At 39.7% G+C, this 1,139,959-nt stretch overlaps 50 protein-coding genes, 4 long non-coding RNA genes, 2 other non-coding genes and 1 pseudogene across 109 annotated transcripts in view; 25 read left to right on the forward strand and 32 right to left on the reverse strand.

Moving 5' to 3' along the window:
• LOC102656409 overlaps window positions 1-2,601 on the forward strand; it is a 2,698-nt gene extending 97 nt beyond the window's left edge. Inside the window, exons 1-2 of the long non-coding RNA XR_001704287.2 lie at window positions 1-702; window positions 1,024-2,601. The exon at window positions 1-702 is cut by the window's left edge and continues 97 nt beyond it. This is a non-coding gene — a long non-coding RNA (uncharacterized LOC102656409). The remainder of the gene's footprint in view (window positions 703-1,023) is intronic.
• LOC726750 (fibroin heavy chain) lies at window positions 2,426-9,614 on the reverse strand. 5 transcript variants are annotated; one of them, XM_006561785.3, is made up of 7 exons: window positions 9,373-9,614; window positions 8,869-9,141; window positions 7,970-8,613; window positions 7,481-7,742; window positions 5,558-6,946; window positions 3,968-4,867; window positions 2,426-3,624 (listed from the first exon to the last, which is right to left on the reverse strand). In XM_006561785.3, the coding sequence occupies exons 1-7, from the start codon at window positions 9,440-9,442 to the stop codon at window positions 3,401-3,403; spliced, it is 3,762 nt and encodes a 1,253-aa protein (XP_006561848.2). In that variant the 5' UTR covers window positions 9,443-9,614; the 3' UTR covers window positions 2,426-3,400. The 5 variants fall into 5 exon arrangements, with proteins under 5 accessions (XP_006561848.2, XP_016769592.2, XP_006561846.2 ...); XM_016914103.2 differs by having other exon boundaries at window positions 3,968-4,201; window positions 4,268-6,946; XM_006561783.3 differs by having other exon boundaries at window positions 3,968-6,946; window positions 9,373-9,613.
• Window positions 9,615-14,261: 4,647 nt separating this feature from the next.
• LOC113218571 (hydrocephalus-inducing protein-like) lies at window positions 14,262-18,708 on the reverse strand. Its single transcript, XM_026442934.1, has 10 exons — window positions 18,018-18,708; window positions 17,741-17,876; window positions 16,375-16,665; window positions 16,050-16,277; window positions 15,848-15,958; window positions 15,537-15,764; window positions 15,240-15,464; window positions 14,976-15,121; window positions 14,670-14,853; window positions 14,262-14,577 (listed from the first exon to the last, which is right to left on the reverse strand). Exons 1-10 carry the CDS (start codon window positions 18,524-18,526, stop codon window positions 14,416-14,418), a joined length of 2,220 nt encoding a protein of 739 aa, XP_026298719.1. The 5' UTR covers window positions 18,527-18,708; the 3' UTR covers window positions 14,262-14,415.
• A 163-nt stretch (window positions 18,709-18,871) lies between these two features.
• On the reverse strand, window positions 18,872-28,884 carry LOC100578512 (hydrocephalus-inducing protein). The gene is made up of 27 exons (XM_026442854.1): window positions 28,565-28,884; window positions 28,345-28,462; window positions 28,187-28,282; window positions 27,681-28,114; window positions 27,523-27,623; window positions 27,034-27,154; window positions 26,855-26,965; window positions 26,379-26,621; window positions 25,496-25,719; window positions 25,276-25,396; window positions 25,021-25,157; window positions 24,688-24,927; window positions 24,307-24,610; window positions 23,905-24,165; window positions 23,513-23,837; window positions 23,153-23,440; window positions 22,777-23,024; window positions 22,316-22,600; window positions 21,954-22,224; window positions 21,557-21,779; window positions 21,120-21,347; window positions 20,665-20,969; window positions 20,327-20,486; window positions 20,038-20,233; window positions 19,593-19,826; window positions 19,334-19,503; window positions 18,872-19,208 (listed from the first exon to the last, which is right to left on the reverse strand). Exons 2-27 carry the CDS (start codon window positions 28,400-28,402, stop codon window positions 18,995-18,997), a joined length of 5,598 nt encoding a protein of 1,865 aa, XP_026298639.1. The 5' UTR covers window positions 28,403-28,462; window positions 28,565-28,884; the 3' UTR covers window positions 18,872-18,994.
• Window positions 28,885-29,197: 313 nt separating this feature from the next.
• LOC113219000 (hydrocephalus-inducing protein homolog) lies at window positions 29,198-32,076 on the reverse strand. Its single transcript, XM_026442856.1, has 7 exons — window positions 31,972-32,076; window positions 31,660-31,877; window positions 30,836-31,329; window positions 30,517-30,687; window positions 30,276-30,447; window positions 29,714-30,133; window positions 29,198-29,633 (listed from the first exon to the last, which is right to left on the reverse strand). Exons 2-7 carry the CDS (start codon window positions 31,839-31,841, stop codon window positions 29,279-29,281), a joined length of 1,794 nt encoding a protein of 597 aa, XP_026298641.1. The 5' UTR covers window positions 31,842-31,877; window positions 31,972-32,076; the 3' UTR covers window positions 29,198-29,278.
• A 1,353-nt stretch (window positions 32,077-33,429) lies between these two features.
• LOC726796 (hydrocephalus-inducing protein homolog) lies at window positions 33,430-40,415 on the reverse strand. Its single transcript, XM_026442855.1, has 16 exons — window positions 40,203-40,415; window positions 39,186-39,424; window positions 38,643-38,762; window positions 38,496-38,579; window positions 38,233-38,414; window positions 37,604-37,842; window positions 37,317-37,514; window positions 36,453-36,591; window positions 36,192-36,376; window positions 35,811-36,020; window positions 35,488-35,715; window positions 34,963-35,115; window positions 34,831-34,897; window positions 34,474-34,656; window positions 33,663-33,919; window positions 33,430-33,593 (listed from the first exon to the last, which is right to left on the reverse strand). Exons 1-16 carry the CDS (start codon window positions 40,383-40,385, stop codon window positions 33,450-33,452), a joined length of 2,811 nt encoding a protein of 936 aa, XP_026298640.1. The 5' UTR covers window positions 40,386-40,415; the 3' UTR covers window positions 33,430-33,449.
• Window positions 40,416-40,471: 56 nt separating this feature from the next.
• Window positions 40,472-41,615, reverse strand: LOC113219011 (hydrocephalus-inducing protein homolog). Its single transcript, XM_026442961.1, has 4 exons — window positions 41,525-41,615; window positions 41,141-41,355; window positions 40,821-41,060; window positions 40,472-40,604 (listed from the first exon to the last, which is right to left on the reverse strand). Exons 1-4 carry the CDS (start codon window positions 41,613-41,615, stop codon window positions 40,473-40,475), a joined length of 678 nt encoding a protein of 225 aa, XP_026298746.1. The 3' UTR covers window position 40,472.
• A 39-nt stretch (window positions 41,616-41,654) lies between these two features.
• LOC113219012 (hydrocephalus-inducing protein homolog) lies at window positions 41,655-43,828 on the reverse strand. The gene is made up of 9 exons (XM_026442962.1): window positions 43,652-43,828; window positions 43,374-43,572; window positions 43,131-43,254; window positions 42,934-43,061; window positions 42,671-42,872; window positions 42,404-42,590; window positions 42,186-42,310; window positions 42,011-42,104; window positions 41,655-41,897 (listed from the first exon to the last, which is right to left on the reverse strand). The coding sequence occupies exons 1-9, from the start codon at window positions 43,826-43,828 to the stop codon at window positions 41,655-41,657; spliced, it is 1,479 nt and encodes a 492-aa protein (XP_026298747.1).
• Window positions 43,829-45,100: 1,272 nt separating this feature from the next.
• LOC113218988 (keratin-associated protein 16-1-like) lies at window positions 45,101-45,866 on the reverse strand. The gene is made up of 2 exons (XM_026442758.1): window positions 45,747-45,866; window positions 45,101-45,644 (listed from the first exon to the last, which is right to left on the reverse strand). The coding sequence occupies exons 1-2, from the start codon at window positions 45,809-45,811 to the stop codon at window positions 45,275-45,277; spliced, it is 435 nt and encodes a 144-aa protein (XP_026298543.1). The 5' UTR covers window positions 45,812-45,866; the 3' UTR covers window positions 45,101-45,274.
• A 646-nt stretch (window positions 45,867-46,512) lies between these two features.
• On the reverse strand, window positions 46,513-51,777 carry LOC102653673 (putative uncharacterized protein DDB_G0271606). The gene is made up of 3 exons (XM_016913972.2): window positions 51,698-51,777; window positions 51,072-51,537; window positions 46,513-49,708 (listed from the first exon to the last, which is right to left on the reverse strand). The coding sequence occupies exons 1-3, from the start codon at window positions 51,706-51,708 to the stop codon at window positions 46,751-46,753; spliced, it is 3,435 nt and encodes a 1,144-aa protein (XP_016769461.1). The 5' UTR covers window positions 51,709-51,777; the 3' UTR covers window positions 46,513-46,750.
• A 326-nt stretch (window positions 51,778-52,103) lies between these two features.
• Window positions 52,104-54,593, reverse strand: LOC100577667 (WAS/WASL-interacting protein family member 3). Its single transcript, XM_016913974.2, has 3 exons — window positions 53,758-54,593; window positions 53,122-53,266; window positions 52,104-53,032 (listed from the first exon to the last, which is right to left on the reverse strand). The coding sequence occupies exons 1-3, from the start codon at window positions 53,932-53,934 to the stop codon at window positions 52,857-52,859; spliced, it is 498 nt and encodes a 165-aa protein (XP_016769463.1). The 5' UTR covers window positions 53,935-54,593; the 3' UTR covers window positions 52,104-52,856.
• A 115-nt stretch (window positions 54,594-54,708) lies between these two features.
• On the reverse strand, window positions 54,709-58,797 carry LOC726818 (beta-hexosaminidase subunit beta). The gene is made up of 7 exons (XM_006561800.3): window positions 58,440-58,797; window positions 57,578-57,803; window positions 56,769-56,887; window positions 56,293-56,665; window positions 55,863-56,152; window positions 55,320-55,579; window positions 54,709-55,130 (listed from the first exon to the last, which is right to left on the reverse strand). Exons 1-7 carry the CDS (start codon window positions 58,689-58,691, stop codon window positions 54,953-54,955), a joined length of 1,698 nt encoding a protein of 565 aa, XP_006561863.1. The 5' UTR covers window positions 58,692-58,797; the 3' UTR covers window positions 54,709-54,952.
• Window positions 58,798-62,547: 3,750 nt separating this feature from the next.
• On the forward strand, window positions 62,548-116,410 carry brp (bruchpilot). 4 transcript variants are annotated; one of them, XM_006561508.3, is made up of 20 exons: window positions 62,548-65,040; window positions 80,477-80,626; window positions 83,480-83,576; window positions 85,040-85,167; window positions 92,174-92,362; window positions 94,124-95,083; window positions 104,881-105,048; window positions 105,710-105,877; window positions 107,313-107,333; window positions 107,597-107,860; window positions 108,324-108,713; window positions 109,659-109,961; window positions 110,081-110,233; window positions 110,309-110,497; window positions 110,575-110,714; window positions 110,804-113,054; window positions 114,926-115,183; window positions 115,262-115,449; window positions 115,533-115,590; window positions 116,069-116,364. In XM_006561508.3, exons 1-20 carry the CDS (start codon window positions 64,255-64,257, stop codon window positions 116,102-116,104), a joined length of 6,897 nt encoding a protein of 2,298 aa, XP_006561571.2. In that variant the 5' UTR covers window positions 62,548-64,254; the 3' UTR covers window positions 116,105-116,364.
• Window positions 116,411-117,306: 896 nt separating this feature from the next.
• On the forward strand, window positions 117,307-128,014 carry LOC100859932 (uncharacterized). The gene is given in 6 exon segments (NM_001256040.1): window positions 117,307-118,099; window positions 118,223-118,767; window positions 118,860-119,020; window positions 119,112-119,259; window positions 119,324-119,508; window positions 119,771-128,014. Coding segments are annotated over 6 exon segments (1,920 nt in total). The 3' UTR covers window positions 119,859-128,014.
• Window positions 128,015-129,141: 1,127 nt separating this feature from the next.
• On the forward strand, window positions 129,142-137,447 carry LOC102653763 (adenylate cyclase type 10-like). The gene is given in 29 exon segments (XM_026442963.1): window positions 129,142-129,247; window positions 129,700-129,782; window positions 129,857-130,043; window positions 130,141-130,416; window positions 130,531-130,654; window positions 130,762-130,919; window positions 131,111-131,450; window positions 131,528-131,831; window positions 131,900-132,027; window positions 132,095-132,254; window positions 132,312-133,047; window positions 133,049-133,151; window positions 133,270-133,422; window positions 133,491-133,563; window positions 133,639-133,777; window positions 133,880-134,020; window positions 134,089-134,232; window positions 134,316-134,397; window positions 134,496-134,713; window positions 134,791-134,943; window positions 135,032-135,147; window positions 135,252-135,566; window positions 135,635-135,774; window positions 135,848-136,137; window positions 136,220-136,418; window positions 136,536-136,672; window positions 136,763-136,874; window positions 136,947-137,085; window positions 137,237-137,447. Coding segments are annotated over 29 exon segments (5,397 nt in total). The 3' UTR covers window positions 137,378-137,447.
• A 2,158-nt stretch (window positions 137,448-139,605) lies between these two features.
• On the reverse strand, window positions 139,606-140,388 carry LOC113219015. 2 transcript variants are annotated; one of them, XM_026442972.1, is made up of 2 exons: window positions 140,163-140,388; window positions 139,606-140,079 (listed from the first exon to the last, which is right to left on the reverse strand). In XM_026442972.1, exon 2 carries the CDS (start codon window positions 140,072-140,074, stop codon window positions 139,682-139,684), a length of 393 nt encoding a protein of 130 aa, XP_026298757.1. In that variant the 5' UTR covers window positions 140,075-140,079; window positions 140,163-140,388; the 3' UTR covers window positions 139,606-139,681. The 2 variants fall into 2 exon arrangements, with proteins under 2 accessions (XP_026298757.1, XP_026298758.1); XM_026442973.1 differs by having other exon boundaries at window positions 139,606-140,076; window positions 140,163-140,338.
• A 90-nt stretch (window positions 140,389-140,478) lies between these two features.
• LOC409011 (ATP-dependent Clp protease proteolytic subunit) lies at window positions 140,479-142,539 on the forward strand. Of its 4 annotated transcripts, none has more exons than XM_006561809.3 (5): window positions 140,479-140,614; window positions 140,981-141,064; window positions 141,211-141,345; window positions 141,459-141,849; window positions 141,909-142,539. In XM_006561809.3, exons 2-5 carry the CDS (start codon window positions 141,029-141,031, stop codon window positions 142,058-142,060), a joined length of 714 nt encoding a protein of 237 aa, XP_006561872.1. In that variant the 5' UTR covers window positions 140,479-140,614; window positions 140,981-141,028; the 3' UTR covers window positions 142,061-142,539. The 4 variants fall into 4 exon arrangements, with proteins under 4 accessions (XP_006561872.1, XP_006561871.1, XP_392540.2 ...); XM_006561808.3 differs by having other exon boundaries at window positions 140,524-140,614; window positions 140,969-141,064; XM_392540.7 differs by having other exon boundaries at window positions 140,579-140,722.
• On the reverse strand, window positions 142,142-144,276 carry LOC551265 (protein limb expression 1 homolog). 2 transcript variants are annotated; one of them, XM_006561807.3, is made up of 4 exons: window positions 144,135-144,276; window positions 143,631-143,818; window positions 143,205-143,551; window positions 142,142-143,137 (listed from the first exon to the last, which is right to left on the reverse strand). In XM_006561807.3, the coding sequence occupies exons 2-4, from the start codon at window positions 143,785-143,787 to the stop codon at window positions 142,733-142,735; spliced, it is 909 nt and encodes a 302-aa protein (XP_006561870.1). In that variant the 5' UTR covers window positions 143,788-143,818; window positions 144,135-144,276; the 3' UTR covers window positions 142,142-142,732. The 2 variants fall into 2 exon arrangements, with proteins under 2 accessions (XP_006561870.1, XP_623659.3); XM_623656.5 differs by having other exon boundaries at window positions 144,009-144,245.
• Window positions 144,277-146,593: 2,317 nt separating this feature from the next.
• On the forward strand, window positions 146,594-150,422 carry LOC411327 (G1/S-specific cyclin-E1). The gene is made up of 4 exons (XM_016914185.2): window positions 146,594-147,051; window positions 147,139-147,595; window positions 148,069-148,681; window positions 148,811-150,422. The coding sequence occupies exons 2-4, from the start codon at window positions 147,582-147,584 to the stop codon at window positions 149,555-149,557; spliced, it is 1,374 nt and encodes a 457-aa protein (XP_016769674.2). The 5' UTR covers window positions 146,594-147,051; window positions 147,139-147,581; the 3' UTR covers window positions 149,558-150,422.
• A 215-nt stretch (window positions 150,423-150,637) lies between these two features.
• Window positions 150,638-159,941, forward strand: LOC411326 (probable WRKY transcription factor protein 1). 2 transcript variants are annotated; one of them, XM_006561816.3, is made up of 6 exons: window positions 150,638-151,098; window positions 156,465-158,160; window positions 158,236-158,546; window positions 158,613-158,851; window positions 158,957-159,268; window positions 159,332-159,556. In XM_006561816.3, the coding sequence occupies exons 1-6, from the start codon at window positions 151,009-151,011 to the stop codon at window positions 159,525-159,527; spliced, it is 2,844 nt and encodes a 947-aa protein (XP_006561879.2). In that variant the 5' UTR covers window positions 150,638-151,008; the 3' UTR covers window positions 159,528-159,556. The 2 variants fall into 2 exon arrangements, with proteins under 2 accessions (XP_006561879.2, XP_006561878.2); XM_006561815.3 differs by lacking the exon at window positions 150,638-151,098 and adding an exon at window positions 155,833-156,035 and having other exon boundaries at window positions 159,332-159,941.
• Window positions 159,566-162,733, reverse strand: LOC409010. 2 transcript variants are annotated; one of them, XM_006561813.3, is made up of 5 exons: window positions 162,545-162,733; window positions 161,308-162,031; window positions 160,958-161,233; window positions 160,358-160,862; window positions 159,566-160,280 (listed from the first exon to the last, which is right to left on the reverse strand). In XM_006561813.3, exons 2-5 carry the CDS (start codon window positions 162,021-162,023, stop codon window positions 160,056-160,058), a joined length of 1,722 nt encoding a protein of 573 aa, XP_006561876.1. In that variant the 5' UTR covers window positions 162,024-162,031; window positions 162,545-162,733; the 3' UTR covers window positions 159,566-160,055. The 2 variants fall into 2 exon arrangements, with proteins under 2 accessions (XP_006561876.1, XP_016769550.1); XM_016914061.2 differs by having other exon boundaries at window positions 162,277-162,657.
• Window positions 162,734-162,959: 226 nt separating this feature from the next.
• On the forward strand, window positions 162,960-170,160 carry LOC726941 (ATP-binding cassette sub-family A member 2). 2 transcript variants are annotated; one of them, XM_006561817.3, is made up of 17 exons: window positions 162,960-163,082; window positions 163,402-164,321; window positions 164,395-164,794; window positions 164,930-165,097; window positions 165,183-165,370; window positions 165,469-165,633; window positions 165,728-165,836; window positions 165,906-166,060; window positions 166,140-167,646; window positions 167,717-167,842; window positions 167,923-168,141; window positions 168,369-168,503; window positions 168,593-168,897; window positions 168,977-169,124; window positions 169,206-169,416; window positions 169,522-169,735; window positions 169,815-170,160. In XM_006561817.3, the coding sequence occupies exons 2-17, from the start codon at window positions 163,710-163,712 to the stop codon at window positions 170,028-170,030; spliced, it is 4,878 nt and encodes a 1,625-aa protein (XP_006561880.2). In that variant the 5' UTR covers window positions 162,960-163,082; window positions 163,402-163,709; the 3' UTR covers window positions 170,031-170,160. The 2 variants fall into 2 exon arrangements, with proteins under 2 accessions (XP_006561880.2, XP_003249939.3); XM_003249891.4 differs by having other exon boundaries at window positions 168,231-168,503; window positions 169,815-170,159.
• A 201-nt stretch (window positions 170,161-170,361) lies between these two features.
• Window positions 170,362-174,283, reverse strand: LOC726950 (pupal cuticle protein 20). 2 transcript variants are annotated; one of them, XM_006561818.3, is made up of 5 exons: window positions 174,130-174,283; window positions 173,461-173,716; window positions 171,542-171,709; window positions 170,786-171,043; window positions 170,362-170,611 (listed from the first exon to the last, which is right to left on the reverse strand). In XM_006561818.3, the coding sequence occupies exons 1-5, from the start codon at window positions 174,136-174,138 to the stop codon at window positions 170,499-170,501; spliced, it is 804 nt and encodes a 267-aa protein (XP_006561881.1). In that variant the 5' UTR covers window positions 174,139-174,283; the 3' UTR covers window positions 170,362-170,498. The 2 variants fall into 2 exon arrangements, with proteins under 2 accessions (XP_006561881.1, XP_001122667.2); XM_001122667.5 differs by having other exon boundaries at window positions 170,362-170,614.
• A 179-nt stretch (window positions 174,284-174,462) lies between these two features.
• LOC102654316 lies at window positions 174,463-178,521 on the forward strand. 2 transcript variants are annotated; one of them, XR_003305356.1, is made up of 3 exons: window positions 174,463-175,858; window positions 175,956-176,134; window positions 176,242-178,521. It is a non-coding gene; the product is annotated as an uncharacterized LOC102654316 (long non-coding RNA). The 2 variants fall into 2 exon arrangements; XR_003305355.1 differs by having other exon boundaries at window positions 174,463-174,959.
• Window positions 178,522-179,720: 1,199 nt separating this feature from the next.
• LOC107965854 lies at window positions 179,721-183,569 on the forward strand. 2 transcript variants are annotated; one of them, XM_016917590.2, is made up of 3 exons: window positions 179,721-179,991; window positions 182,920-183,123; window positions 183,223-183,569. In XM_016917590.2, exons 1-3 carry the CDS (start codon window positions 179,903-179,905, stop codon window positions 183,488-183,490), a joined length of 561 nt encoding a protein of 186 aa, XP_016773079.2. In that variant the 5' UTR covers window positions 179,721-179,902; the 3' UTR covers window positions 183,491-183,569. The 2 variants fall into 2 exon arrangements, with proteins under 2 accessions (XP_016773079.2, XP_026298658.1); XM_026442873.1 differs by lacking the exon at window positions 179,721-179,991 and adding an exon at window positions 181,884-181,951.
• Mir92b-1 (microRNA 92b-1) lies at window positions 182,021-182,114 on the forward strand. The gene has a single exon (NR_034310.1). It is a non-coding gene; the product is annotated as a microRNA 92b-1 (primary transcript).
• Window positions 183,570-183,861: 292 nt separating the features above from the next.
• LOC113219013 lies at window positions 183,862-184,426 on the reverse strand (annotated as a pseudogene).
• A 154-nt stretch (window positions 184,427-184,580) lies between these two features.
• On the forward strand, window positions 184,581-275,869 carry LOC409007 (heterogeneous nuclear ribonucleoprotein K). 8 transcript variants are annotated; one of them, XM_006561820.3, is made up of 13 exons: window positions 184,581-184,725; window positions 207,302-207,362; window positions 217,261-217,310; window positions 230,693-230,808; window positions 232,628-232,684; window positions 236,759-236,802; window positions 243,651-243,774; window positions 244,653-244,763; window positions 268,949-269,077; window positions 269,220-269,631; window positions 270,150-270,301; window positions 270,452-270,621; window positions 272,477-275,869. In XM_006561820.3, exons 4-13 carry the CDS (start codon window positions 230,698-230,700, stop codon window positions 272,502-272,504), a joined length of 1,338 nt encoding a protein of 445 aa, XP_006561883.1. In that variant the 5' UTR covers window positions 184,581-184,725; window positions 207,302-207,362; window positions 217,261-217,310; window positions 230,693-230,697; the 3' UTR covers window positions 272,505-275,869. The 8 variants fall into 8 exon arrangements, with proteins under 8 accessions (XP_006561883.1, XP_006561888.1, XP_006561884.1 ...); XM_006561825.3 differs by having other exon boundaries at window positions 184,582-184,725; window positions 243,651-243,723; XM_006561821.3 differs by lacking the exon at window positions 184,581-184,725 and adding an exon at window positions 205,093-205,359.
• Window positions 186,350-193,057, reverse strand: LOC102654874. Its single transcript, XM_006561828.3, has 2 exons — window positions 191,701-193,057; window positions 186,350-186,639 (listed from the first exon to the last, which is right to left on the reverse strand). Exons 1-2 carry the CDS (start codon window positions 192,035-192,037, stop codon window positions 186,584-186,586), a joined length of 393 nt encoding a protein of 130 aa, XP_006561891.1. The 5' UTR covers window positions 192,038-193,057; the 3' UTR covers window positions 186,350-186,583.
• Window positions 257,382-260,986, reverse strand: LOC726860 (cytochrome b5). The gene is made up of 2 exons (XM_001120801.4): window positions 260,723-260,986; window positions 257,382-258,242 (listed from the first exon to the last, which is right to left on the reverse strand). Exon 2 carries the CDS (start codon window positions 258,204-258,206, stop codon window positions 257,814-257,816), a length of 393 nt encoding a protein of 130 aa, XP_001120801.1. The 5' UTR covers window positions 258,207-258,242; window positions 260,723-260,986; the 3' UTR covers window positions 257,382-257,813.
• LOC726850 (cytochrome b5) lies at window positions 264,515-266,523 on the reverse strand. 2 transcript variants are annotated; one of them, XM_006561819.3, is made up of 3 exons: window positions 266,307-266,523; window positions 264,915-265,218; window positions 264,515-264,714 (listed from the first exon to the last, which is right to left on the reverse strand). In XM_006561819.3, exons 2-3 carry the CDS (start codon window positions 265,174-265,176, stop codon window positions 264,569-264,571), a joined length of 408 nt encoding a protein of 135 aa, XP_006561882.1. In that variant the 5' UTR covers window positions 265,177-265,218; window positions 266,307-266,523; the 3' UTR covers window positions 264,515-264,568. The 2 variants fall into 2 exon arrangements, with proteins under 2 accessions (XP_006561882.1, XP_001120774.1); XM_001120774.5 differs by lacking the exon at window positions 266,307-266,523 and adding an exon at window positions 265,616-265,982.
• Window positions 271,678-271,764, forward strand: Mir7 (microRNA 7). Its single transcript, NR_031527.1, has one exon. It is a non-coding gene; the product is annotated as a microRNA 7 (primary transcript).
• Window positions 275,870-276,667: 798 nt separating the features above from the next.
• 5-HT2alpha (serotonin receptor) lies at window positions 276,668-307,692 on the reverse strand. 6 transcript variants are annotated; one of them, XM_006561560.3, is made up of 9 exons: window positions 307,530-307,692; window positions 306,193-306,489; window positions 296,367-297,158; window positions 295,993-296,293; window positions 280,577-280,801; window positions 279,476-279,794; window positions 278,660-278,929; window positions 277,986-278,282; window positions 276,668-277,372 (listed from the first exon to the last, which is right to left on the reverse strand). In XM_006561560.3, exons 3-9 carry the CDS (start codon window positions 296,673-296,675, stop codon window positions 277,132-277,134), a joined length of 1,962 nt encoding a protein of 653 aa, XP_006561623.1. In that variant the 5' UTR covers window positions 296,676-297,158; window positions 306,193-306,489; window positions 307,530-307,692; the 3' UTR covers window positions 276,668-277,131.
• A 5,463-nt stretch (window positions 307,693-313,155) lies between these two features.
• LOC409006 (arrestin red cell) lies at window positions 313,156-342,550 on the reverse strand. 5 transcript variants are annotated; one of them, XM_016913896.2, is made up of 9 exons: window positions 326,294-326,596; window positions 324,887-325,100; window positions 324,273-324,645; window positions 323,590-323,883; window positions 322,397-322,534; window positions 320,132-320,275; window positions 317,379-317,465; window positions 317,089-317,232; window positions 313,156-316,833 (listed from the first exon to the last, which is right to left on the reverse strand). In XM_016913896.2, the coding sequence occupies exons 1-9, from the start codon at window positions 326,300-326,302 to the stop codon at window positions 316,758-316,760; spliced, it is 1,479 nt and encodes a 492-aa protein (XP_016769385.1). In that variant the 5' UTR covers window positions 326,303-326,596; the 3' UTR covers window positions 313,156-316,757. The 5 variants fall into 5 exon arrangements, with proteins under 5 accessions (XP_016769385.1, XP_006561895.1, XP_006561894.1 ...); XM_006561832.3 differs by lacking the exons at window positions 322,397-322,534; window positions 326,294-326,596 and adding an exon at window positions 342,280-342,550; XM_006561831.3 differs by lacking the exon at window positions 322,397-322,534.
• A 578-nt stretch (window positions 342,551-343,128) lies between these two features.
• LOC409005 (protein FAM8A1) lies at window positions 343,129-345,091 on the forward strand. Its single transcript, XM_392534.7, has 5 exons — window positions 343,129-343,714; window positions 343,817-343,963; window positions 344,206-344,326; window positions 344,397-344,520; window positions 344,579-345,091. Exons 1-5 carry the CDS (start codon window positions 343,513-343,515, stop codon window positions 344,918-344,920), a joined length of 936 nt encoding a protein of 311 aa, XP_392534.3. The 5' UTR covers window positions 343,129-343,512; the 3' UTR covers window positions 344,921-345,091.
• Window positions 345,092-345,403: 312 nt separating this feature from the next.
• On the forward strand, window positions 345,404-354,051 carry LOC409004 (ras-related protein Rab6). 2 transcript variants are annotated; one of them, XM_006561834.3, is made up of 6 exons: window positions 345,404-345,642; window positions 346,279-346,337; window positions 346,937-347,096; window positions 347,175-347,380; window positions 347,479-347,545; window positions 349,948-354,051. In XM_006561834.3, the coding sequence occupies exons 1-6, from the start codon at window positions 345,573-345,575 to the stop codon at window positions 350,019-350,021; spliced, it is 636 nt and encodes a 211-aa protein (XP_006561897.1). In that variant the 5' UTR covers window positions 345,404-345,572; the 3' UTR covers window positions 350,022-354,051. The 2 variants fall into 2 exon arrangements, with proteins under 2 accessions (XP_006561897.1, XP_392533.1); XM_392533.7 differs by lacking the exon at window positions 349,948-354,051 and adding an exon at window positions 347,968-349,253.
• A 2,933-nt stretch (window positions 354,052-356,984) lies between these two features.
• On the reverse strand, window positions 356,985-606,355 carry NLG-3 (neuroligin 3). 2 transcript variants are annotated; one of them, NM_001145736.1, is given in 11 exon segments: window positions 358,821-359,402; window positions 359,485-359,615; window positions 361,170-361,282; window positions 361,369-361,520; window positions 372,091-372,229; window positions 372,624-372,836; window positions 377,415-377,647; window positions 381,378-381,493; window positions 393,931-394,128; window positions 402,611-402,769; window positions 604,341-604,728. In NM_001145736.1, coding segments are annotated over 11 exon segments (2,424 nt in total).
• On the forward strand, window positions 378,125-395,330 carry LOC100578354. Its single transcript, XR_001704168.2, has 3 exons — window positions 378,125-378,340; window positions 393,880-394,095; window positions 395,116-395,330. It is a non-coding gene; the product is annotated as an uncharacterized LOC100578354 (long non-coding RNA).
• Window positions 606,356-606,557: 202 nt separating the features above from the next.
• LOC724358 (neuroligin 1) lies at window positions 606,558-678,969 on the forward strand. Of its 4 annotated transcripts, none has more exons than XM_026442829.1 (14): window positions 615,422-616,019; window positions 617,314-618,403; window positions 620,649-620,891; window positions 661,546-661,695; window positions 663,720-663,914; window positions 664,881-664,966; window positions 665,694-665,890; window positions 666,577-666,694; window positions 666,937-667,176; window positions 668,988-669,133; window positions 672,889-673,013; window positions 673,089-673,293; window positions 674,536-675,021; window positions 675,515-678,969. In XM_026442829.1, exons 2-14 carry the CDS (start codon window positions 618,169-618,171, stop codon window positions 677,643-677,645), a joined length of 4,557 nt encoding a protein of 1,518 aa, XP_026298614.1. In that variant the 5' UTR covers window positions 615,422-616,019; window positions 617,314-618,168; the 3' UTR covers window positions 677,646-678,969. The 4 variants fall into 4 exon arrangements, with proteins under 4 accessions (XP_006561900.2, XP_026298614.1, XP_006561898.2 ...); XM_006561835.3 differs by having other exon boundaries at window positions 675,503-678,968; XM_016914181.2 differs by having other exon boundaries at window positions 615,422-615,603; window positions 675,503-678,968.
• An 11,553-nt stretch (window positions 678,970-690,522) lies between these two features.
• NLG-4 (neuroligin 4) lies at window positions 690,523-975,311 on the forward strand. Of its 4 annotated transcripts, none has more exons than XM_006561556.3 (14): window positions 690,523-691,270; window positions 753,968-754,387; window positions 756,357-756,810; window positions 758,137-758,312; window positions 868,372-868,728; window positions 871,853-872,162; window positions 872,850-873,057; window positions 874,390-874,644; window positions 907,430-907,578; window positions 931,419-931,546; window positions 970,456-970,789; window positions 971,062-971,325; window positions 971,801-971,963; window positions 973,104-975,311. In XM_006561556.3, the coding sequence occupies exons 3-14, from the start codon at window positions 756,563-756,565 to the stop codon at window positions 973,251-973,253; spliced, it is 2,742 nt and encodes a 913-aa protein (XP_006561619.1). In that variant the 5' UTR covers window positions 690,523-691,270; window positions 753,968-754,387; window positions 756,357-756,562; the 3' UTR covers window positions 973,254-975,311.
• LOC100578400 lies at window positions 880,866-883,759 on the reverse strand. The gene is made up of 8 exons (XM_026442780.1): window positions 883,233-883,759; window positions 882,660-882,774; window positions 882,311-882,575; window positions 882,122-882,238; window positions 881,941-882,031; window positions 881,711-881,853; window positions 881,502-881,634; window positions 880,866-881,311 (listed from the first exon to the last, which is right to left on the reverse strand). The coding sequence occupies exons 1-8, from the start codon at window positions 883,374-883,376 to the stop codon at window positions 881,258-881,260; spliced, it is 1,062 nt and encodes a 353-aa protein (XP_026298565.1). The 5' UTR covers window positions 883,377-883,759; the 3' UTR covers window positions 880,866-881,257.
• A 3,970-nt stretch (window positions 975,312-979,281) lies between the features above and the next one.
• On the forward strand, window positions 979,282-980,962 carry LOC551922 (NPC intracellular cholesterol transporter 2 homolog a). The gene is made up of 4 exons (XM_624307.6): window positions 979,282-979,537; window positions 980,368-980,478; window positions 980,559-980,740; window positions 980,813-980,962. The coding sequence occupies exons 1-4, from the start codon at window positions 979,456-979,458 to the stop codon at window positions 980,894-980,896; spliced, it is 459 nt and encodes a 152-aa protein (XP_624310.2). The 5' UTR covers window positions 979,282-979,455; the 3' UTR covers window positions 980,897-980,962.
• A 483-nt stretch (window positions 980,963-981,445) lies between these two features.
• On the reverse strand, window positions 981,446-982,929 carry LOC411320 (serine/threonine/tyrosine-interacting protein). 2 transcript variants are annotated; one of them, XM_016914183.2, is made up of 5 exons: window positions 982,798-982,929; window positions 982,322-982,420; window positions 982,096-982,247; window positions 981,825-982,013; window positions 981,446-981,734 (listed from the first exon to the last, which is right to left on the reverse strand). In XM_016914183.2, exons 2-5 carry the CDS (start codon window positions 982,367-982,369, stop codon window positions 981,524-981,526), a joined length of 600 nt encoding a protein of 199 aa, XP_016769672.1. In that variant the 5' UTR covers window positions 982,370-982,420; window positions 982,798-982,929; the 3' UTR covers window positions 981,446-981,523. The 2 variants fall into 2 exon arrangements, with proteins under 2 accessions (XP_016769672.1, XP_394795.1); XM_394795.6 differs by having other exon boundaries at window positions 982,757-982,929.
• Window positions 982,930-990,871: 7,942 nt separating this feature from the next.
• Window positions 990,872-993,786, forward strand: LOC724521. Its single transcript, XM_026442787.1, has 4 exons — window positions 990,872-991,033; window positions 991,252-991,311; window positions 991,918-992,043; window positions 992,790-993,786. The coding sequence occupies exons 1-4, from the start codon at window positions 990,887-990,889 to the stop codon at window positions 993,015-993,017; spliced, it is 561 nt and encodes a 186-aa protein (XP_026298572.1). The 5' UTR covers window positions 990,872-990,886; the 3' UTR covers window positions 993,018-993,786.
• Window positions 993,787-996,855: 3,069 nt separating this feature from the next.
• LOC724616 (neprilysin-1) lies at window positions 996,856-1,002,029 on the forward strand. 2 transcript variants are annotated; one of them, XM_016914179.2, is made up of 17 exons: window positions 996,856-997,188; window positions 997,611-997,683; window positions 997,852-997,949; window positions 998,099-998,152; window positions 998,254-998,311; window positions 998,480-998,670; window positions 998,840-999,077; window positions 999,160-999,406; window positions 999,495-999,771; window positions 999,832-999,987; window positions 1,000,108-1,000,343; window positions 1,000,422-1,000,531; window positions 1,000,614-1,000,672; window positions 1,000,756-1,000,804; window positions 1,000,873-1,001,059; window positions 1,001,196-1,001,375; window positions 1,001,742-1,002,029. In XM_016914179.2, exons 1-17 carry the CDS (start codon window positions 997,107-997,109, stop codon window positions 1,001,913-1,001,915), a joined length of 2,469 nt encoding a protein of 822 aa, XP_016769668.1. In that variant the 5' UTR covers window positions 996,856-997,106; the 3' UTR covers window positions 1,001,916-1,002,029. The 2 variants fall into 2 exon arrangements, with proteins under 2 accessions (XP_016769668.1, XP_001120510.2); XM_001120510.5 differs by having other exon boundaries at window positions 996,875-997,188; window positions 1,001,199-1,001,375; window positions 1,001,742-1,001,915.
• A 136-nt stretch (window positions 1,002,030-1,002,165) lies between these two features.
• LOC724664 (A-agglutinin anchorage subunit) lies at window positions 1,002,166-1,004,592 on the reverse strand. Of its 2 annotated transcripts, none has more exons than XM_001120555.5 (6): window positions 1,004,484-1,004,592; window positions 1,004,069-1,004,293; window positions 1,003,908-1,003,985; window positions 1,003,777-1,003,836; window positions 1,003,583-1,003,703; window positions 1,002,166-1,003,356 (listed from the first exon to the last, which is right to left on the reverse strand). In XM_001120555.5, exons 1-6 carry the CDS (start codon window positions 1,004,544-1,004,546, stop codon window positions 1,002,263-1,002,265), a joined length of 1,641 nt encoding a protein of 546 aa, XP_001120555.2. In that variant the 5' UTR covers window positions 1,004,547-1,004,592; the 3' UTR covers window positions 1,002,166-1,002,262. The 2 variants fall into 2 exon arrangements, with proteins under 2 accessions (XP_001120555.2, XP_006561909.1); XM_006561846.3 differs by having other exon boundaries at window positions 1,004,069-1,004,302; window positions 1,004,484-1,004,591.
• A 4,692-nt stretch (window positions 1,004,593-1,009,284) lies between these two features.
• Window positions 1,009,285-1,012,443, forward strand: LOC100578860 (zinc finger protein 512B-like). Its single transcript, XM_003249925.4, has 3 exons — window positions 1,009,285-1,009,384; window positions 1,009,921-1,010,106; window positions 1,011,221-1,012,443. Exons 1-3 carry the CDS (start codon window positions 1,009,367-1,009,369, stop codon window positions 1,011,641-1,011,643), a joined length of 627 nt encoding a protein of 208 aa, XP_003249973.1. The 5' UTR covers window positions 1,009,285-1,009,366; the 3' UTR covers window positions 1,011,644-1,012,443.
• A 747-nt stretch (window positions 1,012,444-1,013,190) lies between these two features.
• Window positions 1,013,191-1,015,143, reverse strand: LOC100578625 (tetra-peptide repeat homeobox protein 1). The gene is made up of 3 exons (XM_003249896.4): window positions 1,014,988-1,015,143; window positions 1,014,461-1,014,679; window positions 1,013,191-1,013,884 (listed from the first exon to the last, which is right to left on the reverse strand). Exons 1-3 carry the CDS (start codon window positions 1,014,997-1,014,999, stop codon window positions 1,013,615-1,013,617), a joined length of 501 nt encoding a protein of 166 aa, XP_003249944.1. The 5' UTR covers window positions 1,015,000-1,015,143; the 3' UTR covers window positions 1,013,191-1,013,614.
• A 6,391-nt stretch (window positions 1,015,144-1,021,534) lies between these two features.
• On the reverse strand, window positions 1,021,535-1,022,660 carry LOC409002 (cuticular protein). The gene is given in 4 exon segments (NM_001174140.1): window positions 1,021,535-1,021,678; window positions 1,021,847-1,022,008; window positions 1,022,127-1,022,351; window positions 1,022,593-1,022,660. Coding segments are annotated over 4 exon segments (525 nt in total). The 5' UTR covers window positions 1,022,605-1,022,660; the 3' UTR covers window positions 1,021,535-1,021,552.
• Window positions 1,022,661-1,037,891: 15,231 nt separating this feature from the next.
• On the reverse strand, window positions 1,037,892-1,041,117 carry LOC411317 (CG1567-like). The gene is given in 7 exon segments (NM_001242998.1): window positions 1,037,892-1,038,416; window positions 1,038,484-1,038,760; window positions 1,038,875-1,039,005; window positions 1,039,461-1,039,583; window positions 1,039,999-1,040,155; window positions 1,040,264-1,040,367; window positions 1,040,949-1,041,117. Coding segments are annotated over 7 exon segments (1,269 nt in total). The 5' UTR covers window positions 1,041,092-1,041,117; the 3' UTR covers window positions 1,037,892-1,038,082.
• Window positions 1,041,118-1,041,372: 255 nt separating this feature from the next.
• Window positions 1,041,373-1,047,539, reverse strand: LOC100642173 (uncharacterized). The gene is given in 3 exon segments (NM_001242999.1): window positions 1,041,373-1,043,533; window positions 1,044,351-1,044,428; window positions 1,047,116-1,047,539. Coding segments are annotated over 3 exon segments (1,173 nt in total). The 5' UTR covers window positions 1,047,296-1,047,539; the 3' UTR covers window positions 1,041,373-1,042,618.
• Window positions 1,047,540-1,059,771: 12,232 nt separating this feature from the next.
• On the reverse strand, window positions 1,059,772-1,069,517 carry LOC100578664 (organic solute transporter alpha-like protein). 2 transcript variants are annotated; one of them, XM_016914024.2, is made up of 9 exons: window positions 1,069,429-1,069,517; window positions 1,069,245-1,069,345; window positions 1,066,936-1,067,131; window positions 1,065,899-1,066,130; window positions 1,065,361-1,065,517; window positions 1,064,779-1,064,919; window positions 1,062,659-1,064,424; window positions 1,062,385-1,062,570; window positions 1,059,772-1,061,950 (listed from the first exon to the last, which is right to left on the reverse strand). In XM_016914024.2, exons 2-7 carry the CDS (start codon window positions 1,069,333-1,069,335, stop codon window positions 1,064,216-1,064,218), a joined length of 1,026 nt encoding a protein of 341 aa, XP_016769513.1. In that variant the 5' UTR covers window positions 1,069,336-1,069,345; window positions 1,069,429-1,069,517; the 3' UTR covers window positions 1,059,772-1,061,950; window positions 1,062,385-1,062,570; window positions 1,062,659-1,064,215. The 2 variants fall into 2 exon arrangements, with proteins under 2 accessions (XP_016769513.1, XP_016769512.1); XM_016914023.2 differs by having other exon boundaries at window positions 1,069,245-1,069,502.
• Window positions 1,069,518-1,071,083: 1,566 nt separating this feature from the next.
• Window positions 1,071,084-1,076,598, forward strand: LOC102655319 (inner centromere protein A). Its single transcript, XM_026442836.1, has 3 exons — window positions 1,071,084-1,071,239; window positions 1,072,987-1,075,051; window positions 1,075,878-1,076,598. Exons 1-3 carry the CDS (start codon window positions 1,071,237-1,071,239, stop codon window positions 1,076,198-1,076,200), a joined length of 2,391 nt encoding a protein of 796 aa, XP_026298621.1. The 5' UTR covers window positions 1,071,084-1,071,236; the 3' UTR covers window positions 1,076,201-1,076,598.
• A 272-nt stretch (window positions 1,076,599-1,076,870) lies between these two features.
• Window positions 1,076,871-1,085,107, forward strand: LOC100578699. The gene is made up of 16 exons (XM_003249898.4): window positions 1,076,871-1,077,255; window positions 1,077,331-1,077,826; window positions 1,077,958-1,078,253; window positions 1,078,326-1,078,630; window positions 1,078,700-1,079,377; window positions 1,079,452-1,079,709; window positions 1,079,790-1,080,105; window positions 1,080,177-1,080,998; window positions 1,082,010-1,082,525; window positions 1,082,598-1,082,809; window positions 1,082,946-1,083,084; window positions 1,083,194-1,083,471; window positions 1,083,537-1,083,905; window positions 1,083,990-1,084,331; window positions 1,084,418-1,084,571; window positions 1,084,661-1,085,107. Exons 1-16 carry the CDS (start codon window positions 1,077,090-1,077,092, stop codon window positions 1,084,846-1,084,848), a joined length of 5,535 nt encoding a protein of 1,844 aa, XP_003249946.2. The 5' UTR covers window positions 1,076,871-1,077,089; the 3' UTR covers window positions 1,084,849-1,085,107.
• LOC411316 (kinesin 9) lies at window positions 1,085,026-1,091,147 on the reverse strand. 4 transcript variants are annotated; one of them, XM_026442639.1, is made up of 13 exons: window positions 1,090,203-1,091,147; window positions 1,090,026-1,090,144; window positions 1,089,883-1,089,957; window positions 1,089,758-1,089,800; window positions 1,089,411-1,089,512; window positions 1,089,200-1,089,321; window positions 1,088,760-1,088,876; window positions 1,088,509-1,088,640; window positions 1,087,065-1,087,199; window positions 1,086,677-1,086,773; window positions 1,086,410-1,086,565; window positions 1,086,107-1,086,326; window positions 1,085,027-1,086,033 (listed from the first exon to the last, which is right to left on the reverse strand). In XM_026442639.1, exons 1-13 carry the CDS (start codon window positions 1,090,266-1,090,268, stop codon window positions 1,085,156-1,085,158), a joined length of 2,262 nt encoding a protein of 753 aa, XP_026298424.1. In that variant the 5' UTR covers window positions 1,090,269-1,091,147; the 3' UTR covers window positions 1,085,027-1,085,155. The 4 variants fall into 4 exon arrangements, with proteins under 4 accessions (XP_016769515.1, XP_026298424.1, XP_006561918.1 ...); XM_016914026.2 differs by lacking the exon at window positions 1,087,065-1,087,199 and having other exon boundaries at window positions 1,085,026-1,086,033; XM_016914027.2 differs by lacking the exon at window positions 1,090,203-1,091,147 and having other exon boundaries at window positions 1,085,028-1,086,033; window positions 1,089,200-1,089,527; window positions 1,090,026-1,090,044.
• A 287-nt stretch (window positions 1,091,148-1,091,434) lies between these two features.
• LOC409001 (disheveled-associated activator of morphogenesis 1) lies at window positions 1,091,435-1,138,892 on the forward strand. 4 transcript variants are annotated; one of them, XM_006561851.3, is made up of 12 exons: window positions 1,091,435-1,091,562; window positions 1,125,380-1,125,487; window positions 1,133,309-1,133,617; window positions 1,133,691-1,133,915; window positions 1,133,999-1,134,596; window positions 1,134,682-1,134,956; window positions 1,135,042-1,135,374; window positions 1,135,461-1,135,936; window positions 1,136,110-1,136,546; window positions 1,136,618-1,136,745; window positions 1,136,824-1,136,994; window positions 1,137,073-1,138,892. In XM_006561851.3, the coding sequence occupies exons 2-12, from the start codon at window positions 1,125,446-1,125,448 to the stop codon at window positions 1,137,337-1,137,339; spliced, it is 3,261 nt and encodes a 1,086-aa protein (XP_006561914.1). In that variant the 5' UTR covers window positions 1,091,435-1,091,562; window positions 1,125,380-1,125,445; the 3' UTR covers window positions 1,137,340-1,138,892. The 4 variants fall into 4 exon arrangements, with proteins under 4 accessions (XP_006561914.1, XP_006561915.1, XP_006561913.1 ...); XM_006561852.3 differs by lacking the exon at window positions 1,091,435-1,091,562 and adding an exon at window positions 1,103,076-1,103,094; XM_006561850.3 differs by lacking the exon at window positions 1,091,435-1,091,562 and adding an exon at window positions 1,115,532-1,116,244.
• Window positions 1,120,045-1,124,226, reverse strand: LOC102656114. The gene is made up of 2 exons (XR_003305280.1): window positions 1,123,061-1,124,226; window positions 1,120,045-1,122,973 (listed from the first exon to the last, which is right to left on the reverse strand). It is a non-coding gene; the product is annotated as an uncharacterized LOC102656114 (long non-coding RNA).
• Window positions 1,138,893-1,139,959: the final 1,067 nt, after the last annotated feature.

Consider the following 1,139,959-nt stretch of genomic DNA (forward strand, 5'->3'; position numbering starts at 1 on the left):
AACGATCTTTGGGAATTCTCGATTATATATTAAATCTCGTCGTTTTGATAATTAATCGATTAATTTCGCATTCTTCCATTCCAAGTTTCTTTTTTTCCTAGAATAATCTTACTTTTATTGCAACGATGTGTGTAATAAAACAAGGAGAGTGGAAGAGTGAGGAGGAAAAAAAAAAGAAATAAAATAAAATAAAAATAACAGAGAAAACAAGGTTTCATTATTTATATTTCTAAATAAATAACGAATTCGCGTCGAATTATAAAAAATAATTACAATTAGTCTTACATTAAATTCAGTCTTGTATCTCTCCATAAAATAAGTCTAAAATAATAATTACAATTTTTATCTTAACATTATTAATTAAATTATGTATAAATGGACATAATCGTGCTTTACTAAATATTATTTTTCTACCATTTTCTAATCAAAATCACATTCACAGAAAACTTATTCAAAGAATATAATTTATAGAAATATTAATACACAAGTACATTTAATTTCTACATTCTAGAACGAACATTTTGTCAATAATCTCTGAACAAGGCATGCTGTCTTCAAAGGGCAACTTGTACGAATTGACCTTCTCGTTCGATCCCGTGAACCTTTGTGGACGTGGATGATGGATGAGACTACAAAGTTACTAATCTTTTCTCTTGAGCCTTCTTTTTGCCGTCGAGTCTTCGAAAGTGGAAAAAATTCCTGGTAAGCGATTAAAATATTGATTATTTCTCAATTTTTCCTTTCAAAAAAAAAAAAAAATCGAATTCGTTAGAGAAAGAAATTCATTTACCTCGTAACTCTTCTTCTACTTCCTCCTCCATCTCCTTTAATCTCACTTTTTCTCTCTGAAAATATTTATCAAATTCTTTTTTTACATTATAATTATACGATAGATAAACTACATACTAATAAATAATACTAATCTCTAAATACTTTTAGGTACATTGATTTTAAAACAGGTAAAAGAGGTTGTACGAATATCAATTTTAATTATTCACGAAAAAATCACTCACTTTTCAACAGAAAATCGATATCCATGGTTTCAACGACGGCAAGGAATAGCAGGAAAATGGCCTCGTCCATGGTCAAGATCTATACCAGAACTGAACGCATCCGAATTTCGAAGCTTTCCTTTTAAAGGGATTTTCTCCCCCTTATTGGGGACGCTTTCGAGAACCTGAAAGTAAAATCTTTGACCTGCTACCCTACCTGGAATTTTAGGAAAGTAATTAAAGATAAAATTAAGAGACAGAATTAACAATAGCGGAACAATAGCTAATTCTTCTAAAGAATTTTTTTTCTTTCACAGTGAAAATTATTTGGGACAATTAATGGAAGATAAAAAAAAAAAAAACAAATAAATAGTTCCACGTCACGTTCTTAAGGAAATGTGAAATATGTATATATATATATATAAATAAGTGGAACAGGAATTTTTTTCGATTGTTAAGAAACTTTTGTCGATCAAAGTTACTCGATCTTTAAGGATGTCATTGCCACGTGTCGCCGTCGTTGAGGATTTCCACGTAATGATTATATCAGCCGCAAATTATGCCTACGCGTTCGATATATAATGAACACGATGGCGGAAAATGTAAAATGGAAAAATGAAGAAGTGACAGAGTCACCAATAATAGTTATTTACGATCATCGTTCAATGTCGCCGTTTGTCAATCTTTCATACATTGATTATGAACCGTGAAACAAGTGTATTCGCACATCGACCGATATAGCTTCTTGAGAGAAATTTGTAAAAATTATCGTACGCGAATTGATAAGAAAAGTAAAAAGTGCAACTCGTTTTACGCAAGAATCTCGACAAATTTGATGACTGAATAGCTTTCTTAGCAAAAGGCGTGTATTTAAAAAATGGATTGAAATAAATTAAACGAAAGATTTCGTAATTCCATTACTTAACGATTCCACGTTACGCTTATCTAATAGTTTTTTAATGAACTAAGGTCAAAGATATCCACCGATAGAAAAAAAAAAAAGAAAAGAAAAGAAAAGAAAAGAAAAGAAAAGAAAAGAGAGAATTTAAAATTTTATACGAGTTCTTATACGTTTTAATGACGGAAATAAAAATAAATATTCAATAATATTTATATTGCGTAAGAGCGTGAAGTATGATAAGCTAGGATAATAGATGGAAACTCCGTGGAAGTCGTAAAAATAAATAAATGATACTTAATGTAAAAACAATTGTCTGTAATTACGCGCAAATTATGAGAATTCGCGTGCACAGATATCAATAGGAGGAGACAAATATACCGGCATATTTTTTTTTGATTTTCACTTCGTTCCTTCGACTATGTTTATACGACAATATATCCGGTTCTTTACATTTACAACAGTTAATTATTCCTATACGTAAATTATACTTTAAAAAAGTTTGGAGAAGAATTGAATTGTTTTGAAAGAGAAATAAGTATAATTGAATTTATTGCAGATAGAGATTGTACGAAGATCATACGCCTTCGCATTTATTCGTATTCGCTTATAAATTAATAATATAAAAATGTCTTTCTTATTAGTCGATAATTAAAATACTATATCGCAAATTCGATTGGATGCTATGTATAAAGATAGAAAAAAAAAAAACAATATCTCGTTCGTTATTACTATCACTATTTAAGATTAAAATAACTACGGTCGTTACGTTAAATATAATTTTAACGTAACGTAATTACGTACAAAATTTTTTTTAATTACATGCTACATCGTTTTATAATACTAAGATAGCGTTAAATCTTAAATATCTATTATAAAATCGGAAAAAACGCTAATCATGTATCGAGTATTATTCACTTATACGATAAAACACGATGGAAGTCACATTGAAAAGTTTTTAAACGGGCTGACAAAGTGAACAAATTAACGAAAACAAATTTAATATCCGATATTAACGTTGGAAAAAAAGATAAAAAAGGATTTCGAGGATTTTCTCAAACGGAGAATGCTTCCTATGTTTCGTGTATTGGCAAGAATATTATCACAAATGATAATAAATTTATTTTTTGAATGCTCGACTCCGATGAAATTTCATTCAATATTCATTCACAGTAAAGTTTTCATTTTTAAAGATAAAGCGCAATAAAATTAGTTACATATCAACACATCGAGTTATAAAGCAATTACGATTTCGATATTACATTGCCATGATCCAGCATGGGTAATCGCGTTGCGTCGATCGATGGTCGAGTCGATAATCGTTTTAAATGTATCTTTGACTCTTAATTCCATTAACGTGTTTCAGATCCTACAAGCTAATCGGTAGAGTATCCTAAAAATCGAGTTTAGAGTGATGGCACGGTCCATGGCGTTCGTAACATTTTCACGATTAAATAATTCGAGAGAGCAAAATTAATTAAATAACGAGTATATCCAGATGTTTGGACGATTAATCTCTGAAGACGAGCAAACTCTTCGTGTCCACGTTGGCGGATGCAGAGCTGGAGGCGTAACTGTTGCCAGATCCCGAAGACGCTTTGCTGGATGCTTGTGCATTCGCATTGGCCAACCCACTTCCAAAACCTGACGAGTTGGCGGACGATTTGGCGGACGCATTGCTACCGGAAAATCCTTTGAACGAGTTCGAATTCGCGTTTGCAATCGCGTTTGAGCCTGAGGAATGGAGATGAAATCATTTAATTAGGACCACACCTAATTGGATTGCATCGGCCATGGATAACACACTAGCACCTATGAAAGCAATAGCAGATAATGAACGAACGAGTTTGGAAATGAAAGAATATGCGATGAAACAAAGTTAGATACTTGTTGCTTTTAGAATATATGTGACAGCTAAGCATTTTTCTGCATGTAAATTGCAATTGACTTCTTGCCAATTATAAATGGATGCTTTTCGATAAGGTGTTAAATAAATTTGTAACAATTGCAGCTCACATTGGATGAGATTCGAAGCGAAAGCAACAAGCTTAGCTTAATTATAAATATATAAACGTACTTCCTGATCCACCAGAAGCGGAAGCCTCAGCCTTGGCACTAGCACTGGCGGATGCATCTCCAAAAACGAAGTCACCACCGTAACCACCAGATCCAGCATTTGCACCTATTCCTAATTCGTCAGAACCAAAAATTAATCCAGATCCAGATCCAACAATTCCTCCAACAATTCCTCCAATATTTGCTCCAGCACTTGCTCCAGCACTTGCTATAGCATTAGCTTTGCTTCCAGCATTTGCTCCACCAGTATAACCAGCAGATCCGCTGCCACCAACGTTTAATCCTGCACTCGCTCCAGCATTTGCTCCTCCAGAATAACCACCAGATCCGCTGCCACCAACGTTTAATCCTGCACTCGCTCCAGCATTTGCTCCTCCAGAATAACCAGTAGATCCGCTGCCACCAACGTTTAATCCTGCACTCGCTCCAGCATTTGCTCCTGCAGAATAACCAGTAGATCCGCTGCCACCAACGTTTAGTCCTGCACTCGCTCCAGCATTTGCTCCTGCAGAATAACCAGCAGATCCGCTGCCACCAACGTTTAGTCCTGTACTCGCTCCAGCATTTGCTCCTCCAGTATAACCAATAGATCCGCTGCCACCAACGTTTAGTCCTGTACTTGCTCCAGTATTTGCTCCTCCAGTATAACCAGCAGATCCGCTGCCAACAATGTTTAGTCCTGTACTCGCTCCAGTATTTGCTCCTCCAGTATAACCAGCAGATCCGCTGCCATCAAAGTTTAGTCCTGTACTTGCTCCAGTATTTGCTCCTCCAGTATAACCAGCAGATCCGCTGCCACCAACGTTTAGTCCTGTACTTGCTCCAGCATTTGCTCCTCCAGAATAACCAGTAGATCCGCTGCCACCAACGTTTAGTCCTGCACTCGCTCCAGCATTTGCTCCTGCAGAATAACCAATAGATCCGCTGCCACCAACGTTTAGTCCTGTACTTGCTCCAGTATTTGCTCCTCCAGTATAACCAGCAGATCCGCTGCCAGCAATGTTTAGTCCTGTACTCGCTCCAGTATTTGCTCCTCCAGTATAACCAGCAGATCCGGTGCCATCAAAGTTTAGTCCTATACTTGCTCCAGTATTTGCTCCTCCAGTATAACCAGCAGATCCGCTGCCATCAAAGTTTAGTCCTGTACTTGCTCCAGTATTTGCTCCTCCAGTATAATCAGCAGATCCGCTGCCACCAACGTTTACTCCTGCATTCGCTCCAGCATTTGCTCCTCCAGTTCCAAAAGCTGGTTCAGATGTTCCAAAGACTGGAGCACTTTTTGTAGGTACATTATAAACGCCAGATCCGCTGATTCCTGCACTCGCTCCAGCACTTGCTCCAGCATTTGCTCCTCCAGTTCCAAAAGCTGGTGCAGATGTTCCAAAGACTGGAGCACTTTTTGTAGGTACATTATAACCGCCAGATCCGCTGATTCCTGCACTTGCTCCAGCACTTGCTCCAGCATTTGCTCCTCCATTTCCAAAAGTTGGTCCAGACGTTCCAAAAACTGGAGCACCTTTTGTAGGTACATTATAACCACCAGATCCGCTGATTCCTGCACTCGCCTCAGCACTTGCTCCAGCATTTGCTCCTCCAGAATAACCACCAGATCCGCTGCCACCAACGTTTACTCCTGCACTCGCTCCAGCATTTGCTCCTCCAGAATAACCAGCAGATCCGCTGCCACCAACGTTTACTCCTGCACTCGCTCCAGCATTTGCTCCTCCAGAATAACCACCAGATCCGCTGCCACCAACGTTTACTCCTGCACTCACCCCAGCACTTGCTCCAGCATTTGCTCCTCCATTTCCAAAAGTTGGTCCAGACGTTCCAAAGACTGGAGCAGTTTTTGTTGGTGCACCATAACCAGCAGATCCGCTACCTCCAACGTTTACTCCTGCATTCGCTCCAGCATTCGCTCCACTAGAAGCTAATCCAGTTTGATAAGTAGGAACACCATAGCCATTGTCACCGGATCCAGAATTTTCAAATGCGCTTCCCGTATTCGAAAATACGGTACCTGATCCAGCTCCGCCCTCGTAATTTGTACTTGGATTAACAGGAATAATTACAGGACTTTCTTTAACAGGCTGACCGTATCCACCTGCATTTGCACCAGCATTAGCGATAGCTCCTGCACTGGCTCCTGCATTTGCTCCTGATCCAACGTTCGTTCCATAAGTTCCTGGTGTGCTTCCTTGGCCAGGATAAGTAGTAGGAATAGGGCTACCTCCACTCTGTTTTCCAACAGTTTGTTCACCGTTAATTACGTATTCTCCAAGTCCGTGATGACTTCCAATAGGTTCGAATTCAGGATTGAGGAAAGGGTTTTGCGCTCCGATTTGTCCTTGAGAGATAACAGCAGCATTAGCAACAGCATTTGCACCAGCATTGGCGCCTGCATTTCCTTGACCTTGTCCAGTTAGGAATGGATTGCCCGATCCAGCTTGGTAATTACCCGCACCCTGACTTCCTGATGTTCCTGGATATGCGTTTCCAAGAACACCTGCGCTAGCTCCTGCGGTAGCTCCTGCGTTAGCTCCTATGTTACCGCCTGCGTTAGCTCCTGCCATAGCGCCTGCGTTAGCACCTGCCATAGCGCCTACGTTAGCTCCTGCCATAGCGCCTGCATTAGCGCCTGCCATAGCGCCTGCGTTAGCTCCTGCCATAGCGCCTGCGTTAGCCCCTCCGGTTCCAGTCAAGAAAGGATTGTTCGCTCCAATGGAACTAGTTGGAGCACTTCCAGGATAATATCCCGATTCCTGAGGATAGCCATTCGCACCAGAAATGGAATTAGCTCCCGCACTAGCTCCTGCATTAGCTCCTGCGTTGATTCCTGCGTTACCTCCTGCGTTTGCTTTGGCATTTGCGTTTGCAATTGCGATGGCATTAGCATTGGCGTTAGCTCCTCCATAACCATTCTGATAGCCTCCGACCGGATAGTCGATCGGTTGACCGTATTGACCATTTTTAACTCCCGCTGAAAGAAATAATATCTATGAATACCGAGGAAAATTTATGATAATACAAAAAGTAAATGTACATGCTGTTGAGTACACGTATCTGTGCTGTTGGGAACAAGAGATCTGCGTAAAAGGTGCCGTTGAAAAATAATTACAACAGTTAAGTATCATTATGATATTCTCCGTGTTAAATGTTAAACATGTTGAAAAGGGAACGGAACCTGTTCGATCTGTTTAAGATTAATAACAATTCACACAAATTGTACATGTATCTCGAGTATATTAGTATCGATCCGTATTGCATTTACACGAAGAAATAATATAATCCTCTCCTCGAAACGACAAATAATAGTTTCTCTCTGCAAGTGCAATCAATGTGATGTATCATCGTGCCCATTTTAAGCATCGTCCGCCGATTATTCAAACAACAGATATCTAAATCATGCGATGCGACCATAGCGATTGCAATCGACAATCCTCTTCAACGTGAAACAATGTTCTTTAGTCACATGTGCAAATCAGCAATCCAACATCCGTTCGAGGCAGCTCACCTTGGCTATGATATGCCGGCTCTTTGATCACGATCACTTTGATTGCCTCGGGGCCGTGATCACGTTGTGGATACCTCTCGAAAGATGGCCTGCCGAATGGTGGTGATGGCTTACCGAACGGTGGTAGCCTACCGAACGGCGGTGGATTACCGAATGGTGGTCGCTTACCAAATGCTGGCCTGCCCAATGCTGGCCTGTGGACTGGTGGCGGATCTACGATCACTACAACGGTTTCTTCATCGTCATGAGGACGATAAGGAATCTGTGTGAATTGAACCGGAGGCATCTCGTTATCAATTATTCCTTCGTTGATAATTATAATGATATATGAGGATGACGATGAGGATGACGATGTTGATGACAACGGCGACGAGGAGGAGCAAAGGACGTACTTTTTACTCGCCATCTCGATATGAGATATGAGGAATTGAATTGTCGAAATTATTTTAGAAAATCGATTTGATTTTGAGAAACGACGATGATTTATACCTTGCTACCGGTTACCGCGTTGCCTCGAGTTCCCGAAGAATAATATCCATTTGGTAATTCCACGCCACCGTTCAATTCGAATTGCCGGCCTACGCTGTCGCTTTTCGTGATTCCAGGTTTATAGCCACTCGTTACACCATCGATAACATTCGTCTTCGCGTTTGCATTCGCAATTGCGCCACCATTGCTCCACGATCCTCCAGGAGCGTGATAATTATCGGATGATCCTGTCCCAGAGATGACAGAATTCGCGTTCGCGCTTGCTGTTGCGGCCTCGTTGCTACCTCGAAAACTTTCAGGAGCCGTGTAATAGACGTTGAGCGTTCCCGCGCCATTGTTCGCATCGTTACTCTTAAGATTCGTATTTGCATTGGCACCGGTATCGGATAGATCGTATCCGGGAGAATAATAATTGGCCGGCGATGCACCGGTATAAGAAGAAACGGCGTTCGAATTCGCGTTGGCGTACACGTTCGAGTTCGCACCTCTGTTTGCATTATAGTTCGCGTTTGCATTAGCATTTGCAGCGGCGCTTGCAACGGTATTATAACCATCATTCGGATTCGAGTGAGAACCACCGGGGCCGCCGTATTGTTGCACGTCTATCGGCGCGTAGTAGTTGTGACCGATGTTAGAACTATAATCTGGAATGTAACGTGAAACCGATGTGACTTGCGTCCATGGAAAATTCGATTCGAAGAAAAGATCCGATTACTGATAATTTTATGGGATCTCTCTTTCTCTCTCTCTCTCTCTCTCTCTCTCTCTCTCTCTCTCTCTCTCTTTGTAAAATTTCAATCTAAAAGATCCGATCGAACACCGATCGTTGGACAAATATTCTAAAGGGGATCATCGAGAAGAAATGTTATAATATAATATATTTCCGAATGCGTGGATACCTTGAGCGTTGGCTATTGCGCTGGCGTCAGCTTTTACAGAGCCTTGGCCGAAGGCTTGAGAATTCGCCTTGGCAACGGAGGTAGCACCACTGCCTTCGGCCGTGGCCGAAGAGCTGGCCAAGCTGCCCGAAAAGGAAAGTGGTCCTATCTGCAGGTTGCCCCCGTACGAGTGCGACGAGCTCGAGCTCTGATCCTTCTTGTGGAACAATCCTAGAGGGTCCAGCAAACCTGCCACGCGCTTTTGATGATCCTTCGCCAGATCGAAGAGGACCCCTGTAAATGAAAAAAAGGAAATCGAACCAACTTGCTTAAAATAATTCTAGCGAAGTTAAAAGAAGAAGAAGAAGAAAAAAGAAAAACTCTGTTAAATATTAAGACACAAAATTGATCGATCTTAATTTCTGATGTTTCTTTATATCGAAGAGAATAAAGAGAATTGAACGAATGTGTCACCGGTGTCCATCTTTCGATCGGAAGTCATTCAAAAATAAGAAATAGACTCACCAGGTTCCGCGAACGAACTTGCGAGGCACGATAGTACCATTAACGGCACGAAACACTCAAGATACCGCATTTTTTCTCACACTGTGCGCAATTCGAAAATATATATATATATATGTGTGTGTGTGTATATATATTACACACGAATATCCATAAAACTATTCTTCTATCTGTCTCGCCGAAAACTCGCTGCCTCGGATCGATAATCGGTGTGGCCGAAGAGTCAAGAACGACTGAAGCTGTTGAACGAGACAACAACTTATATACGATGCATCGGTGGCTTTTACGTCGGTCAATAATTGATCGTCACTCATCGCGGATCATCGTTCCCCATCGTCGATTTTTCTCCCTTCCCCCATGCGAAACCTAGGTTTCCGCGATCCACGTTCCCGATCCCGAAATGCCCGTCTTCCCAAAATCGTAGACGTTTTCCACGAAAACGGGGATACGGGAGACTGGATCGACCGGTGATCTACGAGGCGGTGGACAAAACTTTCGCCGGGGACCCCGACACTGTCAAGGCCTTAATCGCTTCGAACTGTTTCGCATTTTTCCATGCGATGGGTTATTCCTCTTGGAATTCCGTCGCTAAATCAATGGATTTCCTTCGGCACGATCGTTTTTCAAAATTATAGGAAGAAAATCCACGCATTTATTCGTTTCGAGAGAATTGGTTGGATCTCGTCATTAATTAGAAGATAAATCAGTTTTGGAAGAGGAGTAGTTTCGAAGAGGAGGGTAACATTTTATTTTAATTTTAATTTTATCGGGAATGGATTTTGCTCGATGTAAAATTTGACCAAAGATTCGTAATTTAAGATCGATCATCTTTCGGAGGATAATAAAAAAAAAACATTTCGGTATATTTATGGTATATTGTTCGTTGGAATCGGTTTCGTAATTGAGCATAAATATCATCATATTCCAATATGCATAATAAGGAATATCATATTTGTCTTGTGAGTGGAGTTTCGTGTGTGTGTCATCTGTCGATGGTGGCTGAGAACGTGGAGATTGACATTATAATATAGTTATGTAACCAAATACCAGATTCGACTGGAAGTTAATTCGAAATAATAAAGATAACAAAAAATACGAATAATTAGTGGGAAATAAAACAGGGGGAAATAAATTTGATCTCGAGATAAATCAATTACTCGATATACACATATATATATATATATATATATATATATATATATATATATATATATATATATGTATATACATGACATTGATTAAAAATTGATCGAGATCGACAATTGGGAGCGAAATATCGTTTACAGCACAATTTATAATTTTAACTCGATGGTTTCATCGATCGATCAACGAAGCGATTAATATCTATGAGTAAGTTGCGTAGGAGAAGGTAGGAAGCTTGGAAAAAAAAGGAGATATAGAAGCAAACATCCGGTTCATCGAAGGCATCTTGTTGGACAAGTTTGTAATAGTTTGTAATCCGAGTGGTAAGTAAGCACAGGAATGATTGGAAGTTTCGGAATCGATGAGACGAAGAAATGGATTGCCACGTTTCCAAGAACCGTTGTTGCCGGCAGAAAAAGTTGGAGTTGTCAATTGTGAGACGATCGATAAATTATTCTAGACGCGATTTGTTTATTTCTCTCGATCGGTTATCGGTTATTAGATAATTGTGTAGAATTTTACGATCGGTAAATGATGCAAGCGTAAATGAACGGTTGATGTAATTACATTAACATAAAGGAAAAAAATTCTGATTAGCGGTATTTCTTTTGCGAGGAATGGGAAAGAACATTTGAGAATCTTTAAACGATCTTTTTCGACGATCGTAAATATTATCGTAAAAATAGGATACAAAGATACGAAAGATAGAATAAAGATTGAAAATTACGGAGGAAAATCCAGAGCGATAATCGGTTATTTTTGTTGTGAGCGATGCGATGATTGCAATTATGACGTCTCTTGCAATCTCTTGACCCCCATCCGTATCTATATAATTAGGTCAAGAAATTTCACGATCGTTAGATTTAGGAAGAAAGGAAAAGTAGTTGATTCTGAATTGATTTTAAAAATGCTTTAAACCCTATCTCATCTTTTTAATGGATAACATTCATTAAATTTTATTCTGTCCTTATTAATTATATGGAACTTGGAAGAAATTAAAAAAAATATCTCTTTTTCTTTGAAGTTTATCCCATCTATTTCTTTTTTTTACGCTATCTAAAAATTCGTGTCCAACGTTTTTATCTTCAACAACTCTAGTCTCTCTTTATCTCTCTTTCTCTCTCTCTCTTTCTCTCTCTCGAAAACCCGAAATGGTATTGACGTAATCAGAAATATTAAAGGCAAGGATACACGTACCAGTAGCAGATACATCGAAATCTTTTTGCGAAAGAATGACGGTATTACGTTTCCAAAACTCGGGCTCTTTCGTAAAAAGTTTGTTGTTCTCATTTTAGAACGAGGATTTATCATTCTCCTACGAATTTCTGACACGCGTTGACATTCATAGATCATTCGATCTATCATCGTATTCACACGTTGCTATCGATCGAGAACGTTTCTCTTTTTTCTATTCTATATTCCCTGAAAACCTCAAGGTTAAGTTCAACGACTGCTCATAGAGAATGTTTCTAAAAATATTCGTGAGTAAAAGAAGAAGAAGAAGAAGAAGAAGAAGAAGAAGAAGAAGAAAGAAACATTATTATCTTATCGATCATCGATTAATCTTTGAATTTTGCAGAAGAAGAAGAAGAAAAAAGATTCGGTCGAATCTCGTCGAGTTTCGGGGAAAAAATACGAAGACAACTTTTCTTGACATTTTTGAAGAAATAAAAATAGCGAGTAGCTAAGAATCGTCACGTGGATTTTTTTTCGTTGTTTTCGAGACTATGCAAATTATCGAAGAGGGAACCGGTTGATATTATTATTGAATCGAGGGGCAAAGAGAAAAAGAAAAAAAAAAAATAAACCTTCGAGATAATCTCACTCGATTTCGAGTTATACGCGAGATAATTCGATCGAACGGCACGATCCATCACCTCAATCCGAAAGATCGATATTCCGACCGATCAAGATTCCTATCGTCAGATGGACCGTGAAAACGTGTAATTTTCGTCGCCAAAGGTGTGACACGATACGAGCAACGGATTATCTCCTCGTGGTAAATTATTATCCTTTTTTTTTTTTTTTTTTAAAATAATGGCGCATATCGCGTTATTACGTACAATTATATTCATTGACTTAAGTTAAAATGAAAAAAAAGAAAAAAAAATTGAATAACACTCGATGTTTACTCGAGCGATTAATTAATTTTGCTCGTCGTCAACATTTTCAGGTATCGGCTCATCAAATTTCAAGAAGGAACTTTAAATGGAAATAAAAAGAAAAAAATTCATATCTCCGCTTTAACTTGAGGCGAAGAATCCGAGAACATATTATTTATTAAAAAATTCAACGTGCAATCCTATCCGTTTCCCAATAAAAATTAAATTAAAAGATAAGGTGGATAGATAAACGAGAAACAGCCTTCGGATCACGTATTGACAATAAAAGATCGCAAATAAGAAACATTCCAGTGAAATAATCGTTAGATCCTATTTTTTCTTTTTTTTTTTTTTTTTTTTCCATTGAATGATCCCGAGATTTCCACCTACGTCACGGCAATGACAAGCCGGAATATGGGCGCGTAGCGGAAATGACATGATTTTTAATAAATAGTCCGTTGTAAACATCGTTTCGATTATGTGATACAATGTACCTTGAACTATTAGTTAAAATCCCAGAATTCCACGGGGGGGGACTTCCAATTAGATTCGAGTTGGAAATCCCGTTCTCTGAATCACACACAAATATATCTCTATATTTGTGTGTGCCTTAAAAATATTTCGCCCATGTTTATATTTCATCTTTTATATATACATATGTATGATATACAATCGTTTCAATATCTTTTTATATTTTATTGAAAAAAAAAAAAGAAATTGAACGCTTCTTTTTTTAATTCGTATATAATATGAACGATCGAATCTTATCTTCCATCTTCAGAATTCCATCTAAGTATCTTGATATATGTGTATCTTTCTAGTTAGAACTTGGGAAAACTTGGGATTCTCGATAGAGAAGATTAAGAGAACGTACGTATGAAAATCGTGGAGAATACTCACAGAGATTGTTAAACTCGGATGAGAATCGATTCTCTGATTTTTAAAAGGTTAAACGAATCATAAAATTTTATAAACAGCTTGGCACTTTATGGATGGATTTGGAAAATCCGTTTCGATGAATTTCACACGATTCCCATCCCAAAAGAATTCCGAGTCAAGTGTGGGTCAAACGCCTCGAGAAAGAATCCGAGGGAAACGAGCTCGACACGCGTTGATAGACGGAGCTCGCGTTCTTACGAAATCGGAACATTTCATTCACTCTCTTCGTCTTGATGAGTCACTCAGTCTCGGTGAGCGAATCGCGCGTCGAAATTCGATAGCTGCCGAGAAAAACCCAATGCCACGCTTACGTGACGATCACGCACGCGTGATTGTTTGTTCGTAGATGGAAATCGAATGAGATAGTGAATCTGTGTGTGTGTGTGTGTTTCTTTCTTTCTTCCTTCCTTTTTTTTTATTTCTTTTCATCACAATATTTATACACCGTTGATGAAAAAGAAAAAAAGATCGATGGAAGAGAAGAGAGTTGATGGAAAATGTCAGCGAGCGAAGATGAGCGAGAAAGAAAAATTCTTTCTCCTTTTTTTTTATATTTATTTGTAATTATGATTAATGAGAAAGATTAGAACGAGGAAAAAAGTGAAATACCTGATTTTTTTTCTTTTTTCTTTAAATATTTATTCGATCCTAATTGATAGGAAGATCAAAGTCTTCTTTTTTAACGCGAAACGATCTTTTTTTAGATTTTTAGTATCGAGATGCATTCCTTTCGCCAAAGCTTTTATTACTAAATATGATCATTCAGAATTCTTCGTAATATCATATTTATTTGGATATATATATTTTTATTCTTATAATTAATATATATTAATAATATTTTTGGGGCGCAAAATGTACAAAATCATTCGAATATTCCTCTCAAATAATACACCCAATTAATGTGAGAAAATTCCGGGTCAGTGCAGTACACTATTAATTTTCCAGTAACAGGATACTTTTCTTCCTGAATTTTTTCCTCTTTGTATTGCTCGGTGTCCTTAATATTCACATTAACGACGATACTCTGGAAAAGCATATGGAATCGAATTGAAACATTTCAATTCGTTAATTTTTGGATTAAAAAAAAAACTTGTCCCGAGTTGATTTCAAAATTACCTGTTTTGAATTCAAAGTGATCGATGACGTGTTCACCGTGAAACTATCAGGCTCGTCGACGATAAAATTGAAGGTCTTTGCTTTCCTGAAGATATTTTTGAAAGAAATGGAAGCAGGAGAGATTCGAGTTATTATGTAAGGGCCCATTGGCTTTGGCAGGGAGCACGAACCGATCAACGGAAATCTGAAAGTTAAATGAGGGAACGATTTAATTTTTCAATATTTCCAATTCCGATATCGATTTCCTCGAATCATTCTCGCTTCTCGGAAGCTAACTTCGATGAGTAAATTAAAGCAGCCTCTTACATGAATTCTCCAGCAGTGATCGAGGACGCCGTCAACGTGGCGGACACATTTTCAACGTCGCAAGGCTCGAAAATTACCTTGAGCATATACACGTCTTCTCTGGCAACCTCGATAATCTCTGGACACGTGAAACAATTGTTATCCACCTAAAAAGAAAAAAAAAAAGTAAGGAAACCAACGAGATTTAAATTTACACTCCTAGATACACTATTAGAAGAATTATTTCAAAGATTATATTCATAATCGATGAACTATCTCGCGTACTTGTATTGCAAATTGGGCGTAGTCTGTGGTCAAGTTTTTCAGAATGAGAGAAAACTCGGTAATATTTCCCAAATAAGCGTTAACACGTGTGACCCTCTCAGGGGGCGCTGGAACACCTCTCAATTGCAATTCGTACGGGAACAGGCCCATATAAGTGGAATAGATGTCCACAATGACAGACTCGTCGCATGGCAGCAGAGGATGAAAATAAATGGAGATATACTCCTAGAAATTTAATACAAGTTCCCGTCAATATAGTTTGAACGATATAAAAAAAACGGGGCAACGATTACTTACGTACGATTGTGGCGGCATTAATCTCGGTACTTTGACGGTGATAAATGGATTGAGACAGTTTGCTTTAAGTTTAATTATATATTCCAAAGGATTTTCGAATTTCAAGGGGTAACAAATCTCGGATCGGACCGTCGTCGTCAATTTGATCGATTCGATCACTTCCGGCTCGGTTACCTCGTACTCTATCTCGTAGAATTGATATTCTTGCTCGTCGTTGGTAAACGTTACCTGTGCGTCAAGAAATTTTAACAAAAAGAAAGAAAAAGAAAAAAATCTCGTCGAGATATAAAATTTAAGAAGCGTGTTAATACCTTAAAATGAAAATTCCACTTGTCGTAGCAGTAAAACATCGCGTGATAGTCTCGTTGACTGTTCGCTGGAACGTCGAATTTCTCGTTCCCTACGAAACTGTATATAGGAACCTGGGAACAAGAAGAAAGGATATAAAAGTAAGATTTACATCGCGAAATACTTTTCCTACATCTATATCAAAAAATCAAAAAAAAATCAAACCTCTTTATGATCGTAATTATGATCGTCATAATCTTTCATCCATTCGATCTTACAATGAAATCGCTGCTGTCTGTCCAACCAGTTGTGGACGGGCAAAAGTTCGGTGTATTTCGTCTTGGCGGGGATCCGACGAACGATATTCTCCGTAACTCGGGGAGGCAAGCTTTTCCCACGAAGGAGATATATCAAATACACGTTCTCCTCCGGACATTTCAACACCAACGATCCCTGGCGGGGATATATACGACGATATATAAGGATAAAAAAAGTTTTCTGGCAGAGAGCAGTTTTTCAATTTCGTCAAACGAATTTATTATCTTCTCACCGTGTCCAGCGTCTCGTCGGTGTTCATGGAAACGGGCGCGTAAGTGACGACGCAAGGAGCCAATTGCAGCGGAGGGACTTGGAGGAGTTGGTCAGCGGAGAAATAATCGCCTTTCACTTCGATCTTGAGTCTCCAGGGGGCGTTCGAGTCGTTCATTATGATCACGGATCGGGTTTGCTTCTCTCGTACGAACGACTCGAAATCGATCGTGTCTGTAGGATCTGGCAATTTGCAACACGCTCCCGATATTTTAATGCCCAGAGACGCGTGCTTCTCGATTTCTAGATATGCCTGGCCAAGAAAAATGTATGAATATATATATATGTAACGAATTTCTTTGTCAATTTGTCGCGGCAATTTGTGTTCGCGGCACAATCTCTCTTTGCACGTGTAAATTTGCGCAAATATAATGCATTGTTCGGGCATCGTAAATGACAATTTATTGCGAAGGCCGACTGAGAGAATGAGTCATTAAATAAAAATCGTCGTAAAAATTAAATACACGACTCGGGAATAACATTCTTTCCCGTTTAAAGATTCGAGTTACAGTTATTTAATCGCGTAATCGATAGAACAATTGTGAAACAATTTTACATCCATCAAGCACCTTCTTCTTTATATTATTATTATTATTCTTTATACAACTTGAGAATTTCGCTCGAGATTTTTCTTCTTGCCACTCGTTAAAAGTTAAAAATAAATTCTTATTCGAGAAGATCGGATTAAATAGAGTGGATTGTTAAAAATAATCGAAGGGATCTAATCTCTCTCGAAATAATGTAATGATCGATAGAACAGTTGTGAAACAATTTTACATCCTCGCGAAACACCTTCTTCTTTATATTATCTTTACACAATTTGAGAGAGTTGAGATCAATTTTTTTTTCTTGCCACTCGTTAAAAGTTAAAAATAAATTCTTATTTGAGAAGATCGGATTAAATAGAGTGGATTGTTAAAAATAATCGAAGGGATCTAATCTCTCTCGAAATAATGTAATGATCGATAGAACAGTTGTGAAACAATTTTACATCCTCGCGAAACATCTTCTTCTTTATTATCTTTATTATTCTTATTCTATATTATAGGAGTATCTTATATTATCTTTACACAATTTGAGAGAGTTGAGATCAATTTTTTTTTCTTGCCACTCGTTGAAAGTTAAAAATAAATTCTTATTCAAGAAGATCGGATTGTTAAAAATGATCGAAGGATACGAATTGTTATCGGGCAATTTTTAGATTTAGAGCAATCTCGAAAATTAAAGCGGGAGGGGATGGAGGAGAGCGGGGCACGCAGCGTGCAGAGAATCTCATTAAGAGATTGTTCGACATATCTGTACGCAGGGAAATGGGGTCGTGAACTCACCTCACCCTCGATTATGTTTTTTTGCTCGAAAGGTTGGAACTTCACCACGAAAACGATATGAGTGTCGACCGAGCAGTAACCGGACATGGGGATGATTTGGAAATCTTTCGGCAATTTCGCTACGTTCCATTTGAATCTGTTTGTTCGTTAATATTTAATCAATAATAATCCAAAAATTACTTTGAAAAAATGAGAAAGAGAAAAGAAAGAAACGAGATCAAGTATCCATTAAGAAAGATTAAAGAAAGGAGAGCGAAATTATTTATTCTTTCTTAACCTTGATCCCAGATCCCCGGTGTTCATTAGAATCATCTTGGATTCCTCGATACAATCCTGGATTATCGTTCCGAAGAAAATATGGCTTCTGTTTAAGCGAAATTCCATCCCTATGCAACTTCCACGAAGCAAGAACAACGGTATGACGTTCGAATTCGTTTGAAGAGCGATTTTAACCGAGAACGGTCTCATCCTGGCCGTGGGTTTGAAGAAGATCATCACGTTTATCCTCTTATTCGGTTTCAGAATAACGTTGGTCGACGGCTTGATCTTCAAAATTTCATAAAGTTTCGGTTCTAAGGTCTCCAACATAGTGTCGAAAGTCCAGGAACGCTTGGTCTCCATGATGGACGCTTTAGCTAGAATAGGAGTATCTCGCTTTATGTTACAATAACCCAGATTTTCGTAGTAGGTGTCGTAGCCGCCCAGGTATTGCATCACCCCGAATTTCATTTTGACCGGTGCCAACCCCTTGTTCACCACCGGGATCTTCTTCACCACCACTTTCATCGGAGAAATGTTACCAAGATCGACCACTTTGTCCCGAGAATTAACCAAATAGATCTAGAAATATCGTAGATTAAAAATAAGTTTCGTCTCTTCAAAATAGAAAATCAAGTTTCTCGATAGAAGAATTTTGAAGAATGGATCCGTATTTTAGTTGCTTAACTATCTTAGTTGGCTTAACAATCGGAGATAATTCTAATTGGATAGTAAAAAATTAGATACATTTTTAGAATTTAATCGACAAAGGTTAAGAAACAAACTAATTATTGACAAATTTCTTTACATTTTTTTTTTTTATCGATCCAGATCTATTTTATTTCATTTCAAGATAAAGAGATATAAATCTTAGAAACTAAAATTAAGTTTTATTTCACAACTTTCGTTTCAATTAATCTTTCGTTTCATCGAGAAACTTGATTTATCACGAACACAGATTCGCCTTATCTCTACACGAAAAATTTTCATTCGGGACTAATTTACTTTATAAGGGATCCCCTCGCCTGTAATCGTTATTTTCCTCTCGTAAAGCGAATTGATCACAAACACCAAGCACTCGTGGTACTTTATCTCCTCAAACGGTTGAAAATTGATCGGTATGACGATCTTAGAATGGGCGGCCAACGCTTCGGACATGAAATTCAAATCGATGAAGAGATGGGGTTTCTTCTCGTACTTGCATTCGAGTCTACGAGTTAATAGTATACAATGATCAAAGTTTTCGTTTTGAAAAATTTCCGAAATATGGCAATTAATGTTAATCAATTAGAAAACGATTAAATTAGAATTTTTTTTTTTCATAAAGAAACCCACACGTATGATATGTCTTCGGTGTTTGTCACTGTAAGCTCCGTCTTGTACGGAATTGATTCGTTCTCGTGAATGTAACAATATCCAAAATCGTAACGATTGAAACTGAATTCGATAGCAGGCTTCTTGGAGAACGCTTTCAATATGAATTTATAAAAGGGACCGTTGGAAATCTGGAGAAATTTAAAAAAAAAATTATTGTTGACGTTTTTTTTTTTTTTTTTTTTTAAGAATTATCAATTGTCAATCATATATAACGTACTTTCAGCAAAACGCAATGATCTTTTATGTGAATTTTCTGAAATGTCGTCAAAGTCAAGTAACAGGTACATTGATTCTCGCTGGTTAGATGACCTTGTTTCTGAGACGTCGTTATGGTGTACGAATTTTTGAACGTAATTTCTGAGGTGATGCCGAGCTCCCAACAGTAATAGAACGCCACTTTGCAGGTATTCTTTAAGTCGAATTTCACGGTGTTCGGTATTTCGGGTATTATCTTCGAGCAAGGTTAAAAAAAAAAAGAAAATTAGATATTAAAAAAAAAGATATTACTTTCCATTAATCTATTAATCATCTTTTCATTTTTTTTTTTTTTTGAACGCTATGTTCGAAATAAAAATTATTTTCAGACAACGTCCACAGGTGAGCAACTCGTAATAGAATTAGATTTTTACTCTCAAATTAGAGATAATTTCCCTAATTTTCACCTTGCCAAAGTCGATAACGTTCTCCTTGTTCTTAATAGCCGTCGCTATTTCGCCGCTTGGCAAGCAATAGGTAACCGAGAGCGATATATCGTAAACGTAGGCGTTCACTAATATGGTAATCGGTTTTTTCATCAGGTTCACGGCGCATTGAATGTAAAATTTGAATTCACCGACCCGGGTTGGATGGTACTCGATCCTGCGAACGTGAGGAAAAAAAAAAACGAGTCTCATTCGTCCGCGGATTTCTTTCGTCCGAACTTCGATTAAGGGGAGGATATAAGACAATTACCAGAGATGCTGTTCGCACTTGGACACTAAGGTTCCTGTCATTGGGGTGATGTTGAGCTTTTGAAATTTACCCTCCGAATAAAGGGATTCTTCCACCACTCTGAACGGTATGTGGAAATTCTCGTTGTTCAGAAATTTTATCGATTCTCTCACGTTGAATCCTGCGAACGAAATCGATTATTTTTCCACCTTGTCTTTGCCTTTGCCTTTATAGAAATATAACTTCAGAGCAAAGGAGAAAAATAAGCAACTCTATCTCAACCTCTGTCTCGAATGAAATGAAAAGGGAAGGGAAGAAGGAAGAAAGCAGATTGGTAAGAAATGATTGGAGAGTCGAACCCAAGATTGTTGGCTTCAGTTTCACGTGTGCTATCATACAGTACACCGACGGTTCGGTCACGATGCCGACGACGAGAAAAAGGCATTCCAGATTGTATTTCTCGATGGAGAAGAGCCAGAACGATTCGAAGACTCCGATATCGCTTGCCAAAAACGTGAAAGACATGTCGGTACGTTTCCCGCGTTCGGCTATCCCCTCGGTCACCGTGCAGTGAAAATTCGATATCTCGATCCCGCTAAGAAGGCTTTGATTCTTCCACGAGAAATGGTAATCGTCCACGGTAGGGTTGACCAAGTGGAATTTTCTGAAATCGAGTCGATTTTAATTCACAACATTTCCATTATGATTTACATTTCGTATAGAATTTAACAGCTCTTCTAATCCTATTTAACGCTTAACTCGAGTTATCCAGTCTCTGGTCGAGCGTGAATTCGTAGTTCGCGATTCCACTCACCTCACGTGGGTTTCGCCAACGCCGATCACTTTAAACTCGATTACCCTGATGTTCCGCCATAGATCTGGATCGTCTATTTCGTATCCCACGGGGCCGGGTAGGTGCGCATTACGCCTCCCGCTCGATACATAGTCGCTCTCCTGCACGTCGAAGTGACAGTACGGTAACAAACTTCTTGCCACGACTGGTATCATCAAGATCGGCAGATGAGGATTCAGATTCTCTATCCTGTATTTTTAACATGTTTCTTTGATATCTTCGTATTTTTATTTTTTATTTTTCTTTTTTTTTTATTCGCATCGGTAAGTTTTATGGAAAGGAAAATAAATTACAAATAAAAATGATTTCTCTTCATTCTATATATATATATATATATATATATATATATATATATATATATATATATATATATGTATACGCTTTCATCGAATCCGTACTTGCACGTAAGGTATGCCTTGTAATAAAATACATCCTTGGGGGAGAATTTTAATGTACATTCCTCGGATTTTCCGGGCGGTATCGTCCCCATCTCAGGGTGGATTGCGAACGGCAAATCGTCGCCTTCCAGCCAACTGTCGGTGGTTCTTCCCGACAATCCGGCGGTGCTGCTGAACAGATCCGACGGCCTGGTCGTGCTCAACCCTTTTATATCCACGCTGTCTGTAATTATGAATAATTTTACCTTCGATTTATTTCCTTTGTTCACGTTCGTCATTATCCCTTACAGATATATCCAAATAAGTTAAACGTGAGATGAAAAATTCGAAGATGGACGATAGTTTTATTTTTATATATAATTGAAAAAACTCGAGATCCTCTCCTCTGAATAATTACCAGTAATGAACGAGGTGCATTGTTGTGAAAAAAACTTGGAGTCGTCGGCGCTCACGTCGTCCTCGTAATAGTTTCTTTGACTCATCGCGGACAACGTTCCCCTGAACGATTTCGAAACGTGGCTCGAGGATTCCGACATTTTCTGTCTTGAGTTCACGTTTGAATTCTCCCCCAGGTATCTCTTCGGATACTGCTCGTCCATGTTTATCTTCCATATATACATCGTGTTCACGACACCTGGATTTGTCAAGGTGAACGTATACTCCCTGGTCTGCGATGAAAAATTATTTCTCTTTCCTTTCTGTTCCTTTCGAAACTTATCAAGCGAGTAATGTAATTAATTATATAAATAATTATATAACCTGATACATCAAGGTATCTTTGAAAAATATTTCTTCAACGATGCACGAATATTCCGAATATGCAACGTTCGCGTTTAACAGGAGTTGGAGAATTTTCGTCGTTCCGGGGACGATGTTGTGACTCGACTCCATGGTCGGTTCCACGGTCTTCTTCAACAAATCGTCATTCATCGATAAGTCGCTATATACCTTGTTCCATTGCACCTCCGTTTGCCTGTCGTCCCATGCAATTTCGTCATCCGGATTCTCTACCAATATCTCGCATATCGAACACTCGATAGAAGTCTGGAGTAAAAATCATTGAAATTTTAAAGAAGGAATTAATTATATATTATTTATATATATTTAGAGAAAGAAAGAAAGAAATTTTCGAGAAAGATAATAATGCGATGGATGAAACGTTTTGGGATTATTTCGTTCACGATTCAGTGACAACAGGTTTCATTCGAGGAGGAACGTACGTTCTGGTGAGTTTTCGGCTCCGTTGCCAAGAAAGTAACGATGATCTCTTTGAACGTGAGATACTTTATATGTCCAGTAGATGGCTCGAACACAACGTGGTTATGCAAACCCCATTGGAAACGGAACCATCGGTCCGTCGTTTTGTTGATGATCTTAAATGTCTTTTTATACATTTTACTAACGAAACAAAGCCCGTAGTCGAGAATATAGGTGAGATAGGGCAAGTTCACCGACTGATTGTTCGACTCTGAAACGTGATTTTATCTTTACAATTTTATTATAAAATAGTAGAGCTAATTAAAGTAAATCGATTTGGAAATAAATTTTCCAAATTTCAATCGGATCAGATTTTCTTTTCTTTTTCGCTTTTGTTACCTGACAACAAGGAGGCCTGCCTGGACGTTAATTTCCGCCTGTAATTTTCTCGATTTCCCACATTCGAGATTCTAACTTTATTGTCATCGAGGGGTAGACCTTCCAACACGACCGCCTCCACGTAACAATCCCCCTCCAGATTGATCGTTAGATTCTCGTAAGGATTATCGATCACGTGCAAACGAATCTTCCCGTAGAACTTTCCAATTTTTTCGGGCGCAAACGTTGCTTTAAAACATGCTGTGTCTTTGAATCCCAAGCGTACCACGGTGCATCGATCGTACGGCTCTGTAAAAAAATTAAATCGAAGATATATATATATATATCAGATCGAGATGAACAAATAAATGATTAAACAACCGTTGCAATAGTCCTCCAAAATTTGCAACAAATGCTGCGTGTCCGGGCAAGGGAAGAAAGTGAACACGTTGTTCGGATCCTCCACTATTTCAACGATCACTTTCGCCTTGATGAATCCGACGTTCTTCAATACGAAATATTTGCAACTGCCTTCGTCGATCAACGTGCGTGGAAAGTTCAAGCAAGGTGTTTCCCTCGTTGCATGGATCGGCTCCGTGATCGCCACTTCCGGCACGCAAGACTCCCCTATCAGTTTCACTATCAGTTCGTCCGCTTCCAGATGCGAGGGCAAAACAACTTTTGCGTGAAATTGCGCGCGAAACGTCTGCATAAAACATTCGTTTATATTTATATGTATATATATACATACATATACGATTATTTATACAAACGTTTATGGTGCTCGGAGTGAAGGACACGGTGAACACTTTGTGGTTCATGGGAAGGATCTGTTCGTACATCGGCTCTATGACGAACACGGTGAACCTTGTCTTATTGGGTAAAAATGAGTCTTCTATGAGTTCGATAGATATGTTCACGGGGACTATGCCGTAATTGAACAATTTGAAACAAGCTGTGTGAGTACTCTGAACGCTGATGAACCGGAAGTAGAGACACTTCTCTTGGCGGGCAAACACGGTGTGCGGCCCGATCTGTAGGGGAGACGAGGAGGATAGATTCGAATCTGCTCGAATATCGTTGACAGTTGGATCAATTTTTGCAACAAATTCAAAATTGTAATACGATCATTTTTCTCAAACGATTAATATGGAGAAATATACGAAGATACGAACATCGTTGGAACAATCGAAGTCTTGAATTCTTTCGACCACGTAGTTTTCGTGAAACATCTCGTCGAAGTTTAGAAAATCGATGCAAGGGATGGACGAGGTCACCGATAAACTGATTATCTTCCCGTCTTTGTCCTCGGGTATGGTATCGGGAACGACGACCACGATCTGCTCCTCTTGGGAGCCCACGAATTCCGGGTAACAATTAATGGCGACGCTGTCCATTTGACCAACGTCCACATTACCCTCCAGCTTCGTTATCGTCATCGGCCCCAATATTATTTTTTCCGGTTCCGACAAAGCAGACCTATATATAATAAATATATATATATATATTTATTTATACATAATAAATAATTAAAAAAAAGAAAGAAAGAAGCGTACTTATCAGTTTTCATGCCTCTCCTTGTCTTTTTCGTCAGCGCCTCGGTTATAATCGGTTTTTTCTTTCCAATCTCTAGTGGCCACAACTTGGTCATGTAGATCACGGATGGATGTTCCACCAATTGAAGGAAATAATGCAATGGAAATTTTCCCGTGTTCTCGATGTTAATGTACATCGTTTTCTCCGTGCATATGGCCATTGTCCCAAAGCTCACCACTGGATACGGGTGAACTCGAAATCTATCGTGATTCCAGGGAGGGGATAATTGGATGAATCTCCACTTTTATTAACGCGAGGGCTGAACAAGTGAAAATTCTCTAAAGACAATATACCTCGTGTAAAACGAAACGAGGGAAACTTTCAAAGGGATCTCAGCGATTATCGTGAGTTTCTTCTGCATGTCGATCAAATTGCACATTAATATCGGAACTTCCTTAAGTACCAACTCCATCATCGGATGTAATGTCAGCTGTAAAACGAAGTCTGGCTAATGAAATTCAATTTCAACGTGGCAACTTTCTTCATCTCTACTTCAGAAGAGAAGGGAGAAGGAGGGAGAAGAGAAAAGAGAGAGAAAAACCACAAACCTCTACGATTTTCTCCGTATGAGGCGAAATGGTTCCACTGCACGGCTCCACTTTCACGCTCTTCTTGAAATTGCGAGGCAGATTTAATTCGTTCAGCTTCTCTTTCTCTTGCAACGTTATTCTACGCGCGAAAAAGAAAATACACGATCCAGTTTATTCGCGACGATGATATAAGAATAGAGGAGAGAGACACATGCACGAAGATGTATTACACTCTTACACGTATTTCACCTCATAGTTGCCGCGATTTCTCATGGTGAACGTAGCTTTCGCGGGGAATTCTGCTTTTATATTTTTGAAATCGATAGGATTCGCGTCGTTGATGTCAACCGTAACGTCGTAAGTCTCGCCCGACACTTGGATAATTTCCGTGAAAACGGGATCCGAATCTTCTTTGGCGAGGAACGCTTTGAACTTTACTATTTTTTTCTCGATCATGCCGATCTGTAGAAAATTTCTTCAAGAAATTTATCGTCGTTTTCAGGATTGTTACCCTTCAACCCTTTTGCTTTTCAGTTAGAAAAAAAACCCTTAGCTCGACGCGGCAATTTATTTATTTATGTTGGATCTCGTTATACCCGATTAATTTGTGAGAGCAGTATTGATTCGTGAACAGGATTTCCTTGCCTTTTTATTTCTTTATTAGGAAATAAAATGAAGATAAGATATTCCATCTTAAATTCTTTTAAAACTATGGTCTCGAAATTGGTTGGTTTTGTTCAGATTCGACGATCGTGATAAAATTATTATAGTGTCGTAGAAACCTTAAAAGAAAATTTCGAAAATAAAATTAACGAATTCGAAGATGAAATTGATTTCGAATTGTTGGGAAACGAGATCGATTTTATTTATCAAGTGTGACATTAGCAATTTAGAGAAAAGCAACAAGATTCTAACAATTCAGAATGGAAGAAATTTAATGATTTTACGTGATATCGTCGGCTAATTCTGAAAAACTCGTCAAGCTCAATTAATAATAATCATATGAATTATTTTTCTCCTAAAAGCTACGACTGCATTTTTGAGATGAAAAGACTTGGAGGCTCAACATGTTTGATTGCCTGGCGAAAGGGTTAATAAAGTTAAAAAAGGAGGCGCGTTACCATGTTAGCGTTGTACTGGAATTCCACTTCTTGCCTGCTGTGGGCATCGATCATTCCCTCGTAAGGTATGAACGATATCTGAGGATTGACTTGATCCTCAAGTTCCAAGAACCAGAAGAACGAGACCGGGGTATTGTTTATAATCGTCAAATATCTGTATTCTATTCGATAGAGTAGCGTGCGACCGAAGAGCATATTTTTCCCGTCCAATTCGATATCCAACTTGGTGCCCTCGTTTTGAAGCTGATTCCAAAGCGTGGATAAAATAAGGATAAAATAAAATAAAAAAATCGTTATCCAATCTCTGGATTGGAAGTTTCGATTTGGATTCATATATTTATTTAAATATTCTAACGCATTGCAATTCCAGGTGATGGATTATCTATGCGTAAGATCGAAATGTTCGAGTTGGAGTTGGATTTAATTGACAATTCGAAAGGGTTTATTTTAACATTGGGAAATTTCAAGATAATTACCATGAGGATTTCGACTTTCGGGTTGTTCGTGATGCAGAGTAACAGCTTCGTTTTGATGATCCCGAGTCTGGTCGCGAGGGATGTCACCATCAATGTCGCGCAATCGCCTTGCTGCGTGAATTAATTCGATCGATTAATTCGATGATTAAAGGAGAGAATACATCGTCGAACATACGTACGTCGATATAAAGCATCTGCGGCTCGATGGAAAAGCACTCGTTTTCGGAAAGGGAGAAGAAAACTTCCACAGGCACTTCGGAAATGTTGCAAAACTTGAGCCGGGCTTTTCGATAGTGCGGCCTGGGAATATGTAAGGCGATACAAGTTTCAACAGATTCGCAAACTTGGGGCGGAACGTTCGATTCCCTTCGATTTCGAATTCCCTTGGATGGAAATTGGGGCTGAATCGGTTCGTTCCACCGACAACTTGTTCCGATTTATTTCGCCTCGCTTGAATTGCGAGACGGGATAATTATATAATATAATATAAATATATAATATATAATATATAATATATAATATAAATATATAATATATAATATAAATTTCTTAGAAGAAAAACTGAACCGATAATTATTAACAATAATCTCTCCTCGTGAGAATCATTTGTGATACGATTGTTAGAAGATGATAAATAAAAAAAAGTGATAGAGAAAGTGTTAACAAACTTTTGGTCTTGATGGAAAAGCAGCTGGGATCCAAAGTCATACGTCTCCGTGTCGTAAAAGTATACGGAATTGTCTGTCGCGTGCAATTTAGTGGCCATCGTCTGGAAAAAACGCACGATATCAGATTTAGGAAGAATAATCAGATATGGTTTAATTACTTTCATGAAGATGGTGTCAGGATTCATGTCGAGCCTCGGCACGTCCGCGACACCGATAACGTTTATGTCGTAAGTGATGCAGTTCCCCTCAGCTATCGTCACGGCGTACGTTTCCTCGTAGCGGCCTGTCTCCTCCGGTTGAAATCGGATCTTGTACCTCTGACTTTCGCCCGGCAGCAATATCCATCTTGGTTTCAACGGCTCCTCCACCATCGTTTCCGGCGCCAAGCACAAATTCACATCCTTGCTTTCGATCATCAAAGATTGATTCTCTTTGCTCGTTGATTTTAGCGTCTCCACGTTCGACAAATTCTTCCTCCTTCTTCGATTTTTCTTAACGTTGCTCTCCTGCACGCTCAACTCGCTCGTGTTGTTCGACTCGAACGTGCAGGAAACCTCCACGGTCGGTGTTAGGGAAACCAAATTGTAAACTACTGTATAATAAATAATTCATTGTTATTGGTTTCGTATGATTCCAGAGAAGTATTGGAAAAAATATTTCGTACTGCTTGGAATCTTTTTCACCCGTTTCTCGATACACGTCCATCTGATAATGGAATATATTTTCGGTCGAAGATCTGGCTCGGGCACCACCTCGACAGCTACGTCAATCAAAGATACGTTAATTTTACTCAAAAGAGCTCGAATGGTTGACTCAACTTACGAATGGCGAGTTTCGCCGAGGTATTTTCGCCCATTTGAGAAACGACCACGTCGTACATCGTCTTCTCCCAAGGATCGTTGGATCTCACGTACCATATGTGGAAATTGTTAAGGGGCACCTAGTTTAAGAATCCTTTGTACGTGTCTTTAGACTTGTATATATATACATTTATGATATATATAGTTATTGCCGTAAAATATTGGAATCTGTCGTAAATTACCTCTTGGATCCCCGTCTCGAAAGGACCCACGTCTTTGGATCTAGCGCTTCGCGGTATTTTAGACTTGTTTGTAGGGGATGCTTCCTAAACAGGGGATAATAAATCGTGAACGAATTGTCGATAATCGAAATTAAGATATGGATAAAAATATAACAACTATCGTCTTTTTTATAGGGTCCCAATTATTAAGGACATTTTCGATCAACGAAAGTTCGGAATAATATTTATCCATGGCCATCATGACTTCTTTAATCTCGGGCGAGATTTCTTCTTTCCCTAAACGGGGAAATAAACAAGAGCGAGATCGTAATTCACGCCGTTAGGTTCAGATTCTATTAATTACTTCGTTTCGAACTGTCTCTACTTCTCGTCACTTTGCTCTCTTGTTTGCTCGAGGTTATCTTCGAGGTTTTGCTGACCTCTTTTATCGTCTTCGACGGTTTCGAGTTTCGTTTCGATACCCGTTTGGATATCTTTATTTTCGAAACTTCCTGAAAAAGAATCGAGCGGATTTAAATCACGAAAAAAAAAAACAGATTTTCTAAAATTATCCTATCGTCGTGACGTGATCGAGTCTATTCTCTTAATTTTTTCTCTCTCTTTTAAGGGATGAACGAAAATTAAGAACCTTCTTTTTTGTACGCTCTATCATTCGTTCCATAAGTCGAGTTCGCCTACGAGCCGCTTCCTCCTTTTTACGGGGTAGAACGGTGTTTATATACATCTTCTTATCCTCGTTCGAAAGTTGATCGTATTCGGACGCCGACATCTCGTCGATTTCTCGTATCCTTTGCTTCGGATCGGGCATTTCACTCTCTGGAAAGAGGGCGAGATTGCAAGAAATGGCGGGGTAAAGATAAAAGGGAACAACGTACCGATTTCTTTGGTACGTTGCTCGACTTTGTTGTCGTAGCAGTGCATCGAGTTAAGAAACGTGACGAATAAGAAATATTCTATGTAACCGATGATCCGTAATACAACGAGCAAAGCGTCCAATATGTTATTTTGGAAGAAATTGCTCTTCAAACTTTGCACGACGAAACCTCGCTTGAAATCATCCAAAGACAATCTGCGAATCGAATTTCATCACGAATATTAAGCAAATAATTAAACATTATATATAATAATTCTTCTCCAAATCGTAAGAACCTTTGTTGAAGAACTTCAGCTATTAATTCGGGGTCAATGTCACGGAACGAGAAAGAAACGGTTTCCTCCTTTTTCTTCGGGCTCTTCCCTTTCACTTTGGGCGATTCATGAATATCGAGGATTTTCTCGAGCAACAAAATAGTTTGAATCTTGTACTCGTATCTGGTCAAAGGGTCGAGCAACTCCAACTTGTCGCTGGGTGGAATTTTAGAAAACTCCGTCATGGGATCGGGATCCGGGAGAAGGCGAATGATCGCCTCTTGCATTATCGACGCTTCAATCTTGGGAAGTACAGAAGGCGACGCGATCTTTTTCGGCGGACTTTTCAATGGTTTCTCTTTCCGAGGAAACTTTTTTCTACTCGAAGTCTCTTTGGTCGACTCTGATTCGACCTCGGTGCTTTCCTGCTCCAAATATTGCCTAACAAATACGCAGTATATTGTTGTATTCCACGTTCGAAAGAACGAGAGAGAGAAAAAGGAGAAAGAGATAAGAATACTTCGCATTTCTAATTCGATCGATTTTGAATTTTGAGATTAATAAGATTGATTCTGGATCGTACTTCCATTTCTCAAAAGCCTCGATGTATTTTTGATAGATCTCGTCGATGATCTGTCGAAGCTGGATCGCGCACGTGCTCTTGTTGAACGCAATTATCTCGGTGATCCCTTTGTCGATATCGAGAACGGGAATTCCCAAGACTTTGGCGCTCCTGCACGCAGTCTCTTGATACTCTGAAACGGTATAAAATATGGAGAATGTAGTGAAATTTAAGAAAAGTTTCGTTAACGTTCATCAAATACCCGTGAAAGGTGCCCCATGGAAAATGATGCACACTCTCTTCTCGGGCATCCTCTTTTCCAAATCTGGAATATCGATTTCCGATTTTTTCTCCACGCTCTCGAAAACTTCCTTCATCGGATCTTTCATTTTCGACCGTAAATCTGGATTCTTATGGAGATTGTCGATGTAACCTTAAACGGGAGAAATTCTCTTATTATCTACTGAAACTTGCACGAGATTTATAAATTCGGTTAAAATTTAAGGAAACCTCGTTTCGTTACGAGGAAGAAGAAAAAGAAGAAGAAGAAGAAAAGGAGGAGGAATAATATAAAAATTTACAAAAGAGAAGACGTTGAATTTCCTCTGGATCGGTGGTGGGTAGGGGAACATCGTTCAGCAGAGTTTCATCAAAAATTGAAAAGGTAGGGCAGTTCCTCCTCTCGGAATCCGTGGTGGACAAATCGCTGGCAATCTCATTCTTCTTTCGACGACGACTAGATCCACGAACGCTCGTTTTCTTACCCTGCTGATTCATTCCTCTCCGTTTCTTTTTCTTCCTCGATAACTTGTACCCTCTCTTCTCGCTCTTCTTCGTCGTGTCCTTCTCGACACTCTCGAACGTGAAAAATTCCTCGCCAAATCGATCCTCCTCCTCCTCCTCCATCTTGTCCGTAATTAACGACTGGGCCATTTCGTTCAGTATCTCTTTGTAAAATTTCATCAGTTGCCACGGTATCATCGGATCGCCAGGCTTCTTTAGAGGCAGCAGTATTTCCTTCATATTGTAGTAGTGCAACAGAGTTTTCTTTATGTCTTCCTCCAACTGAAAATTTCTGGATAATACGTTGTTTATTGATAAACAAGGATACCAAGATTGGGGAGAGAGAGGAAAAAGGGGAGCAAAATGTATCAGAGTCTGGTCGCTTCGTTTATTTTTTCAAATATTTAATTATGTGATATTCGATATTTGAAAAACGCCTGTACGCAGGCAACCGTGGTAGCCGAGTTTTCGATCGGTCATGCAGCGAGAAAGAGTTTCAGTGCCGTATAGAAATACTCGTGTGCCCTGTGACTCAATATTTTTTTTTTTTTTTGTAAATTTTTTCATTTTGTCACAATACAATAAATACACGATGTATGACCAGATTATTACTCGTTCTTACTCGTCCAAATGATGCCAGAAGAACTCCACGGGATAATGGCACGTATTTTCAATCGTGAAATCGATTTCTTGGATTATCGTGAACGGAATAACTGGGTTGAAATGTATCTCGGATTTGATTATGTTTAAACTCTTCTCGATTCCACGCCCGGTCAGCGAGATGACGGGCATCTCGAGGCTCATGTCCACGATTATGTTCAATTTCGTTTCTATGTAACACTGTGGAACGATGAATTTTTTTAATGAAAAGGCAATTCCTTGCTAAAAAAAAAAAATTGCGTATCGTATTTTTTTCCTTTCTTTTTATTCCTACCGTCTTTCGAGGCTTGAAATACACGCGTACGATTTCAAAATGGCCCGGCGGGCTGTAATTCGAGTCATAGTCGACGTAAAATGGATAATATTCCTTCCGCTTCTTCCGAGGTGCGCCCACTAATCTCGCCTCCCATTTGCAGTCGATTAACCCCCTGGAAAAATATTTAAGGTCGGAGGAGGGGGATGAGATGAGTTTGACGAAAGGGAAATATGCAAAGATATGAAACGCAATTTGATTGAAATTAAATCGACAGTGTAAATGTTGGATCGTGGAATGTTCAAACGAGCCGCTGTGCGACCGTATTTGCACTTTCTTCCATCCGTTTCAATTCCACCGTGGTTCGTGGTAAATAATAAAGTGGGCGGATTCAAAATACCTCGGATAGAAATTATTTCGATTGAAATTGAATTTTAAAGAAAGGAACGAGAGCGATGGCCGATCTTTTCTCTTAAGAGAACAACAGCGTTACGAATTTATTCGTATGGAATAGCGTGGATCCCTTTTGGATGCATTCTGGGATAAAAAAAAAATTTCGCACAAGCACATGGAATCGCGTGTGTTTCAAAAGAATTCTTAGCCATTTGTTGTAAGTTCTACAATTCTGACGCAAAACAATAGATGGAAAGCAATTTTCTCGAAAGCATTCCGGCGAAATTAAATTCATAAACCGCTTTGTTGTTGAATATTACGCGATATAATTTCTTTGAGTGAAGTTCTTGTTATGATGAATATACGGAATGAATTAAAGAAAAAAAGTAAAATAAAATAAAATAAGAATAAAGGAGATAAAAATAAATTTAAAAAAAAAGAAAAAGAAAATAATGATTACGCTAATGTCATGTTACGAGAAAATTTAGAATAGTCGGTCAGTTACGCCAATGGCAAACTCTCGCAAACACCGAGGAACAAGACTTTTTTTGCCAATGGAGAAAAAACTGCCCACGTTCTCAGTGAGCTCGTGAGCACAGCTGAGTCAGCAGTTTTTTTCTCGCTTCTCTAGTACTCCTGTACGCATTTCCAGGAATTTATATAGGTCACTCGGCCCGAACTTCATTCATTTCGATATTTTCACACACGAGGATCTACACGTTTGGGATGTAAACCCAAATATTCTGTACACTCAGGATCTTCAATTCAGACAGAATAGAATGATCCAATCTTCCTGTCAAGATTATCAAATGCGATGATCAAATGTGACAAAGATTTCTTTCAATCTAAATTATTGCGAAATGCATATAATATGAAGATAAAGAAAGAAAGCACATTATAAATTGCAAGAAATGAAAAAAAAAAAATTAATTCACATTATTCGAATAAAATGATCGGCTCATTCAAGTACCATGTAAATATGGCTTGGAAATTCACTTATCTACATATACATATAAAAAAAGAAAAAAGAAATTAAAAAAAAGATATACTTAACACTTTGATAAATTTCTGTATAATAATCGTAAAATCGTGGAAAGTGAATCTTATTACTCGTTCTTGACCAGGATATTAAGGACCAAACATTCTCCCACGACGACGTCTTGGAAATCCAAAAATTTTGTATTGACCGTCACGTACGGATAAGTTACTATCCCCTTTATGGTCACAGGTATCGTGCATCCGTGCGACACCTGAAGATTAATTTTTAACTTTTACTTCTTATCGTTTAATTTATCATCGAATTCGAGACGAAATCTTACTTCAATGTAAATCGTGTGTTTCACGTTCGTGGCCTTCTCGGAGAATTTCTCTTGGGTCGGATACCAAGTCACTTGCAAAACGGCGTAATCACCGACCGAAACATTCGTGTTCTTCATCAATTGCACAACGATACCGCGTTTCCCGAGATGGTCTCTCTTTCCCACCGTTTTCATCCTTATGTTCACGATCCACGGCCCGTAATTAATTATATTGGCCGAATAATGAGCGATCCGTTCTATTATCACGTATTTCATATCTGGGAAAACGTGGGTAAACGTATTCACCAATACTTATCTTATTATTAAAGGAAGTCTCTAACGGATAATTGATCGCTGATATACGTATATACACTCTCGGCCAAAATGGCGTGCGCCGCGAGCGATTTATATTATAACGCGATTTTTATTTCCGAGAATTAATTCAGAATTAATTCAATTTTTCTATATAAACATGCGATCAACGATAAAAAATGTTTAATATGCTTTTGCGATTGAAAATGGACAAAATGGAAAAAGAAAGGTCTGTATACTCATTGCACGTTATTTTTAATTTTGTTTCCTCAACTTCGCAATGAATCTTTGCTTTTTTTTTTTTTTTTTTTAGATAGAAGTATTCCTAAAAATTTATCGAGAAATCCCCGGCAGTTGTCACTTTTTTTCTTTATTTTTTGTCTAAGAGTGTACGTTTAAAATTTTCCAATCGAGGTCGCATAATACGTATCGGATCGAATAATGTAAATGTGCGCAATTACGTTCGATAAAATAATAATAATAATAATAATAATAAAAGATTAAGAGGAGGAAAATGTACCGATAATATATTCGCATGAAAAAAGTTGGGGGATCGGCTCCTTCTTTTGAATCGTATTATGCTGCATTAAGATGTATGAATTTTCATCGATGAACTTCTTTGCGCACAATCTTTCCACAGCCATGTCGATGTCCATCGTTCGTGGAAACGTCTCCTCGTGCGAGATAACGCACCATTCCTCGGCTCGAATGAAACAGAAACAGATATCGAATATAAAAGAACGAAACGAGCGATATAAAAAAAAAAAAAAACACTCGAGAGTTGATTGATTAATTCTCTCGATTTTTTATTTGCGATAAAACGTTAACGATTCTTATTTGAACTCATCCTTTTCCTTGGATGATTGTTTAAATTTACCGGCTAAAATATCCATGTCTATTTCGAATAAATCGTTTTTCTTCTGGGCGGCCATTTTCTCCACTGTCTGTGCGACATGTAATTTGATTAATGTCTCTGCGAACGTTTTCGAGAAATTGTCAAATTTCTTACGTTATCCACGAAATCCGTCATTGATTGTATTGCCGAATATTCCAACTCGATGGAATGATGCTGGTGCAATTTTCCTTTAGGAATGCAAGGATAGACTTGGGGGAAAACTCCGTAAGCGACTATTTTGATCATGATGGGCATTAAGTGAGCAATCTGAATGGAAACAAGAATATAAATATTCAGAACCGTAAAAAGAAAAAAATTTCTTTTTTATTCAGAAAAATATATCAAATTAATAATAAAGTTGAAATTTTTGGCAACAAAATTTGGCAACAGAAGAATATGATTGAAAAGGAGATGAAATTTTTAAATTATTTATCAGGATATCGATCGAAATTTTCAACTATGATCGTTTTATACACTCTTAAACTTTCACATTTTCAATTGTAAAATTTATTTACACATTTCCTTTCAAGATATAATATTTTATAATAGAATAAAATGGAATATTTTACAGAAAATAATTGTATAATCTTTATAATCACCGTATCGCGGAAATTATTTAAATTGCGAAGAATTGTTTACCTCCAATTGGAAATGATGATCGATACGACCAAGCGTCATCGCTATATGATCCACTTGAAATTGCACGGACGATTCAGGATTCACGCAGCCGTTCACCGGTTCGATCTTCAGTGGACGTAAATTGAACTCGTCGTCCAAGAACTTTACACCATCTCTTATCTCGAAATCGAACGTTATCGTGCAGATGTTTTTCAAAGTGACACATTTACGTTGCCGTTGCAGAAACAGCTAGATACATGTATATATAAAAAAATATATTATCCATTCATAAGCCTATTTAATAATAAATATTATTTATATTCTCGAATATTAAGTTTAGATACTTGTTGGCCAAAATCGATGACATCGTTGTCGATATCGTATCGAACGTTATCCGCCCGAGCGAACATATGAACATTCTCGGTCGGGCCCCGTAAAATCTGGCAGACAGCGGTAGCTTTTATTTGAAGCCATTCGAAGCCATGAAATCCTACGTAAACTTGTTGCATGGAATACGGAAGCACTGTTCCCTCGTTTGGAATAATCTGCAAAACCTGAAAATAAATATATTTTTATATGGATTTTTCGTGGATGGCGATAAAACGAATGGTTATAATTTCTTTGTGAAATAATAAATCATATTCTCCTTTGAAAGAAAAATCTTTTAAAGGAGGGAAGGATTTTTCTTATTTTATATGTATATATCCATCTGATTTTTTTTTAACCTCGTTGATGTAATCGACTTGTGGAGGATCGTCATTCATGTTTTGTAACACTATCAGATCATCGTCCTTCTCGTAATATTGTTCGACAATCTCCAATAGAAATTGTCTAATTCCTTGTTTCAATTCCGGATGGTTATTTATGTCGGGATTCTCATCCATCGTTTCTTGTTTCTCTGAAACGGGGGCTGTGAAAAAAAAGAAAGAGTATTTCGCGATAATTTTTCCTGATTAACACGGGCAAGAAAGCGTTGATAATCGTACAATTTACTGGTGGCGCTTGTCCTTCGTTTCCACTTCCGTTTTGCCTGTCGCTTACACAAGGCTCCTCGCTCGTCTCGGTTACAGCTAAAATTTCCTTTTTCGACTCCAATTGTTCCTCCGACGGGCACCCAGGGCATTCCTTCGAACGATAAAGTAATATGTCTGATAAAAGAAATATTTTGATAAAATATTCATGTATATAAATTTATATACTGTTACTTATTCTCTTCATAAATGTTAAATACCATTGATTTATCATACTTCTAGCCACAATTTTTGCATTAATAATAAATTCGAATAACATCTTCGTTCAATGAATACTAATGGAATTTGGTACTATCATCAGGATTAGGAATTAATATTAAATCTACCAACAAAATTCCTAGACTATATAGTATCAGTAATCTCAAGAATTTTTCTATTTTTTATAATTATTGTATATTTATCCTCTATTAGATTTGTTAAATCTGATATTTTTAATTTTATATAGTCCAAATTTTATTTTTCTTAAAAATTGGAACTTTCCCTTTTCATTTTTGAATAATTTTCTCTTATGAAATAATAAATTGAAAACAAATTTTTTTAATGTCAACGTTAATTAAATTTATTCCAATTTATATGATAGTTTCAATAACTAAAATTAATTCAACTTTATTTTTTTTTTAATTGTAAATAGAATATATATTTCATTTTATGCAAATAAATTTTATACACTAAAAAAATTATTAGCATGCTCAACAATTTTTAATTCATTTTATTTCATTTTCATTTTGGATTTAGATAGGCATTTAGGTATCTTAAGAAGTTTCTTAAGGGAAGAAGAAAGACTCTCTAGATGGAAGATTAAACGATAGCAAGGCTCACCAGTTTCACGGGCCTTTCACGTTTTATTTCGATGGAATTTTCGAGCCACAGGAATTTGTACACAACCGATATCGGCCCGTTATTAGTTAACGTCAATATCTTCTCGCCGCTGCAACCCAACTCGCAGTTAATTATAAAATCGTTCGGCTCTATGAGAATGTTTGGATAATTCACGTAACCTTTGCATATTATTTTATCCTGAAATGATGGATATTTTTCCACGAATTGTTCTAATTAGGAATTGGGGATAGATGGGGATAAATTTTTTAAAATGAAGTAAAATTTACACGATTAGGATGTTCCCGATACTCGAACAGAAGCACCTCCTCGTAACTTCTCGAATAACAATTGTTGCCGTTTGTGTCGAAGGAGAAGAAAATGGTAATTTTCGTGGAAATTTTATCGACCAGAACAAGTTTCATCGTTTGAACGTGTTTTTTCTTAGGTGTTACCAAATAAAACGGATCTTTCGTCGAAAGAGTTACGTTCAGATCCAGATTCGATTGATTGGTCACGATTAATTCATCTAAGAGACACGAACAATCAAACAATGTTATAATAAAAATTCTGTAACGAGATTTGACAATTAAAATATACATGTTCTATTTGATTCTATATATCAGTTCCAATCTTGTCTTTCTTTCGATACTAATTCTTAGCATCATTGACAATAATCATGATTCTCGCAAAATATCAATGCTGCTCTTCGAATTGAGAACGGTATAATTTACTATTGTGTTATATACATTCTTTGTAATATCAGAGATTCATCATCATTATTAACAAAATTATTTAAATCTCCCTCAATCGGTTTAAAAATCGATTCAAAGTTGAACGAATCGATAATAATTTATTTACACGAATTATTCGATTATCAAACCTCGTCTCTCCCTCTTATATTATTTTAATTGAAAACCTGTTTGCTGCAGCTTATCTTCAGTGGGGCACCTGTCCACGCGAAATTCTAGCATCTTTTTATTGAACACAATATACGGTTCCGTCAATTTAATCGTGAAAGACGACGTGTCGATCAATTCCCTTTTCCCTGCGTCTTGTAACTGGCCGTACACGTACCATTTTTCCACCACATGCTCGTTCCTGATAAGACAACGCAAATTATCGAGACTCGATTAGAGAAAAAAAACTATTCCCATTGTAATTTCAACAAATTATACTCACACCTCCCAGAATAATCGGCAATTGATCTCTCTCGTTTCTCCGGCGGGTATCTGAACGATTTGAGGCTCCACTTTGAACTTGCTGCTACATTTTCAGAGGAATCTATTCAGAATAACTGTGAACGATTGAGAAACGGCTCGCTCTTACCTTTTCGTCGACACCAATTGGCCACGCCGGAAACGTACATCTGGCTCATTTATAAATATCATTTGATACTCCAGCGTGCCTCGATTCATCAGTGTTATCGTTCGATTTATATGCTGATGACTAACGTATTAATAATACAACGATTTGAATATGATATAATTAATATGAGAAGCTCGAGTATGAGCCTCTTCGCATTCTAAACTCGCATTAAAAATGGTGGAAAATCGTGAGATGTGAATCGAGTCAAATTGATTTCACTTTTAATTTTTAATTTAAATAATGGCGTAAGTTAAAGCCGAGAGTTAAATCGTGAGATATGAATCGAGTCAAATTGATTTCACTTTTAACTTTAATTTAAATAATGGCGTAATTTAAAAAGCCAATGTAAATACAAAGAAGGTTATTCCTTCCTTAAAGAATAATTTTCAAACACGAATTACGCCACTATCTATTCTCCACGATGTCTCGTGACTCTTTTACTATTAATTCAGATTATGAGAGGATCTGAGAATACGATGAAATGTATTAATGCACGTTTGAAACCTGAAAAGTAGGCCCCAGTCGAAGACGGGGAAGATCTGCGGCGTGAAAACCACGCTGCATCCGTAGCCGATCACTTTCACGTCCACGTGAATGGTCCTGCTGTCGATCACGGACAACATGATCTTGTCTTTGTACACGCCGCCGTTCACCAGGAACACTTTGATGGTAATGGTTTTCGACTCGTGAGGCAACAGATCACCAAACTCCGGCTCCATGATCCACGACGAATTATCCTGACTCTTTAAGGAAGAAAAAGAAGAAGAAGAAGAAGAGTCAATGATACTCCTCGAATTATATTAATGAATAACCCTTTGCGCTCTAGATCGATGAATTTCTTAGCTAAGTTAAAATGATTTCACACACGAATTAATCTGTAAAACTTTTATATTTTAATATTTTATGTATCTTTGCGTATAAAGAAAGAAAATTTGGCGGATATTAAAGTTTATATAAATATTCGTTGTTTTGTGTGATGTTTTAATAGTAAAATGATTGCTAAGATGCATCCTCAGTTTGTCAGGGCAAGTATCGCGATAAAATATCGTTTCAATAACAACGTGCTATAATTTTAATGCTACAAAAAAAATTATATAAATTTAGCTCTCTTATTTTTAAGATATTTAAAACTTTCAAAAAAATGTTAATAAATCCTCCCATTCCGATACAAAAGGTACAAAATTATAATTCTACTTTTTAATAAGGAAAATTATTTCGAAATTATTATTAATTTAACTAGAAATTTTTTCTAAACCTTTAAAAATACTATAATTTTAGACTTGAAAAAAAGAAGATTTAATATATTAATTTGATATTTAAAAAACCACAAACCACACAATATATTATTCTTATAAAATTATATATGGATATAGCTTATGCATGGAAATCTGTTCACGAAGCGATATTTCAAAACAATCGAACGTAAATAAATATTATCGCCGCGTCGAGCCGGCAGACAGTCACCGCATTGGAGCGCAAAGGGATAATCAAGTCGCGACTTAGATGACTGAGTAGAAATACCTCTCTAGCGAATTGAGTGGGGATAGGCGAATCGTTGATCAGCTCGAAATTCATCTTCTTCTCCTCGAGAACTTTCACCCTGCCGAAGTCCAGGATGCTTGGATCCGTCGAGACAACGGCCCCCTGCCCGGTGCACGTTATCCTCACGTACGATAGTGGAAACGTGCCTCCCATTACGAACATGCTGATCAAACAATATACACTCGTACATCGGTGTGTATATATAATTTTTAAAATAATACATGATCATTTCTTTTTTTTTTTTCCTCTTTACTTTAACGTTAATGTGTAAATGCCCAAATCCTTCATCATAATGGTGACATCGATTGGACTCGATTTATGAGATTTCACGTATCCTTGATACTTGGAGAACGAGCATATCATAGTTACGTCCTCCGTGACCTGAAAGAGAAAATCCAATTCTCGTACACTCGTCGATCTTTATAACGCGTTCGAGGCTCCAAATATCAAGACATTCCTATATAAACGTGGAGTGAATTTTACCATAAACGATAGAATCTTGAGAAGAGAGTCTCTTTTTTCTTTTTTCCATCATTTTATGGCCTCGAACAGCGAGTTAAGGATCGAAGACAGTTCAAATATTCGGATAATAGTTACTTGTTGCTGTATGAAGTAAAAGTATCCGTCAATGTCCGAATTGTTGGTAATGTCGATGGACCTCGAATACGGATAATTGAGGAAGCAGAATCGGACGGTGATGTCCTGGGGAACGATCGTCAATGGGGTCACTTTGCCGCAGAACGTGATCGGCAACAGGACGGGGTGCGAGCCGGAGTCCCACATGTCGACTTGGATCATCGTGTGACCGACGCGCGCGATATTGGCCGTGTAAATCACCTATGGTTTATTAATTTTCGAACGTGATTCGAAAAATTGTGAAGGAAGAGAGAAAGAAAGAGGGGAAAGATCATAGATACCTTGATCCTCATGGAATCGTTGGAAGCTACAACCCCTTCCTCGGGCGAGACCTCGAATTCTCGGGGATTGTTCGGGAAGGATGGTTTCGTGTGACTTCTCGCGAACTCCTCGTGAGTCAATGCCACTTCGTTCCCGTCGTTCAGCACGGTTAAGGTGAACGCGACCGGTATCAGGGCTAGGTTGTGCAAATACACGTCTTGCCTCGTACTGAAACCTGAGAATAATCGTTTCGATTATTCATTTTCTTTGAATTCGTAAATAATTAAATAATCGTATCAAATAACGAGATATTCAAGAGCTTCGCATTCGATCGTCCTCCGAGATTCTTGATCGAATGATCTTCTTCCAAAATTCGACTCTGACTCGAAGATGATGTCACGTACCGAGGGCCGTCGTCCCGAAATCGAGGCTCTCCTTGTCGAAGTGCAAAGTCGGGCATATGATGCAACCCCTGTTAATAAAGAGGTGACGCATCGTAAGAAGGGATGTCTCCTCCCCTCCCCTTTCCCTCCCCTATCCATCGATCTCGTACTTGATATGCAAGCTGAGCACCTCGAGGGTCTCTTTCACCACGAAATCGACCCTCTCCACGAAATCGCCCTTATGATTCGAGGAAAACGACAAATTGAAGGATTTCAGCTCGTCCGGTTTCAGCGTGAGGCTGGGGGGTGTCACGTTGATCGTGCCACCGAAATCGGTCCGCTTTTCCTTGTAAATCAGCGTCCCGTAAATGTGCCCTTTGTTCCCCGCTATTATCTGGAACAATGAAGAGGAAATTAATAAACAATATTTTGATTCGAGGTTTTTGGGGTGAAATTAATTATGGAAGAATCGTTACGAAATTTGTATGTAACTGGATAGATTCGTACCTCGTAATTGTGCACGGAACACATGTAGATGTTGTTCAAGTCGATCGTGAGAACGTTCAACTGTAAAATCGGCCCTTTTCCTATTCCATAAAGACTGGGAAAGGAATATTATTTGGCGTGAAATAATATTCGTTATAAGGAAGGAAGGAAGGAGGGATTTTATAATTTTTCTTACGTCAGTGGTATCCTTTCCTCGCGACCAGTTACCTCTAGATAAGCGGTGCTCGTTATTTCACCGAGCTCTATCGCGCGAAAATAGACTGTCACTTCGGCGGACGATTGCGGCCAAATTTCTGCCTCCTAAGAGGAGAGAAAAAAAAAAAAACTCTTTCCAATCCGTTCGAATCGAGCGATAAAGAATTAATTCGATTGTTGAAATGGAAATGTACTCACTATGGGTGAGAGAATGAAATACATGTTTTTATACTCGAACGTTTCTTTCACCAGCGACTCGAGCTGATCCGTGTAGATACGTTGATAAATCAGTTTATGGATATCAGGCTCGCACACGTTGTAATAATCGAGGTTGACGCAACGGGGGAGCTCGTTCTCGTAAATCAATTGGTACAATTTCTGGTAACTGCGGTTGTAAAAAAGCGATTATATTCTTTTTTATTCTTCGAGCAACGAAGAATCGTATGTACGTAGTCTCTCGCTCACTGTTCTTTCCTCTCGTTGTCCGCCTCGACGCTCTCGAAAAGCATCCACTTATACTTGACGATGTAATTGCTTCTGTTGTGGATCAACACTGTCTTGCTCCTCGACAAGCCCAAGAACGTCTCCTCCAATCTGACGGTGCCTCTGTCGATTCGAATGTGACAATTTTCGGCCGAACTCTGCAGATCGATACGCAACTTTTCACCTGGAGAACAGACACCACGTTATTTCTTCGATATCTTATCGATATCCCTATCGATATGTACCGGTGTCGTATTCGAGGAACATATTCGCCTCGAAATCTCCAGCCTTGTTCGATAGAAAGTGTACGATAAATTGAAGCGACTCCTCCTCTTCTATTCTTCCCTTCGACGGCTCGATCCAGAAGCAAGGGCTGCAATTTTATTTGCGATCGTTGTTGATATTGTATTTCTTTCTTTTCTTTTTTGTGAATAAAACTCACTTGTCGGTATAAAGGGTGAAAGCAGCTGCGACGTCCCCCACATTGCGCACAAATATCGTTTTCAAAGAGGGGATCTTGGTCGCTGTAGCCGGTACCTCGATACGATCGGGAAAATCCAAGATCCCTCTCGAATTGATCGCTAAATCGTTAATTTAATCTCCCCTGATCTTTCTAATTCTTTTCTTCTTAATATCTAATTCAAAATTTTCAATCGATCTCGTTTTATATATATATATATCTCACCTACGACCGGTACGATCACGTCTCCTACGTCTGTCGCGAATTTTAACTGATAATGATAATCCTCCTTTTTCTCGGGCATGAATTTCACTCTGTAAGTAACGGAGAGACCAGGGGCGAGCATCGTCGAGAAATTGCTACCGCAAAAGTCCACGGTGAAGAAAGGATTCATCTCGTAGATGTTTCTCACGTATCTCGATACCTTTTTATATTTGCGTGACTTTACAATTTTATTGGCGAGAAATGTTGCGTATCTCGATTTTGTGAAACGTTCGAATTACCGACGTCACGTTTCGAATCGTGACCATCACGCTGAAGAACACGCCAGGGGTGAATTGTTGAAATACGACGATGTTAGGGCTGATGTGGAAGTAGGGATTCTCGTTACTGATGCAGGAGGGTAATCTGAGCTTGTGCCTCCATTTTATGATGTATTCCGTCCTCTCCTCGGTCGTCATTAACATTTGTTTCACGTATTCCGATGGGCGGCCGATGATCTGCGATGGACAACGATCGGGATAATTACGAAATGATCGCGAAAAGGGAGGACAAAATTTTTTCCCAACCTCCTCTTTATCCTGCTCTTTCGTGTAATATTTACTCGAGTCGCGTAAAAAGCAATTAATTATCTGAGTCACGTTGAATTCATGGAGGTGATCCAATATTTTCTTCTTTATTTCCTCCTCCATTCTTTCTTTTTTCTTTTCCTCTATTTTGCCCGATATATAAAATCTTTCCCTCGTTCGATGATATTTTAAAAAATTCGCGATATATGCACGTATATATAGTTGCCTGCATACGAGCAATTAACTCTCCAACTTCACGCAGATATCGATTATCGAAATTGAAACATCATCCCCCTATCCTCGATTATCTTTCACGATGTTTAAAGACGAATTTCACAATTTTTAATTGAAGTTTAAACTCGATTAGGGGAAGCGGCAAATCACGCCACCACTTGATGCTCCAACCTAATATCGCTGATGATGTATATGATACTTTGGCTCTTTCGGATTTAATCCAAAATTAGTCAAAGTTTATCCAGTTTCGCGAGTTCTTGAACTTTGCTAATCGTCCCAAACTCTTGATCAAATTAGAAATTCACTTTGTATTCGTGTAGATGTAACGGGAAACGTGCTTGTAAATTCATGTAAATTCACGTGAAATATTTTTTTTTGTAAAGAACAATCTCGTCGTATCGTAATTTCATTCTTAATTGTTTATGAAAAAAATATATAATATTGGAATGTCGAATATTTGTTCTTATATTTGCAAATTATTATTGTATATTATCTGTTTAAAAAAAAAGTAAATATCTTTATCTTTCACAGTGAACGTAATTAATAATTTGATATATGTATATAATCTTTATAAGAACAATCTGTTGTATGATAATTTCACTTTTCAATTTTATGAAAAAGATATACAATACCACATTTCCTTGTATTTTCAAAAAAAAATTTATTTTTAACATGCAAATTATTACTATACATTTATCTCTTTAAAAAAGGTAAATATACAATCTTTATCTTCGACAATGAACATAATTAACAATTTGATTTTTATATGACAATTTTCCTCTATAAGATACAATCTCTTGTATCGTAATTTCACTCTTAACCCTTTACGAAAAAGATATACAACATTGAAATACACATTTCCTTATTATTTCCAAAAAAAAAAAAGCTTATTTATTTTTAACATGCAAATTATTATCATACATTTATCTCTTTAAAAAAGGTAAATATAAACATATAATCTTCATCTTTGACAATGAACGCAATTAACAATTTGAAATTTATATGACAATTTTCCTTCATTTTCATAAAAAAAAAAAAAAAAAAAAAAGAAAACAATTTTCAAAAAATTCTCAAGAATCGATGGAGATAATAATTAATAATCAATCAATAGCATGGATAGGGGCAGTTGGAGGTGAGGGGTGAGGAACAGGGTGACGGACAAATTGGCACGGTGGTACAGTATTGGGGACGACAGATATTTGCCAATATATCCATGCAATACTTGGAACGCAATCGGGCGCTGACCGGGGAGAGGGGAGATTCTGGAGGATAGCCGACCGCCCTGGCGTAATTTCTTAGACAGCACACGGGCGGTGCTCGACATCTGGGCGGCTGTGGTGACGGTGGATCACAGGGCATTTTCGACGTGGAGCAAGCATCGCACAAGCCTTGGTAGCAACATATTCCTGGACAAGGCCCTCGTGGACAGCCGAACGGTGGGCATCTTACGTTGCATATTTCCGGCTCTGGTTGTCTGCAAGAATTTTTTTTCTTTTTTTTTCTTTTCTCTTCGATTCGAGAATGATACATTATCGTCCAATTTGTTTCCCTTTGAAGGGAAAGCGGAACGACTTACCTGCATTCGATCTCGTTAAGTATCTGGAGCATCTCGTCCATGTAATTATGATACCCGCAATCCATGTTTTCTATTAATTTTTTCAATTGATCTTTTCCATACACGGCGAATTTTATATTAATAATATTATTATTAAAGAAGTTTTTTTTTTTTTCTTTTTTTTCCCTTGTAAATTTAGAACATCTTTACTGTCATGCGGAGGAAAGGAAACAAAAGCAGAACAGTGTGTATCGATCGAGTATATCAACATCGTAATTCCGTTTCCAACGGCGTTGCGTTTTAGGAATTAGGAATTATTAGGGGGGAGAAGGAAGGGGAGGAAGGGAGGGAAAGAGGGAAGGAGGGGATGAGAGACAAACGTACTTTTGTTGATGGAAGGTATTCCATTGGCAGACAGCAATCTCTCAGATGAGAGCGAAATTCCATGGAAACAGAGCGCGAGACAATGGCGCGCGAAGGAAGGAAGGAAGGAAGGAAGGAAGGAAGAAAGGAAGGAAGGAATGAAGAAAAGTAACGATTCTAGCAACGAGGATGTACTTGGCGTTGAAAGGGAACAACTATCCGAGATGAATAGGGCGAAATAGGACCTCGTGGACACGTTCGTTATCGTTCCGAGCTTCGCGATACTCTTCCCTGTTGTTATCTTTCTCAAGATATTTCATCGAGACAAAACAAAGATCGATGGTTTATAATAAAAAGGGGTTATTAAAAACATTTTATTCTCAAAAATTCATAAAAATCCAAACCACATCCCATTGAAATCAAGCAGAGTCACAGAATACGACTGGTTGATTCAAAGGAGCGGGTCTGCTACAAAATAATTAAAAAATCACATACAAAGACAATAAAAAGTTCTTCTAAAAAAATGCACAAAAGACGTGCCAATCAAAACAAAACTACAAAAAAATAAAAACGATGTAAAAAAAAAAAAAGAGTAAAAAAAAGAAGAAGAAGTTTGTCAATAAAATGACCCGTTAAAAATTTCCATTTTTCGGCATGATCCGCTACTGATTGGGCATGTAATCCTGTTTCCTGGCCAAATATCTCACACCCCCGATCGTTCTCGACTCGTGAATATCCGGTTGGCTGTAATATACCCTCTGATACGGTATCTTCCCATCCGTCATTTGTCCGTGCACTGCCCCGTTGTTCATATTTTCACTGGCGTCACCCCCCGCGTGATCGAAATTCCCCTTGTTCTGCTCTATTCTTTGAGTCGATCCCATATCCCCCTCCCCATGATTCCTTGCCAAATTTTTCGAATTTTGATAATATTGCTGCATCTGTTGATAATGTTGAGGATAACTCGCGTCGAATCTGTACGACGTCGAGTTGGTCCGTGGCAACAAATGATTCCTCTCGTTGTAAGACAATTTGCTCGAGTTCTGGGAAACGGGGAATTGTTGTTGGGGGAGGATCTGGTGTTGGAATTGTTGCAACTGTTGCTGCTGATCCATGGCCATCGAGCCATTCTCCCTTTCGGCCGGCACGCTGTAACACGTCCTCGGATTGTTCTGCTTCTGCCTTGGATACTCCCTCAGATACTCGTGTTCCATCTTCTTCAAGTTGGACAATCGTTGGATCGGCGGGTTGTTCGGATTCCTAGTGTTCTCCAAACCGTTTGCGGATATTCTTTGAACGGATTGGGGCAACGCGGACGTGATCAAACGTTGCTGGAACTGCGATTCCAACTCGTTGCTCTCTTGCATCCCGTTCAATCTAACCACCCGTTTCTTAGGTGCCAGATTGGCTATGTACTCCAACCCCTTCCTGATCTCAGCCGATATTCTAAACTCCTCCAGTTGCCTCTTCGCCATCTCCGGCTCCTGCAATCCGTTGTTTCGCCTCTGAGGCCGGATCTCGTTCCTGTATCGGCGTATCTTTAACAAACTGGACGGCTCCGTGGACGGCCTGTTTTGATCCTCGGCCACGTACATGGGCAATTGATCGGGCGGTTGAACGTGTTCGTGATTCTGTTGTTGGGCAGCAAGATAATACTGCTGATACTGTTGATACTGCTGGGGATTGTAATACTCCTGATGAGGCTGTTGACCGTGAAGATGCTGGTGAGCGTGTTGATAAGCTTGCTGATGGTGGGGTTGATGATACTGATGATACTGATGGGGCACGTTTTGTTGTTGATACTTCATCGTCTTTATCGATTCGTTCACGTTGCCGGGACCTGGAACGGCATAAGCTCGAGCACTGTTGTATTGCCGCGAACTTCTCTGTTGCTGTTGCCAATTAGCCGGTTGCCGATAATGCTGATAATTTTGCTGGTTGATGGCCTGTACCGGAACCTGTTGTCGCGACATTTCGTCCATCGCCTGATATTGCTGGAGTTGATGTTGTTGCTGTTGCTGATGCTGCTGATGTTGCTGATGCTGCTGGTGCTGTTGTTGTTGCTGCTGCTGTTGCATCAAATCCATTTCGCGAGATTCCCGCTCCTTCCTTCGTTGCTCTTGCATTCTCTCTATTTCCAGGTAAGATAATCTCGGGGGTGTTAAATGAATCATCCACTCGGGCTTCTCGTCTTGCTGCTTCCTCTTCCGAGTCACGACCATCGGCTTCATCTCCTCCAACATGTTGTCCTGCTGCTCCAGATACTCCAAATGCTTCCGTTGCTCGTTCAACAACGTTTCGAATTGCCTCTTCATTATGTCTATCGGCACCCTTTGCTGCTTCATCGTGGCCAGCAATTTTTCTTGGTCGCGTATCATTCCGTGAGTGAACTTCAAGCCCCCTCTTTTCCTCCCGTGTTGACCGTGAACTCTCTCCGGATTGTTCTCCAAATGTTGCTGCTGAACCGGAATGATCTGTTGCCCGGGATTCATCTGCTGGTTGTAGATCATCGCGTTCTGGTGTCCCTGCATCATAGGATTTCTGTACAACTGTTGTTGAAACGGTATCTGTTGCGCCTGCATTTGCTGCATCTGTTGAGGCTGTATTTGTTGTTGATACGCCATTGCATCCGGTTGATACTGGGCCATGAACTGTTGCTGCTGCTGCTGCTGTTGTTGCTGTTGCTGCTGATTCTGCGGCCTGTACAACGTCTGATTGCCGTTCACCACGTCGACGTTGTAAGATTTCAACTGAGCCTTCACGCTGGAATACTCGGCCAACTGATTATTATTGTTGTTGTTGCCATTACCATTGCTGTTGCTATTCCTGTACAATCCGTTGGCAGCGTTAACGATGCTGTGATCCTGTACGGGATAATTCAGTTGCATCGATCCCATCATTCTCATATTTCTCAACTGAGTCGCGTTCGCGTCCTGGGGCGAAGTCATCCCGCTGTAATTGGGAGGCGCCGTCTGGCATCTTTGATTCCTCATCATTTGCATCTGATAGTTCATCGCCCTTTGCTGCATCTGTTGCTGCTGCGCCATGTTCTGTTGCATCTGTTGATAAAGTTGCTGCGGATTCTGCACGCTCTGCGGATTCTGCGGAGAGCTCTGAGGACTTTGAATCGACGGAAGGTGATTGTTGTAACCATGAGGATTGTTAACGTTTGCCTGATTGGCGAACTGGTTCATCGCCGCCGAAGAGTCGCCAGGAAACTGGGGACTGAGCTGTTGTTGCCCCTGTTGTTGCCTGTTGTTCATCACCAGTTGCCTGTAAAGCGCCGCGTTTCGACCTCCCACAGGTTGTCTCTCGTACGGATCCTCCTCGGGGGTCGGCGAGCTCTTCTCGAGCTTCGCGTTCCCTTGCTCCCCCAATTGCTCGGAAGGGTTTCCACCGGCCGCCTGCTGGCACGTCGCCCCTCCACGATTTTCCGGATTCGCGGAAATCGATTGGCCGTTCTTCTGGGGAGAATATTCTCGGCCGTTGTGAGGCACGTGAGGACGATGGGACTGAAGGTTCGGGACTTGTTGCGACAGCATAGCGCTCTCCGAGTGCGGATTCACTATCTGCACTATCTGTCGAGGCGTGACCTGTTGCTGGCTCATTGTGTGCATGTTCTGAAACGATTAATTTTTTAACTTTAACTTTATTGTTCTCGAAAGTGTCTTCTACGAACCATGCTCTTTAATTCGATATTTTCGAAATAATAAGTAATAATAATAAGTAAATTGATCCTGGAATTTGACTCGTTTCGAGTCAACGTTTCGTCTCTTGTTAAGTAGATTATATTTGTTCAAAGAGTTAAAGAATTTTCGATAAATTATATTATATTATATGCAGTTTCTGAAAACTACGCAGTATAGAATCTTTAATTGGATTGAATATTATTAAATAAATTAATTCTCGGATATATATAAAGTTATAACGTTCGTTTCTTGTTTTAAGATGTTGCAAGTAAATTACATTTGTTCAACAAGTTGACCAGAATTTTCGAATTGTTTCAAATTACATTGTGTGTTTTGAAACGATTGATTTGTTAACTTTAATAGAGCTATTCACGAAAAAGCTGCTCTATGAATGATATTAGTAAATAGAATCTTTAGTTACGAATATTATTGAATAAATTAATTCTCGAATATAATCGTAAAACATTAGTCTTAAAATGTTGCAAGTAAATTACATTTGTTCAACAAGTTGACCAAAATTTTCGAATTGTTTCAAATTACATTATGTGTTTTGAAACGATTGATTTGTTAACTTTAATAGAGCGTTATTCACGAAAAAGCTGTTCTATGAACGATATTCGTAAATAGAATCTTTAGTTACGAATATTATTGAATAAATTAATTCTCGAATATAATCGTAAAATGTTGCAAGTAAATTACATTTGTTCAACAAGTTAATCAGAGTTTTCGATTGTTTCGAATTACATTATATGCACATTTTGAAACGATTGATTTGTTAACTTTAACATATTGTTGTCGAAAATATATTTTATGAATTACGATAATATTCGTAGCGTAGCGTACTATACAATCTTTAATTCAATCTATCTTTGCTAATATTGTTAAGTAAAGTAATGTGTATATAGAGAGAGAGAAAGAGAGATTATACGTTCGAATTTTCGATTGTCTCAAATTACTTCTTATAAACAGAAGTATCTTATATTTCTCGATAATAAACATTCCCACGTACGCGTATGTTTATATTTTGAAACTGGATTCCCCCTCTCGATTCTTTCGTTCCGCTCATTTCGGTTTCGATCGTAGCTCGAGACAAACGTTCCACGTCTACTTTAATTTTAATATTTCGTTCGAAACGAGGTGTGCGCGATATTTGGCCTCGAACGAGTGTTAAAAAGTGTAATAACGGTTAAAATTCTTTGCTTCTTCTTCGTCTTCCAAGCGACGGAAAAAGGGAGAAAGGAAGAAAGAAAGAGAGGAACGAAAAATAAAGAAAGAAGGAAAAAAATTGATTTACTTGCGGCTGATGTTGGTGATACTGATGCTGATGCAAATGCTGAGCGACAACCGTGGCGTCACCTTGGCCGCTGTCGCGATTTCTCTCCGGACTCTTGGACACGTACAAGATTCCAGATTCATTGGGATCTTGTTGAGCGATCAATGCGCCCATAGGCTCGGGACAGAACGACGGAGGTGTTTCCAACTTTTTGATTTTCTCTATGGGGAAGTATTTCAGCCTCGGGGAACATGACGATTTGACATCCTTGTTTCTATCCTGGGAACTGAATCGTGTCTTCGGTATGGAAACGTCCACGGATTTGTTGACCGGCGTATTAACAACCGGCTCGGCTAGATTGTGAGTAGACGACACTCTCTCGGCTCGTTGAACATTTTGCTGGCCGTCGTTCGCCTTCCCGTGTAGGTTGCCGGTGCTCGGTCGCCTGGACGTTCCTCTCTGCCTGCTTTTGTCCGCTGAGGTTTTCCTGCGCGAGAAAAAAACATCGCGTTACATCGGGCTAAACCCGTAAGGAAGGATAACCCCCCTTGATCGGGTCCAACTCTATCCAACTCCAGATCCATCGTGCATTCATCGTGGAGAATCGGAGGGAATAAGTGTTCAAGGAGTTAATAAAAATGTTGTACCTTTTGATCATTTTCGTTCGGAATTTTGTCCAGAGTTTTTTTAGGAATGTTTAGTGAAGCATCGTCTAGAATAGGCCGAATAAGCTTTCTAAGCTCACCGGATTTCACATCACCGCCAGAAGAAACAGAAAACTCTGACAGCTGGATTTTTCGTCAAGGTTTGAAGGTTTGGCCCCCCCGTTGCCATGGAAACACGTTTCGAATTTTAAAATTTCTATCTGCCTGTAATCGGCCAATTTCTTTTTTCGAAGAAGAGGAAGACTCGTTCCTCGCCTTGGTCTCGAAACGTTTTGGCCGAGTTGAAATCTATACGAAATTTATCGAAATGGAAGTGGATGGAATAAAAGGCGGGTGTGATAACGAAGGATAATATTGGAGGGGATCGGTAATAAATCGGACACAGGTATACTTTTGCTATTTTTATTACGTATCATGTACAAAAAGAAGCACACAGAATACGTGATAGTATATTTTTTTCCGTTTTATTTGAGGTTGATAAACTCTGAGAATAACTTCAAAATTTTCACCTCGAACGTGATACGACAAAATCAGTCATTCCGTTGTCGCAACCGTACCAAAACCTTGACAACGTGACTTGATTCATAAAAAAAAAAAATCACAGTAAAAAATGAATGGTACCTGTTTTCTATTGCGATCAACGTGATCAAATACTGAAGTACATCGTACTCACGTTCGTCCACTTAAGAATGATGATATGATGGGATATATATATATATATATAGATCGATAATATATTTATCGATAAGCATCGATTCTTTTCCACGTAGTTCTTTCACGTTGCATCACCGTTGCACTTATCTAGGGAGGAAAAATACATGCCGATGCAACGTAAACGTGGAACTCGCGTGGAAATAGCGGGGCATTCGATTAAAATTATCTGAAATTGAAAAAATAGCGATGACTTTCTTTCAATAAAATTCCTCGTCTATGATTTCTCCATTTTTGATTTCGCGTCGTTTTCGAACAAAAGCCGTCGTTTTTTTTTTCGATAATAAGACCGCGGTTGGTTGCGTTTAATCGATTAATTCTTTGGATTATTCGATGCGATTTTTTTTTTTTCTTTTTAATTCTCTTCTCTATGACGATTTCAGGGTAAAATCAGGTTTCTCTAATTGGAAAGCGATTTGAGTTAAAAAGTTCAATGAACGAAATTGGAATCATCGTGCTTCTTTCGCCGCAACATATTCGACATAGTCAGATGGACGTTTATAATGATGAGAGTTTCTCGTTGATCAAGAGTTTCTTCCATACGAATTATCTTCATTGTCTTATCTAGCGAGAGATTTTTCTTCGATAAATCTCGGATATATTTCCCTGAAAATAATTTAAAGAAAAAACTTGATATATCCGACAACTTCACCGCTATAATATACTATATTATCATTACAAATAAAATAATTCACCTTTTTTTTTTTCCTGTAATAAAAATTCGATCAGTATCACGCTTCTGTCGATGATTCTCGTTAGATTACACGAGTCTGGTCCTCGATTCCTTTCGAAAGAAACCAATTGAACTCCTTGCCCCTTGGTGTTAACAGGAATGCGACACTGTGCCAAAATGAAAATCGCATCGTTAATTATAAAAAAAGAAAAGTACACACATTTTTCTCTCGGAGGATATTTATGGGTAAACTGACTGCAAATCGTACGACAAGGAGAGCAGGGAGGTGGTGTTGGCGGTGGACACGGCATACAGGGGACTATCTTCTTGGTACAAACGAAAGCTACGCTTGGAGGCGGTGGTGGACAGGGGGGTGGGGGTGGCGCACACGCAACGACGACCTTTGGCGGGCAAGGAATGGCGCAACAGGGTGGACAGGGTGTACAAGGCCGTAGGTAAACCTAATTTCGAGATAAATTAATCAAGTTAACCCAGTGTTAACCAACTACTTCCGTTCCTCTCGGGGAAGAGGTAACAAATTTGCCGAGTATTTCAATGAAATTAAATAAATTGTAAATAACTCTATATAGTCCATTATAATATTTTTCGAATATATAACACTATATGCATGTATAATATATATATATTTGGAACTCACTGTTGTTTTAGTTGGTTGAGGGGGGCAACGAGGGGGGCAGGCTGGTCTGCATACGATAGTGGGTGGAGGACAGGGTGGTGGAGGACAGGGTGGCGGAGGACAGGATGGAGGACAGGATGGCGGAGGACAGGATGGTGGAGAGCAGCATGGGGAACAGCAAGAGCGATAACACGACATATCTCTGGAGTATTCTTTTTGCGCCAAACAAGAAATTGAGTTAAATCAATTTTACAGTCAATTATCGAATATCGGATTTCTAGCTGTTGGAAGAGTAAAAAAAAAAAAAAAAAAAAGAAAGAAAAGAGATGGATTAATTTTATTATTACGATATTATTCGATCGGTGTTTTCAGGAAAAAGATTGATATAAAATTCTTATTCTCTATTAAATTATCGCGAGCACGAATGAATTTATTGAAATGGGAAAAAAATTGTTTACTTTCTTCTATTGCGGAGTGTAATTATAGGGAATTATGCCAATATATCCATTCCATGTCCACGAATTTTAATGTCGTCGATCCCCTGATGTTGGACCAGGCCCAATCTAACGAGAAACGACGACATTAACACGCTTCGGAGTCTGTTTCCGGGGTCACTTGAAATTTTGACGGTGCGCGGATGAAAGGTGGTCACGAAGTGATGAATTTGCTTGTTTTGTTTGTTGGTTACCTGGACGATCCGATCTTCCTTTATTCAGCCACTCATTTCATTTGTTTTCTCTCTCTTTCAGGCGGGAGAACAATGTGGAAAAACATGGCCGTTTGTGATCTTCGCCCCTCGTAAGGATAAATTTCATATTTTTTTTTTTTTGCTTTTTTCTACACCCGAAGAGAGAAGATTAATTAATCAAATTAATTAGAACAATTGAGTAGAGCATTTCATCTCGATTGACCATTATCTCTACAATAAGATGTATCAAAAGTAAAATTTTGAAAAAAATCTCTCACGTCGAATCGAATTATCGAAAGAATTTATTTCATCGTACGAAGGATCTCTAGAAAGAAAATTTACAATTTCAATTACATTTCCCTTGTACAACAACCTTGCCATATTTCGATCGATTCTCGAAAATGGTATCATGCGCCAAGGTTGAAAATTGAAATTCGTGTATGATCGAAAAAAAAAAAAAATGTATATGATATGAAAAAAAAAAAAAGAAAAAGTGTGGCCAAAATTCTCCGGTTGATTGACTTTGCGTTACATCACGCAGAATCCGGGTCCATTCGGCGGTTGCGCCGGGATTCCTCGTCTGTTCATCCGACAAGCGTGCTCCTCGAGACGTTGGGCGGCCTTGTTGTCGTCTTGTTTCACAAAAGTCCAAAGACGTTCCGCGGTTGCGCTGGCATGAGGCCATATTTTCGGATGCACGTTGTTCCTGAAAAACGGAATCACGCGTTTATAATTCTATTTCTACTTCCATTTGAAAAAAAAAAGAAAAAGTTTTAATCTTCGCGTATCCTTGTTACACGAGAGAATCAATGGAAACGAAGTATCGATGATTTTACACAACTTTTACCCAACTTATTAACGACAAATTTACATTATATTAACAGGAAATTATTACTTGTCCACGAATTCTCCCCACATGCACGCTTCGCCACCCAGCATCAAGTGGGACGAGTTGACGGTTTTGTTGAACGCCAAAGGATCACACGCGTAGAATTTCTTCCAATCACGAGGGTTAACTATGTGATCGAGGTACCAACAGGCCGACAACAGCACCGGATGTCCGGCTTTCGTGGCCTCTTCCAACTTCTTCGCCCAGAGGCCAGTCCACACGTGCACCACCGTCGTATTCGGCATCACCACCCCGTTCTCGAACACCTGGGAACGCGATTTCGAATTCATTAATTAATTCCATTCCATTTCTCGTTCGTTCGTGGCGAATGGAATCGCGATGGAGTCGTTCCAGGAACTCTTTATTTAATCGCACGCGTGAAAGATACTATCGTTTGAAATAATGGAATAACATGTTCCACCCCTTTCGGGGTGAAAATATTTATCGATCGACGTAACAATGAAACAAGGATTCGTTATTCCGTTACTTTTATTGCTAATTTATAGTAAGACGGATAGTGATTAAAAAAAAAAAAAAAAGACAGTTCACCTCCTGCCAAACGATCGTGTTGGCCTCAAGCGAGTCCGTGATACGAAGAAGCCTGCCGATATATTCGCTCTCGAGAAGATTGTAACTGGACATGTTGCGCGACTTCATGTACGAATTGATCTCGGGATTGCTCTTCCAACAATCGAACGGCACCTCGTCTCCGCCCAGATGAACGTATTGATCCGGGAACACTTGCACGATCTCGGCGAATAAGTTGCGGAGGAACTCGTACAGAGCCGGATTCGTCGGATTCATCGGGCCCAATTTACCATTCGGCTTTCCCTTCACATCTAATCGATCATTTTTCGTGATAAATCTTATATTAGCTATCGTAAGATAAAAATTCTCTTCGTTGGATGAAACAAAATTGAAACGCGCAGAAATATTATTTCTTTTTACAGAGTATACATTATTTTCCTAAATTTATTACCGTAACAAGTGGTCAACAATTCGGGATAGGCTAAACCCCATGACCTGGTATGTCCAGGAGTATCGAATTCCGGCATCACCCGGATACCCCTCAGCCTTGCATAGTCGACGATCTGCTGGATATCATTGAGCGTGTACACCATCGAGGGATGGTATGCACCCTTGGCGGACAAATTCGGATAGCTGGAGCTTTGATAGGGGAAGCTATTGTCGTCCACGATGTGCCAGTGGAGAACGTTCATTTTGTTGTAAGACATGGCGTCCAGCGTGAGCAGTATGTCGTGAATGGGAAGGTAATGGCGAGACGTGTCCAACAGGAGTCCACGATGAGGAAGCCTCGCGAAATCTACGATACTTTGGCATCTTATCTTCAACTGAGGGAGAGAAGGGAGAGAGGAAGGGGATGGGATAAAAAGAAACGATATATATTTTTTTTATTTATTATATATTCATCCCGTGACGAAACATTATACTCACGTTCGATCCATCCCCGGTCGGGATCAAAAGCTGAGAAAACGTTTCCAATCCTCGAAGAATCCCCCATACAGTTTTCGCGTACAGATCCACCGTCGATGTTTCGTTTATGTTCAGCTTGTCTGCAAAATTGCAACGAGTTTAAATTTAAATTCGATCGGGTGCTCATTATAATCGATCGATCTTTTCGAATTCGAATAATCTGAATCATCGTGGAATAACATTTTTAGATTTTTAGATTTTTATGTCGACTATGTGTAGAGACCATAATCATGTTGTTTAAAAAGAAAGGAAAAGGAGGAGGAGAAAAGGGGGAGGAGGAACGCGCGGAAGAAAAAGTTAGATGAAAAAGATACGAAGGACGGCGGTATCGCGCGATAAGAAACGAGATAAGATAAAATAAAACGTTCGAATGTTAATTCCAATCGATCGATTTGATCTCGAATTATCGGCGAGCTCGATGGAAAAAAAAAGTTTCATAATAAACTGGCATCGCTCCAATTGCACCGTTAATTCTCTACTTTTATTATTTCTTTTTTTCGAGAAATAGATGTCCAATCGTATCTTGGAACTCGGTAATCTCGATTATTCGAAGACGAGATGTGTATAAAATCGGGAGATGATGGAAAAAGAATGATGATGATGTCATTTCGCGTGAACCCATTGACATTAATCCGTTTACCAGCTGCGCGAAAGCTGGCTCGGGCTAAAGAATCAGTCCGTCGTTCATCGAAAAACAAACGACGTCGTTCCGTCTGCGGGAATAATTCAGAAATAAGACCTTAATGCGATTTCTTTCTGAAACGACTCACATGATTCGTCCATCCCTAAATAGGGCCAATGGTTGCCATCCTTCTCGCATGGCTCCCTCAAATGGATATTCAAAGTGTTGAGAGTATCGGTGATGGTCGTGTTGTCCCTTATTTGGGATCTCGCGTGACCTTGAGAGGAAATTTTCGCTATCCGCGCCTCGGCCAGTATAATCGCCTTGTACCTCTCAACGGCATCGGCCACGATGTCGCACGTTTTCCCGACTACCTGTAAAAAAAAAGAAAAGAAAAAGAAAAAAAGGAATAATTAAAAATTATTCTCTTCCGATTATTTTATCATTCCATCATTAATAATAATAATAACAACAAGTTTTAATTGCGGAGGCAATTAAAGCATTAATCGATATAGGACTTCCCCGACTTGGCGTTCTTTTTTGCGCGTCACGCGCGCGTGAACACGTAATATCGTTAAGATAACGGGAAATAAAACATCTAATTGCAAATGCGGATATACGTCGGAGCAGCGTATAATTTGAGATAAAAAAAAAAGAAGAAGAAGAAGAAGAAGAAAGAGAGAAACGTCGGAGATAACAAAGCGGATCTAATCGAACGAAACAAGCATTTTTTGTTTTCTTTTTTCTACTCGTCAGGAATAATTATTGCGCGGAATCGAGTATACACATATATATATATATATTATCTCGGGTGATCCCCCATGCTCGTTTGAGGAAACCTGCGTCGAGAAAACGACTCGCTAATAAAACTTACTCGGAATTTGCACGCTCATTCTAATAATAATGACTTTGAGATCGAGGAAGCTCGAGGCAAAAATATGCCGCTCGTCGTCAATTATACACACGCACACACATAGTCTTCCCACGAGATTACCTCGTCGATTACTCACGTTCAACTGAAAGGTCGAGGCTCGCAGAAGATAGAACTTATCGGTCACGTGGCGGTGGTTGGGCATTGGCCAGGGCTCGCCGTGAGTGGGTTGGACCCAGGGGCCAGCGTCCGGGTTCAACGAGTCGGCCCCGTGTGCGAGGGCGATCAACAGGCACGAGAGAAGGCAGCCGGCCCTCATGTCGATCGACGCTTTTTCGAGGAACAGGTGTTGCACGGTGGAAGGAACGATGCGACGCCAGCGAGTGGTCATCGTCTACTGAACGCAGAGAACGACGCGTACGGTAACGAAAGTGGTAACGACCTTACACCGCGCCACTTAACTTTCATCACTTCGCCTGGCGGCGTGCTCACGGTCAAGTGGGAACAACCAGTCCACGCTTCGTCCTTAAACGAACTTTTTTCCCCCGTGCGGGCGAGACAGCATCTCCCGACCACGCACTCTTCGATCGAGTTGATGGAACGTTGACACCACGAACGTTGGAATTTTTATGGGCGGAAGAGGAGCGACGAGTTTCTCGAAAGAATCGAAATTTTTCGATTGATGTAGATTTTCTTCTTTTACGTAGATCTATTTCATTTTCCGTTCGAAAGAGTTTTAAGAGTTTAAGAAATTGAAGAGGAGGTTAAAAGTCTGTGACTCGAGTAGAACTTGTACACGGGGGGGGACCTACTCTTCCTCGGAAGATGGTTATGGATAATCTTGTTAACGAAATGAGAGGAAACCTCATACTTGCGACATTCCGCTTTTAACGGGATGCGACAAATTCGAGCAATTAGGAGTGGACGTAGGACACGTACAATTTTTTAATTCGTATCGAGGGAACGTGTTATTCCTAAATCGAACACGTGGAATATCAGATTGGTGAATCAATTGGATGGTGAAGATAGGTATTGATATTCGTATCATCGATCTCGTTTTCAGATTTGATCGTTCTAGAATTGTGTAACGTAACGATCCGTAATGCAAAATATAAATAACAAGATCGAACGATGGCCTTGATGAAGATATATAGAACGAAGATATCAAAGAGCGATATATATCGCCGTAAAAATAACGCGATCCAAGTTTGGCGAAGAATTGGCAAAGAATCGTTACTTAGATAGAATTTCAATCCAAGAAGTTATCTTGGATTCTCGATCTAATCTAATCTTCTTGTTGTTACAAAACAACGAGAGCTTAGAAATTCTCAATTTGTTCTGCAAAATCGTAATATCGGTTGTGTAGTTCAATCCAAAGTCTTAAATCCGTGATATTTAAGAATATGGAAATTAATTAAATTAAAATTAAGATGATAAAAACTGTTCGAGGTAAAACAAAGATATTGAAATACGTCTCCGTTAGAAATTAATCCCATCCGAATGGGAAGACGTAATTTATCGTACGTCTAAATTAATTGGGGAATGAAGTTTACCGAAGCGCGAATGCGTTATCTTTGGCCAATATCGAGGCGGCGAGGCATCGAAGTGCAAAGGTCGATGATCGCACCGAGAGTTCGCGATAACGGATACCGATAGATCATCGCGATATTATTAATCGAATGACACGAGACGTCATTTTCTTTTTTTCTTTTTCTTCTTTTCTTCACCTATCTCTTCGACGAGTAAACAAAATCTATATTACTCTATTCGCCAAGCTTCTCTTTGTGAATCTCAATCCGAACTAGGAGGAGGAAATTTTAATTTCACCGGTGACATCGGATCATCCGCATAATATAAAAAAAAAAACGTATGAATGGACAATAGTCTGACGATAGATTCTCACTCTTTGGATTTCCTTTCTATATTCCAAGTAAGCAGCCCCCTCTTGAGTCATCGAGTAAACACGAGTTCGAAGGAGGGAAACGTGAGATTCGGAGGTGGGTCCATCCTTAGGACGGAGATTAGGACGGAATGAAAAACGTGGAGAAGGTCCGTGTTGGTGAAAGAAGCCGGTGGCCCGATCGTAAAACGCGAGCATGCGCGTTTCCTTCTCTCCGTCGTGGCAACGATCTCTAACTTTTCTCCACCAACACGCGCGCTCTTTTCGCTCTAAATTCTTCGACCGAGAAACGTCACGATTTCCCAATTCTGCGTGGGATCGATACGAAACTCGCAACAACGTGGAAGGGGCGAGGAGAGAGAGAGAGAGATTATATACTCGTTCGATCTCGAATGAACGCTCTAGAGAGAAACGATTCTCTTTCTCAATTATAAGAGAATTCTCACGAGAGAAACAACGAACGATTCTTCTCTTCTTTTCTCATCGAGGTTTACAAGATGATTGTTATTTCTTTTTTTTTTTTTTTTTTTACGAAATTATCCTCGGGAGAATCAATGGTATTTCCGTATTTATTCCGCGAAAATGGGAACGTAAGAGGGAAGAGTGCGATACGGCACTGGTCGGTGAATCGTAGCTTCATTGATTGCGATGTCGTACGCCGGGTCGGCGGACGCTAGAGGGGTGAGACGAGGGACTGCGAAGTGGAACGTGCATCCAGGAACGTGTCACGAATCTCGGGCGCCACCTCGACACCTTTCCATCGAAAATTTTTGGCATCTCGAAAGAGATTTTTTACATTTTTATTTATCGAAAATTGTCCTTCGATATTCGAAAACTTTTCCGCGGCGCTAATCTCGATTTACACGCTCGCATTCGAGTTTTCCGCTTCGCGTGTTCCGCGCGATTTTCCATATTCTCCCGTTCGAGGATGAAAAATGAAAGAAAATGGCTACGAGATGGGGAAAAAATACGTAATGAAACGAAAATCGATACTCGTCGTTGGATAAGGGAGCCCAGCACGATTGGCCGCTACTCTCGATCCGGTGCTGCGTTTGTCAGCCTTTGACTCTTCATTCACGAACCATTGACAATCGCAACGAAACGAATTCCGTGCCGGTTCTCATCGTTCCTTCCTTTCTTTCTCATTTCTTTTCACCCACGGGGAAAACAAACTCCGCATCGGTCGACAATCGTCGATCGCACCGATAAATCTTCGACCCCCGTGAATTTTTCATTTCGCGCATTTCCTCGACAAAAGTCGAAATCGTTCGAATCGAATTCCCCCATCCGGCGACAAATTTCAAGCCTCTTTAAGAAAGGAAGAGCGAGAGAGAGAAGAAAAGCAGACGAAAGAAAGATCGAAAGCTCGGGGAGAAAAAAAGAAGAGTGGAGGGAGAGAGAAAGAGAGACGATCCCTGGGTGAAATTCCACATGGGGACAAAGTTTTCCCATTAGAGGCCGCTCCCCTTCTACCCACGGGGAGAGCGGATAGGCAAACAGAACGGTTGGAAAAGCGGTGGTCGAAAAATCATCCGAATCGACGCTGCATGGATCCGTGCGCGCGCTCTACGTCACCGATCTGCGCCGGAGGGGCGGCCGGGCGGTGGGGGGGGCGCGGTAGGGGCGGCAGGAGGGGCGGCGCGCGCGGGGTGGGGGTTGAGCGCGAGGAATCGAGCGAGGAGCGACGCGACGCGTGATGCTCGTGCTCGCGGTAGTAGTAGTCCGTCGTAACGACGTCGATGACGTCGACGCCGAGGGCGCTGCCGACGCGGTCCACTTAATCGGTGGTAGTAGTAGTAGAGCCGGTGGTAGAGGTGGTGGGAATCGTAGTGGCGTGCGTACACGAGGCCGGCGCGCTCGTGTGGCACGGGGGTAGGGGAGTGGACGGAGAGAGAGAGAGAGAGCGAGCTGAACGTCGCTCTCGAGCGGCTTGCCCTGGAGTGGAAGGAGAGAGAGAGAGAGAGAGAGGTAGGAAGGTGGAAAGGAGACGAGTGGAAGGAGAGAAGGAAAGAGGAACGAGGCAGCCGGCGAGACGACGGCTGAAACGAAAGGGTGGTTCGCTCGCGGTTACAGTTTAGTCCCGGTGAGTGCGTGGTGTTGCGGCGTGTCGACTCCATCGTTCGAGACTCGTACACACAGAGAGAGAGAGAGAAAGTTTGGAACGAGAAGGAGAACGGAAAGAATTGCCGGCTTCGCGGAAAAGCGGCAGCGTCCATCGAGCTCGCGCGTGTAGTACTCTCGCGCGCGGCGGCCACGCTCCCTCGCGCGTCTCGTAGAGGGGTGTGTGGCGATCGGTGGTGGTGGTGGCGGTGGTGTGTGTGCACGCGCGCGCGCGCGCGCTCGCGTGTGTATACGTGCGCGCGGAGGGAAAGAGGACGAGAGAGGCGAGGCGAGACGAGGGCGAGCCCGAGGGCGAAAGGGAAAGAGGGCATAATACATAGGTGTGCGCGCGAGGTGGTGGCTGGATCGGTGGCGGTAGCGAGTGGAGAGAGAGAGTGGTGCACGGAAGTGGTGTGGCGGTGTCGAGTCGTGGTGGATGGTGGATAGTGGCGGTTCGGGCGGTAGGTCGGTTCGGTCGGTTGTTGATCGTCGTCGTCGTCGTCGTCGTCGTCGTGGTGTTCGGTGACGAGAACAAGAAGAAGGGAACGAGGAGAAGGCAGATAGAACGATAGAGGAGGAGGAGGAGGAGGAGGAGGAACGATACAGAGAGAGAGAGAGAGAGAGGTGCGGAGGCGAGATACGATCAGGAGCGGACCGGAGAGAAGAGACGCGAGGATGAGATCGATAAGGAGGGAGTGGACGAGGTGGTGCGGGTTTGGCGAAACGGGAACGCCGCGGCGCGTGTAGACGCACGGGGTGGTAAACAGACGCGCGTAAAATACGCACGCACGCGCCCCGACCGGCCTGCTCGCCCGTGTCGGCAGAGAGAAGGGAGAGAGAGTGGTCGCGGAAAAGTCGTCGGTCCTCTCTGGTGGCCGGACACCGGGACGCGACGAGCACAGGGGGCACACCGGCTCACGGTTGAGATCGTCTCGTATCGGTGGAGGAGCCGCGAGACGGAGAGCGAGGGAGAGAGGAGAGAGAGAGAGAGAGAGAGAAAGAGGGATCGGAAGAGGCAAGAGGCGGAGGAGGAAGAGGGAAGAAGACAAAGGAGGATACTCGCCGGTACGGTGGAGCACGGATTCGTCGCGGAGACGGGATCGTCCTCCTCCTCCTCCCTTTCTCTCTCCCCCTCGATCTCTATCCATCTCCACTCGATGGGGTTCGCCGGTGAAAGAAGGTCAAAGATCGATCGTCGAGTACGAGGGTCGTGACCTCACGCATACACGGGACGAGCCACGCGTGCGGCACGGCTCTTCCAGCGGGAAGGTGGAGGAACCTTGGCTGGAAGAAACGGAAACGAAGGGAGGAGAGAAGGAGAGAGAGAGGGAGGGAGGGAGAGAGAAGGAGAGAGAAAGAGGGAGAGAGAGAGAGAGCCGGTTAAGGTGGATCTCGTCGGAGAACCGATGAAATTGATCGATCTCCGGACCCTTGGTCGATCGACGCGTTAGGCGTTGTCGTCAATGCTCGCCACTCGTCGACCAACGTTTCCGCGTAGAGTAGAAGAGGAATCGTACCACGTCGGGACCACGTCGCGTCGAAGATCGGTGGATCTACGCTCGATTGGACGGACACCGTGGTGGCATAGAAGAAAAATCGCGACGGATCTAGGAGGAGGATCACACGTGCCTCCGAAAACGAGAGACGCGAGAGACATGCTGGTCGCTGGTCGTCCGCGAGAAGCGACGTTACATCAACAACGCGAATCGCGTGGGACAAAAGAATCGTAGAGAAAGAGAAAGAGAGAGAGAAAGAGAAATAGTCGCGCGAAAGAAAAAAGAAAAAGGAAAAAGCGAGAACGATCCGTGCGATCCACAGCGAACCACATACACACAACATAGGCGCGCGCGCGCGCGCGAGAATCATCGGAGGAGAAGCGTGGAAGGAAGAGGAAAGAAAGTGATCGAAAGAGTGAAAATCGGTCGGGTCGGGGTGTAAAATCGGGATCGAAAGAATGTCGCGAGATCCGTACTCGAGCGGAAGCGGAGTGGTCGGGCCAGGAGGCGGTACTCGGTCGCCTCGAAGCGGTCGTCGCGTGGGCGAGCTACCCACGGTCGACCGTAGCCCGTCGAGGAGCTACGCGAGCGGTCGCGGCAGTCCTTTGGGTCGGAAGAGAGGCACTCGTAGCGGGAACAACTCGCCGGAGCACCTCGGATACGGGAGCTACCATCACCATCAGCTGGGCAGTCCGTACTACTCCCGCGACGAGGACCTCGCCAGTCCCGTGATGCTCGAGGAGAGGGGCAGGAGTATGTCAACCGGGGGCGGTGGGGGCGGACATCACAGATCCAGAAGCGCCTCGAGACCCGCCATGTCCAGCTCGGCGGGCATGTCGGCGAGGTACACCAGCCTCGATCGTGCATCCGCGGGTATCCTCGATCACGATCGCGAGTTCGTGCCGATACGCGATCCCCGTGAACGTAGCCGCGACCGTGGACTTTACCTGGAGGATGAGATTTACGGGTCGAGATCGGCCAGACAGAGCCCGAATCCGCACATGCTGCGCGACAGCGGTGGCTATATCGGTGAACTCCAACATCAGAACAACGATCTCCAACGAGAGCTCGGGAACCTCAAGAAGGAGCTCGAGCTGACGAACCAAAAGCTCGGCAGCTCGATGCACAGCATCAAGACCTTCTGGAGTCCCGAGCTCAAGAAGGAGAGAGCATTGAGAAAAGAGGAGAGTTCCAAGTACAGCCTGATCAACGAACAGCTGAAGCTGCTCAGCTCCGAGAATCAGGTCAGTCGACTGCGGATTTTTCTTTTCTCGCTTCTTAACCGCCATTCCTTCCTTCCTTCCTTCCTTTCTCCGTTCTTTCCACTCGGCCCTCCCCTTCGTCGCGAATAAAATCGCCCTTGTAACGAACCTTTTCCCTTCCCTGATTCAACGACGTTCGCCGCGCTCCATATCCGTGACCCGTTTTCCTTCCGCCACGCGAGTGCGATTTAGGTCGAAGCGATTAATAACGTTAATAATCGCCCTTTTCTCTCTTTGAGCGCCACCAAATTTTCCCCTTTTCTCTCCTCTCCTCCAAATTCCACCAATTATAAATAATCGAGATCTCGTGTCGCCGAGATCCCCATCGATCCCACAATTTCCAGAACCCGACTTCTTTCTTTTATCTTTTATCTTAAAACTTCTATCGATCCGCTTGCTTTCTTAATTTCTCCTTTTTTCTTTCTTCTCCACGCTTCGAAATAGACGCGCTTATCGATTGGCTAAAAATGCAACGCGATGGGGGAGCCACCGATGTAACAATTCATATTTTCAACGAGAAATTGTTCGATGATCAACCCACCCCCTCTCCCCTGTTACGTTCGATCAAACGAGAACTCGCGCGACGAAACGACGATCGCGTAAACGCGTCGAATCTCTCGGGATTTCGACCAACGGTCGCGTTGATTAACCATGACAATTGGCAATCGCGAGAGTCTCGACCCTCCTCTCTCTCTCTCTCGTGTCTCAATTTCCCCCCCAATTCTTCCGCTCGTCTCCTTTCCGAGCGAGACGTGTACGCATTACCTTCGAGGACGACGGATGGATCAATATGTTAGCTGTTCGCGAAGCCCGTCGCATATTTATATAATATCGCGGTGCCGAAGTATCACGAATAGAACGCCGCTCTCGTTCGCGAAACCCGATGTTTTTCCTCGAAATTCCAGCCTCTTACGGCGGAGGGAGGGAAAGGTTTATCGAACGGCTCTCTCCGAGTTGTTACGTCTCTCGCGAACACGTCACACGTTCTCGTTCGATTACGAGCGAGCGTCACGTGAGCACGGCTCTAATCGAGCCGTTTAATTCTTGGTCGTTGCGCTTCGGTCGTCGATCGTTGAAGAAGAATCGTGATAACTATGATTCCCTGGAGTATACATTTTTTTATAAAGAGCATTCGAAAGCAGCTGTTTCGACGAGGGACGACGCGGAGCAGGTTCAAAATTTTCAAAAGGGGTCGATCGAGTTTCGAATTTTTCCTCTCTTGCGTCGGACACGTAATTTTATACATTTTCTCCTTTTATTTTTAGTATGTTTACAGCCTGTCACACGATTATCGTCATGGCAGCGGAACGGAATGCACGCTCGCCTCACGTCTATATATATATATATATATTTTCACGATCTCTCTAAATAGAAAGGCAAAATAAAAAAGAGGCTCTTTGAAAATATCTTCGTCTCAATTGATCTCGATCTCGTCCCAATAATAAGGCTCTTCCTCGCCAACCTACTTTTTCTTCCGAGCCAATCGTCGTGGGCCTTGCTCGTCGATCGTTGCGTCCGTCACGGTTCGTCAGCGTGGCGACCGGAGGCATATTTTTGGCCTCGCGATGGCGATGCACATGAGTCATCCGGAATGAACGGAGAGCGGTGGAATCTCTGGGGAGAGGCCGAGAGATTCTCTGGCCGACTGCCCACGTTTATTCCTTTTTATCCAGCGTCTGGCATCGCGATAGTAGTAGACGCGCGATTCTTACGCGACAAAGGCACTGCGTGTGTGTGTTGACGCGTCGCCTCCCCCTCTCCTCCTCTATCATGTTCCATGGAACGATGGAAACGACGATCGACCGTGAAGTTGCGTAATTTCGGGCACACCCTGGGACCATGCTGGGATCGAGTTAGCTCGATTCCAAGTGGATGAAAAGGAATGAAATCGATGGATTAAGCCGGTTTCGACTTTTAATTCCGCGAGTTGGGGAGTTGACAGGTCGAAATAATAGAAGTTTGGAACTGGTGTAAAGAAAAAGTTTCGTAGAATGGGTTTATATATATAACGTTAGTCGTGTATTATATAGCGTTGTAAAGTCTGTACGAATTTCGAACAGGAGATTTCCGCTATTTGTGATTTTATTATATACAAAATCCCCCCCGTTCAAAGTTAATAATCCAAAAGTTAAAATTTGAAAATTTCTCCACCGAACTTTCTACGTTCAGTCTCGAAAACGAGTATCGATCCATTGATATTTCATTCCCCTGATGCAATTAATATCGGAAACTTTGGTTCAAAAGGTGTAAAGAAAAAAAAAAAAAAAAACGCATTAAAAAGGGTGAAAAGTAGTTTAAGTGGGTTGGAAAGGGGGGATTAATTTTTCTTCTCTGTCGGGTACGCGTATTGTCGACTCGCGCCATACCAGCGAAATTGGCGTACACCAGGAAGTGGGCCGTAAAAAAAATGGCGTGGAACTTTTGCAATGCTATCCGCCAACCGATCCTCTCCCTCTCTCTCTCTCCCCTCTCTCTCTTTCTCTCGCGACCCGCCAAAAACGCAGAGAACCACGGAAATTAAACTCCGTGTCTCGCGTCACGTTTACCGTTAACGAACGAATTTTTTTCTTTTCTCTTTCTCCCTCTCTCTCTCTCTCCCCTATTTTTACACCAAAAGAAACAAAAGAGCGATACGCGGTTCGTTCGATTCGTCGATAATTTTAACTTCTCCATTCGGCGCCCTCGATCCTCTTCCACTCCCCCTCCCCCTCCTCCGCCCGTGTCACACGGATCGTCGATCAATTCAAACGAATCGTCGATTCGGGGCGACGTTTGAAATATTAAAAAACGAATCCGTGCACGGTCGTGGAATACGCGGATCCGAGGAATGCATCGGTTGAAGGTTGATCCGTGACGTTAGCGGGATTCGTGGTATTAAAAATTCCGTTTGCACCACGCCGTTTTCTGCGTTTGTCGCGGCGAATAGCAGCGGGGGGGAGGGAAAGGCAGAGAAGGAGGGATGCTCGGATCTAATTGCTCACTTGACATGGTTCCCGGTGAATGAAAAATTAGTTGCTGATGGCCACGAGAGAACCGTGTCGCGCTTGTCGCTTGAAAGCTACGAAAAGAGAAGCTATGAAAGAAAACGGTGGTTCAATTCCAACCGGTCGAATATTCATTTTCGAGACTTTACTTAACTAGCGTGCACACGAGGCGATACAACCTGCCGAAACGACAATTGTGCTCTTTTCCTTAAAACGGTTCTTCGATCGAGAGAGAGATTATTCCGCGAGTCGATTCCAGATTACACGCGAGTTTCGTTTCGAGTTATATTAATCGATCAGAATGAAAATCGATTCTCTGATATCGTTAAGAATTCCATTCCATTTTTCGAATCGTTTTCTCGTTTTTTTTTTAATCAACGATCATCCTGTATCTCGGTTTCTCAACATTTTCTAGAACATTTTCCAAGATAAAAAAACTTTGAACAGAGAATTCCCATCTGTATTCGTACATTGGACACGGGAATATCTAATAAAAGGAATTTAATTATCCCCTTATAGTTAGGAGGCACGAAACTAATTGATTCCGACACGAAAGGAGGGAAATAAACCACGTACCACCGGTTGACCATGGGCTTCTGTTCATAATTTAATGTCGCTCAAGTGGCCTCTCTAATGGTCGCCGTTTCTCCCTTGCATACCGCCGCTTCAATTCATCTCGAACGCAGCTGTCGCGTTCCAGCGCCGTGTCTATCGAGAAGGGAACCCTGATCGAATCACAACTTTCGTTCTCGCCAAGTTTAGTCTAAGCAAGCCAAGTCTTTTCCGAAACTTTCTTCCGAAAGTTTCTCCCTTCCAAAGCTTTGAAAAAATTCCTGTATCGATTATTAATTCTGAAAAACTCTCTGGACGGAATCCAAGGAGAAACAACGTATTCCCACGATCCGACTGATTCGTTATCGCGAATCTTTCGTCGCGTCTAAAAATTTTCAAAAATTATTCTTAAAGGGAGAACTTCTTCCTGTCTTTCGTTTTTCCCTCTCTTTCTCTTTTTTATTCAGCGCAGACGCGAAGGCATCCGGCTGAAACATTGGATCGCTGCACGCATTAGGACGTGAAACGTAATCGTCGTAAGTCCTGTTTCGAAGAAGAAAAACGGATTCCGAATGTCCTCGTTAGCTTCCCTTTTACGAGCATACCCATCTGTCCTCGCCGCTTTCCAATTGAATACCGGAGGGATTTAGTGGCGTTTGCCGGGGTAAAACGCGATATACAATAATCGTCTGGAAATGGAGATTCATTCCATCCAGTGGAACATTATCATACCTATCCAATCGTTCTTGTCCTTTTTCCTATGCTAATTCCACTCTCCTCTCGCGTAATCTTCCCGATTATATATATTTTCTCCCGTCCTATTTCTTTATCTGTCTTTCTTCGACATTTATTCGAATCGATCGTTTCCGAGAATCGTGCAAAGGAAATTATTTCAATGATGCCGATAAACGAAGGAGAGGGAAAAGAGAGGAGGAAGTAATGAAGGTTGAAAAAAATAAATTATCGAGTATCGTAAAAATTATTCGACGGAACAAGATATTGCCCGGATCGGAACACAGTTCTCCTTCTTCCTTGGAATCGATAACCCAGAAACCCAAATTATTTTTGCGCCTAAGTCTGAATTAGGCGCTGTCATTGTGCCATTTTTACGCGAATCTTTCTTTCTTCTCCTCCGCCAAACTTGAACGATCCCTTTGAAATCTGCTTTGCCACCCATTTCCAAATCCCTCCATCGATCCCTCCTCTGGAAATTCCACTCAAAATCCTCTCAATTTCCGGACGAAATCGAAACATCATAATATCCCTCTTAATTACGAAGAATCGTAGAAGAAGGAGCGATAATAAAAGTGTGTTTGTCTGCGTGGAAAGGGGGTACGTTGGAAAGGGTGGGATCGCAAGTTTCCCCACGGGCGAAACAATCATCCGTCCGGCAAGAGGAGCCGAGTTGTTCGTGAAAGTGGCGTACAGGTCCGGCGTAAAGTGCGGCGCATACATATCCGTCTATATCGATCGGCCTAAATATATCGAGGCGGATTATTAGCGAGAACCTATGCCACGCGGTCTAACTATGGCACGACCGCATTGTTCCACGGGGTTACAGAGTAAACGTGTCTCTCGTGGAGTTCGAAAATGAATCGATCGATCCGGCCCAACACCCTCCCACCCCTACACAGTTTGTCCCTCGTCGATAACTCGCCCCGCATCGTTGAATTCGTAATTTCGTGAGGATTTCGTTTCTAATTGTGGAGGAAAAAAAATAAAAGAAAAGAGAAAGAGTAGAAGAGATGTCTTTAATTATGATGCAACAAAGGATTGAAAGGAAGGAAGGAAGGAAGAAGGATTTTGATTTCTCCAATGTTGGAAATGGAAATGTTACGTTACAAGGAGGTCAGAGGGTGTTCGATGTCGTCCATTTTTATCGCATCCTCGACAAACCGATGACGATATAACCTTGCAAACGAAATGTGACGTATTTCGCGCTTTTTACCTAGGAGCATTCCAACAACCGTGTTTCACCATCTGACGCCATTCAGTTTCCAGAGTATCCACGGTACACGTAATATCCCTTCTCCCTCCCCTGAACAAAGAAACTTTAATATCTCCGCTAAAGCTGACCTCGCCATTTCGACCGCCACTCGAAGAAAACTTTCCCGATGTACCTTTGCGCTAGTTATAATCGTTACGAGTTTCTGCTTCAATTTATAATAATACCTCTTTATTTCGCCTTTCATTTTTCCCTCGATCGAATATTCCTTCTTTTCTTTTTAACCAATTTTAGATGAACGAATCCTTGAAGAGAATTCGAAATTCGCTGTTCGAAAGTGCGGCCAATGTTATTAATTCGAAGTTTCTCCCTCCCCCTACCTTAATTTTAATCACTCGAATATATTCTGGAACGTAATGAAAATGCGCGTAACGATTTATGTTTCCTCGAAACGAGTACGTAGTTACGTCGGATTCACAACCGATTCTCCGTTGTGAATTTCATTTCGACGTGTATATAATCTTTGCCAGCGCTGGCTGCGCACGTTATCTCGCGTAACCCTCTATAAATCATGCTTTGAAGGCATGTGCGCGCTTGGCTGCGGCTTTAATGAGGAAGTGACTTCCAACGTGTCACTCTCCGTTATTTGTACACGGACAGGGCGTCACGATGGCTCGGCTTAGACGGTTCGTCCTCGCTCCAAGCATCGTGTTCCTCGGCCGAAATTATTATTACGACCAGTCGAGAGGCCTTTGAGTTTTGGAACTTGGTCGCAATGTAGATAAATTTAAAATAAATTCTTGGAAAGATATAAGCGGAGAAATATCTATCCATTTGAAATAACGTAACGTAATAAAGGAATCGCATAATCGTAGATTAAATTTAGAGAAAAAGAGTGTGGGATGGATATTTTTAGAAACGTCCATCTATTTTCGATCTTGAAATATATTTTCTTAGACGATGGCACGATGGGAGGATAGATAGGACTAAAACGGTGCTACGACGAGGCGAATTAATCTTCGATATCGATTCCGTAATCTATGTCAGATTACTTAATGGGATGACCCCCACGGCTATTTCCGTGTATGTCACCCATCGAAGTTCATCAGACATAAGCGCATACACACAGTTTAAAAATCGATCCCCTGTCGCGATCTAATGCAAGAACTCGGTAGTTTTAGAGTTTTCTCCTTTCTTTCTCTCTCTCTTTTCTTCTTTATTTCTATATATGTGTATATATATATATATATATATATCGCTTCGTGGTCGATTTAGAACCAATGCAAATGCATCGAGCTTAATGGTTGACGACATGCCAAAAACGTTCGATAACAAACGTTACCGTTCGTTTTTCTTTCCATTCAGTAAAAATTCCATACAACGACTCACGAAACTATCTTCGGCTTGAAAAGGACCGTTAGAATTTTTCTCTCTCTAAAAATAAATATACCATCGTAACAGATTCGCTGTTTTACCTTGAAACATCGATTTCGCGGCGTTTCGTTTCGTTTCAATTATTATTCCCTCTCTTTCTATTCTTTCTTTTTTTTTCCTTTGGCAAACGGAAAGGGCCAACATGTGGCGCGATAAGATAGACGGATGATCCCAGCTGACCTCCACTTTTTCCCTATTCGCATACGGCTTTTGCACGATTCACGTGTTTCGTTTCGTTTTCCCGATAACCGTTCAATTCCATCGACGAGGGAACGGGGTTATTTCGATTCATTTTTTAAATTCGCCGCCGGATCGACGGAGGGAGGACAAATGTTAACATTTGAGAATTTCAAAATTGACGAGAAGAATTATTCATTATCGATTAATAATTCTTGATAATAGTAGAAAAAGAAAACTTGCAATTTTTAAACGTAAACTCGTCGATTGTTATCCTTTGTATTCTTTGATCAAAGATTGCACTCGTTCGACCGAATGCGCACACATACATAGGGGACGTGGAGATGCGGTTGATAAGAAAGATCGCACGAACGCCGAGCGATTTTTGCTCGTAAAGAAACGATCCACGAGTTAGATACGATTCCGAGCCAGACCCATTTTCCAACGGGCAACATAATTACCATTGCCACGCGTGATGCATGACCACTATTTCTCTGGCCACGTAGCCACGGAACGACGATTCCTGGCCCCGCGCGACTCGCAGGATCGAAGATAAAACGGACCATCGATGCGTGTTTGCCCCTCGTTTATTTTCCCACCTGGACAATCAATTTTCTTTTTTATCTTTCTGTTCAAGTGCGTTCAAAAAAAAGGAGGAAGTCATCGAGAAGCGTACATTTTGCAACGATAATAGTAATAAAGAAGACTCTAATCGTTTTATTTTCCTTCCGCACAAATCTACGAATCTTGTTAATTATCGAACTCTGTCTTAAGTTAAATTAAGAGGTAATTGATTAATCGTTAATTTTAATCATTCTATTAAATATCAGATATATATATATATATATATATATATATATATATATATATATATATAGTGAAGGTAAAGAATTTAAAAGAACAAGGAAAGGACAGAAAGAGAGAAAAAGAAAGAGAGAGCTGATGACGGAGCAGAAGCAGAGGCGTTATCGAGCGACAGGGACTCACCCCTACCAGCCTCCATTCTCTCTCTCCCTCTCGCGCTCACCTTTGACTCTCTCCGTGCCTTTCTCACGCTTGCACTCTCTTTTGTTTTTTTCTTCTTCCGAACTTTCCGCCACAATCTTCCTCGTCTCCTTCTTCGCCCCTTCTTTCTCCCTCGTTCGTTTTCTTTCCGCCAAACCTGGAGAGTGTTCCCTCCTTCCTGCACTTTATCTCTCTTCCTATCTTCCTCCCTCTCACTTCCTCGTTTCTCTCACTTCTCGCACACAGCCTTCGTACACTTCATATTTGCCCATACTCTTTCCTTTTCCTCCTCCCTTCCAGTTCATCTTCTTCCCTCTCTTTCCACGTGACCCTATTTTCTTTCCTTCTCCTCCTCTCCTCCCAGCGACGAGCCCTCGTGAACTCGCTCACCCCCTCCCCCCTCCTGTCTCGTGAAACGCGTGTACTACGACCTGTACAGTTTCCAGAGGGGGTTGCATTTCGTTTCTTTTGAATCGACCTCCATCGACCACGGGATTTTCTCCCCGCAACTCTGGGGAGAAAAATCGAGCGCAGTCACGTCGGTCGGTTTTTTTTCGAGGTCGAGCTATCTCGGGGATGACCCGCTTCCTCCTCCTCCCCCTCCTGCCAAGAATTCATTCGAGATACCTCCTCCATTCCCGACCTCGTTAACCTTTGCCGCTCAGTCTTCGCCGATCCGAAATAATTTCCCGCCCTCCGGCCAATCTTGTAATTTGCTATGGTATTTACAACCATCCCTCCTTTCACCCGTCTCTTTCACGAAACGAAGAAAGAACGAGACGCTCTTCTCGCGAGACGAGGATCCCATTTCATGGGAAAATATTCCGTCCACGAGTCTATCTTATTTCTCAAAATTTGTTTAGATAAGAAAAGCAATTCTTTATTTATTTATTTCTTTTTTCCTATTTCAAGAAAAATGGCAGAAACTTTTTTAATTCGTTCGAAATAAATATATATCGTGAATATTATTTGTCGAGTTGCGTCCCCCAGGAATCGAGGCAGATCTTGGATGGAAAAATAAAGTCGAAGGGAAGATTGCCTTGTCTGAAAAAGAGGAGAAGGAGAGAGAGAGGAAGTGGGCGACTCGAGGGTGGAGTTAATCTTGCCGCCGATCTAATCTAACTAAACTAAATGGAATTAAACGAGAGGGAGGTTCGTTAAACACGAGCAACGCCGTTCTCGAAATAATTGTCTGTCGCGATTTACCGTTACAAGCCATGAAACGTGCCATCCTTTGCCATCTCTTCGCCAAGTTTCCAAGGAGAGAGGCGAGAACCGCCGATTTTTCCCTCGGATGGACAGATTTCCAGAAACTTGGAATCTCGAGGGAGCAAGATCGGCGAAACTGAAGTAAAGAAGAGGGGACGGTTTCCGCGCTAGGCTTTCGTTTCAAGGGACAAGGATTTGGAACCGTTTTAATTGCTCGAATTCCTGCGAGGAATAGCCCGCGTTTGTTGTTGCGTTTGTGAGAGAGAGGCGTTCTCTCCGTTCCTTCCACGAAACGAGCGGATTGGATTCGTTTGGAAAGCGAGCGAAACGGATTTCAGGATACGCGGACGACAAAGGGTCGTATCACGGTCGATCGATAACGCAGCCCCGTTGACTTCGACGAAGTGGGGTGAAGGGGGTGTTGGCGAGTTACAGAGGGAAGCGGACACTTTGATGGAAGACTTTTTCACGGTGGAACGGGCCACGATCGTCCAAGGCCTGCCCCGACGGATCGTTAAAAGCTCCGTTAGAAGAAGAAGAGGAAGAAGTTTCTGAAAGTTTCGTGTAACTCGAACCCTTACCTCCGTTTGATCTCTTTCATGAATGAATATCTCTCTCTCTCTCTCTTTCTCTCTTCGTCGATATCACACCATCATTTACTTTCTTTAGAATTCTTTCCAAGAATTGGAAATAGATCTATTGGCATCAATTTGTGTGTAATAATTGTTACTTCACTTTGAATAAAGATCGAAGGATTTTATTATTTTGGAAGTCATAAAATAAGACGGATAAGAATCATCCTATTTATTTATTACGAAGTTTACTTGTCGTAGAAAAAGAAACGGGGATAGAAATTTTCTCGAAACGGAGTTTTCCTTTAATTTCTGGCCGGCGAGGGATTGTCGGGGGGAGCGCGCAGAACCCGATATTACAACGCAAACGTAGAAACCACTCTCCGGTTTCTTGGGGTCGTCGTACCTTAGATCGATCTTCTGGCGAGGTTTGCCAGGCGAGGAGACCGGCGAGTAAAAGCAGTTTCGTCTGGCACGAAACGCTTGTCGTTTCTTTCGTAACGTGGTTATCTCGCGGTTCCTCGCGATCCCTCCTCCCTCCACTCCGTCCACAGACATCGAATAAAGCTGAGCTTTCACGGGAGTAGCGACGAGAAAGATCGGGGGAGGGGATCGCAGCCTCGAACGATATCCGTTCAACGGATTTAACGATCGTCGATTTTTTCTTTTTTTTTTTTGTGTAATGATCGATGAAAGAAGGCGAGGAGAAACGACGAGGACAAAGAGAGAGGATTATTTTTATCGGGAACGACACACAACCAACATGAATTATCCCCCTTCCGCGGGATGATATTTATGCATCGATTTTTGCCCCCCGATAAAAAAACCCCCATAAAAACTTTTCCCTCGAAGCATCGTTATTGGCCATTGTCTAAGAAAAGCGTGGAAACCGTCAAGGCCAATTTTCTATCCCTGCGCAAATTGACACTTTTCTTCTCGACCAATGGCTATTTTTTTTTTTTCTTTCAACATTTTTATTCACCTACTTTTCTCCCGATACAACAAACTTTGCCCCTCGAATAATTAAGTCGAGTGTCTGTCTAATTTAACAATAAAGTTGAGTAAAGAATACCGATCGTAAATCTCTCTTTCTCTCTCTCTCTCTCTGTCGAATCAGGAACGATCGCGTTGCTCGGTATCGGTGTTATGTTACAGTCAGTTTCAAATGTGGCAGGATGACCCACATACGCGAAATTCGGTCAGAGAAAATGGCGGGATTTAGGTCAGGGGAATTTAAATCGTCAGGATCCGATGGTGCGGTTTTACGTTGTCCTTCGCGCTTGACGTCATCGATTACGCGTCGCCCCCGTCGTTGCGGATCGTCGAGGATTTTATCGTTTACGAGGGACGAAAAAAAGGAAAGAAAGAAAGAAAGAAAGAAAGGGTGAACGCTTGGTTTGAGGACTAAAAAACACGACGGACTGGCTGCATAATTTAAAATGGCAGCGAAAGGGTAAAAGTAAACTTAGACGAAGGCCTCGTGATTCGATCTATCATTTATTTACCATCGAACGATCGATCTCTCTTCTTCTATTTTTATTCGATGCGAAACTTTTTTGCTCCTAGCGTTGAAAGCGTCGGCTCTTTTTCCAAGTTTCTCTCCAAAATTTTCCAATCCAACTTCGAAACAACACCAATGTTTTCGCGTTTTCCTCTTCCTCGGCTCGATATTTCCTCCTATAAAATTTTTATCGGGCCGCGTGTATTTGTACACGCGTATTGTGACGTATCGACCGTGTTTTATATCGTTACATTTTATGGCCACGAGGAAAATGGTTGGACGCTTGATGCCTTTGTCGCTTAACAATTACGATAACGTAAACATATTACGATATGGTGGCCGGCGAGCTCGTATATGCCACGTGCATATCTAATTCATAGTTATTTATGGTAGGACAGGGATATTATAAAAAAAAAATAATAAAAAAGAGAGAAGGGAGGATGAAAAATATTTAAGCGACATGCACGAGCAGCCACGGGGGAGGGAGATCGATCTATCGTGCAACGACCCTGGATAAAAAAAAAAAAAAAAATCAAAGAGTCGCCCGTACTTTGCTCTGTTTCTTGGTAAAACTACGTCACATTTTGCGACCCATTTCGTATTTTCTCTTTCTTTTTCCTCCTTGGAAAGCTCGTTATCGTCGCGTGCTGTTGGAACACTCTTCCGTTTCTACCTTCTCTCCTCCTCTCGTTTCTTCCTCTTCTTTCTTTCTTTTTTTTTTTTTTTACGACGAGGAAATTTATGATAAAATAACATCGAGGAAAAACACTTTAATTAAAGACGTAAACGGTTTATAGATCCCCCACCTTGAAATTTCTTTCTCATTTCGCTTTAGTGCTTACAACGATAAAACCGATCGGTCGAATCCAATCGCGTCTACAAATACGTCGATAAAATTTTTATTCAAAATCTATCCTCGACTTTCCTTAACGAAAGAAAAGAGATTCTCGAGCTATTCGTGATTCTAAATACAAGATTCTTTCCTTCGAATTCTTGCTTCGAAAATTACACATCTCAAAATAATATCACTTGTATGCAAGAATATCACAGAGATATCCAAACTACTTTCGAAATCCATCTCTCTCGACTCAGAGTTGTTTGCCAAACACAGACTAAACACACTTTTCATCCTATCATTAACCCTTCCATTAGTAGACTCTCCTCTCCTTGGAAAGAAAAATATCGATTCTCTCTTTCTCCATATTTTCATTCACTTCTTCTTCCATCGAATTAAACAAAAGAAACATCTCTCTCTCTCCACATTTCTCCCACATGGATTCCGTGTTCAAGCGTGAAACGTTAACGGATTCGTTTCAATCGACGAAACGGATCGGTCAGCGTCATCATTATCAATCGCCATCCCCAGGGAAGGAAGGCTGCGTAAGAAGGAGGAGAGGTTGTTTTCACAACGGGGGGGGGGAGGAGAGAGTTGTAGACGGCGGTGTAAGAAGAAACGCCATCGCGAGATAGGATTTACGCGATGGTTAATAGGATCTCGTCTTAAGAGGGGCTTCGTTTAAACTTTAAACCCCCGCCTCATCTTCCTCCTTCGCCCCCCTCCTTTCTCGCGTTCGATAGCCGGGGCCTTAGTCGTAAACTGTGTCGATGGACGATACCGATCGCGCCGACCCCCGAGAGCACCGTTATCGAGAAGGGAGAAAGGGAGAGATCGGATTCCCTCTCTCGAGGGGTTAATCGAGGGCTAATCGTTTCGAAAGCGGAACACGCGACACGTCGTCGTGTGTACACGTCGACACTCCCCTCCCTCCGTCATCATCTCGACAATCAAAGAGGAGGGGGATCGTTGCATCGTTTAATTTGTTCTCTCGTCGAAGAATCTCGTCGATTCGTCGAAATTCGATTCCATACTCGTGTCTTGTTCGACAGCAATTAGATGGAGACACCAGGCCTTGAGAATTTCTCCAAATTAAATTAGGAGAAAATAAAATAAAAATACTCTTAATTGGAGAGGGAGAGGTATAAAAATTTCATCAAACGAGGAATTTCGATATGTAATCATAAAGATTACAGTGGTTCGTTCAAATTGTTAATTTATTACAAGTTGATATTACAAGTTGGAAAATTGGGGGATGGGAAGGGAGGGTGGACTGTAGAGAAATCCGGGGCAGGTAACTGGGGTAGTAGGAGTGAAAAGGGGGAATTCGGCCATGGCTTGGCGGACTGATTTCGTTATGGGGGTGACTGACGTCACGGGCTGGTGGGAGTTGACTTGCTCCGCGTCCCTCGCGCCCGTGTCGTGCCCCGTGCGAGCGAAAATCAGGTCGATCGTATCGAGCTGCTCCGCCGCTTCCGGTCGTCATCGCGCGCCCTTTGGCGCACTTTGTCCATATGCGACGAGAAATGAAAAATTAAAAATTATAAAAAAGCTGAACGCTTCGAGTCGACGATTTTTCCGATCGCCTCGCGAATTCTGAGTTAATTTTTTCGACTAAAGAAACGATACGTTTTTATTTATAATTGTTATCTGACCGATGTCAAAGATTCAAAGATTCAAAGAACGGCACATATTTCCATATCTGTCGAAGTTATGCAAGAATCTCGATGGAAGAAAAGATTGTATTCGAAACGAAAATAGGCTTGCCTTGTGAAGAGTGGAACGCCGAAACATGCCTCTCTATAATCATCCGGGTTGCGAAAGCGTTTTTCCCTTTTTTCTTTTTTCTTCTTTTCTTTTTTTTCGTGTCTCCTTTGTCCGAATGGCGTCGCGTTGCCGTCATTAACGATGTCTAACGAGCTTGACGAACGCCCTGGAACAATATCCATGGAAGAATGGTTGAGTGGGAAATCCAGAAGAGGGAGTCGCCGAAAAATGGAATAGAGAAGGGATAAGAAGTAAGGAATAACAAAGAGAGAGAGAGAGAAAGGAGGAGATGATAGAAATATCGAAGTTGGGGAAAAGGAAACAAACCGATCGAGGAAAATCTTGAAACCTAAAGCTTGAAAGTGGGATGGAAAACTTCTTTATAAGAAGCTTATGAAGGAAGATACTACTCGAAGCGTTTTTAAGAAGAATCTTAACTCGGAGAAGGAGGAAAAAATTGTTAAAATTAAAAAACCGTTAAAGAGAAATGTACATACGTAGAAGAAAGGAGTTGCGTAAATAAAATAAAATTAAAAAAAGAACGAATGAAAAGAGGTCAAAGTGATTCAGTTAAAGTTCCAAGGGGAAGGGGGGCGGAAAAAAAGAAAAAAAGTATAAAGAAGATTGGAAAGGCAAGAAAAAGCTTTCTCGAGTCGCGGGTCCAAAGAGTATGACGAGCCAACTTCCGCCAAAAATATTGACTTTGCCCGTGAAAAAACCAGTCATCGATCCCTCTTCCAATTCTTGTAATCGGCTCCGATCTTCCACCATTCCTTTAGAACGAACGAGAGAGAATTTGTGTTAATCGCGTTTCTGAGATCATCAGATTTCCAACATCGTGGATATATATATATATATATCTATCGCGAAATGGGAATCGAAGAACACTCGAGATTTTTGACAACCGAGACAATTTAACAATCTTGACTTCGTTTTTCGATAGCGAAAAAAAAAAAAATTATAGAAAAAACAAAATTTCGTTCGTTAAAGTTTCACGATCGTTCATTTCGTTGTTCCAGTTTTTGTATTAATTTGTGGAGAGAGAGGAGAGATCGAGCGTTTATTTAAACAGAAATAATTAAACCTCTTTTCTCAAAAGGGTTAACGAGGCTTTCCCTCGTGACGAGTTTCTATCGATCCGCTTATCAGTTTCATGCTCCAAGTAGTTTCACGTAACTCGAATGTGCAATTAACCTCGTGTATATATATATGTGTCGAAACAACAAGTCTCTCGAAAACGTCCAACTTTTCCCAACCATCGCGATAAAACAATAAGAAAACAACGGATGGAGAAAACGAGTAGTTTCCTTGTTTTTTCAACTTTTCGTTTCGAAAATTGCGAAAACGAAAATTCTCCCTTCTTATTAAACGAATTTTTCTCAAACGCGTGTCTGTCCAATTTATTTGAAAATTTTCATCTCGTTTCTTCCGTTGCAGAAACAAAGTATGATGGTTCGCCAACTGGAGGAGGAGCTGAGGATGCGGATGAGGGGGCCGAGCGTCGAGATGCAGCAACAAATGGAAGTTTTGTACAACGAGAACGAGCATCTGACGCGAGAGATCGCCATACTTCGCGACACGATTAGGGTGAGTCTCTTTCCCTCCTCTCCTTCGCTTCGAGAAAAAAGAAGGAAGAGAAACTAACGGTGGCACGATCTCTCGAACTCGTATCTTTCGCATTCCACCGAGGAGGGGAACGTTATCAATCCTTCTCGCTCCAGTTACCTCGCTTATCGCGACGCGACGTAATAAAAAAAAAAAAAAAAAAAAAGAAGAAGAAGGGAAAAGAATGAAATATACCGGATCTATTTTTAACTCGGCCGTCTCCACGATCCGGGGAAACGTAACCCTGAACTTTTCTTCGACTATAGAATAGGTAGAAACACGTCGATTCACGTTGAGCCACGAGTCTGTCTCCTGTGTACGGAAAATAATGAATTTTCGGGGAAGAATGGAAGCGTGGCCGGCTTTCGTACAGATTGGAATTCTGGCGGAAGAATGGCGTCACACAGCAGATCATTATGATCGCGAATAATAGGGGGATAGAAAGCGCGAGAACGGGAGCAAAGGCGGATTCACAGAACCTTCGGCCATCTTTTACGCTCCTCGATCAACGGATACGCATAAAACCTTCTTTCTTTTTTTTTTTTATTATCTCGCGCTTCGCGATGGAACTTCGATCTTCTTTGAACAAATATCTAAGCTATAACTCAGCTATTAATGTAATCAAATAGTCTATTTTCGATCGAGGCCTTTGTCCGTTCATCATCTTTAACGAAACTGTATCGCAAAATTTCACGAATGAAAATTCAAAAATATCTTTTTCTATCGAAAACATGGAATAGGAAGGTAAATAAAATGGACTCGATTTGGAAAGTTTTTATTCAGAGACGTGCAGGATGTACGAAATGTAAATTGTGGAAAAGCTCCGGGGAACTATCCCGTTAATCTCCGTGCGATCTAATTTAACCAGGGCGCAACACGAGGCCCGTGTGTTCCACCGCCGAGTTTATTGATCCAGCGGCCGGTTTCGGAGAAACCGTTGGAGATCGCTTTCGGCGCCACCGGCCGGCAGACTTAACGGAGTTATTGCGGGAAGCTGATAGCCGCCGTTGCCAAGATTTCCGGAAGCATCGTTGGCAGACAATATCGGTCGTTTACCTCGAACAACACCCAAACCGTCTATTTCGGTTGTCGGTGTGACGCTTGGGTGCCCTCCTTCGAACCGCACCCGTTCACAGATTAGACGAACCCTGTCCACCGTTAAATCGCTCGTTTCCTGTCGAAACGTCGATTAAACTGCGACCACTCGTCATCACCTCCTCCCACGAGGCAAAATTACACTTTCGATCCTGCTTTAACTGGAATGATTCGTCGATCGTGACTCGTCGATTGAAACGCTTCAACGAATTCGAGAATAAAAATTCTATTTAATTTTCACGATCACTGGATATTAAAGATATTCCGAATTCTTTCGATTCGAGTCGAGAAAAAGTTGGGAAGAAAGAGTCGTGGAAGAGCAACGAGTCGTCATTGAAAATTCTGGGAAAATGAGTTAGCGTGATGGTGTCGTGAGCCAGGCGAAATGCTGGCGTACAGGCAGGTCAAACGTGCAACGCACTGGAAGCAACTGGTCGCCTTTGGCCACTGGCCAAATTATGCAGCCACTTTCTGGCTGCATGTCCCCGCAGTCAGATTTAATATCGCGCCCACCCGATATCGATACCAACAATCGCTCTTGTTTCTCGATCGAGTCATTCCTCAATCATCATCGAGTTTTTAACTCTCGATCTTTCGAATGTCCTTCCCTAAAAAAAGGGATTCTTTTGATGGAAGAGAAGAAAGGGGGAGAAAATTAGGGGAGCAAATCGTGGAGATGGAGACGATTGGCAAATTCAATTTGTTCGACGAAGGCGCGTAAAGGGAGGAGAATCTTTGCTCGGAGGAGAATTCGTCGTGGTGGATTCGTTGGGATATTTCGAGCGTAAACGAACGTGAAGCAAAAGGCTTCGTTTATTGAACTTAGAACGTTTAACATTGAGCCGGCCTTACCATTTATTTTCGGCCGCCATGCTTCGGGAAATAGGCGAAAAATTCATTCACCCTCCGGCAGCTGGTTTTTGGTAAAAAAATAGAGAAATAATCAACCTGCCCGAAGGTTTGTTTGATTGTTTCTCGAACCTCGAGAGAGAAACTGCCATATTGTTCCCCCGTTTCTTTCATCGATCATTCTTTTCTTCTCGCGAATAATAATTTCTATAAACGCGTCTTAAATTACCGCGTAAAGAATTGAACTTTTTGGGGAATAATAATAGCTCGTTGGCGTAGAATAAGGAAAATCTGGAAAAATCGGAAATGTTTTGGTGAGGAAAGCAGGAAAGGAAGGAAGAAGGTAGATGTAGACTCCAGTGGGCGTCTATAATTCCAGACTAATCGAGTTTCCGAGTCGTCAAACGCGGTCTAAATTCGTTATACGGGCGTCAAGCGCCGCCTCTATCTCCTCCAACCACGTAAACCAGCATTTCACTTGTGAAACAAAACCAAACTTTCCTCTTCGACTTTCCATCCTTCGATTTCGATACGTGGAACAATCCTCCAATCGCGATTCAGGGACATCGTGGACGAAAATTAATGAACCGCGTCGATTAAAAAAAAAGAAAGAAAGATCGTTGAAATTTAAAATCAGTCAATGCGTTAATTCTTCCCCAAAGACGAGAAGTGAATATTTTAAAATGTTAAAGGTCTTTTTAAAATGTTGGAACGATGTATTTTTTTTTTTTGACTCGATTTTTCATGGATTTGAAACGAGATGAGAGAAACGAATTCTCTTGTGAAGGTTGGATTTTTTCTCGATTATTTACCGACCGAGTTGAAATTTGCGCTCTCATCGCGCCCGCCTAAAATGCAATTCCAACGTTTCCTCTTTCTTTCCACTTACAGGAGCTGGAATTGAGAATAGAGACACAGAAGCAGACACTGCAAGCTAGAGATGAAAGCATCAAGAAGCTGCTCGAGATGCTCCAAAACAAAGGGATGGGTGAGGCATTCCATTCAAATTCTAGTTTCCTAAACGAACACCGCCATTTTTACTAATTAACATCTCATTCGTGCAACAATGGCATTCCAGGTAGTTTCAGACCGAGGCAAGGCTGAAGTGAAAAAAGACGATGCGGTTAAATTCTCCTTAAATTCGAATTAAAACTTGATTCGATAATTTTAATTCGAATAAAACGGATTGATTTGATTTCACAATCGATTGAAAAATATCACAACGATCATCTTCTCCACGAATTCACTTCAGTTTTGCTCGGGATCGTTTCGCTATGTCCTTTCTTAAATGTGTTTCATCTTTTAGCCAAGATTACATGTACGATCATTCTGCAGAGACTTTTATTATCCTCGTGCATCACGTACGACATTCTAACGATGCGAAGATTCGCTTCGTTTCGATTAGCAGCATCACGTGACTCTTTAGACAAATGTAAAAAAAGGGGGGCTCGAAAACGATATTCCTCGTTTCTTTGAAAAAAAAAGAATAATAATTGAAAGATTAAACAATAATATCCCACGAAGACTTCCTTCGTGCGCACAAAATAAAAATAAAAACACAAGAAATGATGGCGCGATTTGAAGCGAGCATGCGCTCGTTGCGTTCTCCAATTCCGAGAAAAATAATATAAAACGAAAGGACCGCGAGACGACGCGTTTTTCGACGGCCTCATCGAGATGATCGTAAAGAGGGTGCACAGAGTGGAACAGGAAAAAGGGATAGATTCGATAAATTCCAGACGAGTTTTGTCCGCGCGCGTTTACAGTTTCTGCCTGTCTAATTTTCGCCCTCGTCGAACTCGATTGATTTTCAATAATCGGGGATGGAAAAGATTGGTCGCAACCGCGTGGATCGCGTGGCGTGAACATTTGGGAAATTGAAGATGGCGAAGAGAGAGGCTAGGCGAGAGAACCCATCTATTTGCGTAACACGCAACGTTTCACGCACGAAAATAATATCGCTGAATAATTTCGCTGTGACCGAGATACTGAGCAAGGCTGGCCGACGTGGCGACAGTTTCATCTTCGGCTTTCGAGAAACTTTAGAGAAACTATGTAATGCGGCGTGTAATGCCCGTTTCGATTTCCGTTTCCAAGGATGTTTTAACTAAGCACGATCGTTTTTTTTTTTTTTCAATTTTAAAACAGAGACGAGAGATTAAATACTTTTGCACCTGGGATAAAACGCTCTTCGTGTTAATCGTGTAAACCGTGTAGCGTAACCGTGTTTTAATTATTATTATTAAAGGCGAACAATGCTGCGCAACCACGGAAGAGAATGTGTTTCATCTTTGCGACATTTTCATGAGAGAGGAAAACGAAAACAAAAACAAAAAAAGAAAATCACGCTCCCTTTCCCACATAAAAAAAAAAAAAAAAAAAAAAAAAATCTCGAAGAGAACCAATGCCAAGAAATGTTTAAAAATTGATGTTAAATCGTGTAAAACGCAGACAGCTACCGTCCGAAAATCTGGATTCCGAGCAGACATCCCAAGAGCTTCTCGTTGCTTTCTGCTGTTCCAGGAAAAGAGGAGGAAAGGATCATGTTCCAGCAGATGCAGTCGATGGCCCAGAAGCAGGTCCTTAAGCTATTTCTACCCATGTCGGCATATTCATTATACATATATATATATAATTATTATTCTCTCTCTACATTATATATATGTAATCACTATCACTCTTGATCGACGATATATTTTTTTTTTCTTTTTTTTTTTTCTTTTTTTTAATTGCCACGCAATCATCCAACGTTAATTATGTACATATCATGTTCAATTCGTTCGCTACGTATATGAATCCACGCGATATACCATTTGTACACACGCATCTCGCGATATTTTCTTTCTTTCCAGGGATGCGCGTGCACACTTTTCTTATATATATATATATTACTAATTACGCGATCGACATTTCTTCTTATATTATTTCTCTCTTTCTCATTCTTATTATCTTACTTTTTCTTTTCTCCCCCATTTTCTCTTCTCTCATTTTGATTTATCTCTTTCTTGAAGTCGCTGCCCACCCCGTTCTTCTATCTATCGTAGTGGTATCTTTACTGCTTGCAACTAGTAGAACTGTATTTTTATTATTGCGCTGCCAGTGGCTTTCTGTTCTCTCTCGCCTCCCCTCCTCCCTCTCCTTCCCTTTCTCCTCGTGTCATTTCACGCTTCGACCCTGCGCCGTCAACGTCACACGCCATCCCCTTCTCCCCCTCCTCCACTTACGCATATAATGATTCACCAATAATACCGTGCCGTTACGCATTCCGTCATCCGATGACAGAAAACGAACGATTCTCGAAGAATAGGGAGGAAAAATTAACCTGGAAAAGCAAACCTTTTATCCATCCTCCTCTCTCCTTCATTGTGTAGTCGAAAGTGAGCACACTCGAGCATAGCATTTTCGCGACCGTTTTCCTTCCTGAAAGAACGAATCCACCGGAGTGGAATCTTATTCGTAGACGAATCTTATTATTACGATCTGTTTGATGATAAGTGAAACCAGATTATAGTCGGACTGTAGTCGGAAATATTCGTGCGAGATCCACCAGATACCGAATGAAATACTACTGCTTCGAACTCGTTTGGAACACCGGTTGTTGTCGGATCGATACGAGGTTAAAGTCGGCAATCGTGCTCGAAGTGAATTGAAAGAAGGCGAAAGATTAATTAGATTTCGCGAATTTCTCTGACTGATCTCTTCCACTGATTGTTATATATATTACGAAGATATTACGATTCCGCGTGTATTCCTGTCTCGATTACGAAAGTAAAGAAAAGAAAAAAGAAAATCAAATATTGAAGCAAACTGAATTGAAACGAAGTTGCAATCAAGAAACACGCGTATCCTCGTCAGGAAGCTGTATTATCGTCACTTTCAGTTTTTTAATAGTAAAAAAAAAAAGAACAACTCGAGACAATCAATCAGTTAATACATTGAAATACATCCTCAACCCTACCCCTTCCTCTTTTTGTCGATTCGCTTTCCGATCTTTCGAGAAACAGTCACGTTCAAACACGAACAGAGTACACGCTCCAGAGTATGATACACGAATATTATTTACGGTCCAATATTTTAATCACGCGTATCGAACACGAAAAACGCACACGTTTACTTCCACTTTCACGCTTTCACGGCACCTGCGCGCTTGCGGACGCGCGTGTCCTTCTATTCCGGTCTATCTACATATCTAAAGAAATGTCCAAAAGCTTGGATTAATTCTCTAGCTTAAAGAGGAGGGAGACGAAAGATATTTTCAAGACGTTTCATTCTCTCTCGTGAATTTTTATTGTCTCCTGGAAATCATGAAAAGAACGAAACGAGAATGTGTATATATATGCGTCTTGTCTGTCCTGCTTGTCGATTCAATCGAGAAAATAAAGAAGGGAAATTCTTTTCTATTTCTCGTGAATAATAATTTGATCGATCGAGGGAAAAATTTTCAATTCTTTATCATCATAATTTCTCGAGAATATATGAGAAATTGATCTCTTTTTTTTTCCCCTTTTTTTAATTATTAATTTATAAGAGCAGACTACTTTTAAATGAGAACTTTTGGACGTTTCGGTCGCCGATATTGAGAGTAGCGCTTATTCTAGTAGCATTCTATATATATACATATATATGTATATATATATACCGTCGCTGTTTCGCAACCACCAGTCACCATAGCAAATATTTGTGTCATTGCTATTCCGCAAGCACCGCCGCCGCCGCCATGTTATCTCGCATACCTCATCCGTAAATTCATCCGTTAGACGAGTCGTAGCCGTTCTTACCGAAATGTCGTTCACGTCCCTAGCTCTATCTCTCATCCCAGTCTTGTATATAGCTTGATCATCGGATGCAAAGTCGCCGTGGATAGGAAAAAGGAAAAGGAATTTCTCCAAGATTTCTCGAGACTTCGAATCAGAATGAAATGATTCGAGAGAGAAGAACGAAAAGATTAGCATAAATATCCTGTTTAATATTCGTCCTTGGAAGAACACGGTGGAAGAACAGTTTCTCGAGACGCTTAACAGAGAAGGCGCGACAAATTGAAGTAGTTGAAGCACGCGTGGCTGGGCGCAATAAAAGGGAAGGGTTGGAAAAATATCTTGCTCTCTTTCTTAATTGAAAGAAAAAGTAATTGGGGGGAAGAAATAACAGCGTCTGAGAATCCACGGCGACGTCGCATCCGCCAATTCCGAATCTTTCCCCTGCATCCTCGTGTATGTGCCTGCGTTTAGATCTTAGGAATTAGGTGAAGTCTACGTGGCTTGAGTGGCAAAATTTACAGATATAACGAGAGGGGGAATTCGCACGAAAGTTGGACAGAGAACTCGGTTAACAACTCATTCCCGAGGAGGAGTGATCGTACGATGGACAGAGCATCGAAAAAAAAAAAAGAAAAAAGAAAAAAAAAGAAGTACCATTTATCCAATCGCGTTTATCATCACCACCAAATTTCTTTTATTCTTTCTTTCTCTCTTTTTTTCTTGCACCCCAATACGCGGCTACACCATACCCTCCATCATCGACCGATCCGGGGGTCGGGTATCGAGCGAGAGAATGTCACGAAAATGAACGTATGCACCCAGCACCAAGGCCTGTTGACCTCCGTGTCACCATTTCTCTTACTATCGTTTACCGCCGATTTAGTAGCACACCTTTTCATCACCTGGGCCTTGATTTATATATATATACGTGTATATACATCCCATCGATCCCCACTCGTTCATGACTGACATACTTCATCCCCCGGAGGGGAAAACGTAGAAGAAAGAGGACGGTTTTGAACTCGGTTCTTCGAAATTTCGATTTCTATGTATATATGCACACGACGTATGCAATATTTTCACGATGGCGTCGCATTATTGCCAGCAATGGACAGAAAAGTAAGATCGGAAAAAACGGAATGGACGAATTTCTAGATTTCCTAGGTTCCGTAGGTTTCGTTGGTTTTATTTATTCAGCTTGGTTTCGTTCGTGGATTTTGTTGGGCGATAATTGTTCTGTATTAATATCGATCGATCTCATCTATATGGTTTATTTTCGAAACACAACGCCATCCGCGTTTGATCGGCGTTGATTATCTCGGCTCGAGATTTCGATTCGAGAACACGAGGAAAATTGTTTCCAGGAGATGAAAAAAAAAAACAAAAATTGTATCAGAGATATATATATATATATGTTGAAGGAGATTTTATTTTGGACACGCATGCTTCTTTCTCAGTTGCGACAAGTAATAAATAGATAGGCTTTTCTTGGTTTTTCGATTTAATTTCCTTTGTGTGAAACTTGAAATTTAACAAGAGAACGGAATGTTGGACAGTAAGTCGTTGAAGAAGAGAATAGCTGTTTACCAAGGCGACGGAGAGATGTCGGTGAGCAACAATGAAGTATGTTAGCCGTGAGGCTGAAATCCTTGACAAAGCATGCAACAAGGAAACGATCTCTCCTAGAAAAAAGAAAAAAAAAAAAAAAAAAGAACGGGATAATATTCAAACGCATAGAATCTCTCTGATCCTTGTCCCACGATCGTTCTCTTTCTTCCTACCCTCTTTCTGTCTTTCTTTCTGTCTTCTGCCTTTTCTCTTCTTCTGTCTTTCTCTTTGCACCCTTTGCGGATCGAACGACGACTGTACGAGACTTCGACGACCAAGACTTTGGCAAAAAAAAAAAAAAAAATTGATCGGGGAAAGTACAGAGAAATAGAAAAAAAAAAAAAGAAAGAAACAAAGAAGTAAACTAATGCGATGATAAATCGTGGAGAAAAAAGAAATATATATATATAAATATATATTTATATATATTTATATATATCGTATATGAAAGAAAGAGAAAAAAAAAATGCTGCGATTGGAATGCGTGGAATGAGCTGCTTTGGATGTGTAGGTGATAAGACGTTTAGCAATTCCCAAATGGGGGGGATATTCACGCCCGCATTCGACCCTTCGTCACTCTCACCCCCCCTTTCTTAACAACTATTTACAACAACAACCACCACATATTATATATATATCGATCGTCATGGAAAAGCACCGCCATGAAAAAACAAAAAGATTGAGTACATCATCATAATCGTCATCATCAACACCACCATAACATCACCATCACCACCACCACCACCACCACCACCATCACTCATCATCACCACCACGGTCGTTAAAAGCCTCCTATGAAATTAGTGGCCGAAGACATGCACGTCAACCTGTTCCCCATTGATCCAGCCACTGGCCAGGGAGGACCCAACAGGTACACTTGATCACACGATCATGTTAATAGATTCGATAAGACAGGGAATATCGTGTACACTATTCGGATCAATTCCGACCGAAATCACCTTTCGATCAAAATTTCCCTCCGTTAATTAATCGCGTAAACTCGACTCGCAACTTTCCGTTCCGAAGCGAGGAACCGAACGTTCGTTGAACGTTTCAACTTGTTAACTGTGTTTCTTTGCGTCCGTCCCGCAGTGAACAGGAGTTTCGCGCGATCGGAACTCTGCTCGAGGGATTAGGAACAAAACTATTCGAGATAAATTGGAATGGGGAAGGGACGAGTTTCAATGGAAAAGGAATAATTATTTTCCCACGGATTATAAATATAAATTAAATTCTTTTTGCCATTTTTCAAATTCAAATTCTTTCCGATTTTTAAGAAAGAATTGGAGGGGAAATCGTTTTTCTTTTTTTTCCTTTTTGTAAAGATATTCGTGATATTGGATTATTTAGAGGATTATTTTAGTCAAAAAAAATAGGAAAATCTCGACGAGTTCGATCGCGCGGAATCTATAAATAGTCTCCATGTCACATTTCGTCACGCCTTCGATAATTTTCAAAGTACACGTATATATTACATACGCGTATCTAAACTTTTGTGTGTATACACCTGCTGGAGATCGTGCCTTCGGAAATGCAATGGTATGTATGCCACACAGAGCGCGGAACTCGAGTCAAAAGTCACGCCAACGCCTTAGACGCTAGTCTCGATCGCTTATTTTCCTGTGTTCGACTGAATCCCCAGAATATATATATATTCTAATCGAAAGTGATTTTAATTGAATCGACAGGACAAAATATATCGGATTAAAAGGTTGGGTGGAAATGAAAATTCGATGTGAACGTTTCACGTCGATATCGATAGAAACGAAATGAAATTTTAAATATACGCAGGGATCGATATGCAGGAAAATACTAGCGGTATCTTACGCTGTGTATCCAATATTACACATCGATGCACCGATGCACAAAGAGTGAACGAATCTGCCGAATCGAATTTCGAAAAGCTCGATCGACGCAAAATTAGTCCAATCTGATTTAGCGACGATGCACCTGAATATTGATGCACATTCACTGCTTTCGACGTGTACAGACCGTTCAGACCAGGCATACGTATATTGTCGGTGTAAGGCACATAAATAGAATCACGTAAGTCTCATTAACGAATGTGCCTCTTTGCAAAGAGCAGTGAATGTTCTTGCTGATTCTTGAAAAAGAAAAAAAAAAAAGAAAAGAGAAAGATTAAAAACATTTTTCTCGGAAATACACGAGTATTTTTTTAAATAAAAATTAAATAAAGGGGGAAAAATGATCGAAATGCTGTTTGCAAAGTGTCACGCTTCGACATTATTTTTCCTCGTCTTTCGGCAAAAATCTAGAAACTTTTACGGAATAAGATCACGCATAAGGGAGAGAGAGAGAGGGAGAGGGAGAGAGGGGGGTGAATCGTCGCATCGATAGCCTCGAACCGAAGGGAATTTTTGACGATCCGAAGATGCGGAAGGCAGGGGGATAGCATCGGGCCGTGCGAGACTTTTGATTCGTCCCGTAAGAGAAAACATTTTCATACGATCACTTTTTTTATTTAATGTGCGCTACTGTGTTCATTCTCACGTCACGTGTACACCGGTTGAGACGATCATCGGTAGAACTTGATGGAACGTTTCTTTAATCTATTTGCTTCCCCGATTTTTCGATTCTTCTCTCTGGTTTTTTTTTTTCTTCTGTTTTTTCTTTTTATATTTTGGATCGTCGTTCCAAAAAGTCGCGGACAAAAATATGATGATATTCGAGGGAATGAAATTGGATTGCTCGTAACAAGTTTCAGTTTCGACAGCGTGGCATGTTGCCATGGTGGAGGCAATATTTTACGAAATATTCCACGTTCTACCATCGAATAACTCATCTCGTGTATGTACACTCTCCAACATACACACGCGAATGAATGGCTATTCTTCTCTCTATATATATATATATATGTACATTTTTAAATAATACGATTATACGGAATGTTTGTCCTCCTCACGTAACATTCACATTCACTTTCTCTCTCTATATATATATATTTAAAAAAAAAAAAAAAGAAAAAAAAAGAAAGAAATGAGATATATATATAAACGCACCAAGTTTTTCTTTCTCTTATCTATATCTTCACAAAGATATATATATGTTTTATATTTATTTCTTGTTGATTTTTCTCGATCATCTCCGCTGTGAACTCGCTGAATGTTTTTTTTCTTTTTTTTTCTTTTTTCTTTTTTTTTTTTTTTACCACCCAGTATATATATACTATATACTCTCTTCTCGTTCTTGTACATCTCAGACACGTTCTTGCCCATCACGACATACCGCTATCATGGCCATTCGTCGTAATCGATGCACGAGCAGCGGGACGGTCCGAAAGTCGTCAAGTCGCGTCAAGACGAGCCGATCCCAGGCCCAAGGGAGGACTTTGCGACTGTTTGGCACCGACCTGATGCGACATGCGATAATACGACGTCGTTCTCCTCGCGTAATCTACTGTCTTATCCTCTACCGTTTAAACACCTCTGTTGTGTTTTGTCCACAGTGAGTGATGGCAAGCCGAGATTTTCTCTGCCAATTGTATACATCATGTATCTTTTGCCTCTTTGATCGATCGATTTAAATTGCTCTCTCCCTCTCTGACATCTTCGGAGAAAAGAGAATCTTTTCAAATGAAACGAGATCTAAATCTAAAGAATGAAAAGAAGAGAAAAATTTTTAATATCGGTTTGCAATCACTCGAGGGATATTCATCGTACTACATATCTATATATAGCCACGCACACTCGTCGAAATGCGTATCCACGAATCTCGATCACGTCTGCTCTCTCTTCAGCACGCTGTTTATCATGATAATCGTGAAAACACTTCCAGCACTGTTTTCTTTTCTTCTTCTTCTTTTCCACTATTATTTCACTATTTATTGCAAATTATCGTGGAATTTTCATTCGTTGCACTTGTACGAACTCGATATCCGTCTCGATCGACGAGTCGTGGATACGCATCTTGCTCTTACTCCATCTTGTCCATGCGACGTGGCCGCGTTTCGAATCGTTTATCCTCTTAGACAAAGAAATATATATCACATCTACGACATCGCTTTCGGCGATGGGAGATCTCTCGTTCCATCCTCCGGGACGAGCGTCGAACGATCTTTTCTCGATTTTCTCGTTGCACGAATTTGCCACAACGAGATAATAAGTAAACTACGCATGATCGGCTACGCGATAAGAGAGAGGATAGGAAGGGAAAGAAGGAAAGGGTTGTAACGAAGGGAGAGCCGTCGAAACGCCGCGCGCAGAAATATGGACAACGATGTCGGCCGTGCGTCGCGGTGGGCGAAAGAACTGCGGCGGCGCCCGGCGTCCGCAAGAGGATAATATATCTAGAGAGCAGGAGAAATTTTAATTCGCGTCCGATCGAGAGATCGAAGGCTCGGCAATGTATTGGAAAAAAGAAAGGAAAAGACAGAGAAAGACTAAGAGAAAAAAAAAAGAAAAGAAAAGAAAAGAAGCCTTCGGTTGGTAGAGTGACCTTGCGATCGTGGAAGGAAAAAAAATTTTCTTTTATCGAGAGATCGATGAGAAAGATGCGGTCCTTGATGGACGATGATGGATGTCGTCGGTGGTGCTCCTCGTAGCTCCATTGTAGAGCAAAGCGATAGAGAGATTAAATCGGATAATCGGAGAGAAATAATGCGGGAAAAAAAAAACGATAAAACAAGAGATATGGTCATTCACGGAAGGAGCGCGAAACGATCGGCTGGATCGATGTAACGGATGTAAGGATGAAGGAAGCTCGGCGAGACGTCGCTTTTCTTTCGTCAACCGGGACGCTGCCGGTGCCACTTCCGCTTCCCCGAGACTGTCCCGTGTGGGAACGAAACAGCGTGGAAAAAAAAATTCTATCCCATCTGTTGCAATTTCTCGGAAATGATCTCTGACCGTATACTATTATTATCATTCCCTATATCATCTATATCGTGGATCGTCACGATTCACGGGACAGATTTCGTGTGTTAGCGAAGCCGCACCCGACCACCGTAGTATCGAATCTTCTTCTACCGAACCACCGCATAACATCACACCAAGAAAAAAACAAAAAAAAAAACAAAAAAACTGTAGCAGTATAAGAAAAAAAAAAAAAAAAAAAACTGTCCCTCGCACGCTCGCTAGAGAGACACGAGAACGGCGTGGGAAACGAAATGGGCGAAACGTAACCGTGTGTCCCTATTGCTTGTGTTGTAAAGGAGCTCAAAGCGACGAACGAGAGCCTGAAGAGCCTGCAGACGCAGCTGGAGTTGGCGTACGCGTCGACCGCGTCATCCGGGGCAGCCGTGGCGGGCGGAAGCGCTGGTCTCGGGCTAGGTAGCGTATCAGGTGCAGGCGGTACCGTCCTTGGAGGTAGCGTGGCGGTTCCAGGCGGCGTGCCCGGTAGCACCACCCTGACGGCCATCTTGGAGACAAAAGACGCGCGCATACAAACCCTGGAGAAGGAGGTGGCTTTGCTCGAGGCCGAGTTGCAACGTATTAAGGAATGCGGCGGTAGATTAAGGGAGCAGCTGTTGAAAGCGACCGCTGTGCCGAGTAGTAGCGGGGGCGGTAGTGCGCAGCAGCAGCAAACGATAACGCAACAACAACAGACGCAACAACAGCAACAACAGCAACAACAGAATAAGGTTGCCGTGGGAGGTATCGAGTCGCAGATGCGGCAGGGGTTGGTGACGGCCATGGGTGGTCCGCAGCAGCCCGGCACGTTGGCCTTGGCCAGGGGACCGTCCGTGATGACCTCGCTGGTACCGTACGGTCACACGTCGACCTCGGCATTAACCAGTTCATTGCTTGCCGGTTCGACAGGTGGGACCACGAGCGGCGGAGGCGGTGGGGGCGGTTCCTCGTGCCTCGGCGGCATCTCGTCGGGCGCTACCACCGGCGTGGTCAATCCCTATACCGATCGTTACGCGGATCATCATCTCCATCAGCTTCATCATCACCCTCATCATCATCATCATCATCAGCCTCATCTCCATCAACACCACCACCAGCAGCAGCAGCAGCAGCAGCAGCAGCAACAACAGCAGCAGCAGCTGCAGTTGCAGCATCAGCAGCAAATGCAGCAACACTTGAAACAAATTGAGCCTGCGGCGCAGGGCGCACTGGCGCTCCACGCGCACACCTTCAACAAGCACGACATGAACTTCAAACGGCAAGTAAGTTTCTTCATCAACAACGTGCGGATCGAAAAGAACGACGCCGTCTAGGGAAAAAAAAAAAAAAAACCTCTCGAACTCTTGGATTTCTCTGCCCTTCTATGTTGCGTTCGCGCCGGACCTTGCGCGCCGCAGGTTCCTCTCTAAGTGAGTACCCGATCTACCCGATCTACCCCGATCTGTCGAAGGTATATCGAGAGAAAAGGCTCACGATACTACACGATATACTACCATTACTACTACTACTACTATTACTACTACTACTACTACTACTACTACTACTACTACTACTACTATTACTACTATTACTACTACTGCTACTACTACTGCTACTGCTACTACTATCTTGCGTCTCGTTTTGAATCAAAAAAAAAATAAAAATAAAAATAAAAAAATAAAAAAAAAGAAACTCACCGAGAGAAAGCGGAGACTGAGCGCCTGTGTCTCTCCACCCTCCTCGAAATCAAGGAAGGGAGGGGTGGTGCGTAACGATCCGTGTTAAGATGCCGATACCTAAACCGAGAGAAAATTTTAGATCCGGCTGTGTTATTTAACTCGATTAAATAGTCGAGACGTCGAGAAAAATCGTCCTCGATGCTCGCGTGAGTACGCGGAGAGTGAGAGAGAGGGAGAGAAAGCGAGAGAACGAACGCGATGAATGAAAGGGACGAAGCGTATGAGGTCGATCGAGCGAAGACGGCGTGTAATCGTGCGCGTGTATGTGCGTGTGCGTGAGTCTCTACGTATCTAGTCGTCTGCAGAGAGGAAAGGAAGCCGAAGAAAAAGATGCGGATTCGCCGAAGGAAGCTGCGTGACGTTCTGGTCGTTCGTCAGTCGAATCGTTCAGGTCGAAAAGTCCCGCGGATTTTTCCGATTCCTTTCGTCTTGTCTTCTCGAAAATAGCCGCGTCGTAATGTACGCACTACGTATATATACATATATACATATATGTACGTATATTTATATATATACATATATATACATATATGAGTCCGTGAGAGTTGAGATGGCAACGTTGATTACAATCGTCGAGATGTATGCATATTGCATACCGTATTATTCTGTCCGTGCGACGAACATTTTTCGACGAGAAATATACGACGGGAGAGGGGGGAAAAAACGCGCACAGAAAAGTAAAAAGAAAAAGAAAGAAAGAAGAAACGTTCGAGAATAAGATAAGTTTGAAAAGTTTCGAGAAGCACCCTCCACGTTTGGTCTAAGACACGATACGCTTACTTTTTCTACTTTTTATTCCGTATTTTTATTCCGTATTGTATTTCCACAGACAAGGGCGGGAACATTTATCGAAACTATTTTTTCCCCGCGCGGAAAGGAGAACGTTCCTTGAGCATCCTTTCGAACGATTCCATTCCGTTTCTTCTCGTATCGCGAGAAAGGATGGACGATCAAAGAACCCCATTTTTCTCACTTCTCATCGACTCGTATATATATATATATATATATATTATATATGTACATATATTTATGTATATATCGTACGTGTGCACCCGTGGCACATTAGCGTACCTGTTTTCTTTACCTCCCGACACATCCCTTTCTTATCGAAGCAGCAGAGTTTCTATTTTTTGACTCGATTGTACCTGTTTAAGAAGTCGTAGGTTTAGTCGAGAAGAACCGACGAAGAAACCCGAAAGAAATCACCTCGTGTCCCTGCGTTCGATCGTTCCCCTTATATATATATATACATCATATTATCAGATCACCGTGTCCACGCGGATGTTCGTCCACAGATCTTGGAGCATCGCATGCGCGAAAAAGGGGAGGGAAAAAAGGGGATGAGAATGAGGGATGGAAAAGAGCGTGGAAAAATATATAATCGAGAGTTTGGGTTTCGGCGAGAGAAAGTCAACGAGAAAGTGATTAATTCGGTAGCTTCTATGCGTATAGAGACCGAGAGCAACTGCGCGTACCTAATGTCTAGGGCCTTAGATGATCGTTATTAAGTCGTTGAATTCTGGAATGTCTATAGAACGTTGACGTTGTGTACAGTCTATGATTCTTTTTAATTAGAGAAGCGTCTTCTTAGGAGACACGCGATTACGTTTACTCTGTGTATATATATATATATATATATATATATATATATATATATATATATATTCGTAAGAGGTGTTGTATCTTCAGAGTTTACGATTTTGTCGTAAAACCCTAGATTCGTTCCCAGCCCCGTTTTGGGAAAAAGATTCTTCCAGATCCGGTTCGTCGGATGGACGGAATCTTCCATCTTGTGCGAGTTAAAGAAAAAACGCTATTTTTCGGAGAAGAGATATTTTTTAGGTAAATCGCGGAATTGAATCGTCTGCAAAAAAAAAAGAAAAAAAATTTAGCGGAGTACAAAGAAAGTGCACCTAACTGTTCCTACCTGTGTTAATGTGTAGAGAAGAGTAATATATGTAAATAATATATATTTGGAGAAGAATTAGATCCTATCTGAAAAATCGTATTGAAAGTACTTGTTACGTAGCCTCCCGTAGACGCGTAAGTTCTATATATATATATATATATAGACACACTGTTGAAAAAGATAAAAGATTAAGATTCGATAAATTTATATCACGGAGAAATCGTCCATCCCGAGAAATCCGATCGTCGATCTTTTTCGCCAAAACGTGATTCGAAAGAAAGAAAAGAAAGAAGAAATCTATACGTATCTCGTTTTCTTTAACGAGGAAATTTCGACCGAGACGAGATACAAATAGTAGCGTAGATTCGTGTTCGTGATTGCCACGTATGCGTGAGAAGGGGCGGCAGCACGAAGACGAAACGCGGAAAAAAGAGAAAAAGATGAACAGCGTGCATTGTAACGCGGTAGACGAGGAAGCGTGCGTAGAGGAGGAAATAAGTGGCATAAGAGGAGATGCTTCCAACCGGGGATATATTTTCGTAGCTGAGAAACGTTTCAAGACCGTCTCTGCTCGATTCTCGGGCTGATGTCGGTGCGCGACTCCCTCTCCCAGAAGACAGAGATCGCGCGCGTATCGTGTAGGGAGAGCCCCGAGGTGACAAGGAGGGAAAGATCTAAATCTAACCCGAGGTCGAGGGATCGTGGATTCTCTTTTAGAACCCCACTCGTTCGTGCGTGTCTCTATATATTTCCCTTCCTCGATCGGATTTGACTCGCGCGCCGTTCGAGAAACACGAAATCTCTCCAACCAATGCTCGAGGAAATCTTTTATTTTTCTACTCTGATCTCTAGCGCTGCTCAAGCGTTGTCCCTGTGTTTCTCAGCGAGCCAAGAAAAAGGAGCCAAGAGAGAAAGAAAAGGAAAAAAAAAAAACAAAAACTTGTTGCGATTTTTAAAAGCGGGAGAGAAACCGTTTTTTGGCAACGGAACGCGGCGAGCGTTCCCCACGAACGAAAAGAAAAGAAAAATCCCGAGCAAAGCTCGAAACGAGCGATAACTCGAGAATACAGGCTGCTATATTTCGAACCGCTCCTCGAAGAATCGCGGTGAGAATGCGAGCTGGCATCATCCACTACCACATCTCGGGATCGTTGAATCGTCCCCCGCAGGGATAACCCCCTTCTTTCCCCCCGGTGTTTCCTTCCCCCGAAGATGGGACCGGAAATCGACGCACGCATTTCTCAAGGACATCTCCCCGACATCTCCGGACATCACCCTTCCACCTCGACGATGTTCTCACGATACTTTGAGTTTTCAAGCCGTGTTGGGGGACGACTCTGCTACGTTCGCAAGGTCCTAATATTCACTGAGCCTATAATATATTCACACTGAACACACTTTCCACTCAGTGTGCAACTCTGCTAACCGAGATAGGCATATAGAAAGAGAATAGAAAAGAAAAAAAGAAAAAAGAGGAAGAAAAGGGGGAAAAGTATACGAGAAGAATCGATGAAACAAGACGATCTCGTTTCCACGTTCTACGACTGATACCTGCCATTTCTCTTTCTCTCTCTCTCTCTCTTTCTCTCTCTCTCACTCTCTCTCTGTCTGTCTCCATACTTCGTGCCTGCACGAAAAGATCCCCCTCGAGACGTTGACAGTTGACTCGAGAACAACGATGTTACGCAAGGATTGTTAAATCTAAGGAGTTAATTAAGAGAGAAAAAGAACAGATTGAAAGGAAGAAAAAGAAAACGGATGAAGATTAGAAATAGAAGTTGTTCGAAACTGTATGTATCACGAGTCTCGCTTTATCCGACCCTGATTCTATCCATGATCTCTTCCATCCCTTGATCCCGACATCGTGTTTCGGATGAAAAGAGGGGGAAGAAAAAAAAGAAGAGAAAATGAAAAGAAAGCATCGTCGCAAGATTTTGAGACAATATTTACATTTCGCAAATCTTCCCCTCGATTTAGACAGATCGTGCAAGTCAAGGGTGCAGCGTCGAGACACCGATTGTGTGGATTGAAAAAAAAGAAAAAGGAAAAGGAAAAGGAACAAAGAAAAGAAAGAAAGAAAGAAGGAAAAAGGAAATAATAATAATACAACAAGAGAGAAAGAAAGAATGAATTCTGTTCAATTCGTTCTCTGATCCAACTTCAATCCCATTCCTTCGGTCCCTTTCTTTTTTTTTTTTTTTTTTTCTACGTTCATCCACGAGAGACGTTCTCTCTAACGGCCAACTCTCTCGTCACGTCCCATCGAAAAAAAAAAAAAAAAAGAAAAAGAAAAAAAAGAAATTATTCGATCACCATCGATTCAATGCTTCATTCATTCAATTGCCACGAGAGCTCGCCATCAACCATCAAAACCCGTCATTCACTCAAAACGATCGATTCACGCCATGGTAGAGAGAGTCACGTTCATCCCCCATCAACCAAGGGATCGCCGGGATCGTTTCGACCCTTCACCGACCAATTTGCAGATCATCTCTGTCCGTTCTCGAAGCAACGACCTTGAGATCATTCACGAATAATTATCCATCGCTGTTCACGCATTATATTTGTCCCTCCTCGTTCATGTACGAGAGTAGAATTGCCACCGAATCGCCCGCCCCCCGCTCGCCCACCCATCACCGCCGATCATTGACTCGTTTCACTCGTTTCCTCCTGCAGCCACCACCACACCATCACTGAAACAGACATTAAGACCGACCTAAAGAAGGGATCGATCGGTCGATCAATCATCTCTCACGCCTCTATCACGCTTTACTCATCTCACCGATCTCTCAGTTAAATAGTATTACCGATTCGATCTTGTCGTTCATCTTGTCATCCCGATTTTTATCTTTCGGAGACGGGGATTTCGAAGAGGATTTCGAATCGATCGTTTCCTTTTTTTTTTTTCTTTTTTTTTCTAGAACGTCGAGTTTTTTGGAGAATCGTCAGGGGTTTGAACAGAGGGAAGGGGGGAGGGGGATAATTTATTTATACCTCGCGCCACGAAATAGTCATCGCATCTCTCATCACACGTTCATCGTCGCTCGCCATTCTCTCGTCGCGTAGAGTTCGAAATGTAGCTATTTAGGCATGATGCATGCGTGTAAGGAGTGTAAGTGTAATAAGGCGAAGTAGTCGATTGTTTGCCACTCGTAGCATCACCGTCACCGTTCTTTAGGTACGTCTCTCTTTTCCAAAGATGCAAGCTTTTCTTTTCTTTGACGTCAAAGTTGAAAAAAAAGAAGCCAAGATCAAGACCTCTCTTACTCTCTGCTACTTTTTTTCCTTTTTTTTTTTTTTCTAAATCTAAATCCAAATTTTCTTTCACAACTTCATTGATCGAACGATGACGACGAAAACGAAGCTTGCGCAACGATATCATCAATTGCCCGTTACGGTAGTCGTAAAAAAGTATCTCACAGCTCTAGTTCTCATCTCGCTCTGACTAAACTCTACTAAGGTAGTAAGTCGTTGTTCAATCGTCTCGACTCACAGGGATTCCTCGACGATTGAGAGATAATATCAAGTGTGTATGAGATGAAGCACGATTTGAAAAGTGAATCGAAGGAATCCCCGTGGGGAGGAAAAAATTGGCCGGCGAATCGACGCCTCGCGCCATTTCTCAACCCGCCATTCCGAATCTCGCTTGAGTTCGAACTTGAATCAATCGAACGAGATAAAAATTATCTCTATTAGAGCGCGGATCGCATTTGTTCGTGTTTGTCCGTGTCCGATCACCGCTTGACATGACCTGTCGTCCACCTATCCCGCGTCACGCGACTCGTTCGCCGATCAATCCTTTGACAACTTTGATTTAGAAGGGAAAAAAAAAAAAGAAAACGCATGCGAGTAAATCGATGCGATCCTTTGTACCCTGATGCATGCTGCATGCACGCAGGCAACGTGTATATGTATATAAATATAAATACAAATATATATATATATATACATATATCTTCGACGCATCTCTCGCCATCTAGCCAGTCGTCTCGTTGATCGATTTGCGATCAGGTAAAAAAACATCATCATCCTTCATAGATCGCCATCATCATCCCATCCACGACATGAGTGGAGATGAGCGCGTTGAAGCGATCGTTCGGTTTATCTCTCGATCCTTGCATCTTCCTTTTTTCAATGATTTTTCAAAGATTGTGAAAATATTTCACGATTTAATAACGAGAAAAATATATAATCGTGGTAATATTCGATTAAATTCGTGCGATGAATGAGGAACGAGGCTCGTTTAAAAAATTATTTGAGAGAATATTCAGAGAAGGATCGAAGGGATAATTTCGTTTTTTCGAAAATATTTCTGCGGATAAACCGAGCAACGCTCTTCGCCTATGTTTCTCATAGTCATAAGGGTAAAAAAAAAAAAAAGAAAAAAGAAAAGAAAATTAGCAATTAAGGTAGAGCTAAGTTAGCCATAAGTCAAGCAATGGATGGCGGTTCCCCAATTCCGCTCAACTCGTTCGACTCGTTCTCTCCTCCCCGATCCGCCCTTCGGTTCACGATCGAAGCAACGGTAAATCGTCCGGCGATCGTTAATAACGTTGCAAGCGTTTAACGATGGCCGGCGATATAAATTCCTACGTGGCCGGAATGGGAATGAATGGCAGTAAATCGGGCGGATAATCTGACGCGGAATCTGATCACGTATTTCTCGTGATGAGAGAAAAGTTTTTTCCCCTTTCTTCGGTCGAATGAACGATCCGAGGGAGAAGAAAAGAAGAAGGAAAAAAGAAATTGCAAGGATGATCGAGATCGAAACCGTTTCCGATTCGAAATTGAAAACGAAGAGATCCTCTTTCGGATCTCCCTCGAAACGCAAACTTTTTCGAAACAAACCTCAAGTTTTTCTTTCGATCGTCTAAGATCTCGATCGTGTCGTGGACATCTCGTAAGAGGATGCAAAGATTTGATCAATTACGTAGCGAAAGGGTTGGGGAGGACGAGCGGGAAAGGGGAAGGCGGAGTTGGGAGGCCTTCGTGGTGAGCGAAGCATTATTAAATGTGGTGCCCCAATATTCTAGCTTTCTGAGGAGGTAAGGATATTCTTCACCCGACAAAGAAGCACTTCCAAGCCATCACCTATCCTTCGTTTCCATCTACGTGATTACCGTATTATGTAACGGAGTGTTTCGATGTTCCGTAGTAACACTTTCTCTTACACGCATACACTCTATCTCTCTCTCTCTCTCTCTCTCTCTCTCTCTTTCTCTCTCTCAAATAACTTCTCCGTTCTCTCTATCTGTGGCGTGGGATGGCCAGTAAGTTTTCGATGAAAGCAACTTTTTAGAGTCGGCGTGAAATCCCATGAAATTATTTATTTATCCTAACAATCGCGTCTCCTAATTTCCCCGACTTGGAAATTAGAATTTCTCTTAACCGACGTTCGAATTGAAGAAAAAAAATTCCTCCCCCTCCCGTCCGTTTTCTTCGTTCCACGATATTTTTCCTCGAGGCGAGTCGGAGGAGGAAGAGAAGAAGGAAAAATCTTCCTCCTCGAGTCTTCCAATTCGTTCTTCCATTTTCGTTATTGAGATTCTATATTCGTTGGGATAGAGGAGGAAATATACATATTTCTTTTTTTGATCGAAATAGTTAAAAGAACGAAGAAACGAGAGGGGAGGAAAAATCGTCGTCGAGAAAGATCCGTTTCGAAAACTGACCAACCATCCCGAATACTCTCTTTCTCTCTCTCTCTATCTATCTATCTATCTCTCTCTCTGTCCCTTTCTCTGGTGTGATCCGACTGTTCGCAACAATTCACGTAACACGCGCGCGGAAACGATCCGCGTCTTGGATTCCTTCCTTCCTTCCTTCCTTCCGTTCGCTCAGACGAACGAGGGACGAAAGAGGAGGAGGTAAAAATTATTTATCCGTCAGAGTTTCCCCGCGTGCTCGTGCAGCCGAAACACGACGATCGTAGATAGACGTATACACGTATACGTGTACTATTTGAACATATAGTGAACGTAGAGAAGGCCGCCTCGCGGCGGCAATCGGGGAAAAATCCGAGAGGATATCCACGATCGCCCCCCTCTACGTAGACCTGTGTTGTTTCCACACATTTTTTTTGGCACGATATAGATAACGCTGGAGAGAGGGGGGATCGAGGCTCGATCGCGATCCAAGATCGAGATCGATTCTTCGATTGGATTCCGTCGATCGATCCCTCGATCCCTGGGTGCTTTATCTTTGGGCCGAGATACGCGCGTGCACGTCATCTGGTTTTCGAGCGAATTTCGACCCGCGATCGAGGTAATTCCGATTTCCCTTCGACGAGATTTGACAAGATTGGAGTGGAAAAGCGAAAATTTGTATAAATTTGGGCGATTTCGATTTCGTTCGACGATGATTGAGATAAGATTGAAGCGGAAAATTTGTATAAATTTGAGCGATACGATTTAAGAAAAAAAGAAGGGTTCGTTGGACTTTGTTGTGATTGATTATTTGCCTCGATCGGAGGATCGACGCCGCCAGAAGAGGGGAGCGCGATATCTCCTGGACGCTGCGTACTCTGCTAGTTGATTAGTTAGAAAACTATCTAGTTGTGTTGATTCTGCTTGCGATCACGCGGCGGGATCTTGTAACGGAGAAGATCTCGCCGTGGGATCCTCACGCGGCCTGCCGACACCAGAGTAGATCAGACGAGCGTAGTAGGTACGTACACGAAATAATAAAGAGAGAGACACAATATACATAATACGTTCCGCTCAACAACTCCGATCCCTCCCCCGATTATCCCCATTTACCTTGGATTATTCCCGTGAATTCTCGTTCCCCGAATACATTCGTTCGAACACGTAATGAGTATATATATCTCTCGTATATACACGCAGGACATACACTTTGTTTGTAACTTTGTATCGTTGGTTTCGATATCGCTGCATGCTAAGTATGAACTTAACTGTCCGAGTACGAAGACGATCATCGTTTCTTTCATCATTAACGAAATATATCCAATTCCAATTCTTTTTAAAAAAGAATTATATCTGCAAGATTTTCATTCTTCGTTTTTTACAACGAAATTTCTCCATTTTTCCATTCGATAAATGCGACGAATCGAATCCTCGATTCGGATCGATCTCGATGGAGTTCCATTTTCGAAAAAAAAAAGAGAGATCGAAGCCAATCCAGACTCCGGACTCTGGCTCTTCCCCCGTTCGACAAAGCGATTAGAGCAAGTCGAAAAGTTGGCGGATCGGAACGGAAGGAGAAAACGGGTGACCCCGATTTCACGGCCGATTTGCGTTTCGACCGAAGCGATCGAGGGGAAGTTGGCCGCTGATCGTCCTCGTACTCGGCCACGACGGAGAGCGGACAGGCGAGCCGCCTCCGTCGCTCGTTGTTTCGTCGTCGTTTCGTCGAATACGTAACCGAGGTCGCAACCACTGATCCTCTCGTGGACGACGGCTCTTTTTCGCAGCTGGACGAGCTACGGATGGAAGTGCAGCGTAGGGATCAGGAGCTGCTCGCCATGTCCGCGAAAATGAAAACCCTCGAGGAGCAGCACCAGGATTATCAGCGGCACATCACTGTGCTCAAAGAGTCGCTCGCCGCCAAGGAGGAACACTACAACATGCTGCAGGCTGACGTGAGTCGATTCCACCACAAATAAATCACCGCCCTTGCCTTCGTCTCCTCCTTTCCTTTCCAGATCCCTCAAACGAAATCGAGAGGAAAATCGGTTACAAGGGAGAGGGGAATTTATTTCCATAATTAATTTATTATATAAGATCGCGATAATTTTATCAAAAAAGGGGGAAAAAAACAAAAGGGGAGAAAGTCGAAAACTTTTCACCGTTGAATTACGAGCTTCCGCCATAATCCCCGAGAAGACTCGTCCCATTCGAATTTCCCAGCGAGCAATCCCGCACCTTGATAAATGCACCGGTAAATGCACCGGTAAACGCAGCAGCAGAGAAGGGGGGGGGGAGGAGGGGATCGTACGTACGGGGGTTGAAACTGGGGAAAATCGACTTTACGGGGAGGTGGTTATAGGGGAAAGGAAAGGCCAGGCTGGTGCGGGAAACTAGGTCGTGCAAAGCTTCTCCTCCTCCTCCGGTTCCCTCGTCCCTCTCCTTCGTCCGACTGGACTCGTCGCGGCAGAGTTTTCGCGTCGCGTGCAGAACGCCTCCCGTGCAATGCGGCGGATTGAATAGGTCCTGACCCACCCCCTACTCCCCACTCCACTCCACCTACGTTCACCTGACAAGGTACGATGACCCGGCTTGTGCGTGATTACGTGCGTGCAGGTGGAGGAAATGCGGCAGCGGCTCGAGGAGAAGAACCGGATGATCGAGAAAAAGACGCAGGCCGCGATGCAGGCGCAACAGGAGCGGAATCGTATGAACACCGAGCTCACCGAGCTCAAGGATCATATGGACATTAAGGACAGGAAGATCAACGTGCTTCAGCGCAAGGTGAGTGGCCTTCGATTCTTTTTTTTTTTCTTCGATATATATCTCGGTAACTTGAAAAAGATAATTGGAACGATTAGAAAGGATTTTCTTTTTTACGCGATTCATCACAGTTTTAAAAAGTTTTTCGTTCGTATCGGTGGTTGTAAGAATATTTGCAAGTTCTTTTTTAAGAAAATTATTGATGATAACGATAAATACTATGTAAATGTTTTTAAATGTAACGATTATATTTATATTTACGAGTTTGCAAAAAGTGATGATGCCAAATCGAAAAGGATGATTTCCATCTCGGATAGAGATAAAGATAATAACCACCGGTATGAATTAAAGTCGAATTATATAAATTCATTTCATTTTCATACCACTTTACCGATTCTATTATTTCTCGTTTCGCGGGGGATATAATTTATCCGTTATTCGAAAAGACGTTCATTACTTCACATTCCTCCTCTGTAATCGAAACGATTACGCGAGAGCAAAGACTTATTCTTAAAATTCTCAATCATCAACGATGAATAAAAAAAAGAAAATATATATATACATATAAAATATAATTAAATCTGGCTACTCTACGAACGATCGAAAGAAGCGATCCCGATCTCTCGATCGTCTAATCTGGCGGTAATTAGTTTCCGCCAGGTGGGGGAAAGGGATTTGGGGGCAGCCGATTAATCCGTCGGCCGGATCAAAGAGGAAGCGCACGCTTAGCGTTGAATATTCGTAGGATGCGACCGCGGGAGTGCGCATGAGTGTGAATCTTGCTGTCGATTGGAATGAGTGTGAGGCGTGCGCGCGACCGCGCGACATACTTTTTGTAATAATGTTTTCCTTAGTCTGTGCTGTGTAAAGGCTGTAGTACGTAAACCACCCCGAGATCCCGCGTTATCTTTAAGTTCGCACCGCCCCTTTTTTTCTTTTAAATCCGCCCGATTTCTTTTGTACGATTCATCTCCGTCGAATTTTCAATAAAACGAACCATTTGGAAATTTTATATATATTGGTTGCCTTCTTTTTCTTTTTTTTTTACGCTCTCCACCTACGCACCACCCATCCCTACATTTCGTTGCGCCTTTTCTTTTTTTTTTCTCGCGTGTGTATTGTTTTTTATCGGTGATCGACGACGAGCCAAGATCGAGAGAAGGAAGTTGGAAAAAAATAACGTTTCCTCGAACGGGGATCAAAGGCTGTCGTTGATTACCGACGCGTCTATATTAGGTAGAGGAAAATTAAGCTTGGCTGTATTGTATTTCTTTCCCGTGGAAAGCACCAAAGCTTATTAATTAATTTTCTTTCTTTCTTTTTTTTTTTCAATCCACGATTTATTTCCGTTCCGCGAATTAGACGCCGTATCATTATTGTTATTATTATATTGCTGCGTATCGCGAGTGCCTGGTCGAGTAAATGAGCTGTACACCTGTGAACAATGGCCGTGAAGATCGGTGACACGAGATGGCAGGTAAGTAAGGAATTAACGTTTAAAGAGTTGAACGTACAAGTAACACGAATAACACGAGATAATGGAGATAAAAATATATACTTTGCTAACTAACGACTAAAAAAAGATATTTACCCTTAATCTCGCGCTCACCAATTCCATCTCCTTCTCATAAAGTTCCCTCATCTCCAAGAATTTCCTTCTTCTCCTCAAACCCTTGGCTTTCCACTTCCATCACGGAGAAGTAAGAGAGATGGGTGAACCGTAACCGATTGTGAGTTCAGATCGAGAATCTGGAGGATCTGCTAAAAGAGAAGGACAACCAGGTCGACATGGCCAGGGCGCGTTTAACGGCAATGCAGGCGCACCACTGCAGCAGCGAAGGCGCGCTCAGTAGCCTGGAGGAGGCGATAGGAGATAAGGAGAAGCAAATGGCACAATTAAGGGAGCAGAGGGATCGGGCCGAGCAGGAGAAACAGGAGGAAAGGGAGTTGCACGAGAGGGAGATCGCCGAGTACAAAATGAAGATACATGCCCTCGAGTCGGAGGTGGGTTCCCTATTTCCTCTATCTAAATCTCGATGCATTCTTCCTTTTCCAAATTCTCCAAATCGAATCGAGTTTATTATTCGTTAACAAGATCGAGATAGACGTACCATTTTACACTTTAACGATGATAAAGTAAAAATTGGAAACGTTTTCCTTATGATTTATCGATTCAAACGAATACGAATGTATCGATATTAAGTATTCATCAAAGGTGCATCCAGTTCCAAGCACGCGTTCAAAGCGCACTCCTCCCCCTCCCCGTTTAACATTGTTTCAGTCGATACGATCGATAATTCCCAAGCGGAGCTTCCATGAAACTTTAACTCCTTCGGCTCCCGGTTAAAGGAGAGGAAAGAGAAAATCGGCTCGAGAAATTTCTCGAAATTTCTGTTTCCTTGCCTCCCCTGCCAAGGAGTCGATCAACCGTGTCCGACCCCGTTGAATTTTGCCCCGTTTGTTCAAGGTGGAGAAATTGGGCGCCCGGTTGGAGAGGGCGCAAGCGGAGAAAGATCGACTGGAGGCGAAGCTGGAAAGCTCGCAGTCGGAGCTCGGCAAGAGCAAAGCCGAGCTGGACAAAGCGGCGTCCGAGGTTGGGCGCAGCGGGGCCGACTGGGAGGCTGCCAAGCAGAGGTTGACCAGGCTCGAGCTCGAGAACGAGAGGCTGAGGCACGAGATCGAGAGGTCTCAGACCAGTTACGGGAGGAGCACCCTCAATTCCTCTCAGGAGATGGACAGGATCCAGGAGAGGGCCGAGAAGGCGGCCGCCGAGCTCAGGAGGGCCCAGGCCGAGCTCAGAGTCACGCAAGCAGACAACGAGAGAGCTAGGGCCGAGGCAGCTGCTCTCCAAGAAAAGGTAAAGTATTTATTTTCTTGTAGGTAGAAAAATAACACTCGACTCGTCTATTTTTATAAAAATTGTCGAGAGAGAAAGTATAAAGGGTAGAGGTGTATATAGTTTATTATAGAAAAGTATATAGGTTCTCTTCTAAAGAAACAGAATTGGAAAACATTCTATCTCGATGTATCTTTCGTAACGCGGAAATGGATATCCACGAGCGAATCTATCAACCGCGAAATTGACGGACGAAATCCCCAACGGAATTTTCGTCGAGTCGAATAATCAGGAAAGATCCGTTCTTCCAACCAATTAATCACCGAGGTATCCCAAACTATAGCTTTCTACTCCTGTAATCCGTGTAACCGTTAACGAACGGCCAAGTCGATCCGAATTCCACCGAGTCGAGGAACCAAGAACAATCACTTTTAATCGGAATCGATTCATTGGGGGCGAATTCGCGATCTCTGATCCATATTCGGGGAGAGGGAGGGAGGGATAGTCGGATCTAATTTCCAATCACGCTCTCGTTCTTCTCGGGCCACCGTCGATGGCGCGAAACGAACCGATAATGAAACTGGCGTCCAAGTGGGCGGAAAATTGCACGCAGCTTCGTACTCGAGTGCAATCCGAGACACCTGGCTAGAATTCTCCTAAAGATTGCTCGTTATTCCTCGTTCAGATCCGTTCCTCTTCGTTTCTCTCCTTTTCTTAATCTCGGGATGGCCAATTCATCGTCTAACGAAAATATTAACATAAGTTTGGGAACATAAGTATAAAAGAGAAATTAATTTTAATTGACGAAACGATTATTAAGAAAGATTTACGAGAATCGCGAAGACGAGTCGAGTCCAATGAAGAATTACGATTTACGAGATTTACGAGAATCGCTCGAGTTGTTCGACGAGTCGAGTTCAATGAAGAATTGGAGATTGGAAAAAATTTCTCGTTCGATTTTTCAAGGTGGAGAAGAGCCAGGGTGAGGTATACAGGCTGAAAGCCAGATTGGAAAACGCCCAGGGTGAACAGGAGAGTCTGCGGGATGAATACGATCGGGCACAGGCGTCGGTGGCTCGTCTGCACTCGGAACGGGACAAGGCGATCGCGGAGCTCGAGAAAACGCAAGAGGAACTGGAACGGACCCAAGCTACCCTAGGCAAGGCGCAACTTCAACAGGACAAATTGCAGAATCTATTGGACAAAACGCAGAGCGAGGTGGACAAGCTTCAGGAGAAACTGGACAAAACGCAAACGGAAATTCGCAGGGTGAGTCTGCTGAAAACTTTATTTTTTCGCAAGATGGCCTTAGAGCACTTTATAATTTGTATTTATAAGCATAATAAGGAAGTAAATGTGAAAACATGTTGAATTCGATTCTGAAACAGATGCAAATGGAGAGGGAAAAGCAGAACTACGATTTCGAAAACGTGCAAAGTCAATTGGACAAAGCGCTCGGCCAATCGACCAGGATGCAGAAAGAGAGGGAGACGATTCAATTGGAAGTGGACCGGTTGCAGGACAAATACGAGAAGGCTCAGGTATTTCGCAACGAGAATTTAACAACGATAATGCATCTCGCGCACTATCACATCTACTTCTTTTTGCACCGATAGATGATAATGCAGCGGCTGCAGAAGGAGAGAGATGGGTTCCAAGAGGAGACGGACAAACTGCACGAGAGGATAGAGTTCCAGCAGAATCAAATAGCGAAGATGCAACGGGATAAGGAGAACGTGTTGTCGGAGCTGGAATTGGTGAAAGAGAGATGGGAGAAGGCTCACAACTCCCATCAAAAGTTAACCGTAAGTAAGAGTCCAAGTAACTAATCGACGGTGATGAGCGGAACGACGTGATTTGATCTGTCGATTCTTTGCTACAGCTCGAACGAGACGACGCTCTCACCGAAATCGAGATCCTGAAGGAGAAGTTGGAGAAGGCCCAATACTCGATGAACAAGGCGCACGAGGAACGGGAGAACGCGAACAAGGAGTTCGAGAAGATGTTGGAGAAGTACGACAGGTGAGTGTTCGGAAGAAAAGAAAAGAAAAGAAAGAATGGGACGGGCGAGAGATGGAAAGTTGTGTTCATATATATGTTTGGACGGACAGAGCCCAGAGCGAGGTGTATCGGCTGCAGAATCGAATCGAGGTGATGGAGGCGGACAAAGATAGGCTGGAGCTGGAGGCCGAGAAGCAACAAATGTTGGCGACGAAGAGCCGCGACGAGGCGAGGAAAGCGCAGGAGGAGTTGGCTCGGGTGCAAGAGATGTACGACCGAGCCGCTCTTCAACTGGGCCGCACGAAGGAGCACGAGGAGAAGTCGAAGGAGGATCTGGACAGATTGACGGTCGATCTGGAGATGGTGCGGGAGCGTTACGAGAAGTCGCAGATCGAGTTGAGGAGGTTGCAAAACGAGAGGGAGAAATTGGTGGCGGACAACGAGAGGATCAGTTTCGAATTGGAGCGCGCCCACTCGCAGCTGACCAAGGCCCAGGCGGCCACCGACAAGACGCAGGAGGAGTTGGCGCGGATGCAACTGGAGATCGAGAAGATGTACGAGAAGCACGACAGGCAGCAGGCCGAAGTGAGAAAGGCGCAGGCGGAGACGGAACGGCTGCGAGTGGAGGCGGAGAGCGCGCGGGAGGAATGCGAGAGGTACGCGGCCAGGTTCGGCAAGTATCAGGAAAATCAGGAACGGCAGAAGGAGGAGCACGAGTGGGCGAAGCTGGAGGTGGAGCGGCTCCGCGATCGGCTGGAGAAGGCGTTGGCGGAGCTCGAGCGCGCGAGGAAGGCCGAGCAGGACGCCTCGAGGCTGCGCGCCGATCTGGAACGTGCGGAGGGAGCGCGAGGTAAATACCAGTACGAGCAAGAGAAGTGGCAGAGCGAGGGTAGTAGGCTGCAGCAGGAGGTGGAGAAGCTGCGGGAACGTCTGGAGGGCCGTGAGACGGAGCTGAAGAGGACGCAGTCGAGCAACGCCGAGCTCGAGGCGAAGCTGCACGAGACGCAGCTTCAGCTCGAGCGGGCGCGCGAGGAGACCAACAAGGCGACCGCGGCGCAGGAACGGAATCGCGGCGAGATCGAACGCGCTAGAATCGAAACCGAGAAGATACGCGATCGTCACGACAAGGTGAAGGCGAGAGCGGACGCCCTGGAGGCGGACAACGAGAAGCTCCGGGTGGAGATCGTACGGTTGGAGAGGTTGATGCAAACCGAGGGTAAGACCAGATCGGAGAGCGCGAGCATCGAGGTGGAGCGGCTGCGCGCGAGCCTGGACAAGGCGATCGTGGGACGCGACCAGGTGGAGCTCGAGGCGGGGAGATTGGCCAAGGAGCTGGAGAAGGCGCACATGCAGACGGCCAAGTATCAGGAGGCCGCCGAGGCGAACAAGAAAGAGTTGGAACGGCTCGCGGCCGAGACGCAGCTGCTCAGGGACGAGCGGGAGGCGCTGAGGCAAGAGTTGAGGCGGGTGCAACAGCAGCAGCAGCAGCAACAGCAGCAGCAACAGATGGCCGGGAGCGAGGAGATGGCGCACCTCCAGCACGAGTTGCAACTGGCTCAACGGGAGCGCGACAAGATGGCCGCGATCCTCGAGAATCGGGAGAAACACTCGGAGAAGATCGAGAAGGTGAAGGAGAAGCTGGAGGCGGAGGCGAAGCAGTTGCAAGTGGAACGGGATCAGCTGGTGATACAGTTGGAGAAGTCGCAGGAGATGCTGGTCAACTTCCAGCAAGAGTTGGAGACGAACGAGGCCGAGTTGAAGCGTCAGCGGGACGAGGTGCGCCGACTGCAACAGTTGCAGCAGCAGAGGGTGCACGCGCAGACGCCGGATAGGGCGGCGAAGGAGGCCCTCGAGGCGCAGATGCGAGAGGTCCATCGGTTGGGGCAGCAGGTGCAGAGCCTGACTCAGGCGCAGACGAAGGAACGACAGAGGGCCGAGCAGGCCGAGAAACGGGTGCAGGAACTTCAGAAGCAGATCGCGTCGAGGGATGCGAGCGTGGCGGCCGCCGGTGGCGCGAACGAGGCACAGCTCGAGCAATGGAGGAAGCTATGCGAGACGGAGAAACAGAGGGCGGACGCGGCCGAGAGGCAGGCCGCCGACTTGCAAAAGCGTATCCAGAACACCGAGAGGCAGTTGCACGCTCAACAACAGCAGATCCAGCAGATGCAGGTGACGATGCAGCAGCAACAACAGCAGCTACAGCAGCAACAACAGCATCCGCAACAGCAAAACGGCCAGGAGGTCGCCAGGCTGAGAAAGGAATTGGAACGCGCTCAAGAGAACGTTAAGCAGGCGGGCGTGGAGCGCGAGCGGTTCCAGGATCAGCTCGAAAAGCTGTGCCAGGAGCTGCAGAAATCTCAGGTTAGCAGCAGCACGGCCTGCACTCGCTCGCGCGCTAACCTACTACTACTACTGCTACTACTACTACTACTACTACTACTACTACTACTACTACTATTACTACTACTACTACTACTACTACTACTACTACTACTATTACTACTACTACTACTACTACTACTACTACTACTACTACACTACTACAGCCTACATCCGCACCATAATATGCCTGCACTATGTCTCTCTGCCTATGTATTACCGTTGGCTGATCGTTGTCGACTGGCTACCGACACATCATCGCGCCTCCTCGTCTCTCTATGTCTTCTCATTTCAACCGCAGCCTCTGCCTTCGTCGTCGACGAAGCAGAAACTCGCCCACAGCTCATTATACACGCCGCAAATAACAGACAAAAAAAAATAATAATAACGATCGAATCATATCAGATATTATATACGTATGTAACAGAACGATAACGATCGAACGATATATCGTGTATATATATATACATGTATAAAACATATATATATACGTATACAGATGAAATCGGAAAAAAAAAAAAAAACAAAAACCATGATGCACCCGCACAATCTTTCTCATCTTACGTTGCGTATATGTATATCTCGGGGCGTCCGTCACACTTCACAGCGAAGCGCAACATCGCCTTCACCATTTATCATCATCCTCCTCGAATTTTTTTTTTCAAATCCAATCCTCTATTTCCTATCCTTTCGTTTCCTCGTCCGAAAGAAAAAAAAAAAAAAAAAAGAAAAAACGTTTCCAACCTTACGAACCCATTGCGATTTCAGCTCTCAAGCACAGCCATTCGCGCTCATATTGCTCTTCCTTTACGTTTCTCGAGTATGTTCGATGGTTATGCCGTTTTTTATCTTGTTATGTTTATCTTGTCGTTATATCACCACGTTATATCGGCACGGGAGATGATCAGAGAGGCGATGAGATCACGAAAGAAAAAAAAAAAAAAAGAAAGAAAGAAAGAAAAAATGACACGGGTTCAACGTTTCGATGGAAACGGAATGGAATGGAGCGGAATAACGGAGATCGCGATGATCGTCTCTTTCGTCGATTCTTTCATCATCGACTGGTTATTGTTACTGCTGCAAATAATTTTGTTGCGCGTCCCTCGTCTCAGCGATGAGCAAATCTTATTACGATTATCGCATTACTTTTTCTTTTTTTTTCCCCTTACGTTCCCCCAATTCTTTTTTTTTTTTTTTACTTTCGTTTTTGAGAGCATGCCGTACCATGTATTCGAGATAGAAAATGGATAGAATCGGCATTATTGCGCAAGATATTGCGATGTACGATGCGATGTCACGATGTTTCGAGTTCTTGTCTGCGTACACGATCGAGCATAAAAGTTTTTTGGGAATGATTTTTTTTTTTCTCTTTTCACACATCGAATGCACAAAAGAATGCGTTTCCTTGCGCACCTACTTGGTATACCATACGAGTATATATATATATATATCACCCTCGGGACATTTTTTATCTCGACGCATACACGATTTTTATCTATTGTGTATTTTGTACATATTATTATTATTATACTTCGCTATGAACGTCACTTAGATTTTTACCAGGGAATTTTGCGAATTTCTTATTCGTCTAACTTGTTTTTTAATTGCGTTCCCATGCATCTCTCATTTACGAAAACCGTGGCCATCGCGATCGATTCGATTCGATTCGAAGAAAATCGAATCTCAAATTCGAAACGCGCGTGAAAATAATTATATAGAGAGTAAGAGAAAGAGAAAGATCGGACGTAATGGTCACGGGTCATGCAAGCGAAGCGGCTTTCATTTGCCTTAGCTTTAGCTATCTGGTGGATACGGGGAGTAACGAAAGATTGACGAGATTCGTTTCGACGCAGGTGGACTTGCACGAAGCGAACAAGAAACTGCAAGCTGGCGCCGCGAAGGCTGGTATCGATACTACTCAAGAGAGAAGACAATTGGAGGAGCAGAAACGCCAACTGGAAGAACAGAGAAGACAGACGGAAGAACGAGCGAAGTCCGTAGATCAGAAAGCTAGAACGATAGAGGAGAAGGAGAGGACGCTCCAAAGTCTCGACCAGGATTTGAAGAAACGGAAAGCGAAGATGGATCAGTTGGAGCAGCAGTTACAAAGGGTAAAAAATCGATAAATAATCGGGATAATTGAAAGGAGGATCGAACGATTTCTCTCGTTTTATTTTTCTGTTTTATAGAGCGGTGGCTCGCCGGACAAGAGATTGGCGGAAATGCAGAAGGCTCTGGAAACTGCCGAGAAGGAATTGGAAAAGGCGAAAGAGGAATCGACCAGAAGCTCTGCCGAGACCGAAAGGTTGCTGCAGCTGATGCAGATGACCCAGGAAGAGCAGAATGCCAAAGAAAGACAAATCAGAGAACTTCAAGAGTCAGTATCGTAAAAGTAATCCAAATAATCCTATCGAATGCTGAACAAACATCGTTAATCTTCCATCTAATTCTCTCTTCCAGTGCACTCAAAGCCGCACAAGCCAAGTTGAAACAAGCCGCAACTGCACAGCAACAAGAGGTCAGTATGTACAAAATTATTTTTATTACGCCCCCTCAAAAAATTTTGAGAACGCGATTAAATCAATCCTTCTTTTCTTTTCTTTTTGTATTGAAAGTAATTTGCAAATTCGAAATATTTTACATATACAATATATATATTTGATTCCCTTGCAACGATCGAAATCGTATCTCGAAATTAGCATCGATGGAAAAGCGACTAACCAATTGTCTTTCTCAATTTTCACGCTGACCCCCACCTCTGGATACGACACGTACACGTACGATATTTGTATTTGCTTGCTTCATCACCATTGTTTGCTTTTTCTCTATGTTTGTTCGCCCTATTGTATTCCAACTCCAATTATATATATACACGTAAATGGTACATTTCTCGATTTTGTCTCGTTCGCGAAAACGAAAACCGTGCGTTTCCGAGTGGAAAAAAAATTGTGGAAAAAAAAAAATATATATATATATTCACTCGATTTGAAAAACAGGCGGGTCCCACCGGATTCCTAAAAAGCTTGTTCTAAGGTCGATTTTCGTTGGGGACGCCTTCTCCGTTCTTTTTAGTACAATTTGCATATTAAGCGAACTTTACAAGTACACGAACTTAATTATACGAAAAATAAATAAAATACGAAAGGAGATCGTACTGAGATTCGCCATTGACGACTCACTTTGTCAAGATACATAATTATTTTACGTAACGCTGCGACCATTGTTAACATATTTAATAATATTGATAACGGGAAGATATTGACGATAATAACAATAATTACTGATACATATAAATATATATATATAAAAATATAAACACATATATATATGTATATATATATATATGTATATCAAAAAAAAAAATATATATATATATATAATATTAATGTAAAAATGATGAGAGAGAGAGATGAGTGAGAGAGAGAGAAAGGAGAATACGGCAAATACAATAATATTAATTAATTTATTAACGAAGCGATCGTGTATGTACATATATATATGAATAATATGAATATATGTATATACATATATCACGCATGAGAAATGGGACAAACGCATGTACTGTACATGTGTATATACACGTACACGACAGAGAGATATACGTATATATGTAGATATATAAATATAAATATATACATAAAGTAAAAGAGAGAAAGAAAGAAAAAGTGTCGAGAGATCACGTTGAAAATTGTGTAAGAGGACGAAGAGAAGAAAAGGAAAAGGGGGAAAAAAGAGTGAGAGAAATCTCTAAATTTTCACGTCGTCGTCGTCGATTGCTAGAGAGTTTATAACGGTTTCGTCGACGAAGAAACGTGAGAGAGACGAATGAACGAGGGAGACGACACGAGATCCGGAAGATTTCGATCGATGTGGGGCACGTAGCCCCAATAGCCATTCGGAGACGCACCCTTACGTCGTTCGCCACGAGACAATTCGATGTTCACGGGCCAAAAGAAAAGCATCAGTTGTTATTTTACATCACCATACTTTGTACCCACCACCCACCCTTTAACCCTGTCCACTTGTTCTTTCCGTTCGATTGTTTTTCTTCGAAACGTTGCTCACACCTGTTGCCTTCGCGCACGCACCCACCGATGCACGCACACAGCAGCCAGAAACCATCCTCGAAAGCAACAGGGGACACGAAGAGGCGAGAAGGATCGAGACGAGGGATCGAACGGAATTGTCCTCCTTGGAAACATCGAAGGAACAGTCCTCTTGTTCCCTGAAGAGGATGAAGGACGCCAAGAATTTTAGCTTGGAGGATGACGAGGGTTGGAAGAGGAAGTTGGAAACGAAGAACAGAAGGATAGCCGAATTGGAGGACCAATTAACGATCTGCAAGAGCGCGAAGAATAGCGACAACGAGAGCTTGATGGATGAGGAGAAAGAGTCGTGGAGGAAGGAGGTGAGAGCGAGGGACGATCGAATATCGCAGCTGGAAGGCGAGATGGGATCGTTGAGGCGTTTGATCAAGGAATATAAAAGATCGGAGGAGAAGGAAGCTAGAGTGAGAGATAACGATAACGAGAGTTGGAAGTTGGAAGTGGAGGCGAAGAATCGACGAATCGTCGAATTGGAGCAAGAGATGGAGTCGTTGGAGAATTTTCTCAGGGAACACGCTGACACGGAAAGCGTGCGAGACATGGAGATCGTGATCGAGAGGAAGGCGAGGAGGATAGAGGAGTTGGAGGATACAGTGGCTGAATTCGAGGATTTTCTCAAACAGAATCCCGATGTGAAAGAGCTGCACGATCTTCGTTGCCAGGTGACAGCTGGAAATAGACGGATTCAAGAATTGGAGAGGTGGATCCAGAAGAACGATGAGAGTAGAGAGTCTAGGATCGACAGGGAAAGAGTGATCGAGCTGGAGGAAATGGTCACGCAATTGGAGGAGTACGTGAGGGAGCACAACGTGGACGTGTTGAAGAGAAAGCTGGAGGACAGGGAGTGCAGAATCGATCAATTGCAAAATCGCGTTGGACACTTGGAGAAGGAATTGTTGAAGGTTGAAGAGGCTCATCGAGGTAAGATTGTTTCAAAATCTTCTATCATCGAATTAATCACCTTTGTTTTTTTTCAGTTTCTCGTTAAAAAAAAACAATTTAAGTTTCAAAGCAACGATTATGAGAAAAATTCCAATTTTCTAGGTAAAGAAACTCAGGGGAAGGGCAATCGAGAAAAAGAAACAAGGACCGAGGATTCTCTCTCTGGTCAAATGGTGGAAAAGAATTTCGAGAAGGAACAGAAGATGAAGAAGATGGAGCACGCTATATCCGAGAAAGACAACAAGATACAGGAGTACGAGCAGCAAATCCTCGAGAGCAAGGAAGAAATTACGAAGCTGAGAAAGGAGGTAGCAAACTTGAAGAAGGAATTGAGCGAGTACGACGACATCGGTGTTCTGAAGGAAGAAATCAGAGTGAGGGATGAGAAGATTCAACAACTCGAAGACGAAGTAGACTCGTTGGAACGAGCGTTCAGCGAGAGAATCGATCTGGAGCAAATCGAGGAGCTGGTGAACGTGATCAAGGAGAAGGAAGACAAGGAACGGCAATTGTCCAAAGATCTGACGGAGAAGAGATACAAGATCGAGGAGCTCGGCGAAGCTCTACGCGAGAGTGTCGTCATCACGAGCGAAAGTGAGAGGAAATTGAAGAACGAGGAGAAATTGAGGGAGGAAGCTCTTCAAAGGGTAAAGAAGAATGCGTTCGAATTTTGAAAAAAAAAAAAAAGAAATGGAAATTCTTATCATTTTCTTTTTTCTTTTCTTCCTTCTTCTTCCAGATAGCCAAATTGGAACAGAGAATTGCCTCGATGCAATCCGCTTCGGCATTAAAATGTATCACTTGTCAACCTCTTCTATCGAAAGTGCAGAAATACGAGAAGAAATTGAAACGTCTCACGGAAGAGAGAATCGTGCAGCTCGAAGACCTCCGTCAAATGAAGTGAGCAAACTAGTTATATTCGAATACTTTTTCTATTAATATCACTGTATTATTTTAAACTTATTCTTCTTTTTTTTTTCTTCTTCGATAGAAGAGAAGCTCTGAAAGCTGCAGTTTCCGAAAAAGACGCCCATCTAGCTCTATTGGAACTTTCCGGGATAAAAACTGCCGCCCAATCCGAGCAAGCCGATCAACTGAAGGCAGATAGGAAGAGGTTACTGGAGAAGCTGAAGAAAGAGGTAATTTTTAACTCTTAATTCTTAAAGCTTATATAACAACGTCGTCTTTTTCTACTTTGCTCAGGATGAGAGAAGCATCGAGTTATCGGTGGAATTATATCCAACGTGTTCAGAAGGAACGCCACAACTGCTCATCAAGGTTTTGGAAACATCCGACGACGACGATGAAGAGACAAAGAGAAACGATCGTCGCAGTGATTCGAGCTCTTCCAGACCGGCTACTACGAATGGCAACAGTTGTGCTGATTCGTGAGTATCTTAATAATAATCTTCGATCAATTCGCATTTGAGAGAAACAACAAGGAAAGAAAGGCACAATTTCATCAATTTCATCCAGTAGTAGCCAGAAATAGACTTTATCGCTTTTAAAAACAGTTGCCGCCGATGAATAGAACGTTTGAATGGAAAACTTTGTTCGTTTGTTCGTTGCAACTTTAACCCTTTGAGTGAATAACACATAGAGAAGATCACGATTCTCCACAAAGTTGTTCCCCGTTGTGTTTCCCCGCAGAGAGAAGACGTCGACGGAGTCGGGATCGAGAAACGATCGAGAAAACGGGCGACAAACAACAGAAGCGACAAACGAGGATAGCAGATAAGTAGACCAGGCCAGTCGTAACGAATCGTAGAGAAAGCGAGAAAAAAAAAAATAATAATATATATACATATACGCTATCGATCTTCTTCGTTTCTTCGATGTTGTTACGTGCACACACACACACGCAACTGTAGAAGCAATCTAGAGCATTTCTAGAGCATTTAGAGAGAAAGTAAAAAAAAAATAATAACAATAATAATAATAATAATAATAATAATAATAACAATAATAATAACCGACAAACAGGCAACAGTGATACCTCATCGACATCGACAGCGACAATACAAAGCAAAACAACAACAACAACATCCCCAACAGAACCATCGTTCATCACTTCGTCATTTTATAATCATCATTTTACGATCATCATTATTCGTCATTATCATCATCCATCCTCAGTCAGATCATCATCATCATCATCATCATCCACGTCGCCCCCTTCGCCACGAAAGATTCCAAAGAAGGGAATCGGCCAAGGAGGATTCAAGTGGGAGGGGGGGAGGGGGCAGTGGTAGCTTCGTATCAAATCGCGAGAAGAAGTCGCTATGCTTTCGCCTGGAAGTTTTTTTTTTTTTGAAGAATAGAGAAAGATCGATTCGAGTCGATCGTAGAATCTTTGAGATCTCGAGTCGAAGAATTTTTAATTTTGCGAAGAGAATTTTTCGTTTTTCGATCCGATCTCCTTCTTACCTTCTTGCGAACCAATCGTTTGAAATTACCGCTTTGCGAACCTCGACGGAAATATAAATATAAATCGCTCGGTAAAAAATGATCGAGAGACGCAGAGCGTCGACGGAAGATCGACTCACACTTGTTGTTATCATAGTATCTAGATAGTTTTTTCCTATAGTAGACGAGTTGATTGCATGTCTCAATGATCGTCCGGGGATGCTCTGTTTCACGGGGGATTAATCTGCATGGTTTCTTTTGCATCGGTTTTAGATTTTGATTTCCCATTCCTGCCACGTCGAGTTTCGTTCAAGCGTTCGATACTTTATTATCGCTGTATGTATAAATTCGACGAGAAAAATACGAGAGAGGGTGAAACGCGAAAACGTAAGGGTAGCAATTCGCAGTTCGTCGAAAATGTTTTCGGTCGAAAATGTAAATTGTGAAGTTCGAAGAAGAGAAGGAAAAAAAGAAAAGAGAAAAGAAACTCGAATTTCTTCTGAGGAGATTTGAGAAAGATTACAGAGAGGTCAAGTCGATCAATTCCGTGAATAATTCCCCGTCGTTATTTTCTTCCCATCGTCCGTGGAAATGACGTGCAAGATCCAAAATGGAAGGACGAGTATGTACGGACACAGTTTCACTCCTTTCCTTCTTTTTTTTTTTCTTTTTTTTTTTTTCTTTTTTGGATTTCTTGCCACGGGTCCAAAGATCGTCGTTTGTATAACGAGCGCATAGAAAACTCTAGTTGAAGGAGAAATAAGAAAAAGAATAATTGAAGGGAAAAAGGAGAAAACAAATAAGAAATTTAACGAGATGGCGAGAGATGTAGAGTTAGATAGTTAAGAGGGAAAAGAGGGATACGAAAGATGAGGGAGTATGAAACGCGTGAATTGCAATTTGGAACAATGGCTTGAGGCGAAAAGAAGCTAAAACGAGTTGTTTCGAGATTATTAACGAAGAAATGCACGAGGACGAAAAGGGTGAAAGAGAGAGATTCGAGTCAAGTGGTGCTGATTAGCTTTCAAGATGACAATAAACGAACATTTCGTGCACGCTCGATGATCTTGCGATGCAGGAACAAATTAAAAAAAAAAACAAAAAAAAAAGAAGAAGAAGAAGAAGAAGAAGAAGAGAGAGAAAGAAAAGAAGAGAAAATTCGGACGCACGAAAAAAACGCACTTTTCTCTCCCGCCGGGGGATTCGTCGATTTATCGTTCCGAATCTTTAAAATCGTTGCTTGATTCTTCTAGATAGAGGATCCATCCATCGTTCATTGGGGAAGTGAAGGGAAACGAGAGATTTTCTTCTAGGTTCGTAGAATCGAAAGAATTCGACTAAAGGGGAAAAAGGAAAAAAAAGGAAAAAAAAAAAAAGAACCTTCGTCGAATCGAGTCGCGTGTGTTTAATCCGTGTGATAGATGATTTATGAGATCGTTAAAGAGGGTGTGTTGTAAATATATAATCGTGAATTATATATGCTACGAACTGTACGAAATATACAGAAGAATTTGTAGAAATATTATCATAAATCGCGTTAATCGAGTATGTTAATCGAGCTACAATTACGATTACGAAGCGTCTAGAGAACTGTTAACGCATGAACGACTTCCATATAGTTTCTCAGTCCCAATTCACTTGGTAAAACGTGTCTATTTTACGTTGACAGCAGTTGCAGATATTTATGGAAATTGTTGGAGAGGGAGAGCCTTCGTTCGTCGATCGTTAGAAATCGATATTTATTGTTACACGAGATCTTTACATATGTGTAAATAGTCACGCATAGATACGTATATTTATAAATATCATACTTAGAACGTTTATGGATAATCGCGCGTGAAACATGGTGTGAAACATGGTTTCTTTCAATAGAGATCTTCGATTCTTCTTCGTTCACATTCTTCTTCTTCACACCGTTCTTATATATTCTTTGGATATTGTTGCAACTCTTCTTCTGAAAAATTTATCGATCGTTTATCGAGATAGAATTTCTTCCATCAATCCAACTTTCCTTCTCTTTCGAATATTTTCTTCTTCTTTTTTTTTTTTCCCCTTCCTTCGAGGAAATTAAACTATTCCATTCGGAGTCTAGTCTAATATAAGGATACAAGTTGCACCGATATCTAATCGAGCTTGAAAAAAATAGAAAGCCTAAAACGATGGGTTGATTGATTGAACGCGTGAATTTTACTCGATCTTCCATCGAGAAAAAATAGTTATCGAACAAATGAACCACTATTACGATTTATATATATATATATACTACTAGTTCCAAAACGAATCCTCGATCATAGTCTCGAAACCGAACCGAAATATATGTGTATATATATATGTGTATATATATATACATATATGTATAGATAACTCGTACACGTACGAAATCATCGAGCGTTTTCTTCGTGCGTCGAGAAAAACGCAATCCAGGATGTACAAGGCTACGATTGTCCTGGAACGAAGGAAGAGAGGGACAGGAGCGAGGAAATCACGAAGAATATCTCCTTTTGAAGAATGAACGCGTGTCTTAAGGGAGGATATAATTATCGACCATTTCTCGGTATCATCGATGATTATATATCAACGAGAGAAGTGAAATTGTGGGCTGGAAAAAAAAAACAATGTTCTCCACGCGTTATGATAATCGTTACGCTTTGGCAGAATCCGTTCTCGAGAGAAAGCGAGCGAGAGAGAGAGAGAGAGTGTGCGTATGTGTGTATGAGAGAGAAAGAGAGAATGAGAGAGAATATTTTTTTCTCAGAGTGCGATAAAGATTAAAATTTTGGCCGATTTATGTGGGACAGCAGGGAAGACAGCAGAGAAAAAAGAAAAACAGATAAGGAAATCCGAGGCACTAAAAATGGACGGAGAAACGACTCGTTTGTACATACGTTTGCGCGTCGATGTTTCTTCGTTAGCCCTGTGTTAAAGATGAGAAAAATTGCGCCCCACCAAATGGTCCCCAAGTGGTTCTGTATTCCCCGAATCATCAAGCTAGAGTCTAGAATTAATCTGTATTACGTGTAGCACAGTAGTTAAAAATTATCTCGGTAAAATCGAAGCATATAACAAAGCATACGAACCTATACGAAATCAGCGCCCGATTACCCACATATAGGATTTCTCGCGGGAAATTGGAGACGAAGTTGGAGACGAAGTTGAATCGAAAGAGAGAGATAAGATTTCGTTTCGATGAGCCGAGCGTGCGATTTCTTCCAATTCGAGTTCATCCCGCGAATCGAAGGGAAAATCTGCGAGCCAACAGGTGGATGAACGTTTTCGAGCTCTCGAGAAAACGCGGTTTCGAGGGAATTTCGATGCAGAGGTTAATAGGCAAACGAACGGCCCATTTATCGTCCAGTGTCCGCTCGCCGTCTTTACATATTAATAATAAATAAATGAAATATAAAATATAATATATCGTGGTGTCTGCCGTTAACGATGAGAAGTTAAGAAGTGAAGACATGTTGAAAGTGTAAAAATTTTATCGTTAATACCTTAAGAAGAGAAAAAGAAAAGAAAAAAAGAAAAAAAAAGGACGCTCTCTTTAATTCGTCGATAAAACGCTCTTACTCGTTGCTAGTTACACGACACACCTTTTTTTCCATTCGACCTCTGACGCGAAAATATTAAAAAAAAAGAAGAAACCTTTCCTTTCGAAAGATTGATACGATCAAATTCTACTGACCTAGAAGCTAGATCACGCTAATTGAATGGAAAGGGATCGTAGACGGGGCAGACGAAAGTGTGTATATTATAGGTGAACGCGGTTGGTAATATCTCGTCTCGAATTCGATTTCTCTGCCCTGTGAAAACGAACGAAGGAATTTCGTGTGATCGATTGTTGCGTTCATCATCAGGGATAAAAGTATATCCTTCTTTCGTCCCTCTCGACTCGAGCATTCCAAGCATTACGTGCGAATAGAGCACAGATACTTTCTTAATTAATTTCCTATGCGGCCATTCGAATCATCGACACGCTTAAACGCTGGATTTAAATCGAATTCTTTCGATGTACAATCGAGAGGAGGATAGATTCAACGAATCTTTCTCTTTTTGAAAATATGCCGAAGGAGGAACGAGGACTCTCCCCGCAAATTTCTTTGAGAATTTTTCGGGAGATCGGTCAAGAGACAATCGAACGAGGCTGATTAAATCAATAATAAATAAAACGACGATAATCAAAAATATCTAATTTTTACCTGATTTACTTCTGCGTCTCCGAAGAATCTTTATTATTCTCAGCGCAAAATCATTCTTATTCGAAACATTTGTGTGGAAGAGATTCGATAAAATCTTGGAGGGTTTTCGTTCCCCTGGCTGTAAAAAATATATACGTTTTTTTTTGAGAATTATCGAGTCGAGAAAAAGGGTATTAAGGAGGAAACGAGGGAAAAAGTGAAAGTGAGAAGAAAGGGAATAAAGGTAGTAAACGTGTGCCACCGTCATATCAAGCCTATATCATCGTGTTACATTATACATATTATATATATATATATACATATGTATAATATATTATATATTACACATATATATATATATATATATATATGTATATATAGCTAAACAGAAAAAAAAAATTAATATTATCGTTAATCGACACAATTGTTAACGTGGAGTGACTGTGTTTCGTGTGCGCGTGTGTATATTGATGAGCAAACGAATAATAATAATAAAGAAAAAAAAGTCTTTCTTTCGATCGCTCGAGAATTGAGAAGGCCTGAGAGCAAAGAGTTTTCGAATCTTAAATGATCTTCTTACTCCTTATTGTCCAAAATATTAAACTAACTCACTTCAATCAGTAATAAAGCAATCACTTTAAACATTTATCATCGTATCGTCTTTATTAGAGATTAAAGAGAAGAAAGTTGTAACCGTAGGATATAATCACTTTAATAATTGATTAATTATCTTCAATTTTAAGACTGTTCAATGGATAAACGAAAACAGGCGAACGAGAAATGCTTCGATATTGCGATTACTGTTCTATTTAAAGAAATATATATATATATATATTCTGTCCTCCGAGAATACGTTTGAATATTTATCGAAATGGAAGAAGGGAATGGTTGTTACGCGAAATATTTTCGGATCGGATAAATTCTTGTCTTGGGAATAGCCGCGAAACGAGGCGTAGAAAGAGATTAGAAAGACCAAGCGTTAATCAAGTAGTCGATATCAGAAATGGAGCGTACCCCCATTTATTTGAAAACGGCGGAACAGAAATTCTCCAGATTTCTTTCGCGGATCTCTATAATCTAGATACACGCAGTATGTTGTTACTTGTAAACGAAAAGTGGCCAAATTTCGAAATTCTACGACCCTACGAGTTTAGGCGATACGAATCTTTAAGAACGTCTGCGTTTCCATAAAAAAAAAAAAAAAAAGTAGGGAAATAGAAATTTAACCGTTTTTTTCTCGAAAACGAAACAAAGGATCGATCGATTGGCCGAAGCGAGGAATCTTTGTTAAGATGAGATGAGGGATTTGATGAAAAGTAAAAAGCTGTATCGTTCGCGCCGCACTCGAGTGATCCTAAGCTGAGACTGTTCCGTGGAACAAACACGAGCGAAAACGAGGAGAGCGAGTATCGCGAGAGCACGTGAACGAGGCCGTCTCGATATTATTTTTCGACTCGACTGTTTAGTATCTACGATGACGAGAAAAAAGAAAAAGAAAAAAAAAAGAAAAAAAAGAAAAGAGAAAAAAGAAAAAAACATTTTTATGTGAATATCGCGTAAGTGAAAATCGTCCCGGCGTGATCGATCTCGCGTTGGAATCGCAGCCGAATCGTCCAACCGAAAAAAATTCAATTTCAGAGACAAGAAAAATTCTCTTTTCCTCGTTCAACTTGATCGCTCGTCCGTTCACGTTACGCTTATGATTTCTTTTTATCCTTTATTCTTATCGATCGACGGTTAACCAATTGGCAATTGATCAATTTAAAGGGAAACAGATCCAGGCCGCGAATCTGATTTTGGAAACCACGCCGCGACGACATGGCTCCTCCCGCCCCCTTTTTTTATTCTCCAATTTCTACGTGTTTAATCGTTAATAAGCGGAAACAGCTGATGTAAGCGACAAAGAGGGATAATGCGAAAAGATGAAAAGTGAAATAACGAGGAGGACGAGGAGGAAAAGCGAAAAAATAGCGGGAAGGGAAATCGAGGAGTATCGTGCCCCGTGTTTGAGTGTTCGATCGTTGATTGAAACACGCAATACGATTTTTCAAAATGTGTGTACATACCTAAGAGTACGATATGATATAAATGAACGAGTGAGTGTGCAGTGGAGAAGAAGGAGAGAGTGAAAGAGAGAGAGAGAGAGAGAGAGCGAGAGAGGAGAAAAAGAAAGAGTGAAGAAAGGAAACGTGATTTAAGCTTAGTTCTAGTACGAGAGAATCGACGATCGACAAGGATCGAGGGATCCTTTCGAGGTGTGCCGTTTTCTTTCCGCCATTTTGTTTCTCCCAGGCACGAGAGACAGGAATCCTCGATCGAGACACACACACACGGAGATCGCCGTTGGATATAGGAATGAGACGACGAGGCTAGAAATAAGTATATCGATTAAGCTACTAAGATTAAGTTACTAAAAAAGAAAAAGAAGCAAAAAAAAAAAAAAAAAAAAAAAAAAGTAAACCGTTTATTGAAATACATTGTTGCAACTGCCATGCTGTGTGCCATTATATATAACGAGTCACGTTTGTCGTAAAAAGCAAAAAAGAACAAAAAAAGAAAAATGTAATATGTGAAATGAAAAAAAAAAACAAAAAAAAAAACAAAAAAAAAGGATTGTGCGCGTTCCCAATCTGTCTGAACTTCTTCGTTACACCGCTTTTTTCGAAAAGGTGTTCCAAGCCCGTGTACCATATCTTCGTTCTGCGCTCGAGACGTCGTTTTCACGCATTCTGAAACGTCATCGTTATGTATGTGAATTTCGAAAAGAAAAAAAAAAAAAAAGAACGGAGAATTAATTAATAATTGATCTTCGCGATTCTTCGCATAATTCCAAATAATAATAATAATAATAATTAACGTTATAACGATTTATAACAATTAACACACACACATATCTATATAGAGATAAAGATATGATCTCACATAGAAGAATGCGAGAAAACATATTTCTCAAGATAATTTTCCTCTTTGTAACAGGATTCTCGTATACCTGCCCGTGTGAACCAGCATGTACATTATAAACAAAGATCGGGGCCGCCGATATAATATAAATATGACGATTAATTTATACATATAACACGTATAATACGTTAACACGGATCAGCACGTATACGACGTTTCCGTTTCGAGTTTATCTCCATCCGGGGTCTCCATCGCAGGCGAAGAAGTTTTTTTCCGCCTGAAGAAAAAGAAGAAGAAGAAGAAAAAAAAAGAAATTGTTGAAAAAAGGAAGAAAAGGGGGGAAAAAAAGGAAAAAAAGGGCAAACGGCGTGAATGAATTTACGAGGATTCGTTCCTTTATTTAGGGAAACGTAAAAAAAAAAAAAAAAGACATTTTTTTTAATATATCCGCCGTCGATGTACAATTAATCGCATGCGCGTTTAATCGATGTAATCGCATTTTCAAACACGAGATAATACCGCGACACTCGATTATTTATCTTGTCTTTCTAAGACTAAGAAGTTTCGAGAAAAGCTATCACGTGCAAAAAAAAAAAAAAACGAAACGAAAAAATTTGACACATACACACACATATTTCGTCGGAAGATTGATATTAAACATTTTGCGATTGTTGCAGCGTTCAGTTTTTTCAATAATTCTTGTATCGTTTAGAAAGACATATCGATTAACCGGTAACTACACACACGTACGTGTATACATATATACATACATACATACATACATACATACACACACGTTCGCAGTGTAATAAAATTTTTTAATCATTGTCCCTTTCGATAGGCGACGATTACGAAGGAAATATATATATATATCTATATGTATATGTATATTTTCTTTTTTTTATTTTTCATAATTAATTAAGGAGTGTGTGTGGTTGCTGGTTAATGGTAAACTCGTTTACAAAACTATACATATACATATTGTAACAATATTGCTAATCTCGTTTTACGTATACGTATCACTTGTAAAAATTGATTAATACATAAATACATACATGCATATTTCCAGAGAAAAGAAAAGGAAAGAAACACTACGTCATACACACAGCATAAGACTAATGTGTTCATCGATCACGTTATATATATATATATATATATATATATATATATATAGACATCACAAATATTTGTTGCGTGAAAACGAAAAAAAGGAAAAGAGAAATGGGATAATAAAAATAATAACGAAGAGAAAAATAAGCAGATCGAGATGGAGAAGAAGTCGTTAATTTCTTAGAGAGATCCACGCAAAAGAAACAAAAAGAAGAAAAAAAAAAAAAAAGAAACGAATTCCTATATTCGCGAAACTCGGATTTCGTATGAACGATGTCTTGAAAGAAGTAGCGAGTATAATCGAATTTGTCGAAGTTGACAGCCGACGGTGTGAGGAATGAACGAGAGAGAGAGAGAGAGAGAGAGAGCGAGAGCGAGAGAGAGCGAGAGAGAGAGAGAGAGAAAGAGAAATAATTAAATAAACCAAAAATGACGTCGACCCATCATAGATTCAAGCACAATAAGGAACTAGTAGGGCCAGGCACAATAAAATTCGGCCGTCACGTTGTAGACAGCGATCTGTTAGAAACGACAAGTCATATTAAGTATCTATATAGCGAGACTATTAAATAAACACATATTGTCTATTGTCACGAAAAGTGTATTCATTGTTAAACGCTGACCCCTTTCTCCAAAAATTTTGATTATAGACCTGATACTGAATTGAATAAATACAATTTATGAAAGAACAAAATTATGGTGGTATTATTTCTTGAAACATGATAATAAATTTATCGCGAGAATTTTATATATATATGTAAATCTTGTCATTACTTGACGCATAAAAAATGAAACAGTAGCATTTGCAATATAAAATATTTGATGGTATATAATCTGATTGATTGATCATACTGAAGTTGCTTGACAATTTTTTTATATAAAAGAAAATCATTTGCATACATTGATAACATTATTTTCGTTTCGTATAACGAAAAATTGAAGTTTTGTTCAATTAATATAAAATTGAATCGGATTGCTTCAAAATAGATGTGGATAGAAAATGGCACGCGAAAGAGCTGAATATGCTAGAGCTATGCGAAGGAAAACTCGGAAATTCGAGATACGAATCAGTAAATTCGATATAACCTAAATTTCTGTTTATTAATTATTTTATCTTGATATTATCTTGATGTAATAAATATAATCGACAGATCAGGAAAGAAAAAAGAAAGACAGTATACCGTCGGACAAAAAATCACAAATCGCGCAGATGAGAATCGAATATCACACGAAAATATTTGCCTCGATGTGTCCGGATGAAATTTTGGATTATTACGACGATTATAAAACTCGAATGTATTACACGACTTTGATGCTTGGCGATGTGTCGGGTAATATAAAAAAATAACGATTTCGTAGAGAAAAATAAAAAAAAGAATTAAGAATCCGTAGAAAAAGATCGATAGAAAAAAGAATTTTTTCGTCAAGGTTTCACAGACCTCGCCGAGAAATATACGAAAATTGGGAAAGGCGGGCCATCGAAATTGTCGGAGACATTGAACTCTTATATCGGTGCTATGGTGCAAGAAATACTTTATCACGAGGGTGACGTGTTGAAATTTTCCGGGGACGCGTTCATAGTGATGTGGAAGCTTCACAAGGGGATGATGATGCGAGATTTGGCCGTGACAGCGATGCAAACTGCCTGCATCATTCAGAAACACTTTGGAACTTACGAAACTGAAATTGGAGTGACTCTTAAAGGTTTGTTCATTAGCTAAGAGAAAGAGAGAGAGAGAGGGACATATCTTTTAAGCGCAACAATCGAACGTAAATCGAGATATTTATTGAAATTACGATCGACATTGTTTCTTAAAGTAAAATTGGCAATTGCTTCTGGGAAAACATATTTCACGTCTATCGGAGATCCAGAGACCATGTCTCACTACATTATCACCGGAAAACCGGTGTGGGATGTGAAATTTGCTGAAGGCCTTTGTCGGTAATTAAAAAAAAAAAACAAAAAAGAGAGAGAAAGAAATCTCACGTTTAATTATCTCATCTCACGATAATTTAAGAAATCATCATCGTTCGCGTTAATTACATTAGAGGAGGCGATATCATAGTAGCTCCCAGTAGCTGGCAATGGGTGAATCCGCACGAATACATCCACGAAACACTTCCCGATGGTATACACACCCTTATTATAACTTGCACAGCCATGTGGTATCAAGTGGTACCAAGGGAGGATGAAATAACCGAGGAAGGTATTTTAACTAAAAAAAAAAAAAAATTTCAATTTCGATTTCTTCGTCCCGACTGCTTTATTAAAAAAAAAGCAAATTATTTTACTTTATTCAGAAGAGGAGAACGAGTATTTAATAGAAAAATATGATCCAACTATCATGGCCAGAATGCATATACAGGAAGAACCTGAATTGACCGAATTGCTGACCAGGCAACGATACGAGCACGAAAAGTTCGAGGAGGTCGATTACAGCTGTAAGAAAATCATCCTTATCCTGTCGTCGAGATAAAAGAAATTCTAAACGCTTAGGGAAACGCGTTTTTTTTTTAGTACGGCCTAAAGTTATAAAAGCGGCAGAAAGCCATCTGAAAGGAGCTTTGAAAAGTTACATGTTGAGACCTGTCATTCGTTCCGTGGAAATGGACGAGCCATTGGAATATCTAACCGAAATGAGGCAAGTGGTGATTCTGTTCATCAATGTGATCACCATCGATGCGTACAAACAAGAGTTAGTTAGTTTAGTGAATATCGTTTATAAATTTGTGTGCCAGTAAGTTGTTGTATCTCCTTTCCTTCGCGTCTCCCTTCATACGTTCCATTCTGATTCCCCTTTCTCCTTTCTCCAAGGATCGTAAGTGAAATGCACGGATGCGTGAACAAGACTTCCCTCTTCGACAAAGATTTGATGTTCCTCTGCGTGTTCGGTTTAAGAGGCGATAAGCACGAATTAGAGTCGCAGATCGGTTTGAAATGCGCGTATAAATTAAGATTGACGCTCATAGAGATGAAAAATATTAAATCTGTGACCATAGCTGTGACCACAGGGATGACGTATTGTGGTGTAGTTGGGCATATTTTGCGAAGGGAGTATACAGTGATTGGAACGTCGGTGAACAAAGCCGCGAGGCTTATGGTAGCTTATAAGGACAAGGTAAGAATTGGCGGATCTTTGAAATGTTATTTTGCAGAAGGCAAGGGAATATAATGAAGAATCGGTAGGTGATTTGTGATCGAGAAAGTTTCCTTCATTCCCATCTCGAGGCTAGTCATTTCATCTTACAAGAGCCAAAATACTTGAAGGGAATTTCGCATATTGGACCGATATACGAGTTCGAAGAGCATCCAAAGTAAATATATTTCTGATATATATAAAACTATTTACGTTTAATAATGATAATGATAATAATATTATAGGTTCGTCTCGTCGTACGTAATTTGGAATTCATATCCTTTACTCGATCGAATCAATGAAGTTAAAATATTTAAATCGATGTTAACAAAAATGATAGAGTATAACGTTATAGATAAAGAAGAGCGTGGTCCACGACCGGAATACAATACGCTTATTATAAAGTAATTATCGTTTTATCGTTTTTCTCATCTCGTTATCATTGAAATATTTTATCCCTGACATGATACGTTCCCATTCCAATCCATGTGGATTCAAAGGGGTGAACCACGAATAGGAAAGACAAGATTGCTAGATGAATTCACACGGAACATATCACCGAACATACGTTACAATTATATTAACTTGCATCCAGAAGATAGCCAGGTTCACACTTCATTCAATTATTATTATAAAATTTCACAATTCGATATTATATTCGATAATGTTTCCAAATGGTTGACATTACAATCAAACGTGATTTGTTTCTCAGTGCAGATCCCGTACACGATGATGAATTTAATATTTTCAAAAGCTCTTGATTTCACCGCAATGTCCACGCAAAAGGAACGCGAGGATAAATTACTTTTGCGCCTTGGAAAGGTGAAATACCCGTATTTCCTGTGCGTTTTCAACGAACCTTTCAACGTACAATTCCCAATCACTACTGATTACAACGATTTAAACGAGACACAGAAACGAAAGCTTTTAAGAAAGTTCTTATTAAAATTAATAAAAGGTAGTTTCAGAGAGTTGTGGGTGAATATCATAGACGATGCGGAATATAGCGATCCAAATTCCTTAGAGGTATTTGACGTTTTCACGAAAAAAGATATAATCTTCTTCGTGATTAGCATTGGGCGGAAAGTAGGAACGGATTTCCCAATATTCTTCAATATTCTTAGGAAAACACTAGTAACACTCGTTCAATTATTCTTTTATAAATGTAAATCGTATATACCAATGATAAGATAGAATCGTTTGTTAAAAGGTAATAGAATTGCTTGGAATAGACAAATGGTATCACGCTGCGTTAGCGTGTCAGATGCTTAACGTGAATGGTCTACCAGCGGAGCTTGAAAAGTAAATTTTGCCCAAATTTTTTTTATTCAAAATTATAAAATTTCACGACAATTCAAGTTTTATTATTATAACTCGACTATTTTCTTTCTTTCTTTCTTTTCTTTCTTTATCTTTCAAGAATAATACAGGAAAAAAGTCTCGGTAATCCTGGCTGGATCGAAAGTTATCTATTGAGTCTTCTCCAAGTTGGAGACATAGAAATACTGTATATAACGAGAAGGGAAGCGAATAATAAAGGTTACGTGTTGCCTCCTTCGTATATGTTAAAAAGGTGTATTTGAAAAAAATCAATGCTCAATGCGTAACGCATAAATACTAATTCGATGAAATTTTCATCAGACTTGTTTCGCACATAGATGAAATTAACGATGTTCGGGACGATAGATGGCAGATGTACATGGCGAGTTATAAGGTAACGTTCTTCAACGTTCTTGAAGAGAAGATTTATCCTATATAATAGAATAGAATAATGAGTGTTTCGTTTCAGGAAAGCAAGCCTTTGATAACAAGGCCAGAAAATATGCATAGACATTTGAGTATCGATCCCGAAGAGACTAAGATCGCCGTTTGCAACATTTCAAAACACTTCGTGTACGAGGAAGAAAATTCTGACATTACGATGGATGGTAGAAAAAAAAAATTAATTCATTTATTATATATATTGACATCATATATCGATAAATAATAGAAAAATATCAAGAATAACGGATTTAAAATATTTATATCAGTTATGATATTGAAGCTTTTCGATTCATTGACACCTCTTGATCAACTTATTTTGAAATGTGCTTCCGTGATCGGGGAAACTGTAAATAGGCACATGTTAGAAAGTTTAATGGCCATCACTTCTAAAAGAGACATCGGTCTTGGTAACGCATATATGTTTCTTATTTCTCAAATATAATTGATGATTTGAAGAAATGCATAAATTTATTAGCTCTTACGAAACTCTTCGAAATACAAATATTTGGCTGCGCAATCGGGGATTTTACCAAAACTAAAGGCCCTATAATATTTATCAGAAATATACGAAACAATGATTCGGATGTCTTTTGCAAGTGTATTGGCATTACTATTCCAGGTATGTATTAATTGCAACGTATATAATATAGAAATGAATAAATCGTATAAATAATTGATTAATGAAAAGATACGTTTCCTTAGATGAATTGAAAGATTTGCCAAAATATGCTTCTTGTGGATTGATAAGATTCAAAATGACGATGTTCCGTGAAACTACTTATCGGTATTAATTCTTTTTTTTTTTTTTTATAATACGAGCAAATTATTATTATGCCAAGAGAAATACGTTAAAAGAGTTTAAATTTATTAATAAAATTTTAGATTACTGACAGAAAATCAGAAAATAGAGTTGCACAATCAAGCATTGAAATATTTGCAATATCATACAAGGCGTTGTATTTCTTGCGGAGAAGGTCGATTCGTAAAATTATTAGGGGAGGTAAGGAAAATAGATCAAAGAAAGAAAACGATAATACAATTAAATGAGATATTCGAAGAAGAAATTTACGAAGAGGAAGATATTGAAGATGAGAAGAAAAGTAAGTTGTAAGAATATTTTAAAAATTCTTTTTAACTTTCGATCATTTTATATCATTAAGATTATGTTAAATGATAGAAGGGAAGATATTTCTTACTTGTATGAATATATTTCGAACTATCGAAAAAAAACCAACGCTCACATTTTCGGATTTGGATTTTTCCAATTGCCTGTGCGATCTGATATTGATGACTACGTATACTCAAATGCTTGAACATTGTCGCGGTATTGGTAAATATATTCTTTAAAATATAATTCACTTAATTGACAATTGACATAATATATATTGATATCAGGACATCAAAATGTTCTATTTTAGGAAAACTGGATGTAATACTAACTGCTCTTTTAGAGTTTGCAGAAATTTGTATAATTTCTTTTAACATACCGCAAGCTAGAAAGCTTTTAAAAGAAAGCGAAAATGTCCTCGAAAAGGTATTGAAATTTCTAAAATTTCTTCTCTAAAAATTGAATATCTATGAAATTTCGTTTTTTTTAAAATTAATCGAAATATTTGAAATCTCATCTCTTATCTAAAGCTACTTGAATTGGACGAAAACGAAATAGTTATTTCCCCCTTTTCTGCTGCAAAAATACAAATTCTTCAAGGCCAATGTCTTCTTGAAACCGGCTCCATTTTCGAAGCTGAAGAATTATTCGAAAAGGCAATGTTAAATTTAGGATATAAATTTCCAAAACTTGAAATGATGATCGATTTAAACTCGAAGATGCAGTTATTGAATCTGAAATTAAAATTCATTTTTATGAAAGATATTAAATATTTCGAAGAGGACTATCAGGATTATACTAAACAATTGGCAACATGTTTGATACAAATGTTTAAACTCTACAGAGTAGGTTGAGTATTGTTTAAAATTATTCTTATATAAGTTGGCACATTTACGCTCCTCATTGTATATAGATTAAAGGAATGAGGAAGCACGCTCGTTTAGCAGCAATTTGGAGTTTGAACGCAGCTTTGGATCTATCCAGTAAGGATGCATCTACACTCTGTATATCGCTCAGCAATATGTTAATCACTGCACATATGTATCAAGATAGGTGAGAATTTTTATAGCACGATTAGGATATACGATATTTTAACACACTAACACTATTTTTTACCCAATTCCAGATATATCATACCTTATTTAGAAGAGAAGGGTATTCTTATTTCTAGCGAGAAGACAAGAGCACTCGAAGCTCAAGAGCTGAAAGTGATCGCCCAGCTTTATGCGGCGATATTTTTTTCTCGATGGTTAAGAGGAGACTTTCCGAAAGCCATTAACATTGGTTTCATTACTAATAGAATAGCAACTACGATTGGATCCACATCTTTGAAAATATTGATTCTACCACGATTAATTCATTTGTTATTACTGTCTTGCCGACTCTCGGAAGTAATCACTCAATTAAGAGAATTAGGTGATGATTTATTTACGATGTCTAAATGCAGTGGTTGTATAATATAAAATCATTTTTCTAAATGTTTTCCACGATTTTGTAGAATTTGTGTCCCAAAATCATTTTGATAAATCTGGACGTACTTGGTACTATGCACTTTGCGCTGACATTTATTTAGATACTGGAATGTCAATTGTATCTTTCCAAGTTTGCGAACAATATTTTCTTCATGAGGGGGAACGAATGATAAGTTTATACAATCCAGAAGCAGAAAATCGATATTTCATATGCATGTGGCTATGGTATGTATATGGTACATAAATGATTGTTCTTGTTCTCTCTAAAAAAAACTGAAAAAAATATGATATTAATATTGATATTAATTGGTAAAAAAAAAATTGATTATATTTTTCTTAAAGGTGCATTAGAACTGAACAATGGGATGCTGCAAAAGTATGGAGGAATAGAATTATAGAAACCCCCATTATGGATGAACATATAGTAGCAGCAACAATAACTTTTTTAAAAAAACTCGAAGGACTATTAATTCTTTATGGTATAAATTTTTATTAAAAGGATTTATTGCAAAATTGTAAGATAATCTGATAAATTATATATTATTTATAATAAAATTTCATCGATATAGTGCATAAATTAAACACCAGAAATATAGCTGCAACTATTACTATAAGAGAAATAAAAAATATGTTTAAATATGGAAAAAAAATGACCAAGATTGTTATAATTACAATTCCCAGGTATATAAAACTGATAAAACTCTAATTGTAAAATAAAATTATGAAATCGAAAAAGAATGTTTGAAATTACAGATATATGTTATTAAAAGCATATTATTGGATGATAAAATCACAAAAAAGTAGAGCAATAAAGATGTTAAAGAAAGTAAAAAAACTATCCGAAAAAATGGAAAATAAATTGATTCTCATATGGGCACAACATTGTGAAAAGGTTTCGTTTAATATAAGAAATAATACTTGTGTTTTCAAAATAAAAATAATTTATTAAATAAGAGAGAATCATTTGATATATTTTTCATTTAGATATAAAGAAATAATATTGTAAATAATATATTGTAAAATATTTAAAAATATATTTTCAGGTTTGGTTAAGCGGAATTTCTCCTCTACATACAGAAATGTGGAAAGAAATCTCGAAAGTAGATAAATGGGATGAAATCAATGCAAATAATTCACATATAGTAGTCTTTACTTTTCCTCTGCCAAACTATCTTTTTTTGTAATTTTTTATTATAATTATAATTCTAATTAAAATAGTTATAATAATAAAATATATACAACAACGAAATTATTAAAAAGGAAATTTTTTTTATCTATATAAAGATAGCTTTTTTTTATATATTATATTGGAAGAATATATATATTATATATATTCTTTCAATTATATTTTATATATATAAATATGTTAAATAATGTTAAATTATAATTATAATAAATATTTCTGATTATGATTGTCAAAAAAATCTATTAATAAGCAAACATTTTCATCTTAATATAATAATCATATTAGAATTTCATTGGTAATGAAAAATCCTATAATATTCCACAACAAATAATAAAATTTATAATCCAATCTGTATAACCAAAATATTTAAAGAAAATCTTGCAAAGTCTGAATTAAATTTAATATGTGCAATTTTTAGCTTAACATTATTTTAAATAAACTTTTTAGTATTATAATATTTTAATAAAATTAATCATAGGCTATATTTTAGAAATCAGTTCCAATTATTAAGTCCCATTACGAGACGACTGATGAGATTAATTTGCAAAAAATATAAATTATTAAAATTAATTTTCAAAAAAAATTCAGAAAGATTTAAAACATAAGAAAGAAATTTAATATAAAAATTAAAAAAGTCTAAAAATAATATAATATAAATATCAATAATACAAATTAAAAATTTAACATAAATGAATATGATAAAAATTAAGATCTTTTATGATCTTTTATGAATGCCAAAAATATTTTTCTAAAAATACTTAAAACTATAAAAATTGAATGGAATAGATTCTATTAAAGTTTTTAATCAGTTAAATTGATAAAATAATAATGCAATAAAGTTAATTCGAAATCAATATTATTTTCATTAATAAAACATTTTAAATTAAAATAAAGTATAAATTAATTTATATTTTGAATTATATACAAAATCGAATACATATATCTTTGATATTGAAATTATTCATAATTTCAATAATTATTTGTACACTCAAACAAATAGTTTAAAATATAAAGTATTTAAATATAATTTTCAAAATTCTATTTATATTTTATTAATTTTATAATATTAAATTTTATTAATTTATTTCATCACAGATTTTTATTATAAATAACTGATATATAATATAATAATCATTTATTAGATTTAATTTTAACTGTATATTTTATTATTTTATTTTTATTAGTATATAAGTAATAGTATATTACTATTAGTATATACTATTATTATTAGTATATACTTTATTAATATATATTTTTAATTTATTGTTTTAAGAATATTTTTATTTATATTAATCTAATTTATAAATTTTTCTTATTCAATTTAATTGCTAAACGTATAACAACAATCATATATTTTAAGTATAACAATACATAAAATATATTGAATATTATTACATAAAAAAATTTGTAATATTATATATTGTATTATATATAATATACATATAATAATATATTATATATCTATATCTATATAAAACATTATTATATAAAAAATGAAATTCGAAACAAATGATAGTGGCAAAATTTCAATCTTTTTCTGAGTTTATTTTGAAATAATTAATAAAATTCTAGTATTAAAATAAATACAATATTATATAAATATATTATTAATTAAATATATGTATATGTGTATATATAAATATATATATATGTATATATAATTCTAACAAAAATAATTTATAAATGTATAAATAAATATTATTAATACATATATAAATAAATTTATATTAATTAAAAATGCAAGCTGCACCTTCATCCTCTTGTACATCGCCAGTATCTTCTGCATTATTTTTACAACCTTTGCCTCGTAATTCTAATATGGTATGTTTAAAAAATATATGTATAGTCTAAAATTTCTGTATAAATAAAATAATATTTTAACAGGTTTGTTATTCCACTATCCTTCCTTTTGTTCCCACAATGCCTAGAGGTTTTGCATGTTATTTTAATAAATATCGCCCATATACAACATTACGCAATGTTTGCACTTTTACTTGTCCTCCTTATAGTAAGTTTTTAATTAATAAACATAATGTAAAATAAAAAAAAATAATAATTTTTTTTTCAGCATCTAGTGTATACAGGTGCTAAATAGAATTCTATAAATAAATAAATATTTACAAATAATTTAAATGATATTAATTTTATGATATTATTATAAAATGCATAAAAAACTATATGTAAACTATATTAAATTCTGAAAAATATAAATGAAACAAATATAAATTTGTTTTAAACCATTTTATTTTAAATCATAATTTAAATATATCTATTAACATATATATTTATTTTACATAATGCTTTACCATTCTCTTATTTTACTTTGTGTAGCATGTGTTAATATCCATGTGCTTTTATCTTTTTTAATTCTTTCCATTTGATTATGTCTTGCTTTTGCTTTACATATTATATATTTCCTATCATTCTTCCACATTAATAAACAATGTTTACATCTTCGATGTAATATAGTTTTTGTTTTTAAACCACATGTGAAATTATGTATTGGTAGTAATGGTTGAAGTAATTTAGATGTAATTTTACTTACATGCATGCTTGAAAAATTTGAATATTGTTTATTATATATATGATGTATATTATTATTTATAATTCTTGCAAATGATTCCACAGATGACAGTTTTGGAGCAATAAATCCTATAGTTTGACAAGTAGTTCTAAATAATGTAAATATATTCATTGCTTCTAGAAAAATACATATTTATATAGACACATTAAAATTTTATAGATTTTTATACAATACATTACATAATTTGAAAAATTCTTACATCAAAATAAAAAAAAGATAACCTCAACTTTCAAACAAAATTTTATTAATTACTAAATACTAAAAACAAATAAGTTTACGATGATTTATAAATTATTATAAATTAAAATTTATAATAATTAATCTTTTCTATCAGATAAAACTTTCGTATGATAAAAATCTACGTTTTTTTCTCACTTATTCTATTTATTCTACTCTTTCTTTGTTATTTTACTATCTTCATTTATATTGTGATTACATAAAGCAAATTTACATGATTGCGAATAATAAAAACATTACAGATTATTCATATGTATTACATTAAATATATGTAGAAAATTATTTTAATTATATATTACAAGCATAATGTTTTTAATGTTACCAATAAATTTAGCTATGTAAAAAAAGCCATTATGTAAATAAATAAAACACATTGTATAAAGAAATAGCCTATTTACGTCGCACTTAGGACAAGTTAGTTTTGACTGCCATTTCATAAAAAATTCTTTGTAATTGGATTAACTGATTTGTTCGAATAGAAAGTTGAAGATGAAAAATGGAATATATTAAAAATTTCTTTGTGTAAAAAAAAATCTAATTAAAAGAAATAAAATATAACCTACAAGAGTTTAAAAAAATTGTACGATAAATTAAATATTTAGATCAATTTTTTCAATTATCATATAATTGATGTAACTATATTAACGAAAAATCTTTTTTTTGATATTATAATAAATTTATGATAATAAATTTTTATTTAGGTTATGTTTTATTCTTTAATTTCTTAACAAAGATTTATCAAACTACTCATTAGTTTATTATGTAAAGTATTATTTGCAGCAATATATATCCAAGTTTAATGATCACAATAAGCGTAAAATTATAAAAATGTTAAGAAAACTTAGTAATCTGTTACAAATTTTTGTAAGTATTTCAAAATATCAAATTATATGATTTAATATTATTAATTAGTTATTCACATAATTTGACACTATTATTTTTAAACTTTTAAACATTTAATTTATATTTATAATTTTATATTTCAATCATTAATATTATTAAATTTATAGGTTCCTGGTCAAAAAGTAAGCAAGCGATATCTAAATTTTATACCTGTTGTTGTAGAACAAAGTGGAAGAGGAGAACGTGCATATGACATTTACTCGCGTCTTTTAAAAGAAAGAATTATTTGTTTAATGGGCCCGGTACAGCTTAATATATTTTTTCTTTAATTTAGTATTATAATTAATTCTAAATTTAATTTTAAAATTCTTAATTTATCATTAATTTTCTAGTTAAAGAATCAAAAATTTTACAGATCACAGATAATGTATCTTCAGTAGTGATAGCTCAACTTCTATTTCTTCAATCAGAAAATAGTAAAAATCCAATTCATATGTATATTAACTCACCTGGTGGAAGTGTCACAGCTGGACTTGGTATATATGATACCATGCAATATGTTCTACCTCCTGTTGCAACATGGTGTGTAGGACAAGCATGCTCAATGGCAAGTTTATTATTGGCAGCAGGAACAAAGGGTATGCGCCATTCATTGCCTAATGCAAGAATTATGACACATCAGCCATCAGGAGGTGTATCTGGTCAAGCTACTGACATACAGATACAAGCTCTAGAAATATTAAAGCTTAAAAAGCAAATTAATAATTTATATGTAAAACATACAGGTTTAGATCTGGAAAAAATAGGTATGTTAATTTATAAAAACATATTACATAAATCTTTATAATATATTATAAATTTACAGAACGATGTATGGAAAGGGATAATTTCATGAGTCCTAAAGAAGCAAAGGAATTTGGAATTATAGACAAAGTACTATCACATCCAATGCAAGAAGATGAACCAGATAGCACAAAAATGCCTAAAGCTGTTCTTGAAATTTCCACTCAACCTTAATTAGGATTAAATAAAATATGCTTAAAATTATGAAATTTTATTAAAACATGTATTTATCAATATTTAAAAATAGTAATAAAATATTTTTAAAACAATTTATATCATGTATATAACTTTAAGTATAGCAAATGTGTCCATGTTTTGTAAATATTATGTAAATATATAACATAGAATAATGATTTCATATAAATGATGAACATAAATGTATTGATGAAAAATCAATCATATCACTTATATATTATTCATCAGGCAAGCAATATATCACCAAGCATTCTCGCAATATGCTAAAGATATATGATGCTATAATTATAGGAAAAACTACATGAAATTATGGAAGACAAGATTTTGTACCAAAATATACTTATATAATATACAATTAATAATTAATTTTGACTCAAATGATCTATTTTGTATGTATCGCAGTTTATAATGGCAGTCACGCGCTTAAAGCATTCTTAAAAATAAAATTTATAATTTTATTATTATTCTATTATCACCAAAAATACTTCATAAAAAGGACGGAATTAATTACGTATCTTACTGTTAAACAACAATAAAATATTTCACAATATAGTGACATTGTATGTCATTAAAAAATATATATTCCCCTAATACCAGTTTTTGTAAAACTGGTTTTTTTTGTGTATTAATTGCACAATTGTTATGTGAAAATCACTGAGGACATACTTGAGCATGTGCAAGCATTAATATATCTTTTTTTTCTTTAGGAAATCTAAGTTCTCTTCCAGCTAAACGTGCTGCTTCAAGTTCTCTTTCAGCCAATGCCAATTCCATAGCAACAACTCCACCACCGCTTTCATGTTCTCTTGCTACCCAATCTAATGCCATTTGGCTACGCATATCATCATCTAAAGCCCGATGACTATAATGAGCAACTACTTCTTGTCTGCTGCATTGCCTTTCTCTCATTGCTTTCAAAGATCCATTCCAATGAAGTAATTGAAAGACTGTCATTAATTCTTGAAATTCTAGCATCGTTCTTCCACGATTACATTCCAACATAAAACGAAATGCACCTATACCTGTATTTGGATCTTCTTTCTCATCTCCATTTCCCTAAAAATTAAATAATTTAATGCAATATTTTAATTCTCATGAATAATAAATATAATTCAGAACATACCTGTGCTTGATTACCAACACCATTAGAAGTTGTAGAAGGTTTAGCAAAGCTAGCTCTTGCTTCTGCAACTGCCTTTTCTATGAAATCATCAGTTATTTTACGAGCAGGATGTTCATTGAAAACAGAATTCATCAAAGCAATTTTTGCTGCTGATCTACGAGCCTCTGCTTTAGTTGGGCAATTTTGAAAACTACCAAAACAAGAACCTCCAGGAAGAGTTACATAACATACATAAGGTGGACTAGTACCAGGCACGGATTCATAAATAACTAATGCTCCATTTCTTAACTCTGTTCCTCTGCTTTGTTTCATTTGCCAAAATTCTTGCAAAGCTTCAACCACATTTACTATAATAAATACAGAATAAAATAATATATGTATATGTAAAATTTAATATTAATTAAAAAGAAATGTAGATATTTATACCTCTTCCATAGCCTTGAGTATGTTTAGCAAAACTATTAACAACTGCTTCCACTGCTTCTTTTAACACTTGTTTGTCTCTAGCATCTACCAATCCACCTGTGATACCCATATTTTCAGAAACACGAGATTTTGTTTTAACTGGCATTATGCCCTGCATCACCTTTCAAAAATTCACGTACATTTACGTCCTACAAATGTAATTATTATTATTTCTGATTGAATAATAAAATAAATTGATAATAAAAAAACTTCAGATTAAAAAAATAATTGCAAATAAAGTATCAGTGAAAATTTTAATTCAATATTGGAATTAAAAATTAAATAATTATAGAAAGAAAAAAAAATAAATTGATAATATAGAAAACTTTAATTACATACGTAGCTAAAGTCAACGAAATAATATTAGTAAATGACAGTCTTGAATATTATACAAGCAAAGAAACAGGAAAGCAATTGCTGCGACACTGAACACATCAGACGTGAAAAGAAACCCTGATGGCCCACCTGCAGAGACCCGGATGCCCAGGAATTCGCGTAAATTACTCTCCGATCGAGCGCTACGGGATCAAATTGCAATACACATATAACGCGTTTAATGGCCCCACTGACGACTTCCAGAAAACCAGGGCTGTCTACCTCGATCAAGTACCCCATGCTACAGTGATATTATCACCGAGGATTGCCAACTGATTATCAACATTCTCTATCAAGTACAGTATCGGATTTTAAGAATATGGAACCCATGATCAAATATATACATATATATTTGAAAAAAGAATAATATTAAAGAAAATATGTACTCAATAATAGAATATTATTTTAAATTGATCTGTCATTTTATCTTATTTTAAAAATATATAGTTATATCTATTAAAAATAATATATAGTAATGAAGTCATATGTTAATTATATAAATGATAAATATTAAAAAATATATTTATATAACTTTGAGTAGTAATATAAAATATACTTTAAATATATTAAATTTTAATATATTTAAAGGATATATATAATATAAAATATAAATAATAAATACATACATACAAAAAAAGTATAAAAACAGCATTACAAATGTTTAAGATAGATAGCTCACTAGTGTTTAAGTTATACAAGTGAATAAAGCGCCATATGTTATTATTAGGAAACTATAATGATCAGTTGATAAAAAAGAGCGACATAAAAAATGATAATCATAATTATCATTTTTTCATACTTATTATTTTTACAACAAAAATAAATTTATCATCTTACAAGACTTTGCATCTTATATTCTGAAATATCGATTGTACAAAAAATCAATAATTTTTTATTATTGTCTTCTATAAACTGCTTCAAAAAAATATTTAAATTTTTAAATATAAAATTGAAATCTAACAATTATACATACATTTGTACCTAATTTTAAAGTTTGTAACAATAAAAATTACAATATTAATTATTGAAAAATATTGAGCATGATCATAAATTCTTGAGTTTTTAATTCAAATTAATATTTGAATATTTGAATATTTAACTTATAACTACGAAAGATAAAGAATTAAAATTTGCAATTCATTAATAAATAATTCAAAATATTTATATAATTAATGATTGAATATAATTTAAATCTCTAAATATTGTTTGATTTTTCTGCTCCTCGAATTCTGCAACCCGCTCTACAGCATGTCTGTTTTAACGTATCAAGAATTCTATCTATAATCACTAAATATTACTTTACATTTTTATGTTTTATTTTTGAACGAATATAACTATAGAATTAAAATGATATTTTTATCATTTAACAAAGTTGTAAAATTTAGTGAAAAATTAAAAATATCTTCTGCTGCTAAATGTTGGTTATGTTAAAAATATGATTGTAATACAATTATGTTGCTAATATATTTTATAATCATACAAACTATATATATATATATATATATATATATATATATATATAAACATATAGAATGTAATATTCAATAATTTTTTTTTTTAATTTCAATTCTAATTTAATTTTATTTTTATATAAATTTAATATTAATCTCTAATAAACTGATAATATTGAAAATGACAAAAGAAACTAAAATGATAGAAAATAATTTTAGACTATTAAAAAAAAAATTATATTAGATGTTAAATCTATCCTGAATCTTGTTTATACTTTCAAATTATTAACTTTAAATTTTATCATTGGACAAATTTAGTTTTAAATTTATTATTTGTTAAAATTAATATGTGTTATGTAATATATATAATTTTAATATTAATGTTAAACTATAACTATAAAAAATAAGAATTTTTTGCATTTATTGATTTCTAAAACTTATACTGTATATAAAAATCATAAAATTTTTAATTTTTTGTATAATCGGTATATTAGAATATGAAACATGAAGTTTCATAGGGTGATAAATCTATCTTATACTTCATCTCTGGCAAAATATAGTGCCTAATATAGTCATTCTAAATTACAGAGGGCGCAAAACAACCATTGATTTTATAAAATCAGTTCATTTTAGTTCATATAATACTAAATTCTACAAAATGTTAAATCTACGTTATATTTTATCTGTGATTACATTAAAAGAATTAATTTTTTGTTAGTTTTTTCGACTCAGATTAATATTAATAATATGAATGATTATAGATATATTATTTAAACAAACAATATTTTATATTAAAATATAAATATTTTTAATATAATTAAATAAACAGTTTATATATTTAAAGAAACATTATTAATTGATAATATCTAAAGAACTATAATAAAAAATTTTGTCTTATTATTTTTATGTTTTACAATTATAACTTATGTTCAAAGAAGAAACAATTTACGCGCGTATATTTCCCGCGTGGTCAGGGCGTAAGTGGATGCATGCATTAATACATGTGTGTGTGTACGGTAGATCAGCTGAGCGCCAGCTGTGCTCTTCGCTGCGACCAATAGAAATCGCTTATATTAATGCACAGCAGCGCCACAAATACATGACCGGTGCCTGTAGGTTTGGCGTTCCCGCGAAAGTAATCGTAAACTTCAGTTCGCAATTTAAAAGTATTATTTTATATGTATATAATTGTTTTTACATGATTACAAAGTTATTGTAGTTTAATTATATACAATGTGTTTAAGTGTAATAATATTTTTTCATATTCTTTGAAAAAGTTGTGTTAAAATCGAGCGGGAAACGTAGTTGCGCAGAACGCGTGGGTGCTGTGATTCCTTGGATTTATGTATCAACTATATGTAATATTTAGTGTTTTAGTACGAATGTATCGCGTTATTCGAATAAAATATACTTCCCCCGGTTAATGAATAGTGATTTGTGCAATTTTTTATAATATTTTACTTCGTAAAAACATAATAAGAATAAGGCGTCTGTCAAAGGACGCCAACGTTGCACCACGATTGTGTAATGTTTAAATTCAATGTATATATATAAAAGTAATGATATTTATGTGTTGGAATTAAATGATAGAACTTCGAAGAAGCTATTCAGTTAAAAATTTAGAATTTTTTTGCCCCTTTGAGGTTATGTTATACATATAGAGGGCGTGACAGTGGCAGATTGCAAGCAGGGGTTGGTCATCGTTTCGCGCGCTGGTCTCCCGCGCTTCGAGTTCCACGTCCCGTATTTTTTTGAAGAATTACTGTTCTGTGATATCTCGAGGCTTGAAATTCTATCAGAAAAGACTTTAAAGACTTTTCGTATTACAAAACATTTTATAAATAAAAAGTTATGACATAAAATATTGAATCAAACGAAGTCAAGTATACGTGCATTATGGCGATCGGGTGCGTGTGAGCTTTGCGCGCTCTTTTACTTTTCGGCATTTTCTTAGCAAAATTACTCAGCATATATTAAAATAATTAAGTGAATACTTAAATAAAATATTGATCAATTTGTGTTCATATTAAAAAAGTCCATTCCCGTTCGAAATATTTTTTGAACACGTCGACAATTTCAGAGCAAAATGCCACAGACGAGGTGAGCGAATAACTTTCTATTTGGTCTTAAAATTTCATTCAATTCTTCCAATATTTCATCATAAACATATAAAATTTATTTAAAATAGATTTGATTAATCCAAGTAATTTTCTAGACTTTCTAATTAAAAAAAAAAATTGAGAATTATGTATGTATAACCTTCTTTACTTAGTACTTACCATTTAGAAGCTTTAATAATGTTATATGAATAATATATACATGAATTTTTATTTTATGATTTCCTATATTCTTTGTAAACATGTACAATAAATTATAATATATCTATGTAATGTACATAACTTTAAAAAAATATTAGACGTTAATTAAGACGTAATTCTGTTACCTTCCAAAAATATTTTCACTTGCTTTACAAAGATATGGAATTTTTTTTGTTTATTATAAAAAAGGATTTTAATATTATTATGATAATTTCAATATAAAATAATATTTTTTTTTTATTCAATTTTGTCCAGTTTACATGGGAAAAAATCACAGACTTATTTACAAGGTGGCAAACTAGTAACACAGTCTTCAAAGCGTAAAAGAAGAGCAACAGATATTTCTGAAGATTCAGAAAATGTATATCCACCAAGTAAAATACCTGCATTATCACATGTATCATATACAGAGTCTTGTCATACAGTACATCCTTTAGAAAATTCATGCACACAACATCAAGTATCTCCATTGAAAGAGCAACAAGAGCCAGCTACATGGTCTGAATTAAGAACTTCAACATGCTTTCTAACACCATCATCTTCTAATAATACATCAAATAGACCAAGTCCTTTACCATCATTTCCTTGGGCTGATGGTTCTCAAGTTTGGTCTCTTATGTGTTTGGGAGATCAAAAGACTATTACTCAAAGGAATCCACAAATGTTTCAAAGGCACCCAACATTACAACCAAGAATGCGAGCAATTTTGTTAGATTGGTTGATTGAAGTTTGTGAAGTATATAAGCTACATAGAGAGACTTATTATCTTGCAATGGATTACATAGACAGATATCTATCTATTCATCAAAATGTACCCAAAAACCAATTACAATTAATAGGCATTACATGTCTTTTCATAGCTGCCAAGGTTTGTATGTTTCAAATTCCAATGTTTATGATTTTATAAATAAATAAATGATAAAATTTATATTTTTATAAATAATAAATAAATAAATGATTTTTAAATTAATAATTAATAAAATTATTTTTTTTATAGGTTGAAGAAATTTATCCACCTAAAATAGCAGAATTTGCTTATGTTACTGATGGAGCATGCACAGAAGAAGAAATCTTGGGAAAAGAATTAGTGATTTTAAAAGGTCTTGGATGGAATTTATCTCCAGTAACTGCTCCTGGCTGGCTGAATATTTATATGCAAATTGAATCAGGCGATTGGTCAAGACCAAATGCATTTATTTATCCACAATATGGAGGTTTACAATATTCTCAGGCAGCTCAATTATTAGATTTAGCTACATTAGATGAAGGAAGTTTAAAATTCCCTTATAGTCACATAGCTGCAGCAGCTATTTATCATACACAAGGAAGAGAATGTGCTTTAAGAGTATCACGCATTCCATGGGAGCAGCTTGCATCTTGTGTCAAATGGCTTACTCCATTTGCAATGACAACTGCTGAAGAAGATTCTCAGTGCCTTTTAAGGTCTGCAATAACACCTGTAGAGTCTCATTCTGGATCTGGACTTAAAGCAACAGTGCCTAATATAGTAATGGATGAATCACATCGTATACAGACTCATGTTGTAGATTTAAACATGTTAGAAAAGGCACAACAACGATTAGTGGATGAAATACCTTCTACTGATACAAATGAATCTGATTCTAATGTTGAATCTGGTAGACAGAGTCCAAATGAAAGCGGTCTTTTAACTCCACCTTCTAGTAGTCAAAAAAATTCAACTACACCGTCACGTCCTCCACCACAGTTACATCCATATACGTAATCAAATATTTATAAATATTTCATAGTCTTTGATTAAGCATTTCATTTACTAACTGCTGGTGAATGATTTTAATTAAATATAGTAATGTATTATATATGTTTTTTGGGAAATATCATTAACTGCTTCAAACAGTTTTGCCTTTTGTAAAGATGCACAATGTATTATTAAGCTATGGGATTGCATAAGTGCACGGTAATAACAGAGTATACTGTATGTTATCGTAAATAATATGGTGCTTCCCAATATATCATCATGTAATAGTAAAACTTATAGTACAAGATGTTAATCACTTTCTATAATAATGTCCATAGTGATACTGAATTTATTTAATATTATTTGTTTTATTGTGAACATTTAAAAAAAGTGCCTTGCATAGAGGAATGTAAACTTACATGAAAGCCTATGGCTATCTTCTGTGATTATATTCATGCAGTGAAACTTGATAATACATTATATTAAAATTTTAGGATAATTAATAATTACCATTTTCATAAATCTAGACAATATTAATGTCTGCGAAAAGTGTCCTTAAAAATAATATTTTTATTAGTACTAAGATAAAAAAAAACATTGTGAATAGTATTCTTTTATATATTTTGCTTTATTTTAACGCAACGTATTATAACAATGCGTTATTAAGCTGGGTGAATGTATTTTTATGTATATGTATACTGTGAAGTACTAATAATTAAAAAAATAAAAAATACAGACGAAGGGATGAATGCATGAGTGAAGATATAAAACTATTAATTATTAAAATATGATTAAAAATTTCGTGATCAATTTACACTGCCTTGCATATAGAGACACGGCTGTTTATACATATTTGTATGAAAAATTTGACAATAAATATTTGTAAATCCGATCATTAATCATACAATTTTTATTATAAAACAAACAAAAAATATAAAATTTATTCATTATTTATTTATGATATAAATTATTAAACTTACGATGATCGAATGTTGAAATCGATATTATCGACCGTAAAAAAAAAAGTAACGTGGCGCCACAAGCGTTCCCTCTAGAAACACAATAATGCAATATGATTGGTTGATGCGTTTACATTCAAGTTGTCAAATGCCAGACGGCCGTTAAGAAAGCGGTTGCGTGTTTAACGTTGTAACAGTGAAGCTATTGTGGAATGTATGCGCGTAATTTCAACGAAACGTAGTCATTTTCTTGTTTTAATATTATATTAAATCCAAGTTTTACAAAGTTTATATTTATCGCGAGTATATGTTTGAAAAAATTCGTGTTTTTTCATAACATTGAACAAGATGCAATGTGAATACTAATATTAATTATTACTGTTCATTCATTTAACTTGTTTACAATACATTTTATTATTCAATTTAATTTTTATCGTATTTACTATTATCAAAAGCATAACGACGGATGTATTTAATAAAATTATTAAAGAATTTGTACTAAAATTGTGAAATATCAGGATGTCAAATCCAAGGAACATTAATGGTTCGGCTCGTGAAGGAACTCGAGTAGTACTCCGTGAAATCACTGCATCTCTTCATAATTGCAAGGTATTTATGTTTTTTTTTATAAATGATAACATTTTGCCAATGCGCATGGCAATGAACTTTAAGTCAACATATTCCGCGTTCTTATCAGTTATCTTTTTTACCCGGTTGCTTTTGCTCTTGTTTTTATTGCAAACAGTTGTATCAAAGCATCCCTATAAATAAACCTTGAATCTCCAGGAGCACCTTGAAACGAAAATAAGTTTTGCTTCCCCGTGTGGGAATATCTTTCTTTAACATGTAAAAAGAACGAACAAAGAATGCTTACTTACAATTTCATATATATAATATAATTTAAATATATTTGGCGGATATATAATTATGTATAACTTGCAGATATAATTTCTATCACGTGTACTGAATGGAAAAATTAAAAAAAATATAATTAATATTTAATATGTTAGGTTATTAATCTAAAGTTTTTATAATATTTTATATTCTTTCTTATACATGAATCAGAAACTGGTTTGTCATCAGTGATATAAAAATGAAACCGGTTATTATAATTATTATAAAAAAACAATATATGCTCTATTTACATTTTATATTATATAAATATATTAACAGATATATAATAATATATATTCATATTTTAGAATATTTCATGATTTTATATTATTATATTCTTTTATTCATATGATTTTATTAAGTTTTCTTTAAATATTTTCTTAATTTTAATTTAATACAAAATTTGATCATGATCATATCAGATTTAATGTAATATTTTCTGCAAAAACAATATTGATTATATTCAAGATTAATTAGTTTGTACATACATATTGCAAGCAATAATTACATTGATTTAGAAAAAATAACTAGAACTATTATAATATATTATATAACTATTCAAGAAAAAGTTTTTAGAATCATAAGAAAAAAAATGATATGTCATATCATTTAGTTTTCATAATATTTTTTCAATTTTATCATTTTTTTTTTTATTCTATTTTGATAATGTCTAATTCTTTGTTGTTGGTCATTTTCTTATTTTTTATCTACTTAGCATTGAACGTTTGATTAACGAGTATCTACATGTCACTCCAGATAGCGCCACACCATCGTACTATTCGATATCATGAATTGTGTCCCACCACTTCCATAGTTGGTGATCTTTGTAGCATAATGCCCGTGTGGCGTGTGCGCGGTTCGACGTTACGACAGCGGCCTACAAGCAGCAAGTGTTAGTTACGCGTATCATCGGCAAGATAGTGGCCATGACTCTCACATCGTTGATCATTCTTTATAATCTAGAAACAGTTCGCTCCATGCTGGACGCGATTTAGTAACGAAACGTTCCTGACGGATTAGCAGAATCGCATATCTCGAAAGGTGAGGCGCTTGTATTTTGGCAGCATCGTCGTGTTTCGTCATGGTGCTTTTACATTTACACACGCGTACAGACATGGTCGCGTGCCATCGCAAGAAATCTGTGGTAGTGGTGGATATCTAGAGTATCGACTGGAGAATGTAGTGTGCTAATATTAGAATTTCAACCAGAGATATCCTTCGTTGATCATTAGGCTTGGTGAGTGTCTTCTGATAAATCTTTCCTATAGAGACTAAGGATAAACAGAAGACGATGATCTATTGTCTCAGACCTAATTTCGCATTGCTTATTTTTAACGCTATTTTCTATCAAGTGAAGATTTATAGAGAAGTTTAATTTTTCTCTGGATTCAATTGGAATCGATGTTAAAGATAGCTTTTAAAGAAATAGAACGGAGATATAAGATTGAGAAAAAGAAAAAGAAAGAGACACACCCCTTGAAAAAGAAATGTCTCTGATTCTCTCTGTCATCATAACCAGATGGGAATGAGTCATAGGGATAATACGTGTTGCGGTTTCGATAATGTCAAGAATACTCCGAATAAGGAGACTACGAGCTTCTCGAGTTTCGAAGGAAATTATATTGGTTTGCTCGCTTGAACGCTTCGTATACGGTGAGCTCAAGCGAACACATTCACTTTATACTATAAGTTTAATAAGCAAGAGCACCATGATATAATAATTATCAATAACATGCTACGGTTTATGGAAATATTTTTATTATTTATCATGATTAAGAAATTAATTAATTAATGATTTTGATGTTTTCGAGCATACAAATTTTAAATTATCTAGATGATTATATTATTTCACAAAACAATCTATAAAAAACAAAATTATTTATATATATTTTTATATTTTTTATTAAAAAGACGAAGAAAATAAATATTAAATATATTGTGTATTTATGATATTTAAATATTTATATTTAATCATTTTATATATTCTTTAAAAAATTATGTATCTTTGTTTAATTGATAAAATGCATGACGTTCAAAATGTCATTCATTATCGACTTATCTGAATGATGTTTTTACTCTAGTATATTTCCACAATCATTTAATCAGCATTTTTCAATGTTTCTATATTTTTAAAATCGATTTCCCGTGAATCTATAATCGAAATTGTTCGCGTCACATTAAGAATAAGGACGTGCTCCAAATAAGCAAAAATTTTTAAATATTCTCAAGTTTTCAAAACTTTTTGAAAAAATAACTTTATTTTGAAAGTTTTACATATATATTAATAGAAATTCAATTATTTATATTATAAATTAGCATTCATTTTATTTTTCTGTATCAAGTGATTGATTTCACCAATCTATTTCCCAATAATCTTTAATTGAAGATGTTAAAAGTTAATTGTCATGTTGTGTGTAGCTTTCGATGTTACACATTGTTTTACAGAATTATCATCATATTCTAATTTTAAACAAGATTCATATTCTTTTTAATTTATATGAAAAAAAATATCACAATTATTATTTTCACGTATATGCTATATGTGGGTTACATCAATTTATAATATTACCTTTCATAAATATTTTTCAGTTCATGTGAAAATATAAGAAAATATAATTAAAATATAATGTAGTAATATAAAAACATATCATGTGATAAATAATAATATATATGATAATGAATTGTATATGATTATACACAATACATTCGGAATTAAATATATTCCGTTCAATTATCTCAAGTATTTATGATCGTATTGTTATTATATATTGTTTGTTATAATATACATAATTAAATAATAATGCATTGGAAAAAACATAATTCATAGCAGCGTAAACAATTATATAATTATAATGAAAGCAACATGGGAGATTAAAAAAAAAACAGCATTAATATTCATATAATTAATGACTTATTTCATTAAAAAAAAAAGTATATAATTTAAGCAATAAATGCATAATGGTTAGTGTGTTGGATTAATGCGCAGTTTATATATTCTACTTTCTAAATGCATCTGTTTTCCATGACAAGTTGATCCGATCATATTCTGTCCGCGATTTATTTCAAATATTTAACCAAATCAAAAGCAAACATTTATGCGATAACTTAGTTTTTTAATCAAACGAAGAAATTGTAATTAAACGTGATGACATAATAAAGTAAATTTATACCTCATCTTCATTTTCTCTCGTTTCGAATGAAATCACATAGTGAAAATTTTTCAGAATAATTTGGGCGACTCAATTTTATTAGATGTAAGAAACAAGTAGACTAGAGAGAGTGAAATCTTTTTACATCGAATAATTTGAAACGTTGAACGTTGGTTATATCTTAGAAAAATATCATTGAATTAGCAAATTCTTTGAAGTTAGTAAATCTTACGTTTAATAAATCCAAGAAAATATCTGATAGAAATTTTTTTAACTAAATGATCTCATTCGCTTTCTGATCAAATCAGAAGCTATATAATCAGAGACTATAAAAGGTGAAAATAATCCGTATTATCGAGAGTTTTCTTTCTTCTGTTGATGAAAGAAGGATCGGGCGGAAAGAAAATCGTCGGAGAGAAGGCCGAAGAAAAAATACACGGGATCGCGAAAAGGGTGAATGATAAACGAAAGATGCGTTGTATCGTCGGAAATAAACGTGTCAGGGGTGAGGATATATAGGCGGGGAGAAAGAAAGAAAGTTCACTACGTGGGGTTCTGTGAACCCGCGTGTAAATATGGCCTCATATCGGCCAGCAGTGACAGCCGAAAGTGGAGGTTATTTAGGAAGTCATGGGGAATTTCATCTTTAAGGTAATCTTCGTGAAACATCTATTTCTAATTACAGAATTACCAAAAATTCTATTCCATTAAGTTTAAAATAACAAATTTACTCACTTTTCATCAAATTTTTTAAAAAAATTTACCGCGATTTTAAATTTGGCCTAAGCAAATCAAACACGTCAGTCAATCTCTATTCTGCATTTAACTTCCTATTCGTGGCTAACTATACTATAGAAAAATCAGTAAATACAAATATCTAGACTTATTTCTTCTGGTTTTCTTCAGTAGTATGAAACTTCTCTTATTTTCTTTTATGAAAACTTTGAAAATCTTTAATCCAAGATTGTATATTTTTCTGAATCGAAAAGAATTTTATGCAAAAAACACTCTTGGAACTTAATTTGGAAACTAAATTTGAACCAAAATTGAAACGAACATTTTTTTCGATGATTCAACAATTCAACTTTTTACCGCGATCGCGCCATCAATGATACGATCAGATACGTTCTTTTTTGTCGCGGGACACGTCCACTCATAACTGTTCTTGGCATGGATTCGCATGCGAGACTGGCACAAGATCTGGTAAAACAAAATCTGGTCTCCTTCTCTTCGTGACGTAGCCCGCGTTATATTTTATAATTAGTTCGAGCAACGGAAGAAGTTGCGCAATTTCTGAAAGAAATCAAGCCTCGACACCAAAATCAGCTGATGCAAATTTTCTCAGTGAACGAAACGACTGTCCGTCGAACGCATATCTGTATTTTACATTTGTTTCGTAAAAATATGGAGTATATCAATAAGCTGCTTCATCGAGCTGTTGCGATCCCAGCAAGGACATCGATATCGCCATCACCATCACCATTGCCATCGCCCACGTCGCCGGTATTTTGCGTCTAACTAGTGAAAAGCTTGATTAATGCGCATCTCGTCGCGTTTGTGAATTGGCAAGGGTAGATGTAATTTCTTCAAGCGCGTTCAAGCATAAGCTTTGACGGAAAGCTTCGCGTTAATTAATGTGAATATGAGGCTTGAAGATCGAAAGATATTAGAATTGATTTAGAAAAATCAAATATTATCATTATTATGATTCGTTCGTATCTTTGAATCTTTTAAAAAACTATCTAATAATTTTTGCAAATTTTTAGTAACAAAAATCATTATAACCATTTATAGAATTAGCAATTATTTTTTGTTAAAAATGGTATATTATAATTTTTTTTAAGAAAGTGGTAATCGAAAAAAAAATGAATTATAAAATGAATATACCGTGTAATATTTATTTTAATAATGCATCTTTTCTGTTTTTTTTAGAGCGGTGCCGACAATTCCGTGTCGAAGAGTGCGGAGCATGAGGTGAAAGTTCGATTTGCTCGAGAGTTCGCTGATGTTGGATCGATCACCTACACGAATCCAGAAAGTCTATCCTCATCTAGCAGTTTTCAGAGTCTCAATAGTACTTTAAGCACAAAAAGTAGCAGCGGTATCTGTCCAGACTCTGTACCTTCGAGTCCTCAGAATAATTCTTATGTGAATTCAAATATATCTGGCTTGGACGATTTGATTACCGGTTGTGCGACAATACATTTGAACAGTGAGGACGAACATTCATTTAGTACACTTGAAAATTCTCAGGACTTCAGTCAGGATCAAACATTCGCATCTGCCACTGACGAATTAACAGCTAATGACACTAAAAATCTCGCAAATGAGATCTCGTTGACGGATGATTTTCAAAAGTCAGTTGAAATCGTCGAAAACAACTTAGAGACTCATGAATTTGTAGACTCACCGATTAATACTACACAGAATATCCAGGAACGATCTCTTTTAGGTACAGTTTGTATCAGAGAACCTCTTCCTGTAGCAATTGTATCAAATAGGAGAAATAGTTTTATACAAATAGATATAGAAAGATCTCCTAAAAACAATAATAATTTAAATAATCATCAAGCCAATAATACTTTTAATGGCGATGATGAGGCTTCATTGTCACAATGTCATAATACAGAGGAAGAATCTAATTTAAATTCGACGTTTGTATGTTTATCACCCAGTAAAGAAATCACAGATGTTACTAAAGAAGAAGAAGGATCTAGTATATTAAAGAATAACTCAAACGAAGATCATTCTTTGCCTGTGGATTTTGTACCTTATAACATTGTAAATTCTGTATGTAATTCAACTTCTGTGTTCGCGGAATATGGTGAAGAACCGTCATTACCTAGTATACCGACGTTTTCTTCCTTACTGACTAATTCAGAGTCCTCGAAATTGAATGTAAGCGATACTCAAGAAGTTGAAGATAATGTAAAAAATTCATCGACAAATAATTCTAACGTAACAATAAATATATCTTCGCATACTGAAGTGACAAATTCCATTCAAAAATTAGAAAATAAAAATAATAATTTGACAGAATCAAATTCACCGAATTTTTCTAATAATGTTGTAAGCGATGAGCAAATTTGTTTAGATAATATTTCTTTTGTTGAATCAAAAACGCCTGAAGTTGAGGAAAATTTAACTAAAGATATTTGTCAAGAAATTGAAAATAACGATATTGTTAAAAATATTAATCTTTCTTCGGCAAAAGAAGATAGCTTCGAGGTAAACGATATTGTTCTTCAAAAAAAAAAAGAAGGAACTATTATCTCGGATGATTGTTCTGATAAAAAAAATGTAAATGATTCGAATCAGACAAATGTAATAAATTTTTCTATAAAAGAAGAAAATCAGGAAATAGAAGAACACGGGTCTTCCGAAGAAAAGTTAGATACTACTATTATTCTACAGGATGTTTCTTTGTCTTTGGAAACTGTATCGGAAGTAGAACAATATACGGATTTTAAACCGCAACGACAGAGCACATCATTAGATACATTTAATATTGAGCAGCCAAATTTCGAAGAACTGAAATCTGCTGCTGAACAAGTCGCCAATGATATTTTTCAATCTTCATTGGAGTGTTCAGAAGATAACAACCCCTTCGTTAGTGCAACATCTGAAAGTAAGTATTTTTTTAATATGAAAATTTTTAAATATCAATGAATATATATTTATTAATAATGATTATATATCGTAGTCTTCCAAGATCCTACGAGTTTCGACTTTTTGACAAATTACGACAACAAGAAAACTATTAATCGCTTCAGAACCGATTCTTTGTATGTAAAATTTGATCCATTGGTAGCTGATACCAGTATGTTACCTCAAGGCAATACACAATCTATAAACGAGGAACAAAACGGCAAAAGTGAAAATATATCAGAAAATATTGATATATCTAAACGTAATCCTGCTATAGCAGCTATCGATAGATTACTTTTTTATAGTCCTGTTTCTACAAAAATGACGCAGAAAACGAATGAAATTCAAGAGAAAATAGCAATCAAAGTATGTATTTCATATATTTGCTAATAATATTACTAGATAAATATACATAAATATTTTTTATTACAGGAAGAATCTGTAGAAGAATCGAAATCCGATACTTCACTTATTATCGATATTAATATGAGTAAGGAATTAGAATTAGTACGGACAACTGTATTGCAATTAGAAAAAGAATTAGAAAAACAAAAGAAAGAATATGAAGCTGAGTTAGAAAAGCAAAAAAATGAGAATTTTTCTTTTCAAGAAAAAATTAATAAATTACAAGCACAAATAGCACAAGAAATAAAAAGTAAATCTCAAATGACGTAAGTTATATGTTGTTTATTTAAAATTCATAAAATATATAATATTAAAATAATAATATAATAATAATAATATATAATTAAATATATTATTTGGAATATTTTTAGAGTTGTAGTCGAAGAATATGAAAAATCGATTAGTCGACTGCTCACGGAAAAAGAAAGGGATCGTACGAATTTTGAACAAGAAAAAGCAAAACTTCAAGAGGAATTACAAGTTGCAAATGTTCATTTAAATAATACAGAGGCCGCTTTTAATGATGTTCATCAAAAGTATGAGAGGCTTAAAGGAGTAGTATCCACATGTAAAAGTAATGAAACATTATTAAAAGAAAGTATTCAGGAAAATATGGAAACGATAAAATGTTTGGAAACGCGATACGATCAATTGAAGAATCATGCTATGACCGAACTCGAAAAGTAAGTAATGAGAAAGAAAGAAAAAAAATTAAAATACTTTAATATATTTTTAAATTATTTCAGAGCTAATTTTGAATTAGATGCTATACGAAAACAACATGAAGATGAAACAGTAAAACTTCATGCAATGCTAAGGAAAGCAGAATTAAAAAGTAATTCATTGGCTGAATTGGTTGAACAGAAAACTAAAGAAAATAAAGAATTAACGCAAATATTGGATGAAGTGATTGCCAGGGTGGGTCATCAAAATGCGGAATAAAAAATCGAAGATTAAACAAGCATCGCGAATGCGATTAGTCTTTATTTTTTTACTCGCCCCTTAAACGTTTTAGATACAATCAATACTAATTATGATTGATGTATATGTACACATGTGTTGTTTTTAAAATTTATTAATTGCAAATTATGTTTTGTTTCAGAGAAGCACCTTTTATTAATTATTTATAAGTTGTGAAATATATATATATATATACTATTTTATCGCTAATAAAAAATAGGTATATTAAAAACAAACTCTTATGTTTATGTTTATGCAGTAAAAAATATCTTGATATTCCATAAACAATTCTAACATTCACACGTCACACATTAATGTTTTATGTGATTTGTTATAATACATTTTAATACAATATCTCACTATATTCAGATAAATAAAAATCATTGATTATATATATATTATCTCTACATATAAATACCAATGTATAATCATTGATATTTCTGTGATAAATAATATATTTTGCGCAAAGTTGTGTAAAAAATTTTTCATATGCTATATTAATGAGTATTGTCAATCAGTTGGTCTTGCATCAATTACAAACAAAACATGATATTTTGCTAATTTCAACATACGATCACTTGTACTTCCTGGTTTGCGAGGAATATTCTTATTTTCGAGATCAGGCATAAGTTTTTTAATAGTTCGCGCTAAATTCGTAGCATATTGTTTAAATTGTGGATGAGTCATACCTATTCCTTTATCTCGTAAAGCTTCTGCTACTGCCCAGAGTAATTTCTAAACATATGTATTTATATTATGCTATACCAAAGATAATTATTTAAAAATGTTTTAAAGTGTTTAAACAAAAATACCTTTCTATGAGTTTCACTAAGTTCGCATTTTCCTTCATGCAAAGATGATTTATTTCTTTCAATTATACTACTAGATGAATGTCTATCCCATGAAGATACTGTATTATTATGCAATTCATGAGAACAGTCAAAAGATAAACTTTTTGCCCATTTACATCGTGGTCCTTCTAATTCTTCTTCATTTTTCCTTTTTCTTGATTCCTCAGTATTTTGACTTTTATCAGAATCACTTTCTTTTGTATTTTGTGTAAATAGTGCGCGTTTAATTCTTATAGAATTTGAATCATTTGCGAGTAACTTGCTCGGACCAGGTAGATCTGAAGGAGGAGGACTTTGAAAAAGTGCGCGTTTAGATGTTTCAATCTTAGATTTTAATGGATTAGATCCATCTAAAATAAGTCGTCGAGCCACTTTTTTCTTTGTTGAACTTCTAGGAGTTCCCCTTGGACTTTTGCCTCGTGGACTTTTACCTCGCGGACTTTTGCCTTTTTTAATTGTAGGTTTTCTACACATAAAAAAAAAAAAAAATGAAATTTATATTTAATAAGTTTTAAATTAATAAAATCTTTTCAAAATATATTTCACAACTTTGATACGTACTTAATATTTAATACTAAGAGTTTTTTATTATTAAGAGCTAATCCTTGTAAATTCGCACTAGAGAATACTTTTCGTCTCTTTGTTAAATGACTTAATCTTTTTCCTGGACTTTGACCATTATTTCGATTAGCTAAAAGATTTCGTTTTTTAGCACTTCCTGGTGCTGGTTTAGAAAACCATACAGTACATGTAGATTGAGTTTCAGCTCCTATATACCTACTACATAATTTTGATGTAAGGCTTTCAAATTCTTCAACTGCTTTATTTCTGTTATAACTAAAACCACAAAAGTATTATTATGTATCTTTATACAGATATTATAAATTATATATATACATTAATATACTCACTGTATTCCATGAAATTTATGATAATATGCTTCAGGCCATGTCAAAGTATTAACATTTTTTTCATTAATAGTAAAATAAAGTAATGATTGTTGTGGTACAATTACAACTGATTCTTGTTTTACCTTGTTTACAGTTGTAGTTGCTTGTACTTGCTCATTGTTAGGAACTGCTTTCTTTATTCTAAAATTATCACTGCAAATATTTTTTAAATCTACTGTATCTATATTATTACTAATATTACTTTGATATTGTGGATCACAAGCATCAAAAGCTGTACTTAAATTTCTAGATGTGCTTTTGATATGACGATAATTATTTGTACTAATATTTTCTTTTTGTTGTTCTCTATTTAGATCTTGTTGTATATATTTTTCTGGTAATACACATGGTGTCCAAAATAAATGTTGATTCTCATAAATACGTAATAATAATTCTGAGCAATCTATTCTACAAATTGTAAGTTTAGGTGGTGGTGGTACACCACTCAGTAGTTTATTAATTTTTGCTAATATATCATTATCAGATTTTGCAATCAAGTCAGCTTGAGAAGGTTTTTCAAGTTTTTCACTAACTATTATTGGTATTTCATTTACAAATGATTCATTATCCTTTTTATCTTCTTCATCTCCACTATCGAACATCTCTGGACTAGAGATGTTTGGAAGCTCTTTTTGAGTTGTGGGATTTCCATTTTTGCTAGAATAACAGCAATCCATGGCATTGTCTATTAAAGAAAAAAAGAAAAAACATGCAAACATAAGAAATAATTAAAATTTTCTTAAAAATTTAGTAAAAAATAAAAATTTTAGATTAAATAATAACTTTTAATAAGTTTTAATAAAAATATTGCATAATTAAGTAATTGCTTAATTAAATTTAAGTAATTCATATATTTCTATATATATTTCTATATTTTTAATTAAATGCACAAATTTAAATAATGAGAAATGTTTTACTAAAAAGAATTACATTTCGTATGCTTATACGTAGTACAAAATGTTCGTTATAAGCGTTATTTAACCTTACAGAAAATTAAATGTTGATAGGCAAAATTACAATAAATATGTTTCGTAATCATTCAGATTTATATCTTATAGGTATATAATTTATCATTTAGATAAAAATCTACTTTAATAATCATTAGTCTACTATTACTATCGTGAAATTGTTTATTACTTCTCGAATTTTAAATTAAAATAACTATAAAAACTGAATAAAGAAATTTGAATATATTTACGTCTTGTGAAAATCCTTGTCGAAATGTTTCACATTCAATTTTACTGGCTAACAGCCAGATGTATCTGTTATGATTTCCCGATACCAGAAACACAGTTTGATATGCATAACAGTATTGTATACGTCATAATCTGACGACAGCATGTGTTATTCTTAAGGCTGCTTTTTCTCTCATATACTTTCATTAAACCTCACTATGTACATAGAATTTGCCTCAAGTACTTATTCGTTATTAGGTATCTTGAAAGATATTATTATCTCAAGTTTTTATCTGATAGGGGAAGTTCCAAACATAACTATAGTGACGTATAAATATAACATATAGTTGCATTTCGTAGATTGGCAATTGCAACGAAGCTTAGAAAACAATAATAATTACGCATATTATAACAATAAAATATCTAATGCTAAACATTAAATTTCTTTATTTATAAACATTAAATTAACATATTATATACATGATATGTAAAAATATGATAAAGTGATATCAATATTTTTATAAAATCTTTGCTACAAATTTAACAGAAGATACATGACAGGTATTTATCACATATGTAAATTCTATATAGAGTTTCTTATTTGATTTATCTTATTAATGTTTATTCAATTTAAAATTAAGATTTGATACAACACAATTAATAATTTTATTTTTTTAATAATTTTATCTTGATAATATTATTATTATTAAAAAGTTAAAAAATCAAATTTATTTAAAAATATAATTGTATGTATTATATGTATTTAAATTTTAAATATATTTATTATTTCTTTATATAAATATATTATTTTTATTTTATATTATTGCTTTATTATTAGATTTATATTATCACTTTATAATTCTAATAAAATTTTTTTTAGATTTAATTATTATGACAATTATAAAAATTAAAAATCAAATATGAAATTATACATGAAATAAATTTTTCAAACTTGTACTTAAAAAAAATATTTTATAACTGGATATCAAGGTTACAAGTTAAAGCATATTCTATCAGTATACATGCTGATTCATACATCAATCCTTATTATTAATTCATTGTACTTTTATGAACTTTCAATGGCATTGTATAACTTATCAGTTTATATATATATAACATATCTACTATGTTATTAATTTTATTAAATCTAAAAATTTTTAATAAAATATAATTATCTAAGACTTAAAAATGACAAAGGAATTAAGAACTTTTGGCTTGCTTTTATATAAAAATTTAATAGTTAGAAAAAAGCATTGGAAAACGACAATATTTTTACAATGTTTGATACCTATTAGCTTATTTATATTGATACAAGCTATAAGAGATTTCAGTGTGCAACCACCTCTTGTATTTAATGAAAGTACATATTATCCTATACAAACCAAACAAAAATTAACATTATTAAATAGAGAATTTACACAATTATATTATGTACCACAGAATGCGTATACAAAAAATATTTTAGAAGATGTTCGTATGTGTTTAAAATTATCACATGAAAATGTAGTTGGTTTTTTAACTGAGAATGATATGATTAATGCTTATACAATGTTGCAAGCCAAATCTCCTACTACAGATGTTTTAGCTCTTGTTTTTGAACAATATAATACAACTGACATAAGATATAAAATCAGACATTCTTTTAAAATTCCAAATATATTATTCCAAAATATGTTTGATCAACCTCATTATAATGCACATACCATATATTTAAATACCATTCCATTTGTGCAATTACAAATATGTGTTGATGAAACTTTTATACATCACATAGCATCACAACCTATGATGGATATAAAGGTATTATATATGCATATAGCTGTTATTATTAATGTCAATATCTTTTTTATATTATTTATTATATTCATTTTAGCTGTCAATACAAAGAATGCCTTATCCTCCACATGTCAAAATAGATGAATCTGATACAATGTTAAGATTGGTGATATGTATGTTTGCAGTTATTGCTTTTTTAATACCACTTTGTATAGAAACAAATTATGCAACAAAAGAAAAATATATTGGTGTAAATGTTTTAATGGCAATGAATGGAGTTAAACAGTATCAGAATTTATTAAGTTGGTTGATTGTTGGCATTATATTTAGTATTTTTTATACAGTACCAATAATAATATTATTTAAAAACACTTTTTCTGGAAATGTTGATCCATATTTATATTATAGTAATACTTTTATATTTTGGATAATACTCACAGCACATGTTGCTCATTTAATATCATTTGGTATGCATATTGCTGCATATTTTTCAAAACGTAAGTTTTTTAAAAAAAATCAAAATTAAAATATCCATAATAAATATATATAATATACATATGATATACATAATATAAATTAAATATACATATAATATATATAAATTAAAAAATAAAAATATATAATTCTTTTAGCACGTTTTGTGATAATAACACTATCAATTATTTATTCTGCTTCTTTTTCACTTCATGGACATTTAATAAGAGAAGAAATCTTTTCTATAATACCATATTTAGGAATATTATTTCCAAATATGTTGTTATATAAATTTTTTGAAGAAGTAAATGGATATGAATCTCACTGTATGTAAATTTTTTTAATATTATATTATAATTTTGAAACTTTTAAAATATTAATTATAATATTTAATATTTATAAAATTTATAGTAACTGGTATTCAATGGTCAAATATGTTTATTGTTGGAGATGTACAATATAATATTACAGGATGTATTGGATTTATATTTATTTTTTCAATTTTTGGTACTCTATTACATTTTTCATTATCTGTATATATTAATGCTGTATTCCCAGGAAAATATGGTATTCGTAAAGATCCATTTTATTTTTTGAAGGTAAATTTTTTTATTATATTGAAATATCTAAATATGACTTCAAAATATATCATTGTGTGCTTTATGTTTTTATTTACAATAAAAAGTATTTTTTATAGTATTTAAAAAAGAATAAAATAAATCTTGATGAAAATATAGAGGATTTTGATTATAATAACATAGATAATGAAAATTTTGAACCAATTGCAAAAGGAATACTTATTCCTGGAATACAAATCCGTAATCTTAAAAAAACATATAAAAGTACTTGTTTCCAAAAATCAGTAAGTTTTTTTAGCTTACTAAATTTAATTAATAAATTATTATTATTATCATATAATCATAATGATTATAATAATAATATTTATTCTATAATAGACAGTTCAAGCTTTAAAGGGAATTTCAATGGATTTATATAAAGGACAAATAACAGCTTTATTGGGACATAATGGGGCTGGGAAAACTACACTTATGTCTATCTTGACAGGTACAAGTTTTTTTCCTTTATAATAAATATATGCATTCAAGCTTTTTAAATGAAATATTTTCTATATAGGCGTAATAAGTCCAACTGAAGGAAAAGTTATTATAAATGGTAAAAACATAGCAAAACATTTACAATGTATTAGAAACAATTTGGGTTTATGCCCTCAAGAAAATATAGTTTTTCCTGATTTAAGTGTATTTGAACAATTAAAATTTTTTGGTCTAGTAAGTATCCATTTGAGATAAAATAACATTATATGTAAATAATAATTTAAAAAATTAGAAGATTTATATGATGTTTTAGCTAAAAGGTATAAATAAAACACAGAAAGAAATTCAACAAAATGTTAATATCCTATTGGATAAATTAAAGTTACACGAAAAAAGAAATGTTCTTCCAAATAAATTATCTGGAGGACAAAAGAGAAGATTATGTCTTGGAATGGCACTTGTTGGTGATGCTGATATTATAATTTTAGACGAACCAACTTCTGGAATGGATCCTGAAACTAGAAGAGATATATGGGATATTATTTTAAAAATAAGAGGAAAGAAAACAATTTTAATTAGTACACATAATATGGAAGAGGCTGATATACTTGGAGATCGAATTGCTATTGTACATGGAGGACGATTAAAATGTTATGGCACATCAATGTTTTTGAAAAAACAATATGGTTATGGTCATATTGAAGTCACTTTATCAACAAAATCATGGTGTAATGCAGAAAAAATTATAAATAAATTTGATCCAAGGACACAACAAATAAATGTTGATAGTGAGAAGATTGTTTTAAGTGTACCGAATACTGAAACTTTACCACAATCTTTAGATAATGTTGAAAATCAAAAAAAAAATCTGGGAGTTACTGGGATTAGTGTATCATTGATTACTTTAGAGGAAGTATTTTTAAAAGTAATTAAAAATGAAGATAATGGGAAGCATTTGAATGAATTATATTGTCCTCCATCACAAAAAATAGAAGGATGGAGTTTATGCATACAAACAATTTTAGCGCTGTATCATAAGAAATTGATATACACCAAGAAAAATTTAACTAACGTAATATTAACGTATCTTTTACCACTTTTTTCGGTCGTGTTAATAGGCTTAAGTTATGATACGCCTAGTGATTCAACGAATATATTTCCATTAGAACTTAATATGTATAAACATCCAAAAGCTCTATATTCTTTTAAAAACGAAAGTATTGGAACAGAAAATTCAATTCAAATAAAATATTTTGGTGGAATTACAGAAAACATAAAACAAAATACAAGCGTTACACAAGCTTTATTGGATCGTGCTATTCAAAATATAGCAGAATATCGTAATAATTATATTGTTTCTGCAGAATTTAATATTTCTGATGGAGTTTTATATGCTAATGGTTTTTATTCTGGGATTGCAATTCACAGTGTGCCATTAACTATAAATTTATTATCAAATGCATTAATTAAAAGTATAGCTGGTGATGAATATTCTATTCATGTTTCAAGCCAAAAATTACCAAATGCATTGTCTGCTACAATATTGTACATGCCAGAAAATGAATCTTTAACAAGAGTATTGATCTTTTGCTGTTTTTTCTTTCCTACTGTAGCACTCTTTGTAGTCCATCCTTTTCAAGAAACAGAGACTAAAATGAAACAACTCCAGAGAATGACAGGAGTTACCTCTTTTTCATATTGGTTTACTATGTTTACTTTTGATTTATTAGTTCTTACAGATATCATAGTTATTATTGTACTAGGATTTTATGCCATGGATATCATCTTGGATATACGCTTATATTATGTGATAGAAATATGTAATAATATAATATTAATAATTATTAAATGTGTTAAAAATAGATTTTTATATTTTTATTTTTTTTTCAGTTACAATGATATTACTGCTATTTCTTTTTGGTATAAATTCTTTAATCATATCATATATCTTCAGTTTCATTAATAAATCAAGAAACACAATAATAACTGTTTTAAGTCTTGTACCTGTTGGATTTGGTAAGTTATATTATATTACATATTGTAAAAATATGAAAAAAATAAAATAAGAAAACTAATATTTTTTTATTATATTTTAGTTTTATTTCAATATCTTTTACACGAAGTGATTCATAATTTTGATAATCTCAAAATTTTATATTCGATTCAGAAAAATCTATTTCGTTTGATACCTCATGTGAGCCTATTTCATGGTCAATTGTCTTTTTTCAATATAGCTATACAAAATGCAAGATGTCGTCAATTACCAAATAGATTGCAAGATGTAGTTTGTTTAGCTGTTTCAGATATATGTTGTGGTACGAATTATTAATTATATATTTTAATAATTTTTCTATGTTGGAAATATTAAACATAAATAAAACATTAAAATATAAATCTTCTTTAGGTTTGGATTGTGTGGATGGAGTATGCAAGAATCAACTTTCTTATTTTTCTAATTATGATAATGATATGAGTTTGAAAGAATGCATTATTTATCTATCCTTGACACCATTAATATATTTCACAATACTTATTATTTTAGAGGAACGTTTACCGCATAAATTCTATGCTAAAATATTGAATCAAAATTTAAAAAATCCATGTGATATAAAAGATGATCAAGTAAAAAAGGAGAAACATGCAGTAGCAGTAGAAATTAGAAAATTATTAAACCGTGGTATAGTATTTTATAAATATTTATTTTAACTATATTGAATAAAGAATTGGAGTGAAAATTTATTCGTTATTATTTACATTTATATTTAGGTGAAGCAAAAAAAATTAATAAGAAGAAAATTAAAACGGTTTCTACTACTGAAAATAATTTGTTAGAAAGTCCAGAAAATAATAAAGATAGTCTATTTTTAGTTTATGAATTGAGCAAATATTATGGGAAATTAATGGCAGTGCAGGAAATTAGTTTTAGAGTAAAACAACGAGAATGTTTTGGATTACTTGGAGTTAATGGTGCTGGAAAAAGCACCACATTTAGAATGTTAACTGGTGAAGAAATACCAAATAGTGGTATCATGTACTTAGGAAATTCAGAAATTAATATTAATCGAAAAGATGTAATATATTATTATTCTTTTTTTTTCTTTATTTTTTTCTGTATTATTTTTATTATATTTTTATAAATTTTTCATTTAGTATCTAGCTCAAATGGGATATTGTCCACAAACTGATGCATTGCTCAATTCCTTGAATGCATTTGATCATTTAAGATTATTTGCTTTACTTCGCGGTATTCCTAAATCAAAAGTGGATTTAGAAGTTAACAAATGGATTAATAGACTCGGTAAGTTTATTTTTTAAAAATTTAAAAATTTATTTTAAACAATTGCAATATAAATTTTTATGAATGTGTTTATTGTATCAGATTTAAATGCTTGTATGCATCAACCAAGTAATACATATAGCGGTGGTAATAAACGACGTTTGAATATTGCAATGGCACTTATTGGAAATCCGACTCTCGTTCTATTGGATGAACCAACGACGGGAGTTGATCCTGCGGCTAGAAGATTGCTTTGGAATATACTTAAATCTTGTCAAAAAATGGGACAAGCTATTATACTTACTTCTCATAGGTATTTTATTTGGTTCGATAATATATATTGTTACAATTGAAAATTGTTATAATTCTATTTAAAATATTATTATAAAAAATTATTATAAAAAAATATTCATAATAGCATGGAAGAATGCGAAGCTTTATGCAATAGATTAGTCATAATGGTAAAAGGTCAATTAGTTTGCATCGGTGCAAGTCAGGAATTGAAACAACGATTCGATGCTGGTTACGATATTCACATTAAATTAAATCCAAGTCGAACGGATGATGATGTTATCAATATAAAAAAGATTATAGAATCATCTCTACTTTGTGAAATTAGAGATGAGAATTTGGTAAACTATATTTATATGAAATATTTAAGTGTATTTTTATATAATATTTACTAATATAATTTTATTTTTTAATTTGCAGGGATTTATAGCGTATCACGTGAATGATATTGGAACCACATGGGAAAAGATGTATAATACAATGAACGATTTAAAAAGACAATACAGTTGTATCCAAGATTATGCTGTTTTATCTGCTACTTTAGAACAACTTTTTATTCAGTTTGCCAGAGGAACTGAATTAACAAAATCTAAAACATCTACAGTGGATTCCACTACACAAACAACAAATGTGTAAATAATTATATTTTAACATAAAAAAATTTCTTTATTAAATTATTTTTTTTGTAAATATAATTAAGATATTTCTTTCTGTTGTACGTATAATGTTATAGCAATTTTTAATTTATGTATAATTTTAAGTTATTTATTTGAATATATATATGTTTAAATTAAATAAAAATATTTTTTTTATTTAAAATTTGTAGTGTATAAAAATGTAATTTATGTAACTATATATAAAAATAAAAATTAAAAATGCATATGACTAAAATTCAATTATGCAACATTGTTAAAAAGGAAACAAAAATTTTAAATAATAATATAGGGGAAAAGAAACAAATCATAAATAAAGTTCTCATATTTTATATAAATAAGAAAGTTACATAAACGATATATTCTTATGTACATATGTTCGCCTTTAAATGATATTACTGTAATGGAATAAGATTGATTCTATAATATGTAATGACTTATGCGGTGTCGTCTAGTAATGGTATCCGCCTGAACTTGTTTGGTACGAGTTTGGACCCTGATAAGATCCACTGCCACCTCCTCCTCGACCACCGCCACTGCCACCTCCACCGCCTCCGCCGCCTCCTGCTAAGTTAATGAAATTATTTAATTAATTTGATAATTTATTAAAAATAAACAAAAAATGTATCGATCAAATTATTTTAATTATCAAAAAATATTTCTTTCCAATATTTTCTAGTTCAAACAATCCTATGATCTACGCAAATATTTTGCAAAAATATCATCTATGAAACTCACTATAACGATCTAAAGAATATCCATTTCCGCCACCATTACCACCGCCACCACCACCGGAAGTATCTTGATTTTCGCCTCTGGCTTCTGCTGCAAGGGCTAATTCAACACCTCGTTGAATTTCTGGTGGGATCGGAGGTGGAGTCGGTAAGTGCGCGCCTTGGGGGTGAAAACCTTCTTCGTCCGCGGTATAAGTGACGCTATACTGTACACCATCAGGCCCGGTATACGAGTATGATCCACTTACCGCTTCCCCGTTACCTAGAGAACCGAGATACATGAATACTTGATGCAACGGATGCTTGGCTAGATTGCACCATATATCGAGTATTTTTACGGTTTTCTAACTCGTTAATGTTTTTGGTCATTGTTTGGTAATCATTCATGATTGACAGAAATTGGGATATGTGATTGACTTGGTTAATTGTAACTAATTTCTGTGATCCCTAATCTTCTTCAAATTTTACAATATATATGTTAAATTTTGTAACATTTCTTTTAGATGCAGAAATCTCTTTTTTTAGAAGTAAAATATCAAAAAAGAATGGAAAGGAAAGTACTTGGTAGAAATTATATTTGAGAAGTTGTAGTGCTATTGCATTCATCAGTGCTGTTCCATTGTAAACGAAAAATGATTCGAGGTCGTGCACGATGATGGATAGGAATATTCATAACGGCAAGAAATGGTAGCGACGAACCGCGAAGAGAAGAAACGTAAGGAATACCGTCATTGGGAAACGAAAGTGGCCCTGATCTCACCTTGCAGGTGACCTGTTTCTTGCGCACTGATACCATTTCCTGTTTCGTAGCTGAATTGGTAGTTGCCGTCACCACTATTCTGATTGTTAAACGAGACGATAGATATCTCTTGACCTGCTCCGGGTCCTCCTCTTGGTCCACCGCCGCCGCCGCCACCACCGCCGCCAGCTGAAGCATAAATTCAGGCAAAATTTTCAAAATGTTAGGTAAAGTGATTTAACTCGGATAAAGTTTCGTTCATAAAAATAGCCGAGTTACCACAGACTTTGATTGACTCCAGTACCCTTTCTCTACAACTGACTTTTAAGCACTCACTGAGAAAGTTGATGATCGACTAGTCGCGGCGAAATCAAAAAAAACTAGCATTCAAGCCTAGCCAGAATTTCAAGCGATTCGAATAGAACGTACATCTCCCATTTTGTCGCATATAATCGACTTTTTATCGATCAACATATCTGTGCCATACACGAGATTACGACACACGAGGTGAAATCCGCGAACATACTCGAGATTAATCCATAAGTGAATAGAACCTAATTACTCGGTCGGTCGCGACGAGACCGTACAAAAGACACAGAGACGAAACGCTTTGATGTTATTTTCGCAATCCATCGAGAATTCTCACCGTCGTCGAATCATACGTAGATTCGAGAGTCTCGTTACTGGAATCGTGCCGGGTATCTTCATTAGAGAAGCGCCTCAAGGGATAAAGTGATTAAGTGTTTCGCGCTGAACCGCGATTTTCACTTTTCTTTCGTCTCCATGACACGAAATGAGCTCTGGTTTCACGGCATATTTTACATATTTTTATGCAATTCGACCGACGAAATGTCTTTCATCATTTTCTTTCTTTCTTCGCTTTTTCTATGTATTCAATGTGATACAACAGAATTTTATAATCATTCAAATAATTTTCTCTATGCACGTATTGTTGAAACGATGTATGATAAATATCTCGATTGAATAATTTGTTATATCGAATTTTTTTGTATGTATCAAGATTTCCTGCGCAAGTTTTACTAATGTGCAAAATATTGAGATTAATGATAAATAATATTTTTAGTCGGGAATTAACGAGAAAAAAGAATTAATAAATGATATCAAGGTGCTAATATTCTGTTTAAGTACACATTTTGTCTTAATTGCATAACAAATATGCAAGTAAAAAATTATATTCCTAGATTAGGATAACATCAAAGAAAAAAATAAGAAAGTTTGAAAACTTAAAAATTTTTGCTTGTTAATAATTTGTTATAACATTGAAATTTGATTAAAAAACGATTAAAAAATATTGATTTAATAATAGCAATTGCAATCTCATTTCATAAAAGACATGAAATTATTACATATTATTACCTTTCACTTAAGAGAATCTGCTATTAAGAGTAGTAATAAAAAAAGATAAACGATAAAACGAACTCGAAAAGTCTTCTGATGATACTTCTTATGATACTTTCAGTAAATCTTAATATCATCACATAAGAAGACATTAAATTCTAACATGGGATAATAACCATATTATTATACTATTATAAATTCTAGTTATGTTCGTGTTAAATAGTAATTTGTTGTAAGAGAAAATCAATAATCTTGTCTATTTTGTTGGAAATTACATTTGAAAAAAATATTTGACGAAGAAAATTGCAATAATTAGCAAATTTTAAATATAATAATTTAAAATATAATTTTAATATTTTTGAAAAATAATTCAAACTATTTTCGAATTTATTATTTCGATTATATCGAACGATCGATTTTCCGATAGAATCGATTTCATTTGATCATCGAATATATCGATTTATTATCGAATATTCTATTGAAGTCGAGGTAAAATATGCAACAAGTAAATATTTTATGAATGCATTATATTTATAATTTTTACATTTTAAATTGAAAACAAATTGAAAAACAATACTTACGACCTCCGTAGGCACCTCCGCCTCCACCACCACCGGTATATGCCGCATGTCCTCCGCCACCACCGCCAAATGGTCCAGGTCCACTTGGTCCACCTGGTCCACCAGGTCTACCAGGTCCTCCTGGAGCACCAGGACGATTGGGAGCTTGTATTAATCCTGCACCTCCTGCACTGCCTGCATTGCCCGGGGGAAGGTAAGTGTTGTCTAATCGGGCTGCGTAACACGTACCAACAACGGCCAATAACGCGATAGCGAGCTGTTAAAACAATTTTGTCAACATTGTCAATACTTTGACTACTGAAGACACAAGGCAATGAATCAATTTTTTGGAAAACTTAAAATGTTTTTAGATTATTGCAAAATTAAAATAGAACGTAATTTTTATCATAATATCACTAAAAAATTCTCGTGAACACACTATATCATATTTCACAGATTCTATTCAATATTAAGAAAAAATATAAAAATGTATTATTTTTACTAATTTTTTTTATAATATTATAATAATCTATGCTGAAAAATATAGATATAATAAAACGTTGATTCGCATTCGATATCACTAACATGCGATTCTTCGAGAAATCGATATCAAAGTCGGAAAGCAGTGATGAGATTCGTAAAGACACGCCATCTATCGCGGGAAAAAAACAGTCGTACTGTTACTCGTACCGATTTCATCTCGTTGACGAAATGCTCGATCTGTGTGAAAAACGAACCTCCCCGTTGATACTGGTCGCACAGTGGAACGTTCTATCGCCAAACGATGGCAATAATTGGTCTGTGCAGATTCAGGTCGGAGCAACCGTGCTTATATACCGATTCGTGGCCTCAGGATCGTCTTCCTCCCACCCAGGAGGAAGACTCTCAGAAACAGCATCGAGTCTGATGAACACCCGGTGCAGCGTCCCTCAACGAAGTTCGCGAACTCGGTTAACAAATGAGTGACAGAGAAAGAGTTTTAAGAGAAAGAAAAAGTAAAAGAAAATCGAGGGAGAAGGCTGAAGACGAGCTCTCGGTGAGAGATGTGGGATGAGAGGTTATTGCGCAAGCTAAGTGATATAGATCGGCGGGCATTTCTCTCGTTGGACCTGAAGGTCGGCTAATCGGGTCGACATGAAAGTGAACCGAGATTGTTATGTATAAAAAGCATAGACAGGCGAAGGTATGACAGCCATGTCTGAAGAAAAAGAGAGGTGCCATATTTTGTTTGGTAAAGAACAATCGTAAAAGAAAAAAAAAAAATAGAGAATAGCGTCTAATAGAGATGACCGCGGCAGTCTGATATTGAAGATTGCGATTCAACTACGATTTAAGTTGCGTGTGTTCCATCTTTATAATTATATCGGTTATTTCGTGTTCGATATCGCAACAGTAAACACGGGGTCATGCGACATCGTCATCAACATCCACGATAGATGAGATGGCTTATAGAGAGCAACGCACGCTCTGCAACCGCGCGCGATTATTGCGCAACCTGGTGCGTTGCGCATCAACCGATGGTACGTAATTTCACGTAGGTGTGCGAGCGTGTACATATATAAGAGGCCGCTCCAAATCGTTTCTAGTGTTACTGATCAGCACGTAACTTTCCGCTTAACGATTCCTCGGGTCACCGTACTCACGCTCTAAGGCAGACGCCTCGACGTGATCACTTCCCAATAACCATCTTTTACCTCTCTCGTCTAAGTTGCTTCGATTTTGCCTTGGAACGGATCGTCTCGAACTCTCGTAGTTCCTTATTCAGGCTTCAGACTTTTATCGAGTCGATTCGAAATGACGTGAACAAAGATCTCTTTAATCTTTGCCAGAGAAAAATTTTTGATTTCTTCACGAACGACATTGTGATTAACTCCTAACCTCTATGATTTATTGTACTCTATAGATGATGGATTTCATTATCTGAGTCATTTTTTTAATTCTTTTTGGATCTTTTTACGAACATAGATCAATGATATTTTATTAATCGCTTTTATATAAGTAATTCTTGAAGCTTATAATTAGAAAGCTTTCCATAGACGGTCTTCATTACTGCAGTATAGAAACGCTAATTGATGTTGCGTTATTAGTAAGAAACATGTATTAGTGAATATGATTGCCGTGAGAATGTGTTCATCTCTTTGGTTGCCGTGTAGAGCATGATAGCGAAGAAAATCATAAAAAAAAATCATAAAAATTATTCATTTATTCAAATTTACAGTGTAATTCCAATTGAGAGATTAATATCTATTTGAATCTTTCTAAATTGCATTCTTCCAAATACAATCGCTTTGACATCAAATCTAGTTATAATACACGTGTATTGCCTAAAGGGTGAGTGAAATGCTTTGCGTAATCGGTCATACTTTCTTTCTATGATGCTTATAATAAGTTTGTGGAAGAAAGTGCCTGAACTGATGAGGTAATCTATCTCACTCCCCCAACGAGTTATCTCGGTGTGCTGCTTGCAGTTATGTAAACTCTTTAATTTCTAAAATCGATTTATGTGCCTTTCGCAGACTCGCATTGATGGTTCGACATCTTGTATCGACTTGTACCAGCAGAAGTAAAATCATTCCATGGAAAACAATAAATCACATCGGTCTTTCCCATGCATTTCTCATCTTATTGGTAAACGTTCAGCCTTCGCTCCACTAGCTTTACAATCTTGAAGGATAAACGGATAAATATTTCTCAAGTAATTTCATGGAAAGGAGATTGTGATCCTATTTCTATTCCACATTGTTCCACATTTATTCAGATACTAAATTCTTTAAATTCGATTTCGATAAATGATTGTTACAGCTAACATTGAAAGAGTTAATACGCTTAGTTATCAACATCATAGTAACAAATTCAATCCGTGCTATATGGATATCGGATTCCTGGAATCGGATCGGATGAAGAAGATGTAGGAAATCAAGGAGATATTGACAACAGAAATCAACATGATTTGATGATCGATAGGATCATCGGTGAGTTGTGAATCGATTCGAATTAACTGGTGTAGGGGTGCGGCTCGCGCGCAAAAAAACGGGGCAATCGTGAGTCTCGATAATAGGATACTATGATCGTTCGAGACAATGTATATCTTAGCTTGAGAAGAATAGACTGAAAAGAATAGACTGGGATGCTTTCTAAACGGATCGAGTCTCCGAATACACCGATACGCTTTGAGAAGACCCAGCCCTTTGCCGCGCTATCCGTGCATTCATCTATCTTGCTGCTCGTGTTATGCCAGAGGTGAGGTTCATCGGTGAAACACTTCATCGAGAATTGTTCCGCCGCAGTCTCAACGCTCTCAACGAATCGCTCTAACGGTGGGCGCTGTCTCCAAAAAAGGATCGTGCATGAGAAGACAGGATCCTAGCCGAGAGTAATAAGCGATCTATGGTCTAATGTTTCATCGTTCTTCCAGTTGAGGCTCCTCGGTAAAAGCCGAATATGGTGTTACTGATAGTTTTATAAGAGAAGTAAAATTTTTTTTTTCCTTCTTATTGTTCCGCTAATGTATCTTTTTAGCAATAAATTCTATTATACTTTTGTTTTTCTTCCAGTGAGAATTCTTGAATTCTTTAGAAGATGGGATATTTTATTTCGTTAAAATATTTATCAAGATTATATAACCGAAATACACTGTGAAATAGAAATATCGTTATTTGTTCATCTGTTGCAGTTTAATGGATTAGGAAACATTAGTTATACGTTTGATAGGTTAGTTAATTGCAGTTGTGAACACAACATGGCATATGCATGTGTAAAGAGAAATAATTTCATACTCTATTGCCGCAAGGGTATTCCCGTAATCAGAATAATCAGACGACAATTCCAAATCAACTTTCTCCCCAGTAAGAATTCTAAGAGAATAAGACACGAACGAAAATTGCGGAAGCGGCTCACACGTCGTTATTGAATAATGATCTCGAACGGGAGGGACTGTACGCATAATGCCTCCCTACTATCGTCTCGACTCTTGCTTTGTTACAATCTTACTAGATAGATGATTGCACCATTTCGAAAGAACCACATAGAGGTCGACAAAGGAGGAAAATATTTTTGCGGTTTAGGTAGTTCTTGAATGCTTTGATGCAACCATGTGGACGCAATGATAACAGGGAGTATGACAAAGTAGATGAGTACGCGTTTCCCGCGACTAAACTATCTTCTCGCAATTCTATGCAACAACCTGATGCAATTGATGGAAAATTCTTGTGTATTGGAATTCTTAAAATACGTATTAGTATGTACTTTCATCCGGGATACCGAGCGTACTATCGTGATGATAATTGCTTCTCGTTCACAGTAATATATAAAATTTAAACATTTCTCCTTTTGCTTGGATACCTTTAGGCTATGACCAAGTTGAACGATGTAATTGACCAGGATAAAGATGGAAGAAGGATTAAAGAACAAAGGAACGTTAGTAAAATTATCTTTTGTTGTTAGAGATTACCACTGATGAATCCTCTTCGATGGAATTTGAAAACATATCGCAATTATTCGATCCGGGATCCTCCACGATCGACGCGATCGAGACTAACCGAGATGTCGTTTTCTCGATTTAAAAGGGTCATCTCCTGAGTGAGCGAGTGAATGGGTACTCACGGTAGCACACTGTGAGCCTTCTCTTCGTGAGCTGGCTCATGGTTACGGGGAAAGAAAATATAGTTCAGTCCGGTTGCATAATAGAGGTGCATCACATTGGTTCGACTGAGGTACTTTGAGAATCTATAGTAACAGCGAATATTTCTTCTTCTAGCGTCAATGGTGACCTTTGAAGCTGAAGGCATGAACACTTGTAACACCGTTGTTCGCTGAGGGTAGGGGTGCAGTCATGCTGTAACGAAGATGAAAACCATTAGCCCCGAGCTATAGAGTTAGATGATCTAATTTCTATATAGTTTGTATACCGACACCCGGACTCGACCTGTTCACCTTGGTTGCTGAGCAATATAAAAGCAAGCTCTTCGACTCATGAGCTTAAAACGATGCTCGACTGCATCGTCAAAGCATGAACTAATATAAAATTGAATTCAATAGGTTTGTATTATGTTTAGTTTTATGATAAATTTAAGATTAATTTAATTTTTATAATTTTTATAATTTTCATAATTCAATTTGAAAATATTTGAGAAATGAGAAATATTTTATAAAAAATAAAAGAAAATCAATTTTTTTTCTTATATTTATTTAGTGGAATATTTTTTCTTTAAATTTATAATAGTAATTCTATTCTCTCTTACATATTTAGTAGATATTTCACGAATACATGTTAATTAAAATCGATGTGATCTTAGATCTAATTAATAGTGATGCAGATTATTAGGAGTCACATTCGTGTTTAATTTAATTGGAACGTTAATTAGATAGTAAGTTATAGCGAAGCTCAGCACTACATTCTTTTCAGCAGTGTAACATACATTTTCAATTTTTTTCTCATTAACCATTTCTACTATTCACTTTGAATAAGATGTTCTTACATATTATTAATTTCCAAAAATTATGATTTCCTAGAATATTTCCTATAGAAAATATATATATTTTTTAATATTAATTTTTTATATATATATTTTAATAAAACAAAAAAATTGTATATGAAGTTATATTTTTTTTTTTAACTTTTTCATATCTTTTGTCTGTGTTAGATATCTTTTTTAAATTTAAATATAAAGATACATATATGAATATATGAATTTGAAATAAAATATTGATATGATAATATCATACACGAGGAACAGTATCTCTTCTGTATTTCTATGATATGAATGAGTGGAAAGTTGTTATTCCACTCTGTTTTACCTACGAATGATAAATCGCATGTTTTTTGCCACAAATGATTGATCTATTTTTTAAAATATATTTTAAATATACTTATAAAACTTAATAATAAATAATTTTTCAAACTTTTTCGAAACTATAAAAATATATAGAGACTAAAATTTCAAATACAATTATATAATAATTATAAATTATAAATTATAAATTATAATTATAAATTAATATTCAATATTGTAAATATAAAATTATTATTTTATTTTATAAAATTTCAAAATATGATATAAAAATCATTTTTTATGTTCATTTTCTAACAAAAATTATATATATTTATCTTAGATTTAATTGTATATTAAATTTTTATTGTAAAGAAAAACATTGTTAAAAATTGTAAATTAGAAATAAGAATCTAAAAATTGTTAGATTAGAATTTTGATAATTGAATCAAATATAATTCCTAAATTTATCATTTTAAATTATAGAGGGCATTGTAAAACATCTGATTTTTTGGACGATCGGTATTTCAGAACATGGGATACGAAGTTCCCTACAGCATGATATGTCTGTTCTATAGTTTGTCTGTGGTAAAAGTTCGCGTTCTGTAGAATGGAAAAACCGTTATATCTAGTTTTTGTGAAATATTCAATTATTGAAATTCAAGAATTTAGTAATTATATATTATTCAATCGAAATGGAAGAGGCTCGAGAGCATCCAAATAACATTTTTCTATTTCAACTTGGAATTTCAAATAGTTTTAAATGCATTGCAGAATCAGTGAGGTAATTAACATCATTTCAATATTTAAATTAAAAATATAATTCTTATTGTCTTATTGCGCAAATAAAAAAAATATTTATCGTAATTAAAATAAAATATATTATTTTTATATTAAAATATATTATTAGGAAATAACATTTAGAGGTTATGGAAGCTGTCAGCTTGGCGTTCCCGGTTTTTTAGATACATGTATAGGCGCATGCGCAATTAATTAATATTTAAATCTAAATTATATGTTTTTAATTATAAATATATTAAAAAAAATATAATTTATATAATTTATATAAATATAATTTATAATTATTATGAAATAAGAAGATTTTCAGTAAAGATTTTCAATTTTTATGATTTTTATATATGTTGTTTATAAAATCAATATTTTAAATAAGTTTTTTTTTTATTATCAGCTCAATTTTTAAAAAAAAATTGCTAGATTTTTTAAGAATATATACATTCACAGTTGCACATGCTTAAGTATACGATTTCATTTATTTTCTGTTAATATAAACACAGCAACAACAGATAACTAAGATATATAACAAATAAATTAATAAAAAATCTTAAACTAACTTTCTTGAATTATGATGAATTAAAATGTCTCGAATCCAACATCGAGCTTAAGCATCGTTAATATTTTACAGAATGCAAAAATAAAATATAAAATAATTTTTGAACGATCGAAATTACAATGATAAATACTGAAAATGGTATTCATTATAATTTTAATCGTTATAATTTCGATTGCTCAAAAAAATAAATTTTATATTTTATTTTTGCATTTCGCAGATCTAAAGAATGTTCAAATTTGAATTTGAAATATTAAATCCGTTATAATTCATAAGAAACTTTTTGATCGGTTATATATTTTGACATTTTAACACCGCTTATTGCAATGTATTTATAAAAACAATAAATAAGTGATTGTTTATTTATGTATGTACAACTATAAATATATATATATATATATATAATTCCATGAAATAATAACAATCTTTTTTTTGCAAATATTTCGAAAATTAAGGCTGATAACATATAAAAGAAAAAGTTATTTAAAATTTTATATTCTGCAACATTCCAAAAATTATTTGTTGAGGATTTTGTTATTCTAAATAATTACCAATATATTTATAATATTTTTCCAATATTAATATTAAAATATAAATTGTATTTTAAAAAATAAAATTATAATATATAGTAATCGAAAATTTAAAATAAATATGGAATGTAAATGATTTATAAGTACGAAAATCAAGCTTGGTTATATTATCGTTGAATTTCAGGTTATGTTTTCGCATATGTTTCGTACGATAACAGTACTAGCAAAGTATATAAGTATGTCAAGTACGAGCCGCGGTTAAGAATGTTGTTTTAATTAAGAAAGCCAAAGAGAATGCATAATCAGTGGGAACCAAGTAAGACGTGGTAGTAATATATTTTAGTGAGCATGATACTTCGTTTATCGGCGGTAAAAAGAGGAGGAAGAGGTGATGAAAGAGAAGGAGGGATCACCAATGACCCAAACGAACGATGGTGTTACTCGATGTCATTGGCCTCTCTGGAAGTCGTATGTTAATTTGTCGGTGTTCACGTGGCTGAACAATTGTCCATTGCTATTTGGTAGTTCTGTGGACACAAGTCGATTTTCAAAATTGGTTCCCTTCGATTCTGGCTTCCCAGAATTTGCCGCTCTTTGAAACCCAACACACTAGTTGACCTTCGAAGAATTCCACGAACTGTTCGAGGAAACAAAGGGTCCCTGGTGTGGTCACCATCGTTCGGCTCCATCATTCGTATAGTACGTGTCGTGGGGATCGTACGGGTGCTTCTGTTCGTCCGTTATTCTCACGTTAAAATAGCTTAGTGATGAACGTGTTTTACGACTGAAGTATTCATTATTTTCATTATTTACATGCTTTCTTTTTTTCGATTCTACAATTTTCTTTTCCGATGTGAAGATTTACGGTAAGAATTTTTTCATAATGATCTCATAAGAGTGGTCAAATTAAAATTTGGCGAAATGAAGAAACATATCACGAAGCGTATTCAATTAGGTCAGGACTAATGCAAATATGTAGTGTCGACATCAAATTGCACCCGTCCCGGCCTGATTGAGTGCGCGTAAATCAACGGAAGAAGAATCAAAGGTGTGGTCTTTATGTTCGTAATTTCCTGCACTTCCTACAAGATATGTAATATTGTACGTTTAAGTGTATCGTATATAAATCTATAAAATTATATGTAAATTACAAGTTTCTACGTAAATTTTCTTTATAAAAATATTTAATTTTTTTTAAAATTAAATTATATTAAATGAATTAAATAATCTAATCTTTTACATTTTTATAATTAAGGAATAGATTTTATGTTTATAATCATTCATGAAAAATTTATGGAAATTGTGTAATACGATTACGAATTGCTATTGTATGCTTGTAATACTACGAAACTGGATTGGCTTGTCCGAATACTGGTTCTTCCCCCATTCAATCGCGTGAGCCTTTATGGACGGTAAACAAAGAAAAATTTGATCTCGGCAATAGTAGAGCCACGTCATATAATGATTATTAAATACACAATTTATTTAGTATTATTTCATTTTATTTAAAAAATAATAAGCATTATTATTTTCTTCTAGCATTATTGTTTTATATATATATACAACAATCTATACGCATTTTTGTATTAATTAATTATATGTACTAATAAAATTAATAAATAAAATATAAACAAGATGTATTATTCTATATATCTGCATTATATATTTCTATATATGATATTTTTAATTAAAATTAACACTAAGTAACTTTAAATAGAAGATTAATTAATATTAATATTAATTAATTCATAAAATGTATAATTAATCTGTTGTAGAATTTAAAATTAATATTTTATTTGAATGGATATTTAAAAATTATTCAAAAATATTTCAGTGAAGATGCTTTTATCAAGATTCTTACAATTTTAAAATCAAAGCGGAATATTGGTCAAAAATTATATAAGGCAATGTGCAAGGAGCTTTTCGATAATATGAATGACGATTTGGAGGATATATTGAATGAAGGAAGTTTAAAAAATGGATTAGAAAGAATTGCGAAATTATCGGACGAAGATACTTCCATGGTCGAAGATGCTTGGTAAGTCACAATCGATACCTGATTATTAATTTATAATTGATAAATAATTTTGTTAATTATATATATATAATTATTAATTATATTTCATGTTTATTTCAGGAGACCACCTGGCAATGTATCTTCGCATTTACGTTCATTGGATGCACAGAAGATTAAAGAAGAAAGCGAGTTGTTGGAAAAGCGTGTAAATGAGATGGAAGAAGAAAATAAAATTTTAATGGAAAAAATTGCGGAAAAGAGATCAAATATTGTGACTATGAATGATACCATAACAGAATCTATAAATAAAACTCAAATTGCTATAAATTCATTAGAAGAAAGAATGGAAGTATTACAAAAATGTCTAATATTATTAGATAATGAATAAATGATAGAATTGAAAATATTAAATAGATAAAGAATATTATAAAAAGTAGGTAAATATTGTTAAAACTGTAAATAGAAGAAATGTTATTTTATATTTTTATATATGAAATGAATTATATAATATTAAATACGTAAATATATATATCAAATACTTAAATTATAGTTTTTTAGTTTATATTTTATAATTAGAATTTTTTATATTAATAAATCTAGAATCCATTAAAATCATATTTACTTTTTTTCTTAAATCTGGTGTAATATATACATTTTCTGTAATTCTTTTTAATTTTCGTATTAATGCCATATTTTTTTTCTAGAAATAAAAATATAAAAATTAGTTTAATTATATTGATTATATTGATGTATATATATCATATAATGAAATGTACCTCTTGAATTATAATCATATTTTTGATTTCTATCAATTTTTTATTATTTTCATCTGTTGCTTTCTTTAATTCATCTAATTTTTTTCTTAAATTATCTCTTTGTATTGTTAACGAATTGATTCTTTGTTGAATAGTGTTATTATCATTAACTTTCTCGATACATTTTACATAGTTACAATGAATTTGTTTTAACTCTTCATCTAAATTATTGTAATTTCTTTCTACATTATTTAATACATACATTCCTTTATCTTTCAATTGATTGACATTATGTATTTCTACCTCTGTATATTCATATTCTTTTTGACATTCGAGTAATTTTGATTTAACGTCATTTATTTCTCTATGCATTTGATATAATTCATCAGAATTCGAGTTTGCTTGAATCTTATCATATTGTAATTCCATTTCTATCATATTATTTATAATAATCATAATAACATCACATTAAAAAATATAAAGTTATAAATTATAAAAAATAAGAAATGAAATATAAATTTTATCTTACCAGATAATGATTGATCAAGATTATGAATATTAAAATTCATTTTTTTTGACGTTACAGTTCATCAACTTATAATTCGAATAAATTTACAATATGGCTGCCTAGCGCCAAAGCATTCCCGCGTAAATCGAAACCATATTTTGATTGGAGGAGACGGACCAATGGAAGATCTCCTTTTCGTCAATAATTTGGCGAAATGCTCGACAGATGGCGAGAGCATTAGCTCAGTCCCTGCTACGCACCCGCTGTTCGCCATTGTATCGTGATTGCTGTTAAGTTTCGTGTTTGTGAGTGAGAATTCATCCGGTTTATATCAAGTTCTGGAGTTCTTTTACGCATCGGGTAAGTCGAAATTCTTATTGTGCTTTAATACTTTTTCGTTAAGGTTTCTAAATTCTATATAATTCACGTATAATTACGGTAGTAAAGTGTGTTTCGTTTCGAAAGGACGACGTATACATTTTTTTGGGGGTTAGTTTCTGACCCTCGCGCGTCAGCCCTCTTCCGTACGCGTGGTCAAGCCGTAAATGATAGTTCGAACCATTTGTGACTCCAAATTTTATAAAATATTCAAAAATAAAATTTATAAGGTTTTTGGAACATTAATAAAGTTGTTGAGGTTATACGTCGAGTATAATAACGAACTCGATGTTTTTTCCAGTAGTGATTCTACGCCATGCGTTTTTAGACGCTTTGAATCGACAGTTAAGTCAATAATTTCGGCCATGCGACCAGGCATAATATGTCTGTAGAAATTTACGTATTTTGGAATAGCATGAACGTGCGAGCATACCGTATTTATATACCATTTTCATTTGATCAATTTCTTCACCATTCACTATCATATAATGACTAATTAATTGGATAAAACCGAACAATGAACATTATCTTACTTGATAAGAGTAGTAAGTTAATGAATTGTGCTTACTGTTTTATATCATACATATAATCCTACATTACTTATAATGCATGAGCGATTACATGCATTTTCTTTTCAGAATAATATTATCTATATGTGATTGTTTGTCACGTAATTTGAATCCGGAAGAATAACTTCGTATTATTCTTTCAACGAATCTTTGTTATCTAACTGGTTATTCAATGCAGGGCGTAGCATCGTATATAAAAGTATTCCATAGCCAATGACACAATAGTTTTTTTTTCGTATCACGTGTTTGCATAATTTTTTATACGATATTTTTTGCATTCATCATTAAGTAATCCCTAAATTGTGATTATTGTCTTAAGAATGCTTTTATGTATTGATAATTTTGATTCAAAGATGCACGATTAATTTATTGCGCGAAACTGTAGTGGAATTAGTTTTACACTGTTTTTTACAACGAAACATACTCCATCTGTGAATCGGAAACGATGTTATCCGATGGGAGCTGGGATTAACGTTTTTGCACATGACAAATGTAGTCCTCTTATGTTGTAATGATTCGATTAGCGTTTCGTTTCGATCGAGAATCTGTTCGATGGAAATTATTGAATCGATATTGAATTACGCGTATATACAGACTTTTATCTTAGAAATATTTACACGGCAATGTATTGCTTAACTCTAAAAGTAGATGGCGCCATATTAAATTAAAATTAACAGAAAGAAAAAAGTTACTATGCATATTTAATAATTTTTTTTAGAAATTTCATATTTTTTACGTTCTCATTATATAAATTAGTTTATTTCATAATTTTATTACCGATAAGAATACAAATTATTAAATTAATTATAAAAATCGATAGTTTATATTACAATATTCATGTTGAGTGATTATTACAAATTTCACAAATTAGAATTTTTATTTATTGTTTTATCAATTCAATTAATATAATCATTTTTATTTAAGGTATCGATTATTTTAATAATAATAACTTAATATATCTAGCTAATTTTTAATTGTAAATAATTTAAATTAAATTATTTTACATAAATATTTAATAATTTAATAATTAGATTTAACAATAAAAATTTGACGAATAACTTTATCGATTTTTGTATATCTTTATATTCGCTTCATCTGAATTGAACTTTTTCGGTTAATACGACAATCGTTGAAATAATTATCAAGTGTATAATCGACATATTTAATTTCCTTAATGCTGCTACCTCTTTATCGAATAATCCCACGTGTATTAACGATTTCCTTGTCTTTAGCTAGCGTATCTTCTGATCATTCCACCGTGAACTTCGATTCTAATTATTTCCTCGTAACGCTAACTGCTTCTGACAATGTTTGTCTGCCACAGACTCTGCAATTAATTCATCGATTATATTGTTGAATATTCGATCATACTATTGTAATCGTGATTCGTGCACATGTGTATCTTTCAATTAGCGAATTCTTTTTTGTGATTTTTTTGCTAGAAAATCCTCATAAATGAACCAAACATTCTGTCCTTTACATCTTCGTAAAAGAAACTTTATACATATATTATATTACATATATAATAGTATGTTACAAGTTCGTAACCAAAACTTTACGCTGCATTATCCATTAATAAATTCGCTCTTCCCATGTTACCATACTTTAAAGTAATACCAAGATTTTTGCTACTCTTCAATCTTGATGAAGATCTATCCTTAAAATCTTTATCAATTCCTCCATCGATAAGCGTCCTTATTACGTTCTGCTGATCCACTTTTTCCTTCAATCCTTTCATTCTTCTAACCCGTCGTCTCAAGTTTTTTCTTTCTTTCTCTATTTCTTCTTATTCCTCATTTAGGGTTTCTCCTAACCACGAATGATAACGATACAGTACATCATTCTTATATTCTTTGCTCTTACATTTATATATATATATATATTTAAAATTTTTTCTTTAATTATTAATATTTTAATAGACTAGACTGTCTTTATTCTCTTTGACCTTTAAACTCTTATCCCTTCTCTCTCTCTCTCATGTACAAATCGTGAGTCGTCGATAAGGCAGTCGATAAAGATATCGACGGGTCTCGCAATAATGGTATCGCATGGATATCATTCATAATCGCGGAATCGAATATGATATAGAGTTGTCTACGAGAGGAACGGTTCCAAGAGAAATTTAATCTTGCCGATTGGTTGTTGGTACTGTAACTAGTTTGGGCTAGGTCAAGCCGAGTTAGGTTGCGCTCAGGTAGGGGCATCGTAGTAGGGGTAGGTGGACGGGGTGAATTTCTGCCGGTGGGGTTGAACACAATGGCACAACAAACCGTTTCCCTGGCAACTGTTCGTTCGGGGTTGCCATCACAAAACTTTCCAACTTGTGACTGCAAACATTAATGCTGGCACACGCGTTATCAAGAGAGAAAAACGACGAGGCGCGGAGGTGGCCGCGTGAGTTCACACGCACGCCCATAGTCACGCGAGCGCGCGTGCTCGCGACACGCACCGGCGTGTGTCCCCGCGCGAAACAATGGGCCATCGGGGAGGAGGATGCCCGCGGACCACCCCTCCCTCCACGTTTCATTATTTTCGCTGGCTCGCGCCCTTTTTACTTTTTAACGCGCGCTTATTTTGCCAGCCCGTATGGTGTAATCGCGGCGTAAATTGCCTTACGCACCGCGCGTTATTGTGTAGGGGGATATATTGTTTCTGAGAGATTACCAACTTGTGGATCCTCTATCCCCTAAAAAGGGTCATTGCGGTTATTTTTAGTTAGGAATTATTTTTATCGAAAATTTCGTTGCAAGCCTGTTTTATCGTTCGGAGTTAATTAATTTAACGCGGTTGCACAATTTTCTGCAATCAATTAGGAACGTTAACGATAATTTTTATGTGAAGAAAACATTTTTATAATTTGATTATTGCCAAAAAAGAAGTCGTCGTGTGATTTATTATGCGTTTATTATCATTTGAAATTATTTCCGTAGAAGATTTTTATATTTTACTCGTTTAATTATTAATTATTTATTAGCTAATTTTCAAAAATTTTGAGAAAGCAGTTAAAAAAAAATGTAAAATATAGGAATTCATGAAAATGGGAAATTTTATCATTTTTTTTTTCGCTAAAAGTTTTCGCAAATAAAATTTTTGCATCTTTTTTTCCCACCTTGTTTTTTTACATTCTCGTTATTGACCTCGTACAACATTACGTAACGTCGCGCTAATGTAATTACAGGCAAATTAGCTGTGCCTTTTATTCATCGCAATTAATTGTGCAAATATTTTTGCGTTTCTTATCATCCGTATATAATAGATTGAAATACCTGCAAATTTTAATTATACATGAACGCCAATACGGTGCGATTTAATTTATCGATAGAACTCGTGCTCGATGTAAATTTACGGGGATTCACGCACGAAAAATAGGGCTTCCAATTTTCGATCAATTTATCTCATCGATACCGCGGATCCATAAAGGAAAACTTGATCGTAATTGAACGTACGAATCCCAAACGATTCCCAAATAATCGTACGAATACGGATGATCGACGCTTTTTCGCGAATTAATTATTTCGACTAATCGATTTCTACAAAAGCGCCAACTATTTTCGACCTCGATATACTTTTTCTCTCATTCGTTATTCTCGATGCTGGTCGTACATTTCGCAACGCGCGTCATTTATTTTTAATCACGATTTTTTTAAATTTTCACGCCGGTCGAAAATCACAAACGAATATGCGTAACGATTCGACAGGAAATGCATTAAACTTGTACATCGAACGATTACAACAAATACGTGATAATCTTCGCATGTGCGTGTGTCTCCTTCACAGAGTATCAGAATTTTTTAGGATTTAAGATTTATCTCGACGTAGGTAACGATGCTCCAGGGTGAAATGAAATAAATTCTCTCCCTCCCCTCTCTTTCTCTTTTGTTCCTGTTCGTTACATTGGACAATTTATATCTTTGTTTGCCTCTTTTTTTTTTCGTGGCCGCGTTTAAATGAAATATTTCAATTTGCCCTTGGCTCTCCGCGTTCGCGCACACGTCCCACGGTACGCTTCATCCCGTTTGATTAATGCCACTTCGATGTCGCTATACTTTTCCGCTTGTTACAAGGAGATCCCTAAAATATCCTTTTCATCCGTTTCATTCGTTGAATAATAGATTCGAGATCGTTTCTTTTTTCGTAAAACTCCAATTTTAAATTCATTCACATCGTCTCGTCAAACGTCATAGCTTCTCTGTAAACGCATAATGTAACATGACGTAATCGAACCGTGTTTGTCAAGCTAAGATTGAAAATGCAAAGGGCTCGAAGGGGGAAAGGATCGAGATGGAATTATATCGTCGAGAATGGAGATTTATCTGGTAGAAAAGTTTTCAAAGGTTTAGGTTTAGGTAGAGCAGCGCGAGGATTACGCGAGGGAACGAGGACTCGGTTCGCAAAAATGTGTCATCGATTCGCTGACTTTCGTCGCGTTCCAGTTAACCACGTGGTTCGAGGAAAATACACTCGGCCAGGTGAAGTGAAACTCGCGCGCGCGTCAAACCGTGTAAATGACACACATCCAACCTGTAATGGGAAAGATCGAGCTAGGTGTTCTTCCCTGATAAGGCGTGGAAACGATTAGTCGGCTGCATGTTCCTTTCTCGCCTTTCCTTTTCTCGTCCAATTCACATTTGTGGAGCAAGTATACAAATCTATTTTTTCGTTTTTCTTTTTCTTTTTTTTTTTTAAATTATATTTTCACAGAAATTTAAAATTATTATCGACGCGAACAGTTAATCCTATTTATCTATTTATTAAATTTATTTATTAATTGTAACGAGCCAACAAATTTTATTTATGAATTGTACGAATTCTCTTTTTATTTCGGATGCATCAATTCATATTTCAATCCTGGTTATCTATTTTTGTATTTTCCGTCCGTGCAAAGGGGGGAAAATTTTACAGGCAACCTGCTTAGTCGAATTGTATCGGTGCGTTGTGAATCGAATTGCGTCTCATCGATTCGCGGACAGCCAATTTGTTTGGCGCGTGAATTCGCGTCGATCGTTGTTTTGTAACCGGCTAAAAGCAATTGGGAGAGGATGCGCAAAGTGCTTGCCGAATGCTATCGTACACGATCGTATGCGTGCGCTTTTTTCAAATATCGATCGTAGAAATAGTAAACGTTACGTAATCGGATGTTCTTGCGGAATTACGTTGCTCGGCTTGCTTTGACGCCCGAAAGTGAAACGAATATTTAGATATAGGATTCATATAATAGGAATTTTGTGACTGGTCGGGCTAATAGTTTTCTCAGAAAGCCAAATATAAATTGGAAAACGTTGCTTCGTTTATTTCGATAAATTAGAAAATAGAAGTCGTTCTTGTTTATCGAATTAAAAAGGAAAAAGAAAATGCAATATTTTACAGCTCGAAATTTTGCTCGATCGATTCTCGCGCGCGCACAAAAAAAAAAGAAACTCCATTTGTCAGTGACAGAACTGGAAACTTCTCCCGGGGGAAAAAAGTTGTTTTGGAATCGCGCCAGAGACAACAAATCATAGATCTTATATTTAGACCCAGGAATCGACTCGAAAGAGAAAAGAAGAAAAAAGATGAAAGGGAATAAATAAATAAATAAATTTATCAAGAAAGCTAGGAAGTTTAAACGTTAGAGTAGGGGGGGGGGGTTTACATACATCAACGGTTGTGCATCATTTGGCCAGAAGCAAAAGGCTATTATCGAATGCCACGGGTACTTGTCGCACTCCATTAACAATGCGAATCCACAATCTAATTTAAACCATTCAGTAGCACGAGTCGTGTAAAACGTTATTGCTCTTGGAGAGGACGTACCGCCACTTATAACATCGGTAGCAATTAGTTTCATAAGTCAAGCGTGATAAGGGCGACACGGTTGTTCATTGGAGAGCGACAGAGAACCGATCGACTCGAAGTTTTTCTAAGAAATTCTATTCCTCGCCATCTTTCCCATTAACCAATGGTGACGATATAGAAGATATTCAGGGGATCGTGCATTAACTCTTAACCAGTGAACAACGAATCGTCAGAGAACGCATTCCTTAGATCTGTTTTATCTCTACACGTTTTACACATCTCACGAGAACGTTACACAGATCGTGAATTCCCGACTGATCCTCAATGAGATGGCGGAATAATCTCTGGAAAGTCGCCAATTTTTACTTTTTTCACTTTAATTATCCGTATTATAGAAAATTTTATTTAAAAATTTTTTTAAAATCGCGTTCCTAAATTCGATCGCAGAGAGAAATTTCTCTTCTCTCTTTCTCTCAAGCCTCGATCTTCCTTGATCGTTTCACGAGGATAAACAACCTTCTGTTTGTTTAATTCCCAGCCGGTGTGTCCGTGAATATTGAGCGTAAGGAATCGCGCGGTGGCGGTTGCTCAAGAAAATTGCGACACCGCATACCTCGGTCGTCCCTCTGCCGCGGCGGAGTTTCCCTTTTCGACTCTCGGCCACCACCTCTTCCCTCGCCACTCGTAGTCCTTGGAGGCAGCCGTTGTGCACTTTTACAACGATGGAATGCAGCGATTGGCAGCGGTGTCGGTGATCTAGTAGGCCTGTTGTGCGCCCGTGAGCCACGCGTGGAATTGAGCTTCGGCCCGCGCGAATGGAATCTCGTTAATACGTACGTTCTCCGTTGCAAATTGCGCTTGCCGCCTCGTGCTGTGCATCCACACGCCGTGCTCCTCGCTGTTCCTCCTTCGTGGGAATCGTGACACGTGGGGTGCTCGTGTTTGACCATACGTATCCGTGGCTTTCGTTTTATCCCCACTCCTTGTCTCTCGTTAATTCGATCAACGCGCCATTTTCCAAAGAATTAAGTTATTAGTAAAAAAAAAAAAAATTATACATTATTCGTAATATTAATTGAACAGAATAGAATCTTGATTTCTCGATATTTTGAGTCAATTTTATACAATTTTATTTCCTATTTTTCGGTAAGATTTTCATTCCAGATTTGAAGATGATAAAAGTATACCGAATTAATTGTTTTTTGATTACTCGCTAAGAGAAATTAGGAAATTTTCATCGTAGATTGTAATGTTTGTTGCGACAATGACAATGTTTGTTAATTAATTTTTCTATTCGAGACCGTAACAAAGACCGTGCGTTTGCTTTCTTGCGACTTCCGTTACGAATTATTATGATTATTTTCTCGTCTCGAGTGTTCGTTATCGTATCGTTCGATTGAATAGCGTTGTTTTCTCGGGTTGTTTATGACGGCCGAGTTGTGCGTTGCTTGCTTGATTAAATTTATCCTGTGTTTTTCCTCTTCGTATCGTGTTTCGCTATTGACCGCGCCGCTTTCCATCTTACATCCGAATTTTAATTTTCCTCAATTACCGCGAAAACCATCCTCGCCAACCATTCACGTTTTATATATATCTCGAGAGGTATAAAATATTATAGCGCCAAACGATTTAGTCGATCCAATGTGTCGACCCTTTTTGTCAGACGCGAGTAATTAAAACTAATTAGCGAACAGACAAGCTTTTTGCGGGAAAGACGCAAGAAATTGCGAGTCGGTTGAAACGCACCATGTTTTTTTTTTACCGTTCCTCGTCGACAAGCTCCAATTAAAGATTTCCGACAGTAATGACTGTCTGGGCATGTTTATCGAATCGATGAATGGGATGAAAAGGAACAGCCTTGAATGGCAACCGTGCATTTCATGATCTATTTCCTTCGATGCTCGTCTCGTTGAAACTATTCTGACCGATCTCGAATAAAATTTCCATCTTGTCTAACATCTTTCATCGAACAGCCCATACTTTTATTTATATATATATATATAAATATATATATCGTTTAGTGTAAAAAACACTTCTTTTCACATTTGGAATATTCTCGTTATATCAAAATCTTTCAAACCACCTTGATAAATATATAACGAGGTAAAAAAATTTAAGTATCCAAGAGTTCTTAAGAGTTTCCTCAAGGGTACGGACATTAATTTTCTTGTAATCGGCCTTTCGACTGGTATCGCTATAGTAGAACCTGAATCTCGTACGGAGAGGATAATTAAGAAATATTGTGGCGATGGTTTGTTCGCTTTCTCGATTCTCTCCGCTTCTCTTCCTTCCTTCGTTTTACTTCGCTCGTTTTCTTTCGTGCGTGTATCAAGAGAAGGACACGCGGGCAGGGGAACGCGATTGAAAGCGAAAGCGAAAGTTTCGTAGCCACGAAAGCGAGAGAATCCCTCCTTTGACAAGGTCGCGCAATGGCAGGTTCAAGGTCATCGGATAGACAGAGAAAACAATTGCGAAATGGGGACAGTTGCATTTATCCCCCACTCGCGATTACGATTTCAACGATTCGCATTCCTCCGCGATCGAGATTTCGAAATACGAGATACCACGTTCGAGCTCGGAGGTATGATAGTTTCAGAGAAGGAGGTTGATTAATTTTTTTTTATTTCTTTCTTTTTTTTCTCTCAGAAAATTCCATTCGATCAATTCTCAATTATATTTGAGAATTTTTAAATTGTATGATTGTTGACGTCGTTAAATATCTGATTCGGTTCTCCACGTTCGAATTCTAACACGTATGTAGAAATTTCGAATCGTTATCCTCATCGAATATCTCCTCGATTTCCAAATATATTCAGATACTCGGTATTCGATTTACATCCGAGTGTTCGAATACTTGCTCTCGAATGTCGGAATTCAACCGGTTCTCGAAACGGAATTCGTGTTACGACGAGTATTTCGATCCCTCGATCGCGATAAGTTCTCTATTTCTCTTATATATATATAAGATACTGCATGCTATATATACACGATTGAAGGAAATCCCGCATTTGAGGCACGGGGTTGCCAAGAAAGTCTTACTTATCGATTCCTGCTAGTTGGCCGAGAGACAAAACGTCTTCTCTCCTCTCCTTTCTTTTTCCCCCCCACTTTATCTCAACTTTTTATCCAACGTCTCATTTACAGCTCCATAATATAAATTCCAAACTAAGAAGGGATATTTTCAAACCCTTCTCTAATATTTCCAAGAGAGATCCAAGACTCGATCCATTCGCTTTTCTTGCAATAGTCGCGTCTCATAGTTGTGTGTAGATGACAATATGCATCTCGAAAACGAGTCTATTAACAATGGACGGCGTTAATAGTTTCGACGAGGCTGGTCGAAACTGTTGCAATCATCCTCTCCGCGTGTTGAATGAAAATATTTGATTCACAATGAGCTGGCATCGACCTTTACCTACCGCTACTTTCCCACCCGGTTCTAGATCCTCATCTTTGAAATGTTAATTCGGGATCATTATGCGTGTTCTTGGCACACTGACCATTTCAGACCCGCCGCCCGATGAAACGATCATTCTCATCTCCCCGCCCTCGAGCAGCCGAGGAATTTTTAAATTTCGAGCGAAACTTTACTGCGTGAAAGATTTCAAGATTTTGATTATTGCATCGGCAAAGTGCTTTCGAGATATTTATATATTCTGTTTCTATAATTCGAGATTAAACGGAATAATTGGGATTTAATTTTTAGTAATTGGCTAAAAGTGTACAAACTCAACTTAGTTTATCCACGATTTTTCACTCGTTCAGTCGAGCGGATAAATTATTGGGCAGATCGAGAGCAGCCACGAGTTGCCAAATGAAAATTCCCCAACGGAATTGTTCAAATTTTCTCTCTTTTCTACGGCTTCGCGGGAATAGTTGCTTGTTTGGAGCATTTCGACGAGAAGAGACTCGATAGTCTCGAGACGTCGAATATTTCCTTCCGATTTTTTCGCTCGTGTTTTAAAAATAAATAGAAATAGATCCACAATTTTAACCATCTCTCTACAACTTCTCCTTTGCGTTCCTTTGATTTGATCGTCCAAAAGTTTTCCTGTATTCAATCGACGCAAACGCGTATATATTATAAAAATACGTACCGCGTTAAAAAAAAAAAAAAAGACTCGAAATGCCAGGAAAAGGAAACATATTTGATTTCAGTCTGTGCGCGTTTCTCGTTATTCTATCAAAGAAGAAGCCTCGCTTTTCCCATGTTCGCGTAATTCGACATATTGCGTAGACACGAAACTCTCGAATGCTAAAGGATCCTCGATGCTTATATTGCATATATATATGTACATCCTGGGATTTCTATTTAAATGGCAGAGTCAATCGACGGGAATAAGGCCACGGATTCGCATGCGTGTTTCCAACCGGTTGATTTTAATTCCTTCTGCCCTTTTGCCCGACCCAACTCTCTCTCTCCATCGCAATTACACTCCTTTTTTTTCATCCTTTGTTTCGCAAATATACACACACAGACATCCTCGTGTCGAACTGCGAAATATCTAGATGAATTCTCTTCCGAACCGAGTTCTCTTTGAGAATTATCGCGCGAGATATATTCTCTCGATCTTGGCGATATCTTGGAATTAATCCTTCTTGACGCATCGCTATTCCTCTCTTTTCGTATTTTAATTAACGGAGATTAAGAATAGAATTTTTCTCTCGTCCCGTGGTGGGGACAAGGACGAGCAGCAGTTATCCGTATTATCCCTACCTTTAGAATTTAGGTCGGTTTTGTGCCGCGAGTGTGTCTGTCTTTTAAGCTGGTGTTCCGTGCCACTTTCGTTTCGTCGATCTCGCTCGAACGCCCGGAGGTGCATCCAACCGCACAAGTATCCTGACTTCGCAATAATTCCACCAACCCCCGCGTTATCGATCTCATACACATCCCTCCACGCATATTCCTCAATTTCGCTCCTTCTTCTTCTTCTTTTTTCCTTGGAAAATTTTCTCTCCTTCTTGGCCTTGCGTCTCATCGATACTCGGATCGTTTTCTCCTGACTTCGTTCTTTGTACGTACGATGCTTACGTATGCATGTATCGATTAAACCAAAGACTGAAGATACGATCCCATAAATCGGTAAGCCTGATTCAAGGCTCCCGTTTCTATCGTCGAGATCGTGGCTCCAACTTCGTTCGAGTAATCCTTTCGACTCATGGTGAACATTCATTTATCGTGTATATATATATCTCGTTGGCCACCTGACCCTGAGATACACCTCGTAAAAATCGTTCTTTTTCATACAGTTATCGATCGATTCGAAGGTGGTGTGCGAGTCTGTGTCGAACCTGAAAATAGATTTAATGCTGTTTCGAGTACTTATTAAAGCAATCCAATCGATAACCCCTGAACCCAACAGGTAATATATTACGTTTATCCTACAAGCAACGTCATTTTGGAAGCCCGGTCTTAACTTTGTAACTTCATGAACGAACGAGCAAAGAGACTGTTTATCGAAGAATATACCCGTCTAAATCTCTTCTCCCTTAAAAAGTAATCACAGTTATCCCAGAGGAAACTGGGAAACTTCCAGAACGGTATTATTACTTTACGAAACGATCCGATATTTCCTTTCGAATTTCAATTTTCCGTTCGATCGAAATCTCATCGTATCGGTTTCCCAATTCGAGATCCTCCTCCCCTCCTCCCCGTTATTTCCCCGTTGTGCATCCTCGACGATTTATCCGTTCGATTGTTCCCACCCCTTGGAACGATTCTCTTCAGAGCGCACATCTCTCGAAGAGAGGACACGGTAGGAATGAGAGCCGCCGTGAAAGATGGAAGGTTGGTTGAATTATTGAGGATGGCGTGCAGTTCGTTCCTGTCCTCGCAACAGAAACAGCCCTTTCCGTCCGTCTGCTTATTTCCAACGGGACTTAATGTTACATTAAACGATCAGTTTCCTTGCGAAACGAATCGAACCGTCACCGTTTGGCTCGCAACCGTTGCTTGCGTCGCTTTCTTCCTTTCACGCTTTTTTTTCAACCTTTTTAACATCCCTCGATACTTTCACCTTTATTTAGAAAGAAAGCCATCCGAAGAAAGGAAAAAATTAAATGGAAAACTCTTAGATTTCCTTCCTTTGGATGCGTGTAATAAGAATATCGTTTTCGAAATGAAAAAGAGAAATTTTTCTTTTATTTTTTAATCAGAGCTAGTCCTTGTTCTTCTTCGATCAAGGTTTGCAATACGATGCAACAGATCGTGGGCAAAGTGGACACGAAGAGCGTAGGAAGCGTGTTGTTGCTCGTCAAACCGAGCGAATCATAGCGGTTTCTTAGATCGTCGTTTATTATTGCGTATTAATTCGAATCGCTGTTTAAAACGGCCACTGCACGCTCCAATTTTTTGAATTCGGTCCTAATTATTCGTTGAAACTTGGCGAACGTACGAAATTGCGAAAATTCGCATCTTCACATTTCCCTTGCACCACGTTAATTCGGTTAATCCTGTTCTCGTACCTCTCACGTATCCCGACGTTTACTCTCGGATACTCTTAATTCCACCCTTAATCGCACAAGTTTGAAGGGATTTGTACGTCAATGAAATTGTTTACCTCCGACGAGATTCTTCGCGATTTAGCCTTCTTCGATTTCCTGACGACATTGCAAAATATTTTACATATATAAATAATAGTTTCGTCTTTCGAGACTCGTAATAATTTCTCTCGTTAATTGAAAACAAACTCGATGCAATATCAAAACGATCCTTCCCCTCGAATTCGATCTTAATGACTGATCAAAAATAATTCAATTCGCGGAGGAGTTAAATAAAGAGAGGCTAATTTTGAAACTGTCTGACCGTGAATTAGAATCCGCACTCGGAGAGAATTTATACATGGAATTTTCGAGGGGAAAAAGAAGAAGAAAGAAAATTGCAACATCGAATGATGCGGATGCACAGGCGGCGAAACGAAAAAAGAAAAAAATGGTCAGGGTCGCGTATTCTTCTTTCGAAGTCCATCTCGCAATCGGCCAATCCTCGATATTACGCTACACCGTACAGCTTAAGATGAAAATGGCGATACGTACGCCGTGAAGAATGTTTTTCTCTGTTGGCTAACGTTTCGTAACGGGGCGTGTGTGTATAATTGTGGCAGCGAATGAATCGTTTCACCGGAGAACGGGGCGATCTCTTGAGTAATAGCCTGTGCGTCGATACGCCTTTGATTTACCGCGTGTTTATTAGTAGATCGTTGATTATTAATGGCTCGATGCGTTCTCGAATAGGTGTAGACCTAATTACGAATCTTATTCCATCGTGTATCGATCGTAACTGTTTGCGGTTTCATGGATCATCTTTTTTTTCCAGACGGTTAATAAGATGTAATAACACCGTTTACATTTACAGAAACACTTTTCACAGAAGCACAGAGTGTACGCAAGTTTTGTTTCTCCTTTTTCATTTCTTTTCGATACGATTAATCTAGAATTTTATTATAGGAGATCGATAGGAAGGGGGTTAACGATAGACGGATTCGTTCGATTGGATATTCGCGTAATCAATGATAATGCGCCCAATTGCCATTCGATCATTGACACCCTCTTTGTTCCCGTTCCATCTCTCTAATTAACCAGAGAGGCGCTTATCGCGACTTGTTTCTCGTGATTGCGCGTCATCGTGTTGATAACAGGGGATGCTGTTCCCGTTTCACCTAATTTATCATTAATAGATCCAGTCGGACCGTTTCTACGCCACTTAGCGTAATTTCGACTATGGTGTATACTCGCAAGTATAATATATGCCGAGATATATATATATATATATATATATACATCCGATGTTATACAAACGCGTAAACCTGCCGTGTTATTACGCGGCATCCTCGCATTGTTCGCCCTCGTATCGATCGAGCCGCATCGCGAGCATTTAGCCGGCAATTGGAACCTGTGTAATCTTATTTCGCTCCTGTATTCCCCTAATTATTACCCGTCCCGTAATAGATCGTTTCCCACCCATTAACATCATCGAAACGAATATTTTCACGCGTTCCTCTCGTTCACCGATAAAATTAAAAAAGAGATAAGTTTCGATTTCGAAAAATTCGTAAAAGAATCCTTAAAATGAGTAAAAATGAAATATTTATATATATATATATGTAAAAGGAAGAAAGGTCCCGTTAAGAGACGCAATTTTTCGCTCGATTCGGTTCGATTTCCAACGGGGAAAAGAAAATTAAAGTCCAAGTTTCTTTCTATCGTTGAACCACCCCCTGCGCAGGACCTGTGCTTCGCTCACCCTCCCCTCTAAAATTACCCCCGATACATTTCTATAACTGCCGTTCTCCGCTTCGGGGAGTATTTCGCGACAGAGTGACGCGGACTTGAGACAGGTTGGGGATGATATCTATATATATACGTATATACGTACACATCGTGGATACTGGGAGAGAAAGGAGGAAGCTCGAGAGAGAGAAAGAGAGGGCAGGCGAGGGGTTGCATAGGCGGAGGGGAGCGGAGGAGGAAGAAGAGGCGGAGGAAAGTCGAAGGAGGAGAGGGTGGATATCAAATATGCTTGGACAGATGCATCGTCCCACAGTAGTTTGCCATTCTTACTCCCGTCTCTTTCTCTTTCTCCTTCACCTTGTTTCTATCATTTCCCCGTCTTTTATTCTCGGCGCCGGTTTTCCCTCTGTATTCATATCCCTCCCCTCCCCCGCCTCGTGCCTGCTCTACTCGGACCTGCTGGCTCTCTCTCCTTTTTTTCCCGCCGTGCAATTAGCTCGCAGCGTGTTGCACGCTCCGCAAGAGTTCACGTACTCTCTCTCGAGTCTGCCGGCCAGACTGGCGCACGGCACTCAACCGACACCTGCATTACCACCCCGAAAGGTGGTAATCTAACGTCACGGGGGCAACATCTCCTCCCTCTCTTTGTTTCTTCTAATTTAATATTGAAACCTTTCTCTCTCTCTCTCTTTTTCTCTCACCCTCCTTCTTCGATCAATTTCGTTTCGAGACCAATAATTGGTTCTCGACAGCGCCTTTACCCCTTTTTTTTTTGCGAAACGGTACACGTGACGTTTTCATTCCGCGAAAACGGAAGGATCAAATAGGAGGCACACAATGTATTAAATTTCATACGATTACGAAATTATTTGTGCAAATGAAACGTGTTAGAACCGAGGGGTGACACGGCGATGAATATGCAAATCGATAAATATATTATACGAGATATATCTCCTCCTATATTGTTGCGTTACGTACAATTTTGAATGTCGCGTAAATGGTAGCGATGATGGGTTTCGTCTCGAAAAAAAAAAGAAAAGAGAAAGGAAGAAAATGGGAAAAGGGGTTATTTGCAAGAGAAATCAACGTCATCGGCAGAAAATAGAATCGTTGTACTACTCGGATCGATCCGTGAACGCGGCCGAATCCTGGAACGATCGAAGCCTGGAATCCAATTTATTCATTGGTTTTCGTTCGGTGGCATCACTCCTTCAGAGGAAGACCTTTAGAGTCTGTGCATCCCCCTTTCGGGTTATCCGCGTTTAAATATTGAACTTGGGCTTGCGAAAACGCCTTCCCTACATCCTTTCGATCAGCACTTTCTTCCTGTGTCACGTTCCTCTATCGACTTACGACTTCCTTCCTAATTCTCTTCCTAAGCCCTTCGATCTCTTTTAATCCCGCTCCACTTCTTCCTTGTCGATCGTCAGATTCAAATTCCGCCCGATTTTTTAATTTATACATCCCAACAATGGGAAAATATTCTTACTTCTTCTCTTTTAACAAGAATTCACGAAATCGATAGAACTCGAGGAAAATTTAACTATAAATTCGTATAATCGGTGCCAACATGATCGTCAATTTTTGAATTAAATTTTTTTATTTCGAAAGGTCGGCTCTCCAAGCGAATCGCATTTATCCTAATTACACGAGCGTTAACAATGTCAAAGTTATACTTCGCGAAACTTTGAAGAAGAATCGGAAGAACTCGTTCCGATACACCACTCGAGTAAACTACCACCCCCCGACCAACGGGGTACCTTTACAAAGTTTATAATACTTTTAAACCGTTATCCCGATCGTGTACGCAAAAGGAATTTCCCACGGCCTCTCTATGCTTTGTGCATTTGCAATAACGCGAATTAAGTTGGCGATACAAAGGCGATTCTCTATATTCGAAAAAAAAAAGGAAGGAAGGAGAGAAGGGAAGAGAGAAAGAAACCACGTACTCGAGGAGGGGGGAGGGAGTGTTTAGAATCGATCGAAATCCATTTAACCCGCGGCGGAGGATTATTCGATTCGTAAGATTGGCCGCGGCGGCGAGGGAGAATAAAAGAAGCGGGGAGCAGGAGGGGAGAGAGAGGGAGAGAGGGTGGGTGGCACGAGCGAACGGATGAAGCGCGCGATTAATTATGCAGAGAAGCTGCGATCGATGGAGGAACGTGCTCCCGTAAAATATTGATACCACGAATAGACTCCGCTACCATAACCGCTCTCTATTTTCCACCTTCGATCCAATTGCAACTCGTACGTGTTGTTTCATCGTATTTTTTTGCACGACTGTTTTTCAAGATTTTCTATGCGCGAGAGAATAGAAAGAGTGAAAGAAAAAAAGAAAAGGAGCGCAAGATCGGATTGGAATATTTTGGAACGTATTTTGGAGGGGGAAGAGGTGGATCGAAGAGAAGAGAAGATAGATGAGGAAGGGAAGGGGAGGAAAAATCTGGGGTGATAAGAAAATTGCTTTGAAATCTGGGTGTAACTTTTGCCTCGAATTCTCGGACGATTAATGCCCTCTCTCGGGGAAGAGAATTAGGGGCGGCGAAGAAAATAGAGGTCGGAGATGGGGAGGATTCCAAGGGTGGCAAGGATCGGCGGAACGCGCCGAGGAAATTGACTTAAAACCTGTACAAAGTTCGGAGGGGGGAGTGCCGGTTGGTTAACTTTTCGGCCGCGACAGAAATGCGATTAATGAACGAGGCTCTTTCACGAAACGATTAGGGAGGATAAAGGAGAGCGAGAGTCGGGGGTGGATTGATTCGAACATCGAATATCGTTGTTAAGTAATCCTTTCAAATTTACGCGTCATTTAATTCATTTTGTGTGGGAAATTCTTTATTTTTTTACGGTGTAATGAATAAAGTTGAAGAATCGAAGACGAAGGAAGAATAGTACGAATGATAATCTCTGGTGATTCTCAAAAAAGTGCGTGTCCTTGACAACACGCATTTCCGTTGTTCATCGAAAGTTTCGCCCAACTGGCATCCTTAAAATATCCTTAAAATAACTCGGATGATTTTACAAGGATGTAAAAAATTTCTAGTACTACTGTCGAGAGGCGCGCAAAGCGAGAACGCAATAAGCAACAATAAAGAAACGGAACCAGTGGAATAGAAATAGCGGTCCTATCTCGTAATTCTCCCCCTCTCGCCAGCACGATTCTCCAATCGTACGATTCTGCGGTCGAAAGATGGGTTTGGGGCCGTGAGAGAGATCCTCTCCACGGTTTTCCTTGGATTGGCCACCACAGAGAGTTAACCGCGGCCACTATTTCTTCCCTGTCGATTCGTCCCCACCCCCGCGCGTAGCCAACATTTTTTTTCCAACTTCGAAGAGAACCGGCTCCGCGAGGACGACGATGGACTCTCCGCGCGGGACAATAGACCTGTTCGTCTTCTTCCCGTTCGTGTAACTTCACGAGCTCCATGCGAAAACACACGCGCTTCGTCTCTTCGTTCTTCTTCACCGATGTGCGTTGCTTTTGCGCACAGTCGTATCGCAATTGGATGCTGGCAATTTTCTTTTTCCTTCTTCTTTTTCTTTCCTTTTTTTCATTATTCTCGTAGATGGAAGATGGAATATCGCGACAACATTCGCGACGAGTTATGACGCTTGTACGGTTTAACGTAGCTTTTAATAGCGAAGGAGATGGAAAGATGTTTACCGAGAGATGGTTACAAGTTGGTGAAGAGAATGTTTGCAAGATTTGTTCAAATTTCAATTAAGAATCTCTCGGATCTTACTTTTAAAAACTTCTCTTCGACCCATCGTATATATATATATCGCACCACTTCGTCTCCTTTCCTTCCCTTCTTCTTCCTCTCCGTGTTTTACGCTTACGGCGCAAAGTGTGACCGAACTAACTATAAATTCTTCTTCTGAGCTCTTCCTTACTTCCCTCCTTTTTCGCGCTTTTTCGTGCTCTCTCTTTCTCAATCCTTGCCTCCCCCCCCTCGAACCCTTTCTCTCAGAAGTAACTTTAGCGATTTCCGTTCGTTCACCCTTTTCCGGTCATCAGCCTCTCTGCTCTGCCCGTTCTTCCATCGCATTGTTATCCCTTCGCGGTTCGCTTCCGCCATTTCTTCTCAGGATCGTTTCCTCCTCTCGGTTGAAAAACACGCCGCTGAAAAACCACGGGACGGGGCGTCGCTTTTACGATCGAAAACTCCGCTGGCATAATTAATTTGATAAATTTTCTGCGGATCTTCTCCAACGTGGAAACGCATTTAAAAAAATACGGAAAAACTTGTTGCCGAAGAGATGGAATTCGATAAAAAAAAAAATCCTCCCAGTTTATCCCAACTTTAAGCTATTTGTTTATCTTCTTTTTTTTTTTTTAGAAATTTAATTAACCCAATTTACGCGGTTGTTATTCCAATGGAATAATCACGGAATATCTTTTGTTGATCTACAGTTTTGTTCAGTTTCTCGATCGGGCAACAACGAAGAGAAACGTTGTCCGATCAAGGAAGACCCACTCCTCTTCGTTCTCAAATTTCTCTCTACCACAGTTATTGGAATCTTATTCTCTCCAATAATTAAGAATTCGATCGCTCGTTCGATTTTATACTCTATAAATCGAATCTGCGATACTGATTTGAATTTTTCCTTTCGAGTATGAAAAAAAAGATATTTCGGGGAATTGGAAATATCTCAGGAGGGATACATTTTTTGGAAAATTCGATACTTTCTTTCTAGAAATAATTTCGATCGAGGAATCGGTCGTACAGGAAAACGAAAGGAAACAGTCGCAGATCCCTGCTTAAACGCCCGAGTGGATTTTGACGAAGCCCAAAGCGAACGAATTTTTCTTTTTTTTCCGTGACAAATGGGCTTCCCTGGGGATTTTCAGCTCACGAATCGCGAAAAAATCGAGCCGATGGATCGGTCGGACGAAAATAGTCTGCGCCCGAATATAGAACGATATGGTTCATGGTCATGGATTCGACCGACTACTATCACGGGATAATTTATCACGCGAACACGGTCGAATTTCAATGTACTTATCCAACGTCTCCACGCGCATTTGCTTTTCCCCTACTTTTTGCATCCTCGTTTTCGGTGAAATTAAATTCACATAGAAACTTGGAATCACTTTCCATCATCCGTCGATCGATTGATCAATCTTCTTTTAAGAAACGATTTTTTGGAGATACTTAAGATTCTCGTATTCTTCTTCTCGTTCCCTTTTTCTTAAAAATAATTCCCCAATTGCCTTTCTCAAATTTCAAATTTTTCCAAAGGAGGGAAGGAATCGAAGTCGAATTCGATCGGCGAAAATGTTCTCCGACCCGCCCTCTGTCCCCCTCCTCCACAGGTCACAAAGGTCGCGACACCGGAGGGTTGTCGACGTGGTCTCTTACGTTCCCTTGGCGGGAGGAGGGGGAGGGTGACAGCGAGGAAAGAAGAAGCGGTTGCCCTCGAGGATTCTAGCCCGAGGTTATAGGCGCTAATCGCGGGCGGGTGCGTGAAAGGGGTAAAGGGGGCGAAGGAGGAGGAGGAGGGGAGGGGGCTGCGGGCGAGACGGCGTTATATAGCACGGAGTACGTAACGTAAACGTAAGGGAGAGAAAGGTAACGCGCGGCAGGCCAGGGTAGTCAAGGTGGTGATATCGACCGTAGATATTGTTGAGGCAAACGGTAACCATGGGTGACTCGGCCCGATTGACCAATTACAGTGTTCACGGTGGCCGTAGTCGACCAATCGGCGTACGGTGCGCTGCCGGTTTTTTGATTGGGCGATACCGGGGATAAGAGACCAGTTCGAGGCCGCTCGGACCCAGAAACAATCGCCGAGAAACATCGAGCGGACAGCATCGTCCGAGACAGTTCTGTAAACTGAGGAGGTGGAGGAGGAGGAAGAGGAAGAGGAAGAGGAAACAAGTTCTCTCTAGTTCGGGAGGGGGGGTTGCCGTTAATCCTCGTGCCGTCGATGCGATGCCTTCCTCCCCATCGTCATCGTCGTCCATCTAGCTACGTCGCCAACTTTTGGATTTGGATTCTTTCTTCTCGTCAGATCCCATCTTCTGGTCTCCGTCCTCTGTGTAAGCCTCATGCTTTCATGCTTTCCTCTCTTTATCTTGTGCACCTCAAGCAAACAACCAACGATCGCACCGTGTTCTCGTTCTCTAGATCTTGCACAAGTCTCTCTCTCTCTCTATCTCTTCTTTCTATTCCTCACAGATCTTTATATTACCAGCTTTTCCTCGTTGTTGGATACCATTCTTATTGTTGGTCGACCATTTTGGCCATGCTTAGCCGATAGATAGATAGATGGATAGATGGATGGATAGATAGATATCCCATCCCGTTTTCGATGGGAAGTCAATTTTTTCCCGCGGAACATTCCTTGTCAGGTTCCACTTCTTTGAGACTCGCGCAGCTTTGTCTAGGCGCCTTTGTTATCCTGCTCCCATTGTTCCATACGGTCCCCGCTATTTCCATGCCACGCTGGCGTACAACTCTCTCTGGATTGTTCTCCACCCGACGAATTTCAACGACGAGTCGTCCAATTTCGCGACTCGTAGACCAGTAACCCCGCGGGGGAGGAGGGAGGGAGGGAGGGAGGGAGGGAGAGAGGGGAACTCGCCTTCTTTGCTTATTATACTCGCTATTCGCTCGAGACCCTCTTACGCGTAGGAGATGCTCGTTTCGTTCGTGGAATCGTCACGGGACCTGCCTCCCTCCCTCTCTCTCTTTCTCTCTCATTCCTTCTCTCGTTCCTTGGATTTCGCGTTACTTAGGTTTATGCTCGTTTTCTAACGAGCGCTTCGAATTTTTTTTATTTTTTTCGCCTCGCGACAACTCATCGCTCTTCTTTCAAACGTGGAACCATAAAAAATTCGCGAACAATATCGTTTCCTCCTCCTATTATTTCGCCTCGTTCCTATTAGAAGAACCTATACCGCCGTTATTTACCGCCATATAGGAGTAACAGTAAAACTAGGATTATTATGCAGCCTCGACAAGTCTCCCGTGCCAAGTCGTTAAACCGAGCCAAGTATCGATGAAAGCGTAGAATTTCTTCCACAATTTATCGTGCGCGATTCAATACGATTCGCCGAAAAATATTATTATGTTAGCAATAATAATTTAAACAGAAATTAAAACCTGCACGGTTTCGACGATTCGTTTCGAATTAATAAATAATCGAATTTGCGAAACGAGTCTAGGAGCTGAGCTCCTAGAAATTTCTCTCATTTCGTCTCGGAAGGAAATCACGCGAGCTTTTGATGATCCGAGTCGAATCGAACTCCTCCCCTTCCTCGCGGAATTCGAGCGGAAAAAAAAGAAGAAGGAAAAGGAAAGAAAGGAGGAGCAGGATGATCGAAGAATGTTATGTAAATGAAGAGTCGGCCATCGACGTTTCGGGCGAGGCACGCGAGGTATCCTCCCAAGTTGGAAGGAACGTGCTCTCGTTGCCAGATCAGACTCGACTCGGCAAAGTGAATTACAAGCTTGCACCTACCTCCCCCTCCCCGCACCTTCAACACAGCTTTCAACGCTGCTCGGCCGCTGTATTTTACGCGCCGGACACAATCCTCTCTCTCCCCCCCTCCCTTCGTCGTTGATCTATGTGTTTGCTCGAGGAAAATTAAGTTATCTCATTATCGCGCCACCGCCGTAGACAGATCGCTATTTTGGCGCCAAGAAGTTTAGCCGAGTTCACCGTCGTTTTTCGCTATCTACCAGTTTTCCTCGAAACTGAAAAGTTTGTTCTCGTGGAAATTTATCGAACAGTTTTGAAAAGACGAAGAATTGGAAATAATGGGATCAGAAATATTAAATGTAATCGGAGAAGAGTTAATTCTTCTATTTCTGTCCTTTTTTGAGAAATTTGTATTATAATTTCGCGAATTCCAACAATTTTTGGTTTTAATTATCTTCCTTAGGAGAGTTGCAGTTTTGTTAGCTTAAAAAAATTAATAATAAGAATTGGATGATTCGATGATGTTTTAACCATGTACGATCCTCTTTCTGTTGCAGAGAGTTCAAGTTGCAAGGGAGAGACGTTGTGAGAGCGAAGCGCAGGCAGTAGCTCAAACAGGTGAGTAGGAAGGATCGATTCTTAACGTTTAAACAAGTTGAGGAGAGAATGATGGTGGCGTGAAGAGTGAGAAATCTTAATTAACGAATTCGTATTAAAGGGGAAATTCTTCTCTTTCTTCTCGTGTCGTTCGTCGAAAGATAAATTGAATTACGAGGAATCGCGTGTAATTGAAAAACGAGGACCCCGGCAATTTGCCTGCGCGATCGTTAATTAAATTCGCTCTTGAAACGATACGCGGAAAGGCTTGTCTCTCTCTCTCTTTCTCTCTCTATCTATCTCTCTGTCTCTCTCGGGTTCTCCCAAGATTGCAAACGAGTGCCAGTTGCAACGATGCCAGAGAGACACGTATCTCTTTAATTGTTAATTACGTACCGGTTTCGCACTCTTTCTCATTTATGGTGATCCCTCGATAAGAACGATTAACGTCTCCATTGTTTCCGAGAGGCAGAGGTTTTCAACTCCTTCCTCCATCCTCGCGAGCACTCCCACTCATCCTAACCCCTCGGAAGTTTTTTTTTTTCATTTATTTATGGAAAATATGGAGATAAACGAGATTCAGAAAATCTCAAGAAAATGATAAAAGTGATCGAAGAATCACTTTATCCAAGGCTTTCGAACCTTGTCCTATAATGAAATAATTGAATATAATATGGGATACAACGAATAGTGAGGTTAAAATTTTTTTTTTTCCTCTCTCGTCTATAATTACATCTTTCAATCGCTTCTTATTTTTATCTTCTTACATTTATATTCTTATATAGTCATATATAATTTGTAGAATCACTCGAAATCTGTCCATCACAATTGCAACGCGAACATTTCTCGTGTGAAATTCAAAAGGACTTTTAAAAAGATCCCGCGTTACTTTTCCAACAAATATTTTTACAATTCGTCCACATCACCTCGTGCTCGCGAATCGAATGATATCAGCGTCTCGATTAAAAAGAGAAAGAAAAAAGGAGGCCAAACCTCGTTCATCATGATCCCTCGATCGCGGGAACAAAGACCGACAGAAGAAGGATAATCTTCCTGCGGATAGGAATCACGGCCGCCTGTTAGGCGCGTTAAAAAATGCACAAGTTGCAAATGAACTTTCTAACCATTCCATTCATTGGTCGGTTGCCTGTTCGTGAGAATACGATATTGCACGTGAAAGAGGAAGAACGTTATCTCTCGACGCGGCTCTCATTTTTCCGTTCATTCGAATGCAGGTTGCGGGGCTTGGCTAACGGACACGTTATCTTTACGTGATCGGCAAACGAGCGTTTCGAAACGAGCGGCTCTCGGCTCTCGTGGAAATCGAGAAAGGAAAAGCGCGGAAATGCGCGCCAACATCCAGCTCGCGAAAAAATCCGCCCGATGGAGGAAACTCGAACCGTCTTCTTCGCCAATTTCCATTCCCTCCTTTTTTTCACCCCTGAAAAAAGAAAACTGACAACGTCAATCGCTCTTTAACCGATAATTCAAAAGGACTTTTTCAAAAGGAATTAATTATTTTCCGCATTTTAGATTCAGGGAAGGAAGAAAAGAAAATTTGGCCGATGCTTCGTTTCAAATATTATTACCTCCCCGTTCTTTTTTTTCTCACGATGATAAAATGGTTAATAAACGGTGGTGTATAGCTCGACGGGAAATCACGGGAATTGGAATTGGAAAGGGGAGCGCGTGTCGCATTGCGATCCAATTCGTTGGTAACGCGAAACGGGGCGAACCAGTTTCGGCCGTGAGAGTGAAACAATGCTTTCCGTTTCTTTCCCCGTGAATCAAGAGGCGAATCACGATGCGTGACTGTGAATCCTAGCGCGGGTTTCGACCATAAAATAACAACCGGCTCCTTTTTCGCCGCTTGTTTTACGAGTTTGTTTCGTTGCGCCTCTGCCTCTCTCTCCCCCTGCCGCGCCGTTCTTTTTTCGTTCGCCCCCGAACACCTTCTAACGATCCGCTATTCCACACGCGTCTCAACAAAATGATAGAGAACTCGCCGCGTTCTCCATTTCGTAAAGCCCTTTGATTCCCACCGAAAAGCTTTCCCGCTTTTTAGACACGTACGTACGATTCTCACTGATTTCCTTCTTCTTTTTTTTTTTTTTTTTTTTTTTACCTCTGGTATTCGTTACTTGAAAATTTCAAAATGCTTCGAATCTACTAGAAAACTTTCAGATTTTTCGAGTTCTACCAATTGCCATTCTCTTCTCTTCTTTTTAAACACGTATGTACGATTCTCATTGATTTCCTTCTTCTTCTTTTTTTTTTACCTCTCGTATTCGTTATTTGAAAATTTCAAAATGCTTCGAATCTACTAGAAAACTTTCAGATTTCTCGAGTTCTACCAATTGTCATTCTCTTTTCTTCTTTTTAGACACGATTCTCTCTGATTTCCTTCTTCTTCTTTTTTTTCGAATCTACTAGAAAACTTTCAGATTTTTAAAGTTCTACCAGTTGCCATTCTCTTCTCTTCTTTTTAGACACGTACGTACGATTCTCACTGATTTCCTTCTTCTTTTTTTTTTTTACCTCTCGTATTCGTTATTTGAAAATTTCAAAATACTTCGAATCTACTAGAAAACTTTCAGATTTCTCGAATTGTACCAATTGCCATTCTCTTCTCTTCTTTTTAAACACGTATGTACGATTCTCACTGATTTCCTTCTTCTTCTTCTTTTTTTTTTTACCTCTCGTATTCGTATTATTTGAAAATTTCAAAATGCTTCGAATCTACTAGAAAACTTGCAGATTTTTAGAGTTCTACGAGTTGCCATTCTCTTTTCTTTTTTTTAGATACGTACGTATGATTCTCTGATTTCCTTCTTCTTTTTTTTTTATCTCTCGTATTCGACGGGTTATTTGAAAATTTCAAAATACTTCGAATCTACTAGAAAACTTTCAGATTTTTAGAGTTCTACCAGTTGCCATTCTCTTCTCTTTTTTTTAGACACGTACGTACGATTCTTATTGATTTCCTTCTTCTTCTTTTTTTTTTACCTCTCGTATTCGTTATTTGAAAATTTCAAAATGCTTCGAATCTACTAGAAAACTTTCAGATTTCTCGAGTTCTACCAGTTGCCATTCTCTTCTCTTCGAGACAACAACGCATACGTTACGTGAAGTTAAATTATCGTGGTTTAATAAAAATATTACAAGTATCGAAATCGTCGAAATTTCGTCGAGAGTGGCGTCGTTCGTTCCTCTCGCAAATATTCTTCCCTCCCACGAACTTTGTAAAAGCTTTGCTTTCTTCGTTTTCGAAACTTTAGCAAATCGTTTTCGTTCCGTAGCGCATACGGCGCCATTCGCTTCTTTTCCGGGGACGACAATCGACGACTATTATTCGCCTGGCATATTCGTGCGGAGACGACGAAATGATTCAGGTAACGAAGCTTGGCCAGAGTAATTTGAATGTGAAAGGAAAACAGCGGATGGTTAACACAATTCCGATCCTCGAGCCCCGAATATTCAGCGGGGCCGGTGCCGGTGCACGTACGTTTGTCGTTAACGAGGCTCTTTGATCGTGGATTTGTGTCACAAGTTCGTTCGCCGAATATTTTCCGACAAATGAGACTCTCTTCCAACGGAGGAATCGACGATCTTTTTCTTCTTCTTTCTTTTTCTCTTTCTTTTTCTCTTTCTCTTTCTTTCTCGAGGATCATTGAACGCAGACACGCTTTCTTCTCCATCCTCGTTGAATATTTGACTTCGGAGCAGCGTGATATTTTCACCGTGAACGGCGATTATTTTTTTTTTTTTCCTCCTCTGAAATCGCGAAAGAAAAATTTCGTTGGAGGTTTATAATTAATTGTTTCCTATTTTTGGACACGCAATTGTTCGGACTTTTACTTTCCAATTATTTCGAAAATTTTCGCAATTGGCCCCACTCCACTCGTTTTCCATCCTTACGGTGTTGTAAAATTTAGAAATTTTCTATAATTTCACGGCATACAAATTTTTACGGCGATCCGCAATTTCCGGTGGCAATTTAAAACAATTTTCTTCAAATTAGGGAACGATCTTTGTTCGATTGTTATCATCGTCCGTCCTGTTCTTATTCGATGATCATCGCTCGAACTTGGAACAATATTGCCCGGTTAAATAGAAACGCGAAGTTATGCCGAAAGTAGGTTACGAACCCGCGCCGCTTCCAAGTTGCACTGGCTTCACGGGATAGAATTATCTTGTTAACCTTTCGGTTTGCCACCGGACTAAATAATTCCCTTATCGAATCTCGCCTGTGGAAATTCTTTGCGAACGGATGAAGCCGAAGTGCGGTTAATTCGCAAAAACTGGAAACCGAGAAAAATTCATCCGTTGATGAACGAAAATTCGCGTCAGGATCCATTCGTATTTTTCGAGGGAAAGTAAAAAAATTTCGGGAGAAAAAAACTTAGTAGTTTTTAAATTTTAAATTCATTCGTGTATCGTATTGATTGTCGTGGAAAATATTACAAAGTCGGGGAAATGAAATCGTTTCTTGAAGAATTGCCAAAATTTATATATAAAAATATTAGATTCTCGATCCAACATATAACTCCAAGAGACCAAATAAGATCAATATTCCTTTCGTTGGCGAGGATTAGAGAGATTAAAATGCAAATGTATATGTTTAAAAAAAATGATGAAGAATACGTAGCCGCAAGAAAGAGTAAACAAATTCATAATGCGATTCGCTTCGGTCGAGGTGAAACTAATGTTGTAATGGTATCGAAGAATACCGTCTAACGAAACGAAAAGTTTGTTTTCTACTTCTTACTCTGATTATTATCCTGAAGATCATCCACTTTATCGCCTCGATCCGATACTTTCGCGTTTTGGAAAAATATAGGAAAATCGAATCGGTCCTTTCCTTCGCCAAATTTTTTTTCCTTCGAGATCACTACGGAGTGTTTTCTATTTTTTTTTTTTTTTTTATGGGACGAGAGAGAGAAAAAACTCCTCGTTTTTCTCGGATAAGTTATTACGAGTCATTAGAGACGAGCGCCTAAAAGATTTTTATTGCATCGTAAGAACATGATTTCCTAAGCGGTTCCAAGCGGCATAAATATAGCTGGCACTTAAGCTTTCGCGGATTTAGAAAGCGTCATAGATATGACACGCACAATACTCGCGCCTTTCTCCGATAAATTCCTGTACATTCAAATTTCACATTTGCTAGTTTTACCAATCGATGGAAAATTTGTTGTTTTTCTTTTAGCTTCGAAACATCTTTAAAATCTTGAAAATCTTATATATAACTCGACAAAATTATTAAAACATCGTTTTAAAAAAAAAAAACTTAACAACAATAGCGATGAGTTTTATGGGAAATAAATATACGATACGATACGATCGGTTTCCTTCTTCGACTTGGCTTTTTGTAATCGCCCGGAAAATCCCGGAAATCGAAAGTTTTCAAAGTTGTCGTCGAGAGTACTTTCCCGATCCTTCGACCTCGTCCAATATTTTAAATCGACCCGAAAAAAAAAAGAATCAAAAATACTCGATCGAATAATAAGAAATAACAAACTCTCGATAATAATTCTAATGTTACTTTTCAATTCTCAATTACGTATTCTCACTCGTGTATCGTGAAATTAATAATCCACTCCTCGAATATATAACGCCTTTCAACCACGCTTCGCGGGTTAATACTTTCGCTGCTTTCGGGCAACGCACACTGGGGTGGTAACACGTCCTCTAGATTCGCAAAATTCGTCTCCTCAACCCCGTTACGGGGCAGCCCGTTGACCCTATCGCCGTCCTATTCCTTCTTCTCTCTCTCTCTCCCCCTCCCCCAGCCGAGACTTTTCCATTGAAAACGAGAAAAAGGCGAAGAAAGTGCGGCGTGCCATCACGGTCTGGCAAGGGTTGGCACGAGGAAGGGGGAGGGAGAGAGAGAGAGATAGAGGGAGGAGGCGAAAAGGGTGAAGCGAAGGGACGAAAGCGAGGGCTCGGCGCATGCGCGCTGACGCAACAATATGGTGAATTCTGCGAGGCAGCCCAGTATCCACCCGACCATCAGCTGATCAATATACTTCCGCACACACGCCACGTCATACGCGCGGCACACGCATGTCACGCATCGTGCGAACCGTTACGCGTGTAACACTGTGCGAACGTGTGAACGTGCACGAACCGCTGTGCACGCGGATATCGGGACGGATCCAGGGATCGGTCAACCTCACCTGGAACACGGGAACTCGCGGTGGAGCTGTTCACGCAAGAAGTACGTTTTCCCCCTCGATTTCTGCTCACTCTATCGCTCTTTCTCGTCCCCCAACTTTTCACCTTTCCTTGTCTCGTCCATATCCTATCGTGGAAAAGTTTTCGCCAATGGAAGAATTCGGTATAGCATCACAATTCCGCAACGGTTCTATTAAGATGTAATAATTCTTTTCCGAGTTTCATCGTTCGTCACGAGAAATTTGGACATATGTCGTGGATATACATATATATATATAGTTGAAAAGTTAAATAATTTTAAATAACGGTTAGTCGATTTTAAAAAGCTTCTTAAAGTATTCCTCCGTGTAGTTACAGGGAAAAGAATTTGTGTTTATCGATCGGTTTACTCGACTCTCTGTTCATCGGTTGTTCGATCGATCGAACAAAGGGAAGCGGATACGTTAGCCGATCACCCTGCTTATATCATTTTTCTTCCTCGCTCGGGCATATTCCAACTTGCAACTTCCAAGTCGAAGAAACATTTCCATCGCAGTGTCGATTGCTCGCAGTCGTTCAACCGCTAAAAGAAAAGAAGAAAAAAGAAAAACCCAGATTCGATGGAATCGATGGTCAAAGAGGACGTAAAATCCGTGACGAGCAGGATACACTCTCGTCCTATACGACGAGTCACGTCTCATATTCTATCCGGGACTGAGCGAGCATCGGTCGATCGCGAATTTCGCGGCGATCCCTCGGCAACAAGGTATCGCTTCCGCGGCCTACATTTTTCTATGCGGTCGTAGTCACCGCAATCGAGCCGCAGTTTTCCGCGTTGCCATCGGATATTCTCGCGTGTTCTCGGTCGATTCGCGTCGAGCCAACAACCGAGTCTAGCTTCTGGAAAAAGAAGATCGTCGAGAATTGCACGAAGAAGGAGGAGGAGGAGAAGAAAAGTGTCCCATTGTCTCGTGTATACGATGCACGTGTATACGAATGTTTCTCACATTCTCTCCCTCTCCCTTTTCTTATCCTGTTGGTGTTACAACAAGGTAGACGGTCGCGAAAGTAATTAGCTTGAAACGTTTAATGGGAGAAACAAGTTTTCGAGTGATTAATTTCGTTCAATTTGTTCGACCTGTAAAATACTTTTACAGGAGGAGGGGCAATCTTGCCTCTTCAATTTTCAAATGGGTTTCGGACGTGTTTATTACGTAAAGAGCATTTGCATAGGAACGTTTCGGTTATAATCCTTGGCCGTGGCCGAGGACCGATTTGTCCGAGCAACGTGTTTCACTTAATTTCGTAATTGATTCGGGGAATGAGATTTTTAGAAATAAAACCGGTTGTTTGGCCGGTTCATTAGCAGTGGGAGCACGGATTAAATTTGGAAAGGGAGGGCGGAATCGTTTCGAGGGAACGCGATTAAAAGTTGGCCCCCGATGGGTCGATATACCGCGGGCCGGATAAATTATTCACCGATCCTAAACACCAGGTTCCAGATAATTTCTGAACTCGTGTGCCCGCGAAAAGGCCGGCATTAACGTTGGTTTCCGAGTGGGCGAGGGAAGCGTATTTTCGGTGTGGCCGGTGTTGCAACATCCGCGACTCGCCGCTGTGAACGGCAAAGTTGAATGAGATTTAAATTTAATTCTGAAATTTCGACCGAGTTCATTCGGTAACGAGCTCCTCCTGTTTCTCGCCAACTCGCGAGAATCCTCCTCTCGATACGAACGTCGCGACTGTTAATGTTATTCGATATTATCGTGCATGCACAAGTCCCCTGCAATTGCCACAAAAGAATACTTCTATCTTCGTTTTCCTCTTCGTCTGAATGCACGCGAAACGAGATAAAACCGTGGTGGTAGACGTAGAACGATTTGTCAAACGATTTTCCAATGTAAGACATCGTACACGATTATTTTTTAATCGCTCCATATTTATCACATGTCGCAGTGAAAAATTATCCCTTATCCTGGATACATTCCTCTTTTTATAAATCGTTAAGAGAGGAAAAACGAATTGAATCGTCTTAAATCGTCGCGATTCTCGTAATATCACGAAAATAAAAAGAGGAGCAAGAAGAAATTTAAAGCGAAAAAGGAAAGGGTGGAAAGAAACGTCAGGTAGTCGTAAGAAGAAGAAGGAGACGAGAAAGAGAAAGAGAGAGAAGCCCGCAACCGTGAAATTCTCTCGCCGCGTGGCGGTTGTGGTGAACTCGTTCATTGACTTCGCTCCCCCTCGAGGCCCCCCACCCGCCCCTCCAGATGCATCCGGATTATTCGTTCACGTCGTAGCATCGCAACCGGAGTGCACTTACTTATATATATATGTATATACACGTACGACACATGTGCGTTTTCGTTCTTCGACAAACATCTCCCTCCTCTCCCCTCCCGCCTCTCTACGCGCTACATTCCGCCCCCTATCTCCCCCCCTATCTCGCTCCTCGATCCTCCCCCCCTTCCGTGATCCAAAGCCTCCTCACTAGAGACCCACTCTCTTTACACACGCGATAAAGAAAGAGAGGCCGAAGTGTTGGAGGGGGGGCGTGGAGGGCAGGGAGGGGGAGGAGGTTAGTAGACAACGACTACTCCGTTGGAAGAAGCGGGTTCACCATTTCGCGAAGTAACTCGTGTTCTGTGTTCTCTACCTTAGCGTCGATTGTTCTTCCGATCCTACGCGCATCCTCCTCTCTCTCTTTGTTTTTCTCTCGAATCCTTGATCGTGATACACGCGGATCGCAGCGGATCGAAGGATAATTCAAGGTACGGCCGACTCTGGCCATGACCTAGCTCGACCTCTCTCTCTTTCTCTATCTCTCTTTCTCTTCTTACTCATTCACTCACTCACTCGTTCGCTCGCTCGCTCGCTCACTCACTTTCAGTTCTTTTGCTTTCGCTCTGATTTCGCGGTATTTCGACCTTGACGGTGTGTTTCGGGCCTCGAAATCGGGCCGGGCCGGGCAGACAGACGCAGTTTGCTCGGCCTCTCCTCGGGGAGAGGATTAATTGGGCGGCGGTTGACGAGAGAGGAACGCGTTGAACCGCGGCGGCGACCTTGCTCGTTCACCATCTTGTCAGATTGGCCGGTTAATTAGCGGGCGTGCACGTGTTTGGTGACTCGTTGGTGGAGAATTTGTGAAACAGTGCGCGTTGATCAGTGCTCGATTACATATATATAGGTTTCTGATATTTTCGAAGGAGATCTTCTCGACCGCTATATACAAGTATTAATCGCGCGAAATATCTGGATGATTTTACTCGTACGTGTGATTTTATTTCGTTTGAACTGGAAACAATCGAACGTACATCGCAATTCCTATCCGTTATTGCAGATAGCGCGTGTATAATAGAAAAACGTGTTGATCGATAATCGATAGATAATTCGAATTATTATCCCGAATGGAGTGGCGGGTCAGCGTGTCAAGGATGAGCGAAGCGTTCGAAGAATGAGAATCGGTTGTCTCGATCGCGAGTGCACCGCGTGTGAAGATAAGAAGGGACGTGGCCAGTACGCGGTGGCAACTTTCACGGATGAAACGAGCGTAGTAGTATTACGTCAGTAGGCAACAAAGCGTGTTTCGATACAGAGGTCGGACAAGCGTGTCGTATGTGTGTGCGTGCGTGCGTGCGTGTGTGTGCAGTGTGCGGGAGAAGAGAGGAGAGGCTTGAAGAGAAGGAATTGATTTGGTTAGAGAGAGAGAGAGAGTACTATCGACGGATGGATTAATTGGACGCTTGTCCTTTTTTTCTCTGTGCAGGGTTTACTGCCGATCCATTCCGGAGGGAACCGCGGCGTACATCGTTATTGGTGAGTAACAGTTTTATTATTTCGACGCGGCAAGAATGCAACCGCGCTCTTTATTCCGCATTCGAAACACGCGGCCGCGTGGAATTCAGTGACGACACGCGGCCAATACCGGCCTCCTTGCTTCGTGTTTCGATTCCCTCGTTGGCTAACGTATGCGATTTACAATCCACACCCGTTCCGTATAAGGGTAGCCTGGAAAAGAATGAGGAATCGGTCGCGTTTCTTTTTAATTTGCTTATAAAACAGAGTGGAAAGGTATGTAGAGACATTGGTCTTTTTTTTTTTTTTTTTTCAACGACTTTTCTCGTGATAGGATAATAATAAAAATGAGGCGTGGTATGTAAACATTGTAAAATTTTAACGAGAAGATAATTTAGAAATATAGCGTGAGATAATTATGAAAATTTTATCTTAGAGATAGACAGTGGTATTTCGTATGAAAATGTACGTCTATTGTATACTTGTATCTTTGTCCTTCTTTTTTTCATTTTTGTTTGATTAAAGTTACGAAACTATGTGCTTGTATCTTTTTTTTATCGGCGAGAATAACCTAGAATTAGAATATTTACGAATCATCCTAGTTTAATTTCTACTTCTCTCTATAAATTTTTCTAAAATTTAGAATTTCATACGAAAAGAAAGAGAGAAGAACAAAATACAGATAGAAGAAAATTATATTATATTATACAAGGTTCCATGCACCATTATCCGGTCGTATAAGAAACAGTGCTAAAGAACAGTGCACAGTTCGCTTTATCACAGTTCTAAGTTTAGAAACTCAATTGTACGTTGCATCCTGTGTGTTATCTTGCCACTTTGATATCGCTATTCGTTATGTATTCGCGATACAGCACCATGTAGCCAATAATCGTGAAATCCCAGCGCCTGGGATCGGAAACGCGAAAGGATTCGTCCGATTGGACGTGACGATCTCGACCGAGATCCAAAGAGATCCGACTCGTTACTCGTGAACGGCCCTGTTGCGGCCATTTCTCGCGCCACGAGGACGCAAACAAACCGAGGGTCGTCGAGCTGAATGAAATTCAAATCGGCTCGACCTACTCGCTGCTATTTTTGCTCCAGTTTTCATTTCGACGCATCTATGGAGATACGTCGTTCCCCAACAACGTTCTTCTATATCCGATCTCGAAAATTCCTTCCAAGAAATGTCCAAGCAAAGTAGACACTTCTCGATATTTATCGAAATCGAAATCGATTTATCATCCGATTGTAGATCTCGATATTTCTTTATGCATTCGAAATTTTTATCTTTTTTTAATCAACGACAACGTATCGAGTCGACAATAATTCAATAGAAATACGATAAATTCGAAAGAGGGGGGACTCGATGTACGAAATTGTTTTCTGAAAATTTGGGTTAGAAAGTTTCGCGATACGAGGAGGAGAAGAGTGCCAGGCTCGTTCTAAGGAGGAACGAAACGAGGAAAGGCAAGGAAGGGAGAAGAGTGGTCAGACTGGTGTATCAGGACGTTACACCTTGGTAGCAAGGGCACGCTCCGTGTAGCAACGTTGCTCGCTCTTTCCTCTCCTCTTTCCCGATCCTCTTTCCATCCTCTGCCTCTCTAAGCACTGAGGAATGCCGCGGGTGGGGGAAGGGTTAGCGCACGGATAAAAGACCCTTCCCGGCGTGGACCCGCGCTCGAGGGTTCTTCTCGTCGCAGGGTCAAGGAACGCGAGTGATAACCGCGCGTTTCCCCGATCTTGTTGTTTATGCAAATCGATCGTACCGTTAAGGATAATCTCTCCGCTCCTCAACCTTCGTCCGGATAATTTATCGAGGCGGTTGGACTGGTTTTTCGATCGGGATGACCCCCTCGAAACCGTCCCTTCCTCGAGGACCGTTTTCATTGTGATTTCCAATTAATTGCTCGTTAATTCTTTCGTTTCGTTTCTTATTATTTTGAACTCGATTTTATAATAAGGACACTGGAAAAAAGGCGAATGAAAATCGATAACAGGTTATTGATCGTGTAAGAAGTTTTTCTCTCTTTTTTTCTTCTCTTTTTTGAAATGTTATTACGCCGTTTATTTTTTTTTGCTCTTCTCTGGTTAGATAGATCTTTTTTACACGTATCTTTTTACACGATACGAAACTGGGATACTATTACGCGACAAAACTCGGAGTCCTTGAGAGTCTCTTTCAACGAGATAAATCTTGCGATCTTTGACGTAACGATACGTTATTTTTTCCTTCTTTTTTTTTTTTTTCTTTTTCTTTTTCCTTATTCGAAGCCAGAAACACCTTGCGTTTAGGCGTTTTCACGGTCTACATAGGATTACGTAAAACTTCTTCTTTGTGTCACTTGTTTTATTTCTTTGGACTTCTTCCATGACATTGAAACGGATGTTGTCTGAAAGGAAATTGGAACGGCGTCGCTTTTAAAGATAAAATAAATGAAATCACGGGAGGAAAATGCAGAAATTACTGCGCCTATAATGACGTGTCCGAGGAGTCAGACGTCCACCGCAGTGCATCATGCTTTGACGCATCAACTGTGTGGATATTTAAAGATCCGTTTCAAAATCTTGACGATAAATACTTAATTCTTGTAATAATAATTGTTTTTTTTTTGTGGCCATGCCGTTTGAAACCACCGCGATATCAATTCTCGCGTTGTTCGAAGATAATTCCGATGTTGGATTAAAATTAAAAATAGCTATCACTATGGATATGGCACGTGCTCAACGATTCTTAGACCTCGGAAATCTCGCTGTTCGCTCAATTTCATTGGGAATTTACATTTGAATTTTTCGATGTCTCTATTGTCCACTGATTATTCTATTTAAATTATTTTATTTAGATATAGAAATATATGCAATGTAAAAAGGAAAAGTTTATTTCCATATCGCCTAGTAGGTCAAGGATTATCTGTCCTTATCTAAAAGTGATTAGGTTAGCCCGAGATTAAACGAATAGAGCAGAATAGTAGAATATAGAGCAGTTCTCACTGTATGAAAAATCAGATAATTTTTGCAAATCTGAATTGAAAAAAATTATCGAAACTTATATTTTTAGAGAATTTCAATTTCGAACAATTCCTGTATTTAGAAACAATCTTTTTTCTCTATGCTTCGAATAAAAAATATCTATCCAAAGCGTTTCTGTATAAATTCTAAGAACGAATTCTTCAAAATTTCAAACAAAAATGCGCTTCATTAAGATTCAATTTGCTAAAATAATTAATGATAACGAGATAAGTAGATGAACGTAGCTGCGACGATCTTCATTCTTGGAAACTCGTAATTGTGGCAAGCTTTATCTGGCCATTCCCCGTAGAATTTTCCATTTATCGAAGCTTCCACCCAATAGAACCGGTGAATGTTGAATTAGTCGTGCCTACATCATCGATCGTTCCCTTTTCCATGTTTCGTCATCGGCCAGAGATATACCTGTTTGCTTACGCCGTCCTTGTGCTCATACGATTAGAGCCGCGATAATATCGTTTGCGCTAGGTGACATTTCAACTTTGATAATTGTAATCAGAGTTTCTAACTCGTATAGACTCGATTCGAAAATTTCGAGAACGAAAAATCTTCCTCCTGCAACGCGCCCTCCATTTTTCACCAATATATCGAAATACGTAATCCAGAATTACAAGAATATCATCCTATTTTGAGGATCTTCTTGGAAGGAAAATTTTTCACGCACATTATTGAACCTATTAACTTGATCGAATTAAATTTATCGACTCGCGGATAATCGATCATCTATCACAGTTTTTAATCCCAATTTTATCCTGAAAAAATTTAAAAAAACTCGTCTCGACCCGAAAAGACAGAAGAAATCCGATTGGGCGTTGCTCGTTCCACGAAATTCTATTCGAGCATCGATCGATTCTAACTTTGGCGACAGGCCGGGGGGGAAAAGTGGGAAAGTACGAAATAATCTTGGCCAATCTCCTCAATTGGTAAACGAGAGAAAGAGGGGGCGAGGCAGAATATGAGAAGGAGCTCGAGAAGAATCGGCGTATTACTTGCTCGCTCGGCTGTAAATTGCTGGCTCGGTGAACAATCCCATTTACACGAATAATCCGCGCGAAGACGTGGAGCATCGGATATTCGTACGGTATGCTTGTGTCGACGATGTAAATGGAACCTCCTTTTACGAAGTGGCTCGGTATCAAAACCACCGGGGCGAGGTTGCGTTTTACGGCGCCCCTCTTTTCGTAGATCGAGTTATCCAAGGTAAGAAGATAACAAGATTCGAGGGAAGGATTTTTGACATTTTTTTCAATCGCGACAGCTGTTTAAATTGTCATCGATAAATCCGTGAGAGGTTAATAGGGGTTGTTTTATAGCTTAGAGATATAAAATCCTCTCTCTACTGTTTGTATCAAATTTTTGAATTCGATGGATAATCCAATTGGAATTCGATTCGAATATAGGTTAGGTTCGAACGAGTACGAATTTCCTCGATTTACGTTTTTCCGCGCAGTGTTCATCGACGCGTAGGAAATCGATAGGATATGTTATATAAATCGTCTATATATAATCAAATAGCAATGCCAATCAATGGCACGATGATTCTCACATTTATTTGCCAAATTTTATACAAGTTGGAATTCGCGATTGTCGCCAATCGTTATTGACCAAATATTTCATTTCTATTCTTCCGTGTGTAAAAATCGTATTGTATACTTCGTAAGAAGGTTTACAGAAGAGCTCTATGAATTACGAGTAATCCCTTTACTTGGCCCTATCCCTTCGAGTCGTAAACTGGTTGGCAACGATATATCGCGGATTTCGTTGTCGCAAAGTGGATTCCCAAACCGTACGAGATAAACTCGTACTCGTACTCGTGTTGCGTGGAAGGGTTGCGGAGGTCGTTTGAAAACGGATTTAATTAGCAAATTATCGAGCGGCGACACGTTTCAGCAAAACGGGGACGGGTGTTTCACAAATGCGCGTTGGTTAATTTGAGAAGCGAAGGAAACGAGCGATGGCTCGACGAGAAATACGTCTTTATACGTGACCACGACAAATGGATGAAAGCTCGGTCGCACGTATATATTCCTGTTGGAACGTAGAAATTAACGGTGGCCGCACAAAGCATAGTCGCTCGAGACTTCGTCTTGTAATCGTTCAGTGAACCAGAGCTCGTAAACACGTTGAATAGATTCCTTCTCTACACTCGCGTTTAACCAACATTTCCCCACCGATCTAACGTTATAATTGGCCAACGTACTCGTCCAAATTCTCTTCTTCTTCTCTCTCGTGGAAAATATATAGGAATAATCGTTGAAATTATTAAACGATAGTTTTAAAGGAATCGCGATTCGATAATTCTGACCGATTTTCTATTGAAACTTTGCGATGACTTCGCATTCTTCCTCGCCGCTTCCAAACCAAATATTCGTCATTCACACCTCCTATTCTTAACGTTCCGACGTGAAAAAAAAAGAATTCCTGTTCGTCGCAATCTTCGATACGAGATTATGGTCAGCGAAAAAAAGAAACGAGTTAATGAAATACAAAACTTTGCATAAATTTACGAAACGATAACATTGTGGAGAAAAACACGGGTGTAAATTTAAACGTGTGACAATTTCTTGTAATTTTTTCGTTCCCTTTTGTTTTTTCAATTCTCGCCTTCTTCTTTTTCATATTTTCGACGCGTTCCACCAAAAATTTCGTCCCCCGTTGGTGCCAATCTATTTTTACCAGCAAGTAGTAGTCGTCTCTCGTTGCGTTATCACCGATGCACCGACAACCGGTTCGCCTTTTATTGCCTCGCTGCATAAACGTTCTCAAACATTTAACAAGCATTAACGCGTCGGCCTGTTGACATAACTGTCGGTATTTGCTTGGAAAGTGCGAGTTCCCGATGATTCTCTACCCGTTTTCAACCATTCTCCTTGCTCGAAAAGTGGCCTGTCAACGAGAAATCCCGTTGATTTCATCTTTTATCGCGACTCTTCCCCTCTCTCTCTCTCTCTCACGGTTTTCCCTGTTTCCGGATCTTCGCTCGAACATCATTTCATCGAGATCGTCGAGAGATCTCTGTAAAATTTTTATCCGTCCCTTTCTTTCCTCCGTTCTTTTTTCTCTTCTTTTTATTTTTCTGGTATATTATTTCTTCTATAGTCGAGTGACGGATTCCGGATTCGAAGTTTCGAACGATTGAAATTGTCGCACTTATCGAGAGAGTTAAATCGAGGCAATATCGGGGCACAAGTTTATTTGTTTCTGACACGTCACCCGATAAATGGGAAGGAGGAAAACGACACAATTCAGCGAGATACCAGGCTGCGTGGTAATGCGCACTCTGTAATTTCTTATCGGGATTGGCGATTGAGTCTCTCTCTCTCTCTGCGAGCAGGCATCGAGGTGGATTTAAGTTTCTCGAAACGAATGAAATTCGACGTAGTTTTTATCGTTCGGTAAACTCGTTAAATTCCATTTGCATTTTCCCCGTTTTATTTTCATATATTTGTGCGTACAGGGATTAGCTTCGATAACAATGATGATAAAGGAACATACGATAATGACGAATACGTATTTACGATTGTTCGGTTAAAAATATTTTTCAGCAAATTTTAAGCCTTCTCGAGCTTGATTGTTGAAAACATCGTATCGTTAAAAAAAAACACTATTAATCGCGAGTATTGAAAATGCGATCATCGTTCAAGAAAGGAGATAAAAAGAAAAATATATATTCGCATTGATAATCGCGCGATGCATTTTCATACACACAGTTGGTCGACCGGTATTTGGGGCAAAGGCTCGGCCGTCCAATCAACGATATCATTGATCACTCTATTTAAAGAAGCCGATGGAAAGCGTGACGTCAAGCGTCGAATTTCTAAGCCAACTCCGTTTAGCCTCAACCGAACCCGGTAATCTCACCTGCCAGCATTTCTTTCCATCCTTCCATCTTCGAATATTGCACACGTCTCTTTCTACGTTCTTCGTTTGTCTTCCCTCTCTCTTTCTCTCGACTCTCGTATCGAAGACTCTGAGCTCACATTTTCCATAAAACAATCTTCTTGCGAAAATTTCGAGCTCAAGATTCGAATGAAAAAGGAAAAAGAGTTAGGTTAGGATATATGTGTTCGTTGCACGTTTTATTCCATTCAATGTAGTTGGAATAAAGACGATGTGAAATTAGCTCATTTAAGAATTAGATGGAGGCGTTAGACGTTAGAGGAATGATTTCATTGTTGGAGAAAATTTTATCAAGATTGCGGATCTTCGAGGCAAGGACGAATCAATTGCTAGATTAAATAAAGTGATTTACAAAAATTAGGAGGAAAATTCCGCGCGAGAATCATTTTTTCCTTCCTCCGGAGGGAAGAGACGAGCGAGGGCGAGACAGATGAGCGATCGTGGTAAACAACGGCCGTGTTTTTTTCGTCGTGGACGGACGAGTTGAATTTATAGCCTCTTCCTATCGTTCCGTGATTCTCCTCATCCTTCTTCGAACCGTTTTGTTTATTTGGCAATCGGCCTTCTTACCCAATTCTATAGTTTATTATCCGCTACAATGATGTCGTGCGGGGGAATTTTTGGCGAGGATAATTCGTGACAATTGTGAAAATCGCGAGGAAGGTAACAAATTTACTCGAGCGAGATAAAATTAATATGTTTATACGAAGAGGTGGAAATTTTCGACTTGGAGATTATCGACAATCGGATTATTGTATTTCGGAAGAAATTAAATTACGAGTAAAATCGAGAATTGAAGCGTAGAATTGAAGTACGGTATGCGTGTATCGGTATTTTCGTTCCGTTGGTTAATAGAAAAACCGGTTTTTCTCTGGTTACATGAATAACGTAACGAGTCGACGTAATCAATTAAGTTTTCTTCATTTAATTGGCATTAGAGCGATGCCGCCCGTTTGTTGTTCGTTGACCTAATTAACGTCTAGCGTCTAGCAATGGCGAAAACAGTCTATTCTCCGTTTCCTCGACCTCGAATTATCCTTACTTATTTTCTTCCAATGGGAAAACAATTGGACGATATTTATATACTTGTCGCATTTTTCGAAATTTGTCCACTCGAGAAAAGTCAATAACGCGGTAAAGATCGTCGTCCACTTGGGCGAACATTGTGCGAGCTTTATAACACGAGGTTTATTACACAATATTGCACGCATAATGCCAGTCGATAAAGTCAATGAACTTGTAGAATAAACGTCCGATACACGCGCATAAGCGTCGTTTTTCCTTCTTTCTAAAATAATCCTGAAAACGTTTCGTGAAGGTAAACCTTCTTCTAAGTTTTTGGTCCGATTCATTCAACACCGTACATCGTTTAAAGAAAATTTCAAGTAATAAGTCAATTGATCTTCGAGGTTGATCTATAATTAATCGAGAATTATTTATCGAGTTGCCATATGTTGGAACAAAGATACACGCACACACTGTCATTTCAAATTTCACGGTTAAAAATTAGAAGAAAAAAGCGTCGTTTACGAGGCCGTTGTCATCTGACAAGGGATAATACCAGGATAAACAAGGTTCACGCGAAAGATGTGGAAAGGGGAGAGGAAGGAGTCGCAAACATCATATTTTACCAGCAGCGAGCAATTTCGGGTATCATTGTCGCACTGGCTGCAATTATCCCGGATATCCGTCGTCTGCGCGACGTCGAAATAATTACTCGGGCCGCGTAACAACTAGGAGCGCAATTACCGCGATAAGAGGCTGTTCTCGATCCCCGCGTACCACGGATTCTCCTTCTCGTTAAGCCTCTTTCATCGAATTTCCGCGAAAATTGGAATATTTCGGTTCTTCCGGTTCGATGGTTCTTCCCCCTCTCCCTCCTCTTCCGTCTCTTTTCCTTTGACCGTCCATCCACTTGACTTCGTTTCTTCCCAGAGGCATGGATGAACCCCCGAGTCCCCCCGTTCTCTTCGTTTGACCCAAATAATCGCTTGCTCGATTATTCTTACGCGTATATAACAAATTTCTCGAATCGATAATTTTCGAATTACACTCCTTTATTTCGAACGTTCCTCTCTCTTTGAATTTTTTTTTTCCAGACGTTTAATTTTGTTGTCCATTACACGCGAAAACAGTTCTGTTGTTCGCGTGTTATTTTTTTCAGACGTTTAAATTTACGGACTTACGTCAATTTTGATCCATGCGTAAGTCGTTTCGATTCATTCTATAATAAATAAGTCTATTCTCGTATTCTTTTTATTTCTTCGTGACGATTTAATTCCAAGTTACTAGTTTTGGCTCACCTTGTATAAATTACAATCTTTCGATACATTTAAAATTCAAGATTGAGTTACTTTTTCGATTCATCTTAAAGTAAATCTATTCTCGTTTTCTTCTTACCTCTTCGAGACGTTTAAATCCAAAGTTGTATAAATTATAATCTTTCAACGCGTTTAAAAAGATTGCGCTTCATTTTATAATATACTTTTTCGATTCATTTTATAATACAATAAATTCTCGTTTTCTTTTTATTTCTTCGAGACGTCGAAATCCAAAATTATTTTTGGCCCACTCTGTATATATATAAATTACAATCTTTCTTCTTTTTTAAAATTCAAGGTTGCGCCACTTTTTTGACTCGTCCAGACAATGACAATAAATCTATTCTCGTTTTCCTCTTATTTACTCGTTTAAGTTCACGCCAGTTTTGGCCCACCCGGTATAAGGCTTACAAATAACACGGTACGCAAACAGTTGCGTTTCAGACGCGTGGAAAGTTCATCAAGTTCAAATTCCCGCGTCAGGTTTAGCGAGTTTAAGCTACTTTCAGCTCCTAATTGCGATCTCCCCTTCGACCCGGCTTTGATGCCCTCCATCCCGTGCCCCCATATATATCAGCCCGCCGACCCTTTCGAGTGGCGTGCGGACTGGTTATGGACTGGTTAGTCGATGCACCGCTGCCGCCACTGGACTCTTCGGCGCCTCACGCTACCCTCGTTCCAGACTCTGTGGCGCCCACTTTCATCCCTTTCTCTCCTCCATCTCCCCTCCCCCCTCTCTCCTTTCGCGTTAAAAACGGGTGGCGCGTCCACGAAACGCGACGAAGAAACCTTGCCGAATAATTGATACACGCGCCCTTTATACAACCGATAAGATCGATTTCCTCTTCAATTCCGCCTCCAATCGAAAGGTTCGATTACCACGGACGAAGATGGAGAAAGGAAAGAAAGAGAGAAAGATCGAGTTACGATACGTGACAAATCGCCTCATTTTTTAACGTGGAAGATACGCGGTTGATAAATTTCATACCCGCCAATATCGGAATATCGCCGCGTTACGCGGAAATTACCACCCCTCCCCTCCCCCCACGACCCGTTATTTTATCATTCGTGTCTCTTCTATAGAGCGATCGACTGATCCAATCCCCCCCCTAATGGTCGTGGACGGAAGGTGGAGGAGGTGGGTCTTTTCGAGCTCGTGTCACGACACGGTTTGGTCACGCACGCTTGCTTGCTTGCCTGCTTGCTTGTTTGCTCGCTCGCTTGTTGAAAACATCACGGTAAAAATAAATCTCGATGTTAAGGAGAGGAACGGCGGACGCGGTCCATGGCCGCGTATATTTCTTCCCGATTTTTTAAAACGGGTGAAAAAGGGGAGGAGGTGGAATTCGAAAACAAATTTGTTGACGAGATATGGCGAAACATTTTTCTTCTTCTTTTTTTTCCAAGACGAGCCAATGGCGCGTGGTATTTTATATTTAGATTCTTTTTATCTTGTTCCTTTTCTTCTTTTTTTTTTTATCATTTCCACGAGAGATTGAAATCGTTTGATCAAATGGTTTTGTCCGTGGATCCGAATGGATCGCGCTACACGGGGCGGGAATTGATCGAGTTATCGAGACGAGAATGTTTCCGGTTGTTCGACGGGGCAGGAAATTGCTTCCATGTTTTTTACGAAAAATTCACACCCGTCATCGACCGGGCCGAGGCGCGGGCAAACAACATTGTCAAAGGGAACAAATTTGTCTGGAAAGAGTCGGCCGCGTTAATATTCATCATTGATCGAATACCGCGAAAAAATACGAAGAAAAATATATAACGCGTTCCCCCGGAGGAATTGAATTATTAAAATCATCACGCGCCGATAAAATTTCGCGGAACAAATTTTCCCTTCGAGAGAAGCTTTGCGATTCCATTTTCCTTTATCCGTATTCTCCTAAATACGTAATCGTATTTGTCCACGAATTTTTTTTTCCGATCGAGAAGAAAACGTTTATCGAACACGATCGAAATTTTCCACCTTCGTCGCGCGTTCTCGATTTTTCGAATTTTCACATTTCCGCGTCGATGATTCTGTTCACCTTTCTACACCCGTTAAAAAATTCACGTTTTCCCGGGGAAATTGGAGATTCTGCCCGGGATTAAAAAGCGTGAATCGAACGTGGGCGAACGTTAGAAACTTTCGAAATTCGAATCTCGCGAGAACTCGTCTGGTAAAAAAAAAAAAAAAAAAAAAAAGATCGATCCGTTAACGAAGCGATCCCATATATTGGAGGATATTTCTCGTGACGCGAGTTTCGTGCCTCGTGATTCTTTAACGAGCCGCGAAACCAACCTCGCCTTCGCTACGCTTCCTCTTGCGCTTTTCCCTGCCGCCTCTTCCCTCGCCCCCCATCGCCGCAATCAAATCGAAACGACGAATCGCGCGCGCACGGGTCGCTGGTCACCCTTCGAATCGCCTCCCGGTAAATTATTTACGTCGCGTGCCGTCGACTATCGATTCGTCGTCCTGTCCGCTCGTTCCCCTCCCCTCCCTCCTTTTTTTCTTTCTTTCTCCCTCTTTCTCTCACAGACATTTCGTCGTCGTCGTCGTCGTCGTCGAAAAATCGATCGAGAATCCGATCGGTGGTGGAAAAGATCGTATACGTTATGTTACGTATCGTTTCTGTTACCATTTCGCAATAGAGTTTCGTCGTCTCTCCAATTTCCACGCTCGTCGGCGAAAAATTGATCGAGGATACGAGGGTCTGGAGGAGGTGGTCTCTGGAAAAGATTATATTATATATTGTTACATATCGTTTCGTTGCTATTTCGTAGTGGAGTTTTTATCGATATTTCGTCTGTCCAATTTCCACGCTCGTTGAAAAATTGATCGAGGATCTAATCGGAGGAGGTTTCTGGAAAATATACATACGTTAAATATCGTTTCTACTTTTTTTTATTTCGCGGTAGAGTTTCGAAAGTAGGGTAATTTCTCTTTTTCTCTCTCTCTTTTTAAAGAGGACGAATGAATTTTGTCATAAGTAATAAGTTTATCGGTCTCGCGAGATTGCCAGAATTGCAGAAAGATTTTTATGCGGTTTATAGCCGGTGATACGACGCTCTCGGCGGTCGGAAGGAAGCAATTTCGAGGCCCTAATTGCGCCATGAATCTTGACGACTCGGGGACCGGCGCGCCTCCAAAGATTCCATACCGAAGGAAATATCGTTTGCTCCGCTCTGAATTAATAGGCGAGGGTCGCGATATAAATGCTTCCGGGGGTGGAATAGATACGCGTTCTCGTCCGATCGTGAGAAAATTCCCAATCATCCCCTGACCCTGGTCCCCCAAACTCGCTTTCAATTCCTCGTCGAAAATATTTATTATTCTAGGAAAAACATCCTTATATATCCTTAAAAATCATTTACACCACGTTCCATTTCTAATTTTCTACGTCATTCCAAAAAGTTTCTCTCCTAATTCATTCTTCTTATTATAATTGGAAAATATTATCATGGAACAATATTCAGTACGTGCTTGACGTATAATTCAAGTCACAATTCATAAAATAATTGGAATCATCGTACACTTCTTCAACTTGGAAACGAAACGTGGAAGAAGAAATTCGCTCCTACTTGAAGGAGGAACGAAACCTGTTACATCAAAACGTTTCGAGATTGACGAACAAATGGAACAAATTCAGTGATAGATCGGATCGTTTAATCTGAAACGTGCCCGAGTTACATCGGTTTCCCATGCCGTCCACGTCATTAAACCGAGCGATTTAACGGACAATGAATTGCATAACGTTCAACCCTTTCTCCCCCCTCCCCTCCCCCGCAAACAAACGGTAACAGGAATACGAAGCATGTTTATAGGTTTATTACGAATTGCGGTCCGCGTCGTTGTTTCCGGGACGCGTGTTGAAAATCGAGGGGAAAACGTGGTTTCCCTCCCACAGGCGAACTCGAGCACGTGACGAACTCTGTCCTCGAATTACCGCTCCGTTGCTTTTTTTTTTTTTTTGCTTCCAATTAGCGCGATTTATTCGATTGACCCGAAAGTTTTTTTTTGTTATAGATAGACAGAGTTAGATAATGACACATTTTTCTTTCTTTTTTTTTTGGATTGACTTTGAATAATATAATAATAATAATAATAATAATAGTAATAATAATGGAAGGATAATTGAAGAGGATTGATGTTTTCTGTTGCAGAAATAATGAAGAGAGAAGCTGATGCAGGCGCTATGACAGGTTCTGGAGGACCGACGAGTCCTCACAAGCGTTACAGACAGGGTGACGATGAACTTCGTCTTCTGATCCCCAGCAAGGTAAGATTTTTATCGCCTATTCTCGTCGAGTCCCATGTTGCGAAACCAGTTTCGCGAAGTTAGAAGCGGCGAGTCGATCGATCGATCCCTCCCTCTTTCTTTTCAAATGAAATTTCACGATTCAAGCGTGTCCCATCCGCGAATCAAAACGAACGATTATATAAATCCTGCACGATTACGTAAACCGTCGAGCAGTGCTCTCCAATTTTCGAGGAAATGTAGTTTCCAGTATTTTTTAAATTTCGACGAACAGAGAGAATAATATCCTCCATCCCAACGGTTAGTTTTCTTACTTTCTATTCTCCGCTTGTTTCACTCGGAGTTTCGACCGAAACCGAGCAAAGTAGGCTATATACCACTCTCGATCATTCATCAAATATAACCACCGCGTATCAATTCTCTTTCCTTTCGAGCATTTTTCCATTCGAGTATCTCTCGTGAAAGAGCAAGTTCCAAATCTTGTTTGGAAAACTCGGACAAACGAGTTTTAAACAGCAACAAGGGGAACGTGAAAAAAGAAACTTTTTTTTTTTCAGTTTCACCTTTCGAAGCGTGTGCAATTTCCTTTCCTCCAACGTTCTTCTCTCAATTGTTAAATTTCCAAACGAGATTACGCAACAATCTTTCCAACCGTGTTTCCCTCGAGCAGATAAGGTTTGTCAAACGCCGCTTCTTGCACGTTCCCTTTCTCACGCGTGCCACATAACCATTTTCCACGATTTTTTTTTTTTTCTCGGCGCTGGTCGAGCAGAAGCCGCCCATAATTTCGTGGCGGAACGTTCGCGATCGCGGAACACGATGCTCTTCCGGTCATTGTCGCCGTGCTCGGCAAACCAATTTTCTTCCGCTTTCTTTCCGCCCGCCGGAATTTTTCGAAACCCGATTCCAATTCTTAAATAAATTCGACGAAGTAATTTTTCTTTCTTTCCAAGATGAAATTACTTGGAAAGTGTCCTCTTCGATGTAATCTCTATTTAAGTTTGAGGTTTTATTGCGTGTAAAAAACAGCCTTTCCGCGATCTCTTCATTCTCTCCTAAGAAGAAGAAGAAGAATCGTGCTCAAGAATTGAGAGAGCACGTACACCATATATACCGCGCGTATGAAAGAAGAGAAAAGGAGGGAGAGAAGGGAAAAAAAGAACCCATATCGAAATTCGTTCGCGTCTTAATAAAACGAGATTGCGTCGCGAATGGGAGGAAGGGAGGAAATCGATCGGGGGACGGGCGAAGGAAGGGCGCTCCTCCTCGGCTGGATGCTCGTGTTCTCTTCGATTTCGCGATTTTTATTGGAGAGATCGAGCACAATGTCGACGCGAGAAGCGTCGGTGTCAGGGTCGATCGATGGACGCCTCCTTCCCTTCCTAATGCAATCCTCGAAAGGGAAAACGCGATTAAACCCGTCGCGATCGGCGACTTATCGCGTGGAACGTGGCCAACGAACGAAAGGAACGGCCTTGCTCGATCACGAAAAATTGGAGCGCGAGTTAAAACGCATCCCCCGTGGCTGTGGGTCGAGGCCGGGAACTTGAGTCACGATTATATATTTTAAGATCGCGTATTTTAACGTTACTTTGCTCTGAAACGATTCGTATCGTTCTTTGAATATGGTGAATAGTTTGGAGAGACTTCTCTTTTCTTAATCGCTGAAAAAATTGAACAAAGGGTGTCTCATTTGTTTTTTGGAGAATGCATATTCGATCCACGCTCGTGGGATGCGAAGAATACGAAGAATATCGTTTCGAAAGAAAAGAATCATTATTTATTGTACTTTTCTCCTAGTATTTCGTATGTGAAAAATCTGGAAATTTTTGGATTGCAGGTAGCCGGTTCGATAATCGGCAAGGGTGGCCAGAATATCACCAAACTGAGGAGTCAGGTAAGCCGTTGCTTCTTCCGTTCCCGTCGTTACCGTATCCCTCGATCTTGTTTCCTCTGTCGTTCGTTCGTGTTCGTGGGACAAGCACGAGAGACAGAAGAAGTATAAACGATCGGAAAGAGAAAAAAAAAAGAAAAGAAAAGAAAAGAAAAGAAAAGAAAGATGATAGACAAGAAGAATCCAAGTGGCGAAGTGTATAAACTTGTCGAAAGTTTTTAACCTTTGGCCGGAACGATTGATTCTCACGAATCACGAATTTATCACGAGTGCTAATATTTATTCCGACTTCTTGCTACGTAATTATATAATAATCCGTCGCGCGAATTTCTAGAGACGACCACACGTGTTACGTATTGTACATTGTCTATCGATCGAGCTCCTCCGATTAGCTGGAATGTTTAGGAAAGGCTCCGATGAGTGTATTTCTGAAACGTGTGTGCAAACGTGAGAATCGTGTTTGCTGTGAGATTATTATACCGTTTTTCTCTCCCTCTTTTTCTCTCTGTCTCTCTTTCTCGAGTTGTAGTATGTAGCCCGTTTTTTCATTAGCCGATCTAGCAGAGTATTGTTATTATTATTATTATTATTGTTGTTGTTATTATTATTATTATTATCTTTTTTTTTCTAGAAAACTATAAAACCGTTCGTCCTTTTTACCTACATACAAATATAAATGCAATATATATATATATACATATATATAAGTATATGTATATATATATATATACATTTACATACACACACACGTACGAAATATCTTCATCATATTTTTCGTTCTCGAAGTTAGACGAAAGTTAACCTTAAACTCTTCGTCTATCCATCGCGTTCACTTTATCGACAGATCATACATACATACATACGTATATATATACGAATAAAATAAATATATGTATATATATATATATATAAGTATCTGCCCGCTCTCGACCGTCTCTGGAAATTGATCGAACGCCGCCGCCGCCGTTTCCGCGCGAGAGTAAAACTGCGTGGGCGTGAAACTGCAGCCGACCCTGAACGATTGATTAAAGATGCGGCTCGAGTAAAGCCTGTTGCACGCGCGTACACCCGATCGAACCTTTTTCTTTCTTTTTTTTTTTTCCCCGATTCCAGCTCGAAAGGATTAATTATCGATGGTAATGAGTCGGAACGAGCAACGTGTTGCAATATGCGATATAAATTACGACCGTGGGATATATCGAACTTAAACTCTCCGCTCGAACGAAGGGAGAGCCCGTGGAAAGGAAAAGGGGAGGGAAAAAATTATTTTTATGGATCGATTGTGCGAACGAGCACGCGTGTAAAGAATTCCGTTTTAAAGAATTCGCGCCAATTGTAAATGAGCGCTGCTGCGTTTTAAATTTTACTTTGAGTTCCGCAAGGAAGAGAAGAAATATATATATATTCATATCTTGATTACGATTTTATTCACACACGACGTTTTAATTATGATTCGGTTCGATTCGGTCGAGCACGTAACAGGCATTGCGCTTGCGAGTATCTCGATCGATGTCGTTGTTGCGCAACGTTCGATCGTTTGCCTCGGTTTCTTTCTTTCCACCGTCCTTGAGACGCCGAGAGCTCACCCCGCGGAAGACGAGCACAAAGGTTCGCGATAAAATTAAGAAGAAATTTAGCCTAGTGTGTCTCGATGTACACTCGGGGTTTAGGATTAGATTAAAACGAGTTTCTCCACTGTCGTGAGAGAATCAAACGCGAGTTTAAGGGTCGACGAGATTCGTTTAAGCTCGCGTTTCGATCGACCGACGGTCGGTGCATCGTCGAGTCGAGTCGATTCGACGCGCGTGTATTTCTTTTTTCTTTCTTTCTTTCTTTTTTTCTTTCCTTTTTTTTTTAAACGCGGAGCGGACGTTTTCAACCGTCTCTCACGACGAAACGCGTAAAAGAGCACGTGGATTCAGGGACAAAATAGAGTGGAATTCGACGCGGTGAACGCGTTGGGCTTTTAATCGTTGCTCTCGAGTGTCGTGCATCTTGTTGAGAACGGGCGGAGAGAATGAGAAAGAAACTCGTAGCCGATTCGTTATTTCCAGTCTATGAATTTTCTCGAGGAATGCTTCACGCCTGAATCTCTCGGATCCACGGAATTTTGTTTGCTCCCCAAGAGAAATGCGAATGTAATTCTTTTATCTACGAAAGATTCGATCAATCATCAGAGAAAAATCAAGTAAAATTTTCACGATCGAATTTAGTTATTGCTGAAAATTATTCTTTTAGATATTCAATCGTTTCTCTCGAATAACGAGCAATCTGTATATAAAACCAGCGAAAATTATTATAAACGCGTATTGAATTGACCGAATTGATCGTAAACGAGTCATTCCCACTCGATCTTGTCCCTGATCCTAAGTGTTATAACCGTCGAAGCCGGTTCGAAGTACGTATTTTTTGAGCGCTCGTGTATTCGCCGACGAGAAGGCAGCAAAGTATCGCATGCAGAGTGATCCACTCGCCGTCGAGTGATCTACGAAAGCAGTGTCGCTCCATCGCGATATCAGATCCTAATCTCTGTACGCATCTGTCGATGAAGAAGAGCGAAAAAAGAAAAAGAAAAGTCTCTATCCCGTCATGATCGACCGATGTTGATTTACAACACCGTTGTATATAACAACAATCGTGGGATTATTCAACGGCATGGCGCTACTACTTTCGAGTCGATCGGCAGAGAATCACCCTGTACAACAGATCCGAGGAGCGAGAGAAAGAAAAATCTCGAGGGATAATCGCGATATTTTCATCCTTTCTTTTTTTTTTTTTTTTTTCTTTCTTTCTTTTTTACTATCGTCCACTCGATACGTCGCGCGTCCGCCATTGGTTGCTGCGCCCCCCCTTTGCGGGCCAGCTCCCTGCAGCGCGTGTCCCTCGTTAAACGGGGGGAATTCTTTATGTTCGGACAGCGTCGCTCGTTTCGAGTTGGAAACAACATTTGGGGAAAAATTGTTGTCAAGTATTGCCGCGCGTACGGAGAAATATTTGCAAGGTAATAGACGATAACAAAAGTTGGATGGAGATTGAGATCGGTTTAACCGACGTAAGCTTGCGCGATGTGAGCTTGCGATCAAGTCTTTCATCCAAGTTTGACCAATATACAGCCACGAATTATACGATCGGAAGATATCCCGTTACTTGTGTCACTGGGTATTAAATAATGTTTCGTCGCGCAAAACAATTCATCTCAAAGGATCAAAGGACTTGGACACACGTCAGAATAAAGAGTATGATAAAATTATTATCGGGGAATGGCCGATTTTATTTTATTACATATAACTCGAGCCGGAAGTTGAAGAAAGGAAGCGAGAACGGGTCGGGAGATTGCGCGTTGATTATCGAATTCCTTCCTCTAATTAGCCGATTACGAACGCGGACGAGAAAGAAAAAAAGAAAATACAAAGCGAAAGAGGGAGAGTGGAGGGGGAGATTGGAGGAGAGCGAATGCCCGCTTTCGCATTTACTTGCAGCAATGTACACAAGTAGAAATATATATTGGATCGATAATTGGGCGAAATTTGCGGTTTCTCTCTCTTCCTCTCTTTCTCTCTTTCTTTTTCTCTTTTGGTATTTTTCATTTCGAAGGATGGAACCGCTTCCGAGTCGTTTCTCCGATTAATTTTTCAATATAAAATAAAAAGGAAAAGAAAAACGTGCCGCTCGTTCGCACGCAAATATTTCTCCGATCCGCGATGGCGAGGAAAGGGAGGTTGAAAACGGGACCTAGATGTAGCGCGGGAAGATGAAGGGGTGAGGGAGGGAGGAAGGGAGGGGGGTTAGAGGTATAAAAATACGGAAGGAGACAAGAGAAGGGGTTAGAAGATTAAGCCGCGAAAAATTAATCCAGCCGTGAGAGACGTGATGTCTAACTTGGTTGATGATTTGTGCCCTGGCCCCGCCCCAACCCCGGCGTTGCCCCCCTGGTGTTGCCCTGCCGTTGCCCTGCCGTTGCCCTGCCCGGAACGACGGACCCTGACTTGATCGGCAAATGGACCACCCTACCAACAATCGACAACAACCACCAACCAACCACCAATGAACCAACCACCAACCACCACGGCCCGACAGTACAAAGCCTCAATCATTGTACCCGATTGCCCCGGACCCGAACGGTAATGACCAACACCACTACTTAATGTCTTATTTTTCTTTGTCTCTAATTACAAGAAAATACCTTAAACGGCAGCGACCTCATCGATCGCTCAGCTGTTTTCTTATTTTTTTTTTTTTTTTTTTTTTTTTTAAAGTCGGAACGACAGCGACGTTCTCTCTCTTTCTCTCTCTCTCTTTCTCTCTCTCTCTCTCTCTCTCTCTCTCTATCGATAATTCTTTTTCTTTATGTCTGTCTATCTGTCTGTCTGTCTGTCTGTCTGTCAGTCTGTCTGCCTGTCTGTCTGTCTGTCCGTCCGTCCGTCTGTATATCTGTCTGTCTGTCTATCTTTTTTCACCTTTATTCTCCTCCTTCTACTCTCTCTCTCTCTCTCTCTATTTCTTTTTTTCCCTGTACTCTTTATCCTCCTACTCGCAATACCAGCCTCCCCTCCCTTTCTCTCTCTCTCTCTCTCTCTCTTTCCCTTCCACCCTTTTCTTAGTCTTTTTTGTCTATCCGTCGGCTTGTGCCTTCCTCAGCCTTGTACCTGTGTCCTCGACCAGCGTCTCCAACCTCATCGTTTCGCGATGATTCATCGCTCGCTTCGACGAACGAACGAATCGCGCTAGTGCGGGCCGAGTATAGGTATCGAAGGCGAGGAGGAACACGGCACGAACGATAGCACACTCCCAGGGCGCGCGTGACTGCACCTGCCGTCGCTCGCGGTTTTCCACGTCCCTTCTTCGTCCATCCTCCTCCCCCCCTCCCCCACCATTTCTCAGATCTCTTCGTTCGTCAACGTTCTCATTCTCATTCGGCTCCGTCTCTCCATCCGCCTCTCCGCCTCTCTTCTCCTCTCGAAACTTCTCGAGAGTAATCAACCGAGAGCGAATCGAAAACGTGGATCGAGAGGGGCGGGGTGGTAAAACCCTGTTCTCGCGCTTGTCGCTTCTTTGCTTCTTCCTTTCTCCCACTCCTCCCCTCCCCTCTCTCGTTTTCTCTCAGGAGGAAAACTCGTTCCATTCCAATGAGTTGGGATGGATGGATGGATGGATGGAAATTTTCACGATCGAGAATTGCAACTCGCGATCTCGAAGGAGAAACGAAATTTCTTCGGTCGTTGCAATTTCAAAATGGAAAAAATTATTCCAACGAGTTAGCGATAGCGAGAGGAGTATAATACGTCTTTTTTTCCAACTCGCGCGAAAAACACGGTCGATCATGCATCTCGACCGTGTTTCCAAACCTTTCTTCCACTCTCATCCTTAATCCACCCCTAATCCTGTTATTCTGGTGCAGTCTCTCTGTCTCTTTCTCTCTCTCTCTCTCTTTCTCTCTGTCTCTCTGTACACGTCTCTGATCCCTTTCTGTCTCTCTTTTTTGTTCGTGTTTGCTCGGATCGTCTCGCGGTGCGCGGAGACAAAACACGCCCGACATCACACATGGTCAGAAAAATGACAATACTTTGTGGCCGGGGAAAGTATAATGTGTACATCGTGCCTTGTGTCTCTTTCTCTCTTTCTCTCCTCTCTTCTTTCTCTTCTCTCTCTCTATCTCTCTTTCCTTCCTTCTTCTCTCTTTCATTTTCACATTCTCTTTATCTCTAATTTTTTTGTGGCTAACACGGATGCTAATCCGTGGAAATAGGCGGGAAATACTCTGCCGATTCCACGCTTAACGTCGATATGTCACGCTTACTCTTTTTAGGTACGCCCCATTGATCAGCGCACCATTGATCCACCATCATCGTCCTGGCAGAGATATTCTTTTTTTTTTTTTCTCTCTTTTTTTTGCCAACAAATTGTGCGATTATAAACCAAAATGTCCGCCGATCGCGAGTCATTACCGACCCGCTGTGCGATCCGCCTCTGTGTCTCTGCCACGTTTCGATCCTTTCGTTGCTGGCCTCGTTTCGGCCTCGTACATGCTCGTTCCAAATTCCTTGCGAGCCTAACCGCGTCTCCCCATTCGGTGATAAAATTCGCTCGCGATGGCTTCGATTCGTCGTGTCTTGAATTTCTTTTTTTTCCTTTTTTTTCTTTTTTTTTTTTTTTTTGATAGAAATTCAAAAGTTTTCAATTCGAGTCAGCAACGAAAGAGATTTTCACGCTTCTTAACGGACTCATTTAACGAACGTAGTTTTGATTTGAATTTTTTTTTTTTTTTATCACAAGAATGTGAATGTGGTACAATACGCGAAGTATTAGCGTTCAATACGAGAAGTATTAATTAAGCGGTCTTAGACTGTGTTGTAAAGATTTAAATTTAAGGATTGATTAATAATCGAGTTGTCATTTAGAAATTGATCGAGAACACATCTCATTTCGTGGAAACGGATTCTTTGTACAGTTCAATAAGCGATGAGGATTTATCGTCAGTCCAAAAAGATGCCACATTTTCGATTATAAATTATTTTTGTTTGCCGGTTATGGAAAACGGGATCCAACGGGATCGTTTCATAATCCATCGTTACATCGATTCGAATTTCGCATCTATAATTTCCACCGATGACGAGCAATTTATTTATGATAAACGAAATATTTAAATTACGTTTAAAAATGCACATTGATAGCCTACGTGGCTTCAACCGTAGATCGACGTAATTATTAATCGATTCGAAACTTGTGTTTTTGAGGATGCATACAGGATGCCCGAATATATTTTATCGTACAGGTTAATCGATATAATCTACGTAAAATTATCGACGCGAGCATCATAAAAATTTCACATTAACGTGAAACGTTTATAGCTTTTCGTGTCTTTAGAAAAATATTTTGTAATATGTATAACCGTTCCGTTTCATAAGCGTAAATAATAATCGAATATTCGTGAAAAGAATCGAAGATTCGAGATTCAATTAAACTCGATTGAAAGATTATCCACGACATCTGTGCGCGTTCGTTACAGATTAATCAAGAGAAAATATTCGATCTCAAACGATCGAAGACAGTTTCTCTTTTATCCCTTGCCGTTTTTAACAGAAGGAGATCCGTTAATTCAATTTTTCATCCCATCGATGTCTGGATCCTAGATGATACTCGTTGAAAAACCTCGCGATCGAAGCTTACCAGCAGATATAGTTTCTCCTCATTCTTTTTTTTTTGTCTCAGAAAAGCTTCTCAGTTTCATGGTGAATCCCGAGATCTGTGTATCCAGCTTTCATTTTCGAAGCTTTGTTGATGACTTTCGACCTTCGATACCTTTCCTTTCGAAAGGGACGAGTTAATGATAATAAACGCACGCTTTCGTTCTCCAAGGGAACGTCGAGTCCAAGTTCGTGATTGAAGCGAATCGGTTGAGAATCGGTTCTCAGGGAAGAGAAGTAGCACGGCGATGGCCGTTTTCACGGTTTTCAGGGAGTCAGTGGCCAACTGAAGAAACCAACCGTTCCCTCGCGACTCGCTATATCGAACGATCTCGTGTCTGGTGATCGCGAGACGACGACCGTTACGTAGGAGAAAAGCGCATGATTAACCCTCGACCAGTAGGGTGAACGTGGAGCTCTGTTCCCATAATTGGTAGGGTGGGATCGATTCAGAGGAAAGAGAAAAAAATACCAGCTGTTCGCGATAGTCAAGTCGAGTCACGCGACGGAGACAAGCCGTGCGTATATATATATATATATATAAAACCGTGGTTCGGTTGTGTCGATATGGAAACCGCTGACAAAGGAAAAGGTACGATGGCTCGATCATATTTACAACCCTGCTTGTAAAATACGTCATATGTTATAATATATTTTCGGATCCAACATGCTGCTTTTCCATCCCGCTGTTCAATTCAATTTATCGCGGGTTTTTGAGGTTACGGTGCGATGGCTCTTCCTATTTTCACCGCCAGGTGTCTCGTCGACTGTTTACTGTTTCTCAATTCGAAGGAAGTTTTTTTTTTTCTTTCTTTCTTTCTTTCTTTCTTTCTTTTTCTCCCCTGACTTTTCCTAGAATCATGTCTGAAACATCGTTCAATTATAATATAAGGGGGAAAAATTATAATTTTTTTTTTTTGAAATAGCAGGGTTAAATAGTTGCGATACAATAATGTCGATTTATTTTTTTTCTCGTTTCTTTATCTTTCTGGTGTATACGAATAGGGATTTCTTATTATTATTTATCTTGGATCGTTCTTGATTTATACCTCGAAGTTTTTTCGAGTCGTTCAAGTACGATTTTATCCCTGCTCGCATGATTCACCACTCTGCATCGTATTGTCTCACTTTCTCTCTCACCGAACGTGTGACTACTAGTACTAACACTGGATTAATTTTTTTTTTTATTTATTTATTTATTTATTTATCATTAAAATTACACGTCACTAAACAAAAACACCGAGGAATTCAGCTCATTCTGTCTGTGGAAGATGAGGATTAACGTGCATTCACATTTCAGCCATAGTGAAAAAAAAAAAAAAAAAAAAAAATAGATAAAAAGCTAGATTTCAGCTTCGCTGAGGAAGTATGTAATTGTTCGTTCCTAACTTCACCCTACCAGTCGAATGGTTAACATTTAAATAACAAAATAATCATCGCGACGATCGAAGGAACGCCATTCGTAAGGGAAAGCTCGCAGCTTTTTATCTTGCGACACGTAAAAGGCTTCGGCTCTGATAAAAGAGGGATCGATAAAAGTGCATTGCTAAAGAAGTAGCGATAGAACAATTTGTGAAATAAACCATTTAACGTATGTGTCAATAGAGTTTTTTTTATTTTCTTATTTTCTTTCAAACACACAACGATGGCCAGTAAATTCTCGATTACCTCGATCGATATATTTTTTACAAATATCTTTTTCTTTTTAATAAATTTAAAAAGATTAAATTTCTACTTGCGATAGAAATAAGAGTAAAAGTAACAGAGATGCTGAATTCCATTTTTTCTCAAATAAAAAAAAAAAAGGAAGATGGACGAATTTTTAATCTCTCAATAACTTTTTCTCGAATTTTCATTTTTCGAATCGAATCTCCATTTTCAATCTCTTTCCAGAATTTCGCTGGCCATCGTCGAATTCGATTTTTCCAAAACGAATAGAAATGGATTGATTTCGACGATACGTAGCTGGCTTCCGGCTTCGTTCAAGCACTATCTCGAAATTAGAATACATTATCGGTGTCTCGGTCGAAATCGAATCGTGTCGAACGAAACGTAATTTTCCTTCGCCAGCCAACCAAATGCGAAAACAAGTCGCGAGTGAAGCGCGCTATTCCCGACTTTCGGCAGCCTCTCGCCCCCTCTCGTCGCAATTGTTATCCGAATCGCGACCATCGATCGAGTGGATACAATGTGAAAAACTGGTGGAAAATCCGGTCTATGATCGGGAAATATGATCCCATTCTCCTCTCCCAACCCGTTCGGATATCTGAAAATTGCGCGGAAGATGAAAAATCTTCCTCGTTTTCTCCTCGCGTTGCCCCCTATGTTCCAAAAAAAAAAAAGAAAAAAAAAAAACATGGAAACGCCTCCAAATTGACAATTTATTCGTGCGTGAAAGTTAATAAACTGGAACTACCAAACCATGTCAAATTAATCAGTCTCGTATTTTTCTTTTTTGCAATAATTAAAAACGAATACAAGCGTTTATATTTTAAAAGTAGAATAAAATTTTTTCATTCGAACTTTTGCTTTTCGATTCACTAAATTTTCGATTACGGCTAAAAATAATTAATTTCTCATTAAATACGAATAAACTATCAATAAATTCACTCTAGAATGTGAAAATAAACAAAAAAAGAAAAAAGAAAAAATTGGAATGAATTTTTTTCATTCAAAAATTATTTTTCTTTGATACATTCATTTTAGATTTTTCAAAAAAAAAAAAAAAAATATGGAATGAATTTTTTTCAAAAATTATTTTTCTTTGATACATTCATTTCAGATTTTCTCAAAAAAAAAAAAAAAAAAAAAAAAGTCAAACTTAAAACGTAGATTTTATTTTACATTTTTTTGCATATTTTAACACGTAAAATAAGCATTTATCGGTAATATATTCGTATCTAATCAAAAAAATAACTAATTTTAACTGTACTTGAAAATTTATCGGAAATTTTACTTAAAAACAAAGCCACAAATGAAAATAGTTCATTTATTTTCGATTTATTTATTTTCCTCCACTCCTTATCCAATTACGGGATACTTAATTTTTAAGGATAATTCTTTGTTTTCTCCATCTACAATTTTACTTTCGATTATATCGATCGAAGTAAAGAGAAGGGAAGAGAAACGAGACGCGACTTCTTGGAATTTCAATCAACGAACTATTAGAAAAAAAAAAAAAAAAAGAACGGAGGAGGAGGTAGTCCTGGTGTTTAATTTGCGTTTCGAAAGTTCCGTGTTTATCGGAATTCCGTTTCGTATTTAGCGGTATTTCCTGTTATCCGTGTTTTTATTCAATAACCCATTTAACCAACGGTGATTCCACCCGCCATTCACTCGAAAAGAGACGAGAGGCAGCTGATCGTTCGTGAATCTCGTTCGTGATTAACCCGAATCAATTCGATCATCGCGTTTGCCGGCCGATTAAAATGTAAATTAAATAATTCGATAAAAAATTTTTTTCCCGAAAGCGGGAACAATGATACGAAGTACGAAACGTGAAATATTTTCGAACGGAGAAAAAGTGAAACGTTCAAAATTCGGATGTGAAGGAAAAGAAAAAAGAGATGGATACTTTTTTTTTTTGTAAATCGATCCGAAGGAATTCTCGCGTGTTTCTTCGCGATTAATTTTTCCGGGTGAGGGTGAGGGAGGGGGAGGGGGAGGGGTGAAAATTCGCCGACACGATTCGATGTAGAGAAAGGCAAACGTGTTGTTATAGCATATCGTAATATATCGCGTTAATGGCCGATCGGGAGTAATTGTTGGAGTGTTTTTGATTTTAGGGTGCTTACCATCAGCTCGGATCTGCCCACCGTACTCCAAGTGTTGAACGAGGTCGTACCTAATCTCGAGGAGGTGAGTGTTGCTACCAGAAGAGGATCACACGGGAAAAGAAATGACTCAATCGTGAGACTTTTCACATGTTTTTTTCTTATTTATTAGTAGAACATGTTAAAGACATAGAGATATAGAGAGGGATATGATTCGGAGAGGGGGAGGGAGGGAGGGGATTGGTTCGATAATTGGTTCGAGCGCCTTGATTCATCATTTGAATTATCATGCCGTGACTCATATTCTTGAGTCATCGATCGTAATGAACACTAGAAAGAGACACTTGCTTTATTTACATCGATAATCTCTCTACAATAAGGTTTAATTGGATACGAAATTATTATATTAAATATCTTGTTTGAACGAATAATCTAATTGACAATAGGGTGCTGACCAATATACCGTTCCATCTCACGGAAAGTCTTATGTATTAAAGGGGATCGCATTTTAGTTGCATGGAATGCATTCTAGAAATTTAGAGGGTTAATCTGAAATTTAAACGAAATTCAAAGGGGAATATTTCCTTTTTTTTTTTTTTTTTTACTTTAAATTCCTTTCATTTGCACGGAACACACGTAGTAACGTTTCCATAAGTAGAACGATCGATGCATCCGATTTAACGACAAACGTGGCGACAATGATATAGAATCACGTTCCAAAGAACACACGATCTTATGAATATTTATTATCCGTTCGAAGATCAGCAATTAACATAAACCTAGAATACAGAGCAACGCATTCAAACTATAAAACTGAGAACTAAAGATCGTTGGAAAAATTATAAAAAAATAAATGAACGAAAAGATAAGCGAAATTTAGCCGAGACGACAAGACAAGACACAAGTAGAGCCATTCGAAACGAACAGGGCAATGTTGCCAAAGTGTATATCGAACAACGTGTAAACAAGACAAGACGAGACGAGAGAAAATAAATGTTGGAAATGGATTTTCAGAACGGATCTCGACACGGGAGCGACGAGATCGACGTGCGCATGCTGGTGCATCAGAGCCAAGCCGGATGCATAATCGGCAAGGGAGGTTTAAAGATCAAGGAGCTTCGCGAGGTAAGTCGGAGAATATGATACACTCGTATACGCCGTTTAACACGCGTTATCCGCGCGGGACACGACATCGGTTTTACGATTGTCACGTTCGACTCCGTGCCAAGGCCTCCAGCGTGCTCATACGACGAATTTAAACCGTTCTCGAGGCCTTTTATACGATCCTCTTTATTAATGGACAACGGAGTCGGTTTCGCTCGCTCGCGACGTCTTCCAACCGAGATCCGAAACCGTTTCCGTTTCCGCTATTTTTGGACGCCCGCCTTTCGATCGATACTCCGCCGTTTCATTTTTACGTCGATTACGAAATATATTTATCGTGGATTTCATCAAGAGATTTAACATTCATTCTCGTAGTAATTGTTGTCTTTTTTAAGGAAAATATTTTTAAAATATCGCAAAATTTATTATTTATCTATTTATCTATTTTTCGTATACGTTTTAGGGTAGAGAGAGATAATTACTTGTCTCTGGAGTAGAAAAGTGAGAGCATTTAGAAAATTCAATTGGGAAGAGATTTCTTCTTCTTCTTTTTTTTAGAAAGTGGAAGAAATTGGAATTGCTTACTTGGGATAAATACCAGGATCGAGAAGGTTATTTTCCAGTAGGGAAAATTAGGTCTCGTAAATGGATTAGAATTGATTTTAGTGGCATTAAATCATTACCCTCGCGGCCGATTCGAATAGCCTATTGCACAAGCACCGCTAATAAATCTGGAATTCACCGTCCACGGTGATAATAAGGAAATTATCCGCGTTTCCTGTCGTTCTCCCACTTCTTGCCTCGCGAGAATCGTCTCTGCTTCTCCACTGAAATAAAGAATATCTTCCAAATGGATCCTTTTCTTTCTTCCTTCCTTTCTTTCTTTCTTTCTTTGTTTCCATCCGCAACGAGAAACGATTAATTCCCGTTCAATCGTGGAACAAAAAAAAAGTCACTCTTAGAAGAATCTAAGAAAATGGATCGAAGTTTTAGAAAGGAAGGAACAGTCTCGAAGTTGACAAATGGAGCTAGCAGGGTGGAATCGAGCTTGTTTTAATTAGGGAAATGGCGGATTTTACGTAACAAGCATGGACGAAATATAATGGACAATATATCCAGGCAGTGGAATATGCAACGTGGCCAAGTGGCTCGTTACGTTTTCGCGTTGTACGAGAGGTATAACCAACCGATATATAGACCTTTTGTTCCACCAGCCACTAGACTGGCTGCCGTAACTTTTCTTCTTTCGAGCTTCTTTGTCGGCTTCTTCCCTTCTTCTTCTTCCCCCTCCCCCCTTCCAGGATCCCGTCGATCTTGACACACTCTCCTGTTTACTCGATGACTGTTCGAGCTGTTTCGAGGGAAGCGACTGTTTCATTCAAGTTTTTTTTCCTACTTGAAATTTTTCCTCGGAAATTAATTTATCGAAGGACAATGTCTCTTTTTGAACGGTCGAAGCGAATTTAAGAATCGATTCAGAGAATAATTGAACCGACTCCGCCATATACATTCGAGACACATAAATGATATGGTGAAAAATGTTTCTTTAATATTTCTATAATTTTTCCCTAGATAGAATAGAAGAGAGATGACAATTGGCGACATCGCCAGAATTGTTTCATCGATCCAATTCAATTCTTGCTCCGTTCTCTTGTAATTGAGAGGAAAGGAAATTCGAATAATTTTCGAGGAATTCTTTCACCAAGAATTCGTTCTCTCTTCTTATTTTCGCGCGAGCTTGATCCAAAAGTTTAACGACCTCGCGGCTTTCTCCTCGTTTTCGCTCTATCTCTCAAACATTCGTCGACTTCCCCTTCTCTTCCTCTTCTCTGTCAACAGTGGCGATACTTGAGAGCACGCTGTTAACGCGGGCGCAATATTTCGACCCGAGATACGCTGCCACTCGTTCACTGCGCTTCCGCGATCTCCAATGTTCCAAACGTTCGAAGCGATAAAACCGGCTTATATCTCTTCCTTTGTGCTCACCCTAATTTCTAGATACGCTTCCTCGAACGCACAGGTGAACAGATTTGGGGGGGGAGGGATCTCCCATTTTCACACCACTCCTCTTGTCGTCTCCTCCAGAGTCGAAACAGAATTATTATCGTGGTTAATGAAGAATAATATGTATTATTCTCGAGGCAAAAATTTATTTATTTATTTTATTTTAAAACAGAAATATTTAAGGTTTTGTATTCATTTCGTATCTGAGAAATTTTTATTGCTCTCTATTCGTGAATAATTCGCGTTAATTTTTTTTATTCTTTGTTATCACCGTTTTTTAACATTTCCAACGTTATTTCCTTCGAAATGTTGAACACGGTTTCACAAAGTTTATTACTGGACACGGGTCGTCGTCCAGTTTCCTCGTCGCAAAAGCTCGAATCGGTTGCTGCCCGCACTCTCCGTAATTACACTCGTCCAACCCCTGTTTTGCCCTCTTCTCCTCGCTCAATTACCGTGACACGTTTTGAAAAAGTGTATTTCAACTGGTTTAACGTTCGTTATCCAGCCCGAGGGGGGGGAGGGGAGGAGGAGGGGGAGGCGAGTGGAAAGCCCCCGCCGATTCCGTGGTCGCATTAAAACTTTTCGTTCGCACCTATCTCCGCCAGATGTCTATTCCCTCCCTCCCTTAAACTCGATACGCTGTTGAATTTTCTTGGAGAACCAACTGGTCGAGAACGATATTACCGCTCACGCTTCTATTATCGAGCCGATGATTTCAATAAAGGAAATGGAGAGATAAGGGACCGTGGTAAAATTCCGTGACGCGAGTCGATGCGATGATTACGTGTAGATAACGCGTGACAATACGATAGAAATAGATGTTATAAAACAAAATTGTTTGTTAGATCCGAATAATAAAAAAAAATTAGGATGCAAGGATTGTAAAAAAAAAAATTCACTCGTTATTTTCACATTTTGTGAATCGATGAATAGAACGAAACGGAAGAAAAGTTTTTGAAACATCGTAGAGTATGGGTTTTAATACGTTTTTTTCACGTGATCATCGCTTAATCGATAATATCAATCGTCGAATGTAAATTTCTATTCGCTCGAAGCTGCCTCTAGATCCTTACGTAAGCGAGTTTTATGAATTATACGATCATCGCGTAACAGGTTTACATTTCGTTCGCGTAATTGTATCGATCAGTTTGATCGATTATCTCGTCTCTGCTTGCAAATGAATTGGACTGAGTTGAAAATTGTGCGATAAAATAAAATAGTCGAGCGCGTTGACGGAAAGCGATTTTAAAAAAAAAATTTATTACAACTATTCGATCGTATAACACATTTATCGATATTGTTTATTTAACGACAACTTTTAAGAATAGTTTAAAAAAAGTTTATTCATTTACACGATGAAATTTTTTTTTTTTTTTTTATCTTTTATTTACGCGCGATAAAGAAACGAATTTATAGATGTCAGTGAGAAATACGATCGATAGTAACTGCGCCATCTAACGTCCTCGGCTAAAACTTCATCGTGCGTCGAAAAACTTGAACGCATAAATCATTTTTACCTTTCTCCCTCTTTTTTTTTATCACGATCTTTGTCCACGTTAGGGAAAAAAAAAAGTAATAGAGAGAGAAAATAAATCAAAAATTACAACGAGATAAGAAATTTCGATCCTTTTCGATCTATATCTTTATAAATAAATATTATTTTTTATTGTACAACAGAATCGTTTAAATCATCGAAACTCTTCGAAATTCTTTCAAATTTCTAATTTTCGTTTCTTAATAAATGAATAAATAATCGTGCACCATCGATACTCTATTTCTTCGCGTATTTCTCATCCACGAGAGATTATCGATTCATCGAAATTCTTCTAAAACTTGCAAAAATTATTGCGTTTTGCGAACGCTTAATTTTGGGGGAAAATTGCAGCTTTAAAGAAGAAAGGGGAACGTGAAAAACACGGCGGGATTCCGGATCACGATGCGACGAGTCGTTTCTTTTTAAACTTTCTCTCTCTCCTCTCCCCTTTCGTCGAAGTTTCTCGTGCTTCCTAAATAACCGCGCGACACGGCAGGGGGTGGCAGAGGGCCGTCGAGGGTTAAAAAAAAAAAAAAGAAAAAAACCTGGCAAAGTATGAAATTAATTCCAAGAAAATACGCTAGATAATTACGCACACGCGATGCTTTTATTATTATCCATCGCTTGTATCTAAGCGTACATATATTATCCCCGTCGATTAGTCGATTTTTCTTCTTCTCGAAGAACGCGTCTCGAAAAGGTCGAAGGTGCAGCACGATCTTTTATAGAATTAGAGATAAAATTCGTTAATTCGTGTATGTTTCTCGTTTCGTCTCCCTTGCAATTTAAATTACTTCGAAAAGGAAAGAAAATCCCGCTATTTCACATGCACGTCAAAAGTATCTAAGGAAATGTAATATTATTAATAAATGTTACTTAAACATTTAATATCGTAAGTGAAATTAATTTTTTGCGAAAGGATCGCGTAACATTTTTTTTTAGATTTAAAAATTACTAATATTTACATTATTTGTTGGCTACTTATATTATTGTTAAATAATATAAACAATTATTTCCGACTCCGTTTATATTAGTGCTTGTAAACGCATTAACGATAATTTTTCGGTCGATTTCGTTATTGTTTTTTGTGGTAATTTCTTTTCATACTTCTTTTAAATATTTGTACACCATTTATCTTCCGAACCACGAATTATTCCATTGAGTATATTATTGCTCTTTCATTTACACATAAAGCATAATTTTCACGCGTAAAAATAAATTTTATTATACCATAACATTTTACTACGTTCACATTTACAAAAGAGAAAATAATGAAATAAATTCTTTTTTTTTTTTTTTTTACAAAACTCGAAAATAAAAAAGTATACTACATATTTTTGAACAATGATACAGATATTGTTTCATCCATGAAGGAAATTGAATTAATTCTGTGCGCAGATAGATCGACAAACTTTTTTTTTTCTTCGATGCTTTAAAAATTGTAATCTCCCCTCCGGCACGATATTCAACCGTTCCCCTTCCCTCACTCTCTCTTTCTCTCTCTCTCTCTCTCTCGGTAATCGCACAGCTGATCGATACAATAATTCATAATCGCGTCAAATACACAATCGCACACAGTCGCACCCTGTGTACGAGAGATACACGAAGGGAATATACGAAAATGAATAGTTAGTCGGGCTTCAAGTTTTCCCGTGTGTTCTCTGACCGCCATGTGTTGCTATGGGCAGTTCTCGAAGGTCCACGCGGCACGCAATCCAAACAGGTGCTGACGAACCAGGTAACGGACGGTTTCCAACAGCTGCCACGCCAGGTGCAGCTACCTTCCCCGGACACGGGGCAACAACAAGGAGCTTTTCACGTGCGGCCACCACCTTCTCTTTCCGATTTCCTCCGCTTCTCTTCCTACCCTGCTAAACCTATACCAAATATCTTTCCTTTTTCCCTTTTTCTTCCTCCTCCTCCTCCATTTTCTTTTCCTTCGTATCTTCCTCTTCGTCCACTGCGATTACTTGTCGAGATCCTTCCAATGTTTCACAAATTTAACATTTAGCTCTAAGAACGAGTGAATCATTGGGAAATTTCTTATTATCTTAATAGGTTGAAGGTTTAGCTCGATCGTTCTTGATCTAGATCATAGTTCAAGTTCCTCAAAGTTCCTCAAAGAATCGGGCAGGAATTTCAAATCGAATAAAAATACTGGAAAGTAAAAGGTATCTCAAATAGTAAAAATCGGAAGAAGTCAAAATTTTCTAGATTCGAGAATTTCGAGGAAAGATGACTTTTGAAGCTGGCCGGAAACGTGGTTCCTGCCCTCCCTCCCTCGAATCGCGCACCAACTCGAACAGCCCGCGCAACTTTCCCTTTTCCACGGTTCGGATGACGATCCAAAGCTGCACGTACATATATATATATATATATGTATATATATAAGATCCGTGGAATAATGAAAAGCAGCGGCTGGGTAATTCCGTTCGTGAATGAATGAAGGTGGGTGGAGTCTGTGAACAGCGGCCGAAACGGAATCAGGGGCGCATGACAGTCCTTCGAACCCTCTGCCTTTTCAGTTCCCGGTCGATCGTCCACGCGTGAGGATCCTCCACTTCGTCCTACGTGCCCCTACTACGTGTTCCTCCTCCTTCCTCCCTCCCCACAGTTTTTCCTCCCGGCGATCCAACGGATCGCTCGCTTCTTTCGCCGCGATCACTTTCGATCTTGGTGCTCCTCGAAAATGTTGTGCCGCCTCCAGGATTTTTCAATTTTATGGGATTTTTTTGAAGAGATAGAGAGAGAGAGAGAAAAAGAGAGGGAGAGAGAGATAGGTATGAATATTTTTTTTCTTTTTTTTCTTTTTAATAATTTCGTTTATCTTTTTTTTTTCTCCTCCAACTCCTTATGATGTTTCTTTTTTGCGATAGAAAAAGATTCTCTTGAGATTGATTTTTTTATTTTAGTTTCGAAAGGGAGAGTGACTTTGAGAAATTTCTTTTTTTTTTATTTCTGCAAAGAATACTTTCCATTTCCACGAAAGTTTCACGAGATAAAAGCGTTACAACCGACCTATTCTTTCCAATGGAAAGTTATTTTTTTTTTTTCCTTTTCCGTTTTCTTTCTCTTTTATCTCGACACTTTCGGATGATTTAAGCAATTCACGCGTAATAAATGCTTTGGCGGTTTTCCGTTCACTTTTGTTCTCAAAGCACGTTTTCCACGAGGTTTCCGTTTATCTCATCTTTCGAATTAGAGCATAGACGGATTTAATCGTATAATACCCCTCATTGTGTCCATCTCGGATGGACGTAGGTGTCGAATTCCACGTAGGAAACGGAGAATGGAAGTCGAAGAAGCGAGTTATAACCATGAATTCCTGCTATTTCCGGGCGGGCCGTCGAGAAAACGAACGAGATCGTTCCTTTAACGACCACCTTTTCGGGAGGGAGGGGAGGGGAGGATGATACTATCAGTTCGAAAGGAAATCCGTGTGCTTTTCCACGTATTCACACTTCCCACGCATTGCTACTTTTCCCAAACTCACTTTTCTTCGAACCTTATTCGCGGATCGCCAAATCTCTTTGCGATTTATTTGTCTCAATCTTTCCATACTTTATATCATATCTTTGCACTCGAAAAATATAAGCTTAATAATACAACAAGTGAATCATGTATTAAGTTGATCTAATCCATCTCGAGGAATTATTCTCGACGGAAACTTGTCACTTATCAACCATCGCGAAAACTCCAATTTAATTCTATTCGGGGAGGTAAATCAGATGAAATCGATGGAATCCGTTCAAGTTCACGATCTATAAAGAGTTATACACTCTCCATCTTACATAATCCCTTGGAATTTCCCGTGGAAATCCCGAATAAATCTCTCGCCTCTCCTTCTTTCTCGATCCAACCTTCGTTTCAACCTGGAAATTACGGATACGTGGAAGCGCCGTTTTCAATTATCCGTTCGTTCGCAATATACCCAGTCCGGGCCTCGCGGTTTCCAACCGCGAGAAACAACGCGAGAAATAACCCACGCCTCGAGGGTGAGCGTAATCGGCTTTCTTCGCTCGATGTTTCCTTCTTCTGAGGTAATTACGTAACACGCACACGCCTCTCTCGAGACGTAAGGTCGGCCGATGACGGACGTAAAAAAATGCTCGTGCGAGAGTGATCCTGGTCGTCGCCGCCCCTTCTCTCTCTTTCTCCTTCTTTTTCTCTTCCTGTTCCTCTTAGAAGGGTGGCGCGAAGTCGAGAGAGAGATAAGCGAACGAGATCTCGCGTGTCATTTCGCCATAATTCTCGAGCGTAATTTATGCTTTTCGTAGAAAAGCTGTTGGAAACGGGGGAGGAAGGGGGATGGTGAAACGGAGAAGACTAAAAAGGGAGAGGAGAGGGGAGGAGAGGGGAAGAGAGCGAGGAAGAAGGGAAAAAGAAAGTCGAAAACGCGAAAAGGGAATCACTTTGTCGGGATATCGTATGTTTTAGCTACTTCGTAAAATAAACAGCGACCGTTTTCCTCTCCGGTTTCCTCTTCCCCTTTCCCCTTCCTCTCCCCCGCCTGTCTTCTTGCAGCAGCTTGCATTTTCATACGATGTTCCCCCATCCCCGTCCATCCGAGCAAACCACCCTCTGTCGGTGATTGTTAAGCGAAAGATAAACTTTGGATTCGTACTTTCATTCCGATATTCTTTTCTCTCTCTCTCTCTCTCCTCATTTTGTCTTCTCTATTTTATTTACCGTCGCTGTTTTTATTTCCTTTTTTTTTTAGACCAACCGACATTCTCAACCGTTATTTTCCTTCCCCGTTTGTTGTTTCTCTTTGTTATCGTTTTTTTTTCTTTTTTGAAACCTCGCTCTCTTCTCTCGCCATTTAGTTTCAATTTCTGTGTCACTTAGACATTTCGAAAACCGTGATTCCCTCTTAATCCCATTTTCCTCGTTATCCCTCCCCCTTTCTCTTTACCTCTGTATTCCATTTTACGCACCCCATGCGTAAGTCTCGCCCATCAATTCATCTCGTTTCCTCCTATTTTATTTTTCTTCTCTCGTCGTTTACAATTTTCTTTCTTCCTCTCCTTTTCACGATTCCTCGATTTTCTCCTTTCCTTTTTTTTTTTTATTTTATTATCGGTTCAAATTCCTCTTCGACAGAGAGACACACCGGTTACAATACGCTCTCGCTTTAATCCTGCCCACGCTCTTTCTTTCGTCTCATTTCATTCTTGCCCTTTCTTTTCCTCGCGTGCTTCCACCGAATTCTTCCATGCCTATCTATCTATCCATCTTTCAGCACGCCATTGAATTCTCCTAGTGTCTTCGTCTCGTCATCCCAGAAGGAGAAACGCGAGGGAAAAGAGGGAGGGGAAGCAGCAACCCCCTACACGCGGCTGTATTCTTACGCAACCAACCAGCCGCACCAATGTGCTCAAAGACTGTTTATTAAAAAGCTTTTAGCGATATTAGACTGTCCACGAGAAAATTTCCTTCTTCGAGGAAACGAGGTGCCGCGAAATTTCGTCCTCTCCTCTCCATTCGTCATCGAATTACGGGAAGTGAAAAATTACGCGAGAAAATTCGCGAATTTAATTTGCGAAACTCCTATTCCTTTAAAGATACGATAATTTACGGACCAATGGTGTTAGAACGGAAAATTGTGATAAATAGAGGAAAAAGAAAGGGAAAGGAATTTCGTAAAATTTCGTAAATTGAACAAAATTGTATATTTTTTTATTTCAAAAGAATTGTCATCGAATTTATATTTTCGCCGCGTGAAAAGAAAAAAGAAAATTGGAAAAAATAATTCTCGAGTTGCGTTATATCGCGTTATATCCTGGGGAAAAAAAGTGGGGGAAAATAAGAGGAAACTGTAGGAAACTTGTTATTATACTGGCTCGGTTCGTCTTCTTTTACTCGTCGGCTTATTCTGTCGGCTTCATTGACCGATTGTCGTTGATATTCGTTTCAAGTCGCGTCCCCATTGAAATCAGAGCTCTAAAGTTAAATCTAAAAAGAGAATTTTAGATTAATTTAAAATGTACTCCGCCAAGTTTCCGTGACTCCGAAACTCGCCTCTGTTATTCCAAACTCCATTATTCGTGAAATAATGGGGAAAAAAAAAAAAGAAACTTTATCATAAAGAGCTTGAACTTGACTATGACTAACTTAATTATCGATCGATATTAAAAAAAGAAGGACGAAAATACATCCAGAACAACCCCCTCGACAATTATTATATTCCATTCGTTTATAATTTTGAAAACCTCCTCACCTCATCCAAGAAACGCCACCACTTAATCGATATCTCGATCGATTATCAAAATCCCGAGCACGACCCGCGAACACGCGACCCAATGAATTCCCGCAAACCTCGCAAAAGTCGCTCGATTTCCCTCGATTACCATAATCCTTGATCCGTAAATAACTCTTGGAACTCGTGGAAACTTCTCACCTGTTCGCGTTAATTGTCCTTAAATCGCCGCCGATGCTTCCCTTCCTTAAAGTGTCTCTTCGAGTCGTGTGACTTCCGGTTTCGAAGCGGTGGGGGTCTGTTCCTGGAGCGCGGTTTTGCGGCGAGCAGGCCTCGACGACCGACGGCCGACACATGTGGAAAACCGCACATCCTTCCTATCCAACCATCTGCCTCCCGCGCCACTTCGTCTCCTTCCACTTCTTCCTCCTCTTCTCTTCGTTTTCCCTCTTCTTTTTCGTCGATCGAATCGACGGATCAGATTGTTGCGTGACGAGTCCCCTCGATTCCCTCTCCTTCCGTCTCGAGACGAGTTGTTTGCGTTTGTTTAAAGGAAGGAAGATTAACAATTATAGAGATATTTTTCACCTTGTAGCTACTACTGCGCGTATGGAATAATGATCGACGAGTTGAATCGAAGCGTGTTGTAAACATTTTAATTATCTTACCAGCATGATTAGTTTGAAATGAACGTTGTCTCTTTCCTTTCCATCCTCGTGTTTTATTCGTTTTTATTTTGCAAAGAGAAGACGAGTGAAATATAATTAATTCGTGACGAAGGATATATCCGGAGCGAAAATCGGAAAATCGTATATCGATAAGTGATTAAATCTGCTCGAATATATATATATATATATTATTGGGTAGCCGATAGCGAGGATAACAGGAAATAGAGGAAGGAATCGGAAAGAAAAATAAGGATAATTGAGGAGGAACGATTGGGGGAGGGCTCGATACGAGTAAAATCGATCGGTGACCGCATCCCCTTACCGATTAAGTGGCTTTCCCCACTTGTATCGACGGAATATTTAATAATACCTTTTAACCCTTTGTGACTCGCGAAGAATTCCTCGAAAAGGGAAGGTAAAGATATACACTCTGTTATATTTCCTCGGTCTCGAACGCTTGACATCGATTCGAAAAACAAAGTGGCTTTTTATTCACTGCTTGAACCTCGTTTGCAAGTAAAAAGAATCCTATGGGAAACGATACGCTACCGGATATTGGTTTAATTTTTTTCCCCCTCCTTTTTTCTTTTCTTCTCTTTCTTCTTTTTTTCTTTTTTTTTTTTTAAACGGATACTCGAGACAGATTTATCGACTCGAGTTCGAGAAAGAGAAAGAGAGGATGATATCTTGAAGAAAAATGTTTTATTTCTTTTTCCTCTGATAAATCGAATATCGAATGATAATAATAATGAAGGAAAATTTGCAATTATTTTTTCTTTCTTTTATTTACACACGATACAAATAATATGCTAGGTACATGGCGATTAATTTTTCTAATTATCGAAACTAATAAATAAACGCAGTATCTCGTTGTAATAATCCGGTTCTGTTAATAATCTATTAATAAATGCCAATAACATAGAATTAATACGTCAGAGATATATTTCTTTCTTTTTTTTCGAGATCTATTACTTTTATTGCGTATCATATGGAATTATAATTGTAACGATAATAACATGTTATTTATTACCTAATCTTATCAACTTACGCTCTCCTCTTGTTCAACATCACAATTGTGAAATATCGCGATCACGCACTCGATCAATTTTCTTATTATAAAATATAATACAACGCGTAAAAGACTTGACAGCGTTCCTCGGACCCGGTTTCTGTCCACCCCTCGATGCCCCATCCCTTTTTCCACCTTCCTCCTCGTCGTTTGTTAAATTCTCCCGCTCCAGTTGACGCTGACAATCGGCCCCGCTTCGTTAATACCTTTGATATTCTCCTAATTAGTACCGAATTATTCATCGCAGCCTGTTTGTGCCGGTCGTTCCAGGGTTAATAAAGTTTAAACGATTCGAGCGGGAAATTGTGAAGGTAATAGTTTTTATCTTGTTTAGAAACAAAATTGTTGAACGATCTCGTTTAATCGGATTATGCAAATTGTTGAAGTTGCCGTGATATTTTGAATTAAAAAAAAAAAAAAATTACATGTATATTTCAAATCTTCAATTTAGAATCATGAAAGGACTGCTCTATTTTTTTTTTTTATTCCGATTTGTTTAATCACAGAATGTTCAAATCGTCGTTATTAAATCAATTGGTAAAATGAAAAGAAAAAAATTATTCTTAAACGCTTCGCGTTACGATTTCATTCTCAGCATTCTCTGTTGCGAATTAAAATTTGTTTATTCTCCGTTGAACGATTTACGATCGATTGTTGAATCGCGCGGAATTTCATTTGCTCTTAGTGTCACGTGATTCCCGAGCACCAATCATGCCCTCGTTTGCATACAGTCACGAGAATTTCGGGCGGAAAAAAGGAGAAGAAATTAATCTTTTCAAGATTCATTCGAATCGATCGAATCAGCTGTTTCTTTTCGTTGAAAACTTGTAACGAAATTTCTTTTCTGAATACCAACTATTCGAATGCGAATAACTGCTCGAATGGAGCTTCTTTTCCACTTCGATTAAGTTGGAAAATCTGCGGTTCGAACGCGAGTCGATCGTGACTCATCTTTGCACCTGTACGAAGATCGATTTATAATTTTTTTTCTTCGCAACGATAAATTTTCCGTGCTATCTATAACTGACTTATCAGAAGAAATATGTAAACGAGAAATCTGTGGAGGAGATTCGATGGGGGGAGGGAGGAATACGGTCGACCCGATTGAATCGAACGAGAGGCGTTGATAAAACTTTTGGATCGATCAATTAGAAGACTCGTGTAGAAAAAAAAACAAGATTTATTCGCTTAACATGTGTAGGAACAGAAAATTAATTTAAAAAAAACTTTGGAAAATGCGTGTTTCCGTTGATTAGACAACTACCACGTATTTCTTTCTATTCTATTTTACAAGTAAAAATTCGGAATCGCGCAGAATCTAGTCGAGTGATCGTAATTCTTCGTCACATGCATCGATTATAATCGGTTATTATAACCAACGACTAGCTAACAATTAGAGACATCGACAGAATTTCATTCGCTTCGTTAACTCCTTAATTCTTAAACAAAATTTTGTAATATTATTTCGAGAAGAGAATTGAAAGAAAAATTGAGAAAAGTCACGATTATTTTCATTCACACTTTAATCGCTTTAATCATCGATTTAATCTTCTCACACTGTCTCACAACGATAAAACGAACCGATCTGACTTAATTATAAGTACACGAAGTATACGATCGCCGCCAGGACCGCGAGAATGGAGACGACCATGGTTGTGGGCATTCCCTGGTTCTCCCCTTGATTCGTTTTGTTAGATTTGAAATGATCCTTAGCCCAGGTCTTCTTAGGCAGGTTGCCCGTCTTTTCCGACTCGACCAATTCGCCGACTTGATACTTCGTCATTAGGTCAAAAGCGTCTGTGGAGTGGCCTACGTCGTCGAAGTCCTCGGAGCCATCGATGCCCGAATGGTCCAACAGTACCTCTTCACCGCCTGGATGCTCGTTCAGGAAACTCGTGACATCGTACACTTTGTCATGTAGAATTATCAATGTCTTGTCCTTGTTGCTGAGTTTGGCAACTTCGCTCCTCGTGAATTGCTTGCTCATCGTTTCGCTCGGCTCTTCGATTCTGAAGGGGAAATTCTGAAATCATCGACACGTTGGGTTGTGATTCGTTCAATTTTGATGTATGACTTTTTTTTTTTCTTTTTTTTTCTACTTTTTAGCTGTAACAATTAACGATAACAGCATAATCATCATTATGCAACTGAGAAATTGCGTTTAATTATCATTATCTTACGAGATATAGTATCTCGTTAATTTACTTTTTAATTTACCATTCGAGATCTTTTTAGATAATGTAATTAAATGACTGGAAGATTTGATATTTGATAATAATGATAATTCACTTTGACACTTATCTTTTGTCATCTATTAAGATTGAGAAAATGTGTAGTTTCATATACATATAAATATTCAAATACTTTTTTCTCTTTGGACAATTTTACAACGTGCAAATGAATGATATGCAAATAAAGAATATAAGTACGCGATATATTTTTTTAAACGCAGCAAGAGATGATTTTTTTCCATTTAAAAAAAGTTTCTAGATTTTAAATTTACGTCATCTCCATTTATCGCTTCTGCTTCGAGATATATGAATTTATATGTTATGTTAATAATGTTATGTAATTTATTTCGTACATTTTGAGAAAATTGGGAGAGAAAAAAAGTATATATAAAAAAATCTAAATGTACATTTGTAATTTTATCAATGCACGAACACACTTACTAGACAAACTTAATTTTTTTTTACCGTATTAATCGTTCGATTATATATATGAACATAAATTAGAACAAATTAATAATATTTATATTTTTCATTTAAAATTGAAAATTTCAAAGTATACACATATTTTCAATTTACAATTAAAATACAAACATTGATTATCATAATAATAATTATTATGTATTTATGGTATAATAATCGGATGATAAGTTACGTCATTGCATGACTATTCGAATATGCGATTCATTTCTTAGAAACGTTCATTTTTTTCTTAGACAAACGAGGACACTGGAAGAAAAATGTTGATTTCGTGGAATGTACGATCGATGTAGCTACGATATTCTCATTTGTTTCATTACTCAGCGGAAAGTTCTTTTTCGACAGATAATCAATAACGATTTTATCGAAGTCTTTTCCCTATTCTCCTTGATGCTCGTTATTTATCGAGTTGATTGTTCTTGTACCCGTGACGCGATAAAAGTCTTCTCTCTTCAAATATTTCATTATGCGGCGAATCATTTGTCCGAAAAATAATTAACAATTTATGCATAGTTTTTTTTTTTAAATAGAATAATCAAAGTTAATTTATTTTAACGATAAAAAAATATTTTAAAAATATTAGGTATTAGATATAATTTATGTCTGTAACCATATATATATATATATACACGTGTGAAATTTCATTATTTTATCATAAAATTTTTAATTGTTTTGTTAAGTTGTTTTGTTAAATATCTCGATGTAATTTTCAAAGTTGTTTTCTACTTTACATTTTATCTCTGATATAATTGATTTAATTATTTTACATTACTTGTATCATTGTATTTAATTCTAAACTAAACAAAATTTAAGGAAATGTTATTGTGTAAAAAAAAAAAATATATAAGTTCAAGCGTTCAATTAAACGTTAATAAATTAATAGGATTCGTTGAAAGCGAAAAAGAAAGAGATATAAACACATTTTAACTATAAAATAAATTTCAATTTGTACGAGTAGCAAATTTTCTACGCCATCAAGCATGATTACGCGAAGGTCATTGAAGATTATTCAATCAGTTTGAGCTGAATGTTTGCTTTTTTAGTCTCAATATCGTAACTATTTTTCTACGAACCCGCAAATCGAAAATATTTTACGATTTTTAAAAAGAAATAATGAATAACGAGGACAAATATTCGAATAGTGGCGTGATCGATCGAACAATTTAATTAGTTATGATTAGTAATTAAATATCGAGTTTCTTTTACAGAACGGAAAGAAACGTAATAAAATGATTTCATAGTAGTATTACATTCGATGAAAAGAATGTTTGTACCAATGATTGAAGACCACGTATAGAGATTACGTCATTCTTCATTGGTCTATCTTAAACAATACCAAAATAGTTTTATAACATCGAATCGATTAGAAGTTATAATTCTCGAGGGAAAATTAAATTCGATTGTATAGAATTCCGTATGTATAATTTATATAATTTTATAATTTAAAAAAAATTATAAAGAAATATTGCCATTTTATCATTAAATATATATTAAAAAAAAAATAACGCGATATATCGTATGTAGACTTGATACACACACCTGTGTAAATTAGTCTTCAACGATAAAAAATATAGATACCTATTCGAAAGAAGTCTGCTTGGCATTCGAGCGAATCAGTAACCGAGAAGAACGCTCGATCGAAGCGCCTCTTTCTCGTGTCGGCCATGTTTTTGGCCTGAATGGCACGTTTCACGAGACACACGAATGTCACCATGTTTTCGTTCACTTCCTATGCCCTTGTTTGTTCGAAACTGCTTTCGGTGATGGTTAAAACCAGAATTCCTTGACCACGTACCTTCTCGTTTACGTTTCAATACGCGTTGGAAACACAGCTTCTGTTTTTCGTGGCTCGACTGCTCTCAATCCACGGATTCCTCGATCGATTCTCTCTCGTAGCGTGGCGTGACTGTGACGTGATTGTGTATTCTCTTTTTCTTTTTTTTTTTTTCTTCTCTTTCCTTTTTTTGAAGGAGAAACAATAATAATAAGAGAGAACGTGAACGAACGATCCACGAGTTTACTCACGAGGCTATACCGGCACAAACACTGCCACGAATCAGGTCAGTCCGTAGTAGCTTTATTCTTGCCCCCTCTAGATGCTGCCCCACCATGGGCCCCTTATCATCTTCGACTCCCACTCGTTCAACTTCTCTTTTCTCGATTCATCAGTGCGCAAAGAAACGACAGCCAACCAACAGACACGCATGTGATTCTAACGTTTCTTATTTGAATTGTTAGATAAATATATTTATTAGATGGAAATCCGGTTATTTCAACTTGCGTATACAATATAATTGGACTATGTTGAACGCTAATATATATCTAGTTATCTACAATATACGGTAGGATTTAAATTTAATTGAATTTAATGGAATTTTTAAATTTATTTTTTAATAATTGCCAGTTTTTAGAGAATTTTTATTTTTCTTCTAAAAATCTTATCTTGTTGAAAATAATCGAGGAATTATATTGCAATTTGTTGTACGATTTTTAAATATTGATATTTATTTTATATTGAATTTGAATGATTATTAAATAATATTATGAGAAATATTAATGAGATCAATTTTCTCAGTTCTTTTTTATTATATCATATATTAATATTTTATTTTATTCAAATTTTACACAGAGAAATAAAAAAAAATTCAGAGATAATAAAATTTGCTTCGACATGTTTTGCTATAACATTTTAATAAGCAAAAACTTCATTTTCTAATCATAATATATGAATATGATTATATTTGTTCTAAAAAATTATCATTTTTTCAATTCTGTTCGTTCGATTTCAGGTTTGTTTGGTTATTAATAATAAGATACGAAGTGTACATTTAAAGAAAAAAAAAAAAAGAAATATTACGATAACAGGATAATAATAACTTGTTTATCGTGACTCAAATTTCTAGAAAATTCGTAGAAAAATTCAATATTGTGATATGTCTTAAATTTGGTTTTCATAAAAATATAATTGAGCACAAGGTTCAAAGTATTATCTTCGATAAGACAACACGAAAAACATACATTATACATGATTATGTACAAAAAAAAAATAAAATCATTTTGGATTTTGCTTTAATAACATTCATGCGATTGTGAATTATTTTTAAATCGCATTATGAGTTTGATAATAAATACGTGAATTATATAAATTAAAAACATTTTCTTCTATTGATTACTAATAGAAATATTCGTTGTCGTTAATTTTCTATAAAAAAGATAAAAAGGAATAAAGTTAAAAAGCATTTTCAAGAAAAATGAAAATGATTTGTAATATTTACAGAGGCATACTCTTCTTCTAGTGGGTTTATTAAAATCCTACATATAGAATCCTATATGAAATAATGTGACATAAAACAAATCAAGAAATTTTGAGGTTATAAACTTCTTACGTTCATTTCTCTTCATCTAAAATTCTTCGTTGAACATAACCTATTTTTCGTATTGTTCGTATTTATTCATTTTCACATAATCATTGAAAATCAGTCTGAATTCGAACTCACTTTCGGTATTGATCGCATCATCGCATGCAGACCTGCATTAGCCGCATGCAACTGCATTCAACGAGAACTCTCTATGGACTGACCATATAGTGCAACCGCATCCATTGTGAATGCGACTTTATCGTGTACTCGATGCCTTAGTGCATTGACATTATTGTATGTACATTTTCATGAACATTATTCGATCATGAAATCATAATTCTCGTGATAAAGATCGGAAATGCATTTAAATATATGCATGTTGTACAAAATATCTATTTTTTACGATTTAATACACTCGATACATTTAAACGTATCAGATTTTTATCGAAAAGATTATAATTTATATTTGAATAAAATTTACAAGTAATAGAAAAAGATGGTTTTAAAATGATATATCGGGTTGGAAAGAGATTAAAATAATAATAAGCTGTTATGATGAAGTTACATTACAGTAATTAATTAAACGAAAATATCGATCTCATAGAATTCTCTAATTCTCTCTGTAATATTTACAAAAAAATTGATGATAACAATGGTAATTTGTAATTTTCGAAACATTTTTAAAATTTGTTTGTTTCATTTTGGTTTTTAAACGATCATTTGAAAATTTTAAATGGTTCATTTAACACGTGATGAATCTCATCACAGATAAGATGAATTTTTATTAATATAAAATATCAGTAAATTTTAAAATTATATAAATTTATTATTATTTTAACTCGTACATGTTAATGATAGTCTCAAATAATAATATATTGTTTAAATATTTATATTTCATTACAATGATCATTATGAACAATGTTATAAAAGGAACGTATTACGATTTATTTCAAATTTATAATTTTTATAGTATGACGTTTAAAACTTTATTTGAAATAAATATAATATTTTGCCGACGAGATATATTTATTTTTATCAATTATTTCGTATAAAAATCAATATATCGATTCAAAAATAAAATCTCATTTATCTTTCACATTTTACTGTATCATCTTATTATTGAATAAACCAAAGATAAATATTTACGTTAAAAAAGAAGAAATAATTATTATCTTAACTTATTTTTATATACGTATATAGTTTCGTAATATGGAAATTCCAATACATTGGAAATGAAATGGATTCTCAAACTTTAATTGCAGTCGATTGAAAACTGGCCAGTCACGATGGCGAAGGAACTCGTATTCGATCCGTTCATATTAATTAATAAAAATGCACAAACATTTTTGCATGTCATCTGATATAATATTGTATTATCGTATATCACATTAATATTATCGTATATAATATTAATATATATATATACATCATGCATGCATACGAGTTAATAAGACACAATAATTGATAAGAATATTTGATAAGATCCGTACTGGATCCGTTACATAAAATTTTTATACCGATTATACGTTTTCTAGAATGAACGACAATCGGTTTTAATCAATTTCTAACGTTGTTTGTTGACTTTGAATAATATGGCAATTATAGGGAATCGTAAAAATCATATTACATGCGATTTGAAATACGATTTCTATTCATAGAGTTCGCATGAACACGTTGTTACAATACGGAGAAGTGTATAGATGCGATATAGATATAAAAAAAAGGGAAGAAAAAAAAATAGTGTTTTATTGATCGCGTGCCTGGATAGGAGAGAGAGCACATCTTGCTCGGCTGAATTTTCGTGACACGAATTTTAATTTAAACGCGCGGTTGACGTGCCAGAATATCGAGAAACAGATTGAATCTAGTTTGACCAGATGTTGAAGGATAGAATTTCGTTTCATCTGTATTTCTTAAATATCGAGAAATTTATCGTGTATAAAAATATCTTGATCGACAGAATTTAAAAAAAAAAATAAATAAATAAAATTATTAAAATATTTAATATTCTTTAAGAAAGAAAGATTTAAATTAAATTTGATTTTAAGTATTCAAGCAAAATATTTAAATATTTAATATTTAAATATTCTTTCTCGATCTTTTGATAAAAATTAATCCATTCATTTTGTGTAAAATATTTTGATAGATAAAAAAAATATGATTTCAATTAATTAATTCGTCTGGTCACAATAGGAAGATTTAAACAAAGAAATGAAAAATCCACTCTCTTAAAAAATACAAGTATTTTTATTTATAACAATCTCCTTCTGATTTTATCCCCCTTATGAATACCAAAAATAGTAAAATATACAAGCGTAAATGACGACACCAATTGCGACAATCACTTTAAGCCACGGTGACGTTTCGTATTTCGGTGGTTCATATTCCCAATTATCGTCATCTATCGTCGTGTCTTGCACTTTTGACTCTTGAACAAACAAAGATCGTTATTTCGTGAATATTGTTTTGTAATTAATTCGTTGTGTGATTTATTTAAAGATCAAAAATGGTGCAAATATTTCTTCTTATTTCTTTTTATATTCTTTAAGTAAACAATGAATTGACAGTATTCGTAAGTGTTCGTATTCGGAGAAAAAAAAAAAAAAGAAAAAAATACAGGCAACGTACCACTGAATGATGTTGCAGAAACAGAGCCGACAACTGTTCCTATTTTGTAGGTTTCACGAAGCTGTATAGCCTCGCCCGAGTGTCCAATGTCGTTGAAACATTGTGTCGCGTCTTGTCCAGCTAGATTCAGCAACACTTCCTCCCCGCCTGGATGTTCGCTTAGAAACTTTGTAATATCGTACACACCTTTTTCATACACGATCCATAGATCTTTATCGTGATTGTGTTTCGCTACTTCTTCCGCTGTAAAAATTTTCGACATCTTGTTCTTCAATTTTTATTCACGGCAAAAAATTCTTGAAATCTAAATAATAAAAAAAAAAAAGAAATTTAATATCTTAATATACGTATAATATGATTAAAGCGGAAGAACAAAAATAAATATGATAAAGTGTCAAGAAATATCGAATGCTAGAAAGAGACGACTATTATACGATGCAAAATTCAAATTATAAATCTTCTTCTCAGTGACGATATGTTATCTTATATATTGCTGAGATTTTATTTTGAAGGAAAAAAACACTTTGTTATTAAGACTACAAATATACGTGTCACGATTACTATTAGATTTCACGTTTCGATACGTCATAACTCATATCCTGTAAATAATCATATATGTCGAATGCAACGATATATAAATCTTGAATAAGTCGCGTGATGTTACGTTAAAATAATAAAATCAATCGATTCTTCGAGCTTACCTGGTCGAGTCTCGAATCATTCCTCTAAGGATAGAAACGCGTTTCGAAGACAGGTTCGTAAAAGTGGGACAGTATCGATTAGGACATCGAATGAGACGAATTTCAACTTCGTCGAATCTATTGTTTTCCCGATAAAATTAAATTTTGGCACGGTTAAAAGTGGAGAAGAGAGCTCTCGGAAAGCTTCGCGAAACACGTCTGCCGTATGAAAAAGCGAACACGTTTTGCTACGTGGATCGTTCCAAGCAAAGTCAATGGAAGGCACTAACGTTCCTTTTTTGCCTCGAGAAAGGCGGTTTCTCGGTCATATCTTTTTATTTCACATAGTGATCATTATTACTGACGTTTCCTGCTCGAGGAATAAATTTTAATGAAAAAGTCTTGGAACTGTTTCAAATTTGATGGATCACATTTTTTATTATTATCGTTATTTTTATAGAAAAAGAATTTTGATATTTCTCTGATTTAATCGCATCATCCTATTCCCACGAGATTTTTAGAACAAATTTTATCATCGTCACGTGTCACGATTGTCTGTTCACACGCGATCGAAATTTTGTAACGATAGAAAAATTTCCACGAGTATAATACAAATAAAAATAGAAACGAAAAAATTGTTATATTATTAAAAAAAAAAGAAGAAAAAAAAATCCACGTACATACGTCAAAGTAAATAAAAATTGAAGCTTACCTTAAGGTTTCACCTTAAAATTTTCAACGAATCGACGAAGGTTGAATAGACAAGATATTTCAAATTTTTTTTCCAGTCAACGTATAAGATATTCTAAACGAGTATTATCGTTGCTTAAAACTAACTGAGTTAGCATTTCCTCTTTCCTCACAGTGTCGAAGTTCGCGGATCCACGCATAATGAATTCAATGAAAATGCATGGACTTGCGTGGTGGTCATTTACACAGAATAGAAGTGCGTTGTCGATCGATAAATTCTTGATGACACTATCGAGATTGTATTCGTTTCGTTAATACAGGTGGCCAACAGATATTGGTTTATTTCTCTGGGGTACGATGAATTAATAAATATATAAATTTGCACGTGGAAAACGTAACAAAAGTTGTGAATCATTCGGACGCAATGAATTTTTTCTTTCTTCTTTTTTTTCTTTTTTCTTTTTTTGACTGGTTTTCATGCAAGGTTTTCATTTTGTGATAGAATGTTCTGTTTATTACGCTATTATATATATATTTTTTTTCATATCGATCTCTTTAACTAAAGTAATTCTTTTTCATCCCCGTTGCTATATCTGTCGTATTGCAATGATTGTACGATAATCGTGTGGATTGAGGATTTTTTTCATCATTATCTTAGCAAATAGTTACACAACTGTTTACAATCTTAGTAATAGTTATCGGTCTAAAGTTTAAATTTGCAAAAGAAATACTAATCAAACAATAATTGAAAGATACGAAAGATCTTTATTTACAAATTCGTAATATATATCGAAGGAAAAAAGGAAAAAAAAAAAAAAAAGAAAATGTCTGAAAAAAATATATTTTTCCCACATTTCTTAAACATTTAGATAGATTGAAAAATTGAAATTCGATTGATTTTGTTAATCGATATCAAAATTTTAATTATTGATGAATATTTATACAGATGGAATTCTTTTTTTATAGCCTCGTTTAATTTATTCATTTCGATTATTTATACAAAACCCGATGCTATTTCCCAATTTTATTTCCATTTGACGAAATGCAAATCAGGGGGAATCAAGAATCAATGTTGAAACGAATCAATGTTGGTAGCCGAAGGCATCTAATATCTCGAAAGAAACAAAGTGGAAATTGGGAAGTTTGAGAGTGATCAGTAGTCGATCTCTCTCGTGCAAAAGCGATTCGTCGATTCTGCGTGACCGGATGTCTCTGCATTTGGAAACGGATGAATGGAGGCGAGGGAAGCGGACGATGCCGTCCGCTTTGATCTACGTAATTAAACGGTGCAATTTCCACACAATGTCGAATATCCATTGGCGAGAATGTAGAATCTGTAGAATTGAATTCCCATCACTCGATTTTTTCCCTGATAGAGAGCAACATGCGTTGAACGATAAATCTCACCGATTGTAATTAGCGTATTTGGAATCTATTTAGTTCTATTTATTTTTTTTTCTCTCTCTCTTTTTTTTCACTTAAGTTTCTTCTTCTTCTTCATTTTTCAATTTACGAGGGAAGTAATTTATATAATTTTCTCGACCAACAATCAATTTGCTTTTGCTTTTTTGATTTTCTTTTTTATATACAATATATTTACATTGCAAATACATAACGATGATATAAATGTATATATATACACACATACATACGTATATATATATATAAATATAAATGTATGGTTAAATATTTATATATGTTAAGTATATCTTACGTATGTACATATATTTACATAACACATGATAATAACAATAATTATGCAACGTGTAGAATAGGGAAAAAATATTGATTCGTCAAATATCTATAAAAAGATGTTAAATTTTTTTCGTAATCGTAAAAAAAAAATTCAATTGAAAATATCGTCGAGGATGGTCAAATATTTGTACGAGTACGGCAAAGTTAAACGTCTGACAATCAATACCTAATCACAGTCTCTGCTCTCATTACCTCCCCTCTGAATAATCACGGCGAATAAATCACGCTAATTCCATCTTTTTTCCTTTTTGTTTCGTACTCGTGAATGTATCCACTCTGTGTCTCTCTCTCTCTTTTTCTCTCAAATAAAAAGAGAGAGAGAAAGAGAGAGAGAAATAAAAAGGAAATCGTTTTTGATTCGTTCCACGACTTCGTGGGACGAGAAATCGAAACCGATTGCTAATTTTAATTATCCCCCTTGCTCGCGAGATATTCCTCTTCCTTTTACACCCTTTACGGAGAAACCAGAGATCCTGGCACGATAATTACGTTAAAGCGGTTCTAAAAAAAAAAAAAAAAAAAAAAAAAAAGAACATTGAAGGCGGAGGGAAAAAAAAGAGAGGGAAACAGATTAAAGGTGACCGAATGGGGTACGTTTACCGCTTTCAATCCCCGACCCTGTCTCTGAAAGCACAGTGTCGAGAAGCAACGGGGTTGGCTGTTAACCAGCTCGAAGCACGCGATCCGCCCATTGGCGCCTAAGAATCGCGCAACGTCGAGTTATCGAGCCGGAGAAACGCGACAGCCATGATCGGCCGCGATTAAGGTTTCACTTTCTTCGTTTGACGGTTCTTTATATCGCCTCTCGAATATAACATATATCTCCTTTTTGTGGAGATTGTTTGAATTATCCAATCGAAGAGATGTTTGCACATCCCTCGTTTTAATTACATTCGTTTGGTATTGCAGAAAACTGGGGCAAGGATCAAGATTTATTCTCACTGCTGTCCCCATAGCACTGACCGGCTGATCAGCATCTGCGGAAAACCGACCACTTGCATCGAGTGCATTCGCGAGCTGATCGCCACTATTAAAACCGTGAGTGTGTTAATTGGAATTAAAATTGTACGAAATTATCGTCAGATAATTTTATATATATAAGAAGAAAGATGAGGAGTACACATATATCATACAAGAAGAAACCTAATCCCTCCTAATATATTTTCTTAATTCGTTCCAGTCGCCTCTGAAGGGAGTGAACAACCCTTACGATCCGCACAACTTCGACGACTATTACGCGGACGACTACGGCGGCTATGGGACCGGCGACGGCGGCCAAGGGAAAGGGGGTGGCTTCGGGGGTCCTGGGGGGCGCGGCGGTGGCGGAGGCGGCGGCGGCGGCGGGGGTATGCCACCCCGACGCGACAACCGCGCTGGGCCGGGCGACATGAACCGCGGGTTCCCGCCGCCACCGAGAGGTGGGCCGCGCGGGGGAGGCGGCGGAGGCGGTGGCATGTCTGGCGGGCCGCCTGACCGTGGCTACGGGGGCAACTCTCGCGGAGGAGGCGGGGGTGGAGGGTACGAAGGCGGACGAGGCGGATACGGCGGCAATAGGGGTGGCCCGCCCCCGTACGCCGCTGGAAATTACAATGGTAAGAGGGATTCGTACGAGCAAATCCTCCGTTACGTGCGAAGATTTACGTTGATTAGAAAGATTACAAGGAAAAGAAAAAGAAAAAAATATTAATCTTTGCCGACTCGACTAATTTTAGAATAATTGTAATCAGGTGATTCCAATATCGAATATAAATATTGATTTGAATAAAATCAATGAATAATGTATATATGTAGTTATGTAATAAAAAAAAAGAGAGAGAGAGAAAGAAAAATGGATATTGAATATCCAGGTAGCGAAGTGTGATGGTGGAGAGTTAATTGTATGGTTAAAATATCCGATATCTTGATAGTTGAGAATTATTCGAGTCTTTAATGGAATGATCATTGTAATGAATCGCGATAAATAATTCGAATTTGTGGTTAATTTTAATATGGCATTCACGCGAATCTTCCTCTCGGAGATTAGAGAATGAATAGCGATGCGTTGAACGGCCTTCTTCGCACGTGGCTCGGAGAATATTTATCATCGTGCCGATCGTTGTGTTTCGCGCAGGTGATGGATGGGGTATGCAAGGAGGCGCGCCAAACGGTTTGGGTGGCGGTGCTAACTCGGGAATGAGCGGCCCACCTATGGGTGGCAATAATCAAGGAAATCAGGGCAACATGGGTGGAAAGACCACCACTCAAGTCACCATTCCTAAAGACGTAAGTAAATTTTCTTCGATAAACTTTCTCTTCTCGACTTTGAAACTTTCACTTTCGAAGAAAATGAAAGTGAATGAACGATAATAAGAGATAGTTAATAAGTCGAGAATGAATTAGCGGATAATTCTTAACGTTCGATCTGATCAACAGCTTGCTGGGGCAATTATCGGCAAGGGAGGCGCCAGAATTCGAAAAGTAAGATCAGACAGCGGTGCTGGAATCACTATAGACGAACCGTTGTCTGGAAGTAACGATCGCATTATCACTATAACCGGATTACCAAGTCAGATACAAATGGCTCAGTACCTGCTTCAGCAGAGGTAATTGTTTCGCTATATCTATAGTCGCGATATTTTATTATTATTATTATTATCCTTTTTAACATCCATATCATCTCCCATTTGCGCTCTATTGTGCAATCTCTCGAGAAGCATTTTAACATGTGACAAATGTATTAACGCCGATTAACAAATAATTAACATCATTCTTACAATGTATATTGCGTCTACTACTTGCTGGCATATTCGTACCATTGTTTGTAAACGAGTTCCCATTAATTCTGCGTCTCTGTTCAATCGCGAAATATGGAGTAATCCGCTTTGTAAAAGTAACTTTAGAAATGAATCCCTGGCGCGTAAACGTGTGCGTTTCCAAGTCTTTGCAAAGTGGGTAGGGAGCTTTTGTACAAACACGCTTCTATCTCGTCACAATGGATAGCTTATAATGCGCAAACACGCGTTCCATATCTACCGTAAGTATCGATTTTCCCACTTTTCCCCGATGAGACGCGATTCTCCATTCTTAACATTTGTGACGTGTCACTTTTCTCCAAATTAAAAAAAAAAAAAAAGAAAGAAAGAAAAAAGAAATATCGAGCCAAATTTCTCCGCATCTTGAAAAGATTCTCTGTTAAGCTTTCTTATTAAATATTAATAAATCGAGAATTATTTAGTGCTCACATGCTCACATTTACGCCACACGCCATCACGCATTAACATCCTTAGCTTATTATTACCTCGAAGCGATCACGGGTCCAGGAGCCGCCTGTAACAAGTAAACGCCATTGAACAGAGGGAAATTATTATTCCGCTTCTGAATCGCATCGAATCACACGATCCTGCACGAGGAACTAACTAAAAGACCCCCCGACTAACCAATGCGAGAAGAAATCGTGAGAAAAGTGAACAGGGGATATTAAAAAAAAAAAAAAAAAAAAAAAGAAAAGTAATAATAATAATAATAATCGTCGCGAAGGTGAAGGAAATCGAAGGTGGAGAACACGGCGTTGGAGAACACGTCTGCTACTGCTGCTACTACTACTACTACTACTACTACTACTACCACTTAAAGCTGAACGAGTTAAGCAAATGGGAAATCGAGCGCCGTTGCATGGAAGACTAGTGATTTTGTTGTTCTACTTTCGATATAACAAGGAATCACTAATCATCCTACAAAGGCGCTCGCGATCGTCGCCTTCTCTTCCCAAGAATATCCTGCTTTTATGGAACTAACATCAAATCCCGCTGCGGCCTCCATCGTTCGCGTGACGTTCTCTCACGGGTTGCGTAACTCGTAATTTTCTTTCGAGCTTCTCACATAATTTATTTTATCCGTGTAGATGTTACGAATATGTGTGTTTAAATTTAAATAAAAAAAAAAAAAATATCGATTCTAACTATGGTCGAGGTTATGTGTATTTGCTTGGAATGTTAAACAAGGAATAAATGTGCCCGATTCGTTCTTTGTTGTAAATTGTATTTGTCTTAGAATAACGTGGACGAGACCTGCGAGATGGATACAAGAAGGAAATGTAAAATCGAACATTTAGCGATCCGGCCGTCCAAGTTGTACCAATGATTCCTATCCTTTATTAATTTGCGAGCTTTTCCCTTCCATATTTTCCCATAATGATATTAACTGTACGATCGATTGGTAGAGTTATATAATGTAATTATGTTGAAATAAATACCTTTTGAAAATGTTGTCGATCCAATTTTTCGTAAAGATAGATTTTTCTTCAAAGCATGATAACACCCAGATTTTAGGATATCGCGGCCTCATTAAGAATCTAAAATCTCTGACCGATATCGACTAATCGTAATTAATAATTTATTTATTCACGAATTTATCCAATCATTCCTCTCTAATTAAATTATTTCTGATGATCTGTTGCAGCGTGCACGAGAATGCAGACCATTATTAGGACGTGGTGTAAAGAGGAAGCATTCGGGGGGAGCCAAAGATGCGTTTATAATTTTTTTAGGGATACTTCTTCGCGCGAAAAGTGGAGACCGATTAAAAGCGACGAGAACTTTTTCATCGAGAGAGAAAAAAAAAAAAAAGAAACAATATAATATCACACACTTGGCGTTTCTCCTTATGCGTTGCAAGACCAAAAAAAAAAAAAAAAAAAAAAAGAGAGAGGAAAAGAGGAAAAAAAAAAAATAAGGGAAAAAATTTCCTATTATATAAATATTAATCGGTCGAAGCAAAAAAAAGCAAGGAGAGACAGTCTACTCTACAGACTTTTTCCATTCGATTCTATGGATTTATGAGCAAGAAATGCTCACCTGCCTGCTTTCACGAGTCGAGAAACATGGAATTGGCATTCGAGGGGCAATACCTCCTCGTACAAGAAAGGCCAAAGAACAGCACTATTTCTACGCCTGAGATCGTTCTCGATCTTGCGCATTTTTTTCTCTTTTTTTAGTTGTTTTTTTTTTTTCCCCCAATCATTTTATATCACGTGCTTTTCTCCACAGCTCTGGACGAGCTTTGATATGATCATTTTTTTCTTCTTTTATTTCCCATTCGTTTTATTTCCTTTATTGTTTTAACTAATCCCCCCCCCCCCCCCAAAAAAAAAGAGTCCCTATCGAAACGCACATTGTTCTCTGTTCCCTCTTTTCTTCGCTGTTTTGCTGCGGAAACATTGCGAAATTTGTTCTTTTATTCGTGGCAAATCGTAAAAAAAAAAGGAAAAAAAAGAAAAAAAAAGAAAAAAAAAAGAAAAAAAAGAAAAGAAATTCATGAATTTTACATGTTCAAGTTTCTGACAGCTGAAGGTGAAAAGATCGAAAAGTTTAAATATCAATGGAAAAATGTAGCGATAAAATCGAAGGAAGGGAGAGATTATCGAGTGAATTGAAAAAGAGCAGAAACGACGAGAGAACTAAATCTATAAAAAAAAAAAAAAAAGAAAAAAAAAATATCGACTCATTATAATATGCGGTACTTTTTGTATATAACATATTACTTTACTAAAACAAAAAAAAAAAAAAAAAAAAAAAAAAAAAAAAAAAAAAAGAAAAAAAAAAGAAAAAAAAATAAGAGAAAAGAAATCGTTAACGATATCATTTCCCTTTCCTCAATCGCTGCCCGCCACCCGTCTATTGCTGCATTATCTTTAATTATGACTTAACTGTCGTACGATTAAGAAGAGTAATTTTGCATTGATCGTATACTTATCAATTTTACCGATCGAGCGCGTAAAAAGTGTTCGTAATCTCTTTTTCTGCGATGTAACTGTTAAGCGTGTAAGAATTCTAATAATAGAGAGTGATAAACTACTAAGCTATTATACAAGGCAACTCTGTTTTGGAAATATCGCTATATAGTACGAGATGTTGAATCAAAAAGAAAAACTTGCAACGAAGTCTGAGGATGTTTTTTTTTTTTTTTTTTTTTTTTTTTTTTTTTTTTTTTTCTCCCTAGAAAATAGGTAACGCGCGTTTAACCGGAAAAGGACGTAATTTGGTTTCTAAGTAATAAGAATGGCCAATGGTATTAGAAATTATATTGCGTATATATATACATCACTTCTAAGAACATAAATATATATATATATATAAAAGGAAAAAAAAAAGAAAGAAATCACACGTTATGATCATCTGCGAGAAGACAGAAGAAGAAGAAGACGAAGACGAAGAAGAAGAAGAAGAAGAAGAAAAAGCAGCTTAATGGGAAGAAAGTTTTATTACTTATATGTATGGATCGAAATATTTATAAATTAAACATTTAACAAACATCGAACATCAAGTTCGAACTTTCAAAAGTGAACACCGTAATGGTCTCTTCGCGCGGGTCGTTCGAAGCAGAGTCTTCTTACAAGAAAAAGCAAAGAAATTCGTTGGTAAATTAATACTAGCCCGAAGTCAATCCTGTTTGCATCTTCTCGAGCTCTGCAAATAATTCATCTTGTTTCCACTGAAACTTTTTTATATATACGGTTCGGTTCATCGGCGATAGGACGTAACAAGAGTGTTCTCTTTTTGGAGGTTGCAAACTTGAACAAGCGCGCGGGCGCCAATTTTAAATAATAGAGATTTATCGCAGATGAGGAAGAGAAAAAAAAAAAAAATAAGACAATGAAATAATAGAGAAGAATCGAAAAGCCGCCCTTAAAAGTTAGAGAGAACTCGTCCTCTTTCCCTTCCGATTCGAATAGAAACTCTCACCGCCCTTTTTACCCTCTCTCTCCTCCATACCCCGATACAATGTAATAACCGTAATCTCGTAACGAAACGGAAATAGAAGAAAAGATGCGAAATCGTAACCTTAAGGAAAAAAAAAAGGAAAAAAAAAAAGAAAAAAAAGAAAGAAAGAAAGAGAGAAAGAATGAAAAAAAAAAAAAAAGAAAGGATTTTGATGACGCTACGAAGGGCATTTTTTTTAACGCATCTCTATTAAACGACCGGCGCCGGTCGACACGGAGCCTTTTTTTTCTCTTAGGTTTAAATAAGGAAAACCAAGTCCCCTCTTTTCCATGATGATCCACACAACCCCCCCCCCACCCCCCCGTCCCCCCACAGCGTCGTGTTAAACGAAGATCAAAAAAAAAAAAAAAAAAAAAAAAAGGAAGAAAAAAAGGAAAAAAAAAAAATAAAGAGGAAAGAAATAAAAAGGGAATCTTTTACGTCCGCGTGATCTCGAACAGAGAATTCGCGCGTGCATTTTCGTTCGACTCACGATCGATTGTACCGTCTTTTTCGTGATGTCGGGGATGAGAAATGTTCTTGGCAAGCTTCTCCTCCAATTACAACGATGAATATGTTCTCGTTGATTTTAATCTACATTTCGGTCCATTTCTCTCTGCTATCGGTATTTATTTCACAATGTTGACGAAGGGAATTCGACGATGGAATTACAAATTATCCTTAAATTCTAAAGAGATTTTCATTTTGTGTATAGTTTTTTTTTTTTTTTTATATTTATTTCGAATTGGCATCAACGTGGATAATAAATTATTCGCTTTTTTTTCGTCAGTTCGTGTTCGAACAGTTCATATGGAAGCGGCACGGAACATTTTTTCATTATACTCCGAGATCGATTTATGTAATAAGAATAACACACGAGAAACAGGCAACAAAAAAAAACAGAGAAACATACATAAATACATATACATACATACATATACACACACGAAATGCGTGAGAGGGAGAGAAAATTGGTGTGTTTAGCGTGTGTATCTCTGTGTGTGTATGTGGAACGCGTGTCGAGGGAAGAAAGTTTCGTAATTGTGAATTGGTCGAGAATTGGTTGAGAAAAAAAAAAGAAAATCGAGACAGAGAAAGAGAGAGAGAGAAAGAGAGGGAGAAAGTGGTGTGCGTGTACAATTACGATGAGAAATGTATGCACGAGAGAATGGGTAAGAGAGAAAGAGAGAGAGAGAATCGTAATCTCGCTCGTATCACGATGTGTGTATTATATAAGATATACAGTTTACAATTATTTGTAATGGATACTTTTTATTTGTCAAATAAAAGTTAGTACAAATGAAGGTAAAGTAGGAATGACATTTTTTTTTTTTTTTTTTTTTTCTTCTTTCTTTCTTCCTGGCTGGAAAGTTATATTGGGAATTTCGTCGATCTCGAGAACGTATTGGATTTCTTTAAAATCGAGAAAATTCTATTAGGTAAATAAGATTCTATCTTTATTATTAATTCGTACTTCTTCTCGATTCTTCTAATCGTTTCGTTTGTCGAATCTCTCGCGAAGGAATAATCTCAACGTCCGCGGTGGGTCGAACAAAGAAATATTTTTTTTTTTCCATCGGTATATCACAGTGCATGATAGTGCGTTTTTGATAATCGACGCGTATCGGGGAAGAAAAAAGAAGGAGAAGAAAAAAAGAGAGATACAAGATCGATGAAAAATGATCGTTTGCACCGATCATTGCGATGTACGAATCGACGAGCTATTCTTTACTCCATGCAATTTTTTTTTACCTCTAATTTTACTTCTCGTTACAACGACCACACCTCTCTCTAAAAGGTAACGTTTCCACTTACGAATAATCTTTGGTTCGATGAAACACTTGGATCGTCCGGAAAATTTCCAGAAGAAAGTAAACGACAATACAAAATGTTTTATCACATTTACATATATATATATATTTCTTCTCGGGATTCTTTGCCGTTCTTCCTCTACCACGATTGAGCATGAAAAGACACGGAGGCAAAAATTGTGCGGCAGGTATTTTTAGATCAAACATTCCCTTCAGTTACTCCATTTCTCTCCATATATTCGTATTGCACATATCCACGTCCCAAGAATTGAAACTCTCGATTTCATTTCATCCCTTCTCTCGTAAACGTAACACGGGGAATAATTTCTAATTTGGTAAACTTTTGTACATACTTTCCCCGAATTTCTCGAATCAGAATTCTCACAACTCATAGAAAATTTCACAAAGATGGAGAAAAAAAAAAAAAGAAAAGGAAAAAAATTAAAAGAAATCCCCTCGATACGAGGAATCGTGGAGCGGCTGTGTCCACCCGCTGTGTGATCGATCCCGCATCCTCGAGGAGGATGATCCACTTTTGTTCTCCTCAACAATTCTGATCGTGCTCGTGTTGATGAAAAGTGTCACGGTAAAGGGAGGTTGGCGTGCGATGCATCATCGTCACGTAGGAGGTTGCCGAGGCCGGCGTGGCCGCCGTCGGATTCGGTGTTGGCGTCAACAACGGCGTACCCTGAAGACTAATGACCAATGGCAGCGCGGTCGGGGTGCACAGGCTCATCGCGTTTCGTCCACTCTCCGTCACTGAACGATGCCTCGGCCTTGCTGACCTAGAAAACGTTTCTTCCTTCAGGTACATGCATTAAAGAAGAGTAATAAGCCCGTGGAACGATCGGTCTATCGGGCTTTCATTGCCTACAATACGGGGGCCGGGAAACGTGCTATGGGATTTAATACCTCTTACTACCTATTCTTCTCCAATCTTCTTCCTCCTCTTCTTCTTCTTTCGAGGATATTTTTGCCGAGATTTGTCTTTCTTTCTTAGAGGGGAGCAAGTTTTTCGACAGATACAGGTTTTTTTTCATTATTCTTTTTCTAGTCGACGAGATACGTGAAAATTAAGGGAAATCGACGAGATCGTTAGTTGCGAGTACTAATTAATGGATAATTCCAATTATTTCATCTTGTCTAGAAACCGTCGTGTCGATTTTCGAAAGATAGAAAGATAAATTATTGGATTTAACGCGAACGTTGTCTTGTATATCGCCAATATTTCCGTCAAAAATCTACGTAACTCTCATAATAAAGCTAAGAAGAGATAATACGAAAATAAGAAAAAAAAAGATCCAAGTAAATTCGAATCGTCCCACGAATCTCTGAACGTGTTTGAAACTCGCGAGAAGCAGTTAGCACGATGAAAAAATGGTTATTGATCTCGCTCACCTGGAACACTTGCACTTCAACAATCTGATGAACGCAGCCCTGAACGTTCTATTGAAGATGGTGTAGATGACCGGATTGATCGTGGAGGACACGTATCCGAGCCACAGACACACGTTGACCACGTGTACCGGGACCGAGCATTCGGGGCACGCGGCGAAAAATATGTTTAGTAGAAAGAACGGGGCCCAGCAGAGCACGAACATGAAGAAAACCAGGCCCAACACCTTGCTGGCTTTCTGCTCCGTTGCAACGGCGTTCGCGGCCAACGATCTCCTCTTCGTTCTACCGGGGAGAAACCTGGGGAGAACACGGAACGTAGCGTTTGTGTTTGCCCTCTGGATTCGAAAGTCGGGCGCCATTTGCATGTGCAAATGGGTTTCCATGCTCGGGAAGGGTTAATCCCGAACGTAGACTCGTTCACGCACAATCCTGTGTGCCGGGGGATTTCGGGATACGAACAACCTCTCAATTTCGCGATTAAACTTTAGCCAACATGGCGGCAAACATCGAGGATAACCCGAGGATCGAATGGTTAATTTCGTTGTGAACGAGAAACGATCCAGAGATAAATACTTTCGATATACTTTTGCCAATAAACTACCGAATAACGGTGTTTTTAATAGCGCGAAAGCAAGGTGACGAGAGAGAGAGAGAAAAGAAAAAGGAATTCGAACCTGAGATTCAGGGTGTTGGGAGTGACGTTTAATTGGAGCTTCAAAGCCTTCAGAGTGAAATTCCTTGTTTCACGGCCGATATTCTCCGGCGTTTGCGTCGCCTGATCCACTTTCGTCGCCAGTCTCGTCGCCCCGGTTCCGCTTCCGGCCGGGTTACTCGCCCCGTTCACGGCGAAATTCAACTGCGGTTGAGACTTTGCGGCCGACCTTGCCCCCCTGCACCTGTTATGTTTGCGACGGCACAGAGCCTCCGCGTTTAATTTGGTTAAACTGGAAAATTAAACGGTTGTTGTTCCGTGGCGACAAGTTATCACGACGAATCGCAGCACACGAAATTTAATTCGAAATTTCTTCCTTCTTTTTTTTAATTCGAAATACGTAAGAGGGAAATTGACGTCGATTGCACGAAACTGCATCGTATTTACCGGACCAGAATAATTTCAGGACGAATTAATTAATTAATCGCGTTATTTGTAATTTTCACCGTGATCGAAACTTCATCGCTTCTTTTTATCTTTATTTTATTTTATTTTGCTTCGCTAATTTCCTTTCCAATTAGGAGGGGAAGTTGAGTGAAATAGGACGAGAAAAAGAGATTTTTTAATTCCATTAATGCGAATCGGTTAAAATATGTTCAACAGCGGGATCAACAGCGAAATTTACGTCGCGTTAGATTAATTGGATAAAAAGGTATTATCCCGAGATAATAAATTACGATTTCTAATTGCCACGATTTTCCCTCCCGTTATCGAGAAAATTTTAAACGAAGATTTACACGCACGACACATTTTTGTTTTACCGATTCGTTACGTTTACCTGTCGCTTCCGACACCGCCGGAAGTCCTCCACGTATACCGCGACGACGAAGGGGTGGCGGTTTCCACGGTCGAGGTGGCGGTGGAGGAAGCCCTCGTCGAGAAATATCTGCCTCCCAGCCTTCGGAATTGATCTCGTTCAGGATGTTCCGCGATGAAACGGGCTTTTTGCCTGAGCAGCTGCACCGTCAGAATGTAAGTGGCTACCATGACGATCATGGGTATGTAGAAGGCGATCAGAGAGCCGAACACGAAAAACGCTCTGTTGTTGATCACGCACGCTCCCGGCCGTGGCATGATGTTTAGAGGATTTATTATGCCTGGGGAAAAACATTGTCAATAGCAATAAAATTAATCCAGTGGATTAACTTGAGTATTTAGTAAATTATTTTCGACGCGAATCTGTGTATGTAGATCCGAAAGAACTAAATAAAAAATATCTAAATTCTCTATTTGGATCACCAAAATCAAAGTCACTGAAAGCATATATACAAGCGTTTTATTTAAAACCGCTACATGCATAGCTATTTCGAAGATAAAAAGAAAGAGATTTAATTGTCCAACGACTTTAAATTTTCTTTAGATCCAAAAATACAGTATTAATTAAATCGGTGCAAATGTGAAAAATTAGGATGAAAATTCGAGGATTAAGAGATAGTTCGGTAAAAAAAAAGGGGGGAGGCAAGATTGGAAAGGTGCAATGGAATTTTTCTCCCCTCCCCGGATCTCGCAACTCTCAAAAAAACGAGGCGCTCGTTGGGCAAAACCGTAATCGTTTATCGACCAGGTCCCTGTTCCACTGTATGCGAAACAGTTTCGAATATCGAGCAGCCTTCGCTTCGGATAGAATGACAAGAAGAAGAAGAAGAAGAAGAAGAAGAAGAAGAAGAGTTCGCGTACAAGTTTCCCATTTAACCTGCCGCTCCAAGGAAACGCTTTCGAATATCAGATCCAGTTTTACGATTTCTTTCTCTTTCTCCCAATTTTTCCCGATTATTGTTCTTGTTTGACGAACGAACGAACGAACGATTATTCGAACGAAGCGAATATCTAGATGCGCATCTAAGGGAGAAGAACGTTTTTTTAAAAATCCGATTTTTACCCAAAACCGTGATCGAGCTGGAGACCAACATGGCGAGCAACCACACAGCCGCTATCTTGAAGCCGACCATCCGTTTGGTGGACGTGTGCCTCGTCCGCAAAGGATTCCGGATGCCGAGATACCGGCCCAACGAGATGAAGCACATGTGCATTATGCTCGCGGAACAAGCCAGCACATCGCACGTCACGTACACGTTACACCACACCACTCCGAATGGCCAGTATCCTGCAACATTCAACGTTCGTCCTTTCATCGCAATTTTTACACACCGATTTCTTTTTTCTTTTTTTTTTTTGATTATGGATAAAAGAAAAAAAGGAGTAAAGACGATTTTATCAATTTTCTAGAAATCCCATTGAAACGAAAACAAGAATGAACGATTCCACAATCAAATTTTATCCACGTCCGATCCATTCATTCTCGATGCTCCTTGTTTCAATGCAAAAATCTATTATTAGCCGGGTGTATAAATAACCGAGGAACAGGTTCAATCGTGTTCCGAATTATCCAACTCGGCCAACCGTGTATAGTTTAATCTATCCTTGTGAATGATGTATCGCGAAAACAACTCTCTCTGAAGAGAGAGAAAAAAAGGAGCCTGTTTCTTACCATAACATCTCTCCTAGAATTTCTTATAATCCAATTTAATCGAGATGCGAAAACAACAGTTTATCAGACACGTATTAAGGGATTCAATTTCATTCCGTGATTCGTTCAACTCGTGACGCATTGGTTTTACACGAAAGCGAAAGATTGGTTATATCTTCTTTTTCATCTCGTGCTCCTTAATCAACTCCTTCTGCCCTGATACACTCGAAGGCCAACTCGTTTTCAATTATCGTTAATTAAATATGTATGAAATATATCTTTTTTTCTTTTTTTCACGCAAGGTCTTTCACGCAATTTTAGAGATGCATTCCGATCCATCCATTCCAAAACTCGAAAGCGCACAAAATGCCACGAATGTAAACCAGCTGTTAACATCGAGGTCCTTTGATGTTTTCGCGTGCATCTTACGAGTTAAAATTAACAGGCCCGCGCGTAAAATCGGGTAAATTCCAGTGATAGTTTAACAATTAGTTAAACTGAGAATAGACCGACGAAAACGAGCGTTTCCTCGAGATGAAATCAAATGCGAAATACTCGTTTCGAGCTTAAACAAATGATTTTTTTTTTCCAAGATTTCAGAATTGAAGAAAGTAAGATTCGAGATCGAGTCTTGAAATCGAAACGAGAATTTTATCTTAATTTCCGATCTTGGAAGAAGTTCAACAAAAAGCTGTGTTCTTCCCAAAGAACTTTTATTTCAATCTTTTCCATTGGAGAATAATTTTTCTTTTTTTGACCGCTAGAAATTCGAGTTAAAAAGCTTATTAAAAAAAAAAAAAAAAAATGTTGGATTCGAAAGGGGGAAGCAAAGTGGATGGAAAGAGAAGTGGCAATAACGCGAAAGAATCGAGAAGATGGTCTGGTGAAGGACATAGAATATCGGCTTTCCGGCCGGAGATCACGAATTCGTATTCCATCGAGGTCCTTTCATTTTTCATCGTCTCGATATACGATATCTGCCACGCTTCTTCTCCGCGTTATTCCCCATTTTCCCTATCACTAACTATGGGATAAAATCGGACGCGATACACTTGCTCGTATAATTTTGCATCTAATGAAATTCCTCGAGAGAGAGAGCGTGGAAATCGTCTCCCCGAAATTAACAATGGAATCGTAGATATTTGTTGACGGGGTGACGCGGGATTAATTGCGTTTTCCAGATGAACGAGCCGAAACGCGACAAATAAACGAGAACACGTTTTAACAGGTTTTAAGAGGAAGAAGGAGCGTACGTATAAACGAGGATAAAATTTAAAATTTCGCTCACCGTTATACGAATCTTCAATCTTTATCTGGAATGAAAATCTCGTCACTTTGAACTTTGAACCGGTATGCATTATACACCGGTATCATTTACATTTCATCTCTCGGTATTTACGAGGCCCTGGAAATCGGGGAAAGCTCCTTATGGAATGGAAAAATTTTTCCCCCTCCCAAGTATCGAATGGATAACTCTCCTCCTGGCTTCATATTAATGTTTACTCAGCGGAGCGGAAATCGAACTTTTGCCGATATATCCTTGAAAAACACTTAAAAACTTTCTCGACTATATATATATGTGAAATACCACGTACAAAAGTTAATATCGCTTTTTAATCTTTTTCTATACATCAACTTCGTATTCTTCTATCGTTACGCGCCATTTCTACGATTTCATTAATAAGGACAGGACAAGTTTTTTTCCATTTCATGGAAAAAAAAATTGATCAACCGCAAATCTTTCTACGAGTCGACAACTTTAACGAATTCCTCGCGTCGAAAAATATTTTCCACTTCGTCAAAGTTTGTCCAAATTGAAAGATTCGGGAAAAGAAAGAAAGAAAGAAATAGAATAAAGATTCTTAAGGCGGAGATAGGGAAAAATCCGATATGTTCTCGATACGTATATTCGTTCGCGCAGCGTGCATGCGTTGTTGCGGAGAAACAATTTCGTGGACGAGCACGATATGCATATTCGGGAGGGGATAGCCGCGATGGAAATGCAATTTTCGTCGCCTCCCTCGTTCGCTACGACGTTCACGTAGAGATTCCGCGTCCTTTGTTATTTCCTTTTCCATCTCTCGATAATAATCGCGATCCCGAAACGATGACACGTCCCGCGTGATAAACGTATCGAACACGATTTCCCCCATATTTATTTCACGACAATTCGACATTTGTCCTTCTATCGATATATATATCTCGCTTTTAAGATAAAAGAGTCGTGAAAAAGTTTCGAAACGATATAATCTATATTTGTAATTAGAAGAATTAATTAATTCGTCGAAAGGGGAAAAAAATAGTATCGAACCACTTGGAAATCGTGTTTTAAATGTATAATTAAACGACTGTATTTCGAGTTAATTAAATCTTTTGAAGTACTTCGATAACGATTCTCGCGTTATCGATAAACTTCCGCGAAAATAAATAAAGAAAATCGAGGTTCATAAGTAGATGACAGAGAGAGCTCTTATCTGTCAGCCGGATAATGGTTTCGTTCGACGTGTGGAACATAGATTAAAATTCCATCGCCCATTGCGAGATACATACAATTTCTCGATCGAGATAAAAATTTGGCGAAAATGGAAAGATCCCTCGAAATTAATATTTTACGGTGTAAGAAAGAAAAGGAGAAGAAAAACAAAGTTAATAAAGCTAGCTTGATCAATTTTAATCAATATCAACCAACTTAACACTGTTGATCATTTTATCAAGCTTTAAAATAACGGATCGACTAATTGTATTACGACTCGAGAATTAATTCGTCGTTGATTCGTGATCAATGATGATTGAACGACGTTCAAGCACGCGATTCCAAACCACGAGAAAGGGTGAATCGTCCCTCGTGAAATATCATCTTGAGGAGGCGCACGAGGGTATAGAGGATACATATATATATGAATGGATAATGAAACGTCTTCGAGATGTCTGGAAATGGAATCCCTTTTCTCCTTTCGGCTCATACGCGTTATTATATATTGAAAAATCTATGCATATCGAATGGTTATCGTCGAATGGCCGTCCATGCTATATTTACGATCATATATATATATATATATATATATGCGAATTTATCCGACAAAATATATTTTATATCTGTACTTGGCCAAGCAGTTGGATAAGCAGCATTTACTAAAATTGTACACGCTGATAAATGTCGGACGGGCGCGCCGTTATTTGCGTTGCTGCGAGTGGATTTTATACGATTCAAGCAAGGGATATTTCCTTTACATATTTGTATCGCTTGCGAAAATATAAATTCTTTTTTACGCGACCTCTAGTATATAACAAAATTTTCTGGAGCGAAAAGATTACACGAGGATTATTAAGAAAATTGTGAAACGATATAAATTTTGGAGATCTCTAGCGTTAAAGAGATCCGTATGAACGTATATCAATCATCATTTTTCGGCATACGATCGTCTTTCTGTAATTTCAAACAGAGTTGATCTTCGTATTTCCTCCACGTACTCGTAAATTAACGCGAAGAGTCAAAGCGCCTTTCGGGATGAGAATTTAATCAAACGACTGTATATATATATACGTACATCTCTCATCTTTTTTCCAATTCTCACAGCTCGAAAATCTCGTGGATGATTTCGTTTATTGGCCGGACGATCCTTTACGTAGTATCAAGAATCGTATATCGAGAATTTAACGAGATTCAGATGTTGCGATCGTAAAAAAATTTGTTTTTCAACTTCTTCGAGTTATATCGGGGAGAGGTTGTATCGCTGCGAGAAAATAAGGCAAGGGCCGAGCCAGTCTATCGGACTCGGATACAGAATAATATTTTGGAGGAAGAGATTGGTTTTAAGAAGGGGATGATTTTTACAGGGGAAATGCCATAACTCGTTGATGATCTTTTTTTTTACGATTATGACGGCTGGAAAGGAAAAATGAACAACGAATATTTTCGAAGAATAATTCGGATAAGTAGAATTGGCGCGAAATATAAAAATATAAATAACGTTTTTATATATAGATTTTCTTTTCTGTTCAAGTATTTTGTATAAACTTGAACAGAACTTTTTATTCTTTTTCTCCACTTTAATTTTTTTTTTTAGAAAAATCAAAGCTTTTTACACAAAGTTTGGCCATGGCCTTATCGTGATCGTAATTCAGGGGGGGGAAAAATTATGCGACCTTCGTTCGACCTCTCCTTCGATGAGAGCAATATTCAGCTTTGTTGTTCGAAACGAAGATAAAATTTTCGATGCAATAATTTCTCCACCTGAGAATTATCTTATCGCCGATTTCTGTTTTTTTGTCCGAGTCAGCGAATAATCTTTCAATCTCTCTCGACCCGTCCTCGAGATCCTCGAACAACACCCTCGAGTATAGAATTATATCAAAGGATTTTTTTATCGATCAAACAGAAATCCCTAGCGTGATACATTGAATATCGATTATTTAGAAATAGTCAAAATTTTTTTCTTCACGTAATATAAAGTTCAAGACGAATGCACGCTATTTTACATTTATTTATTATGGAAGGAATAATGATAAAATTCATTCCGTTATTATTTACTTATAATAATAAGTGGGGCAGGAAATTCCATTTCTGGTAAAGAAAATCCATTTATTACGTGACTTTTATATTTATTATTCCAAAAGAATAATAATTCTTCGACCCAATTACACGATCTAATCTAATATTTAATATTTATGCAACTCATCGATTTCGACGATAAAATATATTTTCAAAGATCGATCGAAAGAAGGAGCAAGAATTCTTCCCTCTTTTTTCCTTTACCCATTTTTCAAAATCCGTTTTTAAAGGGAATAATTCCGGGGAATGAAAGCCGCGGGTTGCTCGTTCCTCCGAAAGAAGAGAAAAAAATTCCTAAGCGTGATTTCGTTGATACGCGAAAGGAAAGAGGGGAATTTTCAACGTGAACGCGATACAACGCGAGTCGAAAGGGCGAGATTGATTAATTAAAAAAGCGCGCCCTTGTCCCCAATGGGACGAGAAGGAGGGCGGATGTATGACAAAGAAGCTGTTGGTCTTCCACCGACGAGAAAATATTTCATTCTCGGTCAGGAGGAAACCGTGACCACGGGCAACGGGTTGGGGCGATGGACAAATGAAAATTCCGTTGTTTCCCGCAGCAAGGTTTCTCGCACAGGGGTTGCAACAGACGCGATCCTCCGCGTCCTTTCGTTCGAACGGTGAAAATGTGTTATAATTTGAAACAGTGCGCGCGAAGAAAACTTAACAACGAAGTTAAGCAAACGCTAGAAACGAATTTTTGCAATTCTCTGCCGAAAAAATTGTTTCAGAGAATTTTTAAGAAAGGATGTAATTTCTAAAAGAAAGAGATTTTAGGAATTTTTAATCTTTTCAAAGGAGAAAAATTATCGTGTCACAGATTCCGCAATGATTATATCTTGATCTTTGGAAATATATTTTATCGTCGAAATCGATGAGTTGCATAAATGAGTTATTAAATATTACATTAGATCGTGTAATTCGAAGAATTATATCTAGGATATTATTCGTAATATCTTTTTTGAGATCTTCGTTTCGTCGAGATATAAATATATACTTTAAAACATGGCTATATCGGTCTTCAAAATTTATTCCACGTTCTTTAAAGAAAGAATCTCACGGTTGTGGACAATATTACGTTAAGGATGGTGCAGAGATAATAAGGTTAAATTATTTAAAATTCCTGCCTCGATTGTTTTAAATCCGAGAAAACTAATTTCGACATGTTTCGCGTTCCATCGATAATATTCGAGGGAAACGGCGTATAGAGGTTGGTCGAGCTCGGTCGCCGTTCCATTGCCGAGTCCTTATCGATAAACGGAAAAACACACTTAACCTCGATAACCGTTCCCGCGAACATCGAAACGGACGTTTTTCGTGGCTGTGGCGCTCGTTAGTAGTTAAAAATCGAGTGCCTGCTACAAAGAAGTCCACCACTTCGATCCGAGATTCGATCTTTTATTGGAAATCACGTTTTCCCAACGTTCCTGAACCTCGTCGTTGCAACAAGTAATAATTTCCACACCCTGATCCCACGATCCTACATTTGATGAGTATCAACAAAGGAGAAGAGGAGGATGTTCGAAGAGGAAGAGAGTGGAATCGAAAGTGGAAAATGAGAATTGTATACGGAGAGACGTATCTCGATTATTTTCCTTCCATTTTCTTCGAAAAAAGTGGATCGAAAAGGATGGATCGATTCGTATTTGAAGCGCAAGTTTGGAGTGGAGTATCTGCTTTGAAATTGCGGAGCCAGCGGCAATTAGTTCATCAACGCGAGTTCCTCGTTGGGGACATTTTTCGAATGGGGAAAGTTGGCGAAACCATCGTTTAACTCGGATCGAGGGGACGATCGCGGCCAATTATTTTATCCGAACTTTCGGGGGCGTAGGACAGCGCGAGAGCTCTTTTTTTGGTTCTTTTTTTGCGTGAATAATTAAGAATAATCGAGAGAGGAAAAAAGAAAAGAGCTCGAGTCGAAAGTGAATGGGACAGGAATTCTTTGAAATGGAGTAGTAGATTTGAAAAGATTTTTGAAGGGAAAATGAAAATAACGAAGATGAATTTTTAGCTTCTTGGTTCTTGTTTATGATATATAAAATACAAACGAGATGAAGGAAAAAGCGCTGTTTAATCAATTTCAAATTTCTTGGAAATTCGTAATATTCGTTATCGTCAAAATTATCATTTATAAATTTGTCTCTGGAAGAAATTCATTTTGATATTTTTCTAGAAATTGAAAATTTGAATAGAAATTCTTGCGACACGAAAAAACAAAAATTGCATGCCACGATGTCTGTCTTATCGTTTCAACAAGGAAACAAGCACGCTATTTCGATTCAAGGAACCATTGTCCATCTAAATTCTTCGAGTCCGAGTATGCGTCGACTTATTTCACTTAAAAATCCGTACAATCGTGAATTTCGCACATTTGTCGAAGTTCTTATGAATGTTTCGTATATAAGAAGACCAAAGATAATTTCACGATTAGTATCTTCAATGTTCAAATAGAGAAATGAAAAATAAAGAAAATATTTAAATAATGATGAAATATTTAAAAAATCAATGATCTAAATATAAAAATATTGTCTTCGATTATTTTCTTATTCAAAACGATTCGTTCTATTCTGAAATAATTAACAAGTATTCACGATACGATCGTCTCTGATATTCTTAGATATCTTAGGCCGTCTGATCTCGAAAGAATCGCTATCTTTCGTGGCGACATATCGAGAATCCCACCGGAACCAGAGCTCCTTTCATCGTGCAAACAGAATCGATTTGCCCCGCAGCTTTCCCGCGTTTCCTTTCGGGGGATTGAAACTCGTATTTTCTCCGAGTTACAAAGGGTTGATCGTAAATGGGTAAGATCAGAGCGCGTCTGTTCCTCGATCTTAGTGAAAAATTGATCGTCAGATTCAAAGGTTGGCCTATTTCGTTTCGCACACGCGATAGTTCGTGCGATAATTCGTTGCATTCTGCGATAAAATGATTAATAAAAATCGATCTTTTTAAGACAAGATATCTCTCAAAATCTTGGAAAGGACTATTTTTCTAAAAATCCAAAAATATTATTTTTCGCTTAAGATTAAAATATAGAGAATATTGTAATATTATTTCAAACTAATTCATCGTAAATATTAGATACCAGGAACAAAAATGTACAAGTGAATTATCAATTAGCAGTACGAAAATTCAAAGTTTCTTATAATAAAAATCGTGAGGTAAATTTAAACGATCGTCTAAACGAAATAATGGTAATAAAGTAGGCGTAGATTTCCGTTGCAAAATAGCCGAGACGATGGAAGAGATTCGGGAGATACATCGTACAGGCTTATTCGAGAACAAATCCTCGAATATTCGAGCTTTCAGCGTTCCTTTTTATGGACCCTTTTCAGTCTCCCTAGACGATGGCAAATTGTCTCCGCTCTTAATAGATCCAATTATGGTGAAACTCGGGAGATTTCGTCGGTACGCAGTACCCCTTTTCTCGAACGCAAACTTTCGTCAGCATTTTATCCCTCGCCATCTCCGCCGTTTAGATTTTCTTCGTGCCACTATTCGCCATTATATATTTACGCAACTAACGAATCGTGTTTCGTCGTTTAACCACACACACACACACACATATGCAGTAGACGCGAGGGTGTCATTCTAACAAACGCAAGAATAGTCCATTACGGGATAATACCGCAATTACACCGTCCTTGTATCATCGCCTAAATGGAGATTTCGTGTGGTCAGATTTTACCCGAAAAATTGAACAATGAAGGGACAACGGTGTAAGCGTGAAAAATAGCGGAAGAAATTTTTGTTCCGTAGATGAAAACGTTGTATAATAAAATAGTCAACAACTTTCAACCTCGAATTAGTGGATTCTGTTTTCACAAGATTTATCGAACGAGTTTTTCTAACGTGAGACAACAAAATTTCCATAGATATATTCGTTATATATTTGTACAAATATAAGTGAGAAAAAGCGAGCAATCGTTTAATAGGACGCACGACATGCTCGGCCATCTCGAACGTTTCGCTCAATTCGATCCCGTTTGCATTCTTTTCCCAGCTCTGGATTTCCAGCTACACCTGTATCACCGCGTGAGTTGCGTCACACGTTCGATCGGACAAACACCAGACGCTGCGGGCCTTTATTTCAACAAAGATGAACTTGAACCGTGTTTACTTAGATGCTTAAAAGCCAACCTCTTTTTTTCCTACTAAAAGTTCTATTTGCCTTTTTTTCTAAAAAATCCTCGAGGACCGATCCCGCAATTTAAATATCAAATTACGCGTGACTATTCCTCTGGAATAAGCTGGGGTTAAAATGTAATGTACAAAGAAAAGCCGAGTGTTTTATCGCGTTGAAAAATCACTCGCTTAATTTTAAAGCAACCAACGCTTTCGAAGGATATTGTGGGCAAGAATACGATAAATCTGTGGAGCCAATACCGAATCGGCGTGTAGATAGTTTGAGGTTGGAAACGATGCATAGGAAATTCACCGGTGAAAACTTTTTTCCTGAACTGGATCGTTTTAATCATACACAACGAACAGTGCTCTGTCTAACAGTAAAATCTATATATATACATATGCGGCATTTACATCGTATTCGATGAAACGTGTTTCCAAATTCCATTCCATCCCATGTATTTTAACGCTTGCCCAACAATTGTATTCGGTTATCCACCGGAGGATATATCGGCAAGCATTCGATGATATCGCTTTATCATCGATATTCGTGCAACAATATGTCGTTAATGGAAATAAATCGTCGGGGAAGGGCGATCATTCAAATTTCCATAACGCACATATATATATATGTATATATAAAACACGAAGATGAAAGAATAAAAAAAAAAACCGCGGGAGAATTTTTTCCACGATGATGGAATGGCCAGCCTCGAATGAAACTCGCCTAGAGAATTCTAATTACATTTGACCTGCTCGTCAAATACACGACGATGACAACAACCGATTTCAACATCTCCAACGAGATCCAAGTGACGTCTGTCCATGGTGAAATTTCATGCTAATACACCGGGAATTGCTCGCGTTCCATCGTCCAGGAAACCACCGCGATTATTTCGCTAGAATTTCCGCAAGAGATCGCTCTCTCCGTTCTCTTTTTCCTTCGTTTCACGTACAACACCTGTTCGATTCGCCTCCAACCGATTCATCTTTCGAAACAAAATATATAAAAAGAAAGAAGTTAAAGAAGTTAAAAGAAACACGTATCCTTCTTTAAGCGAATGACGGATAACAGGAATAATTTGGATCGATAATTTATCTGGAAAGAATGGTCGGAATAATAGAAACGATAGCGGAGGAGGATGTCGCGAATGAGCAATTAATCGAGTCGAATACTTGATTCAAGTGGCTCGAGTATTTGAGACCGTTTAACTCGGGATTAATAGAATGGTCAGCGAAATGGGTATGGTTCAAAGCGGGTAATATTCGGCATCAGGATTATTAATTAATTAGCAAAGTCAGAAATTACGTTGGTTGCCAACCAACGTGTTTCAATTTCTCTCTCTTCCTCTCCATCTTGTTTTTCGGTTATTAATTAAGAATCAGAGGTGAAACTTCTCTAAATCGATTTCACGCGAGAAAAATCGTATTGGATAAACTATACGCGCGTTTAAAGCTCTAGCTTATCCGGCCTATCTCCGGCCAGAAAAATGAAAGCAGCTTTTTCCAATCGTGTAATATAGCTATGGAATGCTTATCCACCACAATGGTCCAATGGCCATTTTACGGGCCAAAATGATTGGAAAGAAGAATCGAATCGTGGAAATACGTATATATATATATATATATATAAAACTCGTGTTCATTCGTGTATTCGCGAAACGAGATTTATCGAGGCGTAAAATATATTATCATCGCTCGTGAATGATTTCGCGATTGTAAATCGATCAACGTCGTTTACTTTTTTTTTAAAAAACAAAGAATTAATTTTGTTATTAATGATTCAACGGAGAAAAAGAGAGGAAGAGAGAGAGAGTTCTGAAAATATTATGTTTTACGAATTTTGGGGAATTGATTTATTAAAATTCTAAGAAAGCTTCGAAAATTACATTTACGGTGAGAAAAAATTTTGAAAGATTGATTTAAATAATTTTGCAACGAGGAATTTTTTTTTTAGTCCAAGAGGAGTTGTTTCACTTTCAATAAGACAATCCAATACTCGACTCGTTTCACGTGAGAGGATTTCATCGAATCATCTCGTGGACGAGTTTAATCAGCGAGAGCGTGCGTACATGAGAAAGAGGCGCAAAATTCCTACAAATTATCAGTCCATCCATGTCCAATTATGGATGGTTTTATAAATCTTTCGCCGAATGGCCACGCTGTGCATTATCCCGGGTGGACGTTGTTCTCCACGTTAGATTCCGTTTATTAACAAAAGCTCTAGTACTATCGATATAATAAATTTGAAGGGAGAGAGAGAGAGAAACTCGAATGTTGTTCCGACAAAATGTTCCTAGAATTGATATTTGTTGGACACTTTTTAGAAACATGCGGTAATAACCAGCAAACCAGTTTCTCGTTGTTTCAATGCGGACTATTAAATACGTCTAGGTTTATTAATTTAAAACTTGTTCCGAACCGATGATGCTACGCGACCGAAACTCGACTGCCAATTATTACTCGGACCAACTTAGTTTGAACACTGGATGAAAAATGATCGAAATATAATACAACATTTCGTTTCCACGTGTATTCAACTGTAACTGGAATATGGGCGGAGGCGTGGTCGCAATATTTTTAACAAAAAAAAAAAAATTCGATACCCCACTCGAATTTTCTCAAAACAAACAGGTCGAATCGAAACAGGAAGATCGTGTCCTAGGGAAATTTAATAACGATTCACGGATTCGCGGAAAATAGCCGAGCCATTAAGTTTTATTGCGAATTTTTAACAAACGTAGAAAAAAGGTATCCGCTTATATAAAAATATATCTCGATTGCGGGCTTTGTTTTGGCTTCGTTTCCATCGACGAAAATCGCTTACCCTTTTTCTCCTCTATCCATTTATCAAATCCTCGTCAACTTCGATAGAATAAATTCCACGCGGGGGAGGGGAAGGGGGATGCGTTATAATTAACCATCGTTGATAGCGCGCTGCCCGAATTCGTGTGGTGCGAACCGTGTGTGTGCCAAGGATCAATATCCTGGATCGAAATCTCTCCCCAGGTGAAACAGAACCTTCAGAGAAATTCAAACAGAGATCGAAGAAAACAAATTTCGCGAGATTCTAGCGGTGGTCTCGCGATGTTTGCACTTTCGAGCTTATCCGGTTACCGCAGTGTCTGCAAGGTATATTTATATAATGCACAGACAAGGAATGGAACGGTTGTGACGCTCTAATTTCCCAAGTTTCGAATCGAATACACGATATACATCCACGTTTCATATTTTCTCTCGGGCGGAGATGGTGAAAAATGGTTCGCTCGGCCAGGCGTCGTTTTAATCTCGTTTCTTCCGTTGTCAGTCACGGGTACGGGAACGGCCCTGTGGCGGCGTTAATTGCCATTTTGCTCGGCGATACGGCCACCTCGAAGCACGTGATTCGAATTTTCGAAGCAAAAACGTTCGTCCACGGGTTGGGTTTGTTGGTCGTTACGCCGTTTCGCATCGCGTATATATATATATATATATGTATTTTGTTACCAGCCAACTGGAAAACTTTATGGCCCTATCAACAGATGCTGGACGACAATGGATGGGGATTAATGTTCGAACCTAGCTTCCTCTCTCTTTGCTCAAAGAAACCAATGCCACCGAATAAACGATTTCAAATTTTTCCTCCCCTTCCTCTTCTTCCGCCGCGTCGTTTTTCCCATCCACGACGACGATAAAGCGGATTCGTTTCGTTTCGTTGGAAAGAAGTTGAAGGCGTAGGCTTGGCGAACCATCCACCTATTCATTCAGCCGTTTATCGCCCAAGGTTTTGCCCAAGTTTTCGTCGTTTCTCAAGTCTATACATAGCGGGAAGGAGTGTATAACCGACGCGATATCTCGTACCTCCCCCCCCCTTCTTCCTCCACTAAGTAAATTTCACCTTTCTGCGACAAACTATCTCGCGCGCATATCCTCCCAGATAAATCTTCCCCTTTCGGATGTTTCGGAAACTCTCGAACTTTGGAACAATTATCCGCTCGAGGAAGAGGGAGGGGAGAAAGGTGGTATGCATTTGATATTCGAAAATAATGATGATAACTCGACTTCAAAACTATCAGCGTGAATGTTGAACGTGTGACGCGTGTGGACATCTCCCGTTTCCGCGACTCTTCAACACAGGGAAGCCCGATTCCACAGGCTGTGGCTCGTGTTGCAAACGTAATCTGAGAGAACGCAGAGTCTCGGGCGAGGAAGCGGCGTACCGTGACGCGAGTTGCACCACTTCGTTTCCTTGAGGAGAGTGAATTTTCCTAGAGAGGGGGAGGGAGAGAGGGAACATAAGGTGGTTAAAGGTTTGGACGAGGTTCGAACAGAGGAGGAGGAACATTCCTTCGGGATGACACGTTTAAGTTTCTTCTAAACCGTCCTTTGTTCAATTTCATCCGATTCCATTCGTTGAGAGGGATGAATTTCTTTTTTTTTCCTTCCCTTTTTTGCGAGGTTTGACGCAAGAAGATGGAGATTGGATCGAAGTTTTAAAAGCTGGATGATGAAAAGATTTCGATATCGAGTTCTTTCTTTCTTTTTTTTCTTTCTTTCTTTCTTCTCTTTATTATCGTTTTTGGGGGGGAATCGTTTGTCAGCAGTTTGAAAAGATTTGAACGTTGCGCGGATGAATAATAGACGAGCTGTACGAAAATATTCCGGAGAGAGAAGGGAGATGATACGCGAGTACACGTAAGTAGAGTGGATGATTATTGAGAGAAATAAATTCGTGGAAAGGATATAGGAAAAGGGGAAATATCAAGGAGCAATGGCAAAAGTGAGGTTCACATTGAATTTCGTTAATCTCTGTCAATCGATTTTCCCATCGGCAGTTCAAGTTATCGGTTTTTAATTTTCCTCCCTCTCCTGCTGAAACTTCTTTCTTTCTTTCTTTCTTTCCTTCTTTCTCGTAACACGAAAAAGAAGTTTCGAGCGGCGTGGAAAACCCGTTAAAAAGCATCCTCGGGTTTTGCACGCCTCGTCAAGATGAACAATCTTCCCCGATTTTGTCCCTTGCTTGCTCTCCTTCTCGCATCGTAACACCAGGCGCAATTGCATTCAACACTCTTTCAACTTTCTTCAACTTCTTCTTTTTATTTTTTCTTTTTATTTTTTGCCCCAACGTTTGAATTCTTTATCGCGTCGGTTTTATTTCGTTTCGCCGCAATTTCGACACCGGCCAATAAATGTAATCCTCGAGAATGATCAGAGTCTCGAGGAATACGACGGAGTGATAAAACGAAAAAAAAAAAAAAAAAAGAAGTTGTTAGAATTCGTTGATACAATTTTCTCGTTCGATACGTCAAACGTATCCATCCAAACTTGTCCAAATCGTTTCGTATTTCAGATATCGAAAGAATCGACGGAGTAACGCCATTTTCCGGATAAAACGTACGCCTCTCGAGAAAAAAAAACGTTATTCGAAGTTCTCGGATCGCGTGGAAACTTGGGAGGAATTTTTTCAACTGCTAGTCGTCGCCCAACTCCTCGAGGAAATCTTCGAACCGCGACAGACTTTTCGTGAAGAAGTTTGAAGAACAAGATCCACGCTTAATAAAAAAATCTTCTTACATCGCTTAACTTTCTTTTTTTCCTCTCGCCAAGAATCTTATCCGTTCCGAGAGAGAAACGTTCCAGGTTCCCGCGAATTTGCTTGCTTCCGATTCGAGACATATTCCGTTCCGTATAATTGAAGAACGGGGAGAAATTTCGCGTCTAATGGATCAGTAGATTGTGGCAAAACTTTGCCAAGTCTCTCTAATTAGTTCGATTTAATCGACTACTGGTCTCTTTGTATTCGTTGCATTGGCTTTGTTCCAGACCACCAGCATCGTCCCCGCTATTTGTTTTCGATTACCAAAAGAGAGAGAGAAAGAGAAAGAGAGAGGAGAGAGAGAGAGAAGGGCACAGAAATAGCGAAATCGTGTACGATCCTGGGAATAAAAAGCGTGGCGAGCATCCTCTCGGCTATTCCAAGAGGAAATGCGGATCAAATGCTCGTTCAAATTCAAATTCTCACGTTAAAATATATATCGTAGAAGATAACAGGAAATGTCGCGATTCAATCGAAATCGAATTTTCGTTGGAAAAGAAAAAAAAGAGGTAGGTAGAAACGATAATATCTGAGGGGAGAAATTTCCACGCGATGTTTGGCAAAAACACTCACCCAAGAAGCCTGGGATCGCGCCCAGAGGCATGACGAACAGGCTGACGAGTAAATCGGCCACCGCGAGAGACAAAAGGAAGTAATTGGTGACGTTGTGCAGCCTTTTATCGAGCCCCACAGCGAGGCAGACGAGTATGTTCCCCAGGCCACCCGCCACGATAAATACAGCAACGAAGAGAAAGTTCCAGTCGAGACGTCGCCCTCTGCTCCCAGCCGTATTCAAGCCCTTCGCCCTGTGCGAGCAAGAGATGGTCAAGTCCTCCGTAGTCGCGTTCTCCGTAGTCGCCGTGCACTCCAATATCTGTGGAATAATAACAAGAAATAATAGCGAGAAAGGGACTCGACGAAACGTAGGAAATTACTTAGGTGTTCACCTGATCGGGAAAATCGGTCTCGTTGCACTCGAACCTCGGCAACCTGGACAGGAAAACGCCCTCCACGCTCTCCAGCCCGCTGAGGACCAAGGACACGTTCACGTCGCAGTTGGAGTAGTCGCAGGGCGCGCAGAGCAGAGTCATGGACGAGGCGAAGCTTCCCTTCTCGGCCGTGCACATGTGATCGAATCCCGACGAGGCGAGTCCACACTCCTCCGCGCATCCGTGGAGGAAGGTGTCGTTGCAGGGCAGGTGGTGCAACATCGCGGTCAGGTTGCCGGTCCAAGAGGCGATCAGATCCCCCTCCATGTCGTGGCGAAATCGTATCGACAGGGATCCGTCTGGCCAGTGCTCATCCGACAAATTAGATTATTTCTCCCCGAACTTTGGACCACGACTCGCGCAGACACCGAGCCATGCCTGGGGAACTAGGGCACCTTGTCCACGAAAGAGCAACGCCTCGTCACCCCATTCACTCGCGACGCCCCGCTCTGTCTTCTATTCCGCATAATTACCTTCCGTCGAAATTCGCGCTTGAAACTCGGAAAACTCGCTCGATCTCCTCGACACTTTCGCACATCCGTCACATTTGGGCGGGGAAAAATTGGGGATCGGGTTGATCGGCCGGCCAGTTTTCCAATAATCAACCGTCCCCTTCCTAAGTCTAATTAGGAAACGCGATCACGACGAGAGTGTCTTTTCGGCGACGACATTTTCCAACGTTCCCCGGTTTGTGGATTCTTTAAGATCTTCCGTTCTAACTTTTCCTCGATCTTTCTCCTCTTTTCTTACCTGCAACAAATGACAACAAAGTTTCAACCTCTCCCCGGAGGAATCGATTTATCGCGCCATTATTAGCCTCGATCTAACAACCCGTTCCCTTTCTCGAAACTGTAAAAAAAAATGTATATATATATATATTCGACGACGAAGAAAAATTGAATCGAGAGTCAGCTCGACGACGAAACCGAAATGGTTCCGTTCCCGACATTGATCCGGTGGGAATGCGGGGCCAACCTTTGTCGTATCGAATAGTGGAAATGTTTTTAAATCGAATGACCCTTCGTTTTATTTATTTTTTTTTCTTTTTATTATTTCCCCTCGATTATTTTCCCCAATGTTGTTGAGGGACGCGCGATATTTCTGACCATTTTATCGACTTTTTCGTAACCCTCTGTTTACCGCGTCAAAATAATCCGGCTAAAAATAAGGGAGGGCGATGCGTCAAATAATCGTTGTTTCTTAGGGAGACAGAGAGTTGTTCGAGGCAGAGAGAAAGAGAGAGAAGAGATACGATCAAAGATAGCGGCAGTAATCCATCGATCACGCTTTGTGATGGAAAGTGAAATATTATATCGGGAATGAGCAAGAAACAAATGTTCGAAAATCGATGGAAACGAAAAACCTGTGGACACGGCTTTTTCCCCTTCCTTTCTTTCGCACGAGGAAATTTTTATTCGAAAAATAATGGGTCGGACGTAACGGGATCGCATCAATCGGAGAACTAAGACTAAGAGATTAAGTACGCGATATCTGTCCAAACCCGACAGATAAATCACGTTCGCGAAGAGTTGCTGACAGACGGCAATAAGTCATCCCGTTTATGGATTTCGTTAAACCTTTGCAATCAAGAAAATCATCGTCCTTTTTTTTTTTTTTCTTTTACACGATTTCTCTTCGATGAACTTGCACCGATTGCCTCCCCCCTTTCTTTCTCTCTATTCGATCCTCTGCGAATCTTCGTTCAAAGCAAAAGCAAAGTCGTGGTTATTTCCTCTTCGATCAGAGCACAAATTGAAATACAAATATTATGTATATATTTTAGTTACATAAATAGAATGGCGATTAATATCTTTTTTTGAATACAGTATTGATTAAAGTTGTTTTGACAGAAAAGTATGAAAAAAGAGCGAGAGTGAATTATTTATCATAAACGTTTCCTAGCCTTGTATATAATATAACGATACCATCGAAATGTCGTATCTATGATCCAAGGATAAGAATGAAGAACAACGTATACGGATAAAGAGAGTTTAAACTTCGTGGAGAGTTTGCGGGAGAGGCGTTCTACTGTTTCCTTTGCGAACTTGGGAATATTATGTCAGCGACAAATCCAGCCTCTTAACAGCGACGCGGTTAAACAGTTTCTAATTAAACGCTCGTTGTAATACCCGCTTGAACCTTGCAATAATCGTTCGTTAGAGATGCTCGTTCTCGAGAGCGGCCTTCGAATAACACGTTTCCTTGCTAACTCGTTGGAAAAATTGAATTTTCATTTTCTCTCCCGAGGAGAGACATAGAAAATGGAAAATATAAAAGTTCTCGTGCGTGTGATACGTAAGGGAAGGTTCGATCAACAGCGAAATTGTCCTTCGAAATGGCAAATAACTCGCGGAATCGTTCGAATACTCTCTCGTATTCTTATAACGCGTAAAAAGTTTAAAACATCTCATGTATGAAGTTTAATAACGACAGATGCTTCCTGCACAAATAATCCCACTTTCTCGAAATCCATGCCGCTTTGCTGATGAATACGTAATTGGGAATGGCGCAAGGACTCATTACAAAAACTGCAATTGAATTCTACGAGAAGAATTCTACGAGAGCGTTTTCGCCCCTTTCCTAAATTTCAATTACGTTATTTTTTACGTCAACTTTTTTTTATCCCTCGCATACTTTACTCCCTTTATTTAAAAATATTTTTCTCACTGGAGAAAGATCGTAGATCGTGTAGATCCGCGGGGATCGTTTCATTCTCTCTGCATTCGGATACGCTTCTCCCCTACGTTTCTTAAATATCGCTTGCAATATTTTAAATCCGGTATTTGAATGGAAAACACTACTGCGTTTCGCGAGGAATACCACTTTTATTCTTTATCTTAATAGCTCGAGGAAAGACAACCTTCCACTTGATTGAATCAATCATTCCCTGGAAAAAGTTTCCTCTACGTTTATTGCTCGCCATTCTTCCGTCTTCCAACCGATCGAACACCCTCTAATCGAACGAATAATTTTCAAAATAGGCTCGATCGAGACTCAAAGATAGAAACTTTCTAGAAATTTTCTCCATCCAAGATTTCTACTTCCGCTTTTCCCCTTCGATGAAAAGGGGATCAGGCGGATAAGTTTTTTAACCCGATGAATCTCCTCGATCATCTCTACGAATACCACTAGAATTCCTCTAACAATAACATCTATTTCCCTTCGAAATCGAAAATCTCTTCGAACATCGATCTTTCATCCGCTGTTTATCTTATTCCCTCGCTACTTTTTCGTCAAGGACGACGCCTCGTTTCCGCAAAGGAAGGACACGGGAGCATAAATTACGCATCGATGTAATCCTACCCTTATTCATGCCTCGCCACGAGAACCTTTATGAAACGTTCCTTTGTTCGTTCACTCTTCCTTCCAGATTTATCGACAGAGACCTTTATTCCCGAATTTAACGCAACCCATTGTGTCTGAGAGAGAGAAGGAGAGAGAGAGATATTACAGGAAACAACAGAATGTTGTTTGTTCATGGTCAAAGAGTATGCTCTAAGGAGCAATTCCAATGGCGATAATTAAGAGATTTAAAGAATGCAAAGTATGATGAGATGGACTATATTTGACTTTTAATTAAGAAAATATCGCAATAATGTCGGGGGCAACAAGATGCATATTCTCATTGTCATTTATAGTTATCTCCTTGGAAACTTATCAAAGGTATTCCCCTCGTACTACTTTTCCTCCCCTCCCCCTTCCCGGCGGATGAAACATTCCTTGATTTTCTTTTTTCTTTTCTCTCTCTCATCGGTGCAAACAGCTGGGACGAGAACTGACCGTCTTTTCATTTCTTCGAATCCGTTCGAGTTCCAACTTTTCAGCCAGACCTTATTGCTGCTAATCAAGACGTTTAATTACGAATCTCTTGTCGCGAATCTCCTTGGATCAATAATCAGGGATCGTGCTGTATTCGCTCGTGAATCTTTCCTTTCCAAAAATATTTCGATATCTACTCTTTTTTTTGTTATATACTTTGTTATACTCGATAATACGATATAGGAATCATGATAAAAAAAATATCAATTATTACGAATCTCTTGTTACGAATCTCCTTGGATCAATAATCAGGAATCGTGCTGTATTCGCTCGCGAATCTTTCCTTTCCCCAAAAATATTTCGACATCTACTCTTTTTTTTGTTATATACTTTGTTATACTCGATAATACAATATAGGAATCGTGATAAAAAAAATATCAATTAAAATTCTTTTAAAAATTTCGCAAAATCCTCTAATCTCCACTCCCATCTCTCCTAACTGTATCTCGTTACACAAATTAGGATCTGTTGCATCCCCTGGCAATTAATGCGGCCAGCCAGCGAAAATCCGAAACTGCTTCACGGTTAAGCTGCGTTCCTAATTGTGAACAGTAGACGATCGACGATTCACTTGTAGCAGTGACACGTTGTATACAAACCGATCTCCCTCCGAACGAACATTTTTACCCCTTTATTCTCTTCATATTCAACACAATTTCATCCGTACGCCTAACGGACGAATGCATCTCCAATGATCGGCTACTTTCGTGAACAATGCGCGCAACCTGTATCTATCTCCTTCCTGAATGGCGCGAGAAACATGGAGCGAGATCGATGAAATTTCCACGCGGATGGAACGCAGGCCGGGTCGGTCGATCAATTATATTCTCGACGGAATAACGCGAGGAGGAGTGGAAACGCGTGATATTTCGCGACTCTTGCTTGCCGAAAAAGCGTCGCGTGAACGAAATGGACCGAATTCGGCGAAATTTTTCTGCGATTCTGCGCGATCGAGCGCGCTTTAAATCCGTCGAGCGTCGATAAAATCGTTGCGACATATCGACGCGTTCCCCCGTTAATTTGTACGGTCCATGGAAATCTAGTTGAGGATGGATGGGTGATGGCCGTGTACGGTGGTGATATCAATTAAACCAAGTTGTACGCCGGTGAGTTGGAAAATTTGAATGAAATATCGTTCGCGAACGGACAGAGTCCGGAATACGAAGAAGAAGAAGATACAAAGAGGAACGTGTTGGGAGAGAATCGTGTTTATGGAAATGTGGAGGAGAAGGATGTATAAATGATACGGTTGTGTTTTCGAGGAAACAGTTTTTTTGCGAAAGATAGAATAAAAATCAGATTTTTGATTAAGAGTCAAGAATCTTGATTCTTCGTCGTTCGATATGAATGTGATTTGGAACGCTGTTTCCAATAATACAAGAGAATCGAGGAAGATGTTATCTTCGATTGGCAGTTGGTGAAGAGCCTACTCGAACACTTCTTGAAGATTGAAGTCGCTGGGTTTAAATCTAACCGCAATTTCTCTCATAAAGAGCACATTGCTCTTGTGTACATACACGTGAGTACATAAACTCCGTTTATTGTTTGCAATGCACTTTTGCCTTCTCTGATAATTAAAAGCATCAAATATCACAAATGTATTTTTTTTTTTATAAATCGAATTTATCAAACGACGATTAATTAATTCAATAAATTAATTTCCTCGTCGATGAGTATATCGATGCTAGCCAAGACCGGGAAAAGAAATGGAGAACGATTTCAATTTTCGAGAGCATAATAATCCTTTATCTTAAAGAAGAAGAAATCCACCGACGAAAGAATCCACCGCCTTCTCCTTCCTTCATCCATTTCTCCATTCTACATTCGCACCATTTTTCACTTCCTAGACGTATACATACCAGTAAGACAAACGCCAGAAGAATTACAATCCGATAAATTTGTCCCGTAAGAAAAATATCTTTCCAAAATATGGAGAATTCTTGAAAAATTTATTCATACTTGCTGAAAAATCTCTAGACAAACAAACTTGATTTTTCCATTTAAGAAAATCGTGTATTATTCTATTTAAGAAAAAGAATCTCCATTGCGAGATTTGCAGGCAGATTAAAAAGAAAAAAATATTTCCGCTAAAAGAATCGGCGAGGTAAACGAACCAATTGCGGGATAGCAATTTCCCAGGCACGCAGCAGCCCTACTCGATTCGTTTAGGGAGCGTTCTTAAACGTTCTCATCTTGTAGATTTCTAATTAAGAAACGCGTTTCCGAGCGTTTCCCGTAAACATCCCCATAGCCGAGCACCCCGCGCACCCGTCGTGTTTAATTACCTTTGCAATTACCGTTGCAGGAAACGTTATTTTCCCCAATTGCAAATTGGGGTTGCAAAAACCCATTGGGGGCTGGCCAGTTTAGCTCGAGCCGATAGATAGAGGCGAGAACGTGCTACCAGCAATTTCGGGTATATCTCGGTTACGAGAATTCGTGATGTTATTACTTTCCTGTCAAGCGTTCCTCCACTCCTGGATGAGGCTGCGAATTTTGCCTCGACCAGTTCCGCGGGAATTATTGGAATTATATACGATTAATCCTGTAGCCTGTAGCGGGTAAAGGATGAAATTGGGAGGAGATGTGTCGAACGTGAGAATATGATTGATATTTGTTCGAAAAATTTATAAGTTTGGGGTGGAAAAGATATTTGATAAAAAAGGAGAGGGATATCGATTTGTATATATATGTTTAATTGCTCGATCCATCTCTTGAACATTGAGAAAAGAAACGAATTTAAATTTAATGAAATGAAAATTCTAATAGTTCGATGAAAAAATGGGGGACGTATTTATATAACAAATAAACGACTTTGCACGGCAGATTACGCGTAACGTTATCACGGGCAAAGTGCATCGGCCGTAGTGCAGTGTGTAGGGGGGCAAAGCTTGAATTTAGCTGGTTGGACATGGACCGATGGGAACGAGATACGGATGTAATTTGTTAACGGGGCTGCGTGGAAAATAATACGACTCGATAACGAGATATGATACACAGCGGAGCAGGTTAGTAAGGCCAATGACAGCGTTTCGTGTCACACTGGATTATTCTGTCGCACACCTTTCGTCTGTTTTCAATTGAATATTTGACGAAATCGACGACGAACGAAACGTGAGACGCGTTTTCGAGATGACGCGTTTGACGAATTAAGATAAAGAAATTGGCACGGAATTCAAAGAGTAAATGTCAATTATAAATGTCAATATTGCTTGGATATTTTAAACCGTTTACTTATTGCTTATTCTCTCTCTTGATACTCTTGATTGTTAACAAACGACGTTGGATTTTTTTCTCTTTCTTTAATTCTTCGATCTAATCGAAAGATTTATCCTTGGTAAAATGGAAAAATAATTTTCGATCGAGTCACGATAATGATTTTTGATAAAATAGAGAATGTTTAATTCTCTTTATTCGTCTTTTTTTCTGTTTTTTTTTTTTATTCTCGCCATAAGTACGGTTGAATGAAATACCAATGTTGATGAGCACACGTCCGGAACATTTATAAAATGTTCCCTGACGAATGAAAAGAGATGTTTCGAACAATCGATAATAAAGCAAAACGTTTGCAAGCGTTCTTGCTATCGTGACACACAAATCCATTCTTTCCTCGTGTGCTGCGTATCGTTTCAAACCTTTGATATTTACCCATTTGTATGAATGATTTCTAAACTTGTAAATATCGTAACGAGGAAGAATTGATGCAAATTATTTCATTCATCGTTAATAATTAACCAACTTCAAAAACAACTCGTGTACAAATTAATCACACGTTAAAATTCTTCGGTGATTTCTAGCTATGCTAGAATTTATCAAAATGGAACTTTGTTGAACTGTTGTTCGTACGATTAATCGATATGATAAATTTAAAAGATACTTCATATCGTTCACGATCGATGATAATCTGAAATTTTACGAGCGGCCCTTAAAAGAATCTCTCCTTAGCAAAAATTTTCTTCTTCGGAAGGGTGAAGAATCCTCGAAATATATTCCGTGAATATAAAATCACGAGGGAAAATAAATGGACGAAATCACAGTTTGCTCAATCTATTTCAAAGCGATATGAGAAAGAAGAATAATCGCAGATGCGATCTATTAAATCGTGGTGGTGTCGGTGAAAGGGGTATTCTTATTAATTTATATTAAAAAAAAAAAAGAAAAAAATTCCATTAAAAAAAACTCTACGTTTTATCATATTGAATGAAGCTCATTGAATGCGAGAGAAAAGAATCAGATTCCTCTTAACAAAGGATTCGAGACTATTTAAAAACCGACTAGAGAATGCAAATTGGTGAAACATGCAAAAGACGCAGTGTAATTTTATGAGGCACATGCTGTTTAATAAAATTTAACCAGTTACGTTGTTTCCCTATAGAGATCGTTACGCGAATGTCTTTTACGAGGAGGGACCAAAATTTCTCTAACAAAGACTATCGCGCTTCTAGAAAAATATTAAATTTGCAAGCTTTATGATCAAGCTTTTTCCATAAATTATTTTACCATGATTTCAAATTTTCCATAAGGAGAGAGGTTGAAGTTGAAACGACCAGTTTCCAGTTTCTGTATAAAATTAAAAAAAAAAAAATTCGAAGGAAATTTCAAGGAAAAAAATATTGCGCGGATCGGGAAGTCGATGTGAAATATCGGATTGAAAATCGTCGAAATGTCAATCTCGTAATTACGTTTCACGTGAAATCCGTCAGACCTTCGACACTGAACACTTTCGCGGTCGATACAACAATAACGTTATTGGAAACGAATAAAAATCCATTTCGTTTCCTGAATACGCATGGGGAATCCCTCTTTTCAAGGGTGATCAACCGTGTAACGTGTAAAGATGCGCGAGACAGAAGAGATTTATCGATAAGAAGCAAGAATTTAAATAAGTTTGTGTATCGAATGCTTCATCTTGCACGCGTACTATTTATTGCTAGTCTAATATTGGCAAAGAAAATATATATAACTTACTACGCGATCACTCATATCGAACGAAAGTAAAAGAACGAATTTAAAAACTCAGGGATTGAATTAACGTTTCTATTAAAAAAACGAATAGATACAAATTTTTTTTTGGAGATTTTATTTTAGTAACAAAAAAAGTACGTCGTCTGGAAGAACAATGATACGAATGTGAATTTTTAATAAAATATGTAATTGGTAATATAATGAATAATATTATATAATATGTTGATTACGATATTATATTACAGTTAGATATTTGGTAATTTTTTTGCAATTTCGTTACTTGAAACCGATATCGATGTTTCTATCGAAGAAATTTTTCAAAGATAAGGTTATTCACGAAGAAATTATTAATGAAATGTCATTCGTATCATAACCTGGAATCACGGTTTTCGAAAAATTATTAACCTAACGTACAAAATTTATCATTATATTTTCGATAACAAGAGCACGAAAAAGGAATAAACGACGGGATGGTATAAATTGCTTGTACTTCCGGGCCAGATTAGGTTATAAAGGGGCAACAGATTCATTTTCGTGGTATTGCACTTTGCTATGATAGAATCTGCATCCCATTACGACGAATAGAAAGATATTTTAGATTAAACGTGGATAATATCGAACTTCGATTGCGATTCGTATTAATTGAATTTTTTTCGAGCTTTAATTTGATAGATTGATACTACTTTCGATACTAGTTTCGATTTTAAAATAGAAATTTCAATAAAAATGACTTGATAAAATGAAAATTTCATTATAAAATGAGAAACGTTAGAACGGATGTAGAGGTTAATTTTTCGTAAAAATATTACTCGTTAAACATAATCGTTCAAAATTATAAAATTTGCATATACTTTCTATACAAAAAACAATGCGTATGAAGACAAGAAATATGAAGACAAAACGATATTATGAAGACAAAATATGGAAAGAATGATTATATTTATTCAACACACGTTGCATGCTTAACAGAAAATATTTTATAGAAAGGTTATATATTTACATTTTTTGGTAATTTCTTGAATTCCAGTTTCCAGTTGCAATCTTTTTTCTTCATTACACAATTCTTCGTTCATAATAACATTCTTCTTTTAGATTTTTTCACTGCACTAACAAAAATTCGAATGTCAATGTCACTCACGATATTCACAACACTGCAGCGAGATCACTGCGAGATTCTCTAGAGAAATCGAACTATTTCCGATAATCGATAGTTATGCGATCTGCGCGACAATTATGTCTCGTGGCTAACATCAGGTAGTAAACGGTGGGGACTCGAAGTGATACGGCATCGTGTTGTCTTAAATTTCAAATTGTGAAAAGAATCTAGTTAATAAAACCGACAATCGAATATCTTTATTCTTTCAACGACAAAACAAACTGTGATCGATTGAAATCTCAACCAAGATATGAATTCGCGAATAAAATCGTTGAATAGTTTCATTAAGAATCAAGTGGCTCATTGCGAGGATTCGAATGATTTTTACCGGTTTCATTTTACATCGATTCCATTAAATTTACGATTTTTTCGTGAATAGATCAATCGCGAGTGAAACATATATATATTCGAAACTATTGTATCATCGAATAATTGCATAAATGTAAAAATTCATTAGTGATAATTCGCGCGTAAAATTGTTCCGCGAGATGTCGTTACAATGCCTTTCGATCTGTTTAACGGTTTCGAATTACATGCTTCTTTTTCTCTCACGTGGATTTTGTGACCACATTGTTTTTACCAGTAATCTAGAATGATCAGTGAGGATGTGTAACCTTAGCTCGCTTCACTTGGAACTGGTTCTCACCAGTATGCAGGTAATTTTGAAAACGATTCCTCTTTATCTTGTGTAACGATGTTTTTAGATTAATCGTTACTCGTGCCTTCATTTATAACGACATAAGAGAAACTTTTCGCAAACGACAATTTCGAAATTAACGATCAAGTAGTTCGTGATACTAAATGCTTTTAGAATTATTCGAGATTATTCTCATCGACTTTTCGTTTCTCGAGAAAGCGAAAATGGTTTTTTGAATAGGATCATAGTTTCGAGACGAGCGTGAAACGGGAACGTAGGAATTCGTGATTAAAACTTTTGCGATTTAAATTTCGCTACTATAAATCCTTTTGAATTTCACACGTAATTTTATCGATGTTTTTTTTATGTAATAAATTTCACAATTTCAAAATCGTAAAAAAAAAAAAATGTTCTGTTGTTGTTTTATTGAAACGATAATTGTTACGTATTTTGCGTGCTATTAATTCACTTTGAAACATAATTTCTTTATGTAAATAAAAGAAATTTCCTGAAAAATTTTACGAAAACACCGAACAGTAATTACATATTATTTCTATACGATCACGAATTGAAAAACATTCTATATCGAGGGCAATTTCTTTCTCAACAACCGTCAAAATATATTTATCCCAAATACGCATCCTCGCGGTTTGGCCGCGTGGATCACACTGAAAGCGCGTCGGCTCGGTAGAGGTAGCATTGCCTTACATCTAGGAGTGGGAGAAAGATAGAGAGAGGGACTGCGATGCGCGCCAAAACTTATTCGTTAGAGCTTTAAAGGATTATCATTCTGCTTTTCGTCATCGAGGGTAAGTACTGAATATTATCAACTTTTGCATCGCATGCTTATTTGCTTTTGTAAATGAAACTTGAATGATTATGCATGATATCTCTTTTATAACGAATAATTCTTTTTAATTTTTATTTGAAACACATTATGATTAATATAAAACGATGCAGTACATGATTTATGACATTAATAATGCATAATGAATTGATTGAATATGTTGTATATGATATTAATATTAATAGCAATTACGATGAAGCTATTTGAAATCGATATTGCATTGTTTCGTAGTATGTACATATTATGGATGATAATTTTGATATTTCATGATTTAGAAAATAGCGAGTAATTGTTAATTAATTAATAAGTAATACTTCATTTTTTTTTGCTCGATTTGAAGCAAATCATTTTTATTTATACTCTTTATATACGATACTTCATTCATTTATTCAGATTTTATTTTTTCGCTTATTATTTATTTCATCTTTATTTTTACGCTTGTAATTTCTTTCTTTTTTTAAAAATCTTTATTCATTTTCCTTGTATCACATTTTCAACGAATTTCCTTCTTTTCAATTGTACTAATTTTAATTATCTTTAGCGTACTTCCATATCAGAATAAAATAACTTTTCTTTTTCTCGCTGAAATTAGTCAGAACTTTTTTATTTTCTTCTCCTCAAATACTCTCGTGGAAATTTCAACCACTTAACAGATGATGTTTCTCTCGTCGCAAATAATCTTTTCTCGTTAAAAATTTTAATTGCATCAAAGGTAGGGGGCCAGTGAAAAAAATATTGGGTTCGTTTTTTGTATTCGATTATATTTCAACATTTTTGAGAAAATAAAGTATTCTCATCCTCATTTTCATCGATCTTTTATATTAATCCTCTTAAGAAAGGAAAAAAAAAAGACATTGAAAAATGTTATCCTTTTGCATCGTCGATAATCCCGTGTCGAATTCGTGAATTGACATTCTTGACAGAATTACAGAATCTGATATAAAGTTGAAAAACGATATTCATCTCTGGATAAACCATTAAACTCGGATTATCAAGAAATTTCTTCACCAAATCACCAAACAATGGTAAATTTCGATCTTTCTCGACGAATTTTAGAATTATCGTGATACTCCGATGGAAATACGAGAAATTACAGGATGAAATACTGCGGATGAAATACACCCTGTTACCTTCAGATAAAAAAAGGATTACATTAGGAAAACGCCGCGGGTCGAATCGAAACTTGGCTGTTACGCGAGATTTTATCTGAAACTTTTTTACTTTCCTTCCCGAAACTCTTTCTTTTTCTTTAAATACAAGGAAGGGAAGGGAAAAAAGGACGTGGAAATTCATTTTTAGAATGAAAGATACGAGCCGAGGAAAAAATTCTTCCAATAAAATTTTATTGTAGAAATAATTTCAATTAAAAATAATGGTGATTCACAACTCGGGAATTTTAAAAAACGATTTCATTTAGTAATCGTTCTTTTTTCTTTTTTTCTCTTTCTTGTTCTTCTTTTTTTTTTTTTAAATATGCATGGCACACTTGTTAACAAATTTTTCTCGAACGAAGAATCTCCACTTTCTATTTAACCGTTTCTCTTTACCGATCTTTCTTTTCCTTGCAAATATTTCATCCTTTCTTTAACGTCTTTTCAAAATCGACTTTTTTGTTGAAAATGAAAAGAACGCAAAAACGTTGATGCACGATGTCGATTCAAAAATTTATTTTTCATTCGATTTTACATTAAATATCATTTCATATTAATATATTGTTTTTAAACGATGATGAAAAAAATACATCATCGAATAATTACAAATGATCCATCGATCTCTTTCGAATTTCTTGAAAATTGTAACAAGCAAAAAATTTCGCTTGTTCGAGCTTTATTAAACATGAAAATAAATTCATTTCTAGAATAAATAATAAAATATAATAAATAAATATAATAAATAAATAATGCGTTTCGATTGTAATTCATTATTCGCATCAATAATTTTTCATCTTTTCATCGACAATTATCTTATATATATGTTTTATATATATTTGCAAAATGTATGGTTGTAAAAGTTTCTGTCTTTATCTCTCTTTTTTTTTTAGGAAACGACCTTAGATGCTCGAAATTATTTTTTTTATTATTTCAATATAAATAATAAAAAAATTTTAACTAGTGCAATAAAATGAAACAGCAAATGGAAGAATAATGATTGTAATATTATTTTTGAATATGTTAATTCCAATATGATACATTCTTGTTTCGCTTACATTAAAATTTTACCACGAATTAAATATATTTTTAAAATTTAAAAAGATATTATATATATATATTTTTTCTCTTTAATCTCTTAAATAACAAAAAAATTGTGTAAGCATTCAGAAACTTTATATTTTTCATTATAAAAGAGGAAATTTTTATCTGTTATTTGAACAGTTTTAAAATATTTCGAATAAAAATCATGATGAATAAATAAACAAAACGAAAACGAGATATAATGTATACTATATGTATAAAAATTAATACATATTTTTATACGACAAACAACGATTCCAGAGATTTAAACTGAACTATGAAATTTTTTTTCCATATCCCAGTCTGTTAATCGAATTCGGGAACGCGTTCAATTTATAAATTGGAAAATTATATTGCGCAAGAAGGATGCATTTTTCCCGTGGTTCGTGTTTGTTTTTAAAAATACACGACACGAAAAACTGCGTGCGCCTGCGAACCACCACCACCACCACCAATTTCTCGAATTCCACGGGAACGTTGGAAACAAAACGGAATCGAATCTCGAATATAGGCGAATGAAAAAGGATCATTCTAATCCATCCACCGTGGAATTATCGTGCTCGTTTTCCGTCAAACTTGAAAACTTCCGTAGTTAATCTGAAACGAAACACGAACGTCCATCCCGCGCCTCGGTGTAATTGAAACTGTCCAAACTTCTGTGAGACAAGTTTCAAAGATTTCTTTCCTCCTCTTTCTTCCTTTTTTCTTTTTTTTATTTCAAGATTGAAAGTTCAAGCGGAAATACTCGAAAAGAAAAAGAAAAAAAAAAGAAAAGAAAAGAACGGGGAATCGAAACATGCTTTTTTATTCACGTATATATATAATTTATCGTAGCTTCGATTCATTTTTGTGGAAAAATAATGGAACACGGTGAAAGAAAAATTATCGCGGGAAAATTAAATGGAATTTTATTCTTAAGCTTTCATTCTTCTAAGCTTCTAAAGGAAATTTATCTTGCTCCTTCACTTGAATCACTTCTCGTTCGTGATCACTATTATCCTTCTAAATTTCCTTTCGAGCAGAAAATTGGAATGATTCTATTTTTTTATAAAAAAAAGAAAACAGAAGCTTCGTAATAAGGGAACATTTTTTTAATCGAAAAAAAATTTCTTTTTCTTTTTTTCGTACTAATAAATCTTTAGAATTTTACTCCCGAAAGCGTGGAATTGTTCTGCAATTAAAAAAAAAGAGAGGAAAAAGCTGTATAATCCATAAACTCTTTTTACCAGGTGAATTGTATAATTTTTTGCATCCCTGTCTTATTTACAGCCCATATAAATTCCATTCCATCCTTATTTCTTTTTTTTTCGTTCGTAGCGTATTTTTCCTTCTTACTCGAAATCCTCGCGAGAGATGAATCGAGCTCAGTTCAAACAGATGCATCGATTTCACCACTTCCAATTTAGACTTTCGAATCCGCAAATTTTCAAATATGCCGACCTTTGCACAGTTTTATTTGAACTTGGTCGAGATTTTAAGGGAGGTAAAATTCGGAGCAAGCTTAATTAACTCGGTAAATTAAAAAAGAAATTCGGTTTCATAATTCGGAAGAATTTCAAGATTTCAAGATTATCATATACTGTTTATCTTTCATCAAAATCAAAGTTTCAACTTCAAACATACCTTCTTTTCATCTTTTTCGAAAGCTCGACAACTCGAGCGACTTTGAAACGATTAAAGTTCGAGAAATATAACTAAAAAAAAAAAAAAAAAAAAAAGAAAAAAAAGCGATCGCTTGCGATATACAAGATTTATTAAATTATTACAGCTATTATTATATGAGAATACACAATTTTTACATGTACATTATAATATATTACGTATCTCGCTATTTACTCTCTTCTCCCATCTCCTCATCCCCCATTTCCTCTTGTTCCTCATCTTTATACATACATCTTTCGACACTTTTCCCCCCTCTCGCGTTTCATTTCTGAATATATAAAACGAATATATGATCAGGGAAATTTAGCGAGCGGTAACTCGCTCTTCTTTGATGAATAAGTTAAACGCAATTTACACGGTATTCCGCGGCACTGTAATCCGTGCCATGAAAAGGTTTGCAACCTTGATTTCCAATCATTACACGCACAAAATAGAATACTGCGATTACACATACACTTTTTTTTTTTTTTTAATTAATCGATAAACGTGGACGATTCTTTTTTGTTTCTTTTTCTTTTTATTAATATTATTATTATTGTTATCATTAATATTATCAATATTAATATTAATATTAATATTATTATTATTATTATTATTATTATTAATTTCTCTTACTTTAAATTGTTTCTAACTTAGCTAACTATATTATGCCCTGCGTAATTCTATAATCGTTACAATCGTCACTCTCCGCGATATACTCAATGTACAACAATTTTTACCTCGCGTCTTTCTTTCGTGTCTTAACATCGATGATTAAATATAACAACGTACAAGATCCATTTGAGAGTAAAATAATTTGTAAGAAATTGCTCTCGAAAACTGTGGGAACAGTTCACCCTTATAAAAAGTATCTTCGAGAGAGTTTTTACTTTCAAATGGAATCTCGTAATTTGTCCCAACCAACGTAGTTCGAGACGAAAAAAGGAGAGAGAAAGAAAAGAGCTACGAATTGCTCGATACGAATCGCGATCCGTGATTAATATAAGGCTTTTTTTTTTCAACGGGCTCTTTCGTTCCCCTTCAAAAAATACAAAATATCGAGTCGCAAACTTGATACACTCGTTAAAAAAAAAAAAAAAAAACGACGACACGACGACTCTCTTTAAAACAGCACCCATTATTGACTCTCTGAAGCAACTCTGTAACAATTTGTTGCAATTTGTTTTGTGCAGTATCGATATATTATCTATCGATCCCTCGTCTCATTCCTCGTTTCCAAACGATTATGTTATTATTATTATTATGTTATTAATTTACGTATCGAACTATCTCTCCATGATCGATCACCACATTCGATTTCTTTTTTTTTTTTCTTTTTTTCTCTTTGTCCCTTTAATATGTTACAAAAAATATTGGCGCGCACCAGCGCGTGCGAATATAAAATATACTCTCGCGCGTATTGTACAAGCCGTTTCTTCATCTTTTCTCTCTTTTTCTCTATACGCAGTGTACAAGTTTAATTGTTTGCGTGTGTGTATGCGTGTGTGCGTACGCGTAAGTTTGAGGTCCGAATCTTTATGAAATCACCATCACACGATTTCAAAGTGGGGCAAAGTGCAAGATGAATAACGAATCGTAGCGTAAGCACAGTTTATACAATTTCTTTTCTCTTTTTTTCCCCTAAAAAAAAAAAAAAATACACGATTAAGAAACACGAAGACCCCAAACTTACGGCCGTTTTCTTCCACTTATCTAAATAAGTTTAAACATTAACTCGACATTTACAGTATTAACTTATGCAATTGTTTTCGCTCGACTAATAACTATAGAATAATAATTATGTTCGTCTTGTTCCTCCCATTCTCCCTTGAAAGCTTCCTTGCTTACGAAAACATTGAAGTGAGAGAGATGCTTTGGTGTATGTATATATATATATACACATACATATATATATATATAATCGATAATCTCTCCTAAACACACTCCGTAAATGCTAAATTGATAAAAAATACTATTCCTCTCCTCAACTCCTCCTGCGTATATGTAATATATACATGTGCAACGATTTCGAAATCGGCCAACAGCACGATCAACGTTGCCCTGGCCCAAAAAATCGAAAACTTGTTTCGTTTAAAATCGAAGAGAATTCAGTTCGGTTTTCAACTCTGGTTTTTCGTTTCTTGTACAATTGACTTTTGTTACTCGTTATTTATTTATTTATTACAGCGGAAAAATGGCGATCGATCCTTCATCGAACGTATTTATTAACGAAGGATTGTCTTATACAAAAATTTCCCTCCCTTCCCCTCTTCTTCTTTTCATCTCATGGACGTCTATGAACAATAATGATAATAATAATAATAATAATAATAATAATAATAATTTGTTCGCTCGTTAATCTCGTTCTCTTCGATTTTAAACTACCACGATATTTCACTCCCTTCGAGACACGAGAATTATTAACATTATTAACTTGAAAAATTACACTCGTCGATACGCAGAAGTTGCCTCTTTAATCGAACGCGCGCTCGCTGTGCCCCTCGTGAAATTGTCATCGATGTTGATACTTGTAAAATAATAATTAATTGACAGCGGACGCATTGATGTTTTCTTTTTTTTTTTTTTTTTTTAAATCGTGCTAATACAACACACACACATATATATATAAGGTGTCTTCTAAATCGCAGATCGGCGAGATTGATCCAAAGGATTCTATCACGATCTGCCGTTTAGAAAATACTTAGAAAATACCTCGATACCTCGCTCTTAAAGGCATACCGTTTGATCACATACACCTGGAATGATCCCTATCTCTCAATTTACGCTTCGAATTACTCGATTGTACAATTACTTGCATTAATATTCAGACGGTTCAACTTTTAGAAATTTTCGTATCGAAAAGATGATGAAGAAATTACGAAACAAAAATTACAAACTTTGTAGGAAAAGAAAGAAAAATCGTAGGATGAAATATTTAAAAAAAATTTACAGAATAAGCCTATATTTTCTATATGCGATAAACGATACAATAAAATAAGACGTAGATAAAATAAGATCCAAATATTAATGTGACTAACTGTACTCTCTTCCATGACTCGTTTTGCCGTTTCATCACGTGAACGTAAGTCGTAAAAGGATGTAGAAGAAAAAAAAAAAACTCACTCGAATCGATATTCCATATCAAAGTGTTCGATTCAATTTTTGCAAACGGTCTTCGGTAAACGATGCAAGTAACGAATTGGATCGATTTCAAGTATGTTCGCAAAGAAACGAATTTTCGATAATCCGAAATGTGTATTCAAGATGGCGCTAGAATGTTTCATTCGGTAAAAAATGTGATACATAAAAAAGGAATAGAAAAATCGTACGATTGGTAACGTGTTGCAAAAAACCCAATACTTTCTTGATGTCGGTATAAACGTGTAAAAGCTAAACTGCTGAAATTTTACATAATTCTCTTTTCTTTTATTTTTTTTTATTTCTATTTTTTCTTTTCTTTTCTTTTTTTTTTTCTCTTTTTTTTCCCCTTTAATCATGTTTTATTGTTTAAGCGTGTGTGACGATAAAGTTTGCATAATTCGGTGTGTAATACAATACGTGTATTCGTGTGTATACATATTTATCTATATATAACGTATTCTTTGTTTTATGTATATATATATATATATATTTATATATATGTAACGTTTAATTAGGATTCGTTGAATTTTTCTTGCCTTTCCGGTAAGAAAATCCGAAAACGACTTTCACGACTTTCGATTATTTAATTCTTTGAAAAGAAACATTCTCATTGAATCTCATTCTGATCGCATTCTGTTAAACTGTCGAATACAAAGAGACAACACATTTTAGCGATCAACGTAACGCGTTATCTCACACAGAATATTGTTTAATTTTCAATTATCGTACAATTCTTTTATAAACTGTGATACGCTCGTTGTTGAAAAGTCACACGATTCGAGCAATACGTTAAAAACGAGAATTCATTTCGAGATCTTCGAAATTATTCGATGGTTCATGATCGAAACTATCTAATACATCTTCCAACGAAGCGAGATAATTTTTAAAGTTTGTCAAGAAATAGTAACTGATTGATTCATTTTCCATTGCAAAAAATTCGTTTGTACGATAAGAGGCTGCATGATATTCAATCCGATCTTGTATAGATTCTACAAGAAGAGAAAAGCTTATGGTTATTTCTCATAAACGTTATTCAACGCAAAATCTCAAAATTGAAAAGTTTCACGCAATAATGAAAAAGATATTCATAGGAAGGATGATAAAACTTTGACAAATTTAATATATCTCGATAAGGAGAAAGCGTGTAACTTATTATCAACGACTTAAAGGATTTTTACTAAACTAGTAATAGCACGAAACGAATAATAATCCTTTCTGCAACGAAATCGACCAGTCTCTTTTTCACATTTTTTTTTTTTTTTCGTACTCTCTTCGTGTAAAAACGCACACTTGAAAAACGTGACTAACAGGAAGAATTCCGCATACTGGCCATTTGATTAAAATAAGAAAAACACGTGTGCTGGTTCAAATCGCATCCCCAAAGATGCACTCCTCCATCCCGTTACTGGGTATAAATAATATCGTTTCATCCGACATCTTTTTCAACGATGCGTTCAGTCTTCGATGCTCCGAATCGTTTTCCATCCATAAACGAAAAAACGTCGTCAAAGCGTTAAACACATTGTTATCCCGCATCGTGATTTTAATCGATCCAAAATGTTTCTTCCTCCACTGACGAGTCGAACGAGGTGCGCTTTAATTACTCCCTGTGCGATTGATTATTAGTACCATTCCATAGGTGTCGTCCCATGTACAACTATCTAGATGAATTTGACCAATACGATTTTTCATCCAGCATCGAAGGAAAAGTCGAGATAGTTGTTCCAGCGATCGTCGAACGAAAGAGATCTTTCGATCCTTGCGGCGAAGAATCGACGTTCCATTTTGTCACCGATCACTCAATCATTTTCCCAACCGAGACAACGAATTAAAGGATCAGCTGGCTCGCGCCGTTCTGGAAGATCTTGCGTTTGGTTGCGTCGAACAGGTCGATCGAGTTGGATCCACGTAGTCAGGCATCCGTCTCGCCCTTCAACCTGAGACGGGCAAAGTCCTCGAAAATGATGTCGTCGTCGCCGTCAGCCTCCCTGAAATAGGGACAATTTGAAAAATTGATAAAAGATCTTTCGATATAGATTTTCTTTCGTGTAGAAATTAAATTGCGAATTAATTCCATCTTCTTGAAATTTTTTAAAATTACGATGATTTTAAACAAGTTTTTTTAAAATCGATTTTCGCATATAACACGAGAGGATAACGTAAGAGGAAGATCGATAGCAGCGACGATGATTTATCGAAACGTCTATCGAGAAATCGAATACTTAACACATCGATCAACGTACGTGTCCAATTGAATCAGATTTGTGTCGAGCGGTATCTCGCTATCCGTCTTTTGCGTCGGGCTGGGCCGAGCCGTGGGTGGCGCTGGTTCCTCTTCTTCCGGTTTCGGATGCATCAAGATGAACGGCAGTTCCGCCACTAATTCGCTGTTAACAACGTGAATTAAATTCCTCCTTCGTTTCCTGCTTCCTCGAGTATCGTAATTAAATTAATTCGATATAAATTGATATCAATTGCGAGTCGAAAAGAAATTTTTCGGTGTTCAAAAAGAGGTGTTCGAGTTTCAACTTACCCTCCTAAGGCTCCGAGGCAAAGCTTCACTTTCACTTTGTACTGGACGATTATCCCTAGATTCTCGCGTTGCGAGGGATCCACCACGCTGCGAAACCAGAAAAATTCGTAGATTTTTCCATCGTTTATCAGCTGCCCAAACATTCAAGCCCAGCATGCATAAATAAGCGGAACAATACGAATTGAAGAAGCGAGAAAAAGTAGAGCGTTGAAGCAGTACATTCAAAGGAACTAAGTGGCGAGAAATATCGTGGAAGGGTAGGAATATATAAGGGTTAAGTTGTTGATGATCGTAAAAAAAAAAAAAGGAAGGTTCGAAAAAACGGTATCAAGCAGTTTGCGGGAAGCAACAAGTGCAAAAGCGAGCATTCAAGACAAGAAAGAAGCAGGGGGGAACAGGGTTTTATCGATTTTGTTTAAGCATGGTTGCTTACACGTCTGGAGTTCGCACGATTCGAACAGTGCGGTTGAAGTGGAAATGCAGATACATCAGATACGTGTGAATTAAATTCGGTGTGCAGAAAAATAAAAAAAAAAAAATTCGAAACTATTTCCACGATATAGGAAGAATGTTTTAAACGAATGTTTCCATTATATTCGAAAAGCTTCCACCGCACCGATTTCGTTTTCGTTTCAATTTTGAGTCAAGTGTGTCAAGGGATTTGCAGCAGTGTCGACGAAGCAAAATCGATCCTCTAATGTGGACTATCTACCGTTTGGAAAATTGGAAATAATTCTCGTCGAATCGTCTGTATCTCGTGATCGATCCATAATCGATAATAACATTCTCTCCTTGATTTATATCGGACGAAATCTCTAGCTTCGCCCAGGAAATAAATACTAGCACTATAATGCTCTAATGAAGCAGCAGCACTAAAAAAACGCAACGCCTAAAAAAATCTCATTACCGCGTTCCGTGTGTGCGTTAAAGAGTACACAAGTCCGCTCTACATCGCCAATCAGCCAACTCATCATTCTCTTCTAGGAGAGGAGAGAAATCATCGAAAAAAAAAAAAAAAAAAAAAAAACACGATAAAGAGAAACGTGCACGTTGCTGTTCACGACTTCTCTCGCCCCTATATCGCCCCCCTTTTCAAATTATTTATAAGCGAATCGTTTGTGCAATCGCGCGTATAATTATCCTCGTCACCTCGCTTATCGAAAGTAACAACGTGATTACACCATTTTATTTCTCTCATACACACACGCACACACATACATACAATTCTCGAGTATCCTTTATCATTTATGAATTAGTATTTTAACGAAGAAATATTTTTTTAACAGAAAAAAAAAAAAAGAACACGAGAAGATTTAAAGTTGAATCGTTTTCGAAACGGAATTCCTTTCTTCAATTTTTCTACGGAAAACGTAATTTAGTTTCGAAAGTAATCGCATTTCTTCTTTTCTTATTATTATCCCGAGTCGAAAAGTTTCTCTCTGTGAAAAAGAAAAACGAAAAATTTCCAAACTCGCATGAAACGGAAGGAAGAAGGTAGGGATTGGCGAGTCGACAGTAACTTTTCGAAGGGATCGAATCAAGTCGAGGAAAGAAAAACGCGGTTGGCCTCTGAATGTACGCGACGCGAAAACGAGCAGGCAACGCTTCTTCTTCCTATTTTCGAACGAAAGTGAAATGTATGTGAATTGGAGGAAGATAATTGAAACTGGATCGAGCAAATAAAATTCGTGAAATTCGGTATGTGACTCATTCTTTAAGGATAAAAAAATTTCCAAACTTCGAATAAGTTTTCGCGAAACCTCGAGCGTTGTTTGGGATATTTTTATTTGAAATTATTTGAAAAAAAAAGAAAGGAAGGAAAAAAAGAGAGGAGTCAAAAATTGAAATGGAAATACGTTTAATTATATTCCATTTAGGAACACTGTGACGAGTTAATCGTCATCAGTGCCTCCCCAGACATTGGCGAGAAACCGTAGTGCTCAACGGAACACGAATAAGAGACACGGTTTACATTAAGAGCCACGAATGTCGGGCGAGCTTCAAAGGGAAAGGCGACAGTTTAAAACGCAGTCTGGCTGTTCAATTTGAGATTCTCATCGCGCGTGGGATACAAAAAAAAAAGAAAAGGGAAAGAGAAAAGGATGCATCAAACCCTTTCATGCCCGTCGCAGAAAGCGTCGATGATAATACGAACAAAAGGTGGATAGTAACTCTTCCACCGGTTTACAATTCACTTCGTCCCCTCCCTCGATGTATATAATTAAAAAATTAATTTCGAGAAACGAAGACGTCCTCGAACGGAGAAGTCGTGATCGCACGCGTGATCGAGCTGCTCTTTTGATACTCATAGAAACAGAGAGAAAGAGAGAAGAGAGAAGAGAGAGAGAAAGAGAGAGATAGAGAAACAGAGGCACGTACACTCAGCACCGATCAAAAGTTTGGGTATGGCAATGTCTGAGGATAGACAGATTCAAAACGTGAGCGTGAAAACGATGCCTATATAAAAATGTGTCGACAAACTGTGTGTGGAAAGAAAAAAAAAAACAACAAAAAGAGCAGAGAAAGCCGTTCAAAATGAAATGGAAATCGAACGAACGAACGAACGAAAAATGGATTCGAGTCGGAGTGTAACGAATGGAATCATCGATGAAAAAAGATGGGGGAGTAAATTCACGGAAATTTCCAATTATCTCGTCGCCCAAACTTTTGACCAGCCCTATATATATTATGTATATGTATGTACGAATATAATCAGGCGTGTGTTGTCCATCGACAAGCAGCGGTTTTCTTACAGGGTGCTGGACGCCAGATTGGTGTCCTCGTCTTTGATCTGGCCATCGAGGGCAAGCCCCCATTTATCTTTGTTGTCGGCGAGAAGCGGTTTCAGAGAGAACACTTTGCTCAGCGTGAAACCTGGCCCCACCGGGCACCCCTCCCTGATAAACATGTAGGCAGAAGAGTGAAGGTAAACGTGCCACCGGAGGCCTAATATATATCCGGATCAATCGGAATTTCCGGTATATATATATATATATGAAGGGGGGAAGAGGGGAGAAAGAGAGGGGGTCTTAACGCGTTGGGTCGCGTTTCGGTAAATCAAAATTAATTTTTCGCGAGGTACTTGGAGTTCTACGGGTTTTCTCGTTTCTCTTCCCATGTCAAAGACACTGACTTGCATTAAATGGCGCGGTTAACAACGACGTTATCATTATCGATTTTCTCGTCGAAGATCGTCGATTTATCAGTGATAAAAAAGCTTGATAAAACTCGTCTCGCGTTGGATTAGTTGTTACTTGCGGTTTCGATGGGATTATTATTATTATTAGTATTATTATTATTATCTAATCTATCAAATAATTGATCAAAGATTCCGTCGGAACCCGGGTGAGTCACGTTTCTTCCTGCTCGATTCGATTGGAATCGTGACGCGCGATAATTACATTTGAAATTTAAATTTGGAATAATTCGATTCCAAGGTGTGGGACATGAACCGCGAATCGTTTCAATTTTTGCGCAAAATGACGTTGAGATCGAGCTTCGAAAAATAATCCTGATCAAACGTATTGTTCCTATTTCTGCAAAAAGAAGAAGAAGAAGAAGAAAAAAGAAAAAAAGAAACAGACATCCAACAGATGTAAATGATCGACGGGAAAAAACGAGGAACTTTATATAAATTTATATATCACGATGTTAATCCATCGTAAATAGGGAATATTGGAAGAAGGGGAGGGAATAAAATCGGTGCTACGTGCGGGACACATCGAGGCGTACTTCAATATCGCAAAAAACGACTCTCGTGACTCTCTCCAGTGACGTGTAGCATCGTTGGAACGATATAGAGCTGCCACTCCGCGAGCACCGATATTATATGATCCCATAATACGAAAGCTCGGTCACGAGAGGCACGCATCGACTTCAACCTCGTCGAGGGGACAGGACAACGATAATAAGCTATGTGACACGCGCTCTGTGACGATATCCTGACGATATATATATACCCGCCGTATATATATATATATATATATATTTATATGTATATCCCCGTGTGTGTAAAAAACGCGAAAAACTTCAGCTTGTGCGTCACACTGCAATACAGACTACATGGAGAATACAGGGGGAGAAAAAAAAGAGCGATAAAGAAAGAAAGAAAGAAAGAAAGGAAGGAAGAAAGAAAGAAATAAAGAGTGAGAGAGAAATATATAGAGAGGGAATGAGGGTTCGATCGATCAGCATATCAATTGTGGAGAGACACAGACGTGGAGATAACGGAAAATAAAGTGAAAACGAAAGGTGGAGGGAGAGAGGGTTAGAGAAAGAGGGACGGTGTCCTCTGTACAGCAAAATAGACCACCACCGATGGAATACCAAATCCATATAAAAAAGTTCCCCAGCAAAAAAGGCGATGAAGAAAAATACTGGCATTCCACTTTGATATAGTGTTCCCATACAATATATTTCGATTCTCAACAACGCGATCGTCCGCAAAAGACTGCAAACAGGCTTCGATGCGAGAGTTAATATATTCCGATTGTTGTTAACAATCCTGCAACAGCGCATCCAGACTCTTTCGTTGCCACGACAGATATACATATTCCTTTTCCTTATTTATATCCGAAGATCGCAAGTATAAATCTTTCTTTTTTGAACTTTTAACGATACGAAAAGTAATTTCTTGCATAATAACGAAAGAGATCCAAACGCGCAATTATAGAATTAATGTGTTTTGTATGTTCGATGATTGATCGATCGAATAATAATAGAAAACGATTAAAAGTTGTAATCGAGAACTAATTGAAAAGAGATGTCTATTGCGAACGGGGACGCGAGAACGCCCCCGTTAATAAAGTGAGTATAAAGCAACGCGAAAAAAAAGGTGGAAAAAAAAAAGGAAAGGAGAATTTCTGTTACTTCTCCAACCGATAATCCTCGGAATCGAAATCTCGCGAAGAGATTTCTTCTTCAGAATCATTTGGCCCGTTTCCAGTCTTCGGTCGCGCGAACGTTCGCCTCATCGCCCAAGAAAAAATGATATAGCCGGCCAATGTTTGAGCACTCACATTGTGCTAGATGCGAGATTGGTGTCCTCGTGTTTAAGTTGGCCGTCTAGGGCAAGACCTCGCTTGTCTTTGTTGTCAGCAAGCGTTGGCCTTAGAGAAAAGACCTTGCTCAGTGTGAATCCTGGCGATACCCCTATACTGCCAGTGCAATCATTTTATTTTCTGTATCGTTGTGTTATCATTCCTTTCGCCGATTGATCGCATCTCACGCACCTAGCGTTAGTACTAATGGGGACAGATCTTCTTTCTTTCGTTTTTTTTAAACAGCTACCTCGAGTATTCTATTCAATCGTCACGTTAGAAGAAAAACCAAAAAAAAAAAAAAAAAAGAAAGAAAAGAAAAAAGAAAAAAAAGAAAGAGGCAAGCGTTCGAGTCAATTCTCCGATATAACACGATGTATCGAAGCGTGGAGATAATTACGCGATAAAACGTCGTAATAAAAAAATTCGACGAAAAGTGAAATTGGACTGGAATGCTCGCCAAATTCGGTAAATTTCTTCGGATAAGGAACGCGGAGATTAACGAGATTTCGAGATTGATACGAATTTATCAGATGAGGCGTAAATTCTCGCGTTGGATTGAAATTTATCGCGACGCGGTTTTAATTTATACCTTCCTGCGCCCGACCCGATTGATCTTGAGTACCTGGTGCCTGGTCACGTCGCAGAATGTGTTACTCGTAAATTTCTCGGTAATCTACCTCGGCCTATACACCGTGTATGCGTGTGTATAGGCCGGTCGGTTTCTATTTAAGGATATCGAACAACACGAAATATAGAACGTCTTCTATCAACGTCGATCAATCGATCGTGACCAAACACGAAATTCTGTTTCCCTCCTCGAAATACAAAAAATCGCGTCTCGAATTCGTTTGCGACGGAGTCTGGCAACGGATAAATCCATTATCAATTTAGTAATATAATTATTCGATGTAATGATACGACGATCTATAGAAATAGCACAATGGAGTTGGAAACAAATCTCAAACGGATTTTTAAAAATTTCTCCCATGCCCACGTGTCGCGATGGAAACGAGGCGACGTGTCGCAATATCGAGACACGTTATATTTCATCAACGCCAGCAACGCGTATGTTCGCTCGAACGCGTGGATCCATTCGTTGCCACGCTCTCGCACGCTCGTTTCGCGGCCAAGAACCGGGCGAAGCGCGCGGCGAACTGAACGATACTCACTCGCTCTCGGCCTCGGCCACCGTGCACTTGTACTGCGCCGTCGAGAAGAGGCAAATGTCCGCGAATTGCCTCACCGACACCTTGATCTTTTTCACCGTCCTGTTGCTGTTGTTCGCTATGTGCACGTTCACAGCAATGTTCTCCCCGTGATGGTACAGCTCCTTGTCCAACGACGCCTCCAGGTGAAGCTTGTTCGGCGACATGACGAATTCTTTGCTCACCTCGACGGAAGGCTGCTCGCCTTGCTTCGACGGCGCGTACATGATCTTCCGTATCGCGAGCCGCACCGAGTTTCTGCAACACGCGTGATTTATCGGTAGCTTGTCAACCGGATAAGCGAACCGTTAACCCACGCCGCGACATTCCATTTCGTATCGAGTGCGTAATGCGAAAAGATCGATCCTGTCCTACGTTTATTTCCGTCCAACCCTTTTCCTTCGATATATCGTATAAATATCGATTTGAATTGGTGGATATATCCGTTCATTATTGGAAATATTACAAGTTTAACTCGAGAGAGAGGTTGAAAATTTCTAAAATAATTCTTTGCGCCAGAAAAGGGTTAAAGGAAAGGAGCGTGTTGTTGCGTAAAAAATCGATCTTCTAGGGAGGCGGGGAGGTAGAGATCGCGTGATCGCGGAACGTTTCCCCTCCCCGGGGATCGCGATAATCGTGGCTCGTACCGTTTCTGCGGTTTGTCGTCCTGCGTCTCACCTACGAACGCTTTTAATTCGTAGTCGACGCCGCACGGTTTCCCGGTGTCGCCTGGCGCCGGCTGCAGCGTGACCGACGCAGGGCAATGAGGCGGTAACTCGAAATAGAAAGGGTACGCGTTGCTCCCCAATTTCTTGATCAGCTTCTCTTGCAACCGCGTCAGCTTCCTCTGCTGGGCGCCAGCCACCACGGGATAGATTTGCTCGGCCGCCAAGTAGAGATCCTTTCGAAAGGTCAGCCCGAGAACGTCCAGGTCCTCCCTCCCGTACTTGAACGCGGCCAGCACGTGGCCGAAAACCTTGCGATCCTTCGCGTAGTCCGGGTCGATCAGCACGACCCCGTCTGCAACCAATCAAACGATCAGACTCGAGATTGGCTTTGGATTAATCCTTCGAACGAATTTTCAAAATTTCGAACGATCGATAGTAATTGGATTGAGAGGAGGTAAAGTGTTTTAAAAACGTATATCTGAGTACGTTATACGTTCGTATAAAAAGGAGAGGAAAGGTTTTAGGTTGTAGATTCAACAGGTAGACACGTAACGATGGTGATGGAGCGCGACCAAGTAAGAGGGTCGTCTTACCGATAGGATCGACGTGAGTTATGTGATCGACGAAATCTCTTTTCCCGAGGTATACCGTGATCTTTCCATTAAGGCTGGATTTTTTGAAGACACGAGTAGCTTGCCGCTTGCTCGCACTGTCCACAGTGTCCATCGCGCAGATCTCGGGGCTTACGATGGCCCCTAACTCATTTGACTCCTCAGGCTCCGAATATTCAGATTCCGAACTGTCCCACTGAAAAGAAAAATCAAAATTTTAAGGATATACAAGCGTGAAAGTTGGACACTTCCTTTAATAAATCAGGGTGGAGATTACGTTTGGGGCAAATATAGGGTAAATTTTTTTCCATTTCGTTTGAAATTTGCGTTTGAATTTTTTTAAACGGAGAGCAAGGATGGAGGAGGTGCACGCCCTTTCCTTTGAATTAAACTTTCCATTCTGCTTGCCTAACTTTTGCGATCCAACGTTCCCCATTCGATTCACCGCTGAACGGAAGCCGTTTCCACGATCCATTTTATAATTCTGAAAAGATATTTTCAAAAACCCCTAACTTCCATTTCTGATATTACTCATTGTCCCCGACGAAGACTCGACGTCGGCGAATTTTCAGTAGAGATACATACATATATATGTGTGTGTGTTCACGTTTTTCGTGTCTCGCCACTCTCGCACGGCATTGGCATTCCCCCGCGCCCGAGCACGCAACTTGCACGTATTGTGAATCGACAAAGCCGATGCATACTGTAATGCACGCCAAAAAGGACGTTCGTCATCGTTCTTTGAGAACGGCGCACGTATGCGCGCGTAAAACGGCTCTTTGATCCATCGTCAAAGAAAATGCGCAGAGGTAGAGAGAGGAAGAGGAGAGGGAGGAGAGAATATCAAAAGAGAATCTAGACGATACACATTTATTTCTCTCTCGAGGAAGGAACGTTAGCTACTGATAAAAGTCACGCGTGCATATTTTCTTTCATCGTCGAACGAATCCCCGGCAAACTTTTGCCGCGATCTTTGGCGAAAGAAAAAAAAAAAGAAAAAATCAACCAAAGGAACTCGACGAGAGAGAGATTCGAATTCGTCGAAACATTCACGATCACGATCGATCACGATTCGAAACTTGGAGACTTTCGAGAGAGCTTTGTCTCGCCAGACTTGGCAAGCTTAACCAAAACTCGAATCCCTTCCTAAGAAGGATTTAAAGCCTGAAAAGTTTTGGGTATGGAAACACGCGTCGATCGGTAATCCGAAATACGTGATCGCGACTGTTAATGACGCGATATTTTCAGGTATAATACGCTCGATCGATAAGAAAGTTTGCAATCGACGCGATACATCACAATGAAATATCGAACTGTCGTCACGCTTATCGTTCCACGATTCATCACGCTAAATGATATTCAACCTCGTGAAAACGAGTGTCTTTTCACCTTTGCCATACTCGCCACGATGTTTTCACGCAGATGCTCTCACTATGTGTTCTTCCTTTATGGAGAGGAGTTGCCGATTAGATGAATAATCCGCTCCGCTCTTTTTTCGACCGATTTCACGAATTTCGCGATCGTTCAATCGCACGCAAGCATTGTCTTCTTTCTGATGTTGCACGTTTCCCGAGTCGAACCACTTGTTAAACGTTCGTCGAGGATAAACGATGATGAAACGAGGAGAGAAGGAAGATTTCGCAGAACCCTACGATCCTGGCGAGTGCCGGCCACCGACTAGACGGCTCTTGACAAATGGATGTCAATTTCAATCGACGCTCGTGTTACTCTTAACGCGATCCAAGGAACGATCTCTCTGGTTGGTGCCAACGGAGAGAGAAAGAGAACGGAGACGATTGGCGTAGATTGGCGAATATTCGTATTTCCGGGAAATTGAAATCACTTTTCCCGATATCTTGTAGATTAACATTCCACCTTTCTGTCGTAATATCGTACGTTTAATAATATCTCGCAAATCTCGATAAATAAATAAATTGATAACTTGGGGACTTGATAAATAATTTACACGTTCCATAAATCTTTAAGCTTTTTTCTTTTTTAATATCTCTTTAATATCTTTCACGGATCTATTTTTAACAATTGCAAATTTCAAATCTTCCCTCTCGAGATGTTTCGAGTCGGAGGAAAAATTACTTGGTATTATGAACGTTTACCCCGGGAAATTTCGTGGAAGCCGGGCGTGTTCCGGGCAGGCGCGTGGCGGATAAAATAGAAATAGATCGGAAGCGAGTGAGCGAATCGATACGGGGAATCGGCAATTGGCGATGAATACGCGAGTTCCAGCGTGTACGCGGTATCCATCGTCTGGACGGAAGATTATTACGGTACAATGGCACGATAGATTTAAGGCTGGCTAGGATTAAACGAGCGTTGATTCGAACACATTCTACAGCACGTGAGCAATATAAAGAGCCGTTGCAGGATTGGCCGCACAAGCGTTACGTGTTCTTCATGCAACGCACGTCGGAAAATGGAGCGTGGCTATTTAACGTCGATAGTCAAACGTTCGCGTAATTGTGCTTTGCGAGTGACGACTAAGCGCGATCACGTACGTAATATAGATAGAATGATTTCATTCGTGTAACTCGTTTTATTGTCTTAAGGATTGTTCGTGTCTGGACGCGAGGAGGACGATATTATTTATGCATTTACGAAATTCGAACAGTTAAAAAATAATTGCACAGACAAAGTATGTCTAAAGTATATAATTATGCATTGTTTGTTTAAGCTTTTTTTCTTCTTTTGCAAAAAAAATCCGCTTATATTACCAAATCTTTTGATTCTTCTCGTTCGTCTGAATGATATTAATTAATCTAATTAATCGTCGAAATTTATTAAAACGGGTTGTCAAGAGTTTTTGATTTTAAGACAGGCAAATCGTTGAACGAACAAAATTTTCCGTGGCGCGAAAGGGTTCGAAAATGTTAGGAACTCGATACTTTGGGATCGGGTCAAGAAGAGATCGGATTGCCGAAAGCAATCTCGTGACTCAAGAATGCCGGGATCCCAAAGAATTTCGAGAACTCGAACGATCCTCCAAGACTAGCTTTATTGAATACCGCTATGGTTTCGGATTCTCGATCTTTCAGACGTTTTAAGAATCCTGCATAATAAAATTCTCAACAAGTTCAACGTTCTCGAGTCACGAGCTCTTCTCTCTCCCCCCCCGTGGAATTCGACTCGATTCCAGCAGAAATTTTCGATTTGACTTAATTCGAAATCTCTGGATTCTCGCCCACCTCTGTTCCAATCGACGATTTTTCGCAAAATTTTCTCGATCATCGAACGGAAAAATTACGGAATTAGAATTTGATTCGATCGGATAGAATCACGATGAAAAATCTTCCTTAAGATCGACGCACGATTCAACAGCGGAGCGAGTGGGACAGAAACGAGATTAGCGCGAAGCGGAAAAACGTGAGCGAAGCTCGTCGCTGTTGCTGGGAAACGAAAAAAACCGATAAGCCGACAGTTTCACTCGATTAGGGGGAAAAATCAATTTTATCACGGCTCGGCCGTTTCATTTCCATTTTGAACAAAATGTTGTTCGAGCTTTTAATTCGCAGGATTCGCCTCTCGGAAAAAAAAAAAACGCTTGGATATAGAATTTTTGAAATATCTTTTCTGGGAAATAAAAGATGTTCGTTCGAGGATGATGGACGATTAAAATCGATGGAAGGATTACTGAGAAAGAAAGATGAGAATTCGTGCGAAACGATCATCGAGCAGCTAGCGACGAAATGGGTTTTCTATTCTTAATCGCGATTTTCACGAGAAATGTATTGCGACTCGAATTTAAAAATAGTTGCTTGCTTTCGAGCATATATCAAGTTAGAAAACTGATCGTGAACTTGGCGTTACTGCCTAGTAAACGTAGGTACGTATGGTTTCTTTTGAAATGGAATTATATAGCGAGATTTTACGATGTCGGTATGCACCTTCGAGGAAATATTACGTCCAAATATATTCTATCCTTCAAAATATCTTCCTTCCACATTTTTCATCCTTTGAATATCAAAAATTCGTTGCTTTTCTATAGTTACAGCTATATATGTTGAATTTCCCATTAATTTTTTTTTTTCACGTTAACGATTCTAAACTTTTGAAATTTTGATACGACGTATAAATAACTATAGGTCGTTCACGTCACTTAATTAACTTGGACTGATGTAATCATACAATTACATTGACTCGATTCGCATAAACGATGGGAATCTAACGGGTCGAGCGTCATTTTCGAACGACACTCTCGCGCGAGAGTTCGTAATTACGTCAACGGTATAATTTCATACCTGGAGCCAACTCACGACCACCGAATCACCGAACCAATCAACCACCGCGTCGCGTGGCAACATTCGAAATGTACTTCTATTAGCGTTCCGCCCCGACGAAATTAAACTCCGAATTTGAGTTTAATTCTGCAACATCTTTGCACAACATTAAAAATCCAATTGTTTCGACGATAAAATTGATTTTTCCAATTTTACTTCTTCTACCCTCTCAATTAAATACACTTTGTCATTTTTTCAGAGCAAAATAACCAGCTGATCCTCTCCTTATCGGTAATCCTATATTGATTGTACTCAAGGCACAAGATAAGATTGCACGCGCAAAGGCGTACGAGAATTAACAGAATCGAATTAACAGACTGATCTCTCCGAGGTGATCGGTAATCCTCTGGGATCTGTAATTATATTTCGCAGAAGTGAATTGAACTCTCTTCCCATATACGACTCGTCTGATCATTTCCACGGATCATAATCGATGGATCGTGTACGACACACTTTTCGATCCATTATTATTCTTCTAGAATTAAGAAACACGTACGAAAAGAATCGCAATTTTCTCCATAATTCAATACAATCATCGTGCTGTTGACGATTACAATTATTCTGATTCGAGCTGTTCAATTTGGCAAAGCGTCACGTCTCGAGAGAGAATGTGTTGAGAGATTTCGAGAGAGAGAGAGAGAGAGAAAAAGAGGAGAAGAAAATTGGAAAACCGGTGCACAGGTCTCAATTTTTCTCCCTCCCCTTCCCCGAAGGACAAGTTTTCCGCCTCTTTGACGCCGCCACTCCGCACAGAGACGATCACGACGATCACTTTGTGCACGTGCACGGAACGAGGGCGCAGAGCAGAGAGGTAATGGACGACCCAGCGTGGTAAATTGCACAATTTATTAGTTATTATGAGGAACATGCATGCGTATTTGCATGTATCGTTTATGAGCCGGGCGATCGTAAAGGGTGGGACGTGGCCGTTTAAACTGCAAACATCGGAACTTTCCGAACGTTGTAGGCAGACGGTAGCTAATAACTTGGTTAAAAAGTTTGATATACGAGTTTAAAAATTGTCGGGACTTGTTGTTGTTAGTTTGTCGCAAAATAAAATCGTGTTTTTTTTCTTTTCTTTTCTTAAACAAGTTTAATAATTCCAAGATTGATAAATACATACATTCGCTAAATTAATAACATCCAAGAGATGTTTACTTGACTCTCGTGGTACAACAGTTTTTCCCTTTTTAATTTAAAACGTTTAAGAAACTTTGATCGTCTCTTTCGTAATAAGTAAAAATACGAGGTCTAGTAAAGTTTTAGAGAGATACCAGTTAAAATTAAATCTCTTATTCGATAATGCAACGTGAACGGAATCTTCGTTATTCTTCGACAAAGAAGAGGCTTTAAAACGATAGCACGAACAAGTATATAATTGAATGAAAAATTGTACTGGCTCCCCGTAATAATCGTATTATTGTACTTCTAACGAGAAAATATTCGTTTGCAATTATTTAAAAAAAAAAAAAACTCTTTCGAAAAAATATCGAAGCAGATTATTTAACGCTTAATATTCATAACAGATGCATTTTTTTTTTTTTTCTTTTATTCCTGTTCTCGCGGAAATTTGAAATTGACGAGCAAAAGGCGGGAGAAGTGCGGATCGATAATGCGCCGATTGATCTGCAGTAATTAAATATCTAAAGGCAACGTCGTGAGCGTAACTTGCTTTACTCTGCGCCGGCACCACGGTAAATTTTGTTATTTTCACAGTATTTTAATTAATTTTCATACTGTCAATATTTAGTCGCGTAATTTCCACGCAATAGATCGTGCAAACACAACTGTTGTTTGCTTCGTCGATGAACAGCAAGTATGAGGGAAGAAAGAAAAAAAAAAAAGGAAAAAAGAAGAAGAGGAAGAGAGTGAAAGAAAACGATGAAAAATTTGCGCGAGAAAAATCAATCCCGAATTTTCGAGCGTGTTTATTAAAATAACGAATAATGCATTAATTAATTAAAATTCATGCTCTGAATTTTAGAAACGATTTATTTAGTCGCGTTTTCAATTGTATTCGCGGGTCAAGGTAAACGGGCGTGTTATTATTATTTATAAATGTTACTTTTTATGGATTGCTTGAACTTCAACTTGGTCTCTACACACTCGAAGGTATACTCGAAGGACGTTGCTTTCTTTCGGCATATGATTTATATTCCTTCGGCGAGAAGACGATAATTTGCATGTCTTCAATAATGCGTCGTATCGAGTTATTTTTGAAACTTTTGAAAAACAATAATTATAATAATAATTTGAGGTCAATATTTCTAACGTGTCTATTAATCACAATTACAATTTACAACGAAATATCTATCAATTATTATAGTTAATTATCCAAAGAAATGACGGAGTCGTAAAAGTAAAATATTCAACAGTGCATTACGAAACAATATTTCCGCGTAATAAAACACGCCGTATAAGAAAGATTATGTATATATATGTATATATATATATGTAAGTACATTGTTGTATGTAACCACTTAATACATTCATAAAGTTCAGTTGCCATTTTATCACGAACCATATTCGAGTTGTTTGTTATTCGTCTTTATCGTATTATACATTGTTGCATAAGAATTGTTTATTTTCTAATACTAAAGTGTTTATCCCGTTTGTTAATTTTTTCATTCTTCGCATTTCCGACTAATAGGACTAGAAGATTAGATTAAGAATAATTTTTTTTTTAAACTAAAAAATAAAGAATAATTTATCGACAAATTCTAATTCTAATTACGCTTTGAATATTTCAAAGATTGAAGACGAGATTGAATTGCTCTTAACGTTTCCACGTAACAGCCCTTCTAATTCTCGATAACACGTCCCAACAATGCCAACAAATTCCACGGAAGACCTTTCCTCCTTTTAAAGGTTAACAATTCACGTTTTACACAAGAGAAACATGGCGCATCCTTGCAATACTTGATTCGCCATAGAATGATCTTCGTTCCATTCTCAAGCCGAGCACTCTCCGTATTTCGACAAATACGAGAAACATTGTGGAAACGTTTTATCCGCGTTTTGAGAAGTTATTAATTAGATTCATCATCGTTTGAATCTCGCTTTCAAGGCTTTATCTTCAACAACAGATACAAATACCGAAGTCACGACGATAATTTTCCATTTTTCCTTGATGATTATCATTTCGAAAATGGATAAATAAACTTTTCCACTGGAAACATCGAAGAAACATTCAGCGAGGGCAATATATACAGCTTTAATCACTTTTTTTTTCCATGGTTATACGTGGAAAACACGATAATAAAAACTTTGTTGGAAATTTGCTCTCGCATACGCTTAATAAACAGCCCAAATTACTATACTTAACGGCGTCCGAGGTTACAAGCTATCACCGGATCGATTGACCGGCTAAAGTTGGAAACCCCTATTGGTCGGATATTTAGGGTGTGTAACACATTCGACCGGATTGAAAATATCTCCATGGAATTTCTCTTTCCATTCCATTTTAATTAGATAAAAAAAGGAAAAAGAAAATTATTTCTCTTTATTTTAATTTAACTCCCTTATATGGAACAAACGCGCACACACACACACGCTTAAATTCTCTGATAGATAAAAATGGTGACGAGCGTGTCACGTTTTCCCACGAAACGTTTGTCCGTGAAAAAGCACCACCACCCGTGAGGTGCACGAATTCGCTTTCACGGATATGCACGCGATCGTTGCAAAACCGATCAAGGACCTCTGGCTCGGTGCGAACCGACCGGCCTTGAATTAGTAGGTATTCGATGACTGACGAACATACCGTGCACGCGTATCCGGATTACTCGCGCTCGTGACACAGAAAATTCTGCTTCGAAACGAAAGCGGAATCGCCCACATACCCGCCTCCTACGTTTTTCCCACGGATATCGAAAGTGATCGACGTCGTCGATCCTCGTCCCGATTCGACACTTGTCGTTCGAGGTTTATACACACTTTTTCGCTTTTCGCCAAAGGGGAAAATATGCTGTGTTATATTTCAGAGCAGGGTACGCTTCCAGGAATCTTAATGGCGGATTTGAACGTTAAACACCGAGCTGGTTCGTTATGCACGGTTATTTTCGGTCGTCCATTAAAATTTCCACCGGTCGTGGCGAATAGATTTCAGAGCGGAGGGGTTTGTCTCTTTTCGTCAAGGAAATTTTCCCCCGATGGGCAGCGATAAAATTAAGCGAGCAAATCGTATCGCAAAATTTTGCAACAGGCTTCAACAAGCCAAAGTTCGAAACGGGGGATTTATTACGGTCAGACGTTTTTTTTTTTTTTGTTAATTACGAAGGAAAGTTCGCCAAGACACCGGTTGCGTCACGAGCTTGAGCTGTTCCAAATTTGTTCGACACCGAATGTTAATAACAGGGGACACTTCTCTCGCCGAGAATACGTCGATTAACCTGCATTTAAAGTTTCAACATCGACGAGTTTGATCCGTTGCCGGTATTTCGCGCAGAAGCGACGTCGTTTGCTCGCGTGAAAAAGAAACTGGGTTAATTGATGCGAGCTGGTGGCTCCCTGGCGGAGGGAAACAGGCGAATTCCACACGATCGAAAGTCACGATTCCGCCTGTGGAACGTGGCTCGTGTCAACGGGGAATCGCGTTTCACCTAATCCTTATGAAAAATCATCGTGTTTTTCATAACAAATATTCTCCTCTCACTCTTTTCGCAATTTCTCGTTCTTGCTGCTGCAATCGACGCATCGACGCACTTTACATTGCAAATAAGCAGACCGGCCACGGGAATGATTTTTCTTCGTCTTTCGTTCGTTGGAAAAAAGAAGAAGAAGAACGTATAGAATGAAACACGACGAAAAAACAGTTTGTTGCGCGTTATTAAAATTCAGGGCGATGCATTAACGATCGAGTAATATACAGAATAAGAAAACATCTCTCTAATATTAGTTTTAGTTTAACTTGGAAACGGATTCGTTTCCAGCAATAAAAATTTTCCAAGGATGGCAACAGCTGACACACTATGTTTCGCATTTTTGCCAGATTCCAGATTAAATTTTCGCGCGGTTGCCCCATGCGGCCACACTCGGTTGCGTACCGTTCATCATCCTCTGTCAGCCTACCACCTGTTTCCGTGGTTGGCCGTGCTTTATTCAAGAAGCCAGTAGACCGAAAGGCGATCGTCAATCTGACCGGAAGATTCATCGGTACCGGAAGGAGCCCGTGAAACCCGGCGCGATTAATTAAGATGGAATTATGCCGCCATTACAGTTCACGCCTGAAGAAGTAGAAAAGTCCGAAGGAACGATCGAAATCTACGATCGTTTCGCCTTTCGTTGCATGCACTTTCGAAACTCTCCAATTTCCTTTTCGGGCCGCCATTCTCTTTTCGATTCGTGAAATTTCTATCCTCAACGCTCCTTTTCTATATAGAAATCGAAATACGTATGAAAATCTTTGGAGAAGAGAAACGATAGGATATGCTTATAAAAAGCTCGCAAAGCTTGTACTTGTGCGAAACTTAGGCTCGAAAATTTAATAAACTCTCCGCCGAAAAGAACTTCACTCGTCTCCGTATAACTTACCTCCTTCAAAAGGCAAACTTGGCTCATTTCATTCCTCTTCTTATCTCTCTACTCTCTCTATTATTCTCCTATCTGCCCGATCGAGGTTTAATTAACGGCGGATAAAGGAGAAATGTTTGCACGATCACTTTCTTCTCGACGAACCACCGAAACTGCCCACCTTACGAATTTCCAACTCGAGTAATGAAGAAGAGCGCTCGTAAAACGAAACGATAGCGCGTGGGATCGTTCCTTTTCCTTTGGAATTCACGGCCTTACGGGGGGGTTACCTCACTCCGTCGAATTTCGTTGCTCGTCTCCATCGGAGTTTTCATTAAAATTTTACGACGTCAACCGAAAGAACAACGCGATATTTCTCACATATCCCTCCAAAGAATTTCGTCTTTGTCCTCACTCGTCTGTGCAAATCCCATTTATAGGATAAGTTGATATTCGTGGGGGATTTCATCAAATCGTGCCCGATTATTATTTTTCGTTATTAAAATTTTACTCGAGAGGAAATTTTTAGATATACGCATCGATTCGGTTGTATCGATTATACATTTATAATCACGTCCTCTTTTATTTGTCCAATCAAAGGGAATAAAATTGTTGGGAAAGATTTTAGAAATGGACGAGGAGACTGGTTGCGCGGAAACGGATAATGCAAATTGATTTAATTAATATTAATAAAGCGACCGAACCTTGGTTTCCTGCCGTGAACTACACATTTCGTTGTGTTAACGTGTGTTACAGCGTATCTTTTTTAATAAATTTCTGAGAAAACGAATACGAGGCGGAGCAAATAACGAAGCGTAACGCAAAGAATGAAAAACGGAATTATACCGTGGCTTGGTAGTATTTTCAATTAAGAAAATGGAATGATAACACGGTTACCAAAGTATCTTGTGGATACATTATCTCTGCATGGGAAACCGGCATTAGAGTGGATGAAAAAAATGTGGATGGGAATTTCCATAAATGCTACGGGCACGATACTCGTTACTGAATTAACGATAATTTAACAGCGTCGATAAATTTCGCAAAATTACAGTGTATCGTAGAAACCCGTTCATTCAATGGAGACAATTTTCCTCTCTTCGTCTTCGTCGTCTTTTCATTCGTCGCGATTTTTTTTATCTCTGAATCACGAAGAAAAAAAAAGAAACAGATAAATCGAATATTACGAACATCGATCGAGTATCTTTTTTCTTTTTTATTATCCTCCAAGGAATCTTTATCCGTTTTGAAAGAAAATTCTTCCAACGTAAATAAATATCGAGTCGATCTCGAAAACGATGGAATAACTCCAGGGGAAACTCGATCAATTTCCTATTCGGAACTCGAGTTGAATAAGCAATTCATAAATCGCGATAGATCGATCCCGATAGATCTCAACCACGGATTCACAGAGGCATCGAGGAACGCGAGGAGAAGCCAATGAATAAGCTTTATCTCGAGTTAGACGTCTTCGAATCGCGGCAACGATAACAAAGTTATCTGCCCTAGTTTACGATGTTCTTCACGCATGCGTGCTCCAACAGTGCAGAGCCATCATCATCCCCTACGAAGAATCCTTGAAAACAACCAGTGATTGGAACAGTTGTGCATACAGATTTTTATCCAACGATTCATTTACATCTGACGATCTTTATATTTTTTTATTCCACTTTACTTTCTTTTTTTTTTTAGAAAATTTTTTAAATTTAATAGTCGCCTCGAGTTGAACAACGATTGTTCGCGGTGGTTGCTTTTATACTTGGATTAATATTCATTCATTTACATCTGACGATCTTTATATTTCTTTTTTTTTTTTTAAATTTTTTAAATTTAACAGTCGCCCTGAGTTGAACAACGATTGTTCGCGGTGTTGCTTTTATTACTTTTTTATTACTGCTTTTATTATTTTTTTATATTTATATACTTGGATTAATATTCATTCATTTACATCTGACGATCTTTATATTTCTTTTTTTTTTTTTAAATTTTTTAAATTTAACAGTCGCCTCGAGTTGAACAACGATTGTTCGCGGTGGTTGCTTTTATACTTGGATTAATATTCGTTCATTTATCTGACAATCTTTATATTTCTTTTTTTTTTTTAGAAAATTTTTTAAATTTAATAACCGCCCTGAGTTGAACAACGATTGTTCGCGGTGGTTGCTTTTATTACTTTTTTGTTACTGCTTTTATTATTTTTTTATATTTATATTTGGATTAATATTCATTCATTTACATCTGACGATCTTTATATTTCTTTTTTTTTTTTTAAATTTTTTAAATTTAACAGTCGCCTCGAGTTGAACAACGATTGTTCGCGGTGGTTGCTTTCATACTTGGATTAATATTCATCTCTGTGCGACGTTATCATATGCCTCGGCCACCGCAGGTATCGCAACATCGAGTACGTGATTAAATACTTGAGACTGTTCCGGATATCGATCGGAATGGGTTAACCGGTGAAACAGCCTGCAAAGCGGAACTCTTTCCCAGAGAGTGTCTGTCCCTTCCTGTAATTAACCCCTCTTTGCCGGAACGTTAACTCGACAGACGAGTTCTCGAATCGCATCTCGTTCCTATCGTTCACAGCTCGGAGCGGAAAAAAAAAATCGTCTTTTGTCTCGATTTTTCTTAACTTCTCCCCATTATTATTATTTTTTTTCTTTTTCATCCCAACAGATAATTTTATTTTAAACAGCTACGATTCCTGCTTCGCTCCTCCTAATGATCGTTCCTCCCGGTCGACCGGATTTGACTTCGTCTGTGATCGATGACGAACCGAGGAAATCGCGATCGCACAATAGGATCGAGAGCCCATTGTATGCGTAATCGACGAGCCGTGCATCCTTCGAGATACACGTCGATTTCGAGATACGTTTCGCCGACACGTGAACGCCGATCCGTATCACGGCGTACATCGTGTGATTCATGTAGATCGGCGTTCCAGGAATGTCGGTCGCACGTAATAAGTCGCTAAGTTTTATTAATTATCCGATCGATTTTTTTTCCTTTTTTTTTTTTTTTAAAGAAAATTCCGTCCCGTTCGCGGATACATTTGAAAAAAAAAGAAAAAAGAATAAATAAATTTCGAAACGATCGATTGCGATTAAAAATTGGATTCTTAACGATTCACGATTCACGACGCCACCGGACCTTGAACTCTTGAAATTTTCTTTTCAGAATTTCGATCGAATAGCCACGATTACATCACGCTGTATAAGTGTGACTTATCGCGTTATGTAGTTTACGTAATGTTTAATGCGCTTCATTGATCGAGTTAATCGGGGTACGGGGAATTATTATTTTCATTTGATCACTGCGCATTTTAAGACGTTCTTTGTTATCGCTTGTTAATTATAGGCGTATATATAATTTGTTATATAATTTTATGGTAAAATTCTAAAATATCGTAAAAATTTGAATTTTTCTTAAGTATCGCATTTATTCGATCGATCGTGTTATGAAGATTTATTCATTTTTAAAACAAACAGGCGGAGGCTATGAAACGATGATATCACGGTATCACGCGTGCTAGGAAAAAAGTTAGAAATATTTCACAACATTTGTCCACGCGTATACGTTGAACAAATATTAGAGGATATCGGAAAATTCAGAAATTACGTATCTCGTACGAACGATATGAGAAAATATATTCCAACAATTCGTATGTGCAAGTTTGATTAAAATAGAAATTTTTTTCCCTTCGCGTAATTTAATTGATCGTAATCCAGAGAAAATATTCTTCGTGGAATAAAAAAGTCGGAATCTGTGTTTTTATTCTTAATTAAAACAAATATTAATCATCGATTTTATTTCCGTAATAATATATTTTATAATATATCTCGCTTGATTTATCGCGTATTTTTAAATCGTTGAAAAAGTCTATTCGCGTGTGAAACAATTCTAGAGAAGATAAATTCGAATGGTGGTAAACATCGAAACGGATAATTTATATTCTTTCCGTGAAGAGCAATCGAAATGAGAATTTTTCGCGAAAATATTTAAGCGAAAATTAGAGTGTCTCTCCAAGCATCGAAATAAGATTTCATCGGGCGCCATTTATGAAAAGCATGCAGCTCATCTACGCCGCGATTCACACGCGTGGAATTTCAATGGAATCCGTTCACGAAGTGATACCATTACTGGAATTACACTGGTCAGAATAGGCAGAAAAGCTTCACTCTCTATCGACGATTTAATAAACAAATGTCTCTTTCATATTTTTTTTTTCTTTTTCTCTCTCGCGATATTTCAATTCAGAAAACGGAACTTTCGATTCCGAATACATTTTACTTTTTACTGCTTAACCTACTACAATACAATTCTCCACCGTCATTCTAAATATTACGCATAATTTTCACCCGTTTCTGACCTTTACCACCAGTCAGTCGACGCCTACCAATTTAACGCTTTTGAAACGAATATCAAAGAAGGGAGAAACACGTTGGTATCTCACGTTTGTTCTTCAGAATTTCCCTTCAGACAGGATCTAATTAAGCTATTCACGAACCATACCGAAACTACCTTTTAGAATCAGAGCTACGTTTCCGCTAATTAACCAGTCATCGATCGTACAGTTCCATTCTCGAATAGCCAATTTCCAGGAAGCGAAATCTAATCCAAACTGGTCGTTAAAATTCGTCGCAGTGACAAAAAGGATATCTCTCTATTCGTCTCTCCACACGAGAGAGAGAGAGAGAGAGAGAGAGAGAGAGAGAGAACGTTTCGATTCGAGACCTATCACTGCCCATTGTAAATCGTGCGCGTTTTTCGTTTCAAGTCCACGGATTCGAAGCCCATTGTTCGAGTCTACAGCAGTCGTGTATCGATCACCGATTCACGATAGTTTGGCGAATCGAGATCGGTGTCGAAATCGGCGGGGGAATGCCAGGATTGAAAATCGAGGATGGAATCCATGGAATTTGGACGGGAGAAAAGAGCGTCTGTGATGTTGGTTCCTTTTGTCGAGCGGAACGAGGCGTAGTAGAAAGCGAGATGCGGTTGCAACGTGGTATGGGGGCGGCGGTAGAATTCCGCGAGAAGTGGAATTTATCGAGTGTTATGGAAACAATCGAACGTTCGTTAGATACCCTCCAATCTCTGATTTGTAGAGCGTATTATAAGTACAACCAGCCGAGTTGTACTCTCTCGACCTCGTTAATGCAGCAATCAAGATACTTTGAAAATGTAAAATACTTTCGGATATCTTTATTGCATTATCGTATTTCAAGTTATTAAACCTCTAATACGATCTTTTCGTCCATCTTTTCCATCGATATAACCGAATATAAGGTTAGATCTTGGATTACGTTTTCGTTTTTTATATCGATATCGAAAAAGGATTATTTAAATCGGTCGAAACAAACAAATAAAAATATTTTTCCATTCTAAAAATGGAAATTCGTGAAATTCCGTTGAAATTGGCGCGCAACGGGTTCGCAGAAATCCTGCTAGCCTCCCTTGAGAACATTTCCGCAATTTGTCGATTTCGATGCGAATAAATTATAATTACGAGCGCGCAGTTTAATATATCGGATTGGCGAGATGTCTGTTTGAACTGTGCGGAATCATGTAAATATTAATTTGCGATTCGATTGTGCGGAACAGAACGCGGAAATTATCAATGTTGGCCGATTATTAATAATCGATGATCACAAATAACTGCAATTTCATCTAGCGACCTGGTATTATTGTCATAACGTTTCGGGGAATTAAACTCGTGCGATTAAATTTGAAATTCCTAGATAGGAAAGATATTAATGCGAAATGAGCACGAAAATAAAAAGAATGGAATATTTTATCTCTCGAAACTTCGGTTGAATAAGCTTTATGACGCAGATAAGAGGTAAAATGATGCGAAACAATCGATGATAAAGTAGATATCTCTACACGTATAATTTTGAAGTCGGAATAACTTCTCTAACTATATCCTCTATTGTTTTTTATACGTTCGATAACGCATTTTTTAAATTTTATTTTCAATCATAAAATTTTCAATCGACCTATCGTGGTTATTTTGTTTCGTTATTTGCGTTTCCGCATATAGTGTATTACGAGAATTGTAATCTCGCATCATTGCGCCATTGAGTAGAGCAATTTATCGTTATCGTGGACTTCCTTTGTGATAAAGAACTCGATCAACGGAAACAATGATTATCGAGAAACGGTAGTTATCGGAACCATGAAAAACCATAGATTCTGATCGGTCGATTTAAAATTGTACGAAAGAATTTGAATTAAAAAATAAACGAAGGGTTTTTAAAATATAAAAAGATTTACCTCTTTGGAGGTTCAGTTCAGTTTTCAATGATGGTCACATAGCTGTCGAAACGTCGGCGGAACCGGAAACGTTTTGCGTGTAGAGGCACATTTAATTTGACCGGTCCGCCGCGAAATTAGTATGCGACGCGACATGCCGCGACGTTGTCCGCGTTCGACCGGTTCGAATTAAGGGAACGAACGATACCGGGCTGAGAAAAGCCACGCAACTTATACACACTCCCACGGTGCTTGGCCATTTTCCCATAAATTCGGTGCAACCGGTTCCAAAAACGTAAAGGTGCTTACGACGCGTGAATGGGACTCTGTATGACCTGCGGCCATTCACCTCATGCGCGATTTGGGGGAAAGCATTACCTTTTATTCGCACGCATTCTACCAAACCGACAAACGTTTTTCCATGTCGCTCTATATCTTTCTTTCCTTCGTCCGTTCCTTTCTCCTTTTTTTCTCTCTCTCTCTCTCTCTCTTTTCCTTTTTTGGGGCGCGGGATACTCCGTCACTTACGCGTTCCCATAATAGTTACACTGGAAGGTTTCTCACGAGATAGCCGTAGAATATGTACTAAAAACGGATTGATGAAAAATTGCGTTAACGAAAGGAGATTTAAGTGATCCATCGACACCTAGAATGTTTAACGCAATATCACACGATTGTCTGGGTTCGATATTTGTCGACCCCAATTTACGGTTTTTGTTTTCATTTCTCGCTGAAATATACAGAATTTTAACAACACGTGGATTACGAATCGCAATTTTGATAATCATATAATTTCATACGAATTTAAGCGTTTTAGCTATCTCCTTACTTTGTGTGCTCCGTTTTAGAACGCAGTGTATCTAATGTTAATATACTTGAGAAAATATACTTGATAGATTATTTTCAAATTTAACTTAACCTCTGTTTGAAACTGTAACTAATTCGAACTTCCAATCCACATGCATTGATTTAATTCGTCGATGTTTGTTGCTGATATATAAAATGCGATTGATGATGATATTCGTATATTCGTGATCATTGTGTTGCGTTTAAACAATTGTTTACAGCATCAGCGAAAGAGGAAGATTCGATTTTTTAATGCAATCATCGCTTGTATTCTCGGAATTCTACCGCGACATTCCATCGAATTGACGCGTGACTGAGGAATCGCCGCAGCCTGATTTTTCTGCATAAAAACACTGTATTTGTCACAAAATTGATAATTATCTTTTGTACGTATTATTTTCTGGTTAAATGTTCGATAATATAACTAACGAAAATGTTATTACACGATTAAATTTAATGTGATCTTACCTAAATGTTTCTTCTGGCGTCGTGGCCCACACCCTCTTCAAGACTAGACCAAATGTCACTCGTAACGCGTACGAACGCACACAGCTTTTCAGCACGACACACTGCTTTACGACACCTATTCGCTTTGCTTTTATTTATTTCGAAAATGTGAAATGTAGAAAGAGGCGAGTCGTCAGAAACGTCCTCTGACCGTGATTACTGCACGAATGCTTCGAATACGTCATGTCCTGAGAAGCTAGCGCCGCAATGCGAACTGCTGCACGCTGCCACCTGGTTTACAAAATATACTAGGGTTTTTCATTTCCACATCCCAGTTATGTTACTAAATAGTAATTTTTTATTCATATTTGGTATTTTATATTTTATCTTTCAGCTCTTCGATAATACGATGCCAATATTCTATTATTAAAATTAAAATTTATTATAAAATTTATTAAATTTATATTTTTTATTTTCTTTTCAAACAAAACTTATGTTTATTAAAATTTTATTATACGAATTTATGAATTCGTTACCTTGAGTTATTTACGTCTTAAAAATTATTTTTATATAAAATTTTATATAAAATTTTTTAACAATATTTATTATCGTATAATAATGTTTTATTTCTTAAATAAAATATTTTACTAATGTATTTATGCATTTTGCATTTTTATTTGATTGTAATACATTGATGAATTTAATTGGATGAGATAAATATTGGCCAATGATAAGTTTTAACAATTTTCTAAACGTTAAATTTAAGAAAAAATTTTATCAAAAAGAATATAATATTATTGTCATGAATATATTTGTATTATTATTTCGAAATTAAATCAATAAATAATTATTTATTATTGCATACATTATTTTAGAACGAGTAAAATTTTACATTGAAGTATTCCTGTCTAATATATGAAGACAAGGATTACGTGGATGTAAAACAGGCAGTACATGATTACTTCATTTATTTGTTATTGATATTGTGGTGTGACTTTCCAGTACTATTTTAGCTTGCTTTTTTCTATCGGAAGTTAAAATAATTGTTTTATGTGAATATAAGTTATTTTTTGTGATAGCAACGAAAGATCACTCTTTACTATTTTAAACAAATCGTCTTGAACACTGTACAATTTTAAAGCAGAATTATTGTTTCGATAAAATTTATAATATATATATATATATACATATATACATATATATATATATATATTGTAAATACATATATTCGATCAATTCTTACGAAACAAAAATATGGCAGATGATAAAAATGAAGATACAAAAGAGGATAAATGTAAAGAAAATAAAGACCAACTACAAATGATAGCTGCAGAAGAACGTTTAGAATATTTTAAAAAATTAGAAAAATGGTTACATGAAGCCTATGCTTGGCAAAGTATGGCTGCAATGTTTCCATATTATTTAATGTCTGGACAAATAATAAATTCATCATCTGGTAAGATTATAATTATATTGTTTTTATTTAATTAAAATCTAATTTACAAATTATTATACTATCATTGTAACAAAATTATTCTATAAAATAGAATAATTATAGGTGTACCATCACTCTCGTCACAAGTATCAAATGTAGCAAATACACATAGGTTAACTGTTGGCACAAATGGTCAAGAGAACGATCCGTTCCGACAAAGAAGGCCTCAAGATCATGTAGGACCTCCATTCCAACCTCCTGGAGCTGAAGGTAGAAGGTCATAACGATATCTCCTGTGTCCATCACATTCCAACAGAGGTTCAGCTAGTACTATATGTGCTTTTATTACAAAAGTACTGCATTTTATTTAATTATTTTTATAATGTTTAATTGACTTTTTTATCTTTGTAGTGATTTTATGATGCAGTATTTTTGAAACATACATTTTCATCTGTATCATTTAATATTATGGTTATCTTATTTATTTAAGTTTAAGAAAACAATCTTTTCAGGCTTTGAATATCGTATACCTCCAATATGGAAGAGATTTGCAGCAGAGTTTATAGATTCAACGATGTTGTTTCTTTTGAAATTTTCCATTACTTTTTTTGCTATTGATGTTTTTGATTTCATGTATGTAAGATAATTCTTCCCTTTATAATTTTATTTTTTCTTGATTTGTTATCATTATATTTTATTCTAGAGATATAGATGATCTAGACTTGGTACGGGCAAATTTGAGAATTGATTATAAAATGGCTTTAGAAATGACATATGGTATATTAGTATTAGAAATAATTCATCGTGTAATAGTGTGCATTTTTGAAGTGAGTATGTTATTAATAGAAATATTAAATGATGTTTCAACAACAATATTTTTTTCAGGCATTTTGGCTTCAACATGGTGTAAATGGTCGTATTGGTGGTGCAACACCTGGAAAATCCATGATGGGATTAAGAGTTGTTCAATGTCGTAGTGTTACACCTGTTGATAGACCTGATGATCCTGATGTTGTACTTGTTTCTCCAGGAACAGATTTAGGTTTACCATTAGCAATTGGAAGATCAATTGTAAAAAATATGATTTTAGCATTTTTATTTCCTATATGTTTTGCCTTATTTTTCTTCAGATTTAATAGAACTGTTTATGATTTACTTTGTAATTCTATTGTGGTTGAAGATCCTTACAGAAACATAAATAATAATAGACTTCATCATCAACAATAAAATATCAAAATATCATTTATATCTATATTGTATATATTGAATGTGTGTACGAGCGTATATAATATGTACATAACATTTAAAATTATTGACTATTGCAATATTATGAAATATTTTTCTAGATGTATTATGAAAGATCCTATAATTTCTGAATACATTTCTGAAACAAATCTACAGACTGTTCGAGAACAATATTTAATTATCTTGGAATCCATTATATTGTACAAATTTTATCTAATACAGTTATTAATAAAACATTTTATAATTTATTTTTATGCAGTTTGAATCTAACATAATTATTTTTTGAGCAATACGATTTAAATAATTTATTCATTTTTTGACAATTACAATTTTTCTTAATTATGTTAACAACTTAACGATATTTTTTATAATAAAAGATATTCCACTTCATACATTTAAAATTTTTCAACGCCATCTACAGGAATATGATTAGAATCTGACAAAACTAGTAACTAACCAATGACGTCACTTCCCAGTTAAACGTGGCTGCCTTGCAAGTGAAGGAAGGAGTGGCTTTTCGATCTGTCAAGTTAAATGATTTCTCGTGACAATTAATGACTCGTTGCATCAATTAAGTTATTCTTGTGTGTTTAACACTTTTAACTTATTGCGTAATAGTTCTATAATATAAAAAATGTCGTCTTCGGGTGATTTTGGAAACCCGTTGCGTAAATTTAAGCTTGTCTTTCTCGGTGAACAGAGCGGTACGTATTTTCCACTTATACTTCCGTTGATTTTGGATCAATATTAGCGATGTTCGTGTCGGTTTTGTCTTGTCACTGATTTCTCGCATATCAAATATGAAAATTTCTATCATATACATTAGTTCCAATGACCGTTCTAGGTTATAGATCAATATTTCTAGTCACTGTTCAACTTTATCGTTGCGATCGAATTTGGCGTCATTCTTATTATCACCATCCTAATATTATATTCTGTCCTAATAATATCAATAATTTTGTATATGATTTGTTGTAAAATCCTATCATTTTTTATAGAAATATCTACTAACCATAAAAATTCATGATTTAATCGTATCGTTATGTAGTACACTTCTTTCATTTTAAACAACTGCAAAATATATTGGTATATCGCGATCATAAAATCTAATCATAATGAAAATATACAAATAATTCTTACTTTATGTAAAAAAAAATAATAATTTCATTATAAATTTATATTTCTATAAATATCTATAATATGATTTGAAATTATATCAATAATTCATTTATCATCATATCTTTACATTCTGAAAAAATATTCTTTGTTTGGTATTTTGTTTTTTTTGTAAACAATAGGTAGTAAATTTTTTGCATTAATCGTGTGATTTGATGTTGCAGTTGGAAAAACTTCTCTTATCACACGGTTTATGTATGACAGCTTTGACAACACGTATCAGGTATGAAATATAATGGTTTTGTGATATACATATATATTTATGTATATGTACATATAACTTTACACATAACTTTGAATGAATATATAAAAGGAAATATAATATTATGTCACAAAGATTAAATCATTTTATTTAATAATATAAATTAAAATATAATATAAATATTAAATATAATAAATTCTCAGCTTTTTCTTTCATCATATAATATATACTTAAAATTTTTGAGATCATTTCATTGACATAGTTTTTAATGACCTTATGATAATGTCACAATCTTTGCTTTCATTTTACTCATTTCATTCATTTTAATCGTGATTTTGATGGCAAATATATATTTATTTTATAAAGTATTTAATATCAATTGTCAAGGATAAATGTTAGTAGGACAGATAGTAGGGAGTTCAAGATATTGACTTTTTCTTAACAAAGTTAAAAGAACACAATATAGGTTCATCATAAGATTATCATTTAAATTTTATTTTGTAAATTTATTAAAAAATAAAATTCTATTTTTTTTTTTTTAAATATGATGTTAGAAGAATGATTAAATAAAAATGTGTTCTATAGAAAGTACTAGAAAGACAATATATTATTTATTACAGGCTACAATAGGTATAGATTTTTTAAGCAAAACTATGTATCTGGAGGATAGAACTGTAAGATTACAATTATGGGATACTGCAGGTCAAGAACGGTTTAGATCTTTGATACCTAGTTATATCAGAGATTCTACTGTTGCAGTTGTGGTATATGATATTACTAGTAAGTTTAATTAGCAATGAAAACAAAGTGTTAACTATGATATGTTATTGCATCAGCTCAAGTGAATTATTTATACAGATGCAAATTCATTTCATCAAACATCAAAATGGATTGATGATGTACGGACTGAAAGAGGAAGTGATGTAATTATTATGTTAGTGGGTAATAAAACAGATTTGGGTGATAAAAGACAAGTATCAATGGAAGAAGGTGAAAGAAAAGCTAAGGAATTAAATGTAATGTTTATTGAAACTAGTGCTAAAGCTGGATATAATGTGAAACAAGTAAGTTTTTATTCTATTATAGATTTTTATTTTTTTAAATATTTTTTTATTATTAAATAAAATCATAATACCTTAATAATATTTTACTTATTGATCAGCTCTTTAGAAGAGTAGCAGCAGCTTTACCAGGCATGGATTCCACTGAAAATAAACCACCTGAAGACAGTATCCTTTGTGTAAGATACATAATATGCACATTTGCATGGTACATATACATATAATTATATTTCAGGGATTTTTCTTTCTTCAAATATAGCACTAAAAAACATGTCCTTCATCCTCAATTTTTTTTATTTTTTTAAATTTTTTTCATAGTTTAAATATTATTTATTTTAAAAGATGCTTAACTTTAATCTATTACTATAATCTTATATAAAGATTTTTTTGGTTATTTAATTTTCAAATATTTTATTGAATTCTCACAAGTTAAATGTTTCATGGAGCTTCAAAATTTTTCATAAATTTATTAATTTTCTAAGAATCATTTTGAATCATTACTTTTGATATCATTTTTTAACATTGTTAACTATTTCATTTTTTTTCTGTTATCTTTTTGTGTTTTCCTTAATGTGTTGCTAAACCTGTAGTGCAAGAAGTAGTTCTGAAGGACACACCAATTGAACTGAAATCATCGGAGAGCAGTTGTGCATGTTAAACCACCGATCAGCCTAATGGTAGACAAGACACTGATCTAAGTTAATTTATAAATTAATCTCTTTCAATGCTAGGACAGTGATGATCAGTCCGTGTCCTTTTTACAATTTATAATGTGGAAAGGAACAGTACTGTATCGAAGAGCTATAACGAGTTTTTCGTGAAAAAATAAATATCTCACGATAGCTTAAGCAGACTGCTTTTACACAATAACGTGTTTGTACTAGTAAATCATCAAATCATAAATCGATTAATTTAATTAATTTAAACTTTTGTATTTCATCAGAGACGCTTGCTTTTTTAACGTGTTGATAATAATAATAATCATTATTATAGATAGTGCTTTGATCATTTTCTTAAACGAGAAACAATTTTTCTAAAGATCATTTTATTTGCAACAAATAATTATAATTTTAAGTAATAAAATTTTTTTTATGTTTTGCATTTTGACAAGAAAGAAAAAAAAATTTGAATGAAATACTAGTCGTATGCATGATCAGTGCTGCAATTGCATGATATATGGTGCACTTATATATATACATATATATATATATTTATCGTCATGTATATATAAGTTGCAATATGCGATAAACTAAATAGTGTATAGACAAATGGAGTTACGTATTGCGTAAATGCAGTCAAAATAATAGTCAACAATTCGTTATCAGAATGATCTGATTGCAAACGCGAGCAATAAGTCTCTTATACACTTATGAATGCATTTGTGGTGGCATGGATCGATTTAGCATAAAAGAACTCGTACAATATGTACCTGCGAGCGTACTGTAAATGAACGGGAAAAGATTTCAGCGATGCAAAATTAGTAATTAATATTTTATCTTTTAAAAACTTTTTAATAATATTTTACGAATACATTGCTCATGTATAATAGTTTTCTTTAACTTGGAACGATCATTGCATAAATTAGCAAGTTGCATTTTCTTATTGAAGTATTATTTATAAACTGAATAATTCATTTATATATATATATACACAAAAAGAAAAAGAAAAAAAAAAAAAAAAAAAAAAGAAAAAAAAATTTAAATAGAGCAAATTTTCGAAACTATTGACAAAATTGGATTTGTATATATGAACTTAAAATTTAACTTAAAACTTTGGGATATGGATAGACAGAATGCTATTATACCTAATATTATGACATTTTTGTTAATACTTATATTGTAATATTTTAATTTATATAAAAAAACATTCAATAGCATTATTATTTTTTTTTATATTAGTTTTTTTTTATGAACCATAATTTTTTTTTCATCATACATTTTTCCTTTTTATACATGTTTCCTTGTTTTTTAATCATTGTAAACATATTTTTAATTTAATGTCTCAATTAGAATTTACATTACATTATACAATTTATATTTTATATCATATCGTGAAAATATAATAAGGATGGCACTCATATAATTTTTAATCAAGGTGCTTTGTAGCTGTAAAATTTCACTGTTATTAATATTAGGGAATGCTCCGTCCCGTTTTTAAAATACTTAAATTTTATATGCTTTTTGAGATTATAACTTATTCTCGCTTTGAAAAAGATAAATACATAACCAATGACTCAAACTTTAAATGGGACTAAATTCTCAATTAATATTAAGAGTCATAGATCATATATACATTTCAAAAATTTTTTGTAAAAAAAATTACCCGATATTATATAATGATTCACTATGCTGCCTAAAAACAATCAATCATTCGAATCCATCAATATCATTTTTTTAAGATATATACGTAACATTTTCTTAAAATTTACACACAATATCTATTTGTAAGATTATTATTATATATAATTAACATCGACATGCTGGTTCTTTTTTTTTAAACGAAATTTAAATAGTTGAATGTTAGCGACAATTGAATGGTTACTGTGATAACACCTTAACACACGAAAGCAGCTGTCGATTTGCAGAATCAATCACCGATGCAGAACGGATCCGAGTCCGAGGGGGAGAGTGGCTGCATTTGCTAGGGAGGTGGTTTATCAGTGTGCAGCTAAATAATGCTAACTCCTTGAGACATTCTGATATGAACCAAAAAAAATCATCACGTACTATTAACAAGATGCTGGCTTCTTCTGATGTCTACATCGTGGCCCATAAGTTAACGCGCGACGAAGGCACAAAAAAAAAAAAAAAACGTTTCATTGACACCGTTCTTACTATCGACTACTTCTGCCCCAATCAATCTCATTTAAGTCGTTTAACCGTAGCGTGAATTAACCGATCGTTTTTGCTATGATTCATGTTAAGAACAGCTTTGTGCGGTTATAGTGCGCGTTGTTACGTTGTTGTATCCGCCAGTTTATTCGACCAGGATCTAGCGATCTTTACATTTACATTTTACAGTATGAATCGGGAATTGACGTCGTTCAAGAAAAAGAAAAAAAAAAAAAAAAAAAAAAGAAGAAAAAAAAATGGAAAAAACAAGAAATATACTATCGAATTACATCGATGTAATGGCTACGAGTCACGATGATAGGATAGCTTTTCCACGCTCGTTAATAAAATATATATTGAACGTGTCGATTGAGCAATACGTAAAACAGCTTTTTTGTGAAATTGTACATATCACGAATCTTGATGTTGAGAAAGAAAGATCAAGAAGTCGAAGTATATACATCGACTTTGTTTCTTTTCTTTTCTTTTTTTTTTTTTTTTCTTTTTTTTACTTTGCCATTTGATATTTCTTCGAATCTCAACTTTTCGTTCGCGACTTTCGAACGGAAGTTGAAGTGGTACCAATTTTTTATATACGGAATAGCGTTTCTTTCTTAGCTTATCCTATCATCGTTTCCTGTGATCGCTGTTTCTCTTCGCGATGAAAATCTGAAATTCAACACGCACAAGATACCGACAAGCTTAGACAAGAGTGTTCTAGACACAAAAGATATTCTAGACCTTAACGAAAACGACTGAAAGTAAAAAAAAAACGTTTTAATAGCCCATCATCAGTTAGTCGAGGAAATCGAACGATCGAGCGGTCTATTCCTGGGGATATATCTGTTACGAAAAAAATTACTTACTTACACGTAGAATATGTTATTATGGCGAGTCTGTTCGATGGCGTATTGTTCAAGGTTTATAATATTGTAATCGTAATAACAATCTTTATAGACGTTTTTCGATATCTCTTGATAAATAAGCAAGCGACTCGATACGCGATCCGTTCATAAATTGAGGAAGAAGACGCACTGAATACGACGAGAATAATTTAGAAGAAGAAAAAAGAAAAAAGGATGAAAAGTGCTCAATCATTCACTCGCCATTTTATACGATTATTTCTTCAACCATTGAATCGTATATCATCGATGGTTGTTTAAACGCTTAATATTTACAAAATTGTCTTTTAACGAAATCATTGATTGATATTGATTACTCACCAACATGTAATCTTTCCAACGAGCAATTGAAACTTGTTGATTGTTTTAGCAAATATATATATATATATATCGTTTAATTCTATAAATAAAAGAAGGAAAGAGGATATACATGGAAATTGCGTCTTCTTTCTAACGAAACATACACGCAAAAAAAAAAGAAAAAAAATATATATACGCACGAATATGGAGGAATCGGTATAAGAAAAAGAAATGTTCGGATCAATTCATGAACCTGTCCCGTTCGTCGCGACATGTAACGAGCGTCGAGCAACGAAAAATATTGCTCGTGTTTCATCGAGGAGACTGAATCTGCTTCTAAGCTCGCCGCCCGATTTAATCGGAATCAGAAAATAGACGAAATATATACCGGAGAAAGTTGGAAATAGCGTATCGTGCCAGACAGTTAGAGCGTGGCGCTTTGACGAGAAAAATGTAGCGGCAACTCCTCGGAACAAGGGAGGTTTAGTTGTTCTTGAAAATTCGTGGGGATGAACTCGTGTCCCGTCAGCGATAATTGAGCGTGCCATGAGGGAGGGAGTGGGCCAATTTTACACACATCCTGCTAATTAGAATTTAGAAAAGGAAGAGACAAAAGGAAAAAAGATGGTAGACTCATCATAGGGGTGAGCGGAAGGGCGAGAAAGCTCCGCTCGCCGCGAGGAGGCGATATAATAAAGTCACGGGGCGAGCGCAGCTTTCCCTGGCGTCGTCGTTGCACGATTGTTCGATGTGATAAGGCTTTCGGATGTACGGATGAAAAGTGGAAAAGGAGGAGACGATGGAAGAGATATGTTGAGCGATATGTTGTAATTCATTAATCCGCCGTGCTTAACGCGAGCCTCTTAACGTGCACTCTAGCACTCCGTTTCTTCTGAACGTAAAAAGAAAAAAGAAAAAAAAAAAAAACTGTCTCTCTAGCGCAGCCCCAGTTTACAACGTGTAACAACGTGTAGCGTTGATTCGCACCGTGTCGTGTAACCGCATCGTGCGAGAATCGGGAAGTATTCTGATACGAATCCAAATAAAAACGAAACTGATTGTATGTCGAAGGCGCACCTCGTTGCGTTTCCATATACTTTCCTCGCGTTCGTGAGAGGAACACGCTGGTCGAACGAATGCTCCGCGTATCTCGCTTGATGGGAAATCGCTCGATCTTGGGGAAAAAAATGAATGAAAAGAAAGAAAATGGACGTTGTTGGTGGACGGATTCGTACCATTGAACATCTCGAGTGCACGCGAAGCGTATATTTTTCTTTCGTTCGGAGAAGACACTCGGCTGCAGCCTCCTCGACCGGAAACGCGGTCGTAGCTCGATTCGTAGATTAGATATTTCTTAGAACGTGTATGGGGGGGGGGATAAATCACGCTATATTCGTTTTAATCTTTATCGCCTAGCTCGCGATGCTCGCGCCTAAAGAGAAAAGGGAAAGGGCGGAGGAGGAGGAGGAGGAGGAGGCGTCAGAGGCGCGCTTCCGGTGTAATTGGAAGGGAAGCCCTCTCGACACTGGCTGCAGCGCGTGTCTACTCCACGAGGACGGCGAAGCGTACGGATCTAGAGATACGCCGATCTAGTCGGAACGACGATCATCGGGGATGTCGACGCGGCCGATGATCGTTCAGTGATCCGCGGTGCTTGTTTCTTTCGGGGCACAGTGAGATTCGGTATCATTTCGGTTGCGGTTCCACCCTTTCGCCACGCAAGAGTATTTCTTCGCTCCAACCAACAAAAATTTTGCGTCGTCCATTCGAGATTACGATTATCTGTGATCGACAATTGCGGATTTATATATCGCGAAACGATTGTGTAGGAGTATTGTATAAATTCTTTCGTTTCTTAAATTCGAGTTTCTTAAGGCGCAACGTAATTTTTCACGATGAAGGTGAAAAGGAAACTTAGTAGGCTCGAAATTGTTGGAATCAATTTTTATCGACTTCTTCAATATAGAAGCATAGAAAAAAATAAAGATACTCGGTTTCTAAGGTGATTGCTCCTCGTTGCGAAAGGGTCAATTTGAGATTCGATAATCTAGTAGAGAAAAAAATGATTTGTAGCGTCTCGGAGGATTCTTGTGAATGTAATTTGCAAGGCAGCCGCGTTCTGTGGTAATGTTATTGTAGCCGATGTTTCTTAGTTAAATAGAAGTATTCGCTGTATCGTCTTTTTGCAATTAAATTGTCAAACTTAACGTAGCAGTAGGGTGCGATATTAATTGTAAAGTTAACCCTTCCAGTCTTCGATGTTGTCGGAATTTAATTTTCATTCGAATTTCTTCTCTCGATGTAACGGATACGCGTGTAAATCGATTCCTTTCCAATTTTCCACGTGGAAAAAGAAAAAAAAACGGAATGAAAATTGCCATTTTCTCGTACACTCAATTCGATTTTATATTTTTCGAAGAATAACTCTTAGAATTACTCTTCATCGTACTTTCCTTTCTTTCTCGATTCCGCTTGGACTTCGAAAACGAATGACTTGGAAAAACCGAGGCTCGAAGGGTTAAACGTCTCAAGGCTTTAAGTTTCTCCGAATATATTTAATATAAAATAGAAACTAATGTACGCTTTTGTTTAACGTGATAAAACGAGATCTTGCAAAAATATAATTGAAAATAAAATACCATTAGAGATCCTTGATTCATTCGAGATCGACGATAAGGGAATTGATCGACGATCGAGAACCGCCCCCTCGCGTTTTGTACCTGTTATTATTACTCGCACACGTGATGAATGTCCCGACTAGACCGGAAAAGTTTAAACTTTGAAGTAGTGCATTTAATACGCGACTCGCGTGATCGATACACACAGCTTTACGATATAATTATTATCGAGGTTGGATTCGTTGGAGGAGGCGAGGGAAATGGAGTAATACCGTGAGATAAAAATTCGGATCTTTTTTATTGTTTTTCGTCCCCGTTTCATGTTAGCGCAATAACGAAGTATTAACCAACTACGCGTATCGTGGATACGTAATATTTCTCGTTTGGCTTGGAGGCTAAGAGTAGATGTAGCGATCGCCGCATACACATACACACGTACAAACACACCGATTGTATCGCATTTATTAATTATTAATGGGATGACGCGCGCTCGTAGTCATTTTTACGATCCACGCGTTTGCTCGTGGCTACACACAACGAACCGAGAGAAATGCGAATAAAAGAAGGATGCGTTTCGTTTCGCTCAATGTTCGATTCGGCTCAATATCGAAGATTATGTTACAACACTATGGCACGCTTCGCTTAAGAATTCGTTACACACTTTCTGTTCAATTATGAAAAAAAAAAAAAAAAATATGCCTTCTACTCATCATCGATTCTTATTTTTCTCGATAATACAACGATAATAATAATTAAAAAAAAAAAATCTCGTGTATCATCCCTTCCGAAATCGCACACCGTTTCGCTTTTTTTATTTCCATCGAACGCGTAACGTCTAATTATCTTCTATCCATTCTTTCGCTTTCATTCCTTTGTTATCGTATCGGGTTCAAATGTTTGTAAATTCGTACGAATTTCGAACGATATTCTGCCCGAGATATATATATATACATACATGTGTGTATACAATTCGTAGTGTAACAGCGTGATTTAATCACACAGGTACGGCAATCGGACGATTCCATCGTGGCGTTATAGCCGTGTTATCTTCCCAGTCCTATTACGAGGCTCCTCGAAAACAGACGGTTCCGTATCTGCAACGCGTTCGACTGTATATTCGTCGCACAATGGATCGTCGCGATAGATCCTCCCTTAGGAGGAGGGGACAGAGGACCAGTTTAATCCAATTACAATGGTGCCGTAACTCGATTGAGCCGCTAGTGTAAACGAATACTGCCGCGATACTTGTACTTAGTCATGTTATACTTCCCGATACGATGTTTGCCGGCCCGCATCCGGCCGACCTCGGGGCGCAGCAAGCGTGTGGATCCACACGCGCTATCGTCCCCATTGTGCGTCCATCGAAGGGCCATGGAATGCCATGGAAGCTCGATCCTCCAAGTTTCGAGAGATTCGAAAGAGTTCTCCGGCAATCGGAACTTTGAGAAGTTAAAAGCGGGCCGTTAGCGAAGTTTCGATTCAACCTAAGCTAATCGGAAAGTTGGGTAAAAAACGTGAGGAGCGATTGTTTAATTTCTCTCTTTCTCCTTTTTGTTCCTCGTTCCTTTCTCTCTTTCTCTTAAATTTAATTTCAATCGGAATGAGAATATAATCGGTCCGGACTTTTCGTTTCGTCGGAGAACTTTTTCCGTCAACGTGAACGTGTTGGTGAGCGAAGAGCGAATAATTAGGTAAGTCTGGCAAAAATATACCATTCGAAAGGAAGTTATAAGAAACCTTGAGAAAGAAAAGTTACGTTTTCAATTCGATCAATAAATGAAAATTTCAAACTGTGGAAATTTGGGTTGCAGAGGAGGGAATCGAAGGAAAGACGTAATGCGGATCCATTGAGAGGAAAAATCGATTTTTGAGTTGAAGTAGAATCGACGGAATTTTGATCGAAGTTTTATTTTCCAAGATAAAAGAAGAAAGAACGATTATTAATTTGAAGCAAAGCAAGAATATCGAGATGAGTATTTTGAATCGAATTTAATAAAAGCAATAATAACGATACTTAATTATCCGAAAATTTAAACGAGAGATTTTATCGATACTCATATATACAGTGATTACAGTAAAAAGAGGGAAGAAAGGGAGAAAAATTTACCATTTTTTCCAGACTTATTAATTCGTTCTCTCTCGTTCAATGTATTCAATATATTTATTGAATTTGTATTCGACGAGAAACGAACAATCAAGAACGTATCGCGAAAAGTCTTTTGTCTATATTGTGTACGTTATAAAGGCACGGTTTCGAAACGAGCTTTTACGAGATTTTTGCAAACGTGTCATAATTGTTGGTTTTCACAATTCAACTAGTGGAGCTTCAAACGAAACGAATCAATAAAGATTTGCGCTCACGAGCCCGATTTCATTTTCGATTCATTTCATAAAACGTATCGAGATTGAAATATTTTTTTCCCTTCCCCTCCATGCGCGTGCCGGATTATTTGTCAGCATCGGGGAAATAGTGGAAAAATGGAGGGGAAATCTCGTGTTCGCGTAATTGATCGGATATTCGTATCGATATTCGAGATTGATAATTACCGTCCAAACAGTTTTTCATTTGTTTGTTTTGATTACGCGACAGAGCCTCCCCTCCTCTCCAATTGAAATTCCCGGCCAAACTTTCTATGTTCTTTTAGCTATTTCAAATATGTCGCGCATTTCGCCTTTATCGGTTCGAATTTTATTAAACGGGTTTGATGAAATATTCGTTCGCGGTGAAATTCGTTCGTCGATTCATTTTCATCGCGGATTTGCTTTTTTTTTTTTCCTCCCCGAAAAACGTACCGATTCATTATCGCTCGTGTACACGATGAGCGATTATTCGTTAATTCTTTTGAACGTGCAGGGATTAATTTATATTTTTTTCATATCCATTCGCATGGAAGAAGAATATAATCGGAACGATTTATCATATCATAGAGGGGGGAGAAAAAAAAAGATAATCGAGTTGAAGGAAAACGTTCTGTAAATTTTGTAGCTAATAAGTAATTGTTTACACAGTTTATTGTAATGTCAATTATATACAAATTTAAAATTACGTCCACAGTGCTTCTACGCTGACCACACCATCTCGACCTTACTCGACACAAGTGCAATTACAATCGTACGATTTCTCGTTTTTTTTCGTCGTTTCAAACATCAGCAAAAAAAATTTTCGCCACAAACGACTCGATGAATCACTAAAAGTTTAATTATTCATTATTATTTACAGCTCTATAACCCATCCTGTTCTCATACAGTACGTCCACGTGCTTCTTAGAACGTTTCGCGTTCTAAAAAAAAAAAGGTAAGAAAAAAAGGAAAATGGAGTTGAAAAAAACGACACATTTCCTCATTTTATTTCTGTTCGAACCGCGACTACACACTTTTTTTTTCGAAACGATCAAAGCATTCGCATTTCGTATTGATTCGCGTCTCAATTTTCTTTTTTCTTTTTTTTTTTTGGCAGTATGCTGTTGCGTAATTTTAACGACGAATCGAGCGAGGTGATTTCCTCGATCTTTATTTTTTTTCCCATTTTCGGTTGGTAAAAAAAGAACTTTACGGCGCCGTACGTCAATTCGAGATCTCAGTTGCATCGTGTCATCGTGGCCCTTCGTCCTCGCTCCTTTTTGTTCTTTTTCTTAACTCTTGTATCCTTTATTGAGCTATCTAGGCCGATCGACACTACTTCCAGCTCCTTGATTTTCGCCACACGAGCTCATTTCCCGTGGCAGTGACAGAGCGTAGACAGATCGATTCGAAAGGCTCTGCTTCCTCCTCCCCTGAGAAGGCGACTCTCGACTAATTTAATAAGAAAATAAGAATGGAAGTCCGGTGGACAGTGCTGGAAGTGCCGTCGATGATGCAAGCGGATCTTACTCGAAGTTGGAACGCAAGTTGTAACGAGGAAACGAATCGAACGCACGAGTCGACGGCGAACGAGAAAGGCGAAGGCCTCGTCGAAGGAAATAGATCTATGAAACAACAACATTGGCCGGGACTCGTACGCGGATCCTTTCCATTCGAGGTGCAAATGGTTTGGAAACGGAATGCATATTTCATCGCATCGGTCGTAATTTGGTTGAACAGAATATAATTCGATGAAGTTCAATTCCTTGATCGGAAAGAAGGAACAAATTGTTCGGATCGTAAATAAGTTACAAAAAGTAGAGGCTGCGGATTCGAGAAACAATCGTTTCGAAAGGTTGGATGATCGGCGGGAAACGATTCTCGAATGTTCGCCCTCGAAAGATTTCTACTTAAGGTATCGTTATTACAATATCGAAGACTATGCGATTTTTCGGCAGTTGGTCGTACGTGTTTCTCTTCTCTGTTCGTTTCACGGAATAGAAGTAGAAAAGGATAACGGGTCAGTTAACGCTTTCACACGTGTCTCTCTATTTATACACTCGCGAGATTTTAGATTTAGTGTCGCGAACGATTCGATCGAAAGGATTCGGATTCGGCCAACCAACATCATCGAACGTCGTACCTTCCTGAAGATTCAAGAGGAATCTTGGAGAAGATACTTCGCGTATCCTGTTCCTCGTCGCGTAGAATCGTAGGAATGAAACCCCACGACGTATTTTCGATGTATTTATCCCTCTTTAACTCGAAGGCCTCGTCAGAACAGGCTTTCCTTCAAACGGCTGGCGATCACACTCAACCCCTTCGAATCCACGAGCAAACGGCGAATACCGTGAAAATCGAAGGAGCGGCTCGTTGGAAACCAATCCGAAGCTTCACGGGAATCGTGAATCGTTCGTAAGAGTTCAGCCGCACTCACGAGGTGCTCGTCGAGTCAAACCCTCAACTCGTCCATCACCTGCTGTTGATGATTGTGTCCCTTCTTCAACGTCCCCGTCCCACCGCCGCTCATCGCCATGCTCTCCTGTTGCAGTTGGTTAGGGCTTATGATGAGGTTTTGCCCCGGCTTCCCTGGTTTCGTGTTCTTGGGCGGCGGGGGTGGCATGGGCACGTGGCACGTGTTGTTCTGCAGATCGGCGAACTCGGGCGGCGGGATGTGCTGGATGTGGTGTCTCTCGGCCGTCTTCGTGTCGAGATCGCCGCAGATGTTGTTGGGCATCTGCCCGTTCTCTTGACGTTTCTTCGAGCAATTGTGCTGGTTGCTCTTGTCGCGTTGGTAATAGACGCCGGCGAAAATCAGCACGTTGAGAATGAGCAGGCTGCAACCGATCGCTATCGTCACGCTGAGGGCCGTCGAGTAAGCGGCGAAACCGTCCTCCGGCTGGACCGTCGAGTCCTCGAACGTCAATTCGCTGGGTGCCGCTGTCGAGAAGTTGTGAGCTCTTTCGGCCAGGGTCACCTCCGCCGTTGTCATCCTGGTCGTCGTTGGCACCCTCTGGATGAACCTGGGCGGCACCTTCAACGTGCGAATCCCCGAATTAGAAACTCTATATTTCGTCCATACGTAAGATAAAAAAGAGAGAGAATCGAGAGGATACCTGTTCGGTGTCGAGAAGATGATGCGATCTAGGAACGTCGTCGGAGCCAGGCTTGTGGAGATCGGGGACCAGGTTCAACCAAAACGAGAGTCTGTGCGCCCTGTAGTGGTTCTTCAGTTTCGACTTGAGCTCTGGAAACACGGATGAAGTCTCAGCCAGGTCAGAGTAGTATAGAGAGAGAGAAAGAGAGTGGCGCTTTTTTAGAGAGAACGACTCGTACTCGCGCGATAACCTCAAAAGACAGCCTTTCCACGGGAACCTTTTCATATTAACAGCAGGGTAATTAATTATTGTCGCGTGATAATCTCAGAGAGAGAGAGAGAGAGAGAGAGAGAAGCTTCGTTAGAGAGTACGGCTCAAAGTTGCAGCACTCGGTTGACGAGTGTGGAACGGTGTACGGAGTCAGACAGTTGCCCCCGAGGGCCGACTATGCGTCGACTTTTCTACTTGCGGCCACACGACGTGGCATAGTTTGAGCCGCGCTGCACTTCCGTGGCGAACATTCCACCGAGGCTGCGCCGATTCCCCACCGACTCTCTCTTCCTTTCGCTCTCTCGTTGCACCGCGCGTCGCAGGCAATCTCGCGCAGTCTAGACTTTTGTCTAGAGTCCGGACTTTAATCCGGGGAAAAAGGAGAATACGAAAAGAAGGGAAAAGATCCTTTTTTTCACGATCTTTCTCCTCAAAGGATAACTTTGAATTTTTCTACGGAGTATACACAGTGAGACTGTGCAACGAGCAACAACGGATATTCGAATTTACCTACTTTTTATCTTTATGAAAGAATTATGAAACGAAAAAACGAGGGAGTGTACGAAGAGAAGGGGAAACGGACGGGAAGAATCGAGCTAGTTAACAGGTCACTTGGCAAGGAATTTTCAAAGAAATGTTTTGAAAGAGAAGGGAAAAAGAAGAAGAAGAAGAAGAAGAAGAAGGAGAAAAAAGTGATTTATGTCCATTCCGGGGAGAATTCTTATTCTCGTCCAGCGATGAGAATGAGAATTATGCAAATAAATTTTCGCTAATCCTCTTAGTTACACGTACGAGATGCGTGGCGGCTCTGCAAGACTACGTTCATTATACACGTTTCACGAGTTAATCGGATTAAATAATAGTTTCCATTTCGAAACGAAACGCGGAGATTTCACCGAATGGAGGAAACGATCTACTCCAAAACTCCTTCCTCCCTCCACCCCCATCCCAGCCTCTTTCTTTTTTTTTTTTTTTTCATTCATTCCATTCGGCAGTTTTCCGGAGAGGATCGAATCTCCTTAACGAGAAACGTTTACTCCGCCTCTGAACGGTTAATGCCTCGAGATTCAAGCTGACGCGGAATCGTGAAAACTGAGGCTAATTGGAAACTCCAGCAAGCCGAGATTACGGGAGGAAATTAGAATGCATGGGAATCGAATATTTTTCTAAGGTAGCGAAATTCCCCTTGCTCAAAATTTCTCCAATTGTCTCGTGTAAAGTAACCACCAGTTATGTAACCATTTGTAATGGAAAAATCGAGGCGATTCTTGGATATCGAAAAATATGATATCTTCACTCGCAACAACTCGAAGAATCTTTCTTCTATGGAGACGAACGAACGAACGTCTCTTCGACCCTCTTAAAATATAATCGCGACTGAATGTCTGAAACCTGGAAAGCATAAGGGAAAACTCGATTTCGAGCAAACTCACCTATGCTCAGATACTTTTTGTGCACCGTCTCGTAAGCGATCCAATCGATGTTCTTCAACTTCGTTCTCTCGGGTCTCATCGGTCCGACGTCCGGCGTTCCCTCGTTCGGATTCCTGCACACACACATACACACGTGTGCATACTTATTGTCGATTTCTCGACGAGATCACGTACAGGCAAATTTCGTTCTACCACTCACCCTGTGCGCGCGAAATTCGTCAGGTAGAGTATCACGCTCTCCGATAGAGCCATCTCCGCCCTCGTGTAGTTCTTGGGCCAATGAGACAGGCCGCCTACCAACGGCGCCCCGAAAAAATATGGAAGATCCTCCCCGTGAATGCAACCTGGTTTCTGCAAATGAAAAATAATAAAGAAAAGATATATTTAATAAAGGGAATAGGAATAAATTATATAGTTATATAGAAGTGGATGCTTTTCTTCTGTTATATTCGACTCAATGTGTCAATCCAGTGACAATATATGTGACTCAACTCGTACATAAATATGTAAGAGTCTTCACATATACGTATATATATAAATTCAACGAAAAATGTCGATTAGAAATAAATTATATAGTTATATAGAAGTGGATGCTTTTCTTCTGCTATATTCGGCTCAATGTGTCAATCCAGTGACACTCAACTCGTACATAAATGTGCAAGAGTCTTCACATATATATATAAATTCAACGAAAAATGTCGATTAAGAATAAATTATATAGTTATATAAGTGGATGCTTTTCTTCTGCTATATTCGGTTCAATGTGTCAATCCAATGACAATACATGTGACTCAACTCGTACATAAATGTGTAAGAGTCTTCACATATACGTATATATATAAATTCAACGAAAAATGTCGATTAGGAATCAATTATATAGTTATATAGAAGTGGATGCTTTTCTTCTGCTATATTCGGCTCAATGTGTCAATCCAGTGACAATACACGTGACTCAATTCGTACATAAATATGTAAGAGTCTTCACATATACATATATATATAAATTCAACGAAAAATGTCGATTAGGAATAAATTATATAGTTATATAGAAGTGGATGCTTTTCTTCTGCTATATTCGGCTCAATGTGTCAATCCAGTGATGCTCAACTCGTACATAAATGTGCAAGAGTCTTCACATATACGTATATATATAAATTCAACGAAAAATGTCGATTTTAATACGATACGGGATTGTCAGTCGTATTTCAAACTGAACAGAAAGAATTTGAGAGCACGGAAAAATCGAGAGGAAGGAAACGAGCACGGTGTGTGCTCGACTAGCCTGGTTTTTCGAGATTACTCTGATTCCACAACTTGACCATGAAGGAAACTCGATCGCCTCTCTTTGGAAACGTTTCGTTTCGAGAACCGTCCCTCTTCGCGCACGATCGTTTCGAGATTTTCGAGACGAGAAGAAATTCGTTTCCTATTTTCCATTTTCCCTCCCCTTCTCCCAGCAACCATAATTCGCGATCCTCCTCCTTCGATCCTTTGGAAAATACAATTTTTCTCTTCGAACAATCCCAAGCTTTCTTTAGCATTATTTTTATCAAGGATAAAATAGTTTATTACGTATAAATCCATAAACGTAAGGAGTATTTAATTTTGATCGAAGAAGAGAGAAGACGAGGTGGTAAAATTAAAACGAATCGCGGAAACAGTATCGTTATAAAGTAGGAGCATCATGCTCGCGTGACAAATAGGGTGAGCTCGGGGCTAGATGAGAACATTAAAGAAAAAGTAGCCTGCGAGGACGCTGAAATATAGCTTAATTAAGGGGTTTTAATATCAGGTATTTATAATATTTATCTTTCAATCTGCTTCGACCAAATTCTCTTATGAAACTTAGTTAATTATGCAATCTCGAACCCTCGGACGAGATCGTGAATCAGGATAAAGTAACAACGAGGGAGAGAGAGAGAAAAAAAAAAAGAAAAGAAAAGAGCAAGGATAAAATGCAACGAGGGAAAATTCAAGTTAAAAGTTTGCTCGTGCAAAGGTGACGTACGAATATCTTTTAAAAACGTTCTCCCTCTTTTTCTTCGATTCAATTTTCGTGCATTGCACAAAGATATTAAACGATTTTCCGCTACATCGAATGCGAATATTTGTACTTCGTTCGAGAAAAACGACGATTGTCTCTGTATCCTCGATCCTGCTCGTTTTCCTTGATCAGATCCATTTTTTTTTTGGGTCAAGAGTTGTTTGGGGAAGGAGAAAATAAAGACGAGTCGAGTTCGGGTATCGAAAAGCGAAAAAGTTGCAGGCTCGAAAGTTCCCTTTGAGCTTGCCTCCAGTAATGGAGACCTTGTGCATCTTTTGTGGCGCCTCCGCTCCTAATATTTTCCTTATCGATTCCTTTGCGAGTCTTTGTCGCTCGTTGGAAATCATGTAGCTCGTTGCACTCCACCGGAACGGTTGCTTCTGCTTATTTTCAATTTTCTGACGAAACGACTCCCCGCGCCACGTTCGCGCACAAAAGGAATTGTCAAACGTTATTGAACACCGTCTTTGCAATCTGTGCGCAACGAAAGATTTCTCCTTTCAAACGTCTCCCCGGCTAGTATGATTCGTATACGATCGAGCCAATATTTGAGCCAACGAGGAGACAAGCGAGCGGTTAAAATATTTATATTACGTTGAAAATGGAGAGAATGAATTTTATCGATCGACTTCTAGTTCTAACGATCGAAATTCACGATTTTTCAGTTATCCGTCAACGTTTCGCTTTCGAACAAAGTGATTTTAAATTGATTCAACGTGCAGAGAAGATTACGATGCTGAAGACAGATCGAGTCACTCGAACGAGCACAATGTATAAGTAAGTATGTATTAATTCTAAAAAAATTTTAATCGACTTTTAACGATTTACAAATCTCTTCTTAAATGTAAATAGAATCGAGGATGAAACATCGTTACCGTGTATACCAATCACGAAATCTCTCGTCGTAATATCTACTTCAACTTTATACAACTTGTGGATGCCATCTTCCATCAAAACTATTGGATTCATCTTCACGGTGAAAAGATCTCGAGATGTTCTCGAGCGACAGTTTATCAAACACGTATGCTGATATTCTTCATCGGTCCACGAAGATACACGTAGATGAGTGATCTTCTTCAACGTTCTCCAATTCGTCCATTTTCTCCGTTCGTCCTCCTACGATTTTCGAAGGAAGTAGCAACATTTCTCAGCTACTTTTATTTATTCATCTCCTTTTGCAAAATCTTATCTTCCCTCGTAAACTCGTCATTACATAATTTCACGTCCCCTTTCTCCCCCTCGTTTCCACCCCTGCTTAATTATGACTCGAAACACCGGTTACCTTTATTTTCCCTGCTTTTCATCGTATTTTTTTCGTCCATTTTAATTAACGGATCGCCATTGTTTGTTGCCTCTCTCAACGAATTTCGCTCGGATTGAATTTTATCCTTTCCCTTTTCCTTTCCCTTCCCCAACGCGCAACCCTTCCTTCCCAATCTCGAATCTCGTATCTCCCCCGCCCCAGCCTCCTCCTTTCTTTCCATCTCTCGGCCAGGTGTAATCGATACGTCCGACTCCTCCGCGATGGACGCCGACCAACCCGCCACGAAAACGAACGAGGGGAAGCATTTGTATTGTCTATTCGAGAGGGAGCTCCCATGGAAGCCTCGGATAGATTCCCTCGCGCGGCAATTTTACAGCGGAATTTTTATAACGGACATATTTTCTCTCCTTTTCCTTTTCGTGCGATTTATTTCTCCTCTTCTTTTTTCGAGAACGGGGGGAGGGATCTCGAATTTCCTCCCTCCTCTCTTTGAATTCGATATTACAGGTTGCAGGAATCGATATCGGTTCTCTTGTAAATTCTCCGACCCTTAATACGCGGCTTTCTCATTTCCCCTCTACAACTTTTTCCGTCTTCTTTCTTCGCCCCCTCTCTCTTTCTCTCTCTCACGTTTTTTCATTTTGCATACGAACACACCCGGTCCACTCTGACAACAACCACGTTCTTGCCGAATTTGCAATTTTTATGCGAATATTCCTGTATATTCGTGGATACGTGAATTTTTCTTTTTTTTCCCCCTGAGATATTGGATTAATATTTCTCTCTCTTTCTCTGTCATTTTATAGCAAAAATGACGAGTATGTAGTACGTTTTCTCGTCTCTCTATCCACGATCAACAACCGATGCTTTTCCACGTATGCATATTTCGACGAATTTTCATTTTAAATTCTGAGAATTGTGGTGGTATTTAATAGCCAGGGAAAATATCTAACAAAGAAAGATATTTTTTTTCTATTCAGATTACATCAGGAGGCGTTAATGCTCCTCTCCACGATAGTTGTTGCACGAACAATGGAATGGTGCAACTGATCGATCGAATTAAATCAAACGATCAAGCCATCAAGCCTGAGCTTTTGATGTTCTTCTTTCTAGCAGGACAGGGCAAGACAGTTTTGTCGCGTTTCACGTCTTTCTCCTCTCTTCCCCTCTTTTTTTCTTGTCCTTGTGGAAAGTTCTTTCGAATAAAAGCAATTTCAGAAAGAATCATTAAAAAGAATTATCAATATCTGATAAAGCTTTACGGTTCAGCCGTAATATTTCGATCTCTTTTCCTTTCTCGCTGAAAGGATTTCACTCGTGCAAGTTTGGAAAATGTTGTTATCCCGATTATTGGATTCGTTTCAATTTTTGCGATCTTTAATTTAAAGAAACTTGAATAAACAACAATCGTTAACGACGATGGGATTAACGATGAAATTTTAAACTCGGGCAAAACGTCAAATTGCATTTTGCGCGAGTTTGGATCGAACGATTCGATTAAAATCAGGGATTTAATTTTTTCCCAATTCGCTTGTATTGCTCTCTATCCGGAAAATCTTGCGACGATAAGATTTATTGTTATCGTGTTGCTCTTCCGCGTATTTTCTCGCTTTCTTCCCTTTAATTTCTTTTTTTCCCGTATGTAATAATAATAATAATAATAATAATAATAATCTGGAAAGGTTTTTCCACTTTGTAAGTACGAACCGAATTCTTCGGCGGAAACACCGCCTTTTTTCAATTCGGAAACTTTTACATCCGCGCCCCGTAAAAATTTATTTTCTTGACGGAAGTTAATTTAAAAGTTCGTGGAAAAATCTTGAATTTCCTCCTCCTCCTCGATAAAACGAAATTTTTTCAATTTACCCGTCGATCCCGTTTCTAAAAAATAGCAAAATAAAATGGTCCGCTCGGTAGAATCCCACGGCTATTAATATTCACGAGTGAAATATTTAATGATGTTTGGCCGGCGATTCTAGAATCAATGGGGAGAAGAGCAGGGATGTTCTCGCGGCCTCCGGTTTTCACAATTTTCACCGATTACTCGAACGATAACTCGGTCGAATCGCGAATTATAAATGCAAATTGTCCGTCGTACCGGCGTCGAATTTATTAATTATTCGATATGGAAATCTATTAACGAATTATCGATCATTTCAAACATTCAATTTCAATATTAATGGTCAATTATTTTCTCTTTCTTTTTTCTTCTTTTTCTTCTTTTTCTCCTCCTGTTTCCCAACTTGCCGATGTTCGATTTTCATAGAGAAGAATAATCATCGAGGGGGAAAGCTTTCGGGGTGGGGGAGGGGAAAAAGGACAATTGTTGTTGAAATGTTTCGAGCGAAAAAATGATCGAGAGTTTCTTGAAAACTTTAAATTCATCCACTCGATCGATGAACGACTTTCCCCCTTCTTCCTGTTTCCCGATTCTCTTTCCTTCGTTCCTCGCTTCCCTTTCTTAAACTTTTTTTTTTTTAACCTTTTAAAATAATTTCTCCACGGAAGCAAAACTCCAAACTCTCTCTCTCTCTCTCTTCGATCAACATCCGTTTTCGATTCGGAAAATGACGAAGTCTTTAAAAAACTTTAACCGTGTTTCTCTGGGGGAGGGGAGGGAAATCTTTCCTTCAAGATCGAATAGCAATGATCGTGAAACATTGTCCACATAAAACGATAATACTTTTCTTTTTTTTTTTTTATTATGAATACTTATCTATCCAAGATTTATTTGATATTATTTGATCCATTCTTCTTTTTCATCAATTTTATCATTTCATCTAATCGAACGTGATGTTAAAAATATTTAGCACGATTATACGAGAAAGAAGAAAGTTTTAATTGGATCGAATCTTTGATATAAGATAATTAAGATGGGATTAACAAGCGGTTAACAACTGTATATATATATATTTTTTTTCACTCGCGTAACTTGGAATTTTTCAAACATATTTCTTCACACTCGCAGCGCCCTTTAAGCGGTTTGTATACACGCGCAATTGGCAAACGGAAGTTTAATCTCAATTCCGCTGCCACTCTGTCTTTGTCCGCGCTTTGACGGCGGACGCTTTGCACAGAGTTTTCCCCCTTTTACAAACTCGGCGTACCCACACCCACGGTATACACACGGAGCGTGTACGTAGTAACAGAAATTTTTCGCAGCGAAGGAACGTAATCCGCCTTTGCTACGCCGTTTTAAAAAGAAAAGAAGAAAAACCTTGGATCCACCTTACCGCGGGGAGGAGGGAAAATATAGATACGCTTTCAAAACGTTCTCTATTTGCGATTTAAAATTACGTTCTTTTTTTTCTTCCTTCCTTCTTTTTTTTTTTTTTTTTAAATTATTCAAACGACCCTCTCCCCTCAATGGAACGATCCTCCAGGGGGGGAGGGGTGTAACATCGGGATTGATGGATAGAATCGAATTGTAGGAGCTCTAATAACGGATGTAACGGATTTCGAGCCGATTTCGTTGAATATTAATCTTTTCCCGCTCGTAACTCTCTCTCTCCCCTCTCCCCCTCCATTTTTTCCCCTTTCGCGTTTACCAGAAACGAAACTCATGAGAGAGTATGGAGGGGGAGGGGGTGGAGGTGGAATCCGTCGTCGTAATGAATAACGGCCGCACGCTTCTATTGAATTTCGATTCCACTTTTTAAACGTTCTCTCGCGTTACATTCATATGAACACGTTTCGTTTAACAATTTCGACTCATCCGATCGTATGTCACGAATTTTTTCTTACGTATACCTCAATATTCGTAGCATTCGCGTCCGACCAGCGCGACCCTCTTCTACTCGCGACCCATTTTCATCGATCTACACTTATTCATTTTTCCCTATCCTTCTTCGAAGTCATATTTCACGAACGATTGTGATTTCACGTTTCTTTATCTACATTAATCCCTTTCCGATAATAATAATTCAGGGAAAGATTATTATTATTATTTCTTCCTTTAAGAATATTATCTTTTAAATGAAAGAAATTGCGCGACAAAAGATTCTATATAAATATATAATTTCCTTTATCTTTATCTAAAAACAATAAACCGAATCCACGCTCGATTAATCGATCCTTTATTTACGAAACTCGAGTTTCTTTTAAATCGATAAAAAAAGAAAAGAATTAATTTGATGCACCAATTGTATCGCGTAATCGCAAAACCAATGAGAACAGAGCTCGTACGATTTACATTGTAATAATTCACAATCTGTCTCAACAATAGACCGATGCACGCAAACCGATTTTCCATCCCCCCTCCTCTCCATTTTCCGGAAGTCATTTCTTCCCTCCTCTCGAAACTTCACCCGAGATTTCGGTGTTCGAAATTAATTTCATCGTCGCGCGGTTTCCCGCCGCGATTAACGCCGCCGATCTCGAACCGTGTCGTTTCCTTTTTTCCCCCCATCCCCGTTTAAATAAACCACGTCCCTCTCCTCCCTGCCTCTCCTCGTCCGTAATTGTCCAGGAAATTATCAGGTGTGGTGTTATCGGGCGGAGTTGGGAACGTTCGATGATAACCGGGTGTATCCGCGGCGCGCCGGGGACTCCGACCGGAAACGCCGCGAGTTCTAACGTGATGCACAACCCCGACCGATCTCGCGCGCCGCTGCATCTCCCTCCTCCTCCCCTCCACCGTAATTTTACAATTTCCCCTCGCGCGTATCCGCTTCCTGAACGGATGCGCGACGCGTCCAAGATACACCGCGTAATGTACACGTGCATGCGATAATAATAGTAATAATAATAATAATCGGGCTCGGGAAATTCATAGCCCCCGTAGCAGTTCGAAACTGCTACCCCTGTTGAACGGAAAGGAAAGCAAAAAGAGGGAGAGAGAGAAAGGAAGAATCGGGGAGAAAGATCGGATCGAGATTCGATTAGATGGATCGATGTTCGTTGATTTCTCGAAGAATTGAGATTTTGACGATTTTTTTAGGAAGGAATTTTTTTTTTTTTGGTACTTGTTGTATTCGAATGGAGGTTCGAAGGATATAGAAGTTAGGTATAGATGATGATGTCTGTGGAATTGATAGAATTATTCTATGGATTCTTAATTTTGTTTAGAACGAGGAATGGAGATTTCTTTGAAGTTGGTTTAGAAGAAATTTTTTAGAGGAAAGAAGAAATTTATTCCAGTTTCTTTTATGATATAGAAGTTAGTTATAGATGATGATAGAATTATTCTATGGATTTTTAATTTTGTTTAGAATGAGGGATAGAGATTTCTTTGAATTTAGTTTAGAAGAAATTTTGAAGAAAAAAATTATTCCAGTTTCTTTTATGATATAGAAGTTATAGAAGTTAGTTATAGATGATGATAGAATTATTCTATGGATTTTTAATTTTGTTTAGAATGAGGGATGGAGATTTCTTTGAAGTTGGTTTAGAAGAAATTTTGAAGAAAAAAATTATTCCAGTTTCTTTTATGATATAGAAGTTATAGAAGTTAGGTATAGATGGAATTGATAGAATTATTTTATGGATTCTTAATTTTGTTTAGAACGAGGGATGAAGATTTTTTTGAAGTTGGTTTAGAAGTTTCTTTTATTTTTCGAGCAGTGGTAAAAGGATGTAAAGTTTTAGTGGAAACATTGAGATGTGATATTGTCGTTCGAATTCGTGAAATCGATCGAGTTTTTTTGAGTTTTATCGTATCATATGGGAAATGAAAGAGAGTTACGAAAATAGTTGAGGAATTTCTTTTTGGATGGGAAATTTTCTAGTATCTCATTTTCGATGATATTTTTAAAAAGTTTAAACGTAGGACGACGAAATAAGGATGTTTTTTTTGGACGGAAAAAAGTCAAAATGGTATTAGAATGTTTCAAGAATTCGAGACAATTTTGCGGGAGCGTATATCGAGAAAAGTCAAAGTAGTATCAGAAAATTTCGAGAATTCGAGACAATTTTACAATACCACTATTATCCTCGTTCTCAACCAAAGAAAGTTTACGTGTTATTACATTTTTCTTCTCGAGAGTATAGTATTTCTCCTCTCTAATTTTTGAACTCTATTTTCCATCTCTATTTTTGTTAATTAAGGAAAAAATACCCAATATAATTCGTGTAATATAATATCACGAAATTTCTTCCTTTGTAATTATCACAATTATTTCAATTTCTCTCCGTTAAAATGAAAAATTTTTCCGTACTCGAATTTCTCTATGTTTCGAATACCTTATACGTGCAATTTTATTCTAAAAATTCATTTATTTTTCATCTGTTGTATTTTTTGAATTATATGTATTAAAAAACGATATATAAAAAAAGAAGTGCAAATTTGATCTCGTTAGAAGTTTTAATAATATAGATGATATAAATATTTTTAACGTTTTTTTAAAATATTTTGTAAATTTTACATGACAGCCAGGAGAGGATATAATAAACATTTTTTTATTTTTTCCTACGTAACGAATATTTTGTATGAAAACAATTTAAAGAGACAATTGCATATTCGTTTCTCATTAGTATAAGTATTACAATATCTCCTTTTCATTATCTTTCAGAATGATATGATAAAATACATTCGTTCGTTTTCATTCGAAAAAAAAAAAAAAGAAGAATTCATCTCTTTTATCGTGATTTTATGATATTTGCCAGTAATGGAAATGTGTATCAAAAAATTGCTCGAAATGATAAATTTTACCTCATTTACATTACGTCCGTCAGTCTTGTGCTTATGATAATAAACGAACTCTCTCTCTTTCTCTCTCTCTCTCTGGAAGAAACACGAAACCACCATTACAAAAGAAAAGTTGACGTTCTCCGTTTCAAAATAGGATGCAAAACCATGCAAATTTCTTTTAAACTTGTTTCTTCTTCCGTTTCTCAAATAAAAAAATTAAGTTAAGGAATCGCGTTATCTCACGATTTCTTTCTTGTTACCTTATCACGAACAACGTGAAACGTACAGAGTGCAAATTTACTGGTTAGAACGAGGGTCGAAGAAGAACAAGTCTTCATCAAACAAAAGAATTCTAACCGATTAATTAATTTTTCTTTACCGTCAAGTAATAAACTCGCCAAAATTATTTTTAACAACATTCCAATATCATCGTGCAACTCTTTGCCTTATAATAATTCCAAATTTAATATCTATTCGATTCTTCATCGAATAAGAATTAACGAGATTCACGTGACGAATTCGAAACTGGTTTCACATTGAGGAATCATCGATTTTACTTGTCTTACATTCACTGGCAATTTTTTCCAAGTTTCATACTCGATGCACCCACATATACGCATATATAGACACATACACACACACGCGCGCGCCTACAATGGAACTTTCATTTTGCATCCCTGAACTACGAAACGTCAGTGGCGAAAACGGATGCGCGGGCTGAAGAATGGGATTTAAATTTGAATGAACGAGGAGGGAACCGTGTGAAGAAATAGCGCGATGTATCATCGTTAGTAATAAAATATGCGAGATCTGGGTTAATGACCGACTCCCTGATTGCATTACGCTACCATTTTGCTATCCTATATCCTGCTCATCGTTGACTCTCCAATTTTTTCCTTTTTTCTTTTTTTTCTTTTTTTTTTCCTCCCCTCCCCTTTTCTCTCCATCACTCGAGGATGAGAAACTTGAGCGAACGTGAACGTACCTGAGGATAGTCGCCGAACTTCGACTGATAGTCGAATACGTACAAATACGAGTTTCGACGGGATTGGCTATGAAGATCTGCCGTTCTCGTAGCCGGTGCCACGGTGTTCGCATCCCCCAAGGCTTCCAAGGTCTCGTCCCTGAAAGAAATATCATTTCCAAATAGCGAATGTGCGTATTTGAAGAAATTATAATATTTGCAATATTAATAAAATCTAACGACGTTTCCTCTCCTTTTTTCTCTCTCATAGATTGGAAAAAGTAAAGACACACTGATCGTTCTTTTTGTTCATTTTTCCATTCAATTCTGCTCCTCCCATAAAAGTGGAATTTCGTGAAACACATGAAGATAGTAAATGGCAATTGGAACGGAATCTGAGATTAGCGCAACGGATTACTTTTATATTACTTAGTCCGCCCATTGTGAATCGAGAAGTGACACGAGAGATATTACGAGAGATTTAACGAGAAATCGTATCCGGGAAGAGGGGAGGGAGGAAAGAAAGCAAGCAGGAGCTTAATCTTTGCGCTCACTTTATGTTGACCGGATGTTGAACGGGCCGTTCCCAATCGGTGTACTCGTTGATTATCGTCGCCAAGATCTCCGCTTGATGATACGTGTACGTGTTACGCACGAATTCCCTCAGGATTTTCGTTCTTCTGTCAGCCTCGATCCCGTACTGCGCGTCATCCGCTGTTAAAGCGAAATACGCCTCCGACCGGACCACGCCAATCATCAAATCGTACCTGCGAAGTAAAATGGAAAATCTCTGTCGTCAAATTGTATCCAGAGAGATAGAATTCAAATTCTGGTTTGGATCTATTAGAGAGAATAAATAATAGAATTAGAGTATTCATCTTGGAGAAGGAATTTGTTTCTTCATCAGGATAGGTTAAATTTTTCGATGGATGCTTGTTTACTTGAAGGGATCGACGTTGAAGAAAGGAAGAGTGAGCGATTTGAAAAAAAATATCGAAAGGTATATATATATATTATTAAATTTGGACAAATACTTTTTCCTAAGAGAAGAATTAAACATTTTCAAAGTGAGAATAAATAATAGAATTAGAGTATTCATCTTGGAGAAGGAATTTGTTTCTTCATCAGGATAAGTTAAATTTTTCGATGGATGCTTGTTTACTTGAAGGGATCGACGTTGAAGAAAGGAAGAGTGAGCGATTTGAAAAAAAATATCGAAAGGTATATATATATATATTATTAAATTTGGACAAACACTTTTTTCTAAGAGAAGAATTAAACATTTTCAAAGCGAGAATAAATAATAAAATTAGAGTATTCATCTTGGAGAAGGAATTTGTTTCTTCATCAGGATAGGTTAAATTTTTCCATGGATTTTTCGATGGATGCTTGTTTACTTGAAGGGATCGACGTTGAAGAAAGGAAGAGTGAGCGATTTGAAAAAAAATATCGAAAGGTATATATTATTAAATTTGGACAAATACTTTTTCCTAAGAGAGGAATTAAACATTTTCGAAATGATTTCGATGATGTTGGTTCGTCAAGGAATAATTGATTAGTTTTTAATTCATACTTTTCAATTCAGAGAAAAGAAATTTAATTATCGAACTTTTTAAGTTTAAACTTAAAACTCGATAAACTTCAGTTTTTTCTCTCCCTCTCTCTCTCTAATTTGATTTCCCGACAACCTTGACAATATTCGCGCTTCGAACGATGTTTTTTCTTTTTTTTTGAAAGCTTTCATTCACAACACGGAAATATAACTTCGTTCGCTGTATTAATTTGCATACAATTTAATGGCATTTCACTATCATAATGGTGTAAACAATTTTGCCTCATTAAGCGGGATTATTCGTGTTTACGTATCATTTTGAACAGAAATGACGAGGCAAATATTTCACAATGGTAAATACGCGTGCAAATTCGAAAATCTCCCTCTCGCGCAAATTATCGAAGAGCCTTGGAAAATATAGCCGAGGGGACGTCTTGTAATGGCAACAGCTCTTCGTTCTTTAAAAAAAATTATTTCGTTCCGATATATATATATAATCTCTCATAATTTTGAATAATTTTATAAAAATCGGGGAGAAACGACGTTTACAAAATTATTAGCCTCGATTAATGAAACAACTACTTGTACACCGCCGCAACGAGGAAGAAGATCTTCGTTTTTATTTAATTCGTCGGTGTTCCCGTTATAGTCGTACGTTCCCTCACTTTTCCCTCTCGATCCCGCTCTTCATTAACTCGCAACATAATTACACGCATGCCTCTGCCCGCCCTTCCTTTCCACCACGTTCAACCATGAAGGAAGGAAGGAAATGAAGATGGAAATAAATAGACGGATAGACGGATAGGGAGAAAGAGAGAGGAGGAGGAGGAGGAGGAGGATGAGGGAGATTCTTTATTCGAGACAAATTAACTCGAAGCATTGAGAGCGTTTCCAGTGAACCAGGTATATTCAACTGCATTGAGAGGAGCGCAGGAGGCAAAGAAACGCGGCTACCAACGATTTTCCATTCCCTTTAAAGTCGTCGTTACGCGTCTGCCGGCGTAAAACACCCCACCCAACACCGTTTATTTATCGCGGGGGGCGGCGGGAGAGGGGCGGTTGAAGGAGCGAACGCTCGAACGAGGAAGGGCCACGCGGAATGAACGAGCACGGGTGAAAGAACGAAAGGCAGCGCGAACGCTCGAAAGAAATGCGACGACAAAGGCGGACAAAGAACGATCGCGGCAAAGGGGGAAAAACCGGAGGGGAGAACCGGTTGATGAGGGAAATTCGATGATGCTTTGGGATCTCCCTGTCACGGATTTTTTTTCCCTTTTTCTTCTTCTTCTTTTCTCTTTCTTTTTTTTTTTCGACCCGAGTTTCGAGATTAATCTCGCGACTTTTAAATTATTCCTCGATATTTATCAGTTTGTGAGTTATTTTTGAACGAGATCGGGATCGATTATATGTTATTTCGAATATATACTTTCTTGCTTTCCATTATGTAAATTATACACTTGTATCTCTTGCTTTAATTTCGAGCCAGCCTCGTAGGAGCGAGGATTAAATATTAGGACGAAGTCGCGTTTTGTAGTCGCGAACAAAATTTAATTTTAATTCCCAATTACAATGGATTGGTGATTTACTGAATATAAATTACGTTACGTGATATTCGATGTTTGATTTCAGGTTATATTAGACAAGATATGACTGCAGTCGAAACTGTAAATCAAAATTTCCTTCCTACTTTGAAGCTTTTGAAAGAAAAAAAAGGGAGAGAATATATTCCTTTCTTCCTTTTCCAAAATATCGTATTCCATTTAAAAAATATAAAACGATTCTATCCTCAAAAAAATAAAAGAGCCAACCAAACTTTTTTTTAATCAGAATCAGAAGAAGAAATAAAAAACGTCTTGCTTCAACACTTTTCTTTCGCGGGAATTTTTCATCGTTCCTTTCAATTTCTTCTTCCTTCCCCCCCCTTTTTTTTTCTTTTTTCACGAAAAGCAATCAGCCATCGTCGCCTTCCGTTTCTCGCGAACCAATATTCATGGAATTAAGCTTAGCTCCCCGCAGTTATTTCGTTATTCGCTGTCGTCGTGCGAGCCTTTGTGCGAAAAACATTTTTCCGTGGCGGCGAGTCCCCGCATAAACACCCTTGTTGGTGATGCAATTGTTAAATTACTTCAGCGTGGGCGGAATAACGTTTTGACTGGACGGAACGAAGGGGACAAAGGGAGAAAGAGAGAGAGAGAGAGGCTGGGAGAGTGAGTCTCGTGACAACGAGAACCTTAAAGAGGAAACTCGAGTAATTAAAAGTGCTGTACGTAAACGCGTTGCGTTGCGTACAGGGGCGAGGAAAGGAATCGCGGAATAGGGAGATCGTGGGGCGGAAGATGAATAGGAACGAATTTAAGCGGAAATTAGGAAACCGAATTCTTTTTTTTTTTTTTTTCACCAGGTGATCGAAGGTAAACGCGATGAGAAAGGGGATGAAGAATTAATGGAGAGAGGAATTCATTTAAGCCGTGTGAAATGAATATTGGAATGGACTTTCGATTCTAATCAATTGAAGAAAATTTGAAGAAAATTTATGACACATGTGTGGGTAACCACGAAAATGACTGACAACAAGAAAATATTGATTTTTTGAACGAGGGAGAATTAAAAAGTTGATGAAGTAGTTTAAAAAACTAACTTAAAAAACTCTAAAAACTAGAAAAGGATAATTGGAATATTTTTTTTCGATTATTCGAGTTACTTGAGCATGAATTTCAGTTAAAAATTTGCATCGTGCAAATTAACGAGATCAAAAGCGCAGCGAGTTTAAACTCGAAAAGATATTTCAAGGAAAAGGAGGTAAGATATTTGAAGGAGCGAGAGAGAGAGAGAGAGAGAGAGGGCAGAGGGTAGACAAGCCGGTGACAAGCAAATAAGAACGAGTAGATAGTTCAAAGTAGAGATAAAAAGAAGAGCGGAGCGAGAGAGTGATCAAGGGAAAGAGGGGAAATAAAAAGAGGCAGAGATTTGCCAAGACAGCGAGATGTCATGAGATAAAACGAGCGCAAACGAGAGAAAAAAAAAAGAAGAAGGAGAAGATGAGAAACGTGAAGCACGTGCGAAGAAGAACGCGGAGAAAGGAAAGAAAGACGGAGTCGTGCTTGTTGGCCACAATTCACGTGTCGAATAAGAGAAAGTCATTTTTACTTTTTCCAGCGAGAGTTTTCTCAATTAGCATACATTAGTTTAACCAACGTAACGAGACCACCACTGTTTTATCTCAATTCTATTTAACGATATAACAGGATTGTTATATCACATATTTGATAATAAATTTCGCGAACTCGTTAAAATTAATGCATACTTCGTTTAATGCCACCGCGAATACTTTATCTTCTGAACTGATATTCCCCTTTGTTCTATGCGTTATAACATCGAAGAAAAGTATTTCGATGACTTTTAACGACAATTTTGAAGAATACTTCACATAATTGTGGACGGATTGAAATTCGTAAAATATATAAAAAAAAGAAAAGGAATCTGCTCTATCTGAATTTCATCAACTGTATCAGAGAATCGTAAAAGGATTTTCATTAGCGTTTATCATGCGCTTTCATCGAGATTGAAATTCACATGCTGTAAAAATTTAACAATCTTCCTCTCTATTCCTAAAATATTTCACGATACTTCTTCCTTTCGATTTCAATTTTCTTGCAGTTTAAAGTATTCAAATATGAATAAGAAAGTAAAGAGGGGTAAAATTTCTCGTCCAAGGAGGAGAAGGAATTAAGGGTGAAAGTGTGCACGAGGAAGGAAACGGAATAAGATCATAAGGGAATCGTAAGAAGAGTACCTCGAGAGCTTCGCTACGACGTCCTTCCGCAGTAAAATGTTGTTCAACGTATTGATCGTGTCCACTTGCAGGGTGAAGTCTTGATCCTCTGGATCCCCTGGATCAATCACAACTCCGTCCACGCTTGGTCCGAAGGCGGGGGCGAATTCCAATCCTTTTACGGGTACGGAAACCAGCGCGTTCAATGGCACCTCTCTCAGACACCTGAGCAACGCTTGAGAATCACTTGCGGCCTGGACAAATAATCCACGTGAGTTTTTTCTTTTTTTTCTTTTCTTTTTTTTTTTTTTTGAATGGAACGAAACGGCTTGCGTGCACGAGCATATCGTTACGTGGACAAACAACGTGTGGAATATAGAGTGCATTTTTTTTATCATATACATCCAGGATAGAATAATGGAATGATTTATAAATTATTACGTATCGAAATAATACAGAAATTCTCTGTGTTCTTTTACTTTTGTTCATTTTTTTTATTGTTATTCGTTGATTATTATTTCGATTGAATTTGGACTGGCATTTAGAATATTTTAACAACTGTAACAATACCGAAAATTAACGTCGTGAATATTTAAATTCGCGTTTAATTTATAAATATATATATTATTACATTTGTATAATATATATCATCGCATTTATTGTTGTAACGAATCATTGCAATATATAAATTAAATTGAAAATTAGAAATATCGTCGTATTATCGTATATTATAAGTTATTCATCGTGTTATTGTACGTGTACGATCGACGAAGATCGCGCGTGTTTATATACGCATGTTTATATAAGTCGTATACATATCGTATACATATCGTATACTAAGTCGAAGTTCGTACGGCGACGACCTCTAATGTAAAGGCATTATTCCGTGTTGGACTTTCGACGCAGATACATCGGAGCGCGACGCAATACGATACGAAATTAATAAGGTAAGAGAAATAATTTATTCTTAATATTTATTACCAACCAACATTTGATATAATTAATTAAATAATAACAATCGCGTATCTCGTTCGTTTATTCGTTAAATATTCATATATTTATTCTTCGATATTATGCACGTGTATTACGATAAATATTCGTATTTTATAGTTCGTTTGCGGTAAAGAAAGAAGAATGTTCGCGAGTGTTGCTCAAGATTCGAGGGAAGCGTACGCAATGATTGAATCGTGTAATATTTCGTGTAGACAAAAGCGTGTAATGGTTCCGCGAGCAAACGCGCGTTACAAACACGTTACTCACGTTCACAGATGTACGTATTCCAATATAAGGTGAATCAGCGATTGGTAAACGCGAATTCTGTTAACCGTGAACCGTAATGACGATGCACCGATTCGCTTTAATTCGGCCACGCGCAAATGAATCGCTTTAGAGACTGTAGCAGGGCCCTGTAATCGCCTTTGGAAATTCTGCTCGAGGCAGACCTCGTGGTAGGCTAGCCGCAATCGAATGTCGATCGTAGCTGTGTGTCGAGGAAATTTCGAAGGGGGAGAGGGGAGGGAAGGGACGAACACCTACCTCCTCCCGCGCCGTTTCGTCAATCTTGTAGCATCGATTCGTCGCCTTTAACGAATTTAATCGACGCCCTAATATGGCGGAGTGCTGGCCGGAAACGTCGATTTCGCGGAGGAGTTTCCAATTTTCGGCGGCGAGAAGGAGGCCGAGGGCGAGGAGGGGGGCGGTTTGACAATCTCGCCGGGGAATTTTTGGGGGTCGAAGTTGTGTGTGCCACGGCCTCGTTTCTCGCTCCGTGATTGGTTTCCTCTCGCCTGCAGCCCTAGCACACATTCTCGCGCAGCTAAACCGTAAAATTAGACCGACAGAGAGAGAGAGAGAGATCCTCTCTTTTCCGCGTTCGTTTGATCCCGGCTCAAGCTCGAAACGCGAACGATCGAACGAGATTTCTTTCGAATTTAATAATATTCGGATTACACGACAAATTTACAGCGAGGGCGGTTTCTATCTTGGAATTCGCGCGTAAAACGGAACGGATCCTCGATTTTATTTTCGATTCAACGACGAACGTCGTCGAATTTCGAATACTTCTCGCGACGAAAAACGCCCCAAAGTTTCCCGCTCAAATATAATTCGAATATAATCGATGATTGCCTCTCTCCCACCCCTTTCTAATCCTTCGGCCCGCAAATCCGACCGATGAAATTAATTTCGTCATTTTTCTCCCGTAACAAATTCAATCAATTTCTGGTTCGCGGCTATCGGCTCGCGTAACATAATCCCGTATCCCGTTTTCCATTTCGATCGCTTTGCTTTTCTTTTCTCTCTTTCTTTTTTTCTCTCTTTCTCTCTCTCTCTCTCTCGTTTCCACCTCTTGACAAACGGAACAACGGGTATCCAGAGGGTGGAGAATTTGGTCCGGGAAACAATTGGGCCGCACTTAGCCCGATTCCGCGTTTAATCGTTATTCTCAATCGGTTGAAAATCGAGAGGCTGTTTAGGTAGCCCTATCTAGAACGTGTTTCAACGTAGGGGGGGAACGGAGAGAAGTGGATACGTACGAGTAGTCGCGGCGCTTTTCGTATTGCCTCTTGACATCCTACGATCGAATCGAGATTCTTCTTTTTTTTTTTTTTTTTACCTTTGCGCACAGATCCCACAATCCCGAGTTGAAAATTTTCCACGGAAACGGAAATTATATACCGATCGGAATTCGATTCGGATCTTCACTCAATCGTATCGTCATTTTTTATTCTCGTAAAGTTATATTTTCTACGAACCTTGTCTGATAATCTAATAATTTCTTCGTTAAATTAGCAACAAGTTTCGAGCGCAATTCTCATTCCTTGGATGCATATTCATTGGATAGTTTGGGGACGCGAAACGAAAGTCGGAAAGCGGGCATGAATTGATCTATCGAAGGAAAAAACGCGATGTTTTTACGTCGGTTAGTTACGCGTTGAAAATTATATATCAACGATGCGTTTCAATTAAGCTAATACGCGCTGGATAGACGACGTGTCCCCTTCTCTCGCGAGAACGTTGCACGCATCTCGATACGAAAAATATCCCGCCGCCGTCCGATACAATTAAACGATATTCGCGATACACGGACGAAAATAATGTCCGACGATGTCCCATTTTTCGACAAAATGTTTTCCTTCGTGTATCTCGATTGCCAGCGTGTACCAAGCGTTTCGCATTTCGATCCCCCTATTTTTTCGCGCTCCAACGTCCCTTGCGCGCTTTTGTTCTAATCACTGTTAGCGCGCGTCCGATACCATCCAATTGTGTGCTCGTGTGCTCTTCTTTGTGCTCTCTCTCTCTCCCCGCGGTGTCCTTTTATTTTTAGATTTCCCCTCTATTTTCCCTTTTTTTCCCTTTTTTTTCCTTTTTTTTTTTTTCGAACGGTTTTTCACAAACATCTCGAAATATAAATATCCCGAACGTATCGGGCATTTGTTGTAACATTATCTCGCGTAAATCCCTACACAGATGTTAACTTTTGAAGTTTAAATATTGATTTTCGTCAAAAAATTTCACGGAAATATAATACGTATAAAATTCATGCGCACGTCCGGTTATATAATAAAAAAAAAAAAAAATAAATAAAATAAAACGCAGGATTGACGTATTCGATAAATAGTTATTCAATCATCCGGAAAATATTTGCTGTCTCTCTTTCTCTCTCTCTCTCTCCCTCCCTCGCCTTTATCCCGTACCTACGCTCCTTTATCTCCTTTTGAAATAAAAATAATTTCTCCCGAAATAACCTATTTTCGTAACGGATTTTTTAAAAACCTCAAAAACAACGTGGTGGTTGCTGTAACACGTGTGCGCGCGTAGAAAGGGAGAACGCGATAGAGAGAGAAAGAGAGAGATAGAGAGGGGGGGAGGAGAAAGGGAGGGAGAATTGTTTCTCTCACGGGGAATGTCTGACGGGGGTTTATTTGCTTCGGAGTTGTCGTTGAACCGGGGACCTTAATGTAATGCACTCCGGGCAATACTCACCCACGAGCAATTTAGATGTTTGGCAACTTGCAGAGCGTAATTTGCGGCTCCTCTCACGAGCGCCCACGGTGAAAGCGCGCTGCCAGACATTAGAACGCTGCGATGAAACAACAGACCTGCAATTAAAAAAAAAACAATGACCGGATAGACCGATTACTCGTCTTTCGTGAATCGATATAAATTTCGATCGTAATTGTGTGATAATCGTGAAACGGGTTATATTTTTCGAAGAAAAATCGAAAGGAAATACGAAAAATAGGTTAAGAATAATAACTTTTTAATCGTTGGAAAAATAAAATTTTGAATATTTTGATTGTCTTTTAGAGATTTATATTAGAGAAATTTATCGGATAAAAGTTGCATAATATTGTATAGCTCGAGATTACGCGTTTTTTTAATATCTTTTAAATAAGGATTTTAAACTATTTCAACACGATTCTTCTTCTATTCTTCTACGAAACACGCGATATGCATTACGTAAAAGAATCCCAACAGAATATCCCGTATAACAATTTATTATCGCGAAAAAAAAAAAGAAACCGATCCAATCGACCCGACAAACTTCATCTTCGCGTTACCACGAATTGATTCGAGTTACTTGGCATGAAAGGAGCGCGTGTAGCAGTTTAAAGACAGGATTCTAAATGGGCGGAGAGGGAGAGAGAGAAAATGCTTAGCCCCAAATGTTTGCCAAACAGCTTTATCCGTTTCCATAAATCATCAGCGCGAAAATAAAAAGGGAGAGGTTCCAAAAAAAAAGGAAAAAAAAGAAAATTTCGAAATCCCGTTTCGACTCGGCCCGGAAAACTGTGCATCTAAGCGGAACGCGCGACGTGCACAGCTCTCCCCGTCGCATTTCCCCGAAGGCGGTGCCGCGATTTTATCAGCCTTGATATCCATAAAACAGGATTCCTCGCGGAACTTGCTTAAATCCTGGGGCGTCGTTAATCTTCGTATCGGCAAAGCCCCGAGCTTTCGTCGGGTTACTTTATCGCGACAGTTAGCGAGGGATACATCATTATCTCGGTATGGATCCAATGATGCTGCGTCGTTTCGAGTGAGAGAGAGAGTAAGAGAAAGAGAGAGGGAGGGAGAGAGAGAGAGAGAGAGAGAGAGAGAGAGAGAGAGAGAGAGAGAGAGAGAGAGAGAGAGAGAGCAAGGTTTCGATACGTGTTTTCAAGCAACCGCCGGTGTTATCACAGTTGCGGCTGGCTTCGTTAAAGGATCGAGATAACGTTGTTTCGCCGCGGTTAGACAAAAGCGGCTTTCTCCCTCCCTCGAAGATCGGCCGGCTGTGTTTAATCGGCAACTTGGGAGTCGTTAATCTTCATATCCAGGGGACCAAAGGGTTGGCCAGGACTTGAGAGATTTTGCTTGGACGGATAGTTTGATGAATTCGTGAGAATTCCTCCTTACGTAACCGGGTTTCTAACTGTGTTTCGTTCGAGGGAAGATCGATCGAGAGGAAAGAAGGAAAAGAGAAAAAGAAAAGGAGGATATAATTTAGAGGGATTGGAGTGGAACGTTAGGATGTTACATGGCCGACCCCTTGATACCCCCAAGTTAGATAATTCTTACTTTACTCGCTAATACGCCATTTTATCCGTAATTCCTACACATATAAATTCTAAATCATTCCGTGTTCCGGGCAGCCGAGCAGGTTGAATAGGATTCTGCGCGGCTGGAAACTGGATATGGAACTCGTGTTTCATCTCGTAAAACTTTGATGAAGTTGGACGAGCTTTATTCACCTAAAACCCTCCGTTTCATCTTCGTGTTGCGTCAACTGAAATTCTCACGAAGTTTTTCCCGGTTGTGAAAGAATGTTACGAGAAAGAAAAGGAAAGAAAAGGAAAAAAGAAAAATATATATATTTCAATCGAGTTAAAAGTCTTCGAAGAAGAATCGAGCGAATTTCAATCCCTTCGAACGAATGATTCGATGAAAATTTAACCCCCGGCTGTTTTGTCACGCTTCGGTGGTTACTCGGAGCTAAAATTGAAATGGCCTGATTGTGGAATGTAGGCGGAACGGGTATTTGCAAAGCTACGCTAGTTTAATCTCGATGAGCCGAAGATAAGAGGATAATCGTCAATGGCACACGTCTCTAAGAGAACGACTCCTGTTGGGATGAAGGCTGTCGATACACATACGAGACTCTTGCACGAATAGGACGATACTTATCATCTCTCCCCCAAGTGCGTCGATCCATTAGCAGAGACTGGCACAAACGTTCACATTCAGCCGATTTCAGTGTATCCCTTTACCTTGTCAGTATATGTCAGTCACACGAAATACTCGGTGAATGACAGTTTCCCCAATCAACAATAAGTGTATTTCTGTACACGCAACGTGATCCAAAGTTATCGAACGCGAACACATATATGTATATATATATATATATATATATATATATCTACGAGATGCTTCGTTATTAATCGATACGTTTAATCTTTCTAACCTCTTCTCTTCTTTTGTTCCAGATTCGAGATGAAATAAATGTTTCGAAGTTTTACGAGATGCGATGAAAAAGGAAAAAATTCACGTTCTTTTTTTTTTTTTTTTTTCTCGCACGATAAACGGGATACTTGATAATTTTTCATGAAAAAAGATGATCTTCCGCGTTGGCAATTTCTGTTTAACCACATGGGAGCGGAGATAACTCGGTGAAGTGTTATTATGCAACGTGATTGCTCGATATCCACTCACGGGAAAATTAATCTGTCAACTCGACCATTAATATGCATACTTCCGGTTCGACAGCAAGCAAGATGGCGCATCCTAACGTTCATCAAAGTCTGCCACACTTTGAGACATGCACCTCTCGAATTTAAAACTCGCCTCGGCTTCCCGTAACTCACCACCTATATTACGGTTAATAAACGAATCGTGGCCTCGCCAACCTGCTGCCTCTCTTGCACGGTAAACTTAACAAAATCGTTGTTAGAGGGCTAGAAGAGATTACAGCTTATAGTCTTAGGCTTGTTTGCCTCTCGAAATTTGAATATTTATCGGTGGAGGGTGTTACAGGAGGCGTCACTTTCGATCGAATCTTACGAAATTTGAATCACTTTTCTTTTATTCGAGCCCTGACGTATTATTATTCGTTGTTTCATCAGGCGCGGAAATCGATCTTGCGACATTTCTCTCGGAATATTTCGTTGTGGCAATACCGTTAAGCTCGACGTATAAATTGACGCATTGCTTTTATTCGAAAACGGCGCGTGGAATACGGGAGAAAAGATTGCCGCGACATTTCATAACCAATTTCTGTGTCGTACATTATCCTGATAACCTGACACGGGTCGGGGAAAAAGGCGAGGGTCGACGTGGTAACGCGTGCCATTATCACGCATACTTCAAATTGCTCCCCTTTCTTCGAAATCCTATTCCCCCTTTCCCCCAATAAAAATAGGAAACGTTAGAAAAAATAACGAAAAATCCCTCTCATCGATTCTGACCTTTCGTACAATTTTTCAATTAAAAATAATTTCTTTTTAATTTTTTTTTTTGGGGATCGCGAAAAAATATCTGTATCTCCGCGCACAAATATATTTTTCCTTTGTTCGAAATTCTATATTTATGTTAAATTAAATATAGAATTATAAAATATATATAAAAATCCGACAGGTATTAATTTCGTTCGAGGGACGATATCGTGGCAAATATTTGAGAAACCGTTCAACGCGGTTCCTTCCGTCTCGTTCGTTCGTTCCAAGCTCATTAACTTATCAACCGTGGCAGTTGTCAGCATCGTCGCGTTTCGAGAAGACGACAATGCCTTCCCCGCGGGAGGAGGAAAACAAGAAGTGGAGGATCAAAGAGAGAGGGATATAGGAGGGGAGCAGGAGGGAGTCGGAGCAAGTGGAAGCTTACGTTCCCTGGTAATATTCATAACTCGGAAGCGGCTTACTCTCCTCTTTGTCCCTCCCTCTATCTCCCCTACGAATCTTTGGTCGATATTTAAATTAACCGGCCACTCGAACAAGTTCTCCCTCTTTTCCCGCCATTATAAATACAATCTTGAGCGCGAATATTCGCGGTCTCGCATCCTATTAATCGTTTCGTCCCTCGTTCTTTTTTTTGTCCTCTCTGCGATGAAGGAAAACTTTGGAAGAAAAACTCGAAGGTTTCTCTCACTCTTTCTCTCACTCGATCATATCGCGCTCGATTTCGTTTTCCTCCTCCGATATCAATCGGACATGGAATAAGCATCGAAGGGATTCTCGTTTCGTTTCGATTTCATTTCCGTCCATCTTGCCGGAAAAGTGCATTTTCCAGTTGCATTTCCTATCGACTTCGCCCGCCTATTAACCGGTGCCGCGATTCACGGCCGCAGCGAGAAATCCTCGATAACCAATTTATTTTCCGGACGATGATGTAACATCGTGGGGAGGGAGAAGGTTCGAGAGAGGTTCGCGCGACACCGTTCATCAATTTGTGAATTTCGGAAAAAAAAAAAAAGGAAAGGAAAGGAAAGGGGAAAAAAAAATTGTTCGGTGGAAACGATTCTAAAATTACGTATCGACGAAGGAAGCACGATAATTGCAAGGCTTGTTGAATTAATCGATAGATAGCCGAGGAGTAACGAAATGGGGAGATTTATTAGTCACGGGCTAGAATATGCAAAACAGTTACAAACAGGCGTCGAGTTATTTGTGGTTGGCTAACGATGAAAAGTTTATTTTACTTGTAGAAAAAAGAGACAGAGAGAGAGAAAGGGGGGAAAAAAATGGCAAATCGGTGCCGCATGAATAAAGAGTGACCGGATAGAAAGCGATTTTAAATAATTCATATTCGTCTCGATATAACTCGGTATAATATATTCCAATTGTTCGAATATTCGTTCTTTTTTTTTTTAAATTTGTTTTCAAAACTCGACACTTTTCATTCGATGAAAACGCCGAAAGGATTAAATTTCCTCCCTCCGGCTCAGGAATCGAAACAGTATATTGGAGAGGAAACTCGGAGCTAGAAGAAGAAGAATCAATTAAATCGATACCGGTCTCCCTTCGATTCTCATTAGCGTGCCACCTTTGAAGACCCCGAGTTGCCTAGGTTGATGGTAATAGATGCAGCGTTGCACGCGTGCATAGGCTCGTGCACGGTTCACCGGCGATACCGTACATCATTCCACGGTATCATGGTAATGGGCAGTCGAACACCGATATCGATCCGTTCCTCCGCATCTTCCGTCCTCTCGCCTTTCGCCCTTTCGTACCGAAAAGTGGCCGCGGGCGTCGTCGGAACAACTTTTTCCAACGATGCGCCTCGTTAAGTCCGCGTTATCTCGTGTTCCATGCTCTCTCCTCCCCCTACGTCCTTTTATTCCACCTCCTCTTGCCGATAACGGTTCCCATTCTCGAACCAAGTTTTCCAACCTTTGCTTCGGCTATTTGATGCCTCTTGCGAAGATGCGTCATGCCGATTAGAAGAGAGGAACAGAACGAACAATTTAAACGGATTTTTCCTTTAATTATCCATGGAGGAGACGAGAATAAAATCGTGATTTCGTGCCATGTTCTACAAAATTTCTGTTGCAATTAATATTTAATAAGGCTTGTGGAACGAAGAAAGAACGTTTGGAATTAATATTATCGGTTTTAGAATGGATTATTCACAAAAATCTTGGATTTAATATAGATTTTCCTCATCTTTATGTGGAGCATAATGGTGATTCCATGCCATATTCTACAAAATTTCTTATAATTAATATTTATTTAATAGGTCTGAATGTCTTATGGAACAACGAAAGAACGTTTGGAATCGATATTGTCATCTAAATGGATTAGTCACAAAAATCTTGGATTTAATATAGATTTTCCTCATCTTTACATGGAGCGAAAATAATGGTAATTCCGTGCCATATTCTACAAAATTTCTTACAATTAATATTTATTTAATAGCTGAATCTCTTATGGAATGAAGAAAGACCGTTTGGAATCGATATTGTCATCTATAAAATGGATTATTCACAAAAATTTTGGATTTAATATAGATTTTCCTCATCTTTACATAGAGCGAGAATAATGGTGATTCCATGCCATATTCTACAAAATTTCTTGCAATTAATATTTATTTAATAAGACTGAATATCTTATGGAACGACGGAAGACTGTTTGGAATCGATATTATCATCTAGAAAATGGATTATTCCCAAAAATCTTAGATCTAATATAGATTTTTCTCGTCTTTACGTGGAGCGAGAATAATGGTGATTCCATGCCATATTCTACAAATTCTACATTTCTCTTACAATTAATATTTATTTAATAGGACTGAATGTCTTATGGAACAACGAAAGAACGTTTGGAATCGATATTGTCATCTAAATGGATTATTCACAAAAATCTTGGATTTAATATAGATTTTCTTCATCTTTACGTGGAGCGAGAATAATGGTGATTCCATGCCATATTCTATAAAATTTCTGTTACAATTAATATTATTTAATAATATTTATTTAATAAGGCTGAATGTCTTATGGAACGACGTTTGGAATCGATATTGTCATCTATAAAATGGATCATTGGCAAAAATTTTGGATTTAATATAGATTTTTCTGGTCTTTACGTGGATACTGTTAGAGACGAAAATAGATAGGTAAAGAAGATCGTCGATATCAATTGAGATTCAGGAGCGACGATTAGCTTGTGCAACGTGACAACCGATTTTCCAGGCTAAGGGTTAATCGAGGGAAACGAAACTGGGCCGATAACATCGATTGCGCTGCACTCATGTTTTATTGAATACGCTCGTTGGCCGCTCTCTCCTCTCGAGTCGGCACTCGACCAAGAAAGAAATCGTCTCGTTGCCGACGATGCGCCACAGATTCTTTCCCCTCTCACGGTCAGAAGCGCGCGAAACGCGAAACGACCTCGTTAGCCAACCGATTTCATCCGCGCTTTTATTCGCCGTTCTTCTCTTCCTACTATATATATATATATATATATCTTGGTCGTCGAGAAACATATGGAGATGGAGATTTGCCCATGTAAGCTGTCAAGATGGAGCGTTTAACGTTCACTGGACGAAATCTGGAAGAAGAGACGCGATGAGAATGGGTCAAATTAGTCAAAGAATTATTTTCTAAGGAGAAATAATTGAGAGAGCGATTCTCTGAAATTTTAAAATATATATATATATGTCTTATGGATGGAATAATAGTATCCAAAGAATAGAAAGATGAGAAGATATTTTTCAGATAAATAAATGATTTATTTATTTTTGTTTTGGATGGCAATACGTAGACACGTTCCACAACTAAGCGAAATATACAACTCGCTGTACCTGTACCTGTAGATTCAAACTGAAATGGCATCGCAGACAGTTTATTAGTAAGACGAATGGAGCCCAAAGGATTAATCAGGGCGGTTGGATGATTTAACGGATGATTTGTAGTGTCGAATTTTGCCTGACATCCGTGTATATTCCTAATTTGCCGATTATCCCGCTTCGAAGCGATAAACAACGAGCGATCATTTAAAGGATTTCCCTTTTTTCCCTTTCTCTCTCTCTCTCTCTCTCTGTTGAAATCGTGGAAACAAAGAGGATAAAACTGGAAATAACCTGGAAATAGTTATAAGAGAATTTCACAGAGATCGGCCCATTTTTCATCCCCCATTTCCACTAGCTGTTTGCTTCGAACACATAATATAGAACCGAAGTACAATATCCAACAATACAAACCGATATTTCTACCTTTCCCGCGATTAGCGGCAAAATTAATCGGACGACCAAATTAATTGATCCAACTTTGTTGATATCATACATTCCATAGACGCGAAACCGCGAAGGTTATTGGTCTGTTTTGAAAAATGTTCATCGATTTATCGCATCAATTTTTAAAACTCTCGATTAATTTCATCGAGGATGACCATTTCGAGTATATTTTCTTCTTCGATGCGTTATATTGTATATCAAAAAGAGAAGAGGTTAAATTATAAAATTGGCTTTTTAAGATAGCCTTCGTAAATATGATCTTAATATCTGCTCGTTACTTGCAACGTTGATCAAAAGAAGGAAAGATCAAACGAATTCTTAGCAAGTTTACGAATTACAAATTGATATATAATGATATCCTTTCGACAAGCGCAACTCAACGCAAGATGAGTTATAAAATTTAAAAAAATTTATAAAGATACGTTAGTTTGGTATTTTTTTGACAAGCAACATATTGGGTTGTTTGGAAAGTTTTTTTTCATGACCAAGTCTTTTCGCAATCACGAACAATCGAATTCAATCTCTCGAATTGTTATTCATCGATCAATTCTTTTATTTTGTCCTCAGCTTCGAGTGATCCTCCAGAACACATTTTTAATGTCGAACGAAATTTTATACTGGCATAAGAGTTAATACATCTTCTCCATAGACTTGGCGTAATTTTTTTCTTGAACAGCATTCTAATCTGAATAAAATATGCTCCTTTTGGTCTTGCATCTTTATCATCACGCACGAAAAACACAACTATGAAGAATCAAACGAATGTTTTTCTTACAAATAAACCATGAAATGCCAACTTTTAAAATATGTAATAACAACTTGTGTTACACTTTTTTCAAAAAAAAAATTACTTTCCAAACAACCTGATAAAAAGGAAATCTATAGATCACGAATCACGAAACGTTCGCAAAACTAGATTAGTTCGACATCCTTTAACACGATACATTATAAAGATAAGGAAAGAATCTTTAGCATAGGACCCCCTTTTCTCGAGTTTCGAATCGATGATCGCGCAATTTGAAATTCGTGGCGAAGCATTCTGGCACATTCCCAGGCAGGGTCGAGGTATTTATATAGAGGGTGCAATCTACCCTTTGGTGGATAACAGCTGATACCGATTCTGTTTGGTCTGCCACTTGATAGAGAGTTCCTAACCGCGGGCATTATCCATTTCGGTGCCGGTTCCCTGCATAGGTTAAACTGAATGGATTAGAACCCATCAGGGAATGACCGATTAAAGGAGGCAGCGATCCGATTTCCGAGTCGATCGCCCGTGATAATTTTAACGTTTCTCCTTGACATTTAACTTGTTACGCCCGAGTTCCTCCCGTGCTTTCTTCCAGTCGATCGCGGGCCGATCTTTCCACGAATTCTCACATCCGAACGAGGCGAAAGATTATTCAGTTTTAGTACAGCGGATTAGTACTCTAATATAATTTTATAATATTAATTTTTTATTCGTTACATTTCTCCATCTCTGGAAAAGTGACAATGATAAAAATTGAAATTAGGCGTTGCATGTCGGTCAACCATTTTTCTTAACACTTATTTACGAGACGTAGTTACGGATCGTTGAACAGGAACAATTGATTTACTAGAATCACGCGTGAGTTTTTTTAAGGTAACACTTCGGGGAGGGGGAGTTTTGTCGTGCGCCTATGACAGACGGCGTGTTAAGATTAAACACTCGTGTGCACTCGTTGTTGCAGCGTATAAATCACACAAGGAAAACGTAATAAAACCTAGCCAACCCCTGATAAGCTTCTGTTAGATTCGTTAGAGCACGCGTTCCAGACACATTCACCCCTCTCTCCGGGTAATTAAAAAAATAAAAAGAAAGAAAGAAATGCATAACCTTTCGCGATACCCACGGGTTACCCACCATTCTTTTTTTTTATTTTTTTTTTTATTAATTAAAACTAAATCAATTTTCACGTCCCTGTTTTCCGCGCAAGTTTAATTTCTCCCAGTGTAATAGAAACGTGGTAAAAAACATTACAATTCTCTGGAACGAATTCTTTCTGAAATCCATCCGCGAGTCGAAAAAAGATTTCGCAAGAAATTATTTCTTGCATATCTGTAATTACTTATCGCGTATGGAAAATTGCAAAAAACAAGTTTATAATCATCAACAATCGTAATACGATCAAATCAAAGAAAAAAAAATATTTTAACCACGAGAAGAAAGAGAGACAACGATCGGTTGATTATTACAAAAACAAATAGTGTTTCAAGCCTCGTCGAAGGGCCTAGCTTTACAATTCTTCATCGACAGATAAGGATTTCTAGTGCAAATTTGTGAACGGATCTGCGTGGCATTATTTTATAATCGGCAAGAGGAAATCTCGGGGGGAAGGAGGAGGAGGAGGGTACAGGCAGACACGAATCGAGGCCCCGATTTTTCCCCATTAGAGCGATTCCACCCTCCTGAACGGGATTGCCGTCATTCATCGTTCGGGCGGGGTAGAAAACGGGTGGTGGTGATGCCATCAGCGCAAATTACACGGCGCATTTTACGTCACAAATAACGGCGTTGCGTGGCATTTGCTGGTCGCGGACTCATTAAACGAGCCTTTCCCCTCTCGTAATGCCTCTCGACGACCACCGCCGTTGCTCCGACGAGCGGCCGCGCAACTTTTACCCTCTCCTTCCCGCCCTCTCCTCTCCGCTCGTTGCCTTCCTCCCTCTCTTTTTCGCGACCTCGCGAAAGGATTATCGCGAATGGGGTGAAATTCGTTGGATGACGCGTGTGAAATCCTGTTGATCGTTGGGAGGATGTGAAACATCTCGAAAGGAAGTTGACATTTCGTGAATAATAATAATGATTTTCGTGATAGGGGATGGAATTTTTTTGTTGTTCTGTTGATAAATCTCTTTCATGTAGAAATTTGTAAATGAAAAGTTCGTTTCGAGGAATTATTCGTTTGATTAAAGAATAATTAAGGATAGAAGATTTTTGTACTTCCTCGAATAAGTTCCGATAGAAGTTTCCTTTCTTCATCGCCACGCCATTTAATTTTCTTCATGGAGTATTCTGATTGTCGTGTATATATGCGCATATTAAAGTTAATTCCATCCGAAGTCGGCGACAAGCGTTGGGAGGGTAGTTCGCGAGACGTGATCAATTAGGGATAGAATCAGCTGGTTTAACCCCCCCCATTGGCAGTTTCCAACTGTAGGGAATTATCGTTAGGTCGGGTTGGCGATAAGCTCGGAACCCTCTGGCCAGATTACTTCGTTGTTTTTCCCCCACCCTTCAAGGATCGATTTGTCTTCCACGTTGAAACACCCCCGACCGACCAACCAAGACCAACCGAGGATGGACCAACCGAGAAATGATTTTCGAAAGGACTTTAATTTTTAATTAAAATCGAAGATTCCTTACCTATGGAATTGAAGTTACAATTGTCCAGATTTTGATATCTCGTTGGCAATTAACGAAGAATTTTTAGTTTCTTCTATTTTTCAATATTTGTCAGAAGGAAAGGTAAGATTATTAAGATTCGAGAATGTTAATAATTTTCATCGATTCATGTTTTCCAGCCTTGAGAAGAGAAATGGAAGGAAATTCGACTATAGGACAAAAGAGAGAGAAATTCTCTAGCAGAGCGAAGTTAAGAACAGAGTAGATACTTCGAATTGAGCTCGAATCGAAAGCAAGAGATTCAAACGTGTCGATTCGGATCGGCGTAATTGGAAAATGAATTTAAATCTTCCGATTGTGATCACTTTCCTCGCGGAAAGTCAAACTATCTTGCGATATAAAACTGAACTATAGGATTATCCGAGGATGACACGATCGTAATAACATTTTATAGCAACACCGTCCTTTCGCTTCGCGTAGAAAGGTTTCTTTCAAGAAAGAAGGCGATAAAAAACGCGAGAACGATCTCCAAAGCGATTTTCCCGGTTACAAAGTGTCGTTGGATATCGTAGGGGTGGGCCTTTATCGGCGAATTCGAGCAGACTGTAGGGCTCGACGAGCAGACTCGAGACAGGAAAGGGTTGGCTTGAAACGAAGCTTTCGCCGGAACCTGCCTTTCTCTTCCTTTTTTATTACACGGCTTGGCCCGTGCCCCATTCACCCATTCCTTTACGTCTAACTTTAGCTTTAATCTTGGATATTCCATCGGTTATTTCTAGACGTGGTTGTTAAAAGGGTTAGTCCGTGGTCCGACGCTAATTATTCCTAACGGTCGGGCGAATAAAACACGCGCGGCCCACCCCAGACACGCTCCGAGCGGGGTGAATTACCCCGTGATTCGATTAAAGGGGAGACGCGATTCCTCTGGCTGGCCGAAGAAACCTCTCTTTTGATCCCCCCCTCTACCTTTTCCACCGTGCATCTCGCTAACTCGTGCTTTTAATATTCAAATAAACCACCCTCGCCTTCTCGATATCTCTCGTTCGCCAAACACATCCCTTCTCTCCGCTCGTCTCTCTTTTACAACCGTGGCGTGATGGATCGAAACCTGGTCGGATATGTGTTTACTCTCCTTTCGAAAACGCGTGGATTCGGATGGAATACGTGTCGAGAAATTTAACCGATTTATAAACGGGATACGGATTCGTAAACGTTATTATGAATTGCGCATTTTGACGAAATGGCGTCGTTTTTTAAAATTTCTCCGAAATCGTCGGAATCCTCCCCGAGAAACGCGTGTTTCTCTTCGGATTTTAGGACACGTTTATTTCAGTTTCTTTTTTATTTTACACGACCATCGAACGAAAAGCTTGAGTAAAGCTCTTTATTTTTGTCTTGTTTTGCTCTTAATTGAAGAAGAAGAAGAAGGAAAAGGAGGAGGAGAAGGAGAAGAAGAAAAGTACTCACCGTCTGGCACCGCGTGGCTGGTCATCAAGAAATTAACGCAGGCTGCCCCTGTACCGTGTCCAATCAACGTCACGTTCCTAGGATCGCCGCCGAAGTTGCCGATGTTCTCCTGCACCCAATGGAGCGCCGCGATTTGATCCATCAGACCGTAATTCGCTGGCGAGCGTAAGTGCGAATCCGTGTTAGCGTTTAGAAAGCCTGTAATCGAGACAAGGCTGGTTATGTTTGTTTGCCTCGCGGTTTGCGTCACGATCACCAAGTACCGTGACTCCCTCCCTAATTAGATCCGATTCGAATCGTGTTAAAAAAACCAATACTTTTTCTCTTTTCTTTTCTTATTCTAATTTAAAAACATCCCTCACATTTCGTTCGAAATTTCCTCCAATTTCCTCCAATTTCTTGGAATTTCATCATCGATGGAAATAAAAATGGATTCAAACGAGTTTTCGAGAAAATGGCGAAGGTATCGGCTTCGAAACGACTATGTTCTTGACCCAGACTGGGACTCGGAATTCCTCATCCTCCGCTTAAATCCGCTTGCAAACGCGTGTAAACGAATATATAGGGGCTCGTTGAAAAGCCGGCAGAGGCGCGAGGAACGAGCGTGGCGGGCCGCTTCAAACGGGACGAAGCCACTTGAACCCCCTCCCCGTCTGCGAAAGACATTTTTGACCGAGCGCGAAAGCCACGGCTTTCCCGCTCCTTCTTACGATCCCGCTCCATCCGTAAATACTATTTTCAATGGGCCGGTATCGATTGATATCGATACCCTCCCCGCGATATGCAAAATAGAACAGCTCGCCGTAAGGGAATAAATCGTTCGATTATTTGATCAGCGGAAACGCGGCCGAATTCGGATTCATTGCCATTTAATTGGACCCCAGAATGGTTTCCCCAGAATTTCTCGCTCGATTTTTCTTTCCATTTTTTTTTTTGATATTTTTCTTCTTCTCTATACGGATTACGTCTGAAAAATATCGTCGCCGCTATTATTAACGAATGACGCGGGCAGAATATTTTTATTCCGTTTAAAAATATTCAGCCTGGATGCACGCGATTTTTGCGAATTTTTCTTTTTTTTTTTTTTTCGATTTGAAATTTTTATTTCCCCCGATACGGTGTGTATCGTTGTACGCCGATATATAAATACCGCCAATAAGGATTTATCCGATATTTTTTTTCCAGAGTTTGCGTATCGGGGAGGGGGAGGATGGGAGAGAGGAGGCCCGGTTGGAATAAAGGGAGAAGTTTCGAAATGGGATGGAGAGACGGAGTGGAACAGGAGGGGAGGGGAGGGTAACGATAATTCAACTGCGTACAGTAAGTCAAACTTCCGAATGATAACTTGGAACATCTGTTGCGATACTTAGCGAAGCAATAAAGAGTTTAATGAGTTTCGATGTTCGAGTTAAACTTTCCCACCGGCTACCAAGTTAAGAAGCTTTAACTTGAAAAGCTCGGTCTTATTGGAGTACAATGATTGGAACCGACGGTGAAAAGATGCGTGAAACAGCATCGGAAGAAAGGAGAAGAAAGAAGGAAAAGAACAGGTATTCTTACATTTCTCATTGTGTTATATAATATATCGACAATATTATATATATATATATCTCACACACGTTGCATTAATTCACTATTACTTTTCATTTAGCTTTTTTTTTTCTCAAATTGAAAGAAGAAATTCCTCTTTGGTTTCTTTTTTTTTGGGACGAATAAACAAATAAGAGTGAAAAACGAGGAAGGGTGGAGATTCCTTTCAAAAATTCGGACAATACACTCGACACGACTCGATTCGCACCCTTAACCATTTTATCCCCCTCCCTCCCCACAGCGATTGCTCGTTTGCGCGGCGATAAACGGAATGACTTCTCTCTTGGAAATTCCTTTCGACTAAACCCCCCCCCCCCCCCTCCTCCCAACCCCGCTTTGTCCCCTCGGCGCTCGCATTTTTCCACCACTGTCGACGAGCTAGCCGAATTATCGGTTTGGCACCGGTTCCGGGGAAACAGGCGATGGGATGACGTTGACCTATTTCGCTCATCCGTGAACGGAGATCCTTTTTGCGGAGAACTGATGCGATCCCAGGAACGTACGTCACGCGGACGGGTCTCTCAGCATCGTGGATTCGAAGGGAAAAGGTTTCTCGTTTGCTTCGGAATTGCGTCGAATAATTTCGAATCTTTGTAGAATTTTTGGGGAACGTGTCTCGTTCGAGATACGTTATACTTTCTTTTCTAATTTATTAAGTTGAGTAATAAAAATCGATTTATAAATTTGATAGAAAGAATCTATTTTTCGAAATTATTTGGACTTTTTTTTTTTCTTTTTCTTCAAAGAAAAATTTTAGAAAAGGATCTAGGAAGAGAAGAGTAACGAGAAGGAAGAGAAGAAGAGTTTTTAATTGGGGATAATTTTACAAAAATTTAATACACTTAATAAAAATTGCAATAACGATATTATTAAATTTCATTCGTTTGTTTCAGGGAACGATGATACGACGAAATTTCGTAAAATGTTAAAATTCATTGGTTATTTTGCTCGTTGATGAAGCTTCGTTGAAAGTAATTAACGCACACAATCGATCTTGAAACAATAGTGTAAATTATCTCGGTGTTCGTCGATCGTCTGCAACGATATCGGAAAATCGGTACTTCCAAAACTCTCTGTTCGGCTTGGAACGAAGTTGCGAATTAATTTCAATCTTTTCAACAACAGTCTTCCTATAAGATTGATACGTTTCGATATTCACGCTTTATGCTGACCTTGCGAGCCATGTCGGGAATTCTCTCGCAATCAATTTGGATGCGACGTCTCTCTGTCGTGTACAATTCGTAGAGAAATCGACAAGAATCGAAGGTATAATCCTTTTTAATTTAAATGGTAACCCAGTTTTTCAGAAGCAGGGTTTAGCGAGTTATTGGTTTCACTTGACGTGAAATATCACCGTTCTTTCGAAGAACACCGGTGCTGCCCCTCCCAATCGAGTTAGTTTCTCAAATTTCCAAAGTGCTCGAAAGTACGATGGAAATAACGGTGGAAATTATTTTCTTCATTTTTAGAACGAAGGAACGAAAATACTTAGGAATGATATAAAACATAATTATTTAATCTTGCACGGGCAAACTCTTGCAACGGGAATATAAAAATAATAAACTCAAAAATAATTCCATTACTACGTCTACTTTTACTTGCTGCGAATAAATCTCAAATCTCAAATGGCCGTTGTACAATTTCGCTCGAATAAAACATCGTGAGAAAGAGAGAGAGAGAGAGAGAGAGAGAGAGAGAGAGAGAGAAGGTTTAAAAATACGCAATTTCGCTCCAAATAAATATACCTCGTCTCGCCGCGTTGAACGTGAAAGTGTTATGAACAAAAGAATATCGCAAGAAAAAAAGTATCGATCACTGTTTCTCTCGCTCCTCGAATGTTCCTGTTCCAAGCCGCGTTGGAAAGGGTTGAGCAAAATTTCCAGGCGAAAATCCGGGATAAAGGGATATTCAGCCACGTCTCGCCACGTACGAAGTTGGCGAAATAATTCGATGAACGGGGCGACATTAAGCGAAATTGCCAAGAATAATATAGGAATTTACATTTAATTTCGAGAAATGGAACTGGGGAGGGAGGGGAGGGATGCCGCGAGGAAAAGGGATACGCGAGGTACGTGCAACGAATTTCTTTCGACCGGAACCCGAACAATTTTCCCGGCGCACGATCGCCGATAAATTAATTTCCCGTGGAACATGTCAATTAACCGGGTTGGACTCTCTCTTCAAATTAATTCTTTCGCTTCAGGTTCGACGAAAATGTACTCCTCCGTTTATCGAATGGAGGACAGGGGAGGGGGAGAGGATTCAAAGCTGAAATTCGTGGAGAGGATTTTTAATCCTCCATGGAATTTCAGGTATTTAACCCGAGACGCTTGTTTCGACTTGTGTTTATCAGCATCTTTTTCCTCAAACGTTGAAAATTCGTCGAATCGGTTGCTTGTCTCGGGAATTCGAAAGAATATTCTCTCCGTGTTAAAATAACGGGGGGGATTCTTGGAATCCTTGAGGCGGATTGGCGAAGCGAGTGGCTTTTGAAGAGCGTGAAGAACGAAACGTAAGGATGTTAAAATATTGAAATTAATCGGAACGTTCACAGACATGGGCGCTTTATACGAGTTAACTCGTGAATCAATCTTTTGCCAAGATGCTGTGCTCTCGAATGCGGATATCGTTTGGAAAATTTTACAAAAATTCCGTAACAAACGATTTCGATGGAAAATTAAACAGTTCGTGACAGTAATTTCTTCAAACTTGTTTGATATACAAAATTGACGATTATTTTAAACAATCTTGTACGTTTCGATCAATAGTTCGTTATATTATAGGCAAGTATTGCAAAAAAAAAAAAAAAAAGAAAAAAGAAGAAGGAAGAAAAAGAATCATCGATAGTTGAAAGGAAAATTAATATTTAAAAAAAGGGAAGAATCGATTTTATAATACGCATTATCGCTTTTAAAGAGCGGTAATGAAAAGAGATAAAATTCATTTACCCGATGGGATACCGAAAGTATCAATAAATTTCGGCCAATATTCATCGATATATATATATCGGTTCGTTGAACTCGTCACCCTCAATTTCGGTGACAATACTTTGAAATAATCGATGAAAACGAGATTTAAAACAACGCTTACGCTTCTAAACAATGCCCGTTCAATATGTATACCTGATTCACAATTTTTTTTTCGGATGATATACATATATATATCGCGACTGCAATTTTCTAGGATTTTCTTTCATCCTTCTCTCTCTTTCTCTCTCTCTCTCGTACTCTCCGCATCCGATACAACGTTTGATTGATGATGTTTCCAACTGTATTACCAAACACGCATTCGTTTTAAACCTTTGATCCCTGCACCCGACCCGAATAGACGCGATAAATGTTAAACACCGCCGGTTATCCACGCGGATCGAGGCGGACAACGAAATCGAATTGCGAAAAAAGAAAAAAAAGACGTGTATCGGGAAAGAAGCAGGATAGCAAGATGCGAAAACTGAATAAAAATTTGATAGAAGCTTCTTTATCTACGTCTCTCTATATATTATAGAATTAGAATTAGAATTTTCGTTTATGCGAAATCAAGGCGAGCGTCCAAGTGTTCGTAATTACGCTCTCGATACGAGACTGCACACATATAAATTGGTACAAAATATCAATGATACGAATCGTGCACGCCACGTTTTCAGTTGGTTCGTTGATGTACGATCGACAGTTGGGGACACGCGAGTAGTTTTCAAACGGTAAAAAAAAAAAGAGAGAAAAAGAAAAAAAAGACGAAAGATGAAATATAGGGGAGAAGGAAAAAAAATAATGAAAATAGAGAAAAAAGAAAGGAGGAAAAATGGGGAGAAATAAAAGGTCGAGTTTAAAAACTCGTTTCTCGATACCTGTTCGATTTTTTATCTATTTGAAAAGGAGAAAGGAAGATGGTGAGGGGAGGGGAGAAGGGATGGTAGTTAGAGAAAGCGATGAGACTCGTTGCAACCAGACGACTAGGGAGGGGGCGAGGAGGGTGCAAAACGCGCGAAACTGGAATAGAAATAAACCACCGGTCATATCCCATTTGATATTCAACCTCCGGCGTATCTGTCGTACTGCGCTTCCGTGTCTCCTATTCTTCTCGTTACAATGGAACTGCTGAACGTTACTCGTTGATTTAAATTTTCCGGTACATGGGCGCGCACAGCCGCGGCTGGATATCGCTCCCTCCCCCTCCCTTCACCTGCCAACCCCCTCAACCGCCGCCACTTTTCGTTCGACACAAAGCGCCCCGTCATTTTTACCAGTCGAAGAAGAAACGAGGGTAAAAAAAAAGGAAGAGAGAGAGAGAGAGAGAGAGAGAGAGAGAGAGAAGGATAATAAAAATAAAAAAAAAAGAAATACAAGAGAAGTTACAGGAAGAAAGTGCTTCCTGAAACCGAGACCCTTCCGTTTCGACGAACTAACGAACTATTTGCAATCAAATTTCGATATATTTTTTTTCTTTTTTTTTTTTTCTTCTCCCTCGTGCCTTCGCCACTTTCATGCCAGTGGTTTCCGACGCTCTCCGGTTTGAAAATCTTTTTTTCCCCCTTTTTTTTTTTTCCCTCCCCCTGTTGCCACATCTGCCCTCGTTGCCACAACAACCGCTAATTGGACTTTTATTGGGCTTCAATGGGCTTCCTTTCTTCCTCTGTAGAAGAGATTGGCTCTTTTCTTCTCGCGAGAGAATGCGAGAGGATTGTTAAATCGATGGATATTTATAAGGATCAGGATAATTAAGGAAAAATTGGAAAAGATAAAGGATTGATTCCCTCCTCCAGCTATATATAGCGTTATAAACTTCTTCGTAATCGTGCGAACTTTCGCTTCGAAAAATTATTTTCGTACGAAGAAATTCTCCGTTTTATAGAGATACTCGTTCGATATCGGTTGGAGGTTTCTTGATGCAAAATCCATCATCGTTCTTCATTCCATTCGATTTTTCTCCCCCTCTCGATGAAATGCTCGAGTTTCGGAATTTTCAAACGATAAACTCTACTTAAATATTTCCCAAAAATTAGGTTTTTTTTCACGCTCGCCGTTTAGAACGTTTCGTCGTGATTAATAATCCTCCTCCAAGAAATTTTATATTTCTTCATTTCGAATGATTAAAGATGATTAAAGAGGAAATTTAAAAATGCACGAAAAATGCCGCTGATGCGCAAAATGCCGTGGAACGTAATTCAAGAAAGAGATTCCCGTTACATCGTTCCGCGGAACGATGCGCCACCGTTGCGTCACTTTGCCGGATCTAAAAGGAGGGAAAACGGAGGGAGAAAAAAGGATGGAAGATCGTGACACCTGGATTATAATACGCCGTTCCATGGGAAATTAACGTCGGCCAGGTTTAAAAATTTTGGATTTTTACGTTGTTTGGAAGAAAGAAAATTAAACGTTTCGAGAATGAAAGTCGGCTCGCTTCAGAAGAAAGCTTTCAAATCTTTCTTAATTGTTCTTACCGCCGTATGCTTTTCTTCAAAGAATTATATTATATATGTATATAAAGCAAAAGTTTCGCAAAAGGAAATGCAAATTTGTCGAGGATAAATTAACTTCACAAACCAATTTATAAAATTTTTACGATCAACAGATGCGAGGAGAGTAGTTCTTGTGCTCGTGAAAAATTCCGTCTAAATATCTCAAGAATTATAACTTATATATATATATTCTCTCTGTTTGATCCCAAAAAATAAACAAAGAAAGAGATGTGGAGTTTCCCTATCTCGAAACTCTGTAAAGAAGACTTCCATTCCATCCTACGAACAGCGTCGATCCTTAATTAAAAGGAAATTAACTCGCCTCGCGCGTGAAATCTCGATTAATCCGGGCGACCTGCTGGTTTATTCGTGGCTGGAAATACGCGTCCGCGTTTCCGGGCCGCGACGTGGCCGACCGTTCCCTCGCGCTCCGTCAGAGACGTCGAAGAATCTCTGCTGACGTAACTGGAATATATCATAGCGCGCGAGGAAGCGAGGTATTATATCGCAGGCGAGGAGAGAGAGAGAGGGGAGGGGAACGATGTCCGCCACTGTCACGGAAGCGGAGGCAGAGTGAAGAATTTAGTTTGGCGGAGAAACGGAAGACACGGCCATAATGAGTTTCCTATTAGATTCGGTTCCCACGGTTGCCTTGGTAACCAAGCCTTCGACTTTCGATCCTCCCCCTCCACCCCCTCCACCACGTAAGCAAATACGCTGCACTTTGATTTTTCTTCCCTCCAACAGGTTTTTCTTGACGCGAGAGTCGAGAGTCGCTGCAAATTTAATGGCCGAGCGGCGTAAATCCGCGGTGATCGGTTTTGAAAAAAAGAGATTGGAAAGTGTAGGGGATTTTATTTATCAAAAATAGGACGGAAATTCGACGGAAACTCTCGAAGGGTTGATTGATAATAATTAATGGCCGTGGCGAGTCGCGCATCGAGGGAGAAAATCGTGCACGATTGTCTCTGAAACTGTTGGCGGATGTCTTCCTCCGTTCTTCGATAGCTGAAACAATAGGCGGAGAGAAGGACAGGTGCGATTAGTTGGACTGTTCGTGGATCGAGATGCACGGTATGCTATGCTAATGACTGCCGGCCGAGGGTCTCGTGCACGGGTCTTGTAAGCCACGGGTCCGCGCCCGGTCCTACAATTGCCAACTTCTACACGCACGTAATTAAGGGAGAGGTTCGAAGCGCTCTAACGATCGGCCTCGCCTCTGCGGCTGCTGAATTTCCAGAAACTGGGTGACGAAAGTTTAACTCGCTGACGCTCCGATCGAAGGGATCGAGATTAATTCGAGCGTCCGTCCCTTCTCGTGGCTGGCTCGCCTGTCGGAATTTTCTTCTCGAACGACTGGACCCTCGTCGTTCGATCCTCGATGACGAGGGTGCGGTTTCTGCCCGATATTCCGACGAAATTTCGCGAGGGCGACGAGTTTCGAAAGGTTGGAGAGACTTGGAAAGTGGGGGTTATGCGTTAATCGAGGAAGGAAGGAAGTTTACGAGCTCGCCGTCCAACATCGCGCCACGGACCGAAAGAATAATAATAACTGGGTGATAATTAAGGGAGAATTGCAACCCTGTGTGTCCCTGTGGGATGGATTAAAGTAAAGTGGAGCGCGTAATCACTCACCTAAAATGCCGAGCCTGTAATTTATAGTGACGACGACGACACCCCCGTAACTCGCCAATACGCTGCCGTCGTAAGGGTTGCCGCTGCTCCATTCATAGCTCTCTCCGTGCACGAACACGATCACCGGGTATCTCCTTCCTCCACCGTCCCTCGCGCCAGCTGTAATCAATAAAATTATCCGCTGATCGATCGGCATCCGCTGACACTTGATAGTTCGCGTCTCGCATCCTTAAACATCCATTTTTCAAAGGGGGGAGGGTAGGGGGAGACCCCTCTGCAAACAAACTTTTCACCGCGTTAAAAGGATTATCCGGGGCAAGTTTGTCCGGAGGATTCTAACTCGTGCGTCGTATCGTCGTGTACAACTCGTGATAACAAGTTGCGGAAAAGTTTAGCCGGGGTGGTAAGTGGTAGCGTGTTAAGGTTAGGTTAATTACGAATATATAAACTCGCCGGTGTTGGGGAAAGTCGAGTGGGGTGTGTGCAACAGCTCATCACCTTTGGTTAAATGAAAATGTTTCGCAGGGCAAAACCGAATCCCCTTGTTGGAGTATCCTACCTCGCCCGCGTAGATAAAAACGGGGACATTAGCCCTCCCCTCTCTTCCGAGATCGTTTCGATTTAATGGCCGAACCGTAGAAAATATTAAGGAAGGGACCAGCTGTGCCCCGTTGCCAACTCTCGTTAAAGCTCGCTCGTAAGTGGTCAAAATCGTGCGTTGCATCGTTGAAAATGGAAACGATCCCCCCATCATCATCATCATCGACCTTCCTCGTTTATTTACCGACGAACGTTGTTGAAAACCAGCTTCGAATAATTACCGACCATTATAACCGGAGAGGGAGGGAAGAATTTTGCGATCACGTCGCATCACTTCTTAACTTGTCCGATCACAACGCGTGAAGTAAATCGTCTTATATTCGCGTCCAATTATTTTAATTGTCGCAATTAAACAATCGAACGTTCTCGATTCTCGTCGTTGATTAAGTTGAAGTTGAAACGTTTAAACAATTAAGGTTTGGAAAACTTTGGCGGGCATTATCCACGGGCAATCGACACGCGACGTATCGCGTACGAGGTAATTAAAACGAGGGTTCACGGAACGCGAGCCGAGTACGTCAATCGGATTTAGTATGCTAATACGGGGTTGGAACACACGTGAGCATGATCGCTGTGGCGGACAACAGCCACGCGGTCATAATTCAACAAATCACGCGTTACCACACGCGCATCCTGTTTGAGCAATAGTGTTCGAATCGGGGCGATCTCCGATTTTCCCTCCCTCGTTTTTCATCGAGGAGAATCACAGGCTCCCGGAACCGAGGGGGGAAATATGAGCCGATAAACGGTGAAATCCACGAAACGATCATCGGGCCGCGTGTCTCGCGTTTTGATCATTTTGATTTCGAAAATCGCGCGTACGTGCGGAAGAATTTGAAAAAGATGATCGAGATGATTCTCTTTTCCCGTTGAGATAGATAGATAGATTTAATAGCGATCGTTAAAAAATCTTATTAAAATTCAATATTTGCGGCAAATATCTCGGCAATAGAAAGAAATTTTAATGGATGGTATTAAAAGCGATTAAATTCAAACGTCGGGGGTAGGGGGAGGGGGGACGGAAATTTTATACGCGTATAACCACTCTATCTCGATCCCGGGCTTGGCACCGATGAAATTACAAAAAACGGAGAAACAGAACTGATTAAATATTTAATTCACTTACTTCTTCTCGTGCTTTCTTCCTCTTTATTAATCGAGTCCGCGGTTCCATAAAGAGGAGAGACCGCAAAAAGGGGTGATTCGATCGAGTCTTTTTATCGCTTTTAATAAAGAAAAAAAAAAAAATGAAAGCGAACGTGGATTAAATGTACGAGCACGCGATGTGATCTTCGTCTCTCGCTCTTCACTTTTGCTCCCCCTTTTGTTTTTCGCTCGGACAAACAAAGTTTCGAAAGTGGTGAAGAGATCGTTGTGATATCTTTCTTCTCTCGTTTTTCCCGTAAATTTTTCCTTTTTTTTTTTATCAACGAGAATTATCTCGTCAATAGACGATAAATAAACGTATTACAAAACAAATCGTCGAAAAATTATCGATATAATATTATAATATGTCGTATTCTCAGAAACGAAGAGCAAAGAATCGTGCGAAAGGCAAAAAAGTTGATATAGCAAGAATGAAAATAAAAAAAAAAAAAAAAGGTTAATCTGAAGCAAATGAGAATTCTTAATGAAACGCAATCTCTCGCGATAATTCATTCATATTTGTACAATTGTTCGTTTTTTTTCGATACAACTTTTCCACATCGTTCCACTCAGAGACTTCCACTTTAACCGTCCCCTCTTTTTCCACCCTTTTCTTTGCTACGCTATATTTCCCTCTGATTACTTCTCCCGTTACTCGACCTCTCCTCTCCTTTGATCCCCTTCCTCCTATCTTATTCCCTTGAAATCGTCCTATGTACCCGTTTATCCCATCGTGTTTCTCCCGGTAACATTGTCCCGTGCTCCTGAAATATTTTTCCAGAACCGCGTTGCCTATCCCGAGATACATCCCCAATTTTATCTCGCGCTTTATTAAGCCGCCTTTTTTTACACGACCGTCACTTCGTATTTTGTCCAACGCCGAATCGAGGAAAATGTTTTTCCCCTTCTTTGAAACGAGCTCGTACCTTGTAATTCGCGTCGAAAACCGAGTAGAAATTTATTTTCCATTTGATATTCATTCCGTTTTTTTTTTTTTTTTTTAATAATTAATATCTAAGATCATCTTCAATACGGTATCCATCCGTGAAAAATACACTCGAGAGAGCTTTAGTTTCACACCCTCGTACAACATCGCTCGAATTCTGGAGGATTCTTCCTTCTTCACCAACCTGTGTAAGTACCCACTATGAGTCTTTAGGGGTGGAGAAAATAATTTACGACCACTTGACCACCGTTAAAAGCTCCGAAGGTAAGGATATTTGTCATCCAACTCTACGAGTACCCTCAGAAAAATAAGTTTCCGTAATTTTTAACAGTGATTTCCCTATTCACACCGTTTCTTTTTCAAATCTTTAAACGTTAGTAGAATAAAAATAGTTTACGAGCACCGACTTGATTGTCAAAAAAATTGTGAAGATGAGCTTTGAAATATCTTTGGAAAAATAAATTTCAATACTTTTCAACGGCGATTTCCCTACCATCGCGTTTCTTTCTCAAATCTTGAATGTTTGGGACGAAAATAGTTTAGGATCACTGTCAAAAAAGCTTTGAAAATGAGTTTTAAAAGTTTTCACAATTTTCAACGATGATTTCTCTATCATTGCGTTTCTTTTCGATCTCAAATCCTCAACGTTTGGGATGAAAATATCACTGACTTGATCGAAAAAGCTTTGAACATGAGCTTTAAATTTCAATAATTTTCAAAACCGTGATTTCCCTAGCGCTGCGTTTGTTTTCGCGCTCGATCAACGTTAGTCGGCCGCAAGATAGACGAAAAGCGACACGCTATTTTGCGAAACATTATCGGATACAGGGATCGAACGAGGCGAAGATGGATTTAATCGGTGTACAAATTTGCTGGATCGAAATTTTTGGCCGGAGAAGCCAGGCCGCCGATCCTCCGGATGATGCATCCATCGTGATGTTCCATCGTGTGTCAGGCCGGTGTTAAGGCGCGCGCGGGACATTCGATTTTATTGGGCGGCGCGCGATACATTATTTCAGCCGGTGAATAAATTTGCCAGAGCACTGTCAATATTTGATACGATGTGCAAACAGTTTCGTATGCTGGCAACGCCTCTAACGTACTTTACATATTCATAAAGCCGTGCGTTCCCCTGTTTTAACTGTCGAAGGGGGGATATTGGTGAACAGCGATGTTATCAATCGTCGACGACCACACTCGAATCGAATCGAATCGTTTTATCCTTCCTCGATTCTTCCTCGAACGCGACGACGTGTCTCGATTTTTTCTCTCTTCCTTTTCTTTCTCCTTCCCCCCCCTCCTCTTTCTCTTCTCTTTCTTTCTTCCATTCTCGAAATCACGAACGCCGTTAAAAGCGAGGTTGAAATTAATCTTGGTTAGTTTTTTTAACGAGAAACGGATAACGATTCATCGTGACACGTGATGATAGGTGTCGAGAGACAAAAGATTCGCTCCATCGGAAAGGACGATTTGACAGGGCACAAAAGGGAACTTTTTCCTCCCGTTTCGTCTCGCCGGCCTGTTCCTCGATAAAAATGGCAGCGTATCTCTAAAAAGATTTCCTTAAGAGGAGCCGGGCTCGGACAGAGAAGAAAGCAGAAAATGGAAGAGATACGATCTGGTGGTTCAACCTTCAGCCAGGGAAGCGAACTCAATTTCTAAATGCAACGCCGTCGCTTTTGCATCGCGCTTCCTCTCGAGTGTTACGAAACGGATTACGTTTGTTCGATAACCCATCCCGATAATGTTTCAACCACGTTGTCCGTCAGGGAAATGGAAAACATTTCCCTTCCGAGCGGAAATATTAAAATCCATTCCCTCGAAACGAGCAATTTCCCTCCCCACACCCGAGAAGAGAACTACCTTATTTCTCACGATGGATTACGCGGAGACAACTACCGCGTTTTCGTGGCTTTAAAATCCCTCCCCTCTCTAAAATCGTTTCATCCCCTATTTAGGGAAAGTTAGATCAGATAAGAGCGCGGACGAGGGAACGAAACTTTTTATTACTTTCGAATTGAATTCTATAAATCCTTGAATCGTCGTCGTCCTCGTCGTCGTCGTCGTGGAAGTGGCTTCGTCGCCACGATAATCGTTTCGCGATTTACATTCGTCCGTATTGGATTCGGAACTCGGAACGAGAAAAACAATTTCCCTTCACCGTGACAAACATTCGCCTCCTTCGTGCGTTACCATCGAGTTTGCAGACTCTAGACGCGCGTCTCCTTCTTATTATTTCTTATTACTCGACTCGTGTCTACATAGGACGAGCTCACAGGCTGAAACTCGTCAGCGGAGGGGATTTACTTACGTAACGATTCTGCCACAAACAGAATCTAAGCGCAACCGATGTCAAGAGAATTACCCGTGTTCAAGAATCGGTTGCCAGTCTCTTGAACAATGTCTTGACGTCGCCCGGAGCTCTTCGCCAGACACCGCCGCAATCCAACTTCCATCGTAGCTAAAGCTAAATTAATCGTAAGATATTCTCGCGTGTATTTCCAATTTCTTTCCTGTATCGAGGAGATACTTTCAAATTGATTTATCTTTTTTAGAAATCAAATGACGAGAAACAGATTTTCGAATGATAAATTTTCGTTGTAAAATAATAATATTTAGATCTCTAATATCGTTGCGAGGAACGGATCAAGAAAATAAATATTATCGAGAATAGAGAGCAATTGTTCCTCTGATGGCGAAGACAAGAATCATCGCACTTAGGTTTCCTTAAAACGATTGGTTGGTTCGTGGCGGTGACACATGCCAACATGCCCGAGACCTTTTCGTTTTCCCAATCCTCGCCCACCAATATCCACGAAAATCCCCTCGTACAAACCAAATATATATATATACTTTGCTAACTGACCAAATGGAAACTGTCGACCCCACATCACGATTCTAATATTTATACATAATTGCATCTCGGAAACGGTGTTCGTATTATCCAATCCTCGAAAACGAACACGAATCGTTTCGTCACTGTCGTCGATTCCTCGATAATGCCCCTCCTCTCGATTTCTTGAAACAGCATTAACAATTGCAGGTCGGAATATCCCTGGTTGGTCGCGAACTATCCGCCGTTCTGTAACAGCCACGGAACAATCGTATTTCGTATGCAACCGGCAAAGCCGGTGTTTTCATCGACGCGCCCTTTCCGCTGAACGGGCCCTGACAATGCAGCCCCGGGAATATTACGAGATATAAACTAGACTAACACGGTGTAATTCTGCTTAGCATGCTAACTGCGTGTTCGCCTGTAAGTCCGAGCGTAGGGTGGCCACCTTTATCCAAGCGAACAATCTGAAACTGTTGTATATATACACGCTATCTCGGCCGGCTTCTAATATCCTTTTTTCCCTCATTTTTTTTTCTCCCACACACACATATCTTAATAAACCTTAACTATTCGTTATTCCGTGGAAAAATTACGGCGGGATTAATGAAGTTGGAGGGGAAGGGTTGTTCCAGCGAATTCTTGGGTTGGGCTATTCGATCTTTCCTCCTGATTCGTTCGCTCGACTTTCTTAACCAGTTTCTCGAGGGGTGGCCACCCACGTGTTTCTTCCATGATACGTAAAGCGATTTTCTTCGTCGTAAAACGTTTATTTTATGACATTTCGCGATTTCGATTATATTTTTATTGTAAGAAATCGAGGAGTATTCGAAGAGATTATTCGAAATTATTTTAATCGATCGGTGATATCGACTTGAGCTACGTCGTATGTAAAAAATGATGGCGTATTAGAATTATTTAGGAAAAATTTCGTAGATAAGATTCGATGAAAACAATTTTTCAAACTCTGAAAACGATTCATCGCCTCTCTCTAAAACTCGAATCAAAAAGTTCAGCCGATTCCCGATTGCGTCCTATTCATCGATCGTCAACAGACGGAATATTCATGAACAGAGCCCTCGGTTATGGATGACTATGGGCGCTCGAAAGCTGGCCCATCCCAATTTTCTTCAATCGGAAGGGAAAAATCAGCGGTCGCGAAGTGGCGCCGATGGAATCACCGGCACAAGATCCGGCCGATTGTTTTTCCGGAATCCTCGGGGGGGATGTTGTTCTCCACGACCTACATTTTCCCCGACACGTCGAAATATAGAGACAGTTTTCGAACTGTCCCCTCTCCCGGACAAATATTCCGGCACATTCGATGGGCTGAAACGAATTTTAAAACGTTTCTTCTTTCCTCCCTTCAACTTAAACTATCCTCAGCGGTAACAGATCCATCCCCAGATTCTTCCCATTCGAGTCACGAACCACGAACCTTTCTTTCTTTCTTTCTTTTTGACCTCCTCCAAGGAGCTACTTTACAGGGAAAAACATTGGTTGAGTAGGGGCGCGGAAGGGATGGACGACAACCGTTTCCGTTCAACGTATTCGTATCGATGTCTTGTTTAGGGGAGGGTTGATTTTTGCTTCGATAGGGAGGCTACTAGGTAGGAAATTTTTTCGTTGGAGGAGAAGAAATGAAATGGATGTATGAGGGGGGAGGGGAAAAAAAAGAAAAACGTTGGAGGGAACGTTCCCCCATCCGTGAAACGAATTCCAACGCGATCGTTTGAAGTGAATTCGAATCGCTTTTGTAGGAGGTGGCCACCGCCTATGGGGAGGAAAATAAAAACGGAGGGTTGGTTATATGTTACCGCGGAGTTCGATGCTTGCCAAATAGACTTTTCACTAGTTCGTCGAGTTGGAAATGAGTCTCCTTCTCTCTCTCTCTCTCTCTTCTTTCGATCCGAGGGAAAAACGCTAGCCAACCGATTTGATGCTTTTTCTAGGGGCGATTTTTTTCGTTTCTGTATAAAGAAGTAACTGAACACCGTCTATACGTCGAGGCAATTCGTTGTTATTATTCGAACAATCGTGGAAAATGGCAAGGAGGATTAAGGGAATAGCTCCCCTCCCCATAATCAACGAACAGCTTGATCGAGAAACGCGATCGATCAAAACTCGTGTTTTCATGAGTGCTCGAAGATGGGAGAAGATGAAACGGGGTAACAGATGGTCGGCCATCGGGGTTAAATGGGCGGATCCACGGAGAGAATGGAATGGAAAGAACGACGGAGGCGAAACGTTGTTTATACGGGGATGATGCACGAGGGGTTGTTTAGCGGGTTCTGGTGGCAGAGGGTGGTAACGGAGCGACAAATACGCGAACACGGCGCGCATATACGGGAGGCGAATTCTCTTCTCCGTTGCTTTGCGTTCCCGGCGAAATAAGGGAAGAAGAAAAAGAAAAGCGAAAGGAAACCCGCAGGAAATGTCAAGTTTTTTATTAAATATCCCGCGCACCACCGCCCAAGGAAACTGGTTGGCGCGAAGCGAAACAAATTGGATACGGTCCTCCTCGCCCTCGTCAATTGAGTTTCGCGTCCCTCCCCTCGCCCTATGTCAGACAACTCTGTCCCAGTCGTCTGTCGCGACGCTCGGCCTTCGATTTAACGATACTCCGTTCGAACGGAGTGTCTTGGAGCTTTTTTCTTTTCTCTCTCTAAGAAATTTCTCCGACAATTTCTCTCGGTTAGAAATATATTTTTCGAGCGAATTTGCGCAGTCGTAGAAAATAGATTCATGTTGTAAATATATCGATATGCGTGCCGATGGATTAATTCGAGAGCCATTAATTTTAGAGTTTGCGGGGAACGTTAACGAGGAAATGAAGAGCGAAATAGAATAAAATATATGTGTGTATATGTATATATATATGTATAATACGGGAGAAACGAGAAGCAATTTTACAAATTGACGTCGTTCTTCGAATTTTATTAATTATTTCGAGGCGAGACGGTGGAACAGTAACAATGTTAAAACATCGAATGTTTACCTTCCCCGTTTAAAAGCGGTCGTGCAATCAACCCAGTTAACTACGGCCGTGCATCGAGTCTTCGTTATTTACACATAAATTTCATTATGAAAGTTTAATAAATCCCACTGCAATGGGAATCTAGTTGAGCCGTGGAAAATTATTTACATGAAAATTAATTAAACTTATCCGGCTACCTTGCGAAAACACGAGTTACAATTACCTTCGGATCACCAATTCAAATCGCCTTATTCACTTCCCACTCCCCCTCTTATATTATAAATATTCATTCACAAATTGCGCGAGTGTCGTAAGAACACGTTACTTGCCTCGCTAATTTTGAAGGGCACGAAGGATGTAGAAAGAGGGGTGGTAAACAGCCAAAGACACCCCGTGGAGAGAAGACTACTTGATGGTGATTCATCATCGATACGACGATTGCATCCGCGCGAATACGTGGTCAGATTTAGCGGAAAATGTGTAGTGCGTGCTTTGGACGAAGGGGAGACGAGGTAAGGGTTCTCTGCTCGAGAAGGAATAGTCTCGAGCAGAAAGTTTGATAGAATCGTTATTTTGTTATGTTGTTTTCGCGATTGAATTATTAAGAATAATTCGTGTCGTCTTATTTTACGTCCGCTATCCAAAGGAGAAGTTTCGTGATCGAAATCGAGAGAGCGAATAATAGACGGAGGAGAGAAAGATAAGAGGGAGAAGTTTATAATCCTTGGAAAGCAGATCGAGATTGCGGTTCATAAGGAAATCTGTTTACCGAATAATGGATCTGATGGTATTGATACGATATCCGAGGGACTGGGATACCGTTCCTGCAGATACGATCAACGATGACACTCGATTAAAAGTTTGCAACATTCCCATTGTTCTTCTCGATATTGCTCGTATCGTGGCCGCACTTGACATTTGATTTGTCGCTACCACGTCCATTCGCTTTACGGATTTATCGCTTACCCCGTATCCATTTCAATTCCTAGACTACTTCCATTTCAAACTAGACCACGTTTCGATCCTGCGATAATAAATGACGAAAAGCTCGAAAATATCGAGCATTTCCATTCTTCGACCCCCCAAGAAGAGGAATTCGAATTCTCGAGCATGCTCCACCCATTAATTAATCGTTGCATTATAAAATCCATTGGATTCATTTCAATTCCTGGAAACTACACTACATTTCAATTCTACGACAAAAAGCTCGAAAATATCGAGGATTTCCATTCTTCGACCCCCAAGAAGAGGAATTCGAATTCTCGAGAGTGCTCCACCCATTAATTAATCGTTACATTATAAAATCCATTGGATTCATTTCAATTGCTAGAAATTAGACTACGTTTTAATTCTAAGATAAAAAGCTCGAAAATATCGAGCATTTCCATTCTTCGACCCCCCAAGAAGAGGAATTCGAATTCTCGAGCGTGCTTCACCCATTAATTAATCGTTGAATTATAAAATCCATTGGATTCATTTCAATTCCTGGAAACTAGATTACGTTTCAATTCTACGACAAAAAGCTCGAAAATATCGAGGATTTCCATTCTTCGACCCCCCAAGAAGAGGAATTCGAATTCTCGAGCGTGCTCCACTCATTAATTAATCATTGCATTATAAAATTCATTGGATTCATTTCAATTCCTGGAAACTATACTACGTTTCAATTCTACGATAAAAAGCTCGAAAATATTGAAAATTTCCATTCTTCAACCCCCCAAGAAGAGGAATTCGAATTCTCGAGCGTGGTCCACCCATTAATTAATCGTTGAATTATAAAATCCATTGGATTCATTTCAATTGCTAGAAACTAGACTACATTTCAATTCTACGACAAAAAGCTCGAAAATATCGAGGATTTCCATTCTTCGACCGCAAGAAGAGAGATTCGAATTCTCGAGGAATTCTCGAGCATGCTTCTCCCATTAATTAATCGTCGCATTATAGAATCCGTTGAATTTACTGCTACCACTATCTATTTCAATTTCTAGAAATTAGATTCGATCCTACGATAATAAACGACGAAAAGCTCAAAAATATCGAGAATTTCTACTCTTCGATAGCAAGAAGAGGAATTCTATGCTCCATCCATTAATTAATCATTGCATTATAAAATGGATTTACCGCTACAACGTATTCATTTCAATTCCTAGAAACTAAACTACGTTTCAACTCAACGACAAAAAGCTCGAAAATATCGAGAATTTCCATTCTTCGACCCCAAGAAGAGGAATTCGAGCGTGCTCCACCCATTAATTAATCGTTGACTTATAAAATCCATTGGATTCCATTTCAATTTCTAGAAACTAGATTTCGATCCTACGATAATAAATGAAGAAAAGCTCAAAAATATCGAGAATTTCTACTCTTCGATAGCAAGAAGAGGAATTCTTGTCTGTGCTCCATCCATTAATTAATCGTTGCATTATAAAATGGATTTACCGCTACAACGTATTCATTTCAATTCCCAGAAACTAAGTTACGTTTCAATTGTACGATAAAAAGTTCAAAAATATCGAGAATTTCCATTGTTCGACCGCAAGAAGAGGGATTCGAATTCTCGAGGAATTCTTGAGTTGATCCTTGCTTCCATTAATTAACCGCCGCGTAATAAAATCCGTTGGAGGGCGACTCCCTTTCGCAGGGCGAAAGCCGTGGAGGAGGGTAGATTTAACCGGACAATGAACCGCGAAAGCAACAAGGCCGGTTGCTGCGGCTGGAGCGTAACGCTCGATGCCGCAGCCGGGCCAGTGACACGGCCAGGATTATGGCGTCCAGATAAGGACTATGATGGTGACCGCTTATCGTATCCTCCCGATCAACGCGCGTGCATGGGCCTCTGCGCGGCCAGATAATGCGGCCTACCCTCTTGTTGGGATGTCGTTACAGTTGTAAAAATAAGTGACGTTGCTTACACGACTCTCTCTATCTCTATCTCTCTGGTGAATAGAGATACGTTCCGAGATTATACTATTATACAAGCGACCGAGTTGGCGAATTGGTTCGACGATTTTTTTTGGAGATTTGGATTCGAGAGCTTGACATCGAGGAAATTAATTTTAAATTAATTTTAAATCAATTTTGTGAGAGAATCGGAATATATACGTATGTGTAAATCTATATGTATACTACTGTGGATAGAGAATTTATGTATTGCACGGGATCGAGAGGTAGAGATTGAAAGGAGAGATTCAGTTCGAATCGAGTCGGCGGCAATAATCGTGATGAAATAAATGAAGGTTAAGAGAATTGTAAAAAAAAAAAAAAAAAAAGAAAAAAAAAAGGGATATCACGGTGGACGTATAGGTGGGGGTTGGAAATTATACCGTGATATATCATGTTGAAATTCAGCCGGGCTGGGGTGAAATTCAAAAGGTCGTCGGGAATAAAGGAATCGATGGAGTTTGAAATTTGGATGGGAGCCAATTTACGACTGCGTGAAATATGGAACGGGAAGATTTACAATTGCATAACGTCGGTGACATCGACAAATCACCGTGTGTAACTGAATAAAAATTAAATAAACGCGTACGGGGAGGGGTAAAAAAAAAAAAAAAAAAAAAGGAAAAGATCGGCGATATATTTCACGATATATGATGGATACTTAAGCGAATACTGTTATCCCTCCCTCGAATGATGTATTCCCCTTTCGAATCGAGCCGAATTTCGATACCTCTCCTCCCTCCTTTATTCCTCGGTGTCGCCCATCCGTGGTCTTTCTCTTAAAAAAGATGAAAGAACACGAACGAGAAAGAGGGATTAAGGGACAAAAGGGGCACGAAGGTGCGCGTTTTCACGGCAATCGCGGTAATTTCCCCGAGGATAGAGCCGTGTCTTTCACGCTCGCCGCCGTCCAGACTTATGCTAATTAAATCGAGCGACCGCGTTGAAAGGGATAAACGGTGAAAAATGAAATAGCCGAAAGCACCGCCATCTAACGTCTCCTTAATGCTCTCCCCTTCTCTCCCTTACGAGAAGTTCCTTCTCGATTTTTCGAAACGAGAGGAACGGGAAGGGACGAGACGTTCTCTCCGTCCGATTAAACGGGTTTTCTAATTAAAATTACTCCCTTTTATTATTTATTAAGAATATTTCGAAAAGTTGGCGAGATAATTTCGAACGAAAAAGAAAAAAAAAATAAAACACGCACAGAGAGAACACACGAACGAGTTACGTCCGGCGAGAGCAATTAACGGGGATACGAGGATATAATGGCGAAGCAGCGGAGCAGCGATTAATCCCGAATTGATATACTGTGGATAGGCAAAAAGGGAGGGAAGGAGGGAAGGAGACCGGTTTGCGCACGGTCAATATTTTAGTCGGGTAGAAAAAGTGGAGGGCAAGCTCTCGTAATGAAATTAAATTTCAAAAGGCATGTGCATGTGCCCCTCCCCCCCACCCGGGTGAGAGAACGCATTACCAATTGCACCGCGTTACCATTTCCGTTTTTTCCTTCCTCTCTCTCTCTCTTTCTCTTCCTCCTTCCTCCTCCTCCTCCTTCCCCATTTATACGCGTATTTTAATTCCATGGTGAAGGGGAGAGGAGGAATGGCGAGGAATTAAATAGGAAGCCGTTGCCTACGGGATCGTGAAATTACATCGTCCCCTAACCTGGAAATTCTATACATTCCGATTTCGAGATATTCGTTTCGATAGCGATTTTGTTTCGCGAAGCCTTGTTGCTTCGTTGGATTAATCCTTAGAAATGGGCGCGACCCATTCGATTGCGGGGGCATATATCGATCGGGGAGGGAAATAGTGGAAATAACATTGCTGTTGTTGATGGGAAGTCAAATTTTCTTCCTTCGCCGCATTCACTCGGTTAAATAATTCGCCAAACTTTTGAAACGTCGTTGCCGCGTTACGTGGTGGTGCAAATATACTGGAACGAAAATTAATAAACTCGCTTTCCATTGGGAAATAATAATTTGGCAAGCTGGAAGAGACACAACGAGAAGTAAAGAAACGAGGAGTAATTTTTTTATTTAAATTTGTAGTCCTACGCCGACTGATTGACTTACTCTCCTCTTATTCTTACTCTTGTTGGAGGGAGAGAAATTTTTAAACGCGGGCCCGCGTATGTATCGAGGAACGAAACTGTGAAATATGAAACGCGACAGGAATACGCGGTTGTCTGACGCGATTCGTTTTTCCATCTCGACGAATAATTCACCGTTTAAATCTTTGTATTTCCGTAGCTCTTGGAATCGTTTCCGTTAAGACAACGATACCGGCGTTTCTCGACTTATATCCACGAGAATTAGAATTAGCGAAAGAGATAAAGCCGCGTGAGAAATCGAGAACGTACTCGCGAATACTTTTATTCGTCCTTTCGACACGAACAATTAAAAGCGTGTATCTATCTGGTAAAGTGGAATGGAGAAAGTAGGTCGAATGACCGGCGGATTCGTGGCTCGAACGTGTCTTCGTGCGTGGCTGCCATCGGCAACGTTGTCGTCCTACTTTCTTATCATAATTGTCCCGCCTTAGAGCCTTTTATGATCCGGTAATGCCATCCAATCTGGCGCGATTACTCTTGCAGCAGCCACGAAATTGAACGAATTAAGGCACACGTCTCCGGCAGGGGTTGAAGGAGCTCCACCCCTCCGCCCTTTATCCGTATCTCTCATTTACACACGAGCGCGCGGCGTGTGTGTGTGTGCGGCCCTCTTTAGCCCCTCAGGCCGTTCTCTTTCTCGCTCTTGTGCAGTCTGGAAAGCTGTACGAGTGGCATAAATTTAATACGGTACACGCCAAGGGAGGTGCCATACGTCCAACCCTGTTAACGTCGTCTCTCTCTCTCTCTCTCTCTCTCGAATCCGCGACGCATATACACTCTTCTCTCCTCGAAATGCCTCGTCCCTTCCTTTAATGTTAAATTAAATAATTTATCACGCGACCTAACCTAATCCGGCCAGTCAACCAACTATGATTTATGCCGAATCGGAAGAGAGCCCCGCTAACTTGAATTTATTTGATCGGATAAATGAAGTACGATTGACAGGGGACAAAGTAATTGAATGGGAGAGATTAAGGAAATGAAGGATCGATTTGGAAGAAGACGAGGAGAAATAGCAAATGGTTGGGCGAGAAACGAAATGGAATTTTTGTTTTTTTTTAATTCGTACGAAAGAAGAATTATTTCTTCTTCGCGAATAACTGTATTCAATTATTAATCCATTAATTTTTACTCTTTCGAATCGAATCTTCTCTCAAGTTCACAAGTCTGCGCGAGGACACGTACGATTTTATCTCGTCGCACTTTAAAAACAATTTTACTTTCAACGTTATTTTACTTTCAATTAACATTTAATAACATTTTCTTTGTTCATTTTCGCGTGTACATTGACCGTCGTGAAAGTTCGTTGAAACAAACGTTTTTATTTAATCAAATAGTTTTAATCGTACCTCTCTTAATTAAATATATTTCCACCCACATTTAGAAAAACCAAATTTAAAGGTTGAAAAAACCTTTTACGTTATACCTTTAAAAAAAAATATATTACATCACTCCTCGCATCTTTCATTTCCTGTATGAAATAAATAATCCAATAATTAACGTTCCAATCGTTTTCCACGCGTAATACAAAATCACTCGTCGTGAAAAAATCGAAAGTCGTTCAACTTTCTCCTTCCCTCCGAGCATCACGTAACATCTCTCGATTTTCACCCCTCGTTGTTTAGATTTCCGTATCATCGCGGCGTATCTGTTTGGGAACCGACGAGGTGTTCGAGGGAGGGGGGGGTTCGCGCGACAAATGGAGATTATTCCATGGCTGCGAACAAGGACGCGACGATTCCTTACGATTTTCCGAGTCGTTGCCGCCCTCCACCCTCGAGATAATCTTTCGCTCGATCTCGAGGATTACCGTTAACGCCACTACCGTTCCTTCCGTTTAAGCCGTCGACGAAATACTCCACCTCCCCTCCCCCTCTGGATGGCCAAGAAAAGAGATTGTCCAAAGGAGGAGAAAAGAGGAAGAGAGAGAGAGGACGGTGAACCCTTCACACGCAACCCTCCCTCTCATGCATTGAAATTTAGTTACGCGAGCGTTTCCCTCTGTAATTGGATTCGTACACACCCACGAAGGATCTCGCCTCATCTCGGAGGGCGAGAAATTTTATCGTCTCCTCCCTTCGCTCTCGCGTTGGATCATCTCCTCGAGATTTTTCGTTGTTAATACCGTTGATCGGCGAGGTGTATCGTTGGTGGAGAAAGCTCACCCCTCACCCCCGGAGGTGAGAAGATAAAAGTACGCGATAATTTGATGTATCGGGGGTGGAATGTGGGTGGAATTGGGAAATTTCTTGCTCGCTTGCTTTCGGCGATGGAAAATTTATCAGGTAGAGATACCTGCTCGCTTTCGGGGCGAACGTTATTTGTTCGTTTTTTTCTTGTTTCTTTTTTTCTTTTCTTCTTCTTCTTTGCTAGAGATAACGGTGGAGAAATATCACGCTATCCATTCGAAATTCGATCAATATTTTCCAACCTGTTTATTTTCTGTTATTCCGCTCCCTAATTGTATTAATCGACGCGTAATCTTTCGAAAAGTGAGATTTCCGCGAGAATATCCTTTCCTCGTTTTGATAAAGGACACGAAACGCAATTACGACGACGTTGATTCTCCTTTTTTTCTTTTCTTTTTTCTTTTTTCGACGATTTAACGCACAATTAAACGCGTAGACCGGTTAACCGCGGGAATTCACGGTCTAGTTGCATCGAGTCTCCGAGATTCCGAGGTGAAATTTGCTACCAGCTGGAAGGAAGGAAGGTGGAAGAGGTTGCGAGAGGTGATTCGCGGTCTCGTCAAGCGGCGCATCCTAAGATTTCATTCTAAGAATCGCGGTTCCTTATCTCGGACGCGAAGATTTCAATTTCATTCCTCCTCCCTTTCTTTTCCTTCTTTCTTCTTTTCTTTCTTTTTTCAAATTTATGGTTTCAAGAAAGAGAAGGCGAAATTCGGTTAAAAATTCATCGCGGGATCGCCCTTTTGAAAGGCGAAGCACATTTTCCAAGAAAATCTCGATGACAATGAGTTTGAACGAGTCTCTTCCACCGGCCATTAAATTTTCGACTGCGCGCCGCGCTTTTTCATCCCCGGCGCCGTCTCTCTGGGGCATCGCGAGAAATCGAATTAAGCCGTCGTCGTCGTCGTCGTCGTGGACAGGATTTTTCTGTAAGAAAAAGAGCCGGAACCAGGAGAGAATACTTGGCAAAGGGCGGTACGCCGCTAACTGTCTTTAAAGCTTCTCGTCCTCATCGCCGCCGCGGAAATGTTTCTGGAATAACGTTTGCGGTTTTCTTTCGCTGCTACTCTGCTTTCTTGCAATTTCCGAAACTGAAATTGCTCATTATTTTTTTAGACGCAACCTCGTATTTCGCGTATACGTTTCGTATATTCGTAGCAGAAAATCGTCATTTTTAGGGTAAAATTAATTTTTATTCAGTTTTACAGTTGAAAAATCTAAAGCTAACATCTTGTTGTATTTATAGATTCAAAAGTTGTTGCATATCATCGCGAAGAATATGATTCGTGGCCAAATTTAACTTTAAACCACAGAACTTTCGATGAAAATGATTGAAACTCGAATCGGATTGGTTAAATAAAAATTCAATTTATCTATTTTAAGCAGTATTAGTAGAAGTTTTTAATTCGTTATTTTCTCGGAAATAAACATATTCATTACGCAATTTACCTTCTTAACTCGATTAATCTCTGTTAAAATTATAGGAAAACTTTGAACCATTGTAACTTCCAAGATAATTACTTTCGATACAACGAATGAACGATCGGTAGAAGCGCAGAAATCTTTCCCTTTGAAATACTTTTTGATTTATTTCTGATCCCCGACAATTTATCGTCGCATCGTAAAGAAAAGAATAATTTTTAATCTCTCTATTCTTGTCTCTTATTCGCATTTCGTGACATATCCCAATAAGAAAAACACCATCCACGATTCTTCAAAAAAGTATACGATTCCTGGAAGATACGCATTTCCAGAAAGAAATTCCATTCATAATCATTATCCAATTGGAAAAGAAGGATTTATATCCGAACTTTGGATTCGTTCGAAAATTTCAACCTTCCTCCCAAATTCTCATCAATTCAATTTCTTTCCAATTATCAAAAGTATACTATTTTCTATTTTTTTTTTCTTTTCACCAGTTCTTCGATCAACTTTTCTCCTATTATAATTTATAGGACAACGATTCAAGTTCCTCCACGTTAACGCGTCGAGATTGAATACATAGAGTACGTGATCGATCGAAGGGGGGCGACGAAACGTTTCCCACCCCCTTCGAATCGTTGGACGGGGCGAGATTACCGATAAGCCTAACGAGGGCCGAGATAAGATCGAACGAATCGTTTCGCGCGTTGCTGGAAACTCGTGACGTTGGATTTCGGATGGGAAGATCGAACGACACCGGGCAATAAAGCGTGAACGGGGGCCGGATATTACCGGCTTAGAAGCTTTAAACAAAATTAGTCGGCCAGCTCCCGGCGGAGTGGAGGGGGTTGTAAGGGAGAAAATTCGGGAGGAGGAGGGGGGGGGGACGCGAGGAGAGATCAATTTCAGTGTAGTTTCAAAGTGAAGCCTATTAAATTCCGGGGCCGCGTCTCTGGAGAGGCTCAAAGGAGCCTAGCTACACCCTCGCTCTTACCCTTTCTCCCCTCCTCCCCTCCTCCAATCTCGGCCTCGCTCTCGCTCGCGCACCCACACCTCGTATAAACACGAGGCTAGCACCGCAACCGGGTGCAGGCAGAGGCGAAATTTCTAATCGGATAACACTTCGATATAATTGCCTATTGTCAGGGTATCGTTGCCGCTCAACAATCCTCGTTCAATGCACCCTCGTTCAATATTTAACATTTTTTCTCGATCCGCGAGTTGTTTATTCACTTTTTCAATATGTAACTTTCCCATTTATATAAATATATACTTGGATTTTTCTCATTTATTGTTATTATTATTCAATAATAATTTTGTCACGGATATTTAAAGTTGATCGAGATTTTATCTGTAATTTTATTATCGAGCGTCGCTTATTATTTCGTGTTTTTAAGTCGGTATATTTATTCGTTTTCTTTCGTAGCGCAACGTGTTTTTATTAAACGCGTATTCGATACGATTTTATTTATTTATATCGTTTCCACTGTCAATATATATGACATAACGAGAATTAGTAGAATATATTTCCATCGTATATGCGAGGAAGAATTGCGCGCAGAGTTTTTACCATTTATTTCACCGCCAACTTCTCGTTATCCACGCAATCGATAATGTAGTAATGAGGAGGAATCAATTTTTGAAGTTCGGGAAGGAATTTGTTTGATGCTACGTGGTCGGCGCATCGCTCGTCGACGATGCCAGACGAACAGAAGGGGGAGGGAGGACTAATAAAGAAGAACAGAGAAGGGAGTGAAAAAGCACGAGGCCGTTAAAAATAACGAGTTCGTTAGAGATAGCCATTCGGGAAGCTTATCCGAACATCCGCGGCCATCGAATCGAGTTCGGCTCGTGGTGCGGCCTGTAGTGATTTAAATCGAGTTACAACGTTGAAGTTTTATTAAAATAAAAGAGAGAGAGAGAGAGAGAGAGAAGGTACATATCACCAGAGAACGAATTTTCCCCCCCCCCAACGTCTGAAATAGCCGCTGGTTTCAAACTCACTTGATTCTCCCTTCGACCAATTCAATTATCTCGTTAATTTTCAGGATTCGAAAGAGTTGGATTAAGGGGTTGGAAAGTGAAGTAGAAATATTTTTTCGCGTATATATATATATATATATTTCCTGATCCTCAAATATCGAATTTAGGGTCGAAAGTAAAGTACAGTGGGGTAGAACAGAAGGGTTGAAACTTTTCCAAGCACAGGGTTCGAGTGTCTCGGGATCGGAGATTGGAGGAGGGTGAAATTTAATGCGGTCGTCGTTATTATATCCGAAGTATTGTTTGATCAAGGTGGATGATTTTAATCGGCCTCTTTTAATTGCCTTTGAGTGGCTCGTTGTGAATTTTGGACATGGGACGGATTGGGCGACGAGCGAATATTAAACATCGCGTGGAATTGCTTGTGTCGTGCTTAACTTTATCTTTCGTGAAATTCTTCTGAAATTGGGACATTAATTAACCCTCCCCCTCCCCCCCGTTTAAAAAACGAGCTCATCGTAACTTAGATTTACTTAGAACTTTACTTTTTTATTTCGAATCCGCTCGAAACTAATCAAAAAAAAAAAAGAAAAAAGAAAAGAAAAGAAAAAGAGGATGCTATTTCACGTAATTCGAGAGGAGAAGGAGAAATGTATAAAACAGTGGGGTAGGTTTTAGACGCACCCCGAGAAATGTGGAAACGCGTCGACTCCTCGGATCCCGACAGGATTGCAGACAAGTGGAAATTCAAGGAGGCAAGCAGCCGGAAAAATGTGAAGCCGGTCCGGTCGATCGACGCGCTCTTAAGAAGATTACGCTCTCCGCTTCCTCCATCTTCCGGAGGGTGGAGAGTGGATATCTAGGTAGCTACGAAGATGGCCTGGCCGCAGGAGTATCGTTCAGAGACTTACTGCCTTATGAAACTCACGGCTCGGCCGTGGTGTCTCGATTTCACGGTACACTCCTTTCACGATCTCTTCGATCGTTCTTTTTTTTTCTTCCCTTTTCCATCACGCGTATCCGCCGATTGCGATCCTTCATCCACGATAGGGGTATCCTCGAAAATTGTTTACAAAGGACGAAACAAAAGAGGAGAAGATCGGTCGATCGTGTTTGGAAATATATATTCTGAAAGAGAAAAAGTGTTTTTCAAAGGATGGAGATTCAAAAGTATCGATGATACGAATTGTTCGAGGTTCGAGGAGGAAAGAATGGAAAACAAGCTCGCTTATGTCATTTATTCTTCTCTTCCACGAGGAAGACGTTCAACCAACACGCGAATAAAGATGAGAAACAGAAAGGTGAGCCGAGAGAAAGAGGATGGGTGAGAAAGAAAAGAGGTTTGAAAAATGAAAGGGAACGCCGAAGAAACCGAGCGCTGATTGCGTCGGCCTTAATGTCGCCCTCCACCCTCTCTATCTCCCCCAGAGATAATTCGGTCCCTCCCTTTATCGTGGAGCGATCGCACGTTTCCGGCTGGCGCGTAATCCGAGCCGCATCTCGCTTCTTTTTTTAAAGTGACCACCACCACTAGCAGCATCGGCCAGCCTTTCATCCCCTAATGCACGCGTGCAACTTCCATTCGCTTCATAATTTCGCGAAAATAACGCAATATCGCCGAGTGGATCTCTCGAACGACCGACCGCGGCCCACAAACTTTCCGCCGGAATCTCCATTAACTTTTTACGAGCTACCTCCGCTCGTAGTGGCTCCTACTTAGAGAAAAGAGAGAGAGAGAGGGGGGGGAGGAGCGCCACGTAGCCGTAAACTTGGTGATAATCGTTTCCCGGACGAGGAGTTCGAGAGGCGTTCGATTTTAATCGCGATTTTCGACTCGACTCCGACCTCGACGTTTCTCTCTCTCTCTCTTTCTCTCTTCTCTTCTCTTGTCGAGTTTAACGCTTTGGAATCAGGGATAATCCTGCAAGTTGAAAGCTGTTCTTCAACCTCGGAATTAAAACTTGTAAAAGGGAATAAGGTAATTGGGTCGTATGTCGAGAAATGTTCGACCTCGAGAGAATTTTACATATACGTATATATATATATGCATGGATAGATGGAACGTTTATATTATCTTCGATCTCATCTTCTTTTTTTAATACCGTGAAAGTTTAACCGATTCTTTATTTGGCGATAAATACGCTTTGGTGGTGGATAACGAATACGTTTAAACGCTGGGTTGCCGACTTATTTTAATCCCAGAGGTTAATTCCGCCAGGAAAAATATGACGAGTTTGTTATAGGAAAAAGTGCGCTTTGCAAAAAGCTGGGCGATTTTTCAAGCAAGGAGGTAATTTTCGTGGAAGGGCAAAACAGGTATCCTTTAACGTAAGGTAATTTTGAGTACACATGGCTAGTAGAATTTCTCCCTTTTTCAACCATCCGGCCGAGCTTTAAGAAATGAGAAACAATTACGAGAGACACGGTAGGACCACGTTTTCTTAACCTCTCTGTGAGTTATAATTTATCATGCTTTTACGACGGCTCCTTTTAAATTCTCATACGGGATTCAGATACGTAGGAAACGAAGTCGAGAGAGAGAGAGAGAGAGAGAGAGAGAGAGGAGTGTCGTCGCCAGCGTGATGTTTTAAAATATTCAAGCCCAAATAGAATGGGATGGAATATACATCGCTTCGTGACATTTCGTACACGTGTTTCATGTTAGATAGAATATCCTTGTGCCTTTAAACATAATCTTTACGTTTCAAAAATTAGCACGTGATATAATTTGGACGAGAAGACGAATTATAAATTCTAAAATGATCGGTTCGTTCAAGCAGATAAAAATTTTATTCGATCAAATTGAAGTATTTCATTCTTTCTTTATTTCGAGACGAGTTTTCGAGAGATTGGAAAAGTATATACCTAATCATGTGTTGTGTTAAATATTCTTTTACGAGACTAACTCGAGTCCATCGAGACTCGTTAAGAAAACGAGATAATCGGATCAAAGAAGAAGCAAGAAGATCCGAATCTAAGTTAACTCTGAATCAATTTACGAATAAAAGAAAAAAAAAAGAAGAAAACACGGAAGAAGATCTCGTTTAAAGATTGTTCCATTTCTCCGTTCTCCTTGGATTACATTAAATATTTTTTCGCCCGAACGAATTTTTCCATCCCTCTGTTGATTTTCCCGGGCATAGTTAAATGCCGAGTGAACGAAAATCGCGAAAGATTTTCTTCTTTTGATTTCGCGATTTCGTTTAAAGGAGCGCGGCGAAAGTTAGAAACGAGAGCTCCTCCCCACGGTCTCCCCGTGGGGAGACTTGCGTTTCCAGCGTCGCCCTCCTAAGTTCCCCGACGCGAGCGTTGCTTCGTCCATGTGGGTCAACTCGGGTGTTTAAAGTTGCACAACGCTGTTACGCCGGCTCGTCGATGAAACGGCGAGACTTCATTAAAAGTCCGGATAATGAGGTTGGCTCGTCGGCCTCGGCCGTTACAGATTCTTTAAATTTTCGTTTTTCAATTATTTGTCGATCGTTTTCGATACTGTTCTCTTTTTGTTGGAAAAAGATCATCAAAATCACTTTCGATTTTATTGAACGAGGTTCGCAATTGAAACCACTGCTATTTTTCATAGAAATCGAGTTTTTACGGTCATTTCACAGAATACAGACACCAGTTAGAACCTGCAAATTCACAAATTATCAAGTTTGATCATTGAATCGATTAAGAAAATTTGCACTATTAAGATCATTACCAGATGCACAGTCTTTTTTTATTTTATATAGAATAAATGATTGGTCATATTAGACGAATTCATAGTATATAGCAATTGAAACTATTATTTTTCAAAAATAGAATCATTTAAAAATACAAATAGAATCTGCAAATTCAAAGAAATCAACCGTCAAAAAAATTTGATCGGTTAATAGGATATCGCGTTTACGATCATTAGCCAGGTATCTTTTTTTATTTTATATAAAACAAATGACAAGTTAAGTCAGATTGGATGAAATAGATGACACGGTGAAAAACCACTGCTATTACAAATCTACGAGTTCAGAAATATAGATATAAGATGCAAGAATAGATCGTACCATAAACTATTCTTCGCGCGTTTCGTTGGGAACAAGCTCTCTCCCTTTTCTTCTTTTCTTTTTTTCTTTATTTTACGTTTCGTAATGGCCTCTTTTGCACGGAGAGAGAAAAATTCGAGGGGGAGAATAACACGCGAATTCGATCGAAAACGGTATAGCAATGGCGGAGCAACGATCGTTGAAGGAACGTGTATCGTTCAATCGCACGCGTTGCAACGAAATGTTACTTTGACCCACGTACGATACCCGCCCCGGCATTAAATTGATAGCCGTAAAGTGGCGCAGCATTCGGCCCTGCGAATGTTTTATTTCATAGTTGTTCCGATGAAATACGATCCTTATCCCCTGTTTCAAGTGTTATTTCCTCTCCGCCGCTGCTACAGTTCACAATGCTCGAACGATACTGATAAATGGAATATCTCGTTATGGTCGCGAGGTGAACTCGAACAGAGATATTTCTCCAGAGCTGGACGCATAACCTATTAGCGTTATGATGTTTAGGATTATGGAGGACGATAGAGACGATAGAACGTTATTAATTTCAATTTACGATGGAATGCTGATAGAACTTCGTCATCGACTCCTCAGAATTTTGGTATCGCGAATATAGTCGTCGAAAGGACAATTTTTAACGACCAATGGAACGTGATTAACTTTTTCAAAGAATTTCGTTATAGAAACGAACATTTACTCGAACGATAAAATTGTCCATTTTTTTCCCCGATTGAGTTTGATTGCCGAGAAGACAGCAATTATTTTTCACGATTCCGCAACAACTTTATAGATATTCGATAGAATCAGCTCCCTCGATAAAATTTCCAAACTTCGTATAGAAGAAATACAAATTTTATTTGTAATAGAGCCACTTTCTCCACTTTGATTGTCGGAGAAAACGATCGTTTTTTCCTTTCCTTTCTTTTTTCCTTTTTTTCGTCACGAACATATTTTCGATACGGCAACGGGAAAAATCACCGTTTCGTCTGTCACGCAATAAAGCGAAATACAACCGACCAATATGAGCGTGGTACATCGTTGTCTCTCCTAATCCAGCAATTTCTCCCGAGCCCAATAACCCCCCCTCCTTTTGCTCCCCCGCATCTCGCCTCGAATCCCCTCTATCTGCCGATAAGTCGACGAAACGGCAGAATAAACAGCTTCTCTTTACTTCTTCCCCGAAGAATTATCTTTATTCAGAGGGGATGCTCCGTCCTCCACGTCTGTTCGATCGATTTTTTCCAAATCTTCGCCGTCGAATACCTGAGGAAGATGAGGAGGAGGAAGAGAAGGCGAGGATCATTGTCTAAAAATCCGAAAGTAGAGAAAGAATCTAGAATAAGGAACGAAGTGGTGGTCGAGGTAAAGAGAGAAAGGTGAGGGAAAAGGAGGAAGATGAGATCCGTTTTACGGACGGTCGTCTCGCCGACTCGGTTAGTCGAAGATTTCGAAGAATTCCTCCTACTCGGAGGAAACGGTGTAAAGTATATTTCGTTGCCTTTGCCGGCAGCGCACCGAGGATGTAATAAATTTCGACGAGTCGCCGAGGGTGTAATTTATTCGTGACGATGGCGGTGGCCAAAAGAGGAGAGGGGGAAAAAAAAGGAGAAGAAAGGAAGAAGGGGGTTGTTTTCGCGGGAAACAAGTTCAGTAAGATATTATCGCCCCTTAATCATTCTTAAATAACGTAACTTATTTTCGAAGGGATATTGTTAAGCGGCAGAGCTTACTTTATGGAAAGAGTCGCGTAACGTCGAGCTTGGAACAAGGCTCGAGAATATATATATATACACACACGAGGAGGATGTTTCTCGAGGAAAGAGGGGGGCGAGGGAAAAGGAGCGAGTAGTATTCGGCCGTCCAATGTTTAAAATTTATTAAACACGTAATGGAGTTTTGTCGCGGATAATGCTTTGAGTAAATGAAATTGGCAATTAAGAAAAGCTCTCGGTATCAATTTTCCCGGCAATTTCAACGCAACTTTCCCAGCAAATTACTTTCTTCCCCTATTAAAACCTTTATTCTTTTATCCCACTTTCGCCTCACTTTTTCAAAGATTCTTCTGTGCCGCTTTCAATCCTACGATGAGATGAAATCGATGATTTAAAACTAATATTCCTTTTTTATATATATATATATATATTTACTCTCCAACTTCATTTCTCCATAGCTTTCCGATACTTGCACAAACGAGGATGCGTATCGGAGGAAGGATTTATATTGCGATAAAAATTGGAGACAAGATCTCTAATATCTTTCTACAATCTCTCGAAACAATAATTCTTTCTAATCAATTCTTAAACTAAATCGCCTCCTTTTGCCGCAACATCGTCCTCAAGACCTCCTCTTCCTCCTCCTCCTCTTCCAAGAGGAGGAAGGAAAGAAGCAAAAATTCGAAAGTTGTGCCAAATAACTTGTCCGATTAATTGTCCCGCCGATTGAACATGGTCCGCGCCCCTCGTCCCCCCGGTTAACCCCCGGCTAATAACCCCTCTATCGGTTGTAAACGCCGGTCGGATCCGTGGGAAATCCGAGTGGCGAGGTAGGGGGGCCGGTCGATAAATCAAGGGCCTGGATAAATCAAATCGGCGGAAGGGTGGAGAGAAAATGGCGCTGGGTTCCGCGGCCGCATTTTTACACGTCGCCGGCCGGCCGAATAAAATTCAATCAGGCTTGGCTCTCTTGGGGGTGGCGCAGATTTTATAATGCCCTGTCGCGGATCCAGCCCGCGCGTTTCGCCGATATCCGCTCCGTTTCGACCGATTTACCGCCGCTCCATGAGCTTTTCCATAACTGATTCTCCCTTCCTACACTTCTCTATTTGCTAATCGAAAATATACCTGCGAGTTAATTATCGAAATTGGACACTTTCCAGCTCTTTTTTTCAGAGTATTTGCACGAGTCGTTGTTTCGAGAATATTATCTCGGATAAGATTAAACGATTAAAGGATTCCTTTTTCCAGGAGTGGAGCTGGGTAACGGGGAATCAATGCTTTCTATGATTTTGTATTATTTGTGGTATCCCTTGGACACTAAATCAAGCAAGACACGTTGAGAGAAGAATACAAACAAGGGAGAAATTCAAGGAACCATTTTAATTTTAAATGATTCTTAAACTTCTCGTCAAATTGCAAAAAAAAATAATAATAATAAAAAATCAAGAAAATCAACTTCTGAAAAACATGGATTGATTTGTTAATAATTATTTATCGATTGTCCAATTGTTTTAGGTTAATATCAAATCCGAAGAAAGAAGAAATTTGAAAAAAAGTTACACATTACCGATTTAAGAGCTGATTATAAGATTCGCTTCGATGGAACTACTTTGTTAAGGGACGGGGCGGAGGACAATCTCGAAAGTAGCGAATAACGAGAAGAAGGGATAGGATAAATCGGCGACAGAATTGCGTGGCGAGGGGCGGCCTCGCGTCGATTTGGTTCGATACTTTTCCTTTCAGAGAGACGAGGAGAAAGCGATCAACTGTGAATCGGGTAGGACGATGGGTCGCGTGAAAAGGTTGAATCGAATTCCCCGTTAATTGGCACAAGTAGCGCGCAAACTTCTATTTTCCAACGGATCCTCTCGAACTATGGAAAACTGCTAAATACAAACGCGTTCGTGTGAGCGAAATTCGGGGAAAAATATAAATATAGATATAATACTTCGAAACGATCGAAATCGATGATGCTTTTTCCCCCTTTCTTTCTCTTTCTTTCTTCTCCTCCTTTTCTTTTCCCTTCGTAATAATCTCGAGAAACATTGGCCGCAACTACTTTCCAGAGAAAAGGGGAAGGATCGGTTTAACGCGATTCGATTTAACGAGATAGCAGATCCTAAAAGGATTTCACGCGCGATACAAATTGTACAAACGTTTTGAAACGGGAACGTTCGATAACTTTCCTGTCGAGGAAAAGTGCTATTTTATTCACCCCACGCGTATACCCATTCAGTTATCACGAATGGGTGGATATAAATGACCGTTTGTCCGATCCAATGATTTATCCGTACCATTTGCCACCCGACTAAATAATTTGCCGTGTTATTCGGCAACGAATAGTTGGCAAATAATTGAGATATACTTGATCGCCCGACCCAAACGATCGAGAATGTGACCAATGCGATGATCAATGACGTGTATATTTGTGTACTTTTTTATTCTATTCGACCGTAATGCGAGTTTAATTTTCAAAGTAGACAGGTATTATATATATATATATATATATAATCACACGGACGTTGTTTGTCGAGTGCGTTTGTAACTAAGAGGGTTAAGGAATTACCGTATTTTCACGGTATAGGGATTCGCGTATTCGGATTTCCTCTCGAAAACGGTCAACGTTAATACGCGTAACATCATGACAAGTGGGAAAGTACCGTTTCATCGGGTTTCGAAAAATCCGATAAATATCGCGCGTGGAATTCCGGCAAATTAACGAAAGTCACGGCTTTTAGTCAAAAACGTCAACTTGTCAGCCGTTAATGACATTCAATAATAACGGAGGCGATTTAATCAGGATTTATCCGGTTGCTCATCTTTCAATAAAAACTCGCCGATTTACTCGCTCGAGATACAATGGAATTCCATTATTCGGCTCTTGGGGAAAATTGTAAAATATAATTATCCGGTTGATAATCGTCCGGGTCAACAAGCGACGCTTTAACGAACCGGCCGGCTAATTACCGCCGATCCCCGGCGATTAATGATTCGGCATAGGCGATATCGAGTATCGTTGCCCCGGGTTTCATTTTAAATATCCGCGTACGGACGGATGATTATTCCGATTCTTTCCACCGATGAACGGGATGGTAAAAATCGACGCGTCTTCGGGCCAAAAATCAACGAAACGTTTTTAACCCTCGAGGGGAGAATTATTTCCACATGGTATTCGTTATTTACTCGTCTCAACATGTTACAGGCAAACAACAATATCGTAACAACGTTTCTTTAACTGGTGGGATAACAAGGATTATCGATTGTCTCGAATTAACCAACGAAGATTTTTTTTTATGAGATATGATTGTGTTATTACACGATATTTTGATATTTGAGAAAAGAAAGAAAATCCTTTAACTATGATTCCTGAGATTCTGTCTCTATTAAATCTTCGAGCTTCTAGATTTAATTTTTAGAAAACAATATTGCTCTCTATTATAACTTATTATTTCATTGAAAATATAACTAAGTGTATAAAAAAAATTAACATTGCATTGAATTAGTATAGTAATATAAATAAAACAAACCAAAATTACATATTTTTTTAAATATGGATTATAACATCAAAAAATACTCACGATAAAAAATGTGCTAGTTTTATTCACTATTTGAATCTGAATTTTATGATTTGCGTAGGAACGATGAGATAGGATCGTTTGAGATAGGACAATTATAAACTGACAAGAGAGGCGATTAAAAAATTAAAACAGATGTTTTAAGATGTTACATATCCGTTATAAAATTGAAATTTAAATAATACATTTCTCAACTGTTGAAATATGATCGATCGGTTACCCGATTACTTATCTGCATTCTATTTACACGCGTATTATTTTGTTTAATCCGTAAACGTTTCAAGACGTTTATATGATCATTGCACATCATTGTTAAAACGATTCCTTTATTTTTCCTTCATAAATTTGTAAAACTCAATTTTGCCCGGTTAATAAAAACGTTATTCGATCCGATCTTCCGTCTTTCTCGAGTTTTCGCAATTTGAGTTTATTAAAAGTGAGAATAAAAGTGAACAACGGATATACAATTAATCCGGAACGTGGGTTAACAATTCTAACGTTTGTAGGAGGAATTCGCAATGACGTGATCGCGGGGGGTTAATTAATCGGAGGTCGATTAAATCGGGTTTTCTCCTCGCGAAGCGGAGCCACCCCTTCAGCGTCTTCAATTACGTAACAATTACGGCTGGCCGTATTTCACGGGGCGCCATTAGCCGATCCAGGATTCCAGGTTTACATACGAGGAAGGCGGACAGTCGTGGCCCGTCGTGCTCGAGAAAATAGTCATTTACCTTGGCGCGCTCGTATTAATTGATTCCGGCTGTTGCTCCCCCCGGGCGGTTAATTAATCGATCCACCCCGATAATCGCTGACGATTTTTCGCCCTGTTCGGAATTCAACCGCGCGCCACCGTGTCCCACCGGCCCTCAAGGGATAGATGGTTATTTGTTCGCAGCTCGGAGGATGGTTTTCATTCAACTAACCCGATATCCCGACCACCGAACTGGAAAATTAAGTAAAAATTTATTACGAAACGGCTTTAAATAACAATAACGATTATTAAATCATAGCTCTTGATCTTCTCTACGAATACTTCTGCTTGAATTTTTCTTTCTTCCAGTTTCGTTATTGATTGGACAGTAGAGCAATTAACGTGTAATATTTTAAGAAAAATGCCGTTAAGAAAAATATCTAATAATGATGCTCGATCTTGACGTGATTTTGTTTTTCGTTCCTTAACGTAATTCTGTGTTCCTTCTAATCGAATATTTAATTTTTTAGGCTTGAAACTGTACAAAGATTCTTCTAGAAGAACCAGTTGTTCGTATTTTTAATAAACGATGACGTTTCAAAGAGTATTGGCCAAGATAAAATCAATCTCAAAATCTTTAGTTTCTTTCTTACACGCTCGACGACAATTTTGGAAAGATTGCCGCATATTATTAATTTTCTTCTCCTCGAGAACAGGATAGCACTCGAACAGATAAATTGTCATCAATGGAATGGATTATCGCTTGGGAATGGAGGGAGGAACAACAATCGCACTTGACAGAGAGAGAGAGAAAGCACGCGATCAACAAGCGGTTCATCGAGAACTAGATTGGAGAACGAAGGAGGAATACACGGTATGATAATTTCCTAGTGATAATTTTTTGAAAAGGAGGGAAGAATTTAAAGTCGATTCGTCGCGCAATTTCCGTCGAAGGGAGAAGAAGCAAGGAGAAGAAGAAACGTTTCCTCGATGACGACAAATAACTCGAACTATCATCGAACAATCTGGAAATTTCCACAAAAATCGCGTCTATACGTAGATCCCTCGCAACGCGAGTATTTCCTTTCGACGCGCGCGCACAGGAAATTTATCTCTACTCTGGCCGATTAAACGGCGAAATGAAATTAACGAAAGTCGGGAAGCAACCGATCCGAAATTAGATTCTGTGTAGGAGAGAAACGGGAGTAGTCAGCGGAAACGGAGGATCCCGCGCGGTAGTCCCGAACCAGCTTGGGCAATCGAACTAATGCCCTAAAATACTCGGGGTGGGAGTGGTCGGGCTCCAGGAGGATTCGCTGCAATTAAGGACAATGGACGTTCGGAGAGGAGCGTTGGATGGTCAAGCACTGGCACGCTCGACCGGCCTTATCCAAAGATAAATACGTTATAATTCTCCGCGAAGAAGGGATATGGATGAAAATCCGAATTAGAGAGAAGAAAGGGGAAACTTGGAGTTGCAAAGTTCGACTGGAATACGGAAATGAGCGGGGGTTGGATGGAGGAGACCTCGTTTGGTGCCTCGTTGCCTATCTCGAAAGCCAGAGAGGGGAAGACGTTGGAATTTCACGTTGCGCTCGTGTGGAATATCTGGTGGCCAAGAACAACATTGGGTTGGCTCCTTGGGGACACCGATCCGTGGTTGTTCGTACAAACAGGAAATGGGGGATCGCGATTGCACGAATCCGATCACGGAAAGCCCAGAGATTTTTCTTCCGGATTTCAACCTTGGATTTAGAGAGGGGAAAAGAGAGGAGTAGAGAGAGAGACAGAGAGAGTATTCTCGTCCTTCTGAATCGACGTTGGAGGAAATTTTTTGGGACGAGCGTGAAATTGGGGTAATGGAATGAGAGGAAGGATGGGTGTCCCTCGTTTAAGTATCGCCGGGACGATCTTCGCGAGCGATAAAAGGTGATGAAAACGAGGCGTAACGAGTTGCGCCCTTGACACTGACGGTTCCGACCCAGATTCACGAGTGTCCTCCTTTTTTCCCTCCCCTCCTTCCCTCGCCATCTCTGTCGTCCCGGAATATTATCCAAATCCTACCAAACTTCGTCCCTCCTTCGATAATAAAGGCTTTTGAAATATATATAAAAATCGAGAAGATGGAGAAAACGATTCACGACGGAGGAGACGGCCTCGCAATTTCACAAAAACTGATGAGAGATAACCACGAATAGACGCGACGTCCAAATCCAAACGTTCGTTTAAAATGGTTTTTTCGAAAATGGGTGGATAAAATCGTTGAGGAGAGGGAGGAAGGGTGGCGTTGGCATTGCGGCAAAAATCGTCGAGGCGAGGGGAAAAGTGTCGGAAGAGGAGGCGAGGTCCGGTCGCGGGCAAGGATGTTCGGGCAATCTCCGAGGAGAGTGGATAAGTTCGAGCCTCGACGCGACGCGACCCACTTTTCATCGAGATACAGTAGAGGACAAAGAGGGGGAAGGAGGGAGAAGGAGTCCACGGGGAGAAGTGCCAGGTCGGCGCGTTAACTTGACGAATAAATTATCCAAGGAGGTCGCGATTATCGTGCCACGTCTCTGCCACGTGTCGCGAAATAACGGACAACTTGTGCACGTAGCGATCCCGAACCGACGATACCATCTCTTGACCGTTCTTTGAAACGTTCGATTGTTGGATTGACCAAGTGCTCGACGTATGTATAGTTCATCGTTTCTTACCTTTCTTTAAATCGTGGAAAAGTTGTATATGTTGAGAGAGATGTATCATCTTCTTTAATTTTGCGAAATCAACTTGTGCGATCTCGAACCAATAATACATTTCGATCGTTCTTTAAAATGTTCGATAGTTGGATTAATTCGTTGTCTCTTGGCTTTCTTTAAATCGTGGAAAAGTTGTATATACTGAAAGAGAAGTGTCATCTTCTTTAATTTTGCAAAATCACGATCAACTTGTGCGATCTCGAATCAATAATACATTTCGATTTTCTTCTTTGAAATGTTCGATAGTTGGATTAATTCGTTATCTCTTGGCTTTCTTTAAATCGTGGAAAAGTTGTATATATTGAGAGAGACGTGTCATCTTCTTTAATTTTGCAAAATCACGATCAATTTGTACGATCTCAAACCAATAATACATTTCGATCTTCTTCTTTGAAACGTTCGATAGTTGGATTAATTAATTCGTTGTCTCTTGGTTTTCTTTAAATCGTGGAAAAGTTGTATATGAAAGGGAGATGTCATCTCCTTTAATTTTGCAAAATGACGATCAACTTGTGCGATTTCAAATCGATGATACATTTCGATTGTTCTTTGAATTAGTTGCATTGAGATATGTATAGTTCGTTATCTCTCAGCTTTCTTTAAATCATGAGAAAGAGGTGTCATCCTCTTTAATTTTACGAAATTACGACCAATTCGTGCACGTAGCGACGATAGCATCTCTTGACCGTTCTTTGAAACGTTCGGTAGTTGGATCAATTCGTCGTCTCTCGGCTTTCTTTAAGCCGTAGAAAAGTTGTATATACTGGAAAGAGATGTCATCTCTTGTAATTTTAACGTCGATGTTTCCCTTCCATTCTTTTTCGGAAAGGATATTGAGAGAAACTTTACAATTATTTCGATCGCGTAACATTTATTTCGTGGACGCGCGGGAGATGGTAAGTAATATTTCGGCCAAATTGACATTTGGCCAAAATATCCCGCGGACGATCGATCATCAGCGCGGTTTCAACGTTTGATCGTTGAATATCTTCCCTATCGGCGGATATCCTTTGATATCCGTTAGATAATTCTCTCATCTTTAATTAGCCTATTGTGTGTATCCTCGCAGTTGATCGGGATCCTCCTAGAAATTCAAATAGTTCCCTTTGTCGCCGTGTCTCGAGTACGAATTCTCGATTCCAGCAACAAAGCTGGAATCTCCCCGTTCACTGCGATCAACGATCGTAATCCAATCCCCGGGGACAACGAATACACCATCATCCGGTTGTTACTCGATCGAGTGTAGACGGGGGGAGGAGAGGAGGCGCGATACGATTTAACGATTTAATTAGAAAAGATTAAAGGAAATCGAGATTGAAAAGATCTCTGATTTTCTCTTCTTCGAAGAGAGGAAAATCGAGAAGAGAGTCTATCTATCATTCCAATCAATCTCGCGCCTTTTATCAAAACAATTCGAAGGGCGCTGCTCTCGGAACGTTTAAACTCCGCGCGGACCAATGGAGATCGATCGAATCATCAATTTCCTACTCGCGAAACGTATGCAATCCACGATAGCTCTGGCTACGTAACGGCTCACGCTCTCGAAAAAAAAAAGAAAGAAAGAAAATAAAAATTGAGTTTATGCGTTCGCTTAGCGGGTATTCAATGAGGTGAAGTAATCGAGTGGATCTATTGATCGAACGATGCACGCTTGCCAATACCGAAGAGCCGAAATTAATCAAAGGTGATATAAGATCTGCTAAATACCAAAATCCTGGAACTTTCCTTTCGAATCATTTGCTTCTCTATTTGTCAATTGATCCAAGCACGAATAATTCGCTCCCCTTTTTTTAATTCGTTCAGAGGATAGGGAGCTCGAATCGGTGTCGAACCGATTCGAAAATTTAAATTTTGAATCGGGGGAAAAAATCGATTAGAAAAATTTTAGCGAAATTTCCATCTGTCCATCCACTAGGAGATATCAACTTTCATCCGTCGGGCCTGTTATAATTCATCCTAGGAGTAACTGCGGAGCAAAGTTGCGGGGAGAAGTTGAGCCGCAGAATGGAAACACTCTTCCCCGATCCATTTTTAACCTGACAAGCTTCAATTTTCTATGAATATTAATTTATTCATGGAATCTTGGAAACATTAGGATATTACCTTATGGGATAGAAATAAATGGATAAAGAAACCTTTTCACCTTTCCGCGCGAAGGTATTTATTTATTCGAAATTTATTATCGAAATCGATTTCTTCTATTCTTGGCAAAGTATATCTGGGCGTTATATAAACGTGTCGCGATTATTAGAGTCGTTTTCACAGATCCGGACAGAGGTTTTGCTCCTTTACACGAGGAGAGGTTGTATCGAAATGGCGAATCACCGGAACCGGTTGGGGCTTACGCGGTGATAAGCCAGCGTAAAAGCGGCCTATCATGGTCAATCATCGACGGATTACCGTTTAATTAATCCTTTGAATTCGTTTTTGCGGGATGATCGCACAGCACAATGGCGGTACACCGACCTCGTTTATCCGCGGGGAATTAGCGGCCTCGAAACGAAACCGCGCGCGCACTTATAATTGCGTTACGCCCGATCCACCGTGACACAGTTTTATGGCTTATTATGGGGTTCGACGGGCTTGATACCCCTGTAACAACCAGCGCATCTCCCTCTCTATCCTCGCGTTAAACGTTTATTCTCGTTACAAACACCATATTGTTCACTGGATACCAAATTTTTTTCCCAATTTATATCAAAAATTCGTTTTTTCGAAGAGAAAGAACGGAAATCTCTCTCTTTTTTTTTCTAAATTGAGAAGATCGAGTATAAATAATTGGCGCGTGCGCGAAAATGAATAGGAAGGATAGAAATAATATTTACCGCGGATGGAATAACCTAGATTTTTCTCAGACCCTCAACTTTTCCACTTAAACTCATTTTTCGTTTGGTGAAACGCGCGCAAAAAAACCGACGCGAGACGCGACAAATAAAGGGAAAGATCATTATTCAGAGTCGTCGGGCCGCGCGGGAAAGAGGAACCCGCTTGGGGAGAGGGGAGGGATTAAATGGACAAAGATATAAAAAAAATTCGCGGCTTTACCACGCTTTGAAAAGCTCAACGTTCGAGCCCTTCTCCGAGCGTAAATTTAACGTCGCGCCTCTCCTTTATTTTCCTTTCCACCCTCCGCACGCGGGGGACAAGACGCGGTCCCACCACGAATTCCCTCCTGGGTTTTCGACTAGGCGTCGACTAGGCGAACACGAATTCGGCCGTCTTCTTCTTATTTCTCCTCGCATCGTGTATATATTATATATATATATGTATACACACGCACACATCCCCCAGAAACAGGTTATTTTGATACCAGATTTTCCACACCGTAACTTCTCCGCTATCTATTTTCTCGTGCACGTCGTTCACCTGTTTGCATTTTTATTTTTACGTATGTAGCAGCTCGAGCCGAGCGTAGGGAAGGTGGTGTGTGTTTTTATAAATCGAGTTCAACCTCGAGGTGTACTCTTTTAAACACTTTTTCTTTCCTTCTTTTTCTACTTCCCCTCTTCGTCGGATAAATCGATTCAGTTCTACGATTATCTTTTTCGAGCCAATACGAGCCTTGTCACTTGTTTCCAACCGCCGCGGCCGCCGCTTGGAATAGAGAGAGAGAGAGAGAGAGAGAATGAAAGAAAGAACGTTCTTTTCTCCTGCTCCTCCTCCTCGTACGCAACCCTTATTGGAAAAATCGACTAGGACGATAGACTGTAAAACCCCCTCGAGGTGTATCGCGTGCATGCACGGGACGAAACGTAGCGCTGGGGCTAATTCGCGATGTCGTCGTAGCCGATAAAGTCAGCTTAAAACAGCTTTTAAAATCCTGAAATTCGAACCGATATCGGTGAATGCGAATATATATAACTCTCTCTTTCTCTTTCTCTCTGGAAATATCAAGGGAATAAAGAAAGAAGAGCGACATTTCATGGTGAAGAGAAAAAGAGAGAGAGAGAGAGAGAGAAGAGGTGGTTTCGGTTCTGCCTTCCTCCCCCTCTTTGGATTCGCCTTTATTTGCTCGAATCGAGCTCGCAAGTGGATAGCCGGCCGCTGGAACGAGAAACAAAAGAGAATGAACCGGAGAATATCCGAAAACAATACATTGTGCCCGCGATCGACCGACTACCACTACCACCCACCATCCCCCTTTTACCAACCGTCCCGGAACGAGCTACATAAATATCTGGCTACCGACGGTATTCGTAGTATGATGCAGCTCGAGCCTTTAACCGAGGCAAAAGATACCGGCTGCTTCTTGCCAAATATTGCCTTCGTTCGATTTATCTCGTCTCCTTCCCTACCTCCTCCCAGTCTTCCATCCCCTCTTTCTCCACGAATCGCAGATATTTTTATTGAGCGGAAAATTGTCTGTCGCCCGGCGTCGAGGAGGACGCGATCATTCGAGGAAATGAATTTTTCTTTTTTCCTTTTTTTTCTTTTTTTTTTTGACAAGTCGAATATTTACGCACGATGGGGAGAAGACAAAAACTTTAACTGTTCTCGACGTGTTGTTTCAAGTAATAACAAGAGATCAGTGGTAGTACAGTTTGCAGAAGATGTTGACGGAAGGGGAAACGCGTGGAAAATTAATACGACGCGTGTTAATTTCGAAGAAAAGAGAAGAGGTTGGTGAAACTTGCGATAATTTGGATCGGGACGATTTGCGGGAAAATCGGAAGATTGGCGGATCGCGTGGAGAAGACAAAAACTTCAACAAGAGATCAGTGATAGGACGAGTACAGGATAATATTTGCAGAAAGTGTTGACAGATGAGGAAATGCATGGAAAATTAATATAACGCGTGTTAATTTCGAAGAAAGGAAAAGAGGTTGGTGAAACTTGTGATAATTGGACGATAATTTGGATCGAGACGATTCGCGGGAAAATCGAAAGATTGGCGGATCGCGTGGAGAAGACAAAAATTTCAACTGTTCTCGACATGTTGGATGTTTTAAGTGATAATAAAAGATCAGTGATAGGACAAGTACAGGATAAGTTTGCAGAAGGTGCTGACGGAAGAGGAAACGCGTGGAAAATTAATACGACGCGTGTTAATTTCGAAGAAAGAAGAAAAGTTTGGTGAAACTTGCGACGATAATTTGGATCGGGACGATTCGCGAGAAAATCAAAAGATTGGCGGATCGCGTGGAGAAGACAAAAACTTCAATAAAAGATCAGTGATAGGACAAGTACAGGATAACGTTTGCAGAAGGTGTTGACGGAAGAGGAAACGCGTGGAAAATTAATACGACGCGTGTTAATTTCGAAGAAAGGAGAAGAGGTTGGTGAAACTTGTGATAATTGGACGATAATTTGGATTGGGACGATTCGCGGAAAAATCGGAAGATTGGCGGATCGCGTGGAGAAGACAAAAACTTCAATAAAAGATCAGTAATAGGACGAGTACAGGATAACGTTTGCAGAAGGTGTTGACGGAAGAGGAAACGCGTGGAAAATTAATACGACGCGTGTTAATTTCGAAGAAAGGAGAAGAGGTTGGTGAAACTTGTGATAATTGGACGATAATTTGAACGATTCGCGGGAAAATCGGAAGATTGGCGGATCGCGTGGAACAATGGGAATAATATTCGATTCGCCTCGAGCGATGATCCTCCATTCCCGGGAGGGGATAGAACCTGCTAGATTCGAAGTTGGGTGGTGTGCAACGACAGTCACTCGAGTTTCCATCTACTTTATCCCGGGTGGCGAGACCTCGACCGAGGTTTGAAAATCCTTTGGACGAAGCTGACTAAATAGTTAAGTCGGTTCAATCTCGGACATGAGATTAAAATGTCGTTGAAGGAAAAATGTAATTGAAAAACTTGGTGTCGGGCGTACAATCTTATTAATTACACTTTGAAAATCCCCTTTGACCACGGTTTAATCGTATTCCGTCCCTGGCTCTAATCTCTAACAGCGCCTTTACGGTGATTAAAATAGAATTAACAGGATTCCCGACAGCAGTCTCTCGCGATCGAAGACGTACTCCACGCCGTTTCCGAAATTAGTCGAATCGATTTCTACGTGCACACATATTATATCGTTTTTATAATACCGTTTAAAGATCCCTGAAGATCATCGAATTAGGTGTTCCTTTTCAAACTTCTTCAAACATCCTCGATTCGGATACATGATCGACCTGTACTACTTGTCCGACTAATTGCATTCCTATTGGAAAATGGAATAAATCAACGAATTATCCAATGCAGTTCAACTTGTCGAAAGCTACGTCGAAACTTCACCCTTTGTGAGATATATATATATATATATATATATATATATATATACGTCCAAGTACTCGAGAAAGTGCTCGATCTCTTGTGGTCACGGATTGTTTCCAGATCACAATTGAATTTCGCGTCCGATGAATCGGTTCCGTACAATCCGTACAACGAATTAGGAAGTTCGTCTTTGCGTCTCCACGCTCGAACGATCGAGGATAGGGGAAGAAGTGGAGACAATACAGTTCGATCGGCCAGAAACTATTCATACCTATCGTAACTATCTTGAACAAGATACTTACTTTTCGATTATGAGATTACGATAGAGGAGCACTTCGTCCTGTGTATTTATCTTCGCGTGATCGATACACGAATCGTACGATCTACTCTGCTCTGTGAAAAAATTAAGGTAACGTTTTTCCGTTTGACGTTTGAACGTTCAGGATCACAATGACCGATTGCAACAATGGGCAAAGAGTTGAGGGAATCTGGAGCTTAACGCGCTTTGCGGTTGACAGATTCGCCTCGTCCTTTTTCAACACGGTTCGGCCGTGTTCCACGAATTAGACGAAGTTAATGCGCGTCTCGTAACGAAGTGGAAGTTTTCGTTTGCTGATACACCGCCGGGGAAGAGCCATGTTTGCACTGCAAACGGCCCTTTGTTACGCCGTAAGTGAGGAAATATTAGTATTATGTCAGAGTTGTGGTTCTTAACTCGGTCTGTTTGCATTGTCGCTGCGATGTACAGACCGTTCAGGAAACATTGTGTAACTTTGATTAAAAAACAGGGTGACGAGTGTGCACGCGGTTTTTTAATTTATCGACTCCTCTTAATGAAAATGTCCTCCCCAAGCTACGATAATTAATCGATCAACTCGAAAGATTTACGGAGTTTCGCAACCTTTTAAGATCACGGACGAAAGCGTAAACGTTAGATAAACGCCAGCTGTTATTGAATTCAAAGCGAGAAGGGAGTTTCTCTTTTTTTTCTTTTTTTTCTGTTTTTTTTTTTTACATTTTTCGAACCGCGCGTACTCGCGGTAAACTCTCGAGTTGCGTGTCCCATAGCGTGAATAATACATGAAAGAAACTCCCCCCTCAACAACGAATTGTTTGCCAAAGTTGAACGCGAACGCGGGGCGAACGTTAATCTATACGACAAAGCGCGTAGAACTCGAAAAATAAATATATATGCAAACGAAGTAAAATTTGATTGGAACGGCAAACGGAAGAGCGGGGAACTCGATTCTTTTGTTCGACGGGGCGACGGTTTCCTTTAAAAAATTCACGCGCGGAACAAAACGCGCGGAATAAAAGTAGATAAAGTGTGTGTGTGTGTGTGTGTGTGTATGCGCGCGCGCGCGCACACATTCTCTCTCTCTCCCTAAGTAAATTAAATTTCTTTGAAACCAGGAGAAATAAAACGCGTCGTATAATTTCGCCCACGCGTTGCGATGCAGCGAGTTTAATTAAGGGAGCGCGGCAAGTAGAATCAAACCGGTGTGCGGCCAGACGGACTTCTTTCTTTTTTTTTAATTCTACGATACTTAACGTAATTATTTTAACTCGATGACTGAGCTGTAAACTGGGAGAGATAAAAGATAATATTTCTCGTTCAAATAGATCCAATGATATTTTAATTGGATAATTACGCAATTACAGAATGATAATTATTTTTAAGAGATCGATGATAATCCAATTGTTCATTAACAGGATAATATCTGCTTTATATCGATATAAAGGGGGGAATAATTATCCTGGAACAGTGGAAGGAACGGTGTAATTTTTTAAGAAGACACGGCGCCACGATCAAGGATAATTAAACGCATAACTCGTCCGGCATTTCGACATGGCGAGACGTGAATTTCGAAGCAGCCAGGGATAATAGATCTTGAATTATTAATTAGGGGCCGGTGAGGCAGAAATCGAGACGTTGTATTAGCGAATTATAGGGGGAAGGAGGGATACGCATGCGCGCGAATTGGAGCGTGAAAGGGTAGCCTGGCGGCCTCCCTCCGTATGACCGCATCGCCGTCGCCTGCGTCGAATAAATTAGTCGTGTTGTTCCTGGTCCAAACGTGGTTCCTACGACAAATCGCCCGCATGATTTGTGCGCCGCTGCAAAGAGAGACCGCGCGATACACCCGCGGTAAAAAGATTCGTTTGGTTTGCTTTGGTTCGGTTCGGTTTGGTTTGGTTTCGTATTGCGCAATGCAGTACAATTTCAATCGTTTCCAATAAATTTTCTCGAAATGACTTTTTCAATGAGTTTTGGAAGATTTAAACACTCTGATAGAGGGAGGAGATCTATCGTACGTAAATTTCTTCCTTTTTTTTTTTAATTTAAATCAAAAGAAAAAGGGGATCGGTTAAAAATATAAATTAAGGAATTGAATCGCCATCGTCGAAAGTGGCTCCTTTCGAACTGGCGTCGAAATAATTCTGTTCTACTTTTCGACAGCGCCAAGACACACTCTCGGAATATCGGGTCGAAGGCGACAGCTTCGTATTTTATGCGTGGCCCTCCTCCTGTTTCGTGACCGCGGAGAGGTTCGAGGCTCGCGCGTTATCGTCCAGATATTGAGTGGTTTCCGCGAAGGATCGTGGCTGGCAAAAGTGGCTTGCCAACTATACAAACTTGTCGGGTTTCCTTCGTAGGGCTGCCAATTAAGCCGGCGATCCCGATAATATTGTACGTCGTGGGGATCCATTAGAGCTTATTCCATAGGGAGCCGTTCATCCTTCATCCCTAAAAAGAAAGATATTTTGAAGGGAGGGAAGGGGGTTGAAGATTGAGGAAGTTCTTTGGCTATCGAGGCTGGGCGAGAGAACGATTTCAAAGGGGGTTAATCACTCTTAAAATAATAATTAAAGTGAAATTGTTTCGGGGAAGGGAGGAAAAATCGAGGAGGTGAAAAATTTTTTTACACAGCATCTTTCGTTTCGCGAAAGAATAATATCCATTGAGATTATTATTCTCCGAGTACTTTGTTATTATCGATTTGTACTACTTGCGTAGTTATTCATTGTTTCGTTCCACTTGTCTGACCGCATCGACCTTATCGACCCACGGTATTATCTGATTCGATAAATAAATCGAGCATTGCGAAGAAATGGATGGCAAAATTGATAGAAAATCATTGATCGGAACGCGGGGAAGGGGATTGGGGCAATGATCGGGTGGATATGAAGAAGGGAATTACGCAACGCGTACGTCACATCATTTATCGTTAAAACAATAATACTGGGCGACCAATGCCGATAAACTCAATTTCCACCGATGTCACGGAGAGTTGGTCCGCTCGCGGATGGGAGCGAGCTTGTCGAATAGCAGCGCACCAAACGGATTCCATCTCGAAATCTCGACCGCGTACGTTAACATAATTAAAAACGACGAGCGTCCAGAACTCGCCGGTATAATTAATACGATTTCACGGCTGCTAAGCGGTCAAATGAAATCTCTGGCCGCGGTGAAATGGTTCCAAAATGGAGAAACGAACGGTCTGCTGCACGAACTGCTGGACGACGTTCGTGGGGAGGGGATGAAGTGACGTTGCACGGAATGAGGGAGAGAGAGAGAGAGAGAGAGAGAGAGAGAGAGAGAGAGAGAGAGAGAGGAGAGAAATTTCAATTCCACCGGTTAATGAACGAAGGTGTTTTGATAATTAGCAATGATTTGGAGAACGATCGAGAAACAGAGCAGGAATGCTCGACGCACTCTGTTAATCCACCGCCGCTAGTAGGATCTGCGGTATCCGGGCATTAATGTCACTGGCGGCGTGCTAATTGATGACATCATAATTATTATGCACGATTACGTAGCAGGAACCGACCGTGCACGGCAGAGACATCAAGTTGCGGACTTTGGCGATATACTGCCCCCCTGTCGCCGGCCTCCACCTCGCGTGCGCCGCCTCGCCCTCTCTGCGAAATTCCAAAATCTCCAATTTCCACCCTTTCTTATCTTATTTTCTATTCAGGTCACAAGTCAATCTCGTTTCTTTTAAAATTTAATCGATATTTTTCCAGCCCCTTCGTGCAAAGATGTCATTATTATTTCTTCGAACGACAGTTTCGAAATTGCGTAGAAAGATTTACGATATATCCGTTAAATATGCGTATTTGCAGTACTTTTCGAGTATTTTTGAAAGAAGGATTGGCAAACCATAATGGCTATAATTGATGCATAGAAGAATGAAAGAGAGAGAGAGAGAAAGGGAGAGAGGAAACATCGAAAATTCACGGGTCGTCCGCACGCAATGATTGCGACGTGTATGCGGCGCACAGAAATGGTGCGCGTGGAACGTGAGCGTGACACATTGGGCAGACGTACGTGCGAGACGCATTACGCCTCGTGGTGACGATCCGAAATCGATCGCCTGTGACCTAGAAGGATGGTTAATCCCGAATCACGTATACCGGCCGCCATTAGGAGACCTTTGGAATGTCGTATCGCGCCCCCCTTTCCCACCACCCTATCGTGACAAATTATTCAGGGAACGAGTGTTAAGCCATTTCAACGTCCACACGTTTGCCTTCGAGTAATTTATAACCGAGTCCCCCGACGTTACGTTTCCATCGGCGACGCTAAGGCTAATTTAAAATAGGTCGCTTAAATAGTTAAAATCGGTGCCAAACTTGCTTGGCTTCGGGCAGGATTGCATAATTTTATATAGAGGGGAGGGGAGGGGGAGGAGGATCGCGAGGGAGTAAAGGTCAACCTTGTTTTTATGGAACGATGTCTTTTTTTTCTCTTTTCGTAGCGCAACATTTTTAAAACGAACGAGCGACCCGGTGGTGGTCGAAGGTCGGCGGGAAATGTCGTCCAAGGTTATTTAAAGTCAGCCGCTCGATGGGAAATTATCTGCCAAAGTAATTTTCTACAATTTTTTTTTCTCTTCTTCTTCTTTTTCTACCTCTCTCTCTCTCCTCCATTTCAATTTCCGATTGACATTTAAGCCTTTTATGAAAAAAGAGGGAACTTCCCTCTCGTAACTTTGTCGTAAAAATTAAAGCTTCAACTTCAACCTTGCAATTACCGATAAATTTGTTACGTTTATTATCCTATACCCTCGAAGAAAATAAAAAGGAGAGGCAGAGAGAGAGAGAGAGAGAGAGAATACAAAACGACTTATAAGTAACCATAAAGCATCAGCGAGGCGTGGGTATTGACTTCCTGGTGGAATGTGTTTCCAGTGAGGGAACAAGGGCCTGTAATTACTGTTACCTCGGCCGAGTGGTGGTCGCGCGAAGAACAAACCGTGCCGCAGGCCGTCACGGGTAACTGAAACTAAATGAATTTTGAAGCGTCGTTCAAAGGCAGCGGGCGGGTGGACGCGAGTGCGAGCGAGCGAGCGAGCGAGTGAGCTTTACTGCGAGGGCGCACGCGCGTGCACCAGAGAAGAAAGAGAGAGAGAGAGAGAGAGAGAGAGAGAGAGAGAGAGAGAGAGAGTCGATGGAGAGATAGAAAGTTTACTGACCGTAAGCGGACGTCGTGACTCGGCTGGACGACCTAATTCGTGGACGACACGGAAAATAACGAAACGCTGAGAATTCAATTAACGGCGAGTTACCGCTTCCACAATTCGCCCCCTCCAACTTTTCCACCCTCTTGTAAATTAATAATAAGCCGGAAATCACGCGGCTTTCCATCCGTTTAATTACCATTCGTACCACGCTTTCGGCAACAGAATGAAATGTTTGAATTTCCCTGATGCGTGGATATATATGTATATATGGATTGTGTTAGACACATTTTATCTCCAGAAGGATTGCAAGAAGAAAAGAAAAGTTTCGTGAAGTGTCGTAATCGCGAGAAATATTTTCTTAGGAGCAATTCTCTCTCTTTCTCTTTCTCGGGAGAAAGAGAGAAAGAGTTGGAATAATTCATTTCCAAGGTTTGAGCGGCGGGGAACGTAATTAAAGAGAGTGAGATTTCAAAGTTTAACTGGAAGGTATCCTTATCGGAGATAATACGGCGGGTGGAGTGGTGAAACGAGTGAGCTTCGGTCAATATTATCTTAGCGAGACGTCGAATAAATGGCAAACACGCTGTTTACATGCAAATTGCGATCGTAAAGTGTACGATCGGTCTGTGGAGGGATTGGAGGGAACGGTGAAAAGATTCCGAAGGGGATGACGCGTTCGTCGCGTCGACTTTGACTATTTTTCCCCTCTCCCTTCCTTTCCAACACAATCCTCCATCTCTTCTTTCGCCCTCGTATACCCCTTCTTCCTCTATATTGAAAATAGCGTACAAAAGGGATGAAAGAATGTTGAGGAACCGCGGTAATAAATAAAAAGAAAAGCGTAATGAAATTTGCCTCGGTCTCGAACGAAAAATCATCGACGCGATAAGAAAATCGCTTGCCACGATATTAAAAAAAAAAAAATAATAATCTATTCTTCTAGCCAGCGTTGAACGATGCAAATTAATACATTCTTCGGTCGGCTGCTCGACGCGAAACAATATTCACGGCACGCTGGAGGGTGGCGGGCGATTGCTACGCGTCTCGCGACGACGCTTTGTCGTCGGTAGGGAAAACAGGGCAGAGGGATGAAGCGAAAGGGAAAAGGGGGAGAGGAGAGAGGGGGAAAGAAAAAAGGAAAAAAGAAGGAAAAATGAGGAGAGAGAGAGAGAGATCTCGCGTAAAAAGAAAAGAAAGAATAGTAATGGCGGAAAGTGAAAAGGGATTAAAAAGAATGAAGAGAGAGAGAGAGAAAGAGAGAGAAAGAGAAATGAAACGCGAGGGTGTCGGTTTGAGAGAAGGTAAAAAAGAGCGAGAACAGGGCGAAGAGGTGAAATAAAAGCATTGTTCCGAATTATTATCGCGAAACAGCGTGAAGCTGGGTCTACACGCGTCTCCAGACGAGTGCTCGAAACAGCCGACGGTATATTACCTTCATTATTCAACACTGACCCACCCTCGTTATTGTTCCAAGTATTCTTTTCCCTTTGTCGGCTCGAGGATACTTTTCTCACAAGCTTCGAATTAACCGATTTTCGGTAACCTTGAACCGAACCACGTCCTTTGATACGTTCGATCGTTGATTCGGTTCGTACCGCATAAAAATGCACCCCGAGGCATTGCTCCGTTCCCTTATCCCCACCGTGTTTTTCTCATTTTTACGCGTCAATTTTTGATACGCGAATTTATGGAGGAAACCCCGGAATTTATGGACCGAGGCCATAGGAGAATTTCGATACGCGCCCGCTCTCTCTCTCTCTCTTTTTGTTTTTAACGTGCAAGGAGTTGGTATAAATGATCGGCAGAGTTGTATTATCCGAATAAAAAGCGGCAGTGTTCGGTCCGCTAATCCGCTTTTCATAAGAGCGTAAAACATTGGAGGGCAGAGAAACTTGCCAATATCGTCGTATAGCGACTCCCGGCTATAAAACAGTCTGGAACTCTCAGCCTATCTTTATCGCACAGCTTCTCCCTTTCCTTTCGCCTCTTTTTTCTCCCCCTACCTTTCCAATCTCCCTTTACCTAAATTTATTTTCCTCGACGATACCTCGCGTACACGTATCTCGCGCGCGAAAAACTTTGGAAAGTTACTTAGAAAAGAAAACTACTTCCAGAAGTAACGTATGTACACACGTACGAGTAGATATACAGATCTAAAAACTTATACGATTCCTGTATAATCGGTTAATTGGCACATTGGTAATCCGACCTCACGCGGGCTTTGATCAGGGGAGGAAGGATGTAGGCCTGTTCACCGGCGTGTAAAGCGAGTACGATCGGGATGGCCTTACTTTAGGGGGAGGAGGTCGAAGCATGCATCAGCGCACGTCATCGGGTGCTCGCATTTCGCCGAAATGAATATTAATCCCCCTGTGCCGGGTACGGCCGGTTATTCGCGGCAGAGTGTGTACGCATCCACGACAGTCGACACTCCCTGTCTGCCCTTTATTGCCACTGATACCAAGCGCGCAGCCACCGCCATCCAGCCAACGGCACGGCCATTCATTCGCTCGGACAAAGTACTGACGCCGCTCTAAATATACGGTCGCACAGTGCCGCGAGGCTTCGACGCGCGTCTGTAAATGGGCACACGGACGCGGGGCCGTGTTTGGCCGCAAGCACAGCTTCACTTGCATCCATTCGCGCGTGTGCGCTCGCAGAGAGAGAAAGAGAGAGGATAGACGGATAGAGAGTGAGCGTGTGTCCGTGTCCACGCGTTCGTGTGCGTGTGTAAGCTGGCTGCAACAACGGAGGGCGATAATTCCTTGGAGCTGGCGAAGGACGAGGTGGAGGAAGGCTGTTACCGAGGTTGTTGTCAGTGGAAAAGCAAGAGGTGAAGAAAGAGAGAGAGAGAGAGAGAGAGAGAGAAAACATAAGGAATGTTCTATCCCGTGTGTTCGCCATTAATTCTAACCCGACTTTCCGTGGCACCCTTCCACCCTTCCGCGTCTTCCCGCTGCCTTTGCGTAATCGTCAAGCTTCACGGTTCATTAACTGTTGTTTTCCACCGTCTTTCGCCTCCGGTAATCCGGCGTTTCGAATACTCGCACGAACGCAAGTAGACACTGTGCCTATGCTTTGTATTATTAGCGGGAATAATGGCGGGCTGGATATGAACGATACGCAACGCGCCGATTCAATGTACTTCGAGCACTCTCCGCGGAATCCCGAGATTTCCCTTTATCCCTCATATGACTCGAGCATTCGAGCATTAACACAACACCGCTAGTTTCTTCATTCTCCAAATATCAAGTTACTTCGACACGATTTTCTTCTCCATCCGGCAATAAACAGTTCGAAACAAATACGAAGTTAAGAAAAATCTAATCTAATTTGCTCACGATTTGTTCTAAAAAAAAAAGTAAGCGACACGAATATCTCTCTCTTCAATCGAACCATTGCGAGCTAGATTGTAGATAGAACAAACACCTCGAGATCTCCCCATTGGGAATACGTATCCATCTATATATATATGTTCCATCAAAGAAAGAAACTTGGCCGTAAGAAAGTTCAACTCGATTGCATTGAAAATTTCCACCTTTTAAAAATTAATCCACCCCTCTCCGTCGTCATCCGTCACGTTCTCTCGATTGAAAACGTTAGACTTCCTCCAAACTTCCTTTGGCCCTTCCCTTCCTCTTCTCCCTCCTTTTCCATGTCGAATTTCAATCGAAGAGATGGGGGGAGAAAAAAAAAAGAAAGAAAGGACACGGTCCGGGTTTTCGATAATCCAGGTCGTGAGGCCGTAATTCACTGCGGAGGAGGGAAGGTGGACGCGTCGCGAAGACGTTTCTCGCGCGAGAAATTCGGACGGAAGAGGGAAAGGCAGGAAAAATAGAGGAGAAGGAGGGAGAAGAGGCGAGCAAGTTTCTCGAGAAGGGGTAAAAGGAAGGTAATGGGAGTGGAGAAACAATGGGGAAGGTGGGCGGGTAGGGGGCGTCACTCGACCCGAAATAAAAATTAGACTTCATCAAACGACTCGACGGCTGGTGGCTGAAGCGTCGGATTAAACATTGTTCCTTTGAGCTCGGCCAGTTCCTTTCGGCCCCCTTTCACGGGGGAAGTGGCAGAAACGTGTAAAATCTCGAGGGAACGCCATTGTTTCTGAGGCCCGTGCCGGCGTTGGAGCTTTGGAATTACCGGCTCGCGTGTGGGCCGAAAGACTCGAACGGATTCTTGCCCCCCTTTTTTTTTTATCATTTTCATATTCCGGGATTATTAGTTTCGCGATGATTGCCAGCTCCCTTTTCGCTCCCTGTAATACGCGTTTCAAACGCAAACCTTCGCTTCGTTTGATCATCTCCTATGAGAAGAAAAAAAGAAAGAAAGAAAAAAAAGAATTGGATCGACAATAAACTTCCCGACTTCGATCGGGAAATTTAAACGCAACCTCGCAGAAATTGGCTTTGAATTCGTGGATTTTAATTTAAATTTTTTTTAATTCCATTTTAACTTCAACTCGAAGCCGTCGAGCCGCTTTCAATCACACATTATCTGGCAAAATTTTTACGTTTCTAACGTGGTGGAAAATTTCATTGTAGTTTCCAAATATCCAAAAAACGCTCGCGAAATACTTTATACTCACGTTGGAACATATTTCTTTCTCCTCGAAAATGAACATAATATAAACTCTTACGTGCTCAAGATTTCGCATTTCCACGTTACATCGTAGGTGGTCGAAGGTTAGAACGAAAAGGTAGAAGTAAAATTCTCGAGAATTTGAATTTCTAAAAGCGTGGTGGGCATTGATCGTCGGCGAGCCCGATCCTTACGTAAACGCGTATGTTGGCCACGCGGCCCGGATTCAGCTAATCCATTAAGTTTCGCGTACGCGATGGAAAAGGCGAGCAACGAGTCCGATTTCCTATTTCCTTGCCTGCTGCGCCAATAACGACTTGGCCGATATCGATTCGAACGCGAAAAAACGAAAGAAAAAAAAAAGAAAAAAAAAGACTCCACGGAAATTCTCCGCTGTTTTTCTTCTTCGAGTCTCGTACTCTTACTGTACTAGTTTTTTCGCGTCCATTTCCTTTCTTTTGCTTTCTTCCTAAACGGTACAACTTTTGTATAATTTGTATAATTATAAATTTATAAACGAAAGAGTATTCTAAACTTCATACAATATAATGTTTGTAGATACAGTTTGGGGATGGTCAATGAGGTACGATAAGACGACATCTTGTCATGGAATAAGTGACAAGGGGTCAAGGAGACCTCAATTGCCCGCGTTAACTAGCGCGTTAAACGTTCTCGCGTTCATGGCTAATAGCGTAAGTCTTAAGACGTGGAAATTACACGTAATTGCGGTAAATGCTCGAGCCTCCACCGACAACCCTTGCCACTGACCATTTCTTCCTCTCCTTGGTGGCTGTGTGCGATTCAAAAAACGCGCGATGAAGAGAAAAAAGGAAAAGCAAAAAAGAAAAAAGAAACAAATATATCAATATCGTCATTTTCAGTCAATGTTGCAAACGAAAAACGAAACGATGTGAAGGAACGAGTAATACGATTCTCAAAAATTCTCAAAAAAAAAGAAAAAAAAAATTACTAATCAACAATTCGATAAACTGAGAAGGCTCGACTTAAGGGTTGGACCGCGATCCAATTCCTGGGGAAGGAATTCCATTTCAATCAGTGGAAACGCGATAACAGGAATCCGGTGACATCGGCGTGAAAACTGCGGCGTCAATTTCGATATCGAAAAATCTTGGTGGACGTGGTGGCGAGGCTACGTGTGTCGCGATGCGCAAATCTGTGCACACAGATCTCTCGCTGGATCGTGGGGAGGGGGATAGCCTTTTGATTTCGATTGCGCAGCTGTCCGATTTCCGGCCGAGCCATCCCCCTCCCCCTCTCCTCCGTGAAATATAAAACTGCCCATCCCCTTGGAAATTTCGATCGGATTCTTGTTTATCGTAGCGATGCTTAGCCTCAATATAAAGATAACTCTCTCTCCTTTAATGGGGATCTTTAAATCTCTTTTCCGTTTTCTTCTTTATTCTCGATAGAATTTCGTTAATGATAGAATTTCTACGCGTTGAAATAAATTATGCAAAATTGCGCGAGCTGGTGAAAACTTGGGTACATTCAATGTCTGGAAAAAAAAATTATGTACGTGTTTTATTATCTTTTAATGAAACAGTTTTGTCATGTGTTCGTAGTATGAAATTTTTATAGTCATAGCAAAATACCAAATATGTCAATGGTAATATGTCAAATGGTGGAAAGTAGAAACACGTGTAATAATATTTTTTTTTTACTGCGTATAAATAAAATGGTTAATTTATCAAGGAATTAAATATTGTTCAACTTTTTAAAAAATTCATTTTTTAAAAAATAAAAATAATCATATCAAATTTTAAATATAATTGGACACGTACGCTTTGCTGTTAATATATATTTCAAACTCGCCATTTTCACTTTCACGCGTATAATTTACGAGAAAACGGTAAAAAAAAAAAAAAAGGAAAAAAAAATAGTTCGATATGCATTGAAATGGGAACCCGAAATTTTTTCGACACGCGATATTAAATAATGACTAATCCGCTCCTGACACGATCGTTAATAAATTTGTCTCGCGCCCACAAATCCCATTTTTTTTCTCTCCGCCAAAGGAAATTAGATGACGCGGAAAAAAGAAAAAAAAAGAGAAATATTGCAGCGACCGAGAGTAACCGGTGAATTTTTCAAAGCTGCAAATGAGCTCTCTTGCTTATCCACGTCGTTCCATGCCCCGAGGGAGGAAGTGTTTGGTCCCCATAATCAAGTATTTAACCACGCTTAATTCACAATGTGTGCATGAACTGTGCAGTTTCCCAGTGAATGTTTGTATTTACAAACGAGACAGGTTGCCTTGTTTCTAAATTGAATTTATTACTTTAAACGATAACATGTTTCGAGACTGTTCCCGATAAATTTTCACGCTTTTTACGCTCTTTTCTTGAAAACTCTCCGTCTCTTCACGCTTTTATCTTGGGCAAAAAAAAGAAAAAAAAGGATCGTATCAAAAAATATCAGTGGAATAACCGTGCGACGAATGTCTCTATTTATCGATCGCGAACAGTCCTCACCCGTGAATTAACGGACACTCGAATGAATTCCACGTTTCCAAGTAAACCAATTACATTTTTCGCTTGGAAATTGAAGTTAAATGGGACGGGTCCGCGTGCGACAAATTTTCCATTATTTTTCATGCTGTGAATTCGAATATCCGAGAGGAACAGGTCTAGATATTTATACGCGAAATTTCTTCTTTCAGGATCTAAAGAATCTTATTTCAGGAGCAAGTAAAAGTTAACGACAAAACATAATCAAACGAACTAGGAAGATTGGACAATTTTCTATTATAATAAATCGACTTTCCAAATATCTTTCCTTCGTCCTTTTCTCTTCGTTCCTCTCCTTTTCTTTCCAATCTCCAACAAATATTCGATAGTTGATGATTGATACACAGTTTTTGAAAGAGTTCTTTAGTAATCTTTGCTTAGAACATCTTAGGATTTGTATAATCTTTTTAGATCCTAGGACGGTTTCAACTCCTCAATAATAGGTTTCAATGAAAAATCAAACTGAAACAAAGTCTCGAATTGCGTTTTGGAATTTTACGTTCGAGAAATCAGATGTTCGAAGCACGATATTACTCGTATATCTTCGATAATCTTTTTATTTTGTCAATGTCTTTTTCATTTTTCTTTTTCCACTTTCTTTCAGCCGCTGGCGATCGTAAAACAAAATTTCTATTATCGAGAGTCTTTACTAAATATGATCAAACGACTTGGAATTCAAAGAGAGAACCATTTTTTGTTCTTTTTAATCGAAACTAAAAACGTGGAAAACTTATAGAATTTTATGCACGTGCGCAAGGAATACATAGAAGCAAAATAAGATAGGCAAAAAAGGCGGAGTTCTTCTTTTTTTCTTACAAAAAAAGAGGATATTAGTTAACTCGAGATATACGCTCGTCGACGATCTGTTAAATCGATCATGGTATCGCGTATCGACGCGAATATGGATCCGCAAACCATCCATCTGAGCGTTATTAAAAAAAAAACAAAAAACAAAAAAAGAGCGCTTGCTGGAGGATGGAAGATCGATCGATTTCGAATAGCCGGCCGGCATGAATGTATTAATTATCTTCCTTTTTTTTTCCTCCAATTTTTTTAAATTTTTTCTATTTTTTTTATTATTATTTTTTTTTTTTTTAACGTTTTCCGTCTACCACCTGGATATAAAAGATTTCTATAGGAGAAAGGAAAACTTTGATGAATGGATGAAATTTCCATCCTCGATCGGGGAAAAATTCTATTATTAAAATAAAATATATTAAATAGAGAAACTCTGGGATGTGTTAATTAAAAATTTTGTCCCGCGATACCATTGTTCCCAATTATCGATTCGACCGTGTCCACTTGAATTTCTCATCGCGTATATGTATATATATATATATATCATATATACGTTGATCAAAGTTCCTTCGACGACGAGAAACTCGGTAGCCGGTCCAATTATGCGCACGTCTGCCAACAATTTCGCGACACACCGCACGATCAGAGACATGCATCGTATTCGCTGTTGAACAAGAAACCCGGGTCGGAAAGGTTTTTCTCCCCGTTCCCTCCCCCTTCTCTCATTGCTTTCCATTCCACAGATAAGGGGGCTGCTTTAAATATAAAAGTAATCTTGTTTCTTCTCTTCGCTCTTCTCGTCGCTTTAAAGCCGAGGGAAAGGAATTTTCGTTTCGGATATAAGTTGGAGAAAAGAAAATGACGATAATTTCCAATAATTCCATAATTTCATTTTATCAATCCAGATTGATTTCGAATAATTTTTTTTTTTTACTCTACTCTGTATTTGTATCGAGAATAACGCGGTATACATATTCATCGCGTCGATCGAATTATGAGGACGGAAAGAGGAGGAGAAACGTTTTTTTAATAACTGATATAAATTCCAACCATCTCCATAATTTAATGCGCCGTAGTTACGATTTATTTAAACGATCGAAATTTATTTATGTAACGTCGATGTTACATACGTGTGCGGGTTTCATAGCGATTATTGTCGAAAATGAAACTGTGGCTGGCTGATTTACATTAACTGAACTGTCGAAATATAAAAATACGCGAGGCCGAGGAGGAATCAAATCGAACGAGGAATCAACCCTGCGAAAAGGGTGGGGCGAGGGGAAAAAATGACGCGTGCATTCGTTGGAAATTCCGTTTTTTAATTCACGCGCCGGTAACTCACCGTTGGAGGGGAAAGATCGAAGCTATTATCGAGGGATGGCTCGTGTTCGATGAATCGTTGACGAGGCGAGAACGAAAGAGATACGGAATCGATGAAACTTCTCCGTGCGTTCGACCGTGCGTTCAATTAAAAAATAAATGCCGGAAGTCGCGAGCACGTCTCTCACGAAAGAACGAATTTTCGATCCAATTTTTTTTCGCCCTTTTTACCTCACTTTCCCCTTACTATTTGTACGGTTTGTTTCTCTTTTGTTTTTGTTTTTTTCCTTCTCTTTCTTCTATTCTCTTCGAACAGTCGGATAGAGGAAGAGAGAATGTTTAAAAGTGAGATTAATTTTTGATTGGTTTAAATCGTTTTCAACGAAATATTCCCCTAAATTTCTCGTATCTTTGGTTTTTTTTATACTACGTGTAACATCATTTATCAAGATACAGAAGGAAAGAAAGAATGAATTTCTTTGTAAAATTATTTGATCATTTTCCTCTGAAAATAGTCTCTTGGATTGAATTAAATATATATATTAATTAAATACACCTTCTATCTCATGGAAAATTAATTATCAAATTAACCATTTTCTCGCTCTAATAATTTATCACAAAGAAAACAACTCGTTTCTTCTCGAACGTAATAAAGTTTCGTTGGAAAATAAAAATTATCCAAGGATTCATATAATATAATTTTTTTCGAGCAACGAATGATTAATTTTCTCTTCTCTTTCTAGACGATACATCTAGATTTTCGTTCGAAGAATCATCGATGATAACAATGAAACGAGCTAAAAATTTACGTCGCATCGATTATTCTAAAATCTAATCGGCAAGGAAACGGAGATCGAACGGTGGAATACCAATCTTTAACTGCGGAATACCGGTAATCCGGTTTCACGTGCAAGCATTTGGAAATTGCTTTCGAAGCCGTGTCCAGGAACTTTGAATTTGGTTTCGAACGCGAGCGGAAAACGTTGCCGCTTAAAACGCGTTGGAACGCGCCAACCTAACTTTTCAACTTTTTCTCCTCCCCCGCCTCCTTCCCCTCTCTTCCCTCTTAGTTTTTGTTCCTAGAGCGGGAGAAAAATGACGAACAGCCTTCAATCTACCAAGCAGTAGGTTAAAACGAGAAACGCGTGCACGAGCGGCCAAGTCCTTTTCCACTTTTTCCAACTCTTTATCCCCGACGAAGGTTCGTTAAATAGGGGCTATTTAGTTTGAAAGAAGTAGGGTAGGATGTTTAGAATTGAAAGGCTCTTCACGGTTCCCTACTCGGAATCATCGAATTTGAATCCACATGCTTCGCGTTAATTCGTTAAAAATTAAATTTTTTTCAACGCGAGATAAATCTTCCCTCTACCTTTTCGTCGGTGGTTACTGGAGATAATTTTAATTCGCATTGACCATCCATTTTTCCGCGATTTTAAATATCGAAATAACGGAATATTTCAACGTGAAAAAGAAAAAAGATACATTTTTTTCCATTCTCTTTTTCTACAGGGTACCAAGAATTTTAATCAATCGCGATCTTTAATCATTCTTTTCGTTACAATTATTTTCTATAATTGTAATAGGATAGTATAAGAGAATATATAGAGGAATCTTTCAATCTTTCACAAATTTTTTTCTATACTTTTCTATCATGCCAAGGCACGTGGTCGAAATTGATCAATAAATACCTCTCCCTCTTTTTTTAAATTTCATTTCAATGAATGTCAGTGACATTTTTCTTTTTTGTTTCGAGGAAACATCAGTCTCGAGTCCATCGATTTATTGCCTGCGCCGCTCAGCACCCTCGCCCTTCTATTCCTATCCCAGGTCAGTGACACTCCCATTCTATCTCCCCTGGAAGACAGAGTTCACAATTTTCCAATTCCTCAACCAATTCCAACACCCAGCGAAAGCTGTCTTTCTGTGTTACGTCTTTTGACACTTATTACATACCTCTCTGTACATATATATATATATTATTCAAATTAAAAATTGTCTTTTACTCGTTACAATAATAGATAGGATAGAATAAAGAAAATAGTTGTTACGAACTTTTATTGCATTGGCATTTATTATTTCTTCTAACTAGCTTATCGAGACGAAAAAAGATTCTCAAGTCGAAAAAATTACCAAGAACACGATCCAAAAAACCTATTCCCCAAAAAGTCACAATCTCATCGACGAAAGTTCGTAATTAACGAGAATTTATATACCCATCTATTCGTCCAATTTCGAGTTTCCACGAAAGAATTTCGACGGAATCTTTCTCCGTTCGAGTCCTTGATCAAGGATAACTCCCATCGTTTCCTCTTTTCAAGTGCTACTTACTCGAATCGATCGAACGCCGGTTTCCCGACGAAAGCTTTTTACCCCCAACGGGAAGGGTGGTCGCCGAAAAAATGGGCGAATTATCGAAATCGTCCACTTTTACCATGCTTTTATACTCATCCTCTCTTCCTCTCCTTCTCTCTCCTCTGTGCGAGTGTCTCGTCGATCCACCAAGCAAGATATTCGTTTCGCGGCGATCGACATTCCAGTTCCAACTTTTTACAGTTGCGAATTCGGGAACAGGTATCGAATAGACGACGGATTTTTCTCAGATCTGGAAAAAACTGGCAAGATCCTCGCCTCGAGACCTCGTCTTCCACGTGTCTGTCACGTTCGGGATGAGAATTTGCTCGACTATTTTCAAAGTATTCGGAACGCGAGCAACACCGGGTTCCGTAGCCCTGGCTATCGATTTTGCACAGCCTCCCCTAGGTCTGCGTCGGCCGAGGGAAGGGACGAGGGGTGGCGGCAAGATGCGACACCGAGTCTCTCTCGAGATCCGATTACAGATCTACTCTTCGCGCTCTACTCGTCGCTGAACGAAAATTAACCGGGCCATTTACAAACCCCGAGATAATTGACGGGGACGACCTCGTCGAGGATTTGTTCCCAGACGTTGATCATCTTAATCCCCTTTCGGAAAACGAATCTTTTCCGTTTGTATCCGTGGCCAATCAACCGATTAACTTCTTGAGCAATTTTCGAATTCGCGCACGTGCTCGAATATAATACTTTTCTCCATCGCAAGATTTATTTATCCTTAGTAGAATTCCTCTTTATACAGATTTTGGAGAAAATATTAGACTTTTTTTGATTCTCGATAGATCGAACATTCCAACGAGTTTCGTTAAAAATTTTATCATCGATAACTTCAACAATGGCGGCGGATAAACTCTGTTTCCTGACTCGATAACACTTGTCGAAAGATTAAAAAAAGGAATCCATTCTCAAAAACGGATCCCTCTTTCATTCCAAACAAGTTTATCCGCTCGCGGATCTTTCAAGCAAGCCGATCTCTCCCGTGCATTCCCATTCTTCGACGAGCGCGCGCGCGAGCCAATCCACACACGTGGATCCACGTCTTACCGTGGCCATTGTAGTCGAGGAGCACGGTCAGGTTGGCTGGAATACATTATAGAGTGGGAAAGCGAGTCGGAAATGAAGGCGAAACAAAAGTGTTTCAGTGACCGGAACGGGAAATAGTCGGTAAGCCGGGGATTGCAGGAACGGGGAGGAGGAGGAGGGGAGACTGGCTCGCGCAGATATTGTCCAGGGATCGAGGAAACGCGTTTTCCCTCGCGTGTATCGATAATGCGCTGTCTGAAACTCTTGGACAGAGGAAGGGAGGAAGAGGAGAGGGAGGTTGGGTCAAGGAACGCTAATGTCGCGATTCTTCTTCTTCTTCTTTTTCTTCGTTCGACGAGCTTTCGCTCGGAAATGGAAATCGACTTTCCAAGGATTTGTACACCGATTGCTTCTGTCGCACGAGATACAATTTACAGATGGATACGATGTTCGATTTCTCGTGATGCGCGTTTCACGTGGGTTAATGGGTCGGGAGAATGCGAGTTAATTCATGATACGAGGAATAAATTTGCCGATTTCAATCGTACGCTTCGCGACATTGTGAATACATTTCCGAGGCGAATACTCGAGCAACGATTTTTCTCGAACGAATAAGCTATTTCCAGTGTTATTAATTTATCCAGGTTGCAAATGTCCGCATTGGATTTCCTGTAATTTTCATCCGTCAAAGTATTCGCGCAAATTCCCGATGTCATTACGTTTCTGATGTTCGAACTCATTAAGCGCGATTCCGCAAAGTCCGAGAACTGAGGGAGGGGGAATTGCATACCCGGGGTTACACGTTTCACAGCTCTTTCCCTTTCACCTCGAATTCGAGTTCGCCGCCTCGACGTCGTTGAAACGAGAATAACTCCGGTTCAGAATACCCCCGAAAAGCCGTGGCAACGCGGGAATTTTATTCCATTACCTTAAACCACCGGCGTGCCCGCCACAGATTTTCTCGAAAAGGGCGTAAAATAAAACGCGTTTTATTTTATTTAAAAGAGAACCGCATTCGTGGTCTTCGTGGTTCGATGAAATTATCGAACGTCGTTTCCAATCGATGAATCGCGATTTGAAGAATATTCTTTTTTTAACGTCATTTTTAACGAATTCGAAAACAGAATTGGAAGAGGAAATGAGGGGAGCGTTGGAAGGGAAAGGAAGTACGAGTTCGTTTCGTGGAAGACGCAGGAAGCGTCGATGGAACGTGGGCCCCGGAAACGTCTAAAAGTTGGACGAAAGGCGCGAGATCCGGTGTCCAGGACGATTAAAAAATTTTTTAATTAAACTCGATGCCGACGTTTATCTTTTGCGGGTTTCCTCCATTTTTCTTTGCGAAAGTTGGCGGAAGCATTGCTTTTATCGGCGAACGCGTTTCGAGAATGTTTGCGGCCTTAATTAATCCGCCGCCCGCGAAATTCCCGCCCACGTTTCCACCAGATTTTCAGGATTCGACGGTGAAACGGATCAAAAAGTGCGACGCCATTTTGGAATTTCTTTAAGAGCGCATAAATTTGGCGAAGAATGTAGAAATGAAGAAACTGCGCGATGCAATGTTAGCATTATATCTATGAAATCATCGAAAGAGATTATCCCAGAAAATGTTCTATTCAATAATATAAAAAAATATAAAAATAAAGAAACTAATAGCGTTGGGATTAGCATTATCTCGGATCATGAATGAATCATCGAAATAAGGGAAACCAATGTTTTAAATTTGTTTCGATAATGTAAAGAAATTAATAGTGTTGAGATTATCCCAGAAAACCAATGTTCTAAGTTCAATAATATAAAAATAAAGAAACTAATAGTGTTGAGATTATCCCAGAAAACCAATGTTCTAAGTTCAATAATATAAAAATAAAAAAACTAATAGCGTTGGGATTAGCATTACCTCGGATCACGAATGAATCATCGAAATAAGGGAAACCAATTCTAAATTCGTTTCGATAATGTAAAAGTAAAGAAATTAATAGTGTTGAGATTATCCCAGAAATCCAATGTTCTAAGTTCAATAATATAAAAAATATAAAAATAAAGAAACTAATAGCGTTGGGATTAGCATTACCTCGGATCACGAATGAATCATCGAAATAAGGGAAACCAATGTTCCAAATTCGTTTCGATAATCGTGAATAACGAAGCTATTACGATTCTCTTCCTCCCTTTCCAACAGGGCTTATGTATTCCCTTCTTAAGGATTAAAATATTATTTCTTGCGCATCGTCAAAGAAGCTTGGCGATTAAATTTCCTCAATCTTACCTTTCAAACTCCGCTTTCGCATTATAATACTCGAACGGAAAGATCCAAGATCCCGACTCCGAATCTCATAATAAACCCAATCTCATCCCATGGTTCACCACCGGAACGCTCTCCATCCCGGGCTGACGAAATCCTTTATAAATCAAGCCGAATCCGTACAATTCGCAAACCTGTCTCCTTTCCAAGTCCTGTCTGTTTTTCATCCGCGCCATGGTTCGCGGGATTCGACGCAAAACAGAAGCCCACGGCTGCCCCTCCTGTTCATTTCTTCGCCGAGGAATTGCGGCGAGAAAATAAACGGCAAGTTTCCCACAGATAATAATCTCCGTTCCCCGGCTGTAGTCTAAGACTTTAATTAAAATTAACGACAATCCTTGTCCCGATTTAACTCGGGCCGAGTTAGGCGGACGCCTTATCACGATTCTCGCGAGCAAGCGGAATTGTCGTCGAATCGCGGCTGGATTTCTGCGATACGACTTTTTATTTTTTATCGGATAAACATAGTTGGATAAACGTGTTTCGCGTTGATAATTAATTATCAGCTTCCATATCACACAGATACGCGTACAATCTTAGATCGTAGTTGAGAAATGTTTGAGTTCTAGAATTATGAAAGTTTGAAAGTTGGCCGCATGAGTCGAGCGATGTCACGTCTCAGAATATTCTGCTATTCTGTTCCAATTTCAGCTGTCGCTCTGTCTACGAGACGTCGCGAGACTACGCTTCTCCCTCATCTCTCTTTCGAAAAATCAATCAAAGATTCACGATCGAAATATCATTCAACAATCGTGATGAAATTTCATCGAGAGGATTATTTATAGCGATCAGTTCAAAGATATATACTGTACTGATCTATTATTCGAAATAATTACCGTAAATCGAGCTCTAATTACTCGTAATTAACAAGAATCATTGATCAGAATTACGATAAATTGTACAATGGTTGGAACACGAAAAAAGAAGCGGTTTTTGTATCGTTTCCTCGAGGATTGTACAACATATTTCAACGTAGGCCCTCACTTTCCCTCTTGAATCGGCGTCAGGATAAATTGCGAATTCAAGGAACAATTACTCGCAACGATCGCGCGTATTGACGCGATACTTTTGCTCGAGCGAACAAAAAACTCTACGACAATGGACGAATGGATTGGGGGGCCGCAAACATAGGACGAAAGGAAAGAATGTATCCGTCGGGTGAATGGTAATTGCGAAAATAAAGGGTGGAAAGGTTTCTTCTCCCCTTCCCTCCTCGCGGAAAGATACAAAACGCGTAGCAGGTCCTCCTCTTCATTCTCGTCCATATCTCTTGTTTCTTGCCGGGGTGAAAGCTTGTCCCTTCCTCTTGTCCATTTCAGGAGCAGGATGATTCGAGACCCCTCCTCGTTTTTTTATTACGATATATTCACGAACCTCTGGAACTAGCAGTTACGCCGCTCTTTTGCGGCCGGATAACTCTCCGAGGGGGCGATTGATCGGCCCCGATTTCGAGCCGGAAGGATATATCGATTTTAAGAGAACACCAGGACAGATGGTACGGACACTTCTTTCTCAGCCGAAAGTTGGCCCAACTTTTGGATTTATTTCACGCCGGTCGGGTCGAGTCGAGTGGAAAGAAACGGAGCCAATCCGGGCGATGGCTCCGAATCTATGACCGATCTTTCCAACATCGGTTCGAATATGCGAACCAAGATTGATAGGGAAGATGCGAAAGAAATATCGCCGGCGAAAGGAAGCTCGACGATTTTTCATTATGGAACGAGTCCGGCTGAGAAAAGAGAAATTCCAATCCCGAATCAATCCCCCGGCTAATGGTCGAACGAAACGGATAGATCGGGCCAAACCTATCCGAACCTCGACTTTACAACTCGATGCGAGCGAAAGGACCGAAATGCTTTGGCCCGGAATCGGGCGGGTAATAACGTGACTGAATAGTAATCACGGACCGTTTTATCCAAGGCCACGTCTTTGAACAAGGCGAGCTGATATCCATCAACTGCTCTCACCCGATCAAACGTACGAATACTCTCCAATACTCCTCTTACATCTTCTACGATCGCGTAAAACATCTACTTGTTTTCGTATAATCTCTCGCTTCTCCTTCGCATCTCTTATCTCATCTTTTTACCCCGGTTTTTCTTTCTCATTCTTCGAGAGAACTTTGTCATCGAGATAAACAAACAGACAAACGCGTCGCGCCTTTCTTATCGAGAGATAGAAAATTTTCGCCTGCCCTGCGCACGTGCCGAATACAAAAGAAGATCCTCCCTCGGACCTGTCTCTCCCCCATTATCCGAGAGGACAGAAATTATTCAGAATTTCTTAGCCGTAAAGCCGAATTGGCGGGAGGGGAGGGGTTGATCCACGGGGGTCAGGGAAACGGAACACCCGTATTTTTCGGTGAAATATCATCGGGATCAAGTATTAATGCTAAGAGCCGGCATCCAGGAAAAGCCACGGATATCAAGTTTGCTCGGATCGTTTCCGACGAGGGCTCGGTTGCACGTGGAACGACGCGTCCAACATCCGAAACCGAGTATATCCGAAAACGAGCGGTCGTAAAAGGCGAGCCCAGATACCCACCTACAAGGTAACCGATCGATCTTAGCAAAAGTTTCTTTCCGATTCCGCCTCGATATCCGCGTATTAGTTAAACGAACCTGCATTTCCCGTGGAAAATTGCGACGAGGGTTTAATTTGAAAGCGTCTATTGGGCAAAGTTGGGGAATAGAAATTGTGAAGCAATTCGATGCAAAGGTGATGCCAAGAAAGAATGCATTTTCGTTGCGTTGAACCGTTTTCAAAACTCATATACACAAGATATGAGTCGCAACTTGTATAAACTCGACACGATTTTCGAGAGACAGGATCTTATCTCATCCACGAAAGGATAATTGAAATTCTTTTTTCGAGTAATTCTTTGTTTGAAATTGATTAAGCTTGGTATGATATTGTATGGCGAACAGTGTTCTTTCGATGAATGTTTAAGAATATTATTCGTATGGATGAGATTATATATCGTCGAGCTAGTTTCCAGCAATTATAAGTTTAAGTAAAAGATGATGAGTAACTTGTACGATTGAATAGAATCGTGTTGAAAATTATCCTGGATTCTCTAGATCGGAATTTTGTATCGACCCTTCTGATATTGCACACGCAATATGGCGTAAATTAACGTCATATCCGGAGAGGCTGTGTTGATGCGTGATTTATTAGTTTCATTAAAGGAGGTGGTTAACGTCGCAATTATTAAGGAGATGGTGACAAAGCGGAAGACAAAATGAATTTGATTTATGCTCGACGACGTAGACAAAAATCTAAACTATGATAGATGAAACACTCTAACGAATTTGCTGAAGCGATTATCCTCAGGTGATTCGACTTGGCTACCTTCTTCCACACTCGTTAGCCGTTAAATAGCTACTGTCGCGTCGTTTCGCAATATTAAATACCGACGTTTCCAATTAAAAATATCGGCGCAGCCTCGTGCACATCAAAGTTAATTAAAACGAACCGGACAAATGGAAAAATGTGTTCGAAGAAGCGGATCCTGACAAGCGAAATAAACTTTGAATCATCGTTAATTCGACTATTTTCGAGACGAAATGAGAAAAAAAATACGTGGCTCTTCTCTATGGATGAAACAATTCGCCTCTATTTTCCATGGAATAAACGGAAAAAAATTAATCCGCTGTTGCTTAATTCCAAACTTTTTAATTGAAATCAAATTCAAATGTTCGGAATATCACTTTTAAATATTTACATTTTCGAAATTTCCGAATCGAACGATAGAAACACTTTTCAAACTTCGGCTAATTTATCCAAGTTCAAACTTTGGCTGCTAATTTATCGAAAAATCAAATCGTCCCCGATTTAAAATTTGTACGAGAAATTTGTTTCGTTACTTATCGTAGGTTTGCGTTCGTTTGAGCGGAATAAAGTATAAATTCGAAATCGAAGAAACGCGGCACAATTTCCTCCTCGGTTCAATCCTCGCCTTTCTTCTCCAAGAAAGTTACTCCTCTCGAAGTAATAAAATTTAATAACCTCTTAACCACGATCGTAAAATTCTTCGCCGTTAATAACTTCCCGACGTCCATTATTATTAAATAGAAAACTATAACTCGTAGTACTAGATGTCGGGGACGAGAGACAGTTGGGACGAATGGATGGGACGAATCATCGGCCGCGACAATTGCTTCGAAGGTTTATCGCTACGTCACGATGAAGGTGGGGGGGAAAAAAAAGAGGGGCGAGGTCGTGGATGACTCGACAGGATTCACGTCACCCCTAATTGTTTTTCGGCTGATGGATGGCTTCCGGTGTAAAATGTTGATCGACGCTATCAAGACGTCACGGACTGCTTTTCCGGCCTGCGATTCGCCGAGGTATTCGCGACACACGGCCATTGTGGCGCCACAAATGAGAAAGGGTAGGGGTTCTTTTTATTCCCCGTTCAAAGCTTCCAATAATGGTCCAAGTTCCAAAGGATTGATTCAAAATAATTTTATAACTATTATGCGGCAATTTTCGTTCTATCGTATTTTCCATGGATTTTTACGTTTCCATGGAAAAGGATGAGAGGAACTATTTTATAAATAAATAAATAAATAAATAATAGAGGGATTGTCCGCATCTTGGATGAAGGGAACGTTGATTATAAAAAATAAAAAGCCTGAAAAGAGTTAATTGACCGAGGCCAACAACTTTATCTTTTCTATCCTGATTCGAAAAAATGTTACGTACAAAGGGATCACGCGGAGAGATTTCTTTCTTTCTTCTTTTTTTCAACGAAAAAAGAAAATATATATATATATATTCATACACCTCCCTCGCACGTAATACAGGCGGCCCCGGCTCAAATTTGAAAGAATTCAAATTATTTTAAAACTAACGAGGTTCCGCAATTAGCGCTGTGAAATTTACACTCGCTTACTTTGTCAAAGAGAAGAACGATTTACATAGATTATCATATATATTAGGTCACATATACGTATTTCAACTTTTTCTACGCTCCACGCTCTGTTCATTTTGAATTTTAATTACTTTTCAAGTTTTACTATTTCCAACGCGTTCAATTTTTATTAATTTTCCATCCGAATATTACAGAACGTATTCCTTTCTTTCTTTCTTTCTTTCTTTCTTTCTTTCTTCTTTTTTTATTCGACGATACGTTCGATCAAATCTCTCGCGTGTTTAAACATTATTTCAAACAACGAGTAGAGGAATTGTTGACTAAAATAATTGATAGTTCTCGATCGGTTTATCGGTCTTCGAATATCAAAAAAAGATATTATTTTTAGGGGAGGAGAAAAAAAGAAGAAGAAACACAGAGATCTTTGATAAAAACTCGCAGCATTTATCACGTGTGTGGCGTGCAAAAGCCAATAAATATCGACAAATATAATATCCAACCACCGCGTGCACACCCCTCTTTTCAGACGGAACAGCCGATGAAAAGAGGCCGCGAATAATTCTGGTTAAAATTTACGCTTCCCACTTCTAATTGAAATTCCTTCGCGGCATCGTGTATATTTACGTTGGCGCGAAACCGTTTGCGCTTCGCAATATTCGCACACGTGTACGCGGGGGGTTCGCGTGCGAGTTTCATTAAGGGGTAACAAATTTATCCATTCGAATAATTCGATATCCGAAGAAGGGCGAGGAGGAAGAGATAGATCGCGAGGAGAGAAAGGTCAACTTTGAGAAAGAGGAAGGGGAAGAAGAAAAAAAAAAAGAAAAAGAGAGGGGAAAGTGTCCGCATATGGCGAGACATACGACGCCTCGATAATTGAACGAGAATTTCCATCGAAAAAATGGTCCTCGTTTCGGACGATGCCGCGCGTACAAGAGCTCTTATTCCCTCCCTTCACGACAAATTTTTTGCCAAACGACTGGTGGGACCGTGTAGGAAAAAGGAAAAAGAAAGAAAAAAGAATTTCGTCGAATAACCACGCGATGACGAACAAGCTTTGGAAGGAAAATGATTACCATTTGTGAGAGGATCCTCCCCTTTTTTCCTTTTTCAAGAAAAACCCTCTTGACGATTCTCGACGATTAATTCGAACGAACGGCGAAAGCCAAGTCTAACCAAGTTTTTTCTCGTTTTACCAAAAATCCGCCTTATCGGCGCGCGTGCACGCCTCCTCGATCTGCCGATTAATCAAATTCGATATTAACGACGGCGTTAATTACGCGCACGAAACATATCCACTCCGTGATTAATATGCCTACTTCGTCGAGCATATCGATATATATTTAAATATTAACATAATTCTCTATATTTTATTTTTATCAATTCCTTTTTCTTATTTTTATCAATTCCTTCTCCTCCTTATATATAACAATTCCACCACTTTCATAATTTTATCAATTCCTCCTTCTCCTTATTTTTATTAATTCCTTCTCTTCCTTAATCTTATCAATTCCTTTTCCACTCCAAATTTATCAATTCTTCTCCCTTCTCTTCTTTATCATGAGAAACAAATATCAATATACTTCGAAGGAAAAATCGATCGACAGTGCAAATGTTCTCTTTGATCCAACGATCATCTTAAATCTAAAAACTATTTTATTAATCAAATTGTATATTAAATATTAACATTCTCTACATTTTAATTTTATCAATTATTTCCTTCACTTCCTTATTTTTACAATTCCTACACCTCCTTGTTTTTATCAATTCTTCCTCCTCCTTATTTTTACAATTCCTACTCCTCCTTATTTTTATCAATTCCTTTTCCTCCTCAGGAAATTTATCAGTTTTTTTCCTTCTTATTATGAGAAGCAAATATTAATATCTTTCGAAAGGAAAATCGATCGAAGGTGCAAATGTTCTCTTCGATCCAACAGTCATCTTAAATCTAAAACTACGTACTTAAACAAAACAATGTGGTGTTCTTCTCGATTTCTCCCTTTCCAAGGAACCGAAGTCACCAGAAGTCGCCTCCAACTTTATTATTATGGCCCTTGGCGACGTCTCGCCTTCCAAGATTTCATTATATATATATATAAAACGTTACGAACATTATTCGTTCCCCGTTTCTCGAGAGTAATTGGTATTTGGTCACATAGAAAAATTTAAAATTCAATTCGTAAAACAAACGGAGATATGGAAGATAACCTCTCCTCCAAGATTTATATAACGATTTATCATTGATTTTTATCTTTGAAATTATCAGAAGTTAAATTAGAAAATATCCCAAATACGCAGGATCCCCTATTAAATCAATTCTGAATTTCCGAACGCGTGAAGGTTAATCAAAAGGTAGAAAAGAACGAAAAACTTGCTAGAGAGAAAGATGCACGGATGCAATTTTCTTCGACTTTCTAAAAGAAAAGGAAAAAAAAAAAAGAAAAAAGAAAAAAGGAAAAAATTCGATACGAATCCATTCGATCCATTTTCTCGATTATTCTCTCGCGCGTCTTTCGTCGAAAATTAAGGCGGATCTTCATAGAATGATGATTTATTCTCAGGCCAACGTCACCCTCACGACTTCTTGTACCGGCAGCTTGTGCTGCTGACACGAGTTACTCCTGACAGTTACAGCTGACAGCTACGTATACATATGTCTGACTGTCGTGCGCCGCAGCTTGAGACGATGACTCGCCTAATGCGCCGTTCTTCATCGTCTCCGCGACCCTTGCAATATCAATGGACCTCCGGTTACCGGTTACTGGACACCGAAACACGACACAGGAAAACGCAATATCTCCCTCTCCCTCTCCCCGTTGTCGCTTGGAAATTGACCAGCTGCACGGTTAATTAGACTAATAATTCTCTTCGAATTTGAATCGAGGCACAGTGATTTATATTGTTCTCGATCCCCAATACGTTTGATTTATTTGATTTATTGGGAATGACCGCGTACGAGAATTGCCCGTGTCGAGAATTAAACGCGCGATAAATAATATTTCGAACGAAACACGTTTGTTATTAAAAATGTAACTTTTTATTAAGAAGAAGAAAAAAAAATTACTCGAAAGCGGTTATCGAGAAGGAAAGAATTGCATCGATTCGATTTGTTAATTTATTAACAAGCATTTTCCATTCTGCGAATGTAATAAAGAGTTGGGAATCCAAACGTAACGAATAGTGAAGCAATATCGGTGCTCGATATTCATTACCGATCCGCTTTTATATTCGAAAGAGGTGGAAAAGAAAAAGAAAAAGAAGAAGAAGAAGAAAAGAAACTCATTGAAATAATGAAAACATAAGTAATAAGTGTACGAGCGAAGTGTTCCTGTGAAACTTGTATTGGTGCGCAACAAGGGTTCGTTAACCCTCCGCGTCGCCACAGTCGAGTGAAAATAAAATACTTGAATATCAAGTAGCAAAGCAAGTGGCAGCCGATACAAATATAGGCTTCCCTATAAGGGAAGAGGAAGGGAAAAAAGGATCGATGAAAGATTAAATGAGGGGAAATTGATGAAAAAGATGGACGAGAAGCACGAAATTAAGCGCGTAAAAGCCGCTTGGTTAAGCTTGCATTAAATTAACAGCACTCGAGAGAGTTCAAAATGGTTTGTGTTTCGCGAAAACTCGGTTTCAAATCATAACCTCTGAGAGAATAGAAAGAGAAATTTCGTTGGGCGAAAATTGAAAAATTCTTCTTCGATCATATTTCGATGATACAACTCGAGGAATTATTCGTTAATTTTATCAAGTTGGAAAACTGCCATCTCCGTTATTATCGAGAATAATTTGCGAATTTATGCCCGTTTAACTCGCGAAAATCTCGAAAGACTTTGCCATACTTTGTAGGGAAAGTAAACAGCGGGTGACGAGCAATGGGCCAATCGAGTCGCACACGTTTAAATTAATAATTCAGGCGGTCGATAGCGTTAATGCACATTTCGGTCGCGTCGCAAACAGTGTCGATATCGCGGCCGCACGCGTAGAATAATTTACCGTTCGATAATTCAGCAGGAACGCGCGGTAAGGATGATTCGCCCGGCGGGGACACTTTATTTGTAATAGCCTCCTCCCCCCCCTCCCACCCTGTATCAACCGCCGACGATGGAACGCAATCCGGCAATTGCCTTTGCAACTCGAATTCGACGAGCGGTTTACACGCGTGCAAGCATACTGATGTTGTTAATCGCAATGGGCCTTGCGCCATTGTGTTATTATCTACTTTGCATCGTTCGGCAAGTGTTGTACCTTCAAAGTGATACAACGATCGGTTTGTAACGTTTATCGATCTTGAATTCCAACCGTGTAGCGGGAAAGTAGGGCGGGAACTCGGCACGGCTAATCGTGTAGCTAATCCGCTTCCGAGCCCAGCCTGCTAACTAATTCTATTCCAGGGGCGATAAATTCCAAGGAACGAAGATTGACTCGTTCGTGGGGGAGGGGGAAAAATTGATGAAGCTTTTATCGTCTCGAGAATGATACGAGAAATTTAAATTTTTCTATCCAATATTATTCGATTCGTACTATAGATACGAGAATAATTAGATGCCTAGAAATTCGAATTTTCCTTGAATTGAATTTTTTGAAAAGAACGACGATCGGAAAAACATACGAAATTTTTCTATATTGCAATATTGTTGCAATTCCTTGATGCAAGATAATTTGGAAATTGGTTCGATTTTCTTGAATTGAATTTTCAGAAATGCACGAAACTTGAAGAATGAAATAGTATCATTAGAAATAGTTTTGGTCCATGCCAGGAGGATAGGAAAAATGAGATCGAAATTAAATATTTCTACGCAATATTATTAGATTCCTTGGTACAAGATAATTGGAAATCGAAATTCGTCCCATTTTTCTGAATTGAATTTTTTGAAAGGAAAAGCGATTAAAAATGCACGAAGAAGAAATATTATTAAATCAGTTTTGGTGTCAGGAATCTTGGTAGGGAAAATGAAATGAGAAATTATCGTTTTATTAATATTCTTAGATTCCTTGAAGCGAGATTGGAAGCTCGAATTGATTCTGTTATTTTTAAAAATTCCTAATCGAACTTTTCAGAGAAGCATTGGAAACTCGAAAGGAATTGCATTATCGGAACATGAATAGTCCAAGTTTGCAGACGAATTAGAAGGCAGCATGATTTTCGCACGATTTCCGCTATTAACCGGAGGGGGAGGCTGCGGCCAAGTTCATGTTGGAGTCGGATTGCAAACTTTCCTCGGGATTTGCATGAGTATCGTCTCGATGCGGTTTGACGCCGGCAGACACCGATGGAGACAGTCATAATTGTGAGTCAAATCTTCGAATCGAATCGAGTCTTAATATCCGTAAAATTACTAGACGATCCTCCTATTAAATTGGATGGATAACGATAAAGATTGCGATGTTTTTCTATTTTCAATCTCAATTTCTTTCTTTTTTTCTTGAGATTTCGTTTAAGCAAAATCGAACGAAATCATTAATGGAAAATGTAAATGAAATCCATTTAAAAGAAAGTAAAGTTGAGCTTTGAAAGAGCTTCTTTATCTGCATTCACTTACGAAAAAATTAATAATATATGAGTATTACTTCTTTGAAACTATTCGTTACATTATTTGATATAACATGTGATGTCCAATATATTCTCGAAAAAAAAAAATGTCGAAAAAACGTCAGAATTTAAAAAAAAAATATAAGTAAATATTTCTAGAATTAAAAAAACTATTGAAAAAAATGATAGTCGCAGGTATGCAAAAATATGTATTTAATAGATAAGTAATAAAATTTCATAAAAAATTCTTGCTTTTAAAGCTATATTTTGAAATCGAGCTTCGAAAATATACAAATTTTCCAAACTTCCAAGAATTTGACGTCATTTCCAAGAATTCCTAAAATTCCAGGAATCTGATGTAATTTCCAAGAATTTTCTCGAGAATGAAAACAAATAATATAAAAAATGTAAATAAACAGACCAATGTTTACAAACAAAAGGAAATTTCAATTTTCCAGTCTGAAATTTTCGAAAATTTTTGTAAATAAACATTGAAAATGTAAATAAACAGACTTTTGTTTATAAACAAAGGAAAATTCCGATAATTTGACGTCATTTCCAAGAATTCCCAAAATTCCAGGAATCTGACGTCATTTCCAACAATTTTGAAAATTCCAGGAATCATTTCCAAGAATTCCCCAAATTTTTTAAATCTTTCAATCCGTCTAACTAATTTGCAAAATAATTTTCCGAGTTTCTCGTTTCGGAATCTATCGCGATATTTTTTTCTCTTTGAGTTCTAAGAGATTCAAAAGAATACCAGATGACTTCACATCTGAAATATATCTTGTTCGTTTTCCATTATATTGAAAAAATGCTTCGAGTAAAGCATTGAACGAAACATCACAATATTTGCTTTCAATATTAAATAATATCTTTTAAGAAAAATCAGATATTTTTAAAAATCGATAAAATTACATGAACATTCGATATTATAATTTCGATATTGCGTAAACGATACTTTCGATTTATTTTCGAATCGAAACGTCCTGGAACACGCACTTGTTACACTTCCTGTACACGATCGGTCAAAATATTCCACAAAATATTGATTGGTTACGTTAATGAGCAAATGTTAATATATTCTATTACAATTCAGCGTATATGCCATGCTTTCTGTTCGCGTCATAATTGACGATTATTTTCTCTCTCTTACACACATACACAGCAGATATTGTTTCTATCGTTATTACGAATAATAATGAAATTATTAAAATATCGTTGGATCGAAAATAATAACGATCGAAAACTAGATTAGTGAAAGCTTCGAATACTTAATCTACTTATTTTTCCCCATTAACGATCGATAAATTACAATTTACATACTTATTAGGACCTAATACCTCATCTTTGATAGCTAACTTGTTTCGTCGTGATATTTTCAGACATTAGCCGTCAAGAATAAGATCAAATTCTCGACATCGATCCTCGAAGAAAAACTTTTTCCGAGCCGAGGAGAGAAAGAGAAAGAGAGAGAGAAGAAGAAGATGACTAAAAAGAAGAGAAATGAAACGGGAGATAGCCGGGGCTAAGAGAAGAGAGAGAGTTAGATTAAACGGTAAGCCAAAAGGGAGGAAGGCGAGAGGAGTTGAATGAGCGGTTACAAAGAGAACAAAGGGAGGGAGAGGGAAGATAGAAGGAGCCGCGCAAGAAACGAGGAAAGGGAACCGTGTGTCACGGAAGGGAGAGGGAAGGAGAACCGAAAGACATCAGGAAATAGCGAAAAACTTTTCGAACGACAAAGAGTCTTTCTTTTTAGGAGAAACGAGATATAGCTTCAATCTGATTTCGAGGAAACGCATAATTAAAGATAAACCGTAATAAGTTCATTTCTTCTCTTAGGGGGGTGGAACGATGAAGAGATACGTTTCATTCGTTAATTTTCAGATTGCCAAGGGTCAACGTTCCGATCTAATTTCTCTTACGTATCATATGCAAACAAATTTAGATAACTCGACTCCGGATTTCATTCACTTGGTATTTTGCGGAATAACGATTGTTTAACTGTGCAGACGAGTGCAAAATTCGTGGAGAAGAAAAACTCTGAATATTTAATGGATAAAACTATCTCCGAATGTCTGAGAATTAATAATTCTAATAAGTGAAAGTTCACTTGGTGTGTGAAATTAAGAGATTCGTTGCGTTGGAAGGAGAATCAGGCCGATGATAAAATATCGGGACAGAGAAGAGGAAGAAGAGGAATGGAAGGGGTTGACAACACGAGCAGGTACCTACATAATTTGTCTAACTGAACTCCCACGCTCTGATGGTCAGCTGGATTGGCGTGGGTGTAATTCGGTAACAGCTTGTAGTGGTTCCGACTCCTATTGCCCGGTCGTGTACCACTGTCTGCATCCCTCTGCTAACCATCCCCCTGCTCACCCTCGTCCAATGTCTGCTCGTACTGCGGTATAGCTAATAATCGTTAGTGACAGAGACATCGTGGGCCGTGTGTCACGAAGATAGGCTAATTAATGACCGCGGTGGACGAGAGAATCGGAAAGATCGGGACGAGTATTGCGGTTTATCGTTGGTTTTCATCTCGAGATCGTGTAACTGGGATTGGATAGCTCGATAGAATTAAAATTTTTTCGAAAACAGTCGTTAGTTGCCGCAATTCCGTTCGAATCTGACGACGTTCAAAGGATTGAATCAAGCGAATTGAGGAATCAGAAATTAGACACGAGAAATTTACCGTCGAATCAACTCTTTTCGTTTCTTACTATTTTTAAATTGATTTGCAAATAATTTTCAACGCTTTATTTCATCTTGACAAATTTGTAGTAAACTCTTAAATTACATTGCATCGTAAAAAGAGGAGAGAAGGAATGTCATTAATGTCATCTGCTGTTAAAAAAAGAAATAAAAGAACAATTTTGCAAGGCAAATCGAAATGAAGCTGCGGTGATGGAAATTTATTAGCCAAATAGCATTGGATCGACGATAGTATCGGCAGCACGTGCACGGCCAGACAATATACGCGGTCTACCGCGCCGCTTCATTAATTAATAATTGCGTAATAAGCACTCCGAACTGCTTGATTACAAGTATTACCGGCAAGCTCAATCATCCAGCAATCATCTTAAATGCAGTTTAAATGCACCGGCGAATACGCTGGTATCGATTTTATCGCGTTACCCTCCTCCCCCCACCCTGTTCCACCGTTTCTCTTTCAGATGCAAATGAAAAGGTATTGCGATACTTCTATCATAACCGTTCGACACGATCTGTTGAAACTCAGCGGGAAGGAAAGCCGGTCATTAAAATCGTCCCAATGCGAAGATATCCCAAGACTCTTCGAAACTTTCTCCTCCAAGAGCACGCTATTAGGGATTTAAACGATCTTTTGAAATCCTTCTCTTATTAATAACGAGCGAATAATCTTATCGATCACGCGATATAGAAATAAAAAAAAAAATAAAAGTAAAACACCACCGGTTCGATAATTTTGACTCAAAAGAAATGGAGGATCGAGATCGAGGAAGGATCGTGGATCGACACACGGAATGCTGACACGGAAACTCTAATGGGAATAAAGCTCCTGTTTCTCGATCGCGTTCCCAAAGAACGAGGATGGGCCTCTTGAACGAAATTAAAGGGAATTGGGTGTGCCGCCCAACCGAGCAACTAGATCGCCGTTAAATTAAATCCTCTCCCCATCCACCCTTCCCTTCCTCCTCCTCCTCCTCCTCCTGCTCCTCCCTCCTCCCCCGGGTGAAAATTAGCAGAAACTTCACGGCCGGTTGGACAGCTCGGTTGACGTTTAATGATGGAGCTTGAAACTGGATGCTCGTGGCAAGCTTCGCGGTTCGTTTGTCGCGCTGTTTGTTGCACAACGCCCGTATATAAACTCGGCCATACGCGCCAGCTCCATGGAAAAAAACGTTCGAGCTTAACCAACAATCTATATACATATATACATATGTATAGTATATGCATCACTGTTCGTTAACACGTATCAAATATCGGGCTGGAAAATTTCACTTTTTCAGATTTTTATCCAGTTTGGAACGGTTTATTCCCTCCAGACGTTACCCCCCTCCTTTGTTTCGAACTGTTTCTTGCTCGAAGGAAGCGTAGCGACACGCGGCGGTTTCTTGGTGATGGTTTTTCGAGGGGGAGGGGGGGAAGGGGCGGTGGCGCGCATATTTCTCTCGACGACGCTCAATGTGCCGTGAAACGACGCGGCTACGCTTGCGACGACTCGGTTTTGCCGCCGAGAAAACTCTCGTCTCGGATACCGATACACCGGCGACCCATTGTCATGCAGGATGTCACGCTGAAAAATGAGGCTCCTATTTGGCTGGACCCATTTGGAGGAAAAGCGAAACCGATCTCCTTTCCACGACTTCACCATTCTAGATATCGAGATATCCGCCGATAAATCTGATAAACCGCGATTGACGAAATTTTTCTCAACTATCGAGGTTTGGGGAACGATCGAAACGATATAATTCTGAAAATTTGGAAAATTTGCGAGGGATAAGAAGAATTTATTGATAATATATTCTTTTGATTTCGTTTCGATAAACGATTGAGTTGATTCATTTACGCTCTCGCAATCTGTGCGTGTATTTTTCGTGACGTTTTTCGTTCGAAACGATCCTCGAAATATTTAGCCAAACAAAATTCGACTCCCCCGCGAAGCGTATTTTATTACAACAACAAACGACGGGTAATTTATGCTCGCAGAAATGCTCATAAGCTTTGAGAAAATAGCCGCATACAGGATGTCTGATGGAAAACTTGGCTAATATTTGAGTTCCACGTGAGAATGCTCGAGCAATATTCTAGCTTCAGCTTCCGTCCCTGGAAAAGGATAGCCGTCGACTGTTAAATGGGAGAAAGACAACGGGGTATATGGACACGTTCCAAGTTTCTCGCAAATAAACGTTACTTAGTAGCGCTCGGGGAACGGAAAATTCACCCCGTGGGAGTTCCTTTTTCCTTTGGTTATGCTTCGAAGAAGGGAGGCCGCTTTTATTCTCCTCCGCGTAGCTTATGTACGTAGAAGAAATTCAACTTCGCGCGATTTTTAAGCCGCGGGATTATAAATGTACGCACGAAGGAAATCTCTTGTCCCTTTTCCTCTACCCTCGTCGAAAAATCTCGAGAGAATTTTCATTCACCAAACACTTACGTCCTCTCTTTATCGCTCGATATCTCCGACCGACCTCGCGTCGACGACTTTCCTTCTTCTAGCGTAATTTGCTAATAAAATTTCGAAGCTGTGCCAGGCTATTCCTATCTACTGGGATGGGTCGAGAATTTTCGATACTTGGAAACATTAAGGCGGTGCAACAACCGAGTTGAAAAGTTCCGTTTGAAAAAGTTTAAATTAGCGAACTTGCGTACGAATTTGTTCGACGTGCTCTACGCTTAAAGGCGGTGATTTAGAATCAGACAACAATTTTTAATCGAAAGGAAATAAATGTGTAAATGGAATGTGAAGTCTGCGCGTTCGACGAGATATAATAACAGTGATAAATTCTTTTTCCCTTTCGATAATCGTTCGTTATAAACGGGGGAGGGGAGGAGGGAGAGGAAGGCGTGGAAATGGAAAAATGGTCGCGAATTTTGAACGATCGCGACGCTGCCAAATGAAAGCGCAAAAGTTGACTGAAATAATATTTACGGATCCTCCATCATCGATTTTCCAACGCCAAAACAATTTCGTCGAACGAGACACGTTCAAACATAATACGGCCGCAGACGGTTAATTTCAGCTAAGTAAATATCAACAGATGTCTGCCGCGTTATTTAACCATTGGCCGGAATTGCGCGGCCATTGAAGCTGCAGAAAATAGCGCAACCTATTTCTCTCGTTCCTCGTCATTTCGTCCAAGAATCGAATATGACTGATGAAACTTGCCTCGAGACACGATCGAGACTTACCCTCGATTAATAATTATCTTGAATTATTTTCCATACACGACCACCATTTTATTCCAAACTCGTGAAAAAAGAATCTTAATACATTATTGAAAAACAATTCTTGAAATTCGATCACACGTCACCCTCTCAAAAATGGAGAATCTTGTCAAGAAGGAAGACTCTACATGGAAAAGAATAATCCTGATATTCGAAGCGAAGGTAAATACAATTCTAATCGAGGTAATTATATTCCTATCTTGAAGACACGAGTTACGTATTCAGTTATGCCGAGGACGGGACTCTGCGACACACGACGATCGCTTATTCAACTGAACCCGTAAAAGAAAAAAGAAAAACCTTAATACCTTATCGAGAAACAATTTTTAAAATTCGATCGCACGTTCTCCTCCTCAAAAATGGATAATCTTGCTGAGAGTTCGCTCTACAAGGGAGGAAAAAGAAAAAAATAATCCTAATACTCGAAGCGAAGGTAAATACAATTCCGCGTAATCGAGGTAATTATATTCCTATCTTGAAGACACGAGTTACGCATTCAGCTTCGTGCCGAGGACGGGATTCCGCAATGCAGAATTACGAAAAGGTTTGGTTCCCCTCCCATTCGACTTGCACGGGCCATTGCTGGCCAAGATAAACAAGATAATTAAAAGATAATTAACGAACAGGGGCGACGTACGTGACCGGGTTGCCTTCGTCGAGATAATCTCGATTCTCTTTCGCGACTTGAGGGGAATGGGGGGAGGGGAGGGGATCGAATGGGACCGAGTGAACAAGATACGGAGACAAAGGATGCGGGGAGGTGGACAGGTAGCCGTTGGGGGTGGATCGAAGAGAGAGAATCGAGGGCGGAACAGGCGAGAAACAGATGGAGATTAAAAGGAGGGAAGGGGCGCGGCCGATAGGATTAAGCGTAGGGAGGGACGAGGGAAGTGGAGGAGGAACGTGGAAGAACGCGATGAGGACAGATAAAAGATAATTGAGGAGGGGCTTACGTGAAATTCGAACGGAGAGAGAAGGAAGGGTGTATTTAGAGAGAATAAGGGAAAAGAGAGAGAGAGAGAGGATTGGGAAACAGACGTGTTATATACGAGGAGAAAAAAGCTAGGGGGTGGAGGAAGGAAGGACAAAGAATGAGAAGAAGAGAGATCGATCGAGAGAAATAAATATGGAAAAGAAAAAGGAGGAATACGGGGAGGAGAAAAGGGGAAGAAATATTTAATAATAGGAAGGGATGAGATAGGGATAAAAAAGAGAAAAAAGTTCGACGAACGAGGCGTGGACGAAGGAAGAAAATAAGCGGAAAGACGGAGCAGAAAAAAAAAGAAAATAAGAGAAAAAGGATTGGGCCTCCGGCGATGCGTTTCATTTATCGTTCGCGATAAAACCGACGAGAGAGGTTGCTTCTCTTAAACATCGTGATCTAAAATAATCTAATATTATATGCGACGTTGACTTAGGATAATGAATAAAATTTTTTTGCGGATTTATCATACGGATTTTGCACCCTTAGGTTTGTCGTCGCTCGAATTGGAACGGAACGGAGAATTTAAAAAATTGCGGTGATCCGTCAATTCGAACGAAAACACCCTCTTCCGGGCGATCTCCTCGATTTCCTCTCCTGATTCTTGTGACGCGTTTTCGAAACAGTTCAATCGGTTGACGAGCACTGCGACGGGAGCCGAGAATCGGACGCGATTTTCTAGACCGTCACGTTTCATTGGGGTCGTGAATCAGGGTTTACAAGTTTACCGGCCACGATAAATCGTGTCGTTTCTCCGTCAGATTCAATGTCAATAAGATGACGCATGGGGACGAGGATATGGCGAAGGATGATGAATTTTGGCAATCAACCGCGTGGCGATACAGGGGACAGAGAAGGAAGGAAGGAATAGGGAACGAAGCGAGGGAATATCAGTCGTTCCTATTTTTTGGAGAACGCGCATGATCGAGTTGGAAGTGGCGAGGGTCGAACGTGAAATCTTGTCGAGTTGGAAATATTCGGAATAATCCATGCTTGGTTGAAAGAAGAGAAAGAGTAGATATTATACGGAAGAAATGTAAAAATTTAAGAACAATCGAACGGAATTGTTGCAACGCGCGAAATAATATTTCGTGTCGTGATTGTTTTTACCGAATATCATATCATCTGCGTATTTATGGGTATTATGGAAATGGATGTTTGGCGCAAAAAGTATTATCGCGAAAGCTCAATTGAAGTATTCAAAACATTTCAATCATATTTTCGCGAGTGTTTGAATACGGAGCGTTTCGATTAAAAAATATTACGTATATTTCGATATATGTACTCTTTTGATCCTTTCTCTTTCTCTCTCTCTGTATGTATACATATATATATACGTATTATATTTTTACACTTTTATTGACACGCGTTTTTATCCTCCCTAAAACTACGCGTCTAAATGGCACATCCATTTTTCGTTCACGACCCATGAACAATGTAAATAATATTATTGAAAGTTTCTCCTATCTTTTTAAATTGAATTTCACGAGAAGAATTTTTTTTTTTAATATTCGTGAAAAGTTTATTTAAAACTCGGTCCATAAAACGTAGATAAAATGGGTTGGTGAATGATGATGCTTCGAAAAATCGTGTCAGGAATACCAATTAAAACGCTCCCTCATACCACCGGTTCCCCTAATCCTCGACAAGGGTGGTCGGAGCGCGTACGTCGCACAGGGCAGCGGCACAACCGCAGCCCTCTATTTAAATTTAAACACAGTTTATTAACCTGTTTCACGGACGCAGAGCTCTCGACAATGGAAAGAGCTCGCCACTTGTTCCTCGGTTGTACGTCGGAGCAATCGATTAGAAGTCGATCGCTGACAATCAGCGACCCTTGTATTTTTCACCTGCGACCAACGTAAAAATTCACCTCGCCTCGAGATACACGATTGAGTTTCCTTTTTTTTTTTTTTTTTTTTTTAAATTTATCCCGAACGAATTCTAATTCGATTAAAATTTTAACTACATACACGGGTTATATTTCCTTTTAAGGAAAGCCTTAGAAGGAAAATTATTTTTTTGTTTCGATAAACGATAAACGACGGTGAAACGAAACGATCTCGAGCTTGACTTTCGACCATTTTTCCCTATTCCATCAATGTTAAAAAGGAAACGAGTCGAAAACGCTCCACGCTAATAATTCACGCTATGGAAGAGCGAGGAGATAAATTTTGGAAAGGGGAGGGGGATGGAATATAAATAAATCCGGGGAGAGACGAGTTTCTAAATAAGATTTCCCCGGGAAAATGGTCTCGTTTCAGCATTCTACGATCCTTTTCTTCCCGAGCGAAAATTGCCACTCAATGTCCAACAACGACTCGCCATCTCACCAATAGCTCGGTTCACGCTCGCACGAGAAGATAGAGATATAGAGATAGAGAGAAAGAGAGAAAGAGAGATAGAGAGATAGAGAGGAGGAGAAAAAAAAAGGCATCGAATCCTCTCCTTCTCCCTTCAACCCCTCGAGATCGTCGCGTTCCCAGGCGACTCGCCACGGAGACAGGTTCATTTTTCCTCCTAGCGTTTCTTCCGATTTCCTCGGAGCGGATTCACGGGGCCATCGATCCTGGTGGCGCGGAGGGAGGGAAAAAGTCGTGGAAGGGAGGAACGAGATCGCGGAAGATGGTTTTTTTTTTTCTGCGGATGTCGATCGAGGTTGGCTCCGGGTGTCATACGTGAAGCGAACACAAATGACGACTTTGCACGCTTGATTTCGCTGGGATGTTAGTGATTTATGGATTCGATCATGATCCCTTGTCGGGATCGGGCTGAATACTCGGGAAGGTTACTCGCCAAGTTTATGGAGATCTTTCGGAGGGAAGGGACGATCCCTCGGCAGAGGAATCCACGGACAACAGAAGCTGAATTCTAATTGGGAAATAACTGGAGCTGGATATTGTATACGTGGAAAATAATCTTCGACAATAATCTTTGGGAACGTAGTTTAGTTGGAAAAGATTAAATTTCAATTGGAACTTGTATACAATAAGTAATAAGCTTCGAATGAACGTGTCGAGAAAAACTTTTGTATAAAATTGATCGCATAAAACGAAGCTTGATATCAAAAATTAGGTAGTGGAAAGGTGACTGAACGTTGGTATCGCGATTGATAGGAACGAAACGAGGAATGAAGGGATATCAGGTAAATAAACTGTCGTCGAACGGTTGCTCGAACACACCGTTCCCCTTTCACGACGCTATTTGTCAGTGTATTTTTCCACAACAGAGGCTCTCGTGCAGGGATCGCGATAACATTCTTCTCCCGCTTAGACGGTCGATCAGGGGTGGAAAGGAAGAAAAAAGACGGGGATAGATAGGGGACGTGACAAATTCAGACGCTATATATTCTAGTCGGTTGTTTCAAATATTTCGAATCAACGTTGAGACTTCTCAAGCTCATATAATTACGCAATTAAACTCTCTCTCGAAACGTTATTCGTATCACACATACGCAAACACATATATACACGCACACACATCGTACGGAAAGAATAAAAGATGGCACGAAGGCGCGATCGTAATTCAAACGCGAGGAAACGTTCAAAATAAAAGGAATCCGAGCCACTTTTATACACGGGCAAGTGGCGCTATCCAGACTTATGAATAATTCACGATTCGCTTCCAGGGGCCGTTTAATCATCGGAGGACGAGAAAATTAAAAGTGAATCTCGCGAAATAAACGGCATTGGGCGATGGCCGTGTGCTTGTTACCACCACGGTTCAGATATATTTCACTTACACGACTCGCGCCTCCCCGAGCCTTGTACGCCTCGCGTAAATTCCACTGTGTAACTGTCTCACGCAGCGATAACATTGTTGCACGTCGTCGATTCGGATCCACGTCCAGCCACCCTCCCTCCCTCCATCCTATTCCACCGTGGACGTTATCGGTGTTCGGCGTGGAGAAAGACAAACGTCACGTTGAAAGTTGAAGATGTTGCTCTCGAATCCATTGTGCAAGTTTGCAAACCAGTTTCGGTGTGTGCAGCTCTCGTATCTTCGTACGAGAAGGAATTACGAACTCGCGGTTCTTAACTCGGAGTTCTTGATATTCTTGACGAGGGAGATTTTTTTTCGCCAACTTTCGTCTCTTCTCGTTAATTACAAGATCAATAAGCAAGATGAAGCAAGATTCCCTCCGAGGGATCGATCCTCTTTCCCGAGTTGCTCGAGTAGCTTGCGTGTGTGTACACTCCCTACGATCCATCAAGATCGTACTCGAGTAAATAAACGGTTCTCCAGGGATTCCTCTTCCGAAGATGGAATTTTCTCTAACCGAATTCTTCCGTGTGTACAGGATTTGAAAAATTCGTTATTGTTATCCATCGATTTCTTTCGGGAAGAAGGATCCATTCGGAAGTTGGGAGAATATCAGAAAATTTTCTCCTCGAGTTTCAAATCCAGAGATTCTCTCGTCTGATCTCAACGTATACGTGGATACGTTTACTGAGACGTTTCCCATGGAACCGATTACAAGTCTAAATCTAAATCTCATAATTTCAATATCCTCGAATTCGATGATTTCTCTTTCGACTGATCGATCATTTGTACAAATTTCAAGGGTGGAACAATAGGTATCGATTCTCTTAGGAACGATACTTAAGGGATGAAACCTTCTCGAGGTATCAAGGTACAAGTAGTTAACTAGAATCGCGAAGAAAGGTCGATTACTTTCTCCCGTAGATAAAGGTTACACAGAATCTCGCGGACCAATTTCACTCCGATCGCTCTTTCTTCCTCGCAAAACGATGAGAGAGAGAGAGAGAGATAATGGTGGCAACGTCGATCCGCGAAAAAGAGAGAATGAAATTCCCTTCCGACGTCCTGCACCGACCACTGGAACTTCAATATTATTCAATCGAATAATCCTTGCCGCTTATCGGATCCAGAGAGAGCTATATTCTGCTCGTTCTCAGCCACCTCCCCCTCCCTTCCCTGTGGCGAGAGAAGGAAAAGGAAGGGAATTTTATTGTCGACGCATAACAAGGAGCTCGATCCGTAGACTCAACGGATCGATCTCGACACCGAGACGAGTAAGAGCCTTCGAATTTCGATGCGCCTTCTCATTGTCCATTAAGCAGTCCTTGTTGAAACAATCCGTCGATCTGGACCGAGTGAAAAAGTTGCCCTTTGGATCGGTTAAATGATCAACGCGACGAGAGAGAGAGATGATATCCTCTTTTCTCTCGAAATCTCTCGATCAAGAGATCTTCTAATCCTTTTTTCTTTTCACCTTTGGCTCGAATTATTTTAAAAAATATATATATTTCGAAACGACGATCGAATTTCTTCATTGGAAAGAACTTAAATTCGAGTTGGATTCGAAGAAAAAGGAAAATTGTTCTCGACCTCTAACTCGATCCAAGAATTTCTTTTTTGAGCGAGGTTAATAATCAAACAACGAAGTCGAATGTAGAACGAAGTTGAAGGATAAATGGAGGAAGCGGATTTGGCCAGACTTCAACTAAACTCGGATCTCTCCCTCTCGAGATATCGGGGAATAATAAGTTGTTTATTAGCGTAAGAGTAGCAAAGTAGAAAATTATAACGAGAAATCTACTCCCTTTGGCCCGGCGGAAGCGAATGGGGAAACTTTTGATGAAGTTCGTTGGAGTAACGCTAACGCTAAACCCTGCCGAGTTGGTCTTCTTATACCTTCTTTGGATAATGCGCCGGGTATCAGAGTCGAATGGGTATCGTAATCGTCCTTGTGTAAACGACAGGATAACTGCGTATGCAATAAGGAATAATCGAATATCGTTTCTCGAATTCTCCATCTTGCCGGTCGAAACAATTGTAAGAATTGAGTAATCGCGAGAAAATGCTATCTGAAATGCTTTTGATCGACTCGTCAAGGCAAATTTGTAAAGCGAACGAAATAATACAAAACGGATTAGATAAAGAAAAATAAACTTTTCCTAATTGCAATTAAGTAAAAAGATACGTTCATATCACGGTTGAGATCCTCGCTTTAAATACGTTTCTTTTTTTCTTTTTCTTTCTTTTTTTTTTCCCTCCCCTAAGCCATGCCTCTCGATAATGGATTGGATGAAGCAGATACATGGATGGAAACGGTAAAACGCTAGTTTTAAAAGCGTTCGCACCTACGCGACGCTGCGAGACTAATGGAGTATTGAAATTGTTGAAGTTAGTTCGATTAGTTGCAGTGGAACGAGTCGGTCACGCAGCGCTCGTTACTCCCGCAACTTCTTACACGAGAGGAGATTCGTTAAATCGACTAAATATAGATATATATCGTGGAGCAATATCATAATAACGAAATATATTCGACGAGAAGTTTTTTGTTACACGAAACGAAATATATCAAAAGAAAGGAAAGAAAAGGGAAACGAATTTACATTTCAACGCGCATTGAAATCGTTTCACGTTACGTCCGATTGGAATCGTTTTCAATTACGAGGCTCGAGCAACTAATCGGGCCAGAGATGGAAGAGGGTCGTTGGCCCATACGAAGATGGCCCCGCATATGATCCGCAAAGTGGGCTGGAAACCGGTGGGCTGCGGCCAGATAACGTACGACCCGATATAATATTCTTAGACGGAATTTATCCCGCTTCGCTCGTAATGGATGGAAACGTTTCGAGGCGGGGGGCGACAGATGAATAACAATCGCGGCCCCGAAATTACGGATTCCATGACCGGTTTTCGGACCCGAGAGATAGAGCTCCGTGAGCGGAGCAACGAAAAACTCGATCGTAGTTGCGAATAGGTTATGGGGAGAGGGGAAGGGGGAGAGACCCGCAACTTCGTTTCGAACTGATTTTGCTTGGTCGGGACGTGCGATAGGTACACACGTGACAGTGAAACCACTTTGGGGATTCAATAAGAAAGTTAATATATCGTAATAGTTGCACAGCTGGGTGAAATTATAATAGAATCCGGGATTCTAGGCTGCACAAGAAATATCTATAGACGTATGGCAGGTGTTTGGAAATAGTTAGCGTAACAAGATATAAATCATGCTTCTTTTCTTCTAGTTTTTAGCTTTTAGTGTTTCTTAATCTTTTTCTTTTTTCTTTTTTGAATCACTCTCTTTTGAGACAGACTCTTTTTATAAGACCTATATTAAGTAACGAAATCACAGGAAATATCAAGAATTAATAAGATTGGGTATCACTGGCGAAATTTTACTCTCTAAAAAATATCGGTCAAATGTTAGCGACGATATTTCTTCTAAAAATATATCGTTGGGAAGGTAACGCTTTATGAAAAATCTTTCAAGCCCAGCTAACCAATTCAAAATCCATCGTTTCAGACTTTCATTCATCTTCCATCAACCATAACCGAGGCCATAACTCGGGGCCATACACTGCGTTCACGCGAACGTATCGTAGCAGAATAATTTTTGGATCGCGATAAACAAACCGTTTTCATACTCCCCTCCCATAAAGGGCACGGGGTCGCAAAAGGGGCGCTCGTTTGGAATGCAAACGACCGAGAGGGCTTCCTTCGAGTCGATTGTAAATCCTTCACAATCCTTGGCTAACCGACCACCCTTTTCGCCGCCGCGCGTCGTTCGCACGCGGACTCCTAAATTGCGCGATTCCGCCGCCTTCGAATTTTCCACTGGATTTATCCGCGCATTATGTTAAACCCGCGGCGGAAGTTTCGTGAGACTAACGAGTGCCCATTCTTCGCCTCGCGATTACGTCGCCCCTTCCTCGCCACCCTGATGGTGTCCCACGATTGCCCCCCTCGACGCTTTTCTCCCCCCCGCGCGTTATTCACGGCTGATTTGGCCGGCACACGCGCGCCTCGAAAACGCGAGAGAAGGAAGCAGAGCGGAGGAGGCCGATTTATCGCGCTCGAACGGCTCGGTTATTATCTTCGAACAGCTTTGCATGAATTCATCCTATCCTTGGCGTATAAGTTTGAAATTTGCAACACGTCGTCCAGATACTCGATGAGAGATAATTATAGTTTTGAAATGTTTGGCGGATTGTGGAAGAACCAGGTTTGAAAGTGACATCTTGCTAGGACACTAGGATGTGTTTTGGAAGAAGAATAGTTTCGTATATTTGATTTTTACAATGAATACCTATCTAAATCGGATACGAGGATTTCGACAATATTCCAAAAGTCTGGAAGCGAGCGGTGTTTGCTCATGTTCAACGTTTCCTTACGTGTCTCATTCGCCGTGAAACGACGTTCGAGGAATAGAAACCTCCGCGACTTATGTGGAAACTCGCACGAACCGGGATGCCAGCGGAATATTAAAGACGAGCTAAAGTGCAGCCTGGAAATCCGAGAAATGTACGAACGGCTCGTCTGAAAAATTAAATCCCGTCCGTAAATTTCACCGGTATAGAGAAACCGGGAGAGAAAACCGTAGATTTTTTTATCTCTCGATTTCTCGGCGTAGGATGAAACTCGAGATTTCAACGCGAATGTCGAAAGAGATGCTCGTTAGAGAGATGTTTCATTGTTTTAGTTGCAGTTCCATGATTCGTATATCAAGCTTGTAATTTAAATTGGAAATTAAATCAATTAGAGTCGTTGTCCTTCGATTCTTCGAAATTCCATAGCTATAGATCTATAATTTGGACATTCGATACATCTTGACTTTACGCTCGACTGATTTTTCAAACCGCAACTTTGATATTTGGTATACTTTTGACTTTTATGATTCTTCAAAGTTTCAGACCTCATCTTAAAATGTTAATTCTGATACTCGATACATCTTTGATTGATTTTTCAGACCACAATTCTGATATTTGATATTCAGATTTCAGATTTCAGTTTCAGACTTCATCTTAAAACGTTAATTCTGATTCTTGATACATTTTTGACTGATTTTTCAGACCACAACTCTGATATTTGATATACTTTTGACTTTTATGATCCTTCAAAGTTTCATACTTCATCTTAAAACGTTAACTTTCGATATTCGATACATCTTTGACAGACTTTTCAGACCACAACTCTGATATTTGGTACACCTTTGACTATTACTTTATCCTTCAAAGTTTCAAACCTCATCTTAAAATATTAACTCTCATACTCGATATATCTTTGACTGATTTTCCAAATTACAACACTTTGATACATCTTTGACTATTACTTTACTATCTTTCAAACTTCATCTTAAAATATTAGCTCTGAAATTCGATACATCTTTGATTGGCTTTTCAGACTACAACTTTGATATTTGGTACACCTTTGATACATCTTTGACTATTACTTTACGATCTTTCAAAGTTTCAGACCTCATCTTAAAACGTTAACTCGACACATTTTCGACTACCATGACTTTTCAACAAAGCTTACTACTTTATCCGTAGATCTATGATTCACGACTTCGATCTCGTGGGACCAGCCACAATTCTCGAATTGCAAACATTCGATTCGTTTTTGGAGGAAGATCGGCCCATGATGATCGGTTAATCCGGTTCCATCGGTATCCCCAGCGGGAGGGAACGATCGTTAGGCAAAAGTTTGTCTTTCGTCCAGCGAGCTCGTTACACGACCGACAACAACCGCCGCGTGTACAACGAATCGAGGATCGAGGAGGGGTGGAGGTGGCGATGGGCGGCGAGTTGGCGAGAGTGGCGCTCGGAAACGCGACGTTTTATCGCGTGTGGTTAGCCCCGACGACCCTAGGCCACCGATAAACCAAAATTCCGGAGGTAATCCTCGTACCGAGTTTAGCGCGGATACGCTCCGCGGGGAGGACACGGATTCCATCCCCTCGACGGGATTTTTAAAGGAAACGCGAGGTATTGGACAATTGGATGGATTTTTGTTGTTGTTCACTCGGGGGAAAAGTGAAAAGTTTGGAGAAAAAATTCTTTTCTCTTGCAAGTCATTTTGAAACAATGGATAAAATCGTTGATGAAAAATCACGCGAGGGAGGGAGGAAGGAAGGAAGGAAAACGTAAAAATTCCGACGATGAGGATTATTAAAGGAGAAATACTTGTTGGGGAGGGAGGAGGAAATGGGAAATTACCGAGTGATATTTTTATGAAAGGAACGTAGCAGAGTCTTGGGAAAACATGTTACGCGTTTCGCGATATGTAAATAGAATTCTCGTGTTTCGCAGAATTGATTGACAGGGGCGGGGGTGTAAGGAAAAGGGAGGGAAAGATGAAACAGCGGAGGGAAGAAATAAAGGGTGGAAAATTCAAAGAGTAATGTCAGCCGCGATGGAAAATAGCGGGCACGTGTATAAAGAAGGAGCTGGGGGAGGATAGGGGGTGGGATGGATAGGGTGGAGATACGAAGAGTCGGTGAACACGTAGATTATGGAGAGACAAAGGAACAGAGGAAACGAAAATACGCGCGTCACCTATAGAAAATAACGGTGCAAACAAGAAAGGGGAAGCGAAGGGGTGTACGCATTTGCTGGGAAAAATGTGGGAGGGGAGAGGGTCGATGTGGGGCGTGAACGAAAAGGAGAGGAGAAAAGGGAGGAGAAAGAGAGAGAGAGAGAGAGAGCGGAGAGGGTGGAGAATAGAGGTGCGCTTATAAATGGAGAATATAAAGGAAAAATAAGGCGAACGAGACAAGGAGGGAAACGGAGAAAAATCGGTCTGTGCATGAATTATGGGCCAGGACAAATAAGGCGGAGAGAAAGATTATATTCGCGGCAGGATAAAGACGCGAGATGACAAAGAGGTATAAAAGAAGAATGAAAGGGATCGAAATGGGGATATCTGTTTGCGACAATCCCAACCTTTGTGCAACTTTATACGGGGCGTTGAATGGGTTTCTCGAAGCGGAATTCGTAAAATAATCGAGGCAAACCAATTTCGCTTCATCGATGCGACAATATGCTAATTCGAGGGATAAAAATCCAGAGGATAAAAGTAAGATTACACCTTAGCTAATATCGTAAGAAAAAAAAAAGAAACTCCAACGTACCCTTTGTCGAGTTTCCATTCACCACGAATCATTCTATTCTGTTTATTTATTCAGATTCGAAATCAAAGATCGAAAAGGGAGGAATATCGAGTAACGATCCTTATCGCTCGATCATCGACGTATTCGACATATTCGTCGAATATCGCGTATCGCCGGAGAGTTAAGAGCACGTTTAGAGCAAGAAGCTTTCAACCAAGATTGTTGAAAGTTAGTTTGTCGGGGAGGGGAGTCGGGTTATTTAATCCAACGCGGCACACTCGGCCGATTTATCGGTTTCCTTTCATTTGCTTTTGAAGCGGTCAAGTGGCTGACGAAGAAACGCGTTTTCTGTTTCGAGTGGTTGTTACGAGTGGTTGTTAAAGCGGCGAGGAAAGGCGAAGGGTTTCCTCCATGGAAATTTTCTTCCTTCTTCTTCTTCTTCTCCTTCCTTTCTTTTCTTTCTTCTTCTTTCTTTTTTTTTGTACTCACGGCGCTTTGCCAACAGGAATAAGGGGAAGGGGTGCATTGTGACGTTTTTATTATCGCCACGGCGTAAAGGGTTCTCCGAGATCGCGTGTTTCTTGCGTACCAGTTCATGCACAAAAGAAACTTTAAACCGTTTATCAAGCTGGAGAGATATATTCCCATTGTGAAAGTAGAATTTTAATCGCGTATATCTTGTTAAACGTTGAATTCTTTATAAGATTAAGTGGGATCACTGTTAATACTATCCGGAATATTTCCACTGAATATTTCACTCCATTTCCTTTTTTCCCGCCTTTCGTACCCTTCGAACAATTTTTCTTTTTTCCGTTAATAAAAAAAAAGAAAACGATATAAAACGGCTCACCAGTATAGAAAGAGTAACTTCGACCTGATCCCAGGCTTAAATTCAATATCTTTAAAACGGAACACGTACGTCTTAATTCTGAAATATTGGAATGGTATAATTGTATAAATAGATTAATATTACAACGACGAATTTGATTTGATTCATTTTCATGTTATCTCTCTTCTCTCGATATTTTTACCAGTTTCATTTCCTTCTTCTTCTTTTTTTTTTTTTTTAATTTTTTTAATTTTACATTCCATTTCCACTACATTTCACAATTTTCGTTTCAATTTATACTCGGATTGTATCACGTTATTATCATTAATTCGCAGCAGTGACGTTAATAATATTTCGGTATACAAATTCCAAACAGCCGGAGTATCGGAAAAATTCGATACTCGCTCGATCGGGGCGAGAGTTCCGCGCCAGTTATGCTTCTTGACAAACAGGATTTCAGGTTCGCGGCATCGACAAATCGGATTCTACTTCTCGCGTGTTCACCGGCCGGAAGAGAAACATGTACACACGAGGAAACGCTCGAACAGTCTCCAGTCCACCAAGTGTGAAGTTTATAGTTTACTGATAACAGGGAAAGGTTAAACGCGCCCTCTCTATCGAAACCATCGTTGCATCTATCCCCACCACACCTTCTCTCTCATAGTTCTGATTTTATAATCTTCTCCATTTCATTTCTTTTCTTTTTCTTTTCTTTTCTTTTCTTTTCTTCTCTTTCTACTCCTTTCGTTCTATTGATTTCCTCTCGCCTTCTCATCCCCGACTCCTTGGCTCCATCCTCCTCGAAATGGTTGGTTCGTTCGAAATCATAAACGTTCTCGGTTTTCGCTCGTTTCACCTTCGTGTTCTTCGTATTTCCCAAACAATCATCCGGACTGTGTTTAATTATCGAGAGAAACCAGGTTAATGCTATTATACGGGAATACGTGATTACGATGGAACTCCATTTATATACGAATGGAATTTTAATAATGATGATGATTAATCGAGCTGAACTTTTATTACTGTTTGTAACAACAATCGGATTCAATCGTTCTTATAATATGTTCAAACATTTTGTTTTTGCAAAATGAATGGAGGATCTGAACGATTATGATTATTTAAAAATATCGAAAATCATCATTTTGTTGAAATTGGAACTTTGTTTCTTTCGCACAAAATTTCGAAACTTGTAACATCTACTTCGTTTTCATTCGCAACAAAACTCTTCATCATTCAATCTCGCATTAACGCACTTCAAACTTTATTATCCTCCCCTCCCGGGGAGCCTCTTCTACGGGAATATACACGCGGCTATTACGCGAAACCTTGTTCACGGACCGGAAATGGATGAGAAGGGAGCAAAGAGTGCGGCAACCGGTGTTAGCCCCCCCGGAACGCGTAGCCGCTTTATGTATTACAGAAAACAGGGATCTGAGTACTCTCCACTTTCGCGTTGTGTCTTTGTTCCAAGCATCGCGTTTTCGCCGTTCCATCTATAAAATGACAACAACAACAAAAAAAAAAAAAATTCCTTTTTATCATCTCATCCGGCTCGGTGAATCCTCGTCGACGATTACATTGATTAACTGCGTGGCGGACAAGTCCAAGATAAAATGTATCGTCACATATTCCTTTTGGATATCTTTTATTGTCATTTAGCCGATGATTGTACGGGGAATGGTCACTGATTCGTTGTGGATCAAGATCACGCACGATATTCGTTTTGGATATTCTTTTATTGTATCATTAGATTATATGAGAAATGATGAGTTACAATATTCCTTTTGGATTCTTTTTATTGTCATTTAATGATTATATAGATGGCGTCATCGATTCCTTGTCCATAGGTTACGTTTTGGACATTCTTCTATTGAATCATTAGATTATATGGAAAATGGCATCGTGATGAGTCACAATATTCCTTTTGGATACTTTTTATTGTCATTTAATGATTATATGGGCGGCGTCATCAATTCAATGGGTTACGTTTTAGACATTCTTCTATTGAATCATTAGATTATATGGGAAATGGCATCGTGACATTGTCATTTAATGACTATATGGGCGGCGTCATTCATTCATTGTCAGTTTTTTACGTTTTATTCTTCTATTAAATCATTAGGCATTTAGGTTAGACGAGAAATGGCGGCATTATGATGAGTCACAATATTCCTTTTGGATACTTTTTATTGTCATTTAATGATTATATAGGCGGTGTCATCGATTCCTTGTCAATGGATTACTTTTTGGATATTCTTCTATCGAATCATTAGATTATATGGAAAATGGCATCGTGATAAGTTACAATATTCCTTTTGGATTCTTTTTATTGTCATTTAATGACTATATAGGCAACGTCATTGATTCATTTTTTACGTTTTATTCTTCTATTAAATCATTAGGCGTTTAGATTAGACGGGAAATGGCGGCATTATGATGAGTCACAATATTCTTTTTGGATATTTTTTATTGTCATTTAATGACTATACGGGCAGCGTCATCGATTCGTTGTCAATGGATTACGTTTTGGACATTCTTCTATTGAATCATTAGATTATATGGGAAATGGCATGGTGATATTGTCATTTAATGATATATGCGCGGCATCATTGATTCGTTGTCAGTTTAGATTATGTACAATATTCGTTTTGGATATTTTTCTATTAAATCATTCGATATTTAGGCGATGATTACGTGGGAGATGGTGACGAGGCAAGCATAATGTATCTTTTGAATAATTTTATTCTCATTTAACCGATGATTATAGAGGAATAACGGCGCCACTGATTCGTTGTCACTGGATTACGCGCAACATCCGTTTTGGATAACTTCTATTATGTTATTTGGTATTTAGGTGACAATTATAGAGGGAATGGAAGCATCGTGGCTTCACGCTTGTTACGCGGAACGCTGCGTAATTTCGCCGGTAATGGGATCCCATACGATCGAATCGAATTATTTCCTCGGGAAGAATTTCTTTCGAGAAGTTTATAATATCGCGCGAAGATTGATAAGAAAGATAAAGATGATCAAAGTGAGTATTTCGAAGAAATTAAATAAATAATTCTTTCGTCGAGCTGCAATTAGAAATGTTGGAAATATTTGTAAAAGAAATTCGCGAAAGAAGTAAATTCTTAAAAGAATTTCCCTTCCCTCGAAGAGGGAAAGGTGTAAATTATTTTCGAAAATTTGCACAACCATTATAACCTCGATCCATTAACGACTCGAGGCACTCCTGTTGAGACAGGATGTCGAATAACTTTAAACGGATAAATAAGAAGCGCAAACACATCCCAATTAATCGAGTTAGGTGGGGCGGGTTAGAAGGATCGCGTGCGTTGCACCCTCCTCCTCCTCCTCCTTCCCCCCCGCCGCCCCGCTGTTGTAAATATTTGCATCGCGTTTCTCTCGACGGAGGGCGCGCAACCCCCTATCTTACGATCTTTCCACGGTCCAAAAGTGGCAAAGGATCCGGCGCACTATTACCCCACCCCGGCGTGGTGGGTAAATTCCAAACTTGGAATTCCATTGCTTCCCAATCTCGAGAGAGTCTGTTGCTTCCAAGCTGTAATAAATCCGAATGCAATCATCCTCGAACCAAGACCTTCGTGTTTGTCTCTTTCGCGTTTCAGTTGTTCCTCGCGAAATTCTTCCGCGTCCCCATTTCATTTCGAAGTGTCGAACACTGTACCGAGAATCGAAATTGTTTCTTTGTTTCATCGTCTTAACGCTGGATTCCGATGATACGAGATACTCGGGGAGGCGCGACAGAGAATTCGTAATAACTCTTAGAAACGGAAACTCAACATATCCGTACCAGATTTGTTTGTTACACGGCCAAAGAAAGAATAATAGAAAGAATCTGGAAATACTCAAGTTCAAGTATCTCGTTTTCTTTCGAAACGTTGGAAAAGCAAATTATCCTCGCCTCGTCGAGGAACCGTTGTCATCAATCCGTATTGTTATTTTATCGTTTCCCATCACGATGCGCGATGAAAATTCCCTTTATTTCCCACCTATTTCCTCGCGCTACGCGATAATCGAAAAGCAAGTTTGTGCTTCGTGATCGTAAGTGCACTCGATCCAAATCCAATTCGTACAACGCGTTTAAATATAGAACGTGTATAACACGTTCCGCCCGCGGCGATGATTGATAACCTAATAGACACCGCGTTGTTCGCGAGTTGAATACTGTCGAGCTAATGCCGTCGAATGTTCGATAAATCGTTCGATACCTTTCATCGTTTACAAACTATATACGTTATATATGTATGGAATAATACGGGCGCGATTTCATTATCGTCGCTGCGACGAAAAAGACAAATTAATTTCAATCGAGCCTGCCCAGGAGACGATTCGAGATCGATAATTAATATTTTCCGACGGGAGTAGGCCACGATCCCCCCTCCCCCGATATTAATGAGAATTATCGCCGCAGCGGTGACCGCCGTTTAACGTTTCGTTTGAATTATTGCCACGGTTAAAATCGTGTCGCTCGTCGCCGTCGGAGGAAACGTCCATTATCGCGCAACGGGTTTTCGAACGGGACAGAAGTTTGAAATTCATCGATGTCGAAGTCGAGGGACCGCTTCCATCGCCGCGCTTCCCTCAATCAACGGATCGACGTTTATTGTCAGTCGCATTCGTTCGCCTCCACGCTGTCGTGGAACTTAAATACACACCGTTTCGATATCGGGAACGAAAGACGCGGTTTACGCTGTGCAAAGTTTCCAAAGGAATGAAATTCGGTTGGGAGGGGAGATCGAGATCGTAGATCGATCGTGGATCGTCGATTGAGAAATTGACGCTCGAATTTTCGACATCAGAAATACGAATATTAATATTAATATCGAGTATAGATAAAAGGGAATGGAAATCGAGCGAAAATAACCAAGTCGATTAATAATTATTATTTTTGTCTTGTGATTTTGAGAATATTTGAAAAAACAGGGTAAATTTTTAAAGTGGGACGAATTATAATAAGTCGGAGGAGCATTGATTCGTTTGAAGATCAATCGTCATTGAGAGTGTGGATCATAGATTAGAAGAAATGGGACATCAGATTGTGCGATTATTAATATTATCGCGATTCAAATAATAAAGGAAAATGGAAATCGAACGAAAACAACTAAATTGATTAATAATTATTATTTTTACGTTATCTTGTGATTTGGAGAATATTTGAGAAAGGAGCAGGGCTGTGCAAATTTTTAAAGTGGGATTATAATAAGTCGGAGGATTCGTTTGAAGATCAATCGTCATTTAGAGATCTTGGATCGTGTGGATCATAGATTAGAAGAAACGGGTCAAAAGTGGGTCATCAGATTGTACGATTATTAATATTATCGCGATTCAAATAATAAAAGAGAATCGAGCGAAAACAATCAAGTTGATTAATAATTATTATTTTTGTCTTGTGATTTGGAGAATTTTTGAGAAAGCAGGGCTGTACAAATTTTTAAAATGGGACGAATTATAATAAATTGGAGGATTCGTTTGAAAATCAATCGTCATTTAGAGATCTTGGATCGTGTGGATCATAGATTTAGAAGAAAAGAGGTCATCAAAAGAGGTCATCAGATTGTGAGACTATTAATATTATCGCGTTTCAGATAATAAAGGAGAATGAGAATCGAAATTTTGTTCATCGGAGAATTCGAGCTAGTTAATTAAGCTAGTTAAAACCAAGTTAATTATTATTATAATTGCATTGGGAATAACGTTGTTTCATCAGTTAATATTGTTTTTAGGATTTTGCTGTTTGTTTCTCCGAGAATATCGTAAATATGTAAATTTTTTTGGAAAATTCGTAGAAGAGAATTGCAAGAGTTGCGAGAATTGGAAGAAACTGAATTTATTATTGACGAATATATATTACAATCTTTTATCAAATATTAAACGATACGTTAAAATTTTACTCAAACAGAGTAAAAATATGAATAGCGAGAAAAGATAGAATAATTACACTAATGAGACAATAATAGTATAGATCAATGATATCCAGACAAAAACAAGAGATTAATGTTACACGAGGACTTTAAAATTGTTGCAAGTAGTGAATAAAAGCAGCTAAACATTAAATAACCTTTTCTTCTCATCGTTTCAAAGAAATCTTAAAACGAAATATTCAAGACACACTTGAAGATAATGGTTCTTGAGAGAAGATATTGAACGAGAAGAAAAGCCAAGGCGGAGGGATCGATCAAGCACTAATTTCTCGCGTAACTTAATTATATATTCCACGTTTCGACTCTAGAATCCCTGATAATATTCCGCTTCCAATTAACATTCGTTTCCAGTGAAACCAATTAAAACGGTGGAACAATCGGAGCACGTGAGTGGGACCGTGATTCGAGGACGGAAGAAACGGCCACGGGAAAAAATAATGAACGAAAGGGAATCGAGGTGTTGTAAGGGGATGCGTGGGATGATGAATCGTGGCGAGATTATCGAACACTCTTTCTCCTCACGCTCGAGAGGCGGATAACGAAACATTTGTGAAAGGATTTTTTTTCTTTTTTTTTGTCCCGTTACACAATCAACTTGCGAGATAACAAGATTGATCGCATTCGTAAATTCGAACCGCGGATAAATGGATATAAGATCTTTCAATTCTCCAATTTGTAATCGACAAGTTGGGCATTAATCCATTTTGAGTAAGTAACCGATTAACAATTTCGAATAAAGATATTTTGATTACTTATTAAAATACTACAATAATTATATCATTATAATTCATTCATTCTTCGTATAATTTTAATATTATTTGGGATTATTGGATCTATCGAATAATAATAAATTATCGAGGTTCATTCTTAATTTCAACCATCCACTTGATTCAAAGACGTATCCCTTTAAGATTTTCAAGCTCATTCATAATCGTGCAATCTCAAAATGTTAAGAAAAGTCGCCTGTTCCGTTCACGTGTCCGAGAAAATCGAAATGAACACCGTTTAAAATCCTATCATCTTCTTATACCTGGTACAAATGAACCCATCAAAAACTGATCAAGAATCGCGAAGAGATAAAAAGAATTCCGAGGCTGCTCGTTAATGTTGCAAAAACTATTTCCCTCCCCCTAGAATTCTCGTCCATCTTTGGAAGCGGAAGACGAACAAGAAACGTCGATAGAAAAGGCGAGGAGGGAACAATTTCGTTCCCTCGCCGTTCGTTGAATCAAACAAAACGCGGGATTCGCGCTCGGTTAGGGGCGGAAGAAAATGGCGGGAAGGGGGAAGGAAAGGTGGTGGTGAACGTCTTTCGAATCGAGCTAGGATCGAGCGGACAGGTTTGTCTTGCGCGAGGTCGATCGCGTGAAATTAAGGCCGCGGAATTAATACGCATGCCATCATGCGGAAATTACGTTCCTCCTCCTTCTCCTCCTCTTCCCCACCCTCCGCGGTTAACTTTGGTTCCGTTGGTTGGGGATATATATTCATTGGATCGTTCCATCGGATGTACAACGTGGGGTGAAAAGTTTGAGACTTGCCTCGTTTCTTATCCCTCGAATTAATCGCATTCCCTTCTTAATATTACGGAATATTTCACATCGTTCTGACGTTGTTGCTAGTAAAGTATTCGTATAAAATTGTTTAACCTTATAGTATATATATATGATGATGATCCTATTTGGATCTTTGAGTAAATTTCCAAAGTTCAAACTCGGCCGAAAGCGAGGCAAACTCGTATAAGAGGAGGGAGAAAAATCGGGGTACGTTTCACGAAAAATGGGATCGTATAAAGTCGTAACGACTAAGAAGACGTTAGAAACTGCACAAAGATCACAGCGCTTCCACTTTTGCGGCTGGAAAAAACTTTCCCTACAACTTCACAGAGGAAACGAGAAGACCCTGGAAACGTCCTCATTTTCGTTCGTCGGTCCTTATTGCTGCCGAGAGAGAGAGAGAAAGAGAAAGAGAGAGAAAGAGAGAGAGAGAGAGAGAGAGAGAAAGAGAGAGAGAGAAGACAAGCCCAAAGAAGGAACGTATCAAAATCACGAAAGAAGCGCGAACATCGCGTCCTCGTTCCCTCGATCGCGATATAGCTGACACGACAAGAACGAGCAGAAAGGAGAAAAAAAGAAAAAAAGTTGGAAGCGACCTGGGGACCTGGATCGATCTTAAACGGTGTAATTGCCAAAACGTGGAAGATCCCACTTTGCCGTTGGACACGACGGGATGAAACGAGGTAAAAAAAACTCGACAGACCGCTTTCCATACGCAGTTGGATGGCCAAGAGTCACAGGAAGGTTGATGCGACGAATTTCTCTTCGAAGCGTCGAGTTAAAAAAGTAACCGTGATGCCGTCCAATGAAACAACAAGTACAAATGCTATTATTCAAGCGAGTGGAAAGGGAGAGAGGGTGGATTTGCAGATTTGGCTGGGAAGGGGTGATCAAAGTACTCGGAGAGACAAGGCCCTGTTTTAGCCAGTGTCGGTGACAAGAAACAAAAGCCCTACGGCAGTTCCTACGAGCTCAAGATAAAATGGAAATGTACGTTCTATCTAGTCTGTATATATACACCGTGTGTGTATATGTGTGTCTCGTGGCTGAAATCGTCTGGGATCGTCCGTGAGGTGACCTCCTCGAAGAGGAGAAGAGGTGGAGCAGTATATGATAATACTTTGTTCCCCGTCCTCTTCTGCGACCGGATCGACTCTGATCGATAGTTTGTCGTTTCCTTCTTGTCGCTCCACCTGGGGATCATCTTCGAGAAGCGGCGAAGGGCTTCGATCATTTTACATTTTATCGACACGCGAGCGAAGAATAATCACGTGTCCACTCCAAGATAATATATAAATATATATATATTTTTTAAATTTTTTAAAGAGAATGCAGAGAGAAAAATTTTTCGAGTCCCGATAACGATTTGGGTTTGCAATTCGGGCCGATTATCGATCCCCTGAGGGAATGTCATCGTTTCTTAGACTTCTAATTGGGGTGGCCAGGCCACTAATTGCTCCGGCTCGAACGGAAATAAGCCATTGAATTAGCGGGGGAGGAAGAACTGGAGGGAGGGGATGGCCGAGTGGCGCGAACTCGAGGGGTGGTCGGGGCGGTTGGCGTTCAAAGAGGCGAACTGGAGAACCAATCCGCCACGCTTCTGTTATTTCGGGTGAACACCGAAGGTAAGGGGGCTCGAAACTTTCGAATTATTACATCACGCGAGCCTAAACTTTGGGAAAACGAGGGTTCCGGGTTGACGGGTGTGTCGGAGCATTCGGAGTGGATGGTTGTACGGTTGATTTTATCGCTGCTCGCGAAATTGAAATCTGTCGGTACTTAGTCTAGAGTTAGCCAAGAGTTGGGCCCTTCTCCCTTTCGGAAGAGGAGGATTCCCGTTTTCGATCGGAAGAAGCCAACCTTCCTCGAGCTCCCTCCTCCTCTACTGTACGAGCTTCGCCTCGTAGTTCGCTTTTCTGGAGGAACTGGCCTGTTACTTAGTTCTCCGCGCTTCGAAAGTTGCGAGAAGTTCGCCTCGTTGATATTTAGCCTCGCGTAGTAACATCTCGCCAGGTAAGGAGAGGGGAAGGGATGCTTTTCGACGTTCGATCGTTCATCGCTTTCGCGTGTTTTCGGAAATGTCTATTCACATTTGCGTCCATGTTTTTCAATGTTCCAGAGTGCTTAATTAACGTCGAATAATTGCATAAAAATTAAATTATAATCGATCTCGATGTGGATGATATTTGATCGAGTTTGAATTGAGATGATCGAAAATATTAGATATTGTTGGTATTGTTGGAGTCAGTATTTATATATATATTTTAACATCGTGTCAATCAATCTTAATTAAAGATAAATGAAATTGGGACGATATTGAAAGTGTCAAATATCTGCTGGTATTACCAGAAATAGCAGAACCGGGGAAGAAATGATTTCTATCTTTAAAGATAGAGAGGAAGTCGCGCGCGAACATTTCAGTTCACGAATTCATGAAACATCGATGAGGAGACATTGAGATTCGAATCCGGAATGAAATTTCATAGTGGATGGACGTGGTTCTCCACTTCGTTTCCGAATCTTCATATTAAAAAAAGTTATTCTTGCCTCGAGAATTCAATGATCGCAACATTTATTTTTACATCTACGTTTTTTCCCCCCAGTTTATAAAGGAAAATAAATAATAATTTCGTCTCAAATTCCAAAGGCAATAGCAAAATTCGAAATGGAAAATCGATCATGCTCGAGCTCGAGCTGAAAATAGGAAAATGGTTTACTCGTCGTTAACGGTCGTAAATCGTTCGTAATAAAGTCATCAAGTCGGCGATAAATCTTATTAAACGTCATACACCACCACGAAACTGAGTGTTCCACTCGTATTACGTCCCACTCGAAACGAACCAGTTCCCTAACGCGAATTAATCTCGCCGTCTGATTAATTATTCGGTTATCACGCGACGACTATCCCTCGAGAGAGTTCATCGTTCGCATAACCGGTAGACGACAAACAGGTATACGCTCTCTCTGTCTCTCTCTCTTCCTGTTGTCAACCAGAGAGACGTTAAGTATGGTGACGAATGGTCGGTGATATATGAAACGAAACGGTTGATATTCGTATTCTAATTTCGATCTTCGAATTCGATCCGATGAAAAATAAGAATGAAATTTCTTATTTCGTCCTAGATTTTCTAATCGTTCATTGACTCGAATCCCAGAAACGATTTTACGTGAAAAATATATATATATATATATATTTTTTTGGAATTGATTTCTCGTTGATTCGTAATTTTATAGAGAAGCAAGACCGGTGGTGCTGAATTATTAGATTTTCAACAAGTGGGTCACGTGATCCCCCAAGGGTGCCATTATATTTACGTGGAAATTATTTTTATGAAAAATCTCATTGGAAAGATTTTTAATACGGTTACGTGGTACGACTCGCTGTAACGATGATTTATATGCAAATGCGAAAAGGGAAGGGGCTTACAGGTTCATTCAGCTATTACAAAAGTATGATGAAGTAGTACGATGCATAAAGTGTATTGAATGAGAACCAGTTGGGAATAGTTGATTTCACCCGACGAGACAGGGAGAGAAAGGAGAAAAAAAAAGAAAAAAGAAAGGAAGAAAATCGAAGAGGAAGATGACGAGAAGAAAAAGAAGATATCGATTCGTAGCGAAAAATGGCGTTCCACCTTGGAACGAGGCGAAACGTGTCTTTGGCTCTTAGAAATATTCAAATTCCCCTATTGTCGTTCCATAACGTAACGGTAAATGCACCATTTTCTGGACCTTCCTCTTTCTAAAATAAATAGCCCACGGTAAATGATCAACAGTTGTTCCCCAACTGTGTGTTGACGATAAACGTTGTTGACGCACAAACGTTCGCCATTTTTCACACGTGCAAATGCACGCGCATCCACCGTATATATCATTCTTTATCGCTACATTCACGGAATAGAAATCACGGAATGGGATGGCTCGATTCGAATGGTCGCCCGAGAATCGAGCGGAGAACCAACTTTCAGGGGCTGCGTCGTAGAAAGAGGACAGATGACAGCGGCTGCTATTGAAAATCGAATATATCGCGCCGATTTTATTCGATCGATTTACATCGACGCAACATTTCGAATTTTTTCCATTTCCATCCCAGCTCGTGTAATGATATTACTTGGAATAAATTCATCGAAATCGTTTCGTCTACAGTGATGAGAGCTTCCTCGCCAGGATCGAGTTTTCGAATCTCGTTTTATCGAGATCTCGGATCGGGACGACGACGCGTTTCCCACGCGGCCCACCACGCCGCGACAATTAACGATCGCCGTGTAATTAAAGTGGGACATTGTCCTTATTATAACGCGCGTGATATCAAATTCTGCGATCACCGTTCGGGGGCTAATTAGCGGCATAATTCCGGGCTGGATTGTTTCAGCTACGAGTAACGATCGAGGCAGAAATTTTTCTTCGAATAAATTATTACGCACGATCGAGTAATCGATCGACTCGAGTGTTTCCATTATACCAGATGATTAACCGAAGAAAATGATTATCCTTCGTTAAAGCGTTAATTCTATTTCCGAAGAAATATTGCCTGGCCAAATCTCTTTCGAGAGATGATTTCGCGTGAAGTTTCATCGCAATATTACATTCGTGTACGCTCATCCGCGTGTACAATTTCGATTACGATCACTTGTTACGGATCGAAAAACTCGTTTCGACAATCCTATCGAGAGTGGGGAGGGGAGAAAAGCGCATAAAGTCGTAAAAAATGGGGGGAGGAGGATCTCCAAGGGATTGGAAACTTTCACTCGATCGAACGATTCGGTTCCATTATCATTTGTCTCTAACGAGGGACACGTTCATTAGGATTCATGGGAGGGATTTTATATTCCAAGGGTTGGCAACTTTTTGCCCGGCGATCGAACAAGGTTACCGGGTCTTCCGGGGTTAATTCGTTCGAATCGCGAACCCCCCCCCCCCTCTCCGCCGAAAATACGATTCATCACCCGGGCTGAAAAATCGAAAAGGACGATTAATCAACGGCATAACCGCCCGCTCCGATGTAAATTACAGGCCATCCCCGCCATCGATCCTCCAATATTTTTATGAACCGTTGTTCGACTCGACTCGAAATACGTAAAATGAGATGGAAGAGAGGGAGAAGAAAAAAGCGAGAAAGAGGAAACAACAAGTGAGGAAAGTGGCGTAATTGGCCACCAAATACCGGATGGAAATGCAAGCGAACCTTGCTATAATTTGCGCGAATTCTCGTCAATTGGTCGCTGGAAAATTCTACCCGCTTGGAGAATGGATATCGGCCTCTGCGAGAAACTTCAACTTCGCTTTCGCTCCTTTTCGCGTTGCATCTCGCGTTTGATATTTATGAGCTGGGTAATTAAATTCAGGCGAATTTAAGGTTAACTGCGTAGCGCGCTTAAAGACGTTTAGCTCGAATTTAGCTTCTTTGAAGAATATGGGAGAAATATAAAATTTCTTTTGCATAGCTGGGGGAGAAATTGTCGATCGAAGAAACAATTTCATTATCGAAGGAGTATTTGCCAATTTTGAAACTTGAGCGATGCGTAACAATAATACAATTACGGTTCATCATTTCATAAGATGCTCGTAATATGATCTAAATTTCGGATAAACGAATCGAGCAACAGTTGAGTAGCAATTTTGGCAGAAAAACGAGCCAATTTATATTTATTATATAGCGGCGAGATCTGAATGATAATACAGCTCGGCGTGACGAAGGTAACGCCGTGGACATCGGAAATTCCATAGCGGACAAAGCGCTCCCATGCAGGAATCGCTAAACAATGGATCAGTTTTGTCGGCGTGAAAGCTTGCTGGCGTGTAGAGAGCATTCCGTTCAACTCGATTTCTTCTTTCTTCTTTGCCTTCTCCCCTTCTCTCTCTCTTTCTCTTCATTTTTTACTCTTATTCAACCAGAAAAAATCGTTCGATAATTCACTTGTTCCCCTTCGTTGTTCCCTTTTGTTAATTTTGCAAATTTTCTTTTATCGCGTTATCACTGTTTTTATTCGCGCTAGAGAAATCAGATTGCAGGAAGTAATCTGGGCAAAAACGACGAGAGGACAAACTATGGTGTCGAACTATATTCATAAATTATGAGAAATTATTATCGAACGAGCAGCGGTGACGAGCAGAAGAATTCGTACTTCGACTGTAATCGGTTCTGCTCGATAAACCGACAAGGAAATGCTTTCGATATCCGGTAGAATCGCGCGATACGTCCAAGATGCGCGGGTCACTTGGCAATTAGAACGAGTCGAGTTCCGCTTTTTCCCTTATCGACCGATCTCGCCCGATTTTAACCGATTTTCCGATCGATGGAGCACCCCGAAGAAGAGAGACGATCTCTTTATTCGCTTCCACCTCTTTGTTCGCCTTCATTCGATTCGTGACACGTGCCTCCCATCATTTTTAAAAATCAACGGCCAATATCCGCGCCTTCATCATCTGCCTCGAATTTCGCTCAAATATTTAAAATATTAAGTCGAATAGTTAAATCTGCATCGAGATACAAATAAATATTGAAATAAATATTAATCAAGGGTAGAAAAGTAGTAGTTAGTAGTAGTAGTGGTAGTAGTAGGTAGTAGTTAATTACTTCTTCTCTCGTTAAAATTAAATCCCTCGATTAAATTTCTCCATTCCCACCAAGAAGAATAGAATCGCGAATCGTAGAAAGTTGTTTCGCAGATTAGAAATCCAGGCGAAATTCGAATTAACTGTAATCGAATCCCTTCAAAGGGGAAAAGTTAGCAAAGATGTTAATTGAGCGTTTCACAAATCGAGGATGATCACGTACGCGATGATACTTTCGAGGAAACACGGTGTCTACTTTATAATCATACAGCTCGCAAGCAAAAGGACTCGCGACTATGGTAACGCGACTCGGAATCGCTTCGAATCCGTGGGGACTACACAGCGACGACAATCGTACAACCGAACGGCGATACATGCTCGCTTAAGTAACATCGGAGTTGACCCAATTACAGGCAAGCCGTAGCTGAGACGACGATATACCTGCTGTGTTTCCAGTTATCTGCGCCACCCTACACGCCAGCCCTTTAACCCGGCGTTAAACACGTCGTCATCGCCGTTGATCAACTATTTCTCAAACGGGTGACACCTTTATACTTGATATTTTTCATTCTCTGGTCGTCAATCGTTCAACCCATCATCCTTCATTATTCTATGTTGAATTTTGATCATCGAAAATTTTTCACGTAATAATTTGAGATTAAGAAAGTAATAATCTTGAGTGAACTGGACACCAAAAAGGAATATTGATGAATATTGATTTTTGACCAGCTGGAACAATCGAAATCGAAAATGCAATGAGAATGATTGAAGTTGAATTGAAAAATTGGAGAGGAAAAGGAAAGGATCGTGTTTGTCCTCCTTTAGAATTGGCTAATAATTCAAGAAATATCGTCATATAAAAATCAATAATCCTCGCAAAAGCGAAAAATGTTGAAAAAAATATATACCATACACATCAGATTCTAAAAGGACAGATCCTTTTTTCGAGAAATTCGATTGAATTTGAAGGAAGGAGCCCATTTATTTTCCTTTCTACCAGATCTACCTTGTTAAGCGCGGCGAAAATTCAAGAGATCTGAAATTCGAACACTAGCACTTGGATACTGGATACACGCACGCGCTTCTATGTACTTATCCACACACACATACACACACACATACAGAATCCGATGTAGACATTTTACCAAGCCTGCCACGATTCGACGCCGGTGGCTGATTACACGCGACGACCACCGAGCAGATCGGTCGGTTGCCTTTGTTTTATCGGACAGTGGCACAACTAGATCGGTCACAACGTAGTCTAACGACTGTTCGGGTCCAGTCCATCAGCGTGGATGGAATCACATCGACTCAATGGAATTTGTAAACAATCCCCTTCCAAAAGGGCCTCGGTTCGGGCAATGGACCCGGCGTGAGAACCTCGTTATCCACAGCTACGCTCAATACCTTCGAATTAACAGGCGAAATCCGCTTTTGCTTCTTCTTCTCGTTCGAGATTGAAACCGATGTGATAAGTTAATTTTTGAGGATGGTGGAGGAGATCTAACTTTCGAGAAAAAGAGAGAGAGAAAGAAGGGCTTTCAAGTTTTTCAACCGTTCCGAAAGTGATTGATCACATCCGCGTTTACCCACGTGTGTGCTCCTTTGTTAACGGCAAATAGACAGTGAGATAATGGGGATGAAGGAAGAGTTTTATAGATCCAATGATGAATTTAACTGTTATGGATGAGCCGTGCTCGATAATGGAAACTTCCAAGTCTTCCGTAATGTTTGACTTACGTTACGGCTCTACGTCGAAGAGGAAAAATTTTCAAAAGAAACAAACGATGAACAGAATTTTCGGGATAAAATTTTTTTTTTTCCAAAGCGAGCATTTTTCTTCTCAATTTTCATCCCAAGTGTTTTTTTACTTTTAAATAACGCGTGACCATACACAGGGTGATAAAATAAAGACGCAGCATCGTATAAATGGACTTTAGAAAAGAAGAGGTAAAGCAAGAAGTAAATACAAGTGGATCAAGCTCTCGCGCTCGATATTGGACTGTGGTCACGGAGAAAAAGGGTTTCTTTTTTTAAAACAAGTATCCAGATATTACGGTCCGCAAGGACGAGTCCCACTCTTCCTCGAGGATAATGCAACGATACAGACGAACGTCCACGTTCTACATTCTTTTCGGTTACGGTTGATGCGCGAAAAATCTCTCGGAATCGAACGTGATTTTCTTTTTCACGGAAGTTGGAAGTTGGAATTCGAATGAGAACAAACGCCGACGGAATTCGAAGACGGGGCGAAATATTCCAAATGCATTGGGAAAAACGCGCGGGGGAATTTTATGTTTGCGTGTATTAGCGACAACGTGGACGAAGGCAAGGGATCTCCGCGAAACAAACCGTATCGACGCGAGTTGTCGCTCGTGAAAAAATAATTGATCGCTGCGACTGCGGAAAAACTCACGACATCGATCTGAAATTTTCATCAGTTGCGGTTCGATCTTGGGGTAAAAAAAGATTCGCGTAGTAAAAGTGTATAAAACGTAAAAAAATGTAAGAGGGATAAAAAGAAGGATGGAGAAGCCGATTACCGAATTCGAGATCGAACGAGATGAATTAAGGTGGAGAGGATATATTCGCGACGAATCGTTGTAAAACGAAGCTGATTATCAGATGGAATTGCATCAAATTATATTCTCCATTCGCCCTTATCGTTGCCGCGATTCAATTATCGTGAAACTTTCACTTCGAATCCAATAATCGATTAAATTCGTCGATTTGAACTCTGCATGTTCTATGCATATATGTGAATTCTTAATTTCATTCTTAATCATTTCGATACTTTGTGTTGTTTAAATCTTATTCTGAGAATTTATATTCGTTTTCTTTTCGACAATTTTCTGAAATTGTTTACAAAGTTTAAATTGGGTACAAAAAAAAGAAAAGATTATATCAATATTCACTCTTGGAAACAAGTTCTCGAATGCAACTTTGATCGTGTCATAATCCCGTTCTAATTACAGACTCCGACACCTCATACGAGTGTGCATTGTAAATAGAATTTCAACGATATGGAATCGGATGAATTTTCGATAGAATGGAAAAGAAAAATAAAAAAAATTGATCAAGCACCCTCGATTATTTATAACGGCGGTTTACACATCCCTTTTGACCCAGTCCCCTTTTCGGCCGAATCAACTCAAGCCTCGATCCCGATTCTCCTTCTCTCTCTTTTTTTTTTTTTTTTAACATACAGATTTCGTTCGTCGAACAACAATCAAATCGCGTAACAATGGGAATGTAACCAGTTGAATTGTTAGTACAGTGGCAATTATTTCCCGTGTCGAGAGAAGGCAACTCGATACTTATTAGTTCATCGATTCGTTGTTTAACGAGGCCCTCGTCGCCCTCGTCCCCACTCTCGTCCCCCCAAAGAGTGTCACCGGAAGGGAAGGAGCGCGATTCCAAGGGGAAGAGGAAGAGGAGCGATTCGAGAAATTCGACAAAGCTCGCAATCGTGACGTTTTTTCGACGAATATCTTCGAAACAATCGGTGTACTCAAATTTACGTCTATTGATCTCTCGTCACGTTAAATCCAGAGACCAGAATCGACAAGTATCGATTAATAATAAAATATCGTATTTATACACGAATCGTCTTCCGTTCATTCTCCGTGAAAATTTAATTTTCGATGGAAATTTAAAGCGGGGGAAGAAAAAATATTTTTAAATTCGTCCACTTGTTCGAGATAAGATGAATAAATATTAATTTCGCCCGCGAGAAAAGGCGAAAAACTGAAGCGATTCATAATTCTCGCGGTCAATGCTTGTTAATAAACTCGCGTAATCTTTTGTGAAAGTTCTCTCTTGGTCGTTGAATAAGAATCGTGTCAGGAGGGTTTCGAGCGTGAGGCGAAGCTGGCGACAAAGCGGTTTTCCATCTCGGGTGTGGACAGTTTCTATGCAAATGCATACAAACACGTGGCCCCCTCCCTTCCCCCCCCTCGTTACGAGGAATTTGAATGCCTTCGTTGCAAGAAGAGAGAGAATTCTGAAATGTGTATAAGTTACGACGTTGTGCTAGAGTAAATAATTAATACATACAGGATATATATAAACTGGAAAACTGCTACTTAATTTAACGCGCGTTGGCAATTCACGTCGAATGTAAACGGATTTTTACATTTCCTTTATTTATCTTAATGAGTTTAAAAAAATTCTTAAATTCTTACATAATATTAAATACATCTTTCAAGATAATTTCTACGTTGCGATAATAAAATTTTGATCGATCCACCGCTAATTTAATCCACAAGAATTTATCCCGAATTTCATAAAAAAAAAATAATAATAATAATGATCCACCTGACCAACTGCAGTCCTGGCAAAAACGAATCCAATCTCGGCGGTGGTTGAAAGAAGAAGAACAAGAAGAAGAAGAGGAGGAAGAAGAGGAGGAGAAAAAATTCAATTCCCTCAAAACGAAAGTTATCGATCTCTCCACCCTCGCCCTCTCCCCATCCAGGGGATGGAGGAATCTGGTGGAGGGCACGGAGCTCGTTTGTTTTCACGGTGAAACGAGTGTCATTAGCGAGGACAGGAATTACATTCTTCGTTACCGCAATGCAGGCAACGGAGGCCGTAAAAGCGGCGCAAAAAAAAAAAGAAGAAAAAAAAAAAAGAAAAAAAGAGACGGCGAGAATAAAACACGGAACGACGTCGGGGCGGATAATCTCTCGCAGGGCGAGGACCCCCACGCGAGCGGGAGGGTGAGAGAGTGAACGCGAGAGGGGGGAGGCATCGAGGTTTAGAATGATGAGATTTTAATGGGATTAAAAGCGGCAGCAGGTAACAGTCACGCGGCCCCACGGCTAACCAATAGTAATAGCAATGGCGCGATCAGCCTTTAATCTGTCCAAAAATCCTCGCGCGTTCTTCATCCTTTTGCTCGGCCGGTAAATAACCGGAGGACCGACCGATAATTGATCTACGAACTATCCTGTCCTATCCCCCGCCTCGAATTCGACGAATTCGTTTTTCCCCGCGTTTCTCTCTTTTTTCTCGACATTTCATTCTTTTCCTTTCTTTTTTTTATATCGATATATCGTGAATCCTGGACGAGGAACAAAGTTGGAGGAAATTGATGTGTGCGTTACAATTTAATCCTTCGAGGTCGAGAGGCGAGTCTCGATCGTTACGGCGGTGTTTCGTTGCGGCGACGATTTATTAGATTTCGTTATGTCCAATCAATAAAAGAGGCAGTATTAATTTGTAAATGAATTTTTTATTCTTTTATCACATAAAATCATCGTTGTAAGACGATGTTGCATATCACGTTAAGATCGATTTTCGAGTTTCTATTTCGCCCGAGTGAAAAAGTCGTAAAGGGCAGTAAAGTGTTGATCGATTCCAAGTAGTTAGGGTTGTCTTTGAGAATTGTTAATAAAGTGGGGAGTAGCGAGATTCGCCTCGCAACCTCGAGGAACTTTTGCTCGCGCGACTCTGGCCAACTTCTTTAACTGGATTTGCTCCTGGAGACAGTTTTGGGGTTGCAGTTTCTTCCCTTCTGCCAAGTTATCGGACAAAGGAGAGTGTACGGGGTATAATATCCTTTACTTTGTACAGGAGGGGAGAGGGGGGGTGAAAGTTAACTCGATTCTCGACTCGACGAGGGGATTTTCGAAAATTTCGAGCAATCGCCGTTTCCCTTCTCGATCGTGATTCAGCGGCGATTTCAGATTTTGTCGCGCGAGATACGCGATACACGCGCGATGCGCCGTGCAAACAACGGGATCATCGGTAAGTCCAGCAAGTTTTATGGATGTGAAACGCGGCCTTCCGCCGCTTGCACAGATAGAATTTTATCGGGAACATGACCATCCCGAGGAAATCGAAAATTTCTGATCGAGCAGAAGCAGTCCCGACTCTGTGTATCTCGAACGTTCAGCGTTCATCGATCACCGAGGAGAAACGTGTAATATAAAACGGTATTTTCGACCGTTCGTGCTTCGCGTTATCGCGTTCCTCCGAATTTATTCCGAACGCGTATCGATACTTTGAGCAGTTGAGCAATCGAAGGAACGAGCAGCACGTTGGTCAAACTAATTAAAAGTTTTTCGAAAAATTCAAGCTGATCGAAATTGAAAAAAAATCCTAGTTATTCGATCTTTCGCGCAAATGATGCAAAAAGTCTTTACTCGCTTTCGTATCTTTTTTAATTTCAAAAATAATATGATTAATCTATCGAAAATTGGAATGATTGCACAACGATATTACGCGACAAATCCTCTTAAATTCGTGGCAATTTTATCAGGTGAAAAGGGACGAAGGATGTAGATGTTGTAAATGCATTTATGCGAACAAACATGGCGACGTTACATAATTGCTTGGAAATATATTCACCGGTGGTTGCAAGCCAAGATTGCGTAAGTTACGCGTTGCCACCTCGTACATGTTCCCACTTAAACTTTTCAACTCGGATTTTTCTTTCCATCGCGTTGGAAACGGATCCACGTTTTCGATGGAAATACGAAATAGCATTAATAACGAGGATACGTTAATTGTATCCAAGCGTGTCGTGATTGCGAACCAATTTTCTTCGCTACTCTCCCGAAGAAAAATCCGTAATTCGCATTTTGATAAACGAAAATCAATTTTGCCCGCGAAATTTCTTCGAAAAACTCCATCGATGCAGTGGAACTTTTTTTAAGAAATTAAAAAATACTTCGTTCATATCCATTAGATCTAACATTGACCATCCTGTGTGCATAATAATCTGGCTATCTTTTCGAAAAATCTCGCGATCCATCGTCGAATTAAATGCCACGAGGTGCGAAGAAAGGGATAACTCTGGAAAACTCTGATTTATCGGATCACGGTTGATCGTAATTCGTTGGCTCGGTTTGCGTTTAATTGCGAATAACGCTTTCCAATCGGTCGTCGAATTAGCTCGCACACGTTCCGTTTCAGGAATATCGGCTGGAGTGTCGGCCGCAGAATTCAGGTCGTATTGAAATTTTTCATCGCGAAACCGTTTTCCCAGCGCGCTGCGGTCGCGCCACCGATGGAAGAAGGGATGGGGAAGGGGAGAGGGGGAGACGGGGTGGGAAGAGGATAGGCGAGATGAAAAAAAAAAAAGGAAAAAAAATCGACACCAGTGATTTTCGTCGCTATTGTGCCGCGGCGCTCGGCTCAAAGCCTGTCAGGAGCCACCTCCCCCAAGTATAACGGATGTTGGCTCTGGTCAGCGTGGAAATGGAAATGTTACACCTGCCGCTGTTGTTCACGGCCGAAAGAGAAGTTTCGAGATAGGTAAATTCTATCATTTTTGCCGGGAAATGTTTAAATAAGAGTAGAGTACATTCGACTATATCGCGATAAAATATACTTTTTCACCCCTTCGAACCTATGCGAATCTATCTTTTACTTCTTTTTCTCGTTTTTCTCCCTTCTTCTTCTTTTTCTTCTTTTTTTCACTTTTTATTTTTTTCATCATTTTTGATTCGACTATTTTTTCCGACATATCAGATGACAAACAAACGACAAAAGGATTGGACAATTTTTATAGAATTGTTCGATTCCTTTTATTTGTTTACACGCGCGAACTATTTTAAATATTACACTGTGACAGGGGGTTCGTATCGTTGCACGACAATCTTGCGGAAAATTGTGTTACTATTTTTTTTTTCCTTCCCTCCCTCGATCGTATTTTTTCCTTCTTTTTCTTTTTTCCCCTCTCTTCCTCCTGTTCCGTTTTGTTTTACGACTCTGCGGCTCAAATGCGAGCTTTTATCGACGCTGCCTTGTTTCACGGATTGTTATATTGGTAAGCTATGCACGCGACTTATCGTATATGTACCCCTACGTATTATATTATCCGAGTGAACAGTCGAGATTTTATTCCGTTGGAGAATTGATTTCATAAAAAAAAAAAAAAAATCTTGCATAATTGTGTTCTCGAACACGTATCGTTGTAATTGTTACAACTCCACCTGTAATCCTGTAATAATCACACAAGTAATGCATCATTAACCATTGAATTATATTCTCATTTCACGAATTAACTCAATAATTCCTTCGACGTATGCAAAATTTTTAATATTTTAAAATAGAAACTCATTGACAATTTCCTTCCATTATTTTCTGTTGCAACAAAACTTTTAAATTAAACAAATATTTCCTTATTTTCCTGTCTGCTTTCTTTCCAATTAGAAAGAAAAATTTCCATATTTCTTCCTTTTCTTTTTCTTTCTTTTTCGAAAAATTACAAAGTTACGGAAGTTCTCGGCTCAACGTAGAAAAAGAAAAAGATACGACTTTGGTTACTTTGGTTCTCCTCGATCTGGAAGACGTTTAACGAGCTCGCGCGACATTAAAGCCGTAATTCTATCCCATAATTAATTTCGTCATAATTATCGAGCTCGCATTAAAGCCTGATTGAAGTTGCAAGCATACATGCACGGCTTTGACCCCCGCGTACGTATCGTACCCCATCGGTTATATTAAGTAACATTAGTCGCGTCAAAGTATGTTTCGCGAACAATAAGCTCGAGCCAAGTGCCACTTCAAACGAGTCCGTGGTCACGCTGTTATTCGATGACTCGAGGGGACAGGTTAATCCTCGATATCACTTCGAGTAGGAGTTAGAAGAACGAGAGGAGAAGAAGCAAAAGATGTAATTGTGAAGCCGGTGGCAGAAAAGTTATTCCGAACGAAAGGTCTTTTCCTTTCGGTGTTACGCTCGCTCCAGTCACTTTCCACTTTGTTCGCAACTTCGACGTTACAAAGTTTCTGTTTAAAATTCCGCGACATGCAATAGGGATGAATTTATCAGGCGAGGGAGAAAGTTCAGCCGTTTCCTTTATGCTGGGGCAGAGTGAGCAAAGAATTAACGATCGATCTTCTCGTTGTTCGTTCCGTGTTGGAAAATCGAAATTATCGAATTATATTTAGAATATAAATTGTTGTTTCAATTTAAGTTGTATCGTGTTGTGAGATGTGTGATCACTTTTTCATTTAAAATTCTATTTTTGGAAAACTTTGCGTTGCTTTTTCTTTTTTTTTTTTCAAAGAGGATTGTACGAAATACGGATGGATTTCTTTTAAAATTAGAAGAAGACACGCGTGTTTTATCCGGAGTCAGTTTCAGAAAGCGATAAACATCCAAATTTCCTTGTTGGCGATAGATTTAGATTAATTACTCGATAAATTGAAAGAGTTTTTGCTTCTATCGACAGAGTTGTTTTTATTGAAAACGTGTCACTGAGTTATTAAGTTTGATTAAATTTCCGTTCACGTAATTTGACGGGCATGAACACGATCTTAAACGTTGAAACGGTGCTCTACATTGACGCTAAAACGCGTTATCGATTTTTAATATAGTAAAATATAATAGAGGGCATAATAGAAATATAAGGGGATAATTATCGTACGTTTGCCCTCCTCCTCGTCGACGGGATAGATTTTTCGTAGAATAAATTATGAAAGAAGGATTTATAAAACGTCAACGAACGTTGCATACAAAGAGCATTAATTATACAAGGGGTTAATAAAAGCAGACACGTGACAAAAATCAAACGATATATGAAATGATAACATGATAAATAAAACAACGATATAAATATATTTCATATTACCCGAAAGACAAATTTTATTTCAATATTTCAAAATCGGTTTTAAAGTGCGTGGAAATTGCTCGATATTTCAAGCTTTATTAATTATCCCGATTAATCAACCGAGCAATTCCTATGTCCATCGTTGACGGAGCACGTAAAGCTTTTAAAAGAAACAAATATATTATATATAAACGAATATACAAAAAAAAATTGCAAATTGAAATTACCAAGGATTAAGAAGGGGAAATTGTTTCAGACATTTGTTCCATGTTCCAAACGCATCAATCTCACATCTGTCTAATTACCAAGTAAGAGGACGCAACGGTGGACTGCGCCGATACCGAGAACGTTCGAATAAAACTTCGATTTTCCTGTTTCAAACTTTCCCCCGGCTCCCAAGGCGAGCATTCCCTTTTCGCATAAACGCCGTCGAAGTTTGCTTATGAATAAATTTCGTCGTATCATCGTTCTTCCTCCAAGAACGTGTCCTTCTCCACGTCTCTCTCTCTTCCTCTTCCTCACTTATTACATTTTACTTGGTTTATTATCGCATTAATTTAGTCACCTCTCTTCTTTTTTTTTCCAGTTTGCAAACACTAGCGGCAACAAACTTATTTAGCGAGCGGATAACTCGGATCCACGGATATAACATCATCATCATCATCATCATCATCACCCTTCACCGTTTCACTCAACCGGCAATTTTTATTCTGGAAATTAGACGTCGGAGGAAATTACGTCTCGATAGAGATTCTTGATGGGAAATTTTAAATGGTTGTGACTGCTCTACGAAGCGCGATCGATACACAATTTCGCCAATGAATTTCTCGTCTTAAACGAGAAAATTTATCAAATTTCTTTAATAGATATATCAACTCGACGCTGGTTAAATTCATTTTTGATTTCGCGATACTATAAGATGCAAAAAAAAAAAGAAATCATAGATATCCTATAAATAGACAATTTCGGGCGCAAATCCGCCCAACATCGAAATCTTTGTCCAAGCACTTCCGCCTTTCACACGCCGTTTTTCCTTCCCCCCTCATTCATCACTGAGACCGTATTCTCCATCCATCCTCTTGCCAAACCCCTTTCCACGACTTTACGGGACTCGAGGGTTTGTCTCCGCGATCCTCCTACCGTCGCCCGATTAGCATACGCATCGATCCTCCGGACAGGGAGAGGGGAGGGGGGCGGGCGGTTTTTGCAGAGGCCAGGCGTCCGACATATTTTCGCCGGGGAACATTAGAGCGGCCGATCGGTGACGAAGCGTTTCTTGATAGAGCCATCTCGCTATCTCGCTCGATCCCTCGTTTTCTCCCTTTTTTTCTTTTTTAATTTAATTACCATCCATTCATTTTCTTTCTCCTAATTTTACTCGCAAAAGAGGAAGAAGAAGAAAAAGGAAATTATTCCTTCGAATTAATTAATTTGAACTTATATTTACAATTACTGTAATAAGCTAAATTATAAAGCAAGAAAGAAAGTATTCATGGTACGAAGAATTTGTATTGTGAATGAAAAAAAGAAAAATAATAAATTTCTTTCTTTTCTCTATATTATCGAATCACTGTTACGAGAGAACGATTTCTTGTAAATTTTTAGAAATTTTTAAACAAGAAAGTTGAATTGTCAGGAAGGAAAAAAATCTTCTCTCAAATTATCGATCGAAGATACGTTTGTTTACACGTACGATCGAGAAAAATAGTTTTGGCGGAGAACGAAAAGTTCTGGATCGTTCTGGATCGAGAGATAGGGTTGGATCGCGAGGAGTTTAATTGGCCGGCTCTTACGAATCGCGAACCGCCCTTATTCCCCGCTTTAAACCGCTTTGCGGCGATAGTTAATGAAGAAGCCGGGCAGCAAACGCTAGATTTCCCCCGGTGCCATCGGATTAAACGTCACAGTTGCCGGAAATGGATAGCGCCGTTTCCCACTCGACCGTATATATAATCCTTACGGAAATTTATTCGATTCGTTCACCCGGTCGCAACGTATCCAACTCCTCCATCTATCTATCGATCCACGGCACGAACCGATCGAAATAACGATCGAATCGTTCCTTCATCGCCTCTCGTGTTTATCATAGCCGATTTGTCGGCCATTTTCGAAGGGCGAAGATACAGGATTGCTGGACGGCTTCGCGTATGATTTATCGTTGGCTTTACCACGCGGATCGGATTGGACTACGTTCAAGTATACGTGCAATTTGATAATAAAACGGGCGAGACACGGGCTGGTTTAAATCGTTGCTTTCGTCAGTTTCGATGGCATCATTAATCTATAGTGAAACTTTTCTGGAAATGGAAAAAATTAATAGACACAATTTTGTTGCACAGGTGCAATTGTTGCAACAGAGAGATTGACGTGTTTTACGTTCAATACGGCAAATAGGTGGAAAAATGTTTGCCTGGTCCGATTCCCTCCCCGGGGGAATCGCTATATATACATATTTGGAAATCAATCATTTTCGAGGATTCTAGAATGTGAAATTTCCATTAGAAACGTGATAATATCGGATATAATTAATGTAATTTGAAATGTGTATCGAATACACGCACGGGTCAATTAAAATTCGAGCAATTATTATTCGCAACTCGAACTCGGTAAAATTCGCGGTCTATCGTAGATGAGGATGCGCCAGTCTTCACATTAATGGATCTAATCTCGTCAAAGGGATCAAAGGGTGATCCGATCCCTGGATCTGCCGTTGATAAAGTACTTAGTTCCTTACCTATCCTCGCGCGTCACCGTGATCAAAGTATCCTCTAAACCGAGAAATGACGTCCAATTTTCCACTTACGACGGAATCACTCGATCACTCGTTCGTTTCGTTCTTACCTGTAATCAAAAAGTAAACGAGAAATGTTGGAAACGCGGAATTTTAAACTTTTCGAGAGAAGGAGAGAAAAGAATGAGCAAATTTAATCACATATATTTCATTAACCTTTCATTATTATTATTCGAAATAATAGCGAGTCATAAAATGATTTTTATCCACGGATCCAAAAGTTCGAGATTTCTCCCGATATATTCACCTGCTTTAAAACTTTTTTATTTAAGAAACTCGGGATAACCAAGATCAGCCTTTCTCCAGGGAACCAGCCGACTCTGTCGTATCATCCCGTGTTTAACACCCGAACCTAATCTCCTTCTAATTTAATGACGAGACGTAGAAACTCTTTCTTCCTCTCTGTATTCTCCTCGAATCCCACGTATGAATTCCTCCCAAGAACGTAGCTACCCAATCGGCTAAAATTCTCTGTTTATAACCGAAACGAAATTTATGCCGCGCAATTAACTGGAGAAAGTTTCCAGCGTCCCAGTGTTCCCCGGAGAATTCATTTCGAAATACTACAGCTCGAGGCGCGTACGCTCTTTAACATACCACGGTTAGATCAAGGCAGAGGCTTGATCTCGTTCCAACTCGAAAGCCTCGTGGCCAGAAACTCTGGGATCGCAATTACCTGCCTCTCCTAGAATCCGCGAGATATTTATTAATTTTACAACGAAGATCGTCCTCTCGGATGTAATTCGAGCAACACGATCGATTTAAAATCGATTTGAATCTTCTGGGGACAGAAATTTCGCAACGGAGGATTTTAGGGAACAACGAGAAGCAAGGATTGTCGAGCAACATGGAGCATGCGGCGAGAGATCCTATATTTCATTCGCACGGACGATACTGGATGGAACCCGGGGTCCAGGTAATGGATCGCGAAGCAAGTTGTTTTCAATTTCTTAGCTGTGGAGAGACAGACACGTCGCGGCCATTCGAATGCTTTCAATGCCTGGCATCGTGCATTACGACACCTCTCTCGACGCAGGCTACGCAAGACTTTAACAAATGGATCGTCGGATGGCCCATTGTGATGGCCGCCGCGCATCGTTTCCGCACCACGCCTCGCCAACTTCCGCCCCCCTGCTATCACCTTCTCTTTTTCGCACAGATTTCTCGCTCGATTTCTCGCCGAGAAGAATTTTTCGATAACCGATACAGGATTTGAGATTTTTACCAATCAACAATTTTTTCAAAGTGACAATAAATTTTCATTTCGATAAAAAGAAATAATATCAGTCGAGAAACGAGTCCTCGAAACTAGGATGACACGAATTTTTCTTTTCCCTTGGATTGGATAGAAGGCGGGGAAAATATTAATCTTTGGACCAAGTCTTTATCTATAAATTCTCTCTCTATAATATCGTGGAACGTCTTTTCGCTCGAAAACTTGCTCGATAACACTCGAGAAAGAAAATAGAATCGTAAAGGATTCTTGACTAAACGTTTTATTTCCTCTCTTCGCTATTATTTTATCGTCTTCTTCCATGAAATTTTACACGTTTGTTCCTCGTATGCAAATTTATTTCCACGTATAGATTATTTTAGTTGAATTTGAGAATCGTATCAATTAGATGCAATATAAAAAGATGCATGAAAATCCACTTTTATCGTGATTGAAACTTTTGTTTCAACATTCGAGTAATTATAAAAGTATTGGAAAGTACACGATGCTAATAGAATAACTATTAATCGATGCTAATAAGCATGCGATTGATCATCAACGATGCTAATAAGCGTGTGATTGATCATCAACGATACAATTGTTTATTATAAACAATTTAATGATATGGAATATCGATTCTATCATATCTGCATAGACCAAGTTCAACGAAATTTTTACGTTAATAATCTATAATAATCTTTTTTTCGCGATTTCAGTCATCAAAGAAACTTTTCCACAGATAACTGATCTCTGACCGAATGAAATATTTCTGGATATTTTCGAAACCAGAACGATTTGTATTTCCTCCTCCGTTCAGAAATGGGAATATATTCCCCCTTGAATTACCGAATTATTCAAATCGAAAACCTCCCACGCGTCAAAGAGATCCGTCATTTTTAATAATGGAAACAAGAGTCGCGTGTACGACACGTGTATTCCCAAGTTTCCTCTTTCGAAAAAAAAAAAAAAAAAAGAAAGAAAGAAAGGAAGAAAAAAAAGCAATCACTTTGCTCCATTGTATCCCCGATAGTAAATCAAACTTGGGCAAAGTTTCAGCAAGGGGAGAGGGGGAGAAGAAAATCAGCGACCGCTCTTTAGAATCTTCGGTCTCGAATTTCAAACCGTGTTTCGTGTAACTTCTCAAAAAAAAAAGAGAGAGAGAGAGAAGAAAAAAAGAAAACAGGAAGTTTCCATGGTCGAAACGTTCGATACCGATGGCCGTGGAGGGAAAAACGAGTCCCAGTAAGTCGTTCACAACTTTTCGACATTCTTTACGATTGTTCAACTTCTTTTGTTCCTGTTCCTGCTCCCTTTATCCGAATAATTGCATATAGAAAAGTTTCTTATCGATATTTTGAAAATTTATAAGCAAAAAACACGATCTGCAAATATTCCTACCTTATTTCAAATTATTCGAAACAAAAAAGAAGAAGAAGAAGAAGAAAAGATAGACACACTTCGAAAATAACTAATGTACGGAAAAGATCTCGAAACACGGAGAGAGAGAAGAAAATTGTGCGAACAAGTGGTCGCTCGATCCAGCTTCCATCCATTTGTTCGAAAGGAAAGACGGATGGATGAGAGACGTTCGATGATTCAACATCCGCTATTCATCCTCGCGAAACATTTTTAGAGGAGAGGAGCCTCGTCGAATACGAAGAGATTCCCTCGTAGTCTGTCACTTAGCAAATATCTTTCCTCGGATTTTCTTGATCCGAAACGTTTCTCTCTTTACCCTTCTTCTCTCTTTCTCTTGACTTTAATTAAAATTCTCTTCGTCCCCTTTCCGTATACAAAGAGATATACCACAGCAGAAACATGCTGCTGCAATAGAGATTCGTTCGTCACTTTGTTCGTCAGTCACTGTTACAACTCTTCCATTATCACGGTATTGCATTTCTCCTTCGCTGGTGAAACGAAACGATTTCTCTATAATTTGCACAACACGATTGACATTCGCTTAAAAATGTTGGTCGTACGACGATAAATAAAATAATGCGGTGGCCGGTTCGTGGAATAATAATAATAAATTGAGCAAACAGAGAAAGCTAGGTTTGCTGCTTCAGGGGTGAGTATTCTATCGATCCGTCGTTTTAACCGGGAAACGATAACGCGTAATTGAACGCGCACGAGAGGAAAGAAACGAACTCCTCGTGTCGAAAGACGTTGGAGAAGGAGACGTTGAGAATGAGATGGGGGTTGATGAAATAAGGATGAAAGGAAAAGAATGGTCGAAGGGGGCGTTTGTTACTGTATGTTACTTTGTATATACCGGGATGGACGTTGAAATTGTCTCCGTTATTTATTAAACGAAGAGTTACGCGAAGGTTTATCCCGCACGGAATGATAATTTAAAGATTGATTCGTGATCCAACGGTGGGGGATTAAAGTTGATATATTCGAGCATGTTCCGTAAACGGTGGAGATATAGCTTTGAAATATTGTACCGTTTGTTTGCGGAATGGATGCGAAGGGACGCGATCGTAAAGATAAAGAAGGAAGGAAAGTGGATTACGGGGATAATATCAGTATACGTGTGTATACGAAATAAGCGCGTAGAAAATGTTGAAATAGCGGGAATTTAAAATCGAACGGGGGATTTCTGTTATTGGTGGAGAAATATCAAGAAATATCGGAAGAATAATCACATCCATAACGATCCAGTACAAACAAGGTAGCCATTTTGAATATCTTTTCGAGATAATAAAAGAGAGAAATGGAAAAATATACAATTCTCCTTCCCTTCCCTCCCCCAAAAAAAGGAAACTCTAATAATAATAAAACGTACATTTATTTGAATATATATATATAATAATTCTCGATCGATTTTACAATCCCTTGTATACTCAACGATTCGGATTGTTTCGTTATTAAAATTCGAAAGACTCGTAACTCGAAAAAATGTTTAATAAAAAAAAATAAAAATAAAAAAAATTGGAAAAAAAGCGGGAAATTTTAACATGCTCTTCCAGAGCGCAGATTCCACAACTGGAAATTGGAAATGGGGTGCTCGGATTGGATAGTAATTCGATTACTATTTCGGGAAGCGGGACGATATCTCGAAATTATTTCGGCACGGCCAAGAATTAGCGCAAATCGATATTGTAATGGGTTATCCAAGCAGACGTTCGATAATTGCATCTCAATTAAGGGATCCGACCTAATTTCAGACGTGGCTGGTCTGCCTCCTCAAGACCGGCTTCGAGATCTTCCGGCTCGCTGCTCTCCCAGAAACGTTTATACCACGGTTGCGGTAAATACTTTAAACGGCGATGAACTTGGAAACGATCCCCGCACGTAACCCCGCGGTTTCATTATCTTCTGTCCCTCCCTTTCGTTTCTCCTTTCGAAGTGCCCCTTCGTCGAAAATTCTCCCCCTTCCCCAACTATGCCCTCGAAAAATTCTACGCCTTCCCATCAATTTCAATCTCAACCATCTAATATTTCGTTTCGAACAGATAATCTCAATTTCTCCCGCGGAGACGAAATTAATTATTTGGAACAATTTCATTTACGCGAGATACATCATTATCACCGACGTTACAGCGTCTTTGTTCGTTGCACGCGTAATTAATAACCGCGAGGTTCGCGGCAGAAGAAGGAAAAAGAAGAAGAAGAGGAAGAGGAGGAGAAAGAGGAGAAAGAAGAAGGTCTGAAACTTCTCAAGCTTTCTCAACGACCTCTCCACACGGTCGTAGCCGGTGTACGTCTTAATAAAGACCTAATTTGCAAAGTATCCTGGGTAAATTTTGCGCCGAGGCGCTCGAGAGAGGGCGGAGGGAAGAGAGCAAGGAGGCGGCAGCTGCCATCTTTATCCTATCCCCCATCTAATTGATATAAAATTCACCGGCAGCCCGTGGTCAGCCAAGCATTTCCACTCGGACCAAACTGGATTTCCCGTCGAGAAGTTAAGCTCGTTCGTCGACAAGTCAACTTCCCTACTTTACTTCAAACACACTTGCTTCTCGCGATTCACCCTTTCCCGCATTCCTCATCGTCCGTGTAATCGCGCGCCACATTCAACCCGAATGCAGACCACGAAATGAAATGTTTCCGCGCGCGGATAAGATTAGAATCAGAAAAATTTATATCTTCTTACTTTCAACTTTCTCTCTTTCGATACACCGAACGAAAAATGTAGGATTTCATTTAAGAGAGACGATCTCGCATCTATCACCTTGTTCCAATATTCCATCTTTTCTTCCCTTCTTCATTTCTTCCTTGACAAAAGAAAGATTCGTTTCAGGAAAAACCGTATGTCAAAATTATCATTCATTAACAATTAAAAAAGAATATTAAAGAAAAAATACTAAATTTTTATTATTTTATTTATTTTTATATTTTAATTTATATTTAAATTTACCACTAAATTTTTATTTCAACTTTTTAATTCTTCGAACTTACTTTTCTCCAGATTCATCAATAATAGCATCCTTTTCCTTTTTAAAGCGTTAAACAATAAAAATTCCCTCTCGAATCGTCCCTCTTTTCTTCCCCCTCTCTCAATAATGAAATGTTTGCCACGCAATTCCCAACGAGCGGCTCGTAAGCCTCTTTGCTCGCGCGTGATCACGCGATCGACCATTTCGACCACCGATTCCTCCCGGACAGTGTCCCGCAATTTCGTTACGCTTTGTTGCGCGCTTTTTTCTTTCCTTCTTCTTTTTTCTTCCTTCCTTTTTTTTTTAGACAACAAGCGTCCAACAGCGCTCCCCGTACGTGTCGGGAATCGGGGATTCAGTCGATCGTGAAGCACGGTTAACTGGACGGGATGATTCGCGATTCGGCTCGCGCCGCTCGAGAAACGGAAAGACAATCGATATTCCGGCGGGAATACGAGCAGGCGAGGAGATGGCACGAAAGGGGCCTTGGATCTTATTGCGTTTCGCAAGAGGGGGATGACCTCGACTCGGTGGAGGATAAATAATCGAGGAACGAGGAGGGGTGGAGCATTATTTTGCACCTTCCCTTTTTAACTTTATTTACCTTTAATCGGGAAAGTTGGCTGCTTCGCGCAGTTCGGGGACGACCCTCGTTTGTTCAACTTGTTAATAAAATTAGCCGTGGAAGTGGCCGGAGGGGGAGTTCGAGTTTGGGAAATCTGCTCGCAATCTGATCGACGGGGATAATCCTGACTTCCCTTCCTGATCGTTAAGAACGTGGAAACTGTGAAATGTTGTGTAATGAGATATGGTTACGGTCCAGTTATTCTACTCGAAATTAATATCGAAATTATATACAGTAAATTCTTTGGAAATGCTTTGCTTGCCAAGTGATCGAACAAGATAGCACGAGTTAATCCTCGAGAATAGTTCGCTTCGGTTATTATTAGGAATGCGAATGAAAAGTTGCGCAAGGGATACGTGGATCGAGGATCCAATTACTCGCTTTATACATATTTTGAATCGAATTATTACACGTTTAGATTCTCTGGATTCTCGATGAAGATTACGAAAATCAACTCTGAGTTTCCTTTCCCGAATCATAGGTGAATACTATTAATTATAAATATACTGAAATCTAAAAAAAAAAATTCGAGTTTTTATTATACTATTGTACGCCAATTCAATAATACATCCCTGTATTAAATAGAAGCCTCGTTCTTAAATCGCGCAGTAGAACGACTCGGTTATAAATCAGACACCTTTCGATCGCTTTCGAGATTGCCTTCACGAAACGATTTTAATTCAATGTATCGTGCACAAAATGTTGTTATTCGACGATTAATCAGCACCTGGGACGGTATATATATAACCGGAGGTATAAAAGGGGGAGAATTTTATCAAATTAACCACGAAAGCAACAAAATCTCCACTGTAGATATTTCTGTTCCCGAGCAGGGCATTAATGTTTCTACGGAAGGAAGGGGGGAAGAGGGGTGTCGTTATTTCTGTAATGGCCGGCATTAATAGTCACGGGGAGCATCACGTTTAATGACATCACGACACGTACCATTGTAAAAGCTCCGCGATCCCGCGGCTCGTAGCTTTAAAGCGTGAAATATCGTCCCGCGTTCCCTCGATTCGTATCCCGCGTCATTGTTCGTTCCATTTAGTCGGTCTTCGAGAGGGAGAGAGAGAGAGAGAGATTTGGGTCTTCTAAAAATAAAAAGAAAAAAACTTCTCTCGAACTTGATTCCATCGCTCCTTCTTCGTCGAACGAGATGCGTTCGTCCACGGGGGACGAATAATTTCGAATAATCGGACGATGAAGAATATTTGGAAAAGAATATTTCTCGATTTTTAAAATATATATTTATCGATCGTTTCGAACACGATCTGCATCACTATCTTTCGTCCCGATCTTTTTCCATTCAGCTTTTTAAAAAGAAAATTGAAAAAAAAATTCTGATTCAGTGAGACAAGCACGATATTTTAATCAATGAAATATTCGAAGGGATGAAATATATGCTGGAGAGATGGAAAAATAAAAATTTTATTAAACAACAGGAGAGAGCCAAGACAGTAGAGTTTATTCTACTTTTTCATATCCACTCTTTCCAGTCGTTTATATTACAAGAATAACTCGAACGATCGATTTATGCGGGACGTCCATCCGCTTGGAAACGACTTGAACGTGACAATTACGATTATACGTGGATCAAAGCGAAGCCGAAGAGAGACTTAACGACGATATCTTTCGCGATATTTGATCGCCGGTTGGACACGTCCGTCCAACGATTTTCCGGTTTATCGCATACGCGTCAAACTTGCACGCTGCAACGAGCGCTCCCCATCAAACCTCGCCCATCGTAAAAACTCGGCGTTGCTCGACCTGGATCCCGTACACCTTTCCCGACGAACCTGTCGTCGTTGGGAAACGGTGCTCGTTCTGAAAGAACGTGTAAAAAAGGGAAGAGAGAGAGAAAAAAATAAGCGACTTTCTTATCAACGAGGAACACTCGCGACGACAAAGCGCGTCTGTGTATAATCGTGAAAGGTTAAACAAGACGATTCTCAAACAAGAATCAAAGAATCATCCCTGTAATATTACTTTATCTCTATGAAAGAGGAAGACGAGGAGGAGGACGAGGAGGAAGGCTTATGATAAAGCAACGGCTAAACTAAATCGAATTGTCCGTCTAATGGAGCGACCTTGTTTTTCGCTCTATTTAACGAGTCGTAACTTCGTTAATTTAACGAACTCTCCGAAACTTCGCGACTACCCGACTGAAAACTGGAATATAGTTATGCGAGAGATTCGACAGGCGCCGATCGGGCGGAAAATTCTCGACGAAAGTTGGGAAAAAGTGGCGCAAGTTGCGAAGACGGGGGGGCACGATTTCGACCTTCGATTGACGATCTCCTTTCTTTTTAGGCTTAGAAGAGATCTTCGGCCGAGCTTTATACGCGAAATTAACGCGACTCATTGTTTGACCCCGGGTTTCGTTCGACTTGGATATTGGAGGGAAAGTTGAGTTTTGGTTGATGAAACGAGGGCCGAGGCAGTGACTCGAGAAATCCTTTTCCATGGATCACAATCTTCTCTGTCGAGGTTGGATTGGAAGGTGACGAGGATCGAAGGAAGTTGAAGTTGAGAATGTGACGTTCAAAGTTTTGATAAATTTTATCTTGTAAGTGGGATACTTTCTTTTTTTGAACTTAAAAAAAAAAAGATAAGCGACGTGGCTTAATAAGAGATTGAGCCGAAACGACGAAATTCAATTAAAAGTTTCTTAACTGGAACTCAAAGAATTCCAGGTTATATACGTGTAGCAAAGGAGAGCGAGATTAGGCGAAGCGTTAATACTTGTAAACTGATTTCAAGTTCCGTTGATGCCGTAACAAGTATGCGACTAAACAGTGTGCAACGCGTCTAACCTTTTCCATTAACCGGCAACTTTGCTATACGAATTAACTTGTTCGGATTAGAAGGGAAATGGGAAATTAAGAAGAAAGAAAGAAAAAAATTTTAGAATAATAATATTACATATGGAGTGGAACGAGCACACACGAGTACACTCGTATGAAAACTAAGGCTAATTTCTCTTCGTGCCAAGAAACGTTTCCAGAACGTTTGATATCGTCCTCCTTCGGAAAAAAAATTCCTAATTTTCCATCCCTTGGAATATCTCCAAAACAGCGAGAGATATCAAGAGGAGAGCCGAGTAAGAAATTACACGGAAACTTCTAACGCGTGGTTTTTCTCGCGTGTATCCAACATGCAATCGTTATTTTCTACAATTCTTCAGAATTAACAAGAATCCTTTGTATATTTCTTTCGCACACCTTGCTTTCTCTTTCACGAAGCAATATCCACGAGGATATCCGATCTCACAATTATCCGAAAGAATTCAATCTTTCAATTTTCCAGATATATTTCTCCTCCGCGTTCAACTCGCTGGTATTGTTACGCGTTGCGTAAAATCGGAAGGATAACAATGCAGTTCGTGTCTCGCGAGAGAAGGAGCTTCATTGTTAGAACGACGATCGAGAGAGAGAGAGAGAGATTTCGTTGGAAACACACCCGCACACAGACACCCGTTGCAACTCCCTCCTCCTCGACGGATGATTGCATCTCGGCGAGAATGCAATCTGGAACAGTGCACATTTCCCCGTTTGCCGTTCCTCTTCGAGATTTAGAGGCTCGTTGCCAAATGTCAGGACGCGGAAGTACCTCCCACTAATTAAGTTTACTCCAAGAAACGCCCCCCTCTACCTCTCCCTTTCTCACGACGCGACCCCTCCCGCGATTCAACCACTCTCTTTGCTCGTCGTCGCATCCACATCCACCCACTCGTCACCTACTTCGCTCCTCTCTCCTCGTTTGTGACCGAGCACCGACTTTACTTCCCCCGTGTCAGAACATCCTGTTTGACGACGAGCGAGAAGGAGAATCGCGAGAACATTTCATCTCGATCGATCTTGAAGATTCTTAACATACTCGAATAATTTTATTCTACGCGAGAAACGTTTAGAATTCTAGCAACTGTTCCCGGAAACGAAAATCTTTAATCTAGAAAATTTATATTTCGTTATTCTTTTTATATATGTATACATGGATAATTTAAAGCGTTATCATTTAGAACTCGGTGTTAATTTGCCGGATCGCATCTCGTTGCGGAGACTCGTTTCACCGCTCACCGAACTTGGAGACGTTTCATTGCACGGGCCACGGCAAATATGGAAGTTTGCGATATGCGGCACCGCAGCCTGTTCCCCTTACACGGTACGCCATCGGTTCAGGCTACGTTTTGCGGACATGTTCGCGAAACTTACTCTGGCTCGCTTTCGCGGAACGCCAGAAGCGTGGACGGGCCGTGGAAAATTCACCGTCGACACATTCGAGCAAGTTTCGAGGCCGCGCGATTCCGCTCGCGGTCATAGCGCTTTGCCTGCTGCTTTTTCCCAAAAAAAAAAAAAAAAAAAAAAAAAAAGAAAAATGCCCCGTCGCGCAATCTTTCTCTGTTCTCGCCCGATAAAATCGCTTTTTTCCACCTCTCTGTGCCCCTTCCGATCCTTTGGAATTTTTTTTCATCTCGTTTCCTTCTTTTTCCTTTTTCCCGCCCCGAAATAAAATTTACATCCCATCCAAGTTATTTCAATAATCGATTATTACGAATATATATATATATAGAAGCGAGAATTCGTTTCGTTCGTTTCTCGTCTTTTTTTTCCTTTTTTTTTTTTTTTTTTTAACATTGGACGAAACAAGCGTGGAAACGCGTGGTCGCACGCTGGGGAATAACCGGTACAAGTGGTCATAAATATTACCAATGTCGGCTAAGTCTAGGCGCATTGGTATTCATACGACAAAGTCGACACGTTTTGCCAAAAGTGTATAATAAAATTCTACGACGAGGCGCTCGTGGCGGAAACGGCGGTAGAAACACCGGGAAGGAGATATTGTAAATTCCAGATCTGACTTTTTAATAAGATATTGACCGATATCTTTTCGTTGGAACAGGTGCGCGCGAAATAGAAAGCTTCAGCGTTTATAATAAAGAACGAACAATGGAACGAAATTTATCGGACGATTGTCGCGTCAATTATCGAATAATATTCCCGGTTTGTAAACGAGATAAAACAGAACGGGGGGGGCATCGTATTTTTGCCGATTTTCGATTATTGCCTTACTTTAGAGCTCGAGAAAAAAGTTTTAACGAGATTCTGAGGCGATGAGTCGAAACAGTAGCAGTGAAATTTCGAATGCACAACTTTCCGGAAAAAAGGTAGAATACGGCTACTTTTTTTTTTTTTGCACGGTTGGAATAAGGGCCGCGATAAAAAATTTTGTATCACGTCAGATCGCATATCGGGATTCCCTGTATCGGCTGTACTGTGTGACATCCCACAGCTGTCGCGCCATAATCGTTCCAAGCGTGAAATTACAGCGGAATCGATACTTGAACTGGACTGGTGGTTTTTGCGGGGTTGATGGGAAAACGCAGTGGGCAAGAAATCGCCGCTTCGAATCGAATTCCAAACGAATATGTTTCTCCAGAAATACGGGACACGTCGTCCAAATATTTATGATATATCAAATTTCCTTTTTCCCCCTTCAACTTTTTTTACACCTCGGATATTCCCAATATCCGCGCGTTAAAAATTGATCATGCGAGAACGATCGAGTGCGAGAACGAAATCTGGACAAATTACTAAAAAAAGAAAATAATATTCGAGGATCTTTCGAGTCAAATTTCTTTCAACATAATACCTTTCATTAGCACATTACACAATTGAATAAGAACCAGATCAAATAAGATCGAAATTATTTTCATTAATAATTAAATCCTTCGACAACGATCTTTCTTTACTTCGTACTATAATTGAAAGATTGAATCGTAATTATTCATCCGATTTACTATCAAGAATTGATTATGCGAGAATGATCGAGTATGAGAACGAAACTTGGATAAATTATTAAAAAAAGAAAATGATATTCGAGGATCTTTCGAGTCAAATTTCTTTCAACATAACACCTTTCATTAGCACATTGCACAATTGAATAAGAATCAGATCGAAATTATTATTTTCTTTAATAATTAAATTCTTTGGCAACGATCTTTCTTTATATCATATCGTAATTGAAAGATCGTAATTATTCATCCGATTTACTATCAAGATAATCCTCTTCTCATAACTCAACTATTTACATCATTTAGTATAATTACTTTTACTAAAACTGGACGGATTATTAAACAAAAAAATACTTGAGAATTATTTAATCAAACGTTCTTCCCTCGAATTACCAGTCTTTGATGTAACGCGTGCTTTCCCGGAGCACGATTTAACACAATTACTTTCCCTTTAGAAGACACGTTATAAATACGTATGAAATCCAGCAACGATCATCCCACGCCACGCACAGTCAGCCTAGAATCAATATTATTACATCTACGATTTACCACGAGAGCTGACATAAACGTACTCGCCGCTTACACAACTAATTAATTATTTATTCATCTCTCCCACCATCCTCCGCTGCTAATCCTCCAACGTCCGCGTATTCCATCCTCCTCCCTCTTCTCCATCCATCTCCCTGGAAAAAAGTCGGATCCACGTCCCCTTTGCCGCGCAATTATCCACGCATTTCGACCCAGATTCCCAACGATTAACCGGCAACCGTACTCTAATCGCCCCGCCGCGCGGAGGCAACGGCTGATCCGCGTGGCGAGCAGTCGTCGACGGGGTTAATCCGCGATTACCTCGCCGCCTCTAGACGGAACGGTCGTCACGACATGCCGCGCAAGTGTACATCCGAATCTCGATAGCGAATCTCGCGTGTACCGCGAATAAATCTGTTTATCTAATGGCCGGTCGGCCGAGGGGGAGGCCCCTTATCTCCCCTTCTTTATTCGCGACGCCGCCCGCTCCAGAAATCCACCCTCTCCGCTCGAGATTACGTTGTGCTCAAGTTTCTCTCTCTCTTTCTCTCTCTCTCTCTTTCTCTCTCTTTCTCTCTCTCTCTTTCTTTCTCTTTCTCTTTCTCCCTCGGTTTGATATTACGTTCTTATCAATGATCAACAACGTTCGACGAGAAATCAACACGGGCCGAATCTTGAAACTCTCGACGACGACGCGCGTGTTTCGAGAATGTTTATATACGATTTATATACCGGCGTGTCGACGATAAGGATGTTTATATATAAATGTTATAAATGGAGAGCATATACCGAAAGCGATTCAGTCGTTCGTGGAGAAGGGTAGAGGTTAGACGATAGATTTAGACGATCGTTTCGAAAGATATATTTAATGTGTATACGTGTGTGTGTGTGTGATTAATGCTTTTCCAATTGCGAGGAATTTTTAGAGGGATTTTTTGCGATTTATTAAATTGCGATTCGATGCGAGTCAATTTGACTTTCCTTTTTCCCTTTTTTTTTTCTTCTTCTCTTTTAACTTCGCTACTACTCGGTCAAAGATTTACAGTTTAAAGTGAATTCTGAACCACGACCGACGGTAAATATCCTATTGTAAATTTTGGAACTTTTTGAAAAAAGTTGCCTCTTTGATACGGTTCAAAAATTCTGTGAAATTTTTCGCAAAAAAAAAAGAAAGAGAAAAAAAATAGAAAAATTTTTCGCAAACGTTTTGCTCCCTTCCGAGAGAAGGTAATGGAAGGAAGGATACGAATCATTAAAAAGCGTGGAAGAAGGAGGGGGAGAATAGAGAGATTCCACTGGCAACAAAAACTCAAAGAGATTAAACGAACGATATCAAAAGCATAATTCAAATCGAAATTAACGATGGACGGGTGTGGAGGAAAAATTACAAACATAGAATCACACGGTACGGTTGTTAACGATAATGGAGTTCGAAATGGAAGGGTCAATTACAAGAGATAGCCACGAAGGAGGAGTCCGTCGGCGATATATTAATTCGTTCCTCTCGATCTCCGCCTCGATTAGCTCTAATGAACAAGACGAGGCTTCGATATATATATATATATATATATATAAAGCCGTTTCTCGAAACACCAATGGGGAAAGCTTTTATATCTCCACGTCGAATAATTGAGAAAAATCGAAGTTGGTTAACGGATCGCCTAAGGAGCTCGATGGTGGAGCGTAATAAAACTTGGACCGAGAACCGAGGGTTTCATCCGAGAAGATCTTTCTTCTCTCTTTCTTCTCCTTTCTTCGCCGCGTTCTTTTTTTAATTTTAAAAACCCGCTCGTTTTCTTTAAAACGAGAAGAAAACGAGTCCGCGTTAATTAGCATGTTTACAACACGCGTTGCCTTTTCCTTTCTTTTATTTTCTCTCTTTTTTTTTTTTTGAAATACTTTTTCGACACAAACTCTTCTCTTCGAGGAGAAAACGATGCAGAAATTTTTCCCCCTTCTTATCTTCGTTTCCGTATCCGTGGCGAAGAAAGTAAATGGCGGAATGGAGGTTGGTGAAAATTCTGAAAACATTCGCGCCTATATACTTTCACTTCGTAATTATAACCCCATTTCCGCCACGTCTCAACCCTCGGTTACCCACCCCTTTACCCATCATCCCCAGCTACTCGGCCCGGCCGCTCATTTATTCCAACGATTGCGCACCGACTCCACCACTTAGCCTCCTCTTCCTGCACCTCGACTTTATTACTTCGCTAACTAGCTTTAAACGCGAACTTTAGTTTCGAGTCTAGAATCTGAATCCTCGAGATGGACTGACGCGGTTGTGCAAGTTGCATCCTCCGATGCGGGCAATTGCCGGGGGGCGCTGAAAATAATTAAACATCGTCGGGTTATATTACCCGGGCCTTCGCCACTTATTTACATCGCCAACCGTGTCACCATGTTCAACTAGTTAATAACTTTCCTCCTCGCGTTTCCTTCGAAAAGTATTGGCCTGCCCTTCCTTTAACTCAAAACTCAAAATTTAGAATTGTCTTTTCACCTTTCTCATCTCGACAGGGATGGAATTGGTGCGTTCCTTTTCGAATATTTCTTTTTTTTTATCGTTTCTCTATCGTTTTTTATCGCAATCGAACATGTACGTTTAAAAATTATTATTCGAATACGACGTTATTGGAAACCGATCGATTTCCCTGCGAAAAATGAATATTATTCTCGTGCCGTTTCTTCTTCCGCGAAACTTTCCCCCATTTGGCGCTTGATACCCGTTGTCACGACAGACGTCCATCGTTCCACCAATCGTCGAAACAAAATCCCCAATTACCCGTGGAAGAAGCATGATAAAATCGTTCGAAATTGGCACCCTTCCTCCCATTTGCATACGCGTCCACCGATCCTTCACTCCCTCCATCGACCTGTGTCAAACCAATGTTTGACGAACCAACGTTTCTTTCCCCTCCTCTATTCCTTCTTCTTCCCTTCCAGAGAAATAAAACAATGCCTCACGGTGAAAACACGCGGAAAAATGCGTCTCGAAGGAAATTTGATATCGCGACCGAAATATTCATCTCGTAATTGGGGGAAAAAAAAATCTAATATCGATTCTCGTGGATAGCCGATATCGATTCGTCCGTTTCTTCGTTTCTTCGGCAAAGAGAGAAGGGGTGGTGGGTGGAATCAGCGTGGAAAAGGGGATTGAAATTTTCCCTTGGAGATGGGTCTGGATAAACGCGGCGTCGAACAATGCCGCCTTCGGATCCCGACTTCGGTCGGCGAATTTGCTTAGGTTTCCCGAGCAATTCCCGTTTGTTTATGGTCCCAACGGAGGAAACGGACGACGCGGTGGTTGCCGAGCATCCCGAAAATGACGAAGAAGTTCCCTCCTCCTCCTCCTCCTCCGATTAGCTGAATCGTGGAACGAGCGAAATTACCGGGATGGATGGAAAGGATGACGCGTGCAGAATTTATCGGTCAACCTGGTTACCCGGTTTCGTGGATCAATCACTATTCTCCCACGGTGTTATTAGATCGAGGAGACGGGGCTTTCCCTCTCTCTTTTTGCCACGCGAACGAAGGAATTTCAGGGGGTGAATTCGACCGCCCGCCTTTGACTGAGGGGACGTTCGCTCGTCTTTTGAGGATTTGACGAGGCGACCTGTTTTCGCATCCCTTCGGGCTGCAAAACGCTTCAAAAGAAACGGGCAAGTTGAAAGGGGAGAGGATGTGGATCGAAGAAGCGTGGATGCGATCATCGGCGGATACTCGATGATCACTCGACTCCTTCATCGTTTAAGACGATGATAATTGATGAAAGAAAATCGAAAGGGATGGAAATAAGGAGGAACCGATTCCAACGATATTGGACGTTTTCGCATTCGAAAAGGGGGAAGAATGGAGGAATCGAATCTATTCAGAGATTGATCCCGATGAGATGTCCATTGAGAAAAATATATCTGGGGCAAACAAAAGGGGGGAAGAGGAACCGTAAAAGGAGGCAAACAATAAACGTCGACAATAACGTTCTAATAGAGAGGGAGGGAAAAAGGTCGCAATTAAATCCATTCAAATATGTATAATAGGATCGTTCGTCACGACTTGTTCTCGTTACCCTCGTCGGGGCGGATAGACGCGAGGAAACTTAAGAATCCTTAGCACGAACGAGATTCGGTTGTTCTCGCCCCGGTTAGGAAGACTCCGGCGTTATTATCCGGCAGGAATTCCTCGAAAATTTTGCACCAGTCGGCCTGCAAGTGGATCCCGTCGGTAATTGCTTGTCACGCGCGAGACGCGCTGATTAAAACAGTTGCCAAAAAGTGCAACGAGCACTGCTCTCTCCCTCTCTCCGCGCTCGCTTTGCCGAAATACAAGTTAATTTGACACGATTGTCGCGACTGTTGCACTTCGACGATCAAAACATGACGATCGCGATGTGATAATCCAATTTTATTCTCTTCCACATTTGACGACGTCGAGTCTTGATTTAATTGTTTGAGTGTTTCATTCTCAAAAAGAAAAAAGAAACGAAACGTGGAGGATTAACAAAAATTATCGCGAGGAAATGGAGCTACTATTGCCGAAACAACGAAACGGAATCGTTACACGTTTCGAATCTCACGTATCGTTGTCATTATCATGCTCAATGTTCGTAGCTTTGAGGTATCCTGTTGCATTCGACGCGAGTCTACTACCAGCGTCCTCCTGAGACGAGTAGCGTTCGAGTTGCTTGCTCCTCGTATCGACGTACCGTGTACATCAATAACCCTCGATATATCTGTGCGCGAAATTGCGCGCGGGTCGTTTGATCTTGTGCTCCCCTTGTGCTCCCTATCGAAGATCGAGATCGAAACCGACCTCGGTTGAGACCGAGGGGTCGAAAAAAAAAAAATGGTGGAAATGAAAAGAAAGAAAGAAAAGAGAGGGGAGGGAGAAAGAAAGAAAAAAGGGAAACGAAACGAGATCGAATTTCCGTCAGAAAAATATCGACACCGGCCCTAAACAATGATGCCATGGATCACGGAGAACCACTTCTCGCGCGATAAATTCGGAACAATAGCCTTCACCGAGGACACAAGAGGGATTGCACGATAGGAAGGACAGTTACAAAGGAGATTGAGCACCGGACTCAAAGACGTGCTTACTCCAATACCCCTAAGAAATATATTATGGTCCTCGAGTTGGAGAGGGCTTCCGGCGTTCGGATCAGGGCCTGACAGGGCATTTATCTGCCCAGGACCGCTACGTGTCGGTAAATTATCATATTTTTGCATAATGGAATCAACGTGGATCCGTGGGGGGACTCGATCGAAAATGACGCGATCGACCGGCTCTTTTACGGTCGCCGATGAAATTTCACCGACGGAATTATCCATCCTGGAGGAGGAAGCTCGAGTCGCCGGATTTTCGATAAATGTAAAGGTTAAGGAAACGGTTCACTCGAGATTCGCATCCCTCTTTCAACCGTGAATAAGAGATGCTCCAACTATCGCAAACACGATCGTCGAAAGATATATTCTCAACTCGTATATATATATATATATATATATATATATATATATATATATATATATATTCATCGATTTCGAATTTCGCGCAAGGTCGCTAAATTTCCGACTCGCGTCATTTAATTTAGGAGAACGAAATCTGGCGGGATCTCGCGCGTTGCGCGTACGAATTAATAATTGGGCCGGCACGCGGCGTAATCGCAGAAAACGAACAATTTAGTCAAGTGCTCGGGCATTACGCGATAATTCAATTCCGCGCGACCGACCGGCCGGCCTTCGATATTAATTTGATTGCGCCGCTAATTCGCGCGATTTCGATGATCGCGGCGGGGCCAAGGGACGACATTCACCGCGCCCGGTAATTACTTACATTTCGGAGCCAATTTGCCCCGCAACGTGTCGGAAAGCCGCTACGAAATCCCGTTCGATCGAACGTTCCAATCCTCTCCTTTCTTTCACCGTTTCCATTATTCCCAACGGTTTTTTCGTTATTCTTTCCGTTCTTCGTTATTCTTTTATTTATTTAAATCACGTTATGCGTTACAACTCTCTCTCTTTCTCTTTTTTTCTCTCTCGTGTTTTTCGCGTTCGAGAAAGTTTCCAAGTTTCCAGGTTGAAAACTGCAAAGGAGATTTCGTTGACGAGGTGATATCGCGACAGAGTTATTAGGGTCGAGAGATTTCGAGCACGACACGAATAATACGAATAAAAATTCCCGCGTTTGTAAACATTTAACTTCAGCTCATTTAATTAGAGAGACGGTGATAATTTATAATCTTGATCCCTTATAAAAGTGGGCTGCTCACGAAACGTCACAACTTTGTTCCGAAAAGGGACACCGGCTTACGGCCAAAAGCTCGAACCTAGGTACAGCTTAATCCCATGCTTAAAGTCTATCTTAAAATATTAAAATACTTTTAAGCTCGTCGCATTAGAGAATTTCCAAAAATCCTCTCCTCTTTCCACCGACCTTCCTTATTACCACTCCCCCCTTTAATTTCCACCCTTTATCGAGCCCCCCAAAGTGAATCCCAACAACGAATCGTCTCCGATTAATTAACCGGCCACGCGATAGCCCCGATTCCATTTCCCTTTTCCCCGAGGCGACGCGATTTCGCGCGAGTACGCGACCGAAATTGTTCGTAATCGAGGCAACAATTATCGTTATTGTTACGAAGGTGATAGACGAACAACGATCTCCGATCTTCCTCTTTAAACTACGGTTTCTCTTTAAACGGGTCGACCGTTTCAACCGACTTCTCGCTATGCATCTTCGAAATAGATAGATATTTTTGCTCCTAGCATACGTTTTCGCCAATGGATTTAATCACGTCTCTTGCGGGTTCTCTACAAAAAAATTCAATTGTGCAGCATTATAGCGGCGCATTCAAACCTGCTCGACTTGGAAACGAGCGTTTCGACGGAGTCGAGTGTGATTCGAATCGTTGGACCGTGGTTGGAGCACTCTTCGCGGAAAGAGAGAATAGAATTATCGAGGTTGCAAGAGATTAAATATTCACCGTGTTCGTCAAATAGAGCCACGCTGTTTTTTTTCTCAATGATTGACGAAATTTAATCAGAACGAAGCGAAAGAATCCAAGTCGAAGAACGAAGATAAATTCGATGAATTTATTATACTCGTGCTGCTACTTTAGAATCGGCAAGTTGCAATGTTTATTCGCCACGCGTTGAGTTTTTTATTTCCCAGGAATAAAGGGGGATAAATTCCCCCTCCTCCACATTCTCCACTCGGCCGATTCTCGAATCGGATCCGGGCCGATCCGGTGCTCGATCACGGTTTTACAGCGACGAAAAACCGATCCGTTTCCGGATAAAACCCGCGGCGTAAACTGCAAATTACCATTCATCGGGTTACGCATTAAATTTCGTAATCAATGGCCTTCCTCCTCCCCGTCTCCTCTCCCAAACCGTGGCGGCACGTATCGTTTTTTTTTTTTTTCGAAACGTTTTTCTTTTCATCAGTAATTACAGAAGCGGCACGGATTAATCAAAGGAAGTAATTAACGCGCATTCTGCCGGCCGTATAAAACTAATGCGATTTATCAACTGGTAATTGAAAAGCGTTCGATCGAACGCTCTCTTCCTTCCCCCAATTTTCCATCCACCCCCCCGCTTTTATTTTAAACGTTGCGCGAACGATACTCCGTTAAACGTGCTACACTCTTTGTTAAATACAGGTTTCATCGAACGGTTTCATCGAGCGTTGCATTAACGATGGATCTAATTAAGGTTTCAACCAGCCATTCGTTTCAAAATCCCTCCACTTCCGAGTGCTAAGTTCTTTCAAATCGCTTTTAAGAAAGGACGGACGATTGAAAATTTGTAATGATAATTTTCCTCCACGAGAAAATGTTTGAATATTCCAGTTCCGGAATTCGAGGGAATTCTTCGTTATCGGTGAATAATAAAGCGTGGAAATCGGTTTTGTTGGCGGAGGAGGAGGAGAAATTCGTCGAGCGGGAAAATACGTGAAAATACAAACGCGCGTAACAAGGCGTGACGTTACGTAGTCGCTTCGAAATAGTTCTAATGCGAGATCGTTTTAACGGTGATCGGCTCATTGGAAACGGTTATTTTACGTTACATCCGATTCAATGGAATAAAACGTGTTACGAACGTTGAACGTAAAGAAAGAAAACGGTGAAAAATACCGCACGATCGTTATTTATTTCGATTTTCGTGAATTCCCTACGCTAATTTGCAATATTTTTCCCTCGATGCTTCGGATTTCTCGGAAATTTTTATCTCGATTTCTTCCTATTTGAGCGGTAAATGGAAACATACGCGCTGCAACGAATATCGTTTTATTTCGAATACGCGCGTATATTCGAGACATAAGTAAAACCGAAATAAAATGTTCTCTCGTTTCTTGTCTAATTTGAAAAATTCGTGGAAAAACAACAAAAAGTCTCTTTCTCTCTCCGTTATTGCGGCTTAAGTTTATGAAGCACGCAAAGCACCGTGTTCCTAGTCGATTCGAATCAATGACCGACGATTGCGTTTGGCCGGAACAATAGCAAGTTGTTTGAGAATATCTATGTTTCGAAATTGCGCGATGAATACGCGGACGAATTGGCCGAATAAGCGAGCCTCGTGTCGTCCAACTTGCGACGAATGCTCGAGAAAAGAATGGAAAAATATATACGAATACGTGTATACGAATACACGTCGAGCGCGGTTAAGAAACACGTAACACGCATGTCACGCGATGTGAATGGCGGCGCGAGGAGGAGGAGAAGGGGGAGGGGATGTTAATGTGGTCATGAACGCAAGATTAAACCGAATCGATTAATATTCGCATTACCCAGCAATTCGAACTGGAATAGGGTTACTTGACCCGATCAGGCAATAAGCCTGGGAGAGCTCATAATCGGCAAATAACGATGGCATACTGTTATGATAATACGATCATTCCACAATACCTTGTCCCCACGATGAATCGTGAAATCGTGATTTCACGATTATTTGCCCACTTTTAGATCCGACTCAAATTCGATTATCGAGGAGAAGAGACGTAAGATTTTTCCCTTATAATTAATTTAAAAGCAAACAAATCGAAATCGAATAGAACGAAACGAATTCTTTCTTATTTTCAGAAAAATGTTTCTTCCACTTTTCTTTTTCGAATCGTTCAAAAGAGAGAGAGAGAGAAAGAAAGAAACAAGAGACAATTGAGAGACCTGTAACCAGAGTTGATTCGGTTTCAGAGTTCGTCTCAAAACAAAGTGCACTAAGACGATCCTCGATATCTCGGGCCGAGGGGATCAAAAGATTCGATAATTAGAAGCACGAGCGATCAAGGCGCGTTTCGAAGCTAACGATGTTATTCGAAAAAAAAGAAAGAAAGAAAGAGAGAAAGAGAAAGAGAGAAGAAGAAGAAGAAGAAGAGGAAATTCGAAGAGCTCCTTTGAGCGAGCGGACAAGGAATGTTACCAAGCTTTAAGTAAATTCACCGCGAAAGGGACTTTGACCGGGCCGTATTTCATTGCGGAAGTCTTGACGCTTGAACGAATTCCGGAATCGGGGCGAGCGGCTTGAGATAATATTAACCTGCAGCGTTTTCCAACTTTCCAAGGTGATCGTTCGCCAATTGCAACTTTGAATAGGAGCGAAAATAGAATTTTAAAACTTCTTTTTTTCCTCTCTTTCTTTCCTTCTTCTTCTCTCCTTTTCTCTCATAGAATTCCTCGGATAAATCCGAACGATATAAATCGTTATTGGAGCCGTAACTTAAGTTTTCGAGTTTAACAAAACGGGATTATTAAAAATTCTTGGCGATGGAATCGAAGAGCCAAGAAGAGGCGAGTCGGAATCGTGGCGAGCAAGAGAGAGAAAAATTTCACAAATCCGAGGATAAATTTTGTAAAACGTTCGTTACGGATACGGAAACGAACGAGGAGGAGTCTATTGTGGTGGGACGGGTGAAGGATGGCGGAGGAAGAACGTTTCTGGCACGGCAAAACCATCAGGCGGATAGAGAGTCGGGTTCCTGGAACAAGGATCGAGCGTAAAACGTGTGCAGAACCGTAGGAAGACGGTTCTTGCGCGGAGAAAACACACATCGGTACGGCATTAAATCGTCACGGCAGTGTGTAGGCATTAGCGTTTGACGAGCAACAAGGTTCCGCACTTTAAGCGCCCCCAACGACTGGCGTGTTCGACCAGGATTTGCCAGATAAGGCATTTCCAGGCAAAACAGATATCGAACGCCTCTCCTCCTCCTCGAATTCTCCCGAAACCCCGAAGGCGTCTTAAATTTCCACCTCTTCGGACCTCCTCTTCTGTATCTTCTGATCCTCCGAAAAAGCGCCATCGAAACGAAACGATGGGCCGCGCAACACTGAAAATTCCGTCGACCGGATGCGATTTACACAATGGATATTTCCAAAATCCATTCTTCTCCCTTTAAACGCGATATTTTTACGCGTTAAATACGAAAGAATCGGAGGAGAATGGAGAACGTTTCGAGCATCATTATGCTTAAACGCATTCGTCATCCTGCGAATGTTCTTCTCAGTTCCACGCTCATCTATCGAACAATCATCGAATCTCCATCCGATAGGACACGGAAACCGGACGCGACGATTCGAAGAGGGAATCAGACAGAAACGAGAGCGAACACGCGGCGTTCAACCGCGAAACCTTATGCTCGCTCCGCTTCCGCTTCCAAAAGTCTTTCGCTTTTGCGGAGTGGAAAATCCGAAAGCGGAAACGATTGTTTCGTCACAGGTGTTGGTATTCCCTTTCGCCTCGAAAATTACATCGAGATATTCGCGGCAAAGTATTGTTCAACTGTTCGATCAATTTTTTCTTTCGAACCGTGTTTTAAAACTGTCAGGGAAAATATAATCGTATAATATCCTTTACTCGCATGATAAAAGCTATATCGTATACGAAGATTCTTCCTCCAATTCCATCGCCATTAGAAACGTGCTCGAAAAGCATGCATTACTATTAAGAGAGATTCTCGAGATGAACATCTTCCCTGACTCTACTCAATAATAATAATAATATTTCAACATTGATCTCTCATCAACACGATTCTCCGACCAACTAAAATAATTCCAAATCGTCTTTGTCGAGACATTATCGCAGAGTCATCGATAAGGACGATCCTCGAAATCGAATCGACGAATTAACCGAGGCGCGAACGAACGAAAATGACTAACGCCTCTGACGAATCCGGGGAGAGGGGAACGTTGAAACCACGAAGGAACGTGGACAGACGTTGGAGGGGGCGTTGGATCCGCGTATGCCGGCAACGAATAGAATTCACCGCCCGTTTTCTCCGCCGTCCCATCGTCGCTGGGTTCAATTCAGATAGCTTTTCCACTCGGCATATTAAATTTATGGCATGCACCGTGCACATAACTCATCCTCCGGAGAGGGTGAACACGCGACGACCACTGAAAGGATGCGGAACCACCATCCCCCTCCCCCTGGCTCGCTTCTTCTTCCCCCCCCTATTTCCCTTTTCACGCTTATTTTCACCTGAGAGAATGAATCTTTCGTCGGTTTTTCCACTCCCTTCCCTCCCCCTCGAACCGTGCTCAATATTTACGACTCCAACGTTTTCACCCGCAATTTTTGCCGCGCCACGGAACACGGCTTTCCACCACGCGTCGTTTCCACCGTGCGCTCGTATTCGTGATGATCGAGCTTATCGAAAATTCCAGCAATCGTCAAGAAATTCGCGGTTAATAACTCGGTAGGGGAACACGACTTGTGTTCAGAGGAATTGAACGAGCAACAGAGAGGAAAAAAACATTCCTTGTGTAGATCGAAAGAAGAAAATTGCAGAGCCGTCGAGAGATTATCATTTATATTTCGCGAAGAAATTTGGCCAAGCAATGTCTTGCCAGCACTCGTTCCGAGAGAACCTTGGAAGTAGAGTGAAAGTGAACGGTGGTAACCTCGATTCGAAGGAAACGCTGCAACATCCTGAGTTCCTCGAGAACACCATTGGGCAAAAATTTTTGAACGAGCATCGCCCGTTTCCACGCAAGAAAATTAGGCGAGCAAATAACGAATCATAGAGATAACGAAAGAAACTCTACACCTACACCTATTTCTCCGAGGTAAATTTTTCAAGACTGTTTGTGAGATGATTTTAGAAAGTAATTATCGTCGAACGTTTGTCAAGTAAAAAACAGTTGGAATCGGAACAGTTCGAGATGTGAGAGTTCCGAGAGGAAACGCGGAATCACCGCGACGACGCCGGTCGTAATGGACCAGTTACGCAAAAAACGTTGGAAAACGGAGGACGGTATGTAGAGAAGGGTCTGGAAGGAAGAAAGGGAGGGAGAGGAGCGAAGGAGGACTCTCGACGTGGTCGGCCGGCGTCACGCTTCCGTAATTGAACTACTTCCGGCCAATTATAAAAACCGCTGACTAGCGGCGAGTTGTTAGTCGTTGAACCAAGAAGGGGAGATATTCGTCATTTGTCCCTTTTCTACCCTTTCGCGATTCCTTCCAGCTTCTTTTCCCATCCTCTCTTCTCCCCTCTCGGTTCATCAACCTCCCTTTCGTCAAATTTCCGCTCCTCTCCCATCCTCCTTTAGGGCTGTTGGCCCTTTCGAATCGTCGTGATCGACACCGACGAAGGGCCATTCCCTTCGGATATTATCGCCGAGGGTTAATCCTCCCTCGAGGGAAGATCGAGAGAAAAGATTGATCGCGTCGAGCCGATCGAGAAGGATTTCCGATGAGATAGTTATTCCACGAGATTTTCTTGTTTTCCTGATTTTATTCTTTGTTTCAACGATAACATTTTTTTTTAACGTTTCGCAAATAAAATCGAATCGCGATATTATCATCAAAGAAGATAATCATCGGAACGAAATCCCGTTTTATGTTTATTAAAACGCAAATACGAGAGAATAATTTTTGGAAAGTTTAACGATTGGTTGATGTAATTTTATCCATTTTGATAGGTTTTCGATGTTAATTGAATATAAAAATTCCAATCGTGGAATTTTTCATGGGAAATAGGGGCAGGCAGGAATAACAGCTTTAGGGCTTTGTGTACACGGCCTGTAACATGATTGAACAAATTGGTATTTTTTTCCAAAGAGGGTTTTGGTTTCGAATTGCGTTTTTTTTTCGCATTTCGAAATATCAGACAGTGCTTCCTAGAATTCATTTTTCTTTCCTTTTTTTTTTTATATACAAAATCTTGCTAAAATTTCTATCAAGTTCATGCTGTTACGACGAAAATTATTTCTGATGGACATTTTTTTCGAAAAAGTCGATAATGATCGCATCGATGAAATCCTATCGAAAGGCGATCGTTCGGAGCCGGAAGAATGATTCCAAACCCTTCGACAAAGTTTCCCCCTTCCGTATATTCCATTTCCTCAAATATCGGAATCGTGTTCGCAAGAAAAGATTTACAAGAATAAAATTCCCCCGTAAAGTCGAAACCGTTTCCGTTTTATTTAATCTCGGCGCAACCCGCTCCCTCGCCAACCTGTTTTCAATACGTGGAAAACGTGGGAAAATTGCAATTAAATTCCATTTTATTTTACGAGCACGTGCCCGTTTTATAGTTGGTTCAAATTGCTTACCCTCGTTTCAATGTACAGGGGGCAAGAAAAGAACCGACGCGATATTAAAATCTTTAGAAATCGGTCTCCTCGTGCAACGCATTGGAAATTTATTTACGCAAGCGTTTAAAGCATTATCGAGAGACCACAATGGGCGATCAAAACTCGACAGCGTTCTATTCTTGTCCCTCCCGCTTTTCTTCCTCCTCTTCTTTTTCGATACCTTTGTCCTTCGTTTTCATTGACCACGCGCGTTACAATCGTAACTCTGTAATTATCGCTTTTCGCGTTTCACGAGAGAATGAAACGAGCGGCCGAAACAAGCGACACGTAAAATTTACATTCGTCAGCCGGTAAATATTTATTCGTAACATTGGCAAAATTATCGTCATATGTATACCGTGTTTCTCTTTTCACAATTGTACTAGGAAAATTTGTGAAAGCAATGCATCTCATATTTTAGGTCGAATATATAAATTTTCAAATCAAATCTCATTTAATCATAAAAAAAGACGAGAAAAGTTAAGAAATCTTAAGAACGATCTTAAGAAGATTGGATAAATTAAGAGAAATGTTCCTCCCCAATAATATAGAATTTTTCCAATCTATTATGTATCATCAGAGTAACGATTATTTTTCAATTCTTTCCTTCTCTCTCCTCGTTGTATTCTAATTGATTCGTTCAAAGAAATCTCCGTCCATTTGGCGGAGCGCGAAATAGGCCAAGAGACGTATCTTAAAGGGGACGACAAGTTCTAGAAGCATTTAGAGAGACGTTTAAGAGGGAGTGCAATCGCGACGACGTGCAGAAAACTGCATTCACTCGCTAAAGCCAGTGTTCGCTTTTTGGCATTCGGAGGGTGGAAATGGATAGATGCGCGTTTCGCGGAGGGTTGACGGGGGGAGAGAATTCACGTGAATGGAGAATGGAACGCGACTTCGTGACCCCTTGAATACGCTACTCGAGGAATTCCCCTTGAAAATATGACCGAACGAATATTACTCGGCTCGATCGTGCTAGATAAAGTTACGAAGCCAGTTTTCTCCCTTCAAAAACGTAATAATGTTTCAACCTAAGACGTACCAAGGTAAAAAGTTTAATAAATGTCCGAATGAATGTTTTTTGTTGACGGAATCTCGAGAACTTTATTTTTATATCGACCTTCGAATGAAAGAAAATTTCAAGACCGCCAACGTATCTCATATCTCATAGTTGTCAATTTAAAAAATCCATCAAAATAAATAAACCTTGAAAATTAACAACGAAATGGAAATAGAATATTGAATATAGAAAATTGAATGAAGAATGGTTATTAAATTTTTGAAATTTTACAGATCACAATTATAACTATTAACTATATCTTCTAATTCTCAGTGAGGTAGAGAATGGACGAGAATATTGACGGAGAAAGATTTGTAACGGGAGCAATGGTTCGTCGCGCGGAAAATCTGTTTCCTAAGCGAGCGTTGTTCACGATGGTCGATCAAACGTAAAAACCGCTCCTCTGACTGTCGAGATTGCGGCCAGACGAAGACTGATGACGGCGTGGAGAAGTCGAAGCGGGCCCAGGGAAAAGATCGAGCGGACATCGAAACGAGGCAGGAGGTCGGAAGAGGGATGAGACGGGAATTAAGTAAGTGGGGGGGATGGAGGAAATCGAGAACGAGGCTTTCTCGAGAAAAACGCTCGGTTTCTTCATCATCTAACTCAAATGTATTATTCCAATTCTATTCCTTTTTCTTTTTAATCACGATTGTTTTATATATGGACGAATAGCTTGGAATTAAAGATGATCGAGAGATATCGTTTTATTCGAGGTTTGAGCTCAATGATTCAAAGGAAAATTTCTCGTGGATTCAACGATCGCTTGCAGATGGCCGCTAACAGAAGCGTTAAACGTTCCAGCAAATTGGATAAACGCGACTGTTTACGTTTAGTTAGGCAACCGAAAGAAAACGCGCGATTGACGATCGAAAGAGGGAAATTGGATGTAAACATCAGGAAAGTCTACGGTTAGCGACGAGTGCTTAATTAATGTTGCACGTGTTTAAACATCGGTGGTTGACTTGGTTGTTGAACATTCGTAGCAACCGGTCAATCGATCTCTCTATTCTTCCCCCTTGATTCGTTTAAAATCCACCCTTTAAAATCAACGACGAACATATTGTATCGAAAGTTGGAAACATTCGAATTTAATTCTCTCCCGCTTGATTGACTATATTAATTATATGATGGCGTGTCGATATGTGCGACTCGAACAGACGCGGGGAAAAAGACTGAGATTGAGAGATTTTTTTATTCCGCCAAGAGTAGAGACTAGAAATCGGTGGATCGATCGGCGGAACTCGTTACTACCAACCACGATTACACGATGCACACGGAAATTTTGACGAAGGAGTGCAGGGAATTGGAGGTCGTTCATCCTGCCTGCCGTCGACCGATCGCTGTTTAATCAATTTTAAAAAGCAATTACACGCTTGTTAAGGGCGGGAATAAATTGATTGATACCACGCGAAAACGTCGCGTCTTATCCTCCCATCTCCCTTTCGTCGATGCTTGATCGTTGCATAATTAAACTATATATAAATATAATCAAATTAAATTAATAATCAGATGGATTTCATTTGCATTCGAGTAATCTCGTGTCTCTTTTAGCGGGAAATAGATTTTAATATCGAGAATATAAATTGATCCGATTTGATTCCTCGCAATCGATGATTAAAATATATCGTCGATCTCGGTAAAAAGTCTGACTAAAAGTCTCAGTCACGTACAATCCTCGTGGTTCCGCGGATTATATATATATCCTGCACAATTTACATTTTAAAGAAAAACTAACGTTTTTCAATTTTCTTTTTTTCCCTCTCCCCCTAAGGTTAATATTTGTAGTAGCAGAATCTTTGTTTCCAGATTAAAGAAAGAGAAGAAAGAGGAATGGAAACGAATTTCTAATAGACACACGTGTTCCACGCTTACCATTTCCCGACAAATCGGGAGCAGAAGCTTAACCACCGCCTCGTGCTCGAGATTTTAATTTCCGACCAACATCCGACTCCATTTGTCTCGGTCTTAATCGAACGACCAGAAATGTATGTGTGTGTGTGTGTGTACTGCAACCTGGCTCTCTCGTTTTATATTCCCGAACTTCGCCCTTTTTTTCCCCTCCCGAATAATAACGCGCGTTTCCCCCCTTCCAAGCTTTTCAAAAAAATCCGTACAACTTCGTGGATCGCGCGTTCCTTCCTTCCTTCCTTTCTCTCTCTCTCTCTTTCTTTTTTTCTTTTTTTTTTTTTGATAACCGATCACGTGTGATTTCGTGGTACGGAAATGAGACGAGAATTAAATCCGGCGAACGATTCTGATTACGAACAGAATGGAAATAAAGTTCCATTGTCCCGATGGGGATGGTAATTAGACTTCTAGAGGGTGGCCCGAGGAAATGAACCCCTTCCATCGGTTTAGGGAATCGCATTTATCGCCTTTGGAGATAAGGTTCTGAAGAGAGGTTGGCACGTTTAAATTTTTTCGCACATCGACCATTTCAGAGAATGTCAATATTTTCTTACTCGTGCAATCCATTCGATAATTCCTGTCACGAAGATTTCGTTGAGATTCCATTGTATTCCTCGCACAAAGATTCGTAAAAAGAAGGATCTAATTAATTCGAAAGATCGAACGAGGTTGATTCAAAGATGAACACGAAAACGAAGGAAGAGGAACAATTCATTTGCACGAGTCTCCCAAACGTTAACCGCATTCCTCGAGCACTCGATTCATTCCGATCTCGCCGCTCTTTCGTTTCGCCTCCAGTTTCCACCCTCCAGAAATTTCACCAACACCCTCGAAATAGTTGCGTCGACAACCTTCCTTCCACACGTGTAACGTTCCGTCAACCCAGGCCAGAAATACACCCCATCCACGCTGTAGCACAAGTTTCCAGATAAATCGGCTTGTCTGGACGCTCTGAACACGCCGTGCTCGATATTACTTGCCAAACTTTCTTTCTCCTTGCGCGCCACCATCTCGGATGGATCGAAAGGATCCAGTCGACAGTTGGCTAACGATCGCGAGATATCACGTATCGATACCTCGTTAGGAAAAGTTGCGAGGGTGAAAAAATTCGTCGAATCCACGAAGGAGGTAAAGGAAGTAGCCATCGATTTTAATTAATGATAATGTGATAGATTCGCAACGTCGAATCGTTAGTTATTAATCGATCGTTTACGTGGGAATTAAAATATTTTGTTTAAACGGTTCGTTTATTCGTATTCTTCGATCGTTTGCTCGCGTGTATTGTACCGTGATTTATATATTCATTTATTCTTTGCTCGATGTTTGCGTTCCGTTTTTATATTTTTTTCCTTGCTCGTGGACACAATTATTTGTATAGAAAGAGAAAGAGAGAGAGTAATTAGAACAGCGGAAATCGTCGTCCAAAGTTACGATTATTACGATGCTTGATTCAATTTGGATGCTTGTTTCGCTTCTTTCCTTCTCGTTTCTTTCTTCTTCTTCTTTTTTTTTCCTTCTTTCATCGAGAAAAAACCGACCACGAGTTGTTCGCCGATGGAATAAAAGTGCTATATAATTATTCGATACTCGTTGATTACGTTTGGAAAAATATGAATGCGACGAATAATAAGCAAGTATAATTAAAGATATATATATATAATTAGAAAATTTTTCGATAAAATACAAAGAACGAAAAAGTCTCGGCTTTAAACCAATTTCAATGTTAATTGCGTAATATATTATCTCGTTTTTCTCGTATCCGTCACGGTTTCAATTAAAACGGGTATATACATTAAAATTTTTCCTCTCCTCTTCCTTCGTCTCGTGTTATCTTCCACGTATCGTAAAAACACGTATGCATGAGCATACCGTGTGTTTATTAATCAAGAAATTATTGGAATATTGAATCGGCTCTTGGTCGACGATGTATATACCGTGGTTCAATATTTATTACCAATTTTCATTAATACTATTCATCGGCTCGATCGACGATTGTATCAATATTTGTTCATAGAAAAGAACTTCGATATTTAAATCAAACGGTAATTCCATACTTTCCAAATATTGAAATATAATCCTAAAGTCTGTTGAAACTTTCCTGCGTTTTTATTTCACTTTTTTATTTTTTTATTTATTTTTTTTTTTTCAGACACGGTTTCCATTTCGTTGCTATCGAACGAGACATCGGTTATTTCAAACAGAAATTGCGAGCGCAGAAAATCGAAATTTCATCGACACTCAAGTTGGCAAGAAGATTTCGTTTATCGTCCATCTAAAGAGCGACGAATCGAAGAATGTCCAAAGTTTCGAAAAGTAAATGTTTAACCGTGAGATTTCGAAGGTAATTTCGATGGAATACGCATTAACTCGGATCACAAAACGAAGAGAACGAACGATACATACAGCTCGAGGGAAAAAATCCACCGAAATCGTACTCCTTTAATCTCCCTTCTCTAGGGAAGCATCTGCAGCAACAACAAGAAAACAATACACTGTTAAAAATACATTGCACTTTCCTGGAAAACCTTCGTGAATTCCGCTTCAAATTGTGTTTCCTATAAAAATTTTGGAGGAAAATATATCACAGTAGTCTGATAATCCAACGGTAACGATAATTTCTCCAATTAATCGCAATCGAATCCTCTAATTTCTATTATTATCATACCTGTTAGGAATAACAGTTGAATATATAATTGTTAACGATAGGAGAGTTTTCTATCTCCAGACATACATATATTCAAAGATTTCCATATATTCCTTGCAATTTCGAAAGTTGCAATTTCCATAAACAGCATTTGCATACTTCTTCCAGGGGATCAACGCAAATATTCACCGTTTTCTCCACCGTATTGGATGTATCGTTCACCCGGCCACTTTGCTTTACACCACGTCTTGAAATTTCGTGGAACACGGTTTCTCGAGAACGCTTCATTATCGCTAGGCAGTTGCGGATAGGGGAGACGGTAAACGTAGGAACCTGTTGGGTATCGGGTAAAGTGATCGATGCCACCTCGAAGCCGAGCGTCTCTTCGCCTCCATTCCGCCCATTCCTCGAATCGAATATTTTTAAACTCGAAGGATCGCGATCCAAACGCGTTTCGATGGTATTTGGATCGATAGATGAAAACATGGAATGCGTTTTCGCAGATTGAAAGTGATCGGGAACAATTCGGAATCGTAGGATCCTCTCTCGTCGATGGAGGAGGATTTCAACGAATGTATTCGTAATTTCGGTCCTTTCCCTCTTGGAATTTTCGATTGACAACGAAATACAAAGTTCGAAGACACGTTTGGGAGAGAAATATTTCGTACGTAAATTCGTTCGAGCGATGTTTTTAAATATATATGTAACGGATGTGCTTTTTCAAAGCGAGGTAATCGTAAATGGAAGGAAGGAGGAACGAGAAACTAATTAACTAGTAGGCCAGTAATGAAAAAGTTCACGGGAAATGTTTAGTTACGTTCGAGCGTATTCGTTTTCGGCGAACCGTGGCCGTTGTTCCTCGGTTTATTCGTTCGCTTAGAGAACCTTTTCGAAACGACGATTCATTCGTTCGAAATCTTTATTGCCGTTCCGCTTTTATTGGAGAAAAGTTGCGCTAAAAAAAAAAAACACTATATAATATAAATATCAGCAGCGACGAACGGTAAGAGAACTATTACGCGTTTCCATCGAGTTTGTGCGAGTAATATTGAAACTAAAAAAAAAAAAAAAAAAAAAAAGGTAGCAGGAATACACGTTATAATAATAATTGGCCAGGGAAGGAATTTATGGTCAAACAAGTGGAACAAGTTAGTCGTGTTCCGTCAAGGGTAATATATTATGGTATCGTATTATAGACAAGTGGAGTAAGACAATCATGGTGAGATCAGAGAGAAATACAGACGAGTCATGGCAAGACGAATAGAATGGCACATGGAATGGATCAAACGATGGGATAGATCTTCTGTCGAATAATTTCAATTATCAAAGGATGAAGAGAAAATGATTCGACATTTAAATTAATCCACCATCTAACCAAGTGTACTCCGTATATTTATACATGTATATATATAGAATTAGAATTACTCACTCGCTTCCCTCTTCTCGAGGAATCGGGATAAATTGTAACTACGAACTTAGTTATCAAAATAACTCGAGTTGTCGAAATTTATATTTCCTACGCAATCGATAGAGAGTCTGGCCGGTGATTCAAAGGCGGTGATTCATGATTCGCGTTGCGTTTTCGCCGAGTGGATCCCGGAGAGCGGGAACTAAGGAAAACAATCGTGTTTTCGAAGTGCAGCTGCTTGATCACAAGGTACACGAAAAGCTTCTCGTTATTATTTCCCAAGAGCAGGAGATACTTCATACTTTATCCACGGCTCGGGCGAAGTTTCTGGAACAAGCGTATCCGTTTCGCGTATCCAGCCACGATGTGATATTTCATCGGCTGCTCACCCATTTCGAGCCATCACGAATCGAAGGAGAGCGGTTATTGGTCGGTTTGAATTTCTTTTTCTTTTCCTTTTTTTCATTGCTCCTCGTCTCATCCCTTATCTGTCTGAGAAGCAACAGTCCATGGATGGATATATATATATATATTTCAGCGTTTCCAATTCTTCACTTCCTCGACCTTTGTTCGCTCAGCCGAGTCGATTTTTTCTCGAACTTTTACCGGAACGTTGCCCGACCGTGAGAATTTAAGGGCGATACTATCTGGATGTAACGTAACTCGTTACTCCTTGATGATTTCAAGGGTGAAACATTTTCCATGCGACCATCTTTTGAACGTATAGTATAAGGGGATGGAATCTTGATCGTACTCGAGACGAATCTTGGGTGATTTGAATATGTAAGTTTTTCAAAAAGAAATCAATGAAATGAAATCAAAATTAAAATTCATTCCAAGAAGTTGGCTCTTTGGATTATTACACGTTGCTCGTATTCGTTTATCGATGCATGACATGCAGTTCTCTCTAATGCAGTTTCTTTTTTCTTTTATATCATACTTGCTCCGATCGAGACGAGAAGATTAACGCGAAATTTCACTAAGAAGACATTGGGATTTTAACAGATGAATGGAAAATTCGTTTAGCGGTAGCAGAATGTATGCTGATTTAAAAATAGAAGAAAAAGATAAAGATTCAAAGCTGAATAAAAAATTTCCAGATATTACTTCCAGAGAAAAGAGAAAGAAAGAAGATAAAAATCTGGGTAATCGAAACCGCGCGTGCAACAGGCATTATCGCAAATCCCAGAGGGGGGTAAAGTAAAGGGGGATAAAAAATTCAGTTGTGCGTGAGTAGAACGTGTGCATCGCGGGCAAAGCGTCTAAATTCCGGAGCGAGAGGATCACAAAGTCCATTGAATCGGTCTAAGCCGAGACTAGTCAAATGAACCTTGAGCCTCGGCTTGATAAAAAATCTAGGAGCGCGTAATAAAAAGGAAGAAGAAAGGAAGGAAGCGAATGACACAGAGTATATATTCCCCAACCTGTTTCCGGATTTTTGGTTTCCGAAAATCCGCTATAAATGTAGGAGGAGCGCGATAAATAATGCAGATTTTCCACGTTAAGGGAAGTCTATAAATATATTATCACGCGAAAATGGCGTGGTATGCGGTACACATTCCCAATATATTTCTAATCTATGATGATATCGAAGAGATTTGACAAAAAGTTACCCTTATTTTTACTCGCAATTCGGAATTTTTTTGCAGGAAATAATTATAAATTCTATATAAATTTCGGAATCCTACTTTTCTTTTTAAATATTTACATTCTCTTATTCGTAAGTTGAAAGAAATATGAGTCGAATATCAAGAACAAAATGAATCGAGACGAATAGATCATCGTTTACGGACGAAGAAAGATTTTGGAAAAAGTATGGAGGAGAAGTTATGAGGAGAGGGATCGAATGTGTTCAGTTTCCAAAGATCGGTTTCAATGCTGGATGCAACGATGCGCGCGGGATGCGCATCGACGCGTGCGAATCGCAACGTGTATACGCCGCGGAGCCGCAGTAATAACGCGGGATGACGAATAACGCGCCATCGATGCATTATGCAATAGACTAAAATATTCATGATCGTTGTTTCCTGACCGGTGCTATTGAACCGTTGTCCATGATTCGCCGCTATAGCAACAACAACATCGTGACACGTTCGAAAAAAAACAAGCACAACAGCTTCTTTCGTGAAAATTTGAACGGGAAGGGAAAAGATTCGTTGGATCGTAAGCAAAGTTCTCGACTAATTTTTTGCAAATACCTGTTCGATAAATTCGATAAATTCCTTTCCTTCGACTATTCGATCCTCTTTTTTTTTTCACCCCCTTTTTTTATTTACCTGAAACAAAAGAGAAATGGGGGAAATATATAGCAGAAACATAACCCGTTCGTATTATTGGAATACTATTGGAACGCGAAACAGAAAATACCAATAATTGCCTGGCACAAAAGACAAGCGTAACGTTGGTTATTACTGTTCGCGATATGACTTGTTTTTCTGTCGTGTATACATATATATATATACGCGCAAGATAAGTAACGATTTCGATTTCGCTTTCGTATTCCGTTTCATCGAAAACACCATTTAATATTACACCATTCGATAAACATCCAACTTTTCGTTCCTGGGCGAAATTATAATTTATTAATTTGCACAACGCTTGCACCGAGTTTTTTCACCGAGTAATAATTGATCATGGCCGATGATGAAATCGGTTGACGTATTTTTCTATTTTGCGAAAAAGGAGGCCGATTAGAAGGAATTTTATCAATATCGGGAAGGACAACAACAATACGTCAAAACAATTATTTCGATCACGTAATATAATATTAGCAGATATTTGAAGATTATTAAACCTTTAAATAATATTATCCGCGGAATCAATAACGCGTTAATTTTCATACGTGGCGGGAGTCAGAGTTACCCTGCAAAATTGCTAAACTGTTTTCCAAGAAAACAAACAAGCGAGCGTTATTTATACCAGTTAAAATTCACCAGTTCACCAGGATGCTCGTCAAATATAGATTCGATAAATAACGAAATCGGCCGGTACGAAAATTGCGAGGCCAAACCAACTTGAAAATACGAAGGAAAGGGAAGAGAGAAACAAAATTCCGAATACTCGCGCCACCATCTCTTTTTTCCACCCTGCGTTTATCTTTTAAAAAAGAAAGAAAGAAAGAAGAAAGCAACAAACTGTCACGGCGAGAAGAAAAGTCGCGCGGTTGAAGAATAAAAATCGGCGAGAAGGAAGGGAAACGCGAAACGAGAGAGAGAGAGAGATAGAGAGAGGAAGAAAATAGGAAGGGAAGGAGGAAGCGGAGGAAGTTGAAAAGAGGAGGCAATGAATGTCAACGGCGACAAGGACGTTTGAAGTGTGGCCGGCATAATTTAACGGGCGACAGGGGGAATTTTCGACCAACCTCCACCCTCCCCCGAACCCTGTTTGTTTTTGGCGCGCGGACGCGGCTGTTTTCCGGCGTGGCCGTTGAATGTAGACGAGAATATTTCCGGAGCGGCAGCCGTAGTTTATTACGAAGAACGGACGTCCGGCGTTCGCCCTTTTCGCCAATTTATTCTCACGCTTCGTCCCGGAAAAACGTCACGGCGACGGTGATGGGAACGATATATATATATATGTATATATATATTGTATATATGTATATATATATATATGTACATGTATATATATATATACAGTTGACGAGGATCGGCGACATTTAAAAACGCGCTAATGGCCGTTTGTCCACCATTCTTCTTTCTATTGTTTCGAATATATCAAGTGGGGAGGGAAGCGAAATCTCGTCACTGGTGCTTTTATCTCTGGAAATGACGCGGTAGGTACGGAAACGTTGAAACTTTGGGATCGTTAACGTAACACCAAGAGTTGTAATCCAAGTGGAGGAAAAAGAATTTTCCTTCTCGTTTGAAACGTTTTTAATTTTTCGATTTATCGGGATAATTGGAAAAATTAGCGTGTCTAAATCCTTCTTCATTCGTAGAACGATCCTTCTTTTATAAACGATTTAGAACTGGATTCTATCTAGAAATTGTTTTATTAGCCCGAGGATTGCTCGATGGATCCGCAATCGGAGGAGAATCTTTTTCATATCGAACGGCTCGTGTCCACCTGCACCTTGGACCAATTTCTCGATCATATCAAAGAATTTCTCTTCGTTTATATCGCTCCTTCTATGGATTAATCTCCGGAGATCTCGTGTCGTGGGGGAAGCGGTAGGTGGTCGATTGTTATCCCAGTTACGTGGATAGTCGTCAACCGATCGCCCTCGGAATGGAGGAATCGGTCCAATTATAACCGGGAACGAGTTATTTTCGCGACGTTGGAAAAAGCACTCGTTATTTCTAAACGAGACCTCGTATCGTTCCGTTTAATGAGATCGTCAAAGTAGACGATCCGAAGAGAAACGAGATCTTTGATAAGCTATTTAATTATTTTAATTAATCGTTCTCTTTGATCGATGAAACTAATAAATAATATGTATATATATATATATATGTATGTATATAAATATAGAAGAGGATACCATTTCGATTTACATTATTCTGCCGTTTAATTGAATTTCTTTGATCGTCGAGGAGATTAATTAAAGGCGAATCTGAAATCTGAACGAATATTCTTATGCATCTCGTCGGAGTGTAATAAAATCGCGGTTTTTTTACAGAAATCCGCAAAGTGAATAAACTTTGAAAAAAAAAGAAACTCGAATTTGTCCAGTAACGACATCTTCACGGTTCATCAACTCGTTACGTTTTAACCTCGCATATAAAATCGATCGACCATATAACGTACCACTTTCCATCTTCGTATCTAAAAATACTTTGAAATATCCTAACGAAAATCGATTCTTACGTCGATTCTTGTATCGATGCTTCGACACTCGCACTCGATTTCGATAATTATTTACTTTAATCCCGAATGAACGAAGATAAGAGAAACGCGAGAACGAGTTGAAACAACAAGTTTCTAGAAAATCGCCACGTTTTCACTTCGCGAGGAAAATTCGCGAAAGCAGTGTGCAATTCTTGCGGCTCGCCATCGCAATTACTTCATCCCGCCGGTCTCGATGGAATATAATCCGGAAATTGCTGTAAGGAGCGGAATTGAGATGGAGGAAGAGGAAGTAAACGTCCTTCGAGCCTTCCCTCCCCTCCTCCCCCCGTCATTTACGCCACTTCCAAGTCTGACTGGCGTTACACTGTGTTCACCCACCTCCTGATACAACAAACCTTCTCCTCCTCCCCCAATCCTCGATTCACAGACAACTCCATCCCCCTTTCTTCCATTCCAACTCTCCGCACTCACCTTCGCTTTGTATCTTTGTTTCTAGGGGAGGAATAAATGGAAAGGAGAGAAACTGGTGTCGCGATATCGCAACGGGCCCCCTTTTCGAATTTCGCGCCATCGTCGTCACCGAACCGGCATTTAATCGTTTAATATTAGATTGGTGGAGAGATTCCAAACCCTTTGGCTCGCGTGTGCCCCCTCTGGAGGGCGATTGATCGTTGAGGATGATCGTTGTTTGGCTTTCGCGCTTGTTGGAATCGGAACCGCGATACCAATGATCCGTGATCCTCCGGATTTCGGGGGTACGTGATCGTAAATCCCGTGCTTGTTCCTATATTAAAGCAGTGCCGTATTATCCGTGTTTCGTGACCGGATTATTACCATTGTTTTATTTGATCGATAATGTTACGTTTAATATTAACCCGGTATTATTATCGCAATTGGCGCGAGGAAAATCTGATTTAAAATTTGCCGGGTCGATTGTAATTGGAGCTTGTTTCGAGTGTTAATTAACGTACTTAATTACTGGAAACAAGACAGGTGGATTAATTAGAGCGAGATTCTTTGACCTATATATAACGTATCCACGATATTTAATTGTTATTTATCGACTCCCCCCTCCTCTCCGTCGTTCTAATCGGAAAAGTTCGGCCGGATTAAGGTGGAATGCCGCGTTAACCAACCGCGGGAATTCATCAAGCCCAGATCCAACAGACGTGACGCCCTACAATTTCTCCCGTCGTCACCAACTTCATCGTCATCGCTTCGCGTACAATATCTCGACGATCCGACTCGAGTTTCAATCTCTCCCCTTTTCCTCCCTGTGTGCGCCGCCCGACACACGAGTTTCATCGGCGGAGGGGAGGTCGATCGCCAAAGTCGAATCACGATCTCGTCATTCCTCGACGCCCGAGGCGACGTTTCGAAAAGAAAGGGGGCACAATTGGAAAGGTATAAAGGTTGCGGTTCCCTCGACAATTTCCCGATTTTAATTAATGGGGCGCGCCCCAAGGAGGCGACAAATGTTGGCGCGGCCACGCTCCCCCCATGGGCGGAATTACACTGGCGAGAATTAAATTTAACGAATCCCCATAACACCGGGCCAACTGCATTATCCCCGTGCTTCTCGTTCGGCTTATACGACCGCCAAGGCGAAAGCTTTCGTAATTTGATTTGCCAAATGCGCCTGGAATATTCTCTCTTTTTCTCTCTTTGGGAACGCCACCCAAAGTTCGATCCCGAACTTTTTGTCCTTCGGCTGTGAGCGCCGCCGGTGCGTAAGATTGGAAAAGGAAAAGGCGGGGCCCCTTTGTCCGCTGGTTGGATTATTGCCCTTTCGAATTAGCTCTTAGAACTAATTTAAGCGTTACTACTTTTTCGTTACGTTGTAACCGTTAATTAACGTGTATTATCGTGCCGGTTTTTATAGTTTTATAGCTATTTTTTTCTTCTCTTTTCTCGGTCTTGATACAGTTAAAAAGGGTTAGGATTACAGGCTTAACTTTTGGCAAAATCTAAGATTTGTGATAGCGTATTTTTGCGCTGTTTAAACTTTGCGGAAGAATTATTCGCGTGCTAATTATTAATAATGCAACGCTCGGATGTTAGAAAGAGAGGGATAGGGGAATAAGAATCGCAGAAACTTTCGAGAAAGACTCGTCTCGGAATTTTTATTCGCGTGTGGTTGGGAGGCGAAGTTGACGGAGTGTTGGACCGCACGCAACCGCGCCGATATTAAATGTTGGGGGCCAGGGGCGGTGAGAAGTTTCGAACAAGGAAAAATACTTTGCAGCGGAACGAAATAGTCGAAAACACGAATCCACAATTTGCGCGGCCGCGTCTTATTCCAGGCCAAGTTTCCTCCGCTCCTTGCGAGAATCCTTGCGAGGAGGCGTTCATCGTTTTCACGTTTAAGTAAGGGAAAAAAAGTTTCCATAAACGAACGTTGCCTCTCTGCTCTTATCATTTTACCACCGACTCATTTAATAATGAACAACGCGAGCAAATTCGACACTTTTCGATTTTCTTATTTCATACGTTCCGATCGAGAACGAACGAATAAAGTCTCCAACTTTGTTTCCCTTTACGACTTCAACTTTCCACCTTTCCAAGGGAAAGGAAATTGTGTAAATGACGAGTTTCCAAGGAAATCATAACTTTCCCTTCGAATCCCTTCGATCGAACTACAATCCCGGTTAACGAAGCGCGATTACGATTTGTTAACAGTCGTTTCAACATGGATTCCCAGGCTTTCCAACTGTATCCTTACTTCGACTGGAAAACTTCCCTGTGACTTCGACAATCTCTCCTCCGAGATGCGCGAGCAACGATTGATCTTTTGTAAGCAGACGCGAATCAAGGATGGTTCAAGGAACGAAAGATTGCAATTTCTTCGCAAGTCATTCGTTTGGAAGATCCGTGTCGTAATTCGCAACAATTTGAAGGATTTTAAAAGTGTTTTTCCTCGCGAACTATCCTTTTTTTTTTAAATTTAAATTTGGCGATAAATTTTCGAACTCGGTGGAAAAATATAACGAACGCTGTTTACATTGTTCCCTTCGAAATTATATCGCGCAATACTATCCCCGAACGTTATCCGTTGATCAATCTCCCCTCTCCTTTCCCCAGGCAAAACGAACCCATTCGCTATGATCGATATCGGTGTCATTAAATCGTTGGTCGAGATAAATCCATCTTAATTAGCGGTGCCGCGACGACGAGCGCCAATGACACGGCATTAAATATTCATCGAACGGCCGGCCGGAAATCGCGGCCACGTTTGTAACGGCGGTGTGAATTTTCCGTGTAATTATATCGGCGCGTTAACGAATACGCCGGTTCGCAAATAGCGACAACGCGTCGCCGCTCGTTTATTAACGCATTTCTCCGGCGGCGTTAACGATGTCTACTTTACAAAACCATTCCATACCCTCGTTACCCAACTTACACCTACGAGGCCATTTCAGAAAATTAGCTCACTATTTTCGGCCGCATTTGCACGGTATCATCGTTATTATCCCGCCGATTTATACACCAATTCAACAATTCTATCGGGATCGTTGTAAACCTCGAGAGAAAGAGAGAGAGAGAGGTAGAGAGAGAGATAGTTGAAATTTTAATTTATCGGATTCCCCTAATTGCTGGTAAAATTTTATCGGATTCATTATCCTCGGATAATATTCACTTCGAGAAGAAAAGAAATTTTGAAAAGTCGATTGGTCGATTAATAATCCAAATAGACCGGTCAACTGTTCGTTAACCAGAAAATGGGAGGCGGAATGGCAACGAGGGATCTTCCGCTCGTTTCCTGAGCACACTTCACTACTGCAGCGTTGTAACGTGTTGGCGCAGCAGTGGTGATAATAATAGGATTCTTGTGAACTACGAGAAACACGTTTTGTCAATAATTAACAATCTGCTTATGGAATAAATTTACGTTTAACGCAGCACCATCGTCGCGGCATCGTTCTGAGCCGTACTCGATACGTGTGTTCGTGGATGTGGCCAATCACGAAGTAGATGTATCGCGCAACAGGGCAACAAGTATACACCTTTCTTCTCTCCATTCTCTCGTATTTTGAATTCCACGATAACAACAGGATATTCTGTCTCCACGATTCTTTACTTTCCACGACAAGCCGTTATACAAATATATTATATATATCCTCTCTCTTTGTCTCTCTCATAACATTGCAGAAGCAAGTGAATACACATAATCACCGAAATTCAATTTCCTCCTCCCGTGTTCAAAGCATCGAACGATTTATCCTTTTCCCTCCCCGCTCAAAGAATCCGGCCTTCCTTTCTCTAAATTACTCCTCCTTTCGTCCCTCCCTTATTACACCCAACCCCGAGCGACCACGGCGTGAGCGACAACACACTTAACCCAGTTTGTCGGCTGCCAGAACTTGTCCCCCAATGGTCGTTCGAGCTCCCCTCGAAGGGAGAGGGGATGACGGTCAACGAAGAGGTCGAAGGAGCGGGCGGAATTAAAAGAAAAAAAAAATCAGAGCGATAAACATCTCAGGAAGAATGATGATTCCGCATCTCCAATAATATATCAGTTTCTGAGAGGCACGACGCGTCGATCCTCGGCGATGAGGTTCGATTCGACCGAGTTTTACGATCGAACAGGGAGGGAGGGAGACATGAAGTGCACCCCCTCGATCGGTGCTCGACGAAGGCTGCTCGACCGAGTGTCGCGAGTCTACGTGATGACAAATCGCCCGTAATGAGTTACGGGCGGGAGAGCGCCAACCATTAACGCCACACTTGGTTTAATCGTGGCGCAACGGTTCAGATAAGCAGCAAGCTGGGCCGTTTCGGGCAGGCTAGCTTCAAATTATCCCGTGCGAGCCGTGTAAAGAGCCGCCGGGTCGATGAAAGGCAACAAGGTTTATTAAAATTGCGATAAAAGGCTAAGTTGGTAAGAATACGACGATCGATCAATCGTAACAGGTTAGTGGCTGTAAAATATAATCCATTCTCGTAAAATATATATATATATATATTTATGACTGCAGGTGGAAATTGCCTCTGTTTCGTCGATGACGCGAAAACGACGTCGAGCGATAAACCGAGATAATGATAATGGATGGTAGTCGAGCTGTTTGATAAGATTCCCGTGTCACTTGAATGAAAGATATAAGAATCTTCTCATTATTGATAAAACTCTCTTCTCTCGATCGCCTGTTTCCATCCTCCATTTTCATCAAGAGAGAAGAACACGATATTCCTTCACGGTTCGATTGTTTCCGTCACAGACGAGCGAATGTGGAAATTATTTAAACAAATATCGATTATCGCGCTCAAAGTTCCCGAAGCCGGGATTCCTTCCAGTCCCTCAAAGAAGATGAAACTTTCGGACGAGAATCGAGCAGAGAGGTGGAGCAGCGCGAGAGGTGGTTAAACCGCAACTTTGTTCTTGGCTCTAGCCGTGTCTATTACAGCACGACCTTAGAGTTTCATCCTGGAAACAAGTTCCTCGATGTTTCTTCATTAGATTCTTCCGCTCCCCTGATCGTGTTCTCCTCCCCCCTCCCGGGTAGGTAAACAATCTCGCCCCCCCTACCGAACGAATCGTTTACCGCCCGGTGCTCTCTGGCTGCAGATTTGATAAATTAAACCGAGGCTCGGATTTCTAAAACGATTCTGGAACGATAATTCAACACTTTCACAACGCTGTTCACTTCTCGGGGTGGGTTGACAATTTTGCCGACGTGTCCGCTCATTGGGAAACAAGATGACGTTTCGTACAATGGCGGGGATATTAACGCTATCCGCGCCAAGGGGATGGGAAATCGATATCCAAGCAACCCGGTTATCCGAGTTGCTAAACAGTTGTTAGTCAATTGGAAGACGGCCAACGGTGCATGATCGAGTGACTATCATGGCTGGTGATCGGTTTGGTAATTAATTCTCGTTCAATCTTTCATCGATCCATCTGTTGGCCCATTCGGTTTTCGGGGGGAGGGTGAAGAATATTTAGAGCGTTACTTGTCCGAGGAAAATCAAACTTTGAAATTCGACGACAAGTGCTAATTTCACTTGTCGAGAGGGAGAGAGGGAGGGGAAGAAAAATTCGAGTCGTTGCAGAAAGGAGACGTCGGAGGAATGATGGAGAGAGGGAGATTTAATACGTTAAAACTTGGTGGATACGCGTATGGTAGACGAGCGAAGCGCATATCTGCTCCTTGTTCTATCATTTGTCCCGCGTTTATTTCCTCGTTTCGAGATAGAGACTGCTTCCTCGTCCGCCATGCCTTTCGCACCCCCTGCCAATTTTACTTCGCTAGAATTTACGACCCTTTCCCCGGATCGTGATATCCCAAAGATTCTCACATCGTAGTAAAATATCTTTTACAAGTGAAAATGTCTTTATATATATTCCCCTTAGACATTTCAGACACCTATTACTTCTAACAAAATTTTAATACTTGACATTAATTTTAAAAATTATCTTTAGACCAGCATCGAATCTGTTCGACGAGAGATTTCCATTTCTGGAAAGGAACGCGTTGGTCATCAAGAGAGAACTGTTAGTTTAAAAAAAAAAATAAAAAAAAAAAAGAAGAAGCAGGAATTATTTTTAATCGCCGATTAATTTGACGATGAATCATCCCCGATGTGCAGTATAACAATTGTCTTAACCACGGGAAATCGATAAGCGATTAAACGATTATTTAATTTTCAAAGTGGCCGGACAAATTGATTGAAACTTTCGTTTCGAAACCAGGATTAATTAAAATATTCGAATCGAAAGTGTCGCGCTTTCATCGCGGAAAACCAGGAAGCTTTTCTCGCGGAAGAAAGAGTGGAAAGAATTAATCCGAGGGAGGGAATCACCACGATGAAAAGTGAATATAGGAATCGGATCGGTTCTGTGGTCCATCAACCACCGCGAATGGTCGTCCCTGCCCAGATACAACTTTATATTCAATTTCTGAACAACTTCGTATTCAATTATGAGCTTACTAAACTCGATATCTGATCACCTCTCTGTCGAATCTCGGCCTATTTATCATTCCAATGATCTCGTCTCACCTAATTCCATAATTTTTCCATGTAACCAAATTCAATCGCAAATTCATTTTGTTGTTCGTCAACAACACGTGGAAATATCTCTTTATCCTCGCGTCACGCGATTAAAATTATCCCCGATAAAATGCTCTGCGTTGTAACGATCATCACGTTTTCATCGAATGCGAAAAAATAGGGATGCAAAGAAATCGCGACACGAATAAATTGACGGATCCGTTGTTGTTGTTGTTGTTGTTCTCTGCCGATGATAAATTTGATAAAACATTAACAATATCGCGCGACAAATATTACGAAATCATTTTAAATAAATTTGTTAATATTAACAACTCGTAACCCAGTGTAAATTACACGATAAAAATATAAGAACGTGAAATAATTTAAACCCGATTATTCCATCGGGGTAATAATATGACCATTAATTAACTACATTATCCAAAAGAGAGATTATCGCGTTAATTGCTGCATAATTAACGATCGCGCGCGACGATAATATATAACGTAATCGAAAAATCGAATTACAGTGAGCAAAAGGACTTGCTCATCCTCACCCCCTCGCGGGATGGAGGACGAGGAAATTTCGTTTTCGAGGGAGAAAATTCCGGGAGATCCGGGCATCCCGGGTGTCTCTCGCCTTAATCCCGCAGGATACGAAGAGAACACTCGGCCGGGGAAGAAGTTGCAGGCTCTTCGTCAAATCCGTCGGCGAATTTAGATGCGAAACCCACCGTGGAAAACTGTAAGCCGACCCTGTCTCGTCACGTCCTGCCTGCCTCGCTGAATTTCTCGTTATTTTCCTAACGGCCATAGTCGTCGAATCGGCTATCCGTTCTCAACTCCCTCCCTTCCGCTCGATCAAATTTAACTCGTGATTCGTCTTGATATCGATTGAAAAAGATGGAATGGTCTCGATTGAAATATCTACAGTACAGTAATAGTTGATGAAAACGAGTAAATTCATGTAGTGGACTATAATTAAACCGCAGATAGTTTTATTAAAAATTGCATTATTATACGATTTTAATTTAATTCAGACGCAAGATGTCGTCGCGGTGATGATGATGATCTTGGAGCAAATCAAAAGGGCACAGACGACGGAGAGTTATATAAGGACGAAGAGGATCGAGTCAAACAAATTACACTCATAAAATTATTCCTTCCTCTAACGCACTCGATGTAATAATCTTAGAGGAAAATAACGATGGCGTCACGTTGCCGTAAGAGTCTTCTGCATCTTCGCCTAAATGACGCCTGTTAGAATCGAGTGGAGAAATTATTATTATTATTAACTTCTTCTTCTTACTCCGATCGATCTTTCGAATCTATCGATCCGTTCACGATTACAAGACGTACGTTCATCCAAAGATGTTAATCAAACAATTATTATTTCGGAATTTCGTTCTAAAATCGTGCGCGAACAGAATACTTATGAGAGATACGGTGGTAAGCCTTGGTGAATAGAGTGCAATCCCGGATCCGGACCAGGCCTTATCAATGCCAACAGCCAACCAAGAGATACACACAGACATCAACGGCCACTTTTCACCAACGGCCAGCCGCATTGTGTGTCCTGCTCGACAAATGCGCCAGCCATCGCGACCCCGAAGGTGAACCCCTATTGAAATATCCGCCCGTGTACAAACTGCACCCTTGTGGCAACGAGACAGAGCTTGCTCCTCTCCTTTTTTCCTTTCTTTTCTTCCTTTTTTCTTTCTTTTTTTTCCTTCTTTTTTTTTTGCTGGTAATAAGAGTCCGTTAGAACGGATTACGGCTGTTTAAATTTCATAATACGAGTCGGGTGAAAGGGAAGCTCTCTCTCTCTTTCTCTCTTCTTTCACTCATCCAAGCCTCGACAAGTTTCTTTCAGGAGATGGAAAGAACATTTGTCGACCCCTCGTTGTTTCCATATATTTTTAAGATTTTTTTCAAATTTTCCTCGGAATGGAAGAAATATTTTTAGATTTATGCACGCTCACGAATTTATGACATTTTCCCCAGTTACTCGCGCGAAAAGATCGATTATTTCCATCGAACGTATCTTTCAAACTGGATACAATTTTCTTGTGGAAAATTTAAATAGATCGAACGTTTGAGGGAAGAAGATTTGAAAGAGGAGGAGGAAGTATAAGAGGGAAATCGATAACGCGCGGTAGCCGCGGGGCTACAATTCCAACCCTTATTCGGACGGAATAACGAGCAGCATCCCTCGCCGAGACGCGAATGTAAAAATACCCGCGGAGGCCGGGACGACGAATAAATTCGCGGCGACGAGGCTGGGAAATGAATAACTAGGCCGCTGGACGTGGATGCGATTCGCGTCGCATACGAAAGCCGTCCGAGTAAAAAGTTAATTTCGTTCGGCGACGTGTGTGATGGGAGGAGGAGAGGAAGGGAATCTGGCCAGAAACAACGCATCATTTGTGATTTAAATAAAGTTCAAGCGTGGGTGACCCGAGGCCTCGACCCTGTCGAATTATGGGTTTCGTTTCGGGAACGCGTCTCTCTGCTCCTCCACTACCCTCCTCTGTATTTCGTTAGACTTGCTTTGTCGACACTCGCTCGAGCGAGTAATTTCTATCAAACTATCCTTTCTTCCTTTTTTTTCTTTTCCAATCTTTTTCGAAAAGAAAAATTTTGAAGCGACGAAATTGATTAATCAACGCGATAGACAAAGCGGGATTTAATTATACACCGTGTCTCTCCTCCCGTGAAATTCCCATCGAAAATGTGTCTTCTCGAAATTAGCGGGGGATACACGGTTAAAATTTAATCATTTGCCGATACAAGCGCACTCGTTTGGACGTTAACGAGGGGAGAGGAGATTGAAATCGATTATTTAAATGACGAAATGTTTCGTCTTCCTTTCGAAGTCCTTCAAATCGTGATTCGATTTCCCTGTGATTTTTTCCCCGTATTATTTGGACACGGTTGGATCGATGCTTTCCTTTTTTTTTCCGTTCATTTTTTTTCTCCTTTTTTTTTCTTCTTTTCAACGAATATCGCTATTCCCATCCATCCAAAGCTGAAGTGGCTCGCGAGTGCAATTAGGCTCATTGAATATTGCATGAGGTCCAAATTTATTAAAATGATCTTCAGCCCCGCGAAATTGCGACCGCACACCCGAAACGCGTCACCGCCTACACGAACGATATCGCGTTGCACTTGCGATTTTATTAGTTTATTTATCGATGGCGCGAGAGAGAAAGGGAGAGGGAGAGGGAGAGAGGAATCGTTTCGTTTATTAATCACCGAATTCAGGCAACCAATCCACATCCACATACTGAATATTCACCCGCGTATATAAAATGCAGAATTCTATCGGACGAGGAATTGTGATTAATGATTATTACAGTTTAAAATTTCATTTTTTTATTATCCAACCAATTTATATTGTCCATTGATCGTGATATTGGTCGCTTCGTCTATCTTTTACTTTATTTTCAATTACACAATATACATCCGTGAATGATACCATAAATTTCACCCTCCCCTCCTCCCGCTATGAACGAGAAGTTATTATTACGAAACAGCGAAATTTCGAATATTTCGAAATTACTTTTGCCAACTTTTATCAATTACATGAAAACACAAACGGTATTTATATTATATTAACGATACACTATATCTTTAATGTTTTACAAATTTAAAATAACGAAATTGAATAATTAATAATTGATCTGCGAATAAATGAATCACGATCAAGAAGGAATTTTTAAAATCGAAGATCCTCGTTTCGATTAATACGTTCGCGCGTGGGAAGGGATCAGTTTCGATTGGACAGCTCTCGTAACTAACGTAATTTTCCTACCCTTACATGAGGATTAACGTGCGGCACGAAAACGGTACTTGTGGCACGAAAACTCGTGGAGAAAAATTCGGGGAATTCCAATATAAAAGGCGCTGCAAAGGAAGGCTGGTTGCATCAACCGCCACGAAATCTCCTCGTCTCCTCTCTTCCCAGGGAGGTAGACGACGTTCCTAGTCTGTTTGTAGGTGCACGCGCGCTCTCGAGTTCCTTTAGTTGCTCCAGGCTTTTACCCTCGAACCTGTGTCCCTCTTTCGAGAGAGATTTCTTCGAAATTTCGAAATCCTGAATTGAAATTTCTAATTTCCCTTCAAAACAAGATTCGAAAATATTGGGTACACGATAAGGTATATATTCGAGAGATGAAATCGATCCGATCCGATATTTTTAGAATTCTTTTTTTAAACAACTCGTGAATTATGCTCGACGGGGGGGAGGAAAAAAAAATGTGACGTTCTGACGTTCGAAATTCCTGTGTACGTAGAAAATTATCGGCGAGTGATTTACGGGGGGAGGCAGGATTTAGAAAAATTCCAGGAAATCGAGGCGTGTTACATTTCGAAACTGGATCGATAAATATTTCACCGGTGCCGGATCTAATTGTGAACGTTTGAAGTCGTTTATCCTGAAACACGATGCAGTTTATTTGCGGTGAATTTGATGTATCCGCGTACGAAGCCGCGGTCCGGGGAGGGGGGAATGGATCGAATCGATTTGCAACGAGGATCGGCGTTTCGAAAACGAGAAAACCGTTTTTTCATCGAAGGAAAAAAAAAAAAAGGAAAAAGGGGAATAATTAAATTAATGATTCGTCGATGAAATAAAACGACGAGCTCGAGGCGTCGGGAGCGAGAATGAAACTTGACAATTTTTAACCATCCCCTTCAACCCCGGCTAACCGATATATATTCTTTGAGACGCGATACACCAAGAGATCAATATTAATTCCGATCGTCTACGAATTAACGAGAACGTGTCAAAGGATTATTCCTCGTTATAATCGATTTCCCTTCTCCTTCCCCTTTGATTCGAGCGGAATATTCATTTTACTTTAGAGATAACTTTATGAGGATGAAAATTGTGTAAATGAATTCTGTTAAAGTATTAAATATAACGATAAAATATTATTTTCACGTGTGCTGAAAGAAGAAAAAAAAATTAAAATAAAATGAAATGAAAATTTAAACACAACGTTCAATATGATTAAAATAACGAAAGAGCGAAATAAACTTTATTCATTGCCTCTGTTGGCGTTATAGTTCAAAACACACGCGTTCTTTTAATCGATTTACTGGTATATAATAAATTCGATAAAAATTATATATATATATATATATATATATATATATATATATATATATATATAAAGCATTCCTTTCCATTGCGTGAAATAAAATCGTGGAATCGCGTAAAAAAAGATGGATATTTGTTCTGTAAAGATTTAAAATTTATAAAAGATTTATAATTTCAACGGCCCAACGGATCCGTTTTCCGAATTTTATTTTCCTAATTCACACGTATTAAGTCCACTTCGCTAATTCCCTGATAATACCTATATAATTATATACAAAATCCAGATTCTATTTGCAGTTGATGACGAGTATTGATTCGATGTAATAATCAAACGCATAATTAATTTAAATTATACGCATAACAGTGACTGAAACATTGAACAACTTGCTAATCCCGTCATTAACGTAGCATTGTACGTCCAACGTTATTTCTCTTCCCAACGAAATACTCTTCCATAATTTACCCGTGATATCTGATACGTAATCGTAAACGAGGGATCCCACTTATATTTTTTTCCAACCATGTGAAAGAAGAAAGAAGAGGAGAAAGGAAGAAGAAGAAGAAGAAGAAAAAAAGGAGAAATTTTTCCAACTAGACTACCTTCCACTCCCAGAAGCAGTTCTAGGGTTCGTTAGCTACGACAGAGAACATTAACTGTTCAGAATTCCATGACCAAGCCGGCAGTTCCGTGTACTTAAGCAAGTATCCAAAGAGGAGGTGAACGAAGAAGCCGCAGAAGAGCTTAGGCCGGGTCGTCCGGTGCATTCTCGATCCATTCGCGACCACTACCCCTTTCTCAACGTCGCGATTTACTTACCCTAACTAAGTGAATCCCCTCTCCCCCTCCCCAAAATCAAACTTTCTCCTCCTCCTCCTTTCGAGCCCTCCCCTCGAAAAGAGCCCTCGTTGTTCGGCGGCGATATTTATTAAGGGGAAACTTTTCGAGGCGTTGAACACGCGTCTCTCTCTCTCTCTTCCCTCTCCTCACCCCTTCGAGTTGGCTGAAAATCGATTATCAACCGAGCGTGAGAGTTTCGCCTCTCCGCGTCGAAACAGGTCCGCGTCCCAGCTCCGCTTCGTTTCCGCTTCGATTTTCGCGAGCCCTCGAGCAGAAATGGATCGTTCACAACGTATTTAACGCGAGACCTCGTCCAACAGAGATTAGGCGGACCTCTGAAACGGAGGGGAGGAAAACGCGTTAACCTTTTTTAACCGGCCAATTTTTTTCTTCTCAATCGAGCCAACCTTTCTCTCTCTTTCGTTCACCGATTTAAAGGGAATCATCCCTTCGCTCCTCCGGGTGAAACGGGGATGGTGTAATTGTCCCGATGAACTGTCCGCTGGTACGTTGATAATTAATAGCTCTTTCGGGATTTAAGCGGGAATAAATGGAATTCTTCTTCGAATTCCTCTTTCAACCAATTTTGCGTGCTGTTCGAAAATTCGTCTGACCATTGGCGGACCGCTATCACTTACTTACTCATCTTTAAACCTCAGATTATAACGCATCTCGTATTTTTTTCTTTTCCTTCCTTCTTTTTTTTATATTTTTACATTTTTCGATACAACGATACGTGTATCGTTTCGTATTTCTAGCCGTTCAACCAATTCGACGTATCGGTTGATTGGCATCGATTCACGACCCGTCGATTTCGATGCTCTTATCGAGATTCGTCGTCGACTTGGAATGTAAACCCCGTTACGAGGCGAAGCTCTCGGATCAAGCGAACCTCTTTGACTCGCGGACTGGCGGTGGAGAGGCGAAGGGGAGGGGAGCAGACGAATAAAGGAAAAACGAAAAACGCGAGAAAGGAGTCGTTCTCTGTTTCTCGGTCGCGTGGTTCTCGCGTATTCTTGACACGTGTCACGCGTCCTCTCTCCACCTTTCAGATTCGTAATACCCTCGGCGCCCAAGGATTTCCAATCTCTCCCTCTTTCATAGCGCGCGTGAGTGGCTACCACCACCACCACCACTACGGTATACGCCGCGAAACACAGAGGGGCCGTGGATGCAATCCAGCCACGGAGACGGCGCGTCTACGTGCTCTAGAAACTTTTCATGCCGATGCATCGAGCGCCCTCGAAAATCGGGGACAAATACACGATGGGAAAAATGAAAATTAGAGACACGAAGACTTTTCTTTCGCCTCTTTTGTCCGATCGATGATTGAAACGTCGATGATATACGTCGCTCGTGTCGTATACGGATCGATCTTTGATCGTGATATATTTCCTTTATATAAATATTGCAACGAAGAGGAAAAAATTTCGATGGGATTGCGTAATTGAAAAATTTCGGGGAATTTGACCGTTCACTTCTTTTTTTTTTTTCTGCAAGTTTCTATCGAGAGAATGGTAACATTTTCCCAGAAACGAAAACATATTTCAAAATGTTTCTTCGCACGAGATACCAGCTCGCTCCCTTCACGTGATTTTGAAATTTCATAGCCTGCAGAGTTTTCAATCTGAACGTTGTCAGTGTCAGCTGCATCGGGGAACGCGAAACTAATCAAAAGCGAATAAATTATTACACCTGTACGAAAATATATATATTTTATCTCGATACGATATCTGTTACGCTCAACATTATCGTTACATTAACCGCAGTTTTAATTAATTCAAACTTTGCTGCAACGAGCCGAATTCGCGGATCCCATCGATTAACCCTCGTTGTAATATTGTTTATTTCGGGCACATTCTGATTCCATTAATTTCCAACCGCGCACCATAACCAGTGAAAGCTAGCCGATCGAATAATCTCGAGAGCGTCAATTTCGAACGTTCGAGAAGAAGAGACACGTTCGAAGAAAACGATTCTTCACAGAAATCGGCCTCCATTTGTCCCGAAACAATGGAATTATGTCTCGACAAATAAATATATTCTGAAAGCGACTGTACACATCCTTTCCCTTTTCATTCTGCAACATCCACCGACCCGAGGGGTAGATCCTCGGCGAGAAATCGACATTTTTGCCCCTGGGCCATCCATTCTCGCGGAATTCATCCCCCGATACATATATTTCTCCCGCATTAAGCGAAACAACGGCAAGACGTCTCGACCATGCCATGCCATGCCAGCCGTGTCTTATCGCGTAATACGAACCGCCCTTCGAATACGTCGTTTCTCTTTAAGAGAATCCGACGTGTCTTCCGGCGAAGAAAATGATCGATAACGGTAACCTCTTCCTTTCCGGAGGACATTGCGGAGGGGTTGTTAGTGCGGACGAACATTATTGTTTCGTGTGTCTGTTTCGATCATTGTTACTCGACGAATAGTATATTTTACATAGAATATGGAAATCTGTCGTAATGGAAGGAATAATTTGGGAAGGGAGGAATCGAAAAATAATTGATCGATTGTTCTCAGACACGTATTTATTTTCCGACGTGTAGTGACGTATAGTGCATTTCTATCAACGGAGAATGGGACGTATATCTGGACGCGAACGAAATATCGAATTTATCATTAAATACAACGAGTTGTAATAGTTGTAAGAAAGTTACGCCCTTCGATGTACACAGACAGTACATCCCTATTTACCCTTTAATTTCCAAGAACAGATTTCGAATCAGGGAAATTCGCCCCCCTCCCACCACTTCAATTGAATTTCATTAAACTTCCTTCCCTCGAATCTCTGTTTCGAACGACGACACGAAACTCCCTTGCGAGCCGGATTAATTCTCTCTTCAGCTGGACGTACGTGTTATACACGTACGCAGATACCAGGCTGGTAGTGAAAAAAAAAAAAAACCAGAAGCAAGGGAACAAGCCCTCGTCGAAAGGAACGTTCACGGGAGAAAACTACCACCGAAAAAAAAAAGAAAAAAAAACACCGTGAAATGTTAATGGAGGAACGAAGGGAGGAAGGAAAGATCCGGAGAGGAAGAACGGCGAAAGGGGAATGAAACGAGCGAACCGGAAGGGCGCGATGGACAGAGAGAGGATGGAGAGAGAGAGGGAGGAAGAGAGAGGGCAGACAGAGAAACATTTTAGCCGGTTATATGCAGTATGAGCTGTTGCCAAAAAATATCAAAAATCTTTTGGCCGACGGCCAATGGAGGTTGAACACAAACCACGGACCACGCGCACGGCGAATAGCCAGCTGAATAATAGGACTTTATTGTTGTACGTATAAGCTCGTATACGTCGCCATGTTTCGTATATCTCTCGACTTAGATATTGTTATTCGAATTTCGAGGGTTTGATTGATGGATAGATACGCTTCGTTCGTCGCTGCCCGCCTGCCTGTTCCAATCGAGTCTCCCTCCCGTTTTTTTTTCTCTCTCTCCCTCTCTCTCTCAAAAGAACGGCGAACTTGCACGCGAACGAATTTCGGGCGAAAGCGTAGGACGAAGCGTAGGACGAAGCGTAGGCCGGACACGGATATTAATTGAAATTTTGATCGATTTCGAATTGATATGATACGAGGATTTTAATCCGTCTCGATTAACCGGTTATAATTCGATAGCTTTGGGATCTATGATACGACTTATCGAGGAATTTTCATTTCTCCTGTCGATCGTATTATCGTTGAATTTTCGTTTCATCAGAAGGGAAGGGGGAAGCAAATTTGACAGAGTAATAATAAAGCGGTGGAAATTGCGCATTTGGGAAACGCATGGAAAAATGAATGGAAAAATGAAAAAAAGCCTGGTCTCTGTTTCAGTGAGGAAGAAATTATTCAAATGGTGTTGCCCTTCTGTTTGGAATCGTATATACGTGGTACACAGAGGATGGCATCGAAAGACTCGATGAACGGGCAATCCAATAACTTGCCGCTCGTCGAGTTAATCAACTCTTTCTCCCTTTCTTTCTTTTTTGCTCGGCCTGTTCTTTCTTCGCCGCATCCTTCTCCGCCTAACCTTTATACCTCGTCAACTGTAATTACGATTCAAGGAAGGGGCAATAGAAAGTTTTCTACTCCCCGGGATAAGCGTAATTAACGATCGAAGTTACACACCGGCCGCTCTTGGCCGCGCTCGTGCACCGCTACGCCCGGTATTATCATCAATTTCGTGTAATTGCATAACAGGGACGTCGTAATAGGGAATAAATTGACGCCCTGTGTCATCTAATTTGCACGCTCGCATACTTTGGATTGTTTGACCGCGATAATTATATCGAGTTCCTTGGCCGACGCTCGATAATCAACGATAAAATGATATCACCTTGCCTTCACGGTTATCAGAGAACATCTCTGGCATTCCTATAGGAAAATTAGGCAATCGACGCGTGAAATCGACCTTCTTCAGTATCCAAATGCTGCACGTCGATCCACGAACCGATCTTCGATCGAGTCAGGCGTCGACGATATTTCGAGCAATGGAAATTAATCGATTTTCAAAAAAATCGTACTCCTATTTCAACGATTGTCTCCTGAATTATACACGCGCAGCTTGAGATTATTCTTATTAGATCACTTCGATTTATGATTTCCTTCGAGTCTACTCTAGTAGTAGATGCCAGCTCGATCGATTCCACCAGCACCGGATCTCTCCTTGGTCCACGTCCAATTCGATAAAAATGAATTTCGTTAATGGCGACGATATAAGGGCGGAACGGTATCTTTTCAGACCCGGTCGCTCGCCACGACAACGTCACGAAAGCTCTCCAACTTCTGCCCTCGTATCAATTCTTCCAGACTCCCCGGGGGGCCGACACGGATTTTCGACCCCGAATCGATTCAACTTTCATCACCGCGCGCTCTTGTAATCTTGCGCTTCCACCTGGGGGACCCGCTTCGGTTAACCCTATGCCGCTCGGCAAACATTTTAATTACGCTTTCTCCTCGCGAATTCGACGATCGAGAACAACCGAATTTCGAGTCGTGTTGATATCCTAAATTTTTTCAGATCGCGATCGATGGGGAGGGAAAAGAAAAACACGGAAACGTTCCCCTCTCCAGAGATATTTCTGGAATTCAATCTGGACTCGAAATTTCCCACGAGTTACGAGTTTTCCATTCGCCAGTGTTTTCCACGGGAGAATCGGAAAAATCGTATACGTTCGAAATTTCTCGCCTTGGGTCTCGACGTTGGCAAATTTTTCGAACGCAATCACGCCAATTTAACGTTTCGATGGAGACGAGAAGCAGAGGTCCGGTTTTGGGAGGCGAAAGACGGTTCCTCGATAAATCGATTCGTTCATAGATGCACTTTGGACTCGGGATGGTTTTCTCGCGATACGAGTCCAAAAAGAAGGTAATACAAGTTAATGGTTTCCACGCTGAGAATCTATTTAGTACAAGTTGAAGGCGTGCGAGTTTATAGCGTCTTTTGTTTCTTCTAGGGAAAAAATATGAAATGTTACGCTCTTTGGTAAATGTGGCCGATTTATCGTGAAATATCGTGGAGAAACGAAAATTTAATCCGTGAGAAGGCACTTGAAAAGATACTCGATTTTAAATAATTAAAATTTTGTTAAACTCTGCGACGATTTATATTATATTGATATTTTCAAGGGATAAATATCGATAATATTTGATTGAAGTTCGAATTGAAAAGATAACGAAATCGAAGAATGAAATTTTTAAAATTTCATCAACAAGTGTTGACAAAAATTATTCATTCTTCGAAACGACTTCCAAGATTATCACCTTGAAAATACTAATGCCATTCTATTATTCGATTCGTTTGCGAGGAAATTGCAACAAAAGAGGCGGTGTTGCGGTCTCGAAATTTATCGTTGGCCAGACTTGCAGACTTTGCGTGCCGCCCGGATATAATTGCGACATTTTTCCGTCGTTGACGGAACTAATTAGCGTCGCGATGTCACTTTTGCGACGCCTGTAACCGCGATTACCGGCGACATCCGACATTTTTCACGACATCCTTTCCGCTTTTGTTCCTCGACGCGCGCGACAACGTTCGTTCGTTCGTTCGACTCGAGAAGAATTGACGATCGGAGGAAAAAAAAAGAAAAAAAATCGTTTCCGTTAAATTCAACGCGTCCAACGTTCAGCTCGATATTTATCGCAAATTTAAATATTTAACGTCCTCTTAAAAATCCCGTTCTTCTCAATTTGAAAATCTGCTTACTACAAAGATTCGATTTTCACGCGCAGCTACGAATTTCGCTCGCGCAAATCCTTATCCCGACCATTTGGATAGCCACGATTTTTTCTCTTTCTTCCCCTTTCCGCGAGAAAGGGGAAAAATGCATATCAGCTATAATAATTTCTCGCCCCCGAGTGCGAGACACTCAGCAGGAGAATTTTAAACGAAACGTCAGGAACGGGGACACGGTTGCGCCATCGAGATAATTTCCGACGTCGAATCGATATCTGCCCACGTCTGGCGAGAATTATCGAGAAATAGTACGTGTAACGATGATACGTCTAGGAGACGATGGTTTTCCCTTCCTCTCTCTCTCTCTCTCTCTCTCTCTCTCTTCCTCTTTCGCGGATAATCTCACGGATAATTTAAATTCAAAGGGTGGTGCAATTAAGAAGAGCACTCGAACGAGCCACCCTCTCGCCAACTCTTTCATTTTCCTTCTAATTTATTACGTCTTGTACCCGATATCCTGCATAAACTTTAAAACTTTGGAAATTATTCTATTTCGTATTTGTATCCGATTAATCACGATGAAATGTTTACGCGTTAAATAAGTGCTATTTTTGATGTGCACAAAAATTCGAATAAAATTATTAATCATTAACCCGGAATATAATTTTGACGAAAGATTGAAACGTTCGTTTTATTCCAATAAATTCTATTAATCGCTACGAACCGCATATTATTCAACGTTTTCGATCATTGAATTATCGTTAATATTCGCTACACAATCGGAATAATTATCATCGCTCTTTGTTATAATTATTTTATCATAATCAAAGGACCACGGGATGAAGTATAAATATCCCGTTGTACCCCGCGAGTCCTTCACTCTGCGTCATTCACAAAGCCGTCGCGTCTTTTCCCTTACTTTTACTTCCATTTACTCCTCCCCTGCGCACTCTTCACCCATCCAAGGCCAGTCATTCGGTCCTTTATTCGAGGGTAAACGATCGTCAGCTCCTCAGGATTCGCGCGTGACCCATTGATTTCGCTCGAGTTTCGTCGGGAACGCGATTAATCAGCCCCCTGCTCCGCCCCCTCCACCGAAGGGATGCAGTGTTTCAGCCGAGAGATCAGTCGTGGTGGCAGGCTTTCTTCGTCGACGGCTATTAACTCGAATTACGGCCGCTTCGGCAAGAGAGAGAGAGAGAGAGAGAGAGGGGCATCTCGAAGGCATCGAGCAAGACCGCGAACAGGTTGATGGCCGGGCTTTCTAGAAACGTCTTTACGAGTTTCCACGATGGCGCGCCGGTCCTTCAACAGGACCAAAGGAGTTCTCGTTTCTTTTCGGCCCTCGTAAAAAAAAAAAGAAAGGGCACGTGACTTGAGATATTTACGTTGAAAGATCTGTTTGGAAAAGGCCTGATTGAACATATGTATGGAGGATGTTACGAAAGATTACAGAATATGGATAATCTTCGTTCTCTCTTCATCCTAATGATTTGTGCATAGAGGATAAATTATTTGAATGGAGAATTTATTTTTTCTTTCCGAATCGAACATTTTCTTTACGTCGATTACGATGTTTGATTATTATCTTTCACTTGGAGAGAAGTGAAAAGGAGACTCGTAGTTTTCAACTTTTATTTTATTCATGCTAGAATACTAGAGACGACAGGAAACAGTCGATAGAATATCGAAATCGGCGAGAGCAATAACGATTGGATGGAAAAATGGGCCGAATATTCGTTTCACGATTTGCAACGATCGTAAACGCATATATATACTTTTCGTGAAAAATTATTTCACGGATAAAACTCGTTCCATCGGGCGGGGATTACTCCCTTTCTTCGCGAATCCCTATTTACGGGGACGAAATGGCGAGAAATTAGGCGGGCCGTGAATTTCACCCGTTAATCGACACTTTATTATCGGCCGACCACCGTGATTCTTCTCTCTAACTCCATCATCGATGCCTCCCACTCCGCTTCTATTACGAGTGAAAGAGGCTCCGAGCTGAAAGAACCGACAGACCGATAGGGGAGGGGGAGAGAGGGGGCTAAGAACCTCTTTTCCTTTGACCCGGCGAAAATTACTTCGCCCCCGCCGACTAATCCGAGACGTCCCCCTTCCGAGAGATTTCCGTCTGAATCCTGATTTTCGGACAGATTTGTTATCGAACATTTTCCATTACCACTCGACTTTCCATCCTCTCTTATACACACACACCTACGTACACTTTTATTGTTTCTACTGTAGAAGAATCACACGAATACCAACAGAATATACACAAACAGAATTCATTAAAAAGGAAATCCTCTAAATTATCGAAGCTAATTCTATTCCATCGAATTGTTGGAAAATATTTTGCGCACACGAGAAAAGTAAGAGTTTCGTCTTTCGAACGAATCGAAGAGAGAAAAGAATCGCTACGCTTTACGTTGCCTCCCAAGAGCACATCCCCTCACACAATTAATCCCCTCCCATAATTCACAATTTACCTTCCCATAAAAACGCGCGCCGTTCGAATAAATTTTCCAAAGAGCAATCTAGGAAATGTTGTGCGGGGGAGGGAAGGTTGACGCGCAATTAGATCGGCGGGTAATGGAGCAGGTAACAGGTCGTTTCGCAACCGGGTCTTCTCGGTGGAATTATGGGACGACGACAATCGCGGAATCGCGTGGATCGTACGAGATGTGCAGAAGGGATTGGCCGCATAAATTGGCGTTTACGCATTTACGAGCGGCGTAAAAGAATACAGGGTATTATGAATGGGGAAACGGATCTCCTGCCTGTGGAGTGGAGTGCAGGACGCGAGGGAAATAAGGGTGGCCGTCTGTTACGTGAAATTTTCATCGCCCGCGATATCAGTCAGCTGCATTTGTTAACTGTTTATGAAGGGGATTCAGGGGGAAGAGGAGGAAGGAATTTTCCTCTTCGTTTCAGAATAGAGTTTCAGCTGAGTTTGAATATTATTGGTTGAAATCGTGTTGGGAAAAAACAGAGAAAACAAAAAAGAAAGAGAAAAAATTCTCTGTGAAAAACAAAAAAGTGAATCCGTAGAATTACGCGAGTTGTTTCTGAATGATTTGAAAAAAATATATTTTTAAGTAAACTATAAATTTTTTAATAAACTAAAAAATATACGAAAATTTATTCTCGTTTTTTAAATGCACGTCTGAAATTTTCATATCGAGGAATTTATGAAAGAAGAGGGAGGCAAAGAAGAGGGAAAGGAATTATTATTTATCAAGATGAAATTATTACGCGATCCCCTGCAAGAGAAGTTTCCTTCTCGTTTACGTGCTCGTCTTTCTCGAGCGCTTAAAAATACATCGATAGCTTCTCTTTTTTCTTTCCCTTCCCTCGAAAAGAGAATTCGTTGTTAATGTAACGCTTCGAAAGCTCCTCGTTAAATCTCCGATGAAAAGTCTGAACGAAGCTAATGAATGGCAACGCGTCGGATCCGCACAATGGATCCGAGCCTTAGGTAACAAACAACGTTCGTAGCAACAACTATAGGATCGAACAAAGAGATGGCAAAAGTGATACTCTATATATAATCCAGGATACCGAAATCCAAAATATCCATCCCTCCCATGTTGATATTTGATTTTGGATTAATAACCTTGTGTACAGTGCACACGGATTTTAATTATTCGCCGATACAACAGCATCCCCCTCCCCTCGATACGATGTGGTCGATATAAAATTGTCAATCGTATTACCGTTCGCGGAAATTTTATAGAGTCCCGAAATACATGCCGAATAGCGACAATATCGATATTTCCTCTTTGTTCGCATTGTTGTCCGTACGAGTTTGTTTCTACTATAGAAATATAATCGTGGAGTTTTTTTTTTCACCTCCAAAACTAGCAACATCCCGGAGGAAACAACGAATGAAAGGGATAATAGAAAATAATCGGTATTTCGAAACCGCGCGAGAAAATGTTATTATCGATCTGTACTACTGATTATTCAGACGGATGGAACAATAATTCTTCAATAAATGAAAAATATCGGACGATACTTTTCACGGAGCCTTCGTTCATTTCCTCCCCGAGTTTCCGTCGGTATATAAAAAATTCACGCATCTCGGATTACGATGTAGCTGAGCCACGCCAGAAATCCTAATCATCGGGCGATACCTCCGATCCGTCGAATTCTTCTCGTAATTAAGCGCAACGATTTCACGCATGTTGTCTCGAGTATCGAATGCGAGGGGGATATGGATATGGATCCAGGGATGCGTCCCGGATGATCAACATCGCCGTGTTTTCCGAGGCAGGAATTTCGAACCGCCCGAAATATCGTGGGACGCGCGTGTCGTCGCAGGAACACCGACGGGTTGCTGAAGGATTTTACGATTTATTCGGGTGTCGACTTCCGTCCCGGGGCCGACACACGCCCGTATCGCCTGGCACGCCTCGTACGTTCGAATAGAAACGACCAACCCGACAACTTCCGACGCCCCCTCCGGAGCTGACCTGCTTGGTCACCGACCAGAAGAAAACTCGAACGGGGTGCAATTCCCCGAAGAAAAAGAATTTCGACTCTTGGGTTTCACCGAGTTGCGCCGCTCATTCCTGTTCGCCAGTTTATGGATATTGAATGGATGAAAGTTTCCTGTTGTTCGAACAGGGTTATTTGATAATTAAGGATCGTTACTTGGAAAAGACTTGCGAGCGAGCAAATTATCCAGAGAGAAAAATTAGTAGAAGATAGTAGGAACCAATCTTCTTCAAAAATCAATCGTTCACTCGCCATAAAGCGAGAATGGAAACTCTTTGTTTTTTTTATCGTTTCTTCTTGAATCTCTCTAGTATTGTTACCCACATTTTTTTTCCTTCGCAGATTTTATAAATCTTAGCTTCAGTGTTTTCCACTATCAAGAACCAATCTTCTTCGTAGACTTAAAATGGCCAAGTGAAATCTTTGAAAAGTCAATCATTCACTCGCCATAAGAGAATGGAAACTCTCTGTTCTTTTTTATCGCTTCTTCTCGAATCTCTCTAGTATTGTTCCCACATTTTTTTCCTTCGTAGATTTTATAAATCTTAGCTTCAGTGTTTTTCACCGTCGAAAGGTAAAGATCGGGGCGATAAAAATTAATCGGGATAAAAAGCGATGGAGAAAATCGTATCGCGTGTGAAACATTTTCAAAAAAAAAAAAAAAAAAGAATGCGAATACGCAAAGTCATTCAACGTGAAAAAACCCGACACGCGTTATACCGAACGCGCGGATGAACACGCTTGTCTACATTTTCGGACGCGTGAAAACAATTGGGCGTGAAAAATTTGGCCCCGATAGATCTGTTTCGAACGTAAACGAACAATAAGAACGAACGAAACGTCGTATTATTTTAATTATATACGGCCGATCGTTTAATTACGAATAATTACGGGATGCATCGGGGTCCACCAAGTTGTTGATCGATGCGCGAATCGTTCCCGGGATATTCGTATAATTATTTCCCATCCTGGGGAGGAGGAGCTGGAGCTCGGTTCGTCGATTAAGCATGCAGCGAATTAAAGGCATCGCATTTGGAGAATGGCTCGAGTATAATTTCTATTCCAGTTGCACGGATTTACAGCCCGCGTACGTGGAACACGCCGTTGTTTCCCTCCGAATATCCGAATACATTAACGGGGGAAGGAAAATGGAAGGAGAGGAAAATATTTTTTTCCACCGCCGCCCGGAAAGCAGTTAATTTCCCACGCGACTCGGATCCCGTATGTGATCCCTTTATCAAACCGTTTTGTGTATCCGAAACGGCGGCCAAAAATTCCGCGTGTTTTACGACGCGAGCCACCTCGCCGCCAACCTGTGTATTTCACCATTCCCGATAACCTCCTGCACTCGTGGACGCGCGCGTAATCGTGCGAACAAAGGGGACCACCTCGTTTCACGGAGGAAAAATCCTGAAGATATATACATATATACATATATATATATATATACACACACGATGTCGAGGTGGTTGACGAGGGCCCCGCCCAGCTAAGGATGATTTATCGTGGCGAGCCGCGATGGAATAATGCGACGGAATTTGAGGACGGGGCGCGCTAACGACACTACCCCTTCTCCCTTTGGCGAAATTGAGGGTGACATTAGTTGCCTCGCGAGAGGAGAAAGAAAAAAAAAAGGGGGAAGGGGAAGATTTTCCGTTGGCGCAAAGTTGGTGGGCTGGGCTTAAATGGAAAAATTGTCGGGAATAAATTGCGTTTTGAGCACCGACTCGATGTGTAAGAAGGTATCATTTCTTGGAAATATTACGGTTTCGTTGGATCCCTCCCGAGAGAGAGAGACTCGGGGGTTATGAAATTTTTAGATGGGAATATTTTTGGCAAAATTATACGCGACACCGTTTCTGGTTGCGCAGAAAGAGAGAAAGAGAGAGAGAGATACATGCACAACGTAATTCTCGCGAGTACTAAATATAATTTTCCACGTTATCCTTTGATCTAACCGAAGTCCAGAGATCGGAACTTTGAAGTCAGGGATATTAACGAGGCCACCTTCCTCTCCGTTTCCTTCCTTTCGCTCGCAACGTCGCAGCGGCAATGTTTATCGCCTGGTAGCGTGATTCGACGCATCGCAATAGAAGAAGAAAAGGCACGGCCGTCCAGGGATCCGTTTGTCTCGAAAATTGTCAAAATTATTACACGTTTTAAGAAAACGTACGAACGATTTCGAAAAACACTGTTGATCTCGAAAAAAGTGCCGAAGCAACAACTTTCGATTTCGAAGGTAGCTCCAACAGTCGAGTTATATAACAGAGGTGAAAAATGCGAGGCGATAAAGCGGCGGACAGTTGACCGGACGCGTCCATTTATCGATATCGATGAAATTGCGGGATAGAGGTATCGCGATCGGGAGTAGGGGCAATTCCTCGCACGTCGTTTAAGGCACGTCATAAAGCGGTATACACCGTTCAGAACCCCGACAGCGTTCCACGGCGTTCCGCCTAGGTCGGCTTCCCACGCGGAAGAAAAACTTTCCCCCTGCCGCGCCGCCATATACGTATATATATTAACCCATGAATACCGAGAAACCTCCGACAGACGCGTCTGCAATCTGCCTCTCCCAGGATTTGTCCCTGTCGTTTTCATCCCCAACTTTTCCTTCTCCGTGCTTTTTCCTTACGATTCCTCCGATCCAAATGTTTCGACCAACGAGCGATTACGATTATTCTTTTTTATCATTTACATTTTTCAATACCTCTCTCTCTGTTATAATTTTTTATAATGATAGAAATTATTTAGTTATTGAAATAAATTTTGAATTAATGAGAATAATGGAATGGGTGAATAATGATGATGGGGTTACGTGAAATTTTTTTATCTCGAAAATTATACAAGTGCGCGGATGTGTAAAAGATAAATTATTAATACTTTTTTTTTTTGTATTAATTGGTTTCCCAAATTGAACCTCCGCTTTGAGTGTTTTTAATGAAATAGAATCGATGGAAAAAAATGATGGAAGGTGTGGGAGAAAAATGAAATTGGGCCAATTACTACTAATAGACACTCGTAACGAATATCGGAAATTCGAGTAACAATTATTTTCTCGAGGCGGGCGAGTCGATAACAGGCGATAAATACCGGGTATTTCGGGTGTTTCTGAAGAAACAAGCGAAGAAATAAATACGGGAGGGGGCGATATATATATATATATATATATATATATATATATATATATATATTGTTAATTCCGCGAAGTTCGTTTTCTCGTTAACTAAACCGTCAACCGTGTCGAAATTTATCGTCCCAAGAATTATAAGCGATCCACCATCCGAAAGTGATTTAAAGAGGAGAGAAGGATATACGCGAGCAATTCCTGTTACGGTATCGAGAACGCCGCCTTCGTAGCTTCGGTTGGCAGTCAGGAAATGGCAAACTTGGATCTCGCCATTAGTTTCTGGACCATCGGTGAAAGGAAGTTTTTGAAACGAAATAAATTCCCGTCCCGGCTGTCACGTTTCGCGGAAACGCGAAACGCCGATATTGATTTCTCACGCTTCCCTTCTCTTCCCTTCCCATTTAGATTTATATTTACCCGTTGTCGAGAAAACATCTTTCGCGTCTCCGCGATTTTCTAGAGATTTTCTTAAGATTCGACCCAGGCGTGTCGAAAATGTGTGGGAGAAAAATAGTCAAGTCGTTGGAAATTTATAATACAATGATACGATTCGTTGGAGGGATCGATGAAGGATCTCGAAAAAAGGAGTTTGTTCTCTCTCTCTGCTTTTTCTTTTTTTCTCTCTCTCGATAAATATTCATCGCTTAAAAGTTATCCAACTTTGCGTAATTCACTTGTTCGAATCCGCCGAGTTTAAGGGGGGTGCGCGGTTTAAATTTGAAAAAGCGTTAACTTTTTTAAAAGAGGAACACAACGCAAGTAAAAGTTGGAAAGGAAATATAGTCACGGTGTCTGGCCATACACGAATTGGTACTACTTGCTTCCCCCCTCCGTTTTCTTCCGCACAAAAAGCGCTTGTTCTTCGAACGAGCATTGCATCATTCTTTCCATACTCGACGTGTACGAAATTACCAAGAAAATAATTTCACCGAAAAGTTATTCGTGTAGATAAAAAAAGAAAGGGAGAGGGGAAGGGGAGAAGGAAAAAAATTTCGAAACAATGCTAGCGGTAGATTCGTTAAAAAGTAAGAAACGTTTCCCTGAAACGTGGCTCAAAGCACGAGCACAATTCTGTCACGGCAATTTTTCTTCTGCATACTAAATTCCGCGATTTATACCCCCTTGCAAATACGAGATGTAAATACGAGATCGCGAACACCTCGAATTTTCGCTTCTTCGGGGCTAGATTCGAGGACGTTGATTGCTTCGTTTCGTTTGCATTTTCTCGTTTAAATTTCTTCATTTTATATACATATATATATATATATATAAAAAACTTGCGTTGGAACGATTCGTTGGATGAAGGGGTTGAAGAGCGTTGGCCATTTGCAAGGAGAAAGGAGAAAGTTCCGTTGTTACGCCACCTCTTCGCCGTCAGAAGAAAAAGTAAGTTTTCCAGTTTTTCAAGAAACTTTCTTATCTAAAAGGCGGCGACTTGGGGGAGGGAAGGGTTGAGATAAAACACGTCGAACGTCGTTGCAATGAGATAATCGCAACTTTTTCCCCGTGACCGTCTATCTAATTGCTGCTAATCGGTCCCCATAATCCACGAATATTCCTTTAATATTTCCGACCCTTATCTCTTTTCGTACTTTTGGATCGAGGTTAAAATTTTCACCACATCTCGGGCACAGAATTAGTATGGCAAACGGATTAGTATAATTTCGATTTTAAAAAAAAAGAAACGTTCCAATTTCGACATCATCTTTCCAGAACGAAGAGTTAAGCTTTCGATTTTACTTTTCACGCAGATGTAATTTTACCTATTCTTTCTTCTTTTTTTCCAAGGATAGATTACCTCGAACGAAGTATCGGGTTACCAGCGATTCGCGTATCGACGAGAAGTCAAACACACGGAATGGAGAGACGAAAGGAACGTGACGTTCCGCGAGCAGCGTAGCGGCGGTCTTCAAAGTCAACAGCGGTGCTAAGAAGAGAATCACGGGGCGCAGGGGCGAATGCCAAGTAACTCTATAAATTCAAAACTTAAACTCGAACCCACCACGTTTATCGTGGATGGTAGACGGTCTGCCGCGCGATCCAATGTTTGCGCTCTAAATTTCGACGATTCGCAAGTTCGACTTCTAGGGGATGCTCCCTGTTAGCGCACCAGGAGGAGATCCAACTATCTTGGGGGGACGGATGGATTTAATCGAAGGGGACTCGGTCAACTCTCAACGATCCAACGGCATTCCTCGAGAGTTTCCTTTGTTCTTCTTCTCCTCCTCTCGTTTCGATACCCTCGTCCTTTACGGTGTAACGAATTTATTATTAAATCTTCCCCTTGATGGACACGGCTCTTCTTAAATGTTCATTAACGGAGGAATTTTTAAATTGCTGCGAGCTCGCTTCTTCTTTGATCCGGTTCATCCACGATTACATCCGGAATGAAACGTGGAGTTTATTAAGTGTCTTCTCTAAAGAGGGAAAAATTTAACTACTGTAATTACACCTTTTGTTTTCCATTTATCGTTCTTTCTCTTCTTTGTTTTTTCTTTCTCCTTTTTTTTTTTTTTTTTTTCGTTATTCTACCCGTCCCAGAATAATTTTTGTCCTTTATCGCGTAACCCACACATCATTTGGGACAAAAGCGCGGGGGTATTTTTTTCTTTTCTTCATCGGGGGAAAAATGTACGCGCGACACAAATTAATTCTCAGTTTCGAAAAACAGAGGCACGCATGGGATCGTCGGGTAGCGGGCAAAAAAAGGGGAAAAAAGGAAAAGAGAGAAAAAAAGAAAAAAAAAACAGAGAACGGTTCCGAAAGAACGAATTCGTGAATCGCTCGCTCCGTCCTTCGGGCTGCACTCGAGCCAAAGCGTATTTTCGAAATTGTCGCGACGTTTCGAAACACACATTTGGACAACAACGCGACACGGGAATTTTATTCGAGTTTATAATCGTCATAGTTCCGGTCGTCATATTCCCTCAAGTTGAACTTCTAACAAACTTCAAAGTGAAACTAGAATTTAGTGGCTCTAAAGTGGAAATTGGTGCGAAGTAATTTCCAGAGTATCAGATTTCCATAAATTCGGGTGACCATGCGTCCCAATTTTCTCTCGCGAGTTCCCTATTCATCTCCTTATCTTTATAATCCGTGAAAAGGAAAAGGAAAAATTGAATCCGTAAATTGAATGGAAGGAAAGAACGAAAAATTGATATTTGATCAACTTATATATCTTATATAAAATATATAAGATGAGAAATTGAATTAAGTTACGAAACGTTTAAGAACGTTTTTACGTGGAAATTTATAAAATAGTAACGCGCGATGGCTGCAATATTTAAGTGATCCGAGATGCGGTGAGCGTTCCCTCGTTACGAAAACAACGGTCACAAACTCGTATTTTACCTCTAATCTGACTGGCCATTACTTTCCGCGAATTAAAAAATCTCAAAATAATTTATTCCAGTGGTAGCCCGATAATCTACGGACGATTTACCAAGGGAAGGAGGGAAGATACGCTTCTCGATCGAAAATTGAGATAATTAATTCGTTTAGCCTGGCTAAACGATCCTACCTCTTCCGCGAAAAAGAAAAATACGAATTAAAATAATCTCTCTCTCTCTCTCTTTCCTTTAAAGACGCTTTTATGAAATGGATTCTTTTCCTTGCAAATATTTAATAACAAATTCAAACGAAAGATATGCTCGATTCTTTCAACTTTTTATCGTTTGGAAATATCAAAAATGGATATTCTTCGGAAAATCTAATTTCAACAAGAAGTAGCGGCCAAAAGGAAATCTTCAATCTCTCAAAAAGAATGGAAGGGGAGGAGGAAAAAAAAGAAATGAAAAATATAAATCGGATTGCTTATGGTTCCGCATTGGTAACTCGTTCCAATTTTTATAATCGTTCTCATATAACCCTGTTTGCGTCCTTCTGAAACTTTGGAAAGATTATTCGCCAAGTTTTAATGAGAGGGATTATTGCTAGGGGACCCGCTGGTACTCGTGGATGTGACGGGGGAAAAAAAGTTCGTCCCGATAAGATGGTACCGCGCCTAAGAGTACCAGGATCCTCGAATTTTTCCACGGGATCAAACTTTGTTTCCTCCCGTTATCGATCGACGATTAATAAAACCTTGGCACTCCAAGGCACAAATCCAACTTTTACGCCGATCATTCCTCCTCGATACGAATGTATGGAAGACAATTCCAAGTTTAAACAAGTCGTTTAAAATGGCTACCCATCCGAAACGGGTTAATCACGCTTCCAAAAGACATTTCAATGTAAAGTTTCGAATAAAACGAATCGATCAATATTGACTGAACATTTTAATGTGATTCGTCTCAACATTATAACCAAATTATTATTAATCGAAGCTTTATAATCATTGATGCTTTCTTCTCGAGGAAACAAATGAGAAATTGAAAAGAAACCAATGTCCAAAGCATAGTAATTGTCGATCGACGGCAAATCGACAGAGAAATTGATAATCCCGAGAAAAATTGATAATCGGCGCGAGCAATGAAACGGGAAACGCGCGTGTATCGTCTTTTTATTGGGGCGCCGTGTCGTCTCTAGGCCGGTCGCGTTATCGGGGTGGAAAATTTAACGACGGTCAGCGCGGCTCTCGATTCCCCGCCCTATCGATCCGGACATTAACCGTAGGATCGACATTCACGGGCGTGTACAACGAGCAACGGGTTTGTTTGTTCGTTTCGAAAGATGGGTAGTGAACAGAGGCCGATTTCATCCCGAGTTCGTTGTTTTTCACGCCTTCCCCCCTTGTTTCCATGTTATTTTACGAAAATTATTCACCAAACAGCGCGTGTTCAATTTAAATATTATTGCTACGGTTGACATAGCCGTGAGTGACACGTCCATTTTCCCCAATAAACATTCTCCAATAATAATATATATATTATAGCGCAGTATCGATTCTCTTCCACGCAATCGTTTCGTTAAAAATTATTACTTAATCGAGAAAATTACTTTTCTTCAACTCTGCGTTTAATCCTCTTTAATTCTTCTCTTCTTTTCTCCTTTGGTTTGGTCAGGAATTCTCATTCGGATGGGACGAAGGATGGAGGGTCTTTTACGAGAGAGAGAGCCGCGTTCATCGGCCAGGCTGGTTCGTCGCCGCGTTATTTCAAACGAATGACTGCTCGTTAACGACGTCGAGACAGGCCACGCGGCAGGTTTACATTAATTGCTCGTCAGATAACACGGGCTGGATACGATTTATTTGATGAATAAAACTGGGATACAGTCAACAAGGCAGGCTGATAAACAACGTTTCAAACAATCGGTACTCGTTACACATTCGAGTCTCGATTCTCCTGAATCTCGATTCAATGAATCTCGAATATATCTGTATTAATGTAAACGAGAATGAGCGATTCAACGACGAAGGATCGAGTTTGTAAACCTCGATTTAATCAGTTCGGATCGCGGATCGATCTTTTTCCATTTTCAGTTGTTCAAGATGTCGCCTAATTTCAATGTCAAACCGAATTAATTTACTTGTATTTCATTGCTTTCGACTTCTTCGAGGTAATAAATGGAATTTGTTCGATGTTTCTTATCGATGTTATTATCAAATTAGACAAATTATAAATTGGAAAGAACGAGTCATCGAGTTAAGGAAAGTTAATTACCGATCCTTATATCGTCGTATATCGACTTTATTATTATCCTAGAATCGTAATTACATTTCTACCATTATTAAACATTAACGTACGAGCTTTTAAGCCAGTTCAAGAAACTATATTTACAGTTATAAGAATTTCGCAGTCCTTGATGCTTGGAATAACAAATATCATAGAGAAGCTTTAACCGAGCTTTTCCTCTAACTTTAAACTTATATTCTCTCGTTCTTTTTTTCACTCAAATTTCTGACACACGAGACGTATATTACGATTCAGAGTCAATATACGACGCGATATAATGTCTAAAATTAGAACGAGTTACTGCAGCGTAAGTTAAGCTAACGTCTGATTATAGACTGATCGTATCCACTTGCGTATCGTGCTCTTCGAAAATATTATTATCACTCGTTTATGTTTCCGTAAATACAATGTGTCGCTAAATTTTCATATACTTTTCCATTTATATTTTCATCCTATTTATTTTCTTACGATTACTTCTCATTCATATTTTTTCAAAAATCATTGTCTTATGAAACTAATAAACGGTCAATCAAAAAAATAAAACGTAAAAATATCGATAATATAAACTCTTTGTCGTAGATGGATACACATTTCTTCGTCTTTCTCGACAATAAAGCATCGACAATACAAATCTGTGCTCTTAAAAATAATAATTTCACGAGAGAGGGAGTAGCTCCTCTCGATCGAAAATTCAGAAATATTTCTTGAATATCTTATCGTATCTTATATCGACGGAACGAAGAATAAAGAAACGTAGTAGAAAGTGGGAGCGAAAGGTCAGGACAGGAACGGGGACGCGAGGTTGGAGGGGCGGGTGTTTGAAATTTCGTTCCGTTTGGATGCCAACTCGAACAGTTATGCACGAAGATAATCGATCATCGCGCGCCACGACGAGCGACAAGTCGGTGTCGCGAAAAGCGGCCAACGCGGAGGGCGCGAACCGGTTGGTTGACCGTTTATAGATTATCGATTCGGTCACGGTGATGAACAAAAGCCACTTGCCGTTCAATGGCCGAAACTTTGCCCGTTAAAACGCTTATTCCGTTGCGTCCACGGCGACGGAAGACGCGGCCCAGGGATAATGCGGCCCGGCCACCAACGATGAAATCCAATTTTCCCGACTAACTGTGAACGCCCAATTAAAATTCTTCCACCGCGAGTGGAATCTCGCGAACGGTCGTCCAAAAAGTTCCTCCCCCTCCCCTCTCCTCGGGCCGGTTTCAAAAATTTCAAACTTCCGCATCCACCGTTACGATTCGCTCCTCTTCCTCGACCTATTTCAAATTTATAGGATAGGAGATCCGAAATCCCATCGTTTACAATGGACATTTTCCAAATTGTAAATCCATCCTCTGAAATCCCTGATTCCCTACCACCTCCTGGATCCGAAAAATAAATTCTCCAACGACTCGGATTCTATCGTCTAATACATTTTTTCTTCTTCTTTAATACGAGTTGTGTCACATTAGCGTGTTATTGCTGAGATATCGCGTAAGGTACGACCAAGGCGGTAGATCAGAGGAGCGAACGAACAAATGATTGCGTCGCTACGACAAGCTACGGTTGTGGAAGCCTCGTTGAAAATCGAGGTAACGAGTCGCATATACCGTCTTCCTTCCTCCCTCCCTCCGTTCGTCTACGTATCCAGGCCCCGTTCCTCTGCCTCCATTTCGACCTCGTTTCTTGTTGCAACGTTGGCTGCTATAACGCTTTTGGCTTAGTCGTCGGCCGGAAATGTACAGACCAGTTCGACCCATCTAAGTATTGCACCGTTGCGCTATTAGAGGCTAGCCCCAGTATTGGAAGCATTGTGCGCGGCGACACACGGGAAACTGGGCCATTGTGTACATACAATAATTGCACGTACGTGCATCCTCTTCTTCAACGATAATTCTTCCCTCCCCCTCTTTCTCTCTTTTCTCGCGAGATTTCTTTTGAAAAATGAATCCGTGGGATCGCGGAGTTGCTAATTGAAAAGTTCTTTCCATGGAAAGAATCGGTGTCGATAACGTTCTAGGATGAGGGAAAGATTGCGGATTCGTTGGTGATTCGAGAAGGGGAAGGATTTCGAAATGATCGTTCTTTAAGATCGGTGGTAATTTTTGAAACGTTTCGGCACCAACAACGTTAAATTTACAGGTAAATTTAATTTCCAATTGGGTGGGAACGAAACGCGCTACAAGCGAAATTGGTCGAACTTGAATTTAAATTACTTCCCGACTCGAATCATTTTCCCGGATGAAAGCTAAAAAAAAAAAGGGGGGAAAAGTAACTCTAAACACTTCGAAACGTAATTAAATCCACAGATCGAATTTCAACGTTCGTACCAATTAAACGTTTCAATACGTCGTATCTCGATCATAATTATCTACGACGATAGATTTTCTTACGAAAAATAAATAAAGAAAAATATCTGCCTCTCGTCCAACAAAAACATTCTACCAACTTGTAAGAAATATTTTCATTAAACGCGGAGAAATGAATTTTTAAGAGAGGAGGAGAAGAACGATCGAGGAGTGACGAAAGGCGAGTAGTACAAGGAGCAGATTGGAGCAGGGAAGCAATGGAGTATTAAACGCAATAAAAGGGAAACGTCGAGAGGGCAACGTCAGACACACTTAACGTGGCAACTTTTTGCCAACGGTCGGCGGGCCCCATCTTTCTTCTCATTCGGACGAGTGGAATGAAAGGGCAAGAATGGGCGGCGATAAATCCGCAAGCGGGGTTTTAAAACGCTTGTTAAATAGCCAAGGCGTTCGCGAAACACAACGAAACGAAAAACCAGGACCGGGCAACAATTATTTCTGCGTTAAAATATTCCAGTTAAATTATACCACCCTTCATCCTCCGAACGGAAATGGAATACGGATTTTTCCTATCTTCCTTATTTTTTTAAAAAAGAGAACATCGTTTTTGAAGAAGCAAAGACACAGAAAATTGCATATTGAGGCCAACGTGGATACGGATGAAACGCGAAATATAAATATATATTTCCTTTTTCCTTAAGAAGAAAACGTCCTTTTCATCCTCAATTACCCGTAAGGTTATTGCATAATGTACGCGACAATGAAAGAAGACACAAAGGGCGAATTAACGGACGTCAATGATAGAAATGGCGAAACGAGCATACATTAACGTTCAATGATTCTTTACACACGGCGGAATTATCCGGGTGGCTCGATTGAAAAACCATCGTTCGCGACTCGCTTTTGCGCGAATAATTTCACGTTTACTCGTCGCACGACCCCGCACTCCAAGGGCTCTCGAGTACGCCGTTAATTCGCGGAACAATGACCACGTACCGCAAACAAAACAACTGCCCCGCTAATGTATCACGCTCGATTCGTGACGCTGGGCACTTTGTAATTCCTGCGTTTGTTTTTCCCTGGACTCCGTTTTCAAACAGAGAATTCAATTTACGTCGAATTAACGGTTGTTCATTGTGCACGGGAGCGCGGTGCCCCGAGATACGTTGCAGAAATTTATTCTCTAACCTTGCCGAATGATTATTTTCCCATGTTGAGAATGATAGAGAGAGAGAGAGAGAGAGAGAGAGAGAAAACGGAGAATTTTGCCTCGCCGCGTTTATCCTCGCGAATAAGATCGTTTGTCTTTAGAGCGGTAATATTTTTATCTGTATGGATAAAATAATAAAAGTGAGCACGAAAGTAGAAGTTAGTGGAGACATCTGGTGACACGAGGTGAAATTCGATCTCGACAAAGTGGGCAATTCGAAAGAAAAAGAGATATGGCTTCCCCGTGAAACTTTCTTCGATCTTCGATTTGGAAAAAGGACGTTGAGGGATGAACTATCGAAGAACGCTGCAAGCTATCCCAAACTTTTCTTCCATCCTTTCGTGAATTTTGCGCGACGTGAGTGGCGAGTAATAACGTGGAAATAATTAATCGCGAATGGAAGGGAATAATTGATGGATCGTAATGGATGGGCCGTATAATATTAACAAATGTCTGATACAGGATACCATCTTTCGAGATTACGTCGATTATTATAGCATCGAGAAGAAACCAAATTGTTTGTTTGCGGAAAGGATAATCGACGGTTTCGTTTAAATCTCGAAATTCCAATATGGAATTTCCTTTTGATTACGAGTCGAGAGGTTTCCAGCCCTGCGGCCACGGAAAAAAAAAAGAAAGGAAAAGGGAAAAAAGCGATTATTTAAATCGATGCTGCTCCAAGAGCAGGGGGTGTGGAACAACAAAGACAAAACTCGAGATCCCCCAGAGGCGTCGCGAAAGACGAAGCTCAGACTCTCTAATCGCCTTTCAAAGTATAGAGATGAGATCTCGATCGATGGATTAAGTGGAATCGACGCCTCGGGCGTTGACCGGAAGAACGGCAAACTCGAGGAGGAGGAGGAAGAGAATTTTTTTTTAACGCGAATAAAAAAATATTCCATGAATTATTATTCGCGAAACCGATAAATATTCCTCTATCCGCGATAAATATCCTTCCCGACGTTTAAGTTCGCTTCGCTCGAGAATATTTTAAGTTCTTCATTATAAAAACTTGAAGAATATCGAAAGTTTCTTTATTTCCTTAAGTTCCGATATCGGTCTCACCTGGAAACTTTTCCAAGGCTTAAGGGGAGAGCGGTGTCGGAAACGAACGGTTTACGAGATACGTAGATACGCAGATAGGAAAAAAATACTTTGAAACTCTCTCTCGGCCGTTTGTTTCCCTGGCTCGATATTTCATAATATTTTAATTTCACCGTGGAATAATAATATGGACGAAGGACGAAGGATGGCTCGAAGGGGATAAACGGATAAACCAAAAAGAAAACGGTTCTTAAACAGGATAACGTCACCATGAGCTAGTTACCAAAGCTCTGGCAGCTACTTAACCGTTACAGCCACTCTCAACTTGGCGTTGCGCTTCGAGGAAAATAGCTTTTTCCAAAGTTTCCTTACTCGGAGCGTCACTGGCTGGGATACGGATTCGACCTCGCTGCAACCATCATCTTTACTCGCTTCACCGAACATCAAACACGTGATACCTCTTTGACAATTTGGATTAAATAATCTGATGAAATAAATAAATAACTCCACTGCATTCTGAATGCAATGGATTCTTGAAATTGGTCGAATAATTAAACCTGTGTAATCGAATCTATATCTACAGTTTCTTTCATTTCGAGGAATTTTATCTCCTTGAAATATAATAAATCGTGGAAAAAATCTCTCAATTACTTTCACGATTGTCGAGAGAAATCAAACGACGATTCCCCACTCTTTCCAACTCTTTAATCCGTTAACAGTGGAGGGGAACGCAATGACAAATCATCCTAAGGCGAGCTTTCGGTCAGCAATTAAGAGATATTACGAGGAGGTAAACAGACGAAGCGGTGATAAAGTAGCTTTTCCAAGAATCCCGTAGGTTGGAACGGTCCCCATGGCGAGTCCGGGGTTAAAGGTCGAGTCGAATGCGGTGCAACGGGTCCCGCGAGATCGAGCATTAAGCAACTACCGGATACCGGTCTTATCGTTTTGTTTTCCCATCCCCTCGTGGACCCATGCAAGATTAATCGGTGCTCGTTTAAGCTAATTCGTGGTAGACCGCTCTGTGGCTTTTTCCGATGAACAAACTCGCGAGAATGTCTCGAGAAAATCGCGAGATCTCGATAATCGAAGAAAATTCATTGCCGATTATTCACGAAAAAAAGAAGAAAGAAAGCTAATTCGTGAAAGATTCTGTGATTTTTACACCCTGTTCCTTTCTCTGCCTTGTCAAAGAGATTATTGAGAAAGTGATATTTAATGAAAGATAGTGTAATTTTTTTTAGAAACGTTATTAGTTTTTTCGAAGGAAAAATAGAGATTTGAATGGGAGGAAGGAATTAAAATTCACAGGGTGATTCGGTTGGAGGAGAAGAAGAAGTGAATCGGGTCGATCAAAGGGGTATCGATTTTCAACGAGCGTCGTCCTCCCAAGACGGGAAACGCGGGTGCAGTAATAAGAGACGATAATAGTCATTGTTATTTCATTAGAGGAGATAGAAAGAGAGAGAGAGAGAGAGGGAGAGGGAGAGTAACGAGTGCGATGGATTTTATTGCCTTCCTTTTAAGCCACGGCACGTTTTACGAGATTAACGAGAAAGAGCATCGTCCCCTGCAGTAACCGAGCTATTGTTGAATCACGCCGCAGCCCTTACAGCTTATAGCACCGCGGTACGCCCTCACGCATACCCGCCAATTATTGCGTCGTTAAACCCTTTGTTAACGTTTCGAACCCACTCTTGGGCCCTTCCGTTCCCCGTTCCTATGGAATTTCGGTGATCGACCCAAGCTTTTAACGCGTCGCTAGGGAGGATGCAAAACTTCCCTTCTAACCCTCTCGATTGATATACTCGAGAGTTTAAAAGATTCAACAGTCGGATCCACGACTAATTTAAACCAATCCTTAAACGCGTATCATCACTTTGACAACGTAATTTACCTTACATATTACATAATTAAGCAAACTTTATTTCGAATTTTATAAATATTTTTTTTTTCTTTTTTTACTCCCCCTTTAGTAATTCTAGGGTTAATCTCGAACTAATCTCCATGAAACTTTCAGCGAAATTAAAAACTTGTAATTTAACTTTCATAAAGTAATTCCTTTTTAATAGAACGAGCTACTCGTTCCTCCAACTTACACCGCAACTCATCTTTACCCCCCTCCATAAAGTTCCTTCTAATTAAATCCCTTCCCTTCGAATCTTAAAAACCCATAACTATCTCAGAACGCGATTTATCGCTGTTTTATTTACGATTAACCTCGATACCAAACCCAGCCACGAGTCCACTTCGAACAAAACGAAACGTTAGTCGTTCATAGCTCTTTGTAGCCACGCACGAAGTCTCGAATATAAGACGCGAGGGTCGAAAAGTCGAAGGAGTCGTACAGCGTTAATCGAACAGTTTCATCGAGATTTCACAAAGTTTTCCATTTTCCACGTCACCGAACAATTATTTTCATCACGGCTGTGGCAAGCCTGGCTGCAAACCGTCAGCTGCGACGCTTGGCCGGGATCAAGGTTGAAACGGAGGAGGAGGAGAGGGGACGAGTACGTGGCGAGGAGAGGGGACGAGTACGTGGCGAGAAGATGGGGAGAGGAAGGGATGCAAAGAATCCTCCCTCCTCCGCGTCCAACCATTTCCTCCTCGCCCCGCGGCGGTTTCATTCGACCATTCGACCATTCGTCCACCTGGAAAAGTCTTTTTTAATGACTATTCCTCGAACTCCTAAGACTCGAAGCGGCCATTACGGGAGGGAATATCATCCTTTTTTTTCGCTCCCTTCCTGCCCTACGAATTCTCCATCCGCGAGGCTACCGATGCCTTACATCCCTTCTTTCCATCCACCCCTTTCCGTCCGTAATTCAGAAAGTTTGGTCGGATTAAAAATGCGACCCTCTTTATTTCCCTCCCTCCATTTTTTTCGGCGACTTATAAACGTAATGCGATTCTCTCGCGAGAAAAAATTTGCGAACGGCCTCGCGAATGGAAGAGGGAGAAGAATGGTGGAGAAATTGTTTGAAATCGAGCACGAGTTATGCTTTGAATATAGATTTGAATGAACGTATGTGCGGGTAGGTTGTTAAATTAAATCGAGGTTTATTTAGAAAAAAAAAAGGAAAGGGAGAAGAAACGATATAATTCGATTATGCAAAACGCGCTGTTTTCTTTTCGAGTGTGTATAATCGGTGGAAAGAAGAGATTTGCAGGCAACGAAGTTATATAAATTAGCGATATGGCGGCTTTTAAAAAGGAGGCTGAAGGGATTACGATGAGCCTTATGCAATCATAAAACTCATCGAAGGCGTGTTCACCGGATCACGTGCACGTCGTTACGCGTTTTATAAAGGACGCTTCGTTAGCGTAGAATAAAGGAGGAAATTAAATTCATAGGAGGTCTAGAAGGAGGAAAATGGTGCATCCCTTTGAAAAAGATAAGCTTAATCCATATGTATCGTTTTGCAAGGGCGAGGGAAGGCCACTTTGTACCAAACTTTTGCAATATTTTTTCCTCTTCATCACAAATTCTAATATTTCTCTCATGCGCAAACGATTTTAAAAATTTCATTAAAAATTCCCTCGACGAGAATTATAGAAACTGTTTCTGAAGAGATATATATCTAATTCTTTTTTTAACTATTTATATAATATATATAATTTGGAATATCGATACACGTATTTCCTTGAAGATTTATATTATATTTATAAAAGGTTGACTCGTGATCGCGAGTCACGACTTGTACACGCAAGCAATAACCATTCATCGGGTGCTGCATGCCGCCATAAAATCAATAAACTGGCATCGCTGGTAGACGATTTTATTTAAAAAAAAAAAAAAAAAAAGAAAAAAAACGTCGTTGTTTCACGACGTTTAAACGTGCACGATACCGATATCCGAAACAAAACAAATCCCGATTGACGAATTCCGATGTAGGCAGAGGTTTGACATCCTAGTTCCTGGAAGATGAAAAATCGGCGCGGACGAAACGATAGCATCCGAGTGAAAATCGTTAAGAGAATCGCAAATGGATGTTCGATTCTTTCTCGAAGACGAAGGGCAAAAGAGGGATCGGAGGGTGGATTAGCCGCGGTTAAGTTGCGGAAATTAACTGCTATTAGTAATGGAGAAGGGAGTGCTGAACGATTCCGCAAGAACTTTGGAACGTATAGCTCTTGGACCAAGAATAACCAGCCACCCATGAATTCCGTTTCAATATTAATTCTCCGGAAGGAGACGTTGTTTCAGGAAGACTCCAACGGGAATATAGTAAATGTAGTCGAAGGAAATAATAGCGTTATTTCCAGCCATCTAACATTGAGCAAAAAGATAATATCCTCGAACAATATTCCTCGAACCGTGTTCTTTAAATCATTATTATTATTATTTTAAATATACTTGAAAAATTGGAATTAATATTCGACTGGTAATCCACTCGATTCTTTTCCCTTCTCTTATAAGCTCCCCTTTTGATATGAAATCGTACTACGCACGTGCTACGTCGATAGATGACCCGCAGTTCCAAGGTTCGAACATTCACATTCACGAGCTTTACATACGGATACGCGAGGAGGAATACGCGATTCATCGTCAAGCCGTCGATAAATCAGTTTTCGAGCCGTGTAACGCGAGCAATCCTTGCGTCAACCCGTTAATCTTTCGGCCGTGATAAATCATCGCTCACTTCCACACTGCTTACGATCAATTTCTGGCGACGCTCAAGTTGCGCTTATTATTTTCCAGTTAGCTCGTATAACCCCTTGGAAGCGACAACAACTTCTTCGTCATGATCATACCGGTCGTTTCCCCGCCGTAAGCCCGGCCCTTCTGCAATATCAGATCCTCGTATAATCCCTTTAGCATGCGCAATCTTACCGACAGGATGCTATATACTTTTGTTGTCCGACCCTTGTACACACTTGTATATATATCGTTTCGTTTATCGCGAACAAGTTTTCCAAGCAAATCCGAGCCTTGCTCTCGGAACTTGCGTCTTACCAACTTCCACTTTCCTCTTGCGAACACTCGTGTTTATTCTAACTTTCGCGCCTAAAGTTAAGCATTTAAGAAGGCGTGCTCGAAGAATATCGATTTTCGGATATCGCCGAGAATATCGATCGGTTATAATGCATCTTCCATCGTATATATCTTAATACGTTATAATTCGTTAGAGAATATAAAAAAAATATATATATATATATGTATAAATATTGGATCCGTAATTTATATGCGTGAAATTTTAACGAAGATAAGATGGGATAAAGACGAGCGTAGAACACGATCCTCTCAAGAGTGCATGAAAAATGCAAAACGGAAGAGCAAAGACTAATCGCGCTTAATAGTTCGTGCCACGAAACCGTTATATTCTATGGATAAGTTGAATCGAGAGCACGAGCCAACTTCCAAAATACTTTGACGGCAGAGAGACAGCAACGTCCGGGGATGACTTAATTCTATCGACAATTCCGAATATCACTCCTTATCCGAAAGAAATTTGCCCTCGCTCTTTTCTCTCGCGAATTTACAGAAGTAAATACTTCGAATTGCATTATTCCTTTTCTCCTGATTAATGGATAACCCTCGAATTCCTCTCGAAAGAAGAAGAAGACATAATCGGATTGCCCGCTTAAACGTTGATAAATTTAGGAGAATCTCTCCTCGAATCCCATCCATTCCCGCATTTGAAAAATAATTTCCTTGAATAAACGCAGCGAGTGAGCAAAAGGGCGGCAGCAGAGGTTCCCGCCATTTTTCCGGCCGCCCGCCAAGTTGGCAGGTGTTCCACCAATTTAAATATTTATCTGTCCGATACTCTTTTCACGCTTTCACCCGGCTCTCTTCCTAGCGAAATCCATTACGGACCATTCACCTCCGATTCTGCAGCTGACAGCTCCATCAAGCCCCAGTTGGATGATTGGACCGTGGAGAGTCTTGCACGGTAAGAGAAGCATCTCGACGGGAATTCACGCAATAGCTTTCAATTATTCCTTATACCGTCGTATACGCGTATACGTAACTACGATACGATACGTTCCCTCTTCTGCAACGTTTGTCGCTACAATCTATCTCTCATCTTGCCTCGCGTACGTATTTCATCTTCTTCTTCGACTCCATGCAAAATATTCCAAAATTTAATACGTACGCTCTCGGTGGTGGTGGTGGTGGTAGTGGAAGAGAAGATTCGAGGGAGTTTATCGCGAATTGTCATCGGTTAATATCGTAATGGGCGGTCCAGGAATTAGACGTAGCTGGCGGAGAAGATGACTGCCGGGTATAGACGATAATAACTTCCTGAATTTTCCGCCCATTGTCGGGAAACGTTGCAACTTGTTCAATAACTATTCCGGCTTTCGCAGTATCTAACACGACCCGACCGACCTCTTTAACGGTGTCTCCTGCAGCCTCGCGAGTTGCATTACACAGGGTATAAACGAAAACTGTTCCCGGTATTAGAAACCGTGCAGCTTTAAGTAATTCCGCCATCTGACGCTTTGCACGATACCGCTTCCCTCTTTAATCCGCGAAATCATTAATCGTCGAGTAGAAACAAGAGGGAAGGAAAGAGGATTGAATAAAGAGAAATAGTCAAACGTTTTCTCCATTATATATATATATATATACGATATAACAGTGTTAATTTCGATACGAAATTGCGAAACAATCTTCGATATTCCCTGTTCAACGTGAAACTTTTGAAAATTATCTTTCGAAAGGGATACGTTCCGTATAAGATACGAACGAGAGAATCTTTTGTTACTTCACGTTCAGGTGGATACGCGATAAGACAGATAAGAAACGTTAGGAGCAAGAGGCGAAGGGCGAAACGTTGGCCGCATCGGCATTCATAAATCAACTTGGGGGGAGAGAGGAGGGTGGCATGTTTAATGCATGTTTTTCAATTGTTTCAGAGGTCGCGTATTCACGGTTGCTGTTCCTTCGATCGATTTACGGGTATTCGATAACGATTTCCCGCTGTATTGTTCGAATTGCGGACATCGTTATCGGGTTTGATGCTTTTCCTGTATCCTTTTGATCCGCGAGGACGAGGAAGCGCGCGGACTTTCGAAAAAATGGCGGACGGATCGAATGAAATTTATGAGGGAAAGGGGGAGAAGGAGGAGGAGGAGGAGGAGGAAAGGGAAGTCGCGATGAATGGGGGAATATTTTATAATCTGAAGGATCGATCATCGATCCATCGATCAAAACTTATCCCCCGTGTTTATCATTCGAAACTGAGCTTAAAAGCTTTCGAAATTCATCAATATCTCGAAATACAAATATAAACGGGTAATTTTATATCAAATCGCATTAACGTGGAGGGCAGCTTGTTTCCCCACTACCCTCCTCGTTTTCACTTCTCTATGTATTTATATTTAACGAGGAAAACACGAGAAATTATACAGCGAATGAAACGAAACTTGGGATATTTTATACTCCCCTTTTTCGAACCCACTTTTTTTCCTTTACGTACACACGTATTCATTGATGACGCCCGATCAGCCTTAATCCTGCCTCTATTTTCATCGTTCCATCGCGTTTTCAAATTATCGATCGAAATTAAATTATATCGCCAACATTTACCGAGATAATTTCATTATTGGAAAAAAAAAAAGAAACTCCGATTGATTTAAAAAAAAAAAAAAAAAAATTGTTTCCATTTATTGGATAAATTTTTCCGCTTTAACCGTCGGTGTAATATTTCTTTTTTCTTTTTTTTTATAAGCTTTGTAAAAAAAAAATTCGATATCGCGTCAACCGGAACGTTAATTTTCATCCGAAAATTCTGGTATCAGATCCATCGCGGATGGATGCTTTCTTTAAATTTTCCAGAGGCGGCTTGGACGAGAGACGGGAGACAAAAAATTTGCGCGGAGTTTACCCTCGACAAATCTATTATCCGGATGATCCGATATATAACGACGCGCAACAGGATTCCCGCCTAACCCCAACACTTTTCCACCGGCAACGTCAAAAAAGAACAGCGGTTATATTCCTCTTCGAGAAACGAGTTCACCCTCATCGAAATTGAAAAGTCCTACGCCACATCGTCGACTCGCGGGGGGGCCACATGTTTTCTTTGCGTCGTGTCTCCTCCTACCTCCTCGTGTTATTCCGTGGATTCCATCCGATCGTGATCCCTAAAATACCGTCGCAAAATATCCTATCTATTTCTGACCGCGAGGGGAAGACGTATTATCGCGTTTCCAGAGGCGACAAAGAAAAAAAAAAAAAGAACGTCAAAAATATACAACGAAAATAAAAGTAATAAATTGTTGTACATTGCTTCCGTGCAATGTATAATTATAATTTTTAAATACGAAGTTCTGATATTTTTAGATTTTAGAACGGATCGTTTATGAAATATATACATATGCAATTTTCATTGAAATAACGTTCGAGGAAAAATATTCTTTCATAAAGCCAACCACACGCTCGGTGGATCGCGATTTTTTCCAGCTCGCTCAGCATTTAAGCGATGCAGGGTCAAGTGGTGCTGTTTTTCTTAGGTCAGCGCAACGCGTGGCGTGCACAGGGTGTGTAACGTGCCAAAAAATGCAAACCTCGACGATGGTACGACGCGGTAAAGCGGTAAGACGTCCTCTATTCGTGCCATCCTTTATCGTTTTTCCCTTTTCTTTTCCTTTTTCTTCTCTTAATTCTTTACAGTACCAGATATGTATATATGAATCAACGATTCAAACAGTGGTGTTGGTGTTGGCGCATCTTCTAATCTATACAGTAGCAGTAAGACAGCACCACTTTAATTAAATTTGATAATTAATCGTAGCGTGTAAGACCGTTTACGAGGCTTGATCTTATCAGTCGTCGATGATTGCACCTATAAATCAGATCTGCATATACACAGACCGATCTTATCTCTCGATAATTATGCGTCATATTGCATGCAAAAGATACATTTCCCCTAATCCAATAATAATTTATCATTCTAATTGAAAATAATAGCAAAATGTATGGCGAATTACGGAAATTATACAACGAATAATTTCAGCTTGCTCTGAATTTTCAATCCAGGGAATAGTTCGGTCGAGAAAAATTTCAAAGTGTTAAAATAAAATATCGATCAGTTCGAGAATAAAAGAGGAAAAAAACACGCTATTTCGAGCCTCCTTCTACCTGTTTTACTCGAGCCATTCTTTTCCATCCGACCAAATATATCCCATAAAATACCAAACTGCCGCTCTCCTTTTCTAAAACGTACACGATTCGCTGTTCCATGCACGAAGAAAGAATCGATCGAGCGACTATAGAATCCTTAGCAGGAATCGGGCAACCCTTTTTCCAATCGAATACCGGGAGGAAGAAACACGAAACGTTGCTTGGGAATTAGCATAACAAGATTCCACGGTGTACGTAATGCGGGACTTGCCACAGATTTGCATGGTCCATTTAAATGCAATTTCTTTTCCCCGATCAAGAAATTACGCGAAGCGCAACCCCCTTCCACTCTCGGACGGATCACAAGATGGATCAGAAGGGTTAAGAGAAAGGAAGAAAAATCGACGATTCTTCGTCTTTCCTCCACCTTTCCTTACAACACCCGCCCCATTCTCTTGCCTCGAATCTCGCATGTTATGCTAATTAATTCCGCCTGTGTATTAATCGCGGTAAACCCTTCGTGTTGGCACCGCATGGTAGACAGCTCCGCCTCGAACAATCAACCCTCCCTTTACATTTTTCTGTTCGTTCTAATCTAAGAAAAGGGTTGTCCATTAATTATACAATCTCGCCGCGAGATACGATTTCTAATTAAATACGGGAAAATATTAACGTGTATTTATTTATAGAAGAAGAAGATTGATACGTTTTTTTAGGCGCAACGTTAATGTATGAAAATTGCACTGAATTTTGAACAATTTAATTAACGTATTTATATCAACAAGGCAGAGAAAATACGCGGGCAATTTAGATTTCAAATTAGCGGAAAAATTCATTGGAACGGATCGGGGGAACGATTATTTCGGCGTGATTGTTTATTATGAATGAGGCCGGCTTCGAGCGCTGCGTGGGAGGATCGAGCGTTTGAAATTAGAGCGTCGAAGAATAATAAAAACAGACAAATTTCGCGAAATTTTCACTTATCACGTCGCTCGATATTTGCTCGAGTCAATCTGCGCAAACTTATCTAATTGAAACGCTATGAATTCAACTTCATTAAGATTCTGAAAATCCACCGATTTCTAAAAAAAATTAATTAAATTCCTTCGCTTAGACATCCAAGTACAATAAGACCGGAGCAAGGAGCGGAGAGAAACCGATGAAAAATCCCAATACGATTTCACGAACAATTACACGTATCTCCCCCTCTCCCCCCGGAAAATATTTCAACGATACATTTTACCTCGCAGCCCGAGGTATCGATTACCGAATCCCCGTGGCTGTTCGGATTCAAAGGTAAAGAGGGAACGAATCTCTGAAATTTCCGCTTCCCGGACGAAAAGTAAACGGCGCCCGTTTTCTCGGCTGCGTTTCTCTCTTCCAACGTCTGGAACTGCTTCCTCGCGAGAGGTTCTCGCGTCGTTTTTCACTCGCCGGTTCGCAGCCGGCAACCGATAAACGAAAACCGAGAAGGGAAGATGGAAACCGGCCGGCCGAATCCTTCGGAACAAATGCTCGGAACGTGTTGGCCACCACCCACACAGGCGCGTGTGCCTGTGTACGTGGACGCAGAGAGCGATTCGCGCGTTCTCGAGCGATCTGCAAACACGGCCGTGTGCAGGATTATGTGTAAGTATCGCGAAAACGGTGAAAATAAGCGGGATCGAACGGAATCGGGCAAGGCGCAAAATCCCGGCGGACTTGCGCGCCAACGCGTATCCCTCCGCATCGAATGAATCGACTAACTGCGGTGCGATTGTCCACCGACGGAAATGCAAATTTACCACGTCGCGTTTGTTTTTCGTTTTATTCGAGAGAGACGGTCAGTTAGCGATTTAAGCTTGAGAGTAGGTGGGGCGAAAAACGGGAGCTTTAATTAATCGGAAGTTTTTGCGCGGGGAAGAATGCAAATATGAAAGTTTAGTTAAGGAATAGTTGAATGAGATTCGCAACACGGGTGAGGATACATCGATGGAAGTTGGAGATGGAGGAAAAGTGTGAAAATATTGATTAGATTTAGAGACACTTTATCCGAAGAATCTTACGATTTTATACACGGAGTAGAGTTTGGAAGAGAATTAAAACCGACGAAGGAGAGAATTTTGATTTAAGTTCGATAATTTTGTAACGATTTCCCTCGTCGAAAAATATTCGGGAGAAATATGAAAAATTGATGGCACGCGAGCGGGATAAGGGGATGAATCGGAACGACTGAGGGGAGGATAGGGTGATCAGGTGAATTCCACGGGTGCAAAACGATTTATGAGAAACGAACACCCGGCTGTAAAATAACACTTCCCATTCAAATCGGCAAATTAATGGTCGTTTTCATGGATTCTTTGTTTGCACCGTCCCGACAATGGCTCGCTGCTGGGTTATTATTCTGAAATACTACTATGTCCACCGAGTTGGAGCAGAATCCGCGGAACGTACGCGGCCATCCCTTGTCGACAACTTTTTTCCCACGGCCACGTCGCCAAGGCTTGAATTAGAAACAAGGGATTCACTCGTGGAAACGTATAATCCTCCTCTAATCGCGCATCGTTGCGTTGTAATTTTATCAAAATTTTTAATACATCTAGTCTATGAATCAAAAATAGAGAAAATATCAAAAAGTTGAAACGTTACAATTATTACAAAATTATGTAAATATTCCGAATGGTAAATAAAATATTATTTTTATTGTTTATGTATTTATTTACGTTATTCTCTATCTTTGATTCATTTTTCTTTACTCGTTCTGAAATTTATTTGTGCTTATTATCGAATCTATTTTATTAATCGAGTTACGAGAATGAATTTCTAATCTAATTGACTTCTGACATATAATAAATAGCAATAATGTTTGTTAATACGGATTGAAAAAGCGGATATTTTTATTATCAAGACGGATATTAAAATCGTCGAGGAAATAAAGAATTTTTTTTTAAGCATCTCTCTCTCTTTATTCCGTTCCGTATCTGTATCGAAATTAATCCATGTCACACGTTTAGATGCATAGAAATCCTTTGACAAATCAGAATATCGATGAAAGGCCGTTAAAGAATCGATATTTCTACCTTTGGAAAAGATCTCGTCGCAATCATCGCCGTACAAAGGATGCCGCGTTCAAAATGAAAACGCGAAAAATAGAAAAGAGACACGCGAACGCATTTAAAATAGTCCTCGATTTTCACGATAACGATTTCTATTCACGCTACGATCTGGAATGTTCTAAATAAAATTTTCCGCGCGGACGAGCTTAAGCTATTAAATATCCCGTGGATTGTTATAGGAATCGTGCGAAATCGTTCGTGAAGAAGAAGATGTGAAAGATAAACACGTGGGCCGTTCATTTGTTCCAGACCAGCTATATCCACACGGCGACCATTCATTTTATGTGGAATTCCGCTCGTGTTTAGATGAAATAAAAGCAAATAAAGGTACGTGGCACAAAGAAATTCTTCCTTAGACCTTAACTGGGAATCAGCATGGATATTTGAGGAATATAAGAAATTCTTTGGTCCACCGAGCATCAATAGGTTAAATCGACTAAGAAAAATATGAATTTGAGATATACAAAAACAAATAAAGAAAATTATTTGTACATGTATATTCTATCCATATTCTGTTCAAAAAAATATTTAAAATAGTAGTTCATAATCTTTTTGAAAGAATTTTTTAGACTTAACGCGAAGGAATAAATGTTGGAAGGAATAAAAGAAAGTTATACAAGTTTCATGCGTGCAACAATTTTCACATAACGAAAATGAGCATCCTACTGAGATAATCAAGGATCCTGGTGAGCAAGAATAATTTCAATTTCAAGCTCACGTTTAACAATCATTCAAATATTAAAGAAACGAGCTTTTATCGCATAATTATTAGGAAATCAAAACAGATTTACCTTGGACCGGTGCGTAGACGTTTAAGTACAAGCAATCCTCGCTCTGGTTCCTTAGATAGGGCAGCAATCTCCTCAAATATTCGACCCTTCCTTTCGGCATTTTGTCACTGAGCTCGGGTAGCCTTTGGGGACAGACCGGTCCGAATTTGTCCGCCACTTTAACGCCGTGCCACAACGCGCTGCTCACGGGAGGCATGAAACGCAACGAGCCGATCGGCGGCGACGCGTACGGAACGCCACGAAACACCTCGACGCCCTCGAGGTGGCGATCGAGGGTCACGATAACGCCTGATAGATCCCCGTACTTTGTCCTGACGATCCTTGAGCTTAGCTCGGCGCTGGCGGTCGCCAGGATTAGGCCGAGCAGCGCCAGGATCGACGACGTCATCTTCGTTCGCGCCCTTGAAACCCCGTCTCCACGCCTGCTTCCTTTCGCGATCACTCGAATCCGACCGAAGATTTCATTTCCCCCTTCGAACACTTCTACCCGGCCCCGGAGGCTGGAACGCGCGCGATCGTGCCCACCTCGTCGCCACGAGGACCTGGTGCGCGTCCAGGATGCATCAGTAGACGATCGGCCTCGAAACGAGCTTCACGATATTCCAAAATGACTGCCCGAAGGGTCCGTTTCAACGCGATCACGCTCGAATTCTCGTACGAATACATTTACGTCATCTTTATAATTCTGGAGATACCGTTGGATGTTATTATCGGCGAGAGTTGAACGAGTTTGCTATGTAAACCAAGTTCCTTTTTACGTTCAAAACAATGTTTATCCACCTTTCTTGGAAAACTCGCTGATTACCTTCCTGCGAATAGTCAACATGCGGACGTAGACATTTCCCAAGCGAACGTTATGAAACATAAATATTGCGCAGTATGCTTCTCTGTTGTTATTTCTTATACGATGTTTTCGATGGCATATTATATTTCGATTTTTTCGATGTAAAAATATGATTGGATCAAGTTTGGAGAGGTGAAATTGATCGTTTTGAGAAAACCCAAGGAATGGGTGGAATCATTTTGAAAATATCGTCCAAGTTACAAAAAAACGATCTCGTTTCTGATAGCATGTTTAATATGGCGGTACAAATAAAAAGCGCCCGCCCTAATGATGCCCAAGAGAAAGCCATGGCTCCGATGTTTACCGGTTCGCTTCATCCTTACGACCCGGCTCGTCGGAGCGGATAGAGAAAAGAAGGCACCGGATGCTGTCGAATTACGTCCACCGTTTTACCACTGTTCTTTATTTTCTTTTTCTTTTTTACTCTTTGGACGAACCAAAGCTTTTCAAATTTTCTTCTTCCGTTATTACGCGGACATTTCTTTATTGCTTCTCGTATATACACCGTTTCCAGAAAATTGTGTCGACACGTTTCGAGAGAATTTCGAATGGAACGAAACGTTATTATTCCAGGGAATCAGTACCTAATACGAACATATCGATAATCCGAGCAATTTCGACGAGCCACCATCTAAAGACAGGAACTCCGATCGATCATTCGAGACCGACAAAAAATCCACATCGAATCACTGTTACACTGCGTGTCGCTCGATTATATCCTATTCAACGAACTAACAACGATAGGTGACTTCATACACTGTTCAGCTTATTCTCACTTCGTTAATGGATCAGTTCAAAGTAAAATCACCAAGATTATGGAAAAAAATGCTTTTCCGTGGTAGAGAAACGCGTTCTCTGTTTCCAGTAACCAACTACAGGAGAATTATATCGCACAGATACACGCAACCTTCTTAATCTCATCAGAATTGGCCTCGGAACGACACACGCGACAACACTGGACCGAGAACACTTTTTTCACGCACTTCACACTTTCCGGACTGATGCAGCGATTCCTCTGACACGTGGTGGCCGCGTAACGCGATCCAATCCACAGATAGATCGTGAGGATCACGCATTAGAAGGAAAAGGATACGAGACGCGAACGCGGACCGCGCTGGACCAGAGGAACCGATCTTTCCGTTACTTGAATCTCGGACAGACTGGCGTCAGGAGACGCTGCTCGTATGGAGCTGCGCATGCTCCGCGCATACGCTGCCCACACTGCTCGGAATATGGGCGGAAATCAGCGAATGCGTCGATATAGAAGGGAATACCAGTATCAACTTGAGTATTTCGGTTCGTGTCTCGATTTTAGTACGTATGCCTAGACTATAGACTGACTTAACCTATTGCATCTATCTGAAACGTTACGCGCGAAAAGCGTTACACAATTAGGACAATTAGCTGAGTGGTTTCTGTTCCATTATTGGTCTGTTACTGTGGTCAAAGTGATAATACAGTGTATCGTGGAAGGAATATAATTCTAACGTTCAAGAAATATGCAAGAATCTTCAATAAAAGGTTGGTAAAAATAATTATACGTTTTTATTTTGATTCTTGGCGCAAATTATAACCTTTATCTCATGGTTCGTCAAAATGGAGTAAACTTGTTTGATTTTATACTGTATCGAAATTATAACCAGTATTTGAAATAATCCTTTTGACAAGTCTAACTATGAATCCACGTTCAGACAGAATTTGATATTTTGTTATATGCTTTATATGCTCTATATGCTAATCATAGGTATTGTTAACTCATAGCATTACATAGCTTGGAAATTATGTATAGGTTAACCTTTCTTTTGCTAATTTTTTTTTGTTTTTCGTAACTCAGTTTATTTGTATATGTTTCTCTGCTTCTCGCTTCAGCGTTAAAATGATCAAATTCGAAATAAAAAATCGATTGTGTCATAAATATGCCATTAGATAGACATTTAAAGCAATGTAACAATCTCTCTTTAACAAGGTAACATACAACATGTATCGACATCAGACCATTTACTGCTTTCATCTCTATCTAATAATAGATCCGTACATACGTTTCCAAAATGCAACATTCGATATTGATGCTATGAGGCAGTATAAATTCATACTGATATTCTCATATTCCATATTTATTGTTATCAAATTAAAACCTGAAATATTTTTCGAAAAGAAAGTATCGAATAAAAAAAGTTGAAATTTTTATTACCTCGGTATATCCATCTTTATTTTTCTTTTTTTTTACTCAAATTATATCGTTTTAACTTTCCGTATTTATGGATTAGATTCATTTCCAAAATTTCCTAATCCATATTTGTTAATTTGATCATATATAGGTTAAGTCACGCTGTTACGCGAATCATCTTGGAAAAAAAAAGAGGTTAGACTAGCAGGGCAAAATTGTAATATCAGCCGGTTAGCTAGTAAGGGAAGGAAAAACTTTTTAACGAGAATTTCAGAGAAGAATGACTAAAAGCGGAGTCGGTTTCTTCGTAAAGTTTTGCGATGTACAACATCGCCTCATTTTTATAGTTTAGCTTGCGTATACTCGTTAACAAACTTCAATGCATTCTAAGCTCTTCTTTAAGAATAGAAAGTCTTCGGAATTTTGATCTGTTGAATGTATCTATCGAATAACCACATATCTAGCGTATTCTTTGACATCATTTTTTAGACATAATCTTGATAATAATAATCAAGGATTCTTCTAAATTTCCGATACAAGGAATGTATTATTTCGTTCGTGATATAAAAATACGAGAGAAATTTATCGATGGAAGGGTTATAGTATACATCAATGATAGTAATTTAATCGATATATTGGTGTTCCAAGGTGTTATTAAGAGAGTGCCAGGCACGCTTTACGATGCAGTTTACTTAACGTCGAGATAACGAGGCTGTGAGTAGCTGTTGGACGAGCCTTCGTGAATTACCAACTTAATTCTTCCGGGCATGAAGGCGCGAAATACATTTAACATCGCTCCTCGATGTGGCGTTCTAGTGCGTCAACTTTGCCAATGCTATTAACTCGTATCCTAAGGCTAACATAGATCCTTCCTACTCATTCTCCCTAATCATAGGGGCGTTCCAAGTTTGCGCGACGAAGACAGTGCGTTACTCGATTAGTCTTTCGCTCATTAGGCATTCCTTCGGGATAAAGCTTCTCAAAATCGCCGCGGATAATGTCATACGTTTTTCGACAATTTTTCGTAAATAGTGCGACAATTATCCGATTATAATTCAACGAAAGATTGGATTTATATTTTGTTCCTTTTCCTTCACGTAATAAATTTTATATTCAACAGTCAAGTCTAGTAAATGCAGCGTGCGCAATTTTTGCAATCAGCAAAAATTGCAGCCATTATGAAAGTCAAACGATGATCACAATATATACAATTACGTTCTGCAAAATCCTGAAAAAGAATAATCGATCGTTGAAGGAGTGAATAATAACACTTGGCGAATAATACATATTTAATAAATTTAGTAATCTTAAGTAACACAATTCTGAATTAACTTTATTTGACGGAATCTAAAATTCTGACGTATCTGACGGGATCCTTTTACATCGATTAGCGAGTAACTGTGTCATGGAGGCTGCTCAAAGCCGGAAATACGGTTTTTGCGAATCTCGTGTGAACGAATGTCGCATAAAAGGCGTGCCGTCGACAGGAATGCACGCCATTTCCGAGATTGCTATCCATAGCGACACACCAGTCAACCCGGATCAACGAAACTTGCAACCAACCACGTTCTGTGGACGTTTCGTTTCACGCTCAGTGAAACGCATTTATTAGCTAATTATGATAAAAATTCTATCAATGCTTTCTGATTGGTTAAATTGATTGGAGAAATAAAATAACTAGCGAAACTTTTAAAAATTTCTATCGAGAATCGACATCGAGATGAATGATGATGAAGAATGTTGAAAGAAATGGGAGGAAATCGAAGAAAAGATCAAAGTTAATAAGAATTTTTTTGTTTTAAATTGAAATTGTTTGAAATTATACAAGATTCGTGATAATTTATCGGCATCAAATTGACAATCTATTGTCTTGCTCGGCAACTGTCCCGCCATCCAATCTTACGCCCGTTCATCACCGATTTTTTCGTGGACGAACGGGTGCCCTTTATGCGACATGCATAAATTAATTTCGTCGCGTATGTTCAATCAAACCTCATCTCTCCGCTGTCTCATAAATTTGTCGAAATTCAGCTCAGGAGGAAACACGTCCACGAAACTAGTCCTCCTTCCGAAGCCAGTTTATCGTCGTCGAATCTATTGCTCGACCTGGCTTGGCGAAAATATCGAACGAAGTTTTGTTAGCTTTTTTTACCAAATATATCTTCCATCTTGATATTAAAATGTAAAAATTTTAGTACATTTGTCGTACAATTTTCAATCACCTGATTTTTACAGTTCACGATTGAAGACTATTCGAGGCATTCGATGCCTTCGAAGCTCGAATGAATACGTCGAAACCGTTTGATTCGAGGAAAAGAAAGTTGGTTTTTTGTTAAATTCAATTGAGAAATCGATGAGAAAAACGTTCATGATTTGCAGTTCATCGCAATTTCTTATCGGTTTACCTCCTCACGTATGACCTGAAATCTTTCTCGAAGAAATTAATTGCAGCAGTTGAAGCAGAATTTTCTTGAAAATACACGAGATTATGAGATTCCTTTGTTCTATTGCAAAGTTATTTTTGTTTGAATGCTCAAATTACAGGCACATGAAAAGAGAGTTATGATGTAAGAAAAAAAGGAAGAAAATAGAAAATATTATAACTGGTTTCGATATGAACTTTTTAATGATAAGAAACAAATTTTTCTCGATAATAATCACATAATGTGCGAATCGATCTTTTTACGGTATAAAAATTTATCTTCATTCTGCGGATGGATTAAATTCGACGTTCGTTTCTTTTTTCGTTTATGCAGGGCAAATAATTACGACGAAAATTATCCAATCGCGCGATCGTTCAATAATAAATGAAATTTCTCTCTCTTCGTCGTATTTTTCCTTTATTACATTTTCATTATATTTCTCACTTACGTATCCTCGTATATCGATCAAATTTGAATAAAATTTGAATTAAAGAATTAACAAATAAATTTCTTTAATGACAAAATCTATTCCCATTTCATTTTCGTTAATTTTTAATAATAGATATCATTTCTATCATCGAGTTGCGTTTGTTTAAAGAGAATAACCCGCGTAAACGCGGCTCGAACTCGAATTTGCAGAGAAGGAAAAAAAGAGAGAGAATAAAAAAACGAAGAAACAGTTAACGTCGAAGCTATTATCGCGGGAGCAGTCTACTGGATAGTTGTACGATGAATATAATACGAGTAGGGATCCAGCTAATCCCGGAAAAATCCGTCGTGCATGAAAGCTTTTCTTCTTCCTTTCATTCGTCGTTCAATACTACCTGTTACGTATACCCGCTTTCACTATTTCCGGTTATCGCATCTGGACTTGTTCATACATGATACTCGTGGTTGGGAAGGCTTGGCCCGATACAAATCGATTGCCTAACCATCTTTCGGAGATATTCGACGAATGCCGATAAACTTTCCAACTGTTGAACCGTTCTTCTCTCTTTCTCTCTCATTCAAATCGTATTAAAATTGTTACAAATTTCTATACAAATTATAATTATAATCTTTCCAAGAATCAATTTGTCATTGTAGATAACCAGAAACTCGATATTCAGAATTTCGATCATTATTATATTTGTCTCGTGACGAATGCTCTTGTTTCGATCAATCTTTCTCGAAGAGGACGAAGAGAAATTAAAAAGGAAGAAAAGAAATGAGATTAACGAAGCTTAATCATTAATCATTAATAAATATGAAAGCGCGTAAAAGGCGTGAAAAGGAAGAGGGAAAGCAGAACGAAACTTAGAAGAAATAAACAGTGGTCGGTTGCGGAAAGAACCCATCTCACAGGCAGAGAGAAAATAATGTAACACCTGTAAAATGCCCTCGGGATTTTCCAGAATAGGGCGACGCAAATGTAGAATAAGGATAACCTGGCCTCGTACCTTGAGTGTATATGTATATCCGGCATACTGAAACGATAGCTGTTACGTTAAAACGTGGCAGAAAACTACGAGGGGGTAAGGCTAATCCATGAAATCCTTCAAATGACAAATCCCACCTTTACTTATTTCTCTGTTTCTTTCCCACGGGGAAGAGGAGAAACGTCAGGAGAGACGTCATTTCTTTGTCGACGAGAGATAATCCGGGGCGAAATACTTTTGCAATACTTCAACAGACGATATCGTTCGATAATTGCGCGAAATTTTACAATTTCCCTCGACGACAATATCTGATTATTTCTTTCCATATTGTTGGTAATTGTCGATCGAAAAACAGGGTAAGGCGTGATAATTCAAGATTGGATAATCGCTTGGGCAAATGTATCGATTCTTCGTTGGATGAGCTTCAATCAGCCTCAAAATTTAACTACTGCAATCCTATCGTCCTGTTGGTTCACCATCGATTGGCTAAATGAAACACGATTACCCGATGCTTGCCTGGTGAGCCTCCAATTGCATGTGAACCTTGAAATCCTATCAGTTGTGGGTTTTTAGCCGATTCGGGGGTTGGATCGAAACCGTATCAAAGGCTTTGAGCTTTGAAAAATAAGCTTGTTGGTAATTGATGGGCTTGGATGGATCCTTGGTAGATGGTTCGAGCAAACCATTTCATAGATCAAAATTACAGGAGGAGAGGAGGATGTGGCTAGCCATGGAGAGCACTGTATCTTCGTATAAAAGTTGGGCGTACATCAAAATGTCTGCCAAAGTGCATAAGGTATCGCGGGAAAAGTTTCGCGAGAACAAGTTTTTTTTCTAAGTTCATCAGTGAAAAATCTATCCGTTATACTTTTATTGAAGGAAAAGAAAAATTCATCGATCGTTATTTCGAGAAGATATCACGTGTTTCCCGGGATAAATTTCACGCGTGAAATGAAAAGCGAGGACAACTAGTGTCGCGGCGAACATTCGTAATCCATTTCCTCGCGAAACGTGGATATTAAACATCGGATGATCCCTGTAACTTTCGATATTACAGATATCTTTTATCTCGAATACGATATGCTGGATTTAAATTAAATTTAAATGAAATTCTGAACCGTCACGCACACAGATCCCGCTGACGTCACTCGTCCGTTCCAGAAGGATTTCGCTTAAGGATTAAGAACATTCAAAGAGACGGGAAAGGGACTCGTTCTATTTATTGTTGAGCATACATGTTATATTAAATTGACAGAGAAATTTTTTCATACGAACTTCAAACTGAATTATAAACGAGAAGTAACGATATTTAAAAAAATAAAAAGACGAAATTTCAATTTTTCTCGATGAAACGAGACTGACACTTTTTCAGATTCTAGAGAAAAATAGATAAACTTTCGATCCCGATTTCAACAAAGGAGCGCGATGGCTTAAGCTTTAGAGAAGAAACATGGAAATAGTGATTATCGATGCGTGAAATCTCGCAAAGTGGATAAAATATAACGCGCTCAAAGCACGCTAAGTGGACGCTAGAAGATCAGCTTCCTCACATTAGTTTCTAAAAAACTTGATATCCCGTTGTATCAAGATGGAGCTATTCGTTGAATTCGAATATTCCATAATCGGATCAGTTGCATCTATAACGCCACTATAACTCTATATTTCCTCCAAGAGATCCTGAGATCGGACCCATCTTCGATCCTCCTCAACGAAAGTTCAACTACCCACGAAAACGTCTTTCTTGTCTCTCCCCTCGCAACGGATCGTATCTACGATATATCGAGAGACCGACCACCGATTCCCCTCCGTTCGACTTTTCGCCCGTGATTAATTCGTCCCTGGATATCAACCAGGAGAAAAAAAAGGAGAGAATCGATATGATAGCGGACTGAGGGATGACGGAGGAACGGATTTCGTCTCGTTCGACGAACTTCGGAGTGAAACCAACCTGACTTCTAACTTCCCCTCCCTTCTCAACTTTTTCTCCTCCCTCCGTCCAGCTTCTGTTGGAGTTTCGGGAAGAGAAGATGAAGGTGGTGAATCTAGAGTCAAGATCGGTATTACGGATGATACCTACCGTTTGTCCATCCTCCTTCAAAACTCGAGATTAACATTTTCGAGTACGAAAAGTTGAATTCGTTCGTTTTTGCCAGCGCTCGATTATCCGTTTCTTGTAATCTTGGATGCAAAGTCTCTGGGATCAGATTATACAAGAGATTGTATAAAAACCTTGGCTTAAAAACGAAATTTAGATCAACAATTTCTCATCCCGCAGAGAATCAGTTTCTTCGAGGGGGAAAAAAAAAAAAAAACGGGGACATGTTTTTCCGCTTCGTTAACGGAAAGGCGGTTATTAAAATCCCTCTCTGAATCTCGTCCCTCGATTCGAAAAATTCGGGGAATGAAGTTACAATATCTCGTAGGAGTAATTGGCCGTTGAAACAAACGAGGGATGCTGTTTCACGAGAAATTTTATCATCTTTTCGTTTCTGGTGTCGCGCGAACGATATCTTTTCAAAGAGTTAGGTGGCAACTTGGCGACCACGTTTCACTCGCGTTTCATGTCTTCGGGACACGAAGGGAACTTGGGAGGTTCGACGCGACGGTGCAAACGAGACTCATTTAACTCCATCCTCCCCCTGTACTTTACCGCTTCACCCTTAGCCGGCGGTAAACAAGCTCAAACATCGCTCGAGGGCAAAGAGGAGGAGGGCATTGACGACGAGGGTCCGGCCATGGTAATTTCACTTTGAAAGAGGGTGCGAAATATTTATTCCCGCTGCCAAATGAGCTTGCATCCACGATGTGGAATACTGATTCTGAATTAAAATTAAACTATCTTATTATCTTTTAACCCTTTCTTCTTCTTTTTCTTCTTCGAGAGAAAAAGAAAATAAATTTTTATCACTTTTATTATTTTCTGAAGATTTGATTATGATATTAGTTGCGAAGATATGAAGGAATACGCGTCGAGAAGCTAATTTTTCTGAGGTGGAATAAAACAGGAGAAGGAGAGGAAAAGGTTTCCCCTGTCTGCTAAAGTGATGAATAAGTTGGAACAATGAACCAGTCATATTCCGAGATGGCTCCATTCCTCCGGGATTAAAATGCATTTTTGTTGGATTGTTTATACACTACCATTTTATTTACCTTACCTAGGTTCGTTTTCTTCCTATCGATAACTCGGAAAAAACAATGCTTGTTCTATTCTCCCATCTTCTCGCGTCGACGGATCGGTTGAAAAGTATATTGAAAGTCGCGGAGATTGCTTCGATTTAATCGCGGATACAACGCGCAATACATTCTAGCCGCGAAGCTGTTATTAACGAGAAAAGAAAATTAACGATTGAATGTCGCCTATGATGTAAATTAAAAAAGAGGGAGAGAGAGAAAGAGAAGAAGGGAGGAGAAAAAGAAAGACAAATTTGAAGCACGGAAGCAATTATGCAAAGCATTTCGTGAAATTCATCCTCCGAACCTTTGTCCTCGTGGAGGAGTCACGAACTTTCGTCGGTCTTGCTCACCCCTGGCACACCAAGTAAGTTCATTAACGCGAATGAGGTGTTCCTGAAGAGGAGCCACTCATCGGGGACCGCCTCATGCTTCGAGAACCCCTCTCAAAGCCTTCTTATCGTTGCTTTAACACGCCGTTACACGCGGGGAACAGTGGCTCGTCTCGTGTACGTAGAAAGTAATTGAACGGTGAAGTTTTCTAATCTGGTTGCGCGCGGGGCCGTCACGCTTCCAACAATATTTATCGAGTTATCCACCTCCAAGTGTTTGAAAGTATCGATATACGCGCACGTATAATCTTGGACGGCGAGAGTAACGAGAGCATAGTTCGACTTGGACCAACAAGATCCACGCGAAACGAACGATTTGATTTCGCGTTTGCGAAATATATTCGATTCAAAAGGAATAGAAATTCGTCGGGGTTAAATAAAATTACTCGCGATCAAACGGCGTGGCCCATCTTGAGAGATAAAGCGCGGAGTCTAAAAGACGATGTATGGAAAGCGTGGAAAGCTTTCGTTGTTGAAACTCTTCTTCGCGAGAAACTTTTCCTTCCGAATAGAATTTCGAGGAGGAAAGTTTTTTCGCAAACGATCGCGAAACGATTCGGTCGAAAATAAAAGTTTCAGCTTGTAAGGCAGCCGCCCGGCGGCGCTTCCTTCTCAACGCGTTCTCGATTTAATTTTAGCACTTACGGACTCAGTCCACTCGCGAGTTCCATCGAGATGAAGCGAGCCAGAGCCACGCGTGCACGCGAGATTTTTTTTACTGCGTCTTGATGATTTCCGGGTAACGATACGAAGAAAGGAGAATATCAACATTTTCCTCGCTTTTTCTCAAGTGTTCGTCGTTATTCACGAGTGTTCGTTACGCGCGTTTGTTCTTTGAAAACTAAAAGGTAAAAATAAAAGTGATGAACGTGATTATATATAAATTCGTACACGCTTCGTGCTCTCGTGGTTCAAAGTATATGGGTGAACGTGTTTGTACGTGGTTGTACGTGTAAAGTTTCTTCACGCTCTTAAGTTAAAAATTTCTATTCTTAAAAAAAAAAAAAAAACTTTAGTTTGCTCGAAAGATTATTACGCGCGTTTAACGGCGTATATTCGCGTAGATGGGCGTAATTTCTATCTGCGTTTTATCGGCGAAGATACGCCGAAAAGCCGTGGTCGAGTAGAAGCGTGGTCCAAGAATATCCTCGTTGCTCGAGGCACGCAAGGGCAGCCAAAAGTTCAACATCCTCGACGAAAGCAACGTTTGCTTTCCCCCTAAGTACCTCTAATCACTCTGCAAACGTTAAACACGAAATTCATGGTATATATCCTCGTCGTAAACCACTTTTAACCTTCCAAAACCTTCGAAATCGAAAGATTACCCGTTTACCAATTATAATACACGAAAATGTCGAAGAAAATTATACGATCAAATTTTCACTTATTCACTTTTTCGACCCCGAATAATCGCGCAACATCGTCCAACTATCTCTTCGATTCGATTTCGACTGTTAATCCGTCGTATCGAATCGCTCGATTTTAAAAGTTAAGCGAATTGTCCTCGCTTCGATTTCATTGGTTCGTACAATTCTACGACGCGTCTTTGACGCTTGAAAAACGTGTCACGTAGCGTCGAAAGTTGGATCAAATAATAATGGTTCAAAAAAAAAGAAGAAGAAAAAAAAAGAGAGACAGCAAAGGAAAAAGGGTTTGAAAAAAAATGGGGGAAAGGGGGTTGCGCGTTATTCAGTCGACAATCAGCCGCGATGCAAATTACGGGTATTCATAACTTAACGCTACCGACCGCTTTTAAGCGAGCGTTAAAGCTGCCCTCGGTTTTATTTCACGCCGCGTAATCCGGTTTGCCGCGTGCACGTGCCGCGTTTTTTTTTTTTCTTCTTTTTTTTTTTTCCCCCTCGTAAATTTTCGCCAAATGATTTTTCGCACCGTGGAAATCATTCGCGCTGTTTCGACGCCGGCTTTGTAAGCCCGATGAATGGGATAAATTGAAACCTTTCCAACACCCGAACACTACTCCCTCCCCTTCTCCCCTCCGTTAATGCTCTTTCTCACCTTCCTGTGATTAATTTGTTTCATTAATTGGTCGTTGATACTGGCTACTGTTTTTCCTTGAAACATATATATATATATATATATATATATATATATATATATATATATATATATATATATATATATATATATATATATATATATAGGGGGCCAGTCAATTAGCAACGGTTTCGACATTTATTTCTTTTCATCGCGTTGAATCAATTTTTCCGTATAGAAAAATGAGAACTGTGCTTTATCGAAAACTCTATTATCTCGTCTCGCGTCGCTCAATATCCTCATAATCGATAAATATACAATACTTCGAAGCAAAGAATCGGATTCATTCGAGCAAAATGTTTCCAAATTATCCGTTTAATTCACCCCGCGGGGAGAATGTGAAATGAAATCTTTCGATTCGAAGGCAAACCGTTATTAAATCGAATCCGTTTAAACGTTTCGTTCCTCGTTTAGACAAGTTAGCGCAGAAATTAACGCGTTGCGGCATCTCTCCCGCGTGGAAAAATATCGAGATCCTTGTAACCGGATCTTATTATCCATAGGAAGGGAATCGGTTGGCTGGAAGAAAGTGGAGGGAATCGCGAGTTCCGGTGTGAACGCGCGCGAAGTTTACCAACACCGGAATCGTTCTATTTGGAGCGAAAATAGAGCGCTTTTCGGCTGTCTCCTTCCCTCCCGCCGCGTACGTGCGTTCACCCTCGTTCGACCTAAGAATATCTCCGTGGAGGACAGCGCAGCGTGGAGCGAGCCTTTTCTTGCTCCGTAATCGGCGTCAAGCGGTGAGATGTGGCCGACCAAACTGCCGCTGTGTTTCCATTCCTGTCAAATATACTTAAAGTGAACCGCAATTCAAAGGAAAAGTCATCTCGAACTAGTGATTTTATTTCGTACTATTCCACCATCGTATATATATATATATATACTCTCGTGAAATTTTCGTGAAATTTCGTTCCTTAACCTGGGAAAAGACGTTCGTTTAACCAAATTACTTGCAAAACACATCGGACGGATATCAATGTGAAGAAGAATAAAGTGCAACGTGAGTTCCACGGATCAATGAACGTGAGTTTCAACGATCGAAATGCGTACGAAGCGTGCACGTGGTGCCAAAACATTTTGGCGCGCTTGTGAATCGTTTCTATCCGATTAATATCGAAGAACAAAAAAGCGCGAGGAAAGATCGAAGAGCGTGCATCGAAGTCTAAGCATCGAAGTCTGAGTTCTCTGAGAAAGGGAACTTGCCCTCGCATCCGGTGGAAGAAGCACGAACGTAGTTGAAAAATTATTTTTATCCCGGTTTCGACGAGCGGTGCGTGACTCGGTCCAAAGAGTCTGAGGAACATGGGCCAGTGAAAATTCATCGCACCCCCCTTTCCGGCTGTCCAACGATCGAACAAATGTCGAGGATGCTGCGACTGGAGCTGGTGGGACTCGTGCTGCTGGCCTGCACCCAGATACTCACCGAGCATCGCAATATTTACGAAACCAGATCGGTGTACGGTTATCGGTCCAAGTTTCTCGATCCCCCTGAACGGTTCACCAGGGAGGTGCGGGTGAAACAGGGCCGTTTACGAGGAATCGTTGTCCAGCCGAGGACCAATCACGATCTACAGCCCGTCGATGTTTTTCTGGGTGAGACTCGCGGTCGAACGTAATAATTTTCCCATTCGAACGATACAACGTAAATTAATTTCGTGCACAGATTGAACACGCGTGTCAACGATTTGTATATCTCGAAATAGAGGTAACGCATCTCCATTAAATAGGAAAAATTGTTACGTACAATCGTACTATGCAACGTCCATTATCGAGTAATTCAAAATAATACAATAATTCTCGTTGTATCGTTCATCGTGATCGAATGGATTGGATTCATTTATAAATCCATGATTCGTAAAAAAGATACGACTCGAACAAAAAAATTATAATTACACGCGCATAAATGTATCTAACTAACCCAAATTACCTTCATTTAACTTTCTCCTAATTTGATTTTGGCGAGAGAAAAAAGAAAAGAGAAGAGGAAACGAATCTAACAGATCGATATCCTTCGCACGTTCGAAAAATTTTTGGTAAACGGAGAGAAAGAAAAATGAGGAGGAGCAGAAGAATTCTCGAATCAATCAGGGACTAGCGGAACTTCCCTCGCAATCATCGCTTAACGTAGAATGTGGAAAGCTTCAAAGTTTCCAGGACCAATCGTGTGACGGATCGAAGCCAGACTGGTAACGATAACACTGGGACCGGCGCGATTTCAGTTTCCGGATGCCGATACGGCGAACTTTGCCCAGGAGAGGGTGAAACTTTCCTCGCAGCTGCATCAGCCTCTTCTTCTTCTTCTCCTCCTCTCTCTCTCTCTCTTTCTCTTCGCGATATTAGCCACGATATATCCGCGCTTCGAGAATCCCGATACGTCAAAGGTTCGAAAAGGGGAGGCGTGCAGGTTATTTCGGGAACAGACGCCTCCTTTCCCCTCTCCTCCCTTTCTCTCGGTCGCGTGTTCCTGTGCGCATTCGCTGGCGAAGCGGAATCAAGCGGAGTTGGTAGTTTCTCGAGTTCCTCGAGATCCTCTCGCATTCCTTGCCATCCACCGCTCCGTTCTCGAGCGTTTCCGCGCGTGTGGACACGGAGGAAAGGCTGGGATAAATTAAGGATAGGTTAAGGTTTGTCGAGCTTTTAAATTCGAATCGATTCTAAACTTGGGATACTCTTCTTTTTTTTTCTTTCTTTCTTGTAAATATTTGACGAGAAGAGAATAGTCGCATGAAGAAGCTCGAGAAGAAGCGCGTGTGTCTTTAAATATTATCGGATGACGAGATGCCTTTTCTTCTTCTTTCCTTTTTTTCTCTTTTTTTTCCAAGATCTCTTTAAAACGTCGAGCTATATACACTTTATATATAGCATAATGACCTAGCATGGTGGCGTATTAAATTTTAATATTATCTTCATTGTGCCCGTCTTTCTAACGTGCGCGTTACGGAAACAAAATTGCATCGTATCAAATTATTCTGGAATTACAAGAATAATCCTAATTTGCCGCTGATGGAAGCGTGATTAAAGCGCGATTAAAGGGGATGGATCGATGTTAATGAAGAAATATGCCTTTACTTCCTTCCTTCGAGGATGAATCGAAAAGGTTCATCGCGCACGAAAATACAAATTTCAACCGCTTACAGTCGGTTGCCTCGAAGCCGTTGCGGTTTCCAGGTTAAAAACGGATCATCTCTCGGTCGCTGTAATTGCACGTTTCGAATCCCGAGAATGTTTGCGTGCAATCAAATTTTTCAATCTGTATTTGCTCAACGGGGCGATACTAATGTTTCACGGGAGGAGGGAGCGAGCGAGCGATCTGAGAATCCAATTTACACGGAATCGGGATAAAATGGATGAACCGTGATCCTTGGATCCCGCCAAACGAGGCTGTGCGTTAACGCGTCGAACCAACAAACGTTATAATCTGTTTAATCGACTTACTCGCGATGAAATTTTCGAGTTACCTCTTCGAGGCAATTTCTCATACGAAGCAAGTTATCCAAGAATGTTAAATTAAATTAAGAGAAAATAATTACAATTTATTTTCTACAATAACTAAATTAAATCGGACTAACGATTCTTCTTCAAGAAAATTCCCAATTTTTAAAATTCTTCTTCGAAATTTTAATATTTTCATTTTAGTCTCTCAACTTTTTTGCTCAAATTTTTAACCAACTTTTTCTCCAACTTCCAACTCCAACTTTTCAAAAGTTTTCCCAGGAAGGGAAAGGGAGGGGAGTTCTTGATAAGCCTCTTCGAAAAAATTCGAGTCGAAAATTCGATACAATTATTACACGCTTGAAAAGAAGAACGAAACGAACGATATTCTGCTCGATGTTTTCAGGAGTGCCGTACGCGGAACCTCCGGTCAATTTCTTGAGATTTTCGCCACCTAGATCCCCGGAACCGTGGCGGGGCACGAGAGAATCGCAGGAATTTGCGCCCGTTTGCCCCCAAGTGGTGCCAAAATTGCAGGACGAGATGAAGCCGGTCAGATACGAGTATCTTGAGAGGCTGCTGCCGTACCTGAAGAACCAGAGCGAGGACTGTCTCTATCTCAACATCTATACGCCCCATCAACCCGAAGGTAAGCGGACTGAGATTAATTGTTTCGAAGATCGGCGACAGTTCGTGATCGAGTTCTCTCCCCTCGACGGTTGGGGAGAATCCACCATCTACTCGTTCTATCGATCAACCCTGTTAATGCAGTTTGTTACGATTCTCTCGGAAAATACACGGGAGAGAAGCTCGATGTTAAAAATAAATACAGATGGAATCTGTATCTGCTCTCCCACGGGGGGAAATCGCATGCACGAGGAAAAATTAAATAGATTTCTAAATTGCAGGATCGATCAAGGAACTCTTTTACAATGATAAAAAAAAGTTAAACGGAAAATCTAGAAAGAAAATGTTTGTTGTTTAAAATTAAACGTGCCAAAAAAAGAGAGCACTTTCTTTGAAACGAATGAAGGGAGAGGGTTTAAGAAATTATATAAATAAATAAGAGGAGAGTTAACAAATTTATCCCATGGTTAGTCAAGTATTGGAATGTTAGATCAAAATGGGGATCGGTATAAAATTTACGAAGTCGCGGAGAATATGATCTCTCTTTTTACGATCCTCGCATTACGGCTGTTAAATAATGCTGAGGAAGGATTCGTGATAATACCGTGGATCGTGTGAATATTTAGATTGCGAAAAGATAAAAGGGAGGAAAAAGAGGGAAATTCGTAGCTGTAAACAGGCGTGATCCAAAGCCGTTTTATTCTTGACTCTTTGCCAGGAAAATAAGAGGGGCGGAGTGTTCTACGGAGCGAAAACCTTTACCTAAAAGACAATTAGAGAACAGAATACTTTTAGCCGCGTTTTTACTCTACTTTCGAGTGTAGCCCAATTCCGTGTTTAACTTTCTCCACGTCGAGATTTTGACTTCTGTCCACTGTCCTGTCTTCTTGAATCGTGTTGTTTAATCCGTTCTTGGCAATTAAGAGATTCGGTGAATCTCGATTCTATTATCCATTAGTACTAGATAAAAGCTTGCTAATTGCAAATTTATTTTTGAACGATACATAACGTTATATTCATTTTTAAAACTCGTATTTTCGAAGCAAGTCTTTACTGAATCAGAGAGAATTTTTCACGGTTTATAAACGCGTTTTTGATATATATCTGTTGACCGGACAGCGAAAACAATAAATAAAATGTACGGATTTAGCTGAACGAATATATTTAATTATACGTAATTGCGCGTGTCTGTTTACAAAACATTTGAAGCGTGTGTGTGTGTGTATCGAAGATAAATAAATATAGATAGTAACTATGAAATAGCTGTTGGCAACATTCGATGATAAAACTACAAATAAAATTTCAATTCGAATAAAATTTAAATTCTATAACGATTTCGAATACGAATTTTGCTTCGATATCGAGTATTTCCAAAAAATTCTAGATAATTCCGAACTTGATCAAAGCCAGGTTTCAATTCACTTCTTTCTCTTCCTTTTTTTTTACGAAACTTTTTTTTTTTTTTTTTTTTAATTTTATCTCCCCTTTCTTGATTGCTTGATACATTCGTATTTTTTCGGTTTATTAAAAAGGGGAAAAAAATAAAAAAAGAAATAAATAATAAAAAATGGAAAAGAGAGTCAAGTCCACGAGATTTGTGCCGATTCAATCACGGTTTTCCGGGATTGGCCCAGTGCGGTTGGTTACACGAAATACGCGCGTTCGGACGACGATACCTTTTGTCGACAATTTTGTTGCATTCACGAGCGTGATGGATGCATCAAATGCACGCGTTGTTTTCGCTGAAATGAATCGAACACGCGCGTTACGTTTTATTCGGCTACATTTCACGATTCTATACGCCCCGTTATATCCGTATTATCATACGAAACGGCGATCCCTACGAATCCATGGTTAACCGCCTTCGATAAATAATAAGAAGTAACATTCAATTCTTCCCGGAAATCCCATTAGTAGCGCGATATTAGAATTTACGGTAAAGGGAAGTTGGTCGTTTCGCATCGAACTTCATATTGGATCCCCCTCCACGATTTCTTTCTCGAGAGAAGTTGAGCGTTCTTTGTCGATGCAGGTCGAAGGACGCGTTATTGATAAGAGATGTTTCAAAAGCTTCGCGCGAATGAAATCCTGAATTCGATTGTTATCGAGCATGTTTGTGAGCAAGAGAGAGAGAGAGACAATGGAAGGAAATTTTATACTGTTTATACTGCATAAAAGAATTTTTTTTTTTTTTTAGTTAACGATTGGCTAATTTTTAACTTTATTTTATTTATACGTTTCTGCATTGTTAAATATTATAATTCGAAATATATAAATATTGCATGTTAATTATTCGAATTTATTATTAGTTCGGTATTCTACTACGAAATAATTACGAATTAATTTGTTAAATATTTCATAATTAATACGTTCCAAATTTATTTTCAAATTTCGATGATTTGAAGCGTCGTTAAATATTTACGAACAAACTATTCGCTAACCGAAAAACAAGCGAAGAGGAAAATTAACCGGATCCCAAATACGAGGAGCGGCGTATAAATGCTTCCATTCTTCTATAAATACAATAAGCGTAAATTCTATGAATTAAACGAGCAAAGGAAAAGAACGCATCTCCGTGGATCGAAATCGAAAAGAATATGTTTAATCGACGAACGAGCGGAGGAACGATAACAAGGGTTGACATAACAGCGTACACAATTGCGTGCTCGATAGCCTCGTGCTCCCCTACTTTTCCTACCTGGCCGAAGCTAATTAAAAGTAATCTTGCGCGTTTGCGACGAGCCGTTAATTAAGGTAGGAAAAACGCGGAAGCCACGCCACCCGATTATCCCCCCGGGGATTACCACAGATTTTCTTCCCTCTATCAACGTCATTCTTTCCCGCTAAATTCACCACGCTTCTTCCTTTCAGATGGAGAAGCGTAAAAATTAACCGAAAGATAAGGCGGATCTTTTGCGAGCAAATATTATTTCGTTCGTTATATTTGCGCCGTGAACCTTTTTTGAACACCGAAAATGATAAGAGTGGTTATCCGACGATTTATACAAACGTGTCTCGTCTCTGTTCCTTTTAGAAATTCATCAAAATTTTCTTCTCGATCCGAAGAGTATTCATGGAAGATTACAGCGAATACATCGAAGGAATAGGTCCAGTTGATTGGCTAGGGATAAATTAACCTGTGGAATAAGACAGCAATCGAAAAGCGGCGAGGCCAAATAATATTCCATCCGAAGCCGAACGTATTTATCAACCGTTCCGGAAGAAAGATTCGAAGGGGTGGTTGAAGGAGTTTCGTAATAAGGGATCATAAATTATACCCGTTATCTGTCCCAGTCAGGGGTTAATGAACGCGAGATCGGACTCCTCGTGATTTTAAAGAGCCCGAAATTTGACTTGGAAATTATCCATCTCCATATTTGTTTCCCCCCTCCGCTAAGGAAATTCTTCGATGATAATTTCGAATATTTCCGCGAATCTATATTTAAAAAAGAGAGAGAGAGAGAAAAATTGTTCGATAAATTTCCAATACTTGAATAATTTACGATTTCTATTTACGATTTTCATCTGCGTATATAAATATATTAAAGTTGGACGGGAAGAAGCAGAGGAAGAAATAGAAGGTCCATAGATCGTTTGGAGAAAATACGAAAAGGCCGATGAAAGATGCGGCACCGTTGCAAATAAATTGGAACCGTCCGGCCACGGGTGAGGGTGTCTGTTCTTGGGAAGATATATACGCCCTCTTAAATACTAGGACCGACGCTGGACTGGAAAGGGTGGCGGAGAAAGCCGCTTTGAAAGAGCCGGGCTCGCGTTTCGCCGATAGGGCACCCCGCGGTCCTTGAAAATATCGGGAAATTCATTAATGCCCGATCCGCGGCCCGTGGTCAAATAAATTTTATCGGTCGGATGAAATTTACAACGGTGCCTCCAACCCTGCTGCTGCTGCTGCTTTTCCACGATTTTCTTGTGTCATCACAAGGAACATTGCGGTCCTTGTTCTTGACTTTCTGCGAAACGATTCGTTTAAAGAGATATATCTTCTTATAATATGCACGTACTTTATGGATGTGTTTTTCTCTTTTTGTAAATAATTACTGAAAAAGACTCTTCCAATATAATTTATCGATCTAATGTAATATCATACTCCACAGAGACATTTATCCGAGGAGAAATGAGAAAGAAAAAGAGAGGGAAAAAAATTTCCTTTTGACACGAGAATCTAGCTGCATTTCAAAAAATAAACGAACCGTGCGAATCACGTTTGAAAGTCCACGCTTCGTACATCCGATATCTCCTCCTTTTTTCTCTCCCCTTTCTATATATTCTCCATTTCAGTTGATCGATAATAATGATTAGCGAGCATTTCGGGATAGCAGGTGGCACAGCGTCACCGCCAGTTTTTTTCCACGCAAATTTCGCACACGATCCACCATCACTCGTCACGTTCACTCGTCCGGCAACGAAATATACTAATTTTTACTGCGTAACTTCGTTCCGAATCACACGGTCTTGATCCCCGAGCCACGTATCCACCGCCCTCCACCCACGCCGGAAACAACGTTCCGAGTTCCTTTCGCGTTATCCATTATCCACCGTCAAACCGCTACCACGTAGAGATCACGCTGGCGGAATAGTAAAAATTTCAATTCCATGCCACGTCAACAGGTATTAGCGATCACGTTCCTTTAGCCGTTTGTTTGTCAAACAAGCGCGCGTTTTATCAAATATTTTTGATTTAACCGGCAACTCTTCGGCTATTTCTTTTTTTTTTTTCTGAGATCGACGTTCGTTTGACGGACATTTGTAATGTATGTTTTATGGGTGTTTCTTTATCGTTTTATACAATAATTTCTTACAGGATCTTCAAAGAATCGCGATTATTTCATTCATTTGTTTAAATTAAGATTTTCTATCCACATATTGATAAAAATTAACTTAATTGCAATCCTAATAGTTGAAAAATATTTTGCACAATTATAAATCAGGAGTTAGTTCTCTCTCTCTTGAAGAAAATTCATCTCGATCAATTTTTCAGCGAGCCATAAAGAATATTTCGGATAAATGTTCTTCTCGAGTTATCGTTTTGTGAATAACCGTTCGATCTCTCTGTATTTCGAAGTTTTCGGGCGGAAACAATCGCAGGATGAAGGAAACGCGGCTTCAACCGTTCCTTCTTGATACGATTTCGTCTCGTCGTGGGAGCCTAACGAAAGAAGGAGGCCGAGGAGCCGGCCGGTGAAGAAGTTGGCGAAGAATAGTTGTGAGGTGCGCGAGCGGAAACACGTCGATCCGCTCGATTCCCTTCACGTTTACGGATTTCCGTCGAATTCAATTTCTTCGTCGGCCTTAATCCTTCCCGCTCCCTGATCCCCTTTGTCCACCGTCCGAGTATCGGAGTCCCGTAATCCCGTAATCGGAGCCGGGAAATTTAAGGCGCCGCCAACGCTCCGACAAATTTCGTTTCCCCGCTATTTCACGTGTACTTTGATCCTTCCCATCCTGCCTGCAAACCTTGTCCACTGGACTTCCTCCCCGTTACTTAACAACGTTTTAGCAATCTCGTTTATTATCCTCGACGCTAAACTTTCTGCGTAGAATCTTTCCTTTCTTTCCTTTACAGTTTTTGAACGTAGCCAAGTTGTTTTAAGTGGTTTTCAATGCATGTATGTGATAAACATGAAGTTTCTCTGCAATCTCACGAGTTGTACTGTGACGATCCGAATCGATTATTGCTTTGATTAGGTCGTCGTCAACTTCAACTGGACGACCAGAGGGTTTTTCATCTTTGAGTGAAAAATCACCAGAACGAAATTTGTCAAACTAATTTTGACACTGCCGTTCTTTTAAGGCTTCGTCGCCATAAACAGCGTATAACTTTTTGTGAGCTTGCGATGCGTTTTCCTCTTTGCGAAGATAAAAAAGCAAAATGTTCCTTTTGATTTTCCATTTTTCAACGAACGCCAAACGAAAACTACGCAACCGATCAAAAAACTTTTTTTACCGATTGACAGCTGAATTGCCAACTATCAAATAACAAAATGTGTTTTACATTTGGACTACGCCAGCAAACCTAAAAATTCAACTGAACCCATCTATGAGTAAAATCCGCAATTACTTAGTTGCCAATTCAATATATATATATATTTGAGAGTTGTATATGCGTGTATGTATAGGGAATAATTAATTGATCGATAATTGAATTTTATCATGTTGGAGAATTAATGAGGGAGCGTAGAACGTTTGCCCGGGGGATGGATCGGAGTTTTGAGGTCGAGGATGATCCTCGAGAGGGAAACGTGTGCTCGAGTAGCACTCGGCCGTCTCCAAGCTTTTGTACCGGAAGCTTCTACCAAGATCAATTTCTTTTGTACCGTGTTTAATCCGAAGACACCTGAAGAACTCGCTGAAACGTGCACCCCCTTCCTATACCCCTCCTTCGTTCCCCTTCCTTCTTCCTTACGATTATTACAAGAACTTGGAGTGTTTGATACTTCGACTGCAAAGTTTTCGTGCGTCGACAGACGAAACAAACCACCTTTTTTATTCCTCCTGTTCGCGAAATCTCGAAGAATAATCTAAATATCTAGAAATTTCCAATACTTATAAATCTTGCCGTTCTCAAACCATCGTAAATTTGATTTTAATCCCATTATTTTAATCTCAAAGCGTACTTTTGCTTCATAGATTAACGCACGAAACCACGTACGAAAATCGTAGAGCAGCAGCGACGCATTAATTCACCATGAAAGAAGAAGTCACTGGATTCGTCGTCGCCGAAAAAGGGGATGGGTCTGACGAATGAAATTTCCACGGCTGTCCTTCCCTCCGTCGATACTAACTAATTAATAGTAAATCAGTCCGGGTGGATAATGGATGGGCTCGTTTTACCATGGATGGGGCCGCGCGCGTTCGCGTATCACGAATAACACGGCGTGCTCCACGTCGAGCCGATAACGTCGTTATCAGTGCATATGGGTTTCATGGGTCCACGTGCGTTTGTCATATCTGCAGTCGCGACGTGGACGAGGGGTTGGGGGTTTCGGAAGAGGGATCGGACAAGGGAAGAGGAGAATAGTGGCCGTTCAAGCATCTCCACTCCTATTCCTCCATTTCCTACACCTACACGCGCGTTCACTCGCATACTGGATTTTCAACGTGATTTCCAACCACGGTCGATATTAAATCTGGAAAGATCTTTCATCGATTTTTTCCAGAGAGATGCTTCTGTTCGGGTGAAAAAGCGAGAGGATTCGAGTCACCCGTTTCTTGTTTTTTTTCTCCGTTAAACGACGAAAGTGTAAGTTTGCGCGCCCGAACTTTTTTCCCCTGGACTGATTAAATTAGTTTGAACCTCTCGACAAGATTTTTAACCGTAGTCCACCGATTACGCGCTTTCTTTTCCGCCGTATTAAAACGCGCTCTTTCTTCTCCAGGTATAATCGAGTTTTAACAGTTTTAACTTTTAATAGTTTCTGTCTTAGAAATCGTGTTCTCTCGAAAAGGCGAGAAAACGTGGAGAGCAGTCTTTATTCTTATCGATCCTGTTTCTCGGGAGAGAGACAGGAGTCTCGAAAATAAATTCGCAACGTTCTCGCGCGGTCCGAAGAAGGAGGCACGATGATAGAGAAGATCCTGTTCAAATAGATCGGGAAACCTGAAGGTTCCTCAAACGGGAATTGAAAATCCACAGTAAGACAGTCGTTCATATATCATTGCGGATGCGGGCGAAATGAAACTTGCCGCGGTAGATAAAGCGTTCGATCCGGGGAAAGTATTTTTCAATTCGGCCAATAACATTCTTATAATACACTCGTCCATCATATTCGAACGTAAATAAATTCGCCTAGTATTTCATCCGGCTGGAAATATCTTGGTATCTATGCGCGAATCGTATCTACCTATCTATCTATCTATCTATCTATCTATATACATTCGTTACTTGAAAACCATAAACGTACGCCATATTAAATCCGCAATGGCGCAGGCAAAAGGTTGAAAAAAGAGGAAGGGAAAGAAGGATATCGAGTGGCTGGTACTCGCTCCACTTTTCGATTTTCCTCGTTCAAGGTAACAAGTGAAAATGTAGAAAGAATTACACGATGCTCGCCTGGAAGAATATCAGATCGTCGTCGAAGTTACTCCCGTTAGTGGCGTTATGGGATCGAGGCGGAAATTGGGTTTGTTAAGCGAGGAAGCCGTGCGTCTCGTCGCATCGCCCAGCCCAGGATGCCTGCACGCGTTCCTTAAAAGTCTAATGGCTCGTGTCGCGAAACTTGTTTTTTGTTCCTTCCTCGTTACAGTAGTGCACCACCACCATTGTTCCATCCACGTTGTCGAGTAACACGCGTATTTACAGCCAGCCATTTTTGTCGCGCTTACGTGTCGTGAATTTCGACCCTTATTGGAAAAATCCTGTTATCCCCGGCCATCCCGCAAATTCGCATCCCGCAAAAATTGCCACCGCTAAACCTTACTTGGAGAAGTTCTTTTTTTCTTTTCAGGAAATTGAAAGAATCGAGAGATCAAAGGTCGTGGAAAGCGCGCAACTATCGATTAATTAATCAAAGAGGAGAGGGAAGAAAAGAACGACTTTCAACGAGCTTTCAACCGCTATATATAAAATTTGTCTAATGGTTCGAAGGAGGAGCAACGAGCTCGACTCTCCCTTCTTCCTTTCTTCCGCCCTCTCTTTCCTCTATTTCCACCGCGATACCTCTCGCCCGGTGACTGACCTTTCTTTCCTTTTTTCCCCTTTTCCTCTTCCTTTCCACCGCCTTTCCTCCCTACGCCCCACCGTCCCTTCGCCACCGACGCCTTCTTCCTTTCTCGCCGAGTGCGCCCGAGAGTTTGAAAGAACTTAAAATAAACGACGCGGCCACCGTTTCTCTCCCTTCCCGACAATACTCTCTTCTTTCTCCCGTCATTGTTGCTTCTTGCGAGCCTCCGACAAACTTTCGTCCTCGACCGCGCGATTCCCGTGTCGTCCACTCTCTTCAGACGATTCCTTCGTTCTCATCCCTTCGATCGCATCGATCATTTCCATTTATGAATATCTTAACGAGTTCCTAACTTTTTAATACAGATCGTTGCAAAAAAAAAAAAGAAAATACGCGGAAGAACGTGGAAATCGTTCTTCCTCCACTTCCGACAGATTTCCCATGGGCGTGAAATTTTAAGGGAGAGCAATGAAAAGTATCTAGTTTTCGCGAACGCGTGCCCGTATCGATCTTTCCAACGCCCTTTGTCCACCGTGGCTAGAATTCGAGAGCGACTTCCGTCTCCCTTTTTCTTTTTTTTCTTTAGAAAACGTTCGTTAATTAAATTAGAGAAATCGTAGGTCATCAACAATGAATTGAAAAATTAGTAGGGCACCGTCGAAGAATTTTCGCGAGTGGTCTTGAAGGGTGAACTCGACGACATCGACGGACCACCCTGTGAAATCGAACGGGATTCGCGGCTATTTGCATTCCCTATCTCTGTAGTTAATCGGTTGCTCGGTAAACAAGCGTGTTCGTGCACCGGTTGACGCAGTCCATCGAGATTAACGCGAAGCGTATACACGGTAGCCGGTTTTCATCCATCCACCTGTAATCAGTTACGGTATTATGTGTGTTCAAATTGTTTTCTACGTCGTCACAGGCCCTATTCTCTCGCGATCGAACGTCATCTATATCCAGATTCTCGGATTTTTCAATTCGAAACTTGTGCTTTAATCGCAACGAGTAAAAAGACGAAGCGAAAGTTTGTAAACTCGAACGAATTCCAATGATTCCGATCGAATGTCTCGAATATTATTCCTCTGGTTTCCTTTCGTCCTTCTCTGTTTTATTCGAGACAATGTTTTCCATTTGTGTGTCATCATAGTGTCATCGATCATTCTTTCGTCGTTTCGAATCCTAATTCTCCAATTTGAAAATTTTAATTCGTCGATCGAACTCAATTTGAAATTTGTGTTTTAATCGCAATGAGTAAAAAAATAAAATGAGATTTCATAAACTCGAATGAATTCCAATCGAATGTCTCGAATATTATATTCCTTTTACGTTATCCTTTTGTCGCTTTTCTCTATTCGATCTGAGATAATATTCAAATTGTTTTCCATCTATGTGTCATTATGGTTCTCGTTTCCTCGCAATGGAAAGTCGATATCCAACTTCCTTTCATCGTCTTAGATTCTTTAATTTGAAATTTGTGTTTTAATCACAATGAGTAAAAAAATAAAATAAGATTTCGTAAACTCGAATGAATTCCAATGATTCCGATCGAATGTCTCGAATATTATTCCTCTGATTTCCTTTCGTTGCTCTTCTCTGTTCGACAATGTTCAAATTGTTTTCCATCTGTGTGTCATCAGGGGTTCCCTCACGATGAAAAATCATCCAGCTTTCTTTCATTTCTAATCTCATCTCCGATCTCTTCAATTCAACACTTATGTTTTAATCGCCACGAGTAAAAAAGACGAAGCGAGATTTCGTAAACTCAAACGAATTCCGATCAAATATTATATCCCTTCCCCGTTACCCTGGTTTCCTTTCGTCGTTGCTCTTTCCGCTTCTCTATTCGGCCCGGGATAATGTCAGCAACCCAGTTTTTCAAGGTTGAGACGAATCGCGCGCGTTGCAGCAGCACGGTTGCAGCTTGGGGCGCATTAATCAGAGGTGTTTCACGTTGATTAAAATCCCGGCGGTTTTCGTAGATTGAATTGTAGGATGGCTGTGCACGCTGCGCGCGCGATTCATTCCGGGGGGGTCGTATTAAAAATAGCGCGCACCGTCATCGCGAAATCACGAAACGCGGAATTATTAAACAGTCGATTAAAAGCATCGGGCTGGTAATGCATCACGGTATCCCGAGCACGCCGTTCCCGAGTTCGTAATTACCTCAAATGGTTTTTCCAATGGGACGCGTAATTACGTTAAAGGATCGCAGACAAGCCGGAAAATTAAAAGTCGTATTAACCTCGGCCGCGTCCAACGATCGTTAATCCTGATTAATTGAAATTCAACTTAACAAATCGCGTTCCCGTTCGACGGCCTCGTCCACGTTTTCACCCCGATTTTATTTTATATTCGTTAATATACGCGAAAGATTATTTAACGACTCTTGGAGATCAGAGTGTGTTTCGCGCGAGGATATATATATACATAGGGACGAGGATGGTTCCGTCTTACTTATCATTCAAAGCCTCGATTTTATCAAAACAAAAAGCGGCGACGAGGGTTCAATAGTGGTCCGGTTTCTCTATAGTTGGCCACTTAATATGGAGGGAGAGCGACAAAAGCGTGCAACCGCTGCTCACAAGCCTATCTACGATCGAGCAGACGCCACGATGGCGGCCAGTAACATATCGGTCGTGCATGCCACGGATTTCGGTTCATCATTATGGAAGTCTCGAAACGTGGCCGCGTCGAAGAAGCTCCCCGCCCGATAACGCCACCCGTCTCCCCAATATCCGTCTATTCACTTGGCCGTGTTTACCCGCGGTTGCATCACGACCGAGGATCACGTAAGGAATCCACGTGAGCGACCCGATAACAATAGGTCGCCGCGGATTAATTTTCGTATCGAACGAAAGATCATCCGATTATTCCCTCTCCACTGATTTTTTCCATCCCTTATTTTTCAGAAACGATGCTCTCGAAAGTGGAATCCCGTGGATCTATGTCGGCCAGGATCGTTCACGCTGAAACAATTTCTGGTCGATGTAGAATGGTTTTTAAGAGGATTCGAGGATTCGTCCGTTCGTTTGCCTCGGGGACCGTTCGGCTATTGATTCCTTCAAGACTCGAATCGATTTGCTCGCTTGGACGTTTGCTCACCGGCCGTGCTTATCTCGACCGGAAATCGGACAGGCAATTGCACATGATGGACACTTTAATAATAGAATCTGGCCGCGGTCCTCGTTGGATAAATTCTAGATGCGCTCGATCGAATCCACTTCGATTCCTATCCCCCGCTAAATATCCACTTTCAAAATCTTTTAATTAATTTATTTTACCGTTTTTTTTTTCATTTTAAATCCCCGTTTAAAAATCTTTTTAAGAGAGACGGTGTGCGGTGAAATATCCACCGATATGAAAAATGTCTCTCTCTCCAAGTTATAACGTTTGCCTTTTTCAAAATAAACGTTATATCTTCATCGTGCTCGACCGTGCGATTCCCTTCAAATTAAACAATATATATACGAAATCACGTATATCGAGCTCTCTCTCTCTCTCTCTCTCGTTCCATTTCCGCGCGTGGAATCGGAAATGGGAGACGTTTGCCGCGATAAGAATCGTTTTCCTGTCCGCAACAATCCATAGGGCGATTGGTCGCGTGACGGAAAATATCGTTCTCGGTTGGATCCCTTATCGTTTACAAATCGCGGCAATTCGACCAAGATCGGTTGTAAGGCGGTGTTTCGCGAAAGCGATCGGGTCGTTTCCGAGTCCGCTGTAAATTCATGAAGCATCGATTCGGGTGGAAACGACGACGGCGGCGGCGGGGGCGGGAACGATGGCGTCGATCGCGTCATTGCTCGATGGACGGACGATCGATGGATCGGTGTGGCTTCGCGGACTCGTTTCGAGGGACAAATGACGCGGGAAAACAATCTTGTACGTCTCGAACCGTTTTCTCTCGTCTCGTTGCGATTCCACGATATTTTTCGACGACGAACGCGAATTTTCATCCGTTTTGTCGTGTCACGGTCAAATTTGGTCGAAACATCGAATCATCGAAATCACGATGTGTCGATATAACGATTAACTTATTTGTTTCAATTCTCGATCGATCCATTAAAATTTTACGAAACGAATATTTCGTTTGTGACAGTATCGATTAAGTTTGAAATCGGTGGATGGCGGATGGTCCGGATGACGAATAGATATATTTTCGTGGGTTAAATATATATATATATATATATGTATCCAATTGGCGTTTGATAAGAACTGTCAATGGATGATTGACGATTAATATAATTTTTTATCGATTGTCCATTTATTTCATTAATGGTCGAGTCAAACTTGGCATTCTTTCAATCGAATTCGTTAAATCATAATATGGAACGGTCAATCAAATATTTATTCGATATTTATTCTTCTTCTACCGTTCCCTTTCTCCCCTCTCTTCCTATTTCCCTCTTTTTCTCGTCGAGTTCGTGTTCCGTAGCAAGAGGGCAAATATCATTTTGAAACGAAAACAAACATTCTCTCGGATTATTTATCATCCTCGACTCATATTTGGCGAATCGGGGTTACAGGATTCGATTCGATTAAATCGAAAGAAAAGAAGGAAAAAAAAAAAAGAAAAAACTTGGTAAGTTGTTCACAATAATAATGCTAATAATACAGCGCGTCGAGCGCAATAGAGACCATTAAAAACTCCTCTGTCTGGTTTCTCATTAGGTTCCGAAAACTTGGCCGAAACTTTTGCCGTAGCTCGGTGAAACAATTTCTCAGGCGGGAGATTCAATTTTCTCGCGAAAAACAGATGCCGTGAATCTCGCAGGGGGAAAAGTTAATCCGTTCGAAAGTAGAGAAAGAAAGAAAGAAAGAAAGAAACATTTTCAAGCTCGAGAGTTTTGTTACGAACAATTTTCTTGGTCGGCCCAACGAAAGAAGAAATTAGTATCCTTGTACTACTGAGAGAGAGATTACGCATTTCGACTTCTCCTTCCCTCCGACTCGGGAGCGTCCTCCGGTTGACGCGGATTTGCGTAATAAGGAAAGTTATCGGGAAGCCTTAAGGCGAAATTGTCACTTATTGTTGTTCAAACTTGAGCGACGAAATACCGGTTTAACTTCGGAAACGGAAGCATCGGTTGGCTTCCTGATTAAGCTGTAATCCGTAGATCGAGCGGAATGTTCTTCCGTGTGCAATTTTACGTGAAATTTGCGTAACACGTATCCGGGGAGGGAGCGGAACAAAGCCAACAAATCCGTCAATTTATCGATAGACTTATGCGGATAGACGTATCGACGTATCCATCGGGTTGAACGTCAAGGTTGAAACGACATAGTCGATCCTTCACGGGGAGCGTCAATCTAACGTGGCGTGTAGACACGGGAAATATCTGTCCTGGCCAAAAATTAATCCAATCTTTTCATGCGTGTCATGCTATTACGAGACCACGAGAAAGATTACGTCGAAGATACGTCGTGGAGTTGCGCTCTCGAAACATAAACGAAATCAAATGGAAAGAAAGCTTGAAAGATTTGAAAGAGTTTGCCTTAAAAAAGGAATCGCAAAAGCATAATATCTCTAAATATTCGTTCTTCGCGATCGAGCATTGGGAAATTCGGAACAAATTCCAGGAAACGAAGGTTTTTTTCACCGACGCGACAACGGGCGGAGTTGTAAGCGAGGAGAAACACGAATGCAGCGGCCGTGTTGGGGGAAAAAAGTGAAGAGAGCGAAGGGAAAAACAAGGAATGTTAATCGATGTCCTGCTGACGGCTACGGAAAACCATTACACCCGCGTTTTCGCCGCGGCCGTCAACCACCCTCTTCCCACCCTCAACCCGTCTCTCTTTCACCATCGGTTTAGCTCGTGGGAAAATCGTTAATGTACGACGACGAGACGGAAGTTTTCAATCTCGCTAATCGATGTCTCGAAACTTCTATCTCCGATTCGAAAGACTTGGGAACTTCTTGCCGTTCGGTGGGATCGAAGGGTCGGGGAGGGAAGGGGGATGATTCATGAAAACGAAAGAAAAGCTCGATACTTTCGTTTACATGTTGAAAGTGAAGCATTGATCGGATTCGAACGAACCGTCTCGTCCGATTCACGATCCACGGAGTAAAAAAAATTGGATCGTTCTCTCGGAATAGCTTTGAGAAATTCTTTACGAAACTATTATCGCGATCGATCAGCTCGAACGAAGAAAGGAAAGAAAAGTTTCAAGAAAGAATCGTTTTGTGGAATAATTCTTCCGACAAACGATGCAAAAGATTGTACACCACCGATGCGACAAAAACAAGAAAGGACCCTCGATAGCTCGTACAGATACTCGCTTGGGGGTTAAATGCCGCGGGTGTAAACCCCCATTAAGCATTTCCAAGCTGCGACTGCACCTCGCCCCGAACTTCTTACCTTTCTAATGAATATAAATATCTATCCTCTTTTCGCTCTTCTTTCTCTTCTCCCCTCCCCTCTCTCTCCAGATTCTCTCCGTCCTTTCCTCCGTCCTCTCCCTATTTCCCTCCTATTTCACTTCCGCTTCACTTTCCCGCTAACCTTACTTCTGCCCTGCCCTCCCCCATATAATTGTTTCCGAGCGAACTCGCAGACTTCCAGATAAAGTTCCTATTATTTTACTAACAGCGCGCCCCCTCTTTGTCCCTCTTTCAAAACTCCGCTCCTCCCCTCTACCGCCCGTTCCTTCTCCTCCTCCCTCGAGCTCCTCCGTCTCGCCACCCCTTCGCCGGTTCACCGTTGAACCAGTTTTCCAGAACCAGACGTCTCTACCCCCGTGCGTTCGCTCGATAAAATCTCGCCCAACTTTCTCGCGGCATTTGTTTGTTTAATCATTCTCGAGCGAGGCTCGAGATTCGATGATGTTTCAAAAAGGGGATGAAAGGATGTTGAGCTAATTAGTGCGCAACCAGAATCGAAAAATAGCGGGAAAGGTTTTAAGTGGATTTAATTGTAGTATTTTCAACTTGTATTTTAAAAATTTTTAAATTTACGATGCACGAGGGAAAGAAAATAGGTTGGAATTTGGTTAAGGTGAAAAGTAATTTCAAATATATATCAAAGATGGGGATAAGGAACAAACTTCTGAGCTTTGCTATAGTATTAGTATTATATTATTTTATGATTGTGATAATAAGACAGGAAATTTTTTAACATCATTTATTTCACTTCAGTTAAAATTTTCAATTCGAGATGGATATTTGAGTATCCTTGAAGCAATACGTATAAGGAGATAAATACTGTTGGTTGGAGAGTAATACGCCAGCATATATTCAAAGGTTAATAATTGGTGCGGGCTGGTTGCAACGTAAATTGATCTTTATTCGCTATAGGATGGAACAAAGCAAGAATTTGTGGTTTACGATCGTGGCAATTCTATCGCGGTATGCGCAATCGCGTTCGATTCCCTTATGAATTTATCCGAGGAAATTATATAACCTCTCTGGAGTAACCAATGATACCGGTGAATTTAACGATGTAACTGTCGGAAATTCTACACCTGTTCATTACTAATTTCTCCAAGTGCATTAATTCTCGATATCATTGTTTATCAAATTACCCGTAAATTAATTCGTTAACGTTCAAATCAAAAATTGAAAGATTGCGCCCAATTTTGAAACTACCTCGTAATAGGATACTACGCGTAACAATTTTTGATCGGTCGACCGCTGGAACGGTGTCCAGTCCATGTGCATACTCGGTTCAATAATATTGGATATAGGGAGTGAATGAACCGTGATATTCAACATTAGCCGTTGGAACCCGTTTTTAATCAATAGAATTCGTTACGAATGTTATACTGCTCGATGATTTCTATTTTAAGCGAGATTCCCCGTGAATCAATTGTTCTTCCATATTTCCCCCAAATTGTCGTCCTTTTGTCTCCTCCCTCCATTTTGGAAATAATTTTTCGAAACAACGAACTTATAATGACACAACAATACAACACGGGGATATCGAATCGAAAAACGAAAAAGAAAATACGAATTTTTGATTTGAAACTTTGATGAAGATCGAATTTATGTCTCGGTTACAATGGAATTTTTCGTTCGAGACTTTTTTTTTTTCGAAAATTCATACGCTTGATAAACACATTTTATTTATTTATTACACTTGCAAATTATTTTATATTCGAATTTTGTCACTCAAAAATATAATTACGCCGGGTAAAATTTTTTCCAAGAAGAGAGGTCGGATGATCGATCTAAGCTGATTCACGGAACGAGCAACACTTTTGCTTTCTTATTCAAGCATCGTTGGGTGGAATATCGGAAAAAAAAAAAAAAAAGGAAAAAGAACACGAGAGGAAATGACTGCCAGGAAAATGGACTAATCGCGTGCCAGCCTGTTTTATATTGTTCCTTACTCGAGAAGGTTGAATGATTCGTAGCACGAGGGGGGAGGGGAGGGGGGCTCTTTTTGGCCGTATATCAAGCACGAGATAAGGGTTCGCCACTTATTGCCGAGAAATATATGGCGACCTATTAAGAAGCCAGATGCCCCATCGATGATTTACCGTTCTGCGCGCCGAAAAATACAACGTTCCGATCGGCCACAAATTTTACAAGCGGCCGGGAAATAACGGAGGATCGAAAAACAGGGATGATCGAGAAAAGATTGGAATAAAAAAAGAATCGAAATATAGATTAATTCCTTGTGACGATTGTTATATCCGAAATTTTATCGAAAATTATTTAATTACCCTTTTCATTCGGGTAATTAATTTTTTATTTCTCTACAACTCGAAGCTTGCCCTAAGTCGTTTCTTCGAGATATCCCCATATATAGAAATCCAGATATGTCGATTCTAATGAAATTCATCTGGAAATAGGATACTCGATAAAATATTTCACGCATATTTTTATTGGCCATCGTCTATATTGAAATAGTTTACGCTCTTAAAGTCGATGGGGGGAGGGAAGAGGAAGTCATATTTCCTCGATACATCTTGGGAATTATAAAACGAATGGAAACGAATTCGTTTCGCGACATTCCTACATATCTTTCAATTGGAAATTTTCATATTATATTTTCATTTTATAATTCACGGAATTGTTATTTAACAGATGTGCTCGAACTCGTATTTGTCAATGTCCTTTCCCCTCCCCCTCCGCTCTGAACACGCATCGTGTTCAATGACGAACGAAACTATTGCGGCCGACAGTGGAACCATCCGCCACCATGGCCCTCCTCCACCCTCCTCCACCCCCTGTTTCGAGCCTCTTTCCACGCGAACGTTTCGATTTGTCGTGATTAACGACTTCCTTCGATATATTCCCGGATCTATCTGCCCGGCTATTTATCGCGCCTATTATTGATCGATCGTTTATAATAGGTAATTAATTATCCAGTTATCCGCTCGCCGCCGCTGATTTTCTTCTTTTTTTTTTCTTTTTTGCAAAATCTCCGCTGTACAACACATGCTGCTCCCGGATTGATCGATCCTCCCCCGACGACAATGTAATTACGATATCTCTGAGGGAGGGGAGGAGAGGAGTAAGGTAACGAGTAACGATTTTAGCAGCTCGAAGGAGAGAAATAAGCGGGGTAGAAAGAAAGGGGTAGAAGCAAATGGTTGAGAGGGACGAAATAAGAAACGACCACGTTAGAAATCGATTGGCACGCGGCAAGAAAGAGGGGACCAGGTGCGCTGACGAAAGGATTTCTCGGTGAAATATATATATATAGAAAAAGAGAGAGAGAGAAAGGGAAAAAGGAACGCGCGAAGATGCATGGCGGCAGGCATGCGCCAATGAAAAATTTGCATAGCAAAGAATGGCAAGAAAGCGCGAACCGGAAGAGAGAGAGAGAAAGAGGGGAAAAAGCTTCGGTCTTATGCGGAGGGAGAAGATGTCTCGAGTCTTGCGTGGGAAAAATTAGAATTTTCAAGAGAAAGAGAGCAAAGGGAACAGTTTTCTCAAGTTTGTAAATTACGATCGATGAGGCACGACGATGAGGTTTTATCCCCGTGACCGTGTTGTTTTCGAGTCTCCGCGCTCGCTTTTATTCAACGGTAAGAAACGAGGCGATTCCTGTATCCAATATCAGACTTACATTACTAGTAGATGTATCTATAAATACACAGGGAGATTACAGCGACCGGCAGGAGGCGACACATCTCGCGCTTTATCGACGTTATATACGGATCCCCTACGCGCGCTTTAGTAATTTTTTTCACTCCTCTCGAAAACTTTTAAACGGACGCTTGATCAAATTTTTTTTTATTTCCTCCCTCCCCTGTGTGTCGTGATTACTGTTATTCTCGTCGAGGTGAGCAACAAGATTACGAGAAACCTTCTGATGACCTTCTTTTTTCCTTCTTCTTCTTTAATTTTACTCTAGGAGTAAACATTCCGAGTTTTATCTCTTTCGATGCTTAAGTTTTCCCTTCCGTGGAACGTCGAAGAAGAGAACGTAAGAGAATAAAGTTTTCGCGTTAACTAAGAGATAACTGAATAACATCGCGTGCGATTTTATATTTGCATCCCTCCCAAATTTTTCGCTAAAAAAAGTTATGATACTTTCGAAATTTTTCAACAACAAACGGTGGAAACGCTCGAGAGATTGTAAACAAGCTTGGGACGATAAAATCGAATAATGGAAAGAGCGGAAAGAGAAAAATAAACGAAGATACGAGTAAAAAGCGCAATACCGGGATGATCCTATCCCGATGCGCGAACGCAATTCGAAACGGCTTACCCGTACGTGGAGGTCACCAACCCACGCGTATTTCGCGCGTGCAGGATCGCGCGAGGGATTAATGGCGATGGGTGATATTCGGTATTGGAACGTTTTAACGATTGATTTCGAGTTTCTGAAGGGGCTCAGCTGGTTCGCCGAATCTGCAGAGATGCTTCGCGTGGAAGGAGATGGATTCGGCCCAATACTCGGCCGAAGTCCAGCGAGCTTAATTATTGCGAGGAGAAACCAGCTCCCAACCTGGAAATCCTAATTTATCACGGAAATACGCTCCTCACTTCTAGCGATCGCTTTGAGAATTTTCACCGGGCGAAGATCCTTTGATACGAAACTCTCGCCAGAAGCAGAAACCGAGTTACGAATCGCGCGATTCCAATTTATACAATGCTCGTGTAACTCGAATTCTGATGCATAAAACGGCGCAACTTTAACGGGAGACTTCTCTCTTCCCTTTTAATTCGACCTAACTTTTCGAATCACGAGTTTCTTAATCCTCGGATAACACTGGCTCGGATTATTTCCTATCCCTACATTTATTTTGCAATTATGCTTTATTGCATTGTTGTAGAAATTTGTATTTTTCTTTTCAATTGTTCCTAGCCAATGATCGATCAACGTTACAATCTTCCACAAATTGAATCGTATTGGTAATATAATTTTTTTCTCTTCGACGAATCGTTTACGACGATATGCGACGTAAGCGGATCTATTTATTGGGTTGGCAACTAAGTAATTGCGGATTTTTTTTAGAAAATCAAAGACAATTTTTTCATGGAACTAAATAACTTTATTCTATAATGTGTTGCCCATTTTGATCAATGACCTTTTGCACCAATGATCTTTCAGGCAGCATCATAATCCCACGTTCATAAAACTTCTGGTTTTTATTAGCAAAAAACTGAATCAGGTACGATTTGATATCGTCATCATTATTGAAATTTTTACCATTCAAGGAGTTTTGTAAAGATCGAAACAAAAAGTAATCAGATGGTGCAAAGTCAGGACTATATGGTGGATGTGGCAAAACATCCCAACCAAGCTCCAATAATTTTTGCCGAGTGACCAAAGATGTGTGTGACCTTGCATCGTCATGATGGAATACAACACCTTTTCGATTTGTCAATTCGGGCCGCTTTTCTTCAACTGCATTATTTAATTTCGTTAGTTGTTCAATGTAGACAACAGAATTGATCGTTCGGTTGGGTGGTAAGAGTTCAAAATAGACAATTCCTTTGTAATCCCTACCAAACTGATAACAAAACCTTCTTTCGATGAATACCAGCTTTTGATGTTGTTTGAGCTGGTTCGCGTGGCCTGCTCCATGATCTTTTCCGTTTGACATTGTTGTAAACAACCCATTTTTCATCGCCAGTTATTAGTCGTTTTAAAAATGGATCATTTTCATTACGTTTCTTTAGCAAATCGCAGCTGTTAATGCGTTGCGTTAAATGCTTTTCTTTCAGTTCGTGAGGAACCCATGTATCGAGTTTTTGAACATAGCCAAGTTGTTTTAAGTGGTTTTCAATGCATGTATATGATACATGAAGCTTCTCTGCAATCTCACGAGTTGTACTGTCGACGATCCGAATCGATTATTGCTTTGATTACGTCGTCATCAACTTCAACTGAAATCCGCAATTACTTAGTTGCCAACCCAATACATCCATTCTTCCAACTTCACTCCTGAATCAGCTTCTTGGAAAAACCGCTTCCAAAACTCCCTCCCCTTCGAGAAATTTCGAAGAAACCGATCTTTCCCTCGAGTCCAAGGGGAAACGAATTAAATCTCGATGTTTGGCGCGAGGGGGGATGAAATTCGCGGGGAGGGATGAAGGGTCGCGAAAGAGATCCGCGGAGAAATTCGAACGCTCGCAGCTACGACTAATTGCCGTACTTGCGGTAAGCTCGGCGTCGCGTAAATGCGGCCCCGTAACTTCTCTCGACGCGACACTCGACGCCGCAACCGAGCGGAGGCGGCTGTGTCGCCCGTTCAAATGAGCGTCGCCCCACCCCGCCGCCCTCCTTCCTTCCTTCCTTCCGCGTACCTCGTCCACGTACCTCGCCAGATTGCGGCAAACAACTAAAGTCACCGCGGTTTCGAGCTGTGTCGTTGTTGAATGGCGTCGATGACGGGCGTCGTTGAAAATTCACCCCCGCCGCGAACGCGCCCCGAACAATGGCCGGCTTAATGAGCCCTTAATTATACCGTCGACACAGAGGAGGATCCTGTTTATCGAGTCGACCCGCGCCACCATAACTTTAATATTCCGCTTATTAAATTTCACCCGGCGAGGGAATAACGTTATTCGAAACCACGCGTCGGATTCGAAGATTTCCAAGATTCGTTTCTTTGAAAATTAATATCAACTTTTCTATTGATCTCGAATGTAATTTTTGCTGCTCTCGTAATTAAATTTCATTTCGATATATTTAATATCTTGAAGAGGAATTAAACATATTATCTATGTACAGTTCGATATTAAGTGTATATCGTAGAAAGTATAACTGAGAAGGCAATCAACAATTTACCGTTGAAGGAGAGAGAGAGCGAGAGTTGAACGATATTAATTCTTGAGTACGTATGAAATTTTCAAATAATATCGAGTATCGTTACGCGTGTATATCTCGTCGTGTCGTAATATTCGCAAGGTTGAATCGGAGTGGCGCAACGCTGCAATGATCATTCCTCATTCGAAAAACGTAATGGCGTATAAACGTAGGTCTGGAACTTTTACGTGGGAACGTAATTTAATGCAGAAAGGGCCGGCACTTATCTCGGTAACCCCGGCTGTTCAGTCACGGTAATGCGAGTGTTCGCCTTTTGCATGCCGAGGTTTCGTGAAAACCACTCGTTACAATTCTTGTTAATATGCGCACTCGAATTATTTTCCTCCTCGCGTTTATTTATTTTAATTTACCAGTTTACAACAAAGTCAAACCCCCGATGCGAGACCACGATTACTCGACAAATATTAGAGGTTGGCGAATATTGTCCTCTTTACAGATAAAACGCACGCAATTTTTTCATAAGCTTCGTACGTTTAATTAAAGTAATCTCCGCGTTGATTCTCCATCGGTTAATTTTATTATTCCAGGGAGTATTCGAGAGAATTGCAGAGTTCAAAGAATCGCAACTCTCGTGATTACGCTCTTTTACACTCGTTACGTTTGAAACAATTCATTGATTAAAATTAATTCGAATCAAATAACGATTGTCTTTATCGTCGTTTCGATAACTCGTACAAAAATTCCTCTTCTTCCAAATTTAACCTCCTATATAAAAATACCTGAAAATTATTTTAATTACACGTGAGATTCGTAATGAGGATTTTGATGAAGTTCCAACATCTAAAATTAAAATTCAATCCGCGCGATTTACAACGAGTCTCATTTCCCTTTTTCAAATATTTAAAAAAAAAAGAGAGGAATCATTTCTTTTTTCCTGCAAGAAGATTCAAGTCTGTCCAGAAAAACTCTTCAATCTTGAATCTTGAAAAAAAATTGAGAATATGCTTCCTCTGCGGAGCAAGAGGAAGGCCATTAGAGACGGCGACGACATATTAGTGGAAACGGTGGACAAATATTCGCGGTCCCTTGGTTTGAGTTTGCGAAGAGCGAGTCTGAGCACGGGTCAAACTTCGATCCCGGATCTCTGTGCAAAGATAACGAAGAGTAATCAGAAGCGGCGGGACAAGTGGTCGTACGCGTCTCCCGGCGGCGATACCACCCCGAAAGGTATTTCCATTCGTCGAGTGGCTGCTTCCCATTTAATTATTCCCTCTTAGCCTGATATCTCGCTATTCGTTAAATCCGTCTGTAAATTAAGTTATCCGTTCCGCTTCGGTGGAGATCCTTAGGAGGGATGTTGGAGGGGGAAAGGGCGGGAGGAAGTTATTCAAACGATCGTCCCTCCTTCCTTCGTCCCGAAACGGAACGAAGTGAAATCTCTTTTTCTTCTCTCGGTGATAAAGTATCGTACCGCGAGGAAGTGTAAGTACGGTTAGCGAAAATTAGACCGATTTGTAGGGAGGATGAGGAGGGTATTTTTGGGACAAGGAAAGGATAATGGAAAGTAGGATTTTTTTCTAGAATGGATCTTGGAATAATTTGGATCTTTGGATGAAAAAAGAAGAAAACGGTGAAATTTCACGGGAAAGTTTCGAATCTCTCCTTTGCCGGAAATTTCTTGAAATTTGTAAATCTGTTCGATACGTTTCGTCGCGAAAGTTTCTCTACGAAGTTTCTCGAAAGAGTAGTCAAGTTTGCCATCCTTTCTTTCTCTCTTTCTTTCTTTCTTTTTTTTTGGAAAAAGAATCGCGTTTTTTTTCTTCTGGAAATAATTCACCGCCACCGTAAAAATGACATTGTCCCCGTGAAGATAACTGGTTGAATTAGCAGCACGTCGCTCGCGGAAACTATCTGGGAGCTCAATGGACAAACGGAAACACGAGACGTCCGTTCAGTAGCGCGTTATTAAAAGTTTACGACGTGTCGTTTCACGGGTTATTTCGCGTCATAACTCACGGCTTGGACGAAGCTGGTGTTGCCCGGCAAAACACAAAAGCGGGCTGGCCCTCGCGGGCGAGCCGCGCCATTTCTTATTTCCCCGTGTGAATATTTTCGAACCGGTGGCGGACCGATGAAATATTACCGAAATAAATTCGTATCCATTGAAACGTCGCCGTAATAAAATTACCAAGAAAATGGAAGCGTGTGTTCTGTGCGCCTTTAACGCCTCTAACGACAAGATGGATACCTATGCTTATTTTGCCAAAAAAATTAGGTACGTGTATCGCGAATTTCTCGATAAATACAATTTTATGGCGTCGATAAATCACGCGCCCAACGGATTAAAAAACGATAGAAACACCCTCTAAAAACATCGTTCCAATAATCGTATTTATGCAATCCTCAGAAATGCAAACAATTCTGTTTCGAATGATAAAAGAACGATATCCTCATCAATTTCGATCGAAATTCCCATAGCGTTTCGACCATCACGCAACACGCGAAAAAGTTTCGAGAATGAGCCCGTTCATCCTCACTTCTCAATTCGACGTTGCTTCAAACGAAACATGGAATTTCCACGGACGAGGAAACTCGAGAACTTCGAGAGTTTAGAGAAGAGAGAGAGAGAGAGAGCCGGCAAATAAATGAATTCTCGCCGATTGAATGGAAAAGCTTCGGAGGGAGGAAGCTTGGGGGTTGGCCAGCATCGAAGTTGCTTACCGAGGATCGATGATAATTTTCGAGGCATTCGATCCCGTTCCCTTTGGATAGGGGAAACAGTTTTCTCTTCTTGGGGGTGAAACGGGGCGAGTAAAGGCTCGAATGATAGCGTCAACTTTTCATGACGTCGATCGTTTTCCACGTGGACGAGCCACGGACCGAATACACGCCGGCTTTCCCCCGATCGATCGATGTAATATCCGCGTATATCGGATTTACGGAGTTTCGTGTCATTTCGATTCCGCCGTATGTACGAGTGTGCACGTACGCACACGTAAGATCTACATTAATGCGAAATTAATTTTGGGGGAAATTAAACGGCCGGCCCGTTTTCGCGCTCTGCTTCAACGCCGCTTCTCAAATGTATTATCTTTTGATTATGCATGTAGATGTTGCATTATGAAACGATTATCCTTCGTCGTTGCACGGTTAATTGGATATTATTATTGTTATTATTTCAGAAAATATTCGTCATTTTCAACGTTACATTTCTGCTCCATTTCTCTCGGCCATCGTTTCAGATGGGAAGGGTATAATGGCGATACGAGATGGAATCGCGTGTATAAATATCCTCCCTAATTATGTACGGTCCGATTGTAACTGGTTCAATCAGAGGTTCCGGAAGGAGAAAATAGGAGGGAGGGAAACAATGAGAACAAAGAAAGGAAGTTCGGAGGCCCCGGATTTTTACAATCCTCGCGCATTCTTTAAGTCGCGGGATGAAAAATTAGGTCGCCGCTCCCGCGTCTTTGGTTGACGTCATCGTTTCTTCTCGTTATATTCAACGCCGCCACCAGGTTTATCTCTCCCGTTACCGATAGCTTATCGACAGGGAGTATGCTAAACCTCGATACAGTTCTATAAGCCGGGGAATTAAACGCATCGTTGAAGAGAATAATTATTTCCAAGTTATCGGATTACAGGTCAGAAAATTGATCCATTCTTCACGTATTATCGCTTCGAATCTCTTTCGAATTCCTCTTTCACGTTTCTCGTCAATTTTTTTTCAATCCCGTCGAGTAATGGGAAAGAAAAGGTAGAAGAAGGGTCATAAATATTCAATATTCTTGCCGTTCTTTAGAAAACTTTTAAAAATCCACTTTTATCATCCAAGCGTTCAACTCGAACGAGCCACTTTCATAAATATCAAATACACGGTCCAAAAAAAACCGGCGCCGCACGATTTCACCACGCGATCGCTTATGATGCTAATTTCGTAACCACTCGTGATATCGTTGTGCTTCCATTTTTTTTTCTTTTTTTTTTACTCGCTTCCGTCGAACTTTCGTCGGAGCAAAATCGAGGCGAGCAGCGATTCGTCGGAGTTACGTTCACATTTGCGCCCGAATCGTTCGAAGAAAAGAATTTCAAATCCTGCCCGGATAAACAATTTCCAATGACTCGTAATTATCAGGATGCGTTAAGTCCAACGATAACGGGACGATACCCGGTGTACATGTTTCACGGGGATTTTCGGTGGAAATACGGCCGGCCGATCTGCAAAATTATTGGCCGGTCCCGCGAAACGATCGCATTAGGAACTTTTATTCAAGTTGCCGCGAATTCCAACAATTATAATCGGTCCGGAATAATCGGAAACACGATGAAATATAACCGCGGGCCCAGATCAATGAACGAAACGCATTGGCGATTTATCGAGCATGCCGGGGATAAACGATACACTGCAACCTGATTCCGAATTCCTATTCGGAAACGCGAAAATTTTCTACCTTTCTGGGATAATTCTTTCCTTTCTTCCCTTTAGCTTTAACGATGGACCTACCCTCCCCTTCCTCCCTCTTTTTTTATCCGCCTTTGGTAAATTTACCGCGAATAAACGTTAACGATCGCGCCTATTTCACAGAGAAATGATACGGAAAATCCTTCAATTTGTCAATCAACAGAGAACAGAACCGGTCGTTCTTTTTAAGTAGCTATACCGCCAATGTATACCACGCTCGTTTTTCACTCCGATAAATCTACAAAGCTTGTTAAACGAATGATTTTTTCTCTACTCTCTCTTTTTTTCCTTCCTTTTTTTTTTTATATTTTCATTTTTACATTTTCCGCGGTTTCTATTTTTCCGCCAGTTTTTCCGTTCCTTTATTTCTTTCGTTCTCGTATTTTTCCTTTTTTTTTTTTTTCCCTCCCCCATTGTCAATCGTATTTTATACACAGCGGATGGAAAAAAAAAGTACAAAAGCACCGCGTTCATAATCGAGTTTTTTTCCATCCTATTTGAAATTTCACCACGGGCTCCACGGATGACTCCAATTAAAGTGTCGCGATAAGGGTAAAATGGGAATTTCGAGGATTCCGAATTGGCGAGCATTAATTTCGAGAGGCGCGGCGGTGATCGCGCGTGACGCGTCAAATGAACCCGATGACACGATTTCACCGGTCGACGAAGCGCGAGGAATCGTCGCGTCGAAGAAGGGAAACGATTTGGTATACGATACATATATATATATATATATATATATATATATATCCTATCTCGTTATAGTCCTCTGGCAAAGTAAATAGCGTCAGAGCTCATTAATACGTCGATCTATCGAAATGTCGTTATATGTACGAGCCGCGGACCGCCGTTTCGGTTTACCCCCTTCGTGGCTGGTATTAACACGCGGGCGAAAAGCGAGCGTCAGAGGCAGAGGCCCGTCGCGTCCACTCGTTCGAGTTCGCCGGAACGTTGTAACATTGCGCGCTCATTATTCGAAGCGTTTGATTAATTGCACCGTTAATTCATTCGCGGCGATGCGCCATAACCGGCGGAGAGTGAAGCGAGAGGCCGGAAGCAATCATTATCCAGGTATCAATCGAAACGATCGAACGTTTCGGGGCCGGATATTATTATAACCTTTTTCTCTTTCTTTAAATGAATTTAGACGAATTCCTTATTTGGATGACGAAATAAGATTGCCCATCCTTGTGTTAAATATTAGTTCCTTGTTCCTGTATTAAATGATGTATTTTTTAAAAAATATTTTCTTCGTTCGGTTTCTTGTTGATCGAATCAATTACGTAGCGATTAATTAATTAATCACGTGATATTGGAACAGTTGAAGGAGTTTGGTATCAGTTTTTTTCGATCACGATAGATCCGGAGATGGATTCTGTTTTCGGAAGTTTTATGTAATATTCTATAATAGAAATGATTGACCACCAAAAATAGAGAAATTTTTATATTTGAAACAGCAATCTTTTCGTCCAAATAACAGAACAAATCGTGCGCATAAGCGTGTACTGTAATCCGTGGCAGCCTCTGATCATGTGGTTAATTGGCGGATTTTTGCGGTTAGAAGATACGAATACGTAATATTCTATGCATGATCGATGAAATTGGCAATATCAAATTGCATTTTCTGTAATTTATGAAAATATTTATATAATTTCTAGAAACAATTCCATGACGCCTTATCAAAGGAAATTAACAAATTCGCGCAGACAAAGTAAGAAAGAAAAAATATCTCCTCTTCTGTTTCTCCACGAAAATAGAATGAAGTATTGATTGAAAAACGGTAATCTCGGATCTCGCCAATTTCGAAGATCAAAAATCTTTTTATAGATTATAATGGAAAATTGGGCTTCGAGCAACGACTGTTGCAAGGAAAATGGGTTTCTGGTTGCGAGATAGAAAAGGAACGAGGAAGGAAGGAAGGAACGAAAGGGGAAATGATTAAAGGCCATTGGGGGTGAGGAGGAAGCGGGTATTGCACAGGGTGGGCCGACAATTTCGAACGGACAAGCGTATATCGGTGTCCCGGTTGTTTGTATTAGTAACAGCCGAGGCTGCCTGGAGCGTCGTTTTCCAAAATTACGAGCCGATACCGTTACAATCGGTTGAGCGATGCACCCGCCGCGTCACGTCAATCGCTATATATTTTCTGCTAATCGATCGATCCTACTTCCGACGAAATAGATCACACGCCTAGGTGGCGGCCGCCTAGTCAGAGAATAACATCAACGAATTCGTCACCGTTCCTCGAATAAGCCGGATTTTTTTTTTTTACCACCATCTCTCTCTCGTTCCTCCTCGTCATCGATCGAAACATTGCCCCCGGTTAATTGCCCCGTTATGATTTACGTTCGATTATCGTTTATACAGGGAATCGGCTTATCCGAACCGGTCGAATAAACCGGAGAAGACAATGGGATTAAAATTAAAACGATGCTAGGTCGAATTAATTATCGATCGCTTCGGTTCACCATTCCTCCCTTCGGAATTTCGAATTCTGGAAATCCTTTTGTTCCTGCGTTCGTTTCCATGCACGTATTATCAAATTTGCGGTAATCTTAAGCTTAAATTTGGTTACGAATTACGTTAAAATCCTTCTTCGAGATTTCTATCAGATTTTATCCAATTTTAATTTCGTCCAGGATACCCGTTCGCTCTTGTAACAAATTTTCCAGAGATATTTAAATTGGCTGGGGATGAGAGCTTATCTCGAAACATGTTGATTTATCGATATTCCCATTCCCTCTCTTTCTTTCTATCTCTCTCTCTCTCTACTACTATTTTTTAAACGAGATGCAGAGAAGATTCTACATCTTCACCGGGTACGGTTTTTTTTTTTTTTTTTTTCCTTCGACCGCGTTGAGATTATTAATTCGCGAATTAAGCTCCTAAGCAGCTAGGAAATTACGCGAGTAATATTTTACACGGCGAGGATAGTAGTCGAGAGGCGATTCGGACGATGAATTTTTGTATGTCGCGGCAGAATTTCATAATGACCCCGGGATCGGGATAATTAATAGTCACTGCGAACAACGCGGGACGGCCGTTTTATTTTTCGTTTAATTAGCTTCATTTATTAAACGGAAACAGGCGCGGCATGTACAACGCGGAAACCGGCCGCCTTAATTTGTCAACCGCACGGACCGTTCAATTATGACAATATTGCACACGCTGGAAGATGCATTATTTTCAGTCCAATTCCCCGCCACGTTCCCCGCGCTCGAGCAAACGTTTTAAATACCGAAACTTTACGACCCTCCAACTTCTTCCCCCCCCTCTTCTCGCCCCCTTCGCGAAATCGCATTACCGAGTTTCAATGAGAAATACACTTGTTACACGCACGGCTCTCCGCCGTGAAATTTCCTTTCGGATAAACGATTCAACTCGTATATAATATTTTTTTTTCTCGTACCCTTACGTACCTCTTCGCTTTTAATTAAATTATTCCTGATAGTTGATGAAAAAAAGAAAAATCCTCACGAATTCTTTAAATCCTTCTTCTTTTTTTTCCCCCTTTTAACCATCTCGTTTCGATCTTTATTCGAAAATTAACAAGTGAAAAAAAAAATTAGAATTTAAAATCCTCTCTAAGTGGAGTCCTCCCTAACTAAAACGAGGATTCTGAAATTATTGAAAATTCAACATCGATATTAATCCAATTTCGTTCGACCCTCACCTATACGCCCCCCAATATCTTTCTCCCGTGTGAAACGTAAGTAGAATACGTGGTCGGAGGGCGAAAAAATTGCACACGGTCGAGATGGGTCGCGATGCATCACGTCGTACGTGGGAGCAGAAGGGGGGAGGGTTGCCCTGGCTGGCAGGAAGCCGAGAAGAATTTCTGCGGCGGCCGGTTGGCATCAGTATTCACCGAAAGTCGTGGTGGTGGTCACCTCGTGGCGTTTACGACTGTGCGAGGCTTTCTTTCTCCTTTTTTTTCCCTTTCTTTTCCGGACGGGGGAGGGGATGGGTGGACGCTGGACGCCGGTGGAAAAGCTTTTAAGCTCGGCTTTTAAAAAGGGACAGGGAGAGGAGGGGAGGGGGCCGGTTATCGCGGCCGTGGCGCTCGCGCGTAAATATATCCGGACAAGGGTGGGATCTTCCTTCTCCTTCGCAATATTGGAGATAACTCGGATGCGCGTGCGAACAATTCGCTTCATGCATTTAAACGGGTAATCTGAAAACGTTATTACGCTTAATAATGCCGCTCATTATTAGGTTTGCCCGCATCGTTTCCCTGGCACACCACCACCCTAGGGGGAGGGGAGAGAGAGGTTAGAAAGAGGTCGGATTCAGCTTCGATCGACGATTATATTCGCTTGTTCGTTCCTCCCCACGATTCTCGCCTCCCGTCCGGAAGTTAATTAGAAGAAGGTAACGAGCTAGGAGCTGAGAAAATGGGTAGAAAAATGATATTGCGCGAGGAGGGAACGTTGCTATGCGATCGTTTCGATTATTTCTTTTTTTCCTTCTTTCTTTCTTTCTTTTTCTTTTTTTATCGATGGAACGAAATCAGAAATTATCGCGGTTATGAACGGTTGTAATTTTCAAGGCGATGATTTTTAAAGGTGTATTGTCTTGGATGCTTTTACGCTTTTTTCTTTTTTTTTCTTTTTGCCTGCTTGCTTTCAACGATATTAAATATTTTTTGAAAAGTTGGTTTGCCGTTGGAATATCGGATTCGAATATGTACCGACATGATGGTTTTTCGTTACATTTTATTACCAGAGTACGTGAAATATTCAAATTTTTTCCCCCGACTGAATTGATAGCGATAAATTGACTGGCTACGTTCTTATTCGTAATTTATTTCCTTTTTTTTTTTTTGAGGAGCATTGTTAAAAATAGAATATTTCGAAATGTTATAAAAGTGATAGGAAAATGTGAGAGACGACGATTCGTTGTAGACACGAATCTTTTCCCTTTCATTCGCGATAAAAAAATATTATAATCTTATTAAAAATGTTGAACTATGGAAATGGATAAGAGATTGGATTAAAGCAATGGTTTCTACAGTCCTTTCTACTTGCAGATCTTCGGGAAGGAAGGATCTGAATCAACAAGTAGCTTTAGGAACCCTTTTGTAATTGGAAGGTGCAATTAAATTGAATTCGAAATTGCATGTCAGAGTCTTCAGAGGCGAGCCAGGATTGGATAATTAAAAGAGGCAAGAAGTTATATCAAAGTATAAACCAACCTTCTAAAGCAATTCTAATTGCAATTTCATCTGAAATTTAATTCATCCTCTTTTCGATGTTAATAATTTTATTCGAATGCGTTCGAATGGTAATGATTTTTTTTTTTTTCAAAATATATTTTACATCGGAATTTTCTTCTTGTCCAATTATGATATTATATGTATATATGTGTGCGTATAAATGTGGACGATAAAAAAAAAACTAGCATTTGAAAAACAAATTTCAATTTATATTTTTACGATGCGCAAGAAAAACTTGTGAATTTTTATATGAAAATTTTTATTACACGACTTTGACAGCTCTCTCGAACAAAAAATTTATAAATTCTGGAAAACTTCACGAACTTCATATTCCTCTAAATACTTGGATTGACAAAGGGATATGTAAATCTAACGTTCGAAACGTATCCGGATCGGTAAAAATTTTTACGATTATTTTTCTCAATCTATGTATCTTAAAAAAAAAAAGAAAAGAGAAAAAAAGAAATACCGCGAATCGAAATGCTTTTCTTTGGCAAATATTATCTTTTTTACACTCGATATTAATTAAAACTCGATAAAACAAAAACAATATTTGACCCGCAATAATCGAATTCTATCGTTTACCGGTACACTTATCTTTTTGGAGATAAAAAAAAAAAAAAAACACGAAACTAACTACGTAATAAACAAAATTAATGCGTATGTCAAAGTCAATAGAAACAAGCTCGTCAAATATCGAGGTAAATTAAACGGCACGATGTTTTCATTAATTTCACGTAAATATTCTGGAATGCTTGTTGTTAACGAATGTTAAAAGTATACCATTCAAACGAGAATTGCCATTTGAGCGAGAACGTGCTCTGACGTGTATTTCAAATTCTTTTTATCTAATTCCGAGAAGAAAGATCGCTTGAAATTGGAGGTAAATAAAAAGGTAAATAAATAAACGAGAAATAAATAAAAAAAATAGACTTCCATCGTTGGAATATTCCTCGATTGGAATATCAATAAAAAGAAAAAGAGAAAAAAAACAACCGCCTCGTTATGGGCGCAACACTCGTTATTAGCATCGAGTAAACGTTAATCGTCCGTTTCGACGAATTAAAATTTTCAATGGAATCGGAAGGAGAGCGGCGACGCGTGTTCGTCCGTTACATATTTTCGCTCTTTGACGCGGCGGACGCCTGAAAACAATAACAGGCCGGAAATGGAGAGGATCGGATAGAAAATGAAACGAAAAGGGGCAAAAAGATGCGCACCCTATCACTTCCACTTTGCCGCAGTTTCACAAAAGTGGAGCCGTCATCGGACGCGACGCAGGGGTTGTTGAACGACGACCGTTATTGCCTCTCTTTCCCTCCTCCTCCTCCTCCATTAACAGCCCCGAGACGAAAGAAACGTGGAAAATATTCGGGGGATAAATTCCATCGCTCGGACTTTAAAGTTTCCAACGGGGTATAATCCGAAAAGCATCCCTTAAGGGGAATCTTTGAACCTCGAACTCTCGAAATCCTGTTGGGTAAAGCCCGCTTCCTTCCAGGATTTCCAGAATGTTGTTTCATTCCTTTCTCGGGGGATTTTGTATCTTCTCTCTGTGAAAGTGATGAAAGAGGGCGGGGGAGGGGAGGGAGGATGCGAGCAATGGCCCGGATGATGACGGATCTTCCCGTTCGTGTTCGGGGGCCAGGTCGAGTTTATCGCGAGGAAACTGATAAACGGATCTGTTTACGGGGAGGCCGGGGAGAGGCACGCCGCCGCTTTATCTGGCCGAGACGATCCGCGAAATACGTCGGAATACGCGCGCCACGGATTGAATAGCGTCGAGCAGGATAATGGAAGGCTTTACCGGACCGTGTATCTACACCGCAACCTTCGTATCGGGGCATTCGGATCTCTCCCGTTCCCTCGCCGTTCGCTTCCAAGATAAGAAAGAACGGAGAGGGGAGGCAGAGTCAATTCCTCGCTTCCCCCTTCTCGAACTTCACCAAGATCTCGGCTACGAATCCATTTGTGGCCCCGAGGTTTAACCTCTCCCCCGAAACCTTTCCAATTTGTTTGCCGGCGAAAATTATTTGAAGCCTCAACCTTGTTGTCGTTATCGCGATCTCGTTATATCTCGTATTATTATTATTATAATTAAAATTTCGATAGGTTTGTGATAACGAGGAAGAGAAGGAAGGAAATATATTCAAACGATGGAAATTTAGAAAAATGTAAAATTCATTCGATATCTCTAATAATTCAAATTTCTATAGAGTATTTACAACATGCTAAATATGCGAGCGATTTCTTTCGTCAAAGATGAGCCGAGGTCCGTCCGTCAAATTCATCGTGGAGGGGGGAGAGGACGCATATTTCTTTCGAAGAAACGAATACGACGGTCAACCGGCATATCTTTCCTTCCCCGAAACGAGGAAGCACCTCTTTCCTTCTGGAATGGCGCAAGGCCTCACGGAATCGGTAGTTACTCGAAGGTGCACACGACTCGGCATAAAAGATGCACGGCATTCGGTCGACTCGCATGCGAAGTCGAATAACGACGGATTTCCAGAGACTCCAAAGTGAATGGTCGAGAAGCCTTCAAAGGGGCCATAATTCTTTGAGATGAAAATGCGGACGACGAATGTAATACGACGGTTGCGCTCGTACAGAGTGCCGTCTGTACCGTGTACTCTCTCTCTCTATATACTTCTGGAGGAAGATGTAGTGAAAGATGAAAAAAGAGAGAGAAAGAAAAAATGAGAAAAAGGGAAGAAAAAGGAACCGCATCTTGGAGAAAATTCTTTTTATCTCTGACGTTGCTCGCCCTCTGGACCGTGGAGAACATAACCTTATTACGCGTCGGAACCGTCTTTTGCAATTGAAACAACTCGCTTGTGTTTCACAATGCGTCCACGATGCTCAAGCACCGTCTCAAGATATTTGTTTCCCCAACGAGAGGTTGACACAATGGCTAGCGTTCTCGGCTGCGGCCGGGAAACTCCCCGGATCGAATCCCCACTGCGACAGGGTCGAACCTGTCTTTTCTATGAAATGTAAATTTGTTTCTCGCTACGAAATTGTACGATACAAAGGTGTACGGTGGAGAAAGAATATTTAAACGAAAGGGAAAACAACGATTTGAAAAATATTTTTAATGGTAAAAAAAGTAGTATCGTAGAATCGTAGAGAGTGGTAAGAGAGAGTAGTAAACTTGTTTTATCGTCCGTTATATTTTATAAATACGACGTGTTAATACTTTTCTTATAGCTGGAGAGTATAGTGGGAAATTATCGCGCGGCACTAAACAAAAAGATGTTTGAAAAGGGATTACGTGGAACGGTGATGCGATTAATAACGCCACCGTATAACTCGAGTGTTGTACGATCACTCGGTGAAACGGCAGATATAATAGGAATGGCGCGGCTATACAGTGCAGCCAGTGTGTATATCCTCCCCTCGCATCTAACCTCGCTCGCCTCCCATTACCACCCTTAAAACTCAGAAGTACCCCGCGTTGCTACGCAGTTGGAACTTTGTAACCCCATAACCATAATATAACTCAAGCGCGCATTACTGCGATACAGTTATAGCGTTGAACCGTTTCATGCTCGATTAACGTTCCCCCCCCCCCCCCCCCGTTACGTTCGTGAACTTGCTACACGTAACAAGCAACGAACCACGAGTTTCACCGCACGTGGGGGAGTAACCAGCCACGAGGACGAAAACACGACGGCTTCTGTCGTGTTCCAACCACGCGTTCCACGCCGGCCTTCGAGCTCGTCTGGATTTTCCACTTGTGCGTTTTTGCTAAGTGGAAGAGAAAGGAAAAGAAGAGAAAAGCGAGAAACACATAGCTTAGCATTATTCGAAGAAAGTAAAGCTCGCGAAACTTTCATTTTTCGGGACAAAAATCTTCGAAACAGAATTTTCGTATTCTCTGAAGGCTTTGGAATATTCGAATAATTGACTCGTACTACTTGTACACGCTAGTCAGTAGTAGTGGTCAATAATGTACAGCCGGGGAACCAATCGATTTTCACGCGCAAGTTTCTGTTCACCGCAAAAACTCGAAACCGTTTTATCGAGGGATTACGAGAGAGAGAGAGAGAGAGAGAGAGGCAATGTCGTTTTCCAAGTTACTCTCGCGGACTAACGTTAATCCGAGTTTCACAATTATCGTTGATCGCGTCGCGAGCGCATCTGGGTACCACAAATCTAATTAGTTAATTAGCTCGTTTGCATATTTCAATAATCGGGGAACGGATATATACGAGCGCAACGGGGACATCCGATAAAACGCGTGCGCGTGAAAATAACCGAGCTCCCCCCCCCCCCCCCATCGTGTACCCTTCTCTTCCCTTGGGCGTAAACTTAATCCATTAAACGGACAGGCCTTTTTGATCTGTCAAAATCGCCCGTTTTCCACGCGAATGGGCAATCTGCCCACCTAAGAGACCGCTCGGATATTAATTTATACACGAATGCTAAGAGACTGAACTCTGCCCCGACACTTTTATATATTTATCCCGAAATATCACGTTTATAACACGATAATAAGACAGACTGTTAACTGTCAATCTTGCTTCCGAAGATTATCTCGAAAAGAGGAAAATTAGTTTCGGTATTCGAATAAAATTAAGCCGCTTTATTCGTCGTCGATCTCGAATGAGGTTCGTTTACGTAGAAAACAATCTCTCTTATCGTTCAAATTCTTTCTCGTCTCGTTCGAATTTTTCTTCTTGCTTAAGCAATTAATTTCTACTGCTAATTCCTGCAAACAATTTCTCCCTCCCGGCAGAGAACGAAAGAGAGATCTATCGTCGATAGAATCAGGACCGCAACGGTTTCCAATTATTTATTATCAGAATCGCAGCAACTATCGACGCCTCGTAAACTTCATCCTCCTCCTGTCGTTGCTCCGATTTCGAAGAATCGATATCCACCTCCCCCCTCCCCCTTTTCCCCTCGAAGAAATTCTTGCCCCTCGGAGGTGCAATCGAGGGGAGGACTAACCTCGTTCGCACTTTCCAATACCGTTCCAGCCCGTGTAGCTTGTTTAGCCCGCATTATTCATCCTTCGAATCCAATTGGAACGTATCGATGAGCACAAGGGAATACGTAGCCTATCGTCCCCCCTGGCGAAGAGGGGAAAAACACGGCGCGTGCCGACATCTGGTCGAAGGTTGGGCAACCCCGGTCAAGGAAAGTTTCCTGCCTCGGCCACGAGGTGGCGGAAGCGTGGCTGTTCTCCAACCCCCCCCTCTCCTCCCACACTCCGTCCCAGCCTTGGTGAAAAGCAACCTTCCCGCATTGTTTCCGTCTGCGCGAAAACCGGCGACGTCGGTGGATGTCGTCGACCTCGAAACTCTCTCCCCTCCTCGTCCTCCTCGTCCTCCTCCTCCTCCTCGTTCCTCCTTCTCCTCCTCCTCCCCTCCCCGATCCGAGTTTCGTCGCGTTTCGAGGCCGTGGGCAATTACAGGGGTGGATTAAAGCGGGGCGGGGCCCCTCCTCCCCCGTAAATTCAACGGTAGCTGTAACTCGTCGCCTGGCGGTGGCTATAAAGAGAAATCGGCTGTACCACGGTTGAGTTACGAGGGTATCGACGCCTGAACGTGTATATATATATACGGTATATATATACGGGGGTGGCCATAAATATTTATCCGACGCCGGTCAGAAACGACGGGGGCCGTAGGGCCGATAAAAATGATCCCCGGTAAAAACCAGACCCTCTCCCCCTTTTCCTATCTCTCCGCACAAAGGTAAGGCTAGACCGTAAATCGTTGATTCGTTTTAAAAATATCATGGATAATTTTAGAGTATTGTTCTTATGGGCGTGAGACGATGCGGATCAGTAATAGCTGAGTCATAATTGTCATTTCTGTATAATTAATTATAAATCGATTCCTCTCTGGAAAAATTGGAGGGAAAAAATGATAGAAAAACGATGAACGTTAATATCTCGGAATATTTTCGTTTTTCGGCACGACAATAGGTGGATCGGTTCTTCATAGTCGGTGTTAAATATCGCTACGTTACGTGGCTCGTCCGGCCAAGTTTAAGCGCATAATATGTTTCACGTTGTGCAGAGTTGCACGATATCTATGTAGCGCAAAGTGCATCGTGCTATCTCGTCTTTTTGCCTGCTGGCAGCTATGGGCCGCTATTGCTCCTTTTATTATAGGATATAGATTCGTGTCAATTGATTTATGGGAACCGGTTCGATTTCGAGGCGAGGCCGTCCAAGATGAACATATCCCCAGGCGCGATCCGTTATACATCAATTTCACCTGAAGGACCTGAACGATCGGCATTTTAATTTTTATGGAAATTTCCTTGTTGAAATTTCTCTCGCGATATGGACGTAAATATAACCTCGTCTATGATTGTTCGTACGTGCATTGAAGTTTGAGAAGATGTTACGAGGAGAAGAAGATATAGAGAACTCTTAAAATAATGTCTTAAAAACATTTTCAAATACATATATTTTTCGGAATAATTTGGAAAGTCGACTACGTCGTCGAAACTTTCTCTCTTTCGCTTTTAGAGAAGAGCAGAAATCATTATTACGGTTCGAAATCCGTAAGAGTACTGATCGATCATCGACGATGCGATCCAATTTATTCGTTAATTTCACGATTTTATAAGATGAACGACAAACAATCGATTGAAAGTAGCACGTGGCTTCCCTTTAACCCGACTATTTAGGGTGAAACGCGATAGAAAATAGGTCGATACGATCTTATGGAAGTGGTCATACGATGCATTTATTATTGCGCGAGTGGCTTTCGTACGATCGCATCGACCTATTTCCCATCGCGTTTTTACTGCCGTGGCTTCGGTGAAAATTCACCGCTCTGTGTGCGCGGTCCACAGAATCAATGGATCGTTTGTAGTACGTGCAGGTGCACCGCGATAATTTTGATATTCCCATTGTTCGTGTTGTACGGGTTTTTCTCCTCGACCCTGTGCCACCATGACGTCCCATCCGAAAGAATTTCCCGGTGAATGGAATGCTCGAATATTCGTATGGTGCCGTATCACTGCGCGCGCATTCTTACGCGAATATAATAATTCGCGAAAAAAAGAAAAAAAAAGAAAAATATTCGATTCTTCGAAATTTCATTCGTTTGGAACGAAGAAAAAATTCTATTGTTCCTTTTTTTTTTTTTTTTTTTGGTATTTCATCGGCAGGTTCCACGATATTTTTTTGCTCTATGTTCTAACGATAATAAATTTTCATTATTGAGATCTAAAAATATATCGGGAGTATTAATTATTTTTAACGAGGGAAAAGAAACGAGGTATAAAGATAATAGATTAAATAACGAGAGTACCTCACTTTTTCCATCCATTATTATTATATATTCGAAGAATATATTCACGCCGAATAATGTTCCAATTACATTTCCTTTGATATCAAATTACCGAAATCGTATTTGCGACAATACGGATAATTATACGTAATAAAGACATCCAGAAGATAAAATCTTGATATAAAAATATTTTTTTTTGTCACCATTCAATGAGAAGAATGGAACAATTCAATTCGCCACCTCGTAATACACGATATCTCGTCCATAAACGCGTTAACAATCCGATCATGCCCACGCGTTTCTCTCGTTTCCTGTTCGTTTGCTCGTCATACTTTCCAACCGGAACTTTAGGTCAACTGCTCGACCGGATAAGTACAACGCCTCCTATGAAATCCTGTCAATGGCTATTTTAAATATTAAACGAGTCGTTCCATCACCCATGTCCATCACGAATTTCGTGACTTTTAACAAGATAAATAACGTGCTCGCTCCTTTTCCCCTCCCTTCCTCGCATCTTGCGAAGGAAGAGATTGAACACGTGCAAAACCCTCCCCGTCCCATCCTCCTCCTCTTCCCTTTAAACGCCGGGGAAAAAAGATAAAACGCGACGTCTTCCGACGGAAGCGGCGATCTCTGCTGCTGGCTTCCTTTCGAAAGGAACGTTTATCTCGTGGATGGGAGGCGAGGTTATTTGCGAACAAATACTAGGGGATAGGAGTTGGCTGTTGATGCCGTGGAAACGGTGCTTCCTCTCGCTGCAATAATTATTCGCCGGGTGGACGTGTCGGGCAAAGCGGGGAGGAAAGCACGTTTACTTTCAAAGGGCGATTAATCTTTTCGCCCTCCAAGGAGACGCGTATGATTTAATTTCTGGATAGGATCGGGCTCCTCGAAGCGTGAGGGCCGAGGTTGGACGGAAACTGAAATCGTGTAAAACAGATTCACCGATATAAATCTCCGAAAGGGGGTAGGGGAACTTGTGTTCGTTCTGGTCTAATTTGTGGATCGTTCGGTAAAAGGAAGCTACGTCGTCTACAGGGCGGAGAGAGGGGAGAGAAGAATTTATAGATAGCCTAATAGCGAAAACTCAGGGTGAATAGTTTCAGGAACAGGACGGGGGTGATATATTTTGAAACTGGGCTGTGTTCCCGCGTCAGTGTACCATTGCCCGTAGGCGGGCTGCGATGATAATTTTTCGACTGGTGTAAATCTAAGAGGATTTGCTTTGGCGATGAAGAGAAGAGAATGGGTTAGAATGGAAAAGAAAATGAATGTATATATATATATATATAATTTATAATTGTTATAATCCCATTGCAGGCATGGTTTGAAAAGTTTATGCTCTTTATTGATGGTGTATTTTCTCTCTTTTTTTTTTTTTTAGAATTATTTCGAAAATAAATCTTGCGTAACGAAAAATTTTCCGAATTTAATATTTCATTGATCGAATCGAATAAAGTGAACGAGAAAATTTGAATAAAAAATTATTAATCCCTGTTTTAGTCGTTTCAATCTGATGATACAAATCCGGTTTGGTTTCGTTGAATAGTGGCTGAAAATTTTATCCCGACGTTAATTCGTCATCCATGCGCGACATTAATTTTATAGAGTATCTATGGATCAATTAATCGTGGTTTTAATCCTTTGTTTATAAATCATATCGTTTTTCCATTATAATTAGCGGGTAAATGCATTGCTGCATTTAGTATAAGAAATATTCGCAAATGAATTTTCCATTACATTTCATTATACGTATTATGAAATTGAAGATGTACGCGTGTGCACGTATTATATATATATATACACATACGTATAATACGTGCAACAAATGGAAGTAAAACGATGATAATTCTCGGTTGACATTAATAACGCGCATCCTTCTCTGTTAAGGTCAAAAGACTCTGCGGAAGTATCCCGTGATGGTGTTCATTCATGGAGAGAGCTTTGAATGGAACAGCGGCAACCCTTACGACGGCACTATATTGGCAGCTTATGGCAACGTCGTCTTTGTCACTATCAACTTTCGCCTGGGCATCCTTGGTAAGTAGATTTGAAAAATACTCGAATAATTTCAATTTGAAAATTATATAAGGATAAATCGTCAAATTAGGACCAAAAGTTCTTGTTCCGCAACAAAATTACGAGCAACAAAGGTATCTCGTTTCTCTTTTCTTCTTTCATATCGAAAGTATTAATAAGTAAGTAGTATAGGTCAAGCACTTTCGCTACGTTGAAGTTTACGTATTCGAGTAGAATCGAAGAAAGATGAAAAGTTGAAAATAAGAGGCATATGTGCACGTTCGAGTCGAATACGAATAGGGTACGCTCGAAATTTCGTTGAAAGTGGGTAAAGTCCTCGACTGACATCGTCTCGATACGAATTTATGAAATCTTGGCGAACGCCACCAGCGGCAGCGTTGCATGAAATCAGGAATTCTGCTTCATTAACGTTCGCGCTTCGCTGCGCCATCGGCTTTTTGATCTTCGACCAACTTCTTTTTATCCCTTCCTTTCTCTCTCTCTCTCTCTCTCTCTCTCGTGCGACTATCTATCGATCCATCATCTCGCAGCCAGGACAACCGCCATCGCCTCCCGATATCTCTCGCGATCCGTCCGCATAAATAACGAGATCTTAGAACGCTACTTCCCAACAACTTCCTTCACAATTTTTATAACCGTAAAACCTGAAAGGTTTCTCTCTCTCTCTCAGTTCGATTAATTTCCCGAACGGAACGTTTCTTATAAAACCGAATGCTATCTCGATATTTCTTTTTTTATTGATATTAAAATTCCCTGCCTTTCAGATTTCTTTAAAAAAAAAACGGAGGCTGCTTGAAAATCGTCTACGATTCTTGAAAAATAAAAAAAAGAGAATATAAGACATTTTGATTAAAAAGAACAACGTTGTAATCTTGTTATTATTCGTCGCACGATGAAAATCAGATCGACACGCGGAGGCAAGAGATTGTAGAAGCCGAGGCGTAAAACATTCGAGTCGATCCAAGTTTTCTAAACCGAGAAAAAGGAAAATTGTTCCGGGAGAGGGAAGAAGGAGAGAAAAAAAAAAAAAGAAAGAAAGAACAATCTGCGGCGAAACAAAGGCGGCCTTTTTGCCCCCGAAACTTTCATCGATCCTTTTTTCACCATTTTTCCCGTGGCCTGCTCCATATTTTTCCAACTACTCCCCATCCACCTCGCACCTCGTTCGCAGCTGCCCTATTCGCAACGAATAGAGACTTCCGCCTATTCTTTTCCCTAAAATGATAACGCGATGCAAATGGATGGACGTCGCGAGACGTCATCCGACCAGTGGTGAATTTGGAGTTTGAAAGTTTGGAAGGAGGGATAAAGAGGAACGAGAGAAAAAGAGAGAAAGAGATAAAATGATGGCGGAGGGAAAAAAAACGAAGAAGCAGCCGCGAAACTATAATCATAAATTAGGTTAAAGTGCTAGGGAAAGGCGTTTAGTTAACTTCGCCCTCTTCCCTCCTTGGGTTGGGTACAGTTGGCTCGCGGGAGATCGCGGAATAACTTGAGCAAAACCTTTTGCGAAACAACGGGAGAGAAATATGGATAACGAGGATACTCGCGCTAATAAAAAAGAGAAGATGCGCATCCTGTGCCAAGCTTTGCGTCCGTGCTTGATGTCGTCTCGGATGTAGTCCGCCATGAATACAAATACTTCGTTCGAAAGAAATGTACTCTTCCGCTCAAAATCTTAGGATGTATAGTGGCAAGACTCGATTGAAAATTGCTTAGAAATCGTAATGCAACGATCTCATTTTCAAAATAATTAGAATTCATAATTTATTAATGACGAGGATGCTGGAGAAAGAGAAGTAAGTCTCGATGCAGAGTGCAGCTATGAATGTAAACTGTTCTCCGTGTGAAACAAATATATGTTTCAAAGAATTTAATATGTCTACTATTAGAAATTGGAAATTACTTTGAGATTAAACGACTTTATCGATAATTAAATTTTGAGATATGTTAGAATTCTGATTAAAGATGATTTCGATTGGATTTACTTTTATTCATCTTTATTTCATTTGTATCGTTGGCAGGTTTCTTGAGGCCCGGGATCAGGGACGACACAGCGAGCAATTTCGGTCTTCTGGATCAAATTGCGGCGCTGCTTTGGCTACGGGAGAACATAGCCGAGTTCGGCGGCGATCCGAACAGTATTACACTGGTCGGCCACGGTACAGGTGCAATTTTTGCTAACCTGCTGCTTATCAGCCCTGTGGCTAATAAGAAAGGTAACGGTTATTGCCGCGTCGCGTGTTTGCGACTTTTGCGATCCCTGAATATTAAGAGAACACTTTCGTGCCGGGGAACACGTAACTTCCATTTTCGTGAAATCGATAAGAGCCCCGTGTTTAAACTTCGATTTTAGAAGCTCGAAGTTTAAGCATCGCTTCTACTCGAGTCGATGGAGCTTGAGATAAATTCGGGACAAAATTTATTTAAACGCGATTTTACTCGAATTTAATTCTCTCTAAGATAAAATAACATTTATAAACAACTCAGTGCAGTCGGTAATTTGATTAATTTTACAAATTTCAAACAACGGAGAAACAAAACGTTGAATCAAATAAAATTGAATTGGTTGATTCTACGAGTCTCGTAAGTGGAACGGATCCTTTATGATCAGACGCTCGAGATTCGAGACAAAATTTATATTCAAACGCGACTTTACTCGAGTGTAATTTTCTCAAGTTAAAATAAACAACTCGTGCAATCACTAATTTGATTAATTTTGCAAATGAAAATAATAGTACAAACAACGAAGAACGAAACGAATTGAATTAAACAGAATTGAATTCGTTGACCCGACGTCTGCGAGTCTCGTAAGTGGAATAGGTCCTTCATCCGATCAGACGCTCGAGATTCTTTCGTAACTCGAAAGCGATTACCATTAAAAATTGCGATAAAATCGACTTTCCTTAAAAAAAAGACTGCACACGTTTCCCCCCCCGAAGACACGTTGGATTTTCTTGTAAAGTCATCGGGGAAGAATAATCCTTTCTTGCAAGCAAGAAAGGATACGAGGAAACGTGGATACGACGATCATTTTTCAGCGGAGGGACTGGCCGAAGGGAATACCCGCCTTGATACCCGATCAATAATTATACTGTGGAATGAAAAACTTAAGATTTGACGCGCGTGCAAGTAGCGCGATCTCGAGAGAGTCGGGCCATTAATCGTCTTTCCATCTTTCGCAGGTCTCTTCAGACGAGCTATACTGATGTCCGGATCGGCGTTAAGCGCCGATGCTATCGGGAAAGCACCCTTGCAGATCACCAAACAGGTACATCAATCTCGAAAACGAAAATTGTTGCACGCTGACAATTTTCTTCTTCGACGCTTTTCTTTATCTAAATTTTTTTTTACGACTTTCTTTTTTCATCCAACTCGTATAAATGGACGATTAAACGGGATCATTACGTCGACTCACGTTGCGTGTTTACCACTAATTCTTGAATTTTATTACGTGATTACTCGTTTTCTTGGAACTTAAATTTCGATTCGATTTCTCGAGTTCAATTTTTTTCGTAATTCTATCTGGAAAGAAAACGACTGTGTTCAAACTTCGATCTTGTAAGAAAAAAAAATCGATTTACATTTTACGATTTAAACGAATCCTTTTTACATTTCGAGCGTACGATCGGATCTGAATATAGACGGCGATATATAGAGATCGATATAGAAGAACATTGCAAGGTTTCAAGCTCACAATGGATGATGGTTGGGCCGTGAAAAGGGAAAGTACGATTTTACGCGAATCGACGTTTGGCTTGTGGGGCGAATCGGAACGTTTCAATCCCGACGTGTCTGACATCTTGTCGACGGAAGATCGATATCGTGTTGCCCCTCGTAAACGAGCCGAACGGAACCACGTAAGGTCGCGCGATTGCGATTCGAATATCGAAATATCGTTTTTTTTTTTTTTTTTTCCATCGCGAGCAGCAATTTCCGTCGATGATTTCGACGTTGAGAGCGACGCGATGAAATGGAATCGGAATCATTGTTTTCAGGTGGCGCACGCCCTTCACTGCCCCACCACCACTGACAGCGATCTGGCAATATGTTTGCGCGGCCAAGACGTGGACACTTTGCTGAACGTGAAGATTCATAAACCGAGTTACGTCCCTGCGTTCGCTCCGTTGATCGACAACGCGGTCATTCCGGACAAGCCTTACAACTTGATGAAAAATCCTCAGATGTTCGACAGGTATTACGTCGAATAATTATTATTTAGACGAAAAGTTGTTTTATATCACGTAATACGATTGATACGCGTCTCTACGAGTTTGTTCACGCATTTTTAGTTTGATCCGCAGCAGTTCACTTTTTCGCATGAATGAAAATCCGACGATATGGAAAGATATTTATTTATATATTTACACGATATAATATTCCAGATGTGTAATTTAAATAACGAAAGAGCAAAGTGAATTTTGCTCGCCGGTTATCCATATTTTCGGAATGATTAATCTTTCCTTTTTAATTAATTGATACTGCGTGCAGCTCGATCTATCGTTGCTACCTAAATGCATTTTAAGGATAAAAAAATTCCATTACATCCGATATGTGTAAAAATGGTTGGAATTCGAAAATTTATAGTCGACTTTGAAACGACGGGTTCGAAAAAGCTGTTGGAAAAACTTTTATTCAATTCTACTCGGGTGAAATTTTCGTCCATCTATCGTTTCAAAGTTACGACTTGGCCTAGTTGGATACGTATAGAAGTAAGTGCGCGCAGCGGCGTAATATAAATTCAATAGTCCAACGTGCGTTTAGAAAAATATGTTTCTCGTAGTAAAAAGATATATATATAATATATAATATATACCTATACCTTATGCCTCGCATAAATTGGAGAAAAATTCATAGATAAAAATGCGCGTTTGTAAACAGGTTCGATCTGATGTACGGCGTGACGGAATCGGAGAAGTATCACTTATTGTCGCCGGTGGATCTGATGCACGGGATGTCGGAAGGTCAGAGGGATGCCGTGTTGAAGGAGCACGCCAAGGTACACGATTTCCATTCCTTTCTCCTCCCCCTCCCCCTAATTTTCCCGGCCGTTGGATCCCGTCGGAATCCCCGTCCCGGATTTCGTTCTTCCGTCGATTCGTGATTTATAGGGGAGAGAGATTGGTGTACGCGTGGGCGTGCGGGAGGAGCGGATAGGAATATTTGTACACGATATTGAACCGCGCGAAATTCGGCCGATGTTGCCGATAACAAAGTGACGCGATATTTCTTGGTCGGCAGGCGACGCACGAGCTCGAAGCGGAATTAATCCTGTCCAAGATTCTCGAACAATACGGCGATTTCTCGCCAGGATTTCAGGGAGAGTACATGCTGAAGAATCGCGATCTCGTGCTCGAGGCTCTATCCGACAGCGGTACAGTCGCCCCCTTAATAATGGCCGCGAATTTGCACTCGAGGGCGAACCCGAACAGCTACATGTACGTCTTCGCGCATCCGAAAGCTACGCAGGAATACTCTGGCGTAAGTAATCTTTTGGAATTAGCTAGTTTTACCTTCTTCTTCTCGATCGATCACTCGATGATAATAATAATAATAATAATTATTGCAAAATTAAAGTACGATAGCACAATCACTGTTTCGAATCGTGCATCTTTCGTACAGGGATCGAAAAATTCTTAAAAAACTCGAGCGAATCTTTCAACGATGTACGATAGCACAATCACTGTTTCGAATCGTGAATCTTTCGTACAGGGATCGAAAAATTCTTAAAAAATATATATATATATATTTATTTTTTATATATATAAAAAATAATAATAATAATTATTATTGCAAAATTAAAGTACGATAGCACAATCACTGTTTCGAATCGTGCATCTTTCGTACAGGGATCGAAAAATTCTTAAAAAATATATATATATTTATTTTTTATATATATAAAAATAATAATAATAATAATTATTGCAAAATTAAAGTACGATAGCACAATCACTGTTTCGAATCGTGCATCTTTCGTACAGGGATCGAAAAATTCTTAAAAAATATATATATATTTATTTTTTATATATATATAAAAAATAATAATAATAATAATTATTGCAAAATTGAAGTACGATAGCACAATCACTGTTTCGAATCGTGAATCTTTCGTACAGGGATCGAAAAATTCTTAAAAAACTCGAGCGAATCTTTCAACGATGTACGATAGCACACTGTTTCGAATCGTGCATCTTTCGTACAGGAATCGAAAAATTCTTAAAAAATATATATATATTTATTTTATATATATATATAAAAAATAATAATAATAATAATTATTGCAAAATTAAAGTACGATAGCACAATCACTGTTTCGAATCGTGAATCTTTCGTACAGGGATCGAAAAATTCTTAAAAAACTCGAGCGAATCTTTCAACGATGTACGATAGCACAATCACTGTTTCGAATCGTGAATCTTTCGTACAGGGATCGAAAAATTCTTAAAAAAACTCGAGCGAATCTTTCGACGATGAAGCTTTCCACGGAGTCGAAGCTCCATGAAATCGCAATATGATAAAAGGTCCGCTCCCTATTCAAGAGGCGCGGTTCGACGGGTGATAACGGGATGATCTCCACCGGGCACGACGAATTCGGGCGGGTCAAGGATCCGGAAGAAGGCGGATAGAAAATATTAAGGAAGCTGTATAAATCGGAGGCGGGCCGTTCCGTGGAAACTGGAGCACGTACGATTAGACGGTGTACTTTGCATTTTATTCATTTTCCGCCGGCGAGAGTTTCCTAGGCGGAAACTGGTCCGAGGGAGCGTGACCTACTCTGGCCAGGTTGGTCGGATAGAAAAATCCCGGCCCATTTGGACGCCGTCCAACTATTTTTATCGCCGCTGCGTACGCCGGCCTGTTACGCTCCACGTCCAAGAGTACAGTGACCGGGACCTGTGCCGTTAAACCGAATCTAACGTTTCCAACCTTGCTCGTCGTTACCTATTGCAATTTATGAACGGACGAAAGAAAGGCAGCGAGACAGGCATCGCGTTGCCACGTTGCGCTTGTGGCACAATCACGATATCTACGAATATTATTCTTAATACAATTGGAATACCAATACCTTTTTTCGAATACACTTGTTTCCACGAATTTCACTCCATCGATATTTGTATTCGTAGATATACTTATATACACGTGTGTTTAAAACAGATTCGATTAATATTCTTTGACTCGAGTACTCGAAGTCGTGTGATTGATCGATTACAAGGAAGAAGTTGTAATATAATAATTTCCCTTCCCCTCTTTTTTTTTCACGAGCGTGTTATATCAAATTTGTGTATTTGCAGCAACAACGCAAGTACACCGTGCACAGCGAAGAGTTGCCATATTTGTTGGGCGCTCCTCTCGATGGGTTGCGTGGCCGATACGATATCGGCGAAACTCTCTTCTCCGAGGCTATAATGAACTGGTGGTGCAGCTTCGCCTACATAGGGTAAGTATATACCGCCATCTCTAAATAATAAATCGATCGAATCGATAAATTTATAAGAATAGCCAATGTCCAGAGAAACGATATCATCGGACACTATGTTAAATCTCCTCTAAGCATTCTGTTATTCCGCCCTCGTTTTCATCTCCCAGAGATTTCCCGACATTGGATGAAATAAAACGGCGTGAAACGTTCAATAAAAATTATGATTCTCGCCAATCGCGGGGAACGACCATTACGTCCATTCATGCGACGAGAAACGAGCATCGGGGAGATTTAACAGGGTCGCGGTTAAATCTATTTGGAAAAATAATTACAAGCCTCGTGGAGCGGGTGGATAGTAACCGGGAATGGTTAAACATAAATATTCAGAGACCCGTATAATTGAAAATCATGTTTGAGAGGGGCGTCACTCTATTTTCCGTTGACCGGCTGATAATGAATTTCCACAGGTTGAGCTCAAAATTCCCAGTTTTATCCCGAGTGCTCTCGGATTATTTGTATAAAATTCTGCGAGATTTATCGTGCAAAACGGTCGAAGCGAAGTCGAGGCGAGGGCGGGAAAACAGCATAGGTGAATGGAAACGACGGTTTAACGCCGTTCCCCGAATTTATTATTTAACGATAGAGTCGAATCAACCTTCGCTCCGACTCGCTAATTTTAACCGGCGGGTATAAACAGGTATAATCGAACTTTGCGCCAATTTTCATCGCGCTAAAAATTTAACATCATTTTTTAAAAAATTTCAATCCTTGGAACGAAAGAAATCAACAAGTTTGCGTTTTTAATGGCATACAAGAAAAAGGAGAAATTGAAAAATATTAAATAAATTGCGAAATTGTATATCCAAAAAGTTAAAAATATTTGATACCTCTGAAAAGTGGAAATAACAGATGATGATAAAATTTTATATATTACAGATTTCATTCGACTCTCGAATTCAACGGTACTCGAGAATCGTCAAATCTTGTTCACTTTTTCTTTTTTTCTTTTTTTTTTTTTTCTTTTTTTTTGCGATATCACTCTATCGATAGGAGACTCAATTCGTGGACGTCCGTAAATCGCGATGACTAAAATGCACATCTGCTAAATGGAGCGCGATAATTAAAACGTAAGTTAAATGGGCTAGTTCGGCCCGGTTCCCATTATTTACTATTCGAACGTGTTGTTGTTCCGCAACTCATTACGAAGCCTTGCGCGTGAAAAAAGTAGCGAAGAATCTTTTTTTTTTTTTTACGTTTAATTTGTTTAACCGGAGAATATCGGAATAGAGAGAAAAAAAAAGTGGAAATTGGAAATTGGAAACCCTTGGAAACAGAAAGATGATTAAACCTTTCCTTCCTTTCGATCGTTTCCACCGTCAAATAGACCGAGAGCTGAATTTTATATCTAATTTCAGAATTTCTTCAAAGGGAATTTAGATTACCATCTTTAAGAGATGGATATCGTTCAATTACGGTTGATCTCTCGAAAGTTTCAAAGTTTCTTTTTTTTTTCTTCTTCTTCTTCTTCTACTCCCGGATTTGTCGGTAACTGATGTACTCGAAAGAGGAGGGGCAGGAGGGGGAGGGAGGAAAAATTCGAAAGAATGACGATACGATCCGATATATTTTCTCGAAACTAATTTAACATCCGAGTAATTTCGTTGCTAACCCAATCGAAAAGAGCCCCATTTATTATTGGAAATAACCCGACAGAACAAGTTCGCGCAAAGAATGGACGGTTGTAGAAAAATCTAAAAATTACTATACAACGGAAATGGAAACGTTGAACCGGAATGAAACGATCTGGACGATCGATCCCGAACCGGCGGGTGCCTTCGATCCGAGCCTTGTTATCCCGGACACCGGTTATTGGTGAATTAACGATCCGACACGTCGGCCATTTTAATTTTCTCCATACAAGCAAGATTACCAACATATACAAATTACCGGTACATTTCATTTCCGGGAATGGAAGGGGAAGGGAGGGACAAACGTCGATTCCCTCCGGAATCCCGATGACCAATCGATTCCGATGTTTTATCTTCGGATAGCGGCGCGAAATTTCTCTCGTATTTCATCGCGCGCGTCACGAGATAATTTTCGCAAAATGAAAATTCCACCACCGATACATTCGCGTGTATCGTATTGTAAAGTCGTTTCTCTTCGTCCCTCGTTCCTTCTCTTATTCGTTCGTTCACCTCTTTTCCCCCCCATCCTGATGATCCTCCCGCGTATCGATAGGGGAGCATCTCTACGATTGTTCCACCCTTCTTTGCAAAACTGCGGCCGAGTGAAATATCGACAACACTTTGAACGATTCTCCCGAAACGGCGTTGCGCCTTTCCAACATTATCCTCTCATCCGTGCAAGATGGTTCGTTTATGGATCAACATCTGAGTATATCCGCGAGATATAATCCCCCATCCATCGGCGGGGAAACTCGAGAGATTTTTCCCTCCCCTTTCTCTCTTTGATCGAGGCAAAATTGCATATGCATCGTGACATCAGCGACGTGAGATCAGCGGTGGGGGAGGAACTGGGTCGATCCAATTAAGCGAAACAAAGCTGTTTAATGCACGCGGTCGCGGCCCAAGTAAACGCCACGTGTGTGGCTCGTGACACCGGCCGATCGATATCGGAGCGTGACACCGTGTCACGCCTCCTTCCAAGAAATACATCTTGCATGGATGCTGCGACGCGCTACGTGGGTGGAGGGCGTGGTTGTTTTATCTTACTTAGTTGGAAGAAAGAGGGAACGTTTGACGGGACGATGGTTAACAACGTTGTTCCGTTCTTTCTTCGTCGCATTCGAAACGGATATCACCGTTCGAACGCGATATATCTTGCTCAATCGTTCGATCGAATATAAAATAGATTAATTTTTTTGCTAATTTCGTGTATTTGATGAAATCTTATATTCGAATTCAACGATATGTTTAACATTTCTCCGGCTTTCTTCATCGAAAAAGGATCCGAAATTCGAAGGTGCGGAATGGAAAAGAGGAAGGGATCGATCGATAGAGAGTTCGATTTAAATTGGAGGAGGGAGAATTTCCGACACTGTTGATGATGTCCGATCTCGATCGGCGGATCCGACGATCAGGTGGATTTTATGCTCGCGCTTCAGAATCGTAGAAGAAAAGAAACGATGGGCCGTGAACGGTAAAATTGCGATCACAGTCGTTCGGAAGGGAGTGATGGTGTGTCGCCTGGGAATGGCCCCCCTCTTTTTCCCTTTGAGATACCAGTTTCCGGGCACAAGTCGGGTGGGAGGAAAGCGCGAGTATCGCGTAGCAGAAACGGAGTAGAGTTATCGTGTATCAAAATTTCGATATTGGACTGGTTTTCCGATATCCGAGCGTGGATATACGATATCATTTTGCGAGCGTTGAAGCTCGAGCAGCTGGGAATGTCGCTTCGAACGATCCTTGCCCGGGACTTTATTGAAAACATCGCGGAATCGCAATTTTGGTTTTCATTCCGGTATTCGATTCCGATTGGACACCGAGAACGAGCCGCGAGCTTGTAATCCTCCGCGACAAAAATATTCGACGATCGCGGGTCAAAGGTATTTTATCCTTACGATGCGCCACTCGAGAACGCTGTAAATTCGATGGAAATCTCGGTGTCGCGATTTTACGAGAATCGATCGTGCCTCGATCGAGTTTAAACGCTTGGTCGATATCAAGGGGAAACGATCGAAAATATTTCTTTTATCCTCTCCCTCCTTCTCCTCTTCTTCTTCTTCACAATTTTTGCGATTCAATTACTAGGAATCCAAACGTGAAAGCGATCTCGAAGCGATATCCGTACATGAGGAACGGGCTGAAGGAATTGAGCCAGTACGACATCGATTGGCCCGAGTACGATCCTCAGAATCAGAGGTACCTCAATCTTAGTAAGTTCTCAAGATTGTCTTGCCGGTTACGCCGACCACTGATTAAAGAAATATACGAATGGTAAATGAATACAGCGATTCCGCCGAGCACGGGTATGCAGTACCGACTTGCTGAAATGCAATTCTGGAACGAGCATCTACCCAAAATGCTTCTTCATCCTGGCAAAGACATACCGTTGCCGATCCGACCGAAAGGGCCGAGACCGCAAATTCTCGACATCGCTGATGGGATTGGAAAATATGCGAATGCGAGTAGGGATTATGACACGTACGGTTCCAGGTTGGTAACCCTTTCATCATTGATTAACTCTCGATTAATTCCTTCTCCTAAAAATTCAATGTACGAGATACAAATATTATTTGCATCTTTTCTCTTTTTTTTTTTTTAAACCTTTTACATCTTTTATGCATTTCGTGTCGTTCATTCGTCGCGTTAAAAATTGATACGAAATTCATCTCTTCTTTAAATTTTGAAATATTATTGTGAAATATAGATGGCATTTTTAAGTAATAAAAACGCAGTTAAACGCGGTTCTGCGTTAATCCAGGCGCGGCCATTGCTCTCCGCTAAAAGCATCGTCTCATTTCGAGAGGGAATGATTTGAATTATAAATTAGAGAGTTCGAAAGATAAATCTGTCGCGTATGTATATACATATACATATATATATCCTTTTCTAGAAATAATTCAATTTAATTCCGCCACTTGTCCTACACGTATCGCATCCGCGTTTAAACGTATCGTCTAATTAACGAGCGGGCTAACGACGCGACAATCATTGTTTATTTTAAACCGGGTGAAATGCGTGTTATTTATTCTGTCGTTGTCTCGTGAAAAATTCAGGTCCGGGAATCGATTGAAAAATTAAAAGCACTGGTTTTCGCGCGGCGTTATTTCGAGCCGCCCCGTTTATCAAACCGCCCAACATTTAATGAAACGTCACTTGCACCGCGCCGCGTCCTGCTTCCTTATTTGTCCCCCAACGTGTTAAATTATTTCGCGCGCCGTTATTCGAACGGGATTCATTTGAAAACGCAAGCACAAAGAGGGGAAAGATTTCGCTCCAGTTTCGCGAAGGCTTAACTCATTAACATTCCGGGGAGCAGCCACGATACCCGCCACCACCACCACCACCACCACGGCCCCGCATTTTCCCCGAACAAACAAGCACACCGTGATTTAATCCCTCGAAACAAGTAACTGGTTAAATTCCAACACCTTATCGAATTACTCGCAATCCCGTCTATGAATATCTGTACAAGGCCGTACAAATCTGAGAAACTAGCAAACTAAAGTTCAATCCAAACTCGCGTGTACTCCTGGAACGATACAAGTTCTCCCACCTCCTCCTTCTCCTCCTCCTTCGAGGAAGCTTCCCTGCAAACAACACCTGCACTTCGCACCCCAACTTTCGCGCTCTCGCGTCTTCTCGTAAAAATTAACATCTCCGTTTCTTCTCTGATTCATTTAACCAACAGCCAGTTTTTCCCTTTTTTTCTCGAGTCGAATTTTCGCGTTGCAGATTCAAAGAGGGGAGTCGGAGTGGGGCGGAGGCAGGGATCACGGCGGAGGAGAGATCGACGACCTCCGAGATCGCCACCTCCCCCCAATCGTTGGAGGAAGAAGCGATCGCACAGCCGAGCGCGCCCAAGAGTTCTTCCGTAATCGCTATGCTGACAGGTTTCGGCGCGTTATTCTTGCTGATCAACTTCACGGCTTGCCTATATCTGTACTGCAAGAAGCAGGAGACGAAGATGAAGGGGGCAGGGGTGAAGAGGCGGGCGAGCCAGAAGGAAGCGAAATCGGACAGATACGAGAACCATTATGGGGAGCTTGGTTACAAGAGCGACAGCAAACCGGATCTGAACGACGTGATAAAGAACGACAAGGCGTACGACAACAACTCGAACTTCGGCAGACGGTCGAAATTGTCGAGGCAGAGTTCCGGATCCACCATAGACACCCACATCAAGGTTAGGGAATGGATACAACAGGAGATAGTGCACAGGTAGGTTTCGAATCGGATCGGATCCGGCCTCGGTCTTTTCACCATTGCTTCGCAACGATGTCGATCCGTCGTCGAGGAGTTAATTAATCGAATCGAGTTGGGCTCGCTCCCGAAGAGACTTTGATGTTTCGCTGATTCATCGGAATCAATGTCTCGGCTACGCCCTACGATTTCGACCCTCGATTCCGCGCCGTTGAAATTCGCTTTAATCACGGAGAGATCGATAGAGATCGATCGGCGAACACTTTGGACCGAGTTTCTTCTTCGAGTTTGAATCGTTGCTCCTCTGTTCCTTGAAATTGGAGAGCTGTGCACAGTTTTCCAACTTCTCTCTCGACCGCTTCGTAACTTATTTCGCTCGTCTCTTTCTTCGCTGATTTATCATCGATTAATCTCTACGCGTCATCTCGATCCAAAACGTTCATCTTTTCTTCTTCTTTTTTTTTTTTTTTTACTTGGCTAAAATATTTTGTTGGAAAAGGTGTTCCCCCAGGTTTCTCAGGAAGACGCGGGAAACGTTGCAAAAGGAGCATCAGGACAAATTGACGAAGCAACAAGAGGAGGAGAAGGAGAAGAAAAGGTTGGAGGAGGAGTTGTCGAAGGAAAGGAAAGAGGAGGCGCGGTACGATAAAGATCCGACGCTGATCGTGCGTCCTGGCAAGAAATCAAAGGTCCCGAAGGTATCGGTGGCTATCGACGCCACACCCGCGGCAAGAACCGAATCGATCCTGAACCAGATGCCTATCGAGCTTGCGAAGGGCGTCGAGCCGGGTGTCGACCCGTTCGACAACAGTATCGATTATCCGATGATCGATCCCAGCCAGTTGCAAACAGCTCCTCAGGTGGTTGTCATAGAGCACCATCACTCGAAAAGCGACCCGTTACCGATGGAAAACGTGTTAAAGAGCGTGAAACCGAATTTCTCCACGCCGAGGATTTACGAGTCCGATTCGGGGAGCACGAGCAGCCTCTACGCCAAGATTAACCCCAAGTTGAAATCCCGCCTGCCCCGCCCCGAATTGAATCGGGAGGATCAGACCGAAGATATTTACATGAAAATGGGGCCCAAGTTGACTACGTTCGGCGTCAACTGCCCCCCGCCACCCGCCGACACTTGCGGGGATATAAACGTGACCTGCAGGGAGCCAAGCCCGGAGGAGAGGGAGTGCGTGAGCCCGGAAGAAGCCCTGAGGACCATCAAGAGGAGAAACTACCCGAAAGTTCTGCCAGACATCGAGAAAAGGCGATCCCTGCCGGCGCCCAGTAGCTTGTTCGCGTCGAAACAGGGCGCCGGCTCGTTGAAGGATTACAGAAGCGGATTCCACTCGTGTTCGTCGTCTCACCAACCCCCCCAACCCCCGCCGAGGACGTTCGGCCCGTCCAAGAGCTTGGAGTTCGCCGAGGAGAGCGAGAATCAATCCGAAACAGAGACGATCGTTACTAATCTTCACGTTGGCTCGTTGCTCAGAAGGGGGCAGGACTATTCGGCGAAGAACAATTCCGACCCGAGCATCATCGACTCGTTGGACGACGGTAGGATGGACAACAGGTCGAGCAGGGTGCAGAGCGGGGGCGGTAGCGTGGACACGATTTATTCGAGCAACGCTATGTGCCATCCCGGTCACGAAATCGGCCAACCGATTTTCCAGAGCGTGGGCAAGGACATAGGGAATCCGATCGCCTTGTTGCAGGCGGGTATCGGTAATCCTAACTGGTACAAATCGACCCCGACCGGGAACGATACCTGTATAGGGACGGCGTCCTCGGAGCCCAGGATCACCATCAGAGAAGTGGAGAGGCAGCCTCAATTCGGTGGCTCGAATTGGGACACGAGGATCCCCGGTCCCGAGCCGAGAATCGTGATCACGCCCAGGGTGGGCAATCTTCTCGGACAGAATCAAAGCTTGAATCGGACGGTGGTCAATCTGTCGGCCAGCGGCACCACCCCCGACGAGAGGCTCGAGAACAGAGAAATTAAATCTTCCGCGCCGCACGAATCATCGAGCAGATCGAACAGCAGCTCGACCGAGCAACTGGAATCCGACTGCCCCCTAACCTCGTGCTCCTCTCCCGACTCCGCATTGCCGAGCTGTCAACCGAGCTGTCAAGAGCCGCGAAAGGAGCCGCGAATAATAATCACGGCCAGGGACACGAAGGGTTCCACCTCGTCCTCCTCGAGCTTGAAACAACCGAAGATCATCATCAAGCCTACGTCCAGCTTGCAGAGGAGCAGGGATCATCACAGGAATATTCCCAAAGTGTCGGCCATCCCGCCCCCTCTGGAGCAGAGCTGCCAGAGCGACAAGCCCTCGGGCGAGCAGAGGGAAAAGCCGCCGTTGAAGGAGAAACCGAAGATCACAAGGATACCCTCGTTCTCGAGGCGCGCAGAGGAGCCCCAGGGCGGAACCGAGAGGGGGGCCATCCCCTCGTACCCCGAGAAGGCGGAAGTGGTGCACAGGGTGGAGGCGGTGGCCAGCGGCAAAGTGGTAAACGTGACCGTGGCCTGCGATGGGAAGTCGAGCATTCCTACGCTGCAACGGAAGGAGGGTGAAAAGTGTTCGAGCGTCGAGTCGGGGGCCGGGCCCTTGAACACGATCAAAAAGAAACCGGCGGGCAAAAAGTGAGCAAGTGTACATCGCTTCTTTCGCCATTGTTCGGACCGTTGTTACATTCGGCTGAGTAGTTTTCTATGTTTCGAATCAACTATTCGGTCGTCCACTCGACGCTCTGATCCTTTGCCGATGGCTGCAACGAGGAAAGGGAGAGTAATTGGTCTCTTTTCCCTTTTTTTTTTTTTCTTTTTGCCCGTCTGGGAAGGAGAGATTTGTAAAGGATGAAACGATACAGGAGGAGATATCTTGTAGGGACCACGAAATTGAGATTCGAAGCGATGTACGATGTTCGTCGAACGATACGAAGATCGTGATGAGATCGAAGCGTGTTAGTTTCTAACGATTTTTATTGTTTTTAAATATTATTATTATTATTTGTGGTAGATGTAATTTTTTTCTTTTGTACCATATCCGGGAATATTCGCAATCATTAAAGCGAAGAGAGTAACAAAACCGTTTGGAATAAAGCGTTTCTTTAACCTTTAGTCGTGTAATCGCAATCGTCATGCACAGTATTAATTTTATATAAACGATATGCCTATTAAATCTAATCTACGCTACGTTAATTAAAATGATTATTATTTAACACCATATTTATTTGCATATTTAAATACCACCGATTATTTCTTTAATCTCTCCAATTATTTTTCCGTGTAATAAATTGCTCTCTTAATTACTCTTATCTCGAATAAATATTTCCCTCTTTTTCTTTTTTTCTTTTTTTCTTTTTCTTCTTCTTACGTTATCGAACGTCTTGTACGCGCTCGGTGTATGCACACGAGGTAAAATGATTTTCATACCGTTATACGGGCGGAGCAACGTGGGCTGAAAGTGTTTCCCCGAGCTGGGGTGTCGCGGCGAGTCTCTGGTTATCATTTTTCAGAGTACGCGGCTGGCGTACCATTTATCTTGCAACTTTATCCACTGGAACTTTATTATTAAGTAAAACAAAGTCTATAAGTCACGCAGCGTTGTCGGGAGAGGGTCTGGCCGCTGTCTGATGTAAGGGGTGTGCCGGCGAGAAGACTGGTTGGAACGATGTGTGAACGATTCCAACGGAGCGATGCGATTTCTTTCATGCCGTCGATCGACGAAAGAAAACCGATTGTTACTTGGTTACGTTTGTATAACCATTTATACGATGCGTGTAACGTGATTTTTCATAATAATAATAATTTTTCAAATACGTTAGAGAAACGTAATTGTTCGTTTCTATCTTCGCTTTTTCATTGTCTCTTCTGACATTGTAAAAAAAAAAAAAAGAAAAAAAAATACAGTAATTCGAAGGCGAATTCGGAATTTTATTCCGAGTTGCAAAATAAAAGTGTAATCATTGAGTATTGTTCTCCCGTTATTAATTTTACGACCATCGTGTTTTTATACATCGTGGTTAATACAATCCCTCGTGTTTTCTCTTTTATTCGATCGTACGCGTGTAACTATTTTTTTTTCCTTTTTTTTTTTTTTTTTGGTTTCGTTTTATCACAGAATTCGAATTCGATCGATAAATCGAGGACGTTAGGATCGATATTTCGATTGAAATATCGTTTTGGCTGCCCGCGCGAGAATATTGTGTCATAAAATATATATTGCCGTTGAAACAATGTGAATACAAGTGAATCGGTGATGTTTTAAGGACCCTTTATCGCGCGAACCGTGCAAATATCTCTTTGTCATATTTGTCCGGAAGATGTATGCGAGATGTTGGTTAAAATTCGCAGATATTTTTCCAAAGATCCAACGTGCACGGTTACGAAGAAATAGAGTTACGCAACCGTGAATTCGTATTTCATGGTTGGTGAAAAAAAATTGAATAATCTTTTTCCAATGAAAAATCGGATCGTCGAAGGTAGCGTTATGTCTTTGACGCGCTCGTTAAACTTTCAAAAGAAAACAGAAAAAGAAACGATCTGAAAATTCGAGTCAACGATTAATGCAAGTTTTAATAAGAAGAGAAGAAATTTACGCCGATATAGATTTATTCCGCGCAATTTATGCGGTCTTCGATATACGGAATCCCTACTCGTTTATCGTGTAACTTCTCATTCACGCAAAATTTCATCTCATCCCGACCGTTCGTTTTATGCATAATATCTTGGAAACGAGGGCTAGACAGATCCCTCTTGCGCTTCCCTCTCTCCGCTTCTCTCCTTCGAGACAGTCTCCTTCGAGTAGTTCACTCGACTATATTCATAGAACGGGACAGCATAGAAAACAAAATTTCATATTCCTGCACGCACAGATTTATAGATGGAAATAAATCGAAAATGGACAATGAAGAAAGAAGATTCTTGGAGGGAATCAAATTTGAATTTTAGTCCGCTGGCAATAAGAGAAAAAAAAAATCGTCGAAGAAAAGTCGAACGAAGTATCGTAAGAAATTGTTTTCGTGGAAAAATTCTCGTTTTATTCCCTACGTTTCTCCTCGATCGTCCCGTTCGTATCATCGTCGTTCGATTGTTTATCACGATGCTCGTAACTATAAAGAACAACGATCGAAGAGGAAGCGACGAAAGTTTAGCGCGTCGATAGAATATCAAGTTTGGAATATCGAGAGAGAGAGAGAGAGAGTAGGGGATGAACTCTCTCCCGATTTGCCGGACGGTGTAATGGCGTGGATTTGATAAATTCGGCGGACGTTTAATGGAAGGTGGCACGTGCCTTTCACGAGGCAAGTTTCTGACCGCCGATAACGCGCAGTTATACCACTTTCGCCTCGATGAGGATGAGAGAGAGAGAGAGAAATTTCGAATCCCACTTTCTGAAATTATATCGTCGTCATAGATTATCGAAAAGAAAAGGAAAGATAATAAATTGTATCTGTTTTAATTATCTTGAAAGAAGGGAAGAACAAGTTGAGGTAGCGTCGAATTTCCGATCAATTGTTCCAAATGATTCGACGAAGGAAACGCGATATCGAAACGATGCTTCTTTTCCTGCTGAAAGGTGTACCTAAGTCGAGCACGTACGTTGGATCGAGGAAAGAATATCCTAACGGGATGCCAATTTGCATTGCTAAACGTCGTTTCAGATCCGATTCGCTCCCGGCTCCTTTTGCCTCGATGTTTGCACGCGCGGATGTATGCACGCGCTCGCGGGGCCACGGCTCGAAATTGGCAAATTTCACGGTGAGGGGAGGAAAAAAAAAATCGCTTGTCACCGGTGCTTTTGTTAAATCATTTATAAAACGATAACGCTTTAGGGGTGAAAGGAGGAGAAGAGCCATTAGCTGGATAAACGAATTTTCTGGACGCGTTTGAAAATAACGAGGGAAAACGGTTTTTCAACCGGTTTAATATTTTCCTCGTTTTGATTTCGAAAATACAAAAAAAAAAAAGAAAAAGAAAAAGCGGAAAAAAACAAAAGGAGAGGAAACAAAAATGGAAAAAGAGAAATGGCTTGGGAGGAGATGAAATAGAATTTCTATTTTTCGTGAATAACAGAATTGTAGGATACGGTTTAAAGAATTGTTGTTATAACTCGCGGGTAAATATCGCCAAGATATTCTTCCCTGCTATAGATAAACTTTCAAAAAAAAAGAAAAAGAAGAAAAAGAAAAAGAAATGTTAGTTTGAATAAAAAACACGGTTGGGTTATAATACACTCGAAGAATTATGAGGAGCTATTCAACCCGAGAATCCTCTTATCCTCGCGCAATCTCGCTATGCGTTTCACGGCCTATTTTACCACGTGATTGGAAACTAAAATCGTCACTCGACGATATGCCGCCATTTCGCGCCGTCTAACAACCTGAGATTGCTCACTTTTTACGAGATATAAAAATCGATCTGCGAGTAGCAAAAAATCGCGTATAACGAGGAACACGTTCGTCCAGCGATTGGAAAAGGGTTGACAATGTGGTCAGAGTGAGCGAAGGGAAACGAGAAGCGAAGCGAACGATTACCAAGCATTAGTTACGGGCGCAACGTAACCGTGGCATCTCTCTGGTCGCAGCAGTTTGGAAAGCGGTAATTGCAAGACAACTGTTGGCCCTTCGCCTGACGGGGGGTGGATCGGTGGCAACGAGTGCTTACATCGAGTGGACGCGACATCATGGAACCGTCGTCCAGTCAGCTGGACGAACAACGCGCTTGATGCACGATGCAGTTTCGCGACTGATGAACGTTCAGCGGTCGAATCATTCTCAGGGAGGAGAAAGAAGGAATTGGAGGAATTTCTGGCAATTTGGAATTTGATGGTTCAAAGTATGCGAACCGCTTTCGTCGTCGATCAAGGAAAACGCGTACACGAAATTGTGAAACGATCTTGAATAAATAGAATGTTTCCTTTCTTTTCTCTCAGGATTAAATTTAAATTATGTATACGATTATATTGGAGGACATTTAAAGAAAGAAAAAAAAAAGGAACGGTAGAAGAAAACGAAAGTTCGGAAACGTTGCTTGCTGCAAGACGAGCAAGTTTCCGGATCCTCCTATAAATCCATAACGTTCTTAGGTTGACGTGGAAGACGCGTATCATGAATTATTCCGGTATTCTGGTTGCCCGAATTATTCATAAGAAAACAAATGTTGCTCGAGGTACTTGGTTCCATTCGGGACTTTGACTCCGGGAGTCGCATCGCGAAAGAATCTATAAATCTTTCGTACGTCGATGACTCTTTAATTCGAGCGCAATTTCTCTTTCTTCCCAAGTTTCTCGATTTTTGAAGTTGGAATACATTATCCATGAGGCTCTTTCTTCAAAATTTCTCCTTTCTGAAATTCATTTTTAATTTTACGCATAATCAAGCGACCGTATTGTCACCCTTCGATCGAGCTAAAAGTAACAAAGTGCATCGACACTCGAAATAATTTCTCAAACCACGTAGCCACGTGGAATTTGTCGAAAAAGTAAGCTAGTTTAAAAAGATTTCGAATAAATTTACTTTAACTAATTATTCATTAAAATGGTCCAACAACATTTATTTCTAGATATTATAATAGATCCGCCTTTGTCGTATAATCTCGGCCATTGTTTTGATTATTATTGAGCGATAAATTATTGAATCAACTCGTTCAAGTAACTTTATCCGTAGCTTCAACTTTATTTATTAAATCTTGCAATCCACACATTGGACGACGCGTACACAAGATGTTAAACAAGATGCGTTCCAGGAACACCATTTCAAGGCTGTCTGATCGCGTAAAGGAGATCCATTAAAATCATTCTGCGGTATAATCAGGGGCCTCGAAGTGCAAATCAGTCTCTAAAATAGTCCACCACTAGATCGACCTCCCGTTATCGTGTCCCGTGGCGGGTTTCGAGGCGGACTAGTAGGTAGTCTAATTCCCTGCCTTCAGGGTTGAACCAATTAATAAATTTGTACCGGTCGGCTGGCCACAGAACAGGCTTCTGTCTCCGCCTCCGCTTCAAGAGGTATCCATTGTTGTCGAGACAATGCCCGGCTACTTGCTAGTTAGACTACCTAACTGTCCGCGGTAACGATCGAGCGCTATGTCAGATTAATTAGATTTCAAAGGGAGCGCATCAAAAGGGGATGAAATCTGTTTAATCAGGCATGCCTCGAGTACCGAGGGGCGGGAAGTGACGGAGATCTCGGGTGGGATTGGTCGAAAAATAGTCGGGAAAGGAAGAGTGAGGAAGGATGGAGAGTGGGTTTCATCGACAGAATTTCGTGATTTCTTTTCAAACCGGCATCGCCGCTCTTTCCTCCAGCTTTCCGATCAATTTCTCGGTGAACTTGTGAATCACCGCTTTTCACCCCGCGACTCGTCGTTAATCATTCGGGTCTTGATCCGTGTCCGGGCGTGATTTCGCAGACGGAGAAGGGAGAAAAGTGATATAACGGATCTCGAGGAGAGGGTTGTTCTCAGGACTTTTAGGAAGGCGCGTGATGACGATTGTCGCGGTAAATTCAGGGATGCGCGCGGAATTAAAATTCGCCAGGAATAATGCCGTTCTTACGAGGAGAAGGGAAATCACTTGGTTCATTTGCATTCGATTCGAACGAAAATTTCCGAGAATCCGGAACGAGAAACGGGTTAAAGAAACATTTTTCGCGGATAGATATTTTTCTCGATCCTTTCTATTTTCACACCCTATTATTTCCGCGCGTCGAAAAGTGGATGGCGGTAAGAAAGAGAGAAAACGAAAGGAAACGGGGCCACGGTTCACGGCTCGATTACCACTGCTCCGACCCCCCCTCTCGCAATCGCATTCCATCCTCCGTGTTTCCACCTCCGTGTCCACCGGCGATATCGATTATTGGATGTCCGAGTGATTAAACGCATCTGTGAGGTGCAACGATTCGGGACCAACCGCTGAACGATCCTGATCCCGTTTATATAGATCAACGGGACTTTGAGCATTTTGCGTCTTGTAATTTCGAATGCCCGATGAGTTTAATCGATCGATTAACTGTCATCGTTAATTAAGTAATATCGATTACCCGTTAACGCTTGGGATCGATTTTAATCAATGATGCTTTAACTGCCGGTATTTGGTTACGGGGAAGATCAAGGCGGACGAAATGTTGCGGCGATGTTTGTACGCGTCAATCAACTGCATCGAGTCATTAGATACGATTTACGAGGCGAATTGTTCACTCTTGAATTGCCCGATTGATTCTCCATCGTTTTCGAGATGTAAATTGAACGAAGCACAGGTGCGAGCAACGAGGGACAATCGTATTCTTCCGATCAGATCACCTTATTTTTATCGTTTTATTATTATTCGAGTAATCGGATTAATTTTCCTTTTTTCGAACTACGAGTCGAAAGATTGCTAAATCTATAAATCGGAATCGGTATCTTGGAGACTCGATTACAGGCGGCCTTGAGATTGAGAAGACGTGGAAATTGAAGACCCCCGCGTACAGAGCTGACAAAAGATCGTTCCCTATTCTTATCGGCGATAACCTCCTCCCTCCATTCCACCCCTCACCCCTTGTTACCTCCCTAACTGCAATTTATTTCCACTCTTCACGACCGGATGATCTTTCTCACGCGCACGATATATCCCTCATGTTTAAACATGGTCAGGATATATCTTGTTCGTAAATTAAATTTTCCTCTGGCCACTGGAAATGGACAATTTCTACACTTTCCGCTTTTACGTTTCGCTGCCTCGCATTGGCTCGTAAAACTGTGTCTTATCTCGCCAAGGGGTAAGTACCGTTTGACTGCCGAGTTATACGAGATCGTATCTGGAAATGTTATCGTAAGGTCAAATCCCCTCCGCCCCCCTTTCTTCTCCCGCTTGAGTAAAATTTTCACGATCGCTAATTTACGCCAACCTCGCCCAACAATCGAGCCAACTTCGAATTTCTTTGTTCGAAATTCGAGGATTCCGTGCAATCGGTCGATAAAAACCTGGATAGATTGGAAAAGTGATTCCCACTTGGAATGGAACGATCCGATGGAGAGAACTGGCGGAGAAAAGGGGAGATGTTGGTAATTGAAAAGAAACGTGTCATAAATGCACGTGTGTAATTGCGAAGGTGGCGGCGATCAATTACGTCGAATTGCAATGAATAAAGATCCATCCGTCCGTAAGTTGTTGGCGATGAAACGGATCCGATTAAATCTTCGAGCAATTAAGGAAAAACTCGTCGATCATTCGAATGATTACCGGCATCTCGAGCAATTCGCCGCAAAAATTTTCGAGCCGAGGGGGGACGAAATTCCAGAATCGGGGGTGTAAATTACGGGGAACGGGACAACAAGGTGTTATCGGTCAGAATTTCGCGGGATGTAACCGCGAAGACTTTCTCGATCGTCCGACATTCGAAGCGGTTCTTTCGCCCGGATAATTAATACAGAACGGTGGAAATATCCCGTATGGGTCAATGGCGGTCGGGGGGGGGAAGATGGGGGAGGGAAAAAACACGCGGCGGACGAAAAAAGGAATGGACGAAAGAACGCGACGCGGCAATTTCGCAGACACGGCCCTCGTCTATCTATAATGAAATCTCGAGCAATATTTTCATCGCGGTGACTCGGCCAGCACTGTCGCTTTGCCGGGGAGTCCCGAGCTAATGTTCCTCCGGCTGTAATCCCGACCCTTGGTAAACTTTGAATTTCATCGGGAGGGGAGCCTTTTGCCAACCACCTCCCCCTTGATCCACGGCTTTTCTCCCTGCGATGAAAATCTCTATTTTTTTTAGAGCGGAAGAAATTGAAAATTTGCACCATTTCCCGGAGATTTCTTGAATGCTAACTACTTGGAGGAGGTCCGGGAGGAAGAATACATTTGTTGGAAATTCTCGTCCTCTTCGTATTATATAAAATACGTATTATATAAAATAAATAGAAGACGAAGATAGAAATGTCAATGCAAATTTGTTAAGTTCTTTTCTCAATCTTCGAAAGGTGGGTTAGAAATTATTAAATAATTTACCAGAGAAAATTCTCTATTCAAATTAACTCGTTCCATTCTGTTCTCCTCTTGTAATCGCTCGTTACAAATTTTTATTCGATCGATCCAGAATCCTCGTGTTTCATTCTATTTCCATTTTGGCAACGGATACGAGGATCGGATGCAAGGTTGCCGCCACTCTTCCACTCTGTTGCTGCGAGCAAATCCATTTTCTCTGGGGTTTCACACATTTGGTCGCGCGATATTAGTTTTCTTGCGAGATTCTCCTATATTTTTGAAAGCTTGTGGAAAATGTCTCCTCGTGGACGTTTGTACGAGATGCGATCATATTCTTTTCCAAAGAAACTGTGATTTATGCGTCGCTTGAAAATGATGAATATAGAATATCCCCTGGTTTGATATATTCGTGTTAAGAGTTGTTATGCAAGTAATTATACTAAGTCGAAAGAAAAATTACGTAAAGAGCAAAGAACGACATTCTACCTGACTATCTTCAATTCTTTTCCTTCTAAAAGAAAGTAAAAATTATGCAGAATAACGAGAACTTTGTTTATTCTTCCTTCTTGCTCGATTATATAAGAAATGATCAATAATTGCAAATAGATTGTTAAAGGAAGAACAATTAATTACTTAAAAGTTGGATTCGCTTTATAAAATATACAGGAGGAACGAACAATTACAACGTGCTTTCAACGTGCTGTCCTCCTTAGAAACCACTCTATCGAATTCCTAAATCAACCCACGCTTTTCACCACGCGCTCCAGAATTTCGCCCTAAAACCCAAGCCATGGCGTACTCGTTCCGGGACTATTTACAGCCGACGAAAAAGCTCAATGTAGCCGGCCAGGCGGGCTCAAAGAAGGGAGTGGCGTGCAATTTCATTTGATTATATTACACGAACGTTGGCGCGTGAGCTTTCAATCTGACGTCGGTGGTAGTGGCGCGGAATTACTTGGCGAGTGGTTGACAGTTGGTCAACCACGATTCTCTCGCAGCGTTACCTTTCCCCCAACTGCTCCAACTACCCTACCCTACATCTTCGTTTCGCGTCCATCCCCTCCCTAAATTGAATCTCACGCTGCGTTTTCATTTATTTTCTTCCCGGGGCTTTGAAGATCGTTCCACTGGTACACCCACTACATTTCGCGTCCAGCACAAAGAGTCTCTCCCTTCCTCCCCTTCACGTTAGGTAGCGGCACCAGCTGTTTCTGAAGCCAGACACCTTCTTTCAGTTGCTTCTATCTCGCCATCAACGTATCTTGAGAGACGGTCGACAGGGTGATTCATCTTCCGGGAGGGGATTATTGTGGGTTGGCTGTAGCCGAAAGCTTCCCTCGTCTTCCTTGTCAGCTTTGCGCACTTCTTCTTCCTCCTCTTCCTCTTCCTCTTCCTCTTCTTCTTTTTCTTTTTCCTCTTCCTGATCGCCTCCACTTCTACTTCTACCTGTACTTCTTCCTTTTCTTCTTCTTCTTCTTCTTTCTTCCATGTCCTCTTTACTGATCCGGCAGAAGCAGCTCGATGACCGCGACTTACCTTTCCGGAACACATCTCGTGGGATTTTTCTCGTTAAACCACGGCCGTTCGACGTCCGGAAACGTCGACTTCGTTTCACGTTATTCCCTGTAAAAACCTGCGATCTTCGGATAATTTCTAATGGAAGGATTTGATAATTACGATATAGGAGGATAAATCTGATTAATGCAATGAAATTTTTGAAACGAATTTATTTCTTTACGAAAAGAACGTTCAAGTGAAGAAAAGAGAAGAAAAGAAAAAGAATCTTTTTCTTGAAAAATTATCATTTCTTTGATAATCCTGTCATTGAGATAGAAATTGTAGAAACGTGTTATACACGTTCCTAATTATGTTCTACAAATATTAATAAAACCTTGACTCAGGGACGATTAAATGAAACGATATATCACGACGAATATTATAATTTTTGTGTGTAAATTCCAACACGAAATTACAACACATTTTCACAGCTTCCACAGAAAACGCGTTATTCCCCAACGAATACGAATTGTGATTTGTGTGTACACCAGGCAAGTGGTGTAGAATTTTGTTGTTTAATTTATTATTTCCGCGCTCGTTCGGATGGAACGAACATCGGCGAAAGACAAAAGGAGCACGACAACAGGGGAGGGGTGGGTGGGGCTTATTACCTTCTCTTACCGACGAGCAATTGCCGCTTATCGATCGGCCCGTACGTATAGACGGCACGGTTTAATTAAAATACGAGGGGTACAGGTGTTCGCAGATGACCAAGAACTAACTAGTAAGTTGGGCATCTCTGGGGAGGATCGTGCTCCGAGGGAGGGACGTCGATCGAGAGTTAAGGAAACCGGCACGTCCCGACGCGACGTTCCAACAATTCGGGGGATAACCATTTGGAGATGAGTTTAAGAAACCGATACTGTACTCCTTGTTTCGCAAAATGATATCCAGCGTCAGGTGTCGTACGAGCAAACGACTCCAGTTTCCGTTCGATCTCTCTTGGAAACTTGGTACATGGCGTACGTTACGAATACACTCTCGCTGTTTTCAACTTGTTGATACTTTTGTTCGTTCGTTTTGATGAGAAAGGCGGGGGGACCGAGAATGGATAGCGAGAAGAAATTTTGATAAAAAAATACGGCGGGACCTGCGATTTCTCAGTCGAGCGGTAACGAGAAGAAACACGGGGTGGAAATGGATAGATGTGTGCACTCGAAATGCCACCGTAATGCCGGTATAACTTTAACCGAAGTGTCACGGCCGTTCGTGCCACCACCGTCGCCGGTATATCTTCGTTCGAGAGAAAGACGCACGCATGCCACCCAACAGCTCTTCTATATTAGACAGGATTCTTCGACTTGTGGCAAACATGCGAAGAGTCTTCTTGGAAAATCCCATGTGGCAACGAAATAGGTCACATCGAGGACGTGGCACGAACGAGAAGCTATAACCTTTTAAGAAGTTTGAATCAGGGGATGAAACGCTATTCGAAATGTAATCGAAGGATGATAGAAGGTAAATTCGCGCGGATATCATTTTATCGAATCAATGCGAAAGAAATTTAGAAAGGAAATTTTTTTAATTATTCGAAAGTTTTAAATCTTTCGAATTCCTGGTTAAAATCTTGGAAATTAAGTGCCTTCGTACTTCAGCGGAGGAAGAAGTTCGATAAGTTAAGAGACAACCGTGAGCCACGGAAACTTCTCTTTCGCCTATCGTTTCGTATCTTCTATCGTGCAAACGAAAGGCCAAGATGCAAAAAAAAAATTGATATCGTTCTTGCATCTTTGAAATTTTAAATACGAAACCGCCGAAAGAAAAAGATGAAAAAGTTGTATTGGATGGTTTTCTAAAATTTGCTTGCTTTCGTTAAAATTTGTCTTTCCTTAAAATTTCGGTAGATTCACGCATCGTGATCGCACGAGATATCACCGCACAGAATGTGAAAACGTTAAGATTGTCTTCTTCCGGTGTGAGAATTCATCGTAATTCCAACCGACGCAGGAATTCGTGATAAGGAAGAGCATTTAAAGGAACTTCTATAGAAAGTTTCAACAAACTTTCATTCATCGAACTTCTCGACTAATAAAACTTTCCACCTTAATTTTCAAACGCCTGATAATTCTTTGTATCGAAAAATACTTCACGCTACAAATTCCCTGCAAATACACTTTGGAAAATATTTTTAAACGTTGTTTGTAAACTAATGCGTATTTTCAATATGAAAATTCTTCAAAGTTCTAATCCCATGATCTAAATTGAAATTGTCCGTCTCTATTATTAACGATATTAACTTTGAGCTTCTTTTTCAACAAAATATAATATCTCTCGAACAATTTATAAGGAGAGATCGATAGAATTTTGTTCGAAGGATTTCAATCTGTAGGTGGTTCGTATAAGAATCCCTAGTTACATGGCAAAGTTACCAAAAAGTATCCTTCCGTTGGCAGAACTGAATCGATACTAGCTGTCTCTCCTTTAACGGAGTCTGCGCGGCGCAATTCGGCCACCTTTGCTAGTGTTTCAGTACTTAACACTGGATTTTTCATTTCTTTTTAAATATTTCATTTTTTTACGAAAATGTCAATATGTAAATTCCATTAAAGTACCAACTTCAGATTTTTAGATACAAAAACTATCGTGATTTGAAACTTATAAAAACTTACTAGAAATAAAAAAAATATCCTTATTATCTACAACGAAAATTTCCATTAAATATTAAATTTAAACTTTTAATTGGCATTAATATGGAATAAATAAGATAAATATCCTTACCGATAATCAAAAATAAAAGTAAGTAATAAAAGTACTACATTTCGTAGGATTTTAATCAAGATAGAAAGAATTTAAAAAAAAGAAATAAATTCGACAAAGAACAAGAAAAGTAAGGAATGAAAAGAATTGGCAAAAAATAAGGGGACAACAAATCAAAAAAACCGCTATAAACGTAGTTCGGTCGGTAGGTGGAAACCGCGGAATCGACCGTGGCGCGCTTCGCCTCGCCGGGGTAATATGGTGGCGCTGATGTCGCGATGCGCGAGTGCTCACAGACCTTCTCATTCCCGTACCGTAGTCCGTCTCGCGAGCTTCGAGGCGACGTTACGTGTTGTGTACCGTGTTCTGGAATCTTTGTTTCCGTATCCGTGTTTTTTCGGTGTGTCGTAGTGTTCATATATCTTCCGTCTTGCGCATTTATAGTGTTATTTCTCGAAATATTTCTTATTTATATCGGTATAGTCGCAACACCGACGAGTTACGACGTCACGCACGTATCGGCAACAGCGTGACGGAACGATGCACAGATCTTTGCAACAAGATGACGTTTGATTCGCTCGAAGCTTTTGTTCCCACCGGAAACGTTGTTCCCGTTTGCAGCTGGATCGAACGACAGAGTTCCTCGTGAGAATAGTGAACAATCCGGCTGCTGTAAAACGACAACGTGACACCGTCATCGATATACATATGTATATGTACATATATGTATATATGTACAAGTAGAAGAGCTGCCCTCTCGGTGATTGTGTATTCGATTGTTCGTTTAGCAGTGTCGTGTGATAATTATTCGTGAAACTGTGATTCGGGAACCAAGAAACACATAGTGTCGTGATAAGGAAGCGTTTGGTATATCGGAATCGAGTCATTTCAGGAGGCATCAACGAGAATACCGAAGACGTACCAGCTTCGATCTATTCTTCGACATTGGAGTCTCGTGGATCGCTGCTTCGTGCGACCGTACTTCTCGTGTGTATGTGTGTTGTATAGTGCAGGCATAGCGGAGCTACTAGCATCGTGACGTTCTGAAGGTGAGTCTTAGACAATAATACATATTCACGGATTCGCTTTCTCACTGATTGCGCAAGTTGATTAGCAGAAACGCCCGGTCACTCGAAGGTGCTTTCGACCGCGCTTTATGTACGTTTATAATAAGAATATTTCGAAATTGATCGTTCGTTTCCGCGATTCTCTCTAATGCAATCGGACCGTTGACAGTGATAGATTCGGCCTCGGAGACTCGTTCGTGTTCAAGTTTCGGCGCGTCTGCGTGAAACTGATTTCGCTCTGTCGCTTCAGGGATTTAAGAATCATGTGTATATGCCATATGGATCTATCTTGTAGGCGTATTGAACCATATATCTTTATAATCGTTCTTTACTTTTGATCGTATCGTAGAAATTTTTCTTTATTCTTAATTCTATATATGCATACAATGCATTTCAAATATAGAAGAAATCGATCAAAATAGGCATAATATTTTATTATATAATCATATTTTACACATGTTTCTACCAAAAAGAAGTAAATCATATTTCATATTAGGTTTTAATGACGCATTATATCGCCTAAATATTTCCATTTAACCTCGTTCTCGGAATCATAACCTATACACACAAGTCCCATTCTAAGTCGTCATTGCCTCCGGCATCGTATTTTCAAACCCAAAATAAATTTCATTTCGCGACGTAACGATGTTTATTTATCGTATCGTTATGGCGTATTTAGATGGAACGGGAAGGAGACTAGCTTTCGTAATTCTCGGAAAATATATCGACATCGAGGTATACATACAATCGATAACAAAAAATTTCGTACATTTCGTGACTTCAACTGATTGTTATCAAAATTAACGAAAATTTCTTTAGTCAAATATTAATATCGTAGAAAATGTGTTCAGATATTAAAATTATATTTACAATAAGAAAGAAATGTTAAAATTTTAAATTTACTTTAATCTTTTAAAGAAATTTCGCGAAAAAAGATTTATTTCGCGTATAATGTTATTTTCTATATACACGAGCGTTTCTTGAAAATTGAGAATTTCCAGATTAATTAAATTCTCTCGTAAGATAACTTTTGTTATGACTGTGTATGCGTTTGAGCGTAGGCGATTCTGGTTGGACGCGCAACAATGTATTAGCCCTGGGTTCCATCAATAATTTGCATAAACCGGCGGGGAAATTTACGCGGCATAGGCGGCAATGCCGGCGCGATGTTCCCTCGCGAAACTCGAAAGTGGATTACAAGTTACGACCGGCCGATTTATGCGGCCATTACGCGCCTGTAAGATCTTAATTACTTGTGCCGTGAACTTTTCGACGTGAAGAATTTCGATATCGTTTCCCTCGATAAAGAAGGAGGAATAAGGAAAGCAAGAACATTCGAAATCAACGTTTAAACTTTAATGCCAGTCACAGATATCGTTATTAATCTATTTTCGCGTTGGATTTGTTCGAAAGCATTGAATTTCATTTTTTTTTTATTTTATAAATATAGAGTATATGCGTTTACGAGGAGAGAAATTTTAAATTTGAATAAATAAAGCGAAGTGTTTAAATTATCTATTAGTTTGAAATTTTTTGTAGTAAAAATACGAGATTGAGTAGAATTCTGTGCAGTATTGAATTCTGTACAGATTGTTGAGAATTTATTCAAGTATGTTCGATATGTAAATGTATCGAGAAATAGGGATTTTGTGAACGATTTTTGCTCCAATATTATAGATTTCTTCTTCGAAACATGATTTATGGAATCTTATTTATGCGATGAATCTGTGATCAATTTTTTTTTCTACAATGGTGAACGATTATCGAAAAACTAATCGAAGCTTCTTGTCATTTCCTGTTTCTTTCCATTATTTTTTTGTAGAATAGAAATAATAAAAAAAATACAAATAAATATTAACAACAAGTACAATGATTTTTTAATATAAATTCTTTTCAGAGTTTAAATAGTTGAATTTTTTGTTTGAGAAGTAATTTGAAGTATTTTCCCAAACCAAAGTTCCTTCATTTTCGTGAAATATATTTCCCAATGTTAGGATTGTTTTCATCCCTCAAATATGAATTTTCAATTCATAAAAATATATATATGCATCTATATGGGCGATGATTTTTTGGAAATGAAACGTTTTGATATCTTATATACAAAAATTCGATATATTCACCATTTAAAAATTAAATTATGCGTTCGTTATTACAATCTGTTTGAACATAAAACTTGACTTGATAAAATATCAAGTCAAGTTCTATAATAATTAGAAGAGATATACATCTATTTAATTTCCAAATTCATGTAAAATGTTGAACGAACGAAATTAGGTATATTGATAACGATCGTCGTAATAACAATTATCAAAGTTAACGTTCCGCGTATCAATCATTAAAAATGTCTCTCGTCAACTTCACTCTCGAGTTATTTAATCTCTCGTTATTTCTCGTGTTAGAATAACGCGTGTATAGAAACGTGTTTAAAAGTCGGTCATATCGGGTGCTAGATGGAAGTCGAAAGTCGAAAGTTTCCATCCAAGTTGTGCGAATACACGCGAAACTGTTATCAGAAAATCTGCGCATCGATTTGTCGGCATGCAAATCTCGCGTGCACTCAGCAATTGTCCGGGACAGATGTTAAAAATCTCTCGAATTTGTCGAAGATGATATTCGAAGCATCAACATATACATTTGACACGATATATTTCTTATTTTCTGAATTTATTCAGACGTGGATTATTCGATGCGCGATATTTTTCGTGGTTGTTTATATTTATTTATGGAAAACTGACGGATCGTATTAAACTGCGCGTAACACGTCAAATGTAAAGTATCCATTAATTTGTAAAATATAATGGAATTTTTAAAAAATGTGCTTGATATTTTACGTGTGCCGAAAATGTTTGCCAAAGTGAAACGGATTATTCATAATTATATTAGAGATTATATTGAATTATTCGAGGATTTAGTAGCAAGCACGATCGATTTTTAAACGTAGATTATTAACGATCTATATGACGTATTATATAAAAGGAAAAGTTAGAACAGCGTGAGTATTAAAATAATACTTTTCGTTACTTGGTTTCTTCGAAATACGATTATTGCCCTCGCCGCCAACTTTTAAATTTAAATTTATAAAAACCCGATAACCCAGTTCGAAAAATTCTATAACGCCATGCAGTCGTCTCCCCCAACTTGACACACATTTTCAACACACCTTGTAAGTTTTATCGAACGTCAGAAATTCGTTACAAAGCAATAAAACTGTTGGCTATTGGAAAATTGATGAAAAAAAAAAGAAAATACGATTGGATCTTGTCCCCGTACGAAAAATCGCGAAGTAAGACGTATCTTTCGTGGGGAAAATACGGGGAGAAATGCCGGTTGAGACGTCAATTTAGGTAAAACGGAGGACAAACATGTTCGAATATACGGGCGAAATATATTCCTATAGCGGATATATTCGAAGAATGAGCTACTGGATATCGATACAACCACGTTATTCCCCTTTTAGAGGCGTGTGCCTGGTTGTGGAACGTTAAGTTTAGAGATAGTAGGTGGTAGGTGGTATTAAATCAAACAAAAGAGGGCGCGGAATGAATGTCGAGAATAGGCGGGAATGAAAGGAGCAAGTTGCTCGAAGTATGATTACGTCGCGAAGAGTAATCCGTGGAGGGAGCGAAGTCGCGGCGGAGTAACTATCAAAGAAAGAGGTTAGAGAAGCGTGTCTAGAGAGGCAGAGAGAGAGAGAGAGAGAGAGTTGGCTTTTCGAAGCTTGTCGTTGGAACGCGTGCACGTGTCTCGATTCCGCGGAAGAAGACTCGAGTCGTCGTCGAGTCATCGTTTGGAAGGGGAGAGGCGGCGTTTCATCAAAACTTGCGGTTCTCGCCGTGTACGCTGCATCTCGCCCTTTAAGTAGCTCTTTATTCCGCTCGTGATACGAAAGATTCGCGAAGAATCTTAATACCAGGATCTGAATATCAGGGATAACGATAATAGGATAACGATTTGCGGGATGGAATATCGATACGATTTTGCTGGAGTTTAATTTAAAGTTGGATCGGGAAGAGTGGAGTATCAAAGGCAATCAAAGTTCCGCCGACAATTATACGTATAATTAGCAATAACACTTTGGATGAAAACTTGGATGAAAGGGACACTCGATGTTTCGGTGATCGGAGTGGAAAGAATCTTGGCAAGTTTCACCCTGGTGGGAAATGCAATTAGAGTTCTCAAAGTGGATAATACACCGCAATTAGAACTTTCAACTAACTGCGATATTCGGCCACGAAGCACTCGATGACTACGCCACCTCAACCTTAGAATCCTCGATAATTGTAGACACCTCTATCAGTAGACCGCTAAACCGCCAAGCCTTCGCTACAATCGATAAGCCTCGCGATTAGAATACCCGGGGATAATCCTTCCATCAACTATCGCGTTTCTTTTCCGATCGTTTCGATCGTTTTTCACGTCTCCCGCGAACGCGATTGTCACTTAAATTGCTTCCCTCCCCCTACGTCTACGTCTCAGCTTTTCTCGTTCGAGGACCCGTTGCTACGCCGACGTCTCGCCGGATAGACATTGAAATCCGTCCCACCAGGTCGACTGTTTTCGAAAGTTTAATGTACATCCGGGAATATTGCGCCACTTTTCCAACGAGATCTCGTGCGAGGGGAGAGATGCGCGCATTCGAGGCACGTAATCCATGCTCCGCCGTGTGTCGTCCAAGATAAATGAGCCATCCTCTATACCCAGACGAGGAGAAATTTTGTTCCATCGTCGGAATCGCCGGATCATTGGCCACCGTTCACGACGATTAAACGGCGCGATTTCATCACGATCGTTTCACGATGATGATCGAGCCTGCCCGCCGACCATTGTGCTCGAAACGGGGGGGAAATTTAGTCGAGTCGCAGAATTTCGACACCGGTGAAACCAGTCATATGGGCCGCTTAAATACGAATCGATACAACGATTTAAACTCTTCGATGTTTAAAGCGGCCGATTCGAATCGGGTCGGAATGCGTGAAACGAATCGAGAGACAAAAGGGTTGGGCACAATCGGTAATTTTTCACCTTTCGCAACCAATAGCCGAATCGAAATCAAAGTTTATGACCTCGTCATCGGTTTCACGGTTCAGCGTGAAAATTTCGATCCACCGCTCGCCCCGTTTCCACGCTCTTTATTTTTTTCTATTTTTCCCTCCATACCTGTCGCTATCTCGTCCCGCGGTTTCCGCATCGCGAGACATTATTTCCACCATTTCCACGATCGTAACTCGTCAACCGGTTGGCGAAAGATCGTACCCTCCGATTTCGACCGTGCTCCCTCGATCGTGAAATCCATTCTCTCCATTTCGATTAATGGACAACGACGCCGCGGACAATGAATCTCGAAAAATATTTTGCGTCATCGCGCGTACGAAATAACGGGATTAAAGCGTAAACAATTACGCTCGAGTACCATCTATCGTTAAAAAAAGAATCGATCAAAATTCGATCTCTGTTTTTTTTTTTTAGAAAGAATTACAACAATTTCGTTCTTCACGGTTTAACGGCAAACGTCGGGGAACATTTGGCCCTCCCCAATTTTCACACGACGATCGCGATAAATCAATTGCAGAGACAAAAGTGGTGGGGGGGAAACAGATATACACGACGATGGTTTAGCCACGATGTTTTGCCAAGTTCGATCGTCGGAGCTTTCAGCGGTCGGGTTCACGATATGTTGCTTAAACGGCGATCCCAAAGTTTGATCGTAAAACATTTTTCACCGTAGATAGGGACGAAGAGAGAGAGAAAGGGATGGCGCGTAATTTCGTGCATTTCACGTTTGGCCATCTGCCATTCCCGGTCGGGGAATCACGAACAAAATTATCGCGTGTCGCGACCGATGGAAAATTAAATCACGAAATTTTAGACGCGGCCATTCTCATCACGCGAGACCTCGTGCGTTCGAGAATCGAAGACACGGGTCTCGTGGCTTTTCCAAAGTTTTCTCGAACGTCGTGGCTCGACAAAGTCCCTCGAAAGCTTTTCGAAACCCGCCACCAAATAAGCTTTTGAGTAATTCGATAACTTTTTCTATAAATCATCGGTCATCTCCAAGATCCTCGAACCGGATGGAACATTTAACCCCTTGCGCACTCTCGAAACGCGCCACGAATTTTTCGTTGAATGGATGGATTTTGCGAAGCTTGTAAAGAGGAAGAGATTCTTCCTATATACATCTTTAAATGCCTTTGCAGTTTCTTGCGTAGAGATCTCGCATCGTAAAGCAACTGATTTCAGAATTATCATTCACGTATATATATAATTCGCAAAGGAAACCCATTGGACGAAGCAATTATAGAGAGCGAAAGTAATCAGGTGTACATGTCACACACGTGCACGAAAGATCGGCAAGGAATACGAATATCTTTGACTGGAGGAGTCATCTCGAAGAACCGATCTCTGAGGGCGGGATCGAACGAGCCAGCTCCTTTCGCTTTTGGCAAGTGATCCGAGAAGTAAATTGCCTTACTTAAGTGGTCGATAACGCTCTTCTCCCACGAAGAGACACGGTTGTTGCACAGAATGATGCGCACACATAGACACACGGATGTGGATAAGGATAGGGCCCATCTCTATCCGCATACGGATTTTCAGCTCGCGATCCGTCGGACGACTTGGCTTTGTGCTCGACCCCTGGCCTACGAGGGTGCACACGAACGAGCACACGAACACGGGGCGGTTGAAACACGTTGATGAGTTCTTCATCGTGCAATAACACGTTCCTGTTCCCCCGTTCAACCTCCCCTGTTCGACACTCGAGCTTCCACTTGTTCCTCCTGTTCCTTCCCCGCCCGCGAAATGTCTGCTCCGCATGCATACACGCAGTAATGTCCAAGAGATACTCGACATATCTTCGTGACGTCTCGAGGATGCAGATGTCGCATCAGGGCATTAGCATCGGTCTCAGGATACTCGGCTGATTTTCGAGAACATCTGGGAAATGTCCTCGATCTCCTCCTATCTACTCTCCACTCTGCTCGGATGGATACAGGTGGTAGAAGGGAGAAACTCCGTGTATCACTCGCCACCCTGCTTATTGATATTTACGAATTGGAATTGTTTCCATCCCACCTGCGATGGAGAGGATCCGAGCCTCGTTGCGTATTCCACCATCTTGTTCTTCCAAGTAGAATTCCAAGTGAATTCCAAGTAAATATTATATCCTTTTATTAATTTTAGGAATCTCATTCGTAAGCTTTATAAGATTGAACGAGCAATGAAACGATAAGAGTATTGCGATTTCTGCTAATTTCACGGATGATGGATCGATGAATCGTGGAAGAGAAGAAAGGCGGTTTCTTTTTCTTAGATAGGTCGCGTCATCGCGCAATTTTTCCAAGCCTTTGTGCCGCAGGGATTTTGCGCGACAAAAGCGATAAATCTATCCGCCATGCGGAACTGACCTATGACCCGCGGTGCCGCGTCTGCGTACACGTAGCGAACCTCCTTCCGCTCCGTCCCGATCCCTGGGAACGGGCAACATTTTTACCACAATACGTTCGTCCTCATCCCCGAATTCCTCTTTTCTCTCTCTCTCTCTGAACTGAACCGCAAGTATCTCTCTCTCTCTCTCTCAGATATGATTGTTGCACGGCCAGATCTTCTTGAACTCGGTCGAAACTTTGTGGTGACGTTCCCGCGAACAAATTTCCCCGGCAAAAGGAAGATGAATTACTATCCCTCGGGAATACCCGTTAACCCCGGCTTCTTAAGATGCAAATCGTTGGTCGAGGCGGGTAACTCGGGACTGGGAATTATGCAAAGGATAATAGGGCTGTGGAGAAATTGGAATCGGCTTAATTGGGGTTAACTTTTCTTTTTTTTCTTTTTGCATAAGTTGGCCCGTATCGTCGATCATACGAAATCGAACGAATTTCTGCACTTACTACTTCCCCACAATTGTGCAGGAAACACGGTATTTGAACTGTAGAGATTCTTGGGGAAATAATTGCAGGGAAGATGATCTCTTTGAGAGAGAGATAGAACGTGTTTCGCCGCGCATAACTATCTCGGGTTTACCGTCTTTGATTAAAGGAATTGAATAAGTGAGGAACGCATAGGCAGGTACGCGGCGAGCTTCCGAAATGCTTCGCTTTGCTTTGTGTGCTAATTACACACAAGGAATGGCTGAAACGCGCCAACACCGAGCATGGCGTGTAACAGTTATCACGGCGTGGATTAACAATCCTCGTTAATTAGCGATCCCTAGCGGTTGTCAATCGATCCGACAATGTTACCTGTTAACAGTGGCGTGGGAAAAATTACATCGTGCACAGCGTTATTACGTTATATATATATATATATAGATCGTAACAATATCGGTTGTATAATAATGCCCGGGTATCTTTCCATTCCCCGACAAACGAACGAACGAAGCCTCGAGTTACGCATTACGCGTAGCTTTTCATCAATTGGAACGGGCGCAACGCGTGCAACGCTCGTTGTTTAAAGCCGAACAGTGGTTTAGTCGCCAATGGAATTAGTGCTAATTGGATACGGATCGCGGGATATCGTTTAGCGTCGCTAAACATCCATCGTTACATACCCGCCCGACCGGTTTCCTCCGATCGAACACTTTTACATAATCAACCCACAAAACCCCGCCTCTTCCTTTTCGGCCTTTTTCATCGAATATGCATGAAGAAGAAATAACAGGGGGAATGAATTCATGTCGATGCTCGGCATCCTTCGAGTCGCATTTCCCCTCTTTAACGAATTATCGAATTCATTGGTGAACATTAAGGATCCGAGGGAAATGATTCGATCCCTTTTCCCCGAATATCGATTTTATTTCTCCTTTCGGAAGGATTCGTTAACCAAGTTATTTTTTTACCGTTGAAAAAAGAAAGAAGAAAACGTTCGTTTAACGTTCGATTTCAAGGAGATGCATCAAGAAAGTAAATTCCATTCACGGTTATTCGCGTGGACTGAGTTACCAGGCTGAGCCGGAAGTTACAAAAACAGTTACTGAAACAGCTTTCCGTAAAAGATCTGAAGCGTGGTAAAAACATCTTACATTCACACTTGAGGGATCAACGAAAAGCTGAGGGGTGGGCGAGGGAACGGTGTCGTGGAATATCGCCGAGATAATTCCTTTATCAGCATTCTACGTGAAACCCAAGGACGGATCGACTTCTGGCGTTGGCAGCTCCGCTCCTCGAACAGCGCATAACACGCTCCCTTGGAAATTGGATTCCACTCCGTTTTCCGTACAAGTGTTATAACAGTAAAATTAAATCCCTTAGCTGCGGTATGTCGAGGCTGTTTAGATTCGCGCATATGATTCGTGATCGGATAATGTGCACGCGATTTCTCGAATTTCCTCCCTCTCGAACAAACCGTATTCCTAATAAATTATATATATATCGTTCTTCGAATCTTTTGGAACAATCCGAAACGTGATATTATTCCACGATGAAAGAAGTTATTAAGAACGCGTGTCTTTAAATTTTCCTTCCCTAATCTTCAGCCGAAAATGGAACGATCGTCGATAAACACAATTTGGCCACAAATTCGAGATAACGGAGAAATTAAAGCTGTTTTAAAGAATAAAGAGATTCGGATAAAATCCACGTGAACGTAATTTAAAACGATAACTCGAAAAGCGGCGGCGAATCGGCTCGAAGGCCACTCTGTTTTCGGTTTTCTGAATTCGAAAACGCATACATATATATATATATATACATATATATATATAATGATCCATGAAACGAGCGGTGAATAATCTTACCGCAATCGATACGGTCGAACGTGGAGGCGCGCATCATGGCGGATTTGTTTAAATTTAAATCGTCAGGTTTCCGGTGGCAGGCAGCTGGGATCCGACCATAATACGAAATACGCGGTGATGGTGAACCGCGACAAACGGGACGACCGAATTCACTTGGGACGTAAAATCTGGGCTTGAAACTATAGAAGGGGGGAGGGGGATTGGCGGCGAAAATTAAACGCGTGTGCGCGACATCAAGTTTAAAATTTCGATTTTTTTTTTTTGCATTCATCGTTCACGCAACGATTTCGAGGGATGTTTTTCAAGGGATTTGAATCGCGAACGGATTTTTTTTTCCGTCGAAAAACTATCAATTTTTTTTCAAATTTTCCTTATCTTGTGTATATAACGTTTAAATGTTATCAAATGAATTTATTTGTTCTGTTTCTCGATTTCATAATGATAAAATACGCGCAGTTTAAGCGAAATTTAAATTTTATCATTTATTTTGTACACGTGCGTTAAAAGAACGATAAATAAAAATCAGGTGTATTTTTTATTAAATAACGAATAACGTTTCATTAATTTTTCATAATTAGAAAATTTCGTAAAATTTTTTTTTATTAAAAATTGAGAAAGTAAAAGAATTAATAAAACGCGTAAATTTATAAAAGGTACAATTGATTTTTCTATTAATTTTTAATGTGTATTTTTAGGATACATATAAAATTTAATCTCATTTATAGATACATATGTAAATACGTGTCATATATTCTGTTTCCTCGTTGTATACAATTTTCGGGAATTTAATTTATGAAGCAGTTCAGAGTGGAGATATTTTTTTTTCTTATCGATGGACAGATTTTGATTATTTCGAATCGAGAGCGGGGGATTTAATAGATAGTTTATACGTTTTTTGGTATTTACGTTACTTTTTTGGAATCGTTACTGTTTTCGTCCGAAATTATTCCTCCCGATCCGACGAAGTTTCGGTAGTTTCTCATTTTTATCTTTCGGGGATTACAAAATTAACAGATATTTGAACGAATTGCAACGCGTTCGGTAAATTCAGTTGATTGCGCGATGCAAACTTCGTATTCCTTTCATTTCGAATCCACGAGTTGTCGTAGCCCGTAGGAATATTATTCAAAGTATTTCGATACAATTACAGTCGCGATATAAATCACGTCGTATTGTTGCAACGCATCGTATATTCTATCGGCGGCTCGTACTTTTTGAACCGAATTATTACACGAGAATAATTTTTTACCGCAGACAATCATCGTGATTGAGTGTTTGTTTCCGCGATGCAGTTCTGTCTCTCGTAATTTCGCCCCCCTCCCCCCCCTCGAAACATTTTATACATTTCAACAACCGCTCACACCGTCCTGATTGATAAAATTATTACTCCGATATTAAATTTTTTTCTTTTCAAAACAATCTAATTCCCTTCCCCCTCCAAAAAGAAAAAACGATGATATTTTAATCAATCGTATAATATTTACGCAAAGGTATCAATTATTTGTTGTTGTTTCTCAAACGGTTTAACCTACCTGTTGTAACTTCTTCTCGAGAAGAGCCAATCCTCCAACTTTTCGACTCGCGCGCGATCAAAGAGTCGTACAAAATCGCGACACTTGGTCGGACGATTCTCGCATCGACGGCGGCAAAGCGTTCACACTAGAATTATCTTGGCCCGTTGCACGAGCTTTGCTACAAATTTACTACCTTTTCCAGCGAAGACCCCGTAATTAGTCGGTCCGCTTTTTCCCGCCTTTCTCTCTTTTACTTCGTTTTACATCCCTTCCTTCACCGTGTTTCGTCCGCCTCTGATTCTGTTTGTCCGCGGTTCCCGGAAAAACCGGCGCGAACCGAACATGTAAACGAACGTGTTAAGAGACGGAGTTCACACAGGGGACGAGTTTCGTCGATCGTTGCAACCGTGTTTGATCCGAAACTTTACGGAAGAGAGGATCTGCGGTCGGCAAGTCTATTCCAACCTCTCAAGAATGATGAAGAGAGAGAGAGAGTTCTCGCATTTCTCCGCCTTAATCGGCAAAGCAATGATTAGTTAGGCATAAGTTGCTCCCCCTCGTCTTGTTTCCCCTGGTCGTAACGTTTACGTAACACACAAATCCGGGTAATCCTGCAAGTTGTGTGCTGCGTAAACGACGGGGGAAGATAAGTTTGATTAGTGTATCAGGTTAGAATGGAACTGGACTCTAGGAGTCTTGTGAATAACGCGAGAGAGAGAGAGCTTATCCATCTCTCTCTCTCTTTCTATCTCGATTGAATAAAACGGATCGTTGCGCTCAAGTTTCATTTCGCGAGATTATTTTTCGAGAAACGGCGTTTAATTCGTTCAACTTGCGCCACCAACATCCGAAATTACAACCGGCTACAATTACGGGAACGCCTAACAACGCCTTGAGCGCTTAGTTTCCGGATTAGCTAGACGGGCGGCCGGTCGCTATTTAAACTCCATGCCAGCTCCGTGATTGTTTGCCAGTCGGGAAATTGTTGCTCTAACCGTGGCCGTTGTAAACCGTTGTGAATGTGTTAAAAGTGAAAACATCCCCCGTTTCCGAAAGTTCACCGAGAAACGCGATATAATCGTCCAGAGAGAGAGAAAGAGAGAGGGAAGAGAGAGTGAGAGACGAGAGAGAGAGAGAGGATTTACACGAGTGGCGAGGCCATTGGGATTTGGACGTGGGTGAAGTCGAATTCTAGCGCCTCGACCCTGAGCTTAACCTTACGTAACAATCCCAACGGCGTGTGACGATATATCTTGGCGAGAGCATTAATGGCCCCTTGTCCCGTGCTCCGCTACCAACCCCTACATGGCCGCCCGTTTCCGCTCGGTTGCTCAATAGCTTTACGAGTTCATATTTCCATGTCGTTCCTGGATTACCGTACGTAGAAGCTTAGATTAAGGCGTAAGTTCGCGTTATCTCTGCCCTCTCTTCGCCTCTTCGAGAACGGATAACGAAAAGAAAGAAGGAAGAAAACGCTTAATAAAAATCCTCTGGATGGAGAAAGTTTCGTGTGACCAATGGTTGATCGATGATTGCTGATTCTTTAATAGAATGGGTATCGATCTTGTCGGATCAATGCTCGACGTGTTCTTTCGTTTCGAACTAATTTTTGACTCGATGCATATGTGTTTCCAAAAAAGAAAAAAAAGAAAAAAAAGGATTGATTTCACGAAATCAAGAGTCAAAAGATCGACACGAGAAGTGTCAGTTAGCGAGAAGAGCAAAGCGCGATTGGTGATTTATGCTTTTAATCGAATTGCAATTGCGCGTGACAGGTTCAGTCTTCATCTTTCTTTCTATACGATAGCCTCTCCACGTTCATCAGAAGTTATCGGGGAGAGCGGTGTTCGTATCCCTTATCAAGGGACGAAGCCGGATCTGATCGATGTCAGCCACCGTTTTTTTGCCCTCCTCCGCAGCGATTGTCCTCTTTCGCCGTCGGGGATTGCGATTCTTCGACTCGTATCCCATCACCATATATGCCTAATAAATCCGGCAAACACAATCTGGCTGGAGCGCGTAATCTGCTTTAATTCATTCGATTCTGTCGCGTTTGCTCGTTACCTTTTGTCTCTTATTCTTTATCCCTTGTACTCGTACGCGATTCGGAAATCCTTTTTTGTCCGAAACGCGCCTCCAGACGATGTTGTTGATAAAGGTGATTTAAATCGGTACATAATTTTGCAATTTTTCTTTCGGGCCACGAAGGATAAAGGTTCGAACGATACGTGGAAAGATCGATATTCAACTTTTATTAGAAACTTCACTTGGCTACGATAATGATCAATATGGATCTTTTCTTCTTCTTTTTCTTCTTCTTCTTCTTCTTCTTCTTCTTGTGAAACTATATAGTTGAGTAATCTTTCTGCGCTAAATTATTGGATTACTGGTGGTCCATTAACACTGCTCCAAGATGCCAGTTTTCGTTAAAAGCAAATATTGAAAGTGGAAATTAGAAGATGGACGTCGGATATCCGGCTGCTTTGCGATCGTTCGAATACGAGATCAAAGCAAGCAAAATCTACAACTCCTTGCCGGAAAATTCAAGATTATTCCGATATTTCTTCCCCTTTTCCGATACTTTTGCCGGAAGCCGGCCGAGGAGGAACCACGAATTTCTCCACCCGGCCCAAAGTTTTCCGGGGAGCAGATGTGCAAACGTTTCGCCGGAAGCCTTTCGTACCTTTGCCAAGTATTTTAATTCGCCATCAGATAATTCCAACGCATACCAACGGCTCGAATTCTTTTCCTTTAAACGGATCGTAGCCGCGATTCGACACGATCCCCGATCTCTCGCCGTTTCCTGTATTTTCCAATTAACGCGAGAACCGGGCATACTTGCTCGATCCCCACCAACCGAGGAATTGTTCCACTGAAAATCCAGTCGGCTTTCGTTCCTTCCCTCTTTCGCGGCACGCCCTTTGGAATCCCGTGCATTTCACTTTCGTTTACTCCCTTTGTGTCCATTTCATCGTTTACTCTCTCTCTCTCTTTCTTACTACGTCCACTTTCAACCCTTCCACTCATACTTTTCTCCTTTTTCGAATTCCCTTCCGTTCGACCAGACGAAAATCATCAGATTCTCGTCAAATTCATTCCGGATTTCTCCTCCTCCGATTAAATCAAACGAATCGATTCAGAAGAGGCGTTTAATAAGCGTTTAAACGAGAGGCGGAGAAAGAAACGTTTCGATGCTCGAGAAAAAACGCCCACGTGTCGTAAATGCGTCCTAACTGCCTCTCGTTTAATCACGCCTCTCCCCTAGAATTTGCCAACGCGGGAACGAGGGTAGAATTCTCTCCCCTCCCCCGAATGGAAGGTGTAGGAATTCGAGGTTTACGATCGATCGGATCGCACGATTTAACATCGCATTACACGTTTTGTTTGATCGGGTAACAAAGTTAGCTGGCCAGAAACACGTTGCACAAGCGAAGCGTGTTGCATATCGTGCGCTCCGCCTTGCACCGCGTGTGCCTCGCCGCCCACCCTTATTGCTTATCCTCTTTGATAATAAGCGGTTATTTGCGCAGAAATTCATGGGCTCCATCGCCGCCGAAAGGGCGAATCCTCGTTACGTATTCGCCGGAAATTTATTCGGGAGTCCGTGTAATTCTCGGATCAACCGGCGTGAATAATCGAGCGACACGGGGATAAAGGGGCGGGGGAGGGAGGGAGGAAGAGGGGAAGAGGAATGGGGGGGGGGTAGATTTCTTTATTGGGCCGGTTCGGATCGCATTTCCTGGCAAAAATTGAAACCGTTATATCCCGTTGGAACGAACGATCGATTAAGAGTTGGATATGGAAACGGAAATTTCCACGGGAGATCGAAAGAGGCGCGATATTTCTTTCCAACGTGGTGGTGATAAATGTCCAACGGGGGAGGGGAGGTATATAAGTTGATAAATGCGCACGGATTCTGAAGAATCCGTATCGCTTGGAATAATTGAAATTGATACATTGATTGTTCTATTCCGTCCGGGGAAACTGTTTTCAGGTGGTTTGTTCAATGCCCGTAGTCAATGTTTTCTTCTAATCACGGGGGACCATCCATTTCATCATAAATTGCACGCGATATCAAAATCGTGTGCAAATCGTATTAAGGCGGAGTGGTTCGCGACCTCGCCTCAAATTGGATTTCGTTCTTAAGCTCTGAATTTCGTTAGAGGAGGGACGTTGAAATTGTGGGACCCTCTCTTCTTACGCGAGCCGCGCCCATAATGAACGAGGTCCGCGCAATTCTCTCTCTCTCTCTCTCTCTCTCTCCATCTCTCCCCCTCTTTGTTGGCTTTTAGCCTGGTTACAAGGTTGAAAACGGTCCACGAGCGAAATCGAATTCTAATGCTCGGTGACGCGTTGCCGGATTACGCTCGAATTTTTTGAATAAAATATCCATCACCCGATGTGGTTCATACATTTTAAATTTCGCCGCTTTTCCGCCGTGAGCGAGACGGGGGACGGGGATGGGATTTCGTGGAAGGGAGGAGGACGCGGAGAGGAATTAAAAAACCGACCCAGAACTTTCTATAACGTTCGCCTGGAAATTTGTTTCGCTTCATGTCTCGCGGTTCGACTCGGCAGAGCATGGACAAGAAACATCGAATTCTCCTGGCGAAACGCTGTAGGATATGCACGACGCGTGTTCGAATCATACTTTCTCTTTGTCGTTGATGATGAATAATAGGGAAACTTGTCGACGCGAAACCGTTTCCAATGGATAGAGTCGCGTTTTAGCGTCGCGTTCTAGGGTTTCTACAGGCGAATTGACGAAGATTGATCCGCGAGAAAGATCAACGATCGGACGGAGAACGGGGAGAACATTGAAATGTCCGATTACCGCTTGTTTACACTACCAAGCGTGTGGCGCGCTACCGCCCAGATGGCGGCTGATCGATATCTGCTCGTACTACTGAATTCCTTAATTCCTTAATTCTTCGTTCCATATACTCGTCGCTTTAAATCCATATTTTCAACCGTGTCAACAATGTATAATTAATGAAGTTATTAATGATCCAAGAAATTTGATTAACGTCGTTGAATTCGTGAGATAAGAAAGTTTGCTTTATGCAAGTGGGGGGAGGGGACGGAACGGCGGGGCGATAATAATAGAAAACCCGCACGGAAAACTGCGACGAGTGCCACGTTTAATCCGAAATATCCATTCCGTCACGGTGGAATTCGTTTCGGTGCTACTTAAGATATTAAAAACTTGACGTTTGCCCGAGGGTACGTTCAAAAGATTATTCAAATTCAGCGGAGAAGGAATAAGCTACGTTTTCTTTTTTTCTTTTTTTTTTTAGAATTTCGCGATTATTTCGCGGACGAATATTTAATATTTTTGAGGTCAGTGGCGCATTGAAGCGAAACTTCATTCGTGATACGGGACAATTATTTCGCCCCTTTTAAACGTCCATCATTCTTTCATAACGTTTTACCAAGGTTGTGTCGCGATATTCCAGGTTCGAGAACCTCGGGCCTTTCGCCGTTTTATTCCGATTTTATTCCGATTTTATTCCATGGATAAAGAAAGAAGGCTGAGACGAATCATTCCACGACGTGTCGTGGCTAAGATGATTTATTACCTCGAGGCACCGCGAGCAATTGAATCGATAGTGCGTAGGTCAGGCGTTCGATCAATCTTCCTTCCCTTCTTCCAAGAATTGCAGGCTAAACTCGTTTGTAGTTCTCTGATGCGGTGATCGATAAACTAGTAGTAGTAGTTAGAAAGGAAAGAAAGAACTGCTTCGAAATGATGGCGAGAGAAAATGGAAAATAAAAATCTAACAAGTTACAACGAGATTCAATTCTTCTTCTTCCAAATATTATTGATATTTTCTTTTTTTCTTTTTTTTAACGACAAATTCCAATATCAATTAACGAATTAATTATCCTTTCAGTCGATGTGTAAAGATATATCGGGGATGGCAAGCTTCAAAATGGGTTGGATAAATTTGGACGGGATCGAGCAGAGTTTCAATAATTCTCGTATTTCTCGAGATTTCGAAAATTTCGAGATCCCGAAACTCGATTCGTATAACAAATATGGGAGAACATCTCAAATTGAAGTAATAATAATATCGAAAGATAAATATACAATGATTCTTAGTATCTCGAACTGATAACTTTCGAGATCTTAAATGTAATTCGAATAGCAGGATTTCATTTCGATCTTAATTCTAATTTCGACTTATCTCGAAATTTTAATTCATAATAATTCATAATTATCAAATGTCACAATGAATTATGATGAATAATAAGTGCCATTTATAATGTTCGTTCTAAATAATTTCGAGATTCGAGCAACGAATGCATTAACTTTCCAGCATTGAAATTTCCAATGAAAAAAAAAAAAGAAATAAAGAATAACGAAATTCAAAATTATTTTCGAGTAGTTAGCGAAAACTTATCCAAAAGCAAATTTCTTCAAATTCTTCGAACTTTCTAAAAATATTAGAACATCTGAAGCGATTTCAATCGAGTGCAATTTGAACAGCAATCGAACGGTCTAACAAGTTCCTTTTCTCGATATTTCAATTGATCAACAATGAATATACAGAAACGATTGCCTATTCGAGGATCAAAGATCGAATTACATTTTCGAATTACACAAAGAAAACGCCATACGTTTAACGTTAACTTGGAAAAAAATTTATCAAACCACAACCAAAAGCAATCCTGCCCGATTCTCTTCTCAAAGACGAATTAAGAAAAGCGGTCCTTTCCCTTCCTCCGATCCTTTGTCTCGTTCAACGGCGGACCAATTCCAAGAGGGAATAAGTAAAATTTCCGATTTGGCCGGCGTCAAGTCTCTCGCCTTCCGAACAATCATCGTGGAATCCGTGGAATGTAACGCGGACACAAGGAAGAGGAGGCGATACCTCGGCTTCCTCGGATTCTGCGCCAGGAGTAAATCGTTCGGATCTAATTTGCAATTCCTAACGCGTGACGGTCGAGGCCGATAGAAGGAAGGAGCGGCCCATCGCAGGCCATTACGTGTCCTGGACCGGAAATCGAGGGCGTCTGACCGCCTAAAAACAGATCCTGTATCCTGTATCGCGACTCGAATACGATGAGCTTCGTTGAAATTCGCCAAAGATAGCGCTTTGCAGCGTTCGTTCACGCGCGAATCAACGCGCGTGCACTCACGTAAGGGTTGGAAATGTCGGCCTCGATCGAGCATAGGTTTTTTTTTTTTTAGGTCCTACCTTTCTTTCTCCTCATCCTATTTTTCGACGGAGGTTGGAGGCGTTGCGTAACGGTGGAGGTAAGCAGCGTGAGAAATTGCAACAAAATAGATTGATTTCGCGTATAAATAAATCGTTTATCGGGAATTAATTATAGCTGGACGTTAACAATAGCGATGGACAGATTTAAATCGTATCGTGTATACCTTTGAACTTTTTTTTTACCCGGAATGGAAGAGTTGCGTAACGATGCATCGCGTAACGACGAAGGTCTTTTATTATTATTACTATTATTGAGAGATGGTGGGCGTTTAATTATTAAAAGTCAAAGAATTCTTGATGGCTTGATCGGTTCGTTCTTGTTCGAGAGAGAGCGTAATAAAAATAACGGATAGGATAACCACGAGAGACGATTAAAAATAGGTTGGGGTTAATTAAAAACGGAGAGTAAAACTATGTTCGGGGGACTTCGGGTGAAACTATTTATCAACTGAAGATAAGAAGATAACGCGTTTCAAAGTTTTTTAATTATTCCACTGGACGAGTTTTTTTTTTTTTTTACGAAAATTTTGTTTCGCAAAGTATCGCGTTTATATACATAAATAATTTATATAATATTATATAATTACAACGTCGGATAATTCGGTTGGAATAGCGAAGAGGACGAAGGAAAGGACGAGCAAGAGTAAAATCGATGGCAACGATGGAACGAGTCGAACGAAGTTTCCATCCCAACTGCCAACAGCCAGGTTCCCCGATTCGATTAGAGTCGCTTTTTAAAAGTTATGCATCTTGAGGCACAAGAAACAGCCAACAGCTACTCGAGTTGACTGTGGAAAAACGTTGAAACTATCGCGACTCAACTCGTTCAGAGTCGGAAAAATATATATAACGTAATAAGTGAGTTTCCTCGACAACTTTCTTCATCTTAATTGAATTTTTCCACCGATGCTTAGTCCATCCTCTTTTCTATCTTTTGATCATCGGTTTGTTGATGTACGCTGATGACGAGATGGTAGTCGGAGACAATTGAATTTATTAAATCGCTTCTTCAATTTCACGTTTATATCGCTTGTTTTCATTTCATATTTCAGGTTGTGAAAAATATTTACGCGCAATTTAATTTCTCCTCTTTTCGATGCATCCACGCTTCGTGTTTTCGCGTCGTTTAATTAAAGCTTGAGAGAACGAGCCTGACGCGAAGACGATACTTGTTTGATCCATCCGTGGAAAGAATAAATTGACGAGGGACGGGAATGCAATCGGGGAGGAAAGTCGAAGGACAATTTCGTTGTAGATTCTTCGGACGATCCCGATCGAACTTTTCAATTTAAGAAACGTTTCCCGTTCGTTGCGAAACTTCATCAGAACGAAACAATAAATCTTTCCTGATTATACAAGAATTCGAAATTTTCCACGAACGGTCTGGGAACGGGAGACAAGCGAAGAAGGAATAAGGCGTTGACGAGCGAACAAACTGGGAAATGGCGAAAATTCGTTGGAAACTTGGCCCTTGTGGAGGAGAAATTGCTAAAACGTGTGCTCCAAGAGAATTGGAAACTCTTGGAAAAATTTCGAACGCGTTCGTCGGCGGGGATTGCAATTTTCTAAGGATTCTTAACCGTAGCGACCGAGAGATCGAGGGATAAACGAGAAAAATTGCCGAGTCTTTAGTGATAATGAATAAATGGATATTTGATTTTCGATGATTAAATTTTGTGTATGTAAATTCATCGAAATTTCAAAATGAAATTATTATTCGTCATCGATAATAATTCGGCATATTGATCATCGGTATAAATATAAAATACGCGCATTGTAATTCTTTAACGAGCTGGAAAGTTTAAATAATTCCCCTTTGCTAATTTTTTTTTTTTTGCTTTTGCTTCGAACAGAAAAAGAATTTTTAAACATTTTCGCTCGACGACGTAGAAACATTAACTTTTCAAATTTCGCATCCCGTAAATTGTATTGCAACTCTCTCGAAACTAGAATTTTTCATGCTTTTGGATGCATCATTTTTCAGTTGCACCGCACCACTCTCGTATTTTATAACCGTGTACCGTGTTTCCGTATATCTTTCCATGTTTTGAATTCTTAACCATCATTTCACCATCTCAACCTCTACGCGATTTCTCCGCTGATATTTAAAATTCTTCCACCCCCTTCCCCCCCCCCCCCCGTATGACAATCCACGAATTCGCAAGAGGGAAATATATACACGTATCCGCGCAAATGCAGCAAACCTAATAACACCAATAATACCCCCTAAAGCTTAATTCGGGATTAAATCAAATGCGAATTCGATTCGAATATACGTATAATAGAAGCAGCTGATAGGTAACACGAACATTTCGTAGTCTATTATATATTTCCGTAATATTAACAGTTGGGGCACACAAATTCACCGTTTCGCTCGATTAATTTTATCCAGTTTTATATTCCGCATAAAACTCTCTTTCGATTCTCGTATTCCGCGCAAAATTCCAAACTTTCGATCGATAATAATCGCCAAGCTATAAACTCCTTTTTTTTTCTTTTTCAATAAGGGACACGGTTAAGCGTTAAAACGTTTAAAAACACCTTTTTTTAATCGAGGCGACGAAAACAATGGTCGATCGGGAGGAAACCGTTCACGTTTCACGAATCCCGGTGAATTCGTGGGCATCGAGAGAATTAATTTCATTCCAGTTTTATATCCCGGATAAAAACTCTTCTTCGATCCTCCAGTATTCCACTCGCAATTCCAAACTTTGGATCGATAATCGGCAAGCTATCAACTCCTCGACACCCCCGTTTCTCCAACCCCCGGATAAGGGACACGGCTAAGCGTTGAAACGCCTGAAAACACCTTTTTTTTAATCGAGGCGGCGAAAACAATGGTCGATCGGGAGGAAACGTCACCCGAATCCCGGTGAATTCGTGGGCATCGAGAGAATCACCGATGGTATCTCGGATGGCATCCCTCTTCCCCACATCCGACAAAGCGGGCTCGGTTTCAATTTCCCAATTTCCCCTCTGTCTGTCACTCTCTCTCTCTCTTTTCCCTCCTCCTCTCTCTCTCTTTTCCCTCCCCCTGTCGCACCGGTTCGCTCGAATATTCCTCGACGTCGTCCGCGATTTCTTTCCTCCCCCTTCCTTTTTTCCAGCCGCCGTATTCGACCGCCTTCCTCGCCTCCCACCTCCCCTTCCGCCCGGCCACCACCGGTTATTTAAGATTCCCGCGGGCGTCCCGTCTTCTGTTTTAAAAATCACTCCAACTCGCTTAGTATGCCGGTTCGAGCCGTCGCTAGTCGACTGTGATATTGCCCCAACGTTGCTCCACGCCACCCCCTTCTCCGACTTCCGGAGCGAACTTTCTCTCTCTCTCTTCCTCGCCCATATTTCATCCGACCTCTTTCTACTTTTCCTTTACCGCCAGGTTTTTGTCTCGCCCCAACCTTCTCTCCCCCTTCTATAGCTCCTCTTCCTCTCGTTCCTTTCAGTCAGCCGACTCACCTATCCGATCTCGTCACTTCTCTTAGGACAGGGACGTTCGAGGAGGAAGGGAAGGGTTCTTTTCCTTCGCGCAATTTTTCGAGACTTCCTCCTCCTCCTCCTCCTCCTTCTCCTCCCTCCCTCTTTTTCGCGTCGATCAATACCGCAACGCCGTTAGAGGTGTTACGACGAGCCCGCGGGGAGGGAATTATGATTTCCTTCCGGGAAATCATACTTTTTCTTTGCCCGCGCTGTTAACGCTGTTAACGTCGTGGAGGAAACGATGTTGACTCGGAATTGCGTCACGCTTCGCCCCGTCACGCTTTCACGTGATGAATTAACATAAAGGGGAAGGGAAGGAGGGAATGGAGGAAGATCGAGATTTTGCGATCCATTTCGTTTTGCTCATAATTTTTATTCGTTCAAGCGATGTTGTGATTTGTTTTTCATTACAATTTTAATTATCTGTTCTTGGTGAGACTGTTTTCTTTCGTCCATTTGTTCTTTTTATTCGTTTATATGAAAGATTAAATGTAACGATGAAAGTAAATAGTTTCGAAAGGTTACAATATTATTGATTTATTAATAAAGAATTTGGAATTGTACTATTGGATGTATGATTATCAATTTTTATATATATATATATATATATATATATATAGTCTTCAGAAAGAGTTTTGAATTTTTGAAGATGAATGAAATTTATATGGAATATCCATATAAAAAAAAAGACATTGAATGTAATTAAATATTTTATTCGAAAGAAGCTTTTGTTAAATTCTTCTTGCATCCAATAATACAATTTATGTATTTATATATATTTCCTCGTCGATTAATTCATCTATCGATTTATCGAGGGAAACGAATCATACATTCTATTTTCTATTTAACATGAGCTCCATCCACGAGCGAGATATCAAAGTATACCGATTAGAATTAAACGAGCGTTGATCTCGATTTGTTATACAATAATATCAAAATTGTCGATTATTCGTTCCCCCCGATAGACTTCGATTTCAGGAGCATTCGATTCCTGACGCGGTCAGTAATTACCGTTGCTTGTTAATTAACCAGACCAAATTAACCAGAATTTTCGGAGGAGGGAGGTGGTTGTGATGATGGTTGAACACGGTCACAATAAAGTTGCTGTTACTCAACGCGTTCGACGTTAACGTTAATTAACGATGGCCGCCCTGGCCCTTCCCCCCGCGTAAAATCATTTTAATTATCCGCCAGGACGCCGGAAGCGAAAGGATATCCGGATATCGCGTTATCTCCTGAGAGGATCCGCCGCGTAACCGATACTCGAAAACCCGCCCCTCAAACGGGATTCGATCTTCTTCCTCTCGGAAAGAGAATCCCTCGAAAGGGATGAAATTAGCCTTCGTCTTTATCGAAGAGCGCGGCTCCTCCATCCTGCGCGCTAATGTCGCAACTTGCCCATATCTGGCCGTAATTTCTGCGCGGCCGGGTACAAAGCAATTTAGATAATGTCGCAAGTTGTGGCAACCGGTCGTCTGCTTCTGTTTACCAACTTTGCTCCGCTTTTCACTACCCGTTTTACATCTGTTTCTAGGATTCCGTGGACCGGACCGGTAGCGAGAATTCTGGGGATCGTTTCGAAAACGGGGAGGGATGAAATTGTTTTTTTTCTTCTTTTAATCTGAATTTAAAGGTTTTGTTATACGAAATCTTGGAAACGTCGGATTTAGCATTTTTTTGAAGGAAAAATTATATAAAAGTTTATTTTTACTCTATCGAAATAGTTTTCATTCAGAAAATTAAATTCTGTCGCGAGAGTTATCGTCTGAGAATAGAAAAGAATATCGTAGAAGTTTCGAGAGTGAATCGATCGTGAAAATGAGAAATAATAAGAAGAGAAAATAAAGTCGAGATAGACATTTATTCGAAGAGGTATCTTTTATATTACCTTTATTGCCAGTTTGTTTGACGATTACTTAACGCTCGTATAAATATATACGCGTTACGTTTCCGATTTACGATTCTATCGTTTCGTCGAAATCCAGTGCGAATCGAGAGGGAACGGTTCAATTTTCACGAAAAAAGTGCTTAGCTAGAATATTCGAATCCCGATGCAGAGCATAAAGAAGTCTTCGTTCGAGCTCGGGATGAAATGTTTGCCTGAAAAATATCTTAAGCTTCGACGCTTCGAGATTTTTTTTGTATACGATCGAAGAAAATAATATTTTCCTTTTCCTTTCCTCTTTTTTCTTCCTTTTTTTTTTTTATCAGCGAAGATAACACAGAAAACGCGAGAGAATTATCCGCCTTAATCCGATAGTTTCGTGCTAAATCTAACTCAAATCTGGAGATTTAACCGAGACCTAGATCCTTGAACCTAGATCATGACCCCATTTGGATTTAACGCAACGTTCATCCCTAGATCAATCCTAAACCAAACGTAATCTGAATCTAATCCAAATCTAATCCGTTACGTGGCGTAGACCGAGGCTTGGGATTTTCTTCGATTCCAAATTGAGATTTTCATGTTCCCGCGATCGTTCCCCCTGGATCGAATTCCATTTACCTTTTCAATTCATATTTACAATCAGCCGATAAAATTTCAATATCGTCCGCCCTGTGTATTGTCGGGTGTGGATGGTTTAATTTGCAAGTAGAAAGTTAAGAAAGTGAAAAGGGAGGAACGGGGGGAATATCGAGGGCGAGACACAATCGATTCGAGCGGCGAATCGAATAAATCCCCGGCGAGATAGGTCACTTTTGCAGAGAACGACTTTTCCACCTAATTCCAATGCATCATGATGAGCACCTTGTCGATTGGGAGAACACGATAATTCGATAGAATATTGCTTGGGAAAGTTGTAACCTGGACGAGGGATCAAATCCAATATTCGAAATGACTTTAGACATGAAAAGTTTCCGCGCTAATTCGCCGCTCTTCCTCGCCAAACTTTCCAGAATTTTTTTTTTTTTTTACCGGATTAGCGGCATCTATATTTTATACCGCGTATTTTTCTTCCTCGCATTTTTTTTACTTTCCTCGTTCCCCTTTCTCATTCTTTTTCTTTTTCTCGAGGATCGTCTTTCGCGATTATTAACGAGGCAAAATATTATTGGTGTAACGTGAGAAAGGAAATTCTACTTTTGCTTTAGTTTCAGTTTAACGATAGTACGAATAATTGTTATCATTATTTTATTCGGCCATGAGAAAATTTGACGAGAAGAAGCAACGGCAATATAACAAAATATAAGAGATATAAGAATAACGATCGTTTGAGCTTTAACTTTATTTTCATTCAACAGATTCGTTACAAAAAATTAATTTCTCTAATAGCATTTCAGTCATCAGGATTATCCTTCCAAGTGTATGCTCGTCGAATTATTTTTCAATTATGCAAAATTTGAAAAAGTGACTTTATCTTCGTTTCGAAAAAATGAGAATTAAAAGAGAGGAGGGGACACGATTCGGTAAACTTCGTTTTAGGGAAGATAAAAAACGTGTTTAACGCACTATCCACAGGATTACGCACGATAGTTTCGAAAGAAGATGTAGATTTTTCGTGGCAAATTTAAAAAACGCGTGGATAATTCACGTTCGCATGGGTGGATCGGTTGTAATTGTTCACGAGCGTTGTAAAATCGATTTCACGGTATCGAAAGCAGCGCACGGTACGCGCCGATTGAGGGGGCGCGCGACACGAGAAAGTACATCGATAAATTGCTGTTACCAAGTTCCACGATGAACAAACGGCCGATTAAAAAATTTGCCGCCCAGCCGTCCGTGACATTCCCGCGCCAACTTTCGCCGATCGCAAAGGGTGAACCGTTATGTTGCACACGGCCTGCACGGCTATCGATCCGTCTGCTTCCTCTGTTCGTCGTCCAGGCGGAAGCCAGACGAGCCGGATTTTGCAAAAATACCTCGGCTTCGATAGCTTGCGAAAAGTTAATGAACTGACAACAAGTAGAGAGAGAGAGAACGAGAGCGAGAGCGAGAAAGAGAGAAGAGAGAAAATAAAAAGAAACGAGAACGAAAAGACCTTGAAAATAATTTTTTAAAACGGAAAGAGATAATTGAACGACGGAGGAAATCGTTGGACGCCGAGGATATTTAATTTCTCAGATATCGTTTTCATTTTCCATTTTAATTTTCGCGATTTTTAATCTAGTGACCGAATAAATAAATATTTCGTCGATAAATAAATTTAAAAAAAAAAACACGCGTTGTTTTCGAAGTTTATTTATTTTTCGATTTTATGATCAATGGGGATTCCGTTCACGCGCCAATGTCGCTCGATGGCGATACTTCTGCGCGTTACGTATTGCGTATGCACGAGGGTCGCACCCATTGACCCAAATTCGCTCACGATGGATTTTGATCTCTAAAGGGGGCAGTTCTCGCGATTGCCAGATTGATCATTATTTGATAAAACGCGAAATACCAGCAAAATACGAAGCAAAAAAGCAAATTTCGATCGTTTTATAAATTCGAATTATCGTAAATCATCTTGTCGTTGTTTAATTCGAGTGGATGAAACGAAACGGAGGAGAAAGATATTTAGAATTGCAGATATTTTGACTTCGATGAAATAATTTGAGGAAACGATGATGCAAGATGCTGGTGATGGAGGTGGAAAAATACTGCAGGGCAATAGACTAGATGTTTGGTCGAATCTTTGATTTTTATAGTAGTTTTATAAATTCCAGATTTTATTATTACGTCCATTTTTGAAATAGCGTCGAACGGAATCGCTGGGTTTATGGATTCTGGTAAAGCTTCCTTGGTAAAGGGAGGGAAACTCGTGAAATATTGCGATAATCTATCGGATTATCGATTTTTCTTTTTTTCTTTTTTTGAATTCGAAGGGTAGAAAATTATACACTACTCGTAGAATTTCGAGGACGAAAATTTCCACTTCACTCTTATCCTCCTCGGTCCAAATTTATCTTTATAATTGTACTTTTTCTCACGAGTTTAAAATTTCACTCGTTATCTTCTGTTTCTTCAAGGTTCAATCCTTGCTGAAAAACGAGCGCACCACGATACCACGCGTCGTTAGAAAAGTTTCTCGCCACGGAGGGGAAATCTACCGCGCGCCCCAAACTTCGCCTAGTCCCAATATTTATAGAACTCGGCTTACAGAGAACTGGAAACACACGAGCGAAGAAGTGAAAACAAGACGTCTCGATCCGTTTAACTTGACGAATAATTAGAAACGACTCGCGTTTATCAGAGCGTTTGATCACAAGTTTTCGTTTCCACGTTATTCGATATCGACGAATCTTCCAAACAAAATCCTTTCCCTACAAAATCCACTTGGATCGATCGTTGGATTTGAAACCCATTTCGATCGAACGATTTTTTAATTTTAAACCGAGCAAAAAAGGATAATTGTACGTGGGGATTGAAAAATCGTGGTAAACACCCGGTTCTTCGAGCGAGCGTATCGATCGAGTCGCGCCGTCTTCGTAAATGGAGATGTCTGAGCGACGGGAAACAAACGTCCGCTGCTAGGAAACGCTAATGAAATTCGGCTGAGGGTTCGCGTGCCGCTTTTGCTATCGATGTTGTGTATTCGAACAGGCTTGGCAACGGTCTCGATCGGTCGGCGCACGCGAAAATTGCGACGGTTATTTCATTTTGAAATCGTCGAATCTTCGATCGAACCCGAAGCTGTATAACCGATGTTCTAACGCTTCGAGCGTTCCGCGATAACTTTGCCAGCGTTTCATCTTCCCTGCCAACGATTAACCACTTTGTAATTTATCATTCCAGAGTACAATCGGTGAACTCAATTTTTAGTTTGCTGCTAACCAAAACTTTTTTCGCATCTTTTTATAATATTCTCCAAGCAATTCGACTCTTCCATTTCCATTTCCATCGTATTCCATCGTAATTTTTTTCCTATATCTACTAAATTTTCCAAACAGACGATCAAGAAAGAAAAAGAAGAATTTCAAATTTCATTCTTTCCAATATTCTTTTAATTATAATATTTCCCGCCATTCTTCTACATATTATTATCGTGCTCATTAAGTTCGACGCGATGATAATATCGATATCAGGAATTACAGGCTTTAACGAACCGAAAACCCAGCCAGGATGTATTCCTCCATGTATAAGTGTGTGTATGTGTGTATATATACACACGGATGCAACGATTCTCGGCGACGCGTGTACACATTGGCTATCTGGACCGGAAGATTTTTTCAATATTTCCCCGCGGCGTTGTTCACTCCATTTGCAAACGCGTATCGTGTATCTCTCCGGGCTTACGCTTGTTACCAACTGCGGCCCCGGTGCCAGCCACCGCGAAGGGGATGGGGGAGGGGGTGGCTAGGCGAAGGGTGCACCACGACGGGTGGACGACGAGGGTGGAAAAAATTGTGCGGACCGGTCGCGCAGGATACGGGACAAAATTCACGGTACAACGCGAGTGCACGCGACATGGTTCGCGCGTTGCTGCGAAATTATCCCGCTTTTGTTGCCACTCCCCTCCCCTTTTTTATTTCCCTCTCTCTCGTTCCACCGCCGACTTGCCGGCTTTTGTCTCTCCTCCCTTTTGTCATCTTTGGAAAAATAAAAAAAAGAACGCGTGGAATTCGCTACGTAGAAGCGGTTTAATCGGGACTTCTTTGATCTCTCGACTTTGAGGACCGCTACCACTACTACTACCATCTTCTTGGAACTTAGCTTGGCTTATGTATATGGGTTTCCTTCTTACATCTTCCCCCGTGTAATGATGAAAATGCTTTTGTGAGTCGAAAGGAACGCTGCTCCGTGAATCTCCATTCTGAACCAACGCTAACCTTTCGCCGCTCGAGCTCGTAGTTAAACGATATTCAGTCTTCGATAATTGCGTTGTTATGTATACGTTGATTGAAATAAGTATGGAGAGGGTTTATAATGTGCTACTTGTTTGATGGCTCGATTCTGATAACGTAGATCGAGAATTATCTGTCGAAACAATTTAAATTTATTACTCAAATATACTATTTTTATAATATTCGCGTTAAAATAATCAACGTGTATGTACATACTTTTTTTCGAAGTATAAACGGAGGAGAGGCTTATTTTTCAAGACGGGAGCAATTTAAATTTACGCGGATGAAGATTAAAGTTGGTCGATCTTACCACGTTGAATCATTATTTTTTGCGACATTAGTTCGAGTATGATATATTATACGTTTGAAAGGATATCGTGCATGCTGTTTATTCGTTGCGGCCAACAACGAAACTGGTTCTTACTGTGGCGAGGCGTACACGCCTTTGTCCGCCGTGAGCCAGAAGATCCTCGTCACCCAGATAATTAACCGAATGGAAAATTTGACCCGCATACTTCGTCCATTATCGATGGCTCGTGATCGATTCGCTCTTTTCGCTGCCACTCGTTCACCCGTGAAACGATGCCACGTGTGTACGTGTGTATATATATATATGTGTGTGTGTGTGCATTCGACTGTTCCACGTGATTTTGTATCGCGAAAACGGCTATATTGTCGATCATCCTCCCGAGGGACGAACACAGTGCATCGTTCCTCATCATCGTGACATTGATTAATTTTCAAGAATCTTTTAATGGATCGCGATAAACGACGATGCTCGAGACTTGAATACCGGAATCGATAGTATTTTTTACGAATAGATACTTTTAGAAGAATCGTTCAATTTAAACGAGTAAATAAATCTATGAAATGAGTCCGTCAATTTTAACGATAAGCGAAAATTCTCACGAATCTCTCTCTCAAAAGTTAGTAGACACTGCGTTAAGAGTGTAAAAATCGTTTATGATATGGAGGACAGTTGTTTGAAAATTTTACTCTCAAATTTATTCGCGCGCTAAGACATCGAAATGAACTTGGGAAAACTCGAATGTCTGTCAAAAAGTAGAAACTGTCCGACAACGAGACCGTTAACATTCGTTAACAAAGGGAGAAAGAAAAGAAAAAAGAAAAAAAATAACCGTGGAGAAGAGAAACTTTGGAAACTCTCCACCCCTCGAAACGATGGAATTATCCAGAAGGAATTCAGCTCGCGTATCGAACGATTCATTAAGCAAGGAGGGCTGTTCCCACGTACAAATCTCGAGCCGACTAAGGGGCCACCGTTTGACGATCGTTCAACGTTGATTGATCGATTGGCCGTGCGTTCAATCGACGATGCGCGAATCGATCTCGAGGTAACCGCGGAAGGAGACCAGAGAACCGAGCGTTATCCATCCTCCTCTCCACCGCCGGCGAAACACCGGTGAATGGTTTATGGATGCGGCTTCGTGGAAGGAGATCACCGCCCTCGTATAATTCATTCCGCCGTGTTTCGGTGCGCGCGCGCGCGTGTTTGCGCGTGCCTACCGATCGAGAGAACGAGTTGGTTGAAGGGTCGTCACTATTGGACCGGTCGTTGTTCTGCGCTTGATGTTCCTTCATCTGTCATCGATGGGGAAAAAATCCACGGCGTGATGGAGCGTCCCTGTCTCGTGTTTTTCAGCCGAGAAATAATCTGTGACGATTCGATCGCTCGGGACTTGGAAACTTGGTTTGCGAACGATATATCGGTGTCGAGTTGAGTTAATTGATACGGTAAAGGTTTTTTCAACGTGCAAAAAGACGAAAGTATATGTAGGAGTTAAAATTATTGAAATATTATGAATAATATTTGTTTATCCCGTTTTCGAGATAATTTCAATGCATTACTAAAAAAAGGAAAATATAATTATGAATTTTCGAGACTTCTCGAATAAGATGTGCTTACGAAATTTCATTCCATCTTTTTGCCCTGCTAATTATCCTTTATGCTTTCTCGGAAATAATTAGTAATAAATTTGTGTAAAGTAATAAATTTTCAACGAGTTCCTCTCGAACGAGGAAGAATTCCGTTTCTCCGACACTTTCAATTACTTTTTGCATTTAGAATCATCTTATTTATCCACGGCAACCGTGGAATCGATATTCCCCGTTATCATTATTCATTGTTCAGCGTCCGTGAAACTATCGGGAAAAGTATTTCCTCGGAGGAGGGGGGTTAAAAATACGATACGAGAGAAGAGCATCTTGATTACGTAAAAGATAAAGATAAGGGAAGTTTTAAATATACGTCGCCGCAATTTTTATTCTCAACCTTATAAATAACGAGCACGAGCAACAGGACGTCGGTGTTATTCTCGAATCGACGTAGGCTTGAAATATCTCTCTCTTTCTCCTGAACTCGAAGAAAGTACGCCGACCTGTTTATCGATAAAACCGATCAATCCACAGCTGACGAGGACAGCTTGGAGAGCGTGGTCTAATCTACGTCGCTTTGTCGGTCATACGTGACTCGGCGGACTCGAAAATGAATGGGTGATCGGTTCTACGTGGCCTTTTTATGGGTTAAACCTAGGTAGGAACGTGTTTCGCAAAGCATTCTCGCATAAAAATAACGAGGGTGAAGCGTCGAGCGACTGCACCGCGCCGATTACTCTCCCTCTCTCGTCGTTGTTACTTCCTGCGAAAGGGCGGACGGGGCAATTGATAGGAATAGCTTTTCCCCTCTTTTTTGCCGTCCCGCAAACGATGCTGCTCGTCGAAGAATATCGATAGGGCGGATTAAATCGCGCGCGTTAAATCTCTCTCTGGAATATTCGAAAGTGTATAACGTGAATCGGGGTGTAATCTCCGCGTTAATTTTTTCATCAAGCTCCAAGCTTTCGTTAAAAATATTGCGAAATATTATCCAACCAAGTCGAGGAAACTAACTTTGTTGCGTTTTTAATCCATGTAGCGTAACTCTTTTTTTTTTCTTTTTTGAATAATAAAATTTCGTTTCGTCGATAATTTCTCGAAAGTTGGTACGATTAACAAATTCAACTTTTAACCACTGGTTATTTAAATATCCGATATTACCCGGTTGAATATGAATTAGAAAATATTCTATATAGAGGCTACGTTGAAAACATATTAGCCGTAAATATCGAGAAACTCGGAGTAATTTGGCGCAGCTATCTTATTCCAAAATTAATTTCATCTTTCTTCTTCCTCCTAATAGCCCCCACCCCTCCTCGTAAACCATTTTAATATTTCAATACCCCTCCGTATTCGTCCGGTCGAAAAAATGCCGGGGAATAATCTAATCCGAAATTCCTGGCAATTTCCTTCCACGATAATTCTTCGTGGTTGAAATTGCTTTAGATTAAGAAGAAGGGATGAAGATTGAAATCAAGATCGGATAATAAATTAAGGACTTTGGATCAGACTTCAAGGTTCCTCCGTACGAGGAATCCTCTTCAAAGTTGTTGTGACGAGTTAATTACAAATTAGAAATCTTCTTGTCTGGCGTTAAACTTACGGGGAAAGAGAGAGAGAGAGAGAGAGAGAGAGAGAGAGAGAGAGAGAGCACGTAAATAGTTGATCATTCATTGCGGAAGAGATAACATCATCGGAAGTAATTCAAGATTCAAGCTTCTTTGGCCAAGAATTCCATGCCGGAAACTTTCATAATTACCAAGTTTGACGCGAGTATCGAAGATACTCCTTCCCCGTTATATGCTTCCTGTTTATCCATAGAATAAAAGTTAACGTTGCTTTCCCTCCCTCCTCTTTCCCCCTTGTTGCGGAAATTCTTCGTGAATTGCTTGGTTGATCGTTTTTTTTTTTTTTTCGAAAATTGATAAACAGATCCACAGTGAAATTTCATTTTGTACGAGTGAGTTATTTATTAATTTATCGTGATTATTTCAACTTTGAACTTCTGAATTACACATTCCATTACATTTATCAATACGAATTTATATCGTACTTTTTGGTATACGAAATAAATGAAAAATTGTTGCTCCTTTCGAACATTCTTGATAAAATTTTTGCTTCGTTCGTTATTTCTTTTTTCTTTTTGAAAATTTATAAACACATCCACAGTGTGTCAGTTTATACGTAAGTTATTTTATTGGCATCCGAATTATCCACTCATATGAATTTATTATTTCGATATGAAAATAAATGAAGAATTAATTCATCAATTCTAAAATCTATTGCAGTTTATTTTTCAAAGTTTAAAATAATTAGGTATCTGAATATTCCAATTCGCGAAGAAATTTCCTCTCTCTTTCTAAATTATTTTAATTCCTCGAATCATCGGGGGGGGGGGAGGGAGGAATCAACGAGTCGTGAATCCGACACTCGCGAACTCGGATTAATAAATTCGTTAAAGCATCTCTATCTCGCGTTTTACGATAAATCGGATGAATCTCGTCCGATTATCACGTTCTTAATGCTTGAATGTCCTTTTTCCAGCGAAAGAGTCCGGTTTTTAACGACGAAAAAAAAAAAAAGTCTTTATGCATTTATCCCTGGAGAAAAAAAAAAGAAGAAACTAATACCGACCGCCATAACTGGACAGGAAAGAGCGTAGGTAAAAACGAATTTCTGAAGCGGAGGGGAAAAACGAATTTTCGTTGGGAGAGGATGAACGAAAACAATTTTAATGACGCGAAGTTGAACGTTTAACTTTTCGCGCGATGAATTATCCTCTATTTCTGAATTTTCGAGAGGAATCGCGAGGGATGGGAAAAAAGAAAAGTGGCATTTTCGTCCGCTCAAAAATTTTTCGCAAAGTTAACTTGATGGCGCGAACGAAGAAAAAGAACGAATCGCTGTTGGTATTTAGTTACATTTAATATTTAGTATCGTGTTACAAGCAACTAATCCGAGGATTTTTCGTCCAAGTTTCGTCCGTTTTCACCGACGTGTCACTCGTCGAGGAATAGTTTCGATAAACAAGGAACAATGTTTTACAACGTATCGTTCGATCGAACTTTTCTTTTCGCCATTTAAGTCAAGTTAACTCGGTTTCGCGGGGAGAAGGAGAAAGGGAGGAAGATTTCTCCGAGGAAATGGGGAAGGCGAGGTCGAGAGGGTGGGTTCGAACCCCCGTTTGGTCGGAAACGGAAAAACTCGGTCTAACGATCGTGCTGCCTAACGATTTCTCTTTCTTACGCTCTCCAGTCCAGCGGAAACGATTCACCGACGATCGAACACACAGTCACTTTTAATCCAGACCCCGTTCTCTCCATGCTAATGACAGTCGATTCCCTGACTGGTGGTTTTTAATCAATGCAAACGTTTAGCCGATACATTTGAATAAGCTGCTTGGCGCTCGTCCACCTTCCTACCTCCCGTGATTTGAATTTTACTCGCGATCAAACACGGATTGGAAAACGATTTCTCCCTTCGCCCTTGTTTCCTCCAATAATGATCCTAAGATCCTGTGATTCAATCTCGATGCGTCGCTCGAAACGTTCGAGAGTCGTTGCGGAATTGAAATATTTCAATAACTCGAGGATTAAACTTGGAAAAGAAGCGATTTTTCTCCCGCTTTTCGATTTCCATCCGACCGAGAATCCGAGAAGCGAAACCGTTCCAACGATCAGATTCCGCGAGGATGATCCCGGAAATAGGCGTGGAAATCATCGAAATCGGGATTAAATGCGAAATGGGTCGGTCGGCGGGCCATCGAGATTCCTGGTACGCGCACAATACACGCTTGCACGCGGGAAAGATAATATCGAGCCGGCCGTAAATTGCTCTTGCCATTACGTATTCACAGGGAGGAGGCGTGTTACAAAGTTTCCCCGCGCGAAGAAAAGCAATCGCAACCGAGCAAATCGCTGACTAATCCTCGAGCTGATCCCATCGGGCTCGTTCGTCGCTCCCTGATCGTCCTTTTCGCGTGAACGAGAATAGGGAAACTGGAGGAGTTTACCGGAGAGAAAGAGATAGAGAGAGAGCAACGTGTATTCGTTGACCATCGACCGTAGTAACCGAGATCGAAATCTCGCGAAGAGGAGGAAAAATTTATTCCAACAACAGATTTCTCTTATAAAATTGGAAACTTGATTACCATTTCTCTAACGAATAACAGTTACGATCGAAAACCTCTCGATTGAATTGATTTCTAATCTTGCGACTATTAACGGAAAATCGACTCGTCGAGCTCTAATGGCAAACCTATTTAATAATTCATAAAGGTTGGGATAAAAACGGAAGCATCTAACCCTATAACTCTACATCGTGAAAGATGAAACATTCGATACAGGGAACGTACCCTTAACCGATGTTTCCTTCCATCAGCGTTACATCTCGTTTGAAATTCGTCGAATAATTCCAGCATCCGCGTTTGCATCGTAATTACAGCCGGTCGCGCTCAACGCGATCTCCTTCCTCCTGCTCGCGCACGCGGCCCAAGACAAACCCTCCTCGCTCTCCTCCGCTCCCTCCACTCCTCCCTCGCGCATATTTCAAAGCCGGTGAAACGCCGGTGCGATGCGGGCGTGTACGTTCGTTCGATCGCGATTAATGAAGCCGAGGAGTAACGAAAACGTGGTTGGTGCGTGAGCGCGCGTGAAAATTCATCCGAGGCGTACGCTCGGTGAATACGGGCGCATCGATCGGCGGGGCAGGTCGATAAACGGCGAGCGATCCCCTTTCTTCCACAGGCTTCGAGTGGGCCTATCGAGGTTTCGAGAAGCGATCGAGAGCGCTTCCGGTCGACCGGTTGCGCAACCTCGAGGCGAGGATTGATTAAATTGCAATCTCGCGTGCGCTTCCCCCTTTCGCTTTTCGCCATCCTCGTCCCTCCCCTTGGATAACCTGCTTTTTTCCCCGTGCCACTTCTTCCTCTCATTTCCCTCGGATGAAAGGTATTAAGTTTCTTTTCTGTCGGCGCGAGGACAAAGAGATCGCGAATCGCGATCTACGCTCGATTCGGGATTAGCCGCGGCCGATCGAGGCGAAGGATCGTTAGCGTGGTTCTTGTTGGGTTCGTTTTCTGAAATAAATGGGTCGAGCGGTTTTGCGCGCGTTGACACGTTTGATAAATGTGGCGGAATTTCCATGTACACGGAGTATAATTGGAGGGAAAATTTTTGGCCGACTTTTGGTGGAGATCGGAAAGCTTGATCGAGATTTGAAAATCGAATTCGATGATCGAACGCTTGTTGTTGATATATAAATTGAAATTTAACGTGTGGAATTGGCAGATATTGCGATCCTTGCGATTTTCTTGGAGAGTTGTGTTCCCCTCGCGAAGAACTATCGGGAAGAATAATCTTACGAAGCCTCGTTCGTTCATCAAGCGCTATGACGTTGAAGGATGTTGGTTTCCGTGTTGATTACTGGCCACAGAGAATTTTCCGCATTATATTATCCGAAACGTAGTTGCAGAAGTTGAAAATAACAGATGGATATTCAGCCATCGAGATGGAACGAAGTTTAACGAAATCAGAATGTTGTATGGCGACGAATTCTCGTTAGAATTGAAGTTGATGTAATTACTCGATTGAAATTCGAAGCGATGGTAACAAACAGCTGGTGTTCCTCCTCCATTTTCTTCCATCCTTTCGAATTGAAACTGGAAAACTGGATAATAACGACGACGAAAATATTTCTTTTTTGAAAGGCGAAAAGTTTAATTTCCCTGCGATACAATTTTTTTTTTTATAATATAATATAATATTTCTCGTACAATGGGAAGAATAGGGTGGAGGATTCCCGCAAGTTTGATATTCCGATTTTTATCAAGCATCGTTTTAATCCGGTCCAATTGCAGCCGTCTTAATTACTGAAATTAGAAGAGGGGGATGGATTGTGAGCGGGTAAGCTCGAAACGAGTTTTCCACCTCCAAAGTTGAGATAATCGGTAGCAAAGTATCCAACGTTTCTTTCTTCGTTCTGAAACTTTGTTTCGTAAGAGGGATAAAGACGGAGGTTCAAGAAGGAATTAAGATAGGGAAGTAACGCAAACAAAAATCGTTATTTCACAGCTTCGATTACCAACGTCTAAAAACCCATTTAGAGCTAGCTTTCTTATTCCATCTAATTTCCATCGCTCGTTATATACCCGCCGAGTATTAATCCTGATAAAATTATCCTTTTTTTCCTTGCGATCTAATCTAACATTACGATGTCTTTTACTCGACGCGGAAAGATAAATTAATCGATCGATAAATTAATTTTAACATTTTCAACGTATCGAGAAATGTGGCGAAGAAATATTTCGTGGGAACGAAAAAAGCGTATCGAATTCGGCGATGAAAAGTTTTTCGGATAGACGTGGGCCATTACCGTGGCCAATAATAAAAACCAGGGGTCGTGAGATTAAAGGTAACGTTCGCCACTTCCGGTAATTGTGACGGCAGAACCGCGAAGGGAGTAACGATCGGCCAAGTCGGTTGAAATTAAAGTAACGTCATGCTTTTTCGCCGGTCGCCGACATTTACAGCCGCGGTCCCAACTTGGATCGTAAAGAAAGGGGCCATTTTCCCTTCGTCGTCCTTTCTCCCGGGATAATAAATATCAAACCGCTGCCGCGCGACGCTCCAGTTTTGCCAACGCGAATCTGCGATCTCGGATCTAGCGAATTTGCTTTCCTTAAATGCAGCGTTTACCGAGAATGGGAGCGAGAGGCATATTAATTCGAAGAAATGTTGACAAACGTGATGTTAAATTTCATTTTTGGATAAAATCGCATCTCGAATTCTTTTAATCATCGAGGAATTGTTTTTAATATCTTTCGGCAAGTTTCGATGTTGCTTTCTTGAAATGATTAGCTACGAAATGAAATATTCCATTGTTAATCACATTAACCGAGAATTTAAGTCAAAAGCCACCGCAAACATCGGATTGATGGAAACGCATAAACGATTCTCGAATAATCTTCCCCCTAATTATCCCTTGTTTTTCATCTATTTTCGAAATTTCGTCCGGGAAATTCGAGAACCATTGTGCAGTTACGACGATGTTTTCGAATCTCTTCCATCTTAACTTCATCCTTGTTTCCACAATTTCTTGTTTCACGTGCGTATTTAATTCTCGCACTTTGTTCTCGGTTTCAGTAATAATCGTTGTTCACTGTAACTAGCCTTAAAAGGAATGGCGTGGCAGGGATTCAAACTATTCGGAACTTAGGTTCGGTAACAACAAAGGAGATTCGGTGGAATCGAGATGCTCCCCGACATTCCATTGACAAACGCATCGTGAACTATATGAAGCGCATACTTCACATAGAAGGAATTTACGGATAAACTAATTAATATCGTCTCTCGTGAGGCGGGGCATAGCTCTTGAGATGAAGAAGTTTTCCAAGAATCGAATCCAGAAATCAATTTTCTCTTCCTAACGATCTTCCTCGTACACATCGAAAGAGAGATCTAGGAATCGTTAATGAGAAAGGGATTGAGGAGGTCGATGATGCAGTATTTTTCACAGGACAAGAACAGAGCAGGGAGCAAATAGAGAAGAGGGCTACCGACTAATCAAAGGAAAACGAAACGGGAAGATTGCCAAAGGGTGAAAGAGATGAGGGGACGTGTGATTCGAGGGCTTAGAGTGGACACGCGGGAAACGGGAGAAAAAAGGGGAAAAGAAAGGAGGAAGGGAAGATGGTCGAAGAAGAAACACACGACATGCGTCTCTCGTTAAATTTGCAAAAGCACACCCTTGCATCCATTCATTATCGACGTGGCAGGCTGCACAAAGTCCCGATTTTTGTTTTGCGGGATGAAATCAAAGTCTCGTATCGCCGCTTTATCCTCAAAGGATTCCCCTCCTTTCGTTCCACGACCCTGTTCGTGTCCCTTAATACTGTAGGCGTATATACCGTGTCAGGAATATATATATAGAAAGCTGGAAGATACTTCGCTTTGACGCGTGAGTGCGAGAGCTTTTAACGATTTCAACGGTTGTTATAATTTCGTCTCTCGTCGAAGGAAAATATATATTTGCGGTTCACGCTCTTCTCTTGTATCGCGTTTCGAACGTTAACAATTATACAGAAAGAAGTTGGAAGAGGATCGTATGTTGGCAATAAGCGGTAATAAGTGGAGAGATTCGTGGTAATTCGCAAGTGATTCGCGACTAATTCGACAAATATTCACTGGAGAAATAGGGAACGTACAAATTCCCTTAATTGAACATCGTTGAAGTTGGCGGAGAAGAATCCCATAAAAGCAGCTCGGGAACTCGACTTGTCGGAAGTACTCGAAGGCTCCTTAAGAGCCAGCCGAGGGGCAACAGGTAAATCGGAGTTTCTCTCGCGACTCCGAACGAGACCACAATACACTTGATCGCGAACAGGGGGAGGGGAGTAAACGTGTAAAGTCTGTCGAAGCTCCTCCTTCCATCGATCGTCGGCGATAATGGTTCCACAGGGTGGCTCGCGAAGCGGCAACGAATTGGCCGTGAATTTTTTATTAATTCCCGGATGTGTCTACTACGTGTGTGTCTGTGCGTGTAGATGTGCGATAGTAGGCGGGGGCGACATTAGTCACGAAGAATGAAACATTTATCGGCAACACATTCGCTAAGCCGCGGCAATAAAAATGTCTTCCGCATCGGTGTTGCTGCTTGGCGCGGTCAGAGTGCACTAAACTGCACTACGTGCACTTAAAAGTGGCGGCTGAGATGGAGTAAAAAGCCAACGGCCACGGAAAAACATGGTGGGATGTTGAAAGAGGGGGGATGGAAAGAGAGAAGGAGAGAAAGAGAGAGAGGCTGAAAAGCTCTCTCGGCACAAAAAAGTGGGATAAATTGGGGCAACTGCTCGTAACGTTCCGCGCTCCATACATCCTATCGACGAAGTATAGATACCTCGTGGCGACCGTGTTATACGGCGTGCACACGCGCGCCAACACATTTTCCACGCGAGATTAAACCGTCTGAAAGAGGCGGAATCCCCCCTTCCGCGTCGTGGAACGGGATAAAAGAAGAGAGAGAGAGAGAGAGAGAATTCGACGCAGTCATTTCGAATATTATCATGGAGACGATGATGAGGGGTAGATTCGTGTAGCGTGATACGATTCTTTCTTTTCTTTTTCTCTCTCTCTTTTTCTCCCTCTCTCTTTTTTCCTTTCCTGCTAATTTGGCGCAAGCTTAGCAAGCTGGCCATAAGCACATCGTGGAAGAGGGATGATATCGATTAGAAAATAATAGACCAGCGGTTGGCTGCCGATTAACGGCGACATAGCGGTGAAACGGCCGTTTCGACGGGTATTAAGTGTTTGCGGATTGTGTATTGCCTTTTATCGGACAGGGAGTAGTAATGAATATAGCGCGGATCATTTGTCATAATCCGGGTCATTATTTTCGTTGTTTTGATTCTCATCAATTCTTTTTTTTTTTATATATATATATAATCTTATTTATTATTTTTTTACGTCTATCAATTATCGAGGTGAATTTGAATATTGAAAATAATTGATTTTTCCTGATTCATCTTTCCTATACTATATATATATATGGTATAAATCGATCGCGTGGCAATTAATTTGTTGACAAAAATCGATAGGATATATTTATGAGAGCCATTCGTTTTCTTTTTTCGGTGTATAATTCCCGAAATGCCGTCCAATGACTATTTTTTAATCAAGTAGTGCGTTAACGAATCCTGTCAGAGAAAATCATGAATATCGCATGGATTGTAATAGGATCGCGCTCAATCTGGGTGTGAAATAAAAAGTACATAGAGAAAGAGAGAAAGAGAGAGAAAGAGAGAGACAAAGAAATAAATGTTTAACTAAAAATACAAATTGAAAGAGGTGAGTTAAATGGCGGGACGGAGATTGGCGATATCTACAATATAAATAAAAATGAAAGTATTAATTTTCGAACGCCGAGATGCGTATATCTCCACTTATATTTTCATTTCACGACGATGTTGATTCTAAACAGAAAAGAACGAAACAATAAAATCTCGGCTGATGTGCGCTATACGCGATCAATCGCCGCCATTTTACCTTTTGTCGAAATCCCATTACGTCTACTATCCGAATAGCAAACATCCGATGAACGACCACCTGATGACGATCTCCGATCGCGAGAAAGTGGAACGAAGCGACGTATCGACGCCCTTCGAAAGTAGAACAGCTGTGCCGTTTCTCCGTCTACTTGGGTTCAACGAAATCGGCGTAGAATAACGTTGAAATTGGTTGTCGAGAAATTTCTAAATTCGATTCCGATAATTTTTTTTTTTCCGTGTCAAGTCGATTTAACCGCAACAATCGAGATCGAGCTTTTTAAAATTTTTTACCGTACAAATTTTCGAAAATTTTCTTTCTTCGCGTAAACTCGTTAAACTCGGTTCTGGAAAGTGGATATGTAGGATGGAAGCGGTTTTTTTAAAAAAAAAACTACCATCGATCCTGTTAATGCAACAAAAGCTAGAGAGAAAAAAAAGAGAGAGAAGAAAAGAGACGATTCTCTTTCGCGTCAGACAATGTTGCATCGTCGCGGCCCATGATAGTTCCATTAGGCGAGCAATATCCTTTTTTATTTCGCGTTGGATCGGATATCTCGTTACGTTCCACCTATATGATATATGTATTCGCGCGGATATCCGTTATGCGTGCTATCCGGATGCCCGGGATTCCGACACGCGCACACAGGGACACGGCTTAGCCCGTGTACAATGGTATAAAGTCAATATAATTATGCTTGTGGATGTTGGATAGGGTTCCAGCGTAATGCAGATCTCGCAGGAACACAAAAGCTCGGGCTTGAAATAATTTAAACGCATCCCTGATGCGGCCTGATAGTAATATTAATAATAACGCGCGAAAACTGGACCGACCTCGTAGGCTCGATTTACCCGGGCTCGAATGTTTCGAAGGGTGCACCAGGGATCCCAGACTTTGCTCCTGCCTGAATTCAAATTCACTCTCTCGTAACTTTATCGTATCTTTTATCAACGATACTTCTCTCGACAGAATGAATCGTCTCAAGTGATACGATCGTTGGAGAGGAGAATTCCATCCTCTGTTCAATCTTTCTCTTTCTCTCTCGAAGATAACAAAAAAATTCGTTGAAATTATCTAATTTCCGGGCAGGCGACGAACGAAATTACGGCCCAATCTTGGGGCGTCGAATTTCAATTACAACTCTGAAACACGATGGTTCGGCTTGAATCGATAAATCCATCGATTTCTGATACGTTTATCTCAAATTTCCTATCGATCGGCGGCGAAGAACATCGAGCGAGCATGGACGCGTCACGTGCGACGCTTGGCGCCTCGCTGTCGAAAGTCGAGTTCGTATCGAAAGTCGGAAGGGCATGTCCGGATAATTGGACAGGGGTGAAAGGAGTTGGTTGGTTGGACGTAGGCAAAGGAATAAGCAATTTCGACATGCTTAACATGTAAATCCTCCCGGCCGCGATATCAGCGGCACGAAACAGAAGCTCTCCTCCCTCCCTCCTTTCTCCTTCCATGATCCAAATGACCGGCGTTTCTGGGTGAATATAAATTACGCCCCTGATCAGCCGCGCCCACTCCGCGTCACACTCGCCCTCCCTCCTCCCCTCGTTAGATTACGCTCACGATCTTACGCGTGGGCGAATAGCCGGGCAGAGAATGGGTTGAATAGAAATTCTTCTCGAGAGGTTTTTACCGCGTTCCGGAAATTGCCGTAATATTTTTTCGCGGTGACGTTTAGATTGGACGAGCGTACACAGAGGGAGGGAGGAGATGGTCTCTCTCTCTCCTCTTGGATGGTTCAACGAGTGGGTAAGTTATGCGTCGATGATGACGCAGTGTCTACCCGGTTGACTGATGGCCGGGGGATTGTTGGAACTGCTTGAATAAATCGTTGCAGTTTGGACGGATGAGCAAGAAGAGGGGCTATTAAAAGGGGGGAAAAGGGGAGAAACGAGGACGATTTCTTTTTTACACGCGCGTCGGTGAAATATTACGCGCGTTGAATGATCGAATAATTTCGGATAATTCGCAAAAGTGACGACGATGAAATTTTGAATTTTTCCTATTTTATCTTTGTTTTTTCCTTTCCTTTTTTTTTTGACAATTAACGAAGATTAATTTTAATTTTTAACCGAGATAAAATTTTATTGTCGCTTTAATCCCAGTTGCTCTGTTAATATCACGCGGATAACGAAAGATAAAATTTGTTCGAGGGGGAGGGGGGGGGGTCTCGTAATATCGGTTCGTGAGCCCCGAGCGACAATAGCCTCTCCTCGCAGTCTGACGAAATTTCGAAAACGGATTCCGATTTTTAATACAAGTATCATCCATTTTTCCCGCGCTTCCGGTTCGTTGGGAAAAAAGTGATTTTCAAAAAAATTCGACGTCAAGCGAACCAATTACCGACGAGAGAGAAGAACCCAATTTGTTAATTACACTAACGACTAGTTCTCTCGCGCACTTTATAATCGGATTGTAAAGAGTCCTCGTCGAAAATAGTTTCGAACAGAATCGTTAAAATGTCGTAATCTTTCGAGTAAATTGCAAAAAAAAAAAAAACGATCAATCACGTTATATAATACGATTCGAACGAATTACGAGACACCTCTTATCGATCGATCTATTGATCGCGGAATAATCGCGAAAATGCGTACAAAGTAACGCGAAACGAGATCATTGTCAATTTTATGGTCGAGTTATTCGAATTAACAAGAGATACATATTCGTGCTCGAGTGCTCGAGCTCCACCATTTTACAATCGTATATATATATAATTATTGTATAGCCTTTTGTATGCGTATATATATATATATATATATTTATTGTCGTTCAATGAAAATGTTTATGACGAATACGAAATCAATAATCGTATTTGCGAAATGTCATAAGTTGGATGGAAAAACAGTCGATGGGATGGAATTCAACGTTATCGGTATTCCTCCTCTTTGTCAGATTCGGGGAAAAAATCGATAAACCATTCTCTCTACGAATTTCTCTATACTTCTGTTTACAACCATTGTTCACACCTAGATTAGTTTTAAACGTTACTTTCGGAACATTGAACTCGTTTTTGTACGAATTTACAAGCCATTCGATACTGTTTATTTATTTTTTCTTCTCCCTCTCTCTCTTTCTTTTTCTCTCTTTTCCTCTCTTTTTTCTCCTTTTTATTGGCACCCCTTTCACGGCACAATCGCACCACTGTTAGAGCATCGAATTTACAAGCCAAAGAGCTCTGCGGATACCGGGAGAATCGTTTAATCCTTTGATTCGGTGGTTGCTCATTACCAGCTGCACCCACGTTCTGATCAGATTTAATTGAAATTTCACGCTGCACGCCCTATCGGTCGCTCACGCTACGCTCAAAATTCCTCGGCTATCGATAATTCTCGTTTCGCTCGGCTACGAATCGCGTTTATCAAACGTTCCACGGGATCAAACGTTCATCGTCCTCGTGGAACGCACGTACGATTCGTTTGCGTTTCTTTTAAATTAAAGAAGGGTATAAAAAAAAAAATTTGTAAGATGTATGGAAATAGAGAAGACGAAATGAAACGGTTCTCGACAAAATTCTCTACTTTTTTTACTTTTCTTCCCCCCCCCTCCCTCCAAACTCCGTTAAAATTACCGTTGCGATTTCCTCGTAAATTCACGCGAAATTTCAACAGCATGGTCTTTCGTCCTTTCGTCCGCGATTAATAATACGAGAATTGTCACTTGGACCACGAGCGTAATTAACGAGTGCGATAACGTTGCGTCGAACAATGCTCTCGTGTTTTCCCCGGTGCTCGCTTACGTGTACGAAACGAGCTTCCGTTTGTTGTTCCGTCGACCTATTTGATCTTTTTACTCTTTATTCTTCCTCTTCCCTTTCTTCTTCTTTCTTTTTCTTTTTTTCCACCAACCTCCTCCCCCGCCCCTCTTTATCCGTTTCCTTTCGTACATCGGAGGACGGAACAAACGAGGGCCAGGATACGAGCGTTTCGTATCCCCATTGTCCCCCGATCCCGGCCACAAAAGAATAAATTATGCGATCGAATCCCGCACGCCAACGATATTATTTACTCGGCCGATACGGTAATAACGCGTTTGTCACGGCAGACTGGCCGTGATCTCGAATTCGTCCCTTCCATTCTCGATTGTCATCGCTTTACGAACTGGAAATAAAACAACTTGTCGCGAGATTAGAAATACACCACTCCTGTGTATGGTACAGTATATCGAATAAAATACGCAAATCACGCTCCAAATTTTCTGAATATCCTTCTCTCCTCTCGATGCGTCATTGAAAATCGATCTATCATCGAAATTCCTTTTCCCTCCTTTTCCATCTTTTTTTTTTTCGTTAAAATTTCTCGTATCAGATAGATAGAGATTGGAAATTTTTTTCGAATTTCTTCTTTCGATTTTTGAAAATTTTTGGAAAAGTCGATTCGAATTGGGAAACGGGAGCAAGAATCGCGAGACGGCAATTACATGCGCATCAGTCGCAATTTTCCGGGAAGAGGAAGAGGAGCGTCTTGTTTCCGCTCTCTCGTTCGAGTGGCTAATTAAATCCGAGATATTGTGCCGTGCATAAAATTAACCGCGCGAATGTCTAAGAATGAATAAGTCTGAATACCGCGGTTGGAAATCCGCCCCCGTAAACTTGCTTCCGGTGGATGAACGTCACGATTTCATTTCGGTTAATCACGGATTAAGTAATTGGTAAAGAGCTAAATGTTATAGAAATTGGAATACTCTTCTATTTTTCCTTTTTTGACGGCTAATCCTGAGCTAGAAGATGCTTCGAAGAAAGAAAGAAGGATCGGACAAGAGTATCGTATTTAATTTTTACATTTTAAAAATATCAAACTTTAAAAATTACTATTATATCGGATTGTTGGAATGAAAATATAAAATTAAAAACATAAACATAAAATTAACCGCGTGAATATCTAAGAATGAATAAATCGCGGTCTGAATACCATGATTGGAAAAAAATTAAATTTACTTCCGGTGGATGAACGTCTCGATTTCATTTCGGTTGATCATCGGATTAGGTAATTGATAAAGAGCTAAATGTTACAGAAATTGAAATACTCTTCTATTTTTCTTTTTTTGACGGCTAATCCTGAGCTAGAAGATGCTTCGAGGAAAGAAAGAAAGAAGGATCAGACAAAAGTATCGTATTTAATTTTTTTTACATTTTAAAAATATCAAACTTTAAAGATTACTATTATATCGAATTGTCGGAGATGACAAACCTAAGAATTGGATTCTGCTATTTCTCGACGCGAGAAATTGTACTTAACTATCTCGTTTTCGTCGCACAGGAAATAACGTTTGTAATTTTTATTAACCCCGATAATACCGTGAAGAGGTATCATTTTGCAAAGAAAGGAAAAAAAAAGAAAGAAAGGAAAGAAAGAAAGAAACATCGCAATGGAAACAAGAATAAACGAGTACCCACTCCGTCTGACACGACGTGGAATAGTATTCTGCCTCCGTAGGGGGTTTCCAAGATCCCCTGCCGTTCCCGCGGATATTACAATACTGGAATACGTGTGCTATAAAGAAAATGAAACGACGAACGGTCGGCCCGTTTTACAATCTGATACGTTCGCGCGTGGTAGACCCTGTTTGGGTTGTAAAGAATAAGAAATAAGATCGTTGGTGGGAAACAAAGGAAGAAATAAAAGATGGAAGAGACGGGAAGAGAGAGGAGGAGAAAGAGAGAAAAGAAGGGAAGGGGGAAAAAGGGTTGGTCGAGTCAAAAAATAAAGAGGGAGAAAGGAAAAAAGAAGAAGAAACTGGAGGGACGGGACGGGATGCAGACGAAGGACTGTTTGGCGAATCTCACGCCTAAAATCAGCACGCGAGCACGCTACGATGGGGGAGAGGGAGGGGAGATATGCAAAACGGCGAGGGCTTTATGCAAAAAAATCTTCTGCCACCGATTCACTTTCCTCCTCTCTTATCATTCCGCGTGTACGACCCTTGCGATGTTGTTTTTATTTATTTTACACGATATATATATATATACAAGGGGAGGCTTCAACGCGATGAAATTCAGCATCCAGCTTTTTCTCTCCTCGCTCGACGATAATTTTTCGCGGGAAAAAAGGAAAATAACGATATTTTCATTCCAAATGGGATATTTAAGGAAATTTATACTTTCGTTTGGAAAATTTTTGCCAGACGAGAGGAATTACTTTTAATGATTTACAATGATGTAAGCCAATTAATCATTGTTTTCGACATTTTTGTTCCGCCCACCCCCTTTTTTTTCTTTTTCTAAATTTCGTCACACGTCCCTTTAAAATTATTTTTCCTCCGGATGGGATAATTAATCTTGGGCCCTGGTCATCCATTTCATCCGATTCAATATCTTGGTGATAAAGTATATTACGGCGAAGGCCTATGTATCACGCAGACCGATAGACGTCTCTGAAAGGGAAGCTCGCGGGATTGTCACGGGTTGATGTCGCCTCCACGCTCCTCCCCCCACCTCCCACTCAGTTTGATCAATAAGCACTTTTGCATGCCAGCAAGAGATATTCCCGAAAACCCGGGAACATATTTCAAACTTGGATCGCGAGCTTCGCCGGATTTCCTTGAATAAAATATCCATTCAACAATGTTGGCTGCTGGGCGAGGAATTGGAAACAAAGAGGCTACTGACGGCTCGAGTCGAGATTCAATGTCTGGAACCTAAATTCGAAGAAATTTATATCACAACGATGCATTACGTCGTTTATTCCACTCGTATGTCCAAATCTCTATAAAAATATTCCAAATTCAAAGAGAAACCGCAACTCGAATCTATCGTGGAGAATTTGAATCGAAAGTGTTGAAACGCATGATCGTTGAATTTGAACGTTTCCAAAGTCTGGAAGTGTAATTTCCGAATCGAAGAAACAAAAATATCTGTGACGTTGGCCGAGACGTTCGTTCGTTCGTTCGTTTGCTCGTAATTGGTTTCCAAGAAGAGGGGAGAGGATCGAATTCGCTGGCAAGAAATTAATTAAATTCGAACGTTCGGCTTTATTGAAATTGATTCGCAGGATCGCGTGCAAGCACGCGAGATATATGTCCAATTGCGGATATCTTTTTGCAGACGCATTCGATACATCGGGTGCACGCGATCAAAATACCCCTTGCTCTTTCCCCGCCCTCCCTTTTAAAAGGGCAGACATTCGTTTCGGAATCGCATCGAACCGGGCATCCTCTCCCATCCAGGAATTTTTAATCGGATGATAATGGATCTTGGATGTTGATTCGTGGATACAATTGGGGATCGAATAATCAAGGGAAATCAAATTTCAATGCTTTTCGAGTAAACCATTCAAAAATTAATCTCTACGAATTTAGGTCGTATTAATAATCCATTGTACTCGGTGTCGCGCTACGAGTAATTAATTAATCCGCGTTTTCATTGTTATTGAAGAGAAATAATACGGGGGAGATAAATATTGCTATTTTCAATTATATTGCGATTGTAAGAAATTTCGCAGAGAAGAGATAATTTATAATAAAAAAAATTAAATCGATGATTATTATTTTACACTGTGGAAATTTCATTTAACCGTCTCAAGGTTCGTTCTAAAATTTGAAAAAATCGGGGATAACCCGATATCAAGATATTTTTCCAGAAAATAATACGGGAGAGATAAATATTGCTATTTTCAATTAATATATTGCGATTGTAAGAAATTTCGAAGAGAAGAGATAATTTATAATAAAAAAAATTAAATCGATGATTATTATTTTACACCATGGAAATCTATTATTTCATTTAACTATCTCAAGGTTTGTTCCAAGATTTGAAAAAATCAGGGGTGACTCGATATCGACCGATGTTTCGAGAGAGAGATTATATTGCGATTGTAAGAAATTTCGAAGAGAAGAGATAATTTATAATAAAAAAAATTAAATCGATGATTATTATTTTACACCATGGAAATCTATTATTTCATTTAACTATCTCAAGGTTTGTTCCAAGATTTGAAAAAATCAGGGGTGACTCGATATCGACCGATGTTTCGAGAGAGAGATTATATTGCGATTGTAAGAAATTTCGAAGAGAAGAGATAATTTATAATAATAAAAAAAAATTAAATCGATGATTATTATTTTACACTGTGGAAATCCGTTATTTCATTTAACCGTCTCAAGGTTCCTTTCAAGATTTGAAAAAATCGGGGGTAACCCGATATCAAGACATTTTTTCAGGAAATAATACGGGAGAGATAAATATTGCTATTTTCAATTATATTGCGATTGTAAGAAATTTCGAAGAGAAGAGATAATTTATAATAAAAAAAATTAAATCGATGATTATTATTTTACACCGTGGAAATCTATCATTTCATTTAACTATCTCAAGGTTCGTTCCAAGATTTGAAAAAATCGGGGGTGACTCGATATCGACCGATGTTTCGAGAGAGAGATTATATTGCGATTGTAAGAAATTTCGAAGAGAGGAGATAATTTATAATAAAAAAAATTAAATCGATGATTATTATTTTACACCGTGGAAATCTATAATTTCATTTAACTATCTCAAGGTTCGTTCCAAGATTTGAAAAAATCGGGGTTGACCCGATGTTTCGAGACATTTTTCCGGGCGATGAAATATATCCGAAGCTCCGGTTTTCCGGGGGAAGACAGTCGCTGAAACGGCAGGTGTGTATCTCCACCAGTGGCCGTCGGTTCATATTAAAGATTTCGATAACCGTTCCATCGCAGGGTGAACTCGAGCGGATGTCACGCTATCGCGGCCAGACTCAAATATCCGAATCGCAATACCACGATGTGTCGACCGCAGAGTGTGCTTGCTACTGGATGCAGCGAATCTCGTATCTAATCAAGACTCGACCCACATATCCTCGACAGACGTGGCGGGCATCGTGATATTCGCCATTCGTTTCCTGATTTAATTAAAGTCGGCTCATTGATCCGTCTGCTTGACGGCTTTAATTTTGTTGACAAAAAGTTTGGCCGCCTCGATTCTTAACATTCTTATAAACCTCGGATTAATCCATCAACTATGATTAGCAACTTTATGGCTTCTCAATGAGAAAACTCATCTCATAGAGCTTCTTTGTTGGCGAGAAGTTTTTTTCTTGGACTCTTTTATTCAGTTATTATTATTTTTATTTCAATTCCTTGTAAAAGATCCAGTTTCTCTATTTTATATATAATTCACGTTTGAACGTGTTGCCTCGTATTGGTAAATTCTCTCTTTCCCTTAATTAGTCCCCTCGTTCTTCGATCTTGCCACGTTCACTACCCATTCAAAAGTAGCGTTTATCTAAAACTGGGGCCTTTTCTCAGCTATTGATGAAACGAGAGGGTTTCGCTAAACGCCCTTATTTCACAGTTCTATCACACTAGCAAGCGCTAAAGGAAGTAGAACATCGGTTCCCTATCGATTTTTGGTCTACCTGATGATAAGATGGAATCGCATTCAGCCATCCATTCCTCCTGCTACTCCAATCGTTCCTCGTGCTGGCTTTCACCGCCTAAACACGGTTAAAAACCTTGGCAACTAAATCATTACTCGTTCCATCTACAACATGTTTCGCATCTTTCGTTATCGTCTTGAAAAATTCGTGAAAATAAGCGCGGTAAACGAGTTAAGATTAGAATCGAGTTAGTTGTTGCGAATCGATTTGAATTATCAGAAGAACTATGAGAAAGAAGAAGAAGGGAAGGGAACGAATGAATTGAATTTCATTTCGAGTCGTGGAAACGGTTAATGGAATTTTTTATAACGCGTTCAAGAAGTTTGACCGTAAATTTTTTAACAGGATCGAGAAATTCGGAGCGCTCCCCGTTGACAACGGGAGAAGTTTCTTTTCTGCAGAGATGTTCTTTGAACAAGCAGGGATGGAAGTTAATTCGAAGTAATTACCGCCCTGCTAACGATCAATTAAGCGCATCTGGGATAGATCCCGATAATGCAGCGAGGCGACTATGGTAGCTGAAGCCTGTTACGATTAAAACCATTTCCGGCAAAAAGCGCAGGCTCGCGCGTGCCGAGGAAAATTGCCGTGCCGTGGAATAATGGAATTAATCTGATTCGCAATCGAATCCGGATAAGGCGAATCGGGTTATAGTTTCTGCAATACACTTCACTCGAATACTAAATTCCTGCTAAATAACGAATATTAATGATCCTCTCAAGAATTTAGCCATTAATATATGTATAAATAAATAAATAAATAAAGGAAGAGGATGAAAATGAAGAGAATCTAAAAAGATTTAGATTATCGTCGAGGAGATATCGAAACTGATGGGATTATTAAAAGAGCGCAGTTCTTATAAAATATTAAAATATCTTATTTATATTTATTTCAAGCTTTCCACTTCTTCCTTTCGAGTAAAAAAGATAGAACTTTGCGAAAATTCTTGGAAGCGCTTTAATTTATCTCAAGAAGAAGAGCAGGTAGAAAATTGTAAAACTTTGAACGCGAAAAAGTGAAAGTTGTTTCACGGAAAAGTATGAACGTAAGCGTTTGTTTCGTGCATCGGTGGACGACTGAAACAGTGGAACTATAGTCTATCCCGTAATAACCGAGTGGCCAACCTGGACGGGCAAACTTTCTGCCTCATTAGGGGAAATATAGGCGTGCTTGCGTGTCTGCAGTCTTTTTCTTACGTCCAAAATGGAGAAAGTTCGCGAGAGTCACGTACTCGCGAGAAAGCCTGCTCCTAAGGGAACAACTATCTCGAAAGACCAGGGAAGAACCTTGACGTTTTTACTTTTCACGAAGAGATTCATTGATTATTATTTCGACTCTACTGTTGGATATTCAATTACGATAAAATTAATTAAAAAAGAAAAAAAAAAGAACTTCGTATCACAGTTTCGCGAATACTCGAAATAATCATCGTTGAAGAAAAATATCAAGTCTTTGCTCATTCGCTATTCTAATAAAAAAAAGAAGAAGAAATAGAGTCGTTCTCGATATATTTATTTATTTATTTATTTATTTTCAATTTCAAAATAGTTATTATATAAATAGTGGAACGATAGACACGTGATTCCAATTAGAAAGAAATTAATTGGTTTCACGGAAGGGACATAAAAATTTCGGAAAGCAATTATAGGTGTAGCAGTAGTGAGCAACATTGGGAATAATAACCGTTGTTTGCAAATCAATATGTTATCGCGTAAACTGTTATTGCACGATATAGGTATTGACATTGAATACGGTAAATACGGTTTTATGTGATTATTAAACCTTGAATAATATTGATTTATAGAGATTTGCTTATACGGATCGCCCGTGACGATTATATACAGACCGGCTTCATAAATTCAACGTCTCGAGGGATGAAACTACTCCTGATAAATGAAACGTTTGCCTAGCGCGAATATTTTCTAATTATACTGCGTGTAATAAAGTGTGTCAAGCAAACACTGTGCTCGCGCTGTGCTGACGACGGTAGCACAAGACGGCCGAGAAAATGAAATAAGAATAAAAGTCTCTTGCGTAACACGCAAGCTTCAATTAACCGAAAACGCAAACCGTGTCGAAGGCGAAACACTTGCACGGGGATAAGGATCCTTTATTGGGCGAACAACCTCCGCTTCGATTTTAATTAAAACGACCTTTGTCGTTCCCTACGAACATCGAGGGCAAATATTACATATTTATAATCCGAATAAACCAAATCACGATACGCGAATCATAAAATCACGCTTCTAAAAACACATGTATAAATATCCTGTGCCTAATAAATCGTCCATTTATTCGATCGAATACGAAGTTAACACTTCAGAAAAGCGTTCTCATTAATTTAGAGTAGTTGGAAACTGATCAACACGTGGACGAAGCTGATTAATCCCGATTAAAACTGATCTCGACTCGAGATCCGAAAAGATCCAGCCATTCACGACCCCCTACGTCGAATTCGCGACGTCCATCGAGGAGAATTGGCGGGGGGTTAACAATGGGTCGGGGTGGATTATTAATAGTTGGCCAGGCTGTTGTTTCTCGGCTGGGTGTTCACCGGTAAATAATGGGCGGCGTTTCGGTATGGCGATGAGATGCGCTCGTTGGAACGTGTGCGCCCTCTAGCGCGTTAAGAATGGCCGGTGGACGGCCTAGGGGAGAGAGGAAATGGAGGGGGAGAGTTGTTTAATTAATCACGCGATTTATTACATTTCTCCGTGATTTTTCGTAACGGCCTTTTGTTCGAGACAAAGCGGCCACCCCGCCCGTGTTCTTTGTCCATGTCTCTCCCCCTCTCTTTCTCTCTCTCTCTCTTTGGTCGAGCACGAGGCTCAAAAACAAAGCGAAAAGGAACAACCACCGCGGCTCGACTTAATTAGATGCTTGGTACAGAACGCCGGGTGATTTTTCTTGGTTTAAATTAAACGCGCGCCCGCCAAATACATCCCCGCATTTCCGTCCCATTACGAGCCATTTTAATTAATGTTTCGACAATCTGACCCGTTCGGCTACTTTCCATTCCCCGTCCCGTTTCTGTTATCCTTCCGTTGCCACGAGGCACGAAGCGATAGAAGCTGCCATCAGAGATATCCTCTCTTTTCTTTAAGGGAGGGGGGATGTCATTGTTGAAGATTAATCGAGTTCTTAAAAAGATTCTCATGTGTTAGAGTCAAAGAGTTAAAGTTAAAGTATTCCATGGAAGAAATTTTGCATCAATCACGCAAATATATTGGACACGAATAGTTGATATTCTATTGTCTTATGACACGATTTCTCGATTGGTATTCCAGTTACAAATTAATGTAATCGAACGTAAATTCGGATGAAAGTAAAGAAAAAGTGCGTTTCTTCTCAAACACACAAAAATCTACTTCGATTTATTAGATATTAATAAAAAAAATTCTGATTGATAAGACGAAATGATCGAATATTCGCGTATGTTAATTTAAAAGGGATTGGAGACGTTCATTGTTTCGGTTAGCAGTACAACAATCGCGTAAAAAACTAAATATCCCGTCAGAACAGCGTGCAAATACTCGAATAATAAATTACGCCAAGGAATGAAGACGTAGGAAGAAACAAAGGATCGAGATAAAACCGTAACGATACGCTAGACACTTTCCGTTCTAATTTCGAGAAGATGAGAACTCGTTTATGTTATATATATCACTGCTCGAGAAATTTAATCGTTGCAACACATAGCCAACTATATCATCATCGAATCCTTGGAAATAGAGAAATTCTTCCAACGATGAAACGAGATAAAAGCGACTCGAGTTCGTCGTAAAAGGTTGCTCTCTCCCCTCCTCTACTTATTGTCCCTTAACGCCCCAACTGGGATTATCGCGAGAAGTTAATCCCGTCCTCGTCGTCGACGAAGCGTTGATCCCGTTTCCGGCGCGGAATATCGGTTCGCGGTTCGAGGAAAAGCGAGGCGACGCAGTTGGACGCATCTGTTGCAGAAACTACGGCATCCAGTGACCATAACCGCACGAAGCAACGAGCCACGGTGAAACCGTTTCCTTCCATTCCAGCTGGAGACACCGATTTCAGCTTGGCCCCTGGCATTTTTTCGCGAGCACACGTTGCAACCAACCCCGAGTGGCGACGATCCCATTTCGAGCGCGTTTCCCCCTCATCGTGGGGGGAGGGAGATGTGCGGACAACCGAGATCCTTGGGATAGGGTGGAAATAACAACCGAAGTGGAAATAAGGAAAAGCGTGTTCCACGTAAACGATGCGGAGACAATTTTTTCGGAATCGAAAGTTTCTTTCGACGCATAGATTGGTTGGAAAAATTATATTTCGATACACCATTTTCGGTAGAAGTGGGTATATTAAATAGATAATACGTACATTTCCGATTAAACTGTGTTGATATACTGTTAATATTGTCTGTGTGGAGCAATCGATTCATCACTTAATATACATATATATATATACGTACATATATCTGATCCATCTATCGTGGAATCGCAGGATATGGATTAATTATCTATTACGGCCATTGAAGTTGCCACCAATTGTGATTAAACTTTGATCCAAGTTATATCGATGAACATAATAGAAACTCAAGTTTACGATATATTCTCTTTATTATTATTCTGTTTACTTTTCATTCGTTTCATTGATGGAACAAATTGGGAAAAATTTGCCAGAGCTGATTATCGCGTCGGAAATACCAGCGTAGAGCGGCCCGTTTCTCTCGGTTCGTTTCCCCTTGGCGCGGGATACTCGGGCCGAGGTTTACCTTCTTATGAGAAGAAACGGGGCCGCATAATTTTCCATTAGCCGGAACATTCGCGAAAATCAACACCGGCGAAATGAATTTAAGAACGGGGAGTCCGTTGCGGTCCATCGGGGGATAAAACCCGTTGCTCGACCTTAAATTAAGACACCTCAAATATTAACCTCCCCTCCTCGAATCCTTCCTCTCCAATCTTTTTTTTTCTTTTTTTTTTTACGACAAACCGTCTTACACCCACCCCGTGGACGCTCATTCTCCATTTTCAACGCGGTCCACAAAACGGATTCAACGGCCGAGGAATATTCTCCGCAATTTTTTCCAATTCCCGGGATCGAGGCGACAATTTAATTCGAGGGGGCAAATTTCAAGAAGAGTGGTGGCCGCCCTTCTCCAACGCGGGTCCCGTGACGGCAATCGAGACGACATTACTTAGTCGCGGAAACGAGAATGGCAGGCCTCCCCTCCCACCCTATGGACGCCAGATTTTCCACGGGTAGACGCCTTCTACCCCTCCACCCTCCCCTCGTAACGTGCCGACAAATCCAATTCGCGGAACAATAACGACGAACTTTCGAGCCGTCGTCGGGAGGTGTCCGGCCACCACCTAGTTCTCCCCCTTTCCGGGAACTACTGCTCGAAATGGATACGCCAGGGTTATTGCTCAACCGAGAATATTATCTTTCCTCCACATTCTTACGTTCTCTCCGCCTCGTCCCCCTTTCCTTACAATCTCTCGTTCGTTGCACCTCATCTATTTCCTCGTTCGGTGAAACTCTGTCTTTCACGGAGGGAGAAAGAGAGAGAGAAAGAGAGAGTGAAACGAAAAGGGATGCATATCGGATCCCGAGGATCGGATTTCTTTTTTTTTTTTTTTTTTGCTTCGAAAACTCGCATTTTCCAAGAATCGATCGAGATTGGGTGAAAGTAATGTCGGTTGGTGGAATGGATATTTGTCGGGATTTTTTATGCCGTTCCTCTTATGCGATATTTTTTTTATTTTTTTATTATTATTATTATTATTCTTTTTTTTCGGCGGATATTTTATATTGGTTTCCACGTGTCGACGATGGCGAAAATTGAAATTCCGCAGTGACGAGAAACTCGGCCGTCCGTCAGAACGGTTCTATTTATTCGGCTGGCCGTGAAAAATGTCCAGCTGGCCCTTCCACGCGTTTAATCCGACCCGGCCCAATTAAACTGTCGGCCGAAATTAATCTGCCACTTGTTTGCTATCCTGTCATCGTCTCTTCTTCTGTGACGCTTGACGTACGCTATTCTCGATGTTTTGTTGTTGTTGTACGCCCTCCCTTCGCTCCCCCTCCTCCTCCTCCTCCCGTTCCATCGTGTAAAAAATGGCTTCGAAAGATTTCAACGCGTACCTGTTGACGTGTATCTCGCGATGATGGTTCAAGATAAAAAAGAAAAAAAACGAAACAAATAAAAAAAAAACGATTGGATAGATGCGTGGATAACGGTATTATCCAATGTGTTCGATGGGTGGTGATGGTGGTTAGGCTCGCATGATAAACGGTGTCGAAGGCTTTTGATTAGCAAAACTGGGTCGATATCAATCATCGTTACTCCATTGACGTTTACCTGCAATGTTCTTGGATTTCGAGGCTCGTAGGTACTTGGAAGTTTGGGCGTCGTTCATTTATCGGATTGCACGCTAATTGAGTTCGACCAAGTTATTACAACGGTGTCGCTGCGAATGCGTGCGAATATACGTGTGACCGTTATCCGTGGAATAATTTAAAATTAATTGCACCCTTTCCAAATCCTCGTTTATATATTTTCCCTTCGTTAATCACTTACCTCGAACGTGAGTCACGTAATTTTGCCAAGTGGCAATCATAGTGGTATCTTCACGATTAGATATTCTTCACGAATATTCGTTAATTTCTTAATTTTCAAAATTCCTCGATGATTCGGATAATTAAAGAATTGATGCGTCGATCGATTCACTGTTTCGTTACGTAAAAATCCCGTGGAACGATACGATACGCTCGCTATTTTTCGCCAATTATTGCGATAATTCGGCAACGTAACTAAAAACTTGGATAAGGATAAAGGATTGTCCGAAAAAGATTGCGCCAATTAACGATAACGAGATAAATGAATGACAGGACGCGTTCGTTACATCCCCGAATAAAGTTTCGCGCTGACGCGAAATTTTACACCGATCCTCTGCATGCTGATAAGTCGCTCATCAGCCGAAGAACGGCTGTCAGACGCTTTCGCGCGAACGAGGGGTCAATTATTTTGCAAGAGCGGGCTGATTAGGAAAAAAAGGAGAGGTTCATCGACCGCCCATCAAGTATACGGGCCACGTGCCGTCATTTATTCTCACGTTTGATCGTTGATCGATCGACTGGATGCACGTCGATGCGAGGGGAAAATTCTTTTTTCCCCGTATAATTAAATAAAAATTCTTCTTCTATCTTCGTCGAATCAAAAGTTTGACGCATTCAAACGAGCGAGCCACGCAATTTGCAATTGAATTTGTCTTTCGATCTTCGAGTCTTTAATGTCGTGGAAAAATTACGAAAAAGAATTTTAAATTTATCTGAAACTGTAATAAGAGGAATTGGATCAAAGCATCGATTATCTCGCGATTAAAGAACGAACAATTTCTCTTGATTGGAAAAATCGAAGATCCTGTGCAACCAATTACCTCATCTTTCCATCCCAAAGAAAATTGTTTAATTAGTGGCATTGTCTAGGTAATAGGGGCGGATTTGTAAGTCTAAACATTGCTTCTCCGCTCGAGGCTCGCTCTGGTCGGTTGTCAAAGGGTTGGCAAATTGCGTTTCCAAGCTCGTGTAAACTTGCATGGGCCTATCGTGCTCATCGAACGCGAAAAGTCTGCCTACGAACGCGAAATTTTGGCAAATGCGATTAGAAATTTAGGAAATTTTGCAGGATATCGATCAATCTTGCGCGAATTAATCTAGCCGAAGATCGATCGATTTGTCCAGGGAAAAGAGCCGTTTCAATTTTCGTTTAAGATAATTCCGGTTTAAATTTTATATTACGTGGGTGTTTTGATATCCTCGATATCGACGTGTTCGTTAACGTGCCCTTTAATTTCTAGTTTATGGTCTTTAATCTTTACTCTTTTCCCTTTGTACTTTCCAACCTTTGTACCTTCCCCCTTTTTTACAGTTGAACTTGTTTTATCCGTTTTATAGTTGTTTGCATAGTTGGGTAACTGTTTTTTCTCCAGAGTTTCCTCTAGTTTTCAGTTTTTCCTACTTTTACCATTTTTTTTTCTTTTACGCTCTTTTGTCAAGTTACCTTTTTTTCCTTTTTACATATATTACATTATTCTCCCGTATTTTTGAGAATTTTTTTTTTCTTTATTCATTTACAAGTTTCTTTTATACTCCTTTCTTTTATCTTTCTAATATCTCAAAGAAAAATATTAGGGTTTTTCTTCTTTTCCTTTAAACTTCCCTATCCTCTGAGATTTTCTCCCCCTCCCCCCTTCATTTCAAAGTTTCTCTGTATTTTTCCATAAAAATAGGAAGGATAGTTCCCTTCCGGGTGAACGAACAATTTGTCAATGCGTCTATCAAGGAAGATTTCACGCAATCTGGTTGAATTCAAGAAGAGAAAGAGAGAGAGAGAGAGAGAGCTCTCTTACAAAAGTTTTCCAATTAAATTTTCAGCGTGGCACAGAGCAACGTGCACCCCCTCCTCCCCATTTGCGAAAAACCGAAGATAATATCGATCCGTTTCCGAATCGCGGATGAAACTCGGACATCGCGGATGATAGATGATCATTCGCCAATTTTTCTCCGCTTATTAGAATACTTCCGTGAATCGGCCAATATCGAATTTTATCTTTTACAAGGTCCCCTCCATTAACACGCCACGGAATTTTCACGTTCTTTGAATACAGGTTATTCGGCGATGCGCCGCGAATATTGCTCGTCCGAAATGGCTCTGATTGATTCAAGGGTGAAATTGAAAATCGATTTATCGTTTAAGGGTTAATTTACGGCAGCACATGCTTGTATGGGAACGACCCATAGCCGGCGTCGAGCCATTTATCGACTCGTACTACTCGCACACTTGACCAACACGGTACACGGATATTATTTCTACCATTAAATAATTATCTCCTAATTATTAATTCACGATACGCGATTCACGCTTGTCCAAATTTTCTTTTTTCTCTTCTTCTGGAATTTTTCATCCCCGTTCGATTCAAAAAAGACAAAAAAAAAGAAAATAATTTGGAGAATTAATCATCACGAATTAATCATCTCTAACGAAGTGATTCTCTGACTCATCGTCGCACGCTCGAAGAATCAAATCCTGTTTATCCGAATCTGAATCCGTGATCAGCAGAGCGGAAGAAGCGGCGGGCGCGAAAAAGAAAACGAATAGAATGGAAGGATTCCATTCAGGATTCGATTGTTACGCGATGCAGAGAATATCGATTCGGTGTCGGCTGTTCGGACGATTTTTCGGACGGCGGAAAGAAAGCGGAGAAAACTCTATTCCATGGGGGGTATGACGTGATCGACGTAGACGGCTCGAGGGTGGGGGGCGGGGCGGCATTGTTCGGATTCGTCGTTACGCGGCGTAGTTTCGAAACTCGACTCTTTCGACGCGTCGACACTCACACGTTCGCAATCTCGCCACAGAACACGGGATAAGAAGTCGACGGTAGCTGAGATTTTCCGACACCGAGTGTTGGGAAAAGTCCAAAAGAATGCAATACGAATGCGATCCTCCTCTCGATGAAACTATATTCTTTTTTTAGATCGATAAACGGACCAATTTTTGATTCGTTTCAATGTGATGACTTTATATCAAAGAAGTATACCTTTTGCAGTGAATATGCACTTTGTGGTTTGGTAAACGCGATACAAGAGACACGAATATTTTGAGATAAATTTTAAAGGTTAGAGAAATGATAAGAAATAAGATTTTTTTTTATGTGCTGCAATCTGGATTTTATTTTGTTTTTCGCAATATTTACCTTGCAATTTGTTCGCAAGTATAGTTTGTTAAAATTTCTCAACAGTGGGCGTTGATGGAAACAGCTAAACCGAGCGAAATAGCGACGCGAAATTGACAGTGTGACAAACAGCCACGCCGAGAAGGTGAGGATCTTTCGTTGTGGCGATATATTTTTTTTTTAAATCGATCTGTTGGCGCGTTGAAAAATAGTGGTTGCGATTTTCCCACAACGCGAAGAAGACTAGACTATACGCAATTTGTGGCCATATTTCGTGTACGAAATAAGACGAAATTGGTTATCTGGCATTTATCGGGATAAAAGATAGCTTTTTTCAGGCTTTCCCAAAAATCTCGAAGTATTCGTTCAATCACTGAACGGAACTGTGAAAAAAAGTCGACCATTTCGATAATAAATTAATTAATTAATTATAGCCTCGAATGAAGCTTAGCTTTATTTTAAGCATCGTGGAATTACGATAGCTGTATAGTCGATGTCGATGTCACAGTGGAATAAACATGTACGTAGACGGACAATGATGGATGGCTCCCCCGGTGAAAGCATCCAGGATAGAGACGGTCAAACGTCGTCCGATGACTGGAAAAAAATATTTATCCTATGATCGAGTATCCTATGACGAGGATAAAAAAAAACTAGGAGAATGATGGAAGCATTTGAGTATTCACGGTGCTTCTTTTTTTTTATAATTCCCGATAAAAAGCTCTACTCCTGCTAGGCCGAGTAGAGCATAACAAGAACGGATTATTCGTTAACAAAAGACGATAATATCCAAGGAGAAAATTCGTCGTACGATGAAATGTGGTGGAAGGGCAAGTAGTGTTGGCAAGACGAGTAGTGGAAGGCAAGGAAGCACACAATGACTAGAGAAGTAGAGCAGGGTAATTATGGTACGGACAAGTGGCAAAGACCAGTCATTTAGTTTAGACAAGCGTTATACTCGTCGTGCAACGTATCCTCTCCAGCGCCGAGGATTTTGTCAATTTTACGAGTTGCGCGCACTTACTACGCGGAAGCCCACTCTTCCGTCAGAGGTGTATTCAGAAATATTCCGAAGACAGGAGAGAGGTCGAAATTACCTTGAAAATCCGATGTAGCTCGGTATATATACATCGAAGCTAAGCAGCTACGTTAGCAATACAGCTCGGGGCGGATCGGTCGGACTTGGCCTTATTCGACTATCGTCCGGACAACGTTGCCTCTTCCTAGAAACAATTATTACTACTTGGTAAACTCAAATAGTCTAGCGGCCACAGGTATTAGTTAGTAAGCTCTATTAACCATACACACATATATATATACATATAATGCGCAGCTGTGCAGTCATGTGCATGCCAGAGCAGAGCAGAGAGGAAACGCAACTCGCGTGACAACGTAGCACGTAGCGTCTCGTGATGCGTTTCGACGCTTGGCATGCGAACGAGTGGACTACAATGCGGTTGGATTATCCTTGCGCTTGGAATAATCAACCGTCTAATGGAGTGTGGCGCGGTTAATGAGCTACCTACCTGCTCGTGCTGCTATCTATGTGGTCGTTCTCCACCACGCGCGATCACTTCCCTTTCCTCCTCCCCTCTTCTTCATCACCTTTTAAAAATACCCAGATTGGTTTCATCTCGTTCGACGATGCAAAACGTGTTTTAATTTTCTTCGAAAAAAAAAAATCCAAGTATCTTTCGAATTCTTAATAAACGTCAAGACTTTCGATAACAGACAAGACTGTAATATCGCCGTGTTCGATTCGAGGTTTCATCTCCTCGTGTATCTCTGTGCGCAGGCAGAGAGGCGTACAATTACGGTTGCAAGAGCGGCCTCCGCCATTTGCCCTCGGCGACCCCCGATAATATCCGCGTCTCGGAGCCACTTATTGGGTAGTTGTCTAATCGACTGTGGATCCAGGTATAGGTATATAGCAGCGGTGGTGCCACCTCCACCCCCTCGATTAGTCTGTTTAACGGCGTTAATTGAACGCGAAACTGCGCCCCGTTGTCGAGCAACGCGTTGTTCTTCCATTCTTCCCACCCTCAGCCCTCGCGGCGTGGAAAACGAAGGCGAAAACGTGGGAACAGAGGGTGATGGAAACAATGGAAGGAGGTCGGGGTCCGTTCGGGGCTCGAGTCGATCCGAGTTTTACCTTGGTCCGCCTAGCGGTGAAGGTTATGCCGAAATTGAGCCGAGCCGATTCAATCGCAAGAATGGCAATTCGGGGGAATATTAAACCGGGCTAATTGGAACGATCGAGTGACCCAGTTTCGTCGAAAAAAGGAATGCTTTGACGTGTGCGTGAGAGAGAGAGAGAAAGGTAAATTTTCACACGAAAGGAGGACAAAGAGAACGAGTAATTAGAGATTGTTTCGATCAAACTCTTTTCACATCGATTTTTGGTCAATTTGAAGATTGTATCGGATAGTTTCTTCGAGCTCGAGCCTACATCTTGGACATTTTGCATCGAGGTCGAAATAAAGTTGTTTAGACGGAATCTCCGATCCCCTTTCTCGGAAGGTTTCCTATCTAAGATTTCGCTTTTACGAAAAACTCGACCGTATAACTTTATGTATTCGCCTTTTCTAACTATCCAACCAGTCCCAGCGTTTGCTTATCGATTTTGAAGAGGACCGTGCGATCTCGAAACGGGGAGGAGAGAACGTATTCGCCTCTATCTCCTCTGAGAAAGCTCGAGCCGCTTTTATACCGAGTGTATTCTATACACTCGTACCGTGCATTGCTTTTCGTTTCGACGATGGTGCCGCTTTCCCTTCGCTTTGATGGTGTCTACGCGAGACGAAAAAAGGAACGATTATCTATTTTTTTTAATTTCTGACGAGAAAATTTCTCGCGATTTCTCTTCAAATTTCTCCGTCCCTCGTTAATAATTATTTTCCTTTCTCTGTTTCAGAAATTGCCGAGTGCGACGAGAGAAATATTCGCGCCTTCGTCTTCTTCGACGTTTTTGATATCGAAAAATAGGGGAGGAGGGGGGGGGGAGGGGGGAAAGATCAAAGAAATCGCTCAAATTTCGAAGAATCGTGGGGCGAGGGAACGTCGTGGTGTGATAAAAAAAGGAAAAGAAAAAAAAGCGTATAAATGAAATTCCACGTCGCGACGTACCGTTGTTTCCGCGATCCTCATCCGCCTCGAGCGGAGTTGCACGCGTAGAAATCGAGATGGGGTTGAAGAATTAAAAGTATCGGTCGGTACGCGTCTCGCACTTTCAACTCCTTCAAAATGTCCAACGAAGAGTCGCGCGCTTGAGTGCGTAGTGTTGCTGCTGTCCCCCCATCCGGAGGTTAATTAAAGTCGATGATCGAGTCTGATGGTAAGAGTCCCTCGTTAGCGGGAAACTGGGCAAATTTTTCCTTGTCTTCTCTTCCCGATGCCTTTTCTAGCGAAACAACTCGAAACAACTCCGATCCCCAATTAACTATTCAATCATTTAACCGAGCCTTCCGTTCCTGTAACCGCACGAGTGACAATATTAACCGTGCCGGGTGTATCGAGTCGAGTGATCAAGAATTTGCTTTCAAACGCTCTTTCAAATTCGATCCACCGCGAGAAAAACCTATGAAAATAGAAGTTACATCGAGTTGATAAGCGTTGACCTTCTTACTACTACCTTCTTACTTCTCGTACTGAACTATATATATGGAAACGATGATGAAATTCGATGATGCCATTTCCTAGATCCCCCATCGGCTCGTTCCCGGGAACTGGCCGATATCTCGCGGCGTGATCGCGAAAATCTTCCAGATAGACTCCTCTTAGGAGAAGAATTCGGGCGTGACCGATAAGGGTGGGAAGCCGTTTCCCTGGAACGCCTTATCTCCTTCTTCCTGCCGTTCACTGCGGGCCCGCGGATGACGAAGAGCGCGTGATCCAGTTAGACGACCAGCTAACCCTCCCCCATCCTCCTCGTCTTCCTCCTTTCCAGAGACTGATAAGTAGCGATTTCCATAATGGTTCCATGTACGAGTACGTTCGGTCTATCCTCGCCCCGGGCTACTTTCCATTAACTTATCGCCCTCTCTTAGACTCGCTGCCCGATCGATATCGGATTGATTTCCGCTCGATTTCCACCCTTGTTTAATATTCATCGGGAACGAACAGGAATCGAGAACGATGGACGTTTAGAATTAGAAAAGTACGCGGAAAATATCCGCGGGAAGGGAATCGAAATTGTTTCTTTCGCGAAATATTTCTTTCTCTCCCTGTTATCTCGGTGAAATAGTAGCGGGATGGGAAATTGGGACAGCATTACGCGAGCGGGGCAAGAAACAGGATTTAGAAGGGCGAGAAGAAAGATTTCCTTCTTTCGTAATTTTTGTTTCCTTTCGTTTTCCTTCTCTTTTTCCTTCTCCCTTTTTCTGGCTGCCACGCTTCTTTCACTCTCCTCCGCCAATCCATCCCCCGAATCGTTACAGAGTTTCGAGCAAAAGCCATCGATGATTACTTTCACGTCCCTTATCCGACTTCAATTTCGATCTGGCTGTGTTTCCAGTTCAGATATACTCGCCATTTCCATAAAGAATATCCCTCGATTGAACACGCACCAATCACCGTCCCACTTTGTCCCGCAAGAGTCAAAGAGCAATAAAAATTTCCTGCCCGGGATGAGAATTTAAAACCGAATAGAAACCGAAATTCGAGATGGATAGAAGCTTGCCACCATCGAATTAGCTTTTCTCCCCTCCCCCCGGAATCTGGCTGGCAAGATGAGTTTTGTAATTGGAACCACTTTCGAAATCCGACGGCGGCTACTTTGGGATAAAGTAACCCGCGTATTTCGCGATATCGATCGTTTGATTAAATTATCGGTGTACCTTTTCACCGAGTTATTTATCTCGAATACGAATTTCGATATTCAAGCTCCAATCATGGATGAACCAATAATTTTACAATATTGCATAACATTTCTCAATTATCGTATCCTACTATACGATTCTTCGCTTTCGAATTGGAAAGAATATGGCGGGAGAAAATGGCATCGATAAGGGATTCTCTTTAGCGAAACGCAAAATTCCTCGAATTCCTCGCACGAAGAGAGACGATCTCCGATCCTTCCCCTTCTCCTTTCAATCATCGCGCGCGAATTCTTTCCCAAAGCCGAGGAAGAAATCGTAGCGGATCAAAATTCCTTTGTCCTCGAAACCTCGAAGCAGCACGACCTGTCTCTCCTCTCTGATCCAACCGCCGCCAATTATCGCGCGCGTACGATTGACGCGATTCCTCGGGGAGTCGTGGAGGGATCCGGGATTGATGTCTGAAACCGGTTCCTACTGGAATTTCAGGGAAAACCGCAGGCATACGCGGAGGTGGCGCGCAGTTAGCGCTCGAACAGGCCTAAATGAAGAACGATCGTCACGGGGACAGGTGATCGATAGCGATTGCGAGGAGCTGTGCGCGCGCGCGCGCGTGTGTGTGTGTGTCTGTGTGTGCGCGCGCGCGTGGGTGATCGTGGCGGTGGCGCGCGGGGCCAGGGGCGGAGAGGAGCAAGATGGAACTCTTCCTGATTCTCGTCTGTCTGATCGCGCCGCCCACCCTCTCGCTCTCGATCAAGAGCAAGCTGAATCCACGGGTCGTTCAGACGCGTTACGGCGAGGTGCAGGGGGTCGTACGCTCCTTCGAGTACGCCAAGTTCCTCAAGCCGATCGACGTCTACCTCGGGATACCGTACGCGACACCTCCGATAGGGGGCAACAGATTTTCGCCGACCAAGGCGTCCAGCCCTTGGGAAGGAGTCAGGTGAGAACAGAATTATATATATTATTTTTTTTTTTATTTAACGTATCGGTGCTTGGGTTAATGGAATGTTATATTGTCTTCCAAGTCACTGAAAGCTTCGATAATTAATGGATGGAGACGGGGAAGGTACTTGGAATGATGATGATTCAATGAGAAGACGGAATAATTTTCGAACATGGAATATGGATGAATTTCTTTGTAGAAATTCGACCGCGTTGCTCTTTTACACGGAATCACGTCACGAAGCTAGGAATCTCAGCGAGAGAGAAACAACGGTCGAAATAAACCGCAACTTCTGTTGTTATTTCGCATTTGATATTCAAGGAAGCCTAAAATTTTAACGTAAACTTTGATTTCCAAAGAACATTCCGGGATCCTTTTAATCCCCTTCCTCTCGAAACCCCGAACGTATTCCATCGGCATATTTCTCGCGAAGTTATGTCAAACTACTCGCTTTGAAATTCGCCCAAGTATTTAACGTATCCTTTCGTATCCACCAACCTGTCGTCTGGATAGGACTCGGATTAAAAAAATTATTCGTAGGATAGAATGAAAAATGTTGGCGAAGCTAACTTTTTCTCCCTTGTTTTTTTTCTTCTTGGTTTTTTGTTTCCCTTAACCGATGATTTTGAAAAATATGGTGGAAAGGGGAGAGGAAAATTCGAGGAGCGACGTTTGCCAAAATTCAGGCGAATGCAGGCTTTAGAATATTTCGGCAGAGTTGGCCTGATCCTCTTCTGCCTCCAACCACTCTTTTCTCGCTCCATGCTGGCGAAGCAAAAACGGAAACACAATTATACACGACCTTAATCTCCATATATTACGAGTCGGGAGGGACAAAGGTGCTCGTAACGCAATACACTCGGAACACATAATTAACTAAGCACGGAGTACTTGGCGGCTGGTCGTCAAGAACAGAATATTCTCAAAGCGCATTTTTTCGAAATTTCAAACGCACGCCACTCGCGATGAATCAAAAATTTGGCTCAAGGCTTCCTATTTTCCCCTCCCTCCCTCCCGGAAGACCGACCCGTATTTTTAGAGAATTAAATTTCATATTTTCAAGTACCTTTCTCCTCTAATTGCCTTAAACAAATCTCGATATATCTGAAAAGAAAAATGAAACTAAAATATATAGAAATGAACAATTTTTTTTTATATCTCTTGCTTCATAATTATTATATTATATTCATCCATATTTTAAACATTTTTATTTCAAACGAAAGTTAATCGCGCAAGAAATCGAAGATGCACAGCGAGGATTTCGTTTAAAAATGTCATTTCACACGAATGGAAATCGACATAAAAATCTTTCTTTCTTTGTAGGTTATCGGATTCGGTCGGTCCAGTCTGTCCTCAAAAGCTGCCCGACATCTCAAATGAGCAAGAGGCGTTAGAGCGGATGCCGAAAGGTCGACTCGAGTACTTGAAGAGATTGCTACCCCATCTACGAAATCAGAGCGAGGATTGTCTCTACCTGAACATCTACGCGCCGGCCATGGGTGAGTAATTTCTACTACTACTCTGGAGGAAAAATTACCGAACCTCGGTTAAGCTCTTCCTCTGCGTCTCTCCCAGCTCGAGAGAGAGAGCTCGAGAAAAATGCGTGTTCGAGCCGGGATACAAATAGTTGAACGGCTGATGTTGAAAGTATGAAAGGATGGAATGCGGCCAGCATTGGATAATCGTAAATTTCGCGGGAGATGGTTCGGTTGGACGTCGAATCAGACGTTTATGCAGTTTTGCATGGAAAAATTTTATAACCGATGGATGGACTCGACTCGAAGCGGTATTTCATCTTGTCGTGAAAATTCTACGCGACTCTAGTTAACGGATGGAACGGGAATACTTGATTTCTATCCACTCTGATTCGTGTACACGCGGATAAATAGGACGGGGGATCTCGGATCAATCTCGAAGGATCTCGGGGATATATTCGATCTCGATTCACGCATATCCCGGGAGCCAATAGGATGGAAGGAAATTATAAACGAAGCGGAGACTCTGAAAAATCCACTTTATACGCGGAACGATGGTGAACGAACGCGCCGTTTTAATATTAAGCATACTTGTCGATGTCGAATAGCCAAGTAGCTCCTCCCCCCTCCGTTGTAACTTTCTGACCCCGTTTTCTTCCATCCGAGCTACCGCGATATCAGCAAACATGACAAAAAACACATAAAACTAGATTTCATGCGGCCGCGTTCAACCTAACTTTTTGCATACCTCATCGTAGTTGCTGTTTCATTGATAGCGTTCCTCCCGGCGAGAACGAATCTTTCAATCTAATTTTTTTTTTTTTTTTTTTTGGAAACTTTTTAATATAGGTGAATTTTTTTCCCCTTTCTCGAATATATATATATTTTTCCAAACTCGATAAACTTGGACGGATATTTCGCGAAATATATTAATCCTGGAACTTTGCGCTAGCATTTTTCCTTCGGCGATACACGTTAAATATTTATATTAGAACCGTGCCAGATTACAAGTTTCATCAAGGAACAAGAATCGAGAGCCTTGTTACGCGATACGCAATATTTTTTCTCCCCGTGAAATCTCTCTGAAAGAGGATATTCTCAAATTTATAAGACGCGATTCATAAAAAGAAAAAAAGGAAGAAAAATTGCTTCTTTGGAAATATCAGTCTTCTTTTAAAATATTACTTGTTTATTCGTTAAATAATTAAATCCTTTAGGTCACGCAGGAGGAGAATTTTTGGTACGAAAAAACCGTGGCGCATGTAGGCGACATTCGAGTCCTGAACCTTGTTTTTTAACGTTTTTCGCGCAATGTTATTTCTCCGCGCGCTACGTTGCAAGGCAAGAGACGGTTTCAATAATAATACATCATGACGTTTTCCCCGCGAAATGGGAAATTTTATTTTTTCGCCTTAAACTCACTCTCGGCCCACCCGCGTGGTGTACCCCGTTTTTCTTGCACCCTCTTTCGGGCCGGAAATTGAATGGCAAAAGCGTCGGGGAACGCTGCTACGTTTCGTCTTGCGAGATACGCGTGCACACGTTTCACTTTATTTTTGACAAAATAAAGGGGGGGAGAAAATAGAAAGGAAGTATTAAACCAGATAAAATGGCATCGTCTTTTCGATCCTCTGAACGTATCGTTTAATCTCCACCCTCGTATCGAAACGAGGAAAAGTAACGTTGAGAACTGTCTTCTCTCTCATTCGTGTGAAGATACTGTTAAGTGACGAGAAATTTAACGTATCGTTCGTTAAATAATTCCTGAGACGAAACTTGGTACAATTTTTCCCAATCTTCTCTTAAACGAGAAAATACACACCGATGATTTCACGATATTGCCAACCTATCGTCATCGCTCTATCCGATAATATTTGTTATACCCGAAACAATTCACAGTTCAAACATGACGCCAGTATTCCCGAAACGCGCTTAATCGTTAGACAACTAGTTAGCAAACTACCCCCTCGATCAACTCTATTCCGTTATCAGCTATTCCACGAACTAATTTATCTCCGTGTAGCGAATCCACCCAGGAATAGAGACCTGCCCCTGCTTCCCCGAAAAGTGATATTTGAGCGATGGTGCTCGTTGGAGAGAGGGAAGAAGGAAGAAAGAAAAAAAGAAAGGAAAGAGAGAGGAAAAAAAGAAGCGTAGCGGAGGAGGAATTGCGGAGGGTAAGAGAGCAAGGGAACGAGCGAAAGAAAGCGCTACAAAGCGGGCTATAGAGGGTTGTGCATCGAACATTGTGCGGTACAACCCCTCCCTATGGGATCCGGGTCAAACCGTTTTCATCTCTTTCGTGTATCGCGGGCTGCACGTTCGCGTTTCGACAATGAAACATCGTACAGACGTAAATGTAAGCCGGAATAGGAAACCAGAACACGCTACTCTGCAAGTCTGCGCGCGAGCGTGACTACCTGGTGGCGGGGCAGCTGTCCAGAATGCGAAACTGTCGCGGATGTGCTCCCGCCCCTGTCTGGGATCCCCGCCTACGCCTACGTTCTCCGATTGGAAAATAGTTCGTCACCCTTCTTTCTTCCGTTCATGATTCGTCATAAACTCGATCCCTTCAAATAAATCCTAATTCTAGAATCGTCACTTTCGTAAAGGGGAAAGAGAGAGGATTAATTCCTCCCCTTTGTCGTTAATAATAGTAATAAGCATTTTGTTATTTTCGTCGAAGGAATCGAATTCCTCGAAGATGCGTGGAATCGAAATTGGAATAAGGAGTTATATCCTTTCTTCTTCGAAATGAGAACGATAATGGACAAAACTGATCCCGTAATTCCCGAGCAAGATGGTGACCGCGATGATCGGCAAAACAATTTTCGGTCCGGCTGACGTTTAATAATGCAGAAGCGATGCACGGCCTGTTCACAAACAGGGAGTCGCATACAGATCGCTGGGAAATTTAGCGAGAACGGAAGAGGTGTCGCTGTAAGCTCTTAACATTCCGCTCTGGATACACCGCGATCCATATAAAAGATGTATCCATATAAAAGATGGATCGATTTTGGGTTGATTTTATCGCTATCTCGTTGTGAAATTTTATCATCCTCCTCTCTCATTGTCTCTCTCTTCCTTGCTCTCGAGCAAGGTTCAACGACGATTAAGCTCGATCTCGAGACAGAGGATTGATCTTTCGTTTATATTTCCGATCCTGATTGGAATCGAGTCAACTCGATTAATCGGGACGCGCTTAAGAACACTAGAGGCCGATCTGACATCCAAGGACACGATCTCAATTGGCTGCGATGACAAGAGGGATTACGGTTGATTCTACTCGGGGAAGACGTAGCTCTTAGCATTACACGTGTTAAGTGGCTCGAACCTGGTGTATACGCGTGTATAGAACTCGATCATCTTCTCGATGTTGGACGTGTCTTGAGACGCTCGTCCCTCGGCCATCAGGATTTCCATTCACGGGGAAGATGGAATATCGATACCGGGTATATCGGATATGAAAAAAGAAAGAAGGAAAGAAAGAAAGTAAAAAAGAAATAATACAAGTAGAGGCTCGTCGCCTATTCGTAGAAACCGTGGCAACGAATTTTCGGAAAGGAAGATTCGTTCGGTGTCTGCTATATGTAGAAGAATAGGAGAGCGAGTGATTCGGATGAAATTGTAAGACAGAGAAGAGCCATCAAACGCGAGAGCAACCGAAGGAATTCCCTGAATATTTTACACATCTCTCGTCCTCTTGCGCCAACTTTCGTATTCAACTTGGCTCACCTCCTTTCAATTCTCGCCGGGGCTTGTATACTTTTCAGTCGAACCGGTTTTATGGTTGATCTATCGTCGAACCGGATCCACTTGAATATCTATAAGATTGATCGTATCCCGAATATCGGGTATGCAATCCGTATTATAATTCTTAAGAAGCTATAATACCTCATCTTCTAATATTCGAAACAATTGGCATCTTCAGTAGACGAAAATGAGAGAAACTCGAGCGAGCTCGATACGAGGGAGAAATCGGAAAAAAAGAAAAAATTCTTTCTCCATCTCATCGATTCGAGCATTAGAGGCGACCGTTAAATCAATTCTCGCCGATTATTTATCATTCGTGGGGAATTGGCCGGCCAACAAGTTCCACTCACGCCCCGTCATAAAACAAATTTCTCTCCTGCGAAGAGTGATGTAGGCCGGCTCTAATAACGTCCATTCGTTTTTTCCATCAAGACAATCGGGGCCAACGGAAATAATTTAATGCCTATAAATCTCTGACCTTCGCGTTGATGCCCTCCTCCTCCCCTAATAATTAATAAAAATGCGAAAAATTAATTATTAAAAGAGAAGAGAAATATAAATCGAAGTACATCGTCGTTGCGTTCGTGTATTCTTTCCCCGCGAAAACTTTTATCCAACGATCAACGAGGAAACACATGTCCTTTGTGAGAGCAGAATTTCCAATCTCTGACAGATTAAATTTAAAAGCGATCAATGGGTCTAACCTTTGAAAGTAAAATTTCCTCTCTGCCTCTTCCTCCCCAAGAGGGGACATATTTTAAATAAATCCCGAAATTAACTGGATACTTAACCGGATGCTTAAAGCGCCATCGTTTGATATAATTATTTATGCAGAAAGGGCTGTTAAAAGGCATCGAATCTCAGAGCCATTAAACTTCTATCCCTTAGTGAATTCGAAACTAGCCGGCCATCCCGATTTATGATTCCGATCAAAAATGAGCAAGCCACGTCCCCTAGTTTCATTATCAATATCGTAGAAACTTTGTAGAGATTACATATATGCGTACAGAATATTGGACAGCTCTATAATATTCTATACGTGTTTCTAAAATCTAATATTTCTAGGAAAATGATGATCGAATGAGAAAAAAGAGAGAAAAAAAGAAGGTTATTCTTATTCTTTAAACACTTCTTATCGAATCATCTTCCAAACTCTGTACACACACACATATATATATATTCAATATACTTCGAAACAACCAACACGGAATATCCAAGTATTGAAAGGCCAAGTTCCATTGTTTCACCCGATATCGCATCCGGGACTCGAGAGGTTAATGGAAGATCGGGTGAAAGTTGGGGACTCGCTTAATGCACGGCCGCTCGTTTCTCTTCGTTTCAGAAGTTTCTATCGAGAGGAAAGATGGAGGAGAGAAGAGAAAAGAGGTTGGCGATCACACGCCTAATCTCGGCGAAGGAGCTGCACGAACCGTGAAAGAAGATGGCGGCAAGTTTTCCCCGCCCTAATAATCGAATCCCCCTCGGAAGATGGGGATTATTCGTTCGAAATAGTTGGTTTGCATGAATTTCTTCTCGAAGCCCGTAGCCCCGTGAAATTATTTGCTCGCCCCGAAGTGAACGGAAAGACGAAGTGGTTTCCCCTGTTCCATATCGCCGATAAGATGATCAACCTCCATTTGTATTTTTCGCAACCACCCCCTCCCTTCCAACTCTCGTCTCGCATTTTTGCAGAGAATTTAGGAAAGATCGAGGATGGATTTATCGATAAAAGGTTTGGGCAGGAAAATTCGGTAAGGGAAAAGCGTAAATTGAGAGCGATGAGGTTGCGTTCTTCTCGGTTCGGGAATTCGTTCCTCTTCGAAAGTTCTTTGAGAAAAATCTTTGGAAATTTGGAATCGAATCGATCGGATTGTTTAAATGAAAAATCATTTTATTATTTGTGTATTTGTCAAGAGGAACGAAAGAAATTTTACTTTTACAGGATTGGAAAAATTTTTCCAACGATCGTGAATCTTTCTATAGTGAACGTGTTTTTTCTATATAAATATATATAAAAAAAGGAAAAAGAGTCAAGCTGAAATGTCGACCATAAAATGATGCAGGCTCATTAGCCTGAGAAGATGTCGTTTTAATTAATCACGCAGAAGGAGTGCCCCCTGACACGTGCTGGTCTTTAATAAGAGAAAAAAAAGAGCGTAAGCCAAGTGGAAAGAGAGACATCAAAGACTTTCAGGGAGACTGGCGGTAGGTGAACGGTTGCCTCATACTTGGAATACGAATTACGTTTCACAAAGGAACGCTACCCTCATCTTCGTTGCCTCCTTAACTTATACTTCTCCCGTTCTTGCTCCCTTTTCTCGCTCGAGAAGAGAAGAAGAGGGGGGGGAAGAAGAGATCGCCTGCACGACAAACACACTCATACACACACGCGCGCGCGTTATTCTGTGTCTCTTTGCTTCTTTTCTCCTCCCCCTCTTTTGTTTTTTCCTTCTTCTTTTTTTTTTCACGAATCAAGAGAAGGGGAAACGTATCCCCTCGTATCATTTCCTCGATCGAACACGAATTCCCGGAATATTCGATTCGCAAACAAATCACAACAAGGAATAACCTGGAAAGGAACGATACTAGCACGCGTGTCAGAAACTCGTCTTCTCGTTCGATTCGTGGTGGGACAACAGAGGGAGAAATGCACGTTGACTGTTGGTTGACATTTCTGGAATTTCTCTCCTCTCCTCTCCTCTCCTCTTCTCCCAAAACTTGTGTAACTTGCCCTCGCCCCCGTGACGATGGGCTACGACGCTACGAGAGAGTTCAAGATTCTCGACTTGTTGACTTGGAAATTAGTTGAATTAAATCATTGCTATTTCATTCCTAATTTCTGAAACCAGGAATAATAATAATAATAATAATGTCTGTTCAACTTTACTTAGTGTCGTCGAGACCAAAAGGTAGGCAGAAACTTAGAGAAGATATCTAAGTAAAGAATCGTTTTATATTCTTCCACGGAGCAATATAAAAATTTCTTTCGAAAATATTCTCTCTCTCTCTCGGTTTTATTTCAAGGTATTATTCGAAAGAAGATAGAATTTTCAAAGTTATGGTCGAGAGTCGGTTCGCAGCGCAAAACTCTCGCTACGTGGATGATCCACTTAGGGAGAAAACCCGATCGCGAACGACAGCCGAGAATTATCGTGGCGATTTAGTCGGGAAGTAGAGGCGAACTGGTAATTACGGGCCGGTTGTTTCTGCGCCGTGGCGATCGATAGCATCGCCAGCATTACGAATAGATAAACGTATTTACGAGAGCGTCGCGAAAACGCCACTTTCGTGCCGCGACTGCGAATTAATCGGATAGTAGAAGAAATTCCTTTTCCGCTTTCTCTTTGCTACGCTTCCTTTCTAGAATTAAAGATCAACCCGGAGTTAGTCTTTCTTTTTCCTCTTCTTACCTCCTTCTATATAATTTTTTATCTGCTGCAAATGAATATATTATACACGGAATGTTTAATTCGATCGCTTCGTTTGATTTAATTTTCGAGATCGGGGACAAAGGGAATTGATAATTGAAGAAAGTGTAAAATTCTTAAAATATTGGACAATTTCGAACATTCGTTTAATTAAACACGATTCCATCATTTTGTCTGTCTGAAACAACTCCGTCCCCTTTCGTGCCGTTTGCAAATCCGTTTATACACCGGGATATACGATTTTACCGGAATAATTTACGAGCAGAGAAGCTAGACGAGCATCGAAATCTTGGAATCTGGAATAATTTCATCCTTCCTTGTTATTAAATTAGCGGCTGATCAAAAGACCCGACGCGAAAGGGATCGTACGTCGTTCGTCGTCGCAACTCGTCTATCGAGCGATAATTCCGATTGAAAAATGATTTTTGAAGATGATTCATCGCCGATCCAAATTGAATCGCTAATCTAAGTTGGAAAACTTGGCCCGGTTGAATTATGGCCGAAAGGGAATAGAATACCATCGATCGTTAACGCGATGCCTCTTTCCTTTGCTTCTCTCTCTCTCTCTCTCTCTCTCTCTGGCGATTGTCTAAAACTAAAGTTCCAAGGAATTGTCCCGTGGCCTTTCGACGGCCACTTGGTCCCCGCCGCGCGGAACATATGGCGAAAAAGGTTGGACGTTTTGATTAAGAGCGGCACGATAAAAGCGCCGTCGATCGCGAGAGTTATAGTGGCGTGGCGAGCCACGCGGAAATTCTTTCGGGGGAAGTTTGTTTTGCCAGTTACGGGCAGGGGAAAGAAGGGGGAGGGGAAGGCTTTTAGGAAGGAAATGGAATCGGCAAAACTCGAATGATAAATCGGGCGAATTATTCGCGGACGTAGGTGCGACATATGTTATGTAAATCATCGGGAATGAATTTTCTTCGGGGGTAAAAAAAATATGGAAATATGCGTGGATTCTTAAAGCGAATTTTATATTTCGTTCATCGTGATATAATACGATGCCAAGTTCGTTATATTCGATAAATTATGAGGGATAAATTAGAGATTGTTTGTCAAAGGGGAGGAGGAGGGGAGCATATCTCAACGAGTGACGGGAGAATTGGTGATCGAAACACGGGCATGAAGCCAAATAAAAAACATACGAAAAAAAAAAAAAAAAGAAGAGTAGGGAGAGTTGGTGGGTAACAAGTGCTGGGTAATCAATCACGCGGTCTAGCGAATCTCCGTCTCCTCGACACCACGATCGGCAGCTCTTAATTACACCCAGGCCGGAAACTCGTGGCTGCGCGCAATCATTCTCGTCCTAATAGCGTCATAACTCAAGTAGAACACAGTACTTTCGACGCAGTGCCGCGTTTAACCGTGCCGCATTAATAACTTCGTCACCCTAGCTGCTCTTTTTCGTCACCGCAGCCTCGAATCTCGTTCACGTGTGCTTTGATCGAGGATTAATTAAGATAAATCGCGTCCTTTGTGGAAACTTGAACGATGAAAAAAGAAGAAGAAGAAGAAAATGGAATATATATATATTCGAATTTAATAATTTTCACTCAAGACCCAAAAGCAAGAAGGAAACGTGCTTCTACTTTTCTTTCCTTTTTTTTTCTTCTTTCAATTCATCTCTATTAACGAAATCGTATCACGGTATATATATCGTATTTGATTCAATCTTGAACGATCAACGAAGACAAGAGGGCTTGATCTCGATTGATAATTATTAAATGTTGAAGGGTCTAAAAGCCTCGTTACAGCTAAATAACAATCCTTCATATTTGAACTCGAGCATCGAGGAAGATTGGCTCGAGGATCGATGATCGAGTGACGAGACCCTCGATTATCCATAACCCATCCCCAGGAACGCGTCTTTATTGATCAGAGAGGAAAGTTCAATTAGTCGAAAGGCGATGAATTATATTTACAGGGTCACGGGGATATAATAAGGCTGGTAAACGTATTGCGTATTTCAAATTCGTAAGGGAGGTTCTCCGTCGTAAAATATTGATCCAACGTGGCCGCAAGGGTGTTGTTGAATTTTTGAACACAACAAGATGCAAAGCGAATAACTCTTTTCAAATAAAGATGAACAAACCTATATTCTATCCCCATTCTATCCATTCCTCGAATATATATTTCTTCTAAAAATTATTCAAGAAAGAAAAATCGATCTATTCGTCCATTTATCTCATATATACAAAATTCGCACGATAATTCGAATATCAACTTCAACAATTTCAACGACGCGGTACATATATATACACATATGTACATTTTTTATGTTTAACTAAAATATTCCCGTGTATGTTGTCAGACACGGTGGCTGACAACAAGATTTGCGCGCATACCGTTTTATATGAGCCCGTGTAAACGATACGCCGGCTCGTAGAATTCGTTTGACGCGCCACCAACCGCGTATGCAAATATCCACCTCCTCCGTGACAAGGTGCGGTGAAAAGGGGAGGGGGATTGTCGCGTGCATTAAACAATCGGTGGGATCGTGTCTCTGCGAGGGAGGGAGAGGCAAACGCTGTGCATTCGCGGGTTTGTACGTGTCCCCGCGGCGTGCATCACGTTTCGTGTACAAGGGGGTTGTACACGATTCGAAACGCCACCTAGAATTTTCGAGGGTAGGGCGCATATTTTTCCACGAGGGGCGGGAAAGCAAGGAAGTAGAAGCAAGTTTCGACCGCTTGCCACCGAACGGGGAGGGAGGAACGACGGACGATCCTGGCCTGGTAATCTGGTATTCAAAATTTGTACTCTTCTCTGTATTTATTTCTCCGCATTGCGTGGGCCATCGGTGGAAATTTAAAACTCCGGGAATCGATATCCATCCGTTCCCCTCCCTCCCTCTCTCTTCCTTCATTCCCGGCATGGAGCGGTGTAATTTAATTTGAATTTGTTTGAGGGGGCAAGGGTGGAATTCCGATTGAATAACCGCTGATACTAGAGTAATTGTTAATTAATTTTATTATTTCGATCGGTTAATTAACCGACTCGAGGGTGTACGTTTTAAGAAAGATCAAATTTAGGACGAATCCTTCCACTGCACGGAGTAATTTATTCCATCTTGTTGTATTTTCACCTTGAAATCTCTCTCGTTATTATTAATTATACGAGAATTATCAAACGGGAAAGAATAATATCTAAAAAAAAAAAAAGATATAATTAATATTCATATTTCGATTTCCTTTTGCAACAAACTTTAATCTTGCACGCGAAAAAGAAGTAGGAAAAGCTCCCAAGTAATTCCCTCCCACCCTCCTCCTCTCCCATCTCTCTCGAATAATTAAAATCAACGTTTACATTTCAACGCAAATACCCACCTTCAATTTCGCGTCCAATCGCGCGCAACAAATCCTTCCTTTTTTCCCGCAACGACTTCCCTATCCGCGAAGATATATTCGGATTAAATATTTTCTCCCAAAGATTAAGCTTAAAGATTACCTTTAATGCTTCAAAGTTACGTCGCTAGTCGTCGGTGGAGAAAAGGAAAAATACGTGGAAGAGAGAGAGAAAGACTGATCACGAGGCGTGTGCCCGGTTGATAGGAACGCGAGCGTGAAAATTGAGAAGAAGAAGAAGAAAGAAAGAGGAGGCGAGAATGACGGGAGGGGAGGAGAAGGCACACTCGGACGCGAAGAAGGGTCGAGAGCTGTCCGGATCGAAGGAGGGTTGAACACTCTCGCCAGACGGAGGAGAGATGTAAAATTGCAAGAAGATCCTCCCCGCCCCCACTTGACAACTACACTCGAGATATTAACCCTTGGTATCCTCGTGTAAATGCGCGATGGGGGAAGGGCTCGCGTATTGGAAATTGCGCGCGTAATTAGCGGCGGATGATATTAATTAAAACTTTGCCTCGAGCAATTCTTTTTTCCCCCTCCTCAACCATTGTAAATTGCCTCAACGAGCCTTACAATTCGATCGAGTTTCCATCATAAATTTAACTTAAGCGCTTTTGTTGTTACGTTTTCAAGTTTGGTATCGAATTTCTCAACTCTTTCTTACTCTTTTTTTTTTTTTTTTTTTTAAGGAAGTGGGAGTTCTTAAGATGAAACCCGTCAAACCGAACTTTCCTAACTCGTGATGATATATTAAAACTACTTCCAAGGGAGTATAAGAAATCAGCCGGCTTGAAGTTGAATTATCAAGCTTTCTCCTTTTCACGAACCGAGGATATTCAATCTCGAAAAGATTTTCCAATTTCGTCCAATGAATAACCAACTCGATCTCAAAAATATACTAAAACTAGAGTTTCTAAGTGGAAACAATTTCCATCTGATCTCGCGGAAATCAATCGTGAAAACGAGGCTTGGAAGCCTCGATCATCATCGTCACGATTATTATCGAATCCTTTCCAAAACATTCAACGCGCGCGCGCGCGCGCTCATTCATTCCCTGAGCTCGTTTATCACGGCGGATTCGCGCGAGCGGAACGGAAAAGGTGTTTCTGGTGAAACAGTCGACGGAGTTAAAGAGAGGGACGATGAAAGCGGGCAACCAGAAACAATGAGCTATCGTCGACAGGCGTTCGCCGCTCGCCTCTCTCGTCTCGTTTCGCGTTTTCAGTTCCGAGTTTCCTCCTCCTTTCCTCGACGTCTTATAACAGCCTCGTTTTCATCCCTCCGTGAAACGAGCAACGATCAAACGAACTTCCATACGCTTAAAGGACGAAGATGCCTTCTCCCCGAGGCTATCTCCCCTTCCTTTCCTTTCTTCCTTCGTCTTAACGTCGAAGATCGATCTCCTTAACGAGAAAGAAACGATCGAGAAAATCGTTAGAAGAAAATCGTGGATTCTCTCGTCGGATCGATCGACTTTTCAAAACAAAAATTCTAGAATTCTTCTCCTGGATTAATTCTCGTTTCCTTTCTTTTAATTTACTTACTTATTTTATCTTCTATTCTTCTATTCGATTTTTCTTCCATGCGGAAAGGGGAGCAGAGAAAGAAAAAGGAAAAAAAAGAAACATCTCTCGAAGAGCAACTCGAGCAGGTCGTTTGACTGGACGCGTAAATTACGAACGCGTCCCGTTGTTCCCGACGCATTAAGCGATCCGACTTGCACTATTGTGAATTCGGTTTTTGTTCCCACGAATCGGGACCGGACACGCTTGTTCTTTCGCCATAACGAGCGCAATGGTATAATGCTCTTGTCGTGTCGGTTTTGTATTTATCGTTGAAAATGCTAGCTCGGGAATATAATTGAGACGGAAGGGTGGATATTTCGCTGCTTCGAGACTCGAATTTGTAGAGACAAGAAGTAAATATAAATCTTTCACACCCTTGAGCATTACATTAAAATCCAACATTATCGTTTCTTTCAAAAAGAAAGGAGCATTGTGAAAAGTGGAAATTAGAAAAAGTCAATTTCTCACCGATTTCACGAATCGACTTACAAATTTCTTATTACTTTTAAAAATCTCTCGAATCGTCCTCTGAAATGCGAACAGTAACAAGAATCGTCAGTGTCGTAATCGCTTGTGGCGAGATTATCGTGGAACGCGATAATAAAATCACGGAGGCAGCAATGATATAACGGATATAAGGCGGCTAAAGTTGCAGCCTGTTCCTTTTCGTTCGGAAAGAAGTCACGCCGCTCCACGCTTTAGCAATGTCCCCCCGGATATACGTGCCGCCCGTATCTCGCCCTCGTTTTTGATCCCGTGCACATGGAAGGGACGGTCGGTCGGTCACGTCATCCACTTATTTACCGATATATGCTGTCGCGGGCACAAAAGAAAATCCCGGTTTCACAAGGGTGGCAAGCTTGCTCGCTCCGCGTTAAAATCGTCCACGACGTCCAGCCCAGGGGAGCTTCGAATTTATAGCCCTCTCTCTCTGTGACACGTTTTAACGTGCACCTCACCCAGATCCTTGGCACACGTGTACTTGCAGAGGCAGAGGAATTCAATTCACGTCCGACATCACGCGGGCGAAAATCTTCGCGCCGCGTTGTTGTCGGATCTTATTGTTGTTCGACTTTGGACCGCTGAACCATAAGGCCATAAATTAGCTTCTTAGAGAGAACAAGTTCCATCTATCCTCTAATTAATCCCGTTTACCATTGGGAATAATTAATTTGAAAAGATTTAGTTTTTTTAAATATATGAATTCTAAAATTTAGAGACTTTTATTTATTTATTTATTTTTTTAAAGGTAAAAATGATGGTTCATTATTCGCGACGGGAAAACTATTAAGATTCTTCGTGGAACGTTATATATGGCAAATATCAGGGAGGTGTAAATTTTCTTTTCTCGCATTTCCATTAATGGTCGCATTCCGTTGCGTGGCCGTCAGCCGGCGGCCGGAACAAAAGAATTTGAATAATGCTCGTTGAAACGAAGTCGAGGATGTAAATAAAACGATAAGTTCCAAGACTTCCAATTTTCAAGCAGTAGTATCTTTGGCAACGGCGACTTGTCCCTCTTTGGCTACGCCCCAACGAGCAGCCAAGAACCGTATTAACTTTTGCGAAAAATATATACGCCGTCTTCGTCATAAACGGTTGAAGAAAAAGAACGGTTTTAATCTCGATTCAACTTCAAATTCTTTTTTTTTTTTTTTTTCTAAAATCGATTATCGATTAATTTTTGTGCACAGTTTGGAAACGCGTGCAAAAAAAACACGCGCGCTCTATTTTGGATGATATCGATATAACATCGATATTACACTGGAAATATATTGGCAGAGCGGTATCGATTAATCTTTCTCATCGCCTCCGATGCTATCTTTATTGGACGTTGCCGCATCGTTCTGTAATCGCGTAGCTAATTATCAAAGTTGGAAACAAGACTCGGTTGCCGATAGACGTTGACTCGACTCGTTTGGCAGGGAGGGAACGTTCGGAGGGGACAGGACATTTTAGCGACAATTTCTCTCGCTTTTGCACCCTTCTCAAAGCGCCTTGCCTCTCTCCTTTCGCCGCCTCACCGCCAGACAGCCAATCCAGAACGCTCCACTCGTCTCCTCCGTTTCCCACCGGCGTCCTAGTAGACTCCTTGCACTTTGTTTTCTACCTTCCTCCCCCCTGCCTTATTTCACCGCCGTTTTCTCCCCCGTTTTCAAGGTGGTAGCACTGCATCGTGTTGGCAACTGTTTCGAGTACTTAAAAGACCGGTGAAAAAGTTTTGACTCCTCTCCTTTCTTCCAATCCCTCTTCCTCGTTCTCGTATCTCCATCGATTAAAATTATATCGATTTGCTCACAGTCTTTTCACAATTTTCATTTTTCGTAAAATGATCGATTGGTCGAATCGTGAGTCGCAATCGATTCATATTTTTACAACGACTGATCTTGGAACGACGTTGGACAAAAGTTGTACCGTGGGAGTAAGGGGGTGGAGTGGTGGAGGGACCGTATTTCAGAGTCAAGCGCAGGGCCAAGGAAGAACAAGTGAGATCGGTTGCAGGGAGCATTCGGTGAAAAGGGCGGCACCCCTATTGGCCCTGGGTGAAAGGGTAAAAGGGTCCATTCGTTACGGACGAAACAGTGGCCATCGAATATTTATCGGGTTGCCTTTGTACTTGAGCCGTGTAGGCCCATCGGTTGACCTGTACTACTTGGATCAATCGCATCCCTCAGGAGATACGATCCGGTCACCTGGTGGTTGAGATAATTTACAAATGTTGCACAAATGTTATGTCATCCGCTTCGCGATAACGTTGAAACGTAGAGACGATGATGGCAAATAAATTAAATGTTCCGCGATGCAAAAAAAAGCTCTAAAAGCATTTTTCACGTTTAGGGGATATAATGGATAAGAGGCTTTTCGACAGTTTTAATTAAAGTTATTGCTCGATCGATGTTTCGCATCGTTTTAAAGCTTTGTGCGAAATGTTTGTTAAATGATAAATTAATTTAAAAGTATTATAACAATTTTCAACTTTGCGCACGGTGAATGAATGTAATTACGCAGCCAGTGTAGAATCGGAATAAAAATTATTATCGATATTTCTCGCTCGGTTTTTCGAATACAAAATTCGAAAGACCAACGAAAATTAAACGATTAAAAGACAATTATGAATTTTTAATCCCGACTCGGGTTAATAAATTAACATTTAAATTCAACGAATCCCAAACGCATTGTAACAATATTATTCTCGCGAAACACTCGCGTTTACGCCTAGTTATTCAATTCAAATCAACGCGTGGCCGTCCTGTCTTTGCGCAGGCTCGCGTCCATCCTATCCATCCATCCATCCATCGCATTTTGTTACTTGAAAGCGATCCCTATCGATAATTCGATCGATTAAACTTTATTAGTCGGAGCCCATCTACCAATAGCCAATGCCGCATCGATGCGTTCCATCCTCTTTCCGCGTAATTTACCGTCGAATAATGTCAATTCCCCGTTACGATACTCTATCTTTGCCGGCGTATGGCCGACCTATACCACTCCGGGACTCGTCCAACCTTCAATCAGAATTCAACATTTTAACTCGCAAATCGTCCAGCTTTGTCGCTTCCGTTCCGGGGGAGGGCAATCGTTGCTTTAACCTCGTTACTCCGCCGAGACGAGTTTTGATTGAGTTTCACCGATGATAGAACGCGTGATTCTGAATTAAATTTCGTTACATCGACCGAATAATTGAGTTCCATCGAGGTATTATACGTGTTGGCTTTGCCATTTCAACAGCCCAACCTTTCGCTCATCCCGTCCGATCGTGGTCCAATCGTTTTCTCTCACCTTCTCAGGCGTCGGTTAATTCATCGAGCCGCACTACATCGATCCCGGTTACGAATATTTATAACGATATTTGTCGCGAATAGTTTTTCCTCTTCCACTTTTCCTTCTCCCTTTCCTTTTCTTTCGACTCGAGGATTAAACATCGAGGCTTCCCTCTCTCGATTTATTCGCGCCACGATCGTCGTCTTAACATCCCCCTCCCCCTCCTTGCTCCCGGATTTTACTTACCTTTCCTCCATTCTTATCCCCCCCTTCCCACCGAAATATATCTTTCGTCGGTAAGGAGGTGAAATACGTTCGGCGAGGTATGATTTCCTTCTCTTGGCGCGAATGGTACGGAATAAAGGAATAACCGGGAAGAGAGAAACGGTTATTTTCCAGCCGAGGGGAGAAGAATCCGACATCGCGACGCGGAAACGAGAATAACGCGACGGAGAGAGAGAGAGAGAGAGAGAGAGAGAGAGAGAGAGAGAGCATCGACTCGTTGCAATTCCGCCGCGATAGAATTTTTTTTTTCTTTTCTTCTCTTTTCTTTTCTTTTCTTCTTTTTTTGCTCCCTTCTCTCCTTTCTTTCTACGAACGCCATAGGCATTCCTCGCGCGAATCCTCCGTGATTTTACAACACGGTGACAGGAACGAAGCGGTGCGATTGTTGGCAGAAGGGGAAGGGGAGCGAACTTTGATAAATCATCGTAAAGGTAAACGTAATTTTATCCAGACGATGTGGTAGCGATGTGTTTTCGTCTTTGTCTCTTTTTTTCCTTCTTCTTCTTCTTTCTATTTTATTGGAACAAATTGAACAATTTTTTTTCTTTCTTCTTTTGTTCGTTCGTTTCGAATGGAATGGACGAACCTTGCCTTGGGATCGATATTCGCTAAAGTCGATAAGGATCGATTCGAAGGGAAATCCGCGATAAGGATCGACGGATTAATTGAATTAATCCGAGCGGAGAGGACACGAAAATTTCTTCTCATTAGCAAACACACGGTTGAATTTATTTCGTCGGTCTGAATAGAAAAGCCCCGGTTCCTCGCCGCGTTATTTTAAGAGACGACCCCTTTAATTAAAAGGTCCCTTTGCACCGGCGCACCCTGAGTGTTTGCCTTCCTTCTACAAGAAAATCTTCCAATTTCTAGAAACCATTGCAGGCCAAACTCCGACCGTTGGATAAGTTTCATTTCTACTTGCGAAAACCGTGCAATGTGTCTTCTTTAATTTGTACGGTAACGTTTCGCATTATTTTCGAATCACAATTGGTGGACGAGAATGAATGGAAGAGAGAGAGAGAGAAGAGAGAGAGAGGAATTTCAATTCTTTTTTTTTTCGCGTTAAAAATGCTTGAGTGATATACCAGTGAATAAACAGTGAAAAAAAAAAAAAATTCTCGATTCAAATATTTAATTTTGAAATTAATTAAAATAATTTACGATGGAAGTAAACTGTTTTCACGATAAACTGGTCGAAAAAATAAATTAAAATATAAAAAAAAAAATTAAACAAATTAATGATAAAAGTGATCTGCCTGAAATTTTCAACGCGCGCGCATGTTTTTTTTTTTCTTTTTTCTTCCCTTGGATGCAATTTTCTTGCATTTCAGTATCCGCATTACAAATTGTTGCATTATGCACAATAACTTTTAGCAAGATGAAACTTCGAACAAACATTTTAAAATCGTGCATTACTTTACGCTATATAAATTTATCTTACACAATTTTCAAACAATCCGCTATGATCACCCACCTTTTCAAATATTCCAAAAAAAAAAAAAAAAATACGGAAATGTAGAAGGAATTAGACGACAGAAATTTTCGAGGATGAAAAAGAAACGAGCCCTTTGAAATATCCACGTAAAACGGAGACATTCACGAACCTTTTGCCACCCTTCCGGCAAAAATTCTGTTTGTGCATAATTGGCGAAGTCGACGGAGAGAAGAGGGGGGAGAAAAATTAAGTATCGAGAAGAAGGGAAGCCGGTTTACCTCGCACTTTCAACCCCTCCGCCCCTTGTTTATTTATTTTTTCACGCTTTCCATCGTTTCTTTACTCATCACCGAGCCCCTAAAGCGGGCGTATATCAGTCTCCCTCCCTACCTTCCTTCCTTCCCCCTTTATTCGCGCGCCAGAAGTTGCAAACCCTCGTTGGAACGTTTCTGAGGGTTGTGATCGTACGAGCACGATCCTCGCACACGCTTCGTCGCCGTGTACTTTGCGGCGGGCATTCAATGCCTCGACGTAAAATTTACGATATTGCAATCCGCGCCACGATATATTATAAAATCGCTATATCCACTCCCGATATCCACCCCCTTTCCGTTCGATCGCGTCACTCGCTACGAAGCCACCCACTTTTGCTACCTTTCCTTCCTCTTCGCCACGAATTACGGAATTTCTTAGGAATTCTTCTGGAACGATGTTATTTTCGTCTACGCGATTTATTTATTTTTTTTTCAAGCGTGAACAAGTTTCAAAATTCGAAAGTTTAAAATTTTCCCGTATCTGGGAACCGACGATGAATGAGAAAGGTGGTGGAAGAAGAGGGAAAGGAGAAATTGCGTCCCCATAAGGGGATAATTTCAATCGGTCTCGACCACGTCCCTTCCGGTCCCTCTAATCTAATGATAATAGAAAAGAGGAAGCGTCCTGCGGGTGTCGAAAACGAAGGTTTCCAGAAGATCGAAAATGGCCGAAGTGTGGCATGGATATAACTGGTATTACCGAGTGGATGGCCTGATTTTCCAGCGTTTTGAGCTCGAATGAGCTCGAAAAATGAATGAGAGAAGAGAGGGAACGGTGGTGACCAAGTGGTTAGGGATTAGTTTCTAGAAGAAAGTATTCCTGGAGACGAATATGCCCTTTGACGTTTTATATAACTTCTTAAATAACTATTCCCTACGGTTTTTTCGTATATTTTTCATTTCTTCTCTTTTCTTTTCTCGTTCCTCTTTGAGGAAAGCAGAGAACGTAATTGTTAAGCCCGATTCGAGACGACGCAGCGATTCTCCTCGCTTCTTGCGTGAGGATTATGTCTCCCTTGGCCGAATTTCACGACGAGTTAAGGAGATTGAGATGCCTCGCGAGACTTGACGAGATTCTGCTTCTTCGGTGGCTTCTTGAAGGGCTCTTAATGAGCTCCTAGTAATTCTTCTGACACTCGACCGTACTCCTTCAACGTTCAACCACTTTTCCAAGTGTAATGGTAAATTATTAGAACGAAGCTTTGCGATACAGCTTTAAGTGATCTACATTTTTTTTTTTTTTGTAACCTCTTCTTCTATTTTTATTCGAATATTAGAAATAAAGTAGAACAGGTAATGTAATCATATCGTGTTTGAGAATCAAATATCTAGGTGTGAACGTATAAGTATAAATTAAATCGATATTTGGATGTTTTTGGAAACGAAGACCTTTGATTTCTCGGAATGGAAAGGATAAAAATCAGAATTTTTGAACGATGCAAATATTAGCGCTCGAAATATCTTCCTCTTTCTCCTTGTAAATATGCCACACTCGATAGTTAGAAAATTAGAATTAGAATGGGAATAGTGGGAATATATGATCCGACACTATTCGAAAACTAATCACCAATTTGATCAAAAGTGTATCATCTTCAAACTAAAACATTAAGGAAAAATTATCCTACAGATCCAAGAGAATCGTGAAAAACACATTTATCGCAAATATGGTGAAAAAGTTATGTAAAATTCAAATAGACCGGAAGATTGGAAGAAGGGAAAATTGTATATCATCGACTTCGAAATATCTTGGCAACCATTTGGCAAAGATTTATTTCATATAAAAAATATACATAATATTTATGGTACAAATAAAAAAAGAAGAATTGAAAATATTTTAAAATTCATTTCAAAACAATAAACATAAAGAGATTCAACAAAATATTTTTCTCTTTCGGAAAAGGCACAGTTGCAAAGATATATTTCGTCAACAATTTCTTTAACCTCGCAAAAATTAGCTCGATCTTTCACGATCGAAGATAGGAAAGCGTGTTTCTCGTGTTCACTGATAAGAAGCGTTGGATCGTTTCGTTTGGTACGATTTAAAAATCCATTTTCGCGTCATTCGGCGAGAAGTTGGGCGGGCGGTGTCAGGAAATGAAATTGGAAGGCTGCATCCGGAAGCAGCCACTTGCCGACCGACGGGTCGGCTGCGCCTTGTATAATGAAGTTATTCTCCCGAGGATCGAATTACAGACGTATATATACATATATACATATACACACGCGTGTTTGCACCGTTTATATTTAGACGAGCCTGCCTCATTTGGAGGTAGTTGTGCTGCTTGTGCTACAACCATTTTTTTTTTTTTCTTTTTTTCCTTTTAATAGATTCATTACGATGGAAATCTCCCCTCGTGTCGAGTCGAGAGTTCTTTTGGCGAAATTGCAGATTTTCGTTTTTTCTTTTTTTCTTTTTTTTTTAAATCGTGTTAGATCTTTTTTCATCGTGCGCGATGAAATTCTGGGAATTGGAGATGCTCTTTCGTCCGAGGGTGTGTAATTATTTTTCGATAGGAAATTGTTGTATTTTAATCAAGAATGCACGAATTCGTCTGTGAACGAAGGAATTATTTCTTCTTTTTTTTTAATAATTCCATCCGTGGAATGCAATATTTCTCGAGGATTTAATGGCAACGTTCTCGAATCGATCGAATGACAAGTTTTATGATGTATATATAAAATGCGCGTTTCGATTGGCTCGCGATTTTGTCTATTACTGATCAATACGCGAATATGTTTCGCGTTGGAATTTTTTAATAACACGCGTAGTGTACAGAAATAGTGCAGTAGAAAAATATGTTTTCCCGTTTCGTTACATATATGTATTTATATATATACGTGTGTGTGTGTGTGTGAGTGTGCGTTGTTCGATTTTTCCCAATATTTTTTTGGATTGAATAGAGCATGTTGTCGCAATGATTTTTTTATTTACTAAACATGCGTACACGATGGCATATCGTGATTGTCACACATATAGAGATACACATCTTCGAGCGAATAATGCCGTAATTTTCATTTCACGGACGATGAAAAATAATTTTTGCCATAGGTAATGAAAATATCTTGCGCCGATGGATTAATTAAATTTCCAAAATTTAATCATTACGTATGAAAAATTCGAAAAGATATCAACGAAATTATTCTAAGCTAATTCAACAACGTGGAATTAGGATTATGAAATTTGAACGAGTTTATCCAAGTCGATCGAATTAATATCTATTCCCTTCGAGATCGTTTCATTCGATGATGCGTCCCGTGGATAAAGAGATTGGCACGAATTCGATTATCTAAAAAAAAAAAAAAATATCAATGATGAAATACACGAGAGAAGGGGAGAAGAGTTTCTGAAAGGATAAATTTCCCTTGGAAAATAGAATCTCCGGTGACCACTCGAAGATCCTAAAAACCCTCCTCCTCGCGTCGTATTTGCAGTATCTTCGCCAGTCGATTTCAACTATCGATATTGTAATCCTCTACACCGTGTTGTATATATACTACGTCGTACTTGGACGACACGGCTGTATCGACAGAATTTCTATCTGATAGGATCTTCGAAACGATCTCTCGATTTCGACTACCTTTCCCTCTTCGTCTTCTTCTTCTTTTTTTTTTCGGAACGATCGCCATTCGTCTTCTCTCGGCGAATTTGTCTTCATAAATGTCAACCGATTTCATTCAAACAGGAAAAGAATATTTCTCGTTAAATCGTATAGAAATTTTTTTATATTATACAGAGGGGCAATTTTTCACGGGTGAATAAATAAAACAACGATTAACCAATTTCTCGATCGATCCCTCGATATTTATTCGCATTTATTCTAAAGTAAATATTTCAGAGAGAGAGAGAGAGAGTTTGGTGAGAATACTTCGTGAAAATTGTTATTAAAATTTAAGGCTTGTGGAGCTTTCATGGAAAATAGCCCAGACGGAAAAAACACCGGCGGCAATTTTAACGAAAACACCGGCAGAGATCGATATAAGTGTGCTTTTTAAAAGTGTGCTTTTTAAAAGTGCGCTTTGTTTTCGCCTCGATATCTCTCGATCGGTTCTCGAGATACGAAATCTGTAAAGTGTTCGCTTAAAAACGTACGCAGCGCGCTTTGGGAAACGTCGCGCCGTGACCTAAATTTCTTTTTTCCGCCAGATGCGTACGTCAAAGTAGTAGTAGCAGCAGCGACAGCGGTAGTGGTAGTAGTAGAAAGACGCCGAGTCATCGTTTCTCTCTGATCCCCACCATTCACGCGGGCCTGGGATAGGTCAGTAGCAGAGAGAGGAAGAAGAGGGTGTCTTCGTCCGTGAGACGAGGAAAGCGAAACGGTCGAAATTAATCCCACTCTCTTTGAATGACGATATCTGGAGAACCGGAAGTCGCATCGATGCGAAACAAAGATCGTTTTAAAGAAGAAGGTACACTATTTCTCTCGTATCGATTTCATTTATATGCACCGATTGAATTCGAGAGGAGTTCGAACTCGATCTATAATTTTCGATCGGGACAACATTCTTTCTATTTTCTTGGAAAATATTCTTCTCTATTATGGATATTTCTTTTGGATATATTTCATAAAATTGATACTAGAAAATCAGAATTGTCGATTTCGTTGATATTCACCGATTGGATTCGAGCACGATCGATAATTTTTTTGGGAAATTATTGTTCTCTACATGCATACTCTCTTTGAACATACTTTATATATATTTACAATACGAAAATTACTCTTATCGGAAGATCATCGATCCTTAAACTTTCGATCAATCACGTTCGAAAGAGGGCGAATCAGTGGACGATTCGAGTCGAGATCGATAAATTCGTTTGAAGCCACGAATGTCAACCAGGCTCATTTGTCCTTTGGAGAGCGGAACGTATCGCGCGGTCGCTAAAGTTATCGAGGCTCGTTTCCATGAACAGCGGCGGCCAGTCGACTTTAATCGACATCGGGGGCTGATACACCGGCATATATAGATAGCAAATATTCCATTTCCGGTTTAGCATTGTTGCGCGCGAATCATAGCTACGGATACGCAAGTAGCGTGTATCAAGCATCAAACCTATAAACCAACAAACTGTTACGATTCCGTACATTAACACGTGTATTATCGTGTGAAAAATAATTTTTATTCTTCGCTGTTGAACTTGAAATTTGTTATGAAAGATTAACAGAAAGATTGGAGGGGAATAGAGATTGATCGAAGCGAGAGATCGAAAAAGGGACTTAAGGAAGAAATTCAGGTGTGAGAAACGGTTGGAAAATAGGCGATACGGGAAGCATTGGAAATGGGAAATGAGGCAATGGAAAACAATAAAGCGGAATTGGAGAAATAAAGAGTAGCGATTCTAGCGACCTAATCCTAATATTACTGGATCGTTCGCCACCTATATATATATATATATATATATATACACACACAATTTCGTATCGCGATTTCAAAAGTTTTTCTTTTTCCCAACACAGACACGCGACACACAGAGAGAGAGAGAGAGACGGAAAAAGGTGGACGGGGAACGAACGGAATCGGGAAACCGCGATATCACGGAAGATTTACAGCGCGGTCTAGGCGCGACAGGTTTCGCGGATACAAGGAAGACAGCTGTTTCGGTAATATGCATTAAACCGATCGAATTATGTTGGAGTAATTTTCGTCGGCCGCAATTAACAGGCGGGACGCGTCCGTCGGCGTCGTGCCGCAAAAAGTGAGACAATAATTTCCGCTCAATGTGCCATCTCGTTGTCGATAAAACGTAATTACGATAATTAACGGTGGAACACGGCCGGAAATTCGGTCAAATTCGACCTCCCCCTCCCGTAACCCCCCCGCGTTTTTCCACAGAGTTTATCGTTGGCTCGTAGTTCCCGCTCACCCATCCGTTTCGTTCTTTCCCCTTAAATCCTGATCAGACACCGCTCGTCCGTGTACATATGAAATATCTATAATAGATGTTAACTTAAACGTTTAATATCCTCGTTACTTTTTTACGCCACGTTTTATGCGCGTTTCAAAATTCGTCAAACACGCTGTGATTAGATATTATCGCTTGCATGTAAACGCGATAACTCTATCATTGTTTGTATCTTGTTGTTTCTCAAACAACGAAATAAATTTTATTATCGTATGCTTTAATAGTACCAATATTGTAAAAGAGAAATTTCATTAATTCACATGTAAAATTTCATGTCATATTTTATAATGTAATATAAGTGAATGAATAATAGAAAGAGAGAGAGAGAGAGAGAGAGAGAGAGAGAGAGAGAGAGAGAGAGAGTATTTTTCTCAACAAGATGGTTGACAGTGTCGAGCAAGCATTGTGCAACCGGTCGTCAACCAACGCCATTTTCCTTGGTTATCGACCACTCTGCGGAACGCTGTCGTCGCTTCGCGCTAATTAACCGCGAGGAAGGATCGAACGGTGACAATTAGCGTTCGATTTTCGTTGGACGAAACGAAGCGACCGGCAGCCAATCGCGTCGCGATTTCTGTGACGTGCCCCTCCGTTCCGAATCAATGTTGCCGTCTTCAATGTGGCGAAGAAAATGGGAGCCGATCGGCTCCCCATTCCATCCGCGTAGAGTGGAAACTTTAATCAATATCGCCGTAACTTTGGAATACGGGCAAGAATAATTGTCCCCCTCAGTAAAGTAACTTTCCAATCTCTTACGAGATCCCGTAGAGTAACGCGCGAGTTTGGAAAAACCGCACGTATCGAGACGTGAGGATAAACACGGCACCGGTCGGGATTCCGAACGAACCCTTTATCCGCCCTTCCTCTCGAACGATTTTTTTTTTTTAGGGCTCGATAGTGTCAACACTGGCAACTTTTCCCCGTACATTAATATCGTGGTGGACGTTTACTCAGGCGGGAAGGGCCACTCCATATCTGGCCGCAAACAGATTAGACGAAGTCGAGAGAAAAGAGAAGGGTTGTTCGAAGCCGTTTCTTTACGCTTTGCCTCGACTCGTCCCTTCCTTGGCCGAACCTCTCGTGGTTACTTTTCCCCGAGTCTCGATCGATTTCCAAGAGAGTGTTGACAGAGGGATATATCGAAACGCAAAATCAAATTAATCGTGTGTATAACTTTGGAGGAAAGTTCGTCTAGTTTTTTGAGCGAGGAAGAGATTGAGATTGGGGAATCGATTCGAGGAGAAATTCCATCGCTTAACCTCTGAGAGGAGAGAGAAGGACGGATCGATTTCCTTTATTGGTTACGAGCATCGAAGTGAAGCTCGATCGAAATCGAGAAACTTGGAACCGATCTTTCCTTTGGTGTTCCAAACGAATCCGGAAAATTCTCTGGGATATTTTACAGACGTTTGCGGTTAGATAGAATAAGAGGAGGGGGGGTGAGATGATTTTTGTCGAATCCCAGTCGTCCGTTGTTGGTACTGATGCGGTCCCAGTGAAGTGTTCCCTCGTCGGGCGTCGACACCGTCCAGACAACGTAAATTGTAGTGGCATCACTTTTATGGCCCTCGACGCGTTCATTATGGTAGCTAAGAAGTGCTACTCTAGCTACGCCGGCTGTGCTTCAGCCTGTCCTCTTCCTCTTTCTATTCTTCCTCCTCCTCGTTCTTCTGTAACCGAGAGGCCGGGCATCGCGATGGAAAATACTTGGCTGGATGGGGATGAATTCAGGACAATGTTCTGACTAGTGTCTGTCTTACATATATATATATATATATATATAGGGTTAAATTCATCTTTGAAGAAGGGAACGACCGCTGCGACCGCGTTTCGAGAAATTTTTAACCCGATTGACGATTGACGTCGTCCTATCGTTTCGTAAAATTTAACTAGCAAAGTAATGTAAAAAGTATTTTCATTTACTTGGATCGAAGCTAAGTTTCATTCTCCGCTTTGGAAAAAGTACTTGGAAGAATCCATGTACACGATCCTTGCAACACTGGTTTATTATTCGAACAAAATTCTTCTGGCGAGTATTCGAAACGATAGGGCCGCGTTACACCGCGTTGTTACAATGCGCGAGCATTTATCCGGATTTTATAGACTCTGACTCGGGGCTAATATATATTCAGGCAGGTTTATCATCCCCAGTCCATAAAAAGTCGAAGGAGGGGCGCATAAGGAGACGGTGAATCGCGCCAGCTGCAATTGTACGTTCAAAAAACGATCGATGCGCCGTAAAACTTTGTTATCGTCGACATTTCACTTTATGCCGCGCTGAATTCCCTCCCCCGATTCACTCACCGCCTCCTCTCACCTCTTTCGAGATCGTTTCAATAGAAGTCGCGCCACCTAGGCAGGGAGCTAGGCGAAATTATAGTTTTGTTCGCCGCGATTCGTATAATTTCGCGATAAAAATGGACGACTCGATCTTTGCGGCTTTCGCCGCATATTTATCGAGGCGATCTCTCCTCGAGTCTTTCCTTCTTCTCGTCAAAAACTTGGACGATGGATAAACGAAGTCGCCGAGCACGTGGAAGAATCGATCGGAACTCGGTGGATTCGGGGGCGACATCCGGTGCGGTGAAATTCGCTCCTCTTCTCCTTTTTCTCTTTTATTATAAAATAAATCGACAATTTTTAATCCTGATACACGCGCAAACTGAAAGTAGAAAATACCGTGTCGTGCGGATGGAAGAGACGTGGAAGAGAGAAAGTAGGATATTGCAGGAAAAACGCGTGCTGGCATTTTTTGGAAAAAGTGAAAAAGTTTTAGCTCCTCGAAAAAAGGAGAAAGAGAGAGAGGGGGAGGGAAAAAATAGAGAACACACAGAGAGTATGGATATTGGTCAATGGTGCACGGTCGTGGAAAATCGCGGGACAAAACGAATGGACGATCGAGACTTTGGTCGAAACGTGACGTTAAATGGAAAAATGGAGGAGGAAAAAAAAAAAAAAGAAATTGCAAAATTCCAAAATTTCCCTAACTTTTCGACTTTCGGAAAGAAGCACTGTCTGTTTAACCCTATATGTAGAAAAAAAAGAGGTAGAGGAAAGAGAAGAGAGAAAATATCTATGGGAGATGGATAAAAGAGGAAAAAAATCAATATGGCATAGTTTTATCGGATCCGACGACCAATCGAACGAATTCGATATTTCTTTTTCGGATTCAACTTTTTCGGCTGGCGGACCGTATTGTAACGACAACGGCATTGTTGGTAACCTTTGTCCAATGGGAAAGTTTTGCTCGGCGTTTTGCTCGGAATTTCAGTAACGACTTCCTTTCGCTATTACAAGTTTTTCTTTCCGCGGCCGGAGGAAAACGGAGGAGGAGTCTTGGATTCTCGACAGAAAATTGGAACAACATTGGTCGATTATTCTCGCCTTGATTTTATTATGAAAAATCACGCGTCGCGAAAATAAAAATATTTTCATCGATCATCCGTTAATGACGAAAATAATTAAGACGATTTATACGTAATATCACGTATAATATTTTTCCTCGGCAAAGTTTCCTTTTTTCAACAAAAAAAAACAAAAATAAAGAAATGTTGCTTTTAGATAGTGAAGAAACGTATCAAAGTCGTTCTATAAAGTCTGATTCTCAAGACCATTCTCGAGACGACAGGACGCAACTTCGATTCTATTTCCATAACAGTCGAACGACGTCAGAATGGTATCAAAGGAACGGATGAATTTAAAGAAGAGAAACAGAAAAGAGAGAGATCTTCCACTCGAACACGATTTATTTTTCTGTTCTTAAAAAAAAAAAAAAAAGAAAGAAAATAAAAGGGGAAACTGGGTTTCTCCTTGGTAGAACAATTTCGTGTTTCTCTTTTCTTCTTTTTTTAATTAATTCCAGGGAGAAATTCCCACGATCTCGACACCGGTTGTTCGACAAAAGCATAACATCGTGCATCGAAACGAACTTTACTTGAATAATTTACGTAATGTGCAACATGCCTGCCGGGCTCAAACATGTTATTTTCATTTATCCCGAAACACGAGCGATGAAGATTTGTGTCGGATATCTACAAAGCTAAAATATATAATATATAATATAAATTAATATATAATGTAAAAATTGAATGAAATTGATGTCTTCGTCAAATTGTAACGATTCTATCAATATTTAAAAATATCAGAAACGAAATGGAAATCGAAATAAAAATTGAAAGTAATTCGTTAAAATCAAGATATTGCGAAAATAAGAGCAAGAGAGAGAAAGAGAGACAAAGAATTGTAAAGAGAGTTATCCACGATCGGACGGAGAGCTATCCTCTTTATCATGGAAAATGGAAAACGAAGAAACGTCCAGATCTCGTCACGGGTTTAATTCTTGGGTGGAGAACAATGGTCGAAGTAGGAGTGGTGAAATGCGCGAATTACATTTGTATATCGTTAAAACGCGACAGTGGCGAAACTCGGGCTGTGCGTTCGTCTTCATTAGTCGCCATTATGACTTAAGAGGATTCGCGCCGTGAATTTTTCTCTCTCTCTCTCTCTTTTTTTTCCCCCTCTCTGCTCGCGATCTTGCTCGAAGAAATCGAAATTTATGGCGAGCACCGGGAAAAATCTCATCCGTTCGTCGCTCAAAAAAAATCTCTCTCCTCGCTATCATAAATAGATAGAAAAACTTGGTTAATCTTGAAACGAACGAAGGATAAATTTGTACAATAAAAATAAATTCTCGTTTCGCCGTGTTCTTCGCGGATAGAGATTCCCGTTTAATATCGTAAAAATTACTCGTTATCCAGAAAAAATTCATCGCCGCTCCTAAGCGCTCTCGTAGCCTGTTCCCGTTTTTATTAATTCGGATACGAGGAGTGCTATCCACCATATTGGATGTTTGCTAAAACATTTTGAAGAATTGGCAGGAAGAAGGTATAGGAGGATGTGATACGCGTTATCGGATTCTCGTTATGATAAGTAGTAACCGCGTCGCAATTTATTTCTTAGGCGGATAACAGGGACGTGTCGTCTCGAGTTTCGCCACGTTCGCGTCATTTACGCTTAACGATAAATCGATACGACGATCGACGGGCCCGTTAATTATCCACGAGGCGCGTCCTCTCTCTCCTCTTCTCTTCCCCGCATGTTTTCCATGTCATCCAAGTTTCCTCCGGATCGAAAGTTTAAAGTCTAAACGCGGTTGGTTTCCAAAGTACAGAATGTTAAATTATGATATGCAACGCGCTTTCTTCTTCTCGAAATTCGTCGAAACGTAAACTATACACGCGAGAAAGAGAGAGAGACTTAAGATCGCAAGGGATAAGGCAAAGAAGAAGAAGCGGTTGCAAGCCGAACGGGAGCGACGGAGGAGGGAGGGGAGGTATCTCGGTAAACCGTAAGACATGTCTAATTACAAGTTAACTCCCCGTACGTCTTAGATAGGGAAGGAAACTTGCGCCATTACGAACTTGTGTAGCCGTCACGCAACGGCGTAATTACTTTGCGACGACAGCTCAACCAATCCTTTTTCCGTCTCAGCCAGGAATCTTCCACCGTGTTTCACAACGGCAAACGTATCGAGATACATCCCTTCCTTGTAGCGATTGACGTTGAATTCGTTGTCTTGTCGTTAATCACGGTGTAATTTGGTTGGTAAATTATGCATGTCCAAGAGAAGATAAAAATTGAAAGGAATCGATAGTTTTCGTAGATTGATATTTTTTTTTTTCTTTTAGAATTGAAATAAAGCGTTCGATCGTCGTAATCGGGTTACAATCGGTGACGGGATATTCACGAACGACGGAAGCTCGTCGAGAAACGCGTGATCTCGTTTTACATCGATCCTTGACAATTAACGGATCGTCAGTTTATTGGGTATTTAAGGCACAAGGTGGTAAATCGTTGGAGAAGTTGGACAGTTCCACTCGTCGAGGAGGTTCTGGCCCAAACTGCGGGGATAACGCGAGAAACTGCTATAAATTTTCTTAGAATTTACGGGACGCCAACAGGGCTCGCTCGTGACGGCCTCTGGAGAACGCTGCTCCCGTCACGATCCCGTGATTTCCCGATCGAGAATTCGAAAAACGATAATCTCTTTTTTTTCAAAATCCTCGAAGACAAAAATTCCAATCCCAATTTTCCAATTCGGAAAATATAATTACGATAATAATTACATTATATATAAACTTTCAAATTTCTCTTCCATTTTCTCATTCTTACAAAACTCGAAACTTATTCCGTTGTCCAATTATTTTGGCAATACGTGATTAAATCGAAGATGCAATATTATGTGCCGCGCATCGAGGTCTCGGAAGATGGGATTAAAATTCTCGTTTCGAGAGGTCGCACCACGAAAATCGAGGGGGACAAATAACGAATTGAGGCGTATCGGCGGAAGCTCGACGATCCGTGTGCACGGCCAAGAAGGCAGGCGGGCAGACGGGTCTCGAACACGGGCCAAAAGGGACATGCAAACATAATTTCGCGCGGCCCGGCCCATCCCCCTGTTCCTCTGTCCTCCCGGCCCGGCTGGTATTTGCGTGAAGCTAAATTGAATGGGCGAACGAAACGAGCGGGCACACCGCTGGCCTGGAATCGGGTTAATCCGGACGAGCCATTGAATTCATTTTTACCATCCACCTTGAATCGTTCATCCTGAGAGCCGGTCCGAGTCGCGTACCACCCGATTTCCATGAGTCTGCGAGTTCTGAAATTGGATCTCGTCTTGGAACAATTACCTCCGACCCGGTGACGATCACTCCTCCTCACTCCTCCCCCTTCATCGTTGAAACGTGAAACGCAATTGTGAAACGAATCGCCAATTTTTGATAATAAAAAATTGATCGAGAGAGGGATAAATAAAAATAACCAAGAGAGTAAAAGAATTGAGAGTGTACGTACGAATGGTCGATTGAAAAGTTTTCTCCAGTAATTGAAAGTAGGGTATCGATTATTTTGGATAATCGTTTGCGGTCGAAACGAACAATAAAAAAAAAAAAGAGCAAGAGAGTAATTCGTTGGAAATTTTCTTTGTAAAAATTCAGAGAAGAAACGAAAATTGTGTATAATAATAAAATTCTTGGACGTAATTCGATCGATTGAAAATTAAACTTATTCCCGAATCAGAGACGAGAAGACGGTGTATCTAAAACTATTAAACTATATTATCTTGGTGATTCGTTTACGAGTAGGGGGAGGATCCCTGGTGATTATTATAGAGGCAGTAACGCAAGAGGTTTGACATGGCAGACGGTAAACTGCTTGCGAAGTCTTGAATATGATAATGCCGGTCGTAAACCGGTCTAAAATTCGAGTAATAACCCTCGGGGTTGTCGAGTACGATCCTGTTGAACGTGAAAACATATACGAATAACAATCGGACAAATAAAATCACGCGTGTCGATTGTGTATACGTCGAAATTTCGTATGAGGAAATTTTTTACGTGTACAAATAAATTCGATTCGAGTGGAACCAATCAAAAAAATTTCGAATTTCAAAGAATTTCAGAGAAGTTCGAAATTTTTGAGTCCGATATTCACAGAGAGAGAGAGAGAGAGAGAGAAATTTCATTTCGCGTCAGAGTTATCGATGACAAAAAAAAAAGAGAAAAAAGAAAAAAAGAAAGGAAAGTAAAATGGAAGGATAAAAAAAAAAGGGGAGTAAAAATATGGAGAGAGGAGAGACAAGGATAAATAGACTTGGTTCGAAGCGAGGAACTGGTGGAATTGGTGGAAATGTCGGTAGATTTCGATAGCTCGCGGCGGGCGGACGGCGTTATCGCGGCGACAACCGTGTCAAAACGTAGATAGCGGCGGATTTGCGTGCGCTGTCACTCGTTACGACGGGTTACGTCGTTCGAATTGGCTCAATAAAATAGTTACGAGGACGCCACCATTATCGATACAATATAGCGCCGCCGGTGAAATCCATTTCGACCAAGCAGACCTCGGATACACACGGATCCTTCGAAAACGTTTGGACAAACTATCGAAACTTGCAAAATCCGCGCCGCGCCTCCGGATAATCCATTCCTCCTTCGTTCATCCTCTTCTCCTTCATTCTTCTTCCGACTTGAAACTCTTCATAAACTCTCAAGATTTATCCGCTTCGTTCTCAATTATTCGTAATAATTAATCATTTTCAATTATTCGTTTATAAAATATTTCCAAAAGTCGAGTCGTTACGAAACAATTGTCACATATTTGACAATTTATTCCTCTATATATATTTCTTTTTTATTCTTTATTGCGAAAAGCTTGTGATAGCCTTTGTTTTGACTGAAAACGTTAAAAAAAATAACGCAAAAACGTAAAGTTTAGAAAAAGTACGAAAGAAAGAAAAAAAAAAAAAGAGAAGCATTTGTAAACGACACGTGCGATATCGCGAAGAATACGTTACATCTGTAATAAGTACTCGGCTCCTATCTGGGGGCGAGCAGGAATCATCCCCTTTCGAGGGTATTCTAATGGAGGAGGGTGGCTGTTGGCCGTAAAGGACACGTATGCGAGAAAGAGCTTAAGATATAATTTTTCTCCGACTCCCGCGGATCATCCAGGCATTTTTCATGCTAAGCTTCCATCCGCCGGCGCCAGCCAACTGGTCCTCGCCCCACCCCTCCCTTAACCGTGCCACCCTTGATCCTCCCCTTGTTCCTTTCGACGATTCGACGCCGCGACGCGTTATCAAGCCTCCTCCGGACTTGCCACGCCCGTGGATCCAAATTGCCGAAATCCAAAGCCACGAGGGAGAATATCCACCCGGTTCTGGATTCTGCAGGCGGGAAGAATGCGCGGAGAAGGGACTCCACCGTCGCAGTTTATCTACCAGCGAGGGAGGGAGAGGGAGGGAACGGCAGATGGTCGTTCACGCTCGTCCAGGCGACGGGGCGACGGTTATAGTTATTCGATGAAAAATCGTCGCCCTTTCACGTTACGTTTGACACCCAATGGATGACCGTTTCCGCGTAACGTCGATTTACTCTGCACGACTCGCTGATTCTCGGCGAGATGAGGATGGTATTGTAAGTTTCGGGAGTTGGGATGGAAAAGTCGCGACCAAAAATCGAGAAATCTTTTCTTCGTCTAAATAAAATTATAAATATTATTATTCTCTTCGTTCGTTTATTTCATTTTCGCAATATTATTTGCGATATTCGAGTAATATTTATAATTGTAGAGAACGAGGTTCCGATTTATTAAATTGAAGAAATAAAAATAACTATAGAAAATAATTTTAATTGATGAGTCTATTAAGGAAAAAAAAATAAATCTCTTCTACTTCTTTTTTTAATATCTTTATTTCAAGAGAGATTTACTACGAATTATCGAAATCCTCTCTTCGATATAAAAATATATTTCCCCGCTCACGACAATTGGAGGGGAAAAAATTCGTGAATTTCGATCAAGTTCTTCGATGCACCCTTATTTTCAAGTCGGAAGAATACCCGATAATCCTGGTAAATCGCGTCCTGCCATTCGAAAAGCTCGCATGCAAAACGAAGTGTATGCTTCCTTCTTCCTTGATCTTTTTTTTTTTTTTTTCACGGAATACGAAACCGATCGAATATTATTCAGTAGCCGCGATCCGTGCTGTTTTTAATTTAATCCGGCGCATTCGACGAGTACACGACGGAGAGGGGGAGATGAACGCATAAATATGCCAGGTATAAATCAATCGGGGGATAGATCGCCTTATTTTTCGTGGCGCAATTCGGTATTCGAATTTCTAAGCAGGCCAGGCCGAATCCAGGCGAATGCGAAATATAGCCCGGGCAAGAAAGGATATTTGCATTCGGCGTATATCCGTGGGAAATCGATACGTCGTATGCCGCCATCCCCCCCTCAGTCGCGAACAGAAACTCGTGTTTTGGGGGAATTTTATGTTAATTGTGATATATTAACCACGGTTCATTTTTCTCTCTTTGAAGATAAGCGTCTCTTCGATGGAAAATATATCGGTGAATTATCAAAGCGCATAGGATCGCGTTCAACGTAAACTTTAAACCCTTTGAGACAATTGAGAATTGTATTATATTGAATTATTTGTTAGATCGATAGAGAAATGTAAGCGAGTGTTAAAAATGCGAATTAGAAAGTCAAGTTTAATTTTCCTTTAATTTTTCTTTTTTCCTTTTTATATTATCTGTACAAATGTTGAATTGAAATAACACGAAGCGTGAGAATTTTAACGTCGCGAAATTTTTAATAACAACGAAGCGATATTATTCCTCTCGATATAAATTAATTTACACTCCGCCCCATTTAATAATGAAATTAATTGCACTACAATAAACCGTGTGTGTATAACTATTATCGTTATTCACACCAAGTAATGTACAACGTTAGTTAAGTTAGTATATGATAATTATCAAATTAACGCAAATGCCCATAACTACAACGATATAATATTAATATCGTGGTATCGGCCGTATTATAAAACGAATAAGACCGGAGAAGCAATAACACCGGATCCGAATTAATCGGAATTTAACAGCGAATTTGAAAGGAAAGCTAATTTTCGTTTCGATTCGAAAATTTAAGAACGATCCTTTAAAGCGTAAGGGAGGGGGAGAGGGATGCGGAGAAACTCTCTTAAAAGTGTAAGTGCTTTTTGCAACTCGGATTGAGCAGCTCGTTCCTCCGATGACCAACTCGCTCGCCCGTTAAATCGTTCGTTAAATTTTTTAACGGAGGAGGTCGTTCCAAAGCCGTATTGCTCGTATTCCTACGAAAATTAAGAAGGAAAGCGGGGAAATATTTTTTAACGGGTTTCGATTACAATCCGCGCGCGCAACAATTCCATCCGTGTTCTCCATCCTTTGCTCTCCACGCGCTTGCTCATCGACGCGTATTTCCGTAAATCCCTTTAATCGAAAAAATATCTAGCGATAACAATCTCTCGAAAATTTTTCCGGCTAGAAAAATTCCGATCCGCGCAAAATTCCTTCCCCCGCGAAAACGATTTACGAATTTACAAAGCTCCTCCTTCTCCCCTATGTAAATGTGAGCACACGTTTTCGTTCGCGGATATCATCGTTCCATCACGTTCGCGCGGACAACGATTCGAGGTCGGCTCGAAAATAAAACCCTTGACGGCGAACCTTCGTCGGAGGGGGTGGATCAGATAAGAGGGTGCGATCAATTACGTCACGCCATTTCTCTCTATCGCCCCTGCGTATCGCCCCTCCCGTCGTGGAGGAGAAATAAAAAGGGAGAGGAGGAGAGAGAGAAATCCGTGGCGAAACGCTCACCGTTATACGCGCCATTACGCGTGTATCTCGCACGCGTGTGCGCGCGCGAAATATCTTGTTGGTCCCGAAGTGGCTGTTTTCACGGCGAGAGACGTGCCCTTCGAGGCTCGAGGAAAAGACAGGCGAAACGAAATTGGACGAGGAGGGTAACGAGGGCGGCGATTCTCGAGAAATTCCGCTCGCGACACTCACGATCGTTCCTTCTCCTTTGGGAGGAGAGGACAGAGAGGGAATGGAAAGAGAGGGAGAGAAAGGGGAAAAAAGGGAAATGGCGGCAGTTGAGCTACCGTAGAAAATTACCTTCGTCCGTTTATCCTGCTACCAGATCTTGCGTGCCCTCAACCCACTTGTACCTCGTTCTCATCGTTTTGCTTTTACTTCTCTTCTTCTCCTTCCCCCTTGCCTTCGCTTCCCTTTTTCCTTCCTTTTTTTCCCCTCCCTCTTCTTTGTTCTTTCTTATTGGCTTCCCCGACGTCTTACCCCTTGCAGACTCCGCGTTTCCGCTCTGGCTTCTTACAGGCATGCGGAAATCGTGAGAGGGATTTCTGCCCCGACCAACCTCCCATAGCGCGCGCTCGCCCTTTGGGTCTCGTAGGCATTTTTCCTCGGTTCAGCTACTATGAATTGCGAGACAACGAGGGGTGTGGAATATCCTCCGGGCTGATGGACGTAGAAAATTGCGCGAGAATTGCGTAAAGAGAAAGAAAGAAGAAAAAAGAAAGGATCTTCGTTGATTCGTGCCCTGCTTTTTATTTAGAGAAAAGAGTATAAACAGGAATGTTTGCGAAAGGATCGAATGTTTTCGAGATTCGAGGTATCAATCAAGATCTGTTTTTCTGTTTTTAAGGGAGTATCCTTTAGCGAAGGAAAGAAAATGGAATAATCTCTCGATCCCACTCCGTTCGTTACACTCTCCGCGTTATAATTGAAAGTATTTATTCGAAAAGTATACATTTATCTCTATTTACGGCGCAAGAGGCGGCGGTGGTCGAGCGTTCACGCCTCGTTAAATAATTAAGAAGAGCGTGTGGGATGAGAAAGGGAGGGAATTTTAATTCGAATTTGCCATCTTCGCGAGCGCATGACTTGAAACTCGCGGTGACGAGCTCCATTGTACGGAATTATACACTTTTCCAGTAACTTAAATTAATTTACAATTTATATTCCGTCAACCTGACGCGGTCCCTTCCCTCCCCTAGAATATATTTTCGTCTATCTCCCCGTTATTCAACTATTTTCCCGACAACAAACAAAATGCTTTAACGAAGGAACGATAAATCAATTAAGAAACTTTCACCGAGCGTACTCGATTGCTTGTCCTCCCCGAACAAATCCACCAACTTGGAAAAACAAATTTGCATCGAAGAAAATAGAAAGTTACAGGTTTGTAGGTAAATCCGAGAGGAAACGAAGGAAAGGATCTAGCCACGGTCCCCGGATAACGTTTACGTTCAGCCGATAATCGAGTGAGCGGGCGTGGAAAGGAGGCGGCGAGGATAATAAAAGGCACAGAGAGAAGGAGGAGCTAGCAAGCAATTGCTTTTGTTCTTTTCTCGATTGCCGTTCATCCCTGTTGATTATTCGCCCCGAGAATAATGCAAACTACGGGACGAATACCGCGCTGGCATTCCCACTGGGACCGATCGTATCGGCAACCTTATTTGCTCCGAATTTGGTGGGGAATTTTCGTGAATGGGGGGAAATTTGTAATATGTTCGAGTTAATGCGTGATTTTATCCATGCTCGTTTTTTAATAAGAATATATCAATATTCCCGTGTCATAAATTTAATCTGAATGGTATTGGCGTATTGTAATTAGTGAATTTTAAAAGTTTTTGAAATATACATATATATCTAATTTTCTTGCGGGAGAAATAAATCGTTGATTTCGAAGAAATATATATAAATACGGTTATTAGTGGAAAAACTGGTTGGTCAAAATTTTTCACCGACTAATTTTTTTTGTAGAGATCCATACTCGCCAAGATAGAAAATTGTATTCGTATGCGAGATTGAAGTAACGAGGAGAAGAAAAATTGTAGGGTGGAGATAAAAGGAGGCGAAAAACTACGGTGCTCGGGAGCGAGCGATTTATTAAGCGACATCCAGCCAGGCTCGGCCATTTGTTCCGTCACACCGCCTATTTTCCAACCGGAATTGAGTTCCCCAAAACGGAAATGTTGTACCGCGGAAACATAACGAACGTATATTCTGCCTATTATTTTTTTTTTTTTTTTTTTTTGGTAATCGCTAATCGCCCTTCGTACGTGCTAGAAACGTGGATCGTTGGGAAGTAACTAGATAGAAATAAATCCGCGTATATAATCGATAATAATCCCAATTTTTCTCGTGCGATACGCAACTCTCCATTCAAAAATTCCTTCGATAGATTCGAAGTTGCGAGTAGACCGCACAATTTTCGCGAATATATGCGGCGAGGATTTTTTACTTTCTCGAGATTTTCAGAGGCTCGTTGGCGGGGAGCGCTCGAGGAGCACTCTGGATCGCGTCAAGGGCCACTCGAAGAGCTTCGCAGTTCTTGATAATCGGCTCTTCTTTCATTATCGCTAAAGCTTATCACAGTTGCCTTCCCCCTCCTTCTTTCCTGAAAAAATTCGAAAAACTCGAAAGCATTGAATATCTCTTGAATATCCCCCTGCGTGTAATATTATTAATAAGAAGGAATACGAAACGAGGGTTGGAGAGAGGGTTGGAGAGTTCGTAAAAGCTTGGATGAAACGCGAAATATCCGTTTTATGGCCACGTTTCAACCGGGATGACGGACTCGTAAAGATCTTGATCCGAGTTTGCGACGCTTTTGATTAGGATTCGTCGTCGACACAGGCAAGGGCGGACCGTGAAAACTTATGCATATTAACGTAGACAGATTATCTTTGCACAGAGTTACGTGGGGATATAAGAGAATTTCGTTTCTCTTTCCAATCGTAAATTTGTCTTATTGGAAATTTCTTTTTCGTCCGAGGAGGATAATAAACAGAGACTCTTAATCCACTGGTCCCAAATAAATTCTTCACCTCCCACGCGAGAAAAGTTCTCTCCTGCTCTGAAACCCAAAAAAGAAGAAGGCGTAGGCGTTTTATCGGGAAAGGTGTTTGTTTCCACCTACGCTCCACAAATCCCACTCTACACTCCCCCAGAATGTCAGAACGAATGAAACAGAAATGGATCAACATCGTGGCGATCAATCGACACCGATCTTTCTAGATTGAAATTTGGTAATGCGAGCGGCATTAGTGGCGAGAGTAGCAAATTTCAATCTCGCGCCCCTCTGATTTTCAACGAAATCGTAGCACAAGGGTTTTAAGAAAGAAATTCTCCGGCATCTACTTTTCCACGTTGAATTATTCATCGCGAGGCGGACTATCGTCGACCTTTATCACCGTTTAATTCAGTCGTATCGCGGCAAAGCATCGACGACAGTATCGGCGGGGAGAGAGGAGAAATCGGAAACGCCTGGAAGTTTGTCGTTCCGGACAAGCCGAGGGGATCACACCCCAGTCGGGTATTATATTTTACATGCACACGACGATAGTCGTCGGTGTTTAACGAGGAACATTTCGTGAAAGCTGTGTCCGCGAAATTATTCGCGATGTCGTCGTATTGTTTCGACGATAAGAATTATTGTGTATTTGTTGGCACGAGAATTTGAGAAAAATGAGAAAATCGTGGAATTTTATGGAATTCGTTTATTTAGAAAGAAAATTAGAATTAATTATTCTAATAGATATTGCATAAAATTGATCCCTTCTCAGAAGAATGAGAGAGCTGATATTCTAGTTAAGAAAAATACTAACCCTTTTAATATTTTAATATAATATTTAAGACTCCATTCACGGATCTATCGGAAGTTTTTAAAAAAAAGAACGCTTGCAAACACAGTTTTTGAGATAAAAAAGAGACAAATATTTCCAACGATACTATAAGGGATAATAAATTTTCTGTGATTCATAAATTAAGTCGACATTATCATGGTTAATCGAAGCAGAGCAGATCATCTTTTAACATATAGTATATTAACTTGAAATGTAAATGGAATTTGGAAGATGAGACACTCAACCATGTACTTTGGCATTGTAATTTATACAACGACTATTAAGAATTAAATTTATTGAAAATCTTCACAAAGAATTCCAATTGCCTCTCGATTCCATAACATTCGAACTTGATATTGAAGCTCGTGCACATATGTTGAACTTTTTTAATAATCGTCGTTCCAGAATACAAGCAAATTGTTGTAAGTGATATATTGTAATTCGTCATTTAAGTAAATCTCTTAGAAGATTTTCAAACCAAAGAAAAAAGGAATTAGAATTGAAACTTGAAGCAATAAGATGATTCACGATTTCACACAAGCTGTTGAATCCGTAGTTGGTCGATTCGAAATCCCAGAAACGGATTTTGATACCGTTTTCCGTTCGGTGTGCGCCGATATTTTCTGAGAAATACTCGAAGAAAGTTGAGCCGAGCTATGCTTCCGCGCGCGGAGGCGCAAAAACTAGCCTGCTGGCTATTATAAAAGTGTTATGATGGACAGTTATAAAGTACAAAGTTCTCAATTACCCAAGTTTCGCGATGAAAACACCAATAGCGCGCGGTAAAGTGCATGGAAAAGTTTCCGGAGATCCTTTCGCCGCTGCCTAAGAGCATGCAACTTCCTGTCAAATCCTATTTGGCATAAAAACATGTGCTGCTCCGCCTGTTTATCGTCTCCACCTTTCGTAATGCTTGTTAAACGTCTCCCCAATTTCGAGTAATCGTACTTTTACGCAGCGAAATATTATCAATTCACTTTCCTTCCCCATCACGATATATTCCAATTATTATTAACCCGCAACAATAATATTTATAAACACTCCGAAACACAAAGTGTAATCAAACGCGAATTAGAATTAATATTATCGCGCGTTCCAGCAAGGAAAAATCCGATATTAAATCGCCCGACGAATTTCTCGAGTAAATAGTCATCTCGATCGAATCATTAATCCAATAAATACGTAATACTAATTGCAACAATACCAGCTGCAATAAATCAGAATCACCAGCGAATCTAATTACTGTCCTTTGCCGCGAAGGAACGAATCCTCGATAATTCTCAAGCGATTCGAACGCCCGTTGAACCGAAGAATAACCAATTAAGGGAATAAAAGAGCGATCTCTCTCTCTCTCCCTTTCCTTCTCTCTCTCTCTCTCCATTTCGGATTATCGCGAACTGGACCAAGCCAGTTTGTACGAGTCCCGTAACGATATATGACGTGCCAACGAAGACCGATTGCGGGGCCAAAGCCGGTCGCGTCCACGGTCGCTGTAAAACGATCACTTTATATTCCGACGTGCACCGCGATCCTCCCGGGGATTCGCGGAAACGAGATTGCGTCTCGTTTCAAAATTTCCTCCACGGAGCCACCGCGAGCGAATCGAGCGATCTAATTATCGCGAATTTCTTGCCAAATGAACGACCTGATTATCCGCGCCATTTTCGCGAGAGGATTACACGCATCACGGGATGATGAGAAACGAGAACGTGGGAGTGTCTTGGAGAGAGAGCTTTTTGAAGAGAGTTTTTCGATACAATTCTCGTTTACATATCTCGTTTCTTGTTAATATTTAGAAACAAATAGGGGGAGGAGAGTTAGAAGGGATTTATTCTCGCGATGACCGATGTCCTTTGATTAATATTTTACGAATAACACCGGATTGGGAGAAGTTTCTCGTAATAACGTTAGCTTGTTAACTTGTCTTCCATTCGAACGGTTGATCTTGATTAATGACAAAAGCGAAACTTGGTGGCCGATATACACGGCTTATGTATTCCTGTATATATATTCTGAATCACCGTTGCAAAATAATGTTGATTAACTTTGAATTAACTGCAACTTAGTCCCGGATCCAAGGCCTGGGGGATATTCGAGCCAAGACCAAAGCGGACACGCACCGACTACTTCCAGGGATAACCGAAATCCAAGTTAGACATTACTGGAACCTAGCTGAGGGTAACGAAGTCCTAACCAAGGCGTTGTTAGTCCTCCAGGGACAAAAGCCGGGTGTAACCCAAATTCTCTCTCTCTATCTCTCTCTCTTTCTACCTGTCTCTCTTTCTCCAAGCCAGCAAATATTTTGGTTGCTGTTAATGAAATCTGTGGCCAGGAATCTTTGTTTAAGAGATAAAAATATTTATTGGAGCAACCACGATCGTCGAGACTTCGAAAATAATCGTTTTCTTGTTAATATTTAAAAAAAAAATGTTGATTCTTCCGCAAAAGTTGTTTCAACTTGGTTACCAATCTGATTTTCTTATATCTCGACTGTATTTCTTCCCTAACAAGGCAAAATTTCTTTTCTTAGACATGTTTCGAATAACCGTGATTTCACGGAGAAACAGACAGACAGATTTGTTGGCAACTTATCTTGACGGTTGGAATACGGTTGGAACTGTCATCCGATTCGAGGGAACGAAAACTATCGACTTTCCTCTTCGAATTTATTCCGATTCTCCTTGGGAAGAACTTTTCGTATTTTCTGCCTCTGTATTTATTAGCATTATCGGTGTATCCGTTTCCCAGTGAAACGAAAGTATTTACGTTAATGGTGTTCAGAGGCGGGGGCGTAGAACATTGAGAGAAAAATCCAAATCTCGTTCCGTTCTCTTTATTTTCTTGCTCTTTATAGATATCCCGTTACTTATTTCTCCTCGTCTCCCTTCCCTCGTTCATATCTTTGCTCATGGTCCATTCCATTATCCGAATTCAGGGAGGAATTTTAAAAATTGGAAATTCCATTTTATATAAAACTTGTCCATCCAACAACTTTGAACATCGTTGTCGGAAAAATTCATTCTCTCGTGATAAAATGTATGATGAAACATCAGAAAAATCAATTATTTTTAACAAGTTGCACACAACTACCCCGTAATTAATATATTCGTTTTTTGAAAAATATCGATTTAACGACGTCTCAACATCGGTGAATGAAAATCCATAAAAATGATATCCATACATCGAGCTACATCCACCAACATAAAATCTAAATTCTTTTCTCAACTCCTCGTCCAGATCTATAAATAAATATATTTGAGATCGATATATCATGGTGGAAGATCGCAGCTCCCGTATATTTCTTCGATGAGAAGGAAGAATTAAATTTATCCGAAAAAAAGCAAGAGGAGTCCGCGTTAGAAGAGTTGCTGAACGAGGCAGTAGCATTTAAAGGGATGGATGAGGAGGAAGGCGACTCTTTTCTTTACGGGAAGGCTTCGACCGTTCTCGATTCACTCGAATATTCCTCTCGAGCGTGGCACAGCAGGTGAATGCCAGCTGAAAGTGGAAGAGATGGCCGGATAAAAGGGGTTGACGATCTCCGGCAAAAAGCCATCCCCTCTCCCCTCGCACGGAGTCCAACCCTCGCGAGATAAGCTTCCCCGTCTTAATTCTTAAGGCTGCCGTCTTGGGATTATACGAATCTTTTTTTCTTTTTTTTTTTTTTTTTTCTTCATTTTGCCTCGGTGGCTCGCCTCAACCACGATGAATTTTTACCGTGGCTTACCGTTCGCCCTGATTGGGCGGGATCATCATCTTTGTTTTCGTTATAAAGTTGTTACGGTTGCTACTGTTACAGGCTTTTTTTTTTTACGATCGAGCTATCTTCTTTAAACGATGATGATGAAAATTTTACGTTCCAATGATTAAATGTCCCGTTATCCGTCCATTTTTATTTAGATCTTTTAATATTTATATTATATTATACACGTTTTTATTCGCGAGTAATACAGCGATGTTATAAAATATATCCAATATATCAATATTGATATTGACGAATCTTTTTCCATTTTTGTGGCTCGCCTCGATGTCACGATGAATTTTTACGGCTGATCGAGGAGGGTCATAATCTTTGTTTTCGTTATAAACTTGTAGGCTTCTTTACGATAGGAGTATCTTCTTTAAAGACTCGATGAAAATTTTATGCCTCAGTGGTTAGATATTTTATGCATTTTTAAAGAACTAGAAATAAAAATTTATGTGTTTATAAATTTATACTATATGCTTTCATATGTTAATTAATTCAATGGTATTATAAAAATATTAATCCTTCAAGGACGAATATTCTTTCGTTACTCTGATTCTCGGCAAAAAATATCAGTTTATTAAAATATCAGGAGTAAAGAAGAATATATATTGTGTTGTAAAAATTGTATTACTAACATGTGGATATTTTTAATAATCGCAAAAACAGAAAATCTGACTGCTTTGTTTCAATGGTAATTAAAAATATTGGGCAATTAAAGGAGAATAGATGCGGAGAAATAATTAACAAATAATTTAATACAATATAGGAAAGAACAATATCGAAGAATTGTTCGATCACTTATTACAACCAAAACGTTCATTCTCCCGAGAATTAATTCAGTCGTTCCAGTAGATGCATCTTTGAATCTGTAGGAGGACTATCGATGCTCTCATTGAATCATAGTTTCAAGCAAGGCCAAAGATGGTCAAAGATGAAGGGAAAATTGGACAAATATTTCTACCCGTCACATCGGCTACAATCGGATCGATTGTTAACAAAACAACAGGAAGGGGGGGAGTTTCCACGTTTGTCGAGCATCGATCGTCCGTATCGGAAGGATGATAGTAAAGGCCAAAGGGAAACTAATACCCCATTCCTAACCATTTTCAAGATGACCGTGGTTTACACTCTTGGCGGGCGTCAGCCGCCATCCCTCCCCCCGTTGTTTGAGTTCGAGAAACGAAAATGTCGGTTTACAAAGGGCTGATGGAACGCCCGGTACGTAAACAGAATTCCGAAATTCGATCAAGTACTGCTGCCCCCCTGTGTTTCCTCCTGAAACGAGCGTCGATCGCATACCTCGACTCGAGTTTAACTCTTTGACGCCGATCAAATATTTTGGATGGCAAAGTGTTTCGAGTAGTCGAAATTGTCTTTCGCAATTCGTAATGGGAATCAAAAAAATTTTTCTTTCTACGATGCTACGTTGTCGCGTGTTTTTCTCGCGTTTCGATGGGTGACATTTTTTTCATTTTCAGGAGGAGGAGGAGGAGCGGAATGAAAAAAAAGAAAAGAAAGAAAGGGAAAAAAAATCTCTTCCCGTGTATTGAATTTCCAGAGAGAAGGTAAAATAAACTGAACGGGGGCGGTCGGCTGTTTCTAGGTCGCGAAATTTTCCTAAAACGTGGTCAAATATTTTCACAGCGACGGGTGTGGAATGTAGGTGAGAAAACACCTTCCGGGCATCCGAGTCCCTTCCTAAGAGTCGATAGTCCTAACAGGGTGTGTGTCTTTTGCAGAAACTGTGCCCACGTGTGTTCCCTCCGATCTACGTGCGATATACGCCACATTTCGTATCAGATCAGATTCGACGAGATCTCTCTCTCTTTCTCCTTTTGGTTTTCAAAACGTTTTCTTCGATCTTGGACTCTTGGACAGAACTCGTCCAAGAAAATATTTTGGACTAAAATTATTTGCACGATCATTTTCGATCGCGTTTTACGCGAGACCTCGTCCAAGTAACGAGAAACGTGATGTTTGATCGTCGATAAACGGCGAACACGTCCCCATAATAGCCCCGCTGTCTTCTAAGTCCCTGTGATTTGACAGGGCGCTGACGTTTCTTCCCAAGAAACCGGGAATTCCCGGGGAATCACGTCCCTGCGGCCACGTTCCCCCGTTCCAGAGACAGTTGCCGGTGTGTAGGAATTGGATTTCGGGACACGTAGCCGCAGGAAATTAAGACCAATCGCCACTGATGCGTGATTTACAGTTGGCTCGGTGTATCGTCCGGTTGACCGACCGAGGATTGTATCGCCTCCTTTTCCTCCTCTTTCGACCCTCCCCCTGCGGCTTCGACTCCCTACCCTCGTTCCATCTCCGACTCTCTTTGTCCACATTACTCTCGCGTTCTATAAATCAGCGTTCCTCCCCGTGTATCGTCGGCTCATCGAGTATCCTTCGAATGTTTTTTTCGAACGAAATTGTCGGGGCGATTCGCTGAAAAAGGGAATAGAAAGAACCGCAACGAGGGATGAAACGGAGTCGTTCCTTCGAAGATAAATCGTTGTCGATAAAAACGACAACGTTTCTGACCGTCCATCATCGACGCTAATCATCGGAAACGTTTTCTTCTTTCCGTGAGAACGGACGGACAAACCGCACATGGCGGATGATGGAACGGCGCGGCGGAACGGCGCGGGGGGGCAGAAGAGCGAATGTTGAATGTTGAATCGATAGACGTGTACGTTCTCCTCCCCCTCCTCCCATATTGGAGGGGAAAACTGCATCCTCGTGAGATACAGCTAGGATTACACGGGGTTGTTGTGTGTCCACGATGATTATTGTCGACTACTACGAGTTGGCCAGAAAGCTAAATACACACAGAGCCGCACGATCGTGTACCTTTCGCCGATGAAACGCGTGATCCGATGGGACAATTAGTCTTGGACCGTCCTATTCTATTAACGACCGCGCGACACGCGTTCACGTCATTCCGTGCGGATTTACGTTCGGGAACGTTGCACACTGCGTTTGACGTACACGTTGCACATCCTGTTTATTGGCCCTACGGGCTTCCTACTCCCCCACCTTTTTGCTCTTTCGTCGCCAATTGAAAAAAAAAAAAAAAAAAAAATAACAGCTTTGCCCTACCTTTCCTGGATTTTCCAATACATCCTTTTTCTTTTTCCTTTTTTGACGGAGGGAAGGGGGGAAATCTGGAGATTCGAAAAAAAATTTACATACGAAAATCTTGAAGTGTGTAATTCCCATTGTAATCGGTTTAAAGGTCAAATGGATTGTTAATTTTGGTATTAAAGTCACATTACAAGTCTGTCTATTCACGGAGAGAAGTGGAGCTATTTCCGTTCTTCTTTGGAAGCTCGTTTGGATTTTCCTTGTTTTTTATTTTACCTGAATATATTTTCGAAGATGAAGCGATACGCGTGGAACGATTGAAAATCTAAATAGAAAGGATGTTGGAAGAACATCCGTTTTTCCCTCTCTTGTTTCTCTCGGTGGATTCGATCGATGGAAATGTATGTATTTTCTTTTTCTTATATATATATATATAGAAATTATACAATTCTCGAGAAGATGAAAAATCGCGCCACAATTATTTTCTATACTTATTAATTGGTATATCGGATAAAGCACGGGGCTTCGAATAACTTTGATCCCCAAGCTTTGATCTTGATCTCGAAATTACTTCGCATCTCCATAATTTTAAATTCTAAGAAGGATGCCTCCATCGTCGAGGAAATCTTTGACGTTGTTCTTTTTTCTAAAAAAGAAATTTAATTACTCGTTAATAAGAAAAATATATATATAGAAAAAAAATATTTTCTTTATATAAATTTACGAGAGAGAAAAAAAAAAGAAGCAAAGAGATGATTACATTTTATAGATCTGTGGAGCGCGTGCTAATCAACTGAGTGCTCATTTTTCCGTATGTTCTCGATTGTGGTGTGCCGCTAACGAGTGCCATTAAAGAGGCCGGCTAAATGAAAAATCTTAATTACGCTTTGTTAAAGCATTGTGCTCGCCGTGAGTTTAATGGATTTAATCGCAATCAACGGAGAGCACACTTTTGATCGTACGACTTCCCCGCGATTAAATATCGCCACGCGATCGAATCTCTCCTCCCATTATTCCCGGACGACGTTTATCCCCCTTAATAGAATTTATACAATCGTTAACGATCGTCCAGATTATACCGATAAATTTCTACCTTTTTTTTTCTCTCTCTCTCTCTTTCTTTCTTTCCTTTTTTTTTCTTTCGTTCCGTCGAACTTGGACCGTGGAAGCTCGATCTCGGTACAACGATTGCTCGTTGTTAAACATTTCCCGGGGAAAACAATTTCCTTCGAAGTGAAACTCGATCGCAACTCGAATGAAATATCCAACGGCCCAGTCGAAGGATAACGACTGCTCTACATGGAGAATTAAATGTTTTACTCCATCGATTAGGTTAATCTGCTCTGATAAATGTAGATGAGGAAGCTTAGCTTAAAGCTCGGCTTTAGAGCCACGTCTCCTGACCTTTTAACGATATTGATTCGACGAACAAGCTTCTGCGAACAAGTTAAGATACTTAAGAGATAATTTCCATTAGTAAAAAAGATACTATCGACATTTCGAAAAACATTGGAATAGAAAGCTCGAAAATAAAATCCGTTATTATTATTATTATTATCTTCATCAATGATAATCTTAAATTTACATTATCATCGATCTGTCACGATCGCTTCGAGAATCGCCTGGAAAATTCCCGATCAAATGAAACGATCGATTCCAACTTGGACTTGGAACCACTTAATTGCCACAATTACACTTTTCACTCCGTTTCGACCAAACTTACCCCAAAATCGAACCAAGCTCTCGTTAATTATTAATTCCATCTACTGTCTCGCCTACACCAATCCGCGAAGCGCAGTTGATATCCCTGGACGAGGAAGTACGGATGAGAATGCGTCTCGCGAAGCAAGGAAAATTACAGTTGCAGAAGGAAGCCGGAAAGAGAGGACGCCGGAACGGGACAAATGACGAAGCCGTGGAAGAAGGACGATGGGGTAGGTTTAGGTAGATGGCTGGGCTTCAGCGTGGCCAGTTTCCGTGCCTGGTTGCAGGTGGAATTGCCCGGCGAAGAATAGGGGCAAGTTGGCCGAGGGAGAGAAGGTTGCGGTGGTGGTAGGCGATGGACGAGTGAAGAAGGACGGCGTGGCAGGGAGAAGGGAGAGGAGGAATGAGGGAGAGAGGAGAAAACAGGATTCTTCCGAGTGTGCGCTCGTGCGCGGTAGTGGAATTCGGTGGCGGTGGTGGTGGTGGTATCCATAACTTTGCATCCTGTCACTCGGTTTCCAACCGAGCTTTTTCCACCCATTCGTCATGCACGCCGCGCGGAACGTATGAACGGGTTACTGGCTGGTTCGCGCGACGACGATACGGTTGCCGCGGGACGGCGGAGGGCCGTGCACGCGTCGATTCATCCTTTTCCGGCCTCCTCTCGAGCGGAATGCGCCACTTCAACCCCGAAGAATGCACGTCACGTAGAAATACGGACGCTTTCCTGAAGTTGGCTGTTTTGTCGCGTAGGGTCGTATATATAGATAGATGTATATATCGATGCCGATCTCTTCTCCGCTCGTCGAGCCTTCGAGCGTTTTCAATGATCGATTGGCAGCGTGCCGATAAAACCGACCGAGTTCCGATAAGACCAGATAAGACCACGCTTCCTCGTCCTCTTCGCGACGCCTTTCCTCTCTCTCTCTCTTTTTTTTTATCCGTCATTACGAGGACAGTGGCGAAAGATTTTCGAGAGTCCTTTATTCGTTCGTTTTTTCTCTTTCTTTTTTTCTTTTCTTTCTTTTTTTTTCTCTCCCCTCGAAAGAAAGAATTTTTATCGGATGCATAAAACGAGGAGAGGAGAGGAAAGGATAGATATATAGAAGAGCCATTCGACACTCGTTGCTCCATTTACGGCCGAAGGGAAGTACTTTCAATGACGTTCGACAGCTGCAAGGATGACTTCTCGAAATCACTTCTCTCCGGGACGGAAACCGCAGAGATCGAGCGCACGATCGCTCCGCTCCTCCATCCATTTATCAACTTTGTAACCGTTCAATCGTTATATCTCTAATTTGACCTTTGAGTAACTGGAACGAGCCATCGACGATAAAATCGACGAATCCTCTCTCTCTCTCTCTCTCTCCCTCTCCAAAGAGTTCATCGAGGAGCGGATAAAGAGTCGATCGGGCGTAAATGCGTCCGTTTACACTAACTTTTCATCGAAACGAGTCGGAAACATCTGGATCGTGGCGTTCGCCTTTTAATACAGAAGAGCCCGGATCCAGCCGAGGCGAGCTCTGCACCCAATTCCTCGAGGCGTTATCGCGAGCGGAATTCTCGCGTAGCCAGAAGTTTAATAAGCGGGGTCGGCGAACGAGCATCGGCGGTAAATCAAGCCACGGGGCCACAGCTATTGGAAAACGGAAGTTAAATAAGACGGCACAAATGGTTCGGCCAATAAATCGCGAGATAGGGGTCGAAACTCGGCTGAGACACTCTCAGCGTGTGCCTCCCGGCTTCCGGCTTGCATTGTTGTGCTTTACAATGCGACTTCCGCCCCGCGTGTTCATCCAACCGCGCGTGTCTTTTTAATGTCACCTCGCCTTGTCCTTCTCTCTCTATCTCTCTCTCTTTACTCGTTTCCGCGAACGTTGTCTACTCTTTTCCATTTTTCCAGAAATTTTATATTATTTTATTTTATTTTATATTTTTTATTTTATTTTATATTATCTTACGATGCGAATCTCGATAGATTCTCTTCTCTTCTGAAAATATTTTCTTCGCTACGAGAATGAGGCTACTACTATTCGATTAATTCTTATTTTATTATCACCATGAATTTTTCACTTATTTCCATCCCTCCCTTTCCTTTCCTTTCCTTGATCTTTCTTTGATCCCCTCTCGATTAATCTTACCGGTTCAAAAATAGCTAATGGAAGATCTCCTTCGATCACGGGACGAGATAATCTTCAAACTTGGATGAAATTAGGTAATTCCATTAGGATATTTCTTGAGATCCGAGTGATTCATCATCTTTGCTGGATGAATCATCGTTTTCGATAAGCCCCTATGAACAAATTTTATCCCGTGTTATCCCTATGTTCGAGAAGCATCGTACATATCGTACAAATATTCGTTAATCATTCGAAGAGATTATTAAAAAAAAAGAAGAAGATGTTAATTGCGCGATGATACGTGAACTGTGATCGAGCGTTACGTTTCTCTGATAATAGGACATGGACGAAATGAATGGATAGTGGGGAGAGCGAAAAATACACTACCGAGAGCCGAATAAAGCTTCAATCGGTTCGAGTTGATTAATTCGATGAATTTCCACGGTACTTTCACAAATAACTCGTTTACTTTTAGCGATCGATTAATCGATCTATAGAAACAACCTTATTCGATTTATCAAATACCGATTTTCACGATTTCTCTCCGATGTTCGATTATTAATTTACAATACCAACTTTTAAGCATAATTTGAATTTATCTAAACTATGGTGGATGCTTACAGTCGTAGGAAGATATTTCTAAAATTGTAGGATTAATTTTCCGATACAGTTATTCGATAACTGTAACTTTTATATTCGATGAAATTAACGAGAGCTTCGTTATTCCACTTTTCAAGACCGATACTTTCCCCCGAACTTTCTATGTATTTATATATATATATATTTATTCCATATTGATTTCCAGCGTATTTCGAATACGTATATAACCACGGGATGAAATATTTCCTCCCCTCCCCTGTATTCCACGAATTTTTTTTCCGCCATCGAACGCAGCTTTGTAACAATGGAAGATCGAGGAGGAGCCGCGTGAAATTGCGATTTAATATTCCTGAAACGTGGCGGCCCGTGTAATAAAACTTCTCTCCGCCAGTTTTTGTCATTCACGGCGAACAATCGAACGGTCTCGGGGTAATTTCTGCCCATAGAAGTCTCTCGAAACTTCCGCCAAAGCCTTTGAACGCCGCATCAAACTTCGAAACGGGAATTTCCATTTTCGCGGATCGATATCTTCTCCGAAGGCGATTGTCCGCGATTATCGAGGGGAATATATTGCGATTTTCCAACCTGATGTTCCAAAATACTCGTAAAATTCTATATCCAGCCCGCTTTAGTCGACCCGTTCATCGACGATGGCATGCACGAGAACAAGAGAGAGAGACAGAGAGCTCGAGGCGTGTTTTCTCAAATACACGTAATCCCCGTTCTCCGGTGACCGGTGGAAGGACGAAGATGGAGGGTGTGGCTGGCGCAGCTTCGCTTAACCATATCTGCTAACCATATCTGGTAATTAACATGCGGCAAGTATCGCGTAACACAAATAAGCGATGATACACACAGTGTTGGGTAACGAAGCCTTTCTAACCTGACGGACCTTCGAGCTATCGTCCATCTCTGCGCGGAACGCGCGAGGGGAGGGGGTGGATGCGAGGAGAGATTGTTCATATGCCTCGCTTTGAGCGGTCGCATTAGTCCACTTATTACCATGATTCTATTTTCCTTCGAGTTATGCTTTGAAACGGACTAGCAAAAAAAAAGAGAGAGAGAGAAAAGGAAAAAAAAGAAGGAAGGTTGATGATGGCCATGCAAAAAACCTCGGTCTACTTGGCTCGCGACTCGAATACACGGACAGTCGGTGGGGATGGGGGAGGGATGGTGTAACTTTATGATTTTTCCACGTCGTTCTTTTAACTCACGGTTCCAACTAGCTCGAGATAGCTGTGGTGGTAAATGGTCCGTTCGAACATTTGTAACACTTTTGAATCGCGCGGTGTTGCAGTTAATCAACGTTCATTTAACCAGCGTTCTTTTTCCCCCGGAAATTCGGTGAGTTTTTTTTTTCTTTTTTTTTTTATTTTTTTTTTTTTGTTGTCGCGTTGCGTGCATATATCTTCGATACGCATACGCGCGGCCGGATTAAAATTCTCGTTTAATCAATCGACCATCTATATAAACGTCTCTGTTGGTTGACCGCAATTAAAGAATCAATTATAAAAGTAAATAAAAAAAGTAATTCAAATATTCGTCCAATATATCCAAGTTCGAAATTTTGTAATTTTGTTACTAGAAAATTATTGGGAGGCATCCATTTTTATTTTTCATTTATTTTTTTTTTTTTTTCTTTAATGAAATAACAATCGCGTATTTGTTATTTTCTATCGCGTTCTACAACGATTCGTCAAACGTTCTCGTTCTCGTTTTTATCGCGCAAGATGCATTGATACGGTAGCTGTTTTCCCTAGAGCGTCATGAAACGCTATTCCAATTTAACCCCCTTGGATAGATCGTGGAAATTTCGCGGTATGTTTACACGCGTGAATTCCACACGCTAACCGGCGAATTACGTTATTTCATCGTGCGTTTGAAATTTCTTTTTCCATAGTCAAATATATATTTTTCATCGAGGTTTCTTAGAACTTGGTTTCTTACAGGTTGCAATTGAGACAAAATGTCGGCAACCGTGAATTACGATGAGAAAATTCGATGAGGCAAACATTTGCGAAGCATTATCTTAGGTTGGCCGTGTGCACGTGGATAAGCACACGTCTCTCCCTAAATAAACGATAAAGTTGAAAGTAAAATTGAGAAATTGATAACACCCTCGATTCGATCTTCTTCCGGATTCTTCTTTTTAAGAAAAATTGAACGTCCTTCTCTGTTCGAAATCCATATTTTCATCTCAAGTGTGGGTATAACGTTTCAATGGGAAAAAAGCTTATTAACTATAAAATGTCTGGATACATCATAGATCGGGGCGAGATTCCAATTAAAATAAATTCCAATTAAAATAAATTCCAATTAATTCGCAATTAATTGATTCTGCTCCTTTGTTAATTCATCTCTCCGTTCCACGATCGAGGAATCTTTTATTATCACGGAATAAATCGAATGGATTCGATTCGTAATATTAATCCTAAATTCTCCCTCATCCCCGTTATAATATAAAAATTTATCCAAGATAACGGATAGTTCCCTTCTTATTGTATCGGTTGAAATTCTCTTCCTAATTGATTTCCCCTGGAATGAGCACTCAGCACTCGGCTTCTCTTTTTCGCATCGCGTCAAAAAGAAAAAAAGAAAAGGAAAAAAAAGAAAAAGAAAGAGAAGAGAAATTCGCTTCACTTCGTTCGAAGTTTAAATGTTGTCGATATATCCAGGGAAGATTAAATGTTATGGATATATCGATCACGAAAAACCATGCGTCATCTGCAGACAAATGAACCAATCTCCGAGTTAATTTGTCTTTTCCACCATCGTGTTACTTTTCAAAATGTACGGAGAGAAAGAATCTTTTTTTCTTCTTTTTTCTTTTTTTTTTTTTCAAATATGAAGGAATAATTAACCGTTCCTAGAGTTTGTACAGATATAAAATCTTCGCCATTTACAACGTCGTTCTGCTACTTTTATCATGTTCCAACTTCATTTTATTTATATCGTGATACCATGCAACCATTCCTACTCCATAGTCATCTTTCTAGTTTCATCTAACTGTTATCATATTTCTGCCTTGTTCCATTTTATTTGTGTAACCATCTCGTGCTATCAAATTTGCAAATCGTTCCTGGCTTCGTATTTTGAATCAAATCTATCTTTATTACGACTCGCGAGTTTCTTCATCCTCCCTGATATCATTCCCATGTATATTCTTCAAAAACAGATTCCCCTTCCATATCATACTGAAGAGATTTCAAATTTCTTTCTTTTTTCGATTTCTTCGATCGAATTCTTGCCGATATCCTTCTCAGAAAAAGGAAAAAAAAAAAGAAAATATCGCCAATATCATCCATTTCCATGAAATCGAATTAAAATCATTGCATGTTAAAATCAGGATCGTTCATTTCCAATAATATCCACGTTTCTTCGATCCTTGACGAATGTTCTTCTCTAAAATTTAAAAAAAAAAAGAAAAGAAAATACTCTCGATCCAAAAAAAAAAAAAAAATCGTAATTAAAATCATGGGCGACAGGTATGTATCCGAGGCGGCTAGTTAGCCATTGGTAAAGCCATTGGAAAATTCGAGCGAGGCGTGAGCCGCGGCTTAATCCATCCCTGATGATTAATTTCGCTGGGTAACCGGCCAGGTGGATGGAATCGCACGCGTGACCCTGCTACAAATCGCGCGACAGTTTCGCCCCCCCCCAAACCCCGATCCCCCGCCATCTAACCCGGGGTGTCCCGTTTCCAATTACTGCTGACTATCCCCGAGATAAGTGGCGGTTACAGTTACGGTTATACAGTTACGCCTTACGTCATCCCATCCGCTTTCGTACGTTACTTGCCTCCCGTTTAATGTTCCTTTTCATCGGCTACGATTACCCGGGGATAGTTTACCCTTAACTACCACCCTGTTTCTGGATACGAGTCTCTGGATATGCCGTCACTTGGATACGTTTAATACCTCCAACCGGTTGATTTTAGGATACGTTTCTTGGGAAGAGTTACGATCTCGTACGAAATCGGAACGTACGTGAAGAAAAAAAGGATACGAAAAAAGTTTGATCAAATCGGATTAAAAGATCGTGTGAAAGTTTGATCAAGAGATGTTAATTTATTTTGTTAAGGAAAAGGTAAGATAAAAATTCTTCTTGACATTCTTCTCTGCAGAAAAATAATCTCGTTGTAGTGAAGAGAAATGGAAAAGTTTCTAGGGAGAAGGAAACGAAAAGGTTTCGTAAAAAAGGGGGGAGAATGATCGATGCAAGAGGAATCAATGGTAACCGGAAATGATCGATATCCGTATAGCTTGTTAAACGACAGTTTAAGCACAATCAGCGGATGCATTATGGGCATTACCGCAGAAACTGGCGGTGCCGCGTCCCCAGAAATTAGAGCTCGATTGCCGCGCGCACTATTGATCACGGGAGTCGCAGGGCTGTCGATTAAGGGAGCCGGTATATCGGTGGACAGTTAATGGCTTGAGATTACCGGGCCGCGATTGCGAACACCATCTAGATCCGTCTCAACTCTAGATCAGATCTCGATGAATTACAACATTCCGATCATAATTAACGTCACTTACGCATCTTCGACGGCATCTTTTCCATTTCGTAAGAGGATTGCCCTTGAAAGTAGCTTTTCTGGCGGAGGTAGAACCGACAATCTCTTAATTGCGCGTTTTAAATTCTCTTATGTTCAAGAATCTGAGTTCTTGACAAAAGTCAGTAAAGTCGAGACGATATTTAAATATCGATTCATCGATCATCGAAGAAAACAAATATCACGCAGAAGAAATAATCACAAGAGTAATTATTTGTAATTTGGAGGATACTCGTCATTACGTTTTAAATTCTTTTATATTCGAAAATCTACCCTCTGACGAAGATTAATAAAATCGAGAGTCGATTCATCGAAGAAAACAAATGTCATGCGGAAGAAGTAATCACAAGAGTAATTATTTGTAATTTGGAGAATATTCGTCATTGAGAATTTAAATTCTCCTCTGTTCGAGAATCTATCCTTCGATGAAAGTTAATAAAATCGAGAGTCGAACGACGATTTAAATATCGAGAATCTATCGATTATGAGGGAAACGGCAGAGAAATTATTATTTATAATTTAGAGAATAAAGAAAAAAAGAATTGTGAAATTAAATCGCAAAACGGTAAACACCTCATCATGATTGCGCATTTTAAATTCTCCTGTGTTTAAAAATCTAATTTCCTCTGAATAAAATGGACGATTTAAATATCGACTCGAGATCGATTACGAAGGAAACGTTAACAAATATCACGCAGAAGAAGTAATCAAACGATCAAAAGTAATTATTCGTAATTTAGAGAATACTCATCGTCGTGTTTTAAATTCTTCCGTACATATTCAAAAATACATACCTTCCGACGAAAATTAATAAAATCGAGAGTCGAGCGAGAATGAACGATTTAAATATCGCTTTATCTCGATTGCGAGAGAAACGTAACAAATATGGACGGAGAGGAAATTTATTATTTGCGATTCAGGGAATAAAGGGGGAAAGGATTATGAAATTAAATCGGTGAGCTAGCGTCATTTTTCACGAGTATCGCGGCAGAAATGATTGTCGTGCGTTCCTTTATACATCATTCGCCTTTAATAGAAAAGTTCCAAGGGTGTGCGGACTTTCCAACGTTCGTCGTACCTTCTCGGCAGGTTATTCGTCTTCTCTTCGAGATCATCGTTTCCCTCCCCATCTCTCCGTGTCTCAGCTCTCCCTTTTTTTTTCTTCTCCTCCTGCTTCTCCCCTCTCCCTCTACAACTCGTCCCGACATTTTCCTCCTAGCTCGCTTCTCCCCTCTCCGAGCCACTTAAGTGGCAGTCATTCTTAAGACGACGACCCGTGGAGGCGAAACGAGGTGAACGTTCCACGAGTTCAAGCCTCGATGCTCTGCGGTTTTCATACGCTGCCACCTCCCGGGTGTCTGGCTCCACCGAAAGAACGAGAAGAATGAACATTACCGTCTGGACGGTTTGCTCTGGCTCGTGATAATCCACTGCCAGTTTCTCTCTTTCTCTCTCTCTCTTTCTTCCTTTAGATTCTGGCTCGAACCGAGTCTCGAATAATTATATATAATCTAACGTTGAAACTTCCTCGAACGAATTATATTTGATCAAGACTTGTATCGATTATCTCTACACCCTCGAGATATTTTTTCCTTGAGATCAAACTCGGTGATAAATCGGGCAATTAAGTTAAATAATAATTAAAATTTTAATTATCAAAACACACGAGTTAAAAAAGTTGGCGAAGAAGACTTATCGGTCGATTTATTTTTCACGGAAACGAGAAGGAGATTTAATTTACGAGAATTCATTCGTAGTTTTATATTGTTCGGGAAATAAACAAACGAAAAGCAGAAAAAGTTGAACGGGGTTACACCCTGACCTACAAACTTCCCCTTCCTCCCTCTTCTTCCCCGATCTTTCTTTCCCTTCTCTCTTCCTAACGGAAACGAGGAGGAGAGGTTTCCCGAGTCGAGGCCGGCTCGAGTTTGCTCACTTCCGTAATTAGACGCGGCTGCGCGTTTAGAAAGCGTTTCCGTAAGCGTAAGCAAGCGGCCGGTCGCGTGCTACAGGAAATTAGAATTATCGGGATCGCGTATAATGGAAACTTGGAGCAATCCCCGCTGGGACTCTCCCTGCGTTTTAATCGATCCAACTTTCGAAGTAACGGATAAATGGCAGCGTATTATTTACACCATCGATACACCTCTTCTAAATATAACGAATCCTAACCATCGATTTTCTACTCGAAATACCACGTTCCTCCTCCTCCTCAAATTTATACGACTCGCGTACTGCAGTTTGAATCTTGCAGAGAATCGGCGAAGAGCTCTAACGGTTGGTTGACGTCGAGTGTATACTGCAGCGTCCCTGCGCGATTACATTTACATCAAAAGATTCATCCATTTAAACGTGGAAACGTTCCATTAATTATTTCCTGCCACCTCCCCGGTCTGAGACGCTTCCACACTCTGTGCGGATTATCGGGCCGCATCGCTCGATACCTGCACCGCTCCGCGATAAACCACGAAACAGTTGTACGTAGATCGTGGAGGCGCGTAGGCGCGTTTCGAGAAGCTGTCAGCGTGTACGTGCGACGCATAATTTCACTGGCAAATTTATTGCGCCGTATCGGTGATGGAGATTCCTGGCAACGATTAAACACTCATTGATGACCGGTCGACGAGCGTGTAAATAAAATCGAATGGAATCGAGATTAATTCTATCGAGTGAAATCGAGCCTTAAAATCGATCCGTTGTATCACAATTTTTTTAAGGATAAAATACGATAAAACACAGATTTTTATCACGTTGTTCCCCTCGTATTTCGTTTCCCCTAAACACCGGTTACCCGCAATCTCGATTTTCATATTAGGGAGGGGTTGGCGTGTAACAGTCGGGAAAATCCTGCGGCAAGAAGGGAAGTTTTCGACGAGCGCACCCACGTGTTCGTTCCACTTCGCGATGTTTGCTCGCTCTGCCCTTGGTTTTTCGCCAACCATCGAACGGATGATGGTTAATTGTTTTTGCATCACCAAGGATCGAAGGAATTTCGAGCGTAAACGATACAATGTATCGACTCGTCGACCCCTCGATCGCTTTCGGAATCATTCATCGACTATATATATCCCGTTTAAAAACTTCCGTTTCTTTTAATCGGTCCATTTCAACGGGAGGGGAGGGAAATTTGTACTCTCTGTTTCGACTCGCTGACTAAATTCCCACAGGCCGTTATTAATTCGGTGGAGGCGGGCAATTTATCAGGGGGATCGATACAGCTATCGATCTTTTCCCCGGCCAACGCGATTTCAACGGAGCAAATGAAGGCACTAATCACGGCACCCGACGAATGACACAACGGAGGAAGGAAATTGGTTTACCGGATGCGATTAAACGCGTGAAAAATCCCGCATCGGTGCATCGATCATCCGCAATTTTTAACGCTTCGCGATCCTGATCAAATTTTTTTTAATTTCCCCCTCCCCCCCCTCCATGGACGCGATGGAACCACGTTACGATACGCATCACGTACAACGACACGCGAATTAATAACGCGGAACAATTTTATCGACCGTATCCGAGTATTTAAGCAGGGGGTGAAAACTCGAAGAAATTTGACGATGAAAACCTGGATGGATCAAAAATCCTCGATCCATCAAATTTAAAAAAAAACACGATGGGGGTAAAGGTGAATAAACCGTGCGAGATAGACACGCTAATGGATCCAACTTGGCGATGAATCGAGGGCTTCGTATCGTTAAAGCTTTCGATGTTGGATAAGATTTATTAAGAAACTCATTATACGTTACTCTTTCATAAACTGGACGATCGACGTTTCTCAACCAGAGGTTTCATCATCGATTGATATTCACGACGGTCTGGCCCGGTTATATAACATGTAAATCGCGTAAATAAATATTCCCGCGTTATTGACCGCGTGTTCAAACAGTCTGGCCTCTAGTTTCCTCCCCCTCCCCTCTCCTCGCTGAAATCGCGGCGTAATTGGAAAATCTTAATTTTAAATTGCCCCCTCATCTCTATTCCGCGTGGCGATGTCTTGCGGCGGGATAGACATTGATGCCACGCCACGACAAAGTGAAAGAAGAATAAAAAAAAAAAAAGAGGAAGAAAAAAATAGAGGAGGAAGTGGAGGGAGAGGAAAGAGAGAGAGAGAGAGAAAGAGGAGAAGTTTCGTTTCGTGGGTAATACAGTTTCGGAATATCGATAAGGTTGTGGTCGATATGCGTGTAATTCGAGGAGCTGAAGGAGTTGAAAAAAAAAATGGAAAAAGAAAGAGATGGGGTAGAGATAGGTAGCTCATTTTATCCTTTGAAGGCGAGTTCGTTAGCGGTTGGATTATCGTCACCGGCTTGCGTCGGAGTTGTTTATTAACTTTCCGTTAAAAATTTAAAGGTATATTTATTAAAAGGAACCACGTTCCATCCACGTTGTTGCTCGTTGTCGAAGAAAATCGATTATTCAGGAGGAGGAGGAATTTCCGCCTCCCTTGTACTCGCTGCACTTTTTAATAACAACCGAAGAAGAATTTATATTTGCGAATAACTTTTAAAGAAATTTATCTTGTTTACGAATTTTCTTCTTTGTAACGTGGTTCTTCGAAGTGCTTGTAAAAAGATTTTTGGGGTGGAAGCTATCCAATTTGGATTACCTCGGATAGGATAATGATTAAATTTAAACCTGATTTCGTTCGATGCATCGAATTAAGTATAATTGAGAGTAGCTTCCGATCAATACGACTAGCTTATTTGTCGAAAAATTAGAACGTACTTTCTAATACAACCTTTGACGTGTCTCTCGGTATCTAAGATACAGGCTTGTTATCTTCTAGCCTCTACTGATGAGGCCAAAGTCTTCCTTCTCTCCTTCCTTCCTTCCTTCCTTCCTTTTTCCTTCCTTTAATTTTATGCGAGAAAGATACTCTTGCGAATAAACAAGCAAGCCAAGAACAGATAGATGCTCGAGAAATATCTTCTTTAACAACCTCTTTGATGAATTCTCTCAAGGATGATGCATCAGTATGCTAAAAATAAAAGAGGTTCGAGAGAATTGGATATTGACAAAACTTATAACAAGAATCGTTATTACCATGAACGAAATACGAACGAAACTTGCGTATGATCCGTATTCCAATTCTGCGAAATCGAAGAGGAGAGATTCACGCTTTAGGGGATTCGATTCGATTCGATTTTTAGAGCGGCGATTTCACACGGGCAGGCAAGGCCACAGGTATCGTTATGACGTGAACCATGAGCTGTCGATATCGATTATTGAAACAATTTGTCGACCGGTGGTCTCCTATTATGACTCGCGATCGCTCTTCCAACGGTGTATCACGTTGTCCGCCACGCTAAAATTACCACGGTATTATTCATGAGCGTAACTTATTCATGGCCGGGGATTAATATAATTTTTCGTTTACACCGGGGTCTGTTTGGTCAGCTTTTAACTCGGTCGGTTTATATCGTTTAATCGTGGCCGCAATGCCGGCTCCGAGTTAATCGAAAATCATCGAGCGCCTTTTAAACCGAGTTTCGCGAGCCAGTACAGATTCTCTTTCCAATGTTTTTCCTTTCCGATCTTTCCAACTTTCCCACTAAACTTTCCAACCGATTTTCAAGTTTCCTCCGGATCGACTGCCTCCCTCGAAACTTGGTTGTTTAGCCTGGTATTTTCCGCGACTTATCGATAGCCGATTACGCGACGATACGAGTGGCTAAGCCGTGCGAATTACAGTTCGATCGTTTCGACCGCTTTCGTTGAACGTTGTTGATCTCGATTCTCACCGATCTTCCGATTATGACTCCAAACCTATCGCGAGAAATCGGCGTAAACAAGATTTCTTATTAATAATCGGATCGTTTTCGAATTTTGTTTCAAATCAACTTTTCGTTGAACCGTATAGAAAAATTTTTTATTTCTTTTTTTTTTTTTTTTTTCTTCAAAATGCTCACGGCATTTTCCGTATCCGTGAAAAAGATTTCTCTCGTGGAATTAATTTGAAAAGTTGTACGTTCAACAACGTTGCTGCAACTCCACTTATGAGTTAGTATTTCTGAAATTATTTTTCGGTAAACAAAAATTTCTTTTGTTCCCGTTTCAGCAGCGCGCAGGAATTGCGCGAGTTGCAATTTCTAACGATTGAGAAAATGTAGAGAACGAAAATGTTGCTATTAAATTATATTCGCGATATTTAAGAGAAATAAAAGTGAGAATTTATTAGCGCTCCGACCTCGAAACATCAAATTATAAAAGAAAAAAAATCTCAATTTATATCCGGACAGTCAAATAGCTTTTAAAATTAAATTTTCCTTAATTTCTCAATTTGTATGCATTGAAAAGAAAAATTAGAGAATACAACGGAATAAAACAATGGGATTGAAACACCGAGAAAAAATTAAACAGCTATGTATATATACATATATATTTATATTTATATTTATCTCACGTGTCAGGATTAAGATGATATGAGAATGGGATTACAAAATGGGTTGAATTTTAAGATTGTTAATTTATGCAGTAAATGAAGGATCAAAGAACGGGGAATATAATCAAGTACCAAATTAACGTTTAATTTGTACCTACTATGAAGCCCGCGTTTAATTTATGCGCAAAGCACACGTGGTTCGTTACGATTCTTTGAAAGGAAAACAAATTATCCTTGTAGAGAATTTCGTTTATTTAGTCGGTTTAAGCTCGAATTTATTGTGCTGTGCCGTGTCAAAGAAAAAGTTGTCCCGTTGTCACGAGATTAAGTGCTCGATGAACCCTACTACGCTGATGACCGATCCATTTGCATTCCATTTGTGATTGGTGCATTGATCGCCGTTTGCTCTCTGCCAATCGTTGCTAATCACTCGATCGTTCAATAATTGTATAATGCCCGATAATCCTTTGCTCAACGCGTCCAGTCTTTGTAATTTATCATGCATTCGTAAGTTAATTGGATAATCGTGTCGCGACAAAGTGACGATCATCGATAGTCGTTGTCAATTACGATAGATAGTTTTGACGAGATTTTTATTATTATTATTATTGTTGTTATTATTATTATTATAGAGAAGTTTGCGTTCTTGGAAATGTTCAGTTGTGATACAAAGTGTGACGGGAATATCGAAAATTTTTTAGTAATAAATAAAACGAAGCGTAAAATTGGGAAAATTTTTATCCGGAATTTGGTTACGGAATAGAAAAAAAGGTTAGGTCGGGAAATATGGAATGGAGCAGAGGATGTTCAATTTTTCAAGCTCGTAGATACAGGCATTTGTAGATCGATAATATCCGTAAATTTGAATTCTCGAATATCGAAATACGAAAGCGTGATTGAATGAAAACGATGCGCGTGTTCCAGCTTGGATCGGGACCGGTTTGTACAAACTAAAATTCGTGACAAAGCTTCGAATAAATATCAAAGGATCGTGTATCCTGACGAAACGTAATCGTTTTATCCTTTAATTACGCGAAACGTTCCTGATCCAAATCGTTCGCTGTTTCGACGTATGCTCGCACAGCTTGGGCAAATTTGTTCGTTCGTGGCCACTACTATCCACCTCGACGATGAAAAATTGAAAAATTGGAGCGAAAATTCAAATCCAGAATTGGCGGGTGCAAATTTTTAAACGGTAGAAACGGCCGTGTTAAAAAATTGAAGCGTTCATCTTCTCAACAAAGGAGAAGAAACAAACGGAGCGAAGAAACACAGATAGGACAGAAGAAAGGAAAGATCGTGCACGAGTCAGAGCTTCGATGGAATCACTTTTCAATCGGTGGTGAAACAGGGTATAATCAGATAATCCACAACGGATTGGCTTACTGTTAACCCTATCTGATGCAACAAAGCGGCGAAATGGTTGGATAAGCGAACGACTGATGTGTTCGAGGAGGCGTTCAACTCGATTTCCCTATTTGTCGAACGAGCTACTTTTCGAACGAGCAAGTTTCAAAATTTACGGAAAACCAAGAACATCGTCGTCGCCAAAAAAAACGATATTCCAAAAAATGTCAAAAGTCAATTTGTTATTTTCAACTCGATAATCCCAGTGCGAATAATATGAAAAACAAAAGGATTGAAAGATATAAAAATGACAATTTTGTACATCATCGATCCTCCCTGAAAATCCTAATTGGGAAAACGTGGGAATCCGATTATCATAAAAATTGCAACGGTCAATTACGAGATGCGAAAAAAATTCCCGACAACCTGACGCTAAACCGTCGGAGGGATGTTTGACGGATTAATTCGACTTTGATCCAAAAAAAGGAAAAAAAAAACACTCGTTACCCCAGTGCCGCGGAATACAGCACATTTTTCCAAACGAAATTCTGTGGCAATACGCGGCAAGGGGGGGCGTTGAAAAAACGGGGATCGGGGGTAACAAAGCAAAAAACGACGAGAACGGAAGCGTATTCTTGCGAACGTGGTGGCCGGATACGGATAAATTTTGGGAAAGGGGAACGAATGTCTCCCAGAGGCGCCATTGCGCATCGTTTATTCGCGCGGGGGAGGCGCAAAGGGGACGGAGAGAAAAAAAAAAGTTATCGTTTCATTTCCGTGCCGCCGATTCTTAGTCACCTTTTTCGGAACACGAGCACCGAACGAACGCTCACGCGAATCGAGGATGACGCGATCGACCGATTTCACTAGTCGATCGTTTCGCATTTTCTGCACGATCGCATACGCTCTCCACGAATTTTCGAGGCCATTTTTCAACGTTATTGGAGTCCCGGATTGATCGAATAGAAAAGTTGTTTAAGAGCTGTCGGCTATAAGTACTTTCGTTTATACGAAATTGTATGTACTTTCGATTATTTCTTTTTTTATTTTTTTTTATCACTAGTGGTTTTATTAGTCGATTCAAGGTTTTCCTTTTTTATTTTTGCTCTTGAAAATTTACAACCAGATTTCATTATGATATATCCAGAGCGAGATGAACGAAATCGTTGTGAATGAAATGTGATTCGTTAAACGAAATCTTTTTTTTATATTTTATTTATACGAGAAAATATTATTCTTGTGGTTTGTAATTGCTCAAAATCTAATTCCATTGCAATTGTATCTATTTTCACTGTTTCAATTTTTCCACACGTCTTAATATTATATCTCTTCCATTCATCACCTAATTATGTATGTATCATCAAATTCTTCTTTTCATACGTCGAATCATGTCACCCATCGAGATCAAAAATTCTCTAAAAATAATCGTCGAACGTAAAATGATCATTGTAAACAAATTCGACATAATTTCGGACTTTTTTGTTACTTTATCGTCGCTCGTTGACAAAGAGTGAACGATAGAAACGATTTAGACGGATTCGGGACGATTGGTCGCGTCAGAGGTGATTTAACGATCGCTTCGCGGCACCCCGTTCGTAATCTCCGGAAAGATTGTCGAAAATCGATGGAGCAACTTCCGTAATTAGTGGCAAGATTGATTCCACGCGGGACGAGCTCGACTCCCCTCCCCAACTTACTACCGGCAATTTGGGAATCGTCGCGCATTTCGCGTTATTATTTCGCGCCTCCTGGTTGTTTCGCCTCCTCTGTTCCGGCGGATGCGCCCGTAATTGCAGGACACGCGGCTACACGTTCGGTCGAGTTAATGGGCCGTGCGTGGAATGAATTAATATTTCACCGTGGTGCTCGCGTATCGCTCGTTAAACGAGATAAAAAGTGCTCCAACACGAGCTGGTGCGAACGTGGGCTTGACGGAATTTTTGGGACTAATGTTGCACGGGATTTGCGTTTGTTTCGTTCGGAGTGCGGCTTTCCTCTTCTTTTTTTCCTTCTTTTTAATTTCGTCAGATCCGAGTGATTGATTGACAAAACGCAGCCCTCATTCCATATTAACGATCTAAAAATCTATGTATCTTTTCTTCGAATTCTTATCATGTTTCATTTTTCGAAGAAGTCGTTTCTTTCGAAGAAGTTGCAGCGAATTTTCCGGAAATGATATTTTTTCATTGATTTTGATACATATATATATTTATATATTTGATTTATTCCATACATTAGGAAAGGAAGATGTTATTCGTATTTTTATCAGGGAATAAATCTTCGTGTCATCTTCGCTCCTCCCTAAAAGCGCAAAGCTCGGTGGAAGTTCAAGTTTAACACACTCCCAGCTCCCGGATGCTTCGTCACTTTTCTCGTTTTAAACATGAATGGCGCTTAAACGAAAGATAAAAAAGCGACGTGGAAGACGAGAGGGCGAAAAAGAAAGGTTGGCGAGAGAGAGAGAGAGAGAGGGGTCAACGAAGACACGAAGCCCCGAGCGGGGGAAAATAAAAATCTGTCCTCGGCGCTATATCATTCGGCCAACCACTTTTGTTCGCCCGCGGAATTTACATGTGAAAAGGGGTCCGGCCACGTCCAATTTATGATTTTTTTTCCTCGCCTCTCTCTCTTTCTCTCTCTCTCTTCCCTGTCTTTTCTTCTTTTCCATTCACCCTGCTCTGAAGGATGAGAAATTTACAACGTCGGCGACTACGTCGCGTTTAGTTTTTTCGCGAAAAATCCCGTGATTCCGCCCTTTCTCGACTTTCTTTCCCCGGATTTCCTCCTTTTTTCCTTTTTTTTTTTCCCCTTTTCCTTCTCTTTCCTCGCTTCAATCCTCGACCGTGCACGGAAAACGTCCCTGCAGGGCGTTAACGCGAGGAAGAAGAAACTTGCTCGAAGCCAATTACTCTCGTCCACCCTTGTTTCGCAGAGTTTATCGGTGGAATAAATTTGAAAAAGAGGGATGATCTCGTGGCGAGTTCTGTTGGCTAACGGAGGAAACGGGACCTGTTTGTTCCACTTGTAATGGCGATAAGGTTGTAATGGCGATAACAATTGGTTTCTTTTTTTCTTTTTTCTGGGTAATTTTACGCGTTGAATCACAAGGGTCGAACAGATTATCGCGATCTTGTTTTATAGCGAGTAGGTGTGAAATGGGTCGTCCTCGTACGGGTCGTTGGTTGTTAGCTTATTAAGATCATGGAATTAAGGTACCTGTGATTTACAATACTATAAAGCAAAGTGTCGTTCCAATTACAATACGGTGGGTAGCACCGGTGTTCAAATTGTAGCGTGATGATTCATGGAGTATTCTGCTGTAATCCATGACCGCGATACGGATCATGGTATAATAATGCCTATGGTGAGATCCATATTATTACATAGTTTCTCACGTGATACGGATCGTGTAACGTTCTAAACCATATACAGAACGATCTAAATCGTGATACAGTAGCTTTTCGAGTAATCCGTCGAACAAATCATCGTTCCAATGATTCTTCATACCCGATGATTTCGAAACAAAGAATATATATCACAAATGATCGGTGTGACGAATCACGGCTTACGTGAATATATTGCATATATGTATTTTGTAGATCCTGTTTGTCGTACGATATGTAATAATTACGAAAGAAATTGAGAATAATGTAATATTAATTAATATATGTACGATACGGTTTAATTTTCTGAATATATATTTATATTAATATTTATTCGCCGATTCCATTAGATAAAATAATATTTCAAAGTTCAATCTTTTCCTTCTCCCTTCCCATTTTTCAAGTCAAATTATTCCCGGCACAATGCGGAATTCGAATTTTCCTTTTTCATACCATCCTTTTTTTTTTTTCTTTTTTCTACTTTACTCTTGTTATACATTAATTAGCATCCGATGCGAACATTTTTCAAAATACCGTGAGCAAAAGGTACCGAATACTTGGAAATAATTTCACGACGTGAAAGAACCTCGTAATTACGGGGGAGGAGAGGAGGGTTAAATTTACGACGAGAAGAAAAAGTGTCCAAGATATTTTAAAAGTTCGAGGAATCTTTTATCTTCGGATAAATTAATTTTTGATCGTTTAGAAGATTTAATTACTAATTTCCGGATAAATATTTAACGATTTCCAAGGGAAAATTCTTTGATTCGTTTTTTTCAATCGTATTTTTCGAATTCAATTTACGATTGGGAGGGGAGGGGAAAAATAAACATTGCGCGTTCTTGCAAATGTAAATTAACGTTTCTTCCCTCTGGTGATGGTCATTTATCGAACAACAATATAGACTGCAATTTCGGATCATTGTTATTGTTTATTGATCGGTATAATTTTAAAAGCTCGCTTCTCATTGTAAATATGTTTCGAAAGCGCGCACCAGTTTTCAAAGTTCGACAAATTTTCATCGTGGCGATGAAAACGCGATTAAAACGGATATCTCTGGGAAAAAAAAAATAACCAGTTTGCGGGTAAATACGTATGCTAATCACGCATATAACACCGCACGCAACCGTTACCGATCAACACCGGCTTTCTGAGCCGATTGATCGTAACATTCCGGAGTTCGCTCGTTTAAATCGAACGCGTTTGATCGCAAACCTACTTCAAATTTATTTCTTCTCTTGTTTTTTCTTTTTCTCCCCCTCTCCCCGATCTCTTTGGCAAGTGTGAATTGAATTTTTATCGATGTCCTCGCCTGTACCATGCATGTTCATGAATATGCGCGAAGCTGTGTGTTTCCCTCTCCCACGATTTTCCAGCAACCAGCGTTGAAAAATCGATATCTAACGCTCGCCGCAACAAGCAAGAGTACTTTTCCCTTTGTATTTAAAAGTGAAATTTCAAAGGAACGAGAAATTCGAATATTGGCAACCTTCGGATCGGTCAACTCCATCGAACGTTTGAAGGAGTCAAAGTGATTAAAACCGCGTTTGACTTCAAGATTTTTAAGAATTGTCTTATCCAATTTTTAGAAATCAACAACGAACACTCGACACTCGTTCAAATTTCCTTTTGCGTGTAATCATTCTTTGGTAAACGAATTAAGCATTTCTTTAAACAACTCCCTTTAAAGAGTTTTAAGGATCGGGAATATCAGAGATCGTGAAGATGGTGCGCGTTAAAAGGATGAGCCGTGAATCGAAGCGGGCGAACGAGCTTGACGTGACATTCGACTAATCCGGGAATAGATAGAATTGGAATGGAAGGAGTTGAATGGCGTAGGGGCCGTCACATTCGCGAGGAATTAAGTTGTAAGCCATGACGCTCTTATCCTCTCCCTGTGATTGATCTTTTCCCGCCTCTATCCTCCTACATTTTTCCCCCTCCCTTCCCGTCTGCGAGTGAATTCTCTGACTGAAGGATCGCTCGATCCCCTCTTCCCCTCGTGTCTATCTCCCTTCGATCAATGCTCCTCTTTAATCGATGTCCATGTAGATAAAGCAATGGCGATAAATGCTCGGATGGAAGTTAGGAATAAATCGATGATGATCGATTGCGGAAACGATTGAAGAATCGAGGAATCGAAGTAAGTAAAATTATCCAATCATTCGAATAGATGATCGCAAATGAAGCTTGGATATTTTCTGAAAAAAAAAAGAAATGAATATTTTTATTAAAATCTAGAATCGAGGAATAGAGGGAAGTCTCTTTTTATTTCATCTCGATCGAGATAGATGAGGATTCAAAGTTTTTCCATAGCGTTGAACACCGTACAAAGATTTATGAATCGCGATCCAATGGATTTTTTTCTTGGAAATGCGTTCTTCTAGGAATTACATCTGCCATTTGTCTGAAGTTTGAGATCGGTGAGACGAGATGGGGACGAATAAGCGATAAGGATGGAGATGGTAGACGATCAAAAATTAACCTTTTCTTCGCACGATGATATCTCGGGAACCGGTAGTGGTAGCGAGATAGACGAAATTGCGCTTCAAAGGGGAGAATTCTGCGCTTCTAACGATCGTTCACTCGCTCTCCGGAAGTTAGTATCTTCAGTGTTATAGCGGTTCAAAGTTTCCCTAATTTTAATATGGTGGTTTAATGATTGAAAATTGCCTTTTCTTCGCGCGATGGTATCTCAGGAACCGGAAGTGGTATCAAAATAAATGAAAAAGCAATTTTAAAGAGCAAGATTTCATGCTTCCAACGATCTTTCATTCATTCTTCGCTTTCTTCCGAATTGTATAAAAAAGTTTTCCTAATTTTAATCGAATTCAATCGAATTAAAAGATAAATTATTTATTTCTGGAAAAATATAAAGCTTACAGCAGCTTTAATAATATGAAATTTTTATTTGGAAAAATTTTAATATGGGTTTAATGATTGAAAATTGCCTTTTCTTCACGCGACGGTATCTCAGGAACCGGAAGTGGTATCAAAATAAAATTCTTCGCTTTCCTTCGAATTGTATAAAAGTTTTCCTAATTGTAATCGAGTTCAATCGAATTAAAAGATAAATTATTTATTTCTGGAAAAATATAAAGCTTACAGCAGGTTTAATTTGTATGAAATTTTTATTTGGAAAAATAGTTCTCTTTAAATTTTCATAGGAAAAGTAGTTAGGTTTTTAAAGCTACACCATATTGGTCGTTTTCAATAATGAAATGGTTGCATGGTTTTATATATATATATAGCGGGGAGAATTTGAAATTTGTTCGTCGCAAAATATTCTATCCGTGTATACGGTATTGGAGAGAGACGCGGCCATTAGCGCGTTGGAAAATCCGATTTATTTGAAAATTTTTCATTAAAAAACGTACAAGTAAATCATTAGGTAATCCACCAACGTATCGACCATCCACTTTCCACTTTATCCTTCGTGCTCGTTTTACCTGTAAAAATATATCTCGTAGGTAGGTAGAGATGGAGAAGAAAAGATCGTACCCTTCTATTCGCCGCGACACGATATTAATCATCGTGCAGGATCGTTCTAAAAGCAGCTGCCGATCCACACCCACGATTTCGCGAGGCTCAAAAGCGGTAAATTAATCAATATCACCGTCTGGAGTCATTAATCGTTGGAAAATTTACTCGACGCCTCTCCGCTTGTTATTTATCGAGAAATATCTCGGTGAAACAATTACCGATTGTTAATAATAATTCGACATTTCCTTCCATTTCGTTTGCAACCTTCCACGCTTTCGACGTTTAATTCATGTTAATGTAACGTAAAATGGTTTACAAGATTGAAATATTCAACTAATATCGAGTACGAACATTTCGATATATTTTTAAATATATATATATATTGATTTTCGAGTCAGGGACTGAAAGATCTTATCACCGTGATATCATCATGATTTTTCAAACCGCTGTATTTTTATTTTCGGAGAGTTTTATATCTCGAATCCATTTCAAACGAAATAATTGTACGCAACAATGAGAAAGGATAAAAACAACGAGATTATTTGCCCATTTTCGAACATCAAAAAATTGTCTCAATCGTCGTACCAAAAAAAAAAAAAAAGAATCCTTCGGTCAAACTGACGTATGTAGGGGAGGGAAAAAGAGGGGAAAAAAAAAAAAAAAAAAAAACAAAATCCAACCAATAACATAGCTTTCAAACTGCCACAGATTCTCTCTCCTTTCCCCTCGGTGACGATGTTCGGGCCTCGTTAAATGAAAGCAACGCGTCCCGTCGTGTTTCGCGCGCTTTCATTTCCACCCCCGCGTCACATCACTTTTATTAAACGCCACGTCGACTCGTCGTTCGACGCCGTAGACGTTCGAACGGAATGAAAAAAAAAAAAAAAAAAAAAATCACGCCTGTGCAACAATTTTTTCCTCTATTTTTCTTCTTCTTTTTTTTTTTTTTTTTCCAATTCGTCCCTCTTTTATACAATATTCCACCGGTCTCGTTTATTTTTGTTCAGCTTTCATTAATATCGCACTGCAGCGATGTCGATGCATTGTTGCGCCCACAGTTGTTATTCCACTGTTAACAAGGAAATCAAAACTTATTTCCTCTCCTTCGCCATATTCCTTCCTTCATTCTCCAAAAGAAGCTCCCCCTTAACCAAGTTTAATTTTTTCGAATTTAGATCTCTTATTTACGTTATTTCACGTCGCGAAAACAGGTGAGGTACGGTTTTCGTACGAAATATCCCAGATTTCCTTCCAGAATAATTTCTAAGGAGATAATTGAAATAAGTCCGGGGAGAAAAGTTGGTCGGAGGCAAAGTAAACCATAAAATACCTTTTGGTTCTTCGGTGAAACAACCGTTCGTCTTTTCTCAAACTTGCCGGCTGGCAAGTGGGTAATGGGTTAAATGGGTTAAAAACAGCCTGAACTTGTTGGAGCACCATCGAAACAAAAACACGCGGTAGGGGAGGAAGAAGCCGGGTTAGAACGACCATTGAGATAAGGAAAAACGAGCGTAGATTATTTTCTTTTCTTTCCTTTTTTTTCTCGAGTAACGTATGCATTTTGAATTTTAAATAAACGCAACGTGTGCGTTAAGTTGAAGCACCGAATTAGATAAACGCTAACCAGCTTGTTTTTGTCTTTTTTTTTGTTTTTGTCCCATGTTAGTCGCACAATAGTTGCACACCATTTTATCCTTCCGTTCTTTTTTTCAACGCGAAATCAACGGGATTCCTGTTCTTGAAATCGGGAGTTGAAATATACTTTTCAATTGTTCAAAATTATTTTTCTTCGTAAACTCGGTGAATTTCTCTTTTTTTTTTTCTTTTTTCTTTTTATCTTGGCGGACAGTCGGTGAATGGTACGGAGAACGAGGTGGAAAAATACAAAATTTCGTCTATTTTTCGTTGGGACATGGAATATTTCTTTCTCACGGAAGAAAATCTACGGCGTGAAATTTTTTTTATCAGCAGCTGGGATACGAGATAAAAAAATTTAAAATCTTCGCGCTCGTCGTGTCGCCATTTTATGATGCGCTCGTCATTGAATTACCGGGTTCCGTTTGCTTTTAATAATACGCCATTTTAGGTTTCGTTCCCCTCGGTTCCCCTCCTCGCGAGTTGTGACATCACGAGGAAAACGGGAAAAACAATATCGATTTTTATGGTGTTCACGAACGCTTGCTCGTTTACGCGGCTCTATGCGATATATATTTGTATAAATTGTATTTTGTTTAATTAAAATGATTTGCGCAACCGGCCTCTTAATGAAATTCTATTAATTCGTTATTTTATACATTGCCACTTGGAACGAAATGAAACGAAACATTATACGGGCTATGAACATTTGATAATACGTACATTCTAATAATGCGTTCTCGTTAAAGGGAACATTTCGCGCTATGGAATTTACTCGAATATCAATTTCTAAATGGAACCATTATATAACGAAACTGTACGACAAGCTACGTTAATTTTTCGATATGAAAAACCGGGAGAGGGAGGAAGGGAGAGAGGGAGGGGGGAACGGTTTTCACGTCTATTCCAATGTATTATTTATTTACTCTTTTTTTCTTTTTTTTTTTTTTTTAATACCATCAATTGTCGAATTTGATACGCGAAACTGTGTAAAACAATTCTTGGAACAATAATTCAAAAATCGTTTGATATCACGTGAACGATCGAAAACAATTCACCGTGATAATTCATAAAGCTTCGTTATTCATAAAGCTTCATCCTCGTATCTTTTTTTTTTCTTTTTTTTTTTTTATTCGTTGCATCGAATGTTGGGTTTATTTAAAAGCGTTGATCGCTGAAGCAATTTTAGTTTTGAAGTTCTCTCTATATGACGAGATACGTGTCAATTTGACATGTAGAATCGAAAATATAGCAGATGCGTGTGTCTCTAATCTCTATTTATAATCGAGACGAGACTTATTTGTCGGATTCTGGAAATAGGAAAAAAAAAAAACGTATGAAAATACGAGCGAAAAATGCAAAATTCGTCGATGAAAAATAATAATGGGGATACACAGAGGATGAACGCACAGTTTTGCAAATTATCGACGATCACTGCGCGACGTAACTGCGTTCCATGATGCATCGTTAAATAAGCTGGAAACGCGAGAAGTTCTCGGTAAATACGAATTCCAAACCGCAACAATTCGCATGACCGTTTCCCTCCCCTCCCACCCCACACTCTCGTTTCTCTCCCAGCCAACTCTCAACCTATTCGTGATGTTTGAGGATTCTCAAGCAAGCAGGTTTCGCCCGAAACGGCGAAGCTGGAGAACTAGCAAAGCACTATCTACCCGTTCCAGTCAAGAACGTCTGGTATTAATTAAATGATTAACCTGTAGATCATCGTTTCGTTTACCAGAAACTTTATGACTAATCCAGTTGGCGCACGATATTTCACGGAGACGATCCATGGAAAGTTCGTCCTTTTAACGAGCTCGAGAACGAGATCGTCCAAACTTTACGGCACACTCGCCGACATTGACGAAGCACACTTCTCGAGAAGGTTTATCTTGAATTTTTTTTCACCGATTAGACTGAACGAATAGTTAATAGATTTTATTAATATTCAATTTACATTAATAATTTAAATAAATTTACCGTCTATTTCTATTTCATTGCGCATTTCACTGCTCTCATCCCGGACATTATTGGCTTATTCTACTCTAAGTATTTTATTCCGCTTGTCCGACCATGGTTGCCGTATTCCACTTATTGACAAGTGGTCGACCAATACTACTTGCCCGATTCACAACTGTACTACTCTACTCGCTTCGGCATTGACCGGTCTATTCTACTCGTATAATTGTCCTTTCCGTCCATAATTATATCCTGCCGTCATCTTTAACTTGCAAAATTATTGTATTAATCAAGTAATCGTCGACTCGAGCGATTTTTAAACCAGTTGAAAAACTAGTTAAAAAATTTTCGAGTATATCGAGTATATCACTTGGAGCAATCGATCCATTAAAATAAAAATTTCCTCGTTGCTTATTATCGTTGATATCCGTTCTTAATATAATCTCGATCGTTTGACGAGTTATTCGATGATATTTTCGCACAATGAATTATCGACCTAACTCTCAACTTGGACCGTTGAATTTCTCCCATCCACTCGATTGATAAATTACCGATTTATACCGCATTGTGTAAGAACGATTGATCGATCTCTTTTCGTCGAAATATTTTAACAGCTCGTGTACGATATCACGTGTACACTGAGGGAACTAAGTTTCGTATCCGGCGCCTGTTTATCATCTGGCCGGTGAATGGGCCGTTATCGGGGATTTAATTCGGCCGAGAAACGCGGAACAAGTTCGATCGGGGACAAGGAATCGGTTTCCGGTTGAATAACTTTCGGGTCGCGAGTTTCGCGACGAGAGCCGTGGCGCGCGACAAGAAGCGGATCGATGTAAACCCGTAGCCGAGTCCATTGTAGCCGGAGGAGATCCCTGGCGATCCCCACGAAGTAAAAAGATTCGCCGCTCGATACGCGGCTTTTAATCTTCGTCACGTCACCGGTTCAACTCGAATACGACTCGAAGGCGTCGATCGCGCGGCCACCGAGTGTCCGTCCATTCCGTTTTTGACGACTGTCCAGCGAAATTGAAACGAACCGTGTCCCGGCAGAAAGAGATTGATGAGATGATCGTTCGAAATTATTTTATCGATACAAAATTTCAAAATTGCATCGAGATATTTCTCTTTGGAAATTCGTGGTGGCAATGAATCGATCTTTCGGGGAGGATATTCGAATAATTCTTGAACTGAACGAATTAACGACGCGTGTATACGCGATAATGAAGAAAATGGACTTTGCAACCCGATCGAAAAGAAAAAGGAGAAGAAAAAAATACGCAAAGTGTGGAGAAGTATAGAATGAATCGTAAGGAGAATCGTAAGGAGAAATTGTTTGCCGTAAGAAAGTTCGATGGAAATTGGAACGAGAGCAAAAGCTGAAGGGTTAGAGAAAGGTAAGCTGGGGAAGAAGAAAAGAGGGGGAGAGAAAGGAGGGTAAGATAGAGGGAAGCGAGATGAAATACGTTTTCCAGCACATCTTTCGTATTGACCCGGTACAAAGGAAGGGGTGGAGGGGGGGGGGGAGGGGACGAGAAATCAAAGCGTTCTTCTCTTGCTTTCCCAATCGGGTTAATGAGATCCTTCTTGCGTTGTGGCGACTCGCTCGGAAATTCCAACGGTTCCTTTTTCACCCCTTCTTCCACCCCCTCCCTTCGCCCGGTTTCCGTCAAATAATAGCTGAATGTGAAAGGAACAAACTTGGGGTCTCTGGCGAGTCAGTTAACGATAGAATCGGTTCCCTCATCTGTATCAAGATTTTCGTTATTTTATTTCTCACGTGGATTTCAATTGGAAATAATTCTTTCCTTCTTTCTTCCTTTCTTCTTCTCCTTCGATTTTTCTTCAATTAATGCAATGGAAATTGGTCGAGCGTGATCGAGCGTTTCGATAAGCCGTAAAAATTTTTCACTCTGGTTTCTCTTTCGAATATTGGGTGGTATCCCGCACAAGGAACAGTGTGGTTTTGAATTTTTACAAGGAACCCGAATCGTCAACCACGGTCGCTATTTCCTGTATGGGGAATCGAAGATGAGGAGCAGTTTTATTCGTTCGGTTTATTTACTCTGCCGTTTCGTGAAAATAGCAGTTCAGAGGCATGGATATTTGAATTTACATGAAGCTTTCCCGTTTCCTTCCGAATATTCTGTAAACACTTCCTATATATATATATCGATAAAAAGAGATGTTCCTTGGATAGAGTATCAGTTCTATCTTCATTTTTTGAATATGTTTATTCTCTGTCGTCTGTGCGCTTTGAGAAACGTTGTATGAAAGCATTCTTCGTTCGAATAATACGCGATGGATTCAAATGAAGGAAATACCTTACCTGAATTAATCGAGGATTTTTCGCTCGATCGACGAAACCTTTTTCATCCTCGCTAATATTATTATTTTTCACTCGATAAAAAAATAGTCGGATCGCATTAAGAAAGAGATTCCAATAACGAAAGCTCGAAAAATTGCGAGGCGACGACGAAATTGCGATTACTTTCCACCGCGAGACGTGCAAATCGCAAAAGTGTCTTTCACAGATGGGAAAGGATCAACGGTCTCCTCGTACACACCCGTGATCCCGTCACGTTTTGACGTTTTCTCGCAATTTCTTCCCTCTCGACTCGACCCGTGTCAAACGACGTATCGAACGAATTTGTTCCATTTCCCACGAACGAAACGTTTGTTAATTCCCAGATATGACGAGTTTAATTGTGTCTTTGCCGCCTTCGTGCCCGTACTCGTATTCGTACTCGCCGCACACGCAACAAAAAGTTCGTCGAGCGCTAATTAGAGGCGATGCGATGGTCGTTATTGTCCGGGCGTATTCAAACGAATTTCGAATGAGAAATCATGAACGGGAGAGAGAGAGAGATGAAAAAAATTCCAACTCTCGGCCAAATGTCGGGAAACTGAGACGTAAAAAAGTTTCTCTTCTGCACTCTTCTTTTTCTCCTTTTTTCTTTCTTTTTCCTTTTTTTATCTCCACGTTTTAAATCGATTTTTAAGTACGCTTGTTATTTGTCTGCAAAAATTGAAGGAATGTTCGAACGTTTGAATCTCTCACGGATGGATAGAGAGAGAGAGAGAGAGAGAGAGAGAGAGAGAGAGAGAGAGAGAGATCAATGATGCCGATAATTACCATAATTACATCGCAATTAAGCGTCAGTCATCGTGGAAGATGTCAATACGAAGACTATGCAAACAATTAGTATCCACCCCCTGGTTACATCATCCATCAAAGGAGAACAATAGATGGAGGCATCACGTGTCGATACGCGCGTCCATAAATCTGTGAACACCGATGAAACTAATGAACATGATCAGTTATATATCGCTTTCTATCTCCATCTATCCGTGATCGTTTCTCTAAATACTTTACATTTCCCCCTCTTAATCAAAATAATTGCTCTAACTTTGTACTCGTTTGTTTTTCAACTTTCACTTTCGAAATAATTAATCAACGAAGATTGAATTCACACGCTGGTTCTTGAGGCCGATTATTCAATCCTGAAGAAATTGAACGTTAAAATCGCGGAGAGAGAAAAATTTGCAGGGGACAAAATTGCACGTTTCATGGAAATGGCTAATACGAAACGTTGACTGGACGATTCTTTGGCTCCGTAATTCGAAAATTCCAATTAGTAACAAGGCGGCTTAACATTAAGCCAGAGAGTATTAAGCGGGAATGTTTAATTACTGCCTTGTGATGGTTACGCAGACTTCCGCTTTACGTGTGCCCCATTTGCCAAGATTACTCTGTGCAGTTTCAAACTTCTTTCAAAAAAAAAGAAAAAAGAAAGGAAGAAAGAAAGAAAGAAAAAGAAAGAAAGAAAAGAAATCGCAAATCCTTTTATGATTGCCGCTCTTTTATCGGCTTATCGATGCTTCGAGAATTCTCGCAACAGGTTCATAGAAATCACGAAGAGAACGCTCGAAATTGTAATCTATATCCTCTATCCGCGATAAATTGTAAACTTGGGTTATGATGGTAAGAAATGGAAGCTAAAATGGACGCGGATAACATGAATTTAACCCGTCAGTGCACCCAAGAGAATTTAGTGGATTCTTGCCTCCAAAGAATCTTATCATCGTCTGTTATTTCTTTCGTATTACTGTCGGCACTCCGCCTGATGGAATTTCATATTTCTTCGGCTTTTTCCCTGTCTTCCTGAATAATACTTGGGGTGGAAATTTATAGAATTTATAACGAAATGGAAATGTAACGTTTAATTGAAGAGTAAAAATGTGAGATGGCGGTGTTGTTCCTTTTCTCAAATTTCTAATATTCTAAGTCCTAACTGGTTCCAACGATCGCCATCAGATGTCTTCCATCAATCTCTACTTTGCATTTTCTCGCAAGTGCCTCTCTATTTCTATTTCTATATATATTTCAACGTATCTCAATGGCCTATCTTACTGAAGAATATTTGTAATTATCATTATCTCATATATATCACGTAATTATTCCATACAGAATTCAGGAGAGAAAAATGATCTCGTAGAGTATTAGTGACATCTTTAGGACAAGGAGAGGAAAGGAGGTGTACGTTCCAAGAAACATAGAAATTATGTTCGAAATACAAATTGTGTCGCAGTGCGGACAATCATAACGAAAGCGGAACTAGAAACGAAACTACAATGATGGTTAGAGAGGAGCACCACCGGCGTCATCGGGATTGTTTGGAACAATACCAAACGGCTGCCTAATCTCCATTATGGAATGGAAATCCAAACACTTCACGGACACTTAGCCAGAAACGGACGATGTTCGATAATTCCATAACTTATCTCGTGACCGGGGTTCGGGTCGTATTAAAGTATGCGAAGGATGGCGGACGCGCAATTTAATATATAATAGAATCGGGTCAACGTAGAACCGATTTAATATTCTTACGTGTAGCGTGAATACGTTAGAAATCACAGGGGAAATGTCAAGAAAGATTTAGATTTTAAACGATTTGTTATTAATAACAAGATTTGCTCTTTCGTTATACTAGAAATCGAATTGCATTAGATTGTTGCGCATGAAACAATTCGTTAATCTTTGAATGCCATTCAAGAATAAATATATTATGGAATAATACACATCACACTTTCAAGCTGGAAACTGGATGATATTTAACAATTGTTACGATACATTTCAATATCAAATTAGAGTGTTTTAAAATTACAGGTAACAGAATTGACAAGATTAAATTTAAATTATCGAAGAGCAAAAAAAGCAATTAGCGAGAAGAAGCAAACGATCCTCCATTTCTAAAAGATTAAAAATACAGACAACCAAAGAAATTATTAATAATAAATTAATAACAATTAAATCGATCAAATCGATAATAACCTTTTGATATAAGTTACAAGTTAAGTTCCTTTGATGGATATTATCTTCAACGATATCTCTCTTATGTCAAAACTTCAAGATCAACAATAAACAAATACATTTTAACCAACATACCTAATATAACGAAGAGCGAACAATCGAAGTTGGAGGCAACATTTGACAATCGCGTGTGATTTCCACGTCACGCCTCGCGTCAATTGAAGGTTAACCGCCAACTAAATCCCTAATAATCTCGATCACGCGGTGGAATATCGCGCGCGGATCTAAACAAGACGAAGCTTTGTCGAAGTTACTCCAAACTTGGAAACGCGTGTACGCGTTCTGCTTCACGAGACTTTCCTTACTTACCTCGAAGGGGAATAGAAAGGGGATGAGAAATTCGTGGAGATGCGGCGGGCCACGTCGCCCTCCTCCCCCGCGCCTATCCACATTCGGAGTAATTGCGCGCGAGCGTCTTAATTAATGGCCAGAAACGGAAAAGAGGGAGGCGAAAGCCGCACGTCTTCATAATTTTCCCTCGTCGAAATCGCGTGGATAATCAGGGCTCGCGTGCGAGCAATTAGCGCGGTCGGAACGCCGACAATCTCTCGTGATCACTTTGGGGAATTATATAGGGTTCAAGGTTTCTTTGGAAACACGACGTGCCCGTTCAGAGGGATATTTAAATTTCGAGATAACGGAGACGATGCGCTTTCTGCAAACGGAAATATTTGTAAATCGCGATAATTTTTATCTAAGAGTGGATAATTCTATAACATACCACCATTTTTTTTTTCTTATCAGAAGGATTCTATAAATCTCTGAGCTATAAATCTCTTTATCTTCAAAAAATTCTTGCGATAATTTCTATTCTATCTATAATTCTGCGATCTAAGTGGATAGTATGGAAATGTTGGTTATTAACGAATTATGGTTATAGGAAAAAAACTTAATACACGTCGAATCGCTCCGGAAGCAGAGAATGTTTCCTATCTCTATTCCTTCGTTTCTATTCTAACTCTAACTCTGACTACAACTCTATAACTAGTCATTCTACGATCCATACATTTTTTTCCTTATCGTTAAAAGAATTCTGAGTTATGAATCTCTTTGCCTTCAAAAAATTCTTGCGATAATTTCGATCTAAGTGGATAGTATGGGAATGTTGATTATTAACGAATTATGGTTACGATTATTGGAAAAAAATTTAATATATGTCGAATCGTTCCGGAAGCAGAGAATGTTTCCTATCTCTATTCCTTCGTTTCTATTCTAACTCTAACTCTGACTACAACTCTATAACTAGTCATTCTACGATCCATACATTTTTTTCCTTATCGTTAAAAGAATTCTGAGTTATGAATCTCTTTGCCTTCAAAAAATTCTTGCGATAATTTCGATCTAAGTGGATAGTATGGGAATGTTGATTATTAACGAATTATGGTTACGATTATTGGAAAAAAATTTAATATATGTCGAATCGTTCCGGAAGCAGAGAATGTTTCCTATCTCTATTCCTTCGTTTCTATTCTAACTCTGACCCTGACTACAACTCTATAACTGGTCATACTACAATCCATACATTTTTTTCTTATCGTCAGAATGATTCTGAATCTTCAAAAAATTTGCGATAATTTTCAAGTGACAGAAAGACCAATAATGATAGAAAAAAACTTTGTCCAAGCTTGATACACGAAAAATATTGAAAGAAATCATCGTTCTTTTCATCTTTGTTTCTCTTTCTTTCCCTTACGAAAAATTTATGGCGCCACTTCGTTCGAACATAACAAAATACGTAGAGGAGGAGAAACACAAAGACCTGGACGAAATTCATAACAAAAACGAGACGATGCTCGATCCATCGATTCGATGCTTCATTCGATACACCGGCGAGTAAATCAGGCGCAAACGCGCGTTTCACGCGACGCGGCGGCGGTTGAATGCGGAGTGGGCCAAGTCGAGTCCGCTGGAAATAACGCGGGAATAAAAACGCTATTTACGATGGCCGGGAAGCCACACTATGAATTACACGTGCCACGCGACAATGGATCCCTTTTTTTCGTCAACTTCCTGCGCTCCTGGGCAGGCAGACAGCAGAATTCCGTCCAATTTTTCTCCATTCAGCTCCTAACAATCGGCCGGCACCGGGATTGCGCCACGAAAGATCGAGCGGAATTCGATCGTCATTCGAGTCACGGCATACATCACGATCCTTTTATACCCTCCCTCCTTCGCGAATCCTTGCTCCTGATAGTTTGGAGAATCGGTGTAAACGGACACGGGGAAAAATATGCGGCTGGAAAAACAATCCAGGGATATCCTTCCCCTTGGGGAAAGAAAATAAATCCTTCTCTCCTTTCGCGCTCAATTTTTAAATATTAATTTTAAATTGGATCTTGAGAAAATATCGCTATCATCATTCTCGAGAGGGGGGAAAAAAATGTCTCTTCTTAAAGGAAGAGAGAGAAAAATCTAGAGATTGTTCGGAATTTCGAAATATTTAGTTTCCGTGAAATTGAACGTACCGTAGGAATTCGAAAGATTCGTAAAATCTATAAACCGAATCTGCACCGAAATCGTGCAAATTCCAGAAAGTTAACAAGCACAGAGGAATCCGGGTCATCTGAAATATACGAATAACACGTCCGAAAATCTCGAAAAAAAAGCATCGTTCTCCGCGAAAGATCCGTGTAATTATCTTTCACGATGAATCGTTGATCCTAGTTTTCTACGCGTTAATTGCGCGCGTATCACGGCTAAATTTCCCACGAGCGAGCGAGCCACTTTGAAAAGGTTCTCTGGCCAAGCCGGGGCAAATTCAATTCGATCACGCATCGACGGTGAATCGGTAAAAGGGCCGATCGTGTTTCGATTATCGGGCTCTTGGTCCCTCGTTTAGCCTGATCGCCGATAAAATGATTTACGACCATTGACCAGACCCGCGCCTACAATTACAGACGCGCTTCAGTTTCTCGCGTGAATCCTCTCTGCCTTCGAATTCTCTCTCTCTTTCTCTCGTAGCCGAAATTTGAAAAGTTTGATCAGCTTCGATCCACAAATATCTTCCTTTCACGAAGAAAAAAAATTTCGTAGAACGAACACGCCTCGAGAAAGGACAACCCCTTATTATGAAGGGTGTTAAAAGCGAGTAATAGCTTGTAGATAGCGTACAAAGCCGTTTCGAAGTGGCTCTCCCCCCTCTTCGATGAATATTTTTTAGGATAACGCAACGCGATTTTTAATTCTGTGAATCGTGGTCGAGGGACAGATTATTCCACTCGAATATCACAATGGACGCATCGCGATCGCGTAAATCCTATTCGATAAATTTTTGCAATAAAAAAAAATAAGCGTCGTGGTGTTACAGGAATTTTGCCGACCAAGTTTATACATTTTATTTACCGCCACTGTGGTTAATAAATACAGTTATTCCCGTGGAATTAAAGCGACATTGCTAAAAAATATTTAATTTTTTCCCCCGGAGGGAGGGGGAAAAACAGGCGGATGTTAACTATTTTTGCGCGTTTAATTCTAAAGGATATATACCGTACACAAGTATGCATACATAATAATGTATGTTTCGCGAACATAAGCGAGACGATAAAGTAGAATTTAGCAAAGCAGAGAGATTTGTGACCGCATTTCTACCGTTGAAGCTTTCATAAAAGTTTTCAGCTTTCACGGTTGAAAACCTCTTCCTTCTTTTATTTTACACTTAACGTTTATTCATGCGTACGGTTCCCCGCATTGAATCATTGTTTTCATTTTCCCCCGCTTTCCCCCTTTTAAAAGGGGATATTTCGTTTATTTTAATTTTATTGATAAGCCTCAAGCTGCAAACAAACGTGAGCGGCGGGACATGTTTAACGTAATGTAAATCTTCGTTTTCCAGCGTATTATAAAAATCGCGAGAACGAAAGACTTTCACGGAAATGGGAGTTTTGACGTTCCGCGTCACTTTTTTAACTTTTTAAACTTGATTCCTCGTCTACAGTTTAAATTCTAATGGAACGAGCATAATTAACTTCTTTTCCAGGTCCAGAAATTTTTACCGTTGCGAAATTAAAATTCATTTTGTTGAAATATCTTTTCTCCCTCTTATCACTCCAGCTTTCCGTTCCTCGTATTGTCTTTCTATTGTTTTTCCACACTTTTTTTTTTCACCCATCGTGTGATGTGATCGATCTAAATCACGAATTAATATTAAATTAAACTCTTTAGTATTTATCCAAGCAGTTATTTCTTCGAAAGAAAATACATTCGTCAGAGAAATGGAGGAAATCGATGAGAACCCTTTCCGACGTTCGTCAACGGGGATGGATCATCCCCATCTCTCGAGGCAGAGTGGGATGGGTGTCACGGCAAGGGTCAACGAGGTCCCAAGTGTGTACGCTGCGTTAACCGATGCGTTATTTGGCACGAATCAAAGCTGGAACGGCAACTGGAATGGAAATGGAACGAATAATTATCAAAGACACTCAACTGTTCAAACGAGTATCTATCTAATATTTCTGTGGAATTATTCGGTTTCATCCCTCTCTCCTCCGTTGGAAAATATATAAACGAGGATAATTAATAAACTCGGAAACGTCCTCGTCGTTGACAAGTCTTATAAAGCCTTATAAACTGGGATACACCATAAACTCCAAACAGAGCGTACTTTAAACTCCGAAAACCCTCTTCAACTCGGGCCGCTGCAACTTCAATTTTCCACACTTCCTCGGATGTTCCTCCGCTTGTTCTCTTTTGTCGCACCTAACTCTGGATCTTTCACACACACCCTCCGTCAACCAGAGCCCCGACAGCATCCCAAGAATTTACCCTCTCGCCTCTCTCTCTTTCTCTCTCTCTTTTATTCGCGTATCCGTACGAATACACTCCAATTCTCGAGCAGAGCTTTTAACGAACACTTATCGATGAATATTCTCCGTATCGATCTTCCACAAAGGATAGAACAATGACGGGGATGTTTATTGTATCGTTACGCGCGAACAATCGACGTCAATTTTTCTTCGATGTATCAGGAAGGAAGGCCTATATCAGGTTCCGGGAGGGTATCAACGTCCGGTCCGATTTTTATCTTCCTAGAAAGGGATGAGATGCATGGAACGAATGATAATTTCACGAAATAAACGATCTCGCGAGTTTCTTCGAATCTTTTTATCCGACTTTTTATTTTATGATTAATTGAAATTTAACATTTTTTTCCCCCGATTTTCGAGAAAATCGAACGATCAATTTCGATACGATTAATCAATTTGTCTTTGCAATTTTTCGTGAAATTGATATTAAAAGTAAAAAAAAAAAAGAGAGGTGGTCGGTCAATTTTGGTAACTCGATTCAATTTTCATTTTTCATTTCATTTTTCGCGGTTTCATCCCCCCGTTTCGACGTTTCGTTTTCATTTTTCAAAATTCACTCGTTCGAAAATATTGTGAAAATATTGTATTTTTTTTTACGAATGATCGACTTAATACGGGAATCGCATCGACTCGTCATTATTGTTTAGAATAACCCGGTCAAATGATGATTGAATACCTTGACGTTTAATTAAATCGAACGAAAGGAAGATACTACTACTTCTCACTTTAATTAACAGGTAATTAACAGATACAATCACGCGTTTACGCGATTTCTATTTATCATTTCAATGAATTATACGAATCTGATTAAATTAAATCTGAAAGAAGAACGACACGAAGAGACGCAAACTTATCGATTCGAATTATTAATCTGTTATTTCCATATTTGCGTATTTTAATAATCGGAATATTTATATTTGCAAAGTTATAGCTGTCTCAGAAAAGGGGAGGATCTACATCTTAATCAAGGTTCTGATTAAATCTTGGCTAATTAAATTCATAAAATTGGCCTAATACCGTCCCATTTGTCGGGGGAGGCGAAACTTCTTTCCCGAGAATTTCAGAACAACCATCCCTGGACTGGGGGAACACTGGGCATGTTTCCGTGGTTCAAGCAAGCCTGGGGGCGTTAGATTATGCCGAGCAGCCGTCATGCATAACTCACTCCGAGGACAACTTTTAATTTCCATAAAACCGTCCCCCACCATCCACCCTTCTTCTTCCATGCCGACCTCGCAAGGACTATCGCGAGGAAGGGAATGAAAATTTAAATTTCTTCCATTATCTAGACACCATTATGCCGCTATTAGTGTGTTTCGTCTTGCCGCGAGTATCTTAATTCGATGCAAAATACAAATTGTACGTAACTCGTATTCTCTTGAGAGAATATTGGCGTTGAGTTTTCTTCTTGTGTTTGAAAATATCGATTTCGAAAAAGCACAAAGGGTTTTCTTCAAAGATTTGTTGATATGTACGGATGTTTTGTACACAGTTTATCGGCTGCTGCTTGCTATCTTGATTCAAGTCACTATTTAAAAAAAAAATTGAAGGTTTTTAAGTTATTCGTAGATGGCCGGATAGAGATTGTACGAAGATCAAATTATCTTTCTTGAATGGAAACGTTCGTTATCGCAAAAGGATATTTGTTGCAAGTATGAAAAAGATAAATATATCTAAAATGAAGAGAATTTTAGAAGAAATTAGAAAACAGCAGCAGTTATTAAAATAAATATAAGGTAAAGATAAGTATTTCATAAATAAGTATAAAATTTCATAAAAATTCTTGTTTTTAAGGCCAAACTTTGAAATTATATCCCGAAAATGTAAATTATTTGCAAGAATTCCATGAATTTTCTCGAAAATTAAAACAAATATATATAAAAAACCTTAAATAAATAGACCAATGTAAACAAAAGAAAATTTCAAATTTAGAAATTTCAATTCAAAGAAAATTTTGTGAAAATTTTCGAAAATTTTTATAAATAATGTTGTTGAAAATGTAAATAAACAAAATTTTAGTTTATAAACAAAAAAAAAATTCTAAGAATTTGATGCCATTTCCAAGAATTTAAAAAATTCCAAGAATTTGACATCATTTTCAGAAATTGTCGAGCTTCTTCAAATTCTTTGGATTGAAATAGAGATTTCGTATTGGAAGAATGCAATCCGATAGAAGATGGTATGTGAAAATTTTTTTCTAGTTTAATATATTTATACTTATCTTTTTAAACGTCATATTTTCAAAGAACATTTTTTTCATCATTCTATCCAATACCAATTATGAAATTTAACATACTTATCTGTTTTATACTTATCTTTTATCAAGTTAGTGCTTTATACTTTATCAAAAAATATATATATAAAAAATATGTGCGCAACGTATAGAAAAAATCGATCCAAAAAAGAACTTCGTGTAACCAATTGACTATTGTTTAAAATTTGAATTTTTATTTTTGAAACTTGCATTGATTGTAATTTTAATTAGCGTTTAACTCTGTACTATATAATTTTACAGTAGATATAATACAATACGAAAAATCGAAGTATTCTTGTAAAGGAACAGCGAGTGATAAATTTCCTCCGTCGGAGGGGATTAAGGTGGACTCTTTAAAAGACCCGCACGATCACCCTTTTATCCGTTAGGGGACGAAGGTAATCTTTTAATGTAGCCCTGGAGAACTTTTTGTTCCCAACTTCAACTCTCTCTCGTTCTTCTCCTCCCTTTCGCGAAATCTTTTCTTGAACGGACAACGATTGTGAAACCATGCCTCGAAGACTCTCCTTCTCCCTCTTTCCCTCCCTCTCTCTCTCTCTCTCTCTCATAGTTCCTTTAAATCTGGAAAACATACGATGAAGTGTATTAGTTTTTAATCAATGTTGCATAAGTTTTTTCCAGCTTCTTTTTTTTTTTTTGAACGAAATTTCATCAAATAATCGCGCAGACTTCGCGAATTCCGATTGAAACAGAATTTCAGAAACAATTGCGAGGATTCGACACTCGGATAGGAGAATTTCGAAAGAATTGGAGAGAAAATGGTAAATTTGTTCGCGGGTAAACTCGACTCTCAAGAACTAAAAAGAAAATTTTGCAAGAGTATTAAAAAACAGATTGCGAAATGATTCGATCAGAAAATAACAGGAAGGGAGGAAAGAAGAATATATTTAATAAAGAGAAATAGGAATAAACCATGCTGTAGAGATGTGAATCGTGCCGATGCCTTTGTTCTACTGAGCTCGCTGTATCGCGTCGCACAATGGCTTAAGAAAGGAAAACAAACGAAACGGAATCGAAACAGCGATCGCGTATATACAATTATATATACAATATACGCAATACAATTCGTACATAAATATACAAGAGAATGAGAAAGTTTACAATTTAACAAGTGATATCGTTCTTACAATGTTTACTCGTTTTTTCTCATCAATTAACGACAGTTGAACGAAATAGCAACTCGAGATGATTTTGCGCAGTGATGAGTGTCTCACTGATAAAATCATTGGATCTTTTCACAAGTCCATACTGAATTATTAGAATCTCATGTGATATAATTAATCACTTTCGGATTCATTATTCTAATTTTTCGATTTCCATCGCTGCTTTTATTTTCTCTACCATTAATTCCTTAAAGAATACAATCAATCTCGTTTCCCAATAGTTCGAAATCAAATTCATCTTCGCTTTTGTTTAATTTTATTTAAATCCATTTTTTTACAGCTTCCAAACTTTACCAAATCATAATACTCTTATCACGATCGTCGAATCTGAATTAATTAATTGTTAATGACGTTGTCAAGAATAATCATTTAATTGATTATCCATTTTAAAGTATAGGTCTACAACATTTCCCATTTTTAAAAAAAAAATGATAAACCTATTCACAAAACCTATTCACGATACCGCTCTTTTATAGATTGGAGACAAATCTAGCATAAATAAAATCGTTTCTCACTCGAGTTGCCGCACGAAATATCGAGCTCGAAGGGTTAATCATCGCACTTCCCCCCTCCTCGCATTCCCTCCTCGTAAAAATTTGACAGTCGCAACGAATGCGAAAGAATTATTCTCCCTGGAAAAAATCAATGATCAAATTGATCGATTTCTCCATTTTCTTCTCGTCTCACGAATCTCTCTCGCAGATATATCTGGGGGGAGGGAAACAAGGGAGGAGTGGGGGGCGAGTTTCGGTTTCGGAAGAAAAGCCGGGTGCGCGTTTTCACGCGGGAAAATGATGCGTTGGGGGCGAGGTGGATCGATGGATCGATAGGGGGCGGGGTGTACAGGCGATATAAAGCTAAATCCCGATACGGAGTCGGTTACGGTCGAACGGCGGATCCGGAAACGCTCTTTGGGTATCGACAAAATCGTTAGTCCTGCCGTGATCCGATTTACGACGAGCAACAAATCTCGGGGCCGCCGCGGACGTTCCCCGGGCTTGATTCTCGTTGATCTAGCCCCTGCGCTCGTTCCACGTTATTGCCGCTCCGTGCCCTTTAACGAGGAAACGTCAACCGGGTGGACGCGGCCGCGTTTTACTTTCCAACACGTGCCCCCTCTAATCCTCCTTTTCGATCCCCTGGCATCCCCCTCCGCTAAATTAGACTCTCCTCGAGTTTCGAACCCGTTATTAGCTTCGTCGCGCTCGTTATTTCAACACGGAGTTTAGAAGAGGGGAGAGGGTTATCTTCGGATCGAGTCAGTTTCGTTGTTTTTATCATTACGTCGATTTTATGCTACCTTTTTTTCCTTTTCTTCTCTTTTAACTCGCAGTGCAAATTTGTTGAACCCGTTCGAATGCGTTCGTGTATTCGGATAAATTGATTAATTTTAGATCCGTATCGAGATCGATCGATAAATCGTGTAGCGAGCGTTTAGGTTTAGAAATTAAATTGTTATTTCTAACTTATTTATTATATATTTAAGAATTTTCGTTCGAGAGCGAAAGAAAGAAAGGAAGAAAATTTATAAATATTCCTACGAGCGATGAAAACTTACTTGTTCGAAGATAATTTGTCGAATTTTATCCCTTGAGTAAAGAAACGAGGAACGGAGGGGGAGGGAATTGGTAGGATTTTGGGAATGTCGATTCGTTGGCGGATGTACGAGCTTAACCGGGAGAAAAACTGGAACGTTTCCGATCGTGGCCCGAATAACGAAGAAGATCCTTTTAACGGGGATGGAATTGAGGTTGCATGCTTTTAATTAGGATTTCACGAGACCTTTCCTTTGACCGGAGGTTTGCTCTTTCTCGTATTGTCCCGAATTAGGGGTTCCGAAATCTCGTTCCTTCGTTAAAGTCTCATCGAGGTCGTGAAGGAAAGCGCTACTTGCTCAACCCGATATCCACCTCCAATTTGGATTTTTCGACCGAGCTTTCTTTCCCCGAACACTGTTCTTAAAGCAATGGGCGGGTCGGTTGCTGGGAGAGATTGAAAGGCAAGACACATTTTCTACTCGACCTACCATTTGATTTTGTTTCGCTTCTTCTTCCTTATTCCTCTTCTTCTTCTTCTCTTTTTTTTTATTCCTCCTTGAGGTATCCTCTCCTGCACAGTTCGTTGGATCGTGATTTTAATGCCTCTCTGCAGAGAGAAAGAATTCCCCGGATGTAAAGAAAGAAAACGAGCCGAAGAATTGAAGTGTAAAGCACAGGTTTAATTCGACTCGGCCCCTCTGTGATCTTGATTTCGAACATCCCCTTTGTCACGGCTCAGCAGACCGTAACTTTTCACCGTTAAACTTTTTCTTAAACCTTTTCCAAAAAAAAAAAGGAAAGAAAAAGAAAGAAAAAAGAATAAAAAGAAATCCTCGTTGCATCGAGCGTGAAACTCACCCCTTTTTTTTCGGAAAAATTTTTCCGAATTGTTTTCCCCGCAATGGTGAAAATCTTGTCCCGAGGAGAGGGACAATTATGGACGGTCCAGGCAATTACACCAAAGTTCATAGTGGAAGGTTTCGCAAAGTTTAGCGCCCTGCAGTTTCAACTCTTGGGTTGATAAGTTCGTGGCACGGTTTCTGGTTGAGGACAAAAGTAAGACCGCGCGAAAGAAAGCGAACGAGACGATTCTCCCCGTTTTTACACCATTGTCACGGCTTTCTCCTTCTCTCCATCCCTTTATCCCCGCGAGCGCAACTCCTTCATTGTCTTTCTATACTTTTCTGTTGCTGTTGCTTCTTCTTCTTCTTCTTCTTCGTTGCCTTCCGATTCCATGCTTTTTGCATCTCTGCTGTGAACTTGCCACTACTGTTTCTCCCTTTCTCTCCATTGTCTCTGTTCGCCAACGTTTTTTTCACGACTCGTACGTTTCTCGCTATCGAAAGATTGCGAAAAATCACGGAATGGTGAACGAAAATAGAACGTGGATAATAATTCCTTTTTTTTTTGTGATTAAGTGTTGGATTAAAAAATTAATCGAGAATCGACTCATCTGATCATCGCTTTATTTTATTCGTCTGATCGTGAATGCCACATTCTATTTATCTAATCTTCTTCTCTTATTCTTCTCTTGCTTTAGAAATATTTCTCAAACAATATTCTACGATATAAATAATTTCACCGTTTACTCGTATTCCAAAGTTTCTGTCCGCCAGAAATTTATATCTATCCATTGGATCCATTCCATTTATCTGTAAACTTGCAAAGAGCAAGGAGCAAAGAACGATAATGGATTAACCTAAACGAAGAAACATGGCCGAGACAGAAATGGGGAAAGAGAAATGCGCTGTGAAGTTTCATTAATAGCACATACTCGAAGGATGTTGAGAAGCGAAAACCAGTCGCGGGGTGGACTCTCAGGGTTAGGTCGAAATCATTGTTTAGTGGCTTCGAGTCAGCAAACTTTCTTCCATCTCTTTCTTCCACTTCTTCCTCCCCATTTCCGTCTGGACACTCGTTATCTCTCTTTATTATTTCTTTATTTCCAAATATTTTCTAACCAAAACACCCTTCCTCGAATCAGGGGAATCGAGGGATACCTTTTCAAAATGGAAGAATCTCGAAAAATCGTTCGAGGGCCACCCGTTTACTATTCATCTCGGAATAAAGTGCCGTTCCCCGTTTCATCCCCTGTTCTCTCGCCCAGCCCTGTCTCAGTTTTCATTCTCGCGAAACGGGAGGAAGTCGTGCCGTGCTCGTCTTTATCATTATTCGCGCTGACGCGCCTCCATGAAACTCGATCCTTTTCAACCCATTCTTCGCCCGCATGGCTTTTTACGCCCGTTGCATTACTACTCCTTTTCCTTCTCTCCTAAACACCTCCCCTCGCTCAACACTCCGCCTCTTTCGAAACAAGTCGCAGTCCTCCTCCCTCTCTCTCTCTCTCTCTACACCGATACGAACAAACGGATCTTTGTTTTTGACAGTTCGCCAGCCGGGGGCGAATGCGAAAGCTCGCGAGCGGAACGCTTCGCCGTTCACTCGACGCTCCTCGCCTTGAGAATGGGAACAATGGGAGCGAGGGGAAAGAGGGGGCCCCCCTTTTGACACGATTCACAGAAAGAGGCAGAAAGAGGGGAACGGCGGCGCGATCGGGGGGGGGGGGCGATTGTGTCGCACGGATCGCCAACTATCGTTTTCGTTTCTTTCGCGAATTTCTCTTATCATCTCTGGCAGAGAGGGGGGAGCATTGGATGAATTTTTCGAATCTTTCGTGAAATCATTTTTCAGCTGCACGACACGTCGAAATATAGTCTTGAAGGATTGAACAATGCGTTCACGTGGTTGGAAAGGGGTCGAGATCGGCTATATATTTCGTCGAAACAATTATTTTCTTCCGTAAGAAATGATTTGGAGAATGAAACGTTCTCTGAAAAACGTTCTATTCGTTAATCGTGGAATTATATATGCATACGCGTGTACATAATTCTTTTTTTCTATATTTAATTCTATTTGTATTAATTACAATTGAATGAAACGATCGATATTTATTTCCTTCAATTATTTATCCCTGAAATTTAATTCTGTTAATAAATTTAAACAACGTTTCATTAGTCTCTACGTTATTTATCGTGGCGATGCATAAATATGTCGAGAGAAAATTGACCGTCGATAACGATGATGTATATATATATATATAAATATTCGATGAACAAAAATCAGCGTCTATTTTAACGTGTGTATATATATATATATGTATAGGTTTGGTGAAATAATGGCGGTGAGAAAACGTTGAAACGATTATTGGCAATCTCATGGTGACATATTGAAAAGTACACGATGGAAATTTAACAAAACGAGGTTGGAAACAATCACCATTGAATGAGACTCGGCATTTTGCAATCTGTTCGATGCATGCGCGGAATTCAAAAGCGTTTTCGAGTTCGCTATGGAAGAAAAAAAAAAAAAAGAAAAAAAGAAAATGGCGCAGGCGCTCGACACGAAAACTTGAAACAATTATTACAGTACAATAAAGGAAGGCCTCTACATTCGTAATGATGGTGCACGTTAGACCTCGATCAAGCGGCTCGTTTGTTCACCTTGCATATCTGAAATTTAAAAGAACGAAACGAAAAGGAGGGAGGAGGAAAACGTTTGGAACGTTCGCGATATGAAGGATGGCTAATGTTTTTTTTCCCCCCTTTTTTCTTTTCTATTTTTCTATTTTTTTCGAACGTTTAATCCGTGAAACAATTAGGATGTCGAAGCGGTAATCTCTGTGGAAAACCGCGTTTGTTCACCGTATCCGAACCATCCCTGACTATTCCGTGAAACATGGTTATCTTTCACTCTTTTGTGAATGATAAATTGTCCAATTGAACGATTTTGAAAAATTTCTAACTGGATATTTGTTCGGGACTGTATCTCGTTCAGATAGCGGTTCAATTGTTTCAACGTGTACAAAGAATGCTTTTGTGCCGAGTGGTGGATATTTTATAAATGTGGAAGGAAAGGCAGGGGACAAGATACGCTATCTATCGATATTTTAATGATCGATAGTATTCCTGTTTTAACTTTCTTTATTCTAAACTCGACGGTTTAAAATTAAGTTAATTGGATATCCCCTTTCTACATTTTAGATTCCAAGGGAAAGATACGATTTTACTTATAAATGCGAAAGGCAAATAAAAGTTTCTTTAAATTTAGCATCGATAAAATCGACGAATCCGAGTGAATAAACGAATAATAATGAATTTTTATTGATCGATAAATGAGAATATCGATCTAACTTATCCAAGATCTCGACACTCGAACGTAGAAAATAACAAGTTGAGTAAAAGTAACAAGATTTTTAATTTTGGAAAACGAAAACAGCATCGAAATCGGTATATTTCAAAGGAAAGATACGATCTTATAAATGTGAAAGGCAAATAAGCTTCTCGAAATTTAGCATCTATAAAATCGACGAATTCAAGTGAATAAATGAATAATAATGAATTGATCGATAAATGAGAATATCGATCCAACTTATCCAAGATCTCGACACTCGAAAATAACAAGTTGAGTAAAAGTAACAAAATTTTTAATTTTGGAAAACGAAAACAGCATCGAAATCGGTATATTCCAAGGAAAAGATACGATCTTACTTATAAATGCGAAAGGCAAATAAGCTTCTCTAAATTTAGCATCAATAAAATCGACAAATCCAAGTGAATAAACGAATAATAATGAATTTTTATTGATTGATAAATGAGAATATCGATCCAACTTATCCAAGATCTCGATACTGGAAAATAAATTGAGTAAAAGTAACAAAATTTTTAATTTTGGAAAACGAAAACAGCATCGAAGTCGATATATATATAATCTGGATGATTATGTACGATTATAAACTCGCAAGTACACCGCGGATTATTGGCGTAATGCGAGCCCGTCTGACTGACAATACGCTTATGGAAAGCCGCAGAATCTCGACTCTCCGGCCCATTATTACCTCGAAGACAGCAACGTTGTTACGTGCGCTCGTTACATCCCCTCGACGAGAGGAATGTACCGAGGCCGAAACCTCGATCCGTCCATCGATACCCGAATTCAATTTCGAAAAGGTGAATCCCTTCCTCCCGAGGAATTCCCGCATCGATACGGGAATTTAAATTTCGGATATTTGTACGCTCGTACGATTTATTTATTACGAGACGGCCTGCTTTCCCCGCATGTTTGGGAGGAAATTTCGCGAATACGCGCAATTAAACAAGTGAAATGTTAATATTTGGTTTATTACGCTCGCTAAAATTTCAATATTTTACACTCTCGTATCCCCCTCTCGTTTCGTAAACGAAATTAGAATTTTGAACGAGGGGGAGAAATAAATGAGCCGATTCTCTGTGCACCGTTATTATTAAATATCGAATTATAAATTAAATAACAGGGGAATTAATTCTCGTTACGGAATCGGACACCGGTAAAATTTCAAGCGAAAAGAATTTCCGTGCGATTCCGTTTAAATCGCGCGCCCGTGTGTGTGTGCAAGTACATAAACGAAGTACGAAATAGGCAAGGCAGGATATGAGATGACGAATGAAATGCAAAAAACGCCGATGGATAATACATCGGCGAGGAGAAAAGAGAGAGGAGGAGAAGGAGGAAGAGGAGAGGGAAGAAGTTTTAAACGAGGGTGAATATATCCCGTTCTGTTTTTCCCCGTGTTTTTCCTACGGGGGGATAATTGCCGCCCAAGCGAATGCTCAGCGGTTCGAAATTAATGGCATTCCGGTTAAATAAAAATCGTGACGTGATTTCTCTCCTCTCTCGGAATCATTTCTCTTCGTCTCGGAGTCCTTGCAACGTGTATAATCTCTCACGAGCGACAAGAAAAAAAGCTTGACGATCGAGAATCGAGAATTTGCCAACCGACGAAAATAATCGTTTCGAAATTATTGAGCGATATATTGATCGTTGCGGAGCGAATGAAAAATCAGCGAGAAGAAGGTGATATTTGATTCGGGATGTGTAAGTAATACGCGATGTAACTCGAAGTAACGCGAATTTCCAATGAGAATGTTTTAAAAGCGACGGGGATACGCGATCGAACGTGGTCGAACGCGGGGATTCGTTATCGAGCATTTCATCGATTTATCGAGGCGTATCGTAGTCGCTCCCGTTAATCAAATATCTGATTCCATGGCATCGTTAAGGAAATTGTATCGATGGTGTCGAAGAATATGGTTTCCATCGGTGTTGGAATTCGCCGCTCATTCGCCGAGGCGAGGTCGATCGAACGCGAATCGAGAAACTGATCAACGTCTCTCTCTCTCTCTTCGAGTACCGACAAACTTGATTACATCGAAGAATCTCGGACTGTATTTCTAACGCAGATACAAAAGAGTAGGCGAGGTCGAACCAAATTTCCATAAAATGTACGCGTATTTCGATCGAGGAAAATCGTTTATTGCTTCGATGTTCATGAAACGGATCATCGTGGACGATGGAATCGTTCGAAACATGTAAGATTGAAGAAAAAGATCGGATGAGATGAGAGAAACGTGGCTCGATAAACAATTCAGTGATCAACTTTCCGCTTTGAGCATCCGAATGGAAATTCGCATTCGTCGGCCGCCGTGCTGATTTTATTTTCCGCGGCTGTTTTGATTGCCACCACCTGTCCCCTCGTCTGCCGCCCTTATTTATTTTCCGCGATCCTTCCGATTGCCCTACACGTCGAGAGACGTCTTATTTGCCATTCCGCTCACGGAAACTCTTTCTTCCCATCGCCGCGTTTCGTCCCGTTTTTTTTTTTTTTTTTTTTTTTCCTCCCCGTCTAATCCAGCTTGGCCAAAGAAATTTTTACCCACCGCTCTCCCCATCCGCAAGATTTTGAACAAGCGTATTTAACGAGCTACGCTGGTTATTACAACGGTTTTACCGCTCTTTGCCCGTTTACCTAGGACCGTCGGGCTAGTGACGAGTTATACCACTGAAACGGCGGGCAAGGTGCCACTAATGACTCCTCGGCGAATATATCCTTTCCCGGATCTAATACTATTATTTTCTGCATAATTTTATACATCTCGCGTAAAATTTCGCAGTATATCCGAGTAATTTCGTTTTATACCGTATGTAATTAATTTCAATCTCTAAAACGTTTCGATCTTTTCAATTTATATCTTGAATTAATATTTTGAATTATAATGTATATATATATATATAGTTTTATGATACATCCCACGAGTAAAGGGATGCATACAATTTTACAATTTCATTTTATCGTGCTTACTTTTATATTAACAAACACGCGAGTAAAATTGTTCTCGAAAAGGACGCGTGTGTCTCAGTGAAAATGGAACCACACGATAGCTCTCACCGTATCATAACGTAATTTTGTTTTATATTATATATAATTAATTTCGACATCGAATAGAAGTTAATAGAAAGTTTCGATCTTTTCAATTTATATCTTCCATATAGCATTTTGAATTATAATATATATAATTTTATAACATATTCCACGCGTAAAGGGATTGTATTCCATACAATTTTACAATTTCGCTTTATCGTGCTTACTTTTATATTAAACACGCGAATAGAATTGTTCTCGAATGCTTTCAAGCTCGAAAAGGATGTGTGTGTCTCCGTGAAAATGGAACCACGACAGTTCTATCATAACGTATTTATGACCCCCCGAGAACGAGAGGCGGAATCTCTCGCTACGCGCCTTTATTTCTTCTCTCGTGCAATCCTCAAAACGCATTCCTTCGAGCCAGACAAAAAGAAAGAGAGAGAGAGAGAGAGAGAGAGAGAGAGAGATCCCCTTTGAGAGATCAGGAATTATCCCAAGATGAACACTCTGGATCCATTTTCACGCGTTTCTTCCCTTACTTTCCGTCCTCGCGTTTGATCGTCGTATAATTCCGACGAAATTCCCCGTGAAATCACGGGGAGGAAAGTAGAAACACGTGGCAATACGCAATCGCATACTTGACAGGGCCGATAATTACTTTTAACTCCATTAACGCAGTTACTTTACAATAAAGCGGAGCCAAGGTAACGCTGATATTAGTATATGTATGTGTGTGTGTGTGTGTTTCGATAAAGTTTGCAAATGTCGATCGTGAAAGGGAACGGTTTAATATACCGTCCTATCTTGTAATTCTGCGAAACATATTCTACTTTATAGAATCAACCATCTCTCTCTCTCTCTCTCTCTCTTTCTTTTCCGCCTATCCATCCTTTAATCCATCCGTACAAAATCATTCGTATATTTTTCATCACTTTTGTTCTTTTAAACTAATTAACACCGTCCCAGAGGCCAGCGTTGTCGATTACTCTTTCCGCTCTTTGACCGGTCGCGCTTGCAACGTTTCTCTTTTTTGCCGATTTAGCTTCAACAACAAAAGCTTTCGACTCGCATTAAACCGTGCGACGAGCAACGTGCTCCACCCGCCGCGTTTTAATTATTTCGTCCGATTTTTATCCCTTGCGTGCATCATTGTCTCTTTCTCTCCCTCTCTCGTTTCAATTAATTTTCAACAGTGCTTCGATTTATTTTTTGGATCAAGTTGTGGAAGCATCTGTGAGGATAAATTGTCAACAAATATTCACTCGTGAGGGAAACGCGTTTCTAAGTTGTTTCATAAATCGTGGATCGTGAAGTGAATTTGATCGTGAAGAGTTTGTCGATTTTGAGACAAATTAATAGGAAACGGAGGGGTGGGGAGGGTTTACACGCGCGGATATATTATCGTCGAATGAATATTCAACGTTTATTTAATATTGACTGCTTTGAATGCATCCAGCTTCGGATCGTTCGAATTAGAATCGTTGAAAATTGTGAATAAATTTTACTTTATCGAAAGGCGCGAGCGAACTTTAATAAGGCTTTGATTACGTGTTCATATATTCTTTTCAACAACGCTATGTCCACGTACGCAAAATTTACATTCTAAAATATTTAAATATCAAAAGGGAGGAAACTTAATTCCGTCTTGATTAAAGTCAACGTTGACTCGAACGATTAGTTTGTTCAAACTGTAACAACTGTTTCATACTACTTATTTGATTATTATGAATATTCATATTCCATCCGTTTGGCCATTAACGGAATAAACCAGTTTAATGATCAAGACAAATTAAATGTCGTGCGCGTATAAATAAAAATTTATAAGAAATGGACACTTATTGTATTGGACGAAACAGTTTAATCGGTTTGTCCAAGTTCAAAAGAAACTTGAAAAGAAAATTATATTCGAAAGAAATTTATCCACTTTTACGTCACGTTTGTCGTTTTAATTGAACCGATCGATATTGTGTAACATAATATTCACCATTGTCACAAATACGTATATACGTTTCCATGTACGAATCAGGATTAGTTTAATTAATACCTGCTCGTTATTGATCCTCGTTATACACAGAGGGAAGTTTCAGAGCCAGTTTTATCCGACGACTTTTGTTGTTACATTTGCGCGTTCGTTTCATCCTTGCTCGATCTCCTCTTAACGAATAATAAAACTTTGTGCACGTGTTTCGGATTAAAATAACGATTAATCGTTTCGAGGAGAATAACAGAAGAATGTTTCTTTCCATCTTTCGCGTTGATCGATACAAATTTTCTCTTTCTTTTCTTTTCTTTTTTTTTTTTTAGATTAGATTTCAAAGAAATACTTATTTACACTGGGAAATAAATAATAATTTTAATTATCTCCAAGTCCTATCTCCAAGTTCTCGTCGAAAGAAAAAGAAATAATGCGTCGAAAGTTTGGGTTTGTTGACCAGCAAAACACTTTTTGGCGATCTTTCCACCGTGTGGAAGTACGACGAGGGAGTAGCAGTTTCGCTTGTCTAGCTCAGGCAGATATATAGCAGCTTCTGTTTGAAGTCACACTCGACAATCTTTCCGCCATAATTCCATTTTATCGTTGAGAGAGGACGCGAGGCAGGAAGAGAACAGTCGAGGTATCGTCCTGGTTGGCTAACAGGAGACTTCCACCGAACCTCTGTAAGCAAAGAATTGTCTGAAAGCTCAACAATGCTCGATCTTATCGTCCCCCTTTTCTATCGAGAGAACGACGAGACTACGAGAAGAACACTCGAGTGGTTTTCCTTTGGACAGAGAGCCGTTTGGTTTTCCTTTTTCAGCACGATTGTTCTTATGCCATCGAGCATTGATTCCCTCCCTCTCCTTTTTTAGCATTTTAAAAAACACGCGCGTAAAAAACTTCCAATACTTTTATATAGCATTTTAATCGATGAAAATTATTAAAAGCATTTCTTCGATTTACTCGAATTTCCTTCGAGTTTCTTTTTTATTTTTTTTGTGTGTGTTTTTTTTCTTTTCTTAAATTAAATTCCTTTCTCAAATTCCCAAGTCCAAAAACAATTAAAGTTTCTTCTTTCTGCCAATATTGAGAAAAGTATTGAAATATATTGCGATGGAAGTCTGTCTCTTTGTCGAAATACAACATCCACGCCAATTCTGCGATCGATCTTGACTAATTGACTTTGGAATAATCGAATAGTTCGCGGGTCGAGTGAAATCCAAAATCGATTTTGTGAAGTCGATTAGGAATTAATTAACAGCCCTCTGAACTGTTCTCCATTGTGCTGTATATTTCAATGAACCGTACCGCACCCTGTGCTTGCTTCCGGCAACTTTTCATAAATCATTCCTTGCCGTTTAATTGATAAACCTCAAACGAGATATAACGGTCGCCGACCGTGATATTGTTATCCATCCGTATATCCATCATTTGATAAAGCTTGGAAATAAGGAGATGACGAATCGTCATTGTCGATTCTTCTTAAATAAATTGACTGTGAGATTTTATACGTATATATATATTTTTTTTTTCGAGGTTGACGCGAAGACGTCATTCATTTTACGGCAATGTAAAACGATAAGGAACACGGCCACCATTTTTCCTTCGCGTTTACTTCACTACGTGACGCTTTTAGTTAAGACCTTGACGAGGTTAAGATCCCTATAAAACCAGCGGCAAGGTGGTTTTCCAAGCTCGGGTGGAAAGTGTGATTCGACCGTCCTTCTTCCTCCGCATCCACCCTCTTCGTCGCTTCATCCCAAATTTCCTTCCTCCCCTCTTCTTTATTTCTTCTTTAGGAAGAGACGTCGAGTCTTTGAGACGAAGAAGTAAGAAGAAGAAGAAGAAGAAGGAGGAGGAGGTTGATATTGCCTGGTGATTTACCGAAATTGCCGACAGTTTCAAAGTGAATTACTCTCGTACGATTCAATTTAGAATTTTCTTTCAATACAGATTAAAAATTATATACAGTTTTATAAAAAGTTTCGATTTTCATGAAAATATATCCTTTCTTAATTTTATTATAACTGTAAAAGTTGAATAATATTTCGGAAAAATACAATTTCTCGAGCGTTTTACGAGTCGAGTCATCGTTTTTCCACAAGTATTCCTGTCAAGGATCTTGGAATCTTTTATTTTCACGCGGAGGCGGATGCCCGCTTGACAACAGATGTAATCTCTTTTTACAATGCAATTTCGGGGCATGAAAAACTTTTATCTGGATTAAAAGGAATCTGAACGCGAGCCGTTTGCAAATAACCGAGCCCGAAAGCCATAAAAATAACCAATCGAACCTGCATGGAAAGTCCATAACAGCGGGACAGCGAGAAACGCGACCACTCTGACCAAATAAAATTTAACAAACCGCCGACCCCGCGATAAATCGATATCCTCACCTTACCCTCTCTTCTCTCTTTTTTTTTCTTTCTTTCTTTCTTTCTTTTTTTTTTCTTTCCTTCTGTTTCTCTGCCCGCCCAAGTATTTCTCCCCTCGAAGTGCAGCCTCGCGGTTTCACCACGCTGAAAGTCGGCTAATTGATTTATCGTCCGTGACGTTAACCGTGCTATATATTCGTATATCGCGTATATATATATATACATATATACGCGTTGCACATTTATGAGAGAGAGCTCTGTGTATCGATGCTCAAATGGTTATCGTGTAATCGAGCATAAAAACGTAACAAGCCGATGGAATCGAACTTCTGCTTCTGGAATTACGACTGTTACGTGACGATCCCATAGGAGGTCTCGTTTCCAAGGGGAGAAAGATATAACCACAGACAATTTTATATCCGTGAAAATGAAGACTTACCAGAGTTTCCCGGATTCGATTCTCGCCCATTATCCATTTTATATATATAGTTTTAATAAATAAATGCTGCAACGTTGATCGACTTTGGTTCGAAGAAATTTTTGAAACTTGAAAATTAAAATATCATACGTTTCGTTAAACAAGAAAGAAACATTGTTCGATGTAAAAAATAATAATTTACTTAATAAGTTTCTTTTTACACAATCGTAACATTTCCCCTCCTTTCTTTATTTTCCTCAACTTCGGTAATATTATATCCCTGTATAAAAGGATTATGCGATATATATACAGGAAAAGAAAGAAAAAAAGGAAAGAGAAATTTTCATCCCCGTGTATTCTTCAAAGTTAATCACCATATTCAATGTCAAACTGAAAGTACGACGACATAATAGGGGGATCGGGGTCGCGTAGCACAAAAGAATCTTATTACTTAAGCCGCCATTATCTTAGCTCAGCTTGCCCCCTCAAGAAAAATCTTTCGTCTAACTCATTACTTATCGAACGCTCCTTTTCTCCCCGCGCCTCTCCTGTCAAAATCGTTCAACGTCGAACTGGAGGGAACGGAAGAAAAGTGGCTTTCCGCGTCTTCTTTCGTCTCAAACACTCTCCAACACTCTACACTCGCGGTCGAAGAGAAGCCACTTCCAATTAAAAGCCGCGTACATCCTCTTCCACATCCTCTCCTCCTCCTCCTCTCTTACATTGAAACGCGTAGATTCCACTACGAGGCGAATCGACGAGAAGGGACGTTTGAAGAGAACGCTGAAAAGGCGAAGTCGCGGGCACGATTCTGCGAGCGGATTCAGGCCGACGCGGGACGTTTAACGAAGGGGAGAGAGGCGCACGTAGCGGTTGGGCGGATTCGGATTTAGGCAGCTGCGGCGTTCCACGCGCATAAGCCCGGACAAACCTGAGGTTTGGCACTCGGGACGTGCCCTGGCAATTCGATCGTCCATTCCTTTCCTTCCTTCCTTCCTTCTCTTCTCATTGTCGTTCCGAAACCAAACTTTCCAGAATCTCCTTGGATTTTCCCAAAACACACCGGCTCCCTCGCCAACAATGTTTCCCTTTCTTCTCGAGGAAATCTCGTGGATCGTGGACGTTGGAAGTATTCGAAAAAGAAAAAAAAGAATAGATAGTAGAAAGTATTTGGATTTGAGCAACGTGGTCACTTTGTGAAATTTGGTAAATTAATTTTGAAACGAAATTCAGTTCGAGGCGCGCTCTTCTTCCACGTTAGTCAAGTAAATTATCCAAGTTTTGAACCGCGACTGAAAAATTTTGCTAATTTGTCGTTCGAGTTTCCCTCGAGTAATCAGCTCATTCGTACGAAGTTGTACAACAAAGTATCAGGGAAATTATCGAAAGCGCGGGGAAGCTTTCAGCGGAGGGGGAGGGGAGGGGAAAGGGGGACAAAACAATTGACAACTGCCAGAGGGAGTGTTTCCCCGAGTTTGCGGGATAGATTCTGGTAACGGAAGCATTAGAAACAACGGACTAGTTAGATAGATTTGCGTGTAACCAGCTGCGACCTCTCACGTGTGTAAGCCTCAATCGAGACGTGGCTGAGATTGGGTACTTTGAGATTGTCTCAAACACGTGAATCCACTTCCACGAGATTATTCACGTACTGAAAATTCGAGCTTCGCCGAATTGCTTCGTCGAAAGATCGCAGCGATCGTCAACGCCACGGACGATGACAAATTTGCAAATTTCACCGGTTATTTTTCACGGTTGGAAATATCCCACGGAAATTATTCCACGTCCCGCGATTGTGATTGCGATAACTAAAAAGAATTTGAATAATTTTTAAAAACGAGGGACGAGAAAGAAAGAAAAATTGACCGCGACCAATAAGAAACGAGGAGAGACGCGGAAAGACAAATAGATAGCGGAACGTGTAACGTGAATTTGTGCACCGGTAGCTTCAATTAAATTTCGAGCTATTCCAATATCCACCAACGAGTGTTGGAAAGAAAGGAGAGAACGAGAGAGAGAGAGAGAGAGAAATAGAGATTCGCGTATGCGAAAGAAAATAAAGAAAGCACGAGGAAAGCGAAACAATTTAGCGAGGTAAACGGCCATTGGTTCCTGCCATTAAACGATTTTCGATTACACACGTACGTACGAATATGAGGCGGTGTTGGTGCATAACGGATGCATGTAATTACGAATCGAGCTTTACGACTTGCTTAACTTAAATTACGCGACCTCAATTAAGTGAGACCCGTGCCTGGTCTCGTTGCCAAGTTTCACCCTTCTGGTGAACCGCACGGTTCAACCCCTGTATCAAAAACTGACCGTTTATAGCTTGCCTTTATTTCCCTTGAAATATTCGGGTCGAGGATCCAGAATGCTTTAACGAAGCCTGAGTGAAAAGTAAATGGAGTTGGAGATAGTTGATGAAACGATTATTACTCTTAATTGATTAAAGATACATGCTGCGTATACTTTCTTTTCTTCCTTTTTTTTTTTACAGTAATATCGTTTCTATCGCTTTCATCCATCAAATATAACAATTATCGATTATTGGATCGAGTTACGGATCGATTTCGATTAATTCAGAAAGATACGCGAAATATTTCAAAGATAGGATATATCCGTGAGATAGAAAAGTCCATCCTTAGTACAGAATTTTCTTCTCATATATTTCTATACGAACGAACAAATTTAGACGGCAAAATATAATTTATAGATACTCAACGAGTTCCCATTCCCTGTTCAAAATCTCGAGAATTATTCAAAATATACTTATTATAACATACTTAAGATTCCATTAATTTTAATTGTAACTTGAAAACTTGAATATTTCGATTCGTAACCATCTCTCAGCTTCCTTCATTCTATTTATCTACGCCACGATCGTTTCGTTCCATCTTGATCAGCCACCTCTCCTCAATCCTGCCTCTCGTCAACGATTGTTGCCTTATTATCCTTCAATTAAGAGATTCGATCTCGAAATTTAACATCCCACCCCTTATCCCCCTCCCTCCAAGAGTCACGAGAGATCCATGAGACGGGCTTTAAACTAAATATTGGCTTACCGCTTACCCCACCACCGCTCTAACATTCTTCCCCTGCTCGATAAAACTCTCAAACCTTGCCGGGCAAAGGCCAATCCCAACTTTAACGAATACCTATTTGGTCGAGCCAATCAATCCTGATCAAAGATCGGTATCATCAAAGAACAATCGCACTCCACTTTCTCCAACTGTCAACCGATTCGTCCATCCTCCTGGTCCTGCAACAAAAACAGATTAATTTTAATCTGTAGGCCGCGTTCCACGCGTTTCGAGCAAGCATGCTCGACGCGAATCCCCGAGATGGGACGTGTAAGTACGTGTAACTCCGTGTACACAGTTCGAAGGGGAGGTAAGAGAGGGACAGAGTGCAGGAATTTAAATGGAACGGAGAAAGAGAGAGAGAGAGAGAGAGAGGGTCGCATCGATTCCGGCCAGCATCCAATCAAGGATAAGGACGCTGTAGAGACGGTGTATCTCGCCCGATTGCCACTGTACACAGAGACAGTTGTTGTTGCAGTTTCATGCAAATAGGGAATTAGACTACCGCCACACCGTATGGGGAAACCATCTCTCCTTTCTTGCAAGGTTAACAATGCCGATTTTCAAAGGGTCGGTAGGATTCAAGGGACAATTGATACGAGATTATCTTTCCTCTTTCTCCTTCCTTTCTTTTCTTTCCTCTTTTTTTCTTTCTTGTTAGAATTAGTCCATCTTTTCCAAAAAGAGATTCAATTTCCCCTCCCCCGTTATTTAACGACCGTCTTGATCCGTTTTGCGCGGAGATTTACAGAGTCGAAATTAAATTTTCAAGCGATACACGGATTTGGGTTAACGTATTTGTAAAATAATGTATTTTACTACTGCACAACTGTGAATATCGTATAATTATTGATTAATTCCGTGATATTACAGTGAATATATATATATATATATATATATATATATATACATATATATATCGGCGAGGTATTATCTTGATGTGTAAATCTGTTGCAAATATTATCAGACCGGTAGTAATCTATCCTGTATTATCCCACTTCTAATGAATTAACAATGCACGATCCTCCGATGTTTATTTAGCTTTACGGGGAATATTTTAATCGGTCAACGATTCGAATCAAATAATCCAAATCCTGTATCGAATCCGTTGATATTAAACCGTTGTGCATAAAATAAAATGAAAAAAAAAAAAAAAAGGGAAAAAGTACAACTATTGTCGAGAGAGAAAGTTTTCCACGGTTTCGGTTCGGAATTCGTTTTTCGGGGGTTTGCATTTTTTTCGAATCGGGGAGAACTTTCTCCAAGTTTCTTCCGCTCAATGCAACAACTCTCTTTCCCCCGTAATCATCCAATTGAACGTGATTTCCGTACACGTGACTCAATTCAAGTACTTGAGAGAAAGAATGTATGAACAAATAAATAAATAAAACGAAGCAAACTAAATCTAGAAAGGGGAAGAAAGGGGAGAAAGGTCCTTTCGAATTACAATCGAGGCCTATATATATATATACGTGCACGACGGAGAATAGTTAGGTAAAGTCGCAGCGCGCTCCAAGTTTTGCCTGATCCCCGCGCGAATGCATAGGCATAACGTAAATCCATGTTTACTATGCTAATACAGGCGAAGTTGCCGGTTGAAAGGACTCTGTGAAACGTCTCATCAAATATGCAACGCTACTTGCCTGCGACCGGGCCAAAGAAGAGGGACTGGAGAACGGGAGAGAGAGAGAGAGAGAGAACGAGAGAAGGGAAGAGAGAGAGAAAGGGAGACAAATAGAGAGAGAGAGAGATGGAAAAAAGGAGAAGAAACTCCACCGCTTTTGATGGAGTCCGTTGGACCGGAAGCATGAACGTTCCTGAACGTACCCTCGCAGCTACTTCAGTTAGCAAATTTCTTTAAGGCCGAAGAATATTCCTCTCTCTCTCTCTCTCTTTCTTACTCTCTGCTCCCCGCGGGTCTCGTTCCTGGCAGTTTATCCACTGAATGAAGAAGAAACCGGTTCGCTACCTGTCCATCTATTCGTGTTTAAAAGGTTTAGCTGTTGAGGAACGTGTTGGACGTGTAAGTTAATTGCCCCGGGGGAAAGGTAAACCTTTCTATTCTGAGATATTCTTGCAATTTCGGTGATCACGTTAACCGATTCGCGATCCAATCTCGAATCTCGTATCCTCGAACGAGTTTAATCTGTTCGAATGAAAATATTCGGCGAAATCAAATTTTCTATCTCGACGCGTTTCTTTCTTTTTTTTTCTAATCATACCTTGTAAGTGTAAATCGGTAAGGTAAATAAAAAATGGAAGAGATTTTTCCTTTTTTTATCGAGATCGAACAAGATTCACTCGTGATAACTTCTCAACTGGTAATGCAATTACTCGTGACTTGCTTCGATTTTCAGATCGAACGTACAATCGATACAATCGACCAGGTTCCACCAGGTTGCATCGGTGATTGCGAGGATTCCTGTTTCTTCGTGTTTTCCCCATCACCTTAAAAAAAATAGCAGCGAAAGTTAACGATTGTTCGCGAAAAGACGAAGCGAAGGAAGGTGGAAAAGCGGATTTTTCGGGAAATAGGTAGTAGGATCACGTGTGCAAGACGGAGCCGAATCAAAGGCGGGCCGAGCGTATTTTCGAGGCCGCGTTCATCCTCTGTTCACCCTCTGTGTGCCCACGTGGCCCGTGAAAACTGCTTTTAACTCGTCCCAGTTTACGAGACTTTTGCGAAAGGAAGAACGAAATCCAGAGGACGTCCGGCGTCCGGCGCCCGGAATCGAGCGAAACTCGGAATGGCTTTTTGCGGTTCCGTAGGTGGCAAGATGAAAGGCGAGTTATTTGTCTTTTGTCGGTGGACGACAAAGCCCGCTCACCCACTCCCCTCCTCTCTCTCTCTCTCTCTCTTTCTCCGTTTCTCGGGCCAGAACTCTCCTCGGTTGTTCCCCTTATCCCCGAATCGAAAGGGGAATCCTCGTCCCTTTTCCTCGGGTCTCTTTGTGCAAAGGTTATCAACGAGGATCTATCTCCGCGGCGGGGAGATCCGCCGTCCTTTAAGTATCTTACTCCCTGATAAGACGTTCGAGTTGGCGGAGAAATTAAAGCGTCCAGCGCCACGTTGAATATGGCCGATAATTTTCCATCACTCGGAGAAAGAAAGAAAGAAAGAGGAAGGAGGGGTGTAAGGAGATTATATTTTTATTCGAACGAGGAGATTTGGAAAGATTCGGTCGCCGTTTCCGCGGAACGTTCACTGATATAATTATTCGATAAATAATTGGATATCGGGTAATAAATAATTCAGCGATCGAGATCCAAGCGGAATGGATGTGCATTGAAATGCACGCGGTGGAGCAGACGCGCGCAGATTGCATTAATAAACTCGATGTTTGCAGGGGGAACACGTCGGCCATAGTCGAATCGCGAAACTCGGCTAAACGCCTCTTGGTAACTTCGCCTTTCACAACCAAGTACTTACTTGATTAAGATCCTGGGATAATTTCAGGAACGGAAATACGGGATTTGTGATTCGAGGAGGGGAGGAGGGAGGAAAGAAGTTGCACGAGTTAAAGAGTTTAGCGCGCGAGCACGATGGGAAAGTAATGAAAGGAAAATCTGCTGGAAATGAAACTACGGCCGACAATTTCGAAACGTAAACAGTGCAGAGATGGAACGAGAACGTACGTCGTGGAGAATTGTTTTCTTATGCTCCCTTTTTCTTTTTCTTCTTTCTCCATATTCCCCGTGAAAATATTCCCTCGATGTTTCACGATCCAACTTATTGTAAAATTACACGCGAATACAGTCGGATAAAAAAATTAGAAAATTAGTTCGTTTGAAAAATAACGAACGAAAAATTAATATACATGCAATATACTTACTCGTCCGATCAACGGTTGATCCGCACTACTTCGTCCTATCACGAACGTCGAAAATTATTCCATTTGCTCGACGAAAATATGCTCGCCGACCACTTGTCCACCAATAATTCGATTTCACTGCCAATACGAAAAGTAATTCCGTTTAAGGCCACGATAAATGGCCCCCAAATCCACCTCCACCCACCGCCGACGATCTACCTATCAACCTCGGTAACCTCCTCGAGGTAGCCGAGTAATCACGTTTCCTCTCGAAGCAATGAAGAGGGGGATGGAGGATGAGTAGGGGGAGGGGAGGAGTCGCTACTTAAGCGCGGCAAGCAATTTAATTTCGCTGGAACAAAGTGGAGAGTGGATCGGGGGTGGGAGTGAACCGGCGCATTATTGCAGTGGCCGCAACACAATGCACCCACGGACCGCTTTTTCGACGCAGCCAACGCGTGCATCACCGGGCTATTCGGGGCTAAACCGAGCGTCATCCCCTTTGAGCCGGGTCTCGCGAGAGTTGCCACGCGGTTTATTGGCCGGCTGCGTGCCATTAAACGGCACGGAATTCGGTTTGGGGAGGCGAGGAATTGGTATGCGTCAGCTTTCCCCATTAGAGAGGCCTTGGGAGCGGAAGAGAGGTAAGAGAGAAGGGTAAAGGAGAAGCGTAACGATGACGAGGGGGGACAAAAGGTGTGCGATTGATCCGTTAAAAGGCGTGTTTAATGAGTTGAACGTGATTGGTAATGGGGGAAGATCGGTGTTTTCTTAATTGATATTACCGTCCCCTGGTTGGGAAATTATCGGTGGAACGAGCTCAAAATGTTACTCCCTTGCTTGATAGCTACCCCGCTAGATTTTATTACGAGATCTCCGTCTAATTTTCCTTATCGAGACGGGCTATTCCGTTAAGGAATCTTCTTGTTTCGTTGATGTATTAAAACGGAGCATCGTGAATAGTGAATCTTAGGGATAATTAATATTGAAAGGGGAAAAAGTTAATCAAAAAATGATAAAAGAAATTCTGTTTCTATATCTGGATTCGATGCTTTTTCAAGATTATATAAGGATAATTTTACAAATATTCGTTTCATCCGGTTCTAATTAGTTTAATAAAACTCGGCTCGATTCGATGAAAAATATACGTTGGCCGTGAAATTTGCAAGTTTCGGGTGGTGGAGGAAAGAAATTAAAAATAGGAGAGGTTGAAATGAAAATCGTGACGTGGATTTTTCGTGTTGGCCACGACGCCCGAGATATTCGTAAATACCGATCTTCGTGTCTTGAATATTTTGAACGGCGCGTTTTTTCATATTTCTCTCGAAAATGACTCTCGGAAAGATAAAAATTTCGGAATGAAAATTTGATTAAACTGGGAATCTTTCGAAAGTTGAAAGCGAAGCCGTCCACGGTTATTCAAGCGGTTCGGAGCGACGAACTGTCCCAGACTCTATATTTTCTGAAGCGTGAGGCGAAGACCGAAGCTTGAATCCCCTTTGCCAACCATCCTCCCTTCCGTTGCAAGCCTCTGTTCAAGCCCTGGCTGCAACTTTTCTATAGGAGCAGACATACGGTCAACATCGGTCTTTGTTTCGTCGAGGGTCGTTCACGTGCCGCTTTCTTTAACGCTTCCTTCCTTCCTTCCTTCCTTCGTTCCTCGCCGATATTGTCGCTCGAATAGGGTGGTCGTGGTTTTTCCACGATAGGAAATAGGCGAACTACTCGAAATTCCTTTCTTTCTGCCGTGAAATCGATCGAGCATCGAGCGTTATTTAATTCGCTTTATATTTTGCCGTGTTTGCAATTCATTCTTTTGTTTGTTCATGATATCATCTTGTACATACCGATAAAATATATCGACGGATAAAGTAAATACCGGCGTAAAATAATTTTTCGATCCGGAAGAATACAGGTGGAGATCTTATGATTGGCTCGTATCCTCTCTTACAATTCACCAACTTCGCTTTATATCTCGCAATATATTCCGTACAATTCGTCTCTCGTTTATTGATAATTTTACGATATATAACTTGTATAATTTCATTCACGATCCATAGGGATAAGTCGGTTTTACGATTGACTCGTACCACTGCCTATCTCCTCTTATGCGTTTCATCATCATCACAAACACTGAAATGAAAAAAGCGTAATGATAAAAATTACGATCATTTACATTCACACTCCCGAATAACAAAGCTCATCTTATTTGATACTACTTGTTTACGTTATAACGTATAAATCTTTTTCACTTACAAATATATATATATACACACATACATACGCAACGTTTCGATCGATGTTTATTTTTTGACGAAAAAGAAAATCGTGGAAACAAATTTGCAATAACAATATTTTCCCGCAGACTTTCCAAGCCCGACAACAATTCTTCCGACGGGTATCGATTCGACCAGCAATTTCCGCGCCATGGAAAAAAAAAGGGGAAAAAACCATCGACACGGGAACGCATTTGCGGGGCGGCGTCCAATCAGAGGATTTCGCGTCCCCGCGAAGCATCCAGCCTCTAATCAAAAAGCGTGTCGGGTTGAGCGCGGGTCAGCGCGTTTTCTCGTTACATTCCGCCGGCGAGGCGCGATCCGCGGCCGCGAAATCGACACGTGTCGCGGCGTTGGCTCGCTGCGCCTCGAGTGCGGCTGTCACGCGACAGTGCATGGCGGAAGACGCATTAGCGGCCCGTCATATTCGCGACGAAGGTTAGTTCTCCCAATGTCGCGTCTCTTCCTCTTTCTCTCTCTATATATTCCCTCCACTTTTCTCTCTCGTTCCCTTCTCTCGGACGTAAATCGTTGACAGACGTCTCTCCAGGAACAATGTCATCCTTGGTCGAGACTATCTGCCTTCGAAGGGCGATAAACGGAACCTTGAACGAACAGAGAGTTCGCTCTGCAATTGTTTTTCTTTCGCGATCGTTTGCCAAACATTGGCCGATGTGACTAGCGCGAGCTGTTGATACAACAAGCTTTGAGCGATTGTGAAAAAAAAAAAAAATAAATAAATAACTCGAAACATAGCATCGTAAATCGTTGCAAACACGGAGGGATATAAATTTGGAAAAAGCCAAGGGGGCTTGAGAGGTACTTTTTCGGAAGGAAATTTGGTAAAAAAAAATCCCGGCTACTTTTCACCAACAGGAGGGTTTTATTTTTTTTTTTACTCGAGAAGATGGTGAAAGAATACCTTTTTCTTCGCAGGGATGGCGGACAACAACAGTAGAAAGCATCCGGTGTTGCTGTACATCCACGGGGAGAGCTACGACTGGGGTAGCGGAAATCCGTACGATGGCAGCGTGTTGGCCAGCTACACAGACCAAGTAATCGTGACGATGAACTACCGGTTGGGCGTGCTCGGCTTTCTCAACGCCAACATGGCGCCCCAGACCAAGGCGAGGGTCGCGAATTACGGGCTGATGGATCAGATCGCGGCGCTCCAATGGGTCAACGAGCACATCGCCCTGTTTGGCGGCGATCCCAACAACGTGACGCTGATGGGCCAAGGGACTGGGGCCGCCTGTGTTCATTTTCTCGCGATCAGCCCGACCGTCGTGCGTGGTCAGTCGCTTTTTCCTTCCTCCCCTCCTCGCGAGAAACTCGTCGAAGATTTTCAACGTTACGCGATTTTCATCTCTTCTCCGATCTTTTTTTTTTCGTCATTTCTTTGTCATTTCTTCTTCATTCTTTTCTTTTGAGTTTAATTGAAAGAGTTTAATTGAGGAATATTTTTAGAATTAATTCAGTTTATGTTCGGTAAAAATAAGTAGAATGATTATTCCTTTGGCCGTTTACATTTAACTGTAATATATTATCGTGAAAATCTTCGTACAAAGATGGTTATTTGAATGGAATTTTAAGTATAAAGTTAATAGGGTTAAATCTATGACAATTTTTGATTTGGAATGCAGAAAATTAATCGAAGATGTGGTATAAAAATTGGATCTTAAAAGTCGATCAGATTAATTTTAATACCAATTTTCTGGTGGTCGGAAGAGCGTCGGATGGAAGGGAAGGAACTCTCGAAAAGTTGGTAGATCAACAGAGAATCAAACTCGCCAAGAATACGTTTAATTTCGTCATTTCTTTCTTTCTCGGGTTTGAAGTTTATTCGATCGACTTGTGACTTTCGCCAAGTAATCTCGACGAATCTCGAGGAAGTTCGGCAAGTTTTTCGCGTAACACGATAAAAATCCGGTTCCGCATTCGGCTAAGAGCCGCCCAACTATTTTTAGATCTCTTATAAACTTCCACTCGGTTAGATTAAATTCTGCTTCGTCCCTTCTGTTTCGTACTTAACTTCCGTTCCCTGGGACAATTAACCCGGGCTCGATAATAGTTACAGTCGCGTGCAAGAAAAAGAGAAAGAATCGTTATGCCGTAAATAACGAGATGGCGGCCGGTCGTCAAGACTCTTCTCTTCTCCAATCGAGGGATCCGATATTTCTTCGTGATTCCTTCCTTTCGATCCGTGGAACGAACCGCTAACGAGACTCTCGAGAAGAATTCAAAAGGAGAAACGAGCTTATGTGTATCGAGGTGATCTCTGATCGACTTTTCTCGAGATCCAATTTCTCGAAAATCGATTCTTCTTAGTCACCCGATAAATTAAAAAGGAGGATCGATTTAATATCCTTCTTAGGAAACTTAAAAGTCTCGTTAAAAGGATTTTAATTTTTTAAAACCACAAATGATCTTATCACTGGACCAGATATTGTATCCATGAATGGAAACAAGGTTAAATTCTCTTCAAGGTCTTGAAGAGAACGCATGAAAAAAAGAAAAGGAAAGAACAAGCGAATTATAAAAGTAAATTAAGAAGATGAGAGGAGAAGGTAGAAGAATTCCATAGAAGAGAATTATCCTCAAAACTTCTTAAAACCACAAAAGAAAGTTTTCTTTGGGGGGATATTTAAAAGGGGGTTAAAAGAAATCCAAAAGATATAGACGATTTCTTGTTGCTCTGGACTTGGAGGAAACGACTAAACGAGAAATTGTGTTACAAAGGATAAACTGTAATAGGCAGAGAAACGAGAAAGAAGAATTCTCGGCATGGTACGCGCGTGAAATATCGTTCTTCTATCCCAATGGGTATCGCGATACGCTATTAGAAAATACTTTCCGCCTTTATGAGGCCGCGGAACGTACACGATCCACGCTCCATGTTTCTTTCGCTTCGTCCGCCACCCCCCTGCTCCCCTGCCCGTTCCTTTTCCAAAGAGCGTTCACTCCAGTCACGCTGGAATTTCTCGCTTAGCCTCGTCGATCCCAGAGCTTCGATATTGGCCGTACCTACGTATTGGCAACGTGGACGAGGCTTCCCTCGAACGGAGGCCGCTCGAAATTGCTGGTATAAATCTGTCTTGATAAATGGTCGGTCGCGAGATGAGGCACCGGAAGACGTATTAATTGAGGCGACTTAACGAAAACAGCTTTGTTTCTTGCGATCGATGGACGAGGCCGATTTCTAGCTTTTCAAATTCTTCCTCGGCTCGGTTCTTGCCAATTGGAACGATCTCTTTAAATCTCTCGTAGGTATATTTTTTTTTATATCTTGTAAAACTCGTGGATATATTTCTCTTTCTTGTTCCCTCGAGAAACGAGGTCGAGAGGGAATAATAATAATTACGAATTATTAATTAATAGATTGAACCTTTTCGATAAAAAGTGTGTCGATAAAGTTGTACACGGTTGGAAATATATGAAGCTTGTAGAGAACTTGTTGCAACTTTAGTTATTCGATATACAACAAATTAATTAGTTTGGAAAGTTTTCGTAGTTTTCCTCCTCGACGTGAAGTACTTTGATATTAATCACCCAAGTTCGATTCTTCGAAAGAGTTGGTCGTGTAGAAGAATTATTGAAGCAGGCTTATCGACATACCATAAACCAGAAATTACGATGAAATTAGAAGGCGAAACTGGGGGAAAAAAAATTGCAAACATCGTTTAAATTTTCTTTAAAGTATTTCTTGAAGTATTTCTTTATTTAGATCGAGTTTCCTTCGATCTTCTTATTTCTAAATTCGAGCACAATGATCTCTTTCAAAGAGTATTCGATAAAAAATAGTTGTTTTCTTCGAGTCTCTATTGAATAGAAGCTTTCGTATATTTTCTATTTCAACTAACCTGAGATCAAAGAATATCACGGCTATACTTATTACAAATTGATTTCTTTTCCTCTAAAAGGATAGATTTTCAAAGAGTATAGACGCCATGCGAAAAGCATCATTGGTTCTATTGACCAAAGGAAAATCAAAAATAACTTTCTTCTCGAGAATTTCCTGCAACTCTACTTTCTGCAACTATATAGTTGGAATATACTCGTTTAATGCACGTCTACGGTGCAACAAAGAAAACCGATATTTCTTTTATTTTCGATATTTCCCCTCGCAAAGATATAAAAAACAAAAGACAAACAGGGAGAAAAAGAAAGAGAGAGAAAGAGAGAGAAACACGTATTAACCCATTTCCATTTAAAAATAAAACTAAGACAAGCTATTTTTACACATTTATATCTTCCTTAGAATATATCAAGGCTTGAAAATTAATGTTAAATATTACTTTAAATAAACTAAACTAGACTCTTTAATTAAAATTTAACATATACTTTTTTTCTCTTATAAAAATTCCTCAGAATCCTTCATTCATTAAATTCACGCGTGTGAAATTATTTTTGCAATTAGGTCTGTTCAAGAGGGCTATTCTATTATCAGGCAGCGCTCTCTCGTCGTGGGCAGTGGTCGAGGATCCCGTTTCTTACGCCTTAAAACTGGCCAAGGCGGTCAATTGCACGATTCCGAACGATTTGTTCAAGAACAACGAACTGATCGTCGATTGTCTTCGGGATCGAAGTTTGGAGGAATTGATGAAAGTCAATATCCAACCACCGACATTTTTGAGCGCGTTTGGGCCGAGCGTAGATGGCGTGGTCATCAAGCCAGACTTTCAGAAAGATCTTCTGTCGTACATGGGTCCGGAATTCCAAGGATTCGGGTAAGCATCGATTATTTATTTCCGAATACTCAATAACTTTCTTAATAAATAATATTTTTAATTTCTTTTAATTTCTTTTTTTTTAATATCATATCACGAATCTATCATCTTCATTGATTTCTTCACCTTGTTCCATCTCTAGAGCATTCTCACCAAAGTATCAGTAATATTTTTCGATCAAAAGAGGAACTTGCATAATATCTACGTTTTTCAACTTAAGATTTTATCAGAGTCAGACTCTTTATTAAATTTTTACAAACGGATACAAACCGATACCAAGTTGAATCGTAGACGTAGTTCGTTAAGACGATTGTAAATGACTTGTTATGCAAAGTCCATTCGATTTTTATTATCTCCACTCTACTTTTTGGAGATACTTTTTTTTGAAAACGTTAGCCTAAATCGTACATCAACTCGACGATGTTACAACGACACTCGACGTTGTTTCGATGAAGCATGAAATTTCTTATCGCTATCACCACAGCACGTAAATGATTACAGCGATAAAAGGAAGATTTAAGGCGTTGAAGATGGCTGTGCATTATAGTTTCCTTTCTCTTCGTCCCATTTTTTTTTATTATTTTTCAGATAATATTATACAGTATTATAATATATCTAAAAAATATTATAATATTATACAGATTATTTTTTACAGTAAGGGAAGAAAGGAAATTTGTTTTGTTTCAGGCCGCTGCCAAAGAAAGCGGAGCACGGTGCCCCGATCACGAGTAACAACAAATACGATTTGCTGTTCGGCGTGACCACGAGCGAAGCGTTGTGGAAATTCGCGGAGAGGGATGTACAGCAAGGGTTCGAGGGCGAAAGGAGAGACAGGATCATCAGAACATACGTGAGGAACGCGTACGTGTATCATCTGACGGAAATATTTTATACGGTAAGTGTTTTCCGTTTAATTTGAAAAAAGAAATTAAAATATCTCTCTCTCGATATAATAATAATAATAAAGAAAAAGAAAAAGAAAAGAAATGTAAAAGTAACAAAGTTGGAATGAATCTTGAATAAAATCTTTCGAAAGAAGTTTCTCCGATCGCTTTCAAGGGACATCTTTCTCTCAACTCTGTTTACTCTTAATATAACTTTCCTTTGAATGATATTTTCCTTTTTTTTATTATTGTTTTCTTTGTCTCTCTTTCCCTCTCTCTCTCTCTCTTTTAATCTAATTATGTCATCATTCACTTGTTTCTCGATATCTCGTATCGGTTATGATTGAATATACGATCGCGTTGAAAAAATACGAAACAATGACGGAGAACAGTGACGATAAACCGATCCAGAGGAAAGGTAAACGTTTTGCACACGCGATTAAGCATTTAACGGGGGCGAATCGTTCATATTTCATAAATTTCGATAAGCCAATGATTCCAACGATTATTTCACGGCCGTTTGGCATGAGTTTTCATAATGCTCCCTGGGAATAATTTGTCGCCCCCTCCCAGCTTCGTGGTTTTGCTGTGCCCCCCTCCCTTCTCCCTGAAAAATATATCTCGCATACGTGTCCGATTATTTGTAACCGTGGACCGTTATCTAAATGCCGATTTCGGTATCGAAAGATGGGAAACCGAATATTAACCAGGAAAATTCCAGCGTGTATCGATGCTTCGAATTTCAATAGTTCGATGGAAATATTATACGTTTAGTGGGGAAAAAAATCGAACTCTTTTTTTTTATGCTTTTCCTCCTTCGTTCTACAAATATCGAAAATATCGGGTAATAAAATTATTCGGTTCGATTCGGTTGTAAAATTCGATCGAAACTTTTCTAAAAATCTCGACGAACGTTCGTAGAAATGAAAAGTGAAAAAAAATGAAATTGTATCGATATCATTTCATTGGATGCATTTCGAAAGTAAAAGAGAATATTATAATTCGTGGGAATACTTTTACAATTAATTTAATCGTATATTTGACTCGATCAAAGCTCCTTAAAAATACTTTTTAAATTAAGGTAGAATAATAATAATAATACTAATAACGTACATTTCTTAAAGATACTGCTATATGGAAAAGATTACTTACAGCTTGAATATCGAAAATTTCAATTTATTGGAGCCTTGGACGAAAGAATTTTATTCCATTCCTTCTTTTCTTCTTCTTATCTTTCCATAAGAAACCATCCTTCGTTCACTCGTACACTTCATTCGGTCAGGCTCTCAATATATTTTTTTTTCTTCATAACGTTTGATTGAATCATCGTTTAATTGGACCAGGTGGTGAATGAATACACCGATTGGGAGCGGACAGTGCAGCATCCGGTGAACACGAAGGATGCCTGCGTCCAGGCGCTGAGCGACGCCCAATTTGTGGCGCCTTTGGTGCAGACCGGCGACCTCTTCACTCTAAGGCACACGAAGAAACCGAATAATCCTCATATAGCACCGATTCCCGAAAGCGAGAAAGAACCACTGCCCAAGACGTATTTCTACGTGTTCGACTATCAGATGAAGGATGGGGATTATCCTCAGGTAAGTGGTCATTCTTTTCTTCTTCTTTGATATCCTCGAATAATTAAGAAGAAAATAATAAAAAAAAAAAGAAGCACTCGTATATAATCGAAAGAGTTATCAAAAGAATTGTTTGTGACGATAAACAACGCGATACGATATTATTGAAATTGGCAATATGCATATTATTATTAGCCATTTAACGAAGTATTATAAAGCTCACAATTTTATGAGATAATTAGATTCGAAAACACATCTGCCCGCTCGAGCTTTTCCTCTCCGTGCCGTGAATAAATTAAACCCGTGGAATAGAATTAATAAATCGATCGCACGGTATGGTAGAACTTTCCTGTTCCCCCATCTTTCGATCTATGCGCCGTTTCGATTAATTCCCACCGATCGATTAAAAGTTATTCGAAAATATTTTCTCGCGAGGTGAAACAGTATTGTTTACATCCGTATATCTTCACAATTGACAGCGGCTATTTCAACGCGTGCACATCGCAATCCAAAGCTACGAGGTGTAAAACCATATACCTCATTTTGTTCGAAATTCGAAATTTTGTTTAAAATTCGAGTTCGAAGGATTGTTAAATCGAACGCCGAGCATGCGACATCGTATTAACATTCATCCATTTTCGAAGGATGGAAAGTTACTTTTTATCGAGTATTTGACCGACGATCTAGAAATCGAAGATCTTCGCAACGACGAAAAAAAAATCTTCTCTATTTTTGCTTCGCGATTAAAACAATTGAAAATTGTTTCTAACATAATTAAATGAAAATTATCGTTGCGCAAGATATGTAGGTCGGGTAATTCCAGCGGGACAATGTGTCTTGTTTATAAATATAATATGACGAAGCGGTGTTTGCTCGCGAAGGAATGCGGCAAATTATGCGGCTACGAGCTCGTTTGTACCATTCCTTTGGATATGAAAAAAATCCTCGCGAGAAGTCGGCGACGAGATGAGATAAAGGGTAGAAATAAAGGCGAGGATGAACGAGGTGAAATGATCCTAAGCTTCTCTAACTTGAGATATTATCGGGATGAGTAAATTCCGTGGGAACGGAAGGTATTTCGTAAAATGTAACTAATGTTTGCCATTATGAAAATTTACCGAGTATGCGTCTGCAGAACGAATATTTTTTTTTTTAATCTTGAGCGATCGTAATGGAAATTAAACTCTCGTTCGTTCAGATTGTAAACACAGCTTCCGTTAAATCTAGGAAATCTCTCGTGAAGAAAGATAATAAAAACGCGTAATTAAATCATTGTACCGCTCATTGCAAATATGGTTCGCGAGGTATTCGTATAATTAAGGAAAATTTATTTGTTTAGAAAGAAAAAAAAATTATAACGATAGCAATTATCCGATTATTGCGTACAACTACGATCAATTTTAAATCGAAAGTAAGTATCAATTATTCACGATTGTTTATAATCTTTTGACACTTGTCCACCTCTCGTTTCGAAAAATTCCATCTTTGGTTTATTTTTATTAACGCGCGTCCCGTGTTTATTAAAATTACCTTTTGCACGACGAAATTTAATTAATTCCTCAATTAATTTATGAAATTCCTGGACAAAATTGTTCAACTCCCATTTATAGTTGCCAGTTTCTTCTCATTTAAACGAGCATTAATTACTACGTAATTGTTTATTTATTTGCTCCAATTCGACATAAGTTCGTTTATGAATTACAATTAACTGACACTCTCTCACATATTAAATACGAACGTTTAATCTTTCATTTCCTCCTTTATTTTATCATTTCTCGGATAATTAATCCTCGAATAATATTATTTTTCCCCGACAAATGCGCGATTTAAATCCCTTTCTTTAAAATCTAATCGCAAAAGAAGAAAAGGAGCAAAAAAAAAAAAAGGAAGAACAAGTTCATAAAGACTGAAAATATCGAAAAAAGAAACGTAAATATAATTTTCTCCATTTAAATCTTTTTTCCTACCCATTTATCAAGAAATTACGGAGGAATAATCATCATCAATTTTCCGACGTAATAACTCTCTCATTCCTCCTCCACGTATTCTCCGTTTTTAGAGAATGCTACGTGTGTATTCCACGAGAAACACGTATACGGGAACGCATTTATTAAAACGAGACTTAATTTAATCCGTACGGTGATGCAAAAGGTATCTGGTATCCGGTAAATCATTGGCTACGAGTGACTGTTGCAATTTCCGATTCAACGTCGAATCCCATTCTCCGCCCGTCAATGTTCTCTCAATGTGAGCGAGAAGTAAGATATCCCCGTACGTTCGCTCCATCTTGAATGGAAAATATTGCCGGGATCAATAATACCAGATCCGTGCCCGACTTCGGGCATTCATTGTCACACGGTGTCCATCAGTCGCGACTTTTCTTGCACGAAAAGATTTCGGCCATCGATTAACCATCCATTATTTCCAATCGTCGAGCACCCATCTATTCCGCGCGAGCAAAGAAAGAGAGTGAATAAACGAACGAAGCGAAAGAGTTCAAAAGAACTTGAATCGAGTCGAACACTTTCAAACGATTCGATGGATGGAATTCCACGGTTTGGTGGATTCGTTTCGTGGATCGAAAGGGAAAATCGGCGCGAGAGATGATGGATCCGACACGGTCTCTCCTCTTTCGAGATAAGGGGCCAGATTTATAACGGGCGCGGAATAACGAATTTTACCGTGGCAAAGATTTGCAGCGATACGCCGATAAGATTAGCGATTGATAAACGGCTAGGCTACCCGCAACAACCAGTTTTTGCACGCTTCGCTTCGCTTCGCGTCGATCGTGCGCGAGCATATACCTGGAAAATTGTCGGATGCATTCGCGCCCTCATCATTTATTATTTCGGATCCGTGCATCCCTAAACAGAAGCGTTGCGTTTCGAGAATGAATATATTCTCCGTATAAATAATCCGTAAATGAATATGACGAATCGATTGTTAAGCTTGTGTTTGTCCAACAGTAACAAGTTTTGAAATTCTATATTTGTTTTTTTTTTTTTTTCTAATTTCCATTTCATCAAAATCCATATTTTTTTTATTCTTATATTCCTTTCTCGATGACGTTCTACGTAAAATTAAATATTACGAGTTAGAAGAATAATATAAAATAATGTTGAAAGTTATATTATTTTTAGGATAATTTAATATTGTAAATCGAATGTAAAATTTCACGATGTTTGAAGATTGAAAAAAAAAAAAAGAAAGAAAGATACTCACGTTCGATATGTGCTGCGTAGATATAGAAAAATATAACCAGAGAGAGAGAGAGAGAGGGAGGGGGAGAAGAGAGATGAATCGGTGAGATGTGACATGTTCGGTCGGCACGGTTTCCACTGGCGTTAATTTGTCGAAAAGCTGGGGAACATGGAGCGCAGCATACCTTAAGCACTGTGATGCATATTGTACGAGATCGGTGTTAACGGGGCGCGCGCCATCGTTGTTTAAATTGTTACATCCGCAGTGCTGTGTGCATGAATCAGCAATGCGAAACAGTAAATATTTCTCGGTATAAATTGTCGAAGTTCGCTGATTGCACTTCATCGTTCGATCGTTAATCACGAGCGCTTGGATTTCTCTCGAAACGAGAACGTAATATCGAACTTATCGTCAACTTCTGACGACGAGTCGTCGTGTGAAAATATATTGAGAAGAGAATTTTCTGCAAAAGGATGGGAAAAGTTTTAAATTTTCGCAATAATACAAAAAAAGATGCATTTGCAAAATTATAAGGACAAGCGATGTTGCGAATAGGAGTGTGTACGTTATTGAGATAACACGGAATCGATGTGTGTATGCAGGTGAATTAAATAAGGGAGTAACGAGGCATTGAAATTTTAAAAATAGAAATAAACGAGATATTATAGTTCTAAGAAGAGATTACGATGAAGAAGACAGATTGAAAATGATGTATTACGGAATAAATGAGGTACTCAAATAGAATTTACGAAGCTTCAATGTCTCGTTAGTGTCCTCTCCCCCCTCTCGGTAGTGTTGTAATATTGCATAAAGGACTCGAGTACTCCATCCATATAAATATGTATAATAATCCGTGTATAACGATGACGATTTATATTCTCCAATATATAAAAGAATGCCGAAAACGAGAATCGAGAAAGGAATTTGCTCCTAAAAATTACAAAATTTTTTTATACATTAATATTTCAATTTAACACGACAAGTACTATTTTATATATATTTCTACTTACTTCGAGTGGAGTGCTGTTTCTATAGTTTCTAAAGTAAAGGTAATACAATCCTTAGTCGTGTTCCGACATTCGAGAATGGTATATCTGAAACTAGTTGCTGTTTTAGTTCTTATTAAAAATCGGTGAAGAAGAAGGAAGAAACGTACGTTTCTTATCTTCTATATATATAAAACACTCGAATCAAAATTGAAATTTTATCGTATTAGTTACAGAAAGTTTAATATCCGATATACTTTTATCGATCGAAATTGGAGAAATATAAACAACCTCGTGAGGAAAATTGTGAGGATTAAATTGATTAATGATTATAATGCACGTGAGTACGCGAGAAATCTGTTTTATCATTAACGATACGACATGAAGTACATATATTCGTTTTCACGATAATTGCATTGTGAAACGATGACTGGCTATTTATATTAATTTTGATTACAAAGGATTTCTAAATGAATATTAATACGGGCGATAAAAGTAAATGAGCAATGAACACGATAATTTTGGATTTGCGATTAAACGTATATCGTGAATGTTGCACGACAATTTGCACGAGAATTATTTTGATTCCACGATCAATCACGTTATTTAATACGTTAAATAATTATTTTCGAATGATATTTTTTTTTTCTTTTTTTGGTTTAAAATTTTTGAATGGAATTAAAGATCTAAAATTCTAAAAATGATCGAAAAAACTATATATATTAAATGTGTGTAACGTGTGTAATACGAAATAAATTAGATTTTTTTATATTTCTTTTATAATATATTCCATACGTATATTTATAAAATAAAAGACGAAAGTATTTTTCATCGAATATTTAAAAATTGAATGTTTTTTTTACCGCAAAATTTCTATCAATATTTTTTTTTATTCTCTCTTTACGAAGTTAGTTCATTAAAAAAAAAAAAAAAAAAATTCTGCGTGATTTCCATTCGATCGTAGTACAATTGATTCAATTTATACCGTGTGAAATACAACAGAAAGCATGAATGGAAAAAAAAAAAAATGAAATACGTAGGTGCGTGTAAACGCTGCATTTGCACAGCGAAATCAGTTTACAATGTTTCATCAAGCGAATAAACGAACTCGATTGCAGCTATCAATTGCACTTCAATAAAGCGAAACAGAAATAACATGTCGCAAAGATTAACGCAATTCCCGGCAGGAATATCATTATACCTTCTTCAAATTAAATGTAAATATAAATATGATTATTTTCTAAACTGTAAAATCGATTTCCACGCGCGTAAATATAAGAAATACAATTTTCCTGTTAATTATTACGTTTCAATGGTAGTTTTTCCCGCGCTAAAAATGTTCATTTCGTCGAAATAAAATTTAGATCGTTCGTTTAAAATTGCGCATGGAATGGAACAACGTGTAATTCGATCATCACGATACATTTTGTATATTTTATTACTATTCTTTACGGAGAAATTAGTATACTTCGTGCTATTTTGTTAACACCTCTTGACGACAGGTCAGTCGAGTATTCAACTTCCGGCAGCAGCTCGTGGATGAACTTTAAAGATATGCAGATCACGTCATTGCTGTTGTAAAAAAAAAAAAAAAAAGAATAAAAATAAAAATATGCAAACTCTATGAACTCATTTACCGGGAAAGAACTTCACGCGTAAAGTGTAAAAAGATTTTCATCCCTTGAAAGGAAAATTAGATCTAACTTTATATGTTACAGAAATATTAGATTCCAGCCGGATAAATATGAAAGAGATTACTTTTTTATCCCACAACAACATATTTGTTCTATCAATTCGAGAAATAAAAAATAAAAAAAATTAACCACTCGTATACTCGACAACATATACAAAATATATACAATTGTCACTGTATTAATTTAAATTCCTCCCCCACGTATAAAAGCGTACACGTATTTCTACTTACTCCACAAATTTTATTTTCAACAGATTTCTTTTCTGAAATTGTCAAACGTGTTTAATACAATAACTTTTAATGTTGAAATATCAGTTTCAACTATTATAAATTAAGAATAAATAAAGCGTGCGAATACAAACTCGTCGTTTTCACATTCCTTAATGTTATTTTATTAATCGGTGTCGTCGAGAAGGCCGGGTTGTTAACAAAAGTAACATCGTCTCTCCTTCCTCCGGTTGCATCTCGTAGAACAGCACGAACAGCACACACGATAATCGGGTACCGCAAACGCAACAAGCATTGCGGTTGCGAAATACAACACGGCGCGTGACAAAATCGTGGCGTATCGGTCGCGTAGGGCGCGTACAATTAGGGTGTAATTACACTTACGCAATATCCTCTCGGTTTAATTAGTCCGTGATATCCGTGCCGACACCGCATACGTACTTCGTACCGTTCCGTTTCACGATGATTCACCGATGATTCCTGCGAAATCCATCGGATGATCGGTCACGCTCAACGTCGACCGCCATTATTCTTGGATCGAATGCACGAACATGAAGTAGGAGAAACCGATTCGTATCATCTATTGATTCAAAATATTGTGTCAATCAATAACAACAACCGTTTGAGGAAAAGAGAACCTCGAGAGAGAAGAAGTTTCTCTGGAGAGTATTTATATACTTGATATTTTTCCTCGAAATTATATGTCATTCGAACAACTCTTTTTCCTCGATTTTGATCAAATTTATTTAAAGAGAGAGAGAGGGACTCACCGATAGATACGTTTGGTCGACCACAATTACGACATTTTTAAATCGGAATTTGTACGGTGTCATGAATCTGTGCATAAGGAATAACAGCAATTTCTGAGTTTTGGCCGAGGTCGAGTACCAGTGTCCGCAATAGCTAAACGTTCGATAGATTAATATAAGGAAATGGAAATATATATCTTATCGAATGAATATTTGTTTTGGAAACTTACGCCTTGAAGAACAAAGTTTCACTGATCTCGTATACTTTTTGATAGGGTAATATTAGCATGTATATGATAAATAAGTATAAACTCACGAAAAAGCAATATATGAACATTATTCGTAGATTGTGTGGCAATAACTCGTTTCTCAACTGAAGGGATTGAATAAATTGAATAAGAAGAACGTGTTAAAATTAAGGAAAATTTGTACGTAGAGTATACGTAGAAATTATAGTTACTTTCAAGAGTAAGGCAGAGATAATTAATGTTCCCCAGATTAGTTGAATAGCGCCACATATAACCATGGTAGAATTGTACTTTTTGCAAAATCTAAAATATACATGAATATATAAGCGAATTAATTTTTCCTTTGTACGATATGCAAACAAAATGAAGAAAAATAGACAGGTCATCACTAACTTCAAATTTCTCTTATACAAGTTCACGATATACACCAGTCTTCTACAGTAAATTAAATGTTTGTCGATCTTTTGACAAGTAATTTCTGGTTCGTCGAATAAATGTATCGTTAAATATCTAACGAGAAGAAAATTTCTAATAATAATTCTCTAAAAATAATCGAAACGAGAAATGTGTCTGAAAGCTTACCCAATCTTGTCGAATATTCCAATAATGTGCGTTATTATTATCGCGTGTAATACATCGGTACCAATCTCCATCGAACAAACCAACAATATCGCTACATTTAAGTGAATATAAATGGGATAAGAATATTTTTCACGGTCGATAAAATATTCGGTTAAAATTATTCGATCAAAATAATTCGTTCTGTTCGTTCTGGATGTTGTCTCGTAATCAACGATTTGAAACACCTGGATTATCATCAATACAAAGGCCACGAAGTAACAGAATACTGAAACATAGATAATCGGATATCAGGAAATTTAAATATTTGTATATAACGCACAGGAAAAATTAATTATAAAAGCTCACTTACGAAAGATTATCTGGCAATAATACGAACATTTCTTGTACGTTCGTTTTATTAAAATCTTTTCCGTTTCCGTCAATTTGCTCAAATCGATCCTTATGTAGTCAAAAAATTCCTTAAACTATAATGAAAAAGAAAAAAAAGAAAGAAAATAGAATAATTGATAAAATAATTCGCAGGAATTAAATCGTATTAAAAATGTCTTCCTCTCGATCTATTCCTATATTAGACAAGAAACGCACCTCTTCGATCTTAATCCAAATATTAACATATTTTATTAATATTAACGAAACAATCAATACATTTGTAATTATCTGGTACAGCAGAGCGTGATCGATCTTATCGGTGAACAATGTGAAAATCTGGAAACATATCCAGACACTCGTTATTTAAATAATTTAAATACTTAACGAATTAGAATAAAACGATCGATCGTCTCATTTAATAAAAATAAAAATAAAATATATATTTTCTCGCGATAACACGAAATCCATTTAACTACGATATGCGTATCATATACACAACGATTTAACACAAAGCACAATAACATTGAGAGAGAAAAAAGAAAGAAAATCGTACCTGAACGAGTAAAAAAGAAATTACGCACGTAACGTACACGATCCTTTGCATCTCGTTCGCTTTCGAATATTCGTAGGGCCACACGCCAACTAGGAGCAGATACAATCTATAACTCTTGACGACGTTCGCCTCGTAGAAATCCATCGCTGTTCCAAAGCCGAAACACGACTGCGATCGGTCGCGCGCCGTGTCTCCAACATATAGTAAATATTTTGCCTCGAATTCCGCCTGATCCCGTGAGAACGACGATTATAATCATAAGGTTCATAAGATAAATACAGGTTGCGCGATACATATACACGTACCAACACCTTCGTGAAATTTCTTCGTTATTTTTCCCCCCCGATCAGGCAATATACGGCGGGTTATTATACTTTTAGCACGAACACCAGTTGCGGGAGATTGGTACACGTGTTGGTTACTTTGTTCCGAGGTGGCGAGAAATTTTTATGAAAACACCTTTGGCATAACTTATCATAATTTTATAATATTCTTCTTCCCCTCGCTTGCGTGCGTGTTGAACGTGCTCCCTTGTCAAATCGATCCCTTCCCCCCCTCGTGTGGAGCAATTATGTTTCTCTGTGTTTAGTTGTCACACTCGTTTGACAGCTACTGTGATGTGGATTTTTCTTTTTTCTTTTTTTTTTGAAATAAAGTTATTGTGATAAAGTTATATGATAACTCTTTTTTTAAGATGAGGGACAATGTGATTTTTTTAGGCGGAGAACATTCGTTGTTTTTTTAATGTAAATTAAATTTATATTATTATAGAAATGGAATTAATTTTTGAATTTTACACGGCTTATTCCAATTCGAGATTAAATTAACGATGAAGTAAAGTGTAATAACGCGAGGGATCAATTGGTGGCCTATTTATTATGAAATGTAAGGTACGACAATTCCGTTTTCAATTTTATCAATGTTATTACTGTTTCCAATGCAGAATGCTGTTTTTGCAAAAAAGAAAAAGATAAAAATATACGTTTATTTCGACGTACAACACATGCACGTACATTGGCATATGCATGTAATTACAGCATATCGTATCTTTATTTATGATATTAATTATTGATGAAAATGATATTTTATTTAAACGTAACGAATACATGCTCGTTATTTATGATTACAGGAATATGTTATAAATTACTAAATGTGATATCATACTATTTTCAACAATTTTTTTATAATGCATAAGTGTAAATATTTGACTGAAAGCAACTGAAATTCTATTGATGCATTTTATTTATTTATTCTTCATTGATCGCGATTAACCGTGTATTAAAAGTCAATCAAGTCTTCTGAACAACACTATGGTAATCGGAAAAAACATGGTGCCAATTTACATCGTTCATTCTTCTAACGATATTAAGAGAATCAAACAAGAGAAGGAGAATTGCACCATCTTAAAATCGAACAATTATTAGGAAACCTGTTTTTAAATAATTCATGGAAAATCAACAAGTATTATACAAAAATAAAAAGAAGACAATTCTAATATATGATTATAAATTTTACAAACAAGCAATTTTACAAACAATTATCTAATTATTCTTTTCATATAAATCCATCAACGTAACTTTGACTATCTTGATATCTGAGATCATGTAAAAGTAGATATAATTATTAGAAAACATTGGTTAAATATCGATATTTCTACATACATGATCTTATTTATAAATTCATCTCCTACATTGAAACACTTGTATCAAAGCAAAGATCTCTTGGAATAGTTTCTAGAATCGAGTCGTGCGATGAGTGAAAGTTCGAAACAATTCCAAGCGATCTGGAAATCCATCGAAGAAAAGAACTCTCTCTAGAAGAATCAATGAAACGTTATATGTTCCTTTCGAGTGTCTTCTTTTTATCTCAGTACGTAGAATCAGTAGTTACATCAAATCATGAGGTACCTTACTTATCGATTCAAATGTTATAAAAAATATTTGTGGAATTCCTAAGTGATAAGATTTCAAACAATTTTGTAGTACGAATTTGAACATCTTTTGTATATAAACGGGTGTCTCGTACCAGCACGCGTTGTATCTAGTTAGAGGAAACTTGTCAGATACAATTTCAAATTGGTATATTAATCGTATTAAAAATTTACTTACGCGCTGTTTAACAACAGCTCAGAGTGTTTGGTCAATTTAGTAGCTGGATAAGAATACAGAAACACGAGTATGTAATTCTGAACAATATCTATAAATATGGTTATAAGCTTTCTAATGTGATTGGTTTTTATACATCTGTATACCTTGAAAGAAATTATACATCAATACGTCGATCGTAAAAGTTTCAATCAATCATTTCCATATTTACCTTGTAAAATTTCAAAGTGAATATAATTGTTATTATTACGTATTGCAGAACGATAGATATGGAATAATATGTATCCAGAAGATTGATATACCTAATAGAAATATTATAATATAAGTGTAAAAAAAAAGAAAAAAAAGTAACAATATACCACATACTCGATGCATTTCCAATGGTGTCTAACTATGTCCACGATTTGATTTTGAAGCAAGTATTTTCTGTAAGCGACATTCATCTTTCGGATATCATCGAAAAGATGTTTAAATCTATAACTAGATATACAATACGTTTTATATGTATATTTCGTTGTGATCTTATTCTACTTTAATTTTTACCTGGTAATATCAAATACTGCACAGACATGGTACGTGATAGTTATATAAATCGAATCAGTAGACATTAAAATAATCAAACTAAATATGATTACGATATCGACAAATATCGTGAAAATATAGTAATCTATTTCATTTAGAACGTTTGAATTTATAAAATACGCGGAATAATCCATTGTGATATTTACAATGATAACTGAACTATAGACAATCCAACTTGTCCCTATTATTCAAAATATCATGAATATTATAGGAATTAAATATATCGTAATAATAATTGCAATGTAAAAAATGACTTACAAATTAAATATCTTTCGTATAAATAACTATTACGACTATATTTTTTTAATATATTCATGTCATCAATGCACTTCAACTCGGCCCAATCTCGTTCAATGTTTATAAATAATATTTTCATCTAAAAATGTATTCATTAAGAAATCAAAGAGAAAGAGCGTAGAAATAATAAAAGATTTATAAATTTTTTTACCACATCATAATTGTAGATACATGTATAATACTTAATCGACACGATAATATTTATCGTTATAATAATTACGCATCCTAAAAGATCGTTAATATTGTTTCTACAAAGTAACATTATCCGGACCTGTTAAAAATAAATTTATAATTAATAAATAGATATAAAAATATATTATGAGGATATGAAAATAAAATAAAAATTGTATTTTATTTCTATTAAATAATAATTATTTTAATTTAACTATTTTTCATATTAATGCATATTGTCTTCATTATGTATATTTTTGTATATTAAAATTTGTCATAAATATGTAAATAGTTTAATAATTGGTAATAGTGATTAATTAATAATAATGAAGTAATCGAAGCTGATATGATTAGAAGTCATAATTAATTCAATAATCATCAATCATGGAATGAACTACTATTAATTATATTATAATTGAAATAACAATAGTAACGATAATACATAATAATATGTAAAAGAAATGTTTGTGGATAAACTATTCTTCACTATTTTCCATAATTTTATTTATAACAATTCTTCTCGCTCAATAATCTTTTCGATACTTTTATTATAAATTAAATTATTTTGACAGAACGAGAAAAGAAAATTGTATCAAATGAAGAATTTCGAATGATGAATCGAAAAAAGGAAATTACCTGATACACAATAATCAAAACAAACATCGCTTGAATAAACCATTTACGAGTTGTTTGTTGTTTGCTATTGTCGAACGGCCACAAACCAACTAACTTCGAGTAGAAGCGAACGTATCTATAATAATAATTATCCAACATGTTCGCAAAACAAGAATCAATGACCGTTTGATGAACGAAACAACGACCGTGAAGTGTATTGGCATCCTCCACGCGTATTACATAATATTATCGAACAAGTTTGCACCTACTAGCTACATTTCTATAAAATCTTTACTTACCTTCTAATAATAAATACGAATTCCAAGAAAGACACCACGTTTACGTAATTATGGTCATTTAATTTTCACCCAAGGAAGATTATCTTTATTTTTTCATCGAGGCTTAGACTGTCCATTTTCACACGTTTGATTGACAGGAGATACGCGACACAACGTAGTTGTGTTGGTACGAGCCAGGGTGCGTTTCCATAAGGGGTGGTCGCAACAGTCGAGTTTTACTTAGAATGGAAAGTCGTTCAAAGCGTGGCATCTATCGTAAAAAAATTGTTTTTTGAAGAATTGTAATCTTGAAGAATTGTGATCATCTTAAAATTTTAAGTGAAATTAAAATTTTAACACATGAAGGAAGGGGGAGGAGATGTACATTTTTGTAAAATCGTACGTTTTCGAAGAGAAGAATTTATTTTCTTATAAATATTTGTCGCGAAACGAAAACGTTTTAAAAACAATAACCAGGGTGTGTGTATCGTTCGAGGATTATTGTTATAAAAATTGTAAAATCGATAGCGGAACAAGAATACAAGAATTTCAATTGAACCATTTTTCAAACGATCCGCGCGATTACTTGTTTTTTAAGGGATCCGAAATATCGTGGTTATTGTTCAGCCAAACGACAACTTGGAATCAATCGTGTATTCACTACACGGGGGAGGAGGAGTTTTTTATGTGGATTATTTTTTTCGAGAACAATGGACGACGAATGTTCGCAACGTGCGCGTATCCTGGCTTCGGGAATGACTATGTTTCACGTGGCTTTTTGTGAATCGAGGACTCGTAATAATTCGCTGTCAGCACGGACGAGTAACCCTGTTTCCGTTTCGCGTTTCCCATTGTTTTCATCCCGTCCAAATTTATTTAAACTTTCACCCTCGAATGTCCACTCCCTAATAAGTTGTTACGCAGTTGTTGAAACCTACATTTCGAACATTTCATTTGTTTCTCTATAATTGTTACGTAGAGGAGAGGATAAAATCAACTAAAACGCCATTTTTCTTCCTTTCGGTAAAAATAATCGTTTTACGCGAGTACCGTTCTCTTTTAATTTTAATCTTTAAGAATTACCTTTTTTCTTTTCTGTTTTTTATTACTCTTATATTTATCTATCAATACTAGCTCCATTTAAAAGCTATTTCAGACCACTACTTCTCATTTTCCTTTTCTCATTCCCTTTTCTCCACTTCTTTAAATTCTTCTTTTTTCGTTAAATTACAATCCCATAATAGCAATTGGGAAGCGAAAAATGGACAAGAGCGTGACGATAGTATCACAGTGTATTAAGCCGATCAGAGAAGCGTTACGTGGCCGCCCAATCATCTCCATCCCTTTTCATTGTCGAAATTACAGCCGGCCTAATGATCCACAGGCTGGTAAATTCGCTGGTGGAGTCGTGTCAGCGGTTAATAATTGAAATATCAACGGGCCAATGAATCTCTCCGATGCGAGACCGAGAGGCGGAAGCGTGCGCGCGAGTTTCGTCGAGGAAAGCGGCGCGCATCCGGTCAGCGTCCTCTAGATACCTTCCGGTCGAACGAATTTCACCCATCCCCCCTCCATTCTCCCCCGGATATGAATTGCTACGAGATAAACCGCGCGTGTATATATAATATATATGTGTGTGTATATACTTTACGGAATAAACTTTGAAACGAGTTTAAAATTGTGGATTTGTTAAGCGAACAAATGAAAGATTTCGTTATCTTGGTGAGATGTATGGATGGAGGATGCGTTCGCAAGATGGTTGCTTGTTTAATCTTGGAAAATTATATTTGCGTCTACCGTTTTGAGAACGAACAAACCTCCGACTTAATTACGTGCCAACCACGACTGGGATGAATCATTGAAATCGTGGATTCGGATGAATAGATCTCCCTAGATTTGATTTTATAGAGATTTTTTTTTTTAATGTGAAATTGTGCAATTAAATTATTCGAATATATATTCGAATCGGATATTGTGTGCGCGTTACGATATTGGATTTTATTTAATTTATCGCTCCAGCTTTATTTCGACGTATTGCTAGACAAGATGTCCGACCCGTAATAACCGTATTTCCGTTTCGAAAATATTGTACGCGTTATTTATACCACTTCGATTTATTTTTTTTATATATATATACGCCATTGCGATATATATATATTGTTCAAGGAGAAAAAGGGGAATGGAGGATTAAAATTGAGGTAAAACGGAGGAATCTAAATTGGAACGAACAATGGGAACGGATGAAGTTACGTTTAATACGATAAAATTTTACATAGTTTTAATACGATCATAGTTGTACAAGTCCGTTTATTGATTGCGGGATGGCCGTGATTCGCTCGCCGAAATTATATAGGTGTTTGTATCTCGTCGAGAGATGAAATTATATACGTATATCTAAAAGTCATGCATAATTATACATGCATGTTGGTTAAATATTGCAATTCCATTATTGTCATATCACATATGTATGAATATCGAAAGTCTAACTTGTAAAGCATTTTCGAACACGAACGATGATATTAATTATCAATGTCTAACATTCGCTCGATTGTTAATAATTTCGACGGTTAATTTTGTGTATTTACAAGCAATTGATACGATCCACGTGAAATTACAGCGTATATTCTTCCTCGGATTGATTTTTAATAAATAAATCGTATCAATTAATATTTTTTCAGGGTAACAGGTGGTCTTTTCTTTTCTTTCTCCGTTCCTGTAACAAAATTTTTTATTACAGAAGAATGGATTATGATTATGAAAAATATATCTTGGTTCGATTCGTCGTAGGAGAAATGATTTAAATGAAAATAATATAGACGATGATAAAACCGGAATCCTTTTTATGCCGGATCCGCGTCGAGGCTATCCGCATCGAAGCTCCATTCCAATTTCAATTTATGCTAAATTGTTTGCAGAAGCGATCGTCTTTTCCATCGACGAGATTGTCGGTGAACGACAAAGGAAAGAGCGGATCCTTGATCGTCAATGCGGCGTGACATTCGATAATAAGAAAATTGATCGATTATGTCGGTAAGGCGAATGAACGATTAAAATGGAATTGCGAAGGAAAATTTTGCACAAATATTGTTATTCTTGTTGACGAGTTGAAGCGTGACTTTGATAACTGAAAAAAAGAAAAAAGAATCAAATTTCAAGGATGTGTTTTCATTCATCAAACATTACTAGTACTTTACTTTTATTTTTATATTTTATACACGTACGAGCATATTTCATTCCCGATGTTTGCCCTAGGAAAACTGTAAGTTTTAGGAAAACATTCTTGACATATCAAACATTGAAAATGCGTAAAGAAAATAAAATTTTTTGCCTTTTAGTAGTAAAAGCGTCATTTAAAGTTTACGTACGACATGTTTTTCACTTTACATTACATTTATTCATTCAAACAAGGTTCGATTAGGATTAAATTTCCTTTCTTTGAATGGAAAAGTCAAACAGCCACAAAAATTCAAACGGTATCCCATTGTAATCCTTTTTCACCTGCGTTTATGTATAAAATATTTATCTTTTATAGATAAAAAAAAGTCATGGGCGATAAAAATTATAAAAATAGAGGAAAGGAAATGCTGCTAATGTGAATCTGTTCTTTCTTTCTTCTTTTCTTTTTCTAATGAGCTTTGCAATAAAATCCCCTCTCGTTATCCATTTTTCTTCCATTACGTTCGCGATAATCACCATTATCATCACCAATTGTTGTTCAAGCAACCTGTTCGCGCGGAAATAATTCGCGTTTTCGATACCCATTTTCCATTATAAAACATTCTCGCGAGAAGACGTCCGAAAGAAATTTATTGGACCTTTATGGCGACGGCAATCTGTCGATTTCGCCAGCTTTCGTTGGAATTTCATTTGACCGATCGATTCAATGTTATTTGATTCGGGCTTACACGGTTTTTCTCTTTGTTCAAATTGGACCCGAGTGAATCGCTTTCAATCGCGGCCATTATCGTTTCAAAAGCGTCGAGTATAAATTTAAGAATTCCGATTTAAATCGAATAAAAACTCTTCGACGAACAAACAAAGAAATATATATATATATATATATATATACACATGTACACTTAAGCTTTCAAGCAAAGTTCAACGAACTCTTTAAGTGGAGGGCTCGAGGAACGAAATACCTATTCTATCAATCTCGACTATAAATCGATGCTATCGTTGAAAAGGGTTTAGCAGACCCTCCAAAAGTCTCTCAGTCGAATTACATCCCCCCTTGGAAAATAAATGATCCCCATTCGGAATGTCAGTTTTCACTTTAATCGCGGATTACAAGCTATCTCTTTTTCTCGAGAGCTTTCACCAATTCGGGGGAGGGGGGGGAAGGGATTTCCACCGTTAGCTCCCAATTTTCCGAGGATCCTTTTCCTCCCTGTGGTTACGGTTCCCTGTCCACGAGCAATCACTTTGAGAAACATCTCTCTCATCTTCTCATATCGATTACTGTGCCCGATATGGAGAAAAATCGAGGATTCTTTTTCTTTTTTCTTTTTTTTAATGGAAAACGATGGTATTCCCCCTCCAATCCTCCCTCAATCGAAGCATCTCTCTTTGTCTCGAGGAATCGATGAATCGTTTTCGAATTCGTGTGCCAATCGAATGTTGAAAAATACTCGTTTTCCCGGTTATGTTAATGTTAATTTTATTATTATTATTATTATTATTATTTGGAAGAGAGGAGTTTTCAACGATAATTATATTCATATCGTGTAGAATAGTGATAATATATAAATGGATAAATAGCAAATACGGAAGGAATCTGGTGGAATAATCTGGTAATTATTTGGCGATATTTGGCTTCTTGCCATATAATGTTAAAACATTGTAAAATAAACGGGTTATAACAGGGCTGCTTGTTCGCTAATACGCTTGCAAAATATGTATATCTCCCATGTGTGAGAGATAATGGAGCTGCTTCCCCATTTAATTCGATAAACAGCAAAGTAATTGGATCTCATTGGCGGAAGGGAACCCATTACACGACTTACAGGATAGTATTTCAATTAAGCTCCATCGTTTATAACGAATACTCCGAAGATACTCGATACTTGAGGAACATTTCTGTTACCACTGTGTTAAAAAGAGGATGAAAGAGAGAGAGTACTTGTTACCACAATGGAAGTGAGAATTTTGTTTAGCAGAGATGTGTCCAATTTACAAACTTGGAATCGTTCGAAAATAATTCGAACGATTCAATTTTATCGATTATTGACTCGCGATGAGTGCAATGAGAAATATTCTCCTCTTCCAAATTCGAGAACGCTAAATTGGCCTTTGACGATCTAACATTTTCTCAATTAGCGTTAATTGATCGAGGGACAAAGGGAGAGGAGAGATGGATACGCGAAACAAAGGAGAAACTCGGGCAAACTGAAAATAAACCGAAACCTGGCTTTACACGCCCATCTACATTTCTTGCAAAGACCTAGTCGAGCCTTTCTTTGACGATTAAACGCGATAACGCGCTCCGCTTAGCCCAAGTCCGTATGAAACTTATCCCGGGCAAATCCTATTAGCCTTCTCGCTACATCTATTCCCATTGAAACGTCGCGTCGCGAGACGCTTGTTTCGAGCCACTCGTTCGCAATTTGAATCCCTGCCAGCCATCGTTACGAATTTATCGCCTAAACTTTTGGATTTTAATTAACCTTCAATTACGAATCCTTCCGATGAATGAAATCCCTCTTCTTCGTTTCGACATCGCGAAATAATTATCCTTCTCGAAACGAAGATTTAACGGGAATAATAACGAAATATTTCGTTTGGATGATTATTTACTTTTCCGATCTTTCCACTCATCCCTCCTTTACAATCACTTACAACCGTGATACCTTTTGATAGATGTGATAAGCAAGCCCTACTTTCTGTAAATATTTCTTTTTTTTTGCGGAGGAAAATAATTCATAACCGGAGGAAAGCGGTCGATATTTGGTCGAAAGCAAGTAACGCGAGCAACATAAACAGATCGAATCGTGGCGAGATTCATGGCCCGGGCAAAGGATACGTTTTGATACAGCAGTTTGGGCGGAAAAAATGGCGACGGTCGGTCGATGCGAGCAAACAGAGGGAACGCCAAATAACCATCAATTTCGCAGGACTTCAAATAACTATCAATTTTGCGCGTAAGGTCCGGGACGGTGTCTCTGAAATGACAGAGGCAAACTAGCACCGGCGCGAAACGGAAATATGAGATAGGCGGCCGCCACCGGGTTCCAAAAGGAGACGGGAACAAACGGTGTTGGACGGTCGGTGACGTTGGTTAACGTCATGGCCTCGCTTTCGTATTTGCCCGCTTTCTCCTCTTCACGTTCGGAACCGCGCCGTCCATATATCATTTCGTCGTCATCGTTGTCGGCCGAAGCGAAACTCCGCCCGAGTGCGCGTTAAATCGGTTTTGCATAAAAGAAATATTTGCTCTGCTTCTCGAGTGCGCCGCATGGGAAATTTTTCTTCGAACCGGGGAAAGGATGGAGGGGAAGCAGATCTCGAAAATCACCTTTGTCATCGGCGCGATAGATGCTCCCCCGCTTTTCGAATCGAACGAGTCGTTAATGGATCGGACAATGCGCATCCATTCAATGAGCGTTTCGTATGGATCGATTCTTCTTCTTCTTCTTATTCGTATTCTTGTTCGTATTCTTTTTTGGGAGAGGAATGAAGGATGAAGATACGAAGGTAGTTTGAAATTCGGAGTATAGTTTCCAGCGAACGTGACATTGTCCGCGTTAGCATTAAAATTTCTTCCCCGAAGGAAGAAAGGAGAGGAGGAATTTTCTCGTAGATCACGCGAGATGTATACAAGTTTCGAATAATCTTGGGGAAAAGTAAAGGAGCGAGCACGTATCCGTCGTATCCTTTTAGCATTCTTTTTCGTTCTGAGCGCGAATTCTCTCTTTTTCTTTTTTTTTCTTTTATTTCCAAAAAATAAGCGAAATAAGACTCTTTCCTCGGCTGTGTCTAAGTCAAAGGAACGAAGAATCGAGAAAATAAGTTTTTTTCTTCGATTCCTTTTCTTTTTTTTTTTTCTTTCGAAAGAAAAGAATTCCACCATTTTCTTTTGTTCCCTCAAAATTCGTCTTCCGTTCTGTGATTGGAAATAGGTTACGTTACATCGAGGAACGTTTGTTCTCTGGATTTTCTTCCATTCATCCGATTATCTTAAAATTATTATTTTTTCTAACTCGATTTCCCGCCAATTTAATCAAACATTTTTAGTTTTGAAACGAGTGTTTCGAAACTTCGAGAACGAACGAAGAAAAAAATCTTCGCTTCAACGATAAAACGAATCATTGTGTAATTTTACAATCAATTAAAATTAGATATACTTTCTTACTTTAATAACTCGCGCCTTGATCCGCCGATTCTGCGATATCGTGACAAAAGAAATTTGTTTCAGGATCTCGGCGTAAATTAATCCCGGTCTAATAAACCCGACGAGCTCTAAGCTCTTCCCACTCTCCTGTTGACTTTTCGATGAGAATTAATTTCCATAAAATCGTGGACAGGGCTTCGCTTATGTTATTCCGCCCGTAATTCCTCGATCGAAGTACATACGAAGCGCGGCCTGGATGTCTGCAAGGGATCGAGGCGCGATAATCCCCGTTGGGGAGGAACTCGTTCGAGGAACGAACGAGATTCGTTTCGTTGGAAGCCGGTTGGCGAGCTTTTAGATATTTTCTACCTGTATCATTTGGGGGGAAGACGCGCATACCTGTTGCTGTGCATAAAGGCCCGCATGCATAATCTGCCCGCGAACCGTATATTTCATGGAAACAAATTACTTTGCCCGTGGTCCACAATTCTCGGCGCACAGCTTAAGCCGCTTAGCGATAACCTTAAAACTGTTTCCTGATAATCGTAAATTTCACGATGAATGAACGCCTCGCTGCTCCCTTCGCGCAACGCTGTTCACGCTACGTTTCACCGTATCGTGAACTTACTATGAACTTACATTACGCTGTACCAACTTTAATTGTAGAGAGAAAAGCATCCTATTCATTGTATATGTATATATGTATATATATATATATATATATATGATACACGTTACAGTGTTACCTCAGTGTTACAGATGGGTTGGCTGCTTAAATTTAACACTTTAATGAATTATCGTGGAATTTACTAAAGGAATCGCAAAGTTGTTGAAATTGTATTATTGGGTTGGCAACTAAGTAATTGCGGATTTTTTTTAGAAAATCAAAGACAATTTTTTCATGGAACTAAATAACTTTATTCTGTAATGTGTTACCCATTTTGATCAATGACCTTTTGCCATCTTTCAGGCAGCATCATAATCCCACGTTCATAAAACTTGTGGTTTTTATTAGCAAAAAACTGAATCAGGTACGATTTGATATCATCATCATTATTGAAATTTTTACCATTCAAGGAGTTTTGTAAAGATCGAAACAAAAAGTAATCAGATGGTGCAAGGTCAGGACTATATGGTGGATGTGGCAAAACATCCCAACCAAGCTCCAATAATTTTTGCCGAGTGACCAAAGATGTGTGTGGCCTTGCATCGTCATGATGGAATACAACACCTTTTCGATTTGTCAATTTGGGCCGCTTTTCTTCAACTGCATCGTTTAATTTCGTTAATTGTTCAATGTAGACAACAGAATTGATCGTTCGGTTGGATGGTAAGAGTTCAAAATAGACAATTCCTTTGTAATCCCACCAAACTGATAACAAAACCTTCTTTTAACGAATATCAACTTTTGATGTTGTTTGAGCTGGTTCACGTGGCCTGCTCCACCATCTTTTCCGCTTGATATTGTTGTAAACAACCCATTTTTCATCGCCAGTTATCAGTCGTTTTAAAAATGGATCATTTTCATTACGTTTCTTTAGCAAATCGCAGCTGTTAATGCGTTGCGTTAAATGCTTTTCTTTCAGTTCGTGAGGAACCCATGTATCGAGTTTTTGAACATAACCAAAGTTGTTTTAAGTGGTTTTCAATGCATGTATGCGATACATGAAGCTTCTCTGCAATCTCACGAGTTGTACTGTGACGATCCGAATCGATTATTGCTTTGATTAGGTCGTCATCAACTTCAACTGAAATCCGCAATTACTTAGTTGCCAACCCAATATATATTCTTCTATGAAAATATGAAAAAGAAATAAAATAGGTAATCTTTTAAATATTACTGGAACATCTGATATTGCTAATTTCGCATTGTTCGAAGTTTTAATTTTGAGATTTGGTAACGATCGAAGATCGTATTTCGTAGATGGTATCACTTAGAAATGTAACGCGATACAAATACGTGGAATACCATTATTAATCGAATTCGAGGATAAAGGTAGCCAAGAGGAAAATGAAAGGAAGGGGAGGGTTGAGGGTAAAGAGATTTACGACTCATTTATCCACCGGAAGACGAGGGAAAATTGCGAGAGGCGGAGCGTAGCCAAGCGAGGGAGGGCAATACTAAGTAAATCGGATGTCGCGAGTTCGTTTCGAGTTTCATGGCGAATCGCCAATGAAATCGAATCATCGGCCTCGATCATACGTTCGAGAAATGAGGCCACGAGCTCTCTCTCGGTAATGGCCACTTTACGGCAACCTATCGGTCTCTCTCTTCCTCGCGTCGAACACGTGGAACCATCCCCCTTTCTCCTTCATTTCCCTCCCTGCCCTCCAGTAATAAATTAACTAAACTTTTCGACCAGATTCTTCTCTTGCGAGATCGCCGGATAAATCAGTTTATCCCGTTCTCTTTTTCTTTTTTCTCCCCCCTCCCTCCTGTTTAATTCTGATAATTCGGGGGGAAAAAAAAAGAAGATATTATATTTTTTAATGACGAAACGTAAATTACATTTAGGAAATGGAGTTATATGATATAAAATTGATGAAAAGAAATTGCGAAATAATTGCTTTCGAAACATTCGTGGTTTAATTTAATCGGGAACCAGATGTGATTACTGAAATTTATAATTAAAAAAAAAAAAAAAAGAAAGAAAGAAAAAAGAGAAAAGAAAAAACGTGCAATTTATAAAAATTTGCGAAATTCGTAAAATTCAACGCGAAAATGTGTTTCGGTTAATGTTTGAAAATAATTAGGAAATCGATTTCGAGCAAAACGCGATTACGTGTACGGCCAATTAACATGAATTGATGAATTAAAGCAATACCGTGAAATTTAATTCGATCGTTTTGGAAAATTAAGTTCCATCGACCGAAACGAAAACTGTCAACTGCAGTATACAATTTATTTGAATATTATATTTATACATTTCGACTTTATCCGTATTATTTAGATATGGATGGAATTGCATCAAAAATTTATTCCTCCGATTTGGAAACATTCGTTTCCCAGGAGCATTGGACGCGTGTTTTTCTCTTTTTCTTTTTTTTTTCATTGGCAATTCATCGACACTCGGAAAAATAATAAAAACGACTCGCGAATTCGAATCGTGGTCGCAGGAAGGGAAGGGATCAAAAGGAAATAGAAGGGCGATTCAAGCCAGCGTATAATTAAACGCATCTTCCAAGGTCCTTTACAATAGCGCGAAGCACGAATGGAAGCTAAAACAGTGTTTAGAATTAGACAGTTTAATGCTGCAATTACCTGGTAACGCATTCCTGAGCAAGAAGCGTCGTTGCAACAGAATTGCATTCTAAATGCCGCGCTTGCAAGTCGCAAGAACGTGCAACCCATGCACAGACGCAGCTACAATCGACCCCGAAATGTTTTACACTCTCGAATAAGAAGCGCGAACCGTGAACCTCAACTACAAATGGGGAAATTGAAAAATTTTCCAAGACTTGCCTTCGAGATTGTCGATTCGCTGATTCCAATCATCGACCTCTTTCCTTTCTTTTCTTTCTAAAGCGAAATCTTTTTAAATTCCAATTCTTTTCAGGATATTCTCGAAAATACTTGTCTAATAAATAAGCAACCTGATATCCAAATTCAGATATCATTTTCACGAATCGGAAAACAAAGTTGCTTTAAAATTAAAATTTTAAATAAAATTTTAATGGTTCATCCAATCGCGAGACATAAATTTTTCTGGCCCAGACTGGAGAATTATCGAACGAAATAAAGTGATTAAATTGAAGATACTTACGAATCCAATTAACTTTAAAAAATCGCATTAAAAAGATAAATTCTCTCGATCGTTAAACAATCGAGAGCGACGCTTTCCCCGATTCCGACAGTGCAACTTTACGTAGATTTCGCCAATTTCCTCCCGTATTTTCTGTCCGCTTCAACAACGAGGTTTCCCCTTGCGCGCCATTGTACGAGCGCGTTGACCCGCGCGCTCGCACCGGCCACGGATTTAAATTTAAATGGGAAAGTCCGGATGCGGTGGCGCTCCCGCTTTTTCAACCAGCCCTCCCGCGAAACACCCCCAATTTCGCGGAAAGCCGGAAATGCCATTCGAAAGAGAGACTCTCCTCTCCTTCTTCGCGGCTTTCAAAGCTTTTCAAAACCCGATCCCGAGTTTCGCGCACTTTCTTCCTCGTTTTTCCCGCAAAATTAAAAACGCGTTTAGAGGCGTTTTAGGGGAAGAGGTTAATGAAGTAGAGTAAAATTTCTCTTCGCGAATTTTATCATTTTCAGGAGATAAAAAGATTTTTGAAAAATTCTACCAAGTTTAAATTTTGCTTCGCTTCAACGAATTTTTGCGTTCGACGAGGCGAGAAAAGTACGAAAAAGGAGAACGATGCGTCCGAGAAATTATATCCAAAATGTTTCTAAAGTATTTTTCCGAGGAGATTAAGTTTCGATTCGTGTCCAGCCAGACACGGGATTGAATAAACTGTCATTTCGTGAAATTGTTTCACGTCGGAGTCCCTTTGTTTCCCCTTCGAATAGGTTTGGAAATTCTCCGCGCGGGGGTCTTTCAACGGGGGTTGTAAAGATTTGCCTCGGTTTCAAAAGCGCTCGAATCGTTCGCAACGCGCCGCTATTTTCTACGAAATACGAAAAGTTATTTCCCGTATCCTATGTTTCGTGGAACCATTGAAACGTTCGAGAAAGGATTTGACAGAGACATTCGAATGGAGAGGGTTTCCGGATTGTCGCCGTTAATGATTTCGAAACCACGTGAAAATGTTTCGACAAATTTCGAATAAGTTCTCGATAAGAATCGTAAGCAAGGGGACAGTAACAAGGTTAGGGGGATCCCCTGTCTCTTTCCACCGGTTGAACACGGGTTGACGAGAAATGGCTAATGGTCCACAAAATGGAGATCGAAGGCTGTTCCAACGGAAATTCGAACGGCAAAATAGGGAGAAGAAATTCAATCGAATCGAGAAACACGAAAGCTCAACGTATTAAGGTTGGCTGGCCTTTGCCGAGCAACACAACTTGCCTGGCCTGGAAACCTCCACCCCCCGCTAGAACAGAAAAGAAGGGAAAAATCTTTCGAGAATTCGCCATATCTACGAGAATCTTAAAGAAAAACTTTGGAATTAAATAATAAATTTTGCCAACGTATAAATATATATATCGATTAATACTTTCTTTTATTTTTCATTCAACTATTTTCCATTCTTTTCTCTTTTTTATTTTTAATCCGCAATTTTAATACTTGTTACAATTCTCTTAATTCTTCTATCGAGAAGGTTAAAAATTATGCCATTGTAAAAAATGAGATAATTATGTATATACGAGAATCTGATTACATAAATCTATTTTAATATCACGTAAACCTAATTCTTGAAAGGAATCGTTAATATCTAAAAATCCGCATCGACAGCAACAAGCGGTCTCGAGGAAGAAAAAGAGGAGGAAAAAAAGGAAAAAAGATGATCAGTAACAGAATTACCGAAGATTGGCAAGCAACTCGTGACCCGGATTCCCTTCAGTTTCTGAAAGGCGTTACCAGAAGACGTTGGCAGAAAACAAGGCAGAAACCTTTCCGCGGCATCCCAGAGGTGATTTAAAATCGCTTTGACCGCGTAATAAAACAGCAAGAGCCGGATCCGATTCGACGTGGTGGAAATCAGCCTGAGGGTAGTTTCGCGGGTTCTATTGGCCGATAAAACGCTTCTGTTTACCGATCTAACGTGGTTAAGGACTGGAGAAACTCTCCTTGGGCCATCCTTGGCCGAGGACACGATAAAATAATAGCAAATAAAAGCAGAAAGAGATCGGGATTGCTTTAACCTTCGCCCCCGTCGAGCTTCTTCTTCCGCCGCCATTCCATTCTCCAACGTGTCCCATTATCTTCCCCCTATTTCTCCCCCTTTTTTTAGAAACGCGGGATTCGAACCTTTCAATATTCAATCGCCCGTTTATTTTCAGTCGATAATCGAGCCCTGCTCTCGGACTCGATCGATCTTGCTCGCCGATTTTAATCGATGGATTATTAAATTTTTCATCCAACCGCTTCATTACTAGCCTAATTGCTGCACTTTTGCCAATTATCCTGTTAATACTGGATCGTTTAATCCCGATTACTTCCTTCCTACGTATCTATATATACATAAAACATCCTTTCCCTCCACCTTTCAACTCTTTTCTCGATCAATCGAATACCGAGATCGGCGATACCCTATGATTCCACGACATTCGAAAGTAGTTAGAACGTTCGATCGATTATGCGCATAATCCTTAACAATCGAGAGCCTTGGCACAATGTGAACAAACAAACCTTTCCCTTTACAATACTCCGCTTTCAATCATCGCTCCTTTTTAATCCCCTTATTTAATTAATTCCTGTCGAAACGAATTTCTCGATCGAGGTAAAAACCTGCATTCACCCTCGCATTCATTGTCCATTACCCTTTTGTCAGTAGTTTGTTCGCGTTCCTTTCCTATTCTTCGAGAGAAAGAGAGAAGGAAAGGAGGGAAAGAGAGAGAGAGAGAGACAGGGAAAGCAAGAAACGCGATCGAACATTTTTTTTGAATTTGCATTGACTGATGGTAACGAGGAGGAAGGAGGGGAGGATGGGAAATCAGGAACGTTGGCGCGTAATTAACAATCGATAATGCAAACGCGGACGAGCCCATTGTCACGAGCTATGATTTGGCGCTGCGAGGAGGGAATCCTCGCGTACAGCTCGCAAATTAAAATATGATGAATTAATCTAAATTAGATGGCACGGTAATTATCGCATGAAACCAACCGAGGCGACGTCGTGTCTATTCCCTGCCTTTCGAAATCATAGCAGATAATCAACGTTGCGTATTCAATGCAACGTGTTTCGCGCGTTCCTCGCGGCAAATCAACCGAGATTCAACCGTGTTTTTTCTTTTTTTTTTTTTTACTTTTTCACGCGTTGATAGAATTTTTCACCACGTTTTGTTTGGTCTCGTCTTGTTTAACCCTCTTTCTCTTTCTCTCTTTTATTTTGAATCGCAATTGGCGTAACATTAATATTAATTATATTTAATATTTTCATTCGTGACGAAGAGGGGGAATGTAAAAAGGAAAAGAAATATTATAAAAGTTTCTCCGCGAAGCCACTACTACTAATCCTTAATTAATTTCGCGAATGAACTAGGGACAAAAAAAAAAGAAGAAGAAGTTCGTTTGTTGAATGTTTTTTAATTAACATCTCGTTTCACTGGCCTGTCGATAAACGATCTTTGAAGTAATGAAAATTTATCGCGCGTATTATATAAATAACCGTGTATGCCGTATATTTCGCGAGATTAAATTATTAAACTTCGATCGTGTATGTATTATTAATTGTTACAAAATAGTTGGTCACTGAAATTCTCTTGGAAACCTCGTTAACGAATCGAGAGAACGAAACAGAAGAAGAAAAAGGGGGGAAAAAAAATCCACGTTTCATCAAAATCATCGTATCCCCTTCAAAAGGTGTAAAAGGAGAAACTTACGGCGTAATAAAAAGAAGGAGGGAAATTACGACGTGTCGAAGAGATAAAAAGTTTGACGTTAACAGAAAAAATGCTGTACGCTCGGAGTTAATTTCACGACGACGTAATTAAAAAAAAAGAAACGTGGAAAGAGGGAAAAAAGAGGAGGGACGAGGAATTACCGGGTGGAGATGGTTTGAGAATGGTAGGTGAAAATTTGCGTTCCCACGTGGACGTTGCTTCCTCGTCATTAAACTCGACCTCGTTACAAAAGCGTCGCGACGCGCCATCTTCCATCGCCTCTTCATTCCCGGCATAATATTCCAGGAGGTTAGGTTTCTTGGGTCGTGGACGAAAGTTGGACCGTCACGGCCCGTAACTTTCACGGCCGAGAATTTCCGTGTTGGTTGGCTCGGTGTCGCCGTTCAAACAAACTGGGAACACGCGAGGACCTCGCGTTCGTGGAAATCGTGTGTCCTTCGCGCGTGACAACGTGTCGTTGAGCAAACCGTGTCGTTGGAACAAACCGTTCCGTAATCAAGGGAGGAGGGGGAGAGTCTATCCCCAAGAGTATCGAAACAACGACAAAGCTTTCTTTAATCTTTCTCGAAATTGTCGGTTTTGCGGCGAGAAAGGGGGGAGGAAAGCGGACGGGAATATTTTTGGATTTCTTTTTCGTCGATTTCGACGGACGGATGGAAAATAGTTTTGGAAATTGTTTGTTAAATGCGGTTTCGATGCAAGTTCCCGTGAATTTCTACAAATTGAAATTTCGGCCGTGGAATTTTATCGATTCGAAGCGATTGTCTCGTTGCACCAAGTCCGATTAGTTGCATACTTATTCCACTCGCGTGCTTTATTATTATCTGTTGCATTTCTGTACGTTCGTCCAACTGCGATGCAGAAATTGGATTGTGAGAAAGTGGCAACTTTATTTAAAATAACATTTATTTCTACTCGTATTACATTCCCTTTGAAGAATATAATTATTCGAGTAGTTTTATTCTTAATTTCCAACCCAGTTAAAATTTTATCCAACTCCGCTGCAATATTCCGTTTGAGATTCATACGTGATACTCTAATATGCTTTATGATTAATAATATTACAACTTTTGTTCGAAAATATATATATATATAAATTATCCAAGTTTCTCTTTCGTTATTATTCATCAATTTAATTTCGAACCGTGAATTTGAATATTACCTACGAACGTGCCTATGTATATATGTATATATATAAAGAACATTTTCTAAAGAGAAGTACAAAAGGAAGAAGATAAGGCACGTTAAGAGCGACAATAGATCTCCAGTCTGGGCAGGGTTTAACCGGTTTTCTCTCTTTTGTCGCGGTTTCATCCGCGGGAATAATTCCAGGCCGAGGCACGAAACTTTTTGCTCGATCTAAAGGGAATCGGGTGGCTTTTTATCCCCCTCGTTTCTCGACCCGAAAGAATAATTGATCGAGCGAAAGTCAGAGCGGGGCCTTTGCAAGGAAATTCCTCATTTGTTACGTTACGAATAAAAGGAGGAGGAGATAGAATTGTTACCAGCAAAATTCTCTAAAAACGCGACAAACGAATTGCTACGAAATCTCATTTTCTTAAACTTCTATTCCTGTTAAAAAGAAGGAAGAAAGAAGGAAAGAATTCAAAGCTGTCACTTTTCATTCAAATCCTTTTTTCCATCTGTGTCGCGTCTTCGCGAGATATCCACCAACTCTCTATTTTCGAATCGAGGAATAAAGATTTTTCGCGAGAACACGCTCGAGCGGGTGCTCGAAAAATCCTCAATTAAGACGGTGGAGTGGAATGTCAGCTGTTACTTGTATTCCTCGTTTAAAAATGATAACCGGAGCGGAGGAGATCGCGCTCGTCTGGTTTCACCTCGTTATTTTATTAAGCTTATTTCCGACAGTCTTTACCGTCCACTCTTATTTACTTAAAACCACCACCAGGCTTCCCCTCTCTCTCTATCCCAACTTGGCCAACGAAAAAGGTTGAGTCGTTTTCGACCACCAACTCGAGATATCGCCAAGATCTCTCGGCAAAGGTTTAATCAGAACCCTTTTATAAATGCAGCAGGACTTCGTTAAAGTAATCCGCGGATCCGAATGTATCGCTCGGCCTGATCTTGTTCCTCCTTCCTTCCTTCCTTCGTTCGAGGTACGAGCTCGTTTCTTTCAAACCTTCCTTCGGTTTTCTTTCGCCAACGACCACTTTCTGATCTCGTTCGGGTAAAACCCGATTTTATCCGATTGCGCATGCATTTAAATTGTCAAAACTTGGGCAACTGGAGAGATGCCAGTTTCTGGCTGATGTCGCTGCCGTTATTACGGATGGAAATTGTTTCCATCCTTCGTTAACAAATTCCTTGGAACGTTGCGGTGGATCATGAACGAGTATGTATCAACGCAAATTAGAGAGAAGAGGATTAATTCTTTAAATTTATCATAAATCCTTATCTTTTATTATTATCGAATGGAATACGAACGATAATTTTGTATTATCTTCGCTTGAATAAATGTCAAAGAATTGATTTTTCCTTTCGAAATCTCCGCGGGTGGAGAAGAATTTTAATTTCCGCCATCTTATCTTATCTGCAGCGGTGCGTTATCTCCTTAATTCCTACGTTTAACTCGGCATAATTGATATGACGGCTCATTCGTTTGGTTTAGCAGGGGTAATCAACTAACCCGGCCATTAAATTTCCGTTAAGACCGAGCAGAGAAATAGGTATAGCGGAATTCGAAATGGCCATACGCCTGGTAGAGACCGTGTCGAGTATTCGTCACTGTTCCACTCGACACTGAACTCGAATTGAGATTGTTTCGCGAACCCCGGAGTTTCCGTAAGCCGAGAAACTACGATTCTCCGGTTAACATTAATCTCTAGCAACCAATGTATCCTGAAGAGCATGAGAAGAAGAAGAATCTCGAGAAAAGTGTTGATCGATGTATCTCGATGCCACGGAATCTTTTTTTCGAATATTCACAAGCTTGAACACTTTTAACAATTACGAAACAAAGAAAGGAAGAAAGTTTCTTGAAAAATTACTCGATCTTTTCCACGCTAAGTAAAATTATTATTCGCGTATTAAAAATACCGAAGCAATCGTACATTTTCGCGATCGTACATCGTTCCACGATTGTTCGCCAACTGTAATCTTGCGAGCCAACTTGGCCGATCGTAAAAAACGTCCCGGAGTGGAAAGTTTCCCCGCGCGAACGAAACTTTTTTCGAACGGTCAGGCAGGGGCGTACAACTTTTCGCCCCGGCCAACTAATAGCGTGAAGCAATTCCTTCCGCTCCTTTTCCGCTCCTCCGCTTATTTACCGCGCGCGTGCAATCAGGGAGGCGTATCTTCCGGTTGGGGCGAAAAGTTTCGGGCCGAAACGGAAACGCGAGCCGATTGCCGGCCAACCAGAAACCGTGCCCGCTGTGAGCTTCATTTCCACATTGCCGCGACCGTTTTGTGGCGGCCGGTTGTGCGGGGAACACCGACAAAAAACCAATTTTCCACGGCGAGCAAAATTTAATCTGTCCCATTCACCCCTGCCCTCCTTTTTCATAAACTGTCCGTTTCTCTGGGAAACGGAATAAAAATTTCAACTTTTTCCCTCCCCCCCCTTTTTTTCTTTTTCTTTTTTTCGTGAGATCCAACGAATATCTTCCCGAACAACTTTCCTCCCTCGGTCATATAATCGGATTATCAGCTCGTTTTTTTGAAATGATTTGGGGAAACGAAAGCGGGAGAAGAAACGAGTTTCGTTTCAAGGAAACGGTACACTTTGATTTCGTTGGGAAATTTTTCTAAAATTTTTTTTATACGCTGAAAGATAAGTGATCGATGATTTCGATGAGATATATACGAAGGAAGAGAGAAAAGAGGAGGAGGGATTGTATTTGAGACGAATGCTCCGCGACGATTTATGGCGATGGGAATGAAAATCGGGTGATTAGTCGGATTAACGAACATAATGAAGAACGAGGCGAGGCAGAGGAAATCGGCGTCGTTAACGAAGAAACTCGTTGTCGGGCAGTGATTCGCTTTAATCGTCCGTTAAGACTGCCGATCGTCGGGGGTGTACGAGTGTAACGGGCCTTTAACCACGCTAATTGTCCATCATCCGCTTAATTTGTCTCTTTCGGCCAAATCCAGGCCTTTACACGGACAGGGAAGGACAGGTGGTGGATAATTTATGAAATTAATGGGGGAGAGAGAGAGAGAGAGAACAATCCTTTCCCCCTCCCTCTCCGCGAAATTAAATTGAATTCTATTAAAATCACAATTCTTCTGTAAATTCTACGTACGTAGAAAGATCGTGATTTTCGTTCGTTCAATTTTTTTTTTCAATTACACTTTACATATCCGTACATTTTATTTATTAAACATTTTAATCCCCTTCCTTCCTCGGCTTGCGCATCCTCGCATATTAAATGATTCGGATTATTAATAATTAACGATAATCTGATAAAAGACGACGAGTCGCGAATAAATTACGAGTTTGGAAACTCTAAGTAGCGCAAGTACGTGCTTAGTCAGACGCCTGTATACCGGATAGCTTAATTAATTACCATCGAATCTTGCAGCGAATAAAATATACATAAGAGAAATTTTTCCTTTTATATATATCTTGGAATAATATTCCTAGAAAAGGCGTATCGATCGTTACGCACGTAATGAGCTCACCTGTTTATTTCTCACAGCACTCTCCTCTCATCTTTTTTTTTTGTCATCGTAGAAAAATATATCGACTCGAGGTTTCTTCCGTCTGTCCTTTTGAGATGTCGCGAGTTCGTTTTATCTTGGAAACGAGGATCGATAAATTGACGGGGGAGAGGGGGGAGAGCTCGAAGAAATTAAATTACCCCGGTAGCTGACGTGTCCAGCGTGATCGAGACTGCGGCAGAATCCGGTGTGCCGTTTCGTTAATCCCTCCTGGGGCCGATAAGCAAGGCATTACTCCCTCGTAGATTTCTCCATCGAGCGAATAATTACCGAGCAAAAGCGGGAAACGCGGCGAGTAGTTGGCGGATTTGGCAGGGGTCGTGCCATTCGAACACCCCGCAACTCGGGTGTGGAAAGAGAAATGGGTCGCAAGGGGCTGGTTTAAACACGCTCTTAATTCTCAAATTCAAAGTTGGACTCGCAAAATAATCGCTTTCCATTCCCCCATGCCCCGCCCGTTCAGATTACCGAGCTGTTGTTCCACATTTTTCGATTATTCGAACGTCGTTGAACATCGTGTTTTCTTTTTATCTTACATTATGTTACGTAATGGAAAGATTAATCGATTCGTCGATTATTATACGGCGATTAATCAGGTCTCGGTTGGGTGTTGGTTTCAGAAGATGGGCTCGGTCCACGGCGAGGAATTGCCATTCGTCTTCGGGGCACCGTTAGTGGACGGGTTCGGTCACTTTCCGAGGAACTACACGAGGTCTGAAGTGGCACTCTCCGAGAGCATCGTGCAGTTCTTTGCCAACTTCGTCAGAACTGGGTGAGTAGAGATCGATAATTGAAGTACCCTCCCCTTCATCCTCCTTTTTCTTCGAAACGTTAAATTGGATAACCAAGTTCGCTTTACATTTTTCTTTCTCGCCGACCAACATTTCTTTTCAACATTCTTCGGATACCGCCAAGTATCCACGGAAAATTCAAATCTCGATCAAATCAAGTTAAAATTATTCCTAATTAATATAATGATCCGATCGCTTCATCCATTCGTAATGGATATTTCAACGCGACTACGAAGCAACAACGCGTTACAGATATTATTTTAGCGTCGCAAGTTATGCCTCATCGACGAATATCTGTTGATTCACGGTGGTGAATCATTTCTCTTTCATTCCGATCTTTCAAAATTCGAACGATCGGTGATGTATTTTATTTACACCTTTTCACACGCTCGATTCGATCATCTAATTCTATAGAAACCGAATCCTTCCTTCCTTTCCTTCTTCCTTCTTCCCCCCTTTTCGAGGGGAACAACAGTGACGCGGCGCCACTTGCGTCGAATCAATTTGCGAATCAGTCGGGGAGCGGAGGGGAAAAAAAAAGAAAAAAGGTGGGGGAAAAAGTGGAGAGAGGGAGGCAGGCGGGTTATGGATCGCGTCACCGAAAGGTCTGATTTTCCATATTCATGAACGATGCGGAACTGAAGAGCAAAAAAAAAAAAAAAAAAAGGAAAAAAAGAAAAAAAGAAGCGCGAGTTAGTGGAGGAGGAGGAGGAGGAGGGACAGACGAACGGGGCCAGGAGGATTAGAGGGAAAATATTTTTTCGAATACGATCGCACCGTGGCCCGGCATTTTACACTCGCGCCCGAATTTCTGATCGAGCCACCAACGGATTGACGATATTCAAATTCACGGATTAAACAGGGAACAGGGAGAGGAGAACTCGATTCACTCTTTATACCATCGGCATCGACTGCATCGAGATTCAAGGCTTCCACCCCCCCCCCTAGCCCCCTCCGAATCGCAAAATTAAATACAACGGATTTCGAAATGGCGCTTTGATATACGCCAGTGGTTTATGGAGGTTCGTGAAATTGCAAGCAAAATTGAAAAGGTGAATCCCCGCCTGGAATATTGGATAGTATTGGTTTCTCTAATGAGAAAATTGATTTATAATGCGGGCGAATTTTACGCGGAGAAAGAATAGAGAGATTATTGGACGTCACATTTTCGTGGTGGTCGTCAATTGGTTGTCATTGAAATATCCGAGATGAAAGGGTTTTTTTTTTTTTTACGAAATTTTACAAAAATTATATAATATGCAAGAGTGTGTACAGTAACAAATAAATAATGGAATAATCGTATAAATAAATAAAATAATTTGAAATGTTGTGTGATAAAATTTGACTCTCCATGCATCAATATTAAATAATGTTTTCAATCGAAAATTATTAATTTCAAATGTTAACGAAATGCATTAATTAAAAGTGGTTCTGTAGAAATAATAAAAATTGGGAATAATTGTTAAAGATGAAATATATAATTTAATGTAAGTTAATATCTGAAATTGTGTGTGTGTGTGTGTGTGTGTGTGTGTGTGTGTGTGTGTGTGTGTGTGTGTGTGTGTGTGTTTCCATTGATTGCCTATGTTTCAACGTAAACATCAATTAAAAAGGGGTGAATAATTATTGATTCGCGTTATATAATACATATCACGATAAAATATTAATTGAAAAGGAATATCGAAATTTTAGAAGTATAATTAATTTCGAACCAGTTCGATAACCAATTTTACATTATTATTCAAATTATCGTAGCCAACCTTAAACATATTTTTAATAACTTTCGATCGAAACATCGAATCTTAAAAAAAAAAAAAAAAAAACAAGATGGATCCTCGTAAAACATATCTTCCATACTTTCGTACATTGAAAAAAAAAGGATTGATATGAAATGATATTCCTCCTCCTCAAAATTAATCGAATTTAATCCGACGCATTATTTTTCTACCGTCGAAACTCGAAAGAATTGTTGTTATTATTATTATTATTCGCATAATTTTTTCCATTTCGTCCTGTACATCTCGTATTATACTCATTAATATGAAATATTTATAAGTGTGCAAATTCGAATTTATCTGATCATCGAAATACAAATTTACGCCGAATGAATATTTTTCCTCCCTTCCTTCCGGCTTTCAAACGCGCCTCGCTGCTATCGCGGTATAATTATTATTTTTGCCTCGGGTTTTGCGGTTTGCATCATTGGACACCATTGATCTCGTTTCGATTTGATTTCACTCCATCGAGTTGTTTTTTTTTTTTTTTTTTTTTTAAATTATTCCATTCGCCCTCTATTCTGCCAGCTTGTATTTTAACAAAGTCGCGTCACGCTCTCCGCTCGGGCGTCGCAGAAACGCGGCATTTAACAAAACGGGCGATATTTTTATGCGGCGCGATTCAATCGCGAAGCGCCCGATCGGCCGAAGCTTTTTTTTTAAAAAATGAACGATAATTTTTTATGACGGTGACCGACTTCCGTCTGTTCCTGAATTTTAAAGCCACGATAAAACATTAAACAGGGAAACTGCCTCCCGCTTAACGAATCCATCCCTTTGCGCTTCTCGAATTCGTCCAGGAATCGTAATTGCGCGTCGATTTCCCACTGACCCGTCCTTTTCACTCCTGTATCACTCTCGATTTTTCGCCCCTTTGATTATTGCAAAAAAGGATGCGCGGGTAAACGATTTCGAATTGGAATACTCGAGCGATAATTAATTAATCTCGCCTCGATTTCGCTCAACTTTCACTCTCATCCCCTGTAAATCCGCGTCGATTCTCATAACGGAATTATCGGGCATTTAACATCTGGCGGGAACGATCGAAATGAAATTTATAGAAAATTTCCTCCGACTGTTCATCGAAATCGTAGGGACGTGCAGTTATTGGTGCGGGGTAAGAGTCGAACAACAATTAATCGTGTAACCGGTGCGAGTTCGAGCTCACGTTTCCCGCTACAAGAAGGCGTACAATAACGAGTAATTTCGGTTAGGAGTTTAGATACGACCACGTGCATGGGAATATTACGTGACCCTGTGGGTAAAGGGTTGGAGCATTCTCTACGTGATGCACAAATCTGAACATTTATTTCTACGCGAAATAATTCGTTCGTTCAACGGTCGATTTAAATTTCTTCCCTTGGACAAACGCGGAACGAAACGCGTATGTGAATAACTCGTTTCTTTATCGCGATTCAAAATTCGATATGCGTATAACTAAGAAAACTGAAATTGTTTTCCCTATACCACATATAGTCTCTTTTACGAATTGTATCGCGTTTATTTAAAATATCCCATCTATATACATATATATTCTGAGCAAAGGAAAAACGTTTCCCTCAAACATCTTATTTCGTCTCGAAACATCTTCCTCCAAGAGCGTATTACGCGTAAATAGAATCTTAAAATCGATCGTGAAAGTCCCATTCTTTCAATCGTTTGATTCATACGCGAAGAAAAAAAAAAAAAAAAGAGAGAAGATTTCCATTTACCATTCGACGTCTTCCATTCTCGTTCTTCTTCAATCTCGTTAATAGACTCGCGCGTAGCGAAAGAAAATGCCACTTTGTACCCAAGGCAACGATGATTCACCTCTCACACGCCCCGTAGATCGCGATCGTAGATCTCAAGATAAATTCCAACAACGGAAAAGAATGGATTCGTCTGTAAAAGTGACAAGTTATCGGCCGACACGTGCGAGCATTGCACTTTTTCTCACAACCTCCTCCCTCCTTCCTCCACTCCTCCGCCTTAACCATTCACCTATACCGCCCCTCTGTCCACGACCCTCTGTCTCCTCCTCCTCACATTTTTCTTCATACCACTAAATTCTTCTTTATCCCACTCTCTGGAATCACCGTTTCCACGTTTCCACCCCGCCATGTTTCTCCATTTCGATTTCGCACCCTCCTTCTCCCCCGGTATTTCTCCTCAACCCCGTCAACCTCTTCTTTATCCTCTCCTCTCGCCTTTTCATCACGCTTCCCTCTCCACTCCTTCTCTCTCTCTCTTTCTCTCTCTCGGTTTCAGTTTTTCCATCCTCGTCGGCCGGCCCACGCATGAATATGCAAACGCGAGGCAAACCGATAATATTTCAGTGCGCCGCTCTCGCCCTGAGCGACGTAAATTTCACTTTGTCGATACGTATCCAAAACACACACAGCCTTTTTCGCGTGAACACGAGAGACCACACGAGAGAGAGCGTGGCCCCGCCATCGGTGCGCGAATAATATCGTGAATTGATACGCGGTAATACGATTTTCGTTCACGGCGGTGTGCATGAACGATCCACGAAGCGGAGATAAGGACGATTTCGCGAGGAAGGGGGGGAAAGGGAGAAGTTCGAAGATTCCGTCCGCCTATTTTTCATCCGCCCGCTCGATATTTTCCGCGGACGGCTGGTTTCCGTTTCGAACCTCTCTGCTCTCGCCCCAATGACGAACGCACGTCCCGTTTCTCCCCGCCGGGAAATTTGTTGGGATTCGCGCTCGACCAACGCGCCCTCTGGATTCCTACGGTATCGCTTACATTTTAAGGATAAACGGAAAATTACGAGGGAAATAAAACTTGAATTTCAGTTCAATTCGGGGGGAGCCGATTCGTGGGATTAAATTTTGACGCATTCCGTACGAGGAGTTATTACACGTACGTTGGCGAGGAAGGAAAAGGAGGAAATAATTCGCAAGGAGATTATTAATTTAGGCTAATCGTATTCGGAGGAGGAAACGCGCGAATGTTTCTTAATCAATTGGGCAAAAATAATAATAATTCGAATAAGACAAAATTTATATATATATATGTATATAGGGTGTCCCAAAATTAACGTAAGATTTGAATTAAATATAGAAGAGAATTTTTAGTCTTTAGATATTTATTTTTTAAGTGAATGATAAAGACTAAAAATATAAGATAGGATTATTTATGGAATAACACATCGGGCAAATGGCCTCCACGGCTTTGCTGGCATTTTTTTTTTCTTTCGTCGAAATTTTTCATGACCTTTCTTCATATTGTGACTGAATTTCGTTGATGCAGCGTTTAATTTTCTCTTGTAATGCACGTATAGTTGTGGGATTGTTCACATAGACCTTTGACTTCAAATAACCCCATAAGAAGAAATCTAATGGTGTTAAATCACGATCTAGGGGGCCAATAGATTTCTGAAACGAGAGAGTACACAACCAGAAAATATCTCGTGCAGTAATTGAATTATTTCATTGACTGTATGGCATGTGGCATCGTCTTGTTGAAACCACATATTGGCCACAATTTTTCAATATCATTCAATTTCGGCAGAAAGAACTCTGTTATCATGTCGTGATCCAGCAGTTAACAGTTGCTGCTTGACCAGCCTCGTTCTCAAAAAAGTATGGTCCCATGATGCTTCCTGCCCAAAATCCGCACCAAACAGTGACACGTTGTGGGTGCATTTATTTTTCGCTAATCACACGTGTGTTTTCTGAACCCCAAACACGGCAATTTTGCCGATTAACAAAGCTATCAAGGTGAAAATATGCTTCATCGCTTAGAATTATTTTGCGGCTGCCAAACTTTCATTATTTTTAAAATATTGTTCAATAATGAAGACACATCATTTTTACTAACCCTAAACTCTCAGCTGTCAAACTGTTCTTTTGTTGAAGATTGTTGCCAACAACTTAATGCAAGAATGGCGGCAAATTCAAATCTTGCGTTAACTTTGGGACACCCAAGTTAATTTATATCGCTTGTTTCAAATATATTGAACGATATATTTTTAAAACATTTTTCGACAACTTAATGCAAAAATGGCGGCAAATTCAAATCTTGCGTTAATTTTGGGACACCCAAGTTAATTTATATCGCTTGTTTCAAATATATTGAACGATATTTTTGGAGCATTTTTCGAACAAATTACTTCGAGTTAAATCTCCCCACCTCCATAAAATCCCTCGACAAATAACTCTCATCATCCCCCGTTAAATCTAAATCCAGATAAGTGATCCCGGTAACAAATCGGGGTTCGATACGATAATATGAAACATCGCGTAAACGCGATCCCAGTCGAATAACCGGCGAAGCAAGGAGCGAAGAAAGGGGGATATTGTGCGGCGGAAGCGGTTCGAGATGGGCAATTTACATTAAGACCGCATCAGGAATACGGATGGAGGGCGGATGATGAAAATTTCAATTCGTTCGACCGCGACTTCGCTCGACTGATGCGATGCGTTTATGTATTATTACCGGATCCTCGAGGAGGATTTCCCGGAGTAAGGAGAGACGATAAGGGCGAAGAGTTTCGTTTTCAACCGACGTATCTCTTCCCTCTCTTCCCCTTTTCTCCTGGGAAGAAGTTGGCCGGGATTATAGGAAAATTGGACGATCTTTTTCGTGAAAGAGCGTTCGAAAATGGCGGTTCCGGTGGGCGACACCGGATCGTGAGAATGAAACTGATCCCTTCTCTCTCTTTCTCTTTCTCGTACGTGGCCCGTACGCAACATCGTACGCGAATAGAATATCGATGAAGAAACTTCGTTTCGAAGAAACATCTTTATTCACGATTATCGTTATTATCGTAATCCCAATAATTGGAATCTTAGAACGCTTAGAAATTGTAACTGACTTAAGAGAATCGTTTCTTTCCTCGAATGAAATAGAATAATGTTGGTGAAATTGGAAGATTGCCGGGGAGTGGAGACGATTCATAAAAGAGGGGATGATTCGAGAGGAATAATAACTTTCTAAAGGAAAATATACGACGTTCGACGTTTAGGTAGATTTCGATGAGGAATAGGATGTTCTTTTTCCTCATCCCCTCCCTTCCTCCATTTCCCTTTCCACTGCGAAACATAAAATGCAGCTGACACTGGCTAAAACCCGATTAACGGATAACACGATACATTGAATTCAACCCGGCTAAACCTTACGTCTGATATTTTGCGTCCCATCGAATCCGTGTTCCCCCGAATAATCCTATCGACGGCTCGTAATTTTTGCACGCTATACCCCTCTCCCTCTCCCTCTCTCTCTCCACCCGGAACAAAAGGATCGATTTATCGCGGATGGGAGCGGTGAACTGCTCGAATGCGAAAGAGATGGATCGAAGCAGCCTCGAGGAAAGGCACAGAGACGAAATCGAAGGAGATCGGTTGAAGAATCGATCGATGATAACAATCTTTGTTTTTATTCCGCCAGATATATATATATTCTTTATTTTCACGAAAGTATTTCGCGTGGAATATTTCGTTCTTCGATATTGCTCTGATTTCTTTTTTTCTTTCTCTCTTTTTCCTTTTTTATCGGGTGAAAAAGCAATCAGAAAATTGGAAGGTGGGTGGTAAATGGTGGATATTAAAAAAAGAATGCGAAACAATAACGCCATTGTTTCGATAGAATATTTGTATTAAAAAAGAAAAATCGGGGGGGAAATTGTTTCCGTATTCTGTTATGTACGATAAGAAATTATTTCGGACGGCTCGGATCAATTTGAAAAGAAAAGAAGAAAAAAATTATCCTCTTTGAAGCGAGTTCCATAAGAACTTTTGACGATGCATCACAGATGCGTATATATAATGAATAAAGAAGAGAGAGAGAAAGAGAAATCATTCGCGCGTTAGTTCTTTTGTATTCAACTCTAAACTCCGGATAACAACGATCGTAAAACCGGCTCGCGCAAAATTTAAAAAAAATCGACTTTGCCGGGACTTTTCCTCGAATGAAAATATCGCGCAACGCATTGCTGCAATTCTCTCATCAGGATAAACACGCGAGGAACAGGATACAGATAAATTTCGAATCTGTTGTGTATCCCATTTTTAGAATCGCTATTTTTTCCTTTCTTTCTCCTTTTTTTTTCACCTGTTTCATTTTTTTGCTTGTGTTTTTTTTTAGTCGGCGTGAAGCAATTAAAATCATCTGCCCGTGGGTGAAAAGGCACGCGGCCGAATTCCGTTTCGAAGCAGATTTGATTCGACTCGCGGCAATCACCAACGCAGTGATTGCTAATTCGGATTGGGAACGAGAGCATCCACTCGTTCCCGTCCGCTACTTTTTGATCGTTCGTTTAATTAACGAGCAGAAAATAGCCGACGTTCCGCCGTTTATGGGGAAAAGGGCCGAAGTGGCGGATTATGCACATGGCCACGATTTTCGCGCTCAAAAATTGATCCCGGGCGCAATTCGATCCCGAGACTTGCTTGCCCGATAATAGGCACAATTTGCCGAAGCGAGAATTGTTTTTCGATTAAATGTTTCGCTTCCGATACGTAGATATATATATATGTATAATAATCAGATAATCGAGGTAAAAGCTGAGGATTTAAAAGAGGGAGGGAGGAAGTTAGGATTATAAGCAGAGATTATTGTTTATTAATTAAAGAAATTACTTGGAAATATTTTGAAAGGTATCGATACACGTATCTTTCGATTATATTGATTGAATCGTTAACTTTTATCGTTGTTCTCGTATAGCATTATTGTCATAGAAGCATTGCTTGTAGTTTTTTTTCGTTTATTCATCGTACACTTTGTACGATGAATAATTTTTAATTTTTTTTTTCTATAGAGCATCTCTGACGGATTTAATTTCAAAACTTTGCGACGAACGTTGATTTTAAAAACAAAATTATTAAACGCGAATGTTATAATCGTACGGCAGATATAAACGTAGGTGGAAAGATAAGATCGTTTCTGGTAATATCGATTCTTATACGCGATCGTCAATCAAAGGCTAAAAGGGGTGGGCAAATGCGAACACGTCGGTGGGCCGCTCGTTTGTGCATAAATGTCTAAATAAAATTAGCATTTAAACGGACTAGATCGAATGAAGCTATCCGGGACACCGGTTTGCGAACAAAGAGATAACGAAATTTCGATTTCCGCCAATCCGGCTATCTTTCATACGCATACCGGAATCAACTGATTTGGATTCGCTTTTGAAATTGCTTTTTATCGGGTCAACGATGTATTTTATTTTATTTAACAGATATCGCTTCCCCATCGTCGTAGATTAACCCGTTTAATCCAAACGGTCAAATTATGAACAGTGTTGCAAAGTATGTTCGATGAACAATATTCATCAAAAGCTTGAGAAAATAATTGACATCGTGTAAAAAATGTCGAAGAAAAGAAACGATTCGAGGATCGTTATACGCAAACGGATGAACTGGTAAGAGTAAATTAATTTCAATACTTTACGACTGTTAATTTGAAATTCTCGCGCAATTTTTTCTTTTTCCTCCTCCACTTCGAACGGGGAATACAATTCCGCCATATTCGATTTCGAAAATACACTCGCGGGAATCCATTAAGGGAGCAAACACGCTTGAGAGTAAAACTCTCGAGAGTTACTCTTGTCCAATATGTACTTCGAGGGAGAAAAAAAAAGTGGGGGTGGGGAAAGAAAGCGAAGAAAGTAAGGGAGGGAGAAAGAAAAAAATAAAACTCTCGAGGATCCTTGGCCGGTTACTCGAGCGCGAATCGAGCGTGACATTACTTCCGTTCCGGTTTTTGCCTGGAAGCGCCTCGGTGGCGAACTTTCCGAGTAAATTTCAATTCGTGATTCTTGCTCGATCCACCTAACCTTACCTCGATCCCTCCTCTCCCTCCCTCTTCTTCCCTCGACTATATCACCTCTAGGCAAATGGAGGAGTCGCTACTCTATGACTTTCCCTTCCACTCGGAACAAGTCGTCCGGCGCACACAGCTGTCTTCTGCTACTCGCTCTAGAAACGATTTAAACGGCCGCTTCGCCCAGCTTCCGATTGCTCTTTCTGTCTTCTCCCTCTCTTTCTCATTGGAGAGAGGAAAAGAAAAAGAGAGAGATCGTATGATCGGGTGGAATGACAGAGAAGAATTATTAAATTTGACGTGTCTTCTCGAATCGAGCGAATGGAATTAGAATAGCATCTCTGAATTTTCAGGTGAAATGGAAATTTGGAAATATCTATCCTTACTCAAAGTGACTTTTCTTTTTCTTTTTCTAGTGGTTCTAATTAAGAATCGATGGGATGAAGTTACAGTTGGACAAATTGAAATGTCGCGAGGAAGGGAAGAAAATTATCAACACTTACGGCTCCCCGATACGGCTCTGTTTCGCGATTAATCGAATTTGCGTGTCCCGTTTATTGACCCGTTTTCATTGCAAATTGCGTAACTATCATAATTTAAATCGCAACTATTATATTATACTCGACCTATTACACGACGCACATTAATAGACGTGCCGGTGACATCCATACCCATCGCACGATATTAATTTTAATAACCAATTTAATAACATATTAAATCGTATCGAGTTACGTCGATAAAGTTCAATATATTAACTGGAGCGTTCCGAGGCGACGAAAATATCTCTCCAAGGTTTTCCACCGACCTTCCTCGGTGCAACGACGTCGAAACGTGGTTAAAAAACATGGTGGACGTACACAGTTTTGGAGAGAGGGGAGAGCTTTGTCTTTTCCGTCGGCGGAAAGAAAAAGCGAAGAAAATGGAAACAAGTGTAGAGAGGAGGGGGGAACGAGAAAAGCATACACGAGAGGAGGAGTATCGGCCCCGAGCGAAAAATTCGCTCGAACGAGTTTCGAGACATAACCTTGACAAAAGCCTTATTCCTGGGATCCAGCTTTTTCTCTTTGAGAGAAGAAAAAGTTGAGAGAACGGCCACCACTCGTCTGGCCGAGCTTTGAACCACGTCCCGCCAATCTACCACACGGCGCAATCTCTGCTCGAATGCTCTCTCCATTTCCATTATTGGCAACAAACTTTCATCCTCTCCTCCCGCTTACGTTTCTACCTTACCATACGGAAGGTGACAAAACTGGGTGGGGAGGAATTCGACCAAGAATAACCACCGAGATCCTCTGAAAATTCGTGGTAATTTAGAAGCGAGAATATAAATTGGCCCGCGATAAGGGGAGCCAGCCCCACAGGCAAACTGAATTTTATTTGCCAACCGGGGGGGAATATTCTTTCTCGCGGGAGTCAGAAATTCTTATCTCTTTTCTTTTCTTTATGGAATTTACAAACTTACTCAACGCTGTGCGAATTTTTATTTTTTTATTCCCTTTCGCGACAGCGTAATAAAATCTTGATAAAAAAAAAAAGCTGTAAAATTTCTTCAAAAAGACACGATTTTTCCTTCCCTCGCGTTCGATTATTTTCTCGTAACTTTTCGTAGCCGCGAGGATTCTATCTCTTTTTTATTTATCGCGACAATTCACATCGTTACACGTTCATTACACGTTAAACTCGACAAGGCCGTGGTAAGGATAATTCGCGAACAAGCTGTCGCGCCTAACGAAGGATCAAACGGGGAGGCGGTGGTGAATCCATCATCTTTGTCAATTATACGGGATGAAGGTTGACGGGCGTGAGAAGGAAGGGGAAAAAATGGCGGCTAAACGCGGTCTATGGGGGGGGGAGGAAGGGTGGCGTGACGAGGTGAATCCAGGTGGGCATAAGGGATAATCCTGCGGAGTTAGCGTCAGTCAGGGTTGAATTACGACGTGTGACGGGACGGGGCCGCCCCTATTTGCCGTAAATTATGATAAACTGCGTTACCGGCGGAGCGATAATAAATACGAAATCGATATCGCGGCCATTTGAAATTTGCGAATCCGTGGCGGCCGACGGCCAATGGTTATCGTATATAATAATCTATTATCCGCAAGTATCAAAGGGGGTTGTAATTGGCCGGAGGCGTGGCGGGGAGGAAGGGATGACCGATCAAATTAACCTTGTCTCGTAACGGGTTAACGTGCGGGTGCAAAGTTTTAAGTGTTCACCCTCCTCCCCCTCACCCCTTCCCCGTTATTTATCGCGCGATCCAGCTTTAATGGACAACGACATTGATTCTAACACCGCATTCCCCCGGATTTATAGCGTTTAAACGTAGCCGTGGCATTAACGCAGCCTATTATATCGCCACTTCGTTCACAGTAATTGTTTAATTGCGTGGGAAAGAATGCGTTGTTTCGTGGTAAATAATAAACCAAATAACTTTGATTGAAGAATACTAAAATTTTTATACTATTAATTATACTACATCTTACAAAATTCCGCAAAATTTCGATTCCCTCGCAGAACAAGTTACAGAAGATGTTGAATTAAAAGTTTAAAAGAGCGACGATTTGAGGTTTCACAACGATCCTGCAAACGCAGATCCTCTAAAGTCGCCTGTCCTTTTTAACTGGATCGCGCGCGACCAAAAAATACACGCTTCCTAATCTTCGATTCAATACGAACAATTCCGTTCGCGGAAATCTCGGTCGCAGGGAAAAATAGCGTGAGGTTCGTTGGAATGCGAAATTGAATGCGCGTGGTAGCATTAAGGACAGTTTCGAGGGACCGTTGCCACGTATGTCTGTATTATGGTGTGTTTGCCGGCGGATTACGAGAGTAAAGTACGCCGATGCCGCGACACTGTTTGCGATTGCCACGCTCGCGGTTATTGGGACGCCGTAACGTTTAGTCCCCGCGATTATGCTAAATTATTGTTTACAGGCGTCGTATCCTATACATCTATTTACCGTGGACTCGGTCGTTAACACGGTGCCACCTGGCCGTGCCGATTTCCAACCGTGGATGAAAATCGTATTGTCGGCGAAATTGTATCGGAGTTTCGCGATTCGGTGTTAAGCTTGGTCGAAAGGAATTTCTCTGGGACATAAGTAACGAGTCTTTTATAGCGAGTGAGTGAAACATATTTTTATACAAGTTCTTTTTCACGGTTATTTGTCACGGTTTTAAACATCGTACACACTTTCGATCCTTTTTTGAACAAAATTTACCAACATGATAAAGTAAGGTTCGAAAATTACAGGTTGCGAGATGATTAGATCCTTCAAGGTTCCAGAAAGATACGGGAGATAAAAAGGAAAGAAACGATCGCAATGCTCGAACGTAGTTAAGAAATTATCCTCTTTTCCTTTTGGTTGTAAAGCTAAAGAAATCCGATTTACAATGTTTTTGTAGAATAAAGATACTTTCTCGACTGGTAAAGAGATCCTGCTAGGAGGAAGATTATTGGCGAAAGTTGGAATAGCGGAGCGGTGGTGCCGGTCCCTAGAAAACTTTTGTCGCGTGAGTTTATATCATTTTCTTGACTCTCCGGAAGGAGCGCCGTAAAGAAGAACAACTAGCCGGAGTAAAACAGATAGCAGGCGGCCGCGTGAAGGAAGGAAAAACATGACCGAAAAAAAAAAAAAGAAAAGAAAAGAAAAGAAAGAAAGTGTATGGAAGCGCGGAGAGATTCCGACAAGAGAAAGAAACTTGATCCAGAAAAGGAGATAAACGCGAGAATGGATATACGAGTTGCGGTTTGGAACTTTGAAATTGTCGCTTAATTATAAGTTCGCCGTGACGAAGAAAAATAAAGCAAACGTGGAATCAAGGTATAAAATATTAGATCGTTGGAATTTATCGCAACGATAAAATTTTTAAAGACTTTATCCGCTGGTAAAGTATTGAATTTCGCTCGAACTGCGCAAATTATCCGTGTAATAAATCTGTAAACAATCGAAGGAATAACACTTTTAGACTTCTTCGCTTCTGCGTCTTTTGCACGGAGGGCTGAAACTTGTTTGAAAATTCTACTCTGAATCCCTCTCCGCAACGCGACTCGCAACAGGTTAGTCGGCGGTTAGACGCTTTTTCTCTCCTGCGCTATGCATAATGGATGGATGGATGGATCGATGGGTGGTATCGTACGGAGGAAACGAATCAATAGATACAACCCAGGTTATCGTACCGCGCGACAGAGGGAGGAAGGAAAAAAATCAGTTTGTAGAAAAGAGAACGAGCTAACGAACTGAGCTTGTAAATGTCAAAATGATCGAACAGTTTATTTTCTACGTTGAAATAAACTTTCCAATCTTTTTCTTTTCTATATTAAAGTGAATGGATCGCACTGCCACTCGATATTTTTAATTCGAAAGTATCGAGTTTATATGCATTATTGTTATTCTCGCGGTATATTCTAAATATTCTTTCACTGAATTCCAATTAGAGAGTTAAAAGCGTGTGAAATAGAGAGAGAGAAATTTAGGATATCTAAAGTTGCCTGGGAAGAAAGTTTCTTAAGTTAAAAGTTTTCCGTGTTTTACAGCTCTCGAAATCGCTCGAGTTATCGTTAAACCGTGTCGTCTTTTATTTATTCAAGTTCACGCCGATCTTAAATTATCGAGAAAAACCGAAGCACTCTTTTCGGATGCTTTTAAATCCGCGCAACCTTTCCCCTCCCCCGCCGAAATTCGATCCAGTCTCGGTATCAGACGCCATTACCATGAATTAATTGACAATTGGCCGACCATTGGCGGAGCGAACACGCGATTTCATGCCAATGAATTCACCACACCGGCGCACCACAGCGACGCGCACACCAGATCGTAACACGCGACTTATTACGTGTCTCGCGTCCATTAGCTCTGTCGTTTAAATTGCAAATACGGCTCAAATAAGAGACAACAAAGTTTCCGGTGATACCGCCGCCGCCGCTATCGGCAACTTTCCTCCAATCTAAATGTTACCAATTAAACCGGCAGCGAAACTTTTAACGGTGACTGGCCAATACCCAAGCCCAAGGTTTACACGGCAAAGTGGTAATTACACCTGGTACACCTAGTTAACCAGGCTTTCCCCCACCAAGAATCGTAACAATCCCCGATTTCCTTCGAACGAGAGGAAAGCTTTACGATTTTTCGACACGAGTTGAAGCAGGAAACTATCGATTATCGATTAATAATTTTCATAACGAGAATTTTATTTTTAACGATTTGATTTGATTTCATAATCCTCTTGAATTATCGAACTTGTTAAAAATGGAATATTACTGTTTTATTTTTCCTTTTTTATATTCTAAAACTTGTAAATTCTTTCTTCGCTGAAAGAGTTTAACCAGAAGATCGATTTAACCAAAAACTCGAATGAAACGCGTCCGCTGAAAACGCGACGCTCGAAAATTTCCCGGCAAATTTTACGCGTATCGTTTCAACTGACGTTCAATAACAACCGGAATTCGATTAATTTGGCATTCTATCGGCGCTCGCCGGTGTTCACCTGATTCAGTACTGCACGGTTAATGGCCGCGATATTATTTCGATGCCCATTGAGCGTGTCGCTCGATTACCGAGGGATGTTTTTTCCGTTCTCGGTAAATGTCGCAAGATCGCTGAACGCCGGTTGCAAAGGTTAGAAATTTCCTGGCCACCGATATAGGGGCTGGAATTCCGCGTCGATTGGGCGCAAATGAATGGGTTAATTCAATAATAAATCAGCGTGGTCGATTGTTCAGCGACGCGTGAATTCCATTATTAACCCTAGCGAGCGCGCAAATGCGATAATTGCAGTAACATTAATAGGCTGTAAAGTGCAATAAGTAACAGCGCGATCGACCGTTTTAAGTTGAAATTCGCATTTTCGCGTTTTCGAAACATTTTATACGCGCGTGTAAACCGCGTAATAGTATCTTTCCCTCTCCTCTTTCTTTCTTTCTTTCGTTCCATATTTTTCGCGGGGAAAGATACACGTACAGAGATGACCGAAACAATTTCACCGGGCACACACGAAACCGCTAATAGCAATTTACGAAACGCGGGGAGGCAGGTAGCGGGTAATTGAGCCTCCACCGTACGCTCTATCGTTCTCTAAACACATTCCATAAACGGGAGCCGAGCGGATTTCGCGACCAGTATGCGCGTTATGAAACCGGCGATCGCGTTAGCGCCACTATTCCACCCCTAAAATTCCACCCCTTTTTCCTTTTCATTAGGCAGTCATTGTTTCCCACGGTGCTCGTCCCATTATTCCAAGTTTTTCAAGATTATTATTCGTATTTATTTCGTATTTATTTTATTTTATTCTCTCTCTCAAAAAAAATAAAGATATTTGGATTAAAATAAAACGTTAAAATCTTGGTGAACGACATGGAATATCTCACGTCAATTTAATTTCGGCCATTTTGGCGCAACAACGCGATCTAACGGAGCGGCGTCACGCCAATATCTGTTTAATTAAGTTTCCAACGTGTTGTACGTCGAACAAGATTCGTTTTGCGGCGTTGTCGCGGCAAGAAAATGGGGTGTTCACTCTTTCTTCGAGCGGCGTGTCGCTTTGGGTGTGGAATAGGAGGGATAGAGAGGGTGGAAGAGAGAGAGAGAGAGAGGGAGCAATGCATCAACGGTTAATGAGCAAACTTTAATATTCTCCCGAAACTCGACCCACCGCCACCTATCTCGCAACGACCACAACGAAGCAACCCCCGGAGAGGGTGGGACGAGCGGGGAGCGGATAGACAACGGGATCGTACAACTACCCGTAATTATTGCGAGGTTGGCAAACGAAGGAAGGGTGAAACGGAGGTAGGCAGGGTGGTTATCATTCTGGATCAGAGGATATATATTTTTTTACGCGAGTCACAAAGTCTCTCGTTAATCTGTCTAATTAACCTTGAGTGTACCAAAAATATACCTCGATATACCCTTCGTGGATTAATAGAGAAAAATGGGGTTCCTTCGTGGGATCGATCCAAACTTTTGATCAAATTTCTTCGGAACACGATCTTACCAAACTTGGAAGATTCTCCTCCGTTCATTGCGCGTCTGGAATTCCAGCTTCTGCGCGAAAACGTAATTACTCGCGCAGGGCTGGAAAAGGAAGACGTAAACTTTGAGCGAGGCTTGAAAAAATAAAAATAAAGAAAGAAACGGAAGGAAGAGGGAATGTAAGGGTAGTAAATTCGAAGGGAAGAGAGAGATCGGGGATGAAACGGGCAATTCTAGTTATATATCGAAATCCGTGGGGAGATACAGGGACACGACGAATAACTGTGGTGCAATTTCAAGATGCGCGCGTGGCACCGGTTATATCTGAAAGAGGGAGGGAGGGGGCGGAGCAAAGGGTGAGACTGTCTTTAGCCCGGTGTTCGTGGGCTCGTAAAGCGGGTGTTAATCCCGAATATGAAGCTTTTTCGTCGGTATCAGCAGGAAATTCTGCAGTGGCTGCGGCCAAGAATGTGGTAAACGACACGCGTGTGGAAAGAGAAGGCGAAATCGAGGGGAAGGGAAAGCCGTGGTGGCAACGTTATAACGTTGATTTAGCGCTTGTAATTACGGACGGAATGCATATCTGTTCAACCGGCCGGTTTATAACCTCAACTCTTCGAAATCCTTTCGTAGAGTCGTTCGCTCGACCTATCTCTTCCAAATTTGTAACGATTTTTCTCGGCTATTTTTCATTTTCGAGTAACGAGCGAGTCGTTCCATCTTGGCGAGGAAACGGGAGGAAAGACGAAATTGGAGAGAAGTGGCTCGTTAAATGAAATAGTGGCGCTGTGGATTGGGATTATCCGTGAAAAATCGTTCGTTATCGGAATCGATGGTGGACGATCGATGGGGGGGAGGAGCAATTTTAATCAAAATAATTCGTCCGTTAGACGAGACGTTAGTTCTCCAACGAACCGTTGGTATTTCGTGTTTTCAAATAAAATGAGAGAGAGAGAGAGAGAAAAAAAAAGAAAAGACGAATTCTTCCTGAAAATTCCATAGAACGATGCATTTGGGAAATGAAACTTTGTCAGTCCAGGTATAGTTAATTCGTGGATAATAGAGAGGAGCCAATTTTCGGTGAAATTTATCCGTGATTATACCGTGTTTGGGTGATTGTTTAATCAGCTGGCGCGCATCCACGAGTTGATTGGACGATGAACGGGAACGTTCGGAACGGAAACAATGAAACACACTTTTAAGATTTAATGATATCGCGTGTATCGGATAGGATTATTGACACCGGTGAACTCGAAAAAGGCATTTTCTGTTTTTTTCTTCCTTTTTTTTTTTTTTTGCTCTTTTCAGAGAGAGAACACGCACACGTTTCATTTCACAGAATTGGTTCTTCGCATCTTCGCGCTCGAATTCGAATCGAGCGAAGCTGAAAAAGTGCGAACGCCGAAACACCCTTGTCACGCCTAATCGATTTCCGTCAGCTTAGAGCGGAGCAAACTGACAGCCACACGCCACTACGAGATTACAATCCGCAAGAAGGCTCGACGAAAGGTGTCTGGCACCGGTTGCCAACTTTTCTACGGCTGCCTATTCGCTCACCGCCCGGCCAATCTTCGACCCATCGCAATTTCGAATCCCTTTGGATCATCGCCAAACCGAATTCGGTTTCCATACGTGATTCCAAGATATCCGGACAATCAAGGATCATCCACTGTTGGAAGAATAACGCGATGATTAACTGAAAATGAAGACCATGTAAAAAAAACTCGCGAGAGGATTCTTATTGATGAGAGCATCGTAGGATTAAAATAAATCAATTCGAGATTTGACACGATCTGTAAGAGGAATATATGCATAACTGGAAAATTTTAATTTGTCGACATTTCGTTCTGTGATCTTTCTCAAACATTAAATTTTCCATCAATTGTTAGCAGAACTCGTAAAACGTTTAATAATTCTTCTTCTTCTTCTCCAAGTTTTGTTAACGTTTGCATTAAGTTACAATCTTTCCAAATTCGGAATACACGTGTTTGCACGAGTTCTAATTCTTTTTTTCGTTCTGAGCATCGAACACTGAAAAGTTTCTCACGTTAGTCGAACAAGTATCGTAGGGAAACGGATAAAGGGCCACTCTTTTGCGCAAGGAAACGGGGGAAGAAGAGGGGGAAAGGAAACGCGGACGTCCTTGCAGCTTTCATGTTCATCTCGAATTCTCATTCTGTTCGTCTCAGTGTCGCAAAACAGCGCGTCGAAGAAGAATGGAGGCGAGAGAATTCATCGCGCCTTTCTGAAACGTGAGATCCCTTGAATACCTTGAAAACGTGAGCGCTTCAAAGTCGAGCGTATTTTCGAAAGCTGGTAATAAATGAGAAACTTGAAAATATTCGACTCATTCTCGCGCCATTCCCCTCCATTCCTTTTTTTCTTTCTTTATTATTCCTCCTCGAACGAAAAGAAGAAGAAGAAGAAGAAAAAACTTCGAAGAGAAATCAGAGAATTGACGACAAAAGTAACGACGAGGAGGAATAAATTATGAGATAATTGCGAGAAAATAACACTTGACGAGACAACAAAATAACTTTCTTGTAGAGAAGAAAATTGACCCACGATTTATTATTCACGCGTCGATAATAACAGACACGTTTTACGTTCGCTGGAAACACCCCGCTTCTCCTAATTACCTTTGAACCTATATCACGTTTGTCTTGACGAACGTGACAAGTTCCATTATACCTGTCTAAATATTCCATTTAGCCCGATCAGAGGAGATGTGCGCAATTGTTCGGCGGGCAACGCGAAAATTATCACCCTTACAACAATCGCATCTGTAATTTCGCGCGATAGGCTTATCCGTCTAAAATCACGAACGCCAAGGGATGGGAAGGGGAGAGGGAAGGGGAAGGAAACAGGAAATCGCATTAAACCGATGTGTCTCTCTCTCTTTGACGAAAGCATGCAGCCATGCCGGGATAGCCGGGGTGACAGCCGGTGTTTCGTGGATTCGAGAGCTTTTGTGCGACGCTCCCATTTATGGATTATCGTTACTCCCGGCCCGATTACCGGATCTGTAACATCCGGTTTATCTATCTGTCTGCGTCAGTTGCACGATACCTGGATCGCCCTTAATATTCGGCAAGCTATGTGGCGAAACGAACCAGACCGAGACGCGTGAAACGTTTCACTTTGCTCGTGAACTTTCCTCGTATTCATTGTATTCCTCGAATCGTGGAGGATTCTTCTTCCCTCCTCTCCAAGTTTTGTTTACATTAAATTACAGTTACTAAGTCATAATCTTTCCAAATTCGGAATGCACGAGTTCTAATTCTTTTTTTCGTTCTGAGCATCGAACATTGAAAAGTTTGCCACGTTAGTCGACAAATATCGTAGAGAAATGGATAAGGGGCCACTCTTTGCGCAAGGAAACGGGAAGAAGACTTCAGAGAAGATATGTTAAAACAGCATCTCGCAATGTTAAAAGTCATTAACATTCAATTAAGGAAGTGAAGGATGCAGCTAATTCGAGTTACTTAAAAATCTTCATTATTTTTCTGTCGTAGGATTGTTTTTTTGGAGAGGAAAGGAGATAACAATTGTAATTTTACATTTGCCGGGATACATTGTTTATGGGAACAATTAGTCAAACGAGGATTTTGAAAACATCGATCGAGAGATGATTTCGAAGTTGTTCGAAGTGGAGAAAATTAAGGAGATAATTGGCACTATCTTATCATTAATCCGACACGATACGCGCGCCTCTTTAAACGCTTGATCCACTAAAACCGAATTCGTGACTGTACATCGGCCTGTTGGAACTTCTGTTCAAAGATACTTCACTCGAAAACGGGTCAGGGACTTGGTGCTTTAAACGCGAGCGGCACAATTAGAGCGTCTGAGAATTACCATTTACCTCTTTAATTACAGAATTAAAGCGGATGGAAGATTCTTTCCCCGTTCCGAGACAACTCTTCCCCGCTATCATTTCCTCTTATTTAACTTCGTCACGATTGCTCGCCCGATTCGTGATCCCAAGAACGAAGCGTGATCCAGAAACTAGAGAAGCTAACGATTTTCGAAATCTTTTCCCCCGATTGTTTCGCGAGTGCTCGCAAAGCTGATCTTCGTTACGTCGATTGCTCGCTCGAATCGTGATTCGAAGAACGAATCCAGAAATTAGAGAAGCTAACGATTTTCGAAATCTTTCCCTCGATTGTTTCGCGATGCTGAATACTTCCTTTGAATGCTTGGAAAACTAATGGAGGGGAAGAATATCGGAGAGGGTGGAGATTCTTTCCCCGTTCCTTCGCGTGTTTGCTGCTATCATTCCTCTTATTTAACTTTATGATTCGAAGAATAAAGCGAAGCTAGAGAAGATAATGATTTTCGAAGTCTTTTCTTTGATTGTTTCAATGCTCGAATCGTGATCCAAAGAACTAGAAATTAGAGAAGATAATGATTTTCGAAGTCTTTCTTCCGATTGTTACAATGCTCGCTCGAATCGTGATCCAAAGAAATAGAAATTAGAAAAGTTACTGATTTTCGAAATCTTTGTTTGTCCAGAATCTTTCTCCTGATTGTTTCACCGATGGAGAGAAAGAATATTGGAGAGGATGGAGATTCTTTCTAGATTTGAGAGAAGCCTTTGCGTGTTTCCCGCTATCATTCCTCTTATTTAACTTTATGATTCGAAGAAGAAAGCGAAGCTAGAGAAGCTAATGATTTTCGAAATCTTTTCTTTGATTGTTACAATACTCGCTCGAATCGTGATCCAAAGAAGTAGAACTAGAGAAACTAACGATTTTCAAAATCTTTGTTTGTCCCGAATCTTTTTCCTGATTATTTAATCGATAAAGAGAAAGAATATTGGAGAGGATGGAGATTCTTTCTGGATGGAGATCCGAGAGAAGACTTCGCGTGTTTCCCGCTATCATTCCTCTTATTTAACTTTATGATTCGAAGCGAAGCTAGAGAAGCTAATGATTTTCGAAGTCTTTCCTCCGATTGTTACAGTGCTCGCTCGAATCGTGATCCAAAGAAGTAGAAACTAGAGAAGCTAATGATTTTCGAAATCTTTGTTCTAATTGTTTCACTGATGTAAGGAAAGAATATTGGAGAGGATGAAGATTCTTTCTAGATCCGAGAGAAGACTTCGCGTGTTTCCCGCTATCATTCCTCTCATTTAACTTTATGATCCAAAGAACAAAGCGAACGAAGTTAGAGAAGCTAATGATTTTCGAAATCTTTTCTCTGATTGATTGTTTCGTGAGTGCTCGAAAAGCTGATGGAGGGAAAGAATATCGGGGAGGATGAAGCATGGATGTGTTTTGCATCGCGCATCATTTTCCCGCAGGCGTGCGACCATCCACCCACGAGGCCAATTCCACCCTTCGATTATTTGCCAAGCAGGAAAATATTTTGCAGCTCGGGAGTGCGATTCATCAAACCGCTTCAAAATCAAACGTTGCGAAATTTAACATTTATCCCCTGTTCGGCTATAAATCTCGGGGAAATCGGAAAGGTTGAATAATAAACGGGGCCGCAATTCTCCATTATCACGTCGGAATCACTGGAATCGATGCTTTTTTAAAGTAGCTTTTAAAGAGCGCGTCATAGAATTCGGTCGATTGGTTCCCACGATTGGTTAAATTTTGCCTCGCAGAAATTTCCCCTCGAGATCGATAATCTTTATTTTCGATTCTTTTTCTCTTTGATTTCTTCTATTTTTCTTTTTTTTTGGAATTGTTATTTATTACCATATAATTCTGTTCTCTTGAAAAAAATTATATTCCAAGAGAAAGAGAGAATTATATTCATCGTCGGACGAGAAGTCGTTCTTTTCTGACAATTAAAACGTTTTAACGAACTATTTCTTTTACGCGCGAACAATTTTAAGTATCGATACCCGTCCGAATACAAAGTTTTCGACGTTCCTCCGAACGGAAATGGAAATCGAATTCTCGCTGGAAAATCGGCTTCCCCGCCGCGTGTTCCCTCGCTCGTAAAAAGAGCATGTTTGTTCTCCATCGGTCGGATCCGCGCCCCTTGGGAACGGGAAAAGTCTCGCTGGCAGCTATCTGTTTCGTGCACTCACGTCGCTCTCAGCCTTCGGATCACCTTACCGCCACCCCGTATTGTAACTCGGCCAAATAAAAATCACCATTTCCCGCAATTTATTCCATCCCGCCTTTTTTATATTATCGTATCTCTTTTCAACTTTTTCTGAAACTGAATTAGAAATAATAATTAATAATTTATATTATTATTAATAATAATAATTCAGAATCGAATTAGAAGTAATAATTTTTCGCGTTTTCGAGATTTTATTAATTTTTTTTAAACGATCCATCCTGATGCGATTCTTTCGTTCGTTTCACCGATATCAAACCGTAACGCAAATTTTATGGCATCGATTTTGATCCGATTAATTCCCCCGCACAATCCTCCATCCATTCTCGATCCGAGCGAAAGGCACGCGTGTATCGCACCTGTAAACATCGACCTGATTGCGCAGAGAGAGAAAGAGAGAGAGAGAGGATGGGGTCGGGACGAGGATCACCCTTCTCTCGTATGCACAAGTAAAGTTCTCGATAGTGAATTATGCCACGATCGTGTCTCGAATCCCCGAATCACGCCTCCCCTATTCCCTCCGCGTCACGGATTCCGCGGCACAGTGTTCTTACCGAGGTAGTCCGTGGTCGGACTGGAAACGAACGCGCGAACAAAGCGCACGTCGCTGCTCGCGGCTTAATTCACTTTCAATTTCCTACTTGTTGCGTTAATTCGAGGCCGGACCAGGCCTCCTCGACTTGCCAAGGTTTCACTGGCCAAGGTTAATCAGAATCGACGAATCTCGAAAGTAGAGAGATTGACGTAAATTTCTTATTAGAGTTGGTATTGGATCTCATAGAAAAGATTTGGAACGACGAAGAGAGGTAGAATGAACGAATCATTGCTTCGAAATCTTCTCCACGAAAGTAAGAGTCTTCCTAAGATGGCGAGTCGCGAGAATCGTTGATCAAAGCGGAAAACAACGATTCACCGATTGTTAAAAGATCGAATTTATCGATATCGATCGCGTAAAGGGGCGAAGAAATTGGTGGAGTTCCTGGAGGAACGGTTTGCTTCGAGTCCGCGCAAATGAAGTGTGAGGGAAACTGGTATTGGAACGGCGCGTTTCCCTCCCCCCTCGGCCAAGATGAAACACATCGGGAATATATCCTGGGAAGGGTGCACAAAGGGGGTTGAAATACGCCCGGGCCGCAGCCTGGTACACTATAACTGCGATCCGCCGATCCGAATGGATGTACACACGTACGTAACATATCTAAACAACGATTTACGTTTTCGTTGCAGGAACCCGAACGTGATCGATCACCACGGTCGAAACGACACGCTTCTGCCCGCCAGCCGGGAGAAAAGCCGTTTCCGGAGCCTGACGTGGGATCAATACGATCCGGTGCACCAGAAATACTTGGAGATCGGTAAGGCATCGCAAACGCATCCGTTCGAAATTTCTTTTCACACCGTTTCCCCTTTCCTTTCTCCGTTCTCCCTTTTCCGCCCGTCCTAATTAACCGGGTAATTTTCATTCACCTCGAGCGATGGGCCTCGAGTGCCGCCACTTCCGCTCTACGATTTCGTTTTCTCGGCCCTGTAGAAGAGGGGGTAATAGCGGGCGGCCGCGTGAATCGCGCTCGAATCAACGTGAAATCAAGAAGAAGTTGTTCGTGGTGGAAAAATGAAGTGGAAAAAGTGGATGGCGGTGGAGGTGGTGGTGGTGGTGGGGCTCTCTCCAGCTTGTCCAGCTTGGAAAATAGGGAGAGAGAGAGAGAGAGAGGGAGGGAAAAGACGTTTCGCGAGGTCATTTTTATTTTCACCGGCTCTCGAGCGCACGGCAGATGACGTGAAAGGAAACCTTTGACCTGGAAAAGAATTTGCGGCCTTTTTCCCTGCCGTTCCTTTTCTCTTTCACTCTTTCATTCATCTCCTTCCACGACTCTCTCTTTATTTCTCTCTCGCTCTCTCTTCTCTCCGCTTTCCATGCGCCGCATTTTTTTGCCGCGTAACGTAACGATGAACGCTGGCATAATTCCATTAGCATTTGAAGGTAATGTGAAAGCACTAATTAAGCTAATTAGGAGTGTTTCAGCGCTTCGCTATGGTTCAAAAGAAGCGTACGCGAGAATGTAGCGAGCGTAGTTGGGGCAGAAAAAAAAGAAAAAAGAAGAAAAAAGAAAAAGGATAATTTCGAAAGGTGTAACTGAAACGGGAAGAGACTGTAAACTACCTACTAGGAAATAAATGACAGCGAGCATTCGTTTAATGAATTGGAATCGCGCGAATCGAGCGGGGAAAATCGGGGAAATTTGCGCGAAATTGCAACGACATACGCGGTAGAAAGAAAAATATCTTTTTCACTAAAGTGAGACGCGATATCCTCTTTTTCGAGAACGAATTCGTTTGAATCTCCATATTTCCTCGAATCCCCGCGGAATTCCATGGCTACGTGTCTCGATTGGTGAAAAAAAAGGAAAACGCGCATTTCCTATCGGATTCTTATTGTATTCTTCTCGAACGAACGCGTTCTTACGCTCCTTCAAATATATCGATAAGAATTCGACGAAGAAACAGAGGAGATCTCTTTCTCTCTCTGGTTATGAATTCTCAGTTTGTTTACAAAAGTTATTCTAAAAAAAAAAAAAGAGTAATTTACAATTTTCATTGTTATTAATTTAACGACGCAGAAAAGATACAAATTGATTACTTTTTCTTTTCTTCTTTCGTTTAAAAAAATTCTTCAAATTTATCCATCGCGTGAATTTTAATCTCATCGAAAGGAAGGACGATATATATCGTAGAAATCAAAAAGAGGAAATATTTTTACAAAATATTCGATATCGCAAATATGTTTCTAAAAACAATTTACGAAAAATCAAATTCCATCGAATCGAGCATCGAACGGAAAAACAATAGAGTCGAACTGTACGGGAAAAGAATTGAAGAAAATTTCGGAGGAGAAAAAAAAATAAATAAATAAATAAATAACGGAAATTGAGGGATCATTATCGCGATTAACCGGCGCATTATTTGGATGAAGATTAATATTAGTCCTGACCGATTCGCGTATCCTGCCAGTAATAACGGGGTTGATGTAATCGTGCACGGTGTGGTGCATCGAGGCCGGATGACCGCGATGAAATATTGAGCTGTCAAGTGCGTGCGAGAGGTGTATGATACTTGAGCGCGGTAGAAACTCGGCGAACGTATCAGACGATCGTTTCATTAATGAGTGATCAATAGCCGGAGCGTAATCGTGCCGACTGTTGCTTAAACCGCAGCGTCGGCTATCGGCTCCTGTATAACCTATTGCGTGTAATTTATTATTATCGTTATCCCCCTTCCGTCGCTCCAAATTCATTAGGCACTAATTAACCGGTTGGGACTCGTTATTAACCGTATTATCGAATTTTCAAGTCTCGTCAACGAGTGGCCCATGCCCTCACCTTTATTAAAGCAATTATATATATATACGTTATCCATCGATATTCGATCGTTTCGTTTCCATCAACTTTCGATTCTCGATTCCGAAGAAACAATTTTATTTTCTCCCCTCTCAAATATTTTTTAATATCTCTCGTAACAATTTTCGATCGAGATTTTGAAAAGTATCGTCCATCTTTGATCGTTCGATTTTTGATTAAGATTTTGAAAACAAACTTTTTCTACGTAGAAATTTTCCTTCGCAGACTTCTGTCGACTAATCGAAAAGCGCACAAATCGCGTCCCGTCGAAGACGAAGAACGGAGGAGGAAACGGGGGGGTAGGAAAGCTGACGTACGAAGTGTAGTTTCCTTGAGTAAGAGTAAAAAGAGCGTGCACTCTCGAGAAAAGTTGGAGCTGTTCCTCCGAAAAAGAGGATGGGATCTTTTCGATCAGCGACACGAGCCGGTGAAACGGATCACCGCCGGTTCACCGGCGATTCACTGGGTGCTCGGTATCGGGTGAAGGATCGGGTGGGCGCGGCAGAGACACGAGTAAGAGTCACCCATACACGACGGGACACGCTCGCAGTTACCATTTCTCACCGGGTGGTGAAAAATCACTGTGAAAACGGCCGTTCTCGTGGCCGTTCCTCGCGATCTTCCTTGTATCGCGATCCTTGAAAAATGAGCCGTGAAAATGGAGCGGAAAAGGGGGTGGATTCTGCGCACCAGCCCGTGATTAATTTTTTTTCCTTTGTCTTTTCTTATCTGGCCGAATGAGCGAGCCCGCCTCGGGTCTCGAGCCACCGCTTCGTTACCAGCCGACCGACCGAAGGGAAGGGAAACTCTACTTAACCCTCCCCTCGGTCTCGAGAAACCACGTCTCTCCCCGGCTAACTTTGTTTTCGTACAGGCTAATTAATTTAGTTCCTTCCGCCAGGAAAGGGACGACGATGTTGTTCAAGGAGGAAACGTTACGTCAAATGCCGGTGTTTGATTATGGCAGTTTAAGAGGAGTAGTGAGAACGTTCTTTCCTTGATATGGAAGAGAGATTTGTTGGACTGCTTTTCTTTTTCTTTCTTCCTTTTTGCACGCGTTGATCTCTCGAAAACTATTCTCCAAGATTTAGTAGAATTTAATTTCATTTGCAGAAAAATTCCAAGGACTTTTCTTTTTTTTTTTTTTTAAATTTCGAATATCGATATATTTCTATGAGTGACTATTCTCCAAGATTAATAGAATTTAATTTCGTTTGCAAAAAAGTTCCAAGGACTTTTTTTTTTTCTTTGAAATTTCGAATATCGATATATCTCTATCGATGAGTGACTATTCTCCAAGATTAGTAGAATTTAATTTCGTTTGCAGAAAAGTTCCAAGGACTTTTCTTTTTTTTTTGAAATTTCGATATATCTCTATCGATGAATGACTATTCTCCAAAATTAGTAGAATTTAATTTCGTTTGCAGAAAAATTCCAAGGACTTTTCTTTTTTTTTTTTTTTTGAAATTTCGAATATCGATATATCTCTATCGATGAGTGGATCAATCCGACGAGAAACTTCGTACAAGCGGAAACCTTGTATAAATCTTTCTTGTATCACGGTAACGGTTATCTTCGATACAAACATCGGTTCCGTTTCGCCATCGATTAAGATGGCGGTTTCTCCGTCGCTCGCACACAGCCAGGATCAACCGCAGGACTAAAACAACATTCGGTCGCCATAATTTACTTGTAGTACACGTCCCGCCCGTTTTCCATCCTTCGCATCCACCGCACGTAAGCAAACTCCCCTAAGCATCGAACCAGTGAATTTCCAAGAATCCGTGATTTTGTACACGTCCTCCTCGATCGGATAAGGATAGACAAATAATTTGAAAAAGATGCCAAAAAAAAAAGTTATCAGGTTTATTACAAGTCTCTTTATTCTTTGCGAAAATGAATTTTTTAACGCAACACCGTCTTCAAGTTAGTTCAATAGTTCAGATATCGAAATCTTCAAATTCAAGTTAATTCCAAATTAATTTCCATCCATTCACATCCCTCCGTTTCTCTTCATAAATTTCCTCCCTAAAAATTGCATCTCGATACATCTTTGGATAAGGATAGACAAATAATTTGAAAAAGATGCCAAGAAAAAAAATTATCAGGTTTATTACAAGTCTCTTTCTTCTTTGTGAAAATGAATTTTTTAACTGTCTTCAAGCCAATTCGATCTTCGTTTTCGATAAATTTAAGATATGGAAATCTTCAAATTCAAGTTAATTCCAAATCAATTATATTATATTTCCATCCATTCATACTCCTTCGTTTCTCTTCATAAATTTCCTCCCTAAAAATTGCATCTCAATACATCTTCAGATAAAGATAGATAAAATTTGAAAAGAAATAATTTGAAAAAGATGCCAAGAAAAAAGTTATCAGGTTTATTACAAGTCTCTTTCTCCTCTGCAAAGATGAATTTTTTTAACGCAACACCGTCTTCAAATCAGTTCAATCTTTGTTTTCGACAAATTTAAGATATGGAAATCTTCAAATTCGAGTTAATTCCAAATCAATTTCCATTCACATCCCTTCGTTTCTCTCCATAAATTTTCCTAAAAATTGCATCTCGATACATCTTCGGATAAGGATAGACAAATAATTTGAAAAAGGTGCCAAGAAAAAAGTTATCAGGTTTATTACAAGTCTCTTTCTCCTCTGTGAAGATGAATTTTTTAACGCAACATCGTCTTCGAGTCAGTTCGATCTTCGTTTTCGACAAATTTAAGATATCGAAATCTTCAAATTCGAGTTAATTCCAAATCAATTTCCATCCATTCACATCCCTTCGTTTCTCTCCATAAATTTTCCTAAAAATTGCATCTCGATACATCTTCGAAACATCTTAAAGTTGGATAAGATCGAAACCAATCGTCTGAACAGTTTGTCAAGGGACGTCGATCCGCATTCGGGATCGCGTGCATCTAGTCGTGTCCGGGGACGAACACGCGATGCTTCGAAAGCGTCCTGGGAGGGGGAGGGTGTCGTGCGCCCCAGCTGCGAACCGGGCCTCCGTTCGCAAACTACGCGCGACCACATTTGCCGCATCTGTACATTCCACTCCTCCCCTATATTCTCCCCAACCTTCCCTTGGATAGGGGTGTTTGCAACTTTTCTTCAACCCGTTTAAAGGATCCTTGTTGCGAGAAGGCTCGCTCGAAGCGAAAACAATTGTTGGAGAAACGTGAACGATCGATGAGGAGGGAGGAGAGAGATTTCGAGTTTGATGGAGGATCCTGGTTGTGATGGAGTAGGATGAGAGGGATGATGAGATTTAATTAAAAGAAGCTCGAGAAGAAATTGTATTAATTGTTGTTATTATTGGATTAAATTATTGCACGGAGGATTTCGCGGAGGAATGTTTGTAAGATATTTGAAATAAAATAAAAAGAATAATGATAGGTATACATTTTTGATCGATTTCTTTCCCTAGAATTCGATCGATTAGAATTAAAAGAAACGTTTACTCGATGAAAATGATAAATAATTTAGCATGAGACGGGCTGCAAATCGATGGACGTGTTCATTTTTCGGCGAATGTTATACATCAAACACGAATAAATCACTTTATCGTCGATTCTCCGAGGCTGACGTTCGATTGAATAATACGATAGAAATGCGAGGATGAAAAAGAATTTCGCCGTGTATGAAACGTTTCGAAAATGATACACCGATGATTGGCAGCCCAGTGATTGAATGCGCGTGATCTACACGTGCTCTCCCAAGTTTTTCAATCTGTTGCGCAATAAAAATCAAGCAAACACGAATGAAGATACATCGCGCGTGTATTATATATATGCAAACAAAAAAATTCCTACTTTTTCCAACTTTCATATTTTTCTAGAGATTTCCAAATATTGTCAAATACCTCTCGTCTCTCCCTAAATTTTCAATCTCTTAATTCGAAACAATATTATCCAAAATTATAAATATTTCAATATTATCCAAAATATATTAGATTCTCCGGGAGAGGTGAACCCAATTCGAAAGGATCGTGCAAACAAAACCAATCGCGTTGTTTCATCATGTTTTTGTGTACACGATCGTAAAAAAAAAAAAGAAAAAAAAACACGCACATTTTTACGATTCCTTCATCCACAAATACGAAATCGCCATCGATTCAACCGATATTCAAAGGAGAAAAAGTAGAATTCTTGCGTGGAAGAATGCGAAAGAACGATGAAACGACGACGGAGAGGGGTGGTAGTCGATCCATCGGCGTTGTCTCGCAAACAAGCTCGCCGGAAAGCGGAAGAAAAGCTTAAAACCGTGGCATTACAACGGGACCCGGAACGGTTGAACGGTTCGTTAAACGTAAGCTCGCCCCATCGTTCCAACGTTTCCTCCTTTCGTTGCGTGGGGAGGGGGGGGGTTACTTTTACGAAGTGAGAGTTTTCCCCGGAGAAGGAATAAGAGCGGAAGTCGATAATCGCTTGTCACGAATCCCAAATTACGTGGTTATATTCTCTCTGCCGCACTACAAGATGCAATTCGAGGGGATAATGCGACTATCTTTTATATCTTCTCTTTCTCTCGAACGAGAGAGAGGGTGGAAAAGGTGTGGAATCGAGTACGTATCGTATCGGGGAGATGGGGTATTTCGCAAGACGCTTTTGCGTCGCTCCCTTGCGTCCCTTTCGCTCGGCTGGATTTACGAGCTCGGGCGGCGAGTCCCGGACAAGGTTTCGGAAATGAAGTGTTCTCTGGGCAGAGATGGAAGAGCGCGGGCGGCGGCCATTGGCCACGGCTTGCCGCGAGAGAGGTTGAAAAGGGCCGCCGCGATGCGTTATTAAAATTCGCAACTTTGTCGGTCGCAAGTTTACGTTTAATTAAAAATTGTGCAGGCTTGTATGCATCTCTCTTTTTTCGCCGGTGGCCAAGGAAATTGCACACGCGTAACTATTAAATGAGCGACGATTTCTGCTTCACCACCTTTGCAATAGAAAAATCTCTCTCTCTCTTTCTCTTTATGTGTGTATGTGTGTGTATATTTTTGCCCTCGCATGCCTCGCGTACTTTCATTAAGATCCCTCCGACAGAAAACACGGTTGGATACACTGTTCCCACCAATTTGAAAATATTCCATCTGAATAAAGTTGGAAAAAAACTTAGGATTTTAAGTTAAAATTATTCATAGGCGAATGATTAGGAAGAATATCATTTTTAGAGGAATTGAATTATTTAGTTAGAATGTTAAGCCGAATTTTTCTTTGCTTCTTCCTCTTATTCGTGGAAGAAACGTACGAGTCACGTGTACGTCGACGCATGGAATAATAATCCGCGTATCAAGATTTCTACACATTTCTATCCTCTAAGAGCGAATTTATGGCCCGGACGGACGGAGGCGCCGTTATTGAAGAATGGGAAAGGAAAGAAGATGTATGGGGCGAGGGTCGGCCAAGGCAAGGAGCCAAACCCGAAAATCGACTCGTTGTCGCCAAGTTTTAGATCGTCGCTCGTGTCAACTCCTTGGTTCGACGCCGAAATTTCGTGAAAACGCGTGAAATTGTCGTTTGAATGCGTTGCGTTCGAATTGAGAGTCGAAATGAGAACGTTCGATAACTAGGGAAGCAGCGCAGCGCCCCCGAATTATGGGCGACCGCTTTATCGAGTTGATCGATCACGCCTGTGGCTTTCGATATCGAGAGCGGTATCGCGAATCCTGATTAACGATAACGGCCGATGCGAATCCATACGCGATACATAGCTCCCCGCCATTCCATTTCCCTCGATTTATAATCGAACTTTTATTAAACATTCTCTTGGCGCTGGATGAAAAATAGAATTGCCGCAATTTTGACTCGGCGAGGAAAATCGATTCGGGAAGAAATAAAATCGAGGAACGAAGAAGAAGTTGTGAAATAATCTAGAAAGGTATTTTTTTTTCTTAAATATATAAATATGTGATAAATAAGATATCGTTTCGATCGTGAATCGTGAAAGAAGGAATAATTTTTCGATCTCGACGATTTGTTGTTTAGTTGCGAGTCAAAAAGTGTTTCCGTCTCCAGACGTTTCGTAAGCTTGCATTTTCGTTCGAGAAAAGAGGCACAACGTTTTAATTAAAATACGGTTATTAATTTAGTAGTAGGTAGGTAGAGCCACTGCTGCGAAAATTATTAATCATCCGCGGGATGAATAAACGGTGCCCGTGCTCGCGCCGGCTAAGGAGAATTGTACAAGTTCATTCCCTCGAACGTTCGCGGAACAACGGGGAACGGAAAGGGGGGGATGGCCGAAGAACGAATCAAAGTAAAATTTAATTGCACTTAAACTCAGCTCAACGCACTCCTCGAAAATGTTTTCTCCCTCCTTTATCCCAGGACGTCGGTAATTTAGTCGAAACTTTTCATTAAAGTATAATTTAGATTGAAGGGAAGAATGCTTCGAGATGTAACGAAAATAAAGACGATGTAAAGCGAATAATCGAGATGATACGAGAAGGAAGCTTTGATAACGATTGTAAACGTATTCTTCCTCCCTCGTTTACCTCTTTGACGTTGCCATCTATGACGGACTCGTTTCCTCGAGGAACGTTCCTCGAAGCGAAAAGTAATTATTTTGTTTTGATAAAACTGTCGAGTAGCGGCAGGAGAGGGGGAGAAATTCTACGAGGCGCGTAACAAGAATGTGATTTCGATGAAACTTGGGTATTGAACTTTCGAGAGGTTCCCGGGCAAATTTCTGCAGCCGTGGCGCGTAACCTGTTTAATCGCATAAATTAAAGCGGGCCCCGACGTCGGGAAACAAATTTGTCGAAAGTTTGATTGCGTTAAACAATATTGTGCGTGTTTGCCGGCGAAAAACCAATTTAAACTCTGTGAGCCGAGAGTACGTTCACCGTGGACACCGTTTACTTTGGATCCTATTAAACAAATTTGTCTGCTAACGAGCTGATGCGAGGATACGTGCTGCGCGCGCGACTGAGAACGAACAGCCGAACGAAGAAATGATTAATCGATCGCCTTTTCTCCCCTCCCTGGAAAAATAACCTTGCATACGAATTTTTTAAATATTCGAATCCAAAGATAAGAGTTGCAAAGATCCTCTCGTTTCGATCTCGAGACGAATGCTACAACATTTACGATACTTGAAGATCGTTCGAAGATAGAAATAGAAATCGTTTCAACAATACGAGTACGCGATTAATTACGTTGGATCTTCGTCCAATCCATGTTTTTCGTGTTTTAATCCCCACCCCATTCTCCATCAACCCCTAAAAGCCGGAGAACGGTTCGACAAACGGTTGGAGCGGGGGAAGAATTCGTTAATTCCCTCATCCCCATTCCGAGCTTTCGAGATTTATTTTGCTGATTACCGGCGGCGGAAAGTTTGGCCGGATAGAAGTTTCGCCAACTTTTCTCCTCGCACTTTGTAGCTTCGAATCCATTACGCGGATCCGAGAGTGGAGACTGATATAGATGCACGCAAGACTGTGCGCTTTGCGCTTTCTATCCGGTAGGAAAATATTCTAGCAGCCACGACCAGCTGTCTCTCCAGCCAAGGTTGGCAACTTTTTCAGGTAACGAACATTGTCGTCGTCCGAGCGCAACGATACGACGCCGTTGAAGAAAGTTGTTCAGGACGCAGGGACGTGTGCGAGTCTGTTCTCGCGCGTGGTTTACAACGTGCGCGAGATCGGCCAACTTTCCCGGAGAGCTTACACGCTCAAAGATTGTTCCTCCAACGGATTTGCATTTCTCATCGCGAGCAACCTCTTCGTTTCCTTAATACGGTGCTCTTATAATCGCGGGATATGCGCGGAATAATACTCGAGGCGTTTAAAAGCATTAAGCATTTTGCCTCGTTCGGGTCTTTAATTAGAAATCAAGTTGAGCATATTCGAAGGGAGCTCGGTATTGATTCAATTTTTAGATTGTTCTCTCAATTATTTTGAGTGTTGAGTATATCCTTGTCGAGGGATCATGTATGTGGAAAGTACAGGTTTGTTTCGTAGAATATTTCTTCCGATCATAATATTTTTAAAATACAAAGCTTGCTCGATGATTCTTTTTTGCTCCTGAAAAAAGAGAATTATCAAACACACGTCAAATTCTTCGAGTTTCGTATTTTCTATTTTATAGTAATGAAAGACACGTGTGTCTATTTATCTTAATCGCCTCAATTCTAGCGTACGTAAAATATCGGTTAGGAACCGATCGAATGGAATGTAAGTCAAAGGGAATCGAGGGCACCGATTCTCAACTCGGCAATCGCCTCTTCCGAAAACTGCTTTATTTATCCCCAGGATTAAAGACGAATTCGTATTGCTAACTGGAAAGAAGGGAAAGTACGTTGGCAGGGACTATAAAGCGGCGTTAAACGCCAACCTTCTCGTCCAACTTTCCAAGCTTCGAGACTTTGCTCTTACCGAGATTAGTAGTAGGGCCGATCGAAAAGCTGGTGTCGGCAAACTCGTTAATTTATTAGGAAATATCGAAGGTGACAGGACGCACGGAATTTTCCCACCAGGACGCCCGACATCCGCTTTCATCGCTTCCGGAATTTTAATCAATTATTCTGAACAATCTTCCGGTTGATTAAATTATTTTTCCTGATAAAATAATACCCGATGATAAATCGCTTTTAAACTCGCCACGATTTATCGTATTCAACTCCCAAACAAGAATCAAAATTAATTCTATCTTCAAAAAAAATAAAAGATCCAATATTCTAATAATCATTGTTGATCGAGAAAACGTTCCTCTCGAGATTTTCCCGTCAACAAAACGGATATTTCTCGTATTTGTCACGATAAGAGAGAGAAAGAAAAATTTCACGCTTCTTTTCTTCTTTTCTTCCTTTCTTCTCCCTCGCAGTTTACGCAGTTTTATCGCGCCGATTTCGAACACGGAGCGAACGTTAACCCAAACATCACGGATGCGTGTGCAAAGAGGGGGCATAAATCGTCACGTAGTATCACTTAGGACACGCATACGTGCGCCGCTGAATTACTACGTGCTCTCTCTCTCTCTCTCTCCCTTTCTCGCTTTATCCTACCATCCCCGTTGTACCAGCCTCGTCCCATTTCTACCTCGTTCTCTACCACGCGTTGCTTCATGTTTCGCGGCAAGTGACATGTAAATTCTAACGCCATTCTTTTCAAAGGGTAGCCACAGTAACTCCCTTCTGTCGCTCCTTTGTTCCATTTGTTCGCCCCGTTTCGCATCCGAAACGATTTTTCACGCGAATTAAAGGGATTCGATGGTAAAAATTTGCTCGAGAAAGGTGAGAAACATTTTGATATTTCGCGTTTTGAATTTGGAAATATCGTTGAATAAACTATACATTTTTCTTCTTTTTTTTGAATGTATTTATTTTGCAAATTTTTTGACTCAAACTTGATCAAATATCATTTCGTATTAATATCACAATTTTCGTATAAATTTTCGGTCTATGTGTACGCAGAACTTGAATTTATCCTCTGGAACGAAAGGTAGTTCCGTGGCACAAAGTGCGTTAAGTAGTAGAGTAGACCGAAATTTGGTCGGACGTGGACTTTCTCGTATCGATGATAAATATTTTCGCACGAGGAAAAGCGTAAAAGTTAAAATTATCGATACAATAAAGTATACACAAAACTGGAGTTTATTCTCTTCGAAAACGGGGGGGAAACGTTGTACGATCGAAATAAGTGGTATCGACCCGCGCTCGGTCAGGCTTCTCCAACGAGTTATCATCGTATCCGCCAAAAAACGTTTATTCGATATATCATTCTCACCGTGCACCGGAGCAAAACAATGAAAACGCTTAATCCTCGAAACGTGCACACAGAACTACGGAGTTCATTATTCCGAAAGGAAGTGGAGGCAAACTCTTCTTCCACCCGGTGTCCTTTGTGCCCGCGAAGATTAACCTAACGCAATCAGCGCGATGGAGAGGAAAATGTAAGGCAACAATTCTTCGGGGAATGAGTATGTCGTGAAACATGAAATAATAATTCCATCTAAGCGCTTGATATTCAGGGGATCGCGTCTACCGCCGCCTTCGCCGTCGAAATATCGTTTATCCGCTACGTGCCCATTTACAATCGCATTGTCTCGTCTATTTCCAGAGCCAAGAATTTCTCTCCTCTCTTATTCTCCGAATGTATATACATGTACATATATTCCAACCATTTTCTCTTCCAACCGTATCGCGCGCAACAACGTCATATAACGTCGTTTGCGTCACGGTATAGATTTATAATTAACACGTTCATAATCCATTGTCGAACATTTGACCGCGATATTAATATATATTATACACTAACTCGAATTTCATTATCGCCAACTATGACAATTTAATAACGTCACATGCTATTTGCGCGAAACGGCTAACTGCTAAATTCTCCAAATTATCGCTCCACGCGTGTTTTCTCTCGCCCAGTTTTCCTTTTATTTTTTTTTTTTTTCTTTTTTATGATGTCCGCATTTTACGGCTCAGCTGTGTCTTTGGCCACGCTACGAGCAATACATCGTACATCGGTCTTAAAAAAGATGTCTTGCGAAGTCAAACAGCGCGCTCGTAAAACAACAACCATTGCCATGGGAGTACATTTTAGCAAATTACGAGCCTCTGTGTTCCGTCGCCGTGCCACCTCCTCTTCAAGTCTAATTTGTTTCTCGCGTAATGGAGGCGCGCGGAGTGTAACAAGTCGCGTGATGCATCGAGACTCCTTGGAGAACAGAACTCGCACAGATAGATAGATTTCAATTGTCGCTGCACTTACGATAAATATATATACATATATATACATACACGAGGAATAATGATAATAAAATTAGAAGGAAACGTTTCTAATACGAAGAAAGGAACAATCTTGGTAGAGTTAGATTTATTCGTGAAGTATCGAGGGAGGTTTCGAATGGGGCCACGGTTGCCGATTTCCGCGATAAACAAAACTCTCGTTCCCAGAAATTCAACCACCAGAGGCCCGCATCAAACTCGAAACAAACTTTTCCCGGCCCTCCCTCTGATCAAACATTAATAATCTCATCCGACGAATTTCTTTCCGAACCTCGGCCACGCTCGAGGTGCTTCGTCATCCTCGAGGCAAAAGTTTTACAAACTACCGCAACCCTCGAAGAACCGAACTTCGAGTTACTGAATATAGTATTATATAATAGCACGTACCATATAGATATATATGTACACACACACACACACATATATATATCGTGCAGAGAGAATCCCTTAAAATTGGCGAAGCTACGAAGATGTTGCACAAGTATCGGCACGAAGACTTCGGTTTTCGGTGTTCCAATCTTCTCCCCACCCTCCCCTTAAAAACAACGAAGTTGTAGCGAAGACCAGATCGGTGTTAAGGGTTCCCACAGACAAACACGGAGAAAGGCTCACGGAGGCAAATTCCTGTGCACGAATAGTCCCCGGTTCCTTTCCTAGCTTAGGACTTCGGCCATCTCTCCCGCCCTCCCACTCTTCCTCCCCCCGTACGTACACATCCTCTTAACGGGGGATGAAACTAATGCACGTGGGAACCTGAGCACATTACCACGGCCAGGCAGCGGAACGACGAGAAACAAGTGAATAGAGGACACGGGGACGAAATTGCGATGGCGTCGTATTATCTCGGCTCGATTGCCGGTCCACCCAGATCGCGTCTTCATCTCGCATTCTATTTATTCACCGTTTCCACACAACCGGTCCAATTGGAATAGAAATTGGAAGGAGGGGAAGAGGATAGGAAAATAATTTTTTAATCGAATTTCGTTCGTTCGTTTGCCATACGTGTATTATACTTGGAAATAATTATTTCGGGGTTGAAGATTTAATCGTTGGGTTTGAGAATTATTCTCGGGCAGGTTTTAATGTATGTGTACTGTTGGTAGTTTGTAGCTGCGATCATAATTCGTAGAAAGTGCTCCCCGTCTTGTCTCGCATGATAATATTTCAGCGTGGAAAGTAGAGTAATATAAATTCGATGATTTGTAATCCGAAGATTCCCAAGTTTTAAGAGCGAGCGATCAAAGTAAATTTTATCCAATTTTAATTTTATCGTACGTAGATTATTTATCCCCTGATTGAAAAGAATATATATAATCGCACGTGTGACAACAAAATATAGGATTAAAATTTTTCACATCGATGAAATTTTTACAAGCGTGAATGATCAGAATGGAATTACAGATTTAATGATCGTGTAAATTTTCGAAAGAATTGATAATCACTATATTCCCGAGTAATTTCATTAATCTCCAAAATATCCCCAACCAGTGATATTTCCAACCCCCGAATTTCTACTCGAAAATATTAATATATAACGTATCGTCGCGCGCAATATATTCTTCGGGATCCGATGATCCAGCAATTACAATCACCACGCCCGTCCCATAACTAAAATTCATAACGAAGTCAGGACCAAGTTTTCCAATGTGGAGACAACGAGACGCGAACCGACAACTCCCCGCAGAGTTCACCACCCTTTGTGCCCTCGATTCTCGAGAACCAGCTGCCGCGTTCGTTGCAAGGTTGCCGCGCCAACTCTCGCAGAGGAGAAGTTGGCGGCGAAGTTACGCGATGGCGGACTCGAACTTGACGCCTCGCCCCCTCCCCCTCCTCTTGGAAACTAAAGATACGGGCGAAACCTGTTCGAAACGTTGCGGGGAGTTTGCCCCTTATTTTTATGTGGGCGAAGTTGGAGCAGTTACCGGTCGCAGGCCTCGTTAAATACTCGGGGAATAAACGAGGGTACGAAACCGGTGTATTCCCTCCGTTAACTCGGAATCGCAATCGCAATCGCTTACGCTTCCTTACGGATCGGACGTATAGGGGTGGATTAGGCGGGCTCCCCGCGCCGATTGGGCTCTGTTTAATCGGCCAAGCGGTAATAGTACAACTTCATCGTAACGCCGCGAAATCGAGTGTATCGCAGGGTACATCGAGTGGGATGTACCGGGTGACGCCTCAGCCTTATTTGCTTTCGCGCAATTGACACGTACACCCTTGCTCTTGATGGCGACGTTACCTGAAACGGGTACCATATAACGATTCAGAGCGTATATATATTCATCAAATTTCGAGCAATTATTTTTCCTCTCGAATATACGATTGTTAGGTAAGATGGGGCTAAACAACAAGCTAAATTAAACAAGGAGGGAATACTGATTTTCGTTATTCATTTCGATTCGATACGCGGGACAAACGGTCGTTATTCGAAATTCGATCACAATGCACACCGTGTTCCATCTATGTATATATATATACGTAATAGTTAAGAGGGATGCGTTTCATATCTCGATCGCGGTTCCGATCTAATTTAACCAAAACTCGAAACGTCAAAACAGCCGTTGGCTGGGTTCGGGGAAAATCATTTACCGCGATCGTAATTAAACCGAATGCCGAATCGAAAACAATGGATACACAAACCCTCTCCATTCCGTCCTACCTCTACACTTCCTCGCCTCCCCTCCATGATCCTCGTCACGTTCACTAATTAAGATACAATTTGCCCGGGGAAACGCGACTCGGGCTGTCGCGTTAACGAAATTGAGAGTGAACTTATTGCCGCTAATTCTGTCCCGCGGGGATTATACCCCGTGCGGCCGCAAACACGCAGGCGTAAACAGAAATTTATGGCTCGTAATTGACGGGCATTGCCGCGAATAAATACAACGGAGGAGGGGAGGGGAGGTGGAGGTGGAGGTGGAGGGAGATCCCGTAGATCATGCGACCGAATAGAACGAGCAGCGGCCACCGAGTTTCCACGCGGTGGAAGGGGAGGGAGGTTAATCCACGAACGCGTATACACACAGGCAGACTTGACACGCAGAATTATTGCGCGTACACGGACGACAATGAGCAACGTTAGGTATACCAGGTTCGAGTAAACAGCCCTCCGTTCTACCTCTATGTCGTGCTCCTCTATGACGCACGTTCCTCGCTCTGGGATGGGAGGGAGGGGAGGGGTTGTCGCAAGAAAAGCAATTACCAAATTGCATCGGTATCCCTTTCCGAAATGGAATACAATTAGCCGTGACAGATTTACGAAATCTGCGATACGATACCGTGCGGTGTTTGTAAAATTATACGGAATCGGATATTCGTGCGCGTGTGTATGTGCGCACAGGATTAACCGATTGTCGTTCGCGGTTTGGATTAAACAGATTTTCGATTATCTTAGAGCTCGAGACGCGAACGTGACGGGGCATTTGTATATAAACCGATGCGAATATATTAGAAATTCCTCTCTCTTTCCATCGTCTGAAACACTTTCCACTAATTTCGTTCCTATTTCCATCGTACTACTACCGTAAAATCCGTAGAGGAAATCCGTAATGGAAACCGAAGAGATTATTATACGAAACACGGGTAGGGAAGGTTGTTGAATCGGGTTGGGAATTATTATTACGCGAAGGGCAGAAATTGAACGCGTGAAACGTCAACGGGATAAATTGAATAATCTCGCTAATCGCGTGACAACAATTGACGCGAATGGCGTTGGGCAAAGTAACGATTTAGCTAAGCATGCGGGGTGCACGCGCTTCTCTATGAAATTATTTCGAACGTATGCAACGGGGAAGATGCGGGGGTGGCGACCCGGCTCCACACCGGCCGGACACCTACGCAACGCAAACAGGCCAGTGTCCGGTTAATTTATGCCCGAACTGTATTCGCGTACACGGTTGGAATAGGCAACCGCCGCGCGCATTACATAAACTCGAAACACGCCGCAGAGGGACAGGGCCGATCGTAAAGGGTGATGGAAACGCGTTCATCACCGCGCCCTTAACCATTTCTACTTGGCCGCGCGTTTTAATCTTTTATACCCGGCCAATTGAAAGTTGAACGAGTTAAAATAATAGATTGGAATTTCGAATCGTCGACACTTTCCGCGAATCGATTCCTTTTTTTTCTTTCTCTCTCTCGAATATTTAAGGCGATCGATGTGATTAATTGGTTTCGAGAGTGACGCTCGATGGAAATCGATCGCGTTAGCCGATATCTTTTACGAAGATATTTTACGAGGTTGAAAGACGGCTTGAAAGTTCGTTTCAAATTATTTAACAGAGATCTCTTCTTCGTTCAATATTCATCTCGCTTCTGGGAATACTTAATCCTCGGTAGGATTAAACTGTATGTATAATTTCATACGCCGTTTCATTGAGTTTTAATGTATAATGTAATAGAATAACGAATCTTTGAAATATTTTGATAAAAATGTTATATTATATCGGGATTCTTAAACTGTTTTTTATCCGCCGATTATATTATTATATTGTATTATTCGTTAAGTAACATATTAAGTCTCTTACTCAAGTATAATAAAGTTTATAATGAACCAGAAATGAAATTATTAAATAGGCTCGTGGTTGAAATGAAGAAAGTTCAGGAATGCGTGGTTGCTCGAAAACAACGTAGTAATAATAATATACGTATATAATAAGAAAACTACTCAACTACTGAAAACTTGGCAGACGTTTCGCTCGCCGGTATCAAAAGCCGCGGCAACTTTCTTGCATCGAGGCTTATTTAACCATCAGAGGCGAAAGAACGTCCAACTTTTGCCAACCAAATGTGCGTGTAAACAAGTTTTAAAAAAAAAAAAAAAAGGACATCGACGTTTTCCAGACATCGTTGCTTAAATCGTGAGATTTCCAAATTCGAATTTGATCCAATTAATTTGATCCTCCCCTCCCCTCTCCTCCCTTTTTCTATCCTCTCAATTTTAGAAATTACAAAAGATCCTTCACGAGTAAATATGGCTGGTTTACCCAAGAGGAAGAGGAATATTCTACGGTATTCTCGAGAATCTGAACGGGAAGTTCGTCATGGCGGAGCACAAAATCGGTTCGATTTCGAGCGAGACACATCTGTTCGATCTCGAGTCTTCGAATTTCACGGCTGGCTGCATCCAGCTTTACCCTTTACCGAAGAACTTTTCGGGACGTAAATTCCGTTCTCGAGTGTGTCTAGAATCGAATAGATGACTCTCGCCGAATAGATCGAACGTAAATTAATCGTAGGCGATCATTCGGAGGAGATGGATCGTGTTGTTTCAACGCTTCCATCGAAACTGGATATAATATTAATCGAAAAATCCACGATTCGACAAACGGACGTTTAAATTTATCGATAAATATAAAAAAAAAATCCTCTGAAAGAGTATATTTTGAAAATTCCTGTTGAATGAAAAGCTTCCTCTTATAAAAAAAAAAAAAAAAAAAAAAAAAGGAAAAATGAACGCAAATCGAATATCAATTTTTTAAATATATTGGCATTTAACATATTGACCGGCCGCTTGTTTGCCAGTTTAACTATATTTTTTTTTTTTTCACAAAAATGCCATAAAGCCATAAGCCTATCAAAATATCGAACACCGATCAAAGTCAAGATCTATAAAAAAAAAAATTCAATTCAAATTCGATTTTCATCGAATTCCAATCAATATTCATTAAAATATCCGACACTTGGAGTAATTTCGAAATTCCCTTCCCCAAACAAACCGGTTCTCCCCTCCACTCCCCGCCCCGCTTTGCGCCGGTCGATTATTAAAATTCGAAGCGCGTCAGATGGGGCTCGACAAGGCAGAACGGAATTTTTTAATTCCCTCTCCCCCGCCCCCCTCACGTTGAAATATACGAACCGTCCGACTGACAATGTAATCTTAATTATATCCGGGCGAAAGGGCGCGAAAACCCCGCGTCACGACTTCATCCCCCGTTGACGCGTACACGACGAGTTTTCCCTATATATAACCCGGCAGCGAGGCGCGAGGCCGCAGCCGCATTAATTCTTAACGGCAAATTGGCGTCGCATTAGCTGCGTTCCGTCATGGTAATACCATGATTAACTGGGGGACACACACACAACGGCGGACTATTCGTTTGTCGCCCGGAAATAATGGAATGTCCCGATGTGTAATGCGGATTCATCACTTTCCGCCTGCTGAACCCTCTTCTCTCCCTCCTCTTCCCGCAAACAGTGTTAGCTCCTGTTCGTGCCGAGGAGGACCGGATGAACGCGTCTTGGGTATGCGACACGGATTCATCGGAGATGCATGTTGACAGAATTGGAAGAATTCTAAGTTTCACGAGTGGAAACTTTGTTATCGGGTGCATTAGATCAAAATGATAATAATGCTTTTTTTTTTTATTTAACATTGGAAGGAAAGGGATAGTTTCGCATTGAGAGCGGTTTGTAAATAAAAGATCGAGAAGTGTGCGTTTAAATGTATAAAAATATGTAAGATAGTTGATAATCACTACGTGATGTACGCTACGCTAGTGTCTTGTAAATTTTTCCAAGAATTGATCGAACTATCATCTTTAAAGGACGCGTAAAAGAATCTAAGGGAAGGATTCTTGAAAGTATTGATCGAGAATAATAATTTCGATGAATAATTTGAAGAATGGAATCTCAGGAACGAATTGTTACATTTTCCTGAAAGAATCCAGTGGAATATCCAGCTTGGAAGCAACGTGGTAAGCGACAGCTAATATTTACGTAATTTTTCAAAGTGGAAAACGAAATTAACAAACAAACTGTCGCCGGGACATCGTTCGTTTTAATGAGTTAATTAAAACTGTGTTTTTCCCGCGAGGTTGTCGATGAACGTCTACATTTTTAATTCGAATCGCCTGGTTCGAACAACAGGGAATATTGCGTAAACGCGAGGCGAGAGGATAACAAGGATATTTTGCCTGGATATACGTTGGCCATTGAAAATGAAGCGCTGATGAGCTTTGTCGCAAACCAGAAGCGAATTTAAATTGCACCCTTCACTTTTATCATGGAAATAATTGAAATCAGCCTCTACTTTTTTTTTTATTTCTTCTAAACAACAATGATTTATCCGTTGACAAGTTTCTCTTGTCATTCTTTTCTGCCAAGTTTTTTGCTCGATGATTTTTTTTGGAAATAATATTTGAATCGTATGCGAATCTATGAAATATTACTTTTTATCTTGTGTTTATATTTAGTTTATATTTATTGTATTTACGTTGTAAATTTTCAATCACGTTCTTGATTTGATTAATTATATTTCCCGTTATTTGTTTATATTATTGATTTTCTTGTTTATATTGTCAATATCAATTTATATTTAGGACTCGTTTATTTATTTGTAATGCGTCTAATCAATTTTCAGCGTGTACCAAATCAATCCTTAATTAAAATTCTCTCTTTCAATTTTTATTTATCGTTCAAAAATCTATTCGAAAAACAACAACGAATTTTTTCCTTGCAAACTCGTAATTTATTTACGAAAAAAAATCGACATTTCGTGTAATATCGATTCATTATTAAACAAAGAATTCAATTAACGCGATTCTTTCCTTTCTTGCAAACTTTCTGTCAAAAAATTTTTTTCTTTCTTTCGATCTCTTAGATTTAAACGAAAAATATAAGAACGTTCGATCCGTGATTTCAGTCGAAAAAAAAGATTGGGACGAAAATCCGCTCCTATCTGAAATTCCGCTTTGGCGGAACCGAGGGAAGATTACGAATTCATCAAACGTATTTCGAAATGCAACTGCGCATACACGAAAATAACAATTTCGTTTTATCTTGTTTGCTGATGAGCACGATAAAAACAAGCTTAACATGTCGGATATTTTCCATTCATTATAGAAAGCGCGATCCTCTTTTCGTCGTTATAAAATTTAAAATTCCATGGAAGGAGCACATTAAGGCGAGTAAATTATTCAACGGTTAAATACATAAATCGAAGAACGTTTTCAGTGGATTTTCCTTTCTCGTTAAACTTAAAAAAAAAAAAAAAAAAGAAGAAAAAATTTATAACTAAAAATCTTAACTGCAATTTCAAGGACGATGCGTCACATCTCATTACGTTAATCTCATTGTCGTAAATGAAATTCTATCGGCTCCAATTTAATTCAAATTTCGAATAAATTAAAAAAACAGTCTCTAACAATCTCCAATTTGCTGGGAAAAAGCTTAAAGCTTTTTAACGTAAATTGAAAAAAATTCGAGACGGGATAGGATCGAAACGGGGGGGGTTGATCGACGTGGCATAGTTATATATTCCACGTCTTTGATATAATTAGCAAGCCACCGATGTAGCGGGCTTAACGATAATCATCTTACGTGGACTCGGTTGCACGCCATGCGGCCTTTGAACGGGGCTTTACATCCAGCGATATTAATATCGCTTTTCCGTAACCGAAAGGTGTCGACGAAATGGGAATAATGAGTTAGGCGCGCTACGTGTCCATCGATATTGCGATATTTGATCGCTTGCAAACACACCCATCTTCGTCCAGGAGATCTTTCGTCGAGAAACTTCTTCCAAGAAAGCGTTAAAATATCACCACGATTGATCATGGATAATCTGGAAATTGTTTGTAAATCATCGAGTATTTGATCGTTCCATTTGCGATCCCAAAAGAATTGCAAGAATAAAATTGTGGACGAAAAGATCGATCTTCTTTAAAAATGTGGTAGAAGAAAAGTAGTTACAGTTTAAGATCGCTTCAAGATCAAGAATTGTTGTATTGTTTTTCGAAACGTATCGATGTTTGAAACTTGTTTGATTCTACGCAATCATCTAGCGTATGTTAAAATATTATCCATCGATTATCCATCGAGAAAAGTGACGGGGGAAATAAAAAGAATTGAAACACGGAAACGAAGGAAATAATTGGACGATTATTCCCCGCGAGGGTAATAATCCACGGTATTATTCTTCCGCTTCTTTTTTTTTTCAAGATGTTAAATCGATTTCAGGGGAAAATAAACGACAGGGTGAACGTTCGAAACCGTAGCCGTAGGAGTTACGGAATTATTTCCTTCGCCGTTGGTGGAAAAGAAGAAAAAAAAAAAAAAAAAAAAGAAGAAAAAAATGTGAAAGTTAAGGAGCGGCTGGAATTAGTTTTCCCACTCGCCTAACGAACTTCCTGCTTCCTCCATTTACACGGAAAGTTAAGTGTAACGTTTTTTTTCTTCTTCTTCTTCTTCTTCCCCTTTCCACCCTCTTCCACGGTATAGAAAAGTATCCGGGAAGAAATGCGGTCGAATTAAACTAAACTGTATTAAATGTTAGTACGATTACGTGATATAAACCAAGTTAATTAAAGCTACAGAAATTACTGATGTTATAACGTATCCCTTTACCGTTACTCCTCGCGAGAAACTCGAGGAACGTGAGCAACCCCCCGCCCGCCCGCCCGTTTCTTCCGTAAGAACGAGTAAGATATTAAATTATTAATTCGGATAATTTGTTGGGCGAGCTACCGTGAAACTTTCGCGAGTTTCAGCAAAAACGAGCGCTCGATCAATGTCAGCAACCCCGTTGAACATCCCCGAGTCGTTCAACATCTCTTTCTATTCCGATATCAATCGTAAAATGTAACGCGCGCGAATCACTTTAGGATAAACGAGATAATTTATCCCATCATCGTGCATGTTGATAATGATATTGTCTTCACGAATTCTAAAATAACTCCGAGAGAGAAAGAGTTGTTGTTATTTATAGTTAATAATATAAGTTTCAACGCGTTTATTCCGTAACACCTCGTTACATTTTTACATACGTAATTATCAAATGGATAATTTTCCTTTGATAAATTTCCTCTATTTTTATTTTACAGATATAAGTTACTTTCAAATATTAAAAAGAAAGAAAAGGAAGAAGAGCGAGAGAAAAGATTGCTCGCTTCGGAATTAATAATTTTTCCATAATTTTTTAAAACCCTATAAAGAACTGTACAAGATTACATCGATCGTCGCGAAAACATACAAGCGTGCATGCTTAAAATTCCTTTACAATATTCCACGGAAAAATCCATTCCCCCTTATCGATACTCTAATATCCCCTCGAAAGGGCGCAAAATCCCTTTTAATAACGTTACGACGTTTCCTCGAACCCGTATACGTGTAATTTAATGGCGTCGATAAGCGAGGGCCGACGACAGGGCAAGGGTGACGAGGAATAAAAATGGCCGGCAAATACAATAAATTTTCCATGTATCGGGGGAGAGGAGCGAGAGAAGAAAGATCGAGGGCGAGAAGAGACACGGAAGGAAGGAAGGAAGGCCTTTCTCCGCGTAATTCCAAGTCAAGCCGCGATACTTTCTGGTTATCTCGACCGCAGCCGTGCCCGCTATATACGTCGTTACCGGAAACCGCACTTGAATGGTGACAAGAAACGACCACGTTAGAAATACGATTTCACTGGGCACGGCCGGTCATAACGGACGGCGTACACGTGGAACATCGAGATTCCGACCGCGTATAACCACGGTGGCTTAAAACACAGGAACACCTAGGCTCCATTTTCTATCCCCGGAACTTTCTCTCTCTTTGTTCCTCCTTTAACATCGTCGACGATTAAAACGAGTATATTCGAGTCTAATCGTCCGCCTTCGCGCGACACAATCCACCCTTATCTCCTTTATTTCGCGCTCCCTTTGTTGAACCCGCCGTTCAACCGGCAGATCGTGAATCATCCCGATAGGGGAAATATTTTGCCGAGGAGAAAGTTTTGAGTGGGGGAGGGTTACTTTGACGCTTTGACGGGATATCCGATCGATATTCACGTTTGTCACGGAATATACGGCCACTCTTTGCGACAAACTCGAGTGAGAGAAACTCGATATTTCGAAAAATTCGAATGTGCGTGCAACGTGGAAATATCGGTGAAATAGAATACGCTTTCGATCGAGGGAGGAGGAGGAGGTTTGGAATTCATCTTTGTAATGAATTCGCAATTGATCGGATAATTCCTTTAAATTTTACAACGTAATTAAATGGAGGGATTGGAAAATTTCAGCCACGGTTCGCTTGACTCGACCTCTGTGATTCGCGCGGTTGCTCGACTCGAGTCGCCGCGATAAACACGACTCGAAACACTGTTCCTCGATTCCTGGCCGGATTCATTTACGCTCGATTGTCGGACGAGGATTCGAATCCCCGAGGAGGATCTCGGGACAAGAACGTGGAGGAAGAGCCACTAATCGCGGCCGAATTCGACAGAAATCGAGTAAAATCTATGCTCGACTTTCCTATTACAATCGATGCTTCCGTGGCTTCGCGCGATGTTCGGCATTCTGAATAAGCGACGTACACTGACGACACGCGTTATCGGGAAGAAGAGATTCGTTTCAATTAGAATTGGAACGCCGGCTCGATAGGGAAGAACCGAGTAATGCGAATTCCGTGGATTTCTCGATCGTGGCGAGTACACAAGTAGAGAGCGTCTGTCAAGTCTTTCCAACAGTGATTTTTTTTCTTCTCTCTCTTCCGTATTCCACTTTTACTTAAAGAGGAAAGTGTAATTTTCTGCTAGCTTTGTTCGTTTCAGAGACGATTTTACGATTACGATCAATTGCGCCGTGACGGGAATGTTTAACGTTGCTCGGATTGGCGAGGAAGGGAAATCTAGGAAGTGGAATTCGTTGGAGGAAAATACAGGAATAACTCCTGAGCTTAGCTCCAGCTTCTTAAGGAATACTCGTCGCGGTTAATGCGAATTAACGGAATCCACGATGTTAATATTCTTTCATGAACGGTATACGATTTTGTTTCGCCGCATCTTCTCTTTGCGGATAATGCGAGTAATTCTACGTAATCGAATGTATTTATAAATTTATGGAACTTCGGTATTTTATACGTGGTGAAAGAATGTTCATAAAATTGAACCAATTCTCAAAGCGAATTTCTTCCCGATGTTAATGAAGATTCGAGGAGTTCCCCTCCCCGAGTCGTATGAATTCATTAGAGATTCGCAAGGATTCGTTCGAAAGCAAGGAACTGGGTTAAAAGAGCAATATAAAGCGAGGCCGTTCAAAGCGCGTTCGTTAAGAATTTAATCTGCTCGACTCGGTGTAATAATTTTTCTCGTTCGAACCGAACGCTGATAATTCCCTGCGAAATCATGGACTGGTTCCCGATAAAACTTCCTCTCTCTCGGCCCGCCTCATTTAAGCGAATCGCCGTCGAGCTCCATCCACTTTTTTCCTTCCCCCCCTCCCCGTTCTCATCTCGGTACACAGTGATTTCAGCCGCCAATTTCGTGGAAAGAAAAAGTGACAAATAACAGAGTCCCCTTCTGTCTTTCGTTCAACGGGGTGTGAGCATCGCCGAAACAATCAATAATAAAACGACATACTTTTTCCTTCTTCCTTCCTCGATAATCAAAGAGATCCGAACGAATTAAGAAGAAACTTGAGAACAAATTGGCTTGAATGGTAAATTAGTTGGAAGAAGATTAGTTGGACGTTGAGCTTCTTTTCCCAATTACTTTCAATTTTTGTATTTATCTTACGGTTTCGACCGAAATTCTAGGGAATAGAGATTATGATTAATGTATCTACAAAATGCTACTAAATATCGTCGAATCGAAAGAAATTGAAGAACACGGTAGAGTAAGATGGGAGGTGTTTAAAATTTCATGAGCATGTATCGATAGCCGAAGGATGATGCAGTTGCGTCGAGATACCCTTTTAGATTCGAGTACACATTTTCAAAGTACACATAGTACGTATATCTGGATTGAATATATATATATATATATTACATGTACATCAATGTATCAAAAAGATCTCGAATCACTTTACTTAATCGATTCGCGGATTGTTCAAAGTGTATTAAATATACAACTAGAACGATGTAATTTTCCCTCAACTTTGAAACGTGTACGTGTTATGCCCATGGGATCCGCGGGAAATAGGACGTCAAACTTCATCGAAAGAAGAGAGAGAGAGAGAGAATCTTCATTGGAAAACACTTTGCCACTGTCAGCAGATGCGGTAAAAACTTGGCCAACAAGTTTATCGAGGTGGTTGGCTGGCAGTGAATGTATTTTAGAACTGGAAAATAAAAAAGAGTTGGCTGGCGAAACTGTCGCGGAAAGTGTTACTCGTGCTCGATACTCGATTACGATACGTTGTCTCCACTCCTATTGTAAATCACTTTATCAAATTTTTCGTAAACAACATTTTTTTTCCGCGTTGAACGAGCCCCGCATTCATGTTTTTTTTTTTTTTAAACTTCGATTCGAATTGCTCGCCGTCCCGATTTATAAAAAATCGATTCGTCGAGAAAAATTTGACCGAAATCGATAATATTAATGTTTTTCTCTCGAAAACAAGAGAGAGCGAAACGGGAAACAAGAGCGCGTGTTAAAAAAACGTCGAGGTTCTACTTCAACGTTAATGAGTTCTCTGCCGGGTGCACCCCTCCCCCTGGCGGGAAGAAAATCGACGAAGGAAATCCGACACAAGAGGCGAGGAAAACTCGTCTCGATTCGTAGTAGTAGGAAAAGGTAGCGTTTCGGTATGCAATTACTCGCCCTGAATTCCGTACGCTACGTTCCGTACGGTTGAAGGGGAATCGATCCCTGCGCCGCGCGGCCGATCGAGAGCATCCACCGACGAAAAACAAAGAGGAGGAGGGAGAGGGAAAGACAATTGTCATTGTAGCCATTGAAGAATATTCGAACTTGTGTCGAGAGTTTATTTCAATTTCCAATCTAATAAGAAATTCTTTCTCAACTATTTCTCCGCGTGTTCGTTTTCGCGCCCCCTATCTGTCTAAGTAAATTCGTCCCTCCCTTCCCTCTCCTCCTTTCTCTTTCCCTTCTTCCCTTCAGTCTTTAACACCCATCTTCTTCGATTCACCGCTACCCCTCGAGGGTAGCTCGCTATCATCCGCCTCCTCCTCCCATCCTCCTCCCTCCTATACCTTTTACCATGACTTATCTCCCGCTATCTGAGACGACAATCCCTCAAACCCCTCGTCGCCGTATCTCGTCGCCCCGTTTCCCGAGCATTCCAACCCCCTCCCTCTCTTAACTCTTCGCAACCTCCCTCCCTCGGTGTTCCGTTACTCATTTGTTCGGCTCGGTTGAACGTAGGATAGCGCGACGCGATACCTTCCAAGGACGTAATCGCGCACCCCCCGGGCTATGATTACTATTCCACGATGGAATCGTCCACATTTCTCACATTTCGTCGTCATCTTTTTTCCATCCTATCGAAGGAAGGAGGGAACGAAAGATTCGATATCTCCTCGATTCCCTCCATGTCGCGATCCTTTGATCCGTTACGAATACGGTCGAATAGGTGGATAAGGTCTAAACAAAGCGACAAACGTTTTTCCCAAATATCCGTTTCCGGAATATGAACGGGGGATGAGGCGGGGTCTGATTAATCAGGAGGAGGCTGGCCGCGGTGAGGCCAGCCGGTCGTAAATTCAAGCGAGAGGGGGACGCGAAAAATTGTATGAGTGGCCACGTGAAAAGGATATGAATATTTCATAGGCCTGTTGGATAGGTAGACCACCTGATAACGGGCTACACGCGATAAATCATTTTTCGATCTAAATGTAAATACGTATACGAGGCAACGATGTTAATAGACGCTTCGCTAACGCTCTTCTTTATCTTTTTTATCGCGCGAGAGCAGTCCGCTGACTCCCTTTCGAGCAACGAAATTCGCGTCAAAGAGGTGGTGTTCGAGGAGTGGTTGCGCGGTTTGGCATTAAGCTCGCTCTTCGCCTCGATTATCTTGATATCTAGGAGACAACTTTATTCCTTTGTAACCAAGAGAATAAATTGGACCGGTGTTTGTGACGAAGGGATGGGGAAAAACCAGTCGTGGAAAATATCGAAGAAGATCGTTCGCCACGCGTGCGCCGAACTATTGAAAATTAAGTCGCGAACGAAATTAGTGGAAACCTTTCTCGCCGCCGAAGATATCGAGTTGATTTCGAGAGAAAAGATGAAGTTTCGAGAAACGAAGAACGATCGACGTTCTGTTCTATTCTAGCCATTATGAGAGAGGATCTCATAAATTACACTCTTCGTAAAGTTGTCGAATGAACGTCCAAGGGATGCATTTATCTTTGATACACCGTTCATTGCGAGCAATAAAGACTTTATTTTCCACGTTTCCAAACGGAATCCCGATTTTTATAAGAATTCTTCCTGTCTCTCGTTATTTATCTCTTGGCCTACGATATCATCGAGTAGGATTTTCGCATTGATGGACTATCAGGGTGACGTCTCTCCCTCGGTGTTCCGCAACACCGAGTTCCACGGCGGAAATTAACACGCAACCCCTGTTTAATCAAACCGTGAGTGCCGATTATCTCGCCCTGATCCATCGCTTCGATTATCTCGGTTTGATAAATCTCGAGATAGGGGAAGAAATACGCAGGCGGATCCTGAATCGACAGTGCAGTATTCGTGAGAAGATCGATCGGTAGACGATAAAGGAAAGTGGAATTACTTCGTACGAATTATTTTGGAAATATTAGGAGATATTTTGGAAACGTCAGAGAGAGAATATCGAATAAACGATCGATAAATTTTGATACAGGGAATTGTTTCGTACAGCAGCAGAGCCTAAAGAGACATTAATCAGGCTTAAAATCCTCGTCCGAGTCGCACAATGAAAACGCGTCTGGACAAATTCAACAAGATGGAGGATTAACAGACATCAGAAACCGGTAATTTGAGTGCCTTTGCACAAGCGACCAAGCGTCAAGGGTCCAAAGTCCTGGGATCCCGTAATTCCCGACTAATTCAATACGAATTGGAATCAGCTCTATCAAGCCTCTCCTCTTCGAGCCATCTTCCATTTTCCTCTTCTCCTGTTTTCTCATTTTCGCCGTGCCAAGTCCTAATTTGCCTCGAACCCGGCACTCCCCGCCGTTTCCTTCACCAGAACCGGCTTTCTCCCCCCTCGTTTCCTGCCTCCCTCGTCAACACTGCGAAGTAACACTTGCAAGAAACAAACCGCCTGGGAACGGATATGAAGACGGGAATTCGACGTTAACGCGTTTACGCTCGATTCCTATTCCCAGAGTTAATGGCTTTGGATGAAATCAAACGGGTGTTGGAAAACGAATAACTCGATACGGGTTAAAGAAATAAGTGAATAGTTGAATGGGAAAAGAATAACATGAAACACTCTTCGAAAGTATCTCGAGTCCCTCGATTTCAAAATTCAAAATTCTCGATTGCATAATTCTTCTTTAATTCTCTTCTTTAATTCTTTGATTAAATCTAGGAAAAATCTTCTTCCATTCGATCGAATTAATCCGAGCCTTCAGATTATTCTTTAAAATATATTCTTTAAAGTGTCACGCGTACGCTATACTTTCCCCTGGAATCCGTTTAAAACGTTTAAACAATTCTCACGATAATCGAGTAAAAATAATCCCCCGGTGGAAATTCCATTTCCACTGAAAATACTTTCGAAAGAAAAGGGGTAAAAAGAAAAGAGAGAGGAAAAAGAAAAGAGGAAAGATTCGTTTACGTATTCACACGCCAATAATCCGCCACAAGCTTCTCCACCAGGATAGAATCGTGCTAGACTCTGTATTATCCTCTTTAAGTTATCTCGCACGGAACTTTCCTCGTTATGGTTTGCTGAAGGATACTCGTGAGCCGCGAGAAATTCATTCCGCTGGCAAGGTAGGGCAAGGAGCAGGAAGAGAAGAAAGGAAGAAAAAATAAGGGAAAGAGAAAGGAGAAGGGAAATAATTGCAGAGAACGAACGAGAGGCAAAGGAAAAGAAAAACGTGCTTGTCCCCGATTTGACGTTTAACTTTCTTCCAGATTATTCCACGAGGGATACCTGTAGCGACCCGTTAAGAATCCCAGTTTTAACGGAAGTGCGTAATCGAGCGATAAAACGATTAAATTACACGAGCATATTTTTCCTGCCTTCGCCTCGGCGTAAAATCTCCCGTCCAGAGGAGAAGTGAAGGAAAACGTCTAGAATTTGTAGATGACGATGCGAGTGGAGAAAAGAAACTTCTAATTAGAGAAGTGGAGGATCCAGTCCGCCCCAAAAACTACGAATTAGTAGGTCCACCAGGAGTTTAAACCATTTCCTTTCTTCGCGGATATTCCTCCTCGCCGGGATAGAAATTGGGACGAAAGATGTGCGAATCTTTCCAGATAATAGGCGGCTATTATCGTAGGATGAAATACAACACTTCTTAGGGAAGGAAGATTCCTTAATTTCTTGGTATCTAAACTTTTAGGGATTTTAGCTGCGCGATATAGAATTAAATTGTTTGAAATTTGCGACTCGAGATACCTCGCTTCGTGAACGAGGATTTCGGGCGCGTCGTTTGCAACACGCGTGCGCCGCGTCAAAGCGAAGAGGCGCGAGCGAAGAAGGACGCGTGATCGATTCGCGGCTTGAAAGAGGAATCTTTTGTCGATTCAAAGGACAAAGGAGACGATACGGTCAGCGAAACGACCGAGGAAACCGGGTCAGGTTGAACGGTTTCGAAAGTCGAGCGGCCGGTGATCGACGCGTGACAACGAGTGCACAGTTTCAACGACGCTTAAGAAAGCTAAATAGGCGGCGCGGGAAAAGATTGAGGGGGAAGTAAAGGGAAACGGGGTCAAGAAGCGGGATGCTCGAGTTAGAAACTGGACCGGTGATCACGCGTCGTGGAAGGAAACGAGTCGTAATTTTAACGACGCGAGCGGATTAAAACGAAAACACGACGATTCCGACGAAACAATTTCACGCTCTGTCGTCACGAGATGGGAGGGGAAAAAGAAAGAAAGAAAGAAAGAAAGGATTCTTTGGATCGCTCATCGATTCCTTTTGCAATCTTCCAAGCATTGATTTCCTCTTTGATTTCTTCTTTTTCTTCTTCTTCTCGCAAGAGATCGCTCGATTACGATTATTACAGAGAAGCGAAGCGTAGAATTTCAAGGCTGTTCCTATCACGTGGAATGCGACCCCGGCCATCCCCAAGGGCTCCATTACCCTCCTTCGTTCCATCACATCCTTCCTGCTTTTGAATTCACGGTAGGAAGTCATTCCTGAGTCACGATACTGGCGTCGGCAATCCCCCAGGTGGCCAAGCTTATCCCGTTCCCGCCACCAAATTGCCACGAACGCAAATCAAATCGGAGGACGTGAGACGAAGAGAGTGCGCGACGACACGTAAATCAGCTGTTCAACTTCGAACCATCGCTTCTCTCCATATTTCTTTCCGATAATCAGAAAGATAGTAGATTGGAATTTTGATCAGCGTGTCCTTCCTTTTCCTTAATAATCTACATTTTTTTATCCTTGCTTATCGATATCGATTGATAGTAAATTTCTATGTTTGCAAAAACAAAAAGATAAATAAAGAAATTCTCTCAATTTTCCCTCGAAACAATTTCACTTGAACGAGAAATCTCATCGAGCCGAGGTTAAAATTAAGAATAAACATGCTTGTTTGGATGGAGAAAGAACGATTGAAAAAAAAAGAAAGGAAAGAAAGGAAGGAAGGAAGGTATTTCTGGGTGAGAAAAACGATGGACAAAAGGAGACGAAGCGGGGAAAATGGAGATATAGGTGAATCGAGGGACGTGCGAGATTGTAGGGATCCTCGAGATTCGAGTCCCTCTGTGATCCTGAGACCACCTCGACAATTACCACAAATGGTGAACGACTGACTGACTACGTGAAGGTGTTGCCAGCGGGAAGATCGGTCGTCCCGCGAGGAAACAGAACGCTTAATAGAATGATCATGATAGAGCGAATAAATAAATGTGATTCGATCCTCTTCCTTCCTTTCATTCTCGAGGAAGATCGATTTCCTTCGATCGAGATTCTCGAGATTTCGAGAATTGTTGCAAGCATAGCGTTTCGCACGAATTTAAATCGCGTGAAAGATCGATTTAATATTTTTCGTTATTGTTCCAGGCCAGAAATATGAAGTCGAGGAAAAATTTCTATTCTAATTATCGGAGAATATTCGTTTATTCGTTCGCGCAACTGGATCGCCGTGGCTGTTAAAGAAACGCGGAGAGAACTCGAACGACTTAGAAAAAGGTGTTTTCCACGATCCTTTTATTCCTCCAGTTCTGAAACACTTTTTTTCTTAATGGCGCCCAGAACTGAAAGTCTCTCGAGCGTCATTGTCATTTAACGCATACAAGCCAGTTTTATTACACGGAGGAACACCTGAAAGCGCAATCTTATGAATAATAGAATTCCTCGGTTTTTTCCCGGCAAAAATTCTGCAATTACGTAAACGTGAATACGCTTCTTAATCGCTTCGTAAACGTTTACATTTTCAATTCTTACGAATCATATATCGCTAATCAATCTCTATTGAGAATCATCATTACTTGTACGAACAAATCGATTTAGACCGTACGCGAATTTCTCGGTACACGAAAATGGCCGAAAATCGGGAATAAAATGGCGCAGAAACGGCAAGGATCATGGAAAACAAAAAAAAACGATAAACCGTGGACGCGGTTCGTGACACGGAGGAGGATTTCTAAAACTGCTACGTTAAAAGTGCCCGTTGCTTGGCTGCTCCCCTTTCCACGAGCTGCTCCATCGACCGTGAAATGCTATGAAAAATCGCATAAAAGCTAAAGCGGTTACACAATTATCGGGGCAATTCAGCGGACTTAAAGTGGCTACGGAAAACAAAACTATAAAGACGACGGTGAAGAGAGAGAGAGAGAGAGACGGAGAGAAGGAGAGAGGGAGAAAAAGAAGGGAGGTCGGGATTGTGATGAAACGGAGAGACAAGAGAGCGGAGGACAAAGGGGAATGCAATTCGCGAGTAGACGGTCGTTTTGCCGTCGTGTAACCGCTTTCACGGATTTCGAGAGGACGATTCCACCGCGGCTTCTATGGTTTCCCAGTTCCGCATTTCCGTTAATAGCGACAACTCGGGCAATAATTTTAACCGGAAGCCCGGATCGCATTGCCAGACATCGGGCATCGGTCGGTCCACGGCGTCCGATGACTCGCGAGAAACAACCTCGACGTTGTTATCAATTTCCGCCGCTCCTTCTAACGAGGAGTCGAGAATGCGGAGAGAGAAAAACTCATCCCCCGATTTTCACGACTCGAGGAATTGAAACGACTTTATTGCGTTCTTCTCATAAATTAGAAATGATACGTACAATCAGCTAGTTTGAGAAATTTCTCTATCTTAATATTTTAATTTTATATGAAAATAGGTTTTCTATTGATTCAACGTCGAAATTTGTATTCCCTTTCTTCTTCGAATTGAAGAAATCAATTAATAATAAAAAATGCTTTCTCTTAATATCTCAATACCTTAATCCAATCGAGTTGCTCAATTTAACTTATCGAACAATAAAATAACCACAAAATACCGCAAGTAGTGTAGATATCTGAATGTTGCTACGTCGATTTGTCCACGTCCCTAAATTTCGCACACGTTTCCACGAATTTTTACGATGTATCCAGATCCGTCGACCTTTCCTCCACCTATGAACACTCCGCCACATACACGCACACAGACACACGACTATAGCCAGATCCTAAATCCAACGGCAGGCGAAAAAGTCACGCGCGCGTCATAAAGTCAATCCCGCGCGGCAAATCTTAACAACGATCTAATATCACGGCTCGTAACCCTTCCGCCAGGACAAGTTCCCCTCCTCCTCCTCCTCCTCTTCCTCCTTCTTCTCTTCCGGAAAAGTGCGTTCGAAAATCCATTTCCGCTCGTTGCCTCGTTTTATTCGTCCCCCCATTCTCGAAACGATTCTCGCGCCCGAGAACATTAAAGAGGGAGAGGAATAATGGAAAAGGTGGAGATCCTTTGCGAATGATTCGAGGGGAGGCGAGAGATTTGGAGGGAGGGGGGAGGCATCGATATGGAAATCCAATTCCGAGATCACGCGACACGTAACGTTGTTTCCCTTGCTTTCGAACAGAAGAAGAGGGAGAGGAGAGACACTCGTCGAATTCGATCGTTACGACGAGTCTTCTTACTCGGCGGAGCGGGATACGTCTTCGAAACGTCTTTCCTGGGGAAATCGTAGAGGGAGGAGGAGCGAGAAGGGGGAGGGGAAGTTTAATTAACGGAACTCGAAACTGATTCTTCTGGAACGTTGGCCGGGTCAGATTTAATAAAGGTGTATGAATTAAACACGGAAAATGACGGCGATTTAAAAAATTCATCGGATAATGTGAAAAGCGTGTAAAAAAAGGATCGAGGGGGAGGATGGTTCGGGGAGGAATACGTAACGAGATGGAAAGGTCGTCCTAGCGCTTTTCGAGGGAATTTGATATAAGGGGAGGAGGGGAGGGTAACACGAATCCTGTGTCTTCAAAAATTGTTACTTAACATGGGAAGATGGAGAGAGAAATATTTCACTGTGGAAAGTCTGATAGAGTTGCGTATACGTTGTGTTCTTCATTCGTACGTTCCCTATGATTCAGCCGAAAAAATTCTCGGCCACCAGAATTGTTTCAAGGATTAAAAATTGAAAGTGGAAAGGTAAGCAAATCGAATCAGGTCGAGCTTTGAACTTCAACTTCAAAGCTGTAGCTCTAAAAGCATAAAACACGGGATAAATCTAATTTTATTTCTCCCTCTGTCCGTTTTCGAATCGTTTTCTTTTTTATTTCTCGACCTAGCTGAAAATTAGAAATAAAACACAGATGGATAATAAACGTCAATGTCTAGAACTTTATCGAACGTTCTTGATTCTTGATTGAATTTCGTTTCTTGAAAAATTCATGAAAATTATCCGATTGTTCGAAGATGATTTTCGCGATTTTCGTCGTTTCATATACAAAAAATTATCCTATTATTAATAGAAAAAGAAACACGAGGAATTATCGAAGTTTTTGCTCTCGATCTCGTTGATCGAGTATGGATCTGACAAATCTATAAATTGAATATGAATATCAACTTTTTATAGTATATTGTTATAAAGAATTCGAACAACTATTGAAAAAAAGAAAGAAGGAAAAGAGAAAGAGGAGAGAGAGAAGACGGTTCTGGATTTGAAGCTGTAAACCGAAACGCGAAAGCTGTAAAAGTGAAGGAAGAAGAAAGAACGAGGAGATGAAGCGCATCGCGACAGAAGCAGAAAATACCGCGAGACATGTGTTGACATTTATGCCACGATTTATCTGCTACGTTTCTACCGGCTTTATTTTGTGCAACGGGCCAAACTCCGGAATATTCCCGAGGAAGACTCTCGAGAAGTCGGGAGAATATGGCGTCTGTGGTGGAAAGACGTCCTCCACAAGTTTTAGCAGGTCTTAAAAGAATAAGTCGTTAGTTCTATATACGGCGTATGAGCTTTCCTGACTTATTTTTATCGACTGGAGTGTCCTTTCACGGATTTCAACAATAAGGATATTCGATTAGAGTTTCGTCTTTTTCCTTTTAAGAAGTTCACAAATAACGAATCGATCCAACTACTCTCCTCCTCTTCTAAACGATTATTATTCTTAATTATTTTCATGAACAATCGAATCAATCGCATCGGGGATGAGTTTAAGAAAGGAGAAGATTGAAAATTGATCGCTCCGCTTCCCGGATTAATATTCAAAACGTTCCTTCGAAAAGAAAATTGATCGTCCTCGTATATCCGAGGCGGAGGGCGAAAAACCAGCGAGTCTTCAGATTCGAATATCTAGAAGAATATCACGGAATGCCGCTTTCGACGCGCGGCAGAGCGCGAAAAACGCGTCGAGAGACGATTCAAGAGCGAACGGATCGAAGAAACAGGAAGCGTTGGAAAAATGATGGAGAGAATGCGCGCAAGAAATTCGCTTAACTCCTCGTTCCTCTCTCCGTCCATACGTATCACCGTCCATACGTATTTCGCGATAAATTCGATACTATTAAAGATACAGAGGAGGGGAGGAATGGAGAGAAATTCGCTCGAGTAAAAGCGTTTCCCCGTTTTCAGATCCACCGTTGACCCTCCCTCCCTCTCTCCCTCCCGTTGTCGAATATTCCAGCTCTGCGTCGTGACTATCCATACGTGAGATCGACTCGAACCTCTCACGCGGCAGGGATATTTCTGACACCGCATACATCAATATTTAAGTGCGGTTAGAGCGGTTAGATTTGCTATAAATCACATTAAATCTATTCGAAGTAATCCGAAGTAGCGGCTCGCTCCTTCCTCTTCTTCTTTTTCTTCTTCCCGTGAAAAGGAGAAGTTATCGAAGAATTCGAGGCCGACAACTCGTAATAAATATCTCTTTGATTCGACGAAACATCGTTGGAAAAAATTCTCCTCTTGCAACAGCATCCTCCATCGAAATCTGATGATTCGTTTGTTACGTTTGCTCGATTTGTCACGATTGGGGAAAGAATTAATGGACAAGCAATTGACGAAATATCCAAAAAAGGAAAAGGATCTTAAAGATTGGCTTCGATTCGACTCAATGTCGATTTAGAAATTGGTTGGCGAATTATTTGCGACTTTCAAGGATATAGGACGAAATGGAATCCTTTTGGGAAAGCTCGAATAGTAGGTGAGCACGAGGGACAAAAATGAATTTTATCGGTGATGAGACGTTGAATGGAACGAGCGGGTCGGTCGTTATCACTTGGGAACAGTCAACTGTATCGGCCGATAACCGACGGGGAAAGAAATCGTCGTCGCTCTTGTAAAAAAGCACGTGAAGGCCAATCCGAAAAATTCACGCGACCGTGAAGTCCAATTTTCGATCGGCCACGGCTGTTGCATGTGAACAAAAAAAAAGAGGGGGAGAGGGAGAGAAAGAGAGGGGGAGAGAGAGAGAGGGAACTAAGAAGATTAAGTAATTATCAGTTGAATTCACCGTTCACCGATTCTCGTCGCTATCGTGTTTCACCGTGAACAAGTTTTATCAGAGCTGATATTCCAACGATGCTTTGTTTCTTTGTAGGGCAGATTTTGCTCGACACACAGCGTACACTGAGCGTGGATTTCATTATTATTTTTATCTCTCCTTTTTTTTTTCCTTTCCTTTCTTTTTTTTTTTCCATAACGATTTTCTAGAAGAACGTGGCGTGGAATATGATCACGGCATTAAGCTTTAGAAAAGAAAATCCTTTACTTTTTCGTATCATAAATCGAAATTCCCGTATCAAAGGGAGACGGGACGCGTTATATAGAAAATATCAAACATAACTCTGGAGTATGCAATAATCACATCCAATATCATTTTTCACGTCTGTTTCCGGATTCTGGGTGCTAAGTAAACTCGTACTATTTGGCAAGCGACTACGTTCGCTAAATTGGAGAGATTAATAACAGTAAATTCTTCGATATTCGCCAATTCTGGTCGTAAATTGTGAATTTTCCACGGATTTGAGTTTTCGACGGAACCACGCCCGATTAAAAAATACGTGAAATTATACGTAAATACGTATACGCGTCTGTGACAGATACTTAAATTGATTTCGACGATCAAAAGAAAAATCGGGGGAAAATATAATATTGCAGATGGAAATAAAAAAAAATAATAATAATAATAATAATAAAAAAGAAATTGAGATTTATGAAAGAAAAATAATTAAATAATTTTAATAATTAAAATAATTTTTCCGTATTTTCTCCACTTATTATTTCCTGTATTAAAAATAACAAAATTTCGTTAATAATACGAGAAATTTCGAGCGAAAATACAGAGAGAAATGAATTCCTCGGTATATAAAATATGCATATCATAAAGAAGAAAATAATCCATCTCTTTCTCCCTTCCTCTAAATAAATCAAAATCGTATCACATCAGTTGTCCGAACATCGATAAATAAACCGACCTTACTTTTATTAATTTCATTGTTTGACGCACAAAAATATTGGAAATCGGTTCCCTCCTCGCTGATGACAAAAATTCATCAATCACTCGTCCTTTTTTTCCTTTTGCCCCGAACCTTTCCCTTTCCGCGCAAAAATCGAAATCTAATTAAACGCTTTCTCCAATTCTCTATTCCAATTCCACCAAACTCGACTCCATAACTTTTCTACCAATTTCCAAATTTCCATCCAATTTCGCCCGTCCCCGCTTTTAACCGTGACACCTACGCGTCCGTACCTCGGTCCGTCCCGTTATTCGAGGGTAGAATAACAACCCCGATCTTTCAACACCACGGACGGAAAATCGTCAACAAAACTGCGACGACAACCGTTGAACCGCTCGTATCCGCATCCGACATCAAAAGCAGATGCGTACACGTATGAAATCTAACAAAATTACAGGATATCAGATATATATATTATGAATCTACGTGGAATCCGGAATAATTATATGAAAAGTCCATTCCATCCGTTTTTTAAATCTTTGAATTTTTCTCATTAATCCGATTATCTCTCCCTCTCTTTATATATAATATCCATCACTACGATATGCTAAGTTATACAAAGGAAATACTTCGCTTCCTGAGTCAAGAGCAGATTTTAAACGGAGAGGCGTTCTTTATTTATATCGACGAGAAAAGAAGATCTCTTTAAATCTGACAAACACAACTGCAACGCAATTCGAGTTTATTCGAATGAAATTTCTGCACGCGATTCGGTCAGCTCATTCAAGGAATTTTTTTTTTTTCTTTTTCTTAAAAAACCTTCTTTTCACGGAGTCGTTATAAATTCGGTTGTGACCAAGCGTGGAAAGGCACGTTGTATGACGAGGTCGTAAATTCTTCATTACCCGTCAAGAGGATTTGAGAACTTTAATAATGTACAATGAAGATTCCGATGAGGCGATTTCTAAAACTTTTTTAATAAAGCACGCTTTATGAATGCTCCTCCCCGGTCTTGCGCCCCGGTTAACGATATTGTATACACGCTACGTCTTTCAAAACTGTTTAAAAGATTATCAGCCTAACTAACTCGCCATTTCATAACTCGTCGTTCGTATATTTTTATCCATCCATTGAATCGATGGATAAAAAAATATCAACCAAACTCCAAAACCAGAAATGTTAATAATAAAATCCGTCGAGACAAAAAAGACGAAATAACGAAAAGCGATTGGAGAGAGAGATTTAAAGATTTTCGCTTCGTTATCCTCGTAAAAACTCTTCCATCCTTCCCAAAAGATCTTATACTCTTTTCCTTTCTTTCTTTCTTTCTTTCTTTCTTTCTTTCTTTCTTTCTTTCTTTCTTTCTTTCCAACGCTGTATCATCCGTCCGTTTAACGACGTTTCATTGCTTGCAGGCATGAGGCCAAAGATGAAGAATCATTACAGAGCTCATCAACTATCCGTCTGGCTTCGCCTCGTCCCAGAACTTCATCGAGCCGGAATGGAGGACGTTGATTCGAGGCACAACTTGTTCCGAGGACACTCGGATCCCAGCCTCTACGACGGTTCGGTGAGGCCGGATCCCCTGAGCAGAATCAGCGAGGAATTCAAAAGGAAGAACGTAACCACCGAGCCTCCGACAACCACGGATTACAATGCCGCCACGTGTGTCAGTTACATTCAGACCACGAATTTGCAGAACGTTAATAACACCGGTATAGACACCCTGGCCAATTTGGATGCAGCCGGGTACGTAATAAAAACCTTAAACTCCACGTAATGAAAACGTTAATAAAGAATCTTTCCATTATCCTCCTCATCTTCAGCATGAAATTCGAATAATGATGAAAATACACAATACAATGATACGATGTATCATTTAGAATATCGTTTAATAAATCTCGATCCAAGTATTTTCTCAATAGAGTCTGTTTTGTATTCGTTTTACTCGAAAGAGTTGAGAGAGATATCGACGAAGATGCGAATGATAAATTAATGTTTTCTTTCTTTTTTTTTCGTAGGTATGCCGCGTACTCGACAGCTTTGAGCGTGACGATCGCGATCGGATGCAGTTTGCTGATTCTGAACGTGCTGATATTTGCGGGGGTTTACTATCAAAGGGACAAAACGAGGCTCGAGGTAAAAAGCCTTCAACAGCAACAAATATTGAATCAACAGTGCGGACCACGAGGTTTCTCCGAGCTCAAACAGCCACCTCCGCCACACTCTCATTTCCCTGGGGGCGGCCAAGTTATCGTCGATGTTGAAAATGAGATGCTGAGAAGGTAGAGTTTTCTTTCTTTTTTTTTTTTTTTTTAAAACCCATCGATATCGATCTTTCTTTCAATCGCCGCGATAATAATACATTCGCGAAATTAAATTCGTTAAAATCGTGTCACCGTATCGATTGAATTTTTAAAGAAGTAAGTATTATACGATAATCGAATACACGTATTGGAAGGGATCAATTGAAAAGGTGGTTACGAGTTCTGAAATTCTTTTATCCTTTTCGAAGATTTGATCTTCATAAAAAAATCGATGTGCATAATTTCTCGATATAGCAACAGTTTATCGTTTCACGGTGTAAATAAACTTTTCATCCCTTTGGTGTTGCGCATCATCGATGACCACCTTTTCCCTCGATACACTCTATTGCATGATTCTTGTTTGACGTTAATGTAGCGACGCATTTAGTTGACCAATAATTACATAATCCCTAACTACTGCTACGAAGCTCGTAACGATCGATCGTCGTTCCAGGAACGTTATGAAAGGCTCTCCAAACGATCCCAACACGCTTCTCCAACAGGGCCAGGGAACTCACACGTTGCCTCATCAACACCATTATCAAAAGCAACATCAGCAACAGCATGCCACTCTTCCCCGAGCTTCCGTCATACAGGACATGAATGCACAAACCCAAGTGAGAATCGTTTTACTCCTAACGTTTATGAACAGGCTGTCATTGATAGATTAGAGCAACGTAAAGATTCATCGTTTTTATCTCGTTTTCTTCATTCAAGCTATTTTATTTATTTTCACTTCGAATTATCGAGTTCGAGAAGATTTGCACTACGATTAATTTGTCAAGCGAAGGTTTCAATATCGAAATTTTTTTTACGTTAAAACAAAATGAGAAAGCTATTGGAGCTACTTGGCGATCCTTATTATCAAGTATAAATTTATTCGCGATGTTAAAATCAAAGATCTTTCTCTGTACTTGTCCTGTTGATTTAAAAAACTTCCACCATTTTAACGAGCCACGGCCTTTGAAAGTTCCGCTCATAATCCTATTAAGAGGCTTTTAAAACTGGTAAAGTCTAGCCAGGTGAAATTTACACCAGGGAAAGCTTCTTCTTGACGTTTCACGATGCGGTGATTATTTCAACGACCGAGGGATATCATCCTTTTATCTCGTTAACGAATTTCCGTAGATTCGATCGAGATCACGATCAAAACGATCAACTTTCTTAAAACGAAAACTTTCATTCTTTTTCTTTACTATTCGTTTTTTTATCAAAAATTTTTCCTCGCACAGGATTCACTAAAACTCGTTGGAAATGGACGATGATGCAAATTAACTGGACAAAATTTATTTCTTCTGGCAATTGAATTTTCAAAGATCAATTCGAAAAAATTTATTTACTTCGTATCATGACATATTATTTCTAATATCGTTTCGAAGTTTCTATGCACTCTTAATTTCTTTCATTTCGATCATTTCGAATCGAAGCATCAAACATAATATAATTCAAATTATTTATTTATAACATCAGATCCTGAATTTTCAAAGATCAATTCGAAAAAATTTATTTACTTCGTATATATCATGATATATTATCTCTAATGTCGTTTCGAAGTTTTCATTGTTCATCCAAAGATCACTTTATAATTATTTCCATAAGAATATTTTCTGTTCTATGCACTCTTAATTTCTTTTTAATTTCGAATCGATCATTTCGAATCGAAGCATCAAACACGATAATTCAAATTATTTATTTATAGCATCCTTCTCTTTCGAATTTCCTTTCACCCTTTTCTAACGATATTTAAAAATTTCCAGGGTCCACCAAACGGGTCCATACATCTGACAGTACCAAGAGCCCCACCGCCCCCACGAGCAAAGAGTCCACCCGAGAATCAGCCCCTGTTGCAAAATGCCACCGTATCGAGTCGCGTGTCCCAGGCTACGATGAGCGAGATGAGAGTGTGATGTTTGGACCCCCCTCCGAAGCCAGTCGTGCCGGACGTTCTTACGGCATCGACGTTACTTTAAACAACACAGGCGAAAAACCGTCTCGTCTGTGCCAGTCGAGTCTCTGCCCGACGAAAATAAAGAAAAAAAAAAAAGGGAGAAGAAAAAAAAGAATATGCTCATGGGAGAGCTCCTTTCAGGAAGATTCCATCCAAATTAAGAGCGAGCAACGCTCGACTGGCACCTGGCCTGAAAGCTTCTACCGTTTTCCATTTCCATCGTCCAGTTGACGACGACGCGCCGCAAAAACCAACGGAGGGGGGTGAACCGAGCTTTCGCTTAAAGCTGAAGGAACAATTGAAGATTATAAAGGGTATATAGGAGTATCCGGTATTCGTCGAAGAAGAATAATTAAGTTGGAAGACGAAGGTCTTGACTATCTTGAAGAGGAAAATGAAATATTACTTTCTTCCAGCAAATTCTTTCGAGAAGTGTAATTTGAACGATGAAATTATTATTATCAAGAAGATCGAGAGAGGGATATCTCTCTGACGAACGAAGAGAAAGAAGATTTGTAGAGGAATCGGAAGTGTGAATAGAGGAAATTCGAAAATTGAATTTTATACGAGTAGATTTCCCTCTAGATTTTCTGATAGAGATGAAAAAAATAAATAAATAAATAAATAAATAAGTAGATATTAAATCGCGCGTTCATCGACGGATACCAGAAACCTCATCGTGATCGAGAGATGGGTAGATGAATCGTGAATATGATCAATAAAATCGAAATTCTCGGTAATGTTAATTTACGAGGATCGACGATTTTCTTTCTACGATTTTTCGAGCCGAGAAAAGAAAGAATTTCGTTTCACACGATGGCATCAAACGAGTATGATCAGCTAGCTAGTCGGTAAATAACGAATTCTACGTGTTACGAAAGGGAAGAGACGCTCAAAATAAAAAAATATCGAGCATGAAGACTCGTGTATCATACGCTATCCACTACGATGTTAGATGTTCCTTGTATATATTTAATGAGAAAAAAGACAAAAAAGTGAATTTATACGATAAGTGAAAGCCAAAAACATGTTTGCTACTTTCTAAGAAGACATGTATTCGTGTCGCGTACAGTTTAAAGATCGTCCGTTATATTCGTTTCATCATTTCATTTTTTTCATTTTCTTCCTCTTACGATTGACTATAAACGTTACGCGGTGTGTGCGAGATCATTGTCGCTCAGATCTTCATTGTGAAAACAAAAGAAAAGTTCATCGACGAGTCGACTCGTTTTTGCCTTTGATTGGTCAAAGAATCTTTCAATTTACTATGTTGATAAAAAAATATTTAAATATCACAGACCAATGGAACATTAAAATCACTTCAATTTTCTTTTCTTCTTTTTTTATTTAAGATATTAGGTGCCTCCTTCGCATAAGACACAATGGACCGTCCATTTTTTGCTATTATGATCTTTAAAACTCTGTTTAAATATAATCAGTCAATATTAAACGAGCTCCAGGCATTGTACCCTAAAGGGATTATCATTAAATTAGAATTATCAGTAACTATTTGTAAAATTTTAAAGAAGATAATAAAAATTATTGAATGCTTATCATGTCTGAAATAGGAACATGAATTTTTTAAAATTATGATATATACATAATGTAAGAAAATAAGATTAAAAAGTTGTGAAATTCTTTCTATTCGATCGTAAAAATGGAATTAAAATGTCTGGATTTACATATATTGATATAACGAATTCTCTTTTGCCAATCAAAAGCTTCGATCGTCGATGAACAGTGTCGTTCAACTTCGTCTCATTGTTATAATACCGTAATTCAGAATGATATCATTTCATCAAATAAAATCAAACTGAACGACGCTTTGAAATGTGCCGTTCCAACGATGAACATTTATGTAAAATGATATATGAATAATTATCATCTTTTTTACGCTTTTGGTAACATATAAATCTCTCAGCGAGACAATTTTCATTTCATTCGAATTATCATGTATACTATTGACAAAAATAAAAAGAAAAAAAAAATACAAAAGAAAATGAAGTGAAAATGATCGTGTGCAAAAAAGCTCGATTTACATTTGTTCAATCAAATGCGATTTTTTTTTGATAGATTTTAATCTAAACATATTATATTATATATTATTTTATAATATAATATAAAAGATACTCTTAAAATAATTGAATAAATTTCTTTATTATTTTATTTTATAATTTGTTATTTTATAATTCATTAAAAATTTGAAATGTTATGTTTGAATGTTATGTTTCATGTTTCATTTAATATCATATTTTACCAATTTAATTGCGGTATAATCGAATTGATACAACAAACTGTATAATATCAAGTGACTAAATTGCCAATGTAAATCGAGTCATATAGTTCACGAATCACTGATACACAAACATGGTTATTGGTTAAACAGGTGCTTAAAAATAACCATATACCATGAATGTGGATTTAATTAAGATTTCTAAAATACTATCTTAAAGGGAGTCGACGATAGTGAGTCGTTGAAAGAGAAAAAAAAAATTTATAATAAAATAAATTAGTCGATTCGCATTCGGATCCAAAATATAAGTGATTTTTTTGTAAAAATAAATGAATACGTATAGATGTAATATAAAGATTACCATAAATCTGTTATCGTGCGTAATACACTGCCACTGGACATGTAAATTCACGTAAAAAAGGATAAAGAATTTCGATCGGTCGATTCAAATTCAAAACTCCAATGTGATTTAAATCTTTGAAGCATCATTTTAAATTTTAAGAATATTTTATAATTTTTCTAAAAAAAATTTTTAAATTCAGTAGTATATACATAATTTATTATCATATATTGCTTACCATTAGCTAAGAAATAACTTTTAAATATAAAATTCTGATCTAAAGTATTATATATTAATATGTAAGCAATTTTTATTAGACTTACCCATTAATTCATCATTTTGTTCGATGTCATAATTGTTCGATAGATTGATTTTTTTAATACATTCGAAAATTATGCTCCAAAGAGTTAATCACAGAACAGAATTTAACACTTTCACTGTTATCGAATAATCAAACTATTTACAATGAAATCGAAAATTAAATATTTATTTCTATTACTATTTATACGATAAACGAACGATGAAAATCAAAACCGCAAAACGCTTTTAAACTTTTTAATCATAAAAGCGCCATCTGAATAACAGATATTAAAGGAAGTTTTCATGGTTGATCGACTTAAAATCTTGTTTTTATAAAACCATCACATGAAGACCGAGCTTAAGGAAGAAAAGAGTATGTGTTAATACAAAACAAAGAAAATCAAAATTTTTTTGTACATACAATTAAGCTATTAAAAAAAATAAATCAAAGAATGTGTTTATGATATTCTCGCCTGGATGATAACGATCGAAAAATTTATCGATCAGTTTCAGTATCTTTGTGAATGCATAGAAACAACTGGAAAAATATTCGTTATACCAAATAAAGTCTTTTTTAAGATGACTTGCGGAATTTCGTGAAAAAGTTACGTAATAAATATCATTAAGTATGGACAATCCGAATAATACTAAAGACTAAAGAAGAAAGAAATAATAGTAGATTTAATTAAGAAACAAATCATGATCGGTAAAGAGAATAATGGCGAAGAGACATATTGAACCGGTTAAACAGATGTTTAAGGAAATTTAAATAACATATATTAAATACACATATTATGGATTGTAATGAATTTATTATGGCGAATATTATTATATTTATGTGATTTTTAGCTGGCCTCGCGTTCCACTGAGAAGATTCCTAAAACAAATCTTTCGGCCGAAGGCAAGGCTACCTGTTACGTTTAACGTTTCTGTTATCAAATTGTAAATATATAACAAAATACATGGTGATATTAATTGTACGTGTTAAATATCTTTCCCACCTATGATAGGTTCTTTTTATTTAAATTTTTTTGAACTACAGATAAACAACTTAGTCTTAAGAAGATTTTTAAATATATTATTTATTAATTTTAAATAAGAGTATTTCTTATTTTTACTTGCACCAAGTAAGTAAACACAGAAAATATTATACACGAAAAATATAAATATAAATAAAAAATATAATACACGAAAATACGAAATTAACACCATCTTTAGAATACCATAAATAAAACTAAATACACAAGAACGGCAAAAATAGAAGAAAAATAGAAATAGGATGAGTTGACAACGCCATCTCTTGAGTATGAGAAAAAAACATTATTCTAAAAATATTTTAATGCTAAGAATATATTTTTGCTCTATTACTATCTTTTTCTATTTCTTATTTTTTCTTTATGTATTTTATTTGTAAAATTCTGAATATATATACTAGTTTCAATTTTTTAACCTCTGCTTTTCTCTATTTATTTATTCTTGATGCATAATCAAGTGTTATTTTAGATATCAAATCTCCCGCGAATATAAATATTTTATTACAATTTCTAAAAACAAAAATCTAAAATCTAAAATTAATATAAATCAGAGAAATATCAAAAAAGTATAAAAGAAATTTTCGTGCTACATAAGAAATAATATTCCATGTTATGAAAAAAAATTATTTTATTCGAAACCTTTGTAGTTCACGATATTATAAAAAAATTCACTTTACTTTTATCGTTTCTCTTTCGAAAGTATATCTTAATTCTTCACTTTATAATTATTTAATAAATAATACCTAATTTGGAAAATATTAAATTCAAAAAATAGATTAATTTATAAAATAATATCATTTTAAAACAGTCGTACATAAATAAAATATATAATAACATTCTACACATTTTCTAACATTCTAAACAAAAATATATATATGTTAGACAATATTCTTGCAAACTTTTAAATTATATTTTTAATTATAAAACGTTAAATTAATTTAAAAACAATATCGAACGCGCGAATATCTCCAATACGTGTAAACGGTATGCCTGTCGATACGTAACTGAGACTTATCCCTACTCCACGAGTAACTATAACTCGATGGGCAAGATCACGCATCGATAGTATTGTTCGAAATATATAAACATTTATGTCTTTATATTTGTATTTCGAATGAATATCTTAATTCCTTTTATAATTTTATAATTTTTAATATTTTATTATTTATAAATTTCACAATTTATTGATGTAATGGAAATATAATTCATTAATTTTATACTGTTTATTAATATTTTTTTAAAAATTATTCTAGAATCTATTATATGTCTTAAAAAAATTTACAGCATTTAAATATTTTTGTCGACAAATTTAATTAATTATTTGACTAAAAATATCTTTCTAAAATCATTCAAGAGATGGCTCTGATGGTCAATTAATTATTTTTATCTTTATTTCGCTATTGTTTTTGTCTATACTTTCTTTATAGAATTAATTCATCATAAATTTATACATTTACAAGTAAAAAATTAGTAAGATCTTTGAAAATATCTATAATTTATATAATGTAATAATAATATATTTATATAATATAACAATTATAAATACAAATAAATTATTTTTAAAATCTGTTGATTTTACCAATTTTTGTGATTGGTGTATGATTGAATTACATATAATTCCTATACTTATTATTCTAAATCATAGAGGGCGTACTGAACAGTAATTTTTTTTATGTGATCGGTATTTCAGAACATGAAACACAAAATTTTATTAAATATTATATTTTGTCTGTATTATTGAAAGTGAAGAAGAATTAGAATAAACTAAGTGTAAAATTAAATTATAATAAAATTAATAATAATGAATAATTTTCTAAAAATTTCTTTCATACGGATATGTGATTGAAATATTATAATCATTATGATTATATCAACGAAAACAAAATTTTATTTTAATTGATATTAATTAATTTTTATTTCTTCTTTTATTCTTCCTTTTTTTTATGAAAACGGAATATGAAAATTTGTATATGACTAATGATTATATTGATGTACAAATTTTAATCCAATATGTACAATGCAAATCAAAATAATCATTATTTCCTATACATATTGAAAATTGCTTTAAATAAAAGTGTATAAGCAATATGCTTATTATAAGAAGTAGATAGTAATTTAGTGCATAAGATACGTAATTTAAGAACAGTATGAGTGACGTGATGTCTGCTGAGAATAGTAGGCAAATGTTTGTTTCGATAGAGAACTCTGTATAAGCGTACAAGTTTAATAGCTGCCTAGACTCCAAAGGAACAACATGTATCGAATGATTGTTATAATTCTTATCGTATGCTTGTGCTTCTCACCAATGTATCGAGCCATCAATATCGATGATTGTGGTAAGTTCAATTTCACTAATTTAATTAATCATCTAATAAATATTTTTTTCAGTTACAAAACTTATATAATACAAAATATATTACTGTGAAAAAAGATAATAAAAAGAATACATAAACATAGTATAAATTAAAAATCAAATAACTTATTCTTTATAGATAATATTCTAAATAGTTAATTAATATTTTTAATCAGTAATTTTTGAAAAAATGAAAAAAAATATGACATATAAAGTCATATTTTTTTTCATTATACTTATATAAATATTATTTATTAATTACCTGCAATATCATAAAATTCTTTGTAAATACAAAACAATCGAAATCGTTTATGTTGATAATTTAACTTATCTTTTCTTTAACGATAAAAATTTTATTATCTAAATAATAAATATTTTATTTCGTTCTTAGATATATTAAAAATAATTTTAATATAATTATAAATTTAAATTAATAATTAATAATTTTAATATTCTTTTTATAATTTATAATCTATATTGCTAAAAATAAAGGCATCATTATTTCGTTTTAAAGAATTCATTTTAATACAATTTTACTTAATTATTAATTAAATAACATACAATTGATATAATTGTATATAATCGTAAAAATAACGGAAATTTTTATTTTAGAAATTGAAAGTCATGATATATACGTATTTATCTGAAGAATCGCCAATGCTATATATCAATTTATTTATGTAAAAAGTACGAATATACGAATATATAAGAGTATATTAATTTCAAATTTTTGTAATTTATAACTTAGCAAAAATAGTATCACTTAGAACTAATATTTGATTGATGATTTAAAATATAATCTTGTTTACATAGGCTCAAAAGTGGGAAAACTTACATCTATAACTTTGGACTGTGATATGACCAAAAGTGTATGTGATTTAATACCAGATACGAATGCAACGATTCGAATCGACTTTACGCTCGGTTAGTATATATATTTTTTTTTAAGTATTTTCTTTCTTTTAGATATAGCATAATTAAAAAAAGAAAATATATTTTTACAGAAAAAGATGTTTCAAAGGTCAATGCCATTGTGCATGGTATTGTAATGGATATTCCTATACCTTTCCCATTACCAAATGCAGATGCTTGCCAAACTCCTGATTCTGGTATTACATGTCCTTTAAATAAGGGTGAAACTTATCACTATAAAAATACATTACCAGTGCATAAATCGTATCCTAAGGTATTATCAATAATTATATATTAATCTGCTTTCTTATATTATAAATGTATTATTTTAATTATTAAATTATAGGTGAGTGTTACTGTAAAATGGCAACTTAAAGATGAAAATAATGAAGATATAATTTGCGTGCTAATTCCGGCTCGAATTAAATAGATATATTAAATGAGTATTATTGTTTCACAATATATTGTAATTCTATTTTCAAAGAAGTATATATTTTACAAAAATTGTATGAAATAAATACAAAGAGGACTAAAAATGTCAATTTTATACATTTCATAATATGAATTATTTTAATGTACAAAATATACAAGAATTTCATACAGTTTTTATTGAAATGAATACATGTAAAATAAGAATATATTATATTATAACAATAAATAATAAATGTTCTTTTTTCAAATATATAACAAATTTGGACATTTTATAAAATAAAAAATAAAATTTTTAATAGGAATTATTATGAAAATATGTAAAGCTCATGTTTATTTATAAGTTACTTATTTTATGCGATATTATTTAATTTCAAGCAAAGATTTAAAAACTTTTAGAGCTAGATAATTAAATTTACTTAATATATGTCATTTTTAATTTACTTAATATAAGAATTTTAAATTCTTAAATATTAAATAATATAATACCCTTTAATTTTGCTAGATACCTATATATTTAGATATCTTTTAAAATGCGTCGACGTAAAAAATGTTTTTTATTAAGTTTATTTATTTATCTAACCTAAAGTAAGTCTTTTGGTATCTTCAGCATTCTCAAAAAAAGTAGTCAACTATCCATTGTATCACATTTATCCTCTGTTCTTTCAGTATCCATTTGATGGATAGTTCTTTTGGTTGTTTGTCTCAGTAAACATTGTTGTTTACTTTTTAATGTTTTCTGAGCTTGATATATCGGTTCATATTCTCTCAATTGCGCCATGAAACCTTCATTAGGATTTATACAAAACCTTCTTTGTTGTACTATTGCATACGCACATCTAGAAAAATGTACTTTTAATAATTTCTCAAATGAACTATATAAATAATTTGATGAAAAAAAAAAAAAAAAAAGAAAAGTAAGAATTTACGTTTGGGAAAGACCATATGTTTCCATAACATATGCTAAAACTAATGCAGCAGATCTTGATATACCAGCATTTCCATGAACTAAAACTTGGCCACCAGAATTTAAACCTTCATCAATAAAAGCTTTTACCTTTGGAAAATGTTGGATAATATTTTCTGTTGCTGTATCAGCAATATTTAAAACAAGATATCTATAACATTCATTATTAGCATAGATACCATAAACAATAATTATATCTAAGAATGTGAATCAATCAATTTTATATTACATACTTAAATTTATCAGGAAAATTGGGTTTTATAAAATTTGCTTCTATATCCTGTCTAACGCATACTATATGAGTTATGCCATGTTCTATCAAAGATTGTAATTTTGATCGGCTAGCTGCACTATATGGACCAAGATATAATCCAGGTACCACTTCCTAACATAAGGTAACTATTGATTTAAACACTATATTTTTTAAATATCTTTTAATAATATATGCATCCAATATACCTGCATATGTCTTCTCATTGTATAAGTCCATTCTTTTGGTCCATCCATAGAGACAGGTATTCTTGGATAATCATCAGATCCATTTTCGCTAGTGGTTTCCTATAGAATATTTATATTTCAGCCTATTATATTAAATTATTAGAAAAATTACAAAATATTTAAGGAAGGGTAATATTATTAATAACTAAAAATATATTATAAATAATATTTATTTTCAATTTAACATAAATTTCAATCTAAAAGTATAAAAAAACAAAAAAGATATAATATATCGTTGAAGTTGAACACCAGTTTTTATAAGTATAGTAAAATAATAGGATAAATTGCGTCTTTGGAAATATGTATAAAGAAAAAATGTCAATGACAGATAATATAACCTAAAATTCAAAGAATACATTTTTTATAATACTTTAAAATCGATTACGAGCTGCATACCTCATCTTGATGAGATTCATTATTATCTAGAGAAAGCATACCACTAATCTTGTGAACTTAAATGCGTGGAAACGTTGAATTTAGATAAGAAAATGAGAAATACAATATTCTCTTTCTCGCGACCACGATATTGTTTCTTGAGATAGCGGCCATTTGTAATATAGTAAGCTACGAAAGCGTTCTCTAGTGTAGAATATCTAAAATATAAATCTTGATGATTTTGTATTCTTTATTCTTATAAATTTTAAGAAAGAATACTTTCAAAATCATTGAAATCCACGTATAAAATAAATTATAGATATTAAAATAATAATTTTTATTATCTTAAGAGAATTCAAAGAAATTTCATTTTAAAATGAATGTCATTTTACTCGGTGATAATTTCCGGAAGTGTAAGAATTGATTTTAATATTCAAACTAAATCGAATAACTATTATATTAATTTATTGAATAATTTTATATTTATTACTTCGATAATAAAATCATGTAAAAGATGAAATCGAAAAAGGTTTCGATGAACAAAAAATATTTCTTGTAACAATATTTATAAAAAAACTAGAATGATTATTCTTTAATTTTAATATTGCAAGATAGAAGTTCATATGAATAAGAAAATAGCACAAGTATATTTTAATAGCGATATCGTTAACCAAATTGCGTAGCCAAAAGATTTCCCGTTTCACAAAGAAAAGAGAAACGGTACACTTTCGATCACGAGTCGAACGGTGCAATTTAGTTACGAACTGTTTAATACAAAGTTTTACGAGGCACCAATTCCCTGTTGCGGTAACCTGCACGTATTTTCTTCCGGGACGTAATACAATATTTTATAACTATCGCCACGCTTTCGCGATGAAAGTTCATGCATGCGGTGGCATCAGTTCGTAATTTTGCGTGCGTGCTTCATGTCATGCGTTTTACCGGAACAGCTGATAGATTTCTTAGACGCATCAATGCCCGAACTTTCGCGCAAAATCATTAGCACAAGTTATTAATTGCTAGATGTGTAAATCTTACTAGCAATGTGCGCAAATCTTCATTTTTTGATTTATTATTATTTTGTAACTTCCTGTCTTGGAATTATAGTTTAAGCAATTTTTGTTTACATCATTTCATATGTTTTAATTAAATGCTTTCAGTTGTCTTGATTTGATGGACTTATTATTAAACTAAAGGTATTCAACGTGATCACGAAATATATTGCAAATTCATACTGTTATGTATAGAGGAGATGGCAGAAGCATAGAGTATTCTCCAAGTTTTTAAAAGTTAGCTGTGATAATAAATTGGAAGTAATTTTCATACGATGGAAGAGTTCACTTATCGGTTTTCTAAGTTCAGAGATTAGAGATTTTTAGAATGAATAAAAAAAAAAATCAAATTGGAATTGCTCGTATCATTAGTAAAATGAAATAAAACAATAATCTTGATTTATATGCAATAATTTCCTTTCGATAAATTATAAAGACATGAATTCGATTGATTTAGGAATGATTGAAAAAATGAAATAATAAAAGTGATTGAAATTTACCGTAATACGATTTATTTTTTCACGGAACAATTTAAAACAGTTAATTACCGATAAAGCGCAATATTCATAATTCATATCTTTGTCAATACTTTTTCCAATTTTACGATAATGTATATCATACAAACTTATAAGCTTTAAATATTTTCAAGTCTAATATCGCAAGATTTAACGCCTTTCCTTTCGATTCAATGTTACAATTTGTGTTACGTTAAACAAGGGTTGTTAGATCTTTGCTCTCTTCGGTAACACGGTTGCCGCCACCGTGGTCCGTATAATTAAATAATTAAACAGGTAACAGCCGACGGCGTTACTGCTCTGCCACATGGAAGTTTACTTTCTAAGCTCGTTGGCGTGTTCAGCGTTCGCAGATATGGGAATCCGTGTTGCCCCCGGGGGATCTGCACCCGAGATTGTTGCAATCGCCATGCATGGCTCGTGAATCTAGAGCACTACGGCACACGTCGGACACACAGAACTTCCAATCACTACGTATTATTAATTTATTTTCTCGATAATGACATTTGCATACTTTTTCGTCCTTCTCCTTTTTAAAATCCAACTTTAGATTATTTCGTGGAAAGTACATTTTTAAATTTTCGTGAAATAAATAAATTCGATTTTTTATTTTTCTTTCCAAATATACTCACCTACGCGTTTACTCGATTTAATTATCTAAGTATGTGGAGAAATTAAAAGTAACGTTGCCTGTGTGGCTCAACGAAATATTTATTTCTCATATGAAATTCGACAATTGTTACAATTTTATTCAGAAATTTTTATTAAATTTCATTATCGAAATTATTATAAATTTAACAATAGAAACAGACTTTCGTTCCTTGCTCGTGTTCCCTCGATCTTTGATCCAAAGCGATTAGAACTCTATAAACGTCTCGAATGCTGTATCGTTTTTTCCCTCGTATTCGAAGAAAAACAAGTCTTATTATTTCGAGAACCAATCTTGCAAGTCCTAATTGTCAGGTCACCCGGTATGCTATCCCTTCGGCAATGTCCACTTTGCGAACGTACAAGAAATCGCATTCTGCCATTCGTCGATCGGGAACGATCGAGGTTCACTAGGACAAATTCAGCAATCTATCGAGAAGAAAAATGCACCGAGGGAATGTATTGGAAACGACCACCTTAACTCCCTTCCATTTCGATCCATCCAACAGTGAACAGTGTCACGATGATTTATCGTGTATTCGTAAAAGAAAGTAACAGCAGCATGGAAAGTTATTTTCACTTCGTGGCAGATGTAACAACAACGTTCAATAATACATTCCCTGTCACATGGAACATTTTTATCGTTTTCGTTACGCGCGATAGATCGAAATCGCGGATAATAAATCTTGAAGTAGCAATACTTACTCTCCCTGAACGAAAAATTAATACGTTCAATAATTTATATCGAAAGATTTAGACGTTTAATAAACCAGTGATTGTGACACTCGTTCAATAATTGATCGCCTCGTAATCGTATATTTAATTTACACCGATGATGCGATTGGAATGATTTAAAACTAAAAGCAAGGTAAAACTTTTGCATGCAAAATCTAGATCTCGATTCGAGTACGAATTCTTTTTTTTTTTTTCTTTCGTTGGTGGCGCGATCGTCCGATTCATCGCTTATCGTCCGATTTCATCACTGGTTCTCTAATTGTTACGGGGAAGTTTGGAAAGCATTCACTTTGGCAAGAAGTTCCGAGCAAATTGATATTGCACGTGTTCAGAGGAGGGAAATACGAGGCGAATTTCTATTCGCGATCGAGCCACGATGATTCATCTTTTCCACTTACCCCGCTAAGAACGTAAAAATTTAGAAAAAGGCGTATCGCGTTTTGTGCAACACTCTCGTTCACAATTATATTATTACTAAATTATGGAAGGAAAGGATTTGGGTAACAACGAAGAAAAGCAGGCAGATTTTGCTCTTTGCTCCAACGAGACGTGAATGAATAGAATTAATTTTATCAATTGAGTATAAATAAAGATGATATAATTTTATCTTTTTTAAAAAAAGATCTTTGCGAATAGCGAAATCATGGCATAATTATCAAATAAAATGATAATCTCACGCGTTAAGATGTTCATCATTGAAGAAGATGGAAGGATATCTGGTTATCAACCACTGTTTATGCGGCCATCGAATTTAATTTTCGATGATAAAATGTTTCAACAATTTCTTAACAATCGTTAATGTATTTCTCGATGTCGTGAGTTCTATGATTACGTCTTATATAATTTGAATGATTAGTCGGCAAAGATACAGTAATTTTCAGTAAGCAGAGAGGATTGGAACAATGGAGGATCGCTTTAATTGCTCTGATTCGTAATCTCTGAGGCGACCGACCGATTTTTATCTGAAGAGAACGAATTGCTTAATTCTTTGATGCTTCCTCGACGGTACGGTTTTTTCTTCGTAGTTACCGGCGTTGCTGAACCGTTAATCGCGAAATTAAATTTTTCGCAATCTACACTTATATATCTTTCTATGTGGAAAACTCGGGCGTTGTATTTCGAATTTCTGCTCGCTCGACGGAGCGTGAATTTCTTTCTTGTGCGTTTCTTTTCGCGTTTTATCTTCACAATGTTAATTAACACGTTGACTGCGGTGTTGCGCATATTTTAATGCTAAAGTAAGTTTTTTTCGGAGTCGACGCCTTATCGAACGTGTTTCGTTTCCATTCTTAAGAAATTAAGAAATTTCTTGTATTCTTAAAATGAACAAAACATTTTGTTGTAATTTTGTTGGAAAAAAATTGCCTTGCCTATTAGCTGTCACAGAATAGATGAAACGATTTAATAAATTTTGAGATATTTATTTTTCAAAATTATAATTTGATAAATTGTTTGATTAATTTGATCGTCCGATGCATCCATGTTCTACGGATTATGAATAGCGACAATTATTATTCGATAATCATGTAAATGTTCCAGTTTATAGAGAATTATGTATTTTTCTAAGATATCGAGCGAATAAATTAAACGTTTAATGAAACGTAACTGCCCAAGAGATCGTGTTACGTTAGTCCCGCTCATTAGCAAGCGATTGGACTCGATTCATTCGATCTCCAATGTACAATTCATTTTCGACGTCGATTTGCTCGAGCTCTAGTATTTATAAATCAGAAGAAAAAGAATCGTTTCTCGAGATCGGGAAATGAAAGATAATTTTTTTCTTTAGTTAATTAAGAATTTATCTTAAGAAATGACGCATATATTTGATTTAATATAAATTTTCCATGTTCTCTCTAACAGTTAACAATTATGTAACAATAATCTAAGACGTAATCGAATAAAAAGAATACCGTGGAATATTCCATCAAAAGATAGTGATATATTCTTTCATTCTCAATTGTGTTCGAAGAAGAAGAAAATAAAGGAAAATCAAAAGATAACGAGTTGTAATTTTGCAAAATAATTATTGTTTCTTAAATAATCGTTTCAAAGAATAATATCTTCACGAAATCGTAAAGATATCTCGATTCTCTCATTTCTAGGCAACAGTGGACCTAAATGGTCGAAAGAATAACGTGGATCGTTATACCTTCTAGATTTTGCAAGCACTCCAATTAACATCCGCACGCAGGGTTGTCTTTCCGTTTTTGCGATGGTGTGCGTTCGGAAACAACGAGTGGCGCGCGTGGAAATTGCGTAAAGGTAGTAGAGTGGCGAGTGGCAAGATGGCCGATCCGTTCCCGCGTGATTGCCAACGGATCGGTAAAAAATATTTTCCACAGTCGACTAACCTATGGAAATCTGGAAAGATTCGCACGAAAAATTCGCTTCGTTTCCCTCGAGTTCCTCGTGGAAACAAAGGGACGATCTGGGAAACGATAACCTAACTTGGAAACGTGAATGAAAAGACGATATTTTAAACGCGTACCGCATCTTCTCGCATATCTTCGTTAGATTGCAATATTGTTGGATATTCTTGCAATTTTGTTGTATTTATATATCCGAGTCTAAGATACGATTTCCGATTAGCGCAGTTTATATTCAATGAGCTATTGTACGAAGCAAAATATATATCTTGAGAATCTTATGTAAGACTGGGAAATTTTGTTATCAGTATATAGAACGAAGAACAATAATTGTCGATGAATTATACATCGTTCTTTTTTTCGCTTTTTTTTTATTTGCAAAAATTAAGAATCGTCCGTTTTAAGATTAGATCTCCTTTCAACGTACGATCCGTCGTAATTAGAGAATTTTTTTTCTCGATTTAAAATCTATCGGAAATCTTGAGGATAGATCGACGGGTCAAAAGCGTCGTTACCAGAATGGCGAAAGATTGGCCAACTGTCCGGCGCGCTCCCATGTAAAGGGCGGCAAGTTTTCTCGAAAAGGAGATCGAGCAGGCCAAAGGTATCGAGAAAAGTTGCTTTAGAGAAACCGTGCCAAGGTGGAAACTTCGCGCGAATCGTTGCAACCTTCGTGTGTCTGAAGATCACGCGCGAAAGAAATAATTTTCCAAGATTATCTTTGCTTTTTGTTTTTTTTTGTTTTTTTCGTTTGTCGTTTCGAAAACAACCATGGAATCGACAAGCGTGACAATTAGCGATCGGTATCGCTTAATTACGCGAACGAGTTTCGAAGAGGAAACGCGAGGGAATTATGAGAGAGTTTCTCTGGTTGGAAAAATGGAAAATTTTAATTCGAGATGGTGGAAAAATTTGTACATGGAAAACGCATGCAAGGATTCGAACAATACGAATGCACAATCGAGGATATAGTTACTCGAGTTTACTCGGATTCCAGTGGCTCGTTACGTTACAGAAAGTTGGCGTTTACTACGCTTACGAAATTGGCGAGTCGTAAAATCCTGTCTATTAGCGACGCGAGGAGTAATTGGGATAAACAGGGTGGGAGAGATGAAAATTGAAACAGAATTTTACATCGTTTTTCTTTCTTTACCCCGCATTTATTATCCGGGATTGCGTAATGTTCCTCGGATCAAAAACGTATACGTGGAATTTCGCGTTGCACCCGCTGCAAATGGATCGATTTGGCAACAAATTTTTCTTTTCTTTTCTTTTCTTTTCTTTTCGGCACGGTTGTATTAATATTTCGATCGTAGAAATCGATTGTTACGATCGAGAATAAATTTAAATTTTAAATTTTACGCTATGCACTTTTACTTCTTTTTTTTCTTTTTCCAGGTTGCGTCATTGCGTTAATACCTATTTCTTATTACGATGGATACGATGAATCTAATATGAGAAATATATATATCGATAAAATTAATGAATATTGAAATCATTGAGTATAAAATTTTTCATACATTTTGTTTTGGAATTAGATGAAAAAGATATTATCTATTTAATACACTAGTAAGTTAAATGATTGACTGAGTTTTATTTATATTTAAGATATAAAACAATTCCATTTTTCTTTTCGTAGCGCTTGAGGAAAACGTGATACACTTTTGCTAGCGTTTTGCCATAAATGGAAAACAATAAATTCACTTTTCCGTTTCTTCGGTTTAACGTAAAATTTTTTTACCATTTAATGACTTTCTATTCGATTCAACTGAATTTTTCAATGAAAATCAATGCGATTTTGAGCATACAGTCGTTGCAATAACTTTTTTTTTTTTACTAAGTTTTATTAAATTTTAAAATATAAATAAACAATCTTTTTTAATAATAGTAAATTCGTATTGTTCGAAAGCAACACAGTACATCTAAATGGAAAATAAACGTGCGAGAGAAACGTAAAATGGAAAATTTCATAAAATGATCGACGAAACTCGTTACGTCAATTTAACCGGAAGTCAGGTTTAATTTTTCGTTGCGCAATTCTGTCTATTGCCATCGTTAAGTTTCAAGATGATTGACACGATATTGTAATACCCCGGACATGGCAAAGATCCATCACGATTTAAGGCACACAAGATTATGAAAACGATTAATAGATTATCGTAGCTTATATACACTTGTATGCATATTCGTGCAAATATTTTTCATAAAATATTTTTCATATTCATATAATTTATCAGTAAAACAGTTATTTACCTAAATTTATATACGACAGATGACTTATTTTTATTTTCACTCGCGAAATATCGTTAATATCGTTTTGCGGAAGAGCATGAAATACATATCATGTACGTATCCCTCTTTCCCCAGATATTTTCTCCACGAGTACAAGCGTAACACGGAAAGATCTACAACTTATATAATAAATGCAGATTGCATGTAAATCGCGTTAATTTCCAATTAACTTTAAGAAAAGTAGAAAGAAAGGAAAAAAAAAAAGAAGAAAAATCAATGACAATTCCTTCGATCGTTCGAAGGAAACGACTTACACGAATCCTTGATGAATTTTTCTTATGATCTCCAACTCTCTCGTTTCTCCTCGCCATCGGCGATTCCGTCGTTCCACGGCAGCAAACTGGGTCAATTTTATACGGAGATTTCGATTTTTTTCCCCCCCCTCTCCTCCGAGACAAAAACACTTTCCTTATCACAGAAGAAGAAGTTGGAAAATTTTCAGGGTGTCATCGCGAGTTGACGGAAGTGAAACGATTCTGCGGTCAACGGAACACCGAATAAGGGGTCCGAAAGGGTCGATCGGCATTGGTGAAAGGGGTCCGTATGCAACGCAATCGTTGTACCCCCGCCTCATGTTGGCTCGTTGGGCCTGGGCAGGGCACCGCTATAAAAGCAAACCACGTCGCCCCTCAGATACGTAGTGTTTTCCCGTGTACTGCACAAGAAAAATCACCCACAATGAAGTTCGTCGTAAGTTTCTCATCAGTTGGCAACACGAGTCGCTCGTAGTTTCTCCGGGCCTCGTACTATATCCACTTTGAGTCCTCATTTCAAAATTATTCTTATATCACTGTTCTCTTTGAATTTCGCCTTTTCGAAGTTAAACGAAGGAACGATAATCGAGTTCGAGTTGGAAATATCGAGTTAATATTTTCTTTTTTTTCTTTTTTTTTTTTTTGTAATTGCAGATTGTCCTTTTCGCCGCTATGGCTGTTGCCAGTGCTTACCCTGGATTCTTACACGCACCGGTAAGTGAAAACAGAAATTTTTGATAATTAGTTAGGCCCGATTCGATTTTTTTTCGCCGATGCGAATTGCGTGCACGTTGCGTAACAATCTTCCGATTTAATTTTATCCACGTTTCATGAAAGGGGAGTTTGTTCCATACCATTCACTCTGGACCTATTAAAAACGTAACGCTTTATTTTATTTTATTTTTTCAACATCTTAATTTCACTCTCGTAACAATTTCCATCGCACACGCATTGAATCCACGAATGATTCAGAGACCATTCTCTTCATAAACAGTAAGCTATATATCTCTAAAATTTTTAACCCTTCTCTTAACTCTATTTCGTCCAAGTCTTACTTGACGAGACTTGGACTCGCTCGAAAACTCGAATCGAGAAGAAACGATCATCGTACTCGTCATCACTCATCTATTTTCACGTCTCTTTCTTCTATCGTTTATCCATTGGTATTATCTAAATCTAATCTGCCGGAAACTGGCGTCACGAATGCGCTCCTCGCTGGACCGAGAAACTGGACACGCTCGGCGGTAACCAAACGTAACCAAAGTTTCCGCATCGAAGTTTAAAGAGCAGTATTGAAAAGGATTTTTGAAATACACATAGGTAGTAGCGCAACCATGGCTAGCGCCGGAAGCTTGGCCAGCACCCGCACCTACGTACGTTAAGGTCCCTCAAGCTTCGTATTATAAGGTTGCATCAGCACCAATAGTCAAGGTATCGGCTCCTCAGGTAACGAAAAGAAAAAGAAAAGTAATTTAAGATTAATATCACGGATGAAACGAAAAATTGAAGAAAATTTTTCGTTTCTCGAGCATCTAATAGCCGTGAAACTCGAAAGTATTACGTATACACGTTTCGTTTTCATCTATTTTCTCGAATATCGCTTTTACCATTCTCCTAGCAAATATCATCGTTACCTAGCGATGTTTTATTTCATCTTGGCAACAATTTCATTTTCTCGAGTTCAATTTCAAAATTTCAATCCTTCCTATCATTTTCTTTCATCGTCATACATTTTGACTGCTCGCCACCTCATATCTGTTCGATTTCGATTCGAATCGTTACCGCACCGTCGATAACTCCTCATTTCCCACGTCTAATGGCTCGTCGTAAAGCGGAGCGGTGGTTACGAGTCACGTAACTTAACTTTCCAATCAATCGATGCGATCGTATCTCGATCGTCGTCTAATTGAATTGTTCGTTAACCAACGTTAACCAACCAGGTTTGCAAATCCCCCTTAACGAGGACTGCCGTTCTGAATCATCGTTCAGCGATTCCTTCCCAATCCCTTACTTATGCAACCGCAGAGATTTTCTAACCGCTCCTTCAATTCCTTTCTTCCGCGTTTATTATCGCGCTTAAGCTCGCTCCTTCGATGAATTTTCTTCGAGAAACATTTAACCATCTCTATCAATTATCTCTCGATCTCTGCCGCGAGTTAAAATTAATTTTAACCTCGGGGAAAATTTCGCAGGTACACGCTCCGGAAGTGCACCAAGTGCTCCAGATTCCGCAACAACCAGCTATTCCACCCCCACACCCCCAGCCCCTCAACATTAAGATCCCCCATGTGCCGACCGTGAAGATCCCGTACCACGGACCCAAGGTCGCGACACCTCACCTCATCGGCGTCGAGCACTACGTGGAGCCTCAGATCAAGGTGGTGAAGGCCGCCCCCATCTCCCATCATCCATGGGATTAAAGTTCCGCACGGCACCAACCGAACCAGCTTGGCCAGGGTGATCCATCCATCCTGGGCGAGCCGTCCCGAGGTGCATCTGGAGTAGCGACGCTTCACGAATACGAACGATAACCATGGCCAACAATCGAAATTTTCCTGGGCTGGAAAGAAGCTCGAGACGATATACATTCGAAGCATCCGACCGATTTGTCGTTCCCCCGTTCTGCTCTCGTTGAGTTCTTCGTTCTCCAACAAGGGGAAACTGAAACCCCTCCCTCTCTAAAAATCGATCGAGGAATCATAATTGATCGGAGGGAGGGGGAAAGTATCGTCGATCAGTATTATCCAACGAATGAACGAACGATGGACGAGGGACGTCGAGGTTGTGGATCAAGATCGACGGCCTCGGGATCGACGGCGAAATCGTTTCTTTTTTTTTTCGAACACTCAGGCAATCTCGAAAGGAAAAGTTTATCACTATTGTTTCGATCCCTTTTCTTTTTTTTTTTTTTTCGGTCTACACGGCGCAACGAATTTTTTTCACAGTATCGGTTTCCTGTATTTTGCCCCTCCACCCCGCCCTCCCCTCTACTTCTTCTTTTCTGGGCACGTAAAAATTTTTGCGCGGCGATTGTGTGATAATCGAAGAAGACATCGGACCACTTCATTGTATATTTTCTTCTCTTCTTTCCGCCTACTCCTCCCTCCCCCTACCCCTTATCATACTTTTGCAACAACACTTTTATTTATTTTCTAATAAAAGTTAATTTGTATGTCTTGTGATAAAACATTGGTGTTGCTCTCTATTTTCTCTCATTCGTCGATTCATCTCCCTTTCTTACCATCCTCCATAAACGGAATTTGAAATTTCTCGCTCGACAAGAGTTTATTTCTTTTATCCATCTCTCTTGTACGATTTATAATTTCAATTTCTTTTTTTTTTTCAACACATAAATTTTATCATTGCACGATGATGACACACGTTCGATGCATTCGTACACAACACGGAAATTCTCTTAGATATAAATCAATCTAATGTCGCCAGGGTAACGAATCGTCCAAACAAAAACGTTCAACGTTCACTGCCATTATTTTCGCGGAGTTATACCGTGTTTGTATGAAAAGCAGCAGCAGAAGAGTCCGACCAGTTAGTATACCGATCGATCCCATCGATTTCTTTGATTTGATTAATTTCTATCGTATTATTGTGATCACATTTACGCGAAAATAATATGAGCGCAAAAGATTTGTATCGATCTTGTTTGAAACGAATAAGATCTCTATTAGAACGCGAATTCTTCGAAAACAATTATTATTGGGTAATTTTTACAATTTATAGATATCGTGCACACCTCTGACGACTCTGGTAAAAAGGAAAATGCTCAAGAGGCCACACCGTAGAAATTACGCAACGAGAAAGTGGCACGAATCATAAATCGTTCTAATTCGATGCAATCGTATACGCACACTCAAAAAAAAAAAAAAAAAAAGAGGAGGAACAGAAATAGAAGAATTAGAAATAAGACTTAGAAATGACTAATTTCGAAGATAAGAAAATTCAGAATTTCGCGCATCGATCGTTCTAACTGTTTTGAATTTCTATTTTCGATACAGTAAAAATTTTTCAGGAAAATTTTCGATTATTTCGATCGTTGATCCTACAATTAATACGCGTACTTTCACTTAGACCGATTGAATGAAATTAAATCGTTTTTCCGTTCGTTTATAAATATCCCCATCGATCATCTATCCTGTATTTCATTTCGTTTAGTTACGTAAATTTGATACCACACCACTCTAGCATAATAAATTACGGTTGAATTTTTCATTCGAATCTTTTTCATGCTGGAAAGAACACGTAACAAAACATTTCGAGGAATAAGAAGCTCGCTGTCTAATTAGTTAAATTACTTATGAATTTACAATTACCGATTCTTGTGTAATCTTTGGTAATTCTTATACGCATGGAACGTATCAAGTCTAAGAGAAACTTCATTTATATAATTAGAAATAATATTGAGGCTGAGATATAATAAGTTTTGGAAACTTTTCGTTTTTTATAATTAGCAACAAATCAAAATACGAAACGTTTCATATCTATATTCATCTTCGTATAATACTTTTTAACGTCGTATTTATATTTATCCAAGATATCGATCTTCCTCAAGTTAAAATCAACTTCTTCTTTTCCACAAGATTTGATCAACCACGTTTGATTGTCTCTCGCTTGATTGAGAAACAATAGAAAAAAATGAAACGCGACAATCGTTCTCCTCGACTTGTATTTGAAAAAAAAAAATAAAAAAAAATTCCTCGAAGTATCGTACTTCAGAAATGTTAATTATATTCAACATTTGTGCCAGGTACCGTTCGATCAGATGCGTGAAACAGAGAAATATTGCGAAGAATTCTAGTTCACAACGAATTCTGCTCCCAGCGATCCCCCCCTCGGGCGGTCCTCGCCATTGCAATTCAGTGAAAATTCTTTTTGCGCGCAACGCAATCCACGATTTTTTTTATTGGACAAGCTCGAGGCATTGCCCATATATGCGTTGGAAATATGTAAAGTACATTTTGCCACTCGAAGGCGTGGAAATGTTTTATGTTGATTTCCCGCTCAAATTGCTCCATACTTATTTTCCACAAGTCGAGACTTGATAGTCGATGTACGCCATTCGAAAAATTTTCTTTCTTCGTTCTATTTTATTTTAAAAGGTTTGTATCGTGCCGTTCTCAATTCGTATTAAAAAAAAACACTTTAATTGATGAAAAGGCGTCACCCGTTTCCGTGACGATATATCCTACTACGATATCGATTCGCTGAAATATCATTTTACTATTATTGATTACTTATATTATATTTAATACGATTGAGTAACGCATTTATCCGATGAAAATGTTTATACTGTGTAATTTTTATTATTGTCATCTATGTAGGAAAAAAGCGTTCTCAACAAAAATAAATTGTTTGATCGTATATTCATTTATCATCGATCTTTACTCGATTACTTGAGATATAATTGAGGTGATATTTACTAATTATCGATTACTTCAGATATAATTGAAGTGATATTTACCAATTATGTAAATTAATAATATGGAATAATGGAAAACTATTTCTTTAGTTTCTTTGGTTTAGTTTCCTCGTTTTTTCCCAAGCAATAATACGTTACATCATTAATACGCAGTAGTAAAATCTAATTATATTTCATTTTATTTATTAAAAAAAAAAAATTGTGTCACGATTCCAGCAAAATTTATTTGCGCTAAAATAGAATTTCTTAACGCGAATTAAATTCTAGTGCATGCGTGAATCTCCTCAATTTAATGCTATTTTACCCATCGTCATTGTTCCTTTAAGGTAAACAATTACGGAACAAAAAGAGTAGCTCTCATTCTATATAATGAGAAACAAACCTCGCGAAGAGTTTCTCAATACATGACGACGAATATCGATTTCATGTTTCAAGGAAGTGCATGTTTTAATGATAAACTATGCATACGTCAATTACATCGAGCAACGTATAGTTCCATTTCTTAAATGATCAATCTCGATCTCGATTTCACAATCTCTTTAAATTCGCAATATCAAACATATGACTATTTTCCTATTATCCTCGTCTAAAAAATTAATCCCATTTCCTCGGCTTGGTAATTGAAACTTGCCAAAGAAACGAATCTCAAATAAATCCCTCCACACATCTCTGTATATAAATAGAAACGAGATTATATCTTTAAATAACTGTATAAATCGTAACGATATTTATCTCGATCGAGTAATTTTCTTTGACTAACTTTCACCTTCACAGAATCGCATTCTTTTTATCCAAGCACGCGCTTACGTTCTACATCGCATAATCATTTAATTAGAAATAGATAAAATGCTTGACCTTCCACATCGGATCGGTGATAAGAGAAATTAATTAGATTGAAAAGAAGGCGGTAGATAGAAAGAAGGCGAGGAAGCGGCGTGGCGCGGAGCACCGTTTCAATGGGGGTGAAACACGTGGCCGAGGGGTGAATGTAACGACGCGCACAGGTGAAGATATAGACCGGGTTTGTTTGAACGTAACAACGAGAACCACTGGCAAAGCAGGAAAATGTGAACGTATGGATAGCCCGTTGTCCCTCGAGGTTGTTCAGTGTCGTCAGTTCGATCCGGTCACTAGGCCATTCACCATGAACGAGCGCAGTGAGTATATTTCTTACTATTTATTCATTGTTTCCGGTGATACCGAGTATCTATCCGATACCCTCGTTTTTAACTCTCTATATAGCATGCCTCAAACTTCTCTAAGTAAGTATTTTCTCCCTTTATAGTCGTGTCAAGTTCGGTTTTATACCAGAGAATGGAATTATTTTATCGTCCAAGATCTTGGTACACTTTCAACGACGATTAATTTTTAACTTGGATCGTAAAAGAATTCGACGAAGAAAAAAATAATATGATTTATATAACCGCTTCAAAAATTAAGAAAACATTCGTGTATATATTTATCGTGTGGACAATAATTTTCGTTCATTACTTGATTGCAAATTAATAAATGTTTATCGCAAATTGTATTTCCATTCCATTCAACTTCGTATATTGTTCTTCTTTTTTTTTTTCTTCAGAGGATGAGACGCAGTCAATTTACACGATCGCCAGCCAACAGAACTTGGTACCGATAAAATCCAGAAATGCCTAGTAAGTGAGTGGGAGATTGACGTCTGCCGGTTGTCTCTTCTCGCCTACTTATTATTAAGTCGTGCTATGACATGTATCAAACAACCGACCAGGAAGCCTTTAATTCATTACATTTGTTTCTCCTTTTTCCTTTTCTCTTCTCTTCTTTTCTTTTCTTTTCTTTTTTAGCCTAAAGAAACGAAGACACGTACCGAATTTAATGATGATTATACTGTTTCTCCTGATGGGTCTATCTATCCTAGCGGCACTGGTGTTTTCTATACTTTGTAAGCAATTTTTATCGAACGTGATCGTGCTTTTCAATCATTCGCGTCATAATATTTTACAAAGATCAAGAATTTGCGAAATAAAATTTATCATCAAATTTCGTTATTTTTAACTATCATATTTTGGATCGGACTTTTTTTCTCCTCAGATATAACCTACAGACCGACGAAACTCTGCGAAACAGAGAATTGCGTCCGCATAGGTAAGCGATTAATTGATTAATCAATTGATCTGTGTGATATTCTATCTCTGATTACGAATTGGAAAAGATTCAAATTAAGATGCACATTTTCGTTACTGTAGCTGCTAGTTTGAAAGAATCTATGGATACGTCCGTAGATCCTTGTGACGATTTTTATGAGTAAGTATACATTCTGGAAAGTTCTGATTATTGACTGTATAAATGTATCTATGGTGTACTGGTTTCAGAATTTATTTTTCAATGTCGTGCACATGGAGTGTTGAGGCTTTCGTGTGAAGATGCTATACGATCCTTATCTCAGCATTTTAACGTTCAATTCATTTCCAGATACGCATGCGGGAAATGGCAGGACGAGCATCCTATACCGGATAAGAGTTTGATTAATTCGTGGTTCGAAGAGCGTAAAGAAAAAATATTCGTGAGAATCAGAGAACTGTTAAGGAAAAATAAGACGGACAGCGACGAGCCGTGGGCGGTATCGCAGGCTAAACTGTTGTACAATAGCTGCGTAAACGTGCGTACGTTGCCAGTTTTTGATAGTGACTTCTCATTTCACTTGTAACGAGGAAAGTATTAAAATTAAAAAGTTCCTTTGAAACATTTCTGCTACGTTCGTCGAGTTAGTTGAATCTCTATATTTCGATAGAAAGATCGTAGACCGTTCGTAACGTTCGAGGTTAATTTCAGAGGCGACGAACGAGTTGGGATTGGCGCCGTTGTTCGACGTATTGAAAGAGCTCGATCTACCCCCGGTTCCTGCGGCCATCACCAAGAAAACGGGCGATTACGTCGAACAAATAGCAAGGGTGAAAAAAATTCTAGGAAAGGACGTGTTCTTCCGCTTCGACATCATCCCCGATCCTCGGAACACAAGTAACAATATAATGTTTCTCGACACGCTGATCCTCGATAATCCGTTACCCAAGTAAAGATCTTTCTTTTCGAAATATTTGTTCAATATTTGATTCGATCGATCAATCGACGGAATTTTGCGCATTTGTTAACAGCGACAAAGAATTGGAGAGGCGATTGCACTCGATCAGATCAAGTTTCCGCAAGTTGGAGAACGAGGATGAAAGTGAAGATAGACTGAAATATTTAGAAATTACGTATATAACCAGCATAATTAAGCAAATCATGAACAATGGGACCCTTGATACTTGCTCTTTAAACGATGAATCATTGCCGCTTGACGAGGAAGAATTGGAAAAGATCACCGAGTCGCTTTACAAATTGACAAGCACGTTTTATTACGTACGTTGCTCGAATAACGCAACTTATTAATAATATTCGCGTAGGCAATGAACGATTATCGTCAACCGGAAATATTATTTTATCACAGCTATCCCACTTAGACAGCAATCAAACCATTTTGGAAGAAAATCTGACCGATGATAATTACATGCTGGTGGACGATCTTCAAAAGTTGACAGACGAGTATGTGACGGAAGTTAATTCTACGCTCACGCCTAAACAGTTATGGCGGCCGTACATTGAACTGGTTTTTAAGGATATCGACGCTATAGACTTGGATAAGACGGATAAAGTGTTGGTAGGCGATCTGGAATATTTGAAGGAAGTCGCTCTTATGTTGGCTCTCACCGAGGAGGAAGAATTAGGTAAGGAGAAATTTTGAATCTCGATAATTTTTTGAAATAGATAATTGAATTTATTTTCAGAAAGCTACGTGTGGTGGGTGATAGTAGATATAATCGTGCCACATTCGACGAACAATTTAAGAAAAATTTGGGTAGATTACATCAACGAATTGACCGATATGGAGGTCGGTGAATCGAGGTCGTTCTATTGCGCTTCCGCTGTCAACGAATTGATGGGTCAGTGTAAAATAAAATTTTATTTCGAGATAAAATAGAGAAATAAGAAATATTCCAGACCGTAATAAAAGAAAAGTTTTTTTGTGAAATTCTTTTAATCAAACACTGGTACAATTTTAGGAATGGCGGTCTCGTGGTTGTTCGTGGACTCAACGTTTCACGAAGACAAAGGCAAAAAGGTGTTGGAAATGTTGGACAATATAAAACAAGCTTTCGCCTCGATGGTTCTGCGAACCGATTGGATGGACCAGCGGACAAAACAGGCCACGTTGGAGAAGAATAGAAAGATGGAGTCTCAAATTGGATTCCCGGATTGGTTGTTTACCGAAAATGAGCTCGACGAATATTACGAGAACGTGAGAAATTGTTCTTCATTCATTTGTCTCGATGCTTAAATATTTAGCGGCAATAAAATTAATTCGTTTAATTTTCAGATAGATCTCTCGGAGACGGAGTATTTGAACAATATGATACAAATTATTCGATTGATGTATTTAAACGAATTGGAATCCATTCATCTGATTAATTATAAAAATGAATCTTAGTAAGAATTTTATTTCATTGAAAATTTAATTGCTGAATTAAAAAGGTGATTAAATACTTTTTTTTTCTTTATTATTCCTCAGCTGGGCAACCGATCCAACGGATGTAAATGCGTTTCACACGTACGAGTATAATCATATAAGTACGTATTTTTCTTGAATAACAACTCAACGTCTAATATAATCGCATGAGTATATATCGCTTTTATTTTTAACATGCATGCAGCTGTACCAGCAGGAATTCTTCAATTTCCTTTTTACGATTTGGGTCTTGAGTAAGATCAGAATTACGATCGAGGTATTGTAAATAACACGTTTCTATAGATCGATTTCTCAATTTCAGATCTTTGAATTACGGCGCCATCGGCTCGATCCTCGGTCACGAGTTGACTCACGGATTCGACAACAGCGGTAGACACTACGACAGTAATGGGAACGTGAGACAATGGTGGACCAACGAGACTATTTCGAGATACACCGAAAGAATCGAATGTTTTATAGATCATTATAACAATTACTACGAAGCTGAAGTAAGCGCTTATTTAGATTGATCGAAAATGGCGATCGAACATCGGCGAGGTGTTCGATCTCTTTTTTCCATGGAATTAAATTAAGTTTGTTAAGTTTGTTAAAGTATGGATGATTCGATTAAGCGATTTATTCGAGCAGGTAGACGGATATGTCGACGGTAAACTCACGTTGAGTGAAAATATAGCGGATAATGAGGGTCTGAAAGAAGCTGTCGTCGCTTATGAAAGATGGAAGGCCAAACACGGTCAAGAGCCCTCGCTTCCGGGATTCACTCACCTCACCCAGGAGCAACTTTTTTTCCTTAGTTTCGCACACGTGAGACGTTTTCGTTTACTTTGTCGGATGTTACATTGTATCGAAGCTCGATTCCTGAAAATGATTAATATTTATATTTTTTTTCAAGCTGACGAGAAATATATCTTTTGAAACGCGTTGAACAGTCTACATTAATATTAATAAACTTTTTTATTATTTATTTTATGTTCTTTCATGCCACGAGGCATTAAATTAACGATAGACGATTTTCAGATACTCATTGTTTAATATATCCTTGAATTTTATTTTCGATCAATTCTCATCTCATCATTTGTAAAAAATTTTTTGACTTTTGGATATTTGTAGAATACATTCATTATGTTAAATTTATTCAGGTTTTTTATGGTATTTTTTTTTTCTGCTTAGATTTGGTGCGAGAACGCAACTCCAAAATTTTTGAGAATAATGTTAGAAAGCAGCCATTGCCCCGGACATGTGAGACTTCTCGGAACTCTCAAGAATTCCAAAGAATTCAGCGAAGCGTGGAATTGTCCCGCTGGATCGAACATGAATCCCTCGAACAAGTGTAAGCTATGGTAACGACAAGAATTCCTTGATCGAAGAAAAAGGAAAAAGAAAATTCCTCAATTCTCTCTTCCTCAAAAAAAGAAACTTTTATATTTTTCAATCTCCTCAAATTATTATTAACATCAATTAATCAATATATATATATATATATATATATATATATATATATGTACTATAAGTGTTATCAAATATTAATTAACATCAAAACATAATTTCATCGATCGAACTGTAAAGGATAAAGGATAATTAGATACCCGAATGATCCGATATTAATACAATAAAAGAATTTTATTTACTTATAACACTTCGTACATTCACATATTTTCAACAACGGACCGATATCCATCGATTTAATACATTCAATAAACGTATCCGCCGTTAGTTTCCGTGGGTTGAACGTACTCGTTGGCTGGCGTCACGCTCACCACCTGCTTGCTAGCCGAGGCCGGATTATTGACACCGACGATCGATTCTTGATTATAATTATAATCGGTGAGAAGCGTGACAGGGGTGGTCACCTTAACCGGTTGGCTCGTGGTCAACTCCGACTTGGAATGTGCGCGGGAGGACGAGGACGAGGGCGAGGACGAGGGCGAGGTCGAGGTCGAGGTCGAGGTCGAGGTGGAGGACGGGGGTCGTAAGTTGGACAGGTTGGGCAAATACATCATGGCGAGTTGGTAGAAGAAATTGCCCAAGAATTGCTTGTCCTGCTGATCCGAGATATGGACCACGGGTACGGATTTCGTTTTAAGCACCTCGGTCACGGAATGTTGAGTCTCGACCGGTTGATGCGACACGATTCCCACCGATTTGATCGGATCCACGGCGTCCACCGATTGCAGAGGGCTGACCGTGGACACGCTCACCACAGGTGTCAACGTTTCCACGCTCTTGACCACGGTTGGCACCGCGTGTACCGCGTGTTGCACGGGCGACGAGGTCTTCACCGACTTGACGGATTCCACGATGTGCACCAGATTGGAGGACGGCAACGTGTCGACCGGTTGCACCTGTGCGTAGGTAGCGTGTGCAGGGTGCACGGGGGTCAAGGTGCCCACGGGGGATATCGATTGGATCGGAGACAGCGTCTCGAAGGGGAGAGATGAAACGGAAGGTAACGCGTAGAGGCTGTGGACGGGGACCCCTTGCACGATATGCGTGTGCGGGGCCGAGAAGGCTGGTTGCGCGATGGAATAGGCGGTTGGAACGTTTTTGTTCAGCTGGGTGGAAGATGAGAGGGGAAGAGGGACGTTGAAATTGACGGCTCGATCGACGAGGCCGGATTGTTGCACCGTGGAGAGGGAGGGAAGTTGGGAAGAGTAACCGGTAGAGGGTACGTTAAGGACTCCGTTGTAAGAAGCGTAGACGGTGGGCAGGAGAGTTTTGCCAACAACGTTCTTCCTCACGGTTGTCGAGGGGATGGTCTTCGCCGCGTTGGTAAAGTGTGTTACTTCTACAGAAGAGAAAATTGTAAATCGTAATAATCAATATACGTACGATACGAATCTCTGATTCGGTATACGATTGTATAAATTTACAAGAAGAATGCAATTTATTTTTGAAGAAGCTTGAAGAAATTTCGACGGATAAATTATTCAATATACAAAATACGCGGCACGATGTTAGCGATACTCGTAGCGACGAGACTCGAATTATGTAATGTATTAAAAGATTCTCACGTTTTAAGGCAGGCCCGCGTTCAACGATGTTCACAGTCGACGGGGATCCTTCGTGAACTCGGGTCTTCACGGTTTTGACCGTGGATTTCACTTGGGACGCGGATTCGGTATCTACGACGGCCTACGGAAAATTATATATGTTTTACTCGTTTGCAAGATGGATGAATTGTTGTTGTAGAAAGTGTTAAGTTTACCTTAACGGTTTTATCCACGGGAGTACCGTAAGAGGTTGGTGGCGGTGTAACGTTTACCGTCTGCAAACAGAAAATTACGGGACGGATAACGTGATCGGATACTTCTATTCTAATTTTTATTCTATACGTACTTCGACGCTTTCAACGGGAACCGAGAATGTTGTGGTTGATACTACTTTTTCAGGTTCTACGTTAACCACTTCAGCGACCTGAAGAAACGTAATACCTCGCGATGATCACGTCTCGGTAGAAGATCTTTACGAAATAATTTTTCTCTTATAAATTTTATTACCGGTGTGGAATATTCAGTGAACGCGAGGGGTGACAAGTACTCGTTACCAAGGGGAGCGCCCGGTTGATATCCAGGGGGTCCATAGACGTCCTGTACCACGGATTCGTCATCGAAGGATTTAACTTGTACCACGTTGTCGAGATGATGATCGTAACGCGGATCGCCTGGAAGAACGTCCCTCTTTTGCTTTGGCTCGGGGAAAGCCGAGGAAACCGTCAAATAAATCTGAAATAACTTGTTGATAAATACAACGATTATTTATCTGGATATTTTTTTTTGCGCGTTTCTCATATTTTCTTTTTATCTTTGATAAATCGATCAAAATATTTAAATTCCAGTGAAAAGACGAATGGAAAAAAATATGAAATCTATTTCGATAAAATATTTTTGGCGTACACTGAAAGAGATACCTTACCAGAGCGATCAGCAGCAACCTCATGTTTACGGTATGCTGTTTGAATAAGGAGTGGAATATCATCCCAAAGATATTTCGATCTTTTATACTTGGTTCCCTCTCGGTTTATTTCGCAATCGGATGGCATTGAAAGAACTAGATTTTTTAATTGATTTCTTTTGAAGGTCTGCTCATCGCCGAGAGATGATCGCCGAGCGAACAAAATGTCTCCTCGCTCCTCGTGCGTGTTGGTGACACCACCGATCGAAGAAAATAAAAATTCCATTTTTGTTTCGGTGTTGATGTTCCTCTTCTCTGGTCTTCCGCCCACCGATCTTTATTCTTCGATATTTTAACCGACCATTATATAGGAACATGATTTATGCAAATCTCTGTGCGTCTCTTTCCTCAACTTCGTTGTCTTCTTTTTTTACTTTTCGTTTCTTTTTCTCTTTTCTTCTCATCGACGTAAAAAAAAAATGCGCGTATGTGACCATTATCAAGCTTCGTTGGGTGAAGACGAAGAAGACGAAGAAGAAGAAGAAGAAGCTTTTAAAGGATTCGGATAACGAACGTTGGACTTTCGTAAGGTTTAATGGATCGTCGTCAATCACTGCTAAGTATATAATTCGTATGATCCCGATTATTGAACGTCAAGTTCGTGACAGCTTTGCGTTTTGAGATACGCATGTGGCAGATTTGTGTTTCGTAACTTTCCAAATGCACAAGATGTATCGATAATGTCCCTAATAAGTCTTTTTTCTATTTGTGGATAAACAACTTCGATACAGATAGAATTTTACAATGTGTTTTATTACGAAGATGATAGTTTAGATTCTTGAATTTATTTTTTAATTTTAATTAGGTTGAAAAAAAATGACATAAGAGTCATTGTGTGTAATAACGTGTGTCCAACAGTTGATAGAAATATTGCAATTCATTTGCATTAATTATTTATTTAAATTAATACGAATTCCTTGACCTATAAGAAACTTCAGTTTATCAATTGTTTTTATAAATAAGATACCGATCAATATATATTTTAAGCATTTCCACCGTCAAGAGATCGGATAAAATTATTTTTGTGAAGTTTCTACGAAAGAAACACAATTTTTTTTTTAAATAATAAACGACGTTTTAAAGAAAGAAATGTTTTGAAGCCAGAAATAGACGCCATGAAATTTTGTTAATTTTTTGTTAAAGTACGAATTTTTATGAATAAGTTTAATGAATAAAAGAAATATATCGTTTAAAGTAACAATAATTTTATTATTACTTTTTTAAATGCAAATATTTCAATAATTCATAAAATTTTCATCGAAGAGTTGTTTTAATTTCAAATTAATTTTACCAATAATATTCTTTCACATTTTTTGCTTCTTTTATTAGAAATCTATTTGAAAAAAATCTGTTATCTTTTAAGATTGAAGAAATGTTTTTCTAGTTAATTTATGGTGGGCAGAAATTTCACTTTGTCCAAACTTGTATTTTGGACATATCTGGATAGATTTGTTTCTACGTGATAAATCGACTGATCCACTGAATAATTTAAGAACATCGATAATGCATTAATTGCATAACGAACAACTCCATAAAAGACACGCATTAAGACATTCCGGTCTGATAGAAATTCATTGCGCAATCTCTATATAAATTTCGTACTTTAATTTCAACAATTAATTATCGAATCAAAAATCCAAAGTTAATAGAGTTATATAGAGAATTAATAAGTTATTTTTTTTTCTTTTTTTTTTACCTTTTCTTATAACTTAAATTTAAATTGAATTCTTTTCTTTTTTTTTTTTTTCCATTACAAAAGAAAGAATAATAACAAGTACATATTTTCAAAATTAAATATCAATGATGAATCGAAGGAAATCAAAAAGCGTTCATTAAAATTTTTTAAACTCATTAAATATACCGCGTGTTCAATTGTAACAAATCGAATTTTTTGTTCGAATAACACTGTGGCTCTATCTATGAGTTACACTCGAAAGTATACAGAGATATATATCACCATAGATTATGTATACAATAGATATTCTATAAGTCGGTACTTCAGGATACGTAATGAAAAATTCTATACGACGATGCATCTCTATTCTATTCTTTCTTTATGTCTGTACATAGATTATTCCCCTAGCAGATAAAGCAAAAATTAATGATAGAGAGAAGTAAAAGAATTCGCTTTATGTTCACATAAGTTTATGAAATTCTTTTTCTTCAATTTATTTCAATTTAAACAATAATCCTTCTATTGTATTTGTCCATATATCTTTATATCTCTTACATAAATGAAATCTATTGATTTAAATTTTGTATAATAAAACGTTTTTACTCAATTAAAAATTTTATACTTTGCTTTATTAAAAAGCAAATTATACGAGCATAAAACTTGGGATGAAAACTTTTAGAGAATAATAATCGAAAAAGATTTACTGGCACTGTAAATTGCGTTGAGAGTGAAGGTATATATATATTACCCTGTTGCACGTGTATGTCGCAAACATATGCGTCGTCCATTAGAGAGCATATTATATTATGTTCATTTATGGATGGATATTAGTTATAAGCTCGTTCTTCTACAGAGTTGCGGAAGGAAAGGACTCGCGCTCTAATTATCCCGATTATCTTCTACCCACATCGGTTCGTGTTTCACTCAACTCCCATGGAAAACCATGTCAAGTATCGTTGTCCTTTTGTTTGTCGCTTCCTTGCACTCTAATTTCTTTCAAATTAATAAAATAGAGAAAGATGATCTTGAAAGTAGATTCTTTCTTTGGATAAGGTTTCAGGTATGCGTGTCTATATTACTAAATTTCATACATATTTATTTAATAACTGTTTCTATTTAAGAAAATAATATAAGAAAGTTGGTGTATAAAAGAAATAACATTGTGATAAATAAAATGAATTTTTATTTATAGATTTTTTATTATAGATACAATTTTAAATAATTTTCCTCTCGAAGAACTCTTTTGAAAGGCTATTCCTGTCTTATAATCTTTTATAACTTTTTACCTTTCTCCTGGAAGACAAACGAAATAAGGATAAGGTAATGCAATTTTTATGTCTCGAGTTAATTATTTATACACTTTTTGTCATATGGAAGATCGACCACGGGTGGAAATTCAATCGGTATCAAAGATACACGTTATATATAAAACGGATAATCGATATATAATTCGACACGGGATTACTAGTTTTCACCAAAAGTGAGAGGAGAAAGAGGGTTGACCGGTGAATGATTTTACTTTTGCTTTTGTATCCGAACCGGATTCTATCGCCCTTATAAGAAAACCATTACTTATTAAACGCTACATTTTTTCTCTCAAGTCGGAAGAATACTTATATACGAACAATTTTTTGCATAATATATACATAAAATACTTTGCATAGCTCGTACCGAGAACTGGGATTTTTCAAGGATCCCGATAAATTCTCCTTCACTGTTGGAAATACATTCTCAGGATTTTTCCATGCGTGGGAAAAAATATAGAAAAATATCAGTTATAATAATTTGCACGAAAAAAGAAATTACTAAAGAAAAAGAAGAAGAAGAAGAAAAATATAACATCTTTTAAAAAATAAATAATTACTTACTGTTCTTTAAAACAGCTGTCAAAATCGATTTGATTTCTTCAATGGATACTGCTTTCTTTCGAATCTAGGATCGAAATGCTTGTTACTCGTGTATCACAGTTTTACAGGTAGCGGATTTGTTTCGCTCGCACGAATGTATGCGAACGAGTGTGGCGGTAGAAAGAACCAGATGATCCAGATTATCCTTTTACTTTGGACGTTCTTTCAGTGTTCGAGAACGATAATCCTTTCACCGTTCTCTCCCTCGACCGTGAATCGTTTTCGCGGCTCGCATTTCAGAATCGTCGATTGCTCTCACCATTTTTTACAAACAGGAAATTACAACGCGGCCTCCACTTCCTAATACCATTTCCTCACCTTCTCTATGATCAGTGTTTGCATATTGGACGAAAAAAACTGAACGAAGAATTCTACAGTTAGAATTTCTACAATTAGAAGAATTCGAAGAATTATTTTTAAAAATGTCGTAACACGTTTGAATAAAAATTTTGAAAAATGTTTATTCTGAGTTAAGTGTACAAAAGTTGATAGATCACAATTTCATATCTAATGATACCTTGTCGATCTATGCGTCAAATTGGAATGGAATTGATACGATTTCGATGAAGACAAATGTAATTTTTCAATCGAACGAATATGATTTATTATTAATTATCACAAATATCTTAAACACGATAAGTAATCGTTACGAGGGAAAGAACAGTGAACAACTTTTCGATCGCATGAGATCACGTGGATGTGCATATATCAATTTTGACACTCGTAATTGATCGTATAATTAATTGAAACGTTGTCCAAGACACGAGTAATTACTCTCGACGAAAGATTGCACGCTCGATGAAAAGACATAACAAGATAATCGCACTATCACGATTCATCCTTCGAAAGAAAAGAAGAGGAAAAGGCTGGAATGATTATGGAGAGGAGGGAGGAGAGGGAAGCTGCGTGACTGGGTCAGTTACGAAAGAGTAAACACACAAATTCCCTTTCGGCGCGGAAGATGAGAGGAGAGGATCGATCTCGATTGCACTTGAAATCGAGCGTGGCGGCGGTCGTCGAACTCGCGAGAAGAGCAAGGAAGAAAAAAAAATGAAAAGAAAAGAAAAGAAAAGAAGAGAAGAGAAGAGAAAAGGGGAGAAGCGGAGACAAGACTGGAGAACGCAAGCCAGTCGGAAAGAGAGTGCTTTCTTCGTGGATCGGCGATGGTGAAGGTCCTCGTATATAAGCAACTGCCGGTACTGCAATTGTCAGTGTGATTCGTCCCATCGGAAACGCCTATCTGCTTACACCTACGAAACCGGATGACGATGCGGCGAGTAGTAAGTTTTAATCGTCGTCGAGATGGCGAGACGTGTCGAGATGGAGCAGCAATAATTCTCTCTCTTTCTTTCTCTCTCTCTCTCTCTCTCTCTCTTTACAACTTTCGTTGTAAATTTTGTGAACGCGTAACTCGAGTGGACTCGAACAGGGTTGCAAAGTGTTAACTGTTCTTTTCTTGTTCTTGTCCATTTTTATCCCGTTAGAAATGGGAGGGGTGAACCACCGAAAAAAGTGATTACGCGGAAGAGATTTGCCGGAGAAAGCATTGCAAATTCTCTTCGTACAGATATAGATTATCGATATTCACATGGATCTGTGGCTAAAAGAATTTCAACGGAGAAAGTTAATTCCCGTTCACTTGGCTCGATAATTGAGATTCGTTTAATTCTTCTTATGATATTTCACGAACGTAGAAAGGATTTTCCGTTTTACCCGTTCCTCCTCTCGAGCTCGACTCTCGTCAGATTTATCTTGGCGCTCAGTTCGATGAACCTTAATCGCGATTTTATATATATATATATGTATACGTTTGCAGTTTTTGTTCGCTTTGGCCGTGGTCGCCGCGAGGGCCTCACATTTCTCCTCCCTGGAAGGCCATGGTCTCCATTCGAGCGAGCCGAAACTTATCTCGCAATCGGTCCATCTGAAAGAAATACCGACCAAAATCATCAAGGTCACGAAAACCGCGGTCGTCAAGGTGCCAGTTCCCTATCCAGTCAAGGTATTCCTTGTTCATTTCTCGGTATTATATTAATTTCACGGTAATATATATCATATACCAATCCATAATAAATCTCTTCATCGTCGATACGAAAATAATATTGAAGAAAAATAACTACTACAAAATTCAAATCTTTCGCAATTCTTTCGTATATACAATAAAAAAATCTCTTTAACGTCAAAATTGGAAAATTCAAATCTTTCGCAATTCTTTCGTACATACAATCTAATAAAAAATCTCTTCGATACAAAAATAATATTAAGTAAAAATAACTACTATAAAATTCAAATCTTTCGCAATTCTTTCGTATATGCAATCCAATAAAAAAATCTCTTCGTTAAACGTCAAAATTGGAAAATTCAAATCTTTCGCAATTCTTTCGTACATACAATCTAATAAAAAATCTCTTCGATACAAAAATAATATTAAATAAAAATAACTATAAAATTCAATTCTTTCGTATATGCAATTCAATAAAAAAATCTCTTCAACATCAAAATTGGAAAATTCAAATCTTTCGCAATTCTTTCGTACATACAATCTAATAAAAAATCTCTTCGATACAAAAATAATATTAAGTAAAAATAACTACTATAAAATTCAAATCTTTCGCAATTCTTTCGTATATACAATCCAATAAAAAAATCTCTTTAACGTCAAAATTGGAAAATTCAAATCTTTCGCAATTCTTTCGTACATACAATCTAATGAAAAATCTCTTCGATACAAAAATAATATTAGATAAAAATAACTACTATAAAATTCAATTCTTTCGTATATGCAATAAAAAAATCTCTTCATCAAAATCAAAATTGGAAAATTCAAATCTTTCGTAATTCTTTCGTACATACAATCTAATAAAAAATCTCTTCGATACAAAAATAATATTAGATAAAAATAACTATAAAATTCTATAAAATTCAAATCTTTCGCAATTCTTTCGTACATACAACTCATAATAAATCTCTTAATAATAAATAGTCGCCGATACAAAAACGATATTAAATAAAAATAACTACTACAAAATTCAAATTTTATCGTTTTATTTTCCATCCGATTGTCACGAATCGATCGCCTAGGAGAGTTGATCTAGAAATTCCTTTCTCTTTTGTAGGTGCCCCATCACATACCCGTCCCGGTGCCAGTGAACCATCCGATCGCAGTTCCGTATACGAAGCTGGTGAAAGTTCAGGAACACGTGCCGGTCGAGGTGTCCAGGCCTGTCCCGATCGAGATCCATCAGCAAGTACCTGTGGTGGTGCCGAAGGCGGTCCCGGTACCGCAGCCGATTCCGGTTCCTCATCCTGTAACGGTGAACAAGCCTGTCTTCTACCCGATACCACACCCGATTCCATATCAGGCCAGCCATTCCGAGGGTGGTATCGGAGGCGGGGCTGGTGGATACGACTCCGGGGATCACGAGGGCCACGAGTCGGAGAGTTACAGCTCTTACACGGTGAATCAACACGGCCACGAGCAGGACGTCCAAGGTGGACACTTCCAACCATCTCAACCCGATTACGGCTCCCACCATTGAACGACAATTTTCACATTTTCGTTGTACATACATGTCGTTTATACGTCGTTTAAGCCTGATTTGTTAAGTTTATGTTTTTTTAATTTTTATGTTTTTTTTGTTGACGTTCTTTTCTATTTCTTCTTCTTCTTCTTCTTTTTCTTTGTTTTTTTTTATATGACTGTTTTAATAAAAATTTTTACTTTGTAAAATACTTTGATGACGGTCGATGGTTTCTCTTTTTTCAAACGTTCGTTACGGCAATTGTTTGATCAACAAGTTTATTTATATTTATATGTAATTGCGAGATTGATGGAATATATAAGAAAAATGACCTCGATTTTTCATGCTCCGATAAAATGGAAAGTGAATTATCGTATCACGATTTTGATGAGTCATGCGAGTCTATAATCTATATATATATATATTTGACGCATGGATTATATCTATTTCGGGCCAGAAAAGATCGATCGTGATTTGTATTCCAAGAATGGAATTGTATTTGCGAACGGGTATAACGGGTCATTCGATTGAAATTGTCTTAATTCTTGTTTCTCGCGCTTCAAGAAAGTGGACTGGAAAAACCGCGACATCGGTCAAATCAATGCCTCTTTTAACAGTTTTCAATAGCGTTAGAATCTTTATAAAATCTTTATATTCTTCTTTCATTTCACATTTGGTTGAAAGTATGTAGCACATGTAACTGATCATTAAAAAGCGTAATTACACGCATTGCATTCTTTGCGCACTCGCGAAATATGAATCTCGTTCTTTCGCGGTTAAATGTCAATGAAAAATTACACGGGAATAGTACGAAATTACGCAATTACGCGCCTTTATTTGTTTTCATTATTAAAAACTCTTCTTAATTATTATAACAACGAACATCGCGATGCATCGTTTTCTCTTCCATCCGCCGGGATAACGAGGAATCGGATCTCTCCGCGATCAAAACAACACGCTTGCATAATTTGATCGCTTTATTCGAGGAATACCAGGTTGAATTTCGAGGGAAACACGTTGTGCTCAAAATTTCGCTTAATCGCTCGCGGTAAACTGCATCCTTTACCGGCTTTAATGAGCGCATCAACTTGCACTTCTTTCGCGAGGTATTCACACGCTCCCCATTTGGATTATTACTACGAATTCACGGCGTTGTCTAATTCCTTCGTGGAAACTCGTAGGTCACGAACCTTCCCTATTTACGCTTTATATTATTACATTATTATTACTTATCGCGAATATAAGTTTCTTATATCCGATTGGTGAAAGTAGTTTCTTTTAATAAATATAATGTTGCGTAATATGTTTTTTTTTTTTTTCTATTAAATAATTTTTATGCTCGATCAAGATAATTGAAACCAGTTTTGTAATTTTTCAGTTTCAAAAGAAATGGTCAGAATTACAAAATCTTTTTTCAAATTTCTCTCTTATTATTTCTGCGTTTCGATATTTCAATATCCTTTATATATTTTGTGGAAAAAAGAAAAAGAAAACACCATGTTTTTTTAATACGAAAACATATATTTATTTCTATGTTGGAAAACAGGAGTTGCTTATACAATTGCTTATACAAAAAAAAAAAAAAAAAAAGGAGGGAGGGGATAAACCGCGATGGAACAATTGCGCAGGATCGTTAACACTAATCGTCAACGATTTATTCCTCTCACGTTGAGGAGGGAGAGAATACAATAACCAATCATACGATCCAAAGGGGGCCAATCTTCGCATTATCGCGGATGGACAAAAAGGTATGGAAAATATATATTGGCAGAAAAGTTGCGGAGAGATTGGACGCGGTCGGACTTGTTCGTTAGTTGTTCGTTCTCGGCGGGGCGGAGAATCTTATTGCTTCTTATTATCTTGAAACTTTCTCCGCCAAATCGTGAAATGTCCAACCGTCCAACTGAGGACGCGATAACGCGTCCCTGTCACGATCACCGAAGCTAGCTCCCTCGGATCCACGGAAAATAAAAAAGGGATTGGTTCCGTTTACCAGGAGGAGTAGCCGCTTGGCCAACCGCCGTGATTGTACTTCTCGATCACGACTGCAGGTTGCACCACGGGCAGCGGTATCTGTTTCACGTATGGAACGGCGTACGGTTGGGGCACTTTGATCGCGTAGGGAGCCGGTACCGGAACTTTGATCGGGACCGGAACTGGCCTCTCCACCGGAACAGCAACGTGTCTGGTCACCTCGACTGGGTACGGTTTAGGGACGGGGACGGCGACGGGACGATCGACCGGGACGGCGACCGGTACCTGAAAACAAAAATTGGATTTAATCAATTTTATACGATGCAAAGATCTGAACGAAGAGGAGTACGGTGGAAGTAAAGAAAAAGTTGATGGAAACGATTCTTTTTCTTCTTCTTCGAACAGAAGAGTTGTTGCGACAGTTGTTAGATCATAATCATTGGCAAAAAGAAAAAAAAGAAAAATCGAGCGACTCGAGGACTTTTTCCAAGAGAAATCGCACGTGTGGGATTTGTAACGTTCTAAACGTTTACGAAATCGAATGCCGCTCGTTCACATTGAAACGTTAATTAACGTCCGATGATGAAGGCGTTTACTGCCAATCACGCGAACAGATATTCCAGGATAAACAGAGCGTGATTGGGAGCTCGAGGTCCTCGTCTAAGCGCGAGCTGATCTCCTTGATACCGATATGAATATAGCGCATCAATATATTGCTCCGAATCTATTGGAACAATTGCATTCTTCATTTCGCGTGTATTCTTTTGTTTCTTTTATTACTTTTTAAATTTACCAGCTAAAGATCTAAATCATTTTTGTTCTATTTTTTTTTTTAGCGTGGAAAGGAAGAACGATCTTTACCTTAACCGGGACAGGGACGTGTTTCTCGACAGGAACAGCGACAGGGTGTGGTACAGGGACCGGCACTTCCTTGGTTACGACCGAGAGTGCCGGTGCAGCGTAACTAGAGTATCCTCCGTATCCTCCGTATCCTCCATAGATTCCACGCTTGTCCTTCTTCGTTTCGGTAGCTTGCTGTTCGGCCAAGGTTACCGCCACGAGGGCGAAGACGATTAAAAGCTGCAAGAACGATCCAATTCTAATTATGGAGAGATTCGTTTGCGGCGACCCGCATAAAACTTTCTTTTCGATCTACTAAATTTTTCTCGAAATTTATATTCGATTTCGAATTGGAAAAATCGGTCACCGATCTTCGTGCACCGCGAAGTATTTGAAAAATAACAATGATATATATTTTCTTTCTTTTGTTTCGAGAAAACTATATACTTTCGATCCTCGGAGACGGAGTCAGTGCTGATCCCAGGCAAAGACTGATCGTCAAGATCGAGGAGATCATAGCGATCGTCCATAAGGCTGGAATTGCTCACCTTAGCGTTCATGTTGGCTGCGCTATTGGAGTTGGTTGGTTGGTTGGTTGGTTGTTTTGCGACTGATGAGATAGCAAGAAGATCCACACGCTTTTATACGGTGTGACGACCACGACGAACCCTTGAAGAGGAGGTGGTGGGCAGTTGCGGACCTCACTGAAACGGTGAGAAGAAATTGGGCGTGGGGGATATAGGCAGGGGTCTTCGAAAACCGATCCAAGGCAAAACTTCTTTTCCACTCCTTTTTTTTTTTTGCGAAAGATAACTTTGTATCCCCACCCCATCGCGGATTAATATCTTACGTCAATAACTTTCTTCAATTTAATACGAATCGTGTTTCCTTTGTACGATAGTTTCTCTGTTTTCCGTGTATTCGAGAGTTACAAAGTTACTTTAAATCCCTGGGATTAAATTTTTTTTCTTTTCCCATTTACGAATTTTTTCTTACTTTATATTAAATACGTAATATTCGTAATAATTCGAAACGTATTTATAATTAAAATGATTTGAAATTAAAAAAAACTGTTATTTATAATAATGAATATAATTATTTCGATAATCAAACTAAAAAGTTTAAACAATATAAAAGATTAAAAGACTAACGTCAGTGAATGATGCTAAAACACGTAAGTGGAAGATATTATTGAATGTTTTAAAAATTTGTTCTACGATTCTTGAAATTGATTTTCCTTCTTTTCTTTCTCTTTCTTTCCCCCCTTTCGTTGGAAAGGCTGGAAATAATTCTATCGCCAGACATGTGACCGGATCATTACAGAAAGTGACCGAATTTTTTTCTGTGTGTTCACGCAATATCTCTCGTTTGTGCGGCCAGCTGAAAAAAGAAAAAAAGTAATCTGAGAAACTACCGCTATATCACAGGTGATCGTTATGTTAATATTATTGAATTGCGACACGCGAAAGTGTGAATTTGATATTCGAAAGAAAAGAAAATAACAAATTCGACGAAAAAATTGGAATCGTTCTTTCCTTTCCTTTTTTCTTTTTTTTTTTTTTTATTTTCGTCCCAAGTCAATCGTTTTTTTAGAGAAGATTTAATCATCATGCAAATTAAGTGACGCAGTGCAATCGAAGAAAAAAGCATCGAGACGATTTTATACGTCGGGACTACATTAGGAAATTCCAAAGTGGATCAAGAATTCTTCCAGTGCGCGTGTTCTTCAGTGTGCGAACTAACTCTTCTTTCGGCCATGTTATCCATTCCTTTTTGCTTCAATTAATTTCTACCCTAATTTGCGATAATTACCTATCATTGTAAAATAGAAATTTCTCCAATTAACCAAAGCAACTTCAAAAAAAAAAAACAATTCTTCTTAGTCCATCAACTGTTAAAAAAAAAAAAATCATCTCTTCGAAAAATTCGTATAAATTTCATCAATTTCATACCATCGCTTGTGATCCTCAAGAATGAGAACGCATGTCAGGCAAAGAGGATGATCATGATGGAATGTGTGATTAATGGATCGTCATTTTTCATCAAAAAAATTTTCTATAAAAGAATCAATGGATGCAATCGATATTCACCACGAAATAATTTCAAATTCGGCACGAAACTTGCTTCCAATAAGGAAACCCTTGACCTAACCGTTTCCGCAGTGATCAAATTTCATCAAGCGGGATCGATACCCGATCGATACCGATTTTCACCCGATTAACAGCCATTGGACTCGGCGAATTTCAAATTCACGGTTGACATTTTCGTACAACGCGTACGATCCTCCTTCTGCATGCATGCATATTTTTTACAAATGGAAAGACGAGTTTAAAAGAGAGAGAAAGAGAGAGAAAGAAAGAGAGAGAAGCGAAAGAAAGGATCTTCGTTCGTAGAAGAAATTTATGCAGAAAGGAACCCTCTTGGAACCCTCTTTGTCGTCGCATACCGACATACCAGATCGCTCGCCGAGATTCTGATCAGTCCCCGTAGTCCCTCTCTCGTTCACCTTGTTCTTATTAGACCGATTGTTATTTCGTTAAACAGCGATGATTCATTACCTTGATCGGAATAAGCCGATTTTTCTAACCCCTTAGACAGAGGATAATATGTTTAGTGTTACAAGGACTGTTGCACCTCCAACAATGTTAATTGACCGTCGTACTGTACTTCTGCCAAGCAGTCGTGAACGTGACTCCGTCTTCGTACCTTCACCTGGAAAAAAAAAGGAAGAGAGAAAAAAAAAAATTCTATCGTGCGCGCAACGTTCGAAACGAAAAAGAAAAAAAAAAAAGAGAAAGAAAACTTCGTCGTCCCAATGCAAAGCTTTCAAGAAGACCAAGTTCCAAATTTGGACTGTATTTCTAATTTCGAGCATTCCTGGTGTTCCTAGTCGACGAGACAAAGAGAGAGAGATAAAGACAGAGAGAGAGACGTTTTAGGTGAAACGAGGATGCAGGTGGCGATCGTTGATACATGGATCTCGATCTCTGTGCAATCGTGCGACGCGTGACGAATTGGAACTGGATCGAAGGATAGAAATTTTTCGAGGGTATCACGAGGGCTTGGCGAGGAATCCCGTAAGAAATAGTATACTCCCGCTTCAGCGTTGCACAAAATCGTTTCTCGGCCGATTTCGACACCGGAAACTGGCTTTGTCCTTTTTTTTCTTTTTTTTTCCCTTCTTTCCAACGATACACGAATCTCCACGGTCCGTTTGTTGCGCGCTCGAGATGGGCTCGTTCCTCTGTTATTGCATAACAACTATGCGTGGTATACACGAAACGAAACCGTCGAAAATTCCACGCTCGTATTTCGTTGCGTTGTTCAAACCTAACTCGGTTTCTCGATTGTTCTCGCGTTTATGGATCAACGGGTAGAGCGAGAATAACAAAAAAGAAAAAGAAGAAAAGAGAAAAAAAAGAGAAAGAAAGAAAGAAAGAAACGATTCTCGGAGAAGGAGAATTTATCCGGTCGGATATTTCCCTTTCGAATTTCAATGTTAACAGATCGATTTGATTTATGATTAATTGACGTGTGATTTATCGTGTAAACGTGGAGAATCGATCGGTCTAATAATGGAATTCTAATAACGTTTGGAAAAATTTTGACATTTAACAAGGAGTGAAATCATTGTCATAAATTATTTCACAAGGAATCCGTCGAATTATTTCTTCAACGCGTGCATTCCCTTTCTCCCGTTCGTAATAATTATCCGAAAGTGGCGAAAGAGTTTGGATTTATTTGTAATTTTTAAATTTCAACGGACAAATGGATAAAAACGTTTAGCAATTAAAAAAAATCATTCAAGAAAACAGCCCCAATAATTAAAGATGGAAGGTGATAAAAATAAATTCCGTTATCCGTGTATAATGATAATACAACATAAAAGTGTGACGCGAGATGTAAATCTTTATAGCAATTTGTTCCATTTACATCGGGCAAAGGTGGAGAGTGACGTTGCGCGATTGCGCGTGCGAAGGCATACCAAAAATTTCACGTCCGTGTTACGGTGGCCCGCCTATCGTAACGATCGCGCACAGCCCGTTTATTGTCATGAAAATGAGCATGATCGGTCCCCACGAGCCGCGTGACAGGATCGGCGACGAATTTCACCCGACCGACGGGTTTTATCGAGAATGAAAGGAATCGTGTTTCTATCGAGAAAGAAAGTTCGTCGCGTCTCTTCATCCTCGATCGATTCGTCGTTGAATCGAACATCGCGACACTTTTACGAGGGGAAATTCGACCGAAATTTGTCCAAACAATGGAACAACGTGAAATTTCAGCAATAATTTCTCGTTCTTCGATCGGGTTTCGATTCGTTCGTAAAACTTTCTTTCTCGAAAACAAGAAAAAGAACAAAAAGAAAAGAAATCATCCTTTTGAAACGAATTAAGAATATACGTATGTATACGTAGAAACAGAAACTGGATTACTTTTTATTAAACTATCCTGCATTTTTAAACAACTTTCCATCGCACGATTGATGAATCGATGCAGTTAGAAACGATATTTCGTAACTTTTGTATATTTTCGTACTCCTAAGTTTTACGATTTCAATATATTAATATCGAATTTCGAGATTCTGTAATTATTCTTGTTGTGACATAATGAGACAGGAGTCATTTAAATAATATCGACAGGAAAGCAAGCAAGAAACTTGTCAAGGAAAAGAAAGAATGATGAATTTGGAAAAAATGTGTCGATAACATTTTATCGTGATACAAAGATTTAATGAAATAAAATTTATGGTAATAAATTATTATCTATGTTAAATTGGAACATGGGAAGGAAGGGAGAAGGAGATCTTCTTAAATCGCTAAAATCTTAAAATCAATTAGCGAAGCATTAATTTCTGTCGAATAAACGTAACAACTGTGTAAACTGTACCAGATATTTGTGGAAAGAATTTGCCTCTGTTTCGTTCCGAGAATCCTCGGTACAAAGTGAGCTTTGTCACTCGTGAAATTAATCAGACGAGAAAATAGATGAGAAGTGTAAAGTTCAAGACACTCACACTGAGAAAAGAAAACTCGTTTTTCGATGCTGTTACTCGCGTTTACTTTCGTGCACGAGAAACAAAACAGGCATTTTACATAATTAGTAATTATTAATTAGAATGTTATCCAAGACGACGTTTTTTGACGATAAAAATGATTGTATATTAGTTAATTATATAATAATGACGAGTCGTTGAATAATTCGTTAATAAAAATAACGATAATACGTCAATAAAAAGATAATATACGAGACACTCAGAAGCCGAACTTCTTCTATTCTGTATGTAATTTTCTTAATTCTGTGTGAGTTGTATGAGTGTGGAAAAAAAATGAGAAGAACTTAATAGCAGCTTTTAAGAGTGTTTTTTCGATTTTAGATTTCTCATAAATTTTCTGTAACGTCTTAATGAAAAGAGACGCGGTTTCAGATTTCGTCAATCTACGTTTTCAAGTGTTTCGAGATGAAGATAAAATTTATTCATTCATTTATTCAAACAGAAAGAGAAAATTTGATCTGAGGTTTCAATTATTTCCTTGTCGAATTTACAAATAATGAGTATACGTGAGGCAAGGTCGACAATTAGGAATCATCATCGTTAATTAACGGATGTCGTAACATGATCGGAATGTACGCAATAGATAATGACACGAGAAGCACACTTTCTAAAAATTAATAATGATTTATATGCGTTCTTCAAAAGTGAACGTGGATATTTCACCGTGAGATGTGAACTCGACTATTCGTTCGTTTTATACAACCTTGCAATCTTGAAGTATTCGTAATATCGTTACACTTTACGCAAATTACCTAGACGTTAAATTCTAAAAAGAAAAAAAAAACAATTACAGCTAATTACATTCAAACAAACTTTACGATTCTCTTTTTTTTTCTTCTTTTTTTTTTTTTTTAGGAACGCAAGGAAACTTAAATCTCAAAAAAATTGCGAAAAGAAAGCAATTATTTAGAATAACCATTGATGGTTATCTTTGACGGTCTCTTTCAGCTCGATATTTAATTTTACGAGCGATCGAAAAAGAAATTTCAATCGTGTGAGAAGTTCGTAAATTAAATATCGAGCAATATCGCTTCATTCAAAGTTCCTCGCTTGAGAAACGAAGACACTTGGTGAAATTCGACCCTTTAGATTCCTTTAAAATGAAGGGATGCGATTGAAAACGGAGAGTGTACGTTGAAATCTGTGAAGAATAAGTGGAAGAAGAAACAACTTTTCGTATCGAACGAAAGAATACTTTTCGTCGAATGAAAATTCGAAGAAAAGTTGACCCGCATTTCGCGAGAATCTTGCGAGATCTCGAGGAAAATTGTGACGAGGGAGGTTCCCAGACCGGGCGAAATCGCAGTCAAGGCTCGGTTTGAGAACGGTCGTGGATCGTTTCCACACAATGGTGAATCAGATAGCGCGCGTAGAAAGATACGCGTCTGTCTGTCGCTCGAGGAAATGTCGAAATTACATTTTATTCGCGTATTAATTAATACCGAGAAGAAATTCCTCGACCCGTTGCCAATACGGGGCTCGAGACCAATAACTTTACGATCGTTCGAGATCCTTGCGTGTCTCTGATAGAATATATTTCCGATCCGTTCTCCAATATTTGTCACATCGAATCAAATTTATAACATTATACGTAATATACCACCACATGTACTTGTACTGCTGTCTAACATATTTCATTGGACGAGAACGAGCGAACTCGATTCCGATCCTCCACTCGACTCGACACAAACATTGGAGAAAAAATTTCGCAACGACGAAAACGAGCGTCGATGGATTTTTCTTAATATTATGGTTATTATATTTGCGACCGGCAAAGCGTTACATTTCGCAATAAAGATTAAAATTAAAATAAAAATTAAAATTTTTATTTAGATGGTCGGGATGTAACGAGGCTTTTGATTGAGGTCGGAGAAGAATTGACAAACGTACGTTTAAAAAATATTTATAAAATCGGTTTATTGCATGATTCGTATTTACCATGAAGGAGAACGTCTTTTGGTACTGCTCTCGTCATAATGTCTTTTGCGATGCTGCGGGGGAGGAGAGGGGTGGTTAGGCTGGGACGGGGTATCGGCAGATTGAAGGGGAAATTCATTCTAGTGTACAAAGTGTTCGTATCCTTTGAGGAAAACGGGAGTTGGCTCCTTGACGAGGACTGGTTGTTTAACGACCACTGGAACTGGCTTGGGAACTTCGACTGGATACGGATGAGCGACTGGTACCTGAAAATAATATTTTTTTTTAAGCCTTTCAAAATCCATCCTCCAAAAAAAAAAAAGAAAGAAGAAAGAAAGATTAGAAGAAGACGAATGTATCGAATTTTGTACGTATTTCATTTTTCTGATTAATTGATTTATTGAAAATGATAGGAATCCATCCCTTTGACTTACCTTGACGGGGTATGGGGCGGGCACAGGCACTGGAACCTTAACTGGAACCGTGACTGGAACTGGTTTTTCGACGGGAACCGCGACAGTTTTGGTTTGTATTACTGGGTATGGTTTGGGGACCGGAACTGGCACTGGGACCGGTTGAGGGACTGCGACTGGTACCTGGAGGAAGTGTTTATTTTTTCTTTTTATTAATATCGAATAGACAAATATGTATATTCACGATAAAAATATTTAATTTTAGAAAGAGGAATCATCTTTTAAAGGAGAATCTTCTCACCTTTACAGGGTATGGTCTGTCAACGGGGACTGGGTACGGTTTCGGGACTGGAACCGGAACAGCCACAGGCTTCTCCTGAATCGCGATCGCTACTTTCCCGTGGTCCAATTCTCCACCGTACAGCCCTTCACCACCATAGCCCAAACCATACAGACCTCGCTTTTCCACCGTTTTTTTGTCTTCCTCTGCAGCGGCCAACGCCACGGAGATCAGCATCAAGCATACCTTAACCAATTCAAAGAAGACCAATTTTTTTCTTTCTTCTTCTTCTTTTTTTTTCGAGAAAAGATCTTTATCGATTTATACGAAGAGAAAAGAAAAAAAGAAAAATCTCTTTCTCCACCAAATTTTCACAGAAAAAAAACCGAACCGCGTCAACTGTTATCACCATTCTCGAGATCACGGAAAGAAGGGAGGAAGTTTCGCGGTATCGATTCGCGGAATTGAAAAGTTGTGCAGAACGTACCAGAGACTTCATGGTAACCGGCAAATACTTTGGCTAGTGCGTCTTGACTGGTAAATTAAATTGGTTCTGTCGCATTGGAGGAAAACCACCCTTTATATAGGGAATTCACTTTCATTTCGCGCGTACACCCCGCCAATGAAAAGCCAATGGCCGTTCGGTGCGCTATCGCCACACCTACCATACACTTATTTACCCATACCGATACAGTCACACACCGTTACACATTATAATATATATCATGTACATTGCAGAGTTGTATAACATACGCGAAACGTGCGCACTGGTCTGGGGCTGGTAAATAGAACGCGGCCACTTTATGCAGATGTATATATGTATGCGCGCATGCATTTCGACTCCCAACTCCGCGACTCTAACGAGGACTACCTCTGCGGCATTTCGATCCGAAGAAACGCGCGATCGTGAGATCACTCTGGATCCTTTTCCGGGTCTAGATATATATATATACATATATGCCTTTATTCGAAATTTTTGTGAAAAATTTTTGTGTGAAATTCTTGAAAGAAATTTTCTTCTTTTCTCTTATCGATCGTCCTTTTTCATCGTGGAACGAAGTCTTCGATGAAGAATCGAGGTAGAAAGGAGAGGAAAAAAGTTGAAGCAAGTAAGAAATCTGCGCAAGTGATTGGAAAGAGTAAGTCGAGAAGATTTTCAAGGGCTTCGTATAATTTTTTTCTTTTTTTTTCTTTCTCTTTTTCTTTTGGATACGACTCGAAAAAAGAACTTAGAAGTATCGATAGGTAAGAAGAAGAGAAAAAGAAAAGAGAAGGGAGGAAGAAAAACTGCCACCTTTCGAGAGAATAGGGAACTTTGGAACGGATCGAGCGGGTGTAATTAATTTCGTAATTAATTGCATAAATCAAAGGTGCGTATAGAAAATCGTGAAGAAATTATGCAACACACAGAGGTTGGACAGAGAAATCGGTAACGATTAATGAAACGAGAAAGAAAGGGAATTTTTTTCCAAGAGATATTTCCTGATTTTATTTCTCGATTCTCTTTTCCAATTTTGATTTTCTGTGTAATTTAATCAAATGTGCAAGAAATAATAATTTTACTTTATCTATTTATATATTTAATTTGATAAGGTGTTAATCTTTGTTACAAAAATTCGTTTCGTGAAATTAGTGATTCGGTAAACAGTATAATTACATCAAAATGTCTCTTCTCGATTATTAATCATAACGAGATATTTGCTTAATTAAACTTGAAGTTATCGCGAAATCGATACTCCGAATATGTCGCACAACGTCAAGATGATTCATCGATCAGCTTCCATTATCTGGACCAAGTTAAAACGCATTTACCATTAATCCAACTTGTACAGCAAATTTCGATTGTTATCAAGTACAATTTGTATCAATCGCAGATACAGACAGTTTAATTTAAATCCAGCACCAGCGCTCGGGACACGACAATTTTATCTTCGACACACAAGTTTTAGACGTAAGTGTTGACACCGGTTGTGGCGGCTCATTGTTTCTTAACAATTAGTAACATTTTACACCGGACCCTATTTCAAAACGACGATAAAAGAAACGATAAAAGTTCATCAAAAGTTAGTGAACCGAAACTTAGAAAGCGTGACGTAATACAAACGTATCGAACACCTAAGTTGCCCGATTAAGAAGAAAACGTGTGGCTATTATCGGTCACGATCTCGTCGATTTGCACCGCAAATCGCCGTTTCACAAGCAATTCCTTCGACGCAAATCTGTCAATCTACATCTTGCTGCCTATGCAAATAATCCTACCCACTGCTCACTTTTTCTTTCCTCTTCTTATCTTTTTTTTTTCGTTCCCTCTCATTTCTCGATTCGATCATTCGTAAAAAATATATTCTTTTTTCTTCTTTCTTTCTTTTTTTAATTTCCAATTCAATTTCTTCGCAAAGTGGATCTCGAGAGATATTTCTACCATCGATTCGATCGATTCGATATTCCTTGGTATTTACGTAATACGGTTTCAGTAGCGGCGCAACATTTTAACAAGCTAATTTATTTAACGAGAATTTAATTCGAAATATATATATATATATTCCATCGATCTTTCGGGTCCCGAAAGGGAAATCTGTCCCGCGGTTGCGCGATAGGGACACGTTCCTTATTACAAAATTCTTCGCATAGCCGGCTCTCCCGTGACTCACGCCTGTCGATAAAATAACCAATTCCTCGTAAGGCTTGGAACAAGCACCCTCGATATTATACGTGTTACACATATGAAATCAATGGCCATTATGTAGCCGATTATCTTTCTTTCGGGATCGATTGTACATTAATTTGCGTATCCGTATATTTTTTTTTTTTTCCTTCGTAACGTTTCCGCGTCGATGTAATGCATTCACGATTTGGATATGCACGATATGTACGTTCCCGTGCACCTTATTTCGCGCTCAACGTTTCCTGCATCTGTGTGTCTCAAGTTGCGCACGCATGCGAATGCATTCACGGATCGATCGATCTGGAAGAACGAGTTTTGAGATTTCAATATCGGACAAGTCACACGTTGACGTCACGCGTGCTTATGCACGCTTTACTGACCTCTCTCGAGTCGTGCCTCCAACTTCACCTTCCTCCGTTTCCATCGGAAAATGTTGAGATATCGCGAGATACATGGAGCAAGAATGAAAAAATATCCTAAAATCTTTCGATCGTGAATCGATCAGTCTCGGTTTCTGCAATCTTTTGATCTTTTATTAAGTTCTTTTGTATAAATTGAATTTTATTAATAGTTTCAATTGAAAAATTAAGAAAAAAGAGATTCGATCGGAAAATGTTGAGATACATCGAGCAAGAAAAAATATCCTAAAATCCTTCGATCGTGAATCGATCAGTCTCTTTTTCTGCAACTCCTTTATTAGTTCTATGTTCTTTTGCATAAGTTAGATTGAATTTTATTAATAGTTTCAATTGAAAAATTAAGAAAAAAGAGATTCGACGAGATTGATCGATAAAGAGATTTATCAAAGATTATACGTATTTTTTTGTTGCTTGTTTAAATGGAGAATTTTCATTTAAGTTTATCGGTAATCGCGATTGAAATTTTATTAAATTATACTTGCATTATACGCGATACACAATTTTTGTAACTAGTCGAAATTACGTATACTATCATTAATTTGTATTGAAATATCCAATACGGTTGTCTAATTGCACACAGAGTTGCACACAGAGTTGCACACAGCCTCCGGTTTCCTCCGCGTTGTGTCATTTCGTGATCGCTGTGGTCGCAATCCCTTGTAACTGTTCAACCTGTTTTGAAATTGCTATAAAATTAACGATCTCTAACGATTATCCGGTGTCACGGATTAAGTAACGTTTATTTTTATTCTCCTACATTCGCGTGCACCAGCTTTCGGCTACGAATTGAAAATCGCAATATTAAACGCACGCGTAAATCGATCCACTGATACACTTCCTTGATCGATATTTATTGAACGTGTCGTCGCGAGTTGTTGTCTCATCTTTACTTTAATTTTCCATCGATTGCACATTTGTTGTATTTATTTATTTTTATTTTTGAAGAAAGGAAGAAAAATTTAAAGCAAGATACGAGGGGATCAAAGGATGGATTCCTTGTTGGTCCTTTTTCAGCTCTCACTTTCTGCCGGTGGTACACCCGGGTGAAAACCGTGCCGTGTTGCTATCAAGATCCGCCTTACGTAAGCGAAAGAAACACGCTAGAAAACTTGGATTAGGGCTTCATTTATCGCAACAGACTGTATCCAAGTTGAAGAAACAACCTTTGCCTCGTGTTCCTTTGCGTAGAAACGTCCTTCTCCGAAGAATTAAATTAAAGAAAAGAATTATCGAGTCGCATCAAAGTTGAGGAACGAGTAATTTTGATATGTGTCACTTTGTTATATCATGATGAGTTTCAAAAGTGATTTCCGCGAAACTGGTTCTAATTACATCATTTAGATTTAGTTTAGAAATTGCGGTGAAAGTGGAAAAAGTCGAATTGACAAATTTTATCTACTGTCTGATCTAATTCTTTCGTCAATTTAAGTAAACAACTTTCTCTTGAAAAACGGAGGCAAGGAAATTTTCAATTTCCATATTTTACAAATAATTCTTTACGATCATTTCTTCATTTCAAATATCTTTGAAAAAAGATAATGTGTACACTTACGGCACAGAGTCATATTTTCTCTTTTTTTTCTTTTTTTAATAAAATAATAATATCGTGAGAGAAATGGTAAACGAGATACGACAAAACACTTTGACGTAATTGCACCGTTAGAGTACGGTACGTGATACACGATACGTGAGAAATTTTACCGTAGGAGCGTACACGCCCATTTCAATAGGCCGTCGAAACATTCGGGCAACTAATATATAAATGGGATGCAGTTCACGTGCAGAAACGGATTTACGTTAGTCATAGACTATTACATCAGTGATTTAACGAGTTGGCTACCTTAGCAATTACAATTGCCATAAAGTAGATCTGATCGAGCATTATTCGTGCAAACGGCCATATTGAACTTTCATCGACCTGTCGGTTAAATAATGCAGATATATAGGTATAGATAAAGATTGATATTACAGATATTGATAATTATAATCAATCGAATCTTGATTCTATCAAAGCATTTACGAAAAATTATTCTTGAAATCGATTTTTGAAAATTTTACTTTCAAACGTATTCGCGTTTTCAAAAATATAAAATTCAATATGCAAGAGCATGTAGAAATATGTAAGATATATAAATTATGTCTCTATATTTGTCTCATTCATGCAAAATCACAAATGATACTTTTATTTTTTTATATACAAAACGTGAAAAGAAACTGAAAATTTTGTCATCAATATTCAAGAAATAGAACAAACCGTACAATTTACAATTTTGATCGGTTATTGAAATATATAAAGACTCAAATTTTTCATAATACACAGAAATTATGAATGAATTTAATGATCTATATTTTTTTTTGAAAATGCGTTTTTCTAAAAATTTTCTATGTTTTTTTCAAGTCTGTTATTTGTTCGAGTTGGAATAGATTAGTGTGAGCGAGAGGTTTGATTAAAGACAAGGATAGAAATAATAAACTATTAAAAATTATTCTTTTTTTACACGACGATATCTCGGGAATCAGAAATCGCATCGATATGAATCAAAAACCAGTTTAAAGAAGAAAACTTCGATGCTTCTAATGATCGTTCACTTGTTGACAGAAAGCGATTATCTTTAAAAATTACAGCGATTTGAAATTTTTCTAATTTTAATATCGTTTTAATAGGCTTTAAAATAAATTATTAAAAATTATTCTTTTCTTTATACGATTATAATTCAGAAACCAGAAATTGTTCGGAAATAAATGATTTTTCATCCATTGAGAAAGAATCATTATCTTTGCAATTATAACGATTTAAAATTTTTCTAATTCTAATTTAATCAAGTTTTTTTATTTAAATTATGTATTTATTTCAAGGAGAATATTTGCTTCTTTTTTGATTAAAGTAACTTGGATTTTAAATGCAAAATACGTGTAATATAAAAAAAATATATATTTGCATGAAAATTCCTAATCTAATAATAATATCGACTGCTATTACCACGCTCTCGAATCTAATTTTCCATTTAGATTCCAATATTGCGCATTAAAAATGTTTTAATAACATCATGATATCAAATACCTCTAAAGTCCAATCATTTTTTCCGAAAAAATAAAAAAAAGACACTCTTATTTGCAATCTGTATTGCCCGCCAAATGTGTACACAAATGTCAGAAACGATATCACGTTGGTAAATATCGATAGTTGTCGATCGATCATGCGGCACGCGACTTTTATCAGAGTGTCGATATATATTAGAAACCAGTTGACGGCTTCATTTTCCAGACAGGGAATAGGTCACCGGCGAATAGGAAGGAACAATAGCAAGGTTAACGGGGACTATTAGTCAAGCGCTAATTCAAATCGACCATGGCAAAGACCTTCTTATGGTAGGTCAGAGACCGTGAGGATTAGTTACACAAGCCACGTGAAGAGGCGCCGCGGGCGTTTCGAGTTGGTAATTCCCGTCTTGCTGGATTACACGAGTTGGCCGCCGGATACGAGTTAACCGATGGAAAAAGATAAATGGTTCTGAGTGAATATCTGTAAATATCTTCAAGATCAATGTTAATTCGTTATACATAGAGAGATTTTTCTCCCTTTTGAATCGCTTTATCACGCGTTCGCACTTTTACATAACCAATAAAACTCGCGAACGTACGGTGAAATTCAGGATACATAACATTGTTCGTGCTTAAAAAGTGTATTAACCGGATCGACGATAACGTATGAGCGACGAGCAATCATCGTGAGATCAACAAGTATGCGTAATTACGAGCAACGATTGTAAAATAAGTATCCTGTACAATTTTCCTGATTTCTATTATATAGTTGTACACGTGTTTTATAAATTACGTACGACACTTGACCGATTAACCTATATCCATCGTGCATATACCAAGTGATCTTTGAACGTTCATTAACTGTTTCGCTCGACTCTCTCAGTGAAAAGCAATAGCCTTGTTAAAACGAGTTATTACGCGAGTTATTTTACGACGGAACGAAAAATCTTGCAAAAATCTCTCGCTTTACCGTTCGATCGTCCAACTCCTAATAAGCTTTGGTTTGAACGCATTGCGTTGTAAATTGATTTATTACTTTCCGAAAGCCACCCTATAGATGCCGCTCTCCGTTAGACCCGTTTCCTGTGCAGTCTTAGAAAGTTTTGCGCTCGGAAAACGAGCGAGCATATCAGAGTTTACGAGGTAAGTGTATCGGAAAAGGTGGTTGTTTTTCGTCGGAGGCTGAGAAAGGTTCACGGGTTTAAAACGGATTTTTCAACGCGATTTAATTACTTCTGATATGCAAAACGACAGGAGGATATATATACGAGAGTAGATCAGTCACGCTTGCACGATTATCCCTCCAAGATTGAAATCTGTTCTAAAACTGTTTAATTATCTGCCTCGTTCCATTTCCAGATCGTACCTCGGACTCGATCCAAAAGGCAAATATTTATTCGCGAATGAGATAAATAATTCGAAATTTTATTTATTAATAGCAATTTTTTAAAACTCGAGATCAATGACCAATGATGCATCGAAAAAAGTTTGATCGATCGCACCTAAATGATTCCAATTTTCGAGAATCGGAAGATTCTTCGAATATGAATTAAATGTAAATATGGATTTTCTGTGTCTAAATTTCCAAAAATTTTGATCGACGAAAGAATAATATTTTAATTAATTGTTTTAATTTTTAATTTTTTGCAATTATTATTATATCGTCAAAGGGCGAAAGATGAACGGATTCGAAAATTTTTGAGAACGAAGGAGAGATCTATTACGATTTATTTATTGCAATAACACTGTGTAAAATGATCCCGGATAGAGAATAGATAACATTTCCCATATCCAACAGAAACATTAATAATTCGATTTCTGTTCTTTCTGCGCAGCAACAATCTTCTTGCGCGATCAACGTTCACGCGATGGAAATTTTCCGCAACTCGATTTTTTTCTAGATTTTGCGTTTACACCGCAAGTGGCGGCGTAAGCAAGGAAAGATATAGCGAATAAGGGATAGATACGTGTTTCACGTTCCACTTTGCATATCTAACAAGGAAGCCAATGTCTCGGTTTCTGTTCTCGATCTCACGCAGCCTTGTTCCTCGTCTTTCGTAAGAGTTGTTGTAAAATCTCCCCGAGCATCGACGCATTCTCGTTACCCGATACTCGAATAAGGTGTCGCTTGTGCAACCGTGCAACGTTTCTAACGATGCTTCCATTCCTTCGGACAAACATGGACAGGGATGTGGATTCGTCGATAGTAGGTGGCGATAGCCACTCGAAACTGGCACTCGCCGATCCCAACTGTGTGACCGTGTAATTAGCAACTGTATGCAACCCGGCCAACAGATCTACATGCTACCCGGTGATAACGGTCGCGACAACTGAGCTTATAATTTTCATCGTCCGCATCGGTGGCACGCGAAAGGAATGCAACGTTTACACGCATCGGGGAGCAACATTCATATTCATGTTCCTGACCCTTCGATAAAATTGGATTTAGGCCGTTCGATTATCATAAATAAATATCGTAATAATTAATAGTCTCGTATTATATACACACCCACGATTTAAAAAATTCTCAAGTATTTGCAGCGTGGATATAAGATATTATATGATGTTATTCGTATCGAATTAAAATTCCAGAGAAAGCTCGATCTATCTATCTAAAAGACACACAATTTCCATAGAAATACACATCATATATTATTTATATTATATATTGTTTATATAAGAGAATTACACGAGGATTTGAACACCTCTCGCGCGTTCGAAGTTCAAAATTCGGCGAACGGTATCGCAACAATGGCTTAACATTCAACAACGGAAGCCAATTACCTTCTTTCCCCTTTTAAGATCATTATTGGCCGCGATATCTCGACGGAACGATCGTGATCCCACGGAACGATACCTCCTCCCTCCCCCCTCCACCTCCCCCGCACGAACTGCATCCGATCGGAATCCAGTGAAGGGTACATGCGGTAATCGCCAGGTTTAACCGAGAAGGAACAGAAGCGACCCGTGTGTGTGCACGTTTTAAAACGTTCGATGGTTGAAGCAGTGGCAATAGGCGGATGCATGTAAACCGTGCGACCATCGATCCACAATGCGAGCTGCACGGATGGATAAACGTTGTCTCGGGCCACGGCAAACTCTGCCTCGTGTAGCCTGTTACTTTTGCGCTCGTCGGGGAAGGGGAGGGAATGCTCCGTTTCGACGTCCCGCCACGAAGATTTACGCGGCTTCACGGAACGAACGGAAGGCTAATTTATTTATTTTATTCGCACTTGCGTCGGAGAAAAATTCGCGAAAAGGCGCGAAAGGGGAATTCGAGCGTTGCGTTGGATTGAAAGGGATTAAGGACAAATCTCGAAAGTGTGATTAAGAGCCGTGCAGGAGCCGTTTCATCTGTGAACGGTCTAATGTGAAATTGCCTCGAAATTACCATACGGTCGCTATTAAAATTCAATAACGAGTTCGATAATAATTGCACGAGGTGAAAGCGATTGGTATATATAATTTGATGTGTTCTCGATTACACGAGAGCAAAAAAAAGAAAAGATTGTGAAACAACATTAAGAATATTGTCCAGGAGATTTTGAGTTTTTTTTTTATCACCCGAGATCGTATTAAATCGTGGATATACATTGGAGAATTACATTATACGTAATTACATAATGTCGTGATCCCTAAAGAAATCGATGCGCGACGTATCGTTAATTTCACACTTTTTCCACGCAAGATCCTTTCCATTCCACCGTCCTTGGATTGGACTTGGGCAAAGAAATAAAATGATAGAAAAAGAAGAAGAAAAAGAAAAACCGTCAGTCCAATCTACTTTCCTTAAAAAAACTTATTTCAATCAAGGACGGAGCTCTAATTCGAGGAGGTACGATTCGAAATCGTCTCTTTTTTGCAAAATATAATTAGAAACGATAGAGAATGGAGATTCATAAATCACGGTAAATCAGAAAAATCCGATTTCCATCGAAGACGAAGGAAAATTGCTATCCACCCGGGAAATCGGGTTGCAACATTGATCGTTGGCGCAACATTCGTGGCAAAATTCGAGCGGCTCTCTCGAAGGCAGGATCGATAAAGATCGAAACACCGATCTGTCCAAACGATAGTCGGGTGAAGTAATCGGCGAGTTTACTTTGTCTTTTTCGCCGAGGGAAATTATTTTGCGCAACCGCGCATTATTGTCGAGGGAGGGGGGCGATTAATCAAAAAGGGAAATCAGTATCTCATTATATATATATGTGATTGCGCAGTTGTGCTCAGTTGCGATGCCAGATTCGACAATTTCGGGGGGGGGGGGGGGAGAGAATTGGATCGATGCGAATTCGACCGATTCGATTTCATTCGTTCGATTCGCTTTTAAAAAGCTTGTTAAAAAGCAAAGTTTAAAAATTATCTATTAATCCAACTTTTAATTAGTTGAATAATTAATATTATTCGAAAAGAGAAAAGAAGGGAAGGGAGGGAAAAGATTCTCACGCACGATATGCTCTGCGGTTTCTTCGCGCGACCCTGAAAGAAACGCAATCGTGCCACTTACCAGAAGTGCATTACCATCCCGGCATATCGGTGCATATAGACGATGTACTTTACATTATGGATCGGAGATACGGAGTCGACGGTGGTGTGCCGCAACGTAGATACTTGGACCCGATAACCGGCGCACGGGATTACGTAAGAATCATTACGGTACTGGCTCTACGATCACCGCTGACAATCGGAAAAATGAGATTCACACTTCAGATTAATATCGATCCAGGTCGACGCTGATTAACGAGAAGATTTTTCATTCGATTTTTTGGACGGATTAAAGAACTATACATATCCACATTTTTTGAAATCAATTTTGTTACATTTATAGTTATAGTTATTATTATTAATAATTTCTAATTATTAAAACGCTACTTATTTATTATCCGATCTTTTTGTAGCTGGAAAAAGAAAACTTTTAAAAATTTCTATTGTCGCAAAGAGCCGTTGAGAATAGCTTCCATCCCTCAAATAATTTGCCATTTTCCATGTTGATCCCTCAAGGAAGCATTCGCTTAAATCGGTACATAGAAGTGAAACTTAAAATTCAAACGTACGTCTCGGCAAATGTTCCCTCTGAGCACACACATCCACGTCGCCTCTGAAACGTAATTACACGCCTCGCTTTGATCGTTCAACGGATGCCCTCTATTTACCGGGGGAACGTTTGAGCGGAGCAACAGAGAGAGAATGAGAATGAGAGAGAAAGCCGAAAGGGGGTAGGTAGCCTTTTCCCTGGCCGAATAAAACCGATCGATTTTCATTGCAACTCGAAAGCCCAGGCCACACATTTGTGCAATTGCGGATCTGGAATTTTCTGGATCGCGAGAACGGCGAAGGGCGAACCGATTGAAAGGGAAATCGGTCGTGAGAGCCCCTCCCTTCCGCCGCAACGATCTTGCGGCTTTTCCTGTTCTCCGTTCCACCTGGAAGCCCGCGTTACAGAAAACGATCCACGAGACCGTACGCTCTTTGCCATTTTTTTCCCTCCCCTCTTCTCTCTTTTGTTTTCCTCTCTCTTTCTCTCTCTCTTCTTTTTTCGCCCAACCACACGAAGTATCCTTTTCCTTTGCTCACGACGAGCTCCATTTTGTTGGAAGTTGGAGCGAAGCGTGGGTGGTTGAGTCAAGTTCGTTAGGCAATCGACCGGCAAACTCGAGGAAGTAGAAACGCGCTCCTTTGTTAAATCATTGTTTTCTCAGGTGTTTTGTCGAACTGTTGCTCGTTCCAGCCAGGGTCGAAAGTTTAAAGTTCGATCGGGGAGAAAGGGGAGGATTATTAAGGATTTTATTAAGCGGTCTTCTTCTTTTGCGGTGCAACGATACGTTCATCGATACGTTCTGAATCGAAATCTGGGTCGGCTCGATTTGAAAGTAACCACTTATTTGTTCGTATTATTTATACACATTTTGTATGTCGATTCAATGTAACGAACGTATTTAACGCATTTTGTAATTCGATAATCAAGAAAGTTTCCGATTCAGATACGTTTTGTTGAAAACTGATAAGAATAATCACTTTGACGAGTAAAGTGATACGGTGGATTAAAAGATACGAAAGTATAATGTTACAAGATGTCGTGGCAATCAGGAAACGATAGATTTTCCTCGCATCCATGTCGTGACAACGTTTCTTCGTATCTAATTCGAGTTCAATTTACAGTTTCGCACTACTCTTAAGAAACAGATTTATAACTGTTAAATTACCTTTTCGTTTTATAGAATAATCGCAACCACGCAATCATATGCTAAGCAATTTCATTTATTCCTCTCTCTCTCTTCACTCGCTCGCAATCGTTTTATCTTTTTCTCTCGATCGAAGTAATTAAAAAATTCTTCGACACTCCATAAATTCCAGGATATTTTCCCCGTTCCCGTGGGAGGTCCAGGATGCGATGAAATTCTCGAAGAGCAAAGGGCACGGGGGCCGAGGGGGGTTGGAAGCTTGATTGCAGGATCAATCGAGCGCCACTTAAAATTTCGGATAGTTTTACGGGCGACCGTCCTTCGTTAACGTTCGACTAATTTTATGACTGACTCAGCACCGTTGGATCGCAGCTACGATCCTTCTTTGATCGTGGCTAATGAAGCACGTCCACAGATCGGCCTGTCTTTTAGCATGCTCTGATAATCGTCCTTCTCGGAACGTCGGCCTGCGTCGTCATCGCTCCACGATTTACGCCTTTTCTGAAACTGCTCCTATCATTCCATTAAACGAACGGAACTCGTCTATTCTTTCTTTTTCCCTATCTCAAAACTTTTTTTTGCCTTCCAAATGAAAGAAGCAAGCATCGAGTGCACAGATTGAAATTCGTCGATTATTACGAATCTGTTGAAATACTACTTTTCTTCTTGTTGAAAATTTGAAAAAAAAATATCGAGAGTAGAGTGACGAAGTGATTCTCCTGTCCGTTGTGCTCGTAGGAGGTCCATCGGATTTGAGGACCACTGTGCTCTCTAACGATTCAGTTACATTCATGGTCTGCCCTGCATCAGGAATATTTGCGATCGATGTCCAATTCCCGATGACTGAAAAGCGTTTCTTCTTAAATTTCCGTATATAATATAATACTGTGTGACAAAGTAAAAATTTAATAAATTAAATAATAGTAAAAAAGAGAGAGATGGATTGAAATATATTTGAACAGAGATCAATCAATTCGATCTGTGTCGAGTTTGGAAAAACTTCTGATTCGATCGAATCTCCTAATTTATCGAGACGAAGGTTGATCAACGATTCTTCCTATTTGAATTATCGCCAAAAATAGTATAATGATGATCGTTGTCAAGGTTACGTTGTTCAAACAAACGAACTCATTAGTTCACAGAATCGTGTACACGTGAACTGGAATTAAATCGCGTATTTGCGTAACGATAACGCTCTCGAAACGAGGCTAATAATGATAATGATGAGCAAACGTTGATGGATTGGAAAAAAAAAAAAAAATGTCACAATGAGTAATTACGCTCTCTCTCCGCTATCGACTCTGTTTAATTGCATCTTTGATTGCATCCTTTCGTATTATATATTCGTTTCGAACACTCTTGGAAAAGTCGTAAATATCGTGGAATGCGAAATTCGATGACGTATGAATATTTATAATAAAAAATTAAATTATTTCGTTGAAATCTGGGTCAGGCAGGCTTGATAAGAACGTTTAAGAATATGATAATTTGGTGATCGTTCGTATGTGAAAAATAAATAAATAAATAAAACGATGATCGAAAAAAAACGGAAAGAAAAAAAATTAATCGCTCGCCGAGTTTTTCTCGTTTATTTATTTATTTAATGGTTAATTATTATCGAATCTTGCGATTTGCTTCACTTTGTTAAAAAAAAAAAAAGAGAATCGATCAACTCGGGATGAACGTGACCAGGAATAATTAAGGAATAAATCTTACGAGGTCAAGCACGAGTTTGAGAAGAGAAAGGACCTGAAACAGGAGTAGATGAAAGATCGATGTTTCTCGAAGGAGGAAGTAATGGAGCGATACGTAGATCGATAGTGTGCCTCGGCGAGAAAACCGGTCGAGAGAATGTAGCTTCATAATCTATACGCAAAATCGTGCGCGGCATATAAATAAGTCGAAAAGAGGTCGTAATCCAAATTGTCATGCCATCCTTTTTTAACGTCAATTTAACTATTTTCTAATTATTATGAGAAAACGAATCATCAAGATTTCAATTTTATCATTATCATCGAAGAATTGAAAATATTGCGATCGTAATTACGCATTGAATTGGATTTTGAGAAAATGAAAATTTCCCAAGAAATATTATATATGATTCTCCTATTATTTATTGAAGATCGATAATTGGTTTTAAAAAAAATTGATGAGATTAATAATCGTCGAAAGGAATTGTAATTGAAAAATGTAACTTAAAAAATTGATCTATCAATATCATAAATCAGGATCGATAGACCTAGATCAGCTATGCAGTCGAGCAAAACACAAACCAACGTTATTCCATAATTTACGTAAGCCAATCGTAATACGCAAATAGCGGTTTAGATACATTAATTGACGATTGCAATGTTTGAACTAAATGCATCAAGAATATATTTTATCGTTTTTAATTCCATTAAAGAAAAAAAAAAAACAATCTTGATATAATTCAAGATATAATTTTACCGATATCTTTGTCAATCGTTTTGTGATATTTCAAGTTCATTCTAAATTTTTGCAACAAGTTTAAAGATTGCCATACATTCATTAGATAATATCTCTCTCGATATCTATCATCTCAATCTATTATTTCTTATTTTAAAATAAAAAAAAAATACTATATTAAGAAAAAAAAATATTCTATTTAATCAAACTATTTCTGATTGGATTACCCTCCATCGATAGCTTCCTCGAAAATCTGAAATCTGAAATCTCGATCATTCTAATACCATTTGAAATTCGCTAACATAACTTTATATATATATATATACATGATACTTGTTTCAGCATGGAGAATTTCCCCTGGACTCTGGAGTGACGCACGTTCCCGGGGGTAAAAATGCAACGCATTACGTAAGGAACACGCGACTTGGACGGTCGATTACGTGGGCAGTCGTCGATCCGGACTCGTGTGTATCTATGAAAAACGACACGCGCGAACACTGTATGCATCGCGATACATCGAATGCATGCTCCATCAAGCGTAACGTTCCACGAGAATGTTTATACGCGTTTATACGCGAGGGAAGTATGCGCGCCAGTTGTACTATTCCTTGGATACTTACGTACCATTTACCTTGTGGTCGTATATTAGGGGCAATAATTTGCTTCGATAGAGATAGCAGCTTTCTCGGGAAATCCTGGTCGAGACTTATGATCCTTGATGAGGTTGGTACGAAGAAAGAAAGAAAGAAAGGGGAAAAAATTTCTTTTTCTTCAAGATTAAAAAAAAAGAAACTTGAACAAAGAATATCCATTCTCGATTATTGATTTATGATCGCGCGTAGAAACTTCATTTTTCTAATTGCAACATTATGCCATAAGTGGAAAAACTGGTCTTCTGGTTGCTCAAATTGCATAACATAGGTGGGTGAACATGTTTAATTTATCGTTGTACGGAACGTTTAAAGTATTCGTTTTTTTCCATTTATTCCAAATGGAATCTTGGAATGGAAATAAGCGAAAAGATTCGTGGCTTCGTTTCCTTCGTTTATATATATATATATATATATAGCTTCATTTATTTTTCAATAGTCAAATATCCTTTTTCTCTACACGCGTGAGATGTAAGATGATATTAAAAAAAAAAAATCCTTATCGATTACATGATTGCAGCGACGATAATAAATAAATAAATTACATAAATAAATAACAATCGTATATACGAGCTTCGACGAAGCCGAATCATTACGTCTCGTTTTCATCGTCTCTCTCCGTGATCGGCAGCTCCGTGGGTGGTTCGGTTGGCCATTTCCCTACAGTGGCGGCAGGATCGATAGTGGACGGTGGTGGATCCGTGATAACGATCGAGCCGAGAGGTTCCACCGTTTGCTCCTCGTCCTTCGTCTTATTCTTATCCTTCTCGTCCAAAGTTTGCGAGTTCTCGTTCGTTGCGTCTGGCTTCATCATTGCTTGAGGCTGCATCGCCTCCGAGTCTGGCATCGGTGGCGTCAACTCGATCGACGGTACCATCGTTTTGATCTGGCACTGACGACCCATATACCCAAGAGGGCAGATGCATCTGGGGGAAAATTTATCGTTACGGTTTATCACGGCTTATCACGGTGTCGAAGGGAACGAGGGTTTACCTGTAATTCCCGTCCTCTTTGGTCATGCTGATACAAGTCGCGTTATTGCGACAGATTCCCGGATGCTCGTCGCAGTAAGTCAGCTTCTCGTTGCATAGATCACCCGCCCATCCTGCCTCGCATCGGCACTCCCACGGCCGTTTGCAGGAACCGTGGACACAGCCGGGATAAGGGACGCATTCGGTGCAGTTCGGCCCTGTCCAGCCCACGCGACACCTACATGTGCCGGGACGACGGCAACCGCCGTATTCTCGACTGCATCCTTGCGAGCAAATCGCTGCTCGGATGGGGAAACGTTCGAGATAAATTCGAGAAAACAATGAAAGCTTAGATAGAGTTATGGCTGGTGTGGAGGAAGAGAGAGAGAGAGGATTAGAAGGGGATAACCTACGCGTTTGACAGAGAAGCCCGGTCCAGCCTGGTTCGCAGCGACACTCGAGCGGGCCCTGACACGTTCCGTGCACGCAGCCTGGCAGAACGGCGCACTGTTTGCATTTTGGCCCTTGCCAACCCAATCGACATCTGGAACAACGCACCTTATTTAATCATCCAGAGATTTCGTGAAATTTAAGAGGCGATCCTTCAGAGGCGACTCTCAACTTTATGCTTGATTTCGTAATCTTCGATTAATAGGAGCGATTTGAATGCGTATAAAATCATTTTACTTTGCCACCTCGTTCGAGGATGAGAAAATCGTGGAGGATTAAGCTCGAACGATTGAATTTCTTTCGTTTAATCAGCGTAAATCCCATCTTCTTAAATAAATCGAATAAGAAATTGTTAAATTTAAACTGTGAACGCTTCATCAAAGGGAGAATCACGATCGATATTCTCGCACAACTTCTCCAAGCTTTTAAATTATCAGCTACGAACGTTAATGGGGCGAGGGTCGATTGGAGGAACGGACGATTCCATACCCTTCGATCCATCGGCTACCGGCACTGATAACCGCTCATTACTCGGCTATTACGGCTTACCTGCATTCCCCGGGCTTCTCGCAGTACCCTTGGCTGGACAGACAATCGGAGGCGCAGATCGGTTCCGAGCAGAACATGCCTTTCCATCCTGGATCGCACGAGCACTCGAAGCTCACGTTGCAGCTAAAAGTGAGAATTCAATCGTTTCGTTTCGTTTAATCATTTTCACCGAAAATGAAACGTTTTTCACTATGAAACGTTTTAGGAAAGGGAAGGGAAAACGAGTTGAAAAAATGCGCTAGTCGAAATCGGACGTTTCAACTAAGCGAAGCGAAATCGATACGGTTGTTTCATTGATATTTATTCGTTGAAATGGATACAATGGTTGCCAGTGACTGGCAACCGCATCGCTTCTAGAATATTATATTACCCGAGAAATTGAAACCTGAATCGGAAGATGATCGCTATTCGCTTCACGCAATCTTATTAGGTTAACGGGTAACTTGTCATCCGAGTTATAACTCGCATCTGTCCTCGATCATTTCGATCCAACGAACCGTGTAAAAAAAAAAAAGAAAGAAAGGAAAAGGATTTTTACCTGCCATGTTGACATCCTGGCAGAGCTACACACTTGTCGCAAAGCTCGCCGTAGAAACCCAATTTGCAGCGACACTCGCCTGGTCGACGGCAGTAACCCTGAAGAGGGTCGCATCCTTTTCGACAGATCGGTACGTCGCACAAATCGCCTGTCCATCCTGGGAAAGAAAAAGTTATAGGAAGAGGAATATCCACTTCGTTTTATTGCGCGCGTATGAATTTCATCGATCTTTGTCTTTCCTTGTATTTCTTTTCCTTTTTTTTACCTGGTAAACATTTCACTTCCCCTGCCTCGTCGCAGACATAGTGCGAGTTTGGATGCTGAGAGGCTGGTATCTCGCAGGCTTGCTTCTTCCATTTGGGAACGTATCTAAATCGAGCGTAGAGAGTTATTTTACAGTTATAAAAGTTCGTGTAAAATTTTTGATAAAAATTACCAATATACGATTTATTTTAAACGCTCGAGAAAGACGTTATTGCGTTAGCGCGGTTTCAATTAATATAGTGGTGCTTAAAATATGTAGAATAGTGGAACGGGCGATAAGAAAGGGAAACGACGTGAGATAAGATCGTTAAACTATCCACCAATTATACCCACGGACAATACCCACATGATACGAAAGAAACTGATCCCCGATAACCACCTTATTATTTTCTACAATCAACTTTTTGCATTCTCATAATAACAATAACTCCCCGTATAATTCAACGTATAATTAACAACACAATTACCTTGGTAAAATCGTATAATTAACGCGTTTTCAAAAGTATTCGAAATTCATATTAAGATTAATATCGAACATAATCTCGAGTCGCGAATCTTCGAAACGTTCCCTCGAAAGCGGATGGAAGAATAAAAATCGAATTAATCGCGTCGCGAAATACAATTAAAGTAATAATAAATATACAGAAACGGGAGCGAAGATCTGGAATTACATTATGGATAATTACCTGGGTCCAGTGGCGAGCGAAGCAAAAGGCAGCGCGCCTCCTATGCCGAGTATCGCGGTAACGGTGGCCGTATGTCCATTGTTCAGAGCACCCAGTTCACCGGGACCGATCAAGAGGCTGAGGCAGGCGAGCAGCAGTATCATCTTTGCTTGACTTCCGAGTCAAGACTGAGGGCGACCGTGTCCAAGGCTTCGGCTTGGATAACGGGACCTTGTTCGAGGTCACGGCACACTTTTTCATCGTTCCCGTACCACCATGGCGTCCCCGTGCCGTGTGTGCGTGTCGTGTCGTACGCGGTTACGCGCGTGTGTCGCACGGTAGCGACGGTCTGCCTTTCGCACAGGGAAGGCAGAGCTCTTCCCCCCCGTTTCGCGTTTGACTTTTTTTCTCTTCTTCTTTCCTTTTTCCTTTTTTTTTTTTTTCGACCACTCACGACGAGTTTATTATTATTCGCTCGGGAAAGTTCAACGCACCTCCTCGACTCGAACGAATGCCAGGAGGAGGCATTCCCCTCCCCAGAAGAGTTCACCACGAACGGAAAGGAAATGGACGTCCCTGCAACTTTCTCGGGAGTAGTTCTGAACGCCGATGGAATTCGGGCGAACTCCCCGCGGGGCCCGTTTCTTCGCCGCGAATAACAGTAGTTCTCCGATTTCTTTCGGGAATATAGATAATTGGAAAGATCTTAATGGATAGGACCAAACTTGTGTAACGGGAATTTTTTTTTTAGAAGATCCTCTCTCGCGTGTCCAAGGAATAAAAATTGTGTTTGAGTCTCGTTGTAATGTAAATCCATTCGATACGGGGTCCCTTCTCGAATTCGATGAGCAGGTCTTGGAACCCTCGTTCTTTTCTTCCTTTTTATTATTTTAATCCTGGGATAAGAAGGTAAACCTGTGAGATTCGGTAGATTTTTGTCAAAACTAAGGCGCTTATCCTCGAAAACGAGCGATTTCGAAGAAGGATAAAAGGGTATATATTTCAGGATTTGTTGTTAGGAATATTCGTACAACAAAGTGGATTATCGGTAGAAGTAAGTTTTATTTATAAGTTTAAGAACTATGTACAAGTTTGTCGGGCTACTATTTACAAATAAATACAGAGTGATGCGCGCCTCGTACCGGCCGCTTATTCTTCTTCGTTTTCAGTTTGATAGGAACTCTTTTACAGTCTGTTCGTTTCAGTGTTGAGCAAGGAGTTATTTAATATAATACCCTATTACATATACAAAAATAGCTAGATACTCTTTTGTACATTTCCACGTTTAGAAATTTACACAAGTGGTTGCAATCGTCGTGATTAATACTCTTCGGAAACTATTACATTTTACGCTATGTATGATTAGTCGCGTAACTTAAATTTACTCCAATTTACTCCGATATACTTATACCTTATAACCGCAAATCTACGGAATTTACATCGTTGGTAAAATTTGCGTATTCGCAATCGTCATTCGTAACGTCAATCGTTCCCAACGAATTCAGGAATTTTCACATCCTTCCCTATCTCCTTCCCTTCTCCGGATTCATCAGAAGTATCATCCACGCTCCGTCAGAGCATATCCCTGAGTTGTCTCGTTATGTTGTCATTTTCATTGACCCGCCACACCTCGTTCGTGCATAGTAGCAAAAAAAAAAAAAAAAGGAAAATAAAAGAAGAAGCATTCATGTTCAAACGTGCTCGGCAGCAATCTTCTCCTTTTTGTATATCTTGGTCAGCACGAAACCGGTCACGAAGAGGACTGCGCATCCGAAAGCCGCGTATATGTCCCAAGAATACAACATTTGGACGGGTGGTGCCTTTATCCTCTTAACCTGAACGAAATTAGGCGTCGTGTCCACTTCGATCGGGAAGCTGCCGGGTCCGTCGTTCGAGGCGATCCTCACGAGATATTTCGTCCCGGGGAGGAGGGAAATCTGGGCGCAATTCGAGTCGGTCACTTGATTTCCCATAAGACCCCCTGTCTCGGGCTCCCACGAAACCACGTACGACTCCTTGCCCTCCAAACGATCCTTCAAATCGATCCTGTCGTTGTAAGCGTTGCCCGTCGACGGTGCGTTGTCGGCCTCGAGATCGTCCTCCGATCGATCGTCCTTCCTCCTGAAGAAGAATCTTCGAAATATGTCGTCCGAGATCTGCGAGTCCTCCTGGCTCCTCCACTCGGCCAGAACTTTCTCCCCGTACTTCTCCAGGAAGAACTGTCTCACTCGGTTGTTGAATCTGACCTGTTGCTGGGACCTCTGTTTCTGAAGCTGGGTCTGCACGTCCTTCCACGAGATGGTCGCCTCGTACAACGGCCCCTCCTTCAACGATTCCAATTTCGGGACCCATTCCTGCCAACTGTAGTGCTTCATCCCGTTCTCCATCGCGACTACGATCCACGTGTCCGGCCTCAGATTCGGTGTACGCACCCCCGGATAATAGCCGGCCACTCTCCACTGCTTGTACAGCTTGCGCATCACCACGGCCACGTCGAATTTGTCGAGATCGAGGGGAGCCTTCTTAGGAGCTGGTAACATGGACGGTAGATACTTCTCCTCTATCCTGGTTTTCCGATAGGTGCAGGCCGTCTGGCAGGCTGGACACTGGAAAAAGAACACGTTTGCATTACGTGTCTCTTTTGTTTTTTTTTTTTTTTTAGAGAAGAACAACTTTTAAAGAAGAACTCGAAAAAAATGAACGAAGAAACGACGAGTGATTCGATATTTTAAAGAATCGCAAAGAATTTCACGCGCAAAAGGAAAAAAAGATAAGCTTCTTTCATCTTGCGAAAAATGTTGCTCGAATCCTACGCTATATATATCTGTCGTTCTCTATCGACCTTCGATTTAAACAGAGCCAGTCGTAAGTCTGGTAGTTGGCCAAATATTTGAAAAAGATTCCTATCTAGGCGAAGTTCGATACACCCGAGAGAGTTTAAATTCGTTGGACGCGCGACAAAGCGACCCGACCTTCCGTGAAAATCGACAGGTAGCCGTTTCTAAGGATTTTCCCATACCATGCTACGATCCTCGCCTCGAAATTCCCTTTATCGAACATTCCCCTCTTCTATCCGTCCCGACGTCGTTCACCCTACATTTCTCGCTTTCTTCTCTCTGCCTTTGAAATTTTCAAAGTTAACCCCCTCCCCACCCCCCCGTCTCCGCTTCATCGACCCGAATTTTCCGCCGCTTTGACACGCTTTGTCGAGATTTCTCGAAACGCGACGCGCATTCGATCCCAACGAGAAACGCTCGTATATCGTATATCGATCGTTTCGTTCGTGACGATACGATTCACGATTGTTCGAATCTTCGCGGATCGAAGGGATTAGAGAAAAAAATTTTTCCTTAACCAAGAAAATTCTCCTCGCAACTTTCCCTAATCCAAAACGGTTGCTTCCACCACTGTAAATTTACTTACATGTAGATACTGGTCGCCCTCGCAAATGGTCCTTGTCTTCTCCCACCGGTTCTCGAGTGCCTCGCAGTACTGCCAGCACTGTAACACGTAAGACAGAGAGAGAGGATGAGTGAGCGAGTGAGATGAAAATAAGAAACGAGAGGGGAAAAAAAAGAACGCGTACACGTGAAAGAAACGGGAGAGCGGTGGGCGAAGGGGAAGCGTTTGAGCGTTGAACAAAAAGCTCTTGCACGCATGGGACGCACGGGTAAAAAGGGACGATGGTACGCGAGGGGGGGGTGAAGAGGGAGGGCGAAGAAACGCGAAGAAGGGAAGGGAAAATAAGAAGCATCGGGCGGACCGAGCGTTGAATCGAGCGATTTAAGCGGCCATGGAGAGGATCGAGGAGGAGGAGGAGAAGGAGGAGGAGAGGAAGAAGGTGCAGCCGGGAGAAGGAAGAGAAGAAAAGAGGGAGAGACGGACGGATGGAGAGAAAGAGGGATAAAGGAGAGGGGGGCCGAATTAGCTCCAACCTGTTTCAGGCATAACAGGCACCGTCGTTGTTGTCTTCATATTTATTAGGATACCGTCTCTCGTGGAGCCCTGTTTCCAGCTTTCTTTTTTCTTCTCTTGAAAGAGAAGAGAGAAAGAAAGAGAGAGACGGTCTTTGCTTCTTTGCCCTCCCTCGATTATCCTACATCACGATGCGTTCTTTCTAAGCCTGGCTGCTTCGTAGAAACGCTGTAGGTCCCCTTCCTTCGTTCCAAAGACGTCTCCAAAAAAGCAACATCAGCATCCGCGATAATTCGACCTCGAAACGGTCTTTTCCTTCCCCCGTTCAATGGTTTCTAATTGATTCGTATGAGTTGGTAAAGGGGATGGAATGGAATTAGAATGGAAGAATAAAATGAAATGAAACGAAACTGCCCCCGCAACGCTCATACCAAATACGGTGGTGGATAGCGGCCGCTATCTCGTAAATGAAAACGCGGAATGAATGCGAATCGATGAAAGATGAAACGGGGCTGGAGTACGTAGATCCTTTTCATCCCGTTTGTATCACTTTGCGATTCGGTCATTGATTTCCCGGAACGAGGGGACGTTCCGTGGCTTTTACGACCCTCGCCCGATCGTAATTCGATAACGGAACGATCATCGTTGCATTCGATGAAATTTGATGGAACGATCGACGTTGTATCTTCGATTCGACCACCGCTATATTTTGTATTTTCCTTCTTTTTTCCACTTCAGAATACATTTTCCCTTTTATGGAATAGAACAAATACCCGTCTTTCAACCTTTCTAAGTTTTCTAAGTCTTTATCGACCTTTCTAAAAAAAGAAAAAAAGAATTACCTACTTTCTTATCACTCGATCGAATGAAAAATTTTACTTCGCATTTGGAAAAAAGAAGAAAAGAAAAACATATATCGACATCACCGCAGCTTCGTTTTGAACGAAACTTGGGCAGCCAAGTTACGGGTGTATCGCGAACATCAAAGACCCCCGCAAAATTTCGGGATGAACTTGTCGGCAATTTAAAACTCTCTGTCCCCTCGTTTCCAATCCGTCGATCATCCCCTTCACGCTCGATTGTCCCTCCCCGTAAAACAATTACCGTCCACGAAAAGGGCGGGTTCAAAGCGTGCGACGACATTCCCTATGCAGGACTGGTCGTCATTATCCAGGCGTAATTCTCTCACGAGGGTGAGAGGTTGTTGGCGCGCGACCTTCATTAAGCCACCTCCGCCTGTCCACTTGCTCCTCCCCCTCTCTCTCCTCCTCCTCCTCCTCCTCCTCGAGGAGAATCGTTATTCTAATGCGGCCCGGTGGAAACGATCCTCGAGAACTTGGTCGAGCATAAATTTGAATGGATCATCTCCTCCTCTATCCAACTAGAAACCTTCTCCTCGATGCACGTTTCCACGCGTGTATTCCTTCTCTTATTCACACGAGTGCTCTCCGTGGGTGTGCACGAGAGAGAGAGAGAGATAGACGGCATCGATTTCTACGAAATTAATGGACACCCCTAAATGAGCAACGCCCTGCGCACACACGCGCACGCTCGCCGCATTGTGCGTGAGTTAATCGTGATTCCCATCTGTCCATCTGCGACGTGTCCGCTCCACCGAGGAGAGGGGTGGAGTGGGCTCGGTAGGTGGGGGGGGACCACCATGATTTTCCGACTACGACCCCATAAAACCGACGGAGAAGATTTATCGTCGTGCGGGGCCGATCCACCGTACCCTATCCGATTTCCAGATGATCGAATCGTCACCTAATCGGGTCCCCGCTTTCCGATCTCGTCGCGGGTTATTCCGGGATATTTTCACGAGACACCGTTGGAGATTGTTTATTATTATTCGGTCTGAGAGAAAGAGAGGGAGAGAGAAAGAGAAAGACCGAGGAAGAATGTTGATTCTTTGGGGAGAGATTCGTTGGGCCACGACGTGCCTCTCGACCGATTTCGGATTACGAGGGAAAGAGAGGGTCGCGTCGAAAGCGGTGGCATCGTGGTGTGGAGTGAACCACGCACCACGCGGTGCTCCGAAATTTCGTGACGTACCGCAGCCGGGTTCTATTTGAGAAGACGAGGAGAATGGGAGAGAGACGCGGGCCACGCGGTGCATTGTGCTCGGATCATGCTTTGAACTCGCTCGTGCGTTCCTTCCCTTCGTTTCAGTGAAACGAAGTTTTCAAGAATATATATACGCATATTGTATTTTAAAAACGGAATTGTATCTCTTTCGTAGCGACGTAGAATAAATAAATTACAATTTGACTCACCATGCTGCAAGTAGTCTGTTGTTGTTGTTCGGAATACCAATCGCAGATTCCATCGGAAGTGTGCTTCCTCAAACACTGGGATCTGCACTGAGCGATCCTGACGATCGGCCCCAGATCGAATCCGGTAACCAGGTGATGCATGGCGCACCAGACGAGAAAGAGGAACCGGGAAATCTCCATATTCAAAATCACACTTTTTATCCCGCGCTGTTATCGTATTCACTCACTGTGTCACTTCTTTCTTTTCTCTTCGAACGTTCACTTCTCAAGAACACTCGATTATGTATGTATATAATTATGCGGACGGAACGATGCGGTTCGATCCGCGTGCGAATCTAACGAATGAGAGCGCAACGTGTTCGTTGAACAACCGAGCGGAGAGATAGGTTCTTATACCACCGAAATTTCGAGCCGACTGCGACCCTTCGGAGGTCGGTACCTTCCTTATGTAGCCACGCGCCCCACCATTGAATTTTAGCTCGCCCCTACCCCCGAAGGCACCGTAGCATCCCTTGTAATTATCCGTGGGCTGGAACCGTCCCTCGGCATATGGTCGACCATACTGCGTCACCATCCTTCTGCCCGAATTATTTCGCAGCCAGGAAAAGTAGGCCAAACTGTGTAAAGTGTCGCGATTTTTCGTTTCACTCGTCGAAACGAACTCTTTCGCCGCTCCTTTTCTTTTCTCTTCTTTTCATCCGATTCGAAAACTAAAATCGATTCTATCCGTAACACGTATCGATAAATTAAATTTTAAAACTATCTGTGTAATATTGTATTAGCAATTGGAAAAATTCGACAGTGCGAAGATACAATAATATAAATTATTCACGAAATTTGACGCAAGAAATTACAATCTTTTTTGTATTAATTAAACGAAGAAATGTTGTTTCTCTTGTTAACGTCGATTCAAATTCGTGAGGAACGCCGTGCACACGATCGATCGCGGCGAATATTATCTCGGTGTCGAGCCACCCTCGCATTACAATCGCGTCGCGTTTCGCTGTAATTATCCACGTGCCGTATGGTCGGCCGGCATATGGTCCAGAAACGCCATCCTTTCGAGTCTCCACTCGAGAGAAGAAGGAAGGGAGGGAAGAGGAAGAAGAAGAAGATTGCCCCGAAAATTGAGCGCTCGCGGAACAAATTAAATTTCGCCTTCGGTCGATCGTGAAATCGCGTCTTTGTGACGTACCGATGCGCCTTCCATTTCATATCCCTCTCTCTTATTCGCAATTTCCGTCGAAAATGTAATATCCCCCTCCGAGATGCAATTTCGAAAGTGCACGCGAAAAAATATTTCCGCGCATACGGAAAACCGGTAACCGAACGCCATCCGTGAAACTCGATGCCGAGTTTCGACCGAAACTCGAGTTTTCTAAGAAAACTTCCTTCCCTCGAAATCATCTCTATTAGAATCCGCTTCCGGCTATCGGAGAGCAGAAGGAGAACCGGCCAAAAACGAAGCTGTTTTCAGAGCAAACGGATAATCATCGCGACAACGAGAACGAACGAATCCTCATTCGAACGGATGGCCCTCCCCCGTCCACGAAAATTTCAGCCGCAATTAGCCGGCAAACCTCTAGCAACAAGATCTCTTCCTTATCCAATTTCTTGCGAGAGAGGGGGAAGAAAAGAAGAAGAAGAAGAAAAAAAGAAAGAGGCGGGAGGAAGGAATCGGATGTTGGATGATCGCGATTCGAGGGATGCGCATTATCAGAGGTCTGTTCTCGTGGCACGATTCAATACGGTTTTTATCCGGCAGGTACACGATCTGGTCCCACCCACCACCTCGGCGAGTATGAAAAGAGCAAGAAATAGAACGCGAGGAGGAAGAGGAGGCGGGCGAGAAGGAGGAGGAGGAGGATACGCGAGGTCGATAAAGAAAGATGAGGACAAGAAGAAAGAGAGAAAGAAAGAAAGAGGGGGAGGAGAAAAGAAAGAAAGAAAGAAAGGGAAAAAAGGAGAGAACGTATTCACCGGAAGTCGTTCGTGCTCCCTGGGTGCCCCGCGATACACGCGTCACAATGCACAGGATGTGTACAAATAAGGGTATTTGTCTGGGAGCCCGATTGTGGGGTGAAATATACGATGACGTTAAACAGGGCCCAACGTTGCATCCCTCGCGCGAGCGCGAGAACTCTCTGTGAGACACGGTGATCCGCGTTTGTGCCCGGTCGCCAATAGAAAAAAGGCCCAACGAATAGAGGAGCCATTCATCTAGGCAGCGTTTAGGGGTGGCGCTCGCACCACGGATACGCTCTCCTTCAATGGAGAGTGACATTTTATTGTGCGCTACGGGCTTTTCTCACACCTGGACCTCGAGATCCGAACGACGAGGCGCTTCGATGATTTTACTGTTTCAGATTCGAGCTATTCACTCGATTCGCTCGATTTCGATTTCGATTTGAAATCGGGTTTAACGAAAGGTTTTTCCTTTCTTCTAATTAAATTCAGGTAACGAGGACGATTTTAAAGAAATCAGAAAGATAACAATTGATCGTAGTGACAATAAGTTTTATGATTCAATTTCGAATTTTGGAAAAGTTATAATAAAATTCAAACTCGATTTCTTCGATTCACTTTTTACTTGCTTCTATTTCTTTTCTTCGCATTTCTACTAACTTTCCTAAAACTTTTAGTCACTCGAAGTAAAATTCAATTAAACTGGATGAATAAATATTCGTCATCGTTATATATATATAAATAGGTAGCGATCGATCGTCCATGGTAAATGCATCGGGCACGCGTCGCGCATGATTCCGGAAAGCTCGTTTAAGCTTTCTCACCACACACAGATCAGGGGAGAATCCCGAGGGAATTCTGCCGCATCTCGAACGATCATTCGAATGATCGTTCGCTCGTCCGTGGAGTAAATTCGATGCACGTCTCGCTCTATCCGGAATATATCTTCCTCTTAGGCTTGTTGTAATGGAAACGTCAAAAATTTAAAAGATGGCCTACTACTCTAACGAACTGAGTGAGAAGTATTCAGTAGCGAAAAACTTTATCCTCCTCTCTCGAAACTTTCAACACCCCCCAAAGGAAGGTACAACAACAATTTTTCCATCTCATTACAATAATAACAGGGAGTAAACGGGAATATTTCAAAGATTTTCGCATAAATGGATCATTGTCCACGCCTGTTTGGACTAAAATCCCTTGTTTGAAGCGAAAACGTCGTCCAACCCCTAAACCTCAACTAAGGCCTCGAAAGCCGTAAGTGTGAGATGTTTTCATAGGATCCGTAATCCACGACAGTCTCCTCCAACATTCCTTTCCCCTAATCTCGCCCCGACCTTCTTCTCGACCGACCAACTATCGTCGTGTAACATCTTCCGCACGATTTCTTCCTCGCGTCGCCTTCTGAGCATTGTTTGTCACCCGTAATCCTCCGCGCGAGGGATTACGTGGATCTCGATTTTCCGTCAGATTGCGCGATCTCGTTCGAACCAGGCCACGCTCATCCTCTTTCGGATGAAATTCAAATTCGAAGCCGTGCTCGTCGATGGTCAAGATTCAGATCTTATCCAATGTATCTCTGTCGTCGTGAGTTTCCTTAAGAAACCGAGTTTCCTTTTAAACGTATATAATAATAATAATAATAATAATAATAAAGAAAGAAAAATTCGAATAATGAAAGCAAACGGTTGTTTATTCTCTTTCCTAGAAGTTTTCAGGTATGGTGATATTAAATAGAATGAAAAATTATTATCATAACTGTATTGGCAACGTTATTGCTAGGGATTCACAATGGTATAAGTACGAATGCATAGTTCGAAGGGAAGAAGGGAAACGGTATATAACAAAAGAAGTTTGCCTATCGGATTGTGAAACGTCGGGGTGCGTAAAGTTAAATTGTGGGCTTATCTGTCCTGGAAAAATATTGCCTCCCGTTCAGGCCTTGCTTGCTTGCCTCGCCTTTAATCCTCTCGCCTGCACGTGCAAAGGAAATATTTTTCTCAAATATTGTTTCAACCATTTTTATTTGTCCGAGAAAACCGTTTAACCGTCCAACGCGAACGATATTTTTCTCGATTTTCTGATCGAGTTAACAACGACAAACGCCGCTTAATTTCGAATTTTCGTGGCGCGAAATGATGAAGGATTATCTTCGAGAAACACCTTGCATCCCTGGACGAGAATCTTTCCTCTTTGGGACGAGAAACGGCGTTGGAGCGGCTAACAGGGTCGACAAAGCGGAAAATTTAGGCCGTCTCTTTGTTCTGGTTCCGAGGAGAGCCAGGTTTGAAAGCCAGTTTTCGCGTCAAATAGCGCTGGCGACAAATTTTTATTGTCATCGGAGGGACATTAGCGCTGGCTTTCCACGCCACACCGGCAGCCGGAGAAGAGAAGGAAGAGGAGATTTCTTAAAACGAAACGCTCCCTCGGGAGGACAGGTGGTAACTAGGAGGATCCCCGAATCGCTATTGAACGTTTAGCCACCGACCTTAGCCTCTCCAGAGGCTAGGTATCCCGCCAATATGTTACTCTGACAAATTCTCGAGAAAATGAAATTTATAACCATCTCCCCGCTCCGTACCGCGTCTTCTTGAAAACTCGACTATACTTTATATTATATCAACGTGATTTCTGAAATTATATATTCAGCGAAATAATATTAATAATCTTGTCTAATCTCTAATTCAAACATTTTGTTCAATTTTTAATACGATTATTTTATTTGACACTTTATTATCGTAACTTGATGATTTTCAGAATTTAAATTATAAATATATGCAAAAGATATGTCCTATGAATATTGAAAAATGAGAAAATGGAAAAGAAGTTAAGAAAGGAAAAGGAAAAATAACTTTGAATAAAATTACTTCAATCGATCTTTATTAAAATATTTGAATAACATTTATTTGTTTTGCATTGCAATTATTTTTGATTATTATCGTGCATCTTGTTATCGAACTAACTTCAATTATTAAATTTTCCCCATCACTGAAATACAGTCGTCGCAGAAAAAAATAAACCGTGGAATAACTACTGCTTTCTCTCGTCTGTCAAATTAACCACGTCACCCCTCTAGTTTCGAAAAACTAGTCGTTTTGAAAAGCTGGTGGGCAGCGCGTTTATCCAAATAATTAAGGGCTCGGAACGCCTTAAGGACGAGGCGCGGGCGAAAATTTTTTTTTCCCTCCTCGCCCTTCGTAAATCACATCGTGAAACCCGACGTTGTCGCCCGTTTTTACGACGGCACTAACTTCGAATTGGAATTTTTCGAGTTGATTTAGAGTCGGGTGGGGGTGAGAGAAAGGCGCCACCGTTTCATTGTAAATCAATCGCTCCTTCGTTTCCTTTACAAAAGCTCGTTCTATGCCGATAAGTCTTTGTTTCGTGCTCTCTCCTCGAGGCTTTCGCCCTCGTCCACGCCACTACTGCGGCAATTACCTAATTTACCGCGGCTTACTTTTTGGCTTCGAGCTGAAAACTGCGGTTCGACCGCCGTTTCTTGCACTCTCATCCCCACGGCAGGTCTTTGTTGCCGGATCACCCCCCGGGATGTTCAGAAATTTCCGAGCTGCAGAACGGTTTCAAAGGCTCCTGCGGTTTCTGCTCTCCGCAGACCTTCGTAATAAAAGCTGCGCTGCACACGACTTTCGGTATGCGACGTTTTCGTCAACGGGAGACGAAAGTACATTCGGTATATTAAAACGCGTGTTTAAACTAAGAGGAAAAAAGTAGATTGAAAAATTGTCAGACCTTCGAGATTCCAAAACAAGGTGGCTCGATAGAATTTCATTCCGCGCATATCATGGAAAAGAGAAGAGTAAAAGTTACAATCTGGATGATTTTAGTCCATTATATACCAGTGAGAAAATTGACGCGCAACGTGCACTTTTCTCTCCTAAAGTGACACTTAGCTTTATTACACAACATTCCGTATCTCATTCCTCGTTAAAAGTATCCCTCGAACGAAGCGTTCCTCGATCGAACTCCCTGTCATTTCGCCGTTGGTATCTCTAAATATATTCTCGCGTGACGAAATACGATTCGGAGTTCTCTTACTTGCCCTCGTTCCCTTTTCCTTTCGCCGTTAATCCTTTTTTCTTCTCGTCGCCGCCATCCCGTCGGTGCATCCCGGTGCTCGCTTTTTCGCACAATGGCCCGAGTCGGGGATATTGTCGGGGATAATCTCGTATGCACGTGGTTCCACGCGTGTTCGCCAACGTTGAATGCCGCGTCACCGTCGTTTTCGTTCACCGTCGCCGCGGAACAACCGCAAGCCCCGCGTCTTGTTCGTCCCGGGTCCCTGTAATTGCTCCTCTCGAAAGGAGAGTTTCGCTATGGTGCCTCGTAAAAAAGCATGCGAATGCTGCAAAAACGGCGCGGCCCGCAAACCACAGCCACCTTGATTGCCACAGCGCCACGGCTTTTTTCCATATTAAGCGATCCCCCGTCCTCCCTTTTCCTCCAATCAACCGAGACCCGCCAAATTCGTCCGAAATTTCCTATCTCTCTCTTCACTCTCCCCTCCAATTTTTCTACAACACGAATATTTCATAATTATATATCAAGTGTCGTATATATGTAATTTCATTCTTCGTCACAAGGATTCAAAATTAAATTTACAAGGTAACTGTTTGATATAATTTAAAGAATTAATAATTCTTTCTCTTTGTATTTAATACAACCTAATCTGCAATTACTTTCTATCTATACTTTCTATTATTAGTTGGTAATTTTTCGTAACTGTATCGATCAAGTGTCGTATATACGTGCAATTTCATTCTTCGTCACAAGGATTCAAAATTAAAATTACGTACGAGGTAACTGTTTGATACAATTTAAAGAATTAATGATTCTTTCTCTTTGTATTTAATGCAACCTAATCTGCAATTACTTTCTATCTATATTTTCTATTATTAGTTGGTAATTTTTCGTAATTGAATCGATCAAGTGTCGTATATACGTGCAATTTCATTCTTCGTCACAAGGATTCAAAATTAAATTTACAAGGTAACTGTTTGATATAATTTAAAGAATTAATAATTCTTTCTCTTTGTATTTAATACAACCTAATCTGCAATTACTTTCTATCTATACTTTCTATTATTAGTTGGTAATTTTTCGTAACTGTATCGATCAAGTGTCGTATATACGTGCAATTTCATTCTTCGTCACAAGGATTCAAAATTAAAATTACGTACGAGGTAACTGTTTGATACAATTTAAAGAATTAATGATTCTTTCTCTTTGTATTTAATGCAACCTAATCTGCAATTACTTTCTATCTATATTTTCTATTATTAGTTGGTAATTTTTCGTAATTGAATCGATCAAGTGTCGTATATACGTGCAATTTCATTCTTCGTCACAAGGATTCAAAATTAAATTTACAAGGTAACTGTTTGATATAATTTAAAGAATTAATAATTCTTTCTCTTTGTATTTAATACAACCTAATCTGCAATTACTTCCTATCTATACTTTCTATTATTAGTTGATAATTTTTCGTAACTGTATCGATCAAGTCGTATATATGTGCAATTTCATTCTTCGTCACAAGGATTCAAAATTAAATTTATAAGGTAACTGTTTGATATAATTTAAAGAATTAATAATTCTTTCTCTTTGTATTTAATACAATCTAATCTGCAATTACTTTCTATCTATACTTTCTATTATTAGTTGGTAATTTTTCGTAACTGTATCGATCAAGTGTCGTATATACCTGTAATTTCATTCTTCGTCACAAGGATTCAAAATTAAATTTACAAGGTAACTGTTTGATATAATTTAAAGAATTAATAATTCTTTCTCTTTGTATTTAATACAATCTAATCTGCAATTACTTTCTATCTATATTTTCTATTATTAGTTGGTAATTTTTCGTAACTGTATCGATCAAGTGTCGTATATACGTGCAATTTCATTCTTCGTCACAAGGATTCAAAATTAAAATTACGTACGAGGTAACTGTTTGATATAATTTAAAGAATTAATGATTCTTTCTCTTTGTATTTAATGCAACCTAATCTGCAATTACTTTCTATCTATATTTTCTATTATTAGTTGGTAATTTTTCGTAATTGAATCGATCAAGTGTCGTATATACGTACAATTTCATTCTTCGTCACAAGGATTCAAAATTAAATTTACAAGGTAACTGTTTGATATAATTTAAAGAATTAATAATTCTTTCTCTTTGTATTTAATACAACCTAATCTGCAATTACTTCCTATCTATACTTTCTATTATTAGTTGATAATTTTTCGTAACTGTATCGATCAAGTCGTATATATGTGCAATTTCATTCTTCGTCATAAGGATTCAAAATTAAATTTACAAGGTAACTGTTTGATACAATTTAAAGAATTAATAATTCTTTCTTTTTGTATTTAATACAATCTAATCTGCAATTACTTTCTATCTATATTTTCTATTATTAGTTGGTAATTTTTCGTAACTGTATCGATCAAGTGTCGTATATACGTGCAATTTCATTCTTCGTCACAAGGATTCAAAATTAAAATTACGTACGAGGTAACTGTTTGATATAATTTAAAGAATTAATGATTCTTTCTCTTTGTATTTAATGCAACCTAATCTGCAATTATTTTCTATCTATATTTTCTATTATTAGTTGGTAATTTTTCGTAATTGAATCGATCAAGTGTCGTATATACGTACAATTTCATTCTTCGTCACAAGGATTCAAAATTAAATTTACAAGGTAACTGTTTGATATAATTTAAAGAATTAATAATTCTTTCTCTTTGTATTTAATACAACCTAATCTGCAATTACTTCCTATCTATACTTTCTATTATTAGTTGATAATTTTTCGTAACTGTATCGATCAAGTCGTATATATGTGCAATTTCATTCTTCGTCATAAGGATTCAAAATTAAATTTACAAGGTAACTGTTTGATACAATTTAAAGAATTAATAATTCTTTCTTTTTGTATTTAATACAATCTAATCTGCAATTACTTTCTATCTATATTTTCTATTATTAGTTGGTAATTTTTCGTAACTGTATCGATCAAGTGTCGTATATACGTGCAATTTCATTCTTCGTCACAAGGATTCACAAAATTAAATTTACAAGGTAATTGTTTGATATAATTTAAAGAATTAATAATTCTTTCTCTTGTAATACAACCAATCTGTGTACCTAATCTACATTCTATCCATACTTTCTATTATTAGTTGGTAATTTTTCGGAGGAAATTGGAAGCTTAAAATAGAGCGAAACTCGGAACTAGTTCTACGTATGCAAATAAGAAAGCGAGGAGGGGAGCGGGTAATGCGGTCGGGTTCCGGTCGAAACGAAAAATTAATTAGAACCGTGACCTTTCATCGAAGAAATGGCGGGGAGGGGGAGTAGTATAGCGTAACTCATTTCGAGAGTGGACGAATGACGATCGATCCTAAGAATTCCTAGGGCACGCTCGAAGCCGACAAGGAGGAGGGGGGGCCCCGGACTCGCATCAAGGATACGGTGCTTAAAGCGGCGAAAATTGGCCCGGCCTGGTCGCGATCATTATGCTCTGTCTTACAACATTCATAATTCGTAAATAACAGCGTTGGGGAGAGAGCGGGCGCCATGATTCCGCGGGCGATTTAGCATATTTTATAGAGACGAGGAAGGAAAGCCGTGAGGCGAAACGGGTAAAAAGAAAAAAAAAAAAGAAAGTTTAGAGAAGATATGGAATAGAAAGGATGGAGGACGCGTTGATGTGTGTGAGTGTTGTCTGGATCCAAACGTTCCTACCCTCCTCTCTCTCTCTTTTCTTATTTCATCCTTCCATCCTTAATAGTTTTATATCCTCGTATGGAACCGATAATGGAAGTTATGAGAAATTCATAAATAAAGTTGAGAATTGAAGGAGAATCCGGATTCACGTAAAAATTTATGGTATGTATATATTCGTATATTGGATAAGTCTTCGCGGTATGCGTGGCACTTTTCGATCCATTTCAAATCTTGGAGAAATCTAAAGGACGTATCTTTTTTTTTGAACTTTAAACACGTATTTTATAAAGTTTTTATATAGTTAATCGTTTGAAAAACGAATATCCCATCATAAAATAAATATATTATAAGAGAAACATGAGCCGAAAGAGCTTATATTAGCATAAATGGAATTCAAGAATCTTAAAAAAAAATATCATTTTCTCTACATAAATTTTTCGTTTATAAAATTTTCCAAGTAATTTAATTAACTGAAAATCTTATTTTATGTACGTATTTGAAAAAGAAAAATTTCTTCGTCTATATTTTACTACAACGATGGTTAGATCATTAAGCTTTTATATCTCACGCGATTTAATAAATGCTTTCTGAATCGACAGCACGTAACAATCTTTTGAACAATCTTTAGGAAGATAGATTCGAGCGTGAAGGGTTAATTTCTGGGCTAAAACGTCGGGAGGAGGTATTCTCGCAGGTGATTGGCGCGAGCATTGCATTGAAATTCAAATTAAAATTATGAAATTATCCGGGGGAAAAAAAAAAAAAACGAAGGGAACGCCAATGTCGAGGGCAATTTTCGGGCAATTTCGTGGAGGGCCAACTGCCCTTACCCCCGCCCCTTCCATTTTTATGCCCAGAATCCTGTAGAAAATAATGGACCACGCCGTCGGCGACCATATGGTCGCGTGGAAGAACGGCTGAACCAAGACGAATAGGGGCCGAATGGCGAAAATTCACGGCCACTTTGACCCATACCGACGCTTCTGCTTTTTCTCTTTCGAATGATAGATCGCCGGCGATCTGATCTCTTTCCATCTTCCCGCTTACAGAAACGCGTCAAAATGATGTTTCTCTTCCTTTTATTTCCATTTCTTTTTCTTCCTTGGTGGATGAAAATTTGTAGCCGTTTCTAAATAAACTTGAATCGATAGTTTCATTAGTATCAAGATATCTTTTTAATAAACGAATTAAATAATCTAGCTAGTTGCAATATCAAATTAACGGCTGGTGGGAATCTAACGAGTATGCTTGCGTTTTAGTTCGATCGCACTATGCCAACGATCGTGGAATTTTAAATCGCCGGGTGAGACTCCAGATTTGATCGATTAACTGGGAACAGGGCAAAAGTGTGTTTCGAAACTATTATAGAGAATGATGAATAGGTTTTCTGGGTGTCCTATCAAAATATTCCCCTTCATCCGTGGGGAATAATGCTAATGAAATGCCAATCATTGGGTTTAATTCTAGATTTACAATTATTTACACTCGTAATGGTATAAATATTTATATATATATATATATCTATCTAACTCTACCAAATAAACAAATATATCCTTTCGTCGTCGTTGATACACAATTACACGAAGAACGATCGAGTACCAATTCAAACTTAAATTTTATTAATCTTATTACGATGAAAGCGGTAAATCAATGAAACCATCCGTTACAATTTCTCGACAAATGATATCCAAACCGGGCCCAGGTATCCCCAAGCTTAACTCTCGTTTGAAAGAACGACGGTCGGATTCATCCATCGGTTGGGCAGGGATTCAGCCGCCTCGTTCCTCTCCACCTCCGCAACATTTTCGGCCGCGCCTTCGAGGCGTATTTTTTCCTCGAGATAAGTCTGGTCCCGCGTGCCATATGTCGACGATCCATCGAAAAGCGTTTTCCGATTTCGACTCAGCGCGCGCCGCAGATGGCCACGCGCGCCCCTCCCCAAGATCTGGAAATCCTCGTCGCGCATCGCGCCGAATTTCCTGCGGCCGATCCTCTCTTCCTCGAACGAACAGGAAAATTGTAACGTCGCCTCTGAACTCGAGAAGAGCCAACCACTCGATCGAAGTGGCGGCGCGCGACAATTCTCCCCGATCATTATGGGTTCGTGAGAAATGAGAAGAAGAGAGGGCGTAAAATTTTCAAAGATATCCGGGATGGTGTTAAGTTAAGTTACGTTTTTATTGCGAGCGTTTATGGATCCGGCCGGGCGCTAAGTCGGCCAGGGGATGTGAAGGAAAAGGTTTTCTTTCTTTTTCAAGATGATTTTCAACTCTCTCACTGGAATGGAGGTTTTTCACCCTGGGCAAACAATACCTTTATTGTTGTACAATACCGGCGTGTGTTTCCTCAAATTAGACCTGTCCGATTTGACGAGATATTTTTTCGAAATCGAAAGAAGTTTCGTGTATGGGGAACGAATTAGATGCCAACATTATTATCCGATTTTTTTCCAGAGAATCTCTCGTCGGTTGGTTTATGATCCGGAAAAACATCTTTCGAATATTCTTTTTACGAAATTCAATTCTTTGAAGAATTCTTCTTCATATATTAAAATATGATGATACATAAAAAGTATGTTAATCCCACAAACTTTGAGTTTGCAAAAAAAAAGAATTCTTTTCATTTGTGTGATATAATATTGTTTACTCGAAGACGTAGCATTACAAAAAAATTAATATCTTCTTAATTAATTCGTAACTCGTTCGTTAAGTTTGGTTCTCGCGTGGCCAGAAGAAATCCAGCTGAAATTCTCGGGAATCCATAAATTGCAACGGGCCCCAGAAAAATGTCGAACTAACGAGTACGCGTTTATTATAAATCATAAAGATAATTACGTTAAGAGACGCTATGCCGGTTCATTAGGTCGCAAAATATCTTGTCGCGTCGATTCTTTCTTTTTCTTCTTCTTCTTCTTCTTCTTCTTCTTCTACTTTTCTTCTTCTTTTTTTTTTTTTTTTCATTAACCCATTCCACGGGTTAAAAAAGATCTCCCAAGGCTATCTATTCGAGACAGAGGGGAAGCCGGCATAGAAAACAATTTGGACGGTGGATCCAAGTCGGCCGCCTTAATTAGTTCCACCGAAGATTACCAATCAACAATTTCGGAATCACTGCACTCCGTGTCCCAATCTACCTTTGATGTCCCCTACTTAAGAGTAATTCGATCGTTTTTCTTACGATGCGAAACGTATAATTTGCCTTATTATTGTTCTTTAAACCCCGTAGAAAAACATTTTTTTACCATCCAGTCGTGTATTTAATCGTTATCGCCACGATTCAAATCAAATATTCCCGAATCAAATATAACGAGTAAATTTCATTCTTCCCATACAATGTTAATTATTATACTTCCCTACTATCATTCGAGAATCCGTTTCAAATTTATGATTAACATATAATTACCAGGATACTTCAGATTTTAAATTAAACTCGCCTTATATTTTATATATATATATATATCACATAAACGATTCGAATGAAAGAAGAGAGCAAGTCGAAGAGATTTCCCTCCCTTCGATCCCGCAACCGCGAGGGGATCAAAAGAAACTGTTAAATCTATTACGCTGTTCTCGATCGTGATTACGGTCCCGAAGGAAAAAGGTTGCGCGATGAAAGGAAAAGGAAAAAAGTTGGGTGGCGGATAAATGCGGCGGAGGGTGAGGAGGCCGAGAAAGGGATGGAGAGTGTTTTGTGGGGTCGGTGGGCCCAGGTTGCAGGTAGGCAGCAGGCCCTCAAATCGGTCAAAAAATGAGGGGGCACGCAATATACTTTGGGAGCGGCGTGTAACGTCCCCTCACGAACCCGTTTACGGTGCGCTTCTCCTTGACGCTCTATGGTTTAGCCGACCGATAGCCTGGCAAGAAAGGGATTCGTGGTTGGAAATCGCGATTACGTTTCCAATCTGATCGATTTTAATGATTCCGCCCCGTCATTACGCCTGGTCTCGCTTGTGATCATCCGAGTGATTGCCGGTTACACAGGTTTCGAGTATATTTTTCGAGCCATCGTTGGAACCATCGGTAGAAAATCAATGAAGCGGAGAAATAGTAGTAATAATTAATGCCGATGCGATCCAATACACTGTGAATGTTTATGCATTTACGAAAAATGTATAAAAATGTAAAAAAAAATTCTACAGAATAATATGCAAAAGAGGTACAAGATATTTATAAAGTATAATATGTATTATGAAACTTGACGAATAGAAATCTCTTTCTTTAGAATCTCGATTTCTTTAATTTCGCATAACAAATTTTATTTCGCATAAACATTCTTAAAGTGAATTACAAAATATATGATTATCTCCACGATACGGTTCAAATACATTACTATACTTCTTTCTCAATGAATCTCAAAAGATTTTGCTTTACGAAACGAAGGAAAGAGCGATCTTAATTAAATATCGAGTACACGTTCGAGAGTTATGGAAATGAAAATGGCATCGTTTAGATGTGTTTCCACGAAAATTCCATCCACCTTTCCCATCTCATCTGGACGGAAACTGGTTGTTTCGAAGTTGGCGAGCACGAATGCCAAGTGGTCGAAAGTTACGAAGATTCGAAGGGAAACGCGTGGCTCGTTTCACGTACGTTGCATCGTGAAACTCGCCACGTCCTGTAATAATAGTTGCAAGGTCGGGGGCAAAAGCGAGCCGCGGGCCAGAAACTATGAGCACGGGGAGGAATAATAAAGTGGAAGGTAAAGTCTTCGTGGAACTCCTCCTCTTATCTCGAGAACGTTCATCTTGTGTGTCGCGGGGACAGAGGAGAAGGAGGAAAGAAGTCTGGAAGGGACAAAGACGGTTAATATATATCCGGATACGTTATCGGAATATTAATATCGCTGTAGGGTCTATGCTCGGCCTGTAAGTACCGAAAAGAAGTCGCGCCACCGTGGTGACGATCGATCGTCCCGAAACATGGAAAGAGAAAAATCGGCGTGCCGCCACGAATGTAATGGGACACTTCCTGATGCGCGCCGGCGATAATTCTTCCCGACATTCTTCCTCCTCCGCGCCAACGAGACGAGTTGGAGAAACTGTTCGAGGGGTTTCTTCGAATTTCAAACTTTTGTTTCGTTTGCTTCTATTGTGCACTCACTTGCCTTCGTTCTTCTCGAGTCTGAAACAAAGATTGGATGTCAGCTTCTTGGTAATTGAGAAGGTTTTGAAAAATGTATCGATTAAGTTCTACTATTTCGAATCTTTGAAACGATCGAAGAGGATTAAAAATGAATTTTTCCATTATGAATTAAGAAATGGTCAATACTTTGAATATTTGAATTTGCGAGTTTCTCTTTGAGGCGAGATTTTTAAAAAAGGAAATCTCACGGAGATGTTTCTATTTACAAAAGAGAGAAAGAGAAAGCAAAGTTTGATCAGAAATTTAAATTCACTTTCCTTTGGAATAAAGTTCAGAGAACTTGTCGCCGATGAGAGAATGAAATTATTCATTTCGTAAAAAATTTTCGAATTTTGTAAAGAATCTTAGCATGTTTTACATTGCTTCTTATTTAAATACAAATTTATAAATTTCAAAACGATTGTGAAATATACCTTTTCTTGATGAAATAGATGTAATACTTATTCCGAACAAAAGAATTCTATTCAAGACGCGGACCCGGGCGCCTTAATGTTGATTTTTTGACTTAGCACAATCCTCTCTCTCTCGGCTACCGTAGTCGTTCCGCTTCTTTAAAAGAAATTTCATCCAGCTGCACGTATGTAAACACCTATCCCAATCTACGAGTAACAATATATTATTTATAAACAGGATCATCACGAGAAACGTATCGAACTATAAACCCATTACAAACATCTGAATACTTACCAAAGAAGTTTCGGGCAAAGAATTCGATCCTCCTCTGCGACAAAACAGAAGTTTGTCCCCAGGAGTGCAACGGTTAGCCGTCTATCATTAGCCCAATACAAGAAACCCCGTACACTTTGTATCTCTGAAACACGGACTGACAAAAAAAGAAAAACCCAAACTCCAACCCGTTATTTCAAGATGATTACGCACACGACGATAATTATACATCACGAATAATATCTTCCAGTATTCTTCGTTTCGATGGAACGACACACCTCTCCCTAAACGATTTTTTTCCTTCGAGAGAGAGAGAGAGAAAAAGATAAAGAGAGAGCATTGCGTTAGAACGTCGAAGTGGTTCTTTCCCCTCTCTCCTCTCTCTCTCTCTCTCTCTCTTTCTCTCTGTCTCGAAAACGGTCGAGTGCCCTTCAGCCACGTTTCATAAATGTGTGTAGGCTGCAAGTCATTTCGTCGAGTATCCACTGTGATCTGTCAGCCGTTCATGCGATGCGATAATGCGTAGTGACGGGTGGTGAATTCACTACTATGAGGTATGGCTGTTCTCATAGTTGGACCGACAGCTCCCGGTTCTTCTTCCGTGCTGGAGATTTCGATGCTTGTGCAGAGGCTGCGGTAGGCATCGTCGAGAAAGTTTCGCTGATGGAGAAGTCGCAGCGATGATTCGACACGGTGCTTCAATTTTAGAATTTCTCCCTTCCCTCTTCTTTTTCAGTAATTCGATATTCAAGACGTTTTCCGTCTTTTTTTTTTTTTGTTTTGTTTTTCATTCGAGAATACGACGGAAGATAGATCTCGAGAGACACGTTGTAATTTAAAATGTAAAAAAGTAAAAACGTTATGTAAGATTGTTGGTTTTGAAGCGAGTTTCGTAATTTTCTATGAAAGTAAGGAATTTCGCGGTCGTTGCGCAATTCGAACACAAGTGCAAAGAATAAATAGAATTTATGAGTATGATTTTATTATTAATTTTTATCACAATTCCTTAAAAAATACGATAGTGGCTAATATTAACGTTGATAATTAACGTTTTGATAAAAATCGTACTAGATTTATCTATTATTATCAATAGCAATCGCAATAGTTTCAAATAATTGAAATATTTGTTCGAAATTGTATTCTCTACATATATAAAAATTGAGATTTCTCCTCTCCGAATGATTTCAATGATTAAAATCATTAAAAAATTATCGCAAATTCTCGCAAAAAGCTTTTCCTACAACATTAACTTTGTTTGGCAATTATTCCAGATATCTTATCAAGATCAATACTCTTTTTTACAAAAGTATTACAATAAATTCGCTCAAAGGATATCATTATTATTACACTTAATCATCGTCTAAATTCAATCACTCACGCTTGATCTCTCCAAATCGTATCGTCTTAAAACGTACGATACGATGCAAATAGATACTACATCCACGATATCAGAGATTACGATTCAACGAAACGATCGTACAAATTAAGATCTCGTACTCGTGAATAAAGGAAAAATAAAGAAAAGGAAAAGAAAAAAAAAGAAGAAAAGTCGAAAAATCGAGACAAGGAGTGGAAATCTCACGTAGTGAAGGTTGATGGCTGCCTGTTGTTGGCTGCCTCGTTGTCATTCGTCGAGTTCGCTTGTTCCGCGCTCTTGTCTTTGGACCGATCTGTCGCCTCAACAGTCGCGCCAGTCTCTTCCTCCCTTTCCAGGTCGACGTAATAAACGTACCTCGCCGTGTAGCAAAGCAACAGCATCTCGATTAGCATCAGGGCATTGTAGGTAACTGAAATCGGGCAGAGGAAAGTAACAGTGCTTCGTTCCTTTATTTGTGGCCCTCGCGTATGGAAATGTTATGGGAGCCTGTTCGTGTTCTTTCATCATGCTGCCCCTCCTCCCTCCCCCCTCCCCCACCAGTGTCCCCGTACCAGTTGCAGTCGTCTTCGTCGTCGAGGAAATTTGTATTCATATTCGAGAAGACTTTGTTCTTAGAATATAAATGTCCAAGCTGAATCATTTCTAGCTCGAAATTTTTTTTTTTTTTTTTAAAAGATCTTGGAAAAAGATTCAAGAAGTATGTATGTTTCTTTGTGTGTTTGTTTGTTAGTCTCTAAAGTTGAAAAATATAGGAAGAATTTACCGTTGGCGTAAATTTGCGGCGTAATTGGTGGATTGCAGGGAAACAGGCCCGTTTGCACCAAACCCTTCACAACGAACGCCTGCAGCTTCGAAAATAGCAGCACTATCTGGGTCACTATGGTCTTGCGTGGAAGTTTCGCCTCTGTGAAATTGACATCAGGTCAAAACCGTGCCCATCCATTAGGCTGCAAGAGACAATGACGTGCTTTCCAGGAGCTTCGAAATTGCTTCCTGTCGCGTTGTTGCTTGTGTGTGGTCTCTCACGCGATAATTGTCAAGCATGGAGGGAAAGGAGCGATCATTCCGTCCCATCATTCTCGTTTAATAAAATTTTTCCACGTCTTTCCATCCGTGCCAATTACGAATTACGAATTAACAACGAATTTAACGTGAATGTGAATGCAAACTTGTAAATCGTGTTTTCTTTTTTTTTTTTTTTTTGTTGAAGAAGAATGATAGAGGAATGGTAGAAAATTGTTTTATAATCGGCCTCCCTTGTAATTTCGTGGAGCGGAGATGAGATAACAGGAACAGATTATACTTGGAGATTCCTTCCTCTCAATTAAGTATGCGCGATTTTTACCTGGAGCGACTTCTTGCAGACTCTTCGTAGTAACGCTCAACCCGTACACTCCGAGGAGCACGCTGGCCAACGAAAGAGGTTGGAAAAAAATCGCGTATTGATCAGAGAGACGGGGCTCCTCGAACGACATGAACAGAAATGTGCTGTAAATTAGAGTCTGAAATAGATAAGGAAATTTTAGCAAGGATAACATAACTGTTACGTTAAAAAAAAAAAAAAAAAAAAGAGTATCTTTTGCTTCTAAATTAACGATAAATTTTTCGATGTAAAAGATTCGATCAGATAGTTGCTTATTTGTAATTCTTATTACGTTCTAATGTTCTAATGGTAGAAAATTACATTGGAACATATATACGATTTTTTTTCTATAAAAAATTAAGCGATACCGAGAATGTATTCTAATCGCAGACTTTCCGTAGATACCGAGAAACCAATCAATAGTATTAACGATCACTTTTTTTCTTTTTTTTTTTTTTTTTTACCGAAGCGGTTGCCAAGAAAAGAGACAAAGAGAAAAAGACAGAAAAGAAGAAATAACCTGGATAATAGGAAGTTGCAGGACTAACAATCGGAGCCAGAACAAATTGCTATCGGTCATTTCAAGAGTTGGAAAGGGGAGGCAGGGCCAACAGCAACAGGGCATCGCTCGCAGCATTAATGGCGGCGTGTTCGTGACCTTTTTGAAACCCACGTAGACCAACAGCAGATAGAGTCGGAACAGAGCTATCGCCAGAAATATTTGGATCACGGCTTCCGATAACAATTGGGTCCTGGAAACGATGGAAAGATCTTCGTTAAAATATAAAATAACCTTTGGGAATAATTTCAATAATTTCGTTTGCACGTGAACGGTATATATGAAGGGAATTGAAAATTTAGATTTGATGAATTTAGATTTTCTCTTCCTTCGAAATGAAAAATGAGTTCGAGACACGAGTTGAAAATATCAATGGAACCTTTCTCGCGATGGAATTTTCGTGTCGTTGTCTCAACCTTGTTTCGATTATCGAGAGGACCCATCGAATTTTGGACCAGTGCAGGTGTGACACATTGGAATAGGGATTATCTTTGGGAAATCAAGATTATTAGGGACGAGGTTGCTCTTCTATTTTATGATCGTTAAAAAGTGTCTCAAACCGGACCTTTGTTTCGTTCCCCGTGTGCGATATTTTATCGGATTTCCATTTCTTTTTTCCCTCGATTTTCTTAAGTGGATTTTCTGGTTTACTTCATCGTCGATTCGAACAAGATTTGATGCATTTTGAGTTAAGAGAGGCAATCCTATTGCGTGGTTTTATTTCCCTCTCAATTTCTGTCTTTTGATCGAGAGGAGAATTTGACAAGTCACGTTTTAGAAGAGGTCAAAGTTTTAAATTTAATTTAAATTCAAATTATTTCTTGAAACCTCTTGAATCTTTTACCTTTTTAACATTGAATTAATATTAAAATATTTTAGCTATGATATTCAAAAGAAATAGATTTATTGAATTTTGCTTCTTTTTAATTTTGATATCTTGAAAGTTTGATCATTTTATACAGATTTTCCCATCCGAGTGAATAAATGACTCGATTTACCTTGGTATTCCAAGAGCTGTAAGAGAGCAGATACTCGCTACAGGATACAGCAAAAGTATCACGATACTGTTAGTCTTGTAAGACCTTGTTTCCTTTTGGTGGAAAATATTGTAGCAAGCGTCCAATGCGAAATACAATGTCAAGGTGGAGAGTATGGCGCCAAAGCTTAATAAACCTATACCAAATGTACTGAAACCTGAAAATGAAAACAAGATATTCGAAAGAGAGATAAGAATCCGTACGAGATAAATCTAATTTTTTTTATCATTTATTCAATCAAGAATTGTTAATTGTAATTAAATGTACAAACATTATACAACAATTGTGAAATCATCTTTAAAACTATTATATTAATGATAGCAATGTTAATGATGTACTTAATATTATGAGTTGTTACTTATATAAACGTTATATAGCAATTATAGAAACATTCCGAGAAGTATTATATTGATAATAGCAGTGTTAATGATACAGTTAACATTCTGATAACAGATTACACATTTATAATGTGTAATGTAATGCTTATCTATTGAATCTGTGCATGATATCGATAAAAGCATTATTCCACGAAAAGATTTTGCGAAAATGATTAGAGAGGTAAAACTATTTAATCGTTCCAAGATAAAATAAAAAAGTGTATATTGTCTTATGAATTTGATATTATATTTTATTTAATTAATTATTAATATAACTGATAAGATTGTAAGATAAAGATTTTAAAAAAAACTTAAAATAAAATTAAAATTATGAAAATCTCATTGATGATCTCATTTGATCTCCAATTGATGCTTTCATCTTTAGATACTAAATCGTATACTTATATTTCTTTTTTTTCTCTCCCCCCCCCTTTTTTTGTGTTATATAAATTGAAAATTATATTACTTTTATATTCATATTACTTTTTATTGTTTTTAGATAACAAGTAATAAACTGAGTAATTAAAATATAAAATATTGTATCTTTGAGACAGAAAATTTATATTTAATTCTTTTTATAATTAGCTGTATTTTTTAAAACGCAAACAATGATAATAAAAAATTTTACTACATTGAAAAAAAATGTCAGGTTTTTAAAATATTTGAAATACGACTTTAAAATATAAGAAAAAAGATTTCTTAAATTTATTACAGGGAAAAGTGTCGAATGCATTTTCAATTTTTGTGAAAAAAAAAGTTAATTTTAAAAAATTTTATCAAAATTGAAAAGTTTGATTGAAATCTAAAGAATAGTACTTTGGAATAGTATATTATAATATTTTTTCGAAAAAAAGAATCAAACAGAAGAATATTTATTTTGTTCAATTTTTTCGAGGACAAAACTTAAAATATCGAAAAAGAAAAAAGAAGGAAGAGGAAAAAGCTTAACAAATTAAAAGAAGAATTTTAATTTGTCGTTTCAGGTCAATGATCTATTGTTCAATTATATTCATTTGTTCTTAGCGATACGTTTTATTTTCTTGGAGAAAGTACTAATTATTTAAACAGAATAACATTATATATCGAAATTTTTTAATAATTATTTTTGTAGTATTTTTTAAGCGATGTATATACGCGTGTAATTTTTGTTGAGTTATGAACGATAATCATTTTCCTGAAAATGCAATATTTCGTATAACGGAACATATATATATATATATATATATATATATATATATATATATATATATATATATATATATATATATATATCTTTGAGTAAAACTTTCACCGACGCGTTTACTTCTGCGCATGCTCTATAAATCAGCGCACATCAAACATTCGATGTTATTTAGATAAAATTTTAAGTATTTCAGTTTAAAATATTATTTGAGATATTATTAAAATGTAACTATTTTTAGAAATTTGTCGACAAAATGAAGATTATTGTCATATTATTGAAATTATTAAATAAGTATGTTCGTTTGTCTAATATAAAAATATTATTTAATTTGGCAAAACGTTATTATATAATCTATTGTATTGTTTCAAAATATACTACTTTAATTTTTTGCTAGCAATACAATAACAATAACAATTACAATAAACATTATTTTCTAATTAAACTCAATTCTTTCTACTAATAAAAGTAAAATTCATTAATAAAAATTATATCAAAAATACAGAAATATAGGCTATAACAAGTTAATTTTTTCCTTCTAAACTTTCACATGTCAAGAAAGTTGTTAGTTGCGACATGGGCAGCATAAAATTAATAGTACAAAGTTATGCAAATTATTATTCAATGCATCATATATATATTATCGAGATTTTGATAAAATAAATCGAAATAAAAATGCAATTGAACAAAGATTATAATATTCGAACACTTACTTTCTATTTGTTCTATTGCAGATGGCACGTATGTGTAGTCACAGCTTAAATTTTTTAAGGAATTTCCCAGGTTCTTGAATTCAACTTCCATCTTGAAAACGCTGTAGCACAATTTTAAAATACACTTTCGATTCTTTCTTCCACAAGTTCTGTCTGTAAAGTTCACCAGGACAAATAGACTTACGGTCGAGACGTTTTGAAAAGCGTAAGTGAGGCGAGGCTACCTTAAACAGCGAACAGTGAGAGTGAAATCCCCACTTTTACCACCATTGGATGTCGTTTGTCATAATGAATGGTAAGAAAAATCAATAAAGCGAATTATCTTTAAGTTGATACTTGTTATCTTTTCTCTTAACTATTATGTTTTAACACTATTATTTTTATTTCCTTTTTAATGAGATAACATTTTGTTATTTTTTTTTCTATTATATTAAGAAGAATTAAAATTTTCGTATAATATAATAAATAGCACAGAGAAATATTTTTAAAAAAATGTATATAAAAATATTTATTAAAAATGAAGTGAAAAATTGTAAAATAATATTTAAAAAATATTATTTTTAAAAGTAACAATTTAATAAATAATAAATTAAAAGTAACAATTTAAAAATCTGAAATTCTTATTTTTCAGAATGTAAAAATAATTTAAAAATTAAAAAATTTTTAAATTGATCAAATTTTTAAAAAATCATATACGAAAATAAACTAAATTATGAATAATAAATCAATATAAATGTATATAAATATAATATATAATTTATATAATATATAAATATATATTTTATTTTTAAAAATTAAAAACAAATCTGTTTCTGCATGAATATTATGAAAAAAAAAAAATACACTAGATAAAAAATGTAATAAAAAGTAATAAAGAGTAAAAATACTGAAATTCTAGAGTATCTAGACTCTAACTCTATTTCTAGAGTATCGCAAATGAAACACACAAAAAAAGATTAAAAAAAGATAGAATCAGTAAGAATTGATTATCAGTGTCATCTCTATTATCGAAGACATTTTTTTTAAAACGGATAAAATAGACTAGGAATTATATATTAGCGCTATCTCTTGAGTGTCGAAAACATCTTTTTTGAAAGTATTCAAGATGGCACTGATATTCAATTCTTATCCTATCTCTATCCTTTTTCTATTCTATTTTCTATTCTTTTTTTACATGTTTCATTTGCAGCACTCTGAAGATGGCTCTGATTTCAATATTTTTACCTTATCTCTATCCTTCTTCAACTTGACTTATTCTTTATCTCGCTTTTTGGCGCGTGATTACGAACTAAAATACCAAATATCAATTAAATATATTTCTATCGTTTCTTTCGTTTTTTAAAACTACAATGCGTCTTAATTCTTTAATTTACAATATATTATAAAACTCGATAGAATAATTTTTAAATATATGAAATGTTTTTATTAACATGCTGTTTTATTTTGAAAAAATAAAGCGTATGTCTTATAATTGATATCTTTTTTTTATCAGATCAACAAATTAAAAATTTCCACTACAAATCTATCTCTAAAAAAATTTATCTCTAACTTCAAAAACCATAAAATCATAAAATCTCGATTCATGATGAATTTTCATACAATTTTAATACACAATATTGTATTAACAATCGGTTTGCAATACTCGTTCATTATAAATTCATTACAAATTGAAGAAGCAAACAACCGGTTTTGTTCGACACTTTCTTTCTCCTTGAACTTGAAAGATTCAAACCCGCCTTTCTATTTCACATCATCGACGAGAGGAAAGCTCGTGCATCGTTCATGAATCGGTGGATTCCGTTTAAGGTGTTGAAAAGTGGAGGGAAAGGACAAATGATGAGTTCACCTGTGACGTAGCTACTATACTGACCAAAGTCTCGGTGCAGGAAGACAGTGGAGGCGAAATAAGCGGGTGAGATAGAGAGAGTTGGAAAGTAGGCCTTAGTCGTTCAGTCAGTAGTCAACTGCGTGCTCGGACGATTGGTTGTCGTAATGGTAAGTTTCTCTCGGTGTATCTCGTGTTATTGTATTCGTAATTTTGTTGGCAAATTTGTTCGTAGTAAAAAAAGCAATCGAATTTTTTTATCGTTTCTATAGAAGAACGTGTTAAGAATCCGAGTGGTGTTTTATTCATTTTTAATTGTAAAATCAGTGAGATTGTTCGTAACGGGACAAATCAATCGCGTTTACCGGTGAACAACCTTCATGATCGCGTGAAGGCTCGAGCAATTGTGTGATCGCGATACGATTTTATTTTTGGACAATTTCTAATATATTATTTATTTGTAACGACAAAGTTTTCTTTGAATATTTTTTTAAATTAATTTAAATCACGATTTATCCGTTGCAACGATTTCGTGAATTAGAAAAATATTGAAAGTTGAACGACTGATGAAGAATTGGCAGTAGTTTTCACTATTCTTTTTAATTTAATTTTATTTATCGAATTTATAATAGAAAAATTATTCGTAAATATCTTTTATTTATCTTAGATCAGAATTTTAACGAACTTTTCATTGAATCGTTTGTTCAAGTAAACAGCACATGTAGATTATAAATTCAGTAGACTCGCTCGTAATATGTGAAAAGAGTCTCATTGTTGAGGATGAAAGTGACTTTCGTTTTCGTGGATCATTATCATGGTAAATCATCCAGCGTGTCTAATTTCATGCCTAGAGAAAATCATATCGACATAACACTTTTCCGTTACGATGAAAGATTCATTATCTTGAAATCGGTTTTTAAAATGAACCATCTTCCTGTTTTCTCTTTCGATCGAATTTTCGATCGATAAAAACGAAGCTACGAAGTAAATCAGCATTGTTGTTATGGTATAGCTGTTTCAAAAAAGTTAGAAATTGAAAAGGTTTAGAGAGTAATCGAAAATGTACGAAACATTGTTGAAACGTAACGGAACAATATTTTATAATAGTTTCTATAAAAATTAGTCATAATGGTATAATTAAAGAAATAATATATATAATAAGATTTTATACCACGAAATGTAATTTATGCTTCAACAATTTCTCGAGATAATTAATATGAAGATATTTCATAATGGCGCAAGAGACATTACCGGAAATTACAGTTGTGGTATCGTTGAGATTTCATCCTTCTATACTTATAATTTTTACTAGATATCATAAATGACTTCAATTTTATCTCGAATTGCATAACTCAACCCAAGTTGTTCAACTTTCTCGATCGTCAAATTCAGTCAAGGATATTTGACTGAAAAATCACTTTATGAATAATGAAAGAAACTCGCCATTTGGATTTACGATCTATTTCTACATGTTCGAAGGGAAAAAAAACACTTTCCACTTTACGTAAACTCGAAGGTAATGTTCATATAGATATGACTTAGTAACCAGAACATTGAATCTTGATTTATGTTAATTGGAAAAAAAAATAGTTTGTAAGAGTTTATCAAGACGACAAAATCTTAGATAAAAAATCTTTTAAGAGAAACGAGCTAGTTCAAGTTGGCAATGTTCTAAAAAGAATTTCAATTAATCGATTTTTAATTAGATGATGCACGAGAAAAGAATAATATAAATAATGGCGAATATGGAACAGATTTTTATAAATTCTCGCCTAAGAAACTAATCAAAAATTATTCGAAACAATTTTAGAATAACGTATCAATAATTCAAGATCTGTTAATTCCCAGAATACAATTGGCATTCTAAATGAATGCGATTTCAGTTAAATTTAATCCGATCAATAATTGTCTGCATAGTTCGCGGTCTTCTCTTTACTGCTCCTCCTCCTCGGGCTGATCCATTGTCAGGACAATGATCTTCCATCGAGGTTCGAGATCGAGAGTTCAATCAACCGTACGATCGAGGAAGTCGAAAGACAGGTTCGCGAAGATTCCACTCTGCCCCGATTGACCAGACAAGAAATAGTCAAGATTCTGCAGAACATCACGTTCCAGGATTTGAAGGAGTTCAAGGAAGATAAAGAAAAATTGGAGAGAGCGAGGAATCTGTACCAAAGGGCTCTGATGGTCGTCCTTCCTTACAGCGCCGAAGAATCGGCTGGAAATTTGAAAGATCTTTACACGAAACCACCCATGACGAGGATAATTTCCGACTTCTCAACGTCGATGGGCAAGGATGAGGACGAGGAAGTCGAGGAGGATAAATCGAGGAGGGGAGAGAACGATGCGTCGTTGGCCACGGAAAATTTGATATTGACCAGCGATTCCTACAAGAGCTTATCGAAAGATGGAACCACGATGCAAAATCGTTACAAGAATCACAGGGACACGTATTCAGAAGTTCCTTTAAAGGAGACGTTGAAATTTGACCCGACCCCGGTCAGGTTCACTTTCAATCTGGAGAATCTTCGAAAGAACGCGTACACCACCGAAAAAACGACTACGGCCAGGTATCCAATTTACAAGGGAAACGAAGGATTGGAAATCGTGTACAGCACGAGCGTCACGGATGAACCCACTACGAAACCAGCTTCCAAGGAGATTAATATCGACTTGGAGAGATCCAAGATGAATCAGAACGTATTGACGTCGAGTCAGTGGCGTTACAACGCGCCACCCAGTACCACTACGAATCCAACCTTGCCTTCCAAACTCGACAAAATACCGTTTCTCCCGACAATTAACACGAAGATATCTGAAAATATTACCATCCCCTCGACAAAGAGATCGGAGATATCAACGAAACATAGCAATGCCGAAGCTTTAACGATGAATTCTGAGAGACCAACTGCTCTCTACGTGACCCCTATGCCCACTAACACGTCTCCTAAAACGAAATACAGTTCAACTTACTCGTTGAACTCCGCTGGATTTCGACAAGCCACCACTAGCACCACCACTATGAGGCCAGAAGTGATGGATCTATTGGCGTCGATCGGTCTGCGACCAGACAATAGCAGTAACGTCGAAGATGTTTACAAGAAGAGCAAGGATATGGCGCAGGAGAGTAAGTTCCAGGCGCCGGACGCGAACACCATTCAGAAGTTGATCTCTGCCTCGACTGGGGACGAGGCAACGTCGATCACCGATCAGAACACCTTTGAAAATTCGGGATCTGAGATCAAGAAGGGTGTGGAAAATTTGACCCCGGACATTCAACTGTTGTTCAAAAGATTCGGCCTTCAAACGTCGATTCTGGGTCAGCCTACCGTCACCACCACTCAAAGAACAACCATTAATTTCAATTCTTACACGAATTTCAAACCTCTGCCTACTTCCAGCGTGAAGGATCAAGAGATGAGAATGTTCTTGGCTAAATTTGGGCTTGGAACGAGCGACGATAGAAGGCAGAAGTCGATGAGATTCACTGAACCACCATCCGTGATCGAGGTCGTACCTGAAAACATGAGAGGGATTCTTGAGAACATTGGGCTGATTTCCAGGAAGGGTAGCAAAAAGGTGATAAACAGCATGGAGGACATGGAATCGACCGAGACATCCAAGTTTCACGTGTTCAAGCCTCACGAAGTGGACGTGAAGGACGAGGAACAGAGGAACAAGATCAACCAGCTTCTGAACACCGTGAAATTGGTCCAGGAAGGTAAGGTTGACGTTGAAAACGTGAGAAAGGCGACGATGGTTCTGAAAGATGGGCCAGATCCATTGAAGTTCGAAGAGATAGCCGAGATCCGCGAGGACGAAGACGCGAGGAACGAGGTGAAGAGGCAAGAGGAGCAGAAACGAGAGGAGCAGAGGCAAGAGGAACGGAAACGAGAGGAGCAGAAGCAAGAGGAAGAAAAGGAAGAGACGACCACCGTACAATTTACCACCGTAGAAGAAGAATCTCCGACCGTTGTAACTGGTATTAAGAAATTTATGATATACATTTTGGGCAACTCGGACTTTTGGTTTCGAAGGATTATTCAGGGATTAACGAAATTTCGAGACGTACTAACTAATCTATACGATAGAATTAGAAATGAATCTATCCGACTCTGATACTAATGTACTCTCTGCTATATCTACGTACCAAAGAAACTTCGATTTCGAATTTCTTCCATTTATCTTCCCTCATCTTTCTTTCCCTATTCAAAGGGAAAGATGCATCAAGACGTTTTTTTTTTCTTTTTCATTATTGTACTCTTTTAATCGCTTTCTATCTCTGTTCTAACAACGTTCAATCGACTGGCCGATTTCCATTACGTTCAAACCTTCTCCAAAGGCGTGCAAGAAAGAAATCCTGGATCTTTCTCATAAAAGGATAGAGGCTGGGAAAGATCTCCGGTAAAAATTCAGATTCCATCGTCACTTTCTATCCGCTTACTCGTTTTTCCTCGCTAATTGCTAAAGAAATAGTCTTTTGTACATATAGAATGCTAACGTTCCTACTTATAACTATCTTCCTAATGAAATCGCGTCTGTTTATTCTCTTTATCGGGAGAAAATTTAATCCTAACTACATACACGAATAACATCCTTCCCATTGTACAATATCCATTCTCATCGCGTTCTGCATCTTGCCGAATTATCGAAATTATCGAAAAATAATATACGTGCGGCCAGGTTCTGTGTAAAAACTTCTCGACTTCTTCGATATCTTTCAAATCTTGTTGTTCAATCGTTCCCTCGGAACGGAAAGACTAAATCTAAATTAAACGTGAAATTTCATGATGGAACATTGTCAACAGAGCCGGAAGAAACCACGTTAATCACTACCACGGAGACAAATTCCATGAAAGAAGATTCCGATCAATCAGACACGATCAAAACGGAGGATTCTTCGTCTTCCACCGTGTCCAACTTGAATTTGATGGCGTTGGAGGAGTCTTTCGGCGGAACGACCAGGAAACCTGTAACGGATCTGCCTGCGAGAAAGAAAAGCGGCCTCTACTTCTTGGTGGATTGGAACTCGTTCCTCGAGGTCGGCGAGGACAACAAGGACAAGATCAATTTGAGATTTCAGCCGAAAGTTGGCGACAGATCGAGATTCTTGCCGGTGTCTGTACCTTAGACAATTAATCGGATGGTAGTACTCTTAGTACAGGGTTTTATATAATATTTTGTTGCGTTTTCTTTTTTGTTTTTCTTTTTTTTTTAAGAAATTGACGAAACTACGATTGAAAATCAAAATACTGGGTGATTTCGTTTATAAATATGTACATAGAGATACGATATAATTTTTGAAGGGGATGCGAAGGGTTGGAGAATTTGTGCGCAATTCTGAGGATACGATAAAGAAACTATTGTTTTCTTTGAAACTACGTTCGATTAATTTTCGTTCGCGAAAATTAATCGAGGGGAAATTGTTATGTCATGTGTTTCTACGTCACGTAATTATTCATGCACGTTGTTTGTAATTGTTTTGTATTATACCATGTTGATCGAATAAAACGTTTTCTCTAAAGAAAACGCACGACTAATATTGTTTGACCTACATATCCGTGAAAGTTGTATAATTATCGTGTACAAATGAAGCATAAAAACCTCTCTCGTTTGATAAATTATTCAAGAGGAGTATCTTGGAAGGTAGAGGATCAAAAAAATTATATCAATATTTATTTTCATTCATTGACAAAAAAAAAGAGAAAGAGAGAGAGAGAGAGAAAATTCAATAAAATTTGCATTGCAAATTTTAAACGCGTTTAAATATATTTTAAATATAATGAAAGAGGGAAATGATGCAACAATAATTATGATACAAATGTACACCTAAAAATATGTGCATAATATCAAAAATTCATCAAGTTTTTATAGTGATTTTGCAATTACTACGAACACTTTGAGAGCCACTGGGTGTGTCACAGCTCGGTTACGATCAAAATATTTTGTACTGAACATTTAAATGTTGCGAACACGCTTTCCAAGATCATTCGAATTATTATCGTAATTATACGGGTGAAATGTCGATTCGTAGCAACACGATTTGCCTGTTTCTTTTTCTCTGTGCGACTGTCACGATTTGCCAGGATGTGGAACAAACCTCGGAAGAAATTCCGGAAGATTCGGACGATGAATCGTCGATTTGGATGGAATACGAATTCGGGACTGGAGCCGGAAATAGGGAAGGTATCATGCGAAAAATTGTTCCAAGCTAAAAAGAAAAAAAAAAATTTTGAAAATAATTCACCATCACATTTCCAGAACTCACAGTGACGAATATTTCCGTTCGCGAGTACACAAATGTGTCAGAAACAGCGAGAAACTGGCAATTCTTGGAAGTGAACGGCACCAAATATTTATTTCGAAACGAAAAATCTACCCTTTTCTGCAATAAACTCGATTTGGACGAGGGTACAATCGATGAAGTCACGAGATTGATCGTAAAAGGCAGCATATTAAAATTTAAAGCTATAGAAATGAAATCGAATATAGTAATCGTTTTGTGCGTCCAATTGGACATCGGAATCCTGCTGGAATGTCACACGCTCTTAGATGGAGATTCTTTTCAATATCTTGGATCGTTGCCAGTGTTGAAACATGTGAAAGACATGGATGTTATTACGAGATCATCAGATAACGAGGATAACGAGTATAAAATATTCGTGTTGAACGAAGAGGAGTTCTTTCTCCAATTGCAAAATTCCATCGACGTCTACGGCTTCGACGTTGATTTCTCAACCAGTGCTTTAAATTTTTGGTAACAAATTTTTCTTTCATATATCAATTCCATATCAATTTTAATATCCATTAATTAATTATAATGTTAATTAAGTAAAATGAAAGAAAAAGCTACGAACAACTTCAAATCTCCAATTTTAATTAATACAGGTTCTACTATTCAACTTACGTGCCAAGATCGTTCGATATCCAGGTATTCAACATTTATGAAACCGTATCATTGGCACTTCGAGGAGAAAACGACGTCTTCCTCTACGAATGCAGGAATATGATGGAGGGAAACGACATTCTGAAGCGACAAACGATAAAGTCGTATAATTTGAATAATTTCATCTCCTTCGAAAGCGGATACCTTCAGTTTTTGTCGATCTCCGGCCCGGAGGCGGGTCTTTTTCTCTTCGAGGACGGTGAATTCCAGTTCAACACAGAGTCCGAGTCCAGCTTCGGTATAATATTTATATATAATTGATTCAATTACCGTTCTTTCTTCTTTTCATTTTCTTTTTTAATTCCTGCAGACGTTTCGGACATTTCTTGGGTAACGAGCGTACAGTTAGACACTTACAGAGACGAGTCGATGTTGCTGGTGCAATTGAAAAACTCGACCGTGTTCGCGTTAGGTTGGCAAGGTTCGAGTTTCAAGAATGTTCAATTACCCAACGACGATCTCGATCGGTTCGATCTCTCCATGATTACACCGATCCCGAAATATGGATTCATCACTGGTAATCGAGTCGTGAAATTTGACACGCGGCTGAAAAGCGTGAAACATCCTCTCCAATACGAGACTGAGGAACTAATAAGATTGCAGAGATCGTTAAACGTAAGTTAATTACCAAGTTAATTACTAGAATATATATTGCGAATATTTGGAACACCTTTCTTTTTTCAGGAATTGATAGAACACGAGGAGAAGATTATCAATGAGACAAAGGCGCGATTCAACGAGAGTAAAATCGAAGATCCTGTGATCACAGGTTTCTGGAATATGAGCGAGGTGAACGCGACGAACGTAATCATATCCGACAACGTGACTTTCGAATCGATCACGTTGGGAGAGGCAAAGTTGACGAAAGAGGATTTAAACTTCGATGTAAACATTTTCGAGATGAAATTGAGGGAAGCGGAGAGGAAGCTCGACGAGATCGATTCGAGATTGAACGACACGGGATCGCGGGACGATTTCGACTCGAAAAATCTTCGATTCGATTCTTACGTTGAGATAAACGGAGATATTTACGTAAATGGGAGTTTGTATACCGACAATTTGACGGTATCCTCGATCAATGGGATAAACGCAACTCTCCCTTCCGAGAATTACACGATTGATTTCAAGGATGTTAAAAATCTGACGATCGAGTCGATAAACGGTATTCCCGTGGAAAATATACGATTTGGAGAATCTATGGTGGATTACAGTAGTGTGGATTTCGATAAAATAAATCGAGCGGAGATTCGGGGAGATCTTTCCTTTTCAACGATCAACGGCCACGATTGGGAAACACTGATGAAGAACATCGTGTGGAAAGACAGAGATATGCTCATTCCTGGGGAGACTGTCATCGAGGGGGTAAAATTCGAAATGCAAACTGGTGTCGTGATTATTATTTAGTCTTAAACTTTGATCACTCGATTAATTTGCAGACGGTCACGTCGAATAACGTCGAACTGTTCACGTTGAATGACCTTTTGTATCCAGAACAGTACGTTCTGGAAAACGGTAGCTCTCCTTACGTGACTGTAACCGGTTCGAAAACCTTCGAGTCGTTCGAAGCGTTGGAAATGGAGAACGCGACCACCCTGAACGGGATAGATTTCGATGATTACGTCATTTTGAGCAAGGAGAACGTTTTGAAGGAGGGAATCAGCTTCGAAAATTTGACAGTCACGGATGAGCTCATAGTACGTTATTTCTCAACAATTCACAAGCGCGAATGTTAGATCGATCAGATTCATTTCTAGATCGCAATAATTGATTGCAGCTGGACTGCGAAATAGAAGGATTAAACATGGAAGACAGGCTGTTGCTCAACGAAACTAACAAGATTTCATCGAATATCTTGTTCTACAATTTAAACGTTTCGGGTAACGTCACGTTCGACAGATTGATCATCAACAACACCGAAGTGGATTTTGGGGATCTGCTGTTGAAAACCGACGAAAATGTCGTGATAACCGGGACGAAAACATTTATAAAGAACGTCGAGATGAGATCCGACGTTACCATTACGTCTGGCATGATCAATGGACATCACGTGGACGAATTCGTTACTTTGGACACGGATCAAGTGTTCCCAAGTATGATTGTTCATTTAACAATAACTATTGTTTCGTAATCTTCTTCATATATTCCTAATCACTTGTTTCAGATTTAAGAAAGATATCTGCCAACGTCACTTTCGGAAACGTGACGTTGGGAGCTGTAAAGAAATTGGAGAAATTCTTCAAGGAGAACAATTCCACAGGTTGCTTGAACAGAACCGTTATATTCGAGTCCCCTGTCACGGTCGAACAATTGACTTTCGACAAGTTGAACAATAACGTTTCCTACGAGTTCTTCACGCGGAAAGTAAACGAAACGTTCGCGAACGCCAGCTTCGAGAACTTAACGGTGGACACTTTGATAGCCGACGAAATAGCCCCAAGCATGGTGAACGGCCTCGACCTCGTCGATTACGCGAAACATTTGGAATCATCCGATATCGAATGCACTATGGAGGATCGGTTGGAGACGGATCGTTTGTGCGCGAAATCCGTCAACGGAATGCCGGTAGAGGAGATTGGCCAGTTGAAAGATCGGTTGTCAGCGATCCTGGATCACGTGCAGAGCGGAAATTTGACGTTGAACTCCCTTCGAGTGATCGGGACGATTAAAGCGGAATCGATCAACGGCGAACGCGTGACGGATTTGTACAACGAGGAACGATTTGGCCCGAGGCCTGTCGTAGTCAAGGATGAAGTTTACATCGACGATCTGACGATCCTCGGCCTGATGAACGGCTACAATTTCACGGAACGCGTACTCGACACGGTACAAAAATCCGACGCGAACATAGTGATCGACGGTCATAAAACGTTCGACTCGATCATTTGCACCGAACTTGAAGCGAAATATTTGAACGGACGTCCCATAGAGAATATCCTAGATCCTTACAAGGAGCAGGTGCTCTCAGGCCCCTTGATCGTGAACGGTACTGTTATTACAGTTTATTGCATCTATATATTGGGTTGGCAACTAAGTAATTGCGGATTTCAGTTGAAGTTGATGACGATCTAATCAAAGCAATAATCGATTCGGATCGTCACAACTCGTGAGATTGCAGAGAAGCTTCATGTATCACATACATGCATTGAAAACCACTTAAAACAACTTGGCTATGTTTGAATAAAACTCGATACATGGGTTCCTCATGAACTGAAAGAAAAGCATTTAACGCAACGCATTAACAGCTGCGATTTGCTAAAGAAACGTAATGAAATGATCCATTTTTAAAACGACTGATAACTGGCGATGAAAAATGGGTTGTTTACAACAATATCAAGCGGAAAAGATGGTGGAGCAGGCCACGTGAACCAGCTTGAACAACATCAAAAGCTGGTATTCATCGAAAGAAGATTTTGTTATCAGTTTGGTGGGATTACAAAGGAATTGTCTATTTTGAACTCTTACCATCCAACCGAACGATCAATTCTGTTGTCTACATTGAACAACTAACGAAATTAAACAATGCGGTTGAAGAAAAGCGGCCCGAATTGACAAATCGAAAAGGTGTTGTATTCCATCATGACGATGCAAGGCCACACACATCTTTGGTCACTCGGCAAAAATTATTGGAGCTTGGTTGGGATGTTTTGCCACATCCACCATCCTGACCTTGCACCATCTGATTACTTTTTGTTTCGATCTTTACAAAACTCCTTGAATGGTAAAAATTTTAATAACGATGATGATATCAAATCGTACCTGATTCAGTTTTTTGCTAATAAAAACCAGAAGTTTTATGAATGTGGGATTATGATGCTGGCTGAAAGATGGCAAAAGGTCATTGATCAAAATGGGCAACACATTATAGAATAAAGTTATTTAGTTCCATGAAAAAATTGTCTTTGATTTTCTAAAAAAAATCCACAATTACTTAGTTACCAACCCAATATTTTTTTTTTAAGTTGACAAATATTTTTCAAAGAAATCTTGTCTCCAGGTACGATGACCGTTTCCGAACACTTCAACGCAACTGGAACCATCAATGGCGTACCGTATCGCGAGCTGATAGACAAATTCACGTATCTGGGGAACGATTCCTACGAATTTCGTGGAGACGTCAGATTCCTCGACGATGTAACCATAGAGAATCTGTACGTGAACGGATCGATTCAGGGGACCGATTTCGACGATTTTTTGAACGCGGTGATTTATAAGGACGAGGACAACGTGACGGTTTCCGGGACGAAAATATTTGAGGACACGGTCACTTTCAACGACGGGTTCTTCGTTCGCGAGAAATTGAACGACATTGATCTGAGACGATTCAGGGAGAAGGCCGTCTTCATCGACGCGCCGTTTTCCGTCAAGTCGAAAATTACATTCAAAGATGGTATAAAAGTGGAGAAGGATATCGTCGTTAAGAAATCTCTGGAAGCAAAATCAATAATGGGAATCGATCTCGACGAGTTGCGATCTAACGTGTTGTACCTTAACAGGCCTTCTTACGTGGACGGTAATTTAGATTTCCATTCAGTCTATATTTTTCTTTCCTCCATTCTTTTTAAACGTTCTTCTTTGCACGTAGGAAATCTCACGTTCACCAATGTCACTTTCGAGTCTAACGTTCAAACAAAGAAGATCAACGATGTGGATATGGATTTATTGATACCGTTGAAGACAGATCAATTTATACCTGTAAAGGTGTTAAGAGGGTACAATATTACAGCGGAGAGTATCGAGATTTTAGGAACTGTGAATGGCGTCGATTTGAGAGAGATGCAAGAAAAGACATTCATGGTATCTTCGAATTATATAATTAATTAAATAAAGAAAATTTGAATCAATGTTTCTCGAAAGTTCTCGTTTCAAAAATTATTATTCCAACTTTGAAATATTTTTATCGAATTTATTATGATGTTTCAATTTTTCTCAGTTAACAGGGGACCAGAATATAACGGGACACTTCACTTTTCACGGTCTCGTTCATTTTCGAGACGAATTCAATCCACGCCTTATCAATGGCATCGATCCGAACAGATTCATACCTCTGAATACGAAGAGCACCATAGTCGGTAGGACGACGTTTGAAAAAAAAAATGAATTTTTTTTAATATCCAAACAATCGATAATCCAATACGAATCCGTCAATTTTCCATCTTATGAAATTGTTCATCCGTTCAGGCAATTTCGTATTCGAGAAACCAGTGATTCTCAACAAAAGTCTGAGGCTGTTGGGCTATTTAAATGGCATAGATGTGAATCGATGGGAAGCTGTGGCAGTGACGACCGAAAATTCAGTGCCGCAATTTATTTCTGGAAATTGGACCGTTCTTGGCAACGTCTATTTCCAAAACGGAGCTTACGGGAGCGAGATTTTAAACGGGACGAACGTCACGGAGGTATCGAGTATCTTAGCCAGGAAACACTTGGAAATGGACGCCATGTTGGAAGAGAAAAATGTAAATGAAATCTCTTTTGATTAGATTGAGAATGAAATTTTCAACGAAAAATTTTTTCCTTTCAGGCCAATCTGGACGTTGTATGCGAAGATTTGGCCGAATTGAAACGCTACGCGGAGAATCAAATTTATCAGTTCAACGCGTTCGATTATCTGCAAATGATCGAGTTCGACAACGGTTCGATTGCCAGCGTCCATTATTTCGAAACGAACGACACGGATCACTTAATATTGAGTTGCCACGATTGTCAAATGCACGCTTACGCGTTTACCGAGGAAAGATTTGAATTGGTGGGCGATATGCCGAATTTCGGCGTGGTCGAAGAATGGGCGACCTTTGAACGAGGCCAGGCATTGTATTTCCTCACCTCTGGGCCAAAATCTTGCGGAAGGAATCCCGTCAACGTATGGAGGTTGAGAGACAACGAGTTCAAGGTAAATCTTTAAATCTTGTTGAACGTGATAAAAGTGACGCAAGCTTGGTACATCGATGTCTCTATTCTATACATTCTTTCACAGCACGTTTTAGATCTTGATCATAAGGTGGAAGTTAAGAAGATAGATCAGAATGTATTTTTCACTATGATCGATAAGAGGAAAGAGTTACGATCGTCTGAAAAGATGGACGAGGAATTGAAGAGGTTTCCTCTGTCATCTTCGGTGGACAACGATGACACGAAAATTGTTTGGGATGAAGATCGTATATCAGTGATTAAAGAGAACGCTGGAAAGGAATACGACAGTAAGAATACGACGAGTTTCGGAACGCGGGTTAAAGAAATTTTGAATTTCAAAGCTGGATTCCTCGAGAGAGAAATGTTCTTGTATTACGATGAAGAGTTTAGCAAGGATGGTATATTTGTGAGTTGCATTTCTTGAGAGAAAACGTTTTCATCAAATATTCGTCTCTTTCGTTTCTTTATTTCAATTCATCTTTGCATGCATAGATTTTTCACAACGATACGACGCAGAAAAAGATCTTTCAAACTATAACGGCATACAGGCCAACCTCCTTCACGATACTCAATTTTGATGGATTAGTCGAAACGTTGCTCGTCTTCGTTGAGAATAGGAAAAACCTTCGAATTTACGAATACAAAGGTAAGAAAAATTTACTTCCTTTTTTTTTTTTTTTTTTTTACTTTCTAATAAAATTTCTATTTCTTTTTTTCTTTTTATGTTTTTTTCAGGTATCCAAGGCTTCGTGTACAGAGACAGTATAAATATGAACGTGGATAAATTATTCAGTTTTAAAATTAGAAAGTATTCTTACATGGCGAAGAGATACTGTCTAGGCCTGATTCATAAAAACAGATTAATAATATTGGAAGCATTAATGCACGGCGAAAAATTAGATATGGGGCCGTTGACGTGTTAGAAAACTTATTAAATTAGAAAATAATTTAAGCATATAAGATACAAAAATATAGGAATGAATCAAATATATTTTATTAACTAGTTTATCATATATCGTATAAAACTTTTTTTATTATTGCATGTAATTATAAATAAATACACGTTTGATACGTAATACTGCATTCCTGCATACTATTATTACATGTGTTTACAAATGTTACGAAGAAATCTATAATCAGTTATCAGGATCATCAAGAATCGTAATCTTAACGTGAAATTAAGAAAAACGAATGAAAAATATTTATATATGTATGAAGTACACGAATCGATCAATAAATACCTCCAGATCGTTTCGCTTTATAGAAAGCTATTATTTCTTCGTCGATCTCTGGATCCCCCGTCAAAGGCAACGAATCGTCAAAGTATTTGTTGCTCTCCTCCCCTAAATCAGACTTTTGATCGAAACGTTCCGCTTTGGTCTTCACATCTTTCTCAAAAATCGAACTTTTTGGCGTGTTTACACCGTTCGAGGAGGAAGAATTGAAGCTTAAGAACTTCTCGTACACGGGGGTCGAATAATCCGTTTCCACGGATGAATCCTTCTCGATTACAATTCTTCCTTTACCACTCGACAATTCAACAGAACTGTCGTCGTTATTCTGCTGTTTCGTTCTCGACTCCGTGTTACGTTTATTCCTAACATTTTTCCGCGGCTTTTCGGATATTATCAATCGTGAAGACGATTGATTCGTTTCATCATCGTTGGTTTCGCTCGTTTTTCGTTCGATCGGTCGATTCTTATTCTCGATCAGATCGTCTAAATTCAAGTTGACGATATTGCAAGGCAACAATTCCGGCATCACTGCGTTAAACTGTGTCGTCGATTTACTTCGGAACGGCGAATCTCGAGCGGAGATATTTTCGTTAGTTTTGATTCGATTGACGGTTTTTTGAAATCTTCGTTTCAATTTCTTCGAAGGAACGCTGATGTTCGACGAATTTTGTACTAAGCTTTCTCGTTTGTCATTTTGATCGTTTAATGCCAAATCATTTCGTAAAATCGTTTCATTTTTATCGTTTCGAATACAATTATCCGTCGTACTCTGCTCTGTCTTCTTATTATTTTTGATTTTATCGATCGAAAAATCATTGCCACTGGTATCCAACGTGGATCGTTCTTTGTCTTTCAACTTGTCGATCAGCAAAGCTGTTAATCGAGTCAAGAAGTTGTAAGGATATAGAAAAAGGAATGAAAAGAAAATTAATTAGGATTAGGATACAAATTTCCTTGTCCCTTTGGACGACCAGATCTTTGTAATATTCCAATTTTTTGAAGTAACATTTAGGATCTTTGCCAAGCTCGAAAGCTTGTTTAAAACTTTCGAAACAATACTGCACTTTCTTCGGATTATAGTCCCAACAGATTCGTTCGTCCGATTCTAAGAAATCTCTTATCTTACGATCCAGATGCCTTTTGTCGTCGGCGGTAAGTTCTTCATTCTGTTTCACAAAATGTTAAAATGAAAAGATTAAGATTCGTAGATTTGCAAGTTCGTGAATCTTTGAACTGAAAAATACCGAACTGTTTGCATTGTCAGAGCTTTGATTTGTTGCTTAAGTCTTTCGTTCTCCGCTCTCAATAATGCGTTCTCGCTGTTAATATCCGTCTCCAAATTTAGTTTCAAGTAATTCTTTATCAAAGCCACCCTTTGAGCGAATCTGCAAGTGGACACCGTTTCCTGGAAAAAGAAAAGGAAAAGAAGTAATAATAAATGGGATATCCGATTACAGAAAAATAAATTACAGATAAATTACATCGGTATTACACGAGATAATAAATTATTCTGCACCTCCAAATTAAAAGACGTGATATTTAGAGTCGCTAACATGGCGGTTATGCAATTTCCTCCTAAACTGTCTCTCAAGATCGATGTTAATAAGGAATTCCTAATAACAATTAAACAAATTTTATTAAGAAAGATTATTGTCCAATTTTATTTACAATTAAACAATTTAATAAAAAGTCGTGATACGAAAAGTTTTTTATGGGAAAAATTAAAAATTGCAGTAGATTTTTTTTTTTCCATCTCAACGTTTCATAATAATAATATGAAATTAATTATTCGATATTAAAGTTAATTTTTCAATTGTCTTTTGTTTAAAGACAAAAAAAGATTGACGCGATGAAAAATTTTAAATCGATGAGATACAAAATGGACGATGAAGTGAATTCAGCACCTGTAAGGTATGTGACCCATGCTCTCCTGACCCAGACACACTATGACTTGTTCCAGGTAATGTAGGCTCAGGTTAATGTGCTTCGCTTCGGTCAGAATGGTGCCGGTTATCGAGCATTTGTAGACGCGCTCGGACCTAGTAGGTAGATCTCACGTTGAAAAATCGGTTACCGTTACAAAATTTGCCAGCACGGGCGCAGATGGCAATGAGAAAGCACGAGGCGATAAAAACATGGAGAAAAAAAAAAAAAAAAAAATTATCGCTGACAAGTGGGTCGGCGTTTAATGCATTCTAGATGTCGGTTTGTAATCAAAGTCATTTCCTTACTGCATTTTTCAAACAGAAATGCAATTTGCGGAAGAAATTTAAATTTACTATCTTGTTGATTACAGAAATTGGATTGGCGAGTGAATAAAGCGTTACAAATTCAGAATCTTTTTTTTTTGTTTTTCAAAATAAAAACAAATATGTAGAATCTCTAAAAAATTAATATGTATAAAATATTTCTTATATATACTTTTTATATATTATGTATGTGACGTATAGATGTGCAAAAATAAAAATATATATTAGATGCGCGCATAGATTTATGATGTACAAAAATTGGATCGAGTAAAATTTTTGATCAATAAGTTAGGTAATTAATATTGCCCGGTACGAGGATAAGACAAGGAGAGCAAACGGCTAAAAAAGGACAGAGATAGAGTAAAAATATTGAAATCAGCGCCATCTTCAGAGTGCCGTAAATGAAACAGATAAAGAAAGGACGGAAAATAATTGAAAGAGGATAGAGATAGTGTAAAAATTGACCATCAGCGCCATCTCTTGAGTATCGAAGACATTTTTCTGAAATAGGTAAGGTAGAATAAGAATTGAATACACCGCCATCTCTCGAGAGCGATAAATTGTTTTTAAAAGTACTCGAGAGATAGCGTTAATATTCAATTCTTATTCTGTTTTATCCGTGTCGAAGAAATATCTTCGATACTCGAGAGATGGCGCTAGCGATCAGTTCTTACTATTTTTATCCTTCTCTTTCTATTTTCTATCCTTTCTTTTTGTGTTTCGTTTGCGGCACTCTGGAGATGGCGCTGATTTCAATATTTTTACTCTATCTCTGTCCTTCTCCCACCGCTTACTCTTCTTGTCTACAGTTGTTAACGGCGTATAAACACAAACGAGATACGAGATGAAGATTCAACTACACTTTCATCGCTTTAAATAATTACTTGCAAATTAATATTATAATTTATACGAAATAGAAATCGACTCTAAAATAAAATTTGATAAAACGAAGGATAAATTATACATTATTTCTTTTGACTTTCAAAAATATCTCATCAAAATAATCGTAACGAAAGAATTTATTTCCTCTTCCGTACCTCGTTCGTGCTTCCATTTCTTTTACTTATCCGTCAATAACAAGATTGAATAAAATATATACCCTGCTAAATCGACAAGATGCACTTTCGCTCTCTTGTATTGTTCAGCGCCGAACTGTTTGGTGGAAACTACTATGGTAAAGATGCAATGAGATCTCGATGACTGAGGATTCATCGGTGTCTCGGCAGTGACCCTGCCAAAAATCGTTCAATCATTTTCACGATATCTTTACATCTCCGTTCCTAGACAACAACTATATCCATATAAATTATTCCATTCCATCCAGTGTATAACAATCGTATGAAACGATACCTGTTATTATCTCCTAGCAAAAGCAGCTCAAGCGCATCCTCTATATTCTTGACACAGTAGAACGTCAAATTCTTCAAATGCAATCTTCCAACCTCGTCCTCTCTGATGCTGATACGTCTGGAACAAAATCCATACAAATTTCCATACAATGAGAAATCTCATTTTCAACATCTTTCCTTATCTTTTATCGAGAAAAGGATTAATCCCCCGAAACATAACAATGAGACGTAATAATAATAGCAACACGTTGCACCTTGCAACACCTTGCTCCATATTCAATGGAGGTCGAAATCATCAAGGAGGAACAGGTCGACCGTTTTTCCCTTAAGGGATGCTTTCTTTTCTTTTTTCTCTTTCCTTTTTTTAACAAAATACCTCCGTATCGGTGTTCGCGCACCGCTCAGACAGGCCGCCGCCATTTACGTCGACTTAAGACTTACGGTAAATCTTCCAATCTCGTAACGGAGAACTCTCGTGGCTGCCTCCGATCCAGCAGGTCGTACCCGGTCTCGTTGTAAATCTCCAGATAAGCCACCTCGATGGAGTACACGTTTTCCGGCCTCTGCATAGAATTTAAGGGCGGTATACGGTTCTCCTCGTGAGCACCTCGTGTAACAGCCTACATCACCGTCCAACAACAACCAACGTTACCTTTCCTATCGCGTCGAACAGGAATTGCAAGCTTCTCGGTATGATACCGCGGCCATCGTTCTCCAGGCTGCCGGTAATCGTGTGGGTTTTCCCGCTGGCCGTCTACGAAGTTCACGGCTTCAAAAAGGTTCCACAAACGGTTCGTCTCTTGTTGAGGTTTTTTTTTTTTTTTTTTTCTCGCGGGTGGAACATTGGAGGATGTGGCACGGAGGAGCGATTCGAGCTTTTTCGAAATTTCACGAAAAGGAAAATGAAAACGTAAAGGTAAAGAAGTGTGGGGAATAAAATTTTTTTGAGCTCGACTACACTTGTAGTACCACATTCTCGACGATTATATCTCGGATTACCTGGCCGTAGGCGAAAATGGTTCCGTTGTAACCATCCAGGGCTCTTTACAACAGATTAACGAGTGGAGTTAAACGAGTGGGGGAATTTTTAATCGATCGAACGAAATTACATTCCTTTTTTTTACCTTTCTATTACCGGTCGTGCCACATTTTCGAAGATCTCGTCTTGCGTGGAGGATTCCTCGAATATTCGATAAAAACTGAAAGTTTCGAGCGTTTTAAAGTTTCGTACGTTTGTGACGAGGATATATATATAGTGATATCTCACGAGAAATTCCACGATTCGGGCCGATTGTCAAGGTAATCCTTGCATTTTTGTATGGGGGAGACGAGAATCAAGAAATCTTCCTCCAGATTCTTCCTGGGACGGTACAAGATCTCGTAATCCTTGAAAAAAGAGAAAAGAGGATAATGGATTATACTTCGATTCGATATTCACACTTACCAATATGTTTTTCTTATCCTTTTCCGGTTTCAATCTCGCGTAAACCTTGATAGCATTTTTCACCATCTCGTTCGTATAACCTTCGCGGTTAAAATCAATCGATGACAGGTCGATCGATTATCGAACATCTATTAAAATTGAACAGAGTCGAAGCAACTAAATTCACACCGAAAACTTTCTAACATACTCGAATCGATTCACTTCGTACAAACTTCGATAAACAAATTTTCCTTTCAAAATTAAAACTCTGCAGAAAGAGCACCGAAGAAAAATAAAAAGAACTGCTCCAACTCGAACAGTGTCCAATGAATTAACGTATTCTCACGTTGAAACACTCTTGGCCAAAAAAAAAATCAGTTAAATCTCGCAAAAGAGAGAGAGAGAAAGAGAGCTCCTCTATAATTCCACGACGGCAAAAAGAAAAGGAAGGGGAAAAAAACGCGCCTTAGTTCTTTTTCCTCCCTCTCGACATCTCGATATCTCGTGCTCTCGCGGCGCGCGTTCGATTGATCGATCCCGCCCTCCCCTCCCCTCGTTGCTCGGCGAGCGGGGAGGAGAGGGGCGAGGGGGGCCTCGCTCGGTCGCCTAGGCGACGACGTCGTCGTCGTCGCGACGTCGGCGCAGTGCGTCGCCGCGTCGGTAGAGGCGCACCGGGTCGTCGGTCTGCCCGATGCCACCACTGCCCAGTGCCCCGACTTTTCTCGGCTTTCGCGCTCATCCCGACTCGGATCCGCGCCGCGTCTCCCGTCCGCCGAAAAGCCGCCACGGCGACGACCGCCACCATCGCCAGAGCGCGATGATAATCGGCCGCGACGATCGCGCCGCGCCGTCGTCCACCCTCCTCTGATCGGCCGCCGACCCGAGCGCGCCCCAACGCCACAAACCTTCTCTACTTTCTCGAGGGAAAGAAAGAAACCTGCTCTTCTCTCTGGCCCCTTCTCTCCACCCTCTTCCCTTCTCCGCGATTCTTCTCGAACGGGACGAGGCGAGAAGTTCATCGAAACTGTGTGTGTGTGAGATTTGTTCGCGACGAGAGGTCGATTTCGATCGAGGGAGAGAGAGAGAGGGAGAGAAGGAGAGGAAGAGGGAGAGAAGGAGTGAAGGTGAGGTCGAGGAGGAAGGAAGAAGCGGAGGAGGGGTGGTAGAAGGGGGTGGTTTTGATGAAATCGAGGATTTTCGCGTGATATCGGAAGGATTATCCGGCGTTTATCTGACGGCATGAGCAACGAGGCTGAGTGCACCGCCGCGTGAGAAGGTAGCGGGACATGTGCCTTTTGGTCTTCTATTGATCGGCGCGGCCCGACGCGACCAGCGGATCCTGACGGCTGCTCGGGATCGCGGCCGCCCTCTCAGACACTCGGTAAGGTTCTCTTATTTTTATCACACGTTTCTTTTCTTTCTTTTAACACACGCTCGTAGGCATCGTGGACGCGATCGCCATCAAGGAAGAACACGTTGGACGGTTAACTGTGATACGGTTAAGGTTATGTCGAACGATTTTATAAAGAAGTAGAATTGGCTTAGTAGAATTGGAAGATCAAAGTGGATGTTAAACGTTTGTGTGAAAGAATCGTTGGGAAGGAAGGTTGGAAAGAATTCGAATCGTGGATGGAATAAGGTATTAGCCACGGCTTTTGTAAATCAAATAATATATATATATTGTAGAAAGAAGAAGGGAACGGACTCGATGATGTAAGCAATAAATAATATCGCGCGATCACGATTGTTGGAGGAAGAGAAAAGAGGCGCGAGTCATTGCGTCTTATTGCTCCGCGTAAATCAGGCCCCATTGGGTGTCTCTCCGAGGGTGCAGGATCAGAGGCGAGTTGCAACAACAACCGAGGATGGAATTCGCTCAAGGGGGTCAAGTGGCAGACGCAAGAGGATTTCTTGGTCGAAGTTCAATCTCTTGACACGTGTCGGTGGCGAGATGATACACGAACGAACGTGGCAAGTTGTAAAAGTTACGTGACGCGGGGAGCGAAGAATCTATGCCGACAACGCTAAAGAGGACGAATGTGACGTGGGATTTAGATCCGTTTTATTCATTCCGGAGAATTTATAGATGTGTCGTCGTAAGTTGTAAAACTTTCCGATCGTTTTCGAGAGAATTAGAAAAACGAAACTTTTAACATCGGCAATTAAAACGATCGTGCCTTTAAAATGTATCTAAAATGACACGTATCTTTCTATTGTTACTCAATTTTAACCGGGAGAGTGAAATGAAAAATTTCAAAGGTAGATAAAAAAACTTTTATCCGGCTGTAACTTAAACTTGAAATTTTATTTATATCAAGAGGCTCGAATATTTTTCACCGTTAGAAAGAGCTTGGACAATTTCAATTTTCTCCGTTCCATTCTAATCCGCGCATAAATTTCAACGCCGTGGCGTGCGGAGACGAATGGAAAGAGATGCGCTTACGGGAAACGAGGAAAGTCGTAAATTTAGGACTCGAACCTCGATGGAGAGTAGTAGGGCGATTTAAACGGTTGGCGAGGCCAACACCGACGATTATAGTCAGTTGCATTAATCGGAACGCTGGGATGGACGTGCAATCTCGCGTAATAAGACTCGATGGAAAGGGTTCGCGAGGCGTTGCACCGGCTCCTCTCCCTTTTGCTCATTTCTGTCTCCCTCCCAAAAATGGGAAACGTGTTTACGCGAGAAAATATGGATCGCTAACGAGCGAGTAAAAGTGATCACTGCTGCCATCGTTGGACTGTTGCCTCTACCCCCGCGCGATTCCTCCGTTTTATTCGATCCATTACTGGCAATTAAAGGCCGAGCAAAAGTCGAGATCGAAATTAGAAATAGATGGAGCTCGTTGGGCAATTTTTCTACCGTGGTGTTCGTCTTTCGAGATTTCGATCGATCTCTGAATGAAACGTTGTACGCTTCTCTCCGACTCGAAGAAATTTACACGTGGCTGCGGTTGGAAGGAAGGTTGCATCGAGGAAGGCAGGGTTCAGCGAACGATATATCGTTAATGAAAGGGATTGCGCAATCCTCGGCGCGTAGAAAATTCCAAACGAGACGAGTAGGTGGACGAGATATAAAGAAGTTGCCGTCCACGCTTTCTCTGCATCTTCTCACTGCCGGGAAAGAATATCTGTGGAGAGATGGATACTGAACGATAAATTTGCTCGTTTCTCGTTTATCTCGTCGCCGATATTGGGCCAGATACCAGATACTTATTGTGTGTAAACGAATCTTGACGAGATCGATATTATCAGAATCGTACATCGAAACTCGTACTTTCCATCGTATCGAGCCAAATATGATTTGTAACGAGACGAAGAAATATATAAAGGCTGGTACAAGTTCTTTTCGCAAAATTTATAAATAGAAACTAACTGGATGGAGAAGCCGAGCGGTTATTTACAGGCCTCTTCTATCTCTATCCACGATCGTATGCTACCAATTAAGTAGCAATTTTCATTAATGCGTTACAAGAAATCTTCATTACAGCGTTTTATCTCACGAGAGTTAATTCGATTACCGCTTTCTTTTTCGCGCACGAATCTCGCGTTTCTTCCATGCCTTTAATAAGTCAACCCGTTATTAATCCCGAGCCGTTTAACGAAAAAGGGCAAGCTATTCAGGATTCGCGCTGGCTACGCGAAAAGGTTACATTCTTCCAAAGGTTTTCACATTTCCATTGCCTAATAACTTACGAGATACATTTAGAAAGTCAATGCTCAAACTACTCCGTATTGAGATTCTCTCAACTTTTAAGAAACGAAAACGCTTCGTTTCGCGCAAATATTAAGAAGCTATTGAACAAATCATCTCTTTGAGATTAAATTTGTGTCTATATATCTGAATTCTACGATTAAAAAAAAAGAAAAAAAAGATATCGATCATTATATCCTCTCGACGATTCGAATTTTACGTCGCAACGCGGTCATAACGAGAACGATGACCACGACGCGAATTTTAATCGTTCAACGAATCCTCGTAAAACCGATACAGATATCGTTCAGAGACGACTCGCCGGTAACCTAAATGATAAACAGTGCATTGCGAGAGGGCTCGCTGACATTTTAAAATGTCAGTGACTACCTACACGTGATTCTACACGTAGGCTCGTGCCCGTTGCCATTGTATCGACAACGTCTGGAAGGACGACCATTGTTCCATCCGTGCGTTTCCTTTCAGTCCTTTCATCTCTCTCTCTCTCTCTCCCTCTCTCGCCGATTCCAATTCTTTCGATCCAAGAGAACGATCAACGCGAAAATTAAAACCGTAAGCAGCCTCGATATCTCGCGTCGGATTAATACACGAATGCTTAATAATATCGCGAATCGGTTCCGCCCGTCATAAGTCATAAGCGGACAAATCGTGCAACAACCTCAGGAAATTACGGACGGAGAAACTGTGGCGGAAAACAAACAGTTCCAATTCCCTTTCACATCGATTACGGTTAATAGGCGACAAAGCTTAATTTAATCCCGCCAATGAAGATAAACACCGCAATAAACGTCCTTATCACCGCCGTAAATAATCAGCCACGTATGCCGCGTATCGTTCTCGCACACACACACACACACTTGAGAGAAATTTCCACCGATTACCGATTTCGAAGCTCGAGAAACTCGAGCAAACGTTCGTCCAACGATTAACATGTAGGTTTACGGGGGCATCGATTGGCCCCCGTGAATTAACTAAGTAACGAGGCGATAATACGAGCATCTCTCGAACGAATTTATTGCAAGAAATTTTTTACATCGATCGAGAAAGTACAAACTGCATGTTTCAAAACAACGTATCCACGATTCGACGCCGTGTCATTTTTCCGCGCCCACTTTTGACTCTCGTTGCATATACTCCCCGAGAGAAAGTTCTCTCGCCGTTAACCGCGATACGATATCAATGCGATTTCTACTTTGCGCGTCCGCGCGAGTGCAGGGACCGGCGGGTTTCTCGGTCGAAAAGTTTTATCGACTTGCAACGGGGAGAACGGAAGGCCCAACACGCGCCTGTTTCCACCGTCGTTGCGTTGTGTAAGCTTGGTTAGATAACGGCCCGAGGTATCGTTGGACCGCGTATCCAAGTTGGACGGGGGGGAAGAAACGTGGTATCTCCAGGAATCTTCCGGCTTTCAGGTTTTCCTTTTTCCCCTCTAGCGTTGGCAACCTTCTCTCCGCGAGTTTAAACGTAAAAAGTTTCAGCGTGCACGGTAGCCTGTGCCGGATTACTGAAAGAGAATTATGATGGCGATACAAACGAATATATATATATATGTGTGTATATATATACACGATGCACGCTTATTACGATTTTTACCGATCTTTACGATCGCTCGAACGTGCTATCAAACGCATACCTAACTGTAAATCGAATTGGACACACGCGTGATACAGCAATAGCGTGTTATTGAACGCTTTCCCAGCATCTTGGGAACCGAGCCACCCGATATATCCTGCTTGCAGCTGCGTGCACCCGAAATTTATTGTTATTTTTAATCGATCCGCCGCCTCGACCCGATTTCCCTTTGCCTCGTTTCTCGACCTCCGTCCGCCTCTCCGTTCCCGACCGAAAGTTTCGCGAGCCGTGCATGCATTCTCCCCTTTCCGATCCGCCGAAATTACGAAACTTTCGATCGTCGACAGTTTAGCAATTTTCCACGAGTTTCCCGCGTTTACGCTCGTTTACGAGAGAAACGTTGCCACGTTACTTTCGAAGTAACTTGTTCCGCGCATCGTGTACCGATAAAAGTGCGAGTTTTAAATATCCCGTTTTCAACACTTTTTCTGCGTATTTGTTCAATGAGTCAAGTTTAAGGGCGATGGAAACGTGTATAATTCCGTATAAATAAATTCTAATTTCTTCGTGACTACTAATCTCTTCTTTGAAATCTTGAAAAATAATTTTTGGGAAAATGATACGTGGAAGGAAACGCAGCGCAGATGAAAGAGAGGAGACGTTTTCTCCTCTTGGTAGCCCAACGAAACGGGCCGCCCTATGCGAAGCCGGTGTATAAATATTTAGAGTAGCCGCCACGTAACACGTGTTTCCTCTCATAAGCGTGTCCGTTTGGGAATTTCTTTATTGTTAATGTAGCTTTTCGTGTACACGCGTATACGCGTCGATAACGTACGTAACGTCTTATACTACGTTTTCTACTACACCTTATTCGTTTAGATAGGTCGCGAACTTTGTCGAAATGGACGGTTCAGTATTCAACACGGATTCAACGGATTCTTTCGACCCTAATCGAAATGAGCCAATACTCGAAACTTTCATTATCGTCCATTACGCCAATTTCCACACATCCAAGACAACTTGTATTGTCACGGTTCGCATAAACCAATTACGACACGACTGTTGAGAAAACAATGGGTTCGTGCAACGTCAGGATCATTGGTAAGCGAGTTTGGTTCTGGCCCCAGTGAAAGCCACGATATTTCCTCCCAAAAACGGAAGGCGCCATTTTCGCCGGCTAGAAACCCCTTGCGTAATCTCTGCTTTTTTAATATAACACGCGCAATAAACGTTTCACGGATAGAATTTATTATATGAGCCAATGTCAAACGTAATTTTAATTCTTCTTGTCCCGCCAACTGTTCAAAATTCGCTTTTTTACAGCAGCGACGTATCCCTGTAAGATATCCTTTTCGAGAGAAGATCTATTCGAAAGAAATATCATCTCACGGATATCGATTAACGAGCCGTGCACCGTTTTTAATTAAAACGGACGAACGAACGATCGTTAATAATCGGCACGGGACGTGTTACGAGAGAATAATCACGCGGTGAAATCGTGAATCCTTCCGCGAGGAAGGTAAAAAGCCTAACCCGGCAAATTTCAAGGCCTGCGGCGAGCTTTTCTTCCGCTGCTAGCTTTTCGTTGCTAATTCTAATTTCCGGATGATACGTCGTTTAAGGTCGTTAAGATGGGCGCCGCTCGAGGGACCTCGGCCTACCGTGCCATTCATCATCACGGCACCGATTAAACCGCCTCGAGCTCGAGCTCGTTCATTCGTTAACCGCCGCTTTAAAAGGATTTTACAGTGGAAAATATTCGCCTCGCCGAATCATTAACGCCATTGCGATTGTCCGTTTCGATCCCTGCGCACAGATAAAACTCAGAAGAACAATCATCTCCTGATTTCGGCGATGATCAGTGCGTACTGCAAGCAAACGACTCGATAAACGTGCTTAGATTCAACCTGTTTAATGTGTGCACGATCTGTCGATCCGATGCTTTTCGATCCGATGTTTTCTTTCACTTTAAACCGAGTTAAAATATTAGAGTTTCGTTTATACAGATGAGACTTAGAAGAACAATCATCGGGTGATTTTGGCGATCTATGCGTACTGCATTGATGCAAACGACTCGATAAACGTGCCTAGATTCAACCTGTGCATCTATCGATTCGATGCTTTTCGATCCGATGTTTTCTTTCACTTTAAACCGAGTTAAAATATTAGAGTTTCGTTTATACAGATGAGACTCAGAAGAACAATCATCGCGTGATTTCGGCGATGATCAGTGCATTGATGCAAGCAAACGACTCGATAAACGTGCCTAGATTCAACCTGTGCACTATCTGTCGATCCAATGCTTTTCGATTCGATGTTTTCTTTTACTTTAAACTGAGTTAAAATATTAGAGTTTCGTTTATACAGATGAGACTCAGAAGAACAATCATCGCGTGATTTTGGCGATGATCAGTGCGTACTGCATTGATGCAAGCAAACGACTCGATAAACGTGCCTAGATTCAACACGATCTGTCCGATGTTTTCTTTCACTTTAAACCGAGTTAAAATATTAGAGTTTCGCTTATACTCGCTCGGTTATCTATTATCGAACAGGAAGATGGAATAATAAGAGCGGATATAATAACGTAGGGAATAACTCGTTTCGAGACACGGTCGATCGGAGGGATATCGAGGCTCGTGGGATAGGGAAGCACGGATGAGGCTTCTTGCCTTCCATCCTAGCCGCAAGGAACAGGACGAGTCAATAACTATCGAGCGATAAACTGCTGCCTTCTAATCAATGTCCATCCAGCTATTCGTTAACTGGAAACTACACGATAAAATCGATAGGCCTCTGCATCCAGACAAGAGCAAAGAGCGCCATGTGGGCTATCGGGCACAGCTGTCAGCTCCCCGCGCTGCTATATCGTACGCTTTAAAGCTTCTTTCACAACACAGGACCGATATCCCCTTGTATTGCTCTATTATCGTCGGATACACTGTCCTCGTGAAATTTCATCCGTGTCGATGAATATTCAACGGGAAATACCGGGTACTGCCCCGTTAATAATATAAGTACAAGCCTCGCCAAATATGATTTATACAACGGCTCGATGGAACGGATAGGGTTGGAACTGGAGCAAATCGTTCGAGTAATTTTACGACGCTTTTTTTTCAACGATTCCCCGTTGAATTGGGGTCAACCGTTCGACCATTATTTGGCAATCGGCCCTTGCTTCAACTCCGTTGCCTTGGTAACTCCGTTTCCGGACCACCGAACGTTTTGATATTTTTTTTACACTTGTCTCTTCTTTATCACGTTCGATATAGAATCGAGTAATATCAGTTTTAAAATTCACTTTTTGATCTTCAAAGGAGATCTTCGCGATTATCTCGACGCGATATCCGCGGTTTTTTATCCATTGATGAATAATAATTCTTTTCTTTCTCTATTGGACGTTTATTTATAGAAGCGTTTACTCGAACGGGTAACGGATGAAATGGTTGCAACCCGTACGAGTGGAATTTCTCCGATATATTCCGAGAGAAACGCGTAGTTGGGTTAAGGTCGGCTCGGTAATAGTCTGCCGTGATTCATTCATGCGAATTATCGATCGCGGCGGCTCGTAAGTGCTCGCGTGGCCTGCATCACTTTTACGCGACTTTTCGCGGCTTGTGCACGAGGCTTTAGGATGGACCGATGCATAATGGGTCGAGTGTTCTCCTTTTCAGTGAGTCACAAGGCCCGGCCGATGTCTGCCAAAATATTGTAGTCGTGGTCGAGTGCGCGCGCTCGCTCCGCTGCAACTCGCGCGCAGCCTTTAACCGGCCGAGACAATGACGTCATTCACTGGAAAGAGACGATAAGAAGTCCGAAGGCGATGCAGAGGTGGGATATTAAAATCCTGATTCACGCGTCGACCATCCCCGCACAAAGAGCGAGAAAAACGTGTACGTGTATGCAGCTGCCCATTGACAAACAGGTTTTTTTCCCTTTTTTTTTCTCTCTTTTCGCCTAGAATCATTGTTGTTGGGAGGGATTCGAATGAAGGGAGAGAGGGGAGAGAAAAATTGTCGCGTTGACTTTTAATCGCGGCGCGATATTCAACGGGGAGGCACGATAATTCCGCGCGATGTAGCGATGTACAATCGTTGGAATGTTCGTGTAGCCAGGAACGAGAGCCGGCTAATCTGTTCGACAAACACCCTCCAAAGGGTGCGAGATACGAGCGTGTACAATAGACCTCTCGAGACGAAACAATGACTCACGTGAATGAGAAATCAATAACAAGTTTTGACGTTTCGAGAGTTTTGCCGCTCTCATACAGGGAATTACGACGAATCGGCCTCTCTTGAAAAATCTCGTTCGAGCAATAAAGTTCCGTGGAAGGGGGAAATTTAAAAATATTCCCCGGGGAAAGTTTAGACCGCGCGACCGAGCGAATCTTTCTTCCTTTTCGCGAATCCGAAGGAAGGAAACGAAGGAACTCGTTCCTCTTCCTCGAAAACTGTCCTCCCCCTGTCTTTGTCTCGGCCACGTACACGCCGCCTCCCCAAGGTTTTCTTCCTCCCCGGGTGGAATCCCGGCTGGACTTTCTCGGAAAGGTCGAACGCGTCCCTTTATGGGCTGTTCATTTGGTCGCGCTGCCACTTCACCAGACCGACCGGCAACCCTTGTTAGGAGAAACTGGCATCAAGGACAACGCTCGTTTCTCTCTCTCTCTCTCTTCCTTTTTCTCTCTCTTTCTTTCGTCGCCTCTTACTTCGCCCAGTCCCGTTCGAAATTATGTTCTCGGTTTAGACCCCCGATCCGAATGAAGATATTCCTACGCTCCATCCTCGTCGATCGTTTCTTCTTTCTCCTCCTTGCCGAGTCGCGGGAACAATTGGCCGTGATCTATAAGGGGACGCGTCGTCGACACTTTTTAAAACACGGGGAGGAGTATCGGACTCGAGCTCCTTAACTGGCTTTCAAGGCTCCTTTAATTCCGAGCAAAAGGGTTACCGAGTCGTTCGTGGAAATTGCGACAAATATGGATCTTCAACGCTCGTTCCGTTCGAAAGTTGTTCAATTACCTCCGTTCAACTCCTTTCTTCTTACTCAATTCCCCGACAATTTATTATTCATAAACTAGCCACTTTATTCAACTTCATTTTCTTTTCTTTCTTTCTCCTTTTCTTTCCTTCCTCTCGTTAATTATAATATATCGTGGGGATAATTTAGACGGAACAGCTTCGAAAGAAAAAATTCGTAATCTAATTGCCGCGAATTGGATCGCGTTTACTCTTTTCAGCGGAGAGACTCGTTAAGCGAAAGTGTCGGAGGAAAGGTTTAAATCCAAAGGCGTTCGCTCGCATTCGGGCGACCGAAATCACGACCGTCACCGGCTCCTGTCCCTAATTGCCGTCAATTGCTGTCAATTGTAGGGTTGACCCTCCCTGCGACCAGCTGCAATTTGCAGTTAGGTCGCGCGTCATCGCCGCGCAAAATCGTTGTGCACGAGCCTTCTCCTCTCCTCGCATATAATTAACGCGGCCGACCGCGTTCGCGTGCGTGCACGCCGTTCTAATAGATTTTCATGCTTTTCCTCTGCCTGCGCATCGCGAAACTGATAAACATACAAAGAATTTTTTTCCCCCCAATAGAATAATCTTATCCTTACGAATGTAGGATAATGGGTTCCATAAAAAAAGGAAATAATTGCAAAAATGGTTTACTATTTAAAAGGAATGCTTCGATCGTTCCTTTTATTTTTATTTATTCGAATACAACTTTTTACGTTACGGTTTAGAATTTTTGTTATTATCAGGCTCGTTCTTAATTAGACGAGAGAAACGATTCTGCATAAATAACACGCTCGTTATAATTATCGTAAATAGTTAATAGAAGCGAGGAAGTTGAGGGAAGACAACGTCCCGCGAACAGTTTGCCGGCACGAAACGGCACGCCCAAAAGCGTAGCCGGCTCGTTCTTAATAAACCGTGAAACAATCCTAATTACAGCGTTGCTATGGAGCACGAACTCCGCTGGAACATGGGGTGTGGTGACGCATTAAATTAGCATTGCATTTCCGCCGCCGAACCCCACGTCCCTAGTCGTTGATTCACACCAGAATAAACTTTCCATCCGTGGAAATATAATTTATACATACATACACGTACGATATACATATATATCATTCCCTCCTGATAATTATCATGATTCCGTAGCGAAGGATATTTGCATTGGATCGCGGTGTCGTGTGTCTTCTCGAATGGGTGGTGGGTTTCCACTCCCTGCACAGACACCGCTAGAACCCGGGGACCCGCTTAAAACAATGCCACGAAATCGATCATGGCAGGCATGCATCAACGCGTATGCATTATGCATCTCCGGAACCGCCCTAATCGCTTCGACATCGCTGCCCTCGGCGTTCCTTTCCCGCGAGCATTACCTCGTACTTGCGTTGCATCGCACGCAAATTGCATCGTGTACAGCCGCACGGGTTACTCGCGGGTACTCGCTCTGTTTACCATTTTCGAGCGGACCTGCGGTTGAGAAGCGTGAGCCTGGAACATCGAGAAACGCAACGTGGTGCTGCGTACCCGTGAAGGAAAAAAAGCGTATTAAAAGGGAAGGAGGAGGGAGGGGGGAAGAAAGGAAAGAGAAAAAAGAAAAAAGAAAAAAGAACAAAAAAAAAAAAGTAGGGTATAAACCCGGCTGGCAACCGAAAGCAACGACGCCGACGACGACGACGGCGACGTTCGGTAGGGCGTGTTGCGTGGTGGGGAGGCAGGCAGATGTTTGGTCCATGGCACGAGGGCTCCAGTCCCCCATGGGGTGCCGTGCCATAAACTACCCTCCACCGACGACGATTCTTTCGCGTAGGCAGTAGCCAGCCAGTCTCGATGCGGACGCGAGGCTCGAACAATGGCCTCGGGTCGCTTCTGCCCCTTGTGAGCGAGCCTTAAGGGCCACGTGACACGCGAGAAACACGCATTTTCACGCAGACACACGTGCCCCGGGACGCACACAAAGGCTCGCAGAATTCGCCTGAGACTCCTTCGAGTCGTGTCTCGGCCGACTCTTCCACCACGTGGTCGACGGCTCTCGTGTTCGTCGCCCGATACAGCCTCCGTGTGTCGTGAATCGCAAGATATTTTCCAGTGGAATCTTCCAAGCCCACCTTTTCGTGAATCATCACCGTCATATGCACTCTTATACATACATATATACATATACGTTCTCGTGTTGCTCGCGCGTGAATCGCGGTTTCGATCCAACGAATCGATCCAGTAGTTTATCATAGTCGTCAACCGAGTTGTATCGATGGTGTGTGCGTGATGGTGAAGTGAAGGAGATCGCGTTTCTCTCTGTCTCTCTCTCTCTCTCTCTCCCTCTCTCCCTTTCCTTCTCTCTCTCTTACGATCGGACCAATTTGGTACGCGCGAAACGTGAGGGGGGCTCGGTGTTGTGTGTACAAGGGAACCAACTCCCCGCTGCAAATTTTCGAACTGGAGGGAGAGGGATGTCGTTGAAAACGAACCGCGCTCGAGTGCATTTCGAGAGGACGTTTTAACGCTTGCCTACGTGCACTGGAAGCATTAGCCGCTCCGTAGAATCGAGGAAATCGACGTGAGACGATGCCCGCGCACTGTGATCGGGCACCACGCGCCCTCGGATGAGCGCCACTCCTCCTCACCCGTAAGTGTGAACACCCTTTGTCGGCTATCTTCTAATAATACGTACAGATGAATTCATATCCACCGGTTGGGACAATTGACCCAGGAGGATGTGGATCATTTTTTCATCCAGCCCGGATGGGAAAAATCATCGCGGTTAATTTTAATTCGACGCCGGAAATCGACGCGATGAAATCGTTCCATGTCGTTCCATTCCATTCCATATTGCAGATGTAATTAATCGGATGATTCGCGCAACGGTGATTACAACATCTCTCTCCGGAAGTAGACGGAGTGACCGATCTCCAGGTAACAGGCATCATCGAGTTTCACGATGCCGTCACACCAGAAAATACCGCAAGTCAGACGCGGGACGAGGCGTTTCGAGGCGGCGTTCCGCTAGAGGCGACCACCGGAGATCTCCACTCGATGCGGTCGAGTGATACAACGCGGAATTCCGTTTTGATGTCGCGTCCACTGTGCTAGTCACTCTTTCTAGTTTTTATGTAACCCAAGGATCGGGTAAGATGGCGAGGATGCGATCGGTTCGTTAACGATCCACGCATCACTGAACTCTCTCCGAATCGAAACGAGAACGAAAGTACAGCAGAGAGATCGATTTTGACGATCAGAGGGAACGAAGATTGACAGTTGACAGATTAAGTTGGACGAGAGATATTGAGATCGAGATCCTTCCGTTCGTTTTGCGACCTTGTTTCGCGGATAAAACCCATCGTTGAGACATCGTGTTTTTGTCGTTTCGAGCGTTTCCTCACGCTTTCGTCTTCGTTACGAAATTTTCGAATAAAGCGATGCGGGCGTTGCTCGAGAGGCGTTTATTTCGATCAGAGAAATAATTTCACGGAGAACAACGATCGAACTTTCCTCGAATGAAAATTTATGCGCGCCACGTCGAAAAAGAAGAGGGCAATTCCAACTTATCGTCACTTCCACTTTTCAACGAATTAACGTATCGTTAAGCAGTTTCATCACTCCTCTCGCGTTAAATTGCCACCTGTTGAAACAAAACGCAGCAAAGCGTATAAAACCGTCTTGAGCAATGCCCGCATTTATTTGTGCCTAAAATTTCATAACAAGGAGATAACACCATCAATTTTTAATCCAAAATGGTCTTGTTAAATCGCTTCGCTCAATTTCTCAAGGATCGTTTTATTACGAAGCGTATATATATCTAATTATATTCAATTATATATCAGAATTACGATTTCAATTAATGCCAGCGGGACACTCTCGTTCAACAAACCTGTCATATATACTTCCTCCATCGTTTACGCAACCGAATCTCGTCCGTTTCTTCCCTCTTTACGTGAAGCGTATCGACGTTTCAAGCGCGCGTTCGATTATAAATCTGTCATGGGATCGCTTTCTACGAGCGGCGTTTGATCGAAAGCCCATCGCTCGAAGAGGACGTCTTCTATCGAAGACACCGAGCGCGTTCTTGTTCCAGGGAATCCATGGCGTGGAAAGCACAAGTTGCCATCCAAACCACTTTCATATCCCGAGACACTGTCAAGGTTGAACGAAACGTTCGACGGATTTAATCGTTGACCCTCCGTGCGCCTCCCTCCCTTCTCCTCCTCCACGACTTTTCTCCAAAACTGGTTCTCATTAACGAATCCGGTCGAAGACACGGCTCGATCGCCGTGTTATCCCTCTCGAACGACACGGGAAATTAGAGAAAGGTACGTTACGATTTCTAATCGGATCTAACTGCGAATTAACGTTTCGAGCTTGACCTGGAAAGAAGATATATTACAGATTGTGCGAGCGAAAAAAAAAAAAAAAAAAAGACGAACAAGTGGTGTGGGATATCCGTGTCAAAGTACCTATGCAAAGGTGGTGAGGAGAAGTAAGAAAAGTTAGAGATAGACGGGCGTATCGATTTATTTTCACGTCTATAAACTTAAATTCAAATCATTAGGGGAAACGTTAATACCACTTTACCGCGTCCATTAGCAAGATCCAGTTTTTGCTCGAGTTTGCTCCGTACCTGCCTCTGGATCAGCCGGAGAGAGAGACGGGAGTTATATCTTTAACGAGATATCTATCTATTTAAAACCGTGTGTTTCGCCAACATAGTTGAGCGAAGGTTAACCGCGCAAAGATTAAATTCCTATATATATACAGTATCTTCTTATAAACGTGCCACTAATTGCTCTTGCCTTTGAAAACCCACCTAATTGGTTCAAAGGAAGTATATAACATTAGCGCATTATCGCTTTTTATTAAGCGTTCGAGAGAATTCTGAATCCGTTTCCGGAAAACGGACGGCGAGGAGGAGGATGAGAGGATATTATCGCTTGAGAGGCTTGACTTTTTTTTTTCTGAACGATTGCCGTTATCCAAAATTCTCTCGAGTTGTAAAAACACGCGGCTCGATGGATATTCATATTTCGATATTCATTCACAGTTGTGATATATTGTGCATTATAAAATTTGTGCTGCACGAGAGCGTTAATTGAACGTTTTGAAGGTTTTCGCGAAACAGTCGAACAGTTACCGATCCTCGCAACAACAAGGAAGCGATTCTTTCGATATAAATTATCGTGCTTACGTGGCACGATAATGATCCAGCTTCCAACGTAGGGAAGCGTAGATTCTCGTTGCTCTTGAACGCCTATATAGACGCTCTCCTCGAGCATCGAACACTCTCTAACGGTAAATTTATTTCTGATTCCTCTGTTCCTTCTCGTGTTAAATATCCGGCCGGGACGGATAAGGCCGCTCGTCACGTATCTACGATCGGAGATTTTTGGTTAATTTTCATTTGGATTTCACTAGGAGGCGGGGACAGTTTATGGGGAAAAAAAAAAAAAAAAGAAAGAAAAGTTTCAAAATATGTAAATTAACGCGCTAGGAATAATTTTCTGTATCGAGGCGCATCGTGAAAGTAAGTAACGCCTGGAGCCGATAGCATACGATCGGCGGTATCGTTTCGGCCCGTCAGGGTACCGTAAATCGTATTTTTTTTCTTCTTCACGGAGCGTGAAAGAAGTGGCTGGTGAAAAATGTGATATCGCAAAAAAAAAAAAAAGAAAAGAAGAGAAAAAGAAAAAGAGAAGTGAGAAAAAAAGGGGGGAAAGAAAAAAAAAAGATGACGTGAGTAATAAGCGATCGCCTTAATGACCACCTCATTTGAACAGCCTTCTTCGTTCCCTTTTTTATTTTTATCTCGCTTTGCTTTTTCCCCCCTCCCCCCTCTCTTTCTATTTTATTTTCTCCCAACGGGGAGAAGATGATGGCGGTCGTCTCTTCTCTCTCGGCGAGCAGAACGGGAAACAGGAATGCGCTCGCAATTTTTCAACTGTCAAAACGCGGAACAGGCCTAAATTTTGCTCCTTCCTTCTTTCCACTCTATTCGATTGAAATAAGAAGAAGAGGATTTATCAAGCGTGGAAAGAATGGATTTCATCATCGTGTGCCTATGTTTTATATATAGGCACACATATAGGAGAATAAAGAATATTCTATGTTCAAAGATTTGATAATCGTTTGACACTATTAGCTCAGAGAAAAAGCAAAGTGAAACAGGAAAGAAAATCTCAAAGCAAGATCTTCGACATGTTCAGTTTGCACGGAAAGCCGTATCGAGGGAAAAACTTTGATTCCCTTCCAGTAAAAATGCGAAGAAGAAACGTAAAGAAAAGAACGGAGACTTTCTCAAACGAGGAGCGATTCAGATGCAAATGTCACAGAAATTATGTCGCGTAATCGGGTTTTCTGGAAAGGTCTCCCTCTCCGTTATCCCCTTCCCATCCTCGTTCGTTCGTTCGTTGTCTCCTAAAATCGCGAATGCGAATAACCGAGGGAAAGACCGTCCCTGGCTGCATCGTGAAAACGAGCGGAATGAAGAGGGACAGCCTCGCGAAGCGTGCGAGGAATAACGAATGCTTGAATCCGTGCCAAGATCTTGCACGAGGTAGTATCGTCGTCGTAGTCGTCGTCGTCGTCATCGTCGTGGGGGAATCCGAAGAGGAGACGCCGTGATCGTCCGATAGATTCCTCCAGAGAAATTATCCGAATTTGGAAGCCGAGATTATCGAAACAAGAAAGAACATAAATCTCTCTCTCCCGTATCTGATCCGCTCTTTCGAACATTTGTCTCTACCATCAAGTTTCCTAAAATGATAAATTTGTAACGGGAAGAGTCGAGGCATCGACGGATACCGCGTTCGTTTCTTCCATGTCGGAAATTGAATTCGCTAGCCGATTAACTGACGTTGAATGCAAGGAAGTATGCGGATTACGAGTTCCGGAGTTCTCTATTATCCACAAGTTAATTACCTCGTTATCCAGCCGAAAGTAACGAGACTATCCTCCATGAAACTTTCCTATTTACAAAAATTCGAAGCCGCTCCGTTTCCTTTCTTTCTTACACGCTAATCAAACTGTTAACGAACAGAGGGGGGTGTATCGTCTCTGTATCAAAGAGCTGTGTATACTTATGTATATATAGGAAAGCAAAACCCAATTCGCAGCGTGTTAACACGACGCCGGGGAAGGCTTAGCTGTCAGAGTATCAGCTGTTCCCATTCGCTCCGATCCGACAGGAGCTCGGACGTACTGGCAGCAATCCAGTGTGACAGAGGGGAACAGAGGTAATCGTACACCACCGGCCCTTGTCATTCGAGTTCTTCCTTAATTAAATCATCGTTTCTTCCACGTTGAATTGGTGAGCTGAGGGAAGAACCGGATCGATCGCGAGAATCAAGCAAGGGAAGGGGTGAAGCAAGCGCGCTCTAAACGAAGATCAATCTTCACCGGGGGGGTCCGGTTGAATTTCACCGTGTCTCCTTCTTACTCCGAATTCGTTTCCCTCCCTCGTCTCGCTTCCTATATATCACGGACTCGTGCTATTATTGATTTCGTCTGGGCCTAAGGGTTTCGCGTCTCCACCCACATCGAGTCCTCGCTTTCGTTCCTTCCCGAGTGACTCACTCGAGCGTGAGATCCACCCGCGAATTAGGATTCGAGTATTTCGTGCGGCCACGAAGGAACGAAGAAAGTTGGTCGAAGATAGACGGATCGGGAGAGAGAGAGAAACTATATATAAACGCATTGAGCCCGGTTGAATCGAATTCTAGAAAAAGATTTTTAACGTGTACGCGATATTTCAATAGCGACGCGTACAATGATTTTAATAAAGGTTGGAGGAAAGTTGCGATGACACCAAGATATCCCTCACCTTCCACGAGTTCCATAAACGCGGTAGAAAGTGGAGTTGATAAATGCGAGTCGCCAACTTGTGCGCACACTTCTTCCGTACGTCGAACCGTGTCCCCGTAATCGTTGTATAGAAAACGAGTTAATTCGAATTAAGCGGCCGTTGGTGAATTCATCTTTTCTCCGCGAAAGCATCTCCGATGAACGGAGTGATACAGCGTGCTAGAGTTGGAAAGGAACGATGATATATCGGCAACCCGTCACGGGAGTCGCTTTATCGTTCCAACTTTGAAAGTTTTCTTTCGTTCCACGCTGTCGGCCGCGAATCGCGCAGATGCCGATTCGTAATAATTCTATTTTACGACTTTACGGAACGGCTTATCAGCGGCTACTCTAATCTCAGAGCGCAACCTATCATCGGCGCGGCACGGCGTCTTCTCAGAGAAAGATCCCCGGTCAGGCTTGATGGGCAAGAGGCCTTCATGCGTGAAATTTTCGCCTCTCCTAAGGAAGAAACGGGCGGAAGAATGCAACAAGAGGAGAGAACGGGGGAAAGAAAAAAAAGAATCGGGCGGTTCGAGATAGACGATTTATAGCTGCAAGACGTAGGGGAAAAAATCGCGACCCACTGACCCACTGGGATGTATAAAAGAGCGTAATCGAGCGGCGAGCGAACCGAACCAATCCTGCACCGATGATTTTGCATAGCAACCGATCTGTTCCCCCGTGATTTTCTTCGATCCGCACGCGTGGATCTGGTCTAGATTCCCGTGCGTCGAGCACCCTTGCCGCCACGACTCGTCACGATAATCGGAGAGAAAAGTTGGCGATATACGTTGGCGGAATAACGGAAATCTTTCGTGTGCTCCGATTTCTTTTTTTCTTTTTTCTTTTTTTTTTTTTTTCGAACGAGCTACTAGACTTCTGGCTGATTAATTAAGAGCGGTTGTGAAGTGGAGGCCGGGCCCTGACTTTCGAGGAGAATAAAAGGTATTGAGTTTTAAGGCGTGCCTGCTCTCTTGTGTACTATTTATATAGTATATAGACTTATAAGGTCTTGGAGTTGTTTAAATTCTCGCCCAGTGGACGTTACGTCTCCAGAGAGCCATAGCTTACGTTCCTTTTATTTTCGAATGTGTAACCCTTCAGATTTATACTCTACTTCTATCGCGGAGAAAAAAGAAAAACGGAGAAATATCTTTTAAATTAACAAAGTAGATTCAACTTTTTTTTCTTATTATTCGATATTTAATTTTAATTCGAATTTAAAGGAATGAAATGAGGAATTTTCCACTCGAATTAAAGTAACGCCACGATCGATTCATTGCTCGCGATACGCTCGATACTTTTTACAATTTATCAAAAAAACTTCGATCCCGTCGAAAACATTTCCACTTCGTAATTTATCGAAGAAAAAATAATATTTTGAATTTTTGCCGAACGCCCATACGAAATGAAGCCGTCTATACGCTTGACTTACGTGCCATGAAATCGCAATTAGGCGCGATGCAGATAGGCGAGTCACGAAAACAATGAAGCGACGATCACGTAGATCCTCGTAGATCGACCTTTCGGCACGCCTGTCGAATCGGGAATGCGTCCCCCGCATCGGAATCGGGCACCGTTAACGCCGGTAGTGGCCACTAAATTTATTCTAAAATACTACCGAGGTCAGTGTGCCACGATTTTTATCGAGCAACAGGTGTACAGCGTGTCGCGGTTGTTTCTCGTGGAAAAAAAAAATCAAACTTTCTTCTCTCTTCGTGATAATTTCCGTGAAGTCGTCGTTAAAAAAAAAATATTCCTTTCCACGTGAAATTAAACTCATCTCGTGAATTTTTTAACGATTGTCTCATTTTCGAAAAGAGACGCGTACTACACTTTTTTTCTTTTCGCTATCATGGATCAGAGGAACGCTCAAGACAATCTCTTAACTCTTGTCCAAAATCGTTTATCCATGAAATTTAAATAATAAAGAGTCTTAGTCCTCGTAAATAGCTTCGTTTTCGATCCATTAATCCTCATTATCGTACGATACGATCGATACGAGGAGAAATATCTAACAGATATCCGAGATCACGACCCAAATATCGCGCGAAATATTACGAGCTTTTGTATCGCGTCTCCACCGCGATGTTTCTCCTCCAACCGTTGTCGTTTATTACGGTAATTTCTTTCCTGCAGTTACTGGCCGCGATTTCCACGTCAATATTTTATAACCCACGTAGTTTCCTTCCTCGTAGCTCTTGAACTCCACATCACGTAACCACGTGCTTCGTTTCCTCATCGAACAATGCCGATATCTTGTATCTCTCCGTCGCTCTCCGCCGTGCTCTGTATTCGTAGTATTGTAAAACGCGAGTAATAAAAGCAGTAGCTCCCCTTAAAATCAATGTTGCTCGAACAGAGCATAACTGTCCTTTCGTATGAACTTTGAAAAACACGGAATAATTTAACGGTAGTTGGATCCGAAGCGAGGTACACATATATATATATATAGCGAAGCGGTTTGACACATGTAAACCCGTAATATCTTATCCACGAAGCATCGTGTCGGACAAAAGGTCCGGAACGTGCAGAAAATGGCTAGCAGCCGGGAAAAAGGTGGCTACGAAGGTGGCTTGGCCGGACGTTCGATGTCCGTGAAATCGGCACGGACGGCAATGGAATAACGAAGCGAACGTTTGAATGAGCCCACGCGACGCTCTACACACGCCCACGATCGATACCACGGCCACAGTCTCTCGCGAATAATCTTACGATCCTCCTCGAGCGTAGCCTTTTATCGCGGCTCGAAACTTAATAATATTCGTAATAAACTCGTCGACACGACTCGGTATCGATTCGTCTCTCTCGATCGATCGAACGAGAAAGAAAGTGGCGAGAAAAATTACAACGTTCCCGAATGTTTCCAAGTTCGTTCGATATTCCGCTTAAACGGCATAATAATAATGGGACGTCGTGGCAGCCGTCTGTTCCACCGTTCTAAAAGACGAAAGGCAGACAGAGATGGCCGCGGCGAGAGGGAAAGGGAGGTCCAACTTAACGGGTCTTTCTCAGTAGGTCGATACGTGCAGTAGTTGACACCGATTAGGACCTCGAAATACGTATGTATCGCGGGTGTATGTATGCACGTATGTGTATGTATGTAAATCGACCCATAACAAAAGAGGAACTTTGTCGAGCTATATATATATAAAATATGTATTATAATTGGAACAAGTCGGAATATCGTAGAGAGTTATTACAATTTTAATAGGAATTTAGATTTGTCCATCGATCAATTCGTCTCTCTTTTTTTTTTGTCGATTGATATTAGAAAAGAAATTTGCGATATTTCGAAAGAATTATTTTGGAGCAATACGATCGAAACTGTTATCGGCCAAAAGATTTGTAATTTATACCAATTTTATTTAGAAAGAAAAGGAGAAGAAAAAAGGATGGTGTATGCATTCCATTTCGAAAATCGCCTTATCTCTTACGATAGTTTTTCGAAGCGCACGAAGTGCACCACTTAACTTGTACACGCTGATTCGTGTTGAAGATTTGTCGGTTCAAGTCGGATGGGTGGTCCTCGTCATCCGAGTCACAAAGGGGAAAAGGTGAAACGTGGACTGGAAATTTACGAGATTATCGTCGTCCACAAATGCCTTCGCGCTATAACACGTTCCACGTTAATTGTTTAGAGCCGCGTGTTCACATTCGCGCCGGTTTTGCGCGCGTTTTCTTAACGTCTTATTGCGCGTCTTACATGCGGTCATTGAAATCACCGGGAAACGCGTAACATTCGTTCACAAGCGTTGTGAATTTAAACTAGCATCGATTACCGCTGTCAGTCAATCGGTGCGTGAGCGTGAAAAATCTTTGACAAATGCAATTTCACCTAGCTCATAATAAATACGTCGTTAACGGTTCATTGTGTTAAAAATCTTTATATAGATTTTCTATTGGAATTTACGTGTCATATTCCCCCGTGTAAAATTGATTTCATTCAATTTACGGACGAACAATATTTTTTTCTCCCCGTTCAATTTATAACGATATGAAACGTATTGTGGAACCGCTCGTGCGCAACTCGTGACGATTACGGCCACTTGTAAAGACTTCCGCTTAATGCGGACGCGCCATTAAGCAATTATCCTAACGACTTGGCATCATCGATTCACGCGCTAATTTCCATTCCCATGTATATCTCTCCACTCGATAAAATTAATCGCTGTTATTGCCATTTCTTCCATTAATTACGAGGTTATACAAACATCTCTCACATCGGAAGGAAGGAGCTTCCTTCGAGGACGACATTTTAATTTCCATCGAAATATATTCTCGGTATAACAACTCTTCGACATTAGACATTCGATCCGAGAGAAATATACCTTGTATTTTTCCCGTTTACAAAGTCACGTACACGTTTTTGAATCTCGAAATGGAAGTGCTCTGTCACGCGACTCGACGCGCTTAATGGCGGCGGGCTCTAATCGATCGGGTCGACCTGTTTGCTCGTGTTATCGCAGGAATGCGCGTAAAGGAGCGGGCCGGCACAACTTTACCTTACTATTACCGGTGAAAACGAGGCGGAGAAACCTTCCTCCTCTATTTCCACCTTCGACGCGCCGCGTTTCCGCGGGCAATTGCCTGCCTCTAGTTGGTCGCAACGCCGGCCGTTTACGACCGTTCCATACTTTATGGGTGTTATTCTTTTGGGTGTATAGGAATATCGCCGTGAAAAATTGCACGGACATGATTGGCAGGAAGTGACAGGATATATCGTGACAAGTTTGGCGTTCATGTGTTTTTAAACGGCCGTTGTTAACAGTAGAACAATCAGGCTTTAACGTACGCCTTTAATTTGTCACGTGTGAATTGTTATTATTATTATTCGTAGAATTCGAGGGAATGGAGAAATCGCACGATAAATATTACGATATACATCTCTCCTCCCCTCGTATCCAAACTTCTTTTCCATAACTCTGATGTTAAATCGATACCAACAAGAAGAGTTGGTCGTCATCAAGTTCCGTCCCGTATCTCGATCGGCGAGACGCGTAATAACGACCGATTAAACGAAAACGATCCGCTCAATTTGGATGCAATAAAGTTGGCTTGGATTCCGGCGCGCGCGGCGCGTTCAAAGGCGTAACTCGCGGACTCCGCGTCGACTCGGTTCGAATTAACTCGATTGAAACGTCGCCGTGGCTCGTAGGACCACCGCGACGAAGAATGTGCCCCAAGGCCGGCGATCCAGCGCTCCGTTCCAACCCTCCTCCCCCGTACAAACGTAGGGGTAGGGGAATCACTCTCGTCTCCTTTTACTCGCAGAAAAACCAGTCGTCCACCGGCGAGAAGAAGACGAGACGAATGCATTCCATCGCAAGGTTGCAAACGACAGAGGCAAGAACAAGGACGATTTCTTTTCCTCCTCCGTCTCCTTCCTTCTCCGTCCCGGCATTCTCTAATTCGAACACTTCCCCTTCCTCTTCGCCGGTCTTTCTTTTCTTTTCTTTCTTCTTCCTTTTTTGTTTCCTCTCCATATCCGTGGAAAGGCCTCGCTTCTCGTGATCCCGCGAGCACGTGGCACGCGCACAGTTTGCGTTTTCTTGGCCGACCACTGGTTGCCCGCTTTTTACAACTCCTTCTTTGCCTGGCCCCCGTTTAAGTACAATGTACACGCAATCGTGCTCGAGCCACCAAAAGGCCGCGGAAACTTCGACTTCTCTTGGTGTTTCGAGAGAAAATGTCAGGAATTTTCGTACCTGCTCTGCATCTTATCCTATTTTCGTCCCTCCCTCTCTCTCCTTTTTTTTTCTTTCTCTGTCTTGTTGTTGAATTTCTTTTCCTCGATCGTTTTCTGGCTTTCGGCTTTGATCGTATCTCGATTTCGCTCGAATCCGCGTGGAAACAAATTTTTGGTGGACAGAGGAATTGTAGAGGAATACAGCCACGTTCCGAGAAACAACTCGTATTTGCAAGTACAAATTTTCGATGCGTACGTGCTTCTTCTCGCGTAGATTCGCAACGTGACAACGACATCTGGCCTGATTTCGCTTCAAGCAGGAAAGATTTATAGTATAAAAATATGCGTCATATAAATATAAATCGATAAGTGATACAGAGTTCAAACAAAGAAGATATTAGGATAGTATTTTTTTTGATTTAAATTTTCAATATTCTTCATTTCTTTGGTAAAAATTTTAAGATCGGGATATTTCTCGATAGGCTAAAGACAAAAGTTGAACTATACTCTAAAGATTTTTACCAAATGCATCGGCAAGTTAAAACGATTTATACTTATGAAAATTATTTTTCTCGTGCAATTAATGTACATACAAGTAGTCGTAATTCTATATCTAAAGATTTTAGATAACGAATGTACACGCGTTGAGAATCCGAGTATCACGTGTAAACTTTCCTCCGAGGTAATAAGCCATATTTACTCGCAAAGTATTTTCGCGTATATTTTACCGCGCTGACAAATTGCAGATTCTCTTGAACATTCTCGGCCGTGTATAAATATTCCTTCATCGTGGCAAAAAAAAAAAAAAAAAAGAAAAGAAAAAAAGAAAAACTCCAAAAGCATCGGAATCGCTTTTAAAATTTGGGTCGTTCACGCCCATCCCGTCCGACTTAATCTCGAAACGTCTCCGCTGTTCGAAAGCTTTAGACCAGCGAGTGAAAAGTATTCCGCCGAGCAATAAAAACCTTTTAACCTTGCATCAAACTTATACACACACACACACACAGCATTGATTCGCAAGAGTTGCGCGTTCGTAATTTCGTTTAATCAACGCCTCGACGATCGATAGAAAGTCCTTATAGAATAGCCTTCGAGAGATTTTATTTCCCGTAATATTTCATTTCGCGTGTGTGACATGTGCGATGCCGCAACACGCAATTGGAAAAACGTTAAAAAATTAACGATTATTCGAATCTTTAATCAATTTATTATTATTAAAAAAATCATCTCGTGTAGAAAACACGATAGAAATAATTTTACAAGGAAAAGACAGTATTCCTTGTAAAAATTTGCGTACATCATATACCCATCCTGTCAATTTTTGTCAAAGAGGCAACTGGAAACATTGCTCGCTTCCGCGGCCACTGTTATTTCCGGGCATTAAACAATATCGGTCGGATGGTCAGTCGAAGATTAAGGTATACGTGGTGAGCAGCTCCCCGTAGCCAAGTAGGCCCCCCTACCTTTCAAGGTACCAGTCGGGAGGCTCTCTGTGTGCACCTGTGCAGGTTGAGAGGTGTTGTGTTTTCACCTGGCAGTTCAACCTACAATCGCGAGCAAGAAGGTTCCGCAGCCGCGATCCTCTCTCGCGTTCCATGCCCGCTACTCGAACCGAATCGCTTTTTCGCTTCTTGCTCTTCTTTATTCTTTCCCTCCCTCCGTATGTTTGTCAACGGAACAAGTGGTGAAAGGAAATTCGAAGGAAGGAAATTCGGTTCGTTCGAACGAGAATGATGCGAGGAGAGAATATTAATATTCAGTCTCGCCGGAACGGAGGTTTATCGAAATAATTGAGCAGAGGAACAAGCGAAGGTGAACAGGTGGACAAGGGTGATATCGAACTTGGAATCAGGCGTCAGTGATCGAAACGGAGGAGAAGAATTTTCGCGAATCGAAATTTGATCGGTGGCTTCCTTCCATGGGAGCCGGTTTTTCAGTAGAATTTTGAAATTTCCATTGGAATTTCTCCTCGAATACTCTTCATCGAATGAGATCGAAATTAACTTTGGTGAAATTATTCCTCTGAAACGCGGTTGGAGGAACGTTCGTTTAAGTTGGATAATCCGTGATATGCGTAACTTGTCAGTGGTTGTGGGAAAATCTTGATCGGCCCGGGAAAAAATCGATTCGTGCAAGGCGATTGACTCGTCGAGGAAGAATAATCGTTTCCAGGAAGAAGAAGAAGAAGAAGATCTTCTTGTGTGTGGTAGCCACGATGGACACCGTATTGGAGAAGATGGGCAAGCTGAATTTGGTAATGTTGCTCGATTATCGATTTTCACGAATGATTTAATCGAAGAAATCGGTCGCTCTCTCGACGTTCGACAAAACAAAGAATCCCGTTTGCATCCCGTTTGCATCTGCACGAGCCGCTCCACGCAATTTTTGCCCTCGTTTTCCTCGACGGAAATATCGGTTACATGATTCTTCGAAAAAAAAAAAGAATAAAGAAAAAAGAAATCTACTCTTCACTTCCGTCGATTAATGATCGGTGAAGTTGAACCAACAGCAACCGACAATCCGATGATAATCGTGTTCCAGCAGGATTAATAAAGTGTGGCTGGGATCACGACGACATCCATCATCCAGCATAAAATTATACAGTGAATTTCGCCGTGCGTCGGAAAATCGCTTCGCAGCTCTGTAATCGTACGCGCATATCTATATAGTTATCCGTGTCGATGATCGGCCTCTGTCTACCCGCTTTTTTTCCTCTGCCCGCTTTCTGACCGGGTTGGACACAAGCCTTGCTAGATGTTTAGCCATTACCTCGTTACGATCGACTGGTTCAAGCTTGGCTCGATCGTTTTTCGCTCGAGGAATCGCCCGGAGGCTCGATGGTATTGCATATTCCGGGTTGAACGAAGCTTGTGGGTTTCTGCCTACGACTAGCTAGCTTAATGCGGCGATAGGTAAATCGTTACGAGAGCACGCGCTAGATTAGAAGAGGAAGAAAACTGTCGTTTCGTATTCAGAACGGGGATATAACGCTTCTTCCGGCGAAATTTCGAAATCTAACGCCGTATCAAACGAACCATCGTGTGAAGATGGAGATGGGACATCGTAGAGGCTCAGTCCAGAATCGTGCGCAAATTGTGCGTTGCGAAATCTCGATGCGGTTTAATCGTTCTTGATTTTTTTCTTTTCTTTTCTTTAAGGAATAATTTTCTCTTTTTCTTCTCGTTTTTTCCCCTTGTTACGTTTATAGGGAGGGATTCCTATTATGGGAATCGTAATGGAAAAGAGAAATCGTGATTATTAACAATTGAGACCGATATCGAAAGAGAGTCTATGAGAATCTCTCTCTGTGAGGATTCTTCTTATAAATAAGTGAAAACCGAATCTCGAGGAAAGATACGGTAGACATGGATATAACTTCCTCGTTATATCAACGTCCCCGTTGAATATGCTACGATTATGTCTAATTAAATCCCGAGAAACGTTAACTAATTAACGTTAAATAGCCTCGAGCGTTCATCGAACGAAAATTTACATTCGTTAAAGCGACGGGGAAAAGAAGAGAAAAAGAGAAAGAGAGAGAGAAAGGGAAACTTTCGTCAAGCTATATTCTCCATGCATCCGAGACTTTAATTAAAACTTATACGAGATGGAGGAGAGAGAGAGAGAGAGAGAGAGAGAAAAAAAACGGAATCAATTACGGTTCCTCGCGCTAGTCACTGATTTTCACGGGCGTCCACTCGTATCCACTCGTCCAAGCGCAAAGAATTTTGCATCGAGCCTTTGTCCTTCTCCTCATATCCGATTATGGATGGCTCTAATAAAAAAGAAAAACCGCGATAATCCATGAAGACATCGAAACAGTTTTCAAAGAAGCATAAATTATATTTTTGGTAAAAATTTAACTGATTTTTAGAATCATTCTTCTTTTCGATGTACGAAATACCGTATTGACTCGTCAATTTTAAATACGTGTCTTCATATATGAGGATGCAATCGAAATGAAACTCGTGCAACAATGAAAAAAATAGTTGAATTATCATTTTATTTATTATATTATTTAAAATTATATTTTTGGTAAAAATTTGACTGAATTTTAGAATCGTTCTTCTTTTCGATGTACGAAATACCGTATTGACTCGTCAATTTTAAATACGTGTCTTCATATATGAGGATGCAATCGAATATGAAACTCGTGCAACAATGAAAAAAATAGTTGAATTATAGTTTTATTTATTATATTATTTAAAATTATATTTTTGGTAAAAATTTGACTGATTTTTAGAATCGTTCTTCTTTTCGATGTATGAAATATTGATTCATCAATTTCAAATACGTGTCTTCATATATGAGGATATAATCGACTATGAAACTCGTGCAACAATGAAAAAAATAGTTGAATTATCGTTCTTCTCCGTTCTTCCTGTTGGAACGGGTATTCCTTTCCTTCCTCTCTCTCTCTCTCTCTCTTCGACGCGGACTCTCACCAAAGATATTCGGCGAGTGAAACTTTTTGGGCGCCCTTCTCTTATCGATTCGAACCGGTCGATGCGTTGCGTTCCATATCCGGAGTGCGAGTATCGCAATCGTTCAGCATAGCAGAAGAATAGAATCCCTCCTTGCTCCTCCTCACTTTCTCCCCTCCCCCCTAGGCCCCCCCCCCTGTTTCGCGCAACGATACTTCTCAAACTGGCCAACAACTTCTCTGCTCGGAAACGGGAACGATCCGATTCCTGTTTTTACCGTCTTCCTGAAGAGAAACGGAATTCTCCTCGGAGTTGCGTGTTTATACCATCAAAGGGAAGCCAGTTTGGATTCCTAGACGGAATTCGGTTTAGCCACGGTAAATAGTCTAAATCGTAACGAAGGAATTCCTTGAGTTTCCGCCCATGGAAACCGAGTCAGACACACCGAGTATCGATTTTCTTGTTATCCGTTCATAGCTGTACGTTCACTTTTATGAGTTTGCGTTTACGGAGGGAGAAAAAAAGAAAGAAGAAAAGAAAGAACGTTGGAGAGAATGAAACGGCGGATGAAAAGAACTCGTTCCTTTGTTATTTGACATCCGAAATGCCAATTAATTTGAAACTCGTTGGCTGGATAACGCGTTCACGTCGCGTTCTTGGAAACGGTTAGAACGGGAGAAATGAGCACTTCGGAAACCAAGTTTCACATGCAAATCCCCCACGAAAATATCGTATTACGAATCTGTATAAACATGTTTTTCTCACTCCTTGGTTGGCTGGATTCAAATTTTGAAATCGGAGAAACATTTTTCTCCCCCCCCTCTCACCGACCGTCGAAGCTGTTAAACATATGCCACGCTCCTTCCTTTCTGGTTTATTCTCCTTCCAACCATAAATCGTTAGATTTATACTCTTTTCTAGGGGAGTGAAAACCTTGTCTCTGGATTTTCCTCTTCGTCTAAAGTTTTTTAAAAAACCTTGTTGAAATTGGAACGAACATAACGAAGGAAGTAATCGAAAAAAATTAATGCAAAAAAATTAAAAATTCCAAGACTCTTCGATCAATTAAATTATATTTATCTTTGGAAAATTTGGGAAATATTTGTGATAAAATAATATTCCAGAGATACATTTAATCGACGATATTTGTCCATCAGTGATGATCAAAATCGTCCATTGATAGCTGTTGAATAATTGTTACAAAATTGTTGCACAACGCGAAAATGACGAGACCAAGAAGACCCGAAGATATCTCGTATCTCGATTAAGCGTTACTCCAGTTCTCCTTTTGTGAAAACGTGCATCCGATACGAGCAGCGTATCGAACGGATCGAGAGTAATCGCGTGCAGCCTGTTTAATGACGCCGTTCGCAATTAACATTCTCGAATGATGCACGAGGCAATCTACAATGACAAATTACGCGAGAGTGTTTAACGTCGAAATCTTTGATGGCCGGAGATCGTGAAGTATAGCTATCAAGTTCTGATAACCGGTACCGGTGAGATTCGACACGATGCTCGTTTTGCCTCTTTCCTCTCTCTTTCTCTTTCTCTTTTCCTTCCTTCAATTCGATTAACTCTCAAATCGGGATTCAAAATGGTCTGGATTCTCCTCTTCTTTTTTTTTTCAAATTTTTCGACGTGGATAAATAGAAATAGTTGAACGATATTCGTAACTTTCTACAAGATCGTATATCGATCGTTCGTAACGATGAAGAAACGCGATAAGAGCATCAGGTTTCGTTTCAAAAGACGCGATATTGACAGGAGATAGAAGTTTCCTTCGAGGAACAATTACTCCATTAATGAGAGCTCCATTTAAGAAACTTCGATCGATTCGTTTAATCGAATAGAAATTCGTTAAATCTCTGTCGATCCACGAGTTTCGTTCACAAACGAAGCGAAACCTCAAACGAAGCTACTTTCGAAGAAGGGCATCGTCACAACACGTGCAAACGTTGACATCTACCTGCGTCGTTTTATATGCGTTGTTTTCAACGCATATATAAATTGCCCTTTTAATTCCTAGCAGAGATGCGATGCGCAGCAATTCTGGTGCGAGCAGATCCTATTCATTTAATACTTCGATTCGTAGCTGCTCTCACATCGCTCCATACATCGTTCTATCTAAATATAAATCAAGCGAAATGAAACGGTTCGCGCCACTACCGACGCCGATCGAAATTAGAATCTCCATTCCGCCGAGAGTTTCTCTTCTAAGGTTAATGTCATAATTGCGCACGCACGATGCATAATCGAAAGGCATGCCTCGATCGAGCTGCTTTCTTCGACCGCTCTTGAGAGCCGATCTCTTGAGAAACTCTCTCGGTGAACGATGCGCAGATTTCGATCGAGCATTCGACGTAACCGTGCAATAATTAATAATCCTCGATATAATAACGTTTCTCATTGATCATTAACGGATGCAATCTCCAGTTAATATTGTAATCGAGATGATATCGATCGAATTTTCACCACGAGGATCGAAACCAAGCATTTGCTCGTACATCATTTATATCGTGTATATATATATATATATGAAAATTCCTGTTTGAATTCCTTGCGAATTCCATCGCGTGTTCTCCGCGCACATGGATCCCACTTCCACGGGAACCTGATATATTTCTGGAAGAGATCAAAGAAGCGAGGGAAAAGAGGGAAATATATCCATGGAATTTGCACGTCTTTGTAATAACCGGTACGCATATCGTGATTGAACGCAATTTTACAGACACTGACACACATTCCTCCGCATTGCGCATAACTGTACATCGTTCGATCCGTTTAGACGGCAGTTTTTTCTTTCTTTCTTTTTTTTTTTTTTTAAGTTATTAGATCATCCGAGATAAAGAGGTACGGACAGTTCGGACGGCTCGATCTTTCTTATGGAATGTTCTTTTACTCGGAGGAATTAAGAAAACTGTCACAACCGTCCAGTTTCCCTTTAACGAAATTATGCGGAAGAAATTATGCGAAAGATCATATCTCTCTTGCATTTATCTGAATAATATGACGTTTAAAAGGATGAGACCGATTAAAATTTCGTTCGAGTAAAAGTCGACCCTATTTCTGGAATCTATTAATCGTATATTAATATAATACTGTGACCGTTATCGTGTAAAATATAAAATTGTTCGAAATTTTCTAAGCTCGTGGAGTACGAATAATTGTTTAACAATTCGTAAGTTAACGAAGAATGGGATATAGGATAGCGTGTCTTTACACGTTGATAACATCACGATAAACTTACGTGTAAAACAAACTATACTTACGTTGATTAATACACGAATAGATTCTGGAAATAGGGTCGACTTTTACTCGAGCAAAGTTTTAATTAGCCTCATCCTTTTAACAATATTCAGATAAATACAAGAGATACAAGAGATCGTTCTTTTATACAATTAAAGAAATTATCCAATTGTTCATTTCAATCACTTTTTCTACATCAACTATACCTTTCAAGATATTTACACTAGCCATCCGAGAATTGTTTCTCGCTCCAAACACTCGAATCGTTTCAGATAAATTTCAAACCATAAATTTCACGCCATCATTTCTCGCTTCAATCGATATTTCTTTATTCTTGATTTAAAAAAAAAAAAAATGTCATGGATGTAACGACTGCCCTCGTTTCACCGGTTCCTGCCAACGATCGCATCGTCACATCTCGTGTCGCGTGTATCGATTCACGCGAAAGTTCACCTGTGCCCCTCGAGGCCTCGTTCCACGAGGAGGCGATCATCGACAGAACCCGCGCTTTCGAGCCGATTTTTATCGACGGAGAAAATCCGCCCGTTCTTCGAAGATTTCTCGCGCGCCGATTAACGAAGCGGGGAATTAATCGCCGCCTTTCAAATGCCATCACCTGATTGCACGACAGTTCAATCGAGCGACCGTCGAGCTTCGATTTTCCTTCTATCCTCCCCACCTCGAGATCTGCTTTCCTTAGAAATGACGATTGCAAAATGCGTTGCACCATTGGCGCGATTATGCAAACGAATTATACCTCTTATGTTATTTGATGGATCGAGAAAGTCCGTCGATAAATTCCGTTTTATCATCGATTTCGATAATTTTAATCATTCTCGTTTAAATCGAAGAACTGAAATATAAGCTGTTGAATCGAAGATTCATTTCAGTCGTCTTCTTTCAGACATTTTATGCGAATTCAATAAGGAAAATAGTAATCGAGAATTTTTTTCAAAAAGATGAATTTAAAAGATAAAATTTAGAAATTTGGAAACATGGAAAAATCCATTTCTAATATTATATAAATTACGAAAGCAAAATCACCATCGAAATCGAATATTATTTACCCAACAATAACAATATGAGAATCGCTGCTCGGCCTGTATTTACAATTGCGAATCTGCAACCTGTGACAGGCTGTATCGTGTCCCGATGTGTCACGAGGAAGCGATTAAGGTACTCGTAGATTAAATCGTGCAACCTTGTCGATATTGTTTACAACCGTGTCCCGTAAACACTTGCGTTCGAGGAACCATTCACTTGGCGAAGAATTCCATTTCGATTTCCGTGTTCATGGCGGCGAGTCTTCCCTAAACGGACAGACAGCGTACAGGTTAGTTCCTATTCTCTTCGATCGATCTACGTTGTCGATATTGCATCGAGTTCAAATTTCCAACCTCGAAAAAACAAAACGGAAGCTTGATTCTTGTATACGACGATCCGTAACCGACGCGATACATTTACACGATCGTCGAAACGAATGGTCAGAAATTCGCACGCAACGTTGCCCGTCGCACGACTCGTCAATGATTGTGAACGACAGTTATGCGTATACAACATTCTCGTTACGCCAACAGGCTCGAGGTAACGGCTAGAGAAGGTTACAATTACCCCGGGGCAACAGCTGGTCCGTGAGATAAAGGGAACGACACTGTTAACGTGGAAAACGTCACACGCACACGCGCGCGTGAATTAATGGAGGAAAATTAGCCAGGGTCTGATCGATCTTTACGCTTCCGAGGGGAAAGGTGTTGAGGTGTGGTTCGTATCAATTTTTAGGAGGCAAGTAAAGGGAGAGTGATATAAATTTTCTCGACGGCGTGGAAAGTGACGTATTTGTTTTCGTACGGTTCTTGGAAATTAAGATTTTACTTTTCTCGTTACCACCGTGCATTCGAATCTCAAAGATTTTACTAGGATGATATTCTATGATGTCAGATTATTTTCAATTTTTAGGAGGCAAGTGAAGGGAGAGTGATATAAATTTTCTCGATGACGTAGAAAGTATTTGTTTTTGTACGATTCCTGGAAATTAGGATTTTACTTTTCTCGTTATCACCGTATATTCTCAAAGATTTTACTAGGATGATATTCTATGATATCAGATTATTTTTTTGTCGAATTAAAATCGAAAATAAACAGTTATTCTTGGATAGAATGAAAGTTACGATTGCTCGATAATTCGAGCGAAATTAGGTATTGAATCATTAACGACCTTCGAAATAATTAATCCCTCGTGATTCCGACACTCTCTGTTGATATTTTCCCAATGTCTGGACTCACAGTTTCGCCAGGACGAACAGTTGGCGCGGAGATAACGTAGTCGCGATAACGCTGCACCATCTGTTGAAAACCGTCGTATCATTATCGGGGAATATCGATAATCATTCCTATCTCTCGTTATTGTAGCGTTTTAGAAAGAAAAAGAAAAGAAAAGAAAAGAAAAGAAAAAAACACGGACGAATGTCGCGCAAAGAAGGATTCCAATAGTCCCGATCTTGAAACGATCGTTTATCGATCCTTGTTGAAAGAGCGCACATGCATACCTACGCGATAATCCACTGTCAGAAATTACCGGCGCATTTTATTTTTTTCTAAGCGGGGCGATAAGAAATTTGACGGCACGATAAGAGAGACTGGCGTTGGGTCGACCTCGTTGTCGACTCGAGCCTCTTCGGCTCGTCGACAGCCAGCCGAAGAGGCCAGTCTCGCGAGTTCGCGCTTCGAGAACGTGCAAAAGTGAAATTCACGGATAATTGCGCTCTTGATCAGGAAGAGGAATCGAAGGAAACGATTCCTCTCTTTTTCTTTTTCTTTTTCTTTTTTTTTCACGTTTTTGGTGACCCGTTTCGTTTTACCTCGAAGGGAGAAAGATTCGCATGACGGATCGGCATGACGAGGCCATCGAATCCTGTCCGGAACCAGGACAGGATGGAGGATGGTCGAAATTCTTCGCGGTAGGTGAAGTGAATCTAAACATTAGAACGTACGAGAGTAGTGAGATGAAGAGTTAAGATGATTTATGTGAAACGTTTATGAGAATACGTATAAATGAAAATTTTAACTGAAAAATCGATATGCAGGAAATTGTGACGAATTAAATTCGCGATCGTGTCGGAAATTTTTGTATCGAGGAGGAGATTTGCCACGCAAATCCAATACGGAAGCGAAGTATTAAAATACAGCGAGAACGATGAGTAGGAATTATTTTTATCAGGATGCAATATTTTGAGAGACATTGAAACAAGGAATAAAATTGCTTTTTACTGACTCGATGAATTTATCTCTCGACTATATAATCTCGTGAAGATGAAAATAATTTTATTTACGTTATTTATCACTTTCTCCATGAATTATATTATATGAATTATATTTCTAGGAGATAAAATGAATTTTTTACGAATAACAAACCGGCACCGTTACGACATGTTGCCACACAAAGGCAACATTACGTTCTATCTTCGTAACAAGTTGTTCTACCTGTTCCTTTTTATAATGCGTGATACCGTAGGAATTCATATTGGAGACAAAAGCGAGTGAAAGGCGAGTGCGCGAATTTTCCTTTTCAAAGATACGATTCTCCCCGATGAGAATCCGTATTCCGCATTTTTTCCAACTGTTGGTTTCCAATGGAATCTGGATCGTCTATCGATTCATTTAGGGAACGCGAGACATCACGATTCGATTAAGTGATCGGAATGTTTTCTGGCTTTCAGAGGATTCCGAGCTGTCCGGTGAAGAGTCCACAGCCCTTGAAGGAATTTGTGGGTCGCTGTCAGACGATGCCATCGCGAGTGAAAAAGTCCTTCTGCGGTTGCCTTCAGGTAAGAATGAGAATTGCTTCGATTAGAAATTCCGAGTCTAACGAGACTTTGCTGCAATTACGAATACTCGCTACATAATTTGTCTGGCTGGAACGAAAAACAAGGATCTAATAATTATTCGAATAAACTTTTCTTTTATTTTTTCTTTTCTCTTCGCGTTCCTTGAAAGTAATTCATTTCCGCAAGTAAATATTCATCTCTCGTATCCAATAATTTTTTTTCAAATAAAAAAATAACGTAAAAAAAAAAAGAAATAAGTCCACGTTCCATGTTTACTCGACAGAATACGTATCATCGATAAGAACTCTCGTTCGGCGGCACAATCTCCGCGGCAAATCCTTCCTTAATCCTCCTTCAATCATTCCGCAAACACTCTCAACAATTTATATCCTCAAATAAACAAAAAAAAAAAAAAGTGAAAAAGAAAAAAAAAAAGAAACGTAATTCACCGGTTGAACGAAAACAATTAGCGGAATTGTGTCGATGCTAGATTTCGCCGTTTACCTTAAACGCTTTGCCTCCGCGTTTCCGCATTCTTCGTTCGGTCGAACGGAGGACCGATCGCCGCCGCGAAACCACTTCTGCGAAACAAGATCGTCATCGGGAAGTTACGTAACTCAACGTGGGATACAATATACAATAAACTTGGAGGAGATCGTGACGAGGAGGAAAATTCGGATGGATCGATCACACAGCTTTACTTCGAACGAGAGAGATGACGCCATGTTTTGAATTATCGTGGAAACCGCGCACACCCATAAACGCAAAGCATTCCGGGATGACATCTGCAATGCAAAAGCGGCGCGCGTGCACTCGCGTCGAGATTCCTGGAGGCTCTCCGATCCCGAAAGAGAAGTCGGTCGGTGTTGCTCGCTCCCCGAGATTTCTAACTTCGTTCGAAGGAGAGACCGGTCTCTACTTTCTTCATTCGCCGCGTAAGAAGAACCGCCAACTTGCGATCGAGACGCGGATTGGATTAGTCGGGGAATTTTCGGGGGAGGGGAGGACGCGACGAAGGTGAAAATCGTATTAATCGAAAGATTAAGTTATTAGTGGCTGTTTATCATCAGCGCCTTCCAACTTCCTGGTCGCTTTACGAGCGCGTGCCCGTGCAATTATTGCGGGAATTATAAATTGGTCACGATCTCTTCTGAACCTGAACGCCGCCGGAAGTGGCGCTAGAAGAACAATACGGTGGAACGATTCTTGGCGTTACTCGACGCGTGTTCTTCAACTTTTTTGCTCGCTAAAATGGCCTTGCACGATTCTCTCAACTGTAGCCCATTGTGTCCTTTCTTTTTTCTTATTTTTTTCTTTTTTTTTTTTCTATCGAAGACACAGAGGTATATATTCTCTCCTCTTTATGTCTCCGGTTAAAAAGATTATCGACGATTAAAATTACGCGAAAAGAGGAAAGACGAGTGTCAAGTTTTTTTTAGAGGCCTCGCCTTATACGAATTCCGCGTAGTCATGCGATCGTAGATGTCATCTCTATGTCTCTACGTGTACTTCTTCAAAATAGTGGATTCCTTTTTCGATTATTCTCGATAAGCCGTGGCGGCAAATGGCTTGTTGTAAATCCGAGAAGAAGAAGAAGAAGAAGAGGAGGAGGAAGAAAAATAAGTTCCAATAAATCTTGGCACCAACAGCTCCAACTGAAATCAAAGCGATATATTATTCTGTCTCCGTTAAGCGATAAATAATTCAATGGATATCGCGGGGCGTGTACGAAAAAGACGCGCAGCTCGAATGGTGCTCGAAATACCGCGAACCGCAAGAGATCGCATTGTCACGGATCGTTGCATCCTCCTCATACAAATTATCCACGGGGGGGTCTTTGACTGCGTGACCCCGTGACGATACGGATGTCCACCCCGTAGGACAGGGGTCGAGAAAATCCGGCTTCCTTCTCGGAATCGATGAAGCTTGAAGGTGATCATCTTCCAACACTCTTGCACGCGCTATTAAAAAGTGCATCCGAGGTATTACGAACGTGATTATCTTTGCGTGACGGGATGGCGCGATGTTTTACGATAGAGACGTCTTCTTGCTCGAGGTACAAAGAGAAGAAAATTGGGAGAAGGCGCGATGGTGGTACAACAATTACATTTAGTTACTTTTCAAGAAAAATTGAATTGAACCCGGCTTCGTGTTTACACAAAGCGAATATAATGAAAAGAATGACTCGACAACGATGACAGCCAACACGGACGATCAACGATCCACGTTTATTTATTTCGTTTCATCTTTTATCATTTTATATCCTTCGATTAAACGTAATCGGCGGAATATCCTTTGAACCCCGTAACACCGATCCGATAGAATCGATAAACCGATCGATATTGTCGCGCGATAAATCGACTCATAATTCGCGTCTCAATCGCATAAAATCATAAAATTGACCGATCGTTCCACCGGTTCCCTTCTTCCTTAGGAATTCACATTGTGGATAAAATATACATACGAAAGAAGCTTGCTTAGTTCCAACCCACTAGACCAGAAAGACTCAACTTGGAATCAACTTCTTCTTCTTCGATTCTTCCATATCGGTGCATCCACCTTCGGCATCCACCTTTCTTTCGCGAACCACGGGACGAGATCAGCGTCAATTCCACGGAATCGAATTAAAGAAAAAGAAGAAAAAGAAGAAGGGGGAAAAAAAAAGGAAACACCGTATATAACCGTGTACTTCCACGAGGAATCCATCTCGATTCCCATCCAGTCGTCCTTGAGCGAATCCTATGACCCGTAGGATTCCATTATGCCGATCAACCCTAGCGCTGCGGGGCGTGTCCGGCGAGGAAAAGGGGAGGGTGATACACCTTGGTCGAACATAATCGCGTTTCCACCATCCTCTAAGGATCTTTGCAGTCTCTTCTTCTTCTTCTCCTTTTCTTTTTTTCTTTTCTTTCCCATCGGCAGATCTGTCGAACTCGGAGGCAGAGATCTCGATGGAATGCATCCATAGATGGTAGCAAGAGCGGCTCGCTCGCTCCAAAGTCTGCCAACGATCGGTATCGCGTGTGAGACTCGTGGAACACGGCGTTCTTTACGTGTTTCGCGGCGACGCTTTCAATTATCTACTGGATGCTGGAATTTATATGCGGTTCCCGTGCTATTCGAAAGAAAAACGATGGAAACGATGGAACCATCGAGATTTCTCGCTATCGAGCTTGCTCCCATTTGCATCTATCCAGGAGACGCTTTTGTCTCTCCCTTGTCTCTTCTTTCATAGTCCCGGTTTGTTCGATCGTTGCTATCTTAGCGCGAGGAAAGAAAGCGAATATGCGTTTTCGCGGAAGCGTGTCTCGAAATGCTTGGAAATATTGATGTATGCAACTCGCGGGAAGGGTCAAGAAAAAGTTGTATCTTCAATATTCAATTATATTGAACCATCTTAATTGTTATCTTCTTGCTATTTCGTAACGTCTGACAAAATTGTGTCTTATTTACGAGTTGTATTATTTTCTTTCTGTCTTTTTTACTGCGCCATCTTACTACACCTTCTATAAAGTAAGTAAATAACTGTACAGTTATCCTCATACACCACACATATCCTGTTTTTAATTAGCGAGAAAGCAGTAAAATGTTCCAAGGGATTAAACTTCTACCCTCGCGGTAATTTCATTGCCAAGAGATTTCTTTCTCCACGCTTTACAAAACGAGTCGGGCAATTTTCTCGAAATCTTTTCGACTTGTAGAAATTCGTTGGAAAATTTCCACAATCCATTCATGTTGGAATCTGTTCCAGAGGTTTTTCGGTTTTTCGGTTTTACGACGGTTAAATTATCCCTTCTAAGCAACCCCATTCCGCTCGGTTTAGTTCGGAATTTCGAAACGCTCCTCCTCTCCTTCGAGAGAGAGAGAGAGGAGGATTGTTTGTCCCGCGATGTATACAAGCAGCTCGTAAAGAGACGGAAGAGAGTTTGACAAGAAATTTAGTTCGCGGAATCTATTCCTCCGTGGAAAAGAGAAAAAGGGGAAAAAAGAAAGGAAAGAAAGAGGGGGAAAAAATTATGCTAATGCCGGCGAGTTTGACGCGATCACGTTCCAGAGAATTTCTTGCCGGTGCTGCTTCTGAACCACTTCAACCACGTTCATTGCCGATCCAACGAACGCTCGTGAAGAAGCATATGTACTATCCCCGTGGAGAAATACCGACGTTGTTTCCCATCGTCCATCTGTTCCACTCCAAGCCCTCGCACAATTTCTTCTCTCGATGGAGGAATAGAACACGGGGCGATGTAATGACTTTCTTTCCCGAACGAAATTACCTCGACGATCGTCCTCCATTTTTGTCCAAACCTATTTCGTACTTCTTTGCCACTCGATTTGGATATCGATCGCCCCTTATCGTGTCGATAATTCGATTCGATTCTCTTCTCTTGGACGCGCAATTTATTCCTCGACTTTATCGAAAAATGTGCCCATTCACGATCAAACGGGTTTCTAGCGAGTCAATAGCCGTTGGAACTTGACAGAGCGTAGGTAATATGTCATATTCGCAAGTCTCATTGCGCTTAATATGTTTCCGTTACTATGTTGACAACCCACCCGACGCTGTGCCTGCCCACGCGCGCGTGGGTGGTTTCTCAAACCTGAAACGATACGCGCGCAAGAAATACTTATTAGGTGGTCCGAAGAATTCGATTCTTTTAGACGAATCTTTCGTATTTCTTTTCTTTTCACGCATTTCTTCTTATCCTCTTTTCGTAATCACTATATTTTTTTTTTTCACAATCGTTTCACAAAATAGTTTTTAACTGTTATGCAAGAGCATGAAACGTAAAAAAAAAAAAAAAATTGCATTTTATCTTTCTTATTTTTAGAACATTACAACAGAATAGGAATAGGAGTTAATCTACGAACACGTAGAGCGATAAGTTTCAAGATATTGTACGTATGTAAATTACACACATGTATATTCATTGACTTTCATTCCTCTTGACGTAATCAAACATCTGTCCGTACGAAATGAACGTTCCAAATAACTTTAATGTACGCATATTTTATTTCTAATCGACGGGAGGCAACGGGGGGTATCGTAAAAGGCACGTATTACGTAAAAAAAAAAAAAAAAAAAAAAAAAGAAGAAGAAGAAAAAAAGTAACTCTCCAAACTATCTCGAGAGGAACGCCGTTACACTCGATTTATAATTGATTCGGGACGGGGCGAGATGTTAAAAAATTCCAAGGTTCCATCTAAGGTTAGATCCTTGAAAATTGCAAGGAAAATTATCGTCGAAACGAGTTTGCGGCACGAACGTGTGCACGACTCGATATTTCGCTTTCGTTCCGTATAGGCCGATTACGAATAAATCGCATCGCGTGCAACCGATGAATAACATGGTTGCAGTAAATCGGGTCACTTTATACAGTTAACATAACGTTGCTTCCAAGATCTTGCCTTGGATTACGCCTCTTATCAAGCCGCGACAGAGACGTAAATGGAGAAAAGAAAGAAAGAAAAAAAAAACAGAAAGAAAAAAATATGCATATGAAACTGTAGTACACGGAACGGTATTCAGTGGTTGTTCGCATCACGCGCTGCTTCAACTTGTGCTTTACCTATATAAAATGTTCAATTTGTAGATTCCACGTTGAACATTATTTGTTTAATTGGGAATCGAGTCCAAAGTCGAATTTGCTATTTTTTTCTTTTAGCGATTAATTTTCAGGTCAACTCGGGTAAACGACTGTACTAGAATTTTATCTTATCTTAATTTTGCATATTATCGATAATTGTCACAACACTTGTCACAATTTTTCTGAATAATTTCTGATTATTAATTATATCCAAATAATACCGGTATAATAATAATGATCGAAGCTCTCACATTTCTCCTCTTCCCCGAATCGAGAAACGAATATTTCCCTTCTCTTCTTTTTAGACAATCCGTTGTTGGCGCGTGTATAATAATAAAGGAATAAAAGTTTATCCCCGTAGAACACGGTGTTTTCCCCGCGGTTCCCATGCAATAAATCCAATCACGTGTGAACACCGCACGAGTCGCTTAGCTGAAAGCTAGGAGAAACCTTATCCCAGTGGTAGATTGCCTCCTCGATTCTTCGCCGAGGATCTATCCGCGTTATTTACGCGACAGATTCGTCACGGAGGATAGACTTTCGTCCTGCGTGGAACGTGGCCGTTCCAGAGAAACAGGCACAACAGGGGGAGGGGGAGGAGGGAAGGAGGGGCTCTAGCCGCGTAAAACCTCGCGAATCCAGCTCCAAACTGGCTGACCTCCTTCGCCTTTTTCTACTGGGGTACGCTCACGTGTGCGTGCCGGGAGGCCGGTCGCGTGTCACGCTTTATCGCGTCTCCTCTTGTTTCGCGTTCACGTGCTGGCCTCGCGCGTGAACGCGCCGCGAGCGTTAACCTGGAACGAATTCAGAGATGCTGGCTCTCCTCGAGGAGAGAAGTTTCGAGGAGAAATTTAGTACGCCGATCCCTCGATAATTCTTAAATTCTTCCGTTTTTCTTTTTCTTTTTTTCTCTCTCTCTCTCTCTCTCTTGTTTCCAATCCACGTACCAATTTTACGTTAATCGCTTAAGAATGAGTTGAGAAAAATTTTCTCTATCTCGATATTACTTTACGGATGAGTGTACATATACCGAGAAGAGAATAAAGGTATCGAGCGATCTGAATTACGATCGTTAGGTAAGTATTTATCTTGCGTCGTACACCAATGCGGAACTGGCTATGCAAACAACGGCGTGGATAGTCCTATGACGCGCTCGTCAATACGCTATCAATACGCTGTTAACGTTTCTCATCGGTTATTATCTCGACACGATTCTTTCTATCGCCCCGGTCTATCTGATGATAACAGCCGACCAATTACAGATCGCGTAAGAGAGATCGCCGAAAGCCAAGCTCACAAAGTTGCGCTAATGCTAATGATAGATATTCGAAGCGTGCGTGCGCGTTTGTTGGGACGTAGGATGTTTGCGAAGAATAAATCGGCGGACCGGTACATGAATAGGTAATTTCCTAGTCACGTGTGAAAGTACCTTAGGAATCCAGTGCCCGAGCCGGTCCCCTGACCTTTGCTGCTGCCGTTGCTTCTGAGCCGAGCGAGAAAGAGAGAGAGAGAGAGAGAGAGAGGGGGAGGCCAAGGAGAATGGTACAGTGCGAGACATTGACGATCCTTTCGAGGATCGCGAATTCCCCCGTAAAGTTGAACTTGAAGTTATCGAAGCAAGCCGTGTAATTTGATATCTTGGAAAATTCGTCGAATTTCCACGCTGTTGCTAGTTTCGTATAAAAAAATATTTTAATCGAAATTCAAATCGAACGATGATCGTTTTCCACGATGATCGTCAATTGCACGCACTGTACACGTGTAAAGTTGCTTCACTCTGCCGACCGGCCGACTTCAACGGATTTAATGCCGAGGCTCGTCGTCTTCAATAAGGTCAAGACCTGGTTACATACCCTCGATCGTCTTCGTTCCCAATTGACTTTTCGCAGAAACTCGAAAATAAAGAGACGCTCGAGCTCGATTCCGAGCTCGATCCTTTCTTTCATTTTTTTCAAACCTTCTTCAAGTAGTTTCCAACTAACATAACCCGTGAAATTCCCTCACGTTTAACGGCGAACGAAGTAACAATCCACGTTTCCACGTTTTATTGCCTCTTTCATCATCATCATCATCATCATCATCATCTACACGATCATCATCATCATCATCCTCATAGCAGCCTCTTCTCGTATCTCGCAAAAAAAAAAAAAGAACAAAAAACAAGTCCGCAGAAAATCCCGAATGATTATCCGCGTAAGCAATAGTTGAAAACACGATTTTTATTTTATCTGGCCAGGATGACGAGCCACCGGAAATCACGTATTGCGTTGTGGAGCACACGGGTACGCTCACGCTTCAAGCGATGACGCCCACCCTGCCGATGCCCGCCGAGGAGGAATTGAACAAGATGTTCCTCGAATTGGTGGACGAGTTGGACCTGACCCAGGCCAACCGGCAGGCGGTTCTGGCACTTCCGGCCAACAAAAAGTGGCAGATATACTGCTCCAGAAAAGGCAACGGCACGCTGGAGAACGGTGGGCTCAGGACCACCGACCTGAGCGGGGATCCGGAAGATTACATCAACAGGCTGAGGACGATAGCTAGCGTGAGTAGAAAGCAAACGTATAATTATCGATCGAGATTTTGAATCTCGTTTGTCACGAATTATTAATTTTCAGAGTCCTTTTCCGGAAGAGGGCGAGGAAGTCTCTAACCAAATGCGCCAGACCGAAGCCCTGAAGACCGCTCTGAGAACGCAGCCGCACAGTTTCGTCCTGAGATTCATAGAGCTGGATGGATTGAACGCTCTGTTGCAAGTCCTTGGAACAATGGACGCGGAAGCAGCGAACAGCAATCTGCACACGAGCGTGATAGGATGTTTGAAGGCGTTGATGAACAATTCGGTGATGAAACCGGCGACTGATCTATCCTTGTCCCCCTTGTGGAAGAATTTTAGGTTTTCTAATCGAATAAAACTGGTTTACAGAACGGGAGAGCGCACGTATTGGCCCACCCTACCGCCATTAACACGATATCTCAGTCGCTGGCGACTGAAAACATTAAGACGAAGATATCGGTGTTGGAAATTCTGGGCGCAGTCTGCCTGGTCCCAGGTGGTCATCGGAAGGTCCTCGAAGCGATGCTCCATTTCCAGCAGTATCACTCGGAAAGAACGCGTTTCCAAAGTATTATAAACGACTTGGACAAGAATTTCGGCATCTACAAGGACAATCTGTCTCTAAAAACAGCAATTATGTCGTTCATCAATGCGGTGCTGAATTATGGGCCAGGTCAGGTGACGTTGGAGTTTAGGCTGCACCTGAGATACGAGCTGTTGATGCTTGGTATACAGCCGATCATCGAGAAGCTGAGGAAGTACGAGAACGAGACGTTGGACAGACATCTGGATTTCTTCGAGATGGTGAGGAACGAGGACGAGAAAGAGTTGGCCAGGAAGTTCGAGAAGGAACACGTGGACACGAAGAGCGCCACGGCGATGTTCGATCTGTTGAGAAGGAAGCTCAGCCACACTGCGGCCTATCCTCACCTATTGAGTCTTCTCGAACATTGCCTTTTATTGCCTCGTGAGACATCATCTCTCTTCTTCGTACTCTTAGAAAGAAAGAGAGAGAGAATTTGATAATCCCTAATCCACGGTTTTCTTTTCAGTCGATTATGGCTCTCATCCTCAACACTGGCTGTTGTTCGACCGGATCGTGCAACAGATCGTTCTTCAGTCGGAAGGTAACGACACAGGTGTGACGAGGAATCCCGATGTGGCGCCGATCGAGATCAACGTGAAGGAGATCGTCCACCTGCTCGCTAAGGAAGAAGAACTCGTCGCAGCTAGGAAGAAGGCCGAGGAGTTGGAGCGAGAAAACTCGGACATGTCGACGAGATTGGCCAAGAAGGAACAGGAGTTGGATCTGAGAACGCAGGAGAAAGTAATTATCGCTCGTTGTCTTGTCCAAATCGAGATGCTCGTTCACCCCGCTCTTCTTCTCATCCGCGATTCCTCCTTCTTTCCAGGAAGACATCGAGGCCAGCTTGGCAAGGGTGAAAGAACGGCTCGAGAAAGAGACGTCGATGCACATAGAGACGAAACAGAGGATCTCGGAATTGCAAGACAACCTCGAGACCCTGTCGCGGCAGATAAACAACGAAAAATCGGAGAGGAAGAGGTTGGAGCAATTGGTAGCCTCGGGCAGTTTGCCGGACGATGCCAAAGCGACCATTAAGATCGTGGAGGACGAAGTTCTGGAGAAAGTCGAGGCCAAGCCAATGCCGCCGCCACCTCCACCCCCACCCTTGGCACCTCCGCCACCTCCTTGCTTGATGCCTGCAGCTCCCCCTCCAATGAAGGTAAGACCAATCTTTATCGAATTATCCATTATCTCGATTTCTCGATATCGAGCAACGTCCGGATAATATCCAACGTCCGTGTCCAGGTGGAGATAATCAAGAATGTTCCTCAACCGAGCAACCCTCTCAAGTCCTTCAATTGGTCCAAGATCCCCGAGCAGAAGTTGCAGGGCACCATATGGTCGGAACTCGACGACACGAAACTGTACAACGTCATGGATCTCGAGTCGATCGACAAAATCTTCTGTGCTTATCAAAAGAACGGAGTGTCCGCGGAAGGTTCGATCGAGGATCTGCGAACCTTAGGCAAGAACAAGAAGACAATGTCGGTCATCGATTCGAGGAGAGCTCAGAACTGTACGATCTTGTTGTCGAAATTGAAAATGTCCGACAACGAAATCACAAGAACGATCCTCTCCATGGACCAGCAGAATATTCTGCACATAGACATGGTCGAACAATTGTTGAAATATATTCCATCCTCGGAGGAGGCTGCTCTCTTGGACATGCATCAGAAAGAGCTTCAAAGCAGGGCTGATTGTTTCCTTTACCAAATATCCAAGTACGTATATCTCCTCCACATAGATAACAGAGTTTTTTGTCGACGAATAGCAAATATTTGATTCGAAAACCGATAAGGAATTAGGTATAACGCTATCGTGTATCAATATCGTCCATTGGGATAATGATATTTGCTGAAATTCTATTCCAAGAAGTAACAAACCAACGTTTCAGAGTGCCGCACTACGAGCAAAGACTACGATCTCTTCACTACAAAAAGAAATTCGCCGCGAGTATCGCGGAATTGACGCCTAGAATGCGCGCTGTCCTCGAAGCTAGTCGACAAGTGGCCAGATCCCGGCGGCTCAGAAAGCTCCTCGAACTCGTTCTGGCTTTAGGGAATTACGTGAATCGCGGCAATGCCCGTGGGAACGCTTGCGGCTTCCGCCTAGCCTCCTTGAACCGTCTAGTCGATACCAAGTCCTCTTGCTCCAAGGGCACAACTTTGTTGCACTATTTGGTCCAGATCCTCGAGTCCAGGTTTAGAGAGGTATTGGATATCGAGGAGGACATGCCGCACGTTCGAACCGCGGCTAGAGTCAGTATGGCTGACCTGCAAAAAGAGGTGGCCAACTTGAAGAACGGCCTTCAGGATGTTCAAAGGGAAATAGGTAAAATTTGCTTTATACCTCTCCTTGTTCTTCTTGTAAAACGAAAAACTCTTGACTTTCTTTTTCCTTAGAATTCCATCGTGGCCAATCTCAGGTGCTTCAGGGAGACATGTTCTTGCCAGCGATGAGAGACTTTCAGGCGCAGGCTACGTGCAGGCTGGCGGAAGCTGAGGACCTGTTCCAGGACATGAAGACCAGAGTAAGTTTCGAAATACCTTCGATCGTTGGATTTCTTATATATATACACGCTCACGCGAGATTGATCTACTCTCAACAGTTCGATCGAGCAGTAAGATTGTTCGGCGAGGATTCGGCAGGCGTGCAACCGGACGAGTTCTTCGGGATATTCGAGAACTTTTTGCAAGCGTTAGCCGAGGCGAGGCAAGACGTGGAGAACATGAGGAAGAAGATAGAGGAGGAAGAGCGTAGGGCAAAGCAGGAGCAAGAAGTAAGCTAAGCGAACAACAACTTTGCTTTGATCACACGATTATTCGTTAGTGTTGCTAATTGAATAAATTCGTTTCAGCTTCGAAAAAGAACGATGGAGAGAAAGAATTCTCGCGAGGGAATATTGAACAGCATCTCGTTGAGCAAGAAGAACGAGGCCAACAGCAATGGTCAGAACGACAATAAAGGAGAATTCGACGACTTGATATCGGCTCTTCGAACAGGTGACGTGTTCGGGGAGGATATAGCGAAGTTCAAACGATCGAAGCGTCGACCGGTGACACCAAGCGGTCAAGAATCGCGTAGACATAGCGCGCATAGGGAAGATTCCAGAGAGAGACATTGAGAGGGATATTTGTTGGAGAGTCAGGATCGGTGACTGGAACGTCACTGGAATCACTTTACGATTAAAACGATATGTGATACAGACGAAACAAGTCGCGTTGAAAGATATCAATTTCCTGGGAGGGATAAAGGAGGGAATAACGGATACGATACGATAAGTAAGAAACGTGTAAATAGAGTAAAAAAAAAAAAAAAAGAAAAAAAAATGAAGATTACGAAGCTTCGTTTTTCATAAAAAAAAAAAAATTCCTTTATCATTAACGTAGTATTATTTTTCACAATGCGATTCCTGTTTAATTCACATAAAATTGTCTTCCTCGTTCTTCGCTCGCGATTCACTTTCGTATCGAAACTGCATTATGTTATATATATATACACATGTATGTCTTCTCATTGAAATCTCATTATATTTTCTTTTTACGATTATTATTTCTTTGCACACAATTTGCGATTTCGTTCTACGTTATGCACGAAACGAAGAGAGAGAGAGAGAGAGAAAAAAAAAGTTGAGGAACGAAGTTGTCTCGTGACGGCACAATTTTTCAATTTATAGGACCAAGGTGTCGATTAACGACGTCTCGATGTTATAACGCAATTTCGATGTTTGTTTTTTTTTCTTTTTCTTTCTTTTCTTTTCTTTTTTTTTTTTGTTTTTCGTTTGATCGAAATCGAATTTGGTGGAAATTTCATTTTCGATTATCGCACACGTCAATTAAAACTGACCAAAATCGCGTAAAAATTTGGAAAATCGAACAAGTGAGCGAGCACACAATTTGTACATTGTTAAAAAGAGCGTGTTTTACGTTACGAGTCAATACGAGAATTATCACGCGATTATTTTCTGTATATAGTCATTAATAAATTCGTTAAGGTAGTCAGCGTTTGATGACAAGTGATTCGCAAAACTTCGACGAAGTAATATCAGGACCAAGAGTGGGAGAAATAACGAACAATAAGAAAACGCAACGCGATCCTAAGGACGATAGACTTGTTGACAATTTTGAGAAAGACTTGATAAAAGAAGAATTTCTTACACGAAATGAATTTTCGACGAATTTCTTATTGGAATTCTATTTAAATCCTTTTTGAGAGAAACGACACGCTTTTTGTATACCAAGAAACATACCAATAGGGGCTTTTGGGGCGCAATTTCTAATATTTCAGCCCCGCGAAACTTACAAGTCTGATTTTTGTATTTTATAGGAAAGGACCTAAGCATCGATTAGATTATTTATATAGGAGCTCTCGAGTTAATAATTGCCAAGTCGTTGATGGAATCCGTGTTAGTTTTCGATGTGTAGACCAGAAAGAGAGAGAAAGAGAGAGAAAGAGAGAGAGAGAGAAAATTTAGATAAAAAAGAGTACATTGTATAGTAGTCGATGTTTTGTAAGCTTTTGTATTTTTGTAAATATTCAATATCGATGTCTCAGTTCTTGCGGATGGCGACGAAAACCCTGCAAGAATCAATGTTCAGTTAATATATTACTGCGTCCTTAATATCATATGTACTAATATATAAAGAAATATACCGAATAAACGTAAAATTCAAATCATCGGTGGCCTTTTTCTAAATTTCGATATTCTTTTCTTTCTTGTTGATATCGAAGAATGGATTTCGAGTTTTGAACAAATTTTGAATAAAAAAAAAAGAGAATAAAAAGAAACGACAACTTCTTTTTTCTTTTTTCTTTTTAATTATCTTCTAGCGATATAAAAAAAAATACCAGTCTTCGATAAGTTATCGATGGGGAACAAGTTACACGAATTCCGAAACAGGAAGTCAGCAGGTAATACGAACGCTGACTTCCTCCGTAAGCAATTCGTATATTACATCATAGATGTCGCCATGTTATCGAATGTGGACGCTTCGTAGCTAATTCTTTCTATAAATTTTTATTATTTGTGAAATATTTAACGATAATTAATCGGAAATTTATTTTTCTACGATAAAATATATATTTTTGTTTCGTTAAATACTTTGTAAAATTGCGACAAAAAGGAACTAGATTGAAAATAAAAAAAAAAGGGAAGAAATGAGAATCGAACAGATAACAAACAAAAAGGGTAGAAAAAAAAATTCGATACATATTATAAATCTCTAACCGTATTAACGATGTTCGGACATTCGTTAAAAAATTTAGGCCGCGAACTTATTTTTATATCGCGCAATTCTAAATTCTGCGCGATAATTAATAAACTTTTAATTATTTTTTCGCGTCAAAGGACTTTCTATATCGGGTGCCATTACCGCGAGGAGGGAAAAAAATTTCACAATACATCGAAGCCCATAATTCGTTTTTTAAATGAGAATTATCGAGTGCAGTTCAACGCGTCCCCTGAAAAATCCAAGGGCATCATTAGACGTAATTGTTGCCAACGCCTTAATGAAACAAAGTCTTGCCGCATCGTTAATATAGCGAAAGCAGAAAGCAGTTTACTGTCACGACCCTTTATTTCCACGCAACTTGCTCCAAGTTTTTTCCAAGTACCACAAAAGGAATCATTGTCCATCCCTCCTTTAATTAATTTGCACACCAGATACCAAGTGTGTAGCATCTAAAATATTTAGACGAGATATTGTTGTTGCATCGAGGTGAGACAAAAATATGGATAACAAGGC

This window comes from Apis mellifera, linkage group LG9 (genome assembly GCF_003254395.2).
Source record: "Apis mellifera strain DH4 linkage group LG9, Amel_HAv3.1, whole genome shotgun sequence".
Lineage (NCBI taxonomy): Eukaryota > Metazoa > Arthropoda > Insecta > Hymenoptera > Apidae > Apis > Apis mellifera.

Bases quoted from the DNA above. Each gene is read 5' to 3' on its own strand.
- LOC726750 (XM_006561783.3), bottom strand. From the start codon at position 9,442: ATGCGGTATCTTGAGTGTTTCGTGCCGTTAATGGTACTATCGTGCCTC. The intron at 9,142-9,372 runs GTGAGTCTATTT...TTTCATTTACAG, and splicing joins AAGTTCGTTCGCGGAACCTG to GGGTCCTCTTCGATCTGGCG. The intron at 6,947-7,480 runs GTGAGCTGCCTC...TATTTCTTTCAG, and splicing joins GCCGGCATATCATAGCCAAG to CGGGAGTTAAAAATGGTCAA.
- LOC113218571 (XM_026442934.1), bottom strand. From the start codon at position 18,526: ATGAAAGTGGTGGTGAAGAAGATCCCGGTGGTGAACAAGGGGTTGGCA. The intron at 16,666-17,740 runs GTGAGTTCACGA...TTTCTTGGCCAG, and splicing joins AAAACATAATCGAGGGTGAG to GCATATCTAGAAATCGAGAA. The intron at 14,854-14,975 runs GTAAGAGGCTGC...TTTAACTTTCAG, and splicing joins ATCACTGCTGGAGAATTCAT to ATTTCCGTTGATCGGTTCGT.
- LOC100578512 (XM_026442854.1), bottom strand. From the start codon at position 28,402: ATGTACGACGTGGTCGTTTCTCAAATGGGCGAAAATACCTCGGCGAAA. The intron at 24,928-25,020 runs GTATATTGTCTT...GAATCACGATAG, and splicing joins CTCGTTTCGTTTTACACGAG to ATTTCGAGTTCACCCGTATC. The intron at 19,209-19,333 runs GTGGGTTTCTTT...ATTAACTCGTAG, and splicing joins ACCGAAGACATATCATACGT to ACTCGAATGCAAGTACGAGA.
- LOC113219000 (XM_026442856.1), bottom strand. From the start codon at position 31,841: ATGAGCCTCGAGATGCCCGTCATCTCGCTGACCGGGCGTGGAATCGAG. The intron at 30,688-30,835 runs GTAAATTTTTAT...CTCCCGTTTAAG, and splicing joins AATTCAACGTCTTCTCTTTT to GTTACATCGACAATCTCCAT. The intron at 30,134-30,275 runs GTACGATCCAGA...CGTATTTGTTAG, and splicing joins GAGGCTTTTGAGAAATGGAA to GCAATATTTGGAGCAGGAAA.
- LOC726796 (XM_026442855.1), bottom strand. From the start codon at position 40,385: ATGTTCGTAATGGGAGGCACGTTTCCACTATCGTACGTGAGGATAACG. The intron at 38,415-38,495 runs GTGAGTATAATT...TTGTCTTATCAG, and splicing joins TGCCGATTATTCTGGGAGGT to GAACGAGCATGTGGTGGAAA. The intron at 37,515-37,603 runs GTAAATTTTACT...CCATCATTTCAG, and splicing joins ATCGGGAACATCCTAATCGT to GATAAAATAATATGCAAAGG.
- LOC113219011 (XM_026442961.1), bottom strand. From the start codon at position 41,615: ATGCGTCACCTCTTTATTAACAGGGGTTGCATCATATGCCCGACTTTG. The intron at 41,356-41,524 runs GTACGTGACATC...GATTATTCTCAG, and splicing joins TTTCGGGACGACGGCCCTCG to GTTTCAGTACGAGGCAAGAC. The intron at 40,605-40,820 runs GTAACTATTATC...TTTCTCTTTCAG, and splicing joins TTTACTTCATACAGCAACAA to GTCACGGAGGACGTAACTAT.
- LOC113219012 (XM_026442962.1), bottom strand. From the start codon at position 43,828: ATGACGACCGAGGAGAGGACGGAATACATCATAAAATGGAGGCACAAG. The intron at 43,062-43,130 runs GTGAGTTTTATT...ATAAAATTGCAG, and splicing joins TTCACCCTTTATACCGACAA to CCCTTGCTTCTGGATCGAGC. The intron at 41,898-42,010 runs GTACGAATCTAT...TCATTGTTCCAG, and splicing joins GTTCCGTGCACAATTACGAG to ATAATAGCGGGGAACAAAGG.
- LOC113218988 (XM_026442758.1), bottom strand. From the start codon at position 45,811: ATGGATTGCGGGTATCATAATTACATGGACGAGATGCTCCAGATACTT. The intron at 45,645-45,746 runs GTAAGTCGTTCC...AAATTCTTGCAG, and splicing joins CTTAACGAGATCGAATGCAG to ACAACCAGAGCCGGAAATAT.
- LOC102653673 (XM_016913972.2), bottom strand. The intron at 49,709-51,071 runs GTAAATCAATTT...TAATCGTTTCAG, and splicing joins ATCACCAACATCAGCCGCAA to AACATGCACACAATGAGCCA.
- LOC100577667 (XM_016913974.2), bottom strand. From the start codon at position 53,934: ATGTCGTGTTATCGCTCTTGCTGTTCCCCATGCTGCTCTCCACCATCC. The intron at 53,267-53,757 runs GTGAGTTCCAAA...ATTTTGGCACAG, and splicing joins CTCAACCAACTAAAACAACA to TGTCGCATTCCTGTTAACAC. The intron at 53,033-53,121 runs GTGAATTATTTT...AATTATTTTCAG, and splicing joins ATTACAGGAAAAAAAAAAAG to GGAAATATATCCGAGATTTA.
- LOC726818 (XM_006561800.3), bottom strand. From the start codon at position 58,691: ATGACCACTCGCTGGCGTCGCATCGTTCCTTCCACCGTGCAACACCTG. The intron at 57,804-58,439 runs GTGAGTAATCGA...TTTTTTTTACAG, and splicing joins CCTCGACCTTTCAGTTGAAC to GTAGTCGGGAAAACGTGCGA. The intron at 55,580-55,862 runs GTGAACTGTCTT...TCGCGTTCCCAG, and splicing joins ACACGATCGTTTGGCAGGAG to GTGTTCGAGAACGGGGTGGT.
- brp (XM_006561508.3), top strand. From the start codon at position 64,255: ATGTCGCGAGATCCGTACTCGAGCGGAAGCGGAGTGGTCGGGCCAGGA. The intron at 110,715-110,803 runs GTGAGTGTTCGG...TTGGACGGACAG, and splicing joins ATGTTGGAGAAGTACGACAG to AGCCCAGAGCGAGGTGTATC. The intron at 115,450-115,532 runs GTCAGTATCGTA...TCTCTCTTCCAG, and splicing joins CAAATCAGAGAACTTCAAGA to TGCACTCAAAGCCGCACAAG.
- LOC113219015 (XM_026442972.1), bottom strand. From the start codon at position 140,074: ATGAATATATTTACATTATTTAGAACTACTTGTCAAACTATAGGATTT.
- LOC409011 (XM_006561809.3), top strand. From the start codon at position 141,029: ATGTTAAGAAAACTTAGTAATCTGTTACAAATTTTT. The intron at 141,065-141,210 runs GTAAGTATTTCA...TTAAATTTATAG, and splicing joins GTAATCTGTTACAAATTTTT to GTTCCTGGTCAAAAAGTAAG. The intron at 141,346-141,458 runs GTACAGCTTAAT...AAAATTTTACAG, and splicing joins TTATTTGTTTAATGGGCCCG to ATCACAGATAATGTATCTTC.
- LOC551265 (XM_006561807.3), bottom strand. From the start codon at position 143,787: ATGCAGGGCATAATGCCAGTTAAAACAAAATCTCGTGTTTCTGAAAAT. The intron at 143,552-143,630 runs GTATAAATATCT...TATTTATTATAG, and splicing joins TACTCAAGGCTATGGAAGAG to TAAATGTGGTTGAAGCTTTG. The intron at 143,138-143,204 runs GTATGTTCTGAA...TTTAATTTTTAG, and splicing joins GTGTTGGTAATCAAGCACAG to GGAAATGGAGATGAGAAAGA.
- LOC411327 (XM_016914185.2), top strand. The intron at 148,682-148,810 runs GTTTGTATGTTT...TTTTTTTTATAG, and splicing joins GTCTTTTCATAGCTGCCAAG to GTTGAAGAAATTTATCCACC.
- LOC411326 (XM_006561815.3), top strand. From the start codon at position 155,862: ATGCAAATTTTCTCAGTGAACGAAACGACTGTCCGTCGAACGCATATC. The intron at 158,547-158,612 runs GTATGTATTTCA...TTTTTATTACAG, and splicing joins AAGAGAAAATAGCAATCAAA to GAAGAATCTGTAGAAGAATC. The intron at 158,852-158,956 runs GTAAGTTATATG...GAATATTTTTAG, and splicing joins AAAAGTAAATCTCAAATGAC to AGTTGTAGTCGAAGAATATG.
- LOC409010 (XM_006561813.3), bottom strand. From the start codon at position 162,023: ATGGATTGCTGTTATTCTAGCAAAAATGGAAATCCCACAACTCAAAAA. The intron at 161,234-161,307 runs GTGAGTATATTA...TTGTGGTTTTAG, and splicing joins CATAAATTTCATGGAATACA to TTATAACAGAAATAAAGCAG. The intron at 160,281-160,357 runs GTATTTTTGTTT...ACATATGTTTAG, and splicing joins TTAGTGAAACTCATAGAAAG to AAATTACTCTGGGCAGTAGC.
- LOC726941 (XM_003249891.4), top strand. From the start codon at position 163,710: ATGACAAAGGAATTAAGAACTTTTGGCTTGCTTTTATATAAAAATTTA. The intron at 165,098-165,182 runs GTATGTAAATTT...TAAAATTTATAG, and splicing joins AAATGGATATGAATCTCACT to TAACTGGTATTCAATGGTCA. The intron at 165,371-165,468 runs GTAAATTTTTTT...TATTTTTTATAG, and splicing joins ATCCATTTTATTTTTTGAAG to TATTTAAAAAAGAATAAAAT.
- LOC726950 (XM_001122667.5), bottom strand. The intron at 171,710-173,460 runs GTAAGTATTGTT...TTTATGCTTCAG, and splicing joins CGGAGGTGCCTACGGAGGTC to CTGGCGGCGGTGGTGGCGGC. The intron at 171,044-171,541 runs GTGAGATCAGGG...TCGGTTCTCTAG, and splicing joins AGAAACAGGTCACCTGCAAG to GTAACGGGGAAGCGGTAAGT.
- LOC107965854 (XM_016917590.2), top strand. From the start codon at position 179,903: ATGGAAGAGGCTCGAGAGCATCCAAATAACATTTTTCTATTTCAACTT. The intron at 179,992-182,919 runs GTAATTAACATC...AAAATATTTCAG, and splicing joins TGCATTGCAGAATCAGTGAG to TGAAGATGCTTTTATCAAGA. The intron at 183,124-183,222 runs GTAAGTCACAAT...TGTTTATTTCAG, and splicing joins TCCATGGTCGAAGATGCTTG to GAGACCACCTGGCAATGTAT.
- LOC102654874 (XM_006561828.3), bottom strand. From the start codon at position 192,037: ATGGTCAAACACGAGCACCCCACGTGTCACGATTCCCACGAAGGAGGA. The intron at 186,640-191,700 runs GTATGCGGTGTC...AATTAATTGCAG, and splicing joins GCGGCAGAGGGACGACCGAG to AGTCTGTGGCAGACAAACAT.
- LOC409007 (XM_006561824.3), top strand. From the start codon at position 217,110: ATGTGTGTGCGTGCGTGCGTGCGTGTGTGTGCAGTGTGCGGGAGAAGA. The intron at 217,190-217,260 runs GTTAGAGAGAGA...TTCTCTGTGCAG, and splicing joins GAAGAGAAGGAATTGATTTG to GGTTTACTGCCGATCCATTC. The intron at 244,764-268,948 runs GTAAGTCGGAGA...TTGGTATTGCAG, and splicing joins AGATCAAGGAGCTTCGCGAG to AAAACTGGGGCAAGGATCAA.
- LOC726860 (XM_001120801.4), bottom strand. From the start codon at position 258,206: ATGAGCAAGCAATTCACGAGGAGCGAAGTTGCCAAACTCAGCAACAAG.
- LOC726850 (XM_006561819.3), bottom strand. From the start codon at position 265,176: ATGTCGAAAATTTTTACAGCGGAAGAAGTAGCGAAACACAATCACGAT. The intron at 264,715-264,914 runs GTACGTTGCCTG...TGTTTGTTCAAG, and splicing joins TTCTGCAACATCATTCAGTG to AGTCAAAAGTGCAAGACACG.
- 5-HT2alpha (XM_006561560.3), bottom strand. From the start codon at position 296,675: ATGGAGGGGGATCTGATCGCCTCTTGGACCGGCAACCTGACCGCGATG. The intron at 278,930-279,475 runs GTAAACGTAACG...TTAATTTTCCAG, and splicing joins GGCGGTGTCGGAAGCGACAG to TTTAACCAAATTAAACGCGG. The intron at 277,373-277,985 runs GTGAGCGAGATC...AACGTTTTCTAG, and splicing joins TTGAAGTGCAAGTGTTCCAG to GTCAGCAAGGCCGAGGCATC.
- LOC409006 (XM_016913896.2), bottom strand. The intron at 322,535-323,589 runs GTGAGTATCGTT...TTGCACTGGCAG, and splicing joins GTGGCCGAGGCCGAGAGCGA to TATAGGGGTATCGCCAGGAT. The intron at 317,466-320,131 runs GTAAGAAAACCG...CTGGTTTCGCAG, and splicing joins AATCTGGCGTCCAGCACCCT to CGTGGTGGATCCCTCGCAAC.
- LOC409005 (XM_392534.7), top strand. From the start codon at position 343,513: ATGGCAGATGATAAAAATGAAGATACAAAAGAGGATAAATGTAAAGAA. The intron at 343,964-344,205 runs GTAGAAGGTCAT...CAATCTTTTCAG, and splicing joins CCAACCTCCTGGAGCTGAAG to GCTTTGAATATCGTATACCT. The intron at 344,327-344,396 runs GTATGTAAGATA...ATTTTATTCTAG, and splicing joins ATTGATGTTTTTGATTTCAT to AGATATAGATGATCTAGACT.
- LOC409004 (XM_006561834.3), top strand. From the start codon at position 345,573: ATGTCGTCTTCGGGTGATTTTGGAAACCCGTTGCGTAAATTTAAGCTT. The intron at 346,338-346,936 runs GTATGAAATATA...TATTTATTACAG, and splicing joins GCTTTGACAACACGTATCAG to GCTACAATAGGTATAGATTT. The intron at 347,381-347,478 runs GTAAGTTTTTAT...CTTATTGATCAG, and splicing joins CTGGATATAATGTGAAACAA to CTCTTTAGAAGAGTAGCAGC.
- NLG-3 (XM_016913823.2), bottom strand. From the start codon at position 604,728: ATGACGTCGTCGATCCTGGCGCTGCTCGGCCTAATCCTGGCGACCGCC. The intron at 381,494-402,610 runs GTGAGTGATTAC...TTTTAATTGCAG, and splicing joins TTACAGGCTCGGCATTTTAG to GTCTGTTGTTTCATCGCAGC. The intron at 372,837-377,414 runs GTACTCTTCTTA...TTTACTTCGCAG, and splicing joins GTCGTAGCGAAGCTCTCGAG to GTACGATTTGATGATTGGCG.
- LOC724358 (XM_006561835.3), top strand. From the start codon at position 618,169: ATGTCGAGGATGCTGCGACTGGAGCTGGTGGGACTCGTGCTGCTGGCC. The intron at 665,891-666,576 runs GTATTACGTCGA...GTTTGTAAACAG, and splicing joins AATCCTCAGATGTTCGACAG to GTTCGATCTGATGTACGGCG. The intron at 666,695-666,936 runs GTACACGATTTC...CTTGGTCGGCAG, and splicing joins TGTTGAAGGAGCACGCCAAG to GCGACGCACGAGCTCGAAGC.
- NLG-4 (XM_006561555.3), top strand. From the start codon at position 756,563: ATGGAACTCTTCCTGATTCTCGTCTGTCTGATCGCGCCGCCCACCCTC. The intron at 931,547-970,455 runs GTAAGGCATCGC...CATTGCTTGCAG, and splicing joins CCAGAAATACTTGGAGATCG to GCATGAGGCCAAAGATGAAG. The intron at 971,326-971,800 runs GTAGAGTTTTCT...TCGTCGTTCCAG, and splicing joins GAAAATGAGATGCTGAGAAG to GAACGTTATGAAAGGCTCTC.
- LOC100578400 (XM_026442780.1), bottom strand. From the start codon at position 883,376: ATGGATTTCTACGAGGCGAACGTCGTCAAGAGTTATAGATTGTATCTG. The intron at 882,576-882,659 runs GTAAGTGAGCTT...TCTATGTTTCAG, and splicing joins TTATTGCCAGATAATCTTTC to TATTCTGTTACTTCGTGGCC. The intron at 882,032-882,121 runs GTTAGTGATGAC...TGTATATTTTAG, and splicing joins TTGTATAAGAGAAATTTGAA to ATTTTGCAAAAAGTACAATT.
- LOC551922 (XM_624307.6), top strand. From the start codon at position 979,456: ATGTATCGAATGATTGTTATAATTCTTATCGTATGCTTGTGCTTCTCA. The intron at 980,479-980,558 runs GTTAGTATATAT...ATATTTTTACAG, and splicing joins TCGAATCGACTTTACGCTCG to AAAAAGATGTTTCAAAGGTC. The intron at 980,741-980,812 runs GTATTATCAATA...ATTAAATTATAG, and splicing joins TGCATAAATCGTATCCTAAG to GTGAGTGTTACTGTAAAATG.
- LOC411320 (XM_394795.6), bottom strand. From the start codon at position 982,795: ATGCTTTCTCTAGATAATAATGAATCTCATCAAGATGAG. The intron at 982,421-982,756 runs GTATGCAGCTCG...AATATTCTATAG, and splicing joins ATGAATCTCATCAAGATGAG to GAAACCACTAGCGAAAATGG. The intron at 981,735-981,824 runs GTAAATTCTTAC...ACATTTTTCTAG, and splicing joins ACATATGGTCTTTCCCAAAC to ATGTGCGTATGCAATAGTAC.
- LOC724521 (XM_026442787.1), top strand. From the start codon at position 990,887: ATGCAACGCAATCGTTGTACCCCCGCCTCATGTTGGCTCGTTGGGCCT. The intron at 991,034-991,251 runs GTAAGTTTCTCA...TTGTAATTGCAG, and splicing joins CACCCACAATGAAGTTCGTC to ATTGTCCTTTTCGCCGCTAT. The intron at 991,312-991,917 runs GTAAGTGAAAAC...AAATACACATAG, and splicing joins CTGGATTCTTACACGCACCG to GTAGTAGCGCAACCATGGCT.
- LOC724616 (XM_016914179.2), top strand. From the start codon at position 997,107: ATGGATAGCCCGTTGTCCCTCGAGGTTGTTCAGTGTCGTCAGTTCGAT. The intron at 997,189-997,610 runs GTGAGTATATTT...TTTTTTCTTCAG, and splicing joins ATTCACCATGAACGAGCGCA to AGGATGAGACGCAGTCAATT. The intron at 1,000,673-1,000,755 runs GTACGTATTTTT...ACATGCATGCAG, and splicing joins GTACGAGTATAATCATATAA to CTGTACCAGCAGGAATTCTT.
- LOC724664 (XM_006561846.3), bottom strand. From the start codon at position 1,004,546: ATGATATTCCACTCCTTATTCAAACAGCATACCGTAAACATGAGGTTG. The intron at 1,004,303-1,004,483 runs GTAAGGTATCTC...TTTATCAACAAG, and splicing joins GGTTGCTGCTGATCGCTCTG to TTATTTCAGATTTATTTGAC. The intron at 1,003,357-1,003,582 runs GTGAGAATCTTT...TCTCTTCTGTAG, and splicing joins ACGCGGGCCTGCCTTAAAAC to AAGTAACACACTTTACCAAC.
- LOC100578860 (XM_003249925.4), top strand. The intron at 1,010,107-1,011,220 runs GTATTCCTTGTT...TCTCTTTTGTAG, and splicing joins CAGTTCCCTATCCAGTCAAG to GTGCCCCATCACATACCCGT.
- LOC100578625 (XM_003249896.4), bottom strand. The intron at 1,013,885-1,014,460 runs GTAAAGATCGTT...TTTTGTTTTCAG, and splicing joins ACGTCCCTGTCCCGGTTAAG to GTACCGGTCGCCGTCCCGGT.
- LOC100578664 (XM_016914024.2), bottom strand. From the start codon at position 1,069,335: ATGGAAGTTGAATTCAAGAACCTGGGAAATTCCTTAAAAAATTTAAGC. The intron at 1,067,132-1,069,244 runs GTAAGTGTTCGA...TTTCATTTTCAG, and splicing joins TGCAATAGAACAAATAGAAA to GTTTCAGTACATTTGGTATA. The intron at 1,064,920-1,065,360 runs GTAAAAATCGCG...TCAATTTCACAG, and splicing joins TCTGCAAGAAGTCGCTCCAG to AGGCGAAACTTCCACGCAAG.
- LOC102655319 (XM_026442836.1), top strand. The intron at 1,075,052-1,075,877 runs GTATTAAGAAAT...CATTGTCAACAG, and splicing joins ATCTCCGACCGTTGTAACTG to AGCCGGAAGAAACCACGTTA.
- LOC100578699 (XM_003249898.4), top strand. From the start codon at position 1,077,090: ATGTCGATTCGTAGCAACACGATTTGCCTGTTTCTTTTTCTCTGTGCG. The intron at 1,078,254-1,078,325 runs GTATAATATTTA...TAATTCCTGCAG, and splicing joins AGAGTCCGAGTCCAGCTTCG to ACGTTTCGGACATTTCTTGG. The intron at 1,083,472-1,083,536 runs GTAAATGAAATC...TTTTCCTTTCAG, and splicing joins CCATGTTGGAAGAGAAAAAT to GCCAATCTGGACGTTGTATG.
- LOC411316 (XM_026442639.1), bottom strand. From the start codon at position 1,090,268: ATGGTGAAAAATGCTATCAAGGTTTACGCGAGATTGAAACCGGAAAAG. The intron at 1,088,877-1,089,199 runs GTAAGTCTTAAG...ATTTTGTTCCAG, and splicing joins ACGAGATTGGAAGATTTACC to ACGTATCAGCATCAGAGAGG. The intron at 1,088,641-1,088,759 runs GTATCGTTTCAT...GATTTTTGGCAG, and splicing joins TTGCTAGGAGATAATAACAG to GGTCACTGCCGAGACACCGA.
- LOC409001 (XM_006561849.3), top strand. From the start codon at position 1,124,543: ATGACGGATCGGCATGACGAGGCCATCGAATCCTGTCCGGAACCAGGA. The intron at 1,135,375-1,135,460 runs GTAAGACCAATC...GTCCGTGTCCAG, and splicing joins CAGCTCCCCCTCCAATGAAG to GTGGAGATAATCAAGAATGT. The intron at 1,135,937-1,136,109 runs GTACGTATATCT...CCAACGTTTCAG, and splicing joins TTCCTTTACCAAATATCCAA to AGTGCCGCACTACGAGCAAA.